This window comes from Bos grunniens, chromosome 12 (genome assembly GCF_055505025.1).
Source record: "Bos grunniens cultivar Pamir isolate PY7600 chromosome 12, Bosgru_T2T1.0, whole genome shotgun sequence".
NCBI classification, from domain to species: Eukaryota; Metazoa; Chordata; class Mammalia; order Artiodactyla; family Bovidae; genus Bos; species Bos grunniens.
Window position 1 is genome coordinate 48,725,713 of NC_141176.1, and position 1,153,433 is coordinate 49,879,145.

Sequence of the window (1,153,433 nt, forward strand, 5' to 3'; positions counted from 1 at the left end):
TGCATCACTGGCTCAATGGATATAAGTTTAAACAAACTCTGAGAGATAGTGAAGAACAGGGAAGCCTGGCATGCTGCAGTTCATGGGATTGCAAGCAGTCGCGCATGACTGAGCAAATGAACAACAAAAACAAAACCATCAAATGAAACAATCATTCATTTATTTAAATGTTAATTTTTTTCACGTGTTAGATTTTGCCTGTTGGCATTTTTATCCTCAGATAAATGGTTATGTCATTGATTGGAAGCTGTCATCCCTACTAAGAGCTAAGGGTTACAGCCATGTGAGGAATAGCACCAGTTAACAGCCACTAGGCCCTCCAGGGCACCTGGCTCAGTTCTACATGCTTTCAGTTCAGTTCAGTTCAGTTCAGTCGCTCAGTCGTGTCCGACTCTTTGTGACCCCATGAATCACAGCACTCCAGGCCTCCCTGTCCATCACCAACTCCTGGAGTACACTCAGACTCACGTCCATCGAGTCAGTGATGCCATCCAGCCATCTCATCCTCTGTCGTCCCCTTCTCCTCCTGCCCCCCATCCCTCCCAGCATCAGAGTCTTTTCCAACGAGTCAACTTTTCGCGTGAGGTGGCCAAAGTACTGGAGTTTCAGCTTTAGCATCATTCCTTCCAAAGAAATCCCAGGGCTGATCTCCTTCAGAAGGGACTGGTTGGATCTCCTTGCAGTTCAAGGGACTCTCAAGAGTCTTTCCCAACACCACAGTTCAAAAGCATCAATTCTTCAGCACTCAGCCTTCTTCACAGTCCAACTCTCACATCCATACATGACCACAGGAGAAACCATAGCCTTGACTAGGCGGACCTTTGTTGGCAAAGTAATGTCTCTGCTTTTGAATATGCTATCTAGGTTGGTTATAACTTTCCTTCCAAGGAGTAATCGTCTTTTAATTTCATGGCTGCAGTCACCATCTGCAGTGATTTTGGAGCCCCAAAAAATAAAGTCTGACGCTGTTTCCACTGTTTCCCCATCTATTTCCCATGAAGTGATGGGACCAGATGCCATGATCTTCGTTTTCACAAAAGTCGAAGTCCTTTTGTTATCCTCTTTTGTAGAAAAGTCATTTGAGTCACAATGAGGGGTTTATGTTTTAAGCACTCAGTAAATTTGGTCAATGGAGAAAGTGAAAACGAAGGCAAATGGAAGTAAGGTGCTTTGAGTTACTGGTATATGGAAGGCATATTATACTCACTGCTTGATTGAAACCAAATGAATACCTAGAGGAAGGAAATTTAACCCTCTTTTAGGCAGGAAGAAAGACCAAGGTTCTGGGGAATCAAACCATTTTCTGAATATACTTAGCTAGAAAATGAAAGTTAACAAGAGCAATCCAGGACCCCTCTGCTGCTGCTGCTGCTAAGTCGCTTCAGTCAGGTCTGACTCTGTGCGACCCCATAGATGGCAACCCACCAGGCCCTCCCCGTCCCTGGGATTCTCCAGGCAAGAACACTGGAGTGGGTTGCCATTTCCTTCTCCAGTGTGTGAAAGTGAAAAGTGAAGGTGAAGTCGCTCAGTCATGTCCGACTCTTTGCGACCCCATGGATTGCAGCCTACCAGGCTCCTCTGTCCATGGGATTTTCCAGGCAAAAGTACTGGAATGGGGTGCCATTGCCTTCTCCTCCAGGACCCCTCAGAATCTGCCTATTTAAGACAAATAAGGGATCCAGTGAGTGGCACCCCAGTGCCTGGTATGCAATGGGAGTTGTTCCTGATTGCTAGGGAAATAGACTGCTTGTGATCATAAATTTTTCCTCTGCTTAGAACTAAGCCAGAAATGGAGATGAAGCATAGCTGGAATTTGTATTCATTTCCTAGGGCTGCTGTAATAATATACCATAAATGGAGGGTGAGGAGAGGCTTAAACAACAGAAATGTATGGTCTCACAATTCTGGAGGCTAGGAAACCAAAGTCAAGGTGTCTGCAGGGTTGGTTTCTTCTGAGGCTATGGAGGAAAAGACTCTACAAGGCCTCTCTTCTCAGTTTGCCCACGGCCATCTTCTCCTTGTATCTCTCCAAACTGTCCTTCCTTTACACATGTCTGCTTCTGTGTCCCAATTTCCTCCTTTTATAAGGACATAAGGGGCTTCCCAGGTGGCACTAGTGGTAAAGAATTCGCCTGCCAATGCAGGAGACATAGAGACGTGAGTTTGATCCCTGGGTTTGGAAGATCCCCTGGAGGAGGGCATGGCAACCCATTCCAGTATTCTTGCCTGGAGAATCCCATGGACAAAGGAGCCTGGCAGGCTAAAGTCCATAGGGACGCAAAGATTTGGACACAACTGAAGCGACTTGAAGGAATGAAAACAAGAGAAATAGACGTAGAGAGAGTGCCTGGCTCCAAACACCATAGCATATGATACTGAATTGCTCTCTTAGCTGAGAGGTACATCTCCCCAGTTCAGGAGACCCCAGGAAGGAAAAGGACATCTTGCTAGGGTTCCCTCCTCCCGAGTTTCGTGTCCCATTGCCGCAGTGGTCGACAAGCTTCCACACCCTGCAGCAGCACTGAGGTGGGTTTCTACTGAACTCAGAGGGTCCCTGCTGTTCTGCTGCTTGAGTTGGAAGATGTGAACTGGTTTCTCCCTCTTCCGTTCTTCAGATCCAGCCCTGTAGCCGCTGGTTTCTGCACCGTGCTTATCTTTGGAATAGCGATAAGTTATGCCCCTTCTCCCCTTAGAACCTTGGCCTTCACTTTCCGCCTCATCAGCATGTGGGATAAATGTAATTTTGATCTCCATCTGATCTACTGATGTGGGACACCAGGCAGGATCCAGGAGACACCTTTAGTACAAAGATATTCAGGTGATTTATCTGGAAATGTTTTCACTGGTCAAGGACTGTGTTCTCTGTAATAAGATTCTGAGAGCTCACAAGAAAAAAAGATAAGAAAGATTTCTGAGGTCAAATTGGTGGAAATATCACATTGTTACCTCTGCTGATAACACACATGCTGCTTATTATGAGATGTGTGCTAAAATGGTGACTGGCTGAGTGAGGAACTGAGAGAAAATTGGAAAATGCTAAAATGATTAAAGGGTTTCTTTCTTTTTTTTTTTTTTTTGCACACATGAGTGCCCACATGTGCACAAGAGAGAGCAGGGGAGTGAGAGAGATAAGAGGAACCTTTTAGAAGTATTTTTGACACACCCATGGCCTGCTCCTATTAATAGAATGCACAAAGGTGAAATTAAGTCAACAAAACCTCCTGAGAATCTTTAACACCAGAAAATCATGGTCTGTTTTATTCCTAGACCCAAGAAGCCATAGTTATTAAAAGTTAAGGATTTCCCCTTAGTGGGAACCCAGTCAAAGATTCCCAAACCCCCCAAATTCTGACTTCTCTCACCTACCTGATAATCCCGTTCTAGATATAGTGTCCTTCCTTTCTGGAGACCCACTTGCCCCTGGTGATGGATGGAAAGAATAAACTTTATCTTTCATACGATATTCATTCCTGACTCTAATGGGTAAGGACTGACCCTTGTGTGTCCCAAATGAAAAACCATGTCAGAGCACAACCTGATAACCTCAACATTCACATGAGCGATGTCCAACAGCAGTCACGATTGGACTGCTATCTCACAATCTCAATGTCCTTTTTGATTCATTCTCAGTGTTCCTGCTGGTGTGGATTGTGCCTCTTTGGTTGTTGGCTTTTTAAACCTTGGGATATAAGGCCTGCTACATGCCTTAGAAGGGATAGAAATATGTTCAGATTTAGATGGGAAGGGCTCACAGGCCAGGTGCTGAAGCCCACAGGACTCAATCTACCAGGTGTTAGAATCTATTGTGGATGAAAAATATTACCTGTCATATCCATAAACAAAGGAAGTTTCTCAGATATCAAACCAGCAGCCACTGCAGCTGCCCCTGACTGTGCACCCTGAGGGGATTCAGGATGGGAAAAAAACACAGGATACTCATCCTACATAGTTAAGGAACGTGTCAAAGGAATGATTTCAATAAGCCTAGACTCTTGCATCTTCCCATGAGTAGAAACACACTAAATTAATTAGTTTGAGATGTCTGATCTTCTTTAACTAACAGGTCTTCTGATGTTCTGGCCACTTGTTTTTTCTTGTAAAACCTCTGTATATCCTCTTTCCTCCCTTACTTCTTTGGAGCAGTCCCTCAGAACTATCTGAGAGGCTGTCTTCCAGGCTTACGTCCTCAGAAAATCTGCTGAATAGAACACAATTCTCAACTTTTAAAATTGTGCGTTTTTTTTTTAGTCAACACCATATCACTCTCATTCTCCCATTATCACTCTCATTCTCCTGTCTCTTGACCTTTCACAGCTATCAGTGATGACCAAAAGAGAGAGTACAATTTGTTATGCCTGCTGCTAAGTCTCTTCAGTTGTGTCCGACTCTTTGCAACCCCAGGGACTGTAGACCACCAGGCTCCTATGTCCAAGAGATTCTCCAGGCAAGAATACTGGAGTGGGTTGCCACACCCTGCTCCAGGGGATCTTCCCTACCCAGGGACTGAACCCAGGTCTCCTGCATTGCAGATAGATTCTTTTGCAGGCAGCCCCAAATCTTTTCTCTTCAGGTCTTTCCACATGAAAATCAGCTCATGTTCATGTGTAAGTTTTCAGAATCTCATGAGGGTTTACTCTTTCTGTCATTTGTTTTAATGCATTTATTTAAAATAACTATTTCTCTTTTTTATACAGTGCATATAAACACATATTTATCCTCCTTAAAAGATGATTGCTATATCTGTACAGGGTATTTTTTTCCTTTCTAATGATTAACTTATGTTTTAACAGTTTTGAAAACACTAATGAACTGATTCAGAAAGAGAAACATTGTCTCAACTTTTTTATCAATAGAGTAAAAATATTTTGCTCTGTTTACCCAGTTCTCCATATCTCAATAGCTTTTAATCTGATTCATAGGATTCCTGGTGGCTCAGACTATAAAGAATCTGCCTGCAGTGCAGGAGACCCAAGTTCAACCCCTGGGTCAGGAATATCCCCTAGAAAAAGGAATGACAACCCATTCCAGTATTCTTCCCTGGAGAATCCCATGGACAGAGGAGCCTGGTGGGCTACAGTCCATGGGGTCACAAAGAGTCGGACATGAGTGAGCAATAACACTTTCACACGTTCGGACTCTCTGATAAGGCAAGAGCATATGAGAAAGCCGTGAGGTGTTCAACATATAGCAATAAGAAATAGTGACATAACTGGTAATATGCTAAACTGTGGTTCATGGGGTTTCTATGATGTGTTTCTGTGTCTTATTTGTTTATCGATCTTGTCTCCATATACACATTCTCAGGAGGGTTGGGGCTGTGATTTATTATACATTAAAGAAACTAACCCATTGTTGGTACAAAAACAATGTACATGAATTTTCATGTGTATATTTTATCTAGCCAATAGAAAAAAACCTGGTTTTGAATGGAATGATATTATTTACAAAGCAATCATGTATTAGATTTTCCTAAGGAGTATTTTTGATAACAAGCACTACTCTAGATCTGGGCACACAGCCCTGAAGATGCATAAAAAGAAAGTCAGTCTTGGCATAAGTTATGGTGAGCTATAAGTATTGAACAAAAGCAAAACTTACAAGTAATAACTGTCCAACAAAATACAAAATGTAGGAAAATTTTCACTAACTTCCCAGATGAAAATACAAGGATTTGGGAAAAGAATTAACATATTCTTTTGACTGTCTTTTGAGTCAGAATCTTCTATAGAAATAGAGTATGGAGAATTCAGAATATTTATATTGTAGGCACAGATTTCTTTATATTTTGGGTCAAATAATGACCCATAATCCTTATTATAACCAGGGCATTTTATCTCTCAAAGGATCAACACAAGGGTTAAAGAAATTATAACAAGTTTATATTTTAAAAATTGTAAAACTTAATAAAGTTTTAAATTAATGCCATGTGAAAAGTGACAATGAATCAACATTTACATCTGTTTATATCATGGTGGCAATCCACACTAAGGGAACATCTAAAGGGCGAGCAGAGACAGCAGTGGAATAGGAACTTAGCATTGTGGATGTTACCGTGATACCCACCTCCCTTTCTTCTCTACTTTATTTCTAAACAGATTCACCATCATATAATCAGTGAACTAGCTCCATAGTTCACTAATGGTGAGACTGACATTGCTTACTTTTTAGGCATTGCCTTTAACGGTACATAGGAGCAAGGCACCTCTATAGAACATGAAGCTGTAAGAAAGAAATTTGGAGTTAGATAAACAAGAAAAGATCTGTATCCAAGAATGAGACCCCCAGATAAGCCTGAAATTTCATTGCAGCACCATTTACAACAACGAAGACATGGAAGCAACCTAAATGTCCATTGACAGATGAATGGATAAAGAAGGTGTGAGAGAGAGATATATATATATATATATTCCATTATATATATATGATACATGTCCCATTGAATATACACACATATATATGTGTATATTATATATACATACATGTATATATTATATATATAAATATTCCAATGTATGTGTGTGTATATATATATAATGGCTATTACCCAGCCATAAAAAAGAATGAAACAATGCCATTTGCAACAACATGGATGGACCTAGAGATTATTGTACTCAGTGAAGTAAGCCAGATAGAGAAAGACAAACATCATATGATATTGCTTACATGTGCAATCTAAAAAAAAAAAAAAAAAGATACAAATGAACTTATAAACAAAACAGAAAAAGGCCCATAAATAAAACAAACTTATGGTTGCCAAAGGGGAGAGAGTTGGTGGGATAAGGTAGGAGTTGGGGAATTAACATATGCACCTACCACACGCACGCATATGCGCTGCTGCTGCGGCTTAGTCACTCAGTCGTGTCCGACTGTGTGTGACCCCATGGACTGGAGCCCACCAGGCTCCTCTGTCCATGGAATTCTCCAGGCAAGAGTGCTGGAGTGGGTTGCCATGCCCTCCTCCAGGGGATCTTCCCAGCCCAGGGATCGAACCCGGGTCTTCTATACTGAAGGCAGATTCTTTACCACTGAGCCGCCAGGGAAGCCCCATACATATATACTACTCCTATATAAAATTGATAACCATAAGGACATACTATACAGTGAAGGGAACTCTACTCAATATTTTATAGTAAACAGTATGAGAAAAGAATCTGAAAAAGAATGCGTATATATGTGTGTATGTGTGTGTACTTTTTTTTTAGTCACTCAGTTGTGTCTGACTATTTGTGACCTCAAGGACAGTAAGTAGTCCACCAGGCTCCCCTGCCATGGAATTCTCCAGGCAAGAATTCTGGAATGAGTAGCCATTACCTTCTTCAAGGGATTGTCCCGACCCAGGGATTGAATTCAGATCTCCTGCATTGAAGGCAGATTCTTTACTGTCTGAGCCACCAGGGAAGCCTGTGGTTGTGTGTGTATATATATAAATGTATAACTTATATATGTGTATATGAATCACTTTGCTGTTCACCTAAAGCTAACACAACATTGTAAATCAACTATAATTCAGTTAAAAAAAAAAAAGTTAAAAAACCAAAGAAACCAAATGGAATCTAAATTTGGCTTGTGAAACACTCTTTGGAAAAGTTCATTAAGGCCACGGAGGTTCCAGGGACACCATCAACAAGACTCCTGTGTCACTGCCCCAGGCTTGGTGTTCCCCAGCAGGTCCTCAGTAACAGGATCCTGCCCTAAGCGAAGCTGTGTACATTTCTGTGATAAAATGAGTTTGCATGTCTGAGTGCACACCCACTAAAAGAAATCAGAAATGTGTGTGACAAAGGTAGGAAAATTGTATTTAAAAACTGGAGATTTTTAAATTGGCTTGTACACTAGAAAAACATGGACCACCAAGATCAGATATCTAAGGAGATACTCATCAACCACTTGTTTTAATGCTTCTGGAGCTTATTTTAACTTAATTCCTACCTAAAGCACTTGGAATTCACTTCAGGTGGCACTCTTTTTATACAAGCCACAGGAGATCCCCAAAGAGTAAGAGATTGGAAAGGAAATGCTGTGTATATTGAGGAATGTCCTATACAGGGAGAAGTCATCTACTCACCACACACACCATTAATCAGGACTTCATTTAAATGCTGTGTTCACTTGAAGGTCTCATCAATGAGATGTAACTTGGAAGATAGTGTAGTCAATTAAAAAAAAAAATCCTGGTGAATTAAAACCAACTTTATAGTTCTCAACTACCATGGGAGCCTGAAAAAAAATGGAGGATATAAATTATTTTGATGTTGCTCTGTTCACTGAAAGATAATTAAGTCAATGCAGTTTAAAAAATAATGCAAGAAAAGAAAGGCTATGCCTTAGAGAGAATATACTTGATTAATACTTTTGAAATTTGGGGCTTTTAATAAAGAAACTTACTCTTCAGAGGCTGTTTAAGAAAAAGCTACTCAGCTGACGTTATGGGTGGTTTTCATATACTTGTAATTTAGGAGAGTTGGTGGACAATATGATCTCTTGAGTTATTTCCAACCCATATGACAAGTAAAGTTTAAATTTATTATAAAATACCAGAGGAAATACAAACATATGCAAATGTCCAGCTGGCCCTCATAAACTCATTAATACAAAGCAAAATTATGCCTTAATATTGCTAATTTATTTTAATAGGACTACTTATGGAAGGTGTATTACTGTAGAAGGCTTAAATGGTCTGCTTGGCATGCATACTTAATAACCTAGGGAAAATCCAACCACAGTCAATCTCAACTGATTTGGATGTTGATGCTATCATTTGAGTGGGTATGCTGCAAATGTATATTTGAAATCAAGAGGGTTTGCCAAAAGAAATAGAGGATGACTGAATATGCTTTGATTTTAATAACAATGTGAAGATTAAAAAAATTCTGGCCTGCTACAGTGTATCTTTTTCTCAAGGCTCATCTACTCAGGCCAATTACCAATATCATTCACTTATTTATTTATTCATTCAATAAGCATTTATTGATGCTTACTGTGAACCAAACACTATTTGCAGCACTGGAACTTCAACGGTGAACAAGCCAGGCAAAAATCCCTATTTTAGATTTGTAGTTCAATTGGGAGCTGAAATACTTGTGAGAGAAGACAGCCAATAAATAATAAGCTAGTGACATTATTTGAGGGTCTCATGGATTCAATGAAGGAAATAAACAAGGTGATTTGATGTAGAGCAATTGGGTGAGGTGGAAGGAGACAGAGTCAGGGGCTGCTAGATAGCATGGTCATGGATTTCCTGGGCTAGAAATCAGGAAGGATGGATTTTTCACCCAGCTTCTGCCACCAACCAGTTGCCTGGCCTTAAACAAGGGACATCTGTGGAATGAGCACCTTGGGCTTCCGAGGTGGCACTAGTGGTAAAGAACCCTCCTGCCAATGCAGAAGACATAAGAGATGTGGTTTCAGTCCCTGGGTTGGGAAGATCTCCTGGAGGAGGGCATGGCAACCCACTCCAGTATTCCTGCCTGGAGAATCCCATGGACAGAGGAGCCTGGTGGACTACAGTCCATAGGGTCACAAAGAGTTGGACACGACTGAAGCAAATTAGCACACATGCACACACGTGGAATGAACAGGTTGGTTAGTATAAATAATCTCAGGAGTATTTTAATAGTCTAGAGAGAATGGTTCCCTTAAAAATCACCCTCCAATCCCCATCTTTAGGACCCCTGGAACCTGTGAATATATTGAGTAACATGTCAAAAGGGACTTTGAAAATCTGGTTAAGTTTAAGGACCTCAAGATGACTCTAGATTACGAGGGTGGGCTCAATCCAATTCCATGAGTCCTTAAAAGCAGAGAATCATTTCTTCTGGTTAAAGAAGAGGAAAACAGGAGAGAAATGCAGCAGAGAGATGAAAGAGAAGGAACTCCATCCATTTCTGCTGTTGCCTGTTTCTGCTGGGTCTATTTGGAAAGCAGGAAAAGGAATTCAGGCCCCTTCTAGGAGCAAAGACCAGCCCTTGGCTGACAGCCACCAAGGAAATAGGGGCCTCAGTACTACAACCTCAAAAATTTGAATTTAACCCACAACCCGAAAGAGCTTGAAAGCAGATTCACCCTTGAATCTTTCAGAAGAGAATGGAATCCAATCTTACCAGACTCTAAGCAAGGGATCCAGCTGAGATACACTTTGAGATAATACATGGGCATATTTTAAACTGTTAAATTTGTGGTGATTTGTTGTGACAACAATAAAAAACCAACACACAGTGACTAGTTCATACGGGAGTCATCCTCCAGTTCTCCCAGTCTTCCATCCCTCCCTGACACTCTCCCAGCCCCATCTCCAAACAATAATCACTACCAATTTTACCTCCAAACCATGTATTGACCCATCTTCCCATCTCCACAAAATGCAGCTTGAATGTTTCAACTAACCATGTCCAACCTGGCCCCACCTCTTCAATGTTATTTTCTCTTAAAACTCAATCTGTCCTCCAATTTGTAGCCAATAATTCAAAAACTATGACCATGACTTTCTTTTCATGAAGTCTTTCAATATTCCTACTAAACCAGGTGCTGCTAGTGGTAAAGATCCCACCAGCCAATGCAGGAAACATAAGAGATGTGGGTTTGATCCCTGGGTTGGGAAGATCCCCTGGAGGAGGGCATGGCAACCCACTCCAGTACTCTTGCCTGGAAAACCCCATGGATAGTGGAGCCTGGTGGGCTACAGTGCATAGGGTCATAGAGAGTCAGACATGACTGAAGTGACTTAGCATGCATGCCCACAAACCAACGGTTTCAAGTTTAACCTCAGTAGAGTATAAAGCATCCATGGCATGGCTCTTATCTGCTCCCTCCAGTCTCTTACCCCACTGTTTGCCTTAGTCTTTATGCACTCATGATGGAGAAGTGTGCTTTCTCTTTGGTATCACCCTTACATCCCAGCACATAGGGTATCAGTTCCAAGACCTCTGCTCTTTAGAGGTCACTGTTCTTGTGCTTCCTGGTCCCCTTCACAGCTGTCCACATGCTAAGGGAGGCACTCACTCAGATGCCATGCTTCCTCTTCATGGAATGTGCTATAGAGGTTTGGTCTCCTGAAATCTCTAAACAAATAGCCCAGAGCCCTTCCAGCACCTGCATGGGTCTCCTCCCTGAATTTATGCTCTGAAGGATAGACCATGACCTTGAGCAGGTCTGAGGTGGGCTGGTCAAGGGGAAAATATTAACATTATTGCTAAAGAAAGGGAGGTGGGCAATGGAGCCAGGGATGAGTCAAGAAGAAGGTAGTTTGTGGGCTAAAGGCTGGATCTCTTCCCAGCATCACATTTCTAGCCTGGAATTCCAATAAATTCGAATATTCCAACTTACAACCTGGCCTCCTAGGATGCTATTTGTCAAGATAAGAGGGTAAAATTTATTTCGTATAGCACTTTGCCAGCTTGATTTATAACTTCTAAATACACATAAGGTATGTCGCTGCCATTTGCACACTTGCCCTGATACCTGCAGATGTCAAGGGTGTTTCCCCCACACACACACCACGTCTTCACGTTGTTTCTTGCTGTGTTCCAGATTCTTCCCACTGTCTAGAAGGACCTGCCCATCATTTTTCCCCTAGCTGACTCTCACACATGGTTCAGGATTCAGGTCAGTGGTTTCTGCCTCCAGGAAGTCTTCAGTAACATTCTCATGCTCCTTTGCAGTCAACACATGGAAATGTGAAGTTATTAAGTCTCTCTTACACTGTAAGATGAAGAACACAGCATTTTATTCTTTTTCTTGTCTCTGTACTATGGTGAGACACTGCAATGGTCTGGCACATTGGTTTAATTAAAGTTTGCAGAACTGAAAAGTGAAAGCAAATGGTTCATTCAGAATACTTTCACCAAGCATTTATTAGGGAGTAAAATAGCACAAAAAGAGGAAGAAAATTGGTGGAGGGGGGTGGTGGTGGTGGTGGTGGTGTAGAGAGCAGATGTGGCAAATTTCTGGTTCCAGGTCATATAATAGTAATAGCTGAGATTTTTTGGAACAGTATTTGCCAGAAATTGCACCAATTACACTAACTGCAACTGTTCAAGGTAGAAACATCAGTATCTTCATTTTATAAATGAAGAAACTAAGGCATAGAGAGGTTTGCTTAAAGGTCCAAAGCCTGTAGGTGACAGAGCCTGGAGGGGCTCTAAAGCTTGAACTTTGACCTTGACAGCCTGCCCCTTCCTGACCCACCCACTCAAGAAAGGGGAAGTAGACCCACACTGCCTTTCTGAAAAAGATAAGAAACCAATGGTAACCCTCAAGGGCATGTGCAAATGTTAGCTGAGCATTAATTGCATGCACTTCAGGAACAAATATGGAAACAGCTGAAATGTGTAAATAACAATAACACTGCAAAGGAACTGGGATTAAATAAGAAAATGATAATGTACTCTGCGGAAAGGGATCTGGGGGTGTTTCCCAAAGGAAGCTGGGAGGTCTTGTTGAGAGGCCCTCAGAGCAGTGGAGTTTCTGGAGGCTTCCTTAGACAGGATGTTAAGAGGGAATGTATGGGGGCTGAGTTGGTGTTCAAGTCCAAAATGAAATACCAACACAAGTTTTACATTAAAATGTTTTAAGACACAAATTGTTCTTCACAACAGTTTTCCATTTAGAAGAGTTGTTATGTTTCCTACAATGTTATTTAAGGCCATTTTTACATGTTGACTAATTGGATTAAATTAGTTTTTAAGCTGAATTCAGAAAAGCAACTCTTTGCCATTTAGGGAAACTATACTCATGCCAAGTAAGCAGTGATGTTTATAGCATGCAAAAAACCCACAGACTCTTTTATAACAAGAAATTTCTCTATTTTGCTGTCACTGAACTTAATGTTCATTTCTGTCTCCCATTAGGCTAAATGGTTTGACATTAGATCTCAGTCTACACAGTGTGGTCTCCTCCCTCTACTTTCACTTACTCTCTGCTTCCCCAGGATGAGGCTTAAATATAGGGTGACTAGGGGATTCCCTCGGGGAAGAAAATGGCACCCTACTGCAGTACTTTTGCCTGGAAAATCCCATGGGCAGAGGAGCCTGGTAGGTTGCAGTCCATGGGGTCGTGAAGAGTCGGACACGACTGAGCGACTTCACTTTCACTTTTCACTTTCATGCATTGGAGAAGGAAATGACAACCCACTCCAGTGTTCTTGCCTGGAGAATCCCAGGGACGGGGGAGCCCGGTGGGCTGCCGTCTATGGGGTCGCACAGAGTCGGACACGACAGAAGTGACTTAGCAGCAGCAGGGGCTTCCCTGGTGGCTCAGTCATTAAAGAATCTGCCTACAATGCAGGAAACCACCTGCAGTGCAGGAGACCCAGGTTTGATCTTTTGGGTCAGGAAGATCCTTTGGGAAAGGAAGTAGCAACTCACTCCAGTATTCTTACTTGGAAAATCCCATGGACAGAGGATCCTGGTCCATGGGATTGCAAAGTGTCAGACACAACTTAGTGACTAAACCATCACCACCACCACAGGGTGTTGAGGTATAGGGATGGCTGGAGAGGAGACAACACCCACACTGGCATTCATGAGCTGTCCTGGTCTCGATCTTGCTTCCAGTCATCAACTGTCCTTGTAGGTCACTGTTGCATTCTTCCTCATTCACAGCCTCAGAGCCATATGACTGAAACCAGATTGGAGGCCTGTGGGGCTCCCAGGCATGGAGGCCTTTCTCTTCCCTATCTCTTGTAGGCAACACTCCAGTCATTATGACCTTCCCTGAATTCCAGAATAAGCTGTTAATCAAGGCTGGAGCAGTCAAGAGATCATCTGTAGTAAGATTAAGGAGACCAAAGAAGATTAGGAGACAGACCACCTTGAGGAGACTAAAGGGAGTGCTCACACCTTAATCTTGTCAGAGACCCCCACCTTTGACCCACTGTTATAAAAGCCCTCATCAAGTTCTCTGGAGTTGAGACACACAGTTTTTTGAGGCAGAAGCCCAATGTTTCTCCCTTTTTCTAGCAAAACAATAAAGCTATTCTTTTCTCCTTCATCCAAAACTCTGTTTCTGGGATTTGATTCATCACCAGTGTACAGAGAGGCTGAGCTTTCAGTAACATGATTCTTCTACCCTTGGGTCATGTCCATCCCTCTTGGGTGAAAAGGTTCATTTCATTGGTGCTATGACAAAGAGTAGGATGAAGAGCTCAACGAGGCTGCTTGGGGCCTATCTGCCCAACACTGCTCCTGCAGCCCCACCATGAAAACCGGAGCTGCTGGAAACTCATTCCCTCTCCAGTGGCTGAGGACTCAGATCTGCTTGGGAATCCTTGGGCCTTCCAACTGCATCCTGGGTTTCCATGCACCCTCTTCCCCTAGGTGTTTGGCTAGAGAAAAGTCAATTATGTGTTGCCTTCTCAGAAATCAACCATGTCTAAGCCATCTGGCTCAGTGGTAAAGAATCTGCCTGTCAAGGCAGGAGACACAAGAGATCTCTTGCAGTTTTGATCCTTGGGTCAGGAAGATCCCCTGGAGGAAGAAATGGTAACCCACTCCAGTATTCCTGCCTGGGAAATCCCATGGATAGAGGGGCCTGGCAGGCTACAGTCCTTAAGGTCACAAAGAGTTGGACACAACTGACTGAGCACAAACACAAGTTCTCTGCGTCTGCTTTTTGAACTTTTCCTTGCTTATCCCAGATTTTTTTTATCTAGCCTGGAGCAAGAAGTCCTGCTCTTCAAATCATTATACATTGTTCTAGGATCTAGGTTTATGAAACCCCCAAAACAGGAACAGACTTTTTTGACACTGATTTCTTCTCTCTGTGGACACTAAGTCAGTAAGACCGAAAGAACATATCATATATTATCATTTATATGTGAAATCTATAAAAGTGATACTGATGAACTTATTTGCAAAGCAGAAATAGAGACAGACATAGAGAATGGACATATAGTGGGGGAAGAAGGGATGGGAAGAACTTGGAGATAGGGATTGACATATAATACACTACTATGTATAAAATATATACCAAGAACCTACTGTATAGCACAGGGAACTCTACTCAATGCTCTGTGGTGATCTAAATGGGAAAAAAGAGGGGATATATGTATACATATAGCTGCTTCACTTTGCTGTACAGCAGAAACTAACACAACATCATAGAGCAACTACACTCCAATAACAATTTAATTAAAAAATTTTTTTAAATTAAATAAAAAGATCTCTCTGGATATATGTCCAGAAGTGGAATTGTTGAGTCACATGGTAGTTCTATACTTTTTTTTTTTTTTTATAAGAACCTCATACTGTTTTTCATAGTGATTATACCTTATATCCAAAGAAAACAAAAAGACTAATTTGAAAAGATACACGCACCCCAATGTTCAGAGCAGCATTATATACAACAGTCAAGATATAGAAGCAGTTTAAGCATTTATCAACAGCTGAATGGATAAAGACGAGATGCACATATACCCAATGGAGTACTACTCAGCCATAAAATAGAATGAAATTTTGCCTTTTGCAACAACATGGAAGGACCTGGAGGATATTAGGTTTAAAGAAATCAGATAGAGAAAAATAAACAATGTTTTCATTTATATGTGAAATCTAAAAAATAAAACAAATGACCGTATGTAACAAAATAGAAACAGACTCACAGATGTAGAAATCAAGTTAGTAGTTATCGTTGCAGCGGGGAGGGACATTATAGAGGTCGAGGATTAAGAAAATCTGTTTATAGAAAAATAAGCTATAAGGATATATTGTACAGAAAGGGAATGTTTCCAATCTTTTATAACTTTAAATGGAATATAATTTATAAAAATATCGAATCATTATGTTATACACCTAAAACTGAAACTAATATCATATTACAAATTAACTATATTTGAATAAAAAAATTTTTTTAAGTAACACATATTTAAAAAAAGAAATTTCCAACTTGCCTGAGCTAAAGAAACAGCCATGGTGTGGGGGAGGGGCACTATACTGCTGCCATTGTTTATAGAAAAGCCCCAGACCCGGAATCAGAAGATTGGGAGTTTGCCACGTGATCACAGAAAGGCCATTTCCCCTTTGAGATTTGGTTTCTTCATCCACATAATGAGAGGTGAGAGAAGACAATTTTCCGTGTTTCCTTTTGACTTCAGAAATTCTAACTTTATTTTTAAAAACTTTTTATCTAGTTCTGTGCCTTTAAAATTCTGTGATCACCCATTCCTGGTAAGTAAGGAAGGGCACCATGATTCACACCCCACCCCCACCCCTTTGCAGCATGTAGAAGTAGGATCCCTTGTAATCAGGTTCAGCAACTATTCAGTAGTGCCTAATATCTCACCATAGCTAACAAAATGTATGCAGTGGATTTGTCTGATGTAAGTTAAATGGGACGTATTCACTGGACTATGTGAGAACTGGAACCTTAAATTAAAGTGTGTCAAACGTTTAGAGGGCTTCCCTGGTAGCTCAGCTGGTAAAGAATCCTCCTGCCACAAGGGAGGGTTTCATCTCTGGGTTGGGAAGATCCCCTGGAGAAGGGAAAGGCCATTCCAGTATTCTGGCCTGGAGAATCCCATAGACTTTATAGTCCATGGGGTCACAAAGAGTTGGACATGACTGAGCCACTTTCACTTTCAACTTAAAAGTTTAATTCCCTAAAATGTGTGACCTTATACATATATATATATATATATGAGAAGCTTATATATATATACATGAGAAGCTTATATATATATATATATATATAAGCTTCTCATCACTCTTTTTAATGTAGTCTAATTAGTAGCAATATTTCTTATTTACTTTCTATAAACTTTTTAGTTTTAACTGGGAAAAAATTTAACAACCTCAATGAGTATCTGGCTGAGAGGTGTTTTACAAAAGAATTATAATTCCATTTTTATGAATATCTAAAAAGTGACTTGTTTTTAGAAATTATCAACTGTTTTAAACCAACTCTCTAATTTAAAAAAAAAATGACCTCTAGTAATCCATCAGTCATGGCCAAGTGTCCATTTGAGAATGTATTTCAAAATTCAGAGAGAAAAAACACCCACCATGTAAATAACGGAGGAATAATGGCTGGCTTCTAGGCCACCAAGAGAAGTAGGAGTGAAATTATATTAAAAACCACATAAAGCTCTAAATCAATGCAGCAGAAAGTCTCTTTATGTTGCCTGCTAGCTCCCTTGTTTTTATTTCATTCTCACTACCACAGTTGGTATGTTACACATAGTACACGTGCTATAAAATACCAAGGCCATGTTTTCTGTTTTCAGGCAGTATGAAAAGAAAATTCAAATAAAAATCTAATTTTAGCATCGATGCCAATTACTCCTGTCATTTTGAGGAAGTTCTTTAACTCCATTTGCATTAAGAGTTTTAAAAAGTGATTTCTAAGGGCAGTGCCAGCCTTAAAAATTCCTTGGTTCCGTACTTTTTTTTTCTTAGCTCTAAAATAAGAGCCATAATATTTGTACTGCTTCACAGAGTTGATATGAAAATGCAAGGTTTTTTTTTTTTTCACTCAATAGTGAATGTAATTTGTGTCCATGTAATTATTTGCTGAATGCCTACCACCCCAGAAGACGATTAGCTTTGTGATGTGAGGGAGAGTGTCTGTCATACCCACTGATGTATTTCCAGGGGTGTTCCCTGGTGTATCACAGATGCTCACTTCATAAGACTATTGAGTGAAGCCTCAGCCTTACATGAGTGTTTATACAGGGTATTGACAACGAGTGAGCCACACCTCCACTCTGCTTTCTCAGAAGAAAATTTATAGAAACATGTAGCCAAGTTTTCTATCAACCATTGATGAAACCCAAATTACTTTTCTAGATGATAAATACCCTAAGTTTGTGCTGCTAAAAGTATAGCCTGTAGACTAGTCATACCAGCATCACCTAGTTAGAAATGCAAATCTTCTTTCCTGGCCCCAGACCTACTGACAGAAATTCTGGAATGGAGGCCAGAAACCTGTATCCTCACAAGACTTCTACTAATTCTAATGCATATGAAAGTTTGGGGATAGCCAATCATCTTTATGTATCTTTTTTCGTATTATGTGCATATATTTATTTCCCTCAGTTTTTCTTAAAACAGCCCAAAGTTGTTACCCAGCCTTATCTTAGAAAATATTAATAATTATATCAACAACAATGATAATAGCTTATGTTCTTGAACACTTAATATGTTCCAAGTCTTGACTGTAGCACATCTCATACAAATTTATGAGGTAACAATTGCTATTCTATTATATATATATATATATAATATATATATAATAACAATTGCTATTCTATTATATATATAAAACACACATATTATATATATATATATATATATATATATATATATATATATTAGAAAGCTAAGATTTTATTAGATTTTCCTGTCATCAATAGTTTCAAATCTCAGGAGCCTAGTGCCAGAGCTGGGCTCTATATGACACAGAATCAGTGCCAATTTCCCAGCTGAAAGGAGACCTTTATTGGTTGGATCTCAGACAAATAATGAGGGACGCTTATGAGCAAGTCCATACAACTGACTTGACTCCACATTCAGATAAAGAGTGAAGCACCTTCCTAGGGGATGGTCATAGGATGTCTAACGTGGAGGTCAGATTTTTCCTTAGGGATGATCTTGGGATCTTACCTCATGCAAGGGTAAAATTGTTTCCTGTTGTCTACCCTGAATATTCATTGGAAGGACTGATACTGAAATTGAAGCTCCAATATTTTGGCCACCTGATGCAAAGAGCCCACTCATTAGAAAAGACCCTGATGGTGGGAAAGATTGAAGGTAGGAGGAGAAAGGGATGACAGAAGACAAGATGGTTGGATGGCATCAACAATGGACATGAGTTTGAGCAGGGTCCAGGAGATGGTAAAGCCTGGCATGCTGCAGTCCATGGGGTCACATAGAGTCAGATGCAACTGAGTGACTGAACAACAACATAAAAGCTTCAGTGAGTGCCAAAAACTATGATGATTTTCAGTTTGGCAGAGTTAATACTAATTAGTCATTTCTAGAAATACTGAGACATGGTATCCTTTGCTTATTGAGCTTTATTTTTTCCCTCATCATCTTCAAAAGAGACCCAAGAAAATGGAAGAGAGGAATAAAATTGAGGTGGGATGTGGGAAAGGAGAGGGAGGGAAGAATATGTAAATTGAGAAGGGAGGTCTGATGATGATGCTTTATCCTTGGTGTAAGAAGTGGAACCCTGGATGTTCAGGAGTGGTGAGACGGACTGACCCTGCCTGGTCAGAGGATCGGGGCAGAGAGAGTGATGCAGAGATGCCATTGGCTGCCCAGTTCTGTGTGAGCCTGCAGAGACCTTGCCCATTCTACCGGCTACAAGTCCAATGCTAAATGGCATCTGAAGAACAGGCAAGGAAGGAGCCACTGGAGAATGCTCAGAGGCAGCAGCTGATGGCATTCCCTGAGAGAAGTATGTTCGTGGAGCAGCTGCCATGGACTTCCTCAGAGAGCTCTCCTCTGGGACCTGCCTTTTCAACACCATCCAGGGTGGTCTCCTGTAGGGTTCCTACCCACAGCAGTGAGAAAGTGTAGAGAACTACCATTGACTGAGAGCTCACCATGCAAGGCATTTTGCTACTCCCTTGACAGATCCAAATCCAGTTGAGCCTCCCCAGATATCAACAGGTAGGTGGTATTTTACCCTCCTTTCTACATACAAGGACACTGAAGTTCAGAGATATTAGTTAAGTTGTCTAAAATAACCAGCTGTAAGTATAGAACCCCTCAGCTTTCTCTGTTTTTTTCCTAGGGGACATTGTCTCTCAAAATGAGGGGAGAGAGAGAAGAGAGTGCGAAACAGGAAGTGTTTTTTAGGAAATACTACTATTTCCCTCAGGCTAAATAGGAAACTCAACCTATGCGACATTGTCTCTCTCTCTCTCTCTTTTTTTTTTAAGATTTAAAAAAAAATTTTAATTGGAAGCTAATTATTTTACAATATTGTGGTGGTTTTTTGCCATACATTCACATGAATCAGCCATGGATGTACATGTGTTCCCCATCCTGAATCTCCCTCCCACCTCCCTCCCCATCCCATCCCTCAGGGTCATCCCAGTGCACCAGCCCTGAGCACCCTGTCTCATGCATTGAACATGGACTGGCAATCTATTTCACATATGACAATATACATGTTTCAGTGCTATTCTTTCAAATCATCCCACCCTCGCCTTCTCCCCCAGAATCCAACAGTCTGTTCTTTACATCTGTGTCTCTTTCACTGTCTCACATATAGGATCATCAGTCATATTCCTGTCTTCCATCTTGATAAATTTCCTATATATGCATTAATATACTGTATTGGTATTTTTCTGACTTACTTTGCTCTGTATAATAGGCTCCAGTTTCATCCACCTCATTAGAACTGATTCAAAGGCATTCTTTTTAATAGCTGAGTAATATTCCATTGTGTATATGTACCACAGCTTTCTTATCCATTCATCTGCCAGTGGACATCTAGGTTGCTTCCATGTCCTGGCTATTGTAAACAGTGCTGCAATGAACATTGGGGTACATGTGTCTCTTTCAATTCTGGTTTCCTCGGTGTGTATGCCCAGCAGTGGGATTGCTGGGTCATATGACAGTTCTATTTCCAGTTTTTAAAGGAATCTCCACACTGTTCTCCATAGTGGCTATACGAGTTTTCCACCAACAGGGTAAGAGGGTTCCTTTTTCTCCATACTCTCTCCAGCATTTATTGTTTGTAGACTGTTTGATAGCAGCTGTTCTGACCGGTGTGAGATGGTACCTCATTGTGGTTTTTATTTGCATTTCTCTGATAATGAGTGATGTTGAGCATCTTTTCATGTGTTTGTTAGCCATCTGTATGTCTTCTTTGGAGAAATGTCTGTTTAGTTATTTGGCCCATTTTTTGATTGAGTCACTTATTTTTCTGGAATTGAGCTGCAGGAGTTGATTGTATCTCTTTGAGATTAATTCTTTGTCAGTTGCTTCATTTGCTATTATTTTCTCCCATTCTGAAGGCTGTCTTTTCACCTTGCTTATAGTTTCCTTCATTGTGCAAAAGCTTTTAAGTTTAATTAGGTCCCATTTGTTTATTTTTGCTTTTATTCTCATTACTCTGGGAGGTGGGTCATAGAGAATCCTGCTATGATTTACATCAGAGTGTTTTGCCTGTGTTTTCCTCTAGGAGTTTTATAGTTTCTGGTTTTACATTTAGATCTTTAATCCATTTTGAGTTTATTTTTGTGTATTGTGTTAGAAAGTGTTCTAGTTTCATTCTTTTACAAGTGGTTGACCAGTTTCCCAGCACCACTTGTTAAAGAGATTGTCTTTTCTCCATTGTATATTTTTGCCTCCTTTGTCAAAGATAAGGTGTCCATAGGTGCATGGATTTATATCTGGGCTTTCTATCTTGTTCCATTGATCTATGTTTCTGTCTTTGTGCCAGTACCATACTGTCTTGATGACTGTAGCTTTGTAGTATAGTCTGAAGTCAGGCAGGTTGATTCCTCCAGTTCCATTCTTCTTTCTCAAGATTGCTTTGGCTATTTGAGGTTTTTTGTATTTCCATACAAATTTTGAAATTATTTGTTCTAGTTCTCTGAAAAATACCATTGGTAGTTGATAGGGATTGCATTGAATCTGTAGATTGTTTGGGTAGTATGCTCATTTTCACTATATTGATTCTTCTGACCCATGAACATGGTATATTTCTCCATCTATTTGTGTCATTTTTGAGTTCTTTCATCAGTGTTTTATAGTTTTCTATATATAGGCCTTTTGTTTCTTTAGGTAGATTTATTCCTAAGTATTTTATTCTTTTCATTGCAATGGTGAATGAAATTATTTCCTTAATTTCTCTGTTTTCTCATTGTTAGTGTATAGGAATGCAAGGGATTTCTGTGTGTTAATTTTATATCCTGCAACTTTACTATCTTCATTGATTAGCTCTAGTAATTTTCTGGTGGTCTTTAGGGTTTTCTATGTAGAGGATCATGTCATCTGCAAACAGTGAGTGTTTTACTTCTTTTCCAATCTGGATCCCTTTTATTTCTTTTTCTTCTCTGATTGCTGTGGCTAAAACTTCCAAAACTATGTTGAATAGTAGTGGTGAGAGTGTGTATCCTTGTCTTGTTCTTGACTTTATGGAAAATGCTTTCAATTTTTCACCATTGAGGATAATGTTTGCTGTGAGTTTATCATATATGGCTTTTATTATGTTGAGGTATGTTCTTTTTATGCCTGCTTTCTGGAGGGTTTTTTTTTTTTATCATAAATGGATGTTGAATTTTGTCAAAGGCTTTCTCTGCATCTATTGAGATAATCACATGGTTTTCATTTTTGATTTATTAACATGGTGTATCACATTGATTAATTCATGAATACTGAAGAATCCTTGCATCCCTGGGATAAAGCCCACTTGGTCATGATGTATGATCTTTTTAATATGTTGTTGGATTCTGTTTGCTAGGATTTTGTTAAGGATTTTTGCATCTATGTCATCAGTGATATCGGCCTGTAGTTTTCTTTTTTTGTGGCATCTTTGTCTGGTTTTGCTATTAGGGTGATAGTGGCCTCATAGATTGAGTTTGGAAGTTTACCTTCCTCTGCGATTTTCTGGAAGAGTTTGAGTAGGATAGGTGTTAGCTCTTCTCTAAATTTTTGGTAGAATTCAGCTGTGAAGCCATCTGGTCCTGGGCTTTTGTTTGTTGGAAGATTTCTGATTACAGTTTTGATTTCTGTGCTTGTGAAGGGTCTGTTAATATTTTCTATTTCTTCCTGGTTCAATTTTGGAAAGTTATATTTTTCTAAGAATTTGTCTATTTCTTCCAAGCTGTCCATTTTATTGTTATATAGTTGCTGATAGTAGTCTCATATGATCCTTTGTATTTCTGTGTTGTCTGTTATGATTTCTCCATTTTCATGTCTAATTTTGTTAATTTGCTTCTTCTCCCTTTTTTTCTTGATGAGTCTGGCTAATGGTTTGTCTATTTTATTTATCTTCTCAAAGAATCAGCCTTTAGCTTTCTTGATTTTGGCTACGGTCTCCTTTGTTTCTTTGCATTTATTTCTGCCCTAATTTTTATGATTTCTTTCTTTCTACTAACCCTGGGGTGCTTCATTTCTTCTTTTTCTAGTTGCTTTAGGGACACTGTCTCTTAAAATGATGGGAGAGAGAGAAGAGTGTGGGAAACAGGAAGTATTTTTTAGGAAATACTAAAAAATTAGTATTCAGGCTATTTTCCTATTTAGGAAACTTTTCCTTGAGATTAGACCTCTCCAGTTATTTGAGTTATTGCTCTTTTAAGTGATCTTCTCAGAACTTGATTAAGTGCATGGTTGGAAATAATCCAAAAGTAGCCTATGGGGACATCCCTGGAGGTTCAGTGGTTAAGACTCCACGCTTCTAATGTAGGTGGCATGAGTTTGATCACTGGTCAGGGTACTAAGATCCCACATAATGTGCAGCATGGCCTAAAAAAAAATTAGCCTATAAATTTAAACAATCACTATATATAACATAATTTTACGTTTAAATATGTATGAGTATCACATATATTTTTTCACTTATTTATAAAACTGATAAGGGCATCAGTTCAGGGGTGAAAATGAGATCATGCTAAAATTTTTTCTTTACCTTTCCTAGTCACATATTGATACCATCACGGGTCCCCTGAAGACTAGCTTCAGTTAGTATAAAGAGTCTTCAAGGGTGCCTCATGTGGGCTCACAATTAAGTCTTTTTATCTGCCATATGGTATCCAGTGTTTCCTCTTTTCTGCTACATGATGTCAGCTACAGTTCCTCTCAGCACGACAAGCAGACTTGCTTGAGTTGGGTTCACAATTCTCATGGCTACCTGTGCCCCATGTGGTGCTCTCAGAACTGCAGTGCTGCTGGCAACCATTCCAGTGCCATGGATCGGGTTGACCAATGCCAGGAAGCCTGGATAGGCTTCCCCAGAGGCTCAGAAGTAAAGAATCCACCTGCAATGCAGGAGCCGCAGGTTTGATCCCTGGGTTGGGAAGATCCTGTGGAGGAGAAAATGGCAACCCACTCCAGTATTCTTGCCTGGAGAGTCTCATGGACAGAGGAGCCTGGTGGTCATAGTCGAAAAGAATTGGACATGACTGAAGTGATTTAACATGCACACATGAAGTGACTTAGCACAAGTACAGGAATCCTGGACACGCCTGTGTTTGGCTACCAGGAGCATTTTTAGAAGACCATGGCTAACATTTGTCTCAGGAGCACCTCATACTTCCATCAAAGGAGACATTATTCTGCATGGATTTTTCCACCAGCTTGCCACATCTGACCAGACATGTCTAAGATCAATAAAGTATACTGAGTAAATTCAGACTGGAACACACCTGCACACACACACACATACACACACCACATTCCATGTATAAGTGGTCCAGTATTGTTGGAAAGCTTTAAGAAAAAATCAAGGTGATATAAAATATGAGGTAGTACAACTGTATTTTCCAATCACATAATTATACTAACATCCTCAACACTGAGAGACTTGGCCATGATTTAGGACAATGAAGAAATACTACTGGAATAAGACAAATAAAATGCATAGAAAGAAAATGTTCAAAGGATATATACTTTGACTCCTCCTCCCACAATGGGAATGAAACATGTTGTTTCTATAAAAATGGGATACCCATATCCTCTGCTTACTGTTATTAGATATTATGATCAAAGTGTCCTGCTGCTGCTGCTGTTAAGTTGCTTCAGTCATGTCCGACTCTGTGTGACTCCATAGACGGCAGCCCACCAGGCTCCCCCATCCCTGGGATTCTCCAGGCAAGAACACTGGAGTGGGTTTCCATTTCCGTCTCCAATGCATGAAAGTGAAAAGTGAAAGTGAAGTCGCTCAGTCATGTCCGACTTTTAGCGACCCCATGGACTGCAGCCTACCAGGCTCCTCTGCCCATGGGATTTTCCAGGCAAGAGTACTGGAGTTGGGTGCCATTGCCTTCTCTGATCAAAGTGTCCTAGAATACCCAAATACCCAGTAGGCCGAGCCCACCTTGACTACAGGCTCCCTAATATTTATGATTTCAATGACAAATAAACCATGAAAGGTTCAGTATTCCACATTGGTACACTGAGTCTTGGGTTGCGAATGCCATTGCTGACTTCTGATGAGCTGGACAGAACCATATAGAAGACTCCATTTCCCTAGACTAATAAAATATAAACATTATGCTAAGTAAAAGAAGCCAGATACAAAAGGCCACATATGTGTAACTCCATTTATATGAAATGTCCAGAATAGGCAAATTCAAAGGTACATAAACTTGATGAGTCATTACCATGGGCTGAGGGAAGGAAAATTAGAAAGTGACTGCTAGCAGACAAGAGGTTTCATTATGGGGGTGATGGAAATGTTTTGGAATTAGATGGTGGTGATGGTTCTTTAACATAGTAAATATGCTAAAAACACTGCATTGTACACTTTCAAATGATGAATTTTATGTTATGTGAATTATTCTGAATAAAATTTAAAAATAAAAAGTTTTGTGTTAAAACAGGCCACAAAGTCTATTTGGTTCTCTTTACTCTGTCTCCCATTCTGAAGCCAAACTCAGCTCTACTGCTATAGTGGAAGGAAAGGCTAGAATCATGTTTTCTGCCAGTAACAGAGAAAACTGAAATCAGAAAGAAAATAAACACCAACAATGAAAAGAAACTGGAAAGACTTCCCTGGTGGTACAGTGGCTAAGATGCTCAATGTAGGGAGTTCGATCCCTTGTCAGGGAACTAGATCCCATGGACTAAGACTGAAGACACCGAATGTTGCAACTAAGACCCAGTGCAGCTAAATAAATAAATATTTTTAAACAAGTGAAATTTTAAAAAGAGCTTTTTAACTTCTAGTGTTCACAAACAAGTTGGCCTGAGACAGGCAGGAGCAGAAGTCTTTGGCTACCAAGTTGGAAGAAGAGGAAACATGAAAGGAGAGAGAGAGCCAAAGCAAGAGCCTAAGATCCTGCATCCTCCCACAAGGAAGCAGCCTGGCCTGAGGCAGCAAGAAACAAAGAGAAGATGAGGGTGTTTCCTGCAATGCTTGTTCCCTGGAAGATATCTTCCACTCAGCACCTTGGGAGCAGACAGACCCAAAACATAATTGTTCTTCCTTAGGGGAGAAATGTGGTGTTGGAGAAGACCCTTGAGAGTTCCTTGGACTTCAAGGAGATCAAACCAATCAATCATAAAGGAAATCAACCCTGAATATTCACTGAAAGGACTGATGCTGAAGTTGAAGCTCCAATACTTTGGCCACCTGATGCAAAGAGACAACTCTTTGGAAAAGACCCTGATGCCAAGAAAGATTAAAGGTAGGAAGAGAAGGAGCTGACAGAGGACGAGATGATTGGATAGCATTATCAATTCAATGGACATGAATTTGAGCATGCTCTGGGAGATGGTGAAGGACAGAGAAGTCTGGCATGCTGCAGGTGGGGTCACAGTCAGACATGACTGAGCAATTGAACAGCAACAAGGGGAAGATTGGGCTTCCTTGGTGGTGCTAGTGGTAAAGAACTCACCTGCCAATGTGGGAGATGTAAGAGACACAGGTTCAATTCCTGGGTTGGGAAGATTCCCTGGAGAAGGAAATGGCAATCCACTTCTCGCCTGGGAAATCCCTTGGGCAGAGGAGCCTGCTGGGCTAAAGTCCATAGGGTTGCAAAGAGCTGCACACCACTGAGACAACTTAGCACACAGAGGAGGATTAAAGGAAGATGGTAGAGATCACTCCCCTTCCTCCGGTGTCAAAATGCATATTGTAACTGTAGGTAAAATGAAACAACTGACAGTAAAAAAAGAAAAGAAAAGAGGTAAAGAAACTGAGACATAAACAAGACTCACCTCAGTATTTTCTCTTATCTTCTAATCTTTTCCAGAATTCAAGCGGCTGCCACACTGGCCTCCTCATATATGGGAAGGGTGTCTGAGCAATCCAAGAAAGTTTCGTGTTTTTAGCAAAAGTGTAGATCCTAAGGGAACCTGAGAGAATTCAGTTTAAACAACGTAGAAGAGAAAATATATAACAAATCTCCACCCATGATTCCTCCACTAAATAAAATCTTCCTGCATTGGAAGAAAATGTAGAAGTGGAGGTCAAAGGAGAAATTAGGTGCTGGTTGGTCTCTGAAAAGGACCCTAAGCTCCATTCCTTCCCATTTTGAGAAATATTAAGGTGGTGGTAGCAGAGTCTTCCGAATGGATTTTGAAAACCTAGAGAAGAAACCTGTTTTCCATTGCATACACTTACGTCGAAAGAAGTCCTAGGCCTTTCCTGAAGAAATAGCTTTCTCCTATGTCTAACTAGTGTAGGGGAGCAAAATTTTCTACCCCAAAATGTGTTTCTTTGGGTTGTTAAGACCCAAGACTCAAGGAGAACCTTCACCCTTCCTCCCTAACTGCCTACAAGAATTTAAATGGAGGGCCTATTCCCTGAGTAGAGCTCTCAGCAGAGATATCTGTAAGGAATATAGGGTAGGTATGGTGAGCATGGGCCTATAGATCACAGCCCATTCTGCATCCCACTGTCCCTGCATGGCCCGTTAAATATTTGTTTATCAAACCTTTCTATCTTCCCAGGTGGCTCAGTGGTAAAGAGTTGGCCTGCCAATTCAGGAGATGCAGAAGACAAGGGTTTGATCCCAGGGTCAAGAAGATCCCCTGGAGGAGAAAATGGCAACCCACTCCAGTATTCTTGCCTGGAGAGTCCCATGGACAGAGGAGCCTGGCGGGCTACATAGTCCACAAGGATGAAAAAAGCCAGATATGACTTAGCGGCTGAGCATGCACACACATCAGACCTTTGCTTTTCCATATCCACATGAATTTCTTTCCTCCCCTGTGAAGTCCCAAATCACTACCCCCAACATCATCTTTGGTCTTTAGCTGAGAGTTGGATTTGAGAGCTTTGGTCATTTTGGTGAGTTACTCATTTTTCTGGGTCTTCCCCAAGTACATGTGTTATGAATCTTTTTTTTTCTTCTTCTGTTAATCTATCTCATATCAATTTAATTCTCAGACCAGCAGAAGAACCTAGAAGAATAGAGGGAAATTTTTTCATCCCTGGCAGTAGTTAGAGTCTTAGCTTCATTGGACCCTACACCTGAAAATGGTTTCAATGAAGTAGGTTGGCTCCTGGAGCTGTACAAATATGCTCACAGAGCAAGTGGAAGAAGTCAAACCCAATGGAGAGGGACCTGTGTAGATGGGAAGTAGGGGACCAGAGGCACAAATGCCATCTCAGAGAGGACAGCCTTCCACAGACGGTCAGTGCTCAGTCATCTCACTCACACACACTACCAGCAGCACTGATTACAGCTTCTCAGCCCCTTCTTCTGGAGGCTCTTTCTTCACTGGGCTTCTCATTTTCCACATCTCCTGGTTCTTCTCCTTTCTTGCTGCATGTATGCATGCTCAATTGCTTCAGCCGAGTTCAACCCTTTGGGACCCCCATGGACTATATAGCCCACCAGGCTCCTCTATCTATGGAATTTTCATGGCAAGAATACTGAAGAGGGTTTCCATGCCCTCCTTTAGTGGATCTTTCTCACCCAGGGATTGAACTCATGTCTCCTGTGTTTCTAGCATTGCAGGCAGATTCTTTACTGCTGAGCCACCTGGGAAGCACCTCTAACCTCCTCTTAGTCTTCTTTACTGAAAATCCTTTCCTATTCTCTCTGGAAAGCCCAGGGCTCAGCCTTACCTTCTCTTCCCTTTCTATTTGCAGACCTATACTTACTTCTGAGTACTCATCCATTTCTATGGCTCAGGTATCATCATATCAGAAAGCCCTGTCTTGACTAACCTATGTGAAATAATAGCCCCCATTTAGGATTTCCAGTTCCCTTACACCCCATTGCAAGGGGCGCAGGTTTGATCTCTCATCATGGAATCCCACATACCATAAGGTGTGCCCCCCAAAAAGAAATGAATGAATCACAAAACATGCAAAACAGCTTTTACTGCACTCAGAGTAAAAGCCAAAATATCTTTTCAATGACCCCCAAGAAGTAGCCTCTAGATACCCCTGCTTGCTTGTCTCCTAGTGCTCTCACCCTCCTGCTTCCTGTTCTAGAGTCTAACCATTTTGTTGGTCTAAGAATTCACACTGAAGCCCGTAGTTTGGCACCTGCTGGCTACTCTTCCAGGAGTTATCTCCCTGCTGGATCCCCAAGCTTACTCTATCATGGACTCTCTGTCACTGAATTAAAGACCCCCACACTAAGTGGAGAAGGCAATGGCACCCCTCTCCAGTACTCTTGCCTGGAAAATCCCATGGACAGAGGAGCCTGGTAGGCTGCAGTCCAGGGGGTTGCGAAGAGTCAGACATGACTGAGCGACTTCACTTTCACTTTTCAGTTTCATGCCTTGGAGAAGGAAATGGCCACCTACTCCAGTGTTCTTACCTGGAGAATCCCAAGGATGGGGGAGCCTGGTGGGCTGCCGTTTATGGGGCCTCACAGAGTCGGACACGACTGAAGCGACTTAGCAGCAGTAGCAGCACACTAAGTTCTCTAAGTCTCAGCTGTCAGCCAGGGCTCCCCTTTTCTTCCCCAACTATATTATTCTACAGCACATTCATCACCACTTAAAGTCTCCAATGAGGCAGGACTTTTGGCAACTGTGTCCACTTTGTGTCTTTGGTACCTAGACTGTTTATGGCCTTGGAGTGGACACTTGATATTGAACAAATGTGAATTCAGTGTAGCAAATGCCTCTTGGATCCATCCTGTCTTCTCATTCCCACTGTTCTGCCTGGGTCAGCTCATCTCCATAGCTTTTCAGGGCTCTTGCCATGACTCTAAATGATCTTAAGTGGTCTTCCCACTTCCAGTCTCTGCTTGAATCCATTTTTCACTTTTATCTAATTTTATACTGATACCACAGTTATCTTCCTGTTATACACATCTGAAGTGTCACTTGCCTCATCAGAGAACTTCAAAAGCCTCCACTGCCCGTAGTCAAATTGTATTTCTTACTTTGGGGTTCACAGTCCTTTATCATCACTTTGCCTCTAATTCCCTTAACAAAAAATTCCCCCAGTAATATCCTGTTCCAGACACATCAAATGGCTAACTAGTCTTTGCAAATATACATGATCAGATTTGTTGTATTCTTTACCCATTGAATTCTTTGGTGCAAAGTCACTCCTCAAAGGGCTTTTATGGGACAGTATTTGAAGAAAATAAAAGGGAAACTACAAAGAAGTCTACTGATCTTAGGACAAATGAGAACTAACCCATCTATGGAGCCAGGATTGGGGGAAAAAACATGGAAAAAAATAGGAAACAGGCTAAGAACATGTTGGCTATAAGAGTACTAATGGCGAATGAATGTTTGTTGGCTGGAAAATTTTTAGTTTTATTTGGGATTATAATAATTACTTGTTTTTCTACCTTCTTTCAAAAGGCTTAAATTTTTAATAATACATGGAGTGTCTTAAATGGAACATATTCTGGGCCAGCTACTAGGCTAAGGTGTTTTGCATTAACTTACTTAACACTCTCAACATTGTATAGAAGGTGATAAAATGAGGTTTAAATTATTTGCTCAACATAACAGCTAATAATGGGAAAATTAGTTTTTGGACCCATAAAATCTAAATGCATGTTTCATGATCTTTTTATCACACCACATGACACCCTTGAAATTTGGAGGCATGTCCCAAGTAGATTCTTTTTCTGTTTCTACCATAGTTCCTTTTTCTTCCCTTTCTTCTCTGGCAAAGCCATCATCTCCATGGCTCCAGAGTAGCATACTTAATAGTATAATACTATATTATATTACAAAGTATAGAGCCACAAACCAGACAGCTACTATTTTATTACACACACAGTTACACTGGAATTTATCCTAAAAGGAGAAACTTTCTTGTCTTTACTGGGATTGGCTTCAGTGGGTTGCCTTCAGTTGTCCTCTTTTAGCAGAAAGAAGTAACAGCTATTCTGCATTAAATTCATAACACCTAAATTTTAAAGCAGAAATGCTGAAATGTATACCCCGTGGCATAATTTGCATTTAGCGGACAAGCTATAATGAGGCTAAGTGAATGAGCTTTGAAGTCAGAGTGTCTGGGTTCAAATTCCAGCTATGCAATAAACCTGCTACAAGACCAAGAGCAATTTCCTGAATTTCTTCTAAGTCTCGGTTTCCCCATCTACAAATTAGGGTCAATAACAGTGCTTATCTGAGATTCAGACATGCCTGACTATGCTTCTTGAACTGATATTATTGTTCCAAGGCATCTATAGAAAAAAAAAAAAAAAAACAGTCCACAATACTCCTTCACAATAAAGGAAGGAGTCAGGTGGACAAGATTTAGTCACTGACTGGGGCATCCTGAAAATGAATTAGTTATAAACTAGGATTCATCTTCTGATTCAATGTTCTCACAACCCCCCCAGAGCCAATCGAGCTGTGATTGCTGGGAAGGGAAGGCAGGCTGTGTGAAAAATCTATAAGTGTGTTCTCAAATCACTATGAGACACTGAGGCACAAGCAGTGTTCAGAAATTCCATTAACCAAGAGTAGAATTGTGAAAAGGAAGAATGGTCTTCTTTCAGCAGTGTCACAGGATACTCTATAGCTTTATGCCCAAAAGACGCAGCAAGTAAATTAAATGCCCTTGAGGAGAGCAGCATCTGGTAGGTCTAGGATACCCAATGAGGGGAAATGAGACTGGTATAAAAGGGAACACATCTTAAGTAGGAAGAAACTAAGAACAGTGAGACACTCTCTGGGGGACTCCTAGGATGCACTCTCAGGACTTTACAGGGAGTCGGAGATCCTCAAATAGCAGGGACATGAATGGTGAAGGATTATTGTGTTACAGCCATGGAAACTTAGTCTAAGGAACTCTGAAACAACTACCATATGAAAGAGCCTAAGCTAGCCCAGGTGGTTGTAGATTGCAAAAAATGGCCATAAATTCTTTCCATCCATTTGCAATAGGACTCTGAAGCTCCTCCCATGAAAGGTGGAGTTTAGGGCTTCCCTGGTGGCTCAGTGGTAAAGAATCTACCTGCCATTACAGAAGACACTGGTTTGACCCCTGGCCCAGGAAGATCCAACATGCCATGGAGCAACTGAGCTGGTACCCCACAATTATTGAACTTGTGCTCTAGAGCCCACAACTGCAACTATTGAGCCCACATGCTGCAACTGCTGAAGCCCACATGTTCTAGAGCCTGTGCCTCAGTGAAAAGTCCTCACATTGCAACTTCTTGCTGTACCTAGATACAAAGCCCAAACAAAGCAATGAAGACCTAGCACAGCCAAAAATAAAATTATATTTTTAAAAGGTGGAGTTTAGTTTCTCTGTTCGAGTCTAGAATCGGCCATGGTACTTACTTTGGCCACTGTCACATCAGCAAACATAATGAATGGAACAAAAAAGTGTTTTCAGTGCAAGTAGCCCTGTTACACTGCTCCTGAGACTCCTATAGCCTAGGCTAGCTCAGTTACCTTCTTTGTCCCTGCCAGTGGCCAACAGGCAACTGAAAGTGTGAGTGAGGTCACTGGCTTCCAACTGACCACAAAGTGTGATTGACTCTAGCTAATATCAAATGGAGCAAAACTGAACTGTCCCAACTGAAGTCATTCTAGCTGACACAATGAGTTGTGATATAAAAATGGGTTGTTTTAAACCACTAAATTTGGTGTTGGTTTATAGTCAAGGCCAAGGTTATACTGACTGACATTCACAGATCCATCCATTCATTCATCCACTTATCGATCCATCCATCTACTTATTTCTTATTCACCTTTTCCCCAAAAGAAACATGATCATTTACAGAAAAGGGCTAAATATTCAATAACATTAATATGATAGAAATATTAGAAGATATAAAGTCTAACAGGATTTCTGTTGCTTATTGTTACATCGAACTCTAAACTTCCTGTAATCTAAACAAAAAATTAAAATATGTGAGTAACATAAATAAAGGTCAGCCACAAAGTTCCAGTTATATGATAAGCACTTTATATGTTTTTTAATGTTTCTGGCTTTGTGAGTTAGATGTTGCTATTCCCATTTTATGGATTAGGAACTTAAAGATTTGAGATATTTCTCTATTCAGCTAATATGTAGAGAGCTAAGATTTAAACTGAGGACTATCTGATTCTAAAATACACGCCCTTTCCAACTCAAGACACAAGACATTTTCTAACACTTTGTATAGGGGACAATGGAAAGTGAAAGTGTTAGTCGCTAAGTTGTGTCGGACTCTTTGTGACCCCATGGACTGTATCCCACCAGGCTCCTCTGTACGTGGAATTTTCCAGGCAAGAATACTGGAGTGGATAGGCCATTCCCTCTCCAAGAGATCTTCCTGACCCAGGGATCAAACCCAGATCTCCTGCATTGCAGGTAGATTCTTTGTTGTCTGTGGAAGATACTCTAAATCTCTTAAGTATCTCTCTTCATAATATTCAGTACCATCTTAGTTCAAGATCTCGTCATTTCCGATATACACTGTCAGGCTCATTTTGTAACCAGTTTCTCTCAACCTAGTCTTACCCCCTCTGACCTGACTTCTACAGTTTTGTAGGAACGACTTTTCTAAAACTCAGATATGATTGTGCCAGGATCCTAAATAAAGCTTCTGAGTGGCTCTTCATTATCTTAAAGATCACAGTCCTCTATCCACATATGGAGTCTCATTTGCCACCATCACCACTAGGCTTCTTCCATTCTCTTTCTTTTCTTAATTGGAGGATAATTGCTTTACAGTGTTGTGGTGGTCTCTACTGCACATCAACATGAATCAGTTCTAATTATATACATGAGACTCTTGAGAGTCCCTTGGACTGCAAGGAGATCAAACCAGTCAATCCTAAAGGAAATCAACCCTGAATATTCATTGGAAGGAATAATACTGAAGCTCCAACATTTTGGCCACCTGATGCAAAGAGCTGACTCACTGGAAAAGACCCTGATGCTGGGAAAGATTGAGGGCAAGAGGAGAAGGGGGCAATAGAGGATAAGATGGTTGGATGGCATCACTGACTCAATGGACATGAGTCTGAGCAAACTCCAGAAGACAGTGAAGGACAGGGAAAACTGCAGTTCATGGAGTCACAGAGTCAGACACCACTTAGTGACTGAACAACAACATTCCCTCTCTCTTGAGCCTCCTTCCTCCTTCCCACCCCTCCTGGTAGTCACAGAGGGCTAGGCTGGATTCCTTATGTTAAATAGCAGTTGCACTAGTTGTCTGTTTTACACATGGTATTGTATATATGTAAATGCTACTTTCGCAATTCACTTACCAATCCTGAAGCAGTCACCAGTCTATTTATTCATGCTCTGCACTCCCAATTCCTTTTTTTACTTCTCACTGCTCACTTCCCACTCAAGTCTTTCCAGTTAATACTGCTTCTTCAAGATAGTGCAAACATCTCTGAGATTCATAAACTGAATTTTTGCTTTTATTAAAACTCATACTATTGGCTCAGTTGGTAAAGAATTTGCCTGCAATGTAGGAGACCTGGGTTTGATCCCCGAGTTGGGAAGATCCCCTGGAAGAGGAAATGGAAATCCACTCCAGTATTCCTGCCTGGAGAATTCCATGGACAGAGGAGCTTTGCAAGCTATAGACTGGGCTGTCAAAGAGTCGGACACTACTGAGTGACTAACATCACTTTCATATACCATGTCATATTTTCTTATTTATCAGGTTATCCCTCACACTTAGCCCAGTGTCTGGCACATAGATTCATTCAGTAAATATTTGTTGAGAAAAAGAATAATTGCCTTCAACAACAGTATTCCCCAAAATACAGAAGCTATTTTGCATAGCTGATTTGAAGAATAACCTCAATTCCTCTGTAAACTCTGAGCCGAATTACATTAAATATGAAACTGACATTATTGCTTCAACTATGTAGCCTTTCAAGAGCAAATACAAAAAAGATATAGTTTTGAAGGAAGGAGGGGAGGGAAGAAGAAAGGATTATTGAATTAGAATCATTCAGCTTTGGGCACTTTGACCTGCTTCTCCTGAACCCATCACACCACCTTAACTCCTTCATGACCATCATGCCCTCAAATGCTGCAAACCTACCTCTCCAGCTAATACCATTCCCTTAGGATTTCCAAGGTCACACTTCCCATTCAAGGCCACTAGTGCAGCATCATAAGCCACTCCCTCTACTGAGGCACCACAGAGAATTGTGGGAGGAAAACAGAGAACCCTGGGACAGACAGATAATTTGGGGAGAGAATGGAGCACTTCGGGAGAGAACAGAACATTTTGAGGGAGAATGGAGAATTCTGGGAGAGAAAAGAGAAATATGGGAGGCCAGGGAGGGCTGTGGGAGAGCATAGAAGATTGTGGGGGAACACAGAGGAATGTGGGTGCACACAAAGCATTGTGGGAGAAAGAAATGTGGATGAGAACAGAAAACTGGGAGAGAGGGAATTACTGAAAAGAAGATATGTGAGGAGAGATAATTCACAGCTGCTTATCTACCAGCCTTTCCCACAGGGCCCACCACACAGACACTTCTGGCCACTCTCTCAAGTCTGTCTGAGTCAAGCTCCTCAACCAAAACCTCACCACCTTTGCTCCTTCCTGACCCTCCCCCTCCTGGCCCCCTCCTGCTAGGACCACACACAGTTATAGCTGAGACATGAAATTATGGGAAAAAATAGAGGCTTTAAGGAGAGAGAGAATTTTGGGAGAGAACAGAGATTTGTGGGAGAGAATAAAGAATTGTGGATAAGAACAAAGAATTATGGAAGAAGGGAAGGTTTGAGGAGAGACAAGGAATCGTGCTAGATATAGATAAGTGAACTTTAATGCTTCACTTGGTCTGTATGGTAGGAGCCATGTCCCCTCAATTATGGCTATGCCCATCCCTACATTCCCTCTGGACCATGCTTCCTCCTGCTCTTAAATCCACTCCTCTGGCTACTGCCACTCATGCCCCGGATGTTTATTCATGGCTATGTCCAACTTCCTGAGGCCATGCCCCTTGTCTCCACAGGGCAATGTGTTTTCTGGTGGGACGCATTCCTTCTTCCCTATGTACCATGCTTCTCCTTTCCAGGTCAATCTACTGTACTCTACCTTGATCCTACTACAACCTCCCAAAGTTATTCTTGTTCCTTCCAGGATGCTCCCTACCTCCTTGTCCTCTTGTTGTGGCCAGGCTGTGTCCTCTGAATTCAACTGTGGCCATACCCAGACCCCTTGGGCCTTAACTCTTTGTGCTCCATTGTAATCATGCTCCCTCTAACCCACCACAACCATTCCACAAGGCCACACCTCTGCTTATTGGGCCTACTCTGTTCTAATCTTGTCTCCTCCCTCACCCACCATTCCTTTCCTTCCAAGGCCACTCTCCTTGTCAGCCCCTGTGTTAGTCCATGGTCTCTCCTCCCCCACAACAGTACTATGTTCACTCAGCTTGGTAGTGCTCCTCTCAATCAGCATGTCCCTTCCCTAGTCTCTACCAAACTCCTCCTGTAGGTAGAGGAGCCTCCAGGTCTCTTTAGAAACCCACTCAAATCAGAACTTAGGTCCAGTGGCATTCATAGAGTTAGTTGAGGCTTGTGGACCCATGATTCTTGCCTAAAAGATGATTTTCTTCAGATTTCTCCCAGCTCCAAATACTGCCACTTGATCAGTGATTTATCAGTCAGTGGGGACAATGGTGGATGAGTTATGGGCTGTGTTTTAGTCAGCGATATTTCATATCCATGAAAATCATGTTCCTTACAGACAAGTTTCATGTTCCCTAACCCAGTCTGTTTTTATTCCAGCTCTGTAGCAGACCTTAAGGGCTTCCCTGGTAGCTCAGCTGGTAAAGAATCTGCCTGCAATGCAGGAGACCCTGGGTTCAATTCCTGGGTTGGGAAGATCCCCTGAGGAAGGGATAGGCTATTCACTGCAGTATTCTTGGGCTTCCCTGGTAACTTAGATGGTAAAGAAGCCACCAGCAATGCAGGAGACCTGGGTTCCATCCCTAGCTTGGGAAGGTCCCCTGGAGGAGGGCATGGCAACCCACTCCAGTATTCTTGCCTGGAGAATCCCCATGGACAGAGGAATTGGCAGGACCCAGTCCTTGGAGTCACAAAGAGTCAGACATGCCTGAGCTACTAAGCACAGCACAGTGGGCCTTAAATGCTAGGCAGATGTATGGAGTAAGCATTCTCCTCTCCTGAGTCTCCTCCAGATGACCTTTCCTAGGCATTTAGTGCCCTGTTGTTGTCTAGGACCTGTCAAGATAATACACACTTAAAATTAATCTGGTTGCAGACTGAGCTCTGAGGATACTCTGATATTCTTGCTCCTTTCATTTTCAACTCTGGCTTTACAAGAAAACTATGAAGAGGTTATAACTAGCTTTCTTTCCTGTTCTAAAATCTCTGAAAAATACTTAAGAATAAACTTTACCAAGAAGGTGAGAAAATCTGTGTCTTTCAGAAGGAGAAAACTATATAGGTGAATATTATAGATGAAAACTATAAAATATTGATGACAGAAATTTAAAATGACACAAAATTGGAAAAATATCCCATATTGGAAAAATTAATATAGTTAAAATGTCCATACTATCCAAAGTATTTTACAGATTGTATGCCATTGTTATCAAATGTTTAACCACACCTTTTTTACAAAAATAGAAAAAAAAATCCAAAATTCATATGAACTGCAAAAAAAGTGCTGAATAGCAAGGAAATTTTGAGCAAGAAGAACAAAGTCGGCAACCTCACATTTCCTGATTTCAAAATATGTTACAAAGCTACAGGAATCAAGACAGTATGGTGCTGGGATAAGAACAGACATATAAACCAAGGGAACAGAATAGAGAGCCTGAGAATAAACCCAGTTATTTATGGTTAACTTATCTTTCACAAAGATGCCAAGAATACAATGAGGAAAGAATAATCTCTTCAATAACAGCTGTTGGAAAAACTACATGCTCACATGCAAAAGAATGAAATTGGACCTTGATCTTACAGCATATACAATAATTAACTTGAAATGGATTAAAGGTTTAAATGTAAGAATTAACTGTAAAACTCCTAGAAGAAAACATAGGGAAAATCTTTTCTCAACATTGGTGTTGGCAGTGTTTCTTGAATATGACACCAGAAGCACAGACAGCAAAAGCAAAAATGGACAAATAGGATTACATTAAACCAAAATACTTCTGGATAGCAAAGAAACCAATCAAAAAACTGAAAAGACAAATCCAAGAATGGGAGAAAATATTTGCAAACCATGTATCTGGTAAAAGGTTAATATCCAAAAATATAAGAAATTCCTGCTAAATAGCAAACAAACAAACAAACAAAAAAACCCTTCAAATAACCCAATTAAAAAATGGGCCAAGGATCTGAATAGACACTCCTCAAAAGAAGACATACAAGTGGCCAACAGATATATGAAAATGTGTTAGACATCACTAATTATCAGAAAAATTAAAATCAAAACCACAATAAGATATCACTGCAACATATGCTAGGATAGCTTTTTGGTTTTTTCAAAAAAGATAAACAGGGTGGGTGAAGACGTGAAGAAAAGGGAACCCTGTACACTATTGGTGGAACATAAATTGGTTCAACCATTATGGAATACAGTAAGAAAATTCCTCAAAAAGTTAAAAACAGAACTATCATATGATCTAGCAATCCCACATCTGGGTATATATCCAAATGAATTGAAATCAGAATCTCAAAAAGATATCTGCATTTCCATGTTCATTGCAGCATTAATCACAATAACCAAGACATGGAGGCAACCTAAAGGTCCATCTCCTGAAGAATGGATATATACATACAATGGAATGTTATTTAGCCTTTAAAAAGAAAGAAATTTTGTCACTTGTGTCAACGTGAATGAACATGAAGGACATTATGATAAATAAAGTTAGCCAGACACAGAACAAACACTACATGATCCCACTCATTTGAGAAATCTAAAATAGTCAAACATAAAAGCAAAGAGTCACATGATTATTGCTAGGGACTAGAGGGAGAGAGAAATGAGAAAAGGATAAAACATTTCAATTATGCAAGATTAATAAGTCCTAGAAATTATTCTATAGCACAATGAGTATAGTTAACAATATTGTATTATATACCTAAACCTTTTGCTAAGAGAGTAGATCTTAAGTGTTATTACATAAACAGATAAATAGGGTGGGAGGATACTTTTGGAGATAATGGATATGTATACGGCATTAACTGTGGTGATATTTTCATGAGCATATGTGAGTGATAGTTGCTCAGTCTTACCTGACTCTTTGCAACCCCATGGACTGTAGCCTGCCAGGCTCCTCTGTCCATGGAATTCTCCAGGCAAGATTATTGGAGTGGGCTGCCATTTTCTTCTCCAGGGGATCTTCCCGACCCAGGGATCCTGCATTGCAGGAGAGTCTTTACCATCTGAGCCACCAGGGAAGCCTACTATTAAGAGACATTTCTAAGTTTAAAGACAGGTCAACTTAAAAAGTATCAGCAGATACATGCTTGACTTTATCTTATAATCTATAGACAATACATTAGAAAATGTAATGAATCCATACACTTTTTCCAAAGGAATATCCAAGACAGAAGTAGCAATAGAGTTATAAATGACAGTCACCAATCACATGAAATAATTTAGATGAAGCTTTTCTCTCTCGAAGAGATGGGGACTGGGCAAGTGGTCAGGAAGGAAATACAATGTGCTTCTAGCTTTGTATGAAAGATAATGTTCAGCTCCATGTTGATGAACATAGTTCTGTTTTTGCCAAATAAATCCTCTACTTCAAATTACTGTCCAAATACTTTATTAAAACTCTGCTTCTGGCCTTTGTTTTGGAATCTGTTACTTTTGTTGCCACCTCCTGATCACAGTCCTCTGAAGCTTCTACTTCTTTCCCACTGTCCCCCGACACCTCGGTTGCCATCGCGCTGTCCCCTGAAGCCTTGATTGCCTTCCCGCTGGCCTCGGAAGTTGTGATATCCTTCCCTTGGACCTTCTAGCTCTGGTTACTCCACAGAAAGCTGCCAGCGCTGTGAATCATGCGACTTTTCCTGTACTTCTGTTACTGATGCAGTAGGGATATCAAAGCAAACACCCTGCTTTCCTTTGAGAAAGACCATTCCCTTCACTTTGGAATCAGTATCCCCACCCAGCTGCTCTTTTAGGTCTTTCCAAGCATAACTAGTGTTCGGCATTTCAATTGAGCACCGCAAGATCATGAGCATATACTTCTCTCCAAATTCATCAAGCTGTATACATTAAATATGTTCAGCTTTTCATATGTCAATCATATCTCAATAAAATGGTTTAAAGGAAAAAAAAAGAGCTTCACCAAGGGTCATAATTGTCATTGAGAAGAGTATTTTCTCAGAATTTTGTAGTAAAATAAGTTTGATTCTTGACGTCAAACTCCTTTCCTCACCTTTTTCCTTTGGTTTCATAAGAGAGAAATAGAACACAAAAGTGAGTAGAATGAGAAAACTGTTGCTTTGGATGTGATCAAATAGTATTATGTTTAATGTTGCTTTCCTGGATAGTACTTTTTTAAGGAAAATATTGTTAAACAGCTAACAAAACATTCCAAAAGGCAAACATTATCTTGACCCAGTTCAATCACATAATATCAATACCTGTATACAATTCAAACTTTTAATGGCATTGCAACCTCACTCCCTGACATTCTCTGTACCCTCAATTTTAAACACTCTTATGCCTTCTTAGGGTTTCAGAAAACAGTCCTCTATTGTAGTTTAGTGACTATACTTGTTTTGCTTTCTTGTATGAATCATGTAGACAAAAGAGTATATAGTGCATATAAATGTATGGTTTTGGTTTAGTCACTAAGTCATGTCCGACTCTTATGACCCCATGGACTGTAGCCTGCCAGGCTCCTCTGTAGAATTCTCCAGCCACTGGAGTGGGTTGCCATTTCCTTCTCCAAGGGATCTTCCTGACCCAGGAATTGAACCCAGGTCTCCTGCATTGCAGGCAGATTCTTTACCAACTGAGCTATGAGGGAAGTGCCCTACATATATGTATATATTTATTTAAATCTTAATACAAACTATGTAAAAAAAAAAAAAAAAGAAATCTTTGGACATACCTTCCTGGGGAAAGAGCATCTTCCAGTAGCCAATCAGTTGCTCATTTATTCAAAATTGTGTTTATCAAATGCTGTGAGTGTTCCAGTGACAAATAAAAGAAGCCTTAAGGAGCTGTTTACAGTCTGATGTTGCTCCAATCTGAGTTTGATAAGACAAAAAATGACTAGAAAGTTAAAGGTGTGGTCAGGGGTTGATAGGTGGAAAATAACTTGGTAATCACAGATCTTCTGGATTCAACTAATAGGAATTTTTAGGGATAGCAAACATAGGAAGCCACTTTTGTAGTAGTTACTACAGTCTTTTACACAATACATTCTCAATCAGTCTTCACTGAATCTGAAGAAGGAGGAGGGGAGGGGAAGAGGGAGGGGGAGAAAAGGAAGACACTTTCATCTTTGATGAAGAAACTTCAGTTTCGAGGCCTGTCACAAGTGTATTAGTACCTAAAATTCTAAATATTGAAAGTAAATTGTTTTTTAAAATAAATCAGAGTGGATTCAAGAGTATCACTATTATGATATTTCTTTTTTAATCATTTGCTTTTTTAACCATGAAGAGAAAGGGATGTGGTTACAGCCTAGGCGTGAGAACTGAACTGGATACAGTCATGGGAGAGCATCATTAAGGCAAGCTTCATTCATCAAGTGCATGAAGATCAAAAAAGTCTAGAGAATTCTGTTTTAGATTATCTTCTCTACCATTTCTCTCACTTGGACATTTGACAGGACTATGCAAATGACAACTGAAAGTTGTCAATTGACTCTCTAAAAACCTGTATTTCATACAGAGGCTGGACCCCAATGCTCTGGAAACTAGAAGACCAGTGAAAAGTTAATATTCTACCTTCAAGTCAAGAAGTTCGATTGGCACTCCCTTGGTGTATTACTTTTCTATGGAAACCCTAAAAACAGTGGTTAAAACAAGACACAATTTTTACCTCACAGTATTGGAAAGTCAAGAGTCAGGGCATGGCTTAGCTGGGTCCTTTCTCAGGGTCTCCCCTGACTGAAGTCAAGGTTATCAGCTGGGGCTCTGGTCCTATCTGAGGCCTAGGGTCCTCTTTCAAGCTCACTGGTTGCTGGCAGAATTAGCTTCCTTGTGGGTCTGAGACTGAGGCATTCAGAGCCCCTGCCCCCACTCCACACACACAGTTCCCTGTCACACAGCCTTCTCCACATCATGCCATTTTGTTTCTTCAAGACCAATAGGAAAATCTCTGTGGCTTCTTTTAAGGGCTCATCTGGTGAAGTCAGACCCAGGATAACCTCCCCAATTTAAAGTCAGCTGATTAAGGACTATAATTATATCTACAAAATTCCTTCACAGCAGTACCTAGATCACCTTTTGGCTGAATAACTGGAATAATATGTACATACTTAGAGTCAGAAATCTTGGGGGTTATCTTAGAATCCTGCCTTCCACACTTGAAATAGAAAACATTTCCCTATTTAAATATCTGTTGTTACTAGTGTTGCTGCTGAGATTCTTGAGGACCCAAGAACTGTCTTTCACAATTTTCATTATGTGGGGAAAAAAATTACCTTCACAAAACTTGTGCAAAGAACAGTTGCCTCTTTTCAGCTACTTGGATATACTTCAAACTGAAGGAATTTTTAAAAAATAGATTTTCTATGACAGTTAAACCGTGGGAAGTCATGTGGGAATATAAGACTAGTTAGTTGCAAGAAGTGTAGATCCTGAAAGAGACTCCACAAGAAGAGGTCAAGGTACCATTAATTAAGAAAAGATTGTGTTGAATAGCCAGTCACCTGGATTAAATTAAGTCCATTTCCTTGGATACAAGGCGGCTGGACTCTGACAACCAGTCTGTTCTAGAATCCCTCTGTGCCTTTTTAGTAACCCACAGAAAATTTGGTATTCAATACTTTGAGTCCATAAATCCATTAAAAAAATAAGAATGCACATTACTTTCTGGGAGGTCTGTTTGTTTTAATGAGCAAAGAATAAAATAATTATCTCACACAATGCTGCAGGTGTAGATTGTAAGAGCAACTTCAATAGCTGTATGTGCAACTGATGATTGGTCTCCAGTGAAAGAACATTTTTAGATCTCCATTTTCTCATAGTTTCTTTTCTTGTAAAATAACTAATGCCAAAATTAGTTCAATTGCTCTTTTTGGAAGCCTTCAAAAACTGCAGTCACATTATTGGTTCTTTTGTTTAATACATTCTATCCATATGCTGCTGGCTCGCCTATTCAGAGAGCTCAAACCTTTGTGTATGCCCTTGGGAAAAAAATGTGTGGCCTCAATTTCTAATCAGGAAGCACAGTTTCTCAACTTGAGTCTGCCTCTGACTTACAGTCAATTGATTTGGTTCAATTTTTAGATGCCAATAAAACTGGAAATATCACTAGTGATCCACAAATAAATTTATTTTCATCCACAAATAATCGTGAAGTCCTTGTATTAGGAATTACGAAGTCTAGTTGAATAGCATCATTCAAAGATCTGTCTCTGATGTCATGAGCCACATGCAGAAATGGATTACTCTGTAAATGATTGTCCTGGTGACAGTTTACAAAATGCCAACTTTAAATGCTCAAGTTAAAAAAAACAACAACTTGGCTCTGGACTTAGAAAAAATTAGAAACAGAAGGTTAACTCTAAAAATGAAAACACTTCTATTGTATTAAACAAGTAAATTGAAAAACAATAAAAAGTATTTAAAGCACTTTTGAGTTTTAGAAATACAGTAACTAACTGCCTTGCTGCCTAACTTTCCACCACTCTGCAGATGATTTACATTACTTCATTGAGGAGCTAGACTATTCTGAACATAAAATTCCTTCAAGTTTACTTTCCAAGGAGTCACTGCACACTTACCTGCAGGCGCTTCATAAATGGTTGTTTGGAGAGGAATGGATGGATGAGTGCAGATATTCATTCTTGACTCCTTTACTTTTGTCAAGTAGAAGAGACTCTCTCCTGTTGCTGAACTAAGCCTTCTGAAGACCAAGTCATCTACCTGTGTATTGGCTCCACCCTTCAAAGAAGTTCTTGGATCCTTCCTCATCAAGAACCTACCTGGCTGAAGCAGTCAGTCCTTCTATCTCTCCAAGCTCTTTCAATTACGGAGTGCAAGTCCATACTGCTTGCCATATGACAGGCCAATAAATCCAAGATACAAGTTGTTGAGGCAAGCATTAGTGACTTTATTCAGAAAGCCAGCAGACCAAGAAGAAGGTAGGCTAGTGTCCCAAAGAATCACCTTACTCGAGGTAGAATTTAGGCTTCTTTTATACTAAAAGGGAAGAAGGTGTTGCTGGTTGTTGTAAGCTTCTTGGTGCAGGAATCCTTTGTTCTTGCAGCAGTCCACATAGGCCTGGTTATCATATTCCTGTAAACCTCCAACAGAACATATGTTATTCTCTGTTCTGCAACTTTTTATCTCTATGAGTGGAGAAGTGTTATACTTTTTAAGATCAGAGCCTCAAGAATGGGCTATTGTGTATATTTCAGGCTAGAGGCAACATCCTTATACAAAAGAAGGAGAGCCAGCATGACTAAGCACAGACAACAGAGCACAAGGATTAGAGCTGAAGGAATAGAATCAATATGGAGTCAGTTTTGCTCTCTGTTATATTTCCATTTTCCCATTAACAAGTAAACATGTTTCAGATCTCTTTTTTTCTGATGTGTGCCTCTGTAAACATATATACACATTTATTACATTTACAAACACATATGTCATTATTTAGACATTCCCTTGTTGATAGCCATTTGTTACCACATTTTTGCTCTTATATACATTTCCCTGTCTCCTTGCACACAGCTGTAACCATTTCTCTGGGGCAATGGTCCTCTGGGGTCATATCCCAGACTTATTAAGATAAAATTTCCAAGGCTATTTCTTAAAAGCCTTGCAGGTAATCCTAACGAGCTGCTTTTAGTTGAGAACTACAGCTCTAGAAAGAGAAGTAGAAAATCTGGGTACACAATTATTCCCCAGTGCAACTATACCTATTTTCTAGCCTATCAGTATTGTAAGATGTTTTTTCTGCTTGCTTGCTACCGTAAGATATTGTCAGACTTTTTAATTTTTCCCAATCCAAGTATGAATTGTATTTCAAATTATTTTTCTTTTGATTTAATTTTTAATTGCTAGCATACTAGATCATCTTTTTGCAAATTTTTCCATTCTGGTTATTTTTTTTTCTGTCAATTACCTGTTCATATCTCTTGTCTATTTTTCTGTTGGTGATTTGCCTTTTTCTTATTGATTTATATGCTCCGTGTGATCATCTTTTTTCTATGTATGCAAACTATCTCCTCCAAGTGCATTGCCAGTTTTTTATTTTTTTAAATACAAATTTATTTATTTTAATTGGAGGTTAATTACTTTACAATATTGTAGTGGTTTTGCCATACATCAACATGAATCCACCATGCGTATACATGCCAGTTTTTTAAATTTGTGGTTTCTTGTGTTGATACTGCCTAAGTTCAATTTCCAGCTTTACAATTGTTAAGTTGTTCTTCTTTTATATAACTGGAGTTGACTATTCTTAGGCTTTTCATTTTTTCATAGAGGTTTCACTGTCCTTTTTTAAAGTCCATTATCACTTTCTTCAGAATTGAAGTCCAGAAAGGAGTGCATGTGTTCTAATCCTAGCTGCCAAGGGCATGGATCTTCTCAGCTTTTGAAATGGAAGATGAACTCCATTCCTCACCAGGACTTTTGAAATCAGGAACTCCAAAAACAGCAAGGGGAGTTTAAATGCTGAGCAGTTCAAAAACATGAAAATTCCCTTCTAGCTTCTTGAAAGTGAAGTCGCTCAGTCGTGTCCAACTCTTTGCGACCCCATGGACTGTAGTCTACGAAGGCTCCTCTGTCCATGGGATTTTCCAGGCAATAGTACTGGAGTGGATTGTCATTTCCTTCTCCAGGGGATCTTCCCGACCCAGGGATCGAACTCGGGTCTCCCACATTGTAGACAGACGCTTAACCGTCTGAGCCACCAGGGAAGTCCTTCTAGCTTCTAAAATTTTACTAAAGACAGTTTCATGCTATAGCTGTATGTTAGTCACTCAGTCATGTCTGATTCTTCATGATTACATGCACTGTGGCCTACCAGACTCCTCTGTCCATGGAATTCTAAAGGCAAGAATACTGGAGTGGGAGAAAAGACAATCTATTTAACAAGTGTTGCTAGGAAAACTTGTCATCCACGTGTAAAAGAATGAAACTTTCTCACACCATACACAAAAATAAACTCAAAATGGATTAAAGATCTAAATGTGTCTCTTTTGCTCTATTGCATACAGGGTTATCATTACCATCTTTCTATATTCCATATATATGCATTAGTATACTGTATTGGTGTTTTCTTTCTGGCTTACTTCACTCTGTATAATAGGCTCCAGTTTCACCCACCTCATTAGAACTGATTCAAATGTATTCTTTTTAATGGCTGAGTAATACTCCATTGTGTATATGTACCAAAGCTTTCTTATCCATTCATCTGCTGATGGACATCTAGGTTGTTTCCATGTCCTGGCTATTATAAACAGTGCTGCAATGAACACTGGGGTACACGTGTCTCTTTCAATTCTGGTTTCCTTGGTGTATAGACACAGATATATAGAACATTCTTTTGGACTCTATGGGGGAGGGAGAGGGTGGGATGATTTGGGAGAATGGCATTGAAACATGTATAATATCATATATGAAACGAATCACCAGTCCAGGTTCAATGCAGGATACAGGATGCTTGGGGCTAGTGCACTGGGATGACCCAGAAGGATGGTACGGGGAGGGAGGTGGGAAGGGGGTTCAGGATGGGGAACATGAGTACACCCGTGGTGGATTCATGTTGATGTATGGCAAAACCAATACAATATTGTAAAGTAATTAGGCTCCAATTAAAATAAATAAATTTATATTTTAAGAAAATAAAATTAAATTAAGAAAAAAATAATAAAATAAAGATCTAAATGTAAGACCAGAGACCATAAAATTCTTAGAGGAAAACACAGAACACTCTCTGACAAAAATCACGGTAGGATCCTCTATGACCCACCTCCCAGAGTAATGGAAATAAAAACAAAAGTAACAAATGGGACCTAATTAAACTTAAAAGCTTTTGCGCAACAGAGGAAACAAAAAGCAAGGTGAAAAGGCAGCCTTCAGAATGGGAGAAAATAATAGCAAACAAAACAAAACAACTGACAAAGAATTAATCTCCAAAACATACAAGTAGCTCATGTGGTTCAAAACAAAAACCACGAATAACCTAATCAAAAAGTGGGCCAAAGAACGAAACAGACATTTCTCCAAAGAAGACATCATACAGGTGTCTAATAAACACACAAAAAAGACGCTCAACATCACTCATTATTAGAGAAATGCAAATCGAAACCACAATGAGGTTTTGATTTGCATTTCTCTAATAATAATAATAATAATAATAAACTCTCTCAAGAGTTGGTGTAAGCCTACTCCTAAACACACCTGCAATAAGTGTTGCTGTTCAGTTACTAAGTCATGTGCAACTCTGCGACCCCATGAACTTCAGTACCCCAAGGTTCCCTGTCCTTCACTCTCTCCCAGAGTTTGCTCACTCATGTTCATTAAGTTGGTAATGCCACCCAACTTTCTCATCCTCTGTTGCCCCCTTCTCCTCTTGCCCTCAATCTTTCCCAGCATCAGAGTCTTTTCCAATGAGTCTGCTCTTCACATCAGGTGGCCAAAATATTGGCACTTCAGCTCCAGCATCAGTCCTTCCAATGAATATTCGGGGGTGATTTCCTTCAGGATTGACTGGTTTGATCTCCTTGCTATCCAAGGGACTCTCAAGAGTCTTTTCCAGCTCCACAATTCAAAAGCATCAGTTCTTTGGCACTCACAATAAGTTTAATGATTGCCATAAGTTCAATTTCTCCTTTACAGTAACAAAGAAAAAAATTCCAAATTCCCTTTTAGTTAACAGCCCTTGACAGATGATTGTCACAGAAGGGCTATCTATACCTACTAATTCCACCACCTTAAATCATTCGTTCCTCTCTCTGCTCCAAGTCTATCCATTCCAATATATACTATTTAATTAGGCTGTGGCAGCGTAATTCCCTTAACACTTTTCTGTATTTCTGGAGCATTGTTCTACCATGAACTTTAGTGTCTACCATGAACATTAGTGTCTGCAGCACCACATTCTTCCATGGTCTGTCTGATAATCAACCTGATCTTTCTCAGTCTCATTTATAAACATTCTTTTTTCTGTCCTCCCCTCGAATGCCAGGATTAATCTATTCCCCTATGGCTCTATCTTGGCCTCTTTTCATACGCTTCACCACTATCTGTAAAATAGATATTCTTGATTCTACATCTTTAGCTCTTCCCTTTCCACTGAGATCCACACTTATACAAGTAGTTCAAACTACTCTGGGACAATTTTTATCTGGAAGTTTCCTTGCCATTTCAAATGATAGGCTTTAAATTAAACCTATCACTTTCCACCCATCTTGCCAATTGCTCCAACCTCCTCCCTCTTCCACCATTCCAAGCCAAAACCTTCTCCTCAGTATATGTTCCTTGTAAAAACCAGAAACATGTAAGTGGCTTCTGAGTCCTCTCCTTCCCTAGTCTATATCAAATTGCTTACCTAGTTTCCTAGACCTTTGCATTTGCCATACCATGACCTAAGATGGAGCCACCATTAACTTTTGATGAATGCAACATCTTCTGCATGGACTTTCTTGGACCACCACAAGTTATTTACCCCCCAAATCTAGTGTTCTTGTTCAATGGCACATCTGACGTTATAGCTTTTCTCTTTAAAAAGTTTTAGTGATTCCTGAAAGTCCTCAGAAAAAACAAAGATTAAGACATTCATAGTATGTATTGATTCCCTCCATTCTCAATCCTATCCTCCTATGCAGCAAAATAATTTTAGGAATTGATACTTGGTTGGGCTTCCCTAGTGGCTCAGACGGTAAAGTGTCTGTCTGCAGTGCAGGAGACCTGGGTTCGATCCCTGGGTTGGGAAGATCCCTTGGAGAAGGAAATGGCAGCCCACTCCAGTATTCTTGCCTGGAAAATCCCATGGACCCGGAGCCTGGTAGACTACTATCTATGCGGTTGTAAAGAGTCGGACATGACTGAGAAACTTCACTTCACTTCACACTTCAGAGGCAGAACTCACTTATTCTAGCCAATCATGATGATCCCACACCCCTAGCCAATGATTGATTTTGGAAGCAAGGACTGAGACAACTGATGCTGGACATTCCATTGATGATATTTATTGATGGAGCTGTGGGTATGATGACTAGACTGACCAAACTAAGACTGAAGTGAAGAAGTTTTATTCTACCAAGAGAAGCATTCTCTCTTTTCCCATATTGAGGTAAACAATAAAAGACTGTAGCCTTGATTCCTCTTGGTTGCTATCTAAACAAAATAAAGATGATGTCCTGGAAGGCAATGGAAAATGATGGAAGAAACCAACCAACTGTGTTGAAATCACCTTAAACAGTTAAGGCTCTTCATGATCTAGTCCTTAATTGTCTTTCCAGCTTCACCTTCATCTTATCTGTTTTCTTACACTCAATATGTCATCTGAGGACCAGAAGTACTGGTAAAACCAGAGAATTGGCTCAAAATAGGGAACTTCAGGCCCTACCCTAGACCTACTGAATCGGAATTTGCAATTTAATAATTTTGCTAAGCGACTATATGCACATTAGAGTTTGAGAAGCACTGCCTTTGACCAGTGGTTCTCAAACTATGGCTCCCAGACCAGCAGCATCAGGATCAGTATCCCCTGGGAACCTACAGCACTGTGCTGTGCTTAGTCACTCAGTTGTGTCCGAATCTTTGCAACCCTATGGACTGTAGCCCACCAGGCTCCTCTGTCCATGGGGATTCTCCAGGCAAGAATACTGGAGTGGGTTGCCATGCCCTCCTCCAGGGGATCTTCCCAACCCAGGGATCGAACCCAGGTCTCCCACATTGCAGGAGGATTCTTTACCATAAGCCACCAGGGAAGCCCAGGAACCTATTAGTAATATCAATGCTCAGGCCCCCAGACCTACTGACTCAGAAACTTTAGGGGTGGTATTCCCGGAAATATACATTTTAATGACTCGGTCACCTCCCTTCAATATTATGCATAGGATTTGTATTTTTAGATGATGTTGATACTATTTGTCTCTAGACCACTCTTTGGAACTACTGGTCTACACAACTGTTTTCTAAGGGGCTTCCCAGGTGGCACTAGTGGTCAAGAACCTGCCGGCCAATGCAGGAGACATAAGAGACCCAGGTTCAGTCCCCTGGGTTGGGAGGATCCCCTGAAGAAGGACATAGCAACCCACTCCAGTATTTTTACCTGGAGAATCCCATGGACAGAGGAGCCTGGTGGCATACAATCCATAAGGCTGCAAAGAGTGGGACACAAATGAAGTTGCTTAGCATGCACACAAACAGGTACTGCCTCTTGCCAGAAGTTCTCCCTGATGGGCAAATTTGGATTAAGTGCTCATACGATAGCCAGAGCTATCTCTATCTATCAAGTGATAGCCAGAGCAATTCTCAAACTGTAGTCTACTTTTCTCTTCTGACCTAATCTTCCTCATGGAATTAACAACCATTTTGAGTGCAGTGTTAGCTGCAGACACTGTTTTACTCCTGTGTCTAATACGACATCACACAAAAATGGGTGCTCAATAAGCATTTGTTAAATAATACGCATTATTAAGGCAGGAATTGTGTCTTCTGTACTACTTCCCTTGATGATGGCCATAGCTCCTCAAATTTTTATAGAAGTTTTATAATTACTTCTTAAAGGAACTCTTTCCATTTACAAGTTCCCAAATAAAACTAGAAAATGCTCTCAGTTCAGTTCAGTCGCTCAGTCGTGTCCGACTCTTTGCGACCCCATGAATTGCAGCACGCCAGGCCTCATAGTCAATACGAAAATGCTCTAGATGTAGAAAAATTAGGGGAAAATAAAATTAGGAAGACTTGGTTAATGTCATCGATTTACTGCTGAATAAGGATTAGACATTGCTTAAATTTTTTTCACTAGGGCTGGGATGTGGATTCTGACAAAGACCGGATTATCAAGATGATTATACATAGCAATAATGTGATTAAGAGCTGGGTTGGGGGCAGAAAATTCCAGCTTGGCCACTTACTCATGATGTGTCTCTGGCAGCTGCTCGACTTCTTTAAGTTTTACAGTCCTCACCTCTAAGATGGGTAATGTTTGCCTCACAGGAATACGGAAAGCTTAAACGAGATCACACCTTTCAGACACGTAGCACAATGCTTGGTACATAATAAGTTCTCAACGAGTGCAAGCTAAGAGCAAAGCGGGAATTTCCAAAGTCCATATAGACTTGTGGGTAGAGTGTGGTGCCATCTTGGTTGACAAAACTATTTTTCAAATATAAGCCTGGTCTCCTCCGAATCTTTGCATTTTATATTGAACTACTGATTATCCAGGAGCAAAAACAGAAACTGTTTCCACATCCACCCTGCCGTCCTCACAAACCTTTGCTCTCATGGATATTAGTTTCACTTCTTTCTCCAGAACAATAGCTGCATCGCGAAGTGATGAAAACTTCCCAAACACGGCCTGAAGGAACAGAAGGATGGGAAGGCTTACTTGTGGGTGATTGGCCCACAAGCAACAGATTATGATTCTAACTCAAAGTCCCAGAGATGCAGACCTTCACAGCAGACACCAGCCTACGTAGGAGGGTGGGATCACAATGTCCCTGGAAGGTGAGCTGCAGAGCCCACAGCTGTGAAATACAGCCCTTTGTGTGCTGAACGGTGAACCAGGGCACACTGAGACAAGAAATGTTTATGTACAGGTGTCAATAAAGTGAAAGCATAAGCTCTATGGACAGAATTGGGCTGGTCAAGGGCAGCTAATTCCTGCAAATACCTTGTTACTCATTGAATGTAAATGATCTACTTCTGCATTTTATCATGTTTACACAGTGATATTTTGTGGGACCTGCTTCCAGGTTTATGTGTATCTTTAATCTGGGAAAGTCCAGGGCTTATTCACTCTAATGTTGAATAAAAGGTCACTGGCAAAAATCAGGAACCAATCTAAAACAAGAGCGGGATGGCGAGTTTTGCCAAGTGTGTACATATCAACTTATTTCAATATTTTCTTAAAAATCCATTGTCCTGAAACAAGGCATGGCTTCTCATATTGCAAATGAAAAGTCAAACATTTCAATGAAGGCAAGCAACAACACGGACAAAAACAAAACCTCAAACGATGCCCTCTGTTTCCATCAGAGCCACAAAGATATATTTTTATGTGGATGTGGTGGGTAAAAGAGAATAAGTACAGTCACGTGAAAAATCAGCAGAGCTCCACACTTCAGATGTTGTATTTTATTTACGTGATCTAGCATCCTGAGAAGTTGTGACCGTGTGTTATACCCATTTTACAGATAAAGATTCTGAAGATCAGCAGGCCTGATGTATCTGCCTAAGACACTCATGACTGGTAAGCCACAGGGCTGGTCCCCAAGGCTGACTTATTCAGCCTAGTCAAATCTTGAGCTTTCCTCTCTAACATGATTCTTTACATTTTGTTTCTTCAGAAAAAAATGTTATGGGTACGTATGTGTGTGTTTTCTTTCTTCATTGTACAACTCAATACTTTTTTTTCTTTTTAAATACAGAGAAGAGATCTTTAAGGGTATTAGATTTTGTAAAGTGAATAAAGGTGTGTTGACATATTTGAAAAAATTTTCTACAGCTCTAGAGCATGAAAATTTGCTCCACTGAATTTCAGCTTATTTAGATGATCACACTAAACATTCTGTGAAATGACAGATAGTAAAACTGTTTCCCAAATGATAGACACTGAATGATTAAGGAAGTTAAAAAGACAGTGAATGAATTTATCCATAAATTCATAAATATGACTTTATCCTTAAATATAAGAATATATATATAATCTGAAATCTGTTTTGTGATGCAACATTTCTTTTTACAATTACTTTTTATTGGAATATACTTGCTTGGGGCTTCCCAGATAACACAGTGGTAAAGAATCCTCCTGCCAATGCAAGAGACACAGGTTCAATCCTCAGGTCAGCAAGATCCTCTAAAGAAGGAAATAGCAACCCACAACCAGTATGCTCACCTGAAAAATTCCACAGACAGAGGAGTCTGGTGGGCTACTGTCCACGGGGTCACAAAGAGTTGGACACAACTGAGTGACTGAGCACATAGTTGGCTTACAACACTGTATTAATTTCTTGCTGTACAGCAAAGTGAATCAGTCATACGTATTCATGCATCCACTCTTTGATTTCCTTCCTCTTTAGGTCACCGGAGAGCATTGAGAAGAGTTCACTTTGCTATACACAGTGCTTAGTGTTAGTTGCTTAGTTGTGTCCAACTTTTTGCGACCCCATGGACTGTAGCCTACCAGGCTCCTATGGGATTCTCCAGTCAAGAATTCTGGTGTGGGTTGCCATTTTCTTCTTCAGGGGATCTTCCCAATCCAGGGATTCAACCTGGGTCTCCCGCATTGCAGGCAGATTTTTTTTACCATTTGAGCCCCAGTAGTACATACATGCAGAGAAGGCAATGGCACCCCACTCCAGTGCTCTTGTCTGGAAAATCCCATGGACGGAGGAGCCTGGTAGGCTGCAGTCCATGGGGTCGCTAGGAGTCGGACACGACTGAGCGACTTCACTTTGACTTTTCACTTTCCTGCATTGGAGAAGGAAATGGCAACCCACTCCAGTGTTCTTGCCTGGAGAATCCCAGGGACGGGGGAGCCTGGTGGGCTGCCGTCTATGGGGTCACACAGAGTCAGACACGACTGAAGTGACTTAGCAGCAGCAGCAGCAGTGTATATATGTCAATCCCAATCTCCCAATCCATTCCACCCTGCCTCCCCTTGGTAACCATAAGTTTGTTCTCTGCATCTGTGACTCTATTTCTGTTTTGTAAATAAGTTTATTTCTATCATTTTTCTAGATTCCACATATAAACAATATTGTACAATGTATGTTTTTCTGACTTAACTTCACTCTATGACAGTGAAGGTCTATGACAGGTCTATACACGTCTCTGCAAATGGCACTATTTTGTTCCTTTTTATGGCTGAGTATTATTCCAATGGATATATGTACCACATCTTCTTTATCCATTCCTCTGTCAGTGGACATTTAGGTTGCTTCCGTGTCCTGGCCAGTGTAAGTAGTGCTGCAATGAACATAGAGGTGCATGCATTCTTTCAAATTACGGTTTTCTCTGGATATATGCCTAGCAGTGGGATTACGGAGCCATATAGTAGCTCTATTTTTAGTTTCTTAAGGAACCTCCATACTGATCTCCATACTGGCTGTACAAATTTGCATTCCCACCAACAGTGTAGGAGGGTTCCCTTTTCTCCACACTCTGTCCAGCATTGATTGTTTGTAGAATTTTTGATGATGGCCATTCTGACCAGTGTAAGGTGATACAACATTTCTAATGTAAATATTGCAAGAGATCAGTAAAATTTTAAAATAATCCTTTTGCTACTTTGACCAGTTCTCAACCGCTCCCTGAAGGACATTCAATTCTCTGAGAAAAAAGCACAGAAATATACAGGAAAAAAGTACAATTCTCCCAACCCACGCTTTTGCATTTCTAGTCTTCTTCCCATTTGTTCTTTTGTTTAAAAATGGTATTTGATAGCCATTTGCAATCAAACAGCAGACTGAGTAGTGAAAACTATCAAATCAGATTTGATGTGCCCAGAACTTTCAAATAAGAGACATATTTTCAGCAAAATATTTTGTAGAAAACTTTTTTTTTCTAAACATCTTCCATCTATTTACTAGATGGAATAATCCACCTGGGTATTAGATTGTATGGACTCCACTGCATGAAAGTATATTTTGACAAATCCTCCTACTCAACAGGGACTACACGGATGAGTTGTGACACATCCTTTACTTCTTAGGCAGAATCTCCCTGAGCAAAACAATAAGCCAGGAAAAGATTTCTTCCCAGGGCTCTTGTCTCTCTTTCACGAACCTCTGTACACCTCTCTCTTTACCCCTTGCCACTTCTGTAACTCCCAGCCACTACTAGCAACCACAACCAACAAAAAACCACACAATCACATGAGGAGAGTGTTTATACTAACTTCATTGTCCCTCTTAACCTAAACCTTCTCTTCTAAATACATCTAGACTCATTCATACTAAGGTGTGACTGTTGTTTGGGTTACCACTTCTGCTCTTCAGGCTTATTTAGTGAGTGATTCACTTTAGGCAAATAAATGAAGTCTAACAGGTAATTTCAAACACCAAGTGCATATGTAGGGAATGTATTTCCTGAGGAGGAGGGCTAGAAGGAATATTTTTAGCTGAACCTCAAATAAAGTAGCTAGTAATCTGTGTATGGGCATCTCAGGTGGAACTAGTGGTAAAGAACCTTCCTGCCAACACAGGAGACATAAAAGAAGTGGGTTCGATCACTGTGTCAAGAAGATCCCCTGGAAGAGGGCATGGCAACCCACTCCAGTATTCTTGCCTGGAGAATCTCATGGACAGAGGAGCCTCATGGGCTATGGTCCAGTCCATAGGGTCGCAAAGAGACTGAAGTGATTCAGCACACACTTAGCACACACAATCTGTGTATACTTAAGGCAGGTACTCTTTCTTACTTAAGTTGCTGTGATCTCCTTTGTTCCAACACTTAAAGACCACATTCACAAAATAAAATATCGCTTTTACCCTTCCTGGAGATCACTGGCAGAAAGCCCCAGACTTTGCAGGAGGCAATGATAATAATAAAGGGATCTGTGCTGTAAGTCTGGTTGAGAACCTGGGCATTCTAAGTGCAGTGTGTCCTGGGAGAGGGTGACGGGCTGAGCCACCATGTGCTGCCTCTTTTACTCAAGTTCACCAAACAGACAAGTTACTCCTACTCCTTTAAGGAGGAAACACAGAGGGGAGGAGAATGGCTGGAGTTGATCTTCTGGAACTTTCCTTCCTGTGGAGTAAAATGGAAATCTCTTCCCTTTATGAACTTGAGCAACAGGGAATGACAACAAAGGCTAACTTTGGGGCAGGCTCTGTGTTGTAATTTTGTATATATGATCCTGTGTGTACCCTGAAACACGCTGGAAGGCAGTGTTTTTTTACCCCCAGTTTAAGATGTGTTTCCTCAGGCAAGGAACTTGCAGGCATCACTCTGCCAATAAACGGAATAACTGATACCTAAAAATACTTCCATCTGACCTTAAAGTGAATACTCTTTCCACTGTGCCAATGTTTTAAATACCTTCAACTTTCTATGACAGAAGTGAATTTATCTATAAAACAGAAACAGACTGACAGATATAGAGAACAGACTTTTGGGGGTGGGGGTTTGGGGGAGGGATGAACTGGGAGTTTGGGATTCAGTTCAGTTCAGTTCAGTTCAGTTGCTCAGTCGTGTCTGACTCTGAGACCCCATGAATTGCAGCATGCCAGGCCTCCCTGTCCATCACCATCTCCCAGAGTTCACTCAGACTCACGTCCATCGAGTCAGTGATGCCATCCAGCCCATCTCATCCTCTGGTGTCCCCTTCTCCTCCTGCCCCCAACCCCTCCCAGCATCAGAGTCTTTTCCAATGAGTCAACTCTTCACATGAGGTGGCCAAAGTACTGGAGTTTCAGCTTTAGCATCATTCCTTCCAAAGAAATCCCAGGGCTGATCTCCTTCAGAATGGACTGGTTGGATCTCCTTGCAGTCCAAGGGACTCTTCAGGAGTCTTCTCCAACACCACAGTTCAAAAGCATCAATTCTTAGGCGCTCAGCTTTCTTCACAGTTCAACTCTCACATCCATACATGACCACTGGAAAAACCATAGCCTTGACTAGGCGGACCTTTGTTGGCAAAGTAATGTCTCTGCTTTTGAATATGCTATCTAGGTTGGTCATAACTTTTCTTCCAAGGAGTAAGCGTCTTTTAATTTTGGGATTAGCAGACACAAACTATTATATAGAAAATGGATAAAAAATGAGGTCTCACTGTACAGGAGAGGGAACTGTATTCAATATCCTGTGATAAACTATAATGGAAAAGAATATGCAAAAGAGTATATATATATACACATATATATGTATCACTTTTCTGTACAGCAGAAATTAGCTCAAAATTATAAATCAACTACACTTTCATAAAATGAAATTTTTAAAAATCTTCAACCTTTTGTAACAAAGACAAAGGTCATAATTCTACCAGTATATTTCATCAAACATTTCTTTCTTAACCTGTCCTCACAGTTCCAATCTTGTACCTAGCTCCTTTAGCACAAATGGAGAAGAATTCATTTCCTATTTTGGTAGGAGGAGATCCTTTTTTTCCTCATCATGGAATCAAAAATGCCATCATTACACCATTTATCAACAATGGACTGAGGCCAACCTCAATCTTCTTTGCATTTATATCAAACACGTCCTAATTGCAAATCGATGCCAACAGCCAATGGCATTATCTTCCATCTAATGTAGAGAAATTTCTCAGTGATAATACAGTCAAAATAAACAGAATTTTAAGAAATATGACGGGAGGGTCCTTTAGTTAATAAGGAAGTGAAGAGACGCCAAACACCAGGATCTATGTAAAGCTTTATGGAGCAGTTAACCTTGAGACTTCACTGTATGTAAAGATTAAACGGCAACTTCTGGTTAGCAGATTTATAGAGCTTACAAATACCTTGGTTTCATTGTTTGTACTTTTATCTACTTCTGGGTTTTATTACTGCTTTCTGCCCAATGATAGTCTCTATATACACAGAATGCCAAGAGATTAAGCAGTGAAAAGAAGTAAAAGGTTTCCTTTGTCATCTTTGATGTTGTAAAGGTCTTATAGAGAGGTGCACCTTCTACAAGTTAGAGATTCATAGAAAATGCCACCCATACCTCTCACATGGGTGACAAGATTTTCACAAAGCACAGTCATCATAAATAAAGGCAAAGAAAACATTAGAGCATTACAGTAGCTTTCCAGGATCATGGTGGAAAATAGTGCTAAGTCACTTTAGTCCTGTCCAACTCTGTGCAACCCTATGGACTGTAGCCCACAAGGCTCCTTTGTCCTCTGTGGAAAATAAGTAGTCCCTGATTAGCAATTCACTCATAGACACAACAGAGAAGGCAATGGCACCCCACTCCAGTACTTTTGCCTGGAAAATCCCATGGATGGAGGAGCCTGGTAGGCTGCAGTACATGGGGTCACTAGAGTCTGACATGACTGATCGACTTCACTTTCACTTTTCACTTTCATGCATTGGAGAAGGAAATGGCAACCCACTCCAGTGTTCTTGCCTGGAGAATCCCAGGGACGGGGAAGCCTGGTGGGCTGTCATCTATGGGGTCGCACAGAGTCGGATACGACTGAAGTGACTTAGCAGCATAGACACAAAATCAAATGAAATATTACTTTATATGATACAATCAGCATATTGCTAAACAAATATACTTATATATCGTTAAAAAGGGGAATATGATTTTGGTTTTATGTGAATAAAGACAGACACATCAGCACAGAAGATGAAATTTTAAAAAAGGAAATGCAAACTTTTTTAGGCCCCAGCTGGGATGAATGATTCTGTTACAGATCTTTCACAAACGACAGGAAATGACAATGTTAGCAACAAAATACATTAAAATTGAAGGAAGAAAGAAAACATCAATTAACAGTGTGAAGACATAGCCTGTTCCCACTTGCCCTGGCTATGAGGAAGTATTGTGGAAACTCGGGTCTTCACGTTCCTGAGTTACCTGCTGTCACAGTGGCGAGCTACCAAGCCACCTGTTTGCTGTGACTTGAGGGAAAACAACATTTCTGACTAGAAAATTAAGTTTCTCAGCCACAATCCTACCTGCTCAGCAAAAGCATCATTATCATCAACATATTTTTTCCCCACTTGAACAAAACAATTTATTTTTTGATTGCAGTGAATTTTGTATACCAGCTGTCATTCTGAGTTTCAAAATTCTGTATTATATAATGTTTTCAAAACCCAACCATAACCGAATGATCAAGAGAAAGCTATTTCTAAACAGTGACTCATGTATGAGGTATGGTATCAATTTAGGGCTTTTTAAATGTTCATTTTCTCAAAGAATTTCTTTGGAAGATGAAAAATATTAAAGTCACATAATCAAAATACTTTTTAAAAAAAACTGTCAAAGACTCTGTGGATTGAAAAATGAAAAGGTAATCAGATGCTGGGCACTCACAGAGAGTCTGAACAGAAACTTTTAGGTAAATTGGCACCTCATAATTTTCATAATATTTGAAATTTTCACAACAATGTCTCCCTATAAAGTGCTTGGTAAATTGATAGAATTCTATTTTCTAATTTTTGAAAAAAAGAAATTTCATACTTAAGTGTGTGTGTGTATATATATATATATACACACACATATACACACACACACACATCTAGAGAAGGAAATGACAACCCACTCTAGTATTCTTGCCTGGGAAATTCCATGGAGCCTGGTGGGCTACAGCCCATGGGGTTGCAGGAGTTGGACATGATGAGTAACTAAACCACCATGACCATATATGTATGTGTGTATGTATGTATATATATACACATACAAGTTCCCATTAAAGATTATGGAATACAATTTGATAAGCCTCCACTGATGTTAATTTTGACACAGGAATAAATTTTAAATTATCAGTTATTTATTATGCTTTCTTTAATGAAATACCTAATATATATTTTTTGTGTATGGAAGTATGTATAGGGAAGTGCATTTAAAATATGACCTAATTTTCAAAAAATTTATCAGAACATTCATTTTTAGGAATAAAAATATTACTCCCTATTGCCTAAATCATAAAAGTCAAATTCCAGAATTTAGCCTTTACGGCCTTCTGTGATCTAGTTCAGAAATACTCTTTCAATTTTATTGTTTCTATTCCCTCATTAAAATCCTATCTATAAATTGGATCATTTATGTAGCCATCAAATACTTATTGAGTATTTACCACATTCCAGGCTCTGCAATTCAAAGATCAATAAGACACAATTTCTACTTTGAAGCAGTTCAAGTCTAGCAAAGAAGAAGATATGTAATCAGCTACTCACAGTATCAAAAGTGCAATATTTGATGTGTGTCAAAGGCACAAAAGGAAATGCCAGTCACTTCCTGGCTGGATAGAGAATAGATTTAAAGAAGATTATAAAGGGGGAGTAATGAATAAATTAGAATTCACCAAATTGATACATAGAAAATGATGTTCTTTAGACAGGCACACAAGTTTGAGACAGGAACACAGATCTGTTCAAGTACAGATGTTTGACTATTTTCTAGGACAAAGAGTGTAGGGGTTCACCATTTTCCAAACGCCATTTATCCATTAAATCCCTTGTTTAAGGCTCATCCTACCATTTCGGCAGATTAAAGTAGATGATGTTGGTTGCTTATGGGAACCTAATAACTTTGACATGATCATGGACCAGAGTTGTCCAACCTTGGTACTATTGAGAGTTTGGACAGAAATCTCTGTTATGGGGGACTATCCTGAATACTGTAGGATGCTTAGTAGTAGCATTCTGGGATTCTATCCATTAGTTGCAGTAGCATTCTCTCTCCCAGTTGTAATGATCAGAAGTGTCTCAAATCATTGCCAAATGTCATGTGGGGGAAAAGCTTTCCTCAGTTGAGAATCACTGTCTTAGATCTATGTATCTACATACTCACTTCAATATTGGTAAGGATTATAACCCTACTAGATAGGAATGATTATGAGGGAAAAAATCATCACATTCAAAAGAATTTAGGGCTGTAAACAACCTAACTTTATACCTAAAGGAACAAGGAAGAGAAGAACAAATAAAACCCAAAGTTAGTAAAAGGAAAGAAATCATTAAGATCAGAAAAGAAGTAAATGAAATAGAGACTTAAAAAGGTATAGAAAACATCAATGAAACTAAGAGCACTTTATTTTAAAAGATTAAACAAAATTGATAACCAAAATTGATAGCTAGACTCATCAAGAAATAGAGGGCCCAAATCAACAAAATCAGAAATGAAAACAGAAAAGGTACAAGCAACATCACAGAAATACAAAGGTTCAAAAGAGATCGCTATGAACAAATATATGCCAATAAGACGGACAGCCTGGAAGAAATAGACAAATTCCTAGAAATGTATAATCTTCCAAGTTTGAACAAGGATGAAAGAGAAAATATGAACAGACTAATTATGAGTAATGAAATTTGATCATTAATTAAAAAAAATAACTTTCTCACAGTCCAGGACCAGGTGGCTTGACAGATGAATTCAATCAAATATTTACAAAAACATGAACACCTATCTTTCTCAAACTACTCTAAAAAATTGCAAAGGAAGTACTGCTTTTGAACTCATTTTATGAGATATCATAACCCTGATCCCCAAATCAGGCAAAGATATAACAAAAAGAGAAAATTATAGACAAATATCACTGATGAATATAGATTCAAAATCCTCAACAAACTAAAATTTTAGCAAACTGGGACTTCCTTGATGGTCCAGTGGCTAGGACTCCATGTTCCTAATGTGGGGGGCCTGAGTCTGATACCAGAGCAGGGAACTAGGTCCTGTATGCTGTAACTAAATATCCCACATGCTGCAACATGCCACAACTAAGACCCAACACACCCAAAGAAATAAATAAATATTTAAAAAATACATTAGCAGGTCTAATCCAAAAGTACATTAAAAGGATTACACACCAGGATCAAGGGGGATTTATCCCAGGGATGTAAGGATGGTTCAATAAGTGCAAATCAGTAAATGTGCTACACCACATTGACAAACTGAAGGATAAAAATCATATGATCATCTCAATAGATGGAGAAAAAGCTTTTGATAAAATTCAACATCCATTTATGATTAAAAACTCTCAACAAAGTGGGTATAGAGGGAACACACCTCAACATAATAAAGGCCAATTATGACACATTTACAGCCAACATCATACTTGATGGTGAAAAACATTTCCTCTAGGAGTAGTAATAAGACAAAGATGCCCACTCTCACAACTTCTACTCAATTATAGTATTGGAAGTCCTAGCTGCAGCAATCAGGTGAGAAAAAGAAATAAAAGGAATACAAATTAGAAAATAAGAAATAAAACTGTCACTATTTGCAAATGACATGATACTGTATACAGAAAGGTAGCATCAAAAAACCATGAGAACTAGTAAATTAATTCAGCAAAGTTGCACTATACAAAATTAATACACAGGAATCTCTTGTGTTGTTATTCACCAACAATGAACTCTCAGAAAGAGACATCAAGAAAACAGCCTCACTTACAGGAGCACCAGAAAAAGTAAAATGTCTAGGAATAAATCTAACCAAGGAGGTAAAAGACCTGTAGCTGGAAAAGACTGATGAAAGGATTGTAGAAGCTTTGTGAGTCCAAAATCTGATGAGGTGCACCAGCAAGTTAAGAGTCAGGGAAACATTGCAGTTCAAATCCAAAGGCGTCTGCTGGCAGAGTTCCTGCTTTCTTAGGGGCAGTCAGTCTTTGTTTTATCAAGGCCTTTAGCTGATTGACTTCCCTGGTGGCTCAGATGGTAAAGCATCTGCCTACAATGTGGGAGACCTGGGTTCAATCCCTGGGTTGGGAAGATTTCCTGGAGAAGGAAATGGCGATCCACTCCAGTATTCTTGCCTGGAAAATCCCATGGATGGAGGAGCCTGGTAGGCTACAGTCCATGGGGTCACAAAGAGTCGGACACGACTGAGTGACTTCACTTTAGCTGATTGACAGAGGCCCACCTACACTGTGGAGGGTAATCTGCTTTATTTCAAAGCCCACTTATTTAAATATTGGGCTTAGTTGCTCAGTTCTGTCAAGGCTTTGTGACCCCCGTGGACTGTATTCTGCCAGGCTCCTCTGTCCATGGGATTTCCCCCGTCAGAATACTGGAGTGGGTTGCCATGCCCACCCACCTTCAGGGGATCTTCCCAACCCAAGGATCAAACAGGTCTCCCGCATTGCAGATAGATTCTTTACCACATGACACACCAGGGAAGCCCATTTAAATGTTAATCTCATCCAAAAACACCTTACAGAAACATCCTGAATAATGTTTGACCAAATATCTGAGTCCCATGGCCCAGCCAAGTTGACACATAAAAGTCACCACCACAGTGGATAAATTGCTCAGTGTGAGAATAGCACACTTGGATATGCCATGGGAGATGTGGGACAGGAGAAAAGGAGAGAGAGAGACCAGTCAACCAGAGGCTTTTAAACTTTATATTTAGCACTGTGCCTTGTCACATGCATGCTCTCATGTACACAGCTGAGACATAAGCTACTCTTCATCTCCTTGGCTCTTTCTTTTCTTCCTTTTCTTGCATTTCATTTGACTCCATACCATCCTGTCCTTTACCATCCCATTCCATTCTTTATTTAATTTTTGAAAAATTTCATCTTCATCCACTAAATGGATTTCCTTGCCACTCTTGGATCACAAAACTTCAGTTAGCAAACAATGAATGTACCATTTACACACATACACAGTGTGTGTGTGTGTGTGTGTGTGTGTGTGTGTGTAGTAAATCAAAGAAGAAGCTGACCAGTCAAAAAACAGAGACAACATACTTCAGTCCTTGAAACGATAAACCAAGAGAATGAGGCGATGGTAATAAAGTGAGCAGCTTTACTTCTTTACCCCCAGGGCTGCGCATGCCCTCAGCATGCACAGGAATCCTAGGGAGGGCTCTGGTCTTTTGCTGGGCATGGAATTAGGAATCTGAGCATCTCCATGCAATAGAGATCTCCCAGGATGTGGAGATCCAGCTGATTACCTGTGTTACAGAAGCTGTTCTACTTCTAAACTTTCACAACACCTCAGTCAGTTCTGGTGGTGCTTATCCATTTATATCTGATACTATAAAAACTGTTATCTGCTCCAAAAGGCTGTAACCAAGTTTTGGTCAGGGATTACATCTGAGGTACAAATTTTATATCCCATATCAATTATAATACTTCATGGAGTAGTAACTCAAATGTGTGCTTTATGTATGTAAAACTTCTTACTAGCAACCATAAAAACATTGTTATGAGGGGCTGAATAAAGTATATGAAATCCCCTAACCATTCACTGATGTTTTCAGTTCAGTTCAGTAGCTCAGTCATGTCCGACTCTTTGCGACTCCATGGACTGCAGCACGCCAGGCTTCCCTGTCCATCACCAACTTCTGGAGCTTACTCAAACTCATATCCATTGACTTGGGGATGCCATCCAAGCATCTTATCCTCTGTCATCCCCTTCTCCTCCTGCCTTTAATCTTTCCCAGCATCAGGGTATTTTCAAATGAGTCAGTTTGAATATTCAGGACTGATTTCCTTTAGGACTGGTTGGATCTCCTTGCAGTCCAAGGGGCTCTCAAGAGTCTTCTCCAAAATCACAGTTTAAAAGCATTAATTCTTTGGTGCTCAGCTTTCTTTATAGTTCAACTCTCACATCCATACATGACTAATGGAAAAACCAAAGCTTTGACTAGACGGACCTTTGTTGGCAAAGTAATGTCTCTGCTTTTTAATATGCTATCTAGGTTGGTCATAACTTTTCTTCCAAGGAGCAAGAGTCTTTTAATTTCATGGCTGCAGTCACCATCTACAGTAATTTTGGAGCCCCCCAAAATAAAGTCTCCCACTGTTTCCATTGTTTCCCCACCTATTTGCCATGAAGTGATGGGACCAGATGCCATGATCTTAGTTTTCCGAATGTTGAGTTTTAAGACAACTTTTTCACTTCTTTCATTTTCATCAAGAGGCTCTTTAGCTCTTCTTCACTTTCTGCCATAAGGGTGGTGTCATCTGCATATCTGATGTTATTGACATTTCTCCCAGCAATCTTGATTCCAGCTTGTGCTTCACCCATCCTGGCATTTCACATGATATACTCTGAATATAAGTTAAATAAGCACGGTGACAATATACAGCCTTGGCATATTCCTTTCCCAATTTGGAACAGTTGTTCCATGTCCAGTTCTAACTGTTCCCTCTTGTCCTGCATACAGATTTCTCAAGAGGCAGGTCAGGTGGTCTGGTATTCCCATCTCTTTCAGAATTTTCCAGTTTGTTGTGATCCACACAGTCAAAGGCTTTGGCATAGTCAATGAAGCAGTAGTAGATTTTTTTCTGGAACTCCTTTACTTTTTCAGTGATCTGGCAATTTTTCTCTGGTTCCTCTGCCTTTTCTAAATCCAGCTTGAAGACCTGGAAGTTCTCAGTTGACATACTGTTGAAGCCTCGCTTGGAGAATTTTGAGCATTACTTTGTTAGCATGTAAGATGAATGCAATGTGCAGTAGTTTGACCATTCTTTGGCATTGCCTTTCTTTGGGATTGGGATGAAAACTGATCTTTTCCAGTCCTGTGGCCACTGCTGAGCTTTCCAAATTTGCTGGCATATTGAACATTACTTTGCTAGTGTTTGAGATTAATGCAATTGTGTAATTGTGTCCTATGTTTTAGACACACCAAATATAAACAGGGCTTCCCAGGTGGCACTAGTGGTAAAGAACCTGCCTGCCCACGCAGAAGACTTAAGAGACCTGGATTCGATCCCTGGGTTGGGAAGATCCCCTGGAGGAAGGTACGGCAACCCACTTTGTATTCTTGCCTGGAGAATCCCACAGATAGAGGAGCCTGGCGGACTACAGTCCATGAGGTTGCAAAGAGTCAGGTAAGACTGAAGCAACTTAGCACAGCACAGCACAGCACATATCAAAAGAATCAACATCAATATCCAAGTGGCTGTGTGGATTCATGCTGCGCATATTACAAAACAGTGGCTCCAAATTAGCCAGGAAAAGTGAAGTAGGGTCCACAGACTTCAGTTCCGCAATGGAATATATAGCCCGCACTAATGTAAGTTTTAAGGGCCCTGAGGCTGATCAATTATGCTAACCTTTCCCAACCACACCTACCTCATGAGTTGCTCTCTGGTCAAGCTGAGGAGCTCAGAGGAGTGTGGGGCACAGCAGGGCTGCCCTTGAGATGCCTGAACTGACCTGAGTATTCAGTATGGTCTGAAAGCTCTAAGGAACGTGGACATCACAGTAGCTATGTCACAGACAAATGCCCTGCCATCCTCTTGAAGGTAATGGATTACAATGCTTGCGTGTGTGCAGTCGCTTCAGTCATGTCCAGCTGTTTGTATCCCCATGGACTGTAGCCTACCAAGCTCCTCTGTCCATGGGATTACCCTACAAGAATACTGGAGTGGGTTACAATTTCCTCCTCCAGGGTATCTTCCTGTCCCAGGGATCGAACCTGTCTCCTACATTGGCAGGCGGATTCTGTACCACTGAGCCACCAGGGAAGCCCATGGATTACAATATATAAATATATATTACATTATATAAATGGTAGCTCTCAAAAAAGGAGGGCACTGTGATGGCTATACATATTTTTAAGTAATTCTGGAACATTCCCTGAGTAAACTTCTTTTTAGCATACCTGCTTCAGTTTGATGTTGCTGATGTCATCATGGCCTCATAAAACTGAGTTACATGTGGATACACACATGAATTTACCACAGTGAAAATATGAGAGAAAAAGACCATGTACAAATTGTTCCTATATAAAGAAAAAGTAATTTATTTCAGAAATAAGACAATCATTCAAGTGTATGGCTGTGTAGGTGTTGATTGATGAATTTAGACTAAACAGGAAGTGATGCAGATTATACTTATTACACTGCTGGGAGAGAAATATATTAAATCCAGACAACACTTGGACAAAGCACAAGGAACTCATTGTGTTGAAGGAAATCATGCAACTTTGGTGGGAAGACAATGTACTATATGGTATGAAAACCATCAGTGGCTGTTTGGGACTGAAATAATTTTTTAGAGCGTATGACTTTGTTCAAGCACTTAAGTATTTTTCTTTTTTGATAAAGCTCCATGGTATTCTACTCTTAATCACGTAGCTGCTTCTGTACTTTTAATTCTTTCATGCTGTGGCTTTGCAGTCATTCACTTGGACAGAATCAGGAACAGTGAAACCATCAATATTCAGATGAGAAATCTCAGCTATGGCAAAACATCAAGAATAAAGGTAAGAACTGAGGAAGTTTCAGAATCCCTAGTACCCATAGAATTCACCTATTGTTGAAGGATCGGGGAATCCCTTGGTAGAAGAAACACTGACAAATACATTACCTTGAGGGTATAACAGTATCGGGTGATCTATTCCGTAAGATTGGCCTCCTTGATCTACACTTATGACAAAGTCTTTTGAGATGAACTGGAAAACAAGAACAAAGCTGGAGAGCTGGCCTACTTGCTTGGTACGGCCTAAAGAGAACAGTCAGAAAAATCAGGCCCAAGACACATAAATCGAACGACCAACTTACCACTTTGTTACAAAGTCATATCCAAAAATGAAGACCCTGAATGAATTATCTTCAGTCTTGCAAGTGACTGCCACACTTCACCAGAGTGTAGAACAAGAATAGAGTATCCTAATTTGTTGACTTCTGCCTAAATGGAATATTTCCAAAATGGTGCAACTAAAATCTTCATGAGCAGTTCAGTAAAAAAAATGTACTTACAGTTTATTGCTTCAACTGTCAAAGAGTCTTATAATTAATTAGTGAGTGATTTCTTCAGTAGAACTGGCCTTGTGATCACTGTGAAATTACCAAGGAGGCTGGCATTGGTTGAAGAGTCACTCCTCTAGGCTTCCTTCAGGTAGGTGCTTGATGCAACCAGGCTTGGGAGGGTCAAAGATGGTGCCCTAAGCATTTACAATATTTATATATTGTAATCCATGGGCTTCCCTGGTGGCTCAGTGGTACAGAATCTGCCTGCCAATGTAGGAGACAGGTTCAATCCCTGGGACAGGAAGATACCCTGGAGGAGGAAATTGTAACCCACTGCTCTCCTCGCGCAGTGTCTCTGAGTGCAACCCAGTGATTTCACCGAACTTAAAGTTCATTTACAAAAGGATTTGAAGCAGTAATAAAGTAAGCCAAAATCTACTTCAGTCTCTGATTTTTATGAGTTATTAAACCACATTATGGTTTGCCAAGTATGAAATAAAGAATTGTATTCATTGGGTTTATTAATATTTATTTGTACATAAATAATCAAATATATTTCTTGAATATTTCTATGATATTCATCACAGCTCATTCTCTCTCCCCACCTTCTTTTTTTTCTCCATCTTCCTAACCTGTAGCCCTTTAGTAGCTAAGGACTCTCTAGTGTTAGAACCAGGCTGACTGGAAAAGTTGCCTAACACAGTACCTTACTTTTACCTCTGTAAAATTAGGATAATAACAGAACCTAACTCAGGATTTTGGTAAGAATAAAGAGAACAAATATAATACTTAGAACACTGCTGGGCATCTAGGAAGTACTCAAATATTATTTTTATTATCATCTATCACCATTTAATATAATTGTTAGTAGGATTTCCTACCATTCTTATTGTTGAATGGATTTTTTCTAGTAGGTCTTCAAGTGAAGGATACTAATAGGAGATCGCTGGATGGCATCACTGATTCGATGGACATGAACTTGGGCAAACTCCCAGATGGTGAGGGACAGGGAAGCCTGGCATGCTGCAGTCCGTGGGGTCATGAAGAGTCAGACACAGCCTGGTGACTGAACACAACTGCAGGATACTTAGATTTTTCAAGTGCTTTTTAAGCATTATTTAAATTAAAGGGCTTCCTGGTGGCTCAGAAGGTAAAGAATCTGCCTGCAATCCAGGAGACCAGGGTTTGATCCCTGGGTCGGAAAGATTCCCTGGAGAAGGGAGTGGCTACCACACTCTAGTATTCTTGCTTGGAGTATTCCATGGACAGAGGAGCACGGTGGGCTGCAGTCCATGAAGTCACAAAGAGTTGGGACACAACTGAGTGACTAATACTTTCACTTTTCCATTCATTAATGGTCTTATTTTTCCAAACCTTATAATTGTTTTAAGATTTTATAGAAATGAACCAGCTTTGTCACGTGCTAGATAGATCATTCTACACTTAAACGACACACAAAGTCCAAAAAATAATGTAATTCATTCATTCACAGAGATTTGATTTTAGGCTCTGAAAAATATCTTGTTTTCATATCACTTCATATTTCTAGACCACTTTTTAGTTTTACGCTCATTAAAATACTTTCAGGAATCCCACTTTAGGTCCTGGTTGTTACGAAATAAAACGTCCTCTATTCACCTTTTAGTATACAGTCTATCTTGTTCTGTTTTAAATTACTATACACAAATGGTAAAACTTTTCATAACAAAGGTTTAATTAGTATGGTAATAACTATGATTTCCAAAGTGTCTGAATCAGCCTTAGTAATAATTAGGGAGTTTCGTTCCATACAAAATGCTTTATTTAACCTTCATGCCTTCATTCAGATAATTATACAAATGCATACAGTTAAAGGTTTAAACTCTATTTCGGTTCACAGCTCAATTCATAGGAAAGTTGAATACAGAAAAGCAATGCACCAACAGAATATGTCTGAGACACCATTAAAAACGATAACACTTGTTCATTTAAATCTCTGAGAATAGACTGGAATAATCATCCTCTGAGAGAATCTCATTAGGAGGGTCTCCCTTTACATTATCGTAGGGCAAGAAAAAAAAAAAAGATCACCATTTTACAGTAAAAGGAAAAAAGCTCTGAGTATATTTACAATACATACACTATACATAAATACAAGAACAACACTTACATAATATTAATAAACTTATAACAGGGGTTGCCTAAACACTACAGAGTATATAAATGCAGAGGAAACTATTGGGAAATTAGATCTTTAGATAAGCTGGAGAAATAAATTCATTTGCAATTAAAACTCTGAACAGAAAACCAAATGAAGATTTAAGAAATTAATACATTTGCTTGCCAGCATCCTTGGGGGTTTTAATCCTTTAATGCAGAGGACCTCCTCTGGGTATTCTAACTCTCTGGGGTCAGAGACCCAGGAGCCTTTTGTAAAATTACATAAGTGAATCAGACGCAGCACATCTATTTGATTTGCTGTTCAGAGGCTTCAAGCCTAGAATAACTGTTTTGTAAACGAAAGGATGTTTTTGTATTTTTTACACAGCTCTTGTAATCCAATCAGCAAGTAGAATGAGCTAAGTGTCAAGGAAAGGAAAAAGATGCCTGCTTGATTTGGCCAAAGATGATATTTTTCTTTATTCCCATGTATTTTTTCAAATACCACCGAGAGATTTATTCAAAAGAGGATGACGTTTGAACTGACCCCCACACACTGAGAGCAACGTCTAGACTACTACTAATTATAACTAAGTCATTTTAAGTGGCAGGTGGGTATATCTTAAACGTGGTCTGTTCTCATCATTTCACAACACAGAAAGTTCTGAATACATTCTTCTATGGACAAACATGAATTTGCTGGTTTCTCTTTTTTAAAATGAGCACGTTATGATACACATAATTGCATTATGATACAGGATGACATAATACAGAAGACGATGTTTTCAAGCTGGTTTTTTAAGTAGTTATCTCACATCCACGGGGAGTTGGTTTGCTATGTGATGCAACGTGTCCCACACAGACATGAACAAAACAATACGGCCACCATTCCATAGGGCGGGGTTGGGATGGTGGTTTTTTGTTTTTTTAATGAATTTTTAAACACAACAAAGTGTAGACAGACAAGTTGATAGGAAAGAGCCTTGAATATAGGCACCAGTGCCCCAGTTCAACTATACCCGTCCAATATACTCAAGTTCTGAGGGACAAAATACATCCTGTAGTCTGGATGTAAATACAAAATTCTGCTATGGGATAACCAGAAACACAAGTAGGGCAACATCATTTTCTAAAATGTTTTATGCTATATTTTAGGAGCATGACATTAGCAAAAAGGGAAGATGTTGGTATGTCCCTACAATATCCTACTTTTTGATTACTTGAGCACTTTGACTAGAATTTGATCCAAATTCTACCCTCGTCTTCAACCTGCATTTGGAAAAGGCAAGATATACTAATTCACACAGGAGTCATTGGTTCTTGCTTTGCACAAAGGGCAGAATTTGTTGCCTCAAACATTTAAAATTTCTAGAGATATAATCCAGAAAGATAAAGTACCGATGTGACTATTTCCACTATTCATCTCTTTTCAACTCGCTTAATGTTGTGGTTTTGCTGTGGAGAAATTATTGCTTGTTTTGAAACTCAATTAACTGAAAGAGCCCTTTTCTGCAATGGGTTGTCTGTACACGAAACACTTGCTTTCAGCATGGGAGGAAATTTGTTTACACAAGTTTTATCTCTTCCCTCAGCCAAATAACAGGGAGAAAGATTGTAATTCAGGAGATTCATTTTCAGAAAAAGAAACATCATGAGAAATGACATTCTCCAAATGTTTTCTAAGCCCATTAGTACTTCCATGAATCAATACTGTCAAGAGAATGTGCTCTACACAGAAAAGGAGGGTGGGGGGTCATTTCTCTGATGTTGGACAGCTTCCTAGATAAAATTCAATTAAACTAACACTAATACTACAGGCAAATTATTTGTAAGACTACTGAAAACATTACAAGGTGGTACTGTTAGGTGAGAAATATGAAAAGGAATTTTCCGGCCTCCCTTCTCGCTCATCATCTGAATGATGATGCCAGCCCATTTACAACCGCCAAAAGTCAACTCTTGTTATCAACAACTAGTTCCATGGAGGTAACTTTCAACTGCAAATTAAACACACTCTGGAAGGTCTACACAAGTGGAAAACCCTTTATTCCACCTATAAAGAAATACGTAGAATCAAGAACATCTGCTCTAAAATGCCATCAGGTAGTGAAGTGAAGTGAAGTCGCTCAGTCATACCCGACTCTTTGTGACCCCATGGACAGTAGCCTGCACCAAGCTCCTCCATCCATGGGATTTTCTAGGCAAGAGTACTGGAGTGGGTTGCCATTTCCTTCTCCAGGGAATCTTCCCGACCCAAGGATAAAACCCAGGTCTCCTGCATTGTAGGCAGACGCCTTACCGTCTGAGCCACCAAGTGTTTAAATGATTCTGGATCTCCAGGTTGAACATTTCAGAGGCAGGTGAGAAGTCCAGGGAGATAGCCAGTTGGTGTTTGTTTATAATGATTCTCCAGGTGTGAATTTTCAGAAGACTGATTTTAAATGTTATGTACCACTGTCAAATCATGTCCTTATATCCTGTTTGGAAAATCTGATGACTACACATCTCTAATAAAACTACTTAAGGGTTAGTATGGAAAGCTGGCTCTTGGGAACACAGGTGGGGCAGTGCCTCAGGGAGAATACAGGCTTTGGAGCCTGAGAGAGGTAAACTTCCACTCCTACTCTGATTTCTGTTTGCAGACAACTCAGCCACCCTCTCTGTGCCTTGGTTTCCCATCCATGAAATCTAGAACTGTTGTACACGAGAGGTGCTATGTCTAAAAATTACCCAGTATACTGCTTGGCATATAGTAAGGATTTACTAAAGAACAGCTAGCATTTTCATGATTTGCTGAACTTCTGACCTTTCAAGTTCTTTTAGTACTTTCAGACAACTTGCAGAAAACAGCCCAGTCAAAAAACTTGCCTTCAGTACGATTAAGGAACGCAGCAGTGTTACTCTGACACTTTGATCATTACTTTATACCCTCATCTAGCATACTTCTTTGTTTTTTGTTCTGAAACGTAGAGGGGGAAACAGGAGATGGTTTAATAATCCTGTGGTCTGGTTCCGGAGAACACTGTCCATCATGGTAGTCTTCACTGTCTAAAGCCTGAGTGTTTAATCACAGTTATACTTTAAAAATTGCTCTTACCAAATGTTTGGCTCTGAAAGAGTATAATTTTACTGATACCCCTTGATAGCTTGTTTGGATGGATTTGTGCTCTGAAATGATGGGACTGGAGAATTTCCAGGGCTCTTGTCTCTTCATATAATATGCTGTATAGTCCTATTCACGACTTTACATTTAGCAGTAAAATAATGGTAGGAACACATTGTGCTGTTCTGAATGTAAATCTGGTCATTTCCAGGACTAACTGTAAACCTCGGTCAAGGCTAGGCTTACTACATGTCAGTTTTACTTCAGTGGACATTTGGGGAGAAACAATTGTGTTAATATTCACTCCAAAATGGTTCTTAGATGACAACAGGAAATATTAGGGGGAAGGGAAATGAAGAAAGGTATAGGTTTGTGCATTTGATATTAGTGGATAAAATAAAGGAAAAGGAACAAATGTCTATAGTGTTTTGCTCTTAATAAACTGGCTTTTGTTAACTGAGCAAAACTTTTTGGACTACAAAGAAGTGCTTCATAAGTTTCGGACAAATCACAGTGAAGTTTTCATCTCAAAATTATAAATGTCACGTGCCAGGATGTATACTGTAGATAATAAGTTTAGACAGGTGTTCGTATACTCTGTAAGAAAGATTAAGAAATGCTAACATAAGCAAGATGAAATATATTTAGAACACACCAAACAATTTTTGAGGGTGTATATGAACAGATTCAATTTATTGTGTGCATATATTTTCTCTGTGTGCGTGTTTCCCAAAGGTGGGGGAAAAACCCAGGTTGAAAAAGAATTATTGCTGTGTAAAAGTACAGGAATATCTCATTGGTCATAAAATTTATTGACAGGCACTTTCAGCTTTTAATTCATTTCTGAAAATGGGCATTAGTTTATTCCTATTGCCAGGACAGAATCATTTCACATGTGACCATATCCATAGAATTCATCTTGTCAACAGGCAGCTACTGCTAAAAGTACTCTCTCTGGGATTTAACAAACAGAAACACCTGCAGAGGGTGTGCATTTGTTTTGATCAAGAATTACTGCATCGAGGAGGAAGGTAACTGAGAAAAAAAAAACAACTGCTAGATGCTTTTTTAACACAAGGAAATCCTGTGCTGCTGTTTTCCTCTTTACAGGCAAAGAGCATGCATCTGGAATCACTGTGCTGCAACTTAAAATGACTTCACTGCATTCTAAACCATCCTGGCTAAACTGAGACAAGTGGCCACTCCATTTTGTTAGGGAGCACAAGGGCTATGCCCTGACAAGGCAGAACAGAGTCCCCACGGCAATATCACTAATTGTGTGTAAGATACACAAGGCATATCTGAACAAGTTTTTTTTCTTTTTTATTGTGATGAAAACTAGAAGCTCTTTTTCCCAACATACTTCATCAAACTATTTACAACCTCTGTAAAATTTGTGAGTTTGAAAATACTTTTTTCCACTATCACATATGTTACTAATACAGTAAAATATCTTCACTCTATTTTTTTAAGATGCAGTATCCTATTTCATTTTCTTATGAAAATCTGAATTTCTATTGCAATTGCACAGTATTTAGCATATTTAAAGTACCAATGGACATGGATTGCTAAACAGACATTATTCTATAATGAAACTGTGAAAATATAGCATTTAAAATTTTTATGTACACTTCTTAACTATAAAATGCAGGCAAAGTCATATATAGCATTATAAGCTGATTCCCTAATAAGGTAAATAACTTACATTTCTAGACAGCATGGATTATTACAAATTCATTCTTTTTAAAAAAGTTCTTTGCTGATATTTATTAGTCCACTGGCTGCTGCATATCCAAGTGTGTATACAGGTGTGCATGTGTTGGGGCTGCCCGTACACGTAAGTGGAAGGCATTGTGGGGATACGGAGAAATGTGATATGGAAGACATGGCTTACCAAACCCCTTTTCTAAACCAAACCAAATCAAATGGAAACATCTTTTGTGTGTGTGAAATGCACTACCTCAGAAAAGTTGAAGGAAGAGAGATGATCAATGAAATTGTAGAATACATTTACCTCCTAAATTTACACGCTTAAACAGTAAGGAGTAAAATCTGAGACTGGATTATGGACTATGAATATTAAGGCTTCCTGGGCCTACTAAGATTCACATGAGTTATCTCACGCTCAATCCTTTACAAAGACTGTAACTCAACATATCACGAACGCTGGTATTCTTAGCACTGCTGAAATTCTGTCATTCCTCACTATAAACATTAAGACACCTTTATTAACAACATCATGGCTACACTTCTAAGCAGTCATAACAATATAACAAAGGCGTATTAATACATTTGAAGGCCTCACCTCACCAGATTTACTCAATTGCAACTTTGGTAAGTATAATAAATAAAGTACAGAGTAAGGAATACTGCATCTTTATCCATATATATGTTATCACTTTAATGAACTGATTTCAAAGTGCAGAATTGTATTTATGTTGAAAACACAAATAGCAATTTGAAGTTAAAACAACTGCATAAAAATGAATACAATCTTTGTAGAAGCTGATCCAAATTTCAACCATAATGAGAATGGCCTTTTTAATCATCTAGAACTGGCATCTGTAAACACTGTAGTATTTTGCAAGTTTTTTTCACCTGAAGTTCCTCTATTTTCCACTTAAACTTTAAAGTGAACAAAAAGTGCTCTTTTTTTTTTTTTGCAATAAAAAATGTGGTTTGTGTTACTGTTATTCAACTGCCTTTGAAAATAAATGTCCCATAGTGTTCCATAAAAGTAATTTCAGGCAACAGTGTAATTTTATGGTAAAGCCATTAGAAATTTTACTCTAAATGCCTTAATAAAACTTAAGACAAGTTATCAAGCAGGCTTCTCAAAGTCCACATGCAGTTGATGGGATGGGGCTGGAACTAAGATGGGGAAGTGTGAATCTTTACACAAACAATCTAAGATCAGAATATGAGGAGGGGATCTATTAAAACTTCAATGTCTGAACTTCTTAACTTTTCAAATAACATTAACTTCCTTGAACTCAATCTCTACAATGCAAAGAGACAGTCAGGTCAACTGTAGCTTCCAAAGCCATTATAGCTACCTGTGTCTAAATTCCCAAACATACACATATGCCCAGCTGCAAACTGAACGACTTCAAATTTAACACCACAGAATGCATCCTGTTAGGGTACAACTGAGAAATTCTTTGGATTTTACTCCTTTTTTGCTGTTAATCATCTACTGTGCTTTTTAAAACAGGCTAGAACAGACATCAGATGAGACGCAGGAGGCTTTTCCGTGCCTGAAGATATTCTTACTTAAAAATGTAATTCCTTCTCTTCCAAACCACCTTCCTTTCTATGGGGAAAACACTTGTAGAAAATTCACCAAGGATTATTTGCTATGCTTCAAGACAAGCCTCAGGTAAGTTTCAGTCTGGGACCAGATCAGCAACTCATTCACTACTTGTGCTTGGATTCCCTCCTTAGAAGTATCAATACATCAAAAGGGGGAAATGGCATAATGCTGACAGGTTTTATCAGTAAACTTATTGTCTCAGTTGGGTTCCCACCTTCAGAAGGCAAGCAGACAAGCTCACGTCCCTTAATTTTTCCTATGCTATTAGAGGGGAGCAGCTCATCTCATTCTGTGCTAAATTTAAATCAAGCTGTCACTGAGGAAGCTCCTACTGCCTGTCAGTTCTATGAATTCTAAAAACCATTTCTACCTGTAACACTCTCAGGATCTCTCAGCAGAGAAAAGGACTGGCCCTTCTTATGAGAGAAAGCAGAATTAAATCGTCTGCCGTTCACCTAAGTGATTCACCTATTACCTGTCAACTAAATTCTAGGACTAGTAGAGGGCTTCACAGCTGTGTTCACCATGCTCTGTGTTCTTTGCCACTGACCAGTAACCAACACTGGCCTTTCTATTCAAAATGGTCACAGGCAATGAAATGCATGAGTTGCTTACAGTACAGGTAAAACTTTCCAGTTGGTGTAAAAGAAAAAAAACAAAAAGCCATAAACCCAGTGCTTCGTGGGCAGTACACTGTGTAGCTACAGAAGCTATTTATCCATAGAACTGCAGCCCTTGTTGGAGGGAAATTGCCTGATGAATTTTTCAGACCTGGCAGAAAATATAGAGCATGTATTTTTGAAGACAGAATTTGACCTGAAAATCATTATGCTCTTGCTTGAACATTAAAAACATTCCTTTTAATGCCATCCAACACAAGTTATCCTTGTTCCAATGTTTCTAGTTTTTTGCTTCATCAGAATTAAGATTATCTGAATTAGAAGATAATCCTAAAGAGGACATTTCTAGAACCAGAAATTATTTCAGAATGTTCAAATCTTTAAAAATGAGCTAGTAATATTGTGAGGACAATTTGTGCAATTTCCCAAATCAAGTGTTTGTAATTAAAATATAATGCAAAGGTCTATGCTGGCAACTTCTTATATCTAAGCTATAAAAAAAATCTTAACAATAACAGCAATGACAATAAAACCTTACCAAGCCCCTTGGCTACAGAAAGCTGAAAAAATTCAGCTTTTAGTGGGGGAAAAAATATGGTAATTTTTCTGAAAGAATGCTCATTGGTGATGTATTGCTTTGTTTACTATAGACTTCGCTAGTTGCAAAAAAGGCTCATAACTCAAGGGGTTTACGGGACTATAATTTCCTCTCACCCTCAGCACAGGATGAGTGAGTTCATCCCTGCAGATGCCGTTGTATTGGGTCCTAATATAGTTTAGAAAATGAAATCTATAGAGAAGAACCTATTGGAGAGTCATTTATCCTTGGCTCTCCAAGGGTGGAAACTAGCACCATGTCAGGCTTTCCTTGGGGAGCATTCCCTTCCCACTGACTCAGTTCCAAGGAGAACTGACCCATTCACCCAACAGTTAATTCCCAGCTATGCCTCCGTGGCCTCTCTAGTCACCAAATGACTGTTTTCAAACAAGAAAAGGGGGAGCATAATCTTTAATTGTGGTACTCAACCAAGCAGGACAACAAACAGCAGAAAGATTACCTCAGTGCTGTAAATGTAGCCAAGACCTCTAAAATGCTGGGGTGTTTTTACAATCCCTTTAGTAAGTATGAAAATTGGTAACGTGAGTCCTCAGTGAAGTGATTGTAGGAAAGTCCTTTTATTCGTTATTGCTTTTCTCCTCAAGAGGCGCATTATTTCCATCTCTGCTTTGTCTGATTTTTTCATGTTCACTGACTTTGCCTGGGCCGCCCCACCTCTTACCTTGGTGCCAGTGTGTCTAAGAAAGTTTTTTTTCCCCCGATTCCTTGTAATCAAATACTAGGGGCAGGAAGAGATGATGCCTAGCTGACAGAACACTGCAATTTGAAGTGGGGCAGTAGTTTTTTTAGACAGGCTCTTCCTATTCAACTACAGAACGACTCTGTGCCCATCCACGCCAGGGCAGACACCAGGACTAGACTCCAACTGAAATGTCGCTGCCCCTCTGCTCAAACAGATGAACAAAACAGAAGCAGAACAAAACAAAAACAATCAACAACAAACAGATGAAAAGAATCAATGTTGGTTTTCTCCAGGGCATGGCATAATGACAAGTCGCAGTGATATCTAGTGGTCACCATCACTATTGCAAAAGGGCTGCCTGAGCGCTCCTTTCTTTTCAGGTAATGGAACCTCTCCAACAGTTTCTTCTTTTCTACTTTCAGGCTGCTTGCTGGTAACAGATTGGATGTGGGTTCTATTAATATCTTACTTGTAAAAAGGGGATCAGGGGTGGGATGATGGGAGAATAATCCAAATTTACAAGGTCTTGCTCTAGCCATCAATTTGTGGTAGACGACCTTTAAAAGTATCAATAACAAAACGTCTGACAGCTCAGAAAATGTACAAACTACAAACATCTTGAAATGGCAGAGGACACAGCACGGAAAACAATGCCTGTCTCTTCAGCATCTGTGTCACCGATCTCCCAGGCCAGCGTGAAGTCGTTTCTTGTGTAGTCGTGACGGGGGGGTTACCTTCAGACCGAAAGGAGAAGTGTTACCACTTCTTTTTCCTGCTCTGCTTTCAGACATCGTGGGATGGTGATGCCCTTTTGTGTTAACACTGTGAAGGGGATCCAGCCCTGCTGAATGGGGTGCCGCTAAGAGATCCAGCTCTTACGCTCAGCTGGACAAGCAGCCTTCCTCACACCAGCATATGCCTCCGGCGGTGCAGTGCCAAGTGGTCTGACCGGGAGAAGCTGCGGTCACAGTCTGCGCACTTGAATGGCTTCACTCCCGTGTGTTTGCGGTAATGCCTCGTCAGTTCATCCGAGCGCGCGAACTTCCAGGTGCAGCCTTCCCAGGTACACTTGTAGGGTTTCTCTCCTAGAAGAGACAAAGGGACATAACGCCGTGCTCCATCATTTCCCCTGAACAATCTAGCCAATGTGATTATCTGGGGACACGACTGTTCTCAGTGGATTTTCCGTTTGGTGGTCCTTTGTCAAGAAACCTAGCCACCCTTGCCAGCAGGCCTTGGGGCGCACAGATGGGGGTTTCGATCTAATCTCTCTTTGCGGTGACAGTGGGGAGGTTACTTAACACTTGCATCTTCAATTATGGGTAAGTTACTTTGCAGTCAAACTATCAGGAGGCATAAACTGATAACTCTGGTGTATAATCACCATGGGTAGACTAGAAAGGCATGTGAGAGAGCTCTACCTAGGCTGATGTGGCCAAAGGATTGAAACTCACAAAGAATTATAAAGGGTAATGATTTGTATGCTTTGTTGCAATACTGCTCTCAAACGTGCATCACTTAGATACTTAAAGGCTGTTTTAGGGTACACTGTCCTTTTATCAGCCACACAAAATTTCATCAAAAGGTAAAGCACTCTACCACCCCCAGAAATTAGGTACTTATTATTTATAAAGTTATCATTTATATTATGTATAAACTACTGTTGTCCATGGGGTCACAAAGAGTTGGGCATGACTTAGAGGTTAAATAACAAATAAACAACTGTTTGTCTCCTGGGAAAGAATCCTAGATATCTTAGTAGTGTGAAGTTTAAATATCTTCTTCAGGGACTTAAGAATTAGGCCAAGTCCTGAGGAATCATCAGGTTGGTCTGAGTGTTGAAACCCACAGCAAAAAACAGTCCGAAGAAGTATGTAATTTGACCACATCCCTCAGTCAACTTGTAAAGACAGTAAAATATGCAAAGGCTTTGTTGGGAAGAGATACGCTATCCGCTGTCCAAATGGGTTCCTGGGGGAGAGAGACAATAGCTGACCCAGGTGTGCTTTTTCCTGGCTCTCATTCAGAATGGAAGCCCTGTCCTCAGGTAACCCCACAAGAACTGATCTCTCTTCTGCCCCCTCCATCCAATAGTTAACCACACACTGCTTGGCCCCACATGGAGTCTGGTGAAAAGGCCTCAGGCAGGAGCAGAGCTATTGGCTGACCCCAACATGTGTGTGTGCTCAGTCACGTCCAGTTCTTTGCAATCCCATGGACTATAGCCCACGAGGTTCCTCTGTCCATGCGATTTCCCAGGCAAGAATACTGGACTGGGCTGCCATTTCCTTCTCCAGAGGATCTTCCTGACCCAGGGATTGAACCCCATGTCTCTGGCGTCTCCTGCTTTGGTAGGCAGATTCTTTATACAACTGAGCCACATGACTTTTAGACCCCAAGATACAGAGCTGCAATCTCCTCAAAGAGGGCATGGCAACCCACTCCAGTCTCCTTTTCTGGAGAATCCCAGGGACAGAGGAGCCTGGCAGGCTACAGTCCACAGGATCACAAAAGAGTCCAACATGACTTTAGTGACTAAGCACACAAACATACAGAGTTGCAAAGTGAGTTTTGTTAAATCCATTTCACAGGTGATAAAACTGAGGATGAATGTAGTGAAATAACTTGCCTGAAGCCAGTAAACAGATGTGTTTGGTTCCAAACTCAGTGTTTTTCACTATGCTCCAAATTCTTTTTCCCATCGAAACTTTGTCACATCCTCAGACAATGCTGATTCTACCTTCTTAGATACTTTCCAATTATTCAACTCCTATTTCTATTGTCACCTATCACAATATATCATACAGATTTTGTCTAGATGCTTTTCCCCTTTACCAGTTTCTGAACATAGAGATTAAGAATCACATCTATTTCTGTATCCTCAGAGCTTAGAGTATGTGTTAAAGAGTGTTTGAATAAATTAATAAAACTGCAATACAAACACAGACATGCTCACACAGAGGTGTGTACACAGGCAACCACTAAGCCCTGTAAATGAGATGTACAAGTCATGCCTACGTGGGAAAACTGGACTGAACCAGACTCAGCAGTTTTTGTTCAACTGTTAAATGAATGTTAACTATATAGGTCCTTTTGGGATCAAGTGGCACTTTCACAGAACCGCATGAATAGTACAGCTCAGTTAACTCTAGAAATACTGGTGCACTAACTGTGACCCACAGAAAGCTCCAGGTTACTCTGGAAGGGCTCCTGTCAAGTAGATGCCTAATGACCAGCTTAATCCAAAACCTCACTTCTGACTCATTCTGGATGTTCTCTAGAGACAAAAATCTGCACAGACAGGTATTGACTGATCAGAATTTAACAGAAATTTTTTTAAAAAAGAGTCAGCAAAACCCATAATTTAAGAAGATCGGCAGTCCACTATACAGTATATCCAGGCTTCCCAAGTGGCTCAGTGATACAGAATCCATCTGTGATGCAGGAGATGTGGGTTTGATCCCTGGATCAGGAAGATCCCCTGGAGGAGACAATGGCAACCCACTCCAGGGCTCCTGCCTAGGAAATCCCAGGGACAGAGAAGCCTGGTGGGCTACAGTCCATAGGGTCGGAAAGAGTTGGATATGACTAAGCATGCACGCACATACAGTATATCCATGGTAACTGCTAAAATACTTTTACTGACGTGTCATCACTACATGCTTTTGAAGTTTACATCATGAACATAGGTTCTACTAAGCTGAGCTTGATAAAAATTGTATCTTCAAAAGCACATTCATTTTTGGGGCACTAAGACATTGTCACCAACAGGCATCTCCTAGATATCTCTTGTTGTGTATGGAACCAGCTACAATGAGTACAGGTCTAAGAAAAAAAGAATAAAAGATTTTAATTGAGGAAAAGCACTGCTCAGTTGTGTGCTGAGAGGACATGTGTTTCTATCTTGCTGGGAAAGTGCAGTATGAATATGACCAGGGTTAGAAAAGCTGCCATACTCTCATCTTGCCATTGCAGTTAAAGTGAGAGGAAGGGGCCCCAGACCTGGGATGGGCCTGGAAGTAAGGAGAGGTAATAGAAGGAGACAGGCTTCTGTTTCAGAGCAAGAAGGATGCTAGAGGCTGGCATGGCCATCATGGGGACAGTCTGTTGTCTTGGGGACTCTCTGTATTTCCTTGAACACCAAATTTAGGCACCTATTTTCTCCAGTTTCTTCCCCAGATTATAACAGACATACTCTTACTTTTAATTTGACTGTTTAATAATGGTACTTGTGCCCTTTCCACTTGAAAATCTATAGGAGGTGTGGGAAAATGTGGCCCCCAGGCCAAATCCAGTTGGCGGCCTGTTTCGTGCAACTTGCAAGCTAAGAACAATTTTCACACTTTTACATCATTGAAAAAAAAAAAAAAAAAAACCCACCAAAGAGGGCTATTTCATGGCATGTGAAAATCATATGAGACTCAAGTTTTAGCATCCATGAATAAGTTTTTATTGGAACACCATCTCACTCATTTGTTTGCATATTGTTTATGGCTGTTTTTCAGTGACAGTGAAATTGAGTATTGCAATAAGAAGGTATGACCTGCAATATCTAAAAGGTTTACTACAGGAAGTTTGCTGACCCTTGATGTAAGTGAAGGGTACCTCAGCTTGGGGCAGGCTTTCTGATTATGTTAACTTTATCAGGTTATATAACATACATTGCTAGTCTGGGATGGGTAAGTGAGGGAATATTTTGGTGATAAAATAATCACTTACTCTTAACTCAGGATCCTTGACTAAAATTCTAATAGTCCTCTCAGTAATGAACACACGTGACATGTCATGTCCATTGCTTTAAACTGAAGGTTCTGGTTCACGAAATGAGTGATTCTCTAAAAAGCCTCACCCAATTCCATCAGGGTTTTAAAAGTCTTCAGGATCTCGTCTGCTCATTATAAAAGCACACTAATGAGTAAATCTTCCTTATGAGGATGAGTGGGGTCAGGAACATCTCTGTATGTTTTACCTGGTAACCAAACAGCACTGATTCTACAGTGATGGAGCCTCACCCAACTCCATCACCTTTCAATACAGCTGTGCCACCATGACCACCATGCAAGATGACCAACTATAATTCTACTGAGAATGGAAAGGAGGACACACGTGAGGAAGGATCAGAAAACAGGAGCTCAGATGTTTGGCATCATTTCTCAGGTGGACATTTTAAAGGATAAGCAGAGAAAACAACTATCGCAAGGATTTCTGTGGGCCCACAAATATGGAGCAGGAGACTTAGTGCAAAATCTGGGAAGTATTCTGTGAGGTGGAATCAGGTACAATAATGGTCATGAAAGACAAGCTCACCAAAATATTTAAGAGGCAGATATAACCCTACTTCATGAATAAAACCAATGAAAATAATATGTAAGCTTATAAGTTATTAGGGGATAAGTGGTTAATGCACACATGCTCAGATGGGTCATGTCCCACTCTTTGTAACCCCACAGACTACAGCCCGGCAGGCTCCTCTGTCCATGGAATTTTCAAACAAGAATACTGGAGTGGGCTGCCATTTCCTCCAGGGGATCTTCCTGACCCAGGGATCAAACCTGCATCTCCTACATTGGCAGGTGGATTCTTTACCACTGAGAAGAATATAAAGTGGTGAATGAATGCATAAAAAAAATAATGTAAATATCCTCATCTGGGGTGGGGAGGGTCAGGGAGAACCTGTATCAGAAAACAGTAAACAATTACGTGAGCAATAGATGAGTTTTCCTTGAAACTTTCCTTACAAAAATGTATATTTTCTTTTTAGTATTCAGAAATATTTGTTGTACAGTATTTCTTATACCCATTTCCTCATTAATAAAACAAGAGTTTGGGTATTCTATCTCCATACTTAGAAAAAAGAAGAGGGGAGAAAAAGAAAATAAGATCTTCACATCTTTCTTCACAACTAGAGGCTGAGGTCTGGGGGAGAAGGGAACAAGACGGCTGCTCAGACCAGGTAGAGAGCAGGCTTCTGCTCCTTGCTCAAGACTGACCTAGGTTTCTGTTGTATCTGCTGAGTGCCCAGCATTTCATTAAAAAATAAAGATCAATCAATGCTCTCTCAGGACTAGTTAAGTTTTAAAAATGGATACAAAAACAATGCATAGGGACTACGACCTTGTATTGAAACTGGATGTTATAGTGTACGCTTGTGTGTTGAAGCAATTTAAGCAGTACAATCTTATAAATAAATTACAATAAGAGAAACTAACTTCACAATGTGAGTAAACTAATTAAGATGATAATAAGTTTGTAAGATATACTGTAATATGTATAAATGAGTCCTGAAAAGATATAATGGAGAGAATCCTTCATCCATCTGCCCTTCTTTCTTTTAAATCTTACCAGAAAATAGAACACTCACTCTAATGTGGTGGGGACAGAAGAGGAGATGAATTTTCCATGTATAGTTTCCTATGGAAAGGGTTGATTTGGACAATAATAGGAGTTGGACATCTATCTCCCAGGATCTGTGCTTCTCTGATGCACAGCTGCTCTGCAGCAGTCTGAATGGTGGTGACAGTAAACAGAATTTCTAGCAGTTTCTTCAAGAATGGTGAATTGTCCTTAAACTCATCTGAATCAGAATTCTGCAAATGTGTTATTCAAAACTGTTTTTCCTAGAAATAGGCTAAAAATAAAATAGCATGCCCATCTTTTTTTTTTTTTTTGTCTAACTCACAAATATACTTAAAATTCTCAGGAGCAAAGTCTTTGAAAATGTATTTAAGTATTTTTTCAAAATAATCAGAAGTTTTGCTTCCACCATCAGATCACCTTTGATTTTTATTGCCTGTATTAATCCTATGGAGTAATAAAATGATAGGAAATGGTGTATTATATGTCTTCATCAATAAGTCTTACTGATTTTTTTTTTTTTAAGTCCAGACATCAAGTTGCTAATGTCTAAGAAAAATCAAAGAAAGAAGATGGGTAACACTACGCTTACCCTGGGGTGCAGTTATTTTAGGCTTTCGATTCTGAAGTGAAGGTCCCTAAGTCCCATGACCAATTCATAAGCCATTTCTACCTTTTGACCATTTTTCAGCATAACCTGTCCTCTTTCAGTTCTTTGTAAAAACTGATCTAAACTATGAAAATCTCTGAAAAAGGAAAATGTTAACCAAAACTAATAACAAGCCCTCCAATTTCTTTAAAGGGTCCTGAAAAGATTAAAAAGAGAACATACCCAAAAAGAGGGTCTGTTAATTTCTGTTTGAAAACACTCTTAATTCCACATTGGGGGTTCAAGTTAATACAATTTTTATATCCACAATGGCCTCTGTGTGTGTGTGTGTGTTTATACACGTATATATTCACAAGCATTATTTAAATAATATTCTAATTAAGTATCCTGGGAAAATGAGAACTCTCATCAGGGTTTTTTTTCTTCAAACAGTGAACAAACTGACTTATTATGAGAACTGCTGTCTCTTTCAATTTTGGTTAAAAAAAGGCTTAAGAGTCACTCAATGCATTTCCATGACATTTACCCAGCAGAAGGCATAATAAAGTCTAAAGAAAACACCAGGTATTGAATGGATTCCCAAAACCCATGAAACAAAAATAACTTTTTCGGGTACCTCCCGTTTCACCATCTGAAATGCTGAAAGGTAAATGTGTCCTGAGACAAAAGACAGGTGCCTTTTCATATTAAAATGACGTGTGAGCAACACCAGAAAAGGAATGTGCAGTTTGCCAAAGCTCCCGGTGAAACAAAACGCCCATGTCCTCACATCAGCTTTTCTCTATTATTTTCTCAAGCAACCAACAAAACAAAACAAAACAAACCACCTTCTCCAACAGGAAACACAGGCATGTTCTTCAGTGCCGAAGTGTACTTCTGAAATGTGTCCCTCTTTAACTTGTGTAAAGTCAGGGGGGGCCCCAGACACTGACAAATGAGCTTCATCGCACTCAAGACTCAACATACTTGCTGTGACAATCGGTTTCACTTGAGGAATGGTATTTGCATATGAGGGGAAAAAACACCAGAATCAAGATTCCTATCTTGTCTTCTGGTTTCTGTCACATTAGTTCATAAGAGTTCACAGAATCTTAGATCTGGAAGGAAATCAGGGACTTTGAAAATGAGGAAACAGAAACCTAGAGCTGAGGTTACAGGCCCTTGGCTTGTCCAGGGGTAGACGAGGCACCTGCCTTCTTGCTGGTGTTAAAGAGGCAGAAAATAGCACGGGCTTTAAATGCATGGGCTTCCCTAGTGGCTCAGATGGTAAAGAATCTGCCTGCAATGCAGGAGACCGGGGTTCAATCCCTGGGTCAGGAAGATACTCCGGAGAAGGGAATGTCTACCCATTCCAGTATTCTTGCCGGAGAATTCCATGGACAGAGGAACCTGGCGGGCAACAGTCCACGGGGTCACAAAGAGTTGGACATGACTGAGTGAGTAACACTTGGAACGCATGGGCAAGCGGAATGCATGGTCCAATAAGGCTCAGTCGCCAATCTGTGACTGGATCTCAGGCTAGAGAGTAAAGCTTTCTGAAACTCCATCCGGACCCAATCCCAGCTTGCTGGTCTATAAAATGGGAATACTTATCCAGTTGTGAAACTTAGAAATATACGTGCCATGTGCCCAGCAAACGAGAGGTGCTCAGTAAAGGATCCTGAATTCTACAGTTATGAAATTCAAGGTTTTTCTGTTTCTGCCAAGAAATAAAAATAACATGAAGCTAAAAATAAATGTCATTTGTTATTTTTCAGGAAGGAATTAAGATCTGCAGGTAAATGGATGCCAATCCTGATACTGGTTTTTCCTAGTAAGTATAAAACTTCTTTATAGGCCACACAGACCAAATTATTCTATAATTTTTTTGATTCATTTGGTCTTGTCAATTCAGACAAGTGATTAGTATTTTAGCATCCTCCCCAAGAACTGTCTGGACTGAATTAATTGACTTTCTGTTTCATTATGTGTAAACAAGTGGGCCTCTTCTTTCTTTTCCATACAATTCTATAATGAATTTCTTTGATAAGTATAATCTTTGCTACAGTAGATAGTATTTTCCACATATCCCACTTGGTCCTAAGAGCTGTATGGATCTGAATTCATTTAATGTTGACTCTTAACTTCCTCATGAAGTTGCTATAAGCAACCCCACTTCACCCAGAGTTAGTATGTAGCAGGTGGAGGTGGGACTGGAACCCAGGATCTGACACCCAAGGTCACAGTCTTAACCATTTTCCTATAATGCTTCTCAATCTTAAATCGCTGCTTTCATAAACCAGAATATCCAGTCAGACCTGGCCAAGCAGACTGAGAGAATATGAATTTCTACTGATAGGAGAGACAATACGTTAACCCACAGGAGCCTAGCCCCCTGCAGCTAGAAATAAAATACAAGGGAAGTGAAAAATATCCTATAATAAACATGTACTTCAGTGAAAGCAACAGTTCAAGGTCTAAGGGTGATTCTTTATTTGGCTGTTCTGAGTTTATATTTCCAGGTGCTATGTCTGTCCGACCCTTTGCGATCATTTGGACCACAGCCAGTCAAGCTCCTCTATTCATGGGATTCTCCAGGCAAGAATAGTGAGTGAGTATGCCAGGACCTCCTCCAGGGGATCTTCCCAACCCAGGGATCGAACCCATGTCTCTTAAGTCTCCTGCATTGATAAGCGGGTTCATTACCACTAGCGTCACCTGGGAAGCCCATATTTCCAGGTAGTTAGAGTACTGATCTTCCCGTTCCTGGTAGTCTTTTCCTCAGCTTCTTCTCAGACACCTTCCTTTACCTGTCACATAAATGTTCATTGAGATTCAGGCTTTGAAGTTGGGAAGATCCTCTGGAGGAGGGCACGGCAACTTACTCCAGTATTCTTGCCTGGAGAATCCCATGGACAGAGGAGCCTCGTGGTCCAAGGGGTTACAAAGAGTTAGACATGACTGAACATGCATGCACAACTTTTCATGAGTACTAACTTCTACTGGCTGTTTCCCTGTCTTGTGTCTTGCTCCCTCCAGTTTATTGTCTGTATTGTAAGGAAAACTTTCCGAAACAGTGTGATCACTCCGCTCCTTGGCACCCTGGGCACGCCTGTAATTAAACCCTCCTCACACCCCATCCCATAGTAACAACAGCTTTCCCACTTGTCCATCATGCTCAGTAGTGCAGTGCTGAGGGTGCCTTTTCTATACTATTCTGCTCTGTGCGAACAGATGCTTGTTGATCAAATGAATGAAACAGCTTGAACTCAAATGCCTCCTGTTCTCTTGAAGTTTAACATAGAAGAGTCAATAGAAGAGCAATCCACTTTGTGAAACAAAGAGCTTACTGATTGCACTCTACCCCTTCTACAACCCTTTCCCATTCCAATTAAGTAGAATATATATTTTGTTTGTTTTTTAAATATTTACTTATTTATGTGGCTGTGACAGATCTGAGTTGTAATGCACAGGCTCCGTAGTTTGTAGCAAGCGGACTTGATTGCCCCTTAGCCTGTGAGATCTTAGTTCCCTGACCAGGGACTGAATCTGTGTCCACTGTGTTGCAAGGTGGATTCCTAGTCACTGGACCACCAGGGAAGTCCCTAGACTATATGTTTTTGAAAGGGAAAATAACAGACTTTATTTGCAGTAAGTGTCATTTAAAGGTTGAGTCTACAAATAAATATCTCATTTTTAAAATTTAGTAACATGGTATGTGGTGTTAAAATTAGTAACATGATCTGTGATTGAGTCTATTTTTTTTTCAAATGAGCATCATTTATTTTAATCTTTAAGCAATGTATTTACCTTATAATTCTTTTTATTCTTAGTGATGAAGGGTTTTTACTGAATTTATCGTAAGCCTTATACATAAATAATATTTTAATAAACTCTTTAATGGTAACTATATTTTCTACAAAAATACAGTTCCTTAATAGTTCCACTAAAGCCACACATGTTCTATTAGTAGTAGTTAATTTTATCATTCAGCAAAATTAAGCCAGGAGGCATAATCTAGTTACTCAGCAGGACATGAGAAAGAACAAGGACTGGGGATATTATTACCCTACTCCGTATAACACAGTTTTGATAGCTGAATGGACAAAATAAACCCAAAAGCAGAGGAAGGAAAATGAGGAGCATGGTGATAAGATCCTACAGTATTTTTAACTTTTCATTGTCACTGATGATCTGTGCGCTAACAAAAACAAAAAATCAACTCACTTAGCAAGCAGTTTATTCAACTGAGGTAATAATTGATAGACTGTCTTAGAAGTCTTTACTTTTCTAAATATATGAAAGAGATGACTTTAGTTTTTAAATAAGGTAACAGTTTAAAATCAAAATTGAATCAAATGTGAACAGCATTCATACTTATATTCAGACAACTGTAAATCTTAGGTTCACTGTGTTTCTAGGTAGTAGCTTTCGAACAGATTAAAATAACTCCTTCATAAATAAAAGTAAGTAAATACTTTCAAAACCTTTTGTTACTGATCTGATTTTTCAGCTTCCTTTTTAGAGCTGGCCCTTTCCTGCAGGTTCCCATGGGTAGGTGATGGTTGCCGCAGCCTTGCAGTTGGGACCAAAGACTCCTTCAGTGCTGCTACAGCAACCTGCATAAGCTGGCTCAGGGCTTTCCCATCAAGTGTTCCCTGACACCACTCTAACTTCAGAAAGTGAAGAGGAACTGAAGAGCCTCTTGATGAGGGTGGACGAGGAGAATGAAAAAGCTGGCTTAAAACTCAACATTAAAAAACTAAAATCATGGCAAGGTGGCTCAGTGGTAAAGAATCTGCTTGCAATGCAGGAGACGTGGTTTCGATCCCTGGGTTGGGAAGATACCCTGGGAAGAGAAAATGGCAACCCACTCCAGCATTGTTGCCTGGGAAATCCTATGGACCGAGGAGCCTGGCGGGCTACAGTCCATGGGGTTGCAGGAGTTGGACACCACTGAGTGACTAAACAGCACGATCATGGTATCCGATCCCATCACCTCATGGCAAACAGATGGGGAAAAAGTGGAAGCAGTAACAGATTCTATTTTCAATGTGTTTATAAGTAGTAACTCTCTAGAACAGATTAAAATAACTCCTTCATACGTGAAAACAAGCAAATATTTTTATAATATTTATGTTACTGATCCAGATCTCTGCAGATATGGCACCATTACAAGATTTCAAACCCCGTGCTGTCTTCATCTTTAAGGGGTACCCATTACTATTCAGAGAGCTATGTGCAGAGCAATCACTCAAGAATTGCTCTTTTCATTTAATTATTAATGCTGTTGGTCCTTGTCTTCTCACGGGCTTTCTAACAACTTCAGAAATGTTAGTTGATGCTAAAGACAGACTGGAAATTCCCTGGTAGTCCAGTGGTTAGAACATGCTTCCACTGTAGGGGGCTTGGGTTTCAATCCTTTGTCAGGGAACTAAGATCCTGCAAGCTGTGAAGCTTGGCAAAAAAACAAGACCAGTTCACATTAATGATGAAAAACTTTAAAAATAGACCATTTCAGGACTTCCCCAGTGGTACAGTAGTTAAGAATCCATGTGCCAATGCAAAGGACATGGGTTCGATCCCTGATACAGGAGGATTCTACACGCTGTGGGGCAACTAAGCCCGCGCCCCACAACTATGGAGCCGGGGTGCTCTAGAGCCCATGCTCCGCAACAAGAGAAGCTACCATGATGAGAAGCCTGAGGACTGCAACTAGAGAAGCACATGTTAGCAACGCAGACACAGCGTGGCCGTAAATAAATAAATAGAAATGTTAAAAACTGGCCATTTAACATCCCCTTAATCGGAGAAGGCAATGGCACCCCACTCCAGTACTCTTGCCTGGAAAATCCCACTGACGGAGGAGCCTGGTGGGCTGCAGTCCATCGGGTCGCTAGGAGTCGGACACGACTGAGCGACTTCACTTTCACTTTTCGCTTTCATGCATTGGAGAAGGAAATGGCAACCCACTCCATTGTTCTTGCCTGGAGAATCCCAGGGACCAGGGAGCCTGGTAGGCTACCCTCTATGGGGTAGCACAGAGTCAGACACGACTGAAGCGACTTAGCAGTAGCAGCAGCAGCAGCTATCTTAATACTTCCAAGTACCTTAATGACCAACTCTAAACAGGTAGGGGCCACTGGCTAGACCTGCATGGAGTGTGGCCCCGCTGGGAGACTGGTAGGTTATTAGCAAACCTGTTGCAGATAGGTATAATGAAAACACAACAAACTAGAAAAAACTGGTTCTATAAAACTAGAATAACAGGTTTTAGAGAAACCAAAGTCTGCCTTTCAGCTCACCTCCTTGTCTACTCCATGACAGCAAAGAGCACCTTAACCCAGGATTCCCCAACCTTTAGGATCTTGTGCCTGATGATCTGAAGTGAAGCTGATGTAATATCAACAGAAATAAAGTGCATAATAAATGCAATGGGCTTGAATCATCCCGAAACCAACCCCCCCTTCCCCGGTCCGTGGAAAAATTGTCTTCCACAAAACCGGTCCCCAGTGTCCCAAAGGTTGGGGACTGCTGCTCTAACCTTTCCAAGGCCTTACAGATGCGATTAAATTATGGAAAGAAATAGCAGAGCTCTGAGCCTGACCCAGCAGGTCCTTAGGAGATATTGGCTCTCTCTCACCACTGGTCTCCGTGTCTGCTTTCAGCATTCCTTCCTGCTAACCATGCACCCCAGATGTCCTCAAAGTCTCCCTCAACCCTGCCCTCATGTCCAAGCAGATGCCACGCCCTGCTCTCTCGACTGCTCCACTTTTTCCCACATGGCCCCTCTCTGCCCACTGCGCTGCTGTGACAGGGACACATCCAAGTGCTCCAGGATTAGAGACGATGGAATTCTATGAGTGAAGTGCCGAGCGAAGGAGGGTGGTCAGAGAGTTTAACAGACAAGGAGACACTGAGGCAGTTTCCAAAAATAAACAGAGGTTTACCAACTCGAGAAGAAAAAAATGGAGGCACCCAGGCAGGCCATTTCAGGAAGAGGGCTAGAATGTGCAGTGAGCTCCGTACAGTCGAGCATGTTCGGAGACTGGTTCGTTTGTTAGTTTTACCCCCATTTTTTCTGCATTATATACATTTTAAATTAGTAGAGTCTGGAGCAAACAGTTGATTGCGATAAGAATACACTAAATTATCTGCACATTTTTTGCCTTGAACCTATTGCTCACATTAATAACATATATCCGTATCAGTATAAGACACATAATTTCAATTCAACAAATAATGACTGGGTCCCTATAATGTGTTAGTCCCTGCATTTACTGGGGCTTCCCTGGTGGCTCAGATGGTAAAGAAGCTGCCTGCAACATGAAAGACTTGGGTTCGGTCCCTGGGTTGGAAAGAGCCCCTGGAGAAGGGAACGGCTACCTACTCCAGTATTCTGGCCTGGAGAATTCCATGGACAGAAGAGCCTGGAAGGCCACAGTCCATGGGGTCACAAAGAGTCAGACATGACTTAGCGACTTTCACCGTCACTGCACTGACTGGGCATGCAGTGGCACTGGTGGTAAAGAACCCACCTGCCACTGCAGAAAACGAAACAGATGCAGGTTCAATTCCTGGGTCAGGAAGATCCCCTGGAGGAGGGCATAGCAACCCACTCCAGTACTCTTGCCTGGGAAAGACTACGGACAGAGAAGCCTGATAGGCTACAGTCCACGGGGTCACAAAGAGTCAGACACGACTGAAGTGACTTACCATGCACACACAGGGTAATTAGGCCACAACTTGCTATATTTATATTCACAGTTAAAAAAAATAGAAAACCTGCGATTCACTGAGTTAAGTAGCTTGTCTAAGCTCACCAACCAGTTAGGGGCCAGAGATAAACTTCTGTTTATTGACTTCAAATTTAGTGCTATTTCTATGATAGTTTCCTATTTCTTTGCAGTTACCAATACGGTGCATACTTGCAAGCTCTTTGGCTAAGATGTGCAAACAACTTATTCGCAGAGGATTTTTTTCTTGAAAAATGTCAGTCTGTCCTTAAGTGATTCATTATCTTGGCATCATTAAGCCTTATGCTTTATCTAACAATGAATCTAGACAGAGGGTCTGAAGTGGAGCTTTACATGGAATGAGTTATTTAAATAATGAAGATGGATGTGAGCATACAAGCAGCACCCCACTGCCTGAAGGTAAGACCTAGCAACCCCAAGACTAGTGAACAAAGGCCAGCAAGATGCACTGCTGGCACACGGCTCGTGATTTTCTGTGTAGGATTTTATCAAGTCATTTCAAAATCTCATCCAGTAAAATGAGATGCCGAATTGGAAGCAAGAAACAGAGGAATAGCAATGAGAAGGGGCGCGGCAGATAAAAGGTGAAAAAGCAAGGAATCTACGAGCATTTCAGATCACAGTGTATGCATGTGTGTGCAGCCATTTTTGTTGCTGTTGTTCAGTCGCTAAGTCGTATGTGACTCTTGGCGACCCCACTGACTGCAACACACCAGGCTCCCCTGTTCTCCATTATCTATATGCACTATCCATCTGCAGTATACTACATGTGCAGGCATTGTGTGTGCTAAGTCGCTAAGTGTCCCACTCTTTGCGACCCTATGGACTGTAGCCCACCAGGCTCCTCTGTCCATGGGGATTCTCCAGGCAAGCATACTGGAGTGGGTTGCCATGCCCTCCTCCAGGGGATCTTCCACACCCAGGGACTGAACCTGTGTCTCTTATGTCTCCTGCATTAGCAGGTGGGTTCTTTACTACTGGCGCCATCTGGGGAGCCAATGCACCGGTCATTGAAAAAAAGTGAAAGTGAAAGTAAGTGCAAGTCGCTTAGTCGTGTCTGACTCTTTGCAACCCCATGACATGAAATTACAGCACATGATATTACTTACAAAGGCTTTATTCCTCAAGGGAAGAGCTAAATAATACAACATTTCCTTCATTTGTAAAGGTAAGAAAGGACATAATGAAATAAATAATGAGGGACTTTTAAGTAAAAATTGGTTAGTATTTTTAAAGTATTCATATGAGTTACCTTCCTTGATGTGTAAAATTTAGATACAAATTACTTTTGCTACAGTCAGATAGATAAGAAATGTGACTGCCTTATGTTCACTACTTTTTAACATTTAGGTGTAGAGTGTTCATATGAATTCAAATAACTATGAGGCAAGACTGGCTAAACAAGCCTCAAAAATTTATTAGAGAACAGGATACCAAGTTGAAAATTTCAAATTATGATTCATTTGAAACTAAATATTCTTACATGTTGAAATGATTAATACTTATTTAAAAAAAAACCCTAGTTTTAAATCTTTATCTTGCCATTTCCTTGTTCATCATTAAATAATAGTATTTAGCAGAACAGGGACAATCATATCCTTTCAAATGTACCACTAGAGGGTTCCAGCTGATTTCTGGACCCTCTTAAGCCAGACCCAACATCTGGTTGCTGTGCGCCATCTAGTGGCTGTACGAATCAGTGGTGCCTGAGTGTTACTTCCTTGTACTGCATTTTATTTACAGAAAACACGATGGCACACATTTTTGGAAAATAAAGAGAGTTATATATATATGTAATATCAAATTTGTAAAACCATTATCTCCTAAAATTCATATTTAGATCATTTGATAAGCAGTAAAATTCTTAAAATCAGAGAAATTCATTGTACATAATAGTTACGTATCATACAGATTTAAACGACCTTTAATTTCAACACAGTGCGATTCATTTAAATACACTGTACATGGCTTCATGCAGAGGAGACATACAATTCAGACTAGTGAATAGGAATAATTATTATACTTGCTGACGGTAGGGTAAATGTGATGGTCAAAATATATTTTTTCCTTCTACTGAATATGCCTTAAACAATTTGCCACAGGGAAATGTTAGTAGGCATTTAAAATATTTGGCCAAACTTCTATGCTATTATCTAAAATGCACATTCATTAGACTAAGTTATTTTTCATTTTAAGAAGGTACTCCAGCATTTCTTGCTTTATTCTAAATTCTTTATGAGTATGTAGAAAATGAACCTCTTTCACACTCCTATAGATATGTTTAATTTACTTTATATCTATGTCCTAAACAGATGACTGATCATTTACTAAGAAAGCACAAAAGATCAAGTTACAGGCAGAATTAACGTGACTTTCTCAAAGGTAGTGTCTTGTTGCCCCTTGCTCACCTCCCATTGCGTGTGTAGTTCTCATAAGTCATCTGTTATAATCCCATACTTCACATTCATTATTACTGGTCACACACAAATACCTTACTCAATATGCCTGAAGCAAAGGTAAGGCTAAGAGGATATTTGCTAAAAGCAAAGCAAGCCAACCTGAATCCCTACAGAACTAGTGTTCATTTCATTTTGAGCACAAAGTTATGAAATCTTGCACGTAATTATAAATCAGAAACCAGTATGGGCTCACTTTGAACTGGTGGCAGCAAAGCAACCAAGTTTCATTCTTTCTTTTTAAAAGTACTGTTATTTGACTGGTGGTTTAGGAGCTTCTGTCTTGCCCAGTATAAGTATTTCTCTGCTAAGTGGATGGATGAATATGTCATATCTGGGTTTGGGGCAGAAATTTCCCAAGGACTTTTGGGTGGAGCTTTGAGATCAAGAAACATGGATCGGAGGTAGGACAAGTAGGTGGATTCTTAGCTGTAAGTTTATGAATTGAGACCCACTTGGATGGAAGTCTCCAGGACCACATCTGAGTCCTTTTTCCTGAACCTGTTCCATTCAGTACTTGAAAAAAATGGAGAAGCTGAAGAAGAAACCTAAAATACTAAAAGCAAGGTGGGCAGGAAGGGGTTCTAAAGTCTTTTCGATTTATTAGAATAATGAGCTCGCATCAATCAAATGGATGTAGTATATACAGTATAAGTTTTTCTAAGGTTTGAAAGGGTATGTGCAGCTCCCACAGCAATAATTGTCCTGTATCTCCCACAAGAGATTATCCAGCCTGGGGCAAACACCTCAGTGAGGGAAAACCCGCCCCTCTCAAGGCAGCCATCATTTGACAGGTTCAACGACAAATACACCACCGCATGCTTTGGTTTAAAAGAAATGTTATTGTTACAAGGGAGGGAAAGATCAGGATTTCAGCAGTTTTTGACATAGATGACCTAACAGAGAAAGACAACTGAAAGCCTTAACTCTATCTTCGCATCTATTAAGAGATGTCCATTAACAAGAGCTCTTACATCAACTAGGGGGGTGAAAACTTTAGAAAACACAATGATATGTCAGAGTATACTTAGAAAAAAGTGGCTGAGAGAATTGAGGGTGTCTGATTTGGAGAAATCAAGATGCCAGTGGTTCATGGCAGTGTTGAGAGGAGCACCAGCGCCCAGAAGTGAAAATTAGTGTGATGGCTGGAGCTATAAAGTAGCCAAACAAAGCGTAGCAGACAGTTCAGGGCTGTCAGAGACAAGGACTCTGCCCTCGGAAACATCATCCAACTTGTCTTGCAGAAGCAAAAGCTCTCTGTTACTCGATGAATTTAAGGAGAGGTAGGAAATAATACTCGACCGGGAGCCACTCATTACCAAGGAGACAATGAGACCAGGTGTTGTGCGGATCAAATGAAAGAAAAGGTCTGTTAAGTGTGCAGAAAACTGCATAGTAGGGACTGGTTCTCCGTGAGAGATGACACCCAAGGGATTCCTCTAATGTGGAAATGAACTAAACTCCATGACATCGAAGGTCCATTTGGACCCTAGGAGTCAATGATTTCATCTTATTAATAAGCCACGCTGATTAATTCTGCTTCAGCATTAGAGGTTTATATTGCTTTGAATTACAATGCATACGTCACATTTCCCCCACTTTTACAATATATATTAAAACCTTCAAGATTCAATCCTACAATGCTATCACATTAAAATCCTTTCATAGCATCTCATTAAACCCTTTCTTCTCTTTCACTGTTCACCACTTGGATAATTGAAATAGAGGATGTCTGGTGAAAATGGAGCTAATAGTTATCTCAGAAAGTTCAAGGAAAATAGGAATAACTCAAAATATATGAGGATTCACTGATGAAAGGTCATCCTTTTTTTTTTCTCTTATAACTGAAATGCTCCCATAAAATGTCAGTAATACAACCTGATCATACTTACTCCTATGATTTGTGTTCATTATCTACTGATAGGATGAAATATGCTTATTCAACTTTTATGTCTATACTCATTCTTGGCCTTCATAAGAAAATTGAATACACACTACCATATATAAAACAGATAACCAACAAGGACCTACTGTGTAGCAAGGGAATTCTACTCAATATTTTATAATAACCTATAAGGGAAAAGAATCTGGAAAAAATAGATATGTGTGTATGTATAAGTGAATCACTTTGCTGTATACCTGAAACTAACACTTTGTAAATCAACTGTACTCCAATAAAAAACTAACTTAAATATTAAATGGCTTAATTTTTCAGATCCAAAAACAAGAAAGAAAATTGATTAAAAAATAGTGCCTGATAACTTCCCTGGTGGTTCAGGGGTTGAGACTGTGCTTTCACTGCAGGAGCCACGGGTTTGATACCTGGTCAGGGAACTAAGTATCTCACATACCGTGTAGTGTGGCCAAGAAAACAAAACAACAACAAAATGAGTGTCTAAGAAATAGATGAAAACTTCTCCTGGGAGAGCTCAGGATCAGTGAAGAGGGAAAGATCTGGAATTAAGAAGAAAAGGAAGAAGGGCTGGGAACAGGGAAGAAAGATGGGAAGGGGCAGTTTGCACACTGCGCTGAATTACCTTAGAAATAGCAAACGTATTAACGTGGTAGATGAGCAAGACTAAACTGCAGACTCTATAAAGCTTTTCTGAATTCAAGCAGCATCTTGTGCTATAACATCATCACACACACAAAGATGCCCCACCTCAATGATCAAAATCATGAAAGTCTCTGTAAAGAAAGCTTCAAACAATCTGCTATACTAACATGACTCAATATATGGCAAAGAATGCCAATTTAAATAAATTTGCTACCTCAGCTGGGAAACAGTTCACACAGTGTGGTTACCTTAATGTATCTGAGATGGGAGCACTATTTACATGGCCCCATGGGATCTGTTACACATGAAGCTCCCAGAGGTGGGTGCTGGAGCCAGATTCCTGTCCAGGGTAGTTACTGGACTGGGCTGTCTTGATCTCTGGTATGTTGCTACCAGGAATGCCTATGAATGAATCTCCCTCTTCTCTGAGGTTCACATGTTCCAGTCACCAGTCACTTTTCCTTGAAAAGGTTCTGTAATTGGGGAGGAATTTGGTCTTTGGTCTCTTCCCAGAGCCTCCTATCAGTGGTACCCAAAGGGATCCAGAAAGCAAGGCAGGCAGGGGATGCCAAGTGAGAGACATACATGGTAGAGGATGGATGGGGTGAAGAGAGCTAAGTGAAGAACCACCAGCTTCTTTCTTGGAGGGTGAATCGGTGGGAGCGTAGATGTGTTGGGTGAATGGATGGTGACAAAGTCAGCGAGTCACTTGTGATCTCAGTTTCCTTCTTTGCAAACTATGAATATAAAAAATCCTCTCCATATACAAAAAAATACCAGTGAGAATCAAATGGAATCATGGAGAAATAAAGTTTTCAACTCCTGGCAGTGTTATGTATATGTCAATCTTATTTCATGTTGTTGTTGCTGTTTATCCGTTTCGTTATTTAGGGGATGAGATCAAGGGGAGAAAAACATGATCTAAGTGGTGGTGAAAATGCTAACTTTAAGAGAAGAAAATGATTTTATTCAGTTTGTTTTGTATGTTACGTGGACATTTTAAAACCTAGACAAGCATTAAGTGGCAACTCTGACTATGAAAAAGTCTAGACCACTGGGTTCACACTAACATAAGTCCTTAAGACACAGAAGAAATACTTGTTTCTAAATTTCACTAAGACTTAAGCCTTTTTCGACTAAGAGAGGGAATGCACCCTGCTCAGACATGATGGGTGAGCACAGAACACTCCAGCACACCCAGGGGTCCGAAGTCAAGCAGCCGGCCCTGTCTGGACTCTCAGTGACCCTCAGGTGAGAAACCCTGCAGAGCTGTTACCTGTATGTGTCCTTCGATGAGCCTTCAGGTGAGAACTTTTTGTATACACTTTGTTGCAGCCCTCGAAATCGCATCTGTGGATACGCCGTTTTCTCGAGTCTGGGGATTCAGACCTTCTCTGGCGTCTTGTGCTCTCAATACTAAATGGTGAGATTGAACTGGAAAAAGAGAAAGTAGATTTAAATGGTGAGCAAACACAGCACCCTGTTTGGTTCCAATGCTGTGAGACCTGAGGCTCGCAGCCTGCAGCTTCATACAGACTCGAGGCCCCAGGTCCACGTTACTGCTGTCACTTTCTGGGACACGTTTCATTGCTTAATCTCGAAGGCGGGCAGCTTGACCTATTTTTGATGAAACACTCCTCGGGAGAGGAAGACATGCTTAAAATAACAACAGAATGAAAAAAGCAAAAAAGTACACGAAAGCAGTGGTGAATGAGTAGATCTCCATCATCAAAAGAAATTATCCGGTGGTGGTAGAATTATCGCCTAAAGTTCTGAACTTGCAAAGACACTTACAGAGAATATTTTAGGGAGACCTGCTACAGACAAATGACAAAATGAATGCATTTAATAAGTAACATGAGGGTCTGAATTGCATGTGACAACACATAAAATCATGTAAAATCACAATGTACGTTTCAAAACAAGTGAGGTTGGGCTGAAAGAAATGACATCAGTACATCAATAACATGACTCATGACAAGCTATTTTGGTTCTGCAAAATGCACCTGACATTTAACTCTTCCCGTTGGTAGTTTTTCACGGTGAAGAATCAAGTGCATTGTATTTAAAGATTAGCTGTACCACATTATGAAAAAAAGTTTTAACTATGAAATTTGGCCCTGACTTGTACATTGTTTAATCTTAATGCCACAGTAGAAAAACAGGATCAGTTTGTAATGTCAGGTAACAGATTAACATGTACTTCTTCCAACATTAATCTCTTTTGATTGAGATAGAAATGAAGAATATGACTCATTTTTTTTAAGTTATTCATGAAGTTCTTTAAAGTTAGTGAAATACAATAAAAAAGCAATCACTCATACTCCTACTATAAAAGATTTACCACTATTAATACTTTGACATTATTTTCTTTCAGCTTTTCCCGGTTTCAAAGTTTTTTAAAATTACTTTTTATGAATAAATCAGTCCTCAAAAAAACTGAACACTACAGATAAAGATAACTTTCCCCCTTTTTCTTCCATCATTGTCCTGATCCCTTGTCCTCCCAGGCAAAATCTCTATCATCAGTTTTCTACAAATCCTTTCAATTCTTTTAAATTATGCTTACTGGTATCTGCATTCATGGAAACTCATTATACCGTGTTTTTAAAGAGACATATAGATAAAAGGCTGTACACATCATTCTGCAAATTGTTCCACACTTGACTTTTGCTCACTCGACACTGAGGATCTGAGCTCTGTTTATACTGATACAGACACAGTGGTTTGTTCATTTGAAGTGCTATATGCCATAGTGCACGGATCCTAAGATGAATCTTTTCATATTTCAATGTCTCTAACTCAGGATGCCTCTGACATTTGATGGCTGGTCATGGTTTAATTGATTTATTTTATCTTTCTCAGCGGTGTATTTTATAACAGATGGTGTTTTAATCTACCTAGATCAGGAGTTGGTAAACTGTTTCTATAAAAGGCTAGATAGTGAGTATTTTGACCGAGAGTCATACAGTCTATGTTGTGACAAATCAACCCTGCAACTGTAGCATGAAAGCAGCTATAGATAAATGAGTATAAATAAAACAAATGAGTGTGTCTATGTTCCAATAAAACTTTATTTACAAAACAAATAGTGGACAGTATTTGATCCATGGGCTATAACTGGTTAATACTTGACTCAGATGAAATATGGGAGTAGTCCAATGAACATTCATTCCAGAGTTTAAAAATCCATTTCCTAAGTGATGGACATATAGATTTATTTCTAATATTTTACTGCAACATTGCTCCAGTAAACTTTAAAATGTCTCCTTCCATATGGTGGTGGTGGCTTAGTTGCTAAGTCATGTCCAATTCTTGCAACATTTTGGACTGTAGCCCACCAGGCTCCTCTGTCCATGGGATTTCCCTGGCAAGAACAGTGGAGTGGGTTGCCCTTCCCTTTGCCAGGGGATCTTCCCGACCCAGGGATTGAACTCGGGTCTCCTGCATTGCAGGCGGACTCTTTACTGACTGAGCCACCCAAGTTTTCAAAGCATCTTTTCACTTGTACAAGTAACAGATTCAGTAGCCAATGCTTTATATTGTTAGCTAAGATCAAATATAAATGACGTTTATCTGCCTGTATCTTAAACAGTTTTGTGCAAGATTTCTATGAAGTTGAAGGAAAGAACATACGGGATGGCTAAGCCACTTTTTCAGCCTTCTTACCACTCAATGAGGCTTGGTGGTTTTCCACATCATTGACTCAGTTGTAGGGACTGGAGCTTGGTTGTGAAGAGAGTCAAAACAGTGTGACTGGTCTTTCCCATGAGAGAAGGGCTTTAGTCACTCCCGACAAGGTACGTTCTGGCATAGCATGTGATTCTTGTGAACAAATTGACTCTATATGTGACAATAAGGCAACAGTAATTCACTTCTTGACTATTTAGTCATAAAAACAAATATGGATCTTGTCACTGGGGGCCTCACAAATAGAAACTTTCGTGTTGTGGTATGTTTTACACCTTTCAAATCGAGAATATGACATGGTATTTATGTCCCTCAAGTTATAACATAAAGCCTATAGTAAGAACATTTTGTTTTGTACAATGCTTTCTATGCATCTATACAGAAGTCTAAATGTAACTAAGCATAATCACACACACATATTGCTTGGCCTGTTGATTTTAGCTATTTATTCTGCTATGTGTTCATATATGCAGAGAAAAGTAAAAAAATAAACCTAAAATCAATACTCAGTAACTACTAAGCAAGTCTATAAGGGACCAGGGAGGTAATGCTGCTATTCAGTCAGCCACTGGACTATATGGCGGGCAGGGAAGAAAAGCAGAGCTACAGAATGGCGGGAAACCACTTCACTCAGATTTCTGAATTTACATCAAAATTGAACACATGTTCGGTGGATGGCCTTAATGCTCTACAAACTTCATACCGCGGTTTTCCTCATTTTAAAGTGAAATGTTTTAGGACATTATAAAGAACAACTATCTAAAGATATCTGCATGATGATGATAAAAATAAGAGTTATGTGCATTGAATAAATGGACCCAACCAAGCTAACCTTAAAATGGCATTCAATGGGTAAGACTTCCCCTGGTTCCCCTTTTTAAATGGCAGAGATACCCTCAGATGTCACAGAACCTTACGCTAGCCTGTACCTTTCAAACAAGAACTACTTATTTGATCTCTTTGTGGAAAGGCAGGTAAATGGGGCTGAAGTAAAAAAGAATCAGAAATGCAGACGAGCTTCAAGAACACAGGAAGAGGAGAGAAAAACCCAACTCCACGGAGGACTGCTGCTGTACTGGGCCCACAGCACGACCCTGGGGTTGGGGGACATGGCAGCTGGGAGATAACTGGACTGGGTGTTTGGCCACGCCAAGTCCACGGCAGGAGATCTGATAGTTAAGATGCTGGTACCAAGTACTTTTGGGTCTCTGGAGCCAAGAACATTGTGGGCATTCAAGAAATGTTTGCTAAACAGAATGACTGAATAGTTGGATGGATGAATGGATTAATGTATTAAGTCAGGTATTCTTAATTCAATATAATCAACCAATTAATTGACCTTTAATTGGTTAATTAATCCTCACCAGGATCCTTGGACTTCAAGTCTTCTGATAGTGCTTACTGAATTCCTCTTACTTTCATTTCCCTGTTTCAAATTTTATTTTTTTCATAATACATATATTTTATTGAGGTACAGTTGATTTAAATGCTTCAGGTGCATGGCAAGGTGATTCAATTATACATATATTGTTTTTCAGATTATTTTCCATTATAGGTTATTACAAAATATTGACTATAGTTCCCTGTGCTATACAGTAAAACTTTGTTGCTTGTTGCATATCTATTTTTTTTTGTTTCATATTTTAAATGCTGTAATATACAAAGTGGTGACTGAATACCAGGGATTCTGGGTAACCATTAAAATCATATGTTCCCATGAGTGTCTTGGTTCTTTGCTCTAACTTGAAGAGAACGGCATTCTAAAGCACGGCTTACAATTAAAATTTTCAGTGAAATTAAAATATTCTGCCCTTTCTATGCTTTCTGAGCCATGCGCCCTTTGTTTCCACAGCTTTTAAGGTATCCCCACATGCACTCACACTGACTTGTGTGCTTCAAAAGTTGGCCTCGTTCTGAAGAATGGAAATGTGCAAAAAACTACTGCCTATGCCAGCAGAGGATTCTTCCAATAATCCTTAGTAATAAGCTTGGTATGATGAAAACGGTCGGGACCATTCAGCCACTGAACACAGTCGCTAGTGTGTTCCCAGACATTGCACTAAACACATCCACACAGTTCATAAAGAATAACTAAAGGCCCACTCCCTTCCCCAGAAGGTTAGACCATTTAGAGAAGTGAATGAACGCCCGAGGGGGCCTCACAGGCACTGCGTCGTAATAATTAGATGGAGAGAGAACAAATGAGTGAATCACACCTTCAGTGACACAATAGTCCCACTTGGAATGGTAAGTTAAATTAGAACGAAACCCAGAGAGGCTCGAAAAGTCACATCCAAGAACAGCTCTATTTAAATAGAAGGCACCACACAGCTGCCATGAAAGGAATGAAGGTTAACTGTAATCAGCAGGTAATAAAGGCCATTTGTCACGTGTGACCCGAGAGCAGTGAGACGCCCTTCACTGGAATTGGAGTTTCTACAGGAGTTAAAAGGAAAAAGCCAGGACAATCTTTTAAGACTGGGAAGAGGACACACACATCCTAAATTTTATTTTCTTTCTTTTTTTTTCCCATTTGTTGCTTTTTCTTTTCTTTTTTCTTTTTTAACTTTACTATATTGTATTGGAAATTTTAAAACGAGCAGAAAACAGAGGGATGGAAGGTCCTTCAGCAAATTCACACACATCATCTCAACAGAACATCAAGGAGGAGGATTGAGGATAACAATGAGAGCCGACACTGCCAGAATGCCTGCCATGAGCCAGGCACTGCTCTAAATGCTTTAAGCTTCAAAGTAGCTCTTGGAGGTCAATATTATTAGTACCCTTAGTTTACAGATGAGGAAACCGAGGCAAAGGGAGGTTAAGATCAAGGCCAAAACAGAGTGGGTGACCACACCAGGATCTGAACCCAAGGACATCAGAATCCACCTGAGTTATTATGCTCTACTCACTTGGGTATTTAGGAATATAAACCACATCTAATAAAAGATGCAAGCATGAATGCATGCTAAGTCACTTTAGTCACGTCTGACTCTGTGCGAAGCCAGGGACTGGAGACTGCCAGGCTCCTCTGTCCATGGGATTCTCCAGGCAAGGATACTGGAATGGTGCCATTCCTTCCTCCAGGAAAATCTTCCTGACCCAGAGATTGAAGCTGCATCTCTTAGGTCTCTAGCACTGGCTGGCACGTTCTTTACCACTAGTACCACCTGGGAAGCCCCATAAAAGATAAAAAAGCAACAAAATAACCTGAATCATTTAAATTTCCCCTCTAATCCTATTATAGAAACAACAGTACATAAAAGCATTCTTAAATGTAGTCTGCTATAATAAAGCATACACTTTACTCCTGAGAATTTTAAACTATTTTATAAATACTGCCAGTGGAGATACACAGTGTAATTACTTACTATTAATCTACCTTAAAAATACTTTCTTAACTTTGTAAAATATGTATCTTTCCAGGGAAATGTTTTTGAAGATTGAGTTTGGCAGTGATATGCGATTAAGTCTTCCTCAACCATCAAGACCAGAGAACTTGTTCCTTTCCTGCCATCTTTGTTTATTTACAATGGTACCAGAAAGTGTTTAGAGTTAGTTGCTCAACAGAGTTACCTTAAGGGAAGAGGGCACATTCAGTTTTAAAAGTATATTTTGTACTGTTTTCCAAAGCTTGTTTTAAAATGATTTTCAGTAGAATGTAAATATCACCTACGGGAATTCTGAATCAGCTGCTGCTGCAGAATAGACGGAAGTGAGAACCACTTCCTCGTTAGTAAATCAAACACCACATTGGGAATGAAATATAGAGGCCACAAGCCAAAAAATAGAGTTGATGAGAATTTCAGTTAACCAGGAGTTACATAAATCTTAGTACTTGAGATTCTATTCATGTGGACAAGCCAGACACATGTAGGTTTTTGCAGGCTTTTTCTTAGCCAGCAGATGGCTCTCAGAAGCAGGAATCTTCCTATTTCTCTTCCATACTATCACAGACTCTCTAGCTTCTATCAAACCATGTCAAGGTCTTCAATGGGATATTAATTAGAGAAAGGGGGTTATTTAGATACATTCATTATCCAGTCCCCAGAAGCGTCATTCTAAGATAGCACAAATCCACTGATTCACCATTTTTGTTCCTGCCCATGGATTTCCCTGGTAGCTCAGGTGGTAAAGAATCTGTCTGCAATGCAGAAAAATCTGGTTCCATCCTTGGGTCAGAAACATCCCCTAGAGAAGGAAACGGCAACCCACTCTGGTATTCTTGCCTGGAGAATTCCATAGACAGAGGAGTCTGCTGGGCTACAGTCCAGGGGGTTGCAAAGAGTCAGAAGCAACCGAGTAACTAACATTTTCACTTTCATTCCTGCCCACAGCTTCCTACAGAAAACTAACTTTGAGCACACTGAAACTGTAAGATTAGAAGTTGCCAATCTTTCCAGAAGCTGTGACAAAAACATTACACCACTTTACATTCAAATTTGAATTCAATAAAAATAAATCCATTTTCACGAAATGTATAAATCAAGAGTAATACTTAGATAGAATATGTTCAAAAGCTGACATTTTTTCATACAAACAGAATATGTGCAGAATTTATTTTGAATTATTCTAATAAATGAAATACCCTACTAATTAAAAGACTGGTTCACTGGTTTACCAATGAACTTTTTGTAGGTGAGTCTATAGATAGATTTATAGTATATCATGATTTTCCTTAAAAATAACAGCAGCTACTCAGTAATTTTAATCACTATCTAGGACCATTAAAATACTCAAAACTGTTACAGACTCTGCTGTTTTTTTGATTCATCATATTTTAGCAAGTAAGATCATAAGCTGTTTAAGCAAAAGATAAAATAGATACATGGATAAATAGAAAAAATAAATTATTAATGGTATCTGCTGTGATTTGTTATATAGTTAAACTTGTATGATGAATTCAGATTACAGGCTGAAAGAGGATTTTTTGTTAAAAAAAAAAAAAAAAGAGAGACCCATCTCAGATATACAGTTATCTATTCAAAATAGTTTCTTTGGGGGCAACACTGTATTCATTGTAAAGATTTTTTCCCATAAAATCAATTCATAATGTAGGATGGAACAAGAGCCCTGAAACAAGTATAGATTTCTGAATTATACTGGACATGGAACAGAAGACATAAAACTTGTCAAAATATTCAGAAGAACATTTCCACAAAATTTCTTCAAGAAACGTTGGGGTTTAAATTATGTTTCACGCTAGAAGTTGTAGCTCAATGGATCATTTAAGCCTTAAAAAAGACTTTCTAGGTCTGAACAGGATTAAACAATCAGAATGCCTTTAAGGCGGGTGCTGTCTTCCCGAGGTTGGCACAGGCCTTACCACTGTTGCCTTATAAAGACAGCGCTATGCATTTGCCTGGAAAATCCCATGGACGGAGGAGCCTGGAAGGCTGCAGTCCATGGGGTTGCTAAGAGTCGGACACGACTGAGCGACTTCACTTTCACTTTTCACTTTCATGCACTGGAGAAAGAAATGGCAACCCACTCCAGTGTTCTTGCCTGGAGAATCCCAGGGATGGGGGAGCCTGGTGGGCTGCCGTCTATGGGGTCGCACAGAGTCGGACACGACTAAAGTGACTTAGCAGCAGCAGCAGCATGCATTTGTCTTACAGGTGTGGTCTTTGAGCCCATCTGGATTTGAGACCCTCTAGGACTGTTCTCTTTATTTTATTAAAGATAAACTTTAAACACAAGAATGAAGATGTGGTTATATGCATGCCTCTCTAGAAGCTGGCATATCAGCAGGTGCTGGGAAGGCTGAGGAGAAAGAAAGAGAGGAAAGAGCTGGGGGAACACAGTCCATCCCATGAGGACATTCTCAAGGGTGAACACTGATGTTTGATATAAACACGCTAACTTTTCCATATCAGAAGGATCTTCTTATACGACAGATCCGATCATAAAGAAGTTGTACGGATGTGCACTAGGTGAGGACAATATATAATAAGACTTGGTGTTTTAAATATTAAGACATATATAAAATGTTTGAAATATGCAGTTCTTATGAGTTATTGTAATGCAATCATAAATAAACTTTTTAAGTAACCATCAACACAGCCTCCATCTATTTTATGCTCATCATTAGCAAGGTCTATGTTCCACTAGAGATTTGTTTTATTAAAGAGCACCGAAATTATACCAGTTAATATCTGGTACTTATGCTTACATAAATTATTGAAACAGTTTTTAATTAGTCATACAGGGATATATAAAATAACATGGCTAAGTAGAATTCACTAGTAATATCTCACTTGAATTTTTTTTGGCTATCTGGTGCCACAAATAGGCATTTGTCCTACCATAAAATGTGTACGTATTTGAATTTTGGAGAATACCAAAAATCTTTCCATCTAATGGAGGAAATATTTTACTTGTTTTTATTTTCCTTCTTGAAACTCAACTTAATCTTTGAGTACTCTGCCAAATTGATGTTATAAAAGTTAGAAGGTATAGTAATGTGACCCAAATTTATACCTGAAAGACATTAGAATATGAGCAAACCAGGGCTCAAAAAGTTAATTAAACTAACCTATGCCAAACCCACACAGCTAAACCGTAGTAGAGCTGGTACTAGTCTATTTCCTGACTCTTCAAGCTAGGCTTCTCTCACTCTTCAATAAAACTGGAGAAAGAGAGAAAGAGCTATGTTATAATCTTTATTTGGTATGAAGTAAGCCTGCTTGGCAAAACTGGAATATATACATATACACAAATTTTTTTTTCATCAGGTAGTTAGAACTAAAAATCCCCACCCTATTTACGTTTTTGTTATGGCTGCCAGGAAACTCAGCCACATTAGCCTAGGGCCTAGTGTGTTTATTCCACATTCTAATGATACAACAGTAATTCTTAAGTGTATGTCCCACAAAGTTATTTCTGAACTAGGTCAAGTATTAATGATAAACAAGCAAAAGAAAACAAAAACAGAACATGCTGATCTTAAAAGAGGAAACAATGTGAAATTTGAATCTTCATTTTTATATGCAGACTTCTAAATTAAAGTTTTGTGATCAATAAGCTCTCATTATTATCTTTAAGGAAAAAAAGAAAACAAGAATCCTATTTTTTGTTGCGATTCCTAGAAAAAAAGCATAGGCTGTGATCTGAAAATTTACATATGAAGTATAGCTTATTATAATTTATTATGCTCCCCTAGTAGCTCAGACAGTGAAGAATCTGCCTGCAATGTGGGAGACCTAGGTTCGATCCCTGGGTCGGGAAGATCCTCTGAATGGCATGGCACCCCACTCCAGTACTCTTGCCTGGAAAATCCCATGGATGGAGGAGCCTGGTAGGCTTCAGTCCATGGGGTCGCTAAGAGTCGGACATGATTGAACGACTTCCCTTTCACTTTTCACTTTCATGCATTGGAGAAGAAAACGGCAACCCACTCGTGTTCTTGCCTGGAGAATCCCAGGGACGAGGGAGCCTGGTGAGCTTCTGTCTATGGGGTCGCATGACTGAAGCGACTTAGCAGCAGCAGCAGCAGCAGGCTACAGTTCACAGCATTGCAAAGAGTCAGACACAACTGAAGCGACTTAGTACATACACAGGAAGATTAACCTAGAATAATGTAAACCTGATACAATGTCCAATATATCTTAAAGTTGGGTTTCTTCTTCCTGGTTTTTTTTTTTTTTGGTTAATATCTGTATTAAGATGTAAAAGATCTAATTCACATACCATAAAATCACCCCATAAAGTGCATGATTCAGTGGCATTCATTATATTCACAATGTTGTGGAACCATCACCTCTATCTAATTTCAAAATATTTTCATCACCCCCAAAAGGAAACCCCATGTTCATTAATGCATTCCACACACCCTCTCTTCCTAGGTCTTGCAACTACTACTCTAATTTTCTGCCTATTTATGGATTTGGTTATTCTGAGTATTTAATAGAAACAGAATCATAAAATTTGTGGCTTTTTGTAGCTAGCTTTGTTCCCATAAGCGTAAAGTCATTAAGGTTTATCCATGTTGTGGCATGCATCAATAGTTTATTCCTATTTCTTCAAGTTTTATTGAAACATAATTCATATTCAGCCCTGTATAAATTTGAGGTGTACAGTATAATGAATTAATTTACATATATCATGAAATGATTAATACTTCATTCCTTTTAATAGCTGAATAGTATTTCATTATACAGACACACCATATTTTTACTCATTAGTTGATGGACATTTGGGTTGATTTTACTTTTGAGTATTAGGAATAATGCTGCTATGAATATCTGTTCAAGCTTTTGTGTGAACATGTGTTTTAAATGCTCTTAGCCATACACCTAGAAATGGAATTACTAGATTATATAGTAATTCTATGTTTAATATTGTGAGTTTTAAAACTGTTTTTCGAAGTGACTACACCATTTTATAATTTCGCCAGCACTGTAAGAAGCTGGTAATTTCTTGTCATTGTCACCAATGCATTATGATTGTCATTTGAATTTTTGCCATTTTAGCGCATGTAAAGCAGTATCTCGTTGTGGTTTTCATTCGTAATACCCCTAACAACTAATGGAGTTGAGTCTTTTCATATACTCACAGGCCATTTGTATATCTCCTTCAGAGAAATGTCTATTCAGATGCTTTGCTTATTTATAAATTGTGTTGTCATTTAATTGTAGAGTTGTGAAACTTCCATATATTCTGGATACAAGTCACTTATCAGATATATAATTTGCCAATATTTTCTCCTAATCTGTGTCTTTTCATTTTCTTGTGGTCCTTAAAGCACAAAAGTTTTAACTATTAAGTCCAATTTAACATTTCTCTAGTTGTATGTGTGTGTGTGGTTATATCTAAGAAAGCTTTACCTAGGTCTCGAAAATTTACTCCTATGCTTTTTTCTTATAGATTTAGCTCTTATATTTAGATTTATGACCCATTTTTAGTTAATTTTTGTGAAAGGAAGGAGTCTAATTTCATTCTTTCACATGTGGATACACAGTTGTCCCCATGTTATTTGCTAAAAAGATTCTTCTTTCTTCATTAAATTGTCTAGGAAATCTCATGAAAATCAACTGATCATAAATGCAACGGTTTACTTCTAAGATCTCACCTTTATTCCAGTGATCTACATGTGCATATTTAGTCTAGTACCACACTGCCTTAACTTCACAGCTTTGAGGTAAATGTTAAAATTGAAAAGTTTTAGTCCTTCAAATTCATCTTTTTCAAGACTATTTCCATATGAATTTTAGGATCAGTTTGTCAATTTATGCAAAAGAAAATGCAGTTGGAATTTAGATAGAAATTGCACTGAATTTATTTACCATTTGGTAGAATGCTACCATTTACTCAATGTTAAGTCTTTCAATCTACAAGCATGCAAGTCTTTCCTTTTACGAGTTCTTTAGTTTTTTTTAAATAATGCTTCAAAGTTTTCAGTGTGCAAATCTTGTACTTATTCAGTTAAATTTGAATGTGAAGTGACAGTGTTAGCTGCTCAGTCGTGTCTGCGACCCCATGGACTGTAACCCTCTGTCCATGGGATTTTCCAGGCAAGAATACTGGAGTGGATTGCCATTTGCTTCTCCCAGGGGTCTTCCCAACCTGGGGATTGAACCCGGGTTTCCTGCATTGCAGGCAGAGTCTTTACCGTCTGAGCTACCTTTTGTCCTAGGTATTTTTTTTCATGTTATTGTAAATGGAATTATTTTCTTTTTCACTGAAGAAGTACAGTTGATTTACAAGGTTGTGTTGAAATTATTTTCTTAATTTTCATTTTCAGATAGTTCATTGTTACTGGATAGAAATAAAGTCAATTTTTATATATTGATATTATGTCCAGCAATCATGCTGAACTCCTTTACTAGTTCTGATAGTTTTTTGAAGGGATTCATTTGGGTTTTCTATATACAAGATCATGTCAACTATAAACAGAGATAATTTCACTCCTTCCTTTCATGTCAACTATACATAGAGCTAACTTCACTTCTTCCTTTCCTATCTGGATTCTCTTATTTCTTTTCCTTAATTGCCATGGCTAGAGTACTGAATGAAGGTGGTGAGTACACAAGTCCATTCTCTAATCTGTATCTCCACCTTCCCCACATATTGGCTCATCAATACCATTTTTCTGGATTCCATTCATGTTCGACTCTCTGCAACTCCACGGACTTCAGTCTGCCAGGCTTCTCTGTCCACGGAATTTCCCAGGTAAGAATACTAGAGTGGGTTGCCATTTCTCCTCCAGAAATCTTCCTGACCCTGGGATCAAATTTGCGTCTCCTGTGTCTCCTGCATTGGCAGGTGGATTCTTTATCAGAGCCACCTGGAAAGCCCCAGATTTCATACATATATGTTAATACGTGATATGTGTTTCTCTCTTTCTGACTTATTTCACTCTGTATAACAGGCTCCAGGTTCAGTCACCTCACCAGAACTGACTCAAAGTCATTCTTTTTTATGGCTGAGTAGTATTTTATTGGAGAAGGCAATGGCACCCCACTCCAGTACTGTTGCCCGGAAAATCCCATGGATGGAGGAGCCTGGTAGGCTGCGTCCATGGGGTTGCTAAGAGTCAGACATGACTGAGTGACTTCACTTTCACTTTCTACTTTCATGCATTGGAAAAGGAAATGACAACCCACTCCAGTGTTCTTGCCTGGAGAATCCCATGGACGGAGAAGCCTGGTAGGCTGCAGTCCATGGGATCGCACAGAGTTGGACACGACTGAAGCGACTTAGCAGCAGTATTTCATTGTATATATGTATCACATCTTTATCCATTCATCTGTCAATGGGACATCTAGGTTGCTTCTGTGGCTACTCTAAATAGTGCTGCAATAAATATTAAGGAACATGTGTCTTTTAGAACTGTGGTTTTCTCAGGGTATATGCCCAGTAGTGGGGGTTCTGGGTCATATGATAGATAGATTTAGGAAAAGGAGGATCAAGAGCGAGAGGATATATGTATAATTATGGCTGATCTGCACTGTTGTACTGCAGAAACCAGCACAACATTGTAAACCAATCTTCTTCCAATTAAAAAATTAAAAACAAACAGTGAGTATAAACATCCTTGTCTTGTTCCTCATCTTAGAAAAACTATTCAGTTTGCCCATTAAAGATGTTAGATAAGGGTTTTTCATAGTTCTTTATCAGGCTAAAGAAATCCCTTTCTATTTCTAGTCTGCTGAGTGTTTTTATCATGAAAAAAAATGTTGAATGCCTTTTATGACCTAGTGAGATAACCAGGTGGTCTTGTGTTTAAGTCTACTAATATATTATACTGATTGATTTTCATATGTCAAACCAGCCTCATGTCTGAGTTACATCCCACATAGTCATGGTATATGCTCTTTTGTATATGTTGCTAGATTCAGTTTGCTTGTTTTATGTTGAGGGTTCTTGAGTCTGTATAAAGGATTTTGTGTATTTTCTATCATCTGTATCTGGTTTTAGTATCAGGGGAATGATATTCTTATAGAAGAGACAGAAGTGTTTTGGGTTCCTTCTTTACCTCGGGTTCCACAAAACCATGTTTACACCAAGAGCCATTCCTTACTACATTCCTATTTGCTGATACTGACTCTTTCCAACCTCAGTTTTATTCTTAGCCTGCTTCTATGGAGCCAATGTTTCTGACATTTCTATGCTATTGGCCTTGAACTGCTCACTCAGAGCTTCATAGATCACTAAAATCTCAGAGCCACACTGTCCACCAAATGCACAGCCGTGGCCCATCTTTCTTCACCTAAGAAGATGTAAGCTTTCATGCATCAGGTAAATACCATTTAACGTTTCTAACTTCATTCTTCTTCATTACTGGTAAAACCCTGTCCACAGTTCTGACTGGTAGCCTTTCAGTGTATACTATGCTGTTTATAGTAAACTTACTGTATACTATCAAATACTGCAGGTGGCATAATAAGGGCTCTTATATCAACATACATAAACTTAGAAATCACAAAAATTACAGGAAGATTGGCAGGGTTGATATTGTTAATGGCAGTCGAACAGCTGAGAAATAGCTGAGAAAATAGACACTTAGAATGGGTAAGTGCCTGAGAAAAGAGAGACTTAAGACCTCCAGTCCATACTTCCTCTTACTTCACATCATTCCTAATATAAGATGAAAAATCTATAAAACATCAAGATAACAATTCTAAGTCTCTTGAACCACATTTATTAATAATTAAATATAATTTGCAGTGGAAACAGTGTCAGACTTTATTTTTTTGGGTTCCATAATCACTGCAGATGGTGATTGCAGCCATGAAATTAAAAGATGCTTACTCCTTGGAAGGAAAGTTATGACCAACCTAGATAGCATATTAAAAAGCAGAGACATTACTTTGCCAACAAAGGTCTGTCTAGTCAAGGCTATGGTTTTTCCAGTGGTCATGTATGGATGTCAGAGTTGGACTGTCAAGAAAGCTGAGCACCAAAGAATGGATGCTTTTGAGCTGTGGTGTTGGAGAAGACTCTTGAGAGTCCCTTGGACTGCAAGGAGATCCAACCAGTCCATTCTAAAGGAGATCAGCCCTGGGTGTTCTTGGGAAGGAATGATGCTAAAGCTGAAACTCCAGTACTTTGGCCACCTCATGCAAAGAGTTGACTCACTGGAAAAGACTCTGATGCTGGGAGGGACTTGGGGCAGGAAGAGAAGGGGACAACAGAGGATGAGATGGCTGGATGCATCACTGACTCAATGGACATGAGTCTGGGTAAACTCCGGGAGTTGGTGATGGACAGGGAGGCCTGGTGTGCTGCAATTCATGGGGTCACAAAGAGTTGGACACGACTGAGCAACTGAACTGAATGGAACTAAATAAAATTTGCACTATTGGCATTTTTTTTTTTAACTTGGCTTTTTCCTGAGGAGAGAATCTTTATGAGTTTAGTTCAGTTGCTCAGTCGTGTCCAACTCTGTGACCCCATGAATCGCAGCACGCCAGGCCTCCCTGTCCATCATCAACTCTCAGAGTTCACTCAGACTCACGTCCATCGAGTCAGTGATGCCATCCAGCCAGCTCCTCCTCTGTCGTCCCCTTCTCCTCCTGCCCCCAATCCCTCCCAGCATCAGGGTCTTTTCCAATGAGTCAACTCTTTGCATGAGGTGGCCAAAGTATTGGAGTTTCAGCTTTCGCATCATTCCTTCCAAAGAAATCCCAGGGCTGATCTCCTTCAGAATGGACTGGTTGGATCTCCTTGCAGTCCAAGGGACTCTCAAGAGTCTTCTCCAACACCACAGTTCAAAAGCATCAATTCTTCAGCGCTCAGTCTTCTTCACAGTCCAACTCTCACATCCATACATGACCACAGGAAAAACCATAGCCTTGACTAGATGGACCTTTGTTGGCAAAGTAATGTCTCTGCTTTTGAATATGCTATCTAGGCTGGACATAACTTTCCTTCCAAGGAGTAAGTGTCTTTTAATTTCATGGCTGCAGTCATCATCTGTATAAGGGTTTAAATAAGTGGCAGTCAAATATATAGGTATTTTTCAACTTAACACTACTTATTCAGTCAAATAAAACAACAAATATTTTCTGTGGGTTCACCATAGAAAAGCAAATGAGCATATACAAAAGTCTCCTCAAAGAGTTTATAGTATGGTGAGGTATAGGATTTGGATATTTATCCACCTCAAATAGGTGACAAAAGACTCAAATACACCAATTATATGACATGTGGAAGTCTAATCTTAACTCTCAAAAGATGTATGTAAATTTCTGGGAGGTCTATATTCTCAGGGCTCTCTTGCCCTCTATCATTAATCCTGATGTAAAAATCAGCACCTTCTTCAGTCTTCACACCAAGAACCACCACATACACTCATCTTAGCTCAGTAGCCCTTTTACCATAGACTTGAGGCACTCGGAGCTCTGGCTCTCTTCACCTAGTGTTTCTGTATTTATAAAATGCTTTTGCCTACTTCTGTGCTGCTCACTGGTCCCCTCCAGCCTCAGGCAACTGTTCATCTGCTGGCATTCTCTCCTTCCTCCACTTCTTCTCTAGTTTCTTCCCCACCCCCGAGTGTGCGTGCTGTCGCCTCAGTCGTGTCTGACTCTTTGCAACCCCATGGACTGTGGCCCTCCAGGCTCCTCTGTCCATGGGATTCTCCAGACAAGAATACTGGAGGAGGTTGCCGTGTTCTTCTCCTGGGGTTGTTCCCAATATAGGGATCAAACCTGGGTCTCTTACATCTCCTGCACTGGCAGGCAGGTTTTTTACCAGGCATTGTCTCTCCTTCGCCTCTTCTCTGCTTTCTCCTCCCACCCCCATCTCATCTTTATTCAAGAAAAAAACAACAAATCCCTCCCCTTGGCACATGCAGGGCAGATTTCCCCTAGTAAAAACCCTGGGGCTAAGGTTACATCAAGTCCTTGGCCAGGGAAGTGGGAGTGGGGTTCAGCTGTCACGCTCCCTCCAAGCATTCCTAAAGGCGTATTTTCCACACCAAGGGGGATTCTTCTGGAGGAGCCTGGTGCCAGCTGTTAGGATAATAAGAATTTCTCCAATTTATTATGTATGAGAATCATAATTATAAAAGTCATAAAAAATGTGATAAAAAGAGGAATAATAAAGTGCTATCGGAGTAAAGGGAGAGAGGGTCTAATTCTGTCTGGAAAGATCACAGCAAGCTTAATGTAGGACATCAACAAGTGGGTCTTAAAAGAACATGTGAGAGGCGAAGAGAAAATTGGAGACGGGAACAGGATGAGCTGGGCCAGAAACCACGGACTTTGAGTGTTCCCTTACAGTGAATCGTTATTTTGTATGTCCTGGAAATGTCAGGATTTTTGTTCTTTTATTTTAGTTTCGGGAGGAAAATCATGGCTTATAAAAATAGGATTCATTGGTGAGGAGGTGATGAAAGTCACAGCTTTTATCAGTTAGAGAGCTATTTATGGTCATCATCTAAGCAGTGGATTCTAAGCTGAACCAAAGCAGTGTCTTTAAATCTGATTCAGAGGGGCCCAATTCCAGGGCATTTCAGATGTAGGTCCGTCAGTTCCTGGTAATTGAGTGGAGGATGGCAGATATGGAAGAGGGAGGAATAACCCCAGCAGCTTCGTCTAAGTGACTAGGATAATATTATAATAATGTCCTTAAACATCCTGGAGTTTCCAGAAGACACTAATGATTACATTCATCTATGTATAAACAATAGATTTCTGTCTAAAACACAGCAGAGGGTATTCTCTGGCAGTCCAGTAGCTAGGGCTTCACACTTTCATTGCTGAGGGCCCAGGTTCAATCCCTGGTATGGGAACTAAGGTTCTACAAGTCAAGCAATCTGGCCAAAAACAAACAAAAATGTCTAAAAAAAAAAAGACAGCAGAGTAGCATTTTCATTTGCCAGACAAGCAATAATTTAAAAGGGCAGTATAAACTAGGTTCATAAAGAAGTTATTTTCAGGGATATCTTGAATGCATTTTATAGAAGAAAGCTTATAAAATAAATATAGGTTAATGGTAATAGAATTTCAGGAAGTGCTGTCCAATCTATAAATTTTAAAAGCCAGGTACTTTGTAGAGAAAATTAGACTGAAAATGCACAGTTTTTGTTTATTCAGTCAATTAACATTCATTACAGTCATTTAGGGATATTATTAAGTTTATAGTTGGCAGTTTACATACTTGATGACCTAGGTGATTGCTTTTCTGATTGGTTTTAATTATAGAAGTTCGTTTTTCAGGACCTCAAAGACACTCACTTAAGTGGAGGGGAAGACAATGTAGGGACGAAAGAAAACACGTTTTGAAGCAATAACTATTGCCTTAGGCAGCATGCTGAGTGTTTTGCATATTAGAATGGCTTGAAATATTGGATGAACCAAAAGATGTGACTTCAGAACTACCAGAGTAAGAATCTTGCCAATGAAAATTAATTTTTAGCTGTGTCTTAGAAAAATGTATCAGCCTCCCCAAACTTTGGATTTTTTTCTAGGAAAAAAATATCTACCTTGCAGAGCTATAAGGGGAAATAAGAGTTATGAAAATAAAACAACCTTGTATAAACAGGTATATAATCAGGAAATGTTTTAAATTACTGTTGCTCTGTTTTGTACAGACCTCCATGTAACCCCCGTTTTACAGATGAGAAATGTGGGGTTCAGTCAAGCTAAGTAACTTGCCCAAGAGCAAAAAATAATATGGAGTGGGGGGGGGGTTGACTTTTTTTAGTCACTGCTGTCCCAGGCACCTGCAACAGTCCTGGGAGAGGAGGTGCTCAGCAGAAACTTGCTAGTATTTATGAAAAACACCCCTACATTTATGTCCCTCTGACTGCCAGAGGGCCCCTGTGCTCAGGTCTCTGGCCACTCCTCTTTCAAGTCCTTGGGTGAACCCATTCACTCCCACACTTCATACAGGTGCTGCATATACCACCTTTCTGCATGACACCACCTGTTCTTATCCTTACAGGCTCAGACATTTTCTTGACCTTTTACTCAAGGGCCAATCAGACATCTAATTTAACATGTTGAAAGTTGAGTATGAGATATCCGCCCCACCCCCTGCAAACTTGCTCCTTCCCCAGTATTTTCTATCTCAGGAAATGATCCCTATTTTCCTGGTGGCTCAGAACGAAAACAGGAATCTTTTGTGATCATCTTCTTCCATTCACAATCGGTCAATAGAACCTATTAGCTCTACTTGCAACATGGATCCTGAATTTGAACACTTTCCACCATCTCCTCAGTCATGCATTTCTCACCTGATTTCCTGCCACAGCATCTAACTGGAATCCCTGCTTCCACACCTTTCCCTGCCCCGCACACCTCCAATTTATTTTATTATGGTAAACATACGTGGCATAAAATTGACCCTTTAACTATTTTTAAGTGTACAATTCAGTGGCACTAAGTACATTCACATTGTTGTGAATGTACCATCACCATTATTTATTTCCAGAACTTTTTCAGCATCCTAACACAGAAACTCTGTTCCCATTATAGAGTAATAACAATAATACAGTAATAACTTATCCTTCTCATCCCTCAGCCCCTGGCAACTTCTACTGTACTTTCTGTCTCTAGGAATTTGACTAAATTAGGTACCTCATGTCCCCACTCCAGTACTCTTGCCTGGAAAATCCCATGGACGCAGAAGCCTGGTAGGCTGCAGTCCATGGGGTCGTGAAGAGTCGGACACGACTGAGTGACTTCTCTTTCACTTTTCACTTTCATGCATTGGAGAAGGAAATGGCAACCCACTCCAGTGTTCTTGCCTGGAGAATTCCAGGGACAGGGGAGCCTGGTGGGCTGCCGTCTATGGGGTTGCACAGAGTCAGACACGACTAAAGTGACTTAGCAGCAGCAGCAGCAGCAGGTACCTCATGTAAGTGGAATCATACAGTATTTGGGCTTCCCTGGTGGCTCAGACAATAGAGAGTCTGCCTGCAGTGCAGGAGACCCGGGTTCAATCCCTGGATCAGGAAGATCCCCTGGAGAAGGAAATGGCAATCCACTCCAGTATCCTTGCCTGTAAAATTCCATGGATGGAGGAGCTGAAGCTCCAATACTTTGGCCACCTGATGCAATACCTAACTCCTTGGGAAAAGACCTTGATGCTGGGAAAGACTGAGGCCAAGAGGAGAAGGGGGCAAGAGAGGATGAGATAGTTGGATGGCATCACTGACTCAATGGACATGAGTTTGAGCAAACTCTGGGAGATAGTGAAGGACAGGGAAGCCTGGCAGGCTGCAGTCCATGGGGTCGCAAAGAGTCGGACATGACTTAACAACTGAACAACAACAAGGTAATTCTGTTTAACTTTTGAAGAAACATCAAACTGCTTTCCATAGTGGCTGCATCATTTTACTTTCCTACCAGCAATACACAAAGGTTCTAATTTATCGCCATCTTCACGAACACTAGATTTTTTTTTTTTTAATAATAGCCATCCTAATGGTTGTGAAGTATTATCCTATGAAAAACTGAAAGTGAAAGTTGCTCAGTCATATCTGACTCTTTGCGACACTGTGGACTATAGCCTGCCAGGCTCCCTGTCCATGGAATTCTCTAGGCAAGAATACTGGAAGGGATACCCATTCCCTTCTCCAGGGGATCTTCCCAACCTACAGATCGAACCCATGTCTCCCTTATCGCAGGCAGAATTCTAGAATTTTCCTAATAAAAGAAATAATGTCCTATCAAAATACTAGTGGTTTCTTATCTCACTAAGAACAAAGCTCAAAGTCTGTATTATCACATACAAGTCATTCTGGGAGCCCTCAGACCTTCTTATTCCTTCTATAGCCCACTGTGCCCTAGTCACAATACCTTCTAACTGTTTCTGGAATGTCTAATTCATTTCAACTCAGGGCCTTCAGGCTTTCTATTCCTCTGCCTAGAACTATTACTCACCACATGGTTTCTGGCTTCACTTAACTGATGTCTCTAATCAAATGTCACTTCTTCAGAGAGGACACACACAGTCTCTTCCATATGCCTTCCCCTACCCTCTCACTGTCTATTGCTTTATTTTTCTTCAAACTACTGATCGATTCTAACATTACACAGTATATTAATTGTTCATCATGCATCTCTCTCACCAGAGATGTGGATGGGGTTTTTTATCTGTTTTTTAAAGTTGGTGTACAGCATGGGCTTCCCTAATGACTCAGTGGTAAAGAATATATGCCTGCAATGAGGGAGACCTGGGTTTGATCCCTGGGTTCGGAAGATTCCCCTGGAGAAGGAAATGTCAACTCACTCAGTATTCTTGCCTAGAAAATCCCATGGACAGAGGAGCCTGGCGAGCTACAGTCCATGGGGTTGCAAAAGAGTTGGACACCACTGAGCAACTGAACAATAATAATATTATAGAATTACAGGTGTACTATGTAGTGATTCACAATTATTAAAGGTCACACTCCATTTATAGTTACTATAAAGTATTAGCTATACCCCCCCATGCTGTACAGTATATCCTTGTACCTTATTTTATACCTAACAGTTTGTACCTCTTACTCACCTACCCCTATCTTGCCCCTCCCCATTCCCTCTTCCCTCTGGCAACCATTAGTGTGTTCTCTGTATCTGTGAATCTGTTTTGGTTTTGTTATGTTCACTAGTTTTGGGTGCTGCTCAGATTTATCTTATTTACTTTTCTATTCAAAGTACCTAGAACAGTGCTATACAAGTGGCAGGCACTAATTCCTGAAGGAATGTTCACAGAGGATTAATAGTTTGGCATATTTAAGATAAGGAATCTTAATCTACTTACTTGGTTTCATTAGAAATGACAAAATATTCTTTACAATTTCAAACATATATGTCTTCGCCTTTTGGGGAGAGGGGGTGGCAATTTGCTATTCTCTTGATCAGCAAATATTCTTGATCTCTTCAAGAAAATTAGAGATACCAAGGGAACACTTCATACAAAGATGGGCACAATAAAGGACAGAAATGGTATGGACCTCACAGAAGCAGAAGACATTAAGAAGACGTGGCAAGAATACACAGAAATTCAGTTCAATTCAGTCACTCAGTCATGTCAGACTCGCTGTGACCCCATGGACTGTAGCACACCAAGAATCCCTGTCCATCACCAACTCCTGGATTTTACCCAAACTCATGTCCACTGAGTTGGTGATGCCATGCAGCCATCTTATCCTCTGTTGTCCCCTTCTCCTCCTGCCTTCACTCTTTCCCAGCATCAGGGTCTTTTCAAATGAGTCAGCTCTTCACATCAGGTGGTCAAAGTATTGGAGTTTCAGCTTCAACATCAGTCCTTCCATGAGCACTCAGGACTGATCTCCTTTAGGATGGACTAGTTGGATCAGTCACAGAAGAACTATACAAAAAAGATCTTCATGACCCAGATAATCATGATGGTGTGATCACCAGTTTAGAGCCAGACATCCTGGAATATGAAGTCAAGTGGGCCTTAGGAAGCATCACTATGAACAAAGCTAGTGGAGGTGATGGAATTCCAGTTGAGCTATTTCAAATCCTAAAAGATGATGCTGTGAAAGTGCTGCACTCAATATGTCAGCAAATTTGGAAAACTCAGCAGTGGCCACAGGAATGGAAAGGTTAGTTTTCATTCCAATTCCAAAGAAAGGCAATGCCAAAGAATGCTCAAACTACCGCACAACTGCAGTCATCACACACACTAGTAAAGTAATGCTCAAAATTCTCCAAGCCAGGCCTCAACAGTACATGAACCATGAACTTCCAGATGTTCAAGCTGGATTTAGAAAAGGCAGAGGAACCAGAGATCAAACTGCCAACATCTGCTGGATCATGGAAAAAGCAAGAGAGTTCCAGAAAAACATCAATTTCTGCTTTATTGACTATGCCAAATCCTTTGACTGTGTGGATCACAACAAAACTCTGGAAAATTCTGAAAGAGATGGGAATACCAGACCACCTGTCCTGCCTCTTGAGAAATCTGTATGCAGGTCAAGAAGCAACAGTTAGAACTGGACATGGAACAACAGACTGGTTTCAAATAGGAAAAGGAGTACGTCAAGGCTGTATATTGTCACCCTGCTTATTTAACTTATATGCAGGGTACATCATGAGAAATGCTGGGCTGGAAGAAGCACAAGCTGGAATCAAGATTGCTGGGAGAAATATCAGTAACCTTAGATATGTAGATGATACCACCCTTACGGCAAAAAGTGAAGAAGAACTAAAGAGCCTCTTGATGAAAGTGAAAGAGGAGAGTGAAAAAGTTGGCTTAAAGCTCAACATTCAGAAAACGAGGATCATGGCATCCGGTCCCATCATTTCATGGGAAATAGATGAGGAAAGAGTGGAAACAGTGAGAGACTGTATTTTGGGGGGCTCCAAAAATCACTGCAGATGGTGACTGTAGCTATGAAATTAAAAGACGCTTACTCCTTGGAAGGAAAGTTATGACCAACCTAGACACCATAAAGGTCTGTCTAGTCAAAGCTATGGTTTTTCCAGTAGTCATGTATGGATGTGAGAGCTGGACTATAAAGAAAGTTGAGTGTGGAAGAACTGACGCTTTTGAACTGTGGTGTTGGAGTAGACTCTTGAGAGTCCCTTGGACTGTAAGGAGATCCAACCAGTCCATCCGAAAGGAAATCAGTGAATATTCATTGGAAGGACAGATGCTGAAGCTGAAACTCCAATATTTTGGCCACCTGATGCAAAGAACTGACTCATTTGAAAAGACCTTGATGCTGGGAAAGATTGAGGGCAGGAGGAGAAGGGAATGACAGAGGACGAGATTGTTGGATGGTATCACCTACTCTCAGGGAGGCCTGGCCTGCTGCAGTCCATGTGGTCACAAAGAGTCAGACAAGACTGAAAGACTGAACTGAAATGATCAGCTATAAAGTGTCTATTGATTATAACATATATTCTGTATAATAACAATAACACTGTTAAGCATTTACTTGTGCCCAGAACTACACTAGGTGTTTGATACATTTTACCACTAATTTTTTAAAAACTCTATAGCGTTGTCTACAGTTTATGATGAGAAAAGTAAGGCTCAGGAGAGGTAAACTGCCCAAGACCACACAGCAAAGAAGTACAGGTCAGGAATCCCAGACAGGTGCTGTCTGGCTATAAAGCTTGTTACTTATTCCTCCAGGCCACTCTGCAAGACACCCAGAGAATTACACCTCTCAGTCTCTCCTTTAAGGCGCATACTGCTTAATGAGTGGTATAACAAAGCATATAGCTACATGTGCTGTGCTCAGTCACTCAGTCGTGTCCGACTCTTTGTGACCCCATGGACTGTAGCCTGCCAGGCTCCCCTGTCCATGGGATTCTCCAGGCAAGAATACTAGAGTGAGCTGCCATTTCCTCCTCCAAGGAATCTTCCCCACCCAGGGATCAAACCTGTTTCTCTAGCATCTCTTGCATTGGGAGGCAGGTTTGTTTTACCACTGATTCACCTGGGAAGCCCATGTATCTACACACATAATTTAAAAGAAACCAAACAACAGAAGAGACAACAATCTGGTGTTCCATTGACTGTTCATGACCATTAGAGACATTCAGAGAAGAGAGCCACCCCTGGAGGCTGTGGTGGTTAGGATGTCATCCTGAGAAAAATCGTCTTTGAGCAGGACCCTGACTTTGGGAATTTGAGAAGGGAGGCATAGAGTAAGGTGGAGAGGGTCACACTCCAGGAAGGATGAATCACCTGAGTACTGACTGGAGATAAAAAGGAAAGAGGGGTATTTGATAAAATACCCTAGAAATTCAGAGTTCACTTCTGGCAAAGTAGAAGAGTAGGAAGAATGTCAGCTGATATTTACTGAGTACTTAATACAGGATGACAAGCACTGTGCTACACCTGGATGGTCTGATTTTCACAACAACCCTATGAGATTAACACTACTCTCCCCATTTAACAGATGTGCAAACTGAGAGTAAGGGTGAGATAGAGATGCATAGTAAGAGATAAGGATACATAGCCAATCTTGGTGAAGATTTTGAACACTGAGACAAATTACTTGTCATTGTTCTTTATGCACTGAATTTTTAGGGTTCCTCTCCCTGCCCGGAAATTTATTCCATCTTAATAACCACCTGTGGTTAAAACTCACCTCCTCTTTTCCCAAAGCTATCCTGAACATCACACATGCTTCCAAGCATGCATACATCAAGGCAAGCCTACTAGTCGGCTAGTCTACTTAAGCCCTACTAATTGAAATTCCTTAGTTGCACCTGACATGCCCTCTGGCTCCTCCATTCAAGGGCTTACCTTTCAGCCATCAAAACCTATATAATGCAACTCATTTACAGTGAAAATGGATGTGAAGTCTGAGACTGTTTCATAGTCTAGAGACATTTATTAAGGGTAATGTCTCCAGAAAGCCTGGCGTTTCTGTGAATTACAATTTATTCCTCCTAACTCAGAGTTAATTCTCAATATAGTAAATATTTGATTCTCCAGCTGTCAATATAAACTACAGCACTTTGAGACTATCTGTCTGACTCCAAGAGTCAGTAAAATAATTCAAACACTAGAAAATTCACCATTTTAAGACTTCTCCCATTATCTCATAGTTTCCACAGGTTTCCACAGTACCATTCCCTGGTGGCTCGGGCAGTAAAGAATCCATCTGCCAATGCAGGAAAGGGTCAGAGAGGCGGGTTCAACCCCTGTGCGGGGAAGATCCCCTCAGGGAGGTCATGGCAACCCACTCCAGTATTCTTGCCTGGAGAATCCTGTGGACAGAGGAGCCTGGCAGGCTACAGTCCGAAGAGTCACGAGGAGTCGGACAAAACTGAAGCGACAGCAAACAGGCAGGTGGTATGTACGTGCTGGTAAGTTAAAGATCACACTGTCAAACAGAAACCTACATATATATTACTAAGCAGTGGTGAAGCTCATGTTACAAGTATTGCTGTAAATCTCCACATGTGTGTTTTGGCTTCTGAAGAACAATATGGGGGCTGGTTATCAGATAGGTTGTTGCCATGCAGGATTAAGAGAGTAGGCGGTGATTCACTGTTCAGACATGTTTGACATCATTGGTGCAAGTCTGGGTTCATTCAAAGAGAAGGTAAAGCAGAGAAATAAAGTACTGATGCTTATTATGAAGAGAGTGAGCAAAACAGAAGGGCTTCCTTGGGGAAAACTACATACTAATAACTATACTCCAATATACAACATCTAGAGTTCCTAGGTTTCAATTCTGAAAAAAAAAAAAGTTGTAGAACAACCCAAGAAGCATTTTGTTTGATTTTTTACAAAAAGTCTTCATTACATACTAACTTCTAAAATTAAATTCATGCTCTAACAAAAAGGATTACTTATCACAGATTTCTAAGATTTCTTGCCCTCTTTTTTCCTTCTGTCTCCAAAACAGACTACCTGAAGGCAACTTTTGAGACCCTTCAAAAAGTGGATATGCCTAGAAACCTAGTAAGTATTCAGTGTTTTACTGGTAGTGACACGGCAGGACTACCTTATCGGATAACATCTGAGAATCAGGTACAAAGTTCATACTAATTACCAGCTTAATTTTCCTTGTTTATTGCGGAATTAAAAATGTACTTCAATGTAGAACAGGAAGGCTTTGAGTCTTCTAATTCTGTGCACAAATCAGGCATTTGTGCAAATATCTGAAATGGTCTCATTTACGTTCATCCAGAATCTGGTGTGTGTGTGTGGTCAGCAAGAAAATTATTTACATAACATGTACATTATCAGTGAGAACTATTTAAGCATATTCTTTGGAGAAAGGTCTGTGTCTCTCAGAAGATGATCAAATTAGCCAAATGCACACTGGCTAATATGTGACTGGAAACCAATGACACCAAAATATCTCAGGATAACCTTTTAGCAGATGTAAGAAACAGCTTAACAAAAATCAAGATTATTTATTTTTCCTAAATCCACCTCATATGGTATACATTTTTAAGAGGTTACTCTATACCTGCTTTTTCATGTCTTTTCTTTGTGGAAAATAGACAAGTAGTAAACGACATTTTCTCTGATCTTTAGAACTTAAAATACGGGTAAGTCAACATGATTATATCTAAGAAACAACAACAATAAAAACCAAATGTAAGAAACTATGGAGTGATTCAGATAGAATCTATGAGTGCCAAGAGAATTAACAAGGGTGTAAGACTTCCCTGACATCTGTGACCTAAATCAAATCCCTTGCGATTATACAGTAAGTGACAAACATTCAAGGGATTAGATCTGATAGACAGAGTGCCTGATGAACCATGCACGGAGGTTCATGACACTGTAGAGGAGACAGTGATCACCACCATCCCCAAGAAAAAAAAGTGCAAAAAAGCAAAATGGCTGTCTGAGGAGGCCTTACAAATAACTGTGAACAGAAGAAGCAAAAAGCAAAGGAGAAAAGGAAAGATATACCCATTTGAATGCAGAGTTCCAAAGAATAGCAAGGAGAGATAAGAAAGCCTTCCCCAGTGATCAGAGCAAATAAATAGAGGAAAATAATAGAATGGTAAAGACTAGAGATCGCTTTAAGAAAACTAGAGATACCAAGGGAACATTTCATGCAAAGATGGGCTCAATAAAAGACAGAAATGGTATGGACCTAACAGAAGCAGAAGATATTAAGAAGAGGTGGCAAGAATACACAGAAGAACTGTACAAAAAAGATCCTCACGACCCAGATAATCACAATGGTATGATCACTCACCTAGAGCCAGACATCCTGGAATGTGAAATCAAATGGGTCTTAGGAAGTATCACTATGAACAAAGCTAGCAGAGGTGATGGAATTCCAGTTGAGCTATTTCAAATCCTAAAAGATGATGCTGTGAAAGTGCTGCACTCAATATGCCAGCAAACTTGGAAAACTCAGCAGTGGCCACAGGACTGGAAAAGGTCAGTTTTTATTCCAATCCCACAGAAAAGCAATGCCAAAGAATGTTCAAACTACTGCATAATTGGACTCATCTCACACGCTAGTAAAGTAATGCTGAAAATTCTCCAAGCCAGGCTTCAACAGTATGTGAACCATGAACTTCCAGATGTTCAAGCTGGATTTAGAAAAGGAACCAGAGATCAAATTGCCAACATCTGTTGGATTATTGAAAAAGCAAGAGAGTTCCAGAAAAACATCTATTTCTGCTTTATTTATGGAGAAGGCAATGGCACCCCACTCCAGTACTCTTGCCTGCAAAATCCCATAGATGGAGGAGCCTGGTAGGCTGCAGTCCATGGGGTCGCTAAGAGTCGGATACAACTGAGCGACTTCACTTTCACTTTTCACTTTCATGCATTGGAAAAGGAAATGGCAACCCACTCCAGTGTTCTTGCCTGGAGAATCCCAGGGACGGGGGAGCCTAGTGGGCTGATGTCTACGGGGTCAAGCAGAGTTGGACACGACTAAAGTGACTTAGCATTAGCTGCTTTATTGACTATGCCAAAGCCTTTGACTGTGTGGATCACAACAAAACTCTGGAAAATTCTGAAAGAGATGGGAATACCAGACCACCTGATCTGCCTCTTGAGAAATCTGTAGGCAGGTCAGGAAGCAACAGTTAGAACTAGACATGGAACAACAGACTGGTTCCAAATCAGGAAAGGAGTACATCAAGGCTGTATATTGTCATCCTGCTTATTTAACTTATATGCAGAGCACATCATGAGAAACGCTGAACTGGATGAAGCACAAACCGGAATCAAGATTGCCAGGAGAAATATCAATAACCTCAGATATGCAGCACCCTTATGGCAGAAAGCGATGAAGAACTAAAGAGCCTCTTGATGAAAGTGAAAGAGGAGAGTGAAAAAGTTGGCTTAAAACTCAACATTCAGAAAACAAAGATCATGTCATCTGGTCCCATCACTTCATAGCAAATAGATGAAGAAACAGTGAGAGACTTTCTTTTTGGGGGCTCCAAAATCACTGCAGATGGTGACTGCAGCCATGAAATTAAAAGATGCTTATTCCTTGGAAGAAAAGTTATGACCAACCTAGATAGCATATTCAAAAGCAGAGACATTACTGTGCCAACAAAGGTCCGTCTAGTCAAGGCTATGGTTTTTCCAGTGGTCATGTATGGATGTGAGAGTTGGACTATAAAATGCTGAATGCCGAAGAATTGATGGTTTTGAACTGTGGTGTTGGAGAAGACTCTTGAGAGTTCCTTGGACTGTAAGGAGATCCAACTAGTCCATCCTAAAGGAAATCAGTCATGAATATTCACTGGAAGGACTGATGCTACATCTGAAACTCCAATACTTTGACCACCTGATGGGAAGAACTGACTCATTTGAAAAGACCCTGATGCTGAGAAAGACTGAATGTGGGAGAAGAAGGGGACAATACATGGTCAGATGGTTGGATGGCAACACTGACTCAATGGACATGAGTTTGAGTAAACTCCGGGAGCTGGTGATGGACAGGGAGGCCTGGTGTGCTGCAGTCCATGGGGTCGCAAAGAGTCAGACATGGCTGAGCAACTCAACTGAACTGAAGATTTCCCTTAAAGGACTACACAGCTGAAAAGTTGTAAAAGGCAAAGATCATGATAAATATAACCAATTTGATGGTATGAAGCTTTCACTTATTATTTTTAAACTCTGGTCTGTTGGGCATCTCTTATGGGAAGAGGCTTGTGGTTACATGCTTAGGGCTGCATGGAGTCAGATCACCTGCCCTCATTCATCTAACTGTATTGCTCTGGGCAAATAACTGAAGGTCTCAATGCCTCAGTTTCTTTTCTGTAAAATGGAACAGATAAGCAAATTTACAGGGTCATTATAAGGATAAGTGAATTCGTACATGTAAGGCATTTATGACCATGCTTACTACTTGGTCAGCCTCAATAGATCTTACCTCGCTCTGTTCTCCAATTTTGGTCTGAGAACATATTAAGGATTGTTGCTAAACTCAAAGAAAATGTCAAAAAGTGTGCAAACAAAATTCAGTTAGAAAAATGCATGTTAAAATAGTCAACGATTCTGGAGAAGGAAAGAGCAAGCTGCTCCAGTATTCTTGCCTGGGAAATTCCATGGACAGATGAATCAGGCAGGCTACAGTCCATGCATGGAGTCACAAAACATTGGACACAACTTAGCAACTTGAAGAGCAACAAACAGTCAACAATACCATACTACAAACTTCAAATGTGCTAAGAGACTAGATCTGAATAGTTGCCACCACAAAAGAAGAACTGTCCGACTCTTTGTGACCCCATGGACTGTAGTCCACCAGGCTCCTCTGCCCATGGGATTCTCCAGGCAAGAATACTGGAGTGGGTTGCTATTACCTTCTCCAGGGGATATTCCTGACCCAGGGATGGAACCCGGGTCTCCTTCATTGCAGGAGGATTCTTTACCTTCTGAGCCACCAGGGAAGCCCCAGTCATAGGATGTGCTGGAGGTGTTAGCATTAGCATGGTAAGCATGCTGCGATACATAAAGGCATGAATGTGTAATGTTTGTCAATTATATCAATTAAAAAAGTAATGTCCCATATAGGATGTAGAAATGAAGGCATAAAGTTAATAAAAAATGTAAGGAGTTTTATGTCTCTAAAAAATAGCTCAAGGTGCTTGGGGGAGCAAAGGTTGGGGGGGAGAATGAATATGTCATTTATCCCCCTTTTCACAAGTGTTATCTGATATTTTCTAGAGACTCTTTTGCACCACCACAGACTATTAATAATATCTGAATCATTCTTACATTTACATAGAGATAATGATAAATCATCAGAAAACATATTACACTCTCTTTGACAATGATGAAAACATTTGTCAATTTATCCGGCGTTAGCACGTTCTTGGATAGTTGTAGTTTTCAAACAAGCTGTCTAATTTTCAAATCCAAATAATCATTTTTTTCTTTTAGCAGAAACATAACTACATTCTGAGGTGTGACAATTAAACACTGATAAGATACGCAGGAAGATATGCTCAGCTATTTGTTGAGAGCTGATCTGGAGAGCTGCAAGGGCACAGCACTTGCAGAATGATTCAGTTTTGTGGACTTTGTGAGCAGGAGCCAAGACCTGGCCACACGCTGTCCGAGTAACAAGAAGCCGTCCCAGAAACAGTCACAGAAGGTACTAGATCATAGGTAAGTGTTGCTGGGTAAACCCGCTTAAGCCTCATCACGAAGACAATTTAGAACTAGCCATGTCATGCATCCTTTAGTTTGATTAAATGAGTTCATTTCTTGATTTATCCTTTCAAAGAGATTAGTCAAGACTCTCTTAGCCAGATGTTCTTTTATCTCCAGAAGCAGGAAGCAGGGATTGCGTTCTTGATCCACCCTCTGCGCATCCTCAGGGGAAAGCATTTTGTGCTCTGGTATATGTCAAGTGTGAGCCTACCAGTGTGCAGTGAGACTTTTAGCAGAATCAGGAGAAACAGCAGAGCGTCTGTTCTGACAGACAGTGCAGCTCATGAAAAGCTCTCCCCACTGCTAATGCGATCTCCACATCCATAAGACGGGCTTAAAGATTCCAGGAGCGAAGGCAAAAATAGCAGGCGCAAAATGGGACACATTCTCCTCAAAGTGCTAAGAGCATTTTTACATACCTCATCTTTAAAAAGTTTATAATAACTCCTTCCATTCCTATAGCATCTTTTGTCAGGGAGGTTAAACTTCCTCTAAAAATGTTTTACTCATGTTTTAAAGTTCCAATTCATCTTGACAGTGTTTCCATGGAACAGAAGCTTTCCTGCATCTTAGAGGAGAGAAAAACCAAAGCCCAAGTGGGCAAGCGCAGAAGGAAAGGGACAGGTGTGCTCTGCACGGCCCAGCGACGCCTCCTCCCCCACAAAGGGAAGCCTGCAGGGCTGGTCCCTGCCCCGGGAGCGGGCTGCACCAACAATGCTCGCAAGACCCACAAAAGCTCTGGGTTGGTCAGGTATAGCTGGTGTTTCAAAGCTGTAAATTCTGGTTTCCTTGTGGGATAAGAATCTTGCCTTCAGCTTTACAAAGAATAACAGCAAAGACTTCCAATGCGATGCCCTGGATCACAGTTCTTAAAATCCTTAGGCTAACACCACAGTCTGTCTTAGCTCCATGACATGTGTCTGATGTCACTGGAACCTGCAGAGCTTCAGGGTCACTATTTTGAATTATTTTAATTTCAAGTACGTGAGGCTAATCTAAGACTGAAACTCTCACCTTTGACCCTATAATGATGAATTTCAACAGCTTCATTGTTCTCAGCAGTTGACTTTAAAATAATAAATTAGACATTTCTCCAAAGAAGGCATACAGATGGTCAACAGGCCCATGAAAAGATGCTCAACATCACTAATGATTAGAGAAATACAAATCAAATCTACAGTGAAGTAACACTTCACACCAGTCAAAATGATCATCACTAAGTTGTCTACAAATATCAAATACTGGAGAGGGTGTGGAGAACAAGCAACCATCTTACATTGCAGGAGGCTTGGGTTTGATCCCTGGGTTGGGAAGATCCCCTGGAGAAGTGAAAAGCTACCCACTCCAGTATTCTGGCCTAGAGAATTCTATGGACTGTATAGTCCACGAGGTCAAAAAGAGTCGAACATGACTGACTGACTTGCACTTCACTTCTCTATGAAAAAACAGTGTAGAGGTTCCTTGCTGCTGCTAATGCTAAGTCGCTTCAGTCGTGTCCGACTCTGTGTGACCCTACAGACGGCAGCCCACCAGGCTCCACTGTCCCTGGGATTCTCCAGTCAAGAACGCTGACTGGAGTGGGTTGCCATTTCCTTCTCCAATGCACGAAAGTGAAAAGTAAAAGTGAAGTCGCTCAGTTGTGTCTGATCTTAGCGACCCCATGGACTGCAGCCCACTGGGCTCCTCCATCCATTAGATTCTCCAGGCAAGAGTACTGGAGTGGGTTGCCATTTCCTTTAAGAAACTAAAAACAAAGCTGCTGTATCATCTAGCAACCCCATTCTTAGGCATACATCTGGAAAAAACTCTAATCTGAAAAGAAACATGCATACCAATGTTCATAGTAGCACTGCGGCCAAGACATGGAAGCAACCTAAATGTCCATCCACAGATGAATAGAGAAGATGTGGTATATAAATGCAATGCAATTCACTTAGCCATAAAAAAGAATGCAGACTGCCATTTTCAGCAATATGGATGGACCTAGAGATTGTCATAGTAAGCAAAGTAAGTCCTACAAAGACAAACATCGTATGATATCACATATGTGGAATCTAGAATATGCTACAAATGAACTTATTTATAAGACAGAAACATACTCACAGACATAGAACACACGGTTACTCAAGGGGAAAGTGAGGAAGGGATAAATTAGAAGTTTAGGGTTAGCATATCCAAACTACTATCTGTAAAACAGATTGACAATAAGGCTCTACTGTATAGCACAGGGGACTACATTCGATATCCTATAATAGACTGTAATGGAAAAGAATATGAAAAGGAACATATATGTATACAAATGAAACTGACTCACTTTGCTGTACACCAGAAATTACCACAACATTGTAAATCAACTATACTTCAACTAAAAAAAAAAAAGAAATTGAAATTTACAGAAAATAAGCTTATACTAGCAAGTCACCACTCTTCTCTTTCTAAATATTTCATGTGAAATTTTGTTGTAAAAATATAAGGTTTAGTTGCTTTGGAAAAAAATCTCAAGACTTTTTTGAGATTTGTTACTTGTGAGACTGGTTACTTCTTCAGTATTTCACAAACATTTCCTGAGAGCTACCACGTGTGAGCACAGATCTGAGCTCTGGGGGTTCAGCAGTGAGTGTGGCGGTGACAGTCCCCTGCCGTCATCTGCTGAACACCTTCCCCAGGCTGCCGCAGGACGAGAGCCTTCACATTCCTGCCGCCATGCACACTGACCTCTGAAGAGAGGCTGGGAAGCCTACTGACATGGTGAGTTTCGAGCCCAACCTGCTGCAGGGTCTCCCGTTGTGTGGCTTTTGAGCAGAGCCAACAGGGTCAATTTAATAAAATGCTGGGTATTTAGAGATATAAATGAAGTCAAGAAAAAAAAAAGTGACAGAAGCCAAGGGCGGTGCTTATTATTTCAGATTCTTGCTACAGTTGTTAGACTCGGGGAGGATTCCTGAATATTTAAGGTACTCTGTGGAACATGCACGATTTTTCACTTGGAAAAGCAGAAAATTTTAAGAACAGAATCAAACCTCTGAAATTACTTGCTAGCTTTACTCCGGTCCAACCTGAGCTCAAAAGACAGGGAGTTATATGGATTTTAGTCTCTACTTGGGGCTTCCCAGGTGGCTCTAGTGGTAAAAAACCAGTTTGATCCCTGGGTCAAGAAGATCCCCTGGAGGAGGGCATGGCAACCCATTCCAGTATTCTTGCCTGGAGAATTCCATGGACAGAGAAGCCTGGTGCGCTACAGTTCATGGGATCGCAGAGAGTCAGACATGACTGAAACGACTTAGCACGCATGCACGCAGTCTCTACTTAAGGTTATTACAAACAGGGATTTTCCTTTTGCTTAGCCTTTGGGTGCTTAAATCATAATAGCTAATAATTACAGAGCAAATTGAGGTTTGCTGGATGCTTTGCTAAGTCTTTTACATGAATCACTTTCTTTCTTCAAATACTCTAAGATGATAATATTATCATTCCCATTCTACAGATGAGTAAAATGAAGCTTAGGCAGATTAAACAGTAGAAAGTGAGTAACATCAACCCTCTTAGCACTAAAGATATGAAACAGCAGAGTGCACACTTTCAATGGGAGCTAAGTATTCCAATCTAATTTTCCTTTTTAAAAAACAGCTTATCCAGAACAAGCAGTAGTCAGTGCTCCCTGTGAGGGGCTGAAATGGCTCAGTCCCCGCTGCCCCAAGCAGTGATTGTTCGTCAGCTCTTCTCATCATTTTCTTAAGTTGGGGAGAATCACAGTATAGTCATGTTCTTTTTGAGCATAAAGAAAAAACAGTTACTCTTGAGTCCTAACCCTCTTCTGGTCTTTCCTTCTCTTACATAAGAAGATCCCCCATCTTTCCATTAGTTTCTCTACTTAGAAGAAAAGTTGCCAGAAGTAGCCTGTTACATTTCAGATGGGCTGAGGACATCAGCCTTTTATTTGAGACCGGCTTTCTCCCTTCATCTCTGGCTACACTCCATTTCTACAATCTGAGCTTAGAATCTGAACACATTTGGAGGATGGCATATTCATCTATGAATTACTTAAGTACTGCATGTGCCGGGGGCTGTTCCTACTGCCTCCTCTCAGAGAATGTTGGCGGAAGGAGTTGTAACCTGCCTTCCTTCAGGACTGACTCTTCTTATGTAGACGGTCTTAAAAATCTGTTATCTGATCAGTGCCAAGTTCCTTAAAATAGACCTCTGCTTTAAGTTCCAGAAAGCACCAGAGGATTTAGCTTTGCCTGAAGACTTACTATATGAGTATTTAACAGGTTGAATGCATTTATAAATTAAGAGGGGAGTAAGAAAAGGAATGTTTTCTCATTCCACTAAAGTTACATGGAAACTTCTTTTGAAGTGGCTTCTAAAAAAACCACCAAGAAATATGTATAAACAGTAAATATGTATACTGTTATATGCACAAGCTTATGTGTATTTATATATATATTCAGAAAAATGTTGATTTAAGAAGAGCATCTTAAAAATCATTTTGGTAACAATCTGCTTCAGAACCACTGACAATTTCAGAATAATCACCTTAAAGTCCCACTGTGTTAAATGAGAAAAACCATGATGGTGGTTTAGAGAAAGTGTGGCGTCCAGAAAAAAGAGAAAAATCATATGACTAGAGGGTACATTGAGAGTGCTTACAATATTTCAAGCATTCCAGAGGGAAAACTAATCTATATCTTTAAAATGGTTTTGAAAAGCAGTTTCAAGAACCTCAATGACCTCTCATATTTATCTGGAAACTCTTCTTTCCCTTTCAACAAATATTTTTCCATACCTCAAACAAAACCAAATGCCAAGATCTGTGGAATCTTTGTACTAAAATAAAATAGAGCTGGTGTGTGTGCTTTGAAATTCTCCTTCCACAAATAAGAATTCCAGCTGACTCCCGTTAGGAGTCAGCAGCACAGGCAGGAGATCCATTGCTAAATTTGGACTGAGAAGATCTCAGAGTGCCCGCTCCGTTCCACAGTGGCTGGTTACAGAGAACGAATCACTGAATCTCTATTTTGGGCCCTTAATTTCATCACTGACAAAATGGGGTCAATGATACCTCATGTTCATGTCCCAAAGGCTGGACACAAGCTCTGAGCCTTTGGGGACACAGGAGAATGCATATCGCAAATGCGAGTTCATTTAAAGGATCTGTTTCATGTAGGGAAGGGGGGCACTGCTCTTACCTCACTGTGACTACAGTCATGAACCTGTGAAGGAGCTCACTGTGAAGGGGGTTGTGTCAGGAACCAGGGAACAGGCTCTGATTTTTCTCTTCTAGTGACTAAATCGTGCGACATTTAGGCCAACTGGAGTGAGACCTGAAGGACATACTGTAACCAGTCTAATCCATATTAACTGTAGTTATTATTAATGGTGATAATTATTGAAACTGTTAATCGCTCAGTTGTGTCCGACTCTTTGGGACCCCAAGGACTGTAGCCTGCCAGGCTCCTCTGGCTATGGGATTCTCCAGGCAAGGCTACCGGAGTGGGTTGCCATTTCCTTCTCCAGAAGCTCTTCCCAACCCAGGGATTGAACCCAGGTCGCCTGCACTGCAGGCAGATTCTTTACCATCTGAGCCCCAGGGAAGCCTATGATTATTACTATTATTCCCAGTGTATTTAACAAAGGTCATGGTATACCCAGTTTTTGACAATGAGCAGTTCCGTATTTTGTGAAAGTACCACATGCAAGAACTACTGTATTTCCCACATTAAATCAACGTACCAAGTACAAGAAGAAAAGGAAATGCTCCTTTGTCAATTACATCTACAATCTCTAGAGTCAGAGGCCTCCCAATTTACTGATAAGCAGCAACTTATAAAAGCAAACACTGCTTCAGACAACACCAGGCAATAACAGCCATGATTCTGCTTTTATTTAATGCTATTTTCAAGATACTCAACAGTTTGAAAGCATGCAACTCAAAGGCATGCCACTACACAACTGAATCAATAACAGTGCAAGAATATCAGTGGTCATGAGATAAATGATGCATCATTTTTACATTTCAAGGGTAGTAATGTCTGACTCGGAGAAGGCAATGGCACCCTACTCCAGTACTCTTGCCTGGAAAATCCCATGGATGGAGGAGCCTGGTAGGCTGTAGTCCATGGGGTTGCTAAGAGTCAGACACGACTGAGCGACTTCCTTTTCACTTTTCACTTTCATGCATTGGAGAAGGAAATGGCAACCCACTCCAGTGTTCTTGCCTGGATAATCCCAGGGGCGGGGGAGCCTGGTGGGCTTCCGTCTATGGGGTCGCACAGAGTCGGACACGACTGAAGCGACTTAGCAGCAGCAATGTCTGACTGCGCAGGTAACACATACTATCTCCACTGGGCAAAAGTCTTACTGGATGTCTGATGCCTTCAAAAATAGGTCTCCAAACCCAGAGAGAAACCAGCATTCTAATGACATTACAATGTCAATACGGTGGAGTAGTATCAAGCTGACAAATATCTACAGATAAAACTCACAAACAAAAATAACTGTGTTACCACAATTAGGAGTGTGTATATGTGCATGTGGGCAAACAGTGATGGAACTGTTATTAGTTCAATTATTTTTCAGTTTACAGACATGGTAAATCACACTAGGAGAAGCATTAGAAGGAGCAAAGGCAATGGAGACACTTTCAAAACAAATTTTAAGTGAAAATTATAAAATGCAAATAATTTTCTATGCGTGAATTCCATTATCTTGAACACTGCTAATGCCCAGGGCCAACACATGATGCAATATTTAAATATGTTAAAGCAGTGAGGCATAGAAAGCCCTGCCTGTGACAAAGAGGTGACATGATTTTTATAAAAGACCATCAATACACAGCAGCAACATAACTTTGCTAACCCATTCTTCAGAGTTGAAGCTCTTCCCCAAAGACAGACATTCCGTGTAGATACCTTTAGTTCCTGTGTTCACATAGTGCCAAGCACAGAGCGGGGGCTCAAGATATGTCAGACTTCCAATAAACAGATTTCTTTAATTGAGCAAATTTTGGAAAAATTCATTAAATATTTCAGAATATTGGGGAAACATTCTAGAAGGATTAGAATACTTCAGTTTAAAGCCATGTCCCATCACTCTTTTTCTTCCTTCTTCAAATATTTCTAGAGTGCCTGCTACTCCTGGGTCAGACCTTCTGTAAGATCCTGGGACTTAGCGTCTAAAACAGAGGCACATATACACGCATGCATACATATGCACACACACACATGCTCAAGGGTTGTGAGAGAAAGGCTTCGTGGGGACTCAGGAGAGGAAGAGGCCAATCCAAGCTGTCAATGGCGAAAGGATGTGGACTGAAATTGTAGAGAAGGCTGTTATCCTTAAGAAAGATTATGCACAATCACACAGGAAACATGAACATTTAAAGGTAGGTGGCTCAGACGGTAAAGTGTCTGCCTGCAATGCAGGAGACCTGGGTTTGATCCCTGGGTCGGCAAGATCCCTGGAGAAGGAAATGGCAACCCACTCCAGTACTCTTGCCTGGAAAATCCCGTGGATGGAGGAATTGTGGGTGGGCTACAGTCCATGGGCTCGCCAAGAGTCAGACATGACTGAGTGACTTACTTTCTTTCACTTCTAAAGAAACAGAAGTTAACAGGAGGAATGTAGTGGAAATATCAAGGCCAGCTGAATACACCTTATTGGGAATTCTGTTAACCTAGGTCTCCATTTTGTTATCTGTAGAAGGGTCAAAATGCTTTCTAGACCTAAAGAACTAATGTCAGCCATATATTAGCTATAAACATTCAGAAAACGAAGCTCACGACATCCAGTCCCACCACTTCATGGGAAATAGATAGGGAAACAGTGCAAACAGCGTCAGACTTTATTTTTCTGGGCTCCAAATCACTGCAGATGTTGACTGCAGCCATGAAATTAAAAGACGCTTACTTCTTGGAAGGAAAGTTATGACCAACCTAGATAGCATATTCAAAAGCAGAGACATTACTTTGCCAACAAAGGTTCATCTAGTCAAGGCTATGGTTTTTCCTGTGGTCATGGATGGATGTGAGAGTTGGACTGTGAAGAAGGCTGAGCGCTGAAGAATTGATGCTTTCGAGCTGTGGTGTTGGAGAAGACTCTTGAGAGTCCCCTGGACTGCAAGGAGATCCAACCAGTCCATTCTGAAGGAGATCAGCCCTGGGATTTCTTTGGAAGGAATGATGCGAAAGCTGAAACTCCAGTACTTTGGCCACCTGATGCGAAGAGTTGACTCACTGGAAAAGACTCTGATGCTGGGAGGGACTGGGGGCGGGAGGAGAAGGGGACGACAGAGGATGAGATGGCTGGATGGCATCACTGACTCGATGGACGTGAGTCTGAGTGAACTCCGGGAGTTGGTGATGGACAGGGAGGCCTGGTGTGCTGCGATTCATGGGGGTCGCAAAGAGTCGGACACGACTTGACCGACTGATCTGATCTGATCTGATCTACGTAAACTGGGCTTCCCTGGTGGCTCAAATGGTAAAGAATCTGCCTGCAATGCAGGAGACCTGGGTTCAATAGCTGGGTAGGGAAGACTCCCTGAAGGAGGAAATGGCGGCCCACTCCAGTATTCTTCCCTGGAGAATCCCATGGGCAGAGGAGCCTGGCGGTCTATAGTCCATGGGGTTGAAAAGAGTCGGATATGACTGGGTGACTAACATTTTATGTAAGTTAACTTTGCTTTCCCTTAAAATACTGCTGCTGCTAAGTTACTTCAGTTGTGTCCGACTCTGTGCGACCCCATAGACGGCAGTCCGCCAGGCTCCCCCGTCCCTGGGATTCTCCAGGCAAGAACGCTGGAGTGGGTTGCCATTTCCTTCTCCAATGCATGAAAGCGAAAAGTGAAAAGTGAAATTGCTGAGTTGTGTCCAACTCTTCTCGACCCCATGGACTGCAGCCTACCAGGCTCCTCCGTCCATGAGATTTTCCAGGCAAGAGTACTGGAGTGGGGTACCACTGCCTTCTCCGCCTTAAAATACTAATAGTCAACATTTATTGAGTCTGCTAAACCCTGTCCTGAGAGTTTTCCAGGTATTAGTACATTTAATCCTCACAAAAACCACAGCACAAGGATTGATAGGAAGTTCCAATTTATAAAGCTTTATATAAACTGAGGCATACAGATAGTAAAACATTTACCTAAGGTTGCAGAGTTAATATGTGGTAACTGCAATACGAAAATAAGTAGAATGATGTTTTAATCCCCATTCTCTTCTGCCTCTCCTCATTTTAAAGATTAAGATAATGGTATCTTTTACGACATCTCCCAGAATCATTATAAAGAATAAATGGAACAATATGTATGAAGCTGCATAAAACCATAAAAAGCATAGGTTTTAAAAAAAAAAAACATAAAAAGGTAGGTAAAATATCATTGACAGGCCATTCTAACCAAGTATGCTGTCCAATTTCTGAGAAAACCAGACCTCATTATTTCCCTTTGGAGAGAAGTGTTAAAAATGAGGAGTTTGTGGAGAATCACTTTGGAGACCTACCGTCCACCACCAGAGGATGAATTATTTACCAGTAATATAACCAGGCATGCCCGGGAGCAAACTACTGATTTCAGAGCCCACTTTTAACTCCGTATCAGGTTCCCTTCGTCAGGAGGTAGCGCATAACCCACAGAGAAGGCAGAGTCAGACACAGACGATGCTTAGATGATTGCCTTTGAGGGAGCAGATAATCAGGAGCTGGCAGTTTGATAAAAATAATAACTGACATACATGATCCTGCTCTAGCCGGATCTTTAACCTGAATCTACACATTTAAATTTTAATCTGCTGAGCTCGAGGAAAGACATATTTTTGTTGGACTTTTATTCCAAGGAAAAGAGCAGTGAAGATGTGCTAACTCACTTAAGGCCAAACAGCCAATAAATGCAGGGAACAGGATTTGAACTAGCATCCCCTGATCTCACAGCCTGTGCTTTCTCCACTGAGTTGCTTGGACTTCTGATTTTGTATTTATTCACCCCAGGTCAGTTTTAAAGGCCTTAAAAAAATTACTGGAGAATGGAAATCTACATCCAGTACTTCCGAGGCCACATCTCCCTCTGTGGCCAATTACAGCTCTGGATTTGCTTTGATGGACATTTCCCACAAAGTAAACAATCCTTCCTTATTATCATCAGGAGGCCCTTTTTGGTGTATGCTCTGATAATGGGCCCACAGCTGCTATGATCCTGGGGTGGTCTCGCTTCTCAGCCCTTGGGAGGATAAATGATTTAACTCTTCATACCAACATGGATTTGATATTTTACACAGGGCCACTTAAAATTCAGGACCTGTTGGATTAGCTAATCAATTAAAAGGAAAAAGATATTTAGTCTTTGTTCATCTGACAATGTCCCATGCCTTAATCCTATAAAACTACACAGCCAGCATTTAAAATCTCATTCCAAATCCTATTTCCAGAGTTGTGATGTCTGTGGATGTCTGTCTTTGAAGGTGTGGCAATAATCAACCAGAAGTTTGATTTCCAAATCCATCAATATATACCAGAAACAAAAAAGCCATGGAATTAGCACACCCAAAGGACAAAGAATTAAAAAAAATAATCACCCACACAAAGCCTATCCAGGAGGTGACCCTTTTTCATTGGACTAATTATAAGGAAATATAAAAGGGCAAGCTTTTTATTAATCAAGCTCTTTTCACTCAGCCATGAAGAACTGCTAGGCAGGAAGAAAGCAAAGAGACAGGGTGTTAATGTAAGCCTGATAATTAAATTCAGAATCAAGTGGATCAGAGGGAAGGGCATAAATGGAAAAGTCAGATGGAGGTAAGAACTGGAATCTTAATTCTTTATAAAACTACATGGTTGTAGAAACAAAAAGAGAAATGAAAAGCTATCAAATAAAGCAACAATAAGGGAGGTTACATTTAGAAGTGAACAGTGACCAAAAATACCACTGAGGCATTTTGTAGTATCTTTTCTCCCAGAGCATGAAGTCCTTTCCTATAAAATCTCTTCCATTTATTTTCATATAATCTCTGTGAAAACACAGGCAAGTGCAGGCTACACAATCTTGTCTCAGATCAGATAATTAAGAGAATGACAGAAGAGGTCCCCAATCTCTAAAACTTAGGTCAGTATTCTATGATTATCCTTCAAACATTTTGTTGAGTATAAGAACTATAAGCACAGAAAGGGTAGAGATGATAAAACTCACGTCTAAAGATTTTTCTAACATAAAAAATTCTTGTTGCCCTCTGAATCTGTGCTTTTTTACTTTGTGGAAAATACTGAATAAGAATGGAAAACAGCCATGAAAAAGTGGAGGAGAAACCATCAAAGTCAGGAGATGAAGTTCTGATCCCAGCTCAAATTCACTGTGCAAACTTGAACAATAGCCTTTAAACACTTGGCATCTCAGTTTTCCTACAATGTAAGACAAGGGTGTTGAGATTATTCATTTCATTGATGAATACTCCCTGGGTCTGCTGTCCCATGTGCTATATGAGAAGTCAGGAAATGACTGGTTTGCCATCTGCAGATGGAAAGGTGGGAAGACCATCACTCACAGGCAAACCAACGAGGACACTAAATCGTGATGAGGACAGTAACGCCGTTCATATAGTGGCATTGGATCAGGAAGAAGGAGCAGATGGGATGGGGGTACTGGAGGAAAGACTTCCCAAAGAAGAGAATTCTTAATCTGAGCCCTTCAGAATTAGCTTCTGTGGTGACCAACGTGTTCTGGAAAACATGAATTCTGTGTAGCTGGAATGCAGGATCCATGGAGGATGTGAAACATTTAGGGAAAGCAAGGTGGAAAAGCAGGAAAACAGTCTTTTAGCAAAGGATCTCATGAACTGCATTGAGGGCTTTGAATGTCAAGACAGAGAGGAGAAATCCCATTTGTATTTGACAAACATCACTGCAGGCAAGGTGGAGAATGGATCTGCAGGGTGAGGAGAAAGAATCAGAATCCAAAGAGACCCTTAGGAGCTTACGTTAAATCTTTAAGCAAGAGATGGGATAAAGAAGAATTAACATCATCAAGAAATATTTAGGAGGAAGAACACTAGACTGGGTGATCAAATGGATTGGTTCACAGAGTTGATGTTATTGTGAGGTTTCTGGCTTGTGTAGGTGGAGAACAGGAAGAAAAGTGGGCTTGGAGGATCTGAACAAATGGATTCTTTTCCAGTACCTTTTCATGGGAAGAAAGACGTCAGGGTGCTTGGAGTTTTGGGGAAAAGATGCCTTTGTGTGTTAAGATCAATTTATTTGGTTGAGGTTGGTGTCTCACCAAGCAGCTCTGGGCTGGACACATACTGGGGCAGGCAGCATCATTTTATGGTGGTGCATGCTACAGATGCATATGTGGGGCAAAGAAAGTGACTGAAATTCACACTTCAGTTTCCATGCACCCTGAGGATATGTGCTGGCTGTGTGAAGTGCACTGTGATATGAATAGTTTCTGTCTGATTTACCTGTGGGTATCTGTGGTTCCACCACTGTACATTAGAGCCGCCAGTGGAGAGTCTGAAAAACTTATCTTCAGATTTTCTTGGTCTCAAAAACTTCTCTCTCATCATCAGATATAGACACACCCACCCCTGTCACCCTGTTTATTTAACTTATATGCAGAGTACATCATGAGATATGCTGGACTGGAAGAAACACAAACTGGAATCAAGATTGCCGGGAGAAATATCAATAACCTCAGATATGCAGATGGCACCACCCTTATGGCAGAAAGTGAAGAGGAACTCAAAAGCCTCTTGATGAAAGTGAAAGTGGAGAGTGAAAAAGTTGGCTTAAAGCTCAACATTCAGAAAAAGAAGATCATGGCATCCGGTCCCACCACTTCATGGGAAATAGATGGAGAAACAGTGGAAACAGTGTCAGACTTTATTTTTCTGGGCTCCAAATCACTGCAGATGTTGACTGCAGCCATGAAACTATAAGACACTTACTCCTTGGAAGGAAAGTTATGACCAACCTAGATAGCATATTGAAAAGCAGAGACATTACTTTGCCAACAAAGGTTTGTCTAGTCAAGGCTATGGTTTTTCCTGTGGTCATGGATGGATGTGAGAGTTGGACTGTGAAGAAGGCTGAGTGCTGAAGAATTGATGCTTTTGAACTGTGGTGTTGGAGAAGACTCTTGAGAGTCCCTTGGACTGCAAGGAGATGCAACCAGTCCATTCTGAAGGAGATCAGCCCTGGGATTTCTTTGGAAGGAACGATGCTACAGCTGAAACTCCAGTACTTTGGCCACCTGATGCGAAGAGTTGACTCACTGGAAAAGACTCTGATGCTGGGAGGGACTGGGGGCAGGAGGAGAAGGGGACGACAGAGGATGAGATGGCTGGATGGCATCACTGACTCGATGGGCGTGAGTCTGAGTGAACTCCGGGAGTTGGTGATGGACAGGGAGGCCTGGCGTGCTGCGATTTATGGGGTCACAAAGAGTCGGACACGACTGAGCGACTGATCTGATCTGATCTGATCTGAAGTATCAATTATATTTTGATGATGCTGCCTGCAATGCAGGAGACCTGGGTTTGATCCCTGGGTTGGAAAGATCCCCTGGAGAAGGGCAAGGCTACCCACTCCAATATTCTGGCCTAGAGAATTCCATGGACTGTATAGGCCACGGGTTCGCAAAGAGTCAGACACAACTGAGTGACTTTCACTCACTCACTCGGACATGACTGAGCGACTTTCACTCAATCACCCACTCACTCACAATGTGCATATCAATAGACATAACCTCTCTCTACCCTTGTCTTGTTTCAACCACCCCGCACACACTTTTTTAAGTTCCCTGAATTTTCCAAATGTGTCCTCATCCCAGGGCCCTGGTGTGAGTTGTCTCGAGCACCTGGACGATTTCTCCCATACACTCACACAGTTGACTCCTTTTCATGCATCTCCTAGCTTATGTGTCTCCTTCTTTCAAGAGGTGTTTTTTCTGACCAAGCCCCTGGAGTCAGGATACCCTTTCCAGGCATCCCCAACATTACCCCTGGCTACACTTTCATCTGAGCACTTCTCACCTCCAGACACTTGCTAGTTATCTGTCCTCCTCTACTCCAGGAGGGCAGAGGCCCGTTTGTCTTATTAAATAGTGTCCCCAGAGTGCAGCAAAGTGGCCAGATCATTGCATGTGCCATAACTTCACCGAACGAGGGAGCAAATGAATGAAAATGAGTATTCTAGAAAAGTGATGATCCTATCGAGTAAAAAATAACAAAAGCCCACAAAACTTCCGGAATATCAAAAGTGACCAGGTGTGCAAGTGACATAGAAGGTAAACACTTAAGATAGTGGTTTAGTTGCTCAGTCATGTCTGGCTGTAGCCCACTAGGCTCCTCTGTCCATTCCTCCCAGGCAAGAGTACTGGAGTGGGCTGCCATTTCCCTCTCCAGGGGATCTTCCTGGCCCAGGGATTGGACATGCATCCCCTGTGTTGCAGGCAGTCTTCTGCATTGCAGGTGGATTTATTACCAACTGAGCCAGCAGGGAAGCCCGAAAAAACAGAAATGGCAAGCCAGGCCCACAAAACAGGTAGACAGAAAAGAGCTTCGGCAAAAGCATCCTAGGGCAGCAGTAGGATTTAGAAAACAAGAGAAACAGAGGGACACTCTGACTGTGAGCCCCACTTTCTAAAAGGCCTTGGTGATGTCTTCTGGTATTTTTTTTTAAGTCTCCCCCCACTTCCTTTCTGTGAAAACCAGCGTCATAATCATCTACAGCATTCAGTCAAGTCTCCCATTCAGCAGAAGAAAGAGGGGCCAAAGTGTAAATTCACACAAATATTGTCTTCATATTTTCTCCCCTTTCCATGCCAGTGAGATCTGCTCTAGTGCTCTGGGAGGCACCCTCCACATAGGCTCTTATGTGAAGAGCGCCCCTTGGGGTTGTGCAACACGGCCATCCCAGAAAGAGAATCACCAGGCAAAAGTGGCAGAAAAAATGGCACCAGTCATGGCTGTCTGGACTTCCTTAGGAGGGAGGATTTTCCGTTAAAAATGTCCCAACAAGACAAAAAAATGTCAGTGCTATCGACAGCCAGTTCCTGAAAACAAAAGCAAAAACCGGCTACAGGGCAGATTCTTGAGGCTGGGCTGTACTGGGTTCTAGGTTTGGTGCAACCCAAGGGAGTCTCAGGACCCCTCACTCTCAATGGTATTCCCAGGATTCTCTGCTGCCATCAAAAGTTCTCCCTCCTACCTGTGTCTTCTTGAGACTCAGGAGACCGTCAGCCGCACAATTCACTGAGCATGCAACCTTTGAGGAGCTCCTGAGGTCATATTTGAAATACGTGGCATGGATTATGAAAAAGACATTCTCTATTAGCCAGGCTAATAAGGAATCCTCCAAATAATTGAGACCACATGGGCATTACAGAGGACTTCCAATGACTTTCAAAGACTTTACAGACATTTTCATGATCAATTACAAGACTCTTGTTCACAAAAGCCTACCAGAGTTAGCAAAATCTCATAGGACATACTGGCTCACTACCAACAGGGAAGAGGAGAGAATGAGTCTAGTCCCTCTTAGAGGAGAGAGTGAGTCAACCAGAAGCATTTTTAGTTTTATGATGATTCCACCTCCACGACTCCTTTCCGGATCACCCCAGGAGCCCAGCACACCCACCATTTACCAACGTCTACCTCTAGGTGGCAGCAACTTCCTTCTGTTCTCAACACCCTCGCCTTTGGCCTTTTGTTTCCTAGTCACTATAATTCCATCCTCCCTTCTCTTTCTCAAATAAACACTTCACAGCCTGTAAAGTTTGGGGAAGATTACTGTAAGCCACTTGCACTGTAAGAAACCAGTCTATTCTTTCCGTTAAGCGACAGGGTTCTTCAAAGAGTCTGAAATAATTCAGGTCTAAAGTGAAAGATAATAGAAAGTTATTTTCTTTCTTCCTCCAGAACTATCAACTATATGCTCTAAGGAAAGCAATGTTTCTTTTTCTTTACAGTCCTCTAAGGAAAAAGGCAAAGAGTAGAAGAGTGGGAAAACAGATGGAACTGGAGAGATTTCTATTTTATAAGAACATTAATTTACTCCTATGGGTAATTTAAATCATTGCTTTCTAAAAGATCTAACCCAACATGTCCATGTAGGAGGCTGGAAGGGAATATTTACTACTCACAGAGTTGGTAACATACATAATGTGGAGGTGGTGGTGGTTGTCAGCTGTTAAGTCGTGTCTGATCCTTTGCAACCCCACGGTCTGTAGCCCGCCAACCTCCTCTGTCCATGGAATTTCCCAGGCAAGAATACTAGAGTGGGTTGCCATTTTCTTCTCCAGGGAATCTTCCTGATTCAGGGTTCAAACCCACGTCTCCTGCATTGGCAGGTAGATTCTTTACCACTGAGCCACCTAGAAAGCCCAGGGGTGCTACCCTTCTATTAATTTGGCCTTGGTAGAAACAGAAGTAAATTGGCTACATCTGTAACCAGGAAAGCTATCATTTCTGCTTGGATGTAACACCTGCCCTTCTTGGAGTATGTATTTATCTAATGTATCTAACCACAGTCCTACCTAAGCACACTCACCTGCTCAGGGTTCTAAATTATTAAAGTTAGGAAGGACCCAGGACAGTCAAAGTACTGGGTTGGCAAAAATGTTTGAGTTTTTTCCAAAAGATGTTACAGTCTTTCTGGCCAACCCAATACCTTATCACTTCGTTTGGGGTTATAATAACTGCTAGGTGTATCAAAAAAATCATGCAGGCAGTAGAAAAAGATTCCTTTTATGTACAGCTGGCCTTTAGCTATGGGTTAATACCTAAGGTTTATAAAGCACTTTCAAGGTGATACTATGATGAGTATTATCTCTGTTGCACTCTTCCCAAGACCAAATTTGAATAGTTTAGGTCAGAAATCATTCATTCATTCAATAGAAACACTGAGGTGAAGGAAGCAGAAAGTCTGATTTAGTGTAAGTGACAAATTTATACTAGAACCTAAGCCTGCAGACTTCAAGCTTTATTCATTTCCTAGGAAGCTCCTCTGGAGAAGGCAATGGCAACCCACTCCAGTGTTCTTGCCTGGAGAATCCCAGGGACGGGGGAGCCCGGTGGGCTGCCGTCTATGGGGTCACACAGTCGGACACGACTGACGCGACTCAGCAGCAGCAGCAGCAGCAGCAGAAAGCGCCTTTATCTTTTCACAATAGCTAAGTGTGCTTGGTTTTAAAATTTTTGAAATATACCATTCAAAGTAGAATTTATGTAAAGTTTAAAAATAAAAAACCAAAAAACTCAACATTCAAAAAATGAAGATCATGGCATCCTGTCCCATCACTTCATGGCAAATACACGAGGGACTGAGCTACTGAACAGCAACAATAAATAAGTGTAAAAATTGAAAAAAAAAAAAAAAGTAGGGTTTTTAGAAAAATGGATGGCTTGAGGAGATTAGGATAAAGCTAGTGAGTTTTCAGAATGAATTCTATTAATACTTTGGCTAAACACTTCTTATGCTTTGAACATGTAAGAGTCCTGGGAGAACCCATTTATTTTTATTACTAAATTTTACTTACTAATCGTAGGACTGCCTTCGTCATCCAAAATATAGGAAAAGACTAACTCCAAGGAATAATGTTGAAGTTTTCTGGCCTGGAGAATTCCATTAAGTGTATAGTCCATGGGATGGCAAAGAATTGGACACAATTGAGTGACTTTCACTTTTCATCAACTGCCTTTAGTGGTAGCTTCTAGCTCACTGGTAACATGGCAAGTGGATGGTGCTGGTTTAAGAGGTAGCATGTTCCCCATCACTGTGTGGTACCAGCACCTCCTCTTCCTTTGGGAAATCCCTCATCGTGCGTGGTTTTAATGGGATTGATAACCAAGATACCCTACCCTCATGTAGGTCAAAGGCTGGGCACCTGCGTCAGGTTGGGCTGGGATGATTGGACTCTGGCGTCCTCAACTGTGATCCAGGAGCTGGGGCTGTCTCGTTCCAAGATTGCACCTTCTTAATCAACCTGCTTCCAGGTCCTGCTCTGCTCCCTGGGTTTCCCAAGGACCAACTCCTCACTTTTTCCTTTGACTCCATAACGCACCTCACGTCCTTCAACGAAATTACCTTTCAAGTACATTAGACAGACTCAGTCGGTTTCCATTACTTCCAACCAAAGAACCTCACCCGCTAAAGGAGACTGAACTGAATGAAAACTGAGACAGAGGTAATGGCTACAGACCACAGATTCCAGCAGGGTCCTCAGCTCTTCAGCTACCAACTGAGGGCTTATGTGAAGCAGCTGTGACTAAAACCTGTGTGATGCTGTTGCGCTCAGATGCTCAGTCGTGTTTGACTCTTTGTGACCCCATGGACTGTCCCCCGCCCAGCTCCTCTGTCCATGGGATTTCCCAGGCAAGAATGCTGGAGCCGGCTGCCATTTCCTTCTCCAGGGGATCTTCCCCACCCAGGGATGGAACTTGCTTCTCCTGCATTGGCAGCTGGATTCTTCACCACTAGTGCCATCTGGGAAGCCTACGTGTGATATTGGTTGGCTGTAATTGGTGGGCAAATAGGTCACACACTATCTATTGCTATCTTAAAACTGATGAAATATATTCATTATGAGGATACTGGTCGTTCCTTAGGTAATCTGGTACTCTACTTAGAAATGTAATAAATGGCCAATTTGAAGGAAAGCACTAAGAAACTTTATGAAAATCTAGCAGTCAGCTGATAAAAGTTATAGTAAGATGATATCTTATTTGATTTTTAAATGGCTAGTTCACTGTCCATGTGTCTATAGAGAAATCTCCATGGCTAGAAAGATGATACTGAAAATATGACTGGCAGAGGAAAATCAAAACAAACCCACTTGGTACCCCAAGCATTCCCACAAGGGAACCCCCTTAAGATTTATGATCTGAGCAATATTCCCAGCATATTCAAGAACACACTAGGATTTCTGATTGGGTCCTAACATTAAGTCATTATTCTTTCAAATATATATTTAGAAGTCAGGTTTGACTAGCTAACCCTTTAGCCCAAATGTATCCACTGAAAAATTTGTGGAAAACTAAGAAAGACTGTGGCTCCTGTGGATAGATATAAAATAAGACCTTCCATCATTTTGGACTTCCCTTGTGGCTCAGATGGTAAGGAATCTGCCTGCAATGCAGGAGATTTGGGTTCAGTCCCAGGGGTTGGGAAGATCCCCTGGAGAAGGAAATGGCAACCCACTCCAGTATTCTTGCCTGGAGAATTCCGTGCACAGAGAAGCCTGGAGGGCTACAGTCCATGGGACTGCAAAGAGTAGGACATGACTGAGCTACTAACAAATGTAACACTTTCATTGTTTTAATGTCTTACATTAATTATCAGAGAACTTGTAATTCTACTATCAAAGATGTATCTTTTTTTTTCATATTGGGACAGTTTTTTTACCTGCATCATTCATTTGTTGTTTAGTTGCTAAGTCGTGTCTGACTCTTTGCAACCCCAGGAACTGTAGCCCGCCAGGCTCCTCTGTCCATGGGATTTCCCAGGCAAGAATACTGGAGTAGGTTGTCATTTCCTTCTCCAGGGGATCTTCCTGACCCAGGGATCGAACTTGGGTATCCTGCATTGCAGGCAGATTCTTTACCATCTGAGCCACCAGGGAAGTCTTATTCATTAATGACTCCCCAACCCCCTTATCCTGCCTGTTTCATTACAACATGACTGTTATTTTAAAGGTCTATATCTGAAAAGTTTAACAGGGACGGGACTGTGATAGAGAATAATGCCCACTGTACACCTGAAAACTGTACAAAGCTGTAGTTTTAGTAGCTTTCCCAGATTCAATCACGATTCCTGATTATACCTTTAAGCTAAGAAACAACAACTATATGAAAACTATGCTACAAGTCCCAGAATTACAAACAAGTCATTTTCTTGCTTCTTTTCTTCTGCTTACTATGGATTTAATTTGCTCTCCTCTTTCTGGTGTCCTAAGGTAAAAGCTTAATGTAACTGATTCTAGATCCTTCCTCTTTTATAAAATATGCATTCAATGCAATAGATTTACTCCTAAGCTCTACTTTATATGCTTCCTACAAAATGTGATAACCTGTGTTTTCACTTTCATTTACATCTGACCTTTAAACAAACAACATGGGTTTGAAATGTGTGGGTCAACTTATATGGGGATTTTTTTCGATAAGTATGTACTATAGTACTACAAAACCTGAGGTTGACTGGAACCATACGTAGGGAACCATGGAAATGCAGGCCCGACTATAAAGTTATCCATAGACTTTCAACTACACGAGGTCTGTCAGTGCCAATAACCCCACTTGTTCAAGGGTCAACTGTAGTTAAAAGTATTTTTAAATTTCTCTTGAAATCTCTTCGACCTGTGCATTATATAGAAGTATGTTGTAAAGTCTCTGTGTATTTTTAGATTTTTCTAAAGTCCTTTTGAATATTGAACGAATATGGGACCATATTAAAATGAGTTAATACAAGGACTTCCATGGTGATCCAGTGGCTAAGACTCCACCTTCCCAACGCAGACGGCCTGGGTGTGATCCCTGGTTAGGAAATGAGATCCTACAGGCAGCAACTAAGGCCCGGTGCAGACAAATAAATTTTTACAATATATATAAGATAAAATAAAACTAGTTAATACAGTAGAGATGCTTTAAGACACAACAGTACCACACATAGCTCCAGGGCTAAGATGCCAGGAAGAACAGAGGGTATACTGACAGGCCGAGTAATATGGTTCTGAGCAGCTGGTTGGTAAAAACAAATTATGAATGGACTTTTAATAGAGAAACAACTCAAAAGTGGTGACCTTTTAGCTCAGCAGAATCTTATAGCCTTAATTCTCCCATAATTAAAAAATGACCTGCTTTAATTTTTTTCCCAAATCATCTTTATTGTGGTTGAAGGAATACTAGATACAAAAATCAGCTGATATTAACAGGTATGTGAAACATTTTTATCATGACTGTTCTTGCTGCAGTTTTGGGTAACAGAGAATTAAAGAAAATTAGACCAATGGTCATTAAGGGAAATCTCAAACACAGCACACAAGTTTAAAGTATACATAATGGTCACCAAGCTAAATTTGAGGAGCTGGTGGAAGTCATGGAGGAATTTACTAGCTGACACTGGATTATAACATAAGAAAAGAAAGGAATTTGAAGGGATTTTCAATGTAGCATCACTGTGGAAGCTTCTTTGCATTGTAATTCAGTGTACAGAGAACTTGCAAACTGCTTCATGGTTATATAAACTGCCGCCCATTTTCTGAATCTGTTATCAAACACTGGAAAGAACATGCTTCCAAACTAAATCTAAAGGCAACCTGCTGTTACTTATTTGCCAACACGTATGGATTTAAAAAAAAAAAAAAAAGGAGACCAGGCAGGCATTCTGGGAACTGGAATCTTCACGTATTAAAATTGAGACACAGTATCATAATTTTTGCCCGGTAAGTCAAGAAGCAGTGAAATGCTCTGGTAATTAAAGTAACATAGTCAATATTATCTATAAATAATGAGCATGCAAGGATCTGCAAGATGATGAGTAAACATTTTGGCAGGGATCAACTGCCACAGATTGGAAGGGAAAGCAATGTCTTTATCAGGCCTTTCTTCTTTCTCTCCCCCATCACATCAAGCTCATGGGAATTTCTCAGACAAAAGCCTTCTGCTTAGCTTGTAATGAATTAAACATCCATCTGACTTAATCTTTAGCATTTCTCTTGCTCTGCCCACAGGTAACTAACTGCCACGGAGCAGAAAGATGGCTGGACACGAGTGTAGAGAACTGGGCTTATGCCCGCATCTGACAAGGAACACATTTCTGTCCTTGGATCTCCATCCCTGTGTCTGAAAAAGTGAGAAGTTGAATTGAACTTGATGACGTTTACAGTTCAAGCGGCTTCCCTGGTGGCTCCAAGGTAAAGAATCTGTCTGCCAATGCAGGAGATGTGGGTTCGATCCCTGGGTCAAGAAGATCCCCTGGAGAAGGAAATGGCAACCCACTCCAGTATTCTTTAATGGGAAATCCAATGGACAGAGGAGCCTGCAGGGCTACAGTCCATGGGGTCCCAAAGAGTTGGACATGACTGAGTGCCAAAAACAACAACAAAAACAACAGTTCCTTTTCAGCCCCACAACTGAAAACTACTGCATTCAGAAATGTCCTGTCCCCCCAACACCCTTTGAAGAGCTAGTTCTATCTCAGCTTTCTCAAAGGTTTCCAGTAGCAACCACTTGAGTGCCTTCCTCTATTAAGGCAAAAAGTTTAAACAAGAAGCAATGTTCTTATTTTTATGACCAAAATCCATATTAGTTACACTGTTCAGAAAGATTCAATGAAGTCATGTCTAACATTTGCAACTATATGCATATAAACATTTAAGTTCACTGTAGCACAGCATATCCAACCATAAAACATCAAAGTGTGAAAAGGCTCTTCCTGCCCTTCCCTAAATTGGTGACACAGAACTTTTTCACTTCCAAATGTGAAATGTGATCCACACCCAGAATGTGTCATAATTGGCATGGATATGCTATTAAAACTAGAGCTTCTTTTGCAGACAGCTACATAACATCTCAGGCATGTTGGTAAGAAAGGAATCATAATTGAGACTGGTGGTGACAGTATCCGGATCGTTAGAGAAAATTAATCCTATTTTACTAATGGCAATTCCTATTAACAATGCCTGATTTTGCCATCATAATATAAATAGTCTAGAGTCTCTACTATGTGACACATAACTCTGCACAAAACAGCCCCACGCAAATGTTTTGGGTACAGAGCATAACCATGACTACGCCATCATCAAACAACCATATACACCCAAGTCTTTGAAAACTTTTGGATTGGGGCCGGATAGAAGGAAAAATACATAAAGAGAAGAAAAAATAAAAAGCAAAAAATAAGGATTTTGGAATCCTCCCACTGAGACTGGCAAGTTTGGAGCCTTAAATCAACTTCAATGTTCATTTCAGAGATATTCCCCAACAAGCCCCGCCCTGTCCTGGTCCAACCTACACATTCACACCAAACACGTTTGTACATTTCAGACTCTAGAATAGCTCTGGGGATAAAAGCGCTGAAAGATGACTTGGAAACAGCCACTCTTTGTGAGTTTGGTATCAGAATACGATAGTTTCAAGCAAAAAGACCTGTGAAGAAGAAAAGTCTACCTATAGATTCAACCCTCTAAGAAGATTTACCCCGTTTCCCCTCATTTGCCCCACAAGCAGCAAACTATTTTTGCCCCTGTCATTATCATATGCAAGAAAAAAATAGCATTGCAAGAAAAAAATAGCAAATGCTCTTAGTTGTCGGACAAAGGAAGGCATGAAACAAGAGCTGTGACACATGACACAGTGAATGAAATTCATATGCTGAACCTCAAACACTTCATCAATCCTCAGATCAACAAATATTACTACAGTGGAATGGCAGAGAGGGGAGAGTCATTCTGATGGGCAGAGTTTATGTCTGGTCTGGATTGCTACCGCTGATTAATTGAATATTAAATGAGTTGTCCGATGACCTCATGTTTTTTATTAGGGTGCTAATATATCTTGCAAGAAGTTCTTACTGCCATTCCTTAATCCCTGAAAGTTAGCAGATACCTCTAACAGACATCTGTCACCAGACCCCTTTACATCCTCGTGCTTTCAGCTCCTTCCTGGTACGTACATTTTTTAGCTATATTTTCTTTCCATCCAGCAGGTCTGTTTGTCTTGAACAGACATTTTTTTCCACACATTTCTTCAGCTCCAGAGGAATTCCTGCCACAGGAATGAGGCCAGGGGATGGACACTGCCTCTCATATTAACATACACGTAGAAAAACACTACTTATAATGTTAAGCCATCTTTAGTCAATAATAAGCATTGGTTTGAGACCTCAACCACAGCCACTGACATTTACAATCTACCAATTGTCATGCATTCCCTAGGCATAACTTACAGGTTCAAGTTTTTTCATCTTTTACTGAGATTTAATTGTTTATATGATGAACAATATTTTTTAACTGATTGGAGCACTTGCTGACTTCACCCAACACCACTTATATATAGTACTTGTGGATATAACTCAAGCCAGAACCAAGTTAGTGTTGAATTTGGTATCTAATTCTGTAAATTATCCCGAAACTTCTGTTTTGGAAAGAGCAACTATCGCTTTCATATCCATGGCTAGCAAGAGTATTTAAAACTTTTAGATCTTCAGAGAGAATATTTCACAAAGAAATAGCAACAGTTCATCACTTAAGTAGATGTAGATGTTGTATGATTCATTGAGCTTCTTCCTAGCTTTCCTATATGATTTATTTCCATATAACAGTTTCATAATATTTACATAAGAAAAATTCAAGGTAGTTTTTGCAACAGGATTTGTAACTAAACTCACAACCAAATAAGTTAGAAATGTCTCCAGGTCTTTGTACCTGTGTTTCAATCAATAAATAAAGCACTTTGTCAGGACTCTGTTTTTTCTATTAATTTTGAGCCTTTACTCGAAAACCTTCTTGGCAATCAGTTTTCTGATAATCCTTTTCCGTCTTTATATTTTTTCCCCTTCCATACTGTCCATTCCCAAACTAGTCTTAAATAAAGTTGATAATTATTCTCCTCTGGATGTTGTACTATGAACGTATATCTTAGAGCATTATCCACATTTTATTATGTTATTTGTATTATATAATATTGTACATTATATATATGTGACATCACACTCACACACACTCACACACACACACCCTTCAAGACAGTAAGCCCCATAAAGACAGAAACCATGTTTTATTTATCTTTCTAACCTAGTGCTTGGGAGTATAAATAAATGTTGTTGAATAAATACAAGTTGAATTTTCTCAAGGCTAGTATTAAAGATCCTTTTTGTTTTTCATGGATTACTTCTCTGCAGATAAAACTGGTTTAAACTTACTAACCAAATTATGTGCTATGAATTATGTAAGAACAAGTTATTGTTACTCTAATACTCCAGGAAAAGCAAAGAAAAGAAAATGTGTTATGGACTCAGTGGTGCACATTTAGCCACTGAAATGTAAGCTGCAGAAACTGGGCCTCTCTCCTGACAACATGGCACTCTACCCATTAGCTTACGTCACTCACTTTGAGTGTCTCACAATCTCTATCTGTAGTGAAGTTTCTTCAGTATGATGTGCTTTGGACTAAAAAGTAAGAGCAATTCCATGCAGTCAACAAAGAACCTGGTTTATCCCGTTCCTTTTATGTAATGGCCATCAGCGTTATTATCCTCTCAGCTTTCCAGGTTTGACAGGGAACAATACGCTTTAGTGATTGTGAAAAATAGTGATTGTGAGGGATGCCCCAGCTTTTACACAGTGTGTAAGCAAATGGCTGCTTCCTCTGTATTCCATTTCCCACTCTGTGAAAAACCAAAGCATAATATTTAACAACAAGATCAAGCTATTGTGAGGGTTAATTAGATTTAATGGGGGAAGGGAGGGGAGCTGATTAGGCACTATTCAAATTCAAAGAATCATTATTTTGTGTCTAAAAATAATCCTCATTTAGGAGTAAAATTAATTTGGAAGCTCAATCTTTGGTAATCATCTTCCCATACTTAAAAAAAAGCCATGGTTTTTAATCAAAATCCCACTCTAACCACAATTCAATCAAGTAAAAAATGGAGACCTGTGAATTTCCATTCACCTTTGTAGTAAGACAGTACACGATTCAATTCTTTTTCTTTTTTTTTCCCTCCCTCCCTTCCTTCCTTCACTTCTTCTTTTTTTGAAGATATACTATGTGGGGAAAGGTTAATTTTGGAGAATGAAGTAATGTAAACAAATATGGATTTTATTAATAAAAATATATTGAGTTTTGTTTGTTTTATATGAAATATTTGTGAAACAGTTTAAGTTTCCTCTTTAAAGAATCAGTAGTCAGGACTTCTTTGGCGATCCAGTGGTTAACACTCTGCGCTTTCACCAGAGGGGACAAAGGCCCACATGGCCAAAAAAAAAAAAAAAAATTAGGAATCAATATTCTGTGGTTAAAATAACTTTTCAGGTTATTTCTGGTAAGTTTCATCTCTATTTTTGTTCAAGTGAAAGATCTTCATATTCCCCAAATTAAAAAACAGATGCCTGGATATTTAAGGCTAAGGCTAGAAAAAGGGCATCTAAATAGTAATCATCAAATTTAATGTAACAGATTAATTTATTATGAAAATTTTCATGAGAAATAGAAGTTGGTACCTGAGAAAAATCTGAGTTGTCTAAATCTTACTAAAAAACACAGTGTCTTCAAAAAATGGGACACATTCTTTAAAAATGTAGCAGTTGATAATCCTGGGAAATATGCCTTATCTATTTGGAAAAAAATGTTGCACTCAGTATTTGGTGAACGAAGACTTTTGGCTGGAAAGGAACTCTATTCATGTTTGTTTAGAATTTTCCAAAGGAAAGGGAAATAATGTAGCTCAGGCAGTAGAAATACATTCTCTACAGAGAACCAGGAATAATTGACACAGTCCTATTAAAAATTCCCATAGAACAATTCTCATCACTTTGACTGTATACTCACCAAGCAAACTTCTGATTATTCATTCGATTTCCTCGGACCCTTGATACTGGGGACGGATGTACCCTGTAGTAGGTAGATGAGAATAATCCAGTCATTAAAAAAGCATTTTCCTGATTACAAGTGAACAAAAAGTGATCTGGCTTATAAATGATCTCTTTCAGATTAGCTTAATGTAGAATGGCCCACAACTAAGCACCTCTTAGTAAATGAATGCAGTTCAATTCCTATGCCTATAGACCTGCAGTCTCTTTCCTTTTACACCACTTTTAACATAACAAGCATTTGTCACAATGTTCCCTGTGAAGCTCCTGCAAAGCAGGACCAGTTTTAATAAGTTGATTCATTCATTCAGTCCAACAAAAAGTTACTGTTGCCAACCTAATCCCTGCCAGGTTTAGGAGTGCATAAAAATAACGTAAGGTCTAAGGCTGACCCTCAACAAGCCCTTTCTGCTACCTGTTCCCACAAGAAGGACACAAAGAGACAGTCTATAATTTTTTTTAATTAAAATTGAATTAAAAAAAATAATAATAAAAGTAAATAAATAAAAAAAATAAAATATTCAATAGAAAAAAAAAAAAGAGACAGTCTAAAAGTGCACATTCCCTCAGTCAACTTCTAGATTTAAAGCCCTAAAGTAACATAGCAAAGGAGATCGGCATACACCCTCCCCAAATATGTTACTTTGGCATAATGATTATTTTGATTGAAGGCAGCCACAAACACAAACACGGGAAGAGCTCTCTACCTTTCCTCTATAAGGAAATTTTAATTTGAAAAGGTCTTCCATTTAACAATCCCCATATCAGGAAAAGGAGTACAACATACAACTCATTCCTAGAAATGGTATTGAGATGAGCTGGCATAAACAACCCTTATTTACCATGAGTTTCCACCGCCGCCCCCCCATACACTTCCTTGCTACCTCCCTAAAATGCAGCCCCCTAGACGCCCTTGTCTTTTGACAAAGCAATACTCCACAATTTTTTTGCCTTTGTTAAAGTGGTACGTAAGTCCCAAATTCTAACCACCCCTTTGAATTACTCATCACTGAGTATTCCTGCAAACATGAATGCATGTTTTATGTGTAAATAAGCTGTTCTTGCCTCTAGCTAACCTACCTATTGTCAGTTTAATCTGCACACCTTCAGACACTAAACTTGAGAGGTCAGAGGAAAAGATTAACCCCCATCCCTTATACTACTGTGCTGTACTAAGTCATTTCAAGTCAGGTCTGACTCTTCGCAACCCAAAAGACTGCAGCCTGCCAGACTGCACTTTGCACTCAGAAGGTTTATTTCTTCCAACATTCCTCCTCTGTCCATGGAATTTTCCAGGTAAAAATACTGGAGTGGGGTGCTGGCCCCTTATAGTAACTTCATCCAAATGCCCCGGCACAGAATCTGTGGGAAGAAGGATGGGTGAGTAGTTATCTTTAGGTGAAAGGTCTTCTATATGTGATGCTCTCTAGCCAGGCTTTGAAGGAGGCCATGTCAATTCAAATCTTTAGCTAAATAATGGGGAAAAGACAGTAAAGACCATATTGTTGTACAAGCTCCTTGGGTTGGAGTCATCCACTGGAAATGCTTGAAATTTCTAGGTACTGCTGATGTCTTCCAAGCAGTAGTTAGCTACTGAACCTCCATGAACCTCCACCTCTTTGTGGGTCACCTACTGGCAGCACAATTTGCTCCACTTCCTGCTTTCTTCTCTCTTTACCAGGTACTTGTGAGATCTAGGCAGTGCTTAGGCTTGTGCTATCTTTACCCTTTAGATCTCAGTCATTACTCTTATTCACAAGACAAGAAAGTAAACCGGGATTTTAAATAGGTCTTAAACTCCAGTTAGAATCAAGAGCCCCAAGGTTCATTAGAATCCCCGTTCTCCACAGTGGCTCAGTAAGTGAGAATCATTTCAAAACAGACAAAACAGTTCTAGCCCCTCTGAAGAGTCAAATCCAGTCTTTCTGTAAATCCAGAGCCAGACTGCACTTTGCACTCAGAAGGCTTATTTCTTCCAACATCCCTTATTAACATTCTTTTCCTCACAGCCCTTCTCAATGGCTGCTGCAGCTGAGCTGCTCAGCGCAGATTTCCTGCTCCATGTGGGGGAGGGGATGTTAATTATGCAGAAAGATGGAGAGCGGCCAGACAGCCCCTCTGGTGAACTGTCTCATTCAAGTACGGACCACTTCCTGCTGTTGTGCAGCTACAAGGATCACCTGTTGGTCTTGGCATTCGGCCAACCTGGGGCCTAGCGGAAATGACAGACTCAGCTAGAAATGAAAGCCAGTTCATATTCCAGTACCCCAAATTGGGGACACAGTGAACAAACATGCAATAAAAATGCACAAGAGTTACACACAAGGTAACAAGGCTCTTTTTTCCCCTGCTCTCTTTTTTTCTTTCGGTCTGTCTGCTTGAAATACAATCATGAAAATGCAAGAGCTGTGAGCCAAAAAATGTCTGTCCAGTTAAAGTCCCCTGACCTAGGGGAAAATGAAGGAAATCCTCTTGAGCCTTGCCTACATTCCCCCTGGGGTGTCAGAATCCTACTGCCTGAATACAGTTTTAACAAGTAATAGCCCAAATACCGGAGAAGGCACTGGCAACCCACTCCAGTACTCTTGCCTGGAGAGACTCCCAGGGACGGGGGAGCCTGGTGGGCTGCCGTCTATGGGGTCGCACAGAGTCGGACACGACTGATGTGACTTAGCAGCAGCAGCCCAAATACACACACGTTCTTTAATTCACTCTGCATCCTTTAAATGTTTACTGCATATTGATTCCTCCTTAACCTTACTTTTAGTCATCATGATAATTCCACGAGGTGAAGTTTGATAGTATAGAAATATTCTCTCACTAATGCGTCTCATTGCATGTATCAGTGGGAAAAAAAATGGGTCTGTTTAACCTATAGCTGGGCTTCCCAGTTGAGGCAGTGGTAAAGAATCTGCTTGCCAATACGGGAGACACAGGGGACTGTGGTTTGATCCCTGGGTTGGGAAGATTCCCTGCAGTAGGAAATGGCAACCTGTTCCAGTATTCCTGCCTGGAGAATCCCATGGATAGAGAAGCCTGGTGGGCTACAGTCCATGGGGTTGCAAAGAGTCAGACATGACTGAGCAGCCGAGCACACACACGCAACTTACAGTACAATATTCTCTAGGTAACTGTATCTTTTAGCAAAACTCTATTGACCCACAGATCAACACTATAAGCAGTTAATTTTTATAACTGTTTAACCTCTTCAAATAATTCCTGATTTTGTGTGATCAAATCATTTTAAAGCTTTTTACATCAAAATGGTAAAATAAGAAAGGTTTTTTCCCTTCCCAAAGTGAGTAAACTGATAACTCGGAGCTTACTTTATTTGAGGAAAGTAGACCATAAATTTGCATTTCAGCTACTTGCCAAATTTCATTTCTTCAAAGAAATACGCTGTATTTCTGTGTGCTCTGTCTTTAAGTGGTGACACTTCTTACCATCGCCTACCTTCTTTCCACATATAGCAGCCAGGCAGGTAGCAAAGTCAAAATCCCAGTAGGAGAAACCACCGTCTAATCTGCATGTCATGCATTATTCATGACCTCCTGATTCCTGCACCTGCATCTAGGCAGGAAGCTTGCAGGGCATGTTCATTACTCTTCTCTTAGCCTCACACAGGCTCCATTACTGCTAAGCCACTTTGTTCTCTAAGTGAGGGTTTCAGGCCTTAGTACTAACCACTGGATAGGGAAAGAAAAAAAAAAAAATCACCAGGCTGCAGGAAAGGGCAAGGTTCGTTGTTGTATAACATGCATTTAATCCTACAACGTGCTCTTCTAAGACTGACAGTTTATGTCAGATGGAAATGCTCCTATTTGGTGATTTACATTACACAAAAAAGGAAGCTATAACATTAAGGCCATGTACACCAACTGTTGTATTTATATACACTTACTCATCTGAGGCAGACAGCATGTTTATAATTTTACCCAACACAAGGCTTAATTTAGCTTTCTTGCTAAGCATGTGAGAACTTCTTAGATACCTTCTTACACAAATCCGTCTTCCTTCTTTGGGTATAAGCACTGAAAGACCTGACCCTCAAAGCTTGTATTGTAATGACTAACATTTATAGTTAATCAAGACAATGTGATCGCTCCTGTTTTTCAATATTTTGCTGAACCTACCTGAATGGCTGGTGGCTGGCAGCAGGGTGTGAAACCCTGATCCCCAAGGCAGAAAAGCTGTGACAACTTAAATCCACTCTTAAGGCCCCCAGTGGAATTGAAATGAAGTGCTAGAGACAGCAAACTATGTAAGTGCCTGGGATTGAATTCCAACTCCACCATTCACCAAAGGCGTTATCTTAGGGTAAGGTACTTAACCTGTCTGCCTTTCTGTCTTCTCATCTGCACCAGTGGAGGCAGTAATACTGGCCACCTTCTAGCTTTGTGAGATTTAAGTTGTTAATAATGTTAAAGTGTTCAGAACAGTGCTAACTACCCAGGAAGCAGTCCATACATGTTAGCTATTATCACTAGTAGTGCTGAGACTGAATTGGAAAAGATATGAAGATAAAACTGGAATATCCAGTTAATTCCACAGGACTGAGTTAAATGTGCTCTACAAGCCCACAGTCTTGATTACAACGTTTATACCACTTCCCTCAAGGCAAGGAAATAAAGAGAAATAAACACCTATAGAGTAACATGAACCAAATATTGTGGTTTCTAAGGTACGGCTTCCTCTTTGGTATCTTATTTTGTCTGTTCTTTATGGACAGTAGCCCACTAGGCTCCTCTGTCCATGGGATTCTCCAGGCAAGAATACTGAAGTGGGTTGCCATGCCCTCCTCCAGGGGATCTTCCTGACTCAGGGATCAAACCCATATCTCTCTCACATCTCCTACACTGGCAGGCGGGTTCTTTACCACTAACTGGGAAGTCCTATTAGAAGACAAATCTTCTGTAGTTTTAAGTCAGTAGTCATAGCATACAAAGTCACTCTCACTTACTAAGCCCTTACGAGGTGCAGACCATGCTAAGTATTTACTTTAGTCACATTATCTTACTTTCTCCTCATCATTAATATCCACATTTCACCTTTGAGAAAATAAAAAGGTTTAGAAGAGTTAGTAACTTGCCAGAGTTGCAGGGGAAAAAAAACAAAATCAGATCTTGGACACAGGTGTGAATGACCTGTCTTCCTCCAGATTATCATTCAATTCTTGTGAGTGCACAGATATTCCCTCCCCTCTACCCCCGAGGCTGCAATAAAGTGAATTAGCACCAGGGGCCTTAATGAACCTCAGCATTTATTTAAGCCCAACTGAACATTCTACAGTATAAGTTGATGGTCTTCCTGGCACCGAGCTAAATATTAAGCTTTCAGGGACTCATCAGAAATAGCATCACAGTCATATACTTTGTTCTCCCTTTAACTCTTTGTGAAAATTTCTTATTAGTGTTGCCATTTAAATATATAATGAACAACACATGAGTTCAGCTGATCTTACTCACAGCATCAACTGTCTCGCTATTCACACTGTCTGCACTGTTCCCTGAACCCAGGGTAGGCAATTTGTGAGCTAAGAGGCTGGAAGCAGACACGAGCAGCCATAACGAACTGAAGATACATCTATTCTCTCCTGGCTGACGCAGTAGCCATAACACAACCATAACGGAGCCATAATATAGCTTCATATAACATAACCATGATGTTGCTTCAGTGGAGCCCCTATGCAGCAGCAGCCACGGCTTTCATGATGAAGCTTATACCAGCACACCGCACAAAACAGTCCGTGACCAAGCGAGTATCTCGTGATGTGCATGCACAGTGGTGTAAGTGATCTCAGCTGTTACACAACCCTGCAAAGTCACTGTCTACAGAACATGGGGTGAGAGAGCTTGACTGGCGCCTTCTTGATCACATCCCCACAATGTGTCAGCTGGAGATGGTAAAAGGAATCCACTTCCTCACTTCCCATTGTCCTGAGAATCCAATCCCATTCAGCTTGTGACCACAGGTGTCTGATGAAACCATCTTTGTTATGGTCATCAATGGCCTCCATGTTTTCAGATCTAATGGGTCATCTCAGTTCTTGTCTTCTCAAACTCTCCATAGTGACTCACCTAACTGATTACTCCATCCTTGACCCTACTCAGCATCAGTGACATTTTTCCAGTCTTCTTCCTCCTCTTCTTTTTTTTTCCCTTTGCCTGAGCCTCTTCCTCCCATTCTTCTGAACTCTAAATGTCAGCATTGTCTGGGGATCATTTTCTCATGATTTTTCTACACACTGTTTCAACTCACTCCCTAGATGAAGGAGTCTCCAAAATAGCCCCCTCATACCCTTAATCATCTCATCCATCTTTAGGCCGTAGTTACCATCCATACAACAGTATCTCCAGGATTTCGATCTCTAGTACTGTCCCCAAAGCAGTGCCAGGCAGGATTTTGCATCCCAACCAACTTCACCCTTTAAAAAAATATATTCCTTTCCATATCTTCCCAGGCTCGAAAACAGCAGCTTCATTAACCCAGTTGCAGTCCTGAAATAGTACTTGAGTCATTCATGCTCTCATGCCCTATATGTTAGAGAGGCTACTTAATCCTGAGAAAAATCAGAAGAAATTATTTCAGAGACCCAAAAAATATTTATTGTGGGAACTGCTTATCTAGTAAGATTAGAGATTTTCATTACAAGATCCAGAGAAAGTGTTATAGACACATATTTTCTCTTCTTAAATTCACTTTTGTCCTTTTTTAAACTTTTAAATTTTATATTAGACTATAGATGATTAACAATGTTGCCACAGTTTCAGCTGCACAGCACTTTTCTCCTGTTACATAATTCAGAGCCTGTACTTTTTTCCATAAATTGATGCAATTATTTGAAAAAATACACACTTTAACAACTCAGTTTGCTACATCTGTGGAAGAAAAGATTAATTTAGAAATAACTCTACAATTATTTGTAAGTACAGAATTTTCCTATGTAGAATCACAGGAAAGATCATTTTAAAAGTAATTCTTGATATTCTGTTTATTTACACAAAGTTATAATGAATACAAGTTCTCATGATTGTTCAGGTTACTCTGGATGATTTCATCATAATATATTACACACACACACACACTACTTTTAACCAAATAAAAGCATGAGCATGACTCCAGTATTTAAAATACGTAGGCCCTTTCTGTTCTTAGTTTTCATCAAGTCAATGATAAGATGACCATTAGGAATGTCATATATTGTCTAAAAGTTCTTTTTCCCCTCGTTATACTTAACTCTCTCTCTATGCAGAGCTACTGATGTTATTTTTAGAAGTGAAAGTGAAAGTCGCTCAGTTGTGTCTGACTCTTTGTGACCCCACGGACTATACATTGACTAAAGATTCCATTTGTTTATATGTTTAATTTATGTTGTCTGTCTCTCCAAGTGGATGATGTGCTCTAAGAGGACAAGGGAGCTTTTCTCTTTTTACTCATTGTCATAACTCCTTTACCTGCCATGAAGTAGGTGTCCAATAAATAACTGCTGGAGTGTTAGCCCCATTTCCCTACTGGACCAGATCTATTAGGACAGATGCCTATGGCTGTGTGTGTGCTCAGTTGTGTCCAACTCTTTGCAACCCTATGGACTGTAGTCTCCTCTGACTACGGGATTTCCCAGGCAAGAATACTGGAGTGAGTTGCTATTTCCTCCTCCAGGGGATCTTCCCAACCCAGGGATCGAACCCATGTCTCCTGCACTGGCAGGAGGGTTATTTACCACTGAGACACCAAAGAAGCCCCATGGCAATGGCTATGTCTGCCTAAGTTGCCACTGCATGTGCAGAGCTTAGCGCAACGTATACTGCACACAGTAGGCATATAATAAAAACTTGTTAAGCAGTGAGATGTGGGAAAAGGATAAAATATTTTAGATTCAGACATTTTGCTGAACCCCTCCAGAGCACCTAGAGCTCCAATGTGCTCAGTCGCTCAGTCATGGCCAACTCTTTGTGACCCTGTGGACTATAACCCACCAGGCTCCTCTGTCCATGGAATGCTCCAGGCAAGAGTACTGGAGTGGGCTGTCATTTCCTTCTCCAAGAGTTTCAATAATTGATTAATATTAACTAAATTCAATACAGTTTCCTTAACAGCTACTATCTACTGAAGTGTTGTGAAGAGGGAATCTTTGCCCTCAGGCTGTTTGCACTCTAGTTGAAATAAATAGGTAGCAACTATCATAAATTAGTGTAGGAAAATTAAAAGGGATTTTAAGTTTTACCGGAGTGAAGAAGAGGTTAAAATTAATTCCAACTATAAAATAACAGAGAAGATTTTTGAGGAGAAGACCTTTAGGCTGGGCATGAAGGAAAAGCAAAAATTTCATCACTAGAAGTGGATGATTGCAGGGACTTCCCTGGTGGTCCTATGGTTAAGACTTTGCCTTCCAATGCAGGGGGAAGGGGTTCAATCCTTGGTCAGGGAGCTAAGATCCCATGTGCCTCATGGCCAGAAAATCAAAACACAAAACAGAAGCAATACTGTAGCAAATTCAATAAAGGCTTTAAAAATGGTCCACATTAAAAAAAAAAACAAAAAAAAACTTCAAAAAAAAAAAAAGTGAATGAGGACTTCCCTGGTGGTACAAAGGTTGACGATCCATGTGCCAATGCAGGGGACAGGGGTTCAATCTCTGCTTTGGGAAGATCCCACATGCAGCATGGCAACTAAGCCTATGTGCCACAACTACTGAGCCATGGCTCTAGAGTCCTTGAGCCACAACCACTGATCCGGCTGCGACTACCGAAGCCCTTGAACCTAGAGCCCGTGCTTGGCAGTTGGACAAGCCACTACAAGGACATGCCATGCACCTCAACTAGAGAGTAGCTCCCACTACCCGCAACTCCAGAAAAAACCTGAGTGCAGCAATGAAGATGCAGTGCAGCCAAAAATAAATACACGTGTGTGTGTGTATACACATATGTATATGTATACATGTATATATATACATGTGTATACATATATGTGTGTATATACATATATGTGTGTGTATACACATATATATGTACATATCAGTAGTTGTGGCATATATATGTATATGTATACGTATACGTATATACATATGTATATGTATATATATATATAAACGTATATATATATATATATATGTTTAAAGGGAGTGATGGTAGGAAGATACTCCAAGAAGAGGAGTATGAATTGAAGTTGTGAAGTGAATGAAAAGATATGTCTGGGGGAGAGAATTTCTTAGAAAAATTAGGGAGAGATGAGCTAGATTATTAAGACAGGTGTAGAACACAGATCAATAAATAAATGTCTGGATAAGGAATTAGTAATTGGGATAGTCAGTTGTAGAACAGTATCAATCTTTCCTCTACTGGGCAAAGCCTTGTATACATCACGTTTATGTTTAATTCAAGCAATATTTATTGCATACCTATTATTTACTCATGAATTCAAATATTACTTGAACATCTATTATGCCACTGTTCTAGGCTCTTACATACAGTGAGCTGTGCTATGATAGAGGCTGTCATTACACATCTATTAAGACAATATACATCTATTAAGCAATGATGAAACTAGACAGTGTATTAAAAAGCAGATACATCATTTTGCCAACAAAGGTCCATCTAGTCAAAGCTATGTTTTTTTTTTTTTTTCCCCGGGAGTCATGTATGAGACTGAGCACCGAAGAACTGACACTTTTAAATTGTGGTGTTGGAGAAGACTCTTGAGAGTTCCTTGAACAGCAAGGAGATCAAACCAGTCAATCCTGAAGGGAATCAACCTTGAATATTCATTGGAAGGACTGATGCTGAAGCTGAAGCTCCAATACTTTGGCCATCTCATGTGAAGTACCAACTCACTGGAAAACACCGTGATGCTGGGAAAGATAGAGGGCAGGAGGAGAAGTGGGTGACAGAGTCTGATAAGACAGCTGGATGGCATCACTGACTCAATGGACATGAGTTTGAGCAAACTCAGGGGATGGTGAAGGACAGGAAAGCGTGGCATGCTGCGGTTCACGGGGTTGCAAAGAGTCGGACATAACTGGCCAACTGAACACCACCACCACCACCACTAAGACATGATTCCTGATGTCAGGAAGCCTACAGCAGGTCACGAGTTTAGACAAATGATTGGCCACCAGGATGCAGTGTGGTAACTGCCCATGGGAGCAGAGAGCAAGGGCACTGGAATTAAGCTTTGGAGCAGACACAGATGTTTTCCTTGGATTATATATAAGGTACATTTTAAAGGAGAAGTTTCTCAGCTATGGAAGAGGAAAGGGGCATCTAAAGATATGAAGAGGCTCGGAAGGGTGCAGTTACAGTTACAGCAAAACTACAAATTGTGCAGGGAGTCGAGGGTTGGCAGGCCTGGAGGGCAAGAAATTATCTAATAACAGGGATCCGTGGAGATTCCCCGTGTATGGATAGAAAGCTGAACTTTCATGATCTAGGCTCATGGGATCTCACGACCAAGATTAAGAGGCTTAGTCATCTCTACCCTTTCTTGCATGTCAAAAAAAAAAAAAACAAACAAACCCAAATAATCTGTTTTTCCTTCAGTACTACCTTGGGCAGCAAATGGAACCAACACCAATAGTGTAAACCACACTACAGCTGAGTAACCATCCTGGACTGAATCTGTTTTCCCAAATGCAGCCCGTCTGCTCCATCCTGTCCACTTGGCATTCTCACAGCCACCAACCTGTTGTAACCCACTCTTCTCTCCTGCCATCACTACTCTCTAAACCACCTCCTCCTCAAGCCATGTTTTTGCACTAGCGCCATGGTGATATTTTGTAAAGGCAAACCTGTTTTCTCCTGCTCCATTATCCCTTTAGAGGCTTTTCATTGGTCTTGAAACAGACCCAAATTTCAACATGGCGTAAATGCCTACAATTGGGTTCCTGCCTACCTCTCTGGCTTCACTTTCCAACAATATCCCCCAGACCACTGCTTTCTGTGATCCTGCCACCCTTGTCCCCTTTCGCAGTTTTGGTGCCTTTGGTCATGTTGCTCCTTTTCTATAGGATCCCGACAGGCCCTCTGCTTCTTCATCTACAACTCTGACTCCTTCTCAGCTCAGAGAGCTCATCACTTTCCATGACTCACCAACCTGCAGTATATCCACACTATAGACTCACCACTCTGCATCTGTCCTTCTCAGGCTTGTGTTTATACATGCACGCAATTACTCAATGAGAAGCAGAAATTATTTTCTCCTTAGCGCTCCACTATATGCCCTGTATCAGACCCTCCATCTGGTACAATTAAATGTTGCTCTACAAATAGAAGGAGATGATGAGAAGTAGTAGTAGTAGCTTTTTTATTTTCCATGAGTTTTGTTCTTTCAATAATCTGGAAAGATAAATAAGAAAATGAACATAATAATCTTACACATATTTAGATTAATCTGCATCTATTTTCATATTTAATATGCATTAGGCTCAGACGGTAAAGCGTCTTGCTTACAATGCGGGAGACCTGGGTTTGATCCCTGGGTCAGGAAGATCCTCTGGAGAAGGAAATGGCAACCCACTCTAGTACTCTTGCCTGGAAAATCCCAAGGACAGAAGAGCATGGTGGGCTACAGTCCACTGGGTCGCAAAGAGTCGGACACGACTGAGTGACTTCACTTCACTTCCCTAATATTTATATATGAAGGTGAAGATGCTGGAGAAGACTTTTGAGAATCCCTTGGATAGCAAGGAGATCAAACCAGTCAATCGTAAAGGAAATCAATCCTGAATATTCATTGGAAGGACTGATCCTAAAGCTGAAGCTCCAATACTTTGGCCACATAATGTGAAGAGCCAATTCATTGGAAAAGACCCTGATGCTGGGAAAGATTGAGGGTGAGAAGAGAAGAGGCAACAGAGGATTGAGGTGGTTGGAAGGCATCACTGACTCAATGGACATGAGTTTGAGCCAACTCCGGGAGATAGTGAAGGGCAGGGAAACATGGTGTGCTGAAGTCCATGGGATTCCAAAGAGTTGGATGCAATTTAGCGACTGAACATCAATAGCCTTTCAGAGTCCTGGACAGGCACATATACTGTTCTGTGGCAAATAGCTCCAGCCTTTTCTATGAATCACCTGTGCCAATAGGGTCAGAGATGGTGTGAGACACATGTGGGTTCCTGTCTGTATACTTAATATATATGATAGGGGCTTTCCAAGTGGTGCTAGTGGTAAAGAACCTACCTGTCAATGCAGGAGACATAAAAGATGTGGTTTCAATCCCTGAGTCAAGAAGATTCTCCTGGAGGAGGAAATGGCAACCCACCCCAGTATTCTTGCATGGAGAATCGCCAAGGACAGAGGAGCTTGGAAGGTTACAATCCATAGGGTCGAAAAGAGTCAGACATGACTGAAGTGACTTAGCAGGCATGCATATACATGACCAAAAGCAAAGCAGAAGAGACAGTGAAAGAAAATAAATGTGCTCTGGGTCTTGTCTCCTTTGGCCCCACATGAGATGGGCTCTGTGGACCCTATGTGAGCCTGTGCCCAGCACAGTGTGAGCCCAAGACCCATCCAGGGCCAAGAAGCCAAAGCAGATGTTTCTATCACTTCCTCATCGCTGGAGAAATTCGCAGAAAATCACTGGACCTTGTGGAGAGACTTCTGAATTTCAAATGAAGCCCACAGTTCAGTTAATATTGTTGAACCAATAATAATTTTTTTGGTTTGGACCACTGCACTACGGTTTAAGTAAGACAGAAACCATAGAGAAGTTGAATGGATTCTCTACAGTATTTTTGCAACTTTTAGATATTAAATTTTTAAAAAATTAAAATTATCTTAAAATAAGCCATTTCTAAAATGCTATTCCTTTACTGGGATAAGAATAGAAGCAATACAAGTCTTCTAAGAACTCCTTTTTCCCTGTTTCATTTCATGCTTTTCACCAGTTTGTTATTATCTATAGCAGTCGCTTTATTTTATGAATTTATATAGAGTATATATCTCTGTGTGTACACTCTCACATGGTTTTTTGGGGGTAATTAAACTCATCAATCAACAATTCTACTGCTTTCACCATCACAGTTTTCATGCACTGGGTAGAGAATTACTAGTAACAGCTAGGTTGAAAAGCAGTAGAAAGAAAGGAGTAGAAGAAAACAAAATGAAGTCATTTTTAAAAGGTTAATAAAAATACAGCTGTGATGAGACTGGGGGAGGAAATTTAGGCCATGGCTACAGATCAACAACCTATACTGTAGCACTGACACTCATCCAGATAATAGAGATTCCACATTGCGGCTCCGACCTGAGCTACCCTGATAATTGGTTCAATTTTTCACTTCATTTTCCATGTTTATAAGTCTGACATATTATTTTTCAGCACTCAGTGTACGGTGCGTTAAGGTCCCCATCTTTTTAATACGTGAACTGAAATGCTTTGACTCAGGCATCGGTGTGGATGGCGCTAGAGGAATTTCATGAATTGACAGGCATTCTGATTGGTAGTTATTCTATTAGTCACACTGCCGATGCCTTTTATTTGGTGTGCTCTGTCAAGAAAGAGGAGTAAGTAGTTGAAGAATTACTTCAAACGCTTTTACTGCCTCTGGCTGCGTTAATTCTTAGATGCCTCATTTAGGCTGAAAAAAAGAGGCAAAGTTAAAGTATGTAATGTGGGCATTTTGTCATCCCAAATTGGATCTATTACAACTCGGCACTCTCTCAAGAAGGTGTTATAGCTCACTAGGCTGAACTGTTTTTCCTTTGAGTAAGACAAAATTTTACATCGTTTGGTTCAAGGGCATAATGAAAATGGCATCAAGTAGACCCTAAAGATGATAAGCCATCACGAGGAGAAAATGTAGCTTTACATTTCACTTACAATAAAATTTCAAATGCTAGAAAAACTTCAACTTGGTAATTAAATATAACTGCTATCTCTATTGTAATAATGCGTTTAAAAGAAATGGATTTATGGATTTGTATGTGTGTGTATAAAGCCCGATTTGCTTTTCTTTAAATAGACACTAAATACATCAAAAGGAATGGTACCCAAGAGATGGACTCAGCATTGAATTGGAGAGCAGGCTGATCGGCAGACAGCTGCAGAGGCCATTCTTTCACTGCCGAAGCTGACGGCCAACAAACTTGGAGGACTTTAAGGGAAAGGAACCAGGAAATGACTTACTGGCTTATCCAGAGACACTTTTATTTTAGAACGTGGCACTGGAGCCCAAGAGGTGCCAAACACATCCATCAGTACCCACAACGTGAAAGGTACTTGTGGAGACTGTCAAGAAATATATGAAGTATCACACACTCACTCACCAACAACACTGGACAGAGAGCAATGCACCCACCATATAAGCCCTGCCAAAATGAACCAGGCCTTCTACAGCTGAACACCATCATTTACACTAACTGCACTCACATTCACCATTACCTCCTCTCCCACCATCAGCCACTGGTATTGCTACTTTCTTTCCACTGCTTCATGTAGCACTGGCCCAGGAGACTACAGAGTTTTTCCACCTATGGGCTACTATTACATTAACAAAATAGGCAAGCTCAAGTGCAGCTAGTTTTGTTATTTTGGTGACTTCTGAATTTGATACTGTTGTTCCGGTTGTTTATGAAGTGCCAGACCATGACTGTGATTGAAAAACATAAAGAGGAAAGAACTGATTCAAGTGTATTAGGTGCTATGCACTTGCCAACCAATTTACGTGATAATACAGTAATCCAAGATATGGCCTCTGACCTTGAAAACAGACTATAGTGCAACTGGGTAAGTATCCAAGAACCTCAGAAATAATAGTATAAAATACAGAAGGACAGTTCTCCAAATAGGAGAGCTGTCGCAAGACAGGTGATGATGAAATAATGGAAATATTGATTACTTTAAGAGGGTAGAAGAGAGGAAATACTACTTCAAGGAAAGGACATGGGATGGTGCTGGGTTGCCCAGGCTATATATCTCCTGAGCAGCACGATGAAGCCCTCAGGCATGCAGGTGAGGATAAAAAAGGAGCAAGGAGAGAGAGGTGGGAAAGATGAGCAGGGCATGCAGTTACCTTGGTCAGAAGTAATTCATGCAATGGGATGCAGCTCAGAAGGTGCAATGTCTTTGATGACTGGTGATAGATGTTTGGGAATTCTCCTTAGAAAGTGCAAAGCTGATGGATGATTTCATTCCACAGGAGAAATGGTATCACATTAAGAATTTATCTGCCAGTGGTGTGCAGATGACTAACACTCAGACAATCTTGATGATACTGCATCAGTATGGATACAAAGGGAGAAAAAGTCAAATCCAAAGAGGTCCAGAGAGAATAGGGAGAAAGGAATTGATGGGATAAGAAGTATCTGCATGATCTGTTGACAGTGAATAAAGGAAGGTAAAGGGAAGACTCAAGATGACTAAAAGAACGGTAGAAAACATGGCTCTAATTTTAGGCAGCTGGAAGGCAGACTTGCAGGCATTGGACTTGATTTTCATAAACAGAGCAGAAAACTAGCTGAGAAAGTAGGTGAGATTTCTAAAGGAAAACTACCAATGCAGAGGAGTTAAGAGGCGCTGACTCTGAGATACTTTATGGTTGAGGGCGAGATGCAAAGGAACAATCAAGGAATTAGAAGGAGAAGCCAGTGAGATAAGAGGAAAACTAATATAAAAGAAGATCCTATGAGAAGTAAACAGAGCTACTTTGCCTAAAAGCAATGAGAGTGGGAACTGGAGAAGGCCCACTACATGGTCAATGGGGAACCGTCCTAAGAAAAGTTTCTTGGTAAAGTTATAGCAGTGATGAGTGTCAGGCTCTAGAGTGTTAAAAGCTTCAAAATGGGGATAACAATCTCTAGGTTCATCCACTTTGTGGTAAATGGCATTATTTCATTCTTTTTTTATGGCTGAGTAATATTCCATCATATAAATATGTCATATATATATATGACATCTTCTTTATCCATTCATCTGTTGATGGATATTTAGGGTGCTCCCATGTCCTGGCTATTGCAAATAGTGCTGTGGTGAATATTCGGGTGCATGTATCTTTTTGAATTATGATTTTTCTCTGGGTATATGCCCAGCAGTGGCATTTCTGGATCATATGTAGGCTCTATTCTGTTTTTTTAAGGAACCACTATACTGTTCTCCATAGTGGCTGTACCAATTTACATTGCCACTAACAGTAGAGCAGGGTTGCCTTTTCTCTACACCTTTTCCAGCATTTAATGTCTGTAGAATTTTTAAGGATGGCCATTCTGACCTATGTGAGGTGATACCTCATTGTAGCTTTGATTTGCATTTCTTTAATAATTAGTGGTGCTGAGCATCTTTTCATGTGCTTTTTGGCCATCTGTGTGTCTTCTTTAGAGACTTTTATTGATCGTTTTTTTTTTTTTTTATATTCAGCTATATGAACTCTGTATACTTTGGAGATTAATCCCTTGTCATTTGCTTCATTTGTAAATAATCTCTCCCATTCTGAGGGTTGTCTTTTTGTTTTGTTTATGGTTTCCTTTGCTGTTCAAAAGTTTTTAGTTTAATTAGGTCCAATCTGCGGCAACATGGACGGACTCAGAAACTGTCATAATGAGTAAAGTCAGTCAGGCAGAGAAAGGTGATTATCATATGGTATCTCTAATAAATGGAATCTAAAAAATGGAACACATGAATTTATTTAAAAAAAAGAAATAGAGTCACAGATGTAGAAAACAAACGTATGGTTACCAGGAGGAAGAGGGGAAGAATAAATTGGGAGATTGGGATTGACATATACACACTGCTGCTACTGCTGCTAAGTCGTTTCAGTCATGGTTAACCCCAAAGATGGCAGCCCACCAGGCCCCCCGTCCCTGGGATTCTCCAGGCAAGAACACTGGAGTGAGTTGCCATTGCCTTCTCCAATGCATGAAAGTGAAAAGGGAAAGTGAAGTCGCTCAGTCGTGTCCGACTCTTAGAGACCCCATGGACTGCAGCCCACCAGGCTCCTCTGTCCATGGGATTTTCCAGGCAAGAGTACTGGAGTGGGGTGCCATTGCCTTCTCCACATATACACACTACTATACATAAAATAGGTAACTAATAAGAACCTACTGTACAGCACAGGGAATTCTACTCAATACTCTGTAATGAGCTATATGGGAAAAGAATCTAAAAGAAGAGCAGATCTATGTATATGTATAACTGATTCATTTTGCTATAGAGCAGAAACTAACACAACACTGTAAATCAATTATACTCCAATTAAAAAAAAAAAAAAAAGTATATATCCAAACAAAACCTGAACACTGTTGTTTATAACAACTTTATTGACAATTACCAAAACCTGGAAGTAAACAAGATGCCTTTTTGGTAGATGAGTGGATAAAGTAAACTGTGGTACATCCAGACTGTGAAATATTACTCAATGCTAATAAGAATGAACTCTTGATGAAAGTGAAAGAGGAGACTGAAAAGGTTGGCTTAAAGCTCAACATTCAGAAAACGAAGATCATAGCATCTGGTTCCATTACTTCATGGGAAATAGATGGGGAAAAAGTGGAAACAGTGTCAGACTTTATTTTTGGGGGCTCCAAAATCACCGCAGATGGTGACTGCATCCATGAAATTAAAAGATGCTTACTCCTTGGAAGGAAAGTTATGACCAACCTAGATAGCATATTCAAAAGCAGAGACATTATTTTGCCAACAAAGGTCCGTCTAGTCAAGGCTATGGTTTTTCCTGTGGTCATGTATGGATGTGAGAGTTGGACTGTGAAGAAAGCTGAGTGCTGAACAATTGATACTTTTGAACTGTGGTGTTGGAGAAGACTCTTGAGAGACTCTTGAGAGATCCAACCAGTCCATTCTGAAGGAGATCAACCCTGGGATTTCTTTGGAGGGAATGATGCTAAAGCTGAAACTCCAGTACTTTGGCCACCTCATGCGAAGAGTTGACTTGTTGGAAAAGACTCTGATGCTGGGAGGGATTGGGGGCAGGAGGGAAAGGGGACGACAGAGAATGAGATGGCTGGATGGCATCACTGACTCGATGGATGTGAGTTTGAGTGAACTCTGGGAGTTGGTGATGGACAGGGAGGCTTGGCGTGCTGCGATTCATGGTGTCGCAAAGATTCGGACACGACTAAGCGACTGAACTGAACTGAACTGAATCAAGTAGTGAAAACACATGGATGAACTTTACGTGCCTCTTACTAAGAGGAAGAAACCAATCTAAAAAGGCTACAAAGCATATGATTCCAACTTTACTACATTCTAGAAGAAGCAGAACTGTGGAGACAGAAAATGACCAGCGGTTGCCAAAGGGGAGGGTGGAATGGATGAAGAGGCAGAGCACAGATTTTAGGGCAGTAAAGCTATTCTCCATGATGCTACAGTGGGAGATATGTATCATTATACATCTGTCAATACATCCATAGAATGTATAAGGGCAAGAACAAATGTAAACTATGGACTTTTGGTGATGATGATCTATGGGAGTGGGTTCATCTATTGCAACAATGTATCCCTCTGGTGTGGGATTTCCCAAGTGGCTCAGTGTTAAAGAATCTGCCTGCCAATGCAGGAGATGCAAGAGACAAAATAGATGTGAGTTTGTAATCCCTGAGTGGGGAAGATCCCCTGGAGTAGGAAATGGCAACCCACTCCAGTATTCTTGCCTGCAAAATTCCATAGACAGAGAAGCCTGGCAGACTACAATCCATGGAGTCACAAAGAGTCTGACACAACTGAACATACACAGACATCCCTCTGGTGTGGGATGTGAAGAGTGGAGGAGGTGGTGGGTACAGGCAATAAAAGGGAATACCATTCTTTGCATTCAGTTTTGTCAAGAACATAAACCTTCCTGTAAAAAACAAAGTCATTTAAAAAGTTAAAAAACGAGGATAAAAGAATACTGGAAAACAACGTCTGTTGGAGAAGCTCTCTCATGAAGGAAGAGCAATGGCTAGAATAGCCAGATGAGACCAAAAAAAGCATTCATGTTTTCCATCATAGCTCAGTCAGTAAAGAATCTGCCTACAATGCAGAAGACCCAGGTTCGATTGCTGGGTTGGGAAGATCCCCTGGAGAAGGAAATGGCAATCCACTCCAGTATTCTTGCCTGGAGAATCCCATGGACAAGGGAATCTGGTGGGCTACAGTCCTTGGGGTTGCAAGAGTTGGACACGACTTAGCAACTAAACCAAAGAAAAGTGAAGTTATCATTCTGTAAGCTAGGAGGAACGTACAATGGAAAAGAAGTGTCTCTGACACACAGCAGTGACACATACACAAATATTTTCTTCAAAGTGAGAACTTACTGTGAATTTGGTACATGGTTCAAGTTTTATCGGAGAGTCTCATTTCTCCACACAGCAGCCCATGGGGCTGGTTGGTGTCATCATTCCCATTTGCTCGTAAGGAAAAACCAATCTTAGAGAGCTCTGCTAAACCTAGCCTAGGGGCACACACCAGAGCTGAAACTCCAGTCCAGGCCTCACAGACTCCATGCCATACTCTTAAACAATGTCCCACTTTGTTATTTTATGAGTGAAGAAATAACTCTATTTAAAAAAAAAGTCAATTGGATAACAGCTACAAGAGTAGAACATAATGCAAAATTCAGTTGCTTACAGTTTCATATTTACCAAACAATGCTGCTTGCAATGGAAAATTCTGTTTATAAGTAGTCCTGAAATAGTCTGAACTCTCAAATGATCATTGAATTTCAAAATATTGCTTGTCATACGTATTTCTTAATATATGCTCAGTCATGTCTGACTCTTTGCAATCCTATGGACTGTTGTCCACTGGGTTCCTCTGTCCATGGAATTTCAAAAGCAGGAATACTGGAGTGGGTTGCCACTTCCTTCTCCAGGGGATCTTCCCGACCCAGGGATCGAACCCACATCTCGTCAGGCATAGAAGCTCACATATACATGGTATAAGAAAAGATAAATATTTGGTCTTTGCCCCAGAAGCTTGGCACAGAGCTCCTAAAACCCTTGTAACTTCCTAAGAGACAGCGTGTCTTTTGTTATTCCTCATAAGCCACTTTTGACTACAGTGAGTTTAAGGTGGTAAGGTAACTCAGGGTCAGGCTCCCAGTTAGCTTGAAAGACCAAGCAGGTGGTCAGACAGTTAGAACTTTCAGAATTGGAGGGGAGAGGGACTGGTGACTGAGTTCAATCAGCAATGGCCAACAATTTCAGCAATGATGCCAACATAATGAATCACCATGTACCCCCTAAATGATGGGATTCTGAGAGCTACGGGGCTGGTGGACACAATAACAGGTAAGGAGGGTGGTGTGCCTGGAGGGGGCGTGGCAGCTTTGCATCCCACTCCCCCGCACCCTACCCTTTGCATCTCTTTCCTTTCGCTGTTCCTAAATTGTATCTATTATTATATTAATATAATAAAGCACTTTTCCAAGTTCTGTGAATCATTCTAATAAATTATTGAACCTAGAGGGGATCTTGAGAACCCTCAACTTTGTAGTTGACCAGGCAGCCTTGGGACCCCATATGTGGCAGGCATTTAAAGTGGGGCAGTCCCACAAGCCAGAGCTCTTGACCAGTGGGTTTTTGAAGGCTCTGGGTGATCAGCATCAGAACTGAACTGAATTGCTGGACATTCTGTTGTTATCAGAGGATTGGAGAATTGGTTCTTGTTTCAGAAAACAAAATATTTTATAAATATATTTAAAACATTTTTATATTGAATTTTCATAATATGTAAATTACCACGTGGTCAGGTCAAACATGAGAGTAACGCACCACTGTCAAAAAGTGAAATCATGATTTTTGAAGTCTGTAAGTTAAATTAGGTGGCACAGTGGTAAAAAAAAAAAAAAAAAAAATCTGCCTGCTAATGCAAGGAGATGCTGGGTTCAATCTCTGGGTTGGGAAGATTCCTGGGGGAAGGAACCCACTCCAGTATTCTTGCCTGGAGAATCCCATGGACAGAGGAACCCGATGGGTTATAGTCCACAGAGTCACAAAGAGTCAGACACAGCTGAGTGACAGAACATATACACAAGTTAAACTATCTTTTAAAAATTCGGCAAAAAAATCTAGGGACCATTTTCCCTCAATCTAATTATTAGAAAATATGGAAGGATGAGGCTGCTGCTGCTGCTGCTAAGTCGCTTCAGGTGTGTCTGACTCTGTGCAACCCCATAGACGGCAGCCCACTAGGCTCCTCTGTCCCTGGGATTCTCCAGGCAAGAACACTGGAGTGGGTTGCCATTTCCTTCTCCATCGAAGGATGAACAGCCATTAAATAGAATGAACTCATACTTAAATCTACCAATCCTCATACTCTCTTTTAACTAATCAAGACAAACTGAATTTACAAAATATGATTAGAGGGGTTTGCTTAAATTTGTATTCTCTGATTAAATACAGGTGTTAGGCAAAACAGGCAGGGTCTGGAAACTGTTTGCAAATGCATCCTTATTATTTAGAATTATTTTTGCTTTGAATAAAAGCAAGCAAGAGTTTTCATTGAGTTCTTGCAAAAACTACAGAAATGAGAAGAATCAACCTAGGAAAAAAAACTCCATACATGTACTAAACAGTACCACACAAAATATAGGCCTAAAAAATGCACATTACCAAACAGTAAAATACAACTATTATTTTCTTAAAAAAGAATTGATAAAATTGAAATACAAACAGTTGATGTTTCCAGTCTTGAGTTCCTGCCCTGGAGATTTTAGAAAGAAAGCCATATGATTCAACTAGTTTTACAAGGGATAAAATGACAATTCCACATTTGAAAATAATAATTAACAAATTAAAAGAATGTCTTAGTTTCTATAGTTTGCCAGACCGTGTGCTAAACGCTGCTGATGTACAAATGCATAAACTATGGATCCTGCCCTGAAAACCTTTCAGGCTAAAACGTTTGAACATTACAGGAATTTCACTGCAGGATTACGTGGCACAGTGTTGAGTACGGATTCTGGTCCAGGTTGCCTGGGTTCAACCACTATGAGGTTCTAGCATTTACTGGTTGTTTGGTCTATGGATGAGATATCTAATCTACATCTCAGTTTTCCCATCTTCATAATGAAAGTACGTACATCCGCTCACTCAGAACAATGCTTGGAGTGCAGCTTGTGGTGGGCTGGACAAGTTTTGGCCACCAGGACGATCTCGCTCTTCCCTGGGTGTCCTACACTGCAGTGGAAATGTCTGCTCAGGGCTTTCTTGTGACTCTGTGTTTCACTTTCCCCTGAAACCAGGAATAACTACTAAGAGAGTGCTATGTCTCTAGGTACTGGGTACAGGCTAAATGCTAAGTGAAAGTCGCTCAGTCATGTCCGACTCTGCGACCTTTGGAATTCTCTAGGCCAGAATACTGGAGTGGGTGGCCTTCCCTTCTCCAGGGGATCTTCCCAACCCAGGAATCGAACCCAGGACTCCTGCATTGCAGGCGGATTCTTTACCAGCTGAGCCACAAGGGAAGCCCAAGAATACTAGAGTGGGTAGCCTGTCCCTTTTCCAACAGATCTTCCCGACCCAGGAATCAAACCAGGGTCTGCTGCATTGCAGGTGGATTCTTTACAGACTGAGCTATCAGGGAAGCCGGTAAATGCTAAGAGAGAACAATAAAGGCTATTTCAAAACAGCCAGCTCCCAATTTGTCCATAACTAGCGAAATCCATCATGAAGAAATGTAAAAGCTTATTTTTTAAATAAAAAGTCACCAGAGTATTGCAACATCCTGTTAAACAGCAAAACAAATTCAACTCATTACAGCTGTAGTAGACTGCATTCTGTTAGAATTTCAGAGTAACTGATATTTTGGAAATTGGATGTTAAACTCACTAGACAAGTTATCTGCTGATTAGGAAGCATGACCCAGCAGTGGTTGGGTGACTCTAGTTACTTTTCAGTTTTGAGTTTATCCATATTCAAATGTGGTGTTGACTGCATATCAGAGAAGAGGCTGGCATGAGTTGAGGCAGTTTACAGTTCTGGTATCAGGGGCTCTAATTTGCCAAGACATCTCCTAATTGTGGCTGTGTTTATAAAAGCAGCATCAGTCTGGGCAGGGCAAAACAGGACAGTCAGTCGGACGGATTTAGTGCCTTCAGTATGCTGAGTAGTGCTGATGAGCAGGCACCTTGAGATTGTCTCCAGTGCACGCATGGATCATTATGTTAAACACAGACCTGCTCCCTGGTTTGACTCATTCACATCACAGGAAGCAAATCACAGACAGATTATATTATGTTTTTTTTAGGTAACAGCATTATCAACATAACAGTTCAAGGGCTTCAAAAAGAGAATATTTCTATGTTGCCAATGTGAATTACTGCAGAATGCCAGCATAGTCTCCTAAGAGCAGGGAACAGCCTACCTTTTTGAACCCTGACCATGAATTAATCCACAAACACGCAACTTGGAAATATGTTTGCACATTATTAAATTCAACTATGCCATCCTGTTCTTTGTATTGCAATAAACCAAGTCACAAATTTTTTGGTTTGCCAGTGTATATAAAAGTTATGTTTACATTATATTATAGACTATTAAGTGTGTAATAGCATTATGTCTAAAACACAACATACATACCTTGATTAAAAAATACTTTATTGCTAAAAAATGCAGTCATCTAAGTCTTGAGTCATAATCAATTTGCAATAGTAACATTAAAGATCATTGATCACAGGTGACCATAACAATAATGAAAAAGTTTGAAATATGGTGTGATTTAACAAAATGCAATACAGGCAAAAGCAAGCAAATGCCATTTGAAAAATGGCAGGTTCTCACATACCTTCAGTCTGTAAAAATGAATAACTATGAAGCACAATAAAGTGAGGTGCAATGGAAAGAAAGATTCCTATGTTACCTCTTTCCTCCTGAACCCTAAGAATATTCAGAACAGGTTTGCTATTATATAAAAAGAGAGTAAAAAAAAAAATCACCATTTCTACTGCTTCTTTCACAACTTACCCTCTGCAACAAGTGGTCAACACTTGACCTAGTTATTGGGCATCACTTTCTTATTTTTTACCTTTTGTGATCTGGCTCCTACCTCCGCTACTTTGGAACTGGTTTTAATTCGGTATAAATTCACTCTAGCCTGGCTGGGCCCCACTTGCCTCACACTACACCTGAAACCTGCACTTCTCTTTTTCTTTTTGCTAAACACTATACTCCATTTAGGGCTGGAGGAAGCACAAGCTGGAATCAAGACTGCAGGGAGAAATATAAATAAACTCAGATATGCAGATGACACCACCCTTATGGCAGAAAGTGAAGAGGAACTAAAAAGCCTCTTGAGGAAAGTGAAAGAGGAAAGTGAAAAAGTTGGCTTAAAGCTCAGCCTTCAGAAAACTAAGATCATGGCATCTGGTCCCATCACTTGATGGGAAATGGATGGGGAAACAGTGGAAACAATGTCAGACATTATTTTTGGGGGCTCCAAAATCATGGCAGATGGTGATTGCAGCCATGAAATTAAAAGACGCTTACTCCTTGGAAGGAAAGTTATGACCAACCTAGACAGCATATTCAAAAGCAGAGACATTTCTTTGCCAACAAAGGTCCATCTAGTCAAAGCTATGGTTTTTCCAGTGGTCATGTATGGATGTGAGAGTTGGACTCTGAAGAAAGCTGAGTGCCAAAGAATTGATGCTTTTGAACTGTGGTGTTGGAGAAGACCCTTGAGAGTCCCTTGGACTCTAAGGAGATCCAACCAGTCCATCCTAAAGGAGATCAGTCCTGGGTGTTCATTGGAAGGACTGATGCTGAGGCTGAAACTCCAATACTTTGGCCACCTCATGCGAAGAGTTGATTCGTTGGAAAAGACTCTGACGCTGGGAGGGATTGGGAGCAGGAGGAGAAGGGGACGACAGAGGATGAGATGGCTGGATGGCATCACTGACTCGATGGACATGAGTTTGAGTGAACTCCGGGAGTTGGTGATGGACAGGGAGGCCTGGAGTGCTGTGATTCATGTGGTCGCAAAGAGTCGGACATGACTGAACGACTGAACTGAACTGATACTCCATTTATAGTTATTATAAAATATTGGCTATATTCCCCATGGTGTACAATATATTTTTGTAGGTTATTTTATACCCAATAGTTTGTACCTACTAACGCCCTACCCTTTAGTGCTCCTTCCCCTGTTATTAATAACCACTAATTTGTTCTCTATATGTGTGTCAGCTTTTTTGCTACATTCACAAGTTTGTTGTATGTTTTAGATTTCACATATAAGTGATATAATACAGCATTTGTCCTTCTCTGATATATTTCACTCAACATAATGCCATCCAAGTCTATCCATCTTGCTATAAATGGCAAAACTTATTTTTTTATGGCTGAGTAGTATTACCGTGTATGTGTATGTATATACATCACATCTACTTTATCCATTCATCTGTAATGGACGCTTAAGTTGCTTCCATATCTTGGTAACTGTAAATAATGCTGCTATGAACACTGGGGTACGTGTATATTTTTGAATTACCATTTTTGTTTTTATGGATATATAGTCAGGGATGGCATCGCTCCATCACATGGTAGCTATATTTTTGCTTTTTTAAGAAACCTCCATGCTGTTTTACACAATGACTCCACCAATTTACAGTTCTACAACAGAAATTTGCACTTCTCTGTGACCCTCGTAACCTGCAACCTTTGACATGCCCTCATCACCTTTCTTTACTCCTCTTCTCCCTCCTCTCCCATTAGTTTCCAAAGATATATTGTCCTGGTGTCTCCCACAGTTACATTCCTAGCTCAAATCCTGCCCAAATTCTAATTTTTCATTTCCAACTCTTCACTAGACCTGTCTACTTGGATATCTCACTATTAGTAGAAATTCAGCATTTATCATCTCTCCATTACCAATTTTCCACCCATGTTTTTATTAGTAAAATGAGTATTTTTCAAGTTAACAGAGTTCATAGCTGTGTAAGTATTTTTGATCTCTTTCGTACACATTACGGCAATGACCTTTGTTGATTAAACTGTCTCATCGAAAAAGCAAGATAGTTTCAGAAAAACATCTATCTCTGCTGATTGCTGGGAGAAATATCAATAACCGCAGATATGCAGATAACACTACCCTTATGGCAGAAAGTGAAGAAGAACCAAAGAGCCTCTTGATGAAAGTGAAAGTGGAGAGTGAAAAAGTTGGCTTAAAGCTCAACATTCAGAAAACGAAGATCATGGCTTCTGGTCCCATCACCTGATGGGAAATAGATGGGGAAACAGTGCAAACAATGGCAGACTTTATTTTTGGGGGCTCCAAAATCACTGCAGATGGTGACTGCAGCCATGAAATTAAAAGATGCTTGCTCCTTGGAAGGAAAGTTATGACCAACCTAGACAGCATATTCAAAAGCAGAGACAGCACTTTGTCAACAAAGGTCTGTCTAGTCAAGGCTATGGTTTTTCCAGTAGTCGTGTATGGATGTGAGAGTTGGACTATAAAGAAAGCTGAGAGCTGAAGAATTGATGCTTTTGAACTGTGCTGTGGAGAAGACTCTTGAGAGTGCCTTGTACTGCAAGGAGATCCAACCAGTCCATCCTAAAGGAGATCAGTCCTGAGCGTTCACTGAAAGGACTGATGTTGAAGCTGGAAACTCCAATACTTTGGCCACCTGATACGAAGAGCAGACTCATTTGAAAAGACCCTGATGCTGGGAAAATTGAGGCAGGAGGAGAAGGGGATGACAGAGGATGAGATGGTTGGATGGCATCACTGACTCAATGGACATGGGTTTGGGTGGACTCCGGGAGTTGGTGATGGACAGGGAGGCCTGGTGTCCTGTGGTTCATGGGATCACAAATAGTCCGACATGACTGAGCGACTGAATTGAACTCATCTTTATTTTCTATGCTCTTGAAACCCCTTTAATGAGGCAGTTATAACCCTACACTTGGCATACTCATACCCACTGAATGTCACGTATCAATCTCCGTCCCTGCCAATCCACGTTGACATCCTAAGAGATAAGCGATTTGGGCAGATATGGAAGTTTGCTCCCTCAGCATCATTCCAGCCTCTTTGTTTCTGATTTTATAAGGAAGAGAAACTGAAACACTACATTTCCAAGAGTCCTTTGTCACGCATTTCCACGTGTGAGCTGCTTCTACAAAGCCCTAACAAGGTAGATGTGAGCAACTGAGGAAAGCAGCCATGGGTAGAAAGGGGGTCTCCCAAGAAGGCTGACAGCAGAGGCAGACGTTCTTCTGGGGGAGCTGAGAGGAGATCCTGGCATCCAGGTCTGTTCAGGGGTGCAAAGGGTGGGTAGGGGGTTATCAGAGGTATTTTGCTAGAAGTGCCCTCTGGTTGTTTTATTGGCATATTATTTAATAACTGCCTTTCACCAAAATTGTTAGGGTGGATTCTATTATCAGCAACTAAAAAGGCAACTTTTCTAAACCCTCAGTCCCATAACCATCAAAGAGGTTCCTGATGTCTATAGTATAAAGCCCTAACTCCTTACCATCACATTAAAGACCCTGACATTCTGGCCCTCATCCACCAGTACTATTTCACATGACTTTCTATAAGAACTTTCCAATTTAGGCTTCTATTTTTTTGTTGTTGTTATGAGGGTTAACCTATCTCACTTATTGGAAATATCTTTGTCTTTTCCTCTGACATTTAAACTCTAGCTACCTTTCAAAGCACAGAATAAGCTCCACCTCTTCCTTGAAGCCCTCCTTGATCACCTCAGGCAGGAGTGATTCTTCTGTCTTGCCTCCTCTAGACAGACAGGATATATTATATTGTCAAACTATGTATTTTTTTTTTTTACTTATGCTTGTGTATCTTCTTAATAATTTTCTTACACATATTCAAAAGATTCAAAATATTCTGTTGGGAGGAACTTGCATTACATCATTCATAAAAACTAATTTATTGAGCACCTGCTATTGCCAGGTCCTGTTGTAGGTACTTTTTATGTCTCATTCCTGGACAAGCAGGTGACTGTCATGGTTCATTTACTGGATTATGAAACAGAAACAAGTATTATATAGCTTGTCCAGGGTCATGGAGTTAGGGAAAAGACGGTGCTTAATAGATAGTTTATCCAACTACCGACTGAATAATAAGGAGATTATTTTTTCAAAAGAACATTTCTTGAGCACTCACTATTTGCCAGGCTCTCTGCTGAGCATGTTACAAGCAATGTTTTATTTAATCCACTCAACCACTACAAGATTTGTTACTGTACATGTTTTAAAGATGAAAAAAATACACTGCCACCTAGAGAAATTAAGTAACTTGCCAAGATCTTAGTGCCAACACACTTCTAGGACTGGAACCCAAGCGTTTGGCTCCAGAATGCGTGCACTACACACGAGAAGCAACGTTTCTGTTCTAAGGGAACAATGATTTGACCAGAAGGCCACTCAATGAAATGTTTTGTTTTTAAGCAATAAGTAATAAAAATGAAGTGCATCACAGTAATTTTCTTTGTTACAAGAGTCTTCATGATTACTGGGACAAATCTAGCCTGCAAGACGTGGAGGTAGCCTAACATTTGAAAATTAAAAAAAAAAAAAGTCAAAGAAAAGAGAAGGACAGTCATAGCAAGAAGAACCTGGAGAAAAATAATCTAAAGTTTGAGAGGATGTCACCTAATGTGCAAATCCTTCCCGTATTAGCTTGCCTATATTTTACTAAAAAAAAATAATAATTATTGACTAAATCTCTAGGGGTTCTTTTGTTAAGTCTCCTTGCTGAATAAGACTCTCTTCTCTGACTAATTCTTTATTTAAATTACTCTTAATATGCAAATTTGCAGTTTGTCATTTATCTACTGGTTTATTTTTAATACCTTCCCCTTGTAAAATCATCACCATATTAAATTTGGCAAATGAAGATTATCTTATTTTCTTAGAAAACACAAACATAACTTATTTCAAAACTTGGGTTTCAAAGTAACTAAATTTGAGCAGGTAATTCTAGTCCAACTTAAATTTGTTATCATTTTATGAGGGTCTTTTTGTTCCTTTCTCCATATTTTTTTTTGTCACTCAGGAAATCAATGAAGAGACAAAATGATGGCCTATGGTAAATTACAAATACACCCAGATTTTAAATGCATTTGAAAGCAGATTCATTTTAGAGCAAACCTTCAGTGTAGTAATACTGCAGGATCCCCAGTGACTGTTAACAGCGAGTCTATGAAGGACGGCTCTGCACTGGACAAGTAGAAACCATTTCCTCACTCTTGTATCAAACACGTGTCATGTTCCCTTTGCCTGCATATCTGCTTTTCAGTTTTGTTTCAAGTGAAATTGCTTTCATCTCCTTTTGCGTTTTTGTTTCAGAACATTTCAACTTTACATATTAACTTTCAAAATTAAGTAAACAGCTGGGCAAATGGGATTCTCTACAAGTCACTTTCTTCTAAAGTGTGAAACTTACACCTACACATTCTGCTAATTAGGATATGAATAAAAGTCATCATCTAGTGAAAACTGACTTGTTTTCCTGGCGGGTCCTCTAACCTGTCGTTTCAGCAAACTTCTCAGCTCCTTTTAAAGAAAATTTCACACTTTGTGTATACTTCAAAATAGCTTATTGCTACTTCTGAAAGCTATTAGGACTCTATTTTTTTCTGAATTATAACAGTTTGAATCATTAATAATACTCAAAACCACTGAGAGTCAAGTTTTGTTTTACTCTGGTGAGTGAAGAGTATAAACACTCCGGGGGACACAAAATGGTTTCATAAACTGCATCCTATAAAGGTAAGGTTTGCACATCTTTGTGTTTCTACAAATATTTTCACTCATCGTATCTTTAAGTGGGGCTGTGAGTGCTGGATCAGTGATACTCTCCATCTGAGAAATGCCTTAAGAGGACAGAACACCTCCACATCACTGTTTCATCCCACGGTCACAAAAGCGTGCAGCAGGAACACAGGCTACTGTACCTGCATTCTATGAATGAGCACACTATGGTGTTAGGGACCTGCTGGGTTATCACCATGGTTGCCATGGTACCAGTCAGTCATAAATGAGCATCAATTCTAAACCTGTTTTTTATTCTACTACCTTGACAGAATTTGGAGCCAGAGAGCATTCTGGAGCTCCCCTTCACCCCAATGGGGAGGAGTGTTATTGTTGTTTAGTTGCTAAGTTGTGTCTGACTCTGCAACCCTGATGGACTGTAGCCCATTAGGCTCCTCTGTCTATGGGATTTCACAGACAAGAATATTGGAGTGGGTTTTCATTTCTTCAGAACTTCCCAACCCAGGGATCAAATCCACATCTCCTGCACTGACAGGTGGATTCTTTACCACAGAGACACCTAAGCAGCCCAGTGGTGAGGCTATATAATTTGCCCAGGTCACAGAGTGGGATCCTGGCCATCCAGGGACTAAAGATGCCCTCCTCCTTCCCAAATGTAATAGAAAGAAAGGTTTCAGAGTCAGACTAGCTAGATTGGATCCTAGTTTCAAAACACACTCCTTGTGATATTGTGCAAGTTACCTACATTCGACTTTCAGTTCTTCATCCCTTAAGTGGGAATGTTGTTGTTTAGTCACTAATCATGTCCAATTTTTGTGACCTCATGGACTATAGACTGCCAGGCTCCTCTGTCCATGGGATTCTCCAGGCAAGAATACCAGAGTGGGTTGTCATTTTCTTCTCCAGGGGAACTTTCCAACCCACGGATCAAACACATATCTCTTGTACTGGCAGGTGGATTCTTTACCACTGAAGCACCAGAGAAGCCCTAAGTGGGAAAATTAACACTTATTTTCTGTAGATGTGGAGAAGGAAATGGCAACCCACTCCAGTATCCTTGCCTGGAAAATCCCATGGAGAGAGGAGCCTGGTGGGCTGTGGTCCATGGGGTTGCGAAGAGTCGGGCACGACTAACACTTCCCTTCACTCCTGTAGATGTGGGGATGAAGAGAGATAAGGGATGTGATGTGCCTGGCTCACAGCCACTGCTCAGGACACATGCTTTTCTTGCTCTCTTCCCAACTCCCTGTTTACATAATGGTACCCACCTTTCACATTTTATTTCATAAACACTTCAGCAATCCTCAGTAGCTTACAAAAGTAGGTTTTAAATATATTTGTTTCTAATTTTGCCAGGCAATCCTTATGTTTCTTTTAATTCTTCAATGTTTATTATATACAGTCCTTTTCATTAAAATGCTAGACCAACAGTAAACATACAATTCTTATCATCATTTAAGGTTTCACAATGTAAGTCAAAACCCACATCAGTCTCCTCTGGTCAATACATTTGTCATACAGTTCTTTTTGCTAATTTCTTTTTAAAATTGCACTGTTTGGTGCTTAGAATGAAAGTTAACCCTTCCCTTGATCAAGTATTCTGTGAAGTGACCCATGCTGACACTGCTGCTGCTGCTAAGTCGCTTCAGTCGTGTCCAACTCTGTGCGACCCCATAGACAGCAGCCCACCAAGCTCCCCCATCCCTGAGATTTTCCAGGCAAGAACACTGGAGTAGGTTGCCATTGCCTTCTCCGAAGCTGACACTACTTGGTGGCAATAAAAGCCAAGACTCTCTAGGGTGGCACTCAAAACCAATTAATAGAGAATTTTATATTGCATCGGATCTACTGCATGCAGTGCTGGGCATTGTCATGGGGTCAAATATTGCTTAGAGAGCATCTTAGAGAATTTTCAGGGGATACCACCATGCATTGAGAACCAAGTTTACAAAGAAGTTGTAAGAACTCTCCAGGCTAATCCTGATGCTTCCCTTCTCTGGTCTAAGAGCAGAGGAAGGAGTGGCTCTCCTCATCTCCACTCTGCAGATTCATGAGTGAAAAGGCTGGGCAACCTGCAAACGGTGCCAGGAGAAGGGGAACTGAAATTCAGAACCACAGACTCACAGCCCTGGGCTTTCTCAAATCTTACTCCATCTCCCACGAAAGTCCCTCATGTCCTTCCAGGAAATAAAAGCAAACCACTTGAGTGACCAGAACGTTTTTCTGTTCTAATTCTGAATTTCTTTTCACTTTATATATTTTTTTAATTTTTAGTTTATATTGGAGTATAGCTGATTAACACTGTTATGACAGCTTCAAGTGGACAACAAAGGAACTCAGCCATAAACACACATGTATCAATTCTCCCCCAAACTCCCCTCCCATCCAGGCTGCCACATAACACTGAGCCGAGTTCCCTGTGCTATATGGCAGGTCCTTGTTGGTTATCCATTTTAAATAGAGCAGTGTGTACATGTCCATCCCAACCTATCTACCCCTTCCCCCATCCTTCCCCCCAGCAACCGTAAGTTCATTCTCTATAATCCTATGAGCCTGTTTCTGTCTTGTAAATAAGTTTATCTGTATCATTTCTTTTTAGATTCTACATGTAAGGGATGTCATAGGATATTTCTCCTTCTGACTTACTTTACTGGGCATGACAATTTCTAAGTCTATGTTGCTGATGAAAACTTGGAACTACCCCTTGGAAAACATGTTTCAAATTCACTAGAAACAAATTGTAAAATAATTCTTCTGCATTCCTCTCAAGATCCCCAAATGCATTCCTCTCAAGATCCCCAAATAGCTTCCTAGAACTCCTGTTTCCTTAAAGTTATATGAAAATTAAATGGACTCAAAATAGGATAATTTGAGTAGGTATACGCAATTTACATTTTTATAAAGACAGAGAGTATAAATATTTACTGGACTCAAATAATACAAGTATATGTTCATGTGTCTACTTAGATGTAGCAAAAGCAACAAATCATTATTATACTATTATCTACTGATTCAGCCAAAAGAGTATTTTTCTATAAATAACATTGTAGCAGAATTTCAATGCAATCTGTCATACTTCCTCATTGAATTGACATTTTTTTTTCTGCCACATTACCTGTTTGTCATTCCATATAAGCTGTCAGGTCAAAAAAAATTATTGTCTTCTTTAAGGGCAATAGTTTGTGGCTCTTCTCTGGGAATAAAGCCTTATTAATGAAGTGACCTTTAAGTATACATGGATGACACCAGCATCCTGCCTGGGTATTTTATGCAGCATTGCATGCTCGGCATATATAGCTATTAAGTTTCTTAGCTTTATCTGTTGTCACATTATTTTTCCTGTACACTGATTTGTTTGCCCAGTTCTTAATTCTTCAATTATACTCTATTACGGGCTTCCCTTGTGGCTCAGCTGGTAAAGAATCTGCTGCAATGTGGGAGACCTGGGTTTGATTCCTGGGTTGGGAAGATCCCCTGGAGAAGGGAAAGGCTACCCACTCTAGTATTCTGGCCTGGAGAATTCCATGGACCGTATAGTCCACAGGGTTGCAAAGAGTCGAACATGACTGAGTGACTTTCACTTTTATACTATACTACATTTATATAAATTATGGCCAAATGTCTTTTGAAATGGGAAAGGGAATAAGTAAAGAAATATAGTCTTCAGTCTTGTTTTCAGATCAAATGTCACGGCTACTGTTCAGAGATTTTGATCCCTGTGAACCAAAAAAACCACAATCATCAAAACAGGAATCTAGGTCACTGGCAAAATGCTAGTTCAGTTCAGTGCAGTCCCTCAGTTGTGTTCAACTCTTTGCGACCCCATGAACTGCAGCATGCCAGGCTTCCACGTCCATCACCAACTCCTGGAGCCTACTTAAACTCATGTTCATTGAGTTGGTGATGCCATCCAACCATCTCATCCTCTGTCATTCCCTTCTCCTCCCATCTTCAATCTTTCCCAGCATCAGGGTCTTTTAAAATGAGTCAGTTTTTCGTATCAGGTAGCCAAGGTATTGGAGTTGTAGCTTCATCATCAGTCCTTCTAATGAATATTCAGGACTGATTTTCTTTAGAATGGACTGGTTGGATCTCCTTGCAGTCCAAGGGACTCTCAAGAGTCTCCCCCAACACCACAGTTCAAAAGCATCAATTCTTCGGCACTCAGCTCTCTTTATAGTCCAGCTCTCACATCCATACAGGACTACTGGAAAAACCATAGCTTTGACTAGACTGACCTTTGTTGGCAAAGTAATGTCTCTGCTTTTTAATATGCTGTCAAGGTTGGGCATAGCTTTTCTTCCAAGGAGCAATCATCTTTTAATTCCTTGGCTTCAGTCACCATCTGCAGTGATTTTGGAGCCCAAAAAATAAAGTCTGTCACTATTTCCATTGTTTCTCCATCTATTTGCCATGAAGTGATGGGACCAGATGCCATGATCTTAGTTTTCTGAATGTTGAGTTTAAACCAGCTTTTTCACTCTCCTCTTTCACTTTCATCAAGAGGCTCTTTGGTTCTACTTCACTTTCGGCCATAAGGGTGGTGTCATCTGTGTATTTCTCCCAGCAATCTTGATTCCAGCTTGTGCTTCATCCAGCCTGGCATTTCTCATGATGTACTCTGCATATAAGTTAAATAAGCAGGGTGACAACAAACAGCCTTGACGTATGCCTTTCCCAATTTGCAACCAGTACAATGTTCCATGTCCAGTTATAACTGTTGCTTCCTGACCTGCATACAGATTTCTCAGGAGGCAGGTAAGGTGGTCTGGTATTTCCATCTTTTTAAGAATTTTTCACAGTTTTTTTGTGATCCACAGTCAAAGGCTTTGGCGTAGTCAATAAAGCAGAAATAGACATTTTTCTGGAACTCTCTTGCTTTTTCGATGATCCAATGAATGTTGACAATTTGATCTCTGGTTCCTCTGCCTTTTCTAAATCCAGCTTGAACTTCTGGAAATTCTCGGTTCACGTATTGTTGAAGCCTGACTTGGAGAATTTTCAGCGTTACTTTGCTAGTGTGTGAGATGAGTGCAATTGTGGGGTAGTTGCATGGGACCTTTTGAAGGAGGTCACCATTATCTTCATTACCTCCACCACAGTTTGGCTTCAGGTCAAGTAACAGGCAGGGAACACACACCCCGCCCATCAACAGAAAATTAGATTAAAGCTTTACAAAGCATGGCCCCGCCTATCAGAACAAGACCCAGTTTCTTCCTCCTCCCTCAGTCAGTCCCTCCCATCAGAAAGCTTCCATAAGCCTCTTATCCTTACCCATTGTGCTGGAGTAGTCTCAAAAATTATTCCCCACAATATGCTATCTTGGATGGTAGAATGCACTAACTGTGGCAAGCCACTGACCCAAATCAGCTGTTTTTAACTGCTTTTCTCCCAATGTTCACAGACATAGAATTTTCAGGTTTATTTGTTGTTTGTTACTGAGTCGCTAACTCATGTCCAACTCTCTGCAACCCCATGGACTGCGGCACCCAGGTTATCCTGTCCTTCACTATCTCCCGGAGTTTGCCCAGATTGAGTCAGTGATGCTATCCAGCCATCTCATCTTCTGCCGTCCCCTTCTCATGAGAAAACAGACACAATAAACTCAGATTTTGAAGGTCACTCACTGTGGCTATGGTACAGACAGCAGGTTAAATGGTATTTCTGGATAGTTAGCTGCAACTCCACTCTTTTAACTGATTACAATGTACCAGTAAGTCCTAGCCCACCGATTTGTATCCACATCTTAGATGAAAACTGTTTGGCAAGAGCCTTTTTACAATGAAATTTAACACAGAATTTCAAAGCATAAAAGAGATAAGAGCAATATGCAGCTATAATAAAGATATCATGAATGGAAATTTTACTAATATTACAAAATGAACATGAAAAGAACAATGGTGTGCTTTGATAAATACTAAAAAGTGAGGGTTTTTCTAAGATCAATGGCAGCATCCAAATGATCCTGTATTTTTTTTTTTTTTTTTCCAATGAGAGAGTACAGCAGGATCTGGAACCACTAAAATTTAAAGTTAAAAAATGATCAGACAGGGACTTCCCTGAAGAGCCAGTGATTAAGGCTTTTTGTACTTCTGCCGTAGGGAACATGGGTTCAATCCCTGGTCAGAGAACGAAGATCCCACAAGCCATGCAGTATAGCCAAAAAAAAAAAAGTCAAGCTGTTTAATTTGCCATTTTGCAATCTAAGAATCCTCTTCCATCAGAATAATGTCGGTTTCACTAAGTGGAAAAGTACTTAAATAATTTAAATTTGTATTGAGTGGAAGGATACAAGCACCTTCTGAGGTATTCGAACTATTCTATATTTTGATTTACACAAACATCACATGAATGTGTTCATCACTAAGCTGTACATTTAGATCTGTACCCTTAACAATGTACATGTCACATCTCAATAATAAAACATGACCTAGAAACTTAAAAGACAGTAATGGAAATATTTTTTTAAATTAGTTAATAAAAATGACTAATGTAAGTGTACACTGCTTATCATTATTACTAGAGTTAAGAAATAAGAACCAAAATGATTTATAATATATTATCTTTGCCACACATGCTATAAAGATTCACTTGATACGAGTGACCGCTAAGCCATGGTGAGGTCACATGTTCAACACATGTGCCTGACTCTGCCTGACATTTAATCGAGTCTGGCACATGTGTGCTTTAGTAATGTACTCAGCTGTGCAATTTTATGTGAGTGGACATCTGTAGAGATGAATTTGAAAAGAATCTGTGCAAAGTGACAACCTTTATAACCAATGATATATAATAAAAAGAGTCATAACAAGAAGCAGCAACAACTAACATTTATTAAGGCTTTATTACATTATAAGCACTGTGCCAACTTTCTGCCTTCACCACCTCAAGAACTGCATTTACAGGAGTTTTTAAACATAGGAACAGAGATGGCAGAAGATCTCTTTTGCAATCAGCCCTTAAAATAATAGTCATACAAATTAATGCAATTATAAGCTTCAAATTTGTAGAAAAGAAAGCTGGTTAGCAACTCTCTCTTACATGTGATTGTTATAATTGCAATTTCAAAAATAACTGAATTTCATTAAAATGAACCTAAGACATTTAAAATCTAGCATTCTATAGATACATCTTGAAAGGCATCATCAAAGGAACTTTTCTGACACCAAATGCTGATCTTCTCATTCTAAGAGTTTATAGCTCACAAACTCCTTTCCTTATCCCACAGAAGCAATGAATAAGTTTGAAGACATGATGTGAACGAATTTCTTGGCTCATTCCTTTCCTAAACAACTACTGTCTTCATGATTAGTATTTTTCATATGTAAAGCAGGTTCTTGATACTTTTTATTGTTCTCGTATAAATCATCTATTATCATTACATCAAATCTTATTTAAGTTTCAATTCTAAAACTCTAAATTCCAAACTCTTCATTAAATTCAAGTTAATTGATTATTAATGAAAAAATATATAAATGGGAATCAAACTGTGCTAAACCACACGCTCTACAACTTAGGGTGAAGTTATGATTCCTGACGCAGTTATCATACATCGTAGCAGTTGAGTACAAACGTAAACTTGGAACCACGTAATTAAGTGGTTACCAGGGGTTATATTTACCAGGGAGGGCTCAAATTTTTCAAGAATGTTAATAATCATTGACTCAGTACTTAAGAGACCTGAATAGGAATTGAGAGATAATTTGGTTCAAACCCCTTGTTTTCTGATTAGAAAAAAAAAAGAAAACCCCACAGAGGTTAGGTTGGGTTAGGTCAGGGTCTGGATTCACTTTTTGACATTTGCGGAGCTGAACCAGCTTCTCAAACCACCTTTAAAGATGTGATTGTCTGCAACACACTGCAATAGCATTTAAAAAAAATGCAAGCACATAGTTATACAGACACGTAGGAATATATTATAGTAAGGAAACTGTGTGTATGTGGAGTCCTCGTTCTATATATATCCCAGTTGAAACACCGGCCCACCCTGTTTGTTGTCTGATAATGTTCAATGTATTTAAACGTAACTTCAAAAATACCTTCCAATTCCCCTTTGTCCTGATGAAGCAATTCCAAAAGCTTTAGCTCTCAAAAGCTGTCAGAGTATCACTCTGACCTTTGCACTATCTTCAATTCCCCATAGCTTTCTTTAAAGGATGTTGTAAGCAGAGTGCAAGGATCATGAAGGAATCCTTAGATTAACCTGTCCCAGGCAGGCTTTACTTTCTTTTTAACCAGCTCACAAAATTAAGAAACCACTAGACCAGCAAGTTTATTAGATTATTAACTTACTCTGTGCCCTCAACTGCATAATATGCATCTTTGGACTTTCTGCCTTCCACCCAGAGCCAAGTTATTACTACTCTGCAATGGCACCCCACTGCAGTACTGCTGCCTGGAAAATCCCATGGACAGAGGAGCCTGGTAGGCTGCAGTCCATGGGGTCGCTGAGGGTCGGACATGACTGAGCGACTTCACTTTCACTTTTCACTTTCATGCATTGGAGAAGGAAATGGCAACCCACTCCAGTGTTCTTGCCTGGAGAATCCCAGGGATGGGGGAGCCTGGTGGGCTGCAGTCTATGGGGTCGCACAGAGTCGGACACGACTGAAGTGACTCAGCAGCAGCAGCAGCTCTATCTCTTTAAACTAATTTCAAAAGGAACAACCGGGTTTTAAAAACAATCAGATTTGGTAAAAAGGAAATACTACATGTTTTCCCTCCTGAGTTGGGAATATGTGTGAAACAATCTTGAATTTTTCTTTCTCTCTGTGATAAAGATGGGTTTGCCTGACCTATGCAGACCTTCCACAGTGACTGGTGATTGCTGGTGTAAATTTGAAGCTTAAGAAATGTGAGCTTCCATGATAGAGAACAGAAATTACTGCAATGCATGGGAAAACTTAAATTCACTGGAAATTTTCTTTGAATATAAATATCTTAGATATCGTGGTAGAGAGAAAATGAAGCCATTCTTGGCATGTTAGGGATGACATTTTCTACTTGTCTCATGAAGCTGAGCATAGTCTTTTTACACACGGCAGGCATTTGATAAGCACTGAATGAATGAAGTATAAGAAGGAAGTTATTCCTTTCTACTGTTTATAGTGTCATTATATAGAACAATAAACACTCAGTAATATTTATTTGCGATTTTGATTTTATTTTTTTCCTGAGCACTATAGAGAAGGGAAGTCGCTCAGTCGTGTCCGACTCTTTGCGACCCCATGGACTGTAGCCAACCAGGCTCCTCCATCCATGGGATTCTCCAGGCAAGAGTACTGGAGTGGGTTGCCATTTCCTTCTCCATCCTGAGCACTATAAAAGCACAGAATTCTGGAAAACTCTTAAGAAGCTCTATCTTTAACTGATTAAGAAATGGGAAGGTTAGAGCATTATAAAATATTATGCAGTTAGCAAATGGAAGAGCTATTACTAAAAGAAAAAGTCCTTATTTTCTCATTGGAATGAACCAAGACCCAACCTACATTTTAGGTTTAAAGCTTACAAATATGTATTCATGTTTGAAGTTAAGAGATCAAAGGCAGGAGAATTTCAAAGTTCATGTGGATAAGAAGACAAAGATGTACCTAGAATGAAAATGGAATGGAGGGGATACAAGTGACTCTGGCATATACTGGGCCTTTAATAAGTACATTTTGAATGGATACAAATTCATAATTGCTACTTACATTGACTTATCCAGATAATTACCAGATAATCAAATTCATATATTCAGGAAACAAACAAACAAACAAACAAACACGTAGTAACTAAAGGCTTCCCCCCCGCCCCAAGCACAGTTATTTGAGTAACTGTCTCAATCTTTCTTTTCACTCTGGGTCGATCTCTAGTTTACAGAAACGAGCGTCACTCCTCTGGTTGTCCTCTTATTCTCATCTCTCTCAGAGTCACGAATCTACATTTGCTTCCTTGAAACTTCAGTCTCCTACCACTTCAGTGCTCATGATTCCTTCCTATTAACCTGGAGTATCCAAGCTTATGTGTTCTTTTCCCAACTCAACAAGATCTGTACTGTCTCTAGTTCATGTTTTGCTAAATTGATTAGAGCTCTCATTTTTCATTGTCCTAAAACCTCAGATGGACAGGATCTGGCTGAAAACCACTCCTCCCTACTTTCCTGATGTTTCTCTTATCCTTCTCACCCTTTGATTAAGACTTTATAGGATATCCATTTATTATATGGTCCTTATGAGGCATGATTATAACTAGCTCAATTTGCCAACTTTAATTTCTTCATCTGTCTCCTCACTGTCTTCCTCCAAAACCGGGTGCTTGGCATCCGGTTTTTACTATGAAGAACTGAAAATAGATCTGATTTTAAAGACTAAATAATCAGTAGAATGCCTTTAAACAACAACAAAAAAAAGACTATGACTAGTTAGTTGAAGATGTAGAGTGACTGGAATTCCTCCATACTGCTGGTGGGAATGTAAAGGGATACAAGTACTTTGGACACCGGTTTTTTGTAGTCCCTGGAGGTGCAGTGATAGACAATCCGCCTGCAATGCAGGAGACACTGGTTCAATCCCTTGGTCACGAAGATCTCCTGGAGGAAGAAACGGCAACCCACTCCAGTATTCTTGCCTGGACAATCCCATGGACAGAGGAGCCTGCTGGGCTGCAGTCCATGGAGTCACAAAAGAGTCAGACACAACTGAGCTACTCAGCATGCTTCCCTGGTGGCTCAGAGGTTAAAGCATCTGCCTCCAATGAGGGAGACCTGGGTTCCATCCCTGGGTCAGGAAGATCCCCTGGAGAAGGAAATGGTAACCCACTCCAGTATTCTTGCCTGGAGAATCCCATGGATGGAGAAGCCTGGTAGGCTACAGTCCACGGGGTTGCAAAGAGTCGGATACGACTGAGAGACTTCACCTTCACTCAGCATGCAAATTGGTAGTTTCTTATAAAGATGAACATATATCTTCCCTTGACCCAGCAACTCACTCCTAGGTAGCTACTTAAGAGAGATGAAAAGGTATGTCCAGAGAAGAGTTTCCCAGGATGTTCAAAAGTCCCTAATATAATAAATCCAAACTGGAAACAACCCAAGTGTTCATCAATAAGTAAAACAATAAACGAATTATATTTGCATCCAGGTAACAGAATAGTACTTAGCAAAGTAACAACATGCAAGAATCTCAAAAACATCATGCTGGGTGAGAGAAGACTGAAACCAAAGAATACACAGTATACAGTTCCACAAATGATGCTCTATAATTAACCCATGGTGACAGACATCAGAAAATGGTTGGCTGCAGGTTGGGAGGAGCCACTGGATTTACTGCAGGGGGGCAAAGGGTGAAGGTAAATTTTTGGGTGATGGAAGGGTTCTGTTTCTTGGGTTTGGTTAGGGGTGTATGGGTGCAGTTGGCCCCTAGCCATGCCCACCCCATCTGAGGGTTCTGCATTTATGGATTCAATCAACCATGGACTAAAAATACTAAAAAAATATACCCATAAAGTTCCAAAAAGCAAAACTTGAACTTGCCAGGAACTGGTAACTATTTACATAACATTTACATTATACTGGTGCTGTAAATAATCTTGAGATGATCTAAAGTGAGTATAAGGGAAGATGTTTTATAGGTTATGTGCAAATGCTAAGCCATTTTTAAAAGAGACTTGAGCATCCAGGGATTGTGGGGCTACATGGGTCCTAGAACCAATCTCCATGGATATCAAAGGACAACTATATATGCAATTGTTAAATCCTTTGAACTATACTTTTAAAGTATGTTTTATTGCATGCAAATAACACCTCAAAAAGAAAAAAGTAAATCTTAATAATCATTCTTATGCCAATGACAGCTTTCTACATTTCCAGCCTTCTCTAATCAGTTTCAGTTCTAGATTTCAAAATTCCAACAGGATAGTTCCATTTGTAAATTTCACCAATTTATCAAATTCCACCCGCTCCACTTAATTACATTATTCAGTTCAAAGGTATGGCCAATTTTCCTGCCATTATCTTATTCTTTAGAGTCTAGTTATCACTAAAACTATTACTTATTTCTTTAAGACATAAATTATAAATCCTTTCCCTTCAAGACAGAATGCAGGAAGGAGCACTTTTAACATGTACTATAAAATTATATCTGATTGGACATTATGAGCATCACTCCTTATTCTATGATACCTGCTATGTACTTAACTTTTCTGAGTCTTATTATTCTCAGTAAAATGAGATAATTCATCCGCTGCTATATTAAGGAACATGGTGAGATACATGATAAAAATAAATTGAGACTCACAAAGCAGGACATTTTTAATATAACACTTAGGGATATTGTTACTGATTCAAAAGCCACCACTGGAGCCCTGGCCCAGGCCCAGAGGTGCTCGTGTGTGAACTACTTCAATAACTTCCGATATAGTCTTCCTGATTTTTTTGGGCATGTGACCAACTTGTTACTCATTTTCATGACTAATAATTTATTATGCAATCCCTTTCAAAACACTAGAATGATCTTGATGTTTTAAAGATATACATGGCAAGATTTATGAAACTTATTTTAACTGTCAATCTGGAAGCTTAGGTAAAAATGTAGGAGTAAAAAGTGAAGACTGTAAATATATTTTAAAAAACCAGGTTGATTTCAGTATGTAAAGAGATCACATGCTTTTAATTCAACAACTATTTTGTTTTCTTGACAATTAATAATTTTGCTGGATATTCTCATATCATAAAAGCTTTACTGATCTACTGACTTTACTTACATAATAAGCCTCATAAAAAAAGCTACAGTGAAAAATTAATATCTTAACCCCATAATTTAATCTACCCAATACAAGTTGACAAGAAGATACACTAATCTCTTGATTTTAAGAAGTCACTTATTTTTTCTAATAGATTTCCTTGATTGCACTTTACTATCACATACCAGAAAAGGTTTCTCTAAATGTACAAAAAATTTAAAATGAGTTTTATATCTGCATTAGAAAAAAGAAACTACATGAATCAATACCTTGTTTTCTCTCACTTGTAATAATCAATCACTACATTTGCAGAACAAAATGGAGAATGGATGCAGGCATGAAGACGAAAACAACTTTTACTGCAAGGGCATGAAATTTTAGCTCAGAGATTTTATTTTCTCCTATCTGTATAATAACTTTTGTATTTTGTCACTATAGAGTCTATTTAATTCCAGAAATCAGGGGAAAAGGCACATTAGCTGAATTTTTTTGTGTGATTTTGTGCATCATAATAGGTTAATCAAAGTTAATTTGAGTTTAGAGACTGATAACATTTCACAGATTTTGCTTCTTCAGCTAGAATCAGCTTCTTGCTTAGTGCTACATTTTGCAATACAGCTCTGTTACACCTGTTTTGTAACAAAATAAAGTACCTCTGAGAATATAAGGCCTGGAGATAAATTCACACTATGAAATCCAAATATCAAGATTCAGTAAAGGTACCTGCTATTAATGATTCTAAAACATACATCACTAAGAAGATCTAGAAGGCAAATCTAGAAAGAAGATCCACCAGAGCCATCTAGAAATTTCATGAGAATATGGTTAAAATTTGCTAAAACTTAAGATTTCAAAAATAATTTCAACTCTTTCTGTAAACAACAGCCATTTTTTTTTCCTGAAATACCAGTACACTAGTCATCACTCTCCTAAAAGTTCACATCTCCATGGGAGGAATGGATTTCCTCAACACTGGTGTGGGATTTAGACATGTGACTTTTTTTGGCCAATGGGATGCTGTCAGATAAGGGACATGAGCAAGGGCTTATATTTTGTTTGTACAGCAGGGCTTGCCCACTTGTGCTCTAGTGTTGCTTTGAGATATATTTGCCCCTGGGCTGTCCTTTGGGTTTAGAAAAAAGAGTGAACAGTCCTGCTCCAACAACTATAAGACCTGCTACAAATGACCAACTGATACATGGGAGAGAAATGTTTTATGATGGTATGCTACTGAGATTTGGAATGACTGCCTACACAGCATTATATTGGCATTATACAACTGAGTAGGGGAAAAAACGCCTTGATATTGAATTTGGGGTGGTGCCATATTTTTCTGAGGTATTAAACTAAAATTTGGTGGTAAACATTGATGGTTAACTGTGTCAGTCCATGCTTTTCTTTTCTATAGCCACACTTCAAATAACTGGGAACACATAAACCAGTTTTGGTCAATGAGATATAATCACAAGTCACATGGTGGGTCTCCTGGAAAAATTTTTTGAAAGTAACACAGTTGCCTGGTATGGTCTTCTGGTTAGTTTGTCTTTCTGCTTTTACCCCTTCCCTTCTGTCTCTTGTAAGGGCAGGAAACCTGGAGATGCAGCTGACTTCATATAACCCTTAGTGAAAAGTGAAAGAGTTAGCTGCTCGGTCATTGCTGACTCTTTGCGACTCCATGGACCGGGGCCCACCAGGCTCCTCTGTCCATGGAATTCTTCAGGCAAGAATACTGGAGTGGGTAGCCATTCCTTTCTCCAGGGGATCTTCCTGACCCAGGGATTAGACCCAGGTCTCCTGCATTACAGGAACTGGGAAGCCAACTGAAGGACAACAAAACAGGGAGAAGAAACCTTAAGCAAACCTTAGGATACTCCATGCAGCCTGTCCTGCTTATTACTCCAGACTTCTTGTTATACTAGAAAAATAATTCCATGTTTAAGCTTTCTTGTAACATGTATTGTTACTTGCAACCAAAAGTAACATTAACCAATACTTGAAAGGATATACGAATAGGTAGGTAATCATAATTTTATTCACAGTATCAAAAAAGATTCTAACTTGTTTCCAGAAATATTATTTGACTCAGTCTAATATTAGAAATTAAGTTGATAAAATGATCACTTTAGTCAGAATACATAATTAGCTTTAAATTAAGTCAAAATTTCAGTTTTTTTTAATATATTAATTGGCTTTTCCAGAAGTAGAGGTAAAATAACACTAATAAAATGTCAGCGAATTGTGAAACTACACTTTGACAGAATTAATCTTATTTTACATTGGAGTTCCTTCTCCCATGAAAATAATTTTTCTAAAGATTAATCAGAAATTTCCTCAAAATTTGCTGGCATTATTATATACTAACTGCACATGGTTTGGGATTTAATTGTTAGGATAAGCCATGATGCATAATGTGCTAGATTACAATCTAGTGGCAACTCTTAAGTTTGTGACTGTCAAAGAAGACGGTACAATATTGTGGTCAAATGTCATCCTGATAAGATTCTATCTGATCCAAGCTATCTTTTTCTATCTATGTCAGATTTTTCTCTATAGCAGCAGGTTCTCCATAACAACGTACCCATTAATTTTCTACTTTCATTTGATGCGTGTAAGTAAATGTATTCAATGAGATTCACGTGTGGGAAAGTGCTATAACGTGAAGGAAAATTATGGTATGATGGCAATAACTCATGAAGAGTAATAAGAAGAGAGAGTATCTAGAGCATTTGACTGAAAACGGAAGAGATTATAGCCTGGTGAATGGAGTTAATTTCAAATATATTACAGTATGGTTTTCTATCATGTGTACTCTCTCTGACTATATTAATAAATGAAAGAGTGATGCATAGTTCTGGGAACTTCCAGAGAAATGTATTAATATTTCAACATAATCATTGAGTATCTATGTCAACATACATCAAAAATGCATGAGAAATGACTACCTATACTTACTAGTTACACTCATTAGGAATATATGGTTGAGAAATATAAATGGCATACACAAATTTGCAAAGCAATTATAGGTAGAACATATAGAAAGTAAAAAGCTACAAAAAGATCTCACACAGAGAAGCAGGTCAAACAACTAACTGCAAATTAATGCTTGCCGTCAGTTTGGAGTATACTGCGTGACCACATGAAATACCGTTTTATTTTAAATTATGAGTCATTTCAGCAATTACTAGCCAAAATAAATAGCCACTCTCAAATAAAAGTGGCTGACTCATTCTATCTATGATATAACTTTGGAATCTCTAACTTCAAAAATTATAAAAACAAAAGGTTTGGCTTTAAAAAGCTTGATTTCTATATATTTTAAAGTTGATTACCTAGAAGTAATAAATTCACATTAGAATGCGGCATGAGAGTTTAAAAAACTAATCAACAGTTAACAATAATTCCAAGTGGTTACAAAAGCTAAACAAATAATCTGTTTATATCTGTAGTATATACCAAAAGATGATGTTCAGTTCAGTTGGGATGGGGGAAGGTTAAACTCATTGCTTAGCATTACACATGGAGTATCAAATGCCTGCCACAGATATAGGATATACATCAGTCTCGTAACAGCAACATCTGTGTAGAAGCTTCCATATATGATGCCTTTTATTTTCTTTGCTATTTTTCTTGTTGTTTTGCTCATTGGTTTTTGTACTTTCTGGCATTTCTAGAAGAAACTGCATTACCTGCATTCTCTTTCTCTCTCTTTTTTTTTGACCGCATCACACGGCTTATAGGATCTCAGTTCCTTGACCAGGGACTGAACCTGGGCCTCTTCCATGAAAAAACCAGAGAGTCCTAACCACCGGGCTGCCAGGGGATTCTGGTGCCTTGTACTTTATCTTACTTTTGAGTGATCAAAAAGATTCATACATAAAAATTCTTAGGGTAAGTTCTCACTTGAAACAACAGCTGCATAACTTCTAGGGAAAAAGTGCTAATGGTTCCTAGATGATATAGTAACAATATATCTTTTAAAAACTCTCTAGGATAATAAATATTTTTGACTCATCAGGGATACAAAATTAGATTGGAAGAACCCAGCCAAAAAGAAGTAACTTGAAAGTAATGAAGTTTTTTGAAAGAAAAATTGTTTTGCATTTTTGTTTATGGACTCCCGTTTTGGTTAAATAACTGTAGATTCCTTTGAAAAAAAAAAAAAAAGAACTTTAATCACAGCACAGAGGGCAAGTATGAGTAGATACTAGAGATTCAGTCCTGGCTCCCTCACCCTAGGGAAGTGATGCTAGAACAGTTAGCATCTACAGAGCTCAGTTTCTTCTGCAAAATTAAGGAATTCTAACTCATGTTCTCTAGTTGGTCAGTGAATCTGTTTACTGTACTCCAGAATACTCCTGCCTTAGAATCTGTTCACTTATTTCCTCTGCCTGGAGGGCTGTTCCTTCAGATAACCTAGTGAATTGACCTCATATCTCTTTAGGGCTCTCCTAAGGTTCAAGCTGGTTTTAGAAAAGGCAGAGGAACCAGAGATCAAATTGCCAACATCTGCTGGATCATGGAAAAAGCAAGAGAGTTCCAGAAAAACATCAATTTCTGCTTTATTGACTATGCCAAAGCCTTTGACTGTGTGGATCACAAGAAACTGTGGAAAATTCTGAAAGAGATGGAAATACCAGACCACCTGATCTGCCTATTGAGAAATCTGTATGCAGGTCAGGAAGCAACAGTTAGAACTGGACATGGAACAACAGACTGGTTCCAAATAGGAAAAGGAGTACATCAAGGTTGTATATTGTCACCCTGCTTATTTAACTTCTATGCAGAGTACATCATGAGAAATGCTGGACTGGAAGAAACACAAGCTGGAATCAAGATTGCCAGGAGAAATATCAATAACCTCAGATACACAGATGACACCATCCTTATGGAAGAAAGTGAAGAGGAACTCAAAAGCCTCTTGATGAAAGTGAAAGTGGAGAGTGAAAAAGTTGGCTTAAAGCTCAACATTCAGAAAACGAAGATAATGGCATCCGATCCCATCACTTCATGGGAAATAGATGGGGAAACAGTGTCAGACTTTATTTTTTTGGGCTCCAAAATCACTACAGATGGTGACTGCAGCCATGAAATTAAAAGACGCTTACTCCTTGGAAGCAAAGTTATGACCAACCTAGATAGCATATTCAAAAGCAGAGACATTACTTTGCCAACAAAGGTCAATCTAGTCAAGGCTATGGTTTTTCCTGTGGTCATGTATGGATGCGAGAGTTGGACTGTGAAGAAGGCTGAGCGCCGAAGAATTGATGCTTTTGAAGTGTGGTATTGGAGAAGACTCTTGAGAGTCCCTTGGACTGCAAGGAGATCCAACCAGTCCATTCTGAAGGAGATCAGCCCTGGGATTTCTTTGGAGGGAATGATGCTGAAGCTGAAACTCCAGTACTTTGGCCACCTCATTCGAAGAGCTGACTCATTGGAAAAGACTCTGATGCTGGGAGGGATTGGGGGCAGGAGGAGAAGGGGACGACAGAGGATGAGATGGCTGGATGGCATCACTGACTCGATGGATGTGAGTCTGAGTGAACTCCAGGAGTTGGTGATGGACAGGGTGGCCTGGCGTGCTGCGATTCATGGGGTCACAAAGAGTTGGACACAACTGAGCGACTGAACTGAACTGAACACATAACCTGATCAGAATTCTGCAAATGCCTTCTATGAAATTATAAATGCTGTGTACCACCTCCACCTTACCCAGTACCATACCTGTTTCCCTTACTTCCATAGCACTTCCCTTCTTCAGAGGCGTGTGCATGTTGTGTGCACTTGTGTGCACCTGCTCAGCCATATCCAACTCTTCATGATCTCATGGATGGTAACCTGCCATACTCCTCTGTCCACATGATTTCCAAGGCAAGATTACTGGAGTGGGTGCCATTTCCTTCTCTAAAGGATCTTTCCAACCCAGGGATTTAACCCACATCTCCTGCATTGGCAGGCAGATGCTTTACCACTGAGCCACCAGCGAAGCTCTCTTCAGAGGTGTTATTCACTTTCTCTTTGTGTTCTCTCACTTCCTCCACTAGAATATAAGCACCACAAAATCAGTGATTTGTCTGTTTTATTCAATGCTGTTCTAGTGTATAAAAAAGTCCCTTGCCAGGCAGGCACTGTGCTACCAGCCCTGGAGATACAAGGAGGACATGTTATCCGTCCTCTGAACAGCTCAATATTTAGGAGAGTTTCATATGAATGGACACAGGGGTGTCTATACATATACACATATGTACATACATGCAGATATATAAAGCTGTTTATATGTATCTTTACACCACAAGCTCCTGTGTCTAACTGTGGAAGCTGTGGGCAGCTGGGCAGCGAGGCAGCACCATTCATAGAAATGGCACCCTTTGGGATACACAGTGTTCAACCTGGACCACCATACTGAGCTTTCTTGAGACTGAAATGTGTAAGACACAAAGTTGATGATGCCATTCCCATTTAAAATCTATTGATGTCTCTCCACTGTTTACAGAATAAAGTCATCATTCCTGATCAGGTCCCTACAGACCTCCCGAAGCAGCTTCACCTCCCAGCTCTTCATCACACTCAGCTCCACGCCAGTCACTGAACTTGTGCAACCCTATCACATGTCTCTGCTCTACTCTGGATGAGCTACGTGTCCTTTCCTTTCCTCCTTCTTGCTTTCATCCCTTTGGGCTTTAATTTGCCTCATGTAGGTTTATTCTGAGCTCCTCATGATAAGGTACTGTGAATCAGTCATCCTGTATCTCCAACAGGTAACTCAGGGTTGAATAAATGAATTAATTATTCACCAAATGAAGACATGACTTAATTTGTTAATTCACAAAAGAGCTCAAATATCAAATTATTATAAAAGCTTATCACCAAATTATTATAAAAACTCATCACACTTTTTTTTTTATGAAAGAGGGACCAACAGGATCTCATCAAAGCAGATAAAAGTGTTGGTATAAGAGTACAGGTTTCATTTTGCTATTAAACAACCAGGGATTGAGTTACTCAGTGATCATTATCTTTTTTTTTTTTAATCTTGCGAGAATGTTGGGTTGATGAAGGCTAAGTGCACACTTTAGAGTTTATCTATATTCATTCACAAAAAAATCAGGAGCTTTTTTGACCTACCTTAGAAGAAGAGCAACATAAAAGTGTTTATTTCCTTGGCAAGACAGTGAATGCCTCTCAGATTTACCCATCAGCAGCAGCCTCATCAGCCGTGATGTCTATCATTAGTCTGTTAGAGAGCTAGCTTTCACCTACAGAACTGAACCAAAGCTATTTCTCTGCTAAGACATGATGTGGGACTTTGAAAGTGTTCCAAACACATCATGGGCTTCCCAGGTGGCACTAGTGGTGAAGAAACACCCTGCCAATGCCGGAGACGCGGGTTCAATTCCTGGGCGGGCTATAGTCCACAGAGCTGCAGAGTCAGACGTGACGGAAGCAACTTATCATGCACACACACAAACACAATAGGCTTATTAAATAAAAATATAGATTTGTATAATGAGACAAGAATTTGGGAAATATTTAAAACAAAAGAACTGAAATTATTTGACATACTGAGCTCTGTGGTTAGTCTCTGGGCACAGTCAGCTCAGTTGGGTTCGTTCTAATCAGCAGATAACAGAAAAGGCATGGCCCAATGACTTCAAATTCTTCAGCTGAAGAAGCAAAATTAGATGACACAGTACCATCTCAGCCCTTGAACAAATTTCTCCTTTTATAGACTGACAGAAAGCAATTCTAAAAAGGATGTTCATTTTGGAAATGTCAGCACATGTGTTTATACTGAAATAATTTCTTAAAATAATAGCAACAGTGTTATATAAATAACACTCTAATATATTTATTTCTTTACATAATGTTATGTGTGATTCACAAAGTGGAATACCTTTTTAAGAATCATTTCTGAGAAGGCATTTGATTGAATAATCTCCCCCTTAAGTGCTAGTTGCTCAGTCATGCCTGATTCTCTGTGAACCCCATGGACTATAGCCCTCCAGACTCCTCTGTCCATCGCATTCTCCAGACAAGAATACTGGAGTTGGTAACCATTCCCTTCTCCCGGGGATGTTCCTTATCCAGAGATTGAACCTGAGTCTCCTACACTGTAGGAAGATTCTTTACCGTCTGAGCCACCAGGGATTTCCCACCTCCCCTTACATCAGATTACATTTAAAGTAACAGTGAGTTTAAAAATGAAATAAAAATCAGAAATTATTTCATAAAAGTTGTATTCTTATTGGGATTCAAGGCTCAAAAAAACTGTGTGAATTTTAGATAGCTATGGTTTAGAGATTTTAAAGCCACAGCATAAAAACAGGAGCTGTCTTCATAAAGTAATCTGGGTTTATAGTCAGATAAACTTTGATTTCAAAATGAGCTCTGCAAATTACCAGCTGCAGGACCTCTAGAGACAAACTAAACCTCTCTGGGCTTCCTTTTCTTTATTTGTGCATAAAAAAAGGGAGCATAGGGCAAATTAAATGAAACCGTATGAGTTTTCATAGAATCTGCCTAAAACTAGGCAGCCAGTGGCTTCCCAGGAGGCTTAGTGGTAAAGAATCTGCCTGCCAATGCAGGAGATGTTAGAGATGCGGGTTCCATCCCTGGGTAGGAAAGATCCCCTAGAGAAGGAAATGGCAACCCACTCCAATATTCTCGCCTGGAAAATTCCATGGACAGAGGAGCCTGGGGGACTACAGTCCATGGGGTCGCAAAGAATCAGACATGACTGAGCACACACACACTCAGAGGCATTCAGTAATAGCTTTTTCTTTCTCTTATCTCTAGGATTGTTCTCTACAATCATTTAAAAGACATTAACCCAGTTAGATACAAGGAAATTGAGAAATAAAGATCAAGAATTTTAAAATAAGGACAATGAGAAACACACAATCCCCATCAAAAACCTACAAGATTTCTGACTTATCTTTGATCATCAGACGCAACTTTCTAAATTAAGAACCATGATGTTTGAACCAGTAACAGAATCTGAAGAAAGTAACTTGCCGCCACATCTGTTCTTTCAAAGAGCATCTAAGTGAAAATGTAACAAAGATATATGACTCATTTCCAGAATTTACAAATTGTTTTGCTTTAAGAAGAAGGGCACTTGACACAAGCAATAATAAAAACAGGGGGAAGAAAGAAATATTTTAATTAGCTTAAATGTAATCGACAAGGAGCCATTTAAAAGAATATCCTTTTACCAGGTGCAGATTTTAGGGATGCTAACTAAAGCAAGAAGCTGCTACTGCTACTAATTTATGTTGCTTCCCTCCCCCCCCCACCTTTGAGAGTTATTATCAAGATCAAACAGGGTAGAGAATTCAGATACCGTGTGAGTTAAAAAATAACATGCATTTACCAACTCTGCAAAAACGGACCCTGAAAAAAACAAGTCCAGCTCTTTAACATCTTCATTTGCTTTCCTCACCCTCTGTTCTACCCTTTCCCACTTCACTCTTACTGAAAGTATCATGACTAGATCTTTTTCTTTCAGTTTAAGGCTTGTTCCTGGTTGAATAGAAATTCTCTGAGAAAGGCGCTCTTTCAGATATTCGTATTCATTTACACTTTAGTTTGAAGGAAGTTGATTATTCTACTAGCATCCCCAAGTGAGGAGTATGAAGGTTTAGAACTAGAAAGAAGAAAAAGGGGTACAGAAATTAGAGGCTCTGGGTAAGAGGGCCAAATTTTACCTATTTAAAAAATAGTTTTGCTGAGGGTTAGAGTTAATTATAATAATTTGCTCTAATCATGCGCCTGTACTTCTCTTTTTCCAAACATTTATTTCATAATTATGTTTGTCAAGTAGCTAAGGGTAATGACCCTATTACAGCATCAGAGGAAGAAAAAAAAAAAACAAAACCCAAAGCAAAACAGATGTTCTATGAATTTCTGGAAGCTGGCTTTGTCACAATTACTGGATACCTGTCTGGCTTAGACAGTGCCTCCACAATTGAAATACAAGAAGGGCCTCTCTATGGCCAGCTCTTCCCACTTATCTGAATTCACTGATGCTGAGCTGATAAAGGAGAAGCAAACAAACCAATGAAAATAGTTGAAATGAACAGTTCAAGCACAGTTCAGGAGCCTCTCCATAAAAATCTATTTGATGGAAGTGAACTCAGGTTGCTGTTCAAGCCACCAACCAGTGTTCTTTTTTGAAGACAAGATTAGCTAAACATATTGGGGTGAGGAGAGATGCAACTTTGGCCAACAACTCCTGCATTTCAAATCAAAGGAAAAATATCAAACTGAAGACTTAACACATTCATTTAAAAAACCAGTAACATGTATAATACCAAATATTTTAAAACAGCACTTAATAGCATATTAAGGTTTATGCTATGTAAATATAGTGTCAAAAAGTGAGCCACCAAATCCAACTATGGTGATGCCTATAGAGGCAAGGCTATGAACCTGAATGTGAAAGGAGACGAAGAAGAGATAAGGCTGGAGTCATCTCTTGGGTTAGCATCTTGTTTGAAGGACAAGACAAGTTTAACCCCTCTCTGCTTATCAGTCTCTACTAATATCTTCCTACCTCATCTTCCCCCTTTCTTTCTTGACACTACCCTGGTGGCCAGTGAGGTAAGAATGCTTCCTAAACCATGCCTTTAATTAGAGAGACAAATGTGTTTTGGTGGCCCAGGGCTTGTAAAATGTGCTGCCCCTAGTGCACATAAACCCTTGATTTTATCCCCTCTCTACCTACAGATATCCTTCTCACCTAACTCTAAGGAAAGTTCTGAAAGATACTTTCCTTATGCACAGATATCTTTTGAAATCCTCTCATCTGGTCCATGCTGAAACACTGTTCTGTCCCCTTATGAAGGGACACATTATTGTATCGAGCATAGTATACTGGAATTTTGCTTGTTTGTTCATTGTCCAGCTTTTGTGTTAATAGATGGCATCATGATCCAAAGGCAAACACAAAAAGAGGAAAGAGAAATTAATAGTGAAACAGATACACATGAAAAATGAAAGAGAAATTAAGAGAAGAACAGAAACACATGTCCACTGAAAGTTAACTCTGGGTAAACCTAAGGACAGTTTTTTGTTTTTTTTTAATTCTCTAACAAGGACTATATACTTATTTGTCTGAGCCTAAAATTTTCCTTAACATATTGTTATAAGTTTTGAAATGTACCTACATTTAAGAGGTCTCTGTAGAAGATTCTTTTCACTTCACCTCACAGTATCTTACCACTTCTCAGTTTTTACATACAACATATTCCTTCTTGAATGATGCTTAATTAACTATTGATGGGTCCTGGCATTCTAGGGCTTCCCAAGCGACAGCTCAGTATTCTTTACTAATCGTTTAATGAAAACACTTACATGAATAATGAATCTGGCATTTCCCTAGATACACATGCAACTTTTGTAACAGTAATAAAGTCAGGCGTATGCACAGCAGGAACAAAGTATCGTGGCTTCCAAACGTTTTCACAAAGCAGATCAGAGAAGTTACGCTGAAAATGAAGCTCCAATTCCTGAGGCTGCTGTTAAAAGTTTCACATTAAAATATACTATTATATTATCAGCACATAATACTAGAAGCATAAAAAGTGATTATATTTGAGAAGCTAGTACCATTATTTTCTCTATCAGCTCCAAATGGAATAAGCATAACTTAGATTTTAGTAATCACACTGCCAAACCCTAACATCTGAAATAAAAGAAACACGCATATCCATAGCATATGTATACACAAATTATGTATATATTATATGGCACAGAAAAACAAGTGTGATTAAAATGTCTGTGAAATTTATGATTCATCCCAGAATTGAACCTTTTCAACAGTCTGTCTAATTTTACAGGTGAGAAAATGGAATCCCTGACCTTAAGATTTCGCTCCCACAAAACCACAATTGCCGTGCTGATCACCACACAGAGAAACTAGGTTACTACAACCAGTTATTTAAACAATAGGAGAAGAAAGTGTTTTTATACATGTTCAAGTGGAAGAATATGATTGTTAACAGACATTACAGGGCACTCATAGAAAAAGACCTGTTCTGTGAATTAGAACTTCTAAACCTTGTCTTATCACCACTTATAATATGACCTTGGACCAGTCACTGAACTTCTCTGATCCTCAATGTCTTCATTAGTGATATCAGCATAATGACATTTGCAATATTTATATTTCCTAGTTGGCACTATACTATACACTATTACTATTATTGTTAACAATCATTTTACCCTCCCTTGAAGCTTTTATCTGTCAAAATTTTTCAATTCAATTTTCACGCCATGTAACCATATCACACCCTCACAGTCGTCCTGTAAGGTAAGCACTCTTTCTCATTACAGATGAAGAAACATCTCAGAGTGGCCAACTTGCCAGACGTCACATGGCTACTAAGAGCTTGAACGTAAATTTGAATCCAAATCTAACTGCAAATTTCATTAGATTTGCAGTATACTGTTTCCTCAACTATATATATTTGTGTGTATATGCATACATATATAATGTAAATATATACCACCTACTGCCTATATATTATTATTATTATTAGGTATATTATTTTATACCACACACAAATACCCACATATAGGCTCTAAATTCTAAAATGTGCCACTAATTTTTTTTTTTATTTCAAGACCTAATTCATGAAATAGAGTAGCTATTTAGTCAATACTTGGGAAAAAAGAATTAATACATGGGAGGTAACCAAGATTATTTTAAGTAAAGTGTTAATGAACTTTTGTGTCAGCAGTAATAGTGGCTTAATTTAGATCCTCCTCTTCTTTAAGACTATGTTATTAAAAATTATGCTAGAGACAAAATACACATGGACTAGTCGTGGGTGCAATTCTAGACACAGAATTGACAATGATGAAAAAGCAGCTATATTCAATAAATGAGGGCTAAAATCTAACCCTGTGTTGCAGTTAAAGGAGCAAGAAAGAGCCCTTCAAAAATTACATATGATTTGAGTTTTTCAAAGAGGTAACATATTATCTTCAAAATTCTAAATTGCAAAAAATCTATCCTATATTTTTTCCTACCAACACAAAATAATAATGCTTGTTGGGTTTTATTTCTCTTGACTGTTCTATATGAAAATGATAAAGATGATAATTAGATAGTGACATTCAAAAAGAATGAAAAATATTGTATATTTCTTTTCAGAGTTGGGAAGGTGTGGGAAGTATTAAAAAAGAAGTCTCATTTCTATTCAAACGCAAATATTTAACTACGTCAAACACTCTATGATTCCCCTGATCTCCTCCCAAAGAACATAGGGTGGATGGAAAGATGCTGACACAGGTACCCAGTCAGAGCTAGAATGACAGGTCTGGGGAAGGAGATGCTGCTGTTTCCATTATCCATTGAACACCTTGGCAATTCTTATTTCATCCTGAGAATGTGATACTTACTCTTGTACTGCTCTGGCTATGGAAAGGGCCGTAGATCCAGTTTCATTAACGCTATCTAAGGTCACATTTGGCAGGTCATCATCATCACTGTCACTTTTACTTTGTCTGGGAGATAGGCCTCGGGGGTCCATTTGTGCTGGGAAAAAAAGGCATATATAATGAATTAAAATTAGTGTGCAGAAAGTTAACCTTGTCCTGGACCAACATCAAGCATGGAATGTCTCTTCTGTGTATATCACACACATGGCATCCTCTAGAAATCCCAGGAATTAGTGAAAGCAATGTATTTTTATGGACTGAGCACTCACTGACTCTTTTCCCTTGTTCATTTGTTTTATAAAACCGCCATCAGCTCTCGGTAGTTTCAGGGGATGATTACAGAATAGAACGTATAAAATCCACAATATTACCAACTTCTGAGTGGTCAGAAGATGATTAGGTAGCTTGTGAGTTACTGTTCTACCTTCTGGCTTCTTCTTGCTTCTGCTGCCAGAGTTCTTGCCATTTTGTTGCATACTAACATTGCCTGGAAGGTGGCGAGCAGGAGGGAGAGGATTTGTTTGCTTATAGCTCTCATCAGAAGCTTAGAGAAGAACAAGGTTTACAAGAGAAATATCAAGGTGTAGGTATTTTTCATATCACAGTGAATCCTTGTCTCATAGTTCACTGTTGCTCTAAGTGGAGATCTGAGAGCAGGAAAATAACAGAACTAGCAGCCTGTCATTTTAACTGTATTTACATGTGTTAGCCAGTGCCCCTCATCATTATCCTGATCTCATTTTCCAAAACAGCGTTTCTAGGTAAGATTCTCCTTCACTGCATGCTTGCTGAGGCAAGAAATAGCCCAATGTTCTGACCCTTGTTGACAGGGACCACCAGATCCTTTCAAATGAGAAGGTTACCATCAACCTTTAATATATTAATGTATATTTTTCAAAACTGGTTTCACTTCCACCTCCTCTTTACGAACAGCTTTAGCAACCACCAACTAGGAAGTCCATCAGCCCTCACTTCAAGCACCAAAGAAGCACACCTTCTAAATTGAAAGCACTGTGCTAGCTACATAATTGCATTGCTAAAATGTATGATTTCAATGCTCAGCCAGCTTCAACAAGAATCCTGCTCTTCAAACATGCCTACATAAGACTTCTAAACCCACTACTGCTTGCAAGGAAAAGCAAAATGAACTTAAAATCATGGTTACAATGACATTTGGGTACATTTACAGTTCCCTTTTTTTCTTCTTTGGTTTTTGTTACTGTGCATCATACATCAGGTAGAGTCGCAGGGAAATGCTGATTTTTTCCATTTTCTTAACCCACAAAAGATAATTTCTTACAATTTTACCTAATACTGACTATATGACTAGAAAAACTATAGAGAGTTTTGACAGATTTCTAACTAAACTTGGTTATGAAGGTGCTAATATCTGTTGAAATCTAAGGTGGAGTATACTTGACATACATTCTGCAAGTATAAACATACCAAAATATACTTTGAATAATGGAACAGTTTAGTAAATGTTGGTTATATTAAAGAGAAAATAATAAAACTAATCTAAAGTAGTAGTCCTTTGCTGAGGACTTATCTGCCCCCCAAGTGACATCTGACAATGTCTAGAGACACAGTGATTCATCCAACTTGAAGGAAGGGAGATGCTACTGGTACCCAGTAGGCAGATGCAAAGGATACTGTTAGATCTAATACAGTATGCAGGACAGCCATGGCCCCAAGACAAAGAGCCAGTCTAAAATATCAACAGCACCAAGCTGAGAAACTTTGATCTAGATATTTAAGAGTTTGGACAGAAAGGTATCACATCTGATAACTTTCAAATGCATAACTATGTCCTAGTTTCAAAGTCTCTAGCAAAGAAATCAAATCACACATAGGATTATCCATCTTTTCCGGGTCTAGCCTCAAATAAAACAATTACTGTCATGTGACTCATCACTGGTCACTTCCACCAATACAGCCCTCACTTTCTTGAACATCAGAAATTATGCAATGATGCACATTAAGTTCTTGAATGCTGTCTTTATACCACATGGTAAGACAAAGACTGTTTCTTTTCCATTTGATCTCTAGAGAAGAGTCCCTAGCAGAGGGGCTTGGAGAAACTCTTTGTAGAGGAAAGTAACCAATTTCACAACCTCGTAATAACACACAGCTACTTAGGCATTTGGTCATTCCAAAGGCACTGAAGGCATTAGATCATTTAAGATTTATTTTGGCTCCAGGCAATAGAAACTGGCTCAGGCTGCTTTATATTAAATGAATGTGCATGCACGCTAAGTCCCTTCAGTCGTGTCCAATTCTTTGAGAACCTATGAACTGCAGCCCACCAGGCTCCTCTGTCCATGGGGTTTTTCCCAGGCAAGAATACTAGAGTGAGTTGCCATGCCCTTCTCCATGGGAATCTTTCTGACCCAGGGATTGAAGCTCCATCTCTTAAGTCTCCCACATTGGCAAGTGGGAAGCCCCACTCAGCAGCTCACAGAAAGGAAGGTAAAGATGACCAGCCAGCACTCAAGTAGCCCAAGACACAGGGATGGTACAGACAGATCAACCAGAAATTCACAGATAAGTCTCCTGTTGTGCAATCCCACTGGCAAATGATTCCTTTAACACTTGCTCATACTGCTAAATTTAGTCAAGAAATTTAGTATCAGACTCATTGTGTGGTCCTACATATACCTGTAAACATCAATAATTTAACATTTAAAGTTCTTGAAACACCATGCACTAAGACTCCTTGACCAAGATATCAAATGAACAAATAGCCAAAGAAAAGAGGATATTTTGGGTGGTCCCATTTTCATCAAGACAAATAGAGATCACTTGGGAAGTCATATCACTCAAGCAAGAGACAGGCACTTAACCAGCAACCAATTTGGCTCGGAAAGTTAGTCTCACGGCGTGACAGATTCCAAATAACTGGTGTGAGAGTTGATCATCTAAATTATGCTATGTTTATATCTTAATGAAAGCTTAAAATATGTTAAATATAATGCCTTTTCTGATGTACTTTTCAGGAACATTATAATTGAGGATCTCTTTCCAATATTTTCAATAAATATTATGAAATACATCTGCTGCCATCATGCTGGGAAACTCTTCTTACCCATACCTTCAGCCAAGTTGAGGAAGTAATTAGAAAAGCTTCTTAAAATCTGCATTGCTGATTAGGTCAGATGATTAGCTAATCTACATAGTTGCATAATTCCACTCTATTTTTATTAAATGTGGGGTAGGGGTATCTACCCTCCCTAACCTCCAATAGTCTTTGAGTTTCTCAGCTCATTTAGGGAACACTAATTCTTTGAGATGCCCACGGGAGAGAAAATGGAAAAGTTACCAGGGCATTAGACCCCAAAACACCTCTCTCTCTGAGTAAGATAGCACCAACTGAAAGCGTTGAAAAGAATGCTAGAAGCATCTGAAAAGAACCTACACTTCAGATTTTGTTCTTCTTAAATGAAAAAGGGATCAGACAGCAGTAGGTGGTCTAACTCATTGCTGGACAAAGTGTCATCCCTGAGAGAGAGGTACTGAGAACATGGTGTGAAATTTACTCCATGTCATGAAATCCTGGGAAGACAACTGCAGAAATCCAACACCTGAACTTGAACCTATTTACTCTCTCAACCTATTTAGTCCTTCAAACACCACCTAGGATCACTGTCGCCATGAAGATCACTTCAATGAATCTTGTCTCCTTGAATACATGCCCTTGTGTGACTGCTCCCCCCAGCACCTGTGGACTTAGCTAGATGACCTGAAGTCGTTCTAGAGTGAGTGGACACATTCCAGCCACTAGATGACGGCATTCACAGGAGTGACTAGCATGAAAACTGCCCAGCTAAACCCATTTCAAATGTTCGTCTTACAGAACTGTGAGTAAATAAAAGAGTGCTATCCAGTCTCGGACTGGAGAATTTCATGGACTGTATAGTCCATGGGGTTGCAAAGAGGTGGACACAACTGAGCGACTTTCACTTTCACATGCCAGTCTACTCAATTGGGGGCTGATTTGTCACAGCACGCCAGGCTTCCCTGTCCTTCACCGTCTCCTGGAGTTTGCTCAAACTCATGTCCATCAGGTCAATGATATCATCCAACCATCTCATCCTCTGTCACCCCCTTCTCCTGCCTTCAATCTTTGCCAGCATCAGTCTTTCCCAATGAGTCAGGTCTTCACATCAGGTAGCCAAAGTATTGGAGCTTCAGCATCAGTCCTTCCAATGAATATTCGGGGTTGATTTCCTTTAGGATTGACTGGTTTGATGTCCCTGCAGTCCAAGGGACTCTCAAGAGTCTTCTCCAGCACCACAGTTGTAAAGTATCAATTCTCTGGCTCTCAGCCTTGTGTATGGAACAACTCTCACATCCATACATGACTCCTGGAAATACCACAGCTTTTACTATATGGACCTTTGGATATGGCTGCATGTAGTCAATCAAAACTTAGGACTTTATTACATGTGGGCTATGGAGCACACTCTTCATAGTACATTTGTACAACTGATATGCTGACGTCATTTGGTTCAGAATGTCAGCTGCTCAAATATAGGCTTGATTTTTCTAGCATATCAAGATAGATGATGAGAGAAAAATTCATAAGTAAATAAAGCTTGACTCAGAGGTCAGTGGACTCCAGGATCAGATCTGGCTCTTCTGGGTCTCACTCTACTTACTGATGTTTCCACAATGCTCTGTTGTCTTACTTTTTAAATTTTTGTTACTGCTAATGAGACTACTTCTCTACATAGAGCAAGTGTCATTGTCTATATAACCCCAATGAAGATTTAAAAATCCAATCAATTATGTAAATCCTGTGATGTGGGTACTGTGTTGATATACATGCAATTTATTCATTTTCCCCAAATTGCTATCTGCACATCTGACAAAATAATGTCTTTTTCCCCCATTATATTAAATAATAACTTCACAATGTTATTATAATTCCCTAGTGCAAGGTCCTCTTCTAAGTGATAGCACCACTGGAACTCTCTGCAGCTTTCAAGATTATTGGTTATATCTTCTCATTTTCACTCCCAGCCTCTTAATTAATATTGACTGAAGGATTTTGGGGGAAAGCAGTACCTGTGGCTGGTGATTTTTCTTTTGGCCAGCCAAAAATTAATTCTTTTATTTCACTAACACTTTGAGGGCTATTACATTCAATGGTCACACCTGATACACCTGTAAAGTCTTCCAACTTTCTTGACATGTTACTTTCAGTCCAACTCTTCTGCAGAAGTGAAAGAAGCATTCCCCAGCACTGCACCGTGAGTTTCACTTCACTTTCTGTATGAGAATCAAACACTAAGGTTTCTGTCTCTTTGCTGGTCTAATATTCACACTGTCTGAATCAGAACGATAGTATGAAGAACTATCATGTTCTGAGACACTAGCACACATGTCGCCTGGACAATAACAGAAAGTAATCTACATAAAATTCACCCAAAAATTCTTCATTCAAAATTCTGTGATGCATCATTTCTGAAAATTTGATGTTTCTAATATATACAAGGTTGGGACAAGAACATAACGGAGCAAAATGTGAATGATAATGACAATCATAAGTTGTATAATGAACCCTTGATCAATTTTAAGCTCCAGTGATATGCCCTACCAGAAGCTTTAACAACTCTCCACAGTGATTGTTAACTGTATCACTCTTTAAAAATATATTAATATGTCCCTGGTCAATAATGTGCTAAATCTCTCTCCCTCCCTTGACTTCAGGGGTAGGCACACTAAGGTTTGTGGGTCTTGCCACCTGATTTTATAAAGTTTTATTCCACCATACTCATGATTTTATCTCTGGCTGTTTTAGGGCTACAATGACAGACTTGAGTAGTTGTCACGGAAACCATATGGCTTGCCATAAAATACCATCTGGCCTTTTGGAGAAAGCATTTGCTGACTCTGCTGTAGACGGTTTAATTCTTTTGAGTCTCTCTCCCTCTTACTTTCTTCAACTCTTCTCTCTGCATATACCTAAATTTTAGATACCCCTTCAAATCTCATTATCCACCCTCTCATTTCTGTCTATCTTTATTTCTCAGTAATTCCACATTTTCTACAATTTCAGTTACTGTCTCAGTGGAGATGGACACTAAACTTGTGTTCTCAGCTCTAAAAGAGCTAAAGATTTAGCTCCTCTGCCTTCAATCCCATTTTATTCATATTTCTAGCATTCTACTCCCCCTCAATGTCCAAAAGTAATTTCAAAGTCCAGTCCTATTCTTCTTTCAAGCCTCAGTGGAGACCCATCATTCTCCTGGTCACCAGGCTGAGAGCTCTCATCATTTCATGGGTGTGCCCTTCATTCAACCAGATAGATACTAATTGCTATTGCATTCACCCCACAGTTCTTTGGAGGTCCCTTTCTTTCTTTAATAAACTCAATAAGCGTTCTCAAAGTACTGCTACATATTACATTTGTCTTCTATGGTATTTCTCTAGTAATTAAGTGAATGAAGGATGTCTAGAGAAATACAGATTTCTCAATCAGTCCTTATTTGAAAGCACTGAATTTTTCCATCACCTCAACAAAAAAGGTTCAGCAGCCCCCACTAATCATGCTGCAATTTCATTTTTCATTTGGCAGTCTTATGTGTCCTATCTCTGAAGTCCCTTATTCCAGTTATTAATACATACGGTTATTCCTGTCTATGCACAATTTAGTCAAAAAAATTCTACACCCTTCCTAAAGAATAATACTTTCCTTTATGAACTTTTGGTTCATTTTCTAACAAAATGTAAACTTTCCTTTTAAAAAAAAATGCTCTTATTTTTGTACTTATGTATTTTTATGGCATTCTCACACTTTCCATTTTGAATTATACTTAAGCCTACACTTATTTTCCAGTGGTCATGTATGGATGTCAGAGTTGGACTATAAAGAAAGCTGAGCACCAAAGAACTGATGCTTTTGAACTATGGTGTTGGAGATGACTCTTGAGAATCCCTTGGACTGCAAGGAGATCAAACCATTCAATCCTAAAGGAAATCAGTCCTGAATGTTCCTTGGAAGGACTGATGCTGAAGCTGAAACTCCAGTACTTTGGCTACCTGATGCAAATAACTGACTCACTGGAAAAAACCCTGATGCTGGGAAAGATTGAAGGCAGGAGGAGAAGGGGACAACAGAGGATGAGATGGTTGGATGGCATCACTAACTCAATGGACATGAGATTGAGCAAGCTCCGGGAGTTGGTGATGGACAGGGAAGCCTGGTGTGCTGCAGTCCATGGGGTCACAAAAAGTCGGACACAACTGAGTGACTGAACTGAACTGATACTTATTTTACATCCCTTTTTATTCTGTCTACTCCTTGAGAAATCATATTGACTATATACCCTTGTACACAGTAAAAAGTAATATTTACTGATGAAGATGATGGTAATAAATGCAGATCTCTGCTTGCAATGATCACAGTGGTTCCCAGCTTGCAAAAGATTCAATGATAAAAGTCTATTTCACATTTTATTTTAAAAATTACATTCTGGGTTATATTCTAATATTAACATTCATGGGACAAAAGTCATGATCATTAAATTTCTATTACTCTATATAATATTAGTTAATTATATATTATTTTGGGGTTTGTATAAGGCCATAGAATAACATGGAAGGAAAATGTTCTTAATTTTCTGGTTACTTTTTAAGCTAAATTACATTTTATAGGATTTTCTTTTCTTTCAGTAAAATATTTTAAATACAACAACATACATGTCACTTCTACAATATGAGTTTCTGCTTGGAAACTGCAGAGGAGGAATTCACTCATTTAAAATACCATTTAAAATAAATGTTTGTTGAGATTATCACAATATTAACCAGGGTTTCACCTTTCTAAAGAATCATGACTAAAACTACTTTCCTTATTTATAAAAAGAACAAGAATAGAGATTTACAATTGTCTTGTGTTCACAGGACACATGCCTCAGAGAACACAAGGCTTTGTGATTAAAGAATTCATAAAATTTTCTATTAGTAAGTAGGATTTTACACTGAGCCTCCATTAACGTTATGTAACTCTCCAGAGTTGGCCAAGACTTCTGAACTCCAGGAATCTTCTGAGATTTCACAGACCACTGTTTTCCTCTACATTTCCATTTTGTCAATTCATTACAACTGCTCAAAACCCAAGCTAACCAGCTCCAATTGATTTATTCAAAATTGAATCTACTTTAGGAAGAGATGATTTAAAACACTTAATAATAAAGTGAATTGGTGGTGGGCACATATGGTGAGTAATGAGATCATCAAACTCATTTGCATCTGGAAGGCACAAAGAAGATGACTTTAGACATTAATCCATGGCATTTTAATTCACTTTTCTTATTTCACTTAGTTGGTCTTTCTGCTCTGTGTTTTCTGGTTTGCCAACTGGGTAGAATTGAATCTTGCAAGAAACAGATAAGAGACCTGCTATAATGATTTTAAAAACCACTGAATCATGATCCTCAACTTAATATAAAGTGTTCAGATCTAATAAATACTTCAGAAATGGAAGAAAATCTACTTTGAACTTAATAGTTCTGTTTTTATGTCAACGAAGTTCTGCATAGTTGACATGGAAATGACTTACATTTACAAAGAAAGCAGTTATTTTTTGCTAGTTTCAAAGTCAGAAGATTAAAGAAGTTGGCACATGGGACTCCTCTGGCGGTCCAGTGGTTAAGGCTGTGTGTTTCCACTGCAGGGGGTACAATTTCAATCTCTGGTTGAAGAACTAAGATCCCACACGCTGCATGGCATGGCCCAAAAGTAAAAACAACAAAGACAAAAAAAAAAAAAACTTGGCACATGAGAGTATCACAGCATGTTTATCATCAAAGTCGCTGTTGACCTCATGTGTGCGTATGTCCTCATGGGCTGTTGAGGCATGAAACGCACAAATGTTTGATAATATTTTCTTTGAATATAATAATAAGGAAAAAGATTTTTAATTGGTAGAAACTTGTGACACTGATGTTTGGATGACTTCTAAAACTCATAATGCTCTAACACAGGGGTCCCCAACCTCCTGGCCATGAAGTGGTACCAGGCCATACAGCAGGAGGTGAGTAGTGTGCAAGAGAGCAAAGCTTCATCTGTATTTACAGCTGCTCCCCCTCACTTGCATTATGCCTGAGCTCTGCCTCCTGCCAGATTAGTGGTAGTACAATAAATGTAATGCCCTGAATTATCCTGAGAACATTCCTTCTCTGTCCCCAGTCCATGGAAAAACTGTCTTCCACGAAACTGGTCCCTGGTGCCAAAAAGACTGTGGGGACTGCTGCTCTGACAGTATGCATTCTGAACATCATCTACCCGGACTTCCTCAACCAAAGCTGCTACGTCACCTCCTGAGCATTAAGCATCAGCTGGCCCTGAGGCCAAGCAGAGATCGGTGAGGCCCGGATGGCTCATTATAATCCATCCAAGTTCATATGCTAAAAATAGAGCTCTTCCTCCATGTCCACCCCATTCACACTAACAATTAAATACGGTGTCAAGGATCAAAGTGACTCTTCAGTATCATCATTCATTTTTCTCCAAATCCTGAAAACCATTCCCTCCCACGGCCTCTCACATCCAACCACTGAAGACATAAACATGAAATACGAAGAGACATCACACTTACGAACCAACAGTTGCTCTCTCATACTCTTGCTTCCAAATTGAGTTACATTATTTACAGCTTTTCCCTGATGCTATTTTTATTTAAGAAATCACACACACACACACAGACTGATCACTTATTTGATTCTCCCAAAAGATGAAAAAACTTAACATTTGCAGTACTTCTTTCAGATCCTTAAAGAAAGTAAAATATCACAAAGGGAGTTGACTCTGCATTTTCCCCCTATTTTGTTTCCCTCTTCCATATGTCCTAGTGTATATAAGTTTTAACACTTTTACTTGGTATGTATCAATGAGTGACCACCAATGTGGTTTTGCTCTTTAAAGTGTGTATATATAAAATTTTACAGTTTATTTTTACTCAACATTACATTTGCTATTTATTTATATTCTTAATTTTTCTAAAGTCACTCTAGGTATCTCTTCTCCCAAATACAAGAAGGACGCATCATGCTGCAACTACCCCAGGGGTCATTCCCACCTTCCCCAGCTTGTTTTTCATCACAGGACATCTTTTTTCTTTTGGTGTTAGTTCTAGAAGGTGTTGTAGGTCTTCATGTGCTCTGCATGCTCAGTCCCTTCACCCATATCTCACTCTTTGTGACCCTACAAGACTGTAGCCAACTAGGCTCCTATATCCTTGGGATTTCCCAGGCAAGAATCCTGGAGTCTGTTTGCATTTCCCTCTCCAGGGAATCTTCACAACCCAAGAATTCAGCCCAAGTCTTCTGCATCTCCTGCACTGCAGGTGGATTCTTTACCATTGAGTCGCCAGGGAAGCCCAGTTCTTTTTCACTGTAGCCCCGTAATCTGCTTCATGTTTTACTGTTAAGAGTTACAGCTTATCTCTTCATGCAGATATTTATATTTTTAAAAATCATTTCTAAGCTCAGCTTCCATTTCAGGTTCTTTTCTTTCAAAGAAATATCCTTTAGTTCTTTCAGCAAATTTGTGTGGGTGGTAAACTTAGTCAGTATATGTATGATTTTTTTTTAATTTTACTGTCAGTTGAAGTGACTTGTTGGGAACAGAATTCTAGGATCCCTCACTGTCCTTTGAAGACACTACAGCATTTCTTTCTGGTATTTGTTGCTATTGACAGCCTCTGTCATTCTTTAATTCCTTTGTAGAAAAAAGCTTTCAAGATTTTCTTTATGACTCATGCTTGACAATTTCACTGCTCTGTGTCTAGAGGTGGACTTATTTTTACTGACTTGTCTATAGCCCAAGATTCATGTTATCCCTTAATTCTTCAAAATTCTTAAGACATTCCTCTGAATATCGCTTCTCTGAATATATCTATTTAGACCTATTTTATAAAAGTCCTTTTAGATAGATGTTGGAACACTTCAATTTATGTCCTTAACTTTTCCATCATGCTCTGGGTCAAAAAAAAATTTTTTTTTAACATTGCCTTGTTTTGGGGATAAAATTCTCAGTAAGATCTCTCAGTTCATATATTCTTCCACTAAAGAACTTTCTCAACATAGCCAAAACAAGAATCTGGGAATTATCCTAGATATATTTTTTCCTTCTTCCTTGACAACCATCAGGGCAATGAGTTCTATCCATCAGTTATCCATTCACATTGGCTTCCTAAAATAGCTTTCTAACTTTTCTCCTTTTATTCAGTCCTTCATCCATAGACTTAAATATTACTATGTTACTCCCATCTATTTACATGCTTGTCTCCCTAGAGTGTTCAGTAATACAGACTTCTCAGTTTGGCCTACAAGGCCTGGGATAACCAGATCCATAGATAACCCTAGAACCCCATTTCATTTCTGATAAATACCCTACAAGTGAACCATACCAACCTATCTACTTGGATGCTGCTGCTGCTAAGTCACTTCAGTCATGTCCGACTCTGTGCAACCCCATAAACAGAGCCCACTAGGCTCCCCTGTCCCTGGGATTCTCCAGGCAAGAACACTGGAGTGGGTTGCCATTTCCTTCTCCAATGCAGGAAAGTGAAAAGTCAAAGTGAAGTCACTCAGTCATGTCCGACTCCTAGCGACCACATGGACTACAGCCTACCAGGCTCCTCCGTCCATGGGATTTTCCAGGCAAGAGTACTGGGGTGCGTTGCCATTGCCTTCTCCGATCTACTTGGATAATGTCCCTATCTACTAGGATCTACTATGGTCTTTCATATTTCTAGGACGTTGCAGCTTTTGTTTTTTAATTGCCTTTGGTTCCTCATTTATGTGGATGATGTAAGTAACACTTTCCTCTGAGAAACACCCTTCTCCTGAAGTTACAATCACTCCCTTTCAACCTCTAAGCTTTGCATTCCTTTATAATCTATCTCTGGGGGTCTACACTTATTTGTATTGCAGCGCTCACCTCACTATAGTTGTCTTGTCTCCTTTATCCACTCAACTATGAGCTTCTTGTGGGTATTGTCAGTGCATCGAACATGTGGCTGAATCATAGATGTGCATTAATCAAATGAGTAAGTAAATGGAAAGGAATACATTGAATAATTCTGGGTGACGTAAAAGGTTAAAAAATAAGAAAAAAAATTTTAAATTAACCTGGCAGTTCAAATTTTATTTAATTTTGGTAAAGGAATAAGAACACAAGGAAGAAAATAAACAGTGTTAAAATCTCCTCATATTCATTTAATGATAAGTGTGAAGACATTTTCCCCCACTGAAATGTTGCACCATAGGGAATAAAATTCAAGAAGTTTATATAACAAGTCAACTAGTTTCATCTAGTTTATAAAGTGCAACAGTTTCTAGGTGGCAAAATTTTAAAGTATGAATATATATGTGTATATATATGTATGTCTCATATATTTATATTTATATATACATGCTTTAATGGCTCAGTGAGCAAAGAATCTGCCTGCGATGCAGGAGATGCAGGTTTCATTCCTAGGTCAGGAAGATCCCCTAGAGTAGGAAATGGCAACCCACTCCAGTGTTTTCGCCTGGAAAATCCCATGGACAGAAGAGCCTGGCAGGCTACAGTCCACATGGTCGCAAAGAGTCAGACACAATCGAGCATCAGCACATTTCAGTTCAGTTCAGTTGCTCAGTCATGTCTGACTCTTTGCGACCCCATGAACCGCAGCATGCCAGGCCTCCCTGTCCATCACCAACTCCCGGAGTCCACCCAAACCCATGTCCATTGAATCAGTGCTGCCATCCAACCATCTTATCCTCTATCGTCCCCTTCTCCTCCTGCCCTCAATCTTTCCCAGCATCAGGGTCTTTTCAAATGAGTCAGCTCTTCACATCAGGTGGCCAAAGTATTGGAGTTTCAGCTTTAACATCAGTCTTTCCAATCACAATACATGTTTAAATAAGGAACAGCATCAACCTCTTCTTTGAGCGTATTCTAACATGCCCAGATACGAGGTGGCCACTGCATTCTGTACCTTACAAACACATAAGCGTCTCTAAATAAACCACCTACTGGCTGAATAGTAATATTATGGCCAATATTCCTTATATGGTCTCTGGAATGAGGTATGAAATGGTGTTAACAAGAAGAGTCTGAATGTGCCGGCTTACTCCTACTGATTAAGCATAATTCTATTCTGTGTTTACCATAATTAAAAATACAGAGCACAACACTGAAAGACAGTTATAACCCATTCAGCGGCTTGTAAACTGCAAATGTTTTAACTTTCCACTTAGACCATGCCAAATTACACAGTTAAAAGTTGTTTAAGTAATAGTTGAAAGGGGTTTACTTGTTAAGTGTGAGGGGCTTATCGTGGTGATTACCACAAAAAAATGATCACAATTGGCCAAGGAAGGAAATAAAAGGGCCTATTAATATGTTGCCCTACTTGCAAGGTATAATGAAAATAATTGGAGGTTAATGGCACCTTGATTATAGTAGATCATACTAATCAATGGGTACAAGGATGCCAGGAGGCAGGGGTTGCCAGTTAGTGCTCATTTGTTAGATGGAAAGGCAGGTCATGTTTCATGACAACCATCACTTTGAGAGTAGGTTGGAAAACACCTACCACCACATATCATGATACCAATCCATTTTGGAAACCATACAACATATTTTACTCTCTGATAAACTTGATAAAATAGGAAGAAAACTATAAAAACATGGAAAAGTAGTGGATGAGACTCAAGAGAAACTTACATAAAAACTGGAAAACGTCTGATCTTACTATAAACCTATTCTCTGTAACCAAACACACATTTTCTGGAATTTATTTTCCAACTCTGAAGAAGGCATTTCTGAACATCTGCGATATAAGCTAGGATAATTTTAAAGCTGTAATGTTGTAATGATTATTAGCTATTGGCTAGTGCTCAGAATTTTATTGAACTCATTAATCTAAGAAAAATAAATACAATTATAACGGTACTAATAAATGCTGGCTATATTTTTATTTGGTGGTTTTTCCCTTGTGTTTTTCAGAAAATAACCACTACCAGGATGAGGCAAGACAAACAGGCACGTCTGTGCTGTGTATGCCTGTCTAACCAATTCCCTGCTCAAGAGAGCTCCAGGCAGGGACCAGATATGTGGGAAAAGGACACAGATGTCGATCTCTGAAACTCAGTCAACCACACTTTGACAAAATTTCCCTACACCTAAGAAATGTTAACCTATAGCTTGAAGCTGTTGTTTAAAAATATTGCAAGATGCTGGAGAAAATGGAAATACATAATATGGTACCATAATATCAATACTTAGCCACATGGAATTACCTCATGCAATTCATATATACACACACACTTATATATGAATTTAAATATAGATGATTTCCTATGTAACATTTTCAGATCACGACCTTGACAAAAAAAATGGTTTAAATTTTCAATGTACCTGATTTGAAAAAATATGAAACTGGGTTTTTCAATATTGACAAACTCTCTACATAACTAAGGCATACTTTTTAAATGATCAAAACCCAAGTATGGCAAAAGTTTAAAAAGTTTTGATTTTGTTCAAGGCTTTGTCACTAGTAAGCTGTGACCTTATTAAGAAACAGAGAAAGGTATGAGTCTCGGTTTTCTTATCTATAAAAGACAGGCAATAATATCTATACACTGGTTATACTGTAAGACGTAAAGATGATGTATGTAAAGTGCAAAGAACATATAAGCATTCAATAAAGGTTAATTATCGAAATGATTTTTAATAAATATATTTATAAGATTTATTACCTACTTTGCCACCTACTTCAGACAGACCATAATTTAGCCTTTCCTTCATTACTAATGGTCATTATTTCAAAAGCAATTATTATGCTGTAATAAAGTATTACCTCCAAGGACTAAAGAGCTGTGTAAGCCTATTTACTCCATTCCCAACAGACCTCGCTGTGATTTTTCAAGTTCCTGTTTTAATAATAATTTTGACACCTCCTTTCTTAGCCGCCACTCTTTTGCCCTTAGTCTACCTACAGAGAAAGGGAAATTCCTAATTTGGGCCGGGGGCGAGGTTTGGGGGGTGAGAATCTCAGAGGGTTTCAAGCATTTGTAAACAGGTACTGCAACATTAGGAATTTCTTTTCCTAAGGAAAACTACAGGAAGTGAAATGCTACACAATTTTTATGGCTATTAGGAACACATAAAAATCTATTGAGATAACATTTCAGGGGGCATGAGTTATAAAAATTGAGAAATATCCCTCTCCTATATTTTTCTTTTTGCCATTTGCATTCACTACTTCCTCTCGAGGCACAGCAGGATATTCACAAAGGATGTAAGAAGTACATCTAAAGTAAGAGTTAAAAGGCTTTCTCTTTCAGAAAAGGAGAAGTCAGCTCCTCTCTTATAAGTAATTCATAGTATATTTCATGCATGCAATGCATGTTTTACATGCTATGCTGTTTGTGCATGCGGGCGTGTGTGTGCACCTCATAGCCTATGATTCAGTCAAGCTCCACCACTGTTCACCTTTTTCCTTATCTGGAATGCTTCTGCCTCCTCCGAGAAGCAAAGCCTTATGTTTGCACCTCAAATGCGACACACTCTACTTTCATCGTAACGTACAACTTCCTCCAGGATCAAATTCATGTTCTTTGGTGGGGCGGGGGGGGGGTTCCACCTTCAGTCTCTAGGTTTCCTCTGTTTTAATGGGCTCTGTATTTACAGAGGACTAATTGAAAACATCCATACCTGACAAAGGTCAGGTGACAAAGGTCACATCAGAGATGATTAGGGAGTCCTGGGCTTTAGCACAGATGAGACAAAAATGAAATCATGAAACTGACAACTCCTTCTAAACGCAGATTTGAAGCAGTTCAGCAGACCTGTTTTAGATTTGTGCGTGGGTTTGCTTAATATACCTTTAAGATTAGAGATTGGTGGAAGGAAACGAAATCTTTGTTTTATGGCTACAACAAATGGGCCCACCACAGTAAAAATGTCATTTATTCTTTCTCACAAAGAGACCTTTGCGGCATAGTGCAAATAAAAGCAGCATTTTTCCTTCTACTTAAGGTTTGTTAGGTGAAATTTATGTTTTTAAAATGCACTGCAAACACCAAAAACTGATTGTACTCTTATCAGCTTTTAAATCAAAACAGCTCGCTATCTGGTAAGGACAGGAGAACTGGTCGATTTATTTCATAAAACTTTATGTACAAAGAGACAGTGTCTATGAACTTAATGGAGAGAATATAGAGTCTGGAGGGGTAATTTTTATTAGAATTTATAGTGGGATTATCCATACTCCACAGTTTTCAGATTTTATTGAGATTTTATGGTACTGTGATGCTGACACAGTCAACTGCAGTGGGACAGGAGGTATAATTTGTTTCACCCTGCCTGGGAAGTGAAATTGGCATTACTATTATATAAGAAACCTCACAGACGCTATTAATTGCCCAGATCCAATCAAAGCCATTACTTCTCCCAGTTTCACAGGTAAAATATTTTACCTGGGCATAAAAGAATAATAAGAACTGGCTGTAACTCTCATGCAACGCTGTCTTTTCATTAAGACTGTTCAGAAGCCATAAGAATATTTCTCACCCACAGGGAGTTCAGCTCCAGAAACTATTAAAATCTAAATCACATCAAGCATCTGTAATGTACCACCAAATATTATTCTTCAGTATTAAGTACAGTGAAAAAAAACAAAAACTTGGGAAATAGCAGAAACAATATACTCAAAAGCACCAGGGAATTACAGATGGCCCACTGACACAAAAGAACAGCTCTGGGAAAGACACTCATTCATTCTGAAAACATTTATTGTTTCCTGTGTGCCAGACACTGGATCAGGCGGAAGGCCATGACACAGATATCACTGTAATTTTATATTGTATATATAATATACTTGAGCCAAATATATTGAGTAAAGAGAATATATTTTGTATATATACGTATATCTATGGGCTTTCCAGGTGGTGCTAGTGGGAAGGAATCTGACTGCCATTGCAGGACACACAGAGGAGTTGGGAGACTCAGGTTCGATCCCTGGTTTGGGCAGATCCCCTGGAGAAGGGCATGGCAACCCACTCCAGTATTCTTGCCTGGAGAATCCCATGGACAGAGGAGCCTGGCGGGCTACAGTCCATAAGGGGTTGCAAAAAGTTGGATACAACTGAAGCAACTGAAGTATGCACATGGGTGTATATCTATGTGTATGTATATATATGGCATACACTGTATTACAATTTGGTATGTGCCTTTCTAGAAAAGAAAGCATCTGAACCAGGTCTTATAACAGAGAAAGAAATGGCCATCCAGGAAAAGGAGGGAGAGTTGTCATCACAGCGAGGTAGAAAAGATGGCTGAGACATGACACATATTCAGTGGAATGGCAACAGCCTGGTGGGGAGGGGTGGCAGGGGTGGGGTGGTGGGAGTCAGGCTCTGGGGATATGAAGAACCCATGTTGTTGCTTCTTCTACTTCAACCTACAAAGGGAGGTTGCTTTTATGATTAGGGTTTAGGACTGGAGACCAGCACTGGCCATAGCATTCTAATGGAGCATCTCATAGAACACTGCACCTATATTAATGAATTCACTAGTTCATTCATCTCTTCATTCAGTAAGTATTTATTGAACATGTACTAGTGTCAGGCACAATGCAATGTGTTGAGAAAATCATAGCTAATGAGATCCAGGTAGATTTGCGGAGTTGCCAGCCTATTTTATTCTATGAGTAAGTATTTATAATAATACATGCCACATTATGCTTCCCTGGTGGTTTAGCAGTAAAGAATCCGCCTGCCAGGCAGGAGCCATGGGTTGGATCCCTCATCTGGGAAGATCCCCTGGAGGACAGCATGGCAACCCACTCCAGTTCTTGCCTGGAAAATCCCATGGACAGAGAAGCCTAGTGGGCTACAGTCCATGGCATCGCAGAGTCGGACCAGACTGAAGTGATGCAGCACGCATGCACATGTCACATTATAGGAGAAGCTACAGTTTTTGTCAACAGAGACGTTTATTCTTATCATAGGTCACCCAAGTCTCACTAGGTCTTTCTCTCACTGAGAAAGTGAGAAATCCATACACCATGGGAATATCTTTCAATTTTACTGTTGCTATTGAGCTTTTCCTAAGTCCCTAGCTATCAATAAGGCAGTTCTCTGATGAATTCTCTAAGGGCTACTCCCACTTATCAGTTTTACCAAATTCTCCTATTTTCTGTCTTCCTATAGTCCTGCTGTTTCACTTTTTATTTTTTCTCTGACATTCAATAAAACTTAAGAGTTCACAAGTTGCCATATACCTGCTTCCACTAACTCAACAAACATTACCCATAGTTACAAAGAAACTAATCATAGATATGTAGAAAGTAGCATTTTATTTCTACTAAACAGAAGACATATACAAATGTGCAGGATGGAAAGCAGGACAAGGGGGTAGAAGTGATGCTTCTTAAAACCAAGTAGATAAGTTAGGTTTCAAATTCATGTCCAAGTTTTACTTTAAAAAGGGCATATTCACTGCACTCCCTGACAGCCCTCAACTAGTTTGTTAAATCTGAGAGCAATGATAGAATAAATTAGTAGACTACACATGAGTTCCTCCAACTCTTTCAGTTCACATTATGTTAAAATTCCACCACTAGATGGCAATACAAAGGCTATCATTTTCAATATAGGTTTCTTAGTTCCAGAAAGTGAAAGAGGAGAGTGAAAAAGTTGGCTTAAAGCTCAACATTCAGAAAACAAAGATCATGGCATCTGGTCCCATCACTTCATGGGAAATAGATGGGGAAACAGTGGAAACAGTGTCAGACTTTATTTTCGGGGGCTCCAAAATCACTGCAGATGGTGACTGCAGCCAGGATATTAAAAGACGCTTACTCCTTGGAAGGAAAGTTATGACCAACCTAGATAGCATACTGAAAAGCATAGACATTACTTTGCCAACAAAGGTTCGTCTAGTCAAGGCTATGGTTTTTCCAGTGGTCATGTATGGATGTGAGAGTTGGACTGTGAAGAAAGCTGAGTGCTGAACAATTGATACTTTTGAACTGTGGTGTTGGAGAAGACTCCTGAGAATCACTTGGACTGCAAGGAGATCCAACCAGTCCATTCTGAAGGAGATAAGCCCTGGGATTTCTTTGGAGGGAATGATGCTAAAGCTGAAGCTCCAGTACTTTGGCCACCTCATGCAAAGAGCTGACTCATTGGAAAAGACTCTGACGCTGGGAGGGATTGGGGGCAGGAGGAAAAGGGGACGACAGAGGATGAGATGGCTGGATGGCATCACCTACTCGATGGATGTGAGTCTGGGTGAACTCCAGGACTTGGTGATGGACAGGGAGGCCTGGCGTGCTGCGATTCATGGGGTGGCAAAGAGTCGGACACGCCTGAGCGACAGAACTGAACTGAACTGATGGGATAGATGATTTGGTTAGATATAAAAGATAAAGAAGAATCAAGATTCAAGAAAAGGTAGAACAGTGAAGCATGGAGGGAGAGAGAGAAATATATCTAGGAGAAAAAAAAGATAAAAAGGGAAGGGAATTGGAAGAGTGAGAAGGCAGAGACAACAAACTGGAATCAAGATGGGTGTTTGAGCAGGAGATGGAGAAGAACTCCATGTAGTCTCTTTCAAACTTTCTAAATAGAAACTATAGGAAGAAATACATATTTCAATATGACTCAGTACACAGATACTATATAGACACACACCGTACTGCATTTGAGGCACGTTAAGTCAGTTACTAAACAAAAGTTACATGATGTAACACTTCTGTGGGTGATACTCTCATATTTCTTAATCAAATCTATCCTATTTAATTCCTTTAAAATGTTGATGTTGAGCTAGTATACTGATACCAAGATTCACCAACAGGAAAATGACTCACAGTATGAACAATGTTATTTTAGTGTATTGTAAACTACAGCTGACTTTTAAGAGAAGTTGTTCTAAAAATCACCACACTGAAATTCCTGGCCATATAATTGGTCCATAAAACATTTGTTGAAAAAGTTAACTAATTACAGAAGAAAAACGTAGGTGAAGCCGCCTGGTCATAAAAAACACATATACAATTGGCTAATGATCAAAGTTGCATTTCCCCCACGTAAAAGGGGCTGGAGGGAAGATCGAGTATGTGATTACCACTCTGTAAATTGGTAGCTCTTCTTTCATTTATTAGATAGACAAATATCAATCTGTTCTTTTCTAAAGAACCCAAAGTGGAAGAACAACCGTTAATCAAACTCTCCGTTAACAACGGAAAACAGGCAGAGAGAAGGGGCTGAGAAAATAGTAACAGAGCTTGGAGTAGAGAAAAAATTATTGTTGATGGAGTAAAAAAAATTGGAAAAAAAAAAAAAACCGCTAGAGAGTTGTAAATAATTAAAAAGCCAATTTAAAACAGTGCTGGCAAAGATTCTAAGACCAAGTTTCCCTTTAGGATCTTACATTCTTTCTTCTTTCATTTGTTCCTTCCTGGTCTTAAGAGTCACTGGGTAAAATTTCCAATTGCAAAAAAGTATATCTATTTAGATATATCTAGATATACAAAGATACCTATACAGCTCTATCAGAGAAGGCAATGGCACCCCACTCCAGTACTCTTGCCTAGAAAATCCCATGGACAGAGGAGTCTGGTGGGCTGCAGTCCATGGGGTCGCTAGGAGTCGGACACGACTGAGGGACCTAACTTTCACTTTTCACTTTCATGCATTGGAGAAGGAAACGGCAACCCACTCCAGTGTTCTTGCCTGGAGAATCCCAGGGACGGGGAAGTCTGGTGGGCTGCCGTCTGTGGGGTCGCACAGAGTCGGACACAACTGAAGCGACTTAGCAGCAGCAGCATACAGCTCTATAGTTATCTTTATACATATAGATATATCCGTCCAATACTCAAATGCTTCTTGCAATGAGTATATATATCCAGGCATCATCAAAATAATCCTATAAATATCTGCAATCTAATATGTAAAATAAGAATTTCCTTGTAGCATAACAGCATCTGTACTATGTGAAATTTTCTAGAAGTTTCACATTTAAGTAGAACATTACTTCAGGAGAGAAAAAATTTGTTCTTCAAAATGAAACTACAGAGGAAAGGAAAGATTTATTTCCAGATTCAACACGTTAAATATAATCAGAGAAAATATTTCAGGTGTGGTAAAAAATGAATATAGAGACTTTCTTAGACTAAATACTAGTAATACATCACATTTAAGCATCTATCTACTCAAACATAAATTAGACCGTTTTATCTTAGAAGGAACTTGACCTAACAAATTATAACAGAATGAACACAAAGTCCACTCTGGTAACCCCTTGCTTTAGCTACTTCACCTTTTGAATGGATTTTCTCCTGCTCTATCTTTCCTTCCTTGCACAGTATCTATCTCTGAATGGAGTATCACCTCTCCCCTCTGCTGGTCATATTTTTTTCTCTTCTTTTCCAGTTTGTACTTTGATTTACTGTTTAAATGTGTGTGGGCAAAGCCAAACTCACACCTTGACATTTTACAGTTTACAAGGCCCCTACACAGAGTTTTTTCTTTTCTGCTAATAATCTCTTAGAATAATACATATAGTTTCTGTCACCTCTCTTCAGCCAATTGTCAAATTTTAGACCTAACCCAATCTATGCCCTGGTGGCTCAGACAATAAAAGAATCTGTCTGCAGTACAGGAGACCCAGGTTCAATCCCTGGGCTGGGAAGATCCCTTAGAGAGAGAGACGGCAACCCACTCCAGTATTCTTGCTGGGAAAATCCCATAGACAGAGGAGTCTGGTGGGCTACAGTCCATGGGGTCACATGACTGAGCAACTACCAATCTATACTAGATGAAACAGAGAAGTCAATAAACTGTAGATATTTCGGATAAACAAGGGCATAAGAAGCCATTTTTTTGGATGGAATCCATTCAACTTCCTATGTGTGCCCAGAAGTGAAAAAAAAAAAAAAGATTTCTACTCCTTGTTAAAATCAGGTAAAAACAAATGAATATTCTGTCCTCTAATTTAAAATTCAGTTTTTCATAAATATTAGCTGCTTTTCTCACTATTTAACAAGTTACTGTCTGCTTTATAATGACAGCAGTGAAACACTCACATCCTTTCAAAGTCTACAATTAAGAAAAATAAGCCAAAGTGAGCAACCATCCAGTCATGCTTCCCAATAAGCAATGTTGAAAATTAACAGTAAAAGATTAAGTAATTAGAAGGTTTGTTAATCAAAATCAGATTAAAAATAGGAGCCTATATCTAGTAGTTATCATAATTAAACATAAGAAGAAGAATACATTTACCAAAGAAAGCTGGGGTAGTTCAATCAAGAAGCCAAGACAACCATATACAGGAGTGCATGTCAGCTGCCCAGGACTATTCTGGTTATATGGGCAGATGCCACTGGGATTCCACTGAATGGTGAACTAAAAGAGGACAGTCATATGTGAGGCAGCCAGGAGACGCGAGTCTGTGACAAAAGGAACCAGGACCTGAAATAAGACATCATGAACATCAGCAAGTGGGAAAGTCGAGAGCAGAACACTGGTGAAACAGAAAGATCTGAAATGGGGAGTTTCATGGGAGTAAAACCCCAGTTGCACTCAATGGTCGGGAGCTACAGTCATAACCTCCAACCAGCTCTGCAGCAACTGCTAAGATGACCAGATTCCCTTTCACAAGTATAAATGGCCCGGGACTAAAAATACACTGTGGCTTCTTCCTGTGGGCTGATGAGAAAAGCAGCAGCCTGTAGGAAGAAATGGGGTGTGACAATTTCAGACGTGCCCACAGCCACAGCCCTCTGAAATTCCTGAACCAGTGCTATGGGAATAGGTATGGTTTTGAAGGATTTGCCATTTCATCTAAAAATAATAGAAAAATAACACTTTTTTTTTAAATTAATGGAGATGATCAAAGAAATGACATGCCCATATGGGGCTGCTAGTTTCTTAACAGCAGTTACAACAGGCTATAGTTAGATATTTCGGGGAAAAGTACTTTAAACTCAAAGATCTCATCCTATAAATGTCTGAAGTCAGGAATAATGCACTTATGACCAATGATAAGTTATTAGTCAAGTATGACACTATTATAATAAAAGTCTTGATGCAATAAATACGTTCTGTAAAAATTCTGGTAGGCTGGGCTCTTGGGACTGCGTTTTCAAGAGAGAGAACGGGGCTGCATAGGCAACAGGCTGAGTTCTGTCTACTAGGCATTTTTCCACTTTTATAGTCATGGGGACATCTGGTGAGCCTGGGTGACTAAGAACAAGACAACATGGGGAACAGAGGAGAAGACATCCAAAAGACCATCTATATAAAGCAATGAAGAAGGACTGGATAGCGGTCAAGGAAGAAGACCAGACAACAGTGTTACACAGCTGGCTTTTCACTTGTGGCTGTTCCAAAGCCAACATCAATCACACCTTTGTTCAAGCCTCATTCCTTGGCATCAAGGTTATATTATGTTCCTCTGGCTACAAGGGGAAAGGGCCAGCTCAGGTACAGGAGGAAGAAAATAAATCCACTGTCTTTTTTAGCTCTTTAGTTGGTTACGGCCTTGTCCTTTTAAGTATTCTGCATTTCTAAAATGTACACATCTATACATATTCAATTATAAAAATGTATTTAAACAACAGTTACAAATTGTTTAGGGATTTTAAATTATTCTGTATGTTCCAGTATGTGATGAATGAGAAATGTTTGATCTTATATTCATATTAATGCTGGTATCATTTTTACAATTCTCAGTGGAACCTACATTTTACTGAACTTTTAATCTGTTTGCTTTTCATTGTCAATCTTAGACCATTATCTGCTGTTTTCTGCATTTTCTTTCCTTTACCATTATGCATCTTTTTCCCCAAAACCTGTGTCAATCTAATAAATTGACTTCAGAATTCAGGTTAATTACTGCAAGGTGCAGGTTACTTCTGCAAAATAATATAAGCAACTAATGTGTAATGAACAACTTTGCTTCTGTAATTCTTCCTTCTCTAGAATTACCCATTTTCAACTATCTACTGGATTATTCTTGACAGAATACAAATATGCTATACTTTCTCTTTTAAATTGCTCCCTTGAGAGCATAAATTTCTCTTCAGCTATCATGCCATTTCTCCAAAACTCTTTCAGCAAAACTTGGCCAAAGAGCCTTCTAGACTCCTGGGCTACCCTGCCTCACCTCCCAGTAGAACATGAACTCACTTTGGTCTGTCCCTTGTCCCCAGTCCTCCACTGACATGGTGTCACCAATGAACCCATCCTTCCCCAAATGCTCCCTTAGTCCTTATTTTATTTGGCCCCTTAGAAGCTTTTGATTATCTGAGAACTCCTTCTTCACTTATATTCTCTTAAATACCCTTTCTTTCACCTTAATAGCGGATCAAAAGGAAGGAAAGGAGAATCCTAAACATGCCTATTGGAGCAATAAACCAATAACAATTTTGCTTGTGATTTTTTTTTTTTTTACCTTCTATGATTTCTGCTGCTAATTATCTGTGAAAACTAATGAAAATCTCCTGAGAAATCTACCAAAAAACTTTCCTAGGCTCAACCGAAATTCTGTTACAAGGTCAAATAACCCCTTTAGGGTCTTGTTTATAAACAACATGTCTCAGGTCCCGTGGAGAACCTTCTAGCTCTCAGCACTGTCACTTGGGGGGCTCAATGCTACTCTGTCCTTTTGGTATCAAGCAGAAAAATGCGTCCCTCTGGAGACCTTCTCTTACAGCATCCCTCTCATAGCTCTAGTCTACACTGTATTAACTGCACCTTTGAGAACATCATGCAATTTTCTTCATATTACATCTTATCAAAACCCAGCTGAGTTCTGTCAGTGCCCTGGGTTAGCTAACGACTTGCCATTCCTTTAAGACCATATTCTGTAAATATTTGGATGGGCTGGAGTTCTCTTGTCATTAGAATATTTCTACACACTCCTCTGTTGTTAGCCAAACATACCCATGCAAAGTTCCATCCTACCACAACTCCAAAACCCCAAACACCCCCTTCTGAGCATCACAACAAAAACATTTGTTCCAACCACATGTAACACTCCACATGAAAATACTTAGGTCAAACACAGCTCTCTCCATCTACGGCTATAATTAACCTCTCTCCCATAGGCACATCCATGGCTAGTCTATGTTTTAACTCTGTCCACAGCTATCAGTTAATTATACAATTTTTTTGTTTGATGGCAAGATCTCCTAGTAGACTGTAAGCACTTAGATAAAAACAGCATCTGTTTTGCTCAACACTATCTCTGGTGCCAGTAAAATGCCTAATACATGAGAGATGCTCAATCAATACTTGAATGGACAAACGACTCAATTCATGCTATTTTAGATACAGACGTATACATTCTTAGTCCCTTATGTAATGTGACATAAGGTAATCTATTTCTTTACTATAGACCAGATGTGTTACCAACTTTAAAACTAATTAACCAGTACAATCACCCACATTTATGAGTTAGTTTTTATTAGTAGCATTTGAAAATCCACCTCCCCTATTATATTTTCTCTTGCTCATCCATACCAGAAATATAAGTCCTACGTGAGAGTAGAAATAGATCTCCTTTTATCACTCAGCCATTGCATCGCTGGCCCAGTGCCCAAGCGCATATTTGCAGCATAAAGATGTGAGGAATTACTGAAATGCCCCTTCCTTTATTCCTTCTGTGAGGTAGACAGGCCTCCTCCACTACACACTTTTATTATCATCTAATTAATCAAACAATAAAAAAAAACTTATAAAATGCTATAGCAATACTGTAGACTATGGGGATTATAAAAATAATATAAATTAATAAACATAAAAGTATGGGATTTTCCTTATGATTTCTCATCCTAAACCCTTATTCCTTATAATTTGTTGTAACAACTTTGAGAAGCACTTCTTGAGAGCAGTTTATCACTTTTAAATTCAGTAAGTCTTTTTTCCCCCAACTTTCTGTTTTTACAACACAGAGAAAAAATTTCTGAACATTATTGCTTCAGGTATTTGGGGGGGATCTAATAATGATAAATTATTACCAGTGCTAGACATGTACACATAAACTCTTTATATTTCCAATAATCTTCAAGATATATCATATTTTATTTGCATTTTATCACTGAAGAAAATGAAGATTAGTGAGATTAAATAACTTTGCCCAGTCCAAAGCTGGAAGTGAGGGAACTAGGATTCTAAACTCATGCATCCTTGATCCCAAATTTCATGCTGTTAACGTCCATTTCATATTTAGTGTGCTGATAGTTATGTGTTTATTCTTGATATGCAAAAACTGCTGAATACAAACACTGCATGAGACTAACAAAAATACTCATGTAGAGAACAAATTACAGCATGAGTCTTAATACAGTTCTTCTACAAGGTAAACTTTCCAGAAAATTAAATTTTGGCAGTAAACTTTAAATAAAAGTAATCTCTCTCATAAAATGATAATGGCAAATAAAAGAGACATCTGTTTCCTTCATTAATGCACCAAAATTGTTTTTTAAAAAAAGGTCACGAACAGTGTTAAAATCCTTATCAATCACGTCCACAATAAAAGCAATAGCTTTCATAAGTGATACTGCACAAAGATTGGATTTCATGATATACACATATATAAAATAATGTAATATACAAAGTTATATTTTTTCTAATTGCTTATTCTTAAAGTATTTAAAGCACACCTGCAAATTATAAATGAAAATAAGTATCTAATGTGATCTTTAATTATGTTACTCTTATTCAAATTGATTAGCTCATTTGGATTAGAAATATTAGTAATATCAAAGAAAGTTTGACTCAAGTAAAATCCATGTAGATACTCCCTTCTTCTTTTTTTTTCTAGTTTACAAAGAGAGTGGTGAGACTAGTTCCTGGCCATTGTCCATAATAGCACCAAAAATAAAAAATGGTTGTTAGGTAAGCATAGTACCTGGGTCTCAAGTTTGCAGTCTAAATCTTTGACTGTTGTAAGCCATGAGATTTTTCACTTGGTAAAATTGAAAAGGTGCAATTTGTCATGTGCTATGAAGAAACTCATTGGAGATAAAACAGTAACTTGCAAAAGATGCATGCACAATTTTGTATGTTTGCAAAAATTCTCCAAGTTCATGATCAAATATTATTCCTATGCACTGAATCCTACCTGTTACAAGAACCAAAACCACTATGTTTACTAGCATTTTACACAAAGGCAGTGTTTTATGTGTTCATCCATCATATTTTAATTATGAGCTTGGCAGTAATATGGTATTCAAAGCAAAATGTACTACAGCCTAAGTCTTAATCCATCATTATTTCTAGACTCTGAAGATGAAACACATGCATATGAGTTGATGATTATAGACATTTTACATTTCTATAGAATGGTGGGGTTTTTTTTTTAGATCTACAGAAAGGGAAAAATCAACAACATTATGTTATTACAATTCCTTTGACTTAAAAATAGAAAAAAAAATAACTTAGAAGAAGAAAAATAACTTCATGAGCAGCTATCATATATAATTAACTTGATATTATTATATAAACTCATGTAACAAAGGAGAAGGCAATGGCACTCACTCCAGTACTTTTGCCTGGAAAATCCCATGGACGGAGGAGCCTGGTAGGCTGCAGTCCATGGGGTAGCGAAGAGCTGGACACGACTGAGAGACTTCACTTTCACTTTTCACTTTCATGCACTAGAGAAGGAAATGGCAGCCCACTCCAGTGCTCTTGCCTGGAGAATCCCAGGGACGGGGGAGCCTGGTGGGCTGCTGTCTATGGGGTCACACAGAGTTGGACACAACTGAAGCAACTTAGCAGCAGCCTGTAACAAAATATCTTTCTGCTTCTAATCCCCAGAAGGAAATATTAATACTGCATTTTGAATTATTTCTTTCATAGAAGCTTCCTCCTATTTAAAATAATAACTTAGACTTATATGAAGATAAGAACTCTAACTACATGATGCATTTCTAGCCAAACACCTAACTTTAGAGTTACTTTAATGGCAACTTAATTTACAAATTACTCAAAAGTCAATGAACAGATAACAAGCATTGGAACTTCATGTCATTTTATATTATTGCCAGATAAATAAGTTCCAGTCTGAACAACTGAAGGAAGAAACATCTTGATATACTTTTTAAATTTTTCATAACTGTTAATCTCTATGAGGGATTCACAACTGCAAGCAGTGATGCTGACTATATAGACTGTCCTTCCTATGAAGGTAAACATTATCTAGCAAATTCACATATTAGAATTCTGACATCATATGACTTGATACATAAACATACGGACTGAATAATTCTGAAACATATACCTATATGAAAACGAGGTTAGTTTCTACTAAACTGTGCTCTACTCACAGGAGCAGATCAGTTGTTCCTCTGTGTCACTGTGCACAGAACTTCTTAGTTGTAACTTCCTTGCATAACAGTTACTTCTAGTGGTAAAATAAAGCAAGGCTCGCTTGTGTCTCTTACCTTTGCCATGGCTTCTCCCATCCTCCAAAAGTGGTACTACGATAGTGTTGTTCACATTGCCAGGTGACCGCACAGCTGTGTAGACAACAGGCACCGACTGGACCACCACGGGGATGCGGTGAACGTGACTCAGTTTGTTAGACTGTAAATTCATGGGACTTGAAGGCGGAACAGGATGGATAATGTGCAAAAACTGCTGGCCTCCCACACCAGAGGCAGAGGCAACGAGGGGCCCTGGAGTTAATACTGTTGACGAAGATGATGCTGAAGATACTGATGTTATAACAGTCGGGGATGAGGCTGGACGGCTAGAAGACGATGAGGAGGTTGAAGTTGAGGAAGGTGAGGAGGCGGACGCTGTCATGGAAACTGGGGAGGATGAAACGGCTGTAGGGGATGTCCTGGCTTTGTTGATGGACAAGTCCACTGGCTCAGTTTGTGTCTGGAAGTGATCTACAGATAATGAGTCCTCCGGGGGTTCCCCTTTCACATTATTTAGCAACAGGGGAACAGCTTCCATATCGGGGTACTTGTGGACGTTTGGAGACTGTGGGGAGAAAAATGGAACACGTTTATCTCTGTTAATCACATCCTCCACTAGATGTACGATTTATGACTTCAATGTTTATTAATTTTTCTCTTATTGCTGTGGGACATTAATTCACTCTCCAAGCGTCTGAGATACTGCTCTGTGACAGTCGTCATAATTAAAGATGAGAGTTCAAAAGTACAAGGCAACTGGAAGAGCAATCGACACAGTCGTTAAAACCCAGGGAAGGAAGTACACCCTGGAGAAGAAAAAAGGCCACAGAAGCCTAAAAATGAACAGCAATCTTACATAAAACCTTCTAAAAGACAAGTCCAGAGTACCAAGTATTTGGCTATTGTTCAGTTGCCCAGTTGTGTCCAACTCTTTGTGACCCCACGGACTACAGCATGGGGTCTTCAGTTGTAGTTATACTGTCTTCTTAAGACATTACATATACAACTAAAGTTAAAAACATTCATTTTGTTGGTCTGACCCACCACTACACTTAGGAGTTTCAGTTTCCATTAGTTATAAACTAATGGAAACTTTGATTAGATAACCTTAAATATCTTTTCCAGCTCTAAAATTCTAAGACTTCATGATTTTAACCCTTACTCAATACTATTATAGGAGGCCTGGCAACAACATGGGGGAAACTCACTACGACATTTCAGCTTTCGTATTTGGAAAAATATCCACCATACCATTCTCGTTTTGAGCATTAAAACAGGGCATAAAATTCTCCAACTTCCCACACTCAATTAGGAAAGTATTCAATACAAATCATTTCTAACAATGGGATTATAACTTAGCTCTTAACAATGAAAAAGATTTTCTCAAAATAATATAAAGAAATTCCACAACAGACATTTTTAGGAAATAATAATTTTAGGAAAAACTTATTCTATAAATCTTAAGTTGCCTACGCTTACGTTGTTTAAGACAATGATAACAATTTTGTCCAAGTTTGTTTTCATTTCTTTCAAATTTTAATGAACAAAATTTAATAATAATATTAGGAACAACAATCAATAATACTAAAGAATCCAATATTCCACACAAACTAATGGGCTCAGTGTGTTATTACTGAGCATAGATATAATTTACTTTTATAGTTATTCACTCATAAATTCAAGAAATATTTATTAAATGCCTATTTCCAAGGCCTAAAATGGCCTCCAAACTAGTATGTGTCTGTCTTGCCTTAACAGAGAGTTACACTATAATAGATTATTTTTGGGTATATATAATCTGACCAGGCTAACAAGGACATTGTTGTTCTATTACATGAAGATCAAAAACTCTTTTTTCAGCTTCATTATGGTATGAGAACAACAATGCCTAAAATTATATTAAATTGGCTCATTTCATTCTTTGATAATAGATTTGGTTCACTATTTCTCTCAAAGTTGAGCGTACACTTAAAGGAACAAAACATGCTTCTTCAAATCTTTCTTTGTAGAATATAAATTATAGCTCCATTCAGAAAATACAATAGTGCGTGGGCATTTTATTTAGCAACGAGAAAAGAAAGGAGATAAGCTAAACAATAGTACCAGAACAACTAAAAAGGAAAATGAGCTGAAGTTTTATTTTTTTTTCTAAGTCAACATGGTTACTTACCTGCAAAAAGATAATTAGAAAATATCAAAATGAACCATCCAAAATATATACTGCATAAAATTTTAAATGACAAGATGTCATGTGCTGAAATTGAGAAATAAGAACTTAAATATTCTCAGATATTAAGAAACAAAGGAAAACAAAAACAAATGCCATAAACAGAGCAACTTTTATAAAGAGCTATTAGCATTATCTATTCTTCCAATAAGAAGAGTATTTCAATTTGTACCCAGTATTATCATTTAATTTCTTTATAGAAAAGGTAGGATATTTCTTATTAGTGGGTTATACCCATACAGGAATTCTTTGTTGAAGCTGCTTTCATAAAATATCCCAACTGGTTTGTCATTAAAATTGTTAATTATGTCATTGAGTACATACTATCAAACATGGTTTGCTTTCTAATATAGTCTTGAGATTAACCTCTCTCTTTTACTATATTTAGAGAGCTCCAAAATTCTAATTTTGGAGATAGTGATTAATTTCCATCACAAACCTCTTTCTAACTATACTTGGACACAAAGTTCCAACATATGTTTAAAAACCCAAGTTTGACATATAATTCATCATTGCAGAAAACTCTTTGTAAAGTAAATGAAAGAGTACTTTAGCAGACTATGACAATACAGTTGGTAGATTTGGAGCTTACAGTGCAAATAGATGGTTTCTGAGGCATCAGGCTTCAATGAGCTTTGCAAACTGCTTAGACTTCTGTATATTATGAACACGTCTATCCTTTGTAGGTAATATAGCTTAATCTCTCAGTATAAAAATTTACTCCTTACTGTTTTTTAAAAATAGAAGGAGAATGTTCCTCTGGTAATTCTGCTGTATACACCAGAAAGCTATAAAGATCCAATACTAAGAGGCCCGTATTGTTAGAGTATGTACATCAGTTGTGTCTGACTGTTTTGCGAACCCATGGACTGTAGCCCGCCAGGCTCCTCTGTCCATGGAATTCTCCAGGCAAGAATACTGGGTTGCCATGCCCTCCTCCAGAGGATCGTCCTGACCCAGGGATGGAGCCAAGGTCGCCTGCAGTGCAGGTGAATTCTTTACCATCTGAGTCACCAGGGAAGCCCACTAAGAACCCTGCTGCTGCTGCTGCTGCTAAGTCACTTCAGTCGTGTCCGACTCTGTGTGACCCCACAGACGGCAGCCCACTAGGCTCCCCCGTCCCTGAGATTCTCCAGGCAAGAACACTGAAGTGGGTTGCCATTGCCTTCTCCTACTAAGAACCCCAGGTGCATTCAAATCCTTGATAACTACATAGCTTTTACATAAGCTCAAACCACAATATAGAAAATGATCCAAAAAATTAGGAAGGATCAACCAAACCTTTGGATGACAAACATATCTTATTTGGGAATGTTAGACACATTATGCATGAATTTAATCATCACAGAGGCACATACTCGTTCCTATTTCACATGTAGCAGATGAAACACAGCCAGCACGTCTGAAAACAATGCTTTATCAGTATAAAGAGGACAAAACCCTCATCATACCATTCAACTATTTACAGTGTTGACATAAATCATATTCTCATAGCCCCTACCAATCACTTCTCCTGTGATAATGTGGCCGGTATACCATCCATAATTCCAGCTTCAAGCTGCACATACACACACATAAGACCAGCTGCTGCTGCTGCTGCTGCTAAGTCCCTTTAGTCATGTCTGACTCTGTGTGACCCCATATACGGCAGCCCACCAGGCTCCCTGGTCCCCGGGATTCTCCAGGCAAGAATACTGGAGTGGGTTGCCATTTCCGTCTCCAATGCATGAAAGTGAAAAGTGAAAGTGAAGTTGCTCAGTCGTGTCCAACTCTAAGCGACCCCACAGACTGTAGCCCACCAGGCTCCTCTGTCCATGGGATTTTCCAGGCAAGAGTACTGGAGTGGGGTGCCATTGCCTTCTCCAATAAGACCAGCAATACTATATAAATCAGTTTCCCAAACAGTGTATGCGTACTCCTCCTTTTAGGAAAGAGAAAAGACCTGGAAGGTTTGATCCTGAAACTGTTATTAGAAATTCATTTCTTGGATTTTAGAAAGTGCCGGAAATGCATTGACCAAGAGATACGAATTCATAAACACATAACTGTAGGGAAGCCATAGGAGAGTAGCCAAGAGAAAGAAAGAAAGCTGGAGAAAGACCAACTGAGAAGTACTGAGAGCAGTTAGAAATGAAAGGATTGGAGAAATCCTACCAGATTTGAGAAAGAGAGATACGGACGGCTATGTTACCAGGAAACAGCATCTAAGAGGCAAAGACACTGAGAAAAAAACAGAAATTACTAAGAAAAGTTTTATGCACAATTAGGAAAAGAAAATTTTGTTAAAAAAAAAAAAAGAACAATGAAAGGATTTCATACTAAAATTTTGCCCTTGGTCTGTAACTACTCAATTCTAGATACAACACTGATGGGCAACTCTTGCAGCAACATCCGCTAAGTGCTGCTGCTGTTTTGCTGCTTGTTTGTTTTAAATAAAAGCCCATTAAGATCTGTGTTTGGGGGAAACATCTAGCTAAGTTTTTGCTGCTGATGATCCTGGTGTGGAAAACATGATCAAACACATAAACTACATTCAATATTATCAACAGAAACAGAATTCCTTCTAAAGACATGAAGATAAAAGGGCACCCTGCATTTTATGACAAAGAGAATGAGAATTACTTTCATTTCCCAAAAAATGATATAATATTTTGGAAGGGGGGTCCACAATCATTTTTTAGCCTCTCATACTTTTAGAAATAAATGCATAAATACACACAAAAGTCTGGTAAATGTAACCATCTACTTCATAAGAAGGTGTGAAAACTGAAAGATAATATACATAGGATTATACTGCTGCGTCATATTGTTTCTTCAAGAGTGCGAAAGCCAGTTTGATTCAAAATAATTCACTCAATAAACTACAATGCACAATATTCCGTGAACATATTCCTTTCAGTGAGATGAGGCTTACACGTGAGCTGTTCTAATCAGATCACCCTTTTCCTAAATAAATGTTTTAAACTCTAACTTCAGCTTTAGGTATTTTGTTGAGTGAATGTAAAAATGCATCTAAAACTTCCTATATGTGAGTATTCACAGTAGCTGCTGTGTTTCCTAAAGTCATCCACTAGCATCAGATGAATCTTATTACAGTCCTTAAGTGAGTTCTTTTTAAAGCTGACCTTGTATTGATATTTTGATTACCTGGTAATTTTAAAAAGAAAGAAAAAAAAAAAAACCTGGACAACACCTCATCTTTGGAAAGCCCTCCAGAGACTCCTATGTGTGGTCATGGTTGAGGAACACTTGGGTAATAATATTCTGGTATATGTCCTCCAAGATTTACAAGCTAACTCCATCTTTAATGGCACCAGGGATTTATATCTAGAGAAGTGGTATCTGTACACATACACACGTGCACACACACAGTAATTTAGTGACTCAGTCATGTCCAACTCTTTGCCACACTATGGTCTGTAGCCTTCCAGACTTCTCTGTCCGTGGGATTTCCCAGGTAAAAATACCAGAGTGGACTACCATTTCCTTCTCTAGGGGATCTTTCCAACCCAGGGATCAAACTGAGGTCTCCTGCTTTGGAGGTGGATTCTGTACCAACTGAGCCACCAGGGAAGACCCACACAGGCACATAAACGAAAAAGATGTGTCAAACTATCTATCTGTCCATCCACCACTCCATTCATCTATTCATCCAGCCCACCAGTCAGCTAGCAAGAATTTAAATATTATGTTTAAGTTTACCTTTATAACTTTTTGAGAAATCACTTCATGGGAGTGTTCAGAAAAGACTGTAGAGTGACTTGCCTATATATACAGTTCATGACTTCATGGTTATAGAGCCTGTTACGTGGGCATCGTAGAAAGAAAATTTGATTTGGACATAAAAGACTTGAATTCATGACCTGCCCTGTTAATTATTAGCTATACAATCTTGGTATCATCATTAAAAATTCTGCAGGCCTGAGTTTATCCAAGAGTAATATTAAATCCAAACTCATAAAATCGTTGTAAAGACTGAATGAAAGGCATTAAGTGCTTTTAAGTAATACTAAGACTATGGGACAGAAACAAATGTGCCTCCTTTTTTAGAACTAAAAATTCCAAACAGAACCTAAATCTATTATTGTAGCTCTCAGAGTGACTTGATTTACAGAACTCAGCATAAGAGATATTCTGATGCAGGGTTGCATAATACAGCCACTGCAGGGGTCCTCTGTTTGATAAACCATGTCGAGTTATTGTAAGCATTTTTAGGTTCCACGTAAGATTTTAAGTACACATTCTATCTTAACATATCAGTTCAGTTCAGTTCAGTCGCTCAGTCGTATCCGACTCTTTGCGACCCCATGAATTGCAGCATGCCAGGCCACCCTGTCCATCACCAACTCCGGGAGTTCACTCAGACTCACGTCCATCAAGTCAGTGATGCCATCCAGCCATCTCATCCTCTGTCGTCCCCTTCTCCTCCTGCCCCCAATCCCTCCCAGCATCAGAGTCTTTTCCAATGACTCAACTCTTCGCATGAGGTGGCCAAAGTACTGGAGTTTCAGCTCTAGCATCATTCCTTCCAAAGAAATCCCAGGGCTGATCTCCTTCAGAATGGACTGGTTGAATCTCCTTGCAGTCCAAGGGACTCTCAAGAGTCTTCTCCAACACCACAGTTCAAAAGCATCAATTCTTTGGCACTCAGCCTTCTTCACAGTCCAACTCTCACATCCATACATGACCACTGGAAAAACCATAGCCTTGACTAGACGAACCTTTGTTGGCAAAGTAATGTCTCTGCTTTTGAATATGCTATCTAGGTTGGTCATAACTTTCCTTCCAAGGAGTAAGTGTCTTTTAATTTCATGGCTGCAGTCACCATCCGCAGTGATTTTGGAGCCCCCTAAAAATAAAGTCTGACACTGTTTCCACTGTTTCCCATCTATTTCCCATGAAGTGATGGGACTGGATGCCATGATCTTAGTTTTCTGAATGTTGAGCTTTAAGCCAACTTTTTCACTCTCCACTTTCACTTTCATCAAGAGGCTTTTGAGTTCCTCTTCACCTTCTGCCATAAGGGTGGTGTCATCTGCATATCTGAGGTTATTGATATTTCTCCCGGCAATCTTGATTCCAGCTTGTGTTTCTTCCAGTCCAACGTTTCTCATGATGTACTCTGCATAGAAGTTAAATAAGCAGGGTGACAATATACAGCCTTGATGTACTCCTTTTCCTATTTGGAACCAGTCTGGCGTTCCATGCCTAGTCCTAACTGTTGCTTCCTCACCTGCATACAAATTTCTCAAGAGGCAGGTCAGGTGGTCTGGTATTCCCATCTCTTTCAGAATTTTCCACAGTTTATTGTGATCCACACAGTCAAAGGCTTTGGCATAGTCAATAATGCAGAAATAGATGTTTTTCTGGAACTCTCTTGCTTTTGCCATGATCCAGCGGATGTTGGCAATTTGATCTGTGGTTCCTCTGCCTTTTCTAAAACCAGCTTGAACATCAGGAAGTTCATGGTTCACATATTGCTGAAGCCTGGCTTGGAGAATTTTGAGCATTACTTTACTAGCATGTGCTGCTACTGCTGCTAAGTTGCTTCAGTCGTGTCTGACTCTGTGCAACCCCACAGATGGCAGCCCACCAGGCTCCCCCGTCTGTGGTATTCTCCAGGCAAGAATACTGAAGTGGGTCGCCATTTCCTTCTCCAATGCGTGAAAGTGAAAAGTGAAAGTGAAGTTGCTCACTTGTGTCCGACTCTTAGAGACTCCATGGACTACAGCCTACCAGGCTCCTCCATCCACGAGATTTTCCAGGCAAGAGTACTGTAGTGGGGTGCCATTGCCTTGTGAGATGAGTGCAACTGTGTGGTAGTTTGAGCATTCTTTGGCATTGTCTTTCTTTGGGATCGGAATGAAAACTGACCTTTTCCGGTTCTGTGGCCACTGCTGAGTTTTCCAAATTTGCTGGCATATTGAGTGCAGCACTTTCACAGCATCATCCATCTTTCAGGATTTGAAATAGCTCAACTGGAATTCATCACCTGCACTAGCTTTGTTCGTAGTGATGCTTTCTAAGGCCCACTTGACTTCACATTCCAGGATGTCTGGCTCTAGGTCAGTGATCACACCATCGTGATTATCTGGGACGTGAAGATCTTTTTGTACAGTTCTGTGTATTCTTGCCACCTCTTCTTGATATCTTCTGCTTCTGTTAGGTCCATACCATTTCTGTCCTTTATCGAGCCCATCTGTGCATGAAATGTTCCCTTGGTATCTCTAATTTTCTTGAAGAGATCTCTAGTCTTTCCCATTCTGTTGTTTTCCTCTATTTCTTTGCATTGATTGCTGAGGAAGGCTTTCTTGGATAGTCATTGGACACTGTTTAATTTTTTTTCTCTCTTTTTTTTTTTAGCTTCATTAGATTGGCTCGTAGGATGATCATGTTAACAGTTGATGAATTCATTTTAATTGACTGGCTTTATCTCTTAGTTTCACAATATAAATATCATCTATCAATCCATAAATCAGTTTGAATCCATTATGACAGTAATACATAAATACATTAAATAACTGTTTAGGGATGTCAGCCATTGTTTAACAGTCTCATCATGAGATGAAACTGCTGAGCTTCATCTGTTTCTTGTGTCGCAGTAGACAGTCAGTTTATGTAAGGTTCACTGTCTGACTTAGCGAGTAGTTGAATATGCACTTTTCACAGGAGGTGCTTTTGCTGTATAGATCAGGAAACTCAAACAGGGGCTCTGCATCAACCTGGAGAGGTGGGATGGGGAGGAAGATGGGAGGGAGTTTCAAAAGGGTGGGGATATATATATGTATACCTATGGCTGATTCATGTTGAGGCTTGACAGAAAACAGCTGTAAAAATTCTGTAAAGCAATTATCCTTCAATAAAAAATAAATTAATTTAGAAAAAAGCTTCCTGTGCATTTCACATAAAAAGGGAATAAACGAAATCTATGACTTCATATACCATTTCATTGAGTTTTTAAGTTGTATTGCATTATTTTCAATGCAAATACACTTCAATTAAAGTGAATTCCTCTTTTTATATGAAATGCACAATAGGTACACATTTTAGTTTTCCTCATTAGTATATGAAATTTTAAAAATATAAGCACCATTTTTAAAGCAAACAACCTGCTCAACTCTGGCCATCATTGCCCTCAGTGTGAAAGGCACCAAACATCAATTTGTGAAAAAGCATCAACTTCACTTTCCTCTCTACTGTGTTATTTTACTAAAAAGGAAAGCCTGTCTTTCAAGATTTGTCTTGCAAACGCCCTGCCCTGACAATCATCATTCACACTGCTTTCAAGCCCAGTGATTTTTCTTCTTTACTCTCTCTGCATGTTCAAGGGCAAACTCTTACACACAACTGCTATAAAAGTGTGATTTTAGAAAACTGACCAAGAAAAACTAAAAGCAGAGTATATACTCAAAAAAGGAAAGACAAATTATATTTTTTCAAAAAGTATAGATGAGAATAAAAGGAAACAAGTATAGAAATCTTTTACATTTACAATCTGGAAGTTGGTTTCCAAAGTATTGAATGAGTTAAAGGGGAAGATATTTCAATGAATATTTAATTCAACTACTTTATCTCAATCTCTCAAGTGTCAATTTAAGAAATGATTGATTCCCTAAGAAAATTCAGAACATATGCATAACATAATGGACTCTCTGTGATTTTACATTTATGTTTTTATGCTTTCATATTCAAATTGTAAACATGCTGGCCTTTTTAAAGGATTCAATACACACATTTAAATTTACTCTAAATTTTCCTTATTTCCTAGTTACTACATTTTTCCATTAGTTATTTATTTCCCAGAACTTTCCTGAATCTTATCATTTACCCAAAGCAATCAGAATTTATGTTAACAGTTGACTGCACATCTGAAATTCTAGTTTAGGACTTATGTGTTGTAAAGCTGGGATCAAACCTGAGGTGAGGAGGCTTCTCCTAAAGGGTGGTAGAAGACAGAAGCAATTCTATTCTATCTGTGCATTCTTAAAAAAATTAATAGCAGATGTTCCTAAGCAATGAAAAGACTGACAAACATGTTTGGACATGAACATAATGCGCAACATGTAAATTAATAGTATTTTGTACTACCACATAATCAGTGAACACTCAACCACATTTGCTGGATAAGAATATTTATGGTTAAAATATTAAACCACTTAAATCCCATTTAACTGGTCAAATGAGGTAAAGAAATAGTGCCACTATAAGAAGTGTCAAAAAAGGAGTATAAGACGTTAGTTTTGCTCCTATTTTCCTGCAATTTGTTAAACTGAACTTCAGAAAACCATACAAATACATGTTAAAATAAATTATATGAGTCCAACTCTATGACATTTTGGAAAAGGCAAACTACAGAGACAGTAAAAAGATCAGTGGTTGCCAGGGGCTTGGGGGACAGGATGCAAGGGATGAAAAAGAACCACAGGGAATTTTTAGGGCAATGAAATTCTTCTGTATGTTACTGCCATGGTGGTTACATGTCACCACACATTTATCAAAACCCACAGAAGTGTACAACACAAAGAATTAACCCATGAAGTCGCTCAGTCGTGTCCGACTTGTAGCGACCCCATGGACTGCAGCCTACCAGGCTCCTCCATCCATGGGATTTTCTAGGCAAGAGTACTGGAGTGGCTTGCCATTGCCTTCTCTGATGTAAAGCATGGACTATACTTAATAATGACTCAATATGGGTTCATTAAATCATTACATCCAACAAATATATTACACTAATGCAGGACTCTATAGAGGGGAAACTGTTAAAGAGTGGGGTGAGTATATGGAATTCTCAAGTACATTCTGCCAAATTATTCTGAAAGTAATGAATCTCTACTAAAAAAGTAAAGCCCACTACTTCTTTAAAATTAATTTGAATTCAATATAAGATTCAATTTTATCTATTATTTTATTTACAATTCTTCATAAAATTAATAAACCAAAATTATTATAATATTTGCAATGTTTTAAAAAAGGGTTAACTGTTATAGGCTTATCTTTACTATATCACGGTTACTTTTTTTGTTCTTTTGTTTTTAAAAGAGCATTATTATTCAGTGACTGATTTAAGATATTGAAGTTTTACCATACAAGACAAGAAAGCATACCTTGTAGACTTTTAGGAATAAAACGTTCATTTGAATCTTCACTCTAAACCACAGACTTATTCAAGTGCCTGAGGCAAATGTTCTGTGCTAGTTACATATTTTAAAATATGCAAAATGTTTACCATTCTCAAACAGATTAATCTTGTCTGCTACCAGATGGACCTTGCTTTTGATTTCACAAAACATTCGCCACAAGAGTTATTTTTGTAAGGCTATTTCATAGTACTGGAAAACATCAAATTTCAGACTAGAAAATGACCTGAGAGAGGCAGATACACCTAATGCTACAACTGGAAACCACAACACATTACAAATCTATACAGCAATAACACACTTTTTATGTAAAGGGTGGTATAATTGCAAAAATGTAGGCTTTATTTTTTGGATATTTAAAGCAAGCAAGCAGTCAAGAGAAGCCTGACACGCTTCCCTGCTCATAGAAAATGCCTTTAAAGAGAGGCCCACAAACAAGCCAAACAAGACTAAGGCAAAGCTGAGAGAAATCCATTTTTTCCCACCCAACCCTGAGGTCAGAGGCAGCAACAACAGGCAAGTGGCAGAAGCAACAGTGTTTAAATGCTCCCCTACAAATCAGCAGAAGGCCCTCGTGCAAACAAACTTTTCTAGCTTCGTATGTTGGCTTCCTGGTAAATGGAATATAGATACACGCAGGTCTTTCTAAGACTATAAAAGGGTGAGACTGTCCAAAGGTTTTCTGAAGTGGTCCCTCATTAAGCTGTGACTGCCTCGAGGCACACAGAAGCGTACATAATTAATAGGTTTATGTGGAGAATTAACTATACACATCAAGCCCCTGTTGATTTCATCCATCAAATGAGCATCTGAGCAAAAGTGGAGAAGGGGCAGACTAGCGCTTCAGGGAAGACAAAGGCAGAACAGGAAGACAGAATGGAGAAAGACCGATCTGACTGAAAAAGAAAACTTGCCAGCAGACGAGACTCCTGCTAACCAGTGTGATTGACAGTGACTGGGGAAATCTAAGCTCAGCACTCCTCCTGGCTGGGACAGAGCTTTAAAAAAAAACAAAGATTTTTAAAATGATACTAGAAATGCTGACATGGACGTAGTAAAGGGACATTCTATTCTGTTGCAGGACAGCAGTGTAAGTGTCAGATACACACTTTCAGGAATGCTAGTGAGTGAAGTCTCAAGAGTCATTAAATACCTTAAAACAAGTAATAACATTTTCAAGAATTATATAAATGAAGTTATTTACAAAACAGAAACAGTCTCACAGACTTCAAAAAAAATAAAATAAATAAACTTATGGTTACCAAAGGGGAAATGTAGAAGAAGGGATAAATACAGAGCTTGGGATTAATGTACATACAGTATATATATAAATGGATTACCCACAAGGATCTACTGCATAGCACAAGGAACTCTACTCAGTACTGCATAATAATCTATATGGGAAAAGAATCCGAGAAGGAATGAAGATGCTTATAACTGAACCACTATGCTGTACCCCTGAAACTAACACAAGAGTGTAAATCAACCATGCTGAGGTGCGCCCAACTCTTTGCAACCCCATGGACTGTAGTCTACCAGCCTCCCTCTGTCCATGGGATTCTCCACGCAAGAATACTGGAGTCGGTTGCCAGTTCCTTCTCCAGGGGATCTTCTCATCCCAGGAAACAAACCCAAATCTCCTGTGTTGGCAGGTGGAATCTTTATCACAGAGCCACCAGGGAAGCCCATATGATACCTATATGAAAGTGAAAGTCATTCAGTCGTGTCCAACTCTTTGTGACCCCACGGACTATACAGTCCACGGAATTTTCTAGGCCAGAATGGGTAGGGTAGCCTTTCCCTTCTCCAGGGGATCTTCCCAACTCAGGGATCAAATCCAGGTCTCCTGCATTGCAGGTGGGTTCTTTCCCAGCTGAGCCACCAGGGAAGCCCAAGAATACTGGAGTGGGTAGCCTATCCCTTCTCCAGCGTATCTTCCCGACCAAGGAATCAAACTGGGGTCTCCTGTATTGCAGGCGGATTCTTTACCAACTGAGCTATCAGGGAAGTCCTGATAGCTACCTATATAACCTGCAATAAAACTAAGAAAAGAATTAAATATAAACTGGTATCTATTAATAAAAGTCTGCATTTGCAGTAACCCAAGTGGGTTAAAACTATGAATTCTTCTGGAAATCTCAAGCTGCAGCATCATAGTTTATCTGGAAAACATTTTCAAACTTGAGAAACTAATGTCAACAATTACATACCAATGTTTGGATACTACAAAGTTTCATATGTTTTTGATGAAAAGCTTTCACTCAATCATTATTTAGTGACTACCACTATAAAATTGGACTTCCCTGGTGGCTCAGACGGTAAAGCGTCTGTCTACGATGCGGGAGACCCGGGTTCGATCCCTGGGTTGGGAAGATCCCTTGGAGAAGGAAATGGCAATCCACTCCAGTACTATTGCCTGGAAAATCCCATGGACAGAGGAGCCTGGTAGGCTACAGTCCATGGGGTCGCAAAGAGTCAGACATGACTGAGCGACTTCACGTTCACTATATAATCAGTACAGCACTGTCAAAAATCTGAGGATACTACAAAAGGATTTTCTTCTTTGACACTATAGAAGCAACCCTAACCCTAATTAGGGTAACCCTGTTATCCAACCCAGAGATTTAACGAGAGTCTTATCACTTTTTTGTGAACTACATTCAGAAAATATGAAATGTATAAACAATGGGGGAATATTTCAACCTTGAGCTATAAAGAATGGAAAGTATTAAAAAGGAATTGGAGAAAACAAAATTGTGCTCTTTAAATTGTCAAGTAAACATTCAAATAAGTATTATAGAGATCTTGAGATCATAAAATAGTTAATTCAATACTAATTAATTGTAAAAGCAATATTAATGATTGCTTTTTTAAATGCAGGAAAAATAAATATACTTAAAATTTCCTACATGCTACCTGGTAAAATTTTCTCCAGTTTTATAAAAAAACACATCCTCCCAGAAGTTGAAAGAACAATGCAATGGGGATCTGTGATCAAAACCTAAGAGTGACTCCTAAGACTGAATTTACCTCCCATGCTGTCCTTGGGAGCCTTGAGAAGGGAAACTCAGTGAGGACTTATGTCTTTGAGAAATTTTTTCCTGCAGTTCATGTGAAATTAATATTTGGCAAATATAAAAATTATAAAAATGAGCACTGCCTAGAGAGCTGTATGGTAGGCACCAGCTCACTTTCCCAATATATCCAACACACAACAAATTTAATGGCACGAGGCAGTTATTATAATGTCTATTTCATGTTTATTTCCTATTTGTTTCCATATCAAGTTTTGGGCTTCCATGGTGGCTCAGACAGTAAAGAATCTGCCTACAATGCAGGAGGCAGGGGTTCGATTCCTGAGTCAGGAAGATCCCCTGGAGAAGGAATGGCAATCCCCTCTGGTATTCTTGATAAGCACAACTGGAAAAATCATGTGTAACTTAGGAACAGCATCCTGTATTTGGTGCTCTGGCCACACTGTATGTGATGTAAGTTTGAAAGAAAGGAGGAAAGATGGGGGGATAAAAAACAAAAGTCTAATTAGATTTGTAAGCAAGACATTAGAAATACAAGTGAAAAAAGTCAGCTCACCATCTATGTAACTTCTTTTGTTCCTTTTCTTGTAAACCAAACACTCAGAAATGAAAAAGAAAAAAAAAAGCTTTATGTTTGACCAAAGATGTATGTTCCCCAATAAAAGCAGTTGAAATTCAGTAAAGGGAAAACTAAGTGAGAGGGAATGTGGTTTTGTAAAAAGAGTACTTACCTGAGTTCCAGTTAAAGTTCTATTTTATGTAGCCAGTTTACTGTCTTCCTTTATTTCTAATCAAAAATGACTCTGATTATGCCTTTGCTCAGTCACTTTTCTGTAACCACCTTGACCTTTACCAGATTCCACCTGCCGTGATGAGACACCACTCTTCTGTGCTTCCAAAGCACTCTGAGGTTTCTGTCTTGCCTCTGACCAGGCACTGAGTCCATTCAAAACACCACTTTTATATATTTCTTTCATCACCCAGCATGCATCAGCATCCCTGGTACAAGTCCCATTTGCTCTCTTAAGCCCTCACTAACTCTAACATTGAATAAATCTATAAAATTACCCCAACTTAGAAACTTGACAAACAGTAAATATACTTATTAACTTAATTACAACATATAAAAATTAGTGTTTCAAGTTTCCATCTGTCCATTCCTTCATTTAAAAAACTGACTGATTGCCATTTTATTAATTTGTCTCACTACCGAACAATTTCACCAATGTATCTGACATTCTTTCTTACAACTAAGGAAGTAGTGCACTGTAGGGTGGTTTTTCCCACAGGATACAGAGCACTGAGTGTCTGAAGACATTTTTGATTATCACAACTGAGGGGCAAGGGTCACAGGCCAGTCTCTGCAACAAAGACTCAAGTTCAATATGGCTGAGGTTGAGAAATGACATATTAAGCTACTTTCGCTCTCCTTCCATAATTTTCCCTCTACTGTCCTATTTTTCATATTAAAAAAAATTTTGATTCCTTTGTTTTCCTCAACTTTATCCATATGCATTAATCATGTAAATCCATCTATACAGTTAAAATATTAGTATGTTCATCTCGTGGGCAAGTGGGTATGGTTTCTATTTTTTTTCTTTTTTTATTAATTTAATTAATTTATTTTACTTTATAATATTGTATTGGTTTTGCCATACATTGACTTGAATCCGCCATGAGTGTACATGTGTTCCCCATCCTGAACCCCCCTCCCACCTCCTTCCCTATCCCCTCCCTCTGGGTCATCCCAGTGCACCAGCCCTGAGCACCCTGTATCATACATCAAGCCTGGACTGGAGATTCATTTCACATATGATATTTTACATGTTTCAATGCCATTCTCCCATATCATCCGCCCTCCCTCTCCCACAGAGTCCAAAAGACTGTTCTATACATCTGTGTCTCTTAAGAGACACAGATGTATAGAACAAAGAGACACAGATGTATAGAACCGTCTTTTGATTTCTATATTAATAAGAATGTCAGCATGTATACACTCCTCTGACTTTTACCATACAGCACATTTAAAAATTAAAGGAGGGTGTGTGTGTGTGTGTGTGTGTGTGTGTGTGTGTATGCACGCATGTGCGCACTGTGTGTGTAGTGTATACAGTGAGCATATGCACAAAAATTAACTTGAGTTTATGATCTATATATGTGGACGTGTGTATATGTATGTGTGTTTATAGGCCTTGATTTGACATGCATTTATTGTTTACCTCTCGTGCTTAGGTGTATAAATAGAAGAATACAGATATATTTGCTTTTTGTAAAAGTCAAGTGGAGCTGGGGTTGACTCAAAGAGCCTAAGTAATTCGTACAGTTGATGATCTGAGCTGCATTAAGCATGTGTCTTTCTAGGGGGGCTTCTGGTATCACCCAAAAGATGGCTAGGAAGCCCCAGTAGCTCAGCAATAAAGAATCCACTTGCCAATGCAAGAGATTCAGGTTCGATCCCTGGGGCAGGAAGATCCTCTGGAGAAGAAAATGGCAACCCACTCCAGTACTCTTGCCTAAGAAATCCCATGGACAGAGGAGCTTAGCAGGGGTCATGGGGTCATCCATGGGGTCGAACAAGAGTCAGACTTGACTTAGTGACTAAACAACAACAACAGAATGATGGCTACTGCCAGCTCTGTCTAGACTTCAAACTTGAATCACCTGCACCATGTATAAAGGGCGGGGTCACAAAGAGTCAGACATGACTTAGTGACTGAATGATAACAATACTTACAGACATGTGAATATTCATTGTGACATACACATTTAATCCTCACATCCCAATACAGGGAACTATTATTAGTTACACATTACAGATATAAAACACTCGAAGAGGTTAAAAAATGTGCCAGTGGCTCTTCAGTGGTAAGTGGCAATGTCAGGACACCGTTCCACGTGGTCTCTGACAACAAACCTCACCTGTAATAAAACACTGATCTCTACAACTGATTCTATACCATATGCCTCCAGGGGACCAGGAAAGACAGAAGTCACTGTAATCACTGCCATAGGACATTCTCCTTTTATTTCATGCAGTTTAAAGATGATTGTGTTTCATAAAGAAGACGGGGACAAAAAGGTTAAGTAAAAGTTTTCATGGACTTCACAAACATCTATTATTAATAGAATTATTTTTCCTTCATTAGTTTTCTCATAATGGCTCTAAGAAAACAACAACTGCACATTATTCAATTATGTATTACTGAATAAATAAGTAAAAGAAAAGAATCAGGCACATTAATCACCTTTTCGATTGAAATAATAGAATTTTAATTCCCCTGAGATAAAGTTACTCCGTGTTTTGGCTTTAAATAATGCCTGTGATGAAATCTCAAATTCATTATTAAACAAATAAGCAAACTCATATTTACATAGTTCATTTTCTCCTTACCATCAGTACTTTCAGCTGCAGTAAAATAACCAATGTTCAATTATCTACAGTCTTATAAGGGATCGCTATCTAAGTAATCCCAAATGACAGATAATCCAAAATGCATTTATGTTGGGTTTTAAATTCATTATATGATTCCAGCAGATTTACTGCCGTAATTATATTCTTTTTCTCAAGCTCATATTAAAATTCACTTGTATTTCTTGAGCACAAGCCAACTGACAGCAGAAGGGAGGATCCCAGATACATGCTAGATGACAAAAGGAAGTTGATCCACTGGTAGCATTTTCTTCCTGAAGATAATTGACATGAAGACAATCAAGAGTTTTTTGTGAAACTGTGTTTCATATTAAATATCTTATATGATTAATTAAAAAGGATATATTTTAACACCACAGCAGGGGTATAAAGGTCATGGACTATAAACATTAATAGACTTAGGTTCATACCCCAGCTCTGCCCTAGGTATGTGACTACAAGCAAGTTGCTTATCTTCTAAACTTCATTTCCTCACTAACAAATGGTATTTATATTTTTACCTACATTTGAAAGGAGTTATGAAGATTACATTATCGAATGTACACTGCCTGACACAAAAGCGCTCAACTAAAGTTGTGTTTGTATTTTTTGGTTATAGCTATTATTTGATCTATTTTATTCTAAAGCTAATATCAGAGATAACTATTAACTGATAGTCTCTATTGGTTAAGCTTCCATAAAATGTCACTGCCATGATTATTCAATATATATTAGCACACTGTAGGGTCAAGTGTTAAAATTTCTTCATAATCTTTCTTCAGAAGACAGTTGGACATATTTAAGATCTAACTATCGAAAACACTTGGAATATACTAGAAATGCACAATTTAAAAAGTTTTAAACTTTTGAGACCACATATGTCAAAACTTTTAGGATTCTAGGAAGGCAAATAGTACACCGCCAAGAGGATTTGGAGTGGAACTGCCTTCTCACAGTAATATTTCTGCAGTAAAGCAAAGGAACATTTGCACTGAGTGTTAGAAATAAAAACTATAAATATTCGCACATTGGTTTAGTCCAGATTTTAAATGTAAATGAGCTTTTCACTGTTAAATTTTCAGAACTTTTAACCGATATTATGAAACTGGATTAAATGATACCAAAACATCATTTCTACAATTTTTTCATTAAAGTTGTGCTATGTATCACAGAGTTAAAGGGTAAGATAGTTAAGGAATGAAAAAATCCTTCTCTTGGTTTGAATAAATTGGTTCTGGATAATTTCTTGCAAATGTAACTCTAAATTGTAATTCAAATTTGAATCATTATTCCTTAATTTTATAAAGAATATGGCAGATATCCTGATTCCTAAAAAGTTACATGTGGCATTATCCATTTTCCCTTTATTTCAATTATCAACTGATTTCTTTCATAGCTATACTTTACTGGTTAGCTGGAAAATTACTAGATTTGAGTTTTAATAAGCTGTTACATTTTTTGATACCTTCCCTAGTCAGTAGATGATATAGAACATAAGCAATACCATATGAAAAAGGGGCTGGAGTCTGAAGGAAATCATTGATTTACATTTTATCTTCCGACAAGTATTCACAAACTATAGCACACTACAAACTCCCCAAATGAAGAGTAAGGATAACATTTTGATGTATATTTGTATAAGATCGAAGGAAAGGGTTTATTTATACTACTTACTGACACAAGAATATTCTTACTATGAGTAAAGGAACACATTACTGGCTATAAGTCTAACCAGAAGGATTTTAAGTTACCAAGGAGTTCAGAAATTAGTGTGGAAAGGCAGAACTTGCTGAAAATTCTATTCAACTGGAAGATAAATCAACACAAAGTTCACCATTCAACTTGTGCTAAATTTTCTGGAATACCTGACATGAAAAGTTCACAAAGAAATGATGGAATAAAAGTGCAATAACAGGGTTATATAAAGGAAGACCATAAGAATAAGGATTACGAAGAAGATTTAATGTTGACAACTCTGCATAGGTTGGTAGAGAGCGATAGTTTTCAATTCAATATAAATGATGGTGGTTTAGTCACTGTCATGTCTGACTCTTTTGCAATTTCATGGACTGTAGCCCTCCAAATTCCTTTATCCATGGGATTTCCCAGGCTAGAATACTAGAGTGGGATGCCATTTCCTTCACCATCAGTTCTTCCCAACTCAGGGATCGAACCTTGGGTCTCCTTCATTGCAGGCAGATTCTTTACTGATTGAGCCACCAGGAAACCCCATAATTAAGAATGAACAGCTTTAAAAGCTTCAGTTTCCAAGTATAGTACAGTATATGTATAGGGAGAATCATCATAGAAAATATATGATGAAAAACACATTACATAATAAAATAAAAATAATTATGGGAAAATAGAATCTATAAATAAAAGCAAATGTTAAGGTCAATTTGATAGGTGAATTTTAAACATGACTTTGTGCATCTTATTAGGATAAAAAAGTAATGCTGAAGTAGCTCTATAGATCATATTCTCTCAAAAGTGGACTGCATACATTACTCAACATTGTTTCAAAGTATATATTAAAGTGCAAAACTTTTTCATGAGGAGCTTCATGGTGATGAAGTGATGAGACAGAAAATAATGTGAAATAATCAAGGTAATTTATAACAGATAAAATGTGGGTAAAGGGCTAAATTTCATTTCAGCAAAGGCAGAATAGCTTGTGTAAGACAAACTAGACTGCTAGGAACAATAATGGAGAAGGCAATGGCACCCCACTCCAGTACTCTTGCCTGGAAAATCCCATGGACAGAGGAGCCTGGTGGGCTGCAGTCCATGGGGTCGCTAAGAGTCGGACACGACTGAGCTACTTCACTTTCACTTTTCACTTTCATGCATTGGAAAAGGAAATGGTAACCCACTCCAGTGTTCTTGCCTGGAGAATCCCAGGGACGGCGGAGCCTGGTGGGCTGCCGTCTATGGGGTCGCAGAGTCGGACATGACTGCAGTGACATGACTGAAGCAGCAGCAGCAGGAACAATAAAAGAACATGCATTAAACTTCAAAAAGTGAAATTTTAAGACACTGAGCAGCTAAAGTAACTAAGATTTAAAGGTCTAAGATCCAAGAAAGAAAACAATAAGAGGTGCTATCATTCTAACTCCTTTACTTCTCTTCTGAGACATAATCACATGCTTAATATTCCCTTAAATACTACAAAATATTGAAGGAGAGTATTCCACATTTCTTAAAACTAAAAGAAGACAAATACACAATAAAGATGCACTGGTGATTCAGAATTTTCTGAATAAGCAAATACAGACTTTCAAAAAACAGTAATAACATATTTAAGGAAACAGATGAAAGGAAAGTTTACTCCAAAACTGGGATCTAATGTGCATGCACGCGCGCACGCACACACACACACACACACACACACACATCAAAATTATAAATTCTTGAAGAAAGGAAGACAATATTTGACTGGAGAATTACTTTTCAACAAAAATGATGGAAGTCAGAAAACTATGAAAGTTATTTTAAATTGTTGAATGGGAAAAAAAAAACAACTTGCAACCCTATTTTTCTATCAAAAATCAAGACAAAATAAAGGCATTTTCAATAAAAACAGGGAATTCTTAGCCAGCAGAACCATACAAAAATAAATACAAAAGAAAATTCCTCAGGCCCAAGGAACATAATTGTATAAAAACATGGAAATACTCAAAAAAAGAGCATGGAGAAAAAGAAAAAGGTAAATACAAGTAAATCTAACTGAATAATGACCATATATCAATAATAATAACAATAGTACTTCATTGAGGTTTAAATATAGCACAAATAAGGAGATGGATGAAAATGAAAGTCTCTCAGTAGTGTCCAACTCTTTGCAACCCCATGGACTAGTCCATGGAATTCTCCAAGCAAGAATACTGAAGTGGGTAGCTATTCCCTTCTCCAGCAGATCTTTCCAACCCAGGGATTGAACCTAGGTCTCCTGCATTGCAGGCGGATTCTTTACCACCAGCTGAGCCACCAGGGAAGCCCAAGAACACTGGAGTGGGTAGTCTATCCCTTTTGCAGGTGATCATCTCAACCCAGGAATGGAACCCAGTTCTCTGGCACTGTAGGCGGATTCTCTACCAGCTGAGCCCCCAGAGAAGCCCAATGGATGTGGATATCCATATCCAGGATATACAGAAGGAGATGGACATATAGAGTTAAAATATCCCAAAATATTCACTATGTCTAGATACAAGTATTCCTCTATGGTGGACATTAGTATGTAAAAAATGCACTGTAATCTCTGAAAAAGCTATTAAAGATAATAAAGGTTCATGAGTACTTGGGAAGTCCTGTTAAAACTGGGGATATATCAAGTACATTGTTTCTGTTTGCAGCACTTTAAAATTTCAGCTTTCTTAAGTTCACCCCTCCACTACTCCTTCTTTTCTAAAGTTTACAAACTTCAATGAAAGTCTCCTTTCTCCCCAGGTTGCAATCATTTTGCCATCACCAAGTGATTCTCCATTCTTACTCACAACCTAATTAGAGCATCATCAGTTTCATCTCATTGCCTCCTTTTTCATCTTTCAAGAAAAAATTAATTAATAACTGTACAAGTCAGAGATTTACCAGAGGCCCTAACCATACAGTCTAATAATATTGTACTTACATGAGTTAAACAACTTACACATTATATCAGTTTTATAATAACATTGTGAAGAACATGTCAACACAAATTTGGTTCCATTCTAAGCCATCACTTTTCAAATGTTCCCTATTCTGAATCCACAGCTTGCTTTTTATTCTGGTACAGAGGAAAGATATTCTCAAATGCACTCAGAGGTAACTGCTAAAAGTGTGTATGTGTATGGACGTGTGTGTGTGTAGATTAGTGGTCTTAAACACATTCTTAAAGTGACCCTTTATTCTCATGCCTATATGATCATTCAGCTTTATGAAACGCATAATGCCAGAACATTTGTTTTCAGAGCTCTGAGGACATTTATGTAGAGAAAAACAGAATGTTAAAGTAGAAATTAGTGTAAAGGGATGATCTCTGACAATAATCCAAAATTAGCTATTAATACAATGAGGACTTTCCTCTAAATCCCACGATCACTTTTACCCTTCAAATGTACTTTCTCCCCCTATGTCAGCCAGTCTGTTTTTCTCCAGACTTTTCACTCCCTTGTTGATAATCTTTTTTCACCCTCTCCGATCACCTTCATCCTAAAGATAGACTCTTTAGGGAATTAGGGGAAAACCATATTCAGCATTTTATACACTATATAAACAAATATAAAACAGAATACTGTACTAGATGTGCTTAGTTTTTGCTTATCATCCATTACTACTGTTTCCTTACATCTCCCTGAAACACAGGGGCTAGAGCAATGAACTTTCTTAAAGAATAAGGTTCTAGATTCTGCCAGGAAGACACCCTTATGTAAGTATTGGAAATTGGAAGTGAGCTGGAGCAATGTTTAACACTGTAGGGTTGAATTACTTGTCTGAAAACCGTTTGTGTCTTAGAAGTAACAGCAACAATGGTGGCTTACCTGTCTCTGCTTTTCAGCTATGAACGGTGTGTCCTGAAATCAGTGGTAGAGAGGCAAACCCACCTTCAACCCCTCCTTCTCTTCAATGAATTACATAAACATCTAATTCTCTATGTTAAATTGCTGGCTGCTTGAAATTCCACTCAATTCCTAGAGCATTACTGTGTTAAAATCTAACTGATTTATAAGTATTATTTATAACTGTTAGGTGGTTGGAAAAAAGGTATGCATATGGATAAGGGGGGTTAAAATGCAGTTACCCATCATCAAACATATGAATTCTATATTCTTTAATACAGCACAAATGATAACCTTTGATAATCTTTGACAGTCCCACACCCACCTCTCATATCCCTCCACTTTTCTGTCTCAAATTGCACGTAGTTTTCCTACACTGTCAAAAATTCTGGGACCCTTCACACATTCAGTTACCTCTGAACAGAAGTACACAATTCTCTCCCAAACACTTTTTCTCTACCCTCCACTTTTTCTAACTTCTAGATACCTCTAAAATGAAATTCAGGTGTCCCCTCATCCAGGAAGTTTTCTCTGACACTCAGTCTAGTCTAATTGGCAGCTTTCTTTTTCTGTCCATCCATTTTTTCCACTTACTTTGCTGTATTACCTGCCCATGTATGTCAGAGAAGGCAATGGCACCCCACTCCAGTACTCTTGCCTGGAAAACCCCATGGACAGAGGAGCCTGGTAGGCTGCAGTCCATGGGGTCGCTAAGAGTCGGACACGACTGAGCTACTTCACTTTCACTTTTCACTTTCATGCATTGGAGAAGGAAATGGCAACCCACTCCAGTGTTCTTGCCTGGAGAACCCCAGGGACGGGGGAGCCTGGTGGGCTGCCATCTATGGGGACGCACAGAGTCGGACACGACTGAAGCGACTTAGCAGCAGCAGCGCCCATGTATGTGTCCTTCTTAGACTATTGTGAGGTCCTTTCAGTGTGAGACTACATTCAATAAATATTTGTCAGATGAATAAAAGAACAATTCTACATTTTTCATTGCTCTAACAGCCTGAAGAGGCTAACTGTATCAGTTTGACGAAATCCATTTGGTAGAGTGGAAGTTTACATTTTTACAGGGTTCAGTTTTTAAAGGGAATGAAAAAAATCGATGGAATGGATTACATTAGGGCTTGAGTCAAAGCAAGATTTCCCAGAGAAACTTCTGAGTCTCCTGGTAAACTATTTCACTAACGTAGAAGACTATGTACTTAGGTACTGCTCCCTATAAAAAGGGAAGTAACTGAACCTATTTGCAGGACAGCAGTGGAGGGCTTCCCTGGTGGCTCAGCTGGTAAAGAATCCACCTGCAATGCAGGACACCCTAGTTCTATTCCCAGGTCAGGAAGATTGGCTGGAGAATGGGTTGGGTTCTCACTCCAGTATTCCTGGGCTTCCCTAGTGGCTCAGTTGGTAAAGAATCCACCTGCAAGGTGGGAAACCTGGGTTCGATCCCTGGTTTGGAAAGATCCCCTGGAGAAGGGAATGGCTACCCACTCCAGTATTCTGACCTGGAGAATACGTTGGACTGTACAGTCCATGGGGTCCCAAAGAGTTGAACACTACTGAGTGCCTTTCACTTTCACTTCATTTTCACGGTGGAAACTCAGACATAGAGAACAGACTTATGAACATGGGGTGGGGGGAGGAGAAGGTGAGATGGATCAATGGAGAAAGTAGCATGGAAACATAAATACTACCATATGTAAAACAGACATCCAGTGGGAACTTGCTCTATGACTCAGGGAACTTAAACAGGGGCTTAAACCTAGAGGGGTGGGATGGGGTGGGAGGTTCAAGAGGGAGGGGGCATATGTATTACTGTGGCTGATTCATGTTGATGTATGGCAGAAACCAACACAATATTGTAAAGCAATTATCCTTCAATTAAAACTAAATTTTTTTAAAAAGGGAACTAATTATAACACATCCTATTGTTGCTGTTACTATTTAGTCACTAAGTCGTGTCTGACTCTTTTGTGACCCCACAGAAGCTCTTCTGTCCATAGGATTTCTTAGGCAAGAATACTGGAGCGGATTGCCATTTCCTTCTCCAGGGGATCTTCAGGATCCAAGGACTGAACCTGCATCTCCTGCATGAGCAGGGCGATTCTTCACCACAGAGCTAGCCACCTGGGAAGCCCAAGGCCATATATGCAGTGAATAATTACTTTTTTGGGGTCTGGATTTCATGTCTGGTCATTCACACTGCAAGCATGTTTCAAAACTTAATCTACACATCTTATGTCAGCACCTCATGCCTTCAGTTCAGTTCAGTTCAGTCGCTCAGTCATGTCTGACTCTGTGACACCATGAATCGCAGCACGCCAGGCCTCCCTGTCCATCACCAACTCCTGGAGTTCACCCAAACCCACTTCCATCGAGTCGGTGATGCCATCCAGCCATCTCATCCTCTGTCATCCCCTTTTCTTCCTGCCCCCAATCCCTCCCAGCATCAGAGTCTTTTCCAATAAGTCAACTCTTCGCACGAGGTGGCCAAAGTACTGGAGTTTCAACTTTAGCATCATTCCTTCCAAAGAAATCCCAGGGCTGATCTCCTTCAGAATGGACTGGTTGGATCTCCTTGCAGTCCAAGGGACTCTCAAGAGTCTTCTGCAACACCACAGTTCAAAAGCATCAATTCTTTGGCGCTCAGCTTTCTTCACAGTCCAACTCTCACATCCATACATGACTACTAGAAAAACCATAGCCTTGACTAGACGAACCTTTGTTGGCAAAGTAATGTCTCTGCTTTTTAATATGCTATCTAGGTTGGTTATTACTTTCCTTAACCCTGTATAAACTAATTTAGTTGCCGAAGTTTCTCATTTAGGTCTTCAAATCCCTTTCAATATAATGACATATATAAATACGAAAGGGCTCTCCAGGTGGAGCTGGTGAGGTAAAGAACCTGTTTGCCAATGCAGGAATCTAAGATATGCTGGTTCAATCCTGGGTTGGAAAGATCCACTGAAGGAAAGCATGGCAACCCACTCCAGTATTCTTGCCTGGAGAATCCCAGGAACAGAGGAGCCTGGCAGGCTAGAGTTCATAGAGTCACAAAGAGTGGACATGACTAAAGCAGCTTAGCACTGCGCATGTACCCATAAACACAAAAACAGGAATGAAAAACTATGAGATTTGTTCAGCATTTTGAACTCAAGTGTTTGCAGATGGTTTATGGATTACCAATACTCCTCCATGCCTTACCTGAGGACAGGTGTAAGACAGACAAATAGGCATGCTAGAACTGGGGAAGGTGGAGATGATGAGATCAGACTCTGCCAGAAACATGTCCAAAACAATGGGGGTCACACTTCACTGATTAGAAGAAAGGGGATAAGTTTAGGAGCACCAAGGAAGATGCCAGCCATTGTTGGATCTTGCAGAACTCTTGATTAGCACAGTATTTGGTTCTTAAGGCCAGAATCCTTTTTTGTAAAGAACGTGCCTGCCTGCCAAAGTGGCTCCCTGAGCCACTGATCAATCATGGTTCTACCTGGTCTTATATAGTTTGGGTATCTCACTTGACTAAGACATCCTCATAAGTGTGTATGGAAGAGGTCAATGGAATAAGGAAAAGAAAGACGTATTATTGTCTGATAAATTTTTGAAATAACCAGGAAAACAGAGTCAAGCTTTTAGGGGTAGAAGGCTCAAAGCTCAGCTTAAAAATAATAATCCCAGCCAGAAGAAATAAATGAACCTGCATGACAACAGAGATTTTTACTTCCTTCACTGCTACATCCCCAATACTGGAACATTTGCTGAATAAATGAGTGGAATGAGGCTGGTGCTATTATGTACTTTTCTTTATCACATTGACTTATTTCCCCCTTGGTTATCTGCTTTGGTCACTGAATTGGCCACTGCACCTATTACATTTTCACAGTTGTAGGCCTAAAGCAAGACTTTCTTTCCATCAAGTTTGTGTGTTTTTGCACATGGGTAATAATAAATATAAGTTGAGTGGCATTAAAATCAAAGGTGAAAACTAATCACTTAATTTTACCATGGAACATTATAATGAATTCAGCAACTGATCTAAATGAGTGATTTTATTAGCCGTAGCCATTTGATAACAGCCTGCTAAAACAACCTAATCAATGATCAATTTGACCTGGTTTGCTCTCATCTCTGCTTTCCTATTAAGTAAGAACTTCAATAAATAGAGAAATCACTGTAGTAGATCTAACCTCTAAAAATAAATAAGAGGGAGGATAAGCCTAAACATGAAATGAGCCAAGAGAATCATTTGTCAGACACTAAGAAGAGAGGCTTCGTAAGAGAGCTTTATTGAAAAGCGGTCTGAAATTTCTCTCATTTTATCATTAGCCTAGTTTTAAATAGATGGCAATGCTCAAAATGCCGTTGGTCAAATTTTCTTTTGCTTTACTTTGGTATGACTGTTGTGTTTTTACTTTTACAAACAGTATACATCTTACATATATAACACAGCTAAACATCAATTTATATAGTACAGTCCTGAACAAAATTAAATCTTATAATCAAAGCAGTGGGAAATGAACTATTAAATCCCTACTTTATTGTTTTTTCCTAAGTCCAAATTTGCTTCTGTGGATTTTTCTGAGAACTACACAAACTTTCTAGTTCAGTCTCAATTCTTAAAAGTGAACTATTTTATTTTAAAAAATTATAATACATGAGAACTGTGTTTTATTTCTGCTCCAAGTAAAAATATGCAAAATGAAAAGACTTAAACTACTCTCAGAAGAAAGAAAATGTAGGGTTATGACATGACAGTAACATGTATTAATATGTTTCAAAGTATTTGAAGTAATTCACAGTGATGATGTTTTCAAAAGCTCTACTATAGCACTTAAATTAAGGCATTTGTAATTTATGAGGAAAATAGTAAACAGATGGCACCACTCAAAAGAAGGCACTGAAGCAAATAATTCATTAAAAATGTAAATGAATACAAGTGAACTTGGTTAGAAAAAGCAAGCCAGGGAACCAAAGGCTACTATGGCAGTAGAAAAGACAAGGTTGAGGACTGTTCACGATGGAAAATTCTGACGAGGTCAAGTACAGCCTCCGGAGCTGCAGACTACTTATTAAGGAAGTAGCAGTTCTGAATTTTTATTACTGAGCTTTGCTCACAGTGTGATGATTTCAGATGAGGTATTTATGAATTCATTGAGTATCTGACCTTGGACTTTTATGGACACTAGATATATTGCTTTTTATAGGGAAAACAGGCAGTTCTGTGCAGGTAAATCATTCAGATTATTGAAAGACAAAAGAGGGGAAACATCCCTTGTGAAACATTTCATGCCTGTTCAATAAGTTTAAGCAATTATGCACTACAGTAAATTAGAATAGATTATAAATCAATTAGTCAATCTTACCAGAAGCCATAATGTCATGTAAAATAAATGACATGATGCCCTTTTTACAATAAAATTCAATAGTGACAAATTCAGTTATTTAGGAAAATGTGACTGCAGCAATATCAGTAGTCTATTGTGAATCATAATACGCCCAATAAAGAACTTGTATTTTCTTTAGCACAGGGTGCTGACTTTAAACCAAAGTTAAGCAACTACTTGTACAGGCTTGGGAAGCTGACAAGGACCTCCTATTAACACCACCCACCAACTTGGCAATGGTCTCCCTCAAGGGAAACCATTACCAGTTCAAGTTATCACAACTAAGTAACATGGGATCGACGACTGTCATGACTTAATAAGTATCTACTTTATTATCAAGTGATAATAAAGCTTAATTTTCAGTGTAAGCTCTCTTTTAAGGAAGAACTTAAAAACTCTCCTCTAAAGAGAAATTTTAAGAACCATAGCTCTTTGTCCTTGAAAGTGAAAGTCGCTCAGTCGGGTCCGACTTTTTGCGACCCCATGGACTACACAGTCTATTGAATTCTCCAGGCCAGAATACTGGAGTTGGCAGCCTATCCCTTCTCCATGGGATTTTCCTGACCCAGGAATCAAACTGGGGTCTCCTGCATTGCAGGCGGCTTCTTTATCAACCGAGCTATCAGGGAAGCCCATTTTTTAAGGCTCTTTATCCCTATCATATTGCAACTATCTAGTCACTGCTAAAAAATCAGATTTTAACTAGAAATTTCAATGATGAGATAGAAAATAAAAACATGATTAAGAACAACTTGCTTACTATACTGTTTCAATAACACTGGTCATCTGTTTCAACAACTGGTCTTAATTTTTTGTATATATTGTGCAAATGAATACTTATTTGGAGCTGCTGCTGCTGCTAAGTCGCTTCAGTCATGTCCTACTCTGCGTGACCCCACAGACGGCAGCCCACCAGGCTCCCCTGTCCCTGGGATTCTCCAGGCAAGAACACTGGAGTGGGTTGCCATTTCCTTCTCCAATGCAGGAAAGTGAAAAGTGAAAGGGAAGTCGCTCAGTCGTGTCTGACTCTTTGCGACCCCATGAACTGCAGCCTACCAGGCTCCTCCGCGCATGGGATTTTCCAGGCAAGAGTACTGGAGTGGGTTGCCATTGCCTTCTCCGACTTATTTGGAGAGAACACAGTAATTATTGTAAACTTACAAAGACCACTCAATATTAAAAAATAATTTAGTAATTTTTATAATACTTGAAACATGAAAATAATGCAATTAATATATTTAGAAATAATAAATATTAATATATTTATATGAAATATAAGAAAATGAATATCCAAGATTAGATTTTGTCTAATATGTACCTTTCCAGTGTTCTTGCCTGGAGAATCCCAGGGACGGGGGAGCCTGGTGGGCTGCCGTCTTGGGTTGCACAGGGTTGGACACGACTGAAGCGACTTAGCAGCAGCAATATGCACCTTTATAAAGTTTTAAGGTAATAAATACGAGTTTTACAGTATCCTATGAATTTTGATATATAGTATTTTCATTATAATACAATTCTACTTTTAAAATTTATATTTGTCTGATTCATGAGTTATTTATAAAGACGTTACAGTTCAATGTTTTTTATATTATTGACTCCTAATTAAATGCAGTGGTCAGAAAATAAAATTAAATGCTGTGTGATAGGAATTTTCAGAAATTCTGTGAGGCTTGCTTTTATGGCATATTTTTTATACATTCTTACAATTTTGAAAACTTTGAAAGAATGCTTATTTTCTCTATTATTAATGAAAGGATCTATATATTCTATTCAACTTATACCTTATAACTTATGTTTCAGAATTCATCATTATCTTTACTACTTTCTTCTGAATGGAATGAAAATAACTGACAAAGGTATAAAATTTATCTTCCCTTAAAATCTCTGTATATGAGAATTTTCCATTTTTTATGTTTAAATCAATTTTGCTTTATATATTTTCATGCTACTTTAGCTGCTCACAGGTTTGTAATTGCTGTAGCATGCTGATCACATGGAACATATGTAGTAACACTCGATCACTACCTAATTATATTTTCGGCACTACAAGTCTGAATGACCTAAAATAAAATGAATATATTTCCATGGTAAACTTATCATTCCTTTACTTTTAATCTTTATGTGTTTTTATATTTAGATATTTCTCTTGTAAACCATATATAATTACACTTTTAAATAAATCAAATGGCACTGCTGGTTAAAAAAAAAAAAAACCTGCCTCCCAGTGCAAGAAACATAAGAGGCATGGGTTCGATCCCTGGTTCAGGAAGTTCCCCTGGAGGAGGGCATGGTAACCTACTCCCAGTATTCCTGCTTGGAGAATCCCATGAACAGAGGAGCCTGGTGGGCTACAGTCCATGGGGTCACAAAGAGACACGACTGAAGCAACTTAGCAAACACAATAATCTCTGTCTTTTGGCTTTAGTGTTTAGTCCATTTTATTAGTTTTCTATTGTTGAATAATAAGTTATTGCAAATTTTGTGGCTCAGAACAACACAACTTTATTATCTCACAGCTTTTGTGGATCAGGAATCTAGTATATTTTAGCTGGTTGCTATGCACAGGGTCTCACAAGCTAAAATCAAGGTTTCAGCTGACCCAGAGTCCTCTTCTGGGCACTGGATTACCATGCACCCATTGCTGGGGCAGACCAGAATCTTTGGAGGCCACTCAGAACTCAGTTTATCACATTCATTTATATTTATTACAATTAGTGACATCTGGCATTATATTTATCATCTTACTTCTGGCTTTACATTTGCTCTGCCTTTATTATCTATTTGTTACCATTTCTGATGTTAAATGGCTTCCCAAGAGGCATCAGTGCAGGAAAAGTAAAACACTCAGGTTCAATCCCTGGGTCGGGAAAATCCCCTGCAGGAAGGCATGGCAACCCATGTCAATATTCTTGTCTGGAGAATGCCATGAACTGAGGAGCCTGGTGGGCTAAGGTCTAAAGGGTTGAAGAGAGTCAGACCCTATTGAAGCAACTTAGCACACACGCACTGATGTTAAAAAACAGAAAAAGAAAGATGCCTATTCTTTGCTTTTTTTCCTGTTTTACACATTTTCCCCTATTCTACTAGCTGTGGACATTATATATTGTATCTCTCTTTTAGGAGTTACTCTTGAATTTTTACCAAGCATAATTAACAATGTCATAGACATGTAAGAACCTCAGAGAAACCAATTCCCAATTTCCTCTCTAAATTTAAATGTTATTATAATTCAAATTTTCTGTTGTTATTATATAAAAATCCTACAAATATTAGTAGTACTATCCCCAGAAGAAATGTGTAAATTTATGTAATGTTTACCAATTTCTTTAGTTATCATTCCTTTTTTATATTTAAGACCAAATTCTGGGGATCATTCTCTTACTTCCTCAACTATTAATGTCAGAATCCTCTAGCTGAATACTTTAGGATGTTCTTTACTTTAGGTTCTTGCTTTCTGTTCACTCAAAAATGTCCTAATTTTTGCTCATATTTATAGAAGATATTTCACAGACTCATAGTGAGTGATCACACAACTTTACCTTGACATGTGTAATTAACATTTTGAAAATATCATCCCAGAGTCTTCTAGCTGCCATTGTTAGTACTGAGAAGTTAGATGTCTCTAATGCTATTTTCTTTGTGATATCTTTTTTCTTGCTATTTTTATGAAATACTTTTTTTTTCAGTTTGACAGTTTATCCATCGAGTCAATTATACTTTTATTTACTTGTTTATTTTTGGCTGTGCTGGTTCTTTGTTGCTGCACGGGCTTTTCTCTAGTTGTGGAGAGAAGGGCCTACTCCCTAGTTGCAGGGCACGGGTTTCTCATTGCAGTGGCTTCTCTCGCTGCATAGTAAGGGCTCTAGGGCCCCAGGGCTTCAGAAGTCGCGACTCCTGGGCTCTAGAGCACAGGCTCAATAGTTCTGATAAAAATATATAATCACGACTCATTTATACTGTTGTATGGAAGAAACCAGTACAGTGTAAAGCAATTATCCTCCAATTAAACAAAAAATAAAATTAAAAAATGGTTGTGGCGTACAGATTTAGTTGCTCTGTGCTATTTGGGATCTTCCTGGATCAAGGATCGAACCTAAGTCTCCTGCATTAGCAGGCAGATTCTTTACCACTGAGCCACCAGGGAAGCCCCACACATTTTATTTTTAACAATTATATTTGCTTCTTGATTTCAGACAGCTCTAGTCTAATGCTGACATTGTTTGCAGGGTAATTCCAATTTATAACCTCATGATACTTATGTGTGTGTGTGTGTGTGTGTATTTGTCATTGTTTTGACTGGGAAGGAAACAACTAGGAATGATGGAAGGATCTGAAAAATCTCCTCTATTTGTTCTCATCTCTGTTTTACAGTAGGATGACTTTTCAGAGTAGTTATTCCTCCAGATTGCTAAAAATATTGTCTATAGACAACACATCAAATCATTTTCATTAATCATGCTTTTTTTAAATTGTTTTCTTCATTGCTCTTAGAGATTAGTTTTATTACAGCCACTTGTTCCATTACAATTAATACAATTTCCTATAATGCTAAGTTATGTCTCATTGTGAATAAAGTACATGCCAAATATAAAAACCAGCACACTAAGTCTCACCTGACAGAATTAGAAAGGCCATCAAAGTAACACTTACACACAATTAAAATGACCACAGTACATTTCTTTAGGCATGATTATGTAACATAGGTAATAAAGTTGGGAAAAAAATGACTACTTCATACTCAGTGATATGCTGCTGACATATTCTCCCCCAAACATTTCCCTATCACAGTTTACTGTGTGATATGTGGATAGAGGCAAAGATTAAAAAAGGAAAAAGTTTGGGAATTCCATGGCAGTTCAGTGGCTAGGACTCTGCACTCTTATTGCTGAGTGCCTTCGGTTCAATCCTTGGTTGGGTAACTTGAGATTCCACATGGCCAAAAGCAAAGAAAAAGTTTGCTAGGCTGTTAACCAGGAATAACTACCAATAGTCCTGTGTTAATTCACTTCTCCCTGAAGTACTCTTACACCTTATCCTGTGTCCCAGAAAAAGTCAGGTGGCCTAGGATAAAACATACAGCAGCTTAGTTGATACAAAATCATTGTTTGATATATATCCGTTCCTGTTCTGGGTATTTTTTTTTCCACAAACAGATGTGTATCTAGTTAATAAATCCTTGCTATGTATCATTTAGTTGCTACTTTTCTTAGATATTTTAGCTGTCATAAAGAACTTCTCAATAATACAATAATAACTCTACTGGCATTTTCTCTTGACCTTCAAATTTGAAAAGGTGCTAATGGATCTCTCCCATGAATCTTAAGACTCCTCAGGAGTTTTAAGAGTAACACTGACTTTATATCTGGTTTTGGAAAAGCATAAACTCAAAGTAAATTTAATTAAATTATGTACTCCACAACCTCTATTCACAGTAGAAAATTACATTCTATATATGAATAATGACATAAAATTATACAGAGGCTAATAAAAAAAGGGAAAGTCCTTTTTACATTTTCCTATAGAGGCCAAATAGGCATAAAATTTAACCTTCAAAATTTGATGTTTCTCACATAAAAACAGACTTTCTCATTTCCACATGCTTTGGGAGAGGTTCTAAGAAGGCAAAATTAAGGAGGAATGAATGATAAAAAGGTCACAGAGGTGCAAAACTTTTATTAATTATTCAAAAATATTTCTGGCCCGGAATATCCAGAATTTGCTCTGTTACATTCTTCTCATAATTCCTCAGCCAAGGTCTTCAACTATTTTGCAGACTTACTCTCACAGTGACACTGGATTGAAGTCGAGATTTTCTATGGAGTGAAGTTGAGATTTTCTATCAGGAAAAGAAAAGATAAGAGGCCAGAGAGGTTCCAGAGAGTGAAAGACGTCTCTACTTAGATGGGGTGTTCGTAGAAGGCTTGTCTGATAGAGTGAGACTGAACTGAAACCTGCATCAACAAGTTGAGAAGAGGGCTCCAGAGGATCCATGAATGCCATGGGCATGCAGTGTGCTGGGAACCCTTTTTTCAAGAAGGCCAGTGGAAGTGGAGCAAGAGACATGAGAGAAAATGAGTTCAGCCGGGGGAGTGAATCAGGTCACGTAGGATCTTTTAGGAAATGGCTAGGAGCCCCTTTTTCTTTTTTAATTTTTACTGAAATATAGTTGCTTTACAGTGTTGTCTTAGTTTCTGCTGTTTGCATAGTGTATCAGCTGTGTGTATCCATATATCCCTTCTTTTCTGGATTTCCTTCCCATTCAGGTCACCACAGAGTACCCAGTTCCCTGTGCAACACGGTAGGTTCTCATTAGTCATCTATTTTGCACATAGTATCAATAGTGTATATGTGCCAAACCATATCTCCCAATTCATGCCATCCCTCTCTTTCCCCTTGGTATCCATATGCTTGTTTTTACATCTGTGTCTCTATTTCTGCTTTGTACATAAGATGGTCCATACCATTTGTTTTCAGATTCCACATATATGTGTTAATATACCATACGTGTTTTTCTCTTTCTGACTTACTTCACTTTATATGATAAAGTCTAGGTGTTATTTTTTGAGAAGGAAAGTTTTAACCAGAGTTGTGAGAAGGTCTGATTGACACTTAAAAGAATCATTTTGGCTGTGACAGGGATAACAGACTTTGCAGAAGAGCAAGAACTTTCCATAGGCTGCAAGAAAAACCCAACAACTAAGGAGATAAATTAAGATACTTTAAAACAGAGGCTAGATCTATATCCTCCAGGTTTTCTGATGTTCTGGACTACCTGATGTCCAGTGAGTATCGCACTGCCTTTCACATCTTTTTATTTCTGCTGATGCTGTTTCTCATGCCTAAAGTATCATTTCTTTCTTTCTTTTTTTTTTTTCCACTGCTTGGCAAAATTATACTTAGCCCACAAGGGCAAGCTCCAATGTTATTGCTCCATAAAGCCTGCGTCCATGACCTCTAGATATTCAATGTTTTTTCTGCTACTGTGATATTTTCAATGTAACACAAACTTGAGAAACAAAAAGGAAACAGAACAAAAGATATGAAGATAATGAGACACACTGTAAGCAACGATTATCTGTACCTATGATAAATAAATGTTAGAATCTCCAGAATAGAAAGCAAATAGCAAATACTAAAATACATAATAAAGCTACAAAACTTAAAACACAGGGGAAAAAAATTTTTAAGGAGGAAATACAGAAAGGTTTTTCTTAATTCGATCTATACTATACCATTCAGACCAATCCTACGAAGATATTACCAAAGGCAACAAGAAAATTACTCAGAGCTGCAGAGTTTTGGTGCTAACACAGCATCTACACCAGGAGCCTTAGGACCAAATTCAACATGACAATTTTTATAAATTATAATCAGGGAACATGGCCATGTGCACTAATTTATATATTCTCTATGGAGTCACTTCAACAGAGCATATGGTCTATAATACTTACAGAGCCTAAAATATTTACTATTTGGCCCTTTACAGAAAGAATTAGATGATCTCTGTTCTATCACACTTCACCAAAAGCTCCTCTATTCTTGGAGGACTACTCAAACAAATCCTGTTCCTTTGGTTCACAATGACTGTCAATCCCAACTCTGCCTGGAGCAGGGTTCTCTACCCCTGCCTGGCTAAGTTCATTTCTCCTTTTAGCCATCTCTTTAACAAAAGGCTCCTCCTCACCATCCAGTGTGCAAGGAATCCTGTCAGATCCCCACTGACTCATGCATACCTGGAATTGCACACACAACTTTCTTCATTTTCAATATTTATAACCCTGCCACCCCAACTAGAGGGGCTTCCTGGATGGCTCAACAGTAAACACAGGAGATGTGGGTTCGATCCCAGGGTTGGGAAGATCCCCTGGAGGAGGGTGTGGCAACCCACTCCAGTATTCTTGACTAGAGAATTCCCATGGACAGAGGAGCCTGGCGGGCTAGAATCCATGGGGTCACAAAAAACCCCATTAAGCACAGAACGCACACACACACACCCCAATTAAATATCAGATGCTGAGACCAGGAAATATTCTGTGGACTATGCATTTCTCCTCCAAATGAACACATATTCAACTTTTCACTTATGTGGTTGGCATTAGACCCAGACCAAGAGAGTTAAATGGGTCAGAAAGAAATTCAAATTTGCTTTACTGCCTGCATCTTACAAGTCAGCATGGTAAATTGGTCACATATCCTAAGTGTAGGAAAAACGTTTATAAAGGATGGTTCCTATAAAATGTACCCGCAGGGTCTTTGGTCCTTATGAGGAACTGCTTCCAGCCTATGATGAAGGTCCTCTGTCACACCCAGCAGCTTCCAGATGCCTCTAACCATGACCCACCCATGCCTTTCCTACGCTGCTGCCTCAAAACTACTTTCAGAGTTGGAAAATAAAACAAACGTGGTAAAACTGGCGTCTAAAATAAGAATAAACAGGTTTTTAAGGATATATGGGATTTTTTTTTTCTACAGGTGTATGAACAGGGCTGCTCTTCCAAAGATAATTTTTCTAAATTCCAGATTCTCGGCTCTGTTCAAATGGATGTTTTTCTTGAACCAGAAACCTATTACAATTACTTGAACCATTCTGGAATGGAAAACTACACCTTGACCTACTTAGAGAAAAAAACCTATTAGCAAACAGATGTTCCATTATTACTATGCTAGAACCAAAGCATGTACCCAGTTCTAAGCAAGTCTGACATCTAAAAATGTTAATGCTTAAAATAGATTAGAACTTTTTATGTACCTATTTACAGTCATTAATCCCTACACATGCTCTCTAAAGATAACAAAACTAAAATCACATTTCAGGAGTCACTGCCAAGCACAACTAACCAGAAATTAAAGGAACACAGTTCTGGAAATGAAAGCCAAATTAGTGGGAACAATTCCATTTTTATGACTCAGATTTATAAATCATTATTTACAAACTCATAGATTTCATTTTGAAGTCTGTATTTGGCACCAGGATAGAGTCATTAAATGGGATTTTTTTTTTTTTTTAAAGAAAAGAAGATAAAAGAAACTTAGAGTAACATTTTTTCTTTAAACTTTCCTAAAATCTTAAAGCTGTAAAATAACTGCTTTCATTTATTTAGCAAATAATAATTTTTCTTATATTTAATACGAGGGATAACAATTCCAACCAACATGTTCACATACACAAAATAGAATCTAGTCAATGTTCTCCTCATTTTTAAATCTAAGGAAATGAAGTATTTAACACAAAATGGGACAATACAGGTATAATTTTGGTTTAGAAAGGTCAAGAGAATTTCATTTTCTAAGCTTCTGCGCAGAACTACCTTCCCATTTGAAAAGTTTTTTTAAACATATTCACTGTCATAAACTTTTCCTCCTTAGCAGACATCAGATAGGTGGGGTTTTGTTTGTTTTTTGCTCACCATGAATTTTTTTAAAAAGCAAACTGCTGTTTAGTGACACAAGATCATTAATTTTCTACTTCCATTTTTTCCTGATAGTGTTAATAGAGGGGTAAAATGGAATCTTAACTCGAGCGATGTGGCATTATGTTGTTTATAGGACATTAATAAAATTCATTATAAAATTAAGTCATGTAACCAGGTCTTATTCATCAGTATAACTTGAAATAAACAACATGATTTATGGGTTTGTCTAAAAAGAGAATAAAAATGAAAAGACTAAGGGCTAATGAAATGTTTTGTTGGCTCATTTAATCTTGAGTTCACTGCATTTGAAAGAAAAGTGGGGGCATGTTATGCTCAAATAGGACAGCAGCAGCTTCGCTCTCCTTGTTGTTCACTTGGTCAGCTTTTCTGATTCCTGCTGCCTACACACATCCATCATAGGCATTAGAAATTCTGACCACTGCAGACAAACCTTGAAGTATAAAAGCTCCTGTTCTTTAATGTCTGAAGGAGCTACTCTTTGGGTAGTTTTCTATAACTCTTTTTCCCAGTTTTATTGAGACATAATTGACATACTATATTAGTTTTATGTATACAAGGTAATGATTTTATATATGTATATACTGCAAAAAGACCACCACAATAAGCTCAGTTAACAAATATCACCTTACGTAGCTACAATTTTTTTACTTTTGACAAGAGCGTTTAAGATCTACTCTCTTAGGAACATTCTGATATACAATATAGCATGTTAACTATAATCACCATGCTGTATATTAAATCCCCACAGCTAATTTATCTTCTAACAGGAAGTTCGTACCTTTTTAACCACCTTCACTACTACACACACACACACACACACACACACACACACACACACACACACACACACACACACACACACACACACACACACACACACCCCATCTCTGGCAAGCACCAATCTATTCTCTTTCTCTATGAGTTTGTTTCTTCAATTCTACATATAAGTGAGATTATACAGTATTTGTCTTTCTCTGACTTATTTCATTTAACATAATTGCCCTCAAGCTCCATCCAGTTTGTCACAAATAGCAGGATTTCTTTTTATGTCTGAACAATATTCTTATGTAAACACAGTACATTTTCTCAAAACTGTATCTTCCAAAGTCATTTTTAATGCGGTCATTTTTTTATTTTATCCAAACTATGGTCACAAGGAATATACTGACATACAAAATATACTAAAAAAAAAAAAAAAAAAAAACAAAAAAAACCAAGAGAAACAAATCTGTGCTTAGATTTTATTATACCAAATGTATGGGGATTTAAATAATTCTGAATTTAAAACAAGTACATGAATTTCCTGAGCAGTCATGAAGATATTTGTAAATCACTAATAAATAAAACTTTAGTTTTCAAAGTACAATCTCTATGAGGGATATCAAGTGCAAAACTTAATTTTATAAACTTTGAATTTTGGCTTTACTGACAGGATACTTAGGTAATCATATTCCATTAACCCATAATTTATTGCTAAGAAAGGACTCAAATAAAAATTATAGTATTTAAACCACGAGAGCCAATGCTAAAACCCAAAATAAATGCTTCTATGTCAAATATTTTGTCTTTTTTTTTTTATTATAAGCATTTTAAAACAACTGCAAATGTTTAAAACCAGAAGCAATACAAATTAATATACATTCAGTGCAATTATTTGCTCAGTCATGTCCTATGCTTTGTGATCCCACAGACTGTAGTCCCCCAGGCTCCTCTTTCCATGGAATTTTCCAGGTAAGAATACTGCAGTGAGTTGCCATTTCCTCCTCCAGGAGATCTTCCTGACCCAAGGATCAAACCCATATCTCCTATATTGGCAGGTGGATTCTCTACCCCTGTGCCACCTGGGAAGCCCATATTTTATACACAGTCATGTACATATGTCAATCCCAATATCCTAATACATTTCACCCTCCCTTCCCATACATATTTTAAGTTAATAAGCAACTTTAATGAGAAAAGCAGTAAAGTCATTAAAAACTAAGCTACTTGCATAAGAGAAAACCAAGTGATTCTATCAAATTTTGAAAAGTTTCTCTGTTGAAAAAGACAAAGTAGCAATTCTTACTGTATAAGCCTTAAGAATACTTGGCAGAGTCCTCTAGAAGACACACACATTTATCTGCCTTTGTCATGTTGATAACTTGCCTTACATAAACAGGATGGCATGCAGTGGGGAAGACAAGAAGGTACAGTTAGGGGGTTTTCTCTTTTTGCACTTTGGAGTGAAGTGACAGGGAAGGGCAACATAAGGTCAAGCTCAAAAGGAAAGCGGAAAGGAAATAGTTCTGGTTGGAAGCTGATTCAGTGGCATTAACACAGTGTGTTAATTCAATCCAACCTACATCCATTCAATATCTAACTATCTGCAGAGCTTTGAGCAGGGCACTCCAGAGTAAAACACATATACATCCATTTTTTTTTTAACCTCAAGGAACTTACAACCCAGTGTGAAAAATAGGCAGGTATTAATCTTAGCAAATTCCATTATAAGACACGATGTGACAAAAGGCAGGACATTTGCCTCTGAAACAGTTGATAATTAACTCCTATATTTTAAGTGTTTTTTGTTAGGAAAGTGTTTTTTGTTAGGAAAGTTTCAATTTGGGCATGTGTTATATGACAGTGTGTGAGATAAACCAATACCACAGTGATTGGCTATTTTACTATGAAGAACAAACTGAAAAAAAATGGAGTGACAGCCAACTTACAGGTAGAAGTTATGAGAGAAAGGATCAGCCTTTCTGGGGCACTTACCCCAAATTTAATACAGTTGAAAAAAAGAAGTATCTGAAAACACAGGCCATTTTTGGACATCATGTTAAAATTTAAGTCTCCTACTTGGTTTTCAGAAGTCTACAGAATAGGCCTCAGTTGAGTTACTATCAGTCAGTCTCATTTCTTGGAATAAAATGGAACTCATTTCTCATCTGGATAACAAGGATTTAATAATACCTACCTCCTGAAGTTCTTCTGAGAATTTAATATGTCAGTATGTTTAAAACACAACTGTACTTGTATTTTTCTCTTCCCTCAGTTGAAGACCTATCAATACTCCTTTGCGGATCTGAGTTTTAGTCATCTTTAGGCTAACCTGAAGTACTGTCTATGGAATTAAATTTTCCCATACTACACAAGCACTCGCAATCACCTTGGGTGTTCTTGACCTCCCAGCTGAAGTGTCCCTGGATAAAACTATTTAACAATTACAGTCAATAAAAGAACTGTGATGATTAGCTTCACTGTCTTCTAAACCAGAGAGATCTACAGCTGGTCTGCACTTCTTCACCTCTTCTGGATCATTCCAATCATGCCTTCATCTTCATGACTCTACTGGGCCAGACAGTGATTGCTCAGTCATGTTCAACTCTCTGTGACCCCATAGACTATATAGCTCCCGCCAGGATCCTCTGTCCATGGAATTTTCTGGAATACTGGAGCAGGTTGGCGTTTCCCACTCGAGGGGTCTTCTTAGCCCAGGAACTGAAGCCATATCTCCTGCATTGGCAGGCAGATTCTTTACCACTGAGCCACTCTACTGGGCACTGTCTCCTTAAGAACAGGTATACCGGATCCAGTGCCTCTAGGACTCTCTGCTCTAGTCTTTCTCTGGTGACATCCTTACCCTAGAGAGAAGACTCTGTCAGGCCAAGAAAAGACATGCCCACTCAGAGCTGCACTTGCCTTCTATCCAAAAGAACTTTTTGCAATGATGGAAATGCTACGTAGTGACAAGATCCTGTATGGTAGCCACCAGGCCCCTGTGGCTATTATACATACGAAATATGATTAGTGTGATGGAGGAATTTTTAACTTTATTTTATTTGAATTAAAGTACATTTAAACTTAAAAAGCCACATGGGACTTGGTGGCCACAATACTGGCAGCTGAGAATTCTCTCATCAAGACCACCCATGACCTTGCTGTCGATCTGTTATTTATTTTCAACTTTGATGTTCCAGCAACATTCAACACTGCGGAACAATCACCTCTTCATTAAGTACCTGCTTCTTTTGACCTCTGCGACACCCTATCCTGGTCTTCTGCCTGCTTCGCTGGAAAGTCTTCTTAGGCCTCTTTGCTGCCTGCACTTATTGTGCTCTCAGAACTTTCAGAACTGAAGCTCCTTGGAGCCCAGTCCTGTAACTTCTGCTCTGTTTACGATCTTTAAGGTAATCCCTTACATCAGCATGTCAATCTATGAAACCTCCACTCCCAAATATACATTCTCATAGAATGACGGGAGAAGGCAATGGCACCCTACTCCAGTACTCTTGCCTGGAAAATCCCATGGAAGGAGGAGCCTGGTAAGCCGCATTCCATGGGGTCACTAGGAGTCGGACACGACTGAACGACTTCACTTTCCCTTTTCATTTTCATGCATTGGAGATGGAAATGGAAACCCACTTCAGTGTTCTTGCCTGCAGAATCCCAGGCACGGGGGAGCCTGGTGGTAGTCTATAGTGTCATACAGAATCGGACACAAGTGAGGTGACTTAGCAGCAGCAGCAGCATAGAATGATGCTTTTGAAGTCTTTACTTAGTATCTAAATGTAACAAATTCAGAAGAACACTCAATTCTCTCATCTGTAAAAAGCCCTCTCCTAATCTAGTCTTCCCTATGTCATTGTATAGCATCAATATCTACCTAGTAACTCAAGTTAAAAAACTAAGGGGTTATCCAATTCCCTGTCTTTCGTGTGTGTGTGCATGTTAGGTTGCTTCAGTATGTTCATCTCTTTGTGACCACATGGACTGTAGTCCGCCAGGCTCCTCTGTCTGTGAAATTTCCCAGGCAAGAATACTAGAATGGATTGTCATGGCTTCCTCCAGAGGATCTTCCTAACCCAGGGATCGAACCCTTGTCTTTTATGTCTCCTGCACTGGCAAGCAGGTTCTTTACCATGAGCACCACCCAGGAAGTTCCCCCTGTCTTTCATCAGCCCCAAATCCAATTCATAAGGGCGATCTTTTTCTTTTCCCCACATGGGAACTAAAGGCTTTATTTCATTAGCATTACAAAATGCACTGTCCTCAAGAAAAAATTAAGAGTATTGAGTAAAATATCAGTTGCTGCTGCTGCTAAGTCACTTCAGTCGTGTCCGACTCTGTGCGACCCCATAGACGGCAGCCCACCAGGCTCTGCCTTCCCTGGGATTCTCCAGGCAAGAACACTGGAGTGGACCCATTCCCAATTCCTAAAGTCCTAACCATAAAACTTTATCTTTCAATTTTAAATGTATAGCTTAGAGACCTCAAAAGTTTTAACTGAGGCACAGATATGAAAAGTTGGGTGCCCAGGTTCTTGCAACTCACAAATAGCAGAGCAGAACTGGGGATATTCATGCTCTGGTGGCTGGTCAACTACTCTTAGTCAACTAACCTCAGTTTGCACAATATAATGGCCCTTATTCAAGTTTATATCTTAAATTATAGCAACAATAAAGATCAATTATTTTCAAATTATACATCAAAATATAGTGTTTTAAAAAAATTACAAGGCACTTTCAAATTCAAAAGTTCATTTTTTTCAAGTTTATAAAACAAGATTCAAATATTAATAGCTTTTGTGTCTATGGATATAGATAAACATCCCAGTTCATCTTGCCCTCTATCCCCTCCCAGTGCTAATTACACAATACTCAGATATTTACTAAACTTTCAAATACACTGCAACTTGGTTTATGCTACTTTATCTCTAATACCACAAACCTGGTTCAAGTCACCATCATCTAGTCTTGACTGTTACAGAAGGCTGCCCACGTGTCTTCTTGCATCCACATTTGCTTTCATTACCATCACTCCTACAATCTTCACCCAATGAAGCCGGTGCACTTGCAAAAAGGTGGTAATGGAAGGGTTTAGTGATAGTGGTCATCTGAATCAAGAACTGAACCAAGAGTTGGAACAAGCATGCAAATCGCTAGAGAAAGAGAAGTCTAGAAGGGCAGACGAGCAAGCACCTTAAGCTATGAATGAAAAATAGGTCTTACTCTTAGGAGAATGCAATGACATTAAAAGGTTTTAAGTTTGAAAGAGAAATCTGCTATATGAAGAACGGGCTGAGCGGAGGGTGAGAACAGAAGTTAAAGAAACCTACTTAAAGAGGCTATTAAGTTCCGCTGAGCACTTGGGGAGGCAGAGATGAATTCAGATAAAACTAATAGATGGAGAAATATACCATGTTCATGGATTGGAAGAATCAATATAGTGAAAATGAGTATACTACCCAAAGCAATTTATAGATTCATTGCAATCCCTATCAAGCTACCAACAGTATTCTTCACAGAGCTAGAACAAATAATTTCACAATTTGTATGGAAATACAAAAAACCTCGAATACCCAAAGCGATCTTGAGAAAGAAGAATGGAACTGGAGGAATCAATCTACCTGACTTCAGGCTCTACTACAAAGCCACAGTTATCAAGACAGTATGATACTGGCACAAAGACAGAAATATAGATCAATGGAACAAAATAGAAAGCCCAGAGATAAATCCACGCACATATGGACACCTTATCTTTGACAAAGGAGGCAAGAATATACAATGGATTAAAGACAATCTCTTTAACAAGTGGTGCTGGGAAAACTGGTCAACCACTTGTAAAAGAATGAAACTAGAACACTTTCTAACACCATACACAAAAATAAACTCAAAATGGATTAAAGATCTAAACATAAGACCAGAAACTATAAAACTCCTAGAGGAGAACATAGGCAAAACACTCTCTGACATACATCACAGCAGGATCCTCTATGACCCACCTCCCAGAATATCGGAAATAAAAGCAAAAATAAACAAATGGGACCTAATTAACCTTAAAAGCTTCTGCACATCAAAGGAAACTATCAGCAAGGTGAAAAGACAGCCTTCAGAATGGGAGAAAATAATAGCAAATGAAGCAACTGACAAACAACTAATCTCAAAAATATACAAGCAACTCCTACAGCTCAACTCCAGAAAAATAAATGACCCAATCAAAAAATGGGCCAAAGAACTAAATAGACATTTCTCCAAAGAAGACATACAGATGGCTAACAAACACATGAAAAGATGCTCAACATCACTCATTATCAGAGAAATGCAAATCAAGACCACTATGAGGTACCATTTCACACCAGTCAGAATGGCTGCGATCCAAAAGTCTACAAATAATAAATGTTGGAGAGGGTGTGGAGGAAAGGGAACCCTCTTACACTGTTGGTGGGAATGCAAACTAGTACAGCCACTATGGAGAACAGTGTGGAGATTCCTTAAAAAACTGGAAATAGAACTGCCTTATGATCCAGCAATCCCACTGCTGGGCATACACACTGAGGAAACCAGAAGGGAAAGAGACACGTGTACCCCAATGTTCATTGCAGCACTGTTTATAATAGCCAGGACATGGAAGCAACCTAGATGTCCATCAGCAGATGAATGGATAAGAAATCAGTGGTACATATACACAATGGAGTATTACTCAGCCATTAAAAAGAATACATTTGAATCAGTTCTAATGAGGTGGATGAAACTGGAGCCTATTATACAGAGTGAAGTAAGCCAGAAGGAAAAACACCAATACAGTATACTAACGCATATATATGGAATTTAGAAAGATGCTAACAGTAACACTGTGTACGAGACAGCAAAAGTGACGCTGATGTATGGAACAGTCTTATGGAATCTGTGGGAGAGGGAGAGGGTGGGAAGATTTGGGAGAATGGCATTGAAACATGTAAAATATCATGTATGAAACGAGATGCCAGTCCAGGTTCAATGCACGATACTGGATGCTTGGGGCTAGTGCACTGGGACGACCCAGAGGGATGGTATGGGGAGGGAGGAGGGTTCAGGATGGGGAGCACATGTATACCTGTGATGGATTCATTTTGATATTTGGCAAAACTAATACAATTATGTAAAGTTTAAAAATAAAATAAAATTAAAAAAAAACTCATATTTAGAAGTTATGAAGTAGATGCAGATGATGAAGGAATGAAGGGTATCAAGGATAATTCCTATGGCTTTCGCTTCAGATAGTTGATGAAGATTGGTGCTCCCAACTGAGATAAGGAAGGAGACTATGGAATTCACCATTTAGGTGAATGCTGGTGGTGACGGTTCTGTAAGGATATCACATAAGCGGGCTCCAAAAAGGGACTAAGGGCACCAGGCACCATTCTAGAATGCTACAAAGTTGGAACTGTGACGTTCCAGCCTCCAGATGCCATTTACCCACAATATGCCCACTGATCTTTTGGATCCTGGAAGTTGGCCATTCCTACTAGTTAAATAGGAGAAACCAGAAGTTTTATCCATGAGCAAGGAACACACAGAATCTGATTCTCTCCAGTTACTGTTCGGGACATTCTTTAATTCTGCATGAAATCTGTGCTTAGTTAAATAGAGAAGCCAGAAGTTTTATCCATGAGCAAGGAACACACAGAATCTGATTCTCTCCAGTTACTGTTCGGGACATTCTTTAATTCTGCATGAAATCTGTGCTCGGTCACAAAAAATATATGCTACTTTAGGAGCAGGCAAATAACAAACTGAACTAGTAAGTAGCACTGTCGCATACAGGAAGGGCTCTTTCTGTAAAAGGGCATAGTCATCTCACAAGACAGAGAAAAATCCATTGGGATGTCAAACGATGAAAATGTTTAAAATAATCAAAATTGTTTTCAGTGTGTACAGTCAGATCAGAAAGCTCTGATTACAAACACTCTTACAGTTTAATCATCATCAGAAAAGTCAAATATCTTAAAAAATAGAAACAAGTGACATATGTGCTACTGAGTAGCAACTGCCCAATTTTAATCTACATATAGTGCTCAAGCCATCCACAAATATAACAAATGTAAAAAATTGAAGTCAGCAAAGTTAATAAAGGTACCATTCTTTAAAGTTCAAAAAAGTTCCAACTGTTTTCTTAAAATAAAACCTTCCTAATCATCAATTCATCAAAATAAGCTTCAAAATCGTTGCAAACTCCAAATAAACATTTATCTGAAATCGGCCAAATTTTATCTCCATGAGCTAAAAAAAAAAAAAATTCCTGAAACAGCTTTCTCAAACAAACCAAAATATAGGATTGCATAACAAAAAGTGACTGAATACATGAGAACATTATGACCCCTTCTAAATTTGCTTTATTTATAAGAGAAACACTGATTATTGATCATGACATTTAAATTTCTGATGGAAAAAACCTTGTAATTTTTAGATGAAAATAATTTAGACTAAGATGAATATAGGTTACCTCTTTCAATATTTTTACTATAAAAGGTGTGTTAAATCATTAAGACTGTCTTTTAATTATGAAGGCTTTTGGTGGGTAAATTAGATCTTACTGCTATTCAGAGGACTCAAGACAAATCTCAGCATACATAATTCTATCCTTCGTTATTCCATTAAAACTTTTATCAGTAGAAGAATAGATTTTCTTTGTCTTTCATCTCCATTAGTTAAAAAGAGAAGGTTATTGTGCTTCAACGTCTTAAAAACAATATGGTAAGTAACCGTCCAAAAAAGAAAAAAATAGAGAATGGAAAAGAGATGAGCACATATTGAAAGTGTAATGAAAGAAATAACCATTCTACAAAAAATCACTTTTTATGCTTTATGAACCTTTCTTACAATAATAAAATGTCATTTGAAAACTAAGAAATCTCTTCAGATTTTAGGGGATTTGTGAGACTCAAAGTTGATTCTTTGCCACTGTCTGTCATGCTTTGTACTCTTCCTTTATCTGTAAAGAGTTTAACTATGAAGGCTGTGCTATACTTGGAAGAGCCACTAAGAAATGATCAAAAAACCACTAAAAATTCCATAATTGTGTTCCTATAAATCTCTTGTAGGACAATAACCACATTGATCATGTAAACTAACATGCCTTCAAAGATTATTTTAGATCCAGACTGACTTACTTAGAATAGCCAGAATCTTTTCATATCATGAACCTTCTTTCACTCTAGTGTCTAGGGAAATCCAAATACGCGCACCTCTCCCCTATTTTTAGAAGGGAGTTGGAGGGTTGGGTAATGGCACAATATGCCATAAGATGAGCATAAGCTACGATGATATGTATAAAATATGTATGCATATAAATTACATACATATGCATGCATGACATGTGTTAGATGGAATGAAAATTTAATTCTATCTATATTTCCTAAATATAGTGATGTACCATATAGTGACGTATGGTATTATGAGTCTAAAGATCAAATTACACTAAGAAGCAATGGTAACAATGTCTTTGAACACCTGGGTAGATACAGAGGTAGTATACTAGCTCAAGATCTACAACATGAGAATTATAATGTTCATGAAACACATTGAGAAACTGGAAATATGAGAGGCAATCTTTAATTTCCCACCATATGAATTTAGAATCCAGCCGATTACCCTTCGTTTTTCTCAGTGACCAAGTGGTATGATGTTTTTTCTTCGAGTTTCATTGAAATATAACTAAGGTACTATTGCTTAAGGTATAGTTGACTTACATACCTCATGAAATGATTATCATCGTAAGTTGAATGAACATTCATCATTACATATAGATACAAAATGAAAGAAACAGAAAAAAATGGTTCCTTGTGATAATTCAGGGTTTATTCTCTTAACTTTTACATACAGCATAAGAGTAGTGTTAAATGTATTAATCATGTAAAGCACTGCGTATCTAGTAGTCATTTATCTTGTAAGTGGAAGTTTGTACCTTTTGACTACCTTCATCCTATTTCCTCTCCCCTGACCCCTATCTTTGGTAACCACAAATCTGATTTCTTTTTCACTGAGTTTGTTTTTTTTTGTTTGTTTGAAGTACAACTGACATACAATACTATAATAGTTCCCAGTTCACAACACAATGATTTGGTATTTATATATATTAAAAATGACCCCATGATAAATCTAGTTACCATCTGTCACTATGCAAAGATACTACATAATTACTGAATATATTCCCCAAACTGTACATTTCATACCCATGACTTATTTATTTTGTAGCAAGAAGTTAGTGCCTTTTAATTTTCATTACCTATTTCGCACAACCCTTCACGCCTCACACAACATCCTCTCTGGCAATCACCTGTGTGTTCTCTTTATCGAACGCTATGTTTCTCTTTTGTTGTATGTATTCATTTGTTTTGCTACGTTAGATTTCAACTAAAAGTAAAGTCATATGGTGTTTTGCTATCTCTAACTTATTTCACTCAGCATAATACGCTTTAGCTGTGTTCATGCTGTCACAAACGGCAAGATTCCATCCCTTTTCATGGCTAATACTCCACTGTGTGTGTCCATACACATACATATATATCTTTACCCATCCGTCTGTCAGTGGGAACGTTGTTTCCATTTCTTGGCTACTGTGAATAATTTCAAAATCAGATTCATTACACTTTCTGCAGCCAAAGATGGAGAAGCCCCATACAGTCAGCAAAAACAAGACTGGAAGCTGACTGAGGCCCAGATCATTGCAAAATTCAGACTTAAATTGAAGAAAGTAGGGAAAACCACTAGGCTAGTCAGGTATGACCTAATCCAATCCCTTATGATTACACAGTGGAAGTAACAAATAGATTCAAGGGATTAGATCTGATAGACAGAGTGCCTGAAGAACTATGGATGGAGGTTCATGACGCTGTACAGGAGGCAGTGATCAAGACCATCCCCAAGAAAAAGAAATGCAAAAGGGCAAAATGGCTGTCTGAGGAGGCCTTACAAACAGCTGAGAAAAGAAGAGAAGCTAAAGGCAAAGGAGAAAAGGAAAGATACACCCATCTCAATGCAGAGTTCCAAAGAGCAGCAAGGAGAGATAAGAAAGCCTTCCTAAGTGAACAATGCAAAGAAATAGAGGAAAACAACAGAATGGGAAAGACTAAAGATCTCTTCAAGAAAATCAGAGATAACACAGGAACATGTCATGCAAAGACAGGCAAAATAAAGGACAGAAAACAGAAACAGAAGGTTTAAAAGAGGTGGCAAGAATACACAGAAGAAGTATACAAAAAAAGATCTAAAAGACCAAGATAATCATAATGGTGTGATCACTCACCTTGAGCCAGACATCTTGGACTGTGAAGTCAAGTGGGCCTTAGGAAGCATCACTACAAACAAGCTATTTTAGATTATTTTATAAATGTTTAGATCAAACATTAAATCTAAATCAGATGAAAATCCAGCTATTTCAAACCTTAAATGATGATCCTGTTAAAGTGTGCACTCAAAATGCCATCAAATTTGGAAAACTCAGAAGTGGCCATAGGACTGAAAAAGGTCACTTTTCATTTCAATCCCAAAGAAGGGCAATGACAAAGAATGTTCAGACTACCACCCAATTGCACTCATTTCACATGCTACCAAAGTAATGCTCAAAATTCTCCAAGCTAGTCTTCAACAGTACATGAACCAAGAACTTACAGATGTTCAAGCTGGATTTAGAAAAGGCAGAGGAACCAGAGATCCAATTGCCAATAAACATTGGACTACAGAAAAAGCAAGAGAATTCCAGAAGAACACCTACTTCTGCTTCATTGACTATAATAAGGCCTCTGATTGTGTGGATCACACAAACTTTGGAAAATTCATAAAGAGATGGGAATACCAGACCACACTACCTACCTCTGGTGAAACCTGTATGCAAGTCAAGAAGCAACCATTAGAACCGGACATGGAACAATTGGTTCCACATTGGGAAAGGAATGCATCAAGGTTGCATATTGTTACTCTGCTTATTTAACTTATACGCAGAGTAAATCCTGTGAAATGCTGGGCTAGATGAAGCACAAGCTGGAATCCAGATTGCCAGGAGAAATATCAATAACGTCAGATAGCAGATAACATCGCCATTATGGCAGAAAGCAAACAGGAACTGAAGAGCCTCTTGATGAAGGTGAAAGAGGAGAGTGAAAAGGCTGCCTTAAAATTCAACATTCAAAAAAACTAACATCATGGCATCCAGTTCCATCACTTCATGGCAAATAGATGGGGAAAAAGTAGAATCAAGTGACAGACTTTATTTTCTTGGGCTCCATAATCACTGCATATGGTGACTGCAGCAGTGAAATTAAAAGACATTTTCTCCTTGGAAGACAAGCTATGACAAACCTAGACAGTGTATTAAAAAGCAGAGACATTACAACAGACAATGCAGAAATACAAAGGATTATAAGAGACTATTATGAACAATTACACGGTAATAAAATGATAACCTGGAAGAAATGGAGAGATTCTTAGATAAGTTCAATCTCCCAAGACTGAACCAGGAAGAAAGAGAAATTATGAACAACCCAATTACAAGCACTAAAATTACAGCTGTGACCAAACATCTCCCAAAAAACAAAAGCCCAGGACCAGATGGCTTCACAGGAGAAATCTATCAAACATTTAGAAATGAGCTAATGCCTATCCTTCTAAAATTCTTTCAAAAAACTGCAGATGAAGAAACACTTCCAAACTCATTCTATGAGGCCACTATCACCTAATAAGAAAACCAGACAAAGACAACATAAAAAAAGAAAACCACAGGCCAATGTCACTGATAAACATGGATGCAAAAATCCTCAACAAAATTTTAGCAAACAAAGTTCAGCAACACAACAAAAAGCTCACACCATGATCAACTTGGGTTTACTCCAGAAATGGAAGGATTCTTTAATACATGCAAATCCATCAATGTGATACACCGTATTAACAAATTGAAAAATAAAAACCATATGATAATCCCAGTAGATGCAGAAAAAGCCTTTGACAAAATTCAGCACCCATTTAATGATTAAAACTCTTCAAAAAACGGGCACAGAAGGAAGCTACCTCAACATAGAAAAGAACATACATGATAAGCCTAGAGCAAACGTTGTTCTCAGTGGTGAAAACCTGAAAGCATTCCCCCTCTAAGATCAGGAACAAGACAAGGGTGTCCACTTTCACCACTACTATTCAACATAGTTCTGGAAGTCCTAGCTACAGCAATCAGAGAAGAAAAAGAAATAAAAAGTATCCAGATCAGAAAATAAGAAGCAAAGCTCTCACTGTTTGCAGATGACATGATACTGTACATAGAAAACCCTAAAGATAGTATCAGAAAATTACTAGACCTAATCAGTGAATTTAAAGTTGCAGGATACAAAATCAATAGAAATCACTTGCAGTTCCATACACGAACAGTGAAAAATCAGAAAGAAAATTAAGGAATCAATCCCATTCACCATTGCAACACAGAGAATTAAATATCTAGGAATAAACTTACCTAAGGAGACAAAAGAACTGTACACAGAAAATTATAAGACACTGATGAAAAAAAATCAAAGGTGACACAGACAGATGGAGAGATAGTCCATGTTCCTGGGTAGGAAGAATCAATATTGTGAAAATGACTATAACACCAAATGCAATCTACAGACTCAAAGTGATCCCTATCAAATTACCAATGGCATTCTTCACAGAACTAGAGCAAAATTTTCACAATTAATATGGAAACACAAAAGACCCTGAATAGCCAAAGCAGTCTTGAGAAAGAAGAATGGAGCTGGAGTAATCAACCTTCCTGACTTCAGATTATACTACAAAGCTACAGTCATCAAGACATTTTGGTACTGCCACAAAAACAGAAAAATAGACCAACGGAACAAGATAGAAAGCCCAGAAATAAACCCATGTGCCTATGCCTACCTTATTTTTGACAAAGGAGGCAAGAATATACAATGGGACAAAAACAGTCGCTTCAATAAATGGTGCTGAGAAAACTGGACTGCTACATGTAAAAGATGAAATTAGAACAATTTCTAACACCATACAGAAAGATAAACTCAAAATAGATTAAAGACCTAAATATAAGACCAGAAACTATAAAATTCTTGAGGAAAACACAGGCAGAACACTCAATGACATAAATCAAAGCAAGATCCTTTAAGACCCACCTCATAGAGCAACAGAAATAAAAACAAAAGTAAACAAGTGGGACCTGATTAAACTTAAAACCTTTGGCACAGCAAAGGAAACTATAAGCAAGGCGAAAAGACAGCCCTCAGAATGGGAGAAAATAACAGCAAATGAAACAACTGACAAAGGATTAATTTCCTTCCAAACAACACCCAGGACTGATCTCCTTTAGGATGGACTGGTTGGATGTCCTTGCAGTTCAAGGGACTCTCAAGAGTCTTCTCCAACACCACAGTTCAAAAGCATCAATTCTTCGTTGCTCAGCTTTCTTCACAGTCCAACTCTCACATCCATACATGACCACAGGAAAAACCATAGCCTTGACTAGATGGACCTTTGTTGGCAAAGTAACGTCTCTGCTTTTCAATATGCTATCTAGGTTGGTCATAATTTTTCTTCCAAGGAGTAAGCGTCTTTTAATTTCATGGCTGCAGTCACCATCTGCAGTGATTTTGGAGCCCCCCAAAATAAAGTCTGACACTGTTTCCCCATCTGTTTCCCATGTAGTGATGGGACCAGATGCCATGATCTTCGTCTTCTGAATGTTGAGCTTTAAGCCAACTTTTTCACTCTCCACTTTCACTTTCATCAAGAGGCTTTTGAGTTCCTCTTCACTTTCTGCCATAAGGGTGGTGTCATCTGCATATCTGAGGTTATTGATATTTCTCCCGGCAATCTTGATTCCAACTTGTGCTTCTTCCAGCCCAGTGTTTCTCATAATGTACTCTGCATAGAAGTTAAATAAGCAGGGTGACAATATACAGCCTTGACGTACTCTTTTTCCTATTTGGAACCAGTCTGTTGTTCCATGTCCAGTTCTAACTGTTGCTTCCTGACCTGCATATAGGTTTCTCAAGAGGCAGGTCAGGTGGTCTGGTATGCCCATCTTTTTCAGAATTTTCGACAGTTTATTGTGATCCACACAGTCAAAGGCTTTGGGATAGTCAATAAAGCAGAATAGATGTTTTTCTGGAACTCTCTTGCTTTTTCAAAACCACAATGAGATATCATGTCACACCGGCTAGAATGGCCATCATCAAAATGTCTACAAACAATAAACGCTGTAGAGGGTGTGGAGAAAAGGGAACACTCTTGCAGTGTTAGTGGGAATGTAAATTGATACAGCCACTATGGAAGACAGTATGGAGATTCCTTAAAAAACTAGGAAGAAAACCACCATATGACCCAGCAGTCCCACTCCTAGGCATATCCCCTGAGGAAACCAAAACTGAAAAACACACATGTATCCCATTGTTCATTGCAGCACTATTTACAATAGCTGGAATATGGAAGCAACCTAGATGTCCATCAACAGATGAATGGATAAGGAAGTTCTGGTACATTTACACAATGGAATATTAGTCATAAAAAGGAATACATTTGAGTCAGGTCTGATGAGGTGGATGAACCTAGAACCTGTTATACAGGGTGAAGTGAGTCAGAAAGAGAAATATTGTATTTTAACACACATACACGGGATCTAAAAAAAGGGGCTGAAGAATTTATTTACAGGGCAGCAATGGAGAAACAGACATAGAGAATAGACTTGAAGACATGGGGAGAGGAGAGGAGAGGGTGAGATGTATGGAAAGAGTAACATGGAAACTTACATTACCATATGTAAAATAGGTAGCCAATGGGAATTTGCTGTATGGCTCAGGAAACTGAAACAGGGGCTCTGGTGTCAGCCTGGAGGGGTGGGATGGGTAGGGAGATGGGAGGGAGGTTTAAAAGGGAGGGGATATATGTGCACCTATGGCTAATTCATGTTGAGGTTTGACAGAAAGCAACAAAATTTTGTAAAGCAATTATCCTTCAATAAAAAATAAACTAAAAAAAAAAAAAGCAGAGACATTACTTTGCCAACGAAGGTCCATATGGGCAAAGCTATGGTTTTTCCAATAGTCATGTATGGATGTGAGAGTTGGACCAACTGAAATGATGCTTTTGAAATGTGGTGTTGAAGAAGACTCTTGAGAGTCCCATGGACTGCAAGGAGAGCAAACCAGTCAATCCTAAATGAAATCAATCCTGAATATTCACTGGGAGGACTGATGCTGAAGCTGAAGCTCAAATACTTTGGTCATCTTATGCAAAGAGCTGACTCATTAGAAAAGACCCTGATGCTGGGCAAGACTGAAGGCAGGAGGAGTAGGGGATACCAGAGGAAGAGATGATTGGATGGCATCACTGACTCAACAGATGTGAGTTTGAGCAAGCTCCAGGATATGCTGAAGGATGGGGAAGTCTGGCTTGCTGCAGTCCATGGGGTTGCAAAGAATCAGACATGACTGAGTGGCTGAACAATGACAAATGCTGCAATGAACACAAGAGGTACATATACCTTTTAAAATTAAATTTTTATTTTTATTGGAAAAATACACATAAGTACAATTGCTGAATTGTATGCCAGTTCTATTTCTAATTTTTTGAGGAATCTCTATACTGTTTTGCATAGTTGCTATACACACTTACATTCCCTTTGGGCTGTAATTCAAAAATTATCAACAAAAATGCCTCTTTCTACCTAGAATAAATGGACTAGTTCCTAGAAACCTAAAATCTTCCAAGAGTAAATCAAGGATCAAACATCTGAACAGATTGGTCATTAGTAATTAAATAGAATCAGTAAACAAAATATTCACAGTAAGAAAAATCTTAAGACCAAACAGTTTCACAGGTAAACTCTACCAAATGTGTAAAAAAGAGCCAATATCTCCTCTTATCAAACTATTACCAAAAAACTGAAGAGTAAAAAATATTTCTAAATTCATTTTATGAGGTCTTTAACATCGCAGTGATACCAAAACCAGATAAGGACACTACAAAAAAGAAAATTACAGGTCAATATCCCTGATGAGCATAGACGTAAAAATCCTCCCTAGAATCCTAGCAAATCCAATTTTTAAAATGCACATAAAAGACCATAAACTCTCATCAAGCGGGATTTATCCTAAGGATGTAAGGGTATCTAGAAGTCAACGAATGTCATATAACATACTGACAAAAGGAAGAACAGAAATTGTACAATTATCTCATTGATTCAGCAAAAGCTTTTCACAAAATCCAACATCCATTATGACAAAAAGTCTCAACAAAGTCGGTACAGAAGAAACAGACCGCAACAAAATATAGGCCATGTATGACAAGCCAACAGCCAATATCATACTCCATGCTGAAAAGCTGAAAAATATTTCTCTAAGATTAGGAATAAGACACGATGTCCACTCTCACCACTCTTATTCAACATAGTATTATAAATCCTAGCTACAGCAATTAGATAAGAAAAAGAAATTTTAAAAATACAGATTAGAAAGGAAGAAGTAGAGCTGTCACTATGTGCAGATATGATACAGAAAAAACTTAAAGTCCAAGTGCCATGATTTTAATGCTTGATTACTAAAGCATACCTATAGAAAACCCAATGACAGATAATGTGTTTTAAATCTAAAAATACAGGAATGCACCCATTTTCCCTTGGTATCATCCATATATACTTAAAGTATACCTACTGTTTTCCTCTGATAAAAAAAATACATATAGATGCCTTTAGAAATCAAGTCTTGAAAAACTACTTTTCTTTTAAGAGAACCGAAGAGTATCGCTAACTTTCTGAACCACTTTATACATTTAAATTTATTTAAAAGGATAATGTAAAATAAGGAGTTAATACAGTTAAAAGAAATCTAGAAAAGCTGGGTAAATAATCTTTTAAAATATTTAAACAAAATATTGCTGTGCTTCTACTTTTGTTCAGAATACTGCAAGCTAAAAAGAACTAAATATAATCATATTTTCAAATAGTAGGTTGTGAGAATAACTTTCTAGTACAAGATAGGTTTTGTAATTTTATTTTAAATAAAAAGAGTAAAGAATTAATTAAAAGAGTAAGTTTCTGGGCCTATTTTTTTACAAGATTTCCTCTAAGTAATGATTTATGAGACTTAAGAATATTCTTAAATATAATTTATCCATGCATATTGACCTTAAATATATATGAAGCAGAGAAAATGTCTTTAAACATGTCCATAGCAGAATAATATCTAGCATTATTTGCAATTCATTATAATATAAACAATTATAAATTTTCCTTTAATTCATTCACACCCACTAACCTATATTCTTTATCTTCTACATCACGTAAGTTTCAAGGGTCATGAATTTTACAAAGCCTTTGGCAAGTAATTAAAAAAATTATCACCCAAAATGCCTCCTTCTACCAAGGAATGAGAAGTTAACCTTATAAAGGTTCTTTGTGTTTGCTTAAACTTTCTGACCAGAAATCCCAAATATTCCTACCATAAAAAAATAGCAAAAATTAATTCATCCAATGTCAGGATTTTCCCATAAAGTAAAATAATTCTTTTTATCCCATTCAATGCTATTTTTAAAAAACATGCTTTATATACTTGTAAGTGGAATTGTTTTGGTATAATTTGAGACAATGATGACTAAAGGGGATCCATATTTTAATTTTCTAGTGAAAGCTTTAAAATGTCAAAAAACACGCATTTTAAAGGCAATGCAAATATTGTAGATGGAAACAAAAATATACATCTTTTGGAAAGGGCTTGAAACATGTGTAAACATCTCAAAGAATCTGAATTCCAACTTTTTAACTGAAACTTCAAAATATGGAATGCATTTTCCTAGGCTGTTTCAACACTGCTTTTCATATGAATAAGGGGGGAAAAATTGAAAGTATAAAAAAAAAAACTGATGTATTTATAATAGGAAGGTGAAAGCAGAAAATATTGTGCTAGGGCATTCTACTTTTTCAGGAGATACACATGTATGTACAAATACATTTTCATGAGTATAGCTAAATTAGGAAAGACCACAAGAATAAACTTTAGGAAAAATTTACATTTTTATATTAAAAATCAAATGTCATTTAAAATAAATTGCCATGTATTTCAAAAACATAGATTGCCTCTCACACTTTTGCTATATAAGGATAAAAATCCCACTTGTCTAGAATGACCTAGAGTAAGAACTCTCTCCTCTCCTCTGAACAGCTGAATACATTAAAGTTGGGACAAATAAAGGTCAGTTCTTCAATAATATTTTTAATATTAATACATTCAGTAACCCAATTACTTCTGCCCTAAAAGTGAAACTTGCAAATAAAGGAGGGTCCAGAAATGCAGTTTTCAAGAACCATGGGAAATTATGAGTCTGGAGAGTATACTTTGAAAATAGTTCTAATCAAAGTTGGTTCTGGAGGAAAAAAAAGTTTCTAAAATAATTATGAATCCCCTTGCCTTCTTAACCAAAATGGAGATATTACAGTCTTTTTCTGGGTAGGTCTACATCAGTTTTTGTCTTCTTCTGAAGACGTAGTTTATTTCTAAAGAAGTTTCTGTTGATTAAGTTTGCATTTGTGGATCATTTCTCTCTTATTAATAAGGAAGAGTAGTTGCGTACAAACTCCTCATCAATATAAAATTATTATCCTCCAATATAACCTTCAAATATTGAATTACTGAATAAAAATACTGACTCACAAGCCAACGTAATATAATTTCCCAAGTAGTCACCAACCATTGAGAACGTGGCTTCCTCACTACTGCTGCGTATGGCTGATACGTCAACAGCATTCATCCACGAAGTTATTGCTATGTTAATACAAGAAGCAACTCTGTGGCAAGAATTTATTTTATGGCCCAGAATGTTACTTTAATGATATTTACTTTTAAATTCAAAGACTTTGGATTTAAATATTTCACAAAAGCCTTATTTTAAATCTAAAAGTTCTTCATCAGGAATCTGTTCTGGTGCTCGCTTCGGCAGCACATATACTAAAATAGGAATCTGTTCTGAAATATTTTGTAATCTAAACATGACTCTGTAATAACCCATGAAAATAACAGGACAAAAATGGAAGCAAAGAGAGGAAACTATTAAGAAACAGTGACCTCACTTCTTCATGATGAACTCTGACTCCTCACACAATGGAACAGTACACCTGCTTTCAAGTAATAAAATTTCAGTGAAGATTTCACAAGATGCCAAAATCAAATGTCCACAGGTATATTCAGATGTATTGGAAAGCTGCAGACATTTCATAATTATTACGGTTTTTAATCTACTCTCTCAGATGTTTATATAAAACAGGAACATTATGGGACAACTGGAAAAAAAAAAAAAGTCTTCATCTTTTACTTAAAGTTGCCTATCTGCAAGGGTAGAAGCCACTGCCAAATGTAAGGAATTGCCAACTAACAAGGACTCTGACAATTAAACTAGGTTACAACCATACAACAGAGCGCTATGAAGCTGCTAAAATGAAAGACAAAGAGTTTTGGATTGCTTGAGATGTCTCAGTTACTATCCTTAGTAACGAAAAGTTTGGCAAAAAAAAGTATAGTAAGTTATTCTCTTTAGCAAAGAAAGTATAGCAAAAAAAAACACAGTAAAGCAAAGCTTGGCAAAGCATTATGCCTTGCAAATACAATAGGCATATTCTGAATATATACAGAGGGACTTCCTGGTGGTCCAGTAGCTAAAACTAGATGCTCCCAATGCATGGGGCCTGGGTTCAATCCATGGTCAGGGAACTAGATCCCACATACAAGGACTTCCCAGATAGTGCTAGTGGTAAAGAACCCGCCCGCCAGTGCAGGAGGCATAAGAGACACGGGTTCAATTCCTGGGTCAGGAAGATCTGGAGGAGGACATGGCAATCCACCCCAGTATCATTGGCTGGAGAATCCCATGTACAGAAGAGCCAGGCAGGCTACAGTCCACAGAGTCGTAAAGAGTGGGGCACGACTGAAGTGACTTAGAACGAATATACTCAGAGACCAATGTATGATGGTTACAATGCACCATTCTCCTTGGCTTCCTCTGGAGGGATGGAGGTAAGTGGGATGAAGCTATTACTTTTTAGCCACAAACTTCTGTGAAATTTCTAATCACAAGAATATATCACTTTTGTTAAAATCAAAATAAAGGCATAATTAAAACCAACCTCTTTGCTGGCAGTGTAAATGTGTTCAGATACTGTGTTCAGAAAGAGAGCTTTAGAAATAAAAACAAAACCAAAAATCCCTAGGTGTTCCCTGTTTTTCGGACTACTTATCAGCCCCAAACCTGATTGCTTAACATTTTGAAAAGATTCCTTTCAATTGATCCATGACCCACACCTCTGCATTAGTCTTCCAATTAGCATAGGGTCAGAGATAGGGGCATCTTCCAATAGCTCTTCTAATGACTGAATAAACACAATCCATATGATCTAATTTAATTACGGGAAGGGTGCAGGCAGATCTTTTCATTAGCTTTAGTTAACTGAATATCTGAAAATAATTTGATCATTTTCCCTCAGCCTCATTGTTTAAGAATGCATTCAATCAACAATACTGAGGGTTTAGTATGTGCCAGAGATAGGTTTTGTGAAAGGAAGAAAGGAATGAAAGAACGGAGGGAGAGGGAAGAAGGGAGGAAGGGAGAAAAACCGTGTGCTTCTCTAAATCAGGATCCAGTCAAGAAACAGGTGCTCTACTGGCTATTCAAAGGAAACTTACTACAGGTATAACAACAGAGCTGAGTTGCCAAAAGGCAAATAATGAAGTAATAGCAACAGCAAAAACTCAAAAACTCCCCCTTGTCCCTAGGACTGGAAAGACAAAGGCCAGAGAGGATGTTTTAAAACCTAGGCTGCTGCTGCTGCTAAGTCGCTTCAGTCATGTCCGACTCTGTACGACCCCATAGATGGCAGCCCACCAGGCTCCCCTGTCCCTGGGATTCTCCAGGCAAGGACACTGGAGTGGATTGCCATTTCCTTCTCCAAGGCACGAAAGTGAAAAGTGAAAGGGAAGTCGCTCAGTTGTGTCTGACTCTTTGCGACCCCATGGACTGCAGCCCACCAGGCTCCTCCATCCATGGGATTTTCCAGGCAAGAGTACTGGAGTGGGGTGCCATTGCCTTCTCCGAAACCTAGGCTAGCTCTATCCAAAGGGAACTAGATCCATAGTGAGAGATGCCTGAGGAACTAGGCACAAGAGGCACAGCCCCTGGAAAATGCTACCCAAGGAAGAAAGCTCTAACCACAGTTTTCCCCATCCCTTTAAGCTTCCTAGCTGTCTGCCAATGCTTGCCGCTGGCCAAACTTCTTGACAAGCCAGCGGGCAAGCGAATTTGGGAAACACCATTTGCAGGGAGACAAGGGAAAATGCAAAGAGACATCGAGACTTGACTAATGATGAAGTAACGATTAATAAGTCTGTAAAACTTTACACTTGCCAGATGTCTACAAGCCACAGACATATATATGCATGCATGCCAGTGCACACATGTACTATGTATAAAATCTGTGTTCAGTCACAATGACAATGAAACAGCACTCTATAATGAGCATACAGAGTACAGCCTGGGGATGCCTTACATCATCAACATGAATCAGCCACAGGTATATGTATGTGCCCTCCCTCCCGAACCTCCCTCCCACGTCCCACCTCTTCCCACTCCTCTAGGCTGTTACAAAGCCCCAGTTTGAGTTCCTGGGGTCATACAGCGAATTCCCATTGGCTATCTATTTAATGAATGGCAATGTGTATATTTCCATTATCTCTAGGAAGTTCATAATGGGATTCCCACCATCAATGCCATTAATTTTTTTAATTTAGTTATTAACAAAGCATAGATATGCTATTTACTTTGTTACCTGTACTAAACTCAAGCTATTTACTTCTAATTTAACCACCTTTTTCTCTAATGTGATGTATTCAATCACATTCTCTCCAAATAATAACATTTTTATCTAAGTTAATGTAGTACTGTGTTTCAGGTACAACTGAGTAGATTTTCTAAAACAAAATAATGATTGCATTAGCAGGTTGCTTCCTTTTTGATTCTAAAGAAATGCTCTTTTTTTTTCCATTAAGTACACTGCTGACTACTGGTTAGAAGAAACACCTATTCCAACATTAAATAAGTTTTATTTTTCAGTATTTTTGTAAGGAATGGTTGTTGAATTCTATGAAATGTCAGAATTTATTGAGAGGATTATAGAGTAGTAGTTCCTCTTATTTAACAACAGATTTCCTTTTTATTCCTTCTATCTCCTTTTCCTCTTAATCCTATTTCTTGGCTTATACCCAAAATGTCTTGGCATTATAATAAAGGCAGACAACAAAAATATTTCTTTCTTTGTGGTTGTTCCTCTGTTCAGGAACCACACAATCACAGTCTGAGCTACATCTGTGGTTCTAAATTTCTTCACTAATTTTATCATTGGCAAGAAACAAGAAGCTGGTTCTTTTCTGCCAAATCCTTTTATTTATTTTTTTAATTCAATTCCCAGACCCTAGAAGGCTGAGCTTACTTAGGGCGTCCCAGGTGGCTCAGTAAAGAATCCGCCTGGCCATGCAGGAGATGCAGGTTCCATCCCTGGCTCGACAAGATCCCATGGAGGATGAAGTGACCACCCACTCCAGTATTCTTACATGGAAAATGCCATGGACAGAGAAGCCTGGTGGACTGCAGTCCATGGAGTCGCAAAGAGTTGGACATGACTGAGGGACTAAGCATGAGATTACTTAAGGCCTAACTTCTATGTAACAAAGGAATTTATTTTTATAGATCTTAGAAGTGCTAAAGAACTTAGAAAGTGAAAACAAAAAGCCAATCAGCTAAAGCCCAGTAAGTTAAGTAATTTTTTTTCCAGTAGTATTCAGAAGTGTCTTGTACTCTGAAGCCAAGATCTCAGTCTGCCAACCAGGTAATATTTTTAACATACCATAATTTTCCTCTTGTCCATTTGGTTTGAGTAATGGAACTTTTCCCATTTGAATTATACTTAGGACCTGAAACATTAGAAAAGCAAATGAAGGGCTTTGATCTATGCCAGTCATTCTGAGATCTTCACAGTGGGTGGTCAAGTAATGCTGACACTGAAGAGAAAGTTTACAGAATGAATTAAGAGGTCACATGTCAAGGAGTGGATGGCATGACTCTGGGCAGGGAGGAGTGTGGGACATCCACCAGGGAGGAATGAATGATGGGGACGACAAAGGACTGACCTCACTGCAATGGAGGGGAGGGACAGTAAGAAGTTTGATGTCAGGTTTAAGTTTTGCTGCCATATATCAGAAGCCTGATTGTAATAAAACAGATTGAAGAGAAACTATCATGGGTTCTACAGGTGGGAAGAAAAAAAGTGGCTACAATAGAAGATGAGTTTTTGAGGAATCATGTCCCAACCATGGTTCACACTCAAAAGAAGTTTATATGAAAACTATCTGCTTTAAGGCAGACACACTGTCCCCCTTAGTCCATTATAAATCAGTAAGTGATTTTGAACAAAGTGTTCCCAAATTTACTGATTTGAAATCTTTGAATAAAAAAGTTTCTGATGAAATCAAACTCACACTGAAAACTATGTTTTTTCCAAAAGCAATGCAAACATGAAGGAAGGAAACTAATACTTTTTTTAAAATTAGTTATTTTGTATTGGAGTAAAGCTGGTTCACAAACAATGTGATATTTTTAGGTGAACAGCAAAGGGCCTCTGCCATACATATACATGTATCCATTCTCCTCTAAACTCCCCTCCCATCCAGGCTTCCACATAACATTGAACAGAGTTCCCGGTGCTATACAGTAGGTTCTTGTTGGTTATCCATTCTAAATGTAGCAGTGGAACTAATACTTTCTGAATGTCCACTATGTGTCAGCAATATGCTTAAGGTGACTGCTGCCGCCAGCTACAGGGTCGGGGAGCCTCCCAGTCTTTCCCCCAGGACATTATAACAAGCTGACAGTAACAGTGTGGCATATTTAGCTTCATCTCTGAAGGATTAGCTCATATAAAACTAAAAATCATCAGAAAACCATAAACTAGAACTGAGTTTTCATCTCCACCTAATTCACTTCTTCCTTGAAGTGTTTTTAATGACTCTTCTCTAAATCTAGGCTTTCGGTTTTAGAATAGGCAATTCTCTTCACATTTTGTTCTTTACCCTAAAACTTAAAAATTCTTTTTTTTTCATGGAGATGCATTATATCCATATGTGCGTGCATGCACGTGTGCCAAGTCGCTTTGGTCGTGTGTGACTCTGTGTGACCCTATAGACTGCAGCCACCTCTGTCCATGGAATTCTTCAGGCAAGAATACTGGAGTGGGTTGCCATGCCCTCCTCCAGGGGAATCTTCTGGATGCAGGGATCAAACCCACGCCTCTTATGTCTCCTGCCTTGGCAGTCGTGTTCTTTACCACTAGCACCACCTGGAAAGCCTATGTCTGTATGTATGGGCCCTAAATGCTGGGCTCAGGTTTTCTGATGGAATACAACTGCTAACAGTTCGTCCCCTCCAAGACAATAAGAGACTGGACTATTGAATACTGAAGACTTCCACTTTATTATTTCTTTGTTTTAGCACATTAAAAAGTCTAAACTCATAATACAAAAAGTTATTTTCCTGGGCAAAGGTTTTTCTCCTGTTTCACATATATTCTCAACAGGCCTGCAAAACTAACGGCTGTTTTCAGGTCCAGCACATGTGTGTTGGTCATGGTAGCCACATTGTGTACACCCACACTCATGCTCTAAATTTGGTTCCCATGGCAAATAGCACCTTAAAATTTCCAAAATTATGGTGGAAGGAGGGCACGTAAAATTTACAACATGTTGAAAACATTTACTAAATCATTTCCATGGGGGAAAACACTGTCACAAATGAAAACGTTGAGTGTGTTCACCTAAGTACTGCAACATGTCAATAAAGCAGAATACGAGTCTTCTTATTCTTGTCAATAAAGCAGAATAAGCATAGGCTTATTCTTATTCGGAATGAGCTAACAGCCTGGGTGAGAAGTTCATCTTTCCAAATGCAACCTGCCTTTCCAAGCCAAATACTTTTTGATACCTCAAATGCCTACTTGACATATCCAAGTTTTTGGCCTTAGGGCAATTCAGACCCTGTTCATGTAAAGAACTCAACCCATCATCTTCGTCATCTGGATGAGGTCTTTCCCCTTTCAGTGTCCTCTCTGCCAGGACATACCAATTTCAAATTACCTGGCATCCCAGGACAGGCAATGGTGCCTCATTCTTGACTCCTCCCTCTTCACCAACCCGTAAATCCCATCCATCTTCAAAGGCTGACAACTTCACAGGCCGAACTGCTCTCTCATTTGTCTGTTTCTCTCTACACCAGCTATCCCACTCTACTCTAGGCTACCATCCATCATATACTACATAGAACACTGCAACAGCTTTTAACTCATCTCCCTGCATTCTTCAGGCCTTAATCAATCTGTTGAACCCAGGATACTAGTGGTTATTCTAAAATGCAAATTTCACGATGCCATGCCCCTTCATAAAATGTTTCACTAGCTCTCCAATTCTCTTAGGACACTTTTCAAATTATTCTCATGATCTGGTTTCTGTTTATTTCCCTACAATCAGGTGAGTGAGTGAGTGAAGTCACTCAGTCGTGTCCAACTCTTTGCTACCCCACGGACTGTAGTCTACCAGGTTCCTCCGTCCATGGGATTTTCCAGGCAAGAATACTGAAGTGGGTTGCCATTTCCTTCTCCAATCAGGTAAGATCACTCTAACCAGTGCCTTGTTACCCTGTAAGTTCTGGATATTCTAGACCTTCAGGACTTAAAGGTTCCATGTTCGCTCTTCATTCTGATAGTTATGCCTGTCAGAGAACACTCTTTTCCCTTGCTCCTGTAACCTGCCTAATTCCCTCATCTCCTTTAATCATTTACTCTGATTTCACTTCCTCCAGCAAAGACAGCATCCTTCAAAATCTGTGTCAAGAGCCCCCCTTCATGTAAAGTGAAAGTGAAAGTTACTCAGTTGTGTCTGTCCAACTCTTTGCGACCCCGTGGACTACACAGTCCATGGAATTCTCCAGGCCAGAATACTGGAGTAGGTAGCCTACCCTTTCTTCAGAGGATCTTCCTGACCCAGGAATCGAACTGGGGTCTCCTGCATTGCAGGCGGATTTTTTACCAACTGAGCTATCAGGGAAGCCCTCATGTAAACTTTCTTTGAAAGAATTTCTCTTTCTCTAAAATCTTTCTCCCCTTTTGTATGATCTCTGCCTGATGGATCATAAACTCCTAAAAAATGTTCAAAGGGTAAACTAAGCTATGTTAGAAAGTGATCTTCAAGTTGATTTTCAGATACAAATAGCAGCAATACATATTTTCCTCCCCTCCCTTTTTCTCTCTTTCTCAAAGAAAACCTTATTCCATAATACTTCTAGGCTCTACTCACTGGTACTCAATTTGTCCACTAACACAAAGCTGAAGACAGAGAGAGAAATCACTTAATATTTAAAGAAAGTCATAAATATCTAGCGCCAGACAATTCCTTTGGGACTTTTTAAAAGCAGCTGAAAAAGCTCTGCTACTCATGACTATCATCCATCCAACTCTGACCCTTTTCCGAAGTCCTTAAGAAAGAGACTAGAGAAGAAAATGAGACAACTGTGGAGTCAGGTGTTTTCTGCCTGGTTTGGGGGCTGGGAGAGGAAGGGGATTAAGTGCTTGCTTCAACCAAACGTAAATAGGGTGGAGAGCAACCAATTCTATCATAAATATAATTCTTATAAGAAGGGGAAATTTTATATCGTAAAAAATGGCTGGAAATGTACTTAGGAATAAATTTATTATCCTATCTATCTAAAAATGGCAAAAAAAAAAAAAAGAGAGAGAGAGAGATAGACCAACAGGTTGCGAAGGGTGAAAGCATGAGCAGCCTACACCCTCACCTTTTGGCATACAATATGTGAAGAGTTCCATGAAGCTACACCTCAAGAGAATCTGCAGCCGTGCAAGGCAATTGCAGCAAAAAACAACCATCGTCTGTTGACAACAGTTGAGCAAGATGAGGTGAAAAATATCATGCTAGCATCACATGTCTCATATTAGGGAATGATACAGTGGAGCTGCCCTGGAGGCCACCAGGCACCCTGCCCAGAGACGGGGCTGGAGGCATGGACCACTGGCAGACTGAAAGAACACATGGCTGCCCTGCCTTGGCAGGTCCTGTGAGAAGGTGAAACAAAAGTGGACGCCATCCATATGGAGAACTCCACGTCACTGAGGGCACGAGCGGTAGGAGCTAGCCCGAGTCAGATCAAACTGTCGAGTGCCTCTCATGACCATCTTCTCTCCCCTCTCACCCCCCATTCCCACCTATTAGGTGGAGGGAAGGGTGCAGAAACCAACACTGCCCTCCTCCTCATTTCTTGAGACACATTCCAAGGAGAGGAATAAGATGAAGTTAAAAAAAAAAAAAAAATCTTTTTTTTAACGATTCACTTCCCTCCAAGAAAAGCACTTACAGTTGGATATGAGGTTGAAGTATGAACTGGACTGTAAACTTTTACTCTTTGAGTAACCAAAAGTAGTGACTATACTAAGTTATAACTTATTATAGTTATATTATAACTATATATTATATTATAACTATAGTAAGTTATAGAAAACATTGGAGATGAGATGTCAATTAAAGGATACAAAGGGGAAATCAACAGACTCAGGAAAAAATGTAAAATAAAATATCAGGTTTATATATACCAAATTCAGATTGTTCAGTAAACTGATAGGAAATCTTAGTCATCAAAAAGTAAAACCATCTAAGATAATAACTGGCTTTACAGTGGAATTGACACCTAATAAGACCACATATTAATGACAACATTTATTTAAGCTATTCCATAATACTCAATTGGAGAAGGAAATGGCAACCCACTCCAGTATTCTTGCCTGGAGAATCTCATGCACAGAGGAGACTGTGGGCTAGAGTCCACAAGATCACAAAGAGCCGGACATGACTGAAGCGACTTAGCACGCACGCATAATACTCAATAGATGAATCATTCTGTTGCCAACCACCTCTATCTTCAGCAAGTTTTATTAAATGCTAGTCACAATAACTATTGAAATAGATGTTCACAAAATATGAGAACATGGCTTAAACATTTTAACAAATTTTTTCAATTTAATGTATTGTAGAATGATGTAAACATCAGTGAAATTCTTTCAGAGTTTTATGTCTTACTGGGATGATTACATGGTTTTCAAATACTATAAAGTCTTAAGCAACTACATTAGAGCTCATGAAAAATCTCACTTAAGTACATAGACTCATGATTCTGAAACTATAATTGAAAACTATAGTTTTTAACTTCTAAAAAACTAATCATACATGGTAAAAAAATTGCCTTTTGTAACATTTCAACTGAAATCTCATTCTTGGAAAAAAAAAGTGAAAATATTCAATTGTGCAGCCAAAATTACCAAATTTCTACACGTCTCCCCTTTTGTAAAAACATTCTATTGGCTTACTAGATATACTGCTCATGACTATAAATGCAGGCATACCTAACACTTCACACATATCCTAATCAGAGTGAGATTTTTGTTGGCCCATCAGCTTTAAACTTCATGCCAACAATCAAGAAAAATCTTGGAAGTTCTAAGTCCTGGTTGTAAAAACAGAAGATAAACTCTGAATCACAGACAGTTAGCCCTGGAAGAAAATGCCAATGACAACTTGATTAATTCAATGGCCATTCTGATTGAAGTAAAGAAATAACAGACTTCTCTAAACAGTGTAACTACACACACACTAAAATCGTTTAAAACAGACCCATCACTCTCAACGGTGTTTTTTGTGTTGCTGTTTATGTTGTCGTTTCAAAAACTTGAACCTGCATTCAGCAGACATTCTATAATTAGCTGTGGCTTCACCTACAGCGACAAGTAGCACCATGATCTCAGGTTCTTAACATTCCTTTGAAATTTATTTCAAAGCTGTGCTAAACAAATCAGTCAGAAAGCCTTAGCCAAGGAGTCCACCCACGTTTAACAACCTTTCTTCACCTAATGATAATTACAGTCTATGGAACAGGCAGCCTCTAATAAACAGCATCAACTTCAGAAGACAGATATCTGGAGGGACCTTTCTGTTGCCATAGAAATATCTTCAGGCCACCTTGTCCTCAGCATGAAACATTACCTTCACATTAACCTGCTATTAACCGTATGTGTGCAAATGCATGTATGTGTGTGTGTGTGTTTGAGAGTGAGGAGTACGCGTGCACACATGTGCATGTTGGGGTGGTTTGGGGGCATATATTAGCCCAAATTATAGGATAATTTACCCTGTCCTGATGGTTATAAATAATATGTGGTCCGTAGCTCTAAAACATTCCCCCAAATGGAGAACACAAATCTTCTGGGTGACAGCAGCCCCTGATTAATGGGTTCTTGGTCCCTTGGTTCAATTGCAAACTTTCATACTGCAGCAAAGCAATAAAGCTCAGCAAAGAATCCTCCATACCCCTTTTCCTCATTCTAACCTCTGGGGTCAGTGGCTTCCTAAAAAAAAGGTAGCAGCAGCTGCCACGAAATGAAGAAAGAGACTTCATCATGTCAACCCAAACATGAAAAACATTTTAGGAACCATGAATTCAGGGGGCAGAGGTTGAAATTCTGTTTAATAAACTATTTTAAAAGTTGTTTTGAAAAGAGTCAAATGAACTTCCCTGAGGCATATTAAGAGCTGAAACATACATGTTCCTTTCACATATCCTTAGTATATACGCTTTGGGACCAGAGGAATGAGACAGAACTGAGCCATCTACAGGGCTTATATTTTAATGAGCTTCTTTTGGGGGCCACTTAAACACAAAATCTTAAATATGAAAGATATTTTAAAAGTAAACATACAAAACATGTAATTACTTAGACTTTTATTATCTCCAAATGCTTATGGACAGAGAAGATAAGTCTGGTATGCTGCAGTCCAGAGGGTCAGAAAGAGTTGGACACAAATGAACAACAACAACAAAATACTTACGGAGGCTGCCAGGGAGCAGGTAAGGAGGGAAGGTACGAGAAGGGTGTTAGAAGGGTTAAGAGGTCAGAAACAGCAGAGAAGGGTACAGAAAGTTTTAATGCTCAACTACTCTGAAGTAGGTTTTCTATTTCTTGGTCCCTTTACATATGCAATTTGTTTAATTCAAGAATTACTGGCATTAGATGAAGCCCTTTAACATGTGTTCTCTCAATTAATTCTAAAACATTATCAAGGGAAGAGGTGGAAGCAGTGTTTTGCCATCATTACTGAAGTGGATACCAAAGCTCAGGAAGATTCAATGATTTGCCCAAGTCTGCAGACTTGCTCACTAAGCTGCCGGGAAGCAAAAATAACTCAATAGCCAGAAGTTTTGTAAGACTACATTATGGTATTACTTTGGGTCTCACTTTATTCAGCATTAATAGCCACACGCTGCATTCTTAAAATGTTCTTTACCATTAACAATGAAGAAATTTCCCCAGCACATAGTAATGATTCACTGTTAAATCAAGACTATCAAAGATTTCTTCTATCCTTTTATTCTCAAACTACTAAAGACCCAATACATCAATAGTCCTCTGTTAAATTTCAATGAGATGGTGATGCAACTAAGATTAGCGAAAGTCTCACACAAGGAAAAACCTAAAAATAAGTGCTGTCCAGCAATATGACCCTGAGTTTGGTTCAGTTCACTTTTTTTTTTAATGCTATTTCTTTTGGAGAATCGCAAAGGGATCCGTCTAAACAGTCTTAGTTAGTTTGCCTGAATAGGACACAATTGATTTATTCAGATCATTTCCTCTGCGTATGCCACTTAAAATTTTTCTTTATAGTTTTTAAACATGAAAGCCCACAAAATCAAGACATTATACTTTTTCATCTATGCTAAAAAAAGATTTAGGTAACGTGATCTAAAAGAAGATATGTCACTTGGCCTATGTCTAGTAGATAGCTTAATTTTTAAAGCAGTACCATTTTTCTTAATAAAGATGCTATCTGTGTGTGGCATTTGTGTGTGCCAAAACATACTGACATAGTGATGAAGTGATCGTCACTTCAGGAGATGGACAATAAACACCAAAATCAACCAGAATGTCTGAAATCTTATTAATTATGACATCCCTCAAATACATCATAAAACTGTAAGTTCAGCTGTACAAGGAAAATAATACAGATTGATGTATTTGACAGGATATTTAAAAATATAGCAAAGGAATAAAAATCTGGCCATCTTTCTAAGGTATTCATATTATTATGAAGGATAATAGGGTTTGACTCTAAAACCAAATTCAAGAATGGGACTGTGTAATTTTTTTCTGACAGTTTCACTACCCACAAATATAACATTTGAAAGTTACCATTTTCATCAAATAGGTAGATCAACTGAATTTTAACAAAAGGACATGTGAGAAAGTTATTGCCCCAGAAGCTTCAAAACTTTCCCCTGCTCTTGGCTCAGGCTATAACAAAGTCAAGTTAAAGATACACACGTGAATATAAGAAAATGGTTCACATCAAGGAGGATCATGATCAATTCTTGTTAATGACAATTACAACACTGGGAATCAACAACCTACAAAGTAAATTTCAGGATAGCAGTTATAGGCAAAGATATGGCTATGAATGCATATTCAATAGATCAGATTGAAGCAAACAAAATAATCTCAACCACAGACTTCAGGGGAAAAATGCCAATCAGGTTCAAAGGTTGTACATGTCAATTATAGCTATCAAGGGTCATTAAAAAACCCACTACCCTACAGTTCCTCCTAATTCTGCTGCAACACATTTGTTTTCTGCGATGTACAGGCTGACTTAAGTAACAACACTTCCCCTAAACCTCTGAATTCTCTGTTTCCTTGGGTCACTCAATATATAGCAAATGCAATTTGCATTTGAGAACAGAATAATGCACCATTTATCAACTTCACTAAGAGATGGAAAGGTAGTGTCTCATGTGTATTTTTTAAATTATAAACTCAATTTATTTAATTTTGATTCCACTAGCTCACTGTGAAATCTGGGTCCAAACAAGCCAAAGGACACAGTAATGTCAGTAATCCCAGCTATCCCTAAGAAATTTTGTCATTTCATTTCAGCAATGATCTTAAAGAACAGTATAACTATATTCTCGATCATTGTATTATAGGACTGCCATGTAATTTCAGTGTCTGCACTTGTACATATGTTTCTTATTGTAGTAGCAACATTCTAAGATACAACTTCAACAGCGAGGGCTAACGCAGTGCAAAACGAATGGAGGAGGGCTTGGCAGTGATGCCCATGACCCAAGCATGGGCCAAATGACAATGCTGGGAGCCTGATGATGTTTTCCAGTAATTCAAACTGGAAGACATGGCAGGAAGACACAGAACTCAGCAGACAGGATTATCAGACTCAAAAGGCCTGTGCTTTAGAAGTCAGAAGCCATTCATTTTGACAGCAATTTACACTCAGCAAAAAAAATCATCACCCATCACAGGTGTGATATTAATTTAAATTTTACAGATTCCTGAAATGTTGATTCAATTTAACGTGCATGTCTGTTTTGTTTGTATGGCTACATGAGACCAACTACATTAGTGTTTTAAAGTGAAGTAAAGTGAAAGTGAAGTCGCTCAGTCATGTCCGACTCTTTGCGACCCCATGGGCAGTAGCCTGCACCAGGCTCCTCCATCCATGGGATTTTCTAGGCAAGAGTACTGGAGTGGGTTGCCATTTCCTTCTCCAGGGAATCTTCCCGACCCAGGGATCGAACCCAGGTCTCCCGGATTGTAGACAGACGCTTTACCATCTGAGCCACCAGGGAAGTCCTAAGTGTTTTAAGCCTGGGTTAATACATATCTACTTAATGCAATATTATAGGCTTCCCAGGTGGCTCAGGGTAAAGAATCTAACTGTAATATAGAAGGCACATGCAATGTGGGTTTGATCCCTGGGTCAGGAAGATCCCCTGGAGGAAGGCACAGCAACCCACTCCAGTATTTTTGCCTGGGGGAATGCTATGGACAGAGCAGCTGGGTGGGGTTTAATCCATGGCAACACAAAGAGTTGGACACAACCGAGCATGCGCTCACACACCATGCAGTATTATAAACAAAGAGAATCCTATACTATTTTAGAGGTCTTAATTTTTTTTTCCTTTTTAAGAAAGAATACTCTCATTACTCATAGTTTACCTGAAGTTGACCACTACTCTTGTTCTTCAGTCACCTCTGACTTTTGTGCCCAAGTTCAAGAATTTCTGCAAGCATTAGTTCCTATATTCTTGCCATTGTTAATTTATGTTACTTAGAAAATTCCAATTTCAGAGAGTTAATTCCCAATTAATTTATTAGGTACACTTACATTGCATTTTCCCCTTTTCATTATAGCATTATGTTCACACATGTGTGCTCAGTTGTGTCCCACTCTTTGTGACCCCATGGACTGTACTATGGGATTACCAGTTAAGAATACTGGGGTGGGTTGCCATTTCCTCCTCCAGGGACTGTCCCAACCCAGGGATAAAACCCATGTCTCCTGCATCACAGGTGGTCTCCTGCATTGGCAGGCAGATTCTTTACCATGGTGCCAACTGGGAAATCCCTTGATATCCTTATAATACATACATAAAAGCAGCAGCTGCTGCTGCTGCTGTGAAGTCGCTTCAGTCGTGTCTGACTCTGTGCGACCCCATAGACGGCAGCCCACCAGGCTCCCCCATCCCTGGGATTCTCCAGGCAAGAACACTGGAGTGGGTTGCCATTGCCTTCTCCAATGCATGAAAGTGAAAAGTGAAAGAGAAGTCACTCAGTCGAGTCCAACTCTTAGCAACCCCATGGACTGCAGCCCACCAGTCTCCTCCATCCATGGGATTTTCCAGGGAAGAGTACTGGAGTGGGGTGCCATCGCCTTCTCCGCATAAAAGCAGTGATCATCTTGAAATACAGCACTAAAAGGGATCCTTATATTTTTAACACTGAATATATAGTAAAACAAATACATTTTTCTTCAGAGTAAACATAAGAAAAAATGTTCATGTTCGTAAGGATGGGTCCTCTTCATGAAATTTCACTTCAAAATGGTATCATCCCCTCAAAATTAATTAACTTAGCTAAAATCAAACATCTCTTTCCCACATCAATTATTTCATTTCAACTCCTTACAGTTGCTCGCAGACCCAAGACTTACACATGAGATCTTTGACGATTTACAAAATCTTTGGCTGATGAATTTAAAAGATCACCTCCAACACTGTCAGGGCAAGAAATGCCAAGTAAAATCTGTGCAAAGTATTCAACTAAATTCTGTTTCCAACCTATCAGTAATAGAGCACAGAGCACTCATCAGAAAGAGGATCTTCTTTTTCAAACAATTCAACTTGTTAGTAAGCTCTTGCTTCCTCATATATATCAATCCTGACTTCCTATAACTTTTGGTTTGTAATAATATCATCTTTTAAACTACATTTAATTACATATATATATATGATAAACTTTCAAAAATCTGAACATCTATTGCGTCTCCTCCTATGTCTGTTGTTCTGGAGGCTGAATCTGTTACACAGTTATGTTAATGTGAGATGACTTCAAACCCTTCACCATCCTGACCACTTGCATCTAAAGTGATACCATTTTCTCAAAGTCTGTTGTCTTCATAGGACCTTTGTAGCATTTCCAGTACAAAGTCAAAGAAATTTTAAGAGCTATGATATCCAGTCAGCCATTCACTATCAATCTACATGTAAGTGAACATCCATTATGACCTAGACATGACTTACTGTGTTTAAAAAAAAAAAAAAAACTCTGAATAGATGTTTCACTATGAATCTACTCTGTGTTCGTCTCATTCAGTCCACATTTTTCTGTCTTATCTAAATAACTTAAAGGAAGCTTCACCATTTTCTTGAATTGCTAAAATCAACAAAGTGTTGGTTTTTCCTTGATCTATTATTTCAAGAAGCTTTTCTTTTAGGTTATTTTGTATATCATCACCCTATAGTGGTACAGTTCCTTAAAATTTATCAATTTTTAAATTTAAAATTTCCAGCCATAATTTTTGGATGTATCCAATGGCTCAGCAGTATGAAGAGAAGAGCAATTATTAGCCCTTGCTATAAAGATATATCAGGGGCTCACAGCAGTTACAGAATGTTAGGTGCAGGGCTAGTATTAAACACCAAGGTTTGATTCCTCATTTGTACCAGGTTTCCTCCAACCTGCCTTGCTTCTGATCAGGCTTTGCTTCTAGGAAACACCCATGTTCACTCCACATTAGTTCAAACAACATATTTGATATTCTCTTAAAAAAAAAAATGGGGGGAGGGGTTACAACTACTCTAACACTACAGCTTTCGGCATTTATGTGTTTGCTCTATAGGTAAAGGTTGAAGACTTGATAAAGATAAAAGCAGCTTTAATCCTGCATTTTTAGTTCTCATGTGTTCTAAAAGACAAATATGTCAATATTGGACGAAAGTTTGTCATCAAAACATAAATGTAACCCTATAAGCTAAAGCTACAGATTATTCTGCTGCTTGTATTAAGGCAACTTGAATTCTAGTCACAAAATATTCAGCTAATGGGAATATTGAACAATAAAGTAATGAATTCAACCTTGTGACTCTTAAAAAATAAACTTAAAATAATTATAAGAGACAGAGGATAAGGTATGGTAGTATATGAACGAATGAGTTTTTTTTAATCTCTTGGCTTATTAAAATGAAATGTTATATTTCTTTAGTTTTTGTTCATCAGGTCAATATAAGATGAGATATAGCAATGGCCCCTCTAATAATATAAATTTAGAGGAATTAAGGGGTAATCTTTGAAGATGCAACAGAATGTCTCAGTACTGCCCATTCATCCAGGAGATTAATAGTCAAGCACACTCCTAAAGTCAGCAACAGAGAAACACAGAGGAATGGTTTTTAAGTTCACAGAGAAGATGCATGTGTATGCGAGTGTGCTCAGTCATATTCTATTCTTTGCAACCCGTAGGGCTGTAGCCCACCAGGCTCCTCTGTCTATGGAATTCTCCAGGCAAGATGGGAGTGGGTTGCCATTCCCTTCTCCAGGGGATCTTCCCGACCCATGGATCAAACCCACATCTCTTGCATCTCCTGCACTGGCAGGCAGATTCTCTACCAGCTGAGCTATCTGGGAAGTCCAAAAATGCATACATTTCTATAAAGTGGAGGAGATACAAATAAACTTGTTCTAATTGGAGAATTAATTATTTTAATGTATGTAGAATAAAGGTATCAGGAGTTACAGAAATAAGAAAAATATTCAGATGAGAAGAGTATAAACACTAGACCAAAACTTGTATTCCCTAAATTTTGAACCACAGCAAGGCACACTGTGTCTTTGTGCATTCACTCTATGACTGATTATTTCAAAGTAAACATAACCTTTTAAATAAAACTGTTTTGTAGGCCAGAGGCCTACAGTTTCTCCAATGTTTCTGCTCCTTTTATGCTTCTATAAGGTACAATGACTTAAGGTAGGATATGTCCAGAGATGAATGGTTTGGGGTTTTTCTGCTGTTGTTTTCTGTTTTGTTTTGTTTTGCTCCAAGTAAGGCTATGCTAAAGAGCCCAACTATTTACTGCTCCTTCACAAAAACTCCCAGAAGAAGGTAGGTTCTAAATTAGCTTCTTAGAAAAATGCTACCGATTGTTTACTTGTAAACAGAGCTACTTGAGCTAATTTAATGGTTTCTAAGTTCACTATGGCAAAGTCTGCTCATTTGTCCTCCATACGTTGTTTAAAAAATCACCAGAGTTTATAAGACCACAAGTGAAGCTTCCCACTGAGTGGCCTGCCTTTGTCACTTCAGTCGTGTCTGACTCTTTGTGACTCCACTGATCATAGCCCACCAGGCTCCTCTGTTCGTAGGACTCTCCAAGCAAGAACACTGGAGTGGGTTCCCGTGCCCTCCTCTAGCAGATCCTCCTGACCCAGGGATCAAACCGGGGTCTCCTGCATTGCAGGTGGATTCTTTACCATTGAGCCACCAGGGAAGCCTGGCCTTCCTTTAAGCAACTCCGAAGAGCAAACAGAAACATGAACACTCCTTTGTGGACACTGTACTAGGTGAACTGTGTCCTGCAAAATGATACACTGAATCCCTAATCTCCAGAGCCTCAGACTGTGACCTTATTTGGAAATAGAGTTGTTCCAGATATAATTAGTTAAGATTGGAGTAGGGTGGGCTCTTAGTCCACTGTGATGGTGTTAAAGAAGAGACACTGAGACAGAAATACAAACGGAGACAGGGGCTGGGGTAACACATCTAACGGCCAAGTACCTTGGCAAACACCAAAAGCTAAAAGAAGTAAGAAAGGATCAGGATGGGGAGCACATGTATACCTGTGATGGATTCATTTTGATATTTGGCAAAACTAATACAATTATGTAAAGTTTAAAAATAAAATAAAATTAAAAAAAAATAAAATAAAAAAATAAAAAATTAAAAAAAAAAAAAAGAAAGAAAGGATCCTCCTATACAGATTTCACAGTGAGTGTGGCCCTCCCAACACTTAATTTTGGACTTCTCCAAAGGTGGGAGACAATCTATTTCTGTTGTTTGAAGACACAAGGTTTGCAGTAATCTGACATAACCACGTCTTTTTCAACTTTCTTTTTTGTATTGCTGCTGCTGCTAAGTTGCCTCAGTCGTGTCCGACTCTGTGCGACCCCAGAGGCGGCAGCCCACCAGGCTCCCCTGTCCCTGGGATTCTCCAGGCAAGAACACTGGAGTGGGCTGCCATTGCCTTCTCCAATGCATGAAAGTGAAAAAATACAGTGAAGTCGCTCAATCATGTCTGACTCCTAGCGACCCATGGGGTTAGGGTTATTAACAAAATTGTGACCGTTTCAGGTGAAAAGGGACTCGGGCATACATATGCGTGTATCCATTCTCCTTCAAAACGCCCTCCCATCCAGGCTGCCACATAACATTGAGCAGAGTTTCATGTGCTATACAGTAGGTCCTTACAGGTTATCCACGTTGAATACAGCAGTGTGTACATGACCATACCAAACTCCCTAACTGTCCCTACCCCCGCAACAACCGTAAGTTTGTGTTCTAAGTCTGTGAGTCGTTCTCAACTCCTCCTTTGTTTCTTTCTTCCTCCTATAACACAAGGTGCTTCCACTACCCTCACACACAGCATGCAGCCTCATGCTTCCACCCCTTGGCCTGAAACTTTCCCTCTCTCTTGACCATCCTTCTCCTCATCTCCTCCTGTCATCAATGTATCTTTCGAGCTCATCTCCAAGTTACCTTCTCCATGTTACCTCACCTAATCTCCCCCCAGGCTGGGTTCTGTGTGGGGCTTCTTTCCCCCCAAGCACAGCATACAAATCTGCAACACACACCTGTCTTCTCCAGTCCGCTGTCAGCTCTGACATGACACCATTTCTCACCACTGCACCACCAGAGCCAAACTCAGAACTAGGCTCAGAGTATGAGTGGCCTGGTTGCACTACTCCTACCTTCCATTATCACGTGCTTTCTTCTCTTCACATCCCCTTTCCGTCATCACATGATCCTCAATTTAGAATTAGTAGGTGATTTTAGGGTTTCCTTTGCGAAAATCCTTAGATATACCTGGAGGAAAAAACCCAGCTGATACAGCACTTGGGACCCATAGCCCAGCGACAGGGACCTGGGTGATTGGTCAGCTTTGCCATAATTTTCACCATCACCTGTAAGTCATGGCCTGCATTCCATTCAGCCTGGTTGTCTGTCCTGTTAATCAGCAGGCAGGTGAGCAGAAGCAGCAATGTGAGAGGCTAAGTATCCACATGACTGTTCTCCCCTTCCCTTGATGTAAGTCCCCAGGAGTGGATTTTCACCCCCTTGACTCTCACAGAGAAAAATAGAGGGGATGGAACTGGATAGTTCAGCAAATGAAAGCAAGCATTGATGCCAGTGAGGACCAGAAGGGCAGATTTGAACAGTTCAGTCGCTCAGTCGTGTCCAACTCTATAACCCCATGGACTGAAGCACGCCAGGCTTCCTTGTCCATCACCAACTCCCGGAGCGTGCTCTAACTCAAGTCCTGCAAGTCGGTGATGCCATCCAACCCTCTGTCGTCCCCTTCTCCTCTTGCCTTCAATCTTTCCCAGCATCAGAGACTTTTCCAGTGAGTCAGTTCTTCGTCTCAGGTGGCCAAAGTATTGGAGCTTCAGCTTCAGCATCAGTCCTTCCAATGAATATTCAGGACCGATTTCCTTTAGGATTGACTGCTTTCACTTCCCTGCAGTTCAAGGGACTCTCAACAGTCTTCTCCAATAGCACAGTTCAAAAGCATCAATTCTTTGGTGCTAAGATTTGAACTTAGCACACACAAAAACAAAATAAGCTTTTCATACCTTTCAAATAAAACATAGTTGTTACTATAATTTCTTATTTTTTAAAGCACTTTAGTATAAATTAATATTACCTTCAATATATTTTCAACTGCTCTTGTTAACTCATGCTCGCTCTCAGCCACCTGGTCATGTCTGACTTTTTGTGACCCCATGGACTGTAGCCCAGCAGGCTCTTCTGTCCATGGGATTTCCCAGGCAAGAATACTTGGAGTGGGTTGTCATTTCCTTCTCCAGGGGCTCTTCCTGACCCAGGAACTGAACCCGCATCTCCTACACTGCAGATGGATTCTTTACCACTGAGCCACCAGGGAAGCCTTGTTTTAACTACAGCACTTTAAACACTACAGTAAAAGCGGTATATGCCAAACTTCTAAACACAGCAATACACACTATGATTGCATCTTAAATAGTTTTAGAAGTATTTTTCTTGTAGAAAGAAAACGTCAGTAGAAAAGGATGAGCTCAGTCAAGTGTTTTGTAAGAAACGATTTGCACTGTATCTCTATGAATTAAATGAACTGATTTTTCATCTTTGCTGGTCCCTGGCCAGCCCAGTCCTGGGTCTGTAAGCCAACTGGCTGTTTCTTGCCAACATCAACAAAAAGCCCATGAACCTAGACTTTTCCAGTGTATATTCCAAACCACTTTACTTCGACCAAATTGAAATTTCATTTTTGTCTTATGTCTGACATCTGATCCTGTCCCTCGAAGTTCCCATTGAAAGTCTTGTTCTTGCAATCCAGCCCTGATGATATTCTTCGGTCTACCAGCACAAAGCCCTGACTTCGTCCTTCTTGTCCACCTCTCACAGGCCCACTCTCCCTGCAAGGATCATTCTGCTGTGAGTCCTGGCAGCCTCGAGAAGACACATCTACTCATGCTCTGGGACCCTGGCCTAGTGGAGCATACCCTCACTTCTGGGAAGTTGTGCAGCAGGTTTCAGGCCCAAGAGTTTCACTGAAATGAGACATTTTCACTACCTCTCAATCTCCAGTGCACTTAGAATCATGCACCCAATATACGCTGAATGAGCAAATGAACTTTCCCCTTCAATGAGTATCTACAAAGTTATAAGTATCCAAAGAGCTAAATTCTCTGCCAGGCTTTTGACTATATGCCTGAGTCTGAAAAACCAGAATAAAGTTGATGGACACCACACAGAAGTGCCCCTACCTTCACGTTCTTTCTTCAAAAAACAAAAATGCAGGAGACTACAATCAGCGCTATTACAGCACTCTCTCTCATGATCCCTTTTGTGTCATTTTTTGGCTACATTTCACTTTGACATAATTATAAACGTACATGAAAATTATAACAAGGTACAATAAAAATCCCATATACCCTTCAACCTGGGTTTTAAAATGGCACTCTTTTTATATGCATTTGAACATGACTGTACCCATTCACTTTGGAAAAGGCAATAACACCCCACTCCAGTACTCTTGCTTAGAAAATCCCATGGACGGAGGAGCCTGGTGGGCTGCAGTCCATGGGGTCGCAAAGAGTCGAACATGACTAAGCGACTTCTCTTTCACTTTTCACTTTCATGCATTGGAGAAGGAAATGGCAACCCACTCCAGTGTTCTTGCCTGGAGAATCCCAGGGATGGAGGAGCCTGGTGGGCTGCTGTCTCTGGGGTCACACAGAGTCGGACACGACTGAAGTGGACTTAGCAGCAGCAGCAGCATACCCATTCACTTAACCGTCTGTCGATACATCTACATCTATCTAAAAACATTTACAGATACAAACATACAAAAATGTGTTTACAGGTATGCACATACACAATTACACACCTGTGTACAAACATATCTATTTTTTTCCTGAATATTTCAGGATAAGTGTCAGATACAGAGCCCTTTTATCCTTAGTTCATCAGCATGTATATACTAAGAATGAGTTGTATACACTCTTATATAACCATTTTCTAATTATCAAAGTCAATAGTTGCAACTAACCCACAAACCATGTTAAAACCGAATGAGTGCATTCTTTCAACGTTGTTAGAACAATGATGTATTATTCTCCCATTTATGAATCAACATTTTTTTTTCAGGCTTAAAACAACAAGTAAATCCATTAAATGTTCACTATCACAACACTTTGCCAGTATTTTCCCAGTCATGTCTTAGTTGCCAAAACTCATCCTCTTGATGTTTAAAGAAGAGCTCAGTGGATGCTGAAGTCCCTGAGCTCTTGCATGTTTAGAACAGTTTTTCTACAGATTGATACTTAATGAAGAGCTTGGCTGGATATGAAATTCACGGCTCACACTTGGAATTCACACTTGAATTTCTTGAATTGCTGCGTTTCTTTGTATATTCTTTGGAGATGTCTGATGCCATCCTAAATACTTCTATTACTTGATTGATTCTTTGTTTGCTTTTGCCTGTAGGCCAGCAGTCAGCAAACATTTTCTGTGAGGAGCTAGGCAGTAAGTTATTTTAGGCATTGTGGGCCACATATGTTCTCTGTCACATATTTTTGTTTTGTAACTCTTTAAAAAATATATGTAGAAGCAGTTTGTAGCTTGAATTCTACACAACTGGCTGTAATATGTAGTTTGACAACACCTGCTATAGATGATAAGATTATTTTCTTCAAAGTTCACTACTTTTCTACTAGGAAATATATAGTTGTTCATTTTTTTTTACAATTTTCCTAGGAACCTGGAAATACCTTTCAATATGTACTTTCAGGTCTTCTTTTAATTCAAGCAAGTTTTGGGGGTTTATAAAATGCTAGTAGATAACTGATGTTAAATGTTAGTCCTGTTTCATTTTTCTTTTCCAGGGATTCCAATTATCCACAGGCTAGATCTTCTCTGTCTTCTACTTCCACAATTTTCTGTGAAACTAATTTTAACTTCATTTTATTTTCATTCTCTTAGTTATATGCCTATGTCTTCAATGCCCCTCAGTAAGTTTTCCTATTTTAATCCACTTCCCACCTTGAGCCCCTGACAACTTACAGACTTTATAACTTATTATTTTACCTACTTTTTCATTTCTTTCCTATGTTCAACTAAATTGCATTTCACTTCTTCCCATTTTTAGTCCATCTCTGTTCTTAAAGTTTTGACAGAAAGGTTCTCTCCCCTACACACACTAAATCACTTCAGTCATATCCAACTCTTTGCAATCCCATGGACTGCAGCCCGCCAGGCTCCTCTGTCCATGGAGATTCTCCAGTCAAGAACACGGGAGTGGGTTGCCACGCCCTCCTCCAGGGGATCTTTCCGACCCAGGGACTGAACCCACATCTCTCATATCTCCTGCGCTGGCAAGCAGGTTCTTACCACCAGGCGCCACCTGGGAAGCCCTTCTCCCCTACAGCTCCGAATAACTGTTTAGGAATATTTAATTCAGTTTGCAGTGCTGTGTTAGTTTTCTATGAAGGGAATATTCATCAACTAAGGAGATTTTGATTCTCCTTTTGTTTTTATCTTAGAATAGTTCTGAAGAATGTTTATAATTTCACGAAAAAAATGGCAGAGGTTTGGTGTGATTAATACAATTTTAGACTGCCCTCTTCTGTTAGTGTAGCAAAAATGTACTTTAATTTGCATGAATTGTACAAAATTTGTACACACTGTAAAACATATAAATATTTCTTCAACGAATCGTTTGTGGGGATGATGAGCTGGGGAAGTTGTATGCTTTCCACCTATTTTTCAGTGTGTTGTGTCTTTCAGGATCTTAAATTCCCCTCCGCTTCCTCATGCTTTCACCCAAGACTTGCTAAAGGTAAATTTCTCATTTCATCTCTGTACCAATTTCCTTTGGATGCTGTAACAAATTACCAGAAATTTAATGGCTTAAAATAGCAGAAATTTACAGTTTTTTTATAGTTCTGGAATCCAGAAGCTTAAAATAAGTCATATATAGCTAAAATGAATGCGTCAGGAAAGTTCTCAGTGAGAATTTATTCTTAGTCTTCCAGCTTCCAGTGGATTCTGGTGTTTCTGGGCCTGTGGCCGCATCACTCCACCTCGGGTTCCTGTCCTCACATTGTCTTCCCTTCTGTATGCACATCCCATCCGGCCTCCTTCTAATAAGCACACTCGTGCTGTCACTTCGGGTCCACCCAGATAACCCAGGATCGCCTTCCCAACACATAATCCTTAATGTAATCACATGTACACAGTCCCTTTTTCAGAGAACAAGATGAAATTCAAAGATTCCAAGGATTCTAACATAAACATCTTTAGAGGCCATTTATTTAGCCTCTCATTCCTTCTCCCTAGATGCGCTGCCTTTCAAAGACTGCTGGCCTGGATCATCCGCAAGTGCTAAGTCACCTCAGTAGTGTCCAACTCTTTGTGACCACATAGACTGTAGCCCACCGAGCTCTTCTGTCCATGGGATTCTCCAGGCAAGAATACTGAAGTGGGTTGCCATGCCCTCCTCCAAGGGATCTTCCCGACCCAGGGATCAAACCCACATCTCTTACGTCTCTTGCCTTGGCAGGAGGGTTCTTTACCACTATTGCCACTGCATGGGTCAAACACATTTCAAATCCTTTTCCTGCAGTCAGTGCTCTGAGCTTTCCTGACCTCTTTTTTAGTGCTTTTGAATTTAGGATTGATTTTCTCTCGTGAGGGTTGATTTTAGCTCAATTCCATCTTCACTTTTCTATATACTTTTATGAAAAAACCCAGTTCTCCACAAAGGCTTGAGCAAGGAAATAAGAAATATGTTTTCTAGACATTTGTGTTTACCTTCCTACTACGGATAATTTGAAGTTCAGTGTTCTATCTTACTACTACATCTAAAGCTTGGGGTTTTAGAGTTTTAACCATGTTTGCTGATCTGCACAGATTTTTAGAATGGTATCTGGAGTGATCTGACTGCATTAAGTCTTAAACCTGGGACTTCCCTGGCAGTCCAGTGGTTCAGACTTCATCTTCTAATGCAAGAGGCTGTGAGTTCGATTTCTGGTTGGGGAGCTAAGACCCCACATTCCTTGTGGCCAAAAAATGAGAATATAAACAACAGAAGCGGCGCTGTAACAAACTCAATAAACACTTTTTTAAAAAAAGAAGTATAAGTCCTTTGTGAAACAGGGCAATAAACAGTATTCTAATTTGGTGAAAACCTGTTACTTACACAAAAAAGGTTTTAAAAAGTTAATAATGTAACATAATGGCTACCATTTTGTATAGTTACTCAGAGAAATAACACCTCATTAAACTATAGACTTGTTGAATTCCAGAACTGACAAACACCACAAAGACCAGAGCTGTCAAATCTAATGAAGATCTCTAGTTGCCTATGGTAGAAGACTGTCTGTCTCCCATGCAAGAATCTACCCATCAACTATCCCAGAACCCAAAATTTGAAAAATCCAAAGCGAAATTAATATCATGATATTGAACATGGCATTTTAGTATAATACTTTATAGTCAATGCAAGTAAAGACCGTCAATGTCTCTGCCTCTATTCTCTGCCGGTAGAATAGCAATCCTAGTATTTACATAAGGACCCTTAGGAAGTAGTTATGATGAATTAGCCAGAATGTGCAAGTTATTTTGTAAATGAAGGCTTAAGTACTGTAATGTAACTCTGATGTATGGGGAGATAAAGCAGAAATGTCAGTGGCTGACTCTGGCCATATATATTACTGTATTAATATTTAACAAAGAAATGGGAGATAAGGAAGTAGGATGTCTGCATCTTGCTATCTGTATTCTAGGACTGCCCTTCTGATGGCATAATTTTATTTAATTGTTAACTTCATCTGCCCCCAATTAATGGGTATAAAATACACTTTCAAAGCAATAAAACACTGTAAACAATGATTCTGAAGGTAGAAACATGTACACTGGTACTCCCTGGGCCACTATTGCATCCAACTAAGTCAAATGTCAGTCATGTCTTTATTTATTTATGTGGCTGCACCACCCAGCATGTGGGATCCTTATTCAAAGACCAGGGATGGAACCTGTGCTCCCTGCACTAGAAGTGTGCGATCAACCGCTGGGCCACAAGGGAAGTCCCAACAGTCATGACTTTAAATAAAACTCTAACTAACTACTGTCCAAATTTGAATAAACATCAGTAAACATATACCATCTGAGGTCTAGCGTGTGCTGCATACCGAGTGTCTGCTAAGCACTGACTTGAGAAAACACTCCATTTTCTTTGTATCCACTTTATATGCTAGAAAGGTGATTATTTTTTATAAGTGCTACTAAACAGTCAACACATATCATTCATACAGAAACTTATACATTTCAACACCATTCTTGATATTGTTCCCTCTGCTGAGACTGATTCCTCACAGGCTCATAATAACCTTTTCCTGGTCTGTATCAGATGTCACCACTTTGGAGTTTTTCCAGATCTGCTGAACTATAATATAATCATTTCATGCTCAGAAATTTCTTAATAGTTTTTAGAACCTAAACTTTTGTACTTGCCCATACTGCTCACCATATACATACACGATGGCAACACAGAGGTATATTTTAAGAGCCTGGCTTTGGTTTACACCAGGCGCCAAGACGGACCCTGCCACCTACTTGGAGTTGCCACAGTGACTGGCATATCTTTCCTGAGACTCAGTTTCTTTGAGTAGGAGGAGAATAATACCTAACCCCTAGGTGTGCCAGAAGAATTGAATGAAATAATGTAAAGTGTTAAATCTAGCAAATCAGTTATAAACACAATCACCTAATATTATTCTCCCTGCAACAAGCTCATTCTGCATCCTGAGTATAAACTCTCTTTATATCAGAGATTATGTCTTATGTGCTTGGTGTGTTGCCTACAGCATCCAGAACAATGCCCTGCACACAATCAGTGTTCAGAAGGCACTTTTACAATGAAAATAAATGAAGGATACAAATTAAACACGTGTTGAGCTTTTTCCATTGTGAAGGCACAGCAAGAAATGAAAAAGACATCACTCCTGACCTTTATTTACATCTTTAAGGGCTTATTCTATTCTAAAAGCTGGATCTAGTAAAAGAGCAGTTAATCTTTAAGTGTTTAGTCTAGTTAAAAATATACATGTATACCGATATTTCACATATAAGACTGTGAGTGAAAAGAACCAGGAGGACAGTACCAAAGTGAGTGCTGACTTGGCAAACACACTTGCGAGTGAGTTAAACTGAAAAACTCATTTTCCTCGCCTCCATTTTTTCCAAATATACTTCCCTCCGCAATTCTTACCTCTCCTTACTCCTACTCAAATTTGTTTCCATGGCAATGTTTCTACCTTGAAATTCCATCACTGGAATGTCTACATTCAGTCTACAAGTATTTCTACTGCTCTTGCTCTTAAATTGCTCCTAGAAAACCTCAGTTCTCCCCTCCACAGTTTAGATGAATTGCATAAATGTCTACTGGGCACATGTTTCATCTCACTCCCTTGTACTGTACAGGGGTTCTTACACAGGACTTTATTAATACTTCTAACATTTGATACATTTTAATACTTGATAACAAAGTAAATAAACCCAGCTCCTATGATGTGAACCATACAGGACCTAAGCTTGTTCAAATTCAAGACCTTTACCGAATACAAAGAGAACATTTAGAGAGCTACTTAACAATCAAAACCAGAGGAAAAGAAAGATTGCCAGTAAAAGAGTTATTCAACAAGGACTTATTTCCTACCACCTGATCCTGCCTTTGGCTAGACACTGGACTTCTCCTGCCAGAACCTCAGGACTGTTAAGAGAACCCTAATTTGCCATTGAGCTTTTCCGCTGATGTGCTCTCAACCCTAGTCCTATTAGGCCCTTTAACGTTGCTTCATTTACTCTTAATTCTTCTGTTTTGAATGGTGCTGCCAAAGTCCTGAAGGTCTGAAACACACCAGTACCTCTGAATAGATGGTCAATTTGACTCTTCTGAACACCAGTCAGACTCTGGAGAACACCGCCAAATGCCACAAGCAAAATTGCTGTCCTGCAGTCAAACAAAGGATACTAACTCACTGAGCAGGTCCTACCCTGGGCTTCAAGAGCCAATGGAAGTCCTTGTAAGCACCCCAGGAGTGCAGCCTACGCTGAAGGAGGCACCCAGATGCCAAACGGTCACTTTAAAAACCCTCAAAATTGATAGAGGACTCAGAGAATAAGTTCTGGTGTTCCTTGAAGAATTCTAATACAGAGAGCTACTAATTAGAGCTTGAGCCACTCAAGAACTACCATGAAAATTTCTAGAAGGGTTATCCACAAATGGGTTAGCAAATCCAGAAAATCTGCTAACCTCCCCTCCCCCCCAACAGAATTTTGACGGCTATAGCAAGATCTAGCACTCACTACACCATGAGCACTCAAGGATACGATCTCTCTAGGCTGCTCAGAGGCAACGCGCACTTTCTCTCTTGACTTTGCTTGTCTTGATATAGGGAAGAAAGCTGTCTTCCTCTAAATCCTACATCTAGAACTGTATAGTTAGAAAATCAAATGAACCTTTTTTAAGACTACCTTGCATCTACATTTAAAATTCTCTCAACTTATAAAAACTGACTACATTACTCTGCAGTTTGTCCTAATGGGTCAAATGATGCTGCTTATTTTATGCTGCTGCTAAGTTGCTTCAGTCGTGTCTGACTCTGTGCAACCCCATAGATGGCAGCCCACCAGGCTCCGCTGTCCCTGGGATTCTCCAGGCAAGAATACTGGAGTGGGTTGCCATTTCCTTCTCCAATGCATGAAAATGAAAAGTGAAAGTGAAGTCACTCAGTCGTGTCTGACCCTTTGCGACCCCATGGAATGCAGCCTACCAGGCTCCTCCCTCCATGGATCTTCCAGGCAAGAGTACTGGAGTGGGGTGCCATTGCCTTCTTTTATGCTACATTTTATTATTAATCTTCAGTTTCTAACTACATTATCAACATAATACATCATGCTGTCATGAAGGAATCTTTAGCATACCATTTGAATGCATCCAGAATTCTGGGTATTGTAATCAACACACCATGAAGAGCAAAATAACTCCTCAAGGATTCACAATGTTGAAGAGCAAATGTTTTCAATCCTCATGCAAGGCATGTTCTAGTACATCGGGGTGGTCCTTCCACAGACTCTGATGTATCCTTAGATTCTCGACCTGCATCTGAGAGACATCTAAGTTGACTGCTACTATCAATGCTTTATCTCTTACAAATCTTTCTCTCCTAAATTTTCTCAACATATGGCAAGGAAGGAAGTCCAGCCAGCAGCAGCAGTTACCCCAGATTCCATGGAGGGATTACACTGTCAGGATATTCCCATCTCCTGTCAGCAGCTCCAGTGTTGATGTCTTTTCCCATTCAAATTCGGAGAAATATAAAGTAGTTTGAAAAACCTGTTCTAAACACTGTAACAATCTGCCAATACTATGAGAAGCATTTGGTATTCGTGCATACAAAATTTATTTATGTGTAAAATAACTGTTAGTTATATAAATATACATATTGTATAATTATGTACATATATATTTGTATTTTCTGTATTATAAATATATAACATCAATTTACATATGTATAACGCTTACTCCTTGGAAGGAAAGTTATGACCAACCTAGACAGCATATTCAAAAGCAGAGACATTACTTTGCCAAAAAGGGTCCATCTAGTCAAGGCTATGGTTTTTCCAGTGGTCATGTACGGATGTCAGAGTTGGACTGTGAAGAAAGCTGAGCGCCGAAGAATTGATGCTTTTGAACTGTGGTGTTGGAGAAGACTCTTGAGGGTCCCTTGGACTGCAAGGAGATCCAACCAGTCCATTCTCAAGGAGATCAGTCCTGGGTGTTCTTTGGAAGGCATGATGCTAAAGCTGAAACTCCAGTACTTTGGCCACCTCATGTGAAGAGTTGACTCACTGGAAAAGACTCTGATGTTGGGAGGGATTGGGGGCAGGAGGAAAAGGGGACAACAGAGGATGAGATGGCTGGATACCATCACTGACTCGATGGACGAGAGTTTGAGTGAACTCCAGGAGTTGGTGATGGACAGGGAGGCCTGGCGTGCTGTGATTCATGGGGTCGCAAAGAGTCGGACACGACTGAGTGACTGAACTGAACTATATTTATATATGTGTATATATGCAGTATATATGAGTGTGTGCATGTATGTGCATTTACTTTTTTAATTTATTTTTTAATTGGAGTATAATCCCTTTAAAATATTAAATGGAGTATAATTCCTTTAAAATGTTGTGTTAGTCTCTTCTCTACAACAATGTGGATCGGCCATAAGTACACATATATATACATCCCCTCTCTCTTGTGCTTCCCTCCCACTCCGCCATCCCCTGCCCTCTAGGGTAATCACAGAGCACTGAGCTGAGCTCCCTGTGCTGCACAGCAGCTTCCCGCCAGCTGTCTATTTCACACATGGGAGTGTGTATATATCAGTGCTACTCCCTCAATTTGTCCCACTCTCTCCTTCCCCCACTGTATCCGTAACTCGATTCTCTATGTCTGAGTCTCTGTTGCTGTCCTGGAAATAGGTTCATCAGTACCATTTTTCTAGATCCCATATGTAAGCATTAATATACAATATTTGTTTTTCTCTTTCTGACTGACTTCGCTCTGTATGACAGGCTCTAGGTCCATCCACATCACTACAAATGACCCAACTCCAAATGTAACCCATGTGGAGGTGAGCTACTGCATGGGCCAGGCACAGCCGTGTGCCCCTGAAAGAAATTCCAACCCGATCTCCAGTAAACCATCTAGATAGTGTAGTCAAGTCTCTCAAAAAATGAAAAGTTAAAATGTAACCATAATACACAAAGTAGCAAAATGCCCTTACTTCCATTTTCAAAAGCTGAAACACTTGGTAGACCTATCCTGCCCCACCCACCAAATTTTTAAACTCTCTATTCAAAGTTGGGAAAGCTTTACTTTGGCTCTTATGCTCAATCTCCCTATCCCATCCCTGCACACTCTTTCAAAATCAATTACTCTCTCCCTCAGCAACAGGGTTCTGCCCTTTCCAGAATAAATGAGAGCATGCTCTTTTCCCTGTTCTATCTCTTCTACTCCCCCACCCTCAAAAGTCCCCTTTCTCTAATTCTCCAGATATTGTGTAACAAAGACCCATAACAAAAAAGAAGCTGCAAAAGCAGAAGTGATAAATGCTTACATATTGGGTTTCCCTATCTTACGTGTCTATCAGAGAATACCCTTAAGATGCACTTTTTCAGTTTCTGTGTATGGTTGAAAGGACACTCCTAAGATTTGATGTCAGATGGACACTTAACACTTCTGAGACTTTATTTCCTCCAATGAAGACATCATTATAAGAATCAAATGTAATCACATACGTTAAAAGACAGAGATTTCTTTGCTGGTCCAGTGGTTAAGAATCCACCTTCCAATGCAGGGGATACGTGTTGGATTCCTGGTCTGAGAAGGTCCCAAATGCCGTGGGACATCTAAGCCCATGTACAACAAAGCCCATCGGCTCTAGAGCCTGTGCTGTATGCCAGTCGAAGAGACCTCAATGAGAAGCCTGTATACTGCACCCAGAAAACACCTTGCACACAGAGACCTGGTGCAGCCAAAAATTGAAAGGGAAAAAAAAAAAGACTGAAACAAATATCTGTTAATAAACACTGGTCTCACCTGCCTTGTCAATTTAATATCTAGAGATAAATTCAATTTTTGGGGGGGTGGGGGCTTGGTTAGTGTTAGAGTAACTCAAGTATTTTAAAGTACCTCCTCTAGGGAGTAAACAGCACACACACTGAAAACCCATGTGGTAAGATTTCTGGATACCATGTCTTCTGAAGTTATTTCAGGTGTTCTCCATACCATCAGGTAGAAGGAAATAACCTCTTCATAGGATAAGGATCAAAAGAAATATTAAAACTCTGTTATCACACCCACAAGTTATAAAGAAAAAAAAAAGCTTCAGAATCTGTGGACTTCCTATTACATTCTTGCAGGATCAATAAACAACACTCCACAAAATCTTCATTGCTGTTGTTTTTCCATAGGGAAGTCATATGCTTTGAGCAGTGCAAAGAATCTGATTTCTACTACTGGATGATGCTTTCTGGTACCTAAATTCCATTTAACTGAATGAATTTATTGCCTAGTTTCAACTGAACTATTTCCCAATTATACTGACATTACCACCAAGGGCTTCCCAGGTAGCACAGGGGTAAAGAATCGGCCTGTCAATACAAGAGACGTAGCTGCAGGTTCGATCCCTGGGTCAGGAAGATGCCCTGGAGGAGGAAATGGCAATCCACTCCAGTATTCTTGCCTGGAAATTTCCAGACAGACAAGCCTGGCAGGCTACAGTCCATGGGGCTGCAAAGAGTCAGACACAGCTAAGCACGCATGCTCACACCAAAAAGCAAAATATCCATATTCTATATATACTGACAGAGAAGGCAATGGCACCCCACTCCAGTACTCTTGCCTGGAAAATCCCATGGATGGAGGAGCCTGGTAGGCTGCAGTCCATGTGGTCGCTAAGAGTCGGACACGACTGAGCGACTTCACTTTCACTTTTACTTTTCACTTTCACGCATTGGAGAAGGAAATGGCAACCCACTCCAGTATTCTTGCCTGGAGAATCCCAGAGACGGGGGAGTCTGTTGGGCTGCGTCTATGGGGTTGTACAGAGTTGGACACGACTGAAGTGACTTAGCAGCAGCAGCAGCATATATACTGAAAGTTACTTGATCCTGTCTTTGCCTTAGAGATTTTATGAATGAATTGAGGGTCAAACCTGTGTTTGCCTCTTCCTCTTCTGGCCCCTTCAATGGCCTACGTAGGAAATTCTACAGATACGCTCCTCGTGTGATAAATAGATCATTTGTGTATTTCAAGTACACTACAGAACAGAGAACAGAAGATGAGATTAACACCTCTTTGCCCATGGAGAAGACCAGCAAAATCAAGAAGCTAGCCCACTGTATAAAAATTTTTGAAATGTTTTACTAACAAAGGCTTTGCCAGGTTTTTCTTCAATGATTCTAATTTTCTGAAAAACTCCAGACAACAGCGGTACTGTTCTCACCTCAAGATGATTTCAGCCAGACTTAATAACAGTGATAGAAAGTACAAGTGATAGCTGCTATTTTGCCAACAAGAGAAATAGTTCACCAGTTATTACTCATCTACAAAGAGCGTTCTCATCTCAAGTCAGGATTGTTCTACAGGCCAAACAAAAAGTTATTTTCAAAAAAAAAAAAAGGAAAGTAAAAGAATTAGCTATTAAAAGGAAAAGGAAAATAGAGAATTTATGTTTAATATTATTTTTATCTATTGAGAAAAGTTAAAACTAGCATTTTCTCATAGTTCTGGCAAATTTTTCTAAGACCATGATTATTTAAATAAAAGCCATTATTCTCCTTTCCTATAGCCAAAGTGTCCTGGACTTTCAATCTCTCTCTCTCTCTCACACACACAAACACAATATTTATGAGATAACTATTTTCCATCTTAAAACAATAAAATGTTGACTTAAAAAAACATACACAGGGGTATTTGCGTTGACTCTCACGTTAACATTCAACTTTCACCTACACTCATATCCAACTGATAAGGGATAACAAAGGCAGAAAACTGCACCACCAAAGGGGCAGGAAAGACAGGATGCTGGAAAATGAAAGGGAAAGTGAGAGAGGGGAATAGTGTGACATGGGTCTTTTAAGATTTTACACACTTTGCTCATATATTTTGTTCTGTTCAGACATGACCCATCTCCTCCAGCAGAAAGGCAGACTCCCTTGGACCATCCGTGTCAGAGGTGACACCATCCGCGTCAGAAGAGACAGAATCAGGAATCTAGGCAGCAAAACCTCAAAAACTGTGTCACGTGAATGCCAACACAGGATCTCAGATTTCTAGTGAAGCTCGATAAAATAAAAGGAAACAAATATTTGTCAAGAACCTACTGTATGAACTGCCATAGGCACTGTGTGAGACTTTGGCTAACCTCAAAGCCTTGTTCAAACTAAAAAGAAAAAATAAAGAAAAAGACACCAGTTCAGATGAGCAATTAGAAAAAAACTACCCTGGAAAATTCATGCCTTGGGCTCCTGCTTGGCCCTGAGAGCAGACAGTAGATATTAACCCCGTGGCCCCTCTGCAGGGTGGCTTTATGTGGAGCTTGCCAGCCACTGCGGCCCCACTGCCAAGCTCTCAGAACCGAATTCAGAACCTGACACCGCAGCTTCACTCCGATAGCGAGTCTCATTCTGTACAAAAGAGGTGGAATCTTTGGAGACATCATTTAAATGCCAATTTTCATGTCTCAGCTTCCAAGTTATGGCACTTATAACATCAATATTTTAAACAGTTCAAGTATTTTTTAACACCCAAATGAGTCATTCAATCTCTTAGTAGAGAAGACGTAAAATGTCACTGATGAAAATGTGAACTGCTTCTTCAAAGGCAGAGTTAAGTACATATCTCACAATTCCATGGTAATTGGCACTGAAAATACAGTGCTGGAGCCTGACAGTGGGACTTTGCTGGGCTCCACAGGAGCTCAAAGGCTGAGGGAGAAAGAGGGCCCAGAACTACCAGAATCCCCCTCAGTCTACTCTTTCTGCAATGTCCTCACAGTCCTCACTGACTTTTAAAAGGACTAATTCCACCTTCTCATTGAATTGATTCAAACATCAAGGTGCAAGGCAGAGAAAACTGCTCTGATACAGGAAAAGGATATTCGCAGATGCAAAGTGGCACTCCGGGTCAGCATGACCAGCTCCATAAACAACACAGTACATCAATACACAACAAAGTATAATATCCTAAAACCCGGCCTGCTCACCTAACTGTATTTTCAGGGTTCTCCCAGGTGTATCTGCTTAATGCCCCTCGCCCCAGATCTTTTTTAGAGTGAATAAATAAATAAATAACTGAGAACCAAAGGTGCTATGGAAGGAGAACTTATTTTGCAAAACTGCTCAAACTAAAATCACTCTAATCCGTGAAAGACATAATAAGCGGTTCACTTTAAGCGCATGTGGTTTCTCTGCTTGAATTACCCTAGTAATTGTAGCTATGTAGAATCAAGCTAAACGCACTGCACATGTATAGTACTGCATGATTTCAGTAAAACGTAGAATCTCTAGAATCACACTCGCACCACTTTAAGACTCTAACTGAGAACAGGACAGAAGCAGCACTCGGAGTCCATAAAAATAATGGCCCAAAGCAATCCCATGAATGGTTCCCAGAGTGTTACACAGAATTATAATGAAATCATATTGGATAAATGAAATGGCATAAAGAATTTAAAAGGGTGTGAAGCATGAAACTCAAACGTCTAGCCACTTAACTATAACACAGCTTTTATGTGAACAAATATCGATAATTCCAAATTCATCTAAATGAATTCTGGCACACCCGCACAGGCTTAAAAATTCAACACCACAGCAAAAGTGGGGGAAAACCCAAATGAGGAGGTGAGGAAGAGAAGGAGAGAAACCAGTACACGGGCTATGAGAGGGAGAGTCCGCGAGAGCGTGGATCACTCCCCAAAAGTTACTACTACACCAGCATCCTTCCTTCATATACAAGTGACAAACTTCCACTGTCCAAACAAAGGGATGGATTAAACTTTCTTTAACTCTGAAAAATCTGCTCTGAGATGGCATATTATAGAAAGATAAGCCCCATTCCCACCAATGTGTTTGCACACTATCCCCATCTACTCAAGAATATCTTTTCATCTTCTCTGTACTTCCTCTCCAAACCATGACATCGAGACCAAATCCATTTCCATTGGTATCACCAAGCTGGCACTCCCTATACCAACATTAACCAGCACCACTTAAGGCCAAGAGGACTTCTAGGGTGCTTGTCTGTCCACAACTCTACTGAAAATCCATCAGCATTTAAAATTTCCAGGCAGCAGTACTCTTGCCTGGAAAAATGCCATGGACGGAGGAGCCCTGTAGGCTACAGGCCATGGTGCCACAGAGAGTCAGACATAACTGAGCGGCTTCACTTTCACTTTTAAACTCTTTAACTAAACGGTTAGAAGCCCCGGGTTAAAAATCTCACAATTGCCACTGATTATCTCTGGGCTTTTGGCAAATGATTGCATTCTTATGTTCCCAATTTTTCATGTGAAAAATAGTGATCACAGTATTCTGTTCTGTCTTCTCACTACATTTATGCCAACATCAAACAATAACAAACAATAAAGTGCTCAGAGTTACACAAAGGATACATACAGATACAAAGCAGTAGTGTTGTCATCATTTTTCCTTCAGAAGACAAAATTCTAAAGAAGCCAGAGGAGGTATATTCCCAATGCCAAAGAAATGCAAAGTTAGATTAGCCAAGTCAAATTCATTCAACTAATCAACAGATAGCTCAGTTCCGTTCAGTCGCTCAGTTGTGTCCGACTCTTTGAGACCCCATGAACTGCAGCACGCCAGGCCTCCCTGTCCATCACCAACTCCCGGAGGTCACTCAAACCCAATTCCATAGAGTCGGTGATGCCATCCAGTCATCTCATCCTCTGTCATCCCCTTCTCCTCCTGCCCAACATTCTAATAAATATGTTTCATGAGACATGATAATAAAATAATGAGAATTAATTCTTCAAGATCTGTAAAAATCAATCATTTTTCATGAAAGTTTCACCTAGAATGCTAGAAATCTAGCATTTGCTAAATAGCAGCTTAGTAGCACAAAAAAACATCATTGTCTTGATTTCAAACATAGCCGGTTCTGACACTGAGAAGTAATGTGATCTCAGAGAAATTACACAATGATTCTTAACACAGCCATTCTCATTGGTAAAGTAGAGATGATCATCACTGCAGGATTATCAGGAATGTTAGATGAGATGGCACCAGGGACCAGAAGTGCCCATGAACAGCACTCTCCATAACTATTCTTTTTGGGAATATTAATATTAGTATCATCTTCCTGATAAACCATACTGCTGCTGCTGCTGCTAAGTCACTTCAGTCATGTCTGAGTCTGTGTGACCCCACAGATGGCAGCCCACCAGGCTCCTCTGTCCCTGGGATTCTCCAGGCAAGAATACTGGAGTGGGTTGCCATGTCCTTCTCCAATGCATGCATACAGGCTAAGTTGCTTCAGTAGTGTCCGACTTTGTGCAACCTTATGGACAGCAGCCCACCAGGCTCCTGTGTCCACAGGATTCTCTCAGGCAAGAATACTGGAGTGGGTTGCCATTTCCTTCTTCAGATAAACCATGGGCCTCCTTCAAGCCAGACTATACCTTGTTTCCTAACAACCAGCACCATAAATGATTGTTCTGAGACTGAACTAACGAGTGAGTGTGCTGGAAATCAAGCTGAGAGTTAATATGCATGATGCCATTTGAGCTCAATTAAGTGCTAAATTGGGTAGGTTGTGACTACAGACAGAGTTGATCAAAGTGCAGAGAAGAGAGATCAATGGGAATGCTAAATGCAAGAGTTTTGTCTTGGAACTTGGAAGATAACCATGATTTCAACAAATTATGGGGACAGAGAGGGTATTAGGTTGAAGCATCAGCTAGCAGCAAATGGGCATCAACTCCTTTATCTTCCCTGAAACAAAGGAAACAGTGACAGACTTTATTTTCTTGGGACCCAAAATCACTGCAGACAGTAACTGCAGCCATGAAGTTAAAGATGCTTCCTCGTTGGAAGAAAAGCTATGACAAACCTAGACAGCATGTTAAAAAGCAGAGACATTACTTTGCCTACAAAGGTCTGTATAGTCAAAGGTATGGTTTTTCCAGTAGTCAGGTGTGAGAGTTGGACAACAAAAAGGCTGAGCTTCATTGATGCTTTTGAACTGTGGTGCTGGAAAAGACTCTTGGGAGTCCCTTGGACAGCAAGGAGATCAAACCAGTCAATCTTAAAGGATATCAACCCTGAATATTCACTGGAAGGACTGATGCTGAAGCTGAAGCTTCAATCCTTTCGTCAACCTGATACAAAAAGCCGACTCACTGGAAAAGGCCCTGATGCTGGGAAAGACTGGAGCCAGGATGAGAGGGGACGACAGAGGACGAGATGGTTGGATGGCATCACTGACTCAGTGGACATGAGTTTGAGCAAGCTCCAGGAGACAGTAAAGGACAGGGAAGCTGGCATGCTGCAGTCCATGGGGTTGCAAAGAGTCCAGTAAGACTGAGCAACTGAACAACAACAATTATAATCCTCATTTTACAGATGAAGAAAATAAGACAGAGATTGAGTAGTTTGCTTTGGTCACAGAAAAAAATGTTAGAGACAGGACATAAGCATACCCAGTCTGGCTCCAGAGTCCACACACTTCACCACAGAGACTCACTGAGGCAAGTCCTAATACACTTAAGCTGGAAAATGAGTAAAGCTCACTGTATCAGCTATAAACAGCATCTACTCTGAGTAGTTTCAGTAGTGAAAGCTACTGGTAAAGTGAAGTGAAAGTCTCTGTCATGTCCGACTCTTTGCGATACAGTCCATGGAATTCTCCAGGTCAAATACTGCAGTGGGTAGTCTTTCCCTTCTCCAGAGGATCTCCCCAACTCAGGGATCGAACCCAGGTATCCCACATTGCAGGTGGATTCTTTACCAACTCAACTATCAGATAAGCCCAACTCTTTGCGACCCCATGGACTGTAACCTGCCTGGTTCTTCTGTCCATGGAATTCTCCAGGCAAGAATACTGGAGTGGGTAGCCTATCCCTTCTCCAGGAGATCTTCCCAACCCAAGAATCCAACTGGGGTCTCCTGCATTGTAGGCAGATTCTTTACCAGCTGAGCTACCAGAACTATATATTTTTTTTAAATGTAAGTTCATTTTTTAAAAAACTAAAAAGTTTGTATTGGGTTGGCATCACTGATTCGATGGACGTGAGTCTGAGTGAACTCCGGGAGTTGGTAATGGACAGGGAGGCCTGGCGTGCTGCGATTCTGGGGTCACGAAGAGTCGGACACAACTGAGCAACTGAACTGAACTGAACTGATAGGCTATTAATGATGTTGTGACAGTCTGAAATGAACAGCGAAGGGACTCAGCCACATGTATACATGTATCCATTCTCCCCCAAATTCCCCTCCCATCCGGGCTACCACACAGCATTGAGCAGAATTCTCTGTGCTACACAGTAGGTCCTTGTTAGTTCAGAAAATCTGGCAGGTCAATGAACTAGGCTTACATTCTAAAGGAACATACATAGTTAAGAGGAAAAATAAACCACATCCCAGGTCTCTCCCAGTGAAAATTTGACAACTACCATCCTCTAGCATCCAATGCCAGAAAGTCTGTCACATCAACCCCAAAAGCCAGGAAGTTCTTGCCACTGCATTCACCCAAAAGACAGCCTGGCCTGCACTGTCCATTCTACATCTGTCTACAGGTTGGTGCAGCTCACTGGCCAAAGTCCTATTAACTGCAAGAGAGTCTAGGAATTGCAAGGTGTTATGGTTTCCTTTTTCCTCGTTGTAAAAGATTCTATAAGGGGAACTGAAATCATGATATGGGAAGTTAACAGAAAGTCAAGATGATAAACACAAGATGTCAGGCGATTGCAAAGGGCCACTACACACAATGATCATTCGCAAATAATGCCAGCTACATAAAGGAAGGTCGCATCATGTAGGTGTAACTTCATTGCATGTGGGAACAATTTACTCTTTTCTAACAAAGGCCCTAGGTCTCTTATAATGGCAAGGTGTTGTGCAAGGCATAAAGATGATAATTCAGGTAATTCAAAAACTAATAATATCAATTACTTGGTGACTTTTTCCCCAACAATTTCAGACTGCTATATAGTATAATGATATGTATCATTTTTCCTATAAGAAAAAGCAAAAGATATTAACAAAACAGGCCACATTATGTATCATGTACTATTTTTGTCTCTTATACTTAGTTCTGGAGAAGGCAATGGCACCCCACTCCAGTACTCTTGCCTGGAAAATCCCATGAACGGAGGAGCCTGGTAGGCTGCAGTCCATGGGGTCGCTAGGAGTCGGACACGACTGAGCAACTTCACTTTCACTTTTCACTTTCATGCATTGGAAAAGGAAATGACAACCCCCTCCAGTGTTCTTGCCTGGAGAATCCCAGGGACGGGGGAGCCTGGTGGGCTGCTGTCTATGGGATCGCACAGAGTCGGACACGACTGAAGCGACTTAGCAGCAGCAAACTTAGTTCTCCTGTACTTCTGTAGAAGAATCACTTTCTAAGACACCTGAAATTTTGAATGGTGGCAACATAATTTTATCTCTGTGGAACATAAGAGTTTGAAATAAAATGCTTTATATAAGTATTCGCTAGAAAAAAGTTAGTTTTGGTTATCAAAACAGAAAGTAATTTTTAAATCATTATTCCTTTAACTATCATGGCCATATATATGTCTGAATAACATTTCAATTGCTTTCCACAGTAATGATTGTTTCTAGTTCTGTATTTTTAAGGAAAGTTAACTACAGACAATGAGATACAGTATTTCTGAGTAAAGTTCAAGAATACAGAACTAAAGACTTATTTTTAAATGCAAATTATGCATAAAGGCAGATATTAATAACACAAAATCAATATGTATTACTTCTATTGTATAAATATAAATTCACAGTACCACTTTTAATTGATAATGGAGTCACATGAAACAAAGTAACTCTAGAGCATCATCAATGTTCAGTTTTTCCAAAATCCATGTGAATAAATGAACATCTATTTTATACATATACAAATTATTTTACATGATAAAATTAAGGAGAAAGTCAAATGAACAACAATCCCAAGAGCAGTTGCTTCTTACATTAATTACTTAATACATAAGGTACTATGTTAAGGATGATATATATAGTTTCATTATCCTAGCTGAATTCTACACCCTTTACTATCCCTGAATTTAAATATATAGGAAAATGTTCCCCATCCTTCTCAGAAACATTCCCGTCAATCAAAAGCACTGCACAGAAATGTGAATATACCCCAAGGACAACAACCCAAAGAGGACAAAGACAAAATTTCCACTTTTATGTATTTACGTAACGTTGATGTGGAAATCAGAAGTCACCATGGCAAATAAAATTTGGTGGGAGGGAAATGAGAGCAAGGTGAATGGAAAGCAATAATGTCTCTCTATATATTTTATGACTTGATATAATAGGCATTAAGGGTTTTACCATGTAATTGATATTTATTTACCATATTAATAATTATGTGTAGGAAAATCATGTTCCTTTGCAAAATAGTTGCCAGTAGAAGAATCAAGACATTTTCAGCAAGACAAAAGCTTTTAGTGAGTACAAGATTGACTGAGGGAAAAATTTATGATCTTGTACATGAATAGGTTATACACATGGGCCTAAAAGTGAATTCCAGACAGTCAGCTCCCTAAAATGTACCAACTGGCTTTGCACTATTCATAGAAAATGCTTTACTCCAAACAATTTACCTCTTTCTTTTCTTCAGCAAATATCACAATACATTGATTTTCTTTTAATGTTTTTAAAAAGTTTTTTATCTTTTGACTGTGCCATGTGGTATGTGAGATTTCAGCTCCTTGACAAGGAATGCAACCTGCATCCCCTGCACTGGAAGCACAGAGATTCAACTACTGTCCCACCAGGGAAGTCCCTGATGAATCATTTTTAAAGGGGTTCAATACTTTGTATGACGTGAATCTTTATATGACGTGAAAAACTTGAAGTGACCCAGGAGATTTATTCTACTACCCTGTTATAACTGACTTAGCCAAGGGAGGTTTGAGGTTTTAAACCCACAGCTGCATTAATTTCTTTCAAGTTGAAAGTAAAAAATATATAACCTAGGTCAAAAAAAAAATTTAAGAACAGTATATTCTTTATCTTAATTTTAAAGAACAATAAGAATGTCTTGTTTAGTAGACATAGGCTTTAAGACTATATCAATCATCATCTGCATGCCTTTATTGAAAAGACATACTTAGTTAGAGTATAACAATGAAATTGCAAAGTTGGAAACAGAATTGGTCATGGAGACTATGAGTCACTTGAACATAACAGCTCATTTATGATTGACAAGAAGTACGTATTTCTTAATTAAGAAAATTTTCTGACAAAATGCCCTTAAGACAAGAAAATGGACTGACCAGCAGATCATAGAGACATATTTTCCCACAAGCCACAGACACAACCATTCAGCAGCATGTGAAACTGATCAAACCTGCCACCAGGTTGAATGTGCCTTGGTAGCAAAGCATAGATTTTCCTCAGTGATGACACTGACATAATTTGTAAAGCAATAAAAAAAAAAAAAAAAGGCAATTGCTAACATCCCTATGTTGTTACTTATTTATGAAATTCTGCGTTCTCAAAATACCAGGACTAAGAGACAGAGTTTTCAAGAAGGTGAATCTAATACGTGCTGTCAGCTCTGCTCAATATCTTGATTTCTGAAATTGATACACACAGTGAAACAAAATTTTTCCACTGTGATGAGCAGGGAATATTTTTGCACGTTTTACCAATGATAAAATTGTTGAAACCATTATATTAAAACATACATTATGCAGTAAAATATTTTTAATCCTCTCCTCTACTACAACCTCACCAAAGTGAAAGTGAAAGTCACTGAGCCCTCTCTGACTCTTTGCAACCCCATGGACTATACAGTCCATGGAATTCTCCAGGCCAGAATACTGGAACGGGTAGCCTTTTCCTTCTCCAGGGGATCTTCCCAACCCAGAGATCAAACCCAAATCTCCCACATTGCAGGCAGATTCTTTACCAATTGAGGCACCAGGGAAGCCCAAAAATACTGGAGTGGGGAGCACATTCCTTCTCCAGTGGATCTTCCTGACCCAGGAATTGAATGGGGGTTGCCTGCATTGCAGGCAGATTCTTTATCAGCTGAGCTAAGGCTAGAGAGAGATTCCAAGAGTTTATATTTATTTCAGGCTACTGTGTACAATGGTCACAGAACTTCTACTGGTGAATGTACATTTATTGGGGTACTGAATTAAAACTTTTCATAAGATCTGCTAAAATTTTTCTTAAACATTAATATTGTACTAGAAATTATCTGAACTCAGATAATATGAAATATGATTACTAGTTATAAAACTAAGACAGCTTGCAATAGTGAAAAGATTCAGATTCAAAATACATAAACTCCAAGTACATCCCTTTTACTCACTGGTGGTATCTCTGACGCAAGCTATGTCTGCAATTTTATTTACTAATAGGGATAATGCTATATCGACTCAAGGGTTTACTATGGTAAAAAAACAATTTTGGCTGTCAGGCCCTCTAAAAACTGACTTTCTTACCATTATGAAATGTTCTATTTTACCTCTGGTTTCTAAGTCTATTTTATCTAATATAAATATGAGCACCATGTCTGTTTTGTGATTTGGTGTATATATACATGATACATCTTTTCCTATCCTTTTACTTCTTGTTTAAAAGAAGGTCTATTACAAAATTATTAACTCCTAAAAGAAAACATCTCACATGCTAGTAAAATAATGCTCAAAATTCTCCAAGTCAGGTTTCAGCAATATGTGAACCAAAACTTCCAGATGTTCAAGCTGGATCTAGAAAAGGCAGAGGAATCAGAGATCAAATTGGCAATATCCCTGGATCACTGAAAAAGCAAGGAAGTTCCAGAAAAACATCTATTTCTGCTTTATTGATTATGCCAAAGCCTTTGACTGTGTGGATCAGAATAAACTGTGGAAAATTCTGAAACAGATGGGAATACCAGACCACCTGATCTGCCTCCTGAGAAATCTTTATTTAGGTCAGGAAGCAACAGTTAGAACTGGACATGGAACAACAGACTAGTTCCAAATAGGAAAAGGAGTATGTCAAGGTTATATATTGTCACCCTGCTTATTTAACTTATATGCAGAGTATATGATGAGAAACGCTGGACTGGATGAAGCACAAACTGGAATCAAGATTGCCGGGAGAAATATCAGTAACTTCAGATATGCAGATGACACCACCCTTATGGCAGAAAGTGAAGAGGAACTAAAGCGCCTCTTGATGAAAGTGAAAGAGGAGAGTGAAAAAGTTGGCTTAAAGCTCAACATTCAGAAAACTAAGATCATGGCATCTGGTCCCATCACTTGATGGCAAACAAATGGGAAACAGTGGAAACAGTGTCAGACTTTATTTTTCTGGGCTCCAAAACCACTGCAGATGGTGACTGCAGCCATGAAATTAAAAGACGTAACCTACTCTTTGGAAGGAAAGTTATGACCAACCTAGACAGCATATTCAAAAGCAAAGACATTACTTTGCCAACAAAGGTCCGTCTAGTCAAGGCTATGGTTTTTCCTGTGGTCATGTATGGATGTGAGAGTTGGACTATAAAGAAAGCTGAGCACCAAAGAATTGATGCTTTTGAACTGTTGTGTTGGAGAAGACTCTTGAGAGTCCCTTGGACTGCAAGGAGATCCAACCAGTCCATCCTAAAGGAGATCAGTCCTAGGTGTTCATTGGAAGGACTGATGTTGAAGCTGAAACTCCAGTACTTTGGCCACCTGATGCGAACAGCTGACTCATTTGAAAAGACCCTAATGCTGGGAAAGATTCAAGGCGAGAGGAGAAGGGGATGACAGAGGATGAGATGGTTGGATGGCATCACTGACTCAATGGACATAAGTTTGGGGGGAGTTGGTGATAGACTGCGGGAGTTGGTGATAGACAGGGAGGCCTGTTGTGCTGCGATCCAAGGGGTTACAAAGAGTCGGATACAACTGAGCAACTGAACTGAACTGAAAAGAAAACACTCTGAAGTATAACAGGTTTTATTTCAAGGCAATGTGATCATGCCTTTTATTTTATTCTTGGTTTTGTATACACAGTTTTCAATGATGAAAATGTTTTCAGATGTAAGAGTTCCATTTCTGATCTGTGATCCACAGGACTGAGATGACTGAACTAATAAAACTGACCCTTGAACAATATATGTCCTCTTATGCACGAATTGTTTCAACAGTAGATACTACACGGTCCACATTGGTTGAGGCTTCCTTTATAGCTCAGTCAGTAAAGAATCTGCCTGCAATGTAGGAGACCCAGGTTCGATTCCTAGGTCCAGAAGATCCTGTGGAGAAGGAAATAGCAACCCACTCCAGTATTTGTGCCTGGAAAATCCCATACACAGAGGAACCTGGCAGGCTACAGTCCAAGGGGTTGTAAGAGTCAGACATGACTTAGTGACTAAACCACCACCAGCTTGGTTAAATCTGTGGATGTGGAACACAAATATGGAGGAACCTTGAAAATGGAGAGCTGAATATAAACTACACTAATATATCCAACTAGCACAGAGGGTTGATACTCCTAACCTTTACATGTTTCTCAATTGGAACCTCACTTTTCATATACAACTTAGTTCTCTAGTCAGAAGAAGAGTTTTGTCAAAGCCAACATTCGCTTAAGAAGTAGCCATTGTAAATAAATATAGGACCATTTATTAACACATAGTAACTTTGAAAAACTCACTTTCCATTTGAAGTACCTAAAGCAATTTCTGCTTAATTTCTTCTTTAGCCATTGAGTTTCGTAATCCATACTAGCTCTTCCAAGAACTGTTCCACTTGTGGCCATCCTGGATGAATCACAAGTTGAAATCAAAACTTCCAAGTATCAATAACCTCAGATATGCAGATGACACCACCCTTATGGCAGAAAGTAAAGATCTAGAGCCTCTTGATGAAAGTGAAAGAGGAGAGTGAAAAAGCTGGTTTAAAACTCAACATTCAAAAAACTAAGACCATGGCATCGGTCCCATCACTTCACGGCAAATAGATGGAGAAACAAATGAAACAGTGACAGACTTTATTTTCTTGGGCTCCAAAATCACTGCAGATGGTGACTGCAGCCATGAAATTAAAAGATGCTTGCTACTTGGAAGAAAAGCTATGACAAACCTAGACAATATATTAAAAAGCAGAGACATTACTTTGTCGACAAAGGTCCATCTAATCAAAGCTGTGGTTTTTCCAGTAGATATGTATGGATGTGAGAGTTGGAACACAGAGAAAGCTGAGCACTAAAGATTTGATGCTTTTGAACTGTGGTGTTGGAGAAGACTCTTGAGAGTCCCTTGGACAGTGAGGAGATCAAAACAGTCAATCTTAAAGGAAATCAGTCCTGAATAATCATTGGAAGGACTGATGCTGTGCTCTGATACTCTGGCCACCTAATGTGAAGAACTGACTCATTGGAAAAGACCCTGATGCTGGGAAAGATTGAAGGCAGAAGAAGGAGACAATAGAGGATGAGATGGTTGGATGGCATCACTGACTCGATGGACATGAGTTTGTACAAGCTCCAGGAGTTGGTGATGGACAGGGAAGCCTGGTGTGCTGCAGCCCACAGGGTTGCAATAGTTGGACACGAATAAGCACCTGAACTGAACTGAACTGCCAACCTGGTTCTTTCCTTGCCATCCCCTCCACACAGGCAGATCACTACTTAGCCAAACCCTTAAGGGGACCAGTTTAAAGATCCCCAGAGCCCTCTCTCTGTACAGCTACTTCCTTTCTGTTATTGTTTGCTTTAAAATTAGCTGCCTTGACTTCTCCAAATTCCAAACCCTGCCTGCTTACCTCAGTGTGACTATTGGGTCCTCCCTGTTTGCCTCCAAGAGTCAAATCACATCCTTTGTCCTCCCACTGCCAAAGGTTACAGACTGTAACTTCCTGTTGTCCACTAGGTAAGAAAGCATTTCCTATGTTTTGCATAGTTTTCTAATGTTTACAGTAAGAGACTGATACCCACAGCAGTTAATCCTTCACAGTCAAGAAAAAAAGTCCTCCAAGGGCTAAATGAGGTATTTTTGTGAGACACTTAGAGACTATGTGTCAGTTTGTACGTATTAGTACAAGAAAACACACCCAGATATAGAGAAATACACAACTTATGCTCCAGATTTTTTTTTCCTTACTCTCCCACAATGACTAGTACATGAAGGAGAACATCATCATTCAGAAGCTGAAATATTTCGGAAAGGTTAATTTTCCCCCAATCAAAATTCCCAAAAGATTCAGAGCATGAGTTTGCTTTAAAAATGTGTTCCTTTTTACAAAGCACTGACCCTATGCGGATGCAAATAACGCTTGAAAAGAACAGCACTTCACATTCTCCTCCACTAATGAGACTGCAGTTAGAACCAGTCATCTGTGGATACAGAGAACCATCGCGGCACAGAGGGTCAGGGTGTCTGGATGGCGGGCGAAAAGGAACGAAGCTGAAGGAAAAAGTACATTGCTAATGGGAAAGAGGAGGGCAGAATTATCAACTGCATAGCGCTGCCCAGGGCAGGCCCCGAGGGAAGGGATTAGGCTGCCAGCTATATTTCCCTTGGGTGCTATCTGTAATTACCATCACAGCTCATTGATTTTCAATTCTTTCTATTAATACATTTATTGGCCATTCTGACATTATTAAAAATCAGTCCAACTCTGCTTCTATAGTGGAAGACAGCTCTTCCCTAAAATGTGAGTTTTGTAAGTATAGATATTTTTTTCCTGCTTTTTAAAAAAAAACAGTCTTCTCATATTAGCAATAGCACAGCTTCTGCCTATGTTTTCCTTTGAAGCCAGGTAGTGACATGCAAAGATTTGACTAGAGATCAAAAGATCTCAAGTAGTGGGTCATCAGAGAATATTAAATGATAAGCAAATTCATATGTCTAAGATAATTCTACCAATTTACTATGCTGGCTCCTGTTCCCACAGTAGGGGAGGTAATAATGAGGTGCTGTTGAAGGGTAATACAAGTGGCATTTTTATAATGCTTCCTCGTCTCTTCTGATGAAGTCATTAAAGTAACACTGTCTTACTAAGCCTTGACACACAAATGTATATTAAATCTTTTATGTTAAATTAAACATCGTGGTTTACTGAGGAAAAAGAAGCTAGATGTGATGTTGAGTGTGTGTTCTTTTCCTCTAAAGCCACTGAATTCTAATTTAACTGCCAATCTCTAATCTAGGTTCAACTACAGTGAGGGTCCCTTGGACTGCAGGGAGATCACACCAGTCAATCCTAAAGGAAATCAACCCTGAATATTCATTGGAAGGACTGATGCTGAAGCTTTGGTCACGTTATGCAAAGAGCCGATTCCTCAGAAAAGACCCTGATGCTGGGAACGACTGAGGGCAAGAGGAGAGGGGGAGACAAGAAGATGAGATGGCTGGATGGCATCTTTGATGACATCAACGGACACGAGTTTGAGCAAACTCCGGGACATACTGAAGGACAGGGAAGCTGGCACGCTGCAGTCCGTGGGATCACAAAGAGTTGGACACGACTTAGCAACTAAACAGCAACAACAACACTTGCACCTGTTTTCATTTATTAAACCTAAGGACTGGGGGCTTTTCCAGAAAGGCACCTGTCTCCAAATCCTCTCAATTCTAAAGTATGACACTGGTTCCCACTTACAACGAACAGCATCTGCATTGATCACTCTTGGCTGAGCCCTGCCAATCAACTCCTTGTGCTGGGAGGATGAAGACTAACAGGAGACATGAAGCATGAGCTCTGCTCTGAAGGAAGCGGCAACTCAGTCACCTTAATGGCACCAGTCGGTCCTCTGTGACACAGAACTTCCTTCAACACCTTGTTATGGATGTCCTGAAGAAGGGTTTACAAAAGCTACTCCAGAGAAAAGACCATCGTTCTCTTTTGTCTTAACTCTAAACTTAGGGCACTCAGGGATCTCTGGTCCAACCAGGGCTGATGTTCTCTGGTAGGAAACCATGGAGGATACAATGGAATGTATCTCTCCTCTGCTGCCATACCTGTCCCCTTCCTGGCTCCCGGTCTGTGGTACGTATAAAATAGATATGAAAGCCTACTGTTAGCACAGGGAACTCGGTGCTCTGCAGTGACCTAAATGGGAAGGAAATCCAAAATAGAGGGGGTATATATGTGTACGTATAGCTGAATCACTTTGCTGTATAGTAGAAATGAACACAGCACTGTAAAGCAAATATACTCTTTTTTTTTTTTTTTTAATGGGCAGAACATTCAATCTCCTCCTCTCTCTCAGCCACACTCTTACCACTACCCTCTGCCTACCAGCCCCCTGGTCAGAACTGCACCTGCCTGGAAAAGAGGAGAGAGAGGAGGAGAAATCAAGGGCTCCAACATGCTTGTGACTGGAACAGGGACTCTGCTCCACCCCCGTGGAAGACTCTTCAGGTCTTAGAACAAGAAGAATGAAGGTGTCTGAATGAGAAGTGATTCCTGCCTGTCCCCCTCTGACACCTATGCACCTACTATGTATCTATCATATTTTCATTGAGAGCTTTTTAAAAAATTATACTTTAAAGAATTTCAAACCTATATACAATCAGAAGAAGAGTTAAACAATCCCCCTGGTACCCACTGCCCAGCTTCACTAATGATGAAATCATGACCACTCTTATTACATCTCTGTCTCCACTCATCCACTCTCCCATTTTTGTTTTGCAGCAATTCCCAGCTGTTGAATCATTTCATCTGTAAAAACTTCAACAACTATCTTTAAAGTATGTGAACCCAAGAGTTCCTTTTTTAAAAATTATGGTCAAATACCATTATCACACCAAATGGTGGTATCATTTTTATCTTAAAATAATAATTGATTTCTGCATTCATTCTGTATTTCTACAAGATAAAATCTGATAAGAATTTGAAACATTTTTCCAAACATGCTTGAATAGAAATTAAAATAAAAAAGAATGCTTCTGATTTGAGATTTACCTTAAATCCTCTCTAAGGATTATAAACTAAGGCAGATGTTGAACTCTCTACTCAATAACGATGAGAACTGCAGAAATGGAAAGTGAAGCAATGGGGCCCTTTCTAATTCTGTTTTTACACAAAAGGAGAACATTCCGTGAGCAGCCACCGCATGTGGGCAGGCTCCTTCCTGTGAGGCTAGACGGTCTGCTTCACTTCCCAGGTGAGGGGGACTGGGTGGACAGAGACGGGAGACCAAAAGGGCCCACAGAGCAGGCCCCTGGCTAAGGAAGCATCTGAACTCAGGCCTATCTCACCGTAAAGTCAGCACATTTCTGTTTTCATATACAGGCATTTTCATCTCAGTATCACTTTTAGACTCATAATTGAAAATGCTTTCTCTCATTCCTGCCTGAAATGCAGGAGACCAGGGTTCGATCCCTGGGTAAGGAAAATCCTCTGGAGAAGGAAATGGCAACCCACACCAGTATTCTTGCCCGGAGAATCCCATGGACAGAGGAGCCTGTCGGACTACAGTCCATGGGGTTGCAAAGAATTGGATACCACTGAGCAACTAAGTTTCACTTTCACTCCATGCCTGTTACCAAAATTAAAGACAGTCCAGCTGAATTTGGAAGGCCTCATCTCAACACCCCCACTGCACAGATGAAGACACAGAGGCCTGGAGGTAGGCAGTTCCTTGCCAATGCCATTCCAGCTGGGGAGCTGCAGGGCCACGAATAAAATCACGTTTTATGTCTTTGAGGTGGTGCCCGTTCTCTGTACACAGGCTTATCTCTGGGTGTAATAGTTCCAGAATTCCTCTTTCTGCTTTAGTCCTGGGCTCAGTAACATGTTAGAATATTCAAAGGCTGACAGCATTTGGGAAGCTCTTGTCCCAGAAGAACACAAGCACCAAAGGTCACAGACAAAGTCACCCTACATTCCACGTTGGGCCCCTGGAGTGTATCACAGGAGCACGTGACCTTGCCATGGACCACACAGCAGCATGCGCTGTACTACCGATGAGCCTGGAAAAAACTGAAGTCCCATTTCAGGAGACTGGAATAATGAGCAACTTCAATACAACTAACCACTGTCCTGGTGGCTCAGATGGCAAAGAATCTGTCTGCAATGGAGGAGACCTGGGTTCAACCCCTGGGTCGGGAAGATCCGCTGGAGAAGGGCCTGGCTACCCACTCCAGTATTCTTGCCTGGAGAATCCCCATGGACAGAGGAGCCTGGCGGGCTAAAGACCAGAGGGTCACGAAGAGTCAGACAGACTGAGCAACTACTACTTTCACTATCAAGAGGGTTCCAAACAGAAGGGGACACGCAGAAGTGGTTTCAATGAGCCGCCCTTATCTATCCGGTTAACATGGCTGCAAGACGGAGACTGTCACCAATGGCAATCTCTTATTTTCAGTGCTTATCTTTATGCTCACAACAACCTTACGAGGTAGACAGAGCAGGTTCATAACTAGCTGTTGACTGATTTCATATTTTGCATATGCCAGTTAAAATGCCTGGACGAGCTGCATAGAACATGTATTTACCAAGTACCAGGAAGTACAAGAAAAAGGCAGAAAATAGTTCTTGCTCTTTAAGGGCTTACAATCTAATTGAAGAGATGGGACCACATACACGCATCATAAAACTATTAAGGAGATGAGGCAAGGCAGCCAGAACTTTTCCCAGAGTAAACTGAGTGGCCAACCGTGGCCTGTTCCACAATCTTTCTTTAAGCTCTAAAATGAGCTCATCCGGCCCTGAATTCCTTGAAGGGGTGGGAGCACATACAGAGACCAGCTGACAGCTGGAGACCTAAGGGACTATTTATAGCAAGAAAGAGAGAAGGAACAGATGCCTCCATAGTGCCCTGAGACAGGAGGTCCATGTACAGTAGCAGATCTTACCATGCTGCCTACAATCTGAAAGGCAGGTTCACTTTCCTTGTCCTAAACACTGATGGAAAAGTCTTAAAACTAGGTTTCCTGAGTGATTACAGAAACCCACCAACACACCAGCTTCAGCCTTTCCATTCACTGCTGTGATGCACAGGCACATTTCTATAATTTTGTTCACTGTAACATCTCATTTTCAAAAGCCCATAATCATATACATGATGATTTTAATTTCACTAATATATTTACATTTTCTTACGAAGAATCAAACTTCAACCAGACTTTAATACTCAATAAGGAAAGAGTTCTGTAACATGGAAATCATGTTTAGAATCTAGCACTCCTTATCTTAAAATAGTTCTGAGATTCTGAAATTCCACATTATTATCACCCATCCTATCATCCTCAATGAGATACTTCAGTAAAGGAACCAAAATTAAAGTTCACTAAAATTGCTGATTTGATCTCTTTAAAGAAGAGCTGACTTGCTGCTGCTATTGCTAAGTCACTTCAGTGGTGTCCGACTCTGTGTGACCCCAGAAACGGCAGCCCACCAGGCTCCCCCTTCCCTGGGATTCTCCAGGCAAGAACACTGGAGTGGGTTGCCATTTAAAAGTATTATAAATAACTAAATACAATTGATTATATTCTAAAAACAATCAATCATAATACAATTCATTAAAATAGCATGGTGTGCTTCTCTTAAAGTTTTACTGTCAAAGAGAATGCAGTTATATCTGCCATGTATTTAAGAAAAGTAAATACACTGCTAAGAAAAAGAATAAATTCAGCTTCTATTCCCCTCCAACATAAAAAATCTAAATTAGGGCTAAAATATCAACATCAGTTCCATTCACAAGGAGGAAAATTGATTTTAATGAATTAAGTAAAACCTAGAACTTACAACTTTTCCTGTCCCTATTTGAGAACCAAAAAATACTTTCTATAAATAATGTGACACGAGTTGCTTATGCATGCTGTAAAACCCCTGGGAATACTGGCTTTTGTTTTGTATGTACCTAAATCTTTCATGCAAGCCTTACTTTAAAATTGAAAAATGATAGTCAAGGAGACACAAGTACCCAGATGTTCTTCGGATTCCCAGGACCGTGACAACAGTGCATTGTCCTGGCTTTGACCAGTAGCCCTGGTAATATTCTAACTGGTTTTCTGTATATACAGCATATGTTGGGGTTTTCTGCCTTCCTTCAACATGTACGACTGGAGCAGATTTGCTGCTATTCAAGTTGAGGAACATATTGTGAAATAAAACCAACATTGTGAAATATACTCTTTTCACTTTTCCATCAGGCTGTCTTCTCCAAATGAGATGTTATGGTTTGTATGTTTTGTTAAACGTAGGGCGTGTGGAAATATATTTTATTAAACTGATGCTAATGCATTTAGATTAAGAAAACAGAACTGGGAAAAGATCAAACACATTCTAACGTGGTTAAGCTAAAACAATAAAGGTAAAAAACTGTTCGGAGGATTTAATTTGCTGAGTGTCAGGCTAGAAAATCCAGGTGAACACAGGACTTTTCCTGAAGGTTTAAAATTAGAAAACAATTATTAATAACTGACATATAGTCTTTTCTTTCGCCATGGCCTTCTGCTTGAATCTCTGGGCATCAGTCATTACATCACATAGAGAACTGTGGGGTTGTATTTCCGGTTGATATACTCCACAATGCTCATTTCAGAGCTCCCCAGTCTACACTGAACATAAAGATGAAATGAAATCCTCTACATGATGGGAGTCTGTTTCAGACACTGGCTTATACAGAAGAGAAATACGTTATGAAATGCCACACAGCCTGGCACACAGTGGTCAAGAATGGGGCGTTACTGGAGGACCCTCAAACACAACCATCAAGATCCTTGCCCTTGACTGTCCTCATTATGAAATCCTTTTGCTACATCAATATCCTAACCTTCTGAACGGGGTCCCAGAAGAACTCATGCACACTGATTTTTTTTAACTGTGAGATATTACTCACACTTAAAATATCTTTTGATTGTTCAATTCTAAAACGTACCTAAGCTTTTGCTTTGATCTTGATTTGAATAAAGGATACATAAATAAGATTAAGATTAAATATTTAACTGATGTCCTTTATTTTTTGGTCATAAGTACTTGCTCTGTAATGCTGGCTTAATAAGATAGGTAGATGGTGCTTTCTCCCTTAAAAACATAAACGGTGGTCAGCCACACATTGTCCTGAGGATGGTTTTTACAAGCGAATCTATTAATATAAATGTTAACAATTATAAAATCACCCACATCCTTATTAAAAAAAAAAAAAGCTAGCTCTGCTCTTAAAGAGTCTTCATATACTCAGTAGCCATAAACTGTCATTTGGCTATGTTATTGTTCAACAAGCTTTCTTTTGCTTTTATGTGCTTTTCAAACTCACTGACCTAAATTTCATCAACTCTAAGAAAGGGTAAACACAAATGTCAAAAGAGAAGTCCATCGAACAAACGGTAAACCTTCCCCTACTTGTACTCTGCAATTTCCCAACTTGGTCAGAACCCATCTATATTGACATTGAGGTTATAGTCTCATCTTTTTTTTTTTTTTTTTTAACATTTCCCCTGTGCTCTGGATTGTTACAGCTTTCCAAAACATGAATCCATTTAAATAAAGCCATATGGTCACTATGTCTTCCTAAATTTAGGAAGCTATCTTTCCTAAGTTAGTAATGTTTTGAGGTTGCAAATGGGTAAGAATCACCCACCATCTCAGAGGATTGTTACTCAAGAGACAAAAGCTGAAGCAAGTGAAAAATCAGAAGTGTTCTGCAAATCTCAGAACACTCTGGACATGAATGCCTGCCAGGGTCTGAGAGAAAAGGGGGTGGGGCGTCGTCGGAAACTTTCACTTACCCCTTGCTCAGATTCCAAAAGCTCTGTTTTGACTCTGACTGCCGGCATCCCATCAAGCATTAACATTCTGTTCTCGAAGGTGTTGATATTCTGAGAATAAAAAAAGGGAGACAGGGAAATTCAGCTATAAAGCCTTCAACGGAAGACATCTGGTAGAATCTGCCATCATTGTAGCACATTTAGTACTGCTAACCTAATTTTTTAACAATATAGTATAATTAAATGAGAATACCCGCACCACCAATTATCCCCCCATTCTGAACTTTCATTAGAAATAATGACCAAGAACTTGAATTAATCAGTCTGATTCTCTGACCTCTGGGTTGCAGGTCAGATGATAATAAACTGGAGTAAGGAAAGCTTACATTAATTTATATGGGGCTGGAATAATTCATCAAGCTTTTGCAAATAGTGGAAGGAAATGCAAGGCAAGTTTCTTTATTCCTTTAGCTTTGGAGGTTGTACTGCATACAGAAATCCATAAAGAAGAAAACAGATCACAATAATTTATATACTCTCATATTTCTGTCAAAGTCTAAATAATTTTAAAAGCAAGAAACTATAATACTAGACAGTTAATTCTGGTATTGTGGCATACCTGACTCAATGAAAATTTCTACTTATCAACCTCAAAGACCTTCTTCGAAAACAACTAATGTAAGTCTTGGATTAAGAATGAATTCTTAAGCTGAAATCATAATCAAAGAATAAACAACAATTTGTTTTTTATTCTGGTATATGTTTGGCTCCATTTGCCACCTCTTGAAAGGAAAACTTTACTTCTATGTGGTTCAATAGAATTTCCAACAACATTTATAAAAAGATTAAATCAAGGTTATCTTTGACTAATTTCCACGACTTTGGGGATTTTCTGAAGTCAATAACCTAGGAAGGGAGTCATAAAGCCACACATCAGTGTTTGCTTCAGGCCAAAATCAGGCTCAGGTTTTAAAATATGTTGAGAATGCCAACTTTACTCTCAAATACTGACTAAATCCAGAAATTAAAATCACTAAGTTTGACTGAATTTTTAGGATAGCTTCTTTGCTCGGTTATAGAATGTAATCATGACACTTTAGTGGTCTTACTAAAAGAAAAAAGACATTTTCTAAATGTTTGCCTACATGGTGACAAAGGTTAAAATCACTTCTAAACCATCAAGTTTTCCCCATTCATAGAGTTGCTTTTCTCCCCAGCAGACAGTTGAATAAAAACTCCCACTTCAACACATCATAAATTAAATGCTTTTATTACCAAATAATACCAACAGAGTGCAGCATGGTGAAGCTCTAATTATTTCTCCCATTTCTTGACTCTCTTTTTTGTTTAACAAAAATACTCTAAGAAATAAAATGTATGGGGCCACTCATGACAAATATTTGCTCAGAGAAACCAACAGCAAGAAAAAGCAAATTTACACTAAAGCTAACTAATGAGCATTCAGAAATTCCATGCTACCTAGTTTGTTAGGGAATAAAAAGAAAATTACTGTCATGTTCCTCTCTTAGAAAAGTACAATATTATTAACACTGATAGGATACTTTTTTTAATGTTTGCTTTTGATTTGTCTTGGAGGGATTTTCACACCCTCATGGCTTAGAATAGGAGGAAATCTGGTGTTAACTGGTGAGCTCAGTGCATTTGTTCCAAGCTTAAAATCCTTTCAGGGAGACTGATGGATTGCTTACACATCAGGCATGGATCTCAAATCCCAATGGGGCACTTGCTTCCATGGTTGGAAGCGGCCAGCTGGGCTTGCCCCATCTCAGCCTCAGGGAAGCCTAGGAAGGAGGTACCCAACCCTCAAGTGCCCAGTCCTTCACAGCAGCCAGGAATTCGCCCTAACAAAGCCTCTGGGAGGCTGTTTGGTTGGTAGACAATGAAGGATGAGTTGATATAGTTTCCTACCCTGGAGGAGGTCTTGCCCAGGTGGAAAGAGAAGAAGATGCCTTGCAAAGAAAGGGGAAAGACAAAGAACGATTCTGGAAAGGCAGGTTTAATGAACTGTTAGAAACTGATTAGAGACTAATGTCCCTTTTAGTGCTTTATACCAATTTACAGCTGATATACTTCAGCTGTTTTCCTGGCTGGCTGTGATCAACTCATTCTTTTTTTTTTTTTTAAAGGCAAGCTAACCAGAGCCTTTGAAGTTAAAAACAGATAAATCATAAAAAGCGGACTGGGTTCATATTCCATTGAATACATTTAAATATCACTGCATCTGCAATATCATTTGTGTTGCTGTTGTTGTACTCAAATAATTCTAGATGTGTTAAAGACACGATTACATGTCAGTTTCATGTAAAAGTCAACAAAAATCCAATATGTTTTCCAAAAAAAATTTCTTTTTAAATAAAGTTTGCCCTGCAAATATTTCTCTTCCCCTGGTTTTTCCAGGATCAGCCAAAGCACAGCCATAATAAACATCATAAATAACACTGTTCACAGCTAAGGAACCAATCTTTAAGAAACTCTTGCAACTAGTACAGATTCAATGCATACATATGCCTGAAAGTTATACTATACACACGTGAGGGATATTAATCTCTGCATTCATGATTCTAACCTTGTTTAGCATAAAGAGAAACACACATATTTGGTGCATCACACCATATTCCAGACCATCCAACAAGGTGTATGGTTTTTATAAAGCACGTGATAATTTTACAGTATTAAAGAGTATAGTCCTTGGAACAAAACACAATAGATTTCTCTCTCTAAACTAAAATCAGATACATACAGTCTCAACTGACTGCAGACTTTAAATATGTAACAAACTGTAATAATTTGAAATTGCTGTCAAACATATCTTGCCATGATCTTGATCAAAATGCATTTACAGGAGAATCAAATTGCCTGATTGAGGAAAATAAAATTACAGTCAATTTTAGTAACATGGTACTCTTTACGTTGTGACAAACTTTGTGATATTGTACAACCCTATATAATTTATGTGCATGTGTTTATATTCATGCACACATCTATATATCTATGCTACTTATTTCATATGAGTAAACTGTATCAATTAAAGCCAAATTTACCATCAGATTAGCTGGCTGTTGATCAGTTACATGTGCACTGGATCAGAATGGTACTCTGGACATTCGTACTTGCCAAATAAGATATGGGGCTTAGCAGTCCAGCTGATACTAGTTCTCCCAGTCAAAGGCGGTATAAAACAACTGTGCTCAATCCTGGCATCTCATAGTATTCTGAATGGAACATGGAGGAAGGAAAAAAAAAAATGATGCTCACTGATAATCTCCCATGAAAACAGAGAACAAGGATGACTTTCCAAGTCAATACTACAAACTGGAGTGGTAGATTGGAATCCTCCAAATCGCAGAACGCAGATCTCCTCCTCTCCCTCCTCCAGAATATGGGTTATCCAGTTTGCACAATTTAAGTAATAAAGAACAAGCTAGTCAACATTCAATAAATCTAATTTTTAAGCCAAGTTTCCCTTCATAAGCCAAAAATATCTACTGAGATTTGTTGTGATTTCTCAAGATGCAGGACATGTTCATTTAAACATCATGAATCTCCAGTGTCTGGCTAGAGGTACTGAGAAATATGAATTGCCCCCACCCATGCCCAAGTTATATGCAACGGTGATCAAAGGGACATAGTAGCAATTCAGGATGCACGCACCAAATGGGTTGAGGTACGTTCAGAAAAGATTCTGAGGAGTTTATAATGCAAACATGCGTGCGTGTGTGCTAAGTCGCTTCAGTTGTGTACGACTCTTTGAGATCCTAGATTGCAGCCAGCCAAGCTTTTCTGTCCATGAGATTCTCCAGGTAAGAACACTGGAGTGGGCTGCCATGCTCTCCTCCAGCAGATCTTTGCAACTAAGGGATGGAATCCGTGACTCAGGTCTCCTGCACTGGCAGGCAGGTTCTCTACCACTAGCGCCACCTTGGAAGCCCTACTGCAAATACACCAACTGGTGAAAAGCATCACCCTTTGACTACTTTTCTGGGCTTCCCAGGTGGCTCAGAGAGTAAAGAATCTGCCTGCAATGCAAGAAACCTGGGTTCAATCCCTGGGTTGAAAAGATCCCCTAGAGAAGGGAAGAGCTACCCACTCCAGTATTCTGGCCTGGAGAATTCCATGGAGAAAGGAGCCTTGGGGGTACAAGTCCATGGGGTTGCAAAGAGCCAGACATGACTGAGTGACTTTCACTTTCACTTTCTATAAATAGGAAAAGCAAAAGTATCAGATTATAAGGAAATTAGGATTTGCTAAAAAACCACTTCATAGAAAAGTCAATCACCACCCTTTTTGATTCAATTCTAACATAACAACAAAATCAACAATGGTAACAACTTTTTTCAAGCCTTTATGCCATTCAACCAATAGGTCATTTCTTCAGAGAAGACATTAACTGTTTTATCCAACTCCCAAATTTTGGCTGAAATGCAAAAGAATGAGTGAATTTTGCTCTTTGTAAGGATCAACACATCTCAGAGATTAGAATAGTGTCTAGTCAAGGCTTCCATTATCTGCTGTTATGCAACAACAGGTAGTATAAAACAACTATCATTTTACTATTATTAATATCTTGGTAACACACACAATGGGCTTTCCTGGTGGCTCAGCCATTAAGAATCTGCCTGCTGAGACTCAGGGACACAGGTTCAATCCCTGGGTTGGGAAGATCCCCTGGAGGAGGCCATGGCAGCCCAATCCAGAAATCTTGCCTGGAGAATCCCATGGACAGAAGAGCCTGGTGGGCTGCAGTCCATGGGGTCACAAAGAGACACAACTAAGCAACTAAACAACAACAAACAAACAAATAATAACACCTACTATTTGTATATCTACTGTGGATTAGACGCTGTGCTAAGAGATTTGTACTCATTTAGTCCTTATATAGCCTCTGCCTACAATGTGGGAGACCTGGGTTTGATCCCTGGGTCAGGAAGATCCTCTGGAAAAGACAATGGCAACCCACTCCAGTACTCTTGCCTGGAAAACCCCATGGACGGAGGAGCCTGGCAAGCTATAGTCCGTGGTCGCAAAGAGTCGGCCAGGACTGAGCAACTTCACTTTCACTTTCAGTCCTTTATAGTAAATCAAGCAGTAAAGACTCTGTTATCAGAAGATGAGGCATTTGAGACACAATGAGGTTAAACTGTCCAAGGTCACGCAACTAGGAATTGGTGCAGCTTGATTCCAAACCAAATGAGCCTGAGTCCTAGCTAAGCTCCCATCCACTACACTCCTCTCTCCCTCTCCTTCTTATTCCGTCTTTCTCTGTGCGCATATGCTCACAGGCAACCCTCATCAACATGGGAAAAGACACAAGCACCTTACTGAAGGCCCCAAGAGAGGAACTCTTGAATGTCCATCAATGGTTCCTCTCAGGGCTGAGCTGATTCAGTCACTGAACAAATGGGACGTGCAACCTCCAATCACCAGCGAAGTATCAACATTTTGGGGAATAACAATAAGAATTCAAATACATCACTGGTATCAAAGCTATTTCACATTTTCTTCTTTAAATCAATCTTTCAACATATTTACTTGGCTTATTACAATTATACATTCCTATCCTAGAAACATCTCATAATTAATTCAGTCAGTCCCATCCTGAATGTAACATCCAGAAAAATCTATGGTAATCTCATCTGCTACCTGTTTTGAAAATAATCCTATCCTCGATGGATCATTCAATGTTTTCACAATAGTTTCATGTACTTAAGATGATATAGGAACTCCGTCTTCTACCTTTTACATTCCAGAGACATACATTTGGGCCTCACATATAATTTATAATCACCTAAGTATAAAAGCTTATCTTTCTAAGCTCACATAGCCTCAACACTGGTAAATCAATTTTGTAGTGGGCATACACACAATCAGAGTACCTACAATGGTACAAAATAAACACTAGTTCAAACGTAGACTGCCACTCTGACCCAGACTTTCAGGTTTCATGGCTTTGCAGCATGGCAGAGTGGATGTCACATTAATGACCATATCTGGGACCACTAGAAGTCAAACTACAGACACGCTGGGACTCACAGCTTAAATCCCCTTCAGTGGTTTCAATGATCCATATATACATTCTTCTGAAATATGTGTCTTCAGTCAAAAACAAAACCCTTCCATAATCCCCTCACACTGAAACATGGAACTGTGTCTTTCTTAAGAACTGGTAAAACCACACATGCAATGCAGTAACTTGTATTTTCCTGATAGCAAGAATCCGTGTTTCTATGTTGGGAAAGGGTCGGGAAGATCCCCAGGAGGAGGGGATGGAAACCCCTTCAGTATTATTGCCTGGAGAATCCCATGGGCAGAGGAGCCTGGCTATAGTCCACAGGGTCGCAAAGAGCTGGGCACAGATGAAGCGACTTAGTACACAGCACAAAGTGCTAAATTATTAAATAACAGTTTACACTAAAATTTTTAGAAACATCATCTGAGCACTTAAACTTCCTCCCCAGCATTAATACAAACTGTAATAAAACTTATTTTGTCATTCATGTTCTGAATTATTTGGTCATGAGTTGATAAAATCTCTCCTTAAACATGCAGGGAGGGTCTCTGCTGCTGCTAAGTCGCTTCAGTCGTGTCCGACTCTGTGTGACCCCATAGATGGCAGCCCACCAGGCTCCCCGGTCCCTGGGATTCTGCAGGCATGAACACTTCTACAGCCAAGTTATTTCATCCTATCCAAGCCATGTCTGTGAACCATGAGGCACTACAAAAGATAATAGGGCAAAGTCAGGGACTCAAGGATAGAAACAATGTTAACACTAGGAGAACTAGTGCAACACAACCACAATAGGACTCCAGGGTCTCGTAATTTCAAACAATAATTATGTAACAACTACAATACTTAAAACACATACATAGAAACAACTATAATAACAAGAAAAAGTATAATCTACTGAGCATTCATGTACCAAGTGTTATTTCAGATGCTTTATATTTGTTATATCATTCATTCATTCAAAAAACACTGAGTACTAGGCACTGTCAAGGTATTTAGGAAACTTCAGTGAACAAAAGAGGAAGTTTTATAGAGTTCCATTCTAGTCATTTAGTATCCCAGCAATTTTTTTTTACACTATGTGCATATTAGACAAGAAAATTCAGGTTCAGAGAGATTAAGCAATCTGACCAAGGTTACTAGTCTATATCTGAGACTCATATCTATTTCCTATTGCTGGCCTGGATAGAGATTCTTCACTACTGGGTACTTTGACATTGGCTTCAAAGCTGCATGAGCCCAGCAGTATCTCAGCCACTCTGGCTAATGACCTTCGGGCTGTTAGATCAAAAGGCTGAGAACCAGGACTACAGTGGGAGGGGCAAGGCAAAGGCGGGCTGATCATGGACGCACTGAAGGGAGATGATGTTAAGGTCATTCTGAAGTCCTTACGTGTGTGTGTGTGTGTGTGTGTTCAGTCACTCAGCGTGTCTCAAGATTTACCTTGTTCTAGAAGAAGCACCTCAAACCATTCATCAATGTGCCTCTAAAAAGCTACCCAACCCTGTTTTCCACCATTCTGCTCAGGTTACACCTCAACCAAGTCAAATATGCTGGTCCTCCAAGCCTCTGTATATTCTATTCCATCTTTGTGCTCCATCACTAGCGGACAAATTCTTTATCTGCTATTACACCAGAATGTAAATTCCAGGATGACCATGACTTTGTCTTTTTGTTCATAAGAGTATGCCTATCCCCAGGTTTATATGTGTGTCTAACAGGTAGCTCGATGGTAAAAACCTGGTTGCCAATGCAGGAGATATAAGAGACGTGGGGTTCAATCCCTGCGTAAGGAAGATCCTCTGGAGTAAGAAATGGCAACCAACTCCAGTGTTCCCTCCTGGGAAATTTCATGGACAGAGGAGGCTGGTGGCCTAGAGTCCATCGGGCAGCAAAGAGTCGGACACGGCCGAGTGACTGAGCACACACACATTCAATACATAGTATGTGCTCAGTAAATAAATGTTTGTTGAAAAGAATAAATGTAAATAAATCTAAAATCATTTCATGCCCAGAGTTCATCTGACCCAGGTGATAACTGGTTATTGAGAAACAGATGGGAAGAGGTACATGTGTGCTCAGTCATGCCCGACTCTTTGCAACCCCATGGGCTGCAGCCTGCCAGGCTCCTCTGTCCATGGAATTTTCCAGGCAAGAATACTGGAGTGGGTTGCCATTTCTTTCTCCAGATGGGAAGAAGAGCATAAGCAACGAAGGGCAATGAAATTCTCATATTTGTGAAGAATAGTAAAGGATATTATGTGGCTGGAACATCGTGTGGTTCACTGGAAAAGAAACGAGAGATAAGAGCAGATAAGTAACGTGGTGTTAACTGGCAAATGGTCTTAGATGGTATGATAATTCATTGAAAAGTGTTTTTTAGTGACTGCAATATGCAAGTTGAAAGAGGCCCAAGTGAATGAGAGAGAAAGACTCCTGGCCTTGAGAAAACTGAAGGTAAGTGAGGAAGAAATGTGTTTGGGCAACACACAACAGGTGGTGGGGCATCATGAAACAAAAGCATAATATGTTTAACGTTTGTGTTTGGAAAGCTAGCACTGGACTTGCTTTGGAAGATGGCTTATATACATATAGAATTTGATGCAAACGAAGTAGCCACAGGCTACTGCAATAACTCAGGGGAGAGCTGGTGAGGTCTTGACCCAAGGCAGTGGCAGGGGGAATTAGGAGGAAGGTTCTTTGAGAGACAGAGTTTACAGGAAGAAGGAACAGCTTTGATGACTGACAAGGAAGAGGCAGTATGGGGTGAGAATCAGCAGAAATGTTAAGAATGGCACTGGTTTTCTACATTGTACATGAAGCCTGAGGCAGGATGTCCAGTTGGAAAAGTCAAACATGGCATAGAGTCCTCCAACATCCCATAAAGGACCTACTACACTCTGGGATACATGAATATTTGGGTATACTGTTTAATACATTTTTGCTTACTCAGGGATCTGTTATGCATTGAAGAAAATGTCTCACAAGCTGAGTATGTTTGAATATTATAATAGATACCAATAGAGTCAAATTTATTCAAACTTGGAAACACAGCTTTGGTTAAAGTAAGGGGAAAAAACTATATAAAGAAGTCATCTCATATGCTTATATATTCAAGACAAGAATTAACTATGTCTTTACTTTCATTTTTTTCCTGGGATTTAGTGTTTTACAAACTTTCATGGTTATCAAAACTTAGAACAAAATAGGTATTTGCCAAAGTATGAATTTAAGAGTACTATATATTAACGTATTCATTGCCACTTTCCTTTATTAAAAGTCATTTGGACAGTAATGAAAAAAATGCAGAACATTGAACAGAATATGTAATGAAATAACATCACTGGTCCTCTGTGCCTAGGGACAATGAAGATTACTATCAAAAATTAAGTCATTTATTTTCTGCAGAAAGCAAAGGAAATGACTATTAACCTGTATCTCCACCTTTCCTGACCTACAGTGATATCAAATGGGTCCTTATCAAACCCAAAATGGATTATCTTATTAAAACATGAACTGTTGAGTGCTTGTCTCTGGTATAGCCTGAAGAAACAGCACTGAAGAATTGGGAATATGAAAAAAAAAAAATCTGAGGAAAAACAAAAATACAAGTTAACTTTTTTTTTTGTTAGAACTATTCTAATGAAATCAAAAAGAAACAATCAACCACAAGGGTCTCCACAGTGGCCAGAAAACTACACAAACTTATAAACCAGGTCTTATATTCACTGCCTTATTTTATATGTTAAACATATTATTGGGTTAAGATTTTGTAACAAATATCTCACATTCCTTGAAAACCCTAGGCAAGATGTATGTTTGAAAAAAGTAAAGCTAAAACAAATGACCTTTACTGTTTATTTTATCTAAGAACGATTGTCAAAGCATATAAAAGCTCTATGTAGTGTTTGTCATGTTATTAAAAGGTGAAACAAAAGTAATTGCTTTTAAAGGATTATATCAAAAATACAATGGTGCAACCATAGCATCGCCTGGACAATCATATAAGACACATCACTGGAAAGGTCTTTGGTCTCTTCCTCAAAACTCTAGGTCCAGGGAATGCAATGGAGAAAGACATCACTAGTTACCTGCCAAAGGCAAAATGCACAGGCTCAACCCCAAATTTAATCTGTCAGCTTCCAGGTACATCCACCTCTAGCCATCATCTCTCTGGATTCTTCAAACAATGTTTTTAATTGTAATAATTAATGATGATATCAAATTCTGTACTAATTTGCCATTTTTACTGGTAATGCTCTTACACATTTACTTTCACTTTATCTAATTCCATCTCCAAGAATTCTGACTACTGCACCTTTCACTTTTTCAAAAAGCATTCCATCTTTCAGGTCTGTGCTTTTTTCCTGTACACTTTAAACAATTATACAGAAGTGTAAGTTAGAATAGCAGACTGCCCAGAACATGGGCCCAGGAGCACATTTCCTGGGTTATGACATTCTCATGCTTTCAGTTTTCTTACCTGTAAAATACAGATAACAGTCTACTTCACAGATTTTAAGGATTCACTGAGATCATGCGTATCAGATACTTCAGCACAAAGCATTTTAACAGTTAATATTAAGGAATTTTATTAGTAGTAGTAGTTATACTATTTCAACCATTCTACTAAACTTTGCAGAGCCCTCATAGTTTTGTGTGTGCGATTTCTCTATATGAACTACTATATAACTAGAATGAAAATGGCAGATTTGATAAAAATACAATTAATAGGAGTTCATGAAAGATTGACTGACACAATATATATATATATTTCTCAGGATGAACAGCAACAGTGAACTATTTTATCAGTTTTAAACTATGAGGATGAACACCGATAACAGACACACAGCTCACCTCGCCACAGGCATCTCAATGAAGACGTTTAGTATTCTCCAACTGCTGGGTGCAACCACGTAGTGTCTGAGCCCTTCCTAACAATCGAGTGTTTTTTGATGCAGTGCTCAAAGCCTTTTCTTATGGTTTTCCTTCACATCATTACCCAGAAACACATTATTTTAAAGAAAGATATTTACAACTACAACATATTCTCTGTACGAGAACAAACCTACAGAGTACCCTGTAATTTGAGCTGTGGAAAACTTACTAAGTTATTTGAGGCAACGAGAACTACACCGGAAACACAAATCCAAGCGGCTGCAAGTTTAAAATCTGTGTTTCAAGGCAATATGAAGCCAGTGATATTAACACCTCCGAGCCATTACCCAGGCTGCTGTCATCTTGAATGCCCCTCCCCCACCTCTGCATGTGATTTTATCACTCATCTTTATGCCACATTAGAATTTCTATAAAGGCTATGAGAGAGAGAGAGAGAGTGTGTGTGTGTGTGTAGATAAATAAAATTTATAGTTACTGTCCCCATAAAACAGTACTTTTAAAGTTCTAAAATGCAACACAAGGAAAATCAGAAAAGAGACAAAGTTTACTTAACAGAACTCTGAAATATACTTCTTATTAAGGAATTATGTAACTGCATGGCATTTATTTAGGCCTTCTTACTTCCTCCAGCCTCTTAATAACCAGCCCCACAAAAACAGAAGCAGTACAATTTTGAACCTGTATAACACACTGTCCCCTTCATGGATCACAGCCTTGTCAAGGCGAAGGGGCTTGCATAATTCAGTGAAGCTATGAGCCATGCCACGCAGGACCACCCAAGACGGACAGGTTCTGACAAAATGTGGTCCACTGGAGGAGCAAATGGCAACCCACTTTAGTATTCTTGCCTAAAAAACCCCATGGACAGTACGAAAAGGCAAAAAGAAATGAAACTGGAAGATGAGCTCCCCAGGTCAAAAGGCGTCCAATATCCAACTGGGGAAGACTGAACTGCAATTACTAACAGCTCCAACAAGAATAAAGTGGCTGGGCCAAGGCTCAGTCATGTGCCTGGTGGTGAAAGTAAAGTCCGATGCTGTAAAAAATAATATTGCATAGGAACCTGGAATGTTAGGTCCAGGAATCAAGGTAAATTGGATGTAGTCAGGCAGTAGATGACAAGATTGAACATGGTCATCTTAGGAATCAGTGAATTAAAATGGACAGGAATGGGCAAACTGAATTCAGTGACCATTACATCTACTACTGTGACCACTGTATCTACTTCTAAGGGCAAGAATCCTTTAGAAGAAATAGAGCAGCTCTGATAGCCAACAAAAGTGTCCAAAGGCATGAGCTTGCTTTATTTCCAAAGCAAATCATTCAACATCACAAGTCTATGCCCCAACCACTGATGCCAAAGAAGCTGAAGTTGATCAGTTTCTATGAAGAACTACACCACCTTCCAGAGCAAACAACAACAAAAATGTCCTTTTCATCACAGGGGATTGGAATGCAAAAGTAGGATGTCACAAGATACGGGCAATAATAGGCAAGTTTGGCCATAGAATACGAAATGAAACAGGGTAAAGGCTAACAGAGTTAGTCAAGAAAACAAGCTGGTCATAGCAAACACCCTTTTCCAACAACCCGAGAGATGACTCTACACATGGACATCACCAGATGGTCAGAACCGAAATCAGATTATGTTCTTTGCTGCCAACGATGGAGAATCTCCACACAGACAGTAAAAATAAGACCTGGAGCTGTGACTCAGATCATGGGCTCCTTACTGCAAAATTCAGACCATAAATTGAAGAAAGTAGGGAAATTTACTAGGCCATACAGGTACAACCTAAATCAAATCCCTTATGTTTATACAGTGGAGATGATGAATAGATTCAAGGGATTAGACACAAGGGATCAGAATGCCTGAAGAACTAAGCACACAGATTCGTAACACTGCACAGGAGGCAGTGACCAAAACCATCCCAAAGAAAAAAATGCAACATGCAAAAGTGGTTGTCTGAAGAGGCTTTACAAATAGCTGAGGAAAAAGTAAAGCAAAAAGCAATAGAGAAAGGGAAAGATATAGCCAAATGAACGAATGCAGAGTTCCATAGAATATCAAGGAGAGATTAAAAAGGTCCTCTGAAATGAACAATGCAAAGAAATAAAGGAAAAATAGAATACGGAAGACTAGAAATCTCTTCAAGAAAACTGGATATCAGGAGAACACTTCATGCAAAAATGGACATAGTAAAGGACAGAAACAGTAAGAACCTAAGAGATTAAGAAGAGGTGCCAAGAATACACAGAAGAACTATACAAAGAAGTCTAAACAACTCAGATAACCATGATGCTGTGGTTACTTATCTAGAGCCAGACATTTTGGAGTGTGAAGTCAAGTGGTCCTTAAAAGCATTAATATGGAAAAAGCTAGTGGAGGTGACCCAATTCCAGCTGAGCTATTTCAAATCCTAAAAGATGATGCAGTTAAAGTATTGCACTCAACATGCTGGTAAATTTGGAAAACTCAGCTGTGGCCACAGGACTGGAAAAGGTCAGTTTCCATTCCAGTATCAAAGAAGGCAATGCCAAAGAATGTTCAAACTACCGCACAACAGTGCTTATTTCACATGCTAGCACGTTTAAGCTCAAAATCCTTCAAGCTAGGCTTCAACAGTACAAGAACTGAAAACTCTGATGTACAAACTGGATTTAGAAAAGTCAGAGGAACCAGAGATCAAATTGCCAACATCTGTTGGATCATGGAGAAAGCAAGCGAGATACAGAAAAAACATCTATTTCTGCTACACTGATTATGTTAAAGCCTCTGACTGTGTAGATCACAACAAACTGTGGAAAATTCTTCAATAGATGGGAGTACCAGACCACCTTACCTGACTCCTAAGAATCTGTAAGCAGATCAAGAAGTAACAGAAGTGGCCATGGAACAACGGACTAGTTCAAAACGGGGAAAGGAGTATGTCAAGGCTGTATATTGTCACCCTGATTACTTAACTTGTTTTCAGAGGACATCATGCAAAATTATGGGAGGAAACACAAGCTGGGATAAAGATTGTTGGGAGAAAGATCAACAACCTCAGATATGCAGATGGTACCATTCTAAGGGTAGAAAGTAAAGAGGAACTAAAGAGCCTCTTGATAAAAGTAAAAGAGGAGAATGAAAAAGCTGCCTTGAAATTCAACATTCAAAAAACCAAGATTATGGCATCCGGTCCCATCATTTTAAATGGGGAAAAAGTAGATGTTGTGACAGATTTTATTTTCTTGGGCTCCAAAATCACTGCAGATGGTGACTGCAGCCAAGAAATTAAAAGATGCTTGCTCCTTGGAAGAAAAGCTATGAAAACCCTGATGGTGTTTTAAAAAGTAGAGACATCACTTCTCCAACAAAGGTCTCTATAGTCAAAGCCATGGTTTTTCCAGTAGTCACATATGGATGTGAGAGTTGCATCATAAAGAAAGCTGAGCACCGAAGAAGGGATGCTTTCAAATTATGGTGCTAGAGAGGACTCTTGAGAGTCCCTTGGACAGCAAGGAGATCAAACCAGTCAATCGTAAAGGAAATCAACCCTGAATATTCACTGAAGAACTGATGCTGAAGCTCCAATACCACCTGATTCAAAGATTCGACTCATTGGAAAAGACTCTGATGCTGGGAAAGATTGAAGGCAAAAGGAGAACAGGGCAGAAGGGGATGAGATGATTAGATTGCATCACCAATTCAAAAGGCATGAATCTGAGCAAATTTGGGAGATAGTGGAGGACAGAGGGGCCTGACATGCTGCAGTCCATGGGGTCACAAAGAGTTGGACACAACTCAATGACTGACCAACATACATAACACGTTGTATCCAGGAAGTTTCTATTACCTTTCTTGCTATTTCATTGTAATTAAGTCTAAATTAAATGCTGCTCATAGCGAGAAGAAATGTGTTTTGTTAAGGAGGTCCATGGTTGTAACTCAGGTATTCTTTGAGACCAGGTCTTTCCAACATCTGTACCAACAACATTTAGACCAACTGTTGTAGCAGTTGTCCTTTGCATTATAAGATATTCAGTAGCACCCCTGCCTTCTACCACTAGATCTCAGAACATCCCTTCACCCCAACAGTTGTTAAATAAAAAATGCTGTCAGAAATGGCCAAATGTCAAGGGAGAGGCAAAAGGGAAGGGCAGGTGAAGGCAGCTGCCCCATCTAAAAAGCACTATTTTACAATTAATGATATTATGAACTCATTACAAAAGAATCTTAATTTTATGTTGGATTATATTACCCAGTAGCATAAATACAATCCCAGTAGTAATAGAAACTACTACCTGATTATAAAGACTATCTATAGTTGACTTTAAAATATACCTGATGAGAAATTAGAAACATTTTACAAGACGGTTTTATAATTTTGTTCTAATTCCTTCTTTCTGCAAATCCAAATTTTCCCACGAAACAAGGGCAAAGATTCCAGGAAGGAGTTTCAAGAATTTGCTCATTAGTTCAAGCTACGGAAACTGAAAGAAACCTGTAAGGATATCAATATTAATATAACAAGTCAAGGGAGCTTTCTGGCCTCAATCTTAGATACGGCCAGTGAGAACCTACCAAATTAGTCTCAAAACCCTTCAATGTAAGAAACTGTAATTACCCAGATGAATATGCTGACTGAACTTTCAATAAGAAACTAGAAGATAGAGTTTTCATTCTAATTTGCTGGATGACAGACACTTGGCTTTTTTTTTTTTCACTGAAACCAGAACTAACCCTTCTATGAAGAACAAAGTATTTCACAATATGCACTGAAATATAAACCTGTCTGTATTTTCTCAATTTCATTAGGAATGTTACCTTTTAGATAACACAGAAGTCAATTCATCCTGGTTGAATTCAATACATCCTGGAAGGATTTAGTTTCATCTAGTTGTTGGGAAATTAGAAACATTTTATAAGATGGTTTTATAATTTTGTTCTCATTTCTTCTCTTCTTTCTTCGTATCCAAATTTTCCCAGAAAATTAGGGCAAATATTCCAGAATTAGTTTCATCTAGAGGTACTGGATCAAAGGAACAAATTTAAATCACCAAAAGCTATGTAAATTAAAGAGAAACAATGTCCTTAATAAAAAAGAGGAAGAAAGGAGCCTTCTTAGGAAATATGAAAAGCTGTAGTGGCTAGTAGGTTCTTAGAGCATCTTACTACTGATTCAGACTCATAGGAATAAAAGGACCTTTTTTAGAAGACAGGAGAACATGCTGGAAAGGCAAACTACAAATTCACTTCCATTAGGACATACACAATCTACATCTATGGTGCCTGGGGAATCACTAGCTACATGCAGCTATAGAACAGCTGAAGTGTTGAGCCCAAATTTAGAGGTGCTTTATATATAAAACACACACTAGATGTGGAAGACTAAATATGAAAAGAAGAATGCAGAATATTTCATTAATTTCTAACTGATTGCTCAGTCGCTTCAGGATCAACTCTGCGATCGCATGGACTGTACCCCACCAGGCTCCTCTGTCCACGGGATTCTCCTAGCAAGAACATTGGAGTGGGTTGCCATTTCCTCCTCCATTTAATTGATTAAACATGTTGAAATGACATTTTGGTTATACTGGAATAAATAAAGTATATTATTAATTTTTTATGTTTTAATGTATGTACTAGAAAATTTAGAACTACACATGGAATGGATTTCATTCCATGCCTACTGGACAAAACCATTACATGCCATCACTTCAGTAGACCTCAACCTCTACTGAGATGATGACCTTCCCTCCAGCTTCCCCAGTCCTTGGAAACTGGGGTGGGGGCAGGGTGGGGTAGAGAAGCGAGAAGTTTTGAATGTTACAAAACTGGCAGAGTGTCATTGGCCTTTAATGCCAGAGTACTAAAATTCCTCAGAGAATCAGCCCCATGAAATGAAGGATTCTCCTATCTACAGTTGTGTCTCCACTGACAAGGGGACAGGGAATACAATTAGCCAGCCAAATGGCAGCAATTGCTAATTGCTGGGACTCAATCTTGAATTTTCAGCTCTGACGTTTTTTACTTAAGACTCTGCTCCAACTGACTGGTCAACATCTTCAACTCCATGGTCAGGCCACGATTTACTAATCCACACCAAGTACAGTATCTCGAATCTCCATACACCCCTTCCCCAAAAAAGAAAGGAAGACAGGAAGGATGGAAGAGAAAGGGAGGGAAGGAAGGAGGGAAAGAAGGATGGAAGGGGGGAGGGAGGGGGAGGGGAAGAAGGGAAGGGAGAGGGAAGGAAAGATGGATGGAAGTGGGGAGGGAAGGAAAGACAGATGGAAGGGAGAAAGGAAGGAAGGGAAGAAACGGGAAAATCTCACTCTGCTTAATGAACTGTCCCGCAAGGAATGACCTCATCATCAACACTGTTTCTCAGACTAGAAACCTTTCTCTTCCTAATTTATACGAACCTAATTTATACGAACCTAATTTATACGAACCTTTAGCCATCACAGTCAGCCTCTACTCTCAGCTACCATTAGTCTTTGTCCCGTAAGTGACAGCCTTCCTGCCCCCTTCTTCTACTCTGCTGCCAGAGACATCTTGGGACAGAGGGGAAATATTCTAACTATATCTAAGGCTCAACTAACAAACTTAACCAGTTCAGAAGGTAAGCCTCTCTGATCTTTGATGGTAGATAAAATCTAAGGTCACAAGGATACCTTAGAAAATTTGACTTCATTTTAAGTAAAAAGAATCAAGTAAGGAAAAATAATAAAGTATATTGATGACTTAAAAAAATTTAATTATTATATTTGGTTATATATTACATATGGTTACATTTTCTATATGTGGCTATATATAAAACATGTATATGATTATGTGCTGTATGTAAAATACAAATAATAAATTTACATAGTATATATAGTATATAGTTAGCATGTATGATCATTTAAATATAAAGAGATTTTAGGTGCACTGATTTCAGCACAATATCAGATAAGTGCTACCTTTAAAAACAAAAACATTTCTGCTAGATTTTCAAAGGATAAAGTGTGGTAAAGGTTACCTTGCTCATAAGTACATGGTTTATTCCTAAAGATCAGACGATGATGACCCACAACCACCTTTTGAATGCATAAAATTACTGAAACAACAGTCGCAAATATTGCAAAATGCAGGGTTGTTTTTTCCCTTTCAACATTAATTTGAAAGCCTACTAAACTGAAAAAAGCTGGAGACACACAAATGGATGAGAAACATCAGGACCTACTGCATCCTGGTAAAAATGATGAACTTAACAGAAAATGCTATTCTAAGAAAAAGACTGAACAAACATATACTTAAGCATGTGTAAGAATGTCCTGCTCGGGTGATTTGGCGTGTGCACTCAGTCGTGTCCAACTTTTTGCAACCCCATGGACAATAGCCCGTCAGGCTCCTCTGTCTATGGGATTTTCCAGGCAAGAATACTGGAGTGGGTTGCCGTACCTTCTCTAGAGGATGTTACCAACCCAGGGATCAAACCTTCGTATCCTGTGTCTCCTGCACTGGCAGGTCGATTCTCTACCACTGAGCCACCCGGGAAGCCCACTTAAGGTTTAACGAAACCAAAATCAATCTAAATGCCAAACAATAGGGGACTGATTAAATGGCTTATGGGACATGCAAATCACTGAGTAATATTTATTCACTAAATTTATGATATGTAGTTTTTGTCTTAAAAGTAGATTGATCATAACTAAGCAAAAAAGAGAAATGATAGAAGAATCTGTTCCTGAACCTTTAAAAACAATGCTTTAACAGAGACAAAGAGAATGGTGGAGAAGAGGAGGAAAAAAAGAAAAGGAAGGAAGGGAGGGAGGAGAGGAAGGAAAGAGCTAAAAGGATATACAATAAAAATTGGACTTGATAGAACATAGACTGATTTTTTTCACGTTTTGACAAATGCTCTCACATTTATGAATTTCATATATTATCTGTATAATTAAAAGAAATTATTAGGTGTTCAAATTTTGAGTTGTAAAGAAGAGCCAAACACTTAAAAGAAAAAGACAAAATAAATTTGCTTTTATCCAGATTAACTTTCATATAGTATGAAAAGGTGACATCAATTCTCTAACAAGAAAAGTGGACAGGCACACAGAGTTGTATGTATATTCACGCTGCAGTTAAAATTTAACTACTACAAATCTAAAAGAGTAAAACTTAAATGAACTGATTGTCTAAGTTATATTTGTAATTGATTCATGGAATAGTTACACTGCTTCACATGGGGTATTAGCTGATATTTACAAATATTTTTATTATGTAGAGATCTATGATAAACTGGTATCTAATTTGAAAGTGCTATAATCTTTTATAAGTTCCAGTCAATTACACACACACACACACACACACACAATGGGTACACTGTACTAGTATCTTGAGCTAAGAATTTAGAATTCTGAAAAAGGAAACCAGGGGACAAATACTTTTGTTTTTTCCACTACATTGAGCAGTTGGTGAGTATATTTTAAAAGATTTCAGTCTTATGGGAAAAAAAAAATCAGCCTTTTCTGTTCTTGTCTGAAAAAGCACTGAAGTAAAAAGATGTATACTTGTGAAGCTTTTAAACAAAACATTCTTAAAATAACCACAAAATACTATACTCTCTGTCCTCTGTGTAGATCTCCCACTTCACTGGGCTTTGAAATGTTAAAGCCACATTCTCTGATTACATAGCAATTTGGGAATTGTTACCTGAGAAAATTCCTAGAGAGTAATGAGGAAAAGAAATAAAACCCAGGTTCTCCAGATGCATTTTTGGAAGAACTAAACATAACCTTGGGGACTTTCAGTTTCTAGTCCACCATATAAGAAGCTTAAAGTCATCAATCCATCATGACAACAAGTAAAAAGCTGAATAAACAGACATGAGAACTGTTGTTAGATCCATCAGAGAAGTGAGGTCATAAGGCAAAGTGCTATTCCAAAAACCGCAAAGACAGACAAGAGGCTGCAAATGGCCAGAGCAAAATCCCCTGAACCAAAACCTCCTTGGGAACCAGTGCTCAGGTAGACAAAGCTGAACTGTCACTGAAGAATTCCTGGAGGCTCAGGATGGACAAATTCAAGAATGATAGAATATTATAGAACGTCCCCAGACTTGTTGAATTTAATTTTCCAGGAACTGTACCATGTCTTTACAGTGAATATTGGACGAAAATCCTCTAGTACTTCCATCACGAGGAGGATTTCTATCTGAAAGCTGTCACAACACTAAGTTCTTAACAAGGCCTTCCCTTAGGAGAAACTCTCACCAAAGTCTAACCCACTGAGTCTTATAAACATCTAAAATACTTGCAGGGAGAAAAATACACAGTTTCAGCCATCCTGTCCCATGAAAGGGGATGGGAAGGATGCAAAAGCACTGGTGAGATACACAGCTGAGAGGTACATGCTTGCTAAAAAGATTCCGACCTGACCACAGGACTACACCGTACCGATAACCAAGAGCCTATTAACTGTAGCTCATTTTATCTACTATCTCATGTCCATCTTTCAACAAATACTTATGGGCCATACTGGCAGGCAAGAAAAAAAAAAAAAAAAAACAGTTTGAAAAGACTGAACATCAGAACCAGGGTCAGATGTGGTGAGATCACTGTAATAATCAAACCATAATTTCTTTTTTTTTTTTTCTATTAAAGGATAATTCCTTTACAGAATTTTGTTGTTTTCTGTCAAACCTCAACATGAATCAGCCATAGAAAGAAAGAAAGAAAGAAAGTGAAGTTGCTCAGTTGTGTCCGACTCTTTGTGACCCCATGGGCTGTAGCCTACCAGGCTCCTCCGTCCATGGGATTTTCCAGGCGCACTGGACTGGGTTGCCATTGACTTCTCCAGGGGATCTTCCCGACCCAGGGATCGAACCAGGTCTGCCGCACTGCAGACAGACGCATTAACACCTGAGCCACCAGAGAAGCACTATAGGTATACATATATCCCCTCCCTTGTGAACCTCCCTCCCATCTCCCTCCGCATCCCACTCCTCTAGGTTGATACAGAGCCAGTGTTTGAGTTTCCTGAGCCATACAGCAAATTCCCGTTGGCTATCTATTTTACATATGGTAATGTAAGTTTCCATGTTACTCTTTCCATACATCTCACCCTCTCCTCCCCTCTCCCCATGTCCATCAGTCTATTCTCTATGTCTGTCATTGCTGCCCTGTAAATAAGTTCTTCCCTGGTAGCTCAGACAGTAAAGTATCTGCCAACAAAGCGGGAGACATGGGTTTGATCCCTGGGTCAGGAGGATCCCCTGAAGAAGGAAATGGCAATCTATTCCAGTACTACTCCTAGAAAATCTCATTGATGGAGGAGTCTGGTAGGTTACATTCCATGGGGTCGCAAAGAGTTGGACAGGAGTGACTGACTTCATTCAAACAAGTTCTTCAGTACCATTCTTCTAGACCCCATATATATTTGATAGAATACGATATTTATCTTTCTCTTTCTGACTCACATCACTTTGTATAATAGGTTCTAGGTTTATCCACCTGATCAGAACTGACTCAAATGTGTTCCCCTTTATGGCTGAGTAATATTCCATTATGAGTATGTTCCACAACTTCTTTATCTATTCATCTGTTGATCAACATCTGGGTTGCTTCTATGTTCTAGCTACTGTAAATAGTGCTGCAATGAACAAGGGAAATATGTGTCTTTTCTCAATTTTGTCTTTTCAAAACTGTCTTTTTCAGTTTCCTCAGGGTATATGCCTAAGAGTGGGACTGCTGGGTCATATGGTGATTTTATTCCTAGTTTTTTAAGGAATCTCCATACCATCTTCCATAGTGGCTGTATCAATTTACATTCCCACCAACAGTGCAAGGGCATTCCCTTTTCTCCACACTCTCTCCAACATTTATTGTTGTCGACATTTTTGATGATGGACATTCTGACCAGTGTGAGGTGATATCTCATTATAGTGTCCAATTGCATTTCTCTAATAATGAGCAATGTTGTGCATCTTTTCATGTGTTTGTAGCCATCTGTATGTTTTCTTTGGAGAGCTGTCTGTTTAGGTCTTTTTCCCACTTTTTGATTGGGTTGTTTGTTTTTCTGGCACTGAGTTCTATCAGTTGCTTGTATATTTTGGAAATTATCCTTTGTCAGTTGTTTCATTTGCTATTATTTTCTCTCATTCTGAGGGTTGTTTTTGCACCTTGCTTATAGTTTCCTTTGCTGTGCTAAAGCTTTTAAGTTAAATCAGGTCCTATTGTTTACTTTTCTTTTTATTACCATTGCTCTATGAGGTGGGTCATAAAGGATCTTGCTTTATGTCATCGAGTGTTCTGCCTATGTTTTCCTCTAAGAGTTTTATAGTTTCTGGTGTTACATTTAGGTCTTTAACGCATCTTGAGTTTATCTTTGTGTATGGTGCTAGGAAGTGTTCTAATTTCATTCTTTTGCATGTAGCTGTCCAATTTTCCCAGCACCATTTATTGAAGTGACTGTCTTTGCCCCATTGTATGTTCTTGCCTTCTCTGTCAAAAATAAGGTAGCCATAGGCACATGGGTTTATTTCTGGGCTTTCTATCTTGTTCCACTGGTCTATATTTCTGTTTTTGTGCCAGTACCAAACTGTCTTGATGATTGTAGTTTTATAGTATAATCTGAAGTCAGAAATGTTGATTCCTCCAGCTCCATTCTTTCTTAAGACTGCTTTGGCTATTTGGGGTCTTTTGTGTTTCCGTGTGAACTGTGAAATTTTCTGTTCTCGTTCTGTGAAAAATGCCATTGGCAATTTCATAGGGATCGCACTGAATCTGTAGTTTATATCATTTTCACAATATTGATTCTTCCTATCCAGGAACATGGAATCTCTTGCCATCTATTTATGTCATCTTTGATTTCTTTCTTTAGTGTCTTGTAATTTTCTGTGTACAGTGCTTTTGTCTCCTTAGTTAATTTTATTCCTAGATATTTAATTTGTTTTGTTGCATTGGTGAATGGGATTGATTTATAATTTCTCTTTCTGAATTTTCATTGTTATGGAAATGCAAGTGATTTCTGTGTATTGATTTTGTATCCTCCAACTTTGCTAAATTCACTGATTAGCTCTAGCAAATTTCTGATACAATCTTTAGGGTTTTCTATGTACAGTATCAAAGTAAAAATAATACCCAGTTGTGGATGTGACTGGTGATAGAAGTTGCTGTAAAGAGCAATATTGCATAGGAACCTGGAATGTTAGGTCCATGAATCAAGGCAAATTGGAAGTGGTCAAACAGGAGATGGCAAGAGTGAACATCGACATTCTAGGAATCAGTGAACTAAAATGGACTGGAATGGGTGAATTTAACTCAGATGACCATTATATCTACTACTGTGGGCAGGAATCCCTTAGAAGAAATGGAGTAGCCATCAAGTCAACAAAAGAGTCCTAAATGCAGTACTTGGATGCAATCTCAAAAACGACAGAATGACTCTGTTCATTTCCAAGGCAAACCATTCAATATTATGGTAATCCAAGCCTATGCCCCAACCAGTAATGCTCAAGAAGGTGAAGTTAAACAGTTCTATGAAGACCTATAAGACCTTTTAGAACTAACACCCAAAAAATGTCCTTTTCATTATAGGGGACTGGAATGCAAAAGTAGGAAATCAAGAGATACCTGGAGTAACAGGCAAATTTGGCCTTGGAGTACGGAATGAAGGAGGGCAAAGGCTAACAGAGTTTTGCCAAGAGAACGCACTGGTCATAGCAAACACTCTCTTCTAACAAGAGAAAAGAAGACTCTACACATGGACATCACCAGATGGTAAACACCGAAAACAGACTGATTATATTCTTTGCAACCAAAGATGGAGAAGCTCTATACAGTCAACAAAAACAAGACCGGGAGCTGACTGCAGCTCAGATCATGAACTCCTTACTGCCAAATTTAGACTTAAATTGAAGAAAGTAGGGAAAACCACTAGACCATTCAGGTATGACCTAAATCAAATCCCTTATGATTATACAGTGGAAGTGAGAAGTAGATTTAAGGGACTAGATCTGATAGACAGAGTGCCTGATGAAATATGGACGGAGGTTCATGACATTGTACAGGAGACAGGGATCAAGACCATCCCCATGGAAAAGAAATGCAAAAAAGCAAAATGGCTGTCTGAGGAGGCCTTACAAATAGCTGTGAAAGAGAAGAGAAAAGCAAAGGAGAAAAGGAAAGATATAAGCATCTGAATGCAGAGTTCCAGAGAATAGCAAGGAGAGATAAGAAAGCCTTCCTCAGCAATCGATGCAAAGAAATAGAGGAAAACAACAGAATGGTAAAGACTAAAGATCCCTTCAAGAAAATCAGAGATATAAAAGGACCATTTCATGCAAAGATGGGCTCGATAAAGGACAGAAATGGTATAGACCTAACAGAAGCAGAAGATATTAAGAAGAGGTGGCAAGAATACACAGAAGAACTGTACAAAAGAGATCTTCACGACTCAGATAATCACGAGGGTGTGATCACTGACCTAGAGCCAGACATCCTGGAATGTGAAGTCAAGTGGGCCTTATAAAGCATCACTATGAACAAAGCTAGTGGAGGTGATGGAATTCCAGTGGAGCTATTCCAAATCCTGAAAGATGATGCTGTCAAAGTGCTGCACTCAACATGCCAGCAAATTTGGAAAACTCAGCGGCGGGCACAGGACTGGAAAAGGTCAGTTTTCATTCCAATCCCAAAGAAAGGCAATGCCAAAGAGTGCTCAAACTATTGCATAATTGCACTCATTTCATACGCTAGTAAAGTAATGCTCAAAATTCTCCAAGCCAGGCTTTAGCAATATGTGAACCGTGAACTTCCAGATGTTCAAGCTGGTTTTAGAAAAGGCAGACAAATCAAAGATCAAATTGCCAACATCCTCTGGATCATCAAAAAAGCAAGAGAGTTCCAGAAAAATATCTATTTCTGCTTTATTGACTATGCCAAAGCCTTTGACTGTGTGGATCAAAATAAACTGTGGAAAATTCTGAAAGAGATGGGAATACCAGACCAGCTGACCTGCCTCTTGAGAAATCTGTATGCAGGTCAGGAAGCAACAGTTAGAACTGGACATGGAACAACAGACTGGTTCCAAATAGGAAAGGGAGTACATCACGGCTATATATTGTCATCCTGCTTATTTAACTTATATGAAGGGTACATCATGAGAAACGCTGGCCTGGAGGAAGCACAAGCTGGAATCAAGAACCTCAGATATGCAGATGACACACACAGATGAAACCACCCTTATGACAGAAAGTGAAGAGGAACTAAAGGGCCTCTTGATGAAAGTGAAAGAGGAGAGTGAAAAAGTTGGCCTAAAGCTCAACTTTCAGAAAACGAAGATCATGGCATCTGGTCCCATCACTTCATGGCAAATACATGGGAAACAGTGTCAGACTTTATTTTTCTGGGCTCCAAAATCACTGCAGATGGTGACTATAGCCATGAAATTAAAAGACGCTTACTCCTTGGAAGGAAAGTTATGACCAACCTAGACAGCATATTAAAAAGTAGAGACATTACTTTGCTAACAAAGGTCCATCTAGTCAAAGCTATGGTTTTTCCTGTGGTCATGTATGGATGTGAGAGTTGGACTGTGAAGAAGCCTGAGCGCCAAAGAATTGATGCTTTTGAACTGTGGTGTTGGAGAAGACTCTTGAGAGTGCCTTGGACTGCAAGGAGATCCAACCAGTCCATCCTAAAGGACATCAGTCCTGGGTTTTCTTTGGAAGGAATGATGCTAAAGCTGACACTCCAATACTTTGGCCACCTCATGCAAAGAGTTAACTCATTGGAAAAGACCCTGATGCTGGGAGGGACTGGGGGCAGGAGGAGACGAGGACGACAGAGGATGAGACGGCTGGATGGCATCACCGACTCGTTGGACACGAGTTTGAATAAACTCCAGGAGTTGGTGATAGACATGGAAGCCTGGCATGCTGAGATTCACGGGGTTGCAAAGAGTCGGAAACGACTGAGTGACTGAACTGAACTGAACTGAACTGATGTACAGTATCGTGTCATCTGCAAACAGTGAGAGCTTTACTTCTTCATTTCGGATCTGGATTCCTTTTTTTTCCTTCTCTGATTGCTGTAGCTAGGGCTTTGAGAACTATGTTGAATAATGGAGGTGAAAGTGGGACTTTGTGTTGCTCCTGATCTTAGGGAACTATCACTATTCTGAATACTTTTCAGGTGGTTTGCCTATCTCCTCTTCATTTATTTGGACTTCTGTGTTTCTAGTTTGTTCCTTCATGTGTGTAGTATTTCTCTGCCTTTTCATTATTTTTTTTTAACTGATTTTGTTTGAGATCTCATTTTCCTAGGCTTCAAGATTGATCTTTCTTCCTTTTGGTTTCTGCCCCCCTAAGTTGGTCCAGAGATTTGTGTAAGCTTTGTATAGGGTGAGATCTGTGCTGAGTTTTTGCTTGTTTATTTTTCCTCTGATGAGCAAGGCTGAGTGAGGTGGTAATCCTGTCTGCTGATGATGGGGTTTGTATTTTTGTTTTACTTATTGTTTACAGGTATCTTGCACAGGGTGCTACTGGTGGTTGGGTAACTCCTGGTCTTGTATTCAAGCAGCTTCCTTTGTGTGAGTTCTCACTCTTTGATACTCCCTACGGTTAGTTCTCTGGTCGTCTAGGGTCTTGGAGTCAGTATTCCCACTCCAAAGGCTCAGGGCTTGATCTCTGGTCAGGAACAAAGATTTCACAAGTGGTTTGTTATACCATTAAGTAAGATTAAAACAAATATCCAAAAACAAGAAACCAAAGATGAACCCCAGACAAATGGCAGTTACAAAATCAGGCAAATAATAATTAAAATAATGGAATAAACACACATATTTATACATACCCATGAGCAAAGTGAAAACAGTCCAAGAAAAACAAAGTACAGTAGGTTGACCCAGTGAACAAAGGAAATCAAAAATTATATTAACGAATTAAGAACAAAACTAACTAAAGCACAAACTGGAAAACAAAACTAAAGCAAGGTGCCAAGTAGAGAATAAAGCAATGAAAACAAAACTAACAAATATGTTGAGAGGAAAGGAAAGAAAGAATAAATATACACAGTTAAATAGAGGTAGATGAAGAAGATTTATATACATTAAAAATTAACTGCAAGGAGAAAAGAACAGTAAGAAAGGCAATCAAAGGAATAAATGTAGAAAAATATAATGGACACAATGGAGTATTACTCAGCCATTAAAAAGAATACATTTGAATCACTTCTAATGAGATGGATGAAACTGGAGCCTATTATACAGAGTGAAGTAAGCCAGGAAGAAAAACACCAATACAGTATACTAACGCATATATATGGAATTTAGAAAGATGGTAACAATAACCCTGTGTACGGGACAGCAAAACAGACATTTATGTATAGAACAGTCTTATGGACTCTGTTGCAGAGGGAGAGGGTGAGAAGATTTGGGAGAATGGCATTGAAACATGTATAATATCATGTATGAAACGAGTTGCCAGTCCAGGTTCGATGCACGATACTGGATGCTTGGGGCTAGTGCACTGGGACGACCCAGAGGGAGGGTATGGGGAGGGAGGAGGGAGGAGGGTTCAGGATGGGGAACACATGTATGTATACCTGTGGTGTATTCATTTTGATATTTGGCAAAACTAATACAATTTGTAAAGTTTAAAAATAAAATAAAATTAAAAAAAAAGAATATGAAAAGAAAAAAATAAATTAATTAATTAAAGTTATAAAAAAGAGAAATGAAAAATATGGAAAAAAAGAAGAAAGGGAAAAAAAGGAAAACTCCACAGAACTGTAAAAGCCCAACATAGAGGCAGAGGTTTATAACAACAATAAAAAGTATGATTGAATATATACACATATAACCATATGCAGAATCAAAACAGTCCAACAAGAATAAAGTACAATAGATTGATCCGACGAAAAAAGGAAACGAAAAATCATATCTACCAGAACAAAACTAACTAAAGCACAAAGTGGGAAAAAAACTAAAGCAAGGTGCCAATTGGGGAATGAAGCAATGAAAATAAAACTAACATATATTTGGGGGGAAAGGAAAGACAGAAAGAACAGATATGCAAGGTTAAGCAGAGGTAGATAAAGAAGATTTATATACATTAAATATTAACTGCAAGGGGAAAAGAACAGTAGGAAAAGCAAGCAAAGGAATAAATGTAGAAAAAATAATAATAGGTTTAAAAAATTAAAATTAGAAAAAGAAATAAGGAAAACTCCACAGAACTGCAAAAGCCCAATTTAGAGGTAGAGGTTTATGACAATAATATAAAATGTGACTGAGAAAAAAAACCTTAACTGGATTTCTTAGTGCCAATAAAACTGACAACTGCAACAGGGAGAAAAAAAGGGGAAAAAAGAAGAAGAAATCCAAAAGAATCTACAGAACAAGTCAAAAAGTAAGAATAATAAATGTTTTCCTTGCGTCACTGCTGTCAAGAGTCCTTTCCTTCGCTGGGAGTCACAGTCCACCTCACCTCCCTAGCATTCCCTCCAACACTACACTGATCCCTGGACCTGCTGTGGGGGCAGCTCAGATTCTAATCTGGCTCTACTCCTGTGTGTTCTTGCCTCCAATGTCCACAGCTATCAGAGCTAGTGTGTTTTCTTTTGTGGGAGCTCTCAATGGCCTTTTATATATTCCATAGATACAAGTCTGCTTAGTTGATCATGTGGATTTAACCTGTAGCTTGTACAGATGGTGCAAAGGTTTTGAGTCTTCTTCCTTAGCCACACTGCCCCTGGGTTTCAACTGTGGTTTTATTTCCACCTCTACATGTGGTGGCCCATTGGGGTTTAGCTTCTCAGGCTGCCCTGGAGGGCTTGGGTTTGCCCTTGTGAGGGCCAGGTGTGGAGGTGGTGCAGCTGCCTGGATTGCAGGGGTACTGGCAGCACCAGGTACTCAGGGGGAGTTGGCGGCTAGGGCAGCAGGAAGTATAGCACTCTAGAGGGACATGGCAATCAGTATTGGCCAATACGCTCCAGTATTCTTGCCTGGAGAACTCCTCTCCCTAATAGAGAACTCCAGCAGGCTACAATCTACAGGGTAGCAAAGAGTCGGACACTACCGAAGTGACCCTGAGCACATAGAGGCAAAATTTTTTTTGCCTGTAGCATCTCTGCCCCAGTGGGAGCTGAGCATGAAGACGGTGTAGCTGATTGGTTTGCCAAGTGTGCAGGGACAAGGACTGCCTCCACCAAAGGAGTTATGACTCTATCAGAGTCTTTTTTTGAGCCTCTTGTAGCTGGCAATTAGAAGGCCTCTTTGGCCAGTCCTTCTCCATAGCTCTGCCTGTTCAGGCACTTAAAGGGCTTCCTTGCCTGGGGTCCTTCTCTGTTGTTCAGGCGCATCAGGCACATAAAGGGTCCCCCCTGGCTGGGGTCCTACTCTGTAGATTGGTGCATCAGGCTCTTAAAGGGGCACCCTGGGTGGGGTCCTACTCTGTAATTCAGTGTGTCAGGCGTTTAATGGGTCAACCTATCTATTGTTCAGCTGCCAATGCTGGCATATGGGGTGAGAGAGGCTGTGGTGATAGCTCCACCCCCTACACGTGACTCAGCAGTATCGCCTTGCTTCTATGGCTGCTCAGCTTTCCTCCACAGGCATTTCCCACCACAATCTCCTCCCTCACCTCCCCTCAATCCGTTTTTCTGCAGTCAACAGCAGCCCTCACCCCAGGGTTGCTCCACAATCCCTAAACTCCAGCTCCCAACTGTTGAGCCTTACAGGGGACCTGCATCCCTGTCTGCGGTATGTATGGCTGCGGCAAGAACAATCTGATTCTCATTCCATTTAGGCTGCCACAGATCAGCTGGTTACTCTCAGCCTTAAATGTTCCTCCTCTGACTCAGACAACTGGCCCAATGTGGGGACTGGACCCCTGTTTCAGTTCCCCCGCCAGCTGAGGGCAGGTGCAGTCCTACTAACACTCCTATTTTTCCCCCAGTTCCTTCATCCTACCGAGTTTTGCATGGCTCTATATATTCTTTTCCACTGGTCAGGTACTCCTGTCTGGTCTCAGCTAGTGCTATGCATGCACTTCTGGGTCTGAAGGTGTATTCCTGATGTATTCGTGGAGAGGTACTCCATGTCCACCTACTCCTCCGCCATTTTTTTCAGGTCCAGAAAATTTTAAAACTACGATTAACATGCTAAGAACTTTAATTTAAAAAGTAGGCAACATGCAAGAACAGATGAGTAATGTAAGCAGAGATATGAAAATGCTAAGAGAGACGGCTCAGTAGTGTCCAACTCTTAGCGACCCCATGGACTGCAGCCTACCAGGCTCCTCCACCCATGGAATTTTCCAGGCAAGAGTACTGGAGTGGGGTGCCATTGCCTTCTCCACAAAAAGAAATACAAGTGATCAAAAACGTTGTAAGGGAAATGAGGAATGCTTTTTATGGGCAGATAAAGGAAAGAATGATTTTTTTTAATTATTAAGGTACTTGCACTATCCATGAAACAGGATAGTGTTATTTAAAAGTGAACTAGGATTAGCTATAAATGTGTATTGCAAACTCTAGGACAATTACTGAAAAAAGAAATATAACCAATACACTAAGAAAAGAGAGAAAGAATTATATAACATGTTAAATTAAAACCACAAAAGGTAAATAAAAATGTGTAAAAGACAAAACCAATAAGAACAAAGAGCAAAGGCAACAAATAGAAAATAATAAATATAGCAGCTATTAATCCAATTAAAATAAATTATTTTACACACTAATGGTATAAATACACCAATTAAAAGACAGAGATTTGTTACAGTGGACTAAAATGCAAGACTCAACTATTTGCGATCTACAGGAAACTTAGTTTAAGTATAAAGACATATGTAGGTTAGAATAAAAGTATGGAGAAAGATATACCACACCAACATTAAAAGGAAGAAAACATAAGTAGTTACATTATTTCAAGCAGATTAGACTTCTAAGTAAGGAAAGTTTCTCAGGGGTAAAGAAGGACATTATATAATGATAAAGGGGTCAAATACTCCAAGAAGATGTAACAATGCTTAATCTTAATCCGAATGCATCTAACAAAAGTATGCCAAAATATGTAAGACAAAAACATAGAAGTTCAAACAGAAAGAAATGAACACACCATTACTGTTGGAGAGTTTCTATCCCTCTGTTGGAAATGAACAGAACTACAAACAGAAAATCAGTAAGGACATGGCCGAACTCAACAGCACCATCAATAAACGGCACACACTTCACAGTGTGGCCTACGTTATTCAATGACAGTAGGTTACACATTCTTTTCAAGATCACACGGAATATTCACCAAGAGAGACCAAATTCTGGCCCATAATATAACTTAAATAGTTTTTTAAAAAGAAATTTTATAGTATCTGCCCTCAGACCACATTGGAACTGAACTGGAAATCAGTACAGAAAATTTGGAAAATTCCAAAATATTTGGAGATAAACAACATACTTCTAAACAACAAATGGGTCAAAAAAGAAATCTCAAGAGAAATTTAAAAATATTTCGAATGACAATGACAATGAAATGACAATGAAAATACAACTTTATTAAAATTTCTAAGGTGTTGCAAAAGAAGTATTTAGAGGGAAATTTATAGCACTGAATGTATATACCATAAAAAAAGAGAGAGAGAAATACAAAAAGTCAACAATCTAACATTCACAATGGGAAAATTTAAAAAGAGCAAATTAAACCCAAAGTAGAAGAAAAGAGATAATAAAAATTAGAGCAGAAATCAATGAAATTGAAAACAGGAAATCAATGGAGAAAATTAACACATCCGAAAGCTGACCTTTTGAAAAGATCGATGAAACTGGTTAAGTCTCTAGTCAGACCAAGGGGAAAAAAAAAGAGAGAAGACTCAAATTAATAATATGAGAAACAAAAGAGGGGACATTTTTAGAGACCTTAAGGACAATAAAAAGATAATATTATTATGAATAATTCAACACCCACAAACTTCTTCAGTTCAGTTCAGTTGCTCAGTCATGTCCAACTCTTTGCGACCCCACGAATCACAGCACGCCAGGCCTCCCTGTCCATCACTAACTCCCGGAGTTCACCCAAACTCATGTCCATCGAGTCGGTGATGCCATCCAGCCATCTCATCTTCTGCTATCCCCTTCTCCTCCTACCCCCAATCCCTCTCAGCATCAGGGTCTTTTCCAGTGAGTCAACTCTTCGCATGAGGTGGCCAAAGTATTGGAGTTTCAGCTTTAGCATCAGTCTTTCCAATGAACACCCAGGACTGGTCTCCTTTAGGATGGACTGGTTGGATCTCCTTGCAGCCCAAGGGACTTGCAAGAGTCTTTTCCAACATCACAGTTCAAAAGCATCAATTCTTCGGTGCTCAGCTTTCTTCACAGTCCAACTCTCACATCCATACATGACCACTGGAGAAACCATAGCCTTGACTAAAATGGACCAGAATGGGTGAATTTAACTCAGATGATCATTATATCTACTACTGTGGGCAGGAATCCCTTAGAAGAAATGGAGTACCCTTCATGGTCAACAAAAGAGTCTGAAATATAGTACTTGGATGCAATCTCAAAAATGACAGAATGATCTTTGTTCGTTTCCAAGGCAAACCATTCAATATCACAAACTTCTTAACCTACATGAAATGGATCACTATCTTGAAAGATATGAGCTGCCACAACCCATATAGAAATATTCAGACAATATGAATAGGCCTGTACCCATTAAAAAAACTGAGTCAATAATTAATATTCTTCCATTAAAAAGGGACCAAGTCCAGATAAGTATAGAAATGATTTCTACCAAATATTTGGAGAAAAAATTATACCAATTCTCTACCATCTCTTACAGAAGACACAATCAGAGGGAAGGCTTCGCAACTCACTGAGACCAGTATCACCATATTACTAAAACCAAGCAAAGACACTTCAAGAAAAGTACAGATTGAAATCTCTAATAAACAGAGCTGTAAATTTTACAATATTAGCAAAATGAATGCAAAAGTATATAAAAAGAATTGTACACCACAGACAAGTGAGATTTATCTGAAGTATGTAAGGCTGGTTCAACACTAGAAAATCAATTAGTATAATCCCTCACATCAACAGATTAAAGTAGAAAAATACCTCATCAGTGCATGCAAAAGAAGCATAAATCTGACACGCACCAATGATTTTTTTTTTAAATCTGTTAACTAGGATTACAGGGAAAGTTCCTCAACTTGACTCAAAACATTATGGTAGTTAACTTTATATGTCAACTTGACTTAGGTAAAAAGCGTGCCCAGATAGCTGGTAAAACATTATTTCTGGATCAGTAGATTGAGTTAATAAGATTGACTCTCACCTATGTCTTCAACAGCCATCAATCAAACCCCTGCGGGTCCAAATAGAAAAGGCAGAGGAAGGTCGAATCCTCTCTCTCTTCTTGACTTGGGATATGCATCTTACTCTGCTCTCGGGCAACAAAGTTCCTATCTATCTGACCTTTGGACTACAGGACTTATACCTTCAGCTCCCCTGTCCCCCACTCCCACCCCCTGCCTGGTTCTTAGCCTTCAGACTTGGACTGAATTATACCAACAGTTTTCCTGGTTCTCCAACTGTTAGGTGGCTTACTATGGCACATCTCAGCTTCCATAATTGCCTGAGCCAATTCTCATAATAAATCTTATTTATTTATATTTATGTATCCTACAATTCTCTTTTCTAGACAACACTGATGTACGTAAGTATCTACAAGTGACCTACACCTAACATCATATGTAATGACAAGAAACCAGAAGCTTCCCACCAATATCAGGATCTAGGCAAGGATGTCAACTCTCACCACTGCTTTTCAACATCATACAGGAAATCATATCACATGCCCTAGGAAAGACAGGAAAAGGAAATAAAAGGTATACAGATTGAAAAGGAATATAAAAAACTATTTTTGTTGACAAAAGATATGTAGACATTCCCAAGAATCAGCCCAATACTCCTGAAAATAATGAACAATTATTATAAGGTTTTAAGATAGAAGGTTAATTAATGTGCAAAAGTCAATCACTTTCTCAAATACTAACAGTGAACAAGTCAATTTGAATTTTAAAACATATTACCATTTTTGTGCTTCCCAAAATTAAACTCTTAGATATAAATCTAAGAAAATACTTACAAGGTCCATATGAAGAAAACTACAAAATTCTGATCAAAGAAACTAAAGAACTAAATAAATGATGAGATGTCCCATGTTCATGGATAGGAAGACTTAATACTGTCAAGATATCAGTTTTTCCCACTCAGTCTTTTAGATTCAACACAGTCTCTATCGAACTTCTAGCAAATCATGTTGTGGCTATCAATAAACTGACTACATTTATATGGATAGGAAAAAAAATCTAGATTAGCCAATTCAAATTGAAGGAGAGGAACAAAGCCAGAGGACTGATATAACCAACTTCAAGACCTTAAAGACCTACTAAAAAGTTTCAGTAATCAAGAAGTGTGGTATTGGCAAAAAAAACAAATAGATCCATGAACAGACTAGAAAGCCTAGAAACAGACCCACATATAGTTAACTGATATCTGGAAGAGGAGCAAAGGCAGTACAATAGAGCAGAGATAACACTGTCAGCAAACAGAAGAAAACATGTGCACATCCACACGCAAACAAAAAAACTAATGCCTCTCAACACAGACCCGACACCTTTCACAAAAATTAACTCAAAAAATATCAGTGACATAAATATGAAACCCCTAACTATACAAATCCTAGAATATAAGACAGGAGAAAACCTGGATGACCTTGGTATGAAGAGAACACCATAGATGTAACACTAAAGGCACAACTCATTAAAGAAATAATTCATCAGCTGGGCTTTACTTAGTTTCATTCAAGGGAACAAGAAAAGTCGCCACAGACTGGGAGAAAGTACTTACAAAAAACATGTCTGATATAAAACTATTACTCAAAAATTCTTACTGTTGAGTTGAAGGAATTCTTTCAACACCACAATAAGAAAGCAAACAATTTGATTAAAAAATGGGTCAAAGACCTTAACAGCCACCTCAGCAAAGAAAATATACAGATGGCAAGTATGTATATGAAAAGATGCAAACTGAAACGATGAAATACCACCATACAGCAATCAGAATGACCGAAATTCAAAACACTGACACTACCAGATGCTGGCAAGAAAGCAGAGCAAAACAAACTCTCACACATTACTGGTTGGAATGCAAAGTGGTTTAGCCACTTTAGAAGATAGTTTGGGATTTTTTTAAAAAAGAAAACTTACTATACTGTCCACAATCACACTACTTGGAATTTACTCAAATGAACTGAAAATTCATGTCCTTGAAAATAAAAGATGCAGTTGTTTTTAGTAAGTCGTGTTCGATTCTTTACGGCCTCATGGTAGCCTGTACACATGGATGTTTATAGTAGTAGTATTCATAACTGAAAAAACATAAAAGCAATCAAGATGTCCTTCAGTAGGTGAATGAATAAACTGTGATACATCTAGACTATAGAGTACTAAAGAGCACTAAAAAGATGTGCGCTATCAAGCCATCAAAAGACACAGAGGAAACTTAAATGCCTATCACTGAGTGAAAGGAAGCTATCTGAAAAGGCTACGTGCTGCATGACTCCTACTATATGATATTACTGAAAGGTAAAACTACTGAGACAGCAAAAAGAGAACTGGCTGCCAGGAGTTAAGGAGGAGGGAGGAACGAACAAGCCGAACAGAAAGGATTTTTAGGGCAGTGAAACTATTCTATATACTACTACAATGGTGAGCACATGGAGTTATACATTTGTCCAAACCCACGTAACTTACAGCATCAAAAGCAAAGGCAAATGTAAACTCTGAACTCTGCATTATGATGATGTGTCCATGTAGGTTCATCTATTGAACAAATGGTGTGAGATGTGGACAACTGTGCAGGGTGTGCCTGAATAAGGACAGCAGGTACACAGGAACTCTATACACCTTCTGCTTAGTATTGCCATGAATGTAAAACTGCTCTAAAAGTAAACTTTATTAATTAAAAATTTCTCTACTGTAACTTTAATCACAAATTCCATTTTTCAATTAAAATAAAGAATATATCCTTTAAAGTAGTCTCAAAAAGCTGTTAAAAATAAATGGGCAATTCAACAATGCCTTTCTTTCCTCATTCAGAGGACATCCGAAATAATATTTAGACATATAAAATAATGACTCCTAAAGGCAATCATTACTGCCAAATCTAAAAAATTACAAAAAGGAACAAGGTGCTGTCACAATAGTATCCCAGTATCCCAAACAAATTAAACATACTTACACAACAGTGATTCAAATGTTATATATTCCTTTATACTAGTTATAAACACATTTCCTCAAGACCAAAAGAAGGAATTGGTTAATAATCTGATACATGAAATAAAGTGGGCAAATATATCATTCTGCACTTAATCATTATTCTCTTTGCAGTAAAAAAGTTTGCTACCCAGTGTATTTGTGATATATAAGACAAAAACACAATTGAAGACAGCAACAAAACAGTCATATTTACACCAGAAGATAAAAGGATACATATGTATATATATTCTTATATATTATTAATATATGTCATATATATATATATATATATACACACATATGACTTCATTTGTATGTCTCTAAAATATATCTGGGATATCTTAATAACCCAGATAACCATGATGGTGTGATCACTCACCTAGAGCCAGACATCATGGACTGCGAAGTCAAGTGGGCCTTAGAAAGCATAACTACCAACAAAGCTAATGGAGGTGATGGAATTCCAGCTAAGCTATTTTAAATCCTAAAAGATGCTGCTGTGAAAATGCTGCATTCAATACAGTAGCAAATACAGAAAACTCAGCAGGCCACAGGACTAGAAAAGATCAGTTTCCAATCCAAAGAAGGGCAATGGTGAAGAATGTTCAAATTATTGCACAATTGCACTCATCTCACATGCTATCAAAGTAATGCTCAAAATTCTGAAAGTCAGGCTTCAACAGTACATGAACCATGAACTTCGATATCTTCAAGCCAATTTAAAAAAGGCAGAGGAACCAGAGATCAAATTGCCAATATCTGCTGGATCACAAAAAAAAGCAAGAGAATTCCAGAAAAACATCTACTTCTGCTTCATTGACTACACTAAAGCTTTTGACTATGTGGATCACAACAAACTGTGGAAAATTCTTCAAAAGATGGGAATATCATACCACCTTACCTGCCTCCTGAGAATTTTGTATGCAGGTCAAGAAGCAACAGTTACAACTGGACATGGAACAATGAACTGGTTCCAAACTGGGAAACGAGTACGTCAAGGCTGTATACTGTCACCCTGCTTATTTAACTTCTATGCCAAGTACATCATGAAAAATGCCAGACTGGATGAAGCACAAGCTGGAACCAAGACAGCAGGGAGAAGTATCAATAACCTTAGATATGCCGATGACACGATCCTTATGGCAGAAAGTGAAGAGGAACTGAAGAGCCTCTTGATGAAAGTGAAAGAAGAGAATGAAAAAGGTGGCTTAAAACTCAACATTCAGAAAGCGAAGATCATGGCATCTGGTCCCATCACTTCATGGCAAATAGATGGGGAAATGATGGAAACAGTGACAAACTTTATTTTCTTGGCCTCCAAAATCATTGCAGATGGTGACCGCAGCCATGAAATTAAAAGACGCTTGCTCCTTGGAAGCAAAGCTCCGACAAACCTAGACAGCATATTAAAAAGCAGAGAAATTACTTTGAGGCCAAAGGTCTATATAGTCAAAGCTTTGGTTTTTCCAGTAGTCATGTATGGATGTGAGAGTTGGACCATAAAGAAGGCTGAGTGCCAAAGAATTGATGCTTTTGAACTGTGGTGTTGGAAAAGACTCTTCAGAATCCCTTGGACTGAAAGGAGATCCAACGAGTCCATCCTAGAGGAAATCAATCCTGAATATTCATTAGGACTGATGCTGAAGCTGAAACTCTAATACTTTGTCCACCTGATGCGAAGAACTGACTCATTAGAAAAGACCCTGATGCTGGGAAAGATAAAAGGCAAGAGAAGGGGGCAAGAGAGGATGAGATGGTTGGATGGCGTCACTGACTAAATTAAAGACATGAGTTTGAGCAAGCTCTGGGAGATGGTGAAAGACAGGGAAGCCTGGTGTGCTGCAGTCCATGGGGTTACAAAGAGTCGGACACAACTGAGCAACTGAAGACCAACAAATGGAGAGGGGGAGAAACTGGGAGACACTGAAGACAGCACACTGTCTTCACTAACCTTTTCCATCGTTTCCAGTTTTGAACATATTATATAATCATGAAAAAAAAAAAAAAACAGTTTTAGGTGGCAGTCTTACTACTCTAACATAGAGGACAGGTCACTCAGCAATGTTTTCAAAATGTTTCTTTCTACTAATTATGCATTAATTTAAAAGGGATTTAACAAAACAATTCTGTTTCTCTATATGGAAAAGTCTTGTGACAACTCAGTACTTGCTGCTTGCATTTTAGGTCACTTCATTCATGTCCAACTCTTTGCAACTCTCTGAACTTTAGCCTGCCAGGCTCCTCTGTCCATGCGATTCTCCCTGCAAGAATACTGGAGTATGTTGCCAAACCCTCCTCCAAGGGATCTTTCCGACCCAGGGATCAAACCCGCATCTCCTGTGGCTCTTCATTGCAGGTGGATTCTTTACTGCTGAGCCATGATTTAGTACTTGGTATGATACAATAACTACTAAGAGATAAATATTTCATTTTAAAGTACCTGACTGAACCAACTTTAATATTTTGGCAGAGAATAAGCTGTCAAAGGAAAAACAATAGGAAAATGGTAAAAGAGTTAACATAATCATTTAATACAGCATCCTATGCTTATATTGGAGAAGGCAATGGCACCCCACTCCAGTACTCTTGCCTGGAAAATCCCATGGACGGAGGAGTCTAGTTGGCTGCAGTCCGTGGGGTCACTGAGAGTTGGACACCACTGAGCGACTTCACTTTCACTTTTCACTTTCATGCACTGGAGAAGGAAATGGCAACCAACTCCAGTGTTCTTGCCTGGAGAATCCCAGGGACAGAGGAGCCTGGTGGGCTTCTGTCTATGGGGTCGCACAGAGTCAGACACGGCTGAAGCAACTTAGCAGCAGCAGCAGCAGCATGCTTATATTTCTTCAAGCTATTAATTTTTAAGTAAGAACCTATGTACCACTCAGCTGCTAAAAGCTGGTTCCCTGGTTGGTAAGTGCTAACAATCAGGAGAATTGGCAAAAAGATTCTGGCCCTCAAAGAGAAATGAGAGGAAAACATCACACTCTGTGATCAGGATGGAAACCTAAGTAGCCACAGAATCTGAGGTTCAACTCATGGGCCAACTTTTATCATTTATTACCAATGATGCCAACAGAGCTGGTAATGTGACAGAGGTGACAGGTCCTTCCTACAGTATTATTACAAATGCCTAATGTCTAATTTCGGAGAAGGCGATGGCACCCCACTCCAGTACTCTTGCCTGGAAAACCCCATGGACGGAGGAGCCTGGTGGGCTGCAGTCCATGGGGTCGCTGAGGGTCGGACACGACTGAAGCGACTTAGCAGCAGCAGCAGCAGCAATGTCTAATTTTATACCATTCAGTATCTTCCATTCAAAACTTAAGTCAATGAGAACACGATCTGTTCTATGGTTAAAACTTTTAAGAGGAAATCCAAGTATCTGGGACTTTTTCACACCTATATAAATTACAGTCAAGGATGCAGAAATACATACTTTGCAAGGAAATACAAATAGTAAGAAGCAGGTCCATGCAATGGTAAGCTCCTCCACAGCTCTTAACCATGACTGATTATCTCTGCACCTCTCACTGTTTGTGGTACAGTTCATAGAACACAGGGCTGCAAAATCAAGTCTAGCAAGGTCTTTTTATTTTATTTAACTGGAGGCTAATTACAATATTTTGATGGCCTCTACCATACATCAACATGAATCAGCCATAGGTAAACATGTGACCCCCTCCCCCCTGAATCCCTCCTGACCTCCCAAGAGGTCTTCTTTTTTTAGGGCAAAGGGCACTGAAGATACCAAAACTACCCCTTGAATTTCAGAATCTTAGATAACTCTCATTCATTCTAGGTCTAGTGTATACCTCAAAAGGTTTTGGATCCCTCAACTCTCCCCAAATGTTATCAGAATAACTACAGGAGGCTGAATAAGGATGCTGAGACACATTTGTGCTGATGAGAACCTAGAGTCTAGGTCTCCAAGGGAGCCAAAAACCACAACAGATCTATAAAGCAGTGCCTCCCAACTGTTTTTACATTATGGAATATAAAGAACAATTAATGGCTCTACTGCACAGAGAGGTAATCAGACAAGGTGGCCTTGGCAGACAGTCTCAAACACTCAAGAGATGAATACGTGTAACCCATCTGTGTTGCACCAGTGTGACTTGATACTGTATTAGTTGAAAGGCTCTGCCCTAGGATCAAATACCCTCAGCATAGTTAGGTTATAGTCAAAACAACAATAAAGGACAGTGCTACAAGACTCACAGATATAAGAGAACAAACTAGTGGTTACCAGTAAGGAGAGGGAAGCGGCAGGGGCAATAAAGGAGCGGAGAAGTAAGAGGTACAAACTGTTAAGTGTAACCTAAGTGACAAGCATATACTGTACTATATGGGGAATACAGCCACTATTTTATAATAACTATAAATGGGACTATAACCTTTTAAAACTGTGAATCACTATACAGTACACCTGTGAGTTACATAATATTGTACAGCAACTATACTCCAATAAAAGAAAATTTTTTAATTTGAAGAAAGTAGTGCTATGAATCAAAGCACCACCAGTATCCATACACTTGAACAGATAAATATCTATTGTCACCATTAAAAGTACATTTTCCTAAGAAAATTAATTTCTTACATATTTACCTCAGATGAGACTCCCCAAGGGACACTATTTTAATAAGGTCTCCATAAGAAATACTGTGTTTTAAAAGAGTTTATTTTTGATGGCCCATTTCTTTGTTCTTCCACAAAATTCAGAAATGGTATATTAGCCTCATTACTCTAATATATACAACGCTTTCTGTCTCTAGTGACCTCTGTTTCAGTCATATACAGAGACTGGTTGGGTCTACAGAATTTGATGGGAGAGATGGGAATCCTAGCTGTCAGCCATTCAGAGACCCTGCACTCACATCTACAGGGCTGTCTATGATCCCACTGCCCACAGTCTACAGAGGAACATTCTGGAAGCTGAGTCGACATCCCCAGGATAGGAGATGCAGAGACTGTTCATGCACACAATTGCACATTACCCCAAAACTCCTGTTGCCCTTTCATCACTCATATTTCCTTTTCAAAACAGACTGAATATATTAAAATTTCCCACTCTAACCAAAAGCCATGAGGTGACAGGAATTTCAGTAGAGGAAAAGAATGATAGCAATTAAGCCCCTATTATAGTCTGCTCTTCAAACTAGAAAATGACCGTCTCATGCCAGCAAACTCTATTTTCCAAGTTATTGGGATGTAGTTGCAATGTAAATTAATTAAGAGAAGGCTACTCTCATTATCTAGTGGGTGGGGCTGTACACTGCAGGGCAATTTGGCAGAAAATATTAAAAGCCATAAAATGCACATGCCTTTCGCTCTAGCAATTCTAACTCTTGGAAGTCATCCTAAGGTAATAATTAAGGATGCACAAAAGAACATTTATTTATCTGCTGCTTGGAATTACTAAATCTTGGAAGCAAACTAAATGTCCAAAAATAGGATGGTGGTTAAATAAATTATCATAAAGCTGTAAAATACCATAAAGGGTCATTTAAAGAGATGCAGAAATAGCCCACTGATGTACACAGGTTGGTACTACATATTCTTAAACATAAAAATAAAAATGCAAATAGCATCTAAGACGTTACCTCATGCCAAGTGTAATGGATAATATGTAGGTTTACCTTTCTTCCCTGACTTATTTTTCTGTTTTCTACTATTTCTCTGAGTATATAAAGAGTATGCTGTGTTTTGATAAAGGCAAACGTAAAGAGGGCAAACAGTGCAGGAGTTGGTTTTGGGGTTTTTTTTTTGCAGTATTCCAGAGAAAAGAAATGAACTAAAAGAGGAAGGGTTAGGAACGGGCTTTATGGCAAACTCCCGACAAGGGTGACTGTGAAGCTCTGCAATGTGCGGTCAACCGAGGTCACAGAATCTCTTTTCCTTGGGGATTTGTAAGAAAAGGGGGGCCAACTTTCATGTGAGGACAGCTCGAATGCAAGCCTAACCTCTGTGGCCTCTTGCGGCTCCATGTGCAAAAGGATTGAGCCAAAATACGATTTTCACTTGCTGCCACACAAAGTGGTCCATTTCACACACTGCCTCTGATCCTCCACAAGCTTTTCCCCCATTCAAGGGAAGGCAACCCCCAAGGTCTTACACCCAACACGGAAACCCAATGACCTTGAATTTATAGGCCCAGCCACTTGCCAGAACTTTACTCAGAAAACCCAGTAGAATGTTAGTTAACATTCTGCAGCATACAAATGAATTCTGACTTTTCCATGTTAATTTAATTCTAACTTCAGCCACTAACATTGCCAAACTGAGACAAAAAAAAAAAAAAAAATGATAGCCTTTATTTCAAATCTTATCTGTGTTTACCTCTAAGTTTTATAGAGAAAAATAGAATAAATAATGGTCAAAATAAATGCTGGAGACAAATGAACAAGATCAATTCTGACAAGTTCCTTTGCTATAGAAAAGCCCCTAATTTTGTTTTCTGATAATTTCCTATGAAGACAAATGGGACACTTTCCAAGCCCATAATTAAACATAACTTTGACTTAGGGATCAGTCTTCCAGCCCAGTGAAAAGGGTAGAAGGTGGAGAGGTTGACAGCCAAGCATGTTGAACCAAGAATGCCCAGTTAAAATAGGGTTCTGCTAGTCACCAAATGGAGAAGACTGAGTCAGTGAAGAGAGACACAGAAAAGCCAGGATGAGGAATTCAGCCAAGACTGAAATACACAATCCCGTAACACAACTCAAGCAAGGTGGTGTTCAAGGACAGAAGAATGAGGTAAGTAATGTATGAAAGGAAACTTAGGGACCAGTTTGTAAGACAAAATCCGGTGGAGGGAAATATCCTTCTCCCGAGGCTCTCATGTTTTCTGCAAAGGATGACCCTTAAACCATGAGCTTTGTCAACAAGGCATCTAAGAGATCCTTCGTTTCTCTAAATATCTGAAGGCTGCATTTCTAAATAAGGTCATGCATCTTTAAGGTATATTATTCTCTGCATCCAACGATTAAGTCTTGTCATTTTTTTCTAATTGGGGTATCACTGCTTTACAATGTTGTATTAGTCTCTGCTGCACAATGAAGTGAATCAGCCATATGTATACATGTCTCCCTCCCACTTGGACCTCCCTCTTGCCCCCACCCCCATCCCACTCCTCTAGGTCATCACAGAGCACCAAGCTGAGCTTCCCTGTGATACACAATAGGTTCCTACTAGCTATCTGTTTTCAGAGAAGGCAGTGGCACCCCACTCCAGTACTCATGGACGGAGGAGCCTGGGGGGCTGCAGTCCATGGGGTCGCTGAGGGTCGGACACGACTGAGCGACTTCACTTTTATTTTTCACTTTCATGCATTAGAGAAGGAAATCACAACCCACTCCAGTGTTCTTGCCTGGAGAATCCCAGGGACGGGGGAGCCTGGTGGGTTGCCGTCTACGAGGTCGCACAGAGTTGGACACGACTGAAGCGACTTAGCAGCAGCAGCAGCAGCTATCTGTTTTACACATGGTAGTGTATATCTGTCAATCCCAATGTATCCTAACCTTTCCCCCACTATCCCACATCCACACATTTTTTCATTTTAATGAAAGAGTGAACAGGACATAAGAGAGACCTATCCCTTTACAATAAGTCTCCTATACACAGTATTCTTGGGCTTCCTCAGTGGCTTCAGTAGTAAAAGAAACTGCCTGGATATTGTGCTCTGGAGAGTTTCATTTTCTGGACAGGGCAAGGGTATATCTCTATTAAGAGCAATTTTAAAAGAGAAAAGTCTAACTATTATTCTTAGGATGGAAATATTCCTAACGTATTTTACATAGAAGGTAAGGGACACAATTTTTTGACGCCTCAGACCAATAATTATGAACCTCAATGACTATGCAATGCTGCACAGAGATAACTTCGGGGCCCACTGAAGTGTGTCTACACTAAATGACCTGAAACTCCGGTGCTTCCTGAGTTCTTGGACCTGCATTTTATAGTCTGTCAGGTGTTTACTTCTCAACATTATTATTACTTTTTTTAACTAAAAATGAAAGATCCCTCTGCCCTGGGGTGAAATAGAAGGAACATCAGACTAAGAATCAAGCTGATTTACGTTATTGTTCTAGGTAAGTGACCTTGGATATGACACTAAACATCTTTGGGCCTAAGTAAGGGGCTTCCCAGGTAGCACTAGTGGAAAAGAACCCACTTGTCAATGCAGGAGACATAAGAGACTTGGGTTCAATCCCTGGCTCAGGAAGATCCCCTGTAGGATGGCACAGCAACCCACTCCAGTATTCTTGCCTGGAGAATCCTATGGACAGAGGAGCCTGGCAGGCTATGGTCCACAGGGTCAAAAAGAGTCAGAGGTAATGGGAACAACTTATCACACAATGTTTATGCACATTTTCTTCTCTCTGCAGAATTTGCAAATTATGCAAATTTTCTGTGTATATTCTTTAAAAAAATAAGTCAGATAAACTTAGCTAGAAAGTAATATAGATACTTAAACATGCAATATGTATCTTTTTACATTCCCTTCTACACATTAGGGCATGACCACACTTGGTTTATCTTAGGAGGAATACCATTTCCTCCTCATTGGTAACATATCTTTTACTCATCCTTAAAGTCCTTATTCAATATTGGTCTGTAAAGAGTCTTCTGACTCTTCTGTAATAGTCATCACAGACTGTTATTAACGAAACATCATACACTGGTGGGTTAAACAACGGAAATTAATTTCTTCCAGTTTGAGGAGCTGAGAAGTCAAGATCAATGGGCTGGTCTACTTGGTTCCTTATGAGGTATCTCTTGTCTGCTGCAGCTGGCCATCTCCTGTCTGTGTCCTCACATAGGAAGAGAGATCTCTCATGTCTCACATCTCTTTTTCTAATAGCATTAATTCATCACAAGGGTTCCACCCTCATGATCTACTTATCCCCTAAAGGCTCCACCTGCAAATGCCATCGCACTGGGGTTAGGTCTTCAACACATGGACTTGCAGGAGACATTTTAGTCCACAGAATCTACGAAACTGAAGTCATTTCCTCTCCAGTTCCCCACTGGGCTGTTAGTTCCTCCTCAGGACTGAACCATACATATTAATCATCTTTATGATCATACCCCAATCCCCGGCATACTGCTTGAGACTAAGCACATCTATGGAAAGCATTCAGTCCACCTTCCACAGATCCCAGTTAACAGTACACCATTCTAAAAAGCTTCCTCATAGGATTATCATCAAATCTTCCTTTTACTGCAGTAAAGACATACACAGATAGAGAATATATGGCACAGTGGTAAAGAATCTGTCTGCCAATGCAAGAGAGGTGGGTTTGATCCCTTCTCCAAAGGAAGATCCCCTGGAAAAGGGAATGGCAACCTGCTCCAGTAGTCTTGCCTGGAAAATTGCATGGACAGAAGAGCCTGGAGAGTTACAATCCATGGGGTCGTAAAGAGTCGGACAAGACTAAGGGGCTTCCCCCACGGCTCAGTGGGTATAGAATCTGCCTGCAACACAGGAGACACAGAGCCGAGAATTTGATACCTGGGTTGGGAAGATCCCCTGAAAAAGGAACGGGCAACCCATTCCAGTATTCTTGCCTGAAAAATACCATGGATAGAGGAACCTGGCGGGCCAGTCCAGTGGCTTGCGAAGAGTTGGACACAACAAAGCAAACACACTCACAACTGATCACACACACTAGCTAGGTACACATGTGCATCTCCACTTGTTCATTTTTTCTTCTAATCATAGAGACCTACTTATAGTTTTAGATCACATCTAATCAAGGCTTTAAAAATTCCATACTGCTTAGTTACAATCAACAAATAACTTGTTGCCAACTGATCACCTGATGTTGATATTCTGAATCATTGAGTTCTGGGTCCTCAATGTGATGTCTTTTTGATGCAATTTATATTATACTGGGTCAGTCCATCCTCCATTGGTCATGCCTTATCTCCTGTGTAGCTCAGTGAGAGAATAAGTAAGACGGAATCCAGTGATGAGGATTTAAAGTCACAGTACATTGCCAGTCTCCCTTGGTGGCTCGGCAGTAAAGAATCCACCTGCCAACGCAGGAGACTCAGGTTTGATTCCTGATCTGGGAAGATCCCCTAGAGAAGGAAATGGCATACCCACTCCAGTACTTTTGCCTAGAGAACCCCATGAACAGAGAAGCCTGGCGAGCTACAATCCATGGGGTGGCAGAGTCAGACATGACTTGGCAACTAAAGAACAATATCAACATTGCCAGCTTGTGTGTCTTACTTCTTATCTGTAAAAGGGGTATAACACCATCTACTTCACAAGTTTCTTTTGACTGATCAAATGAGGAAACACAACAGTGTACTTTATAAACCAGAAAGCACTATCAAAGTATTTTTTTTACCATAAGTATTTTTTTTACCATAATATACCTTTGTACCGGAGAAGGCAATGGCACCCCACTCCAGTACTCTTGCCAGGAAAATCCCATGGACGGAGGAGCCCCGTGGGCTGCTGTCCGTGGGGTCGATAAGAGTCGGACACGACTGAGCGACTTCATTTTCACTTTTCACTTTCATGCATTGGAGAAGGAAATGGCAACCCACTCCAGTGTTCTTGCCTGGAGAATCCCAGGGATGGGGAAGCCTGATGGGCTGCCATCTATGGGGTTGCACAGAGTCGGACACGATTGAAGCGACTTAGCAGCAGCAGCATACCTTTGTACAACAAAAACTTATTAGATCTCAGCTGTATTAAATGCCTTTACTTTAGATCCAATATGATTGAACAAGGTGCTCTAAGAGTTCTAATTTCCTTGGATCAATGTCACAGGGGATCTGTGTGGGCTTCCTCAAGCCACTCTGGACAGGTTGAGGAAGTCTGTTAGTATTTATATGCTTCTGTGTTATAGACAGATGGTTCCAGGTTCCTTCTGGCCATCTTCTGCCAGTTCTAACGTATAGCAACTGGCTACAAAGAGGAGCGTTCTAGTGCCACCAACTGCCCACAGACACACCCACTTCCACTCCCTGAGAGGTACCAGACTGCTGGGCAACTTGGCTGCCTGCATATAAAAATGGGGAAACACAGTAGACACATTAGCCAATAAAGCACATACTGGCAGCTGAATCAAATATTTAGGCTCTAAGATGTACCCAAATAAATCGTTTGTGTGTTCTAACAAATGTTTTATTTGGAAAGCATTTCCCAGTACAGCTGCTGTCAAAAGTACCCATTTTTTGTGGGTTAAATCAAGGACTGGAAGTAGCAGAAAGGCATGGCATGTTTTTTAAACAAAATTACATAAGCTGCAAAAAAATATTAATGTCAACTGTGGGAGGGCATCCTTGAAAAACAAAAGCACTGCTAGTGGTTTTCAAAGTTTATACCAATTGCAAATAGTAAAAATTTATAAACATAATTACAAAATGAGAAAGTTATCAGAACTTGGCAAGAGATTTAAAAGATTGTGCTATTTTCAAAAATATGTAATATATCAATAAAAGTAGATGGCAAAAAAGATAAAATCAAGCAGGGAGTCAAGAAGTTAAGCATTATAAATTAAACCCTTCACTTGTCAGATCTTTTTAATAAGCCATCAATCACAAAGACATTTAAGGGTTCTTATACAGGAAGTTAATAATTTGGGGGAGAGACATAATGCAGTCCAAATACATAGACTTCCTTAGCAAAATAAACTCTGGGACCAAAAGCCAGACAGAGCCTCTGATAAGCTGCCAGACTCTATAAAGACACAATAATATACTACAAAAGCCTGGAGAACTATTGACCCCTATTATTGGGCAATACTGTAATGCATATATAATTCATCTGGGCTGTATCACCCTTTTTCAGTTGACTTCCACCTGCATGGTGCTGTGCTCCAAGACAGAAAAAGTTACTAAAGTCTGAACCATGAAGTTGATTCCTTTTAGGCCCCAGATTAAGCTGCTGCATAGCATAGGGAGCTCAGCTTAGGGCTCTGTGATGATCTAGACAGGTGGCTTCAGGGGTGGAGGCAAGGCTCAGGAGGGAGAGGAATATATGTATACATATGGAGAAGGCAATGGCACCCCACTCAAGTACTCTTGCCTGGAAAATCCCATGGACAGGGGAGCCTGGTAGGCTGCAGTCCGTGGGGTCGCTAAGTCAGACAAGACTGAGTGACTTCACTTTCACTTTTCACTTTCATGCATTGGAGAAGGAAATGGCATCCCACTCCAGTGTTCTTGCCTGGAGAATCCCAGGGGCAGGGGAGCCTGGTGGGCTGCCGTCTATGGGGTCATACAGAGTCGGACACGACTGAAGAGACTTAGCAGCAGCATGGCTGATTCACATGTTGCACAGCAGAAACTAACACAACATTGTAAAGCAGTTATATTCCAGTAAAAAAAAATAATAATGAAACATTTTGTGGGCCAAAATTTAAAAAAATAAATGCATGATGAATATTTCTCCTGAGACTGAAAACAGAGAAATGATGGCTAAATAGGTTCCATCACCATCAATTTTTGAGACTTTGTGTATAACTACTGATGACAATGAAAATACTACATTCATGTTGGCAATGTGATCTATGAATAAAGACAGCTAATAAATGTTTTCCTCCTGAACTGAAAGGAGTTTTAGAAGTCTTTTTGCATGTTTGCTAGTTTGCTTCCCACTTACACATTAACTGGTTGCACAACTACACTGACTAAATCAGTCATATTCTTGGTATTATGCAATCAACAAATGTTTATTAAATAAAGTTAAGGGCACAAAAATACTTTCAGGAAAAGAATGATGAAAAAGGAAACTGTAAAATTTTAAAATACTTTATTCTGACAAAAAAAAAAGAAAAAATTTAATATGCATGAGTATGTAAAAATCACAAAAACCTGTTAAATATAATTATAGCTTGAGAATTTATGACTGTTCTAATACTGAGTTTTGAATGATCAGGATGAAGAAACACTGCCAATACATGAAACATCCCCCATTATTCTGATACACTTTCATTGTTAATGTGTCTTTAAGGAATTATAGACAGTCTTTAAAATAGTCTTCAAAGTTTAATTCCCTACAATTAATCCAATCAATAACATTATCAGTATGATTAATAATAATCATTTAGAACAGCATGGCGTTCATCAGTCACAGAGAGTCAATCCTTGTGATACATGACAAACAACTTCCTTCTGGACCATCCCAAAAGGAGGGAAAATATCAGCTGCATTTAAATACAACCATAAAAAACTGCACACAAGGCCTGATTCTTCTTTTTGGGGGGGTAAACTGTGTAAATCTCAGTTTGTTTTTCTCACCTTGTACATCTCAGATTGAATTCACAGTAATCACAGCTACAGTGGAACATCTTCACACATAAATGAAACAAATAACTAGTAGATCGATACAAGGGGACAGACTCTCAGCTAAAACCTTGCCCTAGTGTGACCCAGCACTGGCCTTCTGCACTCCAAAGACTTAATGAATCACCAGGAGAACACTGGAGACTGTCTGGTTTTGCCCATGTAAGAACTGGATTTATGTCAGCACCAAAAAAAAAAAAGATCATTCTCTTTCCAGGAGATACATACACAGAAGTAAAGACTATGAAGTACGGGACATAATGATTCAATGCAGCTTATGTCCTTGTTTTATGAATACTTCCTTGTATGTTGAAACACCAAGAATGACAGAAAACCAGGATGCCGAATGAGTGACTGATTTAAAGTGATATGCACTTTAGAGTAAGCTGTTTCTATGTGGGCAACTGGAAACGGTGCAAGGGGACATATAAAGGAGACATGGGGAAGCCCTTTCAGAATCTCTGAAGATGTTCCGCTCTCGAAAATGCATAACATGATCTTGTTATTTAACACTGCAGAGGCTCTTACTGGCCCCCAAAGTAATCTTAAATACTTCAAATAAGTACTCGGTGGAGAAATTTTCAGTTCATTAATAAATAAAAATCTATGAAACAGGGCTCCTACGTGTCAAGAAGAAAGCCACAGGATGAAACAAAACACCACTGAGCTCCCTAAAGACTAGCTTTGTGCCACTTAGCTGAAAAGTGCAGAAACAGCATGCATGCCTTTATAAGGAAGTTATACCTGTGTGCTCCTTTGAAAGGGTTATCACTGTCCACACCTGGCTAAAATGCAGGGAGAACGCCCAGAATATTCAGACACAGCTCACACAGCCACGCCCTTTCCTCCCCCACTTCCCCAGAATAAGGCTAACCCATTCCTCATCTGGAATTACTACAAAGTGAGAGACAGTAACTGATTCTCAATGTGCAGCAACCAAGAAAAATAGGTCTCAACCACAGAAGGAAAGAAGAAAGATTCATCAGCACTGCATCTCAGTCACAGAATATCTGTTCACATGACAAAATGAAGCAAAACAGGAAATATGTAAACATATCTCAAGATTAAGGAAGAATGGGAGAGAGAGAGAAAGGGAAGGAAAGGAGGGGAAAAGTGTTCATTTCTAAAGAAAGGACAACCTGAAAACAAAAAGCTTTCCATTGTATAATAGCAGGATTTTTAAAAACTATTATCAGTGAACAGGGGCTCAGAGATGAAATGATGAAATAAGAAAAGTTAAAAAGATGCTGCAGAGCCATCAAAACACATTGAAGACCGAAAACGTATCAAATCAGTACTGATAAACCAAATAAAAACACCAAGGGAACGAGAAGATATGGCTAGAAATGAGAAGATAAGGCTACAAAATGAATTACTAGTGTTTTTTTAAAAAAGACTTAATTTAATTCCAGTGAATATATAGAGAAAGACAAATACACTTTTTAATGGAGAAAAGACAGGGGGCATGAAGAAGAACTTGAAAACTGCTTATTTTCTAGAAAAGAGCCCCAAAACTGACTATAAAAATATTTCAAGTAATGATACTACAAATTTCCCATACCAAGCAGGAAAGAGATTGCAATGACAGTTAAAAATTGATACAGAATGATCCAAAAGAATTATATCCTTCAGTCACTGAACTTCAAGATACAGAAAAAACATTCTACAGGTGTTCAGGAAGAAAAGAGCAATTCCCGAACATGGCAGGTGGGGTTGTGGGTGGGGGTGAGGAGGTCAAACTAGACTCACTGTTTTATGGGGAACATTCCCTGCCAGAAGATAAAATAGCAATGTCTACAGATTTCTTAGCGGGATCCCCAAATTTTACAACAAAGCAAAATATCCTTTGAATAGAAAAGAAACATAGTAAAATATGCAAGAAGTCAGGGAATACAGCATCCATGAGTCCTTTATAAAATAAACTATTCAATAATAGGATCCAGCCAAACAAGTTATTGGGCTTCAACTGGTGGCTCAGACAGTAACAAATCCACCTGCAGTGCAGGAGACCTAGGTTCGATTCCTGGGTCAGAAAGATCCCCTGGAGAAGGGCATGGTAACCCACTCCAGTATTCTTGCCTGGAGAATCCCCAAGGACAGAGGAGCCTGGAGGGCTACATACCATGGGGTTGCAAAGAGTGGGACACGACTGAGTGACTAAGCACAACAAACCAAGTTATAAACACGGAAGTATGGCAAAAAGACTACTTGAACACTCAAGTTTTATAAAGCTCTGAGGGAAAGTATAATCCAATTCTTTTATTAAATCAATCTGACATTAGGGTATAAAAGCATCTGTTTAATGTGCCCGAACATAAAAATATCTTAGGGACTGCAGGGTGTTAAGATATTTTCTTAAAATTACTTGACAATGAAATCTACTTGACCAAGACATAAATTAAAAGAAACAACTCAGAACAGAAAAGCCATGGGAAAGGACCAGGATGAACATCACACTAATGTAACTGATAAACAGCAAACTGATTTAAATATTTTGCTATATAACCAACTAACGAACTTTTAAGAACACAATACAGATGTTCTACTTTTTCAGAGGCCCAGTAAATAGCTAGCTCTACACAGTCAACAAAATTTGCTAATTGCTCAACTGATTTAATGAAAGGCAACCTTGACACTTAACTGAACTTTTAATTCAAAAACAATCATTATATATTCATTAAAATATTTCATAAATAAAGCAAGCACTTCCATTTAGAAATCTTAAATTCTAATCACCTATGTATCAAGTATGTAATTCGAAAGTAACTATGTAACTCTAAAAATCCTAATAAAAAAAAATTACAGAGAAAGTATGGAAAGACAAAAGCTTATCCCATTTATCCACTGTCAATTTTTTGTTACTATTGGAGGCCTGCTAAAGTAGTTTGTCTAAAATTACCTTGCATCATTTCAACCACTTTTTTTCCCTCTAAACACTACAGTTTTAATAATTAATGCACACTTACTTAAATAACTTACAAGTGAAATCAGATGAGTGAATTCAGTGTTAATAAATTTCCTGAAATACAACCTGAATATTTCTTTTAAAAAAGAAACATATTTTCAAAAAGCACCTCAAAAGAATGTCAGTTAATCACATCAAAGGGAAACAATTAAGAATAAAATATACCTACAAACTGTTAACTGTGACCTCATGGGTTAATAAAATAGAGACAGCCACTTTTACAAGTTACACTGGTAGAGCTCATTCAAATACCTTAAACTTGTACTCTAACATTATAATGCATTAGATATTTTATAAAATGGCCCCAACTGACCTTTCTGTTCTGTCCTAAACTATAGCTATTCATTGGTTTCTAAAGTTATGCTCTTCTTTTCTCTGTGTGACTATTTGTATAACTCCTGGTTGAATCTTTCACAATTATTCAACGTTAGCCATCATTCTTCAATGATCATCTCACTTGAAGATGCTCTTGTTTTTTTGACAGGTGGCGACTATTGCCTTTAAAAATCCCATCAATGGTTTATATTATCTCACTGGATGTCGTCGTATTTCTGCATCCAAGTCTTTTATACTTGTTTTATATCAATTCTCTCCATGCTTGACTCGCCCACTTTTCTCTTCTCTTTCCAAAAACATTACTTGGCTCATCTCATTTACTCTGACAGCTTCTAGTGCCATCAATATCACTGACTTCCTAAGTAATAGACCCAAATATACGCCCAGGAAAATCCCTTTGGATTTCTCCCAGGAAATTCCAATCTCACAACTTCAAAACACTGCATCATGTTTTGCAAACCTGATCCTCCCAGTAGCACCATCCACCCAGTGACTTCATTAAGCAGTCAGTATTCCTAATAACAAACTAGTTGCTGCTGCCGATAAGTCACTTCAGTCTTGTCCGACTCTGTGTGACCCCATAGATGGCAGCCCACCAGGCTCCTCTGTCCCTGGAATTCTCATGGCAAGAATACTGGAATGGGTTGCCATTTCCTTCGCCAATGCATGCATGCATGCTAAGTAGCTTCAGTCGTGTCCGACTCTGTGTGACCCTATGGACAGCAGCCCATCAGGCTCCTCCGTGTAACTAGTTACACCTCAGTGTAACTAGTTTGTAATGGAGAAGGCAATGGCACCCCACTCCAGTACTCTTGCCTGGAAAATCCCATGGACAGAGGAGCCTGGTAGGCTGCAGTCCACGGGGTCGCTAAGAGTCGGACACGACTGAGCAGCATCACTTTCACTCTTCACTTTCATGCATTGGAGAAGGAAACGGCAACCCACTCCAGTGTTCTTGCCTGGAGAATCCCAGGGACAGAGGAGCCTAGTGGGCTGCCGTCCATGGGGTCGCACAGAGTTGGACACGACTGAAGTGACTTAGCAGCAGTAGCAGCAGCAGTACACCTCAGTAATAGCTCAGTTACAGCTCAAGCAGGCTTGGCTTCCCTTTTTATACTTTGTCTCTTCCAACTGGAGCCTGACTGGCTATGTCTTAAGCAAATTAGGGGAAACGGCACCAGCACTCGCCTGATTAGTTATGCCCAGGACCAATCAGGGGAGGGGGTGTGTTTGTTGTGGGTTTTTCTGGCCAGGGGTTCTCACTCTAGCCCTGGAGCTACCCCTTTCATGGGCTTTATTTTTTCTTTTTTAACCCTCTGCTTGGTTCCCCAATCTTGGGCCCCTTTTTCTGTTCTAATTAGCAGAATTCTTTATCTCCATTCTAGGTGCTAACATTCCAAACCAAGTCACCATCATATCATGCTGCCCTATAATAGACCCAACTCCAGCTTTTTTTTGCAACCGTCCAATCCATTTTCTATACAGAAGTCCATGCCATTTTCTCAGATGTCCTGACTATATGAACCTCCTGCTTGCAGTCTTTCACCCTATGACTGCGTGTAAAGTGAAATGGAATAGTGTCCTCACAATGCTGAAACCCAGTAATAATTAAGTAGATGGAGTATGTAAATTCTGAAAAAATGCATTATGAAAAAAAGGAAAATGACTAAATAATGAGATGCAAGGTATATCTCTTAAAAATATTAAAAATTATAAATGAGTATGCATCTGTTGCTGCTGCTAAGTCGCTTCAGTCGTGTCCGACTCTTAGCGACCACATGGACTGCAGCCTCCCAGGCTCCTCCATCCATGGGATTTTCCAGGCATCTGTTAGCATAGTTCAAAATATATATAACCAAAATATATAGAAACAATGAAAAGCTAAAAGAACCATGACCAGAAATGGAGATTTTTAAGCCATTCTTTCAGTCATGGATAGATTAGCTAAGCAAAAACCAGTAAGGCTATAAAGATTTTGAGCAAAATAATTTAAAAGCTTTATCAACTGAACAAAGTGATACAATAACAATAAGCAATCATACACTATTTCCAAACACACAGCATTTACAAAAATTGCTCAGGGAGTAGGCCATATAGTAATACTATAAATAATTAATATCAAGTAGACAATACACTGTAAGTACAACACAATGCAGCTAATTTGATCATTTAAACACAACACCAACTCGATGGACCTGAGTTTGAGTGAACTCCGGGAGTTGGTGATAGACAGGGAGGCCTGGCATGCTGCAATTCATGGGGTCTCAAAGAGTCGGACACAACTGATGACTGAACTGAAGACTCATTTGAAAAGACACTGATGCTGGGAAAGATTGAGGGCAGGAGGAGAAGGGGAAGACAGAGGATGAGCTCCCAGTCAACCACATAAGGACAAGGGTAAACAACCAACATGCAACCTTCTGTACCCAGACAACCATTCTGCTTTTCAACTCTCTGTAAGAGTTTTCAATACATTACATGAGACGTTCAACACTTACTATAAAACAGACGTTGTGTTAGATGATTTTACCCAACTGTAGGCTAAAGTTAACTGTTCTGGGCACACTTAAGGTAGGCTAGGCTAAGCTATGATGCTTGGTTAGTTAGGTATATTCATGCATTTTCAACTTAAGATATTTTCAACTAATGATGGGTTTATTGGGACCCAACTTTAATATGAGTCAAGGATCTATAAATAAGTCAAGATTCTCAGAGAAAATTTATAGTGGAATACAGAAAATAAATAGTTCAAAACTTCATATCAAAACTCGTAAGAGAGTTATTGCTGTGCTAATTATACACTGAAATCCTAAAGTATAAAAAAATAATTAGTTCAGTGACTAAATTTATTAGACAAAGAATATGAGAATAAACTCAAGAGAAAATTAAAGACAAAAACTAGGAATATATATAAAACAAAAATAACAGAAAGAAACAACAATAACAAACATAGGAGGTTTTTGAAAAGATATAAAATGGACAAATCTCTGGCAAGACTTACCACAGGAAATAAAACAGAAATGAAAAATGCAAAAAATAATCATTTTGAAATAAATTAACTGAAAAGGGAGACACACCATAAATACAGCAAGATTAAAGATGTAATTAATGGACAACCGTGAACATCCTTGCTGTGGCCTGAAATGAGTCTCCCATAAATTTTTTATGTTAAAGTCCTAGTAACTCAGAATGTGACTGTATTTGGAGACAGAGCCTTTACACAAGTAATTAAGGTAAAATGAGGTCAAATTGGTAGGTTTTAATCTAATATGATTGGTATACAAAGGAAAGACTAGGCTAAGGCACAGGGAGAAAAAAGCCTAACCCTAACCCTAACCCTAATAGATACAAGCAAAAGAAAAAGGCCTCAGGATAAATCTATTCCATCAACACCTTATCTGGGGTTTCTAGCCTCCAGAAACGTTAAGAAAATAAATTGCTGTTATTTAATGTCACCAAGAACTAGAGATCAAACTTCCAACATCCGTTGGATCATCAAAAAAGCAAGAGAGTTTCAGAAAAACATCTATTTCTGCTTTATTAACTATGCCAAAGCCTTTGACTGTATGGATCACAATAAACTGTGGAAAATTCTGAAAGAGATGGGAATACCAGACCACCTGACCTGCCTCTTGAGAACTCTGTATACAGGTCAGACAACAACTGTTAGAACTGGACATGGGACAACAGACTGGTTCCAAATAGGAAAAAGAGTACGTCAAGGCTGTATACTGTCACCCTGCTTATTTAACTTATATGTAGAGTACATCATGAGAAACGCTGGGCTGGATGAAGCACAAGCTGGAGTCAAGATTGCTGGGAGAAACATTAATAACCTCAGATATGCAGATGACACCACCCTTATGGCAGAAAGTGAAGAGGAACTAAAAAGCCTCTTGATGAAAGTGAGAGAGGAGAGTGAAAAAGTTGGCTTAAAGCTCAACATTCAGAAAACAAAGGTCATGGCATCTGGTCCCATCACTTCATGGAAAATAGATGGGGAAACAGTGGAAACAGTGTCAGACTTTATTTTGGGGGGGCTCCAAAGTCACTGCAGATGGTGACTGCAGCCATGAAATAAAAAAGATGCTTAATCCTTGGAAGGAAAGTTATGACCAACCTAGACAGTATATTAAAAAGCAGAGACATTACTTTGCCAACAAAGGTCCACCTAGTCAAGGCTATGGTTTTTCCAGTAGTCATGTATGGATGTGAGAGTTGGACTGTAAAGAAAGCTGAGTGCCGCAAAACTGATGGTTTTGAACTGTGGTGTTGGAGAAGACTCTTGAGAGTCACTTGAACAGCAAGGAGATCCAACCAGTCCATCCTAAAGGAAATCAGTCCTGAATATTCATTGGAAGGACTGATGCTGAAGCTGTAACTTCAACACTCTGGTCACCTGATGTGAAGAACTGACTCATTTGAAAAGACCCTGATGCTGGGAAAGATTGAGGGCAGGAGGAGAAGGGGACGACAGAGGATGAGATGGTTGGATGGCATCACCGGCTCAATGGACATGAGTTAGGGTAAACTCGGGAGTTGGTGATGGACAGGGAGGCCTGGCGTGCTGAGGTTCATGGGATCCCAAAGAGTCGGACACAACTGAGCGACTGAACTGAACTGAAGCCACTAAGTCTATGATATTTTGTTATGATAGTTCAGGCAAACCAATAAAATTTTCATGCCAATACATTTAAAATCTTAAAATAAATGAACAACTTTATAGAAACACAGTACTATAGAAACATACAACTTACCAAAATTGTCTGAAGAAGAAAGTGAAAACCTAGTCTTTTTACCTCTAAAGGAAATGAATTTCAAGTTCAAATTTTAGCCACAAAGAAAATTCTACTCCCAAATAGCTTTTAAGTGACTTCTACCATATATGTAAAGATAAGATTATTCAAGTTATTCACATGCTCTCAAAGAATAGAAACAGGAAGATTCTAACATTGATAGCAAATTCCATTTCAAACAGTGTAAGAAAAGAAAACTCACTTAGTAAATATAAATATCCTATATAAAATTATCATGACAAAATGCTTAGAAAACACTAACCACAGAATAGGTATACAATGCATGCTCAGTCACTTCAGTCATGTTCTACTCTGTGCGACCCATGGACTGTAGCCCACCAGGCTCCTTTGTCCACAGAATTCTTCAGGCACGAATACTGGAGTGGGTTGCCAATCCCTTCTCCAAGGGATCTTCCCAACCCAGGGATCGAACCTGTGTCTCTTACATCTCCCGCCTTGGCAGGTGGGCTGTTTACCACTGCTGCTGCTAAGTCACTTCAGTCGTGTCCGACTCCGTGCGACCCCATAGACGGCAGCCCACCATGCTGCCCTATCCTTGGGATTCTCCAGGCAAGAACACTGGAGTGGGTTGCCATTTCCTTCTCCAGTGCATGAAAGTGAAAAGTGAAAGTGAAGTCACACAGTCGTGTCCGACTCTCAGGCTCCTCCGTCCATGGGATTTTCCAGGCAAGAGAAGTCTATAGAATAGATACATATTCAGCCAAATTAAAAAAAAAAAAAATTATTTAAAAAGTAAAAAGAAGGTCCACAATCTTGGAGAAAATATTTTCAATGCATTTAATCAGCCTTGTTTATCTACCCTGAAAGGGAGAAAAAATATTGACTACCATTCAATAGAAAAATAGGCAAAACGTGTGAAAAGGAATTCCAGAGATGAAACCCAAATAACCAATAAACATATAAACCTTTAGTAACAGCCAATCACCATTAAGACCGGAAGGAAACACTGCTTAACACAACACCAGACTGACAAAACTCTAAACATCAGCAGAAGCCAAGAGTTGGTAAGGATATGGAGAAACGGAACTATTAAACAGCACTATTTAAGTGTTGCAACAATATGGAAAATCATCTGGGCACTATGTAGCACTGCTGAAAATGTTCATTCTCTACAATCCAGCAATTCTACTCCTAGGCATATGTTCCAGAGAAACCTTCTACCTGGGCACCAAGACACATGTAAATGACTGTACACAGCAGTATTATTTAAAATAGAAAAAAAAAAAAAAAACTACAGGAAACAGAAACATCTACTGCTGAAGAATGGATAAATTACAGTACGGTCATAATAAAATACAGTTCCATTCAGTTGTGGAAGTAAATAATTTTACCTACATAAGCCAATGTGGATGACTATCAAAAACAAAATATAAGTAAGAAAGGCAAGTCACAAAAGAAAAGAGCATAACCCTACTCATCTGATGTGCTAAGTCACTTCAGTCGTGTCTGACTCTTTGCGGACCCTATGGACCATAGCCCTCAAAGTTCCTCTGTCCATGGGGATTCACCAGGCAAGGATACTGGAGTAGATTGCCTCCTCCAGGGGACCACCAGGAATCGAACCTGCAGCTCTTCTGTCTCCTGCACTGGCAGGCAGGTTCCTTACCACTAGCACCACCTGGGAATTCCCTAAGTGAAAGTCACTCAGTCATGCCCAACTCTTTGTGACCCCATGGACTATACAGTCCATGGAATTCTCCAGGTCAGAATGCTGCAGTGGGTAGCCTTTCCCTTCTCCAGGGCATCTCCCCAACCCAGGAATGGAACCCAGGTCTTTTGTATTGCAGGCAGATTCTTTATCAGCTGAGCCACAATGGAAGCCCAAGAATACTGGAGTGGGTAGCCTATCCCTTCTCCAACAAATCTTATTGAACCTGGGTCTCCTGCATTGCAGGTGGATTCTTTACCAACTGAGCTATCAGGGAAACCCTACTCATCTGATGTCCCCCAACAAGATGAAGTAAACCATATATAGTTCCTGAATATGTCCTTATATATGATGAGAAGTCTCATAAAAAGTAAGTTAAATATAATACAAGGATAAAGCTCATGTCTGAGACTAAAAGTTGTTTAGTTGCTAAGTCATGTCTGACTCTTTGTGAGCCCATGGACTGTAGCCTGCCAGGCTCCTCTGTCTGTGAGATTTCCCAGGCAAGAATTCTGGAGCAGGTTGCCATTTCCTTCTCCAAGGAGACTAAAAGGGATCTTTACAAATACTGGAAATATTCTACTTTTTAAGGTGAGTTTCGCTATATCCTTGCACTTATAAGTTACATATACAGCACACAGGTTCTTTTATACCCACCAAATACTTAATAGGGTTTCCCAGGAGGCACAGTGGTCAAAAACTCTGTCTGCCAATTCAGGAGACACAAAAGGCAAAGAGTTCATTCCCTGAGTCAGAAAGATCCCCTGGAGAAGGAAATGACAACCTACTCCAGTATTCTTGTCTGGAAAATTCCATGGACAGGGGATACTGACAGGCTACAGTCCATGGGGTCATAAAGAGGTGGACATGACTGAGCACAAGTTAGCATCTTCAAGAAAGCATCTACTCCTACTCTTAACTGCTGCTGCTAAGTCACTTCAGTCGTGTCTGACTCTGTGCGACCCCACAGATGGCAGCCCACCAGGCTCCCCCGTCTCTGGATCCTCCAGGCAAGAACACTGGAGTGGGTTGCCATTTCCTTCTCCAATGCATGAAAGTGAAGAGTGAAAGTGATGCTGCTCAGTCGTGTCCGACTCTTAGCGACCCCGTGGACTGCAGCCTACCAGGCTCCTCTGTCCATGGGATTTTCCAGGCAAGAGTACTGGAGTCGGGTGCCATTGCCTTCTCCTACTCTTTTAACTAGAATTGTTTAAATTAAGAATTTTCAAAGTTACTAATTTTGAAATAAAATGACTAATGGCTAGAAATTTGCTTTATTAAGACTATATAGTCATCTCATAACACAAGCAATTAAGATAATCAAAATTTAATTTCCGAAGTTTAAGAAAAACAGAATAGAGAGGAAATTTTCAGAACACTTAACTTACCAAATTACCCCAACACCATATTTTCCATTAAAACAAAGTCATGTTGCTAGATGCCTTAATATAAAATTGCTGGTCTACTACTAAAAAATCATAAACACTTAGTATAATACCTTCTTCATATTTGTTATTGTATTTAACCATAGTCTGAGCAGTATTCAGAATATTTTTATGTCATCAGCATAGTGTTTAGGAAAATCCTCTCTTGCCATTTTCCACATGGTTAGCTCCTGTAAACCAGGAAACCATTGTTTCCCTCAATTACCACCTACTGGAAAAGTCAACCTTAATAAATTTTCAGTGTTTCACGTTTTGTGTGATCCACTTGCCAACGTTTCAGGATCTCATCTTTCTCTCTCTTCCTTCGCATGTGGTCACTCTTTAACACTTTTTTCAAAGAAGGGAAATGTAAGAGAGATTGGACTCATTTTCTCTCTCATGCTCTTTCCTTTGTCCTCATTCATCCTCCATCCATCATTTATTCAAACATTCATTGAAAAGATATCAACAGGTACTTTTCACTTTAATGTTAAAAACAGGCAAAAGGTAAACCTACTTGCTTAAATTAGGTTTCAAAAATCTGTGAACTACAAGCAATCATGTTGCCTTTATGCCTTCCTTTCTCCCTAATCTCCCACTCTATAATTGGCTGTCACCTTGAGCAAACTGTTTTAATTGTTCATTTTAATTGATTTTTTTTATCTTACTTACACAAATCCACTTGAATGAGATATTTCTTATACTACCATCCAACTTTAAATTTCTATGTTTCTAATATATATGTTTGAAATTGTCAACATTACTTGAGAAGAAAGATCTAGAATGAAGCTGCTCTTGAGGGCAACAACATCATTTCCTTAAAGCATAGACCCTGCATGGTGAACTACTGAACAAGATGGAGCCAGCATAAACAGAATGACAATTCACTAGCCCACTGCTAGTGGGCTAATCTCCCCTCTCAACTGCTCAGCATATTTCAGTAATGAAAGAGCAGCTAACGTTACCAGCAGTTTCTGCTGGGCCTTTTGCAGTATCTCAGTTTCACAGTTAGAGGCAAAGTAACATGGAGATTTAATTTCTCATTCAAAAAGCACTAGAGACTGCACTATAATTAAATTCTTGCATTAGAACAACATATATTGTTTCCAGCAAAAAAAAAAGAAAAGCACTGTTGCATAATTGATTAGAAACAGGGAAGGGGAGTCAATTCACACTCTGAGTTGCAACACAGAAGTCTCTTGGCCTTTTCTCTTTTTATCTCCCCTTGATTATTTGCACCAAGCTAGCCAGCAGTGGGCTGGGGAGCTGTGAAACTGCATGTCAGGGTCATCTCTTAAAATCTGATATCTGTTTTCTTCAAATTCTATGGAGAGAATTAAGAGGTGAGATGGTGATGCAATAATTACCTAGTTAGATGAGCAAGCATTTCAGATCCATAATAGAACCAGAAGACATTATAAGTGGAAATCATTTAATTGCTTAAAACGACTTTCACTTACTATCCTCTACCTCTAATCACTCAACCTCTCCTCCTCCCAAACAAATACCTTCACAAGTACCACCTCCACAATTATTTCTCTACTGGGGCCTTTCTAAATGGCACTTTTAGAAATGATATACAAATAAATGTTACGCAACAAAAATTAAATACATGACATTCTACTAACTGCAGTGCAACCTTAGGCAAGTCTCTCACAATTTCAGAGAATGATAAAGGTCATCACTGATGGAAGTAAAAATCTGGGAAGAAGCTAGACTCCCACCAACGTCCATCATTTTCTCCTCTGCAGAATGAGTACACCATGGAGCAGAGAGTTGTTTATAAACATGAATAAGACAGTCTGTCCTTTGTATCTATACGTTCAGTTCAGTTCAGTCACTCAGTCATGTCCGACTCTTTTCGACTTCATGGACTTCAGCTCCCCAGGCTTCCCTGTCCATCACCAACTCCTGGAGTTTATTCAAACTCATGTCCATCGAGTCAGGGAAGCCATCCAACAATCTCATCCTCTGTCATCCCCTTTCTCTTCCCACCTTTAATCTTTTCCAGCATCAGGGTCTTTTCCCATGAGTCAGTACTTCGCATATGGTGGGCAAAGTATTGGAGTTTTAGCTTCAGCATCAGTCCTTCCAATGAATATTCAGGACTGATTTACTTTAGGACTGAGTGGTTGGATCTCCTTGCAGTCCAAGGGACTCAAGAGTTTTCTCCAACACCACAGTTCAAAAACATCAATTCTTTAGCGCTCAGCCTTCTTTATGGTCGAACTCTCACTCCATACATGACTACTGGAAAAACCACAGCTTTTACTAGACAGACCTTTCTTGGCAAAGTAATGTCTCTGCTTTTTAATATGCTGTCTAGGTTTGGTCATAGCTTTTCTTCCAAGGAGCAAATGTCTTTTGATTTCATGGCTGAAGTTAACCATCTGCAGTGATTTTGGAGCCTAAGAGCAATTAGGTTGCTTAAAAAAAAAAAGTTCAGATATTGGTAGAACATACCAGTTTATATTTTTACATTTATAAGGTGTGTGGGGTGGGGGGCAGGGGAGAGGTTGATTGATTCTAGTTTATGGGTTGATGGTTACTAGATTGCTCTGAGTTTTAGTTACTTTTTAATCACTGCATTACTTTTAAACTGAACTGTAAGTGAAATTCACATTCCTTAAAGACCAGGATCACACAAATTGTGCTGCTGCTGCTGTGCTACTATGCTACTGTGCTGTGCTGCTACTACAAAGAGTAGCAGAGATCCTAGTGTTTCTCAAAAGATGGGCAGAGCTCTAAAACAGTGAATCCAGGGAGGTGGCTGTCCAGAGCTGGTGAGACTTCTCTGTGTGGAAGCTTATCTCCACTACAAGCCTGGCTCCCAAGTACAGTGCTTCCAGTCCTTGGACCGGAACGGAAGTAACAACCTAGAAGGCAGGAATCAGAAAAGACAGATGGCGTCCAGTACTCAGAAAGCGGGAATGGTTGGGAAGGAGACCCCTGCAGGAAAATGGAGAGAATGGGCAACGTGGACTCAGGAGTCCATGAATCGTCATGAACCGTCACAGTTTGGCTGAGCTCCACCTGCACTGCCAGCACTGGTCCTGGGTGACAAGGAGCATTTGGTGGGACTCAAGAAGGCAGAAGTGCAGCAGCCCTCCTGTTCCCATCACTCGAGGAAGATGGTTGCAGGGCTCTAGAGGTGGGGCCGGCCTACAGGCTCTCCATCAGCTTATCTGATTCTCGACCCTGATATGTCTGACTCAGTGAAGGCGCCCGCTTCCCCTGCGGTCCAGAGCATCCTGGAGGTGAGAGCCTAGTGAGCAGTAAGGAGTCTGTGTGGATTCAGCTTATCCTCAGGGCTTTTAGTTCACCCCCATTCTCCAGCACCTTATTTGCCAACTGCTTGCCCTGTGGATTTAGGCCTAATATCCAAAATACAGAAGCAACAATCTGCCTAACTTGCTTAACTAATTTCTACAAATAAATATGGTCAAATGCTCATAATAAATCCCATATTCTCTACCACTCCCATAGTTCTATTTCTTTGAGTAAATCTTGCCTGATACAGAACTTGGTACCAGATCTAAAATTCCAGGAAAACAAAGTATGGTGAATATAAGTAACCAGTTGACTCTTAAATTGTAATATTTGTGAGTTTTACTTCTATTAGGCCATAAGTTATACTGAAGGACCAAATTATGCATAAGGTAAAGAATCACTCTCAACGTTGAGTCAATAATTATTCGTGATTTTACTAAACAAATATCTCTTTCGAGAACAGTAATAAATTCTCAGCTAACATCAACAGGAGAAAACTGAAGGAGGCTACACTTTAAAAAAAAAAAAAATGCACAGATGTTGATAATAACAAAATTAACCAGATAGATGTTATATTTCAACAAATGTTTTCAACAATCACCCTGTTGCTTTAATACTCTGATGTTCTCATTAAATCAAAACTGTTCAACTGAAATGGTTATGTTTAAAAGATGCTCATATCATTTTTATGATCACTCCTGAAAATTTCTGGCAAAATACATTATATAAACTACTTTCATAATGTACTCTAAATAGGATGACATAAAGCTTAGCTGAAGAGCCACTATAATCAAAAGGCCAGAGAATGAAAATGTGAGAGAGACAGACATAAAAGGAGAGAGCCAGAGGAGGAGGGAAATAAAAATGAATTTAGACACATAAATGAGCCTCAGTAGATTTTGGGTGAAATACTGAATAGCATCACTGAATATTACATTTATGCAGGGCACTTTTGTGTCCAAAGGAAAGACAATATACTTTTGTATTTACTTAGATTTTTTTTTTTTTAAAACAGAATATTATGACTTTTTCTCCTATTTCTTCCAGTCAATGTGACATCATCATTCAAGGCCCAGGTCAAAGGTCACTTCACAAGTGAAGCCATCTATGGCCCACACCAACTCCAAATCAAGATTGTAGTTACTTATTTGCCTTTTCCTGAGATGATGTAACCTTGAAATCAGGGTCTAAATATAATTTGTCTTTGTAGCCCAATAACTAACAAATAACAGATTCTAAGTATATGATTGCTAAACCCATTCACACTACCGCATAGACGTGATGGTTAATTTTATATGTCCATACAGTTACTGTGAAAGTCAAGTGAGAAAAAAATGCTAAAGGATTTGCATACTGTCTGCTAGCTACTATATTCTCATTAAAATAGTCATTTTCATCATTTTAAGTCATGTTAATTGGGTCTGTTTGACTTTAAGAAAATCTGCTTTTCAGGTCAGTAACTGTGTATGCATTATTTCCTTTTACTGAAGAAATGCTGGGATGTACTCACATACCTGGGGGTACCTACTTTGTATTTCAGCCTCTGGCTTCAGGGTCTAACTAGGGATTTCCAAATTGTTACTCTATGTTGATAAAAAATAGATACATATGGCTTTCTTCTGGAGGAAATAAAATCCTGAGCTCACTGGGTATGCTGCAGTTACTTGGCTCGTCATTGTTTGTTTCACTCACAGAATGCTGACAGCTTATTTTATATTAGTGAGAATTCTCCAAAGAAATGGAATAGGAGACATATATATGTGTGTGTGTGTGTGTGTGTGTGTGTGTGTGTGTGTGTATGCATGTATACGTGTGTATATATATATGGTATGTGGTATATGGTGTATGGAGAAGACAATGGCACCCCACTCCAGTACTCTTGCCTGGGAAATCCCATGGATGGAGGAGGCCGGTAGGCTGCAGTCCATGGGGTCACTAAGAGTCGGACACGACTGAGCGACTTCACTTTCACTTTTCACTTTCATGCATTGGAGAAGGAAATGGAAACCCACTCCAGTGTTCTTGCCTGGAGAATCCCAGGGACGGGGGAGCCTCATGGTCTGCCGTCTATGGGGTCGCACAGAGTTGGACACGACTGAAGCGACTTAGCAGCAGCAGCAGCAATATGGTGTATATATATGGTATACGCCAGGTGGTAAAGAATCCACCTGCCAATGCAGAAGACACAAGAAACAGAAGTTCAATTCCTGGGTGGTGAAGATCCCCTGGAGTAGGAAATGGCACCTCACTCCAGTATTCTCACCTGAAAAATTCCATGGGCAGAGGAGCCTGGCAGGCTACAGTCCGAGGGGCCAGAAAGAGTTGGACATGACTGAGCACCTGAACACAAAACATCTATAAATGAGATATGTGATCTACTGCAAAAATTGGCTCATGTAATTATGGAGACTGAGAAGTCCCGTGATCTGCATTTACAAGCTGGAGACCAGGAAATCTAGTGGTGTAATTCCTGTCCAAGTCCAAAGGCCTGGGAAACCAAGTCCAAGGCCAGGAGAAGGCTAATGTCCCAGCTTAAGCAGCTAAGGGACTGATCTCTCCCTTCCTCCACTTTTGCTTTATTCAGGCCTCTCAACAGGTTGGATGATGCCCACCACTGGGCAGGGCCATCTGCTTTTTGAGTCCACTGATTCAAATGCCAACCTCACCTAGAAATACTCTCCCAGATATACCCAGAAATAATGTTGTATGTGGGCACCCTGTGGCCTAGTCAAGCTGACATACAAAATTAACCATCACAGCTAGCTCCTGTCCAAAATGGTTGGTGCCCCTACCCACAATACCACCTGCCACATTGGAAACTACTGGCCCCATTCAAAGATGGGTAAAAACCGAGCCAGGCCACAAGGAAACTGAGCATAAAAGCAGCAAATATCAAAAGCAAGACAGAAACGGAGCAAAGAGGCCAATGAAGAACAAACATCATAAGAAGAACTACCCAAGGAAACAGATGAAGAATTTAAATAACACTTCACAGACCCAGTAATAATAGTAATAATTTAAACAAACGGCTCTTGCTTTAAAAGAAAATAATGTTCAGGAAAGAAATACAAGGGCCCAAATGATAAAATACAAGATATTTGAATCAGATGAAAATAAATGGACAGGGTTATAAAATACTACAGAGATGAGAAGTCACTTTAGGAACTAAAAAATAACAAAGAATTTGACTAAAAATATAGCAGGAAAAAATACTGAATGGGAAAGAACACTTAAGTGAAATTAAAAAGTTAAAGATAATACAAAAAAAACAAGGAGAAATGTTATACCTACCTTCAGAGTTAATAAAGAAGAAAACAAAAAGATACCTTCAGTTCATGGAATTCTCCAGGCCAGAATACTGGAGTGGGTAGTCTTTCCCTCCTCCAGGGGATCTTCCCAACCCAGGAATCAAACCCAGGTCTCCCACATTGCAGGCGAATTCTTTACCAGCTGAGCCACAAGGGAAGCCCAATTTGTAAATATGAAGGCATAAAATGAGAGTCTGCTTCTCAGAGTTAAATGGCAAGATCCAAGAAAAACTGATGCAGAATGAGAAAAAAACAAAAAGAAAAACTGATGAAGTTACTGAACTTCTTTCTAGCTTACTAAAAATAGCCCATGGACATCTGAACAAAAAGCAAAACAAGAACAAGTGCAAAGATCAGTCTGCTTCAGGCTTCACAGTGACACCAAATGCCAGATGACAAGAAAGTGATCCCACACTTCGGAGAAAAAGAACTCAGACTGAATCATTTTGATAATTATAGTTAACAATCAGAAAATAAATATTAATAATCTAAATTTTAAGAAGAGAAGAAAAGCAAGTTAAAAAGAAATGTCATTAATCTACCCACCTTTCAAAGCAAAAAGTCAAAAGATGTTGTTTAGAGTTAAATTCAGTCATTAAAAAAGACAGACATAAAAGAATACAAAGAGGGTTTTTTTGTTTGTTTCTTTGTTTTCTGGTCTTTCTCTTAATTCTCAAGTAATACAGTCACTTTGGTGAAAGGATATTAACTTAAAAATAGTAAATTCCTTTGGTTTAAACCCAGCTTCTAAATCTTCCATTACATCAGAAGCAAACAAAAAATAACTCTATATTAGAAGCAAAATATAAATATGGTCCTACTTTTGCAAAACCATCTCTATTTACTTGTATATATGCACACACAGATGCTGTAAATAATGCTCACCAAATGCCAACAAGTATGAGGCAGGGAAGTGATAGGGCTTTGTATGCTTTAATGTTTTTAAAATGAGCAATGCATTATCTTTTCAACTAATAAAGCTTTTATCCTACTTCAATAATGGCACAATCTTTCTCAAATCCCTGTATATCATTTTGTTCTTATATCCCAGATCTAAGAAACTAGACAGTGAAGAGTTAAGGGACTTGATAGAAGAATGACCTCACAAAGGATGATATTTTAATAAATATGAGATACACCTATTAGTTTGGACCATTATCAAATCTACTGATTATACTCAAGAAAATAACTTTTATTATAACTAGATATGCCTGGAAACAGGATGAACTGCCACATGCAGTAAGAAATTGCACAGAGTACTCAAGATACAGTGCTAAAGTAATCAACCAACCCTTACGGAAGAAAGCCATACCAAGCACATGTTAGAGTCAGTGACCTTCGTGGCCACTTTCAGTTCTTAAAACACCTGACTTTGAAGTGACATCATACAAGAAAGTCATGAATCTCTGGCTTATGCTATATAAATAAGAGTATCAAGCACCACCCTCACTTTTAGGACTCTATAGCTCTGAATTATTTTCACAAATATGTCATATTTCCTTTCACCCCATTACAACTCTTGAAATAGGCAGGACAGGTGTTATTTTTCCACACTGCAGTTCAGATAATTAAAATTCAGAAAGAAGTCACTGGCCCAAGATACTACAAAGAACTGCAGAGCAAGATCTCATTTTCTCTGATTCCATGTTTATGATCCAGGTGACTACCTAAATGCAGAGTAGCCCAGCGCTGATGATAGATTTCACTTATACCAACCCAGGCTTTCTCAACAATTATGCCAACTTAGCTCAAAATGGAAAAAAAGCTGGCTTGTTGCTGGTACAGTTTTCTACTTTGTGTGAAGAACGTCTTGAAACTTTATGGAAAAGAAATTTAAAGTAACCACATTATACCTGTCCATTGCTATGAAACAAAATTTTGGTAGGGAATTAAAACTTTCTCAGAAAGGTAAGCTATTGTCCTCTTGCTTTCCAAACTTACCCACTGCCAACACCGGAGCAAAAGTTTGAACATGAATTCTGATAAGCTGGACTAATGTATATGCATGCATATGTTCTGGACACCTGCTCTGAACCAGCTGCTCAGAGTACTGGGTAACATATTGAAATGGCTGGAAAACAGTGGAGCAAAGTCAGGTCTGTTGGAGTCATGTCCACAAACATTCACAATGAGAGAAACTGCTAAAATATGCTAAAGAGCTAAAATATGCTTATAGACCAGGTTTTATGCTGATATATGTGAGTAGAAATTAATGGTAACTGGAATCTTTTCAGAATTTATTTAATATTATCTAATGGCAGATGGGGAGAAGGCAATGGCACCCCACTCCACTACTCTTGCCTGGAAAATCCCATGGACGGAGGAACCTGGTAGGCTGCAGTCCATGGGGTAGCTGAGAGTCGGACACGACTGAGCGACTTCACTTTCACTTTTCACTTTCATGCATTGGAGAAGGAAATGGCAACCCACTCCAGTGTTCTTGCCTGGAGAATCCCAGGGATGGGGAAGCCTGGTGGGCTGCCCTCTATGGGGTCGCACAGAGTCGGACACAACTGAAGCGACTTAGCAGCAGCAGCAGCAGCAATGGCAGATGGTATAGGGGCAAAAAAGAAAGAATTTAAAAACTAAGTAAAGAATTTAATGTGAATTTATATAAGTATATTTTTATATAAATATATATTTATACACTATATATATTTATACACTATATATATTTATACATTATTGATTGATTGGAAAGGGAGAGGAAGACTGCTTCTAGAAGACTCTTGATATGGCTACAAAAGAAATTTTACAAATGCTATTCAGGCTCTTTAAATGTTAGAACCTACACAGAAAGGCACCGCATCATATTCTGTGGCTCTGGCAAGATTTTATCACCACTGGCAAATTGGAAACGTACAAAATAGTTTTAAGAGCCATATTCAAATCCCTTTTCAATTATGTAGACAGTGGCAATGTTGCATCCACTGCTGACATTTTAAAAACGTCATCCTAAAACTGACCTTGGGAATATATGTGAAGTATAGAAAAGATAAATGTCCAAACTGCAATTTTCTCTCTGAATCAGACCTTATGAAAACTAACACCAAGCAGGTTTAAAAACAAGTATCAGTGAATTTGTTCTAAAGCCTCTATACCTGAAAACACAGATTTAAAAATATAAAAAACAGCATGATGAATAATGTAATTCATCGGGACAAACACATTAAGTGAAACACTCACTATGCCTCCCTCTGTTCAAAGGGAGGCAATGAAATGAGTGAAAAATGTTGAAATGAGTTCAAAGACTTCTGAACTCATGAATTGTAAGCTATGAGGCATGATCATTTAGAATGAATCACACATAATATATTATAGCTAATCAAGATAGCATCTTCAGTTTATACTCAGGGTAAGTATTAACACAATGATTCTCTTTGCCATCATCCTCAGTTGTCATAATTATATCTATGTCATAGATACAGTTATATCTATAGTTATATAGTTATATCTATGTCATAGTTATAGAACAAGGACATTGTCAAAATGTATAAACATACAAAACTTAACACTGATCTATTCAAACATAAAATTTTCATAACAACTGAGCAAAAACATAAATACAGTATTAAATTCATATATAGGGAAAGTGAGAACTTTTTGTATGATAATGAGTGAAGATTTCCATGGTGACAGAGGAATGAGCTGCGACTATTTGAATTTACTACATTTGCCCTATTTGTCTTCAGTTCAGTTCAGTTCAGTTCACTCAGTCGTGTCCGACTCTTTGCGACCCCATGAATCGCAGCACGCCAGGCCTCCCTGTCCATCACCAACTCCCGGAGTTCACTCAGACTCACGTCCATCGAGTCAGTGATGCCATCCAGCCATCTCATCCTCTGTCGTCCCCTTCTCCTCCTGCCCCCAATCCCTCCCAGCATCAGAGTCTTTTCCAATGAGTCAACTCTTCGCATGAGGTGGCCAAAGTACTGGAGTTTCAGCTTTAGCATCAGTCCTTCCAAAGAAATCCCAGGGCTGATCTCCTTCAGAATGGACTGGTTGGATCTCCTTGCAGTCCAGGGGACTTTCAAGAATCTTCTCCAACACCACAGTTCAAAAGCATCAATTCTTTGGCACTCAGCCTTCTTCACAGTCCAACTCTCACATCCATACATGACCACAGGAAAAACCATAGCCTTGACTAGACAGACCTTTGTTGGCAAAGTAATGTCTCTGCTTTTGTATATGCTATCTAGGTTGGTCATAACTTTCCTTCCAAGGAGTAAGCGTCTTTTAATTTCATGGCTGCAGTCACCATCTGCAGTGATTTTGGAGCCCCCAAAAATAAAGTCTGACTGTTTCCACTGTTTCCCCATCTAGTTCCCATGAAGTGATGGGACCGGATGCCATGATCTTCATTTTCTGAATGTTGAGCTTTAAGCCAATTTTTTCACTCTTCACTTTCACTTTCATCAAGAGGCTTTTTAGTTCTTCTTCACTTTCTGCCATAAGGGTGGTGTCATCTGCATATCTGAGGTTATTGATATTTCTCCCGGCAATCTTGATTCCAGCTTGTGTTTCTCCAGTCCAGCATTTCTCATGATGTACTCTGCATATAAGTTAAATAAACAGAGTGATAACATACAGCCTTGACATACTCCTTTTCTATTTGGAACCAGTCTGTTGTTCCATGTCCAGTTCTAACTGTTGCTTCCTGACCTGCATACAAATTTCTCAAGAGGCAGATCAGGTGGTCTGGTATTCCTATCTCTTTCAGAATTTTCCACAGTTTCTTGTGATCCACACAGTCAAAGGTTTTGGAATAGTCAATAAAGCAGAAATAGATGTTTTCTGGAACTCTCTTGCTTTTTCCATGATCCAGTGGATGCTGGCAATTTGATCTCTGGTTAGGAGTATAGAAAACTGTTTATCTTTACATTATAAATGCAACTATCAGTAGCTGCTGGAGTTAGCTCATCACCAGCTCCTAAGAGCCAATTGTTAAATTTTAAGAATCTTGCAAGTTCTTTTTTAAACCACTGAAACCGGTGGGAATATTTACACCATGGGAACTGACAAACGCTACAGATCAGGCCTTCACATCCAAAGCCCTCGAGTCAGTTTACAAACACACCACTAATCCACATGCAAGTAAGTACACAGTGCACTCAGTTCTTACAAAGTTAATTCATCTATATAGATAATAATAAGCTCATTAAAAAAGAACATTACCATACACCCAGAAATCTCCCTTGTATCATCTCTGAACTGATACTCCCTTCTAGAGTATTTTCCAGAAACAAATATTATAAAGTAGAAATTTCAGCAAGGAAGGAAAGAGGCATTTTTTTTAAAAGATTCCATATACAAGTGAGATCATACAGCATTTGTATCTGTCTTTATTTCAATTAGTATAATGCCTTCAAGGTCCATCCGTATTGTCATAAATAGTAGGATTTCTTCACTTTTAATGACTAATACTCCATTATATGTTTTTATATATATACACACATATATACATACACACACACCCCACATCCTATTTACCCATTCATCTGTTGACACACACAGAGGTTGTTTCAATGTCTTGGTTACTATAAATCATGCTGCAATGATCATGGGGGTGCATATATCTTTTGTTGAGTGTTTGTATTACCTTTAGACATTTCCTAGAAGTGGAACTGCTGGATTACATGGTAGTTGGTCTTAATTTCTTGAGGATCTTCCATAAAATTTCCATAGTGACTGCACCAATTAACAATCCTACCAAGTAGTGCACACATCCCTTTTCTCTGCATCCACAGCAGCATTCTCTCGTCTCTAATTATGGTCATTCTAAAGGTGTGTGGTGTTATATCACTGTAGTTTTAGCTTGCATTTCCCTAAATGCCTAAATGATATTCAGCATGTTTTTATGAACCCGGCTGTTGATATATCATCTTTGGAGAAATGTCATATTCAGACTTTTGACCATTTATTTGGTTATTTGGGTTTGTTTGTTTTTTTTTTCTATTGAGTAACAAGAGTACATTTACATTTTTGGATAGCAAACCCTTCCTCATCCGATATATAGTTTGCAAATATTTTTTTTCCCATTCTATAGGTTGTCTTTACACTTTTTGGATGGCTTCCTATGGTGAAGAAACTTTTTAGTCTGATATAATCCCATTTGTTTATTTTGTTGCTTGTACTTTAGGTATCATATCCAAAACATTAGCAAGATCTGTGTCAAGAAATTTTGTTCCTATATTTTTTATAGGAGTTTCTTAGTTTCAAGTCTTACGTTTAAGTCTGTAATTGATTGGTCCAACTTTTGTGAGAGGTGTTAAGATATGGGTCCAATTTCACTCTTTCACACATGAAAATCCAATTATCATAACACCATTTATTGAAGAGACCATCTTCTCCATTGAGTATTCCTGGTTCCCCTGTCAAATATTAGTTGATCATATATGCTTGGGTTTATTTCTGGGCTCTCAATTCTGTTCCACTGGTCTATTTGCTGGTTTCTTTTCTATGAGTATCATGCTGTTTTGATGACTATAACTTTACAGCATACCTTGGAATCAGAAAGAATAACGTGAGACACGCCTGCTTTTTCGTTCCCCATATTTCCTTGGCTACTCAAGGGCTTCTGTGGTTCCATATGAATTTCAGACACTTTTCCTAGTTTTATAAAATATGTAATTGGAATCTTGATATGGAATGCGCTGAATCTATAGATGGCTTTCAGTAATATTAACATTTTAACAGTATTAATTCTTCCAATCCATAAATAATGAGGTACTTCTCCATTTGACTTCTTCAATTTCTTTCATCCATGTCATGTGGTTTGCAGCATAGAGATCTTTCACATCCTAAGTTAAATTTATACCTAAGTATTTTATTGTGTTTGATGTTACTGTGAAAATTAATTTAAGTCGTTCAGTTGTGTCTGACTCTTTGCAACCCCATGGACTGTAGCCCACCAGGCTCCTCTGTCAATGGAATTTTCCAGGCAAAAATACTGGAGTGGGTTGCCATTTCCTTCTCCAGGGGATCTTCCCGACCCAGGAATCAAACCCAGGTCTCCTGCATTGCAGGCAGACGCTTTACCATCTGAGCCACCAGGGAAGCCCTTGATGCTACTGTAAGTGGAATCTATTTCTTTTTCAGAAATGTTGTTGCTTACAGAAATGCTACTGAATTTTGTATATGTTGATATTGTATCTTGCAACTTTACTGAATTCACTGATCATCTATCAGTCTTTTGTTTGAGTCTTTAAAATTTTCTCTATATAAAATCAAGGCATCTGCAAATAAAGACAATTTTACATCTTCCTTTCCAACTGGGGTAACTTATTTCTTTATCTTACATGATTGCTCTAGCTAGGACTTCTAGTACTATAGTGAATATAAGTGGTAAGAGTGGGCACTCTTGTTGATCTTAGAGGAAAAGCTTTTGAACTTTAAACACTAAGTATGATGTTAGCTGTGGGCCTGTCACATTTTTATTGAGGTATGTTCCTTCTAGGCCTAATTTGTTAACATTTCTTATCATGAATGGATGCTGAGTTGGAAGAGGGCAACTTCAAGTGAAAGATATAATATGAAAAATCATTTGTAAGTAGCACCATCTTCCCAAGTGACGCTAGTGATAAAGAACCTGCCTGCCAATGCAGAAGACATAAGACACCTGAGTTTGATCCCCGGGTTGGGAGGATCCCCTGGAGAAGGGAATGGCAACTCACTCCAGTATTCTTGCCTGGAGAAGCCCATGAACAGAGGAGTATGGTGGGCTAGAGTCCATGGGGTCACAGAGTCGGACACAACTGAAGCCACTTAGCATGCACACACGTGAAGGTGAGCGGGCAGAAAGACATAATGTACATTTATGTGAAAGTAGCAGGAGCAATGGAAGAAGGAAAGCAAGAAATTGTACGTGCTGTGCAGCTATATAAGGCTGTGAGTCACGTGCCTCTGTACCAGACTTTATGAAATGGAAATGGTTTAACATATTGGCATTTTCTTAGTATTAATGTGTGACTTTTGTATTACAACCAGTATGCAGTACAAGGTAAGTTTAAATAAATACCACAAAGTGATAGCTAGCACTTGATAACTGTTGAAATCCATGGGATTTTTTTTATCCTCCAATTTATACCTGAACTTTCCTATGAAATAAGCAAAGGTAAAAGCCTCTCATAGACATCCTATCCTATCCTTGAAGAAAGCCAAGATTGCAGCTGCAAAGAGGACAGCATTTGACAGCAATCATATGCCATACAGAGCTGAGATGAATATTATGCCTGTCGTAGGAAAATCTGGCTTGTTTTTTTTTGTCCCAGTGATCAGTTTCAATTTTCTAATTATCATTTTAAAGTTGATTCTTAAAACAGTTTTGGTTCTGGAAACTGATGATAGCTAGACTTGCACAAAAAAATCTAGCTTCTTTATAATTTTTTTATACTTAGGGGTTTTAAAAAAATTACACTTTATAGACAGATGAATGTGTCTAAGCGTTGACCTTTGCTTCATAGTCAAAGCAGTGCACTAATGAAAATAATTGCCCCAAATTAATGTTCAAAATAGGACTGCCACTGCAATTATACAATTTGACCAACCTTTATTGTTTTCCTCTTCATATGGATATTCATTCATCCATTTGTTTCTAGAGTCACATTGATCCTGAAAGAAAAGCACATGAAAAAATTAATGAGAACTGCTAAGGGGTTAATATCTAAAATATATAAATAGTTCATACAATTCAACATCAAAAACACAAGTAACCCAATTAAAAATGGGCAGAAGATCTGAGTAGACATTTTACAAAGAGGACATGCAGATAAAAACAGGCTCATGAAAATGTAACCAGCAGGGAAATGTAAATTAAAAACCACAATAAAATATCACCTCATACCTGTTAGCATGACTATCAACAAAAAGAACACAAATAACAAACGTTGGCAAGGGTGAGGATAAAAGGGAACCCTTGTATACTGTTGGTGGGAATGTACATTGGTACAGACACTGGAGAAAATAGTATGAAGGTTCCTCAAAAAACTAAAATTCGATCTACCATATGACCCAGTAAATGCACTCCAGGATATATCCAAAAACAAAACAAAACACTAACTCAGAAAGATACATGAACCCCAAAGTTCATGGCAGCATTATTTATAATAATGCAAATAATCGCAAAGATAAGGAAGCAATCTGAATGACCATCAACAGATGAATGGATAAAGAAGATGTGGCATACATATGCAATGAAAAACGACTGAGGCATAAAGAATGGAATTTTCCCATTTGTAACAACATGGATGAACTTGGAGGGTATTATGCTAAGTGAAATACGTCAGACAGAGAAAGGCTGGGTGATATCACTTACACGTGGAATCTAAATAATACAACAACCTACTGAAGATAAAAAAGAAGCAGACTCACAGATAAAGAGAACAAACGAGTGGTTATCAGTATGGAGATGGAAGCGGGATTAAGTATAAACTATTATTATAAAATAAACTACAAGGTTATGTTGTATGACACAGGGAATATAGACAAAACTTTATAACTATATAACTATAAATGGAGTGTAACCTTTAAAAGTTGTGACTCACTATACTGTACACTGGTAACTTGTGTAATATTGCACTTCAGCTGTACTTCAATTTTAAAATGATAAAAAGTTGCACATGTTGATAACATTCTGCCACTGGAGGAAAGAAAAGAAAATCTTGAGTCTGCAATTTTTTTAAGCTCTTGATTAGTGGAGTGACATAATAAAAGTGATAGCTGAAGAACGGTTTTGGTTTTTGCCTCCTCTTTAGCAGCCATGTAAAGGGGGAAATGGAGAACTGAAGAAACAGAGAATTCCAGCTTTGACACTACTGACAGACCCTGGGCACAAGATATGGAAATCTGTATAAAGATAAGGGAGGGAAAAAGAAAAAGAGGGATGAAACAGGGAGAGAGGGTGGGGGTAAAATGGCAGAAACTGGTTTAAAAGAAAATTTAATATCTGAAAGAGAAGTCACAAATGTTTTAGCTGAAATGGTTGGCTCCATTATTCTTAGCAACTAAAAGATTGTTAAAGAAACACTGTTTTCCAGAGGAAATTGTCTCCTTTCGCCTCTTTATAGCTGATACATATATGCAGAATAATTAATATGAATACTTTTTGGTGATTCCATCTTGGCCAATACCCAAGTAACTTTTTAACAATTGATCTGAGTTAAAATATGTCACTACTTAAAAATTAAACAAACATAAAGTAGATATTTATGTTGTCTCTAAAAGCTTCCAAATCCCCAAGACCATGTGGATCTCAGCAAACAAAATTAAATATTGCTGGACTGGAGAGTTTCAATTACAGTAGACCATTTGCCTCATTTGGATACATCTTAAAAGTCCTCCTATTTATGCCCTCTCAGTATTATGTAACTTGCTTCAGAATTTCCATTTCACGAGGCAAAATTTTTTTTGGCATTCAGTTAAGCCAGCTTATTAGGCAGAGTTCTTTTTTTTTTTTTTTTTTTTTTTCACTTGGAATTACACTCAAGAGGGGACACGCCTTAGAGTTCTTAAGCAGCTCCCATTCTGTGCCAATGCCTACACAGGCAGTATCCAGCCATGTTTCCTCTGCATGTGTTTCCACACATCCGAGCAGAAAATGTGTGGAAACTCATAAAGCCTTAAAAGAAATATACCAGAATGTACATGTTTCATGGGCTTGGTCTGTAAGATGAAGTGGCCTTTAATTTCATTCCAGTTTTAAATCAATCAATTGATCAAGCAATGACTCTTTCTTCCTCCTTCCCTGTCTCCTTTCATCTCTCCCTCCATATTATAAAGATATGCCTCTTCTGACTCAAAAACGCATCCCGTAATACACTGTACAGTTTTCACCCCTACAAGTGCCACTAAGAAGCAACAGAACATAAATGCAATATTTTAATATGACAAGGACAAACAGAAATATTCTCTTGAAATTCAAAGGATAATTCTTCTGTTTTATATTATGAAATCATAATAGTCTATCTCTTGAAAGATATCCCTTGCTCTAGAAGTTATCTAGAACACCATGTTTCTATCAAATACGTCTTGTCCTTTCTAGTCTTCAAAACGTATTTCAATCCATCAATTGCAACTTCTCAGCAGAATGTATCAGGTACTTCAAAACTCACTGCTAGCTTACATTCTAGTTCCATAATGTTTTTCACACTTTAATAAACTAAGAACATTTTGACATGACATTCAACTCATTAATGCTTACCTCCAAATTCATAGTACTCCATTATAAAGATACAGGATTATTTACTCTCTCATTTTTGTCTAGTAGTTTACAGTTTTTACTATTACTGATAATACACACCCTTCTGTGTATATCATGTACATCAGGACCTCTGCTAGCCTGAAAGATGCCTTTGGGAAACTAGAAAGGATGCCGTCTCTGGGAAGACACAGACAGACTCATCAGGAGGTGGGGCCTGGCCAGGGAAGCCTAGTACAGATTTCTACCACTCACCCCTCAGCCAGGAATCCATATCCTACACCACTGTACCCCGCTGGCCTGGTGTGCACTTTTAATTACTGTCTTAGAATTCAGTTACAGAAGTATCATTCCTGGATCAGAGTAATATAGGCTTTTTTCAGCCTTTCAAAATATATTACTCAACTTGCTTTTTATATACACGCTAGCTTCCCTGGTGGCTCAGATGGTAAAGCGTCTGCCTGCAATGCAGGAGGCCCGGGTTCAATCCCCGTGTTGGGCAGATCCCCTGGAGAAGCAAATGGCAACCCACTCCAGTACCCTTGCCTGGAAAATCCCATGGACAGAGGAGCCTGGTAGGCTACAGTCCATGGGGTAGCAAAGAGTTGGACACAATCGAGAAACATCACTTTCACACTAATTTCTATTCCCACCAGCAGAAGCAGCACATGCTAACCTAGTTCTATTACCATCTACTTCCCAGGACATAGCCCATTGCCCTGCAAACTTTAGGAGATTAATAAAGGTTTGTCAAATGAGTAAGAGAAGCTAAGGAAGAGGAAAGAAAAGGAAACCCCCTTTTATATCAAGTGTGTGGATATTTCCTAACCAAGGAATTTGCATGCATGTGTGCTCGGTCATGTCCGACTCTTTGTGACCCCACGGATTGCTGGCCTCCTCTGTCCATGGGATTTTCCAGGTAAGAATAACTGGAGTGGGTTGCCATTTCCTTCTCCATGGGATCTTCCCAATCCAGGGATGGAAGCTATATCTACTATGTGTCCTGTTCTGCAAGCAGATTCTTTATTGCTGAGCCACTGGGGAAGTCTAACCAAGGAACTAAGGCCTTAACTACATAATTTGTACTTTTTATATGCAATTAAGCTAAGACTACAATAAACATTGAATTTTGTGAGTTATACATAATATTATACATTTTCACAGCATTCGGGGGTTTGCTAAGTATCCTAATGATAGTATTTGTTCTGAAACCAGTTCTGCAAGTTGAGCACATCAACAATTTTAAGATCCATTTGACAATGATGAGCAGAGGTTAATTTCATATGCAAAGTAACAAGTCAGATAATGGTAGGGTCCTTATAAAACCCCTGAATTAGACTCAAATATTGTGGCATGGCTGTTTGCAGCTTATCATTGTAACCACCTACAATTTAAAAGCAGACTTCAGTACATATTTTGGCCACCTGATGTGAAGAGCCAACTCATTGGAAAAGACCCTGATGTGGGGAAAGATTGACGGCAAGAGGAGAAGGAGGATACAGAGGATGAGATGGCTGGATGGGATCATCAACTCAATGAACATGAGTTTGAGCAAACTCCAGGAGACAGTGAGGGACAGGGAAGCCTGGTATGCTGCAGTTCATGAGGTCACACACAGACACAACTCAGCAACTCAACAACAACAACAGTATATTTTAAACCTGGGGACAGCTTGGTACAATGCTAACTTCTGTTTTCCATTCAACTCAAGCTCTTCAACGAGCACTCACGACTGTCCTTTGCTCTGTGGTGCCCATCCCACACTTTAAGTGGCACAAATGACAGAAAACAAAGACACAGTTTAAGCTTGAGAAAACCTGTCCCTTGTTTCTCCTCTATCATCTGTTAGCATGTGACAGTGAACAACTCAGTCAACTTGAGGCTCAACTTCATTCTCTACAGAAGCAAAGATAATGCGTGATTTACCTTATGTATCCTATACACCCTCACCGAAGCAATTTCTGTAATACAACAATCTGCACTATTATATATGTAAGTACTCGTAAGAATTATCACTCCATCAATGGCCCAAATATTAAACAAGAAAACAACAGAATGGCCCCAAATTAAGACCACCAGATATAATAGAAGGAGCTCCAATTTTATTCCTGCCAAGGGACCTTTGGGTTGTTCCCCAAATCCCCATCAAAACCCAAACCATGATATAAAATAGAAAATTGGCATGTTTCCAATAACAGTTACTATCTCATCAATTTTCTAATTAAAAGATGACTAAACTCTGCCGAACAGGTTTGTGAAATTATCCAGTAAATCTTTCCTAAGTCCGGAAGTTTTAACGTCCACTGTCCTCATCAAGAAACTCATCACGCTTGCTTTTGGGCTTCGTTTCCCTGGCTCCAAAAGTGATTCAGGTGAGGAAAAACCAAGGGCAGTCATCTTATTCCAATATGAAAAACACAAGAAGTAACAAAAGGCATAACATATTTTAGAAAGAATTTTAGATTTACTTTTAAACAAAAATGTTGCTTCCTGGAACCACTCATAAATACTTGTTTATTTTCCTCTTTTTTTTTTAGCTTTTTATTTTTTTATTAAAAAAAATTTTATTGGGGTATAATTGATTTACAATGTTGTGTTAGTTTCAGGTATACAGCAAAGTGATTCAGTTATACATATACATATATTCATTCTTTTCGAGATTTCTTTTCCATATAGGTTATTAAAGAATATTGAGGCCCTTGTCATATACAGTAGGTCCTTATTATCTATTATTTTTTTTTCTTTCTTTTTTTTTTTTTAAACTTTACAATATTGTATTAGTTTTATTTCTTTTAGTGAAATTCTACTTATACATGTTTCTCTTCAGTAGCTATAAGCAATAAAGAACGACTGTCCACATTCTTCACTTTCTAACTCTTGGTTTTTTCCCTAAGGTTTTCACACATGGCCAGCCAGCTTCGATAAAAATTCAAAGAGAATATCAGCTCAGTGGTAAAGAATCCGCCTGCCAATGCAGGAGACATGGGTTCGATCTCTGGGTCGGCAAGATACTCTGGAGTAGGAAATGGCAACCCACTAGAGTATTCTTGCCTGGAAAATTCCATGGGAAGAGGAGCCTGGTGCACTACAGTTCATGGGGTCCCAAAGAGTCAGACATGACTAAGCGACTGAGCACAAACCACGCATCCTAGATAACAGAGATGACCTTGGCCAGAATGAAAGTGCATGCTCTCCTTCTTAATGAATAAGGAGTTACTTCAGAATGATTACCTCAGAGTACAGGCATCATATTACCCTCCGGTAACAGGCTGCTAGCTCTTCATCACAACTTAAACGATCTACTATGTTCTCAATATTTAAAGGCTACTGTTAATACATTCTTAATACTTCAGGATCCACAAGTACACTTGTTGCTAGTCCCTCTGAGAATCCCTTTATGTATCTTTAAGGAGAGACAGAAAAACACATTTTATAAGTATTTGTAGACATCTGACTAGTCAGGGTATTACTCCTTTTTGCCCAGAGGGAATTTAGTTTGCTCTGTTTCAAATAATTGAATCCTAGTGCTGGAATAGTAATCCCATTTGGAATTCCAGATTCAGCTTTACAAAATCACTACTTCATTAGTTGGGATCTTGTGTGTTCAAGCACTGATACAAAAAAAGTCAAGTTATAAAGATGGATATACCATTCAACTCAGTTACTATAACTTTTAGAGCTGATTAGCAAACCCATAGGCAGGCCTGTGCATTTCAGTCTGAGATATTATATAAGAGGATCCAGCTTGGCCTTACTCTGTATCAAGGTTTCTGATCTGTAAATTGCCTTTTTTCATTTAAAGTTATTTCTGTTTCATCTGTCGTGGTGAGTTATCTTGGGAACTAAAAATATTTGAAGGTTAATCTAAATATTTCTGGAGACAAATGCAAATCTAAGTGCTACACTTTCAGAGCTATTTTGACTTAAAATGATAAGACACTAAAGACACAAAGCAGTAAGCTTGTTGCTAGGTGACAGGTGACACCTGCAGTATCTTCTCTGAACCTGTACGGCATGAGACATCTTACTGCTGAGAAAAGACACACGGATTTCCATGGCATACACATTACTCTCTGCAGAGAAGCAAACTGAGGTTCAGATATTTTTAAACATAGGCCACAGGCAGTCAGGAAATCACATCTATATGAATATCTTATTGTAAAGATGCTTCTCACAATAAACAGAAAAGGGAAGTTGCTTATTGTCCATTTTGAGTATATTCGATTCCATAATCTAACATCTACATATGAAATACACATAATTTTCATGATTTATGAATAAAGATTAAACAGTGATAATTCTTTGTATTCCACTGAGAAATTTTCAAACTTTTAACTGAAGTCACTTCAACAAGTGTTAGGTAGAGTCCATAGAGAAAGCAATGCCTTATAAAAAATAACCCAATTTCTATTCAATTTATTAATACCAGATTATCATATCAAAGATCTGATGAATTAAAAAAGAAAAGCACACAATGCTTCAATGGAGATTACTTCCTAGATACATTCTATAATTACATACCTATGTTCAAGCATTACCTTCCTTTCTCCAGGAAGAAACCAAGGGACAAAGTTCCACCCCCTATCCTTTGCTCACTGGGTAATACAGAAGATGACACAGAAATTTCAGGGATTCTTCTATGCCAAGAATTCTGGGATCTCACATGAATGAATGGCATGTCTACTCCTGTAAGACAGGCTGTGCTGATGGTCATGGAAAAGATGCAGGCACAAATGCCAGAGAGAAGGAACACTTAGAGGTCACGTGACTTGGGGCAGGTTGCTTCACTTTCATGTACTCCCTTTTCATAATTTATTAAGCTGGTAAAATAAAACCTTTGGCAAGGGGCACCGGAAATGAGAATGTAGACAATATATGGACTGCAGTTCACTACGTGGCACATACTAGTTACTCGACAAATGTCAGTCCCATCCATACTCCCTATGCTTATAATCAAGTGCTCAGTCTCCTACTTCCACTTAAACTTCCCCCAGAACTAGGAAAAAGCAATGACTTACTCTAGCCCAAGTTGCACTTACTCCACACCACCTTCAACCATGACTGTATGTTTCTTACAGGAAAAGTCCTAAGAATACAGACAACAGGAGCTCCACTCTAGGGTGTCACAGTGAAAGTGTTAGCTGCTCAGCTGTGTCTGACTCTTTGCAACCCCATGGACTATATAGCCTGTCAAGTTTCTCTGTCCATGGAATTCTCCAGGGAAGAATACTGGAGTAGCCATTCCCTTCTCCCAGGGATCTTTCTGACCTAGGGATCGAACCCAGGCCTCCTGGATTGCAGGCAGATTCTTTACCATCTGAGCCAACAGGGAAGCCCCTCTAGGGCATCACAGTATAGTGTCTATAAAAAAACCATTAAGAGAGTTCACTGTTGTAAGGTCATCAATAACTCCTACCCGACAATAACCCCCTTGGACTTGTTCAGTTCAGTTCAGTTGCTAAGTCGTTTCCAAATCTTTGTGACCCGATGAATTGCAGCACGCCAGGCCTCCATGTCCATCACCATCTCCCGGAGTTCACTCAAACTTACGTCCATCGAGTCGGTGGTGCCATCCAGCCATCTCATCCTCTGTCGTCCCCTTCTCCTCCTGTCCCCAATCCCTCCCAGCATCAGAGTCTTTTCCAATGAGTCAACTCTTCACACGAGGTGGCCGAAGTACTGGAGTTTCACCTTTAGCATCAGTCCTTCCAAAAGAACACCCAGGACTGATCTCCTTTAGAATGGACTGGTTGGATCTCCTTGCAGTCCAAGGGACTCTCAAGTTAGTTACATATAAATCGTTTGAAAATTCTCCATTATAAAATTGTCCTTTCCCATTTCCAGCTCTATGTTTCTCTGAAATTATGCTTCCACCCAGGAAAGGAAAGGAAGGAAAGTCGCTCAGTGGTGTCCGACTCTTTGGGACCCCATGGACTGTAGCCTACCAGGAAGAAAAACAGACAATACAGAAAAAGCAAACTTTCTCAGAACTAAGGAAGGTCCCACATGGAGTATGGTATACCCTGAAGCTTTGCACAATCATTTAAGCACAGAGTGCACTGAATAAACAGCCCATTTTCTGAGGGAGAAGGCAGAGACAGAGCACACTGACAGAGCAATGACACTTTCCATCTGTTTTCGGCTTGCATTACACCCAATCATTCTATACAGACAGGGAACAAATAAACCTTTAAAAGAAAGTAACCACAGCAAACGAAGTAAGCCTTTCTTGTACATATATTGTGCTCAATATAATGGTTTGAAAAGTACTGTATGCTATGCTCATATTCAAGTGTAATTGCCATTTTACTGGGACTGCATAGTCAAAAATCTGATTTGTATTGCAAAGGAATGACAAGATGATTAAATCTTGTCTTCATATGTCTAATTTATGTGATTTAGACTGCAGCACAAATATGAGCGTGTGCAATTTGTAGTTGCATGGAAAGCTACTGCATATAACCCTACACTCTGCCAAAAGTAACTTGGCCACACCAGAGTTTCCATTCTCACATGGGAAACGGTGGGAGGAGGGGAGTCACTAACAGTCTTCCCCTAACTGTATCAGGGTGTGTTGTAAACCATTATCCTTAAGATATGAAAAACTTCTGGGGATCTTAAGAGGCTGGCAGGAGAGAATAACAGGGTCCCAGCTACTTATTAATCTCCACTTCACTTCCCAGCACTTTTTATAAATATAAATGTGGTTGTGTTGATTTATACAGAGAAAAGCAAACATCAAGTGTTGAAAACAAATGAAAATAAAATCATGATAAACACACATTTGGTACTATTTATACATGCATAATTCACAAAGTCTAGAAATTTCCACACTACTTTACTTCAATGGGTGTTGTCTGAACATAGCTGGGTGTATATATTATGGGGTAATTACAAATTTTATACACTAAAGAGCAATGACATCGTCAAGACAAATAAGTTGCCTCATTCAGTATGCAGTCAACATACTTGGCTTTCCTATTAATTTCTGCCTTCTATGTTTAGTTTCCCCATGCTAAGAAAGAGAAACCCCATTCAATGCACAGTAAACTGTGTGCTTAGGGAGTAAATTTGTTTTCTAGTCCATCACAACAATAGTTGATTAAAATATGTTGCTCTTACCCAGTTTTGAATTAACTAATGTGAAATAAAACAAATATTTATTAAATAGTGAGGAAAACATTCCATCAAACTGTAAACCCTGAGTAGGAAAACAAATGGCACACACTTAATTACAGCTGACATTTCAATGAAATTTGCAATTTCCAAATATTTAACAAGAATTAGAAAAATATCCGATTGGAGGTATTTTTAGGACACGTTCACATTCAGTCTTTTCATACACCTGAACCCAAAGAAGTTTTAACAGAGGCAGATTTTACAGTACAACTGAAAGATAGATCAAAGAAGTAAACAGATTTGTTTTACTGGCATTTGTGACATATTGATACAGACACAAGAGAATTAATGTGATATCTGTAATGAATATCTTGTCTTACTGAACAACAGTTTTGACCAGCAAAACTCATTAATCTAGCGTGTACATTCAGATATCATAATCACTGCCCCATGCAGTTCATAATCTGGTTCATAACAGATAGCTGGCTGTCAAAGCAAATATATAATCAATAAGTATTTCTCAATGATGAGCAAATTAGTAGACTGTCAAATGTATTACATAACCATATGCTTCTCTCTGCTTCCCTCATAATTAATACCAAAAAATCAAAATACTATTTATTGAGAATAACAAGTGATGTATTAGGTGGATTCCTCTCTAGAAGGATCAAAACCACCATTTGAAAAACTAAAAATTACTGAAATTGGAAGTCAACTCAAATATAATGCAAGCAATAGCTAGCAGGTCTTAATTGAGGGTCTACTGACATTTATTACATGGTACCTATATTCTGTTATTAATTCATATTGCTGCTAAGTCGCTTCAGTCGTGTCCAACTCTGTGCAACCCCATGGAGTGCAGCCTACCAGGCTTCTCTGTCCCTGGGATTCTCCAGGCAAGAACACTGGAGTGGGTTGCCATTTCCTTCTCCAATGCATGAAAGTGGAAAGTGAAAGTGAAGTCGCTCAGTCATGTCCGACTCTTAGCGACCCCATGGATTGCAGCCCACCAGGCTCCTCCATCCATGGGATTTTTCTGGGCAACAGTACTGAAGTGGGGTGCCATTGCCTTATCCAATTCATATTAATATATGCCAAAAATTGAGGGCATTACAAATCATATATCACAATACCTGATTTAAAGAGGCTCATGAACAACAAAAGGGAGAATATAAACAAGTAAAATAATTATAACAATAATGGATACAATCTAGCGGATGTTCACCACATGTTAACATGAACTAAGGCTTGGACACAACTTGGTGACAGAGCAACGACAACAAAGGCATTATTATAATATTAGTTAATAAATTCATGTACAAGGCATAGCTATTCCAATGACCCGGTATGAATACCTCCATTTTGAATTGAAAGTAAGTGTGATTAAAGTCCATATCCGCTAACATGTATCAAATTGAAATCCTAATATCATCATAGGGGCTCTAATGAAAATAATAAACTATAGCACGAAACTGAGGGAACCCACAGCGAGGTGAAACGAAGCTAAGTCTTGAAGTTAAAGAGGTATATGAGGAATAAGCATGTTTAAACCTGACTCTGAGAACACACACATGTATGTACAGACACATATAACTTACACACACATACATATGACTGAGCATCCCAGCTGACATACCTACACCAGCTAGCCCATGTCACCCAACAAGGAGCTCTGATACAGTAGAGAAGCCTCTACAGTGGAGAGAAGGACCATTTCAAAAGAATAACCAAACCAATCCTGAGAGCATAATTTCTAGTGTCTTAGATGCACATATGTCTTATAATATAAAAGGATTTATATTATGTATTCTAAACCAACAGTATTAAAAATATGTTGTAAAGTAGCTAATTACATGGCGGAAAATAACTGTAAAAGGCCTTTTTCATGTGCTATGTTCCACAACTGAAGATATTTCTGACATCACTGACCTTTATGGATATTTCAAAATATTTACTATTCAAATACGAAGCAGTGAAAATATGCCAATAGGGCGCATGTGTGCACACGCACACAGTCAAGCACCAGTGAAAACCTGATTAGAGAGAAATTCCTGACACAAGCATAAGTTATATGAGTAAGTTTTTCTTTTCTAAAAATATTCCAGAAAATTATTTTAAATGATTTTGAAAAATAACAGTATAGCCGAGAATAACAAAGGCATTTTCGAAAATAATCTCAAAACAAAAATTGGCCACCTGCAGACCTGAAGGCCTACTTGAATACAAACATAAAACTATTTACATATAAACATCAGAATTAGTCTGATACATATATAATACATGGATTAATCATTTATAATTGCCAAGAAATGTTCGCAAGTAAAATAACTTTATCAAATAACTATTGGGAGTAAACAACAAACTGCTCACAGGTATCTCCCCAATATGTATGGAAAATCTATTCTTATACTTTAATTCAACTACACTATCAAAAAACCATCAGACTTTACAAGGATAGTTCTTAAATTCTCTGACTTTATTCCCAAAAGGATGTCAAAATACTACTTCATTTATCATATATTTTTGATGATGGCAAACCACTTCAGTATTCTTGCCATGAGAACCCCACGAACAGTATGAAAAGGAAAAAAGATATAACACTGAAAGATGAGTCCCCCAGGTGGATAGGTGTCCAAGATGCTAATGGGGAAGAGCTGAGAAATAGCTACACAAAGAATGAATAGGCTGAGCAAAACCAGAAAGGACACTCAGTTGTGGATGTGTCTGCTGTGAAAATAAAGTCCAATGCTGTAAAGAGCAATACTGCATAGGAACCTGGAATGTTAGGTTCATGAGTCAAGGTTAACTGGATGTGGTTAAACATGAGATGGCAAGAGTGAATATCAACATATTAGGAATCAATGAACTGAAATAGACAGGAATGGGCAAATTTAATTCAAATGACCATTGTATCTACTACCGCAGGTAAGATTCCTTAGAAGGAATGGAGTACCCCTCATAGTCAACATGAGTCTGAAAGGTAGTACATGGTTGCAGTCTCAAAAATGACAGAATGAACTGAGTTCGTTTCCAAGGCAAATCATTCAGTATCACAGTAATCCAAGTCTTTGCCCCACCACTAATACTGAAGAAACCTAAGTTGAAAGCTTTTATGAAGACCTTCAAGACCTCCTAGATATAATACCAAAAAAGATGTTCTTTGCATGATAGATGAATGGAATACAAAAGTAGGAAGTCAAGAGATGCCTGGAATAACAGGCAAGTTTGGTCTCAGAGTATAAAATGAAGCAGGGCAAAGACTATCAGAATTTAGACAAGAGAACACACTGGTCATAGCACACATCCTCTTCCAACACAAGAGAGAATTCTACACATGGACATCATCAGATGGTCAATACCAAAATCACAGCAATTTTATTCTTTGCAGTGAAGATGGGAGAACCTCTATACTGAGCAAAAACAAGACCTGGAGCTGACTGTGATTCAAACCATTAGCTCCTTATTGCAAAATTCAGGCTCAAATTGAAGAAAGTAGGGAAACCACTAAGCTGTCAAGGCTATGGTTTTTCCTGTGGTCATGTATGGATGTGAGAGTTGGCCTGTGAAGAAGGCTGAGTGCCGAAGAATCGATGCTTTTCAACTGTGGTGTTGGAGAAGACTCTTGAGAGTCCCTTGGACTGCAAGGAGATCCAACCAGTCCATTCTGAAGGAGATCAGCCCTGGGATTTCTTTGGAGGGAATGATGCTGAAGCTGAAACGCCAGTACTCTGGCCACCTCATGCTAAGAGTTGACTCACTGGAAAAGACTCTGATGCTGGGAGGGACTGGGGGCAGGAGGAGAAGGGGACGACAGAGGATGAGATGGCTGGATGGCATCACTGACTCAATGGACGTGAGTCTCAGTGAACTCCAGGAGTTGGTGATGGACAGGGAGGCCTGGCGTACTGCGATTCATGGGGTTGCAAAGAGTCCGACACGACTGAGCGACTGATCTGATCTGATCTGCTTCAGGTATGACATACATCAAATCCCTTACGATTATACAGTGGAGCTGACAAGCAGATTCAAGTGACTAGATCTGGTAGACAGAGTGCCTGAACAACTATGGACGTAGGTTCGTAACACTGCACAGAAAGTGATGACCAAAACCATCCCCCAGAGGGGGAAAAAATGCAAGAAGGCAAAGTGGTTGTTTGAGGAGGCCTGACAAATAGCTGAGAAAAGAAGAGAAGCAAAAGGCAAAGGAGAAAGGGAAGGATATAACCAACTTAATGCAGAGTTCCTGAGAATAGCAAGGAGAGATAAAGTCTTTTTAAGTGAATAATACAAAAGAACAGAGGAACACAACAGAATGGGAAAGACCAGAGAGATCTTCAAGAAAACTGGAGATCCCAAGGGAACATTTCATGCACAGACAAGCACAATAAAGGATTAGCAAGGATTTAACAGAAGCAAAAGTGTTTAAGAAGATGTGGCATGAATATACAGAAGAACTATATAAACTGTGAAAAATTCTTAAAGAGATGGCAATACCAGGCCACCTGACCTGCCTCTTGAAAAACCAGTATGCAGGTCAGGAAGCAACAGTTAGAACTGGACATGGAACAACAGACTGGTTCCAAATAGGAAAAGGAGTACATCAAGGCTGTATATTGTCACCCTGCTTACTTAACTTATATGCAGAGTACATCATGAGAAATGCTGAGCTGGAGGAAGCACAAGTTGGAATCAAGATTGCTGGGAGAAGTATCAATAACCTCAGATATGCAAATGACACCATCCTTATGGCAGAAAGTGAAGAAGAACTAAAGAGCCTCTTGATAAAAGTGAAAAATGAGAGTGAAAAAGTTGGCTTAAAGCTCAACATTCAGAAAACTAAGATCATGGAATCCGGTACCATCACTTCATGGTAAATAGATGGGGAAACAGTAGAAACAGTGGCTGACTTTATTTTTCTGAGCTCCAAAATCACAGCAGATGGTGACTGCAGCCATGAAATTAAAAGATGCTTACTCCTTGGAAGGAAGGTTATAACCAACCTAGGCAGCATACTGAAAAGCAGAGACATTACTTTGCCAACAAAGGTCTGTCTAGTCAAAGCTATGGTTATTCCAGTGGTCACGTATGGATGTGAGAGTTGGACTATAAAGTAAGCTGAGCGCCAAAGAATTGATGCTTCTGAACTGTGGTGTTGGAGAAGACTCTTTTGAGTCCCTTGGACTGCAAGGAGATCCAACCAGTCCATCCTAAAGGAGATCAGTCCTGGATGTTCATAGGAAGGACTGATGTTGAAGCTGAAACTCCAATACTTTGGCCACCTGATGCGAAGAACTGACTCATTTGAAAAGACCCTGATGCTGGAAAGCTTCTGCACAACAAAGGAAACTATTAGCAAGGTGAAAAGACAGCCTTCACAATGGGAGAAAATAATAGCAAATGAAGCAACTGACAAACAACTAATCTCAAAAATATACAAGCAACTCCTATAGCTCAACTCCAGAAAAATAAATGACCCAATCAAAAAATGGGCCAAAGAACTAAATAGACATTTCTCCAAAGAAGACATACAGATGGCTAACAAACACATGAAAAGATGCTCAACATCACTCATTATCAGAGAAATGCAAATCAAAACCACTATGAGGTACCATTTCATGCCAGTCAGAATGGCTGCGATCCAAAAGTCTACAAATAATAAATGCTGGAGAGGGTGTGGAGAAAAGGGAATGCTCTTACACTGTTGGTGGGAATGCAAACTAGTACAGCCACTATGGAGAACAGTGTGGAGATTCCTTAAAAAACTGGAAATAGAACTGCCTTATGACCCAGCAATCCCACTGCTGGGCATACACACTGAGGAAACCAGAAGGGAAAGAGACACGTGTACCCCAATGTTCATCGCAGCACTGTTTATAATAGCCAGGACATGGAAGCAACCTAGATGCCCATCAGCAGATGAATGGATAAGAAAGCTGTGGTACATATACACAATGGAGTATTACTCAGCCATTAAAAAGAATACATTTGAATCAGTTCTAATGAGGTGGATGAAACTGGAGCCTATTACACAGAGTGAAGTAAGCCAGAAAGAAAAACACCAATACAGTATACTAACACATATATATGGAATTTAGAAAGATGGTAACAATAACCCTATGTATGAGACAGCAAAAGAGACACTGATGCATAGAACAGTCTTATGGACTCTGTGGGAGAGGGAGAGGGTGGGGAGATTTGGGAGAATGGCATTGAAACATGTATAATATCATGTATGAAATGAATCGCCAGTCCAGGTTCGATGCACGATACTGGATGCTTGGGGCTGGTGCACTGGAACGACCCAGAGGGAGGGTATGGGGAGGGAGGAGGGAGGAGGGTTCAGGATGGGGAACACAGGTATACCTGTGGCAGATTCATTTCGATATTTGGCAAAACTAATACAATATTGTAAAGTTTAAAAATAAAATAAAATTAAGAGAAAAAAAGATTAAAACATTAAAAAAAAAAAAAAGATTGCGGGCAGGAGAAGGGGATGACAAAGGATGAGATGGTTGGATGGCATCACCGACTCAATAGACATGGCCATGGGTGGACTCTGGGAGTTGGTGATGGACAGGGAGGCCTGGAATGCTGTGGTTCATGGGGTTGCAAAGAGTTGGACACAACTGAACGACTGAACTGAATATAAAAAAGACCTTCATGACCCAGATAACCATGATGGTGTGATCATCACCTAGAACCAGAGATCCTGGAGTGTGAAGTCAAGTGGGCCTTAAGGATCACTATGAACAAAGCTAGTGACGGTGATAGAATTCAAGCTGAGCCACTTCAAATCCTAAAAGATAATGCTGTCAAAGTGCTGCATTCAATATGCCAGTAAGTGTGGAGAACTCAGCACTGGCCACAGTACTGAGAAAGGTCAGTTTTCTTTCCAATCCCAAAGAAAGGCAATGCCAAAAAATGTTCAAGTTACCATACAATTGCACTCATTTCACATATTAGCAAGATTATGTTCAAAATCCTTCAAGCTAGGCTTCAGCATTATGTGATCTGAGAATTTCCAGACGTAAAAACTGAATTTAGAAAATGCAAGGGAACCAGAGGTCAAACTGCCAACACCAGCAGGATCATAGAAAAATAAAGGAAATTAAAAAAAAAAAAAAATCTACTTTTGCTTCATTGCCTATGCTTCAAAAGCTTTTGACTGTGCTGATCACAACAAACGGTGGAAAATTCTTAAAGAGATGGGAATACCAGACCACCTTACCTGCCTGAGAAACCCATATGCAGTTCAAGAAGCAACAGTTAGAACTGGACATGGAATAACAGACTGGTTCAAAACTGTAAAGGAATACGTCAAAGCTATATATCGGCACCCTGCTTATTTAACTTATATGCAGAGTACATCATGGGAAATGCTGGGCTGGAGGACTCACAAGCTGGAATAAAGACTGCCTGGAGAAATATCAACAAACTCAGATATGCAGAAGATAACAATTTAAGGGGAGAAAGTAAAAACGAAGTAAAGAGTCTCTTGATGAAGGTGAAACAGGAGAGCAAAAAACTCAACAAAAACTCAATGTTAAAACTCAACATTCAAAAAATTAAGATCACAGCATAAAGTCCCATCACTTCATGGCATACAGATGGGGAAAAAGTAGAAACTATCAGAGTTCATTTTCTTGGACTCCAACATCACTGCGGATGGTGACTGCAGCCACAAAATTAAAAGACGCTTGCTCCTGGGAAGAAAAGCTATAACAAATCTAGACAGTGTATTACAAAGCAGAGACATCACTTCCCCAACAAAGGTCCATATAACCAAAGGTATGGTTTTTCCAGTAGTCATGTACAGATGTGAGTGTTGGACCACAGAAAAGGCTGAGTGCTGAAGAATTGTGCTTTCGAACTGTCATGCTGGAGAAGACTCTTGAGAGTCCCTTGGACAGCGAGGAGATCAAGCCAGTCAATCCTAAAGGAAATCAGTTCTGAATATTCATTGGAAGGATTGGTGCTGAAGCTCCAATACTTTGGCCACTAGACGCGAAGAGCCGACTCCTTGGAAAAGACCCTGATGCTGGGAAAGACTGAGGGCAAGAGGAGAAGGGTGTGACAGAGGATGTGATGGTTGGATGGCATTACTGACTCAATGGATATGAGCTTGAGCAAACTCAGGCAGACAGTAAAGGACAGGGAAGCCTGGTGTGCTGCAGTCCCTAGGGTCACTAAGAGTTGGAAATGACTGAGCAACTGAACGCAACAATCATATATATTAAGATTAACAATGGCTGGAGATGGCACACTGCTATCTGGGTAAGTACTGAGCCTGCAAAAAAGGAATGGTAAAACCAGGTGTTGTGGTTTTACACATACTTCATCTCTGCAGAAAGCCATGGTGTGAAGGATGAAAATAACTGCATTTCAATTCAGGAGAACTAAATAGATGACAACTCAACCAAATAGATAACAACTATTAATCCAGAGCAGGGCTATGAAGTATGCACATGACTCTACCAGTCAACTTGAATTTGAAAAGAACATTTAGTGAACACAACTGTCACACAAGAGCAAGCCATATACCATTAATATTTTGAAGGTCTTTCTACTGTTAATATTTGAAGATCTTTCTGCAAAATATAGAAAGTCTATTTCTCTATTCCTATTTGGAGACTTTGTCCAAAACTTCCTTCACTGTGACAGCTGCTGGTTGATAACTTACATAATGAACATTTATTTAATTTTCACTCACAAGCTTCAAACTTCAATATACTTCAACCCTCAGGTTCAAATGCTTGATGGCATACACGCCCACCCCAGCTAGCCTTTTAAAGGTTTTTATTTCATTGAGGGGCTTTAACCTTCCCTCACCACATCTCGGTTCTAATTTTCAACTCTTTTCTACCATATGCTTGCGTCTTCTCCCTCTCCTTAAAAATATTCAGATAATCTCCATCTCAGTTCTAACATTCAGGCAGTTCTACTACAACTCCCCGTAACTAGAAAGCAGTTTCTATCCTTCCTCAGACATAGGATCACAACTTATTCACTCTACTGTGATCCACCTCGCCCTGTCTTGAAATGGTCTCTCTGATGTTTATTCAGCAACTCCACTTGGAAATACAATCTCCCTCCCCCATTTCAATGAGGTCTCGGATTCTTCTCTCCAATTTCTGTGCTACCATTGGCTGTCTTTTGAACAGTCTACCTCCCTAGAGAGAGATATCTTACAAAAATTCCCCTTAATTTTACAACAGCCCTTTCTCCCTTAGGAAGTTCCCCTACCAGAGATTTGACTATTAACTCCCAAATGAACTTCTCTAAGCCTAAACTTTTGCTAAAATCTTGCTCTACCTTTTTTTTCCCACACAGATATTACAGAATGATGTCCAGTGTATATATACACGAGTCATTCCAAAGTTAGCTATCACCCATAAAGTGAAAGCCACTCAGTTGTGTCCAACCCTTTGTGACTCCATTTACTGTAGCCCGCCAGGCTCCTCCGTCCATGGAATTCTCCAGGCAAAAATACTGGAGTGGGTTGCCATTCCCTTCTCCAGGGGATCTTTCCAACCCAAGGATCAAACACGGGTCTCCTGCACTGCAGACAGATTCTTTACCACCACTGTGGAAGTCCTATGGAATGAAGAGGAGACTACACAAGGCATTTGCAATCACAGGAGGGAAAGCAACTTGAAAAATATCCGGTGCTCCAACTCTCTTGAATAATCCTTGCATTTTGTTTGGAGTGTCTATTTTCTTAGCAATATGCTGAATTCTTGTAGCTTACCACTAAACATTATTTGATTAATGAAATTTGTATTAAATAAGGGAGAGTAAGATACTACCATTACCCATGATACTGGGTTCTAGTGGTAAGTTAGCGAACCAATCTGGACCACAACTCCTGCATCAGTGAAATTAAGGCACTGATACATCTTTCAGTTTCTCTTCCCTTATAAGGCTGTGGAGTCTAAGAAACCTCTATGTAAAAAATGCACACACAAAAAAGAATCATACTAAGTCACTGAAAATAATTTATGGACTGCAATTTATTAGGTTCATACTGTAAAAAATGGTATTTATAACACAGAAATTATTCAGAGAGTTCTATCTCTGAAATTCTTTCGAAGTGGAATAAATAGCTGTTGTTGAAAACAATGCACAAGCCTGCACAGCATATGCTATGAACTAGGATAAATAAATATTAGTTAACGGAGTTTGAGTTCTATCTCTGAATTGGTGAATGCAGTGAAATTTATCGAAACTTCTCCTTCCCAGTGGCTACTAACCTCTTTGGGCAAAATACATTTTGCATTGCACTCAGTCCCTCAGTCATGTCTGACCCAGGGATCGAACCCACATCTCGTGGGTCTCCTGCATTGGCAGGTGGATTCTTTACCACTAGTGCTACCTGGGAGGTTCTGGGCAGAATACAATGGATGACTAATGACCAGTGGTACCTGAGGACACCACATCTCTTGACTACCTGGCAGTTCGAAGAGAAATTCTCAACTGATAAATAGGGGACAATGAAGTGAAAGATTTTCACTATTCCAAAGCTGAGCCCATGGGACACACCAGTAGCTGAACGATTCCTCTGGAGGTGGCCTTGGATAATTCTGAAGATAGGCAGGGACAATTCCTTGTCTAAGCACAGTTCCATGAAGCACTGTTATAATAACGTGTTCATCTGTGACTGGGAGTAATTTATTCCCCTTAGGGTTTTACCATGGCCACTTGGAATGCTCAGAAACATATCTGCCACTTTGTTTAGTGTAGATTACATAGATATATTATTCCCAATAGTATCTCAGCACCAAAAATATAATCCATATACCATGTACACACCATGCAATGTGACAGGTACTTTTTACCGTTACATAAGGCAGTCCCCACCATGAAGGAAGGATGTGAACCTCCATATTACAAGCAAAGCAAGGTTCGTGGCTACTGAACTACACAGTAGAGATCTGAACACATGTCTGTCTGATCCCAAACTCTTCTCCTCCCACCACAATGCCTCTCACTACAAGCTCCTAAGGTGTGAGCATGATGGAAGCGCTATTCCAGGACAAATTTATCCAGTTACAGAGGGGCCAGCTGTCAGGAGTGCTACCATGCACTAAAATGGACAAACCACTGCAGCATTCGCTTTGTGGATCCAGACGGTCACTTCAGTTCAGTCACTCAGTCGTGTCCGACTCTTTGCGACCCCATGAATCGCAGCACGCCAGGCCTCCCTGTCTATCACCAACTCCCAGAGGTCATTCAGACTCACGTCCATTGAGTCAGTGATGCCATCCAGCCATCTCATCCTCTGCCGTCCCCTTCTCCTCCTGCCCCCAATCCCTCCCAGCATCAGAGTCTTTTCCAGTGAGTCACCTCTTCACATCAGGTGGCCAAAGTACTGGAGTTTCAGCTTTAGCATCATTCCTTCCAAAGAAATCCCAGGGCTGATCTCCTTCAGAATGGACTGGTTGGATCTCCTTGCAGTCCAAGGGACTCTCAAGAGTCTTCTCCAACACCACAGTTCAGAAGCATCAATTCTTCGGTGCTCAGCCTTCTTCACAGTCCAACTCTCACATCTATACATGACCACAGGAAAAACCATAGCCTTGACTAGACGGACCTTTGTTGGCAAAGTAATATCTCTGCTTTTGAATATGCTATCTAGGTTGGTCATAACTTTCCTTCCAAGGAGTAAGCGTCTTTTAATTTCATGGCTGCAGTCACCATCTGCAGTGATTTTGGAGCCCAAAAAAATAAAGTCTGACACTGTTTCCACTGTTAACAACCAGCCGAATCTTGTTACTGCTAGAGTTGGGCAGCATTTCTCCATGGATGCTCTGTGGATGGAATGGGGTTTATATTAACAGGTTTGTTTGTTTGCTTGGGCTGTGCCACTTGGCATGGAGGATCTCAGTTTCCTGACCAGGGATTGAACCTGCACCACTCTGCATTGGATGTATGGCATCTTAACTACCAGACAGCCAGGGAATTCTTCAAGTGGGGTCCATATTAAACAAAAGATATCAGAGTTCCTTTTGCCAATGCATTATTTTTTTCATGTAGCCTTCCCAGAGGTATTAGGCAAGAACTTGCCCACACACACCCCCAGAGATCCCAATAGCCTCAGAAGTTACTGGAAAGCTAACCCTCCCATTTTTATAAGACCATGAACAATACCTGCAGAGTTCTTCAGAAGCAATCATGCCTCCTCCTATTACTCTGCCTATTCATACCATTCATGCATGGGCTTCTCGAGGCAAGAATACTGGAGTGGTTTGCCAGTCCCGTCTCCAGTGGACCATGTTTCGTCAGAACTCTCCACCATGACCCATCTATTTTGGGTGGCCCTGCATGGCCTGGTTCATAGCATCATTGGGTTACACAAGGCTGGATCCATATGATCATTTTGGTTAGTTTTCTGTGATGAAGAAAGAAAGTGAAAGCCTCTCAGTCATGTCCAACTCTTTGTGACCCGACGGACTAGACAGTCCATGGAATTCTCCAGGCCAGAATACTGCAGCAGGTATCCTTTCCCTTCTTCAGGAATCTTCCAAACTCAGGGATCGAACCTAAGTCTCCCACATTGCAGGTAGCTTCTTTACCAGCTCAGCCACAAGGGAAGCCCAAGAATACTGGAATAGGTAGCCTATTCCTTTCTCCAGCAGATCATCCCGACCCAGGAATCGAACCAGGCCAGGGTCTCCTGCATTGCAGATGGATTCTTTACCAACAGAGCTATTAGGGAAGCCCTGTGATGGTGAAATACTTTATCCACCTCCCGAAGCTAGGAAGTAGATGTCGCCTCCTGATGACATTTAACATCCTAGAGACTTGAATTCAAAACTCAGCTTTTGTATTTCCAGTAACAATTTTTAGAATACAGGTCTGAATTCCAGAGAAATTAATTGGCTAAAAAATGTTAAAATAATGCCTACCTGGTAGTACGTTTGTTATGTCCAGGTATGTAATATGCAGAAGGCACTTGATAAAAGTGGCAGCTATTATTATTATCTTTTTTCTTAATGATAAGTACTACTTTGGTTGTAAAAACACAGAGCTAAGCAACAGGCCACAGAATCTGCTGGAGTCAGAAAGAGATCAGAAGAAAAGCCACATGTACTTCTCTGGGTATCCTGTATTATTAAATTATACTAATTTAAGGAAAGAAAAATAGTTACTAAAGACAGCCAGATTTCTATAAAGCATATATTAATACATCATACTCCTCTTTTACAGGGAATGAGGCAACGGGAGATGGGTCTACAATTTTTCATAGCAGTATGATCCAAATAAAGTAAAATCCACAGAAGTAAAGATCATGCTGAAAATCCATCATCCAGAACTCCTGTTTATGGAGATTATCTGGCTGTATTTTCTAAAACTTAATATGTTAATATTATATCTATTTCACAGTCAACTTTTTATTTTCAATAACTTCTATATCCTCTCATTCACTGCCTCCTTATTGCCATCCATCTTATTCCTGTAATTATCCAGAAATCCACACCTTGATCTCGTTTCTACAAACTGTACTCATTCATGGAATCAGTAAGTACTTCTCTCCCTTCCTCCTTTTTCCAACTAATTCCCTGGTGTAGTTAAAAATAACCTGATGTTATGTTTTGGCAGATCATGTTGATGTCTGGCAGAAACCAACACAATTCTGTAGAGCAATTATCCTTCAATTAAAAAACAAATAATTTTTAAAAAAATATTTAAAAAAAATAACCTGATACAAAGAGCCAACTCATTGGAAAAGAACTTGATACTGGCAAAGACTGAGGGCAAGAGGAGAAGGGGGCAACAGATGATGAGATGGTAGGATGGCGTCACCAACTCAATGGACAAGAGTTCGAGCTAGTGAAGGACAGGGAAGCCTGGCATGCTGCTGCCCATGGGGTCGCAAAGCTCTGGACATGACTTCGCAACTGAGTAACAACAACAACATACACCAATACAAGGACTTCCCTGGTGGCTCAGTGGTACAGAATCCACCTGCCAATGCAGGAGATGCGGGTTTGATCGCTGGTCTGGGAAAATCCCCTGGAGGAGGAAATGACGCCAGTACTCTTCCCAGGGAAATCTCATGGACAGAGAAGCCTGACAGGCTATAGTCCACAAGTCACAAAGAGTGGGACATGACTCAGCAACTGAACAACAACTAGGTTTCAGAATGCACGGATTTCAGAATTTTTTATCATGTAAGTATCACTTACCTAGAGCCAGACATCCTGGAATGTGAAGTCAAGTGGGCCTTAGAAAGCATCACTACAAACCTAGTGGAGGTGATGGAATTCCAGTTGAGCTATTTCACATCCTGAAAGATGATGCTGTGAAAGTGCTGCACTCCATATGCCAGCAAATTTAGAAAACTCAGCAGTGGCCACAGGACTGGAAAAGGTCACTTTTCATTCCAATCCCAAAGAAAGGCAATGCCAAAGAATGCTCAAACTACCACACAATTGCACTCATCTCACACGCTAGTAAAGTAATGCTCAAAATTCTCCAAGCCAGGCTTCAGCAATACGTGAACCATGAACTTCCACATGTTCAAGCTGGTTTTAGAAAAGGCAGAGGAACCAGAGATCAAATTGCCAACATCTGCTGGATCATCAAAAAAGCAAAAGAGTTCCAGAAAAACATCTATTTCTGCTTTATTGACTCTGCCAAAGCCTTTGACTATGTGGATCACAATAAACTGTGGAAAATTCTGAAAGAGATGGGTATACCAGACCACCTGACCTGCCTCTTTAGAAACCTGTATGCTGGTCAGGAAGCAACAGTTAGAACTGGACATGGAACAGACTAGTTCCAAATAGGAAAAGGAGTACATCAAGGCTGTATATTGTCACCCTGCTTATTTAACTTATATGCAGAGTACATCATGAGAAATGCTGGGCTGGAAGAAGCACAAGCTGGAATCAAGATTGCCGGGAGAAATATCAGTAACCTCAGATATGCAGATGACACCACCCTTATGGCAGAAAGTGAAGAGGAACTCAAAAGCCTCTTGATGAAAGTGAAAGTGGAGAGTGAAAAAGTGGGCTTAAAGCTCAACATTCAGAAAATGAAGATCATGGCATCCGGTCCCATCACTTTATGGGAAATAGATGGGGAAACAGTGGAAACAGTGTCAGACTTTATTTTGGGGGGCTCCAAAATCACTGCAGATGGTGACTGCAGCCATGAAATTAAAAGACGCTTACTCCTTGGAAGGAAAGTTATGACCGACCTAGACAGTATATTCAAAAGCAGAGATATTACTTTGCCAACAAAGGTCCATCTAGCCAAGGCTATGGTTTTTCCAGTGGTCATGTATGGATGTGAGAGTTGGACTGTGAAGAAAGCTGAGCACCGAAGAATTGATGCTTTTGAACTGTGGCGTTGGAGAAGACTCTTGTGAGTCCCTTGGACTGCAAGGAGATCCAACCAGCCCATCCTAAAGGTGACCAGTCCTGGGTGTTCACTGGAAGGACTGATGCTGAGGCTGACACTCCAACACTTTGGCCACTTCATGCAAAGAGTTGACTCATTGGAAAAGATCCTGATGCTGGGAGGGATTGGGGGCAGGAGGAGAAGGGGACGACAGAGGATGAGATGGCTATATGGCATCACCGACTCGATGCACATGAGTCTGAGTGAACTCCGGGAGTTGGTGATGGACAGCGAAGCCTGGCATGCTGCGATTCATGGGGTCGCAAAGAGTCGGACACTACTGAGAGACTGAACTGAACTGAAGTATACACTAGAAAAGCATAAAATCTCTACCCACACTGTTAATGAAACTAAAAGTCAAGGACTTCCACTGGTTACTCCAGGAACCCCCAGCCATATCTGAACATCTGAAATGTATCTTGTCCAAATCAAGTTGCTCTGCAAGTGTGAAATACACAGCAGACTTTGAAGTCCTTTTACCACAAAAGCATAATTTAAAATATTTCATTTATCACTTTATATTGATTATGTGTTGAAATGGCAAGACTTTATTATAAAAATATATTATTAAAATTAATTTTGCCTATTTCTTTTTATGTTCTAACATAAAAAGGAACCCTAAAATTACTGAAGCAGCTCAAATTATATTTCTATCAAACAGCAGCAGTCAAGGTCCTACAACTTCAAAGCCTTGTTCAATACACTGGGAATTTTCCTGGCCTCGAGTTGTATTTTATAGAGACCTTAATGACTTGCTACCACTAAATTCCCTAAAGATATGTTTTCTTGTTTAATCTAGCATTTAATGTATCTGGATATGAATATATCACAACAGGTCCTGTTATTTGAGCAGTTTTCAGACCCTTGGAGAGTATAATTGTGCAGAATGTATTTGATGCTTGCTGCTACCAGATTTTTATTTTACCAGATTATCAATCTTCAGATCTTTGAAAACTCTGCAAAGTGATCTCAAAAGTCTTGTGTGTATCTTTCGTAAAGCACACACAGCCATGGCTGAACTCAAGTGTCAAGGGTTTTCCCTAATCCTCACAGCCTATTAAAACTAAAAGATTCCCAGAGGACCAGAAATATAACCCAACATCCAGTTTATGTTCTGAAGCATAGCTGTATTTAAATCAATAAATACAACGTAACGTATTCTGTACCACACTTCCACTCAACTGCTTACGGAAAATGCACTGGACAAAATATACATCATTAAACTGAGCACAGCCAAGTGTGTTATGTTACAGCAGCATTTGTAACTCAAGCCAAATAATCCTCCAAAATTTCTGAATGTCAAACTTACTGACAGTAACATTTTCATCTATTCTGTGTCTCACTGTTGTTTTTTTATGTTTCTCCTTAGGTATTCTTCTGAGTTAATAGATTTGATTAAGGGCCTCTCATTTTCATAATGTGTAAAACTGGGAAAATAATTCACTGTATATTTACACTGTATATTTATTTAAGGAATTTTTTTCCAGCTCTTTCACTGACAAGCAGCAATACCTAAAAAAAAAACAACCACATATTATAACTCTTATCAGCCCTCATTTTTTTTTTCATGGAGTTACATGCAAACTCATGTTTCTAATCATATGATTTCTACCAAATATCCCTGCTGGCTCAGTTCCTGTCAGATGCAATGACTGTGATACCAGGCAAGATAAGAAGGCTAGACTGGGTTTCCTTGTCGTTTGAGTTCAGTCATGTCCAACTCTTTGCAATCCCATGGACTGTAGTCCACCCGGTTCCTCTGTCCAAGGGATTCTCCAGGTAAGAATATGGGAGTGGGTAGCCATGCCCTTCTGCAGGGCATCTTCCTGACCCAGGGATTGAATCCAGGTCTCCTGTATTGCAGGCAGATTCTTTACCATCTGAGCTACCAGTTTACTGCTGATAAAGCCTTTGACTTCAGAGAGAGGATCCACTTGGTAAAGAGCCCATGGGTTTATTACTTCTAATTCTGCGGAAGGTCTGTAGGAGCCAACCATTCTCCACAGGGTGGTATAAACACAGAGAGTCTCTCAGGTGAAAAAATGCCCCAACTCACAACCATGGGGCATCCTGGGGGTGGGGATGCCAGGCCACACATGAAGTTATCAAAAGACTGACTCAGTGTTTCCCAACCCATTCACAGCATCCTCAACTGTCTAAGGACATCGGTATCTCAACACGCCTGGAACCAACTCCCAGGATGCCAAATGGGGAGCTCTGGGCTAATGTACTGAGGGAACTATGAACCTTTGACTCCCAGGAGCCAGGAGGCTGGAACAGTGGAGCCACCCAAAAGAAGGCTGGAAAAGGAGGCAGGAAGGATGTCCTCTCTGGACAGGGCTGCTACTACTCAGCTTCTGACAATGGTTCCCCCTGTAATTATATGAAATAAAAGGAAGACTCTATGCCTGCTTATGCTGCTGCTGCTGCTGCTAAATCGCTTCAGTCGTGTCCGACTCTCTGCGACCCCATAGACGGCAGCCTACCAGGCTCCGCCGTCCCTGGGATTCTCCAGGCAAGAACACTGGAGTGGGTTGCCATTTCCTTCTCCAATACATGAAAGTGAAAAGTGAAGTCGCTCAGTCGTGTCTGACTCTTCACGACCCCATGGACTGCAGCCTACCAGGCTCCTCCGTCCATGGGATTTTCCAGGCAAGAGTACTGGAGTGGGGTGCCATTGCCTTCTCTGACGCCCGCTTATGAGATCTCCTATAAAAACAGTACTGCCAAACTGAAAAACAAACAAACAAACACCATTTACTCATCAGTCAGTTCATGGTATGTTCTGTACTCTTCTGACCTTCAGATTCAAAACATGTAGGAAGCCAAGGAAATTACAAACTACAGAGGCCCTAGATTTCTCTGGGCCTTTGCAACACTGTTACAGGAAGAACGTAAATTCTCATAATAAAACACAGTATTTTTAAGAGAAGCATCGATTTCACTTTGAGTTTTTGTTTTTGGAGAAACTGTATTAAATCCAACTTGAGTATATTATGCACACAGTTCAAAAATCACATGATTTAACATAAAAGAAGAGAGTCAGAATAAATCCACTGCTTGCAGCAGGCTACATTGCACCACATACCTGGAATGACTGTCCTTTTCTAAGAAAAAGTCTGAAGAGTAAGTGATTGGGCAACCCTCAGAGAGGACAAGAACCCCTTAAATGGGCTCTGAGCACAGCAAGATTTTCAAGAATTCTTTCATAGTTTGGAGTTTGGGGGAAGCTCTGGGCTTCTTAGGTGGCTAATTCAAATACAATTCACACTGTCCAAACGTTCAAGAAGGCTCCTGGAATACCGCATTTCAGAAGTTCAGGTTTTCAGCGCAGTGGAGAGAGGGTACCCACCTCACACAACAAATCTGCTCATTCTACATTAATCAACAGTTTTCTCACTGTATTCCGCATTTGTTCAGTGTAATGAATAAAACATTAAAATTGCTATTTAGAATATAAAACAATGTAGTTCTTACAAACGGTAAAGTTATGCTGGGCCATAGTTTAGGGTACTAAGGCTGTTATTTACAGAATAAAATTCATTATCACTATGCAAATATTGAACAAGAATGGTCTGTATTCAAAGATAAAGTTGCCACAGGGGACTGTTGATATAGGAAATATGGCTGGAGCGATAGAGGATGCATATTAAAACTCATATACTGAAAAGGAAAAATATACTTAACAGGGATATTTAATACTCCAAGAGCATCAACTAGAATTGTTAAGGTCGTATTTACTGACATCTCAATTATAACCCTCCATTTTCAGTGCCTTCAGTTCAATCCAAAAATTGTCTGCAGAACCCAATCTACTGAACTTTACGAGGCCTCTATTGACAAATGATTTTTTGGTAGTGTTCAACATATTGAAACTATCATGAAAAAGACCAAAGGCCAATTTGAGTATTTTCCCTCACAGGCCCAGCAAATTTTGAAATGAATAGTAGGGATTTAAGACAAAGTTTTGTAAAATGAAGCAAACAAGTTAAGAGTTTGCCATGGTTAGTTTAATAATAAATGGTAGAGCTGGGAATCAAAGTCAAGGATTTCCACTCCAGAGTCTGTGTTAGCTAGTATAATTTGCCTGTTCATCATCTTAAGTAGATAGAAGTATTTTTATATTCAATAACATATATTAGTATATATATAATATAAATGTGGTGTTATATACTTATATTATATACCTATTACATTCCTGTATCATTTGGGAGGCCTGGCATGCTGCGATTCATGGGGTTGCAAAGAGTCAGACACGACTGAGCGACTGATCTGATCTGATCTGATATCATTTTGTTAGGTAGTTAGAATAGGAAAAAGGAGTCCAGAATGGTGGTGGCTAAAAGACAAAGAAGGGTAAAGCCCGTGAAAATAGAACAAAGGAAGGTCCAAGGACCAGAGTGAGGACCTCAGGTGAAGTAAACAGCTTTCTGGCTAGCCCAATTTACACAGGGCAGGCTCAGAGGGAGAAGATAAAAAACATACAAAAAGAGGGGCCAAAATTGAGCTTGGGGCTTTTCTTCTCTTGTGTCTTTTGGGTCCGCCCAACCTCACATGCCTCGAGGATGTACTTTCCTTTCTCCTTGCAAATACAACTAAGCTGTAACACGCACCTGTAACATGCAGCTGTAATACTGGTCCGTCCAACGCTTCAAATTTTTGCTGCAGTGAGACAGAATCGAGGAAATTACAAACTTCCCGGACATATATGATGCTGTGACTTGGATTTAACCTGGCTGATACAACCTCGGCTTGGCCCCTGCAAGGCGAAGGAAAAACACAGCAGAAGCCCAACTGGGCGAAAGCTCCTGCCGAGGAAGCTGAACATGAAGAAAACCCAGTGCAAGGGAAGTGACGAGAAGCCCAGCGTGCTGGAAACTGGGACAGCAAAAGGAAACCCAGCAGAAAGCACACGCAGCTCAGTCTCAGATTCCGTAAGACCTCTGGTTGGGGTAGGAAGTCTTCGCTCCTATGGCTGGAAGGATATATGGCTAACATAATCTTAATTCCTTTACAATCTCTCATTCCTTGTTTCCTCAAAACCCCCATGAACAGGCGAGCAGCACTGGGTGCCCCAGGGTGTCCTGAAGGCTCTACTATCTGCTGTGCCTTAGTAGCTATTGCCCAAGTAGGTAGGGGTTCTTCTGACCTTAATCTTCTTTGTGCCAAGGATCAGGTCAATGAAAATCCTGAGCACAGGTCAGGTATTTAGCAGATTTTCTGGCAGGTAATGAAGGGGATTCCTCGGCACATTTTTCCCACTGCTTTTTCCTCCCATCCTTCAGCTCCTCTCTCCATCTATGCCACTGTTTACAAATTATTGGGCAGATCATTTTTCCATTTCTAAAAGTTGTGCTTGAAACCGTTTACCTAAGACAGGGACTCAAACCCATGTGGCAGGGACTCTGTGCAATGCTTAGTCACTCAGTCATAGCCAACTGGGACTTGAGCCCGCCAAAACCCACGGTGCCTGGCTTCAGGACCTAATGAAGCTCAGGTTCTTGATGTCTCATTGAAAAAATTGAGAGAGAGACACAGCAATAGGTGAGAGGTAGATTTGTTCGGATTCAGAAAGAAGCACAGTGCACAGGGTGTGGGCCCTGGAAGGTGGTGTGGTTAGTTAGCTGGGTGTTTTCATATGCTAATGAGTGGGAGGGTCATTCCAACAATTGGGGAAGTACCCCCTCCTCAGTCTTTTGACAGTGCCTTCAAACTGTCCTGGCACCTCTGGGTGTGTCGTTTAGCTTGCAGACTGAGGATCAAGGTTTAGTCGAGTCTGACTAGTTTAGTTGTCATCTTGGACCCATTTGATTTTAATCGGTTTATGTTATGCCCTTGGGCTATGTGATACTTTCAAAAGTTGTGCCCTGCCCTCTTCTCTCCTGTTTTCATGAGCCTGCTTTTCCTGAGCCCTGTCTGGACCCACAATGTTGCCTCTACAATCTTCTGGAGGGACAACCAGAAAATAGCTGGCCCTTGGGAGAGAAATACTGTATAATATCCAATCTCTCTAGATATTCAGACCTTCATGTTCCACGTTTCCTAGAACATGTGCAACAACAGCCTTTCTCAGTGAATCCGCTGGGGCGGGCGACAGGCATACAATGCCCACTAGAAGTCCATCTGTGGGCAGCATCCCTTCAAGGGCAACTGGGCTTCCAGGGATAATGTTTGCCACTTTGGGAGTTAGCCCTGCAGGCTGTTTGGGCCCAAACCCTTGCCACCCTTCTCCTAAAGTTACAAATATAGCCCAGGATCAAATCTCCACTCCACTTTTATGGAACATCTGGTCTATTGCCTCTTAGCAGTTTGTTCTTAAGCCGCTTACTAACTCCTACAACCAGGACCCTGCCCCTCTGTAGGCAACATCACTCCACCCCACTTATTATTAAAATACTCTTAATGCCCCTTGTTAGGACCAGATAACAGATAACCCATTCTTTTGTCATTACTTCTGTTATTATCTAAAGTGGGTCTATGAACTGTTTACCACTGGAAACACAATAAGCTGTTCTTATGGAGGACTAGGGGAAGAAATCAGTGACTTACATTCCTTCAGAGGAATAAGAGGATAAGGCTTATGGCTATTTCACCAGGTTCCCAGTTCAGGGCACAGGCTTGGACTGCTTTACATCATAGTATCTATTCCCATCCATGGTAGACAAACGAGCAATGAGTTCAGACTACAACCCCTTAACTGTACCCAACACTGGTCATGCTGGAGACCTTGAGGCCACCCAACTCCAGCCTGGGGGCGTCCCAGGAGGTTGACCTGCCTCGACCTGCCTAGGGATCTGGTCCCCCGGGAGACTGTCATGCCTCAGCCTGCTTGGAGATCCACCAGACTAGGATCCCAAGAGGTCAACCTGCCTTGATCGGCCTAGGGATCTGGTCCCTGAGAGGTTATCACACCTCAACCTGCTCAGGGATCCACCAGTCCGGGGGTCCCAGGAGGTCAACCTGTCTCGAACTGCCTAGGGAATCTGGTCCTCAGGAGGTTGTCATGCCTCCACCTGCTTGGGGATCCACCAGTCCAAGGGTCCCAGAAGGTCGACAAGCCTCAATCTACCCAGGGACCCAATTCTCAGAAGGCCAACATGCCTTGATCTGCCCGGGGAATTGATCTTCAGGAGGCTGTCATGCCTCAACCTTCCTGAGGATCTGCACCCAGAGCCAGGGATGCCCAGCTCTCAGGCTGCAACAGTTTTGGGTAGGATAAGCTTCAGAAAGACTCACCCTTAAGGGAGTCCACCCATAAAAATAAAAGAGGGCTATTAGTTGTGGCGCTGTGCCCAGTCTCACCAATAACTCAGGAGCCCAATGAGAACCCCACTGCCTTTCTGGAAAGGCTAAAGGAGGCCCTCCAAAAGTTTACCAATGTGGACTCAGACTCTTAGGAGGAACAGGTGATTTTTAAAGGACAAATTCTTGTCCCTGTGTGCATCAGACATCAGGAAAAAGTTATAACAGATACAGCAGCAGGACCCTGCTGCCTCTTTAGCTGAGATGGTCCAGATAGCCAACAATACCTTTTATAACAGAGAACAGGAGAGGGAGGCCAAGGCCCAGGAAAGGGAGAAAAGGAAAGAGACGAGGCAGGCCCAGATGCTGGCCGCCCTGCAGAGAAGCCCTATGACAAACCCCAAGTCCTTGAAGGACAAGGCACAAGGAAAAATGCCTAATCTGTAGACAGGCGGGAAAACGGGCCAAAAAGTGTCCAAACCATGAAAGTTTCCTAAAATGGCTTGCTACAAATGCCATCAGTTGGGACACTGGGCAGCACTCTGTCCTCGAGACCAAAGAGCCTCAAGGTCAAGCACCAAGCCTTACCTCATGATGGTTCAATAGGCCTGAAGCAACTGCTCCAGCCAGCCCACCTGTCACACATAAACATCACGGGCGGGAGCCCAGGGTGCAACTGGATGAGGCAGGTAGGTCCGAGAATTTCTCGGTTGACACAGGGGCTGCCTACTATGTCCTGGTCTCCTACTCCAGAGCCTACTCCTCCCAAACCTGGACCATTTGGGGGGCTACAGGAACGTTCTCCCATCAGGAAGCTTCCACAAGCCTCTTAAACTTCTCCATCAGAGAGCAGACAGAAGTAAAACCAAAATCACAGAAAACTACCCAATCTGTTCACATGGAACACAGCCTTGTATAACTCAAGCCATGAGCCATGCTGTGTAGGGCCTCCCAAGACAAACAGGTCATGGTGGAGACTTCTGACAAAATGTGGTCCACTGGAGAAGGGAATGGCAAACCACTTCAGTATTCTTGCCTTGAGAACCCCATGAACAGTATGAAAAAGCAAAATGATAGGACTCTGAAAGATGAATTTCCCAGGTTGGTAGGTGCCCAATATGCTCCTGGATATCAGTGGAGAAATAACTCCAGAAAGAATGAAGAGAAGGAGCCAAAGTAAAAACAACACCCAATTGTGGATGTGACTGGTGACAGAAGCAAAGTCCGATGCTGTAAAGAGCAACATTGCATAGGAACCTGGAATGTCAGGTCCATGAATCAAGGCAAATTGGAAGTAGTCAAACAGGAGATGGCAAGAGTGAACATCAACATTTTAGGAGTCAGCAAACTAAAATGGGATGGAATGGTTGAATTTAAACTCAGATGAACATTATATTTAATACTGTGGGCAGGAATCCCTTAGAAGAAATGGAGTAGCCATCATAGTCAACATAGCCATCATAGTCAACAAAAGAGTCCAAAATGCAGAACTTGGATGCAATATCAAAGATGACAGAATGATCTCCAGTCGTTTCCAAGGCAAACAATTCAATATCACAGTAATCCAAGTCTAAACCCCAACCAATAATACTGAAGAACCTGAAGCTGAACGGTTCTAAAAAGACATACAAGACTTTCTAGAACTAACACCCAAAAACATCTTCTTTTCATTATAGGGGACTGAAATGCAAAAGTAGTAAGTCAAGATACCTGGAGTAACAGGCAAATTTGGCCTTGGAATAGAGAATGAAGCAGGGCAAAGGTTAACCAAGTTTTGAGAAGAGAACACACTGGTCATAGCAAACACCCTCTTCCATCAACCAAAGGGAGTCCTCTACACATGGACATCACCAGATGGTCAACACCAAAATCAGACTGATTATATTCTTTGCAGCCAAAGATGGAGAAGCTCTATACAGTCAGCAAAAATAAGACGGGGAGCTGACTGAGGCTCAGACCATGAACTCCTTACTGCCAAATTCAGACTTAAATTGAAGAAAGTAGGGAAAACCACTAGACCATTCAGGTATGACCTAAATCAAATCCCTTAAAATTATACAGTGGAAGTGACAAATGGATTCAAGGGATTAGATATGATAGACACAGTGCCTGAAGAAATATGGACAGAGATTTCTGACACTGTATAGGAGGCAGAGATCGAGACCAACCCCAAGAAAAAGAAATGCAAAAACACAAAATGGTTGTCTGAGGAGGCCTTACAAACAGGTATGAAAAGAAGAAAAGCCAAAGGCAAAGGAGAAAAGGAAAGATATACCCATTTGAATGCAGAGTTCCAAAGAATAGCAACAAGAGATAAAGCCTTCCTCAGTGATAAATGCAAAGAAATAGAGGAAAACAATAGAATGGGAAAGACTATGGATCTCTTCAAGAAAATTAGAGATACCAAGGGAATAACATTTCATCCACAGATGGGCATAACAAAGAACAGAAATGGTAGGGAACTAACAGAAGCAGAGGATATTAAGAAGAGGTGGCAAGAACACATAGAACTGTACAAAAAAAATCCTTAAGACCCAGATAATCATGATGGTGTGATCACTCACCTAGAGCCAGACATCCTAGAATGTGAAGTCAAGTGGGCCTTAGGAAGCATCACTACGAACAAAGCTAGTGGAGGTGATGGAATTCCAGTTGAGCTATTTCAAACCCTAAAAGATGAGGCTGTGAAAGTGCTGCACTCAAGATGCCAGCAAATTTGGAAAACTCAGCAGTGGCCACAGGACTGGAAAAGGTCATTTTTCATTCTAATCCCAAAGAAAGGCAATGCCAAGGAATGCTCAAACTGCCACACAATTGCACTCATCTCACACGCTAGTAAAGTAATGCTCGAAATTCTCCAAGCCAGGCTTCAGCAATATGTGAACTGTCAACTTCCAGATGTTCAAGCTGGATTTGGAAAAGGCAGAGGAACCGGAGATCAAATCGTCAACATCCGTTGGATCATCAAAAAAGCAAGACAGTTCCAGTAAAACATCTATTTCTGCTTCATTGACTATGCCAAAGTCTTTGACTGTGTGGATCACAACAAACTGTGGAAAATTCTGAAAGAGATGGGAATACCAGGCCACCTGATCTATCTCTAGAAATATCTGTATGCAGGTCAGGAAGCAAGTTAGAACTGAACATGGAACAACAGACTGGTTCCTAATCAGGAAAGAAGTACGTCAAGGCTGTACACTGTCACCCTGCTTATTTAACTTATATGCAGAGTACATCATGAGAAATGCTGGGCTAGATGAAGCACAAGCTGGAATCAAGATTACCAGGAGAAATGTCAATCAATACTTCAGATATACAGATGATACCACCCTTATGGCAGAACGCAAAGAAGAACTAAAAAGCCTCTTGATGAAAGTGAAAGAGGGGAGTGAAAAAGTTGGCTTAAAATTCAACATTCAGAAAACGAAGATCATGGCATCTGGTCCCATCACTTCATGGCAAATAGATGGGGAAACAATGCAAACAATGACAGACTTCATTTTCTTGGGCTCCAAAATCACTGCTGATGGTGACTGCAGCCATGAAATTAAAAGACACTTGCTCCTTGGAAGAAAACCTAGACAGTATATTAAAAATCAGAGACATTACTTTGCCAACAAAGGTCCCTCTAGTCAAAGCTATGTTTTCTCCAGTAGTCATGTATGGATGGGAGAGCTGGAATATAAAGAAAGCTGACCACCAAAGAATTGATGCTTTTGAACTGTTGTGTTGGAGAAGACTCTTGAGAGTCCCTTGGATGGCAAGGAGATCAAACCAGTCCATCTTAAAGGAAATCAGTCCTGAATATTCATTGGAAGGACTGATGCTGAAGCTGAAACTCCAGTACTTTGGCCACCTGATGCAAAGAACTGACTCCCTGGGAAAGACTCTGATGCTGGGAAAGATTAAAGGTGGGAGGAGAAGGGGACAACAGAGGATGAGATGGTTGGATGGCATCACTGACTCAAGGGACATGAGTTTGAATAAACTCCAGGAGTTGGTGATGGACAGGGAGGTCTGGCACGCTGATGTCCATGGGGTTGCAAAGAGTCAGACACGACTGAGCAACTGAACTGAACTCAAATGAGCACTTCTTTGTTGGGGAATGGACAAGTATTTTCCCACCAGTTTCTGGTGGTTGCTGAGTGTCCTACTCCCTTACTGGGAAGAGATCTTTCCCTACCTCTGAAATCTTGTAGCTATTGCAGTCCTGATATAAGATGCTTTAAAACTCTCTCTTGAGGGCAAACTATTATTACCAGCCACCAAGTGAAACAACTTCTAAATGGGAGAGGCCATCTATGGAGGTCTGATCAAAGAATCCTGGTAGTGCTGATGGAAAATTCAGGTCTAACTGTATTCCCTTGTGAGTTTCTTAACCCTGCTACCCTCCTGCCTACTCCCGAGGGCTCTGTCCCCTTTCACTCTTGGCTAGAAACTTGGGACCATTAGACAAAACCTCGAGAGGGATTTTCAGGAGATCCTCTGACCAATCCTGAGGAAATCTGGTACACTGATAGAAGCAGCTTTGTCTTGGATGGAAAAAGAAGAGCCAGATATGCAGTATATGCAGATATGCAGTAGTCTCCAATTTTGTGACCACAGAGGCTAAACCTCTGCCACCAGGTACTTCAGCCCAATTAGCTGAACTCATAGCCCTGACTTGAGCTTTAGAGCTGAGAAAAGGAAAAAGAGTAGCCATTTACACTGACTCCAAGTATGCCTTTCTGGTGCTACATGCACATGCTGCTATTTGGAAAGAAAGAGGCCACCTGACCACCCGAGGGTCCCCAGTCAAATATGGTGATCAAATTCTTAGGCTCTTGGAGGCAGTCCATTTGCCTGCTGAGGCTTCTGTCTCCCATTGTAAAGGACAACAAAAAGGGAGCACAGAAGTGGCACGAGGGAACCAAGCAGCCGCCCAGGCAGCTAAGAGAGCAGCATTACAGAACAATGACCTAATAGGGGTGGCCACCTTAGTTCCACAGACTAATTTGCTATAAACTCCTTCATATACTAAAGGTGAGACTCTTAAAGCTCAGAGTGAGGGCTTTCAAGAAGATCATATGAGGTGGTTTCAAAAGGAGGGACTCCTTTTCCTGCCTGGGAACCTCCAAGAGAAGTTGGTTAACTCCTTACATGTCACCACTCATTTAGGGGACAAGGCCCTCCAAGGATTACTGGAAAGGTCCTTCAGAGCAAGGAAAAGAAAGTGAAAGTGAAGTTGGTCAGTCGTGTCCGACTCTTTGTGACCCCATGGACTATAGCCTACCACGCTCCTCCGTCCATGGGATTTTCTAGGCAACAGAACTGGAGTGGACCACCATTTCCTTCTCCAGAGGACCTTCCCAACCCAGGGATCAAACCCGGGTCTCCCACATTGTAGGCAGATGCTTTACCATCTGAGCCACCAAGGACCATGGAACAGGCCTCTATATGGTCCCTCTTGGACCACTTGCCAAATAAACAACCCTCAAGGAGCTCAAAGACCCCAGCTGGACCAGCCCATCCAGTGACCTGGGACCTACCCAGGAGAGGACTGGCAGATGGACTTCACCCAGATGCCAGTTTCTCAAGGGTATAAATACCTATTAATCATGATAGACACATTCACAGGATGGATTGAAGGCTCACCCACCCGGACTGAGAAGGCTGAGGAGGTGGTAAAAAAAAAACTGTTCCATGAAATCATTCCAAGATTTGGTCCACCCAGATCATTACAAAGTGACAATGGGACACCGTTTACTTCTAAGGTCACCCAAGGGATCTCTAAAGCATTGGGCATTACTTATTATCTTCATTGTGCCTGGAGGCCTCAGTCTTCAGGAAAAGTAGAAAGAGCCAACCAATTCTTAAAATCAGCAAGAAAAAAGATAACCCAGGAGACCTCTCTGCGATGGAAGGAAGCTTTACCAATAGCTCTCCTCCACACCCTACTGCCCCTCAGGAACAGGCTAGTCTTAGTCCTTATGAGATGCTATATAGGATACCTTTTGTTATGTCAATGACCTCTTCCTAGATCCAGAGGCTCAGACCCTCTTGTCTTATACCATGGTCACTGGGCAATTCCAACAAGATATATGCTTGTGGGGAGTCAACCAGGACCCAAATGATTCTAAAGAGCCACCACTATATGACAATAAACTGTGGAAAAATTCTTAAAAGAGATGAGAATACTAGACCACCTGACCTGCCTCTTGAGAAACCTGTATGTAGGTCAGGAAGCAACAGTTAGAACTGGACATGGAACAACAGACTGGTTCCAAATAGGAAAAGGAGTACGTCAAGGCTGTATATTGTCACCCTGCTTATTTAACTTCTATGCAGAGTACATCATGAGAAACGCTGGGCTGGAAGAAGCACAAGCTGGAATCCAGACTGCCAGGAGAAATATCAATAACCTCAGATATGCAGATGACACCACCCTTATGGCAGAAAGTGAAGAGAAACTAAAGAGCCTCTTGATGAAAGTGAAAGAGGAGAGTGAAAAAGTTGGCTTAAAGCTCAACATTCAGAAAACGAAGATCATGGCATCTGGTCCTATCACTTCATGGGAAATAGATGGGGAAACAGTGGAAACAGGGTCAGACTTTATTTTGGGGGGCTCCAAAATCACTGCAGATGGTGACTGCAGCCATGAAATTAAAAGACGCTTACTCCATGGAAGGAAAGTTATGACCAACCTAGATAGCATATTCAAAAGCAGAGACATTACTTTGCCAACAAAGGTCTGTCTAGTCAAGGCTATGGTTTTTCCAGTGGTCACGTATGGATGTGAGAGTTGGACTATAAAGAAAGCTGAGCACCGAAGAATTGATGCTTTTGAACTGTGGTGTTGGAGAAGACTCTTTCGAGTCCCTTGGACTGCAAGGAGATCCAACCAGTCCATCCTAAAGGAGATCAGTCCTGGGTGTTCATTGGAAGGACTGATGTTGAAGCTGAAACTCCAATACTTTGGCCACCTGATGCGAATGCTGACTCATTTGAAAAGACCCTGATGCTGGGAAAGATTGAGGGCAGGAGAAGAAGGGGAAGACAGAGGATGACATGGTTGGATGGCATCACCGACTCAACAGACGTGGGTTTGGGTGGACTCTGGGAGTTGGTGATGGACATGGAGGTTTGGCAGGCTGCGGTTCATGGGGTCACAAAGAATCGGACACAACTGAGTGACTGGACTGAACTGAACTATATGCTCCAGGGACTTAAGTCCTAATTAAAGTGTGGAAAGATGGGTCCCCAAAGGCTCAACTCCAGCCCACACGGATGGGCCTATACCCTGTAATACTTTCTATCCCCACAACAATTAAGGTTCCAGGACACAACTCCTGCATTCACTACTCACAAGTCAAGCCATGGAAGAAAACAAAAGAGGACACTCAGCACACCTGTCAACAAGCTACAACATGCAGTGCCAGGTCAACAAGGACATATAAAACTACTCCTGACCACAGACGATATCACTCACCCTCAGATGCACACCGTTATACGGACTCTGACGTTTGAGACTAACAAGAAGGGGAGACTCAAAGGCCCTCACTGTCTCAGTTCAGCAGGAAGTAGCCAGAGAGAGCGCAATGGCCCTATTCCAAAAGAAGGGCCTCCCATTTCTTGAGGTGGGAATGTTATGTAGTTAGAATAGGAAAAAGGAGTCCAGAACTGTGGTGGTTAAAAGACAGAGAAGAGTAAAACCCATCAAAATAGAACCAAGGAAGGTCTCAGGACCAGATTGAGGACCTCAGGTGAAGCAAAAAGCCTCCTGGCTAGCCCAATTTACAGAGGGCAGGCTCAGGGGGAGGAGGAAAAAAAAAAAAAAAAAAGCAATTAAAAAGAGGAGCCAAAATTTAGCTTGGGGCTTCTCTTCTCTTCGTGTCTCTTGGGTTGGCCCACCCTCACGCCTCGAGGATGTATTCTCCCTTGCTTGCAAATAAAACTGAGCTGTAACACAGAGCTGTAACACTGGTCCGTCCAACACTTCAAATTTTTGCTGCAGTAAGACAGAATCAAGGAAATTTTAAAACAATGCTAGACAATTCCCTGACAATTTTAAAACAATGCTAGAAAATGTTTATTCTTATCTATCCAGTTACCACATACATCCCCGTATCTAACATTGCTACCTCAATGCAATTACAATCCGTACATGTAATTCTCTGTGCAATTTCTTAAGTCCCCAACAAATCTATTTTCTAGAAAGCACAGAGGCTTTCTAGGCCTGTTGCTGCTGCTGTTGCTGCTGCTGCTGCTGCTGCTACTGCTAAGTCGCTTCAGTTGTGTCCGACTCTGTGCGACCCCAGAGACGGCAGCCCACCAGGCTCCGCAGTCCCTGGGATTCTCCAGGCAAGAATACTGAAGTGGGTTGCCATTTCCTTCTCCAATACATGAAAGTGAAAAGTCAAAGTGAAGTCGCTCAGTCGTGTCCGACTCTCAGCGACCCCATGGACTGCAGCCTACCAGGCTCCTCTGTCCATAGGATTTTCCAGGCAAGAGTACTGGAGTGGGGTGCTATTGCCCTCTAGGCCTACTGAAGTTATTTAACCTCTGGAGCACCCAATTTTCTCAACTATAAAACAGGAGTAACAGCCATGCCTATGTCATAGACTGGCTACATGAATTCAGTGCAACAGTGCAAGCATAGTGCTTAAGCACAGTGCCAAGCACAAGAAGCATTCAAGAAATATTATATATTATCACTGCTACGGTAAATCATTTTATCCACCCTTGTGTCCTTGCAATTTACACAGGGTTTGGCCCATGAGAGGTGTTCAGAAAATACTAATTAAAAGAAGCTAATGAATACAGAGTTCAACAACCCCCTATAAATACAAAAACACACCCCTCCTTTCCTTAGGCACTCCCATCTCTCATGATTTTGTTTCTTCCACCTGAAACTGTTGCCCATCCTAAACTTTCATCTGGCTAATTGCGCTTTTCCATTTAAGTTTTGGTTCCTTTTCTTAAAAACTCTGAGCCTATTATGCATCCTGCTTGCACATTTTCATTGGGCTTTCTCCTTGTTGCTAATTAGCAAAGCACTCAACCCTCAGTATCTTGATGTCTTTGACTTACCTTAACACCCCATTACACTGCAGAGGCAGACACTACCTTTTTACCATTCAAAGGTATAGAACAAAAGGAATGTTCAGTAATTCTTTGTTAAATGAATGAACACACACATATTTCCACCTGAATAACTTTTCCATGATTCTCATCCTTCCTACCAAACGTCATCCTGGATTTAGGATATGGTTCAATTTTAGACATGAACAAGAAGGAAAAAAGACAGATCATCCAGTTTTTTTTATTTTTAATTGACCAAAAAAACCTGGACAAGTTTCTCCCCAAAGATGGCCAAATGACCTAAACATACGAAAGGTATGCAACTCCCATTAATCACTAGGAAAATGCCAATTAAAGCCACCACTAAGACATCAATATATATCTATCAGAATGGCAAAAAGAGAGTGAGAAAATACAGAGAACAGTGAAATATGGGGCACCTATATCTTTTATACACTGCTGATGAATGTCTAAATTGGTAGAATCAGTAAGGAAAACTGGCAGTATCTACAAAAATGAAAATACATTCCTGAACTCAGCAATTCCACTTCTATCTAATATGCTATGAAGAAATATGTACTTAAACATGCCAAAAGGCATTCACAAGAATATTCACAGCAATATATTCCTTACAGCTGCAAAGTAGAAACAACCAAGATGGTCATCAACAGTAAAATGGATAAATAAATCTGTGGAAGCTTCTGGATAAATTCCTATGATAGAATATTATGTAGCAATGAAAAAACAGTAAGAATGAATCTTAAAATATAATGTTGAGACAAATACTGTAGATGTCACTTATATATGGAATCTTAAAAAATACAATAAACTAGTGATGATAATAAAGAAGCAAACTCACAGATATAGAGAAGAAACTAGTGTTACCAGTGGGAAGTGAAGAAAGGGGAGGAGCAATAGAGGAGTAGGGGGTAAGACGTACAAACTATTAGGAATAAAATAAGCTATAAGGATATACTGTGCAAATGGGGAATATAGCCAATATTTTATAGTAACTAAAGTTGAAAGTTGAAAGAAAGTGAAGTGGCTCAGTCGTGTCCGACTCTTTGTGACTCCATGGACTGTAGCCTACCAGGCTCCTCTGTCCATGGGATTTTCCAGGCAATAGTACTGGAGTGGATTGCCATTTCCTACTATAAATATAGGCAGGGATTCCCAAATGCCTCAGAATCCACCTGCCAATGCAGGAGACACGGGTTTGATCGCTGGGTTGGGAAGATCCCCCAGAGTAGGAAATGGCAACCCACTCCAGTATTCTTACCAGGAAAAGTCCCCTAGACGGAGGAGCTTGGTGGGCTACAGTTGGTGAGGTCACAAAGAAACAGTCACACCTGAGCACATGCACACATGTACCTGTAATACGTAATGAAGGGAAGTGAAGTGACAGTCGCTCAGTCGAGTCTGACTCTTTGGGACCCCGTGGATTGTACAGTCCATGGAATTCTCCAGGCCAGAATACTAGAGTGGGTATCCAGATCCAGGGGATCTTTTCTAGCCAAGGATCGAACCCAGGTGTCCCACATTGCAGGCTGATTCTTTACAAGTTGAGGCACCAGGGAAGCCCAAGAATACTGGAGCGGGTAGCCTACCCCTTCTCCAGTGGATCTGCCCGACCCAGGGTCTACATTGCAGGCAGATTCTTTACCAACTAAGCTATGAGGGAAGCCCTGTAATATGTAATACAGTAATTATACATCAATTAAATTTTTTTTAAACATAATGTTACATGAAATAATACAGACACGAAAGAGCACATGTCCTTGTGCAGCATCAGGAACAGACAGCTGTCTACAGTGATGGAGGTGAAACAGCAGCTGACCGGTGTGTGTGTGGCTGCTGGTCATTTGTTAAGAATGGATCTGAGTGATCATGGAGTGTGTATGTTCACTTTGTGGAGTTCCTCCACTTGTACACTTGGTGCATGGGCACTTTTCTGCAGGTGACCTGCACTTGGGTGAAAATGTGAGCTACAAATACATGAAAACATAAATGCATTCAATTCACGCACACGAAAAAGTCAACACAGATGATTCACACAACTCCAGAAAGTCTGAAATCCTCTGAATCTGACCAGTCACTCGATTCTATTTGAGATCACATCTTCGTCTTATTTCTATCTCTTCTCTTTATTGGGAAATTCTATTTTAATCTATTTGCTAAATATAAACTACATATACACAGGTTTAACACTGCCATAAAAAGGGACAGAATAGCCGAAATGGGGTCATGATCTTTTTATTACATGTGGAAGAAAAAGAAGGAAAGCGGTTTTCCTGAGATAAGCTGGCAACTGTCAAAAGAGATAGAAATGATACACACATTCCATGTATTTATGTTTATATAATCAGACAAAGCTCTCAAATGGTCTGAGTTGAAAATAATTGGCACAGGGCAGTGAAAAGACACAGAGAAGCAGAAGTCCAGGCATATCAACCACTGTCTACCTGCAGGGGTGAAGCCAGAGGGGGTAAGAAAGAATCACAACAGACAGGACCAGAGTTGAGGCCAAGGAGCACTGCTGACTCCAGACTCCATACAGACTGGGAGGGGGCACGGGGCGTCAGATTACTCAGAGGTGCCTGCCAGCTTCATGCTAACTTCAAGAACACCAGCTACAAAAGAAAGTGAGAAATCAGGGTTGGAACAACCAAAGCCTTGTGAAAACCGTTGAAACTCCTTATAAATATTGCCTTTACTACATTTTTTTTTAAGCTAAAAAGGCAACATCCCCAAGAAGGAAATAACTTCAGTGCAATTTTAAATTAGTAATTAGGTTTCTACAAAATGACTTCTTCATTTTCAAACCTTTGCTCACTAAAAATTTTCCAGGATCTCTCCACCTCTCTTCAAGTATCGCACTTTCTTATATACAACACGCGGCTAATCATCTCTTGCAGATGCAACTTAAGATGCAGACATGCCCTAAGAGGGCAGCCACTATTGAAGAGGTATACAAAATAGATCCACACATACTTCAACAAGGCAAATTCACCTCTGGGAATGGGTCACTGTTGAAAACGTTCACAAATGTAGGTTTTACCAGACATTTCATTTCTGTTTCATTAAAAATTATATCTCAGTCTCTAACATTCAAATATTTAGGCAACATCCTAGTCTTATCAGAGATGACTTATTACTTTGAAAAACTGCATTGTATTCTTACTTTTTACTGATGTAAAGTGAAAGTGAAAGTCACTCAGCCGTGTCCAACTCTTTGTGACCCCATGGAGTATACATACAGTCCATGGAATTCTCCAGGCCAGAATACTGGAGTGGGTAGCTGTTCCCTTCTCCAGGGGAATCTTCCCAACCCAGGAATCGAACCCAGGTATCCTGCATTGCAGGCAGATAATTTACCAGCTGAACCACTAGGGAAGCCCTTTACTGATGTAAACAAACAATGAACATCAGGCATGCTTTATTTATCTAATGGTGGTGATTTAGTTGCTAAATTTTGTCCACCTCTTGTGATTCCATGGACTGTAGGCTGACAGGTTACTCTGTTCATGGAATTTTCCAGGTAAGAATACAGGAGTGTGTTGCCATTTCCTTCTCCAGAGGATCTTCCCAACCCAGAGATCAAACCCACGTCTACTGTTTGGCAGGTGGTTTTCTGCATTGCAGGCAGATTCTTTTATCGCTGAACCACCAGGAAGTCCCAATTATCTGAGAGAAGTTACCAAAAACATATATATCTCCATTCCTATATATACTGACTCCCCATATGAAGACTTCAGACTGAAAGACTTCTTTGGCTCTAAAGTATTTTAATTCCATTTCAATGTAAATCTCTTTGGATAACAAATATATCCATCATAAATCAGTATAATTATTTTAGAATGATCACAGAAAGTAGTTTCCTTGTACTGCTCACATAGAAAATCAGTTTTAACTGTCAAGAAGCTTATTCACAATAGGTCTTTTTAACTTGAGTCCCTTGCAATCAAAGATCTATATGTTGAAATAAAAGCAGGTAACAGATCCATTTCACTTTGCATCTCTTCTTACAATTAGACTGAGAAATAACATTTCTTTTTTCCTGGGAAATTTGTCTTGTGGAAAATGCTTCCAACTTTAATATCTAAGATGATAAAATCTACTCCTTTAACATGTTCCTCAAGAAAAGCCAAATAAACTGCCCAAGATGCAAACTGCACTAGAACCCTCCAGGCTTTTCTTTCCGTGCCCTCTGTAACAGTAACATCAACTCAGCCCCTGGCCCCCATGGACATCTGCTCTCATCACTCAGTATTGTGGCCTGAGCATTAAATGTTTAAGTGTCAGCCAGCCATAAAATCTCAACAATTTCCAAATCTTTTGGGGTCAAACATATGATGGCATTCTGAGTGGGAAACCCCAGGGTCTGCAGCCACGTCTTCTAGAGGTCTGACATGATGGAAAAGAAAAACATGGCCTGCCTTTACAACGAGGTCATTCTTACACGGAATTTGGTTGTAAGGAAGACTTTACAAACCTCATATTTATATTGGCTAAAATATTTTTCCATGCATAGATAAACTTCTAGAAGCAATTTTAGAAATTCGGTTGAACAATTTTTTTTTTTTCAAATTACACAGAACTTGTGGACTAACACAATTTCTGTACAGTCAAATACGAAGAAAAAGCAAGCAATTCAGGCCCACTGATGGATTCAAGCACTCCCTACTTCCATTCACCTATCAGGGCTCTGCTAAAAAAAGAAGATGGGTACCCTAATCACACCGGGGCAAATCCTTCAGAGATGGCAGCAGCAAGCTGTCCATGACATCCTGCTGGAGGTCTCAGTAAAAGTAGGGCATTTGACAAAATGCAATGATTTCTAATGCACTCCAGTTTTCAAGGAAGTCAGTGTTACAGCCAGAAACAGGATAAATGAAAACTCTAAGACACGTGCTTTCTGAGATTTATCATCAGGTATAAATTGACAAGGGGAAGAAGATTAGACAAGTGTTTAGACTTTCCATCAAAATATGCAACCAGAAGGAGATTGCAACACTGGCCATTTCCTTTGCAATTATGAATAAAGATGACTGATGATTCTCACGGTTTTCATTATCCCTGAGATCCAGCATCCTCCCAACTCGGCTACTACATAGCTACATCACCCAAATCCTATTCTGAAGAAAAAGGGGTTTAAGGTACAGGCTATGCACGGGCAAAGAAGGCATGGAAAAGAAAAAAGCATTCTGAGTTAAACTAAGAACAGTTGGTGCTGTGAATAAAATCAGTTTGACTTGTTACAGTTTCACAAAGTTACCGCTCACACCTAGAATGATCGGGCATTTGACTTGACAGCATACTCAAACACTGTCCTTATCAAGAGTTAAAAAAAAAGACAATATAATAAATCCTATTAATTCAACTTCAGTTTAAGGCAAGAAGGGTGCTAGATGTTAACATTTGACTATAACTCCATGTTTCTTAAGAAATTCCTAATAGAAGAAGCTACAAACAGGACATGATGTCCTTGAGATAGTGATACAGAAGATTCTGTAAAATAACTGCCTGGGGGGAGCAGGGAGGGAGAAAGAAAGGGAAGGAGAGAAGGAAGAAAGGAAGGGAGGAAGGAAAACACAACATTAGCTTTGGTGAAACAGCCAGAGAGGAGGTGGAGCTCGTTCAGATGGACACATGAAAGGACCGTGTGCCTCGCTACACAACCCTGTAACTACACTTTTATAACTTGGAATCCATCGTGGTTGGTATATTTATATCAGCAAATGCAACAAGGCTTTCCTCATAGTTCAGCTGGTGAAGAATCTGCCTGCAATGCAGGAGACCCAGGTTCGATTCCTGGGTAGGGAAGATCCCCTGGAAAATGAAATGTCAACCCATTCCAGTATTCTTGCCTGGAGAACCCCATGGACAGAAGAGCCTGGCAGGCTACAGTCATGGGGTCGCAAGAGTCGGACACGACTTAGTGACTAAATCCCAAATACAGCAAATCAGACCTTTTATGCAGATAGCTGTTTTCCCGTATAGCCCTGGTTAGATACAAACTACCATGCTCAGTGAGAGCATCTCTTTATCAATAAGAGAGAAGTGCTGCCATCTACCTCAAAAACTCCAAATGAAAATTACACACAATAATGCAAGAGTACTTAGTAGACATACAAGAATTTCAGATGGCTATGACTGTTATTACGTTCAAGAATTACCCATCAAGTGTACATCACAGAAAACTGCAAAGAATTTCACCAATAATAAGGTCTCCTTCATGGTCGCACTTAGACCACAGGCTTCAAGTGGCTGGACAGCAGCATGAAAGTCGCAGTGGAGTTTACAAACAAATACACAAAAGGGAAAACAGTTAAGGTCACTGGGAAGCTATCAAAGCATGCAAGCTTGACAAGGAAACCAGCACAAAATGAGAATCAACACAGAGGCATTCATTCCGAGCCTTCTATGTGAAGCAGACCCACGTTACATCTGTTGTTTTTAATGTCTTCCTAGATATTTTAAATATACCATCACTGTGCAAGAAATGGCAAAATGAAATACTAGAAATAAACCACTAGGAAGCATCACAAGCATTAACTAGCCCTCAGTCCATAACACTAAAGGCACAACCCACTTGTCGAGTCCACGCAGTAAAAGGTGGATGAAGACCAGGAGGAATGTGCTCTCCTGAAACTAACACATGTTACAATGGTAACAGTCACTGCAAACAGAATTTCAGAAAAAAAAACTGTGATTCGTTATATGTGTACATTTCTGTGTCACAAAAGACAACCATTTCCTAGCTAGACTAATTATCAGTACTAGATACTAGGGACTTCCCAGTGGTATCCACCCAGTGGCTCAGTGGTGAAGAATCTGCCTGCCAAGTGAGAGACACAGGTTCGATCCCTTGGGTCGGTAAGTTCCCCTGGAGAAGAAATGGCAACTCACTCCAGTATTCTTGCCTGAGAAATCTCATGGACAGAGGAGCCTGGGGGCCTACAGTCCATAGAGTCGCAAAAGAGTCAGACACTACTTAGCAACTAAACAGCAGCGATAGCAGTACTAGATACTAGATAAAAGTATCTTCCACACTTTTTCAACTCATCCTCATCTCTCTTCATGGGGCCAAAAACACGTTTTCAAATAGCACAAAAGCAATGGTAGACAGAAAAGGTTAGCGAGAAAAATACCAACCCACACCCCAACCGAGATGCAGCCACCAGGGACCATTCCAATTCTCCCAACACACCCAAGGAACGCATGACTCATTGATCTCCTATCTCAGAGATGTCTGGGAAACCTTGCATTGTGAGGAGGAGTCAGGTAATAAATTGGTTTCTGTCTTGTTGAAAGTAACATTACTCTAAATCCATCCATGGAATTCTCCAGGCAAGAGAGGGGAGTGGTTAAGCCATTCCCTTTTCCAGGGATCTTCCCAACCCATAGATCAAATCCAGGTCTCCTGAACTGCAGGCAGATTCTTTACCATCTGAAACCACCAGTTCAGTTCAGTTCAGTCGCTCAGTAGTATCCGACTCTTTGCAACCCCATGAATCACAGCACGCCAGGCCTCCCTGTCCATCACCAACTCCCGGAGTTCACCCAGACTCACATCCATCGAGTCAGTGATGCCATCCAGCCATCTCATCCTCTGTCGTCCCCTTCTCCTCCTGCCCCCAATCCCTCCCAGCATCAGAGTCTTTTCCAATGAGTCAACTCTTCGCATGAGGTGGCCAAAGTACTGGAGTTTCAGCTTTCGCATCATTCCTTCCAAAGAAATCCCAGGGCTGATCTCCTTCAGAATGGACTGGTTGGATCTCCTTGCAGTCCAAGGGACTCGCAAGAGTCTTCTCCAACACCACAGTTCAAAAGCATCAATTCTTCAGCGCTCAGCCTTCTTCACAGTCCAACTCTCACATCCATACACGACCACAGGAAAAACCATAGCCTTGACTAGCTGGACCTTTGCTGGCAAAGTAATATCTCTGCTTTTGAATATGCTATCTAGGTTTGTCATAACTTTCCTTCCAAGAAGTAAGCGTCTTTTAATTTCATGGCTGCAATCACCATCTGCAGTGATTTTGGAGCCCCCAAAAATAAAGTCTGACACTGTTTCCACTGTTTCCCCATCTATTTCCCATGAAGTGATGGGACCGGATGCCATGATCTTAGTTTTCTGAATGTTGAGCTTTAAGCCAACTTTTTCACTCTCCACTTTCACTTTCATCAAGAGGCTTTTGAGTTCCTCTTCACTTTCTGCCATAAGGGTGGTGTCATCTGCATATCTGAGGTTATTGAGATTTCTCCCAGCAATCTTGATTCCAGCTTGTGTTTCTTACAGTCCAGCGTTTCTCATGATGTACTCTGCATATAAGTTAAATAAGCAGGGTGACAATATACAGCCTTGATGTACTCCTTTTCCTATTTGGAACCAGTCTGTTGTTCCATGTCCAGTTCTAACTGTTGCTTCCTGACCTGCATATAGGTTTCTCAAGAGGCAGATCAGCCCCTAAATCTATCCATTGCAACCAAAAATCGTCATCACCACCATCATAACCTGCAAAATTTTAAAATAAGTATCCCAGTTATTCTCTGGGATATAAAGACCTTTAGACCAGTATTTCTGATTTTTGACTGCACAACAGAATTCATTAGGAGCTATAAAACTCCCTTTGAGCCATCAGAATCCCTGACTAATGACCAGAAAATCTCTGCGATACATGCTCAGGCATCAGCAGATCTTCAAAGATGGCCAGGTGATTCCAGGATACAGTCAGGCTGACAACCGTTGCTCTAGTGGAAAAGTCCTTACTCCACACTCGACACTCATGACTCTCACCTTGAGCTGCATGTTCCCATATCCCCTGTCTCTAGTAAGGATGCCAATCACAGGTTGGATTAAGTGCCCACCCTACTACAATATGACCTCCACCTACTTAATTACACCCGCAACAACTCTATTTCCAAATAATGTCCCATTTTGAAGTTGCAAGTAGAATATGAATTTTCGGGGGACACCAATCAACCCTGTACAGCAGACAAGAAGGGGGAGAAAATAGCAACTCTGGTCAGAATTCTAAGTGTTGCTTACAAACAAGTAGTAGAGTAACCTAGTCTCTGGGGACCTTAAAGAAAATAAAGGAGTACGTGAAACAGAGCTAGAGTTGAGAGTGTCCCTAAAAGATAACCTGAAAGAGATTCCAAGCCCTAACAGTTTATCACCCCCGGTGCAATGGAACCACTTCCAAATTCCAGCCTCCGAAATATCATGTTGCCTATGCCTTAGAACGTTCAAATCTGTACTTCTGTTGTCAAGAGTTAAAGCACTGTCCCTGAAAATTCATATGAGAATTCAAACAATTCCAAGAGATACACTGTCATATTTAGAGTTACGATGAACTATCCCATTCTTACTAAGGCAAGCATTACAGAGGAAATGTGCTTTGTAGAATTAACTACGTCTACTTATCACATACTCAACCATATTTCAGGGAAAATATATTCTGAATTCCAACTTCATACTCTTAACAAATACCCAGCAAACTAATAAACTTTCCATGATTTAGCACTCTGGGTATCAATCAAATGGTTTGTATATTAATTGTCCTCACTAGTGATAGTTTGGGAGAAGGCAATGGCACCCCACTCCAGTACTCTTGCCTGGAAAATCCCATGGGCGGAGGAGCCTGGTAGGCTGCAGTCCATGGGGTCACTAAGAATCGGACACGACTGAGCGACTTCCCTTTCACTTTTCACTTTCATGCATTGGAGAAGGCAATGGCAACCCACTCCAGTGTTATTGCCTGGAGAATCCCAGGGACGGGGGAGCCTGGTGGGCTGCAGTCTATGGGGTCGCACAGAGTCGGACACGACTGAAGTGACTTAGCAGCAGTGATAGTTTGATGGCTCAGTGGTAAAGAATCCTGCCAATGCAGGAACCGCAGTTTCAATTCCAGGGTCAGGAAGATCCCCTAGAGGAGGAAATGGCAATCCACTCCAGTATTCTTACCTGAAAAATCCCACGGACAGAGGAGCCTGGCAAGCTAAGTCCATGAGATTGCAAAAAGTTGGACATCACTGAGCAACTGAGCATATACAAACACAGCAATAGTTAGCACAGACGTTTTGTTTCCAACAATCAAAGAAATCAAAGAGGATGTTAATTATTTTGTCATGCTCAAAAACTCTGTGATACACGAAGAGACCCCATAATGTTTACAGCCATCAGCTGAACTACTACCAAGAGAGAGAAAAGGAGAGGGAAAATGTATAATAAATATATGAACTACAAAAACTTTTTGACAAAAATCATTATTCCATGGACACAAATTAGTTTGATCCCTTGGTTAACTTCTTTGGCCTTAAATATCCTATAAATTAACCAGCAATATAAATAAGTTCATCTTGTTCATTTAAATACTATTTTAACGGAAATGGACAGAATGACATGGTTTAGCCAAGCTCTGTCTGCATTAAGAAGAGAAAAGCAAAGCCTCTCTAACGTATGAGAAATTAGGAGAAACTCTGCTGCTAAGTCACTTCAGTCGTGTCTGACTCTGAGCGACCCCACAGATGGCAGCCCACCAGGCTCCCCCATCCCTGGGATTCTCCAGGCAAGAACACTGGAGTGGGTCACCATTTCCTTCTCCAATGCATGAAAGTGAAAAGTGAAAGTGAAGTCGCTCAGTCGTGTCCGACTCTTAGCGAACCCATGGACTGCAGCCTACCAGGCTCCTCCATCCATGGGATTTTCCAGGCAAGAGTACTGGAGTGGGGTGCCATTGCCTTCTCCGAGGAGAAACTCTAAGGTAATCAAAAAGTTTTTAATCGATTTTTTTGCTTTCAACAGATTTCAAATATGGGACTCTTGATGCTTTTCAAACTTTAATAACTCACTGTTTCCTAACTACATTACATTCTAAAGATAAATAAGGCAAAAGAAATGTCCCTTTATAATGTAGCTCAGAGGCGGGGGCGGGGGGTGGGGTAGGGACGACTCTTCTATTTAGTAGGCTGACATTTACTTTGATCTCTTATAGACCCTTTTAGGTAACAATTTATATAACAGAGCAAGCAAACTCCTTTGGGAATTTATAATACCTTAGAAGTACGAACAAATGCAAATAAACTGAAAACACAGGGGGCTATATCTCCATTGCTTGCTTTTTCTTACTCTGTTTGACAGCACTGTTTTCAAGAAGAGGCAAGGAAATAAATCCTTCAATTTGGCTCTGATAACTTAAAAAGAAGCTTAAAGCAGTTTAATAACGGAGTAAGATTAAACCACACTTCTTAAAAAAAATTATCTCAATAGATGCAGAGAAAGCCTTTGACAAAATTCAACATCCATTTATGATAAAAACTCTCCAGAAAGCAGGAATAGAAGGAACATACCTCAACATAATAAAAGCTATATATGACAAACCCACAGCAAACATTATCCTCAATGGTGAAAAATTGAAAGCATTTCCTCTAAAGTCAGGAACAAGACAAGGGTGCCCACTTTCACCATTACTATTCAACATAGTTTTGGAAGTTTTGGCCACAGCAATCAGAGCAGAAAAAGAAATAAAAGGAATCCAAATTGGAAAAGAAGAAGTAAAACTCTCACTGTTTGCAGATGACATGATCCTCTACATAGAAAACCCGAAAGACTCCACCAGAAAATTACTAGAACTAATCAATGACTATAGTAAAGTTGCAGGATATAAAATCAACACACAGAAATCCCTTGCATTCCTATACACTACTAATGAGAAAACAGAGAGAGAAATTAAGGAAACAATTCCATTCACCATTGCAACGGAAAGAATAAAATACTTAGGAATATATCTACCTAAAGAAACTAAAGACCTATATATAGAAAACTATAAAACACTGGTGAAAGAAATCAAAGAAAAAAAATATTTCAAAGGTGGCAAAAGGAAGTGCCTTTATGCAAATGTCATTCCTTCCCAACTACCAAGAGTTGCTAATCCACTCAGATGAAGTGTCCAAATATATGTGATGTCCCAACTACCCCTGTGTATCTTCAAAGTGGATTTGAAGTTTCTTAATTGTGCTACTAATCTAGCTACTGACATTAGTAAATTACACATGGGGGACATTTCATTCTTTTTGCAGTTTTAGAAAATCAACAGTCTAAGTAGATGCAAAGGCTCTGGTGCTTCATGGACAAAGGTCTATCTCGCCCATAATAATAATTAACGACATACACTGAGCATGAAAGATACAAAGGGGAATTCAGAATCATAGAAGTTTATGCTCTGCGTTTTGACAGAATCATACAGGTTTATGCTCCGACTTATGATAGCTTCCTAGAGCATTCCCTAGTGGCTCAGACAGTACTCAGATGGTAAAGAATCTGCCTGCAATGCAAGACCTGGGTTCAATTCCTGGGTCGGGATGATCCCTGGAGAAGGGAATGAAAACCCATTCCAGTATCCCTTCCTGGACAGAAGAGCCTACGGGGCTACAGTCCATGGGAGGGCAAACAGTCGGACATGACTGAGCAACTAACAGTGACTTTCACCACTACAGGCACTGTTGTAAATACTAAATAATACAGAATACATCATCAATCAATAAAGCAAAATGAAATGCATTAGACTGAGCTGATGAGATAACCAAATGACTGCAGATACAGCTAAATGAAGAGATCAAGTAGATACATCAGGAATCTAACTTGATTACTGCCATAAATAATCACTTCTCAAGAGTCCTTATGACAGAAAGAAAATATTATTTAGAGAATGCAAAGGTTACTTCCTTAAATAGACTTGCTGATGTTTACCCAGCAAAACAGCTGAATTTAGGTACCCTCACTCAAAACTTAACTTTATTAATAAACATAATTCATGCCCAGTGAAACACATTCACAATGACCAATTTCTTTTTATTATAAAATAATTATAAATAACAGCACACAGATTCCAAACACATGCCATGAAAAAAGTATTTTTTCTTTTAGACCTTGAGGGGGAAAAAAAAAAAAAGGCTCTATGTTAGAGGAAAAACAGGTCTAAAATAACCTGGCAATAGTTCAGCTACCAAAATATATGTGTAAAAAATGAAGAAAGGCGGAAGAGGAAAGAAAATCGGTTATTTTAATTCCAAAAAAAAGTGAAAGATTTGCAAATCAAATTCTTTTTTAGCATTATGCTTCCGTTATAAAACTATATATAATTCCCCCGATGCTTACACAGTGAATAAAAATCACCGTGAAATATAAACTTAAAAATGTCTAAAAGGTCAATTTTACTGTCATATATATTTCAGCACAATTAAAAATAAAAATGAAGTGCTATTTAGAGGTTTTTCTATTCATTAAAATAAGGACAGAATGGTTTTCATATGCAGACACATATTTTCAGTTAGATACAGCTATGTGAAAATATATGGATTTAACTCTACTTCTGCTGTTTGAAGAATCAGGTTCTGTTCATCTTTGAATGTCCTAGATTTAGAAAAGTTCTTTGTATAGTGTGAAAAGTTATACCTTTGTCAAGTAACTAACCTTTTTTTAAATTGTCAAAAAGGTAAAGTTTATGCTATGCAAATTCTACTACCATAAAAACAATCACTTTACTTGGAATCAAATATCAGTAATAGTCACCTTGAGTTCAATCCAGGTGAATGTGAACATCAAATCTAATCTTCGATAATTTATATTCTGGCATACGGTTACATGAGCTTTTCAATTTTCTAACCACTCTAATTTTAGACCCCTGGGAGGCCAAAAGGTATGGGAACAGGGGGACCCATTTGTGCACCCTGATGATCAGCTCCTCCCACAGTCAAGCAGGTGCCCTGTGAAACTTCTCAGGTCCTTTCCTGTGTGAATAGCCACCTAGAAATGTCAGGGGCCTGCCTTGGGTTTCTGACAGGAAATGGTGCCCCTGAAGTGCAAATTCACACGGAGGGGGAGCTGCTGGGCTTAAGGTGCACTGGCAGCAGAGCAGAAGGAACCAGAAAGTCGCACTGTGCATTTCATAAAGATAAAATAATTGAAAACGAAAAAAAAAAAAAGGAGGGGGGGGGAGATACAGAATTAATTTGATTAAAAATACAAATCAACTACTCCTCAATACATCTAAAGGATAGCCTATCTGAAGGCTTACAGAGGAGTTGGTGAAGAAATTGGAAGGCAATGAAAATTCAAATCTATTCTCTTCTGTAAGTGCATGTCTTTCTCCCTAATCTCCTTCTAAATTTTTTTGTTGTTGTTCTCACCCTTTCCTCCTTTTTTTCCTATCTAATTATACATCTCAAAGAAATTTCCTTGCCCCTTTAGGTTCAATTCATCCAACCTATGTTTTGCCTGGGGTGGGGAGGATGAGGGGGTAAGGAGCACCCTGAGTAAATACTAAGATCCAACCTCCCACAAATTAGATTAAAAGAAAGAGTAAGCCAAGGAGAATAGAGTAGTTGGCCTTAAGAGTAAAACTCAAGATAAAGATCCCTTGAGGCCATTTTAAAATGTCCATAAAACTAAAACAGTGGTTTCCAATCCTATATTTGGTGACTGGAGCTGCAGACAGAGTTTAAAGCATATGTTAATACATTAAGCCAAATAATCAGTAATTAGATCTATAAGCCAGAAATACCTTTAAAAAAAAATCTTTTAACTTCAAAGACTTTTCCTGTAAGTAGTTTTAACTGTGAGCATACAAGTTCATCATATAAAAAGTCGACAAGTTGCATTACAGTTTTTCTTTAAATGAGTTCTAACAAGATGTACTTTATTACAACTGTACAACGAATTTCAGAAAATTACAAGACATGACCAGATGTCCTGCTTGCGATCAGAAACTAAATATATGTCAACAAGATCACTTGTGGCCCTTGTAAAGAAATAAGAAACTGTGAGATACATTCGGCATCAGTTAGATTAGCCAATTTTACATGAATAACTACTCTGTTCATTGTTAGAAAATGGTAGAATCGTCTTACCCATACATTGCCTCTGGCAATAAAAACTACCAGAATCCTCTGAAAGGCATTCATGTTTCCAAAGTCAAAACAGTTAATAACCTGTGACCCAGTAATAATATTCCTGAACTAATCATTCTCCCTAAAAAAAAAAAAGGGAAGAGGAGAGAGGCAGAGGGGGGGAAAGAGCGAAGGAGGGAGGGAGACAGAAAGGGATAGAGGCGGAGGAAAAAGAAGGAAAGAAGGAAGGAAGCCTACAAATATAAAAGGCTCACTGTTAACACCATTTATAACCTAAAAACAGTTCCAGTTCATCCCAAGGAAGCAGCCAGTTTAACTATGGTAAAACAATGTAATGGACTATTATGCTGCCATCACAAACTCTACTTAAGAAAGATGGGGGAAAGAGCAATATTAAGTAAAAATACCTTGCATATGAAGAATCAGTAAAATACACAAAAACATTTGTTGAATAAGCGTGGTATGGTGGTTTGACTAAGGATTTTCCCTAACTTAATTAGCATTACTGATATACCTCCATAATATTTTTCTTAAAAACTAGATATACTTTTATAAGTATATTTCCTAATATTTTCTTAATATTACTTTTAAATATTAATAAACCGATTTCAAACAGCAATGTTTACAGAAAAACTGTCAAGATTAATCAAGTCACTCCTAGAATTTGTCTTAATATGAGATAATAAAATAAATATGGCTCTTAAGTGGAAAACGCTTCAAGATTCAAAATGTTCAATTAGTCTTCATGTTTTAACAGGACTTTCAAAAAGCACCTGCTAGATGCTGCAGAGAATTACAGTGCGTAAGAGACAGAAGGGAAGAGAATCATATCATTACGGAAAGCTTACACTACAAGAGGAAATAAAAAGAGACTTTTCAATTTCAGAAAGGTCATACATGATATGACCAATTACAGCACTCCTGAGAAATAACCAGCAATAATGTACAATGCAAAGAAAGGCGTCTGCCAATATTGCTTATTATTTTCATTTTTAATAGTTATCATTCATTGAGTACTAATTTCCAGACACCTTGCCAGATGTTCTACATAGTTATCATTTCACACTCAGTACAACACTACCACCTAAATTTTAGCAACTGCATTTCACAGATGAGGAAACTGAAGCTTAAATAAGGAATATCATTTGTCCCTCATAGCTCATGGGGTTTTCCTCATAGCTCAGGAGGTAAAGAATCCACCTACAATGCAGGAGACCCTGATTTGATACCTGGGTCTGGAAGATCCACTGGAGAAGGGATAGGTTACCCACTCCAGTATTCTTGGGATTCCCCGATGGCTCAGTTGGTAAAGAATCCACCTGCAATGCAGGAGACCTGGGTTCGATCCCTGGGTTGGGAAGATCCCCTGGAGAAGGGAAAGGCCACCCACGCCAGTTTTCTGGGCTGCAGAATTCCATGGACTACAGCCCACAGGGTCACAAGGGTCAGACACGACTGAGCGACTTTCACTTTCACTGTAATGTGTCCAGGGTTACATGAAAGAGATCCAACCAATAATAAAGAGTGGAACTAGGACTTGAACCAAGTTTTGATCTTTTATTGCATCCTTTCTCCAAAAACTTTAAAAGAAAACATGGATAAACCACATAAAACCAGGACTTTTACATTTCTTTATATAACCCCACTAGATTTGCTTTTCTGCAGCTATTTTTATCTGTTCTTCTTGAAACAGAAGAACTTTTCAACTCTATGACAAGAAAACTTCATCATGGTTAGTCATTGCATTAAAGTCAACAGGTTTCCTATTAAATGTTTCCAACTAAATACAAACTGTATCTTTAAGATCATGAAATTAATACAGCCACTTTTTTTTTAACAGTGGTTTTAACTTTTATTATTTTTTAATATTTACTTATTCATTTGGCTGCACTGAGTCTTAGTTGCAGATGTGGGATCGTTACTTGCAGCTCGTGAACTTTCAGCTGTGGCATGTGGGATCTAGTTCCCTGACAAGGGATCAGACCCAGGCACCCCCGCATGGGGAATGCGGAGTCTTAGCCACTGGACCACCAGGAAAGGCCCATTACAAGCATATTTCCAGATCATAATATGCTTTAGGTCAGATTTAGCTACACCAAGAACAATCTGCCAGAATATGCTGGATCAGATATGCTTTTAACTTTTTTTTTTTTTTTTGGTTTCTAAGTCTCTCATGATTTCTAAAGTAAGTATTTAGGAAGACCTGTGGTCGGGTTTGGGCCTCGAGGGCACGCAGCCTCACCATTCCAATTCGTTCTCGTGTATTTTTCTATGCAGGTCTTAACGCTAAACACCAGGTAAGTTTCAGCTTCTAGAACGAACGAACCTTGCATTCTAGTATTAATAGCACCTTCGGTCCTCTCTTGAAGAGTTACTTCCTTCCTAAACAACATAATCAGTTCCTTCTAAGTTAAGGTCTGTAACTTAATCTCCTAAAGGCACTGCTTTATTAACTCTTACCTCTAGGCTATGGCTAAGTGCAGAACCAAGGCCTAGTGAAAAGAAGCCTGGAAAGGAAGAGAGAGTTCTTGTTGCTGGTAGAACCTGATTCACTCACAGATGGGTCTAAGGTACCCAAAATTCTGTATTTTCTTATGAGGAGACATGAATTTTCTTCATAAAATTACACAACAGAATTTTTCAGATTACATTGAAAATGTTCTAAGTCCTCACCTTATCTTGAATTACCCGAATAAACTGATGGGTAAACATAAAAGTCAGGATGCCCTGGGAGACGTGGACATCCCAGAACCCGGGCTGTGAGGTGGGGGAGGGGAGGGCACCCTGTGCTTTATCCAAAATGGTAGAGGGCTTACTGGAAAACAGGAAACAAAAGAAGATGGCCAACAACAGAACCCACTGGAGACAGAAGGGCCACCTCTCAGGAGAAAGCATTAAGAGGCCAGAAAAGCAGCCACTGGGGAAAATCTGGGGAGCAGTGGGCAGGGCTCAGCTCAGCACTGGGCCACTTCTCCCCTAAGTCACTGCCTCTCTTCCTCTTCCTGCTTCAGACTCTGTATCTTGACTCAAGTCAACCTCTGGTCCAGGGAAATACCAATTCCTTAGGCTTCCCTGATAGCTCAGTTGGTAAAGAATCCGCCTGCAATGCAGGAGACCCCGGTTTGATTCCTGGGTCAGGAAGATCTGCTGGAGAAGGGATAGGCTACCCACTGCAGTATTCTTGGGCTTCCCTGGTGGCTCAGCTAGTAAAGAATTCACCTGCAATGAGGGAGACCTGGGTTTGATCCCTGGGTTGGGAAGATCCCCTGGAGAAGGGAACGGCTACCCACACCAGTATTCTGGGCTTCCCTGGTGGCTCAGCTGGTAAGAATCCTACTGCAATGAGGGAGACCTGGGTTCGATCCCTGAGAAGGGAACGGCTACCCACTCCAGTATTCTGGTCTGGAGAATCCCAAGAACTGTATAGTCCATGGGGTCACAAACAGTCAGACATGACTGAGAGACTTTCACTTTCACTGTATTAGCACAGGGATCTCACACTCTACTATAAATGGGCATTAACAAAAACAGCTTCCTTGGTGGCTCATATGGTAAAGAATCTGCCTGCAATGCAGAAGACCTGGGTTCAATCCCTCGGTCAGGAAGATCCCCTGAAGAACAGAATGGCAACCCACTCCCAGTATTTTTACCTGGTAAATTCCATGGACAGAGGAGCCTGGAGGGCTATAGTCCCTGGGGTTGCAAAGAGTTGGACATGACCGAGTGACCAACACTTCCACTTTAACAAAAACTGTATAAATACCTACATTTAGAAGGGACAAAAATTTTAACAGCTCTACCATTCCAGAACAAAATGGCCATTTTGTCCATTACATGCTCAGAGTCAACACCCTCCCTAATTCTAGCCCACTTCCAATCAATATGATTTAAAGAGAAAATAATCATATTCTACAATAGGTAGACAATAGGTAAGGAACTTAGTATCACCTCTTAGAAGTTCACGGTGGGCCATGAAGAATACATTTATGTTTATGCAGGCCACAAAAGTAGCATTCTGCCATACCCCACGTCCCTTTTATTTAAGGGTAACATTTAAGCTAACACAGTGCTAAAGGCTTTGCAAGATTTATCTCATTAAAATCACAAATTAGGACCCTGTGGTTAGGTATTCTTGCTCTGCCACAGTACAGATGAGGAATCTGTAACTTGAAGGTAAAGAGCTTGCTCAATATCACAGAGATGGAGCAAGTGATGAAGGCAGGAATCAACTTCCATCTCTCCAACTCCAAAGTGAGTTCTGAAACACTCAATTATACTGTAAGTTGTTAAAAATCTACTTTCTACCATTTTTAATATCTGAAAGGCACTATATTTAAAAGCAGCAGAAACCGTAGGAGGACAAGATGAAGGAGAAGAGGAGCAAGAAAAAAACTGAGTACCAATACGTACAAGGCTGTATACCACATCCACAGATTAGGTAAACACTCCAAGTCTTGATGAGTGCACAGACTCCCAACAACTCACCGTTCCTCCTATGGGAAAACCTGCCTCGGTACACTAGTTACTATCTTTATGCTCTTTCGAAACTCTTGCTCACTTTACCCATAATGCCATTCTTAACTAAGTCCCCTTATTCAATCAGTCTAGCGAAGCTACTGTATATGATATTGTGTGTGATTTAAAATCAGTTCTATAATTTCTTTTGTTTGAAGATGTGGTACATTAAATTTACATTCAACAATTTACTTTGTTCTAAATGACCAGCTACACAAACAGTACACTGCATATGGAATACCAAGGAGAGTATACAATTTAGTTTGACAGGGGCATCTCAGGTGCAGAGAAGTGGATTAATCGTTAATTCTCTGTTTATGAAAAACTATCACCATAGGTCTCTTATGTTACTTACGAGATCCATATCTTACTGGTAATGATCCATATTTGTGTCAGTTACACAAGCATTTGTTACTTATTAATAATCAACATTTTAAATTATTACTAACAAAGAAATTGATCTTTTGACAAACCAGAATTGAATACTTTTTGTGTACACCTTTAATTGCTATTTGTCATGTTGAGCATTATAAACAGTACACTGTGAGACAACCAAATAAAAAAGTTAGTATCCCAGAATACAAACATGATATAATTAATATCCGATACATTATTTTTACAGTCATGCCAAAAGATCAAGTGGCATGTTGTTACTTGACAAAGTTAACTAAAATATTTATGATGTCACTGACAAAAAATAGTATTCAATTTGCCAGATTTAGAGATTTAAAGATGTTTTTTCTAGTTGTGATTAAAGATTAAATGGCTTTTTAAAAAAAGCATTTCAAAGATTAAATTTACTTAACTGGTAATTTAGTATTCTACATGATCCTTTCCCAATAAATACAAATCTTCTAAAAGAACACATGCCATGTGTGCTTTTAAATTTTCCTTCAGCTATAAACAAACGCATCAACAGCTAAAACAGGCTACTTCCAATGTGGGACTAAGCAACAAACTCCAGTCTTCATCCTCTTCTCTCTAGTCATCATTTTAGACAAATAGACGTGATTCTTTAGAAGATTATGACAGAAGAAATACCTTTATTGAGGTGAGAAATCAAACTAAATGATATTCAAAACACCATCCAACCAGAGTTTCTTAACTAAGAACACTACTCACAAAATTCCAATCAGACTGATCAGCTTCACTATTTCTCATGTAATTTCTTGGGATACTGTTAATATTTCATAAAAGCACAGGTTGAAAACTAACAATAAAACCTTGGGGTGGATAACAGGAACTTCCAAATCTGTTAGGCAAGGACTCTTTTTGATTAAAGGACTTTCCTTAATAAATAAATCTATTATTATTAAGCCCTGTAAATGGCCTTGAAGTTTTTTTTTTTTAATTTGTCCTACTTTCTACATAAATTTTTCTGTTTAATTTGTCCAACTGTCTTCACAGTGGAAGTTCTCTATAACCGGACCTCTCCTACTTTACTTCCCATCACCTGCCAACCATCACTGAACTAAAGGCCTGCTCCCATCCTGCTCACTCTGGCTTGGACCACTTGGTTCAGGCTACCTGCCACCTTCAGCTACCTGTGGCCAGTGTTCAGGGTCAAACCAATCCTTATTTCTCCATGTACTTTCCCTACTACACTTGAGTATTACTCAACCCTATCCATCTTATACTTTATAAGCTCCCTTGTGTAGTACATCTAATACATACTTACATATAACCCTACCCTCATGATTTAGTTTTATTTCTATATTTTCATCTGAAGTTTATAATATAACACCTGATAACTTACTATTTTAAATACTGAGTTGACCCAAAAGTTCATTCAGGTTTTTCCATATCATCCTACAGAAAAACCCAAATGAACTTGTTGACCAACCCAATACAAACAGATTATCAGTTTCTGAGGTTTTGTTTGTACAACTAGATTGTTAATTATGCATCTTACACTTCTTTTTTCCTGTAAGTTCTCGATATTCAGTAAATACTTTAAAGCCTGCTGATAAAAGTAAAATTACTTTTATATGGATTTTATTAATTTTTAAAAAGTATAAACTTCTAAGCCAATAAATATGTTCAATATTAATTGCTTTTCTTTAAAACTCAATTTTGTTGTACCTACCCTAAAAAGTACCACAGAAAACATCACTTATGGATTTCCTAATATGCAATGTCCTAATGGGTGTTATGAAAAATGCCAATTATAATGCTGATCATTCACAGTTTTCTTCAACTTTTCCTAGTAGTAAAAGTTGACACACATTGTATACAAAGTAGAATGAGAGTGCCTGCCCCTCTAAAAATCTAACAACTACTAACTGTATAGCACAAACAGTAAAAAATAGAAATATCTTTGCTTTTTCTGATTAGGGAAGTACAATGCCCATATTCTAAAATCCTCAGAGAATACCTAAAGGTATAAATAGGAAAACTTAAATCATTTGTTAGTTGACAAACTAGTAACAAACAGAAAGAACTATTAACCATATTTGCTGTGCCCTTTCACACAAGCATACACTTACACAAAAGTATAAATTCTAGAAAGTACTCATTAAATCCTGGCTCCACACCTCCTATTGGTGCAACCTTGAGCTACTTATCATCCTGATATTTCTGTTTGTTAATCTGTATAATGGGGCCAATAATATCTAGTAGGAGGAATGCCATGGTCATTAAAAGAGATAATCAGTGTAAAGCACTTAGCAAAGGTTCTAACACATAGCACATTTTCAACATTACCATATATCCCTGATACAAACGCCACTTTGTAATATGCTTTCTTCAGCTGACAACACTTCACTGACAAATTTCCCTATCAATAAATTCAAAAATCTGTTGTCTTTTTAGCAGCAGCTTAGTGTTTTCTATCAATGTACCATATTGATTTAACTATCTCTCTATTACATGTTTTGACTCCTTCATTTTTAGGGATAACCATACTCTGGTGAGGAGAAGGAAATGGCAACCCACTCCAGTACTCTTGCCTGGAAAATCCCAGGGACAGAGGAGCCTGGTGGGCTCTGGTCCATGGGGTCGCAAAGAGTCGGACACCGCTGAGCGACTTCACTTTCACTTACATACTCTGGTGAACATAACTGTAGCCAGACCTTTGAACATATTCATTATCACATTTCTGAAATAACTTCCTAAAAGTAAAATTTATGGTCCAAAGGGTACTCCTGTATTAAATGTTTATATATATTTCCACAGAAAAGTATAAGTTTACACACGCTTCATCAATGCATATACATGAGTATTTACCACACCATCCCCAACATGTGGTCTGGTCATATTTTTAATCTTATGCAAATTGACAGTAAAAAAAAAAAAAGTTCTAAACTTGTACTTCTTGGACTATCAGCGAGATTAAACATGAATTCAGCCAGATTAAACATGAATTGATCGGTTAACTGGTCATGTGTCAGTCTTCTTTTGTGAAATTCCTGGTCAAATCTATTCCCATCTTTATACTGGTGCAGTTGCCCTTATTCTGGTTAAGAGAGTTCTTTCCTTAAAAATACAAATTTTCACTGCCATATATATTTCAGATAAGTTTTTTCCACATTACAATCTGTCATTTCAACTTATCGAATTTTTATCATAAAGATATGCTTAATTTTTTTAGTCAAATATATCCATCTATTTTCAATCTATGATTTCTGGATTTAGCCTTACCCCTTAGAAATTCTTCCTTCATGCAGATTTATAAAAGTATTCACCTGAATCTTACTTTAGTACTTTTATTATACATTATACATTACTCTGATTCAGTTTTATGAAGCAAAGTATGAGAAAGATGTATTTGAAATCTTAGAGAATTATTTCTGAAAATATCTCAGGTTGAACAAAGCATAATGCTTAGCCAAACCACTGTATTAAGGAAGATACAGAAGCAGCTTTATCTAAGCTTCCATGGAAGAATATTATAAAAAAGCAAATCATATACAGCGGCTTCATAGTTTTAGCAATTAATTTTTATCTCAATCCGTAGACTTCTGTTCTGCTCTCCAGGCCTGTTTATCCCACAGCTTACTTCAAATCTGTACTCAAATTACTTCCTCAGGGAAAACAGGCTCACAGGTGCTGCGTATAAAGCAGGCAGACTTTCCCCCTTGATTCTACAGTGGATCTCGGCTGGAAGAATACATTTATTTTTATTAATTTGATTACTTGAATCATGGCAGAGATGGTGAGTATTTTTGATCCCCACTGCAGCAGCTGACATATAAACAGGTCCTCCAGGAAGGAACGGAAGTTTCCGATACAGCTTTTCGCCTTGTTTGTTGCCACTTGTTTGCTTTTCAAAGAAAAACATAAAGTCAGATTGAAGCCAAACAAAAAGCTGGGCCACAGTCCTTCTTTGGAAGTAATCCATCTTTCCCTCACACGTTTTTAGAAAAGCTGAAGAGAATCACAATCATTCGAAAAATTCATCCCTTACGAGTTAAAAGGGGGATATATGTTTCATCCTAAAACGATCTGCTGAATTGGGTTATTTCAGTTCCATTTCATGCTCTTATACATAGGTAAACAGTGTCCTTTCTAACACTCTGCATTTTTTAAAGTGTATAAAAAAGAAGTTTAAAAATGTATTTCTAAGACTGGTATTCAAAGGATAAGGATTCAAATCTGTGTACAGTTTTGCAGCTTATAGAGCTTTTTTATAAACATTATTTAGTATTCATAGTTTTACTGTATGAATGAAAAATACTTCCTGCCATATCAAAAAACAAAGGCTGCTGCAGCCATCAAGCCATCACACTACAGTGTCCCCAGAGGTGAGCCTTGAGGGAACTCAGGATAGAAATGGGATGCCCGCTATCCAGCAGTACAACTGTTGTAGCCACCCCGATGGTACATCCTGAGGGGACACAGATGAGAAAGTACAGGATACTGGCCCCCAGAGAGCTGAGGTGCCCACCAAAGGAATGACTTCAGTGAGCCCAGACCCCTGGCATTTTCCCATACAACGAAAAGATGTCTGGTTTTAAGTAACAGTCATCTTTTGATGTTCTGACTACCTAATCTTTGTTGTGAAGAGCCAACTCATTGGAGAAGACCCTGATGCTGGGAAAGACTGAGGGTAAAAGGAGATGAGGGCAGCAGAGGATGAGATGGTTAGAAAGCATCACCAACTCAATGGACATGAACTTGAGCAGACGCCAAGAGATAATAGAAGACAGGGAGGGTCGGCATGCTACAGTCCATGGGGTCACAAAGAGTCGGACACGACTTAGCGACTGAACAACAACAATCTTTTGATGTTCCGACCACCTGGTCTTTGTGGCTGAAACTCCTATACAGCCCAGCTCCCCTCCCTGCCTGTTCAGAGCAGTCCTTCAGAGCCATCTGAGGTGCTGCATCCTGGGCTTAAGTCCTCAGTTTCATCCACCAAATAAAACGTAATTCTTGACATTTAGGTTGTGCAATTTTTTTAAATCAACAACAGGGATTATATAGTCAGGGAAGGAACTCAACTTGAATTAACAAAACTAGTCAGTGTAAGGACTTGAACTCAGAACTCCAACCCACCCCCACCCCAGTGCACACATGAGTCACATTCAAAACCTGCCTCTCAAGTACCCTCTTCTTCACTACCCAGCAGTCCTTCACTCCTTGTGAACCGTCTGGATACCTAGACACTCTACTCTTCACAGACTGCACCCAGACCACTTCTATCAGGCTAACAATGTATCCTCTCAGCACTTAAAGTAAGTCCATGGCCTGTTATTTTGCACTCCTGGTAAATCTCTTTTGTCTCCCACTAGTAAATAAATCCTCTGAAGAGATTATGAGTTCCTCAAGATAAAGACTTTTTTGTTAACTTCCCACAGCACCTGGTATAAGAGTTTAAAAATTGAGAGTTAATAAACTGGAACAGGAAGGCTATATTCCAGAAATGAAAAACAAGCTATTTTTAAAGGCTTAGCCTGACACTAACCCAGACATGGTGTCCCCACGCCCACCGGCAGGCTCCCACACCCGCTCAGAGTGTACACACAAACCTGCATTCCACGCCCAACAGGGACCCGATGTTCCCAAGACAGGCCGAGGTTTCTCAACTCGAGGAGGCGGCAGTGCTTTTCTCAAGGTTTAGGGAGTGTCACCTGGATGCTTTCTTTACAAAAGTTTTTTTCACAATAGCTTCTGGCCCAGCAGGCAGTCTGAGAGAGGCTGGAGGATGCAGGAAAGGAAGAAAGGCAAGAAGCAGAGTCAGCAGGGGAAGTTCCTTCACTTCCAATGATGAAATTCCCAAATCACTTTCACCACCGTGCCTTCCAGCCTCTCTCTAAGTTGCTCAATTGTGTCAACTCTTTGTGACACCATGGACTGTAAGCCCGCCAGGCTCCTGTGTCCATGGAACTCTCCAGGCAAGAATACTGGAGTGGGTAACCATTCCCTTCTCCAGGGGATCTTCCGAATCCAGGGATGGAACCTGCATATCCTGCACCAGTAGGCAGATTCTTTACTGCTGAGCCACCACGCAAGCCCACCTTCCAGCATAATGAAAGTAAAAGAATAAGCAGATGAGAGAAGGGAGAGACATACCACCTTCTCTCTCATACCCAAACAAGAGATACAAATAGGGTCTGTAGAACTTGAGAGTAAAAGAGATTCATTTTCAAAACTCCAAACTACTTCCTAAAGCAAAAATTTCCACAAGCAACAGTTTTTCCCCTTCCATACGAAAAGCTTCCTCTGTACTTATCTAAATATGGGTGGTTGTATGTGCAACTCAGGCTGCTATATTCACTCCAAGGGATGAATTCCCTTTTAACATGTAAAGTCACACACTGAGACACACTAAGCCTACTGTATACATCCATCCTTACAGCCTCCACCATGTGCAAAGCATCCGTGGTCACACCAATTAAAACCCGCTAGACACACCCATTCAGGGCATGCAAGACTGAATCAATTTATTACGCTTAAGATAATTTCCTAAGATTCATTTGTCAACATCTAACTCATTAACACTGGATCCCCATTTTTAGCATTAAATTTATGTTTTGCAACCTCATGCATTTTCTGGATAATGCCTATACTACGTGGTCTCTAAATTCCAACTAACAGGAGTGGACTCTCATTATCCGTGTTGACAATTCCCTACTTTGCAGAAGCCAACTTTAAGATAATGTTTCTTTAAAATAGGAAATACACAAACTGTTTGTGGGCGAGAAATGACCTTTAGAGTGGGGAACAGCCACAAATCCTATCACTGATGTTCCATCTGAGCCACCAGGGAAGCCCTTTTCTTGATTGTGCTGTGCTTAGTCACTCAGTCGTATCCTACTCTTTGTGACCCCATGGACTGTAGCCCGTCAGGCTCCTCTATCCATGGGGATTCTCCAGGCAAGAATACTGGAATGGGTTGCCATGCCCGCCTCCAGGGGATCTTCCCAAGCAGGGATCAAACCCAAGTCTCCTGGATTGCAGGTGGATTCTTTACCACCTGAGCCACTAGGGAAGGCCATGAACACTGAAGTGGGTAGCCTATCTCTTCTCCAGGGGATCTTCCAAACCAGGAATGGAACCAGGGTCTCCTGCATTACAGGCAAACTGCAATGTAGGAATTGCATTCTTTTGCAGCTGAACTACCAGGGAAGCACTTTCTACATTACTCAGCTATAAAAAGAAATGCATTTGAGTCAGTTCTAACGAGGTGGATGAACCTAGAGCCTATTATACAAAGTGAAGTCAGAAAGAGAAAAACAAATAACATATATTAACCCACATATATAGAATCCAGAACAATGGTACTGATAAACCTATTTGCAGGGCAGCAATGGAGAGGCAGACATAGAGAACAGAAACATCATTCTGTTATATGTCATAAATAATGTAGAAGCAACAGCCAAGCAGAGTCAGCACTATTAAAAGCCTATTGTGTGGAGGGGAAGGGGTGAGCAATCAAAGGGCAGCACGGGGAAGCCTTCTGCCTGTGACAGTGGTTAAATAAATCTGCACATGTGACAAAACCATGCAGAACTGTACATACAAGCACACACATTAAGTACATGTGAAACTAGCAAAATTTGAATAAGCCTAGAAGATTGGATCAATCTTTTGGCTTTGATTTTGCACAACAGTCACACAAAATATTACCATCAGGGGTAACAGGATAAAGGAGTTCCAGATCTCCCTTGTATCTCAGGAGCATAGTGGGCAAAATTCCTGTGCCCACTTAAATAACCTCTAATTATTTAAAAATAAAATGTTTCAGAAAGAAAATTTGTCAGTAGCAAACAATGTCTGCTATACATATTAATACATACAATTAGTTGTACTCATTCAACCCACATTTATTAAGCACATACTATTGCTTGGCCCTGCTGGACATACCGGGGCTATAGACACAGAAATGATATCACCTTTGATCTTGAGAAACTCACAGCTGGTCATCTCCCAGGAAAGCAATGTAAGAAGGGAAGAGAAGGTACAACGCAACTCCACATGGAGAGGTCATGTAAGGGTCTCCAGTCGGTCCACATCATTCAAGCTTTATATGAAAGTAAATGCACTTGCCAATCACCACTCCATTCACAAAACAGATGACCAGAATAAAAGAGCCCTATTAACCTAAGGTTCACATCATTAAAAATCTTAACCCAGAGAATAGTTTTTGCTCAAGGTATTTCTGACTTAAGAGCAAATAAATATTCAGGTAAAATAAGCTGACTGCTTAACTAAGAAAGAAGGTTGTGTCTAACTTCAAACACTCTGTTTCTTTTAAATGGCTTTCTGAACTATGTTTTGGAAATGTTAAAATTATTCAAATAAGATTTACAGCATAGTGTAAAACTGAGGGGTGATAACCTCCCAGGAAAAAAATGCTTCATATTATTAAAATGCAGATTACTATTTTCAAAATAGCTATGAATTCACTTTTCATGTTACATGCCTTCCTGGAAAAGTTTCGTGAAAGCAAACAATTTCGCTTTAAAGAAATAAGCTCTTTAAGAAGTACTGTCTCCCTGAATCTGATTATCAATTAACAATATGTCAATGTCATAATTTTAATTTATGAGTCCCTCTGACAAGTTGGCCTGGTAAAATCTTTGGGTTCCCTCATACTTCTAATATCATACCTGGAACATGTTACACAAGAAAACATAATTTTGTAAGACATTTAAAAATAAAGAAATAATGCCATTCCTGTGCTTTCATCTTATTAAAGATTTACTACAAAAAAAAATATTCCTTTTGGAAAAAGGACAAAACAAAACAAAGGACTATTATTTAGAAATATTAGCTTTAGTAATATTTAGTAATATTAACTTTCAAAAACTTAATGCAATTAAGAGAAAAATGGAAATGTTACAAATATCACTAGCCTCAGCTTGAAAGATCACTAGACTAAGAGTGGAAGCAAAGATGGCCATGCTGACCACACAGAACTTGACTTGCACACACTACCATGCGTATTGTCCCAAACCTTTCTTGATGAAAGTGAAAGAGGACATTGAAAAAGTTGGCTTCAAGCTCAACATTCAGAAAACGAAGATCATGGCATCTGGTCCCATCACTTCACGGGAAATAGATGCGGAAACAGTGGAAACAGTGTCAGACTTTATTTTTGGGGGCTCCAAAATCACTGCAGATGGTGACTGCAGCCATGAAATTAAAAGACGCTTACTCCTTGGAAGCAAAGTTATGACCAACCTAGACAGCATATTGAAAAGCAGAGATGTTACTTTGCCAACAAAGGTCCGTCTAGTCAAGGCTATGGTTTTTTCCAGTAGTCACGTATGGATGCGAGAGTTGGACTGTGAAGGAGGCTGAGTGCCGAAGAACTGATGCTTTTGAACTGTGGTGTTGGAGAAGACTCTTGAGAGTCCCTTGGACTGCAAGGAGATCCAACCAGTCCATTCTAGAGATCATCAGCCCTGCGTGCTCTTTGGAAGGAATGACGCTGAAGCTGAAACTCCAGTACTTCGACCACCTCATGCGAAGAGTTCACTCATTGGAAAAAATTCTGATGCTGGGAGGAATTGGGGGCAGGAAGAGAAGGGCTGGATGGCATCACCAACTCGATGGACGTGAGTTTGAGTGAACTCCGGGAGATGGTGATGGACAGGGAGGCCTGGCGTGCTGTGCTTCATGGGGTCACAAAGAGTTGGACACAACTGAGCGACTGAACTGAAACCTTTTGCATGTGACGTATCGTCCATAAATCAACACAAAACAGTACCTTATAGTCAATTTATAAAGTACACAGGATGGCTTGTTCAAAAACTCAGTAGAGCAAATCCTAAGAGCTATCATTACAAGGGAAAAAAAAAAAAACTTTTTTTTTTGGGTGTGGGGGGCTATTTCTTATTGTATCCGTGTGATGATGGATAGTAACTAAACTTATAACAATCATTTCATAATGTATGCAAAGTCAAACCATTATGCTCTACACAGACTTATACAGCACTGTATAATTATATCTCAATAAAATTAGAAAAAGAAGATATGCAGGCAAAATTAATAAGACTTACTGTGTTACAGAATTTTTACCCTTTCCCTGTTGAGTAAAATATATTTTATCTAAAAAATTATCAAAAAACACTAAACAGACCTAAACAAATGACTGAAGAGACCAAGTTATGACACTGAAAGTATTTTTTTTAAATGTACTTTCTCTCCAAAACTATGTTGTATAAATTCAATGCAAGCCCAATAAGAATCCAGGAAGGGTCATCTTTGTCTTTTGGAAACTTGTAAGCTGACCAAAAATATATTCATAAGTATATAGGACCAATAAAAACCTAATTACAATTGTGGGGTGGGGGGAACCCATGAATGTCAAAAATCAAGTATAGTGTTAAACAGATATTCAGGTTGAAATAATCCAACTACAGGTATCACATACTGAAATCGATAAAGGGCAAATCAGACCTACAGGTTCCTTAGTTCACACGTTCCCTAACAAACAGCCATCAGAATATCATATTTGCAAACTTAATCTGCCACAGGATATGGGAACAACTCATCACCACTTCACTTCTGTTTTTATGAGTCTACCATGTATCAGGCATGCTGCCAAGTGCTAAAATTCAATAGTCATCTAAAGCAGACAGGATTTGTGCCATCATGGAGAGCATTGCCAAGGAAGAAAGGTATGCTCGATGCCACCTGTGCATAAAATACAGGACTGCACACTCAGACCACCCACCGATCCTGAGATCTGATGCTCCAAGTGTCTGCACTGAACATCTGCAGTCCCGGACTGGGACACTGGATGGCAGAGACCTCAGGAGCCACCATCAAGCCAAAAACAGTTTCAGAAATGAAGTGGAGTCCAGTCCTACAAACTCAGTGCCAACATAAGTATGCCTACAACTTCTCTCCTTTATTTTCAAACCACTTAAGACTGAACAAGAGGCTCTTAGAATACCTCATCCAGACACACTGAATGTGCTACATAACAAAGCTGTTGTTATGAAGAGGTATTTTCTCCACAATTCCGTTATGGAGCTGTCCCCACTCCTTAAACACACACCCTTTAAACAGTCAGTTGTTTGATTCAGGTTTTCCACAGCTGAGGTGGTCAAAAAATGTTTCTAGTGAATATAGAAATAATCCTTGCTCAGCAAAGCAGGCTACTGAAAGTGAAAATTTCAAGTGTTCGTCACCCAGTCAGCATCTGACTCTTCGCGACTCCATAGACTGTAGCCTGGCCAGACTCCTCTATCCATGGAATTCTCCAGGCAAGAATATTGGAGTGGGTTGCCATTCCCTTCTCCAGGGGATCTTCCCAACCCAGGGATCGAACCCAAGGATCTCCAGCATTGCAGGCAGACTCTATACCGTCTGAGAGAACCATCTCTTCTGATCTCCATTCATCCTCCCAAGTCTCTTTGACCTTAGAAGCTTGACATCAACCTTAACCCTCCTCCTCCACCCATATCTTTCCCATTCTATTAGTCATCAAGCCCTATGCATCCTGAGAAAAGGGATCTTAAATTGATTCCTTTCTTTTCCATTCTCACTGTCACAACAATTTCCACAGTGCTGGCAATGAATAAAATTCACACTACAACCCCAAACCACATCTCAAAAATTATTCCCCACCAGGTACAGATCTGAACCAACAACCATACTCAACCACTTACGCACACCTTTCCTCCCAAGCACCTATGGTTCCTTCTATCTCAAATATCTCTAATAGAAATCCCATGTTCATAACTTCTCTTGAAAGCCACTTCCTCAAACAAATTATGTCCTAATTCTCTACCACTTCTGAACTCCCACAATATCTTCTACCATTCATATGCCTTGCAGTGTAGTTACTCACCTGAGTATTTAATATGGATGTATTTTACTTAAGGATAAGGCTTTGTCCCACCCAGGTCAAGAATGTATCCTTGTGAATGCTGTGCACAGGAGATGACTGATAAATATTTATCAAACGGAACTGACCTTGAGTATTCACGTTAAAGTGCTGACTTATTCTCAAATGCAAGCAGTGGGTAAATGGGGCTAACATTTGGATGAGTGGGGAGACAGGAACTGTAGTACTTCAAGTGACAGCACAACTGTGATTTCCTAAAACCCTTCAAAATCACCAACACCCGCAGCTCAACTTCATGAAAAAGAAATCCAACATCAAAGATACGGCAATAAGGACCTTTCCTGTTGGTCCAGTGGTTAAGACTTCATGTGTCCAATGTAGGGGCCGCAGGTTCAAACCCTGGTTGGGGAACGAAGATCCCACATGCCACAGGGCATGGTCAAAGAGTAAAAAATATATGGCAATAAAGTTCCCCCAGATCTCTGACTTACACACACACTTTCCTTCCCTCTCTCCCTCCCTCTCTCCCCCAACACCCTTCCTCACTCTCTCCAAAGGAAGGGACAGATCTCAGGGCAGGACAGTATAGTTTTTACAGCAGTCTCTCAAGTCAGAATGGTCCAATCTTGCCTTGCTATTGTGTGAATACAATCAGAGTATATAAATTACCAGCACCATAATTTCATCACCTGCAAAACAAATATTATGACACAGTACTTGCTTCACAGAAAATAGGTATATGCTTAAAAGGGCTATGTAAGTGTTTGCTACTATTATTTTCTGTTAATGTATTTGATTTATTAATAACTTACTTAAATATTTAGAATGAGGTTATCTACTGGCTAATTCTTAATAGATAAGATCTCAAATGCAATTTACAGTGTGAGGACCCAATCCTGAAAATCAATCTGACCTGGGAGCATCTCTCCTGACCAGCCAATAGTCCATGCTTTTACTGTAACAATGATATCAAGAGGTCAAAGGTCCTAAAGATTCCTAGAAGCTAACCCAGAAAAGAATCTCTCTTTTGACTCAGCTATGGGTGAACATGTGGGAGTTAGGACTACAGGAATCCTCGTTACAGCCTCAGTTTGAATTGATTGAAAAAGGCTTAATGGATTGCTGAGTCTTAACATCATTTAAGTAAGACCTGATAAGTATGTCCAAAAGGGTAATAAAGTAATTCAGAAAGCCCTCATAAATATGAAACATTAAATATTTGCAATGTGTCATTCAAACAGATAAGATCTATGCTTCAGAGAACAGAAACTCATAAAGCATTTAAATGAACATGAGAAAAGCATTAACTGAGGCACAAATTAAAACTGAGATAGCACAATGATCTCTATGGGCAGGAACTTTACCACATATCCCAGGAGACACAGCAAAGTATGGAGAAATAAGAGTAAAATAGGAATCAGAGATTCAAGAAAACAGCAAAGGCTCATCAGTTTAAAAAAAAAAAATTAGAAGAAAGGTATTAAGACCCCATGCATGATAAGCAATGTCTGACTAATTGACTGATTGACTAAAACACTCTCCACAAGGTTAAACTGAAGATTCCCTTTGTGAAATATTATTTTTTCATTAAGTCTGTAAACTTGAAAGTTTGGATGAAGTACAGGACTAGCACTGCTCAAGCTTTCCTAATTAGTCTGCTAACAGCCAGAAAAAAAATAAAATTAAGACCCTCATCCCTTGACAAATTAAACCATTTCAACCATCAAAAAATAATGTGCTCAAATGCTTCAAAAGAATAGAATCTACTTAGAGATGGCTAAATATAGGTGTGGAGAAGGAGGACAAGGATAACATAATTCATGGTAGCCTAATGGAGAGCCATTCTGTCCACGTTAATACAGTAGCAGTGAAAATGAAACAACTCACTTCAATTTCCTGACACATAGCAGACCTCATTGGAAATTAACCTCTGTGTGTGCGTGAGTGTGTGTACACTCTCTGTTTCCATAATGGCTGCAGTGTTTTTTGATGTTTTCCTGAAATACAGTAAATCCAGATTATAGAAGTATCTTGATCCCTGACCAGGAAAACCAGTAAAAGCTACCGATCTCCCATTTCTAAAGAACTTGGTTGTTGTTCAGTCACTAAGCTGTGTCTGACTCTTTTGCAACTCCATGGACTGTAGCCTACCAGGCTCCTCGCTGTCGATGGGATTTCCAGGCAAGAAATCCGGAATGGATTGCGATTTCCTCCTCCAGGGGATCTTACCGATCCAGGGATCAAACCCACCTTTCTAGTACTGGCAGGCTCAGTTCTTCACCACTGAGCCACCAGGGAAGCCCATTCTAAGAGCACTGAGTAATTAATCCAAAGGGACAAAAACAGTATGTGCTATACCATTAGACAGGGTTTAAAATTTTCTCTAAGGAAGAGTTTCTTGAGGAAGGTTTCTCAAGATTTTCTCTACTCAAGATAATATTTATGTTTTCAATAAAGACTAAAATGTGAAAATCAAAAACAAAAACAAAAAATGTGAAAATCGGGCTGTAGATCTAGTTATAATACATTAGGCAAGTCCTCAGAGCAACTGCTGTTTAAGTTGAGAGAAGAGAGTGAGGAGCATTATATCTATTAAATAGTCCTAAAGGGCTTCATGCTTACCAATAATCTTGTAAGGAATTTTGCATCTATTCTTATTGTCAGAAACAATATACAACAATCTTTAGCAGATCATATTTCATTGTATGCCTTTTTGGCAAACTGCAAAAAAAAAAAAGAAAAAATGATGTGATCAATCAATGAATAACTCCGCCAGTCAGAACATTAATAAAAATTCTCTTATACTTTGCCCTTAGATAAATGACTCATGAGAAAGGCCAGGAAAATAAACCACCTCACAAAAAATTCTCAGAGAGAAAAACATTCCCAAAATGCAGAGGAATGGAAGAGACACTACCCAGACAGGCCTCTTAGTCCACAATCTGACCACAACTATTTCTACCCTCTTCCATTACCAACATTTTTCTTTGGGATCTCCAATTCTACACCTATAAATGAGATAATAAGAACACCCCAGCTGCAATAAGCACACCATGTACCCTTTTCTTGGTTTCTAATACCATTCTCTAATAAAAGAAACCATGTCTTATAAAGAAACGGCTGATTGTAGGACTGAGGCAGGAGATACACAAGATGAGCATGAAGCATCTTATAGAGCCAGAAAGTAGAGAAGAGGAAGGGAGAGGAGGGGAAGGGGAAGACAAAGGGAAAGGGAAAGAACGACAAGAGAAAAACAAAAAACACACAAAAACACAAGGGAGTTTGTCAAAGGATACAAGGACCAAAGAAAAGAGTTCCCAGTGCCAACCTAGTATAATTTGAGTAACAAAATTAAGTAGTATTAGATTATAACTGAAAGCATAAAATAAACAGCCATAAGCCTAGGAAATAGCAACCTACTCCAGTGTTCTTGCCTGGAAAATCCCATGAACAGAGAGGAGCCCAGAGGGCTACAGTCCATGGGGCCACAAAGAGACTTGACTTACTGACTAAACAACAAACAGCAAAGTCTATACTAATACAAAGGTTTAGATAAAAAGAGACAGACAGATAATAAGGTACAATGGACAAACCTCATGAGCTGAAGAAGTCCAAATAATTTTTGTATACACTTCGCCCTCAAGGAGAAACCATTACACCGCACTCTTCAAATATGAGACACCCAGTGACTTCCTTCCAAAGGGTAGTAACAGTGAGGAAAGAAAGAAAGAGGATAACACTACAGTGGAGAAACCTGACCAACCCTATCTCAGCCAGGTAACCCAGGTCAGCATCAACAGTGATAAATCATTCTGACCGAATATTCTGTTGATCTGACGTCACAACAATGGCACTTTAGCTCTGTGACCCTCCTCTCAAAATCCTTTAAGCCCAGACTAATCATGAGAAGGACACACACCAGTTGAGATTCACCCTACAAAACATTAGTCCGGTATTCCACAAACTGTCAAGGTCATCAAATACAGGAAACGTACCATAGCCACGAGAGGGCAAACAGGTATGACCCCAAAATGTAGTGTGGGTGCTGGATGAAATCCTGGAACAGGAAAAGGACAGTGGGTAAAAACGGAAAAGATGGGAAGCAGGTATGAACTTATTATAATAATGTGTCTGTATTGGTTAAAAAACTGCAATCAACATACCATAGGAACAAAGCTTTTCTAACAAGGGTGTAGGGTATAGGAAAACGTTCTGTGCTCTTGTCACATTTTCTTCTATAAATCTAAAGTTTAAAAAAAAAAAAAATATATATATATATATAAAGTTTATCTTTAAAAATGCCTGACTCACCTCTATGCAAGGCTTTATTTTTTAAGTTTATGGAAGAGGAGTTACTTACTGTTCAATGGATATAAAGTTACAGTAATACAAGAAGAGCAAGTTCTAGAGATCTGCTCTACAACACAGTAAATATAACGAACAACATTATGTTGTCCACTTAAAAATTTGTTAAGACAATATGTCTCATTTTCAGTGTTCTTGAGCAACTGAACTGAACCACAAAAAAAAAGCAAGAAGACACAAACTCTTGGGAAGCAATGGATATGTTTATTACCTTGATTATGGTGATGATATAATGGGTGTACACAGATGTTCAAACTCATCAAATTACATACATTAAATATGTGCAGTTTTTGTGTATCATACTTCAATAAAGCTGTAAAGAACATTTATAGAAGTAATTGTTCACAGGCTACAACACCTGTATTCTTAAAATGTATTTTAAAAATTATATTTTTCCATTTGTTTTCCAAAAGAAACAATATATTTCATTTCATTTTGAGGGACTCTTGAGATTTGCTTTTCCACCCGATTATAAGAAACTTGAGTCAACTGTGATATTGGGTGGGGCTTTTCAGGAGGCTCATTGGAGAAGAAGAAGAGTTACTGGCAAAGATTACAAATTGCAAATGAGTTCCATTAGGTTGTTTCTTGACTATAGTTGAGACAGTCTGCTAAGATACACTGTAACCACTCTAATAAGGAATGCTTAATTATCACTAAGAAATGATCTCTATTAAAATTATACTGTGATTTTTTTTTTAACCACAGGTATTTTTATCTGATCATCTTACTATCTACTATTCTGTACAGGCAAAGAATACTTTGTACATTCTTCCTGCACTATTAATTTTATTTTTATCTCTTAACTGTCAGTGATTTGCCTCATGAACAAAATGAATAACATCATTCATTTTAACATTCATTACATTGTTTGGAAAGAACTACTGAAAAACACAGAAAAAGGAAGAAAGTAGTAACATATATATATTTTAAAATCACAGCAACATGATGGGTAATTATATATAATTCAACCAAACATATATTTATTTTCCCAGCATCTTCTGAGAACCAGCCCCTCCTTCATTCCAGAGAAATTCCATGTAGTCCCTGTGTCTGGGAATGGATGTCCCTCTGCCTGGAGCTCAGGAATGGGCATGTGACCCTGGTCTAACTGAGCATCCTTCCCCTGGTCCCCTTTGACTGGTTTAGGGAACAGGCAATAGGGACAACTGTTAAATCATCAGAAAAAGTGCTTGCTCTTTCTCTGAGAATATAAATGTCTTCATGACAGAGGAAACCAGAAGTCATACTGTTGCCACATCTGAACAGTCTGAGAATAAAGCAAGTAAAAGTAACAAACCTGAAAAGCGAATAGAGAAGGAGAGTACTAATGACATAATTTAAACTGCTTCATGGAGCAGGACTTAAGACCGCTTCACCTCTTGGATGAACCCATTCCCATAAGCCAAAAAGCCTTAACCCTGTTTTTGATTAAGCAAGTATGCATTGCTATATCAGTTAAGATTGGGTTTAGCTGCAAGTGTCAGCAAACAAGCAGATTTAAAAGGACGGTGGCTTAAACACACACAACTGCAGCCTGTATCTCTAGCATTCAGAATGCAGAGCTGGTACGGGAAGTTCTCCTCCCCCAAGTCTTACAGGACCACGTGAAATGCAGCTCACCAGGACAGCCATTCCAAGAATCTGACCCCCTCTCATGGGTTTAAGATGACAGCTAGACGTCCTGCAATTGCATCAGCATGCCACGCACAGAAAGAAAGAAGGGAGGAAGCCATGAGGTGACTTCATGGGTGGGTTCCTAGCAGCCACTTACATCTCACTGGCTAGAACTTCCTCAGTCACCTCTAGAAGCTAGAAAATGTCACCTCTAGAAGCTAGAAAATGTCAGTCATCTTTATTCTGGGAAGCCATACACTCCAGAAAAAAATCCTATTATCACAGAAGGAGGAAAGAACAGATACTTTGGGACAATCAGCCTCTGCCAGTCTGGGTTTCTACAATTTCCAACCAAGACAACTTATACAAATCATATGCTACATAATAGGTGTTCTTTCAATGACTGTAATTTAAAACAAAGAGAGAAACTTTTAAGGCATTAAATCACTGTGGTACTTCCGCTGTGTGAGTCTCACACAACAATACACACCCTCAGAATCCAGTAGTGTTAACATCTAACTTCACATTTTGGAAAATTAAAATTTTGAGAGCAGAGCTTTATCACATGGCCCAAGTTTGTTAACATAAGGATAGAAACTCAATAAGGAACTAAAACTACAATATATAAGGAAATTCTACAAAGAAAAAGACAAGAAACTCAATAGAAAATCTGCTAAAACATATGGATAAATGATTGACAGAAAGGGAAACACAAAGAGCCAACAAGAATATGACTTTCGCATTAAGAAAGAACAGATTGATGATACACACTGACTTTTACTCTCTCTCCAATTCAAATAAAATGAGAGGTAATAGATTTTTCTTCTGGCACAGGATGTGAGATGAGTCAATAATAGCAAATACATATATATATATGGAAAGGCAAAAAGCAGATGGAGGTAAGGTAAATGATTTAGCAGACCCTAGAAAGCTGAATGAAGCTCAGCCAATTGGGAGGAAAACTGAGAAGCAACTCACTTAACCAACAAAACCTTCCAGAATCTCAGAGGCTGTCAGTTCCATGTGACTCTAGAAATGGGGGTAAAGTTAAGCTATAACAGGGAGACTGGTTGACAATGTCTCTGAGAATTAGTTAGATCTTCCAATACTTCACTGAATACACATGACCGCCCTCTCCAATCCTGGAAGAGGAATGCTTTGGTCTCTGGATAGAGCAAAGCATGGGGCCTCTACTTAGGAGTCCTGGGACTCTGTGAGGGTGGGGAAATCATACAGAGAACAGAGTTGGGGGCAAGCAGAGTGCTGAGATGCCCAGTTTTCTTCCCATTCACGTTTCACATGGCTGCCTGGCCTATACCTGTAGGCAGGAGTCTGGAAGATCCGTCTATGAGAAGCTAACTGGTCCTAGAATCAAGCCTACAGATACCTCCTGCCACCAGGGGCTCAACAAGCCATAGTCCAGCCAGGTGACTCTGCTGAGAAGCCCACATTCTAACGCAGAGCTTATAGGAAGCTGTTTGCTGCTCCCATCAGAGATTATGGCGATTGTAAATGCATTCAAAAACAAAAAGAGGACATCATGAACAAAGGATTACTGTAAGAACAACAAGTGCTTTTGGAAATTAAAAATGTGACAGTAGAACAAAATGATATAAATAAAAGGATGGGAAGATGATGATGACATGACCATTCAGAAAGTAGAAGCAAAGACAGAACAGAAGCAAAATAATAATTGGAATTGAAGAAAAGTGGCATTGAAGTCCAGGATTTCAACCTGGGAATACGGGCGTTAAAGAGGAAACAGAACGGGGAGATGAGCACAGCATGAACCAGGCACGACCCTGCCATGCTTCCCAAACTCCCTGAACTGAACAGTTGATAAGAAATTTTGAAGGAGCCAGCTTTGGAGGAAACAGTATTACTGGATCCTCTGACATATCCCTATCTGGTCGCTTGCTATCTGAACTCAGTAAATGAATCAATTTGGATAACAAGAGATTTGCGTATTTTGAAAAAAAAAAAAAGAATTTCCATAAAATAAGGATTTAAAAGTGGACAGAATGCTGAACCAGCTGCAAATGATAGAACCTGCAAAATTTGATGAAAACTGATCAACTGCATATCCTTGAGAAATTCAGGACTCCTGCAACAGGAAGAGCCTTCTACAAGATTCCAAAGAGAGAGAAAAGGCAAGAGGGGAGGGGAAATGAAAGGTCATCAACAGAAGTATGGAGAATCATAATGGCATCCAAATGGAAGCTGGAATGGAGAATACCTTCAAAATCCCAAAGCAAAATAACGTGCCACCCTATGTGCTGCAGACCCAACCACGCCATCAATCAAATACAAAAGTAAAGATATGCTAGATGTCAAACACGTACCTCTCCTACAAGACTCTTCTCAGGAAGGAGGAGACGAAAAGCAAAGGAGGTAAACAAAGGAGGAGGAACCAGGAGATAAGGAGACAGATGGCTCAAAAGAGGAAAAGGACTGACAAGTATGGGGCCGCAGGGCCACAGCTGTGTGCGAGGCAGGGCAGTGCCAAGACACCAAGAAGAAGGCCCTGACGCAACACGAAGGCAAAGAGAAGAGAATCAGACAACTCAGGACTAGAGGAGGGATAAGAATTTTCAAAAAAACTCAGCAAACAAAAATCCTGACAATACAACCTACAAGAAAGGAAGAGTTGACCTTTGAGTAGTGTCTCCATAGCTGTAATTATGTGAACACTTAATATGGACTGAACCAGAGCTGACACAATTACAGTGTGACAGCAAAGCCGTGGGTTTGGTACACAGAGCGGGTGGGAAAGGGTTCAATCCTGTTCACACACCAGAAATCCACAGATAAGGGCAAACACTAAAGGAAACAAAAGACAAGCTAAGTAATGCATACGAGTTAGAGATACAAAGGGTTTTTTTTTTAATTGGAGTACAGTTGATTTACAGTGTTAAGTTTCAGTTGTACAGCAAAGTGATTCAGATAAACATATACATGTATCTACTCTTTTTTAGGCTCTTTTCTCATATAGGTCACCACAGAATATTGAGTAGAATTCCCTGTGCTGTAACAGGAGGTCCTTGTTGGTTATCTCATATATATTTAACAGTAGTATGTATATGTTCATCCCAAGCTCTTGATTTATCCCCTCAACACATTTCCCCTTTGGTAACCATCAGTTTGTTAGACAATTGAGAGTATTTCCTCAGAAGATGGAAAAACAAGAAAAGACTTGCTGCTGTTTATTAACCGGCTGTGGTGGTCAGTCTGTTTAAACTACGTGCAAACCAAGTTTTGATAAAAGCAAAAGAACAAAGTAAGGATTTCTGACAGAATTAGGAGGGCACACCATGTGGAGTCATGCACAGTGAAGAGACGTGAAACATGTCTAGGGCCATAAGGATGTGTAGAAGCCAAGACTAAAAATACACTGTGGACCAACCATATCGCAGTGGTGGAGCTGGATGGGGGCAAGCAGTTCACACCAGAGGAGCTGACTTCATAGAGAGAAGATGCAAAGCCTTTAAGAGATCTGGGGCAGAGGATCCAGGTGACAAGTTTAGGACGATAAATCTGACAGCACTGAGCAAGCGGCTCTGGAGAACGACACAGAGACTCTAGTTAGAATATTTCACCAGTCCAAGTAAGAGTTATTTAGGGTCTGAATATCAGAAGCAGAAGAAGATAAGAAGAGCTGGCAAGAATACAGAGGAGAACTATACCAAAAAAAAAAGATTTTCATGACCCAGAACCACGATGGTGTGAAGACTCACCTAGAGCCAGACATTCTGGAATGTGAAGTCAAGTGGGCCTTAGAAACATCACTATGAACAAAGTTAGCAGAGGTGATGGGATTCAAACTGAGCTATTTCAAATCCTAAAAGATGATGCTATGAAAGTGCTGCATTCAATATGCCAGCAAATTTGGAAAACAGCAGTGGCCACAGGACTGGAAAAGGTCAGTTTTCATTCCAATCCCAAAGAAAGGCAATGCCAAAGAATATTCAAATTACTGCACAACTGCACTCATCTCACACGCTAGCAAAGCAATGCTCAAAATTCTCCAAGCCAGGCTTCAACAGTACATGAACTGTGAATTTCCAGATGTTCAAGCTGGATTTAGAAAAGGTAGAGGAACCAGAGATCAAATTGCCAACATCTGTTGAATCATCAAAAAAGCAAGAGAGTTCCAGAAAAATATCCACTTCTGCTTCATTAACCACAATAAAGCCTTTGACTATGTGGATCACAACAAACTGTGGAAATTCTGAAAAAGATGGGAATACCAGACCACCTGACCTGCCTCCTGAGAAATCTGTATGCAGGTCAAGAAGCAACAGTTAGAACTGGACATAGAACAACAGACTGGTTCCAAATTGGGAAAGGAGTATGTCAAAGCTGTATTTTGTCACCCTGCTTATTTAACATATACAGAGTATATTATATTATATACATATTTAACATATACAGAGTATATCATGTGAAATGCCAGACTGGATGAAGCACAAGATTGCCAGGAGAAATATCAATAATCTCAGATATGCAGATGACACCACCCTTATGGCAGACAGTGAGTAGGACTAAAGAGTCTCTTGATGAAAGTGAAAGAGGAGAGTGAAAAGATTGGCTTAAAACCCAACATTCAGAAAACTAAAGTCATGTCGTCCAGTCCCATCACTTCATGGCAAATAGATAGGGAAACAAAGGAAATGGTGAAAGACTTTATTTTCTTGGGCTCCAAAATCACTGCAGATGGTGACTGCAGCCATGAAATTAAAAGATGCTTGCTCCTTAGAAGAAAAGCTATGACCAACCTAGACAGCACGCTAAAAAGCAGAGACATTACTTTGCCAACAAATGTCCATCTAGTCAAAGCCATGGCTTTTCCAGTAGTCATGTGTGGATGTGAGAGTTGGACTATAAGGAAAGCTGGGTGCCGAAGAATTGATGCTTTTGAACTGTGGTGTTGGAAAAGACTCTTGAGAGTTCCTTGAACTGCAAACCAGTCAATCCTAAAGGAAATCAGTCCTGAATATTCATTGAAAGGACTGACGCTGAAGCTGAAATTCCAATTATTTGGCCACCTGATATGAAGAACTGACTCACTGGAAAAGACCCGGACGCTGGGAAAGACTGAAGGCGAGAGAAGAAGGGGACGACAGAGGATGAGATGGTTAGATGGCATCACCAACTTGATGGATATGTTTGAGCAAGCTTCGGGAGTTGGTGATGGACAGGGAAGCCTGCCGTGCTGCAGTCCATGGGGTCACAAAGAATCGGACACAACTGAGCAGCTGAACTGAACTGAATATCCATAAAGGTAAAGGACAATATAATAAGGCAGGGAGAATAGGAGAGAGAGTAATACTCACTAGAAATCAAGGGGATACATATCAAAGTAATCTATTCCTTTTTATCTATCAGAATGGTGTAAAATTAGAAAGGAGAACAGTGTTAAGTCTTTGCAGTGATTTGGGAAAAAGGAAAATTTTACACACAGCTGGTAGATGTTTAAACTAGTAGAGTCAGTATAGAAAAAAATTAAAATATGGTGTTAATTAGTGAAATTAAGTATGTTTAAGCCCTATCTGATCATTCATCATAAAGACACCTGTTTTGAAATCTTTAAGGCAACACTGTACTGATGGGAGCTGAAGGCACTAGGCTGACATTAGGGAATGGAAAAGTAAAATAGTAAGGGAATGTTATGAAATACTATGCCAAAGTGAAAACTGACAGCAAATTGGATCTTAAAATTGGAACTTAAAAATACAGTGTTGGGTGAGCACTGTAAGAAAGAAAAATGAGTTTTACAGGATAGAACCAGTTATGAACATTACAACACACACATGTGCACACACATACACAACACCACTGACTACTCTGCAAGGACTCCTACGTACATACTCCACGTCAGAATGCATGCTTGGATGGTGGTGAGGAGCAGGGCATGACCGAGGGAAGAGGAGTGCAAGAGCACACCAAAAGAGCAAGGAAGTAACGTGAATAAAGCAGGAGAGGAGCCTTCCTCTCCACAAAGGAAGGTAAAGCATGATGGACTCAATTATCTATAGCCGAGGATCAAAACACCATCACCATTCACCCCTAAACCCCGCCCTCAAAGACAAAAGACAAAGACCAGAACTGAGATGAAGTAGAAGGAAATAGGGGCTTCCCAGGTGGCGCCAGTGGTAAAGAACCTGCCTGCCAATTCAAGAGATATAAGAGACGCAGGCGGGTTCAGTCCCTGGGACGAGAAGATGTCCTGGAGGACAGCACGGCAACACACTCCAGTATCGTTGCCTGGAGAATCCCATGGACAGAGGAGCCTGGCAGGCTACAGTCCATAGGGTTGCAAAGAGTTGGACACAACTGAAGAAATATAGGATGTGTCAAATTAAGAAAGAGAAAAAAGGGTTTGGAATCAGAAAACACATACTCCAAGTCTGGCTCCCAAACCTTTCTAGGTATATCGTCTAAAACAAATTATGTATTTTCTACATTATGTATCTTCTCTGCCTCATTTTCCTTATGCATAAAAAAAGGAAGACACTGTAACTTCTTACAATAACTGTGAGAATTAAACTAGAAAACTTCCCATCAATGTCAGGTTGCTTTTAAGCCCAGAAGCTGGAAGACAGTCTAAATTTAAAGTAGCCCTCATGTGGCATCACAAACATGGTACACAGTGTGTTAGCCTCTCACATCATGCCACAGGCATGCAGGCTCGTGGTGCTCACCTGCTGCCCAGCAGACAATCCTGAGAATTAATTCTGAATCAAATAAAAAAGGTTTCTTCTGTTTTTTTGGTACGTTTTCTACTAGTCCCACTCTTGAGAAGGCTAATTCTACTTAAAAGAAGCTTTCTGACACTCCATGGAAAGGAAATCACAATTGGTCCATTTATCAACACTGAGAATCAGTTAATACCCCAGGAAGCAGGCTACCTTACCCACCCAACGGCACACCCCATTGTCTTGGCCTGAAACACAGCATATACAATTCAAATGGGAGAATTCTTTCCCAGAAGCAAGTTTCTATTTCAGTTCCCTAAATTTTAAAGGCAATGTCCCTTGGACATGATCAGGCCACTCATAGCCATGAGTCAAGAATCAAGAAGAATCAAACATAATCCCTACTAGATAATGTCATCCCTCCTTTTCTGCTCTATTGTCCCACTATCACAGCTGAGGGGGAAAGCTGGAGGGCATTGGCTTTCTCTCCCTTGCATATAACCTGCTTATTTCTGTCTCCAAAAATTCCAAGGTACTCCACCCTTCAGCTGCTAGGCCTCTCCTCCTCATCTCTGCCAATCAACACCTGGCTTTCCCTCCAAAACCTCTGGAGTCTTCCCTGTGCTCTCCATCTACCACACCAGCATTCACTTAAACTTATGCACATTAACTTATACCGAATCAGGAAACAGCCGTATTATCAGGAAACTCTCTATCGAGATTTTCTTGGTCTATGCTTATACTAAGCATCTTCTGATGTTGTTTTGCTGTTGTTCAGTTGCTGAGTCATGTCCAACTCTTTGCCACTCATGGACTGCAGCATACCAGGCTTCCCTGTCCTTCACTGTCTCCCAGAGCTTGCTCAAATTCATGTCCATTGAGTATGTGATGCTATCTAACAATCTCATCCTCTGCCGCCCTCTTCTCCCTTTGCCTTCAATCTTTCACAGCATCAGGGTATTTTCCAATGAGTCAACTCTTCAGATACTTGTTATCATAAACTGAAACACCTAAAATAATTAAAGATGGACTATGTATCACAGTAGGTTAATATAGTATCTAACTGAATTTTATTAAATATAACATTCATAGAGAAAAGTTTTTTTATTTGCCATTTGTGGTGAAAAACTATACTCCAAACATAATTTATACTTAATACATATTCCATATAATAGAACTCTCAACTTTCCATAAAACTGTAAAAATCATGATGGCAAGAAATACCACCTACCACTATCAACAGTACCACTACCAATGAATGACAGTAATATAATAATAAACAATAAGGACTATGATGTGTCAGGGATCATACTAAGTCTTTTCAATGTATTAATTCATTTAACATCAAGCAACCCCAGGAGGCAGGCTTAACATCCCTATTTCACAGAAAAGGAATCAGCGTAGAGAGAAGGTAAAGACTGGCCAAAGTCACATACTCAATAAGCCAAGAGACCGTATGCAAAGACTAGCAGTGAGAGGCTAGAGCTGTTTACCATCAACACACTGCCCCCACTGGCTTCCTAAGGCCAGACAGATGCTTCGTGAACAGTGGCACTTCCCTACCTGGGTACCGGGCTTCACACACAGCAGATGTTAAGTATAAAATGAATGCCTGAAATTTTAAATTACTGCACTGACCTCTCTGGATGAGAAAATGTGCTAAAAATACTGCTGAAAAGTGTATGAGTAGACGGATGAGAAGGAAAGGGAGGTGGAGGAAAATCAGAAAGCCTTTTGGCGTGTCTGAAGGAAGACAAAGAATGAAGGGTAAAGGGGACTAGAGACTCATTCATTGAACAACTGGAGACAAACTCATTTTGTGGGACAAGTGACTACAGAATATCGTTATGGGCATTTAAAGCCTTGTTTATTAGTTATAAGAAAAGTAATTTAAGTTACAATTTTTTGTACAAAATTCCAATCCCGGTAAATTTTTCTGTGTACCATCAATAAGATAGGATTGTTGCTGTTGTTTAGTCATGCCCAACTCTTCGTGACCCCATGGACTGTAGCCCACCAGGCTCCTCTGTCCCCAGGCAAGAATACTGGAGTGGGGGGCCATGCCCTCCCCTCCAGAGGATCTTCCAGACCCAGGAATGGAACCTGCGTCTCCTGCACTGGCAGGCAGACTCTTTATACCACTGAGCCGCCAGGGAAGCCCATAGCTAGGATTAAGGTATGTTAAATTTGAAACTGCTCCTGTCTCCAACAGGTATTTCAGACAACTCACAGCATCAAAAGTCTTAGACCCAAAGGGGTTAAAAACAAAACACAGAAAGTCCAGCTCTAACTCTAAAGACTAACAACCACCCAGTTAGGCAAAACAGCAAGGATGATTCACAAAGGAAAGTCAAAGCAACTAAGAGTGATCATTTAAACTTCTAGATGCTTTAGCCAGAAATAATTTATGCACAATACAGAACATAAAAAAAAAGTTCAGGGCCCTGTTGTTAGGAGCTGGCGTCTTCTCATCAGCAACTTCAGCACCGCAGAGAAGCAGCTCACTGAGGTCCACATCAGCTCCCTCGCAGAGGCCACATCCAAAACCTGACAGGGACAGAAGGGGCAAGCAAGGAAGGGTGGGGACGTGGAAACGTGGTTTCAAGAGGACAGAACACAAGCAAACTTTGGGATTGGCAGGCTCAGATGACTCATTCTACAAATGAGAAAACACCTCATGACTTACCCAGGAGCACGCTACTAATGAGAGACAGCTTCAAGATCAGAGCCCAGGGCAGCTGTACTGCCGCCTCCCCGTTCATGCGATTTTTTTGGTGTTCTGAACATAGTACATACTTTACTGACTACATTAGACTCTCCAGAAAATGAAAAGCCCTGAGTTAATTTCCATTCTTGACAGAACTGCTCATTCCTCATTTCCCCAAGTGAAAACGAAAGGAGTACACAAGGACCTACTGTACAGCCCAGGACACTTGACTCCATTCTCTGTAATAACCTATACAGGAAAAGAATCTGGAAAAGAATGGATCTATGCATACGCATAACTGAGTTACCCTGCTGTACCGCTGAAACTAACACAACACTGTAAAGAATGGATCTATGCATACGCATAACTGAGTTACCCTGCTGTACCGCTGAAACTAACACAACACTGTAAAGAATGGATCTATGCATACGCATAACTGAGTTACCCTGCTGTACCACTGAAACTAACAACACTGTAAATCAACTACCTGCCAAAATCATATAAAAATTGTAAAAATAAAAAAACAAAAGCAAAAGGAATACCCCTGTGATCTTACTAAGAAGACTGACTCACAAACTTAAACATCTTCAAAGTCCAGCTATCCTAATTAAAAATTAATGAGCAAAGATTTGATGTTAAAGAAGATAAAAATCCCATTGTTACACTGTACTTCATATTTACGCATGACATCTATTCCAAAGCATCATGACATTGCTATGAACAAAGTGCGGACTAATTGTTATAATTAACATCTTATGGGTAGGGAAAGAGAAGTTAAATTTTTTGTTCAAGGGCATCTACCAGGATGGATAAGAGTGACAAACTCTTTATGTCCCAGGAAACCTTGACATCACTGACAACATTATTATATATTTAAAAAACATGACAAAAATCATATCAAGAGAAACAATCAAAGGAAAGTTAATTGGAAGTTTCAGGAAGTCAAAATCTGCCCTTTACATTCTCCCCAAAATGCCTTGTAGTCTTAACAACAAGTTAAGTTGGAAATTTAAGACTTCTGCTTCTCAAATCCATTCTAGTCACTTAAAAAAAACAAAACACTGGCTAAAAAGCAACTTATTAGAAGAAGAAAAAATACATGGCACTTGTGTTAATGGACCACAATAACAAATCAATGCAAGGCATTTACTTTGTCATCAAAGTATCTGAGGATACTTGTAAATTGTTTTTTTCCTGGTTCTTTACAAGATGTCACAGAAAGCAACAAGGTTTATACCCCAGTAGGTAGGGTTTCTGTATCAATGTGCACAGATGATGCTTATCTCTGGAGTTTGCACACAAATTGCAGGCACAATCAAGATTCTTTAACCTACTCCCCAGGGCAGAATAATAGGCCTTTCAGCCTTCGAGCTGGTCTTAACTTCTCTGCAGGCAGAGTGCTCTGTGGCTCAGCACATGAAACAACCAAGACACATCCAAAGAGAGATTTACATTTAACAGAGTAGGGTGTGGGTAAGCAATGACGACAGAAGAAACACCAGCGCTCATCTACCCCAAACACAGCTGTTCCCAGCAACAGACAGCCAGGAAGCAAGGGCTATCATGCACCAAGCCCAGGACCAGGATAAAGGGTGGCACAGCAAGACTCAGGAATGGGCCCAACAAGCAACAGTGGGTTGTACAAATGGGTAAGGACAGCAGAGGACACAGTGATGGGAAGCATCAAGTGTTAAGTGAGGCCATCCACTTTAAAAGCAATTCTCAACCCCGTTCAGGGAAGATGGACACGCTTGGGACCACGGATACAGACAAACGCAACACCTGCCTGAAGAGTGAAAGGGAAGAGAAAAAGGTCAAGCAGCTCCCACCCAGAGAAGATGCTTGTCATAGGATGTAAGAGGTGTGGGAAGTACAGGGGAAGAAGGAAACGAGGGGTATGGAGGAAAACAAGGAGAACACCATGGAGCCCCTGCTAGAATTTGAGGTGAAAACCATGAACCATATTGAGGGCACACCCCAAGGCATCAGTTGTGCAACACACATGTAACCCAAATTTCACTGACTGTCACTTCTTTCTGAAGCATCTGTTAGGAGATTTTTTTTTCCCTGTATGTTTGCTGGTAGTTTTTAAGGCCTGTTTTTATTGCTCACTTGTCATTCTACTTACAGTAAAGATTAATAACACTGCATATGGTGTGTGATGAATAAGAAATCCAACTTATATGGCACTAGGTGTAAAATTATGCAGTTTATCCCTTTGAGTATGTACGAATCCTATTTAACATGAAGAGTTTCCTAAGCAGAGAAAAGAAGTGAAACTTATTCATATATTTGTCATGCTCTGGTCTGCAAATAGGCTCAGAAAAGTAATCTGTGAAAATGAAAATTGTGTTACCCGACTCTACTGTCAAACTGAAAAATGTTATTTCAAAGTTACAGTAAACTTCAACTCATCCAAAATCTACTCAACCAAAAAGCCAAGATTACCATAATTTGTTTTGCTTTAATTCTACATGTAAAAGAAGAGTGGAAAAATATTGAAAAGCCATGTCTGCCTTGTTTGGGAGGGAAAGGGGGTGAAATTCAACTTGGTGGGAAAAAAATCTGCTTACTCCTCCTTCCATTGTGAAAGCTCTTAAAGAAAGGGGAAGGTGCAAGACCTGGAGTTAGAGAACATTCATGACTCTTCAGATAAAGAAAAAGAGGTTCAGGACTCCAGCGTCAGAGAAAGTTGTAGTGCTCTGCATAACTTGAGAGCCCAGAAGTTTGGTTTTTTGTTTTTTTTTTAAGTTACTGGGAGCCATTAAGGGATGAGAGGAGAAGGGTTAAGGTCAACTATGGGCTGCCAGGCACAGCTGTTGGAACCTGACAAGGAATTTTTTTAAAAATATGGTCTAGTATTCCATTTCAAGCTTTTGTTTGCTTCTGGACGCCTTTCAGTTTCCCTTATCTTCCACAAAGCTAACTCTAGAGGGGCTTCTAACAAAAAGGAAGGGCAAGGGGTTCAGAGTGTAACTGGGGAGGTACCAAGTGCGATGGGACAGTCAGTTCGAGATGGAGAGACAGAGCAGGCCAGCAGGCCAAGTGTCCCCAGCCTATGCCCAGCCCCAGGCTCAGGACGGGGCTCTGACCTCCGCCCACTATTTCCGAAAAGGGTCCAACTAAACTCACTAGACTCTCAAAGAATAGGTTACAGGTTTTGTCCTCTGAGAAGACAGATTTAAAGCAACTGAAATAGTAGCTACTATATGATGTCTTTTAAAACCAGAGTACAAGCCAAATTATCTATCAGTGACAAGATTTTCAAGATATATATCCATGAGTCGCCTCCATCTCTTAAACTTGAGTAACAAACTATTTTTCCTGTCAGCTTGTCATGGACATGCAAGGGAGATGAGTTAAACAGCTGGCCACAAAGTATAACTTAATTCAACAGCTTTATTAAAAAAATCTATATATTCTCTCCTTTCAAAGTGGGTATGAAATTCAAAACTCATTAGATTCAACAACTCTTAAAAGTTAATTTTTGTTATACCTATGAGGAATGAGGAAGAATAAGGGAAAAATAAAATGAAAAAGACTAAAATAACAAACACAGGGAGAATAAGATGAAAGGTAAAAAGGAAGGAGTTAAGAAGTACAGTGAGGAAAAGAACCGGATGAAAAGAGAGATGGAGACACAGGAAAAAAAGCAAAAAGTAAAACAAAGTTAATGCAACCACTTTTTAACAAGTTTCTCAAAGCTTCAGTTTTCTCATCCATACAACAGGTCCAAAGAAAAACTCATAACCTCATCATTTAAATAATATTAATAAATGCAAAACCACATATAAAAATGCATACCATATATAGTCAAGAGTAAGAAGTGCAAGCAATAAAGAGGAGACCTTAATATATAAAATGACCTTGAATGAAACTGTCATTGTGAACTTGGGGGTATTCCTATAATCTACTCTGAAATGTTAACTGACCTCTCTTTACAGGTGTTAACTTCTTGAACTTTATTCCTGATGAAGTATTCATTTCAGCTCAGCAGAAAGAAAATTATTTTTCCAATATACAGGGATAAGGGGAAATGTAAACCTTGGTCCCTTGTGGGGCCTAGTACTCGGATGGAAATGAAGATGAATCTTTTAAACGAGGGCCTTGAGGTATTGTAGAACAAAATAACATTATAAGTCATTATAAGTCATCATCTGAATACGCCACGTTTACTTTGCTCTTTCTACATAGCAGACACCACACTAAAGCATTTCAGATCTGTTCTTTCAAAACGTCATAACAATCCTTTTACGTAGGTTCTTTTATTAAGTTCATTTTACACAGGAGAAAACTGAGGACCCAAACATAAGTCACTTTCCTGGGGTCCCAGCAACAAAGGGGAAGTCAGATTTCAAGCCTGGCTTTTAAAAACCTATACTAAATTTCATGATCTGTAAGTATCAGAGAAAGAATCAATTAAAGCCAGGAAAGCTTTACTACAAGCATATTACAGTTTTTTCTTAGTTTTCCCCCAAACAGCAAGTCTAATATTGAATATAAAGTAACTCACAATTCGATTCATTCATCCAATTTCCACTAATACTTCTTAGATAGTGAGATTTTATGAAAGTGACACTTCAGGGTCTTAGCTTCTTCATCTGTAATTGAGAATGTTCCAAATGATGCCCCCAATTCTACTGAATAATAGAAAATTATTCTGCAACTCCTCCCACACCATCCCAGAAATCCTAAGGCAATAACGATCTTTTTCCTGTTGAAACATGGTGGACTCTCTCAATACATGTCTTCTAGAACAGCTTTAAGGAAGCACCCACCTAAACAAAGGTTTCATTACCTTCAAATATGCAGAAATCCAGGCCATGCCCTCTCATCCTTGACTTCTGTCAGAGCCCTGCTAAACTGTTAACTGTTACTGAATAAGAAATGTAAGGATTGTGCTCTTTTAATTAAATAAAAAATTAAGAAGTAAACAAGAGCTCTTTAGTCGTATATAAACACCTATACCAAACACTTTGGCTTTTTTTTTTCCTTGCACTAGGGTTTGCTATTCAGAATGAAAGTGCCAGCAGAACCTTCCTCAGTTGGCTGAGACTGTGGTTACCCTACTTCTAATAAACAAGGCGGCTTCCTGTCTCTGACGTCTCATTGCTCAACAGGGTTGAATCATGGCAGCGTGCACAGCCATGACCCCTAAGTGCACTCATGCTAAAGAGTGTCTGCTTTGATTCACTCCTATTGTAGGAAACTACTTATCAGAGGACACCTCTTGCTTTTTGAATTGAAAATATTTGCATCAGTGAAGCTGAAAAGGAGCGAATTTCTCATGCTCAAACTTAGTATCTCATTATCTCTAAATTTATCTCCATTTGGTTGAGGTCCCTGGACTTTTTCTAAGTCTCCGAAGGGCCTGAGCTCTGTGTACATTTTTAGACCATTTCAAAAGTGGTTAAAACAGCATCCGGTAGGTGATTTTCAAATCAAATATTCACTTATGCTTTTCTGAAGGATCTTCAGTGTGGGGGCCCACAAGGCTGAGTTCAGAATCAGAAAATTTAAATGCAGTTTAGGTTATACAAAAAAAAAAAATTGTTTACAAGTGATAGATCTTTTTCTTAAGGGTTTCAGAGATACAATGGAACAGTACTTTCTCCCATGTTGGGGCTGTTCTGTGGTCCTTTACTGTCCAGCACAGTATTCAATTTGTTTTCAATATGCTAATAAATTATACATGGTCCACATCCCACTTCCTTTACTTTGCTCATAAACCCCTACAGGACTATGCCAGCTGAAAGGGCAGGCTTTGCATTTCTGATCTGAGTTTTTAAAACAAAGGAAAAAGAAAATAGAAAATCTGTCTTGCTGTAAAGAACAGACTTGGACTCAGTGGGAGAAGGCGACGGTGGAATGATTTGATAAAATAGCATTGAAACATGTACATTATCATGTGTAAAACAGATGACCAATGTGAGTTCAATGCATGAAGCAGGGCACCCAAAGCAAGCACTCTGGGACAACCCAAAAGGATAGGGTGGGGAGGGAGGTGTGAGAAGGGTTCAGGAATTGGGCGGGGGGGGGGGGGGAATACATGTATACCTGTGGGTGATTCATGTTGATGTATGGCAAAAACCATCACAATATTGTAAAGTAATTATCCTCCAATTAAAATAAATTTTAAAATTAAATATTTATAAGTATATAAAAAAAGAAATGTCTTGCTGCTCTAAAAACAAAAAAGACTGCATTTCCAGCTTTCCACCAACACCATCTTCCTTACCCAGGGCCCCCTGCTCTGTCGGACAGCCCTGGTGCCTTGATATTGAGCATCGCTTCAGATCACACGGGAAGGCTAGAAACACTCCCCGTTGTCCTCCTGCCTGGGCTGTTACACAAGCCCTCGTGCTTCCTGGAGATGTCAGAGTCCCAGCCGGTGTGAAATGGTGATGCTGTCAGTCAGCAGGCAAATTTTCTGCTTCTGAAAACCCGCTCTCTCTCGGAGCTTCCTCTGTGCAGCACTTCCAGCTGCCTTGGAGCACCGCGTCAGAGCATGAAAATAGCTCCAGCCTGATGACTTCACTAGTTCTCACAAACCGGCCAGTTGGCAGAACTCGCCTGCAGTCTGCTTCTGAAGCGAAGGCAGTGTTCCTTTCCCCAGCACCCCCTAATATGAATATTCAGTTTCATTGTGACTCTGGAAGAAGTCTCTTTTTTGAGGTTAGAGTCAAACCTTAACACCAAAATGTCCAAATGCTGTGGGAAGGCCTGAAAGAAAAGAGCTACTAAAAACTGACAGCCAAGACGAAACAACCTGGAGGCTAGATTAGTATTTTTCAGGCTCAACTTTAAGGCCATCAAAGCTGCTTGGGAAACCAACCTTATATTCCATAACACGTTCTCATTTCATTCATTTTTAGGGCCAGGTAGCTTCCTGAAGAACATGTGCAATAACTAATAATCACACACACTTTTAAAGCCCTATTTCTCATCTTTACTCGTTTTCTACAAGTAAGAAGGCTGACAAGGTATCTAAGTAAGAATTAATCACCACTACACCTAATCAACCAAAGCTGACTAAGGGCCTCTACAAAGCATGTTCTGCAACCACGGCAAGCTTTAGTGATGAATGCTCAAACAGATTTCAAAATTAAAAAAAGAAGCGCAAGGTATTTCATGCAGTAGAAAAGGTGATCTTTTGTATGAGATTACCAAATTTTCTTTTAATGTTTATCATGTTCCCTTATAGAGCTTTTTTACTTCCCTTTTCATTGAATACATGCTAGTTAAGAGACTATTCTAGAAGGAAAGTAGGAGCCTCTGACATCCCAGTATCATAACTCAGTGCTAGGTCTGCACTCACTTTGATTCTAAAACAGAGCATTTAGATTAACTGCTTCAGTGCCCTATGGACACAAGATTTATGCCCAGAGGAAGAGCTCCCGTATGACTCTCTGGATACCGGGCTAATGAAATAATGTGGTTCACTGATTTAAGATGGTTCCACTAAAAGGGGTGCAGGAACTTGCTCCAAAAAGACAGAAAAGCACTAACACTCTACTCCCATTGCCCCTCAATTCCTCTCCCCTCTGTCACAGTCACCAGCAACATCCAAACAGCACTGCCGTCTCGCAGCCATGACGACGCGACACCTCTCCACCAGCTCCAACCAAAACATCACAAAGGAATCATCAGAAAACACATGGGCACACAGGTGACTGTGAATTAGTAAAACGCGCTCTATTGTAGGATCATTTGTTCATTCTATAAAGTTCATTCTATAAATATATGCCGACTATGTAGCGTGTGGCAAGTATTATCTATGTACTGCCTACAAACATGAACACTGCCTTCGAGGCTTTCACTCTCTCAATCACTTTAGTTAGGTATTATAGAGCCAGGTGGCCTTAACAAGATGAGACAGCCTGCTGCAAGGTTTTCCTTATGTTAATGCAAAGGTTTAGAAAACTTGGTCTTTTTTTTTTATAGTACATCCAAAGAAGTGTTGAATTCCTTTAAAAAAAAAAAATTGGGGGTCATTTGGGGCATAGTTCAGGAAAATAACCATGAAAATTAAAGACATGTCTCTCTCCCACAGAAGCTAATAAACAAAGATATAACAAGAGATTCTAAATGAAGAACAGTCAGTTATAAATGTCATTACAGACAGAATAATTCACACAGTGATGGAACAGGCTAAGTAGTTTCAGATGGCGACTGCACTAACCATCAAATTTTAGAATCATAAAGAACGGTAGTTAGATGTAGTAAAAATCTTGTATTTTACTAGTGATGCCTAGAAAAGTCATGTGATTTATACAAAGTCATGGCGGTGTTATCATTTTGGAATCAAGATGCTTTATTTATCCTGTATTTTCCCAATTATACTGTTTCTCTCTCTCACACACACACAAACACACACACTCACCTTATACTACGTGTCTGAAACATATACAAACACACAGATGCACACATGCTTGCTTGCCCCCAGTTCTTCTACACACACTATATTACTCTGATTCAGACACACCACTGTGTGGAATTCACATATACATACACACATACATTACACTACTCTGACACACATTGCTTTGCATACACACACATATATACATATGTGCATCAATCACACCACTGTTCAGTTCTTACAACTTACTCATATATGTATCATACTACTTTGTGCCATAAACACACACACACACCCCTTATATTACTACTACTGTGTATGTGATTTATAGTCACACACTTCATATTGGCACAGATACTTACTAATAAAATTTAAAACTGTAAAATCACCTTCATATTCAAAATACTATTTTTCAGTGTGAGAAATTCAAATGTTAAATAGACACTCATGTAACTACTTCAAAGTTGTGTGTGTTAGTTGCTCGGTTGTATCCAACTCTTTGCAACCCCATGGACTGTAGCCCACCAGGTTCCTCGGTCCATGGAATTCTCTAGGCAAAAGTACTGGAGTGGGTTGCCATTCCCTTCTCCAGGGGAGCCTCCTGACCCAGGGATCCAACACTACCAGCAGATTCTTTACCATCTGAGCCACCAGGGAAGCACGTGTACCTCACAGAAGTTCCTAACTTGAAAGGAAGAGACATACGTAGGTAAATACGATGATGTGGAAATTCCCTGAGCCCATACGTATCCACTTACATCCATTCAAATCCATTTTGCTCCTTGGCTCGAGAATGAGGATATTAGCATTGTTTCTGTTGTGCTGTTTTCCATCATACTTGGTAAAGAATGGATGCAGAGCAACCAGCAACAGAGAATAGTACTATATGCCCCTGCTTCAAGACAAGTCCCCAGTTTCTAAGCAATAAAGCAGTGTTAGAAGTGATGTGGAGAAAGTATATGAGCAACATGGCTTAGGACCCCAGCTACAGAGTGTGACCTGAAGGAACATTCTCTCTTCTACTCAAGGGCTGACAGCCTGGAGAGCTCTTTCTTACAGGAGTTATAACCAGCAATGATGAGGCCTTCTCAGGGACTTTAGGAAAAGAGGATGTGACCAAGCAAGAGACAAAAATAAAGAAGACTCTTCATGGTAACCAGCAGATGGAATAACTCATCAGCACATATAAGATGTCCCTGGGCACCCAGACACAGAAGGATTAAGGTAGCCTTTAAAGGAGGTTGGGGGTCAGCTGTAGAGACACAGACAGACCTAGAGACTACCATACAGAATGAAGTGAGTCAGAAAGAGAGAAACAAGCATTGTTCATTAATGCATATATGTGGAACCTAGAAAATTATATAGATGATCTCACTTGCCAAACAGAACTACGGACACAGAAGCAGAGAACAAATTTACAGACACCAAGAAGAGAGAAGAAAGGGTAGGATGAATTGGGGGAATGGGATTATACACTATTATACACTATTATGTATAAAACAGAAAACTAATGAGAATCCACTGTATAGCACAGGGAACACTAGTCTTCGTTCAGTGGTGACCTGAATGGGAAGGAAACCCAAAAAAGAGGAGATACATGTGTACATTTAGCTGATTCACTCTGCTGCACGGCAGAAACAAACGCAACACTGTAAAGCAACTATACTCCAGTATGAAAACTAATTTTAAAAAAAGAGGCTGAAAGTCCTGCAGGAGCAGGTAGGGGCATCACAGGAAATGTGAATTCTGTGGCTGATAGTGTCCCTTCCTATCTACGAACGAGCAAGGCCAACAGATGCAGAGATGATACTGAGAAGGTGAGAGAGAAGTGGAAATGGAGACGCCTGTGTTTGTGGGTTTCAGGGTGTCCTCTATTATTCTTAAGATGTCTACTGAAGCAGATGGTGAATATTTGGAACACTTGCTTTCTTAAGCTACTTGCTCTAAGAGTCTAGCATGCTTTTCTTTATCCATAAATAATTGTCTTTTATTATGAAATATAGCCACTTCAACTCATATACACTGTATACTGAAAAAGCCTGAATAGTCAACTAGGAGGCACTGCTTTTATGATCCTTTCCATAGCAGCCTCAGAGTTTTAAATAAGATAGTGAAAAGAAAACACCAAGAATAATGGTAATGTAACATGAGTATATTTCTCTGAGTGTCAGATCGAAGAGTTTTCACCTAACACTGAAAAATCAAAGACTGGGAAAGCGCTGCCAAAACTAACAAGAGATTATCATACTAAGCAAAGTCGGTCACAAAGAGAAAGACAAATAGTGTATGATATCACTTACATGTGAAATGCAAAAATGTGACACAGATGAACTTATCTACAAAAGAGAAACAGACGCATAGACACAGAAAATGATTTGTGGTTGTCAAGGGGGACATGCGTGCGGGAGGGCAGGATTAGGAGTCTGGAGTTAACAGAGGCAAAACAGTATATATAGGATGGATAAATGGAACAAAGTTTACTGGACAGGACAATGCCCTGAGATAAATCATAACTGCAAAGAATGTGCATATATGTGTAAAACATGTAACTTTCACCGTAACACAGAAGTTAACACAGTATCGGAAATCATCTGTACTTCAATAAAATGTTTTTAAAAAGACAGCACCATCACTCCAAACATGGAATACAGCAATAACATGTCACTAGCCAACTCTTAAAAAAATGGGGCATTATCCCTAAAAAGGAAACACACAGCTTAAAGAAAATAAACCTAGGTACTTTGAAGACCATTTTAAAGACCTTATCCATAGCTCAAGATAAACATTTGCCAGGGATTCAAACGATTAGGTCCTGGGTAGAGGTTTAGAGGAACCAGGGTCAGAGGGGACACACATAGCTAACGCTTTTCAAAAACCGGAATGCGAGTCCTATCAAGGATACAAGGAAACCCTCAAAGATTAGTAGGTCAAGGACAAGCTACTCATCAGGCCTGCCAAGAAAAAATTTGACAGTAACCTTACAAAGTCCTCCAAAGCCAATAAAAAAAGAAAAAATGTTGCTTAAAAAGATAAAACTTTGGGAAGCAAAGTAAGATTTTCTGCAAAGCAAAAAGCAATGTACTTTAGCATGAAAGGCAGAAAGAAACCGAATAACTGTTTCCTTGGTCTTTATCAGTGAAAGTATTAAGAGTACTGCAAATACCAATTCCGAAACAGAGAAACTGCAGGACCTAAATCAAAGACTGACAGAGTCGTTTAAAGGCGGGTCTAAATCTAACTGCTAAATAAGATGCAACAAAAATTCAACTGGCATTATCACACAGTTAAGGATTCAAGGCAGATTTTGAGAACTGTTGGCTCAAATATAAAATTCTAATTACGGGCGTTCCCTGATGGCTTAGATGGTAAAGAACCTGCCTCCAGTGCAGGAGACCTGGGTTTGATCCCTGGGTCGGGAAGATCCCCCGGAGAAGGGAATGGCTACCCACTCCAATATTCCTGCTTGGAGAATTCCATGGACAGAGAAGCCTGGTGGGCTACAGCCCATGGCATCGCAAAGAGTCAGACACGACTGAGTGACTAACAGTGAACTGAACTGAATGACCTCTAGGGGAATAAAATGCAAAAAAAGAGAGGATATATGTATAAGTGATTCACTTTACCAGAAACTAACACAACATGATAACCCAACTATATTCGAGTTAAAAAATTAAGTTAAAAAAAGTCTCATTACAACCAGCCCCTGTGCAGAGGATGCAGTTGCTAACAAGGATGCCCAAGCAGAAATTTTCAAAATGAAGGAGTTTCAAGTAGTAGAGAAAACAACATGTTGAGAGACAAAAACAAACAGGAATTGATGGCAGAGTATAGCTGAGCACTCATTCTACTGGAGAGCTATCAACAGACTGGAGCAAACCCAGGATCAGTTTTAAAAATTACATTTTACTGTGATTAAAGCAGGAGACAAATGACAGACAAACAGATGTACAAACGCAAGGATGTCCAGAAGACAGGTGCTTCCAAGTGGTCTTATTTAACATTTTTAAAAATGATGTTGAGGACAGAGTGCACAGGGAAGCAGGCACATTTCTAGTCAGCTCTTTTAATACCAAAATGCCAAGTAACCAAGATAACCATGTTTTCAGCATCAATCAGACAAACATGGTAGAAGGCTTTGAACCAACTTCCACTTAACCAACTGTCCAGATGGACCAATGAGCTCCACTCTCCTTGCATGATAAATCATGCTGACTGATGCACCAGGGATCTTCCCCACCAGCAGTCTCCTTCTGGAGCACAGCGAGTGTCTCTGCTGCCATCAGCTGAGCATATTTGTAGTAAGAGTAGTTTTGACCCTAAACCTGTTTATGCAGTTATATTTTAATAATGTGATTTTTATTCAGTGATGTAGCAAAGAAGTGAAATAGGAGCATGAAAAGAAAATGTTCATTTTCTATGAGAAATACGTTGCATGCTTTCAAAATTTTCAAAGCTTCGTCCATAATAAAGTAATAATTTCTAAAGCTCCCAGTGAATAAGGCATGGACATCATAACTGTACAATGGGAAAATATCTTTCAAAGGACTTTAATTTCACTTTTAAAAGAAATGAATTGGAAATAACATAAAATCCACTATTGGTTTTGGTAAGAAAGATAATACTGAATCCCATTTTTGGGTTCACACTGAAAGAAAACATCTTGGTCTTACAAAAGGTTTGTAACAGAGAAAAAAACATGTATAAGTTCTATGTCTAAAATATTCTAGATATGTATACATCATGTTTATGTCTCTGTGTTTTAATAATTTTTCTGACTTACTGATCAACTATTGATTCCTACTTCTTTTGTGAAGAAAAGTTTTACTATTCTTACTTCTTTTGTGAAGAAAGTCTACTATGTACCAGGCAGTAAAATAGAGCCTGAATACAAAGAAGGTTTTAGCCCTCCAGTAAGTCACAGTTTAATGGGGTAGATGGATGTGCTAACAGAAGCAGCTACCTGTTACACTGTGCTTAGTCGCTCAGTTGTGTCTGACTCTCTGAGACCCCATGGACTGTGGCCTGCCAGGCTCCTCTGTCCATGGGGATTCTCCAGGCAAGAATACTGGAGTGGATTGCCATGCCCTCCTCCAGGGGATCTTCCCAACCTAGCAATCGAACCGGGGTTTCCTGCACTGCAGGCGTTATACTGAGTGTTGTAAATAAACATGAAGTGTCAAAACGAAAATAACTAACTCAGTCTAGAGAACAGCAGACTGAGTTGATAGGGTCAGTAAGGCTACAGCTGAGGCCTAAAGCGCGATTTCAGGTGTTGGGTGCTGGTTAGAAAGGCACATTATGACACAGCCCATGTGACAAACCAGAGCCACACTAGGAAGCACCAGAGGACCAGACACCAAAACTTCCCAAACTGTGCATGACTGGAAAGGGAGAGCAGGAGGCATTATCACCAGGAACTACATTATTTAAGTTTCAGACCATAAATTGTGGGGAATCATTAAATGTAAAACAAAAGAATGACACCATTACACGCATATTTTAGCAAAGCATACTTCCAGTTAAGCGAATGGATGGAGATAATACAGAAAGGAAAGAGACCAGTGATGACATGAGGTTATAAAAACAGTCTACTAAAAATCATAAAATAACAGAAGAACAATATTGAGGAGGTAAAATCAGCCTGACATGGTGACTGATGAGAGACGACAGTGGTGAGTAAAGGATAGTTCCCAGGTCTAGGGATGTAGCACCTGGTGGTCAAAGATTCCTTAATTAAAACAGGAATTTGCCAAGCAAAACTAGACACAGACACAGAGATCGAACATATGAATACAGTGAGCGGGGGCAGGGGGGCGGGGGAGAAAGAGGAGGGATGATTTAGGAGGTTGGGATTGACATATATACACTCTCGATACTATACATAAAACCGGTAACTAACAAGAACCTATTGCATAGCACAGGGACCTCAGTGCTCTGTGGTTACCTAAATCGGAAGGAAATCCAAAAAAGATGGGATATGTGTATACATACAGCTGATTCACCTGCTGTACGGTAGCAACTAACAGAATATTGTAAGACAACTATACTCCAATACAAAGTTAATTTTTAAAAATAAGTTAAAAAACAAAAACAGGAAATGCAGTATTAAAAAAGAATTCAACTATGGACACATGGTAAGTCTGAAATGCCACTATACAATCAAAAAGAAATATTTGAGCTCAGCAGCAGGTGCATCAGCTCAGGACCTTGAGTTGGAGTTGTAAGATCAAGAAGTGGAAAAGAGCTCTTTAAGAAACATTCCTTCAAATGAAGTGAAAAAGAAAGTGAAGGCTCTTCTTAGAGAATGGAAAAACATAATGGAAGAAGTTGGCATTCTTCAGATGATATAACCTTAAAGATTTTCACAGACAGAGGAGGTGATGAAAAGAGTCATGGGAGACACAGAGGCGGCACCAACTGAGAAAAGCCGGAAGGACCCAGATTCTAAGACGGCCAACGCCAGGGCAGCCCCAGTTCATATAAGCCACCTGTCTCAGAGGGGAGAGAAGGAATGGGGAGAGAATCAGGCTCTGATGAGATCAAAAATCGGTCAAGTGAGAAGCTGAGAAGTTCTTGACACAGAGACCCACTGTCTTGGTAACACAAACATTAATCCATGAGGGTGAGAACGGCATCTGTTTGGGGAAAAGGAATGAGAAAGGAAGGCAATGTAGTTTTAAACACCCCTTTGTGTGCAATGCTAGGGCCTACTGAGACACTGGAAGTGGGTTTGTAAAATTTCCCTGATAAATCATTTTGTGACAACAAAAAATCAGTTTTAGGTGTTTATGGAATCAAGGGTGGTAAGTTATAAGTAAACATAGGAAATCTGTGCAAAGGCACAATGAACAACTCATAGAAGATCTCTCTCTAGGGACACTCTTCACTCACATAAACACATTTTTAAAATTTAAACATTACCAAATAGAACTAAAAATAAAGCAGATATTACCTTTGCAGAGCTGTGATGCTCTTCACAGTATTAACCACCATACCTTACTAAATAATGCATGTTAAAGATAATATCTACTTACAAGTGAATGCTCATGAGAATGTGAGAGAGCCACATAAAAATACTATGGTGTCTTGGCCTAGAAACAGAAGCCAAATAATCTATAGAATCGTACCTGTCATGGATGCTCTAACACAACCTGTCTACCTAATCCTGACCTCAGTATACTCGGGAATATCTCATTAAAACCTGAGAGAAATACGCATAAGATTTAGGAAATGAAAAGTCACTATGAAAAATCAGGTAGTAAACCTACATAAAATAATTCCTTAATCTGTGAGACAAAGTTATTTTTAGGTTACAAAAATTAATAGAAAACTAAAATTAACTCAACAGAAATAAGTAGTAACATAAAGAAACTTAGTTGTCAGTGGATTATTTTATGGGACAAGTACATTATGGCATTACAAGAAAACAACACCTTTCTTGACTGGCCAAAAATTTGACCCTATACAGTGATTTTTCTTATTTTAAATAAATGCTGATGGAAAAGTATGAGAAATTCTACATGTATAAACAGAAAAATGTAAAACACAATATAATCTAATAACATTTCTTAAATCTTTTTTTCCCCTGGAACAAGAAAGCAGTGTCTCATTGACACTTAGATTACAAAAGTACAGAAAATAGGGGCAGTATTCAAACCTCATTGTTGTTTTTCAGTAGCTAAGTTATGTCCAACTCTTTTCGACCCCCATAGATTGAAGCATGCCAGGCTTCCCTGTCATTCACTATTTCCCAGAGTTTGCTCACTCATGTCCATTGAGTCAGTGGTGCCATTATCCCGTTGTCCCTTCTCCTCCTGCCCTCAATCTTTCCCAGCATCAGGGTCTCTTCCAATGAATCCAGCTCTTCGTATCAGGTGGCCAAAGTATTGGAGCTTCAGCATCAGTCCTTCTAATGAATATTCAGGTTAATTTCCTTTAGGATTAACTGGTTTGAGCTCCTTGCTATCCAAAGGGGGCTTCTCTAGTAGCTCAATTGGTAAAGAATCAGCCTGCAATGCAGGAGACCCCAGTTCAATTCCTGGGTTGAGAAGATCCCCTGGAGAAGGGATAGGCTACCCACTCCAGTATTCTTGGGCTTCCCTTGCGGCTTAGCTGGTCAACAACCCGCCTGCAATGTGGGAGACCTGGGTTCTGTCCCTGGGTTGGGAAGATCTCCTGGAGAAGGGAAAGGTTACCCACTCCAAAGTTTCTGAAAGCCATCAATTTTTCGGCACTCAGCCTTCTTTATGGTCCAGCTCTTCACATCCACACATGACTACTGAAAAAACCATAGCATTGACTCTATGGACCTTTGCTGGCAAAGTGTTGTCTCTGCTTTTTAATACGCTCTCTAGGTTTGTCATAGCTTTCCTTCCAAGGAGCAAGCATCTTTTAATTTCATGGCTGCAGTCACAGTCTGCAGTAATTTTGGAGCCAAAGAAAATAAAATCTGCCATCGTTTCCACTTTTTCCCCATCTATTTGCCATGAAGTGATGGGACTGGATGCCATGATCTTAGTTTCTGGAATGCTGAGTTTTAAGACAGCTTTTTCACTGGCTCCTTTCACCCTCATCAACAGGTTCTGTAGTTTCTTCTTGTTTTCTGCCATTCGGGTAGTATCATCTGCATATCTGAAGTTGCTGGGTATTTCTTCTGGCAATCTTCATTCGACCTTGCGATTCACTGTCTGGCATTTCTCATGATGTACTCTGCATATAAGTTAAATATGTAGGGTGACGATATACTGCCTTGACGTACTTCTTTCCCCATTTTGAACCAGTCTGTTGTTTCATGTCCAGTGCTAACTGTTGCTTCTTCTCCTGCATACAGGTTTTTCAGGAGACAGGTGAGGTAGTCTGGTATTCTCATCTCTATAAGAATTTCCCACAGGTTTTTGTGATCCACAAAGGCTTTACTGTAGTCAATGAAGCAGAAATAGATGTTTTTCTGGAATTCCTTGCTTTTTCTATGATCCAACAGATGTTGGTAATTTGATCTCTGGTTTCTCTGCCTTTTCTAAATCCAGCTTGTACATCTGGAAGTTCTTGGTTCAGGTATTGTTGAAGCCTGCCTTAAAAGCTTTTGAGCATTACCTTGCTAGTATGTGAAAAGAGCACAATTGTACGGCAGTTTGAACATTCTTTGGCATTGCCTTTCTTCGGGATTGAATGAAAACTGATCTTTTCCAGTCCTGTGGCCACTGCTGAGTTTTCCAAATTTGCTATTGACTAAAGCACTTTAACAATATCATCTTTTACAACTTGAAAGAGCTCAGCTGAAATTCCATCACGTCTACTAGCTTTGTTAGTAGTAATATTTCCTAAGGCCCACTTGACTTCACACTCCAGGATGTCTGGCTCCTCCTTATGAACTCTTAAGTTCTTGCTAAAAAAAATTTTACCTTGAAATAGAAGTTTATCTGGAAATAAAACAGATGAAAGCATATCTACGCCACTTACCTTGTCCCCCAAATTATATTTTACGTTTATTATTTTACCTTTATTATTACTTAACTCTTTGCATATTATCATACATTTTCTACCTGTAAGTACTAATAGAGTGTCTGGTATATGAGAATACTCCCTAAAAAAAAAAAAAAAATGACTGAAAGTATGATTTTTATATAAAATGAAAGAATGCTTATTTTTTTAAATGCATGAATGGATTCTTGCCTAACTCCTAATTTCTACCATTTCAAAGATCTTTATAGAAGAAATATAAATTATGTAGACAATTAATCACCTTAATTATCTGCAAGAAAATAAATCAATCATATGTGAAAATATCACACCATAGTATAAGCTACAATGTTTTAAATATTCTTCTTAAATTAACCAGCATATGTGTCATGCACTTCTCTGGCATTACTAACAATGATCTAGCTGATATGACCATGGTATTTACTGATTATTACCAATAACTGATTATTCCTATTTTTTTTTTTTTTGGTAAAGTAGGTTTCCTTGTTTTTCTGTTTGCTTTTTATTTACAGATACTGATCTTACGACTTTAAAAGACGAGATTTTTAAAAGGAGTCAATTACCATGGATTGGGTGTAGAGGAGATGTGTTATAGGCAGTCATGTTGACCTCTGCACTTCCGCAAACCTTTCTGAGACTTTTTTGAGGAATAGGAAGTTCCAGATCCTGCTCAGCATTGCTTAAGGAAATGCTTTGTTCAGGCTGTTTTTTAGAGAAAACACTCAATAAGTATGTTTGTTCCTCTGAATTCAGCTGCACCAGCTGCTGACTCAATGACACTGAAATTAGGAAGCTTTGTTTGAAAGGCAGCCACACAGAAGCTCCTTTGGTATATGTCTAGCTCCCCAACAAATAAAAGTCTTTAAAAGGCACATGCCAATCCACACCTGTCCAGAGAATAAACTCTTAACAAAACAAAATAAATAAGCCAAACAGCCCAAATAAAAAAGTGTAAAAGTTGAGGGGGAAACACAGTGTGAGGGAAAATCTCGACAACAAAACATCATTTCATTTATAAAGTAAAGCAGAATGCATTTCTTCAAATATTTTCCTAAAAACATGTGGCAGGCTACAACTCCAGATATCATTATTCACTATTGCATACATAAATTTAATAATGCCAAGAGTGGCAGCAAAGATTCAAACAGGAGGAATGCCTTGTTAAACTTTGAAATTGTTCTTTCTTGCCTCGTGACAAACCCATCATAAGCACCACTGCAAGATACAAAAGCCAGCAACACACACCCACTTACTCTTATTCACGAGGTATTTTCTATATACTGAAAGGCTGGAAACGCTAAAATTAACTGAGTTTTTGTATTGTTGTTGTTATTTTGTTTGTTTGTTTGTTTTACAGCAGTGATTGTTGTTGGTTAGTCACTAAGTCATGTCCGACTCTTTAAGACCCATGGGCTGTAGCCCGTCAGGCTCCTCTGTCCATGGGATTCTCCAAGCAAGAATACTGGAGTGGGTTGCCATTTCCTTCTGCAGGGTTGCCATTTCCTTCTACAGGAGATCTTCCCAACCTAGGGGCTGAACCCACATCTCCCGCAGTACAGGCAGGTTCTTCGCCTGGGCCACCTGGGAAGCACTCTGCTACTGTTTTCTCACTCTTAAATATATATTTAAGGGTATGTGTGAGTGTGCATGCATACATGCAACACAGCCTGGGCTCACATGCACACACAGGGACATTTTATTATTTTGTTCTAAGCACTCTTTTTTCCATAAGTAAAGTCAACTTTAAAATAGCCTAGCAACTGTAGGGAATCACAGGAGAGATGATCAACACAGTAAGCATGTATTAACCACTACAGAAACATACCATGCTTCCCCTTTTCCTGCTCTCAGGAAGGAAATGCACCATGGGACTGAGTGCAAGGCTGGCTTCTAAGACCAAGTCCTTCAGAGACACCCACCTCTCATTTACAGCCCCATCTTCCTCATCTCTGTCATCTGACTTGACGTTGAAAAAACCTAAAACTCCGTTGCCGGTAGGACCCAGGTTTTGGGATATATAGAGAAGTGAGACCTCAATCACCATTCCTAACCAACTCTATCCTGATGACTCAAGCCTGGCTAGATTTTAGGGTGTCCCTGAGCAGAGAAATGAGGAAATCACAAACAATGCTTGGAATGTTCCTGGATATCAAAAAGGCATAATTTCTACAAAGGATCTGAGGCACTGCATAGCAGTAGGCCAAGAGGACTCAGCTGTGATTCTATTCAATTCAACAAATATTTATTATGCATCTTTTGCCAACTCAAATGTAAGAAGGACTCCAAATTGTATTTATATCCTCAGGGTATAAAAAGAGTGCTTGAACAGACAGTAGGCACTTAATAAATGTCGAAGGAAAGAAGGAAGGAACTTCCACACAGCAGACATCTGCTAAGTACGGAGGATATGAGCTTCAAAGGTGTTACCTAGTGAATTAATCAGGGTCCCCCTCCAACATTTTAATCTAGCCTTGATTAAATCAGTTCTTTTTCTTAAGCTTCAGACAAGACAGACAAAAGGGAAATTGTTTTTTAAAAATGTTTTTGACAGCATAAGTCTAAAATAGGTTTTTCCTGGCCACACGTGAAAATCTCATAGGAAACTTAAAACTTGCCAGCTACTGGAACCTGGGTACCATGCCAAAATTATCAATTAAATTACAATATCTGAGGAATAAACATACTAGTATTTTTTACACTCATGTGATTCTAAGCTGTGTTCATTATTGAGAACTACTGCCTAATAAATAATGCTACATAAGGTTTTGTGCTTGGGACCCACTAGGAATGATAAACTAAAACAGAAATCTAACCATGTGTATGTTTATAGCTCCTACAGTAAAATATGAAAGGCATTTGTTTAAGCAAACATTGTTCATTTCACCTTCCTGACCAAAACCTTATAAAAACAGGAATAGAGAACCTTAAGTCAGTGAAATAATGAAAAAAAAAAAAAAAAAAACCTTTTTTTAAAGGCTGGGCATATAGTAAAGTTTTTCAGCTCAGCACACTGGCAAAAAAAAATCTCTCTAAATAGCTGAGAAATAATTACCATATAATTAAAGGATTTCAAACATACGATTCTGACATTAATTTAAAGATTATTTTTTACGTATACTTTTAAAAGCAGCTCTATTCATAACAGCCAAATACTGAAAACCACCCGTATGTCCCTGAACACTTCTACTTTTAAAAGTAGGTTTTCTATGTTCTAAAATTAATTGTGGTTATTGTTGCACAACTCTGAATATGCTAAATACCACTGAGTTGTATACTTTAAATAGGTGAATTATACGGTATGTGAATTCTATCTCAATAAATCTGCTTTAAAAAAAGAGAAATAAGTAGGTTTATTTTCTCAGTTATATTAAAAATGAGTTTTTTCATAGTTTTATATAGATTATGGGTGCTAAACAAAATATTAGTATAAATCTTATTTTCTTTTTTCATATTCTCCTAAAATCAAAAGAACATTCCATACTGAAAGAATTTTGGCTTCAACAGCTTTTAAAAATCAGAGCCTAGAGCAAAAAAATTTTAACTCTAAGTTAACAATGCAATACCGAAATTAATGATATCATAACTGGGGGGCAAGGAGTGAAATGTAATAAAGTTATTAGGGAATCACTAAGTGTGATGTTTGCAAATGAAACAGGCCTAAACATCAGAAGACTCAAATCCTAACTCTGACTAGGATGAGTTTTCTAAGACAAATTACTCAAAGTTTCCTTAAAATTTTAAGTCAGAAACTCCTTGTAAGCATAAGCTAAAAAGCAATATTTAAGAAACCATCTGAAAATTGTTTGGTGCTTGAAAAAACAGTGTTGAAATGATTTTGGCCTTCTTACAAAAAAAGAGAGAGGACAGAGTTCAGAGAAAGACTATGACTTTCTCCAAGAATCTCTCCAATTCTGTTCTCCACCCACTTTTTCCTGTAGCATCATTTAAACTGCCTAAGTTTTTCTTGTCTATGTAACTTCTCATCTCTGAAAGAGAGACATACATCTTTTAAGCAGTTATTGAACTATAAAGTCCTCTACTCTGAAAATAAATGCAGCTGGTGAAACAAACTGGGGGCTCGCTTCCTTCAGCGGCCTTCTGGACCCAGGACAATACTGTGTGCTTTTATAAGACTGCAACCATATACTGCAAGTGGGTTCTGTTTGTTTGTTCTGTGGTTTTTTGACAAGAGTCCAGACAGCTAGGGGAAAGGGGAAGAGCTAAAAGGAACGTTACTGAAGGACAGAGGAGTTATGATAACCAGAAGGGCAGACTGTCACAGTAGTTCTCATCAGGAAGGGTCCATCTTTACGGTAAAGGAATAAGTCCAAAATTCCACGCACAGAACTGTAACTCTTTACAAGAATTAGTCTTCTCTTTCAGAAATCCCACCACAGCGAAGCTCTGCAAATTAACTGCTCCCATTCCACAAAAAAAAAAAAAGTTAAACTTATCTCTAACACATGTTAATTGGTATCCCCCAAAGATAAAAGCCATATTGTTAAAAAGGCTTTTTCATTTAGAATTAGAAAACACAAATATATGGAAATGTTTCTAAAAACTTTTGCAAGCATTACTGAAAACCATTATAAGGCATAATTATAAATGGTCATAAATGTAATACTATTATTTAACTGAATCATCAACTGTTCTGTAAGGATAAATTATTTCTTGTATTAAATTTCCCTCACTGTGTGATGATACGGAAATACACATACCCACACATGTGTGAGCTGTTCTCTTGTAATTAATGATGCACTTTTATTCTCTATTATTGTATGGAAAACATTCTGACACAAAATAAATGAAGCATAATCATTCAGAGTAATGATTCGCATGTACTGATTAATGATACCAAACAGCTTTTCTGTTCTTTAGTTAAATTAAAACATTTACTCGGAATGGTAAGGGCATCCCTAAATTAATGTTTTCTAGGTAATTATTTTTCCTTATGGAAATGATCTATCCTAACCCGCCTGCCAATGCAGGAGACATAAGAGGTGTGGGTTTGATTCCTGGGTCTGAAAAATTCCCTGGAGGAGGGCATGGCAACCCACTCCAGTATTCCTGCCTGGAGAATCCCATGTGCAGAGAAGTCTGGTGGGCTACAGTTCACAGGATCTCAGAGAGTCAGACACCACTGAAGCAACTTAGCATGCAGGCACCATCACTGGATACAAGTTCTAATCGACTGTAAAATATACGGCTATTTTATGTGTAAGAAAAAAACTGTCAATTAAACTGGTATACAATACTAACTTGCCTTGAGAGATGTTTAAAGTGTGTAAGGGACACCTTGGGGAAGAGAGTGTCTAGATACATACATTCTATTCCCAAAGTACTCAGTAAATGTTTATTAAATAAATATATTTTAAATGCTGCAACAAAATATTTTCAAATTTTTTAAATTTGAAACAGGCCAGCCACACACACAAAAAATAAACTATGATTTTGCTTATAGGAGACACCTAGAGTAGTCATAGAGTAGTCAAATTCAAAAACAGAAAGTAGAATGGTAGTTGCTAGGGACTAGGAGGAGAAGAGAATTATTGTTTATGGGTAGAAAGCTGTAGTTTTGAAAAAAGTTCTGAAGATAGTGGTGACAACTGCACAAAATCTGAATATCCTTGATGCCCTGAACTAAACAAAAGCTGGTAAGATGGTAAGCTTTATGTGCATTGTATCACAACTAAAAATAACAATAAATATATCTTCATAAGAAAAAAAAACAGTATGTAAAACAAAATCACAAAATAATGAAAATCTTAAACTGCTGCTGCTGCTGCTAAGTCACTTCAGTCATGTCCGACTCTGTGTGACCCCATAGACGGTAGCCACCAGGCTTCCCCGTCCCTGGGATTCTCCAGGCAAGAACACTGGAGTGGGTTGCCATTTCCTTCTCCAGTGCATGAAACTGGAAAGTGAAAGTGAAGTTGCTCAGTCATGTCCGACTCTTCGCGACCCCATGGCCTGCAGCCTACCAGACTCCACCATCCATGGGATTTTCCAGGCAAGAGTACTGGAGTGGGGTGCCATTGCCTTCTCCGAAATCTTAAACTAGAAAGTACCTAAATGCAACCTAACCAATTAGTTAACCTGATAAAGTAACTAACTTCTTCTTAGAAACTTATATTTTTGAAAAATCACAAGAGTCTTTTCTCAAGGAATTAAATGAGAAAATTTTCTATACTCTAATTGATTCCTAAAGCTGGCATGGTTGTAGTATCTGAAACACAACGATTTGCTGAAATAGTGGTTTACACATTTATTCTACCATCAGAATCACCAGCTGGCTTTTAAAAGACTTCCTGACACCTCACACCCATTGGGATAGCTACTATCCAAATAATAATAATAATAAAATAAAGTTTTGGCAAGGATGTGGAAAAATTGAAACCCTGCACTGTCTGTAAAATGGTACAGCTGATATGGAAAACAGTATGACATTTCCTCAAAAAATTAAAAAACAACTACCATTTGATCCAGCAATCCTGTTGGGCATACATCTAAAAGAACTGAAAACAGTTGAGAGAAGATAGTTGTACACATCACTGCAGCACTATTCACAACAGTCAAGAAGTCAAAGCAACCCAAATGTCCAGTGACAAACAGACACACAAAATGTGGTATACACATCGATGGAGTATTATTCAGCCTTGAAAAGGAAACCCTGTCACACACAACAATGCAGGTGAACCTTCAAGGCATATGCGAAATGAAACAAGTCAACGACAAACAGAAACAGACTGCTGGTTACCACAGCCTGAGAAATGGAAAAAAACGCAAAGTTGTTTTAATGGATATAGTTTCAGTTTCGCACGACAAAATTCTGGATATCTGTTGTACAAACAATATGAACACACACTACTGAACTGTATGTTCAAAACTGCTTACATGGTTTTTAGAAAGCAATCAATCAATAGATTTCCCGATCACTATCATGAACCTACTGATAGGTTTCCTAGAGACTGGGTTAAAATATGAACATGTGTAAAGGAAGGAACCGAAACCAGCAAATGGAGATCAATTTTGTCCGTTTCCTAACTCAAAGTAACTCAAACGCAATGGCGGCCATGCTAGCACTTCAGTTTGTTTTTAACAACTTTTTATAGGTGTATGTAAAATATGTTTTATAATGGAAACTGATCATCTTGAAACTATCATTAAAAATGGGTAAATTTTAATACTGATACTGAAAGATACAAAGGAAGCAACTTAAAAGTCCCTGCATAACATTCTCTGTTCCCATCACGGCACTAATAACAATGGGTAGAGTCCAAGTCCACTGACAACAATATCTGCCTTACAGCTTTTGTTGAGAAGAGCCTAAAGTTTTCTGCTGGGTCTGTGGAGTCCAGAAAACCTCTGATACCCAACTACCATCATAGACCAATCTTGGAGTGAAAGAGGCCAACACAATAAGCCTCACAACCTAGCTCTGACACTTAACTGCTAGGCAATCTTGAGAGATACACTGAACCTTGACTTATTTCATGGATATAAAATATCCATGAAATATATTTGAAATATATTGAAATATCCATTCAAAATAACAGGAATAAAAGTCACAGGTTTATTACGAAGATACACTGGAATAATATGTGTACGCCAATTAGCACAATAAACAGTACAAAGTATTCAGTAATTGGATGACAGTATCACCACCAACACCTTTTTTATTAAAAAATCACTTTAAGTACTACAGAGTTCAGCACCAGTCACTCTATAAATGCACTGGTTCCTATTTCTACTTCTAACATACAACCTCAAGGATCAAGTCTAATATTACGGTTTTTCCTATGTCCTTAGAGTTCATCACATAGTGTTAAACAACAAGTAGTTAGTTGATCAACTCAACCTTCACTGGACAGGTAGTAATTATGGATTTGCCATGTGCAAGGCACCATCAGTGCACAGCGCACTGATCTCCACCTCGGAGTTTACAGTTTAGGCTCAATAAGATCTAGTTCATTCTATTGAATTATTCACCAGAACAGCAGACACACATATATATCATTATATACAGGCATGGAAAGCCTCCTTCCATGGATTTACAGTAATCTGTTCCCTTATCCCACTATCAGAGAATAAGTTACCTTATTTAATTATTATACTAAATCAACTGTATAGTTTATAGAATCTCATATTCCAGCAATCTCAACCACTGGGATCTGTCTACAAATGAAAAATGTCTATACATGTCTCAGAGCTTATAAAACAGTCAATGAGAATTTTTACCCTAATTAAGAGTATTTTATAGTAAAACTTTTGTACAAGAACAAAAGAAATTCATAAAACCATATTTATACATAATGCTGTAAAACATTTCAACATATTCATGGATGGTGCTTTCTTTTCAATTCTAGAATCACCTTTTTTCATGTAAAATTTCTTATAGTTAGGAAAAAAGTGTAAGTGAGCTAAAAAAAGAAATGTCTTGAAATCATAGTGTACTGTATGTAACTGAGAAACAGCTTGCATGCTATTAAACTAAAAAGTTGATCAATAAAGAAAAATGCACAATTTTGTCCATTTGTTCAGGACCATCCTTTCTTCCCCGCCAACCCCAACTCATCACCCCAGCCCAAGATTCCCCACTACAAGCTGCCTTAGACGTCTACCCCTCTACCAAATACACGATGTTTTTAGCAGGGATGAACATGCACATATTTTTGTGCAAGATGAGTATCTAGTTTGCTATTTCTGGCAAAGGACAGAGAATGCCCAAGGTTGTCAGTACAACTTTTATGTCCTGTGATTTAACTGGACCTTTAGCAAGTACAAAATATTTCAAAGGAAGGAAAGGATTTTTTTTTTTCCATGACTAAATAAAGAAAGCCAAAGAGGATTTTCTGAGGCAGGAGGACACTGACAGAATTCCAGCCAAGAGTTTACAAAATTTTGAGAAAGGGACATTATAAAATAATTATTATTTCTGCATTAAGTAAAGCAAAATAAAACAAGTACAGACAAAGAAAAGAAAAATATTTCAACAAAGATAACAAGATAAAACTAAAACATAAGCAGTAGTGATGGAGACAAAAAGTTTAACTTTAGGTATCTGACAATATGGAAACGGTCTGGATAACCGACAGAGTACACACTGGACCCCAGTGTATGCTGGCTTTCAAAGGGTGTGGCTCACAGAACAGGCTTTCTTTCCAAATCAATTATTAGCTGTTTATAAAAAGCAACAATAATTTAGACAGTCCAACTGATCTCATTTCAACGAACATTTCTTGAAAACATTTGTCATGTATGAAACTCACCGAGATATGTAAATTGATGTAAATTCAAGTCCAAGTTGTGTTTTAAGTAACTCAGACCATTTATTTTCAAAAGTTTGTGCAGTTCATGATGAAATAAGTATGAAGTTTGACTTTATTAACTTGATATGTTCTGTGGATCAAAAAGAGTTGAATAATGGTAATTTATATGGTTCAGCCTGATATGAGACCTATCATTGAAAACTAACAAAATACCTGTGAAACAGAAGTCTAGGCAAAATATCGCAAACATTACAAAAATTCAAATGCAAAAGAAGAGAACTCATTCCCTTTTGACTTTGGAAAGCAGGACAGCTTCTCAGAGCAGATGGCATATGAACTAGGAATCAGGTTTTGAGAGCTGGAATAGTTAGAAGAGGGAATATAGTGGGGAGGAAGTAGCAGATGGGAATTTTAAGCTGAGGAAAACCAAGAACATAAGCGCAGGATCAGAAAGTGTAACAGAATAATTCAAATGGCAGAATCATCTATTTTTTAATGTCAGAGAACAAGTATGGAAGGTTCACTATTAAAAATTTACATTCAATTCACTTCATGAATTTGATGTTATGTCTCATAATCCAATTAAAATTTGGGATTATGAAACACATATAAAGGTTTTCTGATAAGCAATAAAAGGAACTGAAATGAAGGCATCAAGTCAATCATTCCCTATAAAAGGGCTGCACACTCTCTCAAGTTCATAGAAGTCTCAATATAACACAATACACTACAAGCCCCTTGCTTTGCTTCAGATGCAGCAAAACCATGCATTAAGATAATGCTGATCTGTTCAGTGATGGGCAACAGATATCCCCTTGACTAGTGTCCTTATGGATGCTTCTGCTTCAAATATCGGGGCTCTAGAGAAGTCCCACTGAATTTAAAGACCAAGTTCTTTTCCTCACTCCACTTACAAATCACTGCAAGTAACCATTATAAATTTACCACGGTACTGGCAAAATTTAATAATCACAAGAACTTACTGAGTGCTTTGTGGGAATACTGGCTTTTGCATGGTTATGAGGATGATAATGAAATCTAATCTACTGCTCCATTACACATATTATTCTTAGCCACAATAACATTGTGCCATTTAAGCTTTAGGACTGTATTTAAATAGATGGTTTAGGAAACAATAAAGTCTGAAAGAATACCGTAGGTGTATTTCAAATTTAGAGTGAGTAGGAAACATCAGGGGAATTTTATCTACTTGATCAAACAATCAAATGTAATCAAAAAAAATTTGTTGTTGGAGACAGCAACAAAAAGATGCCAAGAAAACAAGGGGCAGAATTTTTCTCTCTCCTTATTAGAAAGTCTGTGAGCTAATAAGAATATTAAATCAAAGGACACAGAAAAAGGCTTTTAATTATAGTTTAGCTGTTTTTTTTAAGAGAAACATTTAATGCCATACAAGTTATACTGTATAAACGCTGGACACAGGGGGTATACTACATATTATGACTAGTTAAAGAAGCAGGACCCAAGGGGTACATTACATATCATTACCAGTTAAAAGATGAGGAAGAATGGAGTTAGGGGACCAAGTAAAGGAGAAGTGAGACACACAGGGAGAAAGATACAAAACACCAAAGCAGCAGAAATACGAGAGAAAAGCACCTACAATCAAATCACGGTGAACACAGAACAGCAGCATTCTGATGTCTCTATCTCCAACATTTTTTCTAAGGAATAACAGATGCCTGTTTTCCTACCATGAACACACGCAAAAATGGATATACCCCATCATCTGCCCCAGGGGGGCATGGGAAATTATGCTAAGGGTGGAATAGAAAAATCCACAGTACAAAGGCACCTTTCCAACTAAAGCCCATGACAACATTAGAGCCTCCAACAAGAAGGATGGAACTAGGACTCTTGGAATGAAGTGAATTATTTCTATTATTAAAACCACTGGGAAAACATCAAAATGTTATGAACCGATTGTTGGACAAACACTTCAGCCTGAAAAAACACTTGCTGAACAGAAGTTCTAGGAGGTGAGCTTAATTTGTGAAATATAACTACAAATTTCAATAGTTGTAGCTCCACTTAGACTTTTAGGTTTAGAGAAGGAGATTGTGACTGTTTCCATAATAATATTCTTCCACAGTTTGATATCAGCTTCGCATTTTCTTTCTCATCTGACAGTCAGGTTTGGTTGCCGTTTCCAACATAGAAGGGGTAGGAGATGAACAACAGGGTGTTTCCAGAATTAGATGTAAACTCAAACTTGGCAGTGAGAAGGCTGCATGTTCTCTAGAAACTGAGTCCCGTTCCCGTGTTACCGCCTGTGGGACTTTAACACCTGAGTCCTGGGGGTCTTGGAAGCTTTCAGGCTTCCCGGATGCTGAAATGGTCCAGGCTCCTGTCACTGCTTTTGAGGCTGTGAAGGAGGTGGTAGAGGGGTCCGAAGAAGGCCTGGCGCCATGTAGAGACATGAAGCAGCAGGTGTGGCGGGAGCACTGGAGCCCAGACAGGAACCCCGGCAACTGCCACCAGCACTCTCTCATCAGCAAGGCCTGACTGCCTCTGGAAGCTTCCACTGAAACACCACATCTATATAGAGCTGGACTCAGCGAACTTTTCCCATCAAGCACCAGAGTAAATATCACCTCCTCTGTGGGCCAGAGTCCACGGCAGCCACAGATAATACTTAGAACAACGGGCAGCTGTGGAGCAATTAACACTGTATTTGCAAAAACACGTTGTGGGTCTGGCAACAACTTCATGTCTCTCCAAAGTTATTTTTCTGGTAACATTCTCAACGGTCTTATTTGAGGGAGACGACGAGTCCCTGCAGCTATTACATCATCTGGGTGAGATGTAATAGTAACAAGCACTGCTGAGCCTGGCACCTGCTATAGACCAGTGCGCATTGTGTGCTGTGCTCAGTCGCTCAGTCGTGTCCAACTCTTTGTGACCCTATGGACTGTAGCCCACCATGCTCCCCTGCCCATGGATACTGGGTTGGGTTGCCATTTCCTCCTCTGGGCCATCTTCCCAACCCAGGAATCGAACCTGTGTCTCTTGCATCTCCTGTATTGGCAAGTGGATTCTTGACCACTGCATCACTGTAGGCCAGACACAGCACTAATGCAACACAGAGTTCACAGGATCCTCCCTGACCTAACTACATCATTCCTATTTCCAGATACTGGGTTAGCCAATGGGTCATTCAGGTTTTCCCGAAGATGTTACAGAAAACTCAACAAACTTTTTGGCCAACCGAATACAAATATCACAGCAGGCTTAAACAGCACAACGATTAAGTGCAAGATTTTTTGACTCTGATCCATGGCTCCAATTTTCTACCCAGCAGGCTTCTAACTTCAGAGCCTACTTCAATCAATAAGGAGCTGGCAAAAATGCCCATTCCTGGGTCCTGACTACAAAAGGTTCTGATTTAGTCATGTGGGGTTAGGCCCAGGACTCTGCACTTTAACACACACTTCTGTTAAGTCTGGTGAGAAACACTGCAATCCCATGCATTTTCCAAGCAAAAGGCCACGTTATCTGTGCTGGAATAGGGTCAGTGCCTGCTAAAAACCTACTTGAAGCAAATGACTAGCCTCAATGAGGAAAACCTGAAGTACATTTTAGGCTAAATTTTACTTTCAGCTTACTTTCTATTTTTTATGCATTAATATTATGAAAGGTATACCGAGCTTTTAATATTTTATATAAACACAAAAGCGGTTTAAATTTTAAAATCAAGTTTTTGCTAAAAAAAAAAAATTCATAAGCTAAATAAATCACTGACATTTTAAGCACAGGGAAAAGTTCATGATCAACTATTAGCATTTCTGCTTTAAAAACATAAACCCATTATATGTCTCTCCTGCATTCTCCAAACATGTAACATTCTATTTATTTGGCCCTGAGAATGCTGAAGAAGTCGTATGTCATTGTTTGGCAATAACTGCACTTGGAGTTAATGCTGACCTCACAGCTTGTTGAGTAGGGAATAGAAAGCCTGGCCCAAGACATGAGTGCAGAGCTGAAGCAGCAGCTCTACGAACTCTGCCATCAGAAGCACATGGTACATAAGCCTGGCCACCAGCAAGTGCGCGTGATTCGAATGTTGACACAGGTACTCTGTCAGAAGTTATGTAGGTCAGAGATAAGACAGCAGAATGGCTTCAAAAAAATCCTGGCAGGATATGCTCATCTCCGAAAGCAGCTGATGTCCCTGGGCCTGAGGGTCCCAGGAAACAGTCTAGAACCTTCTGCATAAGCAAGCTCCCAAGAGCAGAGCTGTGGGGAGTCATGTGGGATGGAGTGGGGGCTCAACATTTATACAACACATATCCAGGCTCCTGATATGAGCCAAGATACACACTGAGTGCTAGGGCTAAAACACTGATTAACACATAATCCCTGTTCTCAGGAAGCTTATCATCTGACAGAAGTCAATTTCCTAGCCCCAGTTTGTGCCAGTTTCTGGCCTGTCATGAAAGTTCCCGAGTCTCTGTGTTTTTTATTTGTAAATTACGTTCTTTCACTGTTAGCATCAAATGAGAAGCTCTATAAAGTACAGATCACTGACTTCCCTTGGTGGCTCAGTTGGTAAAGAAGCTGCCTGCAATGCAGGAGACCTGGGTTCCATCCCTGGGTCAGAAGATCCCCTGGAGAAGGGAATGGCAATCCACTTCAGTACTCTTGCCTGGAGAATCCAATGGACAGAGGAACCTGGTGGGCTACAGTTCATAGGGTCGCAGAGTCAGATACAACTGAGCGACTAACACATTATAAAGTGTAAGGTACTAATATATAATGAATTGGTGATTCTCAGTGCATTGCCCAGAGGAAGCCAGACCTGGGCTGTCAAGAAAGCCCCACCAACTGCACAAAGGAGCTGCCAGGCGCTGCACCCAGGTGACTCCTCAACCAGGAGAGCACTCAAGAGGGCAAGGTCCAGGCTGGTTTCACCACTAGGTGCTGCAGTGCTGCTGCTTTGGAACTTCACAGGGATGAGTGATTGAAGGAGGGGGTGGTATCCTATAGCTGCTGCCAAGTTGCTTTAGTCGTGTCCGACTCTGTGCGATCCCATAGACGGCAGCCCACTAGGCTCCCCCGTCCCTGGGATTCTCCAGGCAAGAACACTGGAGTGGGTTGCCATTTCCTTCTCCAATGCATGAAAGTGAAAAGTGAAAGTGAAGTCGCTCAGTCGTGTCCGACTCCTAGCGACCCCATGGACTGCAGCCCACCAGGCTCCTCCGTCCATGGGATTCTCTAGGCAAGAGTACTGGAGTGGGGTACCACTGCCTTCTCCGGGTATCCTATAGACTGGAGACAAAAGTATGGTCCCAGGCTCCATTAACACCAGGGGACCCTAAGAAACAGGAATCTGCTAACAACTCCACGAAAGATGGTGAGATCAGGCCCAAAGGCCAAGCAACTCTTACTGCTTAGCAGATCTTCTGCTCAGAAATTCGACCGAGGATAAATACAATCCTTCAGAGGAATTTAATCTACCATAAAAACTACTGGACTAGTGACAATGCTGACTGCAACTTGCTGTCTGCTCTAGTTCACCAAGGACAAAAAAAATGATGAAGGCCATTCAGCAATCAGAGATGGTCATTAGGTGGTACTGTTATGCAGATAATTTGATTTATAAGACAGAGCATATGGCTGGGACTCTGAACATCTAGCTTGCTATGTTTCTAACGCCACTACAAAGACCTGCGGCTTTAAGGTCTCTCAGTGACTGCATGTGTCTTTCTAGTAAGTTCAGGTTAAAATATTAATTCTCCCATTTGTTACAAGATCGTGATGATGACCAGATAGGACGACAAATGTGAAAGCATTATAAAGTGTTAAAATCACTCACAAGGAATTATGTTTAAAGAAACAAGCTTTATGCATATGGGTATGTCTGAAGACAATAGGCTTTAATGTTTTGAATTGTACTGTGAAAAACTGTATTGTGTTCCAAGCTAAGAAAAAAGAAACCTGTGCAATAAATTATTGTGCTACCTGTAGTGAAACTGTGCAATTATCACTTGGAAAATTCTCATTGTTCTAATCATCAAAAAAAAGCAATAAGACCTTAAATACAAGTCTAAGCTTAATCTCCATATAATATACTTTATCTTATTCATACTGTAATATATTCATTGCTTTTCAGGTAAATGATGGAGTAAATGAGTCCTATAAACACACACACACACACACAAAGAATTAAAAAACACTTCCAAACAAACAAAAAATTTTTTTAAAAAGTTAAGAGAAAACACACTACGTTCATGAACAAAACAGATTCTGCCATTACACTGTAAACATAGGTGTTACTGTGCTCTTTCCAATCCTTAAAAAAAAAAACTTCAAAATATGATAGTAGAGACTAATTCATATCCCATTTTATTTAATGTGTGCACTTAAATAAGCCCATAAAGAAGAATTAGCATCAATAACATGTTAAAAGTTACAGCTAATCTAAACTAGCCATTTACTTTGTCAACAAAGGTCCGTCTAGTCAAGGCTATGGTTTTTCCAGTGGTCATGTATGGATGTGAGAGTTGGACTATAAAGGAAGCTGAGTGCCAAAGAATTGATGCTTTTGAACTGTGGTGTTGGAGAAGACTCTTGAGAGTCCCTTGGACTGCAAGGAGATCCAACCAGTCCATCCTAAAGGACATCAGTCCTGAGTGTTCATTGGAAGGACTGATGTTGAAGCTGAAACTCCAATACTTTGGCCACCTGATGCAAAGAGCTGATGCATTTGAAAAGACCCTGATGCTAGGAAAGATTGAGGGCAGGAGGAGAAGCGGACATCAGAGGATGAGATGGTTGGATGGCATCACCGACTCAATGGACATGGGTTTGGGTAAACTCCGGGAGTTGGTGGTGAACAGGGAGGCCTGGGGTGCTGTGGTTCATGGGCTCATAAAGAGTCGGACACGACTGAGCGACTGAACTGAACTGAAACTAGCCATTTAAAAATAAACTATTTCCAAAAAAATAAATAAAAATAAAATAAAAATAAACTATTTCCAACAAGGAAGCTTCCCAAGTGGAACAGTAGTAAACAATTCGTCTGCCTGCCAATACAAGGGACACAAAAGACGTAGGTTCAATCCCTGGGTCTGGAAGATCCACAGGAGTAGGAAATGGCAACCTGCTCCAGCATTCCTGCCTGGAAAACTTCATGGAGAAAGGAGCCGGGAAAGTTATAGTTCATGGGGTCACAAAGAGTCAGACAGGACTAAGCACTTGTTCACTCATTATTTCCAACAAAGACATCTTAAGAAAGCTATAGACTTGTAATGTTTTGTGAATATTAACACAAAATCATCAACAAAACATAAGCAAACAAAATCTGGCAACATATATGAAGAATTACATATTATGACAAGTGGGATTAATGCCAGGAATGCACAGTTGGTTTGATATATGAAAATCAATTTTATCAAAATATTAAAAAAATAAAAAGAAACACAAAATACATGATCATATCAATAAATACAGTAAAAGCATCTGACAAAATTCAATCCCCTTTCATGATAAAAACTCAACTAACTAGAAATAAAACTTCAACATGGTAATGGGCAGCCACAAAACACAGACACACACACAAATTACATCATACTTAATGGTAAAAGGCAAGAAGCTTTCCCCTGAATCAGGAAGACTAGAAATCCTGCTCTTCAGTATTGTACTCAAAGTTCTAGCCAGAGTAATTAGGCAAGAAAAAGAAATAAAAGCCATTCAGCTTGGAAAGGAAGCAGTAAAACCAACTCTCTCCACAGATGACTTGTTCCTGAATATAAAAATTCCTAAAGAATTCATTTTAAAATTAGAATACAAGGTTGCAGGATACAAAATCATTATACAAAAACCTACCATATAGATTTTCTATATACCTGCATGAACAATCCAAAAATGAATTTTAAAAAACATGTCTACTGGTAGTTAATAATATGGTATTACATATTTGAAAGTTCCTAGGAGAATAATTCTTCAGAGTTCTCATTGCAAGAAATTAATTTTTATAACTATGTACGGTGATGAACGTTTAGACTTATTGTGGTGATCATCTCACAATACACACAAGTATCAAATCATGCTGTAAATGTGAAACTAATATAATGTTATATCAATTACACCTCAATTAAAAAAGAACACAATTCTATTTATGACTGCATCAAAAATAATAAAATACTTAAGAATACAGTTAACAAAAGAGGTACAAAACCTACAGTATGAAAACCATAAAATACTGCTGAAAGAAATTAAAGAATATCTGAATGAACAAAGAAAAAAAAATCCCATGGTCACGGTATCTTACAGCATTAGTCATAATGGGCGTCTTAGAAAGAAGCTTCCTCAGCTGAGAGGCTGCCAGGAGCCAACTTCTTTTCATTCTACAAGTAAAAACCAGATGCCTTCCATCTCACTTCTACACAGCTGAGGAGGAGTCAAACTGATGTTAAAGCCAACACAGAAAGATAGATACATCCTTGATACTGTTGAGACATTAAACCAAACATCCTGAAGACCTACCTCCCTGTGGACTTTATAGGATCAGATCAAAGTCCCCTTTATTATCAAAGCTAGTCTGAGTTCATTTTCTTTCCTCCTAATCAAACACATCTTAACTGACTAAATTAAAGAGTTAAGAAATGCTAGTGGATAAGTGAGGCAGAAATATAATCTTGGAGGCAAGTGCTGAAACAGCTATTTTAGAAGAACGGCAAAGTATGTTTCCCCCTGGTGTATTGAATCACATCTCCAAGTTCACTCAGAATTCTATGCTCAAAACTTTTTCCACCTCAAAGATGTTACCTAAATCCCAGTTTCAGAAATGCCCTAGTATCAGTTCCTACATAATCTTGACCGTTACTAAACTCAGAGTCGAACACTGTTATCAGCTTTCCCAGTGTCCCCCTATGAACGGCATCTCCCAACCACCCAACCCTGGAATTGCAGAATCCTGTTTCCTCTCTCCCTTGCTGTTTGCACTCTCAGAAGTCAAAACAACCTTCATGAAATGTTCTTAATTCTACCTATTTCTTGCATTCTAAAATGCCCTGATTTCACTCTAGACCAGAATTTTGACATTTTACCTAGCCTCCTCGACTCTAATTTCTCCCCATTAAACTCAATCTGCAAGCTGCTCAGATGAAGCTTTCCAAATTAACATTTCCACCATGCTGCTGCCTTCCTTGAAAAGTTCCCTCACTGACTGCCATGTACTGCCTCATAACCTACCACCAACCCCAGTGAAAGTGAAGTGAAGTCGCTCAGTCGTCTCCGACTCTTCGCGACTCCATGGACTGCACCTCCTAAAGATTAAACTCAGGGAAGTAATGGGACTGTTTGCTTCCTTTGCTTCATTAAGGTACAAAAAAGTCACAATGGACATCATCAGGAGGCTAAATCATCTTCTGGGCACAGAATGGGAGCAATACACCCAAAACACGACACAGAAATGTTACTTTTGATCACTTGTCTCCTACTTTTTGAGAAACCATTCAGTTATTTTTTTCACTTTTCCCAATCTTTTGCTCTTTTCTTATCAAAAACAGGTCTTTCTTCTTTCTACCACGTATATGAAGAAATAATAGCCAGTGTCCCTTAATCCTTGCAATTACTTCCCATTTATTAATCAATATGTTTGACATGACTGCAGCCATGAAGTTAAAAGACGCTTACTCCTTGGAAGAAAAGTTATGACCAACCTAGACATAGACAGCATATTCAAAAGCAGAGACATTACTTTGCCAACAAAGGTCTGTCTAGTCAAGGCTACAGTTTTCCCAATAGTCATGTATGGATGTGAGAGGTGGACTATAAAGAAAGCTGAGCACCGAAGAATTGATGCTTTTGAACTGTGGTGCTGGAGAAGACTCTTGAGAGTCCCTTGGACTGCGAGGAGATCCAACCAGTCCATTCTAAAGATCAGTCCTGAATATTCATTGGAAGGACTAATGCTGAAGCTCAAACTCCAATACTTTGCCCACCTGATGCGAAGAACTGACTCACTGGACAAGACTGATGCTGGGAAAGATTGAAGGTGGGAGAGAAGAGGATGACAGAGGATGAGATGGTTGGATGGCACCACAGACACGATGGACATGAGTTTGAGTAAGCTCTGGGAGTTGGTGATGGACAGGGAGGCCTGGCATGCTGTAGTCCATGGGGTCGCAAAGAGTCGGAGAAGACTGAGCGACTGAACTCATGTTTGACATGGACACACAAATTGAAAAACTCTCCTGCTTTTCACAGAGATTCCACTGTTTCCTTTTCATTCACCTTTGCTGACATTAATGTCCAAAATAACATGACAGAAAGAATCAAGAAATTCAAATACAGAGGCAATAGATGTGGGCAAAGCTGGAGTCCCATTTAACGAAAAAGAACTTTGTAAACCATAAATCTCCATAATATAATCATTATCATGTGTTTGCAAATAACTTTAAAGAATTAGACTAAATTAATTTTCAAAGAATTCTTTTCAAAGAACTAAAGTTGTACTTTAAAAGTTTTCAAAAACATGGACAGAGGAGCCTGGTATGCTGCAGTCCATGGAGTCGCAGAGTCAGACATGACTTAGCAACTGAACAACAACAATGCTATACATATATTTACACATATAAATACACACATACACACACATACATATTGGGGCTTCCCTGGTGGCTCGGATGGCAAAGAATCTGCCTGCAATGCAGGAGGCCTGGGTTCAATCCCTTGGTTGGGAAGATCCCCTGGAGAAGGGAATGGCTACCCACTCTAGTATTCTTGCCTGGAGAATTCCATGGACAGAGGAGGCTGGTATGCTACAGTCCATGGGATCACAAAGGGTCGGACATGACTGAGCAACTAACACATTTACTTTTTTAACACACATGTGTATATATAAGTACACACACACATACACACACATACACAGAAAGAAAGAGAGAGAGAGAAAGTCAAGCTGCTGCTGTTAAGTCACTCAGTTGTATCCGACTCTTTACAACTCCATGGACTGTAGCACGCTGGTCTCCTCTGTCCATGGGATTTCCCAGGCAAGAAAACTGGAGTGGGTCATCATTTCCTTCTCCAGAGAAAGTTAAGAAATGACTGTAAAAATATATACAATGAAAGGGACTATAATTCAGTACATTATACCTCAGGCCCATTCCTCTAGATAGGTAAAATCAAAATTACAAACTAGCATAAAGGAGCATTACTTTGGTTTAACACCAATTTACTATTTAAACCACTCTGCTTCAACATAACCTACCAAGTAAGAACATGAAAGTCATTTCTTCCTTAGAGAAGCACTAGTTTTTCCAAATTTGTCAAAGTATACTACTACTACTACTACTACTACTACTAAGTCACTTCAGGCGTGTCCGACTCTGTGCGACCCCATAGACGGCAGCCCAACAGGCTCCCCCATCCCTGGGGTTCTCCAGGCAAGAACACTGGAGTGGGTTGCCATTTCCTTCTCCAATGCATGAAAGTGAAAAGTGAAAGTGAAGTCGTATCTGACTCTTAGCGACCCCATGGACTGCAGCCTACCAGGCTCCTCCATCCATGGGATTTTCCAGGCAAAAGTACTGGAGTGGGGTGCCATTGCCTTCTCTGTGTCAAAGTATACTTAGGTGTATTAGTGAAAAAACAATTTTTTAAAAAGCCTGGGGATAGCCCATATTTAAGTTCCATAAACATGTATTCAAAAACCTAAATCAGTATGTTTATGGATTCTGATATATATAATTTTATATATTTTAAACACATCTTTTATACAGACATGCTATACTATTAACTGCCATACACAAATAAATATATACACAGCAGAAAAAATTTTAAATCCCATTTATTCAAAGTATCTATACTTTAATCCCTTGACCAACAGATAGGAAAGCAAAGGGCAGTGGTTTTATTATAAATAACTATAAAACAGACATATTTAGAAAACTACAGCTTCTGGCTTTAAAAAGCACGTGTACATGCCTTTGTGATGGGAAGAAATGATCCAAGCACCACAGACTTCCCTAGCAAATACACTTTCTCCTGAGATCACATGGTCACCTCCTTCCCCAGATGTGCACTTCTGAAGGGAAAGGACTAGGCCAGGAGTCCCCACAAGCAAGCACAGGGCTGGCTATAGAGGGAGCATTCAGTAAAAATGTTTATTTCCATAACCAGAAAGACTTTAAGATCTACTGTTCTACGGATTTGGCTGTAGAAAATTAAACACCTCACATAAGTAAACTATTCTACAATTATTCTACTCATTGTATGCAGTACTGTCTCCTTTCATTTGCTTTATACTGAAATACCTTTCAGATTTCATAGGAAACTTCAATTCTATTTTAGATTTCTGAAATGTGATCAATAAAGTCTGCATTTCACCAGGCTCTGATCGTATAACCTCCAGCCTGAAAAGTGCACATTTTTCAAATCCCCAGGTAGAACAAAAATCAGTTCATTTCCCTTTTTTCAGATTCATATCTTTCTTGAAATGTGACTGAAAACCCCACATGGGATTTCAGATTAGAAACGTCAGGAGGTTATGACAATAAAACTGCATTCAGTGAAATCTCAATTATCTAGAATCCTTAAGGAGTAAGTCCTCAGAGATAACTGAATTTCTGTTACAGGGAATATTTTCAGTGCCACTGTTTTCTATCGTAATTTTTAAAAGACATGTTTATAAAAGCTGCATTATGTATTACTCATTCCTTACAAAGACTTGGGGTTACCATCTTGAACATCAGTTACCGAGAGGAGTGACCTGTGCCATTCCCATATCGAATTCTAGAACTGCACTGGGTGCGTTGGGTTGCCTTCAGCATGGTACTGTGACACCATCAAGGACACACAGTTCTACACACACACACACACACAACACACACACACACACACACACACAAGCTGTATCTCTTACACTTTCATGAAGCTTTCTAGTGAAGGTAGTGGCTTCCCCTCCCAGATCCCTACCACCTTCCATCGTATCACGAGCTAGAGCTTCTGGTCTGAAGAGGCTCAACTTTAACACACACATCCTGATCAGTTAGTCCCTTTCAGTTACATTAACGTGCTGACAAGGGCTTGGAAGCTGTTTCTGGAAGCTTTCTTCTTCTCCTCCTTTTAATTATAAAACTCAAAAAGCTTTTATATGAATTGGGGGTACAGAAAGGTATCGAGTTCAAACTACTTCAAAGGTTTGTCCATTAGATAGAATGATGAACTCTTGTAGTCTATCAATAATTAAACTCTAAGCTGCATCATATATTATGTTCACCTTCCTCTGTACCTGCTGCCCCTTTTCACACTGGCACTCGTCACAGAGCTCAGAAAATCAAAAGATGCTGATCAGACCGTACTCAACTACAGAAAAAAAAAAAGAAATCCCCCATTTCTCCAACAAAGAAACCACACAGGCACCAACGCTTACAATCACAAAGAAGCTCAATCCAAGTTTCACAGATCACCTACTACGGAAGATGTATTTTATTCTCCATAAAACGCGATCATTAAAGATTCAGTTATTTAACTTGCTCTCTAAAAAAAACTGTTTGAAAGGCAGAAACCATGACCTAGGATCTCCTTAAAGCTTTTTCAAATCAGTATTTGTGAATCAAGTCTGTACCCTAGGAAACTCAGCAGGTTTTACCTGGGACAAGGAAACTCTACCTGTGTCATTTCCCTTTTATCCTTGGTTCACATATGTGGCTGCGGCCTATTAGAAAGAAAAAAAAATTACCTTCTAGTATCAGAGAAATGAAAAGGTAACTAGAATATCACTTTCCCAGCCTGCTTCTTTACCTGGGGTGGATGGAAGAACAAACAGAAGAAAAGTCTGTCCAGAGAGCCCCAAAAAGCTAGAAAGCAGTTTGTGATCCAGTTCAGTAAGCGCCCAACACGGTTTGGGCCATTCACCTTAACTCACTATGTGAAAGGGGAAACAAAAAATGTCTAAAATCTGGATTTATTAGAAACCTTGGGTCAGACATCTCTGAGTTCAAATTCCAAATCTCTTCTTCTGCATGAGTTTACTTTACTTAGTTTACTTCTAACTCTTCAAACCGGAAAAGTACATTGCTCATATTATGGTCATACAAATTCAGTGAAAAATGAATACAAATACCAAGTTCAGAAATAATTTTGTCTCTGAAGACTCTCTAAGCACTACAATTCAAACCTGGGAGTTTGCCAAGGACTTTATACTATAATAAAATAAGGGTGTGCTTTTAGGGGGGCAGGCTTTTTTTTTTCCTCCTCTCAAAGGATTTATAGGAGACAGGGCACTTTCAGAAAGCACGATGGAGTCTATCACTTCTACAAACATCTGCGAGTGAACTTTTTAACACGGAGAAAATGGGTAATATGGATTATACGTCTCTCCCAGGTCCACAGTACCTGGACTTTTTTCTGTCATCGACAACCAAATACAGGAGGAAACCGGAGACAGAAATCATAACATGGATGAGGTTTAAACACAACTGTAGAACTTAATTGTTGTTGTTGTTGTTTAGTCACTAAGTCACGTCCAACTCTTTTGTGAACCCATGGACTGTAGCCCTCGAGGCTCCTGTGTCCATGGGCTTTCCCAGGCAAGAATACTGAAGTGGGTTGCCATTTCCTTCTCCAGAGAGCTTAAACAGTTTTAAATTTCAAACAGCCATTATTAAATCACAGTAACGTGTAAAGCATCACAACCCTGGCCCGAAGATCCAAACGCTACATATGCTGTTGAAACTTGCTGCTTAACAAGATTCAGACACTATACCCAACATTTTTAACACATTCTTAAGTATTTTTCCAAACATTTAACCACACAGCATACTTTAAAATGTTATACATATATTCATGTGCTTTGATGATTTAAATGTCTGCAATTGCAAAGCGACTTTTCTCTAAAGCAACACTTAGTATTTCTCCATAATACAACTCCAACTCTATGAAATGCTCCTCCACATAATACAAGCTCCAACTCTATGAAATGCTCCTCCAAATACTTTTTTGAAATATTCCTTTTGATTTACAGGTGCATCTACTGGCCCACCACACAGTGAGTCTGAATTCAATTTTCCATTCTCTCCCTTTTCACATACATAAAAATCCAAGAACGAAACTAAGAAATGGAAACATCCAGCTAAACTAACTTTTACAGGCCCATTTAGCATCTGCTACCAAATTATGGTTAAGGCCCTGTAAATTTTCCTCTGTCCCACTCACTTCTTCATTTCAGGATCAGAAATCCTGATCCCAGGACTGGAACAGTTTTAGCCATTACACCAAAGGAAATTCTGCTTTTCAGCTTATCACTCACAGATACAGCTGAACTCACTGCTCAGATTCTTGAAATTAAACACTGACAAGAGAACACTGCCTATTACACTTACAAGAGAACATTGCCCATTTTAATTAAGTGTTAAAAATGGTCCAGGTAATTACTAACCATTGGCATTGCTTACCTCCTTGCTAAAGCTTGGTGTTACAAACTGTTATGCTAATCAAATAATAATCATTATAATTATTATATAACTACTATTTATATAATATATAATCATATAGTTTATTTTTATAATGCATTTACATTATTTCTATAACCATATAAACTAAATTTTAAATTGCTATGATTGTGCAATTCATTATGGTTATTATTATGACCACTACCATCACCCCCAAATCCAGAAGCACGAAGACCTCGGGCATAGACCTTTGACTTAGAGCCAGGAGAGCTGAGTTTCCGTCTGGGCCCCTGGCTCTGCTGCACTCAAACTCCATAACCGAGTGCAAGTCACTTTACCTTTATCTACAGGAGACAGATGCTTTCCAAAGCTCCTTTAAGCTCCCATTACTCTCCAGGGCTCATGCCCTGGAGACCTGTATACTGAATAATGAATGGCCGTATAAAACCTCATACATGGATTGTGCCAGGAGAAAGGAATGCACACTTCCCAGAGAGTTAGTCAATACCACAGGAAAGAGCCGTTATATAAATCAGACCTTGGTAACCTTTGTTTTCGAATTTTTATGCAAGGAGTCATCATCATCAGCTTAACAATTTTTAGAAAATATTCTGCTAGCTAGTTCATGCAGCACTGAACTATTATTAAGCAATTATGTTTCATTAGCAAACAAGTAAACAAGCTCACGTGGGACATTGGTTATTTTAAATCCTTAAAGTGAGAATATGCTATATGCCACAGGCCCTGTTTTATAACACAAATGAGTGACATTTCATTAACATGTGTTTACCTTCTGAAGTTAGCAAAGGCTATTTTTATGACTTCTTTTCCTCCTGTTGGATTTATATTCCGAATTGTTGTTGTTTAGTCACTAAGTTGTGTCTGACTCTCTGCGACCCCATGGACTGTAGCCCACCATTCTCCTCTGTCCATGGGATTCTCCAGGCAAGAATACTGGACTGAGTTGCCATTTCCTTCTCCAGGGGATCTTCCCATTTGAGGACTGAGTTCATGTCTCGAGCTTGGCAGATGGATTCTTTACCACTAAGCCACCAGGGAAGTCCAAATTCCTAACTATTATTCTATAAATGACGTTAGAGAAATCTCTTTGCCTTGGGTCAAGCCCCATAAGCATATGAATACTTAACAACCTTGCTCAGAAACATCAGCTAGTCCCTTCCAACCAAGCAAAAATGAATAATAAAAACATGCTTCTGACCAACACTATACAAAGATCATCAGATCAATGCACTGGTCTTGTACTCAGAGACTGCTACTCTCCAAGTCATTCCTCTAGGCTGGCCACATACCGTATTCACACCACAAATACCAAATAATTCATTTGGTGAATCTTGTAGGAGAAAGAAGACACTAATACAGGATTACTAGGGAGGCACTTCCAGTGTACATCCTCAACATCTTCCTTTTTTGTAAAATTCAGCAGTTTCACCTTCTAGTCATGGTCCCATAATGAGTGAAAAAGTGAAAGCATTAGTCTCAGTTGTGTCTGATTCCTTGCCGACCCCATGGATTGTAGCCCACCAGGCTCTTCTGTCCATGGAATTCTCCAGGCAAGAATACTGGAGTGGGTAGCCATTCCCTTCTCCAGGGAATCTTCCTGACCCAGGGAATCAAACCCAGGTCTCCCACATTGCAGGACTGTGTCTATCTTCATTTCTGTAATACACCCAGTGTGATACCCCTCATAGAGTAATGCCTCATTTTAAAGAAAAATTGTTTTAAACTGAAAAAATTTTAATAACACATCCTAACAACAGCACTAAAGGTGTTAAATGGTACAAGTCAAAGTCACTCAGTCGTATCTGACTCTTTACAACCCCACGGACTGTAGCCTGCCAGGCTCCTCTGTCCACGGAATTCTACCATAAAAATATTATTGCATTGTTTGGCCAGCAGCACCTGAGAACATGGAGAGCTGATGGGATGGGGAAGAAGGCGGAGCTGGGGGTGGGGGTGGGCGGAGATAGCACACGCAGATAAGCACACCCACTGGCCCCAAGCACCTGGAAAGTAGGGGTGGGGGCGGGGTGACAGTGGTTTAGAGAGGGAAAGTACTGACGCATGTTAGCAGCTATCCATCGGTGATAGCTGAAGACACTGAAGACACAGGGCAGTGAAGGGGTGGATGGTAAGGAGACAGCAGACAATAAGACAGAGAATAGATAGGGAAAACAAGTAAAATGATTGAGCAAATAAGGGTGTATACAGACACTAACCAGGATCAGGCTTCTCACTGCTTGAGCAGGTATTTACAAACATAGAAAGGGCAAAAGCTGGAAAGACACGTTGGGTTAGAATTGAAAGTATAATTATGAATTTTGTTTTTTTGTTTTTTGAATTTAGTTGTTTTTAATATATATACGTAATCCCCCGAGAAGGCAATGGCAGCCCACTCCAGTACTCTTGCCTGGAAAATTCCATGGGTGGAGGAGCCTGGTAGGCTGCAGTCCATGGGGTTGCTAAGAGTCGAACACGAATGAAGGACTTCACTTTCACTTTTATACATCGGAGGGGAAATGGCAACCCACTCCAGTGTTTTGCCTGGAGAATCCCAGGGACGGAGGAGCCTGGTAGGCTGCCGTCTATGGGGTCGTACAGAGTCGGACACGACTCAAGCGACTTAGCAGCAGCAGTATACGCAATGCCCTGTGGCTCAGCTGGTGAAGAATCCGCCTGCAATGCAGGAGACCTGGGTTCTATCCCCGAGTAGAAAGATCCCCTGGAGAAGGGAAAGGCTACCCACTAATTCCATGGACTATACAGTCCATGGGGTCACAAAGAGTTGGACACGACTGAGCAACTTTCATTTCACTTCACAACAGAAATAGGCATAAATATAGACGAAGTGTTCATGCGTGTGTACGTGTTCATGAGTGTGTACGTGTTCATGAGTGTGTACGTGCTCACTGGCTGCTCACTGGCTTCAGTCGTGTCCAACTCTTTGCGACTCCATGGACCACAGCCTACCAGGTTCCTCGGGCCACAGAATTTTTCTGGCAAAAATGCTGGAGTGGGTTGTCATGCTCTCCTCCAAGGGATCTTCCTGACCCAGGGATGGTACTCGCATCTCCTACACTGCAGATTGATTTTTTACCGCTGAGGCTCCAGGTGTGTTTATGTGGGTAAAATTACATGTGTGCAGACATGGACGTATTTCCTCAGGTCTACTGGGAGAGCCCAGATTTTAAGTTTCTGAATACCACTGTTCACCGAAAGGAACAAGGGCTACCTGAAAAATACAGCTTATTGCAAGGATGGGGCAAGGAAAGTTGCAAAAACAAGCCTGGGATAGTCACAAAGAAAGAATGTGCTCCAAGACTGATGAAAGAAAAGTGAAAGTGAAAGTCACTCAGTCATGTCCGACTCTTTGTGACCCCATGGACTACACAGTCCATGGAATTCTCCAGGCAAGAATACTGGAGTGGGTAGCCTTTCCGTTCTCCAGGGGATCTTCCCACCCAGGGATCAAACCCAGGTCTCCCGCACTGCAGGCAGATTCTTTACCAGCTGCCACCAGCGAAGCCCAAGACTGATGAGAAGGTGTCAAAAGACACACAAGCTACTTTGAAAGAGATCCTCATTTGCTACATTTGGGACAAATGAACATCAAAATAAATAAGGATAATGATGAATCAGAACCCCCTAAATACACGAATCTGTGATACATGAAAAAATAAATAAACAAATGAGGAAGAAGGGAAACCACTTCCATAAAGTAGATTACCACTAGAAGGAAAAGACAGGAAATGAAAATCACCACTTGGTAACTATCCCTGCGTTGACTGATTCAGGCAGAGCAGTCAATGGAGAATAAGCCTGGCGGATGGTGCTTTGGTGAAGGCAGGATCCTGGTGTAATCTCAGATTACCTCCCTGTTACAAAGGGAAAGATGGTGCCTTTGGAAGGGAAATCCTGCAGACACACACATGATGATCAAAACTAACATCACCAAATGGCTCAGGATCTTCCTCTAGTATGTAGGTCTGTACCCTACATTTGAGAGACAGGGAATGACCGAGGAAATGGTCCTGATTCAAGGAGTGGGAAGAGGTATGTCCACTGACTGCGATGTATATTCTGGGATGGATTTCTGACCAGACGGGAAAACAAGCAAGCAATGGGACAGCTGGTAAAATCAGAATGAGGTCTGTGGATCAGAGGGCTGGCTGTGTTACTATGGCAGTTGTGTACGAGTGTTCTTTCCTGGGGAAACTTTCACTGAGGTATTTCCGGATGATGGTGTACCATGTCTAAAGCTTACTTTTACTTGTTTTAAGAGACCAGAGATAACAGGAGAGTGAGGTATATCATAGAGGAAACATACTGAAATGCTAACAACTGTACCACTCACGCAAAGCGCTGTAAATTTTAAATTAAGTAAATAATTTTCTATTTTTTTTTCCAAAAATTCCATCAGAAAACAAATTCTAGGACATGGCAGAATTTTTTCCTAGCTGTTGAAAAAACGTTAAGTTAAATTTTTAACATTACTAAACAGGAGTATCCTTTTAGCTGGTCATTTAAGGCTTTCTTTGTGGTATCAAATTAAAACAACAATGTGATTTTAAAAGGTTGTGTGCTGTGTAGCACAGAGAGCTCAGCTCTGTGCTCTGTAATGACCTAAAGGGGGTAGGAATGGGAAAGAGGCTTAAGAGGGAGTGGGTATGTGTATACATATAGCTGATTCACTTTGTTGTACAGCAGAAACTAAGGCAACACTGTAAAATAACCATACTCCAAAAGTAAAACAAAATTTTTTTTAAATTTTTGAAGTTTGTGTATGCCAAGGCATTCATCTAGATGCTAAGAAATATCCACAATGAAGCATGGAAAATGCCATTTGGAGGTACTCTCAATCTAAAACAGCAGCGTGTACCAGGACGAGCACATACACACTGGCTACTAGTGGTCACTAACAAGAAAACAATCTCCTAAGTGGCCCAAAGTCACCCCACAGAGAATTCTGAAGAATAAAGTCCAACTTTTAATTAGAGGTATCTGAGTAAGATATAATGTGCTATTTGTATTTGACTTTACAGATATTGAGTGAAAAACAAACATTCACCATTAAAGAAATGCTTCCCAGCACTGAACTGATCCACAAAGGAAAAAGACAACTTCAAAACCACCATGAATACCTAACAATGAGCCAAAATTCAATTCTGCCTAATTTCAAAAGGCTTCATCACTTACGATACTATCGAATAAAGTACAATGATTACACAAGTAACTCATCAACATGAGACCTACTTTATTACAGCATCACAGTTTACATAGTGATTTACAGACGACAGAAATTACATTAGAAGTAGGTGAAGTTATTAGTTAAAATATGACCCTGTAATAGATCCTAAAAAGTTAATTTAATACAAAAAAGATGAGAACAATTTTCCCAGTGGAAAAATTACCTTTCTAAAACTGGGTTACATATTGATTTTATCCTGTTATTATTATAATACACACACATCGCATACAACAATAAAGAGGCATATACAGATAAGGAAATTTCCCAGATAAGATGATTTGGGGGCTTGCAAGTCACAGGTGAATGTATTTTTAGCTCATTATTTCAATGATTTGCACACTTTGTTTCTACATAGTGTTGAGTATTGCATCACTATTTCTCTGTGGACAGGTAGAGATATTCAGTGGGTGATTAACTCATGCTGTGTCATCCCACATTCATTCAACTGCAACTTTTCAGACTGACACTTCTGCACATTCACATAAAGTGAAATTCATGAAGATGAGTAAGACACCAAACTTTCCTGACTTGCATGACCTCCAAACCATTCAAGATTAAATGTGTGGTTAATATCATACGGTTTCAGTGAATCCATGTACCCAATGTTTGGAATGAACAGAACCCCTTGGTCAAGTCACATGGTCTTTACTGTTTATCTCCAGTTCCCCTACATCTCTCTCAGCTTCTCCTTATTTCACTTTATGGTACTACCATTTTCCCAGTCTCATAGAGTGAAAATATACTATAGTAGAGCTGGTATACAATTCCAGGAATCAGAATGTTCTATCAAGAAAACATTCTCCTAGTGTAGGATATAAATCCTTAAACATATATAGTGTTACTAATTAAATCTATTAACTTCTAAATTCATTAGATTTAGTTTAGGAAGCAACAGACTAGCAATATGAAACAGGTGATTCAGTAGGTAAAGAATCTGCCTGCAATGCAGGAAATCCTGGCAGAACCGAGTTCAATCCCTGGGTATGAAAGATTCCCCTGGAGGAGAATATGGCAACCCACTTCAGTTTTCCTGCCTGGAGGATCCCATGGACAGAGGAGCCTGGCAGGCTACAGTCCATAGGATCACAGAGTCGGACATGACGGAAGTGACTGCACATGCCTGCACACGAAACAGAATAGCCGTAAGAAACCATGGTGACTGGGAGATAAAATATGGAATAGATAGGTTCTCATATATTTTAAACTTGATGAGTAAACATTAACTAAAGTAGACCAGGTCGCCCTTTACGCTCCATACAGGTTCCACAGGAGCTCTCGATACTTTTCCTCTATTGCTCTTTAGCCACTTTTACTAATTTCATTAATTTCTGAAATTATTTGTCTTTTTTTAAGACCATAAACAGTTCACAGGAGGTTGGGTCACCATGAATTGTGGTACGTCACCTGAGTCAAGTGCAGCACCAAGTTCTGACGGTAAGGAAGGTGAGGAGGTAACTGTCAAAAGGAAACAGTGTCTTATTTAGCCACTCCAGAATTTTCAAAAGCAAGTCTTTTCTGGAACTACAACTACCTAGGCCTTGTATCCCCAACAGAATTGAGTTTTATCCCTAATCATGTTTAACTTCATCACAGGCTCTTTATTTAAAATTTTTAAAATATAATCTGATCGATAAAGGGAAAATGGGAAGCAAAGCTAGAAACAAAGTCACGTCATTATTACATTTGAAATAGCTTAATTAGAAGCATCAAATAATACATAGAGAATGCATGTGTGCATACGTGCTCAGTCATGTCTGACTCTTTAAGACTCTTAGGGTTGCCATTCCCTTCTCCAGGAGATCTTTCTGACCCAGGGATCAAACCTGCATCTCCTGCAGTGGCAGGCAGATTCTTTACCTGAGCCAACTGGGAAGACAACACAGAGAATGATTTGACCTTATTGAAGATTCATCCACAAAGCAAAAAAGAAAAATTACTGAGAAGGCAAGCAAGGGGAAGAGAAGTTTGAAAAAAGAAGAAAAGGATCTTTGGTAAAAGAGTAAATTCATATGGAATGGAACGCAGGGGGCTGGGGGGGAGGGTGGCAGAATTCTTGGCTTCTCTCACCATTGTATAAGTGGAGAAGACAGCACTTCTGGGTTTCCAACCTGAAGGTGTTAACAGGAACAGAGCTTCTGAATGACTTTTTCCACAAAAGGATGAAGTGTTTGTTCAAGTAATGCAATATTCAAGCACTGACAATAAAAGGAAAAAATAATAATAATAATACACAGTGTCTAATGGAGTCCAAAGGAAAAGAGGAAGAAGGCTTTTTGTAAAGAGAAAGAAAGGCAGGGCAAATGACTTTGCTGCCACATATAAGGAGAGGAGAGGAAAAAAAAAGAGACTCAAGCCTAGACACTGCTACTTGGCCTCATCTCTTATTATAATAAAATTAAGGTAGTTATGAGATAGCAATTTCTTGTCAGCTTTAAAAAGAAATGGTGTAATTGAATTTTACACACTTGATTGAGCCCCTACTCTGTAGCTTGTACCACAGTTACTGGGAATTCAAGGCTATTTATAAAGCTTTGTCCCTGTCCTCAAGGCACTCACAGTCAATTATATTTCATAATCACATTTGCTGCTTCCCAGTTATTAAAGGCTTCATCTGGGCTTTACCTGTAGACAGGAAATGCTTGTGGACTCATAAACAGGCAAACTGGTTATTTGGGACTGTTTTGACAATACAGGTATTTCAACAGATGTCTGCACCAATTTCCTTTTGAAAATGGACACCTTAGACATTAAAACTGAGCTCAAATACCTAACATAAAGTTTTCATATAATTATCTGAAAAGTTCATTTATTATTTTAAATATAGGCGAAATTGCGATTATAGTTCACTACAAAGGGAAATTAATGGTTTCTAACATAACAAAACAGACTAATTTAGTGCACTTTAAAATTGAAATTTCATTTCCTCTACTCAACACTACATTTCAAGACATGTATTTTTAATTATCGAATACTCAAAAATTTTCAAAACCTTCATTTTATTGATAAGAAATAGTGACATTTTCTGGAGAAACAAAATCAATACATACTTACAAAACCGTTGGTAGAAAATCTGCTTTTTTATCATTATCAAGACCATACATTACATTATATTCAAAAAATGTAATTGCCTAAATAACAAAAATTGTGTTATGCTAAACAGATGATTTTAGACACCTGCTCCGACCCAAGTATTGTTAGGTATTTTTCACTGTCTATAAAGACAACAAGGTAAACTTAGCAACTCAAATCTATCTCCCACTAACAACAAAATACAGCTAAGCGAAACAATTCAAGAAGGTCTTTCTTGTTCTGTATGATGATGGTAAAGTCTGGGTAAGGGAGTTAGTTCCACTTCAAAAGAACTCAAAGAAAAAAGGAATAAAGCCACCTCTATGTGACACACGTGTACTGAGGATCCAATTTCTAAGAGCAAATATCCTGGGTAGAGAATGCAATTTTTCTACAAACTTTCAATCAAAATCTGAAATCACAGTATAATCATACTAAGCTAAAATAAATAAGCTGAATTTCAAGATAATCATATTGCTACAGAAATAAGAGTATAAAGAAACGTTAACACATCACTTTTTAGATCATTTTACATTCTACTTAAGTATGCGGTCTCTCAGTATAGGTACGTTGTATATATGTGTATGTACATGTGTACATGTATATCTCAATTTAAAGAATAAGAATTAGATTAGAGAAATAAATCACACAACAGAAACAAGAAATTGAGGAAAGCTAAGCCTGTACTTGCCCTGTACTTGAAGGACGGTACACCTATGCTTAGTCAGAGTATGGGAACCAAAGTGAAAATGCCCACATATGGCGTGATTCACTTAAGAAATTAACTGTATTATAGATGCTCAGTACTCTATAGAGATCAGAAAAAGCCTCTTTCATTTTAAAGTATGTCCTTCATCTCCATGAGTATGTATATATATACTTAGAAAGTTAGAAAGTTAAGTCGCTCAGTCGTGTCCAACTCTTTGCAACCCCGTGGACTGTAGCCTACCAGGCTCCTCCATCCATGGGATTCTCCAGGCAAGAGTACTGGAATGGGTTGCCATTTCCTTCTCCAATATATACTTAAGTTCTCTGTAATAGCAATAATAATTTATCCATATCTAGGTATTTCGCACTTGCTTTGAATCTCCTGGGGTCAACTGTTTCACTAAAGTCCTACTGATTCCAATTGGTCTCGAAATTCTAATGTTCATTTACATATGGTCTTTCTTCAAGAAGCAAAGTAGAACACTTCAAGAGCAAAAGACAAAAGCTGAGCATATTTACATCAAATTTTCTAAAAGTTAAATATACTTTATTTTTAAATATACCCAGAAATTCCATCTAAATTAATCATACTTCCATGATGAAGAATTCTAAATAAATGCCGAAATCCAGAAACTGTAAATCAGATTTTTTAATCAAAAAATAACTAAACGTAAAATCTAACCACTTTGAAATAATCAATTATAAAATGCAACAGAAAAAATGTACTGAACTTGAATTTTTTTAAGTGATAAAATGAGCTATCAAACTAAAAAGCATTTGCACAGTGAAGGAAACTATCAACAAAATGAAAAGGCCAAAGGCCACCTACTGAATGGGAGGAGACATTTGGAAACTGATGAGGGATTAATATCCAACATATACAAAGAATTTATACTACTCAACATAAATGAACAAATAACCCAATTAAAAAATAAGTAGAGAAATTTAATGGATATTTTTCAAGGAAGACATACAGATAGGCAACAGACACATGAAAAGATGCTCAACATCACTAATCATCAGGGAAATGCAAAACCAGTCTATAATGGGCTATCACCCTACACATGTCAAAATGGCTATTATCAAAAAGACAACAAATAACAGGATGTGGAGAAAACTGAACCCTTGTGCACTGCTGGTGGGAATGCAAATTGGCACAGCCACTATGGAAAACAGTGTAGTTTCCTTTAAAAAATAAAAACAGAACTTCCATATGATCTAGCAATTCTGCTTCTGGATATTTTTCCAAAGAAAACAAAAAGACTAATTCAAAATGATACATGTATCCCTATGTTCACAGCAGCATTATTTACAATAGCCAAGACACAGAAACAACCTCAGTGCTCCCTGACGGACAGATGAAGAAGATATATATATACACACACACACACACATACATACATGCAGGAATTGTAAATCAGACTTTCCTAACTAAAAAATAACAAAATGTAAAGTCTATATCAAATGGAATATTACTCAGCCATAAAAAGGAATGAAACTTTGCCATTTGCAACAACATGCATCTAGAAGGTATTATTTTAAGTGAAATAAGTCAGAGAAGGAAAAACACCATATGACTTTACACATGGAACCTAAAAACAAATGAACAAAGCTAACAAACCAGACACAGTTATAGACAAAACAAACAGATGGCGCCCTAAAAGGTAAAAACTTCCAGTTATAAACTAAATGAGTTACAGAGATGAAATGTACAACATAGGGAATACAGTCAATGATACTGTAATGTCTTTGTATGATGACAGATGGAAACCAGACGTTTCATGGTGATCACTTTGTAATGCACATGGAGGAGGGAGGGGGATTTGGATGAAAGTGATCAAAAGGTACAAATTTCCAGTTATAAGATAAATACTAGGTGTGCAATAAACATGATTAACACTGCTGCATGTTATAGATGAACGTTGCTAAGAGAATACATCCTAAGAGTTCTCATTACAAGAAAACATTGTGTATCTATGTGAAATGTTTAGTGAACAACCACAATGTTCACTTACCATTGTAGTAATGTCATAATGTATATAAGTCAAATTATTAAACTTATACTGTGTTGCATGTCAATTATACCTCAATAAAACAGAAAGGAAAAAAGTAAAAGAAATCATAAACTAATTCATTTTAAAGATATGATACAAAAATCATGAAATTCAGAATTGCTTTTAATTACCAAATAAAATATTTTTAAAATATATTATGTTCAAAATTATGCTACTGAATTTGAAAATAACCACAAAATTATTTTGGTGTAACCATGGATATCAACCAATATTGATTTAAAAGAGGTAAGAAATCTGACTGAATCAATCACTATAGGACAGATTCGGTGAGGTGCTGGAGGGGGAGAAAACAATTATTTCAAAAAGATAGATACAAACATCAAGTTTCCCAACATTTATGGAATAGATAATACATTTTATAATAATTTTTAAAAGAAAAGATTATTCTGATGCTCTAGAGCACAGAAAAACATGGGAAACTTACTAATTTACCAATGAAAAGAAACATACTATAAAGCAAAGCATCAGTATGTCAAAAAGAAAAATCATAATATGTGCCAAAACATTTGATAAAATTCAAAGTCTTTTCTTGACAATAATTCTTGGTGAAAAAATGATGCTTCCTTAACCTGAAAGAAAAATATTAATCCAAGCCAACAGAAACTGCCTACAAGAACACACTGAATAAAGTAGCGACAATAACCACGGCATTTTTAAAGATTTGAGCTATATTAAGATGCTAAAATACATTAATTAAAACAATATGAGACTAAGGAATGGTGGTAAGTTTCAACCAACAGTTGTAAACAAACTTTTTAAGAAAAATTGGAAATCTAGATTTAAATGAAATCTTTCATGTTACTCTGTGGGCTCAAGTTTTTGAAAGCATTGTATATTTCCAAAGAAAGCATTGCTGTGGGCTAAATCAGCCACAGTGGACCTCAGCCCTACACACACCCAAGACTTCCTGCCTCACCCTGAGCTCAAGCTGCTTCCTGTGTGTGGACAGCCCTTTCCTCTCTCTCCACCCATTCAAAGCAACCCACCCATCAAGGTGGGGCTCATAAGCCATCCCTCTACAGAGTTTCTTAGAACCTCTACGAGGAACTACCATTACTTTCCCTCTACTACTGGTCTTAGCACAGCTTTAACATTATAGGCTATTTACTTTCTCTCTCTTCCTCTACACTGAAGAGGAGAACAATATCCAGTAATAACATCTACTACTATCCACCGGCCATATCCCTGCCATGCACTATGATGAAGCACTGCACACAGCTTCTGTAATCCTCCCAACAAACACAGAATAAATATCACTCCCATTTTACAGATGAGTGGGTTTCAATAACTAAACAGGCCCTGGACTGCCCCCCCCTCGCTTTTTTTTTTGCCAGATTTCACCAACGCCATCACAGATGGTCTGAATTCAATTGACTTGATATTCTCCTCTGAAAGAAGGTAGAGATGAGAGATGGGGCTAAAAAAAGTCTGAGGTTAAGGTTTGGTGGTGTTGGTCGGCGAGGAGGGGTTTATATTCCAGAAACAGGATATAAGCACCACATGCAGCACAAGAGACTACTACATATTCTAATTCTATATTTGAGATTGATCTCTGTAGTACAATTTGAACCCAAAATTACCTTTTGCCTCAGAAAATTTCATTGATTCACCTGAACTCTGTGTACTCAGTGAGGGGAGAAAAGAACAAATGGAAACTGTACTACACTTTGAAAGGAAGTCTGAGTGGTAACACAGCTTCTGAAATATCCTTAATATTCTTTTCATTTTAACCTCAGTATAATGTTTTTCTAACACCTAATTTGCAACAGTACGGTTGGAACTAAAAATAAAGTCATCTTTGAGGTAAGCTATACACGCTTACCTTGAAAGAATTTAAAATAATCCTAACATAATTTGCTGACAGATTCTAAAGCTACAAGCTCTTTGGGATGTTTTGGAAGCTGTGAGTGAAAAAAAGAGAAGACAATTTAATAAGTTCTCTCACAAGATGATCTGAAATGTCCGTTCAATCATTCATGCTAAAGAACACAACCTTGTGAGGCACCTTTAAAAGTACAACATCTCACATAGGAAAGTATCTGCACTGAGGAAAAAGAGAGGACCTTTTAAAAGTGCTATCAGTTACTAGACAGAAATGTAGTCTTTCAAAGTGGTATAATCAGAGAAATCATCAAGATGGCATACTTCCTCTTTTGTGGGGGTCTTTGTCTGGAAAATCCCATGGACAGAGGAGCCTGGTGGGCTTGCAGTCCATGGGGTGGCTAAGGGTCGGACACGACTGAGTAACTTCACTTTTATATATATATATATATATATATATATATACACACACACACACACACACACACATACAAGTTCAATTTTTTTTTTTTTTAAAGGCAAGAATATTGAACAAAGGAAGCATTTACCTGGTCATGTCTATACTTGTTCAATCTCTGTTTGAGGTTAGAAAGCTATAAAGTCCAATAATCATACTCTGGCTCAGATTTTAAGCTGTTCATATTCAGTATCTATTCTTTAGAGCAAAAATATTTGATTCTCCTTTCAAAAGAAAAAGGACCCCTAATTTAAGACATTATTAACACATCATAGAACAAGAGTCAGCAGACCGAACAGAGCCTATGACCTGTTCTTGTAAGGGCTGTTCTCTTAAAAGTTTTTACATTTTTAAAGGGTTATTTCACATCTATACACACACTCTAACACACACATACATATATATATTTAAAAGTTGTAAATATATATGTATGGGTTTAGAAAAATATATATATACTTACACACTGATACACACACCCCCAGACACTTTATGTGACACAAAAGATACAAGTATTTGAATGCAGAGTTCCAAAAAACAGCAAGGAGAGATAAGAAAGCCTTCCTCAGCCAACAAAGTCTAAAACATTTACTTTCTGGCCCTTGATGCAAAAGTTTGCAGAGCCCCAACCACAGAACATACAGAGACTGTAACTCGCAACACGTTAAGTACTGTCTTCATTCTCCTCTCTGAACTGCCAAAGGTACTGAGCCAGAAGACTAAATGACGAAGCATGGCTGGAGGATGATTTTTTTAGATACCTTTTATGTATCACAGGGACAGACTATTAGAGCCTGGCAGCTTCAAGTTGACAATGTCACTTCAAGAAACAGCTCTGCACCCAATAACACTTGAACAGACTGAGCCCTCAGATGGGTGCTCATCTCCCAGACAGGGGTTAAAAGAGCAGGACCAGCTGTTTCACATGTTTCTCCCCGATCCCCATTCTTCCAGGCACACTTTTATTATTCCTCATTCAAACTGAGATCAAAAGTTTCACCCTCGATGAATCCTCCAAACTCTCCAAATTTACAACGTTAGCTGTACCCTTCAGTGTTCCCAATATACTCTGTACAAATTTACCGTAACTCATTGCAAGATTTTATTACAATATTTACTGTAATATAAAATTTATTGTAATATTTTACTATGTTTTGGTTTACATTTCAAAAAATTCTGATTTCCTAGTGACAAAGCAGAGCATCAGAGAACTGACGCTTTTGAATTGTGATGTTGGAGAAGATTCTTGAGAGTCCCTTGTATAGCAAGGAGATCAAATCAGTTAATCTTAAAGGAAATCAACCCTGAATACTCACTGAAAGGACTGATGCTGAAGCTCCAATACTTTGGCCACTTGAGGTGAGAGGTGACTCACTGGAAAACACCCTGATGCTGGGAAAGATTGAAGGCAGGAGAAGAGGGTGAGAGAGGATGAGATGGTTGGATAGCATCACCGATTCAACAGACATGAACTTGGGCAAATTCCAGAAGATAGTGACAGATAGGGAAGCCTGGTGTGCTGCAGGCCATGGGGTCACAAAGAGTCAGACACAACTTGGGGACTGAACAACAACAACTTCCCCATGGCAGGGAGCTGGCGTGGAGGATTAGTACCCTGAGGCTGCCCTAACAGAAATTCCTCTCTCACAGTCTGGAGGCCAGAAGCCCAAAATCAAGGTGGTAACAGGGACACAGTACTCAGAAGCCTCTAGAAGAGAATCCATTCCTTGCCTCTTCCAGCTTTTTTGGCTGCTGGCATCACATGGTGGTCGTGGCTTACGGCTACACCTCTCCAATTCCTACCTCTGTCTTATATCACCTATTCTCCTTTGACTCTTATAAGGACACGTATGGGACTTAGGGCTCACACAGCTACTCCAGAATGACCTCATCTCAAGGACCTTAACTTAAGAGTCTTTTCCAAATTAGGCAACATTCACATCACATTTGCATGACAAATTCAGAAATGGAAAAACCTTTCTAAAAGCCACTATTCAACCCACTGCAGTGGGCATTCAGTAAATATGTATTTATTTTTTTGCCTTAGATCCAAATGAAATATACGTCTTCTAGATAAACCTCAAAAAGGAAAAATGGAAAAAGAAAAGCCTTTATTTCATACCCTTTTTTGCTAATGCCCTGCTTGAAAAGCAACGCTGCAGTACAGCCAGAAGCCTAAGCAGCAGTTTTTTGCTCACCCCTAAGAATTACTCAGTGTCAGACTTTATTTCTTGGGGCTCCAAAATCACTGCAGGTGGTGACTGCAGCCATGAAATTAAAAGACGCTTACTCCTTGGAAGGAAAGTTATGACCAACCTAGATAGCATATTCAAAAGCAGAGACATTACTTTGCCAACAAAGGTCCGTCTAGTCAAGGCTATGGTTTTTCCTGTGGTCATGTATAGATGTGAGAGTTGGACTGTGAAGAAAGCTGAGTGCCGAAGAATTGATGCTTTTGAACTGTGGTGTTGCAGAAGACTCTCGAGAGTCCCACGGACTGCACGGAGATCCAACCAGTCCATTCTAAAGGAGATCAGTCCTGGGTGTTCTTTGGAAGGACTGATGCTGAAGCTGAAACTCCAGTACTTTGGCCACCTCATGGGAAGAGCTGACTCTTTGGAAAAGACTCTGATGCTGGGAGGGGGACTGGGGCAGTAGGAGAAGGGGACGACAGAGGATGAGATGGCTGGATGGCATCACCGACTCGATGGGCGTGGGTTTGGGTGAACTCCAGGAGTTGGTGATGGACAGGGAGGCCTAGCGTGCTGCAATTCACGGGGTCACAAAGAGTCAGACACGACTGAGTGACTGAACTGAACTGAAGAATTACTCTACCTAGTTTCAACACCATTTTATCTTGGAAGGCCGTGTGTTTATTCTAAGGTGTGAAAAAAGTCCAGTTACATATTTTGGTTCTCACAAACCAACACACATATTTACATGGTAATTTTATAAAGACCTTCACTGGGTGAGGTAATAATCTCTTTAAATTATACATGGACATGAATGTTTAACAACTTGAGTAGTTGAAAATCAAACTATTAAGAACTCACTGTGATAGGAAACATAAACCGAGAGTTAACACCTTCTATTTTCAGAATTTATGCTTTGGATCTATTATGGACAGAACGTGTGTATCTGCGCAAAATGTTTATGTTCAAGGCCTAACTCCCAATGTGACTGTATTCAGAGATAAGGTCCAGGTGGAGGTGATAAGATTAAATGAGGTCATCAGGGAGGGCTCTAATCAAACCAGGCTGGTGTCCTTATACTAAGAGACCCCAGAGTACTCTATCAGGTAAGGACACAGGGAAAGGATGGCAATCTGCAAACCAGGAAGAAAATCCTCACTACAGACCAACCCTGGTCTGCGACATATAGTACCCAGAACCATGAGAAAATAAATTTGTGCTGCTTAAGCTACTGAGTCTGAAGCATTTTACTAAGGCAGCACAACCAAACTAAGGCAAGATCTCAACGCAATCTCACACACATCATAAATATGAATTCAGAATTAGTTGATTTTCATGACTATGACTGTTTCCACCACACAGTTTATGATTTCACAGTAAGACTTTTCAGAAGATATTTTAACTATTTGGAGATCAAAGATTCTTATGATTTTTAAGATAAGGGTAAAAACTGGGATAACAATCCCCAGACTTTTTAAAAATAATACACCTAAAGCAATTTTTCCATCCAGGGTTTGAAGAGACAAATGAACTATTCTTAAGGCATAAATCTCTAACAAATTACACAAGAGCACTAGCAGTACAAGGTGTCCATAGACTCATATCCTTTGAATAAAAGGCCCTGGGCTCCAAAATCACTGCAGACGATGACTGCAGCCATGAAATTAAAAGACACTTGCTCCTTGGAAGAAAATCTATGACACACCTAGACAGCACATTAAAAAGCAGAGACATTACTTTGCCAACAAAGGTCCATGTAGTCAAAGCTATGGTTTTTCCAGTAGTCATGTATGGATATGAGAGTTGGACTAAAAAGACAGCTGAGTGCCAAAGAATTGATGCTTTTGAACTGTGGTATTGGAGAAGACTTTTGAGAGTCTCTTGGACTACAAGGAGATCAAATCAGTCAATCCTAAAGGAAATCAGTCCTGCAAACTCACTGCAAGGACTGGTGCTAAGGCTGAAGCTCCAATACTTTGGCCACCTGATGCGAAGAACTGACTCACTGGAAAAGACTCTGATGCTGGGAAAGACTGAAGGCGGGAGGAAAAGGGGACGACCGAGGATGAGATGGTTGGATGGCATGACCAACCCAATGGACCTAAGTTTGAGCAGGCTCCGGGAGTTGATGATGGACAGGGAAGCCTGGTGTGCTGCAGTCAATAGGGTTACAAAGAGTCAGACACAACTAACTGACTAAACTAAACTGGTACTCCACTATATCTGGGCACCAATGAAAGAAAACTCACAAAGGAGAGAATGTAAGAAAAACAGTCACCTTACTGTAAGATGTAGTGGAAAGTCATTTCCTGATTCTTTTCAAAGCAAGCAATTAGCTAACCAAAGGCATCACACATAATCACACGTAAGAGGGGGCCCTTCGCACTGCACACACTGAAGATGTGTCTATCTGTTACTAAAATGTTATAGCAATGGCAGTATATCACCAAAAAAAAAAAAAAAATTGCAGAACAGAGTTGTCTTAAAGAAACGATGCATTTTCTTTGTCACAAATCAGCACTATATGAGCGATAAACATGAAGCTGGGGTTGAAATACTTACTGTTAGTCAAACAGCACAGTACAGCATATCTTCCAAATTGATGGGAGTCACATAGGAAATTTAAAAATATAAATATCATTTTGATTAAATTCACAAAAGTATGATGAAGTGACTAAAAACATCCTAATCAAGGAAAACATAGGGATCGTTATTATTATGTTAATGTGACCATTAAAAAGAAGTAATAAAATGGGTGGAAAGAAAAAGACAATGATGAAAAAAACTACATGTTATAAAACAATACAAATTAACAAGAAAAAGTTAATGACAAACTAAGTCAACTGGTACAGTAAAATCAGAAGCATTCAAAGTCTCTCTCGAAAAGAAAAAACAGGAATGGCAGTATTAATAGCAATCTAGGATGAATTTCATTTTAAAGGTATTCAATACCAAAAAAAAAATGAAGAATTTTAAGAAAAGTCATGGAGTTATATATACCTAACAATACACAGGCAAATACACAAGCAAAGCTACCAAAATTTAATGAGGACATAAAATTATAAAACTTTTAAAACAGAACACAGGAGAAAAGCTTCATGATAATGGATTTGCCAATGACTTCTTGGATATGACACCAAATGCATAGGTGACAAGAGAAAAAAAAAAAGATAAACTGCACTAAAAAGGAAAACTGAGAGCTTTTGTGCATCAATGATAATATCAACAGATTGAAAAGGGAACCCATGGAATAGGAGAAAAATATTTGCAAATCATGTATCTGATAAGAGGTTATTAGTATCCAGAATATACAAGGAACTCCTATAATTCAAAAATAGCAATTAAAAAAACAAATTAAAAATGGGCAAAGGACTTAAACAGACATTCCTCCAAAGAAGATATACAAATGGCCAGAAAGAACGTGAAAAGATGATCAACATCATTTATCTCTATAGAAATGTAAATGAAAACCACAAGATGCTACTTCAAACCCACCAGAAAGATATTTTTAAAAGCCCAGAAAACAATAAGTATTAGCCAAGATGTAGAGAAACTGGACCCCTTGTAGCCGATGAAAATGCAGCGGTACAGCTCCTGTGGTAAGTGGTATACCAAGTTCTCAAAAAATTAAAGGATTACAACAGTATACAGCAATTCCACTTGAAGTTATATACCCAAAAGAATTTAAAGCAAGACTCAAAAGACTTTCAACCATCCATGTTCATGCAGTAAACATACAATGCAATGTTATTCAATCTCAAAAATCGAAAGAAAACTTAACACATGATAGAATAAACTTGACCTTTGAGGACAACGTGCAAATTGAAATAAGCCAGAGACAAGATGACAAATAATATATGACTGTAGCTATATGTGGTATGTAAAACAGTCAGACGCAAAAACCCAGAAAGTACGATGGTGCTTGCCAAGGGCTATGGAGAAGGGCAGTTAAGTTTTCGTCACGTTTATTTTACAACAATTTAAAATAACAAAAAATAGATTTTAAAAGTTTAACTAAGATTTTAAAATATTAGAATGTAAAACTCAATACACAATTTCTGAATTAATCCAATTGAACAGAACAAATATAAGATAAAGGAATTTAATTTAAAACAAATCAATAAATTCAATTTAGCAGAAAAAATATAGAACATCACATTCATTAAGAGAAGATAGCTTTATTCAAATCTCTAGAGAATACTTATAAAAGTAAACCATATACTTAGACATTTAAAAAAATCAGTGATTTAAAAATGAGAATATTTTAAAAATTACAATCTCTGAATGTAAATCAAAATTTAGATGCAAACCCAAAATTGAAGACCTAAAAATGATCAAAAATTTAAAAACATATTCCTAGAAATTATTGACTTAAAGAAGAAATAACAGAATTACAATCCAGATATATTGAGAGTAATTCCTTCATAAAAAATACATAGAATATATTAAAAAATTAAGAAAAAATATATATAGAATATATAGCAAAGGATATACTCAGAACACTAATAACTTCAATGTCTTCGTAAGTAAATGCTTAAAAAAAAAAAAAAAGAAGCAAAAAACAAAAGTAGAACAGGAGAATTGAAGAAATATAAGCAAAAAGTCACTAAAAGAAAACAAAAAAACAGTAGAAATGATTAAAAATCCAAAAGAATTATGAAAGAAAAATAATAAAACAGCAAAGCATCTTGTGGACTATTTAATGAAAGAATGTAAAAAAGAAAAAAAACAGATAACATTGGGAATACAAAAAAAGTTACAGATGTGATACTAAAGAAATATAATTATGTAGTATTAGGGAATATTACATTTTATCCCAAAGTAACAAATTTAAAAGCTCCCAAAGGAAATGTGTACATGTCAAGATCCAAAGATTACAGATACAGAGAACAGACTGGTGGTTACTAGAGGCTGAGTGTGGGGGTGGGCAAACGGGGAAAGGTGGTCAGAAAGTACAAACTCCAGTTATAGAATATGTAAGTCCTGAGGATGTAATGTTCCAAAGAACAGCAGAGAGAAATAAGAAACCCTTCCTCAGTCATCAGTGCAACGAAAGAGGAAAACAACAGAATGGGAAAGACTAGAGATCTCTTCAAGAAAATTAGAGTACCAGGGGAACATTTCATGCAAAGATGGGCTCAATAAAGGATAGAAATGGTATGGACCTAACAGAAGCAGAAGATATTAAGAAGAGGTGGCAAGAATACACAGAAGAACTGTACAAAAAAGATCTTCATGACCCAGATAATCATGATGGTGTGATCACTCACCTAGAACCAGACATCCTGGAATGTGAAGTCATGTGGGCCTTAGGAAGCATCACTAAAAGCAAAACTAGTGGAGATGATGGAATTCCAGTTGAGCTATTTCAAATCCTAAAAGATGATGCTGTGAAAGTGCCGCACTCAACATGCCAGCAAACTTGGAAAACTCAGCAGTGGCCACAGGACTGGAAAAAGTCAGTTTTCATTCCAATCCCAAAGAAAGGCAATGCCAAAGAATGCTCAAACTACTGCACAACTGCACTCATCTCACATGCTAATAGTTAATAGTAATGCTCAAAATTCTCCAAGCCAGGCTTCAGCAATACACAAACTGTGAACTTCCAGATGTTCAAGCTGGTTTTAGAAAAGGTAAAGGAACCAGAGATCAAATTGCCAAATCTGCTGGATCATTGAAAAGGCAAGAGAGTTCCAGAAAGATATCTATTTCTGCTTTATTGACTATGCCCAAGCCTTTGACTGTGTGGATCACAATAAACTGTGGAAAATTCTGAAAGAGATGGAAATACCAGACCACCTAACCTGCCTCTTGAGAAACATGTATGCAGGTCAGGAAGCAATAATTAGAACTGGACATGGAAAAACAGACTGGTTCCAAATCGGGACAGGAGTTCGTCAAGGCTGTGTATTGTCATCCTGCTTATTTAACTTATATGCAGAGTACATCATGAGAAACGCTGGGCTGAAGCACAAGCTGGAATCAAGACTGCTGGGAGAAATATCAATAACCTCAGATATGCCGATGACACCACTCTTATGGCAGAAAGTGAAGAAGAATTAAAGAGCCTCTTGATGAAAGTGAAAGAGGAGAGTGAAAAAGTTGGCTTAAAACTCAACATTCAGAAAACTAAGATCATGGGCATCTAACCCCATCACTTCATGGCAAATAGATGGGTAAACAGAGGAAACAGCAACAGACTACTTTTTGGGCTCCAAAATCACTGCAGATGGTGATTGCAGCCATGAAATTAAAAGACGCTTGCTCCCCGGTAGAAAAGCTATGACCAACCTAGACAGCATATTAAAAAGCAGAGACATTACTTTGCCAACAAAGGTCTGTCTAGTCAAAGCTATGGTTTTTCCAGTAGTCATGTATGGATCTGAGAGCTGGACTATAAACAGAGCTGAGAGCCAAAGAATTGATGCTTTTAAACTGTGGTATTGGAGAAGACTCTTGAGAGTCCCTTGGACAGCAGGGAGATCAATCCAGTCCACCCTAAAGCAAATCAGTCCTGAAAATTCATTGGAAGGATTGATGCTGAAGCTCAAATTCCAATACTTTGGCCACCTGATGTGAAGAAATGACTCATTGGTAAAAACCCTGATGTTGGAAAAGATTGAAGGCGGGAGGAAAAGGGGCCGACAAAGGATGAGATGGTTGGATAGCATCACCAACTTAATGGAGATGAGTTTCAGTAAACTCCGCGAGTTGGTGATGGACAGGGAGGCCTGGTATGTGCAGTCCATGGGGTCGCAAAGAGTTGGACATGACTGAGCGACCGAACTGAACTGAAGCGAGTAAATCTTAAAGGTTCCCTTCACAAGAAAAAATAATTGTAACCATGTATGGTGACAGATGCAAACTAAGCTTACTGTGATAATCACTTACGTACATACAGACACACACACACACACATCAAATCACTTGAAACTAATAAATGTAATATATGTCAATTGCATTTCAATATTAAATAGCTTTAAAGAGCAAATGGAAATTTTCATAGCCAAAACTTTGATACAAAAAGAAGCTGCAAACTTATTAATGGACAAATAAACAGAAGAAACTGGAAAAAAAAGATCACATATCTACCACTGAGGGGTGGTGAGGGAAAGGCTATGGTTCACACTGGAGTATCACCCTTTAAAAGCGTTCCAATTACAGTTCATGGAAAAACATGAATATTTTCTAAGTTAATTTTTGTGGGTACATACATTATTATACAAAACTCTGATTCAGAACCAAGAAAAATACTATAGATGTATACCACAGTGTGAATATAGTTGTATATATTCTAAATATCTTTCCTAGATATCAAATAGAATCAAGTTGCACAAAAGTAAAAAATTATTTTTTAAAAGCGTTTGCTCCCTAATGCAAGAATAGGTCAATACTGCTGCTACTGCTGCTAAGTCACTTCAGTCGTGTCCGACTCTGTAAATCCTAAATCCTCCAATGCATTGTAACAGTCAACTAAAGAAGAAAAAATTTTCCACTACTATATTTTATACATACACACACAGTTTAGTGGGTATTACCAAAGTAAAAGAAAACAAAGAATGACATCAAAGCAAACTGAAGCTACGCAGGTAAAGAAAGAAAATGCTTATGTGAGATGAATCCTCTCCAAATTCATTATTTTGACACCAAAAATTTAAGTCACAAGGTAACTAGGTGAACTGGGTTCAGTTCATAGGATAGCCCCTTCATAGAGAAACAGTAGGAATTGCCTTCGGCCATGATAATGGAAAAAGAGTGAACAGTCATAAAAGCCGATAAGAAACAGAAAACAGAAGGATGGTTACCAGGGTCCCATAAGAGAGGGTAATAGAGAGTTTCTGTTAGATGGGTACAGAGCTTCAGTTTTGCAAGATGAAAATGTTTGAGATGTGCAGCATAACTGGAGGAGGAAATGGAAACCCACTCCAGTATCCTTGCCTGGAAAATCCCCATGGGCAGAGGAGCCTGGCAGGCTACAGGCCATGGGGTCATAAGAGCCAGACACGACTGAGCGACTAAGCATGCAGCATAACAATGTGAATACAGTTGACATTACTGAACTGTGCGTTTAAAAATAGTTAAAATGATAAATCTTGTTACTTTTTTTTAACTTCAATTGCAAATTGTCTTTTAATTTTTAAGCAGTAGGAAACCACCAGAAACATAATAAATGTTTAACAGCTGAATGTGGGCTAACAAAGTCACTTAGTATCAGAAAGACCCAGATGCAAGGATACTCCACAACCACTCACCTACTCTTCTGCAGAATCCTCCACCAGGTGCTAACACAAAAGACTAGAAAAAGAACAGGAGACCTAAGAAAGCCACCCTTGGAAGTGATGACATACAGGTAGAGATCAGCTAATACCACTGGGGCACAATCATAAAAACTGGCCTCATTCCAGTCTCTGATATCAAATTAAGCAAAAGCCATCTGCCACAGAAAAGACGACAGTAAATACTCCTGCTCCCTCCAGGAAAAAGTGGGCTACTGCTAGAGGAGGAAGTTCCCTGCCACTGGGAAACTTTTTCCAGGTTCAAAGAATAGCAGCTGTTGGGCGAGAGATAGAAGTCATGAACACAACTGCTCTGCACTGAACACTAGATTAAAACTCAACTGGTTCTGAAATAAGGGAAGAAACCCACACAAGCTCAGAATTCTACAGTGATGTAAATAACATATCAGCCATAATTGATACAGAACTCGTAGGCACAAAAACCTACCACAAAGAGAAAGGGATACACATGCAAACAAAATCTCAGCTCAGATTCAGTCATCCAGGCCAGACCAAAACTGTAGCTGGTATGGGGAAACTAAGACCCCCCACATACTTATCCATTCACAACTTCACCCAGACTGCTGCCAAAGTGAAAGTGAAAATCACTCAGTTGTGTCCAACTCTGCAACCCATGCAACTGCAGTCCATGGAATTCTCCAAGCCAGAATACTGGAGTGGGTAGCCTTTCCCTTCTCCAGGGGATCTTCCCAATCCAGGGATGGAACCTAGGTCTACCACATTACAGGTGGATTCTTTACCAGCTGAGCCACAAGGGAAGCCCAAGAATACTGGAGTGGGTAGCCTATCCCTTCTCCAGTGGATCTTCCCGACCCAGGAATTGAACCAGGGTCTCCTGCATTGCAGGTGGATTCTTTACCAACTGAGCTATGAGGGATGCCCTAGACTACTGGCAAGACAGAGGCAAAAAGCCCAGAAAATGATCACTTGTGTCACCGGAGTTCAGAACTGGTGGAAAGTTGAGGGTATACCAGAACACTGAGAAGAAAAACCCACTCCATGTCTCACAGAAGTCACCAGGTAAAGCAATGCATTCCAGCAGGACCTTGAAGTCTCTGGTCATATGACTGTTCACTAGCAACAACAAAGCAGTGAATCAACACATCAACTGAACAAAGTAACTCACTCCCCATCAACAGACAGTAACACCTCGCAGAACAAGAGGCATATCCATGTCTGAGCATAATATTTACCTCACTCTGTACTCTTGTTTTACATAATGTCATGCAACCAAGCAAAAATTACAAGACACCAAAACAAAGCAAGGAAAGATAATGTCAAGGGATAAAGCTATCACCATAATCAGACCCTGAGATGGCAGAGATGTTGAAACTATCAAAGAGGTTTTATAATTAAACTATTTTTAAAATAGTTTTATAACATGTATAAGTAAAAATATTAAGAAAATAAACAATGAGAGAGGAAAAAATGGTGGTATAACACTGAGATTCTGACATCATACAGGAAATGTGAAAACTTAATGATGCATACTGTAAACCTTAAAGTAACCACACATAAAAAATATAAAACAAAGAGCTGCGACTAATAAGCCAACAAAGGAGATAAAACAGAATATTAAAAAAATTATCAAGTCTAAAGAAGACAAAACAGGGATAAGAACAAAGAACAGGAGGGACAAATAGAAAACAAACAGCAAGGTAGTAGAGAAACCCAATCACATCAAAATGTTTAATGCAAATGAGCAAATTATTCCAAATAAAAGTTGAAAGCAGTAACACTTTATCAGATGTTCTCTACAAAAGAAAAACGGGGATATTACATGACAATGTAGGGGTCAATTCACAGAGAAAACGTAACAATCCTGAAAGTGTTTGCACCTGAAAACAGATCTTCAAAATACATAAACAAAAGCTTACAGAACTGCAAAGAGTTAGAATACAATTAAAACTCTTCAGAACAAGGAGATAGAAAGATCAGTTAACAATATAGAAGACTGAAAGGACGTTCACCAACTTTCCAAACTGACACAGACCTAATAGACATTCATAGACTCCACAACCCAACAACACAGGATCCACTATTTACTACACGTCACCTTCACTAATACAGACCACATTCTGAGCCATAAAACAAATCTCAACAAATTTCTAAAGACTCAAAATCATACATACTCTGAAAAACATGGAATTAAACTAGAAACCAATATCAGAAAGATATCTCTTAAAAAAAAAAAAAACCCTGTGGAATTTATATTGACTGAGAAAAGAGATATATTACCTTAAATATGGTTCTGATACAATGGACTGGATATGCATCTGAAAATAAGTAAAACTGGACCCCCCATCATCCCCTCTTTTATACCATACATACAACTAAACCTTCCCAATGGACTAAAGATGAAAGTCGAATGAAAAATTAAACCTAAGTATAGATTATAGGTCTACTTTATCAGTGGATAAAGTCTTTTAAAAACATGAGACAAAAACAGGAAACCAGAGAAACACAGAAAAAAAGATATTAAAATTTAAAATGTTACATACCAAAAGCTACTTCTTAAACAGACAAGAGACAAAAGATGAGTTTTTGGAAAAATATTATCTGCAATGCAGGTATCAGACAAAAGGTTAACCGGCATAATATATAAGTAACTCCCACAAAAGGACAATAACCAAATAGAAAAATGAACAAGGAATAAAGGGCGACTCTTAGAATAAGAATTCCAATTACCTACACACATAGGAAAAATTGTTCCAGATCACTAGAAACCAGGAAATAATAAATGAAGGAAAGTGTCAACTTTGGCTGATGGAGTTTTAGGAAATGGGTATTTCCCTGCTTTGCTGGTAAAAAACCTTTCCTCAAAGTAATGTGGCAACATTTTGAATTAATAATCTCACCCTGGTAATCAATACCATAGGTCTGTAATACATTTATTACAATATTGGTTTTAATGGCAAAAACTGGAAACAAAGTATTGCCCATTAGTAAATTATCAGTTAAAAAGACTATACAACCATCCCTTAGAATATAGGCAACAGTTTTGTTTTGCTTTTAACAGGTTAGAGTTGTTGCAGCTAAGTGGGAGGATTTCCCTTAGGCAGTACTCATGAAAAAAAAGGTCTCCAAAAAAAAAACCTTTTTTCTAAGTGTGACCAAAAAACCATGTGTACATATGTGTTTGTAACACGGATATGGAGATAAATATGAAGACACATAATAGTTCTAATGACAAAAGTTACGGGGGAATATAATCCTACTGTTGGCTACAGGAAGAAGGGAAGCTAAGTAAAAAAGAGAGAAAGGAGTTCACTGTAAAAATGAAATTTAGTGATCTCTTGGTTCTTTTGGTAGCATATTGTTTAGCCTCCGTGTGTTTGTGTTTTTTACTGTTTTTTCAGTGGAAGCAACCTAAATGTCCATCAATAGATGAATGGATAATGAAGATGTGGTACATATATACAATGAAATACTACTCAGTCATAAAAAGGAACACAATTGGGCGATTTGTACTGATGCAGATGGACCTAGAGTCTCTCATACACAGTGAAGTCAGAACAAGAAAAACAAATATTGTCTACTAATGTATATATATGAAATCTAGAAAAATGGTACCGATGAACCTATTTGCAAGACAGGAATAGACACACAGACATAGACAGCAGAAGTGTGGACACAGTCGGGGAAGGAGAGGGTGGGAGAAACTGGAAGAACAGGGTTGACATATATACACCACCAGGTTTAAAATAGATAGCTAGAGGGAAGCGACTGTATAGCCCAGGGAGGCCAGCTAGGTTTCCTGTGGCGACTTAGAAGGGTGGAAAGGGGGCGGTGGGAGGGAGGCTCAAGAGGAAGAGGGCGTATGTATACATATAGCTGGTTCACTCTGTTATACAGCAGAAACCAACACAACACTGTAAAGTAATTATACTCCAAAAATAAAATAAAAACAAAAAAAGTGGATGAAACAAAATGAACAGCAATGCCTTAAAAGATAAAGAGGGAGGGGCAGGTTTAAAACAAAATAAATTTGTCCCTACTGAGTAGATGGTACACAATAGTAATAAAAATTTTAGTCAATTGCAATGAATGAAATGTGATTAAATGCTGGATAAAAAAAAACTGTAAAAGACATTTTTGGACAATTGGAGAAGTTGAATATAGACTGGATATTAGGTGACATTATGGAGTTACTGTTTTCTGAGATGTAATAATAGTATCACAATTTTATAAGAGAATGTCCTCATTCCTAACAGAGCATGCTGATGGTGTAACAGGAGAAAAAAATGAACAAGTGGACATTTACCGTATTTCATTGTATCCACTGATTATAAGATGTACCATTACTGTGTAATAACTAAGACAAAAATGCTATTGATAAAAATACTACATGCTTTCAAAATATACAAAATAAAATGAAGTTTAAAGTCTCCACACTCATGTACCTACTTTTAACAAAGAGATATATTTGTAAACACTGCTCAACAAGTGAGTTTCTACAAAGCTTATTTCCTATAGAGCTGAAGTGGTAATCCTTCAAAAAACTAGTCAAAAAGAAAGAATTCACACTTAGATACCATAAATATCTAGCTTTGAGTTGGTTGTAAACATTAAAGAATATCTTTAAAATGTATATAAACATTTTACGTATAATAAATGTGCAATATACAGTTTTTGAAAAAAGAAAAAACTTAGAAAATCACGTTTAAATGGAAAAAAAGGTTTTCTGCTAAGATTAAAAGTACTTAAAAGAGACTAAAACAGAAACCTAAGATTCTCCAGGGTATTATTTTTAGGCACATAAAAGATCTACGCGAAGAAAATAAACTGAAGCAGGATACACTAGTATGGCCCTTCCTTTGGATTCAGCTGTGCTTTCTATTTTCCCCAATCCACCTATACATTAGGACAAAGCCCGTGTTTTATTTATCTAACTATTCTCAGCACCTAGTATCACCCCTGATATGAACCACTTCCCTAACTTTCTTCAGAATATGAATGCATTCCTAGTCTCGTCTAAGATTAACTGGGCTGATCTATCCAAGCTGTTATATATGGAGTTTGATATACTCCTTAAAAATGCTTCAGAAGGAGATAAAAATTCAACCAATTATACCCAATTATACTCAGTGAATAGCCCATCTAAGCTAAACATTAGCAGCAGCACCTCTGTATACAATGTAGACTACCCAAATGTCCACTGGTTAAAACTAAAATCAAGTAGGAAGACAGCAATGGAATGAAATGGAAACAAATTATCTTACTGGTACTGGAAATCAAGGTTCTAGTTTTTACTTGGCTGTCTTCAAGCTATTTTATATTCATAATCTTATTTTACAGGATTGTAAGGATGAAACTAAAACCACTTTATGAACCCCAAAGCACTAAGCAAATTTTTTGCTGGCCCCTACTTCTCAGGTATTCTACTAAACTGTCTTAATTACAAAGCTACTTATACATATAACACAACTGCTTCTGCCTAGAGCCTTGGTATAGTCCCAATATACTCAATAGACGGCTCAGTGTACAATAAAAATTCCATCAATGCTCTTTATAGACTCATTAAGAGTTCATTTGTTTCTTATTATATGATCTCTCAAAATGAAGTATTTCATGTGTTTGCTTAAGTGTCCTGTATTTATACCTACAGCAGAAAAGCTAATGCACATTCCACAGAAGAGCCCTCTTCAGATATTCAACCACTCTAACAAAGTTCCTTTCTAAATATCCCTTCAACTGGCTCTGATCTTCTGTAAAACTGATCAGTTTTAAAGCTTTCCCTTTCATTGATCTTAGGTAGAAAAAAAGATTTTATACTTATATGTTAAGGCTTTTAGTCAAGGCTAAAATTCCCATCGTTTATAAATAAAATATATATCAAACCTCTTCAGCAATATGAAAAAAAATTTCATTAGACAGCTTCATATAAACTGTATTTTTTTAACTTTATTAATCAACCATCATTATTATTATTTTCATTATCCAAATAAACCTTCTCTAAATTCATTGTAACATGGGTGGGGAGGGAGGTAGAAGGGGGGTTCAGGATGGGGGGACACATGTACACCCATGGCTGATTGACATCGATGTACGACAAAAACCACCACAATATTAGCCACCAATTAAAATAAATAACTTTTTTTTAATTTCAAGAAATAATAATAAATAATGAATCAAAAAAAAATTCATTGTTAACACTGTGTGCATACTAGCCAAGCATATCCCAGGATCTATTCTTTGGAAAAGAAAATTTTCTGGTAATACAGCAAATAGAGGTTCGCCAAAACACCAAAAGCCATCAGCTCTAAAAGATAACAGAAAAGGAGGTGTGAAATCACCATAGATGCCAAAACAGCTCTCCTCTGGCAGGTTTGCTTTTTCTTTTCTATAAAGTAAACATTTTCCATGAAGGACTTTTGCCACATATCCACTAAAAACTTGAAACCTTTGATTTCCCAAATTGGAGCAATTTTTCTCCCCTACATTTTGTTGAAACATCTTAGAGCACTTGATCCATGTATCACAAATTACCCTGAATTATAATTATCTGCATAAGCCTTACCTCACTTGATTTTCAAGCAATTGATGATGTCCTACCCACTTTCATACATAAATCCAGACACATGGTAGGAGCTAAATAAGCATAAGTCACATGAGTAAGTAAGGCATTTTTAACATGGATAATACATTTTTAGTACTTTTATTATGTCTCTGACTTTAATAGCTTTCAGTTCAGTTCAGTCGCTCAGTCGTGTCCAACTCCTTGTGACCCCACGAACCACAGCACACTAAGCCTCCCTGTCCATCACCAACTCCCGGAGTCCACCCAAACTCACGTCCATTGAGTCGATGATGCCATCCAACCATCTCATCCTCTGTCGTCCCCGTCTCCTCCTGCTTTCAGCTTTTATCAAATACGAAATGCATACTGGCCAGAATTTCTTGGTCTACTATTAACATTATGGAACATTCTATAGAGTTGCCTTCTAAAATAATTTCTTTGGATTGTCTCCATTTGTTTTAGTACATACATCAGCAAACACAGAATTGGCTTCTACACTGAAGTAGATATTCTAGTAAATGTATTCTAGTAAAAGTATATCAACTTAATCTACAAGTAAAATAAAACAGCCTCTAAAGACAACATCTATTTGTCTAAGACTCCCATTTTTGTGCTCTAATTCTCTACAGTAAGACTAACTGGAATAGCATATTTAATACTGAAGGGAGATAGGGATAACACAGAAGATAGTTCAAAGGTTTTTCAGTCTTCAAATCTCTGCTTAAATCTAACTGGCTATTGCCAATGAAGACATGACTCAGAAAATCAGTTTCCACATCTATAAAACAGAAACCATAATATCATGCATACATACTCAATGAATATTTAATAAATAAAGGAAGGAAGCTTATGTTTCTAATATAAATGTACTCTGACAAACTTGTACAAAACTCAAATATGTACAAGTTAAGGGTTTAGACTGACATTTTAAAGGACACCCTTTCCCAAAGGAATATTACAAAATCTGTAATTATACACAATCTTTTAAATGGCGTTATTAAAAACAGATGCATAGCATTTTGTATGTTCTAGCATTTTTTTTTTTTTACAATTTATTAGCTTACCTCCATTAAACATTTTCAATAAAGATTCACCAATTTTCAGCACACCTAATGATTTCTTTGTCTCAACTGGGCTTCTCTTCATAAGCAGAAAAAAAAAATTCAGGAAAATATAGTGACTTGGGAAATGGTTAAAAGAAGTGAATATATTTATTAGAGATGAAAAGGCACAAATAAGAAATGACCATGATATCTGACACTTAGCTACTGAAAGGACAGTCACAGCGACTGACACTTGGTTCGGTCTTCTCACAACCTGAAGCAGGAATTTCATTTTCCCTTTTTTCTACTCAGTTTGTTAATGAAAGGCAAAGAGCAGCAACATTCTCAAATTTGAAATTATTATCACAAACAGCAAAATCATGGCTGGCAGGAGGGGGCAGACTACTACTTGGCAGACAGCCCCATCTTACAAGAGCTAAAAGATGCCTCCATGAACTGATGTTCCTAAGTCAAAATCCACTGTACAAAAGGCAGTTTAGGGGTCTCCACATGTAGTATTCCAAGTGGCAATTATTTGAAAGTCAACTATACATGCCTGGTTACTAAAAAGTACATATTAAGTAACCTAAGACTGGAAAAGCACAGTGCCTAATTTCTGCATTGTAGCAGTCGCACACTACAGAGCGGTTATTTTGTCAACAGCTGCCTTTGAGAGAGGAATCAATATACTGGAAGAGATTAAAGTTTTTTTCTTCCAGTTTTATTGAGATATAATTGATATATAACACTGTAGAAATTTAAAGTGTAACATATATCATAAAATGATTACCACAGTAAATTTAGTAAACATCCCACATTTCATATAAATACAAAACTATAAGAAAATTCTGTGATGTGGTAGGAACTTAGGATTTACTCTTAACAACTTTTGTATATAACATACATCAGTGTTGATTGTATTTAATATGTTGCATGTTACATCCCTAGAACTACTAATCTTATAATTGGAAGTTGGTACCTTTTGAGCAGACTAATATTTACTGAGCACTAAATATGCCAAAGAACTGATGCTTTCGAACTGCAGAACTAGAGAAGACTCCTGACATCCTTGGACAGCAAGGAGATCAAACCAGTCAATCCTCAAAGAAATCAACACTGAATATTCACTGGAAGGACTGATGCTGAAGCTCCTATACTGTGGCAACCTGATGAGAAGAGCCGACTCATTGAAAAAAAAAAAAAGATCCTGATGTAAGGAAAGACTGAGGGCAGGAGGAGAAGGGGAGACAGAGCATGAGAGGGACGGACGGCATCAGTGACTCACTGGACATGAGTCTTGAGTAAACTCCAGGAGATAGTGAAGGACAGGGAAGCCCGGCATGCTGTAGTCCACAGGGTTGCAAAGAGTCAGACGCGATTTAGTGACAACTACAACAAAATACGTACAAGGTTCTACATATTGGAGGTTTTGCAGGCATTACCACAATTTTGACCCTCAAAAATATCCCGCAATGTTGACATTACATATTCTTGTTTTTGTTTTTATCAATGAGTGAACTAAGACTTGAAGAACCAACCTGCCCACATAGATGGCTAGAAACTGGGTTGCTTAAGGTTTTAAATTCAGCATTAGTTAACTCCACTACAAGGAGGAAAAAGTTCAGAAAAATGCAGTGAACTGTGGAATGGCTAACAGAGGTGAATACATTTACTGGAAATGAAAAGATATAGATAGGAAATGACCATGATATTTGGCACTTGGTTACTAAAAGGACAGTCATATGGACAGTTCTCAATTAGTTTCTTTAGTAAGTACTTTTTTAGCTCTATATGATCAGTCACTATGTTCGAAGCCAAGAAAGGAACTATGAAGAAGATTCATTTCCTGCTCTCAAGGGGCTTATTACTGGGAAGCGACAAGACAAATCAAGGAGCAATTACATCAGAAGGAATATCGTATGCTATGGAGCCAGAGATTACAGCCTAGAACCCAGTGTATTCTACAAGCAAGGGATGATAAATGATGTTTATCACAGAAAGTGATGTTTACAGTGATAGTTGTAACATGAACAGGAGGTGGGCAAGGTGTATGTGTGACACAGAAAGAGTTATATTGATGAGCTACTTTTGAGTCTAAGAGCAAAGAGTGTGAAAAAACTTGTGTTTCTTAATTAGAGAAAATGTAGCCGGTGAAAAACTATGTAAATTATTATTGCTCTTAATTTTCTCCAAAATGTGTGTGTTTAAAAAAAGTACACACAGCAGAAAAATGTGCACAGATAAAAGAAAAAGTGTGGCAGTATATTTTCAAATACCCATTTAAGATCCCCATCACTACCTTTCTTTATTGTGCATATGCTGTATTGCAACAATGTTTGAGTCTAACCAAGAGACTCAACCATAAATCAGACATAGCTTAATCAACAGAATCCTGGCTTAACTGGGGATCTGCAGTTCAATAGATGGTTCTAAATTATAGTACAACAGCACAAATTTAATGATTCCATTAAAAAAAAAAAAAACTAAGGGCATTTCTAATGACCAGTTGATAGAGGTTTCAGTTCACTCACTGAAGAAGTAGCCCGGAGGTTTATAATCTCTAAATAATCCTTGTTGATCTTTATTTTCTACTTTTTATAAATGATCACAGAAACTATTTTCATGTATCTTCCTTTGAAAAAGCTCAGATGCTTCACCTGCATTATATAAATATTAAGTCAGTAACTTTTATATCAACTACATAGAAACTTTTTAAGAGTGACTTTCTCAAGGTCATAGAGCAAATCTCTGGTGAGACAGGAATGGAATTCATGACCTTTGACTGCCAGAAGTTTTCTACCCACACTCGGAAATTCCTTCTCCATAAGTGTAATTTATATGCTCACTTTGAGGGACTGGAAAGTTCGTCCCTTTTAGGGCAGGGGATGGGGGCTGGGGAGGGAGAGATTTTTCTGTCAAATCACTTGTCACACAGTTCCTGAGGTTTATACAGTGATTTTTACCTACACTATTTCGTCTTACCCTCACCACCACCCTGTAAACTTGCATGCTGTCTTTCCCATTTTACAGGCTTGAAAGAGTTAAAAAATGTAATCAAGGTCATCCAGAGTTAGTAACTGAGAGAGCAACACTCAAGCTGCAGTATCTCTGCCACTTAAATCAGTCCTGATTCCAGGATGTATAATCTGAGCAGACACCCAATTCTGAAATGAATGAAGGTTTCCTTTACAGTTATTTATCTGGTGCTTTATAATCATTTACCTTCCTTGTCATTTAAGTCAGTTGCTTTGTTTTCTTTGGGGCAGGGTTGTTTTCATGTTTTGTTATAAGTTGGCTCGTTAAACTTAAGCGAAAGTAGTATCCCCCAATATAGAATTTGAAAAAACAAAACAAAGTTTGCCTGTTTTTCTTTTTTTATATATAAGTGGGAAGAGGGCTTTTTACCATAATTCGTGGTCATAATATATACAGTTTATATATGGGGTATATACCAATATAACTAGAGAATATAAAAACTCACATTCATAAATATAAATACTATATATATACATATATATACATATGTACGTACCTAAAATAGACTACAGTTATATATACTACATATATACACATCATGCCAGCAATTATTGTGAAAAGCCATATATATATACGGTGAATGGAGCATATAAAACACAATTCCTGGATGTGAAGGGCAGCAAATTGTAACAGTGGCAGCTTCTATTGCCTCTGATGGGGGTGGGAAAACTTTCTCAAAGCTCTATAATTTTTTCATCTTCTACACAGCAATAAAGCAGCAAGGGCTTTCTACTGCTCCATCTGTACCTAAACAGCAATGCTGTTTGGACCAGCCCCAAAACTGCTTTTAATAAATATTCAAAAATATACACCATCAAATGAGCCACAGAAGAAAAGTATGACTTTGAGTTAAAAAAAAAAAAAAAAGACAGAAGAAAGACCATCTCTGAGAATTCTGGGTATCCTGTAATCTACTGACAGACCAAAACAAATTTTTATGGGGCAACAGGACTACTCAAGTAGCCACTTTTATGACAATAAACACCCTAAACCGAAAAATCCTTTTGTAACATAATTACTGAGAATATATAGAGAAAGTAACCATTTAATCCACAGCATGTGTTCCCTACCGCAAAAACTCAAAAGCTGACATCAGATGGGGTGTGGCCGGTCTAGGCCCTGACAATGAATTCTGGCCAGCTGAAGTCAGACAGATCTCTGGAAGGGCTTGGGACCTAGAAACCAAGCAGGTCTCACAGAGCCTAAGGCTACTGCCCTTCTGGGCACAGGGGAAGGCCCATCTGTTTACTTGCGTTTTGATTTTGAGAGCCCTGGTTGTGGTAGATGAGTTAAGGCTGTGGTTATAGGGTGCTGCCAGTGATTTAATCTTAATATTTTTACTCTTACATTTTGTCCATACTTAGGATGGAAAGGCGCACGTAATTTGTCGGCTGAAAAAACAAACATAAATTTTAAAATGGAAAATAAATGAACACTGGGCAAAAATACAGAAATTTCCACTATAGTACCCTATGGGATTTTCAAAATGTAAATAAATGATAAAGGTAAGCCACAGCAACCTATTTTAGGAATTATTTACAAAAATGAAAGTTGTGTTCTTAAAAAAAAAGATAATCATGGTGTAAATTCTGAACAAAACTCTTCTGGAATATTTAGCTCGTGTTCATTAATCAACATGGAAGCACAAGTAAGAAAAGTTATTCAAAGAAAGAATAACTTTTCAAATAAGTTTGTGCCATTTCTAGTGGATTACAAACTATTTTGCATTAATACATGATTAAATCATCTACCGCTAGATTTATGAAGTTGACACGAAGATAACTGTTACTCTCATGATATAAAGAAACCATTTGACACCCCCCAATTTAATGTGATTAACCTCATGTTAATTTGCATAAACATGAAATTCCACACATTCCGTGTTGTACCACCATGAAAATGTCCAAGACGTTTACACGCTCATCTAGCTAGCAGTATCACTTCACTGTTCAAGATACTCAACACTCCAGATTAACCAACACGGGCCTGAGTTCAAAATGCTGCCATACAGGCCTAAAGGCCTAACCCCTTATGTCATCTTAGAAAACACACCTGCATTTAAGACTAAATTATTTCATTACGTTGATAGCAGCCTGCTTCAGGATATGACATCTAAGACCCACTCTGAGTCTGCCGAAGAGAATGTTTACCTTTCCCAGGAGGCTGGGAAGTAATTCCCCAGGAACATATATTTTTTTTAAATGACCAGAACACTAACACTATTACATGCCTGATGGGTGCTCTTTGGAAAGACTGTCAAGCATCCTGATTTGTTTTTCCCTCGGCCTGGGGAAAGAGCGCTTCAGTGTTTGCAGTCCCTCCCTTTCTGTACACACATAGGCTGCAGCTGTAGTAAACAAGCACCAGCCAAGAGTTGCTAAGGTCAAGGTCTCAAATGCTATACCAGGACCAATTTTCTACCAAAGGACATTCAGCTGTGGCAAAGGAATTTTCAGAAGAAAAATATATATATTAAAGGGCCATTAGTGCAACCATTTTCATTCAGTAAATAGTCATTCAAAGCATTCCAAAATAAAGTTTTAACTGACAGAAGTTTCTTTTAAATATGTTTAAACACTAATGTTTCAGTTAGTAGTGAAACTACTGAATAACTGAAATATTTCAAAAATACAAAGAAACCCCTCAAGGATGTTTCTTTATTTCCCACAGCGATAATACAATTTTAGGGCATAAATTATTACAATGTTCTGTGAAACCATCCCAACTTTTACCAGCTTCAGTATATTTCATAGAAGGTAAAATAATAAACCCCTTTCCTATTTACATTACAGATTCCTGTCAATTCTGGTATGCTCAAAGCTCTTTCCCCCCAACTCAAAGGAGTTTCAGTTCAGTTCAGTTCAGTTTAAGCTACTCCAATTGACCAGGCTGCAGCCATAAAGATACAACTTATGCAACCGAATGTTTGTCCTTCAACATCTCATTTCCAAGCTGCTAAAGTTAAACATTTTCTAGCCTAAAAGTATACCCCGTTATCATAACCCATTTCTATGTGGTTTTTAAAAATGTAAACAACATCTGAATGAGGTTTACAAATAGCACTACCAGCCTATTTTATTTTTTAGGTGAGGGGTCACTGTTTTTGCTCAATGCCAATTTCAAAAAGCCTTTCTTAGAAGAAGGAATACACCCAGCCTTCGAAGCGACCACTCCTATTCCCCCATCACAAGCTGCTGCCCGTTAAAAATCACCAAATTCATTTCAAGGCATTTACTTAGCTGAACAACTCTATCCTCCAGTAGGAAGAGGGCATGCAGGCGTCTAGGTGGATTTGCAGAATGACGTCCGTTGATTGGCAGATGTCTACCGAAGCCACTAGATGCACATGCACTAAATGTAAATAGAGCGGCTCCTCTCCCTGGTGTTTCAGGGAAACTGAGAGAATATTAAAGCTGATTTAAAACAAAACATCCGAGGGCTCGGCTGAGGATCCTATTAGCCAGTGGAATTGCCTAAAACAATCCATACAGCGCGACACTTATACCATCTGTACAGTTAAATTAGAGAGCTGACAATATTAACCACGCAAACTGTTTATCCAGATTACACATTCCGTTGTACTAATACTCTCTAACTCAACACAGTCAGCTTTTACCAGCTGAATTAAGGCTATTACTATTAAAGTATGCAAAACTCGAAGCGCAGGGTGAAGGGGGCTGGGAAGCTGCAGGGCATGTAACAAAGGAATTGGTACTTTTTCCAAGCTTTTGCCCCAAATGCACTTCGAAACTGAACTGTTGAGTGCACCCCACCCTTTTCCCCAAAGATGAAAGTTTTCAAAGTTCTAATAGGCAGTTCTCTGCCCAAGAAAAGCAGGACTGACTCGCCCCGTAGGGGAGCATCTAACGCGAACACCAACTAATGTCGCGGAGGTCAAGTACGAGTCCTCCTCTAAAGGCAAGAAGTGGCTCCCAGGCCGGCTCCGCGGGCTTCCCGCCCGGGTGGCCCTGCAAAGTTGCCCCTTGTCAACTCCGGCCAGGTCCCCCGTAATTGAAAATAACAGCCTCGGGTCAGCCCCCCGGCCACTTCCGCGGACCAGGCACTGTAGCAAGTGACAGTTACACATCATTACGACCAGAGACAATAATGAATGTGGCACCAGGACCACTATTCATGCCAGCAGTGTCATCTCCGCTTTAACCCCTTCCCCTCCGCTCTCTCCAATGCACACCCACAGCCCACACGGCCCGGTGGGGCAGCTCGTCACCCAACTCGCTCTATTCCTGGGGGCAAACTACTTCCACAAGCTCCCCCGCACCCCCAATTCAGCCCTGGTGTTTTATTTCCCATCCTTGGCAACTGTCAGGCAAACACTGCAAACAACAATTCCACTAGGGATAGAAAAATATTGCTTAATTCACGCTACTTGGTAAGTTCTTTAAAAAAAAAAAATGGGGTGGGGGGGAGAGAAACCTCCTTTCTTCACGAATCCAACCGACGCTACTTGCTTTGCAAAAGCGTCGCCCTCCCTCTCGCCCCCACGCCGCCCCGCTTCCCAACACTTTCCCCCTTTAAGAACACAGACCAACCAAAATGATTTAACTTGAGCAGATGACAGAAGAAAAATAAAACACGTTAAGAGACTACGGTCTGATCTGGGATGGCACCAGGAAAAAAAAAAAAAAAGAGGAGGGGGTTGTTTATTTTGATAAGAAACAGAATCGGCACAGACCTGAACAGAAGCTGCAGAGCAGGAGAAATTGTTTTCTTTCCCTCACCCAGAGTCCCCCTCTCTCTCCCTTTCTCTCGCTCTCACACGCGCGCGCGCACACACTCACGCTCACACACACACACACGGCGTCACCCGCGCACACTCACACGCACACTCGCACACGCACGGGTAGAGCCTCTCAGCTGCTCTCTGCAGTTCTCAGGAAATGAATGGGGGGCAACCCAGGGAACTGTTGTACTTGCAAATGACTTACCCGGATCACATGATGCGCTAAATGTAGGGTGGGCCGGTGGGTGGAGGCTGCCGAGACGCGAGCCCGGGTCTAGCGTGGGGAGCCTCGCCAGGCCCGCATCGAATTACCCCGGGGCCCAGCCGAGGGGGTTGCAAGACGCCGCTTCTCCTCCCTTGCAGCCCGCAGCTCAGGAAACCGGAGAGGCGCGGGGGGTGGGGTGGGGTGGGGTGGGGTGGGGCGGGGTAGGGTGGGGTGAGTTGGGGGGGCGGGTGGTGAAAACACCAAACCCCCAAACAAAAGAGCTCCGGGTCCTCCTCCCCAGAAACAAAGCCCCGCCGCTGCGGGCGAGCCCCGGGGTGGGGCCGAGGGCGGGGGCGGCGGCGGGGAGGGGCTCGCTCAGCAGGCGCTAAGTCGCTTTATTGCCATAAAATGGGGCCCCCCGAGCCGCTCCGCCCGAGGATTAGGAGGCGGGCTCTGAGTGTGATGGTTGAAATCTCCTGTGGGAAACTAACCCCTCCCCGCTCGCAGAGGTAGAAGGCAACACCCACTGCCCGGCCCTCGCCTGGCCGCCCGGGCCGCCGGCTTGGGGGGTGGGTCCGCGGAGCCTCCACCCCGCCCCACCCCGCCCCACCCCTGCCCCCGCCCCCCGGCCTCGGCCGCGCTTCGCGATCACCTGCACCACCTTGCTGCGGCACCCAAAATAACCCACACATGGCCAACACCGCCTTGGGAGCCGCGGGGCGCGGGGGGCCCGCGGGAGGAACCCCCGATTTCAACTCCTCGGGAGCGGACTCGCGCGGAGCCGCCAGAAAGTCCCCTCTTTTGTGCCAGATCCCGCTAGGCTGCCTTAGGAAGGGAATTTGGAGACAAATAAAGCGCGGAACCCGCTCGGCCCACCCCTCCTCCGCCCTCGCCGGTCCCCTCCCGCCCGGGTGGAAACGTGCGGGGAGGGGGCCGGGTGCCCGAGCCGTCCCCGCGTCTCACCCACCAGCTAACTTGGAAAGGTGTGGGCGGAGCCGGCTCCGGCGGCCGGCGGCGGCTCGGGACCGCTCTCGGGGACCGCCCCCGTGGCTCCGGGCATCGCCCGCGCCGGGCAACAATGGGGTCCCGGCCGGGGCAGCCCGGGCGGGCGGTGCCCTGGGCGCGGGGGCGCACGCGAAGGTGGGGCGCGTGCAGGGCCAGTTGCGGAAGACGGTGGGGAAATCATTGTTTGGGTTCTCGAGCGACGCACGTTGGGGGCGAGGCGGGGGCGTCCTCCCGCCCAGCGCTTCACCTTGGCGGGATGAATGGGGGCGAGGCGGAGCCGCACGCCCAGTTCCGGACCCCCGAGGGATACCTGCCCTCGCTCGGAATTTGGGCAGGAAGCGGGAGCTGTAAATACCGGCCATGGGGCTGCGGGAGAGCGGAGTCCGGCCCTCCCCGCCCCGCGCCCCAGAAGGGAGCCCCGAGAAGCGAGCGGCCCGGAGCTGAGTCCTCGACGCCCTTCCCGAGGGTCCCTCCCTCCCCGCTTCCGCGCCCCGGGGAGCGGATCGACGCGATTCTGGGGCGGGAGAGAGAGGAGGCGGGCAGCGCGGCCCGGTGCTCCCGCGGCGGCTGGGAGGGCGCGGGGTCAGCGCGGCGGAGAAGGGTCGGCGGGGGCAGGGCGGCGAGCGGACGGAAGCGGGCGCGCTGGGAGCAGAGCGGGCGCGGCGGCGATCGCGTGCGCCACTTTCTTGCAAAGCTGGGTAAGCGCGCTGGGGCGCCCGGGTGGCCGGACACCCCGGCACGGCGCCCCTGAGCCCGCCCTGCGTGGGAAACCACTTCGGCAGTGGGAAGGCCTCGAAGGGGAAGTTTATATTAAGGAAAGAAAGATTTGCAAATGTGGCACGAAGTAGGGGTGGGAAGAGAAACGAGACAGAGGCCGAGAAACAGGAAATGAGAGCGAAAGGACGCATTCTAGCCAGGAAAAAGCCCAGTTCTACGTTTCGTGTGGCGGTTTTCCAAACACTTCTAGAGGCCCTGTGTGCGTTATTCATGAAAACAAAGGCAGCGCACTGCCTGGTTGTGTTCCATGCCTCCTGCCTCCTCCTGTATGTGAGGATTAGGCAAGGTGGTCCGGCCCGGACGATGATTCCACAGCCCCCTTCTGATTCTCCAGTGGGCCTGCGTCTGAGACACATGAGAGGAGGGGGTCTGTCCCGGTCTTAGGATTTCCAAGAGCCAATAAGTGAAAGTGGCCGAATAATTGTGCCCCAGTCCTTGAGCGAAGTATCCTTAGACTAGGAAAGCATCGGGAGCAGGAAGGTGATGGAAGACCACATTCTTAGACGTGGATGCGGCCAGGGAATCAGGAACCCCCCAAAGGAAAATGGAACCTGGGAGCTGAGGGGCGCTCCTTGGGGCGGGGTCTCTTCCGGGGAAAGCAGGCCAGGACCCCACACCCTAGCTTGATCCTGAACTCTGGGTAAACAGCCCTTTACATTCCTCTGCATCTGGATAAAGACATCGTCAAAAGACAAGTTTGAAAACCAATAGAACATCAGCAGACACACAGTATTTAAACGGAAAATTTGGCTCTACTAGAAATAGTGTAAAGTTTTCCTCTAGGTGGGGCAGGGAGAGGAGGTGAGTTTAAGAGTGGAAGGATGCTATAAGAAATTATGTCATCGTGGCACTCCTTGTACTAGCAGTTCTTGCTCTGTGAGGGCTGCACTGACCATAAATATATTCTCGAGCAAGTGCTTCTGCACTTGGAAACACATTCCATAACTGCATTTCCTACCTACGGCTCCAGCTGTGGACATGCTAATAGAATGATGGAAGATAGAAAATAACATAGAAGGATCCACACCAGAGAGATAAGAAAAATACAGATAGGTCAAGGTTAATATTTAGAATATATGTAATGTGGTTAAAAGAGGGAAGTATACCAAGTATTAGGGGGAAGAAAAATAGCAGATTTTGTTAAATTGAAGTAAGAAAGAATACAAATGTTAAATTAAGGCAACTCCCCAGATATAAAAAGGAAACAGTTTAAGAGGGAGGATCACTTCATTGTGGGCTGGGAGTGGAAGAATGAAAGCAATGAGAGAATAAAGAAGCAGGATATTTTGGGAGTTAGAGTGCTGGAGACAATTATATGTGAGTGTGTCTGTGTATAGGCGTACATTTCCAATTCATTTCATGTCATTCCATCTCCTACAGAACTTGGATTTAAACAAAGTGAAACCGTTAGTCGCTAAGTCATGTCCGAATCTTCAACTCCCCAGACTAGCCCACCAGCCTCCTTTGCCCATGGAATTATCCAGGCAAGAATACCAGAGTGGGTTGCCATTCCCTTCTCCAAGGGATCTTCCTAATCCAGGGATTTAAACCAGGTCTCCTGCATTGCAGGCGGATTCTTTACTGTCTGAGCTACCAGGGAAGCCAAACTAAGGTGTAAATAACAGAGGGAAGGTAAGAAACAGGTCCACATACCCTGGCAAAAATGTGTGCACATCTTTGTCTTTAGTCCCTTCTTTATTTCCATGTGTATTTGGGGATGTGAAAAGTCAGAAAATGTAAAGATGACAAAATTATTTTGTCAATGTATAATTCTGTCTGCATAAAAGAATGTGTTGAAATTATAGAATCAAATTTCAGTGTTGAAAGTATATGTAAAATGCCAATTCTTTATGATACTTAATTCTGTTTAAAACCCAGATGACTTGGATCAAACATGTTTCCCTAACTTTTTATACGTCATTTATTTAGTCTTTAGTATTGCAAATACCTGGAGAAGGCAATGGCACCCCACTCTTGCCTGGAAAATCCCATGGACGGAGGAGCCTGGTAGGCTCCAGTCCATGGGGTTGCTAAGAGTCAGGCACTACTGAGCGACTTCACTTTCACTTTTCACTTTCATGCATTGGCGAAGGCAATGGCAACCCACTCCAGTGTTCTTGCCTGGAGAATCCCAGGGACAGAGGAGCCTAGTGGGCTGCCTTCTGTGGGGTCACACAGAGTCGGACATGAGTGAAGCGACTTAGCAGCAGCAGCAGCATTGCAAATACCAGAAGAATGATTTAAAGATGATGAAAGGGAACTTTTGTGGTAACCCAGTGGTTAAGACTCCACCTTGCCATGCAGGGAACAAGGGTTCGATCCCTGGCCAACGAACTAAGATCCCACAAGCTCTGGAGCAACCAGGCGGGCACTGAACCCAGGCGCTCCAGAGAGTGGATGCATCACAACCAAGATCCTGCGTGCTGAAACTAAGACCCATGCAACCAAATAAATATTTTTAAAACTGTTTGAAAGAGGATGAAGGTTGAAATTCTGACTTTTTTATACACATATCCTATACAAATATTGGATTTCTTTTCCCTAACATATTGGTCAGGAAAAGAACAAGAACAAAAACAACCATAACAAAAAACCATTCACATGCATCCTCAAAGCAAATATACCTAATTCAATGTAAATACGTGGCTAAATTTACAACTAGAGATTTTAAATTGTTACCGCAAATGCTACCTACGCAGAAACTTTTTGCCAGATCCTATACTTCCCCAGTTGTGCTACTCTTTGAAAGATTAGTATCAGTGATGGAAAATCTTTTATCATATTAAGAGTATCACCTGTCCCATAGCCTGACTTGTCTAAGGTGATGACTATACTCAGTATCTGTGTACATGTAAAGTTCTTAAGCCGTTGGCTCAGTGTTGTCAAAGACTGTGTGGGTGATTTAACACTAATATAATTTTAGGCCAGGGGTTGGTGGGCATGAAGTCCATTTTCAGAAGTAAAAGTTGTGTTGAAGGATGAGAACTGACTTGAAATGAAAATAAAAGTGATTCTCAGAGCTTTAAATAAGTTAAAGAATATAATCGTGATTTTTTCCTAAAGCCTTAAGTGAATATGTGCTATTGGGTTTTCAGTGCCTGGTTTCTGTTTTTCTTATGTCAATTTTGCCAATAATGCACAGCAAAGGGAAATTTTCCTGTTTATGAGAAAGGGTTGTGAAAGCCTTACTACAAAAACAAAAAGCTGGTAATATGGTAAACAACATGTTTCAATTTGAGTGAGAGGCTATTTAGAAATAGGGGGGACATGACGTTCAAAACTTTGTTTTGTTGTACTCAATATAGTTTTGGTCATTTTAGCTTTAAAATCTTCCTCGCATCCTTACATGTGTCTCTTCTTTTCCACCGTTCCTTCAGAGTCACTTTCATTCACATCTCCCCCTGCCCACATTCCCACATGTCCTCCCTCAACTCTGAATTTCTGGTCCATTTCTCCTCTTATACAGCAAAACCTTAATTATTGCATACCTATATTTAAAAATCCTAAAGTGGCAAAAATTAGTTTCAATTCAATACAGTGATACTCAAAAGCCCCACTTGGCTTTTGATCTCATACTTCCGTTCCAGCCCATGTGGACATCTTGTAACGCCCCATCCTTCCTGGATGCTTTCACTCTCAGTGAAGGTGAAGGTGTTAGTGGCTCAGTCCTGTCTGACTCTTTTGCAGCCCCATGGACTGTAGCCTGCCAGGCTCCTCTGTCCATGGAATTCTCCAGGCCAGAATACTGGAGTGGGTAGCCCTTGCCTTCTCCAGGGTATATTCCAGACCCAGGGATCAAATCCAGGTCTCCTGCACTGCAGACATATTTTTTACTGGCTGGGCCACCACGGAAGCCCTTTACTCAATAGCCCCCTCTTTTTCCTCCTGTGGAATACTCCCAAAATGATGCCTTGACGCCCCATACACATATGTGCATCTCCATCATCAAAAAAATCATCTCTCCCTTCTTTCAGCTTCTAAAAAAAAAAAATGATTCATTTATATATTTTTGGCTGCACTGGCTCTTCATTGCTGCACTCAGACTTTCTCTAGTTGTGGGCTTAGTTTCTCCCAGGCATGTGGGATCTTACCAGACCAGGGATCAAACTTAAGAAACTTGCATTGCAAGGCAGATTCTTAACCACTGGACCACAAGGGAAGCCCCTGAGGTTTTTTTTTTTTTTTTTTTTGGTATAATGGAAAGAATGCCTCAGCCACTGACCAGATGGTTTTTTATCCTTTTTCTGATTTTCAATTTTTCTACCTATTTAAGTAATATTTCCCTCACACTGAAGGATTAACATTTATTACTGGACCAATTAACATGCTTACTTGAACCAATGTGAGGTATGCCTGAGCAGGCATCCAGCAAATGTCAGTTCCCTCACTTATTCTTAAGGCACTTACATCTTTCTGCTTCCATTAAATTTTGTTGGCTCCCCTATCACAGGTAACCCTTTGAGGACAAGCTGCTGCTGCTGTTAAGTCGCTTCAGTCATGTCCGACTCTGTGCGACCCCATAGACAGCAGCCCGCCAGGCTCCCCCGTCCCTGGGAATCTCCAGGCAAGAACACTGGAGTGGGTTGCCATTTCCTTCACCAATGCATGAAAGTGAAAAGTGAAAGGGAAGTTGCTGAGTCATGTCCGACTCTTAGTGACCCCACGGACTGCAGCCTACCAGGCTTCTCAGTCTATGGGATTTTCCAGGCAAGAGTACTGGAGTGGGGTGCCATTGCCTTCTCCTTTGAGGACAAGAGCTACATCTAAACCATTTATTTAGCCTCTTTTCACACTAGTTTGCATGTAGTAGATAATTAACGGGGCTTTTCAGCTGATGGCACCCCACTCCAGTACTCTTGCCTGGAAAATCCCATAGACTGAGAAGCCTGGTAGGCTCCAGTCCATGGGGTCGCAAAGAGTCGGACACAACTGAGCGACTTCACTTCACTTCACTTCAGCTGATTCTAGTGGTAAAGAACCAGCCTACTAATTCAGGAGATGCAAACGATATGGATTCGATCCCTGGACTGGGAACATCTCCTGGAGGAGGAAATCGCAACCCACTCCAGTATTCTTGCCTGGAGAAGTCCATGGAAAGAAGAGCCTGGTGGACTATGGTCCATAGGGTGGCAAGGAGTCAGACACACTGAAACGACCTAGCATGCACACATGCACAGGTAATTAATGAGTGCTAGTTGAATCTATTAAGCAATTACTAAAATTAGAATGACATCACTAAAATATAATACAGCAGAAAACCTGAGTTTCCATTTGTGTGCATATATTAAAAATAAATTCTGGCATGTGTTGATAAATACCTTTTGATCATTAATTGTAGCAACTTTCTTCTAAAAGTTTATACATAAAGGCATATATTAGCTTTGAAGAATTTTAACCTAATTTTACTGTCCCTATCATATTTAATCATTTCAAAATTATCTAATCAACTCTAATTTTTGTTTTATTAGAATTATACTGTATTGAATGAAAACTCAATTTTTCAATACGAGAGAGGAAATTCACAGCAAATTTGTTTTTTAAAATGGCACTTCACAAGTTTTTCGGTTGCAAACATTGGAGTTATAATTTTGTGATAGACATAGTATACAGTTTTAAATATAGCAAGTTGATGGTGGGGTTGATGGCAACCTCTCGGAGGGCTTGCACCAGGGGCCAGCTTCTAGGACTGCTGCTGCCAGGGCCCCCATCCCGGCGGCAAGCCACTACCAATCCTTGCCTCCATGGGAGACCCTCCAACACTAGCAGGGGACACAATGTGATCCCTGGTCTGGGAAGATCCCACATGCGGCAAAACAACTAAGCCCCTGCCCCACAACTACTGAGCGCATATACTGCACTTAAGCCTGTGCACCCTAGAGCTTGTGGACCACAACAAAAGAACCCACGGCAGTGAGAAGCCCATGCACCACAATTAGAGTCGTCCTGATTCACTGCAAGTAGAGAAAGCACACCTGCAGAAGTGACAACCCAGCACAGCCCAAAAAGTAAAAGTAAATAAAAATAAATAAATATAACAAATTAAGGCTTATCAGGTTTGAACTATAGCTATCCTTGGCTTTTAAAATTTTACAAATGAAAACTGTACCCCCATGAATCAATTTACTTCAGCTAATGTGTAGATGGTTTACAGAATACCGCTTTAATTTCATGCTGAATGCAAAGGACTAGCCTCAGTATTTTAAGCGTATGAAGATGGGCTTAGATAAAACTAATGAATAACAATAACACAATGTACAATTAAAATGCTCTGGATGAAGTTCTATCTGTTTGGAAATACTGGAGAGAAGGTTGCACTTAAAAGATGAGTAGGATATTTTTTTTTCTTAACAACATGAAGTGTGTCATGTATATGAAATAGTATACATCATGCACATGTGGCCTCTCCCTCACTTAAGAAATAAGTACTTTCTAAGCCACCCGATGTGGTCATCCCAGTTGTATCCCTCTCCTGTCCCTCCCAGGGTACGTGCATGCATGCTAAGTCACTTCAGTCATGTCCAACTATTTGCGACCCTGTGGACTGTAGCCCACCAGGCTCCTTTGTCCATGGGATTCTCCAGGCGAGAATACTGCAGAGGGTAGCCATGCCCTCCTCTTGGGAATGTTCTCAACCCAGGGATAGAAGCCATCCAAGTCTCTGATGTCTCCTGTATTGGCAGGTGAGTTCTTTACCACTAGTCTCACCTGGGAAGCCCCCCTACATGGGTGACTGCTTTCCACCTTGGGATTTATCACTTCATTGCAATTTTTATTATTAATATTTTTGATCTTGACATATAGTCTCCATATCATTATTATTCCTAATAATGAATTGTTGTTATCTATTTACTGACCTCCACATTTAAGTTTTTCCAAATGTTTGCAATTGTACTTATATTAAACACCTTCTTTTTTAAAAAAGTATCTTTTAGATAGTTTCCACCAGTTTCAATAGTGTAATTGAAATGAAGATTATGAATTTGTTTTTATTATTTTAGAAACACATTGCCAGATTATTTTCATAATATTTTACCAGGTTAACATAACACCATCATTTATGAGAGTGCTATTTTCCCAGTGTTCTTGCTCAGGTTGGGTAGTGTTTTGAAATTTGAAAAAAAAAAACACAAGATAGGAAGCAAGAATGATTTGAAACTTAATCATTTGATTAGTAACGATTGAACTCTAATCTAGAAATATAAATGCGACATTGGTGGGCAGGATGTTTGGGCTGTCAAACTGCTATTGCCACAGCCTGGCTAAGAGGATGCGAATCTGGCTACAATAGGAAATGGGTGTTGGAACAGCTGTGAAAGACATTACACATCCAAACTCTGAAATTCAACATCTTGTTAAGTATTTAGGGGAAGGGATAGAAAGGAAGGAAAATAGGAAATTTTCAGTCCTGGTAATAAGAGGGAAAAAGAGGGTCTTAAAACTATGGAATTCATCCTTGTTTTTATTTTCGATAAAGGTGTAAGACATCTAAATCAATATTTAATTCTATGGCACTGGAAGCTAAAAATAACAAATTAGATAACTGATAGAGAAGAAGAGAGAGACAGAAAAAATTAAAATCTCTCCAGAAACATGGGAATAAAATAACATGAAATGAAAATAGGGGCAGAATGAGAGAAGAAAGAGGAAAGGGAGGGAAAAACATCACTAGATTGATGAAGTATTGCTTTGCCTTCATCTGCAACAACAGAAAACCTAGCTAATGTCTGCTTAAGATACATACCTGCCCCCCTCACACCCTTGCAGTGAAACAAGTCCAAAGGTACACGGCTAGAGTTCAAGGCTGTGCAGCTGTTCTCTGGTGCCCAAGGGCTCCCAAGTTCATTTTCTTTTTCTGCTGGCCTTCTTAATGTGTAACTTTTTTCCCTCCACAGAAGGAAGAGGGCGAAAAGCTAAAAGCCAAACCCATTCCTTTTAGAGATTTTCCTCAAAGCCTCACCCATGTCATCTGCCTATATCTCCTGGGCCAAAACGAGGTCACGTGGCTTCCTAGAGTTCAGTCACAGGAAAGAGGACAACTTAGATGGAATCTGAGACAGCCCACTAACAGTCTCTACTTATTTACTATATAATTTTGTGTAATGTTTTAGTCTTAAATTGCAAGCCATTATATTCCTGAGACTCTATTGAATTCTGGCTGACAACTAAAAAAAGAAAAACACTTGGTAGGCTGACAAGTTATTGACACAGCCGTTGTAAGGACACAATTTCATAAATGACAGGAAAAAAAAAAAGACTTCGTGATATTTCTTAACACGTACTTTTCCACACAATGTGATTTTTAAAAATCATTAAAGTACACAAATCATAATGTAGTCGATTTAAGATTAATCCTTGTGCAATTTATCTAAGGCAAATGTGAATCCCAGTGTAGCTTCACCCAGTCACATAGTCTGGTTGTGGCTTATCTTTCTATTTTATCAATTTACATGTCTTTGAGACATGAACATTAATTTTTAAAAGCAAGTCACAATCAGAAAGATAAATATAAACTACATTTGTATTTCATACTCAAATATTAGTGAATCAGCAGTGTAAGCGCTTCTATCTGTTAACCAAAAAGTCCCTAACTGATTATGGGTTTTCATCACTTGAATGACCTTTGACAGCTTGCTTTGTTTTTCTTGGTTTCGGTTTTCCTCCCTGTACACCTGGGATGGCACCTTCTTTATTAAGATGTGGAGAATGAATGACAGCTTATGTACCTTCTGAGTACCAAGCTCTTTGAGAATTCTCAAGAATTGTGCATGATCACCTGGCTTCCCTGGTAAAGAACTTGCCTGCAATGTGGGAGACCTGGGTTAGATACCTGGATTGGGAAGATCCTCTGGAGAAGGGAAAGACTACCCACTCCAATATTCTGGCCTGAAGAATTCCATGGACTGTATAATCCATGGAGTCGCAAAGAGTTGGACATGACTGAGCGACTTTTGCTTTTTTTTTTCACTTCTTAATTATCCCACCAATGCCTTATTCAGCACTCAGTACACAAGTCCCTAAAACTTTTTTATGGAAAGTAACTTCCAAATTGTCTGGCACATTGTGGGTGCCCTAGGATTATTTATTTTCCTTTTGTATTAGCCAGAATGATTAATTTCTTTAATACAAATAACTCATTCTTTGTTTACTATTAAAGTACACCTAAATATAGTCACCTACTAGAGTAATAAACTTTGTCAAGAAAAATTGTCTAAAGGAATATATGAGATTTCTATGTTAGTTCAATAAAATGTTTGGACCCACTTAATTCAGTCTGAAGATTGGTATTTTGCTAGGTTTGAATTTAGATGTTTTAATTGAGCCATCTTCCAAATTAATTGGAAGTTAAAAGTTAAAATAATTTAAACTTTTATTATTTTATATATATATATTTTTTCTTCTCCACCCTCTCTCCTTCTCCCTGCCCCTACCCCTTCCTTTTTCAAGACAGGGACAAACTGTGGATAATCGATCCATGAATCCACAAGGACCTAGGTCTTCCGGTTCTTTATTTTTATCCAGTTTACAAATTAGTTTTTTGAAACTTTTGTGCAAAATTCAAATACAATTCCATTCTAAACTCCAGATAAAAGTAGCCATGGCCAATAGAGGAAAGTCTGCAGAACAAACAAAAACTTTCCTCAAAACAATCCTGTTACACCCTCTTTCCAACCTGACATTTATTAACCCTGCTTCCCTGGTAGCTCACCTGGTAAAGAATCCACCTGCAATGCAGGAGACCTGGGTTCAATCCCTGGGTTGGGAAGATCCCCTGGAGGAGGGCATGGGAGCCCACTCCAGTACTCTTGCCTAGAGAATGCCCATGGACAGAGGAGCCAGGTGGGCTACAGCCCATGGGGTTGCAAAGAGTTGGACGTGGACGGAGTGACTAAGCACAGCACGGCATATGTGCTACACACTGCTCAAAGCATTTTGTTTTGTTCATAATTCATGCAATCTCACTGAGAATCCTATGAGCCTCTACGACTGTTGTCACCTCCTCAGGGCAGTCACCACCAACTATTGCAACTAAGTTGCATGCCCCACAAGCACCCTTGATCTTCCTTCCTTTTACCTTTCTCTATACAGCACTTCTCACAGTCTAGGATACTACGTATTTTGCTTTATTTTTGTTGCTTACTGTCTATCTCCCCTTCTGCAGGACTCCTCCAATAGAGAGAGATTCCGGAAGAGCAGAGGATTTTTCTTGCATGTTCACTGCTGCAGCCCATTGTGTTAGAAACATGCCTGGCATGTAGTAGGCACTCAAGGAATATTCGAGAATCAGCACCGTTCCCATTACATAGATGAGGACTCTTTGGCATCTGATGCTTTTGTATCACTTTATCTTTAACGCTACAATTTTAAGGATACTGTACAATTCATCAGGAGAAGGTGATGGCACCCCACTCCAGTACTCTTGCCTGGAAAATCCCATGGACAGAGGAGCCTGGTAGGCTGTAGTCCATGGGGTCGCTAAGAGTCGGACATGACTAAGCGACTTCGCTTTCACTTTTCACTTTCATGCATTGGAGGAGGCAATGGCAACCCACTCCAGTGTTCTTGCCTGGAGAATCCCAGGGACAAGGGAGCCTGGTGGGCTGCAGTCTACGGGGTCGCACAGAGTCGGATACGACTGAAGTGACTTAGCAGCAGCAACTATATCTGTATATTTGCATATTATTTGTACTTTGATTTTTGACTTAATAGACAGTGTCACACCTTTGTATTTTGCATCAATCGCTGTATATTTGTAGTATATAAGGAATTCTTTAGTCTCAGGAACTAAGTAGTATAATATAGGGGAATAAATATATGGTTGAATATTGTATTTTAACTCACTGAGAGAGAAAAATTAGACAGAATCATAATATTTTCATTCTCACATTATGCCTGGTACTTTTATGTCTGCGTATTAAGATGATAGGTGCTATAGAAAGGGCAAATAAATACAACATAGGAAGTCTGTTTAGTTATTTTAGAGCTGTTATATTGAAATACTGTCTGGTTTACAATTTTCAACTCCACAAATCCTCATCAATTATTAAATATTTTTCTCATTGAATTAAGCAAGTTGACTGTATTTTCTCAGGAAAAACATCAGGTAAGACACAAGGCTTACTCTTAACATATTAAAATGTTCCCATATGAATGAAATTCTATAGCTCTATTACACTTCTCAGCCCACCCCCACACTAACAGAAAGTATACATTCTATTTGCTACATAAAAGGAAAAAGAATTTAAATTTCATTATTTCTTTGAGGCTGAAAGCAGTTCTTTCCTACTGCAATGACAAAATAAACAAGATATTTTCTAGAACTGAGCCACTGTGTATCAGGCATCATGTGTGGAACTGTCCCGGATGACTCCTGGGTGGTTACAGTGAAGACAAGTATAGACAAAAGTCAGGGAGAGAATGGGACAGTCACATCTTACAGTGGAAAATGCTATGTGGTCCTTCATCAGACACTTGACAATTTTTAATTTGGGATGATTATATATCATCTATCTGTTTATCCAAATTACTCATCAAAAAAGTTTGGTTGAGTACTATTGTACAAAGATACAATTTGCTATTAGCATCCTTCTTCATTTCATTTTGAGTTATGTTCATTGTTTATATGGCTTCTTGCCTGCTAGAACTGCTATCCACATGCATGAGTTCGCTGGGCAGCCGCCTAAACAAGAAACATATGGCCAAGTCGGCTGCGAAAATCGAGACACACACCATTCGTAATTCTATCTCTTTGTGTGTGTGTTGACTTGTGTCCATTCATGCACGTCTACATTTAGGATCTGTATCTCTTACAATCGTGTGCTAATAAAAATATTTATATCATTCCACCCCAACAATACTTATAAATACCACCTTTATTTAGTAACATGTAATCAAGCAGCAAAGAAATATTTTGCCATTTCATCTAGCAGCATCAAAGTTAGAAAGGAGATATGCAATCCTCCATGGTTTTGGCACCAAAACCTAGACTTCAGGTTTTCAGCTCCTGCTTCTGAGCCTGGTCTTGGATCAGGTTCCACAGTTAACAGCAAACACACTCCAACACATTTTAAACCTATGTGCGCAATGTCTTTTTTAGTCTTAGGATCATAAAGTTTTCTAAGAATTATCTTCTTACAACAAGCAAGCAAACTTAATTCTCTGACATTTCAAATCTAAAAGAAGGCTGATTTTTCACTGGAACATGTTTTTTAAAACTACTGTAATTATCTTGGAATTTGGTCGAAGTAGAAGTCTTGAAAATTGGTAGGTCCAGATCTTAAAGTGAGCTTAAAGCAGGTACTTAAAGGACACTAATAACTAACAAAGCACACCTAAGATAAAGTGGGGAAGGTTTAAATGGTCAGAGACCTTTGAATAAAAGAGAACATTAAACCATCATCTTAACCATAGAGTTATAAATATGTCAGAAATTCAGACTTTACTACTGCTCTATGAGTGACCTTGGCTAAGTTGGTTAACCCTTTGTATTCTTTATTTTCCCATTAGGAACAATATCTGCTTGTAAAGGAAATGCTAGACCACGTATCTAAAATAATATTATTACTATTATTATCCCCAACAGAAAAACCATTCCTTTCTGCAATAACGCAATTACAAGTTCAATAAACCTCTGGTGTAGACTTTGTCAAAATACTGAAGAGAAAATAGAGTAGGTTTCCTACTTTTAAAAACCAAATCAATCTGTTATATGTTTTTTTAATTTAATTTCCTTTGCCACACTGTCAATACAGAACTAATGCTGCTTTGCAATTTCATAGGACTTTTCATTTAGAAAAGCACTCCCTATTAGTTATTGCTTGTTACAATATACATGTTAAAATAAAAATCAATATGCTAAGTATTTAATGTGTTTTTTCTCATTTAATGCTCATAATAGCTGGCAAGGTAGATGATATCGTCTTCTCTGTTTTGCAAAGAAGAAAACCAAGATCCATGGATATTAACTTGTTTCCAAGGTGACACGGTTAGTAGGAGATGGAAATAAGATTTGTCCCTGGGCTGACGGATGTCAGATGAGTCCCTTTAATCACTGTGTAGTCTGTTCCCAAAACTGGTGGAAGAAACCTTCTAGTGAACATTGAGATGCTTAAGTGCTGAATACTCGCCAAGGTTGCCCAGCCTGTGTACATGAGGTTTGAGTTCATGGATCCTAGCACAATGTTGCTCTTATTAGACTGAATTGTCATTGAAGGCTTTCTATACCTTCGTTAGGGTTCATGAATGAGAAACCTCAGAAAAAAAATTAATTTGATAGTCTCTAATTATTTACTTAGAGTCTCTTCAGTTTTGATTCTAGTTCAGATGTTGCCTTTCATAGGTGGCATAGTGCTGAATGCAGGGCTTCCCTGGTAGCTCAGTTGGTAAAGAATCCACCTACAATGCAGGAGACCCAGGTTTGATTCCTGGGTCAGGAAGATGCCCTGAAAAAGGGGTAGGCTACCTGCACCAGTATTCTTAGGCTCCCTGGTGGTTCAGACTGTAAAGAATCTGCCTGCAATGCGGGAGATCTGGGTTCAATCCCTGGGTTGAGACGATTCTATCCATAGATTGCAAAGATCCCCTGGAGGAGGGTATGGCAACCCACTCCAGTATTCTTGCTTGAAGCATCCCCGTGGACAGAGGAGCCTGGCAGGCTATAGTATATGGGGTCGCAAAGAGTCAGACACAACTGGGCCACTAAGAACAGCCCAACACAGTGCAGAATGCAAGAGCCTCTCTCAGGGAGCTAAGGCATGACTTTGGTGATGCTGTACTTGTGGCAGTGATTTTCCAAACTGGAGTCCATGGAGCATTGTTCTGGAGGATGCTAACAGGTAATGCAACACAATGAGTTCTGCATTCTCAAACATTTGGGAAAATTTTAATGATACAGTGTTAAACATCTTTAAAGATCATGCTGTAGTTGCTGTTAGCCCTGTAATTAACATCATGCCTTTGAAGACAGGGCCAATAGAGCATACAGCAGTTCTCCAAAATATTTATTCACTTGGTTTTCAAATGTGTTTTGAATGTTCTGGGAATCGTTTCCCAAGGAACCTGAATTCCAAAAGGCTCTTCTGGGGTATAAGTACTGCCCAATGATGTTGAAGCTGAAACTCCAATATTTTGGCCATCTGATGTGAAGAGCTGACTCATTTGAAAAGACCCTGATTCTGGGAAAGATTGAGGGCAGGAGGAGAAGGGGATGACAGAGGATGAGATGGTTGGATAGCATCACTGACTCAAAGGACATGAGTTTGGGTTGATTCCGGGAGTTGGTGATGGACAGGAAGGCCTGGCGTGATGCGGTTCATGGGGTCCCAAAGAGTCAGACACGACTGAGCGACTGAACTGAATGATCCTAGGGCATTTTCTGGCCCATTAACAGTTTACACTTCTTGTCTCATCTCTTTCAACATTCATCTTCCATCCTCATTCTCAGCTGATAGTCTTGTTTCCTATTTCCCATAGAAAACAGAAGCCCTCAGGAGTAAACTTTCCACTTATATGCTTTCACACCCCAGCTACCCATCTTCTTACAGCACCACCTTCCTTCCTGGTACTGTGGATAAATCATGGTGCTTGTATCTAACTCCTCTACCTTTAGCATGAAACTCCTTATCTTCTCACCTACTCATGTATACTGTTCCATAACTGTTTCCTCACTTCTGCATCACCAGTTTTTCCTTCTCCACTGAATCAATTTCTTTAGCACACAACACCCTATAATTTACCAAATCTTAGGAAAAACATTTGAAAACCTGACCACACAGTCTCTTTCAGCTCCTACTTCATTTCTCTATTATTTGTTGTAACAAAAGTCTGTCAAGAAGTGCTGCATTTTTTTTCTGTACTCAATCTCTCTTTTCCCATCTCTCTCCTGAAAACAATTCCATCAGACTTTCATCCCCACTGCCCTACTAAAACAGCATTTGTTAAAGTCAGCAAAAATGAAATCTGGTGTTTTGATCTGGTAATAAATGCTCAGTTAGCATTATCTTGATCTATCAGCAGTACACGGCACAGAGAGGTCAGGAAGAAGAAGTCTAACACAAACACCAACTGATGGTTAAAGAGACAGTAAAACACCCTCTCCTCCTTGAAACATTTTCTTGCCCTGCCTTCCAGAATATCCCATTATCTTATTCTTTTTTTTGTTTTCCTAACTATTCCTATGTCAGACTGCCTACATTAGATCTCTTAACTGTCTCTGCCCACTCCCTTGGTGATCTCATCCAGTCTTGATGGCTGTGAATGCCATCTCTATGCTGATCATTCTCAAATGCGTATCTCAAGGTGCCCTTCACTCCAGATTTATATATTCCTCTCTTTATTCTATAGCTACACTGATGTGTAGGATGGACACCTAAAGTTAACTTACCTAAAACTGAACTGCAGATCTTACCTTCCCCCTATTCTTCACCATTCCTAGTCGTTTTCTTCATCCCGGTAGACAGCAATTACTTCTCTTCCCTCATTGTTAGGGTGAAAAATCTTAGTTACATTCTTGACTCCTATATGTTCATGTATGATAAGCCAGCAAGTCCTATTGATTCTTCTTTCAAGTTCTATCTAGAATCTGGTATTCTCTCAACACCTCTATTTTCACTAACCTTCACCTCACGCGGATCATTACAGAAGTTTCTTAAATAGATGCTCTGCTTTCATCCTCCCCTGTCTACAGACACTTCTCAGGGCACTATCTAGAGGGAACCGCCTAAAACATGAGTCATATCTTGTTACTCCATGGTTCAATGGTATACGCATTCACCCTTTTTTTTTTTTTTCCAACACCCCACAAAGCATGTGGGATCTTCCTCAACCAGGGATCAGACCCATGCCACCTGAACTGGAAGTGTGGAGTCTTAACCACTGGACTGCCAGGGAAGTCCCCATCTCACTATTTATTAGCAAAAGCCTCACACAGCCTTCCAAAGTGGCCATGTCAGGGCTTTACCTCTCCAAATCCCATCTCCTATTTTTCTCTTTCATACTTTTCCACCCACTCTGGCCTCCTGGTAGTTCCTGTACACACCAGGCCACACTTGCTGCTGCCTCTGCCCTGAGCTCTGTGCCTGGTGAATATTCTCACCTCTAATGTCTGCTCACCCAGTCAAAGAGGCCTTCCTGGATCACCTTTTGAAAAACAGCAACTTCTTCCCCACCCTGTCCCACCTCCCTTCTCTGATTTATTTCTCTCCATATATCAAATCAATAGTAAAAATAATTTTTTAAAAAATGTTCTCTCTTCTTCCCAGTAGGTTGTAATCTCAGGAAGGACAGACATTTTTGTCTGTTTTGTTCAATAATGTATTCGCATTGCCTAGAAAAGTGCCTCAAATTTGTTGGCACTTAAGAACCATCTTCCCAGGTGGTGCTAGTGGTAAGGAACTTGCCTGCCAGAGCAGAAGACATAAGAGACCTGGGTTCAATCCCTGGGTCAGGAAGATTCCCTGGAGAAGGGAATGGCAACCCACTCCAGTATTCTTGCCTGGAGAATCCCATGGACAGAGGAGTCTGGTGGGCTACAGTCCATGGGGTCGCAAAGAGTCGCACACGACTGAAGCGACTTACCGTGCACGCAAGAACCATCTATTGAATTCATTATGGAATAAACTAATGAATACCCCTCTAATACATGTTGAAGTAATTCTTCCTACCGAAATATTACCATACATGAAAACAGTAGCACTCATAAACAGAGCATTAGTAGTTTAAATAAGAGGACTTTGTTTCTGTGAATTTAAAGACAAAATTTCTGTTATCATCATTATTCAGTTTTAATATAATAAAATACAATGCTTCATCCATGATGACTAATTTTAGGACTCATAATAAGTGGTGAGTTTTGAGGGTTTTTTTTTTTTTCCCACAATTAGTTCTATGAATAGAAACTTACCTAGGTGATTACAGATGTGTATAGTGAACTGCTTTTAGGGTCTTAGAGAAGACTAAAGAGTAATAGTTCTGAAGAATAAGTCCTGAGAGCAGGAAAAAATAGCACTTGAGGGGCATTTTCATATCATCATTTACAGTTAAAATTGTAATTTCAACTATATAAAATGTGATCAGGCATTTACAGTCAATAGACAAAATTGTACAAGCCCCCAAAGGGCAAAGAATTCCTACACTTAAGAGAAAGTCAAAGGAACAGTAAGAAATTCTGACCAGGAAATGATTGAAACTTACATGTATGTGATTTAGGAAGTAGACTTGACAGAAGGAACCTATCTTCAGTGTGATTTGGAGTTGCTGCAGTCACAACATGAAGAATAAAGATGGCTCTTTATATAAACTGATCAATGCAGTCAACCAAAATTAATACGACCAAAAAAATCTGTAAGTAATTTACAGTGTTTTAAAAGTGCGTGTTGAAAAGAAAAAGATGAGGTGAACAAATACAAAGTAAAAAGTGGTGGGACTCTTAAAGAATAAGAAGAGCAGTTGGTAATGGCAGTGTTTCATTTGTGGCAGTATTTTCCAAGACAGCGGGTGGGTGGCTTGACTTTGGAATATAAATAGATGCCCTGGTACAGTCTTTGAATGGAGAGAAAAGCAGGTCACTGGGCTCCTACAATGTGGTGAAAATAGCCTGCAAGACCACCCAGCATGTGTACTCTGATCCCAGATTTACCAAGATGTTAAAAAAATTTTGATTTCTCAATACAGGCTAGTTGGCAGGAATATTAAGCTAAGTTTCTCATTATTAATTATTTAAATGTCATCCTGGTACAAATAATTCATGTGTCACTTGGGGGCCAGATGAGCTTGTTTTCCTTTCCAGGCAAAATTCCGAACTGATAAAAATTTCTAGAATGCTCCCTCCACCCCATTTCCATAATTGTATTACCTTCCTAAGAACCAAATATTTTATTTGCCAGTACTTTTGTGCCACCTGATAAACTAACAGGACATTTTAAAGATGTTTGCTTTTATGGAGATCTTAAGACCTACAAGCTGACAGAAGCAAAACATAAAGTCCAGAAAACAATAGAAAGATGTAATGTTCTAAAAACAATTAGTAGCTATCATTTATTAAATGTTTGCTACATATCTGTCACTTTTAACACATACATGGGGTATAATTTTTACATAGTCACAAAATCTGGGTGTTAAATATGAAAATGCTTTTCTTTCCCCCATTGTAATAGAAACCACTTAAGAACTCTTGATCTCTCTCATGATGAAAATGTTTGCATTGCAAGTTTCTCAATAATTTTCTGAACTCATTGTAGTCAATTTAAAGTTTTCAGTCAGCCAGTGATTCTCCTTCATGCTCTGTGAAGACAGAGGTTGAACTAAGACCCGGGTCAGAAAGGAATTGAGGGAGATACTGGTAAAGACACTACCTTGGCCTAGGGATCTGATTTGGGTGTTATCCTCTGTGCTTTTTGGTCCAGTAAGTTACGGCTGGTCCTTTCTGGACTTGAGTATCTGTACATCCACTGTTAATCCATATCCCACCCCGTTGTCAGACCGTGCTTCTTTCATCTTCCTTGTTCCAAACGTGAGGTCTCCTTTGGTCCACTTGTTCTCTCAGTGCAAGGACCAAGGGCTTTCTCCACACCACACCCGGGTCAGTGACTGCAAAGGCCTAGGAACTCAGAGACCTGATTCAACCATTGTTAGGTAACAGCATTTGGTTTGATACTGGTTTTAAACCTCTAGGAAACATTCAGTGCTGTGGGCTTTACCTAGGGAAGCCATGTTATTGCCCTTCCCTCCCAGGATCCCCCCTGAACCTCTTGACTGCCCCATCATGGGTTTCTAGACATCACTGACCCTCTTGCTTGTTAATTGGGATTTTTTAAACTTCTACCACCAAATGGAATGCTGACTTTTGTGTTCTAAATTGGATCTGGCCCCCTCCTTAAGCAATGAATACTATTTGTTCAGTTAATAGAATCTTGAGACTACTGAGAACTTAAGAATGACTACAAACATAAATTGCATTAATTAAATTTTTTAAAATATTATCTTCTGAGTTTTATCTCCTTAATAAATATTTGCATCCCTAGGGAGGGGAATACTTTGCCAAGATTATCATAGTTTAAATTTTGTTTACCCATAATCTACTCCCCTCAGTCTCTGATATTAAGGAGTTACATGTGGCTGATCGAAGAAGGCAATGGCACCGCACTCCAGTACTCTTGCCTGGAAAATCCCATGGACAGAGGAGCCTGGTGGGCTGCGGTCCATGGGGTCGCTAAGAGTCGGACACAACTGAAGGACTTCACTTTCACTTTTCACTTTCATGCATCGGAGGAGGAAATGGCAACCCACTCCAATGTTCTTGGCTGGAGAATCCCAGGGACGGGGGAGCCTGGTAGGCTGCCGTCTATGGGGTCGCATGGAATCGGACACGACTGAAGTGACTTAGTAGCAGCAGCAGCAGCAACAGCATGGGTGAAGATGTCACTTGCTTGCACTATAGGATCATTGCTGCTTTCCCAAGAATTTCTCTTTGCTCACTTTCCCCTCCAAGGTAGTCTGTACTACAGAAGGGGCTATTGTGATGCTGGGATAACTAAGGGAGGTTTTCTGAGGGTTATAGGAAATGATATATATGACCCCAGTCCAAACCTCCTGGGATGTCCACTGACTCCCAGGAGTAGCAACTCTCCCATCACTGTGTAAAGGCAATCTGGCTAAAGGGAGGATTTTTTGTTTAATCACTAAGTCTTGTCCAACTCTTTGTGACCCCATGGACTGTAGCCCACCAGGCTCCTCTGTCCATGGAATTTTTTCAGGCAAGAATATTGAAGTGGGTTGCCATTCCCTTCTCCGGGAGATCTTCCCAAACCAGAGATCAGATCTGCATCTCCTGCATTGGCAGGTGGGTTCTTTACCACTGGCCACCCAGAAGCCCAAAGGGAGGACAGACCCTGACTAATCAGTCCTTGGCTCTTGCAAGATCATGATGTCTCCATTCTCCAGGGTCTCAAGGATCCCTTCCTAGTTTATTGAGCTTCTATATCACTAGCTATGAGTAGTCCTCACAGCTTGAACAGATCTTGTTTTTTCTTCCAAAATCAAACTCTCCAACTGCCATCACCATGTTTATGGCCTAAGCTGGTACCCCCTAAAATCAGCCTTCCTTCTATGAGTAGGAGGTTTAATTTTTGGCATTTCAGAGTCACAGTGAATTTTACAGTTTGGGGTTCCAAACTTTGGCTTTCTGCATACGGTTCTCTCACAACATCATGGTTGGGACTTGCTTCAGTTCTTGTCTAAGGTTTAAATTAGTTCATGGTGCAAGTATGCCTTAGATGAATGTTCCTTGGAATGTCAGCAAGCTCCTACATGCAGCAGACTTAAAGTTTTACACTCACTAACCTATGAGTGCAGAACTTTAATAGTATTTATTTTTCTACAAGTGAATTTAATTCAGTTCTGAAGTTCCCCTTTTAAAGATTATACAAAGATAATCTGAGCAATTCAAGATGGCTCAGTCATTTGCGACTTTTGTGTGGCCAAATCAAGTAACATACTCAATCACTTGACTATTCTCTTCCTCTTCGTTCTTCTTTTCTGGGATAAGCTGCATTGGGAGAAATGCTGTTGCTTTTGCATCATCCTGGCATTGGGGAGCGGTGTTTGGTCCAAGTGATGTCTTCTGAACTTGCTGGCCTCCAGGGAGGTGAAGCTCCCTTGAGTGATCTCTGCCAGTATCCTGGCATCTGTTCCTGATATCTGTGGTTCCTCCATGGCCTCTAGTCTCGGAGTCTACACATTCTTGTTTCTCTCTTGGTTGTACCACTTCCATGCCCATGGGAACTTCTTGCAGAGATGACTTCCTCAGCACCCCCACACCCCTGCCGCCATTCTTCAGGTGCTGGGTTGGAGACTTTCTTCAAAACACGGCTTCCCAAACTTCCTTGATGGTCCAGTGGTTAAAAATCTGTCTGGCAATGCCAGGGAACACCAATTGGATCCCTGGTCTGGGAAGATCCCAAGTCCCACAGAGCAACTAAGCCCGAGTACCGCAGCTACAGAGCCCATGCACTCTAGAGCCCATGCTCCAGCACAAGAGCAGCCACTGCAATGAGAAGCCCACACACTGGTCCCCCACTTGCTGCAACTAGAGAAAGCCACATGCAGCAACAAAGACCCAATGCAGCCAAAACTAAATAAACAAATTAAAAAATACATACACAGTATATCTGTGTATACACAAAATCTCATAGTGGGGCAATCAGGGAAAAACAAACAAAAAAACACCTTTCCAAGTTATATCTTGGGCAGCTAAGCCCTAGTCCTGATGCTCTGAGAATCTCCCCCAAATATAGAATTTATGTTGCTATCTCTATTTATAATTGAGATTTTAATTTGAGACAGAGTCCTGGGAACTTCTTAGAGGCTTCTATATGATCTAGTCATGTTTCCTCCAACTCAATTCATTCTAGCCATCTGATTTTTCTCTTAGCACATTTGGGATGAGGGAGCCTGCTCTGTAAACATCATATGGATTTTCTGCAAGATGTCAGTGTTAGTCGCTCAGTCATGTCTGACTCTTGGAAATCCATAGACTGTAGTCCACCAAGTTCCTCTGTCCATGGGATTCTGCAGGCAAGAATACTGGAGTGTGTTGTCATTCCCTTCTTCAGGGCATCTTTCTGACCCAGGGATCAAACCCAGGTCTCCTGAATTGCAGGTGGATTCTTTACCATCTGAGCGATCAGGGAAGAACTTTCTAGTTCTACTTCCATAAAAGTGTAGTTTATGGTATAAAATCTACAGTCTGAGTGAACCAAGCTCTGAATCTTTGAACCCCGCAAATCCTTTTCTTTCTCATTAAGTCTAGTTCTGGCAAACCTAAAGTGATTTGAAATATCTGACACAAAAAAGGTTGCATAGGTCAGCTTTTTACCCCTTCTCCTAGGAAAAAGCCAAAAGCCTAAGGCTTTAAAAATGGACCTTGCAAACTTAATTTTTTATGAAATTACACATATAATCCACCAAAATCAGCTAAGTTCAAAATCATGTAAGAATAACTAAAAGTCATGGGAGAAGGTGGAGAGAAGCCCAGAAAATTCCAGAGCTCAGATTGAGCCACCTCCTGAAGACAAGGAGCTCTCCCTAAAGTGCAAACACTACTTTACTTATTTAGAAGAAGGAGTCAGGAACATGGGTGAGCAGGGCTTCAGCTGAGGCCTTTTAGAGCCTTTTGCTTCAGATAAACAGAAAAGGAAGAGTTGAACAAAGGCACACAGATGAGCCATAACTGCAGAAATTAGCCTCCCTCTGTGCTAGAGCAGGGGGAGAATTGTTCCTGCTGGGAAGACCCCCAGGCAAGTCTTCCAGATTCCTGACCTCCAGCAAAAAGCCTAGGTGCTACAGCATCATGAAAAGATTTCTAAGAAAGAAAAATATGTAAAAGAACAGCAACTTTTCCCTACAGATAAAGAGCAGGCATCAAACTCAATATTTTGAGTACCTCTAACCGTATTCCCAGAGGGAAGTATAAGCCAAAGATTAAATATCCAGCCAAACTAGCATTTGAATATAAAGACTGAAGTCTGTCCAGGCTGTTTTGAACATGAGGAACACAGGGCATATGGTCCAAATATAAACCAAATGTGACAGAAGGTGGTGATAGAACAGATATATGTGTGTTATATGCCCTAACAACTTAGAATGTATTTAGCTCACAAAAATTTGGAGGAGATAAGGAAAAATGGGTCAGAGTAAACTTGCTGATTGCTTCGTCTAAAATACTTGAGAGTCAGGAGATATCATTTCAAGTTGACAGATGGAGTAATAGAAATACTAACACATGTAACCATACTATTAAGCACTGAAAAAAATATTAGAGTTGGAGAGAGGGAGGAGAGAGGACACAGGAAACATGCTAATTTTATCATTGCACATAATAGAAAGTTAATAGGTACTGTCTAAAGAAATGAAAAACTAAGGATATTATATTGTTATAAGAGTTCCGCTGGTGTAAGAATACCAAATTTCTAAATAATAGAAGAACTGTACAAACACATAGACACAAAGAATATAGGCCATAGAGTTAAAGGCTTAAATAGCCTATAAAACTGAAAACATAATATTGTGTTTAGTCTTTTCTTCCTGTTAGATTGCAAGCTACATGAAAATGAAAATACAGAAGTGATCATAGATGATAGATAGATGAAAGAAAAATGATGGTAAATAGAGAGAGAAAGAGGGAGAGTCACTTCTTTCAATCAACATCCCTGAGGCCTGGAATGGTGCCTCTATTATCTATCTATTTATCTATCTATCACTTTTGTATTTCCAGCTCCTATGATACCTGGAGTAGAAGACACTCAATAAATGATAGAACTAAGATATCTCTCATTAATAAGTGTAAGTAGGTTTCACTCTTTATGAAAGAAGTTTCAGACCGATCTCAATGAAAAGCCAAAGCTGTGCTACCTATGCAGCTAAGTCGCTTCAGTCGTGTCCGACTTTGTGCGACCCCATAGACAGCAGCCCACCAGGCTCCCCCATCCCTGGGATTCTCCAGGCAAGAACACTGGAGTGGGTTGCCATTTCCTTCTCCAATGCATGGAAGTGAAAAGTGAAAGTGAAGTCGCTCAGTCGTGTCCGACTCTTCGCGACCCCATGGACTGCAGCCCACTATGCTCCTCCATCCATGGGATTTTCCAGGCAAGAGCACTGGAGTGGGGGTGCCATCGCCTTCTCCTGTAAGCCAGAGCTAAAACATTCTGACTTAAAAATATTGTAGATTAAAAGCTGGGCAACCTTTCAACAAACAAAAATTAAAGAAAGCTAGAGTCATGATCTTAGTATCAGATATGGGGTTTCAGGCCCATATGCATTAAATAAAACTAATAAGGTTATAATTCACAGTGGAGATACAGGTATGGATATTCATGCTCTGCCCAAAACAAGAGTGAAATAGTAGTAATAAAGCAGAAATTTAAAAAAGTATAAATAAATAGGGAGAAACATACTAGCAATACAAGCCCTTAACTTACTTTTCTCACAGACCAAAATTAAGTGACTAAAAGACTTAACTATTATAATTAGCAGGGTAGATCTGATAATACATACAGATGTATATAACCAACGTTGAACACAGCAACTACATGTCCAAGTGTTCAAGTCACATTTACAAAAATTGATCACCTATTATGCTACATAGAAAACCTTAATGAATTTTGCAAAGTAGAAATAATACAAATGTTCTGATTCTTATGCAATGAAATAAGAAACATATGAAAATCTAAAAAATATTGCATTTATCTTTTCAATTATTTAAGAAATAATTTTATTGTTTTGTTTGACTTATTTTTGAGCACTAAGAAACTGACATTATACAGTAAGGACTTTTCTGGGACTTTTCTTTCATTTTCACTCAATGTCATCGTCCCAGTCATCTATCCTTGTCTATCCCTTTGTCATCACTGCAAAACTCAGTGGCTTAGAACGACAAACATCATTTGTAACTGATGGACCTAAGTGGACATCTCATGCTGTCTCTAGATTCAGGAGTTTAAGAAAAGCATGGTTGTGGCTCAGAGCCTCTTATGTGTTTGAAATCCAGTGATTTCTAGAGCCAGAGTCATCTCTGAAACATCTTCACTCATATTTCTGCTGTCTGAGCTGGTAACACAAGCATAGCTTCTCGGTCTACCTCTATTTCTAGGTATTCTTTCCACGGAGTCTTTTCAACTTGGTGACTATAGGGTCATCAGACTACTTACAAAGCAGCTTAGCACTCCAAAGGCCAAGAGGGAAGTACATTGCCTTTTATCATGAGCACTCAGAAACCACATAGCCTCTGTCCTGTATGAGTTGAAGCAGTCACAAAGACACAGCAAATTCAAAGGGAGAAAACACAGACTCCACTTCTTGATGTGGGAGGTGGTGGTGGAGAGGGTGGAGAAGGTTCTGGAAGAACATTCGGGACCAGAAATAATACTGTGGCTGTTTTGGGAAAATATCCTCCACCATAATTATCTTTCAAAGATAAGTCATGGTTTTTTGTTTTCATCATTGAGAACAGTTCAGTTCAGTTCAGTCGCTCAGTCATGTCCAACTCTTTGCAACCCCATGGACTGCAGCACGCCAGGCTTCCCTGTCCATCACCAACTCCTGGAGCCTACGCAAACCCATGTCCATCACGTTGGTGATGCCATCCAACCATCTTATCCTCTGTTGTCCCCTTCTCCTCCCACCATCAATCTTTCACAGCATCAGGGTCTTTTCCAATGAGTCAGCACTTCACATCAGGTGGCCAAAGTATTGGAGCTTCAGCTTCAGCATCAGTCCTTCCAATGAAAATTCAGGACTGATTTCCTTTAGGATTGACAGGTTGGATCTCCTTGCAGTCCAAGGAACTCTCAAGAATCTTCTCCAACACCACAGTTCAAAAGCATCAAATCTGTCTGAGAACACTTCATTTTATTAATCCATTCTTCTGTTGGTAGACATTTAAATGGTTTTCAATGTTTTGCTCTTGTGAACATCTTTGCTGGAGACATTCTTGTATAAGTCTCCTGGTAACAGGTGTGCAAGTTACAGCTCTTGGGGATAAACCTAGGCACAGGAATGATGTGTCATAGAGTACCAGATATTTCACTTTGCAGCATAATATTACATTTTCTTCCACGCGAGTTGAATCCATTTAGAATCGGTCATCAGCTCCAGTTTCTTCCACTCTGTACCTTCCCTCCACTCTTTTCCTTTCCCTTTATGTATATATGTATCATAAGAGTGTATTGGCTACTTTACAAGGTATATTTTAAAAATTCAGAATTTTTGTTTGTTTTTCTCACTGCTACATTCTCAGTGCTTAGAAAAATGTTTGGAAAACAAAAATTTGTTGAATGAATGTAGCTTTGTGTCCTGTGACAAGTAACTGAACTTGGCTTATTGGAGATTTATTTGTAAGTTTGAGGTTTAACTATTTTCTTTTAAAATTAAAAGTACTTTAATTCAAGAGAAACACTTGCAGTAGGAGAACATTAAAAAAGCATGAAAGGAATGGGTACAATGGCCCTTTGCTTTTCAAGTCTTCGTCTATTCTAAAATTTTCAATAATTTTAGAATTTAAAGACAAAAACATGACTTCTGATTCCACTATGATTTTCCTCACTATTTTCTTCTATGTCCTCTTTTTCCTGAGTCTCTGCTTTCGTCATTCCAGTTTGAGTGGTGGAAGGACTCTAGCATTGAAAAAGAGTTAAAAGAAAGATACACTGAGTAATATTTCAAAACATTGTCACTATTCTCTCATACTGTCCTGAAGCAGCCCTTATGGTACGTAGGGAGTAACTGTGGAAGTCAAGTGCCTGAGGCTCAGTGTAGTTAAATGACTTGCCCAGGGTCATATAAAAAGTAGTCACAAGTTGAAACCACCTCAGCCTGATTTTAAAGCCCATATAGTGTCCTATATATGTGTGCTGTAAGCCCATATATCTGTCCAAATACAGATAATTTACTTATTTTTTCCAATCCTTAAAAAAAAAACTATTTATTTTACTGTAGAAAATTCACCGAATACAGAAAAATAGAAATAAAAAAATTGAAGATCATGTGAAATTCTACTTTGGAGATTTGACAGTAAGTGTTCAATATTTTGGTTAATATCTTTTTGTATCTGTGTGGGCCATGTATGTTAATATAAACTTACCATAAGTGAGGTCATAAATGTTTTTTGACTTCCTTTCTGCATTTAACAATGAATCACAGGGGATTTCTTTATCAGTGTATAAAGAGATACACTTTTAATGACTTCCTAGTGTCCATTTTATATATTAACATGACAATTTATTAATCAATATTTTGCAAATATATAAAATGCTGTGATAAATACTCTTATATGTATATCTTTTTTCCACAGTTTTCTTTTTATGAGACATTTCTTGTCTCAAATATTAAAATATGCAGAACTTGCAGAGAACTTGTAGAACTCATCTGATCAAACACCGGTTTACCTGATTTTACAGCCAAGATCCCTAAAGCAGGGCAGAAGGTATTTGTAAAACCACATTATTCAAGGTATAAATAAGACCAGGAAATGATTGCTTAGAGAAATAATTGTAATTTTTAAAAGATGTTTTGCTATAGCCGTGATTTAACTTTTGTGGGGAAGGAGATGGAAGTTGCTTGTGCTCACTCACTCTGAGGTAGAGCAGTAGCCCATGACAAGGTGGACCCAAACACTAGTATAGCAGAAACAAGGAGCTCAGAGGGGTCACTGGAGACGGTCAGCTTAAGCCATGTTCTGCCTGATCCCTTCAGCTTCCTGTGGATCCATTACAAAATCCTGAACTTTACCCCAGACTTGTCATTAATCTTCATCATGCCCTGAAAAACTGGACCAGAAATGTCAACATGCTTGGATAGGCCAATTGTTTGGATCAGAGAAAACCATTAGGCAGGGGAAATTAGTGATCTGGGATTCCAGTTGTCTTGGTTAATTGCCACTGGGGAAGATGGCCGCTGGCATCTGAGACGTTCTCTGTCTCAGACGGCACTCACCAGGGAGACTCCCAACCAATACCCTCCCTGCCCTAGGGACGGCCTGCTTTCAGTTTCTTGTGCCTCACTCCTCTTCATTTTTTAAGAATTATTTAAATTTGTATTGAAAATTTATTTTCTTTATTTTTATTGAAAATTTAAGTTAATTTTTATTTACAATGTCTTGTTAGTTTCAGGTGTTCAGCACAGTGATTCAGTTTTATATATATGTGTGTGTATGTGTATATATATATATATATATATCTTCTTTTTCAGACTCTTCCCCTTTATAGATTATTACTGAGTATAGTTCCTGTGCTATAAAGTAGGTCGTTGTTGATTCATTCCTATATACATTGCTGTGTAAGTTGCTGAGTTTGCGCAAAGCCCGGGAGACAGTGAAGGACTGGGAAGCCTGGGGTGCTGCAGGCCATGGGGTCGCAGAGAGTTGGGCACAACTGAGCGATTGAACAACAAGTTGCCAGTTGCTTCTGCTGCACTTTGTTGGTTTGTTCTTATTCAACTTTAAAATGTTATGACATTTAAAATCACGCTTTTCTGTAAAATCTTCATAATGACTGGTGGAAATAAGTGGAACCCAGATAGTGCAGGTTCTGGCATGGCTGAGATGAGAGAGCAGGGGAGGGCCCTGTGGGTGGTCTGGGAGGTCCTCGGGAGGGCAGGACCTGCAGAGGCTGCGGGGGCTGGAGGCTGAGTGAAGACATATGTGTGGCTGCAGGATGTTGGGCTGGATTCCTTCCCAGCCATCCGGTGGGGGATTTGTGGGGCGGGGAGGGGGAACTAGGGGGAGTGTAAGATAGAGGCGATCTGGAAGGTGCTCTGAGTTCTTGGAGCAATCTTCCAGTAGGATGAAGAAGCCCGCAGTGACCTTCCAGTGTTGCAGATGTGAACAATTCAAGTTCCAGGATTAGGTAGGTGGAAGGCCCCTGGAATCCAGTACTCAGACTCCCGCTTTTTGGTGAGAATCTGCTTTTTCTGAACTTCTGAACTTGGATTACAAAGCTATCATCAAGCTTCTTGAGGGAAAAAAAAAAGGGTTCAAAACAAATTGAGTCCCAAAGAAAAGTAAATCTTGGGCAATCACGGGAAAGGGAAACAATGGAGAGACCAAGTTGATTGTCAAGAGATGATTAGATTACTTGAATAAAAAGATCCCATGTGGAAATCAAGCATTCAGTGGGGGAAGAAGGATGTAGAACAGGAGAAGAAAAAGCTTGAAAGTGTTACCCTTAACGAGCTTTGTGGAATTTTGCCTGACACATAGGTAGTTTGCAATGAATGCTCACCAGATGAATAAATGAAGCTCTGCTACAAGAGACAAAACAAATTGATAAAAAGTCATTCACTAATCTGGATTGTAATTCACTGAGATTTTGTAAAATTTTTAGAGTTAAAAGAGCTGTTGGAGGTGGTTGGTTGATTAGCACATAGTGGATACCTACTGTGTGTTAGTAAAAGGGATCGGAATACAGGATACCCCAGTTCTTTGCCTAAATAGGTGGAAACAGATGTGTTTCCTACCCCTCAGATACTTCAAGGCAAAGCTGAGACCAGAACCCAGAGATCCTGAATCTTAGTTCTTTTCACATCCCATTAGTTCACGTTCTTTCTAGGAATTAAGTGCCCTGGAGGAAACTTTGTCTACCTGTGTTCCTGAGACCTCGTGCAGTACACACAGGGACAGCAGATCCAAAACAGGGTGCACCCTTCAGTCTGACCGAAATAGCAAGCGCTGACATGAAAGAATCAGTGTAGCCTTTTGGAAAGGATATTTTTTCAAAAACGTACTATCACATTAAGATGAATCATATGAGAATGTCACAGGTAAGATAACAATACCTTCCTGAATTCCCATCAAGGAAACCCAAATCTAACAACATTCTGAAAATCATGGAGGGAGATATGGATGTAATAATGCCGAAAATTCTGACACCGAGTGCAATGTTAGTCACAGAAACCTTTGCACAATAATAAAGAATACTGAAACTTGAGAGCTGGTGAAGGCACATATTCCATTATTACTTGAGTGTACTCTGGAGCAACTGAGAAATTTTGATGCATGGCACCTGTAACCTCAAGGTAGAGTAGTTGCTGTATGTCTTAAGGTTAATCACTTCTTTTATTTTCATTCAATAATCCAATATATCCTCTAATTTTGATTTTATTTCTGAAGGACACATTTCTATTGAGAAGGTATTACTCCAACTAGTTGAAGTGAGCATTACAATCCACCTGGCTGTAATAGTTTTCGGTGTAAATTAAGAAATTGGCATTTTGGTTTATCAATGCTTTGCAATGTGGTTAATGTGAATTAATTAGCTCAGCAGAGAGAATTAGAAGCCCAATTGCAGGGTATTAAATATAGCTCCCCATTATATATAGTAGGACCTTGCTACTTGTTTATCCGTTCTATACATAATAGTTTGCATCTGCTAAACCCAAACTCCCAATCCACTTCTCCCCTACCACCACATCCTTGGTAACCACACGTCTGTTGTTTACGTGTGTGAGTCTGTCTCATGGAAAGTTCATTTCTTTCACATTTTCTATTCCACATGTAAGTGATAATATCATATCCTATAATAAACTATCATGGAAAACATTATGAAAAAATATATATGTGTGTGTATAAGTGAATCAGCTTGCTGTACAGTAGAAATTAATACAATGTTGTAAAGCAACTATACTTCCATAAAATTAATAAATAAACTTATAATGGTAGAAAAGTCCAATTGCAGAACTTAAAAATGTAGGAACATAGTATCTTCTTTAGCATAAGACCATGGCATGATGATGCATGCGTCTGTACTCTTTGTATGCGTATTTTTCATCTGAACACTGAAGGTGAAATTCTGTACTCATTGGGACGTCAACACTCAGTGAAACTCAGTCTAAAGTAGGTAGGTCTCCCCAGAAACCATAAAGCCTTAGAGGAAAACATAGGCAGAATACTCTCCAACATAGATCACAACAAGATCCTCTATGACCCACCTCCCAGAATAATGGAAATAAAAACAAAAGTAAACAAATGGGATCTAATTAAACTTAAAAGCTTTTGCGTAAGGAAGGTAACTATAAACAAGGTGAAAAGGCAGCCTTCAGAATGGGAGAAAATAATAGCAAATGAAACAACTGACAAAGAACTAATCTTCAAAATATACAAGCAGTTCAATACCAGAAAAATGAACAACCCAATCAAAAAGTGGGCAAAAGAACTAAACAGACATTTCTCCAAAGAAGACATACAGATGGCTAGTAAACACATGAAAAGATGCTCAACATCACTCATTATTAGAGGAATGTAAATCAAAACCATAATGAAGATTCATCTCATGCCAGTTAGAATGGCCACTATCAAAAAGTCTACAAACATTAAATGCTGGAGAGGATGTGGAGGAAAGGGAACCCCTTACACTGTCGGTGGAAATGCAAACTGGTACAGACACTATGGAGAACAGTGTGGAGATTCCTTAAAAACCTGAGAATAGAACTGCCATATGACCCAGCAATCCCACTGCTGGGCATACACACCATGAAAATCAGAATTGAAAGAGACACATGTACCCCAGTGTTCACTGCAGCACTGTTTACAATAGCTAGGACTTGAGGCAACCTAGATGTCCATTCATCAGCAGACAAATGGATAAGGAAGTTGTGGTACATATACACAATGGAATATTACTCTGTTATGTAAAGGAAAACATTTGAGTCAGATCTAATGAGGTGGATGAAACTGGAGCCTATTATATTGAGTGAAGTAAGTCAGAAAGAAAAACACAAATACTGCATACTAATGCATATGTATGGAATTTAGAAAGATGGTAATGATAATCCTACATGGCTTCTCTGGTGACTCAGAGGTTAAAGCATCTGCCTGCAATGTGGGAGACCTGGGTTCGATCCCTGAGTTGGGAAGATCCCCTGGAGAAGGAAATGGCAGCCCACTCCAGTATTCTTGCCTGGAGAATCCCAAGGACAGAGAAGCCTGATGGGCTACAGTCCATAGGGTTGCAAAGAGTCGGACACGACTGAGCGACTTCACTTCACTTCACTTCACATGCAGGGCAGCAATAAAGACATAGATGTGAAGAACAGGCTTTTGGACTCTGTGGGAGAAGGCAAGGGTGGGATGATTTGAGAGAATAGCACTGAAACATGTGTATTACCATGTGTAAAATAGATCACCAGTGCAAGTTCGATGCATGAAGCAGGGCACCCAAAGCCAGTGCTCTGGGACAACCCAGAAGGATAAGGTAGGGAGGGAAGTGGCGGAGCGGGGTTCAGGATGGGGGGACACATGTATACCCATGGTTGATTCACCTTGATGTATGGCAAAAATCATCACAATATTGTAGCCTTAGAGGAATTAAATTAAAATAAATTAATTAACTGAAAAAAAATAAAGTAGGTTTAAGTCTCCAACTGTCTCTCATACCCATGTTATTTACTCCATATTGTAACTAAATGCTCTGTAAATACAAAGAAGTGGGATGTATTCTTTTATTAAGTCTTAATTAATTAAAGTTTTGGCTGGGCTGCTTGCAGAATTTTAGGTCCTCAACCAGGGATCAAACCCAGGCCCATCAGTGAAAGCGCTGAGCCCTAAACACTGGACCACCAGGGAATTGCCAATGTGGGATATATTCTTGTAAATATTTTGTTGCAAATAGAAGAGAACTAGGGAATCTGTTGACAGTGATTCTGTTTTCTGTTTTCTATGGAAGGTCTCAGCCTAAATCTGTGTACATACTCAGACCTTTCCAAAAGGCAGAGAGCATAGAACAAAAATGAAACGTCTTTATGTCAATGTCAAATGAGCCTGAGGGAGATAAAAAATGAGGGAGATAAAAAACACATAGGCCTTGTGTTCCTTCCCTGCAGCCCCACCTTGAGAAATCAGGTTACCAAGTTCCCTCCTTAGTCTTAGAAGCATACAAACTGGAAAGGGAAAAAGCGCAGGAAGGTCAGGGTTGATGGAGAGTGGGGGATGGAAAAGGACAGTGGGAGGAATCATTTTGAGTAGTTGACTCAAGAGAACTTCTGACTGAGAAACTTTGAAGTTCAGTCAGGTTTTGGTCTGCTCTAATTAACCAAAAGTGCTAATACACCAAGTTCACTGCTTGTGGAAACTTTTAAAGTTCTGATAAGCATAAGGAAGAATAGCTCCTTCTTACCCTTTTCACCAGGGCATCCATTAGAACAGAGCAGGGGAGCAGCTGCGGTGGAACCACAGCAGGTAGGATAAAGAGGAAGTCATGTCGTCGTGTGGAAGATGTCTGTGTCATGGAGCAAGGGTGTCAATCTGGGACATTCCAGGGTGTTTTGGAGCCATTCTGGTGAGGCGTCATTAAACCGGACTAGCAGGATTTGGGGAAGGTGGTTGAATTGGAGCAATTGCAAATGTGTTAGTCTGTGCTGAGCCACACTTTAAAAATTGCTGTTAGAGCCTGTAGCAGGCTGTATAGTGTCCACCCCAATTCGTGCACCCTCAAAATCTCAGAATGTAGTCTTTTTTGAAAATAGAGTATTTGAAGATGGAATTAGCTAAGGTTCTAAGATGAAATCATTCTGAATTTAGTTGTTGATTTTCAGTTGCTAAGTCACGTCCACCCCTTTGCAACCCCATGGACTGCAGCATGCCAGGCTTCCCTGTCCTTCACTATCTCCCAGAGTTTACACAAACTCATGTCCATTGAGTCGATGATGCCAACTCATCTTTGGCTGCCCCCTTCTCCTCCTGCCCTCAATCTTTCCCAGCATTAGGGTCTCTTCCAATAAGTCAGCTCTCTGCACTAGGTGACCAAAGTATTGGAGCTTCAGCTTCAGCATCAGTCCTTCCAATGAATATTCAGTATTGATTTCCTTTAGGATTGACTGGCTTGATCTCCTTGGTGTCCAAGAGACTGTCAAGAGTCTTCTCCAGCACCACAGTTCAAAAGCATCAATTCTTCTGCACTCAGCCTTTTTTATGGGCCAACTCTCACATCTGTACATGACTACTGGAAAAACCATAGCTTTGAGTATATAAACCTTTGTTGGCAAAGTCATGTCTCTGCTTTTTAATATGCTGTCTAGGTTTGTCATAACTTTTCTTCCAAGGAGCAAATGTCTTAATTTCATGGCTACAGTCACCATCCGCAGTGATTTTGGAGCCCAAGAAAATAAAACATGTCACTGTTCCCATTTTTCCCAGTCTATGTGCCATGAAGTGATGGGACTGGATGCTATGATCTTAATTTTTTGAATGTTGAGTTTTAAGCCAACTTTTTCACTCTCTTCTTTTGTGCACATCAAGAGGCAGCCAAAACATGGATTTAGGATGGACCCTAAATCCAGTAATTGATGACTTTATAGGAGAAAGGAGAGGGAGACTTAGACACATACAGAGACACAGGGAGAAAAATTTATATGAAGATAAAGAGTGGAGAAGGCAATGGCACCCCACTCCAGTACTCTTGCTTGGAAACTCCCATGGACAGAGGAGCCTGGTAGGCTGCAGTCCATGGGGTCGTGAAGAGTCAGACATGACTGAGGGACTTCACTTTCACTTTTCACTTTCATGCATTGGAGAAGGAAATGGCAACCCACTCCAGTGTTCTTGCCTGGAGAAGCCAAGGGACGGGGGAGCCTGGTGGGCTGCCGTCTACAGGGTCACACAGAGTCGGACACGACTGAAGCTACTTAGCAGCAGAGAAAGAGATTGGAATACTGAACTGAACTTCCTGTGCTTTATAGTGAGTTCCCACTAGCTATTTTACACACGTGAGTGTATTTATCATCAATCACAAATAATCTCCCTATTCATCCCACCCTCCCCTTCCCTAGCTCTGCTATTCTCTACATCTGTGTCTCTGTTCCTATCTTGGAAATAGTCTCAGCTTGCTGCTCTGTGATGACCTAGATGAGTGGTGGGGGAGTTGGGGGTGGGGGGAAGCAGGTCCAAGAGGGAAAGGATATATGTATACTTATGGCTAGTTCACTTCGTTGAACAGCACAAACTAACATAACATTGTAAAGCAATTATACTCCACTGAAAAAAGAAAGAGATTGGAGTAATGGAGCTACAAGCTACAAATCAAGGGATGCCAAGTGTTGCCAGAGTCACTGGAAGCTGGTAAAGAGGTATGGAACAGACTCTCCCTCAGACACTCCAGAAGGGACCACCATGCAATGTCTTAATCTCAGACTTCTGGTCTCCGTGCGTGCATGCTAAGTTGCTTGTCATGTCCAATGCTTTGTGACTCTATAAGACCATAGGCCACCAGTCTCCTCCATCCATGGGATTCTCCAGTCAAGAGTACTGGAGTGGGTCACCATGCCTTCCTCCAGGGGATCTATCTGACCCAGGGATCAAGCCTGTGTCTCTTGCATTACAGGTGGATTCTTTATAACTGAGCCACTGGGGAAGCTCCTCTGGCCTCCAGACTGTGAGAAAATAAACTTCTATAGTTTTAAGTCACCAAATTTCTGGCAATTTGTTATAGCCTTCCTAGGAAAGTAACACACAACCCATCTTGCTCAATTTTAGATCCTGGGAAGTGTGGCCCATGGAAATGTGCATGGCATAGTTGTTTGCTTAGCAACTGAATAGAGATTAATTTTAATTCTCCTCACCTCTGCCTTCCTCATGCACTTCTTAGATATAAGCAAACAACACACCCAAAAGGACTCACGGATAAAGACTCAAGGGTCAGAAGGAGTCATAAGAAATATTCAAAATACTCTTTTCATTCCCTGATCAAGTTAGAGACAAGATTTTGAGTTATTCTACTTCGTTTGTTTTCGTTTTTGCTGCCCTGGGTTTTGGTTGCTGCATGCAGGATTTCTCTAGTTGTGGTGCACAGGCTTCTCACTGCGGTGGCTTTTCTTCTTGCAGATCAAAGGGCTCTAGGATCCATAGGTTCAGTAGTTGTGCTACACAGGCTCAGCTGCCCTGGAGCATGTGGAATCTTCCTGGACCAGGGATTGAACCCACGTCCCCTGCATTGGTAGGTGGATTCTTAATCACTGGACCACCAGGGAAGTCCCTAAATTATTCTACTCTAAATGAATACGTTTTTATTTCTATCATATTGGCAACTTGTCTTTAAGAAAATATTTTTCCTATCATGGAGAATTCTTTTTAATGAAGTACACAGATTCCATGGCGAAGTGAACATGGGGAAAGTGGCAGCCAGAGACAAGACTTCCATTTGCACAAGAGAGAGTTTTCTGCTACAGAATCTTAAACCACTAAAACCTGTCATCACAACACAGTTAGGACCACTGGACTTCTCTTGCAAAGTATACTATGTTATGTGTTCAAGTCAGCTGTGAATCCCATGAAATAACATTGTCTTTCTCCTGCTCTCTGTCCAATGTCCTCCTCCTCCTCAAACACCAAAGAACCCTCTAGTTTGGCAACACAGGTTGATCAACACTGAAGAGACCTTGACCAATGTCTCCTTTATCTTTAACCTTAACCCAGTACTAGCACTGACCTCTTCAGGTCTGGTTCATAAATAAAGCCAGATGCTAGTTTTGGGGGTTCCTGAGTCTTCCTCCAGCAGTCCATCCTAACAATCCGAAAGCTTGCCTGTATGTGTGTGTGTGTGTGTGTAAGAAATAATAATGGCTCTATGATCGTAGGATATAAGGCTGTTTATTTGTTCTTCTCTTTCATTTTGCTTCCTCAGTGCTCTCTTGCTTCTCCGGATTCTGCTTGCTTCTCCTCACCTCCCTTGTCAGCATTTTCAGTCTTTATTTTCCACCCCTGGCAGAGGTCTGCAGGTCAACCGTGGAATTACAGGTCAGCAGTGGCATTGCTTTGAGTGCCAGGCCAAGGTCCTTACGACTATTACTGCTCTGTTAACAGAGGAAAATGGCAAATTATACTGAATAAAATAATAATTCTGAAGTTAGAGTATGTATTTTAAAAAGCATGTGTAAAAGATGGACTTGAAAATGAAAACAGACTATACCAAAGACTAGACAGGCAAAAATAAATAAAAAGAACCAAGGAAAATAAGTGAGCTGCTAAAGTCCTAGATGTTTATATTTAGAAGAGAAAGTGGATGGATGAGTGGATGGGGACAGGGTATTGGATTTAGTGGAAGAATGGGTGGAAGATTGAAAAGAAGTATTAAATAAAATGAGAGAGGGTAATCAGGAGAAGATGGGAAGGGAGAGCTGAGGTCATCAGTATGGAGGAGACAAATAAAATAGAGGAAAATGAGAAAGAATAAAAGAAGAAACACCAGCATGATGTGTAAGAAAATGGATAGAGATAATAATGGAGGAACTGAAGATAAAAAAAGGTGTATTTCAGGAGCGGCCACATCTGGTCATTGCCTTCTAATGAACAGATTTCAATAATTTATGACAGTGCTTCTGTGTCTCCTTTGGAAACCAAGATGATGGAGGAGGAAGTCTTCTGCCTGAAAGAAGGATTGTTCTCTTGTTCTACTTGCTGCTGTCTTAGTTAAGCAACCATATCTTTTAACCCCTCTAGTTTGTTCCCAAGGTAAAATAAAAGTATATATATGGGCTTCTTGCTCTTTTAAGACTTTATGTATTCTTGGGACTTCACTGGCGGTCCAATGGTTAACACTCTGAGCTTACACTTCCGGGGGTCTGGGTTTGATTCCTGATCAGAGAACCAAGATTCTACATACCACATAGCATGGCTAAATAAAGACTTTGTGTATTCTTAAATAAATTTAAGTTAAATTGATTAATCAGGAGGCAATATGGGAATGCTATTTTTATTATCTACATTCATATATTGAATATTTACTGTAATTTATTTATATTTTAATTTTCTTGTAATTTCTTTTAATATTCCAAGTAGAAGGTGATAACACATGAAAATAGGTAGAAGAACTTGTCATGCTTAAGTTCTCTGGATCTGTGACAACAAAAGAATGTGCTAAATTACTTTTAAATATGTTCGTTTGAGATGACTCATTTAAATAGTTTCCTGAAGTACCAAACAAATGCATTCTTTTAAAGCCTAAAAGACATGATGGTTATAAGTTGATTGTCCAAGTCCAGATATGATTGAATGACTAAATGCTTTCAGTTTAAATAACAGAAAATCCAGCTAAACAGTAGCTTACCCTTGTAGCACATCTGGTAACTGGCAGCTGCAGAAACAGCCTTAGCTATTAAATGGGCTCAACCAAAACTCTCGACCCTTTTCACCCTTCAACTTCACCATCTCTTTGCACTTGTTGCCTCATGCTTGCAAGACAGCTGCCACATCTCCAGACATTATGTCTTTACTTCAGTATCACAAGCAGGAATGGATAAGTCCCTGTACACTACTTTTGAGGCTAGAAGGAAAATACCAGGTTTCCCTTGATGTATCATTAACCAGAACTGATTCACATGCTAATTTGGGACCAAATCCATTAATAGAAGGGAATGAGATTATTATAAATGACTTGGACCAGTCATGACTCATTCCTTGGAGCTAAGTCAGCATCCTATCTTGCTTGAAATCAGATCTTTGCCCACTGCAAAAGGATGTTTCACTTAGCAGGTAGGAAAAGCATAATGACAACAAACTGGGTGAGCCCCCAAAAGACAGACTTGGGATATCTAAGAGACTTACAGGGGCAAATTCTAGAGAATGTATTTAATTCATGATTGGTAGTTCAGGATGTATTGATTCAGTAGGATTTTGAACTAGTGCACACATGTTTTCTTCTTAACAACTAAAATCTCATCCCTGTTAGAAAACAATATAATACTTAAGTCCTCCTTATGCCACTTTTTACATATATCTCCCTCTTGATATTTATTTATTTTATCTTTAATTCTTTTCTGCACTGACTCCTACCTCCATTCTTTTTTGTCTACCCATTACCTTTTCACTTTGTTCTGTTCTTTAGACTCTGACTCACCCTCTACTTTGTTCTAATGTTAAATACACAGCACTGCACATTTGATACAAAAGTTCATTAGGATTCCTCCACACACTTAACCTTTTTCAGATGGGTGCTTCAACAGTTGGCTCTTCTCCCACTGAAGCCAGGTTATCTAATTGATTTATATCATCCAGGTGCCCAACATACACTTTGATTCTCTCCCTTCTTTCTCTGCATAGATATTTGCAGGTTATATATCGTGCCTTTGCCATTATGTGGAAGCAAACATAAGGCAAACAAAGCCATATTTTTTTCTTTCACCAAACTAGAACTATGTATCGATCCTTCTCTCTGCTCACCTTGAATGCTTTCATTCTAATACATTCCAGTCTCTTTTTCCACATTCACACACTCTGATCGTATCTTGTTAACTCTTTCCTTTTTATTCTCTGCCTTTTCATCTCACCAGCTACTATATCAAGGTGCTCAAGCAAAGAATGCATTTGAGCATAACTAAGTTGGCTTCTTTGCCCACAGCATGTCCTGTGGGGAGAGGCAAGGCTTGCAACATCTGGTATACCTCCCTCCTTTGCTCACTGAGGCCAGAAGGGAGAAGACAGAAGGCTAGAGGTTTAGTATTAGGAACACTGGAGCCACTATAGGGAAAGTAGAAATAACTCCTTTTCCCAGAGGCTGTCTCTAATTGGAGTTAGGGAAATAAATACAGCAAACTGGAACCACAGAGATTCTAAAAGTATTTCTTTATCTACTTTCACATTTCTTCATATCATATAAAATGAGACTGGTAAGATTCCATGTGAAATGAAAAGTAAGCAAAAATCTGGTGAGTCAGATATATGAAATATCAAGCAAGTCAACTTGGTAACAAGAATTAATTTCTCACTTCTATAAAAGGAACTAGTATTAACAAAGTAGCTAACATATGCCAGGTACTGTGATTTTATACTTTATCTCTTGTTTAATTTAATCCTCCATTGCACTTCATTGTTCCTGACATCTACATAATATAGTCATAACAGATCTTCTCTTTATTATCACCAAAACAGCAATCCTTCATTAGAAGGGAGCAAATGCAAGTTATGTATTAATTTACTTAATTTATACCATTTGTGAAAGTATTCACTAAAGAATGCAATATACTCACAAAGGATGCATTTAATGAATCATCTATACAGTTACCATGAGTATGTTTTGAAAATATGAAATTTGTAAAAGAATGGTTAGACAAACTGGATAAGCAACCTTAAATGAGTCAAAACCAGTAATTTTTAAAAGAAAACCTATCAGAATTCAAAAATTCCCAAAAAGGGTTGGAATGGTTATATCAAAAATGAAATGCATATTTCACTTTTTATACAAATGAGTGACTTTATCATTGGCTGGTGGCTTAGATAGTAAAGAATCTGCCTGCAATTTGAGACTTGGATTCAATCCCTGCGTTAGGAAGATCCCCTGTAGGAAATGGCAACCCACTCCAGTATTCTTGCCTGAAGAATCCCATGGACAGAGCCTGGCAGCCTACAGTCCATAGGGTGGTAAAGAGTTGGACATGACTAAAGCGACTTGGCACGGCACAGCATGGAGCTGGCCTTAAGTCAATGAGTTTTAGGTGTATTTACCTGATAACATAGCAAGGATGTGAAATGGTAGTTCAAATTCTTTGCATCCTGACTCATCTCTGCTGTAAGTGGCATTTGTGAGACAGCTCTGGCCCCTAAGTGCTAGTCGCTTTCCTTGCAGGTGGTCCAGTATGAACAACTTTAGCAAAGGGATGGCAGTTTTAGATGCTATGCAGCCTGTTTTCTGCCCTCTGACCCCAGACTGGACTCTGGCCCTGTACCTTATTTTGCTCCCTGTATTACAACTTTCTTTTGGCCCTGGTGTGTTTGGCTCGAGTGTTTGCTTGTGTACACCTATCCCTGACTCTGAGTTTTAACTCCTGCCCAGTCCTCATGCCAACTTGGGTACAACTTGTGAAATAGTGCCACTGGTGATATTTGACACAGAGACCATGTGCCTCTCAGTGAAAAGATCAAAGCACTTTCCAAGTTTGACCCAGTGCTGGCTGAAAAGCTGGGCTATATCAGCAGAAACAGTGGCCACAGTACACTTTCTCAAGGCCAGAGTTGGCCATTTAGAATGAAGTGTGCTATAAGAAATGGAAGACACTTGTGACAAAGACTCAGCACATTAGGAGGCTGCTGCTGAAAAATATTTGTGACTTGTTTTCAGATAAATCACCTTTAAACAATTTACCAACCTGAAGAAGTTGGGCTGTTTGGGTAAATCTAATGTAGAAGACACATAAACAATAATCTGATGTCTCTAGAATGAATCAAATAAGAAAAGATTTCTGTGCACCAATTGTTGAGGTTCCTATAACGTGAAAATATTAAGGATTAAAATTCATAGTCCTACAGCATGGCAGCTGTTTTGCATTTATTGAGTTCAGAGCACAAACTAACACAGGCTTCAGACAGAAATTCTTCTTGTTGATTTAATCACCTGGTAGCTTCATGAGAAGAGTCCTAGAAGATTTTATGGTTTATTCTGAAGAAATAAGTTTATGTTTGGGGACTCTTTTTTTAAATAAATGTTATCCACAAATTCAAAGTATAGATCAAAGTATTACTAAGAAAATTATATTACCTGAGGAAATATTCTAATAGAACATGACTGTGACTTTCAAGAATATTGAAATATTTTAATAGGTAATTTATAATTTTTTGTGGCTACAAGAGTTCTGTTCAGGAAATACAATAATAATAATCACCATTATTATGTTCTTACTCTATGTCTGACCCTCTAAAGATGCTTCATAGATATTATCTTATTCAGTCTTTATTCCTGTTTTATAGGTAAGGACATTGATTCATAATATTAATAGCTTGCCTGAGCTCCTATAGTTAATAAGGAGCAGAAACAAGCTTCAAATTCATATATGTCTGACTCTATCTGAAAACTAGAGTAAATAGTAACTAACCCACAAAGGAATTGTGAGGATTAAATGAAAGTATTTATAAGGAAGTGTAATGAGCAGGACCCTATGGGGCCTTTTCTGGGATAGACACCCCCCTCCCTCTTTGCTTTAACTCCTTTCTTTAAACAATAATGTTTTATTTATTTAATTGGAGGATACTTACTTTACAATATTGTGATGGTCTTTGCCATGGTGCACATGTGTTCCCCCTATCCTGAACCCTCCTCCCCACCCCATACCTCTGGGTTGTCCCAGAGCGCCGGCTTTGAGTGCCCTGCTTCATGCATGGAACTTGCACCGGTCATCTGTTATACATATGGTAATATACATGTTTCAATGTTATTCTCTCAAATCATCCCACCCTCACCTTCTCCGAGTCCAAAAGTCTGTTCTTCATATCTGTCTCTTTTGCTGTCTTGCATAAAAGATCATCATTACTGTCTTTCTAAATTCTGTATATATGTGATAATATACAGTATTTGTGTTTCTTTTTCTGATTTACTTCGCTCTGTATAACAGGCTCCAGTTTTATCCACTTCATTAGAACTGACTCAAATGTTTTCTTTTTTATAGCTGAGTAGTTCTATTATGTATATATACCACAACTTCCTTATCCTTTGCCTGTCAATGGACCTATATGTTGCTTCCATGTCCTAGCTATTGTAAATAGTGCTGCAGTGAACACTGGGGTACATGTGTCTCTTTCAATTCTGGTTTCCTTGGTGTGTATGCCCAGCAGTGGGATTGCTGGGTCAATGGCAGTTCTATTCTCAGTTTTTTAAGGAATCTCCACATTGTTCTCTATAGTGTCTGTACCAGTTTGCATTCCCATCAACAGTATAAGAGTGTTCCCTTTTCTCCACACCCTCCCTCTCCAGCATTTACTGTTTGTAGACTTTTTGATGGTGGCCATGCTGACCAGCATGAGATGAATCTTCATTGTGGTTTTGATTTGCATTCCTCTAATAATGAGTGATGTTGAGCATCTTTTCATGTGTTTATTAGCCATCTGCATGTCTTCTTTGGAGAAATGTCTGTTTAGTTCTTTTGCCCACTTTTTGATTGGGTTGTTCATTTTTCTGGTATTGAACTGCTTGTATATTTTGAAGATTAGTTCTTTGTCAGTTGTTTCATTTGCTATTATTTTCTCCCATTCTGAAGGCTGCCTTTTCACCTTGCTTATAGTTTCCTTCCTTGTGCAAAAGCTTTTAAACCTAATTAGGTCCCATTTGTTTATTTTTGTTTTTATTTCCATTATTCTGGGAGGTGGGTCATAGAGGATCTTGCTGTGATTTATGCTAGAGAGTGTTCTATGTTTTCCTCTTAGAAAAACATAGGTATGTTAGAAAACATATGTATTCCTCCATGTTTTCCCCTAATTATTTCTGGTTTTACATTTAGATCTTTAATCCATTTTCAGTTTACCTTTCTGTATGGTGTTAGGAAGTTTCTAATTTCATTCTTTTACATGCAGTTGACCAGTTTTCCCAGCACCACTTGTTAAAAAGACAGTGTTTTCTCTATTGTATATTTTTGCTTCGTTTGTCAAAGATAAGTTGTCTGTAAGTGTGTGGATTTATCTCTGGGCTTTCTATTTTGTTCCATTTATCTGTATTTCTGTCTTTGTGCCAGTACCATCTGTCTTGATGACTGTAGCTTTGTAGTATAGTCTGAAGTTAGGAAGGTTGATTCCTCCCATTCCATTCTTCTTTCTAAAGATTGTTCTGGCTATTTGAGGATTTTTTGTGTGTGTTTCCATACAAATTGTGAAATTATTCATTCTAGTTCTATGAAGAATACCATTGGCAGCTTGACAGGGATTGAGTTGAATCTATAGTGCTTTGGGTAGTGTACTCATTTTCACTATACTGATTCTTCCAATCCATGAACATGGTATATTTCTACATCTATTAGTGTCATCTTTGATTTCTTTCATCAGTGTTTTATAGTTTTCTATATATATATATGTCTTTTGTTTCTTGAGGTAAATTTATTCATAAGTATATGGGCTTCCCTCATAGTTCAGTTTGTAAAGAATCTGCCTGCAATGTAGAAGACCCCAGTTCAGTTCCTGGATTGGGAAGATCTGCTGGTGAAGGGATAGGCTACCCCACTCCAGTATTCTTGGGTTTCCCTTGTGGCTCAGCAGATAAAGAATCTGCCTGCAATGTGAAAGACCTGGGTTTGATCCCTGGGTTGGGAAGATCCCCTAGAGAAGGAAAAGGCTACTCACTCCAGTATTCTGGCCTGGAGAATTCCATGGACTATATAGTCCATGAGGTCACAAAGAGTCAGGCACAACAAAGGCCCATCTAGTCAAAGCTATGGTTTTTCCAGTAGTCATGTATGGATGTGAGAGTTGGACTGTAAAGAAAGCTGAGCACTGAAGAATTGATGCTTTAGAACTGTGATGTTGGAGAAGACTCTTGAGAGTCCCTTGGACTACAAAGAGATTCAATCAGTCCATGCTAAAGGAAATCAATCCTGAATATTCATTGGAAGGACTGATATTGAAGCTGAAACTCCAATACTTTGGCCACCTGATGTGAAGAACTGACTCATTTGAAAAGACCCTGATGCTGGGAAAGATTGAAGGCAGGAGAAGGGAATGACAGAGGATGAGATGGTTGGATGGCATCACCAACTCAATGGACACAAGTTTAAATAAACTCTGGGAGTTGGTGATGGACAGGGAGGCCTGGCGTGCTGCAGTCCATGGGGTCACAAGAAGTTGGACACTACTGAGAGACTGAACTGAACTGATTCATAAGTATTTTATTCTTTTTGTTGCAATGAATGGGATTGTTTCCTTAATTTCTTTTTCTGTTTTTTCATTGTTAGTGTATAAAAATGCAAGGGATTTTTTGTGTATTAATTTTATATTCTGCAACTTTACTATATTCATTGGTTAGCTACAGTAATTTTCTGGTGGTATCTTTAGGGTTTTTGTGTAGAGGATCATGTCATTTGCAAACTGAGAGTTTTACTTCTTTTTTTCAAATCTGGATTCCTCTTATTTCTTTTTCTTCTCTGATTGCTGTGGCTGGGACTTCTAAAACTATGTTGAATAGTAGTGGTGAGAGTAGGCACCCTTGCTTTGTTCCTGATTTTAGAGGAAATGTTTTTAATTTTTCACCATTGAGAATAATGTTTGCTGTGGATTTGTCAAATATTGTTTTTATTATGTTGAGGTATGTTCCTTCCATGCCTGCTTTCTGGAGTTTTTAATCATAAATGGCTATTGAATTTTGTCAAAGGCTTTCTCTGTATTTATTGAGATAATCATATGGTTTTTATCTTCCAATTTGTTAATATGCTGCATCACATTGATTTATCTGTGAATATTGAAGAATCCTTGCATCCCTAGAATAAAGCCCATTTGGTCATGATGTATGATCTTTTTAATATGTTGTTGGATTCTGTTTCCAAAAAATTTTTGAGGACTTTTGCATCTATATTCCTCAGTGATATTGGCCTGTAGTTTTCTTTTTGTGTGGTGTTTTTGTCTGGTTTTTGTATCAGGGTAATGGTGGCCTCATAGAATGAGTTTGGGAATTTGCCTTCTGCAACTTTCTGAAGAGTTTGCATGGGATAGATATTAGCTCTTCTCTGAATTTTTGGTAAAATTCACCTGTGAAGTCATCTCGTCCTGGGCTTTTGTTTGTTGGAAGATTTGTGATTACAGTTTAGGTTTTCATGCTTGTGATTGGTCTGTTCCAATTTTCTGTTTATTCCTGGTTTAATTTTGGAAGGTTGTACTTTTCTAAGAATTTGTCCAATTCTTACTAGTTGTCCATTTTATTGGCATATAGTTGCTTATAGTAGTCTCTTATAATTTTTTATATTTCTGTGTTGTCTATTTTGATTTCTCCATTTTCATTTCTAATTTAATTGTCTAATTCTCCCTTTTTATTCTTAATGAGTCTTGACTAATGGTTTGTTTACTTTGTTTATCTTCTCAAAGAACCAGCTTTTAGTTTTGTTGATCTTTGCTACAGTCGCCTTCTTTTTCATTTATTTATTTTTGCTCTGATTTTTATGATTTCTTTCCTTCTACTAACTTCGGGTGTTCTTTTTTTTGTTCTTTTTCTAGTTGCTTTAGGTGTAAAGTTAGGATGTTTATTTGATGCTTCTCTTGTTTCTTGAGGTAGGCTTTTATTGGTATAAACCTCTCTTTTCGCACTGCTTTACTTAATCCCATAGGTTTTGGATTGTCATGTTTTCATTATCATTTTTTTCCATGCATGTTTTGATTTCCTTTTTTATTTCTTCTGTTAGTTATTCAGAAGCATGTTGTCTAGCCTCTGTATGTTTTGTGTTTTTTATAGTTTATTTTTCCTGTATTGATATCTAATCTTACTGCATTGTGATCAGAAAAGATTCTTGAAATGATTTCAACTTTTTTAAGTTTACCAAGACTAGATATGTGGCCCAGGATGTGATCTATCTTGGAGAATGTTCTGTGTGCCCTTGAGACAAAGGTGAAATCTGTTGTTTTTGGATGAAATGCCCTTGTAGATATGAATTAGGTCTAACAGGTCCATTGTCACAATTAAAGTTTGTGTTTCCTTGTTAATTTTCTGTTTGGTTGATCTAACCATAGGTGTGAGTGGGATATTAAAGTCCCCCATTATTATTGTGTTACTGTTGCTTTAACTCCTTTCTGAAGTATCCTTAGATAAAAGCAACTAATACACATTTCCTGAGTTATTTTACAGATGCTAAAACCACCACCAAGTGGAAGAAATTAACTCCCTGATGATCATGACTACATAGCCCCCAAGCCTACTAGTGCCTAAGGAGCAATAATATTAACCCTTGTGACACTGTCCAACAAACACTGGGTGTTACCTCACCATCACCTGAGTGCAAGATGTTTTTTAAAGAATGTATTGAGATAATACAGGTATTACCACCTAATATAGGAGAGGAAATTTCCCCCACCCTTCTAGGTACTTGCCTGAAACCACCCTGTAATAAAAGAAAAATTAACAGGAGAAAAACAGAGTTTAAGAACATGTGTACCTCTCATATGGGCTTCCTTGGTGGTAGCTCAGTGGTAAAGAATCTGCCTGCCAATTCAGGAGACATGGGTTTGATCCCTGGGTTGGGAAGATCCCCTGGAGGAGGAAATGGCAACCCACTCCAGCATTTTTGCCTAGAAAATCCCATGGACAGAGGAGCCTGGCAGGCTAGAATCCATGGGGTTGCAAAAGAGTCAGATATGACATAGTGATTGAACAACAACAACAAATACCTCCAGTATACATGAGAGATACATTGGAAAACAATAACTCTCCAAAATGGCTCAAGACACCACCTGAATACCATTTACAGCTTAAGGCAAAAGAGACATTGGGAATGGGAGGCAAGTTAAATGAGAAAAGCAGGGTAATTGAGCGTAAGGTGATTATGCAAATGTAAATCTGGGGTTCTCTCCATTGATGATAGTTTCTTGTATTTAGAATTCTCCATCTCTTCCTGGTACTGAAAGAAGACATTTAAACTGATAAACTACTGTTGGGTATTGTTAATATTGTTGACAGTTTTTGGACTAGACCATACTCTTTGGCCTTGGATAACTTCTTCAAGTACTAAGATATGCTCCTTCTACACATTGCATCCTCAAACTGGTTAAATGAGGTGTAAAAGGAATTATAAGCTGAAAAGATGATGACCCTGGCCTATTGGGTTGTGATCAAGAAACTAGGAATGATGCTTTGAATGCTGTTGAGGAGGAAGAGACACAGTGACTGTGTAGGTAACCTGGGGACTGTGATAATCACTGGGGAGAAGGCTGTTTGCTTCAAGTTTAGTTCACTAATTAGTTTTACAGAAAGGCAGCTGTGTTACCCTGCGCAAGGGGTCAACAGCTGTACATTTTTCACTCCACCTTTACAAGAGTCAGATTGTTTAAAAGCGAACAAAGATTGGTGATTTTTTTCCCCTAGAAAGCAAGTGTCAGACCCATTGCTGGGTCTTTCCATTCATCCCTATATGCCACATAGTTATCTCACCTCTATATTTATAGCTGTATGTATTGCAACTTCTATCATTGATTTTTATAGTCATGAACTCTCAAACCCCTTCTACAAGTGGTTCTGTGTCCTGTGTGTTCTGCTCTAGAAGAGAGGAAGATAGGAAAGTATAGATATGATATACAAATTCTTTCCACTGAAAAAAAGTAAGATGTTAAAACTCTGTTCTCTGCTTTCAACTTATATTAAATATGTTTAATCAATATTTATGTATTCATTAATGTTCAATAATAGGTTGTAATTTATAAAGGCCTTTATATATACTTAATTCACTTACCAATCCTGGGAATTAGGTATTGTTACCCTTATATGGTTTCAATTTCTTGGAGAATGCTGTGCCAGGAAAATGCTATGTGTCCTCAGAGGAACTGATGTTCACTTTCCTTAATGAAAACCAAGTATATGTAACCTCATTTTTCCCTTCATTCCCTGGCTTCTAGGAACCTCAGATTCTAATGTAATGTATATTTATGGCTATTATATCAACCTTTAGAGTTAGAAATGCTTTCTCCGTTTTCTTTGTTCTGCTTTTCTATTTCTGTTTCATCAGCCTCAGGTGATTATTATACATATAATTTTTCATAATCTGCTTCAAATGTTCTGAAAGAGGATCCATATGAGAAAATAAAGTAAAAATGAAGGAATAATTTGGCTATTACTGTCTTAATCTCAGAGATAGGTGAAGCTACTTTAGTAAAGTTATAAAGCTTGTAAGTGGCAGAGCTGGAGCTTCATCTCAGGTCTGCTGATTCCAAATTCCACGTTGTTTCTAGAATGACCCATCCCTTGAGATTAAGGTGAGCTAGGATTAGCCTGGAGAAGGCAATGGCACCCCACTCCAGTACTCTTGCCTGGAAAATCCCATGGATGGAGGAGCCTGGTGGGCTGCAGTCCATGGGGTCGCTAAGAGTTGGACGCAACTGAGCGACTTCACTTTCACTTTTCACTTTCATGCATTGGAGAAGGAAATGGCAACCTACTCCAGTGTTCTTGCCTGGAGAATCCCAGGGACGGAGAGCCTGGTGGGCTGCCATCTATGGGGTCGCACACAGTCAGACATGACTGAAGTGACTTAGCAGCAGGAGCAGCAGCAGGATTAGCCTGGTGGGCTGCCGTCTATGGGGTCGCACAGAGTTGGACACGACTGAAGTGACTTAGCAGCAGCAGCAGCAGCAGGATTGTACCAAATGCCCTGTCCCAAAGAATAAAACAGTTACATTTTCTACCCATGGTTGTGCAAATCCATACGATTGCTGATACCATCTTCTTAAAGATCCTTAAAGCCTGGACTTTGGAATACAGTTTCAATCCTTGGTTGGGGAAGATTCCACATGCTGTGAACACTTAAGCATGGGCACCACAACTACTGAGCCCATGCTAGAAAGCCCGGAAGCTGCAGCTACTCAGTCCATATGCTGCAGCTACTGAAGATCCTGCTCCTAGAGCCCATGCTCCACAACAAGAGAAACCACTTCAACAAGAAGCCCACATACTTCAGTAAAGAATAGCCCTCACTTGCCACAACTAGAGAAAATCCTTTCAAAGCAACGAAGAACCAGCGCAAGCGAAAAAGTTAAAAATAAAAAACTAAAGATCCTTAATTCCTGAGAAAGAAGGATAAACAAAAGAACACTGCTCTTGTCATTCCCAGCTTTTTACATGTTCACTAAGGAGATTATCCATGTTAAAAATGGGGGGGGGGGTGGTGAGGGTGTGGTTGCAGAACATCGGTATGGCTACTATCCACAGCCCCTCCCATCTCATTCCAAAGAAGAGGACAAACTTCTTCCTTCCAGTCTTCTGAGAAACTGGCCCAGCTGCTGCTCTGTTCCCCCTGCAGCTCGGCATGAATTTTTCTTTTTGTTGGAAAGAAGATATAAAAAGTCAATGCATTATTTATAGTAGTTATTTTCATCATTACGTATTCACAATAATTGAAAGGTGGAAGTGGAGTATAATATAATGGAGTGGGAAGAAAATGATTTGCAGGAACTTCAGAAACATTCATAGGAAATGTTCAGCTGCTAAAAAAAAATCCCAACACAAACACTGGATCTTAAAATACCATTTAAGCCACCCACATCTGCAAAGCTTTATTTTTTGCTATGTATTGGTCCAAAGCAATAGAGTTAGGATAAAATAGAATCTGAAGATAATTCTCAATTCCTTCCATGTTCCAAGACATGTAAAGCAGTTCTTTTTACTCTCAGAGTAAGCATACCTTCTGATGTTTGGCCCGACATCCTAATGGCTCCAAGACAATGTGTTCTATGCTGACATAACTTCAACCCATTTCATAATAAGGCACTATACCATTGACTCCACTCAACTGGATGTCAAATATATGTTCTCAGTTACAAAGAGAACTGGTTGATAAAATGTAGATGGACCCATCCCAATGTATCATCCTTATGAAACACACACACACTTTCTTTACTGACATGTACTCCCAGGACTATATTTATCTACAAAGGACAGCACATACTTACCAGATATAGACGGTGTATTTTCCATGACAAGGCACTAAACCTTAAGTTTCCCCATTATTATAAGAGATGTCTGGACTGGATAACGCAAAGAATCTTTATTGGCTGGGAGACTTTAAAAGTAACAGAAAACCCTGACTCAAAATGTCTTAAACACTAATAAAAATGTATTGTTTTATGTAATAAGAAGGTTATAGCCTCTCATTGTGTGGTTCCAAGGCCAGGTAGTTTAGTGACTTAAAGATACTGGGATTGCAATTGACGCTCCTTCCATCTTCTTGTTATTATGCTCCTGTGGCCTCAGCCTCACTCCAGCTCCCTTCATGGTCACACAGTGCTGGCATCGTTCCAGGTATTGTACAAGGTCAAATGGAAAAAGAGATTCCTTTTCCCCCATAAGTCTCCTTTTATATGTAGTGAAAAATTTCTTTCTGAAGCCATCAGCAGATTTCCCTTAATGTTTCGTTGACTAGACTTGTATGATGTATCAGTCCCTATACTGCAGGCACCTGGGATGAGATGACCATTGTTGACTCATTAAAGTCAAGAAGCGAATGGGGTACCTGAAAAATATGTTAGTTCTGTTGAAATCTGGGAAACAGGAGAATTAATGGTGGCTAGCAATTTAAAAATGCCTCCTCAGGTTTACCCCTTGCCCAACCATCACCTTGTCCCTTTCACATTTGCTTAAAAATGCTCTGATCTACATAAAATATACCACCACCTTCTGAACAAAAGATAATCCCAAATCTCATCAGTCAAAACACCCAATCTGGTGTATTATTGACTGCATCTGGGATCCCTGGACATTTATTCTTCTATCATAGTCTGTGCACATATGGCTAAAAAAAGATGTTCATCACTAGCATATTTACTATAAAATATAATTTATTCTCCTAACCCCTCACCAAATCAATTCCAATTCTGAAAAGGAAATGTAGAAACACCTGACAATAGTCACTGGTCCATGGCACTTATATTCTGCTAGATGAGAGTGGCAGGGCTTCTTATCCAGGCAGTAGGGAGAAGTACTTGGTCATTTAATTGGACAGCCCCAGTACTACTCTCAGGATGGGTCTTTCTTTCCTCTCTTGTGGCAGAGATGGTTGATTGCTCTCCAACACCTATTCTTCTTACTGGACACACAACTAGGACACCTTTTCCAGCCTTTCTTGGACTTGGTTGTAGACATGTAGACTGCATTCTAGCCCATAGAATACTAGTGGAGGTGCCGCATCTCGCTTCCAGGCTGGGACCATAAAATCACTAGGATGTGTGCTTACGTGTCATTTGCCCCCTCCTTCCAACTCACCATCAAGTATCTCAAGTGGAGACTGACAATTAAAAGATGATGTTAAATACGGTAGAAACTCCTCTTTCAACCTGAACCCCCAAATTACTGCACAGGTAAACGCTGTACACTCACTTCTTCAGTTGCTCAGTTCTAGGATGTGGATAAGAAATAAAATTTCCAACGTGTTCGAAGCTTTTAAATAGTGGGTTTATTTATTATGGCAGTCACCCTACCCATACCAACATAATTCTTTATGGCAACAGTAGAGATGAACATTGAGGCCATATGTTATTACTGGGGGCTGCACAGCTTTAGTATCCTACATCCTGTTGGTGGGAGTTTAGGTGCTCAGGGATTTGCCCTAGAAACCGAGCAGTCACTAGCCATTGTTTACTAACCTTGGACTTTCTTTGGTAATACAATTCCTGTAAGAACCCAGTAGGCTTCAGGTGCTTCCAGTCAACTCCATGGGCTAATAACACAGCCAGAGATCTTTTCTCGAAATAGACTGTGAGCCTGAGAATTCCTGACTCCACGCCAGGGACTTCTACATGATGCCGGTCCTCCTGGACCTCAGATTAATGACCTCTGCCCCGAGGCAATTTAAAACAATAACCTTGGGTAGAAACGCAATACTCATAATCCAATCTTGGCCATCTGGGTTTTTCTCTTCATCAGGCAGAAACAGCTTTATAAAAATTGTTTAAGATGGATCTGGAAGCTTAAGGTTGTCTTTTGGCTGAAATTTATCTGCTGTTGCTAAATCTCCTGCTTCCCTCTTTAAGATAGTCTATCGTTAGTTTTAACTTGTTTCTTTCCCATTGGAACTTCACTGAAAGGCATCCTCAGATCTTCCTACTATTTCCCCTAATACCAAAATCTTCCAGGCCCAGTATCTGTGTTCAAGAGCAAGAGATAGTTTAAACTATTGCTTTCTAGACTCAGAAAAAGAACCACTAACTTACCAGTCAGCTTCCTCACTACCATTTACTCAATTCCTCATTTTAGTTTCCATTGCTTTCAGCACTCCACTTCTGGAATAACATTTGTATCAACAGAATTAATAGTTGTCAGAAAAATGAATCATATCTAAGAATCCACTTGTTAATGCAGGAGACATGGGTCCAATCCCTGGTCTGGGATGATCCCACATGCCACAACTACTGAGCCTGCAGACCTAGAGACTGTGCTCTGCAACAAGAGAAGCCACCGCAATGAGAAGCCTGCACACCTCAACTAGAGAGTAGCCCCTGCTCAGTGCAACTGGAGAAAGCCCACTTGCAGCAATGAAGACCCAGCACAGACAAAAAATAAATACATAAAAGAATAACAAACCATATCTCTGATTTAAAGAGCAACTGAAATTACAGAAAGGATATTGGATAGGAATCATGTGGCATGCTAGACCAGGAATAGAGGAAGTGTCAGGAACAATGGCACAAAGCACCTGCAGAGCTGGCTGGTTGAGAATAACTTCCACTGCCACTGAGTCCAACAACCCGCAGCTCACACTGCTGCTACCACCATTGGGGTGCTGTCACTGCCACTGTTACTAATACGATTCTAGGGGACTAACCTTGTTGCCGTGTTCTCTGCCGCAAGAAATACTTCTTTGCTATTCTCCATTCCAGATCCCAGGGTAAAGCCTGGGAAGCTGCATCTCTTTGGCTGAGCCTAGGTCTCATACATTGGCTTCCTCTGTGGCTCAGCAGTGAAGAATCTGCCTACAATGCAGGAACCACAGGCAATTCCTGGGTCAGGAAGATCCTCTGGAGGAGGGCATGGCAATGCATTCCAGTACTCTTGCGTAGAGAATCCCCTGGACAGAGGAGCTTGGCGGGCTACAGTCCGTAGGATTACAGTCGGACATGACTGAAGCAGCTTAGCACATACGCAGGTCTCATATATGCTCTTGACTCACAACGGAGGCTGGATAAATGAGGAGCTGGCATTAGTTTCTCCCTCTGCCTCATAAAATGGGAACTCCCCCAAGTAGAGAAGTGGCTCAGATACAAAGCAGCCAGAAAGATTTCCTACTGTCCTTGTAAGCAATTTGAAAATGTGCAATCAAAGCTTCTATTTTCTAGCAGAGCATTAAAACTGACTGTTAAATTCATTTATATTCATTTACCCAACAATTCTTGCTTGTCCTTCTCTTGTGTCAGCCACACCATTAGTTGATTTCCTGACCTTTTTATGTCTCTGAGACAAAGGATCTCCTTTTCTGGGATTTCACCTCTGCCAGGGGCATCCCTGAGAGAAGATCCAATCCAGGCCACAGCATATGCCTTCAGAAACTTTAGTCATCCCTCTCACTGGAACGTTCCCACCAGGAGGTCAGTATATGGACAGCATGTAGTTTTAGTTCTAAACCATGTGGGTAAGAATTTCCTTAGAGACACCACCATAACTTCTCAGGAAGGTTCACATACGAACCCAGAACACCAGAGATCACGGACAGCTTACCCCAACTATACTAGGATATACCTGAACCTCAGCCTGAGCGAGCCCTCAAACCACCTGTCTCCTTCTTTCCTTAAAGTTTTGATGCCAGTTAATTCACTATGCCTCATCACCCATCAACCTCCTAAAAAAAGGAGTCTCATCGAGTCTCTTCATATTTTTATACTGATGATTTTATGTGTTTCCTCCCCTCTAGCCAGCCCCCTACTATCTAACTGTCACAATATTTTACATTTTCAAGAAATCTCATTTCACAATGAAGAAAAATTCCATCATTTTAATCATCTTTAACAGAAGACTCATTAAACCTTCTTGATTTGATTTAAATCTAATTTTCTCCTAAGAATACAATTTCCTTTAGCCCTCTTCACTAAAATCAATCATTCCTCCTTTTCAGCATTAGGGAGACCTAGGTTCGATCCTTGGGTTGGAAAGATCCCCTGGAGAAGGGAACGGCTATCCACTCCAGTATTCTGGCCTGGAGAATTTTACTGACTGTATAGTCTGTGGAGTTACAAAGAATCGGATACAACTGAAAAAATTTCACTTTAACTTTCAGCATTAGGATTTGGTATGTGTGTGGGTAATTGGAGGGGGACAGAATCCCCAGGACTGGCTGGAAAGCATTGTTCTCCCGTCATTGTGTAAATAGCCCTTGTCCTGTGGAGGTTAAACCGTTCAGCTTATGTACTCAGTAGGCATCCTCATAGATGACCTTCTACAAATATCTAGAAGCTTTCATCTGACTTACATTCTTCACCTTAAACTCTTATTTAGCCATTATTGTAAATGACTTGTCTGTCCATACACACAAGGCCATTGTTCTAACCTCATGGTGTCTTGTCCCCCTCACCTCCATGTCTGGCAATCTCTTTCCACCCTATACACTTGAATGTTCATCCCCAGGGACTGTTTGACATTGAAACCTTGAACTTGGATTTCCTGTTTTCTTTCACACCCCCCCCCACCTTTTTTTTTTTTAATTGGAGTAGAGTTGATTTACAATGTTGTATTCATTTCTACTGTACAGCAAAGTAAGTCAGTTATACATGTACATATATTCACTCTTTTAAAGATTCTTTTCCCATATAGATCATTACAGAGTATTGAATAGAGCTCCCTGTGCTATACAACAAGTCCTTATTAGTTGTCTATTTTATATAGTAGTGTGTTCCTGTCAATCCCAATCTCCTGATTTGTCTCTCCCTCTCCCATACCCGCTGGCAACCATAAGTTTGTGTCCTATTTTCTAATCACCATCTCCTCTTCTAGGATTTTTACCTATTACACACACTAACCAGATCCTTTGACCGTATTCAGACATTCAGGTGCTTAATCTCTTTTTGTCAGTCTCTTTGAAGGTTCATTTCTTTCTGTACCTGATCTAAACTCAGGGGCCTGATAATTTATTCTCTTACCTTATTTTCCATTCTCTTGCCTCATTACACTTATAGTTTTCCCTCCTTCCAAACTTTTCTAGGAAAACACTTGCTTTATATCAATCTGTCCACTCTGTCAGCAACTCCATTGAGGTCCACACATTAGGTACTTAATAAACACTGAATTAATTAGTTGCACTTCTTGCATTGGATGTTATCATTGCATCAGACCATAGTAGAGTGGAGAATTTTAGCCACCTTCGGGTTATTAGGAATCTCTTACAATCAGCTTCCTACGATAGCCAGCTCTAATCTTCCTTGATCTAACAGTGCTTTACTACCAATGATCAATACCAAATTTATTTGAAGTAAAGTAAGTGCACTTATCAGTGATTCTTTTCAACATTTTTAGTAACTTTCCTGTTCTAGGATGTGGAAGGAAGATACTAAGCATAAAAATTGATTCTCCATATCATCAGGGACAACTAGAGTTCACTGTATTGAAGCTGAATGTTGAACTCTGAATAGAAACTCATCTGTGAAGGAAAGTGAACAAGAAATTTCAGGCAAAATTATAGGCAAATTCAAAAGGTGTCAAAGTGTATAGTGTTTTCGAGGAAGGGCTGAGGAAAGCAAGCTATATTTTCTAAGTGCCTATTTTTGCCAGCCTTGTGTAAGGCACTTTAAATACATTACCTAGCAAGCAGTTCAGTGAACTTGAAAATAGGGAACCTGGGAGAAAGAAGTGATGGAAGGTGGTCAGATGAGGTTGGAAAGTTAGCATATTGCAGGGTTCTGAAAGATCCTACATGAAGTATAATGTTTTATTTTTACTTAAAGGTTATAAGAAGTCATTTTTGCACTTTAAATAGGGAATGATGTAATCATATAGACATTTTGGAGGATCACTGATGACTGTAAGAAGGAAGAACTCAGGATGTTCAATGACATGAGCCACTCCTGGTTCACTGCTCTTCCCCCAGCATCTACTACTGCTGTTGTTATCATTTAGGCGCTAAGTCGTATCTGATTCTTTGCAACCCCATGGACTGTAACTCGCCAGACTCCTCTGTTCATGGGATTTCCCAGGCAAGAATACTGGAGTGGGTTGCCATGCCCTCCTCCAAGGGATATTCCTGTCCCAGGGATCAAACCCACATCTCCTGCATTGGCAGGCAGATTCTTTACCACTGAGTCACCTGGGAAGCCTCATCTACTACTGCTGCTGCTGCTGCTACTAAGTCACTTCAGTCGTGTCCGACTCTGTGCGACCCCATAGATGGTGGCCCACCAGGCTCCGCCGTCCCTGGGATTCTCCAGGCAAGAACACTGGAGTGGGTTACCATTTCCTTCTCCAATGCATGAAAGTGAAAAGTGAAAGTGATGTCACTCAGTAGTGTCCGACTCTTCGTGACCTCACGGACTGCAGCCTACCAGGCTCCTCCGTCCATGGGATTTTCCATGCAAGAGTACTGGAGTGGGGTGCCATCGCCTTCTCCAATCTACTACTGCACTTGATGCTTAATAAAGAGTCACCGCAGATATAAATGAATGAATGAGACTGGAAGTAGAGAGGATAATTGGGAGGTTTTTGCAACAGTTCAGATGAGGAAAGTCTGATCTAAGGTCATAATGGTACAAGTGGAGGAGAGAGGCCAGAAAGACTTGGGGGAAATTGGATTCATGATTTAAGAGAGAGAGAAGAAAAAAGATTTGATACCAGGTAGTTCACTTTGGTTTTGTAATAATAATTCCTACCCCAGAGGATTTTAAATCATCAAATGTTAATGAACTAATGTATGCAACACATTATATTAATGAATGAAATACACTTGGGGATTGTGTTTGACTGTGAGCAAAAGAAATTTCTATAACCTAGGTTTAAATATATTAGGACTTTTATTTTCTAACATAAGAAAACTAGAGTCAGGTGCTATATCAGGACTGATAGAGCCTTCTATAATGCCACCAGATTGTCAGTTCCTCTGGCTTTCAGTTCTGCAATTTTTCTAAATGTATGTGCTATAAGATAAATGTTTTTTTGTGTCCAAAAAATTCATATATTGAAACCCAATGTCCAAGGTGATGTTATTAGGGGGTGAAGACTTTTTAAGGTGATTATGTCATGAGGGCAGAGCACTAAAGAATAGGTTTAGCGCTTTTTATAAAAGAGGTCCTAGAAATCTTCCTCCCCTCTTCCACCCTGAGAGAATACAACAAGTTTCCAGTCTGCAATTTGGAAGAGGGCTCTCAGCAGAACCCCACCATGCTGGCACCCCAATCTTGGACAACTAGCTCCAGAACTGTAAGCAATACATTTCTGCTCTTTATAAGCCACCCAGTCTGTGATATTTTGTTATAGCAGCCTGGATGGACTAAGACAGGATGGTTTTCACCTCATAGCCATCAACCAGGGTTGGGTGCATATTCCATAAAGGTCAAAGGGGAGGATCAAAGGGCAAAGGATATTCTCTGGCTGATTTGCCCCTTATGTGCAGTGTCCCCCAAAAGTTCTACCACGTGGACCATAGCTTCATCACTTTGTCCCCTAGTGCAAGAAGGACTGGAAAAGAAGTGTTTTCATTACCCACGTGGCAAGACAGGAAGAAGTCAGTGTTCAGTTGAAAGGAAAAAAGAGCCAAAAAATGAGCAGTGTCTTTCATAGCATCTAGAGAGGGGAGGTGGTTTGAGGAGGGGTTGGAACCAAAGCCACAGGTTCAAGAGCCAAACTCTCATCACTGCTCCACACTGCCTGTCCACTAAGGGCAGAACTGGGCAGTCCTTTGGCACCACCTACCCCATCCAAAGCTTCTTAACTCAAGGCCATGTATGGGCTTGAAAGCTCCAGGATACCCCTAAGAGTTTATGTACATGTCAGGGGAGAGAAGTTTCTCAGAAAGATGTTTTAAACTTTAACAGACTCCTCAGAAGAATGTGATACCGACAGAAGATGAGAGCAAGCTCTGACTGAATAGCTCCCAGTACAGGAGTAAGTGCTGCCACTGTACAAGCACACTGAACCCACTCTTCTGTGCACGCACGCACACACACACACACACATACACACTCAGACACACACACACAATAGGAGGAGGTGATATCATTATACCTTGACTGTTTTGACCATCTCTGATTTAGAAAGATTAGAGGTTTTCCTTGTGCTTCTTCATGGTACACAAGAGGGTTCAAGTTGATACTAAACTTTAGAAAATTGAATGAGGATGGTCACAGAAGAAAGATCATCTCCCTGTAAAGGGTTTCTTGTATTTACCAATAGAGGCTGGTTCATCTCCTTGGTTTTAAGACAATTTTCTTATTCCTATATGTACCCCAATCTATAGGCTGAAACTGAGCCCAGGACAACCCCTCTGTGAGGGTGAGTTCTTCCACCGGACTCTCTCTGGTCCCAGTATCTTCCTGCAAAATCTCATTCACTAGGAAACCTCTGGAACTACTGGTGTCTCATGTTTGCTCCATCCCCAGTGTTGCTAACATCATCTGTTACTCTTTAGTGTTTCTTTTTACTTTAAAAATTATAACCTGTGGGACTTCCCTGGTGGTCCAGTGTTTAAGAATCAGCCTGCCAAAGCAGGGGACACCAGTTTGATCCCTGGGTTGGGAAGATTCCACATGCCGCGGGGCAACTAAACCTGTGCGCCGTAACTACTGAGCCCACTCTCGAGAGCGGTGAGCAAAAACTACTGAGCCCACAAGCTCTAGAGCCCATGCTCAGCAACAAGAGAAGCCACCGCAGTGACAAGCTCTCACATTTCAACTAGAGAGTAGCTCCTGCTTGCCACAACTAAAAGCCTTCAAGCAGCAATGAAGACCCAAGTGCAGCCATAAATAAATAAATAAAAATTAAAAGTACAACCTGGGCCTTTTGCTTAAAAATTAGATTATAGATACAATGTATAGTCAGTTGCTGATCAATAGTACTTATTGAGTATCTGCTATGCTTCATGCACTACAGCTTCCTCTAATCCTTTGCCTCCCTTCCCCACACCTAGGCTGCCCGTCAGGTCCCTTCTGCCAAAGACTTTAGAGTCCATGACCCACAAGCTTCTGGTTATGAGGAAGAGAGAGCCAAGAAAGCCTTATGTGTGCAGTGAGAGCTCATTTGGGCAGGTGCCGTTTACAGCTGCAGAGGCTGAGATATGCTCATTAGTAGAGATGAATAAAGCCATAAAGTGACTCATGTAGACATTCAACTTGACTGCTTGTATCCATACTTTAGCAGAAATGGTCGCTTCTCTGAAAACGGTATTGTGTCAAGGAAGGTGCTCTTAGCTATCTGTAACTACCCTTTTTGAGCACCAGTGTCTCATCTTACCCATCCTCCTTTTACGATGAAGCAAAATGATTTAAATGAATGGAGCCACACAATCTTGTTTGGAGATGTACTGAAAAATAAGGCTATATGTCAGAAGAAAGATTTTTACCCATTTTGTTCAGTTATTTAACTTCTCCCCGACCTCCATTTAAAGACATATTGATGCCATGGTTCTTTTGCCAGCTGGTTAAATTCTAGTTTTTCAGTGGTTTCTGAAATTGAGGTTGCTTTATCAAGATCAACACTGGAGAACAGCATATTCCATGTGGCTCGAAAATGGACAGCTTTATCCCTCTTGTTTATTTCAGTGAATACACAGAGCTTTTAACTCATAATTACTTTAGTATGTCCTTAGAAATGAGACTGCAGGTATACAATCTCTCTTTTTCCAAACAATCCCCTAAATCGGCATCTGGTAATGATGAATGATTACATAATTAACTTGTACTTAAATGAGGAGAAAGTTTCTTACCCATGTTGGAAAGAAATGACTTACAGCTATTCTATTTAAGTTCAGAGCATGAAAGAGTATCATAGTTGCAACAAATTAGGAAGAAAATAATAAATAGATAGCTTTACAAATCACTAGTATACTTATTTAAGACTTTCTGGCACATTCCTTGGCTGTTATAAGAGTTTTGGAATTATCATGCAATGTATAGATTTCTCTATGGAAAAATCAAACCTAAACTAATAGTCGGTGGTTGGCATTCTCAAGTGGGCCAAAAGCCTTAACAAATTGCAAAGAATATGTCAAAAGACAGATTGAGTTGGTTTGCTGAATTTAGGGAAATGCTTGGTCTGACAGTTAATCAATTGAAATACTTGCAATTGAAAGATTGTGTTACTAATTCTCTTCACAATTTATCTTTCTTTCCTCATCTCTTCTAAATAAAGCCTCAGAAATGACTGCCTTTGCCAATGAAGTTACCCATTTAGCATGTAGGTTTTCTGAAACATGGGTGGCTAACTGGCAAAACTCTTAATTATCTTGGATTTTATTTCTGAAAATCATCATGAGATGTTGCTTTTTAAATTTCTTCCCAATCATGTTGTAGGAAAGTTGAAACATGCATGAGTCAAACAACTCTAATAATTTAAAATAAATTGAGAAATCAAGATGCATATAGACAAACCTTTTGAGAAGAACACTTAAGGTTTTATCTTATTTCATCAGGAATGGATGTTGTTATCCATGAAATCAGTAGATTTAGGTAGATTTGTCATCTCTCACCTCTAGGAGTGATTAATTATAAAATACAAACATAAAATCATAGAATATAACTATGTCTCAGAAACTCTGAATCCTGAGCTTATTGCTTTCCCCCTCCCTACTCAGAAATATCTGAGGCTAAATAAGGGACATTCACAACACAAAGGATAAAATATAAAGCCCATTTAATTTTATATGTTCTCTGCCCAAATTTAAAAGATGACCTACCTTTTTTATTTTTTCATGTCCTTTGATTAGAACAGTAAGTCATGAATGTATCTTAAAAATGTATCAAGCATAAACGAAAAGAGTGTAGAAAATAATGCCAAAAGTGAAAAAAAGGAAAGGGGGACTTAAGATTGATGAGATGAGAAATAACAACTGAATGCATATGGGCCTTGTTTGGGTCTTGATTCGATTTGACCACACACACTGCATCTTTGAAATAATTTGGGGATCACGAATATGAACTTGCTATCAGATAATACTAAGAAATTACTGTTAATTCTGTTAGATTTAATTATGGCATGATACATCATGCCATTATATAAATTATATATATATAATTATATATATATATATATAATCAGAGATGAAGAACAAAGAATCTATAGCAGAAATGGCATAACCTTTGGAGTTTGGTCTAAGATAGTTTAGGAAACAACAAAAAGGGTGGAAGAGTAAAAAAAATTGACAAATGTCATATTTATTCAAGCTGATTAATGAGTATGAAGATATTTTTAGAATGTCCTTCTGCTTGTATTTGATTAAAAATTTTCCACAATAAAAATTATGATCTCAATTCATTGCCTCAGAAATGAGCAAATAGATGAATTGGAAACTTTCCTTTCTTGTATTAGCTGTTCAGGTTAGGCTTTCTTAACAAGGGATTGCTTTAAACTCCACACATAAAGCTAGAGTCGCTTTTGTCCACGGGTGATTCTATTTTCTCTGTCCACAGTTAGCAGAGAATGAGAGAGGATGAGCTAATTACAGCCTTTTGTGTGACTAGGTTTGAATCCATTCAAGCAACCTACCATATATTACAGTCTGCCCCAGGCTACAGTGATTCTGCGACAAGGGCTAGGGTTTATTCCACTTGCTGTTAACTTGGTGAGGATGTAAGAGGAGGAAAGCTTTTGTGTTAGCTTTTTCGTGGGGAAGATGAGAGGGAGGAGCCCCTTCCTGCCTTCACCAGCCAGTGAGGGAAGCCAGGAATCCCCTCTAACTGAGCTGGACAGTTCATCTAAGAAGGGATGAACAACCTCCTTTATGCTGACAGGTAAGAAGACACAGGGAAAAAATGTTCTTGGCCTTTCTGTAAAGGAACAAGTGATACATTTCCTTATAGAAACCAAGATGCTGCTTCCACAAACATTGAAAAGATGTTACGTGGAGAAGAATGAGGAATGGGAATATGTCAGATAAGTCTGAGAGCTGCTTGGTTAAAGGTGTTAAGCATTTTTTTCCCACAAAAATGTAACATGTGTGTAATACCTTAATACATATGACAAGTGTCGAAGTGTATGTGCAGGAGGCAGAATGCAATAATTCCCAAACTGTTTTGACCACTGATTCTTTTTCCAGGAGCATCATGTGAGACTAGTATTTCTTGGAACACACTCTGGAAAATGCTGCCCTTGACCAAACCATTTTCAACTCAAGTCTCAAGTGTACAATGGGCTCTTAACTTGGGTCTCTCTTTCCCTTTGTGCATACTATAGCCATAACAAAGTTGCTTTTTACATTAATTCATAGAATAGCACTCATTTATTGTGTGCTTACTATGTGGGTATGCTCTGCTTGCTGCTGGAGATGTAGAGATGAATAAGACATATGATTGCCTTCAAAAGCTTCTTACTCTACCAGAGGAACCAGATGCAAGGCAAGTGATCAGGTTAAGTGTTCATAAGCCATATGAACATGGCACTTGGCAATGATGGCATAGGGAAGAGTTACAATGTTTTATAGGGCAGTGACTTCCCAACTGTCCCCTTATTTCTGCTTGTAAAATTCTTATGTTTCCTGGGAAGCGGCTCTACCAGTGCTAATCTAGTCAGCACCTTCTATCCTTCTCAACAAAGACAAGTTCAGTTCAGTTCAGTTCAGTCGCTCAGTCGTGTCCGATTCTTTGCGACCCCATGAATCACAGCACGCCAGGCCTCCCTGTCCATCACCAACTCCCGGAGTTCACTCAGACTCACGTCCATTGAGTCAGTGATGCCATCCAGCCATCTCATCCTCTGTTGTCCCCTTCTCCTCCTGCCCCCAATCCCTCCCAGCATCAGAGACAAGTTTGGGAGTAGCAAACGCCCTGAGCCAGTTCAATTAGGATGGATCTCATGAATTATGCCTGGAATGTTATGATTCTGAATTTTTGCCTTGTGATATAATGCAACCGTTCCTAACACTCTGAGAAGGAGAAAACCCAGCCTAGCACAAAGTAGGGGATAGAGGAGGAAGAGCCGAGAGAATCACAGGAAATGAGCCAAAGACCTGGAACTGTGTGTATTAAACCCTCACCTCCCCTTCTACTCTACAGTTCCCTGAGGACAAATTTCCTTTACTGCTCAAGCCAATTTGTCTTGAGTTTCTGTTTCTTTCACTTGAAATATCCTGTCATTTAATCCTTATAATGCCCAGAACTTTTATATATACATAGATATATATGTATATATAATATATAATTTTATTTATGTTTTTGGTTGTGTTGAGTCTTCATTGCTGTGTGGGCTTTTTCTCTAGTTGCGGTGAGTGGGGGCTACTCTGTAGTTGCAATGTGCAGGCTCCTTGTTGCGGTGGCTTCTCTTGTCACACAGCACAGACTCTAGGTGCTTCAGTAGTAGCAGCATGCAAGCTCAGTAGCTGTGGCACACAGGCTAAGTTGCTCCACCTAATGTGGGATCTTCCAGGACCCAGGCATTGAACCTGTATCTTTCACATTGGCAGGTAGATTCTTCACCATTGAGCTACCAGGGAAGCCCCGTGCCCAGATCTTTACCTTGGCATTCTCTCCAATGAAAATAGCCACTTTTCCACTGAGCTAGGTCCTACTCAAGTTCTGCCATCATCCTGCATCCTTCCTGGATCAGCTGAGTTCACAGTGCTTCCTCCTTCCTTTGCCACTTGTTTCCATTATGTTCATTTAGCACTCAAATACTTCCTTATTAATACACCTGTGCACACACACTCACTCACGTATATGCCTTATCTCCTAAATTAGACTGTCAAGTTTTTGAAAATAGAGATTATAACTTATTATATTACAGTGAATAAAGTATAGACATTTGCTGAGTAAATATTAAACTTTTCCATTGTACTGTCCCACTTCTGGCATTTCTTAGCACAGCGCCTACCATATAGCAGAATCCTACTAGTCATCCACATTGTACTTCTCAGCTGTCACACCATCTTGGCCTCACCCTTGATTCCTCCCTAGAAGGAATGATCACTTCCTCTCTTGTGCACCCACAGTATAATCACAGATATTATAATACATTGTTGCTTTCATTTTTTTCTAAAGCTCTTCCCTTACTAGGTTATAGAGACAGAGACCATAATTTCCCATCTCTATTTCCTCAAAGCCTTATCAGGTATGTAGTAGATACATAATAGAACTTGTTAAATATAAATGACAGTAAGCCAGTTTATTTCTGGTTCTTACACTGATATTTAAATAATCTATACAATTCTAACTGATACAATAATTCTTCCATTTTGTTCAAACATATCACAGACATATATAATAGGCTAAGTGGTAAAATGGACTTATGTAGTACCTTTCTTTTATTCATTCAAAGACAAAGCATATTCGTTCAAAAGTAATCTTATTAAAAAAGCTTCTACATGAAAATTTTGTACTTCAATAATAATTATTTCTTGTAAGGATGACAAGCTGTTATGAAAGCCCCAGAATGGGTGTGTAACTCAATATGGTAAATCAAAAAAGGTTTTAGTTTTCCCAAATTGTAAAAATATGAATATATTATTCCCACTTGACTATCTTCCAAGAATCCTGTAATATTTAACACTGTTATTTATGGAACACAGTAATATGCATTGAGAAAGAACTGTGTAAGCAGCATTCTTGCAAATAATGTTTGGATGAGAACTTCCTCCAGCAAATATTTTCTCCATTATAAAATGTTCAAAAGTATTCAGAGAAAAACCATAATTACTGGAGACTTTGTAACTGGCATGCAAGCTTAGTGCAAGCCACAGTAGACTAAGGGTTGCATTCACAGAAGCCTGCACCAATTCTCTGGAGCTGGGAGATATGGTACTTAGTAGCACAATAACCAACAGAACACTATTGACCAGTAGGGCAGACAGAAATAAAAATATTTTCATTGGTTCTGTTTTTAAACAACAGTTAACTTTACAATTAGTTTTTGTGTAGAAAAAACTACACAAACTACTTGTCTGAAAATACATAGTAATTTTTTACTTAAATAAATGTGGTTAAGATTATACATTTTACTATTAAAGTACAAAGTGGGTGCAAATTTTACATAGTGATTTATTGTAAACACTTCACCATCATAAATAAGTATGTCTGAAGTGCCTCTTTAATCAGGTACTAGTGATGTAGATAAATACGGTCCTACCCACTTAGGAACTTATTGACTCTGTAATGTTTATCTTTACTGTTCTTGTCTAGAGCAAGCAAGATGGAGTCAAGTTTCCCAATAGAGTCTACACATGTGCCAATACTTTCTTTAAGCTACATTGAGAAATAAACTACATATAACAAAAGAAATATTTGTTCCCATACAGTCAATTATACATTAAGAAATTCCTTATTGAGATCCTTCTCTCTCATTCCCAAGTGTTCCTAAATAGTCTTAATTTAGAGCAATAAACTTAAATCAGAGAGGACTCAAAAATAATGACCAAGACCAAGGAGAGAGTGAAGCTGGCAAATACAGTAACTAGTTCCTCAGTAAACATATCAGTCAGGCAACAATATCAACTTCATTTGGCAGGTTATTATGCAATGTAAGTTGACAGGCTTAGTTTAGGGCCAAAGAAGTTTGAGCTGTTGTGGAGAACAGTGGGAAGAGGCAGCAGAAGTTAAGTGATAGCCTTGGAGTTTTCAGTGTGGAATGGTGCTAACAATGGCCAGACTAGTGACTTGGACTCATAAGACCTCTTAACTTTGCTGTAGGTCACCTGGAGTTCTGTAACCAGAAAAGTGATGAGCTAAGATTGTTGCTATGACTAATGGTTAATGAAGGACTTTAAAACACTGAGCTTTTTATACACACTAATTGATACTGTATTTTTTAAGAGTGCAGTCATACAGAAATCACCAGACTCTTCAAAAAATGAATGCAACAAATAACTTGGAAACACAACCCTAATGACCATATTTTAAAAGTTTTTTTCCCCGTAAGATACATATAAGAAAAACTACAATGTTTTAAGATCTGTAAATAGTTTCTTTTGTTGGCAGATGTTCATTCTGGAAATTGTAAAATATTTCACTGCAAGCTTAGAAGTTTTAACTTTTCCTACTTTGCCATCTTTCTCTCCCCAGATATTGATACGAGACCATGAAGACCTAAGCCAAGCTCTATTTTCAGATGTGATAGAATGCATAGGTGGGTTCTGTGCTAATGTCTCCCTGACGAAGCAAGCAGTGTCCTTGGATCCTGAGACAGCGTGGGGCAAAATGGCTGGGAATTCTCAGAAGACAATGGTGGAGGCTGCATTTGATGGAGACCAAGAGATGGAGGTTCAGAGACATCATCTCGCTCATGTCAGAGCTGAGGATATTGACTGCATAAGCATCCCATGGCGGCATGTAGAGCAAAGAAGTTATCTTTTGGTTTTCCACCAACCCACACGTTTCCTGACATGAATTTTTTTAAATGACTTTAGTTGTTTATTTAAATTAAAAAAAAAAACCTAAATTAAAAAAATTTAGTTAAAATGTATAGTGCTTACTATGAGCCAGCCCTGTTCTAAGTGTTTTTTCCCCCCCATATATTAACTCTTTTAATAGTATTCACTCTATAAGGTATGTACTTTCCTCTTTTACAGATGAAGAAACTGAGGCACTGAATGATGAAAGAAGTTTGTTCAAGGACATAACCAGTAAGTGAAAGAGCTGAGATTTGAACCCAGGGGTTTAGCTAACCGATATTGTGCTTTTAATTTCTGCTCTTTACTATTTCTTTCTTTTTAAAAATAGTTATTTATTTATTTGGCTGCTTCAGGTCTTAGTTGCAGCATGGGATCTTTTTGTGATGTGTGGGTTTCTCTCTAACTGTATTTCATGGGCTCAGTGGTTGCGGCATAGGCTTAGTTGTTCCCTGGTATGTGGGAGCTTAGTTCCTGGACCAGGGATTGAACCCATGTTCCCTGCATTGGAAGGTAAATTCTTAACCACTGTTCTACCAAGGAAGTCCTGCTCTACTGTTTCAGTGTGTAAGTCTATTAAATGAGGTTGTTGTTGTTGTTTAGTTCCTAAGTCGTGGCCAATTCTTTTGCAACTCTATAGACTATAGCCCGCCAACCTCCTCTATCCATGGGATTACCAAGGCAAGCATACTGAGGTGGGTTGTTATTTCCTTCTCCAGGGGATCTTCCCAACCCAGGGATCGATCCCCCATCTCCTGCATTGGCAGGAGAGTTCTTTACCACTGAGCCACCAGGAAAGTCCATTAAATGAGATACCACACAAAAAATATAAAATGCAGGACTGTGCATAGGAGGCCCTCAAAAATTTTACTTCCCCTTCTGTTAAAATGATGGTGTACACCTGAAACTAACACAACATTGTTAATCAACTATACTCCAATATAAAATAAAAATGTCGATGTATGTGTTTATATCTAGGGAGGGCAGAGTCCATTACTGCTGAGATTAAGACTGTAGGCTCAGCAGTTAGTCAATGTGGATAAAAGCCTGCCATCTCTTACTGTGGCCATGGGCAAACTACATAACCTCATATGCCTTCCTGTCATTATCTGTAAAATGGGTCAACAGAGTAGCATCTTGGAGGGTTGCTGTGAGGTTAAATGAGGTATCATGTAAAATTCTTGCAGAAGTCTAAGTACATAGTAACCACTGATGAACTTTGGTTGTTAGTAGGGAGTTTATACAGAAAGCCTTAATACTCAGCCTTCCATTGGGAATATAGTAGACAGTAAGTAAATATTTAATGAATGACTGAATGGACATAAAACTTAATTAATTTGCCCAAGTTTGATTTGCCCCAGGGATGACTGGGGGCCAGAGAGGTTGTATAATATTTCCCTGCTCCCTGGAGGTGCCAGGATGACTCAGCAAACCCTCATTCTGGCATCTGACAGTGATATGCTAAGCTGCTTGGGCACCATCTGACTTTGACATGATCCCAACTCTGACACAGTTTATGGTTTTAGACTCTGACAGACCCAAGCCAGGTCAGTCCTAAGGTGCTGAGAATTGCTGAAGGCTGGGGCGTAGCCGGAAGAAAATTCAATTACTTAACATTGCTCATGAAATGTAATACTTGTGAATTTTTAATGAGCTCACTAAAATGACAGTTATTCCTTAAAAAAAAAAGTCTATATAACAAACATGATGTTTACCATGCTGTCCCTTTGACGTAGTATAAAGGGTGTATCTTTGAAATAATAAGAAGAGAAAGAGTGGTTTAACATAATTCTGTTGTTTTGTGTACTGAATTCTTAGATAATTAGTGCATTATGACGGCTTCCCTGGTGGCTCAGAAGGTAAAGAATCCACCAGTAATGCAGGAGACCCAGGTTCGATCTCTAAGTCAGGAAGATTCCCCTGGAGAAGGGAATGGCAACCCACTCCAGTATTCTTGCCTGGAGAATCCCATGGTCAGAGGAACCTGGCAGGCTATAGTCCTGCAAACAGACATGACTGAGAAACTAACACTTTCACTTTCAAGAATATTAATTAGTGTCTTCTAGTCATGCTGTTACTTATTCAACAAATACTTGTTAACTGTCTACCATATGCTAGGCACTGTCCTAGGAGTTGCAGACTTATCAGTGAACAAAACAAATCAAAATTCTATCAAGCAGACTGTACAATAGAAAATTTATATTAGAATTACGTTGCTTCAATGTCAATACTTTTCTGAAAATAGCATAAAGTTGATGAATTCAATAATGGAATGTTCTATGGTTCTAAATTGTATAATCTTTACTAAATTGTAAATACAATTGAAAAATGTTATGGTTTCTTTAAAATGTGTCTATGAAATTGTGGCTCAGATATTATGCCTCGCACAAACATGATGGTAGAATCTGGGAAAGTTAACATGGGCCAGTGTCTCTAAATCAGAATTTTGAATATTATTTTCCATGAACTGTTAATAGGTATTCATCTTAAAAGCAATAAATGACTTTCCTGCATAAATAACATTGGAAATACATCTGTGCTTCATGAATATCCAAGCACAAAGACTATTTCCCAAACCTATTTGATCACGGAACCCTCTTCTAGTGGATTCTTCTGTTGGACAATTGTTTTATTGAACAAATTTTGGAAAAAAATATTCACTAAGCCACCTCTGTAATTTATTTTCAGAGCATAGAGGAATTATAGACAATGGTAGGCTCATAAGAGAAAAAAATCGAAGAACCAATTTTTCATCCTGTTTTGTAAGACGAACAACAAGACAATAAAAATGCACCAAGATCAATAGCTTTCCCTCCTAAACAATGTCTATATTTGGCACATGTTCTTCTTCACAGCAGATGCCTCTCTATTGATGGCAATGGACAAATCTGCACCTCCATGGACCTGACCTTGTATGTGGAAGCACCCCTGCTCAACACAACCCTCCTGCAACATCCTCTATGTCTGTTACCCTCTTTCTCCAGGCTTTGTTCACACAGACTATTGAAACAAAAAGTTGTTTTTGTTTTGGAATAGGTAGTGCATTTACATGGCTCAAAATTCAAGAGGTACAGAAGAGTGAAAAATGTTTCTTCCACTTCAGTTCTTCAAACCCTTGGTATAATTAATGCTGCTAATTTCTGGTATATCCTTCCAGCAATATTTTATTCATATACAGGCAACAAACATATGCAAGCATATTAGCTCCACTACTAATGTCTATTATAATACTTTTCACAACTCTTTTTTTTCTTAACAAGCTATATCAGAGATTATTTTTGACCAGTACTTGAGGAGTTAGTTTACATATTCTTTTTTGCTTATTGAGTGCAAAATATTCCACCAAACACTTTGTGCCATGTTATTTAATTAATATGCTATTGATTAATACCATTATTTCCAAATTTTGCTCTTGTATGCATGTAAATATTGTTGCAAAGAATGACCTGGTCACATTAATCAACTCACATTCTTGAGAGTATGTTGGTCACGTGCATTTTTGAAGCATTTTTGAGTCAGAGTATATGCATCAGTAATTTCATAGATATTGTCAATTTATCTTCCACAGGACTTATACCAATATGCACTCCCATCAATAATATTTAAAAGTGTTTCTTTCGCCTATACCCATGATAGCACATCAAAAAGTATCGAACGTTTTGATCTTTGCAAATCTTATAGGTGAAAAAGATATCTTAATACCTTTTAAATTTGGAATTTATCCCTTGAAGAAGCAATGGATTTTTTTAATTGAAAAAACTTTAATAGAAATCATTTAAGAATATATTGCCTATTTCTCTTGCCCTCTTACACAACTTATTTTCAAGTTAATCCTTCTAATGGTTCTTTGATGTTTAGCTGTCATCATTATGGACATGAATTCTGTGCTCTAATGCAGTGATACATTAAAAGGTAGAGAGGACTAGAGGCTTTTTGCCAGGAATGGGACTGGATTCTGAATGCTGTGCTTCTATTGTTTTTTCTGGCTACTTAATTTCTTTCAGCTGTGGCTTTTTGTCTATGTGAATATCCTCTTGGTTTCTAATCTGTTCCCTTAATTAATATTTTATCATCTGAAAAAAGGCGTGAAAGAGGTTCCTAGACTTCAAAATACTAACTTCTAATAGCTGCTGCTGCTGCTAAGTTGCTTCAGTCGGGTCCGACTCTGTGCGACCCCATAGACGGCAGCCCACCAGGCTCCCCCGTCCCTGGGATTCTCCAGGCATCTAATAGCTACCATTTATTAAATATCTTTTGTGGTTCAGATAGATGTTTGTATGCTAAATCTGATTAATTCTTTAGAGAGACTTTATCTGGTAGATGGGCTTCCCTGATAGCTCAGTTGTTAAAGAATCCACCTGTAATGCAGGAGACCCCACTTCGATTCCTGGGTTGCTGGATCTGCTCCAGATCCACTGGAGAAGGGATAGGCTACCCACTCCAGTATTCTCAGGCTTTCCTTGTGGCTCAGCTGGTAAAGAATCTGCCTGCACTGCGGGAGACCTGGGTTCGATCTCTGGGTTGGGAAGATCCCCTGGAGAAGGGAAAGGCTACCCACTCCAGTATTCTGGCCTGGAGAATTCCATGGACTGTATGGGGTCGCAAAGAGTCAGATACGACTGAGTGACTTTCACTTATCTGGTAGATACTATTATTTGCGTCTTATTGTTCAATGTTACTAATAGTCAGGCTACATATATGGCAGAGCTGGGATTTGGTATTCCAATGGGCTTATTAACTCTCTCCTCCCTCCAGAAGAAAGGGTATGAGCTTTTTGATGATTGTTTTCCTCCCTGCTCAAAGACCCCTTTCTCCACTTATGTTTGGGTTCCCAGATGTGTTCACAGGGTCTGGGGTTGCTCTGCATGTGACCTGTGGAAGCACAGGGCACCGCTGCCCATTACTTTACTTTCCAGATGCTTTTGAAACTAGAAGCCAGGAGTATCTTAATGTGAACCAAAATAACTAAAAAGCCAGGTCAGCAATCATTTTAGCAATAAATGTCTGCTTCATTATCTTGTGAACTCTGTCTCTCTAATGAATTCCTCTTTCAAAGGATTTTATGTGAAGCATGTGACAAGCAGTATATTCTGTTTGGGAATTAGTAAGGGGATTCAAAGAGCTTGGCATCTGGGCATACAGGTGGCTGATTTATCATTTCCTATCTGCCTCAACCACGTCTGAAGTTCCTTTATTGTTGCTTTATCACGAAATGGAATTTTCCTTTTTCTTGTCTACTCATAATGCCGTAGAGTAGACAGACCCAGAGTAGAAATATTTAGCGACTAAACAACAACAATAACAGAAACACCCAGAGCTCTGAAAACCTTTGTCTTTTCTCAGGTTAAATTAGTTTTCTTTCCACTTGAGGTTAACAACCTAGCTCCTGAGCCTCCCAATGCAATCCTGAGAGGGGCTCATTTCTGCTCTTGCTTCTCAGTCTGCTGATGCTCACCTCACGTAAAATCAGTTCTTCTCAGGTTAAGTGGAGCCTCATGTCTCTGTACCTGGGATCCAGAAGGTCTCTTGCCACAAGGAAATAAGTATTCTTGGAGTTTTCCTGGGATCACCTTGAAGAAATTCTCACTCAGGGAAGAATTGGGAAGGGGCTGCCCAGCCCTGTCCAGCTCTGTCCACCGGCCTCTTTAGAGGACAGGATAGGAAGTGCAGAGCCCCTGACTCACACCAGGGGCTCTCATGTCTTAATACCCTTGAGAGAACTTCTGGAGTGTCAGACTGACAAATTAAGGGGCAGATGTTTGGTATACATAGGGCTTCCTAGGTGGTGTGGGTGGTAATGAATCCTCTTGCCAATGCAGGAGATGCAAGAGATGCAGGTTCGATCCCTAGGTCAGGAAGATCCCCTGGAGAAGGAATTGACAACCCACTTCAATATTCTCGCCTGGAGAATCCCATGGACAGAGGAACCTGGTGGGCTAGTCTGTGGGGCCGCAAAGAACTGGACATGACTGAGCAACTGAACACACACACACACACACTCACACACACACATATGCATTTGGTATATATATATATATATAAAAATAAGCCGCAAAATGTTATGTACTTGAGGAAGGAGGTAGATGGACCCCCACTGGGGTAAGCAGATGGAGTTCATTCCCTATGGGCAGAAACTACAAAATGTCAGTAGCAGGACAAAGGAGAGAGGAGGCTGGGCTCCCACAGCTACCCATAGGCGTCCTCGTTGGAATCCATCTTGGCTGAGAAATGGGCACACGCACGGGAGAATCCTGACATGTACCATATATGGACTCAGAACCAGGCAAGTCAAAGTGACCGGCCAAAGGAAACCCAGAAGTAATGCCCCGTAAAAGTGATTCAAGCCGCCATGAAGGCACAACTATCTCTCTGAGCCCACCTGTGTGTCTATCCTCACTTACTGTACTCTTTTTCTCCTAGTAAACACTACTTGTTTCACTACTTGCCCTCTTTGTGGAAATTCTTTTTCTGCAAAGCCAAAGGGCCAGGGCCTTGTCACTGACCACCAGTCTAGTGGTTAGGATTAACACTCTGACAGCCTCGGCCCTACCTCAATCTCTGGTCAGGAACTGAAATCCAGCTACAAGCCACTGCAGACTGAAGCCACCCAAGATCACGCTCACTCCTGTCGTAATTATTTTTATTTTCACCAGTTCCACTTGAAAAACAGAAATGGTTTAAATCCCCGTTTTTGAATTTTTGTAATTCCAATTTTTAAAAGAAATTGTTAAGGTTTGAGATTATGTCCTTTCACTTCAAATCATCTATGTGGATTGGGCATCATTGTTTTCAGGTCATTGTCCATTTTAAAACCTCAGAAAACACACTCGAACTTCTGATGATAACTTCTGATCATAAGCCTTGTGAACAACAGGCAGAAAACTAATGAACACTTGAGGACTATGTCCTTCCCCAGAGGGCAGAAGGGCAAGTCAAGGGGAGAACCTTGGATAATGACTACATTTTAATACTTTTTTTTTTTTTAAAGGGACACCATAATAGATTACCCACAGTGGACCTACAGTAAACCTGAACCAAATAATCTGTTAATTAATATCCCCTCTCCTCCCAAAATACTGCTTTTCACTGGTCATTCCAGCTCAATGCCTTTTACAAATACGTTATATATTTAAAAAACCATAATATGTTAAACTCCCAGGAACAGAAGTGATAGTTTAAACTAGTCTAGGTAACCTGATCTTTCCTTTCTAGTATTAATGCAGCCCCTAGTTTTACTTTTTCAAATATTATTTTCTGGAAATATAAAAACACCCATTGGCTCTGTTAAAAAGATATTATGAATATATTAGGTGTCAAGACTCTGTAATGTGATTTATGAATGTTTATTATGTTTTGGCTTCACCTAGTGTGAGATCTGATTACAAGGTAATGAAATGGGTTTTTGTATGTGTCATGAGACAGGTTTCATAGCTTTGTATTCCTGTAGTTTGACACACTTATAAAATGGGTCCAAGTTGCCAAGTCAATGGCAAACTATTATCTGCAATTGGATGCCTTTTGTTAAAAAAAGATGGAATGTTGAGATTATTTTCATGCCTTGGACATTTTGTGTAGCTGGTGAAAAAACTCTAGAATTTAAAAAAATTCTTAAAATACATAGATTTCCAAACAAAACCAGTTTTGTTGACATAGAAGTTTATTCTTATTTCTCACTCCTTGCTGTCACCTCTCAAATTTTGTTACCACAGACTCACATACAACATAGATGTGCTTTTAGGTTAGAATCAGATTGAAAACTCTTAAGGAACTTTTCTTCTTAAAGAGCTAGTAAGATGTGGATGAATGCAGAATTTTAAACTTACCCATTGCCTCCAGCCCTGGCCACTTCCTCTGTTGACCCACATGCCCTTAGGATTTCTATTCTCTGCCTTTCTTCTGGTCATTTCTGTCTGAGGGAAAATCCCAGGGTTTGCTAATGCAGCCTTCTTAAATAATTGAAAAGGCTACTTGTATTTGTAACAGAAATGTATGTTTATGTTCTTCAGCCTTGGTTTCCTTGACTTTTGTTATAGCTTTCTGAGAACGTGGGTCTCATTAAGTGGATGGTGATTTTTTGTTCTGCTGAACATTTTAATGGGTTTGGATATATATGTTTGTTGTAAGGGAATGACTTCACTTCTCTTTTTTCCTGAATGAAGTATAATTTGGAGAACTGGGGACAATCTGGGAAGGAAGTATGAGCGAAGGGAGGACAAGAGAAGAGAAAAGGAAATAAGGTATGTGTGAGAAAGAGGCATGAAATACAATGTAACTCCTTATTGCGCCGATAAATCTCCAATAAAGTCTTGTGTATTTTTTACAAAACAGGACAGGTAAAGGTAATATCTTTTAAGCAGCGCATTCAGGAATTCAGACACCAGAACAGAGTGAATAGAGCAGAGTTCTATGGACAATTTTGGCAGTTTAAATGAATGGAGATGACACCACATATACCTGATCCTCCAAGGGTCAAAAGAGGTCTGGATGACAATGAAGATGCTCAAAGAGAAGGGAGAACTAACAAGCAAAAGGAAGCTCTAATGTTTTCAGCTTGAAGTAGCTGTAACTGCCAGATGACATCCTTTTCCTACTCACATTGAAAAATAATCTAATTTGTTTATTTCTTTTTCATTGACAAGTTTGATCTATAAAAGCCCCTCAACTGATAATTGTCTGCTTGCCTCAGCTCTCTCAAAGGCATTTTCTTCAGGACTCCCTTCCTTGTCAGAGTTTGTTGTTGACTTCACAGGTGCGCCAGCTGGCATATGGGGCAAAGAGGCCACTGTGGGGAGTGGATTTCTGCAGTTGGCCCTTTGGCTGCTTATGAATTGTGTGATCTTAATTTTCCAAGCTCCAGTTTCTTTATTGGCAACTACATTTCATAAGATTGTATTAAAACGCTCTTGGAAATATGTATCTACCCAGATTAAAAAAAAAAAAAAACACCCTTAGAAAAACCCAGAACTTAATGTAGCTAGTTTCAGTAGAGAAGAAAGTTTTTAAAGATGGTTTACAGAATCTTTGGAGAGGCCAGGAAATCAGACATGGAGGCCTCACGGCCAAGAAAAATATTGAATTCACACCTTTGCTGGGTGAGGGCCCTCAGTCCTTGAGCAGGGCTGAGCAGAGGACACTTATAGCTATAAACCCCATCCCACTCCAATCTGCCATGCCACACCAACCTGTGCCAGTATGAAGGAGGTATGAGCAGTCTCCTTTCCTCTTCCCAAACTCAGTCTTGTTTGGAGGAGTCTGATGAGCCTAACCTAGCCTCCATGTCTGAGGCTGGGAAAGTCCATCCTGGTTTTGACGATGGGATGCAAGACTCACAAAGAGGGAAAGTCCAAAAATAGCATGAGATTTTTAATAGCTGGTGGCCAGAGAGCACGACAAACCTACTACAACCCAAGAATATATGGTGCTAAGTTGCTTCAGTTGTGTCTGACTCTGTTCAACCCTATGGGCGACAGCCTGCTGTGTTCCTCTGTCTATTCTCTAGGGCAAGAATACTGGGATTCTCCAGGCAAGAATACTGGAGTGGGTTGCCATGTCCTCCTCCAGGGGATCTTCCCAACCCAGGGACTGAACCCATGTCTCTTACATCTCCTGTATTGGCAAGCAGGTTCTTTACCACTTGTGCCACCTGGGAAGCCCAAGAACGCATGGTACCTGGGACCTAATGAAAGCTCAAGAAAGTGCACTTACTATTGTTACCACAGGTATTATGAAAATGAGATAAATTAGGTTACTCTTGATATGTATGCATATATCTTTTGTTAGCTCTTTCATATTTTAAAGCACGCATCAGGCACAAAGTATTCTATTTTCTATTGAGAAATAGTTGATTTTCAAGGTTTTGCCAATCTCTGCTGTATAGCAAAAGGACTCAGTTATACATATATAGACATTCTGTCTGGTACAAAGTATTTTAAAGGGCACACATGCAACCATGTGTACATTGCAAGACAGCACACTGAGTCTGTTAGATGTCTTGTGTTTTTCACTCAATCTTTGTTTCTGTTCTCCTCCATCCTTCTCTGGACTTAGGACTCTGATTGGTGGTAGCCTCCTGACTTCTGGTTGAGTTTTCCAATGAGGAGCATCAGCAGGACTGAAGACATTATATCTTCCCAGGCTCTTTTCTTGCAGAGTGCACTTTGGGCTAGTTGCATGCCTCGACCCAAAGGCCCATGCTGCTGCTGCTGCTGCTAAGTCACTTTAGTCGTGTTCGACTCTGTGCGACCCCATAGACGGCAGCCCACCAGGCTCCCCCATCTCTGGGATTCTCCAGGCAAGAACACTGGAGTGGGTTGCCATTTCCTTCTCCAATGCATGAAAGTGAAAAGTGAAAGTGAAGTCGCTCAGTCATGGCCGACTCCTAGCGACCCCATGGACTGCAGCCTACCAGGCTCCTCCGTCCATGAGATTTTCCAGGCAAGAGTACTAGAGTGGGGTGCCATTGCCTTCTCCGCCAAAGGCCCATAAGTTTACAACATTGTCAATAAGTGATAGTAAGTAGTGGGAAAGAAGAATAAACTCCATGTTTGTTTGCTTGTTTAATAATTTGATTGGAGTATAGTTGATTTACAATATTGTGTTGTTTCAGGTTACAGTGAAGTGATTTATTTAGTTATTCATATACTTGGGCTTCCCTGGTAGTTCAGACAGTAAAGAATCCACCTGCAATGCAGAAGAGCTGGGTTTGATCCCTGGGTAGGGAAGATCCTCTGGAGAAGGGGATGGCAACCCACTCCAGTATGCCTGGAGAATTCCATGGGCAGAGGAGCCTGGCAGGCTATAGTCCATGGGGTTGCAAAGAGTCAGATGTGACTGAGCAACGATGCACACACACACACACACACACACATATTCATATAGTTATTCTTTTTCAGATTCTTTTCTCATACAGGTTATCACAGAATATTGAGTAGAGTTCCCCGTGCTATATAGCAGGTCCTTGTTGGTTACCTATCTTATACAACAGTATATGTAGGTTAGTCAAAATCTCCTGGCTTATCCGTGTTTGCCATGTTTCTGCTTTGGTAACTGTTAAGTTTGTTTTCGATATCTGTAAATCGATTTCTGTTTTGTAAATCAGTTCATTTGATCATTTTAAAATTAAATGCCACATATGAGTGATATCATATAATATTTGTCTTTCTCTGTCTGACTTATATGATAATCTTTAGGTTCGACCATGTTGATGCAAATGGCATGATTTCATTTATTTTATGGCTGAGTAATATTCCATTCATTTGTTGATGGACTTTTAGGCTAAGCAACCTAAATGTTGATATTGCTTAAATGCTTCTTGTATCTGTAACAGAAATGTATGTTTATGTTCTTTAGCTTGTTTACCATCTTGGGGTTCATCTTCCGTGTGGTTCCTTGACTTAACCAGCCTTGTGGTAACGTATTTTGTTTTGTAGTTTCTCTACACTGAGACCACATCCTTGAAAGTAATCCCTTAATTAAATTCTCCCTAAATATACAATCTGATTGTGCCATCTCGTTCCTACCTGGACTCTGCTAATACCCTGAGAGTGCATTGTTGAAAGATACTGTAGATACATATAGCAACATTTGTTTAGAGTTTTTAAAAAATTGTGTTTCCTACAGCTTTTAGAATAAGTTAATTTAATTTAAAATGTGCATACATTGAAGGACCATATTTCCAGTATAAGTTTGGGGAAGGAGAACTTTTCATTATGAATAATTAACTTGGTGAAGATTTATTTGGTTTCTTTGCTATGCCAGGCTCTGAGGAAAAAACAATTTAAATAGTATAATGAATGCAACCTGTGTTCATCTCTAAGTCTTAAAGAGATAAGATCTCAGAAAACTGGAATTTATTTTTTTACAATACTTTCAAGTATGTAATAGCTATTGAAATAGAAATAATGGCTAGAATTATTTATGTGGTCATAATAAATAATTGATAACAAGAAGGAAAAAACATACGCACACTGTCTAGATTGTCTAGTTTCTTTTGATGGCTGTTTTAAATTCTATAAAGTAAGTTTTCAGGCATCTTTACAAAATTATAGTTTTTGAAATATAAGACTATCCAGAAGGAACCATCCAATTTTCTTGGAGCAACTCAGTTTTCCTGAGATTAAAGCAGACGTTAACATGTTTGTAAAGTTAAACCCCAGGAGTGCATAAGGATCCCACAGTAAGAAATGAATTCTCTTGCCTGTTGTCCACATACACACATACACAAACACATACACAGAATAACTCTTCCAACTTACCTGTATTTTATATTAGCAGCATTATTTTTGATTTCATATATATAAAGATACACATCCTGAAACTCCTGTCTCATTGTGAGATGAAGAAATATGAGTAAAGATGAATAAAGGAATGTATAAATGTTTGCCTCAAATTATCATTTTCATGCAGTTATTAAGCAAGTGTTATGTAATAGTGATGAAGTGTTTTAAAATCCTTTATAATGACTCTTATTTGTAGGATATAAGTTTAATAGGCATTTTATGAAATACTTTCATACCCTATACATTTTTTTTGGCCTCCAAGGCTCCCCACCCATTTTGTCAATGGCAGTTGTCCTCTCAGAAGGAAGGCGGGTACCAGCTGGAACAAAGAGGGCATTGATCAGCTTTGAGTTCCAAAGCCAACTTGAAAAAAAATTCCAGCAAGAGGGTTGAGCCTTTTAGAGTCTGAAAAGAGTTTTCTAAAATGCCAAAAAGAAAAAGAGAGAGAGAAAGAAAGAATAACATATGAAAGGAAAAAAATCCCTACTGGTCACATATCAAAAGAAAAGACAAACAGTTTTGTCTGGAAACCCCAAGAAGGAGAGGAAATGGAGAGACTCCTGGTTTGTGAGACAGATGCTGAGAGGGACCAGGGCCAGGAGGGAAGGTGTCTCTCTAACCTTTGAGGCTAAACCCTGGGGCGTGTTGACCATAAGTACAGCTGGGCGTGGTGCTTGAAGGCTCTTAGAAAAAATAAAACAGAGAAACTGCAGAATTCTGGCGTAGTGGAACTTGCTCTTCCCTTCCTAGGGCACTGCCTAAGACTAAAGATCATCTTAGACAAGTTCTTAGTAATACATGGGCACATTTTAGGGCTGTGCTGCTCAGAGTGTGGTCCTAAGAAAGTGTTGGCCTATAATCCACAGTGAGGTCAGTTCTGAAATGGGGATTGAGCGTTTAGAAACTTTTATGGCAATTTGATAGACTACTGTTATGGACTGAATGTTTGTGTTCCTTCAAATTCATAGGCTGAAACTCCATCCACCAATGTCATAGCATTAGGAGGTGGGGCCTTTGGGGGGTGATTAGGTCGAGATGAGGTCATGAGGGTTGATGTTGTTCAGTTACTAAGTTGTGTCTGACTCTTAGCACACTAGGCTTCCCTCTCCTTCACTGTCTCCAGGCTTTTGCTCAAATTCATGTCCACTGAGTCAGTGATGCTATCTAAACATCTCATCCTCTGTTGCCCCTTACTCCTCCCACTTTCAATCTTTCCCAGCATCAGGGTCTTTTCCAATGAGTCAGGTCTTTCCATCAGGTGGCCAAAGTATTAGAGCTTCACAATGAATATTCAGGGTTGATTTCCTTTAGGATTGACTGGTTTGAGCTCCTTGCTGTCCAAGGGATTCTCAAGAGTCTTCTCCAGCACCACAATGCAAAGTCATCTGTTCTATGGAGCTCAGTCTTCTTTATGATCTAACTCTCACATCCATACATGACTGCTGGAAAAACCATTGCTTTGACTCTATGGACCTTTGTTGGTAAGGTGATGTCTCTGCTTTTTATTGTGCTGTCTAAGTTTGTCCTAGCTTTCTTTCCAGGGAGCAAGTATCTTCTAATTTCATGGCTACAGTCACCATCCACAGTGATTTTTGAGCCCAAGAAAATAAAATCTGTCACTGCTTCCACTTTTTTCCTCATTTATTTGCTATGAAGTGATGGGACTGGATGCCATGATCTTAGTTTTTTGACTATTGAGTTTTAAGCCATCTTTTTCACTCTCCTAGAGGACATGTGGGTGGAGAGCTCATGTGTGGGGTTAGTGCCCTTGGAAGGGTCAGGATAGAGCTTACTTCCACTCTACTTTCCTCTGTGTGAAGATAACACAAGACATTGATCATCTGCCACTTGGAAGGAAGTTTTCAGTAAAACTGATCCTGTTGGCACCCTCATCTTGGACCTCCAGTCTCCAGAAATAACTATTTGTTATGTTTAAGCCATATATTCTATAATATTTTTCTGTTAGGAGCCCAGACAAAGACAACTGATTCTAAACCTGTTGAATCAAATCATAATTTTTTTTTAAAATGAGGCTTGTTTTGTGTGCCTCTTTGCTATTTTATTTTTCTAATAATTTATTTTTATTGTATTTTACAAAAAAATACAATGCAGTGGATTGGGGGCAGGGGTGGGAATCCACTATAGTTTGAGGAGTGTGGTCCTGAAGGAAATGCTACAAGTGGCTGAGTGAGGGGTCAAAGAGAGGGCTGGAGGTCAGACTTCTCTCTTTCCTCCAAACTCCTTCCACTTGCTTGATTCTCTGGGCAATGGTAGAAATCCAGGAGAAAGTAAGGCCATGAGTTACTGGGATAGAAGACAGACATGCTGGGGCCACCCCTAGAGATCCCTGGAATGGATGACCTATGGTCCTCACTGACTTCTGCAGTAATGTCCACCAGTCAGGAGAAGACATAGAATGTTCCTCAAGTGAGAATCTATGATCCAACAGTGGGAACAAGAGCAGACGCCAAATAGATGGCTTAAATCAGAGCTAGAGGAAGGACTAGACTGATACTCAGGCCAGTCTACAAGGCCAGTCAGAGAGCCAAAATGTTCTCATGGAGCCAGTATCAGAGCAATCCATGATTGCACTATGGGTTCCACCAGATGTCAGCACCACGGGCCCACGGAACATCCCGTGACTGGTGGGCATTACTGTAAAAGTCAATGTGGATCACAAATCATCCATTTCTGAGGTCTCTAGGAGTGGCCCCAAAGTGTCCTCTCTTCCAGTAACTCCTGGCCTTTAAAGTTCCCTGCACATTCAAGAGCCATCTTAGGAATGAGGGTGGAGAACAGAAGGACCGAAGATTTACTTTAAAGTGATTGCCCCAAAGAGATTATATACTGTTATTCAACAGTCATATTTCCCCCCATTATCCAGCAGTACGATACCTTGGGAGCAAAACTAAGTCAGATGTAGAAAATAAAGAAACTCTATTTCTTTCACGCCTGACTGGTAGTGCATAAATTATTGACCCTGTCATACACCCAATAAATTTTAACAGTAAAAATCATGCCTGGCATGTAATACAGTCTTAATAAAGGCTGGCTGAAATATTGAAGGGAGCTTTAAAAAATGTCACATTTCAGAAATAGACACATAGCAGAATAAGGATGACATAGGACTTGCAGAGCTATTCTCCACTTGGTGGCTCAGACTCTTCAGTTCCATTGCCCAATATTTTAGACAAAATAAATGAATTAGGTAAAAGAGTCATGGCATGTGAATTGACAATAAAGCTCTGAGTAAGTCATCGGATAGGAAGCTTTCCATATCATGGGAATCTGTCCTGGGAAAGGGGAGACAAATTTAATCTATTTTTCAGGAGTCACTGAGCTTCTCAAAAGGATAGGATACAAGAGATGGGGGATAAAGTGCCTCTGAACACCACACAGAGACTTCATCTTAACAGTCCCAAGCTCTGTCTAGGGCACTGTCTGTGACCTTTGGGAATATCTGGTAAGTAATGATCACAAGTCATTCCATCCATAAACATTATAGCATCTTAGTAACTGTGCAAAGCACTGGGCATTTCAAGATACTTAAAGATAATTTTCAGATTCAAAATGGCTTCACTGGTGGCTCAAATGGTAAAGAATCTGCCTATAATGCAGGAGACCCGGATTCAGTCCTTGGGTTGGGAAGATCCCCTGGAGAAGGAAATGGCAACCCACTCCAGTACTCTTGCCTGGAGAATTCTTTGAACAGAGGAGCCTGGCAGGCTATAGTCTACCCTGATGCTGGGAAAGATTGAGGGCAGGAGGAGAAGGGGACAACAGAGGATGAGAAGGCTGGATGGCATCCCCAACTCAATGGACATGAGTTTGAGCAAGCTCCAGGAGTTGGTGATAGACAGGGAAGCCTGGCATGCTGCAGTCCATGGGTTCACAAAGAGTTGGACACGACTGAGCGATGGAACAGAACTGAGCTACAGATTCAAAGAGATTCTTCCTAGTCTTAAAGAGACTGTATTCTAGTGGAAGAAACAAGAAGGTAAACAAAGACACAATTGAATCACATTAACAAGAAGGAATGGAGCTTTAGAAGGATGGAAGAAGGGAAACATCTATCTCTATGCCTAATCAGTGAAAAGTTCGCTAAGGAGATAGTGACCTTCTGGGCTAAGGCTTGCATCATCTGGAATGCACCAAGCATGCCTGGGAGAATCAGGCAGGAACTGAAGCAGGGAGAGGAGAAAAACTAGAGGCAATCGAGTTGATACACTTGAGATGGTTCTGTGACTAGAGCCATGAGCATCTGTGATGGTGTGTGAAGGGCAAGGATGGGGAAAGTTTGCAGGATCCTACTGTCATAGACAGGTTTGAAGGCAAAATAACCTGACCGGATTTTTTTTTAAACAAATATTATAAATGGCAGGTAGAGTGGAATGGGAAATAACTGAAGATAAGAGAATATGACTACCTTGCTGCTGCTAAGTCGCTTCAGTCGTGTCCGACTCTGTGTGACCCCATAGACGGCAGCCCACCAGGCTCCCCGTCCCTGGGATTCTCCAGGCAAGAACACTGGAGTGGGTTGCTATTTCCTTCTCCAATGCATGAAAGTGAAACGTGAAAGTGAAGTCGCTCAGTCGTGTCCGACTCTTCTAGACCCCATGGACTGCAGCCTACCAGGCTCCTCCGTCCGTGGGATTTTCCAGGCAAGATAAGACTGAATGAGAGACGCTAGCCTGCATCTTTGGTTTGCCCAAAGAAAACTGAGATTTTAAAAAAAGGAGGGGGGATGTCTTAACATGCAAACTGAATGCAGAAACAGTGAAGACTGGCTAATCTCATGTCTGTGACATGAGTTCAATCTCATTGAGAGTTTCTGGGGTTATACACTCTTCTTCTCTGTGGAATAGCCTATTCTTCCCATTTTCTTTTTTCCAGTTCCTAGAATACGTTTTGCATATCAGTCTTTCCCCTACGAAGATGATCTTTACTGAATTGCCTTTTAATTTGGTTTCCTTCTAGTTTTGTGCTCCAAAGCATAGATAGACAAATGAGTTTTAAGCTTCATCCTAAAGCACTAGAATCTCATGCCTACTTGGGTGCTACTATTTCATTTAGTGTAGATACACTCACAAGATCTACTTGGCTTTTTAATAGCTGTCTCCTTTTACTATCTGTGAAGCCTAGTCAAGAAGGTAGTTTTCATTACCAAGGTGATTTCTCTTATTATATTGTTTTTAATGATCAAGAGAGGGGCTTCCTCTCATCCTAAGTTTGGAATGAATTTGGCTAGATTTTCTCAGACAATGTTCTGTACTCTGGTTAAGCAAATGTCAAATTCACCTCTACAAATTCTCATGAAACTCTACCCCACAATCCTGGAATGACTTCTGTGATTTTTTTAATAGTATTTTTTCCCATATTTGGATTTTGTACATCACTGGGTCTAATGCTCTGCTTGAATCCTTATGACTGGCCTGCACTTCATTTCACTCTTGGGGGAAGCAGATGAATGCAGAGATATAATTCAAAGGGACCCAGGATTCTGGAAATCCAGACTGCACTGGCTCCTCTCACATGGTTCCAATTGCCAGTATGACAGTCTTTGCCAAGCAGGGCATTAATTTTAACCATAGAAACCTGGCAAGTCAGACAATTCAGCTTGACATTGCAATTCAGCAGTGGGAACTATTAGTTTTGGATCTGATTTTAAGTGGTCTCAGAATACCAGTTACAAATAGAAAGGGTTTCCTGAAGCCAAGTCATATGGTGGCCCTGTGTTTCCTTATCTGCTTTCGACCAGGCGACCGGGGACCAGAGCGTGTACTTCCCAGTGCCAATGTCTAATTGCATGAGAGATAGAGAAGCAGTCATCCTGCTCTGGGGTCCCTGAATTTAATTTTATCTTTTTTTTTCATTTTTGCTTTTTTATTTCTTTATCCTCTAATCAGAACATGTACATGGTTGGGGGAAAAAATACAAGTAATTTGAAAGATCTTAAAAGCCTCTTGGATTTCCATCATCCAACAGTAACTGCTTTTTCATCCAAAGTAACCACTTAAAAATGGTACCTATCCTAGAAGGGACAGGACAAGGAGAAAGACACAGAGGGAGGGAGAATTTCACTTGCATTCCCTATTTTCTGGAATTGCTCCAAAGCGAAAGCACCAAAGCCTTGCTTTGGCCAGGATAGTATCCACTTTATCTCTGCTGCACACAGATGTCTTGCCCCTCTATCCTGGAGCGGGTTGTCTAGTCTTCCTTAACCCTACAAACAGATTCACACCCCATCTAAGGCACTGTGACTAAAAGGCTTCTTCTGACCCCTCTCTTTGTGTTAGCTACTTCCTTCGGATGGTAAGGCAGAGAGACTGTTTCCTTAATAAAAGTGACAGTTACCCTGCTGCAAGTGAGTGCTCATTGACAAGTACTGGTGTGCCAGATTTGCAATCGTCAATCCGCTTATGACTCAGCGTCTCCAAGAACTAATGTCTCCCTCTGTTTCTCTGACACAAAATTCTTGGCTTCACTCGGCTTGCCTGCTCTGCCCTCCTCTTTCTATGGATAGGCTGGTTCCTTGCATATTCCACATCCGAATTCCGGAGGAGCTAATCTGCTAGATGCTGCTGCCTCTTTTGAACAGAATGTTCTGAGTTAAGTGACCTCATTAATCACTGGCTAGGGTCTTGGCACAGGTGAGTCTGCTCTGGTCCATTTACTGGCAGCCTTTGTTCAAATTTGAGTCCTTGTTCAAAAAAAAGAACGAACGCTTCTTCCATAAAGGAGGCAAGATAGGGGGCTTCCCTGGTGGCTCAGTGGTAAAGAATCCACCTGCCAATACAGGAGACAGGGTTCGAACCCTGGTCTGGGCAGATTCCCCCATGCCTCATGGCAAATAAGCCATTGTGCCACAACTATTGAGCCTGTGCTCTAGAGCCCGGGAGACACAGCTATTCAGTCCACATGCCACAACTGCTGCTGCTGCTGCTAAGTCGCTTCAGTCGTGTCCGACTCTGTGTGACCCCATAGACGGCAGCTCACCAGGCTCCCCTGTCTCTGGGATTCTCCAGGCAAGAACACTGGAGTGGGTTGCCATTTCCTTCTCCAATGCATGAAAGTGAAAAGTCAAAGTGAAGTCGCTCAGTCGTGTCCGACTCTTAGCAACCCCATGGACTGCAGTCCCCCAGGCTCCTCCGTCCATGGGATTTTCCAGGCAAGAGTACTGGAGTGGGGTGCCATTTCCTTCTCCAACTGAAGCCCAAATGCCCAACAGCCTGTGTTGCACAAGAGAACTCACCTCAGTGAGAAGCCTGGGCACCACAAGGAATCATAGCCCCAGCTCCTTGCAGCTAGAGAAAGCCTGTGCACAGCAGCAAAGATCTAGCACAGCCAAAAAAAAAAAAAAGAGGTAAGATGGGAAAACTCTATGTGGGTGTTGCAGGCAGCAAGACTAGACATGATGTTGCCAACAAAAGAAGTGGCAGGAGAAGGTAGGAAGGGATTTAATAGAAAGCTATTTAGGAGGTGAGAATGACAGAACAGAACTTAGTGACTGATCATCACATGCTTAGATTTCTGGTTTACATGAATAGGTTAGAAGAGGTTCTATTAAGAGAGCAAGAGATAGTTGGCTTTGGCATTTATTTCTAGGTATATTTAGTTTGAAGAATGTGTGGTGGTATCTGGGAGATGATGTATCTTTGCAAATAAACTAATGCAGATCTAGAGGTGAGGGTAATATCTGGCTGGAGATAACTGACTTGGGAGTCATTGTTCCTAGGTTGCAGAAGTTCTTGAGAACTTCTGTTCTCTCTATCCTGGAATAAGACCACAAGCAAAAAGATGGTGGCGAAGTAAGATATGGAAGCAACCTAAATATCCATCAACAGATGAATGGATAAGCAAGGTGTGATGTAAATATACAATGAAATCCTACTCAGCCATGAGAAAGAATGAAAATTTGCCATTTGCTGCAACATGGATTGACTTGGAGGGCTGTATACTAAGGGAAATAACTCAGACAGAGGAAGACAAGTACTATGTGATGTTACTTATATTTGGTATCTAAAAAAAAACAACTAGTGAACATGTAAAAGGAGCAGACTCACAGATATAGAGAACAAAGTGGTTACCAGTGGGGAGAGGGAAGGAGTGAGGGGCAATAAAGGGGTAGAGGAGTAAGAGGTACAAACTATTAGGTATAAAATAAGCTACAAGGATATATTGTACAACATGGGGAATACAGCCAATTTTTTATAGAAACTATAAATGAGGAATAACTTTTAAAAGTTGTGAATCACTACATGGTACACCTGTAACTTATATAATATTGTACAGCAAATATGCTTCAATTAAAAAAGTACTTAGTTATTGTTAGACTCAAATCCTCTAATTTATTAGGAATCACTGAAATACTATAATGTGCTATTTTAAACAATTATGCAGTTAACATTCTATTGTTTTTCTTTATTTCTTTGCATTGATCACTTAGGAAGGCTTTCTTATCTCTCCTTGCTATTCTTTGGAACATTAAAATGATTAAATGTTCCATACTTTGGAACATTAAAGTGATTAACACTAAAAAAAGATGGTGGCACAATGAATTTTGAATGGAACACTACTTCTTTTTAGAGATATTTTCCCTTATCAGACTTATAAATTAATAGTATCAATAATAAAAAAAAAAAATCAAGCCTCAATTTCCCCAACAAAAAGATTTTTAATAAGGCCATTGTGTAGTTCCTGATAGGAGTTAAGGCAACCTGGTTATTAGAAGAAAGTAATTAAAGGTAATGTTGATGAATTGCAGCTGCCATTGAGATGTATAATAGTGAAAAACAGGAAGTGTTATGATTATAAGTAATGTGAAAATCTGTTTTCAGCTTGGTGGAGTAAAAGCAGGAAGTGACTCTTCTTGGCAAAGAAGATTTAAAATATCCTTCTATCCACAAAACACAGGACATTAATTATGGCAGAGAAATGCAGCTGCCAAGGAGAGGGTGGACCCAGCACTCAGGCTACTCAGATAGGGAGCTACAGTATCGCCCAGACATTCCTCAGTTCAGCTCAGTTGCTCAGTCACGTCCAGCTCTTTGTGACCTCATGGACTGCAGCATGCCAGGCCTCCCTGTCCATGACCAACTCCCAGAGCTTGCTCAAACTCATGTCCATTGAGTCAGCGATGCCATCCAACCATCTCATCCTCTGTCGTCCCCTTCTCCTCCTGCCTTCAGACATACCTACTGAAGAATATATAGGAGGCAGTTGCCAATTTTAAAACAGTTTTATCAATATTCAGTCCTCAAAGACTCTACTTCGAATATTACATTGGTGGCAGTTCAGAAGAAGCAAAGAGCAAAGCTTGAATGATTGGATACAAAGAGACCTTCAAAAGAAGACATGGAGATGACGTGGACATTGCTTCTTAAAAGTTTAAGGGAGTTCGATACATGAGACAGGGCACTCAGGGACAGTGCACTGGGATGACCCTGAGGGATGGGATGGGGAGGAAGGTGGGAGGGAGGTTCAGGATGGGGGACACATGTACACCCATGGCTGATTCATGTCAATGCACGGCAAAAACCACTACAATATTGTACAATAATTAGCATCCAGTTAAAATAAATACATAAATTAATTAAAAAAAAATTTAAGGGAGTAACACCAGAAGGGCATGGAGATATTACAGGAAGTAAATGAAGTTTGCAGTGCTCCCACCATCTCAGTTATTGAATGGGCTTTGAAGCAATAGAACTCTGGTTTTAAACCCTAACTTCATCCAGAGAATGGGGTGTTGCTTAGCATCACTGAGCTTCCTTGGTGGCTCAGACCATAAGGAATCTGCCTGCAATGCAGGAAACGTGGATTCAGTCCATGAATCAGGAAGATCCCTTGGAGAACAGAATGGCTATCCACTCCAGTATTCTTGCCTGAAATATCCCATTGACAGAGGAGCCTGGAAGGCTACAGTCCATGAGTTCCCAGAGTGGGACACGACTTAGTAAGTAACACATGCTTAGCAACATTATAAAAATTGAGAAAATATATGCCAAGTGCCTAGTACATGAGAAGTATTGAAATGATAGCTATTACTTTTAAATCACTTTGTTAGTAAATACAAAAATACCTGTAAGAACTCTTTTTGGTTCTCTTATGAATGATTATAAAATCATACTTCTCTATTACCTTAAGTTTGAAAGCCTGTCAACCACAAAATCCTTCCCACTAAAATTATTTAGATTTTTAGAAATATCACCCTACAATTAGGGTGAATTCACTGTAGTTTTGAAGGAATAAATGGAATGGCTTCCATTTTTCTCTAAATCTTAAGCAATTTTCAGATTTAAAAACATGTTGAAGATCCTATTTTGTGTATGAGACCGGCTATTTCTTGGATGATTCAGAAACCCAGGTTTCTGTGTGGCATCTGGAGGGACTTCAGGAATTTGCGGTTGGGTGGATGATTGCTCCACCATCGCTGCGTGTTTTGGATATTTGGGCTGCTTTGGTCTATGTAGCATCTTGCTAGCAACTTCTTTCAAGCTTATTACCACTAAAGCAATCTTCAGGAGGTCTCCCCTGCCCTTTGACCTTTGGGCTCTTTACAAAACCAAAACCAACCTAAAATAAATCACTGGGCACATACAGGTGACAGAAAATGACCATCGCGTTGTCTTCTCATACACCCTTTATTGTTATATTTAGAAAACGAACTTCCCTCAACTTTTGACATAGCCACCCTATATCTTTTTGATCTTTGGTTATATTTTGCTATGCAAATATTCTAAAAAGTTATTTCCCTAGTGGTCAAGTACACTAACTAGAGGGTACATTCCTGAGGGGTATAGACTGACAGTACATTCACCCAGAGTGGAGAGAAGAGAAATCACTAAACATACTTTGTCAGATTAGGCCAGTGTCATAAATTCATAATTTAGACAACCAGCAGACTTTTACTGCATCAGAATATGTTTGTTAGGTAGGTTAGAATAGGGAAAAGGAGTCTAAAATGGTGGTGGCTAAAAGACAAGGAAGGGAAAAGCCCATGAAAATAGAACAAAAGAAGGTCCGAGGACCAGAGTGAGGACCTCAGGTAAAACAAAGAACACTCCTGACTGGCCCAATTTACATAGGGCAGGCCCAGGGAGAGATAAACATATAAATAGAGGAGCCAAAGCCAGCTCTCTCTCTCTCCAGTGCGCTGGGGTGCTCTTCTTTTTGTGTCTTTGAATCGACGTGCCCTCACACCTCGAAGATGGATTTTCCTGCTATCTTCTAAATAAAATAGAGCTGTAACACTGAGCTGTAACACTGATTTGTCTAAGAGCTATAACATGGTCCATTCAAGACCTGAGAGCTATAACACAGTCTATCCAAGACCTGAGAGCTGTGACCCGCCGAGGGGGCTTTAATGTCCGTCACTCCAAATCTTTGTTGTGACGAGACAAAGAACCGAGGAACATACACTCGTGTGACATGTTGTTAGATGAAGTTCCTTGTGAACAAATCCAGTGTGAAATGAAAACTCATTCAAGACAACGGGAATTTTTATTTCTGAGATTTACTAGGCTTTTGGAGAAGCTAACATGTAGTCTGAGCTTTTGAAGAGATTCATCCTGTCATGCAGGCACTAAGGTGTGAGACCTTCTTCCTACCCAAGTGTACGGAGTGAAGAAAAAAATTACCTAAAAAATGATGGTGAGTGGCTCTGACTCAGCAAATACATTCTTATGTATGTCCTCAGTTGCTCAGTTGTGTCCGACACTCTGCAACCCACGGACCCCATGGAGCCTACCAGGCTCCTCTGTCCATGGGATTTTTCCAGGCAAAAATACTGGAGTGGGTTGCCATTTCCTCCTCTGGAGGATCTTTCTGACCCAGTGATCAAACCTGTGTCTCCTTCAATAGCAGGTGGATTTTTTACCACTGAGTCACATTCTTGGACCTGTGCAAAACACACAAAGCTTTGTTAATCATGTATAATTAAGGATTAACCTCCCTTGACCTGCCCATGTAACTTTTCTGACCTTCATGTGGACAGAGAGAAAGGGATTGGTTCTCTCTACTTACCATTTATAGCAAAAATTAACAGAATTGAAACAATTCTAGAGACTGGAACTCTTTAGTCTCAGAAAATGAGGACATGCTTAGCTGAGTTTGAAGCTTACCCTAAGGATGAAGGGCCACGGTGGTTGCGAAGTATGAGTCTTTTCTCCAGACTGTAGAGGTTATAATATTACAGTTGTGGGAAAGAACTGTCAAATATTAACTCTGTCCCCAGAAATTAACAGCTTCCAAATGTGGTAGACCAGTCCTCTACGTGTCTCAGAAGTAATACCTGATATGAGATGCCACGAGATACACGTTTATTCATAGAACATCTGAATTAAACAGTCATATTGAAGATACCATTTTGTCTTTCTTTTCTTCCTATTCTTGGTTATGATCCATTTCATTAACCATTACTTCAAGTTTATACAATGGTACCCAACTGTGATACAATCTAAGAATCTAGTTCTCAAGAAAGTATGTCTCACCTGCTTTTATTCCCCATTAGAGGCCACTTCCTATTTTAGAATACATTAAAATTTTTACAATGGGTACTTTACACAAGATACTTTATAAACTAACTATAATAATTATATTTTAAGTGTTTTTAGAAGGAGAGTTTGCTTTGTACTACTCTGGTTATCTTGGTTATAAAAACATTGACTTTACTTAGAGGTTATGGACTTTAAAATATTTTTAAATAGTATCAAACAATTGAGTTATTCAATTTCAAACAATGACCACAGGCTTTCATTCCCCAAGTTCCAGGCAACCTCTTTTGAGTGGCCCATTTGTTTCTGGCTACTCTGGTGTTTTCCTTCTCTATTCTTCCATTCTCTTTGTTTCCGTTCACCCCCAGGAAATGGAGTACTCTACACAAATGATTTCTTCCCTTCTTGCACTGATCTAAGAGATAGGAGGTATATTGCTAATTTTCTAACAAGGAAAATGTAAAGTGTTGATTCTAGAGTGAGAATGAAAGAGACTGGTGAAAAGGGGTGGTTTAAACTATACTTTGTTTTTCTTGGGAGGCAGCAGGCTCACTATGCATAGAATTATGGAAAATGAAACAAATTACAACACAGCACATTGGTAATTCATTTAACCTTCTGCATTAGAACAAAATCCAGAACAGTTAAGAATCTAAAGCCTATCTTCAAGAGTTTTCTAAACACTTGGTATCTGCCAATAATAATGTAATGACCTAACAAACGCTTTTGTTCTTCTTGCAACCAACGCTTATATAATTCATACACAGCACATAGAATGGGACAGGGAAGTGCAATAGTCCTCGTTCCACAGGACAGCTCACACAGGAAGTGCTAGAAAGTGGTTTCCATCCATCCTCAAATCTACTGACAGCCTGTTCACTTTTCAAACCACTGGGGCATATGCTTGTTTAACTATTCCTTGCTTATAAGGATCTCTTCATTCAAAGTAAACCACTTTATCATCTGAGCCTATGGTGAAAAATAGAAAATAAAATTTTTGTTATGCAGCTCTGTTGTCCTCCAAGTGAGTTATAAATATGTTTGTTGGAGGTATTTTACAGATCATGACTCCCCACTGAATTAGACATTCTTTTTTTCTCACTTTATTGAGATATTAGTGACATGTAACTACATTAATCTAAGGCATACAAGTAGCTCAGTGGTTAAAGAATCTGCCTGCAATGCAGGAGACGCCAGAGATGCAGTTTGATTTCTGGGTCGGGAAGGTCCCCAGGAGGAGAGCATGGCAACCCACTCCAGAATTCTTGCCTGGAAAATCCTATGGATAGAGGAGCCTTGCGGATTATATTCCATAAGGTCACAAAGAGTTGGACATGACTGAAGCAACCGAGAATGCACGCATGAACATGCATACAACATGACGACTTTATATATGTATATATTACAAAATGATTACTACAATAAGTTTAGTTAACATTCATTACCTCATATAGTTACACTTTTTTTTCTTGTGATGAGAACTTTCAAGATTTTCTCTCTTAGCAACTTTCCAATATTCAATACAGTATTGTTGTAGGAAGGGGGACCCCTTCCAGGGCCTGAAACTGGGCTCTTGTCTAACACTCAGAAATGAATTGTCTGAGGTCAATTATGCAGGTCAGGAAGCAACAGTTAAGACTGGACATGGAACAACAGACTGGTTCCAAATAGGGAAAGGAGTATGTCAAGGCTGTATATTGTCACCTTGCTTATTTAACTTATATGGAGAGTACATCATGAGAAATGCTGGGCTGGAAGAAGCACAAGCTAGAATCAAGATTGCCGGGAGAAATATCAATAACCTCAGATATGCAGATGACACCACCTTTATGGCAGAAAGTGAAGAGGAACTAAAGAGCTTCTCAATGAAATTGAAAGAGAAGAGTGAAAACGTTGGCTTAAAGCTCAACATTCAGAAAACAGATCATGGCATCCGGTCTCATCACTTCACAGTAAATAGATGGGGAAACAGTGGAAACAGTGGCAGACTTAATATTTTTGGGCTCCAAAATCACTGCAGATGGTGACTGCATCCATGAAATTAAAAGATGCTTACTCCTTGGAAGGAAAGTTATGACCAACCTAGACAGCACATTAAAAAGCAGAGATATTATTTGTCAACAAAGGCCCATCTAGTAAAGGCTATGGTTTTTTTCAGTAGTCATGTATGAATGTGAGAGTAGGACTATAAAGAAAACCGAGCACCAAAGAATTGATTCTTTTGAACTGTGGTGTAGGAGAAGACTCTTGAGAGTCCCTTGGACTGCTAGGAGATCCAACCAGTCCATCCTAAAGGAGATCAGTCCTGAGTGTTCATTGGAAGGACTTATGTTGAAGCTGAAACTCCAATACTTTGGGCACCTGATGCAAAGATCTGACTCACTTGAAAAGACCCTGATGCTGGGAAAGATTGAGGGCAGGAGGAGAAGGGGATGACAGAGGATAAGATGGTTAAATGGCATCACTGAGTCAATGGACATGAGTTTGAGTAAGTTACAGGAGTTGGTAATGGACAGGGAGGCCTGGCGTGCTCCGGTCCATGAGGTCACAAAGAGTCAGACACGACTCAGCAACTGAACTGAACTGAGGAAGGTGGACCCCTTCCAGGGCCTGAAACTGGGCTCTTGTCTAACACTCAGAAATGAATTGTCCGAGGAGACACATGTGCTGACAAAGCAAGAGGTTTTATTGGGAAAGGGCACCTGGGTGTAGAGCAGTAGGGTAAGGGAACCCAGGAGAACAACTCTGCCATGTGGCTTGAAGTCTTGGGTTTTATGGTGATGGGATTAGTTTCCAGGTTGTCTTTAGCCAATCATTCTGACTCAGAGTCTTTCCTGGTTGTGCACGCCTTGTTCAACCAAGATGGATGCCAGAGAGAAGGATTCTGGGAGGTGATTGGACATGTGGTGTCTCCTTTTGACCTTTCCTGAACTCTTCTGGTTGGTGGTGGCTTATTAGTTCCATGCTCCTTACCCGGACCTCCTGTCATAAAACAACTCATGTAAATGGTTACTATGGTGCCTGATCAGTATGGTTGGTTTCAGTCAGTGTGCTTCCCCTAACAGTTTCATGAACTGTAGTCATTATGCTGTACATTACACCCCCCTAACCTATGTAATTGGAGAAGGAAATGGCAACCCACTCCAATGTTCTTGCCTGGAGAATCCCAGGGATGGCGGAGCCTGGTGGGCTGCCATCTATGGGGTCGCACAGAGTCGGACACAACCGAAGCGACTTAGCAACAGCAGCAGCAGCAGCAACCTATGTAAATCATAACTGGAAGTTGAAGTCTTTTGACCCACTTTCACCATCCCCAGCCCCTGAGTTAGACTTTTTTGTTTTTTAAATCTTAATTTAAATGAACAAAAATCACAAGAGAATTTATAGAATAAATAAAAAGAAAAAAATGTAGTTATTATTTAAGTTCAAATAAGTTAATTCCCTTTTGATATTATAAATCTATTATAATATCAAAAATGTCCATTTTGATATTATAAACATTCAAGACTCTTATTTTTTAGGTCAATAGGTATGACACAATGAAAAAAAAGTATATTTTCACAATAATGTGACCCTTCAGTCTTGCATTCTTAGAGTGAAATACATTAAGAGATTGCTCCTTTTCTGTAAAATCTGCCCAAAGTATATCTTTGAAATCTCAAGAGGAAACTGCCTCTAAAACTTTGTAACACAGTCTTGCAAACACAGATAACTGAGAATGCTGCAGCATGGTGCATCAGAATTTGAACTCTTGGAGGCCAATCTATCATCAGTCATGTAATTAGCAAGGAAAGAAAGATAAAGTATTAGAAAACTAAATGTCTACTTTAAAAGACAGACGCATATTTTGTCTGAGAATATTTCTAATGTTAATATTTTTAGTAGTGATACTTTAACAGTAAAGAGATTTTATATAATTTTCTTGAAAGGCAGAGTCCTTAAAGTCAAATACTAATCTTTCAAACTTCTACTTTCTTATCAAAATGGGTCGACAGCAAATCTTTTGGATTCATAATTCTCAATGGCTCTGTTAGAATCTAGGAAAAGGGTCATATAAAAAAGTGTATGGGAACCTAGAGAGGGTAGGAAGGGGTGGGGGGGAGTTCAAGAGGGAGGGAACATGTGCATACCTATGACCGATTCATGTTGTTGCATGGCAGAAACCTATGCAATATTGTAAAGCAAGTGTTGTTCAATTAAAAATATATAAATTTTAAAAAGAGTATGAGGCTTCCATGGTGATTCCATGGTGGGGAGGCTGCCTGGCAGTGTAGGAGACATGGGTTCAATCCCTGGCTCAGGAAAATTCCACATGCCATGGAGCAACTAAACCCATGTGCCCCGACTACCGAGCCTGTGCTCTAGAGCCAGTGAGACACAACTACTGAGCCCATGTGCCACAGCTACTGAAGCCTGAGTGCCCTAGAGACCATGCTGCTAACAAGAGAAGCCACCACAATGAGCTCACACACTACAACCAGAGTCGTCCCCACTCTCTCTGCAACTAGAGAAAACCTGAGTGCAGCAACAAAGACTGAAACAATACTAAATAAATAAATAAAACATTAAAAAATGTAATTAAAAACGAGTGTGAAGCACTTCCTTAAGAAAGAGAGAAGGGGCAGAGTTTAATTTTGCCTTGGGAAGGAGAATTGTGAGCAAACTCTAGCTTTATTATCTTTGCAGTGGCCTAAGTGCTATGGAAGAAAGATGAGAAATTTCCCAAGCATTTCATGAAAATGCACTAAATACTGATAAGAGATCCTATCTCAATTCAATTAACCACAATCTTGAGTGACACAACAGCGCACCAGGCTTCGTGGCAGTGTGGAAGTATAAAAAAAGGCTCAACACTTAAGGAACTTACAATCTTATCACACAGACAAACATATTAAAAATATGTTCCACAGCCAAGGATAATGACACAAACCCCATTTGTATTCAATAGATACTGGATTCTGTTCTTCACAATGTTCATGTAACTCTCTGTGAAGTGCAGTGAGAGCCACTTAATTTCCTTCCTGTGATATCTGAATTTCCTAGGCTAACTCAGAGGGCCAAACATTCAGTCCTCTTTATTTTTTCCAGCTAAAAAGCTGTCATTTTAATTGGAAAATATTTAGTATCTGCTTGTGGTACAGTGGGAAAGAATCTGCCTGTCAATGCATGAGACATAAGAGACTTGGGTTCAGGGCCTGGATTGGGAAGATTCCCTGCAGTAGGAAATGGCAACCCACTCTAGGTGGGCTACAGTCCATGGGGTTGCAAAGAGCGGGACATGACGACTGAGCGACGAAGCAAGTGCGTGCATGCACACGCACACGCACACACACACAAACACATGCACACACACACAACATAAGCTTCTGAGCACTGAGACTGATTTTTAAACCTTTTCTGACTCCTATTGAATACGCTGTGCTTGCTGTACTTAGGGAAGCCCATTGAACACCGTTTATATTGGTTAATGCGCAAAATACTCAATGAAACTTCTGAAAGAGAAAATAAATTTTTCTTAAAGAAATGAAGAAAACAGAGAACATTTTAGTACCTGTCACACACCTCTCTACACACATTCACTGTGGTGGTTAAATATAAAACCTAAAAGTTCGAGACCTGGCTTAAAAATCCCAGCTCTACCTCTCACTACCTGTGTGATCCTGGGCAAGTTACTTAAGCTAAATGGACCTTAGTTTCTTCATTTGCAAAATGGCAGATATGCGAGTGCATGTCTAATAAAATTTTGTATAGATTAGATGTAATAATGTAAATAAAGTGTCCAGCCTAAGTTCTTGTACGTAAGTGCTCGATAATTAGAACTACATTATTGTTTGCCACCTATGTTTAAAAAGATTTGAGGCAACTAACACTAAGTAACAGATATAATAAAACAAAGATAAAAAGATAAATGTGTCAAACTATAGTATTGATATATTTTCTTCCAATTCTTCAATCAAATACGTGAAATTGATTTGTAGCACTTAAGAAAGTTTCTGGAGAGATGAGCCAAGATGGCGGAGGAGTAGGATGGGGAGAACACTTTCTCCCCCACAAATTCATCAAAAGAGCATTTAAACGTCGAGTAAATTCCACAAAACAACTTCTGAATGCCGACAGAGGACATCAGGCACCCAGAAAAGCAACCCAACTCTTCCAAAGGAGGTAGGAAAAAATATAAAAGACAAAAAAAGAGACAAAAGAGGGAGGGACAGAGTTCCGTCCCAGGAAGGGAGTCTTAAAAAGAGAGAAGTTTCCAAACACCAGGAAACCTTCTCACTGCCGAATCTGTGCCGAGCTTTGGAAGCACAGAGGGCAACATAACAGGGAGAAAAAATTAACAATTAAAACTCGCACATTGCAAGCCCTACGGTAACTCCCCCAGCGGAGAAGCAGTGCAGACGCCTGCATCCGCCATTAGCAAGCGGGGGCTGGGCAGGGAGGCGCGGTGCCGGCTGCATCGCTTAGAGTAAGAATCTGGCCTGAATACCCTGAGCGCTATCTGAGTGAAATAATTTGGGCTAGCAAACCAGACTGTGGGATATCTACCACGCGAAAAGCCAGCCCTAACCTAAGACACCGCCAGGCCCGCGCACAGAACAAAGGACTGAACAGAGATAGCCGGCTGCAGACCTTCCCCCTCTGGTGACAGGCAGCCAGAGCCGGAAGGGGGCAATCGCAGCCCCAGAGAGACATTATCTATAAAACTGTAAGCAGGCTTCTTTGCTAACTAAAACTTATTGGGGGTCTGGACGGTCAACATCTGCCTGACAAGGTGTGCCGGTTTTACACCCAGATAACCGAGAGGCGGGGAGGCGATAAGTCGCAGCATTGGCGCTCGCCAAACACCTCATCACCTGAGCTGCTCCGACCTGGGAAGAGCACAAAATGCAGGCCCAACTGAGTCTGCGCCTCTGAGGACTACCCGAGTGCCTGAACCTGAGCGGCTTGGACCTGGGAGGTGCGTGCAGCCCAGGGCCGGCCTCGGATTGTTCCCGGTGGAACAACCTAGAGCCCGAGCAGTGTGGGCAGGGAGGCTACATGCGCCATGAGTGGGGGCAGACCCAGTGTGGCTGAGGCACTGCGAGTGCATGCCAGTGTGAACAAGTGAGCCTAAAAAAAAAAAAAAAAAGTTTCCCCCACCATCCCCTTTGTGTCAGGGCGGAAGCCAGACACTGAAGAGACCAGCAAACAGAAGAAGTTATAACAGAGGGAAATGCCTTGGAAGCTATGGGCAATAGATTAAAACCCCGTGGTTACTACAGACTACATAGGAAGGGGTCTATAGATCTTGAGAAATATAAGTCGGACCAAGGAACTAGCCAAAAATGAACTGAACCCACAATACAACAAAATCAGAGAAAGTCCTAGATATATTTTTACTATTTTTACGATCATTCTTTCTTTCTTTCTTTCTTTTTTAATTAAAAAAATTTTTTTAAGTCCTCTATTGTTCCTTTAATTTTCACTTTTATAACCTATTACTTTGCAAAAAAAAAAAAAAGACCCTATTTTTTTCTTCTTCAGCAAACTTCATATATATATATTTTATAATTTTTTGACCTTGTTTTTTTTTTTCTTCTTCTTCTTTTATTTAACATTGTATTTTTGAAATTCCAAACTCTACTCTAGTTTTTTAATTTTAGCTTTTTGGTATATGTTATCAATTTTGTACCTACAATTTTTTTTTATAATTTCTGTGACTTTTTTTTTTTTCTGTTTCATTCTCTTCTTCTTTTATATAACATTGTATATCTGAAATTCCAAACTCTACTCTAGATTTTTAATTTATGCTTTTTGGTATTTGATATCAAATTTGTACCTGTATTTTCTTTATAATTTTTGCGACATTGTTTGTTTTTGTTTGTTTGTTTTCTTTCTTTATGTTTCTTCTTCCTTTTTTTTAACATTGTATTTTTGAAATTCCAAACTCTACTCTAGATTTTTAATTTTTGCTTTTTGGTATTAGTTATCAATTTTGTACCTGTATTTTCTTTATAATTTTCACGACCTTGTTTGTTATTCTTTGTTCGTTTTTTCTATCTTTCTTTTCCTTCTTTTCTTTAACATCGTATTTTTGAAATTCCAAACTCTACTCTAGATCTTTAATTTTTGCTTTTATGTATTTGTTACCAATTTTGTACCTTTAAGAACCCAATCTTCAGGACCCATTTTTCACTAGGGAGCGAGATTACTGGCTTGACTGCTCTCTCTCCCTTTGGACTCTCCTTTTTCTCCACCAGGTCACCTGTGTCTCCTCCCTAACCCCTCTCTACTCTACCCAACTCTGTGAGTTTATGTGTGTTCCAGACGGTGGAGAACACTTAGGGAACTGATTACTGGCTGGATCTGTCTCCCTCCTTTTCATTCCCCCTTTTATCCCTCTGGCCACCTCTGTCTCCTTCCTTCTTCTTCTCTTCTCTGTATAACTCCGTGAACATCTCTGAGTGGTCCAGTTGTGGAGTGCACATAAGGAAGTGACTACTGGCTAGACCACTCTCTCCACTATTGATTCCACCTCATCTCATTTGGGTCACCTCTAACTCCCTCCTCCCTCTTCTCTTCTCCATGTAACGCTGTGAACCTCTCTGAGTGACCCTCACAGTAGAGAAACTTTTCATCTTTAACGTAGATGTTTTATCAATGGTGCTGAATAGAAGAAGTTTTGAAACTACTGTAAAAATAAGACTGATAACTGGAAGCAGGAGGCTTAAGTCCAAACCCTGACTCCAGGGAACTCCTGACTCCAAGGAACATTAATTGACAGGACCCCATCAAATGCCTCCATACTGACACTGAAACCAAGCACCACACAAGGGCCAACAAGTTCCAGGGCAAGACATACCAAGCAAATTCTCCAGCAACAAAGGAGCACAGCCCTGAGCTTCAAGATACAAGCTGCCCAAAGTCACCCCAAAACCATAGACATCTCATAACTCATTACTGGACATTTCATTGCACTCCAGAGAGAATAAATACAGCTCCACCCACCAGAACACCGACACAAGCTTCCCTAACCAGGAAACCTTGACAAGCCACCTGTACAAACCCACACACAGTGAGGAAAAGCCACAATAAAGAGAACTCCACAAACTGCCAGAATACAGAAAGGACACCCCAAAATCAGCAATTTAAACAAGATGAAGAGACAGAGGAATACCCAGCAGATAAAGGAACAGGATAAATGCCCACCAAACCAAACAAAAGAGGAAGAGATAGGGAATCTACCTGATAAAGAATTCCGAATAATGATAGTGAAATTGATCCAAAATCTTGAAATTAAAATGGAATCACAGATAAATAGCCTGAGACAAGGATTGAGAAGATGCAAGAAAGGTTTAACAAGGACCTAGAAGAAATAAAAAAGAGTCAATATATAATGAATAATGCAATAAATGAAATTAAAAACACTCTGGAGGCAACAAATAGTAGAATAACAGAGGCAGAAGATAGGATTAGTGAATTAGAAGATAGAATGGTAGAAATAAATGAATCAGAGAGGATAAAAGAAAAACGAATTAAAAGAAATGAGGACAATCTCAGAGACCTCCAGGACAATATTAAACGCTACAACATTCGAATCATAGGGGTTCCAGAAGAAGAAGACAAAAAGAAAGACCATGAGAAAATACTTGAGGAGATAATAGTTGAAAACTTCCCTAAAATGGGGAAGGAAATAATCACCCAAGTCCAAGAAACCCAGAGAGTCCCAAACAGGATAAACCCAAGGAGAAACACCCCAAGACATATATTAATCAAATTAACAAAGATCAAACACAAAGAACAAATATTAAAAGCAGCAAGGGAAAAACAAATAACACACAAGGGAATTCCCATAAGGATAACAGCTGATCTTTCAATAGAAACTCTTCAAGCCAGGAGGGAATGGCAAGACATACTTAAAATGATGAAAGAAAATAACCTACAGCCCAGATTATTGTACCCAGCAAGGATTTCATTCAAGTATGAAGGAGAAATCAAAAGCTTTTCAGACAAGCAAAAGCTGAGAGAATTCTGCACCACCAAACCAGCTCTCCAACAAATACTAAAGGATATTCTCTAGACAGGAAACACAAAAACAGTGTATAAGTTCGAACCCAAAACAATAAAGTAAATGGCAATGGGATCATACTTATCAGTAATTACCTTAAACGTAAATGGGTTGAATGCCCCAACCAAAAGACAAAGACTGGCGGAATGGATACAAAAATAAGACCCCTACATATGTTGTCTACAAGAGACCCACCTCAAAACAGGGGACACATACAGACTGAAAGTGAAGGGCTGGAAAAAGATTTTCCATGCAAATAGGGACCAAAAGAAAGCAGGAGTAGCAATACTCATATCAGATAAAATAGACTTTAAAGCAAAGGCTGTGAAAAGAGACAAAGAAGGTCACTACATAATGATCAAAGGATCAATCCAAGAAGAAGATATAACAATTATAAATATATATGCACCCAACACGGGAGCACTGCAGTATGTAAGACAAATACTAACAAGTATGAAAGGAGAAATTAACAATAACACAATAATAGTGGGAGACTTTAATACCCCACTTACACCTACGGATAGATTAACTAAACAGAAAATTAACAAAGAAACACAAACTTTAAATGATACAATAGACCAGTTAGACCTAATTGATATCTATAGGACATTTCATCCCAAAACAATGAATTTCACCTTTTTCTCAAGCACACATGGAACCTTCTCCAGGATAGATCACATCATGGGCCATAAAGCTAGCCTTGGTAAATTCAAAAAAAATAGAAATCATTCCAAGCATCTTTTCTGACCACAATGCAGTAAGATTAGATCTCAGTTACAGGAGAAAAACTATTAAAAATTCCAACATATGGAGGCTGAACAACACGCTGCTGAATAACCAACAAATCACAGAAGAAATCAAAAAAAAAATCAAAATTTGCATAGAAACGAATGAAAATGAAAACACAACAACTGAAAACCTGTGGGACACGGTAAAAGCAGTCCTAAGGGGAAAGTTCATAGCAATACAGGCATACCTCAAGAAACAAGAAAAAAGTCAAATAAATAACCTAACTCTACACCTAAAGCAACTAGAAAAGGAAGAAATGAAGAACCCCAGGGTTAGTAGAAGGAAAGAAATCTTAAAAATTAGAGCAGAAATAAATGCAAAAGAAACAAAAGAGACCATAGCAAAAATCAACAAAACCAAAAGCTGGTTCTTTGAAAGGATAAATAAAATTGACAAACCATTAGCCAGACTCATCAAGAAACAAAGGGAGAAAAATCAAATCAATAAAATTAGAAATGAAAATGGAGAGATCACAACAGACAACACAGAAATACAAAGGATCGTAAGAGACTACTATCAACAATTATATGCCAATAAAATGGACAACGTGGAAGAAATGGACAAATTCTTAGAAAAGTACAACTTTCCAAAACTCGACCAGGAAGAAATAGAAAATCTTAACAGACCCATCACAAGCACGGAAATTGAAACTGTAATCAAAAATCTTCCAGCAAACAAAAGCCCAGGTCCAGACGGCTTCACAGCTGAATTCTACCAAAAATTTAGAGAAGAGCTAACACCTATCCTGCTCAAACTCTTCCAGAAAATTGCAGAGGAAGGTAAACTTCCAAACTCATTCTATGAGGCCACCATCACCCTATACCAAAACCTGACAAAGATCCCACACAAAAAAGAAAACTACAGGCCAATATCACTGATGAACATAGATGCAAAAATCCTTAACAAAATTCTAGCAATCAGAATCCAACAACACATTAAAAAGATCATACACCATGACCAAGTGGGCTTTATCCCAGGGATGCAAGGATTCTTCAATATCCACAAATCAATCAATGTAATACACCACATTAACAAACTGAAAAATAAAAACCATATGATTATCTCAATAGATGCAGAGAAAGCCTTTGACAAAATTCAACATCCATTTATGATAAAAACTCTCCAGAAAGCAGGAATAGAAGGAACATACCTCAACATAATAAAAGCTATATATGACAAACCCACAGCAAACATTATCCTCAATGGTGAAAAATTGAAAGCATTTCCTCTAAAGTCAGGAACAAGACAAGGGTGCCCACTTTCACCATTACTATTCAACATAGTTTTGGAAGTTTCGGCCACAGCAATCAGAGCAGAAAAAGAAATAAAAGGAATCCAAATTGGAAAAGAAGAAGTAAAACTCTCACTATTTGCAGATGACATGATCCTCTACATAGAAAACCCGAAAGACTCCACCAGAAAATTACTAGAACTAATCAATGACTATAGTAAAGTTGCAGGATATAAAATCAACACACAGAAATCCCTTGCATTCCTATACACTAATAATGAGAAAACAGAAAGAGAAATTAAGGAAACAATTCCATTCACCATTGCAATGGAAAGAATAAAATACTTAGGAATATATCTACCTAAAGAAACTAAAGACCTATATATAGAAAACTATAAAACACTGGTGAAAGAAATCAAAGAGGACACTAATAGATGGAGAAATATACCATGTTCATGGATTGGAAGAATCAATATAGTGAAAATGAGTATACTACCCAAAGCAATTTATAGATTCAATGCAATCCCTATCAAGCTACCAACAGTATTCTTCACAGAGCTAGAACAAATAGCTAGAACAAATAGCCAGAGCGATCTTGAGAAAGAAGAATGGAACTGGAGGAATCAACCTACCTGACTTCAGGCTCTACTACAAAGCCACAGTTATCAAGACAGTATGGTACTGGCACAAAGACAGAAATATAGATCAATGGAACAAAATAGAAAGCCCAGAGATAAATCCACACACATATGGACATCTTATCTTTGACAAAGAAGGCAAGAATATACAATGGATTAAAGACAATCTCTTTAACAAGTGGTGCTGGGAAATCTGGTCAACCACTTGTAAAAGAATGAAACTAGAACACTTTCTAACACCATACACAAAAATAAACTCAAAATGGATTAAAGATCTAAACATAAGACCAGAAACTATAAAACTCCTAGAGGAGAACATAGGCAAAACACTCTCTGACATACATCACAGCAGGATCCTCTATGACCCACCTCCCAGAATATTGGAAATAAAAGCAAAAATAAACAAATGGGACCTAATTAACCTTAAAAGCTTCTGCACATCAAAGGAAACTATCAGCAAGGTGAAAAGACAGCCTTCAGAATGGGAGAAAATAATAGCAAATGAAGCAACTGACAAACAACTGATCTCAAAAATATACAAGCAACTCCTACAGCTCAACTCCAGAAAAATAAATGACCCAATCAAAAAATGGGCCAAAGAACTAAATAGACATTTCTCCAAAGAAGACATACAGATGGCTAACAAACACATGAAAAGATGCTCAACATCACTTATTATCAGAGAAATGCAAATCAAGACCACTATGAGGTACCATTTCACACCAGTCAGAATGGCTGCGATCCAAAAGTCTACAAATAATAAATGTTGGAGAGGGTGTGGAGAAAAGGGAACCCTCTTACACTGTTGGTGGGAATGCAAACTAGTACAGCCACTATGGAGAACAGTGTGGAGATTCCTTAAAAAACTGGAAATAGAACTGCCTTATGACCCAACAATCCCACTGCTGGGCATACACACTGAGGAAACCAGAAGGGAAAGAGACACATGTACCCCAATGTTCATCGCAGCACTGTTTATAATAGCCAGGACATGGAAGCAACCTAGATGTCCATCAGCAGATGAAGGGATAAGAAAGCAGTGGTACATATACACAATGGAGTATTACTCAGCCATTAAAAAGAATTCATTTGAATCAGTTCTAACGAGGTGGATGAAACTGGAGCCTATTATACAGAGTGAAGTAAGCCAGAAGGAAAAACACCAATACAGTATACTAATGCATATATATGGAATTTAGAAAGATGATAACAATAACCCCGTGTACGAGACAGCAAAAGAGACACTGATGTATGGAACAGTCTTATGGACTCTGTGGGAGAGGGAGAGGGTGGGAAGATTTGGGACAATGGCATTGAAACATGTAAAATATCATGTATGAAACAAGATGCCAGTCCAGGTTCGATGCACGATACTGGATGCTTGGGGCTGGTGCACTGGGATGACCCAGAGGGATGGTATGGGGAGGGAGGAGGGAGGAGGGTTCAGGATGGGGAGCACATGTATACCTGTGATGGATTCATTTTGATATTTGGCAAAACTAATACAATTATGTAAAGTTTAAAAATAAAATAAAATTTTTTTTTTTTTAAAAAGAAAGTTTCCCAAACCAGATAGTATTCTGTGGAGGAAGGTAGGTATTTGCTGCATATTTAAAACTTGTGTTAAAATTTATTCTGTACAAAATTATTTGGGGTTTCAATATTCTAAAATTGAGAATGAATAAACTCAAAACACTAGTGCAAAAATTTTAGAAAGACTGCCTTTCCATCCTTAATTAACAGCTAAAGAATCTGAAAGTGGTAGACAAGTTTTTATCAAGTTGCAGGAAACTGCATTCTCTAGGAATCCAGACACATAGTTCTAGAGCATGTTGGTTTGATAACTGACTGACTAAGTTGTAAAAATCATTTTGGTGAATCAAGAAACTTCTTGAGAGGTGCTCAGCTCAATAGAATTAAACTTCCCTCCATCCAACTGCAACCGTGAAATTAAAAGATGCCTGCTCCTTGAAAAGAAAGCTATGACAAATCCAGAGAGTGTATTAAAAAGCATAGACATCACTTTGCCGATAAAGGTCCATATAGTCAAAGCTATGGTTTTTCCAGTAGTCAAGTACAGATGTGAGAGTTAGACCATAAAGAAGGCTGAGCATTGAAGAATTGATGCTTTTAAATTGTGATGCTGGAGAAGACTCTTGAGAGTACCTTGGACTGCAAGGAGATCAAATAAGTCCACCCTAAAGAAAATCGACCCTGAATATTCATTGAAAAGACTGATATTGAAGCTGAAGCTCCAATACTTTGGCCACTTGATGGGAAGAGCCGACTCATTGGAAAAGACCCTGATGATGGGAAAGATTGAGGGCAGGAGGAGAAAGGGGTGACAGAGGATGAGATGGTTAGATGGTATCACCGGCTCAATGGACATGAGTTTGAGCAAACTCTGTGAAATAGTGAAGGACAGGGAAGCCTGGCACACTGCACACCATGGTGTTACAAAGTGTTAGACACATCTTAGCGACCGAAAAACAACAACAGCAACAAGAGCAACCCAAGTGGGGCTTCCCTAGTGGCTCAGTGGTAAAGAATCTGCCTGCCAGTGCAGGAGAAATATGTTTGATCCTTGGGTAGGAAAGATCCCCTCAAGAAGGAAATGGCAACCCACTCCAGTGTTCTTGCCTGGAAATCCCATAAACAGAGGAGCCCGGCAGGCTACAGTCCCTGGGGTCGCAAAGAGTCAGGCACAACTTAGGTACTGAGTACGACGCATGCCACCCAACTGCTTACCACCAAAAACTGTTCAAAGATTCTAAAATCTTCTGTATTTCAAATCAATTTTAGGAGACTTACCCATTAATCTCTGAGTTAGCTATGTTACAAATTAACATCAGCCATTTCTGGGTTAAAGTGTTTTAACTATGAGGCTATGCTATTTTCCCCATCTATGTCTCTTCCAAGGTCATAAAATGTGTTAGGACAGATACTCTCTATGCAAGTTATGATCCAACCATTTCCTACACATTTTCTAATACAGAGAGCAGTATCTGTAGCTTCAGTGCCTCTTTTAAAGTTTCCCATTCTTTCTGCTTTGTGCTTTAGTCACTACTCACAGATGGTAAAAAATCCACCTGCAATGTGGGAGATTTGGGTTCAATCCCTGGGTTGGGCAGATCCCCCAGAGAAGGGAATGGCCACCCACTCCAGTATTCTTGCCTGGAGAATTCCGTGGACAGAGGAGCCTGGCAAGCTACAGTCTATGGGATCGCAAAGAGCTGGACATGACTGAGCAACTTTCACTTTCATTTTTCTTTCACGACATGGGACTTGACAATCCAGTTAGTTTTTTGAGCTCTCATGGTAAATTGCTATTTCTGTTGGGCTCCAAACTTGAGATCCAGTATTCCCTTAGGAAACCGCTAGGTGATTATTTTACCTCCAGGTCCTAGCTGTCTGCCAGCTCATAGGCATGTGGAGCTTACGTTGATCTGGCTTTTGCACTCCTCTGTGAGGACCAAAGCTGGGCTGGTAAACTTGTCCAGCAAAGGCTGGGAAAAGAGAGGTCATACTTATTTCATGGTCCTATAGCCTGCACAAGTTCTTAGTTCCTGCTGACATCTGTGAGCTCATAAGGCAACCGAGGGATGACTGTAGCCTTCCTTCCAGACGGCTGTGTTCATTACGATGTTCCTCAGCCTACAAACATCTTTGCTGTGCTCTGGGATTTTTGGAACTCTTGGTCCTGTTCTTGTCTGAAATGAGATTTAACTTTCAAGGCTGACAGGTGCTGTATCTTAGCTGCTCAATGGCATCTCTGAATTTTTGCATTTACTTTTTTTTTTTTTTTAGTTGGAGGGTAATTGCTTTAGAATGTTGTGTTGGTTTCTGCCACACATCAACATGAATCAGCCATATATGTATCTGCTTAGTTGTTCACTTGTGTCTGACTTTCTGCAGCTTCATGGACTGTAGCCCACCAGGCTCCTCCATCCATGGTATTTCCTAGGCAAGAATACTGGAGTGGGTTGCCATTTTGTACTCCAGGGGATCTTCCTGACCCAGATATTGAACCAGAGTCTCTTGTGTCTCCGGCATTGGCAGGCAGATTATTCACCACTAGCGCCACCCATAGGTATACACGTGTTCCCTCCCTCTTGAATCTCCTTTCTACCTCCTACTCCATCCCACCCCTCTAGGTTGTCACAGAGCAACCAGCCTAAGCTCCCTCACTACACAGCAACTTCCTATTACCTATCTATTTCACACATGGTAATGTATATATTTCAATCCTACTCTCTCCTTCCCCCATTGTGTCCATAAGTCTGTTCTCTTTGTCTGAGTCTCTCTTCCTGCCCTGCACATAAGTTCATCAGTATCATTTTTCTAGGTTCCATATACATGTGTTAATATACGATATTTGTTTTTCCTTTTCTGACTTACTTCACCCTGCATAGCAGGCTCTAGGCTAAACTACCTCACTAGAACTGACTCAGATCCTTTCCTTTCTATGACTGAGCAATATTCCATTGTGTATATGTACCATGACTTCTTTTTCCATTCACCCGTCGACAGACATCTCGGTTGGTTCCATGTCCTGCCTTTAGCTTTGAGCCTAGTCAGTTCTCTCAGTCCAGTGTTTGGGTTATCAACCAGTCCCCAAATTTTCCACAGGTGCTGACTTACCATGACTTGTGCTTCAGTACTAAAATATGAAAATAGCCAACCATCATGTGAGCTGGAAGGAGTCAGGGAAGTGATTTCAGAGGAGGAAACATTCATATTGAGCAATTGTCTCAACGGTTTTGGTTGAATAGAATACTGAAGTTGGTGAGAGGGCTCTCCAAGTAGAAGAACCACATGAGGAGAGGCAGATACACTGTTGTTAATTTTTAATTTTTGAAGCAAGTCAAACAAAACTGTTTGCCTTCTGGCTTCAATTTGTATTATGAATTAAAAAAAATTCACTGGAAACTTTGAATGAACAAATAAAAAATTTGACAGTACTCATTTGAGGAAGACACATTGAAAAAAATTGAGGCAAACAATTATTAAGTGCCCAGGCATTTCATTAGTCCTAGAGAACAAAGATTAATAAGACCAATATGTGATATTTTCTCTCAAGGGGCTAACATTCCAGTAGGGGAGGCAGATAAACAAATAAGCGATTATTTATATTCAGTTGAAGCTCTTTTATCTAATGCAATTTGGTTTAGAAGTTGATGTATTAACCAAATAAAAATGTGGTTATAGGAGGGAATTTTAAAATGCCCTTTAGTATTTTAATTTAAACATAAAATTGTATATTTACTGATTTTTTGATATGCAAAAGCCTTTTCTTTGCATGATTTTTCTTACATAAAGCATATAAAATTCAGGGTATGAGGTTTAATGTTTGTATTTTTAAAAAATGAAATGAAAAACTAAAGAAACATGCAAAGTACTGAGCACAGATTCTCCTGGAGTTGTAGTAGTTTTGTAAACAAGTATCTGAGTTATCTTGTCAATACTTTATTTAACAGAATTATTTTTTAATAACAATTTTATCCAGTGTTTTACATGTATTCACATATGTTATCACAGAAACATCTCTCTTTTCTTATAGCATTTCATTAGTTTCAACATAAAATTTAATTATGTAATTAAAATAGCAGAGACAACTGGTTTGGAAGAAATGTTACCAACTTTTTGGAAATGTGCAACTCAGCTGGCAGGAACAGAAGTTCATGGTTATACTGGAGAACAGCTGAAAGCTGGGAGATTTTTAGCATGCTTTGGACATCAGCCATTATATTTAACAAAGGAATACACGATATCAATTACTTGGTTGTAGGTATAATAATTGGAGTTTCATTGAGAAAACTGCTCAGAACTAAAAGCCAAGGCATGCATGAGGTATTATGTTATCTCAGAACAATTGATATTAGATTATGTAGGGCTTAGGTCAGAACCTTGGGCAGCATCAACTTTGGGATGAGAGACTTAACTATCTTAAGCTGTTGTTTAGTCGAGTGTGACTCTTTGGCAACCCCATGGACTTTAGTCTGCCAGGCTCCTCTGTCCATGGGATTTCCCAGGCAAAATACTGGAGTGGTTGCCATGCCCTCCTCCAGAGATCTTCCTGATCCAGGGGTTGAACCCGTGTCTCCTCCGTCTGCAATGTGGGAGACCTGGGTTCAGTCCCTGGGTTGGGAAGGTCCCCTGGAGGAGGGCATGGCAACCTACTCCAGTATTCTTGCCTGGAGAATCCCCATGGACAGAGGAGCTTGGAAAGCTACAGTCCATGGGGTTGTAAAGAGTCGGACACAGCTGAACGACTAAGCAGAGCACAGCACTCCTGCATTGCAGGTGGATTCTTTACTGCTGAACCACCAGGGAAGCCTAACTATCTTAAGTGTAAACAACAAACTTAATGAAAAATAAAATTATATTAGCTTTAGTAGAATTGGTCTTGCATAGTTAGGATGGGAGAGAAAACAAGGGGGAGTACAAGAGAAACTTGGAAAACTGAGATGGAGTAGGAGAGGTTTTTTTCTAACCTTTTTTGGGAGGGAATTGGGAGCCATTGAAAACAAATTTCTTTAATACCACAGTTATTCCCAGGATCAATCTTTCTTAAAAGTACAGAGCAGTACAAGGAGGTGATGTAAAAATACCTATTTTAATTCAATGTTTTGGTAACAGTTCTAAGTTATTTATTAATGGAATAATAGAGAGAAGGAGGTTGGTTATAACAACATGTTTTTCAGGATGGTAATAAAATAAAATTTTATAATTAAAATGAGGATGGTACTAATAAAAACTGTATGGGTAAAATACAATTTTTGAGTGTAGCACATAGTAGAAAATCTAGAAAACTCTGCAATAGTACAAAAAGGTGCATACATATATCAGCAAATAAACGCTAATAGTCACCTACAATTCTTTTACCCAGAGATCTGTTGTTCAGTCGCTAAGTTGTGTCTGATTCTTTTGTGACCCCATGAACTGTAGCCTACAAGTCTCCTCTGTCCATAGGATTTCCCAGGCAAGAATATTACAAGGGATTACCATTTCCTTCTCTAGGGGATCTTCCCAACCTAGGGATCAAATCTACATCTCTTGCATCGGTATGAGAATTCTTTACCACTGAGTCACCGAGGAAGCCCTATATCCAGAGAAAGCCTATGTTAGATTTTGTTTCATTATCTCCTTTTGAATATTATGTACACACACACACACACACACATAGGAGTATACTAAGACTTCTTTTTTTTTTTTTTTCCAATTTAACAATATATTGTGGCCATTTTTCATGACAACATGAAAAATTTCTTTGTGGCATTGGCTAGATTGTGAGTACATTGCCGAATTTTAATGTTGAGAACAACTATTCTTTATTCTCATTTGTCATTTTAATATCATAGTGGTTGCTGCAGACTTCTGGAAGCTATTTTATTACGAGACTTCTTTTATTTATTTCAGCAATGGGTACAGAATTTTATCAAATTTTTTGTCAGCGTCTATACAATGGACCAATGTATATTATCTCCTTAAACTGGTAGATATAATAAATACATGGATGGAACCACCTTCCCTCCCTTCCTTTCTACCTTCTTTCTTTTCTTTTTTCTTCCTTCCAAGTTTAAATAACTTTCTGTTCTATGTGAAATACTGTTTTATTTTTTCTAAGTAATAAATATATGTAGTTTAAACAGTAAAATACCTCTACTGATACTGAAAAGCACTTCCCCAAGCCCCAAATTTCCTATTTCTATGTTCTTTTTTTCCCAAGTTTTCTGGCTGTTTCTTTTGGCATTTAATTTCTTATATTTTATAGTGCTATTTCTTAACTTGTCAATTTTAGTTATTTTATATTTTTCTTATGAAATGAGGATTTATAGTTATTATATCATGTCATATTTTTCTACTGTCTCAATATGCAGTCTTATCAGTAAGTTTTGTTGAATTCATGATCAGTATTCATCTTACTATGACTTTATTAGTATTGGTCAGAACTGAGCCAAATATTATAATTATATTTTCTATCTTGTGAAATTTTTGTTTTACTTAGAGTTAATGATTTGTTGTTGTTGTTTAGCCGCTAAGTCATGTCTGACTCTTTTGTGACCCCATAGACTGTAGCCCACCAGGCTCCTCTGTCCATGGGATTTCCCAGGCAGGAATACTGGAGTGGGTTGCCACTTCCTTCTCGAGGGGATCTTCTTGACCCAGGATCGAATCAGCAGCTCCTGCATTGGCAGGTGGCTTCTTTACAGCTGAGTCACTAGGGAAATCCAATGAGTTAATAATACATTTGTTTTTATTTTTGTTTGTCTAGGTTTATGTATTTATCACAGTCATTATTCCAACTGATCAATAAAATCCTTTTAGATTCTAATTTCCATATGGTCAAAAACATTTGGTGCTTTATCAATTACCCACACCCCCTACAAACACCCCCCTCCCTGCCCTTGGAAGCATCCATGCTGGAGCCCTCCATCCTTCTACTCCAATATGGACTAATTTCTGTTTAGTGCTAATGCATAGCTGTTAACCTGGAATTTCTCCTTTCTCCCAGTTTGAGTCCCTTATTTTGAAAATTTGGTTTCTTCCTCTATTTTAGTTTATGTTCCCATTGTCCAGGATCTTAAGAGAGTGTGCATGGGAGATAATTTGTTTAGGGCTTGCACTGGTAAAGATTTCACCTGCAATGTGGGAGACTTGGGTTCGATCCCTGGATTGGGAAGTTCCCCTGGCGAAGGCAAAGGCTACTCACTCCAGTATTCTGGCCTGGAGAATTCCATGGACTGTATAGCCCATGGGGTCGAAAAGAGTCAGACACAACTGATTGACTTTCACATTCATCTGCATGTCTGAAAAATGTTCTAATAGGCTGTTATACTCAATTGATAGTTTGATAGAGATTGATAGTTTGAGAACAGAATTTTAGGTTAAATAAAAAGTTTCTCTTAGAAATTTGAAGGCAATGTTTTATCATCTTTTAGCTTCAAATGTAGTTGTAGAATTGTCTGATAATATTCTGATTGCAGAACCTTTTACAAAATTTACTTCCTTCTGATAGCTTTTATTCAAAAGCAGAGACATTACTTTGCCAGCAAAGGTTTGTCCAGTCAAGGCTATGGTTTTTCCTGTGGTCATGTATGGATGTGAGAGTTGGACTGTGAAGAAGGCTGAGCGTCAAAGAATTGATGCTTTTGAACTGTGGTGTTGAAGAAGACTCTTGAGAGTCCCTTGGACTGCAAGGAAATCCGACCAGTCCATTCTGAAGGAGATCAGCCCTGGGATTTCTTTGGAAGGAATGATGTTAAAGCTGAAACTCCAGTACTTTGGCCACCTCATGCGAAGAGCTGACTCATTGGAAAAGACTCTGCTGCTGGGAGGGATTGGGGGCAGGAGGAGAAGGGGACGACAGAGGATGAGATGGCTGGATGGCATTGCTGACTCGATGGATGTGAGTCTGGGTGAACTCCGGGAGATGGTGATGGAGAGGGAGGCCCGGTGTGCTGCGATTCATGGGGTCGCAAAGAGTCGGACACGACTGAGCGACTGAGCAACTGATCTGATCTGATCTGATAGCTTTTACAGTACTTTACTTCTTTCTAGTGCTCTGGATGAAATTTCAAGGAGATGTGCATTAAAAAGGGTATTTTAAATTTTATTTTGTTGAGATCCCTTTTGCTAACTTATATTCTAAAATTCTGGAAACATTTTCTTGAAATAATTTTTTATAATATCTTCCCATCTTATTCCCCCCTCCTCCAAGTTAAATTCTCTTTCCTAAACTTTGATTTATTGGCAACTTTTTCTCCTGAACCACTTCCTTATTTTTCTGCTCCAATATTTCATATATTTGCCTTTTTTATTATGCTTTCTGAGCCCTATGTCCTACATTTCTGTTGACTTTTTAATTTTAGCAACCTTATTTTTACATTGCAATAAAAACAAAATTGTCTCTGATTATTCCTCTTTTGTAACTGTTTCATGATGCCATATCTTTCCTTAAACCTCTGAGGAGAATAATGCTAGGATTTTTAACTTTAAAAAATCTATCATATCTTTGCTTCCTTTGAATTCCTTTTTATTTGTTTATGTCTCTGCATTTTATGAAATTAGGTGGTTTCCTCAAATTTCTGATAAGCCTCAAACCTTAATATTTAAGAGGAAGATTCTGAACACATGTATGTGGTCAGAACCTGCCATTTGATGGGCCAGTTCCTGGATTTTGTTGCAGGACTTCCCCTTCTCTCTATGGTCTCTTTTACTCTCTTTTATGTATGTATAGATTTATACTTAAAAAAAAATCTAATCTTCTTTGAGTGGGGTTGGGTGCTTAAAAATGCATTTGTTTCATTGACCATGTCTAACTGGAAATGAAAAGTAAATCAATTTAGTCAAATGTATAAACCTTTCCCTTTTCCTTTTTGGTGTCTACCTTTGATGTGTGTATGTCTGTGTGTGTGTGTGTGTGTGTGTGATGTTTAGATGTTCATTTATTTCATTTCATTTTATTTTTACTAGATTATCAGTTTATTATGAAAGAATATAACTGGTGGCTCAGACGGTAAAGAATCCACCTGCAATGCAGGAGACCTGGGTTCAATCCCTGGGTTGGGAAGATCCCCTGGAGGAGGGATGGCAACCCATTTCAGTTCTTGCCTGGAGAATCCCCATGGACAGAGGAGCCTGGTGGTCGGCAGTCCATGGTGTCACAAAGAGTCAGACACAACTGAGTGACTAAGCGCACATAACTCAGGAACAGCCAGATAACTTTCTTCCCCAGTTTCCCACTCTCAGCCAGTCCATTAGCAAGTCTTGCCAGTTTTCACTCCAAAATAGATCCCAGTTCTTCCAAAACTTTCCCTCTCTGTATCTTGGTCTAAGCTATCACCTTCTTTTGCCAGAATTACTGCTACATCCTAATTGAACTCCTTACTATATATTTGGCTGATGTGAATCCAATAGTGTGAATCAAGCTATTTTTTTCTTAACCTTCTTAAAACTCTTCAGTGCTTTTGCTTGGCACCTAGAATCAAACGTCCTTTGAAATGCCTACAGAGCACGACATAATGTGTCCCCTACCTGCTTTCACTGGTCACAAGTTACACGCCCATTTATTTTAAATTATAAATTTAGAAACATTCATGACAGTTTTTATTAAGAGCATTGTGTATCACATTATACAGACATTTTAACACTATTTTATCCATACACAGTGTGCTAGAAAGGGTATACCATAGTTAAAACTTGCGCGTTGTACTATGTATATAGAAGTATGTTATTCAGATTTTCTCATACAGAGAAATTCAGTCATGTATTTCAGGAAATGTTGTAACTAAGTGATTGCTAAACATCAGCAGAATGGAGGGACATAATTTACATACACAAAATAGTGTCAGTTGGCACTGAAAATTAGAATAAAATAGAGTCAAATGTGAACACCAGACATTTTCATGTGACACATGATTCTACCAGTAACATGACATTTGCCAAAGCTTTTTCATTTGTGAAATGAGAGTAATTGAAAAGAGAAGATAAACTCTGTTCACATGTGATCAAGTTGAGGTTTGGATACGATTGCACATAAGAGAAAGAAGAAAGAGATATAGCATTAAGAGTTATTTCATTCAGCTTAATCTATGTAAATAAGTTTTCCCTAACAGGATGAGTACAGAAAAAGAGTGGGGCCACTGTCCCTAGAGATCATGCTGTGAAGGTCACTCTTGAGAATTGAGCAACATGGTGGACCTGACTGAGGCCCAGCAGGTGTCCTGGGTGAATGACCAGGGTGGGTAGGGACAATGCTTCTGCCTTTTTCATTTATCCTGACTTTCTCAGAGGAGTGTACATCAAGAGACATAGTGAAGGGAAAGGTGTGAAAATGGGTGATCAAACTATTAAAATAGAAAGTGAAAGTTGCTCAGTCATGTCCAACTCTACGTGACCTCATGGACTATACAGTCCATGGAATTCTCCAGGCCAGAATATTGGTGTGGGTAGCTGTTCCCTTCTCCAAGGGATCTTCCTAATCTAGGGATCGAACTCAGGTCTCCCACATTGCAGGCAGATTCTTTAACAGCTGAGCCACCAGGGAAGCCCAAGAATACTGGAGTGGGTAGCCTATCCCTTCTCCAGTGGATCTTCCTGACCCAGGAATTGAACTGGGGTCGCCTGCATTGCAGGCCAATTCTTTACCATCTGAGCTACCAGAAAAGCCCATTAAAATGGAGTGATCATGTAATTCTTGTTTCCAACTTCTGAAAATGAGAAGGGACACTATCAGTAAATACACAGGGACAATGGACTCAAGCCAATCAGGACTGTTTCAGAAACCAGAATCTATGTTCACCCTAATTAAAATCCTCTGTGGCAAGAAGTCTTAACCAACCTTAACAGGAAGAAGAGTTTCAAAAATAAATATGATTGACTGACAATGAATTCCACTCAGCACTTCCATTTCAAAATAGTGAAATAGTTTTCTATAAAAATTTATGGCTTTATATTAATTATCTAGCTAGCAATCAGCATATCCAAAAAAATACCTTGACATTGATCTTGTTTACTACATTTATTTCTTCCACATCCCCTAGGAGAAAGTATTTAGAAAATATCCAGGGATTTCTAAAAGAAAACCCCAAGTCCTAAGTTTTCTGGAACTTATTTATTTTTCTTCTTGGTTATCAGAATGTTAATATTCAGTATAAACAATCCAAGTTGCTCAAATTCCTTCCATGATTTGAGTTATAAGCTGACAAGGATACATTTGGATTGGAATGAAGCTCTAGGTTAATAAGGCAGGTTTCATAAGACATAAGCCTCCAAAAAATATTACCAAGCTTTACTTGCTATAAAGTTGAGGGGTAAAACTGCAGGCCTGAAAATGGTGAGATTAGAATCCCCCAACCGCTGGTGTTCCTCACCATGATGAAAAAAATGAGAACTCCTTTTCGAGGCCATGGAGAGTGGTTTGATCAGCTTCTATTTCTTGAGGTCATTTATTATGAGAATGAATATGGGGAAAAATGGGGAAATCCTCTTGAGCACGGGAAGTGGTGGTGGTGGTGGTTTAGTCACTGAGTCGTGTCCAACTCTTGTGACCCTGTGGACTGTATGTAGCCCATCATGCTCCTCTGTCCATGGAATTCTCTAGACAAGAATACTGGAGTGGGTTGCCATTTCCCTCCAGACCCAGGAATCAAACCTGGGTCTCCTGCAGTGCAGGCAGATTCTTTGCCAACTGAGCTACAGGGGAAGTTCAGAGACAGTGGGAGAAAGAAATAAGGCAAATGAAAAGGGAGAGCTCTAAGAAAAGGGAGTTTCTTGCTTAAAGCAGTTTTGTTTTGATTGGACGTGTGACCGGGAAATGCCGTGGTCTGGGAATATCAAAGGAAGATATTTCAAAGAGGAGAAGATAAGAGTCCTTCTTTGTAGGTGAAAGTGATACTAAGTGCCCCCACCCTCTGTGTTCACATGGTTTGAGTTGGTTTTCCATTTTCTACGGTTTGCAGCATCCACTCAAGTTCTCTTACCATGAGACGCAGGTAAAGACTTGAAAGCCTGGCTCCTTGGCTGCTAGATAATGTACAAAAGGGACCTGACGCAGGTAAAGACTTGAAAGCCTGGGTCCTTGGCTGCTAGATAATGTACAAAAGGGACGTTTTGTTCTGTGTGCAGAGCTAATTGACCTACACAGGGAGCAAAACTTCAGACTAAGCTTCATTACCATCGTGACCCACTCAAACAAGAGAACAAGGCCAGCTCTAAACACCATGCTGATAGATGAATTAATGTAATGTTTCTAGTAGAAGTCTTAATAATTATGAAATACTCCTGAAAAGCTTTTGCTTTTTGTTTTTCTAAATGAAAATGATGGTGGTAAAGAAAGCAAATAAAACAAAATGTGAAAAAGTTCCCTCTTATTTCACACGCCATGAAAAATAACTATATCCGTCTTGACTTTTCTGGAAATGTAAACTTATAATGAACAGAAATTTATAATTTTTACCCAATACTGAACCATACTTCTCCATAATATGCTTCTTTCTTTTTTTTTCTGTGTATTGTAATACTGAGATTATATTTTCATGTAAATACACAAGTATCTGTGAAATCTTAATGCAAGTTCTGAATGAATCTTATTTTATGTAATTGTTCCATTTTGATACAGATTTCACTTGTTTCCAAATTTTTGATAAAACAAGGAAACCTGTAATAATGTATATACATCTTATAAATATATCTTTTAATGTTTGTTTTATTATTAAGATAAATTCCTAGGATTGGAGAACTATGGGTGAGTACATTTTATGTTAAAATTTTTTCTTTAATATGTGTTTACTAACGTTCTCTCTGAGATTATCTTTAGTTCAACTTATTCTTGAATGATATTTCTGCAGCAGATAGAATTCAGACTAGTCCTTTGAAGGAAATACTCCACAGCCTTCTGAGTAAGGTTGTTGTTGTGAAATCAGTTCTCAGTGTAACTTGTTCTTTGAAGGTAATCTATTTTCCTTGGCTGTTTTCAAGAATTCTTTGTCTGGTTTTGCACAGTTACAACTCAAATGTGTTCAAAATGTGGATTTCTTTCTTTTTGTTTACCTCGATACTTCTAGTAATATCTAATGTATTTCATCAGTTCTGGAAATTTCTTAGTCAGTATCTCTTAAATATTACATTTACTTCAACTTCTTCCTCTTGTGGAACTTTCTCACTATATCTTTATATCTTTTTCTTCTGTATTTTCTAACTTTTTTGTCTCTTGGTGTATCGTTCTGGTAATTCCTTTTGATGAAACTTCCAGGCTAGTGAGTCTTTCTTTAGTTATGTCTCAGCTGCTGATACACTCATGGTTTGTTATTAATTTTGGTTGTAGTTTAGAAAAATGGATTTTAGTACTTTCCTTAGTTCTCGAGATTTTCTTATTCTAGATTTGTCTAGAAAGCAAGTCATCCTGTTATCTTTCCAACACTGTGAAAAGATCCTTAAAATATTTCATCTCAGATTTTTTTGATTTGTATAGCCTGCTATCACTGGAAGCTTATACAGCACATATAGTCTTAAAAAAAATAAGGCTGTATTTTCCACTTTTAATGCTTCCTTTGATTTTATTTTTTTCTTATTTGGTCTATGCGGTTTTTTTTTCCTTTTTAATTTTTGTCCACATTTTGGGTCACTTGGAAACTCTGTAGCCTGTAATACAGTCTTTAATGTTACTTCTATGATTATACAGTGGAAGTGAGAAATAGATTTAAGGGACAAGATCTGATAGGCAGAGTGCCTGATGAACTATGGATGGAGGTTCGTGACATTGTACAGGAGACAGGGATCAAGACCATCTCCATGGAAAAGAAATGCAAAAAAGCAAAATGGCTGTATAAGGAGGCCTTACACATAGCTGTGAAAAGAAGAGAAGCAAAAAGCAATGGAGAAAAGGAAAAATATAAGCATCTGAATGCAGAGTTCCAAAGAATAGCAAGGAGAGATAAGAAAGCTTTCCTCAGCGATCAATGCAAAGAAATAGAGGAAAACAACAAAATGGGAAAGACTAGACATATCGTCAAGAAAATTAGAGATACCAAGGGAACATTTCATGCAAAGATGGGCTCAATAAAGGTCAGAAATGGTATGGACATAACAGAAGCAGAAGATATTAAGAAGTGGCAAGAATACACAGAAGAACTGTACAAAAAAGATCTTCACGACCCAGATAATCATGATGGTATGATCACTCACCTAGAGCCAGACATCCTGGAATGTGAAGTCAAGTGGGCCTTAGAAAGCATCACTACAAACAAAGCTAATGGAGGTGATGGAATTCCAGTGGAGCTATTTCAAATCCTGAAAGATGATGCTGTGAAAGTGCTTCAGTCAATATGCCAGCAAATTTGGAAAACTCAGCAGTGGCCACAGGACTGGAAAAGGTCGGTTTTCATTCCAATCTCTGCTGCTGCTGCTGCTGCTAAGTTGCTTCAGTCGTGTCTGACTCTGTGCGATCCCATAGATGGCAGTCCACCAGGCTCCGCCGCCCCTGGGATTCTCCATGCAAGAACACTGGAGTGGGTTGCCATTTCCTTCTCCAGTGCATGAAAGTGAAAAGTGAAAGTGAAGTCGCTCAGTCATGTCTGACTCTTAGCGACCCCATGGACTGTAGCCTACCAGACTCTTCCGTCCATGGGATTTTCCAGGCAAGAGTACTGGAGTGGGTTGCCATTAAGGCAATGCCAAAGAATACTCAAACTACCGCACAATTGCACGCATCTCACATGCTAGTAAAGTAATGCTCAAAATTCTCCAAGCCAGGCTTTAGCAGTATGTGAACCGTGAACTTCCAGATGTTCAAGCTGGTTTTAGAAAAGGCAGAGGAATCAGAGATCAAATTGCCGACATCCGCTGGATCATTGAAAAAGCAAGAGAGTTCCAGAAAAACATCTATTTCTGCTTTATTGACTATGCTAAAGCCTTGACTCTGTGGGTCACAATAAACTGTGGAAAATTCTTCAAGAGTTGGGAATACCAGACCACCTGACCTGTCTCTTGAGAAATCTGTATGCAGGTCAGGAAGCAACAGTTAGAACTGGACATGGAACAACAGACTGGTTCCAAATAGGAAAAGGAGTATGTCAAGGCTGTATATTGTCACCCTGCTTATTTAACTTATATGCAGAGTATATCATGAGAAACACTGGGCTGGAAGAAGCACAAACTGGAATCAAGATTGCTGGGAGAAATAGCAATAACCTCAGATATGCAGATGACACCACCCTTATGGCAGAAAGTGAAAAGGAACTAAAAAGTCTCTTGATGAAGGTGAAAGAGGAGAGTGAAAAAGTTGGCTTAAAGCTCAACATTCAGAAAACAAAGATCATGGCATCTGGTCCCATCACTTCATGGGAAATAGATGGGGAAACAGTGGAAACAGTGTCAGACTTTATTTTGGGGGGCTCCAAAATCACTGCAGATGGTGACTGCAGCCATGAAATTAAAAGACGCTTACTCCTTGGAAGGAAAGTTATGACCAACCTAGATAGCATATTAAAAAGCAGAGACATTACTTTGCCAACAAAGGTCCATCTAGTCAAGGCTATGGTTTTTCCTGTGGTCATGTGTGGATGTGAGAGTTGGACTGTGAAGAAGGCTGAGCACAGAAGAATTGATGCTTTTGAACTGTGGTGTTGGAGAAGACTCTTGAGAGTCCCTTGGACTGCAAGGAGATCCAACCAGTCCATCCTAAAGGAGATCAGTCCTGGGTGTTCATTGGAAGGACTGATGCTGAAGCTGAAACTCCAATACTTTGGCCACCTTATCTGAAGATTTGATTCATTGGAAAAGACCCTGATGTTGGGAGGGATTGGGGGCAGGAGGAGAAGGGGACGACAGAGGATGAGATGGCTGGATGGCATCACTGACTCGATGGACATGAGTCTGAGTGAACTCCGGGAGTTGGTGATGGACAGGGAGGCCTGGCGTGCTGCAATTCATGGGGTCACAAAGAGTCAGAGACAACTGAATGACTGAATTGAACTGATAACACTAATTTACTTAAACCTAATTTCCTTGTTATATAAACCTTATAGAGTATCATTTATTCTCTAACATAAAAATGAAGAAATTGACATAACACAATTATTCTTCTTTGCAAATTCCTAGTCCTCCATTTTTCTTTTATTATTTTTAGTTCTCATGGTTTGTAATACATTCGATATTGTGACAGGTTATTGTGTCTCATTTGTATGACTTTGTTCTATATTTACATGGAGTCAATGTTAGATTTGAAAAGAGGCAGTTTTGTTCTCAGCTTTATCAAGGTATAATTGATAAATAAATTTGTAAGATATTTAAGATGTAAATTGCAACAATTTATATATATAACATATTAATTATATAATAATGTAATATAATATTAGTTATATTATATTTATGTATATATGTTTGTTTTGCTGCGTCACTTCAGTTGTGTCTGACTCTGTGTGAACCCATGGACTGCAGCCTACCAGGCTTCTCCGTCCATGGGATTCTCCAGGCAAGAACACTGGAGTGGGTTGCCATTTCCTTCTCCAATGCATGAAAGTGGAAAGTGAAAGTGAAGTTGCTCAGTCGTGTCTGACTCTTAGGGACCCCATGGACTGCAGCCTACTAGGCTCTTCCGTCCATGGGATTTTCCAGGCAAGAGTACTGGCGTGGGTTGCCATTGCCTTCTCCATATATGTTTGTATATATATGTATAAAATTGGTAAAGCATCTGCCTGCAATGCAGGAGACATGGGTTCGATCCCTGGGTTCAGAAGGTCTGGAAGAGGGCCTGGCAACCCAGTCCAGTATTCTTGTCCGCTGAATCGCCATGGACAGAGGAGCTTGACGGTCTACAGTCCACTGATTCGCAAAGAGTCGAAAATGACTGAGCGACTAACACACTTTGATACATTATTAAAGAATATTCCCATCTAGTTAATTAATACATCCATCACCTCACACATTTATATTTTTTTGCGAGAACATTTAAGTGCTACCTTCTTAGAAAATTTCAGTTTCACAAATGTTATCAACTCTAGTCACCATGTTATACATTAGATCCTCAGATATTAACCCTCATATAACTGAAAGTTTGTATCCTTTTACAACCTCTTTCTATTTCCCTCATCCCTCAGCCTACTTTTCTACTCTCTGTTTCTAAAAGTACCCTTTTCCCATGTCCTCACCAACACGTGTTGCTCTTTTTGAGTTCTTGAATATGGCCATTCTAACAGGTGTGAGATGATATCTCATTGAGGTTTTGATTTGCATTTCCCTGATGTTTAGTGATGCTGGGCACTCACAAGAGGCAGTTTTATCAGCTGATACTATGAACTCAGGGGAGCATGGTTTGAGGAAACTGGGAAACAGCTTCAGTTTGGGTTTGTTGTTCAGAACAATTTTCTGGCCGAGTCTACTCTATCTAGGGCCTCCTCACTCCTTCACTTCAGGAGTTCACACTTCCGGATGGGCAGGTCACAGAGGTTGGAGGTCACCAAGCTCCACCGTGAAGCCTTAGAGCTCACAGGTCGTTTCTGTGGTGATTTACCTCTGCTTAATTAATTCTGCCTGCTGGTTCTCTTCTCCCCTTTACCTCTGCTTAATTAATTCTGCCTGCTGGTTCTCTTCTCCCCTTTACCTCTCCCGACCTGAAAGCTCTTTTTCCAGTGTTAGAGTTAGTTGGGTGAGAGGATAGAGATAATAAATATGGATGTTGACGTGGTATTTTGTATATATTTCTACATAGGTTTTATCCTTTCATGACTCCCACCATTTGACAGTGTACAATTTGACTCTCACTCACTTCCTCCCCCACCTACAATCCCAATTCTTGTAGTTACATTAAAAAAAAAAATGTTGATTACCTGCTCTGGAGCTCTCTAATTTTCTTTTTGGAGAAATATATACTTCAACCAAGATTTGGAGGGCAGTAAATTAACTTTTGGCATTTTCTTTGGGTTTTGATAAAATTTCTCTGTATTTTTAGAGTCTTTTTTTTTATAGTAATTCATGGTTTTGATTTTCTGATGTTTTGGTAATTTTCATGGGAAAGAGCAGGGTATATATCTGAATCCCTTTATCTTTTATAAAATGGACACAAATTTGTTTCTGGAATCTTTATTCCTAGACATCTCTAGTCATCAGGGCCTGCACCACTACTACACTCCTTTAATTATTGGAATTTTGTATTGTATTGATATCTTAGGGCAAGCCTATTCTCATTATTCTACGTTTTCAAAATAGCTCAGTTAGTTTCCAGCACTTATTTTCCAAAAGGATTTTATAATCAACGGACAATTCTGAAACAGTTGTATGGGAATTTTGAATATAATTGCATTAAATTTTCATATAAACATGGAGAGATTTGACATTAACTCAAACAGAAAATCTGATAGCCCAAATAAAATACAGTGTGTAAAATCTGCATGAGATAACATTTACTTGTAAATAATTAAAAAGAAAAATACATTATTTTATGAGTCAGTGATAATGTTGGTCTTGTTCATGAAAATATTGCCAGAACCCAACACAATGCATGGTGTGGACTAGGAACTCAACAATGTAGACTGAATCAACCATTGAATTTAATAAAAATGAATTCCTGTTGTTTTAGAAATAGCATTCTTGGTTTGTAAAACTTAGAAAAGTAACTGCTAACCCTAGTTGGTTTCACAAGCAAAAAAACTTTGATTTAACAAGCAAAAATTGCTTTGAAGCAAACAGTCCAAGAAATGAAGCCCACATAATACCCCACCCTTTTGCTTTTTGTAAACATCTGGATCTTTTTTGTGGTGCTCTGCAAATTTTAAAGTGGCTTAATTTAATTGGCTCAAATGTTCTTGGTGGAAAGTGGGAGGAAGAGTAACTTATTTTATGAGTGAACAACAGTATTGTAAATAGCTCAGTTCCTTTACACTTCTGTTTAAAGCAAACACATTTGAGTTCTTCTATTAGAGAACCGTGACTTTGTGTGGAGTTGCTGGAACCATAGGTGCTGAGAGTCATATCTGGGAGTTTGTGAGTAGAGCTATCAAAATCTACTGAGAACCTTAGCCTAATTTTTTAGGCACTTATCACAGTTGATGCATCCCGCAATAGTTAATGGGTTTTAGTATTCATTTATTCTGAATTCCTACTACTACTCTCTAGCTGTTTTCCAGCACAATGAAACAGTTTCCAAATGATGATGAGGGACATTTTCTTACATTAAGGGCTAAAGATTGTGAACTATCGCTAGAATCCAGTGTGTGCTTCTTATATATATGACCTGAATGGAGTGGGAACAGAAAAGATGGACTTTCTTATGGTCCAAAAAGCTAAGAGCAGTCATATGCCACCACTTTTACATTGGGCGGTCAATGTTGAGCTGCCTCAATGTCAAGACATCCCCAAAACAGATCAGTTCAGTTCAGTTCAGTCGCTCAGTCATGTCCGACTCTTTGTGACCCTATGAACTGCAGCATGCCAGGCCTCCCTGTCCATCACCAACTCCTGGAGTTCACCCAAACTCATGTCCATTGAGTCAGTGATGCCATCCAACCATCTCATCCTCTGTTGTCCCCTTTTCCTCCTGCCCTCAATCTTTCCCAGCATCAGGGTCTTTTCAAATGAGTCAGCTTTTCGCATCAGGTGGCCAAAGTATTGGCGTTTCAGCTTCAACATCAGTCTTTCCAATGAACACCCAGGACTGATCTCCTTTAGGATGGACTCAGTCTCAGTCAATTTTATCTGTTACCTTTCAAATTTGGAGTTTTGCCTCTATATTGCTAACCATATTACTAAGGATCCATTTGAGTGTGGCTATTCTGTGGGCCTTATAACCATGTGAGTTTGATGAACAGTCACCAATTCTGTATTATGCACACATGCACATTTCTCTTGGTTTAACTCTGCTATGTTTACCATCTATAGATGAATGTGGATTCATCTGCCATCTGTAGGTGAATGTAGGTCACCATTCATTTATGAGAAGAGGACCTTATGTAATGAACTGAGAAATTGGCTACCCCTCCTATCTGCTCTCCTGCTGTGTATTTCCCCTAAGAAGCAAAATCTTCCCCAGTAATGTTGATCTTTCACTCCAGAAAGAGAATCCATCAAAGGTGTGGTATCATGTCCCCATAAATATTCTCATCCTAACTCATGCAGTTCCCCCAAATTTAGAATGTATGTGCATTGATAACCTGATAAATAAGACAACATAATCAATATTTCTGTTGACAATCTGCAGAAACACAAAAGAGGTTTGACCACTTATACAATCAAAAATGAATTTATTGTAGGCCTTGGGTTACCTACTGGGAATAAAGGAATGAACAATATAAATATGTTTCCTAGATCTGAGAATTCCTGATCCCAGGATTTCTGACACCCAGGCTAGTGAGGTCTATAAAATCCAGGATCTTCTAACTTTCTGTATAGGAAAAATCATCACACTGTGAAGCCAACCAACCAACCTATCCTACCATACAATGTGATTGAAAAGTGAAAGTGAAAATGTTAGTCACTCAGTTATGTCTGACTCTTTGTGACCCCATGGATTGTAGCTTGCCAGGCTCCTCTGTCCATGAAATTCTCGAGGCAAGAATACTGGAGTGGATAGCCATAGAGATCAAAAGAGAGGAAATGATCTTTTCTCCATTTCCCTTGTGTTTGAACTCTTCCCAAGTTTCATTATGTGTAGATCCAGTAGTACGTTGCAGCAGGTAGCTGCTTAAAACTATTTTAAATCTCCATTAGGTAAATGGGAACACAATGCATGAAAATCTACACTAGAGTGGGGGCACTTTATAGTTTTTTAAGATTCTGGTATTTTTTTCCTCTAAACTATCATGTAACCAGTTCTTAATAACTAGTACAGTAGATAAATATTATGAAGAACATGTTGAATTTAAGATGCATATTGTAATTTTACTAAGCATTCTTACTCCTAAATGACTTTCTCTTTGATTGCATACAACTTAGAAAATATAAATGACATAACAGAATTAAGCAGAAACTAAAACATAACGCTTGAGTAAGCTTTGAGAGTTGGTGATGGATGGGGAAGCCTGGCGTGCTGCAGTCCATGGGGTCCCAAAGAGTCAGATATGACCGAGTGACTGAACTGAACTGAAAACATAATGCTATAATAATTTTTAGAAATATAAATGTTTTGACTGTGGCATCTTCAGCAAGAATTTGAATGTCATCATGGATTATGTATGTACTTTTCTCTCCCTACACTTGATCCCTTGATATCCTCATCCTATTAAAGTTTCAATTTCTACCTTACAAAGAAGATACCCAGGACTAGAATGAATATCCCTAAGTTCTCCATAACCAGAGTCTTGGTTTCACCCTTCTTGTAAAGGTGTTATTTGATTCTTTGCTACCAAATCTATGTTGTTAACAAAGATACAGTTACATGTTTTCAAAACATTCCTTGCAGATGAATCTCTAAATCACCATTAATTCCTTATCTCTTTTCCATAAAGTATTGTAGGTAGTAGTGGTCTACAGTGTAATTATTCCTAATGGGTAATTACTTTTCTGTACTATATTCAACAGTGATAGTGATAATCAGTTATTCATTCAACAAATACTTATAGAACACATTTCATTTATCAGGCTAATTTGAGACCTAGAGATAAAAGGTAATGAAATGTACCCCATACCCTGAGAATTTTCTTGTCTATTGGAAATGCTCTGATATATAAACAGGTGAAGTCCAATAAAATAGGAATAAAGGTAGAAACAGTGTACTCTATGGATATAGGCAGACATTCATTTTGTCAGGCAGTATTAGGGAAGAAAAACTAAGCTTTGGTATGGTTATTAAAGGATGAAAAGATGTCCAGGCTTAGAAAAAGAGAAAGGGAACATTTGAGGCAGACCAAGTAACATGTGCAGTGGCCATGGAAGGACAATCTCCTACTGCGGCAGTTCACCAAAATGGTGATAAATGGGGCTACAACTTGAGTATGTGAACTAACTATTGGAAAGTTGTATTGCAGTCACATTTAAAGTGTCTTTGCCTGCCACACTCAAGAGTTTGTGTTTTGTTTTCCAGGCACATGTAAATATCTGGAGTTTTAAGCAGGTGAATGATGGGAATGGATTTTTTATTTAAAAGCAAGATACCTTTGGGAGTTGTGTAGAGGATGGTTTTGAGGAGGGAACTGCAATAAAATCAGAAAGAAAACCAATATAATAATTCGGGTGAGAACGGATAGAGATCTGAAGCAAGGAAACGCAGTATCTTGGGGAACAAAGGAGGGAAAATCTTCAGAGAAGTTTCTGAGCAAGGATTGACAGGACTTGTTAATGATTTGGATAGATATCTTTGGAATTTTTGGCTTGGGAGACTGAGTGGATAATGAAAGACAGTAATATAAGTAGGTTAGCAGAGAGGGAGATGAATTTGATCTTAGATACAACAGTTAGAACTGGACATGGAACAACAGGCTGGTTCCAAATAGGAAAAGGAGTATGTCAAGGCTGTATATTGTCACCCTGCTTATTTAACTGATATGCAGAGTACATCATGAGAAATGCTGGACTGGAAGAAACACAAGCTGGAATCAAGATTTCCGGGAGAAATATCAATAAACTTAGATATGCAGATGACACCACCCTTATGGCAGAAAGTGAAGAGGAACTAAAAAGCCTTTTGATGAAAGTGAAAGTGGAGAGTGAAAAAGTTGGCTTAAAGCTCAATATTCAGAAAACGAAGATCATGGCAACTGGTCCCATCACTTCATGGGAAATAGATGGGGAAACAGTGGAAACAGTGTCAGACTTTATTTTTGGGGGCTCCAAAATCACTGCAGATGGTGACTGCAGCCATGAAACGAAAAGATGCTTACTCCTTGGAAGGAAAGTTATGACCAACCTAGATAGCATATTGAAAAGCAGAGACAGTACTTTGCCAGCAAAGGTTCGTCTAGTCAAGGCTATGGTTTTTCCTGTGGTCATGTATGGATGTGAGAGTTGGACTGTGAAGAAGGCTGAGCGCTGAAGAATTGATGCTTTTGAACTGTGGTGTTGGAGAAGACTCTTGAGAGTCCCTTGGACTGCAAGGAGATCCAACCAGTCCATTCTGAAGGAGATCAGCCCTGGGATTTCTTTGGGAGGAATGATGCTAAAGCTGAAACTCCAGTACTTTGGCCACCTCATGCAAAGAGTTGACTCATTGGAAAAGACTCTGATGCTGGGAGGGATTGGTGGCAAGAGGAGAAGGGGACGACAGAGGATGAGATGGCTGGATGGCATCACTGACTCGATGGACGTGAGTCTGGGTGAACTCCGGGAGTTGGTGATGGACAGGGAGGCCTGGCGTGCTGTGCTTCATGGAATCGCAAAGAGTCGGACATGACTGAGCAACTAAACTGAACTGAACTGAACTGAACTGAACTGATATGCTCATTTACCAGGTTTGTGGAACATCTATGTGGACGTGTCCATTCAGCAATGAGAAATATGAGTTTGTACTGGGCAGAAAGCTGAAGGATGGAATTTTACAAGATCACTAGCAATTGATCACATTAAAAGCCAGGGGCTTCAATTATCTTACATAAACTGTGAGAAAAAAAAAAAAAAGCTATCTTGTTCATTTTTGTATTACTCCAAATTGAACCATGCTCCTGGGTAGCTCAGCTGGTAAAGAATCTGCCTGCAATGCAGGAGACTCCAGTTCGATTCCTGAGTTGGGAAGTTCCTCTGGAGAAGGGATAGGCTACCCACTCCAGTATTCTTGGGTTTCCTTAGTGGCTCAGACAGTAAAGAATCCAACTGCAATGAGGGAGACCTGGGTTTGATCCCTGGGTTGGAAATATCCCCTGGAGGAGGACATGGCAATCTACTCCAGTATTCTTGCCTAGAGAATCTCCATGGACAGCGGAGTCTGGCAGGTTACTGTTCATGGGGTCACAAAGAGTTGAACATGACTGAGCGAATAGGAACAGCCTCTTACAGAGTGGTTGAATAGTAATGGTTGACATTGTCTATACCCCCTCATATTTTTGTCTTTTTAACATTATAAAGTCATATGCTCAGACATTTCAGTCATGTCTGACTCTTTATGACTCCATGGACTAGAGCCTACGAGGATCCTCTGTCCATGGGATTCTCCAGGCAAGAATACTGGAGTGGGTTGCCATGCCCTCCTCCAGGGTATCTTCCCAACCCAGGGACTGAACCTACTTCTTTTATGTCTCCTAGATTGGCAGGTTCTTTACCACTAGTGCCACCTGGGAAGCCCATAAAGCCATATATGATAACTCATTTTTAATTGGTATATTCATTGTGATTCTCTGATCAAAGATTTTACATTTCTAGTCAAAGTAACTCCCTGCTTAAGTTTTCCCCTCTTTATTTTCATGTATAGCCAAGGCTAACAATATTTGAGAATCCCAGTGGTTATAAAATCAACTCCCCCAAATCCTAGCCTTCTCATTCTAAAGTGGAAACTATCAAGGGAAAGAGGGTAGCCCATAAAAATTTATAGTTTATTCTAATAATAAAATATAGTTTCATAGTTAGAAAATAATTCTTAGATATTGCCAATTTCTTTGGGGGAAAGGAACAAATAAAAATATAGTCCAACCAAATGAGATTTAGGCTGATTTATCAGAATAACAGAGAATCTAATCTTTTAAAAAAACGTATTCAATTTTTAGTTTTTCCTCTCTTGTAGAAGAGAATCTAGTCAATTTTCATGGACCTTAGACAGAATCAAAGATCAGCATGTTGAAGTTAATCAGTAACTCGAAATGCCTTTTTTCATGTGTTTGGAAGAAAGAAAAGAAGACAGATTGCTCTAGAAGTATAAGATGTTATTTCTGCAAAAATAGTTGTATCTCTACCAATTTTAAATGTCAGTTTTATTCTCCTTAAGTTTATTTTACCTGTCTACTTGGATGAAATTCATAACTATCCATGTCTGAGAAATATTATCTTTTTCTTATACATTTTGCTATAGAGCATTTTGGGCACTGTATGTTGAAAAATTTGAAACTATATTATATAGTAGAAACAATTCAAGACTTAACTTGAAGAAGAGTCACAAATTGGACTGGAATGAAAATAATATATTTTGGAAAAGCAAACCAGTGAAAGCTGGACATGTTATATTCTAAAATAGTAGGTTACATTTCTTTAATCTTTGAAATAGTATTTAGTTATTATTTTCCCACAAAGTATTATCTATAGATAAGATTTTAAAATGAGGTGAGATTTTGGAGGTCATCTAGACCAATTGTACCACTTCAAGGATAAGGAAATATTAAACTTAGAAGCATTAAGTCCCCTTTCCAAGGTCATGCAGAAATTAGTAGCAGAGCATAAATGAGAATTTAACTTGAATGATTCTAGGATATATGTCTCTTTTTACTTCTCATTTGCTGTCTATATTGTCTGAATTTAAAACTAGGGTGTATATTATGACAGTCTAATTTGACTCAAATGAAAACAATGAAACAGAGTATTTGAAATCAAAACTGTTTATACTTGATAATTAACACAAAATTTATTTGTGTCTTCATTTTTCTTGTACCCTTTAGTTTGTTTTTCAATGTAAATGCTGTATTTTTTGCTTTACCATTTTCATTATCTTCTTTAAATGGCTAAGCAGAAAAATGAAGAAAACAAAACACCAGTATTCCACACTTAGTGAATAATTTGAATACCTTTTAAATCTCCATTATCAAATATTAAGAATCCTCAGTACACATATCATTTAAAGTTAAATATAATAAATCCTTATGATCTGAACTTTATATGCTAAATAATGCAATAATGCATAACATCTTAAATAAAAAAAAAACAAGGAAACAAATAAGCTTCTTTAGAGTTGCTAGCTGGGATGGCAGTATGTATTAAGCAAAAAGAAAGTTTCCATATTCCTAGCTTCCTGAATTCTTGGATCTCACCATCAAAGGTACATTATCCCGTGTGAAACTATAGAGGGGAATAGCCTTTAGTAACAAAGGCTTTTAACCAAGGTAAAAATACAGAATAAGCAACATGTTCCTAACAGTCTGAAGAATACATTCTTGAAGAATAAAATCTTAGGCAAAAAGATGTCCTCTGAGTCTGGACTCATTATTCATGGTTTTGAATATTCAGGGTTCACAGGTCCAGTCTGTGCTTGGCAATGATTCTCTGTTTTCCTGAGCCCTGTGATGTGCACAGCTGCTTGTAAAATTAAGGAAGTGCTGGAGAAGGTGATGCATGGTAACAACATTTTTAATTCCTTTTCAGACTTGAAAGGGTGAGAATTTGGAAGAGGTAAGAGCCTATGTTGAGAGTCTTAATTAAAAAAAAAATATTCACTCCTACTAACTCCTGGAAAGTCATCTAAAATAGTAACTTCTTTCAGATTCTAAACTGAAACATAACTAGTACTTGGCAATTTTTTCACAGGTCCTTGAGAGCAGCCTAGGAGCCACTAATAACCAGTAGCTGAACCTAAAGAAGCTCAGAGAATCAGTTTGGAAAGCTGAAAACCACAGCTGACCCCAATTCAGTTTCATTTCTTTTAAAAATTATAGTTGATTTACAATATTGTGTTAGTTTTGGGTGTACAGCATAGCAATTTAGTTACTTGTTCAGTTGCTTAGTTGTGTCCGACTCTTGGCGACCGCATAAACTGCAGCACGCCAGGCTTCCCTGTCCTTCACTATCTCCTGGAGTTTGCTCAGACTCATGTCCATTGAGTTGGTGATGCTATCTGTCTAACATCTCATCCTCTGTTGTCCCCTTCTCCTCTTGACCTCAATCTTCCCCAGCATCTGGGTCTTTTCCAGTAAGCTGGGTCTTTGAATCAGGTGGCTAAAGTATTGGCGCTTCAGCTATAGCATCAGTCCTTCCAGTGAATATTCAGGACTGATTTCCTTTAGAATTGACTGGTTTGATCTCCTTGGTGTTCAAGGAACTCTCAAGAGTCTTCTCCAACACCACAATTCAAAAGCATCAGTTCTTCAATGCTTCTTTATGGTCCAACTCTTGAATCTGTACATGAGTACTAGAAAAGCCATAGCTTTGACTATATAGATGTTTGTTGGCCAAAGTGATGCCTCTGCTTTTTAATATGTTGTCTAGGTTTGTCATAGCTTTTCTTCCAAGGAGCAAGTGCATTTTCATTTCATGGCTGCAGTCACTGTCTGCAGTGATTTTGGAGCCCAGGAAAATAAAATCTGCCACTGTTTCTACTTTTTCACTATCTATTTGCCATGAAGTGATGGGACCAGATGCCATGATCTTAGTTTTTTGAATGTTGAGTTTTAAGCCAGCTTTTCCACTGTCCTCTTTCACTCTCATCAAGAGGCTCTTTAGTTCCTCTTTGCTTTCTGCCATTAGTGTGGTATCATCTGCATAATTGAGGTTGTTGATATTTCTCCCAGCAATCTCGATTCCAGTTTGTGAGTCATCCAGCCAGCATTTCACATGGTGTACTCTGCATAGAAGTTAAATAAGCAGGGTGACGATATACAGCCTTGTTTTACTCCTTTCCCAATCTTGAATCAGTCTGTTGTTTCACATTTGGTTCTGTTTTTTCTTGTCCTGCATACAGGTTTCTCAGGAGACAGTTCAGGTGATATTTATAGTCTAATAGAGTTATATATATATATATATCAGTTCAGTTCAGTTCAGTCACTCAGTCGTGTCCGACTCTTTGCAACCCCATGAGTTGCAGCATGCCAGGCCTCCCTGTCCATCACCAACTCCCAGAATTCACTCAAACTCACGTCCATCAAGTCGGTGATGCCATCCAGCCATCTCATCCTCTCTCGTCCCCTTTTCCTCCTGCTCCCAATCCCTCCCAGTATCAGGGTCTTTTCCAGTGAGTCAACTCTTCACATGAGGTGGTCAAAGTACTGGAGTTTCAGCTTTAGCATCATTCCTCCCAAAGAACACCTAGGACTGATCTCCTTTAGAATGGACTGGTTGAATCTCCTTGCAGGCCAAGAGACTCTCAAGAGTCTTCTCCAACACCACAGTTCAAAAGCACCAATTCTTCAGCACTCAGCCTTCTTCACAGTCCAATTCTCACATCCATACATGACCACTAGAAAAACCACAGCCTTGACTAGACAGACCTTTGTTGGCAAAGTAATGTCTCTGCTTTTGAATATGCTATCTAGGTTGGTATACACACACACAATTTTTCAGATTCTTTTCTCTTATAGGTTATTACAAAATATTGAGTGTATTTACCTATACGACTAAGAATAGGACCTCATTGTTCATCTATTTAATATATATTAGTGTATATATATTAATCCCAAATTCCTAATTTATTCCCTTCCTGTCCCTTCCCGCTTTGGTAACCATAAATTTCCTTTCTATGTCTGTGGGTCTATTTCTGTATTGTAAATAAGTTCATTTGTATCTTTTTTTTTTTTAATCCCACCTATAAGTTACATTGTATTTGTCTTTCTCTGTCTGACTCACTTCAGTTAGTATGATAATATCTTGGTCTATCCATATTGCTGCAAATCCATTCTTTCATCCTATTTTTTAGCTGAGTAGTATTCAACTGTATACATATACCACATCTTCTTTGTCCATTCATCTGCTGGTATACATTTAGGTTGCTCCCATGTCTTGGCTGTTGTGAATAGGGCTGCAGTGGACATGGGGGTGTGTGTATTCTTTCAAACTATTGTTTTCTCTGGATATGTGCCTGGAGTGGGGTTGCAGGATTGTATGGAACTCTGCTTTTCTTTCTTATACAGACTCTTTTAGTTCTCTCTTCCCAGTGTTCCCCATGTTGTGTTTCCAAATAATCCCACCTTTTCACCTTCTGAAAGGTACGTGTCCATGGTCCTTCAAAGCATAATGGAAAGATAGCTAGAACAGGTAGAATGTTAGTTTTGTCACTCACGGACTTTGGGAAGATGGGTAGATGAGTACCTTATTTAATTTTTCTGAGTCACAATTTTCCCATCTTTAGTATAATCTGATAGCATCTGTCTTTTAGGTTTCTCTTGTGAGGGTTAAATATGGCAGAAAAAGTACTCAGAACATAGAAAGCATAATTATATAAGCTCCACCTCCTTAACTATGTGGCAAAAACCCTAGTCAAGGGTTAAGATACTTTAGTTCCACTTCAGACATCTTCAATTCAAGGATGTTTATCTTAGCCCCCTAACCAAATGGACAGCAGCTGGTTTTGGATGGAAATGAACAATGGGTAAGACAGATTTTCTCCCCTTTATACCTGAGATGAGTTCTGCTCAGAGAAACCATACTCCTGTTGATCTAACCTTATGGACATTACACGTATTCATGCTTATCAGACCTTTATTCATCACCTCCAAAGCTAGCCTCTCTGAACCTGATGGCTTTTCCCTCTTACTCTTGCCTCTCCTGTTGGCTTCTATCCCAAATATTTCCAGTATGCTTATGAACTTTCATTCTCTTTTAAGTAACCCTCTCATTGTCATTTTGCTTTGATTGAACTTTGTTTCTGCCACAAAGATACCAGTTCTTTTTTTGCCATGCTAAATCCAAGATGCAGTTATCAAACCTCATCTTAGTTGCATTCTCACTACTTCCACTGCTACTACCATTGTCCAAGGCACCATCATTTTTTGCCCCAAATGATACATAGGTCTAGAAGCCAAGGATCTCTGCTTCTGCCTCTACCTCCCTATCATGCATTCTCAACGCTGCATCCAGAGTGATCCTTATAAATGAAAGTCAGATCACTCTGTTACTACTTCAGAGCAAGGACCAAGACACTTTATCTGTGAATCTCTGGTGTTAGTCATTGGAATTTAGCAAACACTCAAAAAATATTTTGCCAAGCCTCAAAAACTAAGAGAAGAAAGAGGAGGAAGAAATAATTGAATCACTTGCCACATCCTCTCTTAACCTCTTCAACATCTGTAACAATGCCTTATTTTGCTCTTAACTTCACATCATTTTGTTTGCTAAACAAAACCATCATTAACAGAGGTAGGGCAAACTTATAAACTGAGACCCAGAGAGGTTAAGCGATGTGCCTAAGGTAATAAGGACAGTGGCATTGGGAGCTTGGCCTTGAACTGAGCCTTGTTCCCCTAAAAAGCATGCTTTTCCTATTATGCCAAGTTTTACATAAAGTTTTGTGGGGTCTCCAGGCTTGTCTGTCCCAAGGTGTGATTCTACAATATGTATCGTCTTTGGAAATATCTCCTGTAAAGACCAAAATTTGAAATTATGGGAAACCATAAGGTGGACATGGGCCCTTGACAGCCAGCTTGAACCCTCCTAACAAAAAGCCTCTTTTCTGTATCCCATCTTGAGAATGCACATCATTCAATACAGAACCTCAGAAACAGAGAGTATTATTATATGCTTGCAAATCGTCTCAAGCAAGCTTTAAAATCTGTTGATAAAAATGGTTTATTGAATAGGAAACCTGATTTGGCTATTGTCTGTATACTCATTATTACGTTACGTTGGTATACTCTGGAGAAAAAATTGGCAGAAAGCATCTAACTTATTAAATATCCCAAAGAAATTTAATTTTTTGGTCTGAATTGATAATAGAAAGTATTGATGCTAAAATTCTAGAAGCTGTGTTCGAGATGAATTCATAGTGTGACAAGATCTGGGACCAACATAAAGTACTTTACCTTGTAAGTAATCATCTTCCTTCAGACCAGTGCTACCACTGGAAGAGGTTGTGGGGCAGAGTGAAAAAGAGGAGGGAGGCAGGGTTGATTTCATTATGGGCTTTGTAGAGAATGGCTTATTAAGCAACAAAACTACAGTGACAAGAGCAACAATAAAACTTTACTTTTCCAAAGTGCAGAAGATTAGGATGATATGGAAATACATTTCTGAACAGATTTGGAGTGGGTAGCCTTTCTCTTCTCCACGGCATCTTCCCAACCCAGGGATTGAACCCAGGTCTCCCACATTATAGGCGGATTCTTTACCAGCTGAGTCACAAGGGAAGCCCAAGAATGCTGGAGTGGGTAGCCTATCTCTTCTCCAATGGATCTGCCCAACCCAGGAATCAAACTGGAGTCTCCTGCATTGCAAGTTGATTCTTTACCAACTGAGCTATGAGGGAAACCCTCTGAACAGTTTTACTCTTTCCAACTTGATAACTGTGGTCAAACAGATTTTCATGATTCTTTACAAGGGACTCTCTTAAGGATCCTAGTTGGCAGTTTCAGTTTCTGCCACATAAAATTGACTGTTGTAGTTTATTTTCTCATGTAAGTTTGTCCCATGGCCTGAACTAGATTGTGATAAGAAACTCGTTCCTGGTATGTCTTCACACTCATTCAAGCTCTCACATCTCTACATAATTCTGTGGCTCTAAAAGATGCCCAGTAAAATCTTTTGAGAAATTTACTTTCCAGTCCAAGAGTATCCTATTCATATTTGAGGGCTTTTAACCTCTGAGAGTTGAATACACATAAACAAAAGGATTTTTATACAATGTCTCAAAAACTTTTAAAAGTGATAGGCCTCTACCATCTGATGTCAGAATCTTTATTTATGGCACTCCCGGTAGGTTGACAACAATTGCAATAGAATCACATTTTCGCTTTCCAGAGGCAGATCTAAAGGACAGAGCACACAGTTTCACCAAGGTCACTGTCAGAGACAAGAGGGTTCCTCTACTTAAAGTTAGAGAGCTTGGATTCCCTGGTTCTTGACGGGACCACTGTGAACTTTGCTTAAAGACAAAGGATCACTCACTAAACAAACAAAGAAATCACAGGCTCACACTTGGGCATTCACACGAATACATGAATAGCTACAGCTGTCACTGAGACAAGACTTTTTTTGTACAAGATTCTGCAACCTGTTAAAGGCTCCTTTGGTTCATTCTGATGCCATGGTCTGGCAACCCTGACATGCTCCACTCACTAACATCCTAAGAAACATTCCTACAGGGGGCAATAGGTCCCACAGGGCCTATTTCACTTGCCCACAGCCAGAATAAAGTCTGAGCATCTGGAGGAGAGTGTTATGTAAGCAAAGGAAGAAAGCATCATTGTCAGCAGTTCTTCTGGAAGCATACTTGGTCCATGCAGATTCGACATGTGTAATAATTAAGTGTAATGCCTTTGTTTCTAACTATACACTATAGGTAGAAAAAGCATGATCATAGTCAATTAAAAATGACTTGAAAATATATACTGAGATCCTTCAGTGGGCTACATTATCTCTGTGAAGACAGAGAATAAAACAATTGAAATTTTAGAATTGGAAACTTCTGAGTTCCTATCTGAACTAAGCAAATTATAAAAGCCGTGTGAATCTGAGCAAGTGGATTTATTTTTCCTGAACTTTGTTTGCATCATCTGTAAAGCATGTATAAGAAGAATTACCTCATTAAAATGAGATTTTTTGGCAAATCACATAAAACACTGCATGTCACTCTGTAAATGTCCAGTAACTAATACTATCCAATTCTTAATGTATGATTCTACATTTAAAAGCTGTCCAGAAAGGTTAGTGGAGGAAAGGAGAAGTCATTATGCAAAAAAGGAAAAGTCATTAATTTATTTGGCTATACATACATTTTAAAACCATTCAGTAGGTTTACTTACTTAAGCTTTGTAGGTTTTATCACTCTTATTTGGAATTTTGAAAAATGCATCAAAGATATCTTCCTAAAATTTCTTTTCATAGCTCAAGACCATTATATATATATAAATATAAAATGCAAATATATATATTGACATATATATATCACACATATATAGATGGATGTTTGGATTTTACATATATATATTAATATACACACATGTCTCTTTTGGACTTTAGCTGAAATATTTTTCTCTTTTATTTAGAGTTTATGAAAATGTTTACATTTATGGCATGTATGGCTGGAGACTAAGGTAGTTCTCTAGTCTTCTCTTGAATATTATAGAGTATGTGCATATGTATTTCAATATACATATATACATCTTAAAAATCTTCAAATGTCACATACTATAGTTCAGATACAAGAAACCAAAACTGATTAAACAAGCATTTCTTCCCTGACTTTTAAAGAGACAGTTCCTGGGGTGGTAACTACCAAACTCATGAAGGGAGATGCATCTCAGCTTTGACGACCATACAGGCTATTTTAACCCTGTTGATTAAAACAAAAATCAGACTTTTGTTCCTCGTGTTTTGGTACTTGGTATAAATCACCAAGATACTACATTCATCTTACAGAGCACATGCAGCTATTTGCAGTAGGTGCTGGTAAGGAGAAGCAGAATATTGTTTATATGAAATGAGATAACATGAGTAAAGAGTTTATCTCAGTTATTCTGCACAAGTATTTATATAGAAACTGCCTTTCCCTATGTTCACTTAAAAAGTTTAGCAGTTATAATTTAGCTTCATTACTTGAAGTGATGTAATATTTCATGGCTGCAATTACAAAAGACAGAGGAGAAATAAAGAGGAAAATAGTTAGAAACCATCTTTGACTACTCTACTTCTCTGGTGACTCAGATGGTTAAGAATCCACCTGCAATGCAGAAAACTTGGGTTCAATCCCTGGATTGGGGCAATCCCCTGGAGAGGGAATGGCAACCCACTCCAGTATTCTTGCTTGGAGAATTCCATGGGCAGAGGAGCCTGGTGGGCTATAGTCCATGGGGCTACAAAGAGTTGGACATGACTGAGCAACTAACACTTGACCAAAACACATGCATCTGTTATAATTGATCTTGCTCCCTCTTTATAGGTATTTGTGAAGTAGTACAGATGAGACAAGATCTTGATCTATTAACAACAAATATTTCTATTTGCTTTTTATAATTAAAAATCCTTTTATGGGAAGTATTTCTCTCCTTTGGAGTAGGAAAGGCACATCGATGAAAGCAGAGACAACTAAAAAAATCAGACAAATTTATCTTCATCCCTTTACATATTATTATCTTGGCATTTTATTTTAAATACAAGTTTCTTAATAGCATATATGCAATAGAGGGTCAATAGCAAGATTCAGATATACACATTGACTCTGATTCTCAGTTACTGAATCTATTAAAACTCTTCTGCATGCTTCTCAGAATATTTGAGAATTAAGAGAGACAACTTAGAATCACATGTTTGCATGACTGACTCAGTTTTCCCTCAAATAAAAAAATGTTTGTTAATGGCTGTGCTATTTATAGAAAATACTTATCCATTGAACAGTCAGATTTCATAGAATGTACATTTAGTCTTTTAAGATAGGCATTGATTTTGAAATGAGCTTACACGTCCTTGCGTTTTCTTTGACATACATGTATATATATGAGGTGTAGAGCTTCCCTAGTGGCTCAGAGGGTAAAGAATCTGCCTGCAACTCAAAATGGATTAATGATCTAAACGTAAGACCAGAAACTTTAAAACTCTTAGAGGAGAACATAGGCAAAACACTCTCCAACATAAATCACAGCAGGATCCTCTATGACACACCTCCCAGAATATTGGAAATAAAAGCAAAAATAAACAAATGGGATCTAATTAAAATTAAAAGCTTCTGCACAACAAAAGAAACTATAAGCAAGGTAAAAAGACAGCCTTCAGAATGGGAGAAAATAATAGCAAGTGAAGCAACTGACAAACAACTAATCTCAAAAATATACAAGCAACTCTTGCAGCTCAATTCCAGAAAAATAAACAGCCCAATCAAAAAATGGGCCAAAGAACTAAATAGACATTTCTCCAAAGAAGACATACAGATGGCTAACAAACACATGAAAAGATGCTCAACATCACTCATTATCAGAGAAATGCAAATCAAAACCACTATGAGGTACCATTTCACACCAGTCAGAATGGCTGCAATCCAAAAGTCTACAAACAATAAATGCTGGAGAGGATGTGGAGAAAAGGGAACCCTCTTACACTGTTGGTGGGAATGCAAACTAGTACAGCCACTATGGAGAACAGTGTGGAGATTCCTTAAAAAACTGGAAATAGAACTGCCTTATGACCCAGCAATCCCACTGCTGGGCATACACACTGAGGAAACCAGAATTGAAAGAGACATGTGTACCCCAATGTTCATCACAGCACTGTTTATAATAGCCAGGACATGGAAGCAACCTAGATGTCCATCAGCAGATGAATGGATAAGAAAGCAGTGGTACATATACACAATGGAGTATTACTCAGCCATTAAAAAGAATAGATTTGAATCAGTTCTAATGAGGTGGATGAAACTGGAGCCTATTATACAGAGTGAAGTAAGCCAGGAAGAAAAACACCAATACAGTATACTAATGCATATATATGGAATTTAGAAAGATGGTAACAACAACCCTGTATGCGAGACAGCAAAAGAGACACAGTTGTATAGAACAGTCTTTTGGACTCTGTGGGAGAGGGAGGGGGGTATGATTTGGGAGAATGGCATTGAAACATGTATAATATATGTGAAACGAATCGCCAGTCCAGGTCCAATGCAGGATACAGGATGCTTGGGGCTGGTGCACTGGGATGACACAGAGGGATGGTATGGGGAGGAAGGTGGGAGGGGGGTTCAGGACTGAGAACACGTGTACACCTGTGGTGGATTCATGTTGATATATGGCAAAACCAATACAATATTTTAAAGTAATTAGCCTCCAATTAAAAAAAAAAAAAAAAGAATCTGCCTGCAATGCAGGAGACCCAGGTTTGATTCCTGGGTTGGAATGATCCCCTGAAGAAGGGAATGGCAACCCACTCCAGTGTTCTTGCCTGGGAAATTCCATGAGCAGAGAATCCTGGGGCCTACAGTCCATGGGGTTGCAAAGAGTCAGACACGAATGAGTCACTAAGCAAATATGAGGGGTAATAAAGGTTCTTTATGACTTTTGATTCTTTAATAAACTTGCAATAAACTGTGTCTAACATGTGCCAGTCCTAAAGCAGGATGCTGGTGATTCAAAGGGAAGCAGGTGTGGCCTTACTCTCAAGAAGCTCACAGGCTAAAGAGGAGATGAACATACAGAGACATACCTGTATTACAGTGAGGTGAGGCCATCTGGACCACGTGGACACAAAACTTCTAGGCACATAAAGATGGAGGTTCCTGATGCTGCTGAGGTGAGTGGCAGTGACAAAGCATTCTCTAAGGAGGTGTCTTTTGGCCTGGGTTTTGAAATAGAGCTAAGGGTTCTGCAGGTGGAATAAAATCTCGGATAATAAGGGCATCCTTATCAACGGGACCAGAATGTATATGCAATGCCAAAGAGGCCTGAAACTGGTGTGCCTTGTGATCTGTCTCATTGCTTTTAATTTATATATGTTAAGAGTTGGAAAAACTGAAGTGCTTTCACTAATAAAGATACCAGAAACATCTACTACAGGATGTTTACCAAGTGAGTCATTATCGCGGTTCCTGTTGCGGTTGAATTTTTTGTTTTTAACCTCAAAACTCTAGAGTGAAAAGTGTCACTTCTATTCCCACGGGTCAACTCTTCAGTGATTGGTAACTTTTATCTTTCACCTGGACTCTTGCCTGAAGCTTCCACTCCAGTCTTTGACCCATACAACATGTTACTACCAGGGGTACTGTTTTGCTTAGAGCTTTCATTTCTGAAAGACAGGTGATCCTACATTGTCTTAAAACATCAAGGACTCCCCATTACCTACATGGTTAAGTCTTACCTGTGGGAGACAATGTTCTTCACAAACTTGACCCCAAGAATTCTTCCCAACTTTTTCCCAAGCTCTATTCCCAGTCCCTAAACTTACACTGCCATGAATGACTCATTGTTCTCCCATACTCTGCACCTTTGTCTAACTCATGGCTTTGTGCGTGAAACCATTTCACATGTTGAGATAAAGGTAACTTGCTACCCTGTTGGAGCCCTGGGTGGAAGGGGAGCAGGAGAAGAACACGAGGCTGTTGAGATAATAGATGTGGACTAGATGACTTGCAAATGCAAGAAGTTTTGGTTCTATTCTTCCTTTACTACATTTGTGCACAGTCATGTCCGCCTCTTTGTGACCCCGTGGACCGTAGCCCACCAGGCTCCTCTGTCCATGGGATTTCCCTGTCAAGAAAGCTGAAATGGGTTGCCATTTCCTACTCCAGGGGATCTTCCCCACCCAGAGTTCAAATCTGAGTCTCTTGTATCTCCTGCGGCAGGTAGACTCTTTACCAATGGCACCACCTGGGAAGCCCATTCTTTATTTACAGTACTTCTCAAACATTTTGTCTGTTCCAAAGTATCCCAAAGGAGTGAGAAGACTATCCTGTCTGCCACCATAGGCTTTGGCTGGAGAGGCATCACAAGCGAAAAATTTATTTGACGTCTCCTTTCATATTTTTGCTTTCTGTTGTGTATTCTACTTGTTTCAATACTAAAGGCATATGTTACATTCCTTGCCATCAAATAAAATTGAGTTCCCAAGAAGATGTTATCCTGAGGTGTTCAATTCCCCTGGCACACTGCCAGGACTCCTGAGGAATGTGTATTTCAGACTCAGAAGCACAACCTGGGGGCGGGGAACCAATGGTAGGACTGAAAAAGGTGGTGCCAGCAACAGACTTGTGGTTAAATGTCTTCAACTGAGAGAAAAGGAGTGCATCAGTGTCACTGAAATGTGGTCATTCTGATGGTGGCTCAGAAGGTGAATTGAAGACATGGGGATGTAAGAGGAATGATCCATTGATTGTTATAGGTACCAACTGGATGGCAATACAAATGCCTGAAGAAAATTCTCAGCTCTTGGTTTTGGTATTTGAATAGATAGTATAATTATTTATCACAATAAATACAAAAACAGAAGATTTTCAACTTTGCACATGAAAGTTGAGATGATTTTGGAATGTACAGATGGAGACATTTGGTAGAATAATAAATATCAGATTTGGAAATCAGGAGATAAGTTGCTCATTTACATCTATCTCTCTAATCAATCATTCATTTACCTATGTACCTAATCAATTACTCATCTATCTGTCTATCCACCTACCTACCTATGTGCTCAGTCGCTTCCGTCATGTCTGACTCTGCGACCCCATGGATCATAGCCTGCAAAGTTCCTCTGTCCACGGGATTCTCCCCGCAAGAATACTGGAGTGAGTTATCATGCCCTCCTCCAAGGGATCTTCCTAACCCAGGGATCATACCCAGGTCTACTGCATTGCAGGCAGATTCTTTACCATCCAAGCTATCAAGGAAGCCCATCTACCTACCAAACTGCCCTTTATCTATTATTTATCTATTTATAGTTGGAAATTGTCTTTAAGTGGAAATCAAAGCCATGAGAATTGATGAAATTGCCCCCAAATTAATATAGGTTCAGAAGGAGAAAGTGTTTCACAGAAGGAAAAAAAAAAGAGGGCCCTAAAGAAAATAAAGCTAATAAGGGAGAAGAAAGAAAGGTCTATGATGGAATGGTAACACTGTAAACACATTTAGAGACCTTCTAACATAAAGTGTTATTTTATAAATTAAGAAGTCAAGGTTTACAAATAATGAAGGATTACCCTAAGAACATTTTTATTTTCAATTCCTGGTTGCATGTTCTTACCATATTTTAATTGATCTCAATTTATCAATAAAATTTATAGTGCTTTATGAGTTTCCCATCCACTATGGCAAATAGCTAAGTGTTTCACAACGAGCAGTTACTCAATACAGTTTTTTAAAACAAATTAATTAATTAAAAAAATACCTTGTGGGAATAAGAGTAAATAATAACTTTATTTGGGGCAGATCAAATCAAAATGTAAGCCTAGTAATATATAAAGAAAATCACAGCCATGTATCTTAAAGTAGCAGTGGAAAAATAACCACCTAAGACCCATTGCAAAGGGAATTTTCATAACTTTTCCCCAGACACTTCTCTGCAGAAGGGTTATTTTTGGCCCTTGTTCAGCTTCCCTGAGAACTTCTTTCTTTGCTTTCAGAGTTCTCTTTCTCAAATCCTCTTCCACGTCAGTGCCCTAATCCTCCTGCTTCGACACCACACCCAGCCCTGCTTTCCCCAAGTGCCCACACTTCTACATGAGCCCGAAACCCCAGTCACAGATGGCAGAGGAAAGAGTCAGCCAGCGATCTCAGGTCGGCTTCTGTTATACGTGGCTACATCCTGCTAGAAGTGGATGACGACTGTGTACTTTCCTAGGAGGGTCACTCGGTACCAGGGTTTGGTCCCATTCTGGTTGGGAGTTCCAGGATGGAATAGACTAGCATGTTCCTACACTCAGAGTGTCAGCAGGTGGGTGGCTCCCCTGGAACAGAGCCCATTTTCTATAGGGCTTTTCTGTCCTTGGGCGAAGAGAAGTGGAAGCATTCAAAATGCTGCCCAGGCTGATTCTCTAGGCATAAAAAGCAGTGGGCTTGATTCTTTGCGATTGTTCTCCAAGTAATGATTAGGTTGAACAAGGCAGCATTTGCCTTTTCTAAAATACAGGGGAACCACTCTCTTGGCTTCTGAGAAAACTGAAAGTGGCCGCTTGCCAGAGATTTCTGCAGCTTCCTGGCTTGGTGGGTGGAAAAAATAGCACAGACCAACGTGAGGGAAACATAGATTCTTCTTCCAACACGTGCCCATGATGGCTCCCCAGCAACGCCAGGCAGATGGTGAAGATCACCTTGGTGGCATTTTCTGCAGAAATCGGAGTCTGTGTGCAGGAAGCCTCCAATGAAAGGGGGTCTCAGGCTGAGGTGTGCAGTCCCCAGTTAGGAGTCAGGGTGATGTGGCTGAGATCTGCAACTGTGTGCGGAGAGTCTGAGAGGCACATCTGACAGGCTGCTAACAACAGCCATTCACAGTGTTCAAAAGATGAGGGAGGGTCAGAGGAGCTAATTACTTAAGGTAAAAAAAAACCTAAATGCTCAGAGGAGTTAACCGGTATTCCGTAATTAATTTAAGAAAAGACTCTTTTGGTTGAAAAATATGGTCTTAATATAGACATCAGTAGTTTGAATGCCATCCGTGGTTATTACTTTCTGTGAAAATTATCTTATTGTACTGATAATGAGTTTGGCGACAGGAAGCTATGTTCTTTTGACCAGATTTCAAAGAAAATAAATTGAGAGTGCAGAAAAGACAAAGCAGAGAAAACAATATCTTTGATATCTTGCTTATTACAGTGCAGTAGAATGGATATCACAAATACGCTTGGTGATAAAGATGGCTTAGATTGCTCTGTATTAAAAAGACCATATAATAGAAAAGAGTTTTCTTGTTGCTACAGATTTTCTGGTACACAACGATGACACAGATTAAATAGGAGCGTTTGACTGTGATGATAACACTTTGAAAAAAATATTGGAGACACAATGTGTAGGAATCTTTGAAATCATTAATTGAATTTTTCTCTGTGATCCGTTTTCTGGTACATATCAAGATGTACCAGCTGTACACGTAGGTGAAACAGGGCCATGAAATGCCATAAGCACCCTACCTGATTTTTTCTTATCCGCCCAAATTGACCTCAAGTTGTGAGGGGCTAAGGGACTAAGTCACTTCAGTAGTGTCTGACTCTTTGTGACCCCATGGACTGTAGCCCACCGGGCTCCTCTGTCCATGGGATTCTCTAGGCAAGAATACTGGAGTGGATTACCATGCCTTCTTCCACAGGATCTTCCTGACTCAGATCGAACCTGTGCCTCTTATGTCTCCTGCATTGGCAGGTGGGTTCCTTACCACTAGCACTGCTTGAGAATCCCCAAGTTGTACTTTCCCCGTACTTATTCTGGAATCCCCATTGATGTCATGAAGAGGCTGCAGAAAGGGATTCTCCAAGAATTTGTAAGTCTGTGGTATACAACTGAATTCTGAGAATTTACCTATGAAAACAAGGAATGAAAAATCAGAATTATGTCAAGTTACCGTAGACAGATTGGTTTGTAGGTCTGTTACTGAACAGCAACCAGTTGAATGAATTGCAATTATTATAGAAAGATATTTTCTCTATTACAAAAGGAAGACGACAGAGGCCACTGTCAACAAGCGTTCTTCCAAACAGCTATGTCAAGGAGGGGAAATGAAGCCAACTGATGATGAACTTCCAGTTCCAATGGCAAGGTGTCAGTATTGTGGCACTGGATACCTTAAACTAATGACAACATGTACTTAATTAGGTCAAATTATCTTCTTTGGTTATAAGCTCATCAGATAAACTTCGCATTTTGATTTGGCTTCCTATATAGCAGAGGAACAGTGGTGATGTTAATTTCAGTGTTACAGACCTTGTAATAGGCCTATCTGTAGTTGGAGTCTGGTTTTATACATCTGTCAACAGTTTGGTTACTGTGAGTTCACACTGAGCACTTGTATTTGCTCTTGGTGACCTGAATGTTTTCGGCTTTTGAGCCTGAGAGACTGAGGGCAAGCATGTTGTTGCTGTGAGTCCACTTGGAGGCAACCAGCCATTTTCTTCTGATGACATTTGTGTGCAACACTGTTGATCAGAAAAAACTATTCATGCTCCTTTAGTAGCTATCTGAGTATCTTTTTTAAAAAATTAATTTAGTGAAGGTGGCAACATTGGTTCTAAAGTAGGCTTCATATGTTACTAGGAAGAAAAAGAGAGCTTAAGGAAAGTAGGAGAAATAGCCCTCACCAATGAATACAATTTCAGCCAATGATTAGTAATCTATGTCTAAGCCAAGCTTTGTCTTGGAAAGCATTTAGAAGTTGTGGGACTTCTTCAGTTTGATGTTCTGGCCAGTCATTTAGACACATGTTGCAGAAACTGTAAAAGTGCCTGCCATAAGGGCTGACATAGCTTTTGTCTCATAAGAGACTGGTCCTCCTGGCTCTTTTTTTTCTCTTTGCCATGAGCAACTGGGGGGCAGCAGACACAGAGGTGATGGAGGGTTGGGGTTTTGCAAAGTGAGCTGCAAAGTGGACAAGCCACACTGGCATTGAAGGTGTGTGCTAAGGAGTGTTCATGATGGACCATAGATTTTAAGCTGGGTAAAGAGGGAAGGAAAGGATGTGTGTGCGTGTGTCGGGGGGCAGTGTGTGAAAAAAATAGGATCAATGGACTGTCAGTTTCAGGGAGGCTGGAGATTATGGAATAGTTATCCTAGAGGATGAATTAAAAAGATGGGAAATGGTAGTGGACAAGTGTGCTGTTTGAGAAAATCTAGGCAAACAACGGTCTGAAAGAAAACCACTCCCTGAAATTTGCTGTATGATGGTGCAAGTTATTTAGTTTTTCTCAGTCTCAGGCTTTTATATTTTTAAATTCTTAAGTCGGAATAATAATATGAAAAAGCTACAAAGCTTATGATGTAATGGATATAAATAACTTTGCACCATGAATAGCAAATATTTGATACTTCAGAAATGTCAACTCTTGCATTTCTACTACATAGTAAGTGCTTTAAAAGGCTGGGCATCTCTCTCTATGTGTGTGTGTCTCTCTTACACACACACACATACACACACATCCTAATACAAAAAATGTTTGCTGAAAAGTGATCACAGAGCTGAGCCCTGATGCATTGTTAACAAATGAGTCTGGACCATGAAGTTTCTCAGGGATTTCTCCCCATAACTTAGGCCTGGGGTGGGTTTAGGTGGGGGTTGGGATAGAGAAGAAGGAGTTTGAACACAGTAGGTGAGAGCTGGAAAAAACAAGAAGCTTTCTTACTTTTAAGGTTTGGTTTTCATCAACCATAATTATATTTGGGAAACATATGGAACCTGAAAGTTCTGATAAATTTTTTATTTTAATATTACACAGAAAAATACTTAGATTTATTTGTTGCTATCCTTTTGAGGAGTACTTGATTGGGAAATGCTTTATGGATTCCTTGGAGAATTTTTTTGGATATGAATATCATAAAGAGGAGATTCTGCAATTATTCCCTGATTGTTTTGGCGGAGTCAGTAGATACTTTCTGGAAGTTCGTCATTCTTGAAGCATCACTGGGAGAGGCTCTCTGAGGCTGGAGAAGGGGCAGGGTGGTTGTTCCACCCAGTGAGGTCAAGCTCTCTCTTTGGTAATCATGTCAGTTAATGGTCTCCAACTTCGTAACCATAATAGCTTTGCTGAAACTACTTTATCTGGGGCTCAGTAATGAGAGATATTAATGACATAGGTCTGAGCTACTGAGGTAAGTTTGGAGAAAAAGAGTGAGAGGTAATGCAAAAGATAGTGAGACCCAAGTGAATATAAAACCAAAAAGGCAAATAGATACCCCAAACTTCCAGTTATAAAATAAGTAAGTCTTGGAAACATAATGTGCAGCATGATGGTACTAATGAAGAATACTGTATTGTATACTTGAAAATTGCTAAGAGAATAGAACTTTAAAGTCCTCATCATAAGAAGAGAAAAAAATTGCAACTGTGTGTGATGATGGATGTTGTTGTGGTGATCATTTTGCAACATATAGAAGTATAAATCATGTTGCATGCGTGCTCGGTCACTCCAGGTGTGTCAGCTCTTTGGTGACCCTACGGACTGTAGCCCGCCAGGCTCCTCTGTCCATGGGATTCTCTAGGCAAGAATACTGAGTGTGTTGCCATGCCCTCTTCCAGGGGATGTTCCTGACCCAGGGATAGAACGCACGTCTGCATACATCTCCCACATTGCTTACCCACTGAACCACCTGGGAAGCCCGTTATGTTAAATACCTGAAACTAATACATTGTTATAGATCAGTCATCTCTCAAGAAAATAGATAAATAAACAAATGCATTCATGGAGGAACCATGCTTTGAGAGAGAATGTTGACTAACTCAGGGCAAGATTAGCCTGTCAAAAAATGAGTCTGATGAAGACAAGGAGTTTTAAAAACACAGAGCTCTGTGCCTGGAGAAAGGAGGAGATCTGTTTTCTTCGTGCTTTAGATAGTAAGAAATTTCGATGACAGAAATGTCAAACTATTCCAGAGAGATCTGAAAATCATGCACAGGGATGTCTGCAAGGTCACGAGTAGATGGGATGCAGACAAGAACCAGAAGGTGAAAAAAAATAAAAAAGAACCATCAAGTGAGAAGCAGGAGGTACCAGAAGGGAACTGGGCAGGACTTAGGAGGGATGGGAAGCTGGGGGTGGGAGTATTGAAAAAGAGAAAGGTTAGAACCATCAGAGACCACTAAAAGAAGTGCTGAAGAATGCCTTAGAGAAGAAGAGATGAGGGCAAAGTAGGCCAGAGCTGGCTTCCCAGAGAAGGAGCTCAAGCCCTTTTCTGAGAGCAGGAACTCTGGTGACTCAATTACTGTGCTACATCTGTCAGGCTCTCATTATGCCTAACACGCCAGGGACTGATGATCTGATTACATCAAACTTCAGAAAATATCAAGACTGCAATAAAAGTGAGCCCAGCATTGCTGGGTTTTATGTTTTTCTTCTCACCATTATGTGCATTAGTCACCACACTGAAAGAGCAGTGAGAAGATGTGCCAAAAATGATAGAGAAAACATGTCCACATTCAAAGAATAATTAATGAAAAGTGTTGCTGTTTTAATACCACCAGTGAAAGCTGATCCCAGCCTTACCCAGTTCTTCTCAACAGTACCCAGAAATCTCTGTCTCCTGGATACAGCCATACCTGCTTTCTACACTGATAATGGCTTAGGTTCAAGTTTGAGGAATGCTTCTTCACTATAGACCTCAGCCTGGCATCTGCTCTCTCTAGATAAATTACCTAAGTATCCAGGGGTTCGCTAAACTGAGGCTTTCCTTGCAATCTTCACCTTTGATAGTCTAATGTTTGCTTTTTGTGGTGTGGGTTTTTACTTTCCGGAACTTCATTGTGACTGCGTCCCTGCCTGAAACCACAGTCTGCTTGGCTAAGTTCCCAATGCATTGCTCCCCACTTCCTGCCTCCTACTCCTTGGAGATTAAAAGTCTTCCAACCTCTCCTATCTTCCTACTCTCCCCTGCCAGGTAAGAAAGGTCCAGCTCCTGACCTTCTGGCTGGTGTTCAGAATCAGGTTCCTGATTTCCCACCTCGAGGAAGATACTCTCAAGAAAAACCACACACTACAAACTTGAACTCAAGGGCTGGGTAGAATTATTTTTCCTGGCCCAGAGTTCTACATAAGTTAAAAGTATGAGTCATATTCCTGCTGGAATAGATTTATTCCAGCATAGAATTAGAAATCTCTAATCTCAATTATTCCTATTCATAATTTTCATTTTTAACACTCTTTGCATCCATAGCCTTTATTATGTCACTTATATGTCAAATCTAAAAAATGCAAAAAACTAACAAAGATAAAAAAAGAAGCAGATTCACAAATATAGAGAACAAACCAGTAGTTACAGTGGGAGAGGGAAAAGGGGAAGGACAATTTAGAGTTCGGGGATTAAGAGACATAAATTATTAATTACAAAATAAGCTACAAAGATATACAACACAGGGAATATAGCTAATACTTTTTATACGTTTATTTTTTAATTGAAGGATAATTGCTTTACAGAATTTTGTTGTTTTCTGTCAAACCTCAACATGACTCAATAACTATAAATGGAGTGTAACCTATAAATTATGTATCACTATATTGTATACCTGTAACATATAATGGTTACATCAACCATATTTCAATTTAAAAGACTCTTGGGATCCATCTATCATCTGTGTATCATCATCATCTATCCAGAGAAATATCTGTGTTTTTAGAGTGTGATTAGAGATCAACCTTTGTGATTAGACATTTTTTCTAAATAACATTAATCTAAAACCACATTCAAAAACTATGGTTTTACACTACCTTCCCGGAGTCACCTGAGTGATAAAGTGCAAGAATCTGTGTTTGGGCTGAGAATCCGTATTACTGACGAGACTGCTGCCCCAACCCCATCATTCTCAGGCACATTACATTTCCTGAACTCTGCAGATGAAGAATTCATAAACCACAGAGCACCGCACCAGAGAAAGGACTATTTTGAAGTGGGATTAGTGGATGGGAGGTGTAAACACATGTCTGGGAGCCACCTCAAATCCTTTGTGGATATTAAAGTTATGAATGAGCAAAAATGGAAAGATGTAAATAAGTGAACATGTAAAAATATCTTTAAGTAGCTACTCATCAGTTTATTTTTCCTCTTAATAGGAATTGAATGCTTTATCCTATCCATTCTTCAAAGAGATTAAATCTCTTTCCCATTAAAACTTGCCAGCCTCTTAGAGCCCATAGAGCTGTCTGTCTTCTAGACTAACAAAGCTGTTTCGAATTTACCAGTAATTCCCAATGTTCCGTAGAAAACTGGTTCTTAAACTATCCCCACCACTGTAGAAAAAGATTGACATGTTTCTGAAAATTCAGATTAATAAATTAGGAAAATAGTACCAATTATATATTCACTATTTAAGCTCCATGACTTGTTATAGATTATGCTTAGCCTTGCATTAATATACTTCTTCACTTTTTAAAAATCAGGGTTTCTGAATCTTACTTGAACAAAAAGTCTTTTTCAAAAGCATAACATTTATCTACGTTTTTCTCTTTGTCATTTATATGCTTTATGTTTGCAAATTAATTCATTTGGAGCCTTGAACTATCTCTTATAATTATTGTCCATCCTTTTATGCATTTGTAACTAAGGTATCTCTGATCAGTGTATGTATGTGTCATGCATATTGTGTGTTTGGTGTAGTTTATTGAGTGAATTGTCCTGTTTACGTGTATTGGTACAGCAAGCAAAGCTTTTTTTCATGGGAGTGGACTTTGCTGGTGCTGTTAGATAGGATGAGGCAGGTTCTGAGACAGAAATGAAACTGAGATGCAGGCTTTAGTTAGAGAGGGAACTCCATTCACTCTGGGTCTTGCTATCTTTTATGGGTTTTAAATGATCGTTACTATTTTGATCATGATAATACTTGTCAGGTATTGTGCACTTAAGCTGGGCAGTGTGCTAAGTACTTGCTATTTCTTCTGATTCCGAAAACAATTCGACGAAGAAGGCGTTATTAATGCTATCGTCCAAAAGATAGTACATAGCTACTGGTTTCAATCTATGCAGGTGTGTAGCCAAATCGAGCTTTGAACTCAATCTGTGAGACTTCAAAGCCCATGATCACGATCATTCTGCTCATAGTCTGCTAAATCTAGAAGTCCTTGAGGGTGATCCCAAGGTGGTGAAGTTTGAAGGCAGCCTCTTTCAGATGAAATGAGAGTAAGAGCAGCCAAGAGGAGACCCCCAAGCTGAAGATAAATACATACACATCCTAGGGCCCACGATCTTATGCCATGGTGTGTCTGTTTATTTTGTTTTTTGTTTTCCTTTAACTGCTAATTAACGACATTTAAATATGTAGGCTTGGGACTTTCCTGGCGGTCCAGGGGCTAAGACTCTGAGCTCCCAATGCAGGGAGCCCAGGTTTGCTCCCTGGCCAGGGAACTACATCCCACATGCCAAAGAAGACCCTGAGTGCTGCCACAAAGATCGGAGAGCCTGCCTGCCCCCATTAAGACCTGGCACAGGCAAATAAATAAATATATATTTAAAAAATAAATCAATATACAGGCTTTACTTCAGGTATTCTATGAGTAATCAAACAAAAGGTAAGATGGCCAAGACTAGGCCATCAAGCTAAATGGAAAACAGTTTCCCCATTCAAAATGCAAGAACTGGATTGTTTGCCAGAGGAGAGGAACACCAGGAGAGATTAGTACCTGCAAGAGCTGGCTGCTTTTGCATCTATCAAGATGATTTTGTTAATATCTAGAACTTATTTTTAGAAACACAGTACTCTTTAAAAGCACATCTTCTGTAACAAATATCTACTATTTTAAGGAAGGGACACTTTTTACTATCCCTTTAAAGTATCCATAATGCTTATGGTAGCTCATTCCAAGTAGGTGCTCCATAAATACAGGTTAATAAGAGAGAATGAAGCTTTTTCTGAGTTAAATGGAATGGTGTTTGGGCACAAAGGGAAAAAAAAGAAAACTTCACTCGGCGCATTGAGTGTTGTAAAGTATAAGTTTGCAATTAATAATGAGAATTATCACAGTTTTTGAAATATATTCATTTGCTTAAGGTATGAAGACTAGCTGAGTTTTTAATTGCTTATCAATTTTTTGGCATCTAAATTTTACATTGTATCATTTAGCGGCTGGCTACTCATCAGAGTTTCCTTTGACTTTCAGTTGCATGATATAGTGAGATTCCAAACAGATGTAATTTCAGGAAGGTGTTTGATCAAATTATTTCTGACCTCAGAAGAACATCCACAGAGCAGTTGTCTGTAGCTTCTATTTTATCTAATGGCTTCTATTTAATTAAAATTGTGTCCCTAGTCTAGAAAGTATTTTCTAAGAAACACTTTCATTCATTCCATTGGTAGCAACATGGATGCACAGGGATTATCACACTAAGTGAAGTAAATCAGAAAGAGAAAGACAAATACCATATGATATAACTTTTATGTAGAATCTAAAATATGCCACAAATGAACCTCTCTATGAAACAGATACAGACTCACAAAGAGAATAGACTTACGGTTGCCAAGGGGGAGGCATGGTAGGGCAAGGAAGGGTTGGGAGCTTGGGGTTAGCAGATGGAAACTAGTATATATAGAACTGAAAAGCAACAAGGTCCTAGTGTATAGAACAGGGAACTATATTCAATGCCCTGTGATAAACCATAGTGGAAAAGAACATGAAAAAGAGCACATATATACATGTATATGTATAATTGAATCACTTGCTCAGCAGAAATAAATGCAACATTGTAAAATAATTATACTTTAATAAAGGTAAAAAAACACAAAAGTATAATGCAAAAAAAACTAAAGAAAAAGAAATGCTTTTTTTGCTAAGAAAGACTATTATATATATATGTATATTCAGGAAAAGTAACTATCCAGTGACTGCTGCTGCATATTGAGGAGAAACATGCATTTCCATAAATTTCAAATAAAGTTTTCTTAGTTTCCAATCTAATGTCACCATCTACTGAGAAGTTATGGCAGAAAGCAAAGAAGAACTAAAGAGCCTCTTGATGAAAGTAAAAGAGGAGAGTGAAAAAGCTGGCTTAAAACTCAACATTCAGAAAACTAAGATCATGGCATCCAGTCCAATCACTTCCTGGCAAATAGATGGGGAAACAATGGAAACAGTGACAGACTTTATTTTTTTGGACTCCAAAATCACTGCAGATGGTGACTGCAGTCATGAAATTAAAAGATGCTTGCTCCTTGGAAGAAAAGCTATGACCAACCTAGACAGCATATTAAAAAGCAGAGACCATCTAGCTTTGACTACGTCTGTCTAGTCATGGCTATGGTTTTTCCAGTAGTCTTGTATGAATGTGAGAGTTGGACTATAAGAAAGCTGAACGCCAAAGAATTGATGCTTTTGAACTGAGGTATTGGAGAAGACTCTTGAGAGTCCCTTAGACTGCAAGGAGATCCAATCAGTCCATCATAAAGGAAATCAGTCCTGAATATTCATTAGAAGGACTGATGCTGAAACTGAATCTCCAATACTTTGGCCACCAGATGTGAAGAACTAACTCACTAGAAAAGGCCCTGATGCTGGGAAAGATTCAAGGTGGGAGGAGAAGGGGAAGACAGAGGATGAGATGGTTGGATGGCATCACTGACAGGATGGACATGAGTTTGAGTAAGCTCCAGGAGTTGGTGATGGACAAGGAAGCCTGGCATGCTGCAGTCCATGGGGTTGCAAAGAGTCAAACATGACTGAGTGACTGAACTGAACTGAACTGAACTGGGAAATTACCAAGTTCATGCCAAGAAATACAGTTTCAATTTAAGGTACACTTGGCTCAAGTTTCTGATAATGACTAACACTGGAATCAGCATTAAAACAGTGGCTAAAAACAAGAAGAAAAATAAACAAAACAAAGCAAAAATAACCCCTCTGAACATACGACTTAAATAAAGATGTCTGGACTGTAGTCCAAGATTTGTCAATGCCTTGCTTCATGGTTTTGGGTCCTGTACATCACAAAGGAAGAGGCTGAAACTTGCCCTTCTCATCTTTTTGTGATGACGAAGAGATGAAGACCAATGTGGATTTGGGTGAGACTATATTAAAGATCACTGCAGTAAAACAATCTTACTGAAATAACCAACAAGGACCACTCAACCCAATGGGTGAATCACAGTGGGTGGGATCAGAAGGCCTTTAGCTGCTGGTTGAAATGGAGGAGAACCTGTGTGTCTGCTCATTGGTGGAGGTGGGGTGGGGGACAGGGAGGTAGGTTTATCAGCCTGAAGCTTCTCTTTCATCATTGGAAAATTCTGAGTAGTGCTTTTGTCTAAGATATTCCTAACTGTTGCCATACTGTTTTGGAAATGGTCTGGGAATTACAAAGAGACTCACTGTCATTCAGCAGTCTCAATTTTCATCACATTTTAAATTTCATGTGTGCATGTTCAGTCACTACAGTCATGTCTGATTCTTTGTGACCCAGTGGACCATAGCCCTCCAGGTTCCCCTGTCCATGGGATTCTTTAGGCAAGAATATTGGAGTGGGTTGCCTTGCCCTCCTCCAGGAGATCATCCCCACCCAGGTATCAAACCAGCATCTCCTGCATGCAGGTGGATTCTTTACAGCTGAGCCACTGGGGAAGCCCTTTAAATTTTATATTACTTGTGAAAAGGAAGAATGAGGATTAAAACTGCTATTGGTGTCACTGGACACATATTTTTTTTTATGTTTACCATTTATTTATTTTTTTAAATTTTATTTTATTTTTAAACTTTACATAATTGTATTAGTTTTGCCAAATATCAAAATGAATCCATCACAGGTATACATGTGCTCCCCATACAGGCAACTCCTACAGCTCAACTCCAGAAAAATAAACAGCCCAATCAAAAAATGGGCCAAAGAACTAAATAGACATTTCTCCAAAGAAGACATACAGATGGCTAACAGACACATGAAAAGATGCTAACATCACTCATTATCAGAGAAATGCAAATCAAGACCACTATGAGGTACCATTTCATACCAGTCAGAATGGCTGCGACCCAAAAGTCTACAAATAATAAATGTTGGAGAGGGTGTGGAGAAAAGGGAACCCTCTTACACTGTTGGTGGGAATGCAAACTAGTACAGCCACTATGGAGAACAGTGTGGAGATTCCTTAAAAAACTGGAAATAGAACTGCCTTATGATCCAGCAATCCCACTGCTGGGCATACACACTGAGGAAACCAGAAGGGGAAGAGACACATGTACCCCAATGTTCATCGCAGCACTGTTTATAATAGCCAGGACATGGAAGCAACCTAGATGTCCATCAGCAGATGAAGGGATAAGAAAGCAGTGGTACATATACACAATGGAGTATTACTCAGCCATTAAAAAGAATACATTTGAATCAGTTCTAATGAGGTGGATGAAACTGGAGCCTATTATACAGAGTGAAGTAAGCCAGTAGGAAAAACACCAATACAGTATACTAATGCATATATATGGAATTTAGAAAGATGATAACAATAACGCTGTGTACGAGACAGCAAAAGAGACACTGATGTATGGAACAGTCTTATGGACTCTGTGGGAGAGGGAGAGGGTGGGAAGATTTGGGAGAATGGCATTGAAACATGTAAAATATCATGTATGAAATGAGATGCCAGTCCAGGTTCAATGCACGATACTGGATGCTTGGGGCTAGTGCACTGGGACGACCCAGAGGGATGGTATGGGGAGGGAGGAGGGAGGAGGGTGACACATATTTTTATATATAATAATTAGTGATCAATCTCTACTTTTTGGGGCATTGCATTTGTTATTTCTTGATCCTTTCTCTATTCAAGCCAGTAGTCCATGAGGCACCGAACAATAGAGAAAAAAAAGAGTGAAAAGTTTGGATTTTGGGATCTTCAAAAGGTAAGGTCAAGATATAAGGCAAAATTTGAAAGAAGTTTTAATCAGTCAGGGTTAGTTTCCCAATTAGAAAGTCTAGACAGGGGAAGGCGTGGGGCCCAGGGGAGGTAAAAGCATAGAGCTTGGCTTGTTCCCTGGAAATCCTCCCGCTTCTGTCCTCCTTGGCCAGAGGCCCGGGACCTGGAAAAGGCTGGAAACCTGAGACAGAGCAGAGCCTGTACCACCTTCCCTGAGGAGGGGTGGGGAAAGCAGCGTGGCTCTGGAGCCCAAGAAACCTCACAGGCAGTGTTCAGGAGGGGTGGACCTGCGTCAGCTCCCCAGGGTCCCACACTCTCCGTATATTTCCATACATTTCAAATAAAGTTTTCTTAGGTTCCAATCTAATGCCATCATCGACTGAGAAGTTACCCAGTTCATGTCAAGAAATCAAGAATGAAGAACTTGAAGTTTAAGATACACTTGGCTCAAGTCTCTGATAATGACTAACACTGGAATCAATATGGCCAGTGGCTAAAAACAAGAAAAATAAACAAAATAAAGCAAAACAATTCCAAACATATGACTTAAATAAATCGTGGTGTGAGGAAGGTAGACCACTTTTCCTTGCTGCCCAGAGTGATGCAAATGTGAACAGGATGCCAGCAGGTCTCATGTGAGTATGAGGCAGATGTAGGAAAATGTGTGGACCAATAACTCAGATCCAAGTTAGAGTTCCTTGGGCTGCAAGGAGATCAAATCAGTCCACCCTAAAGGAAATCAACCCTGAATATTCATTGAGGACTGATACTGAAGTTGAAGCTCCAATACTTTGGCCACCCAATGCAAAGAACTGACTCATTGGAAAAGATCCTGATGCTGGGAAAGGTTGGAGGCAGGAGGAGAAGGGGATGGCAGATGATGAGATGGTTGGATGGCATCACTGACTCAAGAGTTTGAGCAAGCTCCAGGAGTTGGTGATGGACAGGGAACCTGGTGTGCTGCAGCCCATGGGTCACAAAGAGTCAGACACGACTGAGTGACTAAGCAGCAAAAACAAATCTTACCAGCGCCCCCACTTCCAGTGATGCTCTGGTACTTAGTCAGATCCTCCCGCCCCCACCTCCACAATGGCCTCTAGAAGCTTAGATGTAACCCTGGCAGAAGGTCATAATTGGATGGAAGTTAAGTTTTGTCACCTGGGAGACTGTGAGTTTGTTATGGAAATCAATTCTGGTTACAGATTAATAAAGATGATGCACTTAGAAGTCTTGTTTTGTGGACCCGAGTTAGCTTCCACAAAGTGTCTGTATTGACAGCCACTGAAACTCCAGGGCAGCACTGGGTTCCTTGGTTGCCTTTTTCTAGATGTGTTCAGCTCGATCCCATTTTTCCCTTTTGGATTTTCATTTCTGAGCACTGGTGGGTGGTGTTCTGATAAGTAACTAACAGCTACTCTCTGTTTCAGTTGAATAGTCTGGTTTGTATTAAATAACCAAGGTCACTTAGATACATACCTTATCATTACCTGAGGGTACTGAACTGCTGTTTTTACACATTAACTTGTATTATCTTTCAGTTCAGGGGGAAATAAAAACATATGTGGCAAAAGGAGAAGTTTTAGAATTTTATGAGTTATCATTTTTCTGTCTAAAGTCTGCTCTTTTATGAGCAATATAAGAGCAACTGCCTTCTGTTCGTCTAGTGTGTTACTGTATATATGCTAAAACAACAGTTTCCTCTTATTTTTGAAGATTTCCCCTTCACTCCCCCAACTGGCAGACACTGTGGGGTTGCATGCACTCACCTGAAAGACAGAGAAAGACAGAGAAACTAGATCTTTTTTGCAGGCCTCCACTCACCGACCATTTGACTTTGTCAAAGTCATTTCTCTTCTTTGGACATCATCTGCCTTACCTGTAGAAGGAGGACTTCAGCTAGGTGTCTTTTAGTTCCTTATTAATAGAGAGATGTCCTGGTTCCATGGGTACTTGTTCTCTGTGGGATGGTAACCAAAACAAACTGAGATCAGTAGCTGGGACACAATTAGGTAAAGCATTACATATTATATTGCATTTATTACAATACTTTGGTAAATATGTGTAAGCGAAAGACCTTGTCTTTTTGTCCCTGTTAGCATTGGTGATCTATAACTCTGGATCTGGATGAACAGTGCAGTTTAGAAGATCTAACTTTGTTACTAGGAGAATATAGAGTTGGCTACAGGTTATAGGGATGGGCAAGTAATTCATAAGTGGTGGTTGTTCAATCCCTAAGTCCCATTCAACTCCATTGCGACCCCATAGACTGTAGCCCACCAGGCTCCTCTGTCCATGGAGATTCTCCAGGCAAGAATACTGGAATGGGTTGCCAAATCCTTCTCCAAGGGATCTTCCTGACCCAGGGATTGAGCCCACATCTCCTGCATCAAAGGTGGATTCCTTACCACTGAGCCACCAGGGAAGCCCAATTCATGGGTTAGATACCCAATAAGGGATCATCTCTTTATCACCATGTCCAAACAATCCTTCTTCCTCACCTTCCCCAGGAACTAATTGCTCACTTTGAGTTCCCCCATAAGTGGGCCATGAGATGAGGATTTCATGGAAGCAGTTTACTTGGAGGTGATCCCAGGAAGATTGATAGGAAAGTAGAGGAGTAACATGGAGAAGAGAAGAAAGACATTCGATGTGCAGTCCTGCTGGGACGTTTGGAAGATGGAGAACCTGCATCAGAGTTGCCCTCTCTGCTGGGACGAGAGAACCAGGGTATTGATGTACTATATTTCTATCCTGTCCTGCTTACAAGCCAGAACTCCTCCAGAAGTCCTGCCTGCTCCCTGGATAGGCCAGGGCGTCTCCCTTGGCCAGAGAAAGCCTGAGGGTGGAGAGTCACAGATGCTTATGTAGGTGGCAGGTGGTGAGTGTGGAGACAGGCCTGATGATGCCAACGTGATTTGGGCAGGGCACCAATGGCATCTGCTGTGCTCCCCTCATCCAGACAAGAAGACTCCTCTTGCTCCAAAGATTCCCCTTCTAGCCTCTAATTCTTCTTACTCTCATTTAGTTTATATGTATAGTCTAGAACAGCTCCATAGATATTGAATGTGCTGCTGACTTTCCTCATCTCTGTGCAACCTCATGTCACGTTACTCCTCAGCTTTCCTTCTGTGATCAAGCCAGTCCACACACGTGATTTTGCCTTTCATTCTTTGTTAAGCTGTTCTTTCCACTTGGAATGTGTTCATCAGTGGTTCACATGAATCTGTGTCCTTTCCAGTACACAGAAAGTTTTTTATAAAGAACGTAGCTAATGCTTTATAATTATTTTCAGATTGATTTACATACCATCTCAGGGGTTCTCTCTTTCCAAAGGCCTCTGCAATAAATCCTTTAGTCAATACCCTCTCAGCCCTTGTATTCTACTCCTTCCCCTTTACCTAGCTAACATTATTCATCTTTTTAGTGTGGTGGTGATGGTTTAGTCGCTAAGTTATATCCAACTCTTGTGACCCCATGGACTGTAGCCTGCCAGGCTCCTCTGTTCATGGGATTCTCCCAGAAAGAATACTGGAATGGATTGCCATTTCCTTCTCCAGGGGATCTTCCCGACCCAGGAATCGAACCCAGGTCTCTTTCATTGCAGTTTAAAATTTAAAATTTTTAAATTCTTTACTGACTCAGCCACCAGGGAAGCCCATCATTAATTCAAGGAAGACTTTCTGGTGCCCCGTGATTAGATTAGATTTTCATATTGCCTGCTCCCAGATCATTCCATGCTTGTTCTTTGTAATCGATTATTTCTGTTCACCATCGGCTTTCCAGGGTTTGCTTCAAAGGCCATGAGACCAGGTACCACAGTTTTACTGCATTCCTAGAATCAGACCTAGTGACTGGCACATAGTAGGCATAGATTAAAATTTGCTAAATCACTGTATGAAGAAACTATGCCACTTGGGGCTGATTCACATGTTAAAGAAGAATCTATTTGACTGCTGGGTGTTTTCCTCATGAATGTATAAATCTGTTGTAAGTCTAAAGTGGAGACTATTTCTCTTGTATTCCCTCTGGAGTGCTCTATGCAATGCACTTCATACAGTAGGAGCTTAATGTGTTTGTAAATAAATTAACTTGATGACTCCAAGGCCCCGCACTGCATGCTTTGGTAAGAGCTAACTTGGCCCACCAAGGGCATGCTGCTCTCCCCAGGTGAAGTACAGCAACAATTCAACTAGAGTAAATTAATTGCAGGAGAGAGTCTGAGTAATAAAATCGGGTTTCAAATAGAAAAACAGTGAAGAAATATATCCTGTGATTAGGAAGGATAATGAAGTTACTGAAAATAGACACTGATTCTGAATGTGCAGGGAATGCTTGGGAAGATAAAAATATTGGGATATGTGTGCCAATTGGTCTTAATAAGACACACTAAGAAAAATAAATTAGTCTAAGGAGCACAAACAAGCACAAGATTTGCAGTCATTAATTTTGGGGAAAAAAAATAGAGGATGGGAGCAAAGCAAACTAAATTTTTGAAAATGCAAAACATGTTGATCAGTTTAAATCAATATACATTAAAATAACAGAGACACTTTTGAAAAGATCTAGTGTTTAACAGAATAATCTCAGTAATCACTATCAAAGAAAATTACTGTTAAATGTGTTATGTTTTCCTGGTAAGATCATACAATTAGAGAATAGAACAGAAGAACATTATCTTTATATCTATATTATTTTATCTGCTTATAGACTCAATTTCTTTAATAAATATATATGTAGATATTTACTCAGCAGAGCATAAATTAAAAAAAAATAAATAAAAGTACTTTGGCTTAAGCATTCAATACAGTATGATAGAAGAGTTCATTTGCCCCTACTAGATTGGGTAGAAACCTGCTAGCTTTTTTGGAATATTATCCAAATAAAAAAAAGATAACAAAGGAAGTTATAAACGGGCAAAATATCATGTAGGAGGCTGTACATAAGTCTTCATCTTTAAATAACATGTAAATATTATATATTAACAAATACATATATTTGTATTTTTGGGCAATCAAAAGCCTTGACTGATATGGAATCTGTTTCCAAGAGTAGATTATTGCATTAGGCCTCTGAAAAAAAGGAAATCTGGGACTTTTACCTGTCAGAATCAGGCTAAAATTAGTGAAAGTGCAGGCTTTGTCAGTGATGGAAAGGTGGCAGATCATGGTGAACAGTGGTGAAACAGCTTCTTTTCCTGCAATCACTTGGAATCACGTGCACATTGAAAATACGGCTTTGGGTGTCAACCTGTTGCTATTACATAACAGCATGAAGGAATTCAAGTGGGAGTGGGAATGCCTGCTTTCTCTTTTTTATAAAAAAGAGAATTACAAGGTTAAATATGAAACTCAAGTCACCAACTTAAACCCAGGAGACTCTACCTGAGGATGCTGGCAGAATCTTTTGACTCTTACAGCTGCAAAGCTAAGGTACCCAACAAACAAAGGAATAGGCTGGCCATGGATTGTCAAGTTAACACATTATTTACTATGCCCTCTCTCCAGGTGCCTTCTGGGAAAGGTTAAAGTATTTAACGAAGCAGAGTAAGCCCCAGAACATTGAAATAAGAATTATGGGAGAGTTTGAAGGACCTGGATTATCCACAAACCCCCAATATTTTCAGCTTCTCCTGCTGGTGGATGCAACCCAAGTAGTTCATGAAGATTCTTTTCTTGGTCTTAATGAGCTAGTTCTCCCTTTCTTGATTGAGTCTGTTCTTTTCAGGTCCTCAGCCTCTTTTCCATAATGTTTATCTCAAATTGATAACTAGAGTTGTTATCTGAATACTCAGTTATGTTGTTTACCATAGTCATATATTTATACAATAAAATAAGTATACTTAGCAATTTATATTATAACATACAAAGGAGAGATATATGGGACTAAATCCCAAACATGCTAAAGATGCTAAAGAGTGAAAAACTATAGTTTTACATTAACCTGATTTTTATAAAAACATATGTGCAATTATCTGAATTCATTGTGAAGGCAAATTAATTTTAATTCCTAGGTAGTTTGACTGACAGAAAGTTGTACTGAATGGTGATTATGCTAAAGAAGATTAAGATGCCATACATGATTTGCCATAATATATAGATAGGAATCAACAAACTAGATTTATGATATGAATCTTATGTACTTTCTGTGCTTCCTAAATAGGCACAGAAAAAGCCTTGAGAAATGCTTTGAAGAGGGAACCACTGGCATCATTTAAAAGTGCAACTGTGTATATATATATCAGGTATAAGACAGATAGCTGATGAGAAGTTGTTGTGTAGCACAGGGAGCCCAGCTTGATGTTCCCTGATGATCTGGAGGGATGGGATGCAGGGAAGGGAGGGAGGTTATGGAGGGAGAGGATGTATGTATAATTATGGCTGATTTGCACTGTTTTAGGGCAGAAACTCAACATGGTAAAGATTTTAAAAGTGAAGTTGGTCAGTCGTGTCTGACTCTGCGACCTCATGGACTGTAGCCTACCAGGCTTCGCAATCCATGGGATTTTCCAGGCAAGAGTACTGGAGTGGGTTGCTATTTCCTTCTCCAGGGGATCTTCCTGACCCAGGGATCGAATCCAGGTCTCCCACTTTGTAGGCAGACACTTTACCCTCTGAGCCACCAGGGAAGCCCAAGATTTTTAAAAATATTTAAATTAAAAAATGGAAAAAAGAAATGAACTCTATGCCAGTATAAAATAAAAATTAAATTAAAAAAATGTGATTGTGGTTTTTCGTGTAGATCAAGGATATTATTGGGGGACACTAATATTGAACTGATCTGCCCAATTACAATGGAGATGGGAAGATCCTATCGTGGAGGTGGGCAGGTGCAGAAGCCAAGTCAGGCACTTAACGTCCAGAGACTAGATGGTTGTGCTTTTTCTAATAGAGACACAAGGGATTTGACATTGGTTTATTGATCATTGAGTCTATGGAAATGTATAGGCGACTCACAAACTTCCTAACAAATTTGCATTTAAAAAATCCATGTCTCTTCATAGAGCTCACCAAAAGGGAGACAGTCATTATCTCTATTTCTAGACCTGTGGTCATTTTATGGTGTAAGTACACTCTGAGGAAAGGAATATAAGTAGACCTTTCACCCTGTTTTTGGATAATGGATCCAAAATAGCACATTCCTGGCGAGGAAAATTGGCACTGTGGTTCAGTGATCAGAGTGGAAGCTTTTGGTGGTCAGGTGATGAAGAGAGTCTTGAGCCAAGTACACCACACAGTGGGCACAGTGGGACCTGAAGACACATCCTCTTATTTTCCCTCCATTTCCTGAGTGTATACTGGGGAAAATACCAGGCAATGGCCTGATATTGACATTGGCATCCTGACTCAAAATGGGTTATTATGAGAGGAAGGACCAACGATGAGGGAAGTCCTAGATCTCACCTTCCTCACTAAAAGAGTAAACCAAGAGCAAAAAGCACATCCCTGTGGAAACCCAGAGATTAGTGCTACCACCCATGACCAGAAACATAGGGAGTGGTCATTTCCATCACAGCCCCATTTAACACTCCAATTAGGCTGATGGGGAAGACAGATGGGTCTTGGAGAATGAGAGGGGATTATCATAAACTTAATTAGGGGAAGCTTCCAAGTGCAGCTGCTGTTCCAGATGTTTTTTCCTTACTAACTCAGATCAGTCCTGTCCCTGGCAATCATTCCAGGCTGAAGTGCAACCAGCTGTATCAGGCAGCCCATGGGATCTAGCAGATCCATGAAGCCTGAGCTGTCTGTGGCAGATTGGGGTGCTTTATGGAGCCCCAGTAGTCAACTCAGGGGTAAGACTCATAATATCATTCTTGAAATATAAACTATGGCCTCTTCAGCAAGTAACTGTTCCTATTTTGAGAAATACCTCTTGAATTGCTACTGGACCTCAGCAGAACCTCAAAGCCCATTTCTGTGAACTGAGCTTCCCATTATGAACTGGTCATTAGCTTATCCACCAAATCATGAAGTGAGACATACCCAGCAGTAGTCCATCAAATGGAATACACATTCAGGCTCACATCTATATAAGGAATGGACTCACCTCAATGTTGAATGGATAAGCTAAATTGTACAAGGAGGGTGTTTCTCGTCCCCATAGACATCTTCCTGTTCTACTGCTTCTCTCTCTATATAACATGGGAATGACCTCATGGAGGTATTCCCATGACTAATTAGTAGCTTGAGAAGCCATATACACATTTCTTCCTGGTGTTCTGGAACCAATATTAGGTGGATCTAATTCTACCATACTGCATCACTTATTACAGTTGTTTTTCTAAAGAGGAGGGATACATGATTTTGAACTGTGGTGCTGGGGAAGACTCTTGAGAGTCCCTCGGACAGCAAGGAAATCTAACCAGTCAATCCTAAAGGAAATCAACCCTGAATATTCATTGGAAGGACTGATGCTGAAGCTCCAATACTTTGGTCACTTGATGCAAAGAGCTGACTCATTGGAGAGGACACCAATGTTGGAAAAGATTGAGGGCAGAAGGAGAAGGGGGTGACAGAGGATGAGATGATTGGATGGCATTACCAACTCAATGGATATGAGTTTGAGCAAACTCCAGGAGATAGTGAAGGACAGGGAAGCCTGGCACGCTGCAATCTGTGGGGTTGCAAAGAGTCAGACATGACATCCTCTAACTTGCCTAGAAATAGTCATGGATTGAGTTAAGAAATAACACAAACTAATAGTGGTTAGTAGTGTGAGCAGGCAGTTAGGAGTTTGAGAGTAATAAGACTGTTTTGATAGAGATATGTAGATAAACCTTTTGGGATGGCTCCAGGTGGGAAAATATTAGCATGCCATCATTTAAATGGTTATCAAGAGTCTCTAAAAGGTCAGAACAGATAAGATGGTCTACTCTCTAAATGTCAGTCAGCTCCTCTCCTTCTGACTAGTGCTGACTTAGTGGTCTCATGAGTGATGTAGCAATGGTGATAGTGATGTAATTTATTATAGTGGGTTCAACGTTGCCCTCCTCAAATATATCCTTGTCCTAACTCCAGAACCTGTGAATGTGATTGTTTTGAGAAAGGGTCTTTGCAGATGCTATTAAGTTAAGGATCTTGAGATGAGATCACCCTGAATTATCTGAGTGGATTCTAAATCCAATGACAAGTGTCCTTATGAAGGAGAGGAGAAAACACAGACAAAGAGAAGGCCAGGCGAATATAGAGGCAGAGATGGGGGTTATGTAGTCATAAACCAGGGAACACCTGAAGTTACAAGATGTGAGGGAAGGAATAGGACCAACTGATACCCTGCTTTCTAACTTCTGGCCTCTGAACCATGACAGATGAACCACCAAGTTTGTGGTAATTTAGTACGGCATTTACAGAAATGAATGTACCCAAAATTGGGACTTCTCAATATAACGCTTGTTTGATTTTCATCATTGCTGAGGGCTCAATTTTCCAGTAGAATTTGTTCACCCTGAACAAAGGGCTGAGGACCTGGGTGAAAGTCCTGACAGGTTGCTACTTTGGACAATTTCCAACAAACATTCAGTATATGGATTTGCTTTTCCTGCCTGTTATACTCCTGAAAGCACCATTGATTATGGACTTAACATATAATCTTTTTACCTCATCAGAAGATTATGTTCAACATTTCTCTGGCCACACAATTGGTTTTCAGTGAGTAAAATCAGGCAGTGTGCTGCTGCTCATGGGATTATTGGTTTTATTGTATAGCTGTCATCCGAAAGCAGCTTACTTGTAGAATGGTTGCATGGCCTATGGAAGACTCCCTTTGAGTCCCAGATGAGTGAGTGATCTTGTGTGTGAGACTGGAGTGCCTTTTCAGGAGAACCTTGGGGACCTGAAAAGAACTGTGGGGACCCTTTTAACTCATAGATGGAATAGATGAGTCTAGGTAAGAGTGGATGGTGTTTGGTGTTACTTAAGATTACACCTCATAATGTACTCCAGAAAACTGTGCTAACTTCCAAGGCTTCTGGCTTCAAGGATTTGGTAAACAAGGGATGAATGTACTTACAAGGCATCATAATAAGGGTTCTTTTGAGTTGGAACCGGAGACTATCACTGGTCTTCACTGTGATTTGAATGTATGGAAAAGAGGGATTATGGGGCTGTCTGGGTGATTAATCCTGACACCGAAGGAAAAATGGGGTTATTACTTCACAATGGAGGCAGAAAACCATGTGGACAGAGCCAGCCAAGCTGAGAGCAGGGCTGGAGATCTCTGTAGTCATTTCTAGAAGTAAAAGAAAATAAAGGCAAGTTCAATCTTATATAGTAGGACCATCCAAGACCCAGGGCTCTTAGAAATAAAGGTTTGAAGTATCCTGGGGCAAAGTTACTCAACCAGCTTTTGCACTGGCTGATGGCAAAGAGAACAGGCCATCTATTTGTCTTCATGATTTTGAATAAACAGGGACTGCAATCCCTTGTGTATGCTCTTACTTGCTCTCTCTGAAGGAGATCAGCCTTGGGATTTCTTTGGAAGGAATGATGCTAAAGCTGAAACTCCAGTACTTTGGCCACCTCATGAGAAGAGTTGACTCATTGGAAAAGACTCTGATGCTGGGAGGGATTGGGGGCAGGAGGAGAAGGGGACTACAGAGGATGAGATGGCTGGATGGCATCACTGACTTGATGGACGTGAGTTTGGGTGAACTCTGGGAGTTGGTGATGGACAGGGAGGCCTGGCGTGCTGCAATTCATGGGGTCACAAAGAGTCGGACACGACTGAGCGACTGAACTGAATTGAACTGAACTGATGACTATATATTTTATATACATTTTATGTGTATTACATATGTATATAATTAATGTATCTCATTTCCTGCTCATTTGTGCTCACTATTATATATAAGGCATACCTAATCCAGAAACTCAACAATATTTATATGGGATATTTCTGTGGGATGGAGGCAAAACTAGAGAATGAAGGGATACTACCCAAAGATCTGAGACATGTTGTTGGGTTTGTATATAATAGGACTTTGAATGTTCTCCATGTTTTAAGAGTAGAAGAGTGTGTTTCAATTATACAGGAGATAGTATTTTACAGAAGTAGATTTTGGGGAGAAGAAGGATGTATATGGATGCTAAGTAGTGGAAAAGGTGGAATATAGGGGTAACTTTCATATGTTTGCTGCCCAAGGTCCCAAGCTCCTCAGTTGGGGAAATTCTCCACTATTTGAAGATTCAAAATAAGGTTTATATACGTCCACGTTAGAAGCTCACATGGGATAAATATTCCTTTTCTCTGCAAGCTAGGGTGTGTGCACACAACCTAAACTTGGATAGTGAAAGACTCATGTCGAGGAGCTTTGAAACTAGAAGTGATGCAAAGGAGCTACAATATCCGTTCATTTTGAGAATGTCATCGGTGCTATGGGGTCTAGTGTGAATGACACTGTTTGTGGCAATGTTGGTGAATTCCAGGCAAGTCTGTGGAGTTGGCAGTTGTGCTCTAAGACAATCATTCCTGTGGAAAGGTCTTGACTGTGATCCTGGTTCCTGCTGATTCACTGAAGAAAATTTCCTGATTTTCTTCAGTGTTGTACAGCACAGAATTTGGCTGGGCTTTGTCCCGGCTACTAGGAGGGAACTTCTAAATCCTTGGACTACCTGAGTGATGGAGTGTCTTTGTTATTCATGGTTGGTCTTTCAGATCACACCTGGTAGTTTATACTAACAAGGAAAGTGATGGCAGACTCGTGGATAGTTTCTCTAATGAGATAGACCAGGCTCTCAGATGACAAAGACCAACCATGAGATTAGCGGTTTAGTGCTTTGAACTATGTTGTATCCACCTGACCTTCACAGAGGCTGGGGAGCTAGAGATTTAGTTCAATCACATGAGCAATGATTCAACTAATCACATTGATGGAAGGAAGCCTCAATAAAAACCCTGGACACCCACATTCTAGTAAACTTCCCTGGTTGATAATCATATAGCTATGTGCTAGGAGTGTGAAATATCCTGAGGACATGAAAGCTTTGTGTTTTGGATCTTCCCAGATTCCATATATTAAACATCTGTGCATTCAGCTGGTATTTATTTGTATCTAAATTAAAATAAAATTGTATTTGTAAGTAGGAGGACACTTTATTGGGGTTTCCTCAGTGGCTCAGTGGTAAAGATTCCACCTGCAATGCAAGAGCTGCAGGAGGCACAGATTTGATCCCTGGGTTGGGAAGATTCTCTGGAGGAGGGCATGGCTACCCACTCCAGTATTCTTGCCTGGAGAATCCCATGGACAGAGCCTGGCAGGCTACAGTCCATGGAGGTGCAAAGAGTCAGATACACCAGAAGTTACTTATCATGCATGCACGCATAACATTTTCCTGAGTTCTGTTCATTATTCCAGTGAATTATCTAGCCTGAGGGAATAGGGTAAACCTCTGAATTTGTAGCTAGTTGGGGAGAAGAGGCCTGAGAACCTTGGAGCTTGTGAAGCGAGGGGATTCTTGTAGAGGACTATGCTCTTAAACAAGAAATTTGGCTTCAGTCCAGGTTCTCAAGATCAGAATTGCATTGCATTCAGCTTTCTTGTCAATTCTGTGAGCCGCCCTCTTTGGGGTGGTTCTGAGACCAATTTCCAGGGCATGTTAGGAGGGGGCTTCCCCACAGTGAAAACAATTCTTAGATAACAGCAGAGTATCTAGAACTCAACTTGATTCTGATTCTATCAATAGCTACCCTGAGATGGCGTCAGATAGTACAGATGAAGGGTTCAGTCCTCCATGCTCTCTGTGCCTATCCCCCACCCCACTTCACATGCCAGTTGCGAGTCCAGTTGTTACCTGTGCTTGTAACCAACTGGCTATAAGTCAGAAGTTCCCTTAACTTTCTCTTTGGGTTAGTAAGATTCATTTGCTACAGTGGCCTGTCACAGAACTCAGAGACTTACTGTCTTACTGGTTTATTCTGAAAAGATTTAACTTAGAAAGAGTGAAATGAACAAGAAGCACAGGGCAAGGTATGAAGAAAGGGCTGGGAACTTCCATAATCTCTGGGTGTACCACTCTCTCCAACCCCCAACCCTAGTACTTTTTGCTTTTTATGGAATTTTCATTACGTAGGTGGGGCTTGCCTGGTGACTTACATGGTAAAAAATCTGCCTGCAATGCAGGAGATCTGGATTTCAATCCCTGGGTTGGGAAGATCCCCTGGAGAAGGGAATGGCTACCCACTCCAGAATTCTTTCCCGGAGAACTCCATGGACAAAGGAACCTGGTGGGCTACGGTCCACCGGGTCATAAAGAGTAGGACACGACTGAGTGACTACCACTAACACACACACATTACACAGGCATGAGTGTTTGAATCCTCTGACATTAGGGATTGACTCATTCTCCAGAGGCTGGGGGGTGGGGATGAGAGTTTGAATCCTTTAATCCTCATGGCAAACAGCACCCATCCTTAGGTATGGTCCAAAAATCACCTCATTAGCACGACATAAGACATCTTTATGACTCTCATCACTTCGGAAATTCCAAAGGTTTTGGGAGCTGTGAGCCAGGAACCTTGAATGAAGACCAAATATATATGGATAATATATATTGGTCATCTGATGACTAAATATGTATTTCATATAAATCACACTATTGCACACATGCTATAATTCCAATAAATTCCTATTTTTCTTACATAAGTTAGAGCATCTTTCCATTGTTTGCAATCAAGTACCTTGAAAGGTTGAAGTAGTAATAGAGGAAAACTACTAAGGCTTTCATAGGAACTGAGGGTATGCTTTAGACCTTGATCTGAAGACTCTAAGCAGTCCATTTTCTTTTCTTTGAGCAAACTTATAAACAATAGACAGTAAAAAAGCCAAAAATAGTAGGCATATTTTGTATTTTCACATCACAGAAAATAGACACTGTGAAGCAGAAACACCTCTTAAGAAAAAATAATGAACTACATTTGTTAGGGGAAGCACACTGACTGAAACCACCCACCTTGGTCAGGCCCTTTAGGTCAGGCCCATTCGCATGAGTTGTTTTATGACAGGAGATTCTGGTAAGGAATACGGAACCAATAAGCCACCACCAACTGGAAGAGTTCGGGAAAAGTCAAAAGGAGACACCACGTGTCCGTCTACTTCCCAGAATCCCTCTCACCAGCATCCATCTTGGCTGAGTGATGCGTGCACCACCAGGAAAGACTCTGAATTAGAATGATTGGCCAAAGACAACCCGGAAACAACTCCCATCACCATAAAGCCCGAGACTGAGAGCCACGTGGCAGAGCAATTCTCCTGGGTTCCTTTACCCTACTGCTCTCCACCTGGGTGCCCTTTCCCAATAAAATCTCTTGCTTTGTCAGCACATGTGTCTCCTCGGATAATTCATTTCCAAGTGTTAGACAAGAACCCAGTTTTGGGCCCTGGAAGGGGTCCCCCTTCCTGCAACACATTTATAATAATTATTTGATTTTTGCTCCAAGGAAGAGTCAATTTCTCAATGATGAACATTGTTTCATGAAATATTTCTCTTTGTTAGTTTAAAATTTTATATCAAATTTTAACCAACTGTATCAGTTAAGGATGTGTTAGATTGTTGGCTATAGGAAACTAAAAGACAGTGGCATAAAACAGAGAGGTTAATTTTTCTCTTATGTGAAAGAAGTCTTGTAGTTGGCAGGCTAAGCATGGTATACACAATGTCATTCAAAGATCTAGTCTCCTAACTTTCCCCCAGAATATATGCTCTTTTTCTCATTATTATAAGATAACTCTTGCCCCCATGGGCATGGCAACCAGCCTTCCGGACAGAAGAATGGTAAAAGGCAAGGGGCAAAGAACTCATGCCAGTGTAGGTAGCTCCTTTAAAAAAGCTTTTCTGGAATGCCCTCTGATGAGTTCCATTTACTTCTTATAGGCCAGAACTGTGTCCCTTGACAAGCCTAGCTGAAAGAGAGTCTGGGATTGTGGTTTATTTTTCTGCTGCATATATTGTCATCACAAATAAAAATCAGGGTCATAAATAAAATTGAAGTATTCTTTTCTTTACCTTCTATGGGCTGTTGATAATTATTTGCATCTAATAAATTCCTTCTAACCTGGGATTTATTTTATATATCCACCAACTTAATAGCTGGTTAATAGATGGATACTCAATTCAGAATTTATTTAATGGCTAATCTTCATGTTGGATAATATTAAGACTTCCTCTATATTCCTTTGATGGAACTAACCATTAGTCACTCTTACAAATTGCCACTGAAGAGCAAATTCGGAGGGCAGTGTAGGAAATCTTAAAAATAATTGTATGGATTGAGAGCTTGTAGTGCTAGTCTGTCAAACTGAAGTATTGTAAGTTGCAAGTAAGGTAGTTTTCATATTAAAGTATTTGAGAAGGAAATATCTCTTCAAAGGATGGCCTGAAGGTAAGATTGCAGAAGTTTAGGTATGAAGCTCTGGAAAGGAAGATCAGGTTCAGGGGTTAACATTGCCCTGGGAAGGAATATAGGCAGAGCATTTAGAGAATGTTGGAATAGAGAATTGGAAGAAATATCAATGAAATTTTATCCAATTGGGAAGTGGAATAAAGGATATTTTGAAAAATTCAGTAATAAATACTTAGAATGAAGGTGTTTATCCAGAAGGGAGAGTGAATGATTCCGGAATCTTGTCAGGTTGAATTCAAGCAATCTGAGGAGCAAAATTTTTCTGATGGCAAGAGAGGGGTCTGATTTGTTGACAGAAAAAATTTGATATGTCAGGTACCTGGATTTCTGGGCACGATAAACCAGGTGTGGCCAAGGAATAAAGGTAAAAGTGAGTTTTAAAAAGGATAGTGTGTGAAGTGTTAGTTGCTCAATCGTGTCAGACCCTTTGCGATCCCACTGACTGCAGCCCACCAGGCTCCTCTGTCCATGGAATTCTACAGGCAAGAATACTGGAGTGGGTAGCCACTTCTTTCTGTAAAGGTTAGGATGTAGGGAATGAAGATATATTGCTTTAAAATAAATGAAGCAATGTGGTTTAAATGAGCTTGGGAAGCCACACAGTATTCTTTTTCCTTTTGGAAGAGGTGTGTTCTACTAGTATAATTTCAAATAGTGCTCATTTTAGTTTTTTCTTTCCTTCCTAGAAAAATCTAAAGATAGAAATAATCACTAGGTGGTCATTACAGAATTCCTGATTTTGTGGCACAACTGGTGAAATGATGTCAGGATTTGTTTGTTTGAAAAATGAGACTATTTGGAGTTTATTAAATATGAACACATGATTCTTTAAGTTATAAATAATACAGTGATATCCCCTCTATTTTCCGTATAAGCAATTTATATTCTTTTCTTCTTAGGCTCATTTTTTCCCCCTTGGTGAATGTATCTGTACTGCTTAAAACATGATTTGATTTGACTTAATGTCAATCTACTCCTGTAACAGTTTTGATATGCAGCTTTTCTGTTGAGTATGTACAAATCTTTTTCTCATATTTGTGACATTTTTGCTTTATATCAGATCTTCCCAATTGTTGTTGTTGTTCAAGCACTCAGTCGTGTCCAACTCTTTGCGACCCCATGGACTGCACCACACCAGGCTTCCCTGTCCTTCACCATCTCCCGGAGCTTGCTCAAACTCATGTCCATCAAGTTGGTGATGCCATTTAATCATCTCATCCTCTGCTGCCCCCTTCTCCTCCTGCCTTCAATCTTTCCCAGCATCAGGGTCTTTTTCAATGAGTCAGCTCTTCTCATCAGGTGTCCAAAGTATTGGAGTTTCAGCTTCAGCATCAGTCTTTCCAATGACAGGATTGATTTCCTTTAGAATTGACTGGTACTGTTCCTTTAGAATTCCATTAGAATTGTAGTCCAAGGGACTCTCAAGAGTCTTCTCCAACACCACAATTCAAAAGCATCAATTCTTTGGCACTCAGCCTTCCTTATGGTCCAACTCTTATATCCATACATGACTACTGGAAAATCCATAGCTTTGACTATACAGACCTTTGCTGGCAATGTCTCTGCTTTTTAATATGTTATATTTTAATAGAATTGTGTTTAATATTTGTTATCATCTTAGTGATGAACACTCAGTAAAATCACTATAAGAACACTAATAATAAATTTAAATGTTATGTGAACCAGAAAACTTACTCCCACTATAACTAAAAACTGGACTTGGAATATCTTTGGCCTTTCAGACGGTTGATAAATTGATTTCAGACTTACAGTTTTCTGAGAAAAGCCAAGATCAGCCGAAGGATTTCAGATATTACTGAGATTATATAATGCATGGCAGCTGGTAGTTTGAAGCCAGAGGGCCCCACCTTAATTCTTACTGAGAAACCTATTTGGATAATAAAGAGTAATTTTAAGTATTATTTTAATGAGATGAGGTGACAGTCACTCTAACATGAACCCATACTACACAATGAACAATAGACTGATCAAACATTGAAGCATAATTAAAAATAGACTGAATGTGAATTTAAGCATCAAACCTGCTTCTTGTAGGTGTGCACCAAAATCATCTTAATTTGACAAAAATCTCTTCTGTAGTATAAAATCCTCCAGGGAATGTGATTATACATCCTACTTTACCCAATATCAATGTTTACAAATCATCTGGTAAGGAAATACTTTCTTATATTTAACCTGAATCCCTGTGTGGAAGCTTAAGCCCACTACTTCTTCTTCTAGCTTTAAGATACAATACAGCTGCCACTTCCAGATGGTCCTTAAAGATAAAAAAAAAAAAAAAAAAAGACCTGAAGCTTATTTACATATAATCATCTCAGAGATCCCCTTTCTAGGTCCTCATCAACAACAACAAAACTGCATTGTCTCCTCTTAGTTTCCTCACTCCTTCTAAGAAGGTTGTACCATTACTGTTTTATTTCATCTTTGTAGTTAAATCTTTCCACCTGTCCCTAATCATTTCCGTATGACCAGTTTCCACAAGTGAAAGTCCTGGGTCAGGGGTGAGATGTATGGAAAGAGTAACATGAAAACTTATATTACCATATGTAAAATAGATAGCCGACAGGAATTTGCTGTTGGCTCAGGAAACTCAAACAGGGTTTGAGTATCAACCCTGTGCATCAACCTAGAGGGGTGGGATGGGGAGGGAGATGGGAGGGAAGTTCAAAAAGGAGGGGATATATGTATGGCTGATTCATGTTGAGCTTTGACAGAAAAAAAACAAAATTCTGTAAAGCAATTATCCTTCAATAAAAAAAAAATAAAAAAAAGGTAAGCACATTTAAACTATTTTTTTCAAATTCATACTGCCAACTCGCTCTTGAGATAGACTGTTTGTTTATACATCTATTGGCTGCATAGAAGCAAAATTGTCATCTTATCCTTGCCAATTACCCTTCTTTCATCTTTGATATTTTGGTGTTGCTTTATTTTAATTTTCACTTGTTTTCTCATCAATGATGAGGAATAATTTTTATGTATGCTGGTAATTTATTACCACATGTGTGTAGGAATTTTCTTTTTCATTCCTTTGACCATTTTTGGTTGGTATTTCTCTTGCATGTGATGGGTTTTTTTCAGAGGAAAGAAATTAACCTTTACTTGGCACATCTTACCAGTATATTTCTTCAACTTGTTGCTTGCTATTTTATTTTCTCATATTTGGAACAGGCAGAAGTTTAAAATTTGTATATAGTAAAATTTACTATATAGTAAAATTATCAGTAATTTATGAATTGATAAGGGGCCTAGTAACAACTTCAGATTATGTAAATATTCATATATATTTTCTTTCTTAGAATTTGTCTAATTTCAGAGAAACAGGGAAGGTATCATGGAGAAGGTGACGTTTGAGCAAAGATCTGAAGCAGATGAAGGAGCTTCCTTCCAGGTGGCGCAGAGGCCAAGCGTGCAGCCTGCCGGTACAGGAGATGCAAGACACCTGGGTTTGATCCTGGGGTCTGGAAGATCCCCTGGAGTAGGAAATGGCAACCCATTCCAGTATTCCTGCTTAAAAAATTCCATGGACAAAGGAGCCTGGTGGGCTACAGTCCATGGGTCACAAAGAGTCAGACACAACTGAGTGACTGAGCACACACTGAAGCAGATGAAAAAGAAGCCACGTGCATATTTTGGGGAGAAGCATTCCAGGCAAAGAGAACCATGAATGCAAAAACCTTGTAACTGGAACCTTTCTGTGTTGTTGGAGGAGCAGCAAAAACAAAACAAAAACAAAACAAAACTATGTCTGGGGCAGAATGAATAAAGGAGGAGAAAAATAACAAAAAAGTCAAGGAGAAATTATGGGCCATGTGGCATTGGGCTGTCAAGGTCACTCTGAATCTTTTACTCTGGGAGCAATGGAAAACAATTAGGGGAATTTAAGCACAGAAGTCATGTGACTTACCTTTCATTTTAATGGAATTATTCTTTATTATACTCTAGTTTAATCAGTTGACTTCAAACTGTTTACTGAATAACTTTTCTCTAGAGATAGAAGCTTGTGGGTTTTTTTTTTATGTAACTTGTATAAATTATTAAATTCTTATGTATAATTAGAGTTAATATATACTTGGAACTTCCATTTTGTTTGCTTTAGTCTCCTGACTTTTTCTTGCATGAATGTAATACTGCTGTAATTTTGTGCCTTAAAATAGATTTGAAATCTTGGGAAGATTCCTGTTTATGAATCTTTTCTCAAATTGTTCTTGCTTCTTTTCAGGTATTTTTTCTGTATATAAACTTTAAGGTTATGATCAAGTTAAAAAATTCCATTGGCTTTGGATATTTGAATTACACACCCAGATTATTTTGAGCAAGAATTTAAATCAGTACAATACTGTCTTTCAGTAATTTAAGCCTCATTTAAGTCCTCTAGTAAAACTTTCCATTTGCCACATCTAGTACTTACATAGTTCTCTTAAGTTGATTTTAGTCTTAAGATCCCTTGATAATTGTCTTAAACTTGATTTCAGTATTATAAAAAATATTTTTTCCCTAATTAATCATTGTGTGGAGGACCAGTGTTCTAATTTCTTTGCTGCTTACACTTTGTACTGTAAGACATTTTGGTATTTCAGAAAAAGAAAGGTCTTGATTTTTAGTGATTCTTGATTTGAATCTCGGTTCTGCCATTTATATTGCCTTAAAATTTACTTAACTTGTTTGAATCTTGGTTTCCTCAATGATGTGATGATAATAATCACCCCTTAGAGGGCTTTTATGGAGATTAAACAAGGTAAGTCATGTAGAAGAAAGCACAAAATAGTCACTCAGTACATTTTTATTTCTTGACTTTTCTAGTGATTTATATTTTCCTCTTTGCTTTGCAGTCTATGTTTCATCTTCCCAGGGAAGATTTAAGACAAAAAGTAGATGATGCTTCTTCCTAATATCTAAGGCCTTTTGGTATCCCAAAGCCTTCACACTTTATATTTTTCCTCCATTTTCGCAGTCTTATATAAACTGGTTCTCTTTAAATCATTCTAAAATGTTAATAAATAATATCCTGAGAAATTATCTTCTGTGACAGAGATAGCTTCTAAGAAAGGGATTCCAATGACCTTTATCATGTCATTTCACTGAAATAACTTTCTCTTTCCATGAACTGGGAAAATTGATTCCACCTCAAAATATTTCACCACTGTGAAAAATGGCCTTGCCCTTCTAGATTTATCTGAAGCACTATCGGTATCAGTAAGACATGAGTCATCTGAATGAACAGAAACAAAAAGTTTATAACAGAGGGAGGGAATTCGGGGGTAATAACAAAAACTATATACAGAAGAGATAAACAGCCATCTTATTTATTTATTTATTTAATTTTTCAGCACTTTATTTTTTTTTTATTTGATAAATTTAACGCCTTTTATTGCCATACCTCGTTTTACTGTGCTTTGCTTTAGTGAGCTTTATAGATACATGTTTTTTTCTTTTTTTTTCCTTGTTAATTTTCTGTTTAGTTGATCTATCCATAAGTGTGAGTGGGGTATTAAAGTCTCCCACTATTATTGTGTTATTGTTAATTTCTCCTTTCATACTTGTTAGCATTTGTCTTACATACTGCGGTGCTCCCATGTTGGGTGGATATATATTTATAATTGTTATATCTTCTTCTTGGATTGATCCTTTGATCATTATGTAGTGACCTTCTTTGTCTCTTTTCACAGCCTTTGTTTTAAAGTCTAATTTATCTGATACGAGTATTGTGACTTCTGCTTTCTTTTGGTCCCAATTTGCATGGAAAATCTTTTTCCAGCCCTTCACTTTCAGTCTGTATGTGTCCCCTGTTTTGAGGTGGGTCTCTTGTAGACAACATATGTAGGGGTCTTGTTTTTGTATCCATTCAGCCAGTCTTTGTCTTTTGGTTGGGGCATTCAACCCATTTATGTTTAACGTAATTACTAATAAGTATGATCCCGTTGCCATTTACTTTATTGTTTTGGGTTCGAACTTATACAGCGTTTTTGTGTTTCCTGTCTAGAGAATATCCTTTAGTATTTGTTGGAGAGCTGGTTTGGTGGTGCAGAATTCTCTCAGCTTTTGCTTGTCTGAAAAGCTTTTGATTTCTCCTTCATACTTGAATGAAATCCTTGCTGGGTACAATAATCTGGGCTGTAGGTTATTTTCTTTCATCATTTTAAGTATGTCTTGCCATTCCCTCCTGGCTTGAAGAGTTTCTATTGAAAGATCAGCTGTTATCCTTATGGGAATTCCCTTGTGTGTTATTTGTTGTTTTTCCCTTGCTGCTTTTAATATTTGTTCTTTGTGTTTGATCTTTGTTAATTTGATTAATATGTGTCTTGGGGTGTTTCTCCTTGGGTTTATCCTGTTTGGGACTCTCTGGGTTCCTTGGACTTGGGTGATTATTTCCTTCCCCATTTTAGGGAAGTTTTCAACTGTTATCTCCTCAAGTATTTTCTCATGGTCTTTCTTTTTGTCTTCTTCTTCTGGAACCCCTATGATTCGAATGTTGTAGCGTTTAATATTGTCCTGGAGGTCTCTGAGATTGTCCTCATTTCTTTTAATTCGTTTTTCTTTTATCCTCTCTGATTCATTTATTTCTACCATTCTATCTTCTAATTCACTAATCCTATCTTCTGCCTCTGTTATTCTACTGTTTGTTGCCTCCAGAGTGTTTTTAATTTCATTTATTGCATTATTCATTATATATTGACTCTTTTTTATTTCTTCTAGGTCCTTGTTAAACCTTTCTTGCATCTTCTCGATCCTTGTCTCCAGGCTATTTATCTGTGATTCCATTTTAATTTCAAGATTTTGGATCAATTTCACTATCATTATTTGGAATTCTTTATCAGGTAGATTCCCTATCTCTTCCTCTTTTGTTTGGTTTGGTGGGCATTTATCCTGTTCCTTTATCTGCTGGGTATTCCTCTGTCTCTTCATCTTGTTTAAATTGCTGAGTTTGGGAGTCCTTTCTGTATTCTGGCAGTTTGTGGAGTTCTCTTTATTGTGGCGTTTCCTCGCTGTGTGTGGGTATGTAGAGGTGGCTTGTCAAGGTTTCCTGGTTAGGGAAGCTTGTGTCGGTGTTCTGGTGGGTGGAGCTGTATTTCTTCTCTTTGTTCAGTCGCACTATGGGGAGGGAGGGAGGGATGCTGCAAACAAATGACACTGGCGTGCGCTCGCAGTGCCTCAGCCACACTGGGTCTGCCCCCGCTCACGGCGCGTGTAGCCTCCCTGCCCACACTGCTCAGGCTCTAGGTTGTTCCGCCGGGAACAATCCGAGGCTGGCCCTGGGTTGCATGCACCTCCCAGGTCCAAGCCGCTCAGGTTCAGGCACTCGGGTAGTCCTCAGAGGCGCAGACTCAGTTGGGGCTGCATTTTGTGCTCTTCCCAGGTCCGAGCAGCTCAGGTGATGAGGTGTTTGGCGAGCGCCAATGCTGCGACTTATCGCCTCCCCGCCACTTGGTTATCTGGGTGTAAAACCGGCGCACCTTCTCAGGCAGATGTTGACCATCCAGACCCCCAATAAGTTTTAGTTAGCAAAGAAGCCAGTTTTATAGATAATGTCTCTCTGGGGCTGCGATTGCCCCCTTCCGGCTCTGGCTGCCTGTCACCGGAGGGGGAAGGTTTGCAGCCGGCTACCTCTGTTTAGTCCTTTGTTCCGTGCGCGGGCTGGCGGTGTCTTAGGTTAGGGCTGGCTTTTCGCATGGTAGATATCCCACAGTCTGGTTTGCTAGCCCAAATTATTTCGCTCAGATAGTGCTCAGGGTATTCAGGCCAGATTCTTACTCTCAGCGATGCAGCCCGCGCTGCGCCTCCCTGCCCAGCCCCCGCTTGCTAATGGCGGATGCAGGCGTCTGCGCTGCTTCTCCGCTGGGGGAGTTACCGTAGGGCTCGCAATCTGCGAGTTTTAATTGTTTATTTATTTTTTCTCCCTGTTATGTTGTCCTCTGTGCTTCCAAAGCTCGGCACGGATTCGGCAGTGAGAAGGTTTCCTGGTGTTTGGAAACTTCTCTCTTTTTAAGACTCCCTTCCCGGGACGGAACTCCGTCCCTCCCTCTTTTGTGTCTTTTATTGTCTTTAATATTTTTTCCTACCTCCTTTCGAGGAGTTGGGTTGCTTTTCTGGGTGCCTGATGTCCTCTGCCGGCATTCAGAAGTTGTTTTGTGGAATTTACTCAACGTTTAAATGCTCTTTTGATGAATTTGTGGGGGAGAAAGTGTTTTCCCCGTCCTACTCCTCCGCCATCTTGGCGCCTTCCCTCACAGCCATCTTATTTAAACCAGCTAGTTTGACACAGCCAAACCCACCTTTTCATTTCATTCTCTTACCATTGGCTTCTTCCCTATCAGTTCAGTTCAGTCGCCAAGTCGTGTCTGACTCTTTACAACCCCATGGACCGCAATACTCCAGGCCTCCCTGTCTATCACCAACTCCTGGAGTTTACTCAAGCTTATCTCCATTGAGTCAGTGATGCCATCCAACCATCTCATCCTCTGTCTTCGTCTTCTCCTCCCACCTTCAATCTTTCCCAGCATCAGGGTTTATTCCAATGAGTCAGCTTTTCACATCAGGTGGCCAAAGTATTGGAGTTTCAGCTTCAATATCAGTCCTTCCAAAGAACACCCAGGACTGATCTCCTTTAGGATGGACTGGTTGGATCTCCTTGCAGTCCAAGGGACTCTCAAGAGTCTTCTCCAACACCACAGTTCAAAAGCATCAATTCTTCAGTGCTCAGCTTTCTTTATAGTCCAACTCTCACATGTACACATGACTACTGGAAAAACCATAGCTTTGATTAGATGGACCTTTGTTGGCAAAGTAATGTCTCTGCTTTTTGATATTCTGTCTGGGTTGGTCATAGCTTTTCTTCCAAGGAGTACGTGTCTTTTAATTTCATGGCTGCAGTCACCATCTGCAGTGATTTTGGAGCCCAAAAAAATAAAGTCTGTCACCGTTTCCACTGTTTCCCCATCTATCTGTCATGAAGTGATGGGACTGGATACCATGGTCTTCGTTTTCTGAATGTTGAGCTTTAAACCAACTTTTTCACTCTTCTCTTTCACTTTCATCAAGAGGCTCTTTAGTTCTTCTTCACTTTCTACAATAAGGATGGTGTCATCTGCATATCTGAGGTTTTGATATTTCTCCCAGCAATCTTGATTCCAGCTTGTTCTTCTTCCAGCCCAGCGTTTCTCATGATGTACTCTGCATATGTTAAATAGCAGGGTGACAATATACAGCCTTGAAGTACTCCTTTTCCTGTTTGGAACCAGTCTGTTGTTCCATGTCCAGTTTTAACTGTTGCTTCCTGACCTGCATACAGATTTCTCAAGAGACAGGTCAGGTGGTCTGGTATTCCCAACTCTTGAAGAATTTTCCAGAGTTTTGTTGTGATCCACACAGTCAAAGGCTTTGGCATAGTCAATAAAGCAGAAATAGACATTTTTCTGGAACTCTCTTGCTTTTTCAATGATCCAGCGGATGTTGGCAATTTGATCTCTGGTTCCTCTGCCTTTTCTAAAACCAGCTTGAACATCAGGAAGTTCACAGTTCACATACTGTTGAAGCCTGGCTTGGAGAATTTTGAGCATTACTTTGTTAGCATGTGAGATGAGGGCAATTGTGTGGTAGTTTGAGCATTCTTTGGCATTGCCTTTCTTTGGGATTGGAATGAAAACTGACCTTTTCCAATCCTGTGGCCACTGCTGAGTTTTCCAAATTTGCTGGCATATTGAGTGCAGCACTTTCACAGCATCATCTTTTAGGATTTGAAATAGCTCAACTGAAATTCCATCACCTCCACTAGCTTTGTTAGTAGTGATGCTTCCTAAGGCCCACTTGACTTTGCATTCCAGGATGTCTGGCTCTAGGTGAGTGATCACACCACTGTGGTTATCTGGGTCATGAAGCTCTTCCTTATACTTGTGCTGAATCTTTTGTTCTTGTGGTTTTACCTGCAGTTAGAGTGAGCTAATACTTCCTTGTTTGTAAAGCTGATGACTGGAAAAGCCAAGTCCCTTAACATCTGGAAAATGAATCTGCTTAATAAACTTTAGGTCAACACAGCCCTCCTCATTGAACTTGACCCTTCATTTGGCAGCATCTTCTGAATGATGGACATAGCAGTGCCCTTGATGGACCTCTGATGAGTTTCCCAGTCTACTTTCCTAGAATAAGCTTTACCTGATTCTATTTGGGGATCTGCCAGCAGCCTGATGGCCTCAGCCTCTCCACTCTCATTGTGGTTCACCTCTTACTCTCTGTTCTCATTTACTAGAAAGTGATTATGCATACCTTCCCATTGCCATCTATAACAGGGCCACTTTAATTTCTAGAGGCTAGCTGCATCTCTTCACCTCTATTCTTTTTCTCCTGCTGCTACATTTTTTTTTTGAATTTCTGTCACTCTAAATGAATACCTGGTGGAATATTAATCTTACATGTCATATATGACCATGTCCATGATGTCTTCTAAATAGCTATCCAACTAGGAATGTGGTTCCTCTCTCATTCACACCCATGCACTGAGTTGGCCAAAAATTTCATTTGGGTTATTTTGTTAGATGTTATGAAAAACCCAAACAAACTTTTTGAGCAACCCAATAATTCTCTTTACCTCTTCCCTGTATGACTCTGCAAATACTCTGTGCTATGTAACGATGCCAGTTACTAGACTAGATACTGAGAGTACAAAAATGACAAGTACAAGACAGAGTAGAAAAAAAAAAAAAAAAGACAGAGTAGCTGCCATCAGAGATGCCAAAGTGGGCAGAGAGGCATATGAAAATAATACATTAAAACAAACATGGCTCAGGGGGGATGGAATCATAGAACCACTGTGTTTTCTTTCCTGAAGCCCCTTAAAATGAGCTTTGTAGGGTGTCCCTCCCTGTCTCCTGGATGAAAATCAGGCAGGAGCTAGGACTTTAAAGTCTCCTCTTAGGGCACAAAACCCCTTCTCAATTTGGTAGTTATAATGACATGTCCTACAGAATGTCACACACAACCTCAGTCTTGTGGTCAAGTTGAGGCATCTCTGACCATCTGAAACCGAGGGAGAGAGAACAGATGGTTTCTCCCTTCCTGCCTGTACATCAACTTCTCTGTCTCCTCCTATTATTAATATTAGGATTTTCTTTTTCTCCCTTCATAATCAGAGCTGGTGGGGGAGAAAGAAGAGAGAGGTTGGGGCAAAATAATCTTTAGTGTCTGTTATCTTACTTTCAAGGGTCATGTAGTGCTGTGCTGTGGTCTTGGTGGATACTAAATGCTGGTGCTTTCCACTACAGTTAGCCCTAACCCTAACCCTAACCCTAAACCTAAACCTAACTCATGGGTTCTTTGGACCCTTTCCCTCCTCCAGCTTCCTTACTCTCCCAGCATCCTTTCCCTTGCCTCTACTAGTAGCTGAGGATTTCTATTTTCCTTTGGGCTGCCTATTTCCAGCTCCCTTAGCCCGAGGACTCTGGTGATACAACCAGTTTTTCTGGTGAGTCTGTTTCAACTTTGGGTGGCTTTCTAGGTCAACATTTCAGATGATTGCTCTTTTACTTATCTGACTGTATCTGGTCCAATAGAAACTTGCATGCTCTCATTGCCCCCTGCTCCCACTCATCTCTGATACTCTGCTGCAATAAATTCTGGGTCTACACACTGATCTTAGTTCAGCAGCAACTATTTCACCCTCCCACAGAGGAACCTGTCAGCCCACCTCTTATGCTTTAGATTTCCAAGCAAGAATCAGGCATCAGTCCTTTGTATCTCCCAACTAGATAAGAACATGTATTGAATCCTTCCAGTTGTCCACTTAAAACTCTAACTTGGAGCAGAGGATAAGTATCACACCTTTCCTCTCCAAAAATTCTCCTTACTTTTCTCAACTCTTCCTGACTTTTTAAAGGCATGCTGCTATCTCAGGTGCTACCAAATTAATCTATGGATTTTAGATTTTTCAAATCTCACTTTGTAACATCTGTTATATTCATGCTTCAGCCAAAATAGAAATAGAGAATTCCATTTTAATATCCAGTTACATCTCTGTATTACAATAATGGTTAAGTAGGAATGCTTATTCTATGGATCATTTTACTTCTGAAGTAGGGAAATGACTTTAGCTGCTTTCTGCAGACAGGGGCAGAGCATCTTTTCTCACTACTACCCAAGGAGCTATGGTGGTATCAACACTGGTGAAACTGAAGGTAGCTCATATCCTTTGTACCACTTCCCAGGTATTAATGGGTCAGGGTTCTCTGCCTAAACAATTCCTAGACTTAACTCTTTGCCTCTTGGACATATATGTCCTTAAAATCCCGGGAAGAGTTTCTTCCATTACCATGTTGGGTTATTAAAACATAATAGGAGATAGGAAGTCCTGAGATAGGAAGCTTACTGTGCTTTTTTAGGGCTTCCCAGGTGGCACTAGTGGTAAAAAAAAAAACCCACCTGCCAGTGCAGGAGATGTAAGAGATGTGGCTTTGATCTCTGGGTTGGGAAGATTCCCTGGAGAAGGAAATGGTAACCCCCTCCAGAATTCTAGCCTGGAGAGTCCCATGGACAGAGGGGCCTGGCGTGCTGCATAAAGTCCATGGGGTGGCAGAGAGTTGGACAGGACTGCAGTGAGTTAGGATGGATGGACTGTACTCTTTAATTTAGCTGCTACTAGATAGCTTTCTCTAAAGGGAATGCATTTTCACTTTGGTTCTTGGCTAGGACTCTAGGATGGAAAGAATGTTAACTAACATCCCGAAGCAAACTCTTCACATTAGTAGACTGTGGCATCACTTTTGGTGGGTACGAGAAATGTCTTTTTTCTGCACAATAATTCAGTATCCCTCACAATAGTTTGAAATAATTAGAAATTCTATTGACATTTTCTTTAGTCATAATGCCCTTTGAGGAGTAGAATCAAAGTGCTGAACAAGCACAGAGTAGGGAACATCAGGTCCGTAACCAGTGAACAAAAGGGTGGGTGACATTACTGTCTGAGAGTGTAGCTGGAACAAAAACACATCACACAGGGAAATACATCAGGGGGCTGTTTCATAGTGGGCTCAATAAAGAAAGAGCGCAGAGTGCATAATGGGCATTGTCAAGTGTTGTTAAGCTTGTTTGGGCTGGGATTTTAAGGACCCTTAAATTCCACATTAAGAAGCTTGAACTAATTCTCATGGGTAAAGAGAATCTAAGACTTGGGCAAATATATGGAAATAAATGAAAGTCTCTGAAAAGAATGATGTGTACAAGGATGTTATCTTAATCGCAGAACACTGGAAGGGTTGAATGCCATCAGTGCGGACCATGGAACAAGTAACAGGTCTAAGAAGTAAGGTTTCTTGCTACCATCCACTGCAGGATACCCCTAGGGTTGAAAATAGGCATGCAAATCTTTTTGAAATTCATCCTGCATGGTGGTGAGCAGATTAGTAATTGTTTTGTTGTTGTTTAGTTGCTAAGTCATGTCTGACAGTCTGGTCTGTCCATGGAATTTCCCAGGGAATATTATTGGACTGGGTTGCTATTTCTTTATCCAGGGGATCTTTCCTACCCACGGATCAAACCTGCATCTCCTGCATTGGCAGGTGGATTCTTTACCACTGAACTACCAGGGAAATCATTTATTAAATTCCTACCCTGGGTCATAAAAACAAGTATCAGTCCTCACAGAGCTGCAAGTCATTCTCGTGTTTACTTTCTAGATGAGGAAACAGGTACTCAGAGCAGTTAAGCAAGTAGTCCAAGTTTCCAGAACCATGACTGCAACCTGGTTTGATCTAATGTTCTTCATAGGTGGAGAGTCTGATGAATAGCTTCCTCCCTGTTCCCCTCAATTTTAAAGTCACTGAAACAATCAGAAACAGCTTAACTTGACTTCGTTCCTTAGAATGCTAACAAAGGTGAGGTTGGGGAGGTGGGCTTGCATGATTACCTGATTACTCTTTGGTGGTGGTGTTCAGTTGCCCAGTCATAACTCACTGGGTGACTGAACAACGACAGAGGGTAATCAGGTAATCGTGCAAGCCCACTTCCCCAACCTCACCTTTGTTAGCATTCTAAGGAACAAAGTCAAGTTAAGCCTGTTTCTCCTCTCTAATAAGATAAAAATGCACACTGTAAATTTACAAGCTGTAGAGATTGTATCCCGTAGTAGTGAAGACTGCATGGTTGTGAGTGTGGTGGGAGAGACTAATGAAGGAGACACGGTGAGAAAATGGATCTCAGGTCAAAACCCATCCCTGGCCACATTCCCTTGGTTTCTCCACATTGACGGTAGACAGTGGCCTAGTGGGCAGGATCAGACCTAACAGTCTGAAGTAACAGAGAATCACAGGAAATGCTATCTTGTGAACACTTCTATCTACTCTTTTCCCTAACTTACTTTTGAAAAAATGTCTAGCAGGATATTGAAATCACACTGACTTTCTAATAAAAGACTGTCCCATAAAAAGGAAGAAAATAAATTCAAGGACACACTTTCTCTGAAGATACTCACTGCTTTTCATCTGTCGGGGATTCTCTCCTTGACTAATTAGCCGTGAGTAAAATCTATCTGCAATCTATTACTAATTGGTCATATTTCTCCTACACTTCTACCTCCCGTGTTCTTATCTGTCCATATTTTACTGTATTTTATTTTTCTGCCAATTTTTTAAAGGATGATGTTTACAACTTTCTTCTTTATTATTATTATTTTTAAACCAAGTCTCATCGGGAGAAACCCACACACAATTTCTCACGACACTACATGAGTTGTTCAGGTAGAAATAGCACTTGATGGAGAGGGTCTTTGCTCTCCACACTGAGATGCTGGAGTAGTTTTGCAATGACTGTCATCAGAGGAAAAGGTGAAAAAGTTATTGTAATCCCTTTTTTCCTCAGAACCTTAAGACAATAAGAACGAAGGAATATGGAATGCGAAGGATGAAAGACATTTAAAAATTGTATATGAATGCAGTTATTTGTCAAAAATCAGTTCTTGTGCTAGATAACTATGAATAAAATAAGTCCTAGGTTATATATTTTGTCGCAAAATACAATAAACTGCTGTTAACTATCTAAAAACTATAAATGTACCTACAAAATAAGCTAGAATCTAAGTTTAGAAGCAGTAGAGAATTTTCTTCTGTCAAGGTAACAGAATAAGGCTATAAAAATGAATAGTATCAAAATATGTACAAACTCAATGGCTCACATAAATCACTTTTTGATGTATGTGCTTGGTTACAAGACATTCTCCATTTTGGAAGATTGTTGCAATCTACTTGGTAGATATGGAAAATATTTTTTTTCCTGCACAAATAATTCAATATCTCTCACTAAAGTCTGAAATAAATGAAAACTTTGTTGATATTTTCTTCAGGAAGATGTAAAATTGTTTCTGCTAAACACTGCTAGCTTCCGCAACTGAAAGCTTTCCTTGGAAATTCTTGTCAGCAAGGGCTTTCTTCTGCCATCACAGCGTCATTTCCATGTACCTTGAGAAGCACAGTGCAGTCACTGAACACCTGGGATGGTCTCAAAGTTCAGCCCAATCAACCTTAGGAAGGGCAGCAATTATTGGAGACCGCTGGCAGAAGGTGGGGGAGGGACTTGCAATCCGACCGCAGCCCTGGCAAGTATGACTCAGTTTCTAATGGCAACAAGCTCAAAGCTTCTCTGTGGGGCAGCTTCATAATTAAACGTTAAAATCGAAATGCTTTTCTGTGAAGGAGCACACTCTCCTTTCCAAATCCTAGTTTAATATTCAGCTCAGAGCTCACAGCTTAGTAAAAAAGTCAGCCTTAAGATTCGGCACACTTAAGCAGGTAGTATGTGATTAAGATACTGCTTTGGTGGCAAGACTTTGAAACTCAGTGCCTTTGTTTACCGCATATGTGGTTTATATGCTAAATTGCTTCAGTCGTGTCCGATTCTTTGGGATCCCATGGGCTGTAGCCCACCAGTCTCCTCCTCCTGTCCATGGGATTCTCCAGACAAGAATACTAGAGTGGTTTGCCATTTCCTTCTCCAGGGAATCTTCCCAACCCAGGGATAAAACCCGAGTCTCTTAGGTCTTCTGAATTGGCAGGGGAGTTCTCTACCACTAGGGCCACTTGGGTGGCTTATGAATCTGGGCAATCAGAACTCTGTATTCCCTCCATGTGAACAGTACACATTATTGTCATTGTTTCCTGTGGAGTCGTCCTTCAGGCACGAAGAATGCTGATGGTCTGAGTATCCCCAGGGCTAAGGGGTGATGATGTGAAGATTTTGCACCTCAGTGAGAAGGAGGTGCCTCTGCTGAGAGGCTGTGTGATGCTAAATCTGAGTGACTGCACAACAGTGTGTGTGGAAAAAGAAATATGAGAGTAATAACGTCATGGGGGAGGAGAAAACGTGAACCAAGGAACAAAAATGAACTAAAAAACTAAAAATGACTAGGAAGGGTAATGCCACAAGGATGAGTCCAGAGGTTGAGGACCTTCATGACGGTTTGAGTTCTGTTCCTGAGTGCTGTGTGACCGAGGGTGAGGTGCTTAATTTCTCTGGGTCATAGTTTCTCTCTTGGGTATATTTTGACCATATAACTCATGTGGTATTTTATAATTCTAACATCCTAAGTATTCTATTATCTTTACGCTTATATTTTGACTTTCAGTATGTTCGTACAGCTTATTACAGCAAAGCACAAGTGTATTGATTGTTGATGACATATTACAATGATTTAGCAAGAATATTAGTTTAAAAGTAGCCAAAAGAAGACTTAAAATTAAAAAAAAAACTTCAACCTTAAAAAATAATGATATGCACATTAGTTCCCAACCTGATTGAAGGTGGAAGGAGAAGGGGATGACAGAAGATGAGATGGTTGGAGGGCATCACTGACCCAATGAACATGAGTTTGAGTAGACTCTGGGAGCTGGTGATGGACAAGGAGGCCTGGCCTGCAGCAGCCCATGGGGTCACAAAGAGTTGGACATGACTGAGCGACTAAATTGAACTGAACTGAACCTACTGGAGATTCCAGAGGAAATATACTACAAAACTGCACAGAAAAATTCTACCTGTGTAAATCAAATAAACCAGCTAGAAAGTATCTTCCCAAAACTCAAGACAATATTGTTTCAATTATTGTTGTTGTTTAGTCACTCAGTCATGTCCAGCTCTTTGAGGCCCCATGTACTGTGTGTGGCCTGCCAGCCTCCTCTGTTATGGAATTCTCCAGGCAGGAACACTGGAGTGGGTTGCCATTTCCTCCTCCAGGGGATCTTCCAAAACTGGGGATGGAACCCACAGCTCCTATGTCTCCTATGTTGGCAGGTGGATTCTTTACAACTGAGCCACCTGGGAAGCCTTTCCAATGGTTACTTCATGGGTATTCTAACATTAACAAGATGTTTTCTCTTGATTAATAAAACCACTAAGAAGATATTATTGGCATAATCCAAAGCTTTTGTGAAAGCTTCGTAGCTATTACCTGCTGAGCCATAATTCGAAAAAGAACAAAACAAATAAAAATGCAAATAAGTCCAATGGAATAACCCAAGAGCCTTGCAAGAATAAATCAGAAAAATCAATTCTTCCAGACAAGGCATAAACTCAAGATTCACACATTTCCATGTAGACACTCCTTCACAGGTGTTCTGAGTTTTCATTAATTAATAAGAGAGCATATGTTAATAAGTAGGCCAGGCATTAGGCTAGAAGTCAGGGGAATTTGGATTTTATTTTAAATTCTTTCATTTTTTACTCTATGACTTTCTCCACTCTTAAACCTTGTGCCTCTCTTTCCATATCTGTTAAAATGGGGATAATGATATTCACCTGATCAATGTGAGATTAAATTATAGAATTTGAAAATCTATAATTAAATGTGCTAAAGACTATGCATTCCTAGTTAACAATACAATGATTCTTGCTATTTCAGTAAGACTGAGGTTTTTAAATATAATATAATAATAAAAAATATAATCTTTGAATATGCCTGAAAGTCTCATTAGCTTCTCAGAGCCCTTAAAAATGTCCAGGTCTGCCTATGATCGAGCTGTGAATGGACTCACCCTTTTTGCCCTCAGGTCACCCAGCTGACCATAAAGTCACAAAGAGTTGGACATGACTGAACAATGACAGCAACTCAGAGAACACATTCTTTTAGTGAAACACAGGGCTCCCTGGATGATGAGTCAACTGGCCTACTCTGCTAAGATGATCTCGGTTAGCATGCAGAACTCCGTGCTTACCTTGACAGTGATGAGACCACAGCCCAGTCTTCCTTTTCCATTTATGGGATAGGAGACTCAGAGGCTGAGGCTCTGTTCCTTCTGTGCTCAAGTTGCTTCTAATTCAGCCCTTCCCAACAGAGAGACAGAGTGATCCTACGTCTCTGAGCCTGGTAAGCAATGGAAGCTTTGGGGGTCTGGGGAGGGCTTTCAGAGGAAATATGATTGAAAGGAAGACATGGGTAAGGGGTCTTTGCCCCACACCAGAATTCTCAGCTCTTGGATATACTATGAAGCCTATGAGAATGATGGGCTTCATAGTTTATTTAGACTATGTCATAGAATTATCCAACATCCCTATTTTAAAGTATAAATATTTGTTTTTACCAATCATAAGTTTGACCTTTCAGATAAGCACAAACTCCCTGAAATATGATGTACTATATTTATTCATTCCATTGTCATGGTCATGAGATCAGAGGTTTATGAAAGTCCCTTTCAACTCATCAACTTTCTCCTCAATGGAGGAGAAGTTATCACATACATCAATCTTCGTGGAGTTCATGGTTTTCTTATGGGCATGTGAAATCCACTTATGACCCCCTTAACACCTTTATAAGATCAAATGTGTCACCAGCCCTATCTGATATTTTTCACACCATGGAGAATTTGGCCTCTTGTTAATTGCATCTGCAGTCTCAAAGCTCTTTATAGAATCTTCCCTAAGTGATATTAACAGCAATGGTGGTCCTTTATTAATAATGTATAATAACAATAGCTCTCATTAAAACTTCAGTTAAGTGATTAGAGAATGGTTAGAGTTGTGGTTAGAAAATGGGCCTGTAGACATCAATACTGCTGAAGTCATTTATTCCTTCCCTCATGAAACAGAAATAAATACAATGACCGACTAAGATGGTAATGAAATTCCGCCACAATGGCATCACTGCAAACTGGCATTTTTTATCTGTGGGAGAGTTTCCTTGGTGGTATTGTGTGATGGGGCATCCCCAGGAGGAAGAAGAGAACACAAAGCATTTTTCTCTATGATGTCCCTGTGTGTCCTGTGGCTTTCTTTCATTCTCTCCAGGCTGGAGTTAGCATTAGTAGCAGAAATGTGAGTAAAGGGCTAGTTCCTCTTCCTGACTCTGTTATAGGACATCATCCCCTGAACCTCAGTTTCTCTCATCTGTGAGATGGGAGGAATTATGTCTATTTGGCAGAAATTCCCTTTGGTCTGCAAGTAAAATTACACATGAGTTATACCTACAGGTGCACCTTGAGCCCACGCCTCCATTTCTTCCAACAATTTTGTCAGTACCTAATCTCCTGTACGGACTTCCCATTTGGCTCAGTGGTAAAGAATCCACCTGCCAATGCAGGAGATGCAGGTTCGATCCTTGGGTCGGGAAGATCCCCTAGAGAAGGCAACGGCAACCCACTCCAGTATTCTTGCCTGGAGAATTTTAAAACACCTAGAATTTTAATGCAATGAACACTGACTAATGTAGATCTGATGTTGAGAATTTGAAGTGTTTGAGAGAACTGGATACATTAAATCTGTATTCAAATGTTTAATAAAGTTTGATGAGCTTCTTTAAAAAACTGCACAGAATGATGCTTTGTAAAGTAATTTAAAAGAATGATAAATGCTCTCCAATAATTTTTAGCCAGCCCCAGAAACAGGTGTACTTCTTTTGTCCGTTCACACCTCTGCTCCCAATTCAGATGCCCAGAGTGTGTAAGTCATTTTCTCAGGCACAAGGAGGCCTCTTGTGCACATTAAAGCCGAGTTCCCCCAAGATCACTACTCTAGCTCCCCTTCTCTGCCTTGCAAAGGGTAACAGGATAAATGCAATTAATGAGATTATCATAAGATGTTGAGTGTTAACAACAGAGTTGTATTATTTCTTCCTTTTCCTCTCTCTTCTCTATCTTCTTTCCTCCTTCTCTCCCTTCTAAACGGGTATAACATGCCAAAATAGATGTGAGGGGATATGCACAGTTGAAAAGTACAAATATATTAAAGCTATAAACTGATTAAAACAAGGTAGGAAGCCATTACTGGAATGTGAAATGAATGGAGGAAAAATTATGCAAAAAACTCTAAAAAAAAAAAAAGAAACTCTAAGTCTGGGAAGCTACTGAAATTCATGATGAAATGTAACACTGAGCTTCCAGGCAGACAAAGACAAAAAGGGAAACAGTAAAAAAAAAAAAAAAAAAGTATTCAGGAGATAACATCTTATATGCAATTTTTCAAAAGTAGAGATAGTCTTCATAAAAGTAGAGACAGTCTTCTTCAGACTTTGTTAACAAATATTCACGTTGATAAAACACAAGCTGACCTCACATCCACAGTGACTCCTGGGGGCATTTGCATTTTTACAGTGAACTCTGATCTTAGCCCTGAGATGACTCACAAAATCAACTTCTGTGGTATTAGGACCAGGAAGCTGACTTTGTAAATGGGACACGCTACCACAGTCATCGTTTTCTGCACTTGCTTTGGCTTTGTATGTGTAACTTCCCCACTGGGTTGGATTCAGTGTTTTCAAGGCCATGGCGGTTTTTGGAACGGGGGCTCAGACATGGAGAGAGAGCCTTGGAGACCATTGTCCAGGAATCATTTAAACCAAGTTGCAGCTATTGTTTTAATGCCCCTTGGAAGGAGAACACCTTGAAATTACTTCCCATCTAACCTCTCAAAAATATTTTAAAGTAAGCTTCATTAATCATTATTAGGCTGTTTCCTAGGCCTTGTCCCAAAGGTCTGGTAAGCTTTAAATCCCTAGTGACACCTGCTGGGCAGACCTCAGCTCACTGCTGCAGGCTCCATCCGCCTTCCTCTTCTTTAACATGCAAAGCTGCAGGCCAAGAGGTAAGGGGGCTGGCAGGCAGCCTCCTCAGCTCACAGCCAGTCTGCTCATTTCTCCTGTAAGTGACCTTTGCCAGGACTGTACTGCCCTGGAGTCTTCCCAGTACTTTCTCAGGGGCTTGGTTTTCAACCTGTCCCGCCCCCAGGAAAAAGCTGGGATTCATCAAAGTTAGAGAGAGAGAAGGAGCAGAGAGAGGAGCAGACAGTATCCGCCCCCACTTCCAGCCCCAAGTTACTATACCGTTGCTTCTTTGTCTGAAAACTCCGAGGTGAAAGATGCTACTTGAGCCGTATGTTTTGTTCCAGCACAAACCCAATTATGCTATACTTGCTTATATCTGAACATATTGGTTTATCTTACATAGAGTTTAATTGATGCAAACTTGAACTTCAGTATGTTAGATTTTCTGAGAAAACACCATGCCTGTGGATTTAGATTGCTGTGTTTTTCTCTGAACAAAGCAAAGAGGAGCCAGGCAATTACACCTTAGGTCTGTTCCTTTCTTCTGGATTCACCAGCCATTACAAAAATAGTGTTTAACCTCTTGTCAGACTACCTCTGGTGTCCTTTACTGTCCAATTGCAAAATTTCTTGCAGAGCCAACATCTGCCTCCTTGGACAGATCAACTAGTGTGCAAAGTCGGTGTTAGCTGATCAAGCGTGGCTTTGTTTGCGCTTATTCACAGCGCAACCAGCACTGCGTAAGTGGTTTTGCATATTAACTAAGTGCACAGTAACCTTCCTTTCCCTCCTCAGAGCTCCACCCCCTCCCACCAGGCCTCCTCGGGAAATCAACACTGTTACTCACTGAGGAAGCTGCCAAGAGGTTGCCATGGCAACTGTTCTGCTTTCAGCAGCTACTTTTCTGGTTTGAAGGTGGGGGGGCGGGGGTGAGGAAAAAAACCCGAGGAGAACTAGGCAGCTTTCTGATCAGAGTTCAGATAAAGAGGGTCACAGTCATTTGCGGGCGCCGCCTAAAATAACCCCTCGGATTTGACAGTGACAGAAAAGAAGCAAATAGACAAATCCAAAAGGTAAGTCCAGTGGAAGGACAATCGTCCAGGTATTTGGAAGTGATCTTAGGCGGAAGCATTGCCAGCAGATATCAGTGCATCTCATCCAGGATGCAGTTTTATGAGTCTTTTCATTTTTGTCCAGAGCCAAACAAAGATAATGGGTTGTATTAGATTATAAACAGCAAGGGGGTAAAACAGCCCCAGAATGGGAATGTAACATCTGAAAGTCATTTTCTAAAACTTCATTCAGCACGGGAACAATGCCGCATTCAAGCAGCATGAGCGAAGGACGCGTGGTGCGCCAGGTCAAGCCGGTGACCCCTGAGCTCTTCTCTCCCCGAGTGGCTTGCCAAGGTTGGCCTCAGAACAGTCTCCTTTCAAAGAAAGGGGTGGGATTAGCCAGGGAAAGGTGTAAAAAGTCAAAAAAGGGAAAGCTGGGCTCACAGGATTGCTGGATTTCAGCGACAGACAGACAGCTGTGCTGAAAACTGCTCCAGACACCTGGTTCCTGGGGTCTCAGCAACTCCTCGTGAAATAGCCCACAGTTTTCGGTGGTCCCTGGAAAAAAGCTGCCGGGGCTTGGGCAGGGCCAGTTCAGGAGGGTGGCAGTGAGTTCGACAGTCTATACCCCATCCTTCCTGTCTCCGTTCCGCCCAACCCCAGCGCACACCTGCTCCCCACCGGCCAACCAGCTTCTCAGCGTTGCTCTGGTTCACCTTCTCTTGCATTATTTATTCCGCGGTGATGAAATTGTAGTGCTTTAGCCGTCCACAGACAAGCTACTATTTTCTGTATAGGTTTGTTCAGAACCCGGTAACAGCTAGAAGACCCAGATAATTTAAAGGAATTGTAAGTTACAGAGGCAAAACAAATGCAGAGTCTAAATGGCTTGGTTACATGTAGGGTCATGCTGGTGCCATTGTCGTTAATGTTTGATGACAAGATTATTGATATTAAGGGCATGGCAACCCACTCTAGTATTCTTGCCTGGAGAGCTCCATGGACAGAGGAGCCTGGTGGGTTATAGTCCATGGGATCGAAAAGAGTCAGACACAACTAAGTGACGAACACTTTCACACTTTCACTAGGATCTCAGAGTCAACACCTCTTTAAGGACATGGAGCATGTTTGAAGTAAAAAGAGCCAGTTTATATAACAACTTGTTTCTGACCTGAAATACAGCCATTTTGGCCTAAGTTTTAGTCTGAACATTTGTGTCTCCCCCACCCCCAAATTCATATGATAAAATTCTAACCCCCAGAGATGATGGTATTCTCAGGTGGGTTTAAGTCATGAGGGTGGGGCCCTGAATGGGATTAGTGCTCTTGTAAAAGAGACCCACAGAGGTCCCTGTCCCCTTCCACCATGTGAGGACCCAAGGAGGAGACAAGGAGAAATCTGTACATGGAGAGGTCCCTCACCTCACCCTGATCTCAGGCTTCTAGCCTCCAAAACTGTGAGAAATACGTCTCTGCTGTTTATAAGCCACTCAGTCAGAGGCAATTTGTTTGTGTGCTAAGTCGTTTCAGTCATGTCCAACTCTTTGTGATTCTATGGACTGTAGCCTGCCACGCTCCTCTGTCCATGGGATTCTCCTGGCAGGAATATTGGAGTGGGTTGCCATTTCCTACTCCAGGGGATCGTCCCGACCCAGGGATTCAACCCACATCTCTTATGTCTCCTGCATTGGCAGGCAAGTTCTTTACCACTAACACCACCTGCGGAGAAGGCAATGACACCCCACTCCAGTACTTTTGCCTGGAGAATCCCATGGACGGAGAAGCCTGGTAGGCTGCAGTCCATGGGGTCCCTAGGAGTCAGACACGACTGAGCGACTTCACTTTCACTTTTCACTTTCATGCATTGGAGAAGGAAATGGCAACCCACTCCAGTGTTCTTGCCTGGAGAATCCCAGGGATGGGGGAGCCTGGTGTGCTGCTGTCTATGGGGTCACACAGAGTCGGACACAACTGACGTGACTTAGCAGTAGCAGCAGCAGCAGCAGCAGCACCACCTGGGAAGCCTTAGGAGCCCAAATGGACTAAGACACTCCAGATGTGGCCCATATAATAGTTTGTCAACCTTCTGAAGACCTTTCTCACTAGCAGTTTTAAAATTTGTCTTTGACAAGTAGACGCATTTTGAGGTAGGAAGGAAGAGGTGACAATAGAAGGAAAGAAAATATAAAATTTGGAAAAAAAAATTTGCCAAAGCCAATTTACTCTACAGCAGGATTCAAAATTTTACATGGTTTGTATTGTAGGTGGTCTTCACAGATGACAAGAGAGAAGTTTGAGGATGTAAAGGAAATAAAGCCAAAGATCCACAGCATTTTATTTGAGCAAACCTGTGCAGACCACTACAAGCTGGTCTAGATGGGGACCAGGCATAGGGACTGCCCCCTACATCGGAGCTTCCCAAGTTAAAGCAAAGAACTAAGAGTTAAAAACAGCATGGACCCTCCTGTGTGTCATGGATGTAGCTGGAGGCCCTATGTTATATAACAGTAACAGGATGGAAAATGACAGTTCCTCACAGACTACAGTAAATGTGATTAAATTATCTCATCAGCTTCATACTCCAGAGTATTTCTACCATGGCACAGAACCATTCATTAACCTGACCTGTTGGCTAGACGGCACTGGCTGGAGGTATTAGTATTTAAAGAAATCCCTCCCCCAAATGGCTGATTGGAGAGATACCAAGTTTAGTCTGTACAGCAGTTGAGTCCAGGAGGAGACACGGAGAAATAATAAGGGGGGGTGGGGAGGAATAAAAACGAAGGGAAAATTCAGAAATTTGTTTGAACTTGACAACAGCTTCTATTCCATTCCTTTGCACTGACCTGATCTAATTCCAGCAGCTATTATTCCTGTGAAACACTGCCACAGCTGAATTTATTTTTATTTTGCCTGCTCACAGGCAATGTAAAGTGAATTTGAGAGCACATCACCTTCAGGGAAAAGACTGCAGCATATTACTCACCACCTCCCTCCTCCCCTCTGCGTGAAAAGGTTAATTTGAATAAGGCTGCTGCTTCCACAAATAGAACAGTAACCAGCACACAGAGGAACCGCCAATGAGAGGGTTTTGCAGTGATGTCATACTTATACCTGCTCCTTATTATTTGCTGAGTTGTGACAATGTGCTCCTTGTATCTCACATTTTATTGGTTAAGAGCCCTGTCATTCTGAGTGCTCCTGGAGAGTTTTAGACACTGCAGTTTCTTTACAAGCCCAGAATTTTTTCAGCTTCTGCACTTCAACAAATTGTTGGAGACTATAGAGTATTTTAACACTATCGTCCTGAAAATAAATAAAAACCTTTTATAATTTATGCCTGATTTACATGGCCTCTGATGTCATGTCCATTTGCAGTATAACAGCAGAATAAGAAAAGTCTACCTTTTGCTTAAAAGAAAAAACAACTACGTGAACAGAGCTTTCATTGAAGTGTTCATAGAAAGGTCTTGCTAAGTTTAATATTATTGGCATTGACCTAATGGAAAACAAATTTTTCCATTTGTCTTACAAAAACTTATTGGTCCATGGAACAGAGCTTCCTAAAAAGAAGTGATAGTTTCTCGGTCACGTCTGAGTCTTTGCAGCCCATAAACTGTAGCCCGCCGGGCTCCTCTGTTCATAGAATTTTCCAGGCAAGAATACTGGAGTAGGTAGCCATTCCTTTCTCCAGGGGATCTTCCCAACCTAGGGATCAAACCTGGGTCTCCTGCATTGCAGGCAGATTCTTCATCATCTGAGCCACAAGGAAAGCCCCAACTAGCTCTAAAACTTGGCAGTTTGTAGGAGAGAAGGTACTGGAGGAAGGGAGACCTACCTGGTTTATTTTTGTGTTAAAGTAGATTTTATTTTTTAAAATCAGGTAGGTTTTTGTGTCATTAAAATGTGTGTCCAGGTCACTCAGATTCTAGGGCTTTTCTGAGGAAACCCCTGCAAATAGGTTTGAAAACCTATTGTGAGATTAAATTTAGAAAAACAGGTGCACAAATTAACAATGATGTTGTAAATTAGGAAGTAGGAACTACCAAACATTTTGAACATCCATCGCTTAAATTCAGTACCCATTATCAAATATTTCTGAAATAAGATTGTCTTCACAGCTGTGTATGATGGCTTGTTGTCTGCTGATTTTGATGAGAGGTTAACAGATGTTATAAAGATTTGATTATCTAATAATTTAAGTAAATGCTTGTACAAAATCATTGTGGACTTTGATCATTCAGTGGGAATCCTGTGTTGAGTGCGTGAAAATGTGACCAAAAATAAAATTTAATTGTGGTAAAGACTAGAGAATATAGTTCTACCCTGTCGTTAAATGTGGAAGGAACCACAGTCATGTCTGTTTCACTTAAATATCACAGTATTTCTAGTAATTAACTGTATATAAATTTTGATTCCAGAGATCCAGCTGTCATAACTGCATTGTGGAAAGTATCATGGCCTCTGGTCTCAGACAGACCTGAGTTCAAATTCCAGCTCTAACACTTAGTAGCTATCTGACCTTGGTCATGTTCATTAATCTAAGTGTGATTTTTCTTGAAGGATAATGAGATGCCCATATATAGGATTACTGTGAGGATTAGCCTGAGCAATGTAGGTAAGTTTTGTCAGTGTAGTAAATGTAGTGAATGAAAGATTCAAGCATTGTCTCAGTGTATGAAAGATTTCTTTGTTTTTAACTCTATTATGACCTTCAGGGTTTGTCAAGGACCTACATGATGACACCTGGTTGATCATTTCCTCCCCTCTTCCCTCTCCCTTTGCTCCAGGATGTTGACCTAGGAATTTCCCAAACATGCCTAATGCACTTCTGTCCAAAGAACTTTGCAGCTTCTTTTGCCTGGAATGCCTCTCCTCAGAAGTCTAACCTCTTTATTTTATTCAGGCCTCAGCTTAAATATCTACTCCTTGGAGAAATCTGACTTAACACCCTGTTTAAAACAGCATCCCTATTGCTGTTTCTCATAGCGCCACATTTATGCTTTTTTATGATCACTTATCACTCGTAGACACATTATTTTATGGTTTATTTTCCATTTGTTCAACATCAGTTTTACTCACCTGGATGTCAAGTCTGTATGAGCAGTGGTTTTGGTCACCTCTGTGCCCCAGAGCCTAGACAATTGCCTGACCATAGCAAGTTCTCAAAAAAGCTTGATAACAAACAACATGATGGTGAAGACAGCAGTGAAACCCTACGCTCTCCTGGATATTGCCATTACAGGGATATGAATGCATGGCCAAGGAGGAAACATCACAGTGGCCTCTTGCCAATGTTAAAAATGTATACAAACTTTTTTTATTGAGCCAAGATGAAATATTTAAATTTGCCCAACACATCTAAAGAATCAAATTATAAGACAAGGGAAATATATGGTCCCAATATTCTTTACAAAAGGTACCAGTGGTCATCAGGGTAGATGGAATGGGAGAAAGCTGGTACAAATCACTGGGCCACTGGTTTAGAAGAGATTCCAGGGTGAAAAACTGGGTGAAGAATTTTAGCTCGTGTACCTTTCTTTCATATCTTTCCCCTTCTGGGCTCTACTGAACCCATCTGTCTTGGTTCGGGTTCTAATTAATTATGTACAATCTAGAGACTTTGGATCTATAACAACTGGAGAGAAAAGAAAATTCAGGACAGGGTTTAAGACTTTCTCAACATTACACACACACACACATTAATATACACATGTATTGATTGAATGAATGGACTGAAAGTTCAGAAAGTATTTTAAGATCTTTCTGTTCTGTCCCCCTTTCAGTCAGTCATGATGATAAAATAGACTTGCATTTGGATTTCTGTTTTCCTGGTACCTCGCTGAAGGACAATATAAGACAGCATAGTGCTTATGTAAGCATTATCCTTGCTGACATTCCAAATGAGCAGATCAAATGCCACCTAATCATTCGGTTACAGCTTGGATTTGGCAGTCTTTATAAAATACTGAATTGAAGGAGCATCTGCTTTCTACACTTGGCTATGTCAGCACCTGTGGCTGCTTCTTCTAGAAACTTCTTAGCATAATAAAAGTAATAGGAAATAAGATCATTGCTAAGCAGAAACCGTTTGAAAGATTATAGATTTCAAGCTTTGGAGCCTATTTTTAAAGACAATTTCCTCTCTTCTCTGACACCTACCTCCTCTATTACCTTCAATTTTAGATCTTGTAGATTAGTGCTTCTTTTACATGGTGATCTTGTTAAAATGCTCAAGCATGAAATGTGGCATTTCCAACAAACTTCTAGGTGAAAATGACACGGTGGCATGTGGACCATACTTGGGATAGACAGGTTTAGATGACACAATGCCATCAGTTTGAGTCTGCCCTTCCCAGTTAATGTAACATTTTAAAATAAAGTAGTTTACTATTCTCCCTCGCATACATTTTAAGATATCTGTGTTCAAAGACTTCATTCTGAAGTATATTCACATCCAATTTTTTGGAGTCTCTCTAAGAAGTGTTTCTTTTCTCTCCATCTGCACAGGAGCTTGCTCACTGAAGCCTTCCTCATCTCTCCCCTGCAAAGCTGCTATAACCTCTACCTAATCTCCTAATCCTCAGCCATGTCCTCTTCCAAGCCAACATTTTATATTCTGTCGCATACTTTCCTTCCAAAACACATTTTTTTTTTTGATGAGGTCACTTCCTTGATTAAAGACCCCCTGCTGGTTCCCTTGCTTAAAATAGAGGTTGGTGTAGACTCTTTTAACAAACCTGGGCTGGAATCCAAATTTCTTTAATTTCTTTTTATGTAACTTTGAACAATTTGCTTAACTTCAGAAAACCACACTTTCTTCATCTGTACAATGGAGATGATACTGCTTATCTCTGAGTGTTGTCCTATGATTTAGATGCAAAATTGTAGTGGAGTGCCTGGTATGATGCCAGCCACAGTAGGTGTTTAGTAACTTGGTGGTGGTGGTTTAGTCACAAGTCATGTCTGACTCTTTGTGACCCTATGGACTGTAGCCCACCAGGCTACTCTGTCCGTGGGATTCTCCAGGCAAGAATACTGGAGTGGGTTGTCGTTTCCTGCTCCAGGGGATCTTCTCAACCTAGGGATCAAACCTGCATCTCCTGCATTGCAGGCAGATTCTCTACTGCTAAACCACCAGGGAGGCCCTGTTCAGAACTTAATTACCTTTCCCCCCTGTTTCTTTCCAGTCTGACCACTTTTGGCCTTTAAACCTCTGATGTGAACACTTTTGAACTCCTGTCTTCTTGTCCTCCCTCCACTCCCTACAGGCCACATACATGCACTCTTTAGCTTCACTGAACATCGCTTTTCCTGATACATCTGCCAAAAGACCCATCCCATAGTCCTTCACTTGGCAAATCCCCTTCATCTTTCAAGGCACAGCTTCTCCTCTTTCTTTCCTGAGAAGACAGAACCTGAATACTCGGGTAGAACTTACCATTGTCTTCCTGTCTTCCCATAGCACTGTGACCACACCTCTCCCATAATGCACTTGCAGTAATGTGCTAACACGATCTGGGCCTCAATGGTGACCTCTCAGTGGGCAGGAGTTTCTCTTATTTCCTGATTCTTAGTAACTTGAGTGTTTGTTTAATAAAGGAAGGGAGTCAGTGTGGTATGTAGTTTAAAGAGATGGATGCTTGAGTATTATATTCCAGAAACTATACAGAAAAAATAATTCTGAAATTTCTTTTAGACCAAAATAATCGTTTAGAGTAACAATCCCCATTTTCAAGTGTATTTAACGTATTTTACTGTTTTTCAGGTCTGATTTTAAATGATTTACATATAGTGTTTCATCAGATTCATTTGACCGTTTTGTTGTAGGTGATATACTACCCAATTCACAGCTACAGAAACTGACATTCAGAAAAATTAAATATCCTCTATAGTCATGCAGTTTAAGATTGTTAGAGTAGGGATTCGAACTTATGTCTTTCTGACATCAATTTGTCTTCTACCCAGTATTATCTCGTGCAATCTGCTGTCATAACGTGGTTTCAGCTTCCTCTTAAATATAGGTTAAAATCATGGGTAGAGATCTCTGCTAGAGAAGAATTTGTGACACAGATAAAGCCACACTCTGTGACAGTCACATATTTAAATGGTTTGGAGAGAGTAATTATTAGGTAGATAAAACATAACTCAGAACTGGAACATTCTAAAATCTGGACACCTTGTAAATCCTTTTCTTTTCACTTATTATTTGTTTTGAAGAAGCCATTAAGCAGTCTTCTTTCTGAGGGAAAACCGTTTTAATGATGCCTTTTTGACTTTCAAAGATACTTTTCATTTTTGTCACACATTAGTTTCATAGGCAGTCCTTACACAGATAATTTTCTTAACTAAATTATGTAGGAGAGTTCTTTCCTGTAGTCTCAAAGAAAACAAGCTGAAATAAGGCTGGTCATGAAAACTACTGTATGTTATCTGGTCTTGGGAACTGCTATTTGTAACAGACTCTAGATATTTTCAGGAGAGGAAATCTTGTCTACAAGAGCCTGTGCTGTGTGCTAAGTCACTTCAGTCATGTCCGGCTATTTGATACCCCAAGGACTGTAGCCGGCCAGGCTTCTCTGTCCATGGGACACTCCAAACAAGAATACTGGAGTGGATTGCCCTCGTCTCTTAGATCTCCTGCATTGGCAGGCAGGTTCTTTACCACTGGTGCCACCTGGGAAGCCCAGGAACCTATAGACAATAGGTTATAAGCCCAACAACTTATAGACAATAATCATATAGTTAATTACATCTACAATTAGTGACAAATTTGTAGCTTGAAGAGCAAATGTGACCCCAAATGTGTTTGAAGCCTCTTGGCAAAGCAATGAAAAACTGTTAGAAAAGTTCTCAGTGGGGACTCTAGGAATACATAGTGGAAGTTATTTATTAGTTTATTTATTTATCTAAGGGTCTCTTTGAACTTTTGGAAACCTCTTAACCTAGACATAGCTGATATTCTGTTGAATTGATAGGGTTTTCAGAATTGGTTCAATGTATCTATATACATCTAGAATAAGCCAGAATATTTGGGAACAGGAAATTGATACTTAAAATACTTAATGCCTAATGTATTCCCTGGAGCATTAGTTCCTTAGGCTATTAAGAGATGTTAAGTGAGAATGTACAGTGTTCTAAGGTCATAATCACAGAGAAACACGGAGTTTGAAAAAAGTCAACAGGTTTCTTTGCTACTGAAGTTTCCAGACTCTCTATGTCAAAGTGTATTATTGCTCTCCAGGGAGAGTATAGTTGCTGTCTCTTCAGTTTGTTTTGTTCAGGGAGTATTTCAAAAGTACTCCTGTGCAGAGTAGACACTATTATGCTCTGGACAAGGGTGTTTTCCCCTCATACTTTCAAAGTATTTTGTCTGGCTGTGGGCTAGCGTCCTACTCACTGGTATGGCGTCATTGTAGCAACTCAGTGCAGACTTGATGTCTACAGAGTAATAAAAAAGAAATCCTCTGTAAAAATACAAAGAAGGATTCTGTAATTATAAAGATCGAAAATTTAAGAATCAACCGAATCTTCTATAGTATTATAAATACATTTTGAAAGACTTCATTTGGATAAGCCTGAAATTCTATGTTTTAAAACCACAGTATTGCTAAGAATATTGTTGATTTTCAACTAATTTTCAATTATCATAGGTAATAATAGTGAACTGACAAAAAATGGGAGAATTTAAATTTTATACAAATATCTGTGATATTTCAGAAGTCTGAATTCAAGATCTTGATGTCACTTTCTCTTTCTATTCTGAATTTTGTCATCTGGAAATCATGGCCTGTACATTGTGGTCAACAGGAATAAAATTAAGTTTATTATACAATTGCAGTAGCAGAGTCAATGTACAAGATTTTAAACCTAAGCTTATTGTGAAGTCCTGACATCATTTTATTATTGATAAACATGTACTTTCTCATTACAGATACCTGAGGGATAACTTTCAAAGTAATTTTATTTATTTTTTCTAAGAAACTTGCCTGAAAACCATTGGCAGTAATAAAGTGTGACCGAGAGAAGATAAGGATATGGGGTTTGCAGGAGGATGTAGAAGCAGATTGTAAACCGACCGCCAACCTCTATTTCCCTGTTTGGTAGTGAAATATATCTTCATTAAAGATGCCTCTGGAAATTAAGAATTCAGCCATGTTTCAAATGCTCTAGAATCACGTGACTAGTGGTTACTGTATTGAACAGTACAGATACAGAACATTTCCATCACTGCAGAAAGTTCTATTGAACAACAATATTTATATACAGAATCAGATCCATGTGAGAGTTAGGAGTAGGGAAAAAGAAGAGTGACTAAAATGCCAGGATTTTATCAGTAAGTAGTACTTTGTTTTGGGGCTTCCCTGGTAGCTCAACTGGTAAAGAATCCGCCTAGCAAAGTGGGAGAACTTGGTTTGATCCCTGAGTTGGGAAGATCCCCTGGAGGAGAACTTGGCAACCCACTTCAGTATTCTTGCCTGGGAAATCCCATGGACAAAAGAGCCTGGCGGGCTACAGTCCATGGGGTAGCAAAAAGTCAGACATGACTTAGTGAGTGAACAACAACAGTGTGTATATTTTAAACCCATTTGTCTTTAATAATAACTAGTATGAACATCATTTATGGAGTGTTCGTCATGTGCAAGGTCAGCTTTTAGATACTTGGAATAGGCTTCAGAGACATGGACAGGAATGGGGAAAACATTAGGAATGAAGAGAAGCGGGAGGAGAGCTTCCTGCTGCTGCTGCTAAGTCGCATTAGCCGTGTCCGACTCTGTGCGACCCCATAGACGGCAGCCCACCAGGCTCCCCTGTCCCTGGGATTCTCCAGGCAAGAACACTGGAGTGGGTTGCCATTTCGTTCTCCAATGCATGAAAGTGAAAAGTGAAAGTGAAGTCGCTCAGTCTTGTCTGACTCTAGCAACCCCATGGACTGCAGCCTACCAGGCTCCTCTGTCCATGGGATTTTCCAGGCAAAAGTATTGGAGTGGGGTGCCATTGCCTTCTCCGAGCTTCCTGAGCTGGAGCCAAATGAAACACAGATTGAAACCAATCAAGGAAATTACTGTGTGAAAATTCACTGTAAAGACCATGGAATGCTACTATTTTAATTTTTAAGCAAGAAAAGTACAGAAAAGGCAATATGTATAATACCGCAAGCCCCAAAGAAGACTGTATTTGAAAGAAATATGTCACTAACATCTATGTACAATTTTAAATATGAAAAAACCTCTGAGTTTTTATTTTAATGTTAAACATGTCTAATTCCAATGTCACTGATTTAAGATTTAGGAACAAAGGTTTGTATGATTTTGCTGCAGAGACACAAAAATAAAGAGGACTTAGAAATATGAAATTACCTCAGGATTTCAAAGCTGGAAGTGCAGTCATTCTTCATTCATTTATTCAACAAATATTTGTGGAGGCCCTTCTCTGTGCAGGGTGTTGTTGTCAACACTTGGGGAGCAAAGCCGAGTCCATGCTCTAACGGAGCTTGCCTTTCAGTGGGGGAGGGCAGACCATAAGCAAATCAACAAATGCATTCAGTGTCAGATGTTTATATGTGCTCTGGAAAAAATAAAAAAGGCTACAGGGGATCATGATACTGGAAGTAGCAAGGACCGTTGACTGATAGTGGAGGCTGCTGGTTTATAAAACGTGGTCAGAGAAAATCTAATGGAAAGGACAGCATTTGAGCAGAGATCTGAATGAAATGCAGGAGTTTTGTGGAGGTGGATGAACACTGTTCCAAGTACAGGAAGCAGTTTATGCAAAGGTCCTGAGGCTGACATATGTTTGGGCTGTCCAATAAACAACAAGAGGTTTAGTGTGGCTGGAATTGAGGGAATGAGAAGGAGAGGGAAGAAGTTGAGGTGAGAAAGGAAGGAGGGGCAGAGAGCAGATGGAAATCAAGGCCCTTTGCAAGGGTACTGGGCTTTTTTTTGTCAAGAGATGGGAAGCCATGGAAAGTTCTGAACAAAAGAGCCATGGGATCTGACTTACCCTCTTCTGGTGATTGCACCCTCTTCTGTTCTTACACCCCATATATTCCTCTCAAAATACCTTTTTATTTGCTTTCCTTATAAATTGGAGTAGAACATATCCATGATTACATCAGTATCATGGAGTTCTTTCCTATAAAAATTTGGGCAAATTTAATTAATGGTAGAATGTCTATTTGATTCTAAATGCCATTAACTTGTTTTAGGTTACGCAGCAACTATCAGCAAAAGCACATTAAAGTTTCTTCATAACTCCTAAAACATCTCTTTTTATAAACTCTCAGTTTTAAGTGCCAGTAAGATACATTTTGAAGGGAAATTCCAACAGCATGTGCATTCCAGGGAGGGACTTCAAAGCAAAGAGAGTAGACCTTAGAAATTGTCAAGTGGCCTTCCTAGTTTTTACTTCTTCTTTAAAAATATTAAAAAAAAAACAACACTTTTTTTGTTGTTGTTGTTGTTTTTTAAATCTCAGGTGACTTTGGCCCAAAGCAGGGCAAGAGCAGCAACAATGGCCTCAAGCTTCTAGTTCTGATTTTTCAGCTCCAGCAGTCCAGGGGAGGTAAAAGACGACAAAATAAGAAAGAGGAAGAGAGTCTACTAGAAAGTCAGAAAGAGAGAGAAATGCTAGAAAGTTCTCTCTTCTTCTTTTCCTAGACTGGATAGAATAAAGCACATTTCATCTATGTATAAAAAGTATCATAGTATCTGATTACACTAAGAAGAAATTCTTTAATTACATGTGAAGACCTAGCTGGGTTTCCTTTTTGAGTGGAAACCATTTCAGTTGAATGGAGAAAATGATGCAGAAAAATATTTTTTAAAAATTTCTTTCAGAATGAGAGGGAAATTTTGAAGAAGAGGACAATGAAAGTGTTAGTCGTTCAGTCATGTCTGACACTTTTTGACCCTGTGGACTGTAGCCCGCCAGGTTCCTCTGTCTGTGGAATTCTCCAGGCAAGAACACTGGAGTGGGTTGCCATTCCCTTCTCCAGGGGATCTTCCTGACTCAAGGATGAAACCCAAGTCTCCTATATTGCAGGTGTGTTCTTTACTGTCTGAGCCAAGAGGACAATGAAAATAAATAAATGGTATCCTTAACAATAAGAAAATAGTCTCTTGCATTTCCTGACTACTAAATGTAGCTCTAGTTAGAGATTGTTCTGATTGCTCACATGTGACTTTATTTGGGTCGGCATAGTAGCCATCATTTGATTCATGACAGCATAAATAAGAGCGTGGTTCTCAAAGATGACCTCTAGGCTGTGACGGTCAAAGGGAGTGTATGGAGAACCAAGAATCAAGAACAAAGATATAATATTAATATTAAGGGGTGGGGTAGGAGTGTATGTCTAGACTTGTTTCTCCATTTCTCCTTAAGAGTCTCCCTAGGCTAGCTTCATTTCAGAGAGAAAATCATTATATTGCCTTCCTAAAAAAAATTTTTGCCATAAGTTTGAGAGGTGGTTGTGTCAAACTTCAGCTTAGACGTCACTGAATGTCATTTTTAAGATAAAATTCATTTCTTGTTTGCCATCTCATCACAATATTGAATAAAATTGAACTAAAAAGATTTTTAATAGTCTGCTCAAAAAAGAAAAGCTGTTTCCAGAATTAGCTGTGGGAGCTGGTTTTAGGAAAGTGAATAATTGGGTCTGCGTTTTGGGATGGGATTGAGAAAACCAGGTCGGCTTCCTACCTGGGTGGGTTCTCATCGTTCTTGCCCATGGACTTGCTCCTATGAGACTGACATTGACAAATAGGGAACTTCCTGGGATGTCCTTTACCTATAGACAGTGCTTAAACAAATATTTTTTTGGTGAGAAAATTTCCCTCACACTCTGATATGTTGATGATTCACTATTGCATTTCTAGGCATCTAGCTTCTGAAGATGAAAAAACCACATTCTTAAAGTCAGCTAACTCTGCCGTGTCTTCAAAAATCTTTTAAACTTGCATTTTTTAATATAGAATTCTACAATGGGGAACGGTATTTCAGTATAACTCTTAACTGACTACTGTTACTATTCCAGATCCCTGATTACTTTTGCAGCTAACAATGCAAACTCTGAAAAATCCCTACATGGAAATCCTAGTCTCCCAGTCACCCACACCACCCACTGTACAGTGAGGGCCACTCAAAATAAATTAGTGCTGTAATTTCCATGATGACAGTCCCCCAAACAGCATTTTGTTATTGTTCCCTTCACATCCCTAGAATTCTTCCCATGTGCTGTCATGTCTCTAGATAACCATGCAGGGAGATGAAATGTGAGTTTAAATGAACTTTTACGTGTGCCTCTATATTTTCTTCTCGGATTTTATTATTTTTAGAGGCAAGTGATGAAAGGCTATTCCCTGCAAGATTTAGCCAGTGAAATGTGCTCATCAAAAACCCGAAGCCCTGCAGTGGGACCCAGAAGAGAGCAAAGGGGGAAAATGTTCCACTGGGGCTGCAGCTTTTCAGAAGAGCGTGCAGGAATGATGTCATTTGTTTTTACAAAACCCAGTTTAAATTTGTTCCTGCCTTTCAAGAACTGCAGCAGAGTGCATCTGTGGAGACTTCCTGCATCCCATATTTCAGGACGTTAGAGTGTTTGCTGCATCAAAATCCAGCCAATCGCGGGGTGTGCAGGCTTGCCCTCCCCAATTTTCCTTTGCCTGCCCACCTGAAGCAAGCGTGTGCTGCCCGCCTTAGATCGCTGCTCAGCACCCTCTAGCCCTTAGAACGGCAGAGCCATCACTCCGTGCCTCGAATGGTTTAAAGGAGAACAGTGCCCCAATAAAAACTTCTTTCAGGTCACCCACACGCATTCATTTCATTGACAAATAAGCTCCAAGAAAAGGTCTGTTTGAGAACTATGTGTTGTTTGTGTCAAATCTTAGCCCTTTGTTTTTGCAGCCCCTGCAGCAGCATTGGAACCAACACAGGAGGGTTAGGGGACTCTCAGAGGCAGAGGCAAGACCTTTAAAGTCACTACTCACAATTATCTTTTTACAGAGCACACCTCCCTTTGTGAGTATACATACATGATGGTTGAAAAATAAGCAATGAAGCAGATAAAGCATTTTACAGTGATGCGGTGATGGAGGGAGATTATGGCATGGTGTTTACATACAAAAATAATGGTTAAGATACAGAGCGAAAAAGGAAAGTGCTGGCTAGTGAGTGTGTCATTCCTCCTTCCTTTATCCCCTTCATCTGTAAGTATGGCCTCTTGACTAAACATCGGGATCAATGTGGGTTCATTTATTGTGACTGGAGGAAACCGAACTCTGGCTACTGTCAACCAAAAAGATATTTATTGGAAGGCTATGAGGAAACTCACAGAATGAAAGAAAGACTGAAGAAACCGACTCCCAGACCACAGGACCGAGGCCCTTCTGGGGGTCTCTGCAGCAGGAACCACATGGTGAAATGGAGTCAGGACACTGCTGCGAGATTTCTTTCTCCAAGCTTCCCATCCCCTAACCCCTGCCCTGTCCTCTCTCATCTTCTCATTCTGCTCCAGGGGCAGAGTTCCAGGAGAGAATGTCCCATTGGCTCATTGATCTCATGCCACCCCTTGGCTTCAAGAAAACAGAGTGCCCTTAATTTACATAAAGGGCCAGGAAGGAGACATTCTCCCAAAGGAGGTGGGGAGGCTGTTTCAAAAAGATGGAGAAACGGCTGCTGTTTGCTCCCCTCTATCATCATGACCCCAGCCTGGGTCAAGGTCTCTGAATATCTTGCCCAGGTTAGTGGTCCCCCTCCTTTAACTCATATTTTAAATCTCTGCAAGGTTCCTCATTTGTTGCTGCTGCTAAGTCACTTCAGTCGTGTCCGACTCTGTGCGACCCTGTAGACGGCAGCCCACCAGGCTCCCCCGTCCCTGGGACTCTCCAGGCAAGAACACTGGAGTGGGTTGCCATTTCCCTCTCCAGTGCATGGAAGTGAAAAGTGAAAGTGAAGTCATTCAGTCATGTCCAACTCTTAGCGACCCCATGGACTGCAGCCCACCAGGCTCCTCCACCCATGGGATTTTCCAGGCAAGAGTACTGGAGTGGGTTGCCATTGCCTTCTCCATGACAAGATAAGGGAACGTTGCAGAATGCACAGAAGTGCAATTGATAATTACCCCAGGGCAGGAGGCATACGCTTGGACTGTCTTTGGCAAACTGGGATGTACAGCCATCCTCATGTTATCACACGCTTCTACTTTTCTGTGCTTGATGAAAACCTACTCCATACATAGCAATTCAAGAGAAACTGAAAGCTCTTGCAAGATAGAAAAGGTTGCTTCTCCTTTGTGTACCCAGCATCTCATTTCATGCTTGGCACATGGTAGGTGCCCCGTGGACCTTCACTGTGGAATTATAATTGACCCTGGTGGACTGCCATCTATGGGGTCACACAAAATTGGACATGACTGAAGCGACTTAGCAGCAGCAGCAGCATGAAGTCTTTTGGAGAAGGCAATGGCACCCCACTCCAGTACTCTTGCCTGGAAAATCCCATGGACGGAGGAGCCTGGTAGGCTGCAGTCCATGGGGTCACAAAGAGTCAGATACGACTGAGCGACTTCACTTTCACTTTCATCCATTGGAGAAGGAAATGGCAACCCACTCCAGTGTTCTTGCCTGGAGAATCTCAGGGACGGGGGAGCCTGGTGGGCTGCCGTCTATGGGGTCGCATAGAGTCGGACACGACTGAAGTGACTTAGCAGCAGTAGCAGCACCATGAAGTCTTTATCTCCCACGTTTAAATTTCCCATGCATTTAGAGAGTGCACTAGCTCCCAATATTCACATTGGGAGGTATGGCTAACTCCTTTTCCCCTTGCTCATCATCACTCTTTTCTTCTGACAGTGGCACTAATGTGGCTTCCTGCCCACTAAAGAGTGTAGGTAAAAACTAAAGGAGCCTAGACCATTTCCATTTATGGAAGATGCTAATTACTTAATGAAAAAATGCTTTGGGGATGACATGGAAAGCAAGGTATTTTAAAAGTTAATTCTTAAAATCAGATGGCACCTACTTTATTACATACAGTGGAACACTATCATAGTTTTTCCCAACCAAACTTCCTTTCAGAGTTACTGGACTTACTTAAAAATCCTCTAGGTTGTCTTTTGAATAGAAATGACTCTCTGATCAGGGGAATACTGAAATCAGACTGAACTCTTCTGATCTTATGAGCACCAAATCTACTCTGGATTGTCTTTTCCGAGGTGAACTCTACCCTCAAAATGAATCACAAGGGCATGTTCCTGGTCCCTGGTTCTTATTCAGATTACATCCTAAGGACTTTCTTGAAACAATATCTTTCTGATGAGACAGAGATTTAAAAAGTCTTGATTTTTTTCCTGCATCTTTGCATCTCAGAATGAGGATCAAAGAGATTCACTACGTCAAGCAGAACATCAAGCAGATTCCTTCTGGGTCTCTTTGAAGGCCCAGTGGACAACTAATGAGCCAGCTTTCCAGTTGGGTGCTGGAGGGATTGGGAGCCCAAGTCATATGAGCAAATCCTATTCCACCACAGCTCTGTGATGGAGACCTCAGCTTTCAGCATAGATCAAAGCCCCAAACCAAATAAATTCCGTATCAGAAGCCAGGGCATTTCCTCTTGTTCTCATTATTCTCCACCTTATCCAGTCTGTTTCCCTCTCTTGGAAATGTTTTCTCCTTCTATCAGTCATTCTTATTCTTCCAGTTCTAGAGTAGGACACTGTACCCTTTCTTGTCACCATATTGGCTCTCTGTTTAGAGTGGATGGTGCAGAAGACAAAGGATAAGATGCTACTAACATATGGAATTTCAGCTGTTAAGTCCCAAGTGCCAGTACCAATTACTGCACCAGAGCAATAATATATTTTTAAAAAATACAATTAAAATGAGTCATTTAACATTATGCTGACTAATATAGTTTAAAATTTATATAGGGCTTACTTTATGATACCAAGTATTTGGGATTTCAGCTATTAAGTTGAGGAAAAAACAACTAACTATGGAGCAGAAGAGAAGAGGCTAATTTCATGTAAGGGGTGAATATCTCATAACCATTGAGGAAGTATGGTAGAGAGATGACCAAGTTCTTTGGAAGTAAGGTGAATGAAAATGCAGTGGAAAATAATGTGTAATTGATAAAATCAGGCTGAAGGTAGAGAGAAGTAGCTCTCAGAGTAGAGAGCTGAGAAGTTTTTAATATAAGAAAACATGAAGCAGTTCCCATCAGACATGATGTTTTACAAAATAAGAAAAAGTACTTTTCCTGTTAGAAATTCCACAACATTTCACATTTTCTGCCATTCCTCTTGACTGATGATAAATCTTTTTTATACTTTTATTTTATTTTTTAAACACTCAATAAATTTTATTTGATTTCTGTGATTTGATACTCAGAGTGAAAATTAATGTCCGTGTAATTATAAGAGAACTAATTAAAGCAATATCCACAGTTTTATTTTAGATGCTTTTCTCAGAGTCTATGTCTATATGGTCAGAATTAAGGTGAAACATGACTAATAATCTGGGTAATTCAATCAGTGTCTCTGGGAACACACTATTAAATTCTTCCCCTCCCTGTGGCCCTTTCCCCATGTCTCATTCTTATTTTCTCCAGTAGCACTCTTGAATTTTTTAGAAACCTTGAATTATCTGGATAAATATTTTCTACAGTTCACATTACTTGAATATATGTAGCTTGACTGGTATCAGTAAGAATTCTTTTAAAATCTCCACATCTGCAGGGGGTATCATAGAGAGGAAATAAAGAGCTACATTTTCATTGGCTATGCTGGTTACCTAGTTCAAATTTTTGAAATACTCCAACTTTTAAAATGGTGCTCATAGATAAAAGTATTTGCACAGTCATGTATTAGAATTGACTTAGTTATTTACATTTAACTTTTCTTCATTTAACTTTGTGTAACTATTAAGGCTATTAAATATTACTAAATCTTCAGCTTTTTTTTTTCTTTCTCAATTGTTTTTACCTTAAAATCAGAAAAAACATCGTGCTGTCTTTTCCTTTCTCTTTCTGTCTCTCTAGGATTTAAACTTTGTGAGGGCAGGACCTATATATTCTCTCCTTATAATAAATATGAAACTTTCTTCCTTGCTTACAGTTCAATGGGGCTCACTTAATAAGTCAAATTCAGTCTGAATCCTTAAAAAGAATCTTTCGCATCTCCCTGAAAACATCTTTCTAGTAAAATGTGTTTGTTAAATGACTAGGAATCCTTTAACAAATAAAACATAACCCTGTTTGCTGCTCTTTCCCTCTGAGGTGATGATAAATTGCTGAGGAGTAAAAGCCTTCATACTAATAACAGAGGAAAACTGACTCTAAGATCCCATCATTTTGTTTACCAGCTGTCTTTACAATCCTATAATCACCCTAGCCACATTACAAAAAAAAAAAAAAAAAATTGTTCAGAGATAGTAAAATAGACCAGAAGCAAATGATCTCTGCTGAAATTAGTTTAAGCAGGGGAACAGGCTGGAAAGAAAGATTTGATCCAGAAACTTACCTATATCTCAGGCATGGTATCCGGTGACCACACACCCGGTGCTGAAACACAACTCAGGAGCATTACATCATCATGACAAACTTTCATTGGCTGCAGAAACCCCAAGGATAAGACAGGCTTTTAAGGTGCTGAGTGAAAACCCCTGTTGGTTCTTTACCAGACTTTTGCCAAAATATTGAAAGACAGATTTTTCTAGTTCATGCTATCATGACTGAACTTACAAAACATTATTAACCATTTCCTAGGCTTATTTGGCTCCACTATAGTCACCAATTTTATATTTAACTCTAACCTGTTGGGAGAGTTTTTTCTTTTAAACATTAGAAAAAAAATTTTTAAGCTTATTTTTATTGAAGCTGCTCTTATTTCTCGTGTTACTCTTCAGGCTATTTTTCTCATTTTTAAACTATGTTTGACTCAGTAAATCCATTTTTCTCTCTATTACTTCTGTTTTTATTCTCTGTAGGCAAAAAGGGCCAGCACCCACAGATTTAAGAAAGCACACGTGCTTTATTTATTTTGAGCAGTGTAGTTGGAACTAGTGCACCAAGCCCCTACTTCCTCATTCATTTTCGTCATTAGCTTTTTTTCTGATTGAATTCTTTGAGTTATTTGTGTCGTGCTTATTACCATGGTGATTTATAAACCAAAACCATGTGTGTGATTTGAGGGTGATGAGGAGCTTTCAGCGACTGAGTGAAAGTGATGGTTAGGGTTCCTGCACCCGCTCTGCATCCATTTCTACCACCTGAGGCAGAAGATTTTGATGTAGGGGAAGGTGATGTTTTCATAAAAAGAGAAACATTTTCATGATTAGAGCTCATTCAGGAGATGACAATAATACCGCATTACTAATGAGTGTCAACCTGTTTGTCTGTCTGCCTTTCTTTGTCAGTTTGTCTGTCTCTATCCCCTTCTCTTAAAATTTAGGACTACAGACAAGGACCAGGAGATGACAGGTGTGACTGAATCAGTGTCTCTTTTAGAGTCTCATGCCCACTCTCCTAAGAACTTGACTCTCTGGTCCCTTAAAGACAAGTAAACACACACACACACACACACACACACACATTCTCTATACATTCTCACAAGGAGAAACTGGGAAACCCATGTCTAGTGCAAACCTGCTCAACTAGGAGACCTCCCAGACTCCCGTTCTCAGCCACGTGCCTTGGAAGGGGCTCAACTGATCTATGGCAAGAGAAGGAGTGGCTACTGAGAATGTAATCTCTAGAGAGATCCCTTAATTATTATTTCCTAGAATCTGGTCTGGAAAGAATAGCTAGTGATTGTTTTCCCATTATAAAGACTGATAATGAGGATTCAAGGCCCTAGATAAGAGTTTTGAGAGATTTAAGAATATTTTTTAAACACTGATCAGAAAGGAGAGAGAACCCTTTCTTATTTTGTCTCTGCTAAGTGGAGGGACATACCTACTGGTCAAGAGTTTCAACACCGAGTGTGTGGTCACCAAATGCATGCCTGAGATATAGGTAAGTTTCTAGATCAAATCTTTCTAGGATCTACAAGGTAAAAGAAATCACTTTCCCTGCCGTCAAGGTTTTTTATATGAGGGAAGGCAGAGTTGACATTAATTCACAATTACTATTGAAATCTGATAGAAATACGACGGGTATATATACAGTGGTGGGCATCTCAGTGAGATTGCAAGATCCCAAAATAGGGTATATTTGAAATGAATTTTTATGAAATAGAAGTTAGCTAACTTAAGGGAGAGTAAAGAATTCTGTTAAAGAAAACAGAATGGAAAGGAAAGGAGGAATGACTAGCATGGTTTGTTTGAGGAACAGCATATAGTTTTCCATTTACAGAAGGAAAGAGCAGTGTGGAAGAGGAGACTAGATGATAGATATGATCAAATCATGGAGCTTTGTGGGCTAAGCCACGGGATATGGACTTTTTGAATACCACTGTAGGTTGCCCAAGAACGATCATTAGATTTTGACTGAACTCTATTAGTCTAGTGGTAGCATAAGAAGGATGGGAATGGACTGGAACTGGGGATACAAGTTAGCCTGAGGTTCAGTTGCAGTCTTGGCAGGAAAGAGATGGCACTTTCCAGGGGCTAACTGTAGATGGATTACTGAGGGACTATTTATAGGGGTGTGAGCAAGGTTAAGGGAATTAGCAAAGGATGGCGAAGCATCCAGGGAACCATAATGGTAGGAAGCTCTTCGTGCTTTATGTCTATCACCAGAAGCTGAAACCAATGGCAGGCTGCAGAGAAGAAAAGCTAGACACTGCAGTAAGTAGAGATTACCTCTTGAAGTATAGAAGACAGTTTTATACAGAAGTGAAGAGAAAGTATCCTTTTATAAAAAGAATTGGAGTATAGATGCTTTACAATGTTGTGTTAGTTTCTGCTGTACAGCAACATGAATCAGCCACACATTTACGTATTTCCCTTCTTCCTTGGATTTCTTTCCCATTTAGGGCACTGCAGAGCACTGAGTAGAGCTCCCTGTTCTATACAGTAGGATCTCATTAATTGTCTATTTTATAAATAGTCGTGTATTGATACGAATCCCAATCTGCCAATCCATCCCATCCCCACTCCCCCTTAGTATCCATACATTTGTTCTCTATGTCTCTGTCTCTATTTCTGCTTTGCAAATAAGTTTATCTAGAGAGAAAGTGTCTTGAGGTGGAAGTATGATGGGAAATAAAAATATCCAGCATGGTTGCCTAGCATTGTCATCAAGGACAGAAACAAGCAAGACCTGAAGTCAGGTAGTGGGGCTCTGGAAAAGTAAATAGATATGAGAAATTTTAAGGAGATAGACTCAATGGTATTGGCTAGTGGTGTGTTTGTGTGTGTGTGTGTGTGTGAGAGAGAGCGAGAGAGAGAGCAAAGGGAAATGGAAACCTCTAGGTAGGACAATTTGTGCTTTCTATTCCTGACAAATGGATGAACTGTTTTTTCATTGATAAAAAAGATTTCACAGATATATGCTGTGTTCAGTCTAGCAAAAGTTACATTTGGAGGCTCCTGGAATGTCTAGACAGAAAAGACAATTATATCTCCATTTAGAGGTCAGATGAGAAATCAGGATCAAAGATGGGGCTGCACACTCAGGAGATGTGGGTATATGCATCATTTTCAAAGCCATGGATGTGGATGAGATCATCCAATGAGAAAGTGCATATAATGATGTGAAGAGAAGAGAGCTGACTGTGAGCCTGGGGCTCACATCCAAAGGGGCAGCTGGAGTAGGGGGGTCCAGAAAGGAAAACAAAGAAAGAAAATGTTCAGACAGAAGAAAAATAAAACAGAGAGAAAAACACTGTTTCACAATAATGGGGAAGAAAAGAGCTTCCAGAAGAAGGAGTGATCAAGAGAATTCTGGAGAGAAGTCAAGCGAGGTAAAAATCATATAAATTCCCATTGGTTTGAGTATAGCATGGAGATCATTAGTAACCTTGAAAAGAATAGGTTTAGTACAGGAGTTCACATGCCAACATGTGTTGTGAACTGTCATCTGGCAGATGCTCTACCTACTGATTGGACCTATCTTATGAACAGCTCTTTAGAGATAAATGTGAGATGAAAGCCAGCATTTGGGGACCGGAGTTCTCAATGAGCTTAGAGAGAAGAGTATTTGCGGGTGAAAAGTGGTAAGTTGAAAGGCTGGGCTTTTGTGGTAAAAAGAACAGTTTGTGCTTTATGGTTGTAAAAGTCATGCCAAGTGTATTAGTCAGCAAGGGCTGGTATATCAAAATACCCACACTGGATGGCTTAAACAACAGAAATTTATTTCTCACAATCTGGAAGCCCAAGATCAAGCGCAAGATCAAGGTGCTAAGATCCAGGCAGTGTTGATTTCTTTCAAGACCTATCTCCGTGGCTTAGAGATTCCACCTTCCCTCTGTGTCCTCCCATGGCCTTTCCTTTGTAGGCGGGCATATTTGGTATCTTCCTTTTCTTACAAAGACACCAGTCTTATTGGATTAGGATCCACCCTCATGACCTCATTTAACCTTCAGTTCAGTTCAGTTGCTCACTTGTGTCTGACTCTTTGCGACTCCATGAACTGCAGCACGCCAGGCTTCCCTGTCCGTTACAAACTCCCAGAGTCCACCCAAACCCATGTCCGTCGAGTTGGTGATGCCATCCAACCATCTCATCCTCTGTTGTCCCCATCTCTTCCGGCCCTCAATCTTTCCCAGCATCAGGGTCTTTTCAAATGAGTCAGCTCTTTGCATCAGGTGGCCAAAGTATTGGAGTTTCAGCTTCAGCATCAGTCCTTCCAACGAACACCCAGGACTGATCTCCTTTAGGATGGCCTGGTTGGATCTCCCTGAAGTTCAAGGGACTCTCAAGAGTCTTCTCCAACACCACAGTTCAAAAGCATCAATTCTTTCATGCTCAGCTTTCTTTATAGTCCAACTCTCACAACCATGACCACTGGAAAACCAGAGCCTTGACTAGATGGACCTTTGTTGGCAAAGTAATGTCTCTGCTTTTCAATATGCTATCTAGGTTGGTCATAACTTTCCTTCCAAGGAGTAAGCGTCTTTTAATTTCATGGCTGCAATCACCATCTGCAGTGATTTTGGAGCCCAGAAAAATAAAGTCTGACACTGTTTCCACTGTTTCCCCATCGATTTCCCATGAAGTGATGGGACCAGATGCCATGATCTTCGTTTTCTGAATGTTGAGCTTTAAGCCAACTTTTTCACTCTTCTCTTTCACTTTCATCAAGACGCTCTTTAGTTCCTCTTCACTTTCTGCCATAAGGGTGGTGTCATCTGCATATCTAAGGTTATTAATATTTCTCCCAGCAATCTTGATTCCAGCCTGTGCTTCTTCCAGCCCAGCATTTCTCATGATGTACTCTGCATATAAGTTAAATATGCAGGGTGACAATATACAGCCTTGATGTACTCCTTTTCCTATTTGGAACCAGTCTGTTGTTCCATGTCCAGTTCTAACTGTTTCTTCCTAACCTGCATATAGGTTTCTCAAGAGGTAGGTCAGGTGCTCTGGTATTCCCATCTCTTGCAGAATTTTCCACAATTTATTGTGATCCACACAGTCAAAGGCTTTGTCATAGTCAATAAAGCAGAAATTGATGTTTTTCTGGAACTCTCTTGCTTTTTCCATGATCCAGCGGATGTTGGCAATTTGATTTCTGGTTCCTCTGCCTTTTCTAAAACCAGCTTGAACATCAGGAAGTTCATGGTTCACATATTGCTGAAGCCTGGCTTGGAGAATTTTAAGCATTACTTTACTAGCGTGTGAGATGAGTACAATTGTGTGGTAGTTTGAGCATTCTTTGGGCTTCCCTGGTGGCTCAGAGGGTAAAGGGTCTGCTTGCAATGCAGGAGACCTGGGTTTGATCCCTGGGTTGGGAAGATCCCCTAGAGAAGGAAATGGCAACCCACTCCAGTATTCTTGCCTGGAGAATCCCATGGACAGAGGAGCCTGATGGGCTACAGTCCACGGGGTCGCAAAGAGTCGGACACGACTTCACTTTCACTTTCACTTTGAGCATTCTTTAAGCCCTGTCCCAAGATACAGTTACATTGGGGGTTAAAGCTTCAGATGTGAATTTTACAGAGACACAATTCAGTCCATAATAGAGTGTGGGTTAGGAGAGTGAGCTACTGTAGTGAAGAGTGAGTGAAGATCATCCAAATGGAGACAACTCAACAACTTGTACTCTCCCAATAATGCAACCCTGCATTTTGTGATTGAACTTTTTTGAATCATTATCTTCCAGTGGAGTTTTTATTGAATTTGCGAAATGAAGCTAGGAAGAAAAGCATAGCCATCAGTAGTAGTATAATTATTATGCTTATCTATAAAACATGTGAGACATTTATCAAGAAAACTTGATCAGTTGAACATTTCATAATTTTTTGTAGGACACTTTAGTAAGTCAAGTTGAAGAGTCTCTCTTTGTATATGTTTGTATATATCTATCTATCTATATCTACCATACTCACATACATGTATATTTTTGCCTCTGGAGAAATGTGTTAGAAGGTGAATATAGTTGATATGGAAATTCATGTGGAATAGTTTAGAATGAAAGTTCCACAAAATTCACATGGGATAGTCTACTTTTTCACATAGAATTATGAAATATGAAGTAGTTTTATATGTGGTCATTTAATGAATTAAATGATCACATAATGATTAATCATTCAGTTCAGTTGCTCAGTCGTGTCCAACTCTTTGTGACCCCATGGACTGCAGCATGCCAACCTCCCTGTCCATCACCAACTCCCCACAGTTTACTCAAACTCATGTCCATTGAGTCGGTGATGCTATCCAACCATCTCATCCTCTGTCGTCCCCTTCTCCTCTGTCTTCAGTCTTTCCCAGCATCAGGGTCTTTTCCAATGAGTCAGCTGTTCGCATCAGGTAGCCAAAGTATTGGAATTTCAGCTTCAACATCAGTCCTTCCAATGAACACCCAGGACTGAACTCCTTTAGGATGGACTGGTTGGATCTCGTTGTAGTCCAAGGGACTCTCAAGAGTCTTCTCCAACACCACAGTTCAAAAGCATCAATTCTTCTGCACTCAGCTTTCTTTACAGTCCAACTCTCACATCCAAACATGATGAAAAACCATAGCTTTTACTAGATAGACATGAATTTGAGCAAATTCTGGGAGACAGTGGAGGACAGAGGAGCCTGACATGTTGTAGTCCATGGAGTCGCAAAGAATCTGACAACTGAACAGCACCGACAACAAAAATGGTCCTCGACACATGCTTAGCTGTGCTTGTGTGTATTTACAGTGCACTTATTTTCACAGCTGGACATGCCTGGAAAAGAACAAAAACCAAAACCAATCAGGTATTACTTGTTAGTGTCAGTTCTCTAGAGATGGAACTGAGGCTCACGAACTAATTAGCAAAAGATTAGCAAAACATTTGCAAGAAAGAGTTTAGCTGCCATTTCCCCCCCTACACTCTACATTAGCACAAATTCAGTAATTTCTTTAAGTAAATTAAGCTGTTTTAAAGTTTACTCATTAAACACACATTCCTCAAGAAGCATCAGCATGTTATTTTAAACTTTAAAGGCTACTGTACCATCTAGTTAGCTAGCTTTTTAGTCTTTAACTCAGAAACAGGGAAAGGAATGCTACCCAAATCCCTGGCTCCTGGCCCTAAAAACTGGAACCTGGACCCTGGAAGTCTCTTTACTGTCCAGGGTTCAGTTTGCTCTTCTGAAAGATGAGGCATTTGGTATAATCTCTTCTCACTCTAAACTCCTATGTTCCCATAACTTTTGCTTTCCAAGATTTCTAGGAATTTTTTGCTTGCTTGCTTGCTAAGAGTCTTCAGTTGGATCTGACTCTTTGTGACCCCAAGGAGTATAGCCCACCAGGCTCCTCTGTCCATGGGACTCTCCAGGCAAGAATACTGGAGTAGGTTGCCATTTCCTTCTCCAGGGGATCTTCCTGACCCAGAGAATGAACCTGCATCCCTTATGTATCTTACATTGGCAGGTGGGTTCTTTACCAATAGCACAACCTGGGAAGCCCTTCTAGGGATACACAGGAGTCAACTCTGATTCAGATATAATTCTCGACCCTAGAAGCTAAAATACCAAGGCTACAGCACGGCTGGCACTGGAAATAGTAAATTATGCAGACGGCTTTGGCATACAATGGTGTCTCAGTTTGTCAAAAGGTACTGTGAAAAGTCTCAAAACGAGATTAACTGTATTCTACTTAATTGAACCATATCATAGGTGAGAAAGCAATGGAATGAATTGATTAATCAAATATGATCATTGCCAGAACTCAAGTATATTAGAAACCATTGGAATAAGTTATCACACACAGACCAGAAAAGTCTATTTTTTTAAAGTGAGGAAAAATCAAGGTTATAGAAGCATTGAATGTATAAACATAGAAGGAATAAATTTTGTTATACAAAGTAAAAAGACATTTGAAACTTAATAAATGCCAAAGGACCTTTAAAAAAGGAAATAAAATTGAAGATCACATCACTAGATTATATTTCAAGGTGGGGCAACCCAAGATGGGCAGGTCATGGTGGAGAGATCTGACAGAATGTGGTCCACTGGAGAAGGGAATGGCAAACCACTTCAGTATTCTTGCCTTGAGAACCCCATGAACAGTATGAAAAGGCAAAATGATGGGATACTGAAAGAGAAACTCCCCAGGTTAGTAGGTGCCCAATATGCTACTGGAGATCAGTGGAGAAATAACTCCAGAAAGAATGAAGGGATGGAGCCAAAGCAAAAACAATATCCAGCTGTGGATGTGACTGGTGATAGAAGCAAGGTCCAATACTGTAAAGAGCAATATTGCATAGGAACCTGGAATGTCAGGTCCATGAATCAAGGCAAATTGAAAGTGGTCAAATAAGACATGACAAGAGTGAATGTCGACATTCTAGGAATCAGCGAACTGAAATGGACTGGAAGGGTCAATTTAACTCAGATGACCATTATATCTACTACTGTGGGCAGGAATCCCTCAGAAGAAATGAAGTAGCCATCATGGTCAACAAAAGAGTCCGAAATGCAGTACTTGGATGCAATCTCAAAAACAACAGAATGATCTCTGTTCGTTTCCAAGGCAAACCATTCAATATCACAGTAATCCAAGTCTATGCCCCAACCAGTAACGCTGAAGAAGCTGAAGTTGAATGGTTCTATGAAGACCTACGAGACCTTTTAGAACTAACACCCAAAAAAGATGTCCTTTTCATTATAGGGGACTGGAATGCAAAAGTAGGAAGTCAAGAAACACCTGGAGTAACAGGCAAATTTGGCCTTGGAATATGGAATGAAGCAGGGCAAAGACTAATAGAGTTTTGCCAAGAAAATGCACTGGTCATAACAAACACCCTCTTCCAACAACACAAGAGAAGACTCTACACATGGACATCACCAGATGGTCAACACCGAAATTAGATTGATTGTATTCTTTGCAGCCGAAGATGGAGAAGCTCTATACAGTTGGCAAAAACAAGACCAGGAGCTGACTGTGGCTCAGACCATGAACTCCTTATTGCCAAATTCAGACTGAAATTGAAGAAAGTAGGGAAAACCACTAGACCATTCAGGTATGACCTAAATCAAATCCCTTATGATTATACAGTGGAAGTGAGAAATAGATTTAAGGGCCTAGATCGGATAGATAGAGTGCCTGATGAACTATGGAATGAGGTTCATGACATTGTACAGGAGACAGGGATCAAGACCATCCCCATGGAAAAGAAATGCAAAAAAGCAAAATGGCTGTCTGGGGAGGCCTTACAAATAGCTGTGAAAAGAAGAGAAGCAAAAAGCAAAGGAGAAAAGGAAAGATATAAACATCTGAATGCAGAGTTCCAAAGAATAGCAAGAAGAGATAAGAAAGCCTTCTTCAGCAATCAATGCAAAGAAATAGAGGAAAACAACAGAATGGGAAAGACTAGAGATCTCTTCAAGAAAATTAGAGATACCAAAGGAACATTTCATGCCAAGATGGGCTCGATAAAGGACAGAAATGGTATGGACCTAACAGAAGCAGAAGATATTAAGAAGAGGTGGCAAGAATACACAGAAGAACTGTACAAAAAAGATCTTCACGACCCAGATAATCACAATGGTGTGATCACTGACCTAGAGCCAGACATCCTGGAATGTGAAGTCAAGTGGGCCTTTGAAAGCATCACTATGAACAAAGCTAGTGGAGGTGATAGAATTCCGGTTGAGCTATTTAAAATCCTGAAAGATGATGCTGTGAAAGTGCTGCACTCAATATGCCATGGAATTTGGAAAACTCAGCAGTGGCCACAGGACTGGAAAAGGTCAGTTTTCATTCCAATCCCAAAGAAAGGCAATGCCAAAGAATGCTCAAACTACCGCACAATTGCACTCATCTCACATGCTAGTAAAATAATGCTCAAAATTCTCCAAGCCAGGCTTCAGCAATATGTGAACCTTGAACTTCCTGATGTTCAAGCTGGTTTTAGAAAGGGCAGAGGAACCAGAGATCAAATTGCCAACATCCGCTGGATCATGGAAAAAGCAAGAGAGTTCCAGAAAAACATCTATTTCTGCTTTATTGACTATGCAAAAGCCTTTGACTGTGTGGATCACAAGAAACTGGAAAATTCTGAAAGAGATAGGAATACCAGAGCACCTGACCTGCCTCTTGAGAAATTTGTATGCAGGTCAGGAAGCAACAGTTAGAACTGGACATGGAACAACTGACTGGTTCCAAATAGGAAAAGGAGTATGTCAAGGCTGTATATTGTCACCGAGTTTATTTAAGTTATATGCAGAGTACATCATGAGAAACGCTGGACTGGAAGAAACACAAGCTGGAATCAAGATTTCCGGGAGAAATACCAATAACCTCAGATATGCAGATGACACCACCCTTATGGCAGAAAGTGAAGAGGAACTCAAAAGCCTCTTGATGAAGGTGAAAGTGGAGAGTGAAAAAGTTGGCTTAAAGCTCAACATTCAGAAAACAAAGATCATGGCGTCCGGTTCCATCACTTCATGGGAAATAAGTGGGAAACAGTGGAAACAGTGTCAGACTTTATTTTTGGGGGCTCCAAAATCACTGCAGATTGTGATTGCAGCCATGAAATTAAAAGACGCTTACTCCTTGGAAGGAAAGTTATGACCAACCTAGATAGCATATTCAAAAGCAGAGACATTACTTTGCCAACAAAGGTCCGTCTAGTCAAGGCTATGGTTTTTCCTGTGGTCATGTATGGATGTGAAAGTTGGACTGTGAAGAAGGCTGAGTGCCGAAGAATTGATGCTTTTGAACTGTGGTGTTGGAGAAGACTCTTGAGAGTCCCCTGGACTGCAAGGAGATCCAACCAGTCCATTCTGAAGGAGATCAGCCCTGGGATTTCTTTGGAAGGAATGATGCTAAAGCTGAAACTCCAGTACTTTGGCCACCTCATGCGAAGAGTTGACTCATTGGAAAAGACTCTGATGCTGGGAGGGACTGGGGGCAGGAGGAGAAGGGGACAACAGAGGATGAGATGGCTGGATGGCATCATTGACTCGATGGGCATGAGTCTGAGTGAAGTCCGGGAGTTGGTGATGGACAGGGAGGCCTGGCATGCTGTGCTTCATGGGGTCGTAAGGGGTCAGACACGACTAAGCTACTAATCTGATCTGATCTGAGGGTAATGTGATGTAAAAATAAAGGTTCTCCAATAATTCTTGGCAGTGGCCAGAGGACTGGAAATGGTCAGTTTTTATTCCAATCCCAAAGAAAAGCAATGTCAAAGAATGCTAAAACTACCACACAATTGCACTCATCTCACACTCTAGTAAAGTAATGCTCAAAATTCTCCAAGCTAGGCTTCAACAGTATGTGAACCTTGAACTTCAGGTGTTTCAACTGGATTTAGAAAAGGCAGGGGAACCAGATATCAAATTGCCAGCTTCCATTGGATCACCGAAAAAGCAGGAGAGTTCCAGAAAAATATCTACTTCTGCTTTATTGACTACACCAAAGCCTTTGTGTGGATCACCACAAACTGTGGAAAATTCTTAGAGAGATGGGACTACCAGGCCACCTGACCTGCTCCTGAGATATCTGTATGCACGTCAAGAAGCAACAGTTAGAACGACATGGAACAACAGACTGGTTCCAATAGGGAAAGGAGTCCATCAAGGCTGTATATTGTCACCCTGCTTATTTATCTTATATGCAGAGTACATCATGAGAAATGCTGGGCTGGATGAAGCACAAGCTGGAATCTAGATTGCTGGAGAGATATCAGTAACCTCAGATATGCAGACGACACCACCCTTATTGCAGAAGGTGAAGAAGAACTAAAGAGCCTCTTGATGAAACTGAAAGAGGAGAGTGAAAAAGTTGGCTTGAAACTCAGCATCAGAAAACTAAGATCATGGCATCTGGTCCCATCACTTCATGGCAATAGAGGGGGAAACAGTGGCAGACTTTATCTTTTTGGGCTCCAAAATCACTACAGATGGTGATGTAGCCATGAAATTAAAAGAGGCTTACTCCTTGGAAGAAAAGTTATGACCAACCTAGACACCATATTAAAAAGCAGAGACATTACTTTGCCAACAAAGGTCCATCTAGTCAAAGCTATGGTTTTTCCAGTAGTCATGTATGGATGTGAGAGTTGGACTGTGAAGAAAGCTGAGCCTGGAAGAATTGATGCTTTTGAACTGTGGTGTTGGAGAAGACTCTTGAGGGTCCCCTGGCCTGCAGGGAGATCCAACCAGTCCATCCTAAAGGAAATCAGTCCTGAATATTCATTGGAAGGACTGATGCTGAAGCTGAAACTCCAATACTTTGGTCACCTGATGCAAAGAACTGACTCATTGGAAAAGACCCGTATGCTGGGAAAGATTGAAGGTGAGAGGTGAAAGGGATGACAGAGGATGAGATGGTTTTATGGCATCACCGACTCAATGGACATGAGTTTGAGTGAACTCCAGGAGTTGGTGGTGGACTGCGAGGCCTGACGTGCTACAATACATGGGGTCACAAAGAGTCAAACATGACTGAACAACTGAATTGAACTGAATTGAAAAATTCTTGAGCTAGATTCTAGGTAACCTAACATAGTTAGGAAAATCCTGAAGCACTAACAAGACATTAGTAACCAGCAGTTTTGGGCCCTAGCTATAACATATATTGAGCAGTTCAAAGTAATTTTTGTTACATACTATTTACGGCAATTTCTAAGTACAAACTTTGTTATCAGGCCAAGAATGTACATGCTTTAAGAGCTCCAAAGGAAAGAAATCAGAAAAAAGAATGAAATAGAAAGAGTAGTATCAACTCAAGGAGATGTCTGGAATACCAAGGTTCTATCTAATAGAAAAACAAAAGAAGGTAGATTTTAAAACTGATGAGAGAGAATTAGGAGCTCTATGACATTTCAGTTAAAATTCTGAATCTGGAACAAAAGTGGAAAAGCAATCTTAGGATTAAAAAGTTAGTTTATTAAAAATCCAGCTTAAGTATTTTTTCTCCATTGCTGCAAAACACCTTTTTTATTGAAAAGGAAAATGATTTTCTAAACATCATGAATTTAATTTTTTCTGGTTATAGAATATACCAATCTTGCTTTCCATTCTGTCTTCTAAATGACAATTCCAGGCTAGTAAACATCCATGATACCCGTCGTCCAGCCACCTCCAGTGTTCTCATACCTAAGAATGAATGGGGGATTCATCTGTGTATCTATAGAGTCATCTAATCTATTCTTTTGTAGGTCAGCTGGTAAAGAATTCGCCTGCAATATGAGAGTCCTAGGTTCTACCCCTGGGTTGGGAAGATCCCCTGGAGAAGGAAAAGGCTACTCACTCCAGTATTCTGGCCTGGAGAATTCCATGGACTGTATAGTCCATGGGGTCGCGAAGAGTCTGACACAACTGAGCAACTTTCACTTTCACTGTCATCACCCCTATCCTATGGCAAATGTGGTTTTTGAAAGTTAAAAAATATTGTTATTGCATTTTACTAAATTAGCTAAAATTTAATCTTAGAAGGCTCCAGGTGCTTTGGAATGTACTGAAAAAGAACTTGGGGGAGGGAGGAAGGAAGTTTCTTTTTGAATTTGAGGAAGGTGGAATCTTGAGACCCTTCACAGTTAATTCCTGAATAGCAACTTCTGCAATTTCTCCAACAATCTCCTCTCACCTTGGAATCAGATGCATGATGATTTCAACTTTCTAGGATCATGTAATTCGTAAAGTTATAGGTGCCACACTAGGTATCATTCAATATTACTCAAGATGTTTTAGATGCTAAAACATGGCAATTTAAATTTCCTCTTTGAGTCTGGCTTGGCATTCAGGCTCTGTAGAGGAAGTCTTATGAGTCTTAAAATTTTAGGATCAATATTTTAAAGCAGAAGAAACTGAACCAGACCTGCCTGTGAGTGTTTGAGTGTCTCCTATGGAGGTGTGCATTTGCGGTGGCCTGCCTCAGGGACAAAGACACTGTCAGCTGCAGTCTTGGGAGGCGCCTATTGGCCTAAGTCAATAGTTTTAGCCCTACTATAGAGCCTATAGAGCCTCAGGCCAAACAGCTAACAGGGAGGGAGCACAGCCCCACTCTTTAGCAGACAATTGGATTAAAGATTTACTGAACATGGCCCTGTCCACCATAGCAAGACCCAGTTTTCCCCACAGCCAGTTTTTTAATGAAGCTATGAGTCATGGCATGCAGGATTGGTCATGGTGGAGAGTTTTTGACAAAACATGGTCCTATGGAGAAGGGAATGGCAAACCACTTCAGTATTCTTGCCTCGAGAATCCCATGAACAGTATGAAAAGGTAAGAAGAAATGATACCAGAAGATGAACCTCACAGATCAGTAGGTGTCCAATGTGCTACTGGGGAAGAGCTGAGAAATAGCTCCAGAGAGAATGAAGAGTCTGGGCCAAGGCAGAAATGACGCCCAGCTGTGGATATGTCTGGTGGTGAAAGTAAAGTCCGATGCTGTAAAACCACTATTGCATAGGAACCTGGAATATTATTAGGTCCATGAATCAAGGTAAATTGGACATGGTTAAGCAGGAGATGGCAGGAGTGAACATTGACATTTTAGAAATCAGTGAACTAAAAGGTACAGGAATGGGTGAATTTAATTCAGATATCTATTGTATCTACTACTGTGGGCAAGAATCCCTTAGAAGAAATGGAGTAGCCCTCATAGTCAATAAAACAGTCTGAAATGCAGTACTTGGGTGCAATCTCAAAAACAATAGACTGACCTCTGTTCGTTTTCAAGGCAAATCATTTAAGATCAGTAATCCAAGTCTATGCCCCAACCACTGATTTTGAAGAAGCTTAAGTTGACCAGTTCTATGAAGATCTACAACACTTTCCAGAACTAACACCAAAAAAGGGTGTGCTTTTCATCATAGGGGATTGGAGTGCAGAAGTAGAAAGTCAAGAGACCCCTGGAGTAACAGGCAAGTTTGGCCTTGGAGTACAAAATGAAGCAGGGCAAAGGCTAACAGAGTTTTGTCAAGAGAACATGCTGGTCATAGCATACACCCTTTTCCAACAACACAAGAGAGGACTCTACACACGGACATCACCAGATGGTCAATGCTGAAATCAGATTAATTATATTCTTTGCAGCTGAAGATGGAGAAGCTCTATACATTTGGCATAAACAAGACCTGGAGCTGACTGTGGCTCAGATCATCAGTTCCTTATTGCACAATTCAGGCTTAAATTGAAGAAAGTAGGGAAAACTCTAGCCCATTCAGGTATGGCTTAAATAAAATGCCTTATGATTATGCAGTGAAGGTGATGAATAGATTCAAGGGATTAGATCTGGTAGATATAGTGCCTGAAGAACTATGGATGGAGGTTAGTAGCATTGTACTAACTAGGACGCAGTGACCAAAACCATCTTAAAAACAAACAAATGCAAGAAGGCAAAGTGGTTGTCTGAGGAGACTTTACGAATAGCTGAGGAAAGAAGAGTTCTAAAAGGCAAGAGAGAAAGGGAAAAATATGTCCAACTGAATTCAGCATTCCAGAGAATAGCAAGGAGAGATAGGAAAGCCTTGTTAAATGAAGAATGCAAAGAAATAGAGGAAAATAGAAGAATAGGAAAGACTAAAGATCTCTTCAAGAAAATTAGAGTTACCAAGGAAACATTTCATGTAACAATGGGCATGATAAAGGGAAGAAATAGTAAGGACCTAACAGAAACAGAAGAGACTAAGAAGAGGTGGCAAGAATACACAGAAGAACTATACAAAAAAAAAGTCTTAATGACACAGGATCCACAATAGTGTGGTCATTCACCTAGGCAGACATTCTGGAATGTGATGTCAAGTGGGCCTTGGGAAGCATCACTACAAACAAAGCTAGTGGAGGTGATGGAATTCCAGCTACACTATTTCAAATTCTAAGATATGATGCTGTTAAAGTGCTGCACTCAATATGCCAACAAATTTGGAAAACTCAGCAGTGGCCACAGGACTGGAAAAAGTCAATTTTCATTCCAATATCAAAGAAGGGCAATGTCAAAAATGTTAAAACTACGGCACAGTTGTACTCATTTCACATGCTACCAAGGTAATGCTCAAAATCCTTCAAGCTAGGCTTCAACAGTATGTGAACTGAGAACTTCCAGATTTACAAGCTTGATTTAGAAAAGGCAGAGGAAGAACCAGAGATCAAACTGCCAACATCCACTGGATCATAGAAAAAGCAACAGAATTCCAGAAAAACATCTACTTCTGCTTCATTGACTATGCTAAAGCCTTTCATTGTGTTTATCACAACAAACTATGGAAAATTCTTCAAGGGATGGGAATAACAGACCATCTTACTTGCTTCCTGAGAAACCTATATGCAGGTCAAGAAGCAACAGTTAGAACTGGACATGGAACAATGGACTGGTTCAAAATTGGGAAAGGAGTATGTCAAGTATGTATATTGTCACCCTGCTTATTTAACTTACATGCAGAGTACATCATGCAAAATGCCAGACTGGATGAAGCACAACTGGAATGAAGATTGCTGAGAGAAATATCAATAACCTCAGATATGCAGATGATACCACCCTTATGGCAGAAAGTGAAGAACTAAAGAGGCTCTTGATGAAACTGAAAGAGGAGAGTGAAAAAGCTGGCTTAAAACTCAACATTAAAAAATGAAGATCATGGTATCCAGTCTCATCACTTCATGGCAAATAGATGAGGAAACAATGGAAACAGTGACACATTTTATTTTCTTGGACTTCAAAATTACTGTGGATTATGAGTGCAGCCACAAAATTAAAAGTCACTTGCTTCTTGAAAGAAAAGCTATGGCAAACCTAGATAGCATATTAAAAAGCAGAGACATCACTTTGTTGACAAAGGTCTGTATAATCAAAGCTATGGTTTTTCTAGTAATCATGTATGGATGTGAGAGTCTGACCATAAAGAAGGCTGAGCGCTGAAGAACTGGTATTACTGAAATGTGGTGCTACAGAAGACCCTTGAGAGTCCTTTGGATAACAAGGAGATCAAACCAGTGAATTCTATAAGAAATCAACCCTGAATATTCATTGGAAGGACTGATGCTGAAGCTGAAGCTTTAATATTTTGGCCACCTGATGTGAAGCGGCAACTCATTGGAAAAGACCCTGATTCTGGGAAAGACTGAAGGCAGGAGAAGGGGGTGATAGGATGAGACAGTTGGGTGGCACCCGTGAACTACATGGACACGGGTTTGAGCAAACTACAGAATATAGTGGAGGACAGGAAAGCCTGGCATCCTGCGGTTCATGGGCTTGCAAAGAGTCAGACAGGACTTAGCGACTGAACAACAACAATTTTAAAGCAGACATTCTTCATGGACTAAGTCCACAGGTTTTTCAGAAGAGTTGGCCTGCCTCCCAAACCATGCCACAAAATGTACAGTTGTACCTTTCAGATCTGGCTAACTAAACATGCATTTCATTTTCAGTTGTAGACTCAACGTGCGTGAGATAAACAAGCAACCTTTGAGGGTTGAGTTTTAGTAGCAACAGGAATGTGCATAAAATTGAGCTTTGCTTTACCTTAGGATTCTCTCTCACTGGTGACTAATGGACACTTTTTGTCATAGAGTATTAAAGTTATTACTTACATGGTTGTGGCCTATTTATCTCCTGCAGTTGTACTCAGTGAGTTCATTTCTAAAAGATTTCACTTCTTTTTTTCTGGAAGGAATTTCTGTCATTTATTTGAGAAGGCAGTACTTTTCTTGCCCCCCGCACATCAACCAAGCACTGCATTCTCCCTCACACAGCATCCATCAAACGACAGTCATCAAGGAAAGAGAGTAGGGGAAAAAAGAATCTTCCCACGTAACTGGGCATCTTTTCAGACAAAGCTCATGTAGCATCAGACAGTCATATTAGAAGGCGCTATATAAACACAGGCAGGAAGGGTAGTGCTAACACTCTTTCCCTCTATTAATAACTAAAAATAATCTGTAATTTAAAGCTATATATTAATAGAATATGGCCCATTTTGTTTCAGTTCAGTTCAGTTCATTTCAGTCGCTCAGTCATGTCCGACTCTTTGCGATCCCATGAATCACAGCATGCCAGGCCTCCCTGTCCATCACCAACTCCCGGAGTTCACTCAGACTCACGTCCATTGAGTCAGTGATGCCATCCAGCCATCTCATCATCTGTTGTCCCTTCTCCTCCTGCCCCCAGTCCCTCCCAGCATCAGAATATTTTCCAATGAGTCAACTCTTCGCATGAGGTGGCCAAAGTACTGGAGTTTCAGCTTTAGCATCATTCCTTCCAAAGAAATCCCAGGGCTGATCTCCTTCAGAATGGACTGGTTGGATCTCCTTGCAGTCCAAGGGACTCTCAAGAGTCTTCTCCAACACCACAGTTCAAAAGCATCAATTCTTCAGTGCTCAGCTTTCTTCACAGTCCAACTCTCACATCCATAATTACCACAGGAAAAACCATAGCCTTGACTAGATGGGCCTTTGTTGGCAAAGTAATGTCTCTGCTTTTCAATATGCTATCTAGGTTGGTCATAACTTTTCTTCCAAGGAGTAAGTGTCTTTTAATTTCATGGCTAAAGTCACCATTTTCAGTGATTTTGGAGCCCCCCAAAATAAAGTCTGACACTGTTTCCACTGTTTCCCCATCTATTTCCCATGAAGTGATGGGACCAGATGTCATGATCTTTGTTTTCTGAATGTTGAGCTTTAAGCCAACTTTTTCACTCTCCTCTTTCACCTTCATCAAGAGGCTTTTTAGTTCCTCTTCACTTTCCGCCATAAGGGTGGTGTCATCTGCATATCTGAGGTTATTGATGTTTCTCCCAGCTTGTTTCCAGCCCAGCGTTTGGAATCTTGATTCCAGCTTGTGCTTCTTCCAGCCCAGCGTTTCTCATGATGTACTCCTCATATAAGTTAAATAAGCAGGGTGAGAATATACAGCCTTGTTGTACTTCTTTTCCTATTTGGAACCAGTCTGTGTTCCATGTCCAGTTCTAACTGTTGCTTCCTAACCTGCATACAGATTTCTCAAGAGGCAGGTCAGGTGGTCTGGTATTCCCATCTCTTTCAGAATTTTCCACAGTTTCTTGTGATCCATAGAGTCAAAGGCTTTGGCATAGTCAATAAAGCAGAAATTGATGTTTTTCTGGAACTCTCTTTCTTTTCCGATGACCCAGCAGATGTTGGCAATTTGGTCTCTGGTTCCTCTGCCTTTTCTAAAACCAGCTTGGACATCTGGAAGTTCACGGTTCACATATTGCTGAAGCCTGGCTTGGAGAATTTTGAGCATTACTTTGCTAGCGTGTGAGATGAGTGCAATTGTGCGGTAGTTTGAGCATTCTTTGGCATTGCCTTTCTTTGGGATTGGAATGAAAACTGACCTTTTCCAGTCCTGTGGCCACTGCTGAGTTTTCCAAATTCCATGGCATATTACGTGCAGCACTTTCACAGCATCATCTTTTAGGATTTGAAATAGCTCAACTGGAATTCCATCACCTCCACTAGCCTTGTTCGTAGTGATGCTTTCTAAGGCCCACTGGACTTCACATTCCAGGATGTCTGGCTCTAGGTCAGTGATCACACCATTGTGATTATCTGGGTCATGAAGATCTTTTTAGTACAGTTCTTCTGTGTATTCTTGCCACCTCTTCTTAATATCTTCTGCTTCTGTTAGGTCCATACCATTTCTGTCCTTTATCGAGCCCATCTTTGCATGAAATGTTCCCTTGGTATCTCTAATTTTCTTGAAGAGATCTCTAGTCTTTCCCATTCTGTTGTTTTCCTCTATTTCTTTGCATTGATCACTGAGGAAGGCTTTCTTATCTCTTCTTGCTACTCTTTGGAACTCTGTATTCAGTTGCTTATATCTTTCCTTTTCTCCTTTACTTTTGGCCTCTCTTTTTTCACAGCTATTTGTAAGGCCTCCCTAGATAGCCATTTTGCTTTTTTGCATTTCTTTTCCATGGGGATGGTCTTGATCCCTGTCTCCTGTACAATGTCATGAACCTCATTCCGTAGTTCATCAGGCACTCTATCAGATCTAGGCCCTTAAATCTATTTTTCACTTCCACTGTATAATCATAAGGGATTTGATTTAGGTCATACCTGAATGGTCTAGTGGCTTTCCCTACTTTCTTCAGTTTAAGTCTGAATTTGGCAATAAGGAGTTCATGATCTGAGCCACAGTCAGCTCCTGGTCTTGTTTATGATGACTGTATAGAGCTTCTCCAACTTTGGCTACAAAGAATATAATTAATCTGATTTCGGTGTTGACCATCTGGTGATGTCCATGTGTAGAGTCTTCTCTTGTGTTGTTGGAAGAGGGTGTTTGTTATGACCAGTGCATTTTCTTGGCAAAACTCTATTAGTCTTTGCCCTGCTTCATTCCATATTCCAAGGCCAAATTTGCCTGTTACTCCAGGTGTTTCTTGACTTCCTACTTTTGCATTCCAGTCCCCTATAATGAAAAGGACATCCTTTTTGGGTGTTAGTTCTAAAAGGTCTCATAGGTCTTCATAGAACCATTCAACTTCAGCTTCTTCAGCGTTACTGGTTGGGGCATAGACTTGGATTACCATTTTGTTTAGTGAACATAATAAACGCAGCTCCTGCTATACATATTATAAATAAATATATTAAAGAAATGCTTGACCTGGAAGAAAACCTGGCATATACTTCAGCTCAGAATTTACCAGGAGTTTTGTTAGCTTATTGTCCTAATAATTCATTTGTTTGTTTGTTTACCACAACACTAATGAACAAAATAGTCTAACAGGATGGCTAATTACATGAGGTACATATTGATGACATTTAGAAGCCAGTACAATTATGATTTTATAATTACTGCCTATAGCAAATACACTGAGTCCCATGAGAGCCAAAGCAATAACCTAGAAACACTTTGCTTTCCTGCTGGAAGTATATATTTTGATTCCCTTTTTGGTAATTTCAGTTAGACCTTGACTGCAACAGTCAACTGATCATACTGGACTTTATTATGCTAAGACAAATTTTATCTTTGATTCAGTATTCTATGTATGTGGTAATACAGATATTAGAACTGCATCACATTCCTATTATATCTGGTATAGCTTTAACCCTGGTACAAGTTATGGTTTCTCCTCGCTAATTTAGTTCTATCTATAAGACTGACTAGAGTTCTGTAAGATGATGTCCTGCTTTGATGATGATGTAGGATGATGCCTTTGACTTTCTAAAAAGAGTACCTCTATTTGGAATGTATTTAATATGAGATTTCAAGAAGTTAAAGATGATAAAGATTAGAAGGACTGGATGTCAAGTTATGAAAGATAATTTGTCAAAAATTTAAGTGAATTATTATAATTTAATGAACAAACATAATGTAATTATTAATAAGTTTAATGACATGTATACACAGTAATAGGGGCTTCCCAGGTGCCTCAGCAGTAAAGAATCCACCTGCAAAGCAGGAGACACAGGTTCAATCTCTGGGTCAGGAAGATCTCTGGAGAGGGAAATGGCATCCCACTCCAGTATTCTTGCCTGGAAAACCCCACGGACAGAGGAGCCTGACAGGCTGCAGTCCATGTGGTTGCAAAGAGTTGGACATGACTTAGCGACTGAATAGCAGCAGCAGCATACATAATAATGTTTGCTTAGTATGATCAGAGTTATTGGAAAGCAAAACGTCTGTATGGAAAAAATCTTTACCTGATTCATAATGTGTTAACTTGTGTTTTACCTCGTTTAGCGTACTTGAAGGAAAATGAACATTTATTGAATACCTACTATGATCTAACTATTATACTGGGTGCTGTATATGCTTTAGTGCACTTAATGCTCTTTTTGATACTAGCTAATAAAGAGGAGGAGCCTGGTAGGCTGTAGTCCATGGGGTCGCTAGGAGTCAGACACAACTGAGTGACTTCACTTTCACTTTTCACTTTCATGCATTGGAGAAGGAAATGGCAACTCACTCCAGTGTTCTTGCCTGGAGAATCCCAGGGACGGGGGAGCCTGGTGGGCTGCTGTCTATGGGGTCGCACAGAGTCAGACACGACTGAAGCGACTTAGCAGCAGCAGCAGCAGCAGTAAAGAGGAAATGTAACTTGATCGTGGTCAAGGAGACAGGTTTACTCAGGGCTGTTTTACTAAAGCTACACAGTAATGTTTCCTCATTTAAATACACCAAAAGCCACTTTAAAGATCATTAACTTTGTTAAAAGCTATAAGAAAAATGAATGCTTCTCTTTTTATTGCTTATTTTTGAATATTTTCAGTAGTAATGATTAGAAGCTGAAAACAGCTAAATGGTTGAACATATATAATTTGCTTCTTACAGAGCATGTTTCATCTCATGACTCCCAAACTAATTACGATACTAGATTTATCTATTAATTTCAAAAAGAAAGTAAATACTGTTATGGTGAGAGTCCATAAATACCAACCTACTTGGTGCTAAAGGAGCTGGTCTCCAATCTATGAAGCACTTCATAGTCATTACCAATTCAGGAGCCAAGAAGTCTTCAAGCACTGACTCTCTTGACTGCTTCTAAGCTCTCTTGCAGATTTGCCAGACAATTCAGGGTCTTCTTTTCTCCTAGATTCACTAAGAACCCATTTTGTTTTTTCCTAATGTTTTTAACCATCCATTTACATTTCCATAGTCTCACAATTAATTTATTAAAGTCACAACTTTAGATTTATTATGTGGTTGTTGATGGGTATCTTTATTTTACCTGTATTATTGACTGATTTATTGATTGATTAACTTAACACACAGTATTGAGAGTGAACCACATGTAAGACTCTAATCTGGATGTCCTAGGATGAAATAAGATGACTGTTAATTGATGCTTGACTTCAAGAGGGTTAGTTGCTATCTAATGAGCAAGACAAGCATAGGAAGAACAAACTATAATTCATACCAGAATTTGATTAAGATACATGTAATGGGAGAAACAAGTGATTAACTTTTTCTTAGGGGAACAAATCATATCATTTCTTGGCTCAAAACCTTTAGTGTTTCTCCACTATGCTTAGGCTTACACAGTCTGTATCCAACATTCATTTATTCAATGATGACTTAATTTTAACCATTCCAACCTTATCTAACCACTAGCCTCCAGTACTCAATACACCCTTAATACATTCATTATAATCCTGATAAAACTACCTCCTCCAGAAACTGTTCCTTGACCAGGCCCATCTAAAATGCTTTCTTTCTTTTGGCAACCTGTGCAGTTTAATATAATCATTTAATACATTGGATTAATAAATGCTTCCCCCCCGCCAAGTACTGGAGAAGACAATGGCACCCCACTCCAGTACTCTTGCCTGGAAAATCCCATGGACGGAGAAGCCTGGTGGGCTGCTGGCTATGGGGTCGCACAGAGTCAGACACGACTGAACGAGTTCACTTTCACTTTTCACTTTTATGGATTGGAGAAGGAAATGGCAACCCACTCCAGTGTTCTTGCCTGGAGAATCCCAGGGACGGGGGAGCCTGGTGGGCTGCCATGTATGGGGTCGCACAGAGTTGGACACGACTGAAGCGAGTTAGCAGCAGCAGCCCCAAGTACTTAACTGCAATTCAAACCTCCTAGAAAGAGATCAAGTCTATATTTATTTCTCTGCAGTATCTCATGTTATATATGATACAGAGCCAGTAAATATTTGGTGATTGATCTATCTCAGAGGTCAGAGAGCCTGTTTGGTTGACTATTTTTACCTTTGCTGAGAGGTTCCCTGTAGGAGTCTTTGAGGATGCTTATGTTGCTAAGGCTAAAATGCAGTAATATTTATCTATTATAACAGTTTGTATCTGTATTTTTTTTTCTAATTTGGCTGTAGTATCTTTTTAAGATCAAATTTTCACCACTGAGATTGTATTGTCATTGAAAATAAGAAATAAAATTCAGTTTACCATCAACTTATCATAAAATACCAATCAATATGTGAAAAGAGCTTGGCTAGAAAAACAAAACAAAACAAAACATATATTCAATGCAGTATAACATACATACTGCACATTGTGATATTTGCACAAATCCCAAGAATATAGCTTGATGAATAACCACCATACAGATCAAGAAACAGAATATTCCCAGTACTTCAAAAGTTCCCTTCTACTTCCCTCTATTGTCATAGATTTTCCAAAATATTTTTTTTCCAGTTTGCACTCCCTTCATCAGTATGCCAAATTCTCAGTTCTTCCATTTCTTCAGTACCCCTTAGTTTTGTCAAAATATTTAACTTTGGCTATTCTAAGTTTTTCAAGGGGTGTGTAATGTTATGTTTTATTTTACAATTCCTGATAACTAACGAGACTAGCATGTTTTCCTGTGTTTACTGGCCATTGGTATATCCTCTTTTATAAAATACCTTAGACTTTTGCTCATTTTTCTATTAAGTTCTTCATATACTTGGCATAAGTGTTACTTGTTTATAAATGTTTCAGACACTATTTTCTCCTATCTGTGGCTAACCTCTTATACTCTCTTGAAGGTTTCTTCTGAGATACAGAATTTCTTAGTTTTAATTTATGATTAATGATATTTTAGTTCTGTTTAGAAAGTCTTTGCCTGTTGCAAAGATTTGAAGACAACTTCTTGCATTATTTTCTAGAAGCCTTACTCTGGCACCATTAACATTTAGATTAATAATCCACCTGGAATTGATTTTTGTATATGGTCTTAGTTAGGAGTCAACATTCAGTTGATTCCATGTACTCATCCAATTAACTCAGGATCATCTACTGAAAAGTCCATCCTTTCCCAGAATCACTTTTTGCAGTATAATTTTTGTAATGTCAGTTCAGTTCAGTTCAGTCGCTCAGTCGTGTCCACCTCTTTGAGACCCCATGAATCACAGCATGCCAGGCCTCACTGTCCATCACCAACTCCTGGAGTCTACCCAAACCCATGTTCACTGAGTCTGTGATGCCATCCAGCCATCTCATCCTTTGTCGTCCCCTTCTCCTCCTGCCCACAATCCTTCCCGGCATTAGGGTCTTTTCCAATGAGTCAACTCTTCACATGAGGTGGCCAAAGTTTTGGAGTTTCAGCTTCAACATCAGTCCTTTCAATGAACACCCAGGACTGATCTCCTTTAGGATGGACTGGTTGGATCTCCTTGCAGTCCAAGGGACTCTCAAGAGTCTTCTCCAACACCACAGTTCAAAAGCATCAATTCTTCGGCATTCAGCTTTCTTCACAGTCCAACTCTCACAGCCATACATGACCACTGGAAAAACCATAGCCTTGACTAGATGGACCTTTGTTGGCAAAGTAATGTCTCTGCTTTTCAATATGCTATCTAGGTTGGTCATAACTTTCCTTCCAAGGAGTAAGCAAGTGTCCTTAAATGCCTGGGTGTTTTTCTGGATTTTCTCTCTTGCTCTAGTTCTGCAATTTCTGTTCTGGACCTTCTCTACCCTTTTGCTAATACTGCTGCTGCTGCTGCTAAGTCACTTCAGTCATGTCCGACTCTGTGTGACCCCATAGACGGCAGCCCACCAGGCTCCCCTGTCCTTGGGATTCTCCAGGCAAGAACACTACATTGTCTTAATTATCATAGCTTTATTATAAAATTTTGGGGCTTCCCTGGTGGTTCAGGAGTAAAGGATCTGCCTGCAAAGCAGGAGTGCAGGAGACTCAAGTTTGATCCCTGGATCAGGACGATCCCCTGCAGAAGGAAATGGCAACCCCCTACAGTATTCTTGTCTTGAAAATTCCATGGACCAAGGAGCCTAGAAGGGTAGTCCATTGGGTCCCAAAGAGTTGGACAAGACTTAGCAACCACAATAGCAACATTATAGAACTAAAAATCTTCCACTTTTCTTCTTATTTAAAATTATCTCAGTTATTCTTGGTCATTTAGATTAAGTGTACACATTTCCATAAAATATAATCTGAGGACCTTTTATTGAAGGGGGTTGCGGTGATCAAGTTGAAGAGAATTCAGTGTTTCAAATTATGAAAAAGTCTCGATTAATTTTTCCTTAAAATATTATATCATCTTTGTATAGAGTTTGTGCTATTTTTGAAATTACATTTATTGTTAGATGTTTCATGTTTAACATTGTCATTGTAAATGTGACTTCTTAAATTTATTTTATATAAATTTGTTGCTATTATATACACATAAAGTTGCTTTGAAATATAACACTGGCCTTGTATCTAGTGACTTTGCTAAATGCAATTATTAATTCCAAAGGAATGCCATGTTAACTGCATTAACTCTTAAACTCCTGATTAGGAGTCAGGCCAATGAAGAAGGCAAAATACATATCAGGATGAGTTTTTCTGAAGGTTCTTGGGATAAAAAACATGGAACACAAAGGCAAAGACTGAAGTAAGTAACAGGTAAGCAGTTTTGTTTGTTGTTGTGGTTTAGTCACTAAGTCCTGTCCTACTCTTTTGCTACCCCATGGATTGTAGCCTACCAGGCTTCTCTGTCCATGGGATTTCCCAGGCAAGAATAATACAGTGGGTTGCCATTTCCTTCTCCAGGGGATCTTCCTGGCCTAGGGATCGAACTCACGTTTCTTGCATTGGCAGGAGGATTCTTTACCACTGAGCCACCAGGGAAGCCAAGGAGTCTTAGGAAGGCTTTTAAAGAAGGAAAGAAATTAGATGAATTGGAACAAAGCCTTAACATAAGCACAATTTGGAGTTGGATGAATTTCATTTCATAATAAAGACCTGATTAATCTATTTGGGAAAGCTTGAAGTTGGAAAACTTTAACAGAGCTAGAACTTGGAGATGTGCTTTCTTGGAAGTTTTATTAACAAATGGCCAGGCAAAAGGTTTTATTCCAATTGTCTTGAATCACATCTGCATCTCATCTGGTATAATCTAAGCCTCTGTATTTGTCTGTCTTTCACAACATGAGTACCAGATAATTTAGATTACAGTGAAACAATTAATATAAGCCACCATGTTTTCTCTCATGCCAGATACTTTGAATGAATCATCACATACATTATATCCATTCCTTTAATAAGCTCAAAATCCTCCATGATAGATGTGATTATTTTAAGCTTATAAACATAGTATATTTGTTGGAGCTCTCTTGTTCTAAGAAAGAGAAAACTTGTTTGAAAAAGTTTAAGCAGAAAGCTTAATTTGTAGGGAGAAGTATGCCAGGTTGGAGAAGGGCATGGCAACCTACTCCAGTATTCTTGCCTGGAGAATCCCACGGAGGACAGAGGAGCCTGGCGGGCTACAGTCCATGGGGTCACAAAGAGCTGGACATCACTGAAGTGACAGCATGCATGCACACACCTATGCTAGGTTATCTCAGAATAAGCCATCTGTGAGACTGCAGCTGGGCTTTGCAGACAGCTGGATAGACTTAGATCTCAAGGCCATCAGGATACTGTCTATCATCACTGTTCTGTTTGTGGACTTAGTTTTCCTCCCCCTCTGTTTCTTTCTCCTATTTATTTCTGGTTTTCTCTCCATAATGGAAACACTGTTGCTAATGACTCCTGAGCTTTATATCTTTCAGCCTAACTGCTGTTACTCAAAAAAAAAAAAAAAAAAAAGGAAAAAATGCCTGGGAAGAGATTCATTAGCTCAGTTTTGTCCAGGTACTCACAGGTGACATATGGCAGAAACATACAGTATTATGTGAACTATATGAAATCAGCACTATCTTCTTAAGAATAGCAATTTCATCATTCAATCTAATAATTATAGCTAATAGTAATAATAATGTAATTGAGTGCCTACTATGTGCCAAGCATTGTTCTAAGCACTTTACAGATGTTTACTCATTTACATTTGTAACAGCCTTAAAAGTTAAATGCTATAATCATCATTTTATAGTTTAGGAAAGTAAAGCATGAGGAATTTAACTAACTTGCCCATGATCATATAATAAGTGTAAGTACCAGGATTTTGATCCAAGTATTCCTCCAGGGTCTATTACAACATATAGTAATGGAGAGCATTATAGACAATTGGGGGAAAGATACTTGAAGTGGTAGGTCAGGAGTATATGCCACACACTCAGTCCCACTGTTGTTACTGCTTCAATATGTTGGCAAGGAAATGGAGGCCCAGAGAGGAGGATAAGAAACCCATATATGACCACACAGCCAGTAAACGACAGGACTGAGACTGGAACTCAACTTCGTCTTTGTCCATTACATCATGCTCCCTATTAAATCAACTGGTTTGGGGAAGAATGATAAAGTTCATATTATACTACAATAAATACCACTTCTTGTGTGTAGAGCATTCTTCTAGGTACTAATAACTATGGAATTACAAGACTTGGTTTTTGTTTTCTATTTGGAAGTAAAAATATTATATGCATTTTGAATGTATACACCGTTAAGCATTCTGTTTAGAGAAATACACTGGATATTACTTGCTTTTTTTTTCCTTATTTTATTTTATTTTAAAATTTTTATTATTATTATTATGTTTATTTTACAATATTGTATTGGTTTTTCTATACATCAACATGCATCCGTCACAGGTGTACACATGTTCCCCATCCTGAACCCCCCTCCCACCTCCATCCCCATACCATCCCTCTGGGTCCTCCCAGTGCACCAGCCCCAAGCTTCCTGTATCCTGCATCGAACCTGGACTGGCAATTCATTTCTTATATGATATTATACATGTTTTAATGCCATTCTCCCAAATCATCCCCACCCCCGTCAGAGTCCAAAAGACTGTTCTATACATCTGTGTCTCTTTTGCTGTCTCGCATACAAGGTTGTCGTTACCATCTTTCTAAATTCCATATATATGCATTAGTATACTGTATTGGTGGAGAAGGCAATGGCACCCCACTCCAGTACTCCTGCCTGGAAAATCCCAAGGGCGGAGGAGCCTGGTAGGCTGCGGTCCATGGGGTCGCTAAGAGTCAGACATGACTGAGTGACTTCACTTTCACTTTTCACTTTCATGCACTGGAGAAGGAAATGGCAACCCACTCCAGTGTTCTTGCCTGGAGAATCCCAGGGACGGAGGAGCCTAGTAGGCTGCAGTCCATGGGGTTGCACAGAGTTGGACACGACTGAAGCGACTTAGCAGCAGCAGCAGCATACCGTATTGGTGTTTTTTTTTCTGGCTTACTTCACTCTGTATAATCAGCTCCAGTTTCATCCACCTCATTAGAACTGATTCAAATGTATTCTTTTTAATGGCTGAGTAATACTCCATTGTGTATATGTACCACAGCTTTCTTATCCATTCATCTGCTGATGGACATCTAGGTTGCTTCCATGTCCTGGCTATTATAAACAGTGCTGTGATGAACATTGGGGTACACGTGTCTCTTTCAATTCTGGTTTCCTCGGTGTGTATGCCCAGCAGTGGGATTGCTGAATCATATGGCAGTTCTATTTCCAGTTTTTTAAGGAATCTCCACACTGTTCTCCATAGTGGCTGTACTAGTTTGCATTCCCACCAACAGTGTAAGAGGGTTCCCTTTTCTCCACATCCTCTCCAGCATTTATTGTTTGTAGACTTTTGGATCGCAGCCATTCTGACTGGTGTGAAATGGTACCTCATTGTGGTTTTTATTTGCATTTCTCTGATAATGAGTGATGTTGAGCATCTTTTCATGTGTTTGTTAGCCATCTGTATGTCTTCTTTGGAGAAATATCTATTTAGTTCTTTGGCCCATTTTTTGATTGGGTCGTTTACTTTTCTGGAATTGAGCTGCAGGAGTTGCTTGTAGATTTTTGAAATTAGTTGTTTGTCAGTTGCTTCACTTGCTATTATTTTCTCCCATTCTGAAGGCTGTCTTTTCACCTTGCTTATAGTTTCTTTTGTTGTGCAGAAGCTTTTAATTTTAATTAGATCCCATTTGTTTATTTTTGCTTTTATTTCCAATATTCTGGGAGGTGGGTCATAAAGGATCCTGCTGTGATGTATGTCAGAGAGTGTTATTACTTGTTAAGTAGAAATCCCATCTGTATGTCTCCCTTGTATGTGCTCAGTTGCTTCAGTCACATCCCACTCTTCACGAACCTGTGGACTGTAGCCTTCCAGGCTTTTCTGTTTATGGGGATTCTCCAGGCAAGAATACTGGAATGGGTTGCCACGCCCTCTTCCAGGGGATATTCTCAACCCAGGGATCGAATCAGCGTTTCTTGTGTCTCCTGTATGGCAGGCAGATTCTTTACCACTGAGACACTGAGGAAGCTCACGTGTTTCCCTCAGAAATGATTATATGTGTGTGGGGGTGTCTGTTTGTAAACTCCCCCTTCTGATTGTTCACATGAAAATAGGCTGTGAGATACTTTTACATTGTTGAGAACTGATGAGGGCTCTTAGATTTCTCAGATTCCCATTCTCTGCTCCGAGTGTCCCTGTGGAACTGAGGGAGGCCAGGGGAGCTGGACCTTTCCTGTGGATTCACTATTGTATCCTGGACTAAGTAAAAGTGAAATTGTTCTTTTGTATCTAAGTAAAACGGGGAAAAGTGGTTTGTGTGTAAAGTTTAATGGTGCAACATCAAGAACAAGACCAAACCTTAAAATAAGGCTGGCACATAGCTGATACATGCCCTACCTTGATGCCTAACTTCTTAGGTTGTAAGTGCCTTGTGGGATGAGAATATGTTAATTATCTGTTTTTCTGCAGTTTTACTATGATGTGTATAGATATGGATATCTTTTCATTTATACTGTAGATGATTTCTTGGGATTCTTGGTTCTATGAATTGATGTTTCTCCTTAGTTCTAGGGATTAAGTATACCTTTTATTAATGCCTTTATTTCATTTTCTCTGACCTATCCTCTGTTCACTATATTTTCTGTCTCTCGATGCTGCACTTTCATTTCTTTGTCTGTTTCCTTACTTTCTTGGTAATTTTTTATTGTCTATTTATTGTCATGAATTCTCTCTTTAGCTATGTCTAATCTTATGCAAAACCTATTCATTCAGTTAATTTCAATTTTTGGAGGGGGTTGAAATTGGGGCCTGGTTTATCAGAGGTTCAAATTTTGGGTTCTGGGCTTTGACAGCTCGAATAGTCTGCAGAAATGCTGTTCTATTATGATGATCTCCCCCATGCTCAGCAATTAACAAATGACCTCAGGATAAAGAAACTTGGAGTGCCCGGCTGATCTTTCTGTTTCTCAATTCCCTAGGTTTTTATCAGAAAATTGTTCACTCTCTTGTTAGTTTTTTGTTGTTTTGAATAAATTAAAGAACCATTGGTTTCCTCATTGAGAGAGATGATACTAATTACTGAGTTCTTCCCTGTTTAAAATGAGGTCTCAACATTTGTCTTTGATGAGTTCATTTTTAAGTTGAGTAATTGAATGAATAAAATCAGTTAATGCTTATAACATTAACAATCTTAATTACCAATATTCTGCTAAGCAATATTGCTAAACAGAATTAGCAGTATTCTGCTTCTAACTGTGGCTTCTGAAGGGTTCAGCAATAATAACTTGATATGTCATTTTTACTTCATGGAAATTGCTGATTTTGCTCTGTGAGTTGTTGCATTGCCAAGTATGTATAGGTCTTTAAAGGTGGCTGTGGTGCTCCTTAAAAGACACTTGCTTCTTGGAAGAAAAGTTATGACCAACCTAGACAGCATATTAAAAAGCAGAGATGTTACTTTGCCAACAAAGGTCTGTCTAGTCAAAGCTATGGTTTTTCCAGTATTCATGTATGGATGTGAGAGTTGGACTGTGAAGAAAGCTGAGTGCTGAAGAATTGATGCTTTTGAACTGTGGTGTTGGAGAAGACTCTTGAGAGTTCCTTGGGCTGCAAGATGATCAAACCAGTCAATCCAAAAAGAAATGATGGGAAAGATTGAAGGCAGGAGGAGAAGGAGATGGATGACAGTTGAGATGGTTGGATGGCATCGTCGGCTCAATGGACATGAGTGTGAGTAAACTCCGGGAGTTGGTGATGGACAGGGAGGCCTGGCATGCTGTAGTCCATGGGGTCACAAGGAGTCTGACACAATTGAGCAACTGAACTGAACTGAACTGATGGTGCTTCTTTCACATATCTTATGAGAATTGTGATTAGATGGGCTATGCAGATAAATGGCAGTGTTCTTGCCTGGAGAATCCCAGGGACGGAGGGACCTGGTGGGCTGCCGTCTATGGGGTCGCACAGAATTGGATACCACTGAAGCGACTTAGCAGCATGCAGATAAAGGCTTTATTTCAGTGAGTTTCCATGGCCTCAAGTCCAGAGGACTGTGGTGAAAGGTGATCAGGACATTAACCATTAGAGTTTTTATTAGGTAGATAAAGAAAGGTTTATAAGGTTAGAATGCTATTTAACTTCCCTGTTCAAGTAGTGGCTCTCTCAATTGGTTTGTAATTGAATCTTTTGTTCTGGGAAATTTGAGAATCTTCAGAATAACCTTGATTGTGTGCGTGCTAAGTTGATTCAGTCATGTCTGACTCTGTGCAACCCTGAAGACTGCAGCCTTCCAGGGTCCTCTGTCCATGGGATTCTCCAGGAAAGAATATTGGAGTGGGTTGCCATGCCCTTCTCCAGCAGTATAAACTTATCACTATAATTACTTTTTCTTGGAACCAATGGTCTGCAGTGAGTTGTTCTTTTTTCCGTGAGTAACAATGGAGAACATATAAATAACAGTTACTATGTGCCAGAATCTTTTCTAAAATCTTTACATTTATTAAACAGTTTTATCTTCATAGGAACATATAAGGAGATGAGATAAAGATAAGTGATAAAATTGCACAACCAGAGAGTTACAGAGAATAGGAGATCCCAGACAGTCTTGATATAGAGTCCAAGCTCTATCTGTTCTATTATAATAGCATAATCCTAACCTGACCTGCCTCTTGAGAAACCTATACGCAGGCCAGGTAGCAACAGTTAGAACTGGGCATGGAACAACAGACTGGTTCCAAATAGGAAAAGGAGTACGTCAAGGCTGTATATTGTCACCCTGGTTATTTGACTTATATGCAGAGTACATCATGAAAAATGCTGGACTGGAAGAAGCACAAGCTGGAATCAAGACTGCCGGGAGAAATATCAATCACCTCAGATATGCAGATGACACCACCCTTATGGCAGACAGTGAAGAGGAACTAAAAAGCCTCTTGATGAAAGTGAAAGAGGAGAGTGAAAAAATTGGCTTAAGGCTCAACATTAAGAAAACTAAGATCATGGCATCTGGTCCCATCACTTCAGTGGAAACAGTGTCAGACTTTATTTTTTTGGGCTCCAAAATCACTGCAGATGGTGATTGCAGCCATGAAATTAAAAGATGCTTACTCCATGGAAGGAAAGTTATGACCAACCTAGATACCATATTCAAAAGCAGAGACATTACTTTGCCAACAAAGGTCCATCTAGTCAAGGCTATGGTTTTTCCAGTAGTCATGTATGGATGTGAGAGTTTAACTGTGAAGAAAGCTGAGCACCAAAGAATTGATGCTTTTGAACTGTGGTGTTGGAGAAGACTCTTGAGAGTCCTTTGGACTGCAAGGAGATCCAACCAGTCCATCCTAAAGGAGATCAGTCCTGGGTGTTCATTGGAAGGACTGATGTTGAAGCTGAAACTCCAATACTTTGGCCACCTCATGTGAAGAGTTGACTCATTGGAAAATACCCTGATGCTGGGAGGGATTGGGGGCAGGAGGAGAAGGGGATGACAGAGGATGAGATGGCTGGATGGCATCACCGTCTTGACGGACATGAGTTTGTGTAAACTCCGGGAGTTGGTGATGGACAGGGAGGCCTGGCGTGCTGCGATTCATGGGATTGCAAAGAGTCGGACATGACTGAGCGACTGAACTGAACTGAATAACAAGAAACACCATTCAGACACTTAGAAACACAATCTCTTGCCTGGGAGAAATGAAGATTATGACTCTCTACTAGATCTCCAGTTTTGGGCTTCCCTGGTGACTCAGCGAAAAAGAAACGGCCTGCAATATAGGAGACTTGGGTTTTATCTCTGGGTCAGGAAGATCCCCTGGAGAAGGAAATGGCAACCCACTCCAGTATTCTTGCCTGGAGAATCCCTTGGACAGAGGAGCCTGGTGGCTACAGTACGTGGTGCCCCAAGAGTCCGACATAACTTAGTGACTAAACCAGCACCACCAGGTCTTCAGTTTTAAAGGTGGAAGATAAAAATAAAGAAAGAAAGAAAGAATTTGAAAGAAAAATAAAGAGACCTGTGTTGGAAGTTAGTTGTCAGATAAGCAATGAAATGATTTTTCCAGGAGCATAAAGCAAGTGTCACAGCTGTGTTTTAAATTGGTATTTTCACTACAGTTGTTCATATGTCTATATAAGAACAATGTCAAATAAAACTATAGAATCACTCATTTTTACAAGGTGACTACTGGTGTATAAGCACTTCTGCTGGATCTATGATTTACACATCTTTCAATCACAGATAAATACAGAGCAGCTCGATGTAGCCAAGAATTGTCTCTTCACGTGGCTCTTTGCCAAAACACACTCAGCTCCCTACTCTGTCTGCTCTCCACACTGCTGCCCGCCCATAGAGAATATGAGGGCTTTGTGGCCTTTTGGTTCTTCTAGTGGAAAATTTTACGGACTAAGCAGAGAGAAAGTTAGCACAAAGGGGACAATTTGCAAATGGACACCATTCCGTGTCTAAGGCCCTCAGATTATACAAAGCAGCAGACCCCTGTGGTGTGAAACTGCTAGCTTCATACCATAAATGGAAATTGTTTTTAGAACCTAAAGGGGTTGTGATGACTGAGCACCAATACTGTTTGTCTTTATCCTTCATACAAAAATGGTAAAAGGAAATGATTCCAAACCAGCCAAGGAATGATTTTGAAAAGCTTGATGCCACATCAAAGGGCACCACATAAAGTGAACAGCGTCATCTCATTGCTGAGAATGAAAAATCCATTGAAACTTTGTAAGAGTATGTGTGTCTCTGTGTCTATATCTTTGACATAATTAAGGACTGCTGCTAAGTCGCTTCAGTCGTGTCCGACTCTGTGCAACCCCATAGCAGGCAGCCCATCAGGCTCCGCCATCCCTGGGATTCTCCAGGCAAGAACACTGGAGTGGGTTGCCATTTCCTTCTCCAATTAAGGACTAGTCCATGTATAACATGATGAGAGACAAAATTTTTCTCATAGTTAGTGTGAATGATTATGGTTATATCTGTTTAAAAGATAACCTAAAATGTTCAATACTTTTTTTCTTTCTTTTTTTAACCTGGGTTTAGGGAAGTTTTATATTGTCCTAATCTGAATTTGTTCTGATTGAAATATGAAGAATCCAAAATGACCCTGGTGTAATAGGTTCAGTGACTGTTTATAAACATGACACATTACTTTTCTTTTTTTAGGTAGAAGAGGCCTTCAAGTGTTCCTAAAGGAGCTAAAAAAACACACAGAGTCTCTGATGTGTATATATTTTTGGCCAGGTCACACCACTTGTGGAATCTTAGTTCCCTTACCAAAGATTAAACCTGGGCCACAGCAGTGACAGTGTAGAACCCTAACTACTGGACACCCAGGGAATTCCCAACTATGATATTTTCTTATTATCTTTACTTAAGAATATCCTTACTTTCAAACTGATAGATTTTTTTCCCCCTAAAACTGTTACTTAAATGGGGGTTAGATTCAATCGGGTTAATGAAATTCAACATCTATAAAACTTCTCCTATTAATAGCTTCAGGAGATGACTTTTGAATGTAATTTTTGTAATTTATTACAATGGGTAGGATAAATATGGTGTTAGCTTCATTTTAGGTGACATTTAGATAACTTGAATATATATTGGGACTTTACATTTTTTTTTTGATATATTGTTAAAAGTATAAGTAAATTTGATATGTTCTTGTGTCAGCTGAGTTAGACTAGATTATGCTGTGGTAACACAAAATCCTGAGACCTATTGGCTTTTAGCCATAGAGATTTATATCTCAGGTATGTGATCAGGACTTGACTGAAGACCCTGGTTCATGCATCCTCACGCCGGGACCCAGGCTGATGGGGCAGACCCTGTTTTGAAGGTGGTTGTTTGCTAGTGCAGGAGGGAAAATTCTGCACTAATTCTTCAAGCTTCCACCTGAAGGTGACACACATCACTCCCACAGCAGGTCACGTGGGGAGAGAGCAAGCTCAATCCTACCATGCACTCTGAAGGAGAACCAGAAATATTTAGTGAATTGCACTAATGATCACCATAATCTCAGTCCCTTGAAATAGTAAAAACTGAAAAGCAAATCCAGTATGTAAATCAGCACATTAGGGAAAGCTATACAGGGGGACAAACAGTTTCATCCAAAGTTTTTTCAGCTCCCTTCTTCAGCAAACCTCCTCACAAGGTACTACTACGCTCACTGTCTTCAACTGATTCATTTGTATTCTCTCAGCAACCCACTGGATCTTATTATTTTCCTAGTCACAGAAAAGCAGAGTCACCTTTCCATTTGAATCATTCCCTACATACCCACTTTGTACTTAAAGACATCAGCTTTATTTTCATTCAGCGTAAACTTCTAATACCCACAGGATAACTCTCAATGACCTCAATCATTCTGTTCAGTCGATTTGGGGAAATGTATGCATGGTATTGATACTTTGGATACTAAAGATGGAAATTTTCTCTAAATGGGGCCGATATTATCCAGACAGCTTGATAATAGGTGATATAGATACAGAGTAACTTTCAAAGTATTAAAAAATTTGGGTGTTAAGAATTGAACTAAGCTTTTGTTCTAAAGTCACTAAAATGCAGTAGCTTGAAAAGTCTTTGTAACAATTTTTGTGAAGAAAATCATCCCAGGCATATTTAAAAAAGTAGTATGTAAAATACCTCTTACTTTACTTGATACAACTGCCTTCATTCTCCCCCAATGCCCCTCCTTTTCCTTTTCTTCCTTCTTTCTCTGTACCTTCCTTGTTTTCTTCCTTTCATTCTAAACTTCTGACACTGGAATTTCAGGAGATAAACTTTCTTGGAATTAAAAAAAAAAAAAAGCTCGTACAATATTTTAAAATACTCCTTTGTTTCTTTGATAATTTTTACTTTTTCCTTTAAATGCTTCTGTTCTAGTCCTTCTTATTCTCTGTTGATCTTTGATTTTGAGAATTCATTAATGATCTCTTACATTTTTAGCCATTTTGCACTTGCCAGATAAATGTTTCTTTGATTTTAAAAAATGGTGCATTTTAAAACTTTTTAAAATGATATTTAGAAACTCCAGAATATATTTTAATAGTTATTTTACTTAAAAAGTTCTGGCTAAATAGAAAGAAATATATATATAAAGAAACAACACACTCTTTCAACTGTAGCAAAGATTATTTTTTTACAGCAAGGAAAGTGCTCTCATTTCTCCGGCATGTAAGATACTAGCCTATTGTATCTGAGGATTACTGTGTCCACTGGAGTATGTTGTTGAGAATCTTCAGTACTCCCATCTTTCTAGCTTATTTTTGTGTTTAGACTCATTTAGACATCATTAAAGAACAAACATGTTTCCTCTTTTAGGACAAAGGCAATCAAGCTGATCTGAAGCTTGATTTTACATGACCATCAAGTAGATCTCATGGTCATCAAGTGTAATTAAGCTCATAGCTCTCAGTACATGGGTCTTTGTGATTCTTTGATTAGATTGATCCAAAGGTAAACATATTTTGTTGAAATATACAATGTAGAACTGAATTAAATAGATGTAAATCTCATCGAGTCATAACCTCCTGATTTAGCAAACTCCATGGAAAACTGGCTCCTCACAGAAGATCACCTGAGAGTTCAGTGCTAAGTCGATTCAGTCATGTCTGACTCTATGTGATCCTACGGACTGTATAGTCTACCAGGCTTCTCTGTCCATTGGATTCCCCAGGCAAGAATACTGGAGTGGCTTGCCATTTCCTTCTCCAGTGGATCTTCCCAACCCAAGGATCAAACCTGCATCTCTTACATTTACTGCATTGGCAGCCAGGTGCTTTAAATTTAGTGCCACCTGGGAAGTATTAAATCTTTGCAATTTTTATCCTTGATATGTGTGTCCAGTTTATAAAAACAAGGTCAATGTGTGGATTAATTCATTTATCTGTTCTACAAATATTAAGCCACTATATTAGTTTTGTATTGCTGTTGCAGTAGTAGATATAATGGTCATCTGAATACACAGAAGAACTATACAAAAAAATATTCATGACCCAGATAACCACAATGGTGTGATCACTCACCTAGAGCCAGACATCCTGGAATGTGAAGTCAGGTGGGCCTTAGGAAGCATCACTACAAACAAAGCTAGTGGAGGTAATGGAATTCCAGTTGAGCTATTTCAAATCCTAAAAGATGAGGCTGTGAAAGTGCTGCATTAAACATGCCAACAAATTTGGAAAACTCAGCAGTGGTCACAAGACTGGAAAAGGTCAGTTTTCATTCCAATCCCAAAGAAAGGCAATGCCAAAGAATGTTCAAACTACCACACAATTGCCCTCATCTCACCTGCTAGTAAAGTAATGCTCAAAATTCTCCAAGCCAGGCTTTAGCAGTATGTGAACTGTGAACTTCCAGATGTTCAAGCTGGTTTTAGAAAAGGCAGAGGAACTAGAGGTCAAATTGCCAACATCTGTTGGATCAGCAAAAAAGCAAGAAAGTTCCAGAAAAACTTCTACTTCTGCTCAATTGACTATGCCAAAGCCTTTGACTGTGCAGATCACAACAAACTCTGGAAAATTCTTAAAGAGATGGGAATACCAGACCACCTGACCTGCCTCCTGAGAAATCTGTATACATGTCAAGAAGCAACAGTTAGAACTGGACATGGAACAACAGACTGGTTCCAAAAGAGTACGTCAAGGCTGTGTATTGTCACCCTGCTTATTTAACTTACATGCAGAGTATATGCATAATGCCGGGCTGAATGAAGCACAAGCTGGAATTAAGATTGCCTGGAAAAATATCAATGACCTCAGATATGCAGATGACACCACCCTTATGGCAGAAAGTGAAGAGGAACTAAAAAGCCTCTTGATGAAAGTGAAAGAGGAGAGAGAAAAAGTTGGCTTAAGACGTTAACATTCAGAAAACTAAGATCATGGCATTCGGTCCCATCACTTCATGGCAAATAGATGGGGAAACAATGGAAACAGTGAGAGACTTTATTTTTTGGGGGGCTTCAAAATCACTGCAGATGGTGAGTGCAACCATAAAATTAAAAGACATTTTATCTTTGAAAGAAAAGCCATGACCAACCTAGATAGCATATTAAAAAGCAGAGACATTACTTTACCAACAAAGATCCATCTAGTCAAAGCTATGGTTTTTCCAGTAGTCATGTATGAATGTGAGAGTTGGACTATAAAGAAAGCTGAGCACCAGAGAATTGATGCTTTTGAACTGTGGTGTTGGAGAAGACTCTTGAGGATCCCTTTGACTGCAAGAAGCTGCAACCAGCCCATCTTAATGGAAATCAATCCTGAATATTCATTGGAAGGACTGATGCTGAAGCTGAAACTCCAATACTTTGCCCACCTGATGTGAAGAACTGACTCACTAGAAAAGACCCTGATGCTGGGAAAGATTGAAGACAGGAGGAGAAGGGGATGACAGAGGATGAGATGGTTGGATGGCATCACCGACTTGCTGGACATGAGTTTGAGCAAGCTCCGGGAGGTGGCAATGGCCAGGGAAGCCTGGTGTGCTGCAGTCCATGGGGTTGCAAAGAATTGGATATGACTGGGTGACTTAACTTCATGAACTGCTGCTGCAAGATGTTGCCAGAAATGTAGAGGCTTAAAACAACACAAATATGTGATCTTGCAGCTCAATAACACTGAAGTCTGACACTGGTCATTCTGAGCTAAAAGCAAGGGGTCAGCAAGAATATGTTCCTTTCTGCAGACTCCAGCTTTTTTCCAGATATTCCAGGCTATTCTATTCCTTGGCTTTTGACCCTTTCCTTCCTTCAGAATCAAAGGGGCATCTCCTTTAAACCCTTTTTTTGTTTTGTTTTGTTTTCACATCTGTTTCCCTGGCCACCTCCTGGAAATTTTCTTCACTCTTAAGATTCATGTGATTACATTGGGTCCACCTGGATAATCCAGAATGCTCTCCTCATCTCAGTGTCCATACACCTAGTCACATCTGGAAAGTCTGTTTCATCATGTAAGTTACCACAGTACAAAATGATCCATCAGTGAGGTTTGCAGGGCAGTCATTTAGGTAACATACCATCAATGGACAGGGTCACATTGAACAGTATGAGTAAAAGATATGGTTGAGAGACAGGCACACCTGGGTTCAAAATCTAGACTTATTACTTAACTGAGAACAATTTGGAATCTTACCCAATCTTATCAGGCCCCAATTTCTGCAACTGTGAAATGGGGGATAATAATTAGGAATTAAATGACATTGCATATGCAAAACTCAAAATACTTAGGAAGAGAGTGAGTGCTCAAGAAATATCATTTCTCTTCTCTAAACATAGTACATCTTTAAATACATTTGGAAACATAACTACAAGGTCAAACAACAGAGCTGTTTTTAGTTGGTGTCAATTTAGAAACATAAAGAAAATCTCTCTAACTCTAATTTATCTTCTATCACGTTTCCTGAAACTTTGTAACTAGAAACATATTATTTTGGTTTATGTGGGTTGCTTTCCAAGCGTGCTCGTTAAATATATAGCCGTTATCAAGAAAGATGGAGCATGAGCTGTTATAAGTAATTGCCACTGTGATATGAATTTGTTTGTCAAAGGAGTCTGTTTGAGAAAAAAGTTGGGGTCATTTTTCAAAATTTGCTTTGAGTGAAATAACAAAGTGAAAATAGTGTTAAGTGATAGTACATCTTCCAAGGAGAACAGATCCAGTTCAGGTGCCAAAGTTGGCTGCACTTGAGCCCCCCTTTTTTGTGCAGAGGGTACATAATTGAGGAAAAAAGTACAAATGAGAACACCAGAGGAATTTGAGTTCATGTCTCCCCATGGCTCTGTGTATCTAGGGATGGCCTTTTAGGCATCATCTATTCGGGGATATCAAAGAATGCTGAAAAATAATTTTAAATTTTTAAACTTAAAATTATTTAAATAATTAAAATTGTAACATAAGTTACAATTTTGGGCACAAACTCATATTTCCATTCAAGAATATTACTTCTACTATAAGTGAATATTGAGTTTGAATGTGTCATCCACATAGGGTTTAGAGCCAGACAGATTTCTGAAGGTTTACTTCTTGGTGGAGAAGGAAACCCTGCTAGATGGAGGCAATGACTTCTCTCTTTGTGAGGATGGAAGCTGAGTGAGCAGAGGAGCAGAAGCAAGCTGCCTGGGTTCCAGGGAGAGAGTTCACTAGGAACCAGGCGATGCCTCAAGAGTTCATTATGGAAGACTAAGATGAGGATGTGGGTCCTGGAGATTGCTTTAAGACCTGGAGCTCAGTTCTGAAGCTGGGCAGGCAGGTTGCTTGTATCGTAACAAAGGACAAAGTTAAATCAGACATTGGAGTTTCATTCAATTAAGGAAGAGAAGGCTGAGTTAAATGTCTAAGATTGGGGTCATGTTTGATAGTAGTTCTTATATTATCAGAAGATAAACCTCTCACAAGGGAAGATGGTGAGCAAGTGTAACACAAAAGACTACAGGTTACGTTAAGATTGTGGGCAAATGAAGGAGGTTACGCTAACTAGTCACAGTAGCAGGTTTTGGAAATTTACCACTGGGGGTTGGGATACAGACTGTGACATATGTTGAGGAATAAGTGCTAAGGGCCAGTGGAGAGGAATTTTCTTGGGGAAGAGGCTGTATGAACCGGAGCTAAGTGTGAGGGCTCTAGGTCAATGGCCCAAGACCTCAGAGCTCTCAGTTCCTTGGCTGCAATACGGACATAAAATAATATCCACCTTAAAGTTTTGTGATGAAGTTAAAAGGAGATAATGCCTGCAGAGCACTTAGTGCAGTGACTGACACAGGGTAAGCACTCAATTCATTTTAAGTTTTTATCATTTATCTTGGTGTTGAAGCCACAGAGCTATTTCTCTACTTCCTCTAGGGGCCGAGACCTGGGATTTCTGACTGTTGGTAGTTAGACCTTCCAGCATAAGGGGGCAATATGGAAAAGAGTTTACAATCCTTTCCTTCCCATTGACTTTCTCCTATTGGGGATTAAAATTTAAGATGGAATATTATCAGTTCATGGGCTTCCCTGATGACTCAGTGGAAAAGTATCTGCCTGCCAATGCAGGAGATGCAGGTTCCATCCCTAGATTGGGACAATGCCCTGGAGGAGGAAACCAACTCCAGTATTCTTGCCTGGAGTATCCCATGGACAGAGGAGCCTGGCAGGATATAGTTCATGGGGTCACAAAGAGTTGGACATGATTGAGTGACTAAACAACAAACAACAAATTATCAGTTTACCTGGAAAGTATTTTCTTCCAAATATTATCAGTGAGAGGCATCTTCTTTCTTGCTTCTTTAGAACATTAACATCGTAACTCAAATAACTCCTCCCATCAAGTACTTATGGGGCACATACATATCAGGTGGGCTTCCCAGGTGGCACTCATAGTAAAGAACCTGCCTGCCAATGCAGGAGATATAAGAGATGTGAGTTCCATCCCTGCGTTGAGAAGATCCCCTGGAGAAGGGATGGCAACCCACTCCAGTATTCTTGCCTGGAGAATCCCACGGAAGAGGAGTCCTGGTAGGCTACAGCTCATACAGTCACAAAGAGTCGGACCTGCTGAAGCGACTTAGCATGCATGTGGGTACATATCAGGCACTGGTGACAGCAGAAACGGTAAACAAAAGTTGACATAATAGAGTTTGCAGTTTAGAGATAATTAATATAAGAAATAAAAGCCCCTAAAGATTGTCAATAGCTACTCCCGATATTTTAATGAATATTATCAAGATAGCTAGGTTATTTTCTTTCTAAGATTATCATGGAATGCATTTTAATATCAAATTTCCATATAGTAGAATACTGTTTCTATCAAGAATAATAAATTCCATATCACTTTCATTCACACATTTGTCACTGTACATAATCACTACTGAAATCATAGGTTTGAGACGAAAAAGAAAAAATATGAATGGCAAATCATACAGAGAAATCAAATTGGCTCAGCACATGAAAATATTCCATTTTCAAATGCTTTGCGATATAAATGAAATAGATTGAGTAGTGCTATTTTCAAGGCTGTCCCCTACTCAGCATTTATGATGAAATCTCTTGAAATAAGAAAGAACATTCAGTCTCCACTGAAGTGTTCCTGGTACTTCTTAAGGATATGACTTTCAGTGACTTTATAAGAAATAAATACCCTGGAAAGCTATGTCAGGACTATTATCATGATTAAGTAAATATCAAATCTTGAGAAGTTTAAATTAGAGTCTTGATTTTTTAAAATGTGCTAACAGGCTGTAGGCAGTTAGTAAATTTCCCTTTGGGAGAAGTTCAGCAATTTGAACATTTAAATACATATCCTTCATGCTAAGAAAATCAGTCTGGCATATCCAGTCCCATGTAGTTATTGGGCCCCTCTAAATCCATTTGTGGGCAATTTGATCTCTGGTTCCTCTGCCTTTTCTAAAACCATGGCATCTGGTCCCATCACTTCATGGGAAATAGATGGGGAAACAGTGGAAACAGTGTCAGACTTTATTTTGGGGGGCTCCAAAATCACTGCAGATGGTGACTACAGCCATGAAATTAAAAGACACTTACTCCTTGGAAGAAAAGTTATGACCAACCTAGATAGCATATTCAAAAGCAGAGACATTACTTTGCCAACAAAGGTCCGTCTAGTCAAGGCTATGGTTTTTCCAGTGGTCATGTATGGATGTGAGAGTTGGACTCTGAAGAAAACTGAGCACCGAAGAATTGATGCTTTTGAACTGTGGTGTTGGAGAAGACTCTTGAGAGTCCCTTGGACTGCAAGGAGATCCAACCAGTCCATTCTAAAGATCAGTCCTAGATGTTCTTTGAAAGGACTGATGTTAAAGCTGAAACTCCAATACTTTGGCCACCTCATGCGAAGAGTTGACTCATTGGAAAAACCCTGATGCTAGGAGGGATTGGGGGCAGGAGGAGAAGGGGATGACAGAGGATAAGATGGCTGGATGGCGTCACTGACTCAATGGACATAAGTTTGGGTGAACTCCGGGAGTTGGTGATGGACAGGGAGGCCAGGCGTGCTGCAATTCATGGGGTTGCAAAGAGTCGGACACGACTGAGCGACTGAACTGAACTGAAATCAATTTGTAAATCAAAACACGCCTGCGTGCTAAGTTGCTTCAGTGTGTCCGACTGTTTGCGACCCTATGAACTGTAGCCTGTCAGGCTCCTCCATCCATGGGATTCTCCAGGTGAGAGTAATGGAGTAGGTTACCATGCCCTCCTCCAGGGGATCTTCCTGACCCAGGCATCGAACATGCATCTCCTGTGACTCCTGCATTGCCAGTGGATTCTTTACTGCTGAGCCACCGGAGAAGCCCTAAATGAATGCATATTTATTTTTAAATACATTTTATTTAGTTATTTATTTATTTTTGGCTGTGCTGGGTCTTTGTTGCTGCTCCTGGGCTTTCTCTACTTGCAGTCATCAGGGGCTACTCTCTAGTTGAGATGCACAGGCTTCTCATTGTGGTGGCTTCTCGTTTTGCAGAGCACAGGCTCTGGAGCACTGATTCAGTAATTGTGGCACATAGGCTTAGCTGCTTCTCGGCATGTGGAGTTCTCCCTGATCTGGGATCGAACCTGTGTCCCCTGCATTGGCAGGTGGACTCCCAACCACTGGACTACCAGGGAAGTCCAATACATATTTACTGAGCACTGGCTATGTAACCAGTTCTGTGACAGATGCTGTGAAGTTAAGATATAAGTCAGTTATAAATTATAGTGACTGCTGTACAGGAACTTTTAATCAAGTTGGGAAATAAACACAGAAGAGTATATGTAACAAAATTTTGCACAGTGGAGGTCCAACTCTAAGAGCAATAGGGTTTAGAAATGAGAGGCTACTGTGACTTATACTGCTTCAGGAGGGCAGCTTCAAGGAGGTTGCACTTAAGCTGCAAAAGAAGTGTTGCGTTTGAATGAGGAGAAGCGGTATTCCAAAACTGAGAGAGGCAAGCAGGGGTTTGAACGTGGCATCAGTGAATGAGGATGACAACAGCAGAGGACACAGTAGGAAACAGTTTGCATTTGTAAGATAGAATTGACATATATACACTACTGTGTATAAAAGAGATAACTAATAAGAACTGCTGAATAGCACAGGGAAGTCTACTCAATACTTGGAAATGATCTACGTGGGAACAGAATCTAAAAAGAATGGATATATATGTGGGTTTAATTGACTCACTTTGCTGTAGAGCAGAAACTAAAAACATTGTAAATCAATTATACTCCAATTAAAAAATTATTTAAAATATATAAAATGTGTGAGAAAGAGTTTAAGAGCTGAAAAAAAAAAGGTGGGACCAGAATATTGAGGACGTTGATGTGCAAGTTGAAAAGCAGTTAAGAGGCAAGGCGTGTTCCAAGCCCATATGGCCATCTAAAATACAACTTTTCCTATAGAACTTGAACTTGGGTACTGCCAAAGATGATGAAATTGAATGGTTTTTCCACCTTTGTTCTTACATAAGTAAGCCATGAAAATTACTTATTTTTAACTCTTTCCCTTGAACTGAAATATATACTGATAAAATGATATGAAGGACTTCCCTGGTGGCTCAGATTGTAAAGCATCTGCCTACAACGTGGGAGACATGAGTTCGATCCCTGGGTTGGGAAGATCCTCTGGAGAAGGAAATGGCAACCCACTCCAGTGTTCTTGCCTGGGAAATCCCATGGATGGAGGATCCTAGTAGGCTACAGTCCATAGGGTCACAAAGAGTCAGACACGACTGAGTGACTTCACTTTCAAAATGATATGATGCTTATTTACTTCCAAATAATTTGACTGTGGGAGAGGAAAGTAGGCGAGGACAGAGATGGGACAAAATTGGCCATGAGTTGGTAACTGCTGATGCTGAATGGTGGGCACATAGCCTTTGTTATAGAATTCTATGTAGATTTTATGTTTTTATTGTGAACAATAAAAATTTCAAAACATTCTCCTACTGTACCTGTATAACATACCATTCTTGTGAAAATTGCTGTCTATCTCATATTTCCTGCCAGTCTTCTTAGAAGTTAGTGCTGTTTAATGTATTTCAGGTAATTTTCTCATTTATTTTGTTTCATCCCCTCCCTGCTTGCCCTTCATCATCCGGCCCTTTCCCCACGTGGCCCCAGGCAGGCAGAGGTTTTCTTCCTTTCTCTTCCTTCCTCCATCCCTCCTTCTTTCTTTCTTTCTCTCCCTCCATTCCTTTCTTTACTGTGCATCTCTATTGCCTAAAATAGTGACTGGCACACAGTATGCAACTTATACATATTTGTTAAATGAATGAATAGATGAGACAATATATTTGTGCCAAAAAGTTCTGTTTATAATAGATGCTAAACCAAAAGTAACTTACTCATTAAGTACATTAAAATAATTATTTTAATTAATGTTGACAATAATTTTGGTTAAGTCATGTCTCTAAGCTAAAATCCTTGCAATTCAATGATGTGGCGTTATATATTGTTACAGATATTACGATATTTTGAGTTCATTAGCTGATTTCAACACAAATATTGAATACACATCATGTATCAGGTATTCAGTTAGGCATTTATATACACAGAAGAATGAAATGCATTGCTATGGATTCCCAGGTGGTGCTAGTGGTAAAGAACCCACCTGACAATGCAGGAGATATAAGAGATGCGGGTTCAATCCCTGGGTTGGGAAGATTCCCCTGGAGAAGGACATGGCAACCCACTCCAGTATTCTTGCCTGGAGAATCCCCTGGACCGAGGAACCTGGTGGCTTACAGTCCATAGTGTCACAAGGAGTCAGACACAACTGAAGCGACTTAGCATGCATGCACGCACAGGAGTTTCCAGCCAAGTGAGGAAGCAGATATAAAAAGAGATCATCACATTATAGTAAATGTAATCAGAGAAATAAACAGAGAAGGAGCACTCAACCCATCTTGAAGGCTCAGAAAGAGCTCCTAGTGCAGATAAGACCTGGCCTGAGTGAGGCCATCATCAAAAAATCTACAAACAATAAATGCTGGAGAGGATGTGGAGAAGAGACAGGCCTCCTGCGCCACTGGTGGGAATGTAAATTGGCACAACCACTATGGAAAAAAGTATAAATTTCCTCAGAAAACTAACAATAGAATTATCATATAATTCGCCAATCCCATTTCTGTGCATGTATCTGTGGAAAACCATAACTTAAAGAGATACATGAACTCCCAATGTTCATCGAAGTGTTATTTACAATAGCCAAGACATGGAAAGAACCTAAATTTCCATTAAAAGAGGAAATAAAGAAGATTTGGTACGTATATACGATGCAATATTACTCAGTCATAAAAAAGAATGGAAAATGACATTTTTAGCAAAATGGATGGACCTAGAGATTGTCATCAGAGAAGGCAATGGCACCCCACTCCAGTACTCTTGCCTGGAAAATCCCATGGGCGGAGGAGCCTGGTGGGCTGCAGTCCATGGAGTCGAGAAGAGTCAGACATGACTGAGCGACTTCACTTTCACTTTTCACTTTCATGCATTGGAGAAGGAAATGGCAACCCACTCCAGTGTTCTTGCCTGGAGAATCCCAGAGACGGGGGAGCCTGGTGGGCTGCCATCTATGGGGTCTCCCAGAGTCGGACACAACTGAAGCGACTTAGCAGCAGCAGCAGAGATTGTCATACTGAGTGAAGTAAGTCAGGCTGAGAAAGACATATCATATGATATTGCTTATATGTGGAATCTAAAAAAAATGGTACAAATAAACTTATTTACAAAACAGAATTGAGTCACAGATACAGAAAACAAACTTATTGTTACCATGGAGGGGAAAGAATGGAGGGATAAATTGGGAGATTGGGATTAGTACATACACACTGCTGCTGCTGCTGCTGCTAAGTTGCTTCAGTCGAGTCTGACTCTGTGCAACCCCACAGACAGAAGCCCACCAGGCTCCCCCATCCCTGGGATTCTCCAGGCAAGAACACTGGAATGGGTTGCCATTTCCTTCTCCAATGCATGAAAGTGAAAAGTGAAAGGGAAGCCGCTCAGTCATAAAATAGTTAACTAATAACAACCTACTAGGGTGGAGGAGCCTGATAGGCTGCAGGCCATGGGGTCACGAAGAGTCGGACACGACTGAGCGACTTCACTTTCACTTTTCACTTTCATGCATTGGAGAAGGAAATGGCAACCCACTCCAGTGTTCTTGCCTGGAGAATCCCAGGGACGGGGGAGCCTGGTGGGCTGCCATCTATGGGGTCTCCCAGAGTCGGACACAACTGAAGCGGTTTAGCAGCATATAGCACAAGGAACTCTAGTTAGTATGCTTTTGTGACCTATATGGGAAAAGAATCTTAAAAAGAGGGGACATATGTAACTGATTGATTGATTTTGCAGTACAGCAGAAACTAACACAACATTGTAAATCAACTATATTGCAATAAAAATTTTTAAAAATGAGAGTTCCTCAGCCATCAATGCAAAGAAATAGAGGAAAACAATAGAATAGGAAAGACTGGAGATCTCTTCAAGAAAATTAGAGATACCAAGGAAACATTTCATGCAAGGATGAGCACAATAAAGGACAGAAATGGTATGGACCTAACCGAAGCAGAAGATATTAAGTGGCAGGAATACACAGACGAACTATACAAAAAAGATCTTCATGACCCAGATAACCGTGATGGTGTGCTCACTCACCTAGAGCCAGACATCCTGGAATATGAAGTCAAGTGGGCCTTAGGAAGCATCACTACAAACAAAGCTAGTGGAGGTGATGGAATTCCAGTTGAGCTATTTCAAATCCTAAAAGATGAGGCTGTTTAAGTGCTGCACTCAATATGCCAGCAAATTTGGAGAACTCAGAAGTGGCCACAGGACTGGAAAAGGTCAGTTTTCATTCCAATCCCAAAGAAAGGCAATGCCAAAGAATGCTCAAACTACGGCACAATTGCCCTCATCTCACACACTAGTAAAGTAATGCTCAAAATTCTCCAAGCCAGGCTTCAACAGTATGTGAACTGTGAACTTCCAGATGTTCAAGCTGGATTTAGAAAACACAGAAGAACCAGAGATCAAATTGCCAACATCTGCTGGATCATCGAAAAAGCAAGAGAGTTCCAGAAAAACATCTATTTCTGCTTTATTGACTATGCCAAAGCCTTTGACTGTGTGGATCACAACAAACTCCGGAAAATTCTGAAAGAGATGGGAATGTCGGACCACCTGACCTGCCTCCTGAAAAATCTGTATACAGGTCAAGAAGCAACAGTTAAAAGGACATGGAACAACAGCCTAGTTCCAAATAGGGAAAGGAGTATATCAAGGCTGTATATAGTCACCCTGCTTATTTAACTTATATGCAGAGTACATCATGAGAAATGCTGGGCTGGATGAAGCACAAGCTGGAATCAAGATTGCCAGGAGAAATACCAATAACCTTAGATATGCAGATGATACCACCTTTATGGCAGAAAGCGAAGAGAAACTAAAGAGCCTCTTGATGAAAGTGAAAGAGGAGATAGAAAAAGTTGGCTTAAAACTCAACATTCAGAAAACGAAGATCATGGCATCCAGTCCCATCACTTCATGGCAAATAGATGGGGAAACAATGGAAACACTGAGAGACTTAATTTTGGGGGGCTCCAAAATCACTGCAGATGGTGAGTACAGCCATGAAATTAAAAGACACTTGCTCCTTGGAAGAAAAGCTATGAGCAACCTAGACAGCATGTTAAAAACCAGAGACATTACTTTACTAACAAAGGTCCGACTAGTCAAAGCTATGGTTTTCCAGTAGTCATGTATGGATGTGAGAACTGGTCTATAAAGAAAGCTGAACGTGGAAGAATTGGTGCTTTTGAACTATGGTGTTGGAGAAGAGTCTCGAGAGTCCCTTGGACTGCAAGAAGATCCAACTAGTCCTTCCTAAAGGAAATCAGTCCTGAATATTCATTGAAAGGGCTCACGCTGAAGCTGAAACTCCAATACTTTGGCCACCTGATGTGAAGAACTGACTCATTGAAAAAGACTCTGATGCTGGGAAGGATTAAAGGCAGGAGTAGAAGAGGATGACAGAGGATTAGATGGTTGGATGGCATCACTGACATGATGGATATGAGTTTGAGTGGGCTCCGGGAGTTGGTGATGGACAGGGAAGCCTGGTGTGCTATAGTCCATGGGGTCGCAAGGAGTCGGATGTGACTGAAGGACTGAACTGAACCAATGAGCTACCGTTGAGGAAAATAAAATATAAAGATAAAGCCATATGGAAGCTAGTTTGAGCAAAGAACCAGGTGAAAATGCAAATAGCATGATATGTTTGTGTGTGTGTGTGTTTGGTGAGTGGGGAGTGTTGGGATTAGATAATACTTTTAGATTTTTAAGTGTTATATGCCTGGATGCCTAGTTTTTTTTAAATCTCCCTTGCTCTTTTTTCTTGTGGCTAATGTAAAGTTACAGTGACATATAGGTACTAAGTTTCATTTACATGGATAAACGGTGTCTTTGCACTTTCTTGTACATACTCTTTCTGTGGGATCAGGACTCTAAAGAGTATATAGTCACTACACAAGAAGACAATATTTTGCAGTTACAATTATCACTTAAGACATGTAGAGATGACTTAGGGAGGTTTAATATTCAGCTTGAAAAAAAAATAATAACTTGCTGTGTCAGGGGAAAAAAATACCTCTGCTTAGTTCTTCCAGAAACTTGTGTTATAAAGGGACAATTTGTTCAACATGACATTTTGCATATAGAAAAATAATTCTGCTTGTATTGTCTAAAACAAGCCAAATGGGACTTGTAAAACCCAGAGTATAATAGTTTCAGTTCAGTTCAGTTCAGTTCAGTCGCTCAGTCGTGTCCGACTCTAGTAAATCACAATTAGGTACGATTTGGGAAATTAAGAATTTGAAAATCAAAAGCCATGAATATTAAAAAAGAGAGTTTCTTGTACTTTTATATAAAAACAGTGTTAACATTTTAATTTTATTTTCTAGAGAAAAAGAATCTTGTATTGGTCAAAAAGGAAAATTGTGATACTTGTATAATGACCTTGTGCAATTATTAGATGCAGCATATTAAACTCAAGAGAGAAATATTGAAACACACAAGTCTCTGATTATTCATCACAACTTGCAAAGTAAACACTGGAAAACTTATATTAGTTCTATTTTGTAGATGAGTTGTTGTTGTTGTAAATACACGCATTTCAGAGGCGACTCCCTCTTTCATTCTGGGTGTGATGCAATAATCGAGGTTATCAGAGAGCTGTTGTAATTTGAAGTTGATCTGTTGTCTTAATGAGCAACTCTATAACTGTTCTACTATTATTAATGGTCACTATTTGTTCCCTATAATCTCTTTCTCCTTTTGTCCTGAGCTTATGGCTTTAAAGCTAGAGTTTAGACTTCGTTGATTTCTTCCTGCTATGTTGTCTTGTGACTGTGTTTGAGCCAATGGGATATGATCAAAAGTTATTTGCCCTGGACTTTGACTCTCTCCTCCTTCCTGTTTTCTGGAAAATAAACATGTCCCTGGCCTTTTTTGTTCCAAGGAGATAAGGATAATACTGGAGGGATGACATAGTTGGAAGACAGAAAGAACCTTGATCCATGAACAACTTTGTGGAGCTGAGATACCCCGACAGTTTATACTGGACAATCTGCTGTGTGAGAAATGAACTTCTGCCTTCCGTAGTTGTTGTATTATTGGCTTCTTTGCTACATCTTCTTAGCTTTTATCCTAATTATTGTGTGTGTGTGTGCTTAGTTGACTCTTTTCAACCCTATGGTCTGTAGTCTGTCAGGCTCCTCTGTCCATGGGATTCTCCAGACAAGAATACTGGAGTGCGTTGCCATTTCCTTCTCCAGGGGATCTTCCCAAGCCAGGGATTGAACCTGGGTATCCTGCATTGTAGGCAGATTCTTTATGTCTGAGCCACCAGGGAAGCCCCAACTAGCTCTAAAACTTAGCAGTTTGTAGGAGAGAAGGTACTTGAGGAAGGGAAACCTACCTGGTTTATTTTTGTGTTAAGTGGATTTTATTTTTTAAAATCAGGTAAGTTTTTTTTAAAACAATATTCCATTAAATTAACAACTTGTGGTTCAGATGATTTAGAACCACAATGATGATTATTAATTTATTAATATTGAGAAATAATTGTTTCTCTTAGTAAAAATCTCAAAAAATATTCTCTAAGAAAAGAATAAAAAATTTCTCTATTATGCAGGGCACATCTACATAGCATCAGAAAATGCAAATGGAAATATACATGGGCGCAAATTTCTTAACAAGAAAACTCTTAACTTATATGGAGAACTTTACTTCTTAGTTTCTAAATTTCTATCACCAGAAATTCTGACTCAATAGGTCTGGCCAAAGACATGGTGTCAGAAATGGGGAGGGAGGAAGAGGAATGCTTGTGTGTCTGAGTACTTATTACGGCTCCCTGAAGACACTGATACACTCCTACATTTGAGTTCCACTCATTTACTCAGCTTCTGCTGATGATACTGTAATCACATCAGTAGAACCACTTACCTGTCACCATCTTTAAAATGAAATTTGTTGCTTCAAGTTTCAAGAAATTTCAATAATTGATATAAATTATGTCATTGATTTGTAGATCTTTTCCTCCATCAACAAATTTAAATTTCTAGAAATAGCAGAAGTAAGGGAATGGGAAGAGAGGATTATACAAGAGTGTGTGTGTGTGTGTGTGTGTGTGAGTGAGGTGTGTGTTTATATAAGCATTGATGGTTGGGTGGGTGATAGTGGAAGAAAAAATAGTTACACACTGTAACTGAAATCTCCTTGCCTAGCTGTCTAACTTGTGCTCAATCTTCAAGGCTCAGTTTAGTTATCACCTCCTCTATGAGGTATCTTTGATTCCTTGGGCAAAACTAGGCTCCGCTTTATCTCTGCTCTCATGCTGCTGCTGCTGCTGCTAAGTCACTTCAGTCGTGTCCGACTCTGTGCGACCCCATAGACGGCAGCCCACCAGGCTCCCCCGTCCCTGGGATTCTCCAGGCAAGAACACTGGAGTGGGTTGCCATTTCCTTCTCCAATGCATGAAAGTGAAAAAGTAAAAGTGAAGTCACTCAGTCGTGTCTGACTCTTAGCGACCCCATGGACTGCAGCCTACGAGGCTCCTCCATCCATGGGATTTTCCAGGCAAGAGTACTGAAGTGGGCTGCCATTGCCTTCTCCATCTGCTCTCATGGCACCCTGTAAATAACCCTCCTACATATACATGGTGGTATTTTACAGCTCTCCTTCACCCCTGAAAGGGATTTCACCCTGTCTGCCTTTGGTATCCTGAATCCCTGGTATAGAATCTGGTATGGAGCGGATTCTCAACACATGAAGGAAACTGGACTTGAAAAGTGCCAGAAAATGGTGAAAATAGAAAGATATGTGTGTAAAGAAGAAGAAAGGACCTACTGGATAATATTAGTCTTTAAAAAATTGAATTAGAGCTGATTTACAATGTTGTATTAGTTTCATATATACAGCAAAAATGATTCAGTTACACACACACACACACACACATTCTTTTTCAGATTCTTTCCCAATACAGGATATTATAAGATATTGAATATAGTTCCCTGTGCTATACAGTAGGACCTTACTTTTTATCTATTTTATGTGTGTTAATAATAGTGTGTAGCTATTAATCCCAAACTCTTGATTTGATAACTTTTTTGTTTTTAACAGGTTGCAGCTCAGAATTTTATTCATTAAACAAACACTAGTATACTGTCAAGGCACGAGGGTAGGCCAACCCCAGAGGAGAGATCTCAGCTCGGCTTGGATCTCTCTTTTTATACATTTTGTCTCCTCCCCGCTGAGCCTGCCCTATGCAAATTAGGGCTAGCCAGGAAGGGGGCATGTTTGTTTCACCTGAGGTTCTCACTCATGTCTGTGGATTTTTCTTTCGTTCCTTTTTTATGGGCTTTTCCCTTTGTCTTTTGTCTTTCTTTTGATAACTTTTTTGAACTTACTTGTTTAGAGTTTGTTGCCTGAGGCTCTTTTTATTTCTCACTTATTTTTACCCTTACTCTCATTTATTTCTCATTCTACCATGTTGGTGTTTAAGGTTTTAAAACTGTGATATGGTTATTAATACTTTATTAATATTAATAGAATCATTTAGAATATAATCACAATTATAATTCTCCTCTTTAGTTTTTTATTCAATAGTAAAAGTAGATGTTATCTCTCTCCAAGTATGAACATGAATATATGAAAGAATAAATTATTTTAACAGAGTATGAAAAACTGACATTTGCTAAGCATTTATTACATTCCAGGCACTGTGTTGTACACTTCACTTGTACTTAGATTATTTCATGTAATCCTTCTAGCAATCTGTGAAGTAGGTATTATATTTCACAAAGAAGAAAACAATATTAGAAAGGTTATAGTTATAGCCCAAAGACTCACAGTTGGCAAATAAATGAGCCAAAATTTGAACGCAGATCTAGCCTAACAAATTCTGGTGACTTGTAACCCGAACTAAATTTATTTGCAAGAATTACAATGATGCAGTAACACCTGTGCATCTTAACATATCCGAGAGGAAGCACCTGCTGTGGGGAAGGTCTTGCCTAACTCATCTATTCTGCTTTGCATGCTTTGAATGTTTTAGCACCTTCTCATGTTCATAGCAGGGCTTCCCAGGTGGCGCTAGTGGTAAACAACCTGAGAGACCTGGGTTCAGTCCCTGGGTTGAGAAGATCACCTGGAGAAGGGCTTGGCAACCCACTCCAGTATTTTTTGCCTGGGGAATCCCATGGACAGAGGAACCTGGTGGGCTATAGTCCATAGTGTTGCAAAGAGTCAGACATGACTGAAGCAACTTCATACACTCACACATGTTCACACCAGCCACCATGCTGTATTCCACTGTCATCCCTAAATCTGGGCCCGTGAATGTCTCCCATATCTGAAGATGCTCTATTCCTACTCTCAGAAGATTGAAGCTTTATTTTTATGAAATGTATCCCTGGTGGCTCAGGGGTAAAGAATCCGCCTGCCAATGCAGGAGATATGGGTTCAACTCCTGATCCAGGAAGATCCCCTGGAGAAGGAAATGGCAACCCAGTCCAGTATTCTTGCCTGGAGAACCCCATGGACAGGGGAGCTTGGTGGGCTATAGTTCATGGGGTTGCAAAGAGTCAGACATGATGTAGTGACTAAACTAAAACCATTGTTAATATATTTAGGTTCCAATGTTCCAGCTTGACAGCTATTTGAATTAATATGCAAGATTTCCATATATCAGAAGATTTAGATTATATACAGTCATCTATACTCATATCACATTAATCATTTCAATATAATCTCTGAAATAAACCTTATGTTCCAAACAAGATTACTTTCCATTCCCCAAAGAAATCAAATGGATATTTTAAACTCTATACACTTGCTCACCTCTTTTCCTGAAACACCTTTAAATATATGTGTAATAAAATACTGTCCATCTTTTAAGGATTAACTAGAATGTGCTCATTCCTCTGCACTAAGTGTGGGGAGGAAAAGATGCTGGGTTTTAATTGTGATCCACTTTGTAGAGCCTAGGATGCAAAGAGATACTGACCAAAGAGGCAGCAGAAATTATCTAAAGCCTAGTGTCTAAAAGGCACAGAAAAACAAAATATGGCTTAGACAAAAGTACAGGAAGTCCTGCCCAAATTTCAGGAGACTCCTAACTTTGAAGTTTTGTGGGATTGCAGTGGATTTGGAAGGTATTAATATTTGAAATAGAGCAAGTCTTCTTGCTACAGGGATGGGAATACAAAGAATATGACTTAACTCTCTGAAATAATGGTTGCTGAAAATTGATTTGCCTTCAAATCCTAGTCATCAGCTGGGCTTCAGGGTAAAATTAAAGTCCTATATAGGAACTGAACTACCAGGTAGGGTTAGTAGGCTCATGATACAGTGAATAAACAAGGTTGAAATCTATTCCCAGGCACAGGGATGAGAAAAAGATGATTAGGGAGTGGTATAGCTGAGAGATCACTCCAACTCTGCACCTCATTGCTTGCATCTGGCTTGTAGTGAATTATTAATTAACTAAATAATTATGTCAGTAATCCACAAGGTATTTATTAAGTATCATTCATGTATCAAGAACTAAGACTAAAATGAATAAAGCATAGTTCCTTAGAGTGGGGAAGAAAGAGAAATATTATGGGTTTAAGTTGAATAATATTGTTCAATGAATGGACATTGAATAGACATTACTGGTGGTTCCATCTGTCGTTGACTCACATCACGTGCACTAAGGCTTTATGAAGGACCAAAGAAACCATACAAATGTGAGAGTTGGACCATAAAGAAGGCTGAATGTCAAAGAATTGATGCTTTCAAATCATCTTGTTGCAGAAGACCCTTGACAGTCCCTTGGACAGCAAGGAGGTCAAACCAGTCAATCCTAATCAACCCTGAATATTCACTGGAAGGACTGATGAGGAAGCTGAAGCTCCAATATTTTGGCCACTTGATGTGAAGAGCTAACTCATTGGGAAAGACCCCGATGCTGGGAAATATTGAAGGCAAAAGGAGAAGGGGACTGCAGAGGATGAGATGATTAGATAGCATCAAGGCAGGACAAGTGTCAGAAGCCTTCTACAAATGACATTGGTTGATGAAATTAAATGTCATTCTCAGAACTGGAATTGGATGACTTCCATTTTAACCCCTTCATCCCTCCCCTTCATCTCCAACCATTCAAATGATTTTGACAAACCATCCTTTGATTCAACATGGATGTCACACAGAAATATGGATGTGAATCTGAGCAATCTCTGGGAGATAGTGGGTGACAGAAGAGCCTGGCATACTGCAGTCCATGAGGTTGCAAAAAATTGGACACAACTTAGTGAATGAACAACAGTAACGACAATGACAACAACAGAGAAACCACATCTGCCTGGTTTCAGCCTCCTGAGTTACAGTTCCCTAATGGAGAGCAGCTGGCACTGAGTCACTTGTCTTGGTAATTTTTCTGTGTGACATCCATGTTGAATCAAAGGGATGGTTTGTCAACATCATTTGAATGGTTGGAGATGAAGGGGAGGGATGAAGGGATTAAAATGGAAGTCATCCAATTCCAGCTCTGAGAATGACCCTTAATTTCATCAACCAAAGTCATCTGTAGAAGGCTTCCGACACATGTCCTGCCTTGATTGATTGTGGGTCAAGAAGTGAATAGGACTATCAAACAAGTCGGTGGTAAGTGTGAGTACAAGTGGTCTCAACTGTGAGGGAGCTAGAGTATCAGTGAGACAAGCACCGTTCTGCTGTCACTTCCTCCATAAAGCCCTTATCATCACCCGGACTGGCGTGATGGCTTATTACACTGTTTCCATCCATTTGCTACTTGCCTTATCCTGCTATGACCTGGGAAGACTCAGGACTGCCTGGTTCTCAGGCCAGAAGGGTTTAGGGGAAACACAATGAACTTAAAATGTTAGTCCTGATACTACCTGGAGAGTATCAGCTGGTCTGGGCTCAGCACTCAAGGGAAACAAAAGTTTCACAGTTGAATTCAGCTGTTGCTGATATGAGTTCTCTAAAAAAGTAAAGGATGGAAGGTGTGTATCAGGTGCTAGGCAAGGTGGTGGCTTTACTTTCCTAGGAGATTTATTCATCATGGCAGAGCCCTTAGTTGGATATTAAAAAAAAAAAATTCAGAAAACAAAGATCATGGCATCCGGTCCCACCACTTCATGGGAAATAGATAGGGAAACAGTGGAAACAGTGTCAGACTTTATTTTTCTGGGCTCCAAAATCACTACAGATGGTGACTGCAGCCATGAAATTTAAAGATGCTTACTTCTTGGAAGGAAAGTTATGACCAACCTAGATACCATATTCAAAAGCAGAGACATAACTTTGCCAAGAAAGGTTCATCTAGTCAAGGATATGGTTTTTCCTGTGGTCATGTATAGATGTGAGAGTTGGACTGTGAAGAAGGCTGAGCGCTGAAGAATTGATGCTTTTGAACTGTGGTGTTGGAAAAGACTCTTAAGAGTCCCTTGGACTGCAAGGAGATCCAACCAGTCCATTCTGAAGGAGATCAGCCCTGGGATTTCTCTGGAAGGAATGTTGCTAAAGCTGAAACTCCAGTACTTTGGCCACCTCATATGAAGAGTTGACTCATTGGAAAAGACTTTGATGCTGGGAGGGATTGGGGGCAGGAGGAGAAGGGGAAGACAGAGGATGAGATGGCTGGATGGCATCACTGACTCGATGGACGTGAGTCTGAGTGAACTCCGGGAGTTGGTGATGGACAGGGAGGCCTGGCGTGCTGTGATTCATGGGGTTGCAAAGAGTCAGACACAACTGAGCGACTGATCTGATAGTTGCTTTACAATGTGTTTTAGTTTTACTGTAAAGCAGAGTGAATCAGTTATATGTATATATATATATCCTCTCTTTTTTGGATTTCCTTCCCAATTAGGTCACCACAGAGCACTGAGTAGAGTTCCCTGTGCTATACAGTAGGTTCTCATTAGTTGTCTATTATATATATAGTGGTGTATATATGTCAATCCCAATCTCCCACTTCATCCCTGAACCCTTTACCCTCTTGGTATTTGCATTTACATTTGCTCTTTACATCTGTGTCTCTATTTCTTCTTTGCAAATAGGTTTTTCATCTCTACCATTTTTTTTTCCAGATTCTGAATATATGTGTTAATAGACAATATGCTGTACATTTTGATACAGGAAAAAGGAAATGATAAGAGCTAGGCAGTGTATACAGAATCCATCCAAACTCTGCAGACTTGAAGGATGGGTTCCTGACTTTAAAGAACAATAATAGATGATAATGGTGATTTGCTTGTATTTAGAATGCACCTATCTACTTTCTCAGGCCTACTTCACTACTTTGAGACTGGATTCCTAATGGGGGAAGCAGACAGACTACAGAATTAATATTAAGGCAAAGCTGAATCCTGACCATGTTATTTGGGGACTCTGTGCACATCAAATTTTCCTTCCTGGAGTATGTATTTCAGGCTCTATTTGGTTTTTAGAGGGCTCTTGAGGGCAATGTGAAGTGAACATGCATTTTCTTGCTTCTGCTCAGCTGCATCCTCATCTCTGAACACTTTCCTTCTTGCTCATCCAACTGCAGTCTCAAACAGGCTGGATATGTTGTCATCAAGGCCTTTGCACACACAACGATCCTTGCCTGGAAGGTTCTTCCTGCAAATGTCCACATGGTTTATTCTTTTACTTAGTTCAAGACTCTGCTCACGTTTCATCTTATTGGCGAAGATTACACTCTCTTTCCCCAGTTCTCTTTGCTTTTCTCCACAGCTGTTTTAATACTATGTATTTCTTTGTTGATTTTCTGTTTCCCAACACCAGAATGCAAACTCTGTGAGGCCAAGGCTTTGTCTATTGCTGTGTTCTCAGGGCCTACTACTGTGCTTGGCACATAGTAGATGCTCAATAAATACCAAATAAATATGTACCTGACCGTTAAAATTTAGATGTAGGATGTCAGTGATTACCAAGACCAACCAAATGGTGGGGCCGTGGTATCCATATCTTATGTGCTTTAGGAAACTTAATAGGGCTGAGTCTGGTCTGTGGGGTTGTTAGTGGGCACACCAATAGTAGCTGTCATAGACAGATGCAGGAGAAACAAGGCAAGGACATGCTACATCCTTTCTGATGGTACACAAGTTGGTTTGATCATTATGTTCTGACATAATAAGCTCCTCAGAGATACTTATTCATACTTAAGTATTCTTAATAGCAACTGGCTAAAGGCAGTACATATATAGTACTCAATAACACTTACTGAATGAATGAATGATTTGAAGTTAAAATTACAGAGCTACATAGTTGACAGTTATTTGAAGGAAGAACATCCGTAAAATGACTTTCTTAAAATGACACTTTGGGTGCAGATTATTATAAAATGAACTATAATTGTTTCACTTTGGAAATAAGAAAGTCATAATCTGAAACATCAGCCAACATAACATGCAATCAGATAAATGGAATGCTCTATCACAGGACTCTGAGAATTAACTGTACTACCACACGGAATGCATTCAAACAACTGGACATAGTAACATCTTGGTGATAAGAAGCAATTAGTACTAGTGTTAGTAGTGGTGTGCCGTGGTGTGTGTGTGTGTGTGGTGTGTGTTACTTTCTCACATAGGGAGTAACTCCTGTATAGCAGAACCGTGTAACACATGTTTATGTGTAAAGATGAGGCTCAGTACAAATATATTGGAATAATGAATAAATCATTTTATTTGAAAATGTTTTCTCTCTGCATAACCTTTGGAATGTTGCTGTAATTGCTATTTGCAGGGAGGAATGGACAAGGGAGGCATAGTTTTGTGGTGAGGAATGTAGGCTTGAGAATTGAACAGTGTTGGCCTTCGGTCTCACTTACTAACTATGTTTTCATGGAAAAATTACTTGGACTTTGCTTCTCTCTCAGTAAAATGTGTAACACTAACATACCTCTCAGGATTGTCTTGCTGACTAAATGAGGCAATGTAGTGCCAGAATCATAGTATTGATATTTTATTTGCATCTTATTTTGCCAATTATAACTGATTATAATCACTCAGGAATCCACAGTTATATCTTATAAGAAGGAAAGAAATTTAACAACCTTAACATATAACATACCACGTCCTTCCTCCTCTATCTTGTGGAGTTAGGAACACTGACAATAAAACAGCTTCTGTCAGTAAGTATTTCTCCTTCATTCATTTGGAAATGCATCATGGTCTATTTTGGGATTACTCCTGAATTCTTGTCTTGTGTTATTATGAAGAATTGCTCTTGTCTGGCCTGTAATCCACAAATTAGGTTAGCAGTTTGTGGGAAGACTGTGTCTCTGATCATGTTAGAGTTTCATCTGTGTCAGAGACTGTTCCTAATACTGGGCATTCTGGTGCTGTCAAGTGTGAATGAGTGAACTTTAGGCTGCAGGTTCTGAATCTGGGTCTCAGTGCCCACACCCACCCAGCAGTAGACCCACAGATAAATCCCTAAGCTCTCTATGAAGCCACTTCCTTCTATAAAATGAACATAATCATCTGAGTGCTTTCAAAGGCCTATTGTGAGAAAATGGCTTGTTGTTGTTTAGTCACTAAGTCATGTCTGACTTCTTGACCCCATGAGCTGCAGCATGCCAGGCTTGCCTGTCCTTCATTATCTCTCCGAGTTTGCTCAAACTCATGTCCATTGAGTCGGTGATGTCATCCAACCATCTCGTCCTCTATCATCCCTTTCTCCTCCTGCGCTCAATCTTCCTAGTATCAGGGTCTTTTCTAATGTGTCAGCTCTTTGCATAAGGAGGCCAAAGTATTGGAGCTTCAGCATCAGTCCTTCCAATGAATATTTGGGGTTGATTTCCTTTAGGATTGACTGGTTTGTTTTCCTTGCAGTCCAAGGGATTCTCAAAAGTCTTCTCCAGCACCACAATTTGAAAGCATCAATTCTTTGGCCTTCAGCCTTCTTTATGATCCAACTCTCACATCTGTACATGACTACAGGAAATACAAGACTAATAAATCAACCATGATTTATTGACCGATTCCAGAGTGAATAATTTTATTATTGCTTAAGGCATTTTGTAAGTTATATTTTTGCAGTATTTTTCACAATTCCATGAGCTATAGGCATGAAAAAATGATTAACTTGGGAAAACTATTTCAAAGATATCTTATATTCTCTTATGTTAAGTCTCATACTTAGATTTTAGTTTTGGTTATTCATTATCTTTGGAATTTCTGCTTATTTCATAGTAATATTAAGGAAAAATGACTAGTGTGTAATTTAGCTATATCTCATACTTGAGAATTGTAAGAACATATTTACTTCTCAGATGGTTAAAATATACAAAAAATGCATTTTGTTCCTGTATCAAGAACACAAAATAGCCAAGATCAACAAAGATAAATGTAGGAGCACTTTTGCTTTAAGCATATAATTAATCACTTCAAAGATGCTAGACTGTTATCATAGACTGAGCAACAGCAGTAGAGGAATCAGAAGTAATTAAATATCTTGCAATCTATAGTTTTTAAAAATCATCATGTAGGTAGTAAAAGTAATCATTTTTCCTTGTATCTAAGTCCATTACTAATGTAATGACTAAATCCTTTGCTATAACAAAGTGAGAATCAGGACAATGTTGACTTAGTGAGTGTAGGAGTAATTATGTTGATACATTTTTAAGGTCCACATATTTTTGCATCCTTTGTCTTAACTTTAATAATTTCTACTATAGTTCTCTGTCCTTAGTTAAGATCAATACATGCTGAGAACAAGATTTCTTCAAATGGTATTTCATGTCCTTTGACGAATGGATGAATGGATACAGAAGAGGTGGTACATACATACGATGGAATGCTGCTGCTGCTGCTGCTAAGTCGTTTCAGTCGTGTCCGACTCTGTGCGACCCCATAGAAGGCAGCCCACCGGGCCCCTCTGTCCCTGGGATTCTCCAGGCAAGAGTACTGGAGTGGGTTGCCATTGCCTTCTCCGCGATGGACTACTACTCACACATAAAAAGGAAGAAGATAATGCCACTTGCAGCAATACAGATGGACCTAAAGATTAGCATACTAAGTGAAGTAAGTCAGAAAAAGACAAATACCATGTGATATCACCTATATGTGGAATTTAAAATATGACACAAATAAACCTATCTACAAAACAAAAACAGACTCACAAATGCCAAGGGGGAGGGGGGTGGGTGAAGGATGGATGGAGTTTGGGGTTAGCAGATGAAGCTAGTATATACAGAATGGATAAACAACAAGGTCCTGCTGTATAGCACAGCTAACTGTATTTGATATCGTGTGATAAACCATAATGGAAAGGGATATTAAAAGAATATATGTAAATGAATCACTTTGCTGTATAGAAATTAAGACAATATTGTAAATCAAGTATATTTCAATAAAATAAATTTTAACAAAAGATTATTTTGGTGCAGAATGTCATATACTACTGAAATGATAAAAAAAAATTCTGAAAAATAAGATCCACAAAAGTATCAGCATCTGCTTTTTTAGATATGAAACTTAAAGCATCAAGTTATATAACAAACAAAAAAGTGATTTTTTATATGCACAATTTCAAGTATACACAAATTAAGGAAATAAGAAGAACCTCAATATAACAATTATCCACATTCTAACATTATCAAGATTTTCTCATTTGGGCTTTCTCTGTCCTTCTGTCCTTTCCTTCTTTCCTACATACCTCCCCTTCTCTTCTTTTTAAAAGCCAATTTGGAGTATCATGCCATTTCACATCTATACCTCTACAAAATATGAACCTTTTCTTATGTAACCATGATGCCATTATATTGCATGTAATTAACTTAAAAATAATATTTCTTGGACTCCTTTAGTAACCAATCCATACAAAATTTCTCAAACTTTCTCAGAAATGTTTTTTGCAATTGATTAGTTTGAATAAGAAAACAAACAATGCCCACAAATCATATTTGGTTGTTTTAGCTCTTTAAATATCTCAGTCCCCATCTTCCTACCCCTGCCTCCTTTTATCCACTGCAGTTGATTTAATACTGAAACTGAATTGAGTAATATTGAATTTATTGTTGCCTTGCCGAATTTCTCATATTTTGGATTTGTCTGTTTGCTTTGTTGTGGTATCATTTTATTTGCCCCTCTATCTTCCGTAATTTTTATAAATGGAGATTAGCTCTGGAAACTTGAATAGATTTAGGTACACAGTGTTTTGGCTGAAGTACTTAGGGAAACTGTGGGCTATGTGTTATATCTTATCAGAAGGACTAATGTTTCTTGTTTTCTGTTTTCAATTGGGTAGCCAGAACCCTCCACTGGAAATTTCCAATTGAAGTTTCATCTAATGGTTTCATCCACTGATAATTGTTTCTTGGATCAATTATTTTCTTAAGGGTTGCAAAATGTAGTTTCTATTAATATCATCTTACCATATATTTTAGCTGTAGTTCAACTTGAAAAATAACTTTCTCACATCATTTAGGACTATTTGGTTACCCTGAAATACAGTTTATGCAGAAAAACAAGACAAATAACTATTTCTTTATCACCTAATTGCTAGTCTTCTGAATAGTAACAAGTGCTGCTAAATCCACTGTTAGTCTTAACTTTTCCCTCCAGTTCCATTGACAAAGCCCAGTTGCACTATTGCCGTAACGTCAATGGGAGTTTCTTTCTCTAAATTGTTGTTTCACTCTCCATTTTTTTTTAAACTACCCAAATGGTGCTTCTAAAATTTGCAATAGATTCAAAAGAAGCCTGAACCTTATGTTCAGAAGAAATATCACAGTCCTTTGCTAAGACTTTTGGAACTCCGATGATTGCTCATGGACCTGCCTTTCTACTTTCTTTTTTTTTGTGTACTGAAGTGAAAGTTGCACAGTCGTGTCCGACTCTTTGTGACCCAGGCCAGAATACTAGAGTGGGGTAGCCTTTCCCTTCTCCAGGGGATCTTCCCAACCCAAGGACTGAAGCCAGGTCTCTCACATTGCAGCAGGTTTCTTTGCCAGTTGAGCCACAAGGGAAGCCCAAGAATACTGGAGTGGGTAGCCTATCCCTTCTCTAGTGGACCTTCCCAACTCAGAAACTGAACCATGGTCTCCTGCATTGCAGGTGGATTCTTTACCAACTGAGCTATCAGGGAAGACCTTTCTTTTTCTAAAAAATATTTATTTATTTGGCTGCACTGAGTCTTAGTTGTGGTCTGGAGGCTTACTTGTCCCATGGCATGTGGGATTTTAACTCCCCGACCAGGAGATTGAACTCACATGGCTTGCACTGTTAGGCGGATGTTTAACCACTGAACCACCAGGGAGATCCCCCTACCTTTCCACTTTCAACAGTCACCACATTCTGAGAACACGTGGTACGTGTGTGCTCAGTTGCTTCAGTCATGTCCGATTCTTTGAGACCCCATGGACTGTAGCCCATCAGGCTCCTCTGTCCATGGGATTCTCCAGGCAAGAATACTGGAGTGGGCAGGGGATCTTCTTGACCCAGGGATCAAACCAGCATCTCTAACGTCTCCTGCATTAGCATGGAGGTTCTTTACCACTGCGCCGCCTGGGAAGATCCTGAGAACACAAGGGAGCTCAACAAACACTTCCTGTGTTTTCCTTCAGGTTCCCTGCGTAATTCCCTCAGATGGCTGTGCCATTCTCCCTATATTTTTTCTCTCTAAATCCTACTGATCCTTTAAGACCCACTCCTATGCCACTTCTCCAGAGAAGACCAATTTCCACCAGTCTCCTCTCACCTCTCAACATATAGTGATCACTTTCTCCTCTGAACTGCCATAGTATTTCTAAGAACCTTGATTTTGAAAAATATTGCTGTAACTGTCCTTCCTGTACCTGGTCGCACATGCGAATCTTACTTAAGAGATCATGTATTCTTACAAAGCTTCATTTGTGTAACCTGCATACCCCTGTCACCATCACTTATATTCTGTAATGTTCAGACTACCATCATGGAATTATTTGGACATGATCTCTTGTGATTTGTTGCCTTTGTATCAAGAATGTAGTTAGTATAATGAAATATAGTTAAATTCTAATAATATTGGCTAAACATTTTAACAAAATGTACTGAGTACCTAAGCATCAGGCAATATGCCCAATGTTTTACAGCCCTTCCCTTACTTATTATCATAAGAACCCTATGAGATAAGTTCTGCTATTATCTCCATTTAGCAAAGAGGAAACTAAGATATAAGAAATTACTTAAATTGTCAACAGCGTAAAGCAGTAAAAGAAAGATTTACATCCAGCTATTTCTGAAAAAAGTCTTTGTCTTTAACATCATTTAGATGCTTTGCTCCTCCAAGACTGTTGAATGAACTGGTGTGAGGTGTGAGCTCAGAAAGTTGTTACCTGACAATAACTTGGTATGAGCTCTGTAAGTTCAAAATAAAATTGTGTGCGTTTGCAGTCTTACTAAGGACAATAATTGCTATCATAAGCACATTAGTGATAAGTCTGAGAACACCAGACTTATCAGAATAAAATGGTAAAGTAGTAAAATTTGGGAAAAAAAGATAATTTACTTATAAGAAAATATTCTGAATTTATTAGTAATTTTTCATCACTTTTAAAATTTATATTTGCTAAGATATTTTCAATATACCACTTAAAGAAGATGTAGCAGTAGTTCCAAGAGAGAAACTATACAAACTTTAAATTTTGATGCATATATTCTATGGTTTCAAATTGTGGTACTGGAGAAGACTCTTGAGGGTCCCTTATGCAGCAAGGAGATCAAGCCAGTCAATCCTAAATGAAATCAACCCTGAATTTCATTGGAAGGACTGAGGCTGAAACTGAAGCTTCAATAGTTTGGCCACCTGATGAGAAGGGAGTCAACTCACTGGAAAACACCCTGATGCTCAGAAAGATTGAGGGCAGGAAGAGAATTGGGCAACAGAGGATGAGATGGTTGGATGGCATCACTGACTCAGTGGACTTGGGTTTGAGCAACTCAGGGAGATAGTGAAGGACAGGGAAGCCTGGCGTACTTCAGTTAATGGGGTCACAAAGAGTCAGACAAGACTTAGGAACTGAGCAATAATAACAATTCAACAACATATTCAGTTCAGTTCAGTTCAGTGCAGTCGCTCAGTCGTGTCTGACTCTTTGTGACCCCATGAATCACAGCATGCCAGGCCTCCCTGTCCATCACCAACTCCTGGAATTCACTCAGACTCTCGTCCATCGAGTCAGTGTTGCCATCCAGTTATCTCATCCTCTGTTGTCCCCTTCTCCTCCTGTGCCCAATCCCTCCCAGCATCAGGGTCTTTTTCAGTTAATCAGCTCTTCACATGAGGTGGCCAAAGTATTGGAGCTTCAGCTTCAGCATCAATCCTTCCAATGAACACCCAGGACTGATCTCCTTTAGAATGGACTGGTTGGATCTCCTTCCAGTCCAAGGGACTCTCAAGAGTCTTCTCCAGTACCACAGTTTAGAAGCATCAATTCTTCGGTGCTCAGCGTTCTTCACAGTCCAACTCTCTCATCAATACATGACCACTGGAAAAAACATAGCCTTGACTAGACGGACCTTTGTTGGCAAAGTAATATCTCTTCTTTTCAATATACTATCTAGGTTGGTCATAACTTTCCTTCCAAGGAGTGTCTTTTAATTTCATGGCTGCAATCACCATCTGCAGTGATTTTGGAACCCCAAAAAATAAAGTCAGACACTGTTTCCACTGTTTCCCCATCTATCTGCCATGACGTGGTGGGACCAGATGCCATGATCTTCGTTTTCTGAATGTTGAGCTTTAAGTCAACTTTTTCACTCTCCTCTTTCACTTTCATCAAGAGGCTTTTTAGTTCCTCTTCACTTTCTGCCATAAGGGTGGTGTCATCTGCATATCTGAGGTTATTGATATTTCTCCTGACAATCTTGATTCTAGCTTGTGCTTCTTCCAGCCCAGCATATACATTAAAGAATATTTATACCGTGCTAGGTGCTGTGAGAAGGCACAAAACTGTATACAAGTTGACAATTGTTGACAAATTACTTATAATATAACAGAGAAAATAAGAAATATGCTTGGCCATGGACAAGAGTTAGCAATAACCCACCACTGCTACAGCAGGGTTTCCATTCCAGCCATAACTTCTATGGAAATTCTATGGAAGGAGAGAAAACCCTCCACACCATTAGAAGTATAGAAAATGGGTTTTTTGCTGAAGAAAACAGTTTATGGCAAAGTTAAAAAAATAGAAACAATTTTCCTATGATCAGATTTCTATCTTAAATAATTACTTTAAAGGACTCGCCAAAAAAAAAAAAAAAAAAGTCCCTTTTAAGCATTTCAGGCTCAGTTAGTTAAGTAATCAATATGTCCAGTTTGGTTAGAATTGTATAAGAAAGTCACACATTTAAAAAATATCTCCACTATTCCAAAAAAATTACAAATGATGGAGTCTGTCAGTTGTATTCAAAGTACAAACTTTAGCCTGATCACGTTGGCAGGCATTCCATGATGTAGCATGGAGACTGCCTCACGTTTAATGAAAGGAACATGCCATCATAGCAGACTGAAAGCTGTCTGGTTCTGCCTTATGTCTTGCCAAGAACTAGCTGATCTTGAGATTTTGCACAAGTCACTCAATCTCTGTTATTTAAACTGAGTAGTTATTTCTAACGTCTCCTCTGTCAGTTACATTATGTGAGTTGATATCATCTCATTTCAGTTCACTTCAGTCGCTCAGTCATGTCCGACTCTTTGCGACCCCATGAATCGCAGCACGCCAGGCCTCCCTGTCCATCACAAACTCCCGGAGTTCACTCAGACTCACGTCCATTGAGTCAGTGATGCCATCCAGCCATCTCATCCTCTGTCGTCCCCTTCTCCTCCTGCCCCCAATCCCTCCCAGCATCAGAGTCTTTTCCAATGAGTCAACTCTTCACATGAGGTGGCCAAAGTACTGGAGTTTCAGCTTTAGCATCATTCCTTCCAAAGAAATCCCAGGGCTGATCTCCTTCAGAATGGACTGGTTGGATCTCCTTGCAGTCCAAGGGACTCTCAAGAGTCTTCTCCAACACCACAGTTCAAAAGCATCAATTCTTCGGTGCTCAACTTTTTTCACAGTTCAACTCTCACATCCATACATGACCACAGGAAAAACCATATCCTTGACTAGATGGACCTTTGTTGGCAAAGTAATGTCTCTGCTTTTGAATATGGTATCTAGGTTGGTCATAACTTTTCTTCCAAGGAGTAAGCGTCTTTTAATTTCATGACTGCAGTCACCATCTGCAGTGATTTTGGAGCCCCCCAAAATAAAGTCTGATACTCTTTCCCCATCTATTTCCCATAAAGTGATGGGACCAGATGCCATGATCATCTCATTTAAACACCTGCTAATAATAGAGACGTTCTTTAACTATTGCAAACCTATATGCAGATTTATCATTGTATGGCAAAAAGAAACAAAATGTTCCCATTCTTAAAGTTGGGACATACTTTGCTGCTGCTAATTTGGGCTTTGGGAAGTCATGTTAAAAAAGGAGATTTTTTTTCCCCTCAGAAATGAATAAATAGAACATAATTAATTCATCCAACAAGTATTTGTTGAGCACATACTATGTTCCAGACACTGTTGGGTACTGAGAAATGCAATAGTGCACAATTGTCTCTGCCCTCATGGAGCTTTCAGTCTGGAGGGTGGTGTTGGGGGTAGGGGTGGGGTAAAAATAATGTACAAGATGCAGTAAAGGGGCTCTTTTTGTTCTTGCATCCTCTCTCAAAAATGAGAAGGACACAAAGACTTCCAAGCTACTCAATATCCTTAAGGGAAGGGAGAGATTACTCATGTAGCAGACGCCAGTAGTCAAACCCTTTCTGCAGGGGAAGTATCAACTATGGTTAAAAAAAAAATATTTCATGATACTTGTTACAGACGCTAAAACAGAGTTTATTGAAGACCATCACAATAGCTATAGGGACCACAGAAATGCAATTTTACGGTGAGAAAGAGAGAGAGATTGGGGTAAACCCCAAATACAGCACAGGCAGTAGGAATTTGTAGCCAGAGACCAGGGTTGGGGGTCAGTGGATGAAAAGTTACTAAGAGGAAACATCAGGGGTAAGGGGGTTATGGTTAAATCAATCTAACAAGATTCTTGGCGAAGTTAGGTCAGGGTGATCAGACACCATCTGGGAGATGGTGGAGAGGAACCTGCTTAGATATTGAGGGTGATCAGTTACCAAGAAATCTTTCTACAACTAGATTTTACAAGGAAATGCACAGGTGGACTTAAAAGTGGTCTCAGGAATTTGACTGAAGTTTGATTAAGCAAAGAGTCTTTGTCACTGCCTCTCACCTCCCACCCAGAAAACAGTGGAGGAGAAACTGAGATCAAGAACGAGGGTGAGAACAAGAGAGAAAGAGAAAGAATGAGAGAGAATTCCTCAGAGACCATTGTTAGGGCTTTAAGAGAGGGCTTGATTGACCTGCAAGGGCTTGATTGACATACGTGCCCGGAAGATGTGGAAGGCACTGCTGCTCCTTCCAAGAGACTAGAGATGGGTGTGCCTATCTGGTAGCAAAGAGAAAAATACTGCTCTGGGAGAAGCTTCTCTTCTACCAAAGTGCTGGGTAAGGACGAGGAGTTCTCTTTGTGGGCTCAGTGGCTACACAGGAGAGCTCCAGCACGCTGCCTGGAGGAAGAGACTGACCTCCAAAAGAAAGGTGGGAGGTGGATCAACCAATGCCCCCGAGGGCTAAAGGAGGGGATTTTTTTTTTTAATGTCTTTATTTTTTATTTTATTTGTTTAATATAAATTTATTTATTTTAATTGGAGGCTAATTACTTTACAATATTGTATTGGTTTTGCCATACATTGACATGAATCCACCACAGGTGTACACTTGTTCCCTATCCTGAACCCCCCTCCCACCTCCCTCCCCGTACCATCCGGCTGGGTCATCCCAGTGTACCAGCCCTGAGCATCCTGTATCATGCGTCAAACCTGGACTGGTGATTCGTTTCACATATGATAAGGGAGGGGATTCTAAAGTCTGTTGAGGAGTGTTATAATCTAGCCCAGAGAGATGATGCAGGATTACCCTACCTTCCCTCTGCTAAAATATACCCCACAAGGGCACTCCATGAAAGTGAGGGGGTAAGGGGAGACTGAAGAGTGGTCCCTGTCTAGAAGGAAACAATGGTTAAGTACAAATACCTCTGCACCCCAAGAGCATGTTATTTCCACAGAGACTCTCTCCTGCTTGGTATGATGTTGGCTGGTGAGGGTTGAGGAGCTGGAGTTAGGAGAGATGGAGCAAAGTTTCTTCAACAGCAGAGAAAAAGCTTTGAGTACGGGTGTTAAAATTTGTCCTCATTTCATCAATATGCTTATTTTCCTAGCTGACATGGGACTTTTCTAATGACTCAGAGGGTCTTGAAAAGCTTTAGAACCTGCCTGATATTTCTTCAAGGGAGGGGAAAAAAACCCCCCACAAATTCAGAGAGAGGGTTTAGAGGGACCATCTAAGAAAGAATAAAGTTGCTTCATGATCATAAATCAGGTACATTTAACAAAAAGGTTTAACATTACACAAACATACTGATTATAAGAAGTTACTGAATAGTATTATCATGAAAATGTAATAATACATGAAAATGGGGGTTTAGACTGGGAGGCACTGACCGTTTCTTTCAGAAACTGAATAAAACAGACAGTGAGCACTGCTTTTCTTTCTCTTTCCTCCACCCATCACTTCCTCTCCTCCATCTCCTCATTCATTTCCATCATTTCCAGAACTTAGGCACATTTTTAGCTTAGTGTTTGTTATTTCAGATTCAGTCCCACAACGGGGCTGTATAAATATATCCATAAGCCAGAAACATTACAAACTACCAAGGCGAATCATCAGATTGCCTAGTCATGTTGCTCTCAGTTGGGAAGAAGTGTGTTGAAGATAGAATCATTCTTAATCGGCAATTCTCTTCTAGGGACAGAATTTGATGTTAGATCTATGGTGATGTTGTTTGGTGACAAGGGATCTTTATCTTATATATCACCTTTAAAGCATTAATAGAATTAAATGAGAATGAGCAAGTTGAAGAAAAGGAAAGGTAAAATGTCTTCTTTTCAGTAATGGTAGATAGGAAATGACAGGATACTAGGGGTTTTCATATGGATCTTTGCACATTTTAAAGTATTACAATCAATATTTAATTGCCAAAAGCTGTACAACTTCATCTGCATATCCGTAATTTAACTGAAATCTTGGTGTTCCTCAGACTTACCTACTTCTATATATGTTCATTATTTTACAGCCCTTCATCCTCTTACAGTCATAGGAAGAGGTGTTGATCCTTGTAATCAAGGTTACCCACCGCCCCCACCATAGGATCGCCTCCATGACCTCTGTTCCTACTAATTCCTACTCTATTCTGATTCCTACTCCATTCTGGACCCATTCTGTCTATAATGGCTTCTCCTGCTCAGCCTGTAAAATGTGATTAAATCTCCTCTGCTCCTAATATCAGAACAAAAACCTTCTTTGATGTTCCATGTCTATTTAGCCACTCTTCAATTATTCCTGTGTTTTCAACCAATCCCTGGTTAAGTTCAATGGACAACTTTCAGTTTTTATTGTATTTATGATGATGCTACAGACTATCCCTGACTTAAGATGACTTATGACTTTGTGAATTCACAATGCTGTGAAAGCTATACGCATTCAAAAGAAATCATACTTCACATTTTGAATTTTGATCTCCTGGGCTGGTGATATGTAGTAGGGTACTCTCTCATGATGCCACGCAGGGCAGAGGGCCGCAGCTCCCAGCCAACCACCCCATCATGAGGGTAAACAGCTGATAAACTAATGACAACTCTGTGCTCATGCAGCCTTTCTATTTTACACTTTTGGGACAGTTCAGTTCAGTTCAGTTGCTCAGTCATGTCCGACTCTTTCCAACCCCATGGACTGCAGCATGCCAGGCCTCCCTGTCCATCACCAACTCCCAGAGATTACAAAAACTCATGTCCATCTGGTCGGTGATGCCATTCAACCATCTCATACTCTCGGCCCTTCTCCTCCCGCCTTCAACTTTCCCAGAATCAGTTCCAGTTGCAGTTTAGTCGCTCAGTCGTGTCCGACTCTTTGTGACCCCATAAATTGCAGCACGCCAAGCCTCCTGTCCATCACCAACTCCCGGAGTTTGCTCAAACTCATGTCCACTGAGTCGAGATGCCATCCAGCCATCTCATCCTCTGTCGTCCCCTTCTCCTCCTGCCCTCAATCCCTCCCAGCATCAGGATCTTTTCCAATGAGTCAACTCTTTGCATGAGGTGGCCAAAGTACTGGAGTTTCAGCTTTAGCATCAGTCCTTCCAATGAACAGCCAGGACTGATCTCCTTTAGAATGGACTGGTTGGATCTCCTTCCAGTCCAAGGGACTCTCAAGAGTCTTCTCCAACACCACAGTTCAAAAGCATCAATTCTTCGGCCCTCAGCTTTCTTCACAGTCCAACTCTCTCATCCATACATGACCACAGGAAAAACCATAGCCTTGACTAGATGGACCTTTGTTGGCAAAGTAATGTCTCTGCTTTTGAATATGCTATCTAGGTTGGTCATAACTTTCCTTCCAAGGAGTAAGCGTCCTTTAATTTCATGGCTGCTGTCACCATCTGCAGTGATTTAGGATCCCAGAAAAATAAAGTCTGACACCATTTCCACTGTTTCTCCATCTATTTGCCATGAAGTGATGGGACCAGATGCCATGATCTTCGTTTTCTGAATGTTGAGCTTTAAGCCAACTTTTTCACTCTCCTCTTTCACTTTCATCAACAGGCTTTCTAGTTCGTCTTCACTTTCTGCCGTAAGAGTGGTGTCATCTGCATATCTGAGGTTATTGATATTTCTCCTGGCAATCTTGATTCTAACTCATCCTTCATCTAGCCCAGCATTTCTCATGATGTACTCTGCATATAAGTTAAATAAGCAGAGTGACAATATACAGCCTTGATAGACTCCTTTCCCTATTTGGAAACAGTCTATTGTTCCACGTTCAGTTCTAACTGTTGCTTCCTGACCTCCATACAGATTTCTCAAGAGGCAGGTCACGTGGTCTGGTATTTTCATCTTTTTAAGAATTTTCCAGAGTTTGTTGTGATCCACACAGTCAAACTCTCTTGCTTTTTCAATGATCCAACAGATGTTGGCAATTTGATCTCTGGTTCTTCTGTCTTTTCTAAATCCAGCTTGAACATCTGGAAGTTCACGATTCCCATACTGTTGAAGCCTGGCTTGGAGAATTTTGAGCATTACTTTACTAATGTGTGAGATGAGTACAATTGTGCAGAAGTTTAAGCATTATTTGGCATTGCTTTTCTTTGGGATTGGAATGAAAACTGACCTGTTCCAGTCCTGTGGCCACTGCTGAGTGTTCCACATTTGCTGGCATATTGAGTGCAGCACTTTCACAGCATCATCTTTTAGGATTTGAAATAACTCAAGTGTAATTCCATCACCTCCACTAGCTTTGTTCATAGTGAGGCTTCCTAAGACCCATTTAACTTCACATTCCAGGATGTCTGGCTCTAGGTCAGTGATCATACTATCGTGATTATCTAGATCATGAAAATCTTTTTTGTACAGTTCTTCTGTGTATTCTTGCTACCTCTTCTTAATATCTTCTGCTTCTGTTAGGTCCATGCCATTTCTGTCCTTTATTGAGCCCATTTTTGCATGAAATGTTCCCTGGATATCTCTAATTTTCTTGAAGAGATCTCTAGTCTTTCCCATTCTATTGTTTTCCTCTATTTCTTTGCATTGATCAACAAGGAAGGCTTTCTTATCTCTCCTTGCTATTCTTTGGAACTCTGCATTCAGATGTTTATATCTTTCCTTTTCTCCTTTGCCTTTCTCTTCTCTTCTTTTCACAGCTATTTGTAAGGCCTCCTCAGACAGCCATTTTGCTTTTTTGCATTTCTTTTTCTTGGGGATGGTCTTGATCCCTGTCTCCTATACAATGTCATGAACCCCTGTCCATAGTTCATCAGGCACTCTATCTATCAGATCTAGTCCCTTAAATCTATTTCTCACTTCCACTGTATAATCATAAGGGATTTTATTTACATCATACCTGAATGGTCTATAGGTTTTGCCTACTTTCTTCAATTTACGTCTGAATTTGGCAATAAGGAGTTCATGATCTGAGCCACAATCAGCTCCTGGTCTTGTTTATGCTGACTGTATAGAGCTTCTCCAACTTTGGCTGCAAAGAATATAATCAATCTGATTTTGGTGTTGGCCATCTGGTGATGTCCATGTGTAGAGTCTTCTCTTTTGTTGTCAGAAGAGGGTGTTATCAGTGTGTTCTCTTGACAAAACTCTGTTAGCCTTTGCCCTGCTTTATTCTGTACTCCAACGCCAAATTTGCCTATTACTCCAGGTGTTTCTTGACTTCCTACTTTTGCATTCCAGTCCCCTATAATGAAAAGGACATCTTTTTTGGGTGTTAGTTCTAGAAGGTCTTGTAGGCCTTTAAAGAACCATTCAACTTCAGCTTCTTCAGCATTACTGGTTGGGGCATAGACTTGGATTACTGTGATATTGAATGGTTTGCCTTGGAAATGAATAGAGATCATTCTGTCGTTTTTGAGATTGCATCCAAGTACTGCATTTCAGACTCTTTTGTTGACTATGATGGCTACTCCATTTCTTCTAAGGGATTTTTGCCCACAGTAGTAGATATAATGGTCATCTGAGTTAAATTCACCCATTCCAGTCCATTTTAGTTTGCTGATTCCTAAAATGTCAATGTTTACTATTGTCATCTCTTGTTTAACCACTTCCAATTTGCCTTGATTCATGCACCTAACATTCCAGGTTCCTATGCAATATTATTCTTTATAGCATTGGACTTTGCTTCTATCACCAGTCACATCCACAAGTGGGTTTTGTTTTTGATTTGGCTCTGTCTCTTCATTCTTTCTGGAGTTATTTCTCCACTAATCTCCAGTAGCATATTGGGCACCTACCAACCTGGGGAGTTCATCTTTCATCTTTTTGCCTTTTCATTCTGTTCATGGGATTCTCAAGGAAAGAATACTGAAGTGGTTTGCCATTGCCTTCTCCAGTCGACCACATTTTGTCAGAACTCTCTACCAAGACCCATCCATCTTGGGTGACCTTACATGGCATGGCTCATAGTTTCATTGAGTTAGACAAGGCTGTGGTCCATGTGGTCATATTGGTAAGTTTTCTGTGACTGTGGTTTTCAGTCTGTCTGCCCTCTGATGGAGAAGGATAAGAGGCTTATGGAAGCTTCCTGATGGGAGAGACTGACAGAGGGGAAACTGGGTCTTGTTCTGATGGGCGGGGCCATGCTCAGTAAGTCTTTAATCCAACTTTCTGTTGATGGGTCGAGCTGTGTTCCCTCCCTGCTATTTACCTGGGACCAAACTATGGTGGACTTCCCTGGTGGCTCAGAGGGTAAAGCGTCTGTCTACAATACGGGAGACCTTGGGTTCGATCCCTAGGTTGGGAAGATCCTTTGGAGAAGGAAATGGAAATCCACTCCAGTACTATTGCCTGAAAAATCCCATGGACAGAGGAGCCTGGTAGGCTATAGTCCATGGGGTCGCAAAGAGTAGGACACGACTGAGCGACTTCACGAACGTATGTACGTATGTAAACTATGGTGGAGGTAATGAAGATAATGGCAACCTCCTTCAAAAGATCCCATGCATGTGCTGCTATACTCACTGCCCTCAACCCTGCAGCAGGCCACCACCAACCCAAGCCTCTGCTGGAGACTCCTGGACACTGACAGGCAAGTCTGGGTCAGTCTCTTGTGGGGTCACTGCTCCCTTTTCCTGGGTCCTGGTGCATAAGTTTCTGTTTGTGCCCTCCAAGAGTCTATTTGCCAGTCCTGTGTAAGTTCTGGCAGCTCTATGGTGGGGTTAATGGCGACCTCCTCCAAGAGGGCTTATGCCATACCTAAGTCTACTGCACCCAGAGCCGCTGTCCCTGTGGGAGTCCCCTGCTGACCTGTACCTCTACAGGAGACGCTCAAGCACAGTTCTGTCTCAGTCTCTGTGGGGTTCCTGGGTCCTGGTGCACACAGACTTGTTTGAGCCCTCTGAGTGTCTCTGGCAGGAATGGGGTTTGATTCTAAAGGTGAATTTGCCCCTCATACTGTCTTTCTGGGGCTTCTCCTTTGCCCTTGGGTGTGGGGTATCTCCTCACAGCTGCTTCAGCACTGTGCAGTCGCCTCTTCAGTGCCTACCTTCTTGCTGGGGTTTCTCTGACCTTGGACAGGGGGTATCTCCTCATGGCCACTCCAGCGAAGTGCAGCTGCTGCTCCTAACCTTGGACGTGGGGTATCTCCTCACTGCCTCTCCAACGCCTCACAGCTGCACGGTATTCCATAAATTATGTAAGATATTCAACACTTCATTATCAAACAGGCTTGTGTTAAATGATTTTGCCCAACTGGAGGCTAATGTAAGTGTTCTGAGCACATTCAAAGTGGGTTAGGCTAAGCTGTGATGTTTGGCAGGTTAGATGTATTAAATACATTTTGGACTTGATATTTTCAATTCACAATGGGTTTATGATGTAAACCCTGTGATAAGTTGAGGAGGATACGTAGAGTCCTGGATGGTTGGCCAGTTCAATTTCTACTAAGGAAAGGGAAACACACATATTTCAATGGAGAGTCACCTGTTTGACCCAGGGATTTTTGCCAGTACGTATTTCTTAAAATTGTCTGCTCTTTTATGTATTTTCTTAGTACTTCTTCCTGCTTCTTCCACATCTCTGACAACTTTTTCTGGTTTCCTCTATGGCACTCTCTTTTTATTTCCTCCTCTCTCTTCACTGTGTGCAATGCTCCTCACTGTTTCCACTCTACACTGTCCTCTCCACATGAACACTTAGTGGTTCAATTAAAAATCCACATTCTGAAAGTTTAACAATATGTATCTCTGCCCAACCTTGCCTTTGAACTTCCAAGTACATAGTAAATAAATCCTGGACACTGAAACACCAATTCTCTCCTTAAACTTGCTACATCTGAAACTAAACTTACCGTCTTCCCTTATTCGAATCCTCAGATGGAATCCTGCTTCTTCATTGGCCAGTCTATAACATCGCCTTATATCTAGTCAACCAATAGAGACTCCTGGGAGTCACCTTAAAGTACTTCCTGTTTCTCACCATTCTCTCACTTCCTGCTTTCCTCCCCCACCCCATTAAAAGTGAAGCCCTAAATGTTAATGATATACCAACAGTATTTTGATTCTCTCACCTCTTCTCTAATCCTGCTGTCACTACCTAGTAATATACTCTTGATGCCCATTCCAAAGCCCCAGAATGTTATAATGGCATCCTAACTACGTTCCAATCTCCAAATTTGCCCTTCTCAAATTTACCAGCCACACTAATACTAGCATGACCTATCTAATATTCATCTAAAATGAATATAAACTAAACCCCTTACTCCACTAAAATGTATCAGTCGTTCTCCATCACTTATCAGATAGCATTCAATTTCTTTGATGAATTATACAAAGTCGGCAATTTGCTGGTCCCTACTTTCCTCTTTTTGTTCACTGATGTTCACATCAGAAGTCCAAAATCACTAAATTAGCTCCTCAAACAGTATACATTAGTATATAAACCAGTGGTCTTGTTTATGCTCTTTCTATTATGTGAAATATACTCTATTCCTGTTTCCCTTTCCTCGTCAAGTAATGAAGACTTATTTCAGGTACTACATCCTCCAGGAAGGATTATCCAAACTTTTTTTTAACCATCATGAGTCCCTCTTTACTTCCTTAGGATCCCTAAACATCATTATGATTAGCTTTACCATGATACGTTTCAACAATGTATTTATTTTCCATGTCGACATAGTATGTTCTTCAAAACTATTTTCAACCTTATACACTCATGGCCCAGCACAGTGCTGCCCACAGATAGGTACACAGTAGATGTTATCAAACTGAAACTGAGCATTGCTCCATTATATTTCAATCATTTCAGCTCAAAAAAATTTTTTGTACTCAACTTTCTTGCAGAAAGAAGAAGGACAGCAACTCTCTAATTTCCTATCTGGTAGAGATAGATAATTTTTCATCTATCTGATCATTTAATTTTCAAACTCCATCTAATATTCTGCCTTTTACAATGATCTTAAACAAAATTGCGTGCATATCTGCCTTTGCACCATAAAGAGGAATATATAATCATTTTATTCATATAAAATGAGTTAACCTTATCAAAACAATGAAGGAAGTAAAAAGTTTGTGAAATACTTTGTAGGATTGCTACTAAATCCTGAGTTTCCCACTAAAATACTTGTATTCAGATCAGCTCAGTCAATCATTCATGTCTGACTCTTTGCGACCCCACGGATTGCAGCATGTCAGGCTTCCCTGTCCATTGCCAATTCCTGGAACTTACTCAAACTCATGTCCATTGAGTTGGTGATGCCATCCAACCATTTCATCCTCTGTCATCCCCTTCTCCTTCTGCCTTCAATCTTTCCCAGCATCAGGGTCTTTTCAAATGAGTCAGTCCTTCGCATCAGGTGGCCAAAGTATTGGAGCTTCAACTTCAGCATCAGTCCTTCCAATGAATATTAAGGACTGATCTCCTTTAGGATGGACTGGTTGGATCTTCTTGCAGTCCAAGGGACTCTCAAGAGTCTTCTCCAACACCACAGTTCTAGAGCATCAGTTCTTTAGTGCTCAGCTTTCTTTATAGTCCAATTATCACATCCATACATGACTACTGTAAAAACTATAGCTTTGACTAGATGGACCTTTGTTGGCAAAGTAATGTCTCTGCTTTTTAGTATGGTGTCTAGGATGGTCATAACTTTTCTGCCAAGGAGCAAGCGTCTTTTAGTTTCATGGCTGCACTCACCATCTGCAGTGATTTTGAAGCCCAAAAATATAAAGTCAGCCACTGTTTCCATTGCTTCTCTATTTGCCATGAAGTGATGGGACTGGATGCCATGATCTTCGTTTTCTGAATGTTGAGCTTTAAGCCAACTTTTTCACTCTCCTTCACTTTTATCAAGAGGCTCTTTTAGTTCCTCTTCACTTTTTGCCATAAGGGTGGTGTCATTTGCATATCTGAGGTTATTGATATTTCTCCTGGCAATCTTGATTCCAGCTTGTGCTTCATCCAGCCCAGCATTTCTCATGATGCATATAAGTTAAATAAGCAGGGTGACAATGTACAGCCTTGACATACTCCAATTTGGAACCAGTCTGTTGTTCCATGTCCAGTTCTAACTGTCCCTTCTTGACATGCATACAGATATCTCAGGATGCGGATCAGCTGGTCTGATATTCCCATATCTTTAAAAATTTTCCACAGTTTGTTGTGATCCACACAGTCAAAGGCTTTGGCATAGTCAATAAAGTAGAAGTAGATATTTTTCTGGAACTCTTACTTTTTTGCTGATCCAACGGATGTTGGCAATTTGATTTCTGGTTCCTCTACCTTTTCTAAATCCAGCTGGAACATCTGGAAGTTCACGGTTCATGTACTGTTGAAGCCTGGCTTGGAGAATTCTGAACATTACTTTGCTAGAGTGTGAGATGAGTGTAGTTGTGCTAGTCTGTATTAGAGAAACAGAATCAGAGCTTGATTTATTGTAAGGAACTGACTGACACAGTTATAGAGATGGCACGATCTGCCGTTAAGTCTTCCCAGTTAGCTCAGTGGTAAAGAATTCGTCTGCTTATGTAGGAGACACAGGATCCCTGGGTAGGGAAAATTCCCCTGGAAAAGAGAAAGGCAACCCACTCTAATATTCTTGCCTGGGAAATCCCATGGACAGAGGAGCCTGGGGGGCTGCAGTCCATGGGGTGGCAAAGAGTTGGACCAGACTGAGCACTGACTGATGTAGTCAGCAAGCTCGAGGTCCAGGTGAGCTGAGGCTAGGAGTTCTAGTCCAAGTCTGAATCTGTCTTGAAGAAAAGAAAGGATTGCTGTCCCCCTTGAAGACTGTCCTGCAGAGAGAGTGAATGAATTCTGTTTTACTCTACCTCTTTGTTCTAGTCAGGTTGCTTACCCACAATGGGGAGGGCAATTTTCTTTACTTGGTCTACAAATTCCAACCAGAAAGATCCTCGGAGAAACACCTAGAATAATATTTAATCAAATATCTGGATATCCTGTGGCCCAGTCAAGTTGACAATCAGAGTAACCATCAGGAATGGTATATCATGTACATTTCTCATATCACTATTTATCAAAGCCATGATTTTATGATGACATAATTTTAAAGCTTATGGGATATATCAGTAACTATTATTAAATATTCCCCTTGCTGGATGTGAAATTGGTATGAAATTTTGCAAATGTAAGTAATAATACAATAGGCATATCATTACAACATTATAATACATAATATAATAATGTAATGGACAATGCCTTTGGTTATGTATCTATCATTTTGTAGCGATATATTGTTAACTTGTCTGTCTATCCATCTTTGTCTCATTTGAGTAAGTACTCACCACCATATTATGTTGGTGGGGCTATTTAACCTATCATCTCCTCTCCCCTAACTAGCACCACTTCAATAATGGAAATCAACATACCCCCATTAAACCAGATCAAGCTGGTCAATCAGAATGATCTGTTCTCATGGCTCAGGGATGATCCAGAGATGGGCACAGGGTTGGGAGTACTCCCACAGATTCTGTTGCTAGAACTATCAGGGGGGTAGGTTTGCTATGTTAGACTGGCTGAACTGTGAAGATGTGATCTGGATTCTTGGTGGCCATGTCTCTGGCCTGTAGGTAGAACATTTTCATAGAATAAGGTCAATATACAGAGTGAAGAAGGATTGAGATGCAGCAAAAGATGGACCTCTTCCAAACTTTATTGATTCCATATGCAGGATTGTCAATAGCAAGTTTATTCTTGAATTCTCAGTTACTCAGACTATTATGTCCCCTCATGCATAAATAATCTTGAATTGTAGATCTCTCATTTTCAACCTAAGGGGGCGGTTTCTTAGAAATGAGATTATTTAGACATAGGTAACACTGACTAATAATTTTACCAGATTACTTTTCAAAAAGATTGCATTAATTAATATTTTTTAATCATGTCATTAGAAATAATAGAATAAAAATAGAAAAAGAACAGAAATGATAGCATTAGCAATAAATATTTAATTGGTTATTGCTACATGCCAGTCATTAAACCTAGGTTTATATCTACCAAGAAGATATTATTCCCTTTCCATCCACACGCATACTCACTGAAATAGACCTAGCCAAATGGGTCCAGAGTCTTAAATGTATATAATAAATCAAACAAAATGCAATTTATTGTGTTTGCTTTTGTTAAACTTTTAAAATGAAAATAGCCTGCTTAGCCATTATATGCTAAAGAAAATAAACAGCATAAAACAAATATAACCAATGATTTAAATGAAAGTAATGTTATTTGTGGAACTTCTGTGGTGGCTCAGACAGTAAAGAATCTGCCTACAATGCAGGACACCCGGTTTGATCCCTGGGTTGGGAAGATCTCATGGAGAAGGGAATGACTACCGACTCCAATATTCTTGCCTGGAGAATCCCCATGGACAGAGAAGCCTAGAAAGCTATAGTTCATGTGGTTGCAAAAAGTCAGAAAAGATTGAGTGACTAACACTTATTTTACATGTAAGTCTCTGTGGCTAACACTTTGCAAAGATTACATTTTTTATTCAAGCTGGATTGTTTTGAGAATGAAAAGGAGAACTTTTATCAAATGTACTGGGATGACAAGTATAAACTGGGATGGTTCTGGGCATCGTGGGACACAGAGTCACTTTAATTCAGACAATAGATGTCTATTTATCACTTAAATAAAGAGGAGCTGGTGCAGTGGTGGAAATTTGAAGTTCAGCCTATACAATTATTTGTGGGTCCAGGTTCATAGAGACATTTTTATCATCAACATGTGGCTTCTATGGGTACCCTGGGTGTTACCATCCAGGAAGATTTATGGACCTTGCCTGGAAATGATGCAATTGTGTTTGCCCACATTCCATTGGCAGAGACTCAGTCTTTTGGCCACATCTAAATACAGTGGGAGCTTCGAATTGTAGTCCTGTTAAGTACTCAGAGGAAAGGAGAAATGGTTCACCAACAGCCAGTCAGGATATTTCCACAGATAAAAATAGAGTATTTTAAAAAATACTAACATCATTATAGAAATAAGCTAAACTTTTTTGGACCAAGAGAAATACAGCTATAAAAAAACAGAAAAAGAGAAATAAAACTAAAGATTAATATTATATTTTATCTCATGAACATTCTGATATTCTTATTTTACTAAATGACTCTTGAAAGAGAGTCAATTAAAGCATGTTGGGCAAACTTCATTTCCTATTGGATTCCAATCTTCAAAAATTCCATTATGTATTATTATTTTTTTTATTAGAACTCATGTGCCTATACCCAGTTTATTTAAACAGCTTTTTATCATATAAAGAGCATAGGCTTCAGGATTTGAAAGACCTGAGTCACAATACTGATTACTATTTACTAGAACAAAAACCCCGGATAAGCTCTTTAACCTTTCTGAATCTCCATTTCCTGTCATATAAAAGGCAGGCACACCTATCTCACAGGATGGTTGTGATAACCCTTTATTAAGACAAAGGCTTAACATGCCAAGCTTAATGTTGACCCACGAGAGATGCTTCATAACGCCAATCCCCATCTCTTAGAGTATTTAACGTCTGTTGGATATACTTCATTAATTGCTATTCCAGACAACTGTTCACTTACTCTAATTAATAAAATGCTTCAACTGGAAATAAATAATTTAAAATCCCTGGAGTACAGAAATTGTAGCTGCCAAAGTGTTGGCAAAAGTCACTCTCCTTCAAATAAAAGGAAAAATATAATTCAATGCAACAAATTTTAGTTCTCTACACAGTCCTAATTTTGTATAGATGATGCAACACAGTGAGTTCATTGTTCAAAAGATTTCAGACATGTTGTGTGAGTGCAGAAAAGCAGTCTTCATGGTGAAGGGTAGCAGAAAATGCCAAAAATACATCACTTTGGCATAAGGTGCTTAAGGCAATTGCAAAGAAACTGATTTAAAACAAACAAACAAACACACAAATATTAATAAGACCTCTCCCACTATTTGCCTAAAAGCAAGGACATACATTTTTGGGCTTCCAGGTGGCCCAATGGTAAAGAATCCACCAAAAAATGGGCAAAAGAACTAACAGATATTTCTCCAAAGAAGACATACAGATGACTAACAAACACATGAAAAGATGCTCAACATCATTCATTTTTAGAGAAATGCAAATCAAAACTACAATGAGATATCATCTCACACTGGTCAGAATGGCCATCATCGTAAAGTCTACAAACAATAAATGCTGGAGAGGGTGTGGAGAAAGGGAACCCTCTTACACTGTTGGTGGGAATGCAAACTGGTACAGTTACAATGGTGAACTGTGGAGAGTCCTTCAAAAACTGGAAATAGAACTGCCATATGACCCAGCAATCCCAGTGCTGGAGAATTCAAATTAAAAGACTCATGTATATCAATGTTCATTTCAGGACTATTTACAATAGCTAGGACATGGAAGCCACCTAGATGTCCATTGGCAGATGAATGGATAAAGAAGTTGTGATACATATACACAGTGGAATATTAGTCAGCCATAAAAAGGAATGCATTTGAGTCAGTTCTAATGGGATGGATGAACCTGGAGCCTATTATACAGAGAAGTAAGTCAGAAAGAGAAAGACAAATACTGTATATTAATGCATATATATGGAATTTAGAAATATGGTACCAATGATCCTATCTGCAGGGCAGCAAAGGAGACACACACATAAAGAACAGACTTTTGGACTCAGTGCGAGAAAGTGAGGGTGGGATGATTTGAGAGAATAGCATTGAAATATGTACATTATCATATGTAAAATAGTTGACCAGTGCAAATTCAATGAATGTAGCAAGGCACCCCAAAGTCGGTGCTCTAGGACAACTAGAGGATGGGGAGGGAGGTGGGAGAGGGATTCGGGGTGCGGGGGACACATGTATACCTGTGCTTGTTCTTGTTGATGTATGGCAGAAACCATCACAATATAGTAAATTAATTACCTTCTAATTAAGATGAATAAATTAATTTAAAAAACCCACCTGCTAGTACAAGAGATATAAGAGATGCAGTTTTGATCCCTGGGTTGGAAAGATCCCCTGGAGTAGGAAATGACAACCACTCCAGTATTCTTGCCTGGAAAATCCCATGGACAGAGGAGCCTGGCAGGCTATGGTCCATAGGGTCACAAAGAGTTGGACATGACTGAAGCGACTGAGCATGCACTTGGCTTTCTTTGGAGATGAGCAGTTCTCAGGAACAGACTAAGAAATATGCCCGTAGGCCTTCGAAGAGTTCACTTAAAGGTCTTCTTTCACTCAGACAGATGACTTGGCAAGAGAGATGGGCTGTAGAAAATTTGCCTTTTCCAATTTCACACTTTGCTTTCCTCAGTCTTCATAGCTAACATAGATCTAATTTCCTCTCCTTTCTCATGTCAATTTTTGTAACTTGACACAGGGCATCTTCCATATTTTTTCTCATATCAAGGGCAGAGCTAGGCAGATCAAGGCAGAGCAAGCCTCAGCAGAATACTTATGCCAGTTTTTCAGATTTACAGGTTGCATGGAGCACTCAAAGTGGTCAAAGGAAAAACCAGTTTTGTTTCTTACTTATTTTAATTTGGTCTAATAAACCGAGAATCAAATGTTATCATAATTTTCCAGGACAAAGTTGAAATTAATGCCCAAAGAAAAGACTAGATGGCATTCCAGTGTTTTCAAAATGGAAGATAAAAATAATCTTTTATTCTTATCAAGCAAAATATTCCTTTTGAGAAGAACAATGTGATACAGGCAGACTTCACAGCCCGATGGGTGTCCTTGTATAGACAAAATAGTGGAATATCTGACTAAATTTTGTACTTCGGTTTTGGGTAGACACAACAAATATAAAAGACAGCTAATTTCACAATGGGTTCTTTATCTTTTCCAGATTCATATGGTCAACCCACTTAGGGTCAACCCACTTAGGAAGTTAAGGGACTATATTCAAAAAATGACAATAACCAAAATATGATATGCTCAAATAGTAGAATCATAAATAAAAGATTGAAAGTTTATATTTTCAAACATCTGCATGGGTTTGTGCTGTGATATATGAGTCTTAAAATTATTAAACTCAACAGTATCCAATTTTAATATTTACAATAAATGAGACCTCTGCAATTTTATTGATGTAATCTATGCATATGTTTGATACTCAGTTAACTAGTTGTAAGAGTGGCTTAAAATTTACCCAAGTTCTAGAATCTGGAAGTTTTTTTAAAATATACTTTTGATTTGAGTACTAATATTCTTATCATCCCAGTAAAATCAGCACTGGTTTTTACATTTATTCTGGTGAGTGTTTGTAAACATGTCTGTGTGTGTGTGTTAAGCATTGACCAAGGGTAGCAGCTGATACAGATGGCTAACAGGCTCTTTCCCTTTGAGAAATCATAGACTGTAGGAGTTTTGGAACATCAATTGTAGACTTTCCTTCATTTCTATTGTCATAGAGAGAAAGCAAGGGCTTATCATCTCTTGAGTTGATTGCAAAAGAGCTTTCCTGATATTTCTCTGTAACCAAAGTGTTCTCATTCTCTTTCTTTGCAGGCCCCTCGGCTCTTGTTTTCTGAAATAAATCACTCTCTTTCCTCCCAAAGCAAAATGAAAGGGGCAATTATACCCTTGGTGATTCTTAATTGTCCCAATTAACTAAGTCAGTTTCTGGAGTCTGAGCTGAAAATGAAGCTTAGGATGTGCCTTCAATAAATGGAATTTGTTAAGTCAACTTGAGTCTTTTTTTTTCCTCCAGAAAAAGCCAGCTATTTGAATATTGAATTGCAGTCACTCTGCTGGTGCCCTCAATTTAGGTTAGAATGAAACTAACGTGCTCTTTCCCTATACCCTTAGTTAAAGGGAACAACAACAAACAAAAATCCAATACTGAGTACCTCTTAAATGGATTTTATTTTAGGCAATAAGTTTTCATTTCTTTAACATATGTTACCCTTACATCAAATTAACATTTACAGTATTCATGCCAATTTATTTGCCAGGGAGTAATAATATATCCATTAAGTTTTACTAAGTACTGATATAAAAGCACTGCTGACCCAATAGAGACAGTAAAACCTGGCTTACGTAACCTGCATGTACTCTGATCTTACGAACGGAAATATTAGGAAGATTCACTCATTAGTTAGTCTGATAATTAGAGGAATTTAAATTAATAATGTTTTAGAAAAACTTAAAGGTTATCACTAGGGTAATTAAAATAAAACATATTTGTTTCAAATCATTGCATCGGAAGAAAATAAATACAATATCCATTCATCTAAATCAAAAGAGGAGTGACATCATCAAGGTGGTGACATAGGAGGTCATTTCTGGCTTCAATTCCCATCACAAGGAAACGAACTAGCAACCATAGATGAGACACCATTGGGAAAACCCCAGAACATGGAGTTGAGGCTGAAGCACACCTCTGGAGCACAGAGGCAAAGAAGGACCTCATTAGAAGGGTAAGAGAATGGCTGCACGCTAGCCACATTGCCCCTTCTCCAGGCTGGTACAGGGATACACTGAGATGGTTCCTCTAGGCCTATGGCTTCTCCAGTGTGGAAAATAGAGCTCAAGATTGACAGCCAGCTTCCCCAACTTTGTGGGATGCTACCAGAAGACCAACTTACGTAACACCTCACAGGAAATACCTAGCAGAGAGCCCAGACAGTGGCTTTGTTCATCTGCAGAGCTGAACTGGTGACACTGTCTGGCCAGTGGTAGGCAGGAGCTGCCTGATTTGAGTCCCCAGTTGAAATATTCTGGCCTTAGAATGTTCAACAGCTCTGTCAGGGCAGGAAAACAAATTTGAAACCACATCTGCTACTGAATATAGCTTCTAACTCCATCTGAACAGGAAGCTTAAATAGAGCATCTGAGAAGCTATGTAGCTCAGCCTGTAATGCCACTTATAACAGCAGCTGAGCAGAGAACCCAGCCAATGGCTCTGTCCATTTTCAGATCCCAGTCAGTGGCCTTGTCCAGCTATGGAACTTGGTGGAAAGTTCTGGCTAATTCATGTCCCCAACCACAAGTCATGCTGAGCCTATTCTGCCACCATACACAAGTAGGAAGGTCTGTGGCTGTGCCTACTGTTGAATATAGCCATCACTTTTACCTGACCATGAAGTTTAAGCAGAGCATCTGGGAAGCTGTGGGGCCCACCTTACATCCCTGCTTGCAGTGGCCCTTGAGCAGACAGTTCAGCCATCAGCCCTGGCCATTAACAGAGTGAAGCTTGTAGCCCAGGCTGGCCATAGAGCTCAGTGAACAGTACTGTCTGATTCAGCCAACAAGCGACACTAGTCATAGAGCTGTTCCACAGCCCTGGTGGGGCTATGAAGCAAATGTGAAGCCTGCCTACAGCTCAATATAGCCTAGAATATAGGACCTTTTCTAAGATTAATCAAATGTTACACCACAAAATAAGTCCTAACAAATTTAATAAGATTGAAATAAAACCAATTGTTTTTTCCAACCATTTTGGTATACAATTAAAAATCAATAGTTGGAGGAAAAATGAAAAATTCACAAGTACATGGAAATTAAAGAACACATTGTTCAATCAATAGATCAAAGAAGAAATCAAAGGGAAATAAAAAATTTCTTGAGACAAACAAAAATGGAATGACGGCATATGGGATGTAGCAAAAGCAGTTCTGAGAGGCATGTTTATGGCATTAAATACACATGTCAAAAAAGGAGAAATGTCTCAAATAGACAACTTAACTCTACACCTCAAGGAGCTAGAAAGAAGGAACAAACTAAGTCCAAAGTTAGCAGAAGAACAGAAATAATACAGATTAGAGTGGAAATGAAATACAGAACAGGAAAACAGTAGAAAAGTTATAAAAACTAAGATTATGATCCTTAAAAAGGTAAACAAAATTCACAAAACCTTTAGCTATACTAACCAAGAATAGAGAGGACCCAAATACATAAAATTATGAAAGAAAAGGGAGACATTACAAGTCATATTACAGAGTATAAAGGATTGTAAGAGATTACTCTGAATTAACTATATGCTAATAAATAGGACAATCTAGAAAAATAGTTAAATTCCTGGAAACACTGAATTATGAAGAAATAGGAAATCTTGACAGACCAATAACAAGTAAGGAGATTGGGCCAGTATTCAAAAACCTCCCAACAAACTAAAGTCAAGAACTAGATAGTTTCACTGTTGAATTTTACTGAACATTCAAAGAAGAATTAATGACTGTTATTTAAAACTCTTCCAAAATGCTGAAGAGATGGGAACACTTTGAAACTCATTTTATGAGGACAGAATTATCCTGATACCAAAGTCAATAAGGACAACACAAGAAAACTAGAGAATTATAACCCTCATTAATATAAATGCAAAAAATACTCAACAAAATACTGGAAAACTGAACCTTGCTGCTGCTGCTGCTGCTAAGTCACTTCAGTGCTCATTAAAAGGATCATAAACTATGATCAAGTAGGATGATTCATGCAAGCAAGTCAATCAGTGTGATATATCACATTAATAAATAAAAGAATAATTGAAAAAATCATATGATCATTTCAATAGATGTGGAAAAATTGCTAAAATTCAACCCTATTCATGATAAAAACTCTCAACAAAATGGGTATGGAAGGAATATGCTGCTGCTGCTGCTGCTGCTAAGTTGCTTCAGTCGTGTCTGACTCTGTGCGACCCATAGACGGCAGGCCACCAGGCTCCCCCATCCCTGGGATTCTCCAGGCAAGAACACTGGAGTGGGTTGCCATTTCCTTCTCCAATGCATGAAAGTGAAAAGTGAAAAGGAAAAGTGAAGTTGCTCAGTTGTGTCCAACTCTTTGCAACCCCATGGACCGCAGCCTACCAGGCTCCTCCATCCATGGGAGTTTCCAGGCAAGAGTACTGTAGTGGGTTGCCATTGCCTTCTCCGATGGAAGGAATATAACTTAACATAATAAATAACATATAAGACTAGCCCACAGTCAACACCATGTTCCTTGGGAAAGCATGAAAGCTTTTCCTCTGAGATCAGGAACAAGACAAAAATGTCTACTCTTACCACTCCTACTCAGAATAGTAGTGGAAGACCTAGCTAGAGAAATCAGGCAAGAAAAGAAAAATTAAGTGGCATTCAAATCATAAAGGAAGAAGTAAAACTATCATTATTTTTAGATTGCATAATATTATATATAGGCAATCCTAAAGGCAACACCAAAAGACTTTTAGAACCAGTAAACAAATTTAGTAAACTTGGTGGGTATAAAAGCAATATACAAAAATTGGTTGAATTTCTATGCATTAAAAATTACCTAAAAATGAAATAAAGCAATCCCACTTGCAATAGTATAAAAAATAAAATAAACTGGAATAAATTCAACTGTTAAACATACATATATATATATATGTATGTATACTTAAAGCTATAATATATTGATGAGCAAAATTGAAGAATATGCAAATAAATGGAAAGATATCCCATTTTTATGAGTTGAAAGAACTAATATTGTTAAAATGTCCGTATTACCCAATGCACTGTATAGATTCAATGCAACCTTTAACAAGATTATAATGGCATTTTTCATAGAAATAGAAAAATCAATCCTAAAATGTGCACAGCACCACAAAAGACCCTAAATAGCCAAGGCATAGACTGAGCCAAGGAATTATTGAGAAAGAAGAACAAAACTGGAAGCTCACATGTCCCAATTTCAAGCTATATTACAAAACTATAGTAACCAAAACAGTATGGCACTGGCATTCAAAACAGACACACAGACCAACAGAACAAATCAAGAGTCCAGGAATCAACCTGTTTATATACCTTTAACTAACATTTGACAAGGAAGTCAAGAATAATCATTGAAGAAAAGATAGTCTCTTTCCTAAATGGGGCTTCCCTGGTAGCTCAGACGGTAAGGCATCTGTGGGAAACCTGGGTTCGATCCCCGGGTCGGGAAGATCCCCTGGAGAAGGAAATAGCAACCCACTCCAGTACTCTTGCCTGGAAAATTTCATGGATGGAGGAGCCTAGTAAGCTATAGTCCATGGGATCACAAAGAGTCAGACCCGACTGAGCAACTTCACTGTTTCAGTTCAGTTCAGTTCAGTTGCTCAGTCGTGTCCGACTCTTTGCGACCCCATGAATCGCAGCACGCCAGGCCTCCCTGTCCATCACCAACTCCCGGAGTTCACTCAAACTCAGGTCCGTGGAGTCGGTGATGCCATCCGGCCATCTCATCCTCTGTTGTCCCTTTTTCCTCTGCCCCCAATCCCTCCCAGCATCATAGTCTTTTCCAATGAGTCAATCTTCGCATGAGGTGGCCAAAGTACTGGAGTTTCTGTTTAGATCTTCCTAAATAGTGCAGGGAAAACAGGATATTCACATGCAAAAGAATCAAGCCAGACCCTTATTTTACATGCTCCAAAATTAACTTGATAAAGATTAAAGATGTAAATACTGCTGCTGCTGCTAAGTCGCTTCAGTTGTGTCCCACTCTGTGCGACCCCATAGATGGCAGCCCACCAGGCTCCCCTGTCCCTGGGATTCTCCAGGCAAGAACACTGGAGTGGGTTGCCATTGCCTTCTCCAATGCATGAAAGTGAAAAGGGAAAGCGAAATCTCTCAGTCGTGTCCAACTCTTAGTGACCCCATGGACTGCAGCCTACCATGCTCCTCGGTCCATGGGATTTTCCAGACACGAGTACTGGAGTGGGTTGCCATTGCCTTCTCCAAAGATGTAAATATAAGACCATAAAATTCCTAGAAGAAAACATTGGGAAAATTCCTTTTTATTGGTCTTGGCAGTGATTTTTCTGGATGTGACACTTAAAGCACAAGTAAATAAACAAGTGGGACCACGTCAAACTAAAAAGCTTCTGCACAGTAAAAGAAATAATTTACAAAATGAAAAGCAACCTATAGAATGGGAAAATCTTTTTTCATATCATATATCTAATAAGAGGTTAATATTAAAATTATATAAGGGACTCATACAACCCAACAGTAAAAAAAAAAAAAAAAAAAAAAAAAACTCCAAATAATCCAATTTAAAAATGGACAAAGGACTTGAATAGTTATTTTTCCCCAAAAGACACTCAATTGGTAAGCAAATATATTAAAAGGAGTTCAGTGTCACTAATCATCAAGAAATGCAAATCAAAACCACAATGAGATATCACTTCATACCTGTTAGAATGGCTATCATCAAAAAGACATTAGATAACAGGTGCTAGTGAGGATGTTGTGAAAAGGGAATCCTTGTGCACTATTGATGGAGATATAAATTACGACCACCATATCATGGGGAATTCTGTGGGGCTTTCCTGGTGGTGGGTCAGTGGTAAAGAATCCACCTGCCAATGCAGAAGACATGGGCTTAATCCTTGATCTGGGAAGATCCCACATGCCATGGAGCAGCTAAGCCTGAGTGCCACAACAATTGAGCCTGTGCTCTAGAGTAGTCATGTATGGATGTGAGAGTTGGACTATACAAAAAAGAACTTCATGACCCAGATAACCATAATGGTGTGATCATTCACCTAGAACCAGACATCCTGGCATGTGAAGTCAAATGGGTCTTAGGAAGCATCACTATGAACAAAGCTATTGGAGGTGATGGAATTCCAGTTGAGCTATTTCAAATCCTGAAAGATGATGCTGTGAAAGTGCTGCACTCCATATGCCAGCAAATTTGGATGACTCAGCAGTGACCCCAGGGCTGGAAAACGTCAGTCTTCATTCCAATCCCAAAGAAAGGCAATGCCAAAGAATGTTCAAACTACTGCATAATGTACTTATCTCATATGCTAACAAAGTAATGCTCAAAATTCTCCAAGCCAGGCTTCATCGGTTTTTAAACTATGAAATTCCAAATGTTCAAGCTGTATTTAGAAAAGGCAGAGGAACCAGAGATCAAATTGCCAATATCCATTGGATCATCAAAAAAGCAAGAGAGTTCCAGAAAAAAATATCTACTTCTACTTTATTGACTACACCAAAGCCTTTGACTGTATGGATCACAACAAACTCTGGAAAATTCTTAAAGAGATGGGAACACCAGGCCACCTGACCTGCCTTCTGAGATATCTGTATGCAGGTCAAGAAACAAAAGTTAGAACTGGACATGGGACAGACTGGTTCCAAATTGGGAAAGGAGTACATCAAGGCTGTATATTGTCACCCTGCTTATTTAACTTATATGCAGAGTACATCATGCAAAATGCTGGGCTGGATGAAGCACAAGCTGGTATCAAGATTGCCAGGAGAAATATCAATAACCTCAGATATGCAGATGACACCACCCTTATGGCAGAAAGTGAAGAACTTAAGAGCCTCTTGATTAAGTGAAAGAGGACAGTGAAAATGTAGGCTTAAAACTCAAACATTCAGAAAACGAAGATCATGGCATCTGGTCCCATCACTTCATGGCAAACAGATGGGGAAACAATGGAAACAGTGTCAGACTTTATTTTTGGGGGCTCCAAAATCACTGCAGATGGTGATATAGCCATGAAATTAAAAGATGCTTACTCCTTGGATGGAAAGTTATGACCAACCTAGACAGCATATTAAAAAGCAGAGACATTACTTTGCCAACAAAGGTCCATCTAGTCAAAGCTATAGTTTCTCTAGTAGTCATGTATGGATGTGAGTTGGACTAAAAGAACATTCAGTGCTGAAGAATTGATGCTTTTGAACTGTGGTGTTGGAGAAGATTTTTGAAAGTCCCTTGGAAACAGCAAGGAGATCCAACCAGTCCATCCTAAAGGAAATCAGTCCTGAATATTCATTGGAAGGACTGATGCTGAAGCTGAAACTCCAATACTTTGGCCACCTGATGTGAAGAACTGACTCATTGGAAAAAACCCTGATGCTGGGAAATATTGAAGTTGGGAGGAGGAGGAGAAGGACAGATGAGATGGCTGGATGGCACCACCGACTGGATGGACATGAGTTTGAGCAAGCTCTGGGAGTTGGTGATGGACAGGGAAGCCTGGCTTGCTGCAGTCCATGGGGTTGCAAAGAGTTGGACATGACTGAGAGACTGAACTGAACTGAACTTTGCCTTAGAGCCACAATTACTGAGCTCATGTGCTGCAAATATTGAAACCTGCGCTCCCTAGAGCCTGTGCTCTGCAACAACAGAAACTACCTCAATGAGAAGTCTGTGCAGCAGAAGTATAGAGTAGCCTCTATTTGTCCCAACTAGAGAAAATCCCAAACAGCAATGAAGACACAGCATAGCCAAAAATAAATAAACAAGTAAAATTAAAAAAAAGCAAACTATGGTGCTTCCTCAAAAAGTTAAAAAATAGAGCTACCGTATGATCCAGCAATTCCACTTCTGAGTGTATATATATGAGGGAAATAAAATCACTGTCTCAAAGAGGTATCTCCACTTCTGCGTTTATGGTAGCATTATTTACAATAGCCAAGACATGAAAATATCCTAAGTATCTATTCACAGATAAAGAAACGTGGTAAATATACACAAATAGAATATTAATCAGCCATAAAAAAGAAAGAAATCCTATCACTTGCAAGTACATGGATGAACCTGGAAGATATTACGCTACATGAAATGTCAGACAGAGAAAGATAAATAATATATGTTCTCACTTACATGTGGAATCTAAAAAAATCCAAATTCATAGAAACAGAACAGACAGGTCGTTGCCAGAGACCGAGGCTGGTGATCAGGAAAATGGGTAAAAGTGGTCAAGAGGAACGAACTTCCAGTTACTACAGGAGAAATAAACTCTGATGGTGTGTTGCACAGCATGGTGACTAGTTAATAATACTTTATTGCATGTTTAAAAGTTGCTAAGAGACTAAGTTTTAAAGTTTTCAACATAAAAAAATGCTAATTACATGTGGTGACAATACTCTATTGTGTATTTGAAAGTTGCTAAAAGAGTAAATCAGACATTTCATCATAAGAAAAAAATTGTAAATGTGAGGTGATAGATGTGTTAAACTGAATTTATTGTGGTAATCATTCCACGATATTTACATGTATCATTAAGTACACCTTAAATTTATATAATGCTCCATGTCAATTAAATCTAAATAAAACTGGGAAAAGGGGAAAATCTAAGTAAAAAATAAAGCAAATAGCTAGGAAATGGAAAAAGCTATTATGTATTCATAAACTGACATGGATTCTTATTTCAAGAAATACAGTTTTTACTCTTTATATGTTCTTAAAAAGCAAAGACTTTTAGAAAGATTTAAAATGTAACTGTATGCTGTTTTACAGGGGATGCATTTAAATCTACATGATATAGAAAAGTTTAATATAAAATGGCCAGAAAGAATTTTTACACAAATGCAAACAGAAAAGATAAGCATAACATTCTTTGTTTCAGGATACAAACATTAAATAAGACAAAAGGCAACATTTAAAATTGTTAAATGGAGCAATTCTCCCTGTAGCTCTTCGAGTTGTGATTATTATAAAAAATAGTGTAGCATTATAATACTTGAAGCAAGAAAAACATTAGAAATGTGAAGGAAAATGAAGAGAAATAGAATTATGGGAAAATTAAGAGAACCTTCCCAGGATCATTCAGAATGATGCATGTATGCCCTATTTTCTTGGGCAGTTTCGACGGAATATGACCCATCCAGTTCCTGGCTGGGTTTTTGAGTGAACACACTCAGAAACTTATCTCAGATTAGGTTACCTCCTGTTCTAAAAATATTACCCTTATTAACAGCTATTGTAGGTTTACCAGCATTTATAGAAGGGATTTCATCATTTTTCTCTTCAAAATCAATTCTGTCTTTGGTTTTAGAACCCATTTTATTGTAACAAAATTCACTCAAGCTATATGCCATGCTATACACCTGACTGCCATGATTCTCCTCATCCCTCAATCTCTCTATTAAATCTGGCTCTTATTTTCCTCCTCATTATCATTACCTTATTATGGCTTCCCAGGTGGCTTTAGTGGTAAAGAACCCTCCTGTCAATGCAGGAGAGGACGCGGGTTTGATCCCTGGGTTGGAAGATCCCCTGGAAGAGGAAACGGCAACCTACTCCAATATTGTTGCCTGGAAAACTCCATAGACAGTTTGGAGACTGTCTATGTAGTCTAGGGAGACTACAGGCCATAGGGTCACAAAGAGTTCAAACAACTGAAGCAACTTATTCTCCTCTTCACTATCTTATTTTAGTCTTTTTTTTTTGGTCTAATTCATACTGTCCATGGCACTGGACTCTTACTAACCTGATCACATCACTTTCTTTAGAAAGCTCTGTTAGTTTTCTTTGCTCAAACGATAGGACCAAATTCCAACTCATTATACTGTTATATCCTTAACAATCTGCTCACCTCCCCACATCTGTCCAGATTTCTCTCTCACCATTCTTCCTCTAATCTTCAATTCATTAAGATATGTGTCTTAATGAATTGAAAACATTAATAAATTCATTAAGATGCTTTGCTTAAATTTTTACAATTAACCAAACACCAGACCCACTTATAACTGTTCTTCTAACTGCTATTCTCTCCTTTGGAATAGCCTTCTCTGACTCTGTTTTATTTATTTTTAATTTATTCTTTAAGATGCAGACTCAACTGTCTCTTCATTTCAGAAACATTCTACCACTTCCCTGGAAAAATTCAGCTTGGTGCTGTTCATGTTCATTTTAATATCACCGAATCAGCACATTTATATATGGTTTTATCCAGCTACGCGTCTGCCTCCTTCACTAGTAGTGAAACCACATAAGAAATATGGAAATTTTAAAAGTTAACAGAGGTAGCAGACAAGAAACTTGCAAATTCTGGCCTTCTGTATTTATGATCTAAACCCTGTAGACTGGAGAAACCCACACCACCAACTGTTGATAAGTGGAGTAACCATCAGTCCTGGTTTTTTATCTACTCTTCTGGTATAATTATGAGTAGCACCCCTTTCACTCTCAAGAGTCCCAGTTTGAACAATGCTCACTGTATGTATACACAAAATGAGTTTTTAAAGACAGTAATTTTGTAGCTTTTATTAAAAATATCCATTGATAATATCTGCCTCTAACTCAATTTCTGTTAGAAATTGAGTTCACTTACATTTAATGTAACATTGAAATGATTGGATTTAAGTCTCCCATCTTGGCTTTTGGTTTTATATATCCCATTTGTTCTTTGTCTCAGTTCCCCTCATCTTACCTTCTTTTGAATGAACTACACACTTCTTCGTATTTCACTTTTTCTTAAGAAATGCTTTTCTAGTAGTATTAATAATAAGCACTGAGATTTGGGAGTTGTTTGTTACTATAGCAAAGCTACCTAATACATCATTAAACTGAAACCAGCTGCTCTACTTAAAAAAAAAAAAAAAAAAAGAAATGCTTTTCTAAAGTTACATCTCTGTGAGTGTGTGTTCACGGTTGCCCTAGAATTGATATGGTTATTACTGTCAATAATAGTAAGCTGCCTTGGTCAAGAAACCTCATGCTTGTATCCAGGATAATATCAATCGATCAATCATTAGGAAATATTGCTCCTTCTTAATTGTCATTACTATGTTCTCATTTCCCTCTTCTTTCTACTCTTTTGTACTTACCCCCTCTGTAGATAGCAAATCTATTTAGTTCCTGATTTATACTTCCTGCATTTATTTTGCATATAAGAGTGTAATGCATAGTTTCTAATATCCCTTTTCAATATAACAACTTTGTTGACATAGTTCTCATGCCATAAAATTCACTCATTTCAAGTATACATGCCATTGGTTTTTAGTGTATTCACATGGTTGCTCAATCATTTATTTTAGAATATTTTCGTCTCCCAAAGAAATCCTGCACCCATTCATCATTCTCTCCCACTCCCAGTCCTAGATAACCACTAATCTATGTGATCTTTGATAACCAACTTCTTGTACTTCAGTTCAGTTCAGTCGCTCAGTCGTGTCCGACTCTTTGTGAACCCATGAATTGCAGCATGCCAGGCCTCCCTGTCCATCACCAACTCCCGGAGTTTACTCAAACTCATGTGCATTGAGTCAGTGATGCCATCCAGCCATCTCATCCTCTGTTGTCCCCTTCTCCTCCTGCCCCCAATCCCTCCCAGCATCAGACCTCCCAGGGTCTTTTCCAACGAGTCAACTCTACACATGAGGTGGCCAAAGTACTGGAGTTTCAGCTTTAGCATCAGTCCTTCCAAAGAACACCCAGGACTGATCTCCTTTAGGATAGACTGGTTGGATCTTCTTGCAGTCCAAGGGACTCTCAAGAGTCTTCTCCAACACCACAGTTCAAAAGCATCAATTCTTCGGCACTCAACTTTCTTCACAGTCCAACTCTCACATCCATACATGACCACAGGAAAAACCATAGCCTTGACTAGACGAACCTTTGTTGGCAAAGTAATGTTTCTGCTTTTGAATATGCTATCTAGGTTGGTCATAACGTTCTTTCCAAGGAGTAAGCATCTTTTAATTTCATGGCTGCAGTCACCATCTCCAGTGATTTTGGAGCCTCCCAAAATAAAGTCTGACACTGTTTCCCCATCTGTTTGCCATGAAGTGATGGGACCAGATGTCGTGATCTTTGTTTTCTGAATGTTGAGCTTGAAGTCAACTTTTTCACTCTCCTCTTTCACTTTCATCAAGAGGTTTTTAGTTCCTCTTCACTTTCTGCCATAAGGGTGGTGTCATCTGCATATCTGAGGTTATTGATATTTCTCCTGGCAATCTTGATTCCAGCTTGTGCTTCTTCCAGCCCAGCGTTTCTCATGATGTACTCTGCATATAAGTTAAATAAGCAGGGTGACAATATACAGCCTTGACGTACTCCTTTTCCTATTTGGAACCAGTCTGTTGTTCCATGTCCAGTTCTAACTGTTGCTTCCTGACCTGCATACAGGTTTCTCAAGAGGCAGGTCAGGTGGTCTGGTATTCCCATCTCTTTCAGAATTGTAGTTAGCATAATATTAATATTTTCAAAGTTCACCCATGCTTGGATCAGTACTTTAATTTTTATGGTTGAATAATATTCTGTTGTATGGATATACCCCATTTTATTTATCCATTCATCAGGTGATGGACATTTAGATTGTTTCCACTTTTGGGCTATCATAAATCTTGTTGCTCTGAACATTTGCATAAACATTTTGTATGGATATATGTTTTCGTTTCTCTTGAATACATGACTAGGAGTGAAATTGCTGGGTTATTTGGTGACTTTATGTTTACCCTTTTGGAGACTTGCCAGACTATTTTTCCAAAGTGGCTGCACCACTGCATTTTATATTCTCCTTAGCAGTGCTGTGAGAGTTCTAACTTTTATACATTTGTCAACTTGTTATTATCCATCTTTTTATTAATGTCAAGTTAGTAGTCCCTTCTTTCTTACATGAAGTGTAGAATACTATAGCTACTCCTTTGCATTTTACTTCCTCATTTAACAATATGTCCTAGAAAATACCCAAATCAGTATAGGGGAATCTTCCTTATTCTTTTATACCTGCAGAGTATTGTGTTATATAAATGTATCTAATTTATTCAATAATTATCCTATTTATGGATATCTGGTTTCTTTCTAAAATTTTCAAATACAGTTGACTCCTGAACAACATGGATTTGAATTGCCTGGGTCTACTTCTATGTGGATTTTTTTTTTTTTTGTATAAACACTGTAGTACTACATAATCTGTGATTGGCTGAACCTACAGAAGCAGAACTGTGGATGTGGAGGGCTAACTGTAAGTCCTTCAAATTTTCAAGTGCACAGAGGACCCCTGGGACCCTTATCCAAGGGCCAACTGTGCAAACAATACTGCAATACATAACCTCATACATATGTACTTGTATACTGTTTGAGGGTTGTCTGTACAAACAACACTGCAATGAATAGCTTCATGCATATATATTTTTATATTGCTAGAAGAGTATCTTCAGGGGAGATTCCTAGAAGTGGGATTGCTGAGTCAGAAGGTAAGTGCATAAGTAGTTTTGTTGAAGATTGCCACATTTTCCTTTACAAGGGATACAATAATTTCCCAAGGACAACATATGAGAGTGTCCATTTCCCCCATATCTTGCCAAAAGAATGCATTTTCTTGTTTTTTTAAAACTTTTTCCAGTCTGATATATGAAAATAATACTTTAGTATTGTTTATATTGGGCTTCCCTGGTGGCTCAGGTGGTAAAGAATCTGCCTGCAATGCAGTAGACCTGGGTTCCATCCCAGGAAGATCCTCTGGAGAAGGGAATGGCAACCTACATCAGTATTCTTGCCTGGAGAATTTCACGGACAGAGGAGCCTAGAGGGCTATAGTCTACAGCGTTGCAAAGAGTCAGACATGACTGAGTAACCAACACACACAAACACACACATTATTTATATTTTAATTTCTCTAATTTGAGTGAGGTTGAAAACATTTCAATTTTAAATCTTTGTTTTTAAATCTCTATTTTTTAAATCTTCATTTTCAAGTCTTCTTAGTGAGTTTTCTGTTCATCCCTTAATTAAATTTTAAAGAGGTAATGAATGACAAAAATGCCTTTCCTATTTATTACGTACTTAGCATTTCTAGCACCATTTACTTTCTATGGATCCAAGTTTTCATTTGGCAGCATTTTCTATCAGTTTGAAAAACTATCCTTATCATGTTTCTTATTATAGGTCTGCTGGTAACACACTTTTTCATCTTTTGCTTTTCTAAAAAAGGTCTTCTCTTTACCTTCATGTTTTGACAGATATTTTTGCTAGATATAGAAATCTAGGTTGCCAGCTATTTTCTTCCAGGCCTCTATGTTGTTCTGTTGTCTTTTGGCTGACCCCTTCTCTGACAAGAAGTCTGCTGCCCTCTGTTCTTGTTGCCCTGCCTGCCTCCAGGCGGTAGTGCACAAGCCCTGAGCACTTAGTGAGCATCTCTGGGAAAGAGTCTTCAGGTTTGTTCAGTCTTCTATTGTGTCTGTACTGCCTTAGAATTTTTATCTGTCATGCTTGCTCACACTTTACCATTAAACACCTATTAATGGTTTGGCTGGTTACCTTATTCTAGTTTTCTAAGGAGGAGAGTAGACTCAGGTCTTTCATAGGAAAAGTTTATCCCTTTCTGGGATTTTGTTCATTGAAGTCTCCTTGTGTACTCAACTTTGTGACGAGTTTAAAAAAATAAAAAAGAGGTTATGACTTTGTACTTTCTCCAGCTTGTTAGTGTGGGAGCAATAATGTCTTGGTCATGTGATCTGGATCTAATAGAGCAGAAGTTCATGGATTCCAATGGCAGTGTTTGCTGTTAGTCAATTTAGCTCACTTGCGCATAATGTTTGCTTACTTTTCATTAAGGCATTCTGTTGAGATGTGATCATCTTTTATTATAGGAAATGTGGATTTTAGCAAAATGATGTAAAGTATAATTATTAAACCTGGAAATAATTAATATATATTCTTCCACTGTTAACTGAAGAGTGATTGACTTTTGTGTTCAAAACTTTGTATCGTCAAAGGATTTAAAGTTCTGTTTTTCTTTTGCATTTCTGTTGAGCTGACACTCCTCTTGCACAGATGTCTAGCAAACTCAAATGCAGGTCTCTACTAGAAAGTGGAATTTTGGGGAATAGGTACAGATTTCCAGTTTGTCTCAATTTCGCTTTTCTCTTACATTATATGCATGAGGTTTCCTCAGTTTCACCACCGAGATTATGTAACCTCCACAAAAATTTCAATGGCTAAGAAAAGTTTAGACCATACTTTCAACTTGTATTAGATAGTATATGTTATGTTATTACATTTAGATGCAATTATTTGCACAAATAGGTTAAGTACTTCATTTCTAGGAGTGAACAAAGTCTCTAACACTTCTTTTGCTTTCTGAAAGAGTAGCAATTGAAGAGGGTTATGTTACTTTTCATTCAAATAAATGTCAGATAGTAGGAGGTGCGATGAAATGCCTTTACATTTAATTGCATCACAGCTGATTTTGGAATAACTACATATTTTTATTGTTTCCAAAAATATTAGTGTGCTATGAAATTAATATCTTTTTATTATTCTTTCCAAGGTGAATACTCTAAATTTATTAGTTTTTATTTAGGGATCAATTATTTGATAGTATAAGTCTATTTATAACCCACTTCAGTATTCTTGCCTGGAAAATTCCATGGACAGAAGTGCCTGGTGGGCTGCAGTTCAAGGGGTTGCAAAGAGTTGGACATGACTGAGGAATTCAGCACATTCATAACTAACTTAGAAAAGCATCTGAGTATTCCACTCTCCTGGTGTTTATAAATCATGTTGAATATTTTTATGTTTGGGCAGTGTTTGTATGAGACGTGTCTTCTGTCCAAGGCATACTTTCCCCATGTTTATTTCTTACCCATTGCTTGAAATGAAGTGGAATGAGGTACATAAGGAGAAAGTTGCTTCCTTTCCCCATTCCTACCTATGCCAATAGAAAGAATAGTCAGAACTACCAACACTTTGGCCTTTGAGGAAGGTGTGGTTGGCAGAGGTAGGATGAGGTATGCAGACTGAGAAATTATCTTCCTTTTCTCTTCTTTCCTGAACCCTTCCCTCATGTGTGGGGATTTACCTGCATTCTCTATCACCCTTTCTATTACAGAATTACTGGATGGAAGCCAATGAAATAGAGAGAGGGTACAAGGTTAAACCAGCAAAATCTGTCCTGAGCCTTGAGTTTTTAAAGCTTTATTCTACCTGGACTAGCTGGAAAGGGAGATGTAGTCTGTGACTTCCATCTTCCATCACCATCATAGGTTGAGTGGCTCTAGAAGTGCACTTAACTTCCCATTGACAAATAGGTAGAGTGGATGATAAAAATGCTTTCAGTTTGCTTAGGACTTTATCATTTATTTTATTATTTTTACAATTTACTCTTAATAAATTTATAAAGTAAGCAGAACCCAGACTGTTAGTTCAACTTTACCTATGAGGTAACTGAGCTGAAAGGATTATTAAGCAAGTTCACACAGTGTGCAAATGTAAAACCAAGGGTGCAGACTTTGGATTCTTCTATTATTAATAGATAGAGCTGCTTTTCCACTTTGCAACCAGCAATTCACTTACCTGGGTAACTGCAGGTTTGAACTTCTAGGGGAGCCTAGTACTGACATCTATATATTCTGCTCTTATATATACATGTGTGTATATACATATGTACATATATGTATATATGTATGCATATATATATATATACATATGTATATATATGTGTGTGTGTATATTAGCAAAATGACTAAAAGCAGAGAGTTTTAGAAGAAGAATAAAAGCTGTATTGGATGGATTGAGAAGAAATACAAAGAAAAATCAAGGGAGAAAAGAATTCCCAAGTGCTTTTAATTTTTCTACTTGTACCTTTTTCTTTGGTCTCTTTTAAGATCTCAACTCTGTTTGGCAGTTTTACTATCAGTTCTTGTTTTCCATATCCTGAAGTCACACATATATTTACCTTGTTGTTTGTAAATTCAGTCATTCAGCATCTAGTGAATCCCAACTGTATACTAACCACTGTATTTGGCCTAGGAATTAAAAAATAATTTATAAGTATTTCCTGCATGCAAGAAGTATGTGTAACAGCATAGTAAGCAGGACACAAAATTTAGCAGAGAACATAGTCCTTCTATTGATTACAAATAATGATCACATGCATTAATTTTTCCCTCCCTCTGCCATTGTCCTTTCCCATTGCTGCTTAACCTAAGAATTCTGTTTTCTTGAGTAAATGGTCTTTTAGAAAATGCTCTTTTAGAGCCTATTCATTCTGAACGGGCTTTGCAAAGGCACATGGTTCTATTTACTTATTTTATAAACCCAGAAAAAGTATGACTTTCAGTCAGAGAACTTCTACAAACACTGTTTATCCTCTTAGAAAAGATTCTCAACAAGGACCTACTTACTTATGGCACATGGAACTATATTCAATATCCTGTGATAAACCATTATGAAAAAGAATGTGTATATATATACATATATATATAACAGAATCACTTTGCTATACAGTCAAAATTAACACAGCATTGTAAATCAACTGCATTTCAATAAACAAATTTAAAAAATTCCATATCTTTCTCTGTGTAAACACTGTCTAGTATTATTGGGTTGACCAAAAAATTTGGGTTTTTCTGTAAGATCTTACAAGAACTCTTTGGCCAACCCAACATTTTGTAGAATGACACATTTTGCTATTATGATAGAGTGGAGGCTCTCAAAGTGTGGTTCATGGAAGCCTGGGGGTCCCTAGAACCCATTTAGAAATCTAGAAAGTCAAAACTATTTTCATAATTAAAGGAAAACATTCTCTATTCAGGAGAAGGCAATGGCACCCCACTCCAGTACTTTTGCCTGGAAAATCCCATGGATGGAGGAGCCTGGTGGGCTGCAGTCCATGGGGTCGCTACAGTCGGACACTATTGAATGTCTTCACTTTCACTTTTCACTTTCATGCATTGGAGAAGGCAATGGCAACCCACTCCAGTGTTCTTGCCTGGAGAATCCCAGGGATGGGGAATCCTGGTGGGCTGCTGTCTGTGGGGTCGCACAGAGTCGAACACGACTGAAGCGACTTAGCAGCAGTAGCAGCAGCATTCTCTATTCACAAGGCTTCTGACACCAAACATGGGTTTTTTCCCACACTGATGACTAATTCTCTGACTCCCTGGACAACAATTGGTGTTCAGTGATTCAGTTCAATGCTGACATTAACTACCTAGGCTGAGATCCCACATATTAAGAGCTCATTGCCACAAGACTGCCTCCACTTCAGACACTATCACAAGCCCCAGGCCTCACATACTTATTCAACAGACAGCTACAAATTGGGGATTCCCTGATCCTCTCCTCAGGTGGATAATTTTCCAGAGGACCTGACAGAATTCAGGAACAGTTTATTATACGGGGCTCCCATGCCCTCGCTGAGTAAGCCACTCTCCCCAGCTCCTCAGTGTGTTCACTGATTCAGATGTATTCTGAACACTTTCATTTGGGATTTTTATGGAGGTTTTATTATGTAGGTTACACTGATTAAATTATCGGTCATTGATGTTTAACTCAATCTCCAGTCCCTCCTAAAGGAAATTATCCTGAATATTCTTTTGAAGGACTGATGCTGAAGCTGAAGCTCCAGTACTTTAGCCACCTGATGTGAAGAACTGACTCATTCATTGGAGACCTTGATGCTGGGAAAGATTGAAGGAAGGACAAGTGGATGACAGAGGATGAGATGGTTGGATGGCATCACCAATTTGATGGACATGAATTTGAGCAAGCTCCTGGAGTTGGTGATGGATCAGAAAGCATGGCTTGCTGCAGTCCATGGGGTCTCAAAGACTTGGACACGATTTAGTGACTGAACAACAACCATCTCTCTCCCTTGCTTGAAAGAAATTTAATTTTTGTTAAGATTTATGTTGTAAAATAATATACTCATGGTCTCCTTAACATGAGAAAAATTGACATTTTAAGTACAAAGACCACTTAAAAGAGACCAAAATATCATGGTAAATAGCCAAGAAAGAAAAAAAGGTTTGATTATAATGTCATCTTAAAATGAAATTATATATTAAACAATGTTATGTATGTTATATTTGTATTACCAAGAATGATTCAAGGTTTGATTTTAATGGGTATAATTTTTCAGACAAAATAGTATGAAAACAGATAATCTTCACTTCACCCTTATGCATTATAATAATGAAGAGTCATTTGTCCTGAAGATCAGTTGTCTTAAATGTCTCTTTTAATCCTTTTTTAGTCATCATTCTTGTCTCTTCCTATCATCCTTTCCTTTTTCTCTAGACTGATTGTTGACCAGTCTAATTTTGCTGGACATTAATTTATCAGTAACTTTGTGTATGTTTTAAGTAATCTTTCAACTTCAATTTCCATTTGCAAAGGAAATGTATAGCATTATCAGATATCCCAAAGTCATCGAGAGACCTGTGCTCCCAGCAGACACTAGAGTTGCCTATGGAATGGTGCCGGTTTATTAAGGAAACTTTCAGATTAGGATGACATTTGCTTCTGTATGCAACCTCAGAATACAAAGCACTCACAGAATGGATACTTAGATAAAGATAACAAGTTCAAGTATATGCTTAAGTATAGAAACTCGCAAGCTTACTGAATTCCACATTTTAAGCATTTCCGGAGCCCTGTTTTCTTGGACAGAGAGACATAACATTCATGCTGAGATAGACTGAACTGATGAATACTCTTCCAAAATAGCAGAACATCCTGTTTCTTTGCATAGCTATTGCTTATGGAGGATGCTCATTATTAAATAATAAGCAAATCAATATGCATTTTATATTAAAAGTAGAAAGAAAAAATTTGATACATAAAACTTTAGGAAGGTAACTGAATATGTCAGTCAGTCAGTTCAGTTGCACAGTTGTGTCTGACTTTTTGTGACCCATGGACTGCAGCACGCCAGGCCTCCCTGTCCATCACCAACTCCTGGAGTTTACTCAAACTCATGTCCATTGAGTTGGTGATGTCATCCAACCATCTCATCCTCCGTCACTCTCCTCTGCTCCCGCCTTCAATCTTTCCCAGCATCAGGGTCCTTTCCAATGAGTCAGTTCTTTCAATCAGGTGGCCGAAGTATTGGAGTTTCAGCTTCAGCATCAGTCCTTCCAATGAATATTCACTGATTTCCTTTAGGATGGACTGGTTGGATCTCCTTGCTGTTTCCAAGGGACTCTCATGAGTCTTCTCCAACACCACAGTTCAAAAGCATCAATTCTTCTGCACTCAGCTTTCTTTATAGTCTATCTCTCACATCTATACATGTAGAAAATACAATCTTATTGTTCATTTTCCTCAAAGTAACAAATGTGTATATATCAGAATTATAATCTGTGTTTCTAGATCTATGTTTTTAAAAAAGAATTAGGAACACTTTTGCTTTCCTTTGGAAGTATATTGATTTATGATACTATTTAAACTTATGATTTTAAAAGAAAAATGTCTATCATAAGTCTCTTTTTTGCTATTTGGTTTATTGTAGATTCCAATTTGTATCTTAACCAAAATATGTAATAAGTCATATATCATACAATGTTTTGTAATCATCTGCTTGATTTTTTAAATTTAAAAACATTATGTATGTATCAAAAAGAAAACAAGAAGATGGAACTTTTAAAAGAAATTCTTTATATCTTAAAATGATGGTAATATTTCATTGTGAAAATCAGACAGGCCCACTAATAGAAAATATAAGGAGGCAGGAAAGTAGGAAAAAAGCCCACCAGAGCAACTATCGACATTTCCAGTATTTTCTTTCAGTTTTCCCCTCTGCTTCATACATTTTATATAGTTCAAATCAAACTTCAGATGATATTTGTTTTCCTTTTTTCTCTTTATAGTAAGAAGAAGAAAGCTTAAAAAACCCTTGAGTGGAGTCTTACACACACTAAAGCTGCCTTCTCCATTATTTTTGTCAGAGGAGAATAGTATGACTTAGTTCATGTGGTCATGTTTATAATGATGTTTTGAGTCTATTTACCTGCATCATATCATCCCATCTCCTGAAGAATGAAACAATGGCATTGCAACCCACTCCAGTATTCTTGCCTGGTGAATCCCCATGGACAGAGGAGCCTGGCAGGCTGCAGTTCATGGGTTCACAAAGGACAGACTGAGCGACTAAGCACAGCACTACTATATTCATCTTACAGACTCTTAGAGATTTGGTGATTTGTCCAAGATTTTATTGTCATTAGGGTTTCCCTTGTGGCTCAGATGGTAAAGAATCTGCCTGCAGTGTGGGAAACCTGGGTTTGATCCCTGGGTTGGGAAGATCCCCTGGAGAAGGGAAGGGCTACCCACTCCAGTATTCTGACCTGGATAACTTCATGAACTGTGTAGTCTACGGGGTTGCAAAGAGTTGGACAGTACTGAGCAACTTTCACTTTATTGCCATTAAGTGCCTGGGGCTGGAACCCAGATTTCATTTGCTTTCAAAACCTTTAAGTTTAACCTTGATCTATGTTGCTAGCCATGTCAAGGTGGTTGATTACTATTGAAAAGAAAAAGAGGCCAGGTGGCTTAGCGGTCATCACAATCATGGAGACCACCTTTCCAGATTTGTACTTTCCTGGTTGAGGGATTGATACATTACCTTTTGGAAGGGGAGATCTGAGTGTATCTTACTAAGCTGGGGCTTTTTCCATGGGCTAGGAAAATTGAGACAGTAGTTCCCCAAACCCCTGGAGTGTGCTGACTGCTGCAGGTGGCCCTCTGCTGGAGGGCCAGAGGAGTGCATGGTGGCAGCCTGCACAAGGATGCTCGGTTTAAGTCTGCAGTGGCGCACGGGTGAACCAGAGCACTGTGGTGGTGACTAGCCAGTGCTAATCCACCTGGGGAAGGTCACTGTGATTAAGACAGCAGTCCTCAAAGTCCTCTTGGGGAAATATGACCAGGATGACAACTGGGATGAAAAAATTTTCCAGAAACTGCAGATTTCTGCTGTCATTCTACAGCCCAACTACAACCTCATCCTGCTCAATGCTGACATTGCTACTCTGAAGCAACCTCCTAGACAAGACCCACACCAGCACCTGTGTCCAGCCCATCGTCCTCTCTGCAGAACTCAACACTTTTTCCCAAGAGTCCCACATACAGAGGCTACTGGAAGGCTCTGGCAACATGAGGAGCACTGGCTTCAAGAATCATCCCTGTGCTCTGGGGGTGGTCTGGATGGTAGACTTGTTGCTGTGTGAGGGGTGGCATGAAGACCACTGCATCTAATTGAGTGTCATGGAAAGCATGTTCCTACTTGCTGGGACCCTACCTCCTTTCCCCATATCTGCATGGCAGAGGTGTGTGTATATGTGTGTGTGTGCATCAATGTGTGTGTGTGAATGTGTATGTCTGTGTGTGGTCCACCCATCCATCCATTCATGTGTTGCATGAGCCAGTATGGACCTGAAATGTGATGTTTTCCCCTGTGAATTTGGCTGTTCCAGGAAAAGGCTTCTGATTTGAGGGACAAAACTCAGTGGAGGACTGGTAGAACTCAGTTTCTGGTAGACCACTGCCTCCTGACTGCTTAGACAATCATCAGGAAGACATGAGGTTGTGCAAGAACTGAATTCTTTGATAAGAGACCATTATGAATATCAAAGCAAACCTCCCCATTCAACTAACCCGGTAGCCCTCTCCATCCTCCAGTGGAGTGAAGGACATGGGTAGCTCTGGTTGACAGAAGGCTAACTGGAAGAGCTGGATTTCAGGAGACCCGTTTGGAGGCTCCAGTCTCACCAAGTTCCCAAACTGCTGCCTGCAGACAGTCTAGGACTGTGGAGTCTGGTGGGGTGCATGCCTTTGTGCACACTGCCACACTATAGTGTGGTCCCTTTACTTTCCAATCTCCTGTTCACATACAAATAATTTTAAAAAGGCTGGTTTCTAACCTGCCAAAAACTAACTGGAAAGCAAACCCCCCTCACCTCCTTCTCAAACAAACAAATGAAACAACAAGAAGGAAAAAAACCTTTGGGTGGAGTGAATGCCTGGTAGCTTGGTATTTAAAGGCATTGAATGCACGGAGAAGAAACAAGAGAAGGAACCTGAGGCTGTTGAATGAACACAAGGGGAAATGCCCTCAGGAAGTCAGAGGGAAAAGTGTTTTCTCGAGGGAGTGGAAGAGAGGAGCCCAGCTAAGAATCTCATGGGTCACAAGCAGAAGGGAGGAACAGGAAGACTGGAAAGTGACTGAGATAAAAACTGAAGTAAAGCAGCTCAAGACTTTTCGTGATCCAGTTCCTGGCAGTGGCATTAGGGGATGATTTCCTCTGAAGGGAAGAGGAAGTGAAGATGGTATGAAAGGCTCTCCAGGGACTGAGTGGGTGGTGAAGCATTCATACTTGAGATGCCAAGGACACGTGCAAATTCTCTAATGAGGGTTTTCCAACATGAAGTTCAACTGGTACTGAAGATATTTTAATTTGGCTTGTGGCTAGAGTTTGATTTAATCTATCTTGTCACTTGATGAGGTGAGCTGCCTTTGTCCCCATGATTATAGCCAATGCAGTGTCTCTACTTATGTAAGGAAGCAGGACCTTATGGGGCCTTGGTGGGGCAGACACCCACTCATTTCCTCTGCTTCAGCTCCTCTCTGAAGTACCTAGGTAATAGTATCTGGTGCACATTCCCTGAGCTGTTTTACAGATGCTAAAACCCCCATCAAATGCAAGAAATTAACTACTTGATGACCGTGATCACATATTACATACCCTGAAATGACCCTCCCTCACCTTGTCTCTAAAAATGCTCTGCTGAAAATGGCACTATTTCATCCCTTTTTATGGTTGAGTGATATCCCATGGTATACATGTACCACATCTTTATCCATTCCTCTGTTGATACAAAACAGTGCAATTTGCAGAAATGAGGATAGATCTAAAGACTGTCATGTAGAGTGAAATCATAAACAGAAAAACAAATATTGCACAATATGGCTTACATATGGAATCTAAAAAATGGTACAGGTAAGCTTTATTTATAAACCTTGGTGTCCATAAGCTGTAGAGAACAGATACAGAGAACAAACTTATGGACACCAAGGTGTGAAGTGGGGGGGTGGAATGAATTGGGAGATTGAGACTGACATATATACACTGCTATGTATAACAGATAACAAATGAGAGCCTATTGGATAGCACATGGAACTCTACTCAGTGCTTTGTGATAATCAAAATGGGAAGGAAATCTAAAAAAGAAAGAGGGGATATGTATCTATATAACTGATTCACTTTGCTGTACAGCAGAAACTAACACAATACTTTACAGCAATTATACTCCAATAAAAATTTTAAACAAATGCCTCGCTGAAACCCATTGGGGAGCTCAGGTGTCCTGTGTACTAGCTGCTCTGGACTCTGCTTGACACCCTGCAATAAACACTGTATTTTCCTTCACCACAAACTCATGTCATTATGTTGACTTTACTGCATGTGGGAGAGGGGATCCAAGTTTGGTTGAGTAACACTTTTAAGACAACAAAAGATGTATCTCACTTTAAATATCCTAAAAGTTTATACAACTTCAGATTTTAAATATCAGTCTTTGATTGACTCTCTTTGCTTAATGTTTTCTGGAGGTCAGAAAGAGTGGTTAACTGTTTATGTTGACTACAGGGAAAGCTACTGCTTATTTTAATCTATTTGTAGGTTTTGAGGAGGGTATTCCTAGCATTTGCTGCAGTTGGCTTCCTCAAGTTTAAATGGGAACCAAGATTCAGAATCAAGATTTTGTTGGATCAGTGGGAAGACTCCGGAAATTAAGCCATTGGTTAAGCTGAATCTGGCCCAGATACTTTAAAGCCTTGGGGGAATAGTCATAAGATCATAATTTTGGCCTAAAAATATTGTAATGCTGTTTTTTCATAAGTCAGTTCATAGTGAACTTTGTTAATTTTTTTCCTGAAACATTTTAGTAATATACTGTCCTTAAGGAAAAGTTTATGTAATGCTTATGTTTTGACTTATTTTATAGAACACTCATGGAGGAGGAAATGGCAACCCACTCCAGTGTTCTTGCCTGGAGAATCCTGGGGATGGCGGGGCCTAGTGGGCTGCCGTCTATGGGGTCGCACAGAGTCGAACACGACTAAAGGGACTTAGCAGCAGCAGCAGCAGCAGCATAGAACACTCAAGTAATGTTTAACAAAGACTTTTTCTCAAGTGCTTACTATTTTGAAATCACTGTGTTAGATGCTATCTTTAATTTCTTTCTCAATATGCCCCATTTTGAAACTTATACTATTCAATATTTTGGTATTTCCAAGGTCACTCATTTTCTCTCGTAATAAATCTGACAACAAACCTTGATTTTTGAGGTGTTACATTTCATACCCATGTGTCCACACAAAATTAATGTATTGTGTGTATTAAATATTCTTCATCAATGAATATTCTTCATCCTTAATTCTTATAAGCCTAGAGTACTTGCAAAAATATTTTGGTGAATAATTTAACCCATGGAAATTGTGGGTCTTAGTGGAAATTTATTGAATGGGCAAAAAAATGAATAAATTTGGACTGATTACCAGTGCATTAAAAATAGAGGAGAATCAAGAATGGGAAAATAACCACATTCTTTTTTTAAAATTTAAATTTATATCAAAGGAGTGAAAAATGGAAGAGCTCACAGTATTATCATAATGGTGTGGGTATATTTTCAGCACCTAAGGACTTTAAGTTGAAATACCTCATGTGGAATGCTATTTCTACAACTGCATTTTTGGAGATAATTTAGAAAATAAACATATATCAGTGTACTCATTTGATCACATGGAGAACAGTAAACAGAAGTTCTACTTATCCCCCAGGGCCTTTGTCATGATTAAACAGGAATAATCCATCCAGAGCTTCTGAACCAAGTTATCCAATAAGCATAGGGGTTACACATTACCTAAGATTGCTAGAAAAATTTCTAGGCATTCTTTTTCAAAGCAGATAAACTATGACAATCACGACAGCATTATTGCAGGTTTAATTCCTTAAACATTTTGCAGTTATTAGATTCTAAGTAGGGGCTTTCCAGGTTGCCCTAGAGGTAAAGACGTCGCCTGCCAATGCAGGGGACATAAGAAACGCAGGTTCAATCCCTGGGTTGGGAAGATCCCCGGAAAGAAGGTATGGTAACCCAATCCAGTATTCTTGCCTGGAGAAACCTGATAGAGGAGCCTGGTGGGATATAGTCGCATGTGGTCGCACACTACTGAAGCAAAAAATTTTTACTTGGTGAAACAGTGTTGTGCTGTGCTTAGTCGCTCAGTCATGTCTGACTCTGTGACCCCATGGACGACCCCATGTGCGACCCCACCAGGCTTCTCTGTCCAGGGGGATTCTCCATGCCCTCCTCCAGGGGATCTTCCCAACCCAGGGATGGAACCTAGGTCTCCCACATTGAAGGTGGATTCTCTACTGTCTGAACCACCAGTGAAAAGTGAAGTCCCTTAGTCGTGTCCGACTCTTTGCAACCCCATAGACTGTAGCCTACCATAAACTGTAGCCTACAGGCTTCTCCATCCATGGGATTTTCCAGGCAAGAGTACCAGAGTGTGTTGCCATTTCCTCCTCCAGCGGATCTTCCCAACCTAGGAATAGAACCTGGGTCTCCTGCATTGCAGGCAGATGCTTTACCCTCTGAACCATCAGAGAAGCCCATATACTGGAGTGGGTAGTATATCCCTTTTCCAGGGGCTATTCTCTACGTAGGAATAGAACCCGGGTGTCCTGCATTGCAGGTGGATTCTTTACCAGCTGAGCTACCAGGCAAACAGTGTTAGGTGATATAAATGAGTGGGCTAGTCTTCGTTCTCTTTAACATTATGAAACCAATTAATGAAACATTCAAAACTTCTTTTATAATATATAGTCTAAATGAGCAGAATTTTGAGGGGTATTGAGAAGCTAATCACTTCAATTCATTTTTAGCATCACAAACATAAGACACAGATTAATAACAAATAAGGTATTCTATACTTGAGTAACTGGAGAATGGGATGTTTTGCCAGTTAAAGTGGTTAGCTTCTGGATATCCACTCAAAATTCTGCTCATTTAAACTACGTATTATGAAAGAAGTTTTGAACGTTTCATTAATTCCTAGGAGAGTCTCTTTCTTGTTAAGGTACAAGTAATATATATCCTAATATGAATCAAATCATTTGGGGGAAATCCTTCCTAAAGGTTTAAGCTTGGCCATGAGTACAGCTTTGAAGACCTTAATTAGAGAAATAGCCCTGCATTATTTAACAGTTCCTATATAGACCTGTATGCAAATCTATTTTTCAGGTATTCAAAGAGATTAAGAAAAACTCTTGCAAAAGCCAACTTCAAGATCTTTGGAAAAATATTCCTAACTGAACGTAAATCTGCTAAGCTGTCCAGTTAGCATCTTGAAAAGTGCTGGTGCATCTCAGTGACTGAATGAATCTTGACTCTGATGCTGGGCATCGCTTCCTGTTTTTAGCCCAACCCTCAATAAAAGGTGGACTTCCCAGGTGACACAGTGATAAAGAATACTCCTACTGAGAGACATGTGTTCAATCCCTGGGTAGGGAAGATCCCTTGGAGTAGAAAATGGCAATCCACTCCAGTATTCTTGGCTGGAAAATTCCATGGAGAGAGAACCCTGATGGGCTACAGTCCATGGGTTTGCAAAGAGTCAGACCTGACTGAGCACATACACACAAGCAAAGGCTTTCAAACATCACTGTTCTGTTTTCTATGCTTGCCAATGAAAACATCACCAAACAGGCTAAATAAAAAACAAGATTTCCAAGAAATATTTTCGAAACAGAACAGCCAATTTCAGTGATGGATTAAGCAAAATGGTAGCCAAGCTTTTCTCTTATCATTATTTGACCAATATTTCCAAATAATTATTCAGTATTCTCAGTTGTAAAGTTCCTGAAACATCTTTTCAACTGCTAATACACCTCCCAATTTGTGATTAATGAACAAAGCATGTGCACACAATTCCTTTAAAATAAATACAGCACCTGGGGGATTTTAGAAAATTCAGGGATTTTCAAGTAATTGAGAGCTTTGAAAAGAGCACTTTAGAAGTCAAACCTCAGAATCAGTTTGTAGTGAGGGAACTATAAGCTTTTTGGTAAAGAGACATGCCAGGGTCCAGCCCCAGCTGATCCAGGGTATTCGAAGGAGAGATGGTGCAGGCAACCTATTTATTTAAATATTTATCAAAGATATAAAGAGTAATAGAATGAGGATAGCTCAGTGAGGAAATTCAGTGGAGAAAAGTGGCTGAAATAAGGATAGCTCAGTAGGAAAATTCAGTGAAGAAAAGAGGCTGAATAAAGTTCCAAAGCAGGGAATTTACGTCACCTACGAAGGCCGCAGGCGTCCTCCCGTTCTCCCGAAGGAGAGGAGACACTAAGGCCTCCCCGGTCAGATCTTAGAAGCCCAGGCAAAATTAGTAGGCTTGACGAGCTTCCCCACCTCAGAGGAAAAATTCAGCCAGAAGGTGAAAGAAAGAACGACATGGGGAGACCAAATTTCAGTGAACAAAAAAGGGCGTACTTTATTTTCCAAAGTAGTTTTATACCTTAAGTTGTGCATAGAGGATAATGGGGGAAGGGATGGAGTCATGCAAGGACAGCAGTTCCTGGTCCTAATCAAAGCAAGGCTTTCAAACTTATCGTATGCAAAAGTTTAGGTGATTTACATCATCTTCTGGCCAGGAGGCCTGTTAACATTTTAAGTAACTTATTTTTCTCTAAAGGTGATTATTCTAAAGTCAGGCGCCAGCCTCCAAAAAAGCATTGGACAAAGCTGCATTCCTATAGGGCAAAGGTGAGGTGGGCTCAATCAAGAAAAGAATTAACTCAAGGGTCCAAGGTTACAAACATTGAGGCTACTACTTACATTCCTATACACCCATTATATCAATCAATACACTGCCAAGGACACAGTAGGTAAGGGGTATGGAGACTTAGCAGCAAACATTGGCCCAATAAGTGAAAAACCCTTCACCAATACAATTTCTAATCAATATTTTAACTACTCAAAGGAATCTGTGTTTAGACAGTTTAGAACATCTCCTGCCTCTCACAGTTGGGAGGCTCTGAACAATCATATGTGGCTGGAAAACCTATTCAGGCAGGCTAGAGGATTTCCACAGGAGTTTGTAGGTTGAAACACTGTCACACCCAGGAATTATTAACTGGAGCTGTAAGCTAACTCTTTTTTCAGAGCAAGGTAGTGGGGGACAGCCCCCCCATAAAGTCAGAGGTGTAGGTGAAAGCACAAAGCAGAAAGTAGGCAGACTCTGGTTTGGGGGGTAGATGCTCGAGAATTTCCAGGGGGACTCCTGAGGCTCAATTCCGCCTTTGCATATGCGGAGCCTCCTTCCTCATGACCTTTGCCACGGGCAGAGTTCCTCACGCTGGCTCCCGGTAGTGATAGAATTCCAATTGAACTATTCCAGATCCTGAAAGATGATGCTGTGGAAAGTGCTACACTCAATATGCAATATGCCGGCTCCCGGCAGAGACAGAAAATGGAAAGCAAGAGAATTCTCGTTCTATAAAGAGGACTCAAATCAGTCCAGAATATGATTTTTTTCTTGAGTTGAGTAACTCAATATTCATAAGAGGTAGATTTCCACCCCTCCCCCACCCTCCTCTGCGCCCTCACAATATATCTTGCTTTTTAGCCTTTGCAGTGAACTCTACTATAATTAATGTCTTTTACATATGTGTGAAATTAGTCAGGAATGAAATGAACTCCAGATCTCTGGATCCTTGCCTCTCTTTCATAGAATTACTGGCGGACTATGAAGTACTGTACCATGAGGGAAGAATATGAAGGCCAATGTGTCTGCTTATACGTGTCTGCATATATCTTGTTATTATTTGCAAGTCTTAATGCTAACCATCACTTCAAGTTTTATAGGATGTAATCTGGTACATGTAAATAAAACTCAGGGTTCTTGAAACCAAAACATAAAAGTAGCATATCGCAATCAAAGAGCAGATGTTTTGTGATGTCAAGCTGAATATTTATGGTCTTGTTTCAAGCCAATCACTGAAACTGACAATTTGTCACAAATTATTTGCCTGTCCAAAGAAGCAATTTCATTAGAAAGATGTTTAAAAGTTTGCTTTTCAAACAAACCAATTTAAAAAAAAAACTCAGATTTTTAATCTTATGGAAAGGAAAGAAATTCAATACAAGACTGAGGTAGAAAAAGTCTACAAATACATTCAAGAGTTTCTGATTAGTAGTAACAAGTGACCCATAACAACTAGCTCAGATATCTCTTAGATTGTGCTAAACACTCCAATTTACCTGAAAGTTGAAAAAATTACTCTCAATTTGGTTTCTGCTAATTAAATGCTCAATCAAATTAACTTTAGTGATTAAATTTGATATAAAAAATGTTTGATGAACATCTTATTTATTTGTTGGTCTTGGAAGTGTTTCCAGTTTATTCTGGCTCTTTAGCGAAGGGCTCAGAAAGAAACTGGAGAATCTATTTTTTGTAGACAAACACATCATTTTTCCTTTTTATTTTAGATGAGGGATACAATTACAGTACCCACTCCAGTGTTCTTGCCTGGAGAATCCCATGGACAGAGGAGCCTAGTGGGCTGCAGTCCATAGGGTTGCAAAGAGTCAGAAACGACTGAAGCGACTTAGCATGCACACACAATTACAGTAAGTCTCCTATATAGGAACAAGTTCCATTCTGAGAACATATTCGCAAGTCTAATTTGTTCATAAGTCCAATTTGTTCATAAGTCCAACAAAGTTAGCCTCAGTACCCAACAAACACATTTGGTTACATAGTTCAGTTCAGTCTCTTGGTTGTGTTCAGCTCTTTGCGACCTCATGGACTGCAACATGCTAGGCTTACCTGTCCATCACCAACTCCCAGAGCTCCCTCAAACTCATGTCCATCGAATTGATGAGCCAGCCAATCATCTCATCCTCTGTCATCCTCTTCTCTTCCTGCCTTCAATCTTTTTCAGCATCAGTTATATAGTGCTGTACTTTAATAGGTTTATGGTACTTTTCACACAAATAATACATAAAAAGCAAACACACAAAAATAAAATATTTTGAATCATACCTTACAGTATCCTGAAAAGTACAATAGTATAGTACCACAGCTGTCATACCAGGGCTGGCATCAAGTGAACAGGCAAGAAGATTTACTGACTGCAGGAGGGAGAGGAGGTGGGAGATTGCAGAGCTGAAAGATCATCAGCAATAGGAGATGGAGGGCAAGCTGAAATTTTACTCATGCCTGACACTGATGGAACAGGTTCTGGCTCCTTGCTGGATTTAATTCTATCTACCCACTTGACACTTTGGTAACCTTATTACCAAATTCAGACTTAAATTGAAGAAAGTAGGGAAAATCATTAGATCTTTCAGGTATGACCTAAATCAAATCCCTTATGATTATACAGTGGAAGTGAGAAATAGATTTAAGGGCCTAGATCTGATAGACAGAGTGCCTGATGAACTATGGATGGAGGTTTGTGACATTGTACAGAAGACAGGGATCAAGACCATCCCCATGGAAAAGAAATGCAGAAAAGCAAAATGGCTATCTGGGGAGGCCTTACAAATAGCTGTGAAAAGAAGAGAAGTGAAAAGCAAAGGAGAAAGGGAAAAATATAAGCATCTGAATGCAGAGTTCCAAAGAATGGCAAGAAGAGATAGGAAAGCCTTCCTCAGTGATCAATACAAAGAAATAGAGGAAAACAACAGAATGGGAAAAACTAGAGATCTCTTCAAGAAAATTAGAGATACCAAGGGAATATTTCATGCAAAGATGGGCTCAATAAAGGACAGAAATGGTATGGACCTAACAGAAGCAGAAGATATTAAGAAGAGGTGGCAAGAATACACAGAAGAACTGTACAAAAAAGATCTTCATGACCCAGATAATCACAATGGTGTGATCACTGACCTAGAGCCAGACATCCTGGAATGTGAAGTCCAGTGGGCCTTAGAAAGCATCACTACAAACAAAGCTAGTGGAGGTGATGGAATTCCAGTCAAGCTATTTCAAATCCTAAAAGATGATGCTGTGAAAGTGCTGTACTCAATATGCCAGCAAATTTGGAAAACTCAGCAGTGGCCACAGGACTGGAAAAGGTCAGTTTTCATTCCAATCCCAAAGAAAGGCAATGCCAAAGTGCTCACACTACTGCACAATTGCACTCATCTCACACGCTAGTGAAGTAATGCTCAAAATTCTCCAAGCCAGGCTTCAGCAATACGGGAACCGTGAACTTCCTGATGTTCAAGCTGGTTTTAGAAAAGGCAGAGGAACCAGAGATCAAATTGCCAACATCCTCTGGATCATGGAAACAGCAAGAGAGTTCCAGAAAAACATCTATTTCTGCTTTATTGACTATGCAAAAGCCTTTGACTGTGTGGATCACAAGAAACTGTGGAAAATTCTGAAAGAGATGGGAATACCAGACCACCTGACCTGCCTCTTGGGAAATCTGTATGCAGGTCAGGAAGCAACAGTTAGAACTGGACATGGAACAACAGACTGGTTCCAAATAGGAAAAGGAGTAAGTCAAGGTTGTATATTGTCACCCTGGTTATTTACTTATATGCAGAGTACATCATGAAAAACGTTGGGCTGGAAGAAGCACAAGCTGGAATCAAGATTGCCGGGAGAAATATCAATAACCTCAGATATGCAGATGATACCGCCCTTATGGCAGAAAGTGAAGAGGAACTCAAAAGCCTCTTGATGAAGGTGAAAGAGGAGAGTGAAAAAGCTGGCTTAAAGCTCAACATTCAGAAAACGAAGATCATGGCATCCGGTCCCATCACTTCATGGCAAATAGATGGGGAAACAGTGGAAACAGTGTCAGACTTTATTTTTTTGGGCTCCAAAATCACTGCAGATGGTGACTGCAGCCATGAAATTAAAAGACACTTACTCCTTGGAAGGAAAGTTATGACCAACCTAGATAGCATATTCAAAAGCAGAAACATTACTTTGCCAACAAAGGTCCATCTAGTCAAGGCTATGGTTTTTCCTGTAGTCATGTATGGATGTGAGAGTTGGACTGTGAAGAAGGCTGAGTGCCAAAGAATTGATGCTTTTGAACTGTGGTGTTGGAGAAGACTCTTGAGAGTCCCTTGGACTGCAAGGAGATCCAACCAGTTCATTCTGAAGGAGATCAGCCCTGGGATTTCTTTGGAGGGAATGATGCTGAAGCTGAAACTCCAGTACTTTGGCCACCTCATGAGAAGAGTTGACTCATTGGAAAAGACTCTGATGCTGGGAGGGATTGAGGGCAGGAGGAGAAGAGGACGACAGAGGATGAGATGGCTGGATGGCATCACTGACTCGATGGACGTGAGTCTGAGTGAACTCCGGGAGTTGGTGATGGACAGGGAGGCCTGGCGTGCTGCGATTCATGGGGTTGCAAAGAGTTGGACACGACTGAGCGACTGAACTGAACTGAACCCACTTGACAAAATGGTCCAGTGATGTCTGGGTAGTAGCTCTTTTTTTTATTATGAAAATGAAAGTCGCTCAGTTGTGTCCAACTCTTTGTGACTCCATGGACTATACAGTCTGTGGGATTCTCCAGCGTAGAATACTGAAGTGGGTAGCTTTTCCCTTCTCCAGGGGATCTTCCCAACGCAGGGATTGAACCTATATCTCCTGCATTGCATGCAAATTCTTTACAAGCTGATCCACAAGGGAAGCCCAAGAATACTGGAGTGGGTAGCCTATCCCTTCTCCAGTGGATCTTTCCGACCCAGGAATCAAATTGGGATCTTCTGCATTGCATGTGGATTCTTTACCAACTGAGCTACCAGGGAAACTTTTCTCATCACAGATGACAGGATAACACTGGACTGCATTCTGAATGGCTGCTGCAACCTTTGTGTACCAGTCTATATTGGGGTGCTTTGCCTCAAAAATTAACAGTGCCTCTCAGATGAAGAAAACCCCCTTGCTGTTTCCTGCAGCATGAGTCTCTTTGGTTCTTCAGTCTCTTCTACTTTCTCTTGACTCTCTTGGTTCTTTCTCTGGGACTCATTTCCAACAGTACTTCATCAGTAAGCTCCATGTTTACATCTTTGTTTTTTTTTTTTTTTTAAATAAACAAATTCTTCCCCCGCCGACGGCGGCCTGCCAGCGCCGACGCCGCCGCCGCCGCCGCCGCCGCCGCCGCCGCCGCCGCCGCGACCCCCGCCCCATGTTTACATCTTTGAAAGTTCAAATCATGAAGGTTCATATGTAGAGGACTCACTGTACTCACCATGTTTCTCTTATGCTAAGACATGGAAGTTCATAATCAAGTAGAACCATAAATAATGGCTCTTAAGTCTAAATGGTTTAGTGAAACTTGAGCCCTCCATTCAACATCTCTAGCCCCTTGTTATTCTGTCTTTACTGGAGTGTTCCAGCAACATGTTGTCTGACTGAGCTTTAAAGTTGTATCAGTCACAAATCCACTCAGATTTTTGAGTGCCTACTATATGACACAAACAGTCCATTGAAGCAAACACAATCCCTGTCTGTGTGGAATATATAGACTACTTTTTTCTGTTTTTTCATTATGTCAAATCTTATATCTCTGAATCTATCTTTTGTTATCAGTTTTCATCATATCTACCTTTTGCTCCTCTCATCTGAAAACTTAACTAGGCCTTCTTTTGTTTACTGATCTATACACTGATCTTTACATGAAATCTGATTTTTAAGGCATTTTGAAGGTGAAAATTTGAGTTAGCAGTGGTATAATTTACCTGTAAAACATTTCAGCTAAAACCTGCATGATTCTGAGGTGTTAAAACAGATGTACTGAAAGTTTTACCGTTTTCTCTCCTCTGGTTCACATTCCTAAGTGAAAGTGAAAGTGAACTCATTCAGTCGTGTCCGGCTCTTTGTGACCCCATGGACTGTGGCCTACCAGGCTCCTCTGTCCATGGGATTCTCCAGGCAAGAATACTGGAGTGGGTTGCCATTTCCTTAAGCTTGCTTCATTAAAGCTCAGTGAGTAAAACTGATTGACAAGTAAAGCAATGTAAATGCAAATGCCTCAATCTGTAATAGGGCAACCCCTTTAGAAGGGAACTGATGGCTCTGTAAATACAATACTCACTAAGTACTTACTCATATATTGAGAATCACCTGCAAAAAATATCATTTTGTCCTTAGAAATATTTTGTTGTTGCTTTATTGATAGTCACCAAAATTATTTTTTAATAATTTAAAACCTTAATTTTCTGCAGGTTATATATGAGAAAGAATTCAGCATATGATCTCATGCACTAAGAAGGCCAGTTATTCTTTGAAACAAAGCTACCACCACCAATAATGGAATGCCACCTGTATTTTCTTAACTGTCTCATGAATATGTTAAAGGGCTAGAGTTATGACTCTGCATATTTATTAATCCTATGTTTTCCTATTTATCTAGTAAGATGAACTTTGACAAAGAACTTATATTGACTTGATTTATTTTTAATTTATGAAAAACTGTATTTTACGTCTCAATTTAATATCTTCACAGTGTATACAGAATAATTAATGATTTTATCATTCCAAAACATGGTATATGGATTATATTCAGACCTGACCTTTATTTTATATTAATGCAAAATCTCCTCTTCAATACTTCTAAATGTTACTTCTACTTTGTCAAGTAGATCCAGATGTTGTAATTGTCCTTATACAGAATATTATCTGTCATCATTGTTTTCATTATAAATGAAAGCATCAATTTTATTAGCATAATCCTCTATCAACACTCTGGTGCTAAATATGTTCTAGTTGATAAATATTGGCAAAAGAGATCATCTGAATAAAAGGAGGAGAATGCTTCTGAAATCTTTTTATTTCTGTTACAATGACTATCTTTTTGCTTTCAGACCAGGAAGAACCAGAGGAAGTACGGAAGCATTTGTCATCCTGCAATAGAAGGTCACGGAGAAGGCAATGGCACCCCACTCCAGTATTTTTGCCTGGAAAATCCCATGGGCAGAGGAGCCTGGTAGGCTGCAGTCCATGGGGTCGCTAAGAGTCGGACACGACTGAGTGACTTCACTTTCACTTTTCACTTTCCTGCATTGGAGAAGGAAATGGCAACCCACTCCAGTGTTCTTGCCTGGAGAATCCCAGGGACGGGGGAGCCTGGTGGGCTGCCGTCTGTGGGGTCGCATAGAGTCGGACACGACTGAAGTGACTTAGCAGCAATAGAAGGTCAGGCACCAATCATGAGGATGATTCAGTTAATGATGGAAGAAAAAGCAGAAAGGAGAGAAAAGTTCCAATGTGTGAACAGATCTAAGTGGGGAATTGAGTCACCAACCAAAGTGTTGTTTGCTGTACAATTACTCTTCACTCCCAAGCACAGTTGCCACGTCCAGCTGTCAGAATGAAAGGACTATTTCCTAATGTATTGTCCTATCCAGGCTGAATCCATGGGAAACTGGCCTGTTGATATAGTAGGATCACATTTTTACCTACTAGTGAGTGAGATATGAAAATCTTTACTACTGTGTACCAGCTCAGTGCTTCTCAACCTTGGTTCTGGTCATGGGCATTCTTGAGATAAAAACAGATAAAAGATATAAACCCTCTTCTCAGAAAAGTGCACATACATGCACAGATTTCTGTAAACAATTTGAAGTGATTCACTTGTTTCCAAATACCCAATTATGATTCTCCCTTGGGCTATAGATTTCAGGTTAAGGATATTAGAGACGAGGGAAGTAGTTTTTATCAGTATTCCATGTATCAGATATAATAATAATAATTTTTTGTTGTTGTTCATTTGCTATGTATGACTCTTTGCAACCCCATGGACTACAGCATGCCAGGCTTCTCTGTCCTTCACTATCTCCTGGAGTTTGCTCAAACTCAGATCCATAGAGTTGGTGATTCCACCCAACCATCTCATCCTCTGTCACCCCCTTCTCCTCCTGCCCTCAATCTTTCCCAGCATCAGGGTCTTTTCCAATGAGTTGGCTCTTTGCATCAGGTGGCCAGAGTATTGGACCTCTAGCTTCAGTATCAGTCCTTCTAATGAATACTCAAGGTTGATTTCCTTTAAGACTGCCTGGTATGATCTTCCTATCCAAGGGACTCCAACACCACAGTTCGAAAGCATCAATTCTTCTACACTCAGTCTTCTTTATGGTCCAACTCTCACATCTGTACATGACTACTGGAAAAACCATAGCTTTAACAATACAGACCTTTGTTGGCAAAATGATGTTTCTGCTTTGTAATATGCTGTCTAGGTTTGTCATAGCTTTCCTTCCAAGGAGCAAGTGTCTTCTAATTTCATGGCTGCAGTAACTGTCTGCAGTGATTTTGGAGCCCAAGAAAATAAAGTCTGTCACTGTTTCCATTGTTTCCCCATCTATTTGCCATGAAGTGATGGGACCAGATGCCATGATCTTAGTTTTCGGAATGTTGACTTTTTAATAGTAATAATAAGCTATAAATTATATTATAATAAGCACTTTATATGGACTATCTTTCAGTAACCCAATGAGTTAGTTTTATCATCCCCATTTTTTAAATAAGCTGATGAGTATCAGAGACTTGTTTGTAGTTAAGCAACCCATCATTGAGGACTTCAGAATACTAAATAGTCTCTTCATTGGTACTTACTGCTAAATTTTCCCACTCTCTTTTCTCTGTTTTCTATCCTGTGTAGCTAATATTCCAAATTGTGTTCAGGACAGATTCCTGGTTCTCAGATCCCTAGAATATCACTTTGTTTCCCCTTGCATTCACCCAGACCAGTATTTACTCATTTCCCCACTGCAAGCTCCTACTCTGCTTTATGGCTGGCCTTCTGTGTCACACTGTCTCTAATTTCACCAGCTGCCCAGCATCTAAATCTTCTGGTATATAAGCCCCATACCCTCATGTACCCTCCCCTGACCAAAAACCCCTACAGGTTTATTTCCACATCTGTTCCTAAGCCAATGCTAATTGAGGCAGGAAGTAGATCTTGGCGTAGTGAGTCTTGGAATTAAATTACTTTAACAAGATCCATTGATCTAAACTCCAACAGCTGGGCCCCCAAGTGTCCCTGTCTGCCAACCAGATAGGAATCCAATGTGTTTTGTTTATGCTTTATGTGCCTCTGTAGTTTCCGGTTCAAGGTATTTCCTTTGACAGCCTGTGAAGACTTTTACTCTCTTGCAAATTAAATAAAAGAATATCCCTTGAGAGTTAAAATGTTAGGTAAGACACCAAAGCACAGGTAAGTTATGGGAAAAGCAAAGGACAGTTTTCATGCTAACAGGATCCGATTGTGATGTGGTTAGCAAAATAGATTTATTTAAATAAAGACTATATCTTATAAAATCAAGCTTTGCCAGTCATAGATACATAGAATATGAAGAGTTACAGGAGGTAGATCTTGGCAGTACTAATGCAAGAATAGTCAAGAGAATGGTTGCCTTCTAAATACCCACTTTGAGACTCAAAAACTTCCTTCCCAAGAAAGACATCCCTCTTATGAAGAGAGAAGCAAGAAACTGAAGGTTATGGATGCAGCAGGTTCTGTATCCATTCACAACAAGAAAATTTTATAATAAAGTAGATGTGTTTTATGTTATCTTAGCCTAATGGCATTAAGCAATTTATACATCATATCACCCCTGCTCACTTAGTTACTATCTAATTATGATTTGATTTTTCAATTAGTTTTTTCTGCAGGCAAACATTAATTGCTCATACAGATGATAAATATCTTTGTTATCTATGACAATGATTTTTCAAGATGACTTAATAAAGTGGTCTTTGAATATTATTTGATTTCTCTTAAGACCAGACTGCAGCTGAACACTTGCTGAGGCCAGAAATCTGCTCAGTGTGTCAGATTTCTCATTGAGTATTTGCAAGTCAGGATTTATGTGACTTCTGTAGTCTTAGATGCATTTGAGTTACAATCTTTCAGTCTCTTATCACCTATTTTTCTGACCACCATCAAGAAGGGGAGGTTGTACATTCATTGCAGAAGGCAGATCCCTTAAGTGACTTAACTTATTGAGGCAGTTCCTAGGGAGACCCCATCCAGAACCATGTAGCCTTCCCTTTATGGTACCACAACCAATTTTATCCTTCTGAATAGGTTTTCACAGTGTTTGCTCTAAGTTAGGATCATGTCTATCGTTGCTCCCAACTCTTTGGTCAGTCTAATTCTTTGGCTTATTATGTATCCAGCCCCTGGCTTTGCCATGAACTCTAGCCATTTGGATGGTATCCAGAGGCCTAGAGACAAAGATTTGGCTTGACTGTGAATTGATGATAAACTTGCTGAGTGCCTGGCTCAAGAACTGTGCTGTAGCTCGTCCCTGTCTCTATGGATTCCTGGCTGAGGGCCTTTCATATAGAGAAAAAACTGCAAATGATGCCTCTTGGCCACTGAATGTTTGATGACCATCTGGATCCTCCCCTCTGGTGTCCAATATTCCAAGAGAGGTGAGCAGGCATAGTGACCTGATTTATGTCTGAAGTTTCTATGTCTTTTGAAAAGTCTCCTTGAACTGTCCTTACCAAAACCAGAACCTATGGGCAGATCAGTTTTCCCAACACTTTCTTCTGCTTGGTTCCAGTTTTCTTTCCCTCACTAACGGTCATCTTATAGAGGATCTTAAATAACAGTATGAGAGATATTAATAGATCCATACATAAGTCATGTCATCTCATCAGGGGAAGTTGTACCCTCCACAGACTCATAGGACAGAAAATGAAGAATGGATTAAAAAGGGAGGACACTTTTAGATAGCATCTAGATAGCCTAAATAGGGGTCTGACATCTGCTCTGTGAGTGTGTGTGTGTGTAAATAATGTTTAATAGAATGCAGCCATCTTCATTTGGGATTCCCTGGTGGCTCAGAGGGTAAAGATCTTCCTGCAGTGTGGGAGACCTGAGTTCAATTCCTGGATCGGGAAGATTCCCTGGAGAAGAAAATGGCAACCCACTCCTTTATCTTTGCCTGGAAAATCCCATGGACAGAGGAGAAGCCTTGCGGGCTACAGTCCACAGGGTTGCAAAGAGTTTGACATGACTGAGCGACTTCATTTCCACTTTCTTTCATACGCATTCACGTGTGTATTTTCTATGGTAGCTTTTGCTCTGCTCCAGAAGAGTTGAGTTGGAGAAGGCAATGGCAACCCACTCCAGTACTCTTGCCTGGAAAATCCCATGGACCAAGGAGCCTGGTAGGCTCCAGTCCATGGGGTCACTAAGAGTCAGACACGACTGAAGCGAGTTAGCAGCAGCAGAAGAGTTGAGTAGTTGTGACAGAGACCTATGCAAAGACCAAAATATTTGCTATCTGGTCATTAACAGAAAAAAGTTTTCAGACTCTTGGTCTACATGACAATCATGGAGACCTAGACTAATTACAGGGTTAGCAGTAAGAATGAAAGAAATAGTTATGAAGAACATTGAAGAATTTTTATTGCAATTTTATTGAAATGCCTAAGAGTTTTTTATATTTAAGTCTACTTCAGTTCAGTTCAGTTCAGTCCAGTCACTCAGTCATGTCTGACTCTTTGCAACCCCATGAATCACAGCATGCCAGGCCTCCCTGTCCATCACCAACTCCCGGAGTTCACTCAGACTCATGTCCATCGAGTCAGTGATGCTATCCAGCCATCTCATCCTCTGTCGTCCCCTTCGCCTACTGCCCCCAATCCCTCCCAGCATCAGACTCTTTTCCAATGAGTCAACTCTTCGCATGAGGTGGCCAAAGTACTGGAGTTTCAGCTTTAGCATCAGTCCTTCCAAAGAAATCCCAGGGCTGATCTTCAGAATGGATTGGTTGGATCTCCTTGAAGTCCAAGGGACTCTCAAGAGTCTTCTCCAACACCACAGTTCAAAAGCATCAATTCTTTGGCACTCAGCTTTCTTCACAGTCCAACTCTCACATCCATACATGACCACAGGAAAAACCATAGCCTTGACTAGACGGACCTTTGTTGGCAAAGTAATGTCTCTGCTTTTGAATATGGTATCTAGGTTGGTCATAACTTTTCTTCCAAGGAGTAAGCGTCTTTTAATTTCATGGCTGCTGTCACCATCTGCAGTGATCTTCAAGCCCAAAAAAATAAAGTCTGACACTGTTTCCACTGTTTCCCCATCTATTTGCCATGAAGTGATGGGACCAGATGCCATGATCTTCATTTTCTGAATGTTGAGTTTTAAGCCAACTTTTTCACTCTCCTCTTTCACCTTCATCAAGAGGCTTTTTAGTTCCTCTTCACTTTCTGCCATAAGTGTGGTTGCATCTGCATATCTGAGGTTATTGATATTTCTCCCGGCAATCTTGATTCCAGCTTGTGCTTCATCCAGCCCAGCATTTCTCATGATGTACTCTTCATATAAGTTAAATAAGCAGGGTGACAATATACAACCTTGACTTACTCCTTTTCCTATTTGGAACCGATATGTTGTTCCATGTCCAGTTCTAACTGTTGCTTCCTGACCTGCATGCAAATTTCTCAAGAGGCAGGTCAGGTGGTCTGGTATTCCCATCTCTTTCAGAATTTTCCACAGTTTCTTGTGATCCACACAGTCAAAGGCTTTGGCATAGTCAATAAAGCAGAAATAGGTGTTTTTCTGGAACTCTCTTGCTTTTTCCATGATCCAGCAGATGTTTGCAATTTGGTCTCTGGTTCCTCTGCCTTTTCTAAAACCAGCTTAAACAACTGGTAGTTCATGGTTCACGTATTGCTGAAGCCTGGCTTGGAGAATTTTGAGCATTACTTTACTAGCATGTGAGATGAGTGCAATTGTGCGGTAGTGTGAGCATTCTTTGGCATTGCCTTTCTTTGGGATTGGAATAAAAGTGACCTTTTCCAGTCCTGTGGCCACTGCTGAGTTTTCCAAATTTGCTGGCATATTGAGGGCAGCACTTTCAAAGCATCATCTTTCAGGATTTGGAATAGCTCAACTGGAATTCCATCACCTCCACTAGCTTTGTTTGTAGTGATGCTTTCTAAGGCCCACTGGACTTCACATTCCAGGATGTCTGGCTCTAGGTCAGTGATCACACCATCGTGATGATCTGGGTCGTGAAGATCTTTTTTGTACAGTTCTTCTGTGTATTCTTGCCACCTCTTCTTAATATCTTCTGCTTCTGTTAGGTCCATACCATTTCTGTCCTTTATCGAGCCCATCTTTGCATGAAGTGTTCTCTTGGTATCTCAGATTTTCTTGAAGAGATCTCTAGTCTTTCCCATTCTGTTGTTTTCCTCTATTTCTTTGCATTGATCGCTGAGGAAGGCTTTCTTATCTCTCCTTGCTATTCTTTGGAACTCTGCATTCAGATGCTTATATCTTTCCTTTTCTCCTTTGCTTTTCGCTTCTCTTCTTTTCACAGTTATTTGTAAGGTCTCCCCAGACAGCTATTTTGCTTTTTTGCAAAAAGTCTACTTCAGATATTACATTTCAACTTTTTGGGTAGTTTTCTCAGTGTGAATTATAGGCACTTCACTTACTCCCCACTCCCCAAAATACACCCCCCCCCACAAAAAAAAAAAAAAAAAGGAAAAAGGAAAAGAGTGGACAAAAAGAAAAAGAAGAATCTATTCTGATATTCTAGCTTGTCAGAAAATAGTAATGTATTACCTGTGAAACAATGCCTGTTTTCCTCTGGAATCCTATGATTTGGGGTATAAACAAGGTAACCAATGAACTCAATCATAAATAAAATGGAATGATAGTGAAGGAAGAAGAAATGCATGGTGGCTTTGCTAAGGCACAGCTTCAGACAAAATGGGAAAATGGTATAACTCTGAGAAATAAGCAATGGACATGTCTGAATTCTCTAGAGAAAAAAAAAATAGTTCTCTAGAAAGATAAATATATGAATATGCAGTTGGCTAGACAGATGCATAGAATCCTATTATGTTAACTGAAATTCTTCTCTATGTGATGTGATCTATTTCCCTTTTTTTCCAGTGACCTTTCCCCTATCAATTCATTAACACACAATGTCTCAGGGGATAAATTACATTGAATATAGTGGACAAAATGTCAATACCTTGGCTTCTGGGTTCCAAAATACACTCTTGAGACTCATAGTAGAGACATAGTCTTGAAAGCTAGAGCTTTTGACCTGTAAGGGTCAGCATATTATATTTCTAAAAGGCTAAGCCAGAAGACCTACTGTTGCTTCTTTAATAGTGTGGAAAAATAACAAAAGCCTATCCTTGGACCTTAGGTTAAATATTGTCGAAACTGTGGGGGGGAGGAGAACTGAAGAGGAAGCCACCACTCTGCTTCAGAAGCTTGTATCGAGAACTGTGACTTCCCTAAGATGACCTAGAAGTGAACTGCTAGTGGGTAGAGTGCTCTATCACCTGTTACTGAGCTTGGGGCAGGGCGGTATGGGATACAGAGAGTGCCTGTGACTTGTATTTCAGAGGGTGACTGGAGAGCGGGCAAACCTTGTATGTCGGCATGCCCTGTGTCCTGCATAATCCCTAAGCTATGCAGTAGCAATGGCTGCAGAAGTTCCCAGGCTGATGGGTTTCAGGCAGCTCCAGAGTTTGAGGAACATAGTCAATTACTAATACTTGCTTCTGTATCCCTCAAACAGGGTCTGGATGTAGCTGAGAACTGAGAATCAAAAGGGTTTGTTGTGGAAAGAGGATAAAGAAGGCTTGACCTTGGGAAGGAAGACTAGACGGTATGTAGGAGATCTCAACACCAACAAGAGTAAATGTGAACAAACAAATGTGTGAACAGATGACATGCGAGAGGATCAGCCTCTACTCCTCCACCCCTGTGTGGTATTTCGAACTAAATAAAATACTGGATACAATTCTAGAGATAAGAATAACGGGAAAACCTGACTGAAAAAATTCTATTTTTTCTGTGAAAATACTTCACTGACTTCTCAAACTCTGATGGGAATGAATTAACAGTAAATTAAATAAGATAAGGTTTTGGCTAGTAGATGGAATGTTTACCTGAAGGTGAGAACTACTATTTTAAAAATATATAGTAGGGATTTTATATTCTGAATGTTTGCACTCACGGTTTATCAACAGAATTTTCCAAATTGTTTGCCTTTAGGAAGTAAGATAATGACCATTTTTGGGGCATGTTTTGTAATATGCTTAAGATTATGACTATTTTGAATGTTTTGTATTGTGCTTAAAATTTTACCATGGGTATGTATTATTTTAGTAAATATGAACACTGATCTGTTCCAGAAATACTGTGTTGGCTTTAAAGTTTTTTTTTTTCAAGTGCACAGGGATTGTACAAAGAGAATTTTGGTCCTATTGATAGCTTATGGTGAACGATGTTGGATTCATGTTCTCTGGAGAAGATTTAGTATTGTGACTAGGGACCAAGGACCAGGCTTGATCACTCAAGAGCTTTTGTTTGTAGCAGAGTTTTATTGAAGTGAAAAAGGGATAGAGAAAGCTTCTGACACACATCAGAAGGGAGATGGAGAGTGCCCCCCTTGCTAGTCTTAGCAAGGGAGATATATACTGTTTAAATTGGTTATTACAGTAAATCAAAAGAATGTTTAAAGGTTGTAAAGATCTTACTAGACCCACTCCCACAGTTTACATTTTAAGATAACAGGATTAGAATTTAACAATAGAAAGATTTTACCAGACCCACTCCCATTCTAAAATATCAGGACTAGACAGAAGGTTTTCAGGAAAGAGAAACTGTCCTTAAGCTGGATACATTGTTGTTGTATAATCCTTAGTACAGAGTTTAAAATGCAGAATTCAGACTTAAATTCAGCCTTAAATTGAAGAAAGTAGGGAAAACCACTAGACCATTCAGGTATGACCTAAATAAAATCCCTTATGATTACACAGAGAAAGTGAGAAATAGATTCAAGAGATTAGATCTGATAGATAGAGTGCCTGATGAACTATGGATGGAGGTTTGTGACATTGTACAGGAGACAAGGAGCAAGACCATGCCCAAGAAAAAGAAATGCAAAACAGCAAAATGGCTGTCTGAGGAGGCCTTACAAATAGCTGTGAAAAGAAAAGGAGAAAAGGAAAGATATGCGCATTTGAATGCAGAGTTCCAAAGAATAGCAAGGAGAGGAGATAAGAAAGCCTCAGTGATCAGTGCAAAGAAATAGAGGAAAACAACAGAATGGGAAAGACTAGAGATCTCTTCAAGAAAATTAAAGATACCAAGGGAACATTTCATGAAAAGATGGGCTCAATAAAGGACAGAAATGGTATGAACCTAACAGGAGCAGAAGATATTAAGAAGAGGTGGCAAGAATACACAGAAGAACTATACAAAAAAGATCTTCATGACCCAGATAATCATGATGGTGTGATCACTCATTAGAGCCAGACATTTTGCAATGCAAAGTCAAGTGGGTCTTAGGAAGAATCATTACAAACAAAGCTAGTGGAGGTGATGGAATTCCAGTTGAGCTATTTCAAATCCTGAAAGATGATGCTGTGAAAGTGCTGCACTCAATATGCCAGCAAATTTGGAAAACTCAGCAGTGGCCACAGGACTGGAAAAGGTCAGATTTCATTCCAACCCCAAAGAAAGGCAATGCCAAAGAATTCTCAAACTACTGTACAATTGCACTCATCTCACACTCTAGTTAAGTAATGTTCAAAATTCTCCAAGCCAGGCTTCAGCAATACGTGAACTGTGAACTTCCAGATGTTCAAGCTGGATTTAGAAAAGGCAGAAGAACCAGAGATCAAATTGCCAACATCCACTGGATCATTTAAAAAGCAAGAGAGTTCCAGAAAAACATCTATTTCTGCTTTAGTGACTATGCCAAAGCCTTTGGCTGTGTGGATCACCACACACTGTGGAAAATTCTTTAAGAGATGGGAATACCAGGCCATCTGAACTGCCTCTTGAGAAATCTGTGTACAGATCAAGAAGTAACAGTTAGAAGTGTACATGGAACAACAGACTGGTCCCAAATGATGAAAGGAGTATGTCAAGGCTGTATATTGTCACCCTTCTTATTTAACTTATATGCAGAGTATATCATGAGAAATGCTGGGCTGGATGAAGCACAAGCTGGAATCAAGATTCCCAGGAGAAATATCAATAACCTCAGATATGCAGATGACACCACCCTTATGGCAGAAAGTGAAGAAGAACTAAAGAGCCTCTTGATGAAAGTGAAAGAGGAGAGTGAAAAAGTTAGCTTAAAGCTCAACATTCAGAAAACTAAGATCATGGCATCTGGTCCCATCACTTCATGGCAAATAGATGGGGAAACAGTGGCAGACTTTTTTTTTTGGGCTCCAAAGTCACTGCAGATGGTGACTGCAGCCGTGAAATTAAAAGACACTTACTCCTTGGAAGAAAAGTTACGACCAACCTAGACAGCATATTAAAAAGCAGAGTTATTGTTTTGCCAAGAAAGATCTGTCTAGTCAAGGCTATGGCTTTTCCAGGAGTCATGTATGGATGAGAGAGTTGGACTATAAAGAAAGCTGAGTGCTGAAGAATTGATGCTTTTGAACTGTGATGTTGGAGAAGACTCTTGAGAGTCCCTTGGACTGCAAGGACATCCAATCAGTCCATCCTGAAGGAGATCAGTCCTGAATATTCATTGTAAGGACTGATGCTGAAGCTGAAACTCCAGTACTTTGGCCACCTGATTGTGAAGAATTGACTCACTAGAAAAGACACTGATACTGGGAAAGATTGAAGGCAGGAGAAGAGGGCAACAGAGGATGAGATGGTTGGATGGTATCAGCGACTCAATGGACATGAGTTTGAGTAAACTCTGGGACTTGGTGATGGATAGGGAGGCCTGAGGTGCTGCAGTCCATGGGGTCGCAGAGTCGGAGAGGACTGAGCAACTGAACTGAACTCAAGAGTGTTTAAACTGAGTTATTTGTTGTGTAACCATCAGTTTCAGACTTAAAGAAAAAAAAATTTTTATGTGACTAAGACTAAGGAATGTAAAGAAAAAAAGTTGTTTGTCCTTTGCTCCTCCTTGAGAATTCCAGACCCCTGTCTCCTCCTTGGGTACCCAGACTTCTTATCAACTTGCTAGGAATTGACTCTCTCACTATCTCTTCACAGAGACCATGATTTGGCTAATGGCTATAATCTGGAAAAGGAACTCAGCCTCTCATTCTCTGAAGAACACTTATGAAGGTCTCTTTCAATCAAGGCAAATATTGGGCAAGTATGCAGAATTTGCAATCTGGCAACCTGAAGGAATGGGGATGATATTATAAAAGGGTGTTCCTTGTGGTGACTATTTATTTGGTCATGCAAACTGGTTAATGAGAAAGAGAGAGAGAAGGTAGGGGGAGACAGAGAGAGACAGGTAGGGGAGGGTGACTCAGTGACAATCAACCTGATAGTAAATGACACACTGCTCAGTGCTGCTGCTACGGTCACCAGAGGATACCTTAAACACCAAATACATTGCCCTGACCAATCTTCACATTGTTTGTCTTTTTAGTGTCAAAAACAATTATAAACAAAAGCAAAATCTCGCTTTAGCATTTTTGCAGAAGACTCATACCTTTAATATCCTTACTATAAAATGAGAACAACCTTGAAACTGACCTAGAGTTTCTTTTTTGTGACTCAGTAGGGAACGTTTTTTCCCAAGAAGCATATAATGTCTTTATCAACATTAATTTTACAGGTTGTTGATGAAATGGGAAAAATTTATTATTACAATGTAGAAATATTTTGAGGACATAAGTTTTTTTGGCACCACTGAGTGCAGTTTACTAAAATTTCATTTTGCTATTTTTAAGTTGATTTAAAATACAGTTGTTAAAATGATTTAGTGTCAAATAATGACATGCAACATGTGCTTTATGCTAATTTACAAAAACTTAAAATTATGTGTCTGTGTTGGTGTGTAGGGGTGGTGGTGGCGGGGAGAGGGGACTACGTAATTCATTGACATATATTTGCAAATATCCTGGGAGGTGGAGAGGTTTATTTCTGTTGAATAATAGGAGACCCAAGAAATACATAAATCAGTAATCATAAAACAAAATGAAAAGAAGCTGGAATTGAGATGTTTTCCTTTCTTCTACTCAGGTGCATATTTCAGGTATAATTATTACCCAAAGGGGCGACATTACATGGCTGATTTAGGTTACCTAAACAAAAAGAATATTATACTTTAAAGTTGAATAGGAATAGGAAATGACAATTTATGTCTCTACTGCCAAAGAAACAAGGAGCTTTAGGAAGAAGATTAAATGTAATGACAGTTTAAAATCTTTCAGTATTGCTGATAAAACTGTCAAAATTGAAAACTAAGACCATATATAAGGGAACTTGCATAAACTTTAGAAATAAAATGCATAAAACTGGAGTGGATAATTTATTTCTACCTTAAATTCATTGCTTCTATTTTATTAATCAAACTTGGTTTGTATTTTTTTCTTTTCTTTTTCCATATATTCCTAGACTTTTTATTTGATTAGATATATATATATGTGTGTATATATATATATATATATATATGTTGAAGCCTACTGATAGGTGTATTCTTACAAATAAAAACACCAGTGACACCCCATTAGATAAACTCTTTGGAAATGCAACAATTAGTTATGCAAATCAGTAGTATTTGGGCTTCCCCAATGGGGATAGTGGTAAAGAACCTGGACGCCAATGCAGGAGACATAAGAGTTGTGGGTTGGATCCCTAGGTCTGGAAGATCCCCTGGAGGAGGGCATGGCAACTCACTCCAGTATTCTTGCCTGGAAAATCCCATGAACAGAGAAGCCTGGTGGGTTACAGTCCATAGGGTTGCAAAGAGTTTGACACAATTGAAGTGATTTAGCATGCTAGCATCAATAGTACTTATGAAACAGTTCTGAGTATAATACTTTGCTATTAAAAAATAAGGAATTTTACATTGTCAGTCATTAATCACTTGATCCTTAAAATAGCTCTGTTAGTTAAGGACTTGGTTGTTGTTCCCATTTGATAGATGAAAAAATTGAGGTCAGAGTTATATACTTAAGGCAAGGGATTATATTTTCTTTCATGGAGAAAAGAAATTGATCAGAGAAATGCAAATCAAAACCACAATGAGGTACCATTTCACACCAGTCAGAATGGCTGCGATCCAAAAGTCTACAAGCAGTAAATGCTGGAGAGGGTGTGGAGAAAAGGGAACCCTCTTACACTGTTGGTGGGAATGCAAAGTAGTACAGCCACTATGGAGAACAGTGTGGAGATTCCTTAAAAAACTGGAAATAGAACTGCCTTATGACCCAGCAATCCCACTGCTGGGCATACACACTGAGGAAACCAGAATTGAAAGAGACATGTGTACCTCAATGTTCATCGCAGCACTGTTTATAATAGCCAGGACATGGAAGCAACCTAGATGTCCATCAGCAGATGAATGGGTAAGAAAGCTGTGGTACATATACACAATGGAAAGTCCCATGGATGGAGGAGCCTGGTAGGCTGCAGTCCATGGAGTTACTAAGAGTCAGACACGACTGAGCGACTTCACTTTCACTTTTCACTTTCCTGCATTGGAGAAGGAAATGGCAACCCACTCCAGTGTTCTTGCCTGGAGAATCCCAGGGACGGGGGAGCCTGGTGTGCTGCCGTCTATGGGGTCGCACAGAGTCGGACACGACTGAAGTGACTTAGCAGCCAATGGAATATTACTCAGCCATTAAAAAGAATACATTTGAATCAGTTCTAATGAGGTGCATGAAACTGGAGCCTATTATACAGAGTGAAGTAAGCCAGAAAGAAAAACACCAATACAGTATACTAATGCATATATATGGAATTTAGAAAGATGGTAATGATAACCCTGTATGCGAGACAGCAAAAAAGACACAGATGTATAGAACAGTCTTTTGGACTCTGTGGGAGAGGGAGAGGGTGGGATGATTTGGGAGAATGGCATTGAAACATTTAAATTATCACATGTGAAATGAATTGCCAGTTCAGGTTTGATGCATGATACAGGGTGCTTGCATTGGCAACCCACTCCAGTACTCTTGCCTAGCAAGTCCCATGGATGGAGGAGCCCGGTAGGCTGCAGTCCATGGGGTCGCTAAGAGTCAGACACGACTGAGCGACTTCACTTTCACGCATTGGAGAAGGAAATGGCAACGCTCTCCAGTGTTCTTGCCTGGAGAATCCCAGGGACGGGGGAGCCTGGTGTGCTGCCGTCTGTGGGGTCGCATAGAGTCGGACACGACTGAAGCGACTTAGCAGCAGCAGCAGCACAGGGTGCTTGGGGCTGGTGGACTGGGATGACCCAGAGGGATGGGATGGTGGGGGAGGTGGGAGAGGGGTTCAGGATGGGGAACACATGTACACCTATGGCAGATTCATGTCAATATATGGCAAAACCAATACAATATTGCAAAGTAAAAAAAAAAAAAAAAAACTAAAAAAAAAGAAAGAAAAGAAATTGAGGGGACAGACTAATGCTTGCTTAAAACTGAAGAACAAAATACCAAACCATGTCCAAGCAAGGTCTTGGGGTGAAAGAGAAAAATTATTCTAAGGGACCTTCAGTCGAATATATCATTAAAATTGGTTCCCAGATACTCTTACTTCATCAAAATGGTGGATGGACTGAGAAGGTTTACCAGATTTGCTTCTGAGAAACTGAAAAATTCAAGACTCAAGAATCTTCTCAAGAAGATGAAAATTTTCATCTTTAAGCATGTGTGAAGATTTCACCCCTTGCTTAAAACAAAAAAAATCTTGGCCTTGAAAAAAAAGAATTTAGTATATTTGAGTGTTTTCTTTAAGACACAATTTAAGTACTATTTCAAGGGTATATACTTACTTATTCATCAAGTATTTATTAAGCATCTATAATACACCTGTGATAGATGAGAAATTCTGTTAGAATCTTGGGATGGAGCACAACTCAATGGGAAAACAATCTATGCCTTAAAAGAATTTAAAAATGGGGAAGATGAATAGTATACAAATACATTAACAAATACTTAATTAGAAGATATAGTTTTAATTGAAGACATTTAAAGAGTAGGGTGATTCAGGCAGGTGACTTAGATCCAAGATTGTAAAGACTCCCCTGAGAAAGTGCTATTAAATTTAAAACCTGATGGAAAATTAGGAATTAGGGTAAGTGAGGAGAAAGAATCTCCTGATAGAGCAGAGGATGAGGGTGGAGATAAAGCCTGCTCCATGTCCCTGACAAATTTAATTCTTTTTCTTTGGTGAAGTATTGTAGGTTTTTAAACTGAAGATTACAGAGTTAAACTAGCATTTTTAGTTAATTTAACTCCTGGAGAGAAAATGGATTGAAGGAAAATAAAAGAAGATGCAGGAGGCCTAAATCAGAAGTTTTGGTGGGTTGGACTAGAGTCATGGGAAGATAGAGACATTAACCTATTTGTGATTTATCTATTTCATCAAAAAAGAAAAAAAGAGAGCACTGCATGGACAAATGTGTGTGTGTGTGTCTTCAGTCTCTCAGACGTGTCTGACTCTTTGTGACACCATAGATTGCAGCCCGCCAGGCTCCTCTGTTCATATAATTCTCCAGGCAAGAACACTGGAGTGGGCAACCATGCCCTCATCCAGGGGATCTTCCTGACCCAGGGATTGAACCGGTGTCTCCTGCATCTCCTGCAGAGGCAGGTGGATTCATTACCACTGAGCCACCGGGGAAGCGTGATACTGATTATTATAATTTGGTTAAACTTATATCTTTTCTGGACTGAGGCTGAGGCTGAAACTCCAATACTTTGGCCACCTCATGCGAAGAGTTGACTCATTGGAAAAGACCCTGATGCTGGGAGGGATTGGGGGCAGGAGGAGAAGGGGACAACAGAGGATGAGATGGCTGGGTGGCATCACCAACTCGATGGACATGAGTTTGGGTGAACTCCGGGAGTTGGTGATGGACAGGGAGGTCTGGCGTGCTGCGATTCATGGGGTCGCAGAGTCGGACATGACTGAGCGACTGAACTGAATATGTAGCAACACTTTCGAATGAAATCTATAGTCTGAAATATTAATGGGATAGTATTGTCCCTATAACTTTGTGGATCTGATGTCCTATATATGGAGAGCAGTTGAAAAGAAAATGCTGAATGCCTGAACTTTTTGAAAAACTGCGTATCTGGCATAGTGTTACAGAGATTTGCATCATCCTATAATTTTGTAAGTCAACTACTACTTTAATTACAAAAAAATAAAAAGATGTCCCAGATTTGCTCAGTTTTGAGATCTCATAAAAACTAAGTACCTAAAAAACCAGTAGTGTAAGTACCACCCTGGCAGTGTTCAGGAGGTTTAGTCTTTTACCAGTTTTATTCGTCAGGGAAAATGAACTTGTTTCCCAAATCTGTCCTGGCAGCCATCTGCCACTTGAGCAAACCAAGGGTCTCTAGACCCAGCCTGACTTTTGTATGAGTCACCACCTGTGGCCCTGAGGCTGGATTCTCTCAACAGGCTATCAGTCCTTTTCCATCTACCCACCACGGGTTACATTCCCTGGCCTCTGATTCCCCACAGTGATAAGTGAGTCCATAATCCTTGAGAAGATTTTCTGAAGGTTTGGTGATAGCAGACAAGATTTGCAATTCAGAGGGAACAAAGCTGAAAACTATAAATAACCTTTCCCAGTTCATAACCCAGGCTCTCCCAGCAGGACCTTTTTTTTCTCCCCAGCCTGTAGTCTGTAGCCTGAGTACCTGCAGGTACTTCTTGCTTCCAAAGTGACTGTCTTCCACTTATTCCTCCCCCACGGTAGGTCTATCCCCTCCCCTTGACTACCACAACCAGACAGAAATGCATATTTCTCAGTAAAAAGTATCAGCAAGTGTACAATTCCACCCCTGGTGAAGGGCATCTCAATGTTATTTTGCAGAGCAGTTAAACCTGTTAATCTTGTGTTATGCTAAGTCACTTAAGTCGTGTCCAACTCTTTGGGACCCTATGGATCCAGAGAGCCTGCCCGTCTCCTCTGTCCATGGGATTCCACAGGCAAGAATACTGGAGTGGGTTGCCACGCCCTCCTCCAGGGAATCTTTCCCAGGGAATCTTTTCACAGGGATGGAACCTGTGTCTGTTACATCTTCTGCATTTGCAGGTGGGTTCTTTACCATTGGTGCCACTTTGGGTCTCACCACTGCAGGGTGAGATTTATGTTTTACATTTGCCAAGGCAGAAAAATTGTAAAATGATTACCCTCTGGACAAAAATCACAATTTCCCTTCAGTTTGGATTCAACCTTTAGAAAAATAGACACCTGATCAAGTGCCAAAAATATTTGAGTCTATATTAGATTCCTAGGGCTACCAAAACAAAGTACCACAAATTGGGTAGCTTAAACCACAACATTATTGCTTACAATTCTGGAGACAATAAATAAAAATTCTAGAAGTCCACGATTGAAGTGTTGGTGAAGTGGTAAGCAAGATGCTCTGCCCTCCCTTCTCTGGCTTTCCTTGCCTGGTAGAGGCATCACCTCAGTCTCTGCCTTCATCTTCATGTGATGTTCTTCCCAGGTCTTCCATTCATCTTCCTTCTCTGCATATCTCTGCATCCAAATCTTTCTTTTTATAAGGATACCAGTCATAATGGATTGTGTGCGTGTGTGTGTGTGTGTGTGTGTGTGTGTGTGTATACGTGCTCAGTCACTCAGTTGTGTCTGACTCTTTGCAACCCTGCCAGACTCCTGTCCATGGGATTATCCTGGCAAGAATACTGAAATGGGTTGCCATTTCCTATTTCAGGGGATCTTCTTGACCCAGGGATTGAAGCCACATCTCTTGAGGCTCCTGAATTGGTAGGTGGATTTTTAACCACTGAACCACCTGGGAAGCCCATAGTGGGTTAGAGGCACCCCATTCCAACTATCCTAATCCAGTATAGCCTCATGCAAGTTAGCCAAATACATCTGTGACCGTCCTATTTTCAAACAAAGTCACATTCTGAGGTACTAACTAGAGTTAAGACTTCAAAATAGAATTTTTTTGGGGGGACACGACTCGACTCATAACAAATTCTTATATCTGGTGAGGAACTATTTGGAGGACTTTGGTGAGGAGATATTACAAATCACATCACTTTACACGATGATTTGCTGAACAAATCTTTGGCCTGGAGAAAAGGGGGAACCCTGGAGAAAACTGCCTTCCTCTTCCTATGAAAGAAATCAGCAAGGAATCCTTTGAGCACAGAGACTGTGATGGCCACCAGAGTCAATGGAGTTATACCAAGTTTAGTTCGTTTTTCCCCTTCTTATAATCTCATTGTTTTCTTTTAGATTATGAAAGCATTATATGACTGTTACCAAACCCAAGTTCACGTGTCTGATGCACCGTGAGGCCAAATAACCTGAAACGTTGGAGTTTGGACTGGAGAAAGGTTTATTGCGGGACTCAGCAAAGAGAACAGGATGGCTCATGCTCAAAAAAAGACATGAACTCCCTGACGGTTTTTAAGGAGGAGTTTTTATAGGCAAAGCTTGTGGGGGAGGGCTACAGGGTGTGTGACCTTCCTCTGATTGATTGGTGGGGAGGTAACAGGGTGGTGTTCTAGGAATCTCAATCATCAGCCCTTTGGTGGGGGCCCCAGCTCCGACAGAAGAGCTCAGAGATTTCTATCAGGTTGTTATGCAGGGTAACCAGAACCTGCCCAATTGCTGTACTTTTTTTTCCTTTTGGTATTCTCTCACTGATGCTAAAGGTCCAATACTCTGGCCACCTGATGTGAAGACCTGACTCATTGGGAAAGACCCTGATGCTGGGAAAGATTGAGGGCAGGAGGAGAAGGGGATGACAGAGGATGAGATGGTTGGATGGCATCATTGACTCAACGACATGAGCTTGAGCAAACTCCAGGAGATGATGAAGGACAGGGAAGCCTGGCTTGCTGCAGTTCATGAGATTGCAAAGAACCAGACACATTTTAGTGACTGAACAATAACAGTTCTCTCACTTCCCTATTTAGTAGCAGTTTGAAGCTGCTCTTTGGAACCCAGGGATGGAGGATAAAACCTTTTTCCTGCAAACAAGAAATAGGGGATACAGAAAAACTTCTGAACCTGGGAGGGCTCTTCAGAATCCTGTTTGGTTTCATGATCATTGTAGAACATGTAGAAAATATAGGTGATTTTGTTGTTCTTGTTTAATTGCTAAGTTGTGTCTGACTCTTTGTGACCCCATGGACTGCAGCCCACCAGGCTCCTCTGTCCATGGGATTCTCCAGGCAAGAATACTGGAGGGTATTGCCATTTCCTTCTCCAGGGGATCTTCCTGACCCAGGTAATGAACTGAGTCTCCTGCATTTACCACAGCACCACCTGGGAAATCCAAAGGTAATTTTAGAGGAGAAAAATAATAGATAATTATACAAGATGAATAATTCCAATAGCCATTATTTAAAAATGGAATCTTGTTTATTAAAAATTGAAATTGCCTTGTATAAACAGTTCTACATCCTGCCTTTTCCACTTAACATTATATCATGGACATTGAAAAATACAGTAATATGCTTCAATACTATGATTCTTTAAATAAAATGAGTCATGGTATTTTGTTACTGGATACAGTGTAATTTATTTAACCATTCTTCTCCAGTTGGTTATTTAGATGTTTTCTGGATTCATATTAAATGTAGCAGGGCCATAAAAATTTTTGTACATAAATCTTGGGTGCATCTCTGATTATTTGTCTGTGTACATTCCTAGGAGTGGAGTCTCAGGTCACATTTTTAAAGCTTTTGTTTTGTACTGCGATATAACACCCCAAAGAGTGATTTATATGTTGCATTATATCAAATAATACTTATTTTGCTGATCTTTTGTCAACATTGGACAAGAGTAACACAAATCCCAAACTGAAAAGTAAAATAACCTCATAGAAATGGAGCAAAACCTCTGGGGCCAGGGTGCAAAACCTTTCCATGTTCCCCATTTCTTGTTTGTAGGAAATAGGCTTCCTTCAGCTTCCTTGGCCTTCCCTGAGTACAAAAGAAAGTGAAAGTGAAAGTGAAGTCGGGATTTTCCAGGCAATAGTACTGGAGTGGATTGCCATTTCCTTCTCCAGGGCATCTTCCCGACCTAGGGATCGAACCCAGGTCTCCCGCATTGTAGACAGACCCGTCTGAGCCGCCAGGGAAGTCCAAAAGGGCAGATTCAAATAGTTGCTAATCAGAAAAGGGAAGGAATGCAGAAACAAAAGAGGAGCAGTCAAGATATAGTAGTGAAGAGATAAAGCAAAGTCCTGGTTCCTTCTCAAGGAATATGCATAACAATAACTTTGAAAAGGTAAGATATACCCATCTGAATGCAGACTTCCAAAGGATAGCAAGGAGAGGTAAGAAAGCCTTAAGTGAACAGTGCAAAGAAACAGAGGAAAACAATAGAACGGGAAAGACTAGAGATCTCTTTAAGAAAATTAGAGATAGGAACATTTCATGCAAAGATGGGCACAATAAAGGACAGAAATGGTATGAACCTAACAGAAGCAGAGATATTAAGAAGAGATGGAAAGAATACACAGAAGAACTTTACAAAACAGGACTTAGGATAGTGTTAGTCACTCAATTGTGTCTGACTCTTTAGAACCACATGGACTGTAGCCTGCCAGGCTCCTCTTTCCATGGGATTCTCCAGGTAAGAATACTGGAGTGGATTGCCATTCCCTTCTCAAAACAAACAAACAAACAAACAAAAAGACTTAGTGACCCAGATAACCATGATGGTGTGGTCACTCATCTAGAGCCAGACATCCTGGAGTGTGAAGCCAAGTGGGCCTTAGGAAACATCACTACAAACAAAGCTAGTGGAGGTAATGGAATTCCAGCTGAGCCATTTCAAATCCTAAAAGATGATACTGTTAAAGTGCTGCACTCAATATGTCAGCAAATTTGGAAAACTCAGCAGTGGCTACAGTACTGAAAAAGAGTCAGTTCTCATTCCAATCCCAAAGAAGCCCAATGGCAAAAATATTCAAACTAACACACAATTATGCTCATTTCACATGCTAGCAATGTAATACTAAAAATCCTTCAAGTTAGGCTTCAAGAGTACGTGAACCAAGAAATTACAGATATTCAAGCTGGACTTAGAAAAAACAGAGGAACCAGAGATTGAATTGCCAATATCTGTTGGATCATAGAAAAAGAAAGGGAATTCCAGAAAAAACATCTAATTCTATTTCATTGACTATGCTAAAGCCTTTAACAGTATGGATCACAACAAGCTGTGGGAAATTCTTAAAGACACAGGAATACCAAGCCATCTTACCTTCCTCCTGAGAAACTTGTATGCAACAAGAAGCAACAGATATGGAAAAATGGACTGTTTCCAAGTTGGGAAATGAGTACATTAAGGCTGTATATTGTCACCCTACTTGTTTAACTATATGCAGAGTACATCATGTGAAATATGGGCTAGATGAAGCACAAGCTGGAATCAAGATTGCAGGCAGAAATATCAATAACCTCAGATATGCAGGTGATACCACCCTAATGGCAGAAAGTGAAGAGGAAATAAAGAGCCTCTTGATGAAGGTGAAAGAGGAGAGTGAAAAAGCTGGTTTGAAACTCAACATTCAGAAAATTAACATCATGACATTGGGTCCTATCACTTCATGGCAAATAGATGTGGAAAAAATGAAAACCGTGGCAGCCTTTATTTTCTTGGGCTTCAAAATCACTGCTGATGGTGACTGCAATCATGAACTTAAAAGACACTTGCTCCTCGGAAGAAAAGCTATGACAAAACTGGATAGCGTATTGAAAAGCAGAGACATCACTTTTCCAACAAAAGTTCATACAAAGTTATGGTCTTTCCAGTAGCCATGTGCAGATGGACCATAGTCGTGTAAAAGTTGGACCATAAAGAAGTGCTGAAGAATCAATGCTTTTGGACTGTGGTGCTGGAGAAGACTTTTGAGAGTCCCTTGGACTGCAAGGAGATCAGACCAGTTAATTCTAAAGGAAATCTACCCTGAATATTTATTGGAAGGACTGATGCTGAAGCTCCAAAACTTTGGTCTCCTGATGAGAAGAGTTGACTCAATAGAAAAGACCCTGATGCAGGGAAAGACTGAAGGCAGGAGCTAAGAGGGTGACAGAGGATGAGATGGTGGGATGACATCATCAACTCAGTGGACACGAGTTTAAGCCAACTCTGGGAGATAGTGAACAACAGAGAGAAGCCTGGCATGCAGCAGTCCATGGGTAGCAAAGAGTGGGACACAACTGAATGACTGAACTACCCCAGGTGGAGGATCGTAACTACTGGTTGAGCACAGATTTTGCAGAACACCATCCTGGTACTTCACCACCAATCAATCAGAAGAATGTTCCCAACATTGGAAAATAGTGAAAATCCTCCAAATGTGTCTCCCTTTAAAAACTTTCACGGTTGAACACAATTTTCACAGTTGGATTTTGGACATGAGTCTTCCTTCCCCCAGGTTCCCAGCCTCCTGAATGGAGCAACATTTCCTTTTTCAGTTCAGTTCAGTTCAGTTGCTCAGTCGTGTCCGACTGTTTGCGACCCCACGAATTGCAGCACGCCAGGCCTCTCTGTCCATCACCAACTCCAGGAGTTCACTCAGACTCATGTCCATCCAGCCATCTCATCCTCTGTCGTCCCATTTTCCTCCTGCCCCCAATCCCTCCCAGCATCAGGGTCTTTTCCAATGAGTCAACTCTTCTCATGAGGTGGCCAAAGTACTGGAGTTTCAGCTTCAGCATCATTCCTTCCAAAGAAATCCCAGGGCTGATCTCCTTCAGAATGGACTGGTTGGATCTCCTTGCAGTCCAAGGGACTCTCAAGAGTCTTCTCCAACACCACAGTTCAAAAGCATCAATTCTTCAGCACTCAGCTTTCTTCACAGTCCGACACTCACATCAATACATGACCACTGGAAAAACCATAGCCTTGACTCTACGGACCTTTGTTGACAAAGTAATACCTCTGCTTTTCAATATACTATCTAGGTTGGTCATAACTTTCCTCCCAAGGAGTAAGCGTCTTTTGATTTCATGGCTGCAGTCACCACCTGCAGTGATTTTGGAGCCCCCCAAAATAAAGTCTGACACTGTTTCTACTGTTTCCGCATCTATTTGCCATGAAGTGATGGGACCAGATGCCATGATCTTCGTTTTCTGAATGTTGAGCTTTAAGCCAACTTTTTCACCCTCCACTTTCACCTTCATCAAGAGGCTTTTGAGTTCCTCTTCACTTTCTGCCATAAGGGTGGTGTCATCTGCATATCTGAGGTTATTGATATTTCTCCTGGCAATCTTGATTCCAGCTTGTGCTTCTTCAAGTCCAGTGTTTCTCATGATGTACTCTGCAAATAAATTAAATAAGCAGGGTGACAATATACAGCCTTGACGTACTCCTTTTCCTATTTGGAACCAGTCTGTTGTTCCATGTCCAGTTCTAACTGTTGCTTCCTGACCTGCATACAGGTTTCTCAAGAGGCAGGTCAGGTGGTCTGGTATTCCCATCTCGTTCAGAATTTTCCACAGTTTATTGTGATCCACACAGTCAAAGGTTTTGGCATAGTCAATAAAGAAGATATAGATTTTTCCTGGAACTCTCTTACTTTTTCGATGATCCAGCGGATATTGGCAATTTGGTCTCTGGTTTCTCTGCCTTTTCTAAAACCAGTTTTAACATCTGGAAGTTCACGGTTCACATATTGCTGAAGCCTGGCTTGGAGAATTTTGAGCATTACTTTGCTAGCATGTGAGATGAGTGCAATTGTGCGGTAGTGTGAGCATTCTTTGGCATTGCCTTTCTTTGGGATTGGAATAAAACTGACCTTTTCCAGTCCTGTGGCCACTGCTGAGTTTTCCAAATTTGCTGGCATATTGAGTGCAGCACTTTCACAACATCATCTTTTAGGATTTGAGATAGCTCAACTGGAATTCCATCACCTCCACTAGCTTTGTTCATAGTGATGCTCTCTAAGGACTACTGGACTTCACATTCCATGATATCTGGCTCTAGGTCAGTGATCACACCATCATGATTATCTGGGTCATGAAGATTTTTCTTGTACAGTTCTTCTGTGTATTCTTGCCACCTCTTCTTAATATCTTCTGCTTCTGTTAGGTCCATACCATTTCTGTCCTTTATCGAGCCCATCTTTGCATGAAATGTCCCCTTGGTATCTCTCATTTTCTTGAAGAGATCTCTAGTGTTTCCCATTCTGTTGTTTTCCTCTATTTCTTTGCATTGATTGCTGAGGAAGGCTTTCTTATCTCTCCTTGCTATTCTTTGGAACTCTGCATTCAGATGCTTATATTTTTCCTTTTCTTCTTTGCTTTTCACTTCTCTTCTTTTCACAGCTATTTGTAAAGCCTCCCCAGACAGCCATTTTGCTTTTTTGCCTTTCTTTTCCATGGGGATGGTCTTGATCCCTGTCTCTTGTACAGTGTCACAGACCTCCATCCATATTTCATCAGGCACTCTATCAGATCTAGTCCCTTAAATCTAGTTCTCACTTCTACTGCATAATCATAAGGGATTTGATTTAGGTCATACCTGAATGGTCTAATGGTTTTCACTACTTTCTTCAATTTAAGTCTGAATTTGGCAATACGGGGTTCATGATCTGAGCCACAGTCAGCTCCTGGTCTTGTTTTTGCTGAGTGTATAGAGCTTCTCCATCTTTGGCTGCAAAGAACATAATCAATCTGATTTCGGTGTTGACCATTTGGTGATGTCCATGTGTAGAGTCTTCTCTTGTGTTGTTAAAAGAGGGTGTTTGCTATGACCAGTGCATTCTCTTGGCAAAACTCTATTAGCCTTTGCCCTGCTTCATTCTGTATTCCAAGGCCAAATTTGCCTATTACCCCAGGTGTTTCTTGACTTCCTACTTTTGCATTCCAGTCCCCTATAATGAAAAAGACATCTTTTTTGGGTGTTAGTTCTAAAAGGTCTTGTAGGCTTCATAGAACCGTTCAACTCAGCTTCTTCAGCATTACTGGTTGGGGCATAGGCTTGGATTACTGTGATATTCAATGGTTTGCCTTGGAAACGAACAGAGATCATTCTGTCATTTTTGAGACTGCACCCAAGTACTGCATTTCAGACTCTTTTGTTAACCATGATGGCTATTGCATTTCTTCTAAGAGATTCCTGCCCACAATAGTAGGTATAATGGTCATCTGAGTTAAATTCACCCATTCCAGTCCATTTCAGTTCACTGATTCCTAGAATGTCGACGTTCACTCTTGCCATCTCCTGTTTGATCACTTCCAACTCTGAAGTATTGACTTTCGAGCAGCAAGTTGCTGAACTTGAGTTTGCTTACATCATTGTTGCTTTGTTTGTGTATTTTCCTTTTTATAATGCTGTTGAACTTTTTTCTTTTATCCACATTCCCTATTTTGTGAATTGCCTTTCAGTATTCTTTGTTCATTTTTCATTCAAGATTATTATTACTATAATAATAATAGCCATTATTATTAACAATTTTTTTTAACTGATTTGTGAAAGCTCTTTTTCTGTCATACATGACACAGTGTATTTTTTCCCCAGGATGCCACTTGCCATTTCATTATGTTTATGGTTTGTTTTGAAGTATAAAAATTTAATTTTTATGCCACTGATGATATCAGTCTTTTCCCTATGGTGTATATCTTTGATTTTATGCCTTGAGATTGCTTTCTCAACCCAATAGCATATAAAAACTCATATATATTTCATTCCTGTTTTGTGTTTTGTGGATTTTGTTGCTTTTTTTTTTTTTTTTTTACTACATTTGATTCTTTGGACTATCTGGAAATCATTTTGTGTGTGTGAAATGAGAAATGAAGCACATTTATATCTTTTACATGTTTTACACATTTGTCTGGGCTTTGTAGGTGGTACAATGGTAAAGAACCCAGCTGCCAATGTAGGAGATGCTGGTTCAATCCCTGGGTCAGGAAGATCCCTTAGAGGAGAAAATGGCACCAACCTCTAGTATTCTTTCTGGGATAATCCCATAGACAGAGGAGCCTCGCTGGCTACAGTCCAGTGGGTCCCAAAAGATTTGGACACTACTAAGAGACTGAACTCACATGCACATATGCATACAGCTACCCCAACACATAGTTCTCCTTTTCCCAACTTGAAATGTGATTTTTGTCATAGACCAAATTCTTAATTGACTAGAGATGGGTTTTGCATTCTATTCCATGGAGTGATCTTCAAGGTCTCCTATTTTGTATTTTATTTTTATATCTTAGTATAGACATAAATACTTGAAGAAGTAGTTCAAGTATTTATGTCTATAAATACAAAAAATAGTCAAAAAATAGTCTTCTGTACTGTGGTAACTTAGACTCAGTTCTCTAGTGTGCCCTTTTTCCTAGGACAGCCTTAGTACTGGCTGCCTTTTAGCTTTTGGAAGTTGGAGGTGGACCAAAGTTGAGGTAATGGGAGTGGTCAGCTTGGGTGTAGACAATAAGGGTGTGCATTGACTGCAGAGAATCCACACAAACAACAAAATAACTGACGAATGTTAATCTGCTTTTTATTATTCCTATGTACCAGCAAATTTAAACAAAGTTAATGATAAAATAGGACTTCCCTAGTGGCTCAGCAGTAAAGACTCTGCTTGCAATGCTTGCAATGCAAGAGAAGTGGGTTTAATCTCTAGATTGGGAAGAGGAAGATTCCTCCTGGAGGAGGAAATGGTAACTCACTCCACTAATCTTGCCTGGGAAATCCCATGGCTCAGCAGTAAAGACTCTGCTTGCAATGCTTGCAATGCAAGAGAAGTGGGTTTAATCTCTAGATTGGGAAGAGGAAGATTCCTCCTGGAGGAGGAAATGGTAACTCACTCCACTAATCTTGCCTGGGAAATCCCATGGACAAAGGAGCCTGATGGGCTATAGTCCATGGGGTTGCAAGAGTCAGGCATGACTTAGCAACTAAACCACTGCAGTGATAAAATACTCCTCTCCTAAAAAATCTTTTGTTGATTTAAGTTCTAAGCAACTGATACAGTTATGGTTGAGATTTAATAACATATACTGGGCTACAAATTAGTACATTTTAAAATTACTTATCATTGGATAAACATCGTATTCTCTATGGAAGGTAATTCAGAGAACTCCAAATTATATAGTTAGCTCCTAACACAGAGATTAGCTACAAATGCTTGTTTGAAGAGTAAATTTTAAAACTTCATGATAATTTAAGCTTGCTTGGGGAGTCGTTTCCCAGCTCCTGAGGAAGTGGATATTCCAGCATTTAAATAGTAGATACAAAATGAACAAAGGAGCATGTGTGTGTGTTAGTTGCTCAATCATATCCAACTCTTTCTGACCCCATGGGCTGTAGCCTGTCAGGCTCCTCTCTCCATGAGACTTCCCAAGCAAGAATACTGAAGTGGGTTACCATTTCCCCCTCCAGGGTATCTTTCCAACGCAGGGACTGAAGCCAGGTCTCCTGTATTGCAGGCAGATTCTTTACCTTCTGAGCCACCAGGTAAGCCCCTCAAAAGAGCATAGTGGTTTTAAATGAGAAGAAACAGGACATAATGAATTTTCTGATGAAGGAATGTTGGTGGAAATTTTTTGACTGTGGAGAAATTTGAAGTCTGCTTTAATCAATTTTGAAGAAGCAATGACACAGGCAGTTTGCAGGTTATGGAATTTATTGTTAAATGAAATTTTTATAACTATTTGCAAAAATTACCTTTATATTTGAAGCTTTTCTTGTATGTATATCATCACTTTATTCAAAAATATTTTTAAAAGAAAATTAATACAAATAGTTTTTGCTCAATTAAGAACAAGTATAGCAATAAGGCTGCACTGTCTATGAATGTGAATATGTGAAGGAAAAATAGTTTTTTAAACATCATTTTCTAATCTGTTTAAGTCCTGTTATTGTTTTTATTACTTACTGCAACGGACCTCTATGTAGATTTATGTTTTATTTCTAGTTACATTATTACTCCAATATTGATTTTTCTTTAATTAATAAGTTTATTTTATGGGGATAATTATGACAAAGTTACTGAAAAGGAATTTTCTATACCCATGGCTTTTTTGTTGGTCATTATTGTAATTTGCTTCTTTTCATGATTATTACTGAAAATAATTTTATTGCATAGAAGAAAAGGTGTAAAAAAGTGCTCTGCTCCAAGATTTAAACGTGCTCTGTGTACCTGCTACTAGGTAGCACTCCTTTCTGGAGGAGGCCCCTCCCCAGTGTCAGCATGCCTGGCCACTAGCTCAGAGAGGAGTTCTACTGCTTCTATATTATTTGTACCTGAAGCAGTCTCCTCTCTCCCTTGGGTTTAGAGGATGTAAGGATATTCTGCTTTGTCTCCTCCATTAACTTTCAAGGTGTGTTAGTTAGCTAATGATTACTCTGTCCAGTCATTCCAAGCACCTCAAAATTTCTGGTATACAGATAGCATTCTTCCTAGTATTATGTACTATTGTACATTTCTACCACCTTCCTGTGAAATTTACATCTGGTAGGTTGGTCCCATGAAATTACCTTTGCAATGTCTTATCTGTAAGCCAAATACTGACCATTAGCAACAGGAAAGAGAAGATAGGGAGGTAGCAGGAAACAATTTCCCATGTAAAATATGATCAGAGAACTCCATGGGCTTTTCTGGGCAAAAGGGAGTGACCTTCTGATACATAAAAAGAAGGTAGTTCATCCTCTGCAATGATGCTTAAGCCAACTGTGTTATTTCTATCTTTAGTAATAAGAATTCTTGCTTTGAAATGAGTGGCTGAAATGCATTTTCTTTGCTGAAAATGCACACTGAATTTTAGATCTAGAGCTTGCTGTCTAAGCCCTTCGTTTTATAGATGAGAAAATTAAATCCCAGAGGAACCAAGTAACTCAAGTTAATTCCTCAAGGTAGTTAGTAGCAGAATTGGAACCAGAGCTCAAATCTACTTATTCCTAATTAAGCATATTTTCTATTAGAGATACTGTTGTGCTCACATTGACGTCACTCTTAACCTTTCTCCACAGTTCCAACCATTGTGAGGATTAAGTACAATAATATATATTAAAAATGGGCCTGAACTTCTATCAGTCCTAGAAAAACCTGACATCCTTGCTCTTATTCTAATAAATGCTCCATGTGACACAGGTTTTAAAAAAGATGAAAATTGTGCCTGTTTTTTCAGCTCTGTATCGGCTACAGCTTATTATTATTTTTTTTTTTCTTCTCGGGTGTTATTGACATACTTCTGCTCCAATGAACTAATGTTCCTATCTCAAATGACTGCTTTGGCAGAAAGGAAAATTAACATGTTAATCCAAAAAAAAAAAAAAAAAGAGAGAGAGAGATGGGAAGAACTCAACATGGGGAATGGTAGAGTGGCTTATAAAAGTTATCAGGAGTCAAATGCCAGTGCCTGATTTCAATTTTAAATGAATGCATTGGGTGTCTATATAACAGCCTGACATATGCAGATGGTTGTTCATGACCATGATCATCACCCCTCCTTTTCTTCCTTCTACTTACCTACTTAAAGATTTAATAGTCTTTTCATTAGTTTCCATATCCCAGTCCTTCCTTACCTCATACAGCTATTTACTGAAATTTTATTACAGTCTACATGATATAAGCATAGCTTAGAGAGAGAACAGATGTGATCATAGCAAATTATTAAAAGAATTAGGTCAGCAGAACTAGAATGTTAGAGAGGAAAGGAAAACAAAATTTAGAAAACTTGGTACAGTCAGATCTGCTGTAAATAAGCAATGCTGTTAAAAGTGTTTATAGGGGGACACAAGTGAAACCAAAGGCTTAAGGATCATTTTTGAAGTCTGCTGCTGCTGCTGCTGCTAAGTCGCTTCAGTCGTGTCTGACTCTGTGCGACCCCATAGGTGGCAGCCCACCAGACTTCCCCGTCCCTGGATTCTCCAGGCCAGAACACTGGAGTGGGTTGCCATTGCCTTCTCCAATGCATGAAAGGGAAAAGGGAAAGTGAAGTCGCTCAGTCGTGTCCGACCCTTAGCGACCCCATGGACTGCAGCCCACCAGGCTCCTCCATTCATGGGATTCTCCAGGCAAGAGTACTGGAGGGGTTGCCAGACAAAATTTTTTGTCCATCCTAACTGAGGATAACAGGGAGATGGCAACTTTTTGAACTCATTTGAAACGTCTTCTCTGAGAGATTCTTCACTTTGCAAGTGTGACTCTGGTTTCTTTGCTTTGAGACATAATGAATTCTAAGCTGGATTCTAAATAGCTTGGTTTGAGAGCTCATAAAACATTTTCCATTCAGAAAATATTATATACTGAAATGAAGCATCTTGAGTGGAATATTTGGAAATATCTATAATATGACCAATGGCCAACAGTGACATGATAAGGCAAAGATGGTTGATAGGTATGGATTCAGAAATAAAAAAGAAGTGCCTTGCAGGAAGGTTAGACAGGGGTGGTAGAAAGCATGTTTATAAGAAATTATTTTATTAAAATGTGATTTTGAATAATACACTAGACTGGTTCACTGTTCCTACAGATAGTACATAAAATATCTTTCCAGCAGGTTAAGAAATAATAAAAAGGTAAATAATTGAAATTATCTTCAATTGCAAGAATGAGAACCAGAAGGGAATTACTGTGTAGTACTCAGGTGAAAGTGAAAGTCACTCAGTCATGTCTGTCCATGGTTATAAGGGCATAATTCAGTGATGAACAGATAATTCCTTTCCATGGATGAATTTCACAGAATAATAAATTTTAACAATGGACAACCTTAATGTAGATGATTAAGAAATACCACAAAGTAATTGAGAATAAAAACAGAAAAGAATTTGGAACTTCTCTTATGATCCAGTGGTTAAGAATCTGCCTTGCAATGCAGGGGATGTGAGTTCAATCCCTAGTCTGGGAACTAAGATTCCACATACCGAAACTAGAGCGTCTGTGTGCCACAGTGAGGATCCTGCAAGCCACAACTGATGCAGCCAAAAAAATAAATAAAAAAAATAAAGGAATTAGAAATGCAGCATCATAAAGGGAAGAAAGGGAGGGATAAGTAAATCTAAGTAAAGGCAAATAAGGGCACTCAGATCTGTCTTATGCTCCCATCCTGTACAATAGAAATGAATAAAGTCAGCAATAAAGACAACGTGAACACCGGGAGATATTGGAGAATATTTTATGCCCTGTACACAGCCAGTTATTCAAAAATATAATGAACGTATTATGCATTAAAAAGAGTGTCAGTTGATGTAAATACAGATGACTAGCAATAAGTAAGACTTGCCCTAAATAAAAATTTAAAAATTGATGTAAATTGTTTATATACATGCAAAGATTTAGGCTGCAGATTTAATCCTTGAATTGATCATAAACCAAAGCAAGATAGCAGAATATAAGTGAGATTGAATTTTTCACATACCCTCAAATCCTATTATTTTGAGCTGGGAATGCAGACATAAGAAATAAAATTTAGTTGTCTGTTTAGGAAGCATACTTCTTACATACTTAAACAACTTTACCATTTACTTTGTGGCATTGTTGGCGATGGATGGGGAAGGAGTTCAGAGGGAAAGAGAGAAGCATGTTTTCCATGTTGTTGACAGTCTGATCACCTCTGATGTTGACCCTTCTCCAATACCCATAAACACATACAAGTTATATACTTCATTTTCATTTTGTAACAGAGAGAGAAAGAGAGAAGGGAGAGAAACTTCTACTATCACATGCTGGCCCGACATGGGACCAGGTACAAATCCAAGCTATCTGATTTCCGATCATGTCACTATAATGCCTCTCTGATGTGAGTAAAAATAGAATGAACTATTGAAAATCTTTTTACATGTATTTATCCATTACTTTTGTTTCAGAAAAGAAGCCACTTCTGACTCCATGTTGGAAACTGTATCTTTGACTTGCTTTCTGTTGCTTTTAACATAATTGCCTGCCTTTTAAAAGACCCTGCCCCTCTGCTACTGCTCCTGCTGCTAAGTCGCTTCAGTGGTGTCCAACTCTGTGTGACCCCATAGACTGCAGCCCACCAGGCTCCGCTGTCCCTGGGATTCTCCAGGCAAGAACTGGAGTGGGTTGCCATTTCCTTCTTCAATGCATGAAAGTGAAAAGTGAAAGTGAAGTCGCTCAGTCGTGTCTGACCCTCAGCGACACCATGGACTGCAGCCTACCAGGTTCCTCCATCCATGGGATTGTCCAGGCAAGAGTACTGGAGTGGGATGCCCTTGCCTTCTCCTCCATGCCCCTCTGCCTGACTGTAAACTAAAGTGCTTTTGTTCAGCTAATAGAAAGATAATCTGACCCTGCTCACCTATGAATAGAAGAGATTAACACACCCTCTCCAAAGGCTGACCCTTCTTGGAGAGGTTTTGTAAGACTGAAGGCCATTTTAACTTTACTTCCTCACTGCCTCTCCCTCTTTATTCTTCCTTTTGACTTTAGTTCCTCATTGTCTGTCTCTGACTCTATAAAAGAACCTGGCGTCCAGGCCCCAGCAAGACGGTTACTCTGAGACATTAGCCTGCCATCTTCTTGGTCAGCTAGCTTTCCAAATAAGGTCGTATTCCTTGCCTAAACATCTTGTTTAGATGTTTGGATAAGAAAGCTGTGGTACATATACACAATGGAATACTACTCAGCCATTAAAAACAAAACATTTGAATCAGTTCTAATGAGGTGGATGAAACTTAGCCTATTATACAGAGTGAAGTAAATCAGAAAGAAAAACACCAATACAGTATGCTGCTGCTGCTGCTAAGTCGCTTCAGTTGTGTCCCACTCTGTGCGACCCCATAGATGGCAGCCCACCAGGCTCCCCCGTCCCTGGATTCTCCAGGCCAGAACACTGGAGTGGGTTGCCATTGCCTTCTCCAATGCATGAAAGGGAAAAGGGAAAGTGAAGTCGCTCAGTCGTGTCCGACTCTTAGCGACCCCATGGACTGCAGCCTACCAGGCTCCTCCATCCATGGGATTTTCCAGGCAAGTGTACTGGAGTGGGGTGCCATTGCCTTCTCCCCATTACAGTATACTAATGCATATATATGGAATTCAGAAAGATGGTAATGATGACACTATATGCGAGACAGCAAAAGAAACACAGATGTATAGAAGTCTTTTGGACTCTGTGGGAGAAGGCGAGTGTGGGATGATTTGAGAGAATAGCATTGAAACATGTGTATTATCATATATGAAACAGATCACCAGTCCAGGATCGATGAGTGAGACAGGGTGCTCAGGGCTGGTGCACTGAGGGATGGGATGGGGATGGAGGTGGGAGGGGGGTTCAGGATGGGGAAAACATGTACAAAGGAAAAAAAATAAATAAATAAACATCTTGTCTCTTGGATTCATTGGCCTGTCATATGGTAAGCAGAGCAAGTTTTGACTCAGTAACAGTTTCAAATACAGAACAATGTAGTTCAGTCAGTGCTGTTGCTCATTCGTGTCTGACTCTTTGTGACTCCATGAACCACAGCATGCCAGACCTCCCTGTTCATCATCAACTTCCAGAGTTTACCCAAACTCATGTCCATTGAGTCGGTGATGCCATCCAACCAGCTCATCCTCTGTCGTTCCCTTCTCCTCCTGCTCTCAATCTTTCTCAGCATCAGGGTCTTTTCAAATGAGTCAGCTCTTTGCATGAGCTGGCCAAAGTACTGGAGTTTCAGCTTTAACATCAGTCCTTCCAATGAACACCCAGGACTGGTCTCCTTTAGGATGGACTGGTTGGATCTCCTTGCAGTCCAAGGGACTCTCAAGAGCCTTCTCCAAAACCACAGTTCAAAAACATCAATTCTTCAGTGCTCAGCTTTCTTTATAGTCCAACTCTCACATCCATACATGACCACAGGAAAAACCATAGCCTTGACTAGACAGACCTTTGTTGATAAAGTAATGTCTCTGCTTTTTAATATGCTGTCTAGGTTGGTCATAACTTTCCTTCCAAGAAGTCTTTTAATTTCATAGCTGCAATCACCATCTGCAGTGATTTTGGAGCCCAGAAAAATAGTCTGACACTGTTTCCACTGTTTCCCCATCTATTTCCCATGAAGTGATGGGACCAGATGCCATGATCTTTGTTTTCTGAATGTGGAGCTTTAAGCCAATGTTTTCACTCTCCTCTTTCACTTTCATCAAGAGGCTCTTTAGTTCTTCACTTTCTGCCATAAGGGTGGTGTCATCTGCATATCTGAGGATATTGATATTTCTCCCAGCAATCTTCATTCTAGCTTGTGCTTCTTCCAGCCCAGCATTTCTCATGATGTATTCTGCATATAAATTAAATAAACAGGGTGACAATATACAGCCTTGACGTACTCCTTTTCCTATTTGGAACCAGTCTGTTGTTCCATGTCCAGTTCTAACTGTTGCTTCCTGACCTGCATACAGGTTTCTCAAGAGGCAGGTCAGGTGGTCTGGTATTCCCATCTCTTTCAGAATTTTCCACAATTTATTGTGATCCACATAGTCAAAGGCTTTGGCATAGTCAATAAAGCAGAAATAGATGTTTTTCTGGAACTCTCTTGCTTTTTCCATAATCCAGCAGATGTTGGCAATTTGATCTCTGGTCCCTCTGCCTTTTCTAAAACCAGCTTGAACATCTGGAAGTTCATGGTTCACGTATTGCTGAAGCCTGCCTTGAAGAATTTTGAGCGTTACTTTACTAGCATGTGAGATGAGTGCAATTGTGTGGTAGTTTGAGCACTCTTTGGCATTGCCTTTCTTTCAGATCGAAATGCCTTTTCCAGTTCTGTGGCCACTGCTGAGTTTTCCAAATTTGTTGGCATCTTGGTTGCAGCACTTTTACAGCATCATCTTTTAGGATTTGAAAAAGCTCCACTGGAATTCTATCACCAACAACATAATCCTCCCTGCCAATTCAGTGCCTAGATTTTTTTCTTCTACTTTACACCATTTCTTTATCTCTTTTAAGAGAGATAAATTTTCTAATCCATTTAAAACATTGACCAATGAGTTTGTGATAAATATCTAATCTGAGGGCTGCCAATCTGTGTAAGAAAGAATCACTTGATTCAGTTAGAATTATTGAATTAGCCACACTCCCAGGGTGTATTCTTTTATGTGAACAACCACAATAACAATAAAGTTCAGAAGAGACTGTCTGGAGAAAGCACAAAATTCCTAGAGCCCAAGATACTGCCATCTTTCTGTGCTCCTTGATTTGCATCAGCAAGATAATTGCAGCGATTTCATCTGCAACACTGAGATAGCGAAAAGGAGACAGAGAGAAGTGGAAGAAGAAGAGGAGAAATTCCCTGGATATGTTCCAGTGTCTCCTAACTTATAGTCTATGGGAACTTCAATAGAATTTGTATCCTACTGTTGTCTGAAAATTGTATACATCTTAATTATGTTGAATTGGTTTATGGTGCTTTTCAGATATACCAAGGCACTTCTGGTAGCTCAGTTGGTAAAGCATCTGCTGCAATGCGGGAGAGATCTGGGTTCAATTCCTGGGTCAGGAAGTTTCCCTGGAGAAGGAAATGGTAAGCCACTCCAGTATTCTCGCCTGGAGAAACCCATGGACAGAGGAGCCTGGCAGGCTACAATTCATGGGGTCACAAGAGTTGGACATGACTTAATGCTATCTTTCTCTCAGGTCTGCTATATCTTTCTACTTTTCTATATATTCATTCTGCTAATTTTTGAGATTTTGATATTGAAACTTCAACTAAAAATCTTACTTTATCAAAAAAATAACTGTAATACATAGTGTAACTATATGTATTAATAACTTTGTTCCACATTTTCCAAGTCTCTGTACATGCGTTATCATACTTTCATAATTTAAAAAATAAGAAAGAAGAGGAGAAAGCATTATTTCCCTTCTAAAGAAACTTCCTAGAAAATCAGCAGCGTACTTGTATTTGATCAAAAAATTAGTCATTGGCTACATCTAATCATAGAAAACAATACAAAACAAAAAACCTGGGAACTGTAGTCTTTGACCTGAGCACACTGTCATCCTGAATAAAACTTGAGTTCTGCTACTAAGGTGGACAGTGATGATAGATGTTGGTGAAAGAAATAGCAATGTGTTGCAGAGTAAAGAAACTGATGTGACTCTAGAGGTCTATGAGAAAGGGGACTGGGAATCAAAGCCCAATTCAGAAATCCACGTTAAACCTCAAAGAGTAAATGGGGGGCAACTGTGTGCTGGGAAACTGGATGAGGTCTATTCCCACTCATTTATAATGGATTACAATTTTAATTGTTGAGAGTCAACTTCCACCTAAAGGGGCTTCTTATAGGTTGGATTAATGTAACAATAGTTACTTTAACACTTTAAAATTCTTTTAGGAATGAAAGAAAGCCCCAATTTAGTTATTCTAAGCCTGCATTCCCTGAAATCAATCAGACATGGACTCAGCCCTCCCCTTTCTGTTCCTGAGAATATAACACAATGGCTTAAGAGGCAAGTAAAGAACCTCTCTTCCTTTTCTTTATTTTATCTGCCTCAAACAACCATTGCTGAGTTCCAAGGTACAGTGGAAATATATGCCAAAGAAATCTGTAGATAATTACAGTCTATGCATTTCATCTTACTTCAAATTATAGAAATGAAAGTACCACCGGATAAAGACATTTTCATAACCATTTTGCTTCTGTGTTCCAAAGGATGCTGATGAGAGAACATATGTATGCACAGCCATATTCACAAACATTTATAACCTCCAGCAACTATAAAGTCTCATCTGTTCTGTAAAGAAAGGCACTGTTTCCAGTGCCATTTGCCGGTGGACACTTATCACTTGACAGTTACACTTAGAGGCAGAAGGTTCTTGACTCTGAATCCTATGCACTAAACACCTGTTCCCTGTCAGATGTTGCAGCTGACATTTTTTCCAAGAGACCAAATTATTTTGTTGGGACAGTTCCTTGCCTTATGAACTGCATAAAGAATAATCAGTGGATTGCCTGAGACTTCAATAGGCTCTAAGTTGAAAACAGAGCCCTCAAGGATTTTGACATGTGAAAATCATCACCAGAAGATCCAAGTTTATCAACAGATGAAGTCTCTTTAGCTGCCTCACCCCGAGTCCTGCCGTGTAGATCCTCTGATGCTATTAATGGCACATTATTGAGACATTGCACCTGGCTTTATGATTCTTTTAAAAAGCAGCATTAAACATCTGGTTCTATCTGTATTTGTTATAGTAAGATTGCAGCATATAAAGAATCATAAATTTCACAACCTACATTATTAACAACTGCAAGCTGCAAACTTAGCCTGTCATAGTTTTATGGATGCTGGTAGAAGACATGAGTCTTCTATGTTAGAGATAAAGGACAGTTTATTACAACAATAGAGTATTAGTATGTCCTGATCTAGTTCCTGAGCCTTAGTTGCCACGGGGTCACACAAAGAGGGCCCAAGAACACCCCTATGCACAGTGGACTGTACTACAGAAGATGGACACTGAGCTTAGGGAAACTGAATCATTTCTTATGGGCAATAGCCTGTCAGAACTTGGTCTCAGAGGAGACACTATCTGTATTAAACTGAATAGTACTACCTGTATCTTCCAAGGCTGTTCACAATACAAGCATTCCTAGAAAGACAGTCTAAAAAAAGAGTAGTCAATACCTCTACTTGTGAAATAAACAGAAATGCAAGAGACCCATAAAAAGAGATCCCCAAATATAAAAACGAATTACAACTAAAATATGTAGTAAAAAGAACAACATGGAATCTTGGGGGGAGGGCAGATATGTATAAACAAACATATATTTACTTTAAAAAGTTAGACCCTTCAGTAATACTATGTCATAAACTTAACTTGAGAATATTTTGTGCTTTTTGCTCAATAATTTTATAAGATGCTGTGTTCCTAAATATAGATTTACTGTTCAAAAAAGATTCCTAATTTGGGACATTTTCAATGTTTCTAAAGTTTTACTATTATAAGAATTATCTACTGAAAAAATTTTGTGCACAGGCATAATGGTTTTCTTAGTGTAAATTCCAAAAGAGATGTTTCTGGGTGAAAGTTAGTGGTTATTTTTGAAGCTTTTGATAAATCTTGCCAAATTATTCTACAAAAAGTATGTATCAATTTACACTCCCACCAACAGTATATAAAGGGATTTCTATTTTTTTTTTTTTTTTGAGATTTCTATTTTTAAGAAGACATTTTAATTTGAAAACTAAAACTAATATTCAAGTAGTAGTTGTGATTTCCATCATTAAATAAATTATACATATTCATGAAAGTGAAAGTCACTCAATTGTGTCTGACTCTTTGCGACCCCATGGACTGTGTCTGAATTCTCCAGACCAGAATACTGGAGTGGGTAGCATTTCCCTTCTCCAGGGAATCTTCCCAACCCGGGGATCAAACCCAGGTCTCCTGTATTGCAGGCGGATTCTTTACAGCTGAGTCACAAGGGAATTGAATACTAGCTTCCTTCCTTTTCAAAGCATCCTGTCAAGGTTCCCTTTCAATGGTTCAGAATTCAGGATCATTGATTATTGGCATCTGCATCCAGCAAGCACTCAGTTAAGAGAGGGCTGGGAAGCACCTCCAAATGATCATCCTGTTTATTATAGCAAATAAATGTAAATGCTAAGCTAGATCGTAAGCACAAGAAAACCGAAAGGAATAGGTTTCCTACTCTTTGCATGCGTGCTCAGTTGCTTCAGTCATGTCCCACTCTTTTTGACCCTGTGGACTATGGCTGGCCAAGCTCCTCTGTCCATGGGATTCTCCAGGCAAGAATACTAGAGTGGGTTGCCACGCCCTCCTCCAGAGGATCTTCCCAACTCAAGGACTGAACCTGTGTTTTCTGCATTGCAAGTGCATTTTTTTTACCGCTGAGCCACTGAGGAAGCCCTTCCTACTCTATAAGAGCTTGCAATCTAGGGTTTATTGGGCATCAAAGAAGCTTCAAATAAACCTTGGTGTGGTACTACACTGCGTAATCTGACAATATAGTTTTGAGTATGGAATTTGCTCAGAATAAAGTACATTTCAGTTCAGTTCAGTTCAGTCGCTCAATCGTGTCCGACTCTTTGCGACCCCCTGAATCACAGCAGGCCAGGCCTCCCTGTCCATCACCACCTCCCGGAGTTCACTCAAACTCACGTCCATCGAGTCCATGATGCCATCCAGCCATCTCATCCTCTGCCGTCCCCTTCTCTTCCTGCCCCCAATCCCTCCCAGTATCAGGGTCTTTTCCAAGGAGTCAACTCTTCGCATGAGGTGGCCAAAGTATTGAAGTTACAGCTTTAGCGTCAGTCCTTCCAATGAACATCCAGGACTGATCTCCTTTAGGATGGACCTCACAGACAAAAGATGTATACTCATATGTACATAAAACATGTACACTCATTTGCAACAATCTAGCAAATGTCAGACGGCTTCATTTAAATAAGCATCTATGTAAAATTGTTCCGCTAACAAGTAATAAGAGGCATTTGTTTATTTGCCTATCAGTTTACCCATCCAACAAATATTTATTCAATCCTTCTTTCCTTGCTTCCTCCTTTCTCCCTCTCTCTCTCCCTTGATTCTCATTTTTCTCACCAGGACTTTGTTTCTTTGACTGCGATTTTACAGAGAACTTAATACATAACAGTTCTTTTCTATTCCCTCAAGTTTAGAGCCAATGGAGAGATAACCATAGGACTCAGGCAAAAAATGAATATCAAGGTACCCGCTTTATTACCTATTCTCTACAGAATGTGAAGATACACTTACACTTCACCTCAGAATTAAATTTACTCATCCAGTCATATTCTGAGTTAGAAAACACCAGGCTTTTCCACCAGAGGTCTGAACTGGAAAACTTGAGCCTTAGAAGAATGGGGGAAGTATGCTTTGTGGGGTCAGGCTGATGCCTCCACAGGAATGGACTTCCAAATTCATTAATTAGGAGAGATGTGAGGGTGAGACCTGGAATTATCATTTTTGGAAGTCTTTCCCTATGTATAGGTGAGAGGGGGGAATTTAGTGTTCTACCTGATGTCCAAAGGATAAGAAAGCAAGGGATGATGCTAGAGTTCTATGAAACCATTTAATGATGTAGAAAATCAGGGAGAATAAATTGTCCAGAACTCACAATGAAGAAGTAAAACTAGGATAAGATGCCAATTTCCATGGATGTCAGTACAATGATATTCCAGAACACATTTGTCAATCAGGGGAAAAAATGAGTCTGCATTTTAAAAAATTAGTCAACATTCAGGCTTAGCAAAATTTTTGATTTTTTCAATTTCCCAACTACTCAGGTGGTTGTTTTGCTGTTGTTAATAATGAATATTTTTCACAATTTAGATTTAAAGTATTTACATATAAAGTGTGAAGAATGTGTTTCATCCTTATTCAGATTTTCAAAGAATAAGTTTATTATACAAGGAACTTACATTTGCATTATTTCAGAATCCAATGCCCTAGGATGAGTAAAGATGAAACTTGGCCCAAGGAGGAAGAATGGAGGTTGATAATCAAGAGATAAACTCTACGTCTATGACCGTTTTGATGAACTGACTCATTATTGTTTATACTTTAGTGGAAGATGCTTAGAATAGAGAGAAATATGCAGGCAGCATCCTGGGATAACAGCTTTGAAGAATTCACAGTAGAGTGGAGAAATTGGCTAAACCACCCTATAATTTTTATTTAATGACTTTGCTCCACACTAGGAGAAAGGTGATTTCTCCAAAGTTCTTTGTTAGGAGAGGAGGAGGGTGTGGTGCAGGCAAAGAAAATGACAGAGGAGATGCTTATTGTTGCTGGTTATTTCATAGGTTTCAGGCACTCACTTGCCACACATATGTGTGTGTAAGAAAAATGGCAAAATAGAGGGCAGAACAAGTGATCATCTTGGGATTATCCTATGAAACAGAAACTGGATAAGAGAAGAAAACGACTGGCAATCAAACCCCTGAGTGACTTTCCATTGCCTTTAATACTTCTCTAATCAAAGGGCAGCACGAGGTAGAGAGAGCTGGCCAGAGCAGGCGAGATTATGCAGACAGTGACTTCATTCAGTGAAATCTTGGCATGATTCCTAACCTTTAGCCTGAGGGAGCAGTTCTAAATTTTATTTGTGTTCTTCACCTGAGAGAATTGATGCCTTCAAGAGAGCACAAGACAGAGGCTAAACAGATACACAATAAAATTATCCTCCTTGGTTGGGGTCAGGAGCCGCCTGATAACTTAGTCTACGCCTACATCAGTCCCAGAGCAGAAAGGAGCATCCGCCCTCAAGGAGAGTTGAAGGTGGCAGGGTTTACAGTGGCAGATCTCCTGAAATAAATACACAGAAGGTAGACCCTCAGCGAAGAAGCCAGATATGGAATGATTAGTAATGACCTCTGTTTATCATTCTGTATGGTTTGCGACTTTCACCATAAGCAAGTGTTGTTTTCTTAAAGAAAAGTCAATAGTAAATTAATAAAAATATGGACTCAATTGTCACTGACTACTCAGAGGAAGCTGTAATTTGCCTGCACTTTTGTGAAGATCACAAGCAGACTTCTTCCTTTTTTTCCTTTTTCTTTATAAAAGTACATTGAGGCTGATCATCCAGTTCATGCATTTGGGTAAATGGATAAGCAAAGATTACATTTGGCATCATCGTTTTCATTATTCCTTGTTTAGAAATTAAGTTTATAAAATGTATTCTAGCAGAGGTTTAAGGAAATCAGGCTATCTTGTGGTCATCAGAATTTATGGAACTCTGTCCAAAATCCTCCACTGGATTAGATTTTAGCTCTGCAAACAGTCTTATCTCTTAAGAGCTAGGACCTGAAATTAAATTATAAATTGATACTATCAATAGCAGGAATGTTATCTTCAGCCTGGAAGGCCAGAAGGCTGATTGAATCTCATTCATCACTGATGGCACTTTGCTAGTGATGGCTGTGTTTAGGTGTGAGGGTGTGTTTATGTGTTATAACCAGTGGGCTGGTTATCTGAGCTGGTTAGCTGTGCTAATGGGCACAGCAGGAAAAAGCACTACAGCTCCATAAGACAGTTAACTCTGCTTTGTTTAGTGATGATTGATGGTGATTTCAGATCCTACATGGCAGTCTCATATCTGGCTGATGATCCCAATAATAGAACCAACTTTATAGATAAAAACTTAAAGCTGTATTTTCTTTCTGGATTCAGAGAGGTGCGAAAAGTTGAATGGGTAAGCCAGGCAAAGCGCTTATAGCCTGTTTTTGAGAATCTGCGTATAACTTTTCATGCCCACATTGTCTTCCTAGCGATTTCTACACAAAGTATATATAGTAACTATACATTGGTTCATTTGACCTGGAAATACTAGCATTCTGGAACTAGACTTGAAACAAATGTCAACTAAAACCCAACCATTTGTAGACTAGTCAGTGGCCTTAATGAGGGGGCCTGCCATGAGAGCTAGACCCCAAAATTAAGTAATAAAACTGCTAAAATCTTCTTTTTTAGGGGGTTTTAGAATAAAAGGCACAGAGAGGGACACAAACACGTAAGTGATGCAGAAATGGAGCTTGATGAGAGAGAAGGTAGTAAGAAGATGTGATAATCCAGTAGAAATTACAAGGTAGCAGATGTTGTGAACAAGAAAGAATTGTGCAGCAGATTGCAGAGCAGAGGATATTTCATCAGGAGCAGTTGCAGCACAGGAAGCAGTGGCAGAGAGGAGCGGAATAACCATGCTGAGCAGTGCATAAAGGGAGCCTGCTACCAGTGGCATAAAATGACAGCAAGGTCTTTCCAGCCACGTTGTATTCTGAACAGCATTTCTTTTCTCCATGAGCCCCAGCTCTGTTATTGTGGAAGGATTCTGAAAGTTATCCTAGTCTCTTGAAAACCTGGCTATACAGCTGTTTCTTGTCTGTCTTACTCCCTTGTACATCCTTTAAAATAAAACTCTATTATGTGAGGTATCTGAAGGTGGCTTTGCACTTGCTGCTTGAAAGGTCCTAACGTGCAAACATTACTTATCTTAACAAAGATATTTTATTGCTTTGGGAATTAGTTTTAAAATCTCAGATTATCATCAAGTTTAACCAGTCTACAGTTGTCACTAGCCTCTACTCCCATTAGGCCTGCAAGTCAATGGTTTTACATTAAATCACTGAGAAACAACACATTCATAAAGTCCTAAAATAAATTCAAAATATTATTGAAAAGATTCCATCCACATCTGCCACAAATATTAAGTAAAGACTCATTGTATTCTTGGGCTCTTAGAAACCATTTCTCTTGACTTTGGAGTATTATATAACCAATAATATTTTGACAAAGGCTCTGAAGGTGGTATTTGGAAAGATTTCATAAAGAAATATAGAACACATTCAAACTGTGTGGGGACAATCCCTAAGCAGAAGTTTTTGAGATATAGATTACTATGTAGGTTATTGATTATGATTCTATCTCTCCACTGGAAAGGTATCAGAAACCAAATCAAGTTATTGTGTTGATCCATGGTCATATGGTTGGTCAAATCTTTCTCTAATTGTGCATATCATTTGAAGGCTAAATTTTATTCTATAGGAACACGGACACAATATATACAATGAAAATCAATTAAAACAGATGATCTCATATGCAGAAATTCATTTTTCACAGCACATATTTACATACTTTGATTCTGTATATGTAGGAAGATTAGAATTGAGCATTTATTCAGGAAAGAATAGAGATACACAATAGAACAGTGTAGAAAGAAAATCACATTACTCTTAATCATAAGATGAAGAAAGAATGAAAAATAATTTCCTAACTTAAAAAAAATGAAATGAATTTCTTTTTACAAGATAAATATAAAATTAACAAATAGTCATGTATTTGAAAATATCATTTATTTGGCTAATTGCTGTTTCAACTAGAAACTGAGGCATAGAATTAATGTCTGTCTTAGCAGATTTCAGTTTGTTCAGTGCTACTGTGTCAAAAATACCATAGATGGAGTGGCTTAAACAATGATACATTTCTCATAGTTCTGGAGGCTGAGTAGTCCAAGATTAAGGTGCCTGCAGAATTGGTGTCTGTGAGGACCTGCCTCCTGGTTCATAGACAACTATCTTCTGTGTACTCACATGTGGAAGAGGTGAGAGTTCTTTGGGGTCTTTTTTATAATGCACTAATCTCATTCATGAGGGCTCCACCTTCATAACATAAGCACCCCCAAAGCTCCCACCTATTAATACCCTCACTATAGAGGAAAGAATTTCAGCTCGTAAGTTTTGGGAGAAATAAACATTCAGTCCATAACAGCAAGCTTAGCTGTGAATGGAGCTCAGTTCAGTTCAGTTCAGTTCAGTCACTCAGTCGTGTCTGACTCTTTGCAACCCCATGAATCGCAGCACACCAGGTCTCCCTGTCCATCTCAGTAGGGTCAATGAAGGTACTTAGAAATGGAGAGTAATTATGTTGGCAGTATCACTTAGAGAAGCAAGAGCCCTCTCTTCTCTCTCTCCCTTTTTTCTATTCTGAATATTTTTAAACTTTTTATTTGGAAATATTTTAGACTTTCACAAAGAGTTGTAAAAATAATACTTGGAGTTTTCATATATTTTTCCAAAATGTCAACATCTTCAATAATTAGAGCACAGCTATCCAAACCAGTAAGTTAATAATGATTGTTGTTCAGTCACTAAGTCATGTCCAACTTTTGCAATTCCATGGACTATAGTACACTATGCTCCTCTGTCCTTCATTATCTCTGGTAGTTTGCTGAAATTCATATCCATTGAGTCAGTGAAACTACCTAACAATCTCATCCTCTGCCGCTCTCTTCTTTTGCCCTCAATCTTTCCCAGCATCCAGGTCTTCTCCAGTGAACCAGATCTTGGCATCAGGTGGCTGAAGTATTGGGGCTTCAGTGTCAGCATCAGTCCTTCCAATGAATATTCGGGGTTTATTTCCTTTAGGGTTGACTGATTTGATCTTGCTGTTCTAGGAACTCTCAAGAGTCTTCTTCAGCACCACAATTTGAAGTATCAGTTCTTCGGGGTTCAGTCTTCTTTATGATCCAATTCTCACATCCATACATGACTATTGGAGAAAACAGAGCTTTGACTGTATGGACCTTTGTCAGCAAAGTGATGTCTCTGCTTTTTAAATATGCTGTCTAGGTTTGCCATAGCTTTTCTTCCAAAGAGCAAGCATCTTTTAATTTCATGGCTGCAGTCACCATCTGCAGTGATTTTGGAGCTCATGAAAATAAATTATGTCACTGCTTTCACTTTTTCCCCTTCTACTTGCCATGAAGTGGTGGGACCAGTGCCATGATCTTAGTGTTTTGAACATTGAGTTTTAAGTCAACTTTTCACTCTCCTCTTTCACTTTCATCAAGAGGCTCTTTATTTTTTCTTTGCTTTCTGCCATAGGGTGGTGTCACCTGCATATCTGAGGTTATTGATATTTCTCCAGGCAATCTTGATTTCAGCTTGTGCTTCATCCAGCCTGGCATATCACACAATGTACTCTGCATGTAACTTAAATAAGCAAGGTGACAATAGACAGCCTGAAACTCATTTCCAAATTTGGAGGCTGCCAGCTTTTCAATGTCTGGTTCTAACTGTTGCTTCTTAAGCTGAATATAAGTTTCTCAGGAGACAGGTAAAGTGGTTTGGTATTCCCATTTGTTTAAGAATTGTCCACAGTTTGCTGTGGTCCAGTCAAAAGATTTAGTATAGTAAGTGAAGCAGAAGTAGATGTTTTTCTGGAATCTCTTGCTTTCTCTATGATCCAATGAATGTTGACAATTTGATCTCTGGTTCCTCTGTCTTTTCTAAATCTAGCTTGTACTTTGGAAGTTCTCAGGTCACATACTGTTGAAGCATAGCTTGAAGAGTTTTGAGCATTACCTGGCTAACATGTGAAATGAGCAATAATATGGTAGTTTGAATCTTCCTTGGCATTGCCCTTCTTTGGGATTGGAATGAAAACTGACATTTTCCAGTCCTGTAGCCATTGCTGAATTTTTCAAATTTTCTGACATACTGAGTGAAGCACTTTAACAGCATAATTTTTTAAGATTTTAAATAGCTCAGCTGGAATTCTGTCAACTCCACCAGCTTTGTTCATAGTATTGCTCCCTAAGGCCCACTTAACTTCACACTCCAAGATGTCTGGCTCTAGGTGAGTGACTTAGATAACCATCATGGTTATCTGGGTCATTAAGACTTTCTTGTATAGTTCTTCTGTGTGTTCTTGCCACCTCTTCTTAATCTCTTCTGCTTCTGTTAGGTCCATACCGTTTCTGTCCTTTATTATGCCCATCCTTGCATGAATTGTTCCTTTTATATCTCCAATTTTCTTGAAGAGATCTTTAGTCTTTCCATTCTATTGTTTTCCTCTATTACTTTTCACTGCTCATTTAATAATGGTTTCTTATTTCTCCTTGGTATTCTCAGGAACTCTGCATTCAGTGTGGTATCTTTCCCTTTCTCTCCATCTTTCTCTTCTCTTCTCTCCTCAGCTATTTATAAAGTCTCCTCAGATAACCACTTTGTTTTCTTGCATTCCTTTTCCTTGGGGATGGTTTTGGTCACTGCTTCCTGTACAATGTTACGAACTTTCATCCATAGTTCTTCAGGCACTCTCTCTACTGGATCTAATCCCTTGAATCTATTCATCACCTCTACTGTGTAATCATAAGGAATTTGATTTAGGTCATACCTGAATGGGCTAGTGATTTTCCCTATTTTCTTCAATTTAAGCCTGAAATCTGAAATAAGGAGCTCATGATCTGAGCCACAGCCAGCTTCAGATCTTCTTTTTGCTGACTGTGAAAACCTCTCCTTCTTTGGCTGCAGAGAGTATAATCAATATGATTTTGGTGTTGACCATCTTTTGATGTCCATGTGAAGAGTCATCTCTTGTATTGTTGGAAAATGGTGTTTTCTATGACTAGTGTGTTCTCTTGACAAAACTCTGTTAGCTGCTGATTCATTTTGCACTCCAAATCCAAACTTGCCTGTTATTCTGACTATCTCTTGACTTCCTAATTCTGCATTCTGATCCCCTATGATGAAAAGGATGTATTGTAGGTCTTCATAGAACCAGACAACTCCAGTTTCTTTGGCATCAGTGGTTGGTGCATACACCTGGATTACTGTGATGATGAATGGTTTGCCTTGAAAATGAGCTGAAGTTTTACCCAAGTACTGCATTTTAGACTCTTTTGTTGACTGTGAACCCTACTCCATTTCTTCTAAGGGATTCTTGCCTGCTATAGCAGATATAGTTGGTCATCTGGATTAAATTTTCCATTCCCATCCATTTTAGTTCACTCATTCCTAAAATATCAATGTTCCCTCTTGCCATGTCTTGCTTGAGTGTCCAGTTTACCTTGATTCATGGACCTAACATTCCAGGTTCTTCTACAATATTGTTCTTAACAGCACTGGACTTTACTTTCACCACCAGACACATCCACAGCTGAGTGTCATTTCTGCTTTGGCCTAGTTGCTTCATTCTTTCTGGAAGGAAGTGAAGTCACTCAGTCATGTCTGACTCTCTGACCCCATGGACTGTAGCCTACCAGGCTCCTTTATCCGTGGGATTTTCCAGGCAAGAGTACTGGAGTGGGTTGCCATTTCCTTCTCCAATTCTTTCTGGAGCTATTAGTAATTTCCCTCTACTCTTCCACAATAGCATATTGGATACTTTCCAACTTGGGGGGCTTATCTTCTGGTATCATATATTTTTATCTTCTCATACTGTTCATGGGGTTCTGGTAGCAATAATAATGGAGTGGTTTGCCATTCTCTCCTCCAAGAGACGACATTTTGTCAGAACTTCTTCACTATGACCCGTCCATCTTAGCTGGCCCTGTACAACATGGCACATAGCTTCACTGGGTTGTGCAAGAGCCTTTACCAAGACAAGGCTGTGATCCATGAAGGGGAATATTGATCCAATACTATTAGCTAATTTGCATACACTTTTTGAAATTTGCCAACCGTCTCATGTATCTTTTTAAGTTTTACCATCCAACCTAGGATCTCATTGTTGCATTTAGAGGGCACATCTCTTTTCTCTTCAGCATGTTGACTTCAATGATCTTTCTTTCTGTCTAATCAACCCAACAAATTTGAAGAGTACTAGCTAGTTATTTTGTAGAATTTTACCAAAAAGAAGTTTTGCATTATTGGCAAGAATGTCACAATAGAGAAGCTGTGCCCTTTCCAATATATCACACCAGAAGATACATGATTTTTATATGTCTTATTATTGGTGATGTTGATTTCAATCACTTGGTTAAAGTGGTACCTGCCAGGGTTCTCCATTGTAAATTACAATTTTCCCTTTGTAATTGATAAGCATCTCATGGGAAGATCATTTGAGATGTTACATTATCGTATTTTTGCCATCTAATTTTATCATGGACAGGGAGGCCTGGCGTGCTGCGATTCATGGGGTTGCAAAGAGTTGGATATGACTGAGCGACTGATCTGATCTGATCTGATAGATGATTCTTACCTGCAACAGTGATTTGTCCATGGTTTTGGACAAATTGTGATTTTCTATCTCCATTTTGAATTTATTTTTATTAATTAGGGTACTATCGTAGAGAAGAGCTATCCTTTTTTCTCATTTATTTATTCATATGAATTTTCTTTCATTTCAGCTCAGAAGTTCTCCCCATCCAAATGATTACTTTCATTAGACAATGTCATCTTTTCTTCACTGGGGGCTCTAGCATTGGTTATGAACATAGATTGTTACTCCATTCTCCCACTTTATTTTGTCATGGGTAGTGTCTTCACGGATTGACATGAGTAATTGCCTTGGGTTTCAGGCTAATTCACTTAACCTGACACTGAGTTCTTAACTTTCATTAACTCTGTTGGTGTTGGTTCTGGTTTTCAGCATTACATTCTTGACTACCCATTGTTCTTATTTAAGCCTGACTTTTACCAAAAAAGTCCTCCTACTATTAGAAAAGTAATCTTATTTAATTTAGGAAACTGGAGAGTATGTTGCCATGACTCTCAGTGTGAATATTTTATCTGTTGGTTTCTATCCTTTCTTGTTTTAGTAATGAATTCAATTAGGGGTGACTTTTTCCTACTGTTTGTTGGTGAGGTGGGGTTCCCTGAAAAAGTCACCTGCCTTCCCTAAGGGATGGGGCATCATCATTCAACTGGTGATGCCCACACTCTCTCTGCCAAGACTCCAAACTCTGAGTAGGGTGAAGCAGAGACAGAGAACAAAAGCAGTTGGGACACGTTGATCCCCATGGTAGAGACCTAAAGATACTGTCACTTAATTCATGCTAACAAGGCATCTGAATCTCTCCTGGTATTTTTAAAGCCTTGTTGTCCAAGCTCCTTTTGACTTTGTGAGTTTTATGGATTTTCTCAATAAATACGTTTCATATACCTTAGCTAGAATCATTTTCTGTAGGTTTGAGGGTAAAACGCACTAATTCTTTTTCTAAGAGAAATAGAGAAAAGATGACTACCTTTCTGGTGTTAAAGACTTCAAGAGAAGAAAATACTAGGTGTTCTGTTGATGGAAACTGTGTTGGCAGCAGGGTCAGGAGGCTGACCTTTCCTCGCAGGATTGTCCTGGGCCGTTACACGTGGCAAACTTGGGAAAACAGCGAGTGAAGGCTTCAATGCGTCAGCCATCGAGAGATCTACGTGCATCGCTCCTGGGTCTCCTTTTCTGGTTTCGCTCACACTGCTCCCAACCCTTCTGTGTGCCCTATGGGCTTGGCTTGCTTCTGCCCCTCTCAGCTCCCATGCTCTGGCTAAGGCCAGTTTCTGCTGCTTCTCTCAACCCAGTTCCCCACCTGGGAACTCCATACCACTTTCAAATTATCCCAGTTCGTCAAAGTGTAACCTTAAACTCTCCACTGAGAATGGAAGGGAAAATACAAGTCTCCAGTCTAGTACTTTCTCCCATCTTTACTACCTATGGAAGAAAGGGGATATCCCTAACAAATGCTGCAGTGACAGGAGAAAATCATGATTCCTTTAGTAATTGTCTGTGCGTCCCTGAGAAAGAGGTTTATGCTGTAAACTGAGCATCTGTTCTCGTTTCTGACACTGAGCCACTCGCTCTCTGGGCTAGAATGGACCTCTTTTTTAGGTAAGTTTAGGCTAATTTACAATGCTTTATAACATGTTACTCATGCAAACCAAACAAGAGTGTGGTAACATGACCATGAGATAAAGACAGTGTGTAAGACTTGTTATTATCTTGAGGGGATTATGAGGTTCAAGAGTAAAAGGCAAACTTTACACAGGCAAGCATATGTGGGTTGGAACTCTGCAGATTCCTGCAGTATGCATAAACTAGAGTTCTCCAAACAAAGATATCAAAATAAATGAAATAATCTTATGATTCAATATTGAAAAAACATGTTATGCTCACATCATTTTCAAAATATTTTCCAAAGGCCAAGAGAGAAAACCGTGTCAAGATGGGGTCAAGGTAAAGAAATAGTTACCGTAATATTCATGTTCCCAAATGAATATTACTTTGGAAAACTCTGAGAGCTGGTCTAGAGGATGAGAAATGAAAGGGGTGGAGGCAAGCTCCATTGTATACCTTCTTTCAGGAGTGAGATGCCTGCCCTTCCTCTCAAAAGAATGTGTATGGCCAGTTATCCAAACATTTCTAGGGTGGCTATAGCCAGGATTGCTCAGAAGTAGGGCAAATAAGATGGTGTTAATATACTAAATGGACATCCTACCTTTATTTGAACTCATATAATACCAACTTCCTCCTTGAACAAAAAGTACCATAGAGACTTTGAGGAGGGCTTTCACAGTCCAACAAGACATTGTGCTTAAGTTGACTGAAATCCTGCCTGTGTGCCAGGGGCAGATTCACATGGAAAAGCTACTCCCCAGACAGAGACAGGAAGCTTGTCTCTGTGAGATATTCTCTTCCTTAAACCCACAAGCTGAGCACCACCTACCTCCTCCTCTGCATTCCCTAGAGACTTACTTCACTGTTATCAGCACTGTTCATGTTGTATTATGATTGTTTGTTTACACATTTTTCTTCCCTGCTAAGCTGTGAATTCCTGAGACACAAACTGCGGCATTTTTGACATTCTAGCCAAAGCACCTAGCTGAGACTGGCTCCTATACAAGACGATTAAGAAACAGATTAAAAACAACCTTCTGACCTCTGGTCTCATATTACCCTTGCTTTTCTGTACTGTCTTATACCATTATTTTAATTTTCTCATGTGTAAATTCTTCAAAGTTCTATGTTCATTGTGAAAATTTTAAATTTTACATATAATAGGTAATGCTAAAGGAAATTTGAAAGCAGAACTTCTCTCATAGTGTTTTTATTTGAAATTTGTAAAAAGAAAAGAAAAAAGAAAAATTACTATTGTAGAATAGAAATTTATATACACTGTGAAAAAAGATTCAATGTTTATTTCTAGGAATGCTACTATTTCTCTCATTAGACCATGAAGGACTAGCCAGCAAAGGAAGGAAGGAACTTCCCAAAATTGCCCTGTCTGTCTGCCCTTCCTGGGTGTTCATAGCACATCTGTCCATCCTTGCTTCTGGAATTTTCTATCCCCGCAGTCAACTGTGGGCTGATGATCACCCAACTGGAAAGGGGAAAATATTTTTTCTGCTTAATTCAGCAGAGAAAAGATCACTTAAGAAAGTAGGAGTATAGTTGTTTCACAATGTTGTGCTTGTTTCTCCTGAACAATGAAATGACTTAGCTATATGTACACATATATCCCCTCCCTTTTGAATCGCCAACCCCCATCCCATCCCTCTAGGTCACCACAGAGCACCGACCTGAGCTCCCTGTGCTATACAGCAGGTTCCCGCTAGCTATCTGTTTTATACTTGATGGTGGACATATGTCAATCTCATAATTAAAAAAACCACATGCACCCCAATGTTCATTACAGCACAATTTACAATACCCAGGACATGGAAGCAACCTAAATGTCCATCCAGATGAATAGATAAAGAGGATGTGGTACACACAGTCATTAAAAGGAACAAAATTAAGTCATTTGTAGTCATGTGGATGAACCTAGAGTCTGTCATAGAGAGTGGAGTAAGTCTGAAAGAGAAAAACAAATATTGCATGTTAATGCATATATGTGGAATCTAGAAAAATGGTACAGATAAACCTATTTGCAGGGCAGGAATAGAGACCCAATACTTAACAATAAACTTATATTAGAAACTAAGAGTAAATGAACAAAACACAGATAAGAAAATATATGAAAAGTAGCTTCTAGATGTTGCTTTTTCATGGATTAAGTAATCCTGGATCACTGGATACCTAGACCCAATTCCATACATTTTCTATACTTCTGGAGCTTCTATCCCATCTTACCCAGGGACATACTCTTTTATCTCACACTCCTGGGGAAATAAAGCTATGCTACTGGACTGTTAGAATCAGTGGTAGCAAAAGCACTTTTCAAAATGATGACAGAGAACCTTTGAAAACCATTCCTCTGTAAAAGCAATGAGGACTCTGGCAAAATTGTCACAATCAGCTTTTTCAGAACTCTGAAAATTAACCAAAAATTTCCAACAATGAGAAGTATTTATTCAAGAAAAATGACAAAGTATCTGTAAGAGCAGTTGAAGCTTTTGGTATTTTATGTGTCATATTCCCACACCCTCTACCCAGCTCTGCAGTATTTGTGAAAACCAGCATCCTCACAACTAATCTCTCTGTGAAAAACAACAGATTGGGAACCACTGGAAGATATGGACTAGGTTTGGAGCTTCATTCAAAGCCTCATTCCTAGATAATTGTCGGAGAAGGTGATGGCACCCCACTCCAGTACTCTTGCCTGGAAAATCCCAAGCAGGAGCCTGGTAGGCTGCAGTCCATGGGATCGCGAAGAGTCGGACACGACTGAGTGACTTCATTTTCACTTTTCACTTTCTTGCATTGGAGAAGGAAATGGCAACCCACTCCAGTGTTCTTGCCTGGAGAATCCCAGGGACGGGGGAGCCTGGTTGGCCGCCGTCTATGGGGTCGCACAGAGTCGGACACGACTGAAGCGACTTAGTAGCAGCAGCAGCAGATAATTGTCATTTGACCTGTCTGGCATTTCCCTGGAATTTCCTACCTGCAATGGTCATCCTTATTGGATTTGACTCAGAACTCACTCACTGTGAGGCAATTGATGAAAACAATCAATGGCAATCATTTAGTGTAGTGCCTGAGGCAGAAATGGTATTTTGGGCAAACAAGAGGCAGACCAAAACACTTTAAAGGAGAATCTGGGCATGAACTATCCAAAGAGAGCTTTGAAATGCTCTTATATAATCCTGGGAAGCTAGAAGATCATCTACAAATAAAGGCTGGCCTTGAAGCTTAGCATACATAGAGGTGAAAGTTTAATACATGTTGAACATGTGCTCTAATACTCATTCATAACACACTGACAAAGGCTATGAAACATATGGATCAAGGCATTTAAGAAAATCTTTGTCTAAATATTTGCTGACCACTAAGGTAACTGACCAGAGTTTCCAGTGGCTACAGATGTCAAAGAACAGAAATTTAACAGAATTATCTTGGGAAAGTCACTAAACAATCAATCAGCAGCAGCAACAATAACAACAAACCCTGGGAAAAAAGAGTTTCTCCAGTTTCTGGAGTTGCCACATTATATTAATTAAAATGTCCAATTTTCAAGAGAAAATTATGAGACATCTCAAGAAACAGGAAGGTCTGAGCCATACACAGAGAAATGAACCAACCATCCTAAAAAAGGCTGGATGTTCAAACTCAGTTCAGTTCAGTTCAGTTGCTCAGTTGTGTCCAACTCTTTGACACCCCATGGATTGCAGCACGCCAGGCTCCCCAGTCCATCAATTCCTAGAGCTTGCTCAAATTCATGTCCATCGAGTTGGTGATGCCATCCAACCATCTCATCCTCTGTCGTCCCCTTCTCCTCCTGCCATCAGTCTTTCCAAGCATCAGGGTCTTTTCCAATGAGTCAGTTCTTCACATCAGGTGGCCAAAGTATTGGAGTTTCAGCTTCAGCATCATTCCTTCCAATGAATATTTAGGACTGATTTCCTTTAGGATTGACTGGTTTGATCTCCTTGCAGTCCAGGGGACTCTCAAAGAGTCTTCTCCAACACCACAGTTCAAAAGCATCAATTCTTCAGTGCTCAGCTTTCTTTATGGTCCAGCTCTCACATCCATACATGATTACTGGAAATCAAACTCACTAGACAATTTAAATCAGCTATTATAAATATGTTCAAAGAATGAATTAAAACAATGTCTAAGGAATTAAAAGAAATTATGAGCAGGATGTTATAACCAAGTAGAGACTATCAATAAAGAGATATAAACTATAGAGAAGAAATTCTAGAGTTGAAAAGTACAATTTACTAAAGAGGTTCAACAGCAGAATTGAGTTGGCATAAAAAGGAATCAGTGAACTTGAAGATTGTCTGGTCAATTGAGATTACTTGGTTTAAGAAATAGAAATAAAAAAGGACAATGAAAAAATAAACAGCTTGATAAAGAACATCTACAAAAAAAATTTACAGCTAGCTCCAAACTTATTGGTGACAAAGTAAATGCTTTATCTCTAAGACTGAGAAAAAGGTTATCTGTCCCCTTTCACTGGTCCTATTCAACATTGTACTGGAGGTTCCGGCAAGAAAGGAAATGAAAGGTATATAGAGTGGGAAAGAAGAAATATAACTGTCTTTGTTTGCAGATGACATAATTGTCTATATAGAAAATGTCACATGATTAACAAAAAAACTTCCTGGAACTAATAAATTACAGCAAGGTTGTAGGATAGAATGTTAATATATACATAAATCAATCCCTGGTGGCCTAGTTATAAGAATCTCCCTGCTATCACAGGGGACACAGGTTTGATCACTGGTCTGGGAAGATTCCACATGTAACAGAGCATCTAAGCCCACAGGCACCACAGCTGCTGAGCCCCTATTCTGCAGCTACTGCAGCCCACTCACCTAGATCCCATGCTCCACAATAGAAGCCACTGCAGTGAGAAGCCTAAATACCTTAACAAAGAGTACCCCTGCTTGCCACAACTAGAGAAAGCCAATGTGCAGCAACAAAGACCCAGTGCAGCCAAAAAAATCAATGGCTTTCTTATATACCAGCAATGAACATCCGGTTTTATAACTTATTCATATATCACTGGAATTAGTTGTTTTTAATCCAAAAAAGATTGTTATAAATTAAAATGTCCATTGTAATTCTCAGCACAAACATGAAGAAAATACCTCATGCACATGGAACATTCATGCAATAAATAAAAATATTATTAAAATCACATAAAGTATGTTATCCAACCTGAAGGGAATAAAATTAGAAATCAATAACAGAAATAAATCTTGGAAGACCACTGATATGTGGAAATTAAACATCACACTCTTAAATAATCAATGGGTCAGTGAATAAATCATGGGGAAAATTAGAAAACATGAATGAAAACAAAAATGCAACACACCAAGAACTTATATAATGTAGCAAAAACAATGCCTAGAGATGTAAGTATCTGTATTAGAAAAGAAGAACTATGTAATAATAAATTAATAACCTGACCTTCCATATTATGAAACCAGAAAAATAAGAAAAAACAGAACTCAGACAAGCAGAAGGAAGGACATAATTGAAGTAGAGAGTAGAAAAATCAATAAAACAAAAATTTAGCTATTTAATAACATGTGACAAATCAAGAAAAAAGAAAAAAATACAGATGACTCAAATGACTAACTTCATGAATAAAAGGGGAGACATTATTATTAATGCTACAGAAAAAATGAACTATAAGGGAATACTGTGAACAGCTATATGTCACAAATTATGTGACCACAGTGAAATAGGCAAATTCTTAGAAAGACAACTGCTGAAACTGATTCAAAAAGAAATAGAAAATCTGAGCAGACTTAAAACAAGTGATTGAGTTAATACTCAAAGAAAGAAAAGCTGATTTCACTAGTGAATTCTACAAAATGTTCAAAGAAGAAATAGCTGCATACATAAAAATTCTTCCAAGGACAAGAAGATAACACTTCCTAAACACTTTGCAATGTCAGCATTAGCCTGAAAATAATACTATTAATTAATACACAGACCAGACAATTATATCAAGAGTAAACTCCAGACCTGTATACATTTGCAAATATGCATGTGAAAAGGTCCATCACCTTATAATGCTGCTGCCGCCACTGCTAAGTCGCTTCAGTCGTGTCCGACTCTGTGAGACCCCATAGAAGGCAGCCCACCAGGCTCCCCTGTCCCTGAGATTCTCCAGGCAAGAACACTGGAGTGGGTTGCCATTTTCTTCCCCAATGCATGAAAGTGAAAAGTGAAAGGGAAGTCGCTCAGTCATGTCTGACTCTTAGTGATCCCATGGACTGCAGTCCACCAGGCTCTTCCATCCATGGGATTTTCCAGGCAAGAGTACTGGAGTGGGGTGCCATTGCCTTCTCCCATTGTAATGCTAAAAGCACTTAAAAACTAGCAATGAAACAAAACCTAACACAATAAAAGGCATTTACTAAAAACTCAACAGTTAATATATTTAATGTTGAAAGACTCCTCCTCCTCTCATTTCCTCCTGTTTCACCTCCTACTCCTCCTTTTTTTCCTCTCTCTCCCCCTTCCTTTCCCCTCTCTCCCTCCAATATATCAAACTCAAAACTATACAGCAAATTAATTTACATAGTGTACATGTGGTCACTTCAGTTATGTCTGATTCTTTGTGACCCTATGGACTGTAGCCTGCCAGGCTCGTCTGTCCATGGGATTCTCCAGGCAAGAATACTGGAGTTGATTGAATTTACAGACTTTCATCTAAAACCTTTTCATAGTTAACCAAACCAATTCCTAATTCCTTTAAGAATGAATTTATAAGCTCTCACTTTGTATGTGTTCCATAAGCATCTTGTGTATAGTTCTAGGTGAAAGTGTTAATCACTCAGTAGTGTCCGACTCTTTGGGGCCCCATGGACTGTAGCCCACCAGGCTCTTCTGTCCATGGGATTCTCCAGGCAAGAATACTGGAGTGGGTTGCCATTTCCTTCTCCAGGGAATCTTCCTGACCCAGGTATTGAACCTGGGTCTCCTATATTGCAAGCAGATTCTTTATGGTCTGAGCCACCAGGGAAGCCCATGGTTCTTTTTACTTACATACAATATTGTCATATATTATCAATATGATTTATTTAATAGTCTATTATTCTCACTAGACTTCAAACTTCTCAAGGTCAGGGACACATTATTATAGTCCTGATAGTTAATCCATACTAAGATCCCCTGGAGAAGGGAATGGCTATCACTCCAGTATTCTTGCCTGGAGAATTCCATGGAGAGAGGGGCCTGGGCGGGTATAGTAACTGAGTGAATAACAATTTCACTTAACAACAAATGCCTATAATATGGCACTAGAGTCTTAAAAGTCTTAGTTACTCACTTCTTAGATTCCGATTTTATTTTCATTTATATGGCAACCCACTCCAGTATTCTAGCCTGGAAAATTCCATGGACAGAAGAGCCTACAGTCTATAGGATTACACTCTGTAGAGTCACAGAAAATCAGACATGACTGAGCATAGCACACACATACATATAATCAAGGTTATAAGTGTTTTTAACATTTTAAAAATTTCCCAAGTGCTAAAGACTTCTTTTCTATTAGGTAGAATCTAGATGCTTAGGGGAGGAACTGTGCCCTACTTCTCTATCTCCTCATAGGATATGTAGAATGTGTTCAATCAACATTTGTGGATTTTCAAAGCTGATGGAAACACTCCAGTGATAGAATCATGGTAGTTAAACACACTGGCAAAATCTTGACTATTAGTTTGAATGTAGATGATTTATTTGTAATAAAATCCCTTCTTAGCGAAAAAGAGATGTGCATATTTTTGATCATATTTTTATGATTATATCCTTGTTGTTCAGTCACTAAGCTGTGTCTGACTCTTTGTGATCTTGTGGACTCAAACCCCCCAGGCTCCTCTGTCCTCCACTATCTCCCAGACTTTGCTCAAATTCATGTTCATTGAGTTGCTGATGCTATCTTACCATCTCATCCTCTCCCACCCCCTTCTCCTTTTGCCTTCAATTGATTATATCCTTAGAGATAATATATATTTTTAACTTCCTGTGTTCAATACCAGTTCTTACTCTCCTTAGCAATGTGACCTTAGGCAACCTTGGTATACCTTCATTTTCCCATGTGTAAAGTGGGGATGATAATAGTACCTTCCTTATAGTATTATTGCTGCTGCTGCTGCTGCTAAGTCGCTTCAGTCATGTCTGACTCTGTGCGACCCCATAAACGGCAGCCCACCAGGCTCCTCTGTCCCTGGGATTCTCCAGGCAAGAATACTGGAGTGGGTTGCCATGTCCTTCTCCAATGCATGCATGCATGCTAACTTGCTTCAGTCATGTCCGACGCTGTGTGACCCCATGGACAGCAGCCCACCAGGCTCCTCTGTCCACCGAATACTCTAGTCAGGAGTACGGGAGTGGGTTGCTATTTCCTTCGCCATCATAGTATTACTGGGGAACTTAAATGTACATTGATATGATCTGGCACATGGAATTACTCCACAACTGTTTGCTGTCATAATTACACTTAAGAAATCTTATCTAAGCAGTGCACTGAGTACAGAATCTGGCACCTCCTATGGGAAAATGTTTCATAATGTGGAAGAGGAACTTACACCACATTGTCGGTGATCACAGAGCTCTACACACCGTATCTCATGTGATTCTAGCAACTCCAAGAGGTAGATCAGGCAGGAATTATTTATTAGTATACTAATTCTATAAATGTGGAAACAGACCAAGTTTAATTGACTCCATAGCTCTTCAGGATCCAGGTAACTAGTTTGTTTGAACTATATCCTGAAGAAAAATGAATGCTGAAAAAAAGTCACAAGTTTTGTTTTTATTTGGTAGAGCTTCTTACAGTGCATGAAACCCTCTTGTCCAGGTTTAGGGGTGTGAGGTTTGTTTGTTATATCTCTTTTAAAATTTTTTAATTGTTTCTATAATTGAATTCTCATTCTTTTTTCCCTCAGTTAAAGAAAAATGTAAAATGAAACTGTGCTTCTCAGCTTCAGGACTCACTGGCTTCTAGATATCCCTAGGCATATCACCTTAGTTAAAAGCATCATTTACGCTCTCTGTGCCTCAGTTTGCTCATATGTAAAATGGGAATAACAGCAGTATCCACCTCCTTGAGGTTCATGAGTGCTAAATGAATCAATAAAAAGCACCTGAAAGAGTGTTTAGCACATACTGAGTGCTCAGACAGTGTTGGCTTGACCTTCAAGGTCAGAACTCTTCAGAGAGGCACCAGGGGCAGGAATGTACTTAAGCAGTCCTTCCTTTTCTATCTTCTCCCATTTTGGTGCCCCCTGCCTATGTCAATGAAAATTACACATTACCCAGTGCTTGAAGCAAAACATCAAAGAAGAAAGAATTGCTAATAATCAGAGAAATGTAAATGCAAACCATGGTAAGGTATTACCTTACACCTGTCAGAATGGCTGACATCAAAAAGAGCTCAAATAACAAATGTTGGCGAGGATGTGGAGAAAAGGAACTCTTGTACACTGTTGGTGGGAATGTAAATTGGTATAGACACAGTATGGAGGTCCTTCAAAAAACTACAAATAGAATTACCATATGGCCCAGCAATTCCATTCCTGGGCTTAGAGCAGAAAAAAATACCCACTAACTTGAAAAGATACATACATCCCGATATTCATAGCAGCATTATTTACAATGGTCAAGATCTGAGAACAATCTAAGTGTGCATCAACAGATGAATGGATGAAGATGTGACACACACACACACACACACACACATACATATACACAAAGGAATATTACTCAGCCATAAAAATAATGAATTTTTGACATTTTCTACTGCATGGACATACTTGGAGGGTATTATGCTAAAGTGAAGTAAGTCAGAGAAAGACAAATGCTGTATGCTATCACTTATATGTGGACTGTAAAAAAGACACAGAAAACTAGTAAGTATAGTAAAAAATGAAGCAGACTCACAGATATAGAGAATAAAATAGTGCTTACCAGTGGGGTGAGGGAGGGAGGAGGGGTAAGATAGGGGTCGGGGAGTAAAAGATACGCGCTATTAGGTATAAGATATGGTACAAAGATACATTGTAAAACTTGGGAGAGTACAGCTGCTATTTTATAACTACAAATGGAATATAACCTTAAAAATTGTGAGTCACTATATTGTACACCTATAATTTACATAGTATTGTACGGCAACTATAATTCAATTGAAAAATAAAGTGCCATTAAATGGGAGAAAAAGTAGTTTAAGAGAAACCAAAAGAAGAAGGAAGGAAGCTGCCACACTTCCCTGGTGGAAGGGGAGGAAGGTCAGAGAAGACCTTGGCAGGACTACAGGGAAATCAGGAAAAAACCAAGTAGAATCGCTATCGGATGATTTGAATTTAAAACAAATTTTCTTTTCTTAACTTTTCCCCTTAACATTTTAATGGGTACTATTTGGACCTCTGGTAAAAGTTCTCATTTTTGCTACAAAATTGTGCATGTGCATATGTCAGTGTGAGGTCAAAATTATTCCATTTTTTTAAGGTCAATTATCCTTGGCCATAAAGATTCAAACATCCAATACACCCAGAGATATGGACTACAACAAAGCTTTGGATTCACAAGAGTAAGAAAATTAAGCCTCTGGGGAAAATTAGCATACCCAGCCTCTGCTTTATCCCGCTTTGCCTTGTGAAAGTATTTTTCATCTCTGTTATGTCCCAACCTACTGTTAAGAATTCTTAAATACTTTCAAATGCTTAGTGGTTAATATTGAGACATTGGGGCTTCCAGTAAAGCCTCCTTCTTCCTTCTTAGTTTCTAAAGCAAGTTTCCCTTCACAGAAATACTTAGTGCTGTTATTTTGGTAAAAATTTTCTATTTCAAGAGGATGACTAAAAGAAAACTTTCTGACCCACTACAAAATGATTTATGCATTTTATTCTAAAGAAAAGTTCCCATGTGCTTGAACATTATTTAAATACTGTAAGTTCTCAGAACTCCAAAGTCAGTTGGGCACCATTAAAAAACTTTATTTTGGGGGGGTTCCCAAATCACTGCAGATGGTGATTGCAGCCATGAAATTAAAAGACGCTTACTCCTTGGAAGGAAAGTTATGACCAACCTAGATAGCATATTCAAAAGCAGAGACATTACTTTGCCAACAAAGGTCCGTCTAGTCAAAGCTATGGTTTTTCCAATAGTTATGTATGGGTGTGAGAGTTGGACTGTGAAGAAAGCTGAGCGCCGAAGAATTGATGCTTTTGAACTGTGGTGTTGGAGAAGACTCTTGAGAGTCCCTTGGACTGCAAGGAGATCCAACCAGTCCATTCTGAAGGAGATGGGTCTTGGGTGTTCTTTGGAAGAAATGATGCTAAAGCTGAAACTCCAGTACTTTGGCCACCTCATGGGAAGAGTTGACTCACTGGAAAAGACTCTGATGCTGGGAGGGATTGGGGGCAGGAGGAGAAGGGGATGACAGAGAATGAGATGGCTGGATGGCATCACTGACTCGATGGATGTGAGTCTGTGTGAACTCCGGGAGTTGGTAATGGACAGGGAGGCCTGGCGTGCTGCAATTTATGGGGTCGCAAAGAATCAGACATGACTGAGCGACTGAACTAAACTGAATGACTTCCTTTTGCTTTTTCTTCTTTTTTCGCTTAAACATTTTATTTTGTAATGGAGTGTAGCTGATTAACAATGTTCTGATAATCTCAGGTGTATGACTCAGTCATACACATACATACATCCATTCTCCCCCAAACTCTCCTCCCATCCAGGCTGGCACACAACATTGAGCAGGATTCCCTGTGCTGTACAGCAGGTCCTTGTTGGTTATCTGTTTTAAATATAGTATGTCAAACTATATGTCGATCCCAAACTCCGTAACTATGGCTACCCTCCACCCTTGCTTCTTCTGAGTCACTATTCTGCCTTCCATGTGTTTCTCGAACTAAGCATAACTTTATGTGTTTAGTTACATCCCTAACTAGAGGGAAAGTGTACGAAGGAGTTAGTTAGGGAGACAAAGGAAATAAATTAATAACACAAAATTTAAATATGTAAGTTCCAGAGCCAGGACTCATTAAACCTACTGCAGGTAAGTGAACATCTTTAATAATGAGAATGGAGGGACTTCCCAGTGGTCCAGGGGTGAAGACTCACCTTTCAATGCAGGGGGTGTGAGTCTGATCCCTGGTCAGAGAGCTAAGATCTTACATCCTGTGGGGCCAAAAAACCAAAGCATAAAACAGAAACAATATTGTAGCAAGTTCAATATAGACTTTAAAAATGGTCCACATTAAAAATATCTTAAAAAAATAAAGAGAATGGAGAATTTAAAGTGTATCCATACCTTTTGGATAAAGCAAGATCTCACTTCTATATCTGTTAATTGAAAAATAAACATAGCCTAAAATTTAAAGCTTTACTGGTTGCATCTTAGCCCAGTACTTTTGCTCAGTGGCAGTAGATATGCAACAACACATTCTTTTTATAATTATCATAAAAATTGTAGTGTGTCTATTAAAAATTAGGTTCAAGTTTGTTATAGTGATATGCGTATGCTGCTGCTGCTGCTAAGTCGATTCAGTCATGTCCAACTCTGTGCGACCCCATGCATGGCAGCCCAGCAGGCTCCCCCGTCCCTGGGATTCTCCAGGCAAGAACACTGGAGTGGGTTGCCATTTCCTTCTCTAGTGCATGCAAGTGAAAAGTGAAAGTGAAGTCGCTCAGTCGTGTCCGACTCTTCGAGACCCCATGGACTACAGCCTACCAGGCTCCTCCGCCCATGGAATTCTCCAGGCAAGAGTACTGGAGTGCGTTGCTATTGCCTTCTCTGGGTATGTGTATGATGTGTTTATAATTAAAATCCTATGAATAACTCTGAGTGCTATGTTATCCTTAACAAAATACTAAAACTGCAAGGTAACTTGAGTTTGGTAGCTGCTACAATTCAATACTTGCTCTTTTTCCAATTGTCTGAACATCCTCACAATGAGCACATGCCTACAAAGGAGGCAGAAGCTGTTTTTGAACCTATGGTGTGATTTTCATGGTAAAGAATGTATGAACACAGGATTTGGTTGTGCACTGAATAGAGCCTTTCCTGGAGTTTTACAGTAAGGACTTAATGGGAGAATTTGTTTTGTCCATCAGTCAAGGACCAGGTGGGAGAAGGCAGTGGCAACCCACTCCAGTATTCTTGCCTGGAAAATCCCATGGACAGAGGAGCCTGATGGGCTCTAGTCCCGGGGGTTGCAAAAGAGTCAGACACAGTTTAGTGACTAAACAAAACAAGAACCAGGTTTTTGCCTCTAAGTTTGTTTGTTCCCACAAAAGAAATGATTATATTTTTAGGAATGACTTCCATAGGGGGAAAAAAGGTACTAGTCAAAGTACTATTTTCATATAAAGAATGCCCTTTAATATCAGCCCCAAAATTATAAGTGCAGAATTTTAGTAACCAAAGTGAAACACTCAGTGTTCGGCAGTAGGGGTGAGGAAATGGGCAGGAAGAAGAAAAGGGTGTGTGTGGCTGAGACAAAGGCTGGTAGATGGGGATCTCTCCCTGCTCCTTTACTCATCTCTTCATGCTGATACCCCTGATTTGGTTCCCAGGGAAGTGTCTGCGCTTGTGTTTCTGTAACTGTGATTCTGTCATCTCCTATTGGTCTCTTCAATTTGGGGGCCAGCTGTTTGCCCTGTGACCTCACTTCTTTTATGGATCTAAGAGGAGTTCATTTTTTCAGTCTGTAAAGCTTTTTTACTTTTTATTAGGGCAAAGTTGCAACTTTCACATTCTGGACCAGTAACTGCTCTTCAACTAATAGGAAAGGAGAGTTCTAGCATAACTAGGAGCTGTGAGTTCACTACGCCATATTAACAAGTGCGTGCATGCGTGCTTAGTCACTCAGTACTGTCTGACTCTTTGCTACACCATGGACTGTAGCCTGCCAGGCTCCTCTGTCCATGGGATTCTCCAGGCAAGAAGACTGGAACCAGGGTATCTTCCTAACCCAGGGATCCAACATGTGTCTCCTATGTCTCCTGCACTGGCAGGCAAATTCTTTACCACTGAGATACCTGTGAAGCCCCCATGATAAAAAGAGAAAGCTTAATTTGGTGGTAGAATCACGTTTATGAAGAATTTGAAAGATGGTAGCCTGAGAGCAAGATGGCTGCATAGGAATCTTAGCCCCACTGTTGTTTAAAGTGTGTGACCAGAGTCTTGGCAGTATTGCAGAGAGAGGGAAAAATAGAGCAGAGACAGGAAAGGGGCCCTCAGCTATACTGTTGGGGCTGTGCTATATTGCCAACAAAGGTCCATCTAGTCAAGGCTATGGTTTTGCCAGTAGTCATGTATGGATGTGAGAGTTGGACTGTGAAGAAGGCTGAGCACCGAAGAATTGATGCTTTTGAACTGTGGTGTTGGAGAAGACTCTTGAGAATCCCTTGGACTGCAAGGAGATCCAACCAGTCCATTCTGAAGGAGATCAGCCCTGGGATTTCTTTGGAAGGAATGATGCTAAAGCTGAAACTCCAGTACTTTGGCCACCTCATGCGAAGAGTTGACTCATTGGAAAAGACTCTGATGCTGGGAGGGATTGGGGGCAGGAGTAGAAGGGGACGACAGAGGATGAGATGGCTGGATGGCATCACTGACTTGATGGACGTGAGTCTGAGTGAACTCCGGGAGTTGGTGATGGACAGGGAGGCCTGGGGTGCTGCGATTCATGGGGTCGCAAAGAGTCGGACACAACTGAGCGACTCATCTGATCTGATCTGATATTGTGTGTGCACAAAAAGGAAAAATAAAGGAAAAGAAGACTGGGAAGGACTATTAATTAATATTTTCTCTCCAGAAATGTAATGTACCTCTCTCTACACATTTTGCAAAATTACAGGATACAACAGAGAGACACAAAATAAAGTCCTGGTTCAGTTCAGTTCAATTCAGTCACTCAGTCCTGTCTGACTCTTTGCAACCCCATGGACTGCATCACGCCAGCCTTCCCTGTCCATCACCAACTCCCGGAACTTACTCAAACATGTCCATTGAGTCGTGATGCCATCCAACCATCTCACCCTCTGTCATCCCCTTCTCCTCCTGCCTTCAATCTTTCACAGCATCAGGGTCTTTTCAAATGAGTCAGTTCTTTGCATCAGGTGGCCAGATAAAGTCCTACTGAAGTGAAAGTGAAGTCGCTAAGTCGTGTCCGACTCTTAGCGACCCCATGGACTGCAACCTACCAGGCTCCTCCATCCATGGGATTTTCCCGGCAAGAGTACTGGAGTGGGGGGCCATTGCCTTCTCCAAAATAAAGTCCTAAGTGGTGTTCAAATATGAACACACTTGAAATTCTATTCCTCTTAATTTTTTTGGTTGGTGTAACATCGAATTAAAAAAAAAGTCTTGTAAAAAATCTTATGTCCCACCATATTAAATTGTAAGCAATTTTATTTTAGGTGCATTTCTCCAATTTACTCCCCCTTTTAAGGACCTTTTGTTAAAATTTTCAGGAGAGGAGACTACTGTGAAGTTGGCGCAAACCCCACGACTTGGGGTGCAGCCCAGAAGCAGCTGCTTGGGTAGTTCCTTCCCTGCTGCTTCTTCCTCATTCACAGTCCCGGGGTTTTGCTAAATGCCGCGGGTAGAACAAAATTATCTCAGTGCTTGGTGCCAACCAAAGAAAGGCAGTTAGCTGATTAAAACAAAGCAGAAGATGTCTTCCTTTTTCCCTAAAGGTGTTAACACCAATAGCCTTTTTTTGGAAAGGAATAACAAGAAGGGGAGAGCATACAGCAGGGGTGGTTGGAACCAGAAAGTCCACCTTTGAGTCTTTGTTGTAGAACTTGCCATGGCCGTCCTTTTGGGTGTGGTGGGCAAGGGTGCCTGGGACATTTGTGTGTGTGAGGGGGGTGAGGTGGGGGGCTGGGGTCGGCTGGGGTCAGGGCCTCTCTCAGAGGCCCACCCTGGGCTCCAGCTGCTCATCATCTTTTGTGCTGATTCCTATCAAATAGAACTATCCCCCTTGTTCCCTCCCTACCACCTCCATCATAAATATATTTCTCTTTCCCTCTCGTCTCTGTTAAATATGGTCCAAATTGAACTTGTCATTTTTACCCTTCCAGTCCTACTTTATACTAAACAAAAATTTTTACTGGCAATCCGGCCTTCCCTGGGGCTGCCCAGCTGCCATTGGGGTGATTAGGGTGTTTCCTGCAGCTGAAGTCTCTTGTAATTAGCAAGCCCTTCAGGCAGTCTGGACTCTGAATTTAGCTGCCATCTGGTGTCATCTGTAAATGCCAATGGCACTGTATCTTCTCTGTTGACTCAGCCCTGTCTGCACCACCTCCCCCCCACTCCACCCCCAGCAATCCTCAGCTTCTCTTGTCAACCTATAACTATCAAGGCACCCCAGGCTCTAGTTAACTTGCCAGGAGTTTCCAGATTCTTCAAGAGGTTAAGGCAAAAGGCCCCCATGGGACAAGTAGCCTCTCCTGTCACTCTCTACCAGTGCTTCTTAGAGTATGGCTTCAGGACTGGCAGCAGTGGAATTCAGCATTGATTTGCTTTGTCACTGAACTGCTTGTCTCTGGAATTTTAGGATTGGAATCATCTAGGGACTTACTAGAAACACAGATTCACAGGCTTCACCCTAGACCTAATCAGAAAGATTGGGGATGAGCCCAGCAACCTGCATTCTAACAAGCCGTCTAGGTCATTCTAACACATGCTTAAGTTCTGGCTTCCCACCAAGGCTCCATGGACATTTTGGGCAGGATAATTCTTTGTTGTGGGGGGCTGTTCTGTGCCTTGTAGGTTGCTTCACAGTTTCCTTGGCTTCTGTCCACTAGATGTCAGATTCAGGAAATTTGAGTTGGATCCTAATGTGGTACATTTTTAATAAGCTCTAAGTTTTGCCCCTGTTGCTGCTCTGAAAACTGCGCTTTGATTAACAACGTTCTATAGTCCCTTGAAAGATTTATTGAATAAAGAAATAAATAATTAAAAGACAAAGATATATATATTTTAGAATGTATCCTTTAGAATATATCCTTTCAGAAAGGATATCTATTTTTTAAGCATTGACTCTTTTTGTCCTTCTACTCCTCCTTTCTGGACCTTTATCACTTTCATTATTTCTATGTTTAAATATTGAGAAAGATCAACTTCATTTTAGTAAATGAAGCTTATATATAAAAAAACACCAAAGGGAAAGGTTAATGCCTCATGGCCAAAAAAATCCACATAAAAGAGAAAATTAGCCAGCAGGCCTATCTTGTTTTTATTGTCATCTCAGTTAGTGAGAAACTGATTTCAAATGATCTTCTATGCCTATGCGAGAATGATGACATTTGCAATTGCAGAAGTGGCGAAGTAGTTTCCTTCTAGAGCTAATGAATTCCTGGTGCTTTCTTTGTTTCTCAGTTAATCCACTGACAGGCATGGCTCTGAGATGCAGAGAAGTCTGAAATTTTGGGGATGGAGCCATAGTTTGAGAAGTTAAAGGATTCTTGAGAGGACTTGAAATTGGAAAACCCACAAGGAAAGGCACACTACCAAATATTCCTGCATGCACAATGATATTGTGTGATGGATAATAAGTAACATATCAAACCCGACATGCTGTTTTGTACCAAGACTAAAGACAGAACTACATTGAATGTCTCAATTTCAAGAATATATAAATGCGCTCAATGGACACATTTTCATCATAGCATCTCAACATGCCATTGGCCTTCAAGTTAAATTGTACTTGGGTTGCCAATAAGTCATTGGCCACTGATGAACACATTATACTTAAGTGCACTCTTTCTAGAAGCATATGCATTCTTATTTTACAATGTGCGTCAGAAACTTACTAGCTGTTCAATTAGCTGCCTTCCTTTCCCTCCTGGGCAAGTAGTCAGATTATATTTCCTAGTCTTCCCTTAAGTTAGGTCTGGCCATGTAGCTGAATTTTGGTTACTGAAATGTGTTCTACCTCCACACTTGGCCCATGACATCTTCCCAGGCACGAGCTTCCACGCTCTCACATCTTGAGGCAGTTGGGCACAGTGAATTTGGAAGGCATGTTTTGAAGATGGAGAAGCCAAAATATAAAGAAGTCTGGGTCCCTATTCAAAGGAAGCTGTACTCTAGTTAGGAACACTTGCTTTGGTCTTTACATACATAAGAAACAATTTTCTCTTGTGCATGAGCCATTACACGTTTTGGAATTCATCTGTTCCAATTGCTGGCATTACTTTAATTAACATGCAATGTATTTCTCACATATAATTGGATACTCCACTAGAGATGCCCATTTACTATTGCAGATGCTGCTTTCATAAGTTGATTTTGGTTCCTTTCCCTCCTTTTTTTTTTTTTAAATACAGATCCTAGACCATATCACCCTCTTTTAGCTCCTTACCACTTCATTGTTCTCATTACTTGATTCTGGTCCTTGTCTCTATCGTCTTGTTTTAGAGCTCACTGATGGCCAGGTGTGTGAGACAGCAAGAGAGAGGGCAAAGGCAACAGAAACCTCTACCTCACTACTCCTGTTCCTGCCCACTCTACCAATCATTCCTCCATCTATCCCTTTCTCTCCTTACTCTTATCTTCCTTGGATGCTATTCCTTAATGTCATCACTTCATAAAAATTTTATTCTTATTTGTCACGATGCTAGAGCCTCATTACTGCTGTTGGTTATAACCTTAACTCCCTCTGCTTAACCAGTCTCTGGTTATACCTTATTCCCTCCATCATGAGCAATCTCATCATATGAATATATAATTTTAGGTGTAACAGAAGGCACAAGGGTAGGAAGATCATATAAAGAGTGCAGAACAAGAAGAAAAGAATCCTAAGACATATCAGCCAGCGCAGTGTTGAGTCATAAAAGCCAAAGGAAGGGATTGTTTAATGAAAAGGAGAAGAGTTGATTATCTTGGGTGTGGCTGAGATGTCAGGACCCAGAAGAAATGTCTCTCCACTTTGGCAATGCAGGTCATCAGCGGCCTCCATGAGAACAATTTGGATGAAGATCAGAAAGATGTTATCCTGCAAATACATTAAAGAGTTAGTGGGAGATGCAGAAAAAAGAAGAAATTATGTATAGAAAACTCACTTGAGTATTTTGTGAAAGATAAGAAAATTAGAGACCTAAAGAAACAGACCAAAAATATAAATGCCTTCATGGAAAAGTGGAACTGATAAAGGAAATGGTTGTCAAGGCATGTATATGCAGACTTACAGACTCAGGTTGAGGGCGATGTATGGCTACCAGTAATAGACGGTCCTGATCAAAAGAGTAGACACATGAAAACGAAGGGAGAAATAGAAAATAAAAATCAAGAGGGCTAGCAGCAAATTTTTCTACTAAATAATTATGCCTATAAATGAGCCTGGTGGCAATTTTTCCTCTAAGAAAGTCATAGTCTCATAAATAAGAAAACATTATTTTGAGTGATCAGAGAGAGGAAGAGGGAGATGAGAACTGTAGCAACATTTAAATTTATATATACACGTGTTTACATATATTTATTTACACGGTAGAGAGATTCACTGTTAAAAGCCTATTGAAGTGGAACTGAAATGCTGAAAATATAAGTGGGTCTCCAGCTTTGTCAGAATATAGAATGAGGTGAAAAAAATATCATTCGCTTGTTCTTTGCATAACTGAGCATTCCATTTCTAGTACCACGATTGTCAATGATGTTCTGGTCTTACTTGTTAACAATTACAAGACATTGACAAAATCAGTACTTTACAGCACAGGGATGCTATGTAACTTTAGCTCAACTACACAAAAATGGAATCAGAAAATATTCAGGAAAGACATTGACTTTCATTCTGACAAGCAGACTATATAATATGCATCACTCTGATGTCTGTACCTCAAAAAATGGAATCATCAGGGAATAAAATAAATTTATCTTTAGCTGCAACGATTCTAATATTGAAGTAATAGGACAGCAATGAACAAATCATTTAATAATAAGTGTGTCTATGATAAAAGCAGAATATTTATTAAAACTTACGTTTTTATTCTATTCTACAGCTAAAGAAGTGAAATGTTGTTGTTCAGTCACTATGTCGTATCCAAGTCACACAACTTAATTTGATTCAATTCAATCCAATTTAGCTCCTAGTCAACTCAAAAATATACATTTATCTAGGAAGCCAAAGTCATACCAAATCTTGGATCTTTAAAATAATTGATTTTCTCACACTTATAAATAATAAAATAATAATATAAATAACACATTATTTATTTTCAGTTCAGTTCAGTTCAGTCACTCATTGTGTCCGACTCTTCATGACCCCATAGACCACAGCATGCCAAGCCTTCCTGTCCATCACCAACTCCTGGAGTTTACTCAAACTCCTCTCCATCGAGTCAGTGATGCCATGAGCCATCTCATTCTCTGTCATCCCCTTCTCCTCCTGACCCCAATCTCTCCCAGCATCAGGGTCTTTTCCAATGAGTCAACTCTTCGCATGAGGTGGCCAAAGTACTGGAGTTTCAGCTTTAGCATCATTCCTTCCAAAGAAATCCCAGGGCTGATCTCCTTCAGAATGGACTGGTTGGATCTCTTTGCAGTCCAAGGGACTCTCAAGAGTCTTCTCCAACACCACAGTTCAAAAACACCATTCTTCAGCACTCAGCTTTCTTTATAGTCCAACTCTCATATCCATACATGAATACTGGAAAAACCATAGTTTCACTAGATGGACCTTTGTTGGCAAAGTAATGACTCTGCTTTTTAATATGCTGTCTAGGTTGGTCATAGCTTTCCTTCCAAGGATATAATATACTATATTATGTTTATTAAATATATTATTACATTTATTTATTCTATTTAAATTTATTTTATTAAATTTATTTATGATATTTAATAATATATTAAGGATGTAATATACTATATTATGTTTATTAAATATATTATTACATTTCTTTATTTAAATTTATTTTATTAAATTTATTTATGATATTTAATAATATATTAAATATATTCATTTAATATATTATTATATTAAATGTATAATATAAATACTATATCATGTAACAATATAAATTATTACATAATTATATAATATAATATTAATACTAATATTATTACATCATAATATTACATAATGTATAATCTAAATATGCAATAATATAAATAATAGTAAAATAAAATAAAAAATAATAAAACTTTCACAATTATATAAAAAGATTATATAAATATAATGTTATATATCAAAGAAGGAAAAATGGCAGTCCAATCCAGTATTCTTGCCTGGAAAATTCTGTGGACAGAGGAGCTTGCTGAGCTAGAGTCCATGGGGTTACAAAGAGTCAGACATAAATTAGCAACTGAGCACAATGCTGTACATAGCATATATAAAATATTGTATTGTATATATATATATATATATATATATATATATACACACACGTGTATAATGCTCAAAATTCTCCAAGCCAAAAAAAAAAAAAAATTCTCCAAGCCAGGCTTTAGTAATACATGAACTGTGAACCTCCAGATGTTCAAGCTGGTTTTAGAAAAGGCAGAGGAACCAGAGATCAAATTGCCAGCATTCGCTGGATCATCAAAAAAGCAAGAGAGTTCCAGAAAAACATCTACTTCTGCTTTATTGACTATGCCAAAGCCTTTGACTGTGTGGATCACAATAAACTGTGGAAAATTCTGCAAGAGATGGGAATACCAGACCACCTGACCTGCCTCTGGAGAAACCTGTATGCAGGTCAGGAAGCAACAGTTAGAACTGGACATGGAACAACAGGCTGGTTCCAAATAGGAAAAGGAGTACATCAAGGCTGTATATTGTCACCCTGCTTATTTAACTTATATGCAGAGTACATCATGAGAAATGCTGGGCTAGAAGAAGCACAAGTTGGAATCAAGATAGCCAGGAGAAATATCAATAACCTCAGATATGCAGATGACACCACCCTTATGGCAGAAGTGAAGATGAACTAAAGAGCCTCCTGATGAAGGTGAAAGAAGAGAGTGAAAAAGTTGGCTTAAAGTTCAACATTCAGAAAAGGAAGATCATGGCATCCGGTCCCATCACTTCATGGCAAATAGATGGGGAAACAGTGGAAACAGTGGCTGACTTTATTTTTGGGGGCTCCAAAATCACTGCAGATGGTGATTGCAGCCATGAAATTAAAAGACACTTATTCCTTGGAAGGAAAGTTATGACCAACCTAGATAGCATATTCAAAAGCAGAGACATTACTTTGCAAACAAAGGTCCATGTAGTCAAGGCTATGGTTTTTCTAGTAGTCATGTATGGATGTGAGGGTTGGACTATAAATAAAGCTGAGTGCTGAAGAATTGATGCTTTTGAACTGTGGTGTTGGAGAAGACTCTTGGACTGCAAGGAGATTCAATCAGTCTGTATTAAAGGAGACCAGTCCTGGGTGTTCATTGGAAGGTCTGATGTCGAAGCTGAAACTCCAATACTTTGGCCACTTTATGCAAAGTGCTGACTTATTTGAAAAGACCCTGATGCTGGGAAAGATTGGGGACAGGAGGAGAAAGGGATGACAGAGGATGAGCTGGTTAGATGGCATCACCGACTCAATGGACATGAGTTTGGGTAAACCCCAGGAGTTGGTGATGGACAGGGAGGCCTGGTGTGCTGCGGTTCATGGGGTTGCAAAGAGTCGGACACGACTGAGTGACTGAACTGAACTGAGGGTACATTACCAGGGTATGAAAACATATTCTTGGAACTTGGTAATTTTAGCAGGAGATCTCATTATAGGAATGGCACCAGTAAAAAGAAAAACATGTGCCAGATGTATGTTTGGGGATATTCTGGAGAAATTGATATTTTTCTTAATTACAGATACCATATAATTGATACCTTTTATTGTTGTTGGCAACTTCATATAGATGAAACTTTAGAAATTTTGTTTTGAAATTATGCATGTTGAAATGGCATTCTGGAATCTCTGCTTTCTCTGTTGCTCTAGAAGAACACTGGGGAGTTGGGATGACAGAATACTTTGGGGAAAGATAGGATTGGTACCTTAACTAGAGGCTTAAGGACATTAGGAAGAAACTGGTGGTCTAGGGGAAACATCTCATGGCTGTGTATCACTTTTCCAGGCTTTCCGTAGCTAAGTATCACAAACTGAGTGACTTAAAACAACAGGTTTGTTGTCTTACAGTTCTGGAGGCCTGTTGTTGCTGTTTAGTCGTGAAGTCACATCCAATTCTTTGCTACCCCATGGACTGCAGAATGTCAGGCCATCCTGTCCCTCACCATCTCTTGGAGTTTGTCCAAATTCACGTCCATTGAATCAGTGATGCCATCCAGCCATCTCATCCTCTGTTGCCCTCTTTTCCTGCCTTCAGTCTTTGCCAGCATCAGGGTCTTTTTCAGAGAGTCAGCTCTTCACATCAGGTGGCCAAAGTATTGGAGCTTCAGTTTCAGCATCAGTTCTTCCAGTGACTAATCGGGGTTGATTTCCTTTGGGATTGATTGGTTTGATCTCCTCACCATACAAGGGACTCTCAAGAATCTTCTCCAGCACCACAGTTCAAAAGCATTGCTAGAAATCCAAAATGAAGGCATTAGTAAGGTTATGCTTGCTCTGAAACCTGTAGGGAAGAATCTTTCTTTGCCTCTTTCCAACTTCTGGGATCCTTGGCCATCCTTGGTGTTTCTTGGCTTTTTGCTGTATCACTGTAAACTCAGTCTTGATGGTTACATGATGTTCTCCTTGTGTGTCTGGAGCTCCACATGGCACTCTCCTCTTCTACATAAACACCAGTCATGTTGAATTAGGGCCCACTCCAAAGACCTCACCTTAAATTGATTAATCAGCAAAGATCTTATTTTCAAATAAGATCATGTTCACAGGTACCAAGGGTTAAGAGTTCAATACTTCTTTGGGGACACAATTCAGCCCATAACAGCAGGTAGGACTCAGATACTTTTCTACAGAGAGTGAGATGTAATATTCTGTATTGTGTTATCAGCAGAGCTGTTCTCTGTCTAATGTGACTAGTGCTGTTATCCCCAAATCTTCAATAAACTTCTATCACTTCCTGATTGAGTAGCATGTTCACAAAATCAAGGTAAAAGATCTTTGTTCCAAACCTTAACCAGTATGGGACAGAGAGAAGAAATAGATAGTATGGGACAGAAGAGAGAAGAATTGAGTGCTGAGTAATATAGAATACAGGCTAAGTTTCTGTAACAAAGAATGCACAAACACAGCGGTTTACCTAAAACAGAAGTTCTATTCTCTCTCATCTCACGGTCCAAGGGTCAGTCATCGGTCCAAGTCCGGCAGGCAACTCTCCACCAGATCATCAAGGGACCCATGTTAGTGAGCATTTATAGGTCCAAGTTGACTAAGTTATTGTTTACCAACTTCTAACTAGCATAAAATGAAAAATAGAACAAAAGGCAAACAGCTCCTTTTTAGAAGGCAATGATGCAGAAGTTGCAAACATTGTCTCCTCTTAAATATCACTGGCCAAAACAAGGTCAGATAGTCCCATCTGGGTGCAAAAGAAACTGGGAAATGTAGTCTCTATCTGACCAATGCTGTGCCTTCCTGAAGCCTGGTAGGAGGGGAATTCTAAGTCAAATGATGAGTGGGCAGTTAGCTATCTTTGCCAAGGATAACAATAACGTGAGTGAGACCAGGAGTTTACTGAGAATAAGAAATTGTTAGACGTAGAAGGCAATGCCGCCCCACTCTAGTACTTTTGCCTGGGAAGTCCCATGGACGGGGGAGCCTGGTGGGCTATAGTCCATGGGGCCGCTGGGAGTCGGATGCGACTGAGCGACTTCACTTTCACGTTTCACTTTCATGCATTGGAGAAGGAAACGGCAACCCACTCCAGTGTTCTTGCCTGGAGAATCCCAGGGACGGAGGAGCCTGGTGGGCTTCCGTCTATGGGATCGCACAGAGTCAGACACGACTGACGTGACTTAGCATAGCAACCAAGGTAAACCCCAGGAATTCTCATAAACCCCAGCACTTTCAAAAGACAGCATAATAGTCGAAAGTGTACATTGGGGAGCTAAGTGTAGCATTTGGCAAGGACCTAATTAATGTTTTTTCTTTTTTTTTTTTAAATTTTGAAAGCATGTAGTGACTATAGCTGGTAACTAGATTTTATATAGTGAAAGAGGGAGCTTTATGTTGGAATCAGCACTAGAAAAGTGAAAAAGAGGCAGCTACAGTAAACTACAGTAAAGCAATGTAATAAATTTGGCTTTACTAAAGGAGAAGAGTCATCAAAGTTGATTTGTAATCAATTAACACATATTTATTGAAAAACAAGCAACAAAAGAATTTTAGTGAGAAGTTATAGAGAAATACAAAGGATAGGAAAAAAAGCAAATGAAATCATCTTTATCTTGAGATTTACAGCAAGGCATTAAATTTCTAACAATAATGTTGATTTATTTATATATATATAATATGTTTATTTATATATATATATATATGATATGTATATTTATATATATGTATACATCCTATAGTATTATATGTATCTTATAAAGTTCTAGTAACAAGACCCAAGAAGAAGATGAAAATTCTGAGTAATGAACTTAACATATTGTCTCCTAAACCACTTTGAAATAGACATTCATTTGGATATATAAATAATCTAACATTTGCTTAAAAAACAGTTTAAGAAAAACTACCAGAACTAACACACACACACAAAAATGTCCTTTTCAACATTGGGGGTTGGAATGCAAAAGTAGGAAGTTGAGAGATACCTGGAGTAGCAAGCATGTTTGACCTTGGAGTACAAAATGAAGCAGGGCAAAGGCTAACAGAGTTTTGTGAAGAGAACACACTGGTCATAGCAAACACCCTCTTCCAACAACATAAGAGACAAATTTAAACACGGACATAACCAGATGGTCAATACTGTAATAGATTGATTATATTCTTTGCAGTCGAAGATGGAGAAGTTCCATACAGTCAACAAAAACAAGACCAGGAGATGACTGTGGTTCAGATTATGAATTCCTTATTGCCAAATTTAGACTTGAATTGAAGAAAGTAGGGAAAACCACTAGACAATTCAGGTATGACTTAAATCAAACCCCTTATGATTATACAGTGGAAGTGACAAATAAATTCAAGGGATTAGCTCTGATAGAGTGCCTGAAGAACCAAGGATGGAGGTTTGTGACATTGTACAGGAGGCAGTGATCCCCAAGAAAACCATCCCAAAAAGAAAGAAATGCAAAAAGGCAAATGGTTGTCTGAGGAGGTCTTACAAATAGCTGAGAAAAGAAGACAAGCAAAAGAGAAAAGGAAGATAACATCCATCTGAACTCAGAGTTCCAAAGAATATCAAGGAGAGATAAAAGCCTTCCTAAGTGATCAATGCAAAGAACTAGAGGAAAACAAAACAATGGGAAATACCAGAGATCTCTTCAAGAAAATTAGAGACACCAAGGGAACATTTCATGCAAAGATGGGCTCAATAAAGGACAGAAATGGTACAGACCTAACAGAAGCAGAAGGTATTAAGAAGAGGTGGCAAGAATACACTGAAGATCTATACAAAAAAGATCTTCATGACCCAGATAACCACGATGGTGTGATCACTCACCTAGAGCCAGACGTCCTGGAATCTGAAGTCAAGTGGGCCTTAGGAAGCATCACTATGAACAAAACTAGTGGAGGAGATAGAATTCCAGTTGAACTATTTCAAATACTAAAAGATGAAGCTCTGAAAGTGCTGCACTCAATATGCCAGCAAATTTTGAAAACTCAGCAGTGATCACCGGACTGGAAAAGGTCAGTTTTCATTCCAATCCCAAAGAAGGGCAATGTTAAAGAATGTTCTAAGTACTGCACAATTGCACTCATCTCACATGCTAGCAAAGTAATGCTCAAAATTCTCCAAGCCAGGCTTCAACAGTACTTGAACCAAGAACTCCCAGACGTTCAAGTTGGACCTAGAAAAGTCAGAAGAACCAGAGATCAAATTGCCAACATCTGTTGGCAAAAGAATTCCAGAAAAGCATCTATTTCTGCTTCATTGATTACACTAAAGGTTTTGACTGTGTGGATCACAACAAACTATGTAAAATTCTTCAAGAGATGGGAATATCAGACCACCTTACCTGTCTTCTGAGAAACCTGTATGGAGGTCAAGAAGCAACAGTTAGAACTGGACAAGGAACAATGAACTGGTTCTAAATGGGGAAAGGAGTATGTCAAGACTGTATATTGTCACCCTGCTTATTTAACTTATATGCAGAGTATATCATGTGAAATGCTGGGCTGGATGAAGCACAGCTGGAATCAAGATTGCCGGGAGAAATACCAATAACCTTAGATATGCAGATGACACCACCCTTATGTCAGAGAGTGAAGATGAACTAAAGAGCGTCTTGATGAAAATGAAAGAGAAGAGTGTAAAAGCTGGCTTAAAACTCAACATTCAGAAAATGAAGATTATGGCACCCAGTCCCATCACTTCATGGCAAATAGATGGGGAAATAGTGGTAACAGTGACAGACTTTATTTTTGGGGGCTCCAAAATCACTGCAGATGGTGACTGCAGCCATGAAATTAAAAGACACTTGCTCCTTGGAAGAAAGGCTATGACCAACTTAGACAGCATTGAAAAGCAGAGACATTACTTTGTGGACAAAGGTTCACTTATTTAGTCAAGGCTATGGTTTCTCCAGTAGTCATGTATGGATGTGAGAGTTGGACCATAAAGAAAGCTGAGTGTTGAAGAACTGATGCTTTTAAACCTTAGTGTTAGAGAAGACTCTTGAGAGTCCCTTGGAATGTAGGGAGTTCAAGCCAGTCAATCCTAAAGAAAATCAGTCCTGAACATTTATTGGAAAGATTGATTCTGAAGTTGAGACTCCCTTGGCTACCTGAAACTCTAATAATGACTCATTAGAAAGGACCCTGATGCTGGAAAAGATTGAAGGCTGGAGGAGAAGGGGCCTATAGAGGATGAGATGGTTGTATGGCATCACTGACTGGATAGACATGAGTTGAGCAATCTCTGGGACTTGGTGATGGACAAGTAAGCTTGGTGTGCTTCAGTCCATGGAGTCACAAAGATTTGGAGACAACTGAGTGACTGAACTGAACTGATTACAAATATAACGCTTAATGGTGAAACATCCAAAGTTTTCCCTCAGCTTGAGAACAGCCAAAGATAATTACTATTACAATATATTGTAGGCTGTTGCCAACACAATCAGGCAAGAAAATGCAAAAAAAGTTTATAAGGAAACTACTAGCACTTAGCAGCTGAATTGCTGAATAAAATGGGAATATAAAATCAATTTTATTTTTATATACCAGTAACAAAATGAAAGTAAAATTTTAAAAGATAGCACTTACAATATATTCAAAAAACATGAAGTATCCAGCAAGAAATCTATGAAAGATATTTAGCACTTCCACACTGAAAATAACATTATTAAAGTTTTTAAGAAGTATTGAAATAAATGCAGCTTGCTCATTGATTGGAAGACAAAATGTCAAATGCAACCTCTTCGAACTATTCTATATACTTATCACAATGTCAATTAAAAGCTGGAAGTTGTTCATGGGAATGACATTCTTTAATAACATTTATATTGATATGGGAAGACCAAGAAGAGTTAAGTCAATTTCAATTAGTAAAACAAAGCAAGAGGATTTACTCTACCAGATTTCAAGACTTATTGAAAACTAAAAATGACAGTTGGTATTAGTTCAAGGATAGATAACTAGACAGACCAAGTAATAAAGAGAAAAATTACCATCTTCTTCCAAGAAATTAACCACACACACAGATGCCAGATTGATGTCAAAGGTGATACTGTAGTACGGTGGAATGTCTTTTCATTAAGTGATGCTGGTTTAACTAACATTCACTTGGAAAAATGTAAGCTTGATCTCACACCATACACAAAAACTAAATCCAGGTATATGGCAGATCTAAATTCAAAAGGTAAAAGATAAAATGACTTTTAGAAAGAAATATGGGAGAGTATCTTTGTTACCTTGAGTATGTTACCTTGAAATTGGCAAAGAACTTTACAGAAAAGAAAAAAGTGGATAAATTGAACTATATTTACATTATGAACTTCATTTTTTAAAAAGACACTTTACTGAACTGAGAAGAAAAGCCTCATCTGGGGATATAATATTTCCATATATCTAAAAAAGACTGTATCTAGAATTTACAAAGAATGCCTACTAACCAGTAAGAGCTAATCACCTCAAAAGAAAACTGGACAAAAGCCTTGAGGGCATATCACAAAGAACATATCAAAATGGCCAATAAACATACAAAATACTAATGACACATGAAGTAGCAACAAACATATGAAAAAGTACCAAACTTTGAGGGAAACTCATGAGGGAAATGTAAATTAAAAGCATAATGCTATAGCATTACGTATTATTATAATCCATACTCATATGAGTGATTAAGAAGGAAAAGTCAGACAAATTCAAGTGTTGAAAAGGATTTGAAATAATCTGAACTTTCCAGTACTGATGTGGGGGTAGAAATTGGTAAAACCATTTGGAAATTCCTTGGTAGCATCTATAGTTTTTCTAGCAGTCATGCACAGATATGAGAGAGACCATAAAGAAGGCTCAGCACTGAAGAATTGATGCTTTTGAATTGTGGTGCTGAAGAAGACTCTCGAGACTCCCCTGGACTCAAGGAGATCAAACCAGTCAATCCTAAAGGAAATCAACCATGAATCTTCATTGGAAGGACTGATGTTGAAGCTGAAGCTCCAATACTTTGGCCACCTGATGTGAAGAGATGCCTCATTGGAAAAGACCTTGATGCTGGGAAAGACTGAGGGCAGAGGAGAAGGGGACAACAGAGGATGAGATGGTTAGAAAGATTACCAACTGAGTGGACATGAATTTGAGCAAACTTTGGAAGACCGTGAAGGATGGGGAGCCTGACATGGTGTATTTCATGAGGTCAAAAAGAGTCGGAGATGACTTAGTGACTGAACAACAATTACAGTATCTATTAAGCTGAAAATATACATAACCCATGACTCAAAAGTTCTACTCCTAAATATATATTCTACTGAAAAGGGTACATATTTTCACCAAAAGACATGTATAAAGATTCTCTTGGCAGCAATATTTATACTAGTCAAGAGCTGGACTTTGTCAAATGCCAGAATGTCAAGAGTAGAAAGATGAGTTAATTAATTGTGGTATATTCTGTCAATAGAATCGTATACAGAGATAAGAATTAGTGAACAGACACTATTTGTGACAAGGTGAATGGATCTCACAAACATGGTAAGAAACACAAAAAAGGCCAGACACAAAGAGTGCATAGATGATTTTATTTTTTAGTGTTGAAAATCAGGCAAAAATAATCTGTGATGTTAGGAAGTCAGGACAGTGTTTACCCTTAGTTGAGGTCAAGTGATGAAGAGAAATATGAAGAGAACTTCTGGGGATATTGACAATGTTCTGTTTCTTGATTTGATAGCTGGTTACATGGACATATTTAATTTTTATAATTCAGTGAACTGTGCACTTAGGATTTTTGTATACTTCTACATTTAAGTTATACTTCAATACAATTAAAAACATCAATTATATTATGGTTACATATCATACAAAATAATTACAGGGTGCAATTTTAGCTCTTAAGGAACTTCATAAATCCAAATAAGGAAAATGAAATTCATGCTGTAATATGATTCAAGGGACATAGAAGAAATAATTACAAAAATAATATGCCACAATTAAATGAGGAGGCTAAATCTAAAGAAAAGCAAACAGGAATAAAAGAATTGCAAAGATAAGCCTTTTCTTCAATTTTGATTTAGTTTGGCTACAGTGTTAGGAAAAGACATGCAATGTTATATTTTTAAAATGCATATATCTTTTAGTTTTATAAAAAATGTGATTTATGCAAATAAAAACTTATAATGAAAGATTCCAAGGAGATAAAACAGGCTATAGGAAATTCTGAAGCATTTTCAATGACCAGACAATAACAAAGTTTAAAAAGATCTCCCTATCAAGTGAAAGTTTGTGAAGAAGAAAGAAAAAGACCATGATTTCATAACACTTATGTAGCCATTGATCTCCTATGCAAGGATAAAAATTGTCCTTCCAGTCTACTAATTTTTTAGTAGTCTACTAATGACTTTTTCCAGTCTACTAATTTTTCATTCTTTTTTTCCCCTGTGCCTGCTCAAGTAGACATGTATATGTGGAATTGAAAGAAATATTTTGCAATCCCAAATACAGATCAATTATTACAACTGCCATGGCTTCAACAGAAACCTAGAAAGAAATGATCACAAAATGCAAATAGCATCACCTTATTCAACAACAAATTATAGCTCTTCTGAGTGACCTGACATGTTAACTGTATAGTAAAATTAGGGTTACAAAATGTAGACTCCACTATAACTTGTATGATATACTCTAAGACAGTTTGCATCATGGACTTTTATGAGATCTATTCTCAAAACAGAAATCGAGTCTCTCTTGGGAGGATCTAAAAGAAGCACCTGCATATGAGAAATGCTGGGCTGGAAGAAGCACAAGCTGGAATCAAGATTTTGGAAGAAATATCAATAACCTCAGATTTGCAGATGATACCACCCTTATGGCAGAAAGTGAAGAGGAACCAAAAAGCCTCTTGATGAAAGTGAAAGAGGAGAGTGAAAAAGTTGACTTAAAGCTCAACATTCAGAAAACGAAGATCATGGCATCTGGTCCCATCACTTCATGGCAAATAGATGGGGAAACAGGGGAAACAGTGTCAGACTTTATTTTTCTGGGCTCCAAAATCACTGCAGATGGTGACTGCAGCCATGAAATTAAAAGACGCTTACTCCTTGGAAGGAAAGTTATGACCAACCTAGATAGCATATTAAAAAGCAGAGACATTGATTTGCCAACAAAGGTCCGTCTAGTCAAGGCTATGGTTTTTCCAGTGGTCATGTATGGATGTGAGAGTTGGACTGTGAAGAAAGCTGAGTGCTGAAGAATTGATGCTTTTGAACTGTGGTGTTGGAGAAGATTCTTGAGAGTCCCTTGGACTGCAAGGAGATCCAACCAGTCCATTCTAAAGGAGATCAGCCCTGGGATTTCTTTGGAAGGAATGATGCTACAGCTGAAACTCCAGTACTTTGGCCACCTCATGCAGAGGGTTGACTCATTGGAAAAGACCCTGATGCTGGGAGGGATTGGGGGCAGGAGGAGAAGGGGACGACAGAGGATGAGATGGCTGGATGGCATCACCGACTTGATGCACATGAGTTTGCGTAAACTCCAGGAGTTGGTGATGGACAGGGAGGCCTGGGGTGCTGCGATTCATGGGGTCCTAAAGAGTCGGACATGACTGAGTGACTGAACTGAACTGAGAGCTTTGAAATTCTCTCTTAATTCTATCCCTGTAAAAATCATATTTGAAGGATCTGAGGCAACAATGAGCTCCTTAGTAGGTCTTCAGGCCACCTGAGAAATTCCAATGAGTTGAGAGGTTCTGTAAAATAGTTGCTCAGGAGTAAGGTTACATGTTTATTTTGTACATGTCATCAAAGACTTTGCAATGAGAGTATTTTCATTATTCTAATAGATTTCAAGAGTTCTACCTTTTCTTTTTTCTATGCTAATGTCCAGAGGTCATTATAAAGGGAGAAATTTTAGAAAATCCTTGAACGAAAACCAAACTAAATATCCCCGCCAACCTGTGAATTAGCCAAAATTTCCAATTGACTTATTTTATTGATTTATTTGGATTATCTGGTTTATTGATAAGTAAGAACAGCTCCCCTAGTAGCTCAGATGGTAAAGAATCTGCCTTCAATGAAGGAGATTCAGGTTTGATTCTTGGGTCAGGAAGATCCTCTGGAGAAGGGAATGGCTACCCACTCCAATATTCTTGCCTGGAGAATTCCATGGACAGAGATGCCTGGGGGACCCCTGGTCCATGGGGTCTCAAAGAGTCAGACATGACTGAGTGACTAGCAATAGAACAATAATCATCTCCAGTTTATTCTATCTGCTTTGTACAGCCAATCTTTAATGAGTAAGATCTGCTGAAATTCAGATGTCAGTAGCCAAGTCACACTTTGAAAAAAGGGAAGACAAAAAAATGACTGTGAAATTTGGTTAGATGGAAACTTCTTTTAAAAAACAGTGAAAGAACAGTATTTTGAGGTGTGGTTCTTTCACTTCTTGCTGTCTCAGGCACTCAGTCTCATTTTTCAAGTTGTGTACCTCCTCAGTGAAGGACAGAAAAGCAGCATTTATACTGCTTAAGTATGAAAAATATACAGTGAAAAGAAATGCACAAATTTTATGTTCCACAGAATATTGAGGAATATTCTGAGAAAATTCCTCAAATCAAGATTTGCTTTTGAAGAGAAAAATCTCTTTAGTTCTGTGGCTATTGTTAGCTCATTATGTGGGATTACCAAACCTGTCCAACTCGAGTTGCTTGTTTCAAATGCCTACTTTTCCTTGCATTTTCAAAGTGCATTATATATGTATGTAGACACAGTCAAGGGTAATGCCTTGAAGTTTCTGTTTCTTGGATTCTAACCTCAGTACCTAATATAAAGGTAGTAGTATAATGACCTCCATAAAGAATCCGTGTGCAGTGTAGGAGATGCAGGAGAATCAGGTTCAATCCCTGGGTTAAAAAGATTCCCTGGAGAAGGAAATGGCAACCCACTCCAGTATTCTTGCCTGGGAAATCCCACGGATAAAGGAGTCTGGCAGGCTACGGTCCATGGGGTCACAAAGAGTCAGACATAACTGAAAAACAGCACACACAGGCTCGCGTGTACATGTGCGCCCCACTCAGCCACCCCCCCCCCCACCCCACCCGCCGCCACACACACAATGATCTAGGAGATTTTTAAGACAGAGAGTTAGATTTTGAATAGCCGTCTCTAGTCTTTATTCCAGAGAAGGCAATGGCACCCCACTCCAGTACTCTTGCCTGGAAAATCCCGTGGGTGGAGGAGCCTAGTAGGCTGCAGTCATTGGGGTCGCTAGAAGTCCGACATGACTGAGCAACTTTCCTTTCACTTTTCACTTTCATGCATTGGAGAAGGAAATGGCAACCCACTCCAGTATTCTTGCCTGGAGAATCCCAGGGACGGGGGAGCCTTGTGGGCTGCCGTCTCTGGGGTTGCACAGAGTCGGACACGACTGAAGCGACTTATCAGTAGCAGCAGTCCTTATTCTGGAGAAGGCAATGGCACCCCAGTCTAGTACTCTTGCCTGGAAACTCCCATGGAAGGAGGAGCCTGGAAGGCTGCAGTCCATGGGGTCTGGAAAGTAGGACATGACTGAGCGACTTCACTTTCACTTTTCACTTTCCTGCATTGGAGAAGGAAATGGCAACCCACTCCAGTGTTCTTGCCTGGAGAGTCCCAGGAACGGGGGAGCCTGGTGGGCTGCCGTCTGTGGGGTCACACAGAGTCGGACATGACTGAAGTGACTTAGCAGCAGCAGCAGCAGCAGCAGCAGTCCTTATTCACATATCACCACTTCCACCTTTGATTTTCTGCTCCTATACATTCTCCAAATTAACTTTATTCTTATTCCTCATTTTCACTACAGTTTCACATGAATTTAGTCTCTCACATTCTTCTGAAAACCTCAATCTTTATTTATCTCAAATCATTTGTTTCTTTTCCTCTGTCTCTTAGATGGTGCCATTTATATATTTTCCTCATAATTAGTCTTTTTAATACTAGATGAAAAAAATCTTGGTCTAGTCTGTGGAAAGAACTGGAGTTTGTAGTGGGAAGCTGCAATTGCATTTTGTTGGAGGCATTTTGAGAGCTAAGTTAGAACTTCACTACTGTATAGAACATTAGACTCAGCTGCTTGGAAGTCTGGGGACAGGAAAACTACCAGAACTCTTCAAGATTGTTCTGGAGAAAGAGCCATTGCTTCTGAACATAGCTGTCTAAGGAGCCTTCATCAATTCTTAAGAGCATATGTATTCTATTTAACTTTTTCATTTTTCTTTTTCTCTCTTGTTTCATGCTTACAGATGATATGTAATATTTGAGAAAACACGATAAACCACAGATAGGCATAGCATTTAGAGAAGTACATCTGAGAGGTCTGAGATCTTTTTATCTTTTGGCAACTTAGACTCAGGGAAGTGAAATGAATTGCTCAAGAATAGTATTTGGTGGACTAGGAACTGAAACACACAGCTTGACTGAGTCCACTGGCCCTTTCACTCTTTCACTCAATGGTCAGAGTCAGATACAGATGACCACACTTATTGTTGCTGCTGCTAAGTCACTTCAGTCGTGTCCGACTCTGTGCGACCCCATAGACAGCAGCCCACCAGGCTACATGCAAAGCATGTAGTTTGATTGGCTTCTTGTTTTGAAGGGATAAACTCACAGGATATTTCACATAATGGATAATGAAAGTGGGATTGATCATCAATAAAGAAAGTGTAGCAAATAAATAAAAAGTTATAATGCTTTAAATGAAATTGGAATTGAAGACAGTATTATAGCAGAAATAGTTGACCATGAAGTGTAGAACATGGCCACGGTTCAAGACACTCTAGATATACTGGCAAGAGATTCAGTAAAGGTGAACTGATGAACATAAATGAGGAAAGTGGTGAGGAGGAAAGGATGGATATGTCCCAGAAGGAGTGACAATGGGAAAAGAGTACTTTACACAAAAGGAATTCTTGAAGAAGTTTCATGACATTGAAAGCAAAAAGGATAAAATGTTGGAAGTTGATTCACACTTAGAAAGGAATATGGCAACTGACCATGGCATTAAAAAGATCCTTGCTCCATATCAATCAGAGGAAGGAAAACACTGTTTAAACTACTTGAACAATTTCTTAAAATGAGATGAAAGACTTTAGTTCTCAAAATTTCTGGTATGTAGGATGACAGTGTACTAAATACATATTGATTTTATATTTTTTCAATTACCTATATGTTTATAACCAACAGTAAGACAGCCTTAATGTTTTGAGAAAAAAATAGACTGGTCACAGAAAAATTGTAATATTTCCTATTGATTAATGTTTATCTCATAATTTCAGCTTGCACAATCATTTTTACTGTTTCATAGGGCTGTGCAAAATAAGAACTGCCTGTGACAGTGTTTTGTTGGGTTGTCATTATCTATATATGTCTGTCTTCCACATGAGACCATTGAGCTTCAGTGGAATAGGATCATCTTTTGTACATTTCCCCCAAGATTGTCTATAGTAACTGGCACATAGTCGACTCTCAAAAATTTTGTTGATTAAATGAAAGGAATATCTTCTATTTAAATCTCAAAGATTTTACATGGAAAGCATATTGAACAATATATACTTTCCACATTTGTGTGTTCTTGTACCTAACATCACTGAAGACATAAGGATTAAGGGCTACCTTTCATTAAGACTAAAGATTTTTGAACTCTGTGTGCTTCCTTTGTGGCTCAGCTGGTAATGAATCCACCTGCAATGTGGAAGACCTGGGTTCAATCCCTGGGTTGGGAAGATTCCTTGGAGAAGGGAAAGGCTACCCACTCCGGTATTCTGGCCTGGAGAATTTCATGGACTGTGTAGTCCACGGGGTCGCAAAGAATTGGACAGGACTGAGTGACTTTCACTTTTTGTCCTTCCAAAAGTAAAGTATAAATACTCATTATAAATAGTTTATTCCTGTTAACATTTGAATCAAGAATGTCTTGATAACAATTTTTTGACAAAACTTTTGATTTCAAACCAAATGCAAGGGAAACCTTTATTAGGGGTTTGTCTAACTGATTACTATATGTTAAAATAAGCACATCTATGGACCTAGAGTGTGTTTAAAACACACCAGATCTAAAGTATATTTTTATTTTTGGCTATAACTATTTAATCAATTTTACTGGAAAGTTGGGGTAATAGTGGATCCAGTAGACTAGGCCAACTTGTCTAAAATTAATATTTGGCAAAATGCAAGAGTTGTTAGTATCTTGCCTTCTATGTTGATCCTCTGATTTGCACACATCAGATGAATTGTTAAAAGTCATTGGAGAACAAAGATTAGTGGAAAGTGAAAAGTTTTGCTCTCTGAAGGTTGTTATATATTTATTTAATCTAAATTTATTTATTTTAATTGGAGGCTAATTACTTTACAATACTGTATTGGTTTTGCCATACATCAACATATATCTGCCATGGGTGTACACGTGTTCCCCATCCTGAACCCCCCTGCCCCCCTACCTCCCTCCATGTACCATCCCTCTGGGTCATTCCAGTGCACCAGCCCCAAGCATCCTGTATCCTGCATCAAACCTGGACTGGCGATTTGTTTCTTATATGATATTATACGTTTCAATGCCATTCTCCCAAATCATGCCACCCTCTCCTTCTCCCACAGAGTCCAAAAGACTGTTCTATACATCTGTGTCTCTTTTGCTGTCTCACATACAGGGTTATCATTACCATCTTTCTAAATACCATATGTACGCATTAGTATACTGTATTGGTGTTTTTCTTTCTGGCTTACTTCACTCTGTATAATCAGCTCCAGTTTCATCCACCTCATTAGAACTGATTCAAATGTATTCTTTTTAATGGCTGAGTAATACTCCATTGTGTATATGTACCACTGCTTTCTTATCCATTCATCTGCTGATGGACATCTAGGTTGCTTCCATGTCCTGGCTATTATAAACAGTGCTGTGATGAGCATTGGGGCACACATGTCTCTTTCAATTCTGATTTCCTCTATGTGTATGCCCAGCAGTGGGCTTGCTGGGTCATAAGGCAGTTTTATTTACAGTTTTTAAAGGAATATTCACACTGTTCTCCATAGTGGCTGTATTAGTTGGCATTCCCACCAACAGTGTAGGAGGGTTCCCTTTTCTCCACACCCTCTCCAGCATTTATTGCTTGTAGACTTTTGGATCGCAGCCATTCTGACTGGTGTGAAATGATACCTCATAGTGGTTTTGATTTCCATTTCTCTGATAATGAGTGATGTTGAGCATCTTTTCATGTGTTTGTTAGCCATCTTTATGTCTTCTTTGGAGAAATGTCTGTTTAGTTCTTTGGACTATTTTTTGATTGGGTCATTCATTTTTCTGGAATTGAGCTGCAAGAGTTGTTTGTATAATTTTGAGATTAGTTGTTTGTCAGTTGCTTCATTTGCTATTATTTTCTCCCATTCTGAAGGCTGTCATATATTTCTTTTAAGCCAGTGCCTGAAACTATTGAAAAATTGCTGAGGACTTACATGCAGTCTTACCAAGTTCATGTCACAGGCAATTAATGACATGTATTCAACCACATCAAATGAGTCATCCTGTTCAAGAAGATGAGTCCATTGATCACATCAGAGATGTGTCAGATTGCTATAAAAGTTTCTAAGACCTACAAATTCTATATATACCTTGTTGTAGATGAGTTAGTGGTCCATACTGAGAGTGACCCACTCACAGGCTAGTCTGTGTTATGCATGATCAGCATTTTAAACTTTTTGATCACTAGACCTTGAACTTCTCCCCTCTTCAGACATATATTCTCATAGTCACATCCTTTCTCACACTCAGTACAAAACAGGTGTTCACAAAATGTTTATTAGATAGACAAATAAGCTAACAAACTAGTAAGTGATGGAGAAGCCACAAATTAAAACAGAAGTATCTATGAAAGGACCACTATGAAGGGAACAGAAACTCACAAGTGAGAAGTGAGATGCCACAAAGTGAAACTGTCATTGCCTAATTGTTGCTGAAGTTGGGATTTAACATTGCAGTGGAGTCTTAAACCACACCTCTAGTCAAAATCTTTTCAGCTCATAGACACAATTTGTGATCCAGTTGGAATATTGTGAGGCATGGAGAGGGGTCCTTAATGATTTCAGGAAAGCTTTCCTTCAAGATAAGATTAACAGACTGACTTTGCTGCTGCTGCTGCTAAGTCGCTTCAGTCATGTCTGACTCTGTGCGATCCCATAGATGGCAGCCCACCAGGCTCCCCCGTCCCTGGGATTCTCCAGGCAAGAACACTGGAGTGGGTTGCCATTTCCTTCTCTAATGCATGAAAGTGAAAAGTGAAAGGGAAGTTGCTCAGTCGTGTCCGACTCTAGCAACCCCATGGATTGCAGCCCACCAGGCTCCTCCATCCATGGGATTTTCCAGGCAAAAGTACTGGAGTCGGGTGCCATTGCCTTCTCCGAGACTGACTTTAGGTATCTATAAACCAGAAGGATTCTTCTGATTCCCTTTCCTGCCATGTAGTCTTTAGATCTCTGAGGCTTAAAATGGTGTTGTAAGTTGCATTGTGTGCAAAAAAAAAAAAAAAAAAACCTCACAACACAACTCTGCTATAATAATAAATTTAAAATAAGATTGAAACTTATTCAAGTAGATGTTAATAGTTTTCATACTCAGAAGATATAGTGAAAACCTGATTTAGAGTAGATTGTTTTCTAAAATCTCCTTTCCTTTTTGACATACCTATGTGTATGGCATATCTTTCCACCAGCAATATAAAAAATAGGAAACAAATATTTATTTTGTAAAGGAAATATTTTCCTTTTCAGTTCAGTTCAGTCACTCAGTCATGTCCGACTCTTTGTGGCCCCATGAATCACAGCACGCCAGGCCTCCCTGTCCATCACCAACTCCCGGAGTTCACTCAGACTCATGTCCATCGAGTCGGTGATGCCATCCAGCCATCTCATCCTCTGTCGTCCCCTTCTCTTCCTGCCCCCAATCCCTCCCAGCATCAGAGGCTTTTCCAATGAGTCAATTCTTCACATGAGGTGGCCAAAGTATTGGAGTTTCAGCTTTAGCATCAGTCCTTCCAATGAACACCCAGGACTGATCTCCTTTAAGCAAATAATTTTCCTCAAAAGTATATTTTACATATGCAGACAGCCAAAAGAGTGAAAGTAGAATTAGCAGTGAATAAAGAAGTAAATATTTTAACCAGTATTCTGTAATTTGCACATACAAATAGGACAATGAATTATAGGATAATGAGCAAAGGAAACATAAAATGCTTAATGGCCCTGGCACTCAGTTCACTGCTGTAAAAACCACTTTGAGTCGTGTTTAATTGAAACATATGCTTTCCAACAGTTTGCACAATTGTTTTGAAAAGTTAACCTGCCTCATATTTTACCTAAAGAAAGGATAGATAAAAGTGTAAAAAATTTGGTTTTCTTAGGAATTTTTGTGATGATTTGTCATGAAAAAAGTCTTTGTTAAATTTCTGCCAAAACTCTGTTTCCAGTATTCAAGTCATATTCATGTAACAGCTACTGGTCTTTCATCCCTTCTGAAGAAATAAAAATGCAGTTCAAGCCTCCAAGGGCTGGTTAACATCATGGTGACATCATTTCCAAAAGTGTTCCAACTCCAAATGAACACAAATCCATTTAGAGTTAGGGATTACAGAGGTAAAGAAAAACAGTTTTATCTTCCCATTGGATACTGTGGACTATTCACTTAATTTCAACTTTGGCAGCAAACATGCAATTAAGATGCTGTGTAGTATATGACAAAATGAAAAGATTCAGTTTGGAGGTGAAAATAAGAAACAAAGTCTGTCAGGTAATTATAAAATCTTAAGCATGAAAATGATCAGTATCCTTCATTTTATATGATAGTGTGTCCATGAAATTTGGATGTAAATGGAAGCAGCTGGAATTTTGCTTTAAGGGAAATGGAGGATTTTAATTCTTAAGGAATCTTACTTTACAAAAATTCTTCTGCAAACTGAAAGCAATTCTACCCTAATTCATTCATTGTATGCTATAGACTAATTTCTACTAATTTACATGGCAGAATTTATAGATACATTTGGAATAATTTTGATTATATGACTCAACAACTGCACATTAGGTGTTGATAAACAAATATAAAAACAAAATAAATCTATAATCAAAATGCCTAAAAATGCAATCTGCTGTCAGTATAAATTTTCTTTTTTATGCAAAGGGAAGAAATTATTTTCTTTGTTGGTTTCTTCACTGATTCAACAACAGCAAAAGTAATTTTATGGGTAGTTGCAGTTACAAGATAAGTTTTCAAAGTTTTCATTCTTTTGAAAAATAATTAAGGATTTGTAGTGTAATTTTGTCATTATTGTTTATACATTTTAAAAACTTAATACAGTTTAAAACTTCAGAAGCTATCAGCTAATATTTCTCTTCTAGTGTCATCTGATTGTGTACAAAAATTGTGGTTAAAATATGATCTTGTACAAGTATTTGGTGGCCAAATAAAGAGGAGCTATTAATTCTTTTAAATCCATAAATGCTATTTTAGAATAGTCTTTTTGAAACACAAAGACGATTGAATCTAGTTATAATATGTCAATAAATGTGTAGATCATGGACAACTTTTGAATAGTATCACATATTTTGAGAATTATAAATGATGGGATTAATGCCAGAGATTCTTGTTCCTAATTAATCATCTGTTTAACAAAGAGATGTTAATCTTAGACTAGAAATCAGAAACACGAGTTACAATGAGAAAGGACTGAGTGGATCCTCAAAGACAAAGTATACCGTAAGAGTTGTAGAATTATCTTCATATTTCAAAGCAGAATCAGTTCCAGGGACATTATTTCCAATATGGATGCCATTCAGTTCCCTTTACAACACCCTGCCAACTTGCCCAGCCTCTGTTCATGTCTTTTATGAAAGGAAACCCAATGTCCCTGAGGACAGACAAATTCTGAGGAAATCTGTGGTTTGTTTTCCTTATTGATTTGAAATCTTTCTAAGCTTCTCCCTAATGGGTCTGCATGGCCAAGTAATAGAAGAGAACTTATTTCCCAAACTCCTCTGCCTACTCTCAACCCCCTCCTTCCTCTGTTTGCACCAGCCCTTTCCTTTCTGTCCTCTTTTTGAAGTTTGAAAAAGGGCAGTAAGTATGTACTCTTGGTGTTACAGACTATGTCAAAATGAGAAGAGAGAATGAGAGAATAATTAGGGGAGGAGAGAGGAGTCAGAAAAAAGAGAGGATGTAATAGACTGAAGAAAGACCAGTAGTCTGTGGACCATGGGTCTCACACTCCCACTTGGTTGGAATTGCTCATCCAAAGAAGGTCTTAACCAGGAGGATTGGGGTCAATCAATGTGGGATGAATTAAAGAGTCCAGTGGTCTATACTTGATGTTGGTCAATACTCAAGGCTTTCTGAGTAACATCAAATACATTTTGATTGGCTTTTATTTCATTTATTTAAAAATTATTTTAATGTTAATTTTGTTTAGATAATATACCTACATATATTCATAAGTCAAATTTATGAACATGGAAAAATCTGTCTACTCTTTTCCCTAAATACCCACTTACTCACTCTGGTAGCCATCAATTTTATTAGATTTTCAAATAAAAACTCTCATTAGGCCACCAGTAGAGACTTACAGGTCTTTAATCCCCAAACTTTGATTTGAAAACTCTGTGACAGCCATGAGGCAATTTTGAGGTATACTCTTCACATATGTCTTTGTTACTTGTCTTTTCAGTTCTCAGTAGTGGGTTAGTTATTCCCAGTGAATATATTTTCGAAATTGAGATGCTGCTTTGTTAACCTGTCAAGGTGTTATGTATTTCATGCAGACCTTATGCATTATCTATACCATCACAGAAAATCTTTTATGAAGAAAAACTGGATATGTTATGTTTCATGTAGCCCTTGATCTATGACTTTGTCTTAGACTTGTGTTTCATCAAAGGGGGAAAAAAAAAGCAGCTTGGTACTGTTTTGTCTGTCAAAGATAGCTTCTTTAACAAAGTCTGAGGAGACCCAATCATATTACATTGGTCTGATTCAACTCTTCCAGGCAGTATATAGAAGGGTGAAAGGTCTCTGATTCTATCATAGGTGCCCTGAAAAATAAATCTTGTGATTTGTTCATCTTCTCTCCATCTATCAAAAGGAAACTAATAAACAGTCTCAGATGCAGTGGTAGAAAATGGAACATAAAATTTCCCCCATGCCAACCCAGTAGAAACTGCTATTTACCAGAAAGAGAGCTTATTGTCAGTCTCCCCACACACCCAACTCTACTTATTTGAAGAAGAATGAACACAAGTAAGAGAGCAAAAGAACTGAACTCTCCGATTAGTAGAGTTAGCACTATTAGCACTGTTTTATTTGCTGGTAAATATTGGATTTTGCCTAAAAGTTAAAATGTGGACACAAACTGAACTGGTGAATAGAGGCATGCATCTGTGAATTACTCTCTCCATGTTACTTTGCGGTGGAAAATTACTCTGTAAGCTCTGGATTTATAATCACGCATCTCACAGGTAGCTGACTTGTAGTGGAAATGGTTTAGAAATAAGTTATGTATGCAAGGCCATATATTCTTACATAGATGGATATGCAGAACAGCTAATATTATGGCATGAGGGTACTGCAATCCTATTTTGAAAGGCTATTTTTGTGTGTGTCACTCTCAGATGACCAAATTGGGCTCTATCTCCTTCACCAATGTGCTAGTTTCATCAGCTCTGTCTTCTTCATGATGTCATTGTGGAATGAATGGCCAAGATGATTCTCGGTTTACTAAAGATTATTACCCAGAAATGAACTGGAAGAGTACATTGGTCAGGAGACGAATCCTGCTTTATGTCTGTAGTGTGTTCATAGAGGCCAGTATGGTGGGAGATTTCTGCCCCATATGGTCATCCATGGATCCAGACTCAAAGGATCCACCATCCTGTGATTATATAACCTGGAACACACAGCCCCCTTTGTCATCACAGCAAGAGGAAAGAGTGCAAGAATATCTCACACCCATGCTTGTGTGCTTCAGTCTGAGTCACAAGTTTACCAGAACCTGTCTTCTCATCACAAATTACAGAGTTGACTCTTCCTGTTAGTTGTGGAACACACACATCTCTTCCTCAAGACCTCCTCTAAGAGACCTCTTTCTCCTCCTTTGAGACAATTCAATCCCATTTAGACACAGCATTGAACTCAAGTTTTCAAATTTCTGGATTCACAACAGTCCTTATATTAGATGTGAATATAGTCTGTCTTGGTCTGGAAACTTTGATAGAAAAATACAAGTTATCTGCTTCCCTACACTTCCACTGTCCTTCAACACACACACACAGTATAGTAGCAGAAAAGGGAAATTGTAAAAAAAAAAAAAAAAGAAACAAAAACCTCAAAATTTTAGTTGCTCACAACAACAAATACTTATTTTTGCTCTCAGATATTTCCAGAAATAGGAGTGTTCCATGATTGGCACTAATTGTAGTCTTTGGGAAAACTCCTTTATCAATTGAACCCTATGGACTCTAACTTTGCCTTCTTTTTTAAAAAAATTAGCATATTTTAAAATTGGAGTATAATTTACTTACAATATTGTGTTAATTTCAGGTGTATAGCAAAGTGAATCAGTTATATGTATATATATATACACATATAGATACATATATATCTATATCTATCTATCTGTGTGTATATATATATAGATATTTTTTGTATATATATATATATATATATATATATATATATATACACTCTCTTTTGTATTTAACCTAAAAGTTAAGAATCCCCCTTGGCTCAGAGGATAAAGTGTCTGTCTGCAATACAGGAGACCCAGGTTCGATCCCTGGGTTGGAAAGATCCCCTGGAGAAGGAAACGGCAACCCACTCCAGTATTCTTGCCTGAGAATCCCATGGACAGAGGAGCCTGGCGGGCTATAGTCCACGGGGTTGCAGCTAGTCGGACACAACTGAGCAACTTCACTTCACTTCACTTAAAAGTTAAACACTTTTATCCAGTGACTTTCTTTTATATCTTCCAAAATCTCTGGTAAACCAAATTCCTGAAACTTTTTTTTTTGGATAATTTGTTAAGCCTTCTTGGCACTTTTTCTTTCGGCCCTTATTCTTATTAGCCATTTCAGAAGTTGGCATTCAGTAATATGCCCATGTTGGGGGCTGAGCAACTTTTTCAGTCCACTTTCTTCTTAAGGAAGTTTGAGATTCTAAGAGTTGTTTAAAATACTCAAGAAGTCATAAATTTTTGTTTTATTTTGTTTTGTTTTGCTCTGGGCATTAACTTCTCTGTATTACACATTCCACAAAACTTATTAGTTAATCTATTTTGATTCCAGTCATTTCCAAATTCCAGAATCTACAAGTGCTGTTCTTTTGTAGATATACTACAGACTTGCTATATATTTTTGCTTTTATCTCTCTTAATATTCACTATCTCAGTATTAGTGCTTCCCAGGTGGCACTAGTGGTTAAGAACCCACCTACCAATGCAGGAGATAAAAGAGACCTGGGTTTGATCCCCAGGTTGGGAAGATGGGCATGATGAACTATTTCAGTATTCTTGCCTGGAGAATCCCCTTGACAGAGGAGACTGGTGGGCTCCAGTCCATGGAGTCACACAGAGTCAGACACGACTGAAGTGACTTGGCAACTCACACATGCACCTCACTATTAGATAATGGCCTTTGGAAACAGAATTTGCCCATAATCTTATTTTTTACCTTGAGCCTGCTTTAATTTTTATGGTTAACACCAAGTGGGATAGCTCCTCTAGGCCCTCCTGCACCCACGCAGCCACCAGTCCTTGGACGTGGGGTTGCTCCTCCCGGCCACCGCCCCTGGTGAGTACATCATGAGAAACGCTGGACTGGAAGAAACACAAGCTGGAATCAAGATTGCCAGGAGAAATATCAATAACCTCAGATAAGCAGATGACACCACCCTTATGGCAGAAAGTGAAGAGGAACTAAAAAGCCTCTTAATGAAAGTGAAAGAAGAGAGTGAAAAAGTTGGCTTAAGGCTCAACATTCAGAAAACGAAGATCATGGCATCTGGTCCCATCACTTCATGGCAGATAGATGGGGAAACAGTAGAAACCGTGTCAGACTTTATTTTTGGGGGCTCCAAAATCACTGCAGATGGTGACTGCAGCCATGAAATGAAAAGACACTTACTCCTTGGAAGGAAAGTTATGACCAACCTAGATAGCATATTGAAAAGCAGAGACATTACTTTGCCAACAAAGGTCCGTCTAGTCAAGGCTATGGTTTTTCCTGTGGTCATGTATGGATGTGAGAGTTGGACTGTGAAGAAGGCTGAGCACTGAAGAATTGATGCTTTTGATCTGTGGTGTTGGAGAAGACTCTTGAGAGTCCCTTGGACTGCAAGGAGATCCAACCAGTCCATTCTGAAGGAGATCAGCCCCGGGATTTCTTTGGAAGGAATGATGCTAAAGCTGAAACTCCAGTACTTTGGCCACCTCATGTGAAGAGCTGACTCACTGGAAAAGACTCTGATGCTGGGAGAGATTGTGGGCAGGAGGAGAAGGGGACGCCAGAGGATGAGATGGCTGGATGGCATCACCACCTCGATGGACGTGAGTCTGAGTGAACTTTGGGAGTTGGTGATGGACAGGGAGGCCTGGCGTGCTGCGATTCATGGGATCGAAAAGAGTTGGACACAACTGAGAGACTGAACTGAACACCAAGTGAAATGGACATGTTTTGGTATGTGGAGTCTGAATTTTAACACATATAGATTACTGGAACTATCATCGCAATCAGGATAAAAAACAGTTCCATTTCTCCCCATATCCCCAAAATGCATCTTTGTAGTCCCACCTTCCCCCATGATATCAATACAGGAGTGTCCTTTTCCGCTTTTTAATTCAGAATGTGAGGATATCTGCTATCATCTACTTTTAAGAGTCCTCAGATGGTTGCTTGACTTCTTTCAGTATTTTATATTTGCATTCAGTGGGATAAATGGAAAAGAATCAATTGCTTGGTCTTGTCTGGCACCAGAATTTCACTGAAGTGTTTTGAAGAGGGGACTTTTAAGCATAGCAGCTATAATGAAGTGTGGGGAAATAAAAGTCAATGGAAAGGATCTAGGTTTTTCCTTAGTTAAATTTCCAGTTAAGAAGACTAAGCAAATTCCCATATACCATCAAAGCAAAGCTATCTTTTTTTTTTTTTTTCTAGAATGTCTAATCACTCAGTCATATTTGACTCTTGGCAACCCCATGGATTGTAGCTTGCCAGGCTCCTCTGTCCATGGGATTTTCCAGGTTAGAATACTGGAGTGGGTAGCCATTCCCTTCTCCAGGGGATCTTCCCAACCCAGGGATTAAACTTGGGTCTCTTGCATTGCAGGTAGATTCTTTACTGTCTGAGCCACAGAGGAAGTCCCTTTTTTTCTAAAGAATTTTTTATTTAATATACTTTTTAAGCATCACAGTAGTAAGTGCAGACAAAATATTGTTTGATTTCATTAAATTTATTTTTTAAGTTAATATATTTTTATTTTGGCTTACAAATAGGGGCATTGTTATATCCTGTGTTTAGAGCACCTAAGGTCAGGTCACTAGTGATATCATCAGACAATTCCAGCTAATCCAGTCTTTAAACATCATTTCAGTATCACCAGAGAGCCCTCACAACTTGAATTTTGGAACAGTGGAATCAATTTTGGATCACAAATACCTTTACCTCTTCATCTCCTGTATCTTTCTCATCACCTACACTCATGATATGTGACTAGAAATTTTCACACAGCAATTTACTTGGTACTCTCAGAACTAAGGAAGAGGAACAAAAGTCAAAGTGAAGTCGCTCAGTCATGTCCGACTCTTTGCAACCCCATGGACTGTAGCCTATCAGTCTCCTCCGTCCATGGGATTTTCCAGGCAAGAACGCTGGAGTGGATTGCCATTTCCTTCTCCAGGGGACCTTCCCGACCCAGGAATCGAACCCGGGTCTCCCGCATTGCAGGCAGACGCTTTACCGTCTGATCTACCAGGGAAGCCCAAGAGGAACAAAAGTTATCATTAAATAACTGAGTAGAATGTGAAGATACATTGATTATCTCTTTTATTCCCCACTGTTTTGTAGGTATTAGTTCAGTATTACTATTCTCAACATACAGGTGAGGAAACTGAGACAGATATTCAGTAACTTGTCCAAGGTTGCAGCACTAATTCCAAAGTTCATGTTCTCTCCTAATGCCACATGGGTCTATCCATCCATGCCACCTATACTTGAGAAGATAGAAACAAACAGGTAACTTAGAGCTAATGATAATTCAAGAGATTAGGATCTCATGGAGTAGAATGGAGTGGGAAGAATGTAGGAATTTTAATAAGAGACTGAAATCCTTTACATCTTTGTGTCTGTTTTATGGGCTTCTCAGGTGGCTCAGGGGTAAAGAATCTGCCTGCCACACAGGAAACCCGGGTTTGATCCCTGCGTTGGGAAGATCCCCTGAAAGAGGAAATGGCAACCCATGCCAGTGTCCTTGCCTGGGGAATCCCATGGACAGAGGAACCTGGTGGGCTATAGTCCATGGGGTCGCAAAGAGTCAGATGCAATTGAGTGAGTGAGCATGTGTGCATGTCTGTTCTATGTTAAAGTATCTATGGTATTTGAAAAAAGCAGTCTACTTCCAAATGTTTTTATGAACGTATTTTTCTTGAGGCTGTGGTATTGGGTACTGATGTTATACCACAACCTTTCAAACCTGTTGTCCATTTGTTTTCTGAGACTTTCTGAAACCTACCTATTAATCTTGCTTCTGCTGTTCGTTCTCTGTTTTTTATGCCAACACGGAAAATAAAAGATGAAGGGTTGCTCTCCTGGTTAAAAACCTATGTGAGATTTTTTTTTTTTAGGCTGGAACCTAGGCAATGACAATGGCTTTCCTTGGCAGGCCTCCATGGGACAACTGCCCTCCCCACACCAGACTTGGTGCTTGGCCAGGGCAATATAGTCTCAGAAGGGAGTTGTGGTCAAGAATTCAGGTCCTTCTCGCTAGTCATGTTCTGTCATGTATTTTTATATGCAGTCCTAGGGCATTCATTCTTAGGTCTCTTTATCTGACATCTTGGGCCAAGGTCTTCTTCAGATGCCTCTGCTAAGGCCTTCTTATGAGGAGAGGAAGGAGAACACTTGAAGATAATTTTCCCCACTCTGACTCAGTACCCACTTCTGTTCTACTCCTAGTCCTTCCCTTACATCCTCCCCCTTATCCTAGAGTCCATAAAACCTCCAGAGGCTTGTTCATGGAGATGACCTCCACCTCTGTGTTGTTCTACCTGACTCTGGACCAAAGTGACATTCCATGGAAGAAAAAGGAATGGTGTTTCCTTGGGTATTAAACTTCTACTCATAACATCCATAGTAAGTGGTTAAAGGTTTACTCTCTCATTTTTGACCTCTGCTTTGATTGGACTTCCCAGGTGGCGCCAGTGGTAAAGAGTCCACCTGCCAAGGCAGGAGATGCAGGAGATGCAGATTTGATCTCTGGGTCAGGAAGACCCCAGGGAGTAAGAAGCGGCAATTCACTCCAGTATTCTTGCTTGGAAAATTCCATGGACAGAGGAACCTGGTGGGTTACAGTCCACAAAGAGTTGGACAGGACTGAGCAAGTGAGGACTTGACCGGCTACTCAGACATCTGACAGCTAAACTTTTCTCTTCCATCTCATCCAACCTCAAGACAGAAAAATGCCCCTCGGAGTTTAAATAAGACTGGAAGTTGTGGACTCCATTGAATATCCCCGAAGCAAACTTATAGACCTGTTTTAGGAGAAGAAGGAGAATTAATCTCAACAAACATTCCCATTTATTTATCAAACTCCACTTAATTTCTTTTAAAATCTAAGCTTCATAATTGTCATCTTTGGCAAGCTTTTATGGTAGGAAATTGTTTCATAGTGATGTCTGATATATGCTGACCAAATCATAAAGTCATTATGCTTTGACTTCATAAAAATATACAAAGAACATAAATATATTAAGCAAATACAAATGTTCCATCTACTGTACGTACTCACATGTCTGATGAACAGCTGACTGACAGAATAAATGAATGAATGACCAAATAACCATACAGGGGCGTCAAAAGTGAGCCTTGGAATGAGAGCAGAGAGTAGAGTAAGCAGAAAGAATGTGGTGATTATGGTTTCTGAAAGAGAAAGGAAAGAAGAAACAGAGCATCAGGTAATAGGGAGGAGAGGAGAGGAGAAAACACATGAAGGAAAATAGGCAATACCTTCTGTTTTTACCTCAAAAATCAAATTTTTTGTCTCCCGATTGATGTTTTAGAAAGCTTAATATGCTTCTGAAGAACAAGACCAGGAAATTAGAGAATGTCCCCAACACTACCCTGCTGAGTTCCACCAACTCTAGTTTGATTGAAATGAAAAAATCAAAGTACAGCTATGTTTCATTTCCGACAGAAGGTATAAGGTTTTTTCCCCTTCATTTTTTTTTCCTTCATAAAAAATTTACCCTTTGAAAAACTCATAGTACATCTAGGTTCACATTAGTCATCTCCCTTCAGTAAAAATAATTTTGACCAATGTTATGCTGGAGATCTCATTGTCTTGTCAACAACAACATGGTAATTGGTATGAATGTCCAAAAATCAAAGCCTTTCAGAAATGATAGGCTTGATTTAGCCCCACTGGCATGGCTCTCATTAATTCAGTGAGGACTGTGTAGTACAAATGTACAGATTCCTTTATTCATCACAGTAATGACCTCAGGGAGCCTCATTGAAAATGTACATGACAGATCAGGTAGGGAATGCTGTTGCCCAAATGAACAGAAAATAGCAAATGAGAGCAAGATAATATGAAATTTACCTTAGAAAAAACATTAAGTAATCATTACTTGAATAAATTATGTATTTTATATAATCCAAAATATTCTGTACTTAAAAGCCCCAAAAGGGCAAATGCATATTTCACTAAATGTTTAAAGATTCTGAATTAAATCTGAAAGGAATCTCTCTTCATTATTATGTGTTAACATAGGTCCACTGGATTCCTTTGGGTAAGAATATTTAAATAATCTCACTTATAAAAACCATGCAGTAGATTTCTGCCTCAGTGACCACCACCATCACTGTCTCTACTTCTCACCCATGCCTACCACAAAAGCACATCTGCCCTGCTATAGACCTAATGTCTGTGACGCTCCAAATTCATAGGCTGAAATGCTAATCCTCAATATAATGCTGTTAGGAAGTGGGGCATTGAGAGGTGACCAGATCACCAGGGCAGAGTCTTCGTGAATTGGATTACTGCCTTTATAAAAGGGACTGAAGAGATCTCCCTTGACACTTCTGGGATGTGAGGATATGGCTAGATGATATCCGTCTGTGAACCAGGAAGCAGAGACTCACCAGACCGAATCTGGTGGTGCCTTCATTGTGAACTTCCTAGCTTGATAAACAAATGTTTAAGGCATCCAGTCTGTGATGAATGAACTAAGGTATGCACCCGTATGTGTGTATACACACAGATTCACAGATAGGAAGTGAGGATATACTGTACAGAAATCTCTCTTGCTGTACCGTAGAGGCTTCCCAGGTGGTTCAGTGGTAAAGAATCCCCCTGCCAATGAAGGAGACATGGATTCATTCCCTGGGTTGGGAAGATCCCCTGGAGGAGGAAATGGCAACCCACTCCAGTGTTCTTGCCTGGAGAATCCTAGGGACGGAGGAGCCTGGTGGGCTGCCGTCTATGGGGTCGCACAGAGTTGGACATGACTGACGCGATTTAGCAGCAGCAGCAGCGGCAATGAGTTCATTTTAAATCTCATTCAATGAAATATAATTACTAAAGGAACAAAAGGCATTTTAATCTGTGAGACTGTCTTAGAAAAGTAAGTGAGAAAGGTGAAAAGTGACTCTTTCACAAAGTTGGCTCTTATTGGCATAACAGGGTTTAAGTTTCGAAAAGCTAATTGTTGTAATATTTTGAAGTTAGGAACAGCTATCCTCAGTGATAAGAGTCTTATTAGCCTAGATATCTAGTGGATCTCTTAGAATAAATGATATTGAGGATTTTGAAAAAGCTAATAACTTGATATCAAGGTGAGAGGATTAAGACTTAAAATGGGCTGTTTTAAACAACAAATAACAAAATGAAGCAACTTTTGGGAGTCCCTCCAAAGAATTAAAATATTCTTAAGAAGAACGCACCCGTATCTGCTTTTTTGGTGGTAACAGCATGTATAATGAACATGCATGACCCTTCCACAGTGAAGGTGAACACAGGTATCTTGCTTCAGTGACAGGCTGGGTACATCAGTGAAGACCACAGGGGTGCAGGAAGCTCAGTTTTTGTGCCTAAACTGAGAACTTTCCACTTGTCTTGAGAGTTCTCTTGATGGGTTTTACAAACTCAAGACTATTTCCCCTTTTATTGTACTGTGACCAGTTCTTTTGATTAACCTCTTGTGATTCAAAACAACCTCAGGATTCCCAAACCAGGCAGTGATGGCCACAGGAGAAGCCAGGAGTTAAAGCAACTTGTGTAACAGAGGAAGCAAGGGTCATGCTCAGAGTAAAGTGCTTCAAAATTCAAAATAAACCAACATGAAAGAGAAAATCATCCTTGTTTCAGAGACTATAAATAATGCAGCAATCTTCCAGGAAGAAGCCAGTTTTAAGACCATGTTTGCTTGCTGAGCTGTGGAAAACCACATCATGTCCAGAAAGCTGGTAATCTTATTTTTTAAATTGTCTGAAATTCATATGTCACTGCCTCCCTCAGGAGATGGAAAAGCTGATTTTGGTCTGGAACTTGTTGCCTTATAGTTTTTCATCTTATGCAATGTGAAAATGTCCTCTCCTATTTATGTGACTGTGATACTTACAAATGTTCCATTTAGCTATTTGGATAAATTCTGTTCTTATTTCTCACAAATTTTTCTTCATAACATGCGACAGACAGAGCTTTTAGTAGCTAGATACTCAAATATCAGAGATTCACCCTTGCTGAGCTCAAACATGTTAGGATTATGAGTGATGGAAAAATAAAGTACATTGAAAAGTAGCTTAGATTAAGCTCGAGGACACTGGTTGAGCATGAGCGCCCAAGGATACTTTTGAAAGATTCACTGAATCACAGCCTGAAGCAATGTAACATCACAGCAGAGAACAGAGAAACAACTAAAGCCGAGAGAACGTACTAGTATGCAACAGCCAAGGACAGGGTGACTTAGTTTGAGCAAAATTGCTGTCTACTGCACCAGGACACCATTCTTCAAATCGCAACAAGACCCACAGCATAGTTACAAGTGACAAATATTAGGAAAATCCTTTAAGGTTTATCAATGTGATGTGGCTTTACAGTATTATGTATTTAGCGATTCCTGTATCCAGATGGGGCTTCCCTGGTGGCTCAGATGGTAAAGAATGTGCCTGCAATGCAGGAGACCTGGTTTCGATCTCTGGGTCAGGAAAATCCCCTGGAGAAGGGAATGGCTACCCACACCAGTATTCTTGCCTGGAGAATTCCATGGACAGAGGAGCGACAAAGAGTCAGACACGATGAGTGACTAACACACACACGCACACACATATCCAGACAGAAGAATCACTAGTACATTGTCTTCGTTTTCAAAATAAATTAGTTGTGAGTACATTGGACACATATAGTATTACAATCCTAGGATAACATCATTTGATGGAAAACAATTAGAAATGAGAAAATATACATATTCATGCCAAATGAAATGGAATAAATGAAACAAGTGTTAAATTATGAGGGAAACTTACAAATTGCTTTTGTGCCATGGGCTCCAAAGAGGGATACTATATCCCTAATATAATTAGGGATTTTGGTAGATCTTGGTGAAAATGTCTACCAGTCATTTCACACCCTTTATCCATGTCTTTGGTAGCACTGTCCCACATAGATTCTATATCCTAGTGGTCAATCTGATGATTTGCCTGGCCATTCAGGCACTAGTAAACATGATGTGAGCAGAGACTCAGAAAGCATTTGCATTTTGAGCCTTGGTCCCATGATCTTATTTGAACTCTGAGACTCCCATGTAAAGAAGCATAGACTAGCTAGAACAGGAGATACTATATGAAGCAAAAATGAATTGTCCAAGCTGAGGTTCTCTTAGACCAATAAGGTACCAACTGCCAGACATGTGACTGAAGTGGTCTTGAACAAAATAATTTAAATGAGCTAGGCTTGAAGAACACCAAGCCAATCCATGGAATCATTTAAAAAAATTGCAACTAATTTGGATATGTTTAATTATGCAACAAAACCTTACCATTACATGCTCAATTTAATAATAATAATAACACTAACAATTAAGGGGCTACCATTTAATGTGTCAGACACTGTGTGAATATATTCAGTTCAGTTCAGTTCAGTCACTCAGTTGTGTCTGACACTTTGTGATCCCATGTACTGTGGCACGCTAGGCCTTCCTGTCCTTCACCAACTCCGAGAGCTTGCTCAGACTTATCCATTAGTCGGTGATGCCATGCAACCGTCTCATCCTCTGTTGTCTCATTGTCCTCCTGCCATCAATCTTTCCCCAGCATCAGGGTCTTTTCAAATGAGTCACTTCTTCACAACAGGTGGCCAAAGTATTCAGCTTCAACTTTAGCATCAGTCATTACAATGAAAATTCAGGATTGATTTCCTTTAGGGCTGACTGGGTTGATCTCCTTGAAGTCCAAGAGACTCTCAAGAGTCTTCTCCAACACAACAATTCAAAAGCATCAATTCTTTGGCACTCAGCTTTCTTTATGATACAACTCTCACATCCATACACAACTACTGGAAAAACCATAGCTTTCACTATATGGACCTGTGTTGGCAAAGTAATGTCTCTGCTATTTAATGACAAAGTGTCTAGGTCATAATTTTTCTTCCAAGGAGCAAGTGTCTTTTAATTTCATGGCTGCAGTCATCATCTGCAGTGATTCAGTTCAGTTTGGTTGCTCAGTCGTGTCTGACTCTTTGTGACCCCATGGACTGCAGCACACCAGACTTCCCTGTTCATCACCAACTCCTGGGAGTTTACTCAAACTCGTGTCCATTGAGTCGGTGATGCCATTCAAACATCTCATCCTCTGTCATCCCCTTCTCCTCCCACCTTCAATCTTTCCCCAAAATCAGGGTCTTTTCAAATGAGTCAGTTCTTCGCATCAGGTGGCCAAAATATTGGAGCTTCAGCTTAAGCATCAGTCCTTCCAATGAATATTCAGGACTGATTTCCTTTAGGATTGACTGGTTTGGTCTCCCTGCAATCCAAGGGACTCTCAAGAGTCTTCTCCAACACCACAGTTCAAAGCATTAATTTTTCTGTATTCAGCTTTCTTTATAGTCCAACTCTCACATCCATACATGAATATTGGAAAAATCATAGCTTTGACTAGATGGCCCTTGTTGGCAAAGTAACGTCTCTGCTTTTTAATATGCTGTCTAGGTTGGTCGTAACTTTTCTTCCAAGGAGCAAGTATCTTTTCATTTCATGGCTGCAGTCACTATCTGCAGTGATTTTGGAGCCCCCCAAAATAAAGTCTGTCACTATTTCCACTGTTTCCCCATCTATTTCCCATGAAGTGATGGGACCAGATGCCACGATCTTAGGTTTCTGAATGTTGACTTTTAAGCCACCTTTTTTGGTCACCTCTTTCAGTTTCATGAAGAGGCTCTTTAGTTCCTCTTTGCTTTCTGCCATAGGGTGGTGTCATCTGCACCTCTGAGGTTATTGATATTTCTCCCGATAATGTTGATTCCAACTTGTGCTTCATCCAGCCTGGCATTTTGCATGATGTACTCTGCATATAAGTTAAATAAGCAGGGTGACAATATACAGCCTTGACATACTCCTTTCCCAATTTGGACCCAGTCTGTTGTTGCATATATGGTTCTAATTGTTGCTTCTTGACCTGCATACAGTTTTCTCAGGAGGCAGGTCAGGTGGTCTGGTATTCCCATCTCTTTCAGAATTTTCCACAGTTTGTTGTGATCCACACAATCAAAGACTTTAGCGTAGTCAATGAAGCAGATGTTTTTTCTGGAATTCTCTTGCTTTTTCTATGATCCAATGGATGTTGGCAATTTGATCTTTGGTTCCTCTCCCTTTCCTAAATCCAGCTTAAATATCTGGAAGTTCTCAGTTCATGTACTGCTCAAGAGTAACTTGGAGATTTTTGAGCATTACTTTTCTAGCGTGTGAAGTGAGTGAAGTTGCTCAGTCGTGTCTGACTCTTTGTGACCCCATGGACTGTAGCCTACCAGGCTCCTCCGTCCGTGGGATTCTCCAGGCAAGAATACTGGAGTGGGTTGCCGTTTCTTTCTCCAGGTGATCTTCCCAACCCAGGATCGAACCCGGGTCTCCCACATTGCAGGCAGATGCTTTACCATCTGAGCGTGTGAGATGAGTGCAATTGTGCGGTAAACATTCTTTAGCATTGCCTTTCCTTGGGATTGGAGTGAAAACTGACTTTTTCCAGTCCTGTGGCCACTGCTGAGTTTCCCAAATTTGCTGGCATATTGAGTGCAGCACTTTCACAGCATTATCTTTTAGGATTTGAAATAGCTCAACTGGAATTCCATCACCTAGCTTTGTTCATAGTGATGCTTCCTAAGGCCCACTTGACTGTACATTCCAGGATCTGGCTCTAGGTGAGTTACCATCTTGGTTATCTCGGTTGTGAAGATCTTTTTTATACAGTTCTTCTGTGTATTCTTGCCACCTCTTCTTAATATCTTCTGCTTCTGTTATGTCCATTCCACTTCTCTCCTTTATTGAGCCCATCTTTTCATGAAATATTCCATTGCTATCTCTAATTTTCTTGAAGAGATCTCTAGTCTTTCCCATTCTATTATTTTTCTCTAGTTCTTTGCATTGATCACTGAGGAAGGCTTTCTCCACTCCTTGCTATTCTTTGGAACTCTACATTCAAATGCTTATATCTTTCCTTTTCTCCTTTGCCTTTCACTTCTCTTTTTTTTCTTAGCTATTTGTAAGGCCTCCTCAGACAGCCATTTTCTCTTTTTGCATTTCTTATTCTTGGGGATGGTTTTTTTCACTGCCTCCTGTACAATGTTACAAGCCTCCATCCATAGTTCTTCAGGCACTCTATCAAATCTAATCCCTTGAATCTGTTTGTCACTTCCACTGTGTAATCATAAGGGATTTGATTTAGTTCATACCTGAACACTCTAGCGACTTTCCTACTTTCTTCAATTTAAGTCTGAATTTTGCAAAAAGGTCAGGAATTTCAAATATATATATATAATACATATATTATATAATATAATTTATAATTATAAATATATATAAATATTATATATTAAATAATATATAATAATATTATATAATACATATAATATATATTTGAAATTCATAACACCATTTTACAGGTATTATAATTTATGTTGTGAAGTGTGAATATAGCCAAGCAAATAGGAAATAACAATGCCAAGATTCATTTTCAGCCTGTGAGTTCCATGTCCTTTCCATTTTGCCAGGCTGCTGACTGCATGGCCTCTTGAGTAGGAATGAGGCACAGCCTTAGATGGGCTGCTCAGGTTTCCTCACAGTGGTAAAGCCTTTCACACTCAAACACCTCAAGGATTCTTCATTCACCTCATGCCAAGCTGAGTAAAATATTTCTTCATTGAAGTAGAGTTGTTTTACAATGTTATGTTAGCTTTAGTTGTACAACATAGTGCTTCAACATTTTTATAGATTATATTCCATCTGAAGTTATTACAAAATAATGCACGTGTTTTTCTGTGCTATAACAATCTATCCATGTTGCCTACCTATGTTACACATGGAAGCTTATGTCTCTTAATCCCATAGCCCAATCTTGCCCCTCTCTGCCTCTCTCTCTCCACTAGTAACCACTAGCTTGTTTTCTATATCTTGGAGTTTCTTTTTATTTTGTTATATACACTGTTTTATTTTTTAGATTCCACATATCAGTCTATTAGTCTTTCTCTTACTTCACTAAGTCTTACTGCACTGAAGTCTTACTTCATTATGCAGAGTACCCTCCATGTATATTCATGTTGTTGCAAATAGCAAAATTTCAGTCTTTTTACTGCTGAGTAATATTCCATTGTGTTATCATGTCTTCTTTACCCATTTAACCTAAATGGACATTTAGGTTGCTTCATATCTTGACTATTCAAAATGACACTGTTATGGTCATTGGACTACATGTATCTTTTCAAATTTATGTATTTATTTTCTTTGGATATATACCAAGGAGTAGAATTGCTAGACCACACGGTGGTTCTAATTTTAGTTTTTCTGAGGACCCTCCATAATATTTTCCATAGTTGTTGCACCAATTTGCGTTTTCACTAACAGTGTACAAGATTCTTCTTTTCTCTTCATCATCACCAATTTTTGTTATTTGTCTTTTTGATGACAGCTATTCCAACCGGTGTGAGTTGTTTCTCCTGTTTTGCAAGGCAGATTCTTAACCACTGGATCTCCAGAGAAGTGCCAAGGTTGTTACAGTATTACTGACTATAGTACCTCTGTGTATATTATACCCTTGTGATTTATTATTTTATAGCTGGGTGTTTGAGCCTCTTAATCCTTTTCCACTTTGGGGAATTTATTTTAAAAAATGAAAACACAAGTTCAAAAAGATAGATGTACCCATATGTTCATTATAGCACTATTTACAAAAGATAAGATACAGAAATAACCTAAGTTGTTTAGCAGTGGGAGCATGGATAAAGAAGATGTGGTACATAAATACAGTGGAAATCTACTCAGCCATAAAAAGAATGAAATGTTGGCATTTGCAATGACATGGGTGGACCATGAGGACATTATGCTACATGAATCATTGAATTTTTAAAAAATGAGTTTTAGTGGGAGAACAAGCATTCCAGGGAGGTGTGTCTAACTTGTGAACATGACTCAGCATACTCTACTTCAAAGTTCATAACTAGTGATATCTTTTTGGCAATCAGTTTTGTTCTTGGTAAATAACCGAATCACCAGTTTAAGTGTAGATGGAAATTATTACACACACTAGTAGATTATATAGAGAATTAGACTAAATTATCCTCTATACCTGGGGTCCCCAGTGCCTGGGGCAAACTAGGCTGTATAGTAGGAGGTTAGTGGCCAGCAAGTGGGCAAAGCTTCATCTGTTGCTCCCCATGACCCACGTTACTGCCCAAACCATCCGTCCCTCCCACCCCCATCTCTGGAAAAACTGTCTCCCGCAAAACTGTTCCCTGGTGCCAAAAAGATTGGGGACCACTGCTCTATACAGCATTAAGGGTATTATTACGTTGCTTTATGCTCATAAGCACAATGGGGTTTAAATTTAGTGAATGAGTTCAAACAAAAAAATAAATTCCTGTAATGCAATGTAATATTTTTGATGTCAACCAGAATTATATTTGAATCTTGACTCCATACATAACTTGTGTGTCATTTGGGGCAAATTACGTTAGTTATACTGAGCCTCAGTTTCTCATCTCTATTGTGGGGAAAGTAAAATTTCCTTTGCAGGGTTATTGAGAGTTTCAACAGGGAAAATTAAGTAGATAACCTAGTATGGTGTTTGATTGGTAAACAAAACAAAATACCACCTCAATAATTCATAGCACATTCTTTTTATTAAAAGGGTAAGGATTGAAATCTAATGCAGGCGTTAGTCTGTGCACTAGTGCCTTTCTGAGCTCTGCATCAAGCATATAATTTGGGGAATGAAATATACTCTTAAAAATAATTTAACCTCTTAGGACCCGTAAGCCTTTATGAAAGAAAAAACAATCAGTGTATAAATAAATAAATAAACAGGCTAACAACTCCTCTAGATTTTTGAGCTGGAGAATATGCCAGAGGGAGAGCCTAATTAAAGTCACTGGAGCCTTAACAATCAATCAGAGACAGAGAAGGAAGCAGGGGAAGAAAAAGAGATATGGGAAAGGAGGAGGGGAAATGCAGTTTCTAAGAGTGATGAGTGAACACCAAGGTCATGGTTCAGTGGACTGTGGAGCAGCTTGTAATTTCTACCTCTGTTTCTCACAAAAGCAATAGTTTCACAGCACCTCACCTCTATCTCCATAACTGAGAATTAATGCCACAGTGGATTGTTTCAGCCCAGTTATGATAATCAAAACAGCTTATCTTTTTATGATGTGCTAGGGTTCATAGAATGCCTTCATAACCACCATCTCATTTAATTCCTACAGCATCTGGAGAATATGCAGCATTGGTAACTTCATAATTGTAAAAATGATCATTTATGGAGAAGAAGGGCAAATGAGAATGTTTAAAAACAGCAATGCTGTAATGTCCTCAATAGTTACCGTATCTTGGTTTATTTATACTGTTTATCAGAGCTATCCAATGTAATTTACAGTTCTTGAAAGACATAGTACTGACGCTGAGTTTTACATTAAAAAAAAGACCTCAGGGCTAATTTCTTCTTTGCCTTCATTTAGCAAAAAAAGATCAAGAGTTCACAAGTATTGAGTCATTCAAAACTGAACTAGAATTCACTCCAAACTCTTGACTATTATCTTATTTCAAGATAGCAAGCCTTCTTATGTTCTTTTATTTTTCCCCAGAGGACCCAGGAGCCCATTGGCTTGTTTTAAAATGTAATACCCAACATGCTTTGATCTGGGGCCTAAAGGAGATCAGCAAGTGAAGGTAGAAAGATGCAAATTAAGTCAAAAATAATGAAAATAAGGCTTACACATTAAGGGTGGGAAGAAGAGATGTCTTCCCCATATTCCATGGGTTCATAGAAGTCAGTTGTCCCATGTAACTTTTTCAGACTATTAAGAGACAGACCATGTCAAAGAGATGAGAAATGTAGGAACTATCACTTAGAAACCCAAAGTGTTACAACTTTGGGAAACTTGTTTAACCTCTTGGGCTTCATTTTTCCAACCTGTAAAACAGTGCCAAGTATAGTATCATTTAGAATAGATAATTATAGTGTTTACTGCAGAGGGTTATAGTGAAGATTCACTAAATATTGCGTGACAAACATTTTGAATATTAGCACAAAATAAGAGTTAAATCAGTCTTGCTGTTACTTACTATTTTTACTATGATTATTTATCATTCTTTAGTAAAAGCTACAATTAGGCACATGATAGCTTGACCATTTGCTGCCTAATAATCCAAGTCCTGGTATGCTTCACTGGATTTATCATTTCTTGTCAGCCATATTTTCTCTCAGAATTGGCTTCTTTCAAAAGAACAAAACAATAACAAACCATTTGGTTGTCATTTCTAGGGTTATTTTTTTTTGTGGAAAGAAACCAAGATTCCATAAAATATTTATATAGATATTCTGTGAAATTTTTAGGAATCTCTTTTAAGCCTCTTGTTATAAATTGACATGTTCACAGTCCTTTTAAATCAATAAGAATTGATGACAAGATACTAACTATATAATCTCCTTTTTGTTGTTTGATCACTAAGTCATGTCTGACTCTTGTGAGCCCATCGACTGTAGCCCACCAGGCCACTCTGTCCATGGGATTTTCCCAGCAAGAATATTGGAGTGGTTTGCCATTTTGTTCTCCAGGGGATTTTCCCCACCCAGGGATCAAATCCCCATCTCTTGCATCTCCTGCATTGGTAGTCAGATTATTTACTAATGAGCCACCAGAGAAGCCCAGCCTCCCTATTACTTTAACTGATAATATAACCACATTTATGTTTAATTTTTTCATGCTCATATTAAGAACTAAAATAAAAAGTGTATTGTACTTGATGCTACAAGCCTAGGGTTACTTTGCAAGTGTTTCTTTTGTTGGATTGTCTTCCACCGTTGACCAGTTTGTTTGGCTTTGTAAAAAGGTTAAAGTAATGCTTTTTTAAATCTTAATTGGAGATTCTGAATTCATATTCATAATGCTAGTAGGAAAGTAATGTCCAAATATTTTATGAAGTCAGTTCTAAGCACTATGTATACACTATAGTGACTGATTATAGCAATAGTAAATTTAGGGGTCACATGGTGAAAACTGGAATGAGAAATCCATTTAGTCGTCGCAGGTCACTAATTGATAACTTTGCAGAAAACGTATTGCCAGAGAGGAACTTAGAGCACAAGGAAATGTCCTATTGCAAATGCTATTCAATTTGCCCATTAATTAAACACTTGGGAAGCTTTGTTAACTTGGACAGGACTCAAGACCATTATTTTGGTCACTAGAGCAGCACTGACTTAAAAGCGTTAATTAAATTTCCTAATATGCTCATAAGCTAGCTGAATGACAACCTGCATTATTTTTTATACTTCAGATGAAGAACCAGAGGGCAAAGCTGATTCAGATAAAATGTCTTTATGGAGCCTGTATAATATTATAATTAAAACAAGAACAATTAAGACAGCATCTGGCAATGTTGAGGTAGAAAGCATGTCAAGTAATAACATCACTGTTACAGCCACACCCTGTGGCTGTTTCTGGTCCTTTTCAGAGCTACCTTTTCTGAAACATTTTGCCCGGTTGCTACATCCTCTTGCTCAATGTTCTCTTTCCCTCTGACACTCTCGTGTCTTACTCTTGCTTCCATTCCTCTTTCTCTGACTGATTCTACTCTATCCTTAGTTACTTATAACTGTGGCTGCCACCTACCATACACACACATCATGAAGGTTTGTTTTTATGGATATTTTCTCATCCTTTTTCTCTTTCCCCACCTACTTTATTCCAAGGCAAGTACTATGGGCTGAATGTTTGTGTCTCCCCCCAAACTCATATGTTGAAACCCTAATCCACAGTGTTATCATGTTTGGAAGTGAGGCCATTGGGAAATGATTAGGTTTAGATGAGGTTAGGTGGGTGGGGCCTTCCATGATGGGGTAAGTGCCCTTATTTGAAAAGGAAGACATAGAGATCTCTCTCCACACATGTGAAAAGAAAAGGTTCTGTGACCACACAGTGAGATAGTGGCCAGCTGCAAGTGAAGAAGTGGGCTAACACTAGGAACTCAATCTACTGGCACCTTGATCTTGGAGTTCACAGGCTCCAAAACTGTGAGAAATAAATGTCTGTTGTTCAAACCACCACTCTATGGTACTTTGTGAGAGTAGCCTGTGCTAAGACAGGAAGTAAATTGTATTTACTTCTGGCTTTTATAGTCAATTTCATGGGCTGACCCTCCAGTATAGATGCCCATCCAGATACCTAGTTCCAGTTGCCAGCTAAGCCAGGTTGGTACTTTAGCATCAAGAGCTCTAAACAGATGCTATTAATCCCAACTCTCTACCTTCTTTCCTACTTCAATTACTGAGACCATTATCCTCCTTCTAACCCAGATTCCAAAGTCTGGAGGCTATTTGTTTTCTTCTGATCCATTACCCTTTACTCTGAACCCTTTTAATCAGTTAGCAAGTACTATTGATTATGTGGGCTTCCCTGGTGGCTCAGATGGTAAAGAATCTGCCTGCAATGTGGGAGACCCAGGTTCGATTCCTGGTTAGGAAGATCCCCTGGAGAAAGGAATGGCAACCCATTCCAGTGATCTTGCCTGGAGAATTCCATGGACAGAGGAGCCTGGTGGACTGCGGTCCATGGGGTTGCAAAGAGTTGGACACAGCTGAGCAACTAATACCACCACCACTGTTGACTATGTAGCGTACTGATAATGCACAATGAATATGTAACTTCACATCCTACATAATTCTTTTATATTTTTTAAAAAATCTTTATTGAATTTGTCACAATATTGCTTCTGTTTTATGTTTTGATTTTTTGGCCACGATGCTTGTGGGATCTTAGTTCCCCACCTACGGATCAAACCTGCACTCTCTGCCTTGGAAAGTGAAGTTTTAACCACTAGACCACCAAGGAAGTCCGTCTATATAATTCTAATATCATTTTTGAGCTCACAGCTTATTTATTCTGGTGATGGTGGTGGGTAATCGGGTGTTGTGAGTACTTAAAACTGCCAATTTGAGGTATATCATCTCTTCCTATTTAAAGTAGTTCCTCAGGTTCACAATGGTCTCTTTTGTAAAAGTGATCTATCGTTCCAGGTTTCATTCTCTCTCTTTTTCATAAGTGATCTTGATATGACAGAGCTAGTCTTAAAGGTTATTGTCAAAATTTTCCCTTAATGATTAAGGGCTCAATATTGCCTTTTAGGTTCTCTTTCACTTTTATTATTACATTCCTAATAATTCCTAAGTCAAATGTCTGCCACTAGCTGAAGAGGGCAAAAGTCATAGAAAAATGAACTTGAGGAGAAAGCATGTTTATATATGTTCTTCTCAAGTAGGTTTTGGCACCTGAATATTATCCCTATAGTAAACCCAGTCTCCTTTGCATCAAGGCCAAGCCTTCCACAATCAGGCCTTATGTCCTGAGAAGTGCACTTGTTCTACACTTTCACTAATAGAGACTATTCATTATTCTATAGATGTGCAACTTCTACTCCTTCCCCTGTATGTATTGATATTGTTGCTCAGAGTGACTCTGCACTCCCCTGTCTTCCAGTGAAATTCTATACATCCTTAAATGATTTGTTCAAATGTCACTTTCTCCATTGAGTATTTCCAGATTCCCTTCTCAGAAGCTAATTCCTTGTTCTTCATCCTGCCTATGTTACTTTCTCTGGATGTCTTTTGCATTACTTTTTGCATTATATATTGCATTACTCAGAGAAGGCAATGGCACCCCACAATGGTACTCTTGCCTGGAAAATCCCATGGATGGAGGAGCCTGGTGGGCTGCAGTCCATGGGGTCACTAAGAGTCAGACACGACTGACTTTCACTTTCACTTTTACTTTTCACTTTCATGCAATGGAGAAGGAAATGGCAACCCACTCCAATGTTCTTGCTTGGAGAATCCCAGGGACGAGGGAGCCTGGTCAGCTGCCATCTATGGGGTCACACAGAGTCGGACATGACTGAAGCAACTTAGCAACAGCAGCATTGCATTACTGGTGGCTCAGATGGTAAAGAGTCCACCTGCAATGCAGGAGATCCAAGTTCGATCCCTGGGTCAGGAAGATCCCCTGGAGAAAGGATTGGCTACACACTCCAGTATTCTTGCCTGGAGAATCCCATGGACAGAGAAGCCTGGCAGGCTACAGTCCATGGGGTTGCAAAGAGTTGGACATGACTGAGCAACTAACACTTTAACTTTTTCACTTTTAATATTGAATTACAATTAGTAGTGTATATGTCCTCTTCTCTATGTTCTGATATTCAAGTTCTTTGAGGCTAGGAGTTAAGACATATTTATATTTTGTATCACACAGAGTACCTAGAAATATCAGATCCTTAATGACCATGAGCTGAATTGAACAATAAAAATGTTGGAGATAATAAAAGTCAAATAGTTGCATTTTATTATCCCTAGTACATTGTCTGTATACCCTGGAGACTACATTGCTGGCATATTTTGTATTCCTTGAAGTTATGCTCTCAGTTCCCAGGAGGTTCTTAGATAAACAGAAAAATATTCAATTTTTCCCTTAATGGAATAAATATAATGCCTTTATCAGGAGATTAATAACATCATTTCAGATTCCAAAGAAATAAGTTTGAAAAGCTTGCCAAAATCCATCATTCTTTCTTTTTCCCCATTGAGCTTAAAAATTGGGTTCCTGCGAAAGAGAAAATAATTTTTCTCTCCAGATAGATTTGTATGAATAAAACAAAATTCAGGTAGCCAGCCAAAACAAACTAGCTGAAAGCAGTTGAAGAAGCCCCAGACAGAGAGGTTATTTCATTTTGGAGTTCAAGTGGCAAAGCAGTCATTGTATTATACGAATCCTAAATTGGCATTTGGCAGCAAACAAGAATCGTTTGCAGGAAATATCATCCCTCATTTCCCTAAATGCCAGTCACCTTTGAGATTCAGTCTAAAGTCTCTAGTTTCATCACTCCATGAAGAAACCCCTTCCCCTTTCTTTTTCTAGGGCTTAATAATGATGCTATATATTATTCATTATACTGTAAGGAACCTCAGATTAGCAACATAGGCTTTCATTAGCAATCTCCATTTCAGCATGGTCCCCAATAACATCTGTAATCACCTGGGTTGCAGTTGAACCAGGTAAGGAAGGAAAAATGGCTCCTATAAAGCTGAAAATTATGATGCTTTTTGAGAAGACACATAAAGCACCTAGCTATGTTATCAACTTATTTTTCAAAGCCTCTCTTTAGATGTTCAGCGACTTTCTTAAAAGAGTGATTTGCTCTTATCGAAAAAAAATAAAGTTTCCAATCCTTCTGGTTGCAAAGATAGGTCCTTTTACTGTAAATCAATGTGCTGCTGTCGTGTTTGCTTTGCAGCAAGAAAGATGGACACAGCACGGAACCAATGGTGTGCTCCCTTGCCTCATTTATCTTGTGGGTCTGCTCCCAGTGGAGCTGGCCTTAACCACTTCACCTCCTCTTTGCTGCCGTTGTTGCCACAGCAATGAAGACAGGTGCTTAAAAATAGATGAGCTTATCTTACTTTTCTGGATATAAGGTGCAAAAGATTGGGTTAGTTATACTTCTCAGTTTATGGCACTCTACCTTTACTTGTCCTTGCCAAACTCCTTTCTTGTTATTACTTCAGTTACATTTTCATTTATTTCCTTTTGACCCCAGGCCTCACACTCTTCCCTTCCATACCCCTAGACACAACAATTGACAATCATTCAAACACCAAATGTAGCTTTATATTTTTATGTGTTCTTGTAAAACTTGTATTGTTATTTTGTGCGCCTAAAATGTAAGTTGACATAAATGATATTGCAGTAAAAATTTCATTTGGTTGCCTATTTTTAAACTGAGAATTATGCTTTGAACATTTTCCCCAGGTTGCTGTGTGTACATTTACTCTTTGCTTCTAATATTACTTTGTATTCTACTTACATGCATGCTTGCTCAGTGCTGTCCTACTCTTTGGGACCCCATGGACTGTAGCCCATCAGGCTCCTCTGTCCAAGGGATTTTTCATGCAAGAATATTGGAGTAGTTGTCATTTCCTACTCCAGGTGTATTTTAACTGGTGGTATCTAATAGCCATTGAAGGATACTTTGACTCCAATTCCCTGTCAACTCACCACATACTGCAATAAATATGCTCTAAGAGCTTGTTGTGCATGAGAATATAGTCAGGATGGATACCTTACTACCTGTAATGAGACTGCTGGATCATGCATCTGTGTAATTTATCAAGATGTTGTGCATTTTAATTGAGCTATTTATTTGACATTTTTTAGTTTCTTTGCCATTGTGAATGATACTCTCTTAGCTTATTTCTGGTACAGACAAATGCTATAGATTCTTTGAAAGTTTGTCTCATTTTTAAAAATTTTTATTGAAGTGCAGTTTATTTACAGTGTTGTGTTAGTTTAAGGTGTACAGCAAAATGAATCAGTTATATCTGAGCTTCCCTGATGGCTCAGATGGTAAAGAATCTACCTGCAATGAGGGAGAGCTGGGTTCGATCCCTGGGTCAGGAAGATCCCTTAGAGAAGGGCATGGCAACCCACTCCAGTATTCTAGCCTGAAGAATTCCATGGACAGAGGAGCCTGGCAGGCTACTTTCCATGGGGTCATAAAGAGTCAGACACAACTGAGTGGCTTTCATTTCACTTACATATATCCACTCGTTTTTAGATTCTTTTCCCATCTAGGCCATTACAGAGTATTGAGAATTTCCTGTGCTATACAGTGGGTCCTTATTAGTTATCTATTTTATATATAGTAGTGTGTATATCGGAGAAGGCAATGGCAACCCACTCCAGTATTCTTGCCTGGAGAATCCCAGGGACGGGGGAGCCTGGTAGGCTGCGATCTATGGGGTCGCACAGAGTCGGACACGACTGAAGTGACTTAGCAGCAGCAGCAGCAGTGTGTATATGTCAATCCCAATCTCCCAATTTACCACACTTTTTCCACTCTGGTAACCATAAATTTGTTTTCTACATCTCTATTTCTGCTTTGTGAAAAAGTTCATTTGTACTCTTTTTTCAGGGTTCAAACGAACTTATTTATCTTGAAGTCAGTTACTTTGTAGAGTTCTCATTATTTCTAAAAGCTTGAGGAGTATATTTCAAATCTAAAAGTACGATTATTTTACCAGTTTATATCATTTCTTACATCTTATTTTCTTTTCCTTTTAGTGCTGGGGAGAATCTCTAAAATTATATCAAATAGTAGTATTGAAAGAGATATATTTGTCTTTTCCCAGTATTAATGCTTCTATATTAAAAATACTTGTAATAGGTTTTGTTATATAATATTCACCAATTTAGGGATATTCCGTTTTATTCCATATTTTCTTGCTATATAATGTTGAATTTTATCATATGCATGGCTTGCATCCACTGTGGTAAATATGTGTTTTCCCCCTATGGTAATTGTTGTAAATTAATGACATTTCTGCTGTTGAATTATCCTTGCATTTTTGGAATAATTAATCTTGACTATATGTATTTTAAATATGTCTTATAAAAATCACTGTTTTATTTAACATATTTGGATCTGTAAGTAAAATGGGGCTGTAATTTATTTTCTTTGATTTTCCTTATTTGTTTTTGGAATGAAGATTTCATCAGATTCAAAAATTAGTCAGTTCAGTTCAGTTCAGTTGCTCAGTTGTGTCTGACTCTTCGCGATCCCATGAATCTCAGTATGCCAGGCCTCCCTGTCCATCACCAACTCCTGGAGTTCACTCAAACTCATGTCCATCGAGGCGGTGATGCCATCCAGCCGTCTCATCCTCTGTCTCATCCTCTTCCTGCCCTCAATCCCTCCCAGCATCAGAGTCTTTTCCAATGAGTCAATTCTTCCCATGAGGTGGCCAAAGTACTGGAGTTTCAGCTTTAGCATCAGTCCTTCCAATGAACACCCAGGACTGATTTCCTTTAGAATGGACTGGTTTGATCTCTTTGTAGTCCAGGGGACTCTCAAGAGTCTTCTCCAACACCACAGTTCAAAAGCATCAATTCTTCAGCGCTCAGCCTTCTTCACAGTCCAACTCTCACATCCATACATGACCACAGGAAAAACCATAGCCTTGACTGGATGGACCTTTGTTGGCAAAGTAATGTCTCTGCTTTTCAATATGCTATCTAGGTTGATCATAACTTTCCTTCCGAGGAATAAGCATCTTTTCATTTCATGGCTGAAGTCACCATCTGCAGTGATTTTGGAGCCCAGAAAAATAAAGTCTGACACTGTTTCCACTGTTTCCCCATCTATTTCCCATGAAGTGATGGGACCAGATGCCATGATCTTCGTTTTCTGAATGTTGAGCTTTAAGCCAACTTTTTCACTCTCCTCTTGCACTTTCATCAAGAGGCTTTGTAGTTCCTCTTCACTTTTTGCCATAAGGATGGTGTCATCTGCATATCTGAGGTGATTGATATTTCTCCCGGCAATCTTAATTACAGCTTGTGCTTCTTCCAGCCCAGGGTTTCTCATGATGTACTCTGCATATAAGTTAAATAAGCAGGGTGACAATATACAGCCTTGACGTATTCCTTTTCCTATTTGGAACCAGTCTATTGTTCCATGTCCAGTTCTAACTGTTGCTTCCTGACCTGCATACAGGTTTCTCCAGAGGCAGGTCAGGTGGTCTGGTATTCCCATCTCTTTCAGAATTTTCCACAATTTATTGTGATCCACACAGTCAAAGGCTTTGGCATAGTCAATAAAGCAGAAATAGATGTTTTTTTGGAACTCTCTTGCCTTTTCCATAATCCAGCAGAATGTTGAAAATTTGAAATCTGCTTCCTCTGCCTTTTCTAAAACCAGCTTGAACATCTGGAAGTTCATGGTTCATGTATTGCTGAAGCCTGGCTTGGAGAATTTTGAGCATTACTTTACTAGCGTGTGAGATGAGTGCAATTGTGCTGTAGTTTGAGCATTCTTTGGCATTGCCTTTCTTTGGGATTGGAATGAAAACTGACCTTTTCCAGTCCTGTGGCCACTGCCTAGTTTTCCAAATTTGCTGGCATATTGAGTGCAGCACTTTCACAGCATCATCTTTTAGGATTTTAAATAGCTCCACTGGAATTCCATCACCTCCAGTAGCTTTGTTCATAGTGATGCTTTCTAAGGCCCACTTGACTTCACATTCTAGGTAAGTGATCACACCATCGTGATTATCTTTGTTGTGAAGATCTTTTTTGTAGGCTTTCTTATCTCTCTTTGCTGTTCTTTGGAACTCTGCATTCATATGCTTATATCTTTCCTTTTCTCCTTTGTTTTTCGCTTCTCTTCTTTTCACAGCTAAATGTAAGGCTTCCCCAGACAGCCATTTTGCTTTTTTGCATATCTTTCCCATGGGGGTGGTATTGATCCCTGTCTCCTGTACAATGTCACGAACCTCTGTCCATAGTTCATCAGGCACTCTATTTATTAGATCTAGTCCCTTAAATCTATTTTCAGGTAAGTCTAATCCTTTTTATTTTATTTTTTCTAATTTTTTGAATAGCTTAGTTATGGTAAGAATTAAATATTCCTTAAGATGTTGGCAGAGTTATCTATAAAACAATAAAAGTTTGGTGGTTTTGGTGAGGGGCATACTTTTTCTTATCATTTGATTTATTTAATGTTTGTTGGTTTATTCAGGTTTGCTATTTCTTCTTTAATTTTGAATTTTTTATCCACTTGATCAACTCTTTAAAATATAGCTGTTGATACTTTTCTCTCAGTAATTTTCTACCTCTGTTATTTGGTAATAATTTCATCATTTTCATTTTATGTTATCTGTATATTCTTTCATATTTTTGTTACTTGTCTGATAAGTTTATGTCATTAAACTTTCCAAGAACCAATTACTGATTTTGTTAATATTTTTTATTTGTTTTCTATTTGATTAATCTTACTATATCTTTATTATTTCCTTTCTTCTGGATTCTCTGAGTTTACTTTCTTACTCAATTTCTATTTTTTTCTTATTTACTAATAAATGTATTTAGACTTGAACTTTTGTTCTAATTAATATTTAGCATAATTCTTATCTCACAATTTTTGCCCTTTATGGTTTTCATTGATATTCAGTTCTAGCATTTTTCAGTTTCTTTTTAATTCAATGGTAATTATATGAAATATTTAAAAAATTTTTCAATCATATGGCTTTGTTGTTATTTTTAATATTATTGAATTATAGTCAGATAACACAGCTTGCATGACACTGACACTTGGATTAAAATGAAGCTTTCTTTCAGCTCAGTATATGGAAGCTTAATTTTCTATGTGTGTGCATAAAATCTATGTATTCTCTGTTTTATGTTGTACAGTTTTATATTATCCAATAGCCTGACTTATTAACTGATTTATTTAGATCTTTGATATTACTATTTATTTTTTGTCGGTTTGAACTGGGATTTCAAAGGGTATATTAAATCTAAATTTTTAATTAATGAGATTTATCAATTTTTCTCTGAAATTCTGTGAGTTGTTTCTTTATACAGTTTCAAATTCTATTGTTTTGTATATCTTTTCTCATAAAATCATATCTTCCTGCTCTGTCTTTTACCAATTTATAACCTCCATTTTTCATTTTAAAATAGTTTTCAAAAAAAATAAAATACTTTTCTTTTTCATTAATGTGGCTACACATGATCTCTTTGGCTCAAATTTGCCTTAAATTGTCTTCTACAAATGTGCATTTTTGACATTTTTGGGGCCTTTTTATATCCAGTATGTCTCTTGCAGAAAACATATGGCAAAACTGTAAAGAAGAAAAGCAAATTCTTTGTCTTTATATTGATGATTATGAACACTTTACATTAAAAAATAACTTTAAGAGTTACTTTTGTCATATCTTCCATACTTTTTACCACTGTGCATTTTATTTTTCTTTTTCCCTACTTTTTTTGTGTTAATCAAGGTTTTCTAAGTTGGCTTAAGAGTTATACATTAAACTCTGCTTTTATTACAATTACCCTTAAAGCCCAACAATCATGTTTATTTACCTGTGTTAATTCTCTAAATTTATGACTGCTTACATATCTTTTTCCATAAAATATATATTTTAGCATATTTTCTTATTCACTTGGTCTCCGTCTACCTGTTCTGATATGTCTAGAATTTTGAGTTCTTAAAATTTTTATTATCTTTTTTTCATCTAAGCTGTCTTTGACAGCAGTGTTTATATTGGAATTTGATGGTATTTTACCACCCCTATTTCCTATATCTCTAATGAAAAGCTCTAAAATTTAATGCTTTTCTTGTTTCATTATTTCTAAGAGTTCAGTTCAGGTCAGTTCAGTTGCTCGGTCATGTCTGACTTTTTGCAACCCAATGAACTGCAGCACGTCAGGCTTCCCTGTCCATCACCAACTCCCGAAGTTCATCCAAACTCATGTCCATTGAGTTCGTGATGCCATCCAACCATTTCGTCCTCTGTCGTCCCCTTCTTTGCATCAGGTGGCCAAATTATTGGACTTTCAGCTTCAACATCAGTCCTCCCAACGAACACCCAGGACTGATCTCCTTTACGATGGACTGGTTGGATCTCCTTGCAGTCCAAGGGACTCTCAAGAGTCTTCTCCAACACCACAGTTCAAAAGCATCAATTCTTCGGCACTCAGCTTTCTTTATAGTCCAACTCTCACATCCATACATGACTACTGGAAAAACCATAGCCTTGACTAGACAGACCTTTGTTGGCAAAGCAATGTCTCTGCTTTTTAATATGCTGTCTAGGATGGTCACAACTTTCCTTCCAAGGAGTAAGCGTCTTTTAATTTCATGGCTGCAGTCACCATCTGCAGTGATTTTGGAGCCCAGAAAAATAAAGTCTGACACTGTTTCCACTGTTTCCCCATCTATTTCCCATGAAGTGATGAGACCAGATGCCGTGATCTTCATTTTCTGAATGTGGAGCTTTAAGCCAACTTTTTCACTCTCCTCTTGCACTTTCATCAAGAGGCTTTGTAGTTCCTCTTCACTTTCTGCCATAAGGGTGGTGTCATCTGCATATCTGAGGTGATTGATATTTCTCCTGACAATCTTGATTTCAGCTTTTGCTTCCTCCAGCCCAGTGTTTCTCATGATGTATTCTGCAGATAAGTTAAATAAACAGGGTGACAATATACAGCCTTGACGTATTCCTTTTCCTATTTGGAACCAGTCTGTTGTTCCATGTCCAGTTCTAACTGCTTCCTGACCTGCATACAGGTTTCTCAAGAGGCAGGTCAGGTGGTCTGGTATTTCCATCTCTTTCAGAATTTTCCACAGTTTCTTGTGATCCACACAGTCAAAGGCTTTGGCATAGCCAATAAAGCAAAAATAGATGTTTTTCTGTAAGTTTTTTGCTTTTTCGATGATCTAGAGTGGATGTTGGCAATTTAATCTCTGCTTCCTCTGCCTTTTCTAAAACGAGCTTGAGCATCTGAAAGTTCATGTTTCACGTATTGCTGAAGCCTGGCTTGGAGAATTTTGAGCACTATTTTACTAGTGTGTGAGATGAGTGCAATTGTGTGGTAGTTTGAGCATTTTTTGGCATTGCCTTTCTTTGGGATTGGAATGAAAACTGACCTTTTCCAGTCCTGTGGCCACTGCTGAGTTTTTCAAATTGGCTGGCATATTGAGTGCAGCACTTTCACAGCATCATCTTTTAGGATTTGAGATAGCTCAACTGGAATTCTATCATCTCCACTAGCTTTGTTCATAGTGATGCTTTCTAAGGCCCACTTGACTTCACATTCCAGGATGTCTGGCTCTAGGTGAGTGATCACACAGTCATGATTATCTGGGTTGTGAAGATCTTTTTTGTACAGTTTTTCTGTGTATTCTTGCCACCTCTTCTTAATATCTTTTGCTTCTGTTAGGTCCATACCATTTCTGTCCTTTATTGAGCCCATCTTTGCATGAAATGTTCCCTTGGTAGCTCTAATTTTCTTGAAGAGATCTCTAGTCTTTTCCATTCTGTTGTTTTCCTCTATTTCTTTGCATTGATTGCTGAGGAAGGCTTTCTTATCTCTCCTTGCTATTCTTTGGAACTCTGCATTCAAATGGCTAATAGAGTTTTGCCAAGAGAATGCACTGGTCATGGCAAACACCCTCTTCCAACAACACAAGAGAAGACTATACACATGGATATCAGCAGATGGCCAACACTGAAACCAGATTGATTATATTCTTTGTAGTCAAAGATGGTGAAGCTCTATATAGTCAGCAAAAACAAGACTGGGAGCTGACTGTGGCTCAGATCATGAACTCCTTATTGCCAAATTCAGACTTAAATTGAAGAAAGTGGGGAAAGCCACTAGACCATTCAGGTATGACCTAAATCAAATCCCAAGAGTATTAGATATGCTCTTTTTAAAAATGGGTTGCTTTGTGAAAATATTTTAAAAACTTAAATGATAATTGGTTGTACATCTAGTTCTAGTTTCATAATTATTTTACTCTAAAATATCACCTCTTTGGCTTTCTAATCTTCAATTCATGCTCAAATGCATGATGGCAGTTGTTCTTGCTGTTATTTTTGGATAATCTAACCTTTCTCCTTCAAACCCCTAAGATTTGTGCTTTGATATACTTTAATGTTTGGAGAATGCAATGGCACCCCACTCCAGAACTCTTGCCTGGAAAATCCCATGGACAGAGGAGCCTGGTAGGCTACAGTCCATGGGGTCATGAAGAGTCAGACATGATTGAGCGACTTCACTTTCACTTTTCACTTTCATGCATTGGAGAAGGAAATGGCAACCCACTACAGTGTTCTTGCCTGGAGAATCCAAGGGATAGGGGAGCCTGGTGGGCTGCCTGGTGGGTCGCACAGTGTCGGACACTCCTGAAGTGACCTAGCAGCAGCAGCAGCATACTTTAATGTTACTGTATAGTCTGATTGTGGGGCCTTCCCTTTGACAGTCTATTTGGTGCTATCACACTTGGGTCTTTCATCCTTTAATTCTGGGGACTACTTGAAATATTTCATTCTATTCATTCTTTTACTCTCCTTTTAGGACATTTAATTTCTGGATCTGGCAATTCCATTTGTATCTTCCATGTCTCTTTTTATTTTTGCTGTTTTTTTCCTTTTCTTCTGCCAACAGGGACTTTCCTAACTTGATATTTCAGCCCTCTAATTTATTCTACTTGAAGGTTCGTCCTACTTTTTCCCTAAGCATTGTGTTCTGTAATTTTCCCACTCTATTTTTTATACTTCATACCACCACTTGGTTCTCTCTTAAAAATAACTTCTCTGTTGTATATATTATAGATATATAGTTTGTATTATTAAAGCATAATATGGTGTATATATATATATATATGTTTAATATCTCACTTTATATTTTAAGTCCATTAACCATACTCAGTATATTTTCCTTGCATATTTGAGAAGAGGGAGGGGATGAACTTACGCCCAGAGAAATCCAAGTGCCACAGAACCATTATTAAAGATTCTGCTTGCTAATTTTTGGTCAGGTAATACCTCTTAAGGAGAAGGCAATGGCACCCCACTCCAGTACTCTTGCCTGGAAAATCCCATGGACAGAGGAGCCTGGTAGGCTGCATGCAGTCCATGGGGTCGCAAAGAGTTGGACACGACTGAATGACTTCCCTTTCCCTTTTCACTTTCATGCATTGGAGAAGGAAATGGCAACCCACTCCAGTGTTCTTGCCTGGAGAATCCCAGGGACGGGGGAGCCTGGTGGTCTGCAGTCTATGGGATCGCACAGAGTCAGACACGACTGAACTGACTTAGCAGCAACAGCAGCAATACCTCTTAAAAATAAGCAGATATAGGAGAGTCAGCGTCCTTAGGTTGTGTTGTACTATACCTGGATTAAAGGTGGTGGGGAAGGTGGAGCTGTGGTTAACATGGAGGGAACAGTGAATACTTGAGGGCAGCTGGTCAGCCTCAACCGGGTTTAATCAATTCTACATTCTAGTGGAGCTTTCAAGCTACGCAGATAGTACACCTCCACTGATTCTCCCCAGGCTGACTAGACAGACACAAGAGAAGAAAAATAAATGAAAACTCAAATTTCATGTAATAAGATGACCCTCAGAGAAAGTAAACTTTTAAGAGGCTTTTTCTAAAGTCATCAAAAATTATGAGAGTCATCAAAAGCCTTTCAGAGGAGTGACGTTTAAAAAGAAGTCAAAATAAAAAGTCAACAATGTGAGTATCTTGGAGGAACGTGGCTGAAGGAAGGACAAATCTGAAGTCTCTGAGAGAAGGAGAATGGTCCCATATCCAACCAACAGTTGGAACACAGTTGGTAAATAGATTTGTCTATGAGATTTCAAACTATTCAGGAGTAAGACCTGTTAGGGTTTTCAACATCAGAGTGTAAAGTTCTAGTTTTATTCCAAGTGCAAATGGAAGTCATTGAAGGGTTTCAGGAGATCGTAGCATGCCATGATTGTATCTGAAGTAGTGTGATTACAGGGGCTTCCCAGGAGGCTTAGTGATAAAGAATCTGCCTATAATGCTAGATACATGGGTTTGACCCCTGCATAGGGAAGACCCCCTGGAGAAGGAAATGGCAACCCACTTCAGTATTCTTGCCCGGGAAATCCCATGGACAAAGGAGCCTTGCCGACCACAGTCCATGGGATCACAAAGACTCCAACATGCCTTAGTAACTAAACAGTGGCAGCAGGAGTGTGATTACAATGAATAAAAAAAGGGGCAGCAGTTTAAAACATATTTGGTGAATATCATTTCTAGCATAAAACATTCATTTGCATCATGTTTCATAATTTCTGTTTTTTTTCAACTTCATTTTGTTGGGAAAGTCAAATCAATATCTTCAGTATTTCAAAATGCTGATGTTTAATCTAGATGTTCTTTCATTATGGTCTGCCTGTCAATCTTTATCTTTCTATTAGTAAAATCTTTATATATCCTACCAACTGGATACTGAATGATTTACATTGAAGTATCAATTTTTCTCAACTTAATGTATACATTCAGACATAGACCATAAGTATTTTAAGCAGATAAAGGACTGAATTTCTTCATGATTAAAAGGCTATTCCTTTATTCATTTTAGAGTTCTTTGTAGTTCACAGTCACATGGTTCTCATCATTGCTCTCAGTCCTATACTGCCTTTCTTAAAACTATCTCATCTCACAAAATGGATACAATGTCTCCTTTCACTGTCCAAGGCATAAGACAAATTTTGTACCATAAGAGAATTATGATGCCAAAGTGGATAATTAAATGTGCATCAGACATCTTTGCTCCTGAAGTCAGTAACCACAGTCCATCACAGAGACTCCCCGACCTGTGGACTAGTCAATGATGAGGGTCTTTTTCTATAGTGTGTAAAGCTACATGGCCATCCTGGTGTCCTTTCCAAAGCAGTGTCGTGTGTTATTTCTACTACTAACAGCCAGTAACTTTGATGTGTGCTCATTTTGCTACAATACTTCAAAGTTCTTCACTGGGCATCATGGGACATTAAATTTTTACAAACATGGGGCCACTATATGTGTTCTATTATCCCCTGCTTTTTAAAATATAACAATGTACTGTTAACCTTATAAAAATTTCAATGAATGTACTGTTAAAGTATGAGTTTTAATAATAACAACAACAATGCTAGCTTTTTTGATCTTTTTTTCCTTAAGTGCTTTCCATGCATTTATTTATTTATTCATTTAGTTCTCACAATTTTCTGATGTAGGTATTGTATATCCAAAGCTACATGGTTAAAATTGCCAAGTTTATAATTTCTAACAATTATAGCTAATATTTACAAACTTCTTGCAATGGGATAGTCATTGTGATGATTGCTTAACAGAAATTATCTCCTTAATATTTACCTTTCTCCTGGTAATTGTGTGAACTTGTCCCATTTGTTACATGGGAAAACTGTTCATAGAGACAAAATAACAAAGTTAATTAGTCACAATTCAAACCCAGGTTTAAAAAAAAATGAGTTTTAAAAAAATGTTATAGTAAACGTTACTCAATTCCTCTCATCATTTTAAGTGTTCAAGTGCCAAGAGATCTGATCCTAACCAGAGCCTAAAGTAACTTGCTATCTGGTACTTGGAGTTTTCTGGAATATGAAAAATAAGTGTTGTCAACCTAACAGATACATAGAATGATTCCTTGGTTACTGCTTTCTCTTATTTCGTAACAGATCTGTTTTACTCCCTTTCCTGCTCTGTGCCTAAAAGTTGCCCCCCTGGTTTTCCCTTGGGGTTGGCCAGAAAAAAGAATCCATACAAGATGGAGGAGGGGGAAGAAGAAAATCAAAGCATGTGTAACCCCCCTCCTTCCTTAGTGCTAGGTCTCTCCACAATCGCACCTACTGCCCTGCAGTTTGCTCTAGCTTGCCTTTCCCACTGATCTCTGAAAGTGCCTCTTCTTCAGCTCCAGCTTAGAACAGCTATGACTATTACTAATCTCTAGAAGCCTCTTAATTCCTTGTGTATGCATGCTAAGTTGCTTCAGTCATGTCCAACTCCCTACGATCCTATGGACGTAGCCCGCCAGGCTCCTCTGTCCATGGGATTCTCCAGGCAAGAATACTGGAGTGGATTGCCATTTCCTCCTCCAGGGGATCTTTCCAATCCAGGGATGGAACCCACATCTTCTGCTTCTCATGCTTTGAAGGTAGATTTTTTACCTACTGAGCCACCTTTAATCCTGCTCACTCCTTCTATACATTATTTGTTTATTACAATCTCTTTCTATGAACCTTTGAAAATGACTTCTGTTTCCTACCGGTGTCCTTGTTTCATGGAAGTTTCAATTTCACTAAAAATTGTCAATCAGCATCTATCTGATCTTAGGTAGCTTTGGCCTGCAGCAGATTGAAGCAGGGTTTCGGTTCTCAGCCAGAGATTGAGGTTGGGCCAAAGTAGTGAGAGCACTGCATACTAGCCATTAGACCAGTGGTCAGTGATAAGGTCCTGGCCTTTTGGCTTAGCAGAAAAGAATTCCCACAAAGACAAAAGAGTGAAACAAGTATTTATGAGGAGGCGAATAGTACAGTACATGTGGATGGACACATGGGCAGACTCAGAGAGAGTCTTGCCCTTTTGGTAGTTTGAATCACTTTTTTGGGACATTTATTCTGGGTTTCCTCTGGCCAATCATTTTGATTTTCCCAGTTCCAGTCCATATTTGGTATATCCTAGGATCCTTCCCCATGTGTGTGAGCATGTCTTAGTCAAGATAGAGTCAGGCAAAAAGACCTATGGGTAGCCTTGACATCATTCTTCTTTTGACCTCCAATTTATGGTCAGGAAGGTCTCCTTGTCTTTGAGAATGAGAAATACATGGTCTCTTGTCTCTTATCTGGGCAGGGCTTAGCCTCCTGCTATTATGGAGTTTTTGTCCACAGGGAATGAACTCCAGCTGTTTGGCCTGGGGCCCATCTATCTCCTGCTTCTGAGCCACTGAAAAGATGTTGGACCAAGAAAATGGAAATGATGAGTAATAAAGATGCTGTGAGATACTCCGTAGAGACATTTCTTCCTGTAGAGTTAGAGGAAGTGATGGATTTTGCAATATAGCTGGGAGAGATAACTATGAAATTACAGATCCTGCTTTAACCCCCAGGCCAGCCGTGTGGATCCCCACTATTGCAAGCTAATTTGGCACTATTGTGTGGCTTCGGACAGGGAAATGGAACCACCGTTTTTAAATTCTCAGACTAACTCAATCTAAGATTTATTGGAACTTCCTCTCTAAGAAAAAAGCTTGGGGAATCATATTTTGTTTTGAAAATGGCTTCTTTGATAATTGGCTCTATTTACACAAAGTGTTTTCCTTTGCACTAGAGTTTAATTTTTATATTCCCTCACAGCTTTGTGCCATAGAAGAAAATCGTGATTCCTGTAAATACACTAAGCTCTCTGAATCTTATGTGATTTTGCTTAAACTTATGGAAATGTCTTATTTCCTCCATATCACCCCAGGCAATCTATTTAGCAGAAGCCTACTTCCTTTCAAGAGACTGATCATGACTAACTCTGGCATGAAGTCATTTCTGACATTCTCATTTCTCTTCTCCCCGGGTAAAATGCATCACTATTTCTGTTGTTATCGCTGGTCCCTGGACAAAAATCCCTATAGGGAGGCAAAACCACCTCTACCCACTTTAGGTTTGCAGCTGAAACTCAAAAAGACAGATTACCAAGAGAAAAACACAGATTATTACTGATGTAGTACACATCAGACAGAAGAACATTAAACCAAAGGTAAGTAACTCAAAACGATGGTTTAAAATTCCAGCTTATCTAGAACCTTCAACAAAAGACAATAATTTGATAGAGAAATGACATGTCAAAGGACAGTAGTTTTAGGCTGAACACTAATGGAGGAAGGTTCATTTGCAGATGCTCTCTAGATTGATAAGAGTCTCTCCAGTAAAAAGAGAATTTATATCCTGTCTGGGCAGAAAAGAGGGAGATTTTTCTTTCCTGCTTTTTTAGTTGCTTTCACGTCAAAGGAAACTTTACATCACAAGGCATATTTGGGGGTACTGTATTCTGGTTTTCTTTAATCCATGCATTTTTAAATTGTAAATAGTCTTTCTTATCTACCAAATTGTAAGCTCCTTGAGGGTAACTTTGTGTCTCCTTTGTCTCAACATCTAAACGACAGTGCCTACTGAGAATTTGCATATAATAATGACTTTTGAGTGAACGGGTAAATATCTTGTTGTTGTGGTTGTTGTTGTTTTTCAGTCATTAAGTCTGTCTGACTCTTTGTGACCCCAAGGACTGCAGCACACCGGCTTCCCCAGAGTTTGCTAAAGTTTATGCCCTTTGAGTCCATTATGCTATCCAACCATCTTATCCTCTGATGCCTTATTCTCCTTTTCCCTTCAACCTTCCCAGCATCGGGATCTTTTCCAATGAGTTGGCTCTTTGCATCAGGTAACCAAAATATTGGAGCTTCTGCTTCAGCATTAGTCCTTCCAATGAGTATTTAGGAGTGATTTCCCTTATAATTGACTGGTTTGATCTCATTGCTGTCCAAGGGACTCTTCAAGAGTCTTCTCCAGCACTACAATTCAAAAGCATCCATATCTTTTTAGCCCAATGTATAACGTGAAGATATTTGAAATGTATAATGTGAAGGAGCTTTCCTGATAGCTCTTGCTGGTAAAGAATCTGCCTGCAATGTGAGAGACCTGGATTTGATCCCTCAGTTGGGAAGATCTGCTGGAGTAGGAAATGACAACCCTCTCCAGTATTCTTGCCTAGAAAATTCCATAGACAGTGGAGCCTGGTGAGCTACATAGTTCCTGGGGTCACAAAGAGTTAGACACAATTGAGCACACACACGTAATCTGAAGAGCAAGTAGAGATTGGTCCAACTTTTTAAAAATTTGCAATTGTACCTTTTTTAATATGATAGAGAACTCTCTGAAAAATTATTGAGGCAGATACTCCCAACTGTCCACCCAATATTCGTTTTTCCCTTGCTTTTCAACAGAACCCTAATTTTTGGAGAGAAGAGATGTATTGAATTTAAAGTAGTTCTTTTCTTAGATTTCCTTGATGGTCTTGTTTTTCAGATGGAGCTAATGTGATGTAAGTGGAAGTATTCATAGGAAAATGGAGCTTTCTGGTAACTTACATAATAAGTATGAGTGCATTAAACACACACACAAACATAGACTCAGTGAATTGGTGTAAATTTTTGCTGCTTCATCTATATCCTTCTTTCACTGAATGTAGATGTGGTGCCTAGAAATATAACTGCTTTTCTGTCTTCTGTGACCAGAGATAGCAGTACCCTGGCTCTTTTTGTATGGTCCCACATGACTTTCAACTTTATTCCTTATTATGTGAGATTAAAAAAAAATCCTTTGTTGTTTGAGCCATTGTTTGTCAGATTTCTGTAATATGCAGCTGAACACAATTCTCAGCCATTTATCAATGTAAGTCTCTTGGTAGCTTTCATTAACTTTTCACTTGTCATCAATTCTGTGGATAGGAAAATGGCTACTGGCCAAGATACAGTAGGTTAACACAGATTTCCAGTTATTCTAAAATAGTTTCTAGTGTTGATTCAGTTGTTCCCCTTTATCTTTAAAATTATACCTTAGTGATCTGATTGCTTTTTAAAGTAAAGTTTATATATGGGCCCCTCTAGTAAGTAATGACATCTTTAACAGTTTGAAACAGGTGTGGCCTTAAGAGACAAATGATTCTGGAATCTGCTGTTAAATAAGATGTACTCCATGTAACTGTGAGAGAACTACAAGCTTATCCTGTGACAGAAATTCCCTAATGTTGAATGGACTTCTTTAAAATAATTCTACATATTTAGAAAATATATTTGGTATTGAGGTTGTAGATGTGTGTGTGTGTGTGTGTGTGTGCATACATGCTGGTGTCTGACTCTTTTCGATCTCATGGACTCTAGCCCTCCAGGCTCCTCTGTCCATGGGATTCTTCAGGCAAAAATAATGGAGTGGGTTGTCAGTTTCTTCTCCAAAGATGATAGATATAATAAGCCAAGAAGCCATGTTGGCCTTCACTGGTTTTGATGCTTAGCTTCATTTCCCTACAAGGATGTTTCTAAGATTACCCTATGTCTGGCACAACTATGGCAACACATCCTCTGAAAATGATTCAGGAAAAGATACACTGTCCTGTTCCCTAGTGTGGAAGTTTGTGGTCTCTGTTAAGGACTTTGCTTAGGGCCTATTCAATGTCACATTCTCAAGTAAAAATGATGTTTCCACTAGGAACTCCTACAGGAAGAAGTAAAATGGTCTTCCCCCTGGTGAGAAAACAGTATAATTGATAGACAGCTCTTCCCTCTTTCTGACCAGTTTTCATTCTTATGCTTATGGATATACCTTTTGAAAATACCAGCATCCTAGTTTCTTGTCATGTTTGCAGCATGCTCAGTTCACTAACTCATGTCCCACTCTTTACAATCCCATGGGTTGCAGCCCACCAGGCTCCTCTGTCCGTGGGATTTCCCAGGCAAGAATGCTGAAGTGGGCTGCCATTTCCTCTTCCCAGGGGATCTTTCCAGCCCAGGGTTTGAACCCACTTTTCCTGCATTGGCAGGTGGACTTTTTACCACTGAGAAACCCTGTTCTTGTCATAGAAGTAACCTAAAATAATTTCTTTAAATGATACAACTACTTTATTTTTTTTTAATTGTATTTATTTTTGACTGTGCTGGGTCTTTGTTTCTGTGCAGGGGCTATACTTCATTGTGGTGCATGGGCTTATCATTTTGTGGTTTGTTTCAGAGCACTGGCTCTAGAGCACATGGGCTTCAGTAGCTGCCACTTCAGTCATGCTTCAGTCACTGTGGCACACAGGCTTAAGTTGCCCTGTAGCATGTAGAAACTTTCTGGACCAGGAATCAAACCCAATCCTCTGCATTGGCAGGTGGATTCTTAACCAATGGACCACCAGGGAAGTCTTAACATAATTTTAAAATTAATAAAGTGTAATTTGGGTTAGAAAACTCAAGTCAAAGGGAAGTGCTTTCAATTCATTCATTTAGGAATTCTCAGTTCAATCTCACTTGAATAAAGTTGAAAGGCATATTTGATTCTCACTAGCCTTAGCTGAGATGTGCTTTCATATGAGCCCTTGACCATTAGCAAAGATGCAAGAGAAATGATCATATAAAATATATCTTGGGGATTCAGAAATGATAAATAACAAGGACATTGAATCACTGAAATAGTCATTTTGGGTTGCCTATAACAGTATTCATTCCTCCTTCCTCTTTTCTAACAAGTCAGTTTTGTTACAGTCTTTAGCCCTACAATACACAAGTATGAGGGTAGTTGATTTTTCCTCCTTTTCCAGAAACTTACTAATATAAGTTTTGTAGTGAGATGTGATTAGATTTCTGGGGGATTCTGTTCATCCTACAACCTATGAATAATTGATCAACTTGGATGTAGTCTCTGCTGTCAAGGCATTAGAACAATTTAGATTGAACATAGAAATGGGTTTCCTAATAGGGATGATAAAGCATATGCTCCAAAATCTATCTTTTATTCCCATTCTCTTCACTTTATTCCAATATTTCACCATGTAAATTTCTGTTTTTTCCCCTAAATTTTAATGTTTATTCTTTCATATTTTTGCTTTTTTTAAAATACAAGTATGAGCACACACATATCATTGTATATGTATATATTATATAGTGTCTAATTATATTGTATTAATATGTATATTAATATATAAATATGCACACACATGATTCAAAATGAATTACCACACTCACAGGTTTTGTGAACTTATCTTTCTTAGTTTTACAATAAAGATAATACTACAACTCATATTACTGTGATTAGTTTACTGTTGCTGTTGATTAGTCACTGAGTCATGTCCTACTCTTTTGTGACCCTATGGACTGTAGCCCACCAGCTCCTCTGTCCATGGGATTTCCCAGGCAAGAATACTGGAGTAGGTTGACATTTTCTTCTCAGGGGATCTGTGGGGATTCCCCTTCTTCACAGGGATCTTCCTGACTCCAGGATCGAAACTGCATCTCCTGCATTGGCAGGTGGATGCTTAACCACCAAACCACCAGGGAAGCCAATGAGTTTATTAAGAGTCTAGTAAAAGGTCTTGTAGCTCGTTTCGGCCACTACCCCTGACCTCGGGTGTGGGGTAGCTTGCCTCGGCTGCCGCCCCCTCAAACTACTGCACAATTGTGCTCATCTCATACACTAGTAAATTAATGCTCAAAATTCTCCAAGCCAGGCTTCAGCAGTACGTGAACCGTTAACTTCCAGATGTTCAAGCTGGTTTTAGAAAAGGCAGAGGAACCAGAGAACAAATTGCCAACATCTGTTGGATTACAGAAAAAGCAACAGAGTTCCAGAAAAACATCTATTTCTGCTTTATTGACTATGCCAAAGCCTTTGACTGGGTGGATCACAATAAACTGTGGAAAATTCTGAAAGAGATGGGAATACCAGACCACCTGAACTTCCTCTTGAGAAACCTGTATGCAGATCAGGAAGCAACAGTTAGAACTGGACATGGAACAACAGACTGGTTCCAAATAGGAAAAGGAGTACTGGTTCCAAATAGGAAAAGGCTGTATATTGTCACCCTGCTTATTTAACTTACATGCAGAAACATCATGAGAAACGCTGGGCTGGAAGAAGCACAAGCTGGATACAAGATTGCCGGGAGAAATATCAATAACCTCAGATATGCAGATGACATCACCCTTATGGCAGAAAGCGAAGAAAAACTGAAGAGCCTCTTGATGAAAGTGAAAGTGAAAGAGGAGAGTGAAAAAGTTGGCTTAAAGCTCAACATTCAGAAAACGAAGATCATGGCATCTGGTCCCATCACTTCATGGGAAATAGATGGGGAAACAGTGGAAAGAGTGTAAGACTTTATTTATTTGGGCTCCAAAATCACTGCAGATGGTGATTGCAGCCATGAAATTAAAAGACGCTTACTCCTTGGAAGGAACGTTATGACCAATCTAGACAGCATATTAAAAAGCAGAGATATTACTCTGCTAGTAATAGTCAAGGCTAGTCAAGGCTATGGTTTTTCCTGTGGTCATGTATGGATGTGAGAGTTGGACTGTGAAGAAAGCTGAGCGCTGAAGAACTGATGCTTTTGAACTGTGGTGTTGAAGAAGACTCTTGCAAGTCCCTTGGACTGTGAGATCCAACCAGTTCATCCTAAAGGAGACCAGTCCTGGGTGTTCATTGGAAGGACTGATGCTGAGGCTGAAACTCCAGTACTTTGGCCACCTCATGCGAAGAGTTGACTCATTGGAAAAGACTCTGATGCTGGGAGGGATTGGGGGCAGGAGGAGAAGGGGATGACAGAGGATGAGATGGCTGGATGGCATCACCAACTTGATGCACATGAGTTTGGGTGAACTCCGGGAGTTGGTGATGACAGGGAGGCCTGGCATGCTGCGGTTCATGGCGTCACAAAGAGTCGGACATGACTGAGCGACTGAACTGAACTGAACTGAAAAGGTCTTGTATCATTCTATGAAGTATGTAATTAATGAAGGTGAAATGATACCTGTGTCACGCTTCAAAATTCATATTACATTGAAAATAATATTTTATGAGAATTTATCATATAGTTAACTGAGTTAAAGATGATCTAATAATCTGTCTTTTCACTAACAAACTTCATTTGTATTTTGTAATCTCAAAAAGACTTTAAGTGCTTTCATATTTAGGCTTCCCAGGTGGAGCTAGTGGTATAGACCCTGTCTGCCACTACAGAAGACATAAGGAACAAGGGTTCGATCCCTGGGTCGGGAAGATCCCCTAGAGGAGGGCATGGCAACCTACTCCAGTATTCTTGGCTGGAGAATTCCATGGACAGAGGAGCCTGGAGGGCTACAGTCTATAGATTGCAAAGAATCAGACACTACTGAAGCAACTTAGCACACATGCACATTCTCATATTATTTGCTTTTCAGATTTGGGCAATGCTCTTCGCCAAAAAATTGTACATATTGACCTTTTCTGTTCATTAGCATATTTATATAGTGACATTATTAACATAAGCATCTTTTCCAACAATGATCAGCAATGAGAATGCTATAGATCCTACATTAATGGTTACACGCATGCTTTCTGATTATGGAAAATATTTAGGACTTTGCAAAGGCAACTGCACTGTAAGCACTTTTGGTAAAAAGATGGTAATGTCATGCTGGTTTTCCACATTGAGCAGAATAGAAATAAAGGGTATGATTTATTGGCCTTTTTCCAAGGCTCATAGAGAAGACTCTCTGTGTTTTACCTTCAGCAAATTAAAACAAACAAGAAGTATTGCTGAGTACTTAATATGTGCCAAAATTTGTTCTAAAAATACACATTTTACAAATTAAAAAATTAAAATATTCCATAATGGTTTAGTTGTTTTGAAATATGTAGTTATTTATTTATTAACTAGCGAGCAATGTTTCTATAACATAGCTCAAAGGGCAAGTTAATCAGAAGTCTTGGCAATAATCTAATTTTTGTGTCCATTTTTTAGTGTGAAAAATTGCTAGCAGAATCAAATAATCACTAAAGTTATCTATAAGTTTCACTGATTATATATATATATATATATATATACACACACACACACACACACAATGAAGACCAGTCGTGCTCAGTACAGAATTTGTGAAATGGCCAAGCAGTAAAATTCTCTGCCTGCTCTTCTCATTCTTTCACTCAAGAAGTGTCAAAGAATTCATGCTTCAGGGAATTGAGAGATATAATTTCAGCTTATAACTGCTCTAAGAACAGCAGTTATTCTTTCTATCAAAAACTGAGATGGTATAACATTTCCCCAACTGCTAATGTGCAGGACAAATGGTAGAACTGAGTATACTGAGAGCCAAGATAGCAGAAGGAAAAGGTGTCCTCGGAACAGGTAGAGCAAAGAATCATCTGGGTCTCACAAGTCATCAAGAGAAACCCTTCCTAGAAATCCTCAAATAGGAAGGGCTGACATTTTTAGTGTTTATTATTGGTACACATTGCACTTGACATCCATTTACTCATCTAATCCTCACAAGACCTCTTCCAGTAGGTCCCATCATTGTCTTCATTTTACTGATGATGAAACTAAGGGGTCAGAATGTCAGTGACTTTTCCAGGGTCATAAGCTAGTGTGTAAGCAGTAAAGCAGAGATGTGAACACAGGTCTCTCTATATCAAGTACAAATATAAAAAGGGATGTGACATCAATTCAATTACTATTGAAAGTCCTTGAAAAAGGCATATTTTGTGTGAACCATGCTGGGGTTCAGAATGATGATTTTCATTTGCAAATTTAGTTTTTGTTTTCGTCAAAGATCTGTAGATAACACAATTTTAATAAACATGTATTTCAACAAAATTTATTTATGTTCAAACACAGAACATTATAAAAAGACTATTTACTAGGCCACAAAAATTTCTTCACCCAAAAACAAAAATTGAGATTATCTTCAATGGCCATAACAGAATTAGTAATAACACAGTTTAAGAAATAACAATATGGTAAAGTAATTAGCCTCAAATTAAAATAAATAAATTTTAAAAATATATTAAAAAAAGAAATAACAAGAGAAAACTATATAAATTTTATAGTTCTTAAATAATTATTGTACCAAAGAACTATCTAAAATTATTGGATTATGTAAAAAAAAAAGGATTATGTAGAACATAAAGAAAAAGATAATATTACTCATTAACAGTCCAATTTATTCCCTATTGCCTTAAAACTTAAGAAATGGAGGGGGAAAATGCATTCATTAAGTGAAGAAATTAAAGGAAAGTTAAAAACAAACAAAAAAATCAAAATAGAAACCAAGGTAAATAACACAAATGAGTGACTCAGAATACATAAAACAGAAAAAAAAAATGATACAGCTATGAGCTTAGAAAATTCATAGCTTAAAAAATATGCAATGGTGAATGGAAATGTTTCCTTAATTTCTCTTTCTATTTTCTCATTATTAGTGTATAGAAATGCCAGGGATTTCTGTGTGTTGATTTTATATCCTGCAACTTTACTATATTCATTGATTAGCTCTAGTAATTTTCTGGTGTAGTCTTTAGGGTTTTCTATGTAGAGGATCATGTCATCTGCAAACAGTGAGAGTTTTACTTCTTTTCCAATTTTTCTTCCTTTTATTTCTTTTTCTGCTCTGATTGCTGTGGCCAAAACTTTCAAAACTATGTTGAATAGTAGTGGTGAAAGTGAGCACCTTTGTCTTGTTCCTGACTTTAGGGGAAATGCTTTCAATTTTTCACCATTTAGGATAATGTCTACTGTGGGTTTGTCACATATAGCTTTTATTTTGTTAAGGTATGTTCCTTTGATTCCTGCTTTCTGGAGAGTTTTTATCATAAATGGATGTTGAATTTTGTCAGAGGCTTTCTCTGCATCTATTGAGATAATCATATGGCTCTCATTTTTCAATTTGTTAATGTGGTGTATTACATTGATTGATTTGCAGATATTGAAGAATCCTTGCATCCCTGGGATAAAGCCCACTTGGTCATGGTGTATGATCTTTTTAATGTGTTGTTGGATTCTGATTGCTAGAATTTTGTTAAGGATTTTTGCATTTATGTTCTTCAATGATATTGCCCTGTAGTTTTCTTTTTTTGTGGCATCTTTGTCAGGTTTTGGTATAGGAATATATCTACCTAAAGAAACTAAAGACCTATATATAGAAAACTATAAAACACTGGTGAAAGAAATCAAAGAGGACACTAATAGATGGAGAAATATACCATGTTCATAGATCGGAAGAATCAATATAGTGAAAATGAGTATACTACCAAAGCAATCTATAGATTCAATGCAATCCCTATCAAGCTACCAATGGTATTTTTCACAGAGCTAGAACAAATAATTTCACAATTTGTATGGAAATACAAAAAACCTTGAGTAGCCAAAGCAATCTTGAGAAAGAAGAATGGAACTGGAGGAATCAACCTGCCTGACTTCAGGCTGTACTACAAAGCCACAGTCATCAAGACAGTATGGTACTGGCACAAAGACAGAAATATAGATCCATGGAACAAAATAGAAAGTCCAGAGGTAAATCCACACACCTATGGACACCTTATCTTTGACAAAGGAGGCAAGAATATACAATGGATTAAAGACAATCTCTTTAACAAGTGCTGCTGGGAAAACTGGTCAACCACTTGCAAAAGAATGAAACTAGAACACTTTCTAACACCATACACAAAAATAAACTCAAAATGGATTAAAGATCTAAACATAAGACCAGAAACTATAAAACTCCTAGAGGGAGAACATAGGCAAAACACTCTCTGACATAAACCACAGCAGGATTCCTCTATGACTCACTTCCAAGAATACTGGAAATAAAGCAAAAATGAACAAATGGAACCTAATTAAACTTAAAAGCTTCTGCACAACAAAGGAAACTATAAGCAAGGTGAAAAGACAGCCTTCAGAATGGGAGGAAATAATAGCAAATGAAGCAACTGACAAACAGCTAATCTCAAAAATATACAAGCAACTCCTGCAGCTCAATTCCAGAAAAATAAATGACCCAATCAAAAAATGGGTCAAAGAACTAAATAGACATTTCTCCAAAGAAGACATACAGATGACTAACAAACACATGAAAAGATGCTCAACATCACTCATTATCAGAGAAATGCAAATCAAAATCACAATGAGGTACCATTTCACACCAGTCAGAATGGCTGCGATCCTAAAGTCTACAAGCAATAAATGCTGGAGAGGGTGTGGAGAAAAGGGAACTCTCTTACACTGTTGGTGGAAATGCAAACTAGTACAGCCACTATGGAGAACAGTGTGGATATTCCTTCAAAAACTGGAGATAGAACTGCCTTATGACCCAGCAATCCCACTGCTGCGCATACACACTGAGGAAACCAGAATTGAAAGAGACACATGTACCCCAATGTTCATCGCAGCACTGTTTATAATAGCCAGGACATGGAAGCAACCTAGATGTCCATCAGCAGATGAATGGATAAGAAAGCAGTGGTACATATACACAGTGGAGTATTACTCAGCCATTAAAAAGAGTACATTTGAATCACTTGTAATGAGGTGGATGAAACTGGAGCTGATTATACAGAGTGAAGTAAGCCAGAAAGAAAAACACCAATACAGTATAATAATGCATATATATGGAATTTAGAAAGATGGTAACAATAACCCTGTATGCGAGACAGCAAAAGAGACACAGATGTATAGAACAGTCTTTTGGACTCTGTGGGAGAGGGAAAGGGTAGGATGATTTGGGAGAATGGCATTTAAACATGTATAATATCATATATGAAACGAATCACAAGTCCAAGTTCGATGCATGATACTGGATGCTTGGGGCTGGTGCACTGGGACGACCTGGAGGGATGGTACAGGGCGAGAGGAGGAAGGGGGGGTTCGGGATGGGGAACACGTATACACCCGTGGTGTATTCATGTTGATGTATGGCAAAACCAATACAATATTGTAAAGTAATTAACCTCCAATTAAAATAAATAAATTTATATTTTAAAAAAATGCAGACAAAATTTTAAAAATATAATCCTGGAGCACTAGAATTCACTGAGACATATAAAACAGGGACTAATTAGGTCAACCAAGAGACAACAAAATATAACTTTGTCAATATTTTTTTAAAAAATCAGCAAAATGCTTGTTTTTTTCATTATTAAGGAGTGAAAATCCTACCAAAAACATAAAATGCAATTAAAAGTTTATTAAGGAAATAGACAACATAATGGGTAAGTTCTTTCCAACTCTTAAGGAATCAATAATTCCCATTCTATGTATACTATTCCTAAGTTCATGGAATTTAGAATAAATAAATCCATGCATACTTCTGAATTAAATAAATATTAAAGCAAGAATAATTAACAAATTTATTTTATATTGTTAATGTAATATGATATCTTCTCACTGACCCCAAATTATACACCAATTTCTAATATAAATACAGAAGAAATAATTCTAAATAAAAGATCTATGAACCAAATTTTGCATAGTGTATATATTGGGTTGGCCAAAAAGCTCGTTCAGGTTTTCCATAGCATCCTGTGGAAAAGCCTGGATGAACTTTTTGGCCAATTGAATCCAAAAGAATTTTCCAAATAGTTCTGGTTCCAGCAATAGAAGCGTGTCTTATATTGGGAAATCTACTACATGGCAAGAATCTGACAGGCAGTGGTTTACCAAGGACAGGATGGTGGGAGTTATCAACTCTGTCTGCCTCCCGGTACGAAAGGCTGTACTGTTGTGGAAAGTTAATTCAATGAAATAAAAGTTCCTCTCCTTTTTACTCTAACCATGCACTGACAATAAAAGGTTAATATCCTCATTTTATAAGAAGGTCTTAAAAAATGAGGGACTGTTAACACCAGCATGTCAAGAAAGAATGGGAGCAAAGAATATGAGCTTATAAATTCTTACAGTTCATGAAAGCTGAAATACAGACAGCCACCTTCCAGATCCATCAGCATCTGAACCAGCGATGAGGGGAACATTTGAGTTCTTGCTCAATTAGCAATCATAAAAGCTGTTCCCGACTGACCCCAGGATGCAAATAAGCACTTAGGAAATATTTGCCATAGCAGAGTGTATGTCTATATACATGTTAATGAGAAGTGTGAAAATAAACGATTTTAGATTTTCATTTTTAAATATCTTTCTGTATTTCCAACTTTCTGCAGTGGGCAGTTATAATTTAAAAAAATATAAAAATTACATATATATACATACATTATATATACATGTAATGTATATATAGTCTATTTGTATGAGGCAAAAGGAATACTGTTAGATCTTCAGTTGCAAACCACAGGATCTACAGATAACAATAAACAAATCCAACAACCTTCCATTTAGGAAGTTGGCTGAATGGCTTGATCTGTAAAGGAAGGGCTCTGACCTCTTGGTAGAGAGTGACTTATAAATAAATATTACTTTTTATAAAACAAATGTTTTTGAAGGATCGCTAAAGTCTTTATTAAAACAAGCACTGTGCTCCTATGAGATTTCCCCATCTCTAAGATTAATATCCTATTTGAGGACACGGGAGTATTTCTCTTGTAATCTCACATGAAGGACTATTTTGTTCGATGCCACAGGTTAAATGCATATCATGAAATTCACTTTCCTCTCTAGTGCCCTTTCTATCGCTTACTTCAATGAAAGCCCACCAAAATACAATATGATTCAGAATATTGAAGCTGTAGCTAAGCAAGAAAAGTTCACTCAAAATTGATTTTCTTTCAGGAATCCTTGGTATTCTTCATTCCAATTGTTCACCTCTACTGTAGGGCTCGGTAAACACTTAAGGAAGTTGCCATGCACTGCAGCCTGCCAGACACATGAAGGAATGCAGAGCAGGATAATCACAACATCATCAACCCAATTCTCCAAGGGAGCTGGCCAATAATGCTGTTCTAATTGAATAACTTATCCACAGCGATTTCCCCCGGGAGAGCCAAAGGCTCAGCCTCAGTGAAGAGGCAGATGGTGCCGCATATACAATGAAACCTGTAATTTTCTCTTGCCATTGGACATGTTAACAGTGGGCTGTTTCTGCTTATTCTTTAATATTTTATTTTAATAGTGCCTTCCCAAATTATAATGTACCATGAAGCAGCTAAAGATGGGTGCAGTGAGTGATACATAGCATGTTTAATTTATCATACCTCTCGCTCATCGAACAACTCACTTGATAATCAGCAGCAGTATATGTCAGTCAGGTGCAAACTGATATGAAAGCAACAGAAAGAACCCAATTAAAACCAAAAGGGGAGATGGGTCTTGCGGGGGGCGTGGCATTCACTAGCAGCAAAGTACAGAACATCAAGTGCATTCTAATTCTGATTTTTTTTTTAATGGTAATTTGTTGTGGAATATGCACACCCAGTGTATTTGGGAGGACAATGGGAAGGTTGTGTTTTCTGCTTTGAGACTGAATCAACCACTGGGATCTGGAGAAGGATGAAGGGCTGTGAGGTTGCCTGATTTTATCATCCAGCGGCAGCCCACGTTGGAGGAGGGGTTGGGGGAGGGGGGAGGGCAGGCAGCGACAGCCCATCAGCGGTCTAACAACACGACAGATGACAGGCCCAGAGGCAAACCCAGGGCCGCCAGCCCATCAGCTTCGAAGGCTGCGGAGTGGCAGCTGCAGCAGTGGAAGGTCATCCAGACTTGAATATTTGGGGCTTGTTGGGGTCTTTTTGCCCTGGAAAGAGCCCTTCCTGGAAAAGAGTGGAACTAAGGTCAAAGGGACACAGTAAAAGGAGATCTATTACTCTGGTGCAATAATCCCAAGGCAAAAGCTGTGTCATAAAGAATGTTCCTGCTACTAAAGATATGTTTCTGTGGCTTGCCTATGAGGAGGAACGCATTCATAGCTCTAGTGAGTAAGTGGACCATGGCTGATGTTTATCAGAAGTGCCAAGATACAGGAAGAAGGCTCTCAGGGTCACAGGGTGGCACAGTTTGGCCCATGGTAATTGAGAACAGAAGATGAGATTTGGTTGATTTTATTTTGGGAAAGGTACATCAGTGCTGAAGCATATGACATGGATAATTCATAAAGCCTCTGGTTTGTATTAGACTCCCAATCTGCCTTTCTGAAAGAAATGACACAACAATTAATGTGTCAAATAATAATGTGCCACTTGCAGAAAGATAATTGTACCCAGTGTTAGATAGTTATTAGGTCAGAACGAATGCTCATCCTTTCAAAGGCAGCCGCCTCTATTCACTCCAGCATCCTACTGTAAATACAGTATTGTGTTCATAATCACACAGACCGTAGCCAGGAACACTGGGTTTTATCTGATTTTCCTCTGTTTGGAATAATACTCTGATGATTCCTGAAATAGCAAACTCAGTCATGTGAAACACAAGTGAAGATAATGAGAGACAGATTGTTAAAGGTAGGGGAGGGGGTTTTGGTTTTTTTTGCATAAAATACAGTATGAGTACCATCCCTGAGATGGTTTCAGCATACAACCCAAACTATCAGACCTGAGTTTGCTCATGGGTAAAAGATAGTCTTTCCTTCTGATGATTTAATATATGAGGATGTCAAGAAGTCCTTGCTTAATCCCTGATACCATAATTCATTCCATGTGGAGTCTGGACATGTCATTTAACCTGAGATTTCATTTCCTCACTTGAAAAATGCTAATTAAAAAGTTTGCTACCTATTTAACTTTTATTTCTATTGAGGAGGTCAAGATAAAAGGATATGAAAAAATATTTATAAATATTAAGGACTGTATGGATAAAAGGAATTTGATGAATGTGCCTACTGCAGATCAGATGTGCTACCTCTTGAAAAGAGCTAGTTTTATTTTAAGAAAACTGGGCAACAGATTAGGTGCTTAAAAATAAGAGAATATGTAATAATTAGGGGGCCCTCAAGACCATCTCTCCTAGACTGAACTAGATACTTCATCCAGCCAAGAAGGAGGAAATGAAATACATGATTATTACATATGCATGGGCTTCTGCTTTATTGACTCAAGCATAGATGTTGTGGGATATGAAAAAAAAAATAGCCATTTGCGGAAGGAAAGGAACACTGCATTTTGGGAGTATTTTATCTGCAGAGTCCATTGAACTGGTTATTGTCATGAAGGTATTTAAAATAAATGAAATATTTAAAGTGCTCAATTGTACTTTATGGACAGGAATAGGACAATAGATTGTCCTTTGTGAGGGAGCATTCTCAAGTGACATCCTAACTAGTAGATGGACCACGAAGAGGAACAGACCTTACAGTGACAGACATTCTTACCTGAAAGAGATCTTGTTAGAGGAAATCAAGCTAATACATAACAGATAATTAACGAAAGTGTGCTAAGAGAGAGGGGAGAGGGTGAGTTTACCTGTTGAAGATAAATACTTTACAAATTCAGATTACAGAATATAGGTATGTCTGTTCTAACATCATATAAATGATACAGAAAAAACCCTTTGTAAACTGCAAGAGAGTGCTTAGAAATTAACAGAACTTATAGGCACTTCCCTGGTGGTTCAGATGGTAAAGAATCTGCCCGCAATGTGGGACACCCAGGTTCAATTCTTGGGTCAGGAAGATCCCCTAGAGAAAGGAATGGCTACATACTCCAGTCTTCTTGCCTGGATAATTCCATGGACAAAGGAGCCTGACAGGCTATAGTTATAAGGTTGCAAAGAATTGGACACAACTGAGCAATTAACGCTTTCACTTTCATAGGCAAAATAGGGTTGGGACTCAAAACCTATGGACTACTGCAAGCAGAACACCAACATAATGAAAGCTATCAAATCTTCATTGGCATTTATACGAATCATCATCATCAGTCCATCCTTTGCGGTCTTAAACCTGAAACTTTTTGTTTTCTTCTTCAAAACTTAGGACATGGAGGGATATTGATCAAAATTAAGAACTAGACTTCCCGTTCCTCCAAGATGCAGTAGTCCCATTCCTCCCAGCTCCTCCCCTTTAACAATAGCAACAGCGAAATACCCTTGACATACTATAAGCAGAGAAAGTCTCTGAAAGCTGAAAGGAGACTGATTGCCTAGGACCTTAGGACTTGAGGAACAGTATGGTGGTGGTTGCCTCCCCAGATAATTCCTCTCATACCTCCCAGAGAGTGCCTCAGAAGCTGCCAACCCATCATCAGCATCAGGCACAGACATAAAAAGCTCCAAGAAAAACCCTGTTTCCTTTTGCCAAAGGATGGGGAAAACAGTGGTCTATTTAAGGAAAAAAGTTTCAGGAATATTCACTCTACTCCAGCCCAAATACAAGAGAAAAACTTCTGAAAGCTCCAGGTTCACAGAGGCGGATGAAGTGATAGGAGGTGGGCTTGGGGGTTATTGGCATGTTTGCCCTGTGGTGGCAGTGGAGGCCAGAGAAGAGCTGATCTAATGCCCTCTGTGTGAGTTGGTACTCTCCTTCCACTGAAAGGTTATCAGCTGGATGAAGGAGAGCTGAACTTCAACCTCACCTATCTGCTATGAGGCAGTGAGTCATTGCCCCACTTGAAGTCTTCGTATAAGTGTATCTTAAAGTGTTATTCCTTCACTTCTGCCTTTTGATATTCAATAGAAGTAAGTCACTAAGTCCAGCCCATCTCAAGGGGAGGGGATTAATCTCACCTCTAGAGGTGGAGGCAGGTGGAGAATCTGTGGACCATCTTTTAAACCACCACAGAGGGTCTCTTATGGGTGGGGAGCGCTCTAAGAAGAGGGGGCAAAGTACATGGAAAAGCCCAAGATCTGAGGTTTGAATCCTGTAGGCCCATGATCCTTGGGATCATCTTATATTGGCAGCCACTGAGTAAGGCAGTGGCAAGCAAAACTGAACAATCTAGCCTGTTCGTACAGCCCTAGGAAACTAATACACCCTCTCGTCTCATAACTCTAATTGCTTCCATTCTTCTTTTCCCACCACTGGGTGATGTCATCTTGCATTTCATTCATAAAATCAATGCAATCAGATGAAAACAATCTCATCTTCCCACCAAACCCATAAATCCACTTGTATTTGTTTGGATAGCTTTATCTTCTCTTAGGGGCTTTCCTATCAAAGGCAACCTCTCCACTATACTTTCTTACTCAATTTGCTCACCCAATTATCCCCATTCCTATTCTGTAATATAATCAGTCTCTACTGGATCATTTCCATTTATTTAAAAACATGACTTGAAAAAAATTAAAAAAATAAAAAATAAAAACATGACTTGATATTGTCCATCCTAAATATATATATATATATATATATATATTCCCCTTGACCTCATACCCCTCTCCAAATACTATTTCTCTTTTCTGCTCCCCAATAGATAAATTTCAGAAGAGTTGTCAATATTCACCCTTTCCACTTTTCTCACTTGTTTTTTCTGTCCAATTTACTTTAAATTAAATTAAATTTAAATTTTCTTTCCACCATTCCACTGAAAGACCTCCTATCAAACTCATTCATGTCTTGTTCAGTTGCTCAGTTGTGTCTGACTCTTTGCAACCTCATGGACTGCAGCACGCCAGGCTTCCCTGTTCTTCACTATCTCCCAGAATTTGCTCAAACTCATGTCCATCGAGTTGGTGATGCCATCCAACCATCTCATCCTCTGCCGCCCTCTTCTTTTGCCTTCAGTCTTTCCCAGCATCAGGGTCTTTTCCAATGAGTTGGCTCTACATATCAGGTGGGCAAAGTATTGGAGCTTCAGCTTGCATTTTGCCAAACCCAACAGCTAATTCTCCATCTTCATTTTACCCAAATTTGCAGTGGTCAACACAGTTAACCACTCTCTCCTATTGCCACTTCCAGTATCAAGTGCTTGTCAATTTTACCCCTTCATCATTTCTAATGAAATAATTTGGGGAAATGATGTTTGCAAGTAGCTCTTAATTTGTAGTCTTTCTTTGTGCTTTTGGATGTGTCTTTTTAAGACTTGGTTGGAGAAGGCAATGGCACCCCACTCCAGTACTCTTGCCTGGAAAATCCCATGGACAGAGGAGCTTGGTAGGCTGCAGTCCATGGGGTCATGAAGAGTTGGACACAGCTGAGTGACTTCACTTTCACTTTTCACTTTCATGCATTGGAGAAGGAAATTGCAACCCATTCCAGTGTTGTTGCCTGGAGAATCCCAGGGACGGGGCAGCCTGGTGGGCTGCCACCTATGGGGTCGCACAGAGCCAGACACGAATGAAGTGACTTAGCAGCAGCAGCAGCAGCAGGAGGTTTAGGGTTGATTATATTGTTTATTTTCACCAGTTATGCACATGGGCCGAATGTTCTAGGAACTGAGGAACATTTAGAGATAGTCTGAAAAGCCACCATTTATGGCTAAAATAATTTTAAACAAAGATTGAATCTCTGTTAGCAAAGTTTCACCGATAAGATATAAGTACACATTAAGATTGTCAAATAGGATAAGCAAGCAGATTCTAAATTTTTTCACATCTGTTATGCTTGTCTTTCTGTCATAGTGGCAGACAAAGAATGTAGATACATGTGCATAGTTTCCAGAGTAAGATTCTAAATTGGGAACATAGCTCACTGTCTAGAGTGGAGCTGGGCTGTGGAAGATTTTTTGATGCCAGATGTGAGACACAAGAGAGAAAATCTTTTTTATTGGGAATGCTTCTAAGTGTTATTCCTAGATATGACAGAAGAAAACTAGCAGAAATCCAGATTAGTATTTAAAGAGAGCAGAAGTAGACTTGGGACACGGTGGTGGTGTGTGTTTGATGTGTAAATGCATTCTCCACAGGGATAGTTGGTCTAAGCTAAAGCAAAAAATGAGAAAGAACAAGTGAGGGAGAAGAAGAATAGGAGGAAGAAAGAAGAGGAGGAGAAGAATAAGAACAAAAGAGGGAGGGGAAGGGGAAGAAGAAGAAGAAAAGGAGAAAGAGCGGGGAAGGGGAGGAGGAGGGGGAGGAAGAACACAGCAGCTTCAAACCAATGACAGGGAAATTGGTGTTGAAATACTCCTACTTCCTTATCTCTCTGGAGGGATAACTCTGCTTCCTTTATGTTCTTTATGGGATTAATAGGGTATCCCTTGTCACCACTGTGGTAGCAGTCTCAATTACACATCTTTCTTAAGTCATTTCCCCACTTCTCTGCTCATGTTTGTGTACATCCCAAATAACTACTTTCACTCAAAGTCTTGTCTTGAGATTTGTTTGTGGAAGAACGATAACCAAGGCACCACCTATGCTGTTGGATATCCTGGTCCAAGGAAAGGATCAACACACATGTTGTAAGTTGAACTGTAAAGGGAAGTGAAGTCGTTCAGACGTGTCCGACTCTTTCGACCCTGTGGACTGTAGCCTACCAGGCTTCTCGGTCCATGGGTTTCTCCAGGCAAGAATACTGGAGTGGGTAACCATTTCCTTCTCCAGGGGATCTTCCTGACCCAGGGATCGAACCCAGGTCTCCTGCATTGGAGGCAGACACTTTAACCTCTGAACCACCAGGGAAGCCCCTCCCAAATTCAGGTGTTGAAGTCTATCAGGGTAGTACCTCAGAATGTGACATTATTTGGAAATAGAGTTGTAGTGTATAAAATTTGTTAAGATTAAAGCAGACCCCTAATCTAATAGAACTGGGTGCTTATGAAAAAAGGAAAATTTGGAGACAGAAATAGATCTGCACAGGGAAAACCCCATGTGATCCTGAAGGCAGAGATCAGGGTTGCTATGGACTGAATTTGTCCTCCCCAAAATCATCTGAAGTCCTAACCTTCAATGTGACTATATTTGGAAATGAGGTCCATAAGCAGATAATGAAAGTCAAATAAGGTCATCAGGGTGGGGCTCTAATCTGATTGAATTAGTGCCCTTATAAGAAGAGGTACCAGAGTGCTCTCTCTCTGTGTCTGTCTCCAAAACCCTTCTCCACAATGTAAGGACACAGTGATCTGGTGACTTTCTATAAGAAAGGAAGAGAGCTGTTACAAGACCCCAAATCACCCAGCACCTTGATCTTGGACTTCCTAGCCTCCAGAACTGTGGGAAATAACTACTAATACAGGGATGATGTGTCTAAAAGCCAAGAATGCCTAAAATTGTCAGAAATCCACCAGAACCTGGGACAGAGGCCTGGTACAGAGGGAACAGCCCCCAGAAGGTACTAACCCTGTTAGCACTTTGACTCAGAGTTCTAGTCTCCGGAGCTGGGAGAGAATAATTTTTTGTTATTTAAGCCATCTACTTTGTGGTGCTTTGTTACAGCAGCCCTAGCAAATTCAAAAAACACAGGACTGAAAGATCATTTCAGTGGATGCAAACTTAGACACTCTCTGTGGCCCACAGCTTGGCTGAGCTGGGCCTCTATTTGGGTGTACATCACAGGAAAGCCAGAAACTGAGTCAGATGTTGGACTTATTTCCCAAGAAGAGATGTATTTCTGTTTAACTTATTGTTCATTTTTTTCCCTTTCTATACTGTTAGCAATGTGGTCTAGAGACCTAACAGTACTTAGCAAATTATAGCAAATTGCTATAAAGCGTCTTTTACTTTTGAATAAAGTAAATAAATTAATTTGATGCTTACGAGTCTCTTTTCTTCCAGGAAAAGAGAGATAATCACCAACTAGACTTTTAAAGAAAATTCCTGTGTCTAGAAAAATGAAATAAGCAAGTTCATTAAAATCTAATAAAATAAATGAATATGTAAATAAATAGCTTAGGTCTTAACACAGAAAGAGTTTTGGAATCAGGACAGGAATATCTAAATCTAAAGATGGGTTTAACAGATACTAATTAAGTAAGTTTAGAAAAATTGATATCCCCTCCTCAGTGCCCCCTTTCCTCATCTTCAGGACGAGGAGATTGGACTTGGCTCTCTCTAAAGCATACAGGCTTTTCTAATTCCAGTATTTCTGTGATTCTGTGATCCATCCTCACCTGTGCCAGGCTCAGATGGTGCCATGGAGCGGAACCAGGTGGATCTGGAAGGCTCTGTTCCTCCTGCACAGTTGGAGTGCCAGACCAAAACAACCATAGTGTGTTTGCCAACAATGACCTTGTAGAGAGTGTTCAAAGCCTGTACATTTATACACATAGATTTTCCTCATTATTATTTTCAGCCTCACTGCACATTTTGTTTCATTTTGTTTCTGAGAAATATTTTGGAAGCCTCTCTCTTACTAGACACTTTGACGGTATTGGCAATCATGGTAGCTTTCTCCCCCACACTGTGACTTAATGTGGAGTCAGTCTTGTTCAGAACATCTATCTATTGCAGAGCTATGGCCTTTGTTTTTCTCTGTTTTCCTTCCCCTTAGATATAACAGAGCAAAAAAAACTGGTTGGGGGAAAATTTTAATTTCTTCTAAGGGTTTTTTTTTCCTCTGTTATCATTGAAATAACAAACTGTGAAACATAAACTCTATGTTTAATATCATTCTATATATTAAAGAGTACAATCTTTTATTATTATAAGATGTGTCAAGGCTGGAATTCAGAGCAGGTAGAAAACTGCCTGATTGATCACATTGTTGAGACTTCATCACTGGGGTGGGGTATGGTCTGAGCCTTAACTAAGCTTTATATTTAAAGACAGTAATCATGGAAGGCATTATTGGAGAAGCATACATGTAAGCAAATATGGGAACTAAAAAGACATCAACCATATTCAGAAACACAGCTAATTCCCCAGTTTCCGTTCAGTTCAGTCGCTCAGTCGTGTCTGACTCTTTGCGACCCCATGAACCTCAGCATGCTAGGCTTCCCTGTCCATCACAAACTCCCAGAGTGCACCCAAACCCATGTCCATCGAGTCGGTGATGCCATCCAACCATTTCATCCTCTGTCATCCCGTTCTCCTCCTGCACTCAATCTTTCCCAGCATCAGGGCCTTTTCAAATGAGTCAGCTCTTCGCATCAGGTGGCCAAAGTATTGGAGTCTCAGCTTCAACATCAGTCCTTCCAATGAACAGCCAGGACTGATCTCCTTTAGGATGGACTGGTTGGATCTCCTTGTAGTCCAAGGGCCTCTCAATAGTCTTCTCCAACACCACAGTTCAAAAGCATCAGTTCTTCAGTGCTCAACTTTCCTTATAGTCCAACTCTCAGATCCATACATGACTACTGGAAAAACCATAGCCTTGACTAGATGGACCCTTGTTGACAAAGTAGTGTCTTTGCTTTTTAATATGCTGTCTAGGTTTGTCATAACTTCCTTCCAAGGAGTAAGCGTCTTTTAATTTCATGGCTGCAATCACCATCTGCAGTGATTTTGGAGCCCCACAAAATAAAGCCAGCCACTGTTTCCACTGTTTCCCCATCTATTTGCCATGAAGTGATGGGACCGGATGCCATGATCGGTTAATTCCCCAGTTTAAGCCAGATTAAAAAATGACCTAGGGGGCTTCCCTGGTGGCTCAATGGTAAAGAATCTGCCTGCCAATGCAGGAGACATGGGTTCAATGCTTGGGTCAGGAAGATCCCCTGGAAGAGAGCATGATAACCTACTCCAGTATTCTTACCTGGGAAATTCCATGGTCAGAGGAGCCTGGTGAGCTATACCCCATGGCATCACAAAAGAGTTAGATACAACTTAGCCACTAAAAGCAACAACAACAAGGATCTAAAGTAATTTCTTAATGGGTTTGAATTTCCTTTTGGAGTGATGAAAATATTTTGGAACCAGATAGAGATGCTGTTTGAACAACACTGTGAATGTGCTGAATGTCATTGAATTGTTCATGATAAGATGATTAGTTTTATGTTACATGAATCTCATCTCGATTTTAAAAGTACCTTAAATGTCAGGGACCTTAAATGGCAGGCCCTATGTGAGATTTTGCTTAATTTGGTGAGCAATGTGGGGCCATTGAAATCTATGGACATGGAGAAGACATATGATCAAGAAAACAGAACATGGTGACAGTTTTGGAGTTGAATCAAACAGGGATATATATGAGGTGGGGAGACCAGCTATGAGGTTATTGGAGTATTCTATTTTGTAATGTAAAGCCTAGGAGTGATCTTTTCTTTAAACATGATTTTGTGGAAATTTCCATACTAAAATTTAGAGAAAATAGTTTAATGAATTGTACATACCTATCACCCATTTCAACTGTTCTCAACATTCTGCCAAGTTGATTTCAATCCGCACACCACCATCTCTGCACCTTTTGTTTCAAATAGTTTTGTTCAGTATTCTGAGGCAAACATAGAATATCATATCATTTCACCAGGGATAAACAAGCTTTAGACTACATCTTTGATTTATAAGGACATCTTTCTTTCTTCTTCTTCCTACTAAAAGTACACCTAACAGAATACAGAGCCAATTCTTTTTATTTTTTTTTTTCAATTGAAATATAGTTGACATACACTATGATGTTAGTTTCAGGTGTACTACATAATTATTTGACACTTGCATGCCTGATGAAGAGCACATTCTTAATTCCATCCAATGTTTTCGTGATGATATCAGAGATAATTTTGAACAGGTGGATTGTTCTAATGAGCTCTACATAAAAACCATATATTGCATTTAATATTATGTTTCTTAAATGTCTTTTATGTTACAGTGGCATCTTGAAACTTTTTCCATATGCCATTATTTGTTGGAGGAAATGTGTAACTCGTCTTGCAGAATATTCCACATTTTGAATTTGGATGCTTAATGCCAAATGGTCCCATCTTGGACCAGTGGAAGCCATTTCAATTTGGATTCTGTTTCCTATTGACCTGAAGATGAAACTGAGAGACAATAGTCAAAGAGCTGAAGTGTTCATTGCTATCACTTGTCATTGCTTCTGGGAAATTTCAGAAAATAGAGCTAAATAGGTACATACAAGAAAAAAGGATAGTGAGCTTATAGTGATATTTACAGTAAAATATAAAATAATGTGGTTTTACTTAATTTCTTGGTTGAATTTTTGTATTTATCATCTCATGCTGAAAATACTAGCTTTAGTTTAACAATGAAATATTTATTTGTAAGCTAGTTTTGAAATAAGAGTATAATATTCCTAACAGATTTCTGAAAGCAGCTTGCATTTTCTTTGCCAGGAGATCTTTGAGATCACTTTTTTCAACATCATTGTAATTGATGGTGTGCCAATTCCTTTCAGCTTTATTGGCAAACATATGTCAAAAACTCTCTCTCCGTTTCCCTTCCTACTGCCATGGCCCCAATTCAGTTGAACAGTTCTACTAAACCAGATTATTTCATAGTTTCCTCATCTGTTTCTCTCCTTTCCAACCTCTACTTTTCCAAGTTATTCTGTACATTTTTGTCAGAGGCATATTTCTAAAGCACAAATTTGATTAAAATAAAAAAGCAAGAGAAGCTAAATTTCAGTGCCTCCTCATTACCTGGTTGATGAAATCCAGACTCCTTGCTCTGAAGATCAATGCCCATCCCCCTGGGATAATGCATATATTAAATATCATCAGTTCTCATGGTCTCTGCTTCTAGGTATCCTATGAGGAGTTCTCCCATATGGGTACAAAACTCAGCACGCCAGTGTATCTGCTACAGAATGTACCATATACATGGGAAAGACAGACAAAAGGACTGATACCCAAGGGCTTCAGAGAACAACTTAAAAACTGTCTTGTTATGATTTGGGAGAGTAGCATTGAAACATACACATTGCAATATGTAAAATAGATAGCTAGTGGTAAGTTGCTATATAACACAGGGAACTCAACACGGTGCTCTGTAACAAGCCCAAGGCTGGGGTGGGAATGGGAGGGAGGTTCAAGAGGGAGAGGACATATGCATACTTATGGCTGATTCACATTGTTGTATAGCAGAAGTCAATGCAACCTTATAAAGCAATTATCCTCCAATTAAAAATAAAAAGACCTGTGGCCAATTCATGTTGATGTATGACAAAAAACCATCACAATATTGTAAAGTAATTATCCTCCAATTAAAATAAATAAATAAAAAGAAAAAAATGTCTTGTTAGATGTCTCCTTTAAACCTCTCTTTGACTGTTCTTTAACAGTTTTTTTCTCCTTTGGCCCTTTTCCCAAACAGTATCTAATCTGACTCTTCTGAATCTTTTTCCTGGATTTTTTTTTCCCTTGGAAACATCATATTTTTACCTGTCCCCTTATACAGAATAATTCTTTCTCAACTCTCACCTTGAAACTTCTATTTGCAGCATTACCCCCACATGTAGGAAAACAATGGTATCTTCTGGTAACCAGACTCATTATCCTCACAGTTTAAAAGCTGTATTTTATAACTTAAATATTCCTTTTTGTTTCTCTCCCATGCTTCAGTGGCTTATCTATGTTTCGTGCAATCAGTTGCTCAAATATCCAAGTTTCCTCATTTATTTTTACATAAGGTTTATCCCAAACCATCTTCCTTATGTTATGTTTCAAGATTACCATACATTCCAGTGCGACAATGCCCATTTAATTTTTTTCTTTTTACTTCTACGATATTGAATCTTCCCTAACTGGATTGCATTTCTCATCATTTCCACCAAATGAAATTCCAAGCATCACTCAAAATTCTGCTTAGATGCCATCTTCATGGATTATTTCCCCTGTTCTAATGCCAATGTAGGCCTCCCAGAATTCCTATAGAATTTATGTCTGTTCCACTTAGGTCATTTATGGCATCATGCCTGCTATTATATTTGTCTATGTACACATGTCTCCTTTATTAGGGTATACTTTGCCTGAGGGGAGACCTTATTTAATTCACATTAAGGTGACCCAGTGACTTCATAAATCTTATTTTGAAACAAATAAGGCAGTTTATTATTACCTAGATTTAAATAATCCAATATTTTCTGTATTCTCATGATATCTTCTGAAATTCAATAATGACATAGTAAAGAATAATATAAAAGGTAGGACAGTAGGTCTCACTGAGAATCCAGTGGATTTTATAGATCCTCTTCCTAAAAAAATAGCATATTGCCTACATTTTGCAAATCTTTGCATGGTCACACTTGTGTTTCTTTTGCTACCTCAGTGGGGATGAAGAACTACTGGTCTCCTGTTATTTCTATTTACATGTCTGGGCTGTTGAACTCTTCTCCATATTTTGTCTATTTAATTGTTCCTTAATTTGAAATTAGTGTGACTAGTGACATTTCCTGAAAATAATTTGATTACAAAAGAAAAATTTGTGTATTGGAATAATGTGTTCCATCCAACAAACTCCAGATATTCATTATGGAACTGAATCTTATTGAACACTCACTGAAGTGTACATGCATGCGTGTGTGTGTGTGTGTGTGTGTACTGGGCTAGGTGCCTTGCTAGATGTTATCATTCATGTCAGGTACACAGAGACAAATCAAATAAAACAGAACCAGTTGGTACCTGAAAGTGTGGGCTGCTTACAGATGTGCGAAAAAATTCACACATAAAATAAACTGTTAATAAACGTAATTATTCCACTGCTTTCCCTTGTAAGTCCTTTCCGTAGGGAGCTATGAAAAAGCCAGATGCTGATATGGGAAATGTCCCAGAATTATTCTTTTAAAAAATATTAGCACTCCATTACAAAAGGTCTTGCCTAGAATTATATTGAAACTCAGCTCCTGACGATTATAAACATTTAGAAGTAGCAATACATTGCAACAAAACTTGAGATCTGAGGGTGAACATTTTTACTATTAATTAGAAAAATGTGAACTTTGGAATTATCTATAAATATTATCATACTTAAATGGCATGGACAGATTTCTTCTGGTGGTTGATGGTATAAATGCTATCTGAGACAAACTCCTCAATCGTTACACAAAACAGAGGTGCTAATTGCATAGTTCTTAGCGTGGAGTTTCCCCCCAGCTAAACTGCTTCTTCTGGGGCAGCTGGTGGGGTTGTCATCACTGCTGTACACCTCAGGTCTTATGGCAATTGTGAACAGCATTTCTCTATCTGCTAGGTATTAGTGGAATCTCTGAATTTTAAGTTAAAATATGGAAGGAATCAGTTCAGTCAGTTCAATCGATCAGTCGTGTCTGACTCTTTGTGACCCCATGAACTGTGGCACACCAGGCTTCCCTGTCCAACACCAACTCCCAGAGCTTGCTCAAACTCATGTCCATCGAGTCAGTGATGCCATAAAACCATCACATCCTCTGTCGTCCCCTTCTCCTCCAGCCTTCAATCTTTCCTAGCATCAGGGTCTTCTCCAGTGAGTCAGTTCTTTGCATCAGGTGGCCAAAGTATTGGAGTTTTGGCTTCAGCATCAGTCCTTCCAATGAATATTCAGGACTGATTTCCTTTAGGATGGACTGGGTGGATCTCCTTGCAGTCCAAGGGACTCTCAAGAGTCTTCTCCAACACCACAGTTCAAAAGCATCAATTCTTAGGTGCTCAGCTTTCATTATAGTCCAACTCTCATCCATACATGAATACTGGAAAAACCGTAGCTTTGACTAGATGGACCTTTGTTAGCAAAGTAACATCTCTGTTTTTTAATATGCTGTCTAGATTGGTCATAGTTTTTCTTCCAAGGAGCAAGCATCTTTTAATTTCATGGCTGCACTCACCAACTGCAGTGAGTTTGGAGCCCAAGAAAATAACATCAGCCACTGTTTCCATTGTTTCCCCATTTATTTGCCATGAAGTGATGGGGCTGGATGCCATGATCTTAGTTTTCTGAATGTTGAGATTTTTAAGCCAACTTTTTCACTCTCCTCTTTCACTTTCATCAAGAGGCTCTTTAGTTCTTCTTTGCTTTCTGCCATAAGGGTGGTGTCATCTGCATGTCTGAGGTTATTGATATTTCTCCTGGCAATCTTGATTCCAGCTTGTGCTTCATCCAGCCCAGCATTTCTCATGATGTACTCTACATATAAGCTAAATATGTGGGGTGACAATATACAAATTTGACGTACTCCTTTCTCTGTTTGGAATCAGTCTGTTGTTCCATGTCCACTTCTAACTGTTGCTTCTTGACCTGCATACAGATTTCTCAGGAGGCAGGTAAAGTGGTCTGGTATTCCCATCTCTTTCAGAATTTTCCGCAGTTTGTTGTGATCCACAGAGTCAGAGGTTTTGGTGTAGTCAATAAAGCAGAAGTAGATGTTTTTTTGGAACTCTCTTGCTATTTAAATGATCCAGTGGATGGCAGCAATTTGATCTCTGGTTTCTCTGCCTTTTCTAAATCCAGCTTGAACATCTGGAAGTTAATGGTTCATGTACTGTTGAACCCTGGCTTGGAGAATTTTGAGCATTACTTTGCTAGCGTGTGAGATGAGTGCAATTGTGCAGTAGTTTGAGCATTCTTTGGCATTTCCTTTCTTTGGGATTGGAATGAAAACTGACCTTTTCCAGTCCTGTGGCCACTGCTGAGTTCTCCAAATTTGCTGGCGTATTGAGTGGAGCACTTTCACAGCATCATCTTTTAGGATTTGAAATAGCTCAACTGGAATTTCATCACCTCCACTAGCTTTGTTCTTAGTGATGCTTCCTAAGGCCCACTTAACTTTACATCCCAGGATGTCTGGCTCTAGATGAGTGAGTGATCACACTCTTGTGGTTATCTGGGTCATGAAGATCTTTTTTGTATATTTCTTCTGTGTATTCTTGCCACCTCTTCTTAATATCTTCTGCTTCTGTTAGGTCCATACTGTTTTTGTCCTTTATTGTGCCCATCTTTGCATGAAATGTTCCCTTGGTATCACTAATTTTCTTGAAGAGATCTCTAGTCTTTCATATTCTATTGTTTTCCTCTATTTATTTGCATTGACAACTGAGGAAGACTTTCTTTTCCCTCCATGCATTCTTTGGAACTTTGCATTCAAATGGGTATATTTTTCCTTTTCTCCTTTACCTTTGGCTTCTTTTCTTAGCTATTTGTAAGCCCTCCTTAGACAACCATTTGCCTTTTTGCATTTCTTTTTCTTGGGGATGGTCTTGATCCCTGCCTCCTATACAATGTCACGAACCTCCGTCCATAGTTCATCAGGCACTCTATCAGATCTGATCCCTTGAATCTATTTCTCACTTCCACTGTATAATTGTAAGGGATTTGATTTAGGTCATACCTGAATGGTCTAGTGGTTTTCCCTATTTTCTTCAATTTAATTCTGAATTGGCCATGAGAAGTTCATGATCTGAGCCACAGTCAGCGCCCGGTCTTGTTTTTGCTGATTGTATAGAGCTTCTCCATCTTTGTCTGCAAAGAATATAATCAATCTGATTTCGGTGTTGACCATCTGGTGATGTCCATGTGTAGAGTTTCTCTTGTGTTATTGGAAGAGGGTGTTTGCTATGACCAGTGTGTTCTCTTGGCAAAACTCTGTTAGCCTTTGCCCTTCTTCATTTTGTACTCCAAAGCCAAATTTGCCTGTTACCCCAGGTATCTCTTGACTTCCTATTTTTTTCATTTCAGTCCCCTATAATGAAAAGGATATCTTTTTTGGGTGTTAGTTCTAGAAGATCTTTTAGGTCTTCATAGATCCGTTCAATTTCAGCTTCTTCAGCATTACTGGTTGGGGCTTAGACTTGGATTACTGTAATATTGAATGGTTTGCCTTGGAAACAAACAGAGATCATTCTGTCATTTTTGAGATTACACCCAAGTACTACATTTCAGACTCTTTTGTTGATGATGATGGCTTCTCGATTTCTTCTAAGGGATTCTTGCCCACAGTAGTAGATGTAATGGTCATCTGACTTAAATTCACCCATTTCAGTCCATTTTAGTTCACTGATTCCTAAAATATCAATGTTCACTCTTGCCATCTCCTGTGTGATCACTTCCAATTTACATTGATTCATGAACCTAACACTCCAGGTTCCTATGCAATATTGCACTTCAGAGCATCAGATTCTATTTCCATCACCAGTCACATCCACAACTGGGCATTGTTTTCACTTTGGCTCCGTCTCTTCATTCTTTCTGGTGTTATTTGTCCACTCTTCTCCAGTAGCATATAGGGCACCTAGTGATCTGGGGAATTCATATTTCAGTGTCATATCTTTACACCTTTTTATACTGTTCATGGGGTCCTCAAGGCAAGAATATGAAGTGGAATAGAATATCATTTTTCCTTTCTTGCTAAAGGTAGAGGAATCCCTCTGTGAGCACAGTACTATGCTTGAGTAACTGTGAAACATGCTTATTGTTTTATGGAAGTTTAGAACTCAGTGGGTTTTTAAATTGTAAGTATACTATCTAGTTTTGCAGAAGGAAATGGCAACCCACTCCAGTATTCTTGCCTGGAGAATCCTCTGGACAGAGGAGCCTGGTGGGCTGCTGTCCATGGGGTCTCAGTAGACTCTGACAGGACTGAAGCGATTTTGCATGCTTTGGAGAAGGAAATGGCAACCCACTGCAGTATTCTTGCCTGGAGAATCCCAGGGACAGAGGAACCTGGTCGCTTGCCATCCATGGGGTCGCACAGAGTCAGACATGACTGACGCGACTTAGCATGCGTGCTATCTAGTTTAGTACTCTGATGTAGTAGGACCTTAAGTCTGTTTTTGTGATTTTGGACAATTGATTTTTTAAAATTTATTTTTATTGGAGGATAATTACTTTACAATGTTGTACTAGTTTCTACTATACAACAGTGTGAATCAGCTATATGTATTCATATACTCCCTCCCTCTTGAACCTTCCCCACCCCTCACTTCTGTTCCTCTAGGTCATCACAGAGCACTGAGCTGAGCTCTCTGTGCTATACAGCAGCTTCCTGCCAACTATCTATTCTACACAAGATGGTGTATCTATGTCAATTCATCCTACCCTCCCCTCCCACACCGTGTCCACAAATCCATTCTCCACATCTGTGTCTCTACTCCTGCCCTGCAAATAGGTGCACCAGTATTATTTCTCTAGATACTATATATGTGTATTAAGGATATTCAGAATTTTGAATGAAGACCACAGGCTTACAAAATGGAATAAAATGGTAACATTTAACACCAAACTTCAGTGAAGTGGAGCTTTTGGAGTGGAATTTTTCAAATATCAGGAGGCAAACTTCTGGGGACAGTGGCCCCATGCATATTGGAGCCAGACTTGTGCTTTACAGGAAAGAAATTTATAGCGTGTTTCAACTTCACACTAAAGGATCAAAATGTAAGGAATAGGCATGATGATATGTCTAACTCTTTTTTTTTCCATTATGCAAAAGAAATATATTGTGAATGGCAAGAACCTTGTGAAAACACTAAGAAAGCCAGAGGACCGTTCATAGAAAACCAAGCACCTGGTTCTTATTAAGAACTACCCACACACTAAATTACCTTTGGCTCTATATGGTACAGTTGGTTTGTGGGACATAGGGGTTAATTAAATATATTTAAAATGTACTGTCTGGATGATGGAAAAATTAAATGCTCAAATGTAATGAGCGATTTGGATCTGAAGAATACAGAAGCTATTTTTACCATGTGGTGATTTCAACTATATTTGCATCCAGACCCACTCTCAAAAGTATGTGGTTAGTGCTTTTAGTGAAGGAGCCCAAACCTGCTCAGTTAAGTAGCCTGTAACAACAGAGAATAACTGTGCACACTCAAAGAAGGCTGAAACTGGGAGGTAGAGATTAACTACTATGCAACTACTCACATTTAGCAAGCAAGAAAAGAAAATTTTAACTTCAGGTGGGTAAGAACTGGAGACTTCAGTGACTGTGTGTGCAACTGGCTTGGTGGATACACGGAAAGCTGAGGGAGGAGATAAGGAAACTATGCTTCCTCTGAGTTATCAGCCCAAATCTTTGTAATTTGTCCAAATTAGAGATAGTTGTATACATTGAATTGTTGGGCCACCACTCCCTGTTTGCTGTTTTGAATGTTTCTGTAGGATTTGCCATTTCAGATCTTGGCACACAGTAGCCTACTCAACTTTCTTGCATATCTTCAATCCTAATAAATCAGCATGCGGTTGAAGGAAAGATCTATCTTGGATTTCTTCGTATCCCTAACACTGAACTCAGTGGCTTGTGCTTATCACATACATGGGAGATGGCAGGAGGCCCAAATTCCTTCGAGCACAAAGATTTATAATTCTACTGCAGAACTGATTTTGAACAACTCCTAAAAACTTCAGTTAATTATGTAATCTGAAAACTTCTTATTTGAGATCAATCATTCCGAGAAAATTCATAGGTCTAGTGCAGATGAATTGAAGTATCTTAGTTCTCTGAGGTGTGAGGGAAACTTAAATGCTTTCTTAAGAACTGCACAGTCAGTGCAACGCTGAGATTATTTGTGTTATTATGAGGATTTGAGTAGAAAGAGTTGCTTCTCAGGGCTTCATGGGGCACATGGTAATATCAAGTGTTACTTCAACTGATGTTGATTTGGTTTGAGATTGTGGTGTTATATCTGCTGCTGCTGTTGCTGCTAAGTTGCTTCAGTTGTGTCTGACTCTGTGTGACCCCAGAGACGGCAGCCCACCAGGCTCCCCCGTCCCTGGGATTCTCCAGGCAAGAACACTGGAGTGGGTTGCCATTTCCTTCTCCAATGCATGAAAGTGAAAAGTGAAAGAGAAGTTGCTCAGTTGTGTCCGACTCTTCGAAACCCCATGGATTGCAGCCTACCAGGCTCCTCCACCCATGGGATTTTCCAGGCAAGAGTACTAGAGTGGGGTGCCATTGTGTTCTGCGGGTGTTACATCTAGGATATAGTTAATAGTAGAACTGGATTTGTGGGACTTGATACTGGGGGGAAGATACATTTAGAAATATAATTAGAAAAATTATTTGCATACATGTGTTATTTAAGGAGAGATTGGAATTACCCAAAGAAAGACTGTAAAGAAAGTAGAGAAAGGAGAAAAAAAAAAAGAATAGAAAAATAAACAAAATTTCTTTGGTGAAGGTTGCTGATGTGAGATACTCTGACAGTTAAATCCAATGAGCAGAGGTGATAGAAAGTGATGAGGTGTGTACCACGGAGGTGGGAAGGTGTTGGCAGATGAGAATTGATGGTGATGATGACAGAGGAGGAGCAGGCAGAGGGAGTGGAGAAAGAGAAGGTTGCAGAAGAGTGGCTATTTGAGAGGGGCTGTTCTGGCATGCCACTTACATTAACTCATTTCATCCTCATAGCAACTTACAGGAGAAGGCAATGGCAACCCACTCCAGTACTCTTGCCTGGAAAATCCCATGGACGGAGGAGCCTGGTAGGCTGCAGTCCATGGGGTTGCGACGACTGAGCGACTTCCCTTTCACTTTTCACTTTCATGCATTGGAGAAGGAATGTCAACCCACTCCAGTGTTCTTGCCTGGAGAATCTCAGGGACGGGGGAGCCTGGTGGGCTACCATCTATGAGGTCTCACAGAGTCGGACACGACTAAAGTGACTTAGCAGCAGCAGCAGCAGCAGCAGCAACTTACAAAGTAAGCAGTACGTGCTGCTGCTGCTGCTTAGTCGCTTCAGTCGTATCCAACTCTTTGCAACCCTATGGACTATGGCCTGCTCGCCTCCTCTGTCCATGGGATTCTCTAGGCAAGAGAACTGGAGTGGATTGCCATGCCCTCCAGGGTATTTTCCCGATCCAGGGATCGAACCCAGGTCTCCTGCACTGCAGGCAGATTCTTTACCACTGAGCCACCAGGGAAGCCCAAACAGTACGTAATACAATCCACATTTTACAGAGAATCATAAGTTGCCTAAAGTCTCAGAGCTAAACGGTGGAGGATGCAGGATAGAACTTAAGGAGCCTGACTCTAGAGCCTAGAGAAAGAGAATCTGAGACAAAACTGTAGAAAAATTGACTCTTTCCATGATACAGGAAGCCACCAAATGCCCACATTAGGGCCTATCATGGCATCATCTATAAATTTCAGCTATGCAGGAGAGTACCTGAAAGTTAACTCAATTATACTCTAGTAATTCAGATATATATGCACATTCCATAGAAATACCAGTAAAAAAGGTAAGATTTTACAGTTAGGCCATAAATGCTATTTTTATCAGTAATATGGCTGATACTAATTGTTTCTTGTCAGTTATAACAAATCTACTTACTGAAACCTTACTTCTTGCTCCTTCCATTTCTTGAGGTACCAGCTTCTGTTTTTTTGTTCCACACACTGTATATGTGGGTTCTAGGTTGAAAAGTGTGGGTCAGTCTAGTATTATACAATAGTTTCCATAGAATATTCCACTCCATGTGGCACAGTCAGACAGAATTATAGCAGCTCATAGCTGACCCGAGTTCCTTGCTACAGCCATGTTAGATGTTGATGGACTGATTCAAGGAAAGAAAAAAAGAGCAAAAGCAGTAACCTCTCTCAGCACACACTGAGTAGGGAGTATAATGCCTTGGGGAATAGGTCTTTTGCCCAGACACTGAAGGGTGATCTGTCTTGTTACCACATGTTATATATTCAGAACTTAAGAAATGGCTATAGTTTTCTAAATAGAAATATTAAGTACATTTCTAAAGAATTGATAATTTGGTTCCATTTATATTCTGAACACTGAAAATATACTTAAAAACTTTTATTAGCAAAAGACAAATGACAAGAAGGGAGAAGAGAGAGCTGGGTCCCCCAACTCCCCACCAACTCCTTTGAATCATAAGAAACAGAATAGACACATGCTGGAGAAGGCAATGGCAACCCACTCCAATACTCTTGCCTGGAAAATCCCATGGACGGAGGAGCCTGGTAGGCTGCAGTCCATGGGGTCGCTAAGAGTCGGGCATGACTGAGCGACTTCACTTTCACTTTTCACTTTCATGCATTGGAGAAGGAAATGGCAACCCACTCCAGTGTTCTTGCCTGGAGAATCCCAGGGACAGAGGAGCCTAGTGGGCTGCCGTCTATAGGGTTCCACAGAGTCGGACATGACTGAAGCGACTTAGCAGCAGTAGCAGCAGACACATGCTAAAAGCACTGCAATACTGAGTCTTCTGAGTAGATGTATAGGTGAGCACCAAAATGGAGCCTTGCATATGAGGAAGAGCTAGTGATGCCTTCATGGAAAAGTGATGATGGACAGAGACTGACCACTACTTGTCATGAAAATGAAGCTTCATGTCTAGACTGCTCACTTTTGGGGGGTCAAGAGTCCTATCTGAATTACCTTTACATTCATAGCATATACAAGGCTACTGCAATTCTTACAAATAAAGCACACACACACTAATGAAAGGCTAAACTGGGAATTTTCCAGCTGGGTTTCCTGCACAATAGAAATCCTTGAGTCCCCTCAGTGCAGTTCAGGAGAGAGAGAGAGAAAGGTGTTCTGCAGGCCTCGCTTACCTGCACCTGGCTTTAATCCCAGAAGCCCTGCTCTTCTCTGTTTCATCAGTTTACACTCAAATGACTAAAAATAATGATCATTGTCTTGTTTGTGCTGCTATAACCAAATGCCATAGACAGGGTGGTTTAAAAAAAAAGAGAGAAATTTATTTCTTGCAGTTTTGAAGGCTGGAAGTCTGAGAATGAGGTGCCAGCATGGTCAGGCTATGGTGAGAGCTCTCTTTTGGTTGCAGACTGTTGACTCCTTGTTTCTTCATAGGGCAGAAAGGGCAAGAGAGCTAGCTCTTTGGGGTCTCTTTTACAAGGGTACTTACCCCATTCCTGAGGCAAGATCCCCTGGAGTAGGGCACGGTAACCCACTCCAGTATTCCTGCCTGGAGAATCCCATGGACAGAGGAGCCTGGCAGGCTACAGTCCATAGGGTCGCAAAGAGCTGGACATGACTGAAGCAACTTAGCATACACACATCCCATTCTTGAAGGCTCCACCCTCATGACCTAAGACTCCATCACCTAATACCATCACATTGGGGGTTAGGATTTCAACCTATGAATTTGGGAGGGACACAAACATTCAGTCCATTGCAATTATGATAATGATAATGGTGAAGATGATAATTAAAACCCATTGCCTTAAAACACAATGCACCTTCAAAGAAGTTTTTAGTACTTATTTTCATTATCTTGTATAAGTTGGTGACAGAAAAGTGTTCCATTTTATCCCATCATTTCAACACTGATGAAAACCATCAACTTAAGACCACTTAGATTTGATCCAGATCTTTAGAAATAACTGAAAGTGATATTTTCACTTGGGGCTTCCAAGAGGCAATTAAAATATTCATTGGGAAGAAATAAAATATTTAATATTATAAACTTCAGAATTCACTTGCAGTTATTTTTAAGTGTTTTAGAAATAAAAAACTAGACAAAATTATAAAATAGGAAAGGGTATGGTATCAGAGGTTGAGCTTTAAAATTAAACATGCCCAGGTCCTGTTTCTTGTTCAACTACTTAACAGATGGCCCAAGGGGAAATTAAACAACCTCAGTTCCTTCTTCTTTGAAATAGTAATATGATATTTACCTTCTGAAATTAGAGATTAAATGAGGTATGTAAATTGTCTCACAAGACTGACCCTCTCATTAGCTGCCATCTTTTCTCATCTGTGGGCAGAGGTGGCTAGGTCATGCTTCTCTTCTGTTGTTATTCAATGTTGGTGATCTGTATCATTCACTCTGCTAGGCAGGCTGCCACACTGACAGTACCAGTTCTTGGTGTTAATGCTAATATGCTCACATCAGGAATCTTTTGTATTGGGCAAACTCTGTCTACACCTGGGCAAAGTGCCAGTTTCAAAGTTCAGTGTTTCTGCCTCAGTTACATGGAACTCATCATTTATATAGCTCTTCCTCTTTCTGGCCCTAATTTCCATGACACAAACTCGGTCTTCATTCAAAGACATGAGTATTTTATGTAATTCTTCCAAAGGCTAATGGACATGATGTTCTCCTTGTTGAAAAAGAATGAGTCTTATGCTGTTCCCAAGTAAGGATCTATTCTAAGGCTGATATCTGGAAGAGCCTTTCCCATTATTCAAAGACTTTCCCTTTGGAAATATCTGTTTTGCATAGTAGATGATCTCACTAATGAGACTGAAATATTTTTAACCTGCTTGTGTGAACTGAAAGTGTTAGTCACTCAGTCGTGTCTGACTCTTTGCCACCCCATGGACCATAGCCCACCAGTCTCCTCTGTCCATGGAATTCTCCAGGCATGAATACTGGAGTGGGTAGCCATTCCCTTCTCCAGTGGATCTTCCCAATCCATAGACTGAACTCAGGTCTCCTGCACTGCAGGCAGATTCTTTACCACCTGAGCCAGACTAACCTTCTTGAAGGAAGCAAAAACATTTATTGAGCACCTACATTGTCCCTACCAGCGATATACATTTTCATATACATTTAAAATAGTTTTTAATTTCATTATTTAAACTAGCCTAGTAAAAAATTGGGTGAAAAAAAGGTATTTTGAGAATATCTATTACAGAAGGAAACATGAAAGTCCAGCTACTTTTTAATTCTTTTATGACTACTGTACCAATTTATGATTTTTTTTTTGGTTGAATTGAATGAAAATCGTCTTTAATGGCTAAGACTTTGAAAATGTGCTATATCATGGGAAGCACAAGTAAATATGAAATTATAACATGCACATTTTGTATCCCTTACAGAAAAATATTGCATACCAGTAACAAACATTCCTGCTTGTGCAAAGAACACACTTTAAGGCCATGATGTGTGTGTAACATGAGTGCCTTGAAACTCATAACGGCCTTGAACTATGGGCATCACCTACAATGTGCTTACTCTTATCAGCATTTGAGCCACCAGAGTTGGGCTGCAGTATTCCAGCTCAGAGAAGACTGTGGCTTCTTTTTTTATGAAAGATAGTAAGAATTGGAATACTTTTGGCCATATCAATAAACAAGGATGTCACAGTCACAGGGTTTCCAGCCCTCCAGGGCACTCAGGAAGGAGAAAAACACCTGCAATCAGCAGCCATCAGACTGCAGCCACTCCCTACGGTGAGCCCCAATCTCAGGATGTGAAAAACACAGAACACTGCCCCAGATAGCTTGAAAGTGAAAGTGAAATCACTCAGTCGTGTCTGACTCTTTGCAGCTCCGTGGACTATATCCTACCAGGCTCCTCTGTCTATGGGATTTTCCAGGCAAGAGTACCAGAGTAGGTTGCCATTTCCTTCTCCAGGGAATCTTCCCAACCCAGGGATCAAACCTGGGTCTCCCACATTGCAAGCAGATGCTTTACTGTCTGAGCCACCAGGGAAGCCCAGATAGCTTAGATGTATATGAATGAATGATTTCAGCGAATTCAGTCTCTTGCATCTTCCCATATATAGCAAAGCACTAAATTCCTTAACTTGGGACAACTGGTTTTCTTTAATTAACAATAGTCTTTTGATGTTCAGACTACCTGCCCTTTGTTGCAAAACTTCTATATAACCTGGCTTCTCCCCTCTCCTCCTCAGAGCAGTTCTCTCAGGGCTACTTGACATGCTGCCCCGTGAGCTTAAGTCCTAAAAATTTCTGATGAATAAAACATAAGTTTCAACTTTCAGGTTGTGACTATTTTTTAAGTTGACAATAGCAAACTTGCCACTAATTTTTGCTGTTTTGAAATTTTTTTTCATATACACAATGGAAAAATATACTTCGAAATAAGAGGAAAACTTGGTAATTTATTCCATATTCATTTGGTCAAATCAACAAATCAAAAATCAACTACAAAAGTGTTTTAAAATTGAGCCTCTGCATTTTTTCACAAAGTCATTAGTGTGGCTTAAATGTTCCCAAGGTAAAGATATCCAGGCAAAGAACACATTTTTTGTTTTGTTATTTGTTTGTTTATTTTTCTTGATTTTCCCCCAGGTCCTTCCCATAGTACAGAAGCTTCACTGAGCAGTTCTCCTTGCTAAAAATTAGCAATCCATCTCCCAATCACATCTTGTGCTCATTTGGAGGCCTCCAAGAGCCTCCCCATTAAAAACTGTCTAGTTCGGTCCTCCCTGGCATTCCCTGCTGCTGCTGCTAAGTCGCTTCAGTTGTGTCCGACTCTGTGCGATCCCATAGACGGCAGCCCACCAGGCTCCCCCGTCCCTGGGATTCTCCAGATAAGAACACTGGAGTGGCTTGCCATTTCCTTCTCCAATGCAGGAAAGTGAAAAGTGAAAGTGAAGTTGCTCAGGTGTGTCTGACTCTTAGCGACCCCATGGACTGCAGCCTACCAGGCTGCTCTGTCCATGGGATTTTCCAGGCAAGAGTACTGGAGTGGGGTGCCATTGCCTTCTCCAGGCATTTCCTGCTGGATGAGCATAAAGATCTAGGCTGAGATGGTCCTCCTTTTCCTAACATTCAGCTCACTGGAGCCAGATTCTCTTGCCCTGGGCAAGGTGGCCTCCCTTCCTCGGCACCTAACAGACTGAGGAGCAGCTCTGAGAGCACAGGAAGGTGCACTGAAAATGGTAGAAAACACTGGAGACATAGTATGGAAAGGATAACTAACTTCTCTGCTCCTCTCTCTCCTTTCCCTTTCTTTTCACCTTTAATGCTAAAAACAGCTGTTATTTGGATCTGAAAAAATGCCATTACCTCTCCAAAACATTATGCTAAAGAAATATTTGGTTCATCCACGAACAACCCAGGCTTCGTGAGAAGGTTGCTCATGTGACCACCCAAGCTCTATTAAAAAATAATAGAAATGGCCAGAAACTCAGAAGAACCTAGAATAATTGGGGCTGCAAGAAAAAGGATGATGAAAAAAAATGCATTCAAAACTCTCAGTTGCCTTTCCCAGAAGATGAATATAGTTTTAACTGGACTCTTTCGTATTTCTTAGCTAGAGTGGGCTGGCAAAAGACTAGGCTAGCGAGCTCCTTAGAGGCACCGGAGGTACTTCGAGGGAAGAAAAGGTATCTGCTTACCCCTAGCTCTCAGGGGATTTAGTTTCTAAGCTTCACAAGGCATTTGTTTCTCTCACTTCAAATGCTCTCTTTATTTCTTAAAGACCTTTTAAACAGTGGTCTTGGTTTAGCTTGTTTAAGAAGATTCTTTTTCCATTTACTTTGCTGTCTAAGAGATTGGGAGAGGCAGCTGCTTCGATGAAAATTAGAGGAAAACCTTTTCCACAAATAGAAGAAGCTAAGAAGAAAAAAATAGGACCATTTCATGTTGCAACTGTTACTGGTGCAACCAGAAGAGGAAATGGCCTTATAAGTACCTGCAGCTTATTTAAGCCAGGAATATATCACAAACAAAAGAGGCAATAACGTATTGTGAATGAAGCAGCCAGTGAAATTTGCTCTGTTTATTGGGGTCTGGAAAGAATGCAGGATTAAGGGTAGGGAGGGGACAGTAGCTTAGGCCTGAAGCAACTGGTTTATATCAGTAACAAAAATCAAACTTTACCTTTACACTGGGATTTGCACCTGATTAAAGTCGTATAAACTCTCTCTCAGAAGACCATGCTCTGTGTTGCACATCCATGATGAGACTGATGGGAGGGAAACAGGCAATATTCTGTCTGTGAATTTACAGTCTCTCACCAGGGAGCTAGAAAAACGTGGTTTTTTTCAAAAGAGGAGTGATGATTTTTAGGAACTTGGAATGAAGACTTTACATCAGTCTGATAAACATTCTTCATGTTTCCTGATCTGGAGCCAGAATAGCCTATTTGCCTTTTATGTACACATTAATACATATATACCTATCTTCAGGTAGCTTCAGCTGTATACTGGTCATTCACTATATGGTTTATACAGCTCACACTGAATCCTCTCAATGGTCCTGAGAAATATTAATAGCTATAATTTTGTATAAATTTATAGATGAGAAAGTTTAGGGTCAGAGAAGTTAATTAGTTTACCCAAGGCTGTGCTCATGTCTGCTCAGTCTCTTCAGTGGTGTCTGACTCTTTGCGACCCCATGGACTGTAGCCTGCCAGGATCCTCTGTCCATGGGATTCTCCAGGCCAGAATACTGGACTGGGTTGCCATTCCATCCTCCAGGGGATCAAACCCAGCTCTTCTGCATTGCAGGCAGATTCTTTACCATCACAGCAACCAAAGGAAGCCAAATGGTTTTCTTTTAAATGGCTCTGAATTGTTGTTGTTGTTGTCTTTCTTAGGTCAAATTTGAAGCTACTTTGTAACATGACTTTTGCCTTCTCTTCAGGGTTATCAGTGCCTAGCACTGTAGTTCAACTCCTGGGACTATAACATATCAATAGCTCCTGACACAAGAAGAAGAAATTCACCTATGGGCCAATGTGACAGGGGAAGAAAACTGCTTTCCAAAGCTATGCGTTTGTTTTGTTTTACTTCTCTGTGGTTCGTTTCATGGTTCTTCTGTCTCTCTGGTGATGATGGAAATTTTCTATCTATATTACTTGCTCTACCTTACTCACAGGCTTGTTTTAAGAATTAAATACTATAATAGATGGATAAACAGGTACATCAGAAAACATAACACTCACAACTACCTTAGACACAACCAGTATATGTATCTTTAAGAAACATAGTTCTGATCAAGTCACCTCCCTGTTTGTGGACCTTCAAGGATGATCTATTACCAGCAAAATACGTTTAAGTGTCTAAGCCTCATATTTAGTAGCCTATACCCTTTGGCCCCCTGGAGTAGGAAATGACACCCACTTTATATTCTTGCTTGGAAAATTCCACGCACAGAGGAAGCAGACTACAGTCCACGGGGTCAGAAAGAGTCAGACATGACTGAGCATAGAAGTATCCTTTGGTCTCTAGATTTCTGATTGCTTCCTTTTACGTATCCACTATCCAATCACTCCAAGCTACTGAGTAGCTGCCTTGTTGGACAGAAACAGACCTAAGTATTGTTCTATTTCATTTCATGCTCAAATAATACCCATTTATCATTACCTAGTACATAGGCAAAAAGACATGACACTAAAAGAAGATGGAAGTAAAGTCTGATGCTGGAAGTAAAGAACAATGTTGCATAGGAACTTGGAATGTTAGGTCCATGAATCAAGGCAAATTGGAAGTGGTCAAACAGGAGATGGCAAGAGTAAACATAGACATTTTAGCAATCAGTGAACTAAAATGGACTGGAATGTGTGAATTTAATTCAGATGACCATTACATCTACTACCGTGGGCAAGAATCCCATAGAAGAAATGGAGTAGCCCTCATCATCAACAAAAGAGTCCAAAATGCAGCATTTGGGTACAATCTCAAAAATGGCAAAATGATCTCTGTTTGTTTCCAAGGCAAACGAAATCTATGCCCCAACCAGTAATACTGAATAAGCTGAAGTTGAATGGTTCTATGAAGACCTACGAGACCTTCCAGAACTAACGCCCCCAAAAGATGTCCTTTTCATCATAGGTGGCTGGAATGTGAAAGTGGGCAGTCAAGAGATACCTGGAGTGACAGGCAAGTTTGGCCTTGGAGTACAAAATGATGAAAAGCAAAGAATAACAGAGTTTTGCCAAGAGAACGCACCAGTCATAGTAGACACCCTCTTCCAACAACACAAGAGACGACTCTACACATGAACATCACCAGATGGTCAATTCCGAAATCAGATTGATGATATTCTTTGCAGCCAAAGATGGAGAAGCTTTATACAGTCAGCAAGGAAAAAAAAAAAAAAAGATAGAGAAGCTTTACAAAGTCAGCAAAAACAAGACTGGGAGCTGACTGTGGCTTAGACCATGAATTCCTTATCGAAAAATTCAGAATTAAATTGAAGAAAGTAGGGAAAACCACTAGACTATTCAAGTATAACCTAAATCAAATCCCTTATGATTATACAGTGGAAGTGACAAATAGATTCAAGGGATTAGATTGGGTAGAAAGAGTGCCTGAAGAACTATGGAGGGAGTTCATAACATTGTACATAAGACTGTGATCAAAACCATCCCCAAGAAAAAGAAATGCATAAAGACAAATGAATGGTTGTCTGAGGAGGCCTTACAAATAGCTGAGAAAAGAAGAGACATGAAAGGCAAAGGAGAAAAGGAAAGATATATCCATCTGAATGCAGAGTTCCAAAGAATAGCAAGGAGAGATAAGAAAGTTTTCCTTAGTTGTCAATGCAAAGAAATAGAGGAAAACGATAAAATGGGAAAGACTAGAGATCTCTTCAAGAAAATTAGAGATATCAAGGGAATATTTCATGCAAAGATGGGCGCAATGAAAGACAGAAACCGTATGGACCTAACAGAAGCAGAAGATATTAAAAAGAGGTGACAAGAATACACAGAAGAACTGTACAAAAAAGATCTTCATTACCCAGATATCCATGATGATGTGATCACTTACCTAGAGCCAGATATCCTGGTGTGTGAGGTCAAGTGGGCCTTAGGAAGCATCACTATAAACAAAGCTAGTGGAGGTGATGGAATTCCAGCTGAGCAATTAAAAATCCTAAAAGATGATGTTGTGAAAGTGCTGCACTCAATATGCCAGCAAATTTGGAAAATGCAGCAGTGGCCACAGGACTGGAAAAGGTCAGTTTTCATTCCAATCACAAAGAAAGGCAATGCCAAAGAATGCTCAAACTACCACACATTGTACTCATCTTACATGCTAGCAAAGTAATGCTCAAAATTCTCCAAGTGAGGCTTCAACAGTATGTGAACTGAGAACTTCCAGATGTTCAAGTTCAATATAGAAAAGGCAGAGGAACCAGAGATCAAATTGCCAACGTCCATTGGATCATCGAAAAAGCAAGAGAGTTCCAGAAAAAATCTACCACTGCTTCATTGACTATGCCAAAGCCTTTGACTGCATGGATCACAACAAACTGCTGAAAATTTTTCAGGAGATGGGAATATCAGACCACCTTACCTGCCTCCTGAGAAATCTGTATGCACGTCAAGAAGGAACAGTTAGAAATGGACATGAAACAACAGACTGGTTCCAAATTGGGAAAGGAGTATACCAAGGCTCCATATTTTCACTGTGCTTATTTAACTTATATGCAGAGTATATCATGTGAAACGCCAGGCTGGATGAAGCACAAGATGGAATCAAGACTGCTGGGAGAAATATCAGTAACCTCAGATATGCAGATGACACCACCCTTATGGCAGAAAGCAAAAAAATACTAAAGAGCCTCTTGATGAAAGTGAAAGAGGAGCGTGAAAAAGTTGTCTTAAAGCTCAACATTCAAAAAACTAAGATTATGGAATACTGTCTCATCACTTCATGACAAATAGATGGGGAAATAATGGAAACAGTGACAGACTTTATTTTCTTGGGTTCCAAAATCACTGAAGATTATGACTGAAGCCATGACTCTTGCTCCTTGGAAGAAAAGCTATGATCAAACTGCTGCTGCTGCTGCTAAGTCGCTTCAGTCATGTCCGACTCTGTGCGACCCCATGGATTGCAGCCTACCAGGCTTCTCCGTCCATGGGATTCTCCAGGCAAGAACACTGGAGTGGGTTGCCATTTCCTTCTCCAATGATCAAACTAGACAGCATATTAAAAAGCAGAGACATTACTTTGTTGAAAAATGTCCATAGAGTCAAAGCTGTGATTTTTCCACTATTCATGTATGGATGTGAGAGTTGGACCATAAAGAAAGCTGAGCATTAAAGAATTGATGCTTTTGAACTGTGGTGTTGGAGAAGACTCTTGAGAGTCCCTCGGACTGCAAGGAGATCCAACCAGTCCATCCTAAAGGAGATCAGTCCTGAATATTCATTGGAAGGGCTGATGCTGAAGGTGAAACTCCAATACTTCGGCCACCTGATGCGAAGAACTGACTGATTAGAAAAGACCTTGATACTGGGAAACATTGGAGGCAGGAGGAGAAGGGGACAACAGAAGATGAGATGGTTGGATGGCATCACCAACTCAAAGGACATGAGTATGAGCAAGATCTGGGAGTTGGTAATGGACTGGGAATCCTGGCGTGCTGCAGTTCACGGGGTTGCAAAGAGTTGGACATGACTGAGCGACTCAACTGTATTGAGAACATAGGTTGAAAGTCAAAGAAAGTGAGAGTCACTCAGTCTTGTCCAACTCTTTGCCACCTAATGGACTGTAGCCTGCCAGGCTCCTCTGTCCGTGGAATTTTCCAGGCAAGAATACCATTCTTGGGCAGCCATTCCCTTCTCTAGGGAATCTTCCCAACTCAGGGATCGAACCTAGGTCTCCCCCATTGCAGGCAGATTCTTTACCATCTGAGCCACCAGGGAATCAGTATACTTAAGGCCTGCATTTAAACCCTTACCGGTCACCTTCCTTTTCATCTTGTATCTAATTCCATTGAGGCCTCATTTTGGATTTGCTCATATTCCATATCCCCTACTAGATGATAGGCTCCTTCTACTGAGATCAACAGTGTTGCCCCCCAGAACATTGACCGCCATATCCAACATTTGCTGAGACTATCACAACTTGCCCTGAATGAGGGTCACTCAGTCACTCACTTAATTCACCAGCCCACCCACCCGCCTTCACTGATTCTTCACCAGGCTCAGTGCAGGATCCATGTCAAGTCTGGGAGTTTCAATAATTGACCAAGGGGTCCTGGAGATAGCCTGATCCACAACCAACGAACACTTTGTCTTTCTTTTTTAAAAACTTATTGGGAGTATAGTTGCTTTGCAATGTCATGTTAGTTTCTGGTATATAACGAAGAAAATCAGCTAGATGTATAGATATATCCCCTCCCTCTTGGGTCTCCATTCCAGCCCCCGCCCTCATCCCATCCATCTAAGTCATCACAGGGCATGAAGCTGTGATCCTTTAAATAAGCACCCCTCCCTGCCCTCAGTGGTCCCACTGTAACTCCTGTTTCTGAGGACCAGCTCCCTACTCACTAGACACAGGGGAGGGAGATGTGAATAGAACTACTTGGTACTGGGAAAGCTCCCAGCATTTCAGAGAGAGGGAGAGAGAGTCTCAAGCATCCCATGCAAAACGGAGGTGGCACAGGCAGCCATGTGCCTTTGGTCCTCGAACAAGGAAATCTCCCCCAGTCCTTCAGGCAAGCCGCCTTCTCCAAAAACTTCCGTTTGAAGCCCATCAACCAGGGAAGGAAGAGGAGATGAAAAGGCTTGCTTGTAAATGTCCTTTCCTCCCAGCAACGGCGTCTGCAAGCCCCGGACCTTCCTCGGATGGCGCGCATTGGGCAAATGTTCAGGCGCGCAGCATTTCAATTGATGAAATTTCTTTGTGGAACCCGGTTCCCAAGGGCAGGGGAAATTGGAGGGAGAACAATTAGAGGCTGGCATGGCCCAAGCGGCTGTCTGCTGCGCGCCTCCGAGGGCTGTCAGAGCCTGCGGAGGGTCGGCCCCAGCCGCTATCTGCAACCGGCAGAGCCCGGCCCGCGCGCCCCGCCCTCCAGGCCGCGGGGCTGAGCGGAGACAAGTCTCCGAATCAGGCGGAAGCAGGGAGGGGGGGCTGCGAGGGGGAGGGCCAGGCAGCAATGAAGTCAGAGGCGCAGCACCCACTGCAGCTGAATCAATTTGGAGATAAAAATAGTGCCTGCCGCCCCTGCCTCTGCAGTGATTTCATAAAGGTCTCAGCTGCGTTGGAGAGAAAGCCAGCAGGAGTGTCCCTACCTCCTCTCCAAACTAGAGAGAGAGGAGCAAAATAGCAGCCGCAACCAGAGCTGAAACGTACTTCTCCCTCTGCCCCACGCCAGTTCCCTCTTTGCCTGTCTCCCACTCTCCCCGAGCCCCCGGAAGTGCCTCTGGCCTCACCTGTTCCTCTCCTTAATGGGATCATTAAAGACAGGGAAAAAAGAGAGAAGGAGACAGGGATGCCAGGCATTCATAATGAAGCCTGATGACACTTCCCCTGACTTTCAGCCCGAAGACATCAACAGGGGATGACCCACGGGCTCTAAAGACCGAAGCTCTTTATCAGATTGGAGGTAAAAACCCTTCAAGAATGGGTCCCTCGAAGTCAAACCCACCTGATATTTCCACAGAGGAACTTCCTTTCCTGAGCATTCAGAGAAAACAAAACCTGGGATTGCCAATTAGTGCGACTGTCCTGGGAGACGCAGATTTAGGGGTCAGTTTCGGTGACTGATGAGAGAGACCTCTCTGGAACTGGAACCGAAAGAGACATGGAGTGAATAGAGCTCTGGCACTTTGCAGGGTGATTATTCCTGCAGTGTGGGAGGTAACCTTTTCTGCTGCTACATTCTGACATTTGAATCGAGGCAAATGCATCATTGGTAATTGCACCTGAGTGTCAAAGCCACTTGATGTGTGTGTTCCAACCAAGGTAAGAATGAGGACTTTAGCATTAAGGGAAGGGAGGCAAAGAAGAAATGCAGACAAATTATAGGAGAGGAGATAATGGAATTGGCCATAAAAAGTAACAGCCAGGATTGATGTCTCCTTCATGCAAAAGGTGTATGTTCAGATTAAATAACATATTGCTTGTGAAAGTGCCTAAACTAGTGTCTTACTCTTAAAAACACTGCGTAGTAAATACCATTGTATATGTTTTCAAAATGAATATGCTTAAACATCCTTTGTGAGGAAATATACAAGTGGCTCAAATGGGTATAAGAATCCACCTGCAATGCAGGAGACCTGGGTTTGATGCCTGAGTTGGGAAGAGCCCTTGGAGAAGGGAATGGTTGTCTACTCCAGTATTCTTACCTGGGGAATCCCATGGTCAGAGGGGTGGGGTACAGTCCTTGGCATTGCAAAGAGTTGGACATGATTGAGCAATTAACACTTTTACTTTCACACACAACTAGGACTGTAATGAAAATAAGAAAATCAACAGTGTCATGCACAGGCAAACACGTTCAAGTACAACCTTCACCGCCTCCTGTTTTCATCTGATTCTGTTATGTCAGGCGAAGTTTAGCCACAGATCTTTAACCCAGAAGGTGTTAAATACAGGACCAAGAGACATCATAAAGACACCGGACCCAAAGATCTGTAAAACTGAGAAGTCCAATGTGAGAAGCTTGCTGTTGACTTTACATATAACTCTGAAATAATTTCATTTTGTTAGAAAGAATAAGTAATTCCTGCCAGAGCATGTTAGTCGCTCAGTCGTGTCCAACTCTTTGCAAACAATGGATTGTAGCCCACGAGGCTCCCCGTCCATGAGATCTCCCACATAAGAATACTATAGTGGGTTGCCATTTCCTTCTCCAGGGGATCCTCCCCACCCAGGGATTGAACCTGGGTCTCCTGCATTGTAGACAGATTCTTTACCATTTGAGCCACCAGGGAAGCCCATCCTGCCACAGAGAGGAATATAATATTGCCAAATTCTCCAATTTGGCAAATACAGCAAACTGTTAGTCAACCACATTGGAAATCTGGCTTTCTCATGGGGGCCTATTGTTTACGGAAATAGCTCAGCTGACAAATTAAGCAAACATTTCTCCTGAACAAACTGTGATACCATTCACATGGCTTTTCAAGGATATTTGCAACCACTGAGGGAAAATCTTTAGAAAATATAAAATCACCACAAAGGTCCCTTTTGGTGATTCTGAAAATCGTGATGCCCTTTGAATATCCTGATGACTGTTTTCCCACTGACACACAAAGACATCTGAAGCAAAGCCAGTTTATGCTGTGTTGGGTTTCTAATACAAATTAGTGAAAACAGAACAAGGTTGGGAGGAACGGTATGTACTTGATAAAAATAAATCAAGATTTGAAATATAATTGAACTTTGTTTATTTTCTTATGAAATGTATTTTAAAAGCCGAAATACATTTTGAAATTCAGCCAAACAACCTTTGTCTTATGGGTATTCAGAGCATAGCTGGCAGTTTACAGATCATTTTAGGAGCACCCTAGAACTTCCTGCTTTGGGTTGCTTAGGACAGAGCCAAAGAAAGCTATTCGACACTGCACAGTGTTGGTGTGTTGCTAACTACAGTAGGGAGGATGAGGATGGGTGTGTGCTCAATTTGCACAGTCACATCAGACTCTTTGCAACCCCATGGACTGCAGCCTGCCAGGCTCCTCTGTCCATGGAATTCTCCAGGCAAGAATACTGGAGAGGGTTGCCATTTCCTACTCCAGGTGGGTTGCCATTTCTACTCCAGGGGCTCCTGCCATCTCAGGGATCAAACCAATATCTTCCATATCTCTTGCATTGGCAGGCAGATTCTCTACCACTGGGAGAGTGGGAGGCTCTTCCTTCCTATGTTGTTGTTGTTGTTCAGATGCTCAGTTGTGTCAGACTCTTTGCAATGCCATGGACTGCAGCACACCAGGCCTCCCGGTCCCTCACCATCTCCCAGAGTTTGCCCAAGTTTATGCTCATTGCATTGGTGATGCCATCTTATATTCCTTCCTATAACCAGATTCTAATCAATTTCTCCCACCTGGGAGAGGATGAGGATGTTCCAAAGGGTTCAATAAGACCAGCAACTTGGTGTTGAACTCTGTTGTGAGTCTGTCTCTTCTAAATTTGTTGGAAAAAAGATGGAAGCATGTCCTTCTAAGCCTTATCATTAGCCAGGGTTGTCACAATATTGCCTACACAGTGTCCAAGAATAAAAATGTCCAAGTTTACCTAACAGAGGTTACAAGCGGAGAGAGTTAAGGGAGACAGTTGAAAATAGAAGCACTCCATACATCTTATTCCAGCACTCTGATAAGATGGGATAAGATAGACTGCTCATACCTCTAATGCATAGATATGCTGCAAAATGTTGTATTTATCATTTATCTATCTACTGGTCTAATCTTTAAAAGAACAGTGGAAATCTTCAGAAGCCAAAAGCAAAGAAGAAACTCAAGGTCTGAGAAGTAAGCATATGAACCTAGACTGGGGCAGTTTTGGGGCTATCAAGCTCAATTAAAGAACCAAATGCCAGGGAATGAAATTTTATCTGCCATGAAGGGTCAAGGGCATGGCAATGGGCATATGCAAGGGAAAAGAATGGAAATAATGCCTTTTCATAAGGTCAGGCCTTTGGAATATATGCCTTCTCCGTGAAAGGGGATAAAAGAGATCATCCTTGCTGGACCAAGAAAGGCACCTGGGGTGTATGAGGTGTTGAAACAATAAGGCTACTCAACACAAGTATCAAGGGTCAATTTTACATTACTCATAAGGCATTCGGCGCAAGACCCCAGATTTATGAAATTAACAGACATCAGATCATGATGAATAATACCCCTAACATAGTACAAAACAAAACAACTCTTTAGGAATGCTATGGATATGGATTTTCCTACAGGCCTTCCTTGGAAAACACAACTGTGAGTAATAAGAACTGACCTTGTTAACTATTTGGAAGACTCAGAAAACATAAGTAAGGAGGAGAATATAGGGTATCACAATGAACAGATTATTATGAAAAATGGAGAGACAAAATTTTAAAAAATAACTTCAAGAAGTGAAAAAAGGTCATTGAAATGACATCAAGGAATGTGTTGATTAGTGTATTTTACATAGCTGAGTGGAAAAATTAGTGATTTGGAAAATGGATCTCAAAAACTAGACTTCAATATGCAGATAAAGAAATGGCACATATGAGATGTCAAATGACTTGGGAGCTAGAATTTAAATAACCAAAACTGGCGTTCCAAAAGGAGAGCAAAGAGAAAATGTAAAGATAGTATTCTAAGCTATGGCAAGTCATTTTACAAAATTAATGAAAAATATAAATAATAATGTTGATGAAGCTTTTTTAATTTATATGATTGACAAAACAATTGTATATGTAGATTCATATTAATAAAAACTCCAAAAAAAACAAACAAAAATAATCTTATAAGTAACTCCTATACTCCTTACTCCTCATCCAAAAGTATACATTACAAAACATGAGTAGGGAAATATAAGGAAGGAAAATTGTGGACAAAGGTCACTTATTATCATAGATTAAAAAATAAAATACAAGCAATCAAATGTAACCACTGAAACATTTACCCAATGAATTAAAGAATAGTTTAATCTCTATTAATATAATTCATTGGAGGGATAACATTGAGTAAAAAAAGAAGCAGAATGCTAAGTTAAAAAAATGTAGAAAAAAAATACATGAAGAGTTAAATTCCAGCTCATGATACAAATTCTTAGCTGTCTGAAAAAAACCCATTTTCCTTAATCTTACAAGATATATCTTCCAATACATTAAAGAAACAACATACTTAATAGTGAGCAGTAGGAAGCACTTTCTTTAAGGTAGGAGCTAGAACGAGGACACTTGTTTTTACTTCTACCATTAAATATTGTATTAGAGAATGGAAAAGTGCAATGAGACAAGAAAATAAAGTGCAGTGAAACAAGAAAATAAGGCAATAAAGAAAAAAATGGAAGTATTAGAACTGAAAAGGATGAAACAAGATCATAGTTGTTTCAAATGATAAAATTATGCATAAGTAAAATTAACCTCAGAAAGTATTTGACTCAGTACTAATAAAAGTGTTCAGAAAATTTTCTAAATTAGGTCTCAAAATAGAAATTTCAGTGCACAGCTTTCCTAGGTACTAATAACTATTAGATAATATAATGATCTCATCCTCAATAGTAACAAAAATATATAAGATTTTCAGGAATAAATTTAAAAAATGCAAAATTTTACAGAAAGTATTCTCAAAATTGAGAAGTAAATGAAGGACATGCACATATATGTGTATATATATATATAGACACACACAGGTGTGAGCATACACATGTACATAGAGATAGAGTAATCTTGGCTAGATAACAAGAGTCAATATTATAAAGAAGTCAGATCCACTGGTTTTAATCTAAAAACTTCATTCACTACCAGTAAAATTTCTAGCAAATTTTTATTTTTGGAGAATTTTGCCATCTTATTGTAATATTTACATAGGAAAGCAATTGACCAAAATAATTTTAAAAATGCAATTTAAGGAGAAATGAAATGGAAGAGCTCCTATTATGGAACATCTATACAGCTAGAATGATTTATACACATTGATATTGTGTAGTGTCAGACAAATATAAAAGTAAGACAAAATATGGAGCATAGAAACAGACTAATGCATGTAAGAATCTTATTGAATGACAAAGTATCATTACAATTCAATGAGAAATGAATAGCCTATTCATTCAAAGATGTTGGGATAATCGACTATCCATACGGAAGAAAATAACACTATATCAACACACTGTAAACAAAAATAAACTCCAGATGCATAGAACAAAACATATTAGATTACATTTTTTTAATTTAGAAAAAGAATAAGATGATTTAATGACATGAAAGCATGGAAAACTTCCTAAGCAAGCCAAAATCATGAAAATTTTGGCTTGCTTAAATTAGATACCATTCAAACAAATTCTCCACTATAAAAGATACCATAATAAAGTTTTATTTTAGGCCACAAATTGTTTATAAATACTAAAAGGTATTTTCAATGCCCATAATTGACACAGCATTAAATTTTAGGATATATATATATATATGTGTGTATTATTTCTTTTTTTAATTTCTGTTTTTATTAAAAAAATTTTTTTATTATTATTTTTTTTACTTTACAATATTGTATTGGTTTTGCCATACAGCAACATGCATAAATCAGTTAGAAAGAGATAATTCAATAAGATATGGACAATAAAGATGAAAATTCCCTAAGGAAGAAATCTAAATAACGAAAATAAATATGAAAAGATGCTCTACTTCTAATCAGGGAATTCAAATTAAGATAATCATGAGTCTTCATTTCACACTCATCCAATTGGCACAAATGAAGAACTGTTAATATCAAATATTGGCAAGGATGAAACAGGAATTCTCAAGTGCTGATATATAAGTTGAAAAACTATTTTATTGGTCAGGGTCCCAGCAGGAAATAGATGACACACTTAAAAGAAGTAACTGAAAAGAGTTTCAGTTATTTTTACAGAGCTGAAAATAAGGGTTAAGAGAAACTGACACTGAAACACACACACACAAAATCACATAATAAAAGAGAAACTGACAAAGAATGGTGAAGTACTATTAGGGTTAGTAACAATAGGAGGCTGTTACTACACTTAGCATAATATCCATCCATATTGTCACAAATGGTAAGATTTCTTTTTTTTTTTTTTTTTATGGCTCAGTAATATTGCATTGTATGAGAGTGTGACTTTATTGACTATGCCAAAGCCTTTGACTGTGTGGATCACACTGACTCGATGGATGTGAGTCTGAGTGAACTCCGGGAGTTGATGATGGACAGGGAGGCCTGGCGTGCTGCGATTCATGGGGTCGCAAAGAGTCAGACACGACTGAGCGATTGAACTGAACTGATGAGAGAAAGAGTGTGTGTGTGTGTGTGTGAGAGACATGTTGATTCAATCATTTATTGATGGGCACTTAGGTTGCTTCCACATCTTGGGTATTGTAAATAATGATCCAATGAATATGAAGTGAAAGTGTTAATCACTCAGTCGTGTTTGACTCTTTGCAACCCCATGGACTGTAGCCTGCCAAGCGCCTCTGTCCATGGAATTCTCCAGCCAAGAATGCTGGATTGGGTAGCCACTGCAATCTCCAGGGGATCTTCCTGACCCAGGGGTCAAACATGTGTCTCCTGGTTGCAGGAAGATTCTTTACTGTCTGAGTCACCAAGCAATGAATAGAGTGGTATATATATCTTTTCAAATGTGTGTTTTTGATCTATAAAGAAAAATACCCAGAAGTGAAACTTCTGGATTGTACGATAGTTCTAGTTTAATTTGCGGTTGGGTGGTGATGGAAGGCACGTCATACTGTTTTTCATAGTAGCTGCACCAATTATTCTGAAGAAGGAACTGGCAACTCACTCCAGTATTCTTGCCTGGAAAATTCCATGGACAGAGGAGCCTGACGGGCTGCATACAGTCCATGGTGTCACAAAGAACTGGACACAACTAAGGGACTGAGCCTTTGACTGTGTGGATCACAATAAACTGTGGAAAATTCTGAAAGAGATGGGAATACCAGACCACCTGACCTGCTTCTTGAGAAACCTGCATACAGGTCAGGAAGTAACAGTTAGAACTGGACATGGAACAACAGACTGGTTCCAAATAGGAAGAGGAGTACATCAAGGCTGTATATTGTCACCCTGCTTATTTAACTTATATGCAGAGTACATCATGAGAAATGCTGGGCTGGAAGAAGCACAAGCTGGAATCAAGATGGCCGGGAGAAATATCAATAACCTTGGATATGCAGATGACACCACCCTTATGGCAGAAAGTGAAGAAGAACTAAAGAGTGTCTTGATGAAAGTGAAAGAGGAGAGTGAAACAGTTGGCTTAAAGCTCAACATTCAGAAAAGGAAGATCATGGCATCTGGTTCCATCACTTCATGGGAAATAGATGGGGAAACAGTGTCAGACTTTATTTTTTGGGGCTCCAAAATCACTGCAGATGGTGATTACAGATGAAATTAAAAGATGCTTACTCCTTGGAAGGAAAGTTATGACCAACCTAGACAGCATATTAAAAGGCAGAGACATTAATTTGTCAACAAAGGTCCATCTAGTCAAGGCTATGGTTTTTCCAGTAGTCGTGTATGGATGTGAGAGTTGGACTATAAAGAAAGCTGAGTACCAAAGAATTGATGCTTTTGAACTGTGGTGTTGGTGAAGACTCTTGGACTGCAAGGAGATCCAACCAGTCCATCCTAAAGGGGATCAGTCCTGGGTGTTCATTGGAAGGACTGATGTTGAAGCTGAAACTCCAATACTTTGGCCACCTGATATGAAGAGCCGACTCATTTGTAAAGTCCCTGATGCTGGGGAAGATTGAGGGCAGGAGGAGAAGGGGACGACAGAGGATGAGATGGCTGGATGGCATCACCGACTCAATGGACATGAGTTTGGGTGAACTCCGGGAGTTGGTGATGGACAAGGAGGCCTGGCATGCTGCAGTTCGTGGGGTGGCAAAGAGTCGGACATGTCTGAGCGACTGAACTGAACTGAACTGAAGGGACTGAGCATGAACATGCACCAATTTACATTCCCACCAACAGTGCATGAGGATTCCCATTCCTTCACATCCTTTGCAAACAAGGATTTGTTGTCTCTTTGATAAGAGCCATTCTGACAGGTGTAAGATGATACCTCACTGGTTTGATTTGCATTTTCCTGATAATTAGTGATGTTGAGAATCTTTTCGTGTGTCTGTTAGTCATCTGTATGTCTTCTTTAAAAAAAAAAATGTCTATTCAGGTCCTCTGCCCATTTTTTAATCAGGTTCTTTTTTTTTTTATGTTGACTTGTATGCATTCTTCATAATATTTTGGATATTAACCCCCTGTTGGACACATCTTTTGCAAGTATCATTTCCTATTCAGTAGGCGTGCTCTTTAATTTGTTGATAGCTCCATCACTATGCAAAAGCTTTTTAGTCTGATATAGTCTCATGGTCTATTCTTGCTTTTGTTTCCCTTCCCTGAAGAGACAGACCCCCCCCAAAATATTGCTAAAACTGATGTCAAATAGCTTACTAGCTATGTTTTCTTCTAGGAGTTTTATAGTTTTAGTCTTACATTTAACCCTTTAATCCATTTGTAGTTTATTTTTCTATATGGTATGAGAAAGTAGTCCCATTTTATTCTTTTGCATGTAACTGTCCAGTTCCCCAACAGTGTTAATTGAACAGGCTGTCTTTTCTCCATTATATTATCTTCTCTCTGTTGTCGTAGATTGATTGCCCATGTAATTATGAGTTCATTTCTATGTTTTTTTATTCTGCTGCTTTGATCTATGGATCTGTTTTTATGCCAATAACAAAATGTTTTTATTACTGTTACTTTGTAGTATAGTTTGAATCAGGGACTGGGATACCTCCAGCTTCGTTTTCCTTTTAAGATTGTTTTGGCTCTCTGGAGTCTTTGAATTTGCATACAAATTTTAGAATTATTTGTTCAAGTTCTGTCAGAAATGCCATTGTTATTTTTATAAGGATTGCACTGGAACTGTATATTGCCCTGGGTAGTATGGTCATTTTAATAATATAAATTGTTTCAGTCCCTAAGCATGGTATATTTTTTATTTGTGTTTACTATCTTCTACTTATTTTATCAATGTGTCATAATTTCTTGAGTACATAGCTTTTACTTCCTTAGTTAGATTTATTCCTAGGTATTTTATTTTTTTGATGCAATTGTAAATGGGATTTTTTTCCTTATTTATTTTTCTGAAAGTTCATTGTTAGTGTAGAAATTCATCAGAATTGTGAATATTGATTTTTTATTTTGCAACTTTACTGAGATTCATTTATTAGTTGTAATATTTTTTGGTGGCATGCTTAGAATTATATATAGAATCTTGGGAACTGCAAAAAGAGAGAGTTTTATGTCTTCTTTTCCAATTTGGATTCCTTTTATCTCTTTTTCTGGTCTGTTTCCTTTGGCTAGAATGTTTCATACTACGATGAATAAAAGTAGTAAGAGTGGGCATACACGCTTTGTTCTTGATCTTAGAAGTGCTTTTAGCTTTTCACCATTGAGTATGATGTTGGCTGTAGGTTTGTCATTATAAGGCCTTTCATATGTTGAGGTTTGTCCCTTTTATACCCATTTCGTTGAGAGGTTTTATCATAAATGGACATTGAATTTTCTCAAAAGCTTTTTCTGTACCTACTGAGATTTTTATTCTGCAACTTGTTAATGTGGCGTGTCCTGTTGATTGATTTGCAGGTAGTCAACCATCCCTCCATCTCTGCAATAAATCTCACTTGACCATAATGTATGATTCTTTCAATGCATTGTAAAAATTTGACTTGCTAACATTTTGTTGAGGACTTCTGCATCTATGTTCTTCAGGGACATTGGCCTGGAATTTTCTGTTTTGTGTGTGATGTCTTCATCTAGTTTTGTTATCAGCGTGATTCTGGCAAATCTATTACCTGTAGAATGTATATAGTGGTTCTTGTGGTTTTAATGGGCATTTGTCTAATAATAGTGATGTTAGGTATCCTTTAATTTTCTATTTGTATTCTTTGGGAAACTGTTTTTATTAAAATCTTTTGCTCATTCTCCCCCACCTCCCACCATGGGTTGTTTTATTGAGTTGTAAGAGTTCTTTGTACTAATGCTTTATCAGATATGTATCTTACAAATGTTTTCTTTTCCATGGCTTGCTTTTTCATTTAAAGCATATGAATGGTTGCTAGGATCTAGGAGGGTGGGAGAGCATTGGTTGCAAAGAGAAATGAGAGAATATTACCGAGACTGTTGGAAATATTTCATATCATGATTGTGATGGTGATTACATGACAGTATATAAATATTTGTTGAAACATCTAAATTTACACTTAACACTGGTTGATTCAATTATATGTAAATTATGCTTTGATAAGGTCACTAGATAAAAGTTTTCATTAAAAGTGGTCAATTTTAGCATTATCTGTTTTATTTAAATCAGTAAGCACATTAGTGCTATACTGGCTTTTGTATTTTTTGTATGTGTGAATTATGTTTTAATTTTAAAATATGGGGAAAAACTGTTATTTTTATTCTAACTATGTAAATCTGGTTTCTTTCATGAACCGTTGAGTCAGTGGGGAAACTAATCTGGAGTGAAAAGTACTAAAATGAAAAGAAGACCTATCCCTCCTTATAGTGTCTGAAAACTTTAATTATTCTGTTCAGATTCTGGAATTCCTGGACATTAATTTATCAATTAATTGTACATCAGCTAAGAATGTAGTTCTTCTCCATTGAAGGGATAGCAGCTAGAAAACAGTGTCTATAAAGTGCTAACTGAATCTTTGCCGACATTTCCATCTGGAGAGAACATTTTAGGTTTTCCAACTGCTTTGATTAGGGAGGTTCTTTAAACATTATTAAATTGATCCTCTGATTTGCAAAGAGAATGAGTGCAACTGCAGCTGCTTTTCTGGAAATGCAGTATAAAACAGGTGAGGGACATGGCACATGCGCCAGAGTTTCATCCTTGATTGTGGAAGCTTCCCACACATACACAGTATGGATGCGAACATGATTTCTGGTGGGCACCAGTATCACCTGTGAGCTACTTACAACTCCAGATGCTTGGGTGGAACTTGGGCAGAGTCTAGATGTCTCAAAGTACAATTATATATATATATTTTTTTAATATAAATTTATGTATTTTAATTGGAGGCTAATTACTTTACAATATTGTATTGGTTTTGCCATATGTTATTTTTAATTTTGTCTTTGTTTCTTTTAAACAATCTCTAGAAGTGATGCTTACATACACTGCGTGTCTCAGTCAGCTCAGGCTGCTATCGCAAGTAATATCAACTGGAAGGTTTAGACAACATAAATGAATTTTCTGATATTTTAGAGGCTGAAAAGTCTAAGATTAAGGTGCCACAATTCTGTCCACAGCACCAAGGTTTTATAATACTTAGTTAAAGAAACCAATTATTAAATCACTCAACCTCACATGGAATACCACTATTATGAAAGATTTTTTCTATCAAATTTTAACTAATATATTAAAAAAAATATAACCAGATGAGTAACACTGAATTGATATTACTTCAGTCAAAACATAAGTAACTTGGTATGGTAGGTGGCCTGTATAACTTTGGAATAGTGATTTCCTTACTGTTCTTGAAATATTAAAAATAATAGAATTCACTCAGGAAACTAAGTTGTAAATTATGGCATGTACTTGTATAACTTACCTCTGGTGAGATTGTAACATCTTTTCCCCTTCAGATCACTATTTATTTCAAGGGAAACACATAGTAAGTTGACTTTATAGTAGATAAAACAATGTTTATAAACTTTGTTTTGGAGAATTTCAAGTATGCACAAAAGTAGAGAATAAAGATGGGCTCGATAAAGGCCAGAAATGGTATGGACCTAACAGAAGCAGAAGATATTAAGAAGAGGTGGCTAGAATACACAGAAGAACTGTACAAAAAAGATCTTCACGACCCAGATAATCACGATGGTGTGATCACTGACCTAGAGCCAGACATCCTGGAATGTGAAGTCAAGTGGGCCTTAGAAAGCATCACTATGAACAAAGCTAGTGGAGGTGATGGAATTCCAGTTGAGCTATTACAAATCCTGAAAGATGATGCTGTGAAAGTGTTGCACTCAATATGCCAGCAAATTTGGAAAACTCAGCAGTGGCCACAGGACTGGAAAAGGTCAGTTTTCATTCCAATCCCAAAAAAAGACAAAGCCAAAGAGTGCTCAAACTACTGCACAATTGCACTCATCTCACACGCTAGTAAAGTAATGCTCAAAATTCTCCAAGCCAGGTTTCAGCAATACGTGAACCGTGAACTTCCTAATGTTCAAGCTGGTTTTAGAAAAGGCAGAGGAACCAGAGATCAAATTGCCCACATTCCAACATCCGCTGGATCATGGAAAAAGCAAGAGAGTTCCAGAAAAACGTCTATTTCTGCTTTATTGACTATGCCAAAGCCTTTGACTGTGTGGATCATAATAAACTATGGAATATTCTGAAAGAGATGGGAATACCAGACCATCTGACCTGCCTCTTGAGAAATCTGTATGCAGGTCAGGAAGCAACAGTTAGAACTGGACATGGAACAACAGACTGGTTCCAAATAAGAAAAGGAGTACGTCAAGGCTGTATATTGTCACCCTGCTTATTTAACTTATATACAGAGTACATCATGAGAAACGCTGGGCTGGAAGAAACACAAATGGAATCAAGATTGCCGGGAGAAATACCAATAACCTCAGATATGCAGATGACACCACCCTTATGGCAGAAAGTGAAGAGGAACTCAAAAGCCTCTTGATGAAAGTGAAAGAGGAGAGTGAAAAAGTTGGCTTAAAGCTCAACATTCAGAAAACGAAGATCATGGCATCTGGTCCCACCACTTCATGGGAAATAGATGGGGAAACAGTGGAAACAGTGTCAGACTTTATTTTTTGGGCTCCAAAATCACTGCAGATGGTGACTGCAGCCATGAAATTAAAAGATGCTTACTCCTGGGAAGGAAAGTTATGACCAACCTAGATAGCATATGCAAAAGCAGAGACATTACTTTGCCAACAAAGGTCCGTCTAGTCAAGGCTATGGTTTTTCCAGTGGTCGTGTATGGATGTGAGTGTTGGACTGTGAAGAAGACTGAGCACCGAAGAATTGATGCTTTTGAACTGTGGTGTTGGAGAAGACTCTTGAGAGTCCCTTGGACTGCAAGGAGATCCAACCAGTCCCTTCTGAAGGAGATCAGCCCTGGGATTTCTTTGGAAGGAATGATGCTAAAGCTGAAACTCCAGTACTTTGGCCACCTCATGCGAAGAGTTGACTCATTGGAAAAGACTCTGATGCTGGGAGGAATTAGGGGCAGGAGGAGAAGGGGACGACAGAGGATGAGATGGCTGGATGGCATCACTGACTCGATGGATGTGAGTCTGAATGAACTCCAGGAATTGGTGATGCACAGGGAGGCCTGGCGAGCTGCGATTCATGGGGTCGCAGAGTAGGACATGACTGAGTGACTGAACTGAACTGAACTGAACTGAATGAATACTTCATACACTACCCATGCTTAGCTGCAGCAGACATCCTCAGATGACCTGTAATACTTTACCTATACTTCCACATTTTCCACTTTTTTATAAAATCACTTGAGTTTTTTGCAGGAAGTCTCAGAAAGTCATATTACCTTCACCTATAAATATCTCAGTATATGTCTAAAATATAAGGACTCTTCAAAAATAATTTTAATACTTCATGAACATATCTTAAAGAATTAACAATCCCATAATATCATCAAGCATTCCTTTGATATTTTAATAATTTCTTTTAAAGTTTCCATCGTATATAAACAAGGTCCACACGTTGAAACCAGTTGCTTTATCTTTTTAATATTAAAGTTTCTCCATCATCTCTTTTCTTTTTTCCTTGTAATTTATTTGTTGAAGAAATTAGGTCTTTTGTTTTGCAGAATGTCTCACATTTTGCATTTTGCTGATTGTATCCTATTTACTGTTTAATATGTATCTTTATCTCTTACACATCTTAGTATTGGTAGGTAAATCTAGAGCTTTGATAAGAATCTTGATTTCATTTTCATCAAGAGTGCTTCAGTTTTTTCCTTTTATGGGGAAGTAGCTAATGTCTGGTTATCTTTATTTTTTGAAGAAAGAAATTTTAATGATGAAAATTTTACTAGGGCTTGATTGCAGTCATTTTGAAACTCAAAGGCCTAAGGTGATCTAAATTCCTATAATTGTTAAGAAAAATCAGGAGAATAATGGAGGTAGAAAAGAAACTGCTTTCATCACACTCCCTGATTTGTATATTGTACACCCCAACCCTGGAATATTGTGGTTTTCCTCACTGAGGACCAGAAGTGTAGATACTGACGGAGAGTGTTTGGTAAAGGAACACAGGCTCATGGTGCCTGCGCTTGTGATTGTGTCTCTCCATATTCTCTCTCTTTTTTTTCTATTTGGAGTATAATTGCTTTACACTGTTATATTAGTTTCTGCTGTATGGCAAAGTGAATCAGCTATATATTTACATATATCCTCTGTTTTTTGTATTTCCTTACCATTTAGGTCTCCCTCAGTATTTTCAAAGATGTCATAGAAAAGCAAACACTTTCTCTCTCTTTCTTAGTCAAAATTCTAATTTCTTTTCATAACACTCTTTCTGATTCTTCTGAGGTTATAGATCTCAGACTTCCCTGATAGCCCTTAGGGGACTTCCCAGGTGGCTCAGTGATAAAGAATCCACCCACCAATGCAGGAGATGCAAGAGATGTGGGTTCTATTCCTGGGTTTGGAAGATCCCCTGGAGAAGGAAATGGCAACCCACATCAGTATTTCTGCCTGGGAAATCCCATGGACAGAGGGTGGGTTACAGTCCATGGGGTGGCAAGAGTTGGGCACAACTTAGCAAGTAAACCACCACCACCACCAGCCCTTAGTCCTGGGGTAGGGTGCTTACCTTATCTGTGCCTTCGTTTCCTATCCTACGAAACGAAACCCCTAATACCTACTTCACAGGTTTCTTGTGAGTATTAAGTATCTACTCAGCACCCTACTCATACTGGGCATGTGAGGTTATATGCTATTCTTGTCACATAGTAGATAAAGATCAATGGAAATGTTATAATTAGCATTTATTCAATAGTTGTTTTCTACCTTTCTTTTTCTCCTTAACTCCTGATACATCTAGTATTATCTATAAATATAGTAAAAGTGTACAGTAGACTATCTGCAAGTTAGTGCTTGATAAAAACTATCAACAAGAGAGTATTAAATAAAAAAAAGACATAAAGTGGTAATTGAGAGCACTTGAAACATTTCAGATTAGAAAAAAAATGGGTGTTGTAAAGCCAGGGATACTGAACCATTTCTACTTTATTAATGTATTTTCTAAAGTGTAGCCTAGGCTAAATGATTTATGACAGCACTTTGTAGTATATTAGTAAGTGCCCTGTAGTATATTTTGTAAATACAGTGACATTTTAGCGATAAGAGCTCTCATTACATGTCTCTGTTATTAAATCATTCCTCCAAAGACAGGTTAAACTGCCAGGTTTTGGGTAAGAATTATAGGGTTTATAGATTCATGAAGTGAAAATCAGTATGCTTGAGCTATGTCATGTATATTCACTGTGAAGGTGGAACATAGCAGAACAAGAAATGATTAAAATACTAAAGATGTGAAAAAGTGAGCAAAAGAAATTGTTCTTGAATAAGCCCTCCTAGGGTGAGTGTTACTGTCACTCTTTGCTTGAATAAGAATAGCATGTCTTTATTAGCACCATCAATTTCATTGGGCTTAATCAAAAAATTATGGCCATCTTGGCACTGTTTTCATTAAAGACTTTAACTCAGATTGAGATTAGGACATCCCGCTGGCCTGGCTGACAGAGAGAGCTAGAATTCTGGCAGTTACCAAAAGAAATGAAAATAAAATCGATCAAGTACACATTTTGATGAGATATTACTGATTCCAACACAGCAATTGCCACATTTCCATTTATTAGAGAATTAAACCAAAGAAGTCCATAGAATGTCAATGTGGCAATGTGGTCTGATTTGACACATCTATTCAATCTAAGTCAGAACTGTCTGCTTAAGGACTGAAGTGGTTCAATTGTACTTCCCAGGAGAGTCATTGAGATGGTCCCATGCAAAGAGTTCTTGTTCATGAAATAAATTAGCATGTAGATCTTTTATAACTAGATGGGTATTGATTATTGAGTTTTCTACTCAGGATAGTGACAATAAAAGTCTTCATTTCATACCGTTCTAGTCCTGTGGAACCTTGTTTACAGACTTGTAGCTACAGAACATAGGATTTTACGTGAAGTAAAAGACCACATAATCTCTTTGCAAGGGCCTAGGTTACTTTTGGAATGGGCTATATCAGTGATCTTCAAGCTTTAGCTTGCATCAGAATGACCTGGAGAGCTTGTTTACACCAGCTGTTGGTCCCCTGACTCTGGAGTTTTTGATTCAATAGGACTAGGATGGGTTTCATGAATTTGCATTTCCAACCAATTCCCAGATGATATAGCTGCTGGTGGTCTGGCTACCATTCTTGAGATGCTCTTGTGTTTATGTTATAGACATCAATACATCATTTCCTATTTCCTAGCAGTTGAGAGAGTGTAGTGACTGCTTGAGGTGTCTCAGAAAGTTATCTTGGATTTATTCATTTACTCAATAAATAACTTTTTGGGTACCCATGTAGTCTCCATAATCTCACTAGATCTTAAATATGCAGATAGGAATAAGACTAGATCACCATTGCTTTCAATGTGCCGAAAACTAAATATGGAATTCTGATAAAGTGTGTGATAATTGTAAGGATGCTATAAGACCAGAGAGTGAGATATCACTCAGAATTGTAGAGTGGACAGGAAAGTCTTCTTGAAGAATGTAAAAAATACACTTACTTTTCTGATATCCCCACTAAAAAAAAAATGCCTATAACTTTTGGACCATTGTCCTGTCTTCTGACTTAATGTGAGAACTTCCTTAGAAACTTCAACCTGGCACCTCTCTCAGCTACTCACAAAACCCCCACAAAATCACTATCATCTTATAAAAATGCAAATAAAATCATATCACTTTCATGTCTTAAAGTTCCTGTCTTCAGAATAAATGCCAAACTTTTCCTTCATTATCCTTTCCAGTCTGCACCTGTAAACTCCAAATATGGTAACTTTCACCCAGGCACCTTATTCTCCATCCTATGGTATTTTGTACTCATCCTGAACACATCCTTTTCTCTCTTACCTCTAGGATGTTGCATATACACTTTGCTCCATTTAGATTTTTATGGTCCCTTTATTGTCCATCTCCATCTTATCTGCTCAGTGTCACAGCTCAATGTTCTGGTCCTCTATGAAGCCTTTCTTGATAGTCTGGAAAATAAGCACTTCTTTCTCTGTTTTATAAACCTTTGGTAAATATATCCGTGTTAAGCATAATGGGATAATTATCTGTTGACTTGTTTATGCCTTAGATGAGACTGGATGGCAGAGAGTATGAATCATTCATTTTGTAATCATAGTACTTACACAAAATGAAGTGAAAAAGTGAAAGTGTTAGATGCTCAGTTGTGCCTGACTCTTTGCCACACCATGGTCTGTAGTCTGCCAGACTTTTCTGTAACTAGGTGCATAATAGATGTTCAATTAATTAGCTGCTAATAAACGAATGGGCTTCCCAGGTGGTGCTAGTGTTAAAGAATCTGCCCGCAGATGCAGGAGACACAAGAGATGTGAGTTCAATCCCTGGGTCAGAAAGATCCCCTGGAGAAGGGAATGGAAACCTACTCCAGTATTTTCACCTCTAAAATTCCTTGGACAGAGAAGCCTGGAGGGCTACAGTCCATGGGGTCACAAAGAGTTGGACATGACTGAGCACACATAAATTAATGAAAAAAGTGAGGATACATAAAAATGAAGGGTCAGTTCTTTCCAAGTTAGAGATTACTCTTGCTGTGTATTTTTTACTAATACAATTTAAAATATCTGAATGAGAGAATCTGACAGATACAGCTTGGGGCTAGAGTTCACTATTTGTTCTCTAATCTGTGATGTGTAGGGGATAGGGTAGAGTTGTGTGATACCTAAGGTTTTCTCTTTATCAGCTATGGGTAGGTAAGTTAATCCACAGAAAAGGTGAGAAAGAGCATGAGTAAAAATGATAGAATCATATCTCATTTTGTCTCTTTTCAACCCCCCCAAAATCACCCATATTTGTATAAAGATATTAATCCACAAGAACAAAAATAACTAGAAAAAAGAAAATAGTAGATGAGACATTCAATGAATTGTGGAGAGATGAGAAACAAAAGGAAAATAATCAATTTAGGAAAATAGAAAAAATTTAACCTAATTATCTGCAGAGGGGGAAGGAATGAGCCAATTTACTCCATCGAATTGTGAAAGCCCTGATGATTAAAGGGACACCAGATAGAGAGAATGGAGGGTGGTGCAGAGTTTTTGCAAAGGGATTATTTTCCAGAATTTTGGGGAAATTTTATGTTTTTCTGAGTCCAAAGAAAAAAATCAGTTGGGAAAATAAGAAAAAGAATTTCAATGCCCCTACTAGAATGAAAGCTTAATAACCACCATGGCTATGTTTACTAATTTGAATAAATAGACTAATGTTAAGTTGGGAGCAAGTGCAGTAATTACTGAGGTGCCGAGTTGAAGGATATGATTGACATTTCCAGAACTCAGGCATGAGCAGGATGGAGGGAAGCAGTTAAGATCTAATCAGGGTCTGTTGCCATGTGTGTTTGTGACCCTATCTACTGCTAAGGGTATATCATTCTTTTTTTAAAATTGGGATATAATTGCTTTTCTTATAATTGGAATATAACTGTGTTACATTCTTCTGTATAACAAAGTAAATCAGCTATATGTGCACATTTATGCCCTCTCTCTCAAGCTTCTCTCCTTCCCCACTCCCATCCCACCCCTCTAGGTCATCACAGAGCACTGAGCTGAGCTCCCTGTGCTATACAGCAGCTTCCTACTTTATATGGTAGTGTATAGAAGTCAATGCTGCTTTCCAGATTCAGTCCATGCCCTCCCTGTGTCCACACATCAGTTCTCTATGTGCATCTCTCTTCCTGCCCTGAAAGTAAGTTCATGTGCCATTTTTTTCCCCTAGATTCCATACATATGCTTTAATATATGGTATTTGTTTTTCTCTTTCTAACTTGCTTCACTCTCTGTGACAGACTCTGGGTCCAACCACATCATTACAAATGACCCAATTTCTTTCCTTGTAATGGCTGAGTAATATTCAATTGTATACATGTATACCACATCTTTATCCATTCATCTGTCAATGGACATTGAGATTGCTTCCATGTCCTGTAAATAGCGCTGCAATGAACACAGGGATACATACGACTTTTGAATTATGGTTTTCTCAGAGTATATGCCTGGTAGTGGGATTGCTAAGTCATACAGTAGCTTTCTTGCTAATGAAATAAATATCAATACATTAATATTTATAGCATGCTTTATATAAATCCTTAGACTCTGTTCCAAGAAATAACAAGTTCCAGAAGTAAAATAAGTTATTTTTTTTTAAACTTTCTTTTTTTTTATTGGGGTATAGCTGATTAACAAAGTTGTGATAGTTTCAGGAGAATAGCAAGGGGCTCAGCCATACATACACATTCACCCCAAACTCCCTTCCTATCCAGGCTGCCACTTAACATTGAGCAGAGTTCCATGTGCTATACAATAAGTCCTTGTTGGTTATCCATTTAAAATATACCAATGTGTAGTTGGCAGTTTCCACACATGATTGTATGTAGGACTGTTAACTGTTGTGTTACTATAATACTACTCATTAATATTGGACTGCTTTTTCTAACGTTAGAAAATATTCCATAGGCTACAGTTCAGTTCAGTTCAGTCACTCAGTCATGTCCAACTCTTGTGACCCCATGGACTGCAGCACGCCAGGCCTCCCTGTCCATCACCAACTCCCAGAGTTTACTCAAACTCATGTCCATAGAATCAGTGATGCCATCCAACCATCTCATCCTCTGTTATCCCCTTCTCCTCCCACCGTCAATCTTTCCCAGCATTGGGGTCTTTTCAAATGAGTTAGTTCTTTGCATCAGGTGGCCAAAATATTGGAGTTTCAGCTTCAGCATCAGTCCTTCCAATGAATATTCAGGACTGATTTCCTTTAGGATTGACTGGTTGGATCTCCTTGCAGTCCAGGGGACTCTCAAGAGTCTTCTCCAACACCACAGTTCAAAAGCATCAATTCTTTGGTGCTCAACTTATCCTCTAACAGAAGCAAGGTGAGGAAAGAAAACAAGAATGTTATAGAATATTCAGACATAGAATTAGCATCTGACCTAAAAACTGAACCAGCAAAAGCAAAGTAGATTTCAATAGCAAAAGCACTTTCAGGCAAGTGAGTGAAATATTTTCATCATTAAAAAAGGAAATGAACTTTTATGAAGTCACATATAGCCTAACATTCAACTTGAAGCTTTTTTTGGACCACTCTACCAACACTGTCATAAAATGGAAGGACTTTTTCTATGAAACATAATATTTGTAACAAAATAAAGATCAGGATTATTTGATGGAGCTATAAATGCTTTGTGTGTTTTAAATCTAATTTTAAGAAAAATAACTAAAATATTTTATGTATCTCTGGTATTATCTTTCAATACTTTTAATGATATTTGTTTAGCATTTTGTTATGTGTTTCCTTCTAGGAATTTTTTTATTGTCAAGTGTCTAATCAATGGTCATTTTATCATGTTATTAAAATACATAGTCTTGTCAAAATGATATTAGTTCATAATAATGAATAAACTGTGCATTAATTACTGTTTTTTACCCCAAACTTCTGCAAACTTAGTTTGATTCTATCAGACAAAAATTATTTACTACTTATTATTATGATTCGGAGAAGGCGATGGCACCCCACTCCAGCCTGGAGAATCCCATGGACGGAGGAGCCTGCTGGGCTGCTGTCACTCACGACTGAGCGACTTCACTTTCACTTTTCACTTTCATGCATTGGAGAAGGAAATGGCAACCAACTCTAGTGTTCTTGCCTGGAGAATCCCAGGGACGGGGGAGCCTGGTGGGCTGCCGTCTATGGGGTTGCACAGAGTCGGACACGGCTGAAGTGACTTAGCATAGCATAGCATAGCATTATGATTACTCATTATCATTCAAAAGCACTCAGATGAAGCATGATGAAAAGTATAAATTAACTGTTGATTGAGAAATTTCCAACAATTCCTGAGAATTCTGATTTCTCAGTCCAGAAGCAACAGAGAACTTGGAAGTACAACAAAACAGTTGAATAAGGAGAAGGTGGTAGAGCGTCTGTATTGAGAGTAACTGATCTAGCATGTCCAGAGACTAGCACCCCTCTCCCTGCAAGCTCAATCTCCTACCCCACTATACCTCCAACCAATGGATACTGGATGGTAACCCTTTGGAGAAATGTTTCACACTTAAGGAATATGCAGTAGAGATCTAGAGTGATTTGTGGGCTGAGAAATGTTAAACATCACTAATTATCAGAGAAATGCAAATCAAAACCATAATGAGATATTACCTGTCAGAATGACTATCATCAAAAAGACAACAAATAATAAAGGCTGGTGAAGATGTGGTGAAAAGGGAACCCTCATGCACTGTTTGTGAGAAAGTAATGTGGTACATCCTCTATGGGAAACAGTATGGAGATTCCTCAAAAAAATTAAAAGTAGAATTACTGTATGATTCAATAATTCCACTCCTGAGTATTTATCTGAAGAAAACAAAAACACTAATTAAAAAGATGTATGCACCCCTTATGTTCACTGAAGCATTATTTACAATAGTCAACATATGAAAGCAATCTGATAGATAAACAGAGAAAGAAGATATGGTACATATTAAAATATACAACAGAATATTACTAAATTCATAAAAATAAATCTTGCCATTTGTGATGATATGGAATGATCTAGAGTGTATTATTCTAGAAATGAGTCATATGGAGAAAAAGAACATTTGTATTATTTCATTCATGTTTGGAATCTAAAACAACAAAACAAATGAAGAAGTGGAGTAAAACAGAAACAGAGTCATAGATACAGAGAAGAATCATGTGCTTGCCAGAGGGGAGGAGGATTTGGAGACTGAGAAACAGGTGATGGAGAATGTGAGGTGGAAACTTCCAGCTGCAAAATAAATGAGTCATGGTTATGAAATGTACAATGTGAAGAATATAGTCAATAATTACATATTTGCATGGTGACAGATGGTAACTTAGATTTATCCTGGTGATCATTTTAAAATGTATAGGAATATCATATAATATTATACCAAGAAATAACAGTATTTCTGGTCAATTATACTTCAAAAACATTCAAACAAACAAAAAAAACTCATAGAAAAAAAGATCAGATCTGTGGTTACCAGAGGCAGGGTATGTAGGGCAGGGGAAATTGGATGAAGGTAGTCAAAAGATACAAACTTCCAATTATAAGAGATGATTAATGATTAACATGGAAAAGGCAATGGCAACCCACTCCAGTACTCTCGCCTGGAGAATCCCATGGACGCAGGAGCCTGGTGGGCTGCTGTCTACGGGGTCGCACAGAGTCGGACACAACTGAAGCGACTTACCAGCAGCAGCAATGATTAACATGATTACTATAATTAAGACAGCAGTATATTGTAATGACAGCTGCTAAGAGAATAAATCCTGAGTTCTCATCAAAAAGAAAAAAAAATTATATTTCTTTAATTTTATATCTATACAAGATGACGGGTGTTCACTAAACTTGTGGCAATCATTTGATGATATATATGTCAAATCACTGGAGAAGGCAATGGCACCCCACTCCAGTACTCTTGCCTGGAAAAATCCCATGGACAGAGGAGCCTGGTAGGCTGAAGTCCATGGGGTCGCTAAGAGTCGGACACAACTGAGCAACTTCACTTTCACTTTTCACTTTCAGTTTTCACTTTCATGCACTGGAGAAGGAAATGGCAACCCACTCCAGTGTTCTTGCCTGGAGAATCCCAGGGATGGAGGAGCCTGGTGGGCTGCCATCTATGGGGTCGCACAGAGTCGGACACGACTGAAGTGATTTAGCAGCAGCAGCAGAGCATGTCAAATCATTATGCCGTAAACTTAAACTTAACCGGTGTGTGTATGCTCAGTCACTCAGTCATGTCTGACTCTTTGCAACTCCATGGTCTGTAGCCTGCTAGGCTCCTATGTCCATGGAATTTTCCAGGCAAGAATACTGGAGTGGATTGCCATTTCCTACCCCAGGGCACCTTCCTGACCCAGGTATCAAAGCCATCTCTTGAGCCTCCTGCACTGGTGGATGGATTCTTTACAACTGTGCCTCCTGGGAAGCCTACACTTAGTCAGCGCTATATGTAAATTATATCTCAATAAAATTAGATGGCAGAAAAGCCATCATCAATAAATAAGGAAAGAAGCTGGGATTTCTTTCTTTTGAAACAATTCTATACAAATAACGCCTTCTGAGTATCAGTTGATTCGAATAGGAACAATTCAATCTTATTCAATAGTCTTTAGCACTGAAAACTGACATTTCTGACAGTTTCTGCAGTTATAATAACTTCCTATCACAGATTATTTGTAAATATTAACCAGAATTATAAGCGCACATGCTGGATTATCTTGCTTTCTTATGATGGTGGAATGCTGTGGGTTATAACTTTGAGACCTATTTTTAATCTTTTTTAATTTTTGTTATTTAGTACATTTATTTTTGATACTGTCTCTGCCATAGAAAACTTATCATAATTAAGTGAAAACCAAGAATAATCCCAGGGCTTCCCTGGTGTCTCAGTGGTAAAGAACCCACCTGTCAAAGCAGGAGGCACTGGTTTGATCTCTGGGTCAGGAAGATCCTCTGGAGAGGGAAATGGCAACCCACTCCAATATGCTTGCCCGGGAAATCCCCTGGACAGAGGAGCCTGGTGGGCTACAGTTGCTGAGATCGCAAAGAGTGGGACACAACTTAGTGACGAAACAACGAAAAAGAATAATTCCAAATCTGCTTTCAACTAAAGTCACCATCCCTGCTTATCTCCTTTATGTTGTGATATTATCTGCTATTTTGAAACTAGACATTAATTGCATTGAATAACATTCACTTATTTAAGAAATATTTGTTGAATCTCTTCACCTGGCACATACTTTGTTAGTCTGTGATGGATGTATAAACATGGGTGATTTTTATAACTTCTTTATATTTTCTTAAAGGTTTGGTTTTATGATCTCTAAGAGAGTAATAATTTCTCTTATTTGTGTATGTTTGCGTGTGGATAAATAATCAGCTTATTCATGGGTAGACATACAATAACTGTTATTTCCTTGTAATTATACATACACATGAACAAATTAACTTGAGTTATTTGGCACCGATTTGGGCACAGCAGCTACAAAAATCCAGGCAGCAGGAAAGAAATGTAATAAATACTGGAGGAATAAGAAGTCCATAAACTAAGAATAAGCCAGATACAGAGAATTAACAACTCATTACAATACCAAATGCATCAGTAGAGTTCTTTCTTTGGCACATTCAGAACAGAGCAGTGAATCTGAATGTTAAGAATGGAAGGTTGGTTAGTGATCTAAATCAGTCAAAAGAGCTAGTACTAAAATTCATGTACTTCTGTCTAGGTTGATTGCTTCTTTGAAGCCCCTCAATTATTTGACACAGAATTCTAATAAATTAATAAGCACTTTCCTAATCATATTAAGAAAGCAAATGACAATAGGGCATAATCTGAAAGCATATGAATATGCTCAAGCAGTAGTTGACAATCTAAGTCAGAATCAGTGAGCAGAAGAATCAATGAAATTAGGTTCAACAACTACATCCATAGATGACTGAGCTGTTACAACCTGCCCAATAATTGATGTTCAAAATAAAGCCTACACTTATAACCAAACTATAAAGAAAAGGCCGAGTAATGTTTGAAATACTCTTTTACAAAGTCAAGGTAGTGAATTATAAAGATCAGAAAGGTCTTTTTTTTTAATGTAGAAAAAGAATGGTAAAAAGTTGTTTTATGAATTGATAAAATAGCACTGACATATACACATTACCATGTGGAAAGTAGATAGTTAGCAGGAAGCTACTGTATAGCACACAGAGCTCAGCTTGGTGCTCTGTGATAACCTAGAGTGGTGGGAGGGGGGCTTAAGATGGAGGGGATATAATATAACATATGGCTGATTCATGATGTTGTACAGCAGAAACTAATACAACATTGTAAAGAAATCATATTCTAATTAAAAAATGAAGAAAGAAAAAAATTGCAATTTTTTGCATTCCTTAAGATTTAATTAACTGGGATACCAGAGTCCATAACAATACTGAATAACAGAGAATTATTTAATATATTCTATACAAAATTGAACCAACTTTTAACATTACAAATAGTTTATTCCTTTAGCAAATACTAAAATATCTAATAAGAGGTTATAAGAGGATATATCCACTGGCACTAATTCAAATAATCTTTCAGTTAAGTGTTTTTGACACATCAACTAGTATGGGGGAGCTATAAATTCTTTTCAACATTTATTTAAGACATCATAAAGTAAACACAGGAGGAAACTACGTAAAGAATATATTCAGTTTGCTGTGTTATGGCCCTGAATCTAAGACTGTTACATGTAATATGGTGTGACATTCAAGCAAAAGTATCAGTGCACTTCATTTCAGAAGCTCAGTCGTGTCTGACTTTGTGACCCCATGGACTGCAGCACGCCAGTCTTCCCTGTATCACCAACTCCCGGAGTTCACTCAAACTCATGTCCATTGAGTTGGTGATGCCATCCAACCATCTCACCCTCTGTTGTTCCCTTCTTCTCCACCTTCTATCCTTCCCAGCATCAGGGTCTTTTCAAATGAGTCAGTTCTTTGCATCAGGTGGCCAAACTAGTGGAGTTTCAGTTTCAGCATCAGTCCTTCCAATGAATAGTCAGGACTGATTTCCATTAGGATAGACTGGTTGGATCTCCTTGCAGTCTAAGAGACTCTCAAGAGTCTTCTCCAACACCACAGTTCAAAAGCATCAGTTCTTTGGTGCTCATCTTTCTTTATACTACAACTCTCACATTCATAGATGACTACTGGAAAAAAACAAAACTTTGACTAGATGGACCTTTGTTGGCAATGTCTCTGCTTTTTAATATGCTGTTTAGGTTTGTCATAGCTTTTCTTGAAGGAGTAAGTGTCTTTTAATTTCATGGCTGCAGTCACCATCTTGCAGTGATTTTGGAGCCCCCCCAAATTAAGTCTGTCATTGTTTCCACTGTTTCCCCATCTATTTGCCATGGAGTGATGAGACCAGAGGCCATGATCTTAGTTTCCTGACTGTTGAGCTTTAAGCCAACTTTTTCACTCTTTAGTTCTTCTTCACATTCTGCCATAAGGGTGGTGTCATCTGCATATCTGAGGTTTTTGATATTTCTCCCAGCAACCTTGATTTCAGCTTGTGCTTCCTCCAGCCCAACATTTCTCATGATGTACTCTGCATGTAAGTTAAATAAGCAGGGTGACAATATACAGCCTTGACACACTCCTTTCCCTATTTGGAACCAATCTGTTGTTCCATGTCCAGTTCTAACTGTTGCTTCCTGACCTGCATACAGATTTCTCAAGAGGCGGGTCAGGTGGTCTGGTATTTCCATCACTTTAATAATTTTCCACAGTTTGTGGTGATCCACACAGTCAAAGCCTATGTCTTAGTCAATAAAGCAGAAATAGATGTTTTTCTGGAACTCCGTTGCTTTTTTGATAATCCAACAGATGCTGGCGATTTGATTTCTGGTTCCTCTGCCTTTTCTAAAACCAGCTTGAGCATCTGGAAGTTCATGGTTCACGTATTGCTGAAGCCTGGCTTGGAGAATTTCGAGCTTACTTTACTAGTGTGTGAGATGAGTGCAATTGTGCAGTAATTTGAGCATTCTTTGGCATTGTCTTTCTTTGGGATTGGAATGAAAACTGACCTTTTCTAGTCCTGTAGCCACTGCTGAGTTTTCCAAATTTGTTGGCATCTTGAGTGCAGCATTTTCACAGCATCATCGTTTAGGATTTGGAATGGCTCAACTGGAATTCCATCACCTCCACTAGCTTTGTTCATAGTGATGCTTTCTAAGGCCCACTTGACTTCACATTCCAGGACGTCTGGCTCTAGGTGAGTGATCACACAGTCATGATTATCTGGGTTGTGAAGATCTTTTTTGTACAGTTCTTCTGTGTATTCTTGCCTCCTCTTCTTAATATCTTCTGCTTCTGTTAGGTCCATACTGTTTCTGTCCTTTATTGTGCCCATCTTTGCCTGAAATGTTTTCTTGGTATCTCTAATTTTCTTGAAGAGAGCTCTAGTTTTTCCCATTCTATTGATTTCCTCTATTTCTTTGCACTGATCAACAAGGAAGGCTTTCTTATCTCTCCTTGCTATTCTTTGGAACTTTGCATTCAGATGCATATATCTTTCTTTTTCTCCTTTGCTTTTTGCTTTTCTTCTTTTCACAGCTATTTGTAAGGCCTCCAAAAGAGCCATTTTGCTTTTTTGCATTTCTTTTTCTTGAGGATGGTCTTGATCCCTGTCTCCTGTACAATGTCACAAACTTCCGTTCATAGTTCTTCAGCCACTTTCTCTATCAAACCTAATCTCTTGAATCTATTTCTTACTCCCACTGTAAGGGATTTGATTTAGGTCACACCTGAATTGTCTAGTGGTTTTCCCTACTTTCTTCAATTTAAGTTTGAATTTGGCAATAAGGAGTTCATGATCTGAGCCACAGTCAGCTCCCAGTCTTGTTTTTTTCTGACTGTATAGAGCTTCTCCATCTTTGACTGCAAAGAATATAATCAATATGATTTCAGTATTGACCATCTGGTAATGTCCATGTGAAGAGTCCTCTCTTGTGTTGCTGGAAGAGCATGTTTGCTATGACCAGTGCATTCTCTTGGCAAAACTCTACTAGCCTTTGCCCTACTTCATTCTTTACTCCAAGGCCAAATTTGCCTGTTGCTCCAGGTGTTTCTTGACTTCCTACTTTTGCATCCAGTCCTCTACAATGAAAAGGACATCTTTTTTGGGTATTAGTTCTAGAAAGTCTTGTAGATCTTCATAGAACTGTTCAACTTCAGCTTCTTCAGCATTACTGGTTGGGGCATAGACTTGGATTACCATGATATTGAATGGTTTGCCTAGGAAACAAAAAGAGATTATTCTGTCATTTTTGAGGTTGCATCCAAGTACTGCATTTCAGACTCTTCTGTTGACTTTGATGGCTACTCCATTTCTTCTAAGGGATTCTTGCCCTCAATAGTAGGTATATTGGTCATCTGAGTTAAATTCACCCATTCCACTCAATTTTAGTTTGCTGATTCCTAAAATGTTGATGTTCACTCTTGCCATCTCCTGTTTGATCACTTCCAATTTGCCTTGATTCATTGAACTAACATTCCATGTTCCTATGCAATATTGCTCTTTACAACATCAGACTTTGCTTCTATCACCAGTCACATTCACAACTGGGTTTTGTTTTTGCTTTGGCTCCATCTCTTAATAATTGTAAAAAGTCAGAGTTTCAAACTTTTAAAGAAGAGGAATAAAAGCAGAAAACTTAAAAACTAATTCTTCTCTTTGTTAGTTGCTGGAGTCCTTGACATTACAGGAATATTGAGTAGTATTAAATGTAATGTAGTGTTAACAATTCTACCTGATTCCATGCTGTGTTTCCCCTCTTTTGGATATCTAGTTTTTATGATGGAAAGCTATTTTCTGTAAGAATTTGGGTCTTACTCTTGCATCATGTTATATTTCTCATAGGAAAAGTGAGCTAGCTCATCACAATTTATCTGCAGGGTTGACCTCAAGGCTATGTGATCTGTGCAGTTTCACAGGGCCCCATTCTCAAAAGGGGCCATGCTTGGTTCAATGCTCTGATAGCACCTGCTTGAAATCCTTAGGACTTTTAAACAAAAGGCCTTTTATTTCCACTTTTTACTGGGTTCTCCAAATCATGTAGGTGGTCTTGTTTATCTGACTTACAGTTCTGTCCAATTAGTCCATGAAGTGGTACTTTTGGTGTTAAAAAATAAATAGTCCTAATGCTTGTGTTACAACCAACTGTAACTTCATTCTAAAATATGTGTGGCTTTTCCCTTTTTCTCTTGCGCTATTTCTCTCTTCTCTAATTGTTATCCCATGAGACAAGAAGACCAATGAAAAACTGAAATAAGAGCTTAGAAATAGATTTCATATACATGCACACTTGTTACATGACCATTATGCTATTGGAAATCAAGTAGGGGAAATGCAATGGACACTGCAGTAGATGGTGCTAGCACATTGAGGGGAGGGAAAGAAAATTATATTTCTAACTCTTATGAAACCAAAAATTCAGGTCTGGATAGACCAAAATACTAATAGTGCAAAGCAAAATGTAGAATAATGTGTGATTATATAAAAAGTGAGGATTTTCTGCTCAAGACATTCTATAGGAAGTAAAAGGTTAAACCGCAAAATCTGAGAATATATTTATATAAATGAATTAGAAATGACTAACATCTGGAAAGTGCAAGTAGCTCAGTCGTGTCTGACTCTTTGTGACCCCATGGACTATACAGTCCATGGAATTTCCAGGGCAGAATGCTGAAGTGGGTAGCCATTCCCTTCTTCAGGAGATCTTCCCAACCCAGGGATCAAACCCAGGTCTCCCATGTTGCAGGCTGATTCTTTACCAGCTGAGCCACAAGGCAAGCTCATCTGGAAGAAAAATTCAAATAGTTCAATAGAAAATTAGGTAAAATAGTTGAATAGGCCCTTCAAAGAAGAGGAAATTTGAATAAACTACAACCAAGAGAAAACACACTGAGATTCAGTAATAATCAAGAAATTGAAAATAAAAATTAGAATGAAATGACATATCACACACACTAAACTAGTAAAAATGTGATGTCTATATATTATCAAACATTAGAGAGGACATGAATTAAGATACTTTCATACATTGCTCAGTGAATCATAAATTGCAAAACTTCCTTTAAAATCATATTGGTTTTACCTGAATATGAAGTACGTATGCCCCATGACCCAGCAATTCTAAGTTTCAAAAAATTAGATAATTCTTATTTATGCATACAGAATACATTTGCATCCACAGGAGCATAGATCTTAATAGACTAGATTGAATATATAAAGTGGGATACTGTCATTCAGTGACATAATATAGCAGTGAAAATGAATTTACTACAGCTGCAGACATCATCAAATTTCACAAACATAACAGTGAATGAAAGATACATAACTTAAAATATTCATATGGTATAATTCCATTTATATCTGATTCAAAAGCAAGTAAAATCAAATAACACATTATTAGAGAGAACATATAGAAAATGCTAAAATCATAAACAGCAACAAAGTTATTCTTACATCAGTGAGGATAGTAGTTACTAGTTACTACCCTCCTAGATAGAGATAGTAGGTATAGGAAGAGAAGGATATGCCATCAAAGATAACTGGATCAGAGACTTACAAATTACTGGTAGTGCTTGTTTCTTAAAGAGCATTTTTCTGGCACATGAATATTCTTTCCTTTCACAAGAAGAACCCCTTTTCGTCCTCCCTCTCCCATCCCCGCTCATCAGGAAGCATCGAGATGAGAACAATGTCCAATACTCTTTTTCCATTGAAATGGAAGGAATGAACTCACAGTGGGGCATTTGGTGTAGCAAAAATTAATGAGGCGCCCCATTTGTTAGCCCTTATCCAGCCCTTGTTCGCTCAACCCATTCAACCTACAGATGTTTGTGCTCCCATTTTTACTTGCTTAATTGCAGTCTGAAAATGATTGCCCTCTAGCTACACCTGATGTTTACCTCTCCAAGACAATATTCCCTAACACTCCTTTCCTCTGGGAGCATTCTTCCTTCCAGAAAGAATGTCAAGGGACAATGACCTTGGGGACCACCAGAAGCTGTCATGGAATCACTTGAAGCCAGCCCTAATGATCTCAATGCCTCCAGAAGAAGGAGGAGAATGCTATGATCCTATCATATCAACCCTGATCCTTATCTTCAGCCCCATTTTCCACCCTAAAACTATAAGACATTTCCAACTTCCCAGGAAGCAGGGCATAGTCTTGAAACTATTAGCTTGCTATGGTGCTTCTTAGCCTGGCAAAGCAATAAAGCTACTCCTTTCTATTCTTATAAAAAAAAAGAGCATTTTGGCTACTTTGATGTTGGCTTACTCATTATTCTTTAAAATATGCATATAGGTTTTATACTCTCTTCTACTGTATAAATATATTTCATAATTAAAAAAAAATGCCACATGTTTCAAGGCACTAAGCACCTAAAATCTACATAATTTCAAGGCAACACCTTTTAAGGAGATCTATATGTTGTTGAAAAACCTTTAGTGAAAATGACAAATTAATTCCTAACTCTTGTACACACAATCTGCCAGGAGAAACAGTATTATATTTATGTATGTGTTAAACTTTTTTAAAGAATATTATATGCTGAATCCTATGCTAGTTGTTTTGTAATGAACATAAAAATAATATGCATCTGATTATAGGAAGCACAAGGTGTTGATGGAGAGAAAAAGATGTAAATAAATTGGTAGGAGTAGTGAGTTTTAAAAAGAGAACAATGATTTATGCCTTCAAATCTCCAGTAATATTTAAGGTTATAGGTTCCCTTCCAAAGAACTTCACTTCCTAAGAAGAAGAGGCACTATTTAAAGTTTGTGAATACAGATTAAAACTGGATGTCTAGGGATGAAGCCTTTGAAAGAGAGAGATGTCATGGGTTTATCATGGGTGTGGACACTACCTCTCACTTCCTTGCTGCCCTTGTGTTAGGGTCAGGGTTTCTTCCATAATGTGGATAAGAAGGTGTGGTGAGGATGATAGAAACTGAGGCCAAAGTGAGGATATAAACTGCAATCTAAACCACGACAAGGTTATTATGCTACTCTATGGTACTTGGACTCTAAGCGATGGAGAACCATCGAAAGACAGGTGCCACCAAGATGAATGGTCACATTCTATGCAGCCTAAGCTTTTCTAAAGTCAAAAGAAGAGAAAAGGCAAATACAGGTCTCTTTGAGAGATCTAGCATGAGGATGTAAAATGATGGGAGACTATAAAAATAAAGTCTATCAATTGGAAATGAAAAACTGAAATTTCATAAAAATATTGACCCTTCTAAAATTGAGTGTATAATATATTACAGATATGGATAAGTGGAAATTTTCCTTTTTTTCTTTTGGGTATAAGGATTGTTGAAGATTTTCTTTTTTAATGGACTGGGGGTACAAAAGAAGCTATGCCTAGGCCACCTTACTCTTCCTGTGAAACTAAAGCACAGATTTTTCTGCTTGGCTTGTCTGCCTTTGACTCCATGATTCCTTAAGGAATAATCCAGAGTATTTATTTTAAGCCCATGATACTGTCACCTTCTGTGCTTTAGAGTTATCTACTCCACAAGAACATTATTTCAAATGGGAGATGACATTACTGGTATTAAGCTATTGGAGAAACAGTGTCTAAAATCATTACTGCTATTCAGCTGGGAGATGCAAAAGCTGTTTATTTTGATTGTCTTGCTTATATTTTCAATGTGAGTCACTGAAGACTTGGTTACAGAAAACAAGAATTTGGAACAGGTAAGCTAGGTGCTTTAGTCTCAGCAAAGGCATCCGTGATTGACAGACCCTTAAAACTTATTTGTCAGTTTCACTGTCTTCACAAGGGTCTCTCCAGTTACCCTGAAAAGAGAGCCTTGATTCGTGCTCTGTAAGTGTTTCCTTGGAGAAGAGCTATTCAGCTTCCAAAAGACAGGAATCATACCTGTGTATTTCTACCTGTTTTTGCAGGGGTGGTGTTGTGAAATATTTTTAGCTTTGTAGAAATAACACTTTACCAGCTAGCATCAAGAGAATACTTTTGGATTCAGACACCAGCATCGTTCCTCATGTTATGAAAACCAGTATTCTATATTTAAATTGGAGGTCAGAAGAAAAATAAATTCTTAAAGAACTCCACATTTTTTTGTATTATGAAATAAACATTTTATCTACTAGAAGTATTTCTTTCTTGCATCTCTGTATTGAAGAGACCATTACAGCAGAATTTATACCTATGATAAACGCTGTTCTTAAAATCCCAAGAGGAAAACATTTACTGACTTGATCTTCAAGTGCTTGTGATAAAGAGATATGACTATATGGTGGTTCCTATTATGTTACTTAAACTACATTATTCTCAGTTCTCAAATTGATATAATCATATATGTCTGTGCTCTATTAACTAATTTGTGATCAACAGAAAGAAGCAAACTTTGATATATTCCCAAACATCAAATAGAAAGTATTAGTAAAATAATTTAAAACACTTAAACTTTCTTAAGAACAACAAAATAGATTCTTCATCCCCTTGCTCCTCAATGTGTGATCCTACCTTGGATGAGCAGCATCAGTATTATGTGGAAGCTTGTCAGAAATGCAGAATCCCAGGGCCTAGCCTGGATCCAGTAAATCAGAATCTGCACTCGAACAAGGTCTCCAGGTGATTAGAATGCACACTAAAGACTGTAAATCCCCCTATGTCTCACATTTTCAAATGTACTATTGTACAAAGTTGTAACTTTAAGCCAGAGTAGAATCCTAGAAGTGTGAATTTATTATAGAAAAGATTATGATTGTAGTGATCAAATTTGGAATCTCTTCAAATAATAACCTAGCTGAGTTAAATTATACATAAATGGAAAAGTAATTTCTATGGTAACCCAGGTTTCCTAAGTGTTTGGAATTAGGAAATTGAAAAGGAATCATTACCGTCACTAGGGTACATTCATGATAGATGAAATCCTTTGCCAAATGGCAAATGAGTGAATGGCTACAATTTGGCACCAAACTGAGATTCCTGCTGTTTTTTCAATAGTAACGCATGAAACACTTGCTACCAATTCTGAAATTGCTGTGACATGATGAAATACAAAAAGTCATCTCGATATCTGAGCAAAAAGTGATGTCCAGAATTTATAGTATAAGAGCCTTATGACACACAGCTAATATAGTGACTGAGAATCTACAAGGATGATATCCATCCTAAACATGCAAAAACAAGTTTTGAAAAGAAAATATCCCTGGAAGAAATAATTGATAATCATTAAAATACCATTTAGTTACTTTATACTGTAAACCAGAATTTAACCACAGTAAGTTGAATGAAAATATTTTATTGTTGCAGTGCTAACAAACTGACTTATGGCTGAAAGTCATGGGCCAGAGTAATATAATATCTCATGTTAATTCAAAATTCTTTTTTTTTTTTCCCAAAAATGGTAGCTTTTATCTGAAAATGACTGCACCTATAGAGAACAATTTCTAAAAATAGAGATACAGTTTATGTACAAAATTATGTAAGTTTCAGGTATACAGCATAGTGGTTCACAATTTTTAAAGGTTATATTCCATTTATAGTTACTATGATATATTAAGCTTAAGCAACTTCCTGAGTTGTTACCCCAAACTCTAAATTCACTTAAAAGTTAAGGAAGCCTGAACAATGAATTCCCTTCATTAAGTTGAAGGGATTGTTCTCTAAAATGTACATTTCCTCCCCAAAATGCTTTGTTAGTACTGTTTTCAGCGTCTAAAAAACCAAAACATTTTGAGTAACATTGAATTTTGAATGCCCTCACACACTCGCCAGTCTCTGACAAAAGTTCATCTGTTAACCTTTCCTGAGCCCTTGGTGTGGGCTGGTTTTGGAGCAATCTGTCTGTGACTCAGGGATGAAGCATATTTGCCTTTGCTCCCCCAACATTCTCTGTACATATTAAGAGTCTTAAGGACCAGGTATTGTAAATCAGCCATACTGCTGGTACTTTCTAACTTTGTAACATCAGCTTTCCAAAATCTGGAACCTGTTTTTGAAATTTAGCATAACAGGGCCTGTGATTTCTATCCATCTTTATTTTATCTTTTTATTGGAAAAAATTGCTTTACAATATGCTAGTTTCTGCTGTACAACACTGTGAATCAGCCGTAAGTATACATATATCTGCTCCCTCTTGAGCCCCTATCCCACCCTGGCCATACTACCCCTCTAGGTGGTTACAAAGCACCAAGCTGAGCTCTTCGTGCTATATAGCAACTCTTAAAAATTCTCATTTCACCTCTAAGTGTGCCTATCAAATTTTACCCATTCTTCAAGACACATTTCTAATTTCACATGTTCTATGAAACATTTTGTAATAAATCCTTTGAACATCCTTAAGTCTTCAGTGTTCTCTTCCTCATGTGTATTCTCATAATGCCTTTCTTTTATCTCTCTAGTATTTTATTCCCTCTTTCGGAATAAAGTCTACATCTTATCTTTCCATTTAATTACAATTCCCAGTGGCTTGCATGTAACAGTTACTTGAAAAATATCTGTAGGATTTGATTTAACGAGATTCCCTGGTGTCCCATATCCTGCACCTCAGTTGTTGGGTCATGACACTATTTTCATGAGTCCAGCATCTGGCTGTGAATTCTGGGTTCTTTGGCTTCTGATACTGATAACTGCTACTGCTACTGCTAAGTCACTTCAGTTGTGTCCGACTCTTAGCTATCCCATGGACTGCAGCCTACCAGGCTCCTCCATTCCTGGGATTTTCCAGGCAAGAGTACTGGAGTGGGGTGCCATTGCCTTCTCTGATACGGATTACTATGACATCCTAATTCTGATACCACACTCATGAACTCCACTACAGGCAGAAGTTCTTCCTAGCGCTTATTTTAGAATCATTATGAAAGTGACACTGTCTTCTCTTGGATGGCTCAGTTCAGTTTGGTTTAGTTGCTCAGTCGTGTCTGACTCTGCGACCCCATAGAATGCAGCACGCCAGGCCTCCCTGTCCATCACCAACTCCTGGAGTTTACTCAAACTCATGTCCATTGAGTTGGTGATGCCATCCAACTATCTCATCCTCTGTCATCCCCCTCTCCTCCTGCCTTCAATCTTTCCCAGAATCAGGCTTTTTTCAAATGAGTCAGTTCTTCGCATCAAGTGGCCAAAGTATTGGAGTTTCAGCCTCAGCGTCAGTCCTTCCAATGAATATTCAGGACTGATTTCCTTTAGGATGGACTGGTTGGATCTCCTTGCAGTCTAAGGGACTCTCGAGAGTCTTCTCCAACACCACAGTTCAAAAGCACCAGTTCTTTGGCACTCAGCTTTCTTTATAGTCCAACTCTCACATCCATACATGACCACTGGAAAAACCACAGCTTTGACTAGATGGACCTTTGTTGACAAAGTAATGTCTCTGCTTTTTAATATGCTGTCTAGGTTAGTCATAACTTTTCTTCCAAGGAGCAAGCATCTTTTTATTTCATGACTGCAGTCACCATCTGCAGTGATTTTGGAGCCCCCCAAAATAAAGTCTGTCACCGTTTCCATTGTTTCCCCATCTATTTGCCATGAAGTGATGGGACCAGAGGCCATGATCTTAAGTTTCTGAATGTTGAGCTTTAAGCCAACTTTTTCACTCTCCTCTTTCACTTTTATCAAGAGGCTCTTTAGTTCTTCTTTGCTTTCTGCCATACGGGTGGTGTCATCTGCATATCTGAGGTTATTGACATTTCTCCTGGAAATCTTGATTCTAGCTTGTGCTTCTGCCAGCCCAGCGTTTCTCATGATGTACTCTGCATGTAAGTTAAATAAGCAGGGTGACAATATACAGCCTTGACGTACTCCTTTCCCAATATGGAACCAGTCTGTTGTCCCATGTCCAATTCTAACTGTTGTTTCCTGACCTGCACACAGATTTCTCAAGAGGCAGGTCTTGGATGGCTAGTTGCAGGATATTACAAGACTAGAGTTATCCAATGCCTTATCTAACATTGTATAGGGAATTACTGTCCAAGAAAAAGTTACCAAGGAATAAGCAAGGCTCAGAGTTTGTATAAAATAGAGTTCTAAAGCCAGCATCCTACTCTGCTTACAAAATATCCGTATCAGTCACATGGAATGGCTTTTCTCTATTAGATGAGACATAGATGAACTTAACTATTCTTTTCAACTGTGAAATTCTAAGTTTTCATTGAAAGATAAATATATATATATATATATATATATATGTATATACGGCTATATAGCCACCCAGGTATCTCTCCTTCACTCCAGAAAGGATTTGAGATAGCCAGTACTAAGACACTAAGATCAATCAATTGAAATGGTTTATGTAATTCCCTGTGAACTATCAATGATTGAGATCAGTCTTAGCTTATCTCCAGTGTAATTTCATATGCAGATTGGAAGGTAGATAAAGAAATAGAGTAAAATCCTTCAAGCCTCTGGATACTGTTTCTCAAAAACTATAACTATAATTTCTCCCAAGTAAAGTATTATATCTGCAGCAATAATTGTCACAGAGAGAAGTGTCCAGGGAAGATATGTTGAATAATGAAATAACAGCCATCTGTTTAAAGAGGGCTTGGCAGTCTTATCTCATAAAGGGAGCATTTATTTCCTCTGCCAAAAACTGGCCCCAGTGATAAACAACAGACCTAGAAGTACTATGGCTTTACTTCACACATTAGATGCAAGCATTTTAGCACTCTTAAGGCTCGTATATACCAAATCCTTCAGTAACACAATGAACTTTAATTCAAGTCCTCATGTTTGTTATCTATGGCTTTATTGTAAGTGTAACTGGCTTAATTAACTGGAGTTTATAGAAGCAGAAGGACATTCCAGGGGGCTCAGTGGTAAATAATCTGCCTGCCAATGCAGGAGACTTAGGAGACACAGATTTGATCCCTGGGTCAGGAAGATCGCCTGAAGAAGGAAATGGCAACCCTCTCCAGTACTCCTGCCTAGAGAATTCCATGGACAAAGGAGTATGGCAGGCTGCAGAACATGGGGTCTCAAAGAGTCAGGCACAGCTGAGGGAATAAGCACATATGAACAGAAAGTAATTCCATCCTTTTCCAACAAAACTCCTTTAAACCTACTCTCTCAACTTATACTACCACTCTTCAACCTCTTAGATCAGGAGTTTCCAACTTCTAGGATCTACTGCCTGATGATCTGAGTGGAGCTGTGTGTGCATGCCTGCTGAGTTGCTTCAGTCATGTCTGGCTCTTTGCGATCCTACGGACTA

The 1,153,433-nt window shown here is 39.4% G+C and overlaps 1 protein-coding gene, 1 long non-coding RNA gene and 1 pseudogene across 52 annotated transcripts; 1 reads left to right on the forward strand and 2 right to left on the reverse strand.

The window, feature by feature from the left end:
• Nucleotides 1-73,549: 73,549 nt before the first annotated feature.
• On the reverse strand, nucleotides 73,550-601,425 carry KLF12 (KLF transcription factor 12). Of its 50 annotated transcripts, none has more exons than XM_086328545.1 (12): nucleotides 600,891-601,066; nucleotides 507,545-507,606; nucleotides 506,172-506,270; nucleotides 497,275-497,443; nucleotides 430,404-430,467; nucleotides 354,590-354,679; nucleotides 270,944-271,057; nucleotides 240,909-241,455; nucleotides 212,414-212,549; nucleotides 156,577-156,639; nucleotides 99,111-99,268; nucleotides 74,190-79,206 (listed from the first exon to the last, which is right to left on the reverse strand). In XM_086328545.1, the coding sequence occupies exons 5-12, from the start codon at nucleotides 430,434-430,436 to the stop codon at nucleotides 79,025-79,027; spliced, it is 1,323 nt and encodes a 440-aa protein (XP_086184671.1). In that variant the 5' UTR covers nucleotides 430,437-430,467; nucleotides 497,275-497,443; nucleotides 506,172-506,270; nucleotides 507,545-507,606; nucleotides 600,891-601,066; the 3' UTR covers nucleotides 74,190-79,024. The 50 variants fall into 50 exon arrangements, 46 of the variants coding, with proteins under 46 accessions (XP_086184687.1, XP_086184695.1, XP_086184691.1 ...); XM_086328559.1 differs by lacking the exon at nucleotides 497,275-497,443 and adding an exon at nucleotides 357,631-357,801 and having other exon boundaries at nucleotides 600,891-601,027; XM_086328546.1 differs by lacking the exon at nucleotides 600,891-601,066 and adding an exon at nucleotides 600,638-600,828.
• A 105-nt stretch (nucleotides 601,426-601,530) lies between these two features.
• On the forward strand, nucleotides 601,531-602,472 carry LOC147361746 (uncharacterized; annotated as a pseudogene). The gene has a single exon (XR_015137628.1). The product of XR_015137628.1 is annotated as an uncharacterized LOC147361746 (transcript).
• Nucleotides 602,473-638,774: 36,302 nt separating this feature from the next.
• On the reverse strand, nucleotides 638,775-640,420 carry LOC147361747 (uncharacterized). The gene is made up of 2 exons (XR_015137629.1): nucleotides 640,250-640,420; nucleotides 638,775-638,996 (listed from the first exon to the last, which is right to left on the reverse strand). It is a non-coding gene; the product is annotated as an uncharacterized LOC147361747 (long non-coding RNA).
• Nucleotides 640,421-1,153,433: the final 513,013 nt, after the last annotated feature.

Bases quoted from the DNA above. Each gene is read 5' to 3' on its own strand.
- KLF12 (XM_086328550.1), bottom strand. From the start codon at position 430,436: ATGAATATCCATATGAAGAGGAAAACAATAAAG. The intron at 354,680-430,403 runs GTTGGTCAAATT...TTTTATTCTCAG, and splicing joins TGAAGAGGAAAACAATAAAG to AATATCAACACCTTCGAGAA. The intron at 156,640-212,413 runs GTAAGTATCACA...TACCTACTACAG, and splicing joins ATAGCCAGAGCAGTACAAGA to GGTACATCCGTCCCCAGTAT.